Here is a 1152100-nt window from a genome sequence, read left to right on the forward strand (position 1 = left end):
CTCATCTCTTGGAACCATTATCTCCTTCTCCATTATGCAACCATTTTTCACTTCGTAAGCACGACCTCTGGTGTCAACTGCATGCAGCAAACTATTACTTTGAAAATAGCTCTCTTCATTAAAAAAAGGTTCACTACTTGAACTATGCATCCATTTTCCTAAAAACACTTTACAAAAGTTTGTTCTGTTCACTACTCTTTTCCTTTTGCTTTGTGATTTCAGTACATTAACCATTTTATCTAATGTACGCATCCTATTCAAAATTAAAATGAATAGTTTCCTTTTTAATTCTAATGCCTTTGCTGCAATGGCTTCAATTTCTTTTTTTCTCTTATAAAACTTAGCCTTTTGCTTATATTTCTTCACATCCTTTATCAAATTGGACATAACTCTTCTCTGAAACATTTTTCTACGTATCTCTTTAAACGCTGTTTTTCTGTTTAAGTTTATCTTTTTAGTTGCAGAAGGTATATTTGCATTAACTAAATGCTCAATTTTTTCCTCTCCTTTTCTATTGAAAACATTTTTTCCAGTACAGACATTTTGTACATTTTTCCTTTTTTTGAATATGTTCTTTAAAAAATCTTTTGTCTGCTTACCAGAAGATTTTTTCTTTTTCCCAACATGAGCATCTCCAACTAACTTAGGTCCTCCAGTTGTCTTCAAATATAGGTTTTTTTTTGTGGTCTTTCTTTACTCTGGATTTTGTAGGCATCTTAAATTTTGTTCACTGCTCTTCAGCAATACCTGAAAAAAACTAAAAAAAAATTCCTTTATTTTATTTAAATATATTACTACATTTTTTATGTTCTTTAGAAATCTTAAAATACTATAAACCCCTTTCCTATAAAAGAAAATCACAATAACACCTTCACAAATTAAATTTCTAAAAATAATTCCTGTGTGCACACAAAGTCATGCTTTGAAATTAGGCAGAAAACTGCTTTTTCAGACCAGCACCATGTGTAACCTGGGTGACTGCCTACACTCCAGCAAGGGCAACCAGCCTTAGTGATGCTGTATGTATTTGCATTACTGACTGAAACCTCAAACCCCACTCGCTTGTGAATACTGTGCATGATTCCACAGGGTAAGCAGCTGGGTGTGTGCTAAGAGTCTGCTTCTGCACCAAAAAATGGCTCCCCCTTTCCATCTAATGCAACTGTGAAATCACCAGAGCAATACGCAATAAATCTCTGCCTGTAATTCCTATATGCACACAGAGTCATGTTTTCACATTAGTCACAAAACGAAATTTCTTTGCCATTTTGAAAGCCCACTTACTACTCTTTTTTTTGGCAGGTGATAAACACTTTTACAGACTGACACATTATGAATCCACTTTTCAGATTCTTAAAAAAGCACATGTCCAAACTGCTTTTTCAGACCAGCACCATTTGTAACCTGGGTGACTGCCTACACTCCAGCAAGGGCAACCAGCCTTAGTGATGCTGAATGTATTTGCATTACTGACTGAAACCTCAAACCCCACTTGCTTCTGAATACTGTGCATGATTCCACATGGTAAGCAGCTGGGTGTGTGCTAAGAGTCTGCTTCTGCACCAAAAAATGGCTCCCCCTTTCCATCTAATGCAACTGTGAAATCACCAGAGCAATACGCAATAAATCTCTGCCTGTAATTCCTATATGCACACAGAGTCATGTTTTCACATTAGTCACAAAACGAAATTTCTTTGCCAATTTGAAAGCACACTTACTACTCTTTTTTTTGGCAAGTGATAATCACTTTTACAGACTGACACATTATGAATCCACTTTTCAGATTCTTAAAAAAGCACATGTCCAAACTGCTTTTTCAGACCAGCACCATTTGTAACCTTGGTGACTGCCTACACTCCAGCAAGGGCAACCAGCCTTAGTGATGCTGAATGTATTTGCATTACTGACTGAAACCTCAAACCCCACTCGCTTGTGAATACTGTGCATGATTCCACATGGTAAGCAGCTGGGTGTGTGCTAAGAGTCTGCTTCTGCACCAAAAAATGGCTCCCCCTTTCCATCTAATGCAACTGTGAAATCACCAGAGCAATACGCAATACATCTCTGCCTGTAATTCCTATTTGCACACAGAGTCATGTTTTCACATTAGTCACAAAACGAAATTTCTTTGCCAATTTGAAAGCACACTTACTACTCTTTTTTTTGGCAAGTGATAATCACTTTTACAGACTGACACATTATGAATCCACTTTTCAGATTCTTAAAAAAGCACATGTCCAAACTGCTTTTTCAGACCAGCACCATTTGTAACCTGGGTGACTGCCTACACTCCAGCAAGGGCAACCAGCCTTAGTGATGCTGAAAGTATTTGCATTACTGACTGAAACCTCAAACCACACTCGCTTGTGAATACTGTGCATGATTCCACATGGTAAGCAGCTGGGTGTGTGCTTAGAGTCTGCTTCTGCACCAAAAAATGGCTCCCCCTTTCCATCTAATGCAACTGTGAAATCACCAGAGCAATACGCAATAAATCTCTGCCTGTAATTCCTATTTGCACACAGAGTCATGTTTTCACATTAGTCACAAAACGAAATTTCTTTGCCAATTTGAAAGCACACTTACTACTCTTTTTTTTGGCAAGTGAAAATCACTTTTACAGACTGACACATTATGAATCCACTTTTCAGATTCTTAAAAAAGCACATGTCCAAAGTGGTTTTTCAGACCAGCACCATTTGTAACCTGGGTGACTGCCTACACTCCAGCAAGGGCAACCAGCCTTAGTGATGCTGAATGTATTTGCATTACTGACTGAAACCTCAAACCCCACTCGCTTGTGAATACTGTGCATGATTCCACATCGTAAGCAGCTGGGTGTGTGCTAAGAGTCTGCTTCTGCACCAAAAAATGGCTCCCCCTTTCCATCTAATGCAACTGTGAAATCACCAGAGCAATACGCAATAAATCTCTGCCTGTAATTCCTATTTGCACACAGAGTCATGTTTTCACATTAGTCACAAAACGAAATTTCTTTGCCAATTTGAAAGCACACTTACTACTCTTTTTTTTGGCAAGTGATAATCACTTTTACAGACTGACACATTATGAATCCACTTTTCAGATTCTTAAAAAAGCACATGTCCAAACTGCTTTTTCAGACCAGCACCATTTGTAACCTGGGTGACTGCCTACACTCCAGCAAGGGCAACCAGCCTTAGTGATGCTGAAAGTATTTGCATTACTGACTGAAACCTCAAACCCCACTCGCTTGTGAATACTGTGCATGATTCCACATGGTAAGCAGCTGGGTGTGTGCTTAGAGTCTGCTTCTGCACCAAAAAATGGCTCCCCCTTTCCATCTAATGCAACTGTGAAATCACCAGAGCAATACGCAATAAATCTCTGCCTGTAATTCCTATTTGCACACAGAGTCATGTTTTCACATTAGTCACAAAACGAAATTTCTTTGCCAATTTGAAAGCACACTTACTACTCTTTTTTTTGGCAAGTGATAATCACTTTTACAGACTGACACATTATGAATCCACTTTTCAGATTCTTAAAAAAGCACATGTCCAAACTGCTTTTTCAGACCAGCACCCTTTGTAACCTGGGTGACTGCCTACACTCCAGCAAGGGCAACCAGCCTTAGTGATGCTGAATGTATTTGCATTACTGACTGAAACCTCAAACCCCACTCGCTTGTGAATACTGTACATGATTCCACATGGTAAGCAGCTGGGTGTGTGCTAAGAGTCTGCTTCTGCACCAAAAAATGGCTCCCCCTTTCCATCTAATGCAACTGTGAAATCACCAGAGCAATACGCAATAAATCTCTGCCTGTAATTCCTATTTGCACACAGAGTCATGTTTTCACATTAGTCACAAAACGAAATTTCTTTGCCAATTTGAAAGCACACTTACTACTCTTTTTTTTGGCAAGTGATAATCACTTTTACAGACTGACACATTATGAATCCACTTTTCAGATTCTTAAAAAAGCACATGTCCAAAGTGGTTTTTCAGACCAGCACCATTTGTAACCTGGGTGACTGCCTACACTCCAGCAAGGGCAACCAGCCTTAGTGATGCTGAATGTATTTGCATTACTGACTGAAACCTCAAACCCACTCGCTTGTGAATACTGTGCATGATTCCACATGGTAAGCAGCTGGGTGTGTGCTAAGAGTCTGCTTCTGCACCAAAAAATGGCTCCCCCTTTCCATCTAATGCAACTGTGAAATCACCAGAGCAATACGCAATAAATCTCTGCCTGTAATTCCTATTTGCACACAGAGTCATGTTTTCACATTAGTCACAAAACGAAATTTCTTTGCCAATTTGAAAGCACACTTACTACTCTTTTTTTTGGCAAGTGATAATCACTTTTACAGACTGACACATTATGAATCCACTTTTCAGATTTTTTAAAAAGCACATGTCCAAACTGCTTTTTCAGACCAGCACCATTTGTAACCTGGGTGACTGCCTACACTCCAGCAAGGGCAACCAGCCTTAGTGATGCTGAATGTATTTGCATTACTGACTGAAACCTCAAACCCCACTCGCTTGTGAATACTGTGCATGATTCCACATGGTAAGCAGCTGGGTGTGTGCTAAGAGTCTGCTTCTGCACCAAAAAATGGCTCCCCCTTTCCATCTAATGCAACTGTGAAATCACCAGAGCAATACGCAATAAATCTCTGCCTGTAATTCCTATTTGCACACAGAGTCATGTTTTCACATTAGTCACAAAACGAAATTTCTTTGCCAATTTGAAAGCACACTTACTACTCTTTTTTTTGGCAAGTGATAATCACTTTTACAGACTGACACATTATGAATCCACTTTTCAGATTTTTTAAAAAGCACATGTCCAAACTGCTTTTTCAGACCAGCTCCATTTGTAACCTGGGTGACTGCCTACACTCCAGCAAGGGCAACCAGCCTTAGTGATGCTGAATGTATTTGCATTACTGACTGAAACCTCAAACCCCACTTGCTTCTGAATACTGTGCATGATTCCACATGGTAAGCAGCTGGGTGTGTGCTAAGAGTCTGCTTCTGCACCAAAAAATGGCTCCCCCTTTCCATCTAATGCAACTGTGAAATCACCAGAGCAATACGCAATAAATCTCTGCCTGTAATTCCTATTTGCACACAGAGTCATGTTTTCACATTAGTCACAAAACGAAATTTCTTTGCCAATTTGAAAGCACACTTACTACTCTTTTTTTTGGCAAGTGATAATCACTTTTACAGACTGACACATTATGAATCCACTTTTCAGATTCTTAAAAAAGCACATGTCCAAAATGCTTTTTCAGACCAGCACCATTTGTAACCTGGGTGACTGCCTACACTCCAGCAAGGGCAACCAGCCTTAGTGATGCTGTATGTATTTGCATTACTGAGTCCAACCTCAAACCCTTAAACTATTCTTTTTTTATACCAGTACACCTTAATTTATCGTGAAAACATAGTCCATATTATTTTACATGTTCCTCACATTTAAATTTCTCCCAAAACAGAAAATAATAAACACAACTTCAACAAAAGGAATCCCATTTCTATTATTCATTTCTTAATTTACCATATACATCCCCTCTCAAACTCTAAACTCACCTTTAAAATTAGTTAGTTGTGAAAGAAATGTGGCACTCAAACAGCAGATTATCAGAGCCAGGATCTCTGTTCTTTACACCTCTCTCCTCTCAGCAGAACCAGATAATGGCAAACTTTCCCTCTCTTTTTCCACACATATACATGTTAGTTTCAAATCTCAGTGCTTCCCCCTTTTTTTCAAATGTAATCACACATTTCTATTGGTTGAAAACCAACCCTTTTCCAAAAGTACCCTTCCCCCAACTTGACTTCTGCCTAGTACCCTTCCCCCAACTTGACTTCTGCCTGCTACCATAGCAACAGTTCATGGAACACTGCTGTGTGGAGTTAGGTCAGAAGTTCACCAAACAATGTTTCAATTCCACAGAGCAAGAGTGCTTGACTTTTCAAACCTAACAGCAAATCCATAGTACTGTTCTTTGGTAATACATTTTTCTGTACCAATACAAAACATGCTTCTATTAATTTACACATACAGCCTAGTTTTTATTCTAGAATGGTATGAAACAGCCAATCAGTTCTTTTTGTTATGAAAAAAATATGTATGCCTCCATTTCCAAACTGTCTTTCTTTTCATATTGCCATTCTACTGAAAGACACCTCCTGAGTGCATCCAGTTCTCCTTTGAAGATGTTCACAGTGTGGATTGTAGGGCACAGCTATGTCTTCTGGAGTGAAAAGTATGCAGAGAAAACAGATATGGTGAGAGACCTTGCTTTGCCAAATGTAGACATTAAATGGATTGGTCAGAGAGGGTTAAAGTGGCACCAATTGATGCCATTGGTGAAATCCTTCATGCACATCCAACACCCTGACCTCATAATAGTGCACTGTGGTGGCAATGACCTAGGCACTTTGACTGGGGTAGGTCTGGAAATGCTTATGAAGGACACCTTTGCACAACTGTTTTCACTTTTCCCTAAAACTGCCTTTGTGTTTTCTAACATATGCCAAAGGCAAAAATGGAACTGGTCCAATCATTTCTGTCCGCAGATTGACAAAGCAAGAAAGCACGTCAACAAATCTGTTTCTGCTTTCCTCCGTGACTATGGTATGGGTTCCATTTACCACAACAACTTGCGTTACGACATGCAAGACATTTATAGAGGAGATGGTGTGCACTTCAATGATGAAGGGAACAGAGTCTTCCTCTTGAACCTTAGACTCTGCATCGGTACTTACTTGTAGGTACCACTAAAAAATCACTTCATAAACACAACGGCTCTTTTTAGAGCCCCCTAATATCTAAACACTTAAATCTGCATTTCATTTCTTTTTTTATTTTTTTTTTACCGTACGCTTACGGTGAGCTTACCGTACGCGTACCCCGCGATTTTTTTTAAAATCAATAAATGTTTCCTTCTTTGACCCCCTTGCAAATGTTAGGGGGTCTGTAACTCTCCTCCTTGCCCCCTTTTCTTGTTATCACTCTTTTTTTTCTGAGTGAAACACACGAAATGGCGGCCGCCGCTTCCTGGTTTCGACCGATTCGAATGTTTACTAAGATCTAAGAGCCAATCAGAATCGCGCTCGCGCACGCCACCGTACGCGTACGGTAAGCGTACCGTAAGCGCACTGGAAGCTGGCTCAGATATATATATTGATTTAAAGGATATTTTCTCAGAATCTACTGAACAGATTTACACCAAACCAATAAAAGGCACTTCCTTGACCTGAGGACTACCTCTCTGCCAAATTTCAAGTAATTCTGTTCAGCCGTTCGGGCTGTAGCCCTGTCTAAAGGTCCTATGGAAAAATGCATGGGAAAAACGCGTTTTGGGACCCCCCTTTTATCTCAGCCCCCGCTTGACGAATCCCCCGAGACTTTCAGGGTAGGAGCGGAGCGTAGCGCCCCACCTATTTTGAAAAATTCGCGAGGATTCGTCGACCGGCGCCAAAGTTATCCAAAATAGAATGTTGCGGATTTCCTATGGAAACGTGGTCCTAACTATAACTACCTACTGGCGACCGCCAGTAGGTAATATATATATATATATATATATATATATATATATATATATATATATATATATATATATATTTATATATATTCACTGAAAAAACCATAGGTTTCACACACGTTATAGTTAGGAATTAGCATTTAAAAAACCTTGCAAATTCACTGAAAAAACCAGAGGTTTCACACATGTTATAGTTAGCTGGACATTTCACTCGTACAAAACCATTGAAATTTCCCCGTCATAGTTAGTTCAGCTAACTATAACTCGCGCGCCCGCAATCCACTGCTGATGACGTCACATATTACATCACTAATGACATGGTCAGTGACATCACTCATGACATCACTGATGACATCTCAAATGACATCACTGATGACATCACTGATGACGTCATCCATGTGATAAATTACCACATCTTCTCACACCCTAATATAACCTTTGATATACCGACTCAAAATTTATGAGTTCCATTCTCAAAACCATACATACTGCAATACCAATAACTGCATACCCACTTATTGGCCACCGGAGAGAGCTCCAGACTGAGCGGCCTTTCCCAAATTCCATCACTTCTGTCTTCTCCGTATTAATTTTCAAGAAACTCAGATGCATCCACTTCATCACATCAGAGAGACAGGCGTGGAATTTGGCCGCTATTTGGTCAGGATCCTCAACAGCTGATATCACAAGCTGAGAATCATCAGCATAGGATACCAGCATGAAGCCATGCTTCCTGACCAAACTAGCCAGAGGTCTAACATAGATATTAAAAAGAGTCGGGGAAAGAGCCGAGCCTTGGGGGACACCGCAAGGCAGGGCAAAACTGTCAGAGTGTAAACCGGCCCAATTTAAGCATTGCTTTCTGTCTTCCAAAAAAGAAGAAAGCAGAGTCAAGGCTCGGCCTGCAATCCCGACCTCCCTGAGGCGCTGAATCAGCACCAGATGGTTCACAGTATCGAACGCAGCAGTCAAGTCCAGGAGGACGAGAATAGCTCGTCCTCCTTCGTCTACTGTCGTCCGAATTCCTTCGGCTGCCGTTATTAGGGCAGACTCTGTAGAGTGCCTGGGCCGGAAGCCGTGCTGGGAGCTGTCAAGCAGGGCGTTCGTGTCCAGGTACCCCATCAGACTTTGGTTAATGGCCTTCTCAATGACTTTAGCCATCAAAGGGAGGCCAGAGATGGGGCGATAATTTTTGGGTTCTGTGGGGTCCAGGGAGGCCTTCTTGAGAAGGGGTTTGACACATGCTGATTTCCAGGTGACTGGATAGGTACCTACTGCTAGAATATGATTGATTAGGGTCGTAAGACTTGGGCCAATCCTGTCCGCCATCAGGTGGATGATATGAGGAGGACATGGATCGGAAGCGGCCCCGGACTTTATGGAGCCTAATAGTGCTAGAACCTCCCTGCAGGTTAGAGGATCGAAATTAGTCAGTGTACATGTAAGCAGCGCCTGCTGAAGATCCAAGGTGGGGGGTCCCAAGGTGTTTACTAAATCATTGTAGATGGTGGCTACCTTAGTGTGAAAAAAGGTAGCTAGTTGGTCACAGAAGGACTGGTCCGGACTGAACTGGTTGGTCTGCTGCGGACTTGACAGGAAGACTACAGTTTTAAACAATTCTTTAAATGAATTCCCAGCCTCAGAGATTTTACGGGAGAAGTAGTCCTGCTTGGCTTTCAAAATGGCCCGCTTGTAGTTGTGCAGGGCCAGATTGTATGCCAACTTATGGTCCCTATTATAGTCGGTTCTCCAAAGTCGTTCCCACCGTCTACATTCTACCTTCAGGGCTTTCAACTCCGGACCATACCAAGGGGCACCCGGAGGACGCCTGTTCTGGGTAGCTGACTGGAGAGGAGCAACCTGATTAATAGCATCCCCGATCCAGTTGGTGAGCTGAGCAACAGCTGTGTCATTACTGTCCTCCGAGATAGGAGGGGGGCTACCCAGTGCTTCCATCAGGGACCCTCGGGCTACCCTATTCCATCTCCTATAGAGGATCTTGTTGGGTATGTGGGGATTGCTTCCTACTGTTAATTTTAGCCCAATCTTGAAAAACACTGCCCTATGATCGGTCCATGGCAGGGATTCAACCCTGAGATGTACCAGGTCAGGGTGGCTGGAAAAGAGACCATCAAGGGTGTGGCCCCCGACATGAGTTGGGGCTGTCACCAATTGAGGTAGTCCATAAGCCTCCAGGCAGTCCAGAAACCTCGTAGTGTCCGAGTTATTTGTGGCCTCCAAATGGAGATTAAAGTCCCCGAGGATCGTATAGGCCTCAAACTCAGCACAGGACTCTAGATGCGTTTGAAGGGCCTCCAAAAATGGGGCCCTAGGTCCGGGAGGTCTATACACCAGTAACCCATGGGCGATGTTAGTGTCTTTTAGAAATATAATATAAACACCTCAGTTTCACCCCAACATGCATAATTTGTTTTACCTTATCCAGTAATCTTGCATCTATTAAGAAATAATCAATTCTGGGATTATGGCGATATTTTTTATTGTAAAAAGTATACCCAACATTCTCACCTGCCCTCTGTCTCCATACATCACACAATCCAAACTGCTCCATCAAGCCTCTTAGTCTAGATGCCATTTTACTATTTACCTGGGCTCTACTGCTCGCCGATCTATGAAACCCGTAAGACCCATCATCTCTTTAGCTAGTTCATCCAATGGACCAACATCATCTTGATTTGGGCCATAATATCCAATAACATTATACATGAGGCCACCTATCTTCATATTTACTATCAACCACCTATCCTTGATATCTGCCTTCTTACCCTCAACCTGACAATCTAGCCCTTTTCTAACCAACAAAGCAATACCTTTTGTTACCAGTGTCTGTGGCATGTAGAAAGCGTAGTTTAACCACGAAGTGAGCCAAGAAATTTCTTGCTCTCTTCCTCCGTTAAATGGGACTCTTGAAGAATCATGATATTTGCTGGAACATCTTTCAGATATTTCATAATCCTATCCCTCCTTGCTTTAACCCTTAGACCATTTACATTCCATGACATCCAGGTCACCGCATCTATCCTACCCTCCACCATCATTTCCTCACTTCACTCTCCCTACCACCCAGGTAAAAAAGTAGCTCATGAGAGCTTTTTTAATAACTTTTCCCCCATCACCCTCACCCAAAACACCCAGCCCTAACCCCCCCGCTTCCTGTCCCACAACCCCCCACCCCCCTCCCGGGAAAACCCAACCAATGACATTAGGCCCAACCTAGGCCTACCGAGTGCCGGTTCTAGTGGACGTGCTAATCCTGCCACTAAACTTTTATTACCCTCTATGACCTGTGGTGGCATCAATTATATTATAAACCTCCGGCCTGACAGTACTCCAAAAAACTATCAATATCTTCCACCGCTCTAAAAGTATGCATCTTATTATTCCACATCACTTTTAAAAACGCCGGAAATTTCAACTGTACCGTGGCACCCAGCCTCCTCAGAGGTTCAATTCTCTTACCCAACTCCCACTGTCTGTTTGCAGTTACCACAGAGAGGTCCGACCTGACCTCAATTCTTGCCTCTCCAACAGTTAATAGGCCCTTCTTTAGTGCAGCCGCTAGAATCTTCTCCTTTAACCCATACGTTAAAAAAAATTTCAGAATCCTCCTGGGTTTCAAACGATTTGGATTCAGTCTGAAAGGGTCTCTGTGTATCCTCTGAATGTCTAGCGAGATCTCCTCATCAGTTTCTTCCAACTGTAGCTCAGTTTTTAATAAATGGACAATAAAGCCCTTTAAATCGTCCCCTTCCTCCCCCTCTGGAAGCCTCAACATTTTTAAATTGTTCCTACGCTGCATGTTTTCCAATCTTTCCAAACGCTCCTCAAAGGCCTTTTCCCTAGACTTAACCTGCTCTAGCTCCTTGCAGTTCTCATCAACCTTGCCTTGAATCACCTTAACCTCCGACTCGAGAGTTACTGTACGCAAGTTTAACTCATCAAATTTAGCTTCCAACAGCCCAACTGCCTCCCTAATTCCATCTTGCTTTGCCTTAGATTCCTCAAACCCCCTGTGCATATCCAAATCGAGCTTCTTTAACAAGGTGATAACGACACTGTCTGAATGAGCCTCACCCAACACACCTTCACTCCCTACAACATTACTCTCTAAAGCACCCTTAAAGTTCAGTGACTCAGCCATGACAGGGGGGTCCGCCTGACCAGGACCACCTACTGGGCAACCCAATTCTCCATCTGCCTCCAACCCCTCTTGATTCTCTACTTCCATCTCTAGGAACTTGTATCTGTTCGGACTCAGATAATTAGCCCAATCCCCCAAGCTGCCTTTGGGATCTATTAAGTTTAACCCACTTTCCACTACTTCAGCACGGACTATATCTGTTGAGTCCCCACCTCTCGAAGTACAAGCGTCTTAGGGACTGGTTTAAAGTATGCGTTTAGGGAAGGGTTGAAAGTAATTTTCTTGCCTAATAACCCCGTCCTGTAAGTTTGCCTGGTCTGTTTTTTTTAAATTACTACGTGTTTTACTAGCCTGTTGTGCAGCCCCACTTTCCTCCCCCACTGCCTTACCTACACTTCTCAGCGCATATCCTTTGTTTATTTTTTGGGATGTTTTCACTTTAATTTTAGGGCGAGTATCCACCTCTCTACCTTTTGCCTCTAAACAGCCAACAGAAATACCCCCAGAATCCTGCAAAGCCACTTGGCTTATGGGGAAAGACGTAGATTTAGTTTCTTGCTTACTGGCGGTTCCCCTCCCCACTGCCCCACCCGCACTAAACTGAATCCTGGAAGCCGCCCGCCTCCCTCTACCTCGCTCAGCAGCAGCCCGGCTCCTGCGCCCCGATCCTGCTGCTCCTGCCGCTGCAGTGAACTCCTCCAACGGCTTCTCTGGAGGCCCCTCCTGCGCAGCCGCCGCCTTCTGAAGTGAAGTTTTCTCCACCGTGTCGTCCGCCGCCATACACCGCCACAGAGCTCACAAAATCGGCCGAAAATAGCAAGAAGCAAACTGCGCGTTACGAGGAATAATTGGCTGCTCCGCGGTTCTCACAAATCACGCCGCACACGGGTCTAACCACTCATCCAGCACGCCACCCTCCCGGCACTCCCGACCAGTCTCCCTAGCTGGCCGCCATGTTTTCCCTCCAATTCAACTCTCTTTAAAATGTATTGTTAAATATTAATACTTTTTTTACAGATTGAGAAAGAAAATTTAGGAAAATTAGTACTTTTTTCTAGCAATTAAAAAAAAAAAACAGTTAATGATTATTAAGTTATTTTGTTGGTCAGGTAAGTTTGAAATATCTGTATTTATCACACATTTACTTTCATACTCCCTTTTTTTCACTTCTCCTCACTCTGCTTTTCTCATTTCCCTTGTGACCACTCAAGTACATTGAAGGGTGAAATAAATATTTTATTTAAAAAAAAAAATTTTTTAAAAAAAGGTGTGCGTACGGTAATTTTTTTTTTTACAAAAAAGTGATAAAATAAATTTTAAAAAATTGTGAGGTAGGGTGGCTCTTAAAAGAGCCCTTGTGTTAATACAGGGATGGAGGAAAGAAAGAATGGCAATATTCTATCGGCGGCAGGGAAATGCCCCCTCCCGGTCACCAAGGTCAGGAATCTGGGGGTGATGTTTGACCAAAAGCTAAATATGTCAGCTCAGGTCAACAGCCTAACATCCTCCTGTTTCTCTTTGCTTAAAACTTTGCGGTAGATCCTTCCCTATATACCATTGTCGCTACAAAAAAACTGTGATGGCTGCACTTTTCATGTCCAGATTGGACTATTGCAACGCCATGTTTCTGGGCATTGACAAGTTTCAGGTCAGAAAGCTTCAATCTTTGCAGAATGCCGCGGTTCGGGTAATTCTCAACTTACCCAGGGGTTGTTCCACCTCAGTGGGTAGGAACTCCCTCCACTGGCTTCCGGTTCAACAAAGAATCGAGTTTAAAGCACTCTGTCTGGTGCATCGGGCCCGTTTCGGCGGGGGCGCGAATGATGGGACCAACAGGTTTCTACCTTACATTCCGTCCCGTGCCTTGCGGTCGGCCAATCTTGGCCTTATCTGTATTCCCAGACACAAACTTGCTAGATGGGGCGGCCGCTCTTTCGCCATCTGTGCAGCCAGACTGTGGAACCAACTGCCCGTGGAGCTGCGACTCCAACCGGGCTATGCCCTCTTCAGAAAAATGCTCAAATACCGCCTATTCCAGGCTCAACCTTAGTTCACTTTCATGCTAATCACACACACCACAGCGCCAAGACACCTTCTGGTATACGAGCGCTTTACAAGCCTTTTTATACTTATACTTATACTTTAACATTCTACCTCAGACCTGGACCGACCACTCGTTGATCCAGTTTCGGATTTGTATACCTGGCGGAAAAACAACTAGACTGCCTCCTGTCACATATCGTATGGGGAGAGACTGGGCAAAACTCATGAGGAGCAGGGCTGAGCCACTTTTTCGAAATTTGCCTCCTTTTGATCCTCATGAGTCAGTGGCCTTGAATTACCGTCTGTACCAGAATTACATTCTTGATGTATTAGATCAGCATGCATCTCTGAAACGCCTGAAGGCCAGAATAAAACATTCTGCACCGTGGTACACTGAAGAGCTGAGTATCATACGTAGATCTTGTCGGCAGGCAGAAAGGAAATGGCGTAGGCACTATGCTGAGCATGATAAAGTGGCTCTTAAAAAGGTACAAGCTCAGTATAAAGAGTTGATGGCTAAGGCCGAGGTGGACTTTTTCATCAACTCCATTTTGTCAGCACCACATAGCACCAGAGCTCTTTTTAAGATCATTAGAGACCTCTCTAATCCCACTAGTGTGGGAAATAAAGTGGTCGCGTCACAGGCGCTATGCGATAAAATCGCCTCCCATTTCGAGGAGAAAATTGCAAAAATTGTAGGGGGGCTAAATATGTGCGATCCCTCTCCTCTAAATATTAATGGACACATGCCCCCGGAAGAACCAGGGATGGTAACCTCACTGGAGCACTTTATACCACTCACTAATGAGTTGTTTAACAACTGTGCACAGAATGTGAGGTCAGGGTCTCCACTAGACCCCCTACCCAATAAGATCTGGAAAGAGCATGCTCCGGCACTGCTCCCTTGGATGTGGCAGATATGCTGCCAATCCTTGGAGGAAGGGGTGGTGCCTGAAACATGGAAGCTGGCAGTGGTTACTCCACTACTAAAGAAGCCATCTCTGGACCCAGGAGATCCTACTAGTTTTAGACCCATCTCCCTGCTGCCTTTTCCTATAAAAATTCTTGAAAAGGTAGTGAGTAGATCTCTTTCTGGGCATCTGGAGGAGTTCCATCTCCTGGATAAGAGCCAGTTCAGCTTTAGACCAGGTCACGGAACGGAGACAGCTCTGGTCACGGTGTTGGATAACCTTCGGATGCGGGCTGACAGAGGCCTTTCGTCAGTACTGGTCCTCTTAGACATGTCAGCCGCATTCGAGACGGTAAACCACCGAATCTTATTGAACAGACTGGAGCATTTGGGAGTGAAGGGATGTGCCTTGAGATGGATACAATCCTATCTCACAGGGAGACAACAGGTGGTTTCTTTGCCCCCTTTTACCTCCAGTAGGACCTTGGTGGAACATGGGGTCCCCCAGGGATCGGCCATCAGCCCCATCCTTTTCAATATTTATCTGCAGCCATTAATCCCTATTATCAAAGCGCACGGGATTGACCTTATTAACTATGCGGACGATACCCAACTAGTGTTCTCACTGGAGGGAAAGGGTGCTTTGTCTATGGACAACTTCCAGAAATGTATGTGTCAGACTTCTGACTGGCTCAGGGCTAACTCCCTGCAATTCAACGGAAGCAAGACTGAGGTGATCTACTGCCCCCCAGCGGGAGTAAGAGATATGCCTTTTGACCTCAGAATGGCCCCAGAAGTGGAACCCATCGTCCCCCGTGACAACGGTGCGGAATCTGAGGGTCATGTTTGACAATGATCTCCAAAGGGCTTTTCAAGCTAAAAAAACAGTGGGGGTGTGCTTTGCTCTCATGAAAGCCCTACGGCAGATTCTACCTCTCCTGCCTGTGGAGAAACGACCTCTGGTGGTCCGTAGTATCATCTTGAATAGGCTGGACTACTGCAACTCTCTGTATCTAGGAGCTCCTCTTTACATCTATCAGAGTTTGCAGAGGGTCCAGTCTATGGCAGCCAAACTGGCGCTGAATAGGAAACGTGGTTCCTCAACCACGATGGCGCTTCAAGAGCTTCACTGGCTTCCTATGAGGGAAAGGGTTAAATTTAAATCCCTGTGCATTGTCTACAGAGCGGCACACGGTCTTGGCCCTATTTCCCTGCAGGAGAAAATATCCTGGTACAAACCTCAAAGGACTCTCCGCTCATCGAATGCCTTCTTGCTAAACACTGGCAGGATCAAGAAGGCCAGGATGGGAGGTAGGGCATTCAGTACAGTGGCCCCGCGACTTTGGAATGAACTCCCTCTGAATATTAGACAAGCTAACTCCTTGATGGATTTCAGGCGAAGTTTGAAGACCTGGCTCTTTCCTAGGGAGGGGCTTTTGGCCTCTTAATCCCCCATTCCTTGATCGGCCTCTGCTTCTCTATCTCTCCTCGTTTTTTTCTGTCTCGTTTTTTCTGTCTCTGATGTTATACACTTTGTTGGTTTAAAAGTTTCTCTCCATCACAGTCCGAGCGCCAAGATACCCGTTGGGTGATAGTTGCGCGGTATAAGCACAAAATACAAATACAAATACAAATCTATCTGACCATTCTGCAGTTATTTTAGAACTTGTGATCGGGACTCGCGATTTGGATTCAGTATGGAGGCTGGATCGTACAGTTTTGTATGACCAGGAGGCAATGCAGTGTTTACAGCAGGAACTCGAGATATTCATTGAACATAATGTGGGTACGGCTAGGATAGATATTGTGTGGGAGACGACTAAGGCCTTTCTGCGAGGCAGATTAGGTGCTATTGGGGCTAGCAGAAGAAGAGACTATTTTTATGAAGTAGAACGTCTGGAATTGGAAATCAGGCAGGGCGAAGCAGCTATTGTAAATAGGGGGAGAGCTCAGAAGGAAGAGATTGTTCAAATATTGGTAGAGTTGAAAGAGAAATTAGCCTCGGTAGTCAACAATCGGGTAAAAGAAAAATGGGAGGCCAGTAGACTAGCCCATTTTGAATATGGGGAGGGCACAAGTAAACTACTAGCCTGGAAAGCTAGGAAAGACCGGATAAGGAATACGATTAAAGAAGTGAAAGTAGGTGAAGCAGGAGGCATAGTTACAGAAACAAAGGATATTGTGGAAGCCTTTTATAACTGTGGATCTACAAAATTTTTTGGATCAAGAGATAAGTCAGGGGGAAATAGAGGAGGCCATCAGACAAGCTAAGATAGGCAAGGCACCTGGCCCAGATGGCCTCCCGGTAGAGGTGTACAAAAGTCTATCTGGGAGTTTGTTGTTGTTATTATCTAAGGTATTCAATGGGGTTTTTCTTGGCAGTATAGAGCTTCCCGCTTCCTGGAATCAGGCGAATATAATTGTTATTCCTAAATCTGGGAAATCGCCAAGATATATGGAGTCATATAGGCCTATTTCACTTTTAAATAGTGATTATAAACTGTTTGCAAAGATTATGGCAGATAGGCTGGCTAAGGTGATCCCCGGTATAGTTCACGAGGATCAAAAGGGGTTTATTAAGGGCAGGTATCTAAAGGAATTAACATGTTCTCTGATAGCCAGTATTGACGTTGCTGTCGATCAGAAGCTTCCTTTGGCGATTGTTGCTCTTGATGCCGCCAAGGCTTTTGATCGCGTAAATTGGACTTTTCTGAAGGCTTTAGTAATGCATTTGCAATTGGGGAAAAATTTTGGCCAAGCTTTAGTATCTCTCTATCAGTCTCCCACCTCGAGAGTATTAGTTAATGGAGTATTAACCAAGCCTATAAAGGTAATGAGGGGTACGAGGCAGGGATGTCCTTTGTCCCCTCTTTTGTTTGACCTTTATATCGAACCGCTGGCTTGTAAGATCAGGGAGGCAGATAGTATTCCTCCTTTTAGATTTCAGGGTTGGACCAGAAAGATTGGCCTCTATGCGGACGATATAGTCATTTTAACATCTGACTTGAATCAAACACTGGCTATGATAGATACAATCACGAATAATTTTGGCGAAGTTTCAGGGTATTGCTTGAACACCGATAAAACCGAAATTATGTCCTGGAACCTGGCAACGGAGGCTGTAACTCCCAAAAAACAGATTAGATATTTGGGGGTCCAAATTACTCAGGATATAAAGCAACTTGCCACAATCAATTTTGTTAAAATTAGGAAAGATATTTCCATGCTAATGAAGGGTTGGAATCATCTTCCACTAACTATTTTCGGTCGAGTTAATTTGATCAAGATGATGGTGCTGCCGAAGTTAACATTTTTATTTGATTCTATTCCTTTTATGTTTGAGAAAAATGGGTTGGCAAAACTGCAGAGTGAGATAGGGTCATTCATCTGGTCTTCCAACGGATCTAGATTATCGTGGAAAAAAATTAGAAGAAAGTATATTAAGGGGGGTTTCGCAGCCCCGGATTTTCAGATTTATTCCTGGGCCTTTTTGCTCAAAAACTGCAGATTGCTTTTGGGTAGTCCAGGGAACTCAGTTAATGGGGAACTATTTTCTGCTTCGTTGAAAATTGAGGGGGTCAAACAGGCTGGCTTTATGTATAAATTTTCGGACCCAAAATACTTTAAAAAAGTAAGATTGAAGATTTTGAGAGACTTGGCTATGGTTTGGTATCGGGTCAGAAGGGCCACAAGAAATCCTTACTTCAGTGCTGGAGCACCAATCTGGGAAACTCCGCGCGCCCCAAGTTGGACGGAAGATGCATTGGCAAAGGCTTTAAAAACAGAAGGTCCCCAGAAATGGGGTGATTTATTTGTTGATGGAAGTCTACTGCCATGGTCTGTTTGTGACTTCTACTGGGGTGCTAAGTTTTCTAAATTTAAATATGTTCAGATTCAAAGCTGGGCAACTGGGAAAGAACATCTTATTGGACGGCACAACGACTTTGAGGAAAAGTTGGCATCGGATGTTTGCATTAAAAAAGAGATGGCGATGTGGTATTGGGCTATCGTTGAGTTGGAAGATGGCCCTTTTCTACTGCCGGAGACCCTATGGGGAGAGTGCTTGCCGAGGATTGCGACAGAAGAAGTATGGCAAGTAACTATGTTGATTCTATATAAGGTGGTAAAGCCTGCGAATTTAAGAAGGAATCACTTGTTCACTCTCCACAGGGCATACTGGACTCCAAAGAGGTTGGCCAAATTTAAAGACGGTGGTAATGTAAGATGCCCTAAATGCAACAGCCTAAATAAGGATAACATTCATATGTTTGTTACATGTCCGGCGATCAAGATTTTTTGGGATGCTGTAAGTAATTGTTTGTCAGTGATCCTAAAGCAAAGAATTAAGGTAAGCCCTGAAACCATCATTACAGGAAGATTGGATTTACAAGGTAAGGGCTTGGATGATAAAATGCAGTTGGTGTTCTATGCTATTTTGTTGGCCCGTAGGGATATTTGTAGACTTTGGGTTTCTCCTGACCCCCCGACAGACTTGACTTGGATTAGAGCTATGAGAGCTATAGGTAAATTGGACATGGCAGCTCCCCATAAAAAGAAGTACAGATTTTGGACTTTATTTTTTGAGCACTATGGGTGATGGGTAGGGTTATAAGACGTTTAAATCTTGGTTATTGTAAAGATGGAAAATAATGGTCCTATGATTAAGTTGCTTCGAATCTCTTGGAGGATACTTGCTTTGGAAGGCTTGGGTTATGATATGGCATCCCCCTCCCCTCCGCCTTCTAGTAAATGTATATGAGACGAATAACACCCTAGGGCGCTACAAAGAGAGAAAGGGTGGGAAGTGGCATATGAGGACTACAAAAAAATTATAAAAAAAATAAAACAATACATTTTAAAAATACAGTACACATATTTTGTTATTTACAAAAACAAATGTTTGCCCTTTTTTTGCTGTTTTCAGAATATATTGAACTACACTGTAAATCGTGAAACCAATTGCATTCATCACTTAACACCGGGCAAAAAAATTAACAATCTGAAAGATTGTTTAAAAAAAGCCCTGAATCTCTTCTCAGTAAAACATACCTTTATAGAAATGTAACATATTTAATAAAAACATCATCTAAAAACAACAAATATTTGCAATAAATATCGTCTGTAAATCTTGTTGCAAAGCACATACACCAAAATAATATCTGTCAAAGAAGTCCACAAGAGAAATTTTTACCTTTCCATGAGGCCAAATGGTAATTTTTAAATTCTTTTTTGATGAAATATCCAATGGTAATCCAATAAAATCGCAAAAATGATTTGTTCAGATGTTGCAATTTGTATCTAAAAGTTTGGTTTCAGAAAAATTAAATAGGAATTTGGTAATTCTGCAGGCAAACGTTGCTTGAAAATCAATTGAGAATCATTACACAGTCTCAAACAACTAGAGGGATAGAGGGCTAATAAATAGTAATTTTTCTTATTATTCATATAGGTCCAGCATACGTGCCCATCAAATAGTGAACACAACGAGGTATGCAGTTTCTGAAAATGACGCAGGGTGTGTTAGAATCACTAAAAGTTACCAAGGTGACACTGTGAGGGTGATAAGATACGCAGGAGAGAAGATCACTCCTTCTGGAAAAGAAGACCCTCACACACCCAACAAGCGGGTGTCTTGCTTCATCACCGGGTCTTGCTCCTTATCGGGCCGGCGGTGCAATGCCCGATCAGGCACCCAAATGGGGCCTTCCTAACGGAGATCTTTATTTCCAATACCGATGAGTGAGGTGTGTAATGGGTTACTTCTAGTAGTTGGTGTAGGTGCATGTGAAGTGTGAGGTGAGTGAACTAAAACAGGGATAGGTGATCCACTTCAAACTATTTTAATAAAGCATGGTCACCATCCTGATTAAAACCAAAGTGAAACGCACATATCTCACCTTTAGGTGTGTGAGTCAATGTGCTAAAAGGGTCAACATGTTTCTTGCCTGGTAATGTATTAATTGGCAATTCTCCAGGACCAAAAAATGATAAGGCTACCTACACTTTTTTGGTGGTGGTCAGAACCTCTAAGAGGTATCACTGGTGGCCACACGTACAGCACCCTAAAAATGTGTGGTACCACAAGTTAATTAACACAACCCTCATAGGCTGTGATGAATTCGAGGCCAGGGTAGGAGAGCACTAAATTATAGTGTTGATTCCGTAGTGGGGAAAACTCCGCAAACCTAAAACCTCACCAACCACTGGAGTCTTCTTTTCCAGAAGGAGTGATCTTCTCTCCTGCGTATCTTATCACCCTCACAGTGTCACCTTGGTATCTTTTAGTGATTCTAACACACCCTGCGTCATTTTCAGGAACTGCATACCTCTTTGTTTTCACTCTCAATCATTACACAGTGTCCAGCCTTTTTCACATTTAAGATAAACTGTGTAATGACCAGAAGTTATCGAAGGTCCATCATGGAAAATTATTGCAACTGCAACAAACGTTTTTCCAGATATTGATAATTGATGTCCTGTAAACTTCTTTATTAAAGTGTCCAATTTTGAACCATCAGCTCTACAACGTTGCATCATTAAAATTACATACTGTCCATATTTGTTTAAAAATAACGTTGAAAACATGTCTGATTTACATTTAGAACATTCCATGCTGTGATTGGCATCTTTAACTAATTTACTAAAAGTCACTGATTGACTCTCTGGTAATGTTAAATATATGAACCTTTCTGAATCAACATTAGAGCTGCACAACTATGTTCCCATTTATAAGAGAGACCAAACATATTTTCTATTTCTACCCCTTCTTCTTCCAGTACCATAAGGATATACATCAAGAATTCCTGTGCATCTTGCTGGAAATTTTGAGTAAACTGTGTACATCCTGAACATACATCTAAAAGTTTTCTAACATCAGAAGCACTTTCTGTTTTAGTTTTATCAATACTCAGCTTCTCAAAAAGAAAACTCAGCAGAGAACAAAATCTTTTTACATGATTAAGTATTATCTGCTCTTGCAAATTTTCAAGATAAAATACAACATTCAGCACTACATTAGCGTAGCAGTTGACACCAGAGCTATTTTCAAAATGACAACCAACAACCTCTTGAACATTGTCCTTTTTCTTTTTGTTTGCCATCACATCACTCTCCTTTTGTTTTCTCTTCTGTACATCCTCATTACAGATATTCTCAATTCTCCTTTTCCGAGAAACAACACGTTTTTCAAACACAGGATACTGACCTAAATGAGGAGCATAGGTTCTTCTTAATCTATTATACTCCTTTACACAATTTGCATCAGCACTAACTTTTGAGTCATCAAAGTCTATCATGAATAGACCAGATAATGTTTTCACTCGTGACAAAGCAACATATGCCATACCTTCTTTGAACACAGTAGAACCAATGTTTACAAAAGCACTATCTACAGTTAATCCTTGAGATTTGTGAATAGTTACAGCATATGCTAGAGAAAACGGAAACTGCTTCCTACGTACATATAAGTCTTTCACAAGCAAGAAACGAACTGAACAACGACAACTGTCTTTAACCTCTTCAATCTGATCAAATTTTATTTTTAAAAATTCAATTCCATCTTTTTTCTGGTATTTCACAAAACCCACAACTTTACCCATAGCTCCATTCCCTAAACCTTTTTTCACATCCAAATTTCTTCTTAAAATCACACTGGACAGTTCATACAAACATAAAGATTTTTTTCTAATCCAGCTGTTTTCGAAATGTTCTTCTCTAGAGAATCCAATTTGTTTTTCAATTTGCCTGTTAATGTAATAGTAATTCCTTCATGCTGAATTTTGTCCACTGCTTCCATTTTCTTAATCTCTTCCTTTTCCAATTTCAAAAGTTCCTCATTGAATATCGAGCATTCATGTAGTGTTGGCATTAAGCAGATTACAGTATTTTTTTCGGCAATGTTCTGGTATATTTTCTCTGCAACTATTTCTTCATTTGGAAATAAATTATGTAGCAACCGACTCTGTAATGCTTCTCTGCCAACTTCTGTGAGTAGTCCAATTCTGATATCTTTCAGAATACTTGTATAATCTTCATCGTTTGCTTGCCTCATATTGGTAGTGAGTTCTTTGTACTCAAAGAATGACCAAATATTCACATTACCAATACTTCCTAATGACTTCTTCGTGTCTTCATGTGTCACAGTATTAAACACTGGTTGTCCTTTAACTGGAGTGAGCTGCAGAAGATCCCCAAAAACTATAACATGTTTTCCTCCAAATAACACATCATAGTCTCTCTTTAGAATTTGCTGCATTCTTAAATGCACAAAGGCAAGCATTAAGTTTGATACCATGCTTACCTCATCAATAATGAGAACTTGCATCTTCTTCAAAACTCTTGAAACTTCGAAGCATGCTTCTCCTGTTAGCTTGTGATATTCTATTTTGTTCTCATGCTCCACTGGTAATATTATCAAGCGATGTAAGGTAATTCCTTTTATGTTATATGCTGCTAACCCAGTTGGAGCAGTAACAACACAAGACAAAGTTGAATCTGTTTTTTGCTGTAGGTAGCTTCGGATTACTTTAATTAAGAAACTTTTTCCAGTTCCAGCTTGTCCACTCACATACATCCTGATTGGTTCAAATGATGCGCATGAGCACTCTTTCATTTCATGTAGTAATCCATGATCAATTTTGTTTGTGACTTCTTCATAAATTTGTTTTTGTTCTTCATTCAGTTGCTGTTCCAAATTTGGTAAGTCTATTAAATCTTCCTGAGCTTGATTCATAGCTGTTTCCACTTCAGTCATTGCTATTGCAGCTTCATTTTCTACGATTGGTTGTCCTAGGGGATCTTGACTGAGCGTTCCAGTACTTTGGCTGTCTTGAGAACTGTCTCTAGCTACTTCAGCTGCAATTGTAGCTTCCTGTTCAATTTCTTCATTTAACATTTGGACATATTTTGTGAAAGTACTGCATTCAATCGTATCTTTACATGCATTAAAGGAATCTTCATAGCTGTGAAAATCTCCAAGTAATTCATCCTCTGAACGCCATGGTTTAAACAACTGTAAAAGTGCTAAGTAGTAAAATACTTTTTTGTCAGGAGTGTCGCAACTCAGCTTCCTGTGATTAATCAAACTTCCTTTTGTTTGCTTCACCAAACATCCTTCCTCACCAATGACTTTATATTTTCCATTGTTGATGTCTTCTGTGGCTTTCCGTGTAAAAATGTAGTTCTGCAGCACTTCATAGAGACACATGTTCTCAAGATGACGACTTCTTTTTGGGTAATATGTGTCCAACATGTTTGACTTCAAAATATCTGTACTTTCCGGGTCATTCTCTGCCAAATATTCAATTTCTCCAACAGATTTCAGTACCCGATTTCGCATTCCTGCAAGGCCTAAACTTACCCAAATTATTCTTCTGGATTTGGAGTACAGACTTGCAGATGATAACCTATCTGAGCATTCGTAGTATCCAATTTCTCGATGCGATAACATCTTTAAACTGAAACTGTATAGCTTCTTACTGACAGTCTTCTCGTGAGAAATCTCTTCCCACATTTCCTTCAATTCCGTTTTCTCAGATTTAGTGATGTAAGATGTGACATACCGAGCAACAGCAATAGAATTGTCAGCAACATACTGTATATCCATGTTAGCATTCCACATGGATAAAATGACTGGGTTGTAGTCATTTATATATTTTGACTCTTCTTTTCTTCTTAGGTTGTACGAATTTTTGGGAGATTTTCTTGTAATAGTATGTCGCACAGCTGACATAAAACTGTTGACTCTTCCTTTTGAAAGAACAGGTCGTGGAAATCCAAATCGACATTTTGTGTTGAATTTTTCTTTACTCTTGTACTTTCGTCGACAGTATTTTCCACACCGATTACTTTGGAAACGTAAAACTTGCTCTTTTAAGTTTTTCTCTTCTGTGCTTTTAGGTATGGCACATGTTGCATATCCTTCGATGAAACTTAAAACTGCATCATCAGAATCTGTTCCAAATTTTGGAGCATCCTTGATCCACAACAGCATATGAATATGAGGAGCACCTCTTGCTTGGTACTCTTTTCTCCAAAAGAAATCCACAACTTCTCCAAGAGGTGGAGTTTTTTTATTGCAGATGAAGGACATCATAGCCACAAATCGATGATTGAAATATCTGCAAACATTAACCGGATCCAATGAGCACAATTCTCCTGCTGTCTTGTATTGGATGTTTTCAATATTTGAATTTGCCTCTCGAAGAAAATCCAGAAGATCATCCCAAGCGTACTCAGCACAGCTTAGGGTGAGAAACCATGTAGGAGTTCCTAAATTCCGTAACATACATTTCAATTCTCCATGGCGTCGGTACCAATATTCATTTGTCCCACGCTGACAAGCCATTAGATTAATCAATTGAGATTCCAAATGATCATCTCGCTGTTGCACTTTGTTCATAAAATCCTTTGCAGACACATTATGTAGATGTACTCCAGTTTTCAAAATGTGATTTACTGCATAAGATAGTGCTGACAAGTCACTTTCAAATAAAAGATGGAACAAATAAGGAATACTTTGACGAAATCTTGGACCTTCTGCATATAATCTTGTAGTCCGATACTCAGAAGCTGGAATCTGTACTGGACGTTCATCATATCGTCCACCTTTTCCTGTAGGAAACAGCTGGGGAAAACAACGAGCTTCCAAGCTCTCCTCCCATACACTCACGGGAGTTCCTTGTGCTTTTTTCATCTGAAACAGATCAATAGTGTTTGCCATAACTTCTTTTGAATGAAGAAGATGTATGCTGAAATGTTCATAAATTTCTTCTTCTTTTGACTTATCCACTTTTTCAATTTGCCCAGCTGGTATTCCTGAGTCTGGTAGTAAAACTTCTTCATCTTCATCCATATAAATTGTTTCATACCATTTATTATTTCTTTTCAAATATAAATTTGCTCTTTGTACTTTTCGTACATCTACCAGCTCCTGCCAAATTTTCTTATTCTTTGTTGGTACTCCATTAACCAAAATACCTAATGGTTCAGTTTCCAATCTATCTGCATAAATAGTTTCCATATTTTTTTTCAAATCCAATGGCAAATAGACAACTCTTCCTTTTAAACCTCTTTGTAAATCCGAAGGAGGTAATTTGCCTGTTTTGGGCTCCATACGCACTATAGTCTGAAAAGGATGGACACATTGAATGAGTATAGACTCATATGTATTTAAATCACTAAGTTCTGCAGGAATTTCAACCAATTCTAAATTATTATGTACAGCTCTTGCTGGCATTTTATTTTCTTCTAACTTGTTATAACAGTATTTACAAATACGGTGATATTCACCCAAATCAAAACAATTTTCCAGAAATAAATATGTAGCAAAATCCATCCACTTAGTATTATTTTCTTTTTCACTTTTTTTATAGAGATCAACATACCTTGTTTGATTTTTATAATGGTTTCTCCGGCAACAAATAAAAGTAATATTTGGTTTTTCATTAGAGATGATAGTAAATTTTGTCATTTGATCTTCAAATGTTTTACTAACAGTGGGTTCTACATTCTCTTCAACATTTTCTTCAATAACTGTGTCATTACCTGCACTTTCTTGTTCCAGACCAAAGTAACAAAACTGAATTTCATCAGTAACCTTCTCTACATCTGATACAGATCCACGGAACAGAGCCCTATTCAACTCATTTAACTTTAGTGCTGGACTTTTAGCAAAATACAATCTTCTCACATACTTTCTCATTCAGTATGATGAACTGCCAGCATCCTAAAATGGTGAAAAACACTTTGGCAAACTTTCCTAGAAAGACAAGCCAGAGAATGTCCGTGCAAACCAGTATTCTCTCTCACTCTACATGGATCTAGACTTTGAAGCACCTTAATCTTCTGTTTAACACTTTTTTTACTATATTCTCCTAGAAACTCACGTAATTTATCTATAGATTCCTGTTGTACAGTACAAATACTACTACAATTCCAAGTGTACACTGGGGCTTTAGGACGTCTCCCCATAACCTCATCAGCTATCACTTCTTCCTCATTTCTTGGAACCATTTTCTCTTTTTCCATTATACAACCATCTTTCACTTCATAAGCACGACCTCTGGTGTCATCTGCATGCAGCAAACTATTACTTTGAAGATAACTCTCTTCATTAAAAAATGGTTCAGTACTTGAACTATGCATCCATTCTCCTAAAAACACTTTACAAAAGTTATTTCTTTTCACTACTCTTTTCGTTTTGCTTTGTGACTTCATTACATTGACCATTTTATCTAATGTACGGATCCTGTTCAAAATTAAAATGAATAGTTTTCTTTTCAAATCTAAATCCTTAGCTACAATTGATTCAATATCTTTTTTTCGCTTATAAAATTTTGCTTTCTTCTTATATTTTTTCACATCCTTTAGCAAATTGAACATCACTCTTCTCTGAAACATTTTTCTACGAATGTCTTTAAATGCTGTTTTTCTTTTTAAGTCAATCTTTATTGCTTCTAATTCTACATTAGCATTTTGTAATTTCTCACTTTTGTCCTGTTGTTTTCTACTTGAAACACTATTTGCAGTGGGGACATTTTTCAAATTTGTTCTTTTTTTGAAGATATTTTTTAAAAAATCCTTAGTTTGCTTACCAGAAGACTTTTTCTTTTTTCCAACATGAGGATCTTCAACTAATTTGGGTCCTCCAGTTGTCTTCAAATATAAATGTTTTTTCTGTTCTTTCCTCTTCCTTGATTTTATAGGCATCTATAATTTATTTCACTGTTGGTCAGCAATACCTGAAAGAAACTAAAAAAAAAAAATACCTTTATGTAATTTAAATTTATTACTATATTTTTTTGTGCTTTTCAAGTCTTATAATACTTTCTACCCCTTTCCTACAAGTGAAAAACACAATAAAACCAACACGAATTAAAGCTTCCCCTTTCCTACGAATGTAATTCTAAAAGAACCACAGTACCATGAATTAAATCTCTGACAACAATTCCTGTGTGCGCACAGACTCATGGTGTGATTCTAGGCAGAAAACGAAATTTGATTTGCAATTTGAAAGCACACTTACTACTGTGGTAGAGCAAGTGATAATTACTCTAACAGTCTGACACATTTTCATTATATTTTTCAGAAACAGAAAAGAGCACATGCCCAAACTGCTTTTTGAGACCATGAACATGTGCAACCTGAATGACGTACTACACTCAAGCAAAGGAAATGAGCCTTGGTGATGTTCAATGTATTAGCGTTACTCACTGCTATCTGAAACACCACACAGCGCTGAATAGTAAGCATGACTGTACATGAGAAACAGCTTGCTCTCTGCTAAGAATGTGCTTCTGGAGACTGTCTACTATCAAGTGCAAGAGAGATCTGCATTGACGCTTGCACAACTGCATAAACACTGGAGACATGTATGTAACACTACATGTGTGGTAAGGGTTAATAGGACTTTTGAACATGTACAAACTACATGACCCATTCCAGGAGTGGAAGGAAAATCTACCATGTTGATGTCAAATGTGTTTGCATTGCCCTCACATTTGTGACATATTAATTTGGGCTCAATGCTAGCCATCACAGTTCAAGAAAACAAGCTTCCCCTTTCCTACGAATGCAATTCTAAAAGAACCAGAGTAACACAAATTGAATCTCTGACAACAATTCCTGTGTGCGCACAGACTCATGGTGTGATTCTAGGCAGAAAACGAAATTTGATTTGCAATTTGAAAGCACACTTACTACTGTGGTAGAGCAAGTGATAATTACTCTAACAGTCTGACACATTTTCATTATATTTTTCAGAAACAGAAAAGAGCACATGCCCAAACTGCTTTTTGAGACCATGAACATGTGCAACCTGAATGACGTACTACACTCAAGCAAAGGAAATGAGCCTTGGTGACGTTCAATGTATTACCATTACTCACTGCTATCTGAAACACCACACAGCGCTGAATAGTAAGCATGACTGTACATGAGAAATAGCTTGCTCTCTGCTAAGATTGTCCTTCTGGAGACTGTCTACTGTCAGGTGCAAAAGAGATCTGCATGGACGCTTGCGCAACTGCATAAACATTGGAGACATGTATGTAACACTACATGTGTGGTAAGGCTTAATTGGACTTTTGAACATGTACAAACTACATGACCCATTGCAGGAGTGGAAGGAAAATCTACCATGTTGATGTCAAATGTGTTTGCATTGCCCTCTCATTTGTGACATATTAATTTGGGCTCAATGCTAGCCATCACAGTTCAATAAAACAAGCTGCCCCTTTCCTACGAATGCAATTCTGAAAGAACGAGAGTAACACGAATTGAATCTCTGAGAACAATTCCTGTGTGCGCACAGACTCATGGTGTGATTCTAGGCAGAAAACGAAATTTGATTTGCAATTTGAAAGCACACTTACTACTGTGGTAGAGCAAGTGATAATTACTCTAACAGTCTGACACATTTTCATTATATTTTTCAGAAACAGAAAAGAGCACATGCCCAAACTGCTTTTTGAGACCATGAACATGTGCAACCTGAATGACGTACTACACTCTAGCAAAGGAAATGAGCCTTGGTGATGTTCAATGTATTAGCGTTACCTACTGCTATCTGAAACACCACACAGCGCTGAATAGTAAGCATGACTGTACATGAGAAACAGCTTGCTCTCTGCTAAGAATGTGCTTCTGGAGACTGTCTACTATCAAGTGCAAGAGAGATCTGCATTGACGCTTGCACAACTGCATAAACACTGGAGACATGTATGTAACACTACATGTGTGGTAAGGGTTAATAGGACTTTTGAACATGTACAAACTACATGACCCATTCCAGGAGTGGAAGGAAAATCTACCATGTTGATGTCAAATGTGTTTGCATTGCCCTCACATTTGTGACATATTAATTTGGGCTCAATGCTAGCCATCACAGTTCAAGAAAACAAGCTTCCCCTTTCCTACGAATGCAATTCTAAAAGAACCAGAGTAACACAAATTGAATCTCTGACAACAATTCCTGTGTGCGCACAGACTCATGGTGTGATTCTAGGCAGAAAACGAAATTTGATTTGCAATTTGAAAGCACACTTACTACTGTGGTAGAGCAAGTGATAATTACTCTAACAGTCTGACACATTTTCATTATATTTTTCAGAAACAGAAAAGAGCACATGCCCAAACTGCTTTTTGAGACCATGAACATGTGCAACCTGAATGACGTACTACACTCAAGCAAAGGAAATGAGCCTTGGTGACGTTCAATGTATTACCATTACTCACTGCTATCTGAAACACCACACAGCGCTGAATAGTAAGCATGACTGTACATGAGAAATAGCTTGCTCTCTGCTAAGATTGTCCTTCTGGAGACTGTCTACTGTCAGGTGCAAAAGAGATCTGCATGGACGCTTGCGCAACTGCATAAACATTGGAGACATGTATGTAACACTACATGTGTGGTAAGGCTTAATTGGACTTTTGAACATGTACAAACTACATGACCCATTGCAGGAGTGGAAGGAAAATCTACCATGTTGATGTCAAATGTGTTTGCATTGCCCTCTCATTTGTGACATATTAATTTGGGCTCAATGCTAGCCATCACAGTTCAATAAAACAAGCTGCCCCTTTCCTACGAATGCAATTCTGAAAGAACGAGAGTAACACGAATTGAATCTCTGAGAACAATTCCTGTGTGCGCTCAGACTCATGGTGTGATTCTAGGCAGAAAACAAAATTTGATTTGCAATTTGAAAGCACACTTACTACTGTGGTAGAGCAAGTGATAATTACTCTAACAGTCTGACACATTTTCATTATATTTTTCAGAAACAGAAAAGAGCACATGCCCAAACTGCTTTTTGAGACCATGAACATGTGCAACCTGAATGACGTACTACACTCTAGCAAAGGAAATGAGCCTTGGTGATGTTCAATGTATTAGCGTTACTCACTGCTATCTGAAACACGACACAGCGCTGAATAGTAAGCATGACTGTGCATGAGAAACAGCTTGCTCTCTGCTAAGATTGTGCTTCTGGAGACTGTCTACTGTCAGGTGCAAAAGAGATCTCCATGGACGTTTGCGCAACTGCATAAACATTGGAGACATGTATGTAACACTACATGTGTGGTAAGGGTTAATTGGACTTTTGAACATGTACAAACTACATGACCCATTGCAGGAGTGGAAGGAAAATCTACCATGTTGATTTCAAATGTGTTTGCATTGCCCTCTCATTTGTGACATATTAATTTGGGCTCAATGCTAGCCATCACAGTTCAAGAAAACAAGCTTCCCCTTTCCCACGAATGCAATTCTAAAAGAACCAGAGTAACACGAATTGAATCACTGACAACAATTCCTGTGTGCGCACAGACTCATGGTGTGATTCTAGGCAGAAAAGGAAATTTGATTTGCAATTTTAAAGCACACTTAGAGCAAGTGATAATTACTGTAACAGTCTGACACATTTTCATTTTATTTTTCAGAAACAGAAAATAGCACATGCCCAAACAGCTTTTTTATGCTGAATACAAACCATCACAGTTCTAAAAAACAAGCTGCGCCTTTCCTACGAATGCCATTCTTACAGAACCAGACCAACACAAATTAATTCTCTGACAACAATTCCTTTGTGCACACAGACTCATAGTGTGATTCTAGGCAGAAAACAGTATTCCTGGGTGATACCAGTACACCTTAACTTCTAGAGAAGACATACTCCATAATATCTTACAAGTTCAAGGCACTTAAATATCTTCCTTATCTTAAAATATAAAACACAACTTTAAAAGTGGAAGGAAAATGTTCCATGTTAATTTCAAATGTGTTAGCATTTGCCTCTCATTTGTGAGAAAGTGATTTCTGCTGAATGCGAACCATCACAGTTCAAGAAAACAAACTGCCCCTTTCCTGCGAGTGCAAGGCTAACAGAGCAAGAGCAACACGAATTAAATCTCTGATAACAATTCCTGTGTGCACACTGTCTCCTGGTGTGATTCTAGGCAGAAAACAGTATTCCTGGGTGATACCAGTACACCTTAACTTATGGTGAAGACATACTCAAAATTATCTTACAAGTTCAAGACAGTTAAATATCTCCCAAAACACAAAATTTGAAACACAACTTTAAAAGAAGAATCACATTTCTATTATGTATATCAAAATGCACCACATACATTCCCTCTCAAATTCAAAACTCACCTTTAAAAGTAGTTAGTTCAGAAAGAAATGTGGCACTCAAACAGCAGATTATCAGAGCCAGAATCTCTGAGCTGCACACCTCTCTCCTCTCACCAGAACCAGTTAATGGCAATGTTTCCCTCTCTTTTTCCACACATATACATGTTAACTCCAAATCACAGTGCTTCCCACATTTTTTTCAAATGGAAACACACATTTCTATTGGTTGCAAATTTCAACCCTTTCCAAATGATCCCTTCCCCCAACATGACTTCTGCCTGCTACCATAGCAACAGGTCATGGAACACTGCTGTGAGCAGAGAGGTCATAAGTTCAACACACAATGTTTCTAATCCTTGGGGCAAGAGTGCTTGACTTTTCAAACCTAACAGCATATCCAAAGTAATCTTCTGTGGGAACACATTTTTCTGATTCAATACAAAACATGCTTTTAAAAATTTAAACATACAGCCTAGTTTTTAGTGTTGAATGGTCTGAAACAGCCAATGAGTTCTTTTTATTAAAAAAAAAGTATGTAAGCCTCCATTTTACAACTATGTTTCTTTTCATATTGCCATTCTACTGAAAGACACCTTCTGAGTGCTCCAGATCTCCTTGAAAGATGTTCACAGTGTGGATTGTAGGTCATAGCTATGTCTACTGGAGTGAAAAGTATGCAGAAAAAAGAGGTATTGTGAAAGACCTTGCTTTGCCAAATGTAGACATTAAATGGATTTGTCAGAGAGGGTTAAAGTGGCACCAATTAATGCCTTTGGTGAAAACCTTTCTACATCTCCCACAGCCTAACCTTATTATTGTGCACTGTGGTGGAAATGACCTAGGCACTTTAACTGGGGTAGGTCTGGAAATGCTTGTTAAGGACACCTTTGTGCAATTGATGTCACTTTTTCCACAAACTGCCTTTGTATATTCTAATATATGCCAAAGGCAAAAGTGGAACTGGTCCAACCAATTTTGTTCGCAGATTGACAAAGCAAGAAAGCACGTCAATAAGTCTGTTTCTGCTTTCCTCAGAGACTATGGTATGGGTTCTATATACCACAACAACTTGCGTTACTACATGCAAGACATTTATAGAGGAGACGGTGTACATTTCAATGATGAAGGGAACAGAGTCTTCCTCTTGAACTTTAGACTCTGCATCGGTACTTACTTGTAGGTACCAAAAAAACACTCAACAAACACAACAGCTCTTTTTAGAGCCAACCAACATCGAAACATTTAATTTTGATTTTTAATTCTATTTTTTTTTTTTTTACCGCCGTACGCGTACCTTACGCGCACGGTACGCGTACGCTGCGATTTTTTAAAAAAAAATAAAAATTTATTTTGCACACTTCTGGGTCCTTTTTGGACCCCCTGACAAAGGCTAGGGGGTCTGCAACTCTCTACCTTGCCCCCTTTTCACGCTCTTTACCTTTGTTTTTCAGTGTGAGACACACAAAATGGCGGCCGACACTTCCTGATTTCGACCGACTGAAATGTTTACTGTCATGTAACCACCAATCAGAATTACGCTCGTGCACGGCACCGTGCGTGTACAGTACACGTACGGTACGCGTACGGTGCGCTCCTATAGATATGTATGTACTTTTAACTGTAATTTTCTCAGGAACTACTGAACAGATTGACTCCAGATATTCAAAAGGCACATCCCTGACCTGAGGACTACCTATTTCCCAAATTTCAAATAATTCTGTTCAGCCGTTCGGGCTGTACCTTGGACTAAAGGTCCCTATGGAAAAATGCAGGGAGAAAACGCGTTTTGGGACCCCCCTTTTTTCTCAGCCCCGGCTTGACGAATCCCCCCGAGACTTTCAGGGTAGGAGCGGAGCGCCCCACCTATTTTGAAAATTTCACAAGGATTCGTCAACCGGCCCCAAAGTTATTCAAAATAGAATTTTCAGATTTCCTATGGAAACACGGTCTTAACTATAACTATCTACTGGCGACCGCCAGTAGATAATATATATATATATAGTTGGACATTTCACTCGTACAAAACCAGAGAAATTCCACTGTTATAGTTAGTTCAGCTAACTATAACTCATGCCCCCGCAATGCACTGCTGATGACGTCACATATCACATCCTTCATGACATGGTAAGTGACATCACTGATGACATCACTGTTGACATCTTAAATGAGATCACTGATGACATCATCCACTTGAAAATCTGATGCACCTCCTCACACCCTAATATAAACTGATACACCCACTGTAAAAGTGTTTTTTTGGCCCTGGGGGTCCTTGTGGGACCCCCTGAGCAGGCCTAGGGGGTCAGGGTGTTTCAACCCTGCCCCCTTTTCTTCTTTTTTAACCTCTTTTTCACTGTTTTCTGGTGACTCGGTTCTACAGAGTCACAAGATGGCTGCCAACACTTTCTGGTTTGGAGTGTTGGCAGCCAATCAGAGTAAAGCTCGTGCCGGGAGGGTTTGCGAACCCTCCTCAGTGCTCAGATAACAATATTTTTTCTTTTTCTAATTACTCTGAAACTACTGAACGAATTTACACCATTTAACAAAAAGGGCTCTTTCTTAACCAAGGGCTACCTTTTTGACACATTTGGTGTAACTCCGTTTAGCAGTGCGGGCTGTAGCTTTGTCTAAAGCATGGGTACTCACAAACTTTCTCTCTGGGGCCACATTTACAGTGTGGTTTGTGGCCGAGGGCTGCACAGGTGGGGGCGGGGTCAGAGGGGGAGGGGCGGGTCTAAAGCAAAAATTAATTGTGACCATGAGGTTGAACACAGGTCCCTGCAGCAGACGCCTTCGTACACTGAGCCACCAGACCCGGCATACACACATCTCTCTCTCTCTCTCCCTCTGCCCCTTCCTCCCACTCCCTCTCCCCCTCCCTTCCACTCCCTCCCCCTCTCCCCCTCCCTCCCTCCCTCCTCCCTCCCACTCCCTTCCCATCTCCCTCCCTCTCTCCCCCTCCCTCTCCCTCTCTCCCCCTCCCTCCCTCCCTCCCTCCCACTCCCTTCCCATCTCCCTCCCTCTCTCCCCCTCCCTCTCCCTCTCTCCCCCTCCCTCTCCCTGTCTCTCTCTCTCCCTGTATCTCTCTCCCTGTCTCTCTCCCCCTGTCTCTCTCACCCTGTCTCTCTCCCCTGTCTCTCTCCCTCCGTCACCCTCCTCCCTCTCTGTCGCCCTCCTCCCTCTGTCGCCCTCCTCCCTCTCTGTCTCCCTCCTCCCTCTCTGTCTCCCTCCTCCCTCTCTGTCTCCCTCCTCCCTCTCTGTCTCCCTCCTCCCTCTCTGTCTCCCTCCTCCCCTCTGTTGCCCTCCCTCTGTCGCCCTCCCTCTGTTTCCCTCCCTCTGTCTCCCTCCCTCTGTCTCCCTCCCTCTGTCTCCCTCCCTCTCCCTCCCTCCGTCTCCCTCCCTGTCTCCATCTCCCTCCCTGTCTCCGTCTCCCTCCCTGTCTCTGTCTCCCTCCCTCCATCTCCCTCCCTCCATCTCCCTCTGTCTCCCTCCCTCCATCTCCCTCCCTCTGTCTCCCTCCCTCTGTCTCCCTCCCTCTGTCTCCCTCTCCTTCTGTCTCTCTCCCTCTGTCTCCCTCCCTCTGTCTCCCTCCCTCCCTCTCCCTCTGCCTCCCTCCCTGTCTCCCTCCCTCTCCCTCTGTCTCCCTCCCTCCCTCCCTCTTTCACCCTCCGTTTCCCTCCCTGTCTCCCTCCCTCTCCCTCCGTCTCCCTCTGTCTCGCTCCGTCTCGCTCCGTCTCTCTCCGTCTCCCTCCCTCTCTGTCTCCCTCCTCCCTCTCTGTCTCGATCCTCCCCCTCTGTCTTCCTCCCTCTGTCTCCCTGTCTCTCTCCCCCTGTCTCTCTCCCTCCTTCGCCCTCCTCCCTCTCTGTCGCCCTCCTCCCTCTCTGTCTCCCTCCTCCCTCTCTGTCTCCCTCCTCCCTCTCTGTCTCCCTCCTCCCCCTCTGTCGCACTCCCTCTGTTGCCCTCCCTCTGTCTCCCCCCTCTGTCTCCCTCCCTCTGTCTCCCTCCCTCTGTCTCCCTCCCTCTCCCTCCCTCCGTCTCCCTCCCTGTCTCCATCTCCCTCCCTGTCTCCGTCTCCCTCCCTGTCTCCGTCTCCCTCCCTCCATCTCCCTCCCTCCGTCTCCCTCCGTCTCCCTCCCTCCATCTCCCTCCCTCTGTCTCCCTCCCTCTGTCTCCCTCCCTCTGTCTCCCTCTCCCTCTGTCTCTCTCCCTCTGTCTCCCTCCCTCTGTCTCCCTCCCTCTCCCTCTGTCTCGCCTCCCTGTCTCCCTCCCTCTCCCTCTGTCTCCCTCCCTCCCTCCCTCTTTCACCCTCCGTCTCCCTCCCTGTCTCCCTCCCTCTTCCTCCGTCTCCCTCTGTCTCGCTCCGTCTGGCTCCGTCTCTCTCCGTCTCCCTCCCTCCCTCTGTCTCCCTCCATCTCCCTCCCTCCATCTCCCTCCCTCTGTCTCCCTCCCTCCATCTATCTCCCTCTGTCTCCCTCCCTCCGTCTCCCTCCCTCTCCCTCCCTCCCTCCGTCTCCATCCCTCTGTCTCCCTCCATCTCCCTCCATCTCCCTCCCTCCCTCCGTCTCCCTCTGTCTCCCTCCCTCCTTCTCTCTCTCTGTCTCGCTCCCTCTGTCTCCCCCAGACTGTGCCTCTCTGTCTCCCTCTCTCTGTCACCATCTGTCAACCTCTGTCTCCCTCCCTCTCCCTCTGTTTCCCTCTCCCTCCCTCTGTCACCCTCTGTCATCTCACCCCATGTGTGTGTCAGCCCTCAGCCCGGGCTGAGACAGCTTCCCAGCGCACACACACAGCCACACCCGAGTACTTCACAGGTCTTTAAAAGACCATTAACATGTAAATAAAGCTTTGTTGTATTTCACCTCTTAGGCCCCTGCATCTCCACTTTGACAATCACTGGAATCCCCCGGCCCCCACAGATCAGAGTCTGGGCTGCTGCAATCGGCAATGTTTGCTAATACTATTTAATTTATTGTTATAAAACACAGGTAGGATGTCTGCAAGGTCCGCGGGCCACCAAGGAAGGCTTGCCGGGCCGCTGGCGGCCCGTGGGCCATACTATGAGTAACTGTGGTCTAAAGTTTCCTATGGAAATTAACATGGGGAAAACGCGTTTTGGGACCCCCCTTTTTTCTCGGTCCCGCTTGACGAATCACCCCGAAACTTTCAAGACAGGAGATTACCAGAGCGCCCTACTAGTTTTAAAAAGTTTGCGAAGATTCGTCAAACGACCCCAAAGTTATTGGGAAAACAAAAAACACTTTTCCTATGGAAACTGGGTCCTAACTATCCTCGGTAAGGCAACAAAGAAGGGCACGAACTCCACTTGTTGATACACTTGTGTTTAATTTTTCACCACACAGATATATATCTTCAAGGTACATATATTTAGAGTTAGGTATAGAAAATATATGCTTACTTACCTTTCAGTATTTTGGATTCGATATTTTGTCTGTGATATTTTCTCTGTCGATATTCAGGGTGCACACCATATTCTCTTGATTACTTATTGAATTCATACCTATTCCACTCTAAGATAGGCACATTTAATTCGGAGATTCTATCATTTATTTTAAAAACATAAAAGAAAAATTGTATAACACAGAATTTCACAATCTGTAGCTTATCTTTACCAAAAGCCTGTCTGATAAGTCTGTTTTCATTCAAAATATGACATCCTAGCTGCCTCCTTCTACTTTGGAGAAACCTATTAGGTTTAGTGTTTATGTTGCGGGCCTTGAACAGTGGATGTTAATCAAAGTGTTGGCAGAATCTGAGTCAGACATCAGACTCCTGCTAGCCCTCCCATGTCCTGATCTGACTGATGTAAATAAGGGAAGGGAGACTCCCTTGCGAAATATGACACAATCCAGCACAGTGAGCAAGTCCCAATACAGCTGATGTTACCTCCCTTACACATGTGTTTTTCAAAGTCTAGGGCGTACAGGCTGGAATAATAAGGGGCTTGAAAGACACATGTCAGTCTCTGTTATCAATAACATCAATCAATCAATCAATCACTGCATTTGTAAAGCGCGCTACATACCCGAGAGGGTCTCAAGGCGCTGGGGAGGGGGGGTGCTACTGGTCGAAGAGCCAGGTCTTGAGGAGTCTTGATGCCAGAAGAGCAGCCGCTGTCTTTATTATTATATATTTTCAAATTGTGCTTTATAATATGTGAGAGTGATTAATAAGTATATGAACTCTTGTTGTTTATGTTCTTTTTACATGTGTGTTGTTATGTCAGAAAAGGGTAAGAAAATGGCACACCAAGTCACTTGAATTGAGGCATTGTCACCATGCACCAGTGACAGTTTAATCTCTCTAAAAGGAAGCTGGCGAGTGTCAGCCCAAAATCTGGGTTTGTGCACTATCAGCAGCTTGTAAATGAATCTTACTTTGCCTCGAGACAGTGCTTGGAGAGCCACAGATCAGGTTCAGGTATTACCTCGGAAATGCGGCCTGTGTCAGGCAGCCCATTGGCAGAAGCAGTGCAGCACCTGCAGGCAAGAAAAACACAAGCATTTGCAAAGCCAATACGTCTGGCGTTGACGGTGTGCTTTATTTTAAATTATATTGAATAGTTTGATTAAAGTAGTTTAATACTTTAATGCTAAAGAAGGAAAACTGTTTTCTATTTTTTATAGTCTCAACACTTTATTTGAAATTTTACATAGTGCAAGCATGTGGGAGGTGTTAGGTTTTTAAGTTGCTGTGCAATTATATCACACAGAGTAAAAGCAGGAGTGGAAGGGAAAGGGAAAAAGAAGATAAGAATGCAGCGGAATGAAAAGGGACAGAAGGGAAAAAAGGGGAAAAAATGGAAGGATAACAAATGGAAAAGTGGAATAGGAAGAAGAAACAGATATACTGGACGAGGTGTGGAGTTGAGGTGGAAAGGAAGAAGAAGAAAACCAGATGAGAAGGTAAGTGAGAAACAAAGAAGAGGAATTAAAAAAAGAAAAGGAGATTCTTAAAATCTTAAACGTAGCAAGTAGGCAAAAATTGATATGAAGAGTGAAGATGAGGAGAAAGGAGATATTAACAAGCAAAGGGGACAGAGAGGAGAAGGAGCGGTAACAAGGAGAAGGGAGAAGGGGACGACAGAAAGAAGAAAAGCAAATATGGATGTGAAAGAGTAAGGGAATAGGGAGATTAAATTGACACGGGAGAGAAAAGAAGGATATAGTAGAAGAGAGAAGAGACAGGATGATAAAAGGTGCGGGAGAGAAAGGCAAAAGACAAGAGGACAGCTAAGAATGGATTAAGGTTAAGTGAGAGAGGGGTAAGAGAGAGCGAGTGAATTATGTAGAGGGAACGTGATTGGGAGAATGGGGAGGAGGGAGGAGAAAGGAAGAGAGATGAAGCTAAGGAAAGAAAGCAAGTAAAATGAGGATGCATAAGTAGGTGCGTAGCTATTATTAATGCAGAAGGCGTAGTGTTACTAGTAGAAAGGTGTGTGAGGAGCTCTCTGTACCCGGGTTATGGTTATCCTTTAATGTCGATACAAGGTGAGGGTGTAACAAATTTTATCACACACTGATAAAAACCGTGTATCAAGTGAGCACAGAGAACTGAAAGTTGCAATATGAGTGGGACCCTCAGAAGTATATGCAAATATTAAATTCAACAAAAATGTCCTAAATGTTTAAAACCTAAAATACATATCGAGTTTTAAAGTGCTCCACACCAAAAGCATGCCAATATTTGTCACACACTTGAAGGTGCGCATTAAGGGGCATATCATCAAGGGCCGGCGTTAAAATTATCGCCGCATTTGTGTCCGTTTTCGGGCGAAAAGCGGCGATAATTTTAACGCCCTATCAGCATGGACACGCTAACACTTGAATCCATGCTGTAGCGCCTATTATCTTTTCGCCTCGCCTCGCCTCGCATCGCTAATGAGATGCGAGGTAGGCGTTCCCGTGTTAAATACAGCGAAATTAATCGCTAACAGAGGTTCTCCCTATCAGCAAGAAAATCGCTACCTGGCTTAGCGACGTTTAAACTAGCGCTAACCGGCTATAGCGCAGGTTTCTAACGCCTGCTAATTTTCTGATTTGGCTATGTTTATCATGGGATGTGGATTATTATGCTGAGTCCACATCTCCCTATCAGCAATGTTTTTGTCTAACTCCTTTTTTTATCACAGGTAATCCTGCGATGTTGTCGTTTATCGCTGCTATTGCCTGGACTACTATTGCCTCGGCGATGCGCGTTGCTGATAGTGCGCTAATCGGGCGATAGTATCCGGCTATAGACGGCGTTAGGATTTCACACGCTACACGTGGTCAGCGATAATTATCGCTGCCGCTTGGTGATATGCCCCAATATTTGTCCTGCATCCAAGCACAAAAATATTGTGTAACACAGTTTGCATTCTGCAGTATTAGGCTAGCAGGAATGAAAACGTAATTAGTGTAATAGTAATTACATCAAAATAATATGTCCTTTCAGCTGAGCAAGTGAAGTGCCGTCACAAATGAGAAGTTACTAAAACAAACAAATTGTTTTGTTATGGTGTTGTACTGTATTGTTTTTCTGCTGCATTATTGTGTTGTGTTTTAGACTGTGTTGCTGTATTGTTGTGGTGGTGTGTTCCCAGTTTTGTGTTGCATTTTTGCATTGTGTTGTATTTTGCTGTGAGTGCTGTATTGCGTTTTGTTTTGTGTTGTATCGATGAGTGTGAGCTTATGTTATTGTAACGTTGTTTTTCATGATTTGCATTGTTATTGTGCTGTCTCGTGCTCCGTAGCATCTGTAGCGACAACAACATATGCTCCATCATTGCCCGTCCAAAGTAACACATCCCTTAAAATTCCCATGGTTCACAACTCTTTTCCACAGTCTGGTATAGTCATATCCTGCTGCTCTAGTTCTTTACCTATTTAAGTGATCAACTCAGAACCGTAGCCTGGCCCACGCCATTAATGTGGATTCTCCAGATCTCTTCCTTCTTATGAACGGTGCAGGTGACAGGGTTATATTTAGGAAACCACTGCCATCATCTGTTTTGATCGATCCTCATTTTATACAACCCCACTCCTGTCATTCTTAGAGATGCGATCCGCACTCCTCCCGGGCCCTGATTACAAGTCGTGGGAGTCCATTTACCGTGTGGAATGCTGCTGTGCACAATTATCACTCAGCCAAGGTTCCCGCTGGGAACTCGAGCCTGGAAAATTGCTTTAAAAAAAGGGCAAGATACCCCCCAGCCCACTCCCATTCACTGACTCTCGTCACCCCCTTTGTCCCTCCACACAAGACTTCTCACACACATTGAGCACAGGCTGAGATCAGGTGTTAAATCTGTGTGCTAAACCCCCTAGAATTCCGTATAGAACTCTGCCTCATAAATCTGGATTTGCACAGTTATATGGTCTGGGACTACCGAACTTCCCCCTCGCCCCCATGCGCATGAACCACATTTACTAATGATGGACATGAGAAGGGAGTTTCTTAGGAGGCGGGGGTCGTACAACCCCCGGCCGTATTTATTAAAATATGAAAACAAAATTAAAATTGAATTAAACAATATTTACACAATTTATGCAGAAACATAACATGACATTTGATTACAATTCATATGCACAGATATCAGATGGCTAACCTTAACATATTAATAATACATAGTTTTTCCTATCCGAATCTAACATCTGGAGCATAATCACACATTAAATACTTTCTGCCTATCATATTTGGGCCTACGGCAAGGTCGCTAACAGGTGTCAGATCCTTATCAATTAGCCACGCCCTCCTGTAGGAGTGCGCATGCGCAGAGGGCCCCCTTACCGAGAGGGTACTTCCCCCCCCCGGTTACCCCCATTTGTTCCCTGAACTCCATTAAAAATGGGGGCTCTTGCACTCTGCGCCATTTAGTGATGTCCACGCCAATGCGGGGTGGCCAACCAGCCTAAAGAAAGCGTGACTCCCCCCTTTCCCCGCACCCATCCAGCCAACCGGATGTACCGCCCCTGGAGTTATAGGAGAGACCCCTTGTCCCTCCCCCTGGGCGACCCCATCCGAGAATGGCGCCGCCCCCTAAGGACCTTAAATTTACTGCTCACCGGTCATGACCTTACCGCCACAGGCCAGCGTAGTTGCCCGACTATCTGGCCCCCCCTCCTGTTGCCTTGAAAGGTCATGCCCCGCCCTTACACTCCCTAGCCAAGCTATGACATTTTCTAACATTATTTCATTACCTAACCTAGTCAAGTGAACCCCGTCTTTTAAAAAGCACGGCCCCCCCCTGACACACCCGTGTGCTATGTTCTGTAATTGAGGGGATCTGAACAGTTTTCCTATTTATTGTTGACCCTCCTTACCAAGTGATTCAACGCTTTCACAGAATTTCCCCCCCCTCCATTTAAATCTGGGTATCATCTGCGACCAAACTATGGTGCAGCTAACCAGCCGACTTCGGAGATTATGTCCTCCATCAAGACCCTTCTGCCTAATGTTACCAAGTCATTCCCACCCAAATGCAAAATAACTATTGTGGGCGGAGGACTGTGTCTATTCAAAAGACCCGTCATAAAACCCCTAAACTGACTGAGGCAGAGGCCCCCTTTTCCATGAAAAGATACTTTGAAGCTATCCTGCTCAGCTCTTTGTCTGTAATTACCTGAAACGAAAACAGATTTCATACGCCATATATAAGAATGACCAATGACCCACACATTCTGTGTTCCTTTGCCCTGCAGTTTTGACCGCCGTTGAGAAGAATCTTGCTGTTGTGGCGACGGGAGTTTCCCCCCTGCGTGACAGGTTCGAGAAACTGAAAGCAAACAAACAAAACAAGACAGGCACCAGTCCACAATTATATTGAGTCTTCACAACATGTGCAGCCGCACATAATGCTTATAACTATTGGAAGCCCATCGTCCAATCTTTTTTACAATACTGCTATGCAACCCCCTAGCCGTTGCCTCTGTGGCAGCCCCTATCCTGAATGAATGCGTCCCAAAATCCTTTGGATTCAGACCTGCCTTGCTGATCGCCATTGCCAATACCCTTTTAAACTGGAACATGGTAAGTGGGGTACCGTCCGCATGTAGTAACAATATCCCACCTACCGCACTGCTCCTCTGTCTGAGGTAAGCTTCTAGGTGCATCACCGGGCAACATGGATTGTTTTGTGCCCTGTGAAGTACCACCCCCTCCCCCCGAGCTTCCTGATCGGTTTTTGATTTTTTAATGGTCAGTAGCAAAGCGTCACCCTCTATCTTCACATGCTCCAGTAGGAGCCCACCCTGTACATCCAACTTGTTGCGTGCCACCAATTCCCCCACTCTGAATGCCCCATAGAAAGCTAATGCAAATGCAGCTCTGAATAATAATGCCTCCCCTATTGAACTGCAGATGGCGCCCAATGCCGCCAGCAGAGCATTCAGCCGCTCCAAACCAATCGGCTGCCTGGTGTCAGGAGCAGCCCCCTGGATGCGTCGCCACCCCTTCAATACCTTCCTTACAATGAAACTGTTCGTGGGGTCCTTTTTGTCCCTGATCTGTGCAAAGAAAGAAACCGCTGCTACATGTCGCCTGGCTGTCGCCGCGGAGTGCCCCTCTCTATTCAAATTGTCTAAAATCAAGAGGAATGCACTCGACGTATATGCCAGCTATCTGCCCAGTTCTGCCCCAAAAAAGTGCAGTAAGACCAAAACGCCCCTTCGTAAGCTTTCCTGGTCCTGGGTGCTAGGCTAGCAGCCACGAGGTTCTGTAGTTGGGGGCACCAATCTGCCAAAGTACTTGCGGGAAGTGTGCTGGTGCTGTCTCTGCAGATGGTAGATGTTCCCTGAAAACCTGCATCTTGAAGCGAGAGAGTGCGTCAGCAGCATGATTCAGCACCCCCGGGACATGTTTAGCCTTAAACTGTATGTTCAGCTTCATACATAACAGCACTATCTCTTTCAACAGGCAGAGAATCATTTTGCACCTTGCCGCCTGTTGATTGATGCATTCGACCACTGTCATGTTATCCGACCAAAAAATTACCGATTGATTTTGCAGATGATGGGGCCAAACCGTCAATGCCACCCAAATGGGAAATAATTCCAAGAAACCTATGTTGGCTGTTAAACCACTCTCGACCCACCAAGCCGGCCACTGTTGCGCTACCCACTGGTTCACGAGTATGGCACCAAATCCCACACTGCCCGCAGCATCAGTCCATAAACCTAACTCAGCGGAAGTAGTGGGGGGACCGGGCCGCAATACCCTGCCATTGAAACCCTCCAGAAATGCGATCCAAATCCGCATGTCCTGGCGAACCTCAGATGACAGTCTTGTGTGATTATGTTTTTCGTGCAGGCCTGTCATGGCCTGTGAGATGGAACGTGAGAATGGTCGTGCCATAGGTATTACCCGTAGTGCAAAGTTCAACTGTCTCACTGCCTGTTGCAGCTGGTGTAAGGTTACTTTGTCTTTTGAGAGACATTTTTACAATGCTGCACGAAATTTCATTATTTTTTGTTCAGGTAACCTAAAACACCCTTGTACTGAGTCCAATTCAATGCCTAAAAATTCAATTGTGGTTGCTGGCCCCACTGTCTTCCCTGGTGCCAGCGGGACCCCAAATGTACGCATGAGCAGACAAAATTCCTCCAATGCCCCTACGCATTCCCGGGAGCCCGCCAACCCAAGAAAGAGAAAGTCATCAAGATAATGCATGGCAAATTGGTGTCCAGTCGCCTGCCTGAAAACCCATTCCAAAAATGAACTACATTTTTCAAAGTAAGCACAGGAAACAGAACAACCCATGGGCATGCACCTATCCATGTACAATTTTCCTTGAAATGAAAAACCTAACAGGTGGTGATCTAAAGGATGAACCGGCAGCAGCCGGAATGCAGATTCAACATCCGATTTGGCTAGCAAGCCCCTGTTCCCAAAACCCTTAACATCTCCACCGCCTGGTCAAAGGAAGCATATTTGGCGTCATTTAATGAATTATCTCTAGGGGCTGATAGATTATGAATCAACCTGAACTCCCCCTCTTCCTTCTTTGGGACCACCCCCGGGGGGAGCAGACAAAGTTTGGCACAGGGACGAAGTCAAATGGACCCGCTATTCTACCCAGGCGCAATTCCTTATTAATCTTTTGTGCTGCCACTCCTGGGTTTGATCTTACCGACAGCTGATTTTTACACTCTGGTGCTGCTGTATAATTCCCAACTGGGATCCTAAAACCATACAAAAACCCTTCCTGTAACATCCTAGCTGTGGCATGATCTGGGTACCTATTTAACCAAGGAGTCATAGCCAATACGTCAATGGGTGAATGCGTTACCACTTTTTCTTTTTCTTTAGTCTTGTTTCTTCCTCCCTCTATTTCCTGAAAAGGCATTCCCTTTTTTAAGGCATTTTGACTCTGGGTGAGAGGGGTGGTTACATGTGGAGCATGCGTGCCTGAATTTACAAGTGGCTTGGGCTAAGGTGCATGACTTTCTATTGAAATCCCAGCATACTCCTTTTCGCCCCCCCCATTCCCTGTACCCGGGGCCGTGCCCCCGGTTTGTGTTGGCCGAAAGGACTGAGGTGGCTGAGAAGTGTGACCCTTGCCCCAATTTTGCCCTGCATTGCCCTGCCCTGGGCCAAACTGGTCAAACCATGAGATAGAATCCACCCGGTCCCATGTGAGTGAAGGGTCACATTCTTTTGCCTTCCTGAAATTCATGTCGTATTCTTTCCAACCTACGCCACCATATTTATCATGTGTCATCGTTACCCTGCTCTGGTAACACGCCATTTCTGCTTGCAGATTAGGCGAACGTTCAGCTATTATGGCCATAAACACTGAAAAAGCCCTTATCCAATTGGTCAATGTCTCCTCCACCCTGAATCTTGACATTTCTACCCGCCACTCACTGGGAAGCATCCAATCTTTTTGCCTCTTAGCATACTCCATTTCCCTGTTGCCAACAAGTAAAGAAAACATATTGACATACGCACCAGACCAAATCAATTCCCTCACTTCGCGTGTTACATGCCGTGCTAAATGTTCCCTCCTGGAGGGTAGCACCCCCGCGCCCAACAATGGCAATGCCAGCTCCTTACCTATTGCCCTAACTCCCGCTGGCTCCGCCGTCTTGTCTTTTCCACTGTCGCCCTCCTGCAGCACTGGTTGGGGTTGACTGGCCTTATTCGCGCCCGGGCTGGGCTCCCCGCTCGGGGCAGCCATAATCCTCGCCACCATTCTTTTCACCTCTGCCAGTGGGTCCTCCCCTACTTCTTTGGTGCCCACGGAAAGTGGTAACATCCCCCCCTTGCCTAACCAAGGAAGGACTGCCGCTATCTGTGAAGCTAATTCCGGCGGGACTTGCCCACCCCCTGCTGGCGCTAAAACCGGGACCAGGGCACCAGGATTCAGGACCGGAACACTTGGGCATGATGTGGGCAACACCGGGGTCACAATTGGTACCACCAGGTTAGCTGGTGGAGGCACCGGACTTGGTGCAGGCACTGGCACAGGGGTCACCGGGACATTTTGCGCTACATCAGGAATTACTATCGGGCTCCCAGGTGTAACCGGAAGACCGGAGGGACCGCCCCCATCAGGGGTCTCGCCTAAAGGTTGCCCTGTTTTTGGGTCCTGATTCTTCCCCTTCTTGCTTCTAACCCGCTTGGGGAGTGCTTCCAGTTCCCCCCTGGGCTTTGGGGGCACTATTGTCCGCTTGGGCCTGCCTGATGGCCCACCCGGATCCTCCACTTTCTGTCTGAGCTCCGCTAAGCTGTGCCCCATTTGCTCTACTTTTCCCCATCTCCTATCCATTGTCGCCATCCTGCGCATCATAGCTTCCAGCATATGCTCCATGCGGGAACGTTTGGCCCCCCGTTTACCAGATATCTTTTTCCTGAGCCCCAAAATGTCAGATAACCCACACACTGACAAATACCGTGCAAGTACAATGCTAGTCATCGCTTTACCAGGACCCAACAGGTCCTTACCTTACGTTGGGGGTACACAAGCTGGCCGTAAGCACCACGCAACCGGGACCGCACTACACCAGCTAACCTGGGTGGAAGGCGAGCGAACTCTTAGCCCAGCGGCCCACAGAAGCAGTGAAGTGCAGGCCTGCCTGTGTCCCCTCCCTGCGACACCGTCAGTCTCACCTCCTCATCTGGCGTGATGTGCACCCCCTCTGTAATCCTATGGTGAAAATCAAGTTAGCATATGTATTGCCTCAGTAATAAACCACAGTTTTAATTCAATGCCCTGTTCTGCTTGGGTTTTCGGATCAGATAGAACCCGCTCATCAGAGCCTCTCTAACCCAGCCAGAACGTTTCCCTCTCCCTAGGGCCTATTCACAACAAGTAACCACCGATATATATATATATATATTCAGTGAAAAAACCATAGGTTTCACACACGTTATAGTTAGGAATTAGGATTTAAAAAACCTTAGAAATTCAGTGAAAAAAACCATAGGTTTCACACATGGTATAGTTAGCTGGACATTTTACTCGTAAAAAACCATTGAAATTGCCACGTTATAGTTAGTTCAGCTAACTATAACTCGCGCGCCCGCAATGCACTGCTGATGACGTCACATATTACATCACTCATGACATGGTCAGTGACATCACTCATGACATCACTGATGACATCTCAAATGACATCACTGATGACATCATCCAGTGAATGTGTGTTTTTCTGAAAATTAAATATGTTTTATTTATGTATATGTCAAGGTCGATGGAAGAATAAATGGGTATATAAGTGTCTAAATGGATGATTTGTTTTTGAAAAATTGATTGTGTAGCTGACTGATTAAGTGTATCATAGTGAATACATGGCTTAGTGAGTAATGTTTAAATATGGAAATATCTGTATCAGTCTCTCACTTTGTGTATATGTGGCTGCATGGGTTGGTGAGTAGCTACATGGGTGTCTATATGGGTTATTAGTTGGTTTTTTGAGTATCAGTCTGAGTGTCTTCATGGTTCGGTGGCGGGTATTACGTAGTGCATAGGTGCATGAATGAGTGGCTCACTCTTTGTATATGTTGAAGACAGCATGTGTGCAGGACTGTATGGGTGGATGAGTGTGTGTATGGGTGTGTTAGTGAGTGAATGACTGTCACAATAGTGTCTTTATGAGTAACTACATATGTTTTAAACTAGTATATGTGACTATTGGTGTAAATAAGTGAGTATATGTGAGAGTGAGACATTGGAAGAGTTCCTGTATGAATAAGTATGTGTTTCTATAAGTGATTGTTTAAAAGACTAAGTATGTGTAAGTTTCCGTAGAAGTAAGTGTGGTGGTGTGTGAATAACTGTATATGCAAGTAAATGTATGTTTTATTCTTTATTAGCATGGGTGACTATGTGTGTGAGTAGCTCTATGGATAAGTGGCATTGTGTAACAGGATGTATAGGTGTATGAGTACATATGATAAGTGAGTACATGTATGAGTGACTGTATTGAACTGTTGGTGAATGAATGGATGTGTATGTGGATCTTAGAATTACTGAAGAGGTTGTTGTAACTGTTATTGGTATGTCCATTCTTTTGTAAATTTTAGTCTCTATTTTTGTATGTGTGTATCAAAGGTTATATTAGGGTGAGAGGAGGTCTACCACTCTATCACAAGGATGATGTCATCAGTGATGTCATTTGAGATGTCATCAGTGATGTCATGAGTGATGTCACTGACCATGTCATGAGTGATGTAATATGTGACGTCATCAGCAGTGCATTGCGGGCGCGCGAGTTATAGTTAGCTGAACTAACTATAACGTGGCAATTTCAATGGTTTTTTACGAGTAAAATGTCCAGCTAACTATAACATGTGTGAAACCTATGGTTTTTTTCACTGAATTTCTAAGGTTTTTTAAATCCTAATTCCTAACTATAACGTGTGTGAAACCTATGGTTTTTTCACTGAATTTCTAAGGTTTTTTAAATGCTAAGTCCTAACTATAACGTGTGTGAAACCCATGGTTTTTTCAGTGAATTTGCAAGGTTTTTTAAATGCTAATTTTCTTTTTTTCTTCTATTTTTTCTAACATATTTTTATTTTAATTTTCTTACCTTTTATAAAGACTATGATTAAATTTTTAAAATTCTTTATTATGTTTTTTTAAATATATTTTTTAAAATAAACATGTAAAATTTATTTGCAGTACTTTTTTTCTATTTTTTTTATTATTTTTTTAGTACGCGTACCGTAAGCTCACGGTAAGCGTACGGTTTACGCTACGTCCGTAATTTATCCACGCTGCTTGCGTATAGTTACGCAATTTGCGTAGCCGCGCGTAATCCGCGTGGGACGCGTACGCGTGTGCGCTAAACGCGCACGTTACGCGGAAGTGTCGGGTAGTGTCTGTTATGCGCATGCGCGCAAGCGCGTGTCTTTTTTACGCGCATGCGCACTTTTGCCGTAAGCGTACCGTAAGCGTACCGTAAGCGTACGGTAGGTCATGTGATCATGAAACACAACTTTTGATTGGTTGAAACTACTTTCAGTTCTAGAACTCTCCTACACCACACCCATTCCCCTCATTTCTGCTTGTGATCCCTTAGGAGAAGGAGCTGGTTTGTCTTTGGGATACGATGGCAGAACAGCAGAGCTCTTCTGAGAGTGAGGCTAGCACTAGCAGCACTGTCTTGAGGCAGAGATCGAGGAAACAAAAGCCCTCTTATGTATGGGATTATTTTACTTTTCCTGAAGGCCAGCAAAAGGTGAATGCACCCTTAGTAACTTGCAGGCTGTGTCAGCGTGTACTTTCTAGAGGTAATCCTGACAGGAAGTATTCCTTTGGGAATCACACCATGAAGAGACACCTCAAGGATGTACACAAAAGGACACATGGTCATCTTTTTGGAGGTAACTCTTCAGAAAGACAAGCAAGTACATCCACAGCAGCTCAGCCTGGACCATCATCTGCAGAGCTGACTCCTTCTTCTGCAGGTCAGGTGAGCCCTTCATCTGTGGGGGGAGAATCTCCTTTTGCTGGCCCTCTGGAAATGAACCCTCGATTTCGAAGGGTTGATATTCGATGCGCCTTTTGTCAAGATCTAATTTGCCATAGGGAGACCAGTGTTTCCCTAGTGAACAACAAAATAGATCAGCACATTTGTCGCTTTGAATAATTTTCCCATGCTTTCTTTCCTCTGTCCCTGCATGAACACAATGGTTCTTTTAAGAGCCAACCTTATCTTTCATCTTTTTTTTACATATGTTTTTTAAAACTTTTTTTTTTTTTTTTACCGTACGCGTACGGTGCGCGTACTTTTTTTTTTTTTTTTTTTTAAAAACACTAAAAATCAATTATCACATTACAAGGTCCTTGAGAGACTACAATTATTATTATTGACTTACCATACTCACTCAAAAAAATATTTATTCATTTGTTTTTTTTAAAAATAGCTTTAAAAATGGTTCTAGTTTTCGAAAATTTTCTATATGAATCTGAAAAAAAAGAAAAAAGTATTAATATTTTAAAAACATTTTATAATACAGTACACATATTTACATTTTTTTCCCAAAAATATTTTTGCCTTATTTTTGCTGTTTTCAGAATATATTGCATTTCACTATAAATTGTGAAAGCAATTGCATTCATCATTTTACAGCGGGCAAAAAAAAATAACAATCACAAAGATTGTAATAAAAAAGCCCAGAATCTCTTTTTACTTAAACTTAACATTATAGAAATGCATAATATTCTAAAAAAATATCATCTAATACCAATAGTTATTTCTTTAAAATACCGTCTGATATGTTTGTTTCAGAAGTATAATCACAATATTATATCTCAAATAACTCCACAATACATCTGATTCCATTTCCTTTAGGCCAAATAGTAATTTTAAAATTTTTTTGGGAATAAATTTCCAACAGTAATCAAATAAAATTCTAAAGTTTAATTTGTCCAGATCTCACCGATTCTCTGTTACATTTTGGTTCACGAAAATTTTTGGAATAATTTATTAAGTCCACAATAGAATTGGTTACTTTTCCGCATGGCCAAATAGTAATTTTTTAAATCATTTTTGAAAAAAATTCCAATGGCAGTCCAATAACATTCCAAAATTTAAATTGTGCAGATGTTACCGATTATCTCTAAATTATTGGTTTTTCAAAGTTTCATTAAAAATTAAAAAAGTCCACATTACAATTGGTTATCTTTCCATTAGGCCAAATGATAATTTAAAAAATCTTTTTTCTACAAAATTGCAATGGTAATCCAGTAAAATGGTAAAATTATTTTGTCCAGATCTTGCCAAATCTGTCTAAAATTTAGGTTTCAGGAAGATTAGATAGGAATTTGCTAAATCAAAAGGCAAACATTGTTTGAAAATCAATTGGGAATCATTACACAGTGTCCAACCTTTTTCACATTTAAGATAAACTGTGTAATGTCCAGAAGTAACAGTAGGTCCATCATGGAAAATTATTGCAACAGTTACAAAAGTTTTTCCTGAAATTGATAATTGCTGTCCTGTAAACTTCTTTATTAAAGTATCCAATTTTGAACCATCAGCTCTACATCGTTGCATCATTAAAATTACATACTGTCCGTATTCCTTTAAAATTAATGTTGAAAACATGTCAGATTTACACTCACCACATTTCATGCTATGATTAGCATCTTTAACTAATTTTGCAAAAGTAACTGTTTTACTTTCTGGCAATGTCAAATAAATAAACCTTTCATTATCAACATTAGAACCACATATATTATAACAATTATCACAACTATGTTCCCATTTATAAGAGAGACCAAAAAAAATGTCAATGGGAACTCCTTCTTCTTCCACTACCTGAAGAAAATACATCAAAAATTCCTGTACGTCTTGCTGTACATTTTGAGAAAACTATGTTCGTCCTGAACATACATCTAAAAGTTTTCTAATTTCAGTAGCACTTTCTATTTGAGTTTTATCTTTACTCAGCTTTTGAAAAAGGAGACTCAGCTCTGAACAGAATCTTTTTCCCTGATTTACTATTATCTGCTCTTGCAAACTTTCCAGATAAAATGCAACATTCAGCACTACATTTGCGTAGCAGTTGACACCAGAGCTATTTTCAAAATGACATCCTACAACCTGTTCTTCATTTTCCTTTTTCTTTTTGCTTGCAATTACATCACTCCTCTTTTTTTTCCTCTTCTCTACATCTTCATTACAGATATTGTCATTTTTTCTTTTACGAGAAACTACACGTTTCTCTAACACAGGATACTGACCTAAATGAGGAGCATAGCTTCTTCTTAATGTATTATACTCCTTTACACAGTTTGTATCAGCACTAACTTTTGAGTCATCAAAGTCTATCATGAATAAACCTGATAATGTTTTCACTCGTGACAAAGCAACATATGCCATACCTTCTTTGAACACAGTTGAACCAATGTTCACAAATGCACAATCTACAGTCAATCCTTGAGACTTGTGAATAGTTACAGCATATGCTAGAGAAAACGGAAACTGCTTCCTACGTACATATAAGTCTTTCACAAGCATGAAACGAACTGTACAACGACAAATATCTTTAACTTCTTCTATCTGATCAAATTTTATTTTTAAACATTCAATTCCTTCTTTTTTCTGATAATTAATAAAACCCACAACTCTTCCCATAGCTCCATTAACTAAACCTTTTTCAACATCCAAATTTCTTCTTAAAAATACTCTACAGTTCATGCAAACATATAGATTTTTTTCTAATCCAGCTGTTTTGGAGATGTTCTTCTCTAGTGAGTCCAATTTATTTTTCATTTTGCCTGTTACTGTGACAGTAATTCTTCCATCCTCAATTTTGTCCACTGCTTCCAATTTCCTGATCTCTTCCTTTTCCAATTTCAAAAGCTCCTCATTGAATATTGAGCATTCACGTAGAGTTGGCATTAAGCAGATGACACTTTTGTTTTCTGCAATGTTCTTGTATATCTTCTCTGCAACTATTTCTTCCTTTGGAAATAAATTATGTAGCAGCCGACTCTGTAATGCTTTTTTGCCAACTTCTGTGAGTAGTCCAATTCTGATATCCTTCAGAATACTTCCATATTCTTCATCGCTTGCTTGCCTCATATTAGTAGTAAGTTCCTTGTACTCAAAGAAGGACCAAATATTTGTATTTCCGATGCTTCCCAATGACTTCTTTGTGTCTTCATGTGTGACAGTATTAAATACTGGTTGTCCTTTAACTGGAGTAAGTTGCAAAAGATCTCCAAAAACTATGACGTGTTTTCCACCAAATAACATGTCATAGTCTGTCTTCAAAATTTGCTGCATTCTTAAATGCACAAAGGCAAGCATTAAGTTTGATACCATGCTCACCTCATCAATAATGAGAACTTGCATCTTCTTCAATACTCTTGAAACTTCCAAGGATGCTTCTCCAGTTAGCTTGTTGAATTGTATTTTGTTCTCATGCTCCACTGGTAACATTAGCAAACGATGTAAAGTGATTCCTTTTATGTTATATGCTGCTAACCCAGTTGGAGCAGTAACCACACAAGACAAAGTAGAATCCGTTTTTTGCTTTAGGTAGCTTCTGATGACTTTTATTAGGAAACTTTTTCCAGTTCCAGCTTGTCCGCTTACATACATCCTGATTGGATGAAATGATGTGCATGAGCACTCTTTTTTTTCATGTAGAAATCCGTGATCAATTTTGTTTTTGATCTCTTCATAAATTTGTTGCTGCTCTTGATTCAGTTGTCTTTCCAAATTTTCTAAGTCTATAAATTCTTCTTGAGCTTGATTCATAGCCGTTTCCACTTCATTCATGGCTATTGATGCTTCATTTTCAACGATTGGTTGTCCTAGGGGATCTTGACTGAGTGTTCCTGAACTTTGGCTGTCCTGAGAACTGTCTCTAGCTATTTCTGCTGCAATTGTAGTTTCCTGTTCAATTTCTTCATTTAACATTTGCAGATAAGTTGAGAATGTACTGCATTGTATGCTGTCTTTGCAAGCATTAAAAGAATCTTCATAGCTTTGAAATTCTCCCAGTAGTTCATCCTCTGTACGCCATGGTTTAAACAACTGTAAAAGAGCCAAGTAGTAAAATTCCTTCTTGTCAGTAGTGTCACAACTCAGCTTCCGGTGATTTATCAAACTTCCTTTTGTTTGCTTCACCAAACATCCTTCTTCACCAACGACTTTATATTTTCCATTGTTGATGTCTTCTGCAGCTTTCCGTGAATAAATGTAGTTCTGCAACACTTCATAGAGACACATGTTCTCCAGATGATGACTTCTCTTGGGATAATAAGTGTCCAACATGTTTGATTTCAAAATATCTGTACTTTCTGGGTCATTCTCGGCCAAATATTCAATTTCTCCTACAGATTTCAGTACCCGATTTCTCATTGCTGCAAGGCCTAAACTTGCCCAAATTATTCTTCTTGACTTCGAGTAGAGACTTGCAGAAGATAACCTATCTGAAGATTCGTAGGATCCAATTTCTCGATGCGATAACATCTTCAAACTGAAACTGTACAGCTTCTTACTGACAGTCTTCTCGTGAGAAATCTCTTCCCACATTTCCTTCAATTCTGTTTTTTCTGATTTCGTAATGTAAGACGTTACATATCGAGCAACAGCAATGGAATTGTCAGCAACATACTGTATATCCATGTTAGCGTTCCACATGGATAAAATGACTGGGTTGTAGTCATTTATATTTTTTGATTCTTCTTTTCTTTTAAGGTTGTAGGTATTCTTAGGTGATTTTCTTGTGATAGTATGTCTCACAGCTGACATAAAACTGTTTACTCTTCCATTTGAAAGAACAGGTCTAGGAAATCCAAATCGACATTTAGTGTAGTATTTTTCTTTGCTCTTGTATTTCCGTCGACAGTATTTTCCACACCGATGACTTTGGAAACGTAAAACTTGCTCCTTTAACTTGTTCTCTTCTGTGCTTTTTGGTATAGCACATGTTGCATATTCTTCAATGTAAGATAACACTGCTTCATCAGTATCTGTTCCAAACTTTGGGGCATCCTTGATCCACAACAGCATATGAATATGAGGAGCACCTCTTGCCTGGTACTCTTTTCTCCAAAAGAAATCCACTACTTCTCCAAGAGGTGGATTTTTTTTATTGCAGATGAAGGACATCATAGCCTCAAATCTATGATTGAAATATCTGCAAACATTAACCGGATCCAATGAGCACAGTTCTCCTGCTGTCTTGTATTCGATGTTTTTAATGTTTGAATTGGCCTCTCGTAGAAAATCCAGTAAATCATCCCAAGCGTACTCGGCACAGCTTAGGGTAAGGAACCATGTTGGTGTTCCTAAATTCCGTAACATGCATTTTAGTTCACCATGGCGTCGGTACCAATATTCATTTGTCCCACGCTGACAAGCCATCAGATTGATCAGTTGTGTTTCCAAATGATCATCTCGGTGCTGCACTTTCTCCATAAAATCCTTAGCAGACACATTTTGTAAATGTACTCCACTTTTTAAAATGTGATTTACTGCATAAGACAGTGCAGACAAGTCGCTTTCAAATAAAAGATGGAACAAATAAGGAATACTTTGTCGAAATCTGGGATCTTCAGCATATAGTCTTGTAGTCCGATACTCAGAAGCTGGAATCTGTTCTGGACGTTCATCGTATCGTCCTCCTTTTCCTTTAGGAAACAGCTGGGGAAAACATTGAGCTTCCAAGCTCTCCTCCCATACACTCACGGGAGTTCCTTTTGCTTTCTTCATCTGAAAGAGATGAATATTGTCTCCCATAACTTCTTTTGAATGAAGAGGATGTATGCTAAAATGTTCATAAATTTCTTCTTCCTTTGACTTGTCCACTTTTTCAATTTGTCCAGTTGGTGTTTCTGTGTCTTCTTGTAAATCTTCTTCTTCTTCTTCTTCTTCTATATAAATTGATTCATACCATTTGTTATTCCTTTTCAAATACAAATTTGCTTTTTGTACTTTCCGTACATCTACCAGCTCCTGCCAAATCTTCTTATTCTTTGTAGGTACACCATTAACCAGAATAATTAATGGTTCAGTTTCCAAAGTATCCGCATCAATAGTTTCCATATTTTTTTTCAAATCCAAGGGCAAATACACCACTCTACCTTTTAAACCTCTCAGTAAATCTGAAGGAGGTAATTTACCAGTTTTGGGCTCCATACGTACTATGGTCTGGAACGGATGAACACATTGAATGAGTATAGACTCATATGTGTTTAATTCAGAAAGTTCAGCAGGAATAGCATCCAATTCTAAATTATTATGTACAGCTCTGGTCGGCATTCTATTTTCCTCTAACTTGTTGTAACAGTATTTACAAATACGCTGATCTTCACCCAATTCAAAACAATTTTCTAGAAATATATATGTGGCAAAACCCTTCCACTTATAATTATCTTCATTTTCACTCTTTCTGTAGAGATCAACATTCCTAGTTTGTTTTCTATAATGAGTTCTGCGGCAACAAATACAAGTAAAATTTGGTCTTTCATTAGAGACTATTGCAAATTTTGTTATGTGATCATTAAATGTGTTACTTACAGAGGGTTCTACATTCTCTTCCACTTCTTCCTCATTTACTGTGTCCTTCTCTGCACTGTTTTGTTCAGGACCAAAGTAACAAAACTGAATTTCATCAACAACCTTCTCTACATCTGATACCGTTCCTCGGAACAGAGCCCTATTCAATTCATTTAACTTTATTGCTGGACTTTTGGCAAAATACAACCGTCTCACAAACTTTCTCATTTCAGTATGATGAACAGCCAGCATCCTAAAATGATGGAAAACACTATTGCACACTTTTCTAGATAGACAAGCCAGAGAATGACCCTGCAAACCAGTATTCTCTCTCACTCTGCATGGATCCAGACTTTGAAGCACCTTAATCTTCTGTTTTATACTTTTTTTACTATATTGTCTTAGAAACTCTCGAAATTTGTCAATAGATTCCTGACGCACAGTGCAAATACTACTACAATTCCAAGTGTACACTGGGGCTTTAGGACGTCTCCCCATTGCCTCATCTGCCATCACTTGTACCTCATCTCTTGGAACCATTATCTCCTTCTCCATTATGCAACCATTTTTTACTTCGTATGAACGACCTCTGGTGTCAACTGCATGCAGCAAACTATTACTTTGAAAATAGCTCTCTTCATTAAAAAAAGGTTCACTACTTGAACTATGCATCCACTTTCCTAAAAACACTTTACAAAAGTTTGTTCTGTTCACTACTCTTTTCCTTTTGCTATGTGATTTCAGTACATTAACCATTTTGTCTAATGTACGCATCCTATTCAAAATTAATATGAATAGTTTCCTTTTTAATTCTAATGCCTTTGCTGCAATGGCTTCAATTTCTTTTTTTCTCTTATAAAACTTTGCCTTTTGCTTATATTTCTTCACATCCTTTATCAAATTGGACATAACTCTTCTCTGAAACATTTTTCTACGTATCTCTTTAAACGCTGTTTTTCTGTTTAAGTTTAACTTTTTAGTTGCAGAAGGTATATTTGCATTAACTAAATTCTCAATTTTTTCTTGTCCTTTTTGTTTGAAATCATTCTTTCCTGTACAGACATTTTGTACATTTTTCCTTTTTTTGAATATATTCCTTAGAAAATCTTTTTTTTGCTTACCAGAAGATTTTTTCTTCCTCCCAACATCAGCATCTTCTACTAACTTTGATCCTCTAGTTGTCTTCAAATATAGTTTTTTTTTTAGCGTTTTTTGAACTCTGGATTTTGTAGGCATCTTAAATTTTGTTCACTGCTCTTCAGAAATACCTGAAAAAAACTAAAAAAAAAATTCCTTTATTTTATTTAAATATATTACTACATTTCTTTTCACAATACTCACAAAACGAAATTTCTTTGCCAATTTGAATGCACACTTACTGCTCTTTTTTTTGGGCAAGTGAAAATCACTTTTACAAACTGACACATTATGAAACCACTTTTCAGATTTTTTAAAAAGCCCATGTCCAGACTGCTACACTCCAGCAAGGGCAACCAGCCTTAGTGATGCTGAATGTTTTTGCATTACAGACTGAAACCTGAAAACCCCACTCGCTTGTAAATACTGTGCATGATTATACATGGCAAGCAGATGGGTGTGTGCTAAGAGTCTGCTTCTTCCCCCAAAAAATCGCTCCCCCTTTCCATCTAATGCAACTGTGAAATCACCAGAAAAAAACGCAATACATCTCTGCCTATAATTCCTCTTTGCACACAGAGTCATGTTTTCACATTAGTCCCAAAACGAAATTCTTTGCCAATTTGAATGCACACTTACTGCTCTTTTTTTTTTGGCAAGTGAAAATCACTTTTACAGACTGACACATTATGAAACCACTTTTTTGATTTTCTTAAATGCACATGTCCAAACTTCTTTTTCAGACCACCACCATGTGTAACCTGGGTGGCTGCCTACACTCCAGCAAGGGCAACCAGCCTTAGTGATGCTGAATGTATTTGCATTACAGACTGAAACCTGAAAACCCCACTCGCTTGTAAATACTGTGCATGATTATACATGGCAAGCACATGGTTGTGTGCTAAGAGTCTGCTTCTTCCCCCAAAAAATCGCTCCCCCTTTTTCCTACTAATGCAACTGTGAAATCACCAGAAAAAAACGCAATAAATCTCTGCCTATAATTCCTCTTTGCACACAGAGTCATGTTTTCACATTAGTCCCAAAACGAAATTTCTTTGCCAATTTGAAAGCACACTTACTGCTCTTTTTTTTTGGGCAAGTGAAAATCACTTTTACAGACTGACACATTATGAAACCACTTTTTTGATTTTCTTAAATGCACATGTCCAAACTTCTTTTTCAGACCACCACCATGTGTAACCTGGGTGGCTGCCTACACTCCAGCAAGGGCAACCAGCCTTAGTGATGCTGAATGTATTTGCATTACAGACTGAAACCTGAAAACCCCACTCGCTTGTAAATACTGTGCATGATTATACATGGCAAGCACATGGGTGTGTGCTAAGAGTCTGCTTCTTCCCCCAAAAAATCGCTCCCCCTTTCCATCTAATGCAACTGTGAAATCACCAGAGCAAAACGCAATAAATCTCTGCCTATAATTCCTCTTTGCACACAGAGTCATGTTTTCACATTAGGCACAAAACGAAATTTCTTTGCCAATTTGATAGCACACTTACTGCTCTTTTTTTTTGGCAAGTGAAAATCACTTTTACAGACTGACACATTATGAAACCACTTTTTTGATTTTCTTAAATGCACATGTCCAAACTTCTTTTTCAGACTACCACCATGTGTAACCTGGGTGGCTGCCTACACTCCAGCAAGGGCAACCAGCCTTAGTGATGCTGAATGTATTTGCATTACAGACTGAAACCTGAAAACCCCACTCGCTTGTAAATACTGTGCATGATTATACATGGCAAGCACATGGGTGTGTGCTAAGAGTCTGCTTCTTCCCCCCAAAAATCGCTCCCCCTTTCCATCTAATGCAACTGTGAAATCACCAGATAAAAACGCAATAAATCTCTGCCTATAATTCCTCTTTGCACAGAGTCATGTTTTCACATTAGTCCCAAAACGAAATTTCTTTGCCAATTTGATAGCACACTTACTGCTCTTTTTTTTTGGCAAGTGAAAATCACTTTTACAGACTGACACATTATGAAACCACTTTTTTGATTTTCTTAAATGCACATGTCCAAACTTCTTTTTCAGACTACCACCATGTGTAACCTGGGTGGCTGCCTACACTCCAGCAAGGGCAACCAGCCTTAGTGATGCTGAATGTATTTGCATTACAGACTGAAACCTGAAAACCCCACTCGCTTGTAAATACTGTGCATGATTATACATGGCAAGCACATGGGTGTGTGCTAAGAGTCTGCTTCTTCCCCCAAAAAATCGCTCCCCCTTTTTCCTACTAATGCAACTGTGAAATCACCAGAAAAAAACGCAATAAATCTCTGCCTATAATTCCTCTTTGCACACAGAGTCATGTTTTCACATTAGTCCCAAAATGAAATTTCTTTGCCAATTTGAAAGCACACTTACTGCTCTTTTTTTTTGGGCAAGTGAAAATCACTTTTACAGACTGACACATTATGAAACCACTTTTTTGATTTTCTTAAATGCACATGTCCAAATTTCTTTTTCAGACCACCACCATGTGTAACCTGGGTGGCTGCCTACACTCCAGCAAGGGCAACCAGCCTTAGTGATGCTGAATGTATTTGCATTACAGGCTGAAACCTAAAAACCCCACTGGCTTGTAAATACTGTGCATGATTATACATGGCAAGCAGATGGGTGTGTGCTAAGAGTCTGCTTCTTCTCCCAAAAAATCGCTCCCCCTTTTTCCTACTAATGCAACTGTGAAATCACCAGAAAAAAACGCAATAAATCCCTGCCTATAATTCCTCTTTGCACACAGAGTCATGTTTTCACATTAGTCACAAAACGAAATTTCTTTGCCAATTTGAAAGCACACTTACTGCTCTTTTTTTTTTGGCAAGTGAAAATCACTTTTACAGACTGACACATTATGAAACCACTTTTTTGATTTTCTTAAATGCACATGTCCAAACTGCTTTTTCAGACCACCACCATGTGTAACCTGGGTGGCTGCCTACATTCCAGCAAGGGAAACCAGCCTTAGTGATGCTGAATGTATTTGCATTACTGAGTCCAACCTCAAACCCTTAAACTATTCTTTTTTTTTCCAGTACACCTTAATTTATTGTGAAAACATAGTCCATATTATTTTACATGTTCCTCACATTTAAATTTCTCCCAAAACAGAAAATGATAAACGCAACTTCAACAAAAAGAATTTCCATTTCTATTATTCATTTCTTAAGTTACCACATACATCCCCTCTCAAACTCATAACTCACCTTTAAAATTAGTTAGTTGTGAAAGAAATGTGGCACTCAAACAGAAGATTATCAGAGCCAGGATCTCTGTTGTGTTCACCTCTCTCCTCTCAGCAGAACCAGATAATGGCAAACTTTCCCTCTATTTTTCCACACATATACATGTAAGTTTCAAATCTCAGAGCTTCCCCCTTTTTTTCAAATGTAATCACACATTTCTATTGGTTGAAAACCAACCCTTTTCCAAAAGTACCCTGCCCCCAACTTGACTTCTGCCTAGTACCCTTCCCCCAACTTGACTTCTGCCTGCTACCATAGCAACAGCTCATGGAACACTGCTGTGTGGAGTTAGGTCAGAAGTTCGCCACACAATGTTTCAATTCCACAGAGCAAGAGTGCTTGACTTTTCAAACCTAACAGCAAATCCATAGTACTGTTCTTTGGTAACACATTTTTCTGTACCAATACAAAACATGCTTCTATTAATTTACACATACAGCCTAGTTTTTATTCTAGAATGGTATGAAACAGCCAATCAGTTCTTTTTGTTTTGAAAAAAATATGTATGCCTCCATTTCCAAACTGTCTTTCTTTTCATATTGCCATTCTACTGAAAGACACCTCCTGAGTGCATCCAGTTCTCCTGTTCACAGTGTGGATTGTAGGGCACAGCTATGTCTTCTGGAGTGAAAAGTTTGCAGAGAAAACAGATATGGTGAGAGACCTTGCTTTGCCAAATGTAGACATTAAATGGATTGGTCAGAGAGGGTTAAAGTGGCACCAGTTGATGCCATTGGTGAAATCCTTCATGCAAATCCAACACCCTGACCTCATAATAGTGCACTGTGGTGGCAATGACCTAGGCACTTTGACTGGGGTAGGTCTGGAAATGCTTATGAAGGACACCTTTGCACAACTGTTTTCACTTTTCCCTAAAACTGCCTTTGTGTTTTCCAACATATGCCAAAGGCAAAAATGGAACTGGTCCAATCATTTCTGTCCGCAGATTGACAAAGCAAGAAAGCACGTCAACAAATCTGTTTCTGCTTTCCTCCGTGACTATGGTATGGGTGCCATTTACCACAACAACTTGCGTTATGACATGCAAGACATTTATAGAGGAGATGGTGTGCACTTCAATGATGAAGGGAACAGAGTCTTCCTTTTGAACCTTAGACTCTGCATCGGTACTTACTTGTAAGTACCACTTAAAAAAATGACTTCATAAACACAACAGCTCTTTTTAGAGCTCCCTAATATCTAAACTCTTAATTCTGCATTTCATTTTTTTTTTTTTATTTTTTTTTACCGTACGCTTACCGTACGCGTACCCCGTGATTTTTTAAAAAATCAATAAATGTTTTTTTTGTACTTTTCTGTCCTTCTTTGACCCCCTTACAAATGTTAGGGGGTCTGTAACTCTCCTCATTGCCCCCTTTTCTTGTTTTCACTCTTTTTTTTCAGAGTGAAATACACAAAATGGCGGCTGCCGCTTCCTGGTTTCGGCCGATTCGAATGTTTACTAAGATCTAAGGGCCAATCAGAATCTCGCTCGCGCACGCCATTTTTCTTCCGTACGCTTACCGTAAGCTTACCGTACGCGTACCCCGTGATTTTTTAAAAAAACAATAAATGTTTTTTTTGTACTTTACAGTCCTTCTTTGACCCCCTCACAAATGTAAGGAGATCTGTTACTCTCACCTTTGCCCCCTTTTCTTGTTTTCACTCTTTTTTTCAGAGTGAAATACACAAAATGGCGGCCGCCGCGTCCTGGTTTCGGCCGATTCGAATGTTTACTAAGATCTAAGAGCCAATCAGAATCGCGCTCGCGCACGCCACCGTACGCTTACCGTAAGCGTACGGTAAGCGTACCGTAAGCGGGCTCAGATATATATATTGATTTAAAGGCTATTTTCTCAGAATTTACTGAACAGATTTACACCAAACCTACAAAAGGCACTTCCTTGACCTAGGGACTACCTCTCTGCCAAATTTCGAGTAATTCTGTTCAGCCGTTCGGGCTGTAGCTCGTTCTAAAGGTCCTATGGAAAAATGCATGGGGAAAACGCGTTTTGGGACCCCCCTTTTATCTCATCCCCCGCTTGACGAATCCCCCCGAGACTTTCAGGGTAGGAGCGGAGCGTAGCGCCCCACCTATTTTGAGAAATTCGCGAGGATTCGTCAACCGGCGCCAAAGTTATTCAAAATAGAATGTTGCGGATTTCCTATGGAAAAGGGGTCCTAACTATAACTACCTACTGGCGACCGCCAGTAGGTAATATCACCTAAGGACAGGGAATTCCTACTATATATATATATATATATATATATATATATATATATATATATATATATATTCAGTGAAAAAACCATAGGTTTCACACACGTTATAGTTAGGAATTAGCATTTAAAAAACCTTAGAAATTCAGTGAAAAAAACCATAGGTTTCACACATGTTATAGTTAGCTGGACATTTTACTCGTAAAAAACCATTGAAATTGCCCCGTTATAGTTAGTTCAGCTAACTATAACTCGCGCGCCCGCAATGCACTGCTGATGACGTCACATATTACATCACTCATGACATGGTCAGTGACATCACTCATGACATCACTGATGACATCTCAAATGACATCACTGATGACACCATCCAGTGAATGTGTGTTTTTCTGAAAATTAAATATGTTTTATATATGTATATCTCAAGGTCGATGAAAGAATAAATGGGTATATTACTGTCTAAATGGATGATTTCTTATTGAAAAATTGATTGTGTAACTGACTGATTAAGTGTATCATAGTGAATACATGGCTTAGTGAGTAATGTTTAAATATATAAATATCTGTATCAGTCTCTCACTTTGTGTATAAGTGGCTGCATGGGTTGGTGAGTATCTACATGGGTTTCTATATAGGATATTAGTTGTTTTTTTGAGTATCAGTCTGAGTGTCTGCATGGTTCGGTGGGGGGTATTACGTAGTGCATAGGTGCATGAATGATTGACTCACTGTTTGTATGTGTTGATCAGAGCATGTGTGCAGGACTGCATGGGTGGATGAGTGTGTGTATGGGTGTGTTAGTGAGTGAATGACTGTCTCAATAGTGTCTTTATGAGTAACTACATATGTTTTAAACTAGTATATGTGACTATTGGTGTAAATAAGTGAGTATATGTGAGAGTGAGACATTGGAAGAGTTCCTGTATGAATAAGTATGTGTTTCTATAAGTGATTGTTTAAAAGACTAAGTATGTGTAAGTTTCCGTAGAAGTAAGTGTGGTGGTGTGTGAATAACTGTATATGCAAGTAAATGTATGTTTTATTCTTTATTAGCATGGGTGACTATGTGTGTGAGTAGCTCTATGGATAAGTGGCATTGTGTTACAGGATGTATAGGTGTATGAGTACATATGATAAGTGAGTACATGTATGAGTGACTGTATTGAACTGTTGGTGAATGAATGGATGTGTATGTGGATCTTAGAATTACTGAAGAGGTTGTTGTAACTGTTATTGGTATGTCCATTCTTTTGTAAATTTTAGTCTCTATTTTTGTATGTGTGTATCAAAGGTTATATTAGGGTGAGAGGAGGTCTGCCACTCTATCACAAGGATGATGTCATCAGTGATGTCATTTGAGATGTCATCAGTGATGTCATGAGTGATGTCACTGACCATGTCATGAGTGATGTAATATGTGACGTCATCAGCAGTGCATTGCGGGCGCGCGAGTTATAATTAGCTGAACTAACTATAACGGGGCAATTTCAATGGTTTTTTACGAGTAAAATGTCCAGCTAACTATAACATGTGTGAAACCTATGGTTTTTTTCACTGAATTTCTAAGGTTTTTTAAATGCTAATTCCTAACTATAACGTGTGTGAAACCTATGGTTTTTTCACTGAATTTCTAAGGTTTTTTAAATGCTAAGTCCTAACTATAACATGTGTGAAACCCATGGTTTTTTCAGTGAATTTGCAAGGTTTTTTAAATGCAAATTTTTTTTTTTTCTTCTATTTTTTCTAACATATTTTTATTTTAATTTTCTTACCTTTTATAAAGACTATGATTAAATTTTTAAAATTCTTTAATATGTTTTTTTAAATATATTTTTTAAAATAAACATGTAAAATTTATTAGCAGTACTTTTTTTCTATTTTTTTATTATTTTTTTAGTACGCGTACCGTAAGCGCACCTTTCAATTTTAGACGAAGACATTCAGAAATTGCACTAGGATTACACGTAAGGAAAAAACACATATCTCCTTGTGTGATATTATAGGTAACTATTTGGGACTGGACGGGGGGTATCTGGTCTGGTAGTTCAGTACATAAGGGGCAATACGCATGGGTGGCAAAATCGCCCAGAAGAACATTGGGGCGAGCCTTTGAAATGTTGAAAATATTAGTCAAAGTTTCCAGCGAAGCAGGGACAGCAACCAGACAGGTCGCTAAGATGTCGTGTACAGATCTCATCGGCGTCAAACAAAAGTGAGGGGCATCGGTCACCCTTTTCGCCAGTAAGGTCCAAAAGTTCGATGACGAATCCCACGCAGCGAGGGAACGCGACACTCGGGTGCGTAGCTCATCCCGGGTTGACGGGATTCCTCCTCTCTCGTCGAACCAACCCGAAAATAGTCCGACGACGACACATCCTGCAGCAACAGTCCAAAGAATGATCTGAAAGAGAATCAAAATACAGGCATTATTCATTCTCGTAAGTAACATTTGTCAGCCGGGACCGCTTCCCAGCTATCTTTCCCTGGTCTCATAACTAAAATGGTGTTGTCATGACCGGTGGCGATGACCTCTGCTTGTTCAGGGGGATTCTTAGGCGACTGCACCCAAACCCTGGCCCCAGGGTTATCTGTGGAGCCAAAACCTTTCTGGCCTCGTACAGTTAGCAAAGTTGGGGCAGTGCCTTTTACCATCCCACCACTGAAGACAGGCATTATGAGTCAGCCTCACTGCTATTCAGCAGGAGCACCTTAATCTCTCCCTGATAATCACTGTCAATGACCCCTCCAAGTACCTGAATGCCTTTTACAGCCAGCCCCGATCTAGGGGCGATTAATCCAAAATTCCCGGGTGGTATATGAACACCAACACCGGTCGCAATGATGACCCGATCTTCACCTTTTATAACGGTGTCATCCATGGCATGCAAGTCTAAACCTGCCGACCCTGGGGTCGCTCTACATGGAGCCAAAGCTCCGGGAGTAATTTCCCAGTACATCACAGTCTCTCTGATTTCATTTGGCTGAGCATTAACATTCGGAGGGAACAAACGCATAAGTGGAGATTCAGCATTTAGAAAAGGACGATTATTCAAAATTAATAGCGCTTGGGGCAAAAAGTCTCGACAATTCTTATATTTGTCATCTGTCAATTTACGCAGCTGCTCCTTCCGCAGACCATTCAATCTCTCCACAAGACCCGAGGCCTGCGGATAGTATGGGATATGAAATACCCAGTCAATATTGTTTTCCACACAGAATTCCTGTACCAATCTTCCACGAAAATGGGATGCATTATCAGATTGAATTTGGAATGGCACACCATAATACATCATAATCAATTCCAATGTTTTAATGGTATTCAATTGGGTAGCTTGCTTACAGGGAAGGGCTACCAACAGGCCACTGTATGTATCGACAATAGTGCAAACATATTGACAATTCCTACTCATGGGAAGTGGACCGATGTAATCAATCTGCCAAATTTGAGCGGGCAGTTTCCCGCGATGTAAATGACCTTTAACAATTTGGGGCACTTTGCGCTGTCTGATATGCTGACAAATGGGACAATGTAAAATAACATTCTTGATCAAATCTAGGGGAATATAAATTCCTCGATCAGCAGCCCACCTGCTAGTGGCTTTCTCTCCAAAATGTCCTGCCTTCTGGTGGGCCCATTTCGCCAATCCCGCAATATCAGAATCTTGCCTGTCCACCACTGCCTCAGCAATTTTAGATTTCTCATCTGCAATGTTATGAAAAAATTTGTCAAGAGAATCTATCGGGGTGTGAGCATCCACATGGAAGATTGTAACAGTACTCTGTGGGAGCATCTCCCAAATCTCCTGCCATAATTCTTTTCCCCACAATTGTTTTGAATGCAATTCCCAATTATGGGAATGCCAAGTCGGTAACCAAACTGCCAGTCCATTGGCAGTAGACCAAGAATCGGTGAAAATATGACATGTGCCAGGTAACTCTTGTTTCAGAACTTGATAAACAGCATAAAGTTCAGCAAATTGACTGCTCTTACCTTCACCAGTTGTGCTCAGCAGTTTTTGTGTGATCGGATTATAGGACACCGCTTTCCAGTGCCGTTTCGTCCCTATGAACCTTGCTGAACCATCCGTAAACCAGACATGGTTTCTGTCCTCTGCGGACAAATCATCAAAAGGTCTACCCCACTTGATAGGAGACTCCTGTACTAAAGGTACGGAACATTCACTTTCAGTCTCAGTCGATGGCGCTCGCGCCACCTGCTCATGTAAAGATGCAACTCCTTTCTGTCCCACACGTGCCCTGTCTTGTATATACCATTTCCATTTAATCACACTCGCCTCTTGAGCATGTCCAATTCGGTGAGTTTTCGGCGAACTCATAACCCACTGCATGATAGGAATTTCAGGTCGCAAAACTATATCATGACCCAAAGTCAGTTGCTCGGTATCCACCAGAGCCCAATAACATGCAAGTAACTGTTTCTCAAAAGGTGTATAACGCTCACCAGCATCAGGTAACTTTTTGGTCCAGAAACCCAACGGCACTCTACTCCTGCCTTGCTTCTGCCACAAACTCCAATTCGCATAAAGGCCCTGTACAGACACATTCACATCCACCTCACCATCACGTACGGGCCATAAATCCAAAGCATGTTGAATTGCCTCTTTTGCTAGGTTGAACGCATCTTGCTGTGGTTTATCCCATTCAAATGCATTCTTTTTACGAGTGACACGGTACAAGGGGGCCAATATTTGACTCAAATGCGGAATATGCTGACGCCAAAAACCAAATAAACCAATGAAGCTTTGGGCTTCTTTCCTATTCCTCGGAACTGCAAAATCAAGAATTTTCTGTTTAACCTGAGGGATCACTTCACGGTGTCCTTCATGCCAATTAATACCCAAAAATTTTACAGCCTGGGACGGGCCTTGTAATTTATCCGGATTGATTTCCCAACCTTTCTCACGCAGGCACTCAATGACTCTGTCCAATTGGGTCTGAACTTCCTCTTGTGTTTGCCTTGGATCAAAACATCATCAATATAATGACACATCTGAATTTGTGGATGAACCGGTACCTCAGCCAAATGCTCTGCCACCAGCCGGTGACATATCGTAGGACTATGCACATAGCCCTGAGGAAGACTTCTAAACGTCATCTGACGCCCATTCCACGTAAAACTGAACTGTTCCTGACACTCAGGGGCAATCGGAATCGAAAAGAAAGCATTAGCAATATCAATGGACGCATACCATGTACCTGGATGTTTTTGGATTCTTTCAATTAGAGTAATGACATCCGGTACCGCAACGGTCAAGGAGGGTGTGTGTTTGTTCAATTCTCGATAATCAACAGTCATACGCCAAGAATTATCACTCTTACGTACAGGCCAAACAGGATTAGTCCAAGCAAAAGTAACTGGGGCTATAACACCTGCATCCACCAACTCCTGAATAGTGGTACTAATCTCCTCATGACCACCTGGAATACGATACTGCTTCTGACATACCACTTTTGTCGCCTGAGGAACTTTTATGGGGGGCATTCGTAAACGACCAACCCGTATAGGCCTGGACGATATATAATGCGTAGTTCCAAATTGGTAACATCCATCATCTAAATGCAAAGTCATTCCTCTCAAAATATCAATTCCAATTATGAATTCCAAGAGTGGCACCACTAGTACAGAGTATTCTTTTCTAGGGATTCTACCTATTCTCATTTCAAGTAAAGTTTGAACGGCAGGAGTTTCCTTTCCACCTAATCCAGTAATTGTAAAAGACTGACCTGTAAACTTCTTTGATTTTCCATGAATAAGAGTGGCCTCCGCTCCTGTATCCACCAATGCTCGTGCCCTTTGGATATTACGATGTCTTCAATAAATTTCAATATCTACATAGGGTCTATTATCTCTGTGAGCCCATCTGTGTACTGGAGCTTGACCTATTTCCTAGTCATGCTTACTGCATTCTGTGTACCAGGATAAATCAGGATAAAGACTCTCACGTTTCTTAGGTATCGGTACCTCCTGTTCATATCCATTCCCAGTACAAAATGGATTTGTGTCATCTGCATTGCACTGCTGGTTTCGATCGGCCAAACTATGACGATCCTCTCTCCTCCTCAACTCAGGGGATTGATCCCTATCATCTCTACGTCTGCTGTAAACATAATCATTTTTTCCCCTCTCTCTTTCCTCTTCTCTCTCTCTATCTCTCTCACGACGGGGGGACATATCCCGTACATAACGTCGATCATCACGACGAACAGAGCGCCCACGGCGGTCGTCATCACCGCTACCGTCAGAACCACCACGATCACACTCAGTCATCCGAACACGCCGGGCACCCTCCTTCCGATCCAAGCCACGTTTGCGAAACAACTCCCACAAACGAGCAGTAGTCTCACCGTCAATGTCCTCCCTCCGCACACCATCGGCCAGAAGACCAGAAAAGATATCACGTCTAGTAAGTTTATTGTCACCAGGAGTACGAGTGTCAGGCCGGGACTGACGTTCAGGTTTAAACCACTCACCCAACTCACCGAGTTGGCGTACCGATTCCAGTACCGTAGATAACACGTTACCAGTCTGATTAATCAATAAAGTCATCATGACCTGTTTATAAGCAACAGGGGAAGAACGAATAATACGATTCCGCACAGAAGATGTCAACGAACCATCAAGCAACCTGTCAGCAGTACCCAGAAAAATTGCCGTTTTCATCACCTCCTCTTTGAGACGTTGTGCAGCGTCACGCAAAGTATACCACGGTTTGTCATTCACAGGCCAATCAGACTCAGTAGGATACTTTATATTACAACCCTCAGTCGCCAATTGAAGTAAAGAAATTTGACCACCACCATTATAGTTACGAAAATGATCCTGTACAGTAGAATCCGAACTCAAGGAACAAAACTTCAAACAATCGCCATTATCTAACATAATGCCAGCAGCGCCCAGTTCATAAAGGCGCACCATCCATGTGAGCAAGGTCTCACCAGCTCGCTGCCGAAATCGCTGCAAAATATCACTAATTTCCTGGTGAGTAAAGTCCTCTAAAGAGTCTAAAGAAACACCCTGCGGAGCAGCGGGAGACTGCTGCAACTTCCGACGAAAAACTGGATGCGCCGAGACCGCGGGATGAGCATCACAAGGAGCTCGACCAGTACACGTAGAGGAACAATCAGTGGAAGAAGCATCTACCCCGCTCGAAGGACGAGCGCAATCACGGGGTGCACCATCAGAGGCGCAAGAAGCAGATGTACAAGCACGGCCGGAGCGAGAGGACTCGCGCTTGACAGATTCCTCACCCGAGGAATAAGAATCACTCGAATTCCAGATATTACCATCCCATTCATCAGGATTCCAATCCAGTCCGGCTTTCGCCACGACCAGACGCACCTTTCGCGTCGAAACCCGACCGCGCCGATTCTTGTATTTATAACGAGCAATTCGCACAGCCGCCCTCTCGGCAATAGTCTGGTAAGTCTCAAGTTTGTCAGCAAGCAACTTATTTTGACACCGCAACAAAGTATGAGAATTCTGAATCTCAACAAAGTGCGCTTCCACATCCGTAAGAGATATCTGTAGCTTCAACAACCTCTCATGCAGAATCCTGTACGCAGACAGAACAATCCAACCTCTGCGCCCCAAAATGGGAATCTCCTCACCCTTCGAGATGGGTGCCTTCTGTAAACAAGTAATCACATTAGCCGGCTCCGCCAGCTCCAAAGAAGAATACCAATTCTCACTCAAACCAGTAGAATCAGCCCACTCACGGGCTAAGGCTTCATAAGGCGTTGAATCCCATCCGGGAATATCAACGGGCAACTTAAAAGTAGATTTTGACTTTCTAGAAAACATCGTGAAAAAGAAAGAAGAAAAGAAATAAAAAGAAAAAAAAAGAAGAAGAAAAACTATACACACAAGTATACCACAAATAATATACAAACAAAACCACGCACACGCCGAAAGCAAACACGAGACAACACGACGCACACAGGTTTCGAAAACGGTTCGTGACGCCAAATGTTCTGCTTGGGTTTTCGGATCAGATAGAACCCGCTCATCAGAGCCTCTCTAACCCAGCCAGAACGTTTCCCTCTCCCTAGGGCCTATTCACAACAAGTAACCACCGATATATATATATATATATATATCACCTAAGGACAGGGAATTCCTAATATATATATATATATATATATATATATATATATATATATATGTATCTAGACCTCTTATAATACAAGTGGCGGCCTCGCGATCCCAGACGGACCCAGGACTTCCTACCCAGACGGCAGCCTTAGCCTCGTGGTCCCAGACGGACCCAGGACTTCCTACCCAGACGGCAGCCTTAGCCTCGCGGTCCCAGACGGACCCAGGACTTCCTACCCAGACGGCAGCCTTAGCCTCGCGGTCCCAGACGGACCCAGGACTTCCTACCCAGACGGCAGCCTCAGCCTCGCGGTCCCAGACGGACCCAGGACTTCCTACCCAGACGGCAGCCTTAGCCTCGCGGTCCCAGACGGACCCAGGACTTCCTACCCAGACGGCAGCCTTAGCCTCGCGGTCCCAGACGGACCCAGGACTTCCTACCCAGACGGCAGCCTCAGCTTCGCGGTCCCAGACGGACCCAGGACTTCCTACCCAGGCGGCAGCCTTAGCCTCGCGGTCCCAGACGGACCCAGGACTCCCTACCCAGACGGCAGCCTTAGCCTCGCGGTCCCAGACGGACCCAGGACTTCCTACCCAGACGGCAGCCTCAGTACAAGTTCATCCTATGATTACCATAACATACAACAGGGGAATCAGTTTTACTATTTATCAGATCACACAAGAACTGCCAGTTTGAGCACAACCTGTTCTCTGGTTCGAGGGGCTCCTCTCTCCCTTATTCAGTTACCACTTACCTGATCAGGGTTAACATCTGTTCATGTCAAGTCACAGCTGACTAGAAGAATAGGCTACCCTCTTATACAAGAACACGCAGCACATGTTGATTCACTACAAACTGGATACTTTATTATTCATTATATACGCAATCACATAACATTACTGTGTAACACATAACCTGCAAAGAAAAGTGAAAGGTTAGGTTGTACACTCTAATAAGAAAGGGGTCGACATCACCTTAGTCGTGTGTAGCCTGCACTCAATGGTCATCTAGGTTCCCTTCTCGTCTGTGCCTCGGCTCGCCTGGAGGTCACACCTCCGTAGTCACGGCTCCCTTCTCCGAGTCACTGGGACCTCTTCCTCATCGGCTACTCTCTCCTCTCTGGCGATTCTGCTAGAAGAGTATCTGTCTCTCGGTTTTTCTCCGCCTTCAAGTTTGTCATCTGTCTTCCCTGGAATAAGTAGTAGTTTTACTGCTAACGGCTAGATGCCGCCTACGGACTGAAGTAAGTGTCACGTAACTGCCTCAGACTTTCACTAATATAGAGGTGCATTTCCTCATGGAAAATTCCGGCCCGTAACCTGCCGCCCACCAAATTCTTGTACCTCCCCGTACCAAGGACACTTTCCCAGCCGGCCGGCCTGATGTAGTGTCTTCGGCATGAAGAAAAATACAATCCTTCGATAAGGGCCGGTCTGAACCGGTTCTCTCCAAGCGAATAACACCTCATAATTAAAACATCCCCTTTAACCTAGAAGCATCTCAAGCTGCCGGAGCAGAAAGAAAGATGGAGTCTCTCCCGTTTGAGGCCTACCAGGTCTGAATTCAGCACAGCTCCATGAAATACCCTCACTACAGGGCAGGTTATCCCTAATACTAACGAATCTATCCCCTAGTATATGTGTGCAAGCCCTAATCTATGGGGAAGAACACAGGATCATGTCGAAGTGCCTAGTAAATAGACTTCATTCACTACTCTAACCCTTAGGCTTGAATGGTAAGAGACTGAAGTCATCCTAATCACCCGTCAACACAATAGGGCCGGGAAAATCGAGCAGTACATGCCCTCTATTCTTTTCTGGCGTGCGATTAACTTACACTGCCCCCAGGACTAAAGGTGCTGGCTGGCCACACAGGGACAAGAACCCTGAATCCTCAATTCACTTAGGGATCGGTCTGCGTATAGTCAATGCTCAATTGAACCTGTAACCTTGAGAGTACGAGTCCCCAGACCTTATCTATTATTTTAAGAAGAGTTTGAATTTTTTTTGCCACCTTATGTCCCTTTGACACCGTTAGCGGGACTTGAACCCTGTTCTGTGAGATCCTTTGCAACCACAGGCACAAACCTTACCCTTGAGCTATAGCTCCTTAAAGTCACTCCTAATTTGTAAACACCCCAGCGATCTATTTAACCTGCAGCCCTTTAAAAGGTCTCATGAACAGTATCAATGGGATTTGAACCGGTAACCTTGCAAGTAAGAGTCTCAGACCTTAACCGTTAGGCCACAGTGATTCACAATAACTGCCTCGGTTCTACCCTGCTCCGCACCTCATCAGCGCGTGCGCGCGCCTTACACCAAAAACCCCCGGGGCTCCCTGGCCGCTCGCTCCGATAAATTGTCGCTCGGCGCCGCTCCCCTGACGACGATTCTTCCTCACTACACCGTCCCGCAGGGAAAACGCCTCCGAGCCGCCTGCTTCGCCTTCGCTGAGTCGGGCATCCAGCTGTATCTTTGAGACTGGAACCGCCGTCGGCAACACGAAGACCTGAAAAGAGAAAAAACAAACAAAGGTTAGCAGCCTCCTAAAGGCTGCGTGCAGTATGCCTGAGAGCGCGGGACAAAGAGTCCGAGTCCCGCGCTCCCCGGCCTTTTATGACTTACTGGGGGCAGGCCGGTTCTAACCGGCCTGCCCCCTGTCCCCCCTTGACCCGGAAGCGCCTTAAACGCTTCCGGCCCAAGGGGTCGCCTCCGCCAGCCAATCCCTGCCACGGTGCGCCCACCGCGTCATAATGACGCGGTGGAGCGCGCCGGGCCCGGGAGAGCAGGCAAGAGGGGGTGGGGCGGGGGTCGGCGCCCTGCCATATTTGCGGCAGGGCCGATACCAGCCCCGCCTTTCTCTTCTCCATCCTGAGAGGTTTAACTCTTCATTGGAAAAGATGTGGTGAAGCGGCCAGGGTGCCTGACTCTGGACCACGGGGATCACGGTTCGATCCCCGCTACCTGTGGCAGGTTAGCCCAGCAACATGTGACTCTGGGCAATAGCTCGTTTCATCTTCACGATGGCCCCCAGCGCCAGGACACCTCTAAGGCGGTAGCCAGTGGCATAACGATAATTGAGGGGGCTACCCTGCAAGGTACTGGAGGTGATGAATACAGACCCAGCTAGGCCCGCAGGACACAAGGGTTCGCTCTCCTGTAATGGAATCTATAAGGAAGTTGGCACGGAAACTGCAAAGTACAAAGACAGCATTTATTAACCCTTAAGGGTGGTCCTACAATCCACACAACACTCTTCAGTATTGCATAGAGTAGCACAAAGAACTTACGTACATGGTCCCCTTTTATACACAATAGAGGGGCTCATAAGTGGGTGGATACAACATGAGACCAAAGAACATTACCATTTATGGTCATTTTCGATACTGAATCAATATGTGGGCGGAGCTAACACACTCCTTGAGCCCGCGAAAACATGGTCAAGCAAGGCTAACTGATAACAGATGTGGTCAAGTCTGGGCATGTGCCAAATGGACAGAGGAGCTATTTATAGACTGTTACTAGGCAGATTACAAGAGCAACTAACACAGAGGTTGGACTCTTCTCGTGGGGAACACGTGGAAGCATGACAATACAAAATGGAGTCCGAACTTCGGTCAACATAACAGAGAAAACACGATCTAGGAAAGGGGAATTAATGTCTTTAGTAAATGCTTAATCACATCGTCGTTTCAATTTACAACAGACGACCCTTTCAGCATTTACTGAAGACATCCGGTTTGTTAGGATAATCATCATGTATGTCAATTGTCATCATTTCTTCAACTTCCTTAGCTAAACGTTTTTGGTGAGCAACATCGGCAATAGTTTTCTTATCAGGGATACAGAATGATACACATAATGAGCAGAGCAAGGGACCACATTGAACGCAGATACAGCACGAAAACAGAACCGCTACAATAATGCAGAGACCAGTTAGAACCTTCCATCCCCAGGCAGTAATTAACGCCCAAAACCATCCAGAAAAGGACCAAGTGCCGTTTTCTGTATGGATCTCAGCTGCAATTTTATGCAGTTTATTGATGGCATTATAAACTGATGGCGTATGATCAGGGATAAACACACAACAGCTACTTCCAATAATTTTACATGCTCCTCCTCTGTCAGCTAGCATAACGTCTAATACCATACGATTCTGCAATGCAACAATTCTAGTAATTTGCAATTCCTCCGTAAGATTCCCAAGAGCAGCAGCAGTCTGATTTGTCACAGCTTCTACCACTCTTGTTAATCTTCGGATCTTCCTACTGTTCAGGGCAGCTCCAACAAAGAAAAACAGTCCTAAGTTAAAATCAATATACTGTTGCAGACTGGTATCAGTCTGATCCACATCATCAATTGATAAAGTACGTTTATACCTATTTACAGTCACATTATTCAATAATTTCAGATCCTTATGATAAGATGCGGGTGCTAGGAATACAGGAGGTAATAGAAATGATACATAGCATACCCCAGACCACCCAGCCGGCAGACGGTAATAACCTTTATTTCCACACACAAAGTACGTATTATGGGAGGCTAAGAAGGTACTATTGTTCAACCCATCAATATTCAGAACAGTAATACAATCACTAACACCAACAGGGATAAAACCCACACTCTGGACACACAGGTCCGCTTGAGCTTGTGCTACTTGAATCACAAATTTGTCCTTTCCCACAGTGTCTCTTGTGTTCGTGAAGATGTAGGGAATGGATTCATTGTCTGGTCGGTACTCTTCCCACTCCCAAATTGTCCCATTCGCTTGTGGATACCCATTTTTGTCTTGATGGCATTCTTTATTAAGTCTAAAAAGCAATCGTCCCACTGTCGGTTTCCGAGTGGCAAAAAGCAAAGTATACCATGCTCTACAAGAGCCATTATGAGAGAAAGGAAGTGGTATAAATGGCGTTCCTCCTTTCTTCTGATGAGCTGGCATCATCCCACATATCCAACAGTTCGTAGCATTCGTAGCAACGTGGGTATGATGCAGCATCTGGATGAAAGTGTTATTCAAGTAAGACTGTCGATGCTTCAACTCTTGATATGGTAAAGTATAAAAGTAGTGCTCCTCAGGCACCGGAGTTGTTAACACAAGAATCTTCCGAGCGGGAGTTACATCCTCCACGAACCATGTGGTTATCCCAACAATGGCTACTGTCAACATGAACCCTAATGCACAAAGGATTTTCTTTTTCTCCATATCAAAGTGGAAATAAAACCCAATATCTTCCTGAAACTAAAAGTCTGTCAGAACTCTTCCCCTTGGGCAGCGGTTGATTTCTTCACCAGCGGGCCAAGACGGGTGTCGCTACACTAATGCAGGGCTGATCCCCCCCCCTTGCCTCATCGGCTCTCCGTTTCACTAACCCAAGGGCCGTTCTGACAGTATGTCCCGGTACTGGAAAACTCACTTCCTTGGTCGAAGATGATATCGCCTTCCTCCAGGAGTCGCATGGTCCGGAAAGAGCTCCTCAGTGGCGTTTGGCTCCGCAGCACGGCCTGTCTCTGCAGCCAAGATTTCTCGTTGATCGGTCAGCACGGCAGGTTCCACCAATCCGGGCGGCACCTTCCTACAGTGCAGGGAGTGGATCCAATTCTTTCTGTTGGAGACTCGCACAGCCGTCCTCGTTGCGAGGAGGACCTGCTCAGGGCCCACCCATCTCGGTTCCAAGCTGTTTGTTCTGTCAAATATTTTCACCATCACGTGGTCCCCAGGCCGGAGACCATGTCCTTCACCGGTAGACCGATCAGGGAGCGCCTCTCGGACCTGTTGATGGATAGAAACCAAGTTATCCGTTAACTGTGCCAGATAATCGCTCATCATTACACAAGGTACATCATACACAGCCTTAGGTCTTGGTGGACCCCAAATATTCATTGGGCGTCCGAAAACAATCTCATATGGTGTAAGGCCAGTTCGAGAGTGCGGTACCGATCTAATTGACAATAACGCCAGTGGCAGAGCGTCTGGCCAAGTCAAAGACGTCGAAGCTTGAATTTTGGCGATCTTAAGCTTCAGTGTACCATTATACTTCTCAACTAGGCCTGCAGACTGAGGGTGAAACACGGCGTGGAACTTCTGAGTGATGCCTAGGCCCTTCAAGACATACTTTATAACATCCGCTACAAAGTGAGGGCCGTTATCACTCCACAGAAGTCTACAAACGCCATATCGGGGGAAAAACTCCTTCAGCAGCAGCTTCGCAGTAGTCATTGCAGTATTGTCTTTCGTAGGGTACGCTTCAACCCATTTGCTGAAGGCGCAAACCACTACTAGAACATACTTCAGATTATTACAGCGCTCCAGCTGGATGTAATCCATCTGCAGAACCTCAAAGGGTGCAGTGGGTGTCACAAACCCTCCTGCTGGAGTTCGAGTACCCTTTCCTGGGTTATACCTCAGGCAGATCATACAAGTCTGCACCACCCTCTTCGCTGCGCTAGCAATCTCTGGATGCTCCCAGACTTGGGTAAGCAATTTCACAATTGCGGAAGCTCCAACATGTGCTAGCCCATGTGCCATCTGAACCATAGGTTGTACAAAAGCCGTGGGTAATTTCCATCTATCCATCTGCTTATTTCTCCAGCAACCCTCATCGTCCAATTCTCCCTCTCTAGCCCATTGTTCCCGCTCTTTGTCAGAAGCGGTCCTTTGCATTTCTCGCACTTCCTCCTTCGCATCATGCCATCTTTCCACCTGTGACTTTACTACATACATGGCAGTAGTACCGGGCTGCATCGCAGTCTCCCGTGCTACTCGGTCTGCTAACGCATTCCCTTCTCCAACTTTATCAACTACTTTCCTATGGGCGCTACACTTAACAATGGCAATTTTCTTTGGGTATGTCAGTGCAGTTAAAAGATTATGAACTAACTCTCCATGCATTATCTGTACTCCATGTGACGTTAAAAACCCTCTCTCCTTCCAGAGTAGGCCGAAGTCATGCGCTACTCCGAAGGCATAGCGGCTATCTGTATAAACATTCACACATAGTCCTGTACTGAGCTCACATGCTCGTGTTAATGCTATCAGTTCCGCTGCTTGAGCTGATTTCTGTGGTATGCGTGCTGTCTCCACTATCGTTTGTAATGTGGTAATTGCATATGCTGCTGAAGTCGTACCATCTGGTAGCTTCAGACAGGATCCATCCACCCACAGTTCTCCATCTACATCTGGAAAGGGCGTATCCTGGAGATCAATACGACCCTTTGTTTGTTCCTCAGTCACGAGAATACAATCATGCGCTTTCCGCGCCTCAGGCTGGGTTTCGGGGTATGGCAACAATGTTGCCGGGTTTAACGTTACGCACCTTTTCAACGTAATATGAGGAGCCAAAAGCGTCAACTCATATCCCGTTAAACGGGCGCTGGTCAAATGCTGCGTCTTCGTTTGATTGAGCAGGGCATCGACAGCATGGGGGACTAATACCAACAGCTTATGAGATAACTCAATTCCCTCGCTTTGGCGTATTGACACAGCTGTCGCCGCAACCGAGCGAAAACACCCTGGTAATGCTCGGGCGACAGGATCAAGTACAGCCGAAAAATATGCACAAGGGCGCTGCTTATCGCCGTGCATCTGCACTAAAACTGACAATGCACATCCATCTTTCTCATGCACATACAACGAAAAGGGTTTTGCATAATCAGGGGTCCCTAACACTGGTGCTGAACAAAGGGCCTGCCGGAGTTGCTGAAAAGCAGTATCACACTCATCTGACCAAGGGATTGGGATAGGCGTGTCCTTTGTCAAGAGGGCTAACAATGGCTTAGCTATGTGCGAAAACCCCAATATCCACTGTCTACAAAAAGAAACGAGGCCCAAAAATGCACGCACATCCTTCTGTGTGGACGGTCTCGGTGTATCCAAAATTACTTGGATACGATCCGGTGTGAGTGCACGTCCCTCCTTAGACAAAAGGTGACCCAAATAAGTCACCTTTGGTCTACAGAATTGCAATTTCTTCCTAGATACCTTATGATTGTGGGACGCTAAAAAAGAAAGTAAGGATAACGTACTTTTTTCACACAACTCCAGGGTGTCAGCCGCCAGCAAGATGTCATCAACATATTGAATGAGGGCGACCCCCTCGAGCAGAACAAAGGAATCCAATTGTCGTTTCAAAGCCTGACTGTAAATGCTAGGGCTTTCTGTGTAGCCCTGGGGAATCCTACAAAAACGATAAGATCTATTATTTAATGTAAACCCAAAAAGATATCGGCTATCAGGGTGAATGGGAATGGAAAAGAAGGCATTCTTCAAATCAATCACTGAGAACATGGTCGCCGTAGGCGGGACCAAGGTAAGCAACGTCGTGATATCGGAAACCACTGGGTATTGAGGTATCACGATCTTGTTCACTTCTCTCAAATCAATTATAAACCGATAAACTCTGGCATCTGTATCCTTTTTCAGTATGGGAAGAATCGGACTGTTACAAATGTTGTAGGGGACTTCCTCCACTACCCCTACCACTATCAAATCCTGCACTATCTGTATAAGAGCCTCCTCCCCCTCCTGGGAAATACGGTACTGTGGGAGGCGTGGTAACACCGCCCCCTCCTGGACGCTAATTTGGACCGGTGGAATCACCATTTGTCCCACATCAGTATCCGAAGTTGCCCACAAAGCACGAGGGAGGGTAGCTAACAGCGCATCCTCTGACATCGTACACATCCGTTCTGATCGGGGGTAATTGTCATTCAATATTACCCGTACACCAGCAGGGGAGCAGCGGATCGTAGCCCTAAAATGTTTTAACATATCAAGACCCATAATGTTGTCCGGTGTGTACGGGGCAAGCAGAAACGGACAGGGTGCAGAAAAAGAATCAACCTTAAACATGAGGGGCTGTGAAAGAGGGCTTCGGGAGAGTGTACCGTCAAACCCTACCGATGTGACCATTAAGCCGGATGGGGGAGCCCCCGGAACCAATTGCTTAGATAGCGCACTACGTGTCGCTCCTGTATCCACTAGGAACTGATCAGTAGAGCCCAAAACTTCAGCCGATACATAAGGGCCCTTCTGATCGACCGGCACCTCAACTGATTCTAACCCCCATCCAACGCATTCCTATGCATGCTGAGAGTCATGGTACCCCGACCGGTCAATCCCTGACGCTTGATACTGATGCTGGCGATCGAAAACATTTGATCTATCTCGGTGCTGCCCAGCAGAGTCAAAACGAGCCTGTTCGTTAGAGTTCCCTCGAAAGTTCGAGAAACCCCCTCTACCTCGCGGGCCACCATGGGTATGCCCCTGACGCGATGCATGCAACACCGGGCAGTCCCTAGCCCAATGACCCGATTGCTTACAATACGCACATTGGTTCCTATTCAAATCAGATCGGCCCGAGGGAGGACCATAAGATCCTCCCCTACCTCTATTACTACCCCGTCGAGGCGGGCCATAGACTTGTGCCAACATCACCTTTGTTTTCAAATCTTTCGATTTCTTTTCCTCCTGGCCCTTTGCTTCTTGCTCCTGACGCTCATAATACTGGGCGATAGTCAGGAGGGCCGTCGGTGTAGCGGAGGACCAAGAACTTTCACTCGCTTTTAGACGGGCCGCAACTGCCGGCAGCAGATTAGCCACATATTTATCCGCAAAAAGGTGGCGTCCCGTATCGTCAGTAAGCGACTGTCCACTAAAATCATGAAACGTCTCCTCAAAGCGCGTAAAGAAGTCCGCAACTGACTCGTCAACTTTCTGTTTACATGCAGCTAACATATTCCAGTCAATCTTTTTAGGGGGGATAATTGTCTTCAGCTTAGCCACAATAGCAGCAGGGAGATCTAAAATATTCTGGGGCGGTTTCTGCGCAGGCTTCCTCTCCCTATCCTCATCCTCCAGTTCAGACCATCGAGCCTTAAAAGTGGCAACATCATCTACCTTTCGCACAGATCGCCACATATCTGGTGGTAGAATAAGCCCAAAGAACAAATCTATATCTGCTAAAGTCATAACGCAAGAATTCAAGGCCCCCTCAACTTCTTCATAGAAGGCCGCTGGATTCTTGCGGGGGTCGGGCAGCGCATTCTTCAATGCCATAACATCAGCCCTATGCCATGGAGTGTAAACCCAATTATACACAAAATATCCCTTAGCATCGGCGGAGGTAATGTCCTAGCTAGTCCCCGCTCCTTTAGGAGGAACATACAAAGGCGCCGCCTCGCGCATTGGCTTAGCATGCACTAGATCGCTCTTATCTGATTGAGAGGTGGATGAGTGGCCTTCTGCGGTACACGAATCCGACTGCGTCTCCTCCCCTGCTCGTGGGCGCGCTTTTCCTTTATGGGCCAGCACCGCGTCCCGCAAAGCGAATAGCCGCCGAGCCGTATCAGGAGCCTTAGAGGGAGAAAAAACACCATCATGCAATGCTTTAGCATCCGATGTCACTTCTTCAGGCTCAAAGACACTAGAATATTTCCGAAAAGCAGCAATCACTTCCTCAGCGAAATGACTCAAAAAATACAATCTCTCTCTATCCTGCCACGACCCCCAAGTATGGAACAATTCATCCACGGACACCTTACCCTTAAGTGCGCGGAAGGAAATTTGCCGAAGCTCAGCCAAATGCTCGGCCGCTAACATGGACCGCGTATCTACCTTACCCGGACCCGGGACAGAATCTTGCGGCCTCGGAGCAGATGCGCCGACATAAGGGGGCGGAGAGCGATCTAGTAAATAAAAATCATCATCAAGATTATTAAGGACAGGATAAAGTGGCTGCCGAACAGCATATTGACCCGAAACTTGCAGCCTACGCTCTTTCTCTTGTCTCTCTGTCTGTTCTCTGTCTTCCCGACGCTTCGCTTCCTGGGCTCGCACATGATCATTCTTCCGTTGTTCCTTATCAAACAGCGCTTTCTCGCGCTTCTCTCGCTCACGCACCTCCTTCACCCACAACCGTACACACTCAAACATATCCTGACGAGCACGCCGCTTACACATACACTGTTCCACATACTCAATCTTACGTATATCAAACGATCCATACAAAGGCCATCGCAACTCAGGATCCTTCTTAGTATATTTCCTCCATACTGTGCTGTACATTATGGAAGAAAGACCATGCTTCACATACATATCCCTATTAGGAGTCCCCTCTGGGGGAGCTGGAGCAGATTCCTCGAGGTTCAACCGGTTTCCAAAACAGCAACACCACTTACGGAGTGCGCTGAAAGCAGGCATGCTCAGAAATAATGCAAAATATGCAATATTATAGAAAAATGGCACTTAATCGTTGCGCCGTTCAAAGTTACACAGCTCCGGAGAAAGCTCTCCACATTACCTGCCTATATGTGTTGCAACGCATATATATTCACAAAGACAAATACAAAATATGACTAGTCATCACAAATCAAACTCAAATAGCCAGATCAGGCTTCAAAAACTCGGAGCAAGTACCGTACACCGGTTCTTACCAATCAAGAGTCCAGATTCCAACTGCCAAGCTCCACAATCGCCCAAACGGCTTTCACGGCAAGACCGACAGAAGAGGTCTCAGTCGAGGACCGGCGCCACCCAGACGGTCAGCTCGGAAGGGAAGGAAGAAAAACCTCGGGATGCCAGGGCTAAGACGCCGCTGGCAGTGATCACGTCCCCGGCCAAATTCCTCACCTTCGTCGCGACCAGTCCTTCGAGCATCCGAGTCGCCGATGAGCCCCACGTGACGGGCGCCAATTGATGAATACAGGCCCCAGCTAGGCCCGCAGGACACAAGGGTTCGCTCTCCTGTAATGGAATCTATAAGGAAGTTGGCACGGAAACTGCAAAGTACAAAGACAGCATTTATTAACCCTTAAGGGTGGTCCTACAATCCACACAACACTCTTCAGTATTGCATAGAGTAGCACAAAGAACTTACGTACATGGTCCCCTTTATACACAATAGAGGGGCTCATAAGTGGGTGGATACAACATGAGACCGAAGAACATTACCATTTATGGTCATTTTCGATACTGAATCAATATGTGGGCGGAGCTAACACACTCCTTGAGCCCGCGAAAACATGGTCAAGCAAGGCTAACTGATAACAGATGTGGTCAAGTCTGGGCATGTGCCAAATGGACAGAGGAGCTATTTATAGACTGTTACTAGGCAGATTACAAGAGCAACTAACACAGAGGTTGGACTCTTCTCGTGGGGAACACGTGGAAGCATGACAATACAAAATGGAGTCCGAACTTCGGTCAACATAACAGAGAAAACACGATCTAGGAAAGGGGAATTAATGTCTTTAGTAAATGCTTAATCACATCGTCGTTTCAATTTACAACAGAGGGGCCCCCTCCGGACTCTATCAGGAACTCCCCGGCCGAAGTGCAGTGCTGAGGGGGCCACCTGGAGTTTGGGGCCCCTGCGGGGATGCCTTTGTTACGCCCCTGGAGGTAGCTGTGCGTTTACAAATGCTGGAATTTCATTTATAATTGCAGGAATTCTATAGAGATTTTGGCAGGTATGGAACATTTCAGCCATCTAGAATTTCTGCATAAAAATCTGTATTATTTTAGCCCACTCTTCATTTTGCCATGCACATCTTCCTGGATCAACTGGAACTTATGATGAAAAAAATACGTTCGAAAGACTAGAGAATGTGGAAGCAAAGGCAGTCACAGCAATGACACCCATAGCAAATGGTACTCCAAAGATGACAGTGGCTGGTGGTGATAAATGTGCTTCCATGACGTGCAGCCGCCATCTTTCACAGTGTGTGACAGGCCTTCTCCATTTGTCGGCCACGGGTGGACCAAACCTGAATAAAAACACATTCAGGGGCAGATTTACAAGCCCCTTGCGCCACTTTTGCGTCACTTTACCCATGTTAAAAGTGACGAAAAAGTGGCGCACAGGGCTTGTAAATCTGCCCCCCAGTGTGTAACCCTCTCTTATGGGATAGCCTTACTCACGACCCAACAATAACCAGTAACCTCCCTCCCGTCTGCGAATAATGAAAAACATGGCTTTTTGTGCTATTAACTCATTTCCGAAACCAAAAAAAGCACGCAAAATAAAAGCAACCACAAATGTAAACATGCACCTATTCCAATTGGTCCATCTAACACAAATAGTCGAACGTGATGATGCCTGATAAATGATCCATAATTTACTGCCAGATAGAACAACAAGGTAGGGACAGATCCTGTGAACAAGTCAGGCAGTCTCCAGTGAAGGTGACCTCGTGCCTCGGTGACACTCAAGGCTTTCAATTGCTTCTCAGCTGTCTGAAAAGTAGCCGAACTGGAACTAGCCATGTCATTCTGAATAACTGGAGTGGAGTGAATAAACATGAATGAATATTTAGTTTTGTCTTTTAGTGGGGTCCAAAGAAAGGGGCATTCACTGGTAAGAGTTTTTACATATTACTCTGTTCCCAGGGAGGTGGTTAGATTACCAAAGCGATGCACGTCCCATATACTGGTACTTTTGTTGAGGACTTCACATTGTGACTGTTGCATGCCCACACAGCTGCTGAGAGTGATGTCATCTGTAGTTTTACAAGTGAATAAACGGGGATGTGCTTGGGCATGTGAATGAACTTCCGCACTCCATAAATATCCGATGGTTCCTTGAGGCTGGTGGCGATTTAGCATGTCATTGTACGATGTACCTCACAGATGTAGCGCACAGTCCCGGGTTGGTGAACTTTGCAGATGCAGACAAGTGATGGAGAGAGAAGAGGATACTTCTGACCTTGCAGCATCCTTGGATATGGTCCTCTGTGAGACTTGAGTTTCAATGACACATTCTGTGAAAGCCCAAGTGCTGAGCATACTTTATTTATGTCTGGTTCTCAATGGAATATTCCTGATTCTCGCATTCTGCAGACTATGTTCTTGATGTTTTGCCAAAATGGACCATTCTTTGAATAAACTAGACATATGACAGGTCGATTTCCCTCTCAAAGGAACTAGCCAGCTAGTGCCAACTTAATACTGAGACGTGAGTAGACCTGCAACCATCATCATTAGTTTAGTATCAAAATGACAAGGGAAGGCATTACATTATATGGACTTTTTTGCAACAAGAGGCCTGTAGGTGAGTCTATGTTGCAGGACAAGAATAAACTTGCTCCAAGGGCCAATAAAGCTACTCTCGTACTTCGATTTAAAAATCACTCATCCCCTGCCCACCAACAATCCAGATTAAAGCTCCTTCAAGAAATTCAAAAGGGCTGAAACCGATCAAAAGCACCAGAAAAAGATTTGCCGCTAGAATAATCTTATGTAAGGATCACATGTGTCAGTGTCTAGTAATATAGCACAACAGCCAGAAAAAGTTTCATCCCAAAGGATTGTGCTAGTGAATATCGACCCCCAGAATAATGTGACACAAAAAATATTGAGGACAGAATATTGAGGGACAAAGTATAGAAAGGTAAGTGCATATAGGGAAGTATAGATTCACTATTTCTAACTCCACATCTACTTACCGTGAAGATATATGCGCCCCGTAGGTACATATATTTAGAATTAGGCATGGAAAATCACTGGAATCAAAGGTCGCTTAAGTCAGATATCCCAAAAGACCATATTTAAAAATGTTATCCTAATCCTTCTATGGTTCTTGTCCTTGTACATAGCACTCCCTTGAACTTTACCAAGACAAGTCCCTGGATGTTTTTTTTAAAAAGCTGATCTTAGACAGGCACTTTTAGTAATTAACTACAGGCTGCTCAAAAGCTATACCTCTAGTTATGCACCTTCACATACTGACAATCAGCATCTCTCTTGATATACATCCTCTACAGATATTGCTATTTAATTCATTCTTCTAGGTGTTTTACATGATCTCCTAGAGTCTTCCCAAGACGCCCTCTCTCACTCTTTTCCTCGTTGACTGAGAAATTCCTTTTTTTAATACACACATTATTTTAGCAATTCTCATTCAATGAAGAGTCTTTATAGGTTTCTAATGTTTTCAGTTGATGCATGTGTAGTTGACGGTTGTGCTCTTCAGGCCCAGGGGCTCTAGTCTATGAAAATCCATTAATAAATGAAAAATGTAAATACACCACATGAGAGAGAACTTTTCGTAATATCGAGGACAAAATACAAAAAGCAAATCAACAGGTACGAAAATCTAGATTGTCCTGCAAAATGGAAGCCTATGAACTGATGTAATATTTTAAGGTCCTCAGTCTTAGGAGCGAAGGAATAACAGATTTTAAAGCTGCCTCTGTTTAAAACTGTGACCGCACTGTGCAGAAGCTCAGCTGAGTATTTTCATTCAGAGGAATGCAAATGGAGTGGATGCTGATCGGAGAATTGGCCAAGTATGTGGTTTGTCCAGTTTAGAGGAACGCGGGAGGAGGCGCTCGAGTGTAGGACAAAGAGAGGGTATATGGTAGCCCGGTACATGACTTGTGGTGGTGGTCTTTTTATGGCAGAGTGTGCAGGGAGTCCAACTTGGCCACAGAGCATTCTTACCTTTGCACTTGTCAAGTGACAAAATAAGGAGAAAATAGTTCTGTTTTTTCTGGAAGTGGATGTGTGTGAAGACAAGAAGGAGGCTTCTGAGTTCATTGAATATTACTGGATCTATGTAGGGTTTTTGAAGCATTGCTTGGGTTAAGGCAGTAGGTGGCAGAAGAGGTTATGGTGTGAGTGGCTTGTGTTTCAAGGTGAGGTAGGTTGAGATCTTGTACTGTAAGAGGCTAGGAGGCCAGCTCTGCTAGGAACTGATGCCATCCCTGGAGCTCGTAAACTGTGAGAAATGAGTGAGAAATGAAACCAGATAAAGCTTCCATGCTTATAGTGAAGAGCCCAGTGCATTGGTTTAGAGGAGGCTTGGGAAGGGTTAACTGTAGTTTAGGCTGTGGGTATCGAGCAAAAGGAAGCTGTAGTTGAGGAGGGAAGACGGGGAACAAATAACTATGTGACCTAAAACATTTGCTGTGAAGTTTTAAATGTTGGAATTTTCTACCAAATAAATTTAGACCTCCTTCTTCACAAATGAAGAGATCATGGAGAAGGACATGTTAACATAACTCAGGCGTGCCTGGATCGCTACCACATTTTTAAATGATCTAGGTACAAATTCCTTATCTTTGCCAAATGTAAACATCTGAAAGATAATCTTTGCTTTCCCGGTGACCGAACCTCTCTGAGGATGGCCACCCTATGGTCCAATGGAGCACCCTGCGGCACATCCTTCATTTTACTTGTTTTATCTGTGGAAATCAACATGTTTTAAACCTCAGGGCAGAAACTAGAAACTCCTCAGTGATGCTTACAAGGCCTTAAAGAGCCTTAGGCAGGGCTATATTTACAGAACCCCTCTCCATGCGAGTGGATCTCCCCTCACTTCCACCTTGGTTACCATCAGGGATTTACAAGAGGACACAGCTCAGTACCTGACTGAGCTTATATAGGAGCCCAAGAAGAGGCGAGCTATCAAGGCCATGTACTACTGTGGTTACACTCTTTCCTGGCTTTGGGAGGGGCACACCTTCTCCCCAAGAAAGGGGGGAAGATACGTCCCGTGCCTATTAAATGAGATGATCTGTCAATTTTAGATTTGACACAGGTGGGGTTCGAAAGGAAATTTGACGAGTTCAAGGCTTACTGTGTGGCAAAACCTTTATCTATAAATTTGGAGTAAAATTAGAATTGTTGCATTCAAGAAGAAGAGTAAGCCATTCACAAGGTCGATAGGGGGAAGGATGCCCAGACAAGGCGCGCCGTAGCTGTGGTTGGCAGAGTCTTAGGAAATGTAAAAGGGATTTTGGTGGGCCCTCGCTGGAGCCAGTGTGTGCAGCATATAGGGCCATGGTCCTGCCACAATTGTTATATAGTGCGCGAAATATTATGCAGGGGCAATAGTTATGACTGGGAAAAATGCAAACCAAATGCCTAAAAAGAGTATTAGGGCTCCCAAAATGTATATTGATCCTGACAGGAAGAGTGGAAACTAATGTGATACCTTGGCATAATGTAGCAAAGACTTCAAGCTTGCCCTTTTGGTACAAGGCGTTTTCTGCTACTAGACAGAAAATATCTACTTTTATACACCAGGGAAATTTGTTGAAGTGAAAAGCAGTGGGCCCGACTTACTAAAAGTGGCAACATTTTTAATATTGAGTATTATAATGTTGGGCAACCACGAGTTTTGTAAAAACAAAAAAAACTAAAATAAATCTGCCTAAGAGTATCTAGACCCAGCGATATAAGATATTTATCTACGAAATTTTCCGTGTTATACTTGTTAGAATCCTAGCAAGAAGAGGTATATTATCCAGATCCATTCGAGTGAGATAATCAATATATGCAAGTGAACTTATTGAAGTTTTATGCAGGTTTTAATTTTCTGTATGCAACTACATTTATTGCTGAGCTTTTAGTGGCAGGTGACGGGCAGTGTACATGTGTCTTAAGTAAACTGAATTTTAATGTGCATATCTTCTTTGATTGTAAATATCTTATCAATGCAAGACATGCTCTTTTAAAAACGATTTTCTTAAAATAAGGTGTTATGTCAAAGAGTAGTTCTATTCTTCCATGTAGCCTGTGCAGTTGGAAGGCGTTTAAAGGCAGTATTTGGTCAAGCAAACTTTGTGGTGACTATATTCATTTTAAACTGCATGGTATGTAACCATTTGTTACACTGGTTTAATTGAAGAATGTATTTTTGGTGCTTAATAGACTATGGTCCAAATAAACGTCTTGCTACTACTACAACAAACTTCCCTAAGCTACTCTGCATTCAACATTACACATTTCCTCCCACCCCCCGCCTGACTCGACACCAGAACTGCAGGCTCTTGGAACTCCACAACACTTGAACTCATCTGCACCTTTCTCCTTCAAAACCTCATGGCCGCCTGTTCTAGTGGTCTATGGGACTCAGGCTGCAAAGGAGCATTTAAAGTGTCAGTGTCACTACCAACTGTGATGACCGCCAGTCCCCGAGGTGACTCATTTGTGAAGCTGTGGTCAGGGCTGGACTGGGATCAGCAACCAGCCCTGGAAGACTGCTGCTCCACTGGCCCTGGGAAGGGGAGGATGGGTGCTAGCAAAAGGCACCACTCCCGCTTTTGTTACAAGGGGCTGATATTGCAGCACTGCTGCAAAACCGACCCCCACTGGCACAAAACCGGCCCTCACCCTTCCGGCCCCACAGGGAAATGTCGGGTGCCTGCGACAGCATGTCTGGCCCTGCTGTGGAGACATTGAAGAAAGACAAGAACATGACAGAAAATGTGAGTAATGGGCAGACAGACTATAACCTTCCACGATGAAGGAAACTGCACACCAAAGAAGGTAAGAAGGTTGTTTTCTCACACAAGAGCAAAATGAAGCTGTTGCAGCGCTCTCCACCTCCCAGCCTCAACCAACAAATCTCCACCCAACATACTCTCATTTCTCCGCTCGTGACAATCCTTCATTCTAGCATGCAGGATGCCACACAGACCCCACAGCTATGCCAGACTCCTAGCCGCCCCACATATTGTCTAGAAGCATGCATGCTCTCCCCTGTGGCACAGCATTGACAGCTACCCATTGCAAAGCTGCGCATAGCAGGTTAGAGATGCCAGTCAGCTGACAGATATGTGACTGATGCTAACAGGTCCTGGATGTGATGACACCAAACTGACACATTCTACTTAAAAACCTATCATTCACGCAATAACTTTCTTGTGCTAAATGTGGGGATGTGGTAAAGGCTACGTAGTTTGATTAACCTAACTGGCAACATGGGTAACTATGTGTACTGGTTTAAAATAAGGTTTGGTATCCTAGCATGAATTGTTGTAATGTAATGGGGGCACTTAAGCCCCCACTACAAGGTTGGAGAAATTCTCCATTAGTCTAGTAGGGTCATACTGGGTAAGAAAATAGGCCCAGGCACCATATTAAAAGTGGCCCCAATACTGAATCACATAGCTAAAAAGCTGGCCCAGATTTCCAAATCATGGTACTTGTAAAAACATGCTGTATAGATGTTTTGCAAGGTGTGGTAGGTTGCATACATTTGTGCGTGCTGCAGGCAATGTTTGTGGTAATATCAGGGAAATCAACGCCAGCCCACTAGACCAGTGACTCTTAAACTTGTGACTTCTGTGGAGCTCCCCTTAATCATTACTGGAATCGGGGAAGCCCTCTGAATCATTGTTGGAATCTAGAGCCACCCCACTGATTCATTTCTGGAAGCCAGGGACCCCAGCCTGAGCTGTTTCAAAGATTTTGAGCGCAAAATAATACACATTTACAGAAACAGGCATTCATCAAACAAATACATAAATAATGAAAACATTTTGATTTAATTGACAAACAAATATCAAACAAATCAAAAATAAATTTAAACAGAAGGTTGAAGCTTTTTTAAATTCAATTGAAGTCACTCATTGTCCATACTATATTTTGTGTGTGCACTTGGCCTGCTCCCACAAATCAATCTGGGAATGCTTATTTGCTTTTTTAGCCTCCAATTTCAAACCCCTTCACATTTTCTAGGTGTACATATTATTAAATATTTCAATCAGTCGTTTGCCCACAAAGTCCTCAGACCACAACTTAAGAGTCACTGCACCAGCCAATAAAATACGCCCACAAACAGCCACAAATGCAAACACTGACACTGATCTGTAAGGCCAGCCCTTTGGCCCAGTCTGACACGATAATCCGGTAAAGATTTAATTGTGTAGTACAACTCCTATGGGCTTGTTGCCTTCCTGCCGCTCCCCAATCAGGACATTTAACAAAGTACATTTTTCAAAGATTTTTGGTGCAGGAACGGTAACAGCATGACATTGAAGCATTACCTCTGGAATCAAGTGATGTAATCCCAATTCCCACAGAAATTCCCTATGTATTTGGAACTGCTATGGGGTAAGTTTTAAGAAAATACCCCAGTTTTTCTGATTCACAAAATTACTGATACCCATGAATTGAGACAACTGAATCATTATACACACTCTACTTGTAACGAGGGCCATTATGTCATCCCTAGGAGAGATCTTGTGTATCAGCTGAGTGTTGTCTGAAAGAGCCGTGCAGACTTTGAGCAGCATTTCACCACATAGGGGAGAAGCAAATGTGCTCATTAAGGGTTTCTTTGTTTCGCTTGAGACAATCTGAGTTGCATTGTTAAAAAACAAAACACCAGCGAGTGGGGGGAAGAACGCAAGGGGGAGAAGCAACACAGAAGAGGGAATCACAGAAGGTGGGGAAACTACAGGACTGTGGGGGAAGCAACAGGAGGATGGAAGTAACATGGAGGGCAGGGGGAAGCAAGATGGAGGGCAGGGGAAGCAACATAGGGTTGCATAGGTGGAAGAACACAGAGGTTGCAGGTGGGAATAGTAACACGGAGGGCACTGGCAGGGAAATCAGTATGTAGGGTGTGGATAGGAAAAGCACAATGAAGGGTGCGTGGAGGGAAGCAAACGGAAACAGAGCAATGTGGAAGGGGTGGAAGCAAAAAAACAAAAGAGAGAAAAACTTGGAGTTAAGGTGCACAGGAGAGCTGTCTGAAGGACAAAGTTGTGGAAAATTAAAATTATTTAATATTATGAAAAGAAATGTGTTAGGAGAAGTGAAAGCAGAATTGAAGGAAAGACCCACTTGCATGGAGCACTTTTAGAAAATCAAAAAATAAACTTCCTAAAGAGCAGATACGTGTGACAGGATAGAAGTAGATAGTCAGAGAGATGGCAAACAGGGTATGCTCCACAGGAGGGGCAAATACTAAATGGACGGGTTAAAACAAATAAAACCATTGAATAGAAAGCCAGAAAATAAGAGTGACAAAACAAAAGGCCAATGGAGAGTAATATGTGGAGCTGCTTTCCAGGTCAGCTATCAACACATCCCTAATACATCTTCTGCAACCCGGCAGCTGCTCTGTCAGGCAGCCTTCGATCAATATATTTTACTTTTTGAAAGGCAATAACAGACATGGTGGTCTGCTGGCCCCTACAGACCACAATTCATGTGATGACCCCCAATCATAGTGAGCCACACTTTGCAACCTAGCTCATTAATATTCATGAGTTAGGTCAGATTTGTAAGAACTGACCTATAAATACATAGGTCAGTTCTTTGAAATATTTACTGGTCTCAAAAATACTAGTTGCAATTGGCATCCAGATATTCGTACATCTGCACCTACAACACTAGGGGCCGGTTAACAAGTTTCATAGTAGTGGAAAAACAGTAAACTTGCGTGCAATATACCATTACTGTGCTCTAAATGAGTAAAACCCCATGGAACTGTAGAATTGCTATGGAATATCCCCAGGTTCTTAACGCATTAATTTACCAACTGAACTGAGCAGGTGGGAAATGTATATGTGGTGGGAGTAGGAGAAGTAGGGAAGGTAAAGGGAGGACAGTTTCTGTCAGGGGCAGCAATCTATGTATATCCCCTGCAAAAGAAAAGACAATTAATGAGGGTTGGCTGCTGCTGCAGTCAAAGCCGCATGAGATTTTTCAAGTCGATATTATGAGCTGGAAGAAACAGGGTATTGGTTCTCCCACACCTAGTAAAATCGGGTGTTGATAAACCTACCCACCCTGAATAAAGTTGAGTGAAAATCCATGCCATAAATGCCGATCCCCATGACTTAGCATCATGGCCTTTGAGATGAAAAGCAGTAGCTGGAGAAGATGGCTCTTATGTGGTTTGAATGTTTTACAAGTATAACAAAATAAAACCAGAATGCTGGAGAAGCTAAACCAACTAAGTTTGGAGGTATGCACTGTCATGTTGCATATGTGAATGATTATGGAAAACATTCTGGAGTTTCAATTTAGAAATCATGTTGTAAAAAGAGAACACAATGCATTTGTAATGAATACGTGAAAATAAATTGAACAGTTTTGTTTGGGGTACTGCACTTGGAGGATATTCTCGATTTGTAGTTGACTGATCATCTCAACCCTCAAAAGGGTAGGGGTTTCTCTCTTAGAAATTACAAAGTACATGCACCTGAAGGTAGCAAGAGGTGGCTTGCCATAACTTGAAAGATGAGTTACTGTTTGTCATGTCCATGGACCGAAGAAATATGACTGACTCTACTATGTCTCAAATGTGTTATAGGAAGTTTTTCGCGTGGCACTAAGCGTACTTAGTGATACTTTGACCCTGTGTGCCATGCAATTTACAAAAATAACATTTCATATCAAAATAGTTGAGGAGCCTTAAAAATGTAATGCACAATATCAAGTAATTTTAAGCCACTTGCACAGACACATTGCTACACAACACTCATACAATGTATTCACTATATTCAAGTTTTCTATTGTTTAATGTATTTTTAATGCACCAAAGTGTAAGTGCTTGTAGGAATGCACTGAATCTGGCCAACTCAATTTTGGAGGTGTGTCTTCCTCCGTGTTACCACAAGAATGCTATATGTGCTTGTTGATAATGAGTCGTTGTTAGACGGTGGTGGTGATGTTTGTCTTGTGGTTTAACAACCAGTGGCAATGTCAATACGTCTGGCTTATGAACGAAAGTGCCTTTTGTGTCTTTGGTGGATTAAAATGCACAATAAGTAATCAGAAATGCACTCTGTCACTAATCTTTGCACTTATGCATCCATTCATCCATCCTCAGACTCATTCCTACATTCTCCTTCTACCACACCCAAAATAAAACATAAACGAACTCAAAAACATATGCAAAATAAATTAAAAGAATATGAATAAAAAAAGAAAACATGCTGTTGTCTAAACACGGCAGGCATATGCTTGAAATAAGAAAACTAAACATAGCAGCAGATGAATGTCTTGCTGGGGTATTATATATAGTTTATTGCTTTTTAAAGTTCAAGCATGGCCAGGATATTGACAACTAATGCGTTATCCAGCATTTCATGATCGTCTCATGGTTTAGAGGAAGTAGCCACACAGAATGTGATACACTGTGGATGAAATGAGTAGCAAGCAGGTGACTCATTAGCACTACATGGAGAGCTGTAGTATCCTCTAAAGAAAAATTAACATAGAAAGAGGAGAAGCAAAGAAATGAAAGGAGAACTATTCATAAAACAGGAAATTTGAAAACTAAGGGATTGTCCAACCAACCTTGCACTGAAGTACACCCATTAACAGGTGGATGTACACCTGATCAGAAAACACCATCATTCACAGGGCAAGACAGCCAATTACTGATATGGAACTGAACAGTTACCACATAGACTACGCTGTCATTTATGGAAGCCGAGTGTAAATTACACTCAGACAGACCATTGGCAGAACAGAGCTGACCTCCCAAAATCCTCTATGCATCTATATGGATATATATTTATATTTAAGGATGCTTGAATTATTTATTTTGTATTACAAGAGCCAGGCAGACAGCGAAGATGATGATTACAGTGCAAATCTTCAACCCATATGGCAGTGCTTCCCAAACATTTTAGAACCATGACCCACTTTTTAGCAAAACAAACTTTTGCAACCCACCTAGCTTTGATGGACATGAGGCGGGCGGGTTTTTAATGTAATGAAAGCATTTGTGATAGCGCACTATCACAGCAGATTTTCCATTGAAATGGCTATTAAATTTGAACAGACATACAGTTTTACTAATAAAACAATATTGCACACAAATGATAATGTGTGGAAATCAAGTTTCAGTGATTGTCATTTGAGTGAAGTAAAAGTGAAGTGATTTTTTTAAATCCTATTACAATCTTTGTTTTCATCACACTTTAGAATTACAAAAAAACGTGCTTCATTTTTGCTTTCCTATCTGCTGAATGTGTACTGTTCATTTACAGGTATTTATATATTGTTACAAAAAATGATATCCTATAGCCTTTCGTTTCACACAATCTGCACCACAGCAAGATTGTCATGTAATTATCTTTACTTTACTTTCTCTGACTGCAACGTGAGAATAGTTGGTAAACACCAACCCTGTGTTAAAAGATAAGCAGCAGTTTTCAGATGACAAAGCCTGACATTTGACCTCAGTCACTGAAGCAGCAAATGTGAGAAGATAAATACAACGGGGCAGATTTATGTTCCCTGGTACATCCCTGCAAAGCAGCATGGATGCGCCAGGGAAGATGCGTCACGCAAGTTTGCCCTTGCGCCACCGCAGATGCGCCGCATTTACAATGCGGCGCATCGTGGCGCAAGGACAAGCAGATATGTGACGCATCTGCCAGCGTAAGGTTGGCGCGCTGCTGAAGTTGCGTCGCAAGCGCGACGCAACTCCAGCACTGTTCCAACCTACCCAATCCCTAACATGGTGCGTCAAGCCTTACGCCTGCTTCAAGCAGGCGCAGGGTTTTGACGCATCAGCATTGGGAAAGTGACTCAGTGAAATCTTATAGATTTCACTGAGTCACTTATCAGGGGCGTTCCTGCGACGGAACGCCCCCCCTGAGTAGAAACGCCCACATGAAACCTGACGCAGGTTTCATGTGGCGCAGGGCTTTACACCGTGACGCATCTCCATAGATGCGTCACGATGTAAATGGGGCGCAACATGGCGCAGGGTTTACGCCGCCGCTGCGTCACAAAAGTGACGCAACGGCGGCGTAAAAGGGGCGCAAGTCCCTCATAAATCTGCCCCAATGCATTTGTAATGAATATGTGAAAAGAAATAGAACAGTTTTATTTGGAGTACTGCACTTTTTAGGATATTCTCGATTTTAAGTTGACTGATCATTCCAACCCTCAAAAAGGAAGGGGTCTCTCTTTGAGAAATTACAAAGTACATGCACCTGAAGGTAGCAAGAGGTGGCTAGCCATAAGATAAGTTACTGTTTGTAATGTCCATGGGCCGAAGAAATATGACTGACTCTGCTACATCTCAAATGTGTTACAGGACGTTTTCGCGTGGCACTAAGTGTACTTAGTGATACTTTGACCCTGTGTGCCATGCAATTTACAAAAATAAGATTTAGCATCAAAATAATTGAGGAGCCTTAAAAATGTAATGCACATTAGCAAGTAATTTTAAGCCACTTGCACAGACACATTGCTACACAACACTCATACAATGTATTCACTACATTCGAGTTTTCTATCGTTTAATGCATGTTTAATGCACCAAAGATTATGTGCTTGCAGGAATGCACTGCATCTGGCCAACTCAAATATGGAGGTGTCTCTTACGTGTTACCACAAGAATGCTTTATGTGCTTGCTGATAATGAGTCGTTGTTAGACGGTGGTGGTGATGTTTGCCTTGTGGTTTAACAACCAGTGGCAATGTCAATACGTCTGGCTTATGAATGAAAGTGCCTTTTGTTTCTTTGATGGATTAAAATGCACAATAACTAATCGGAAATGCACCCTGTCATAGCCTGACATTTGACATTTGACCTCAGTCACTGAAGCAGTAAATGTGAGAAGGTAAATAAAGATTTTAAAGACATCTTTATTTATTGCTTGGACTTACGAGGCCCACCAAAAATCTCTTGGAGATCCCACAGTGAGCCGCGTCCCACAGTTTTCGGAAACACTGCACTAGAATTTGCCAGAGGCAGTAATAAACACCAAAGGCATCTTTGCAATGGTCACATATGACATTTTGTGTAACAAAATACCTATCTGTGGGCTTTAATACAGAGAAATACCAACCCACCTTTAAAGGTTTACTGACTCTTACATTTGCTTTTCACAGTTAATAAGCCAGGCCTACTGCCGTCTTATAACTTATCATTTGTAACAATGAGGCATATAACCTGTATCATTAGTTTGTCACCATAAGCAACTCAGACCTACTGTGTTGATCTTAAGCTTTCCCACAAGGGAATCATAAGGTATGCCATAATAAAATTACAAATATGTCGAAACCATATATAATCCCCATTAATACAGTCAAATAAGAATTACCACAGTCCCCATGGTTTATTCAGGTGAGTTACCAACTCCAAAACCCTTGCCTGTTACAGTTATCTGTGAGATTCTATGCAACAAAATACTTACCTTCAGAATATGGCGCAGTGTAATGACAATCCACCCTTAAAAGCGCATTGCCTTTACACATGCTTTTCACAATAAGTAAGTATTACCTGCTTTCTTTGTCAACAGTTTCATTATAAACTGATCACACCTAAGGAATCTGACATAACTTTTCTCTGTGAACTCTATCGTTTACCAATGGCTACTGAAGTGTGCATAAACTGGCACAAATGAGGTGTACACTTCTAAAATTATAAATAAGTACACAATTTAAGTTGGCAAAACAATATGTAACTCCTCCTAATAGGGCCTAACAAGAATCATCACAGTGTAATTCTACACCGATGGTTTGTCAGAGGCAGTGACCAGCACCAAAACCCTTGCCTACTATGATAATCCCTTTTTACAGCCTGTAACATAATTTGATAACAATTCACTGTTAAAGGCCTATTGTCTTTACCATAAACTTTCCACAATAAATAAGCCAGGCATACTGTCTTTGTAATAACTTTTTATAATAAACAGTCCAGGCCTATGGCATCTGGCGTTCCATTTCCCTGCAGCAGCTATCATAGGCGTGTCACTATAACCAACTCAGGCCTACTGTACTGAGAGTAAGCTTTTTCACACGGCAACCATCAGGTATATATAGTCACGAAATTGCAACTGTTACAAAATTACAGTTGACAAAACAAAATGCTATGTACTGCTAACAGGGCTTAACAAGGATTCTCACAATGCAAATCATCTATACCTGTCAGAGGGGGTAACCAAAGCCAAAACCCTCATCTCCTAAATTAAGCTGTGTCATTCCACAGAACAAACGAAGCCTATCTGCAGGTTTTAGCTCAGAGCAATAACAATTCACCCCTAAATGCCTTTTGACTTTAACATACGCTTTTCTCAATCAATGTGCCATACCTATCTCCTTTTACGGAACGTTTCATAATAAATAATAACGCTAGTAGCCTTTAAGATTGGCGTGTCACCATAACCATCACAAGATTACTGTACTGAGAATAATCTTACTAAAAGGCAGACATAAGGCATACAATATTAAACGTACAAATGTATACAAAATGCCAGTTGATAAAACAAAATACCATCTCTCCTAAAAAAGTCTAAAAAGGATTCATGTAGTGCATAGTTCTATCCTTACGTTTTTTTCGTGTGTATCACCACTCTGTGAGATTCCATGTAACAAAATACATGCCTATGGGCATTAGCACAGTGTAATAAGAACCCACCCTTAAAGGCCTATTGTCTTTAATACATGCTTTTGACAATATGTAAATGTGGCCTACTGACCTTTTGATAATGTTTCTGAATAACCATATCATATCATTAAAATCTTGCATGACTTTTCCCAATGAACCAATTAAGTCAATATCCTTTAGCACTGGGTTTACATCTTACCCAACACCGGCCTCTTCAAGTACACATGCACTGACAACCATCATGCACACATTTTTAGAATTACGAATATGTGGAAAAATACACCTTATAAGACAATATACAACCCATCTCAGCAAGAATCATCACAGTGAAAACCCCAAGGGTTTGTCAGAGGGGATGGCCAATGTCAAAACCCTTGTCTATTATGGTAATCTGTGAGAATAAATGTATCAAAAACCTGTTGTAGCCTGTAATACAATCTGATAGTAACCAAGTGTTAAAGGCTAACTGGCTTTAACATATGCTTTTCACAATAAATAAGCTACACCAACTGTCTTTGTCATACCTTTCATAATATGCAGATTAGACCTAAGGCATCAAACATAATGGTGCCGATTACGATCCGGTAAAAACCGGGTACGAACCGTCGGTCGGAGCGTATTCTCCGTCCGACTCGTACCCGGTTGTAAAACATTACAAACATGGAATTACGATTCGCACGGAAACACCATTTCCGTACGAATCGTAAAAAACACGGACCGACGAAAATATGCATACGAATGTGATCCGGGAATGCTGCGACGTGACGTCGGGACGCTTCTAGGCAGCGTTTCACGACCCAGGAATTACGATTCGAACCGACAGCAGTCCGGACGGCAATATTTTCACGGCACCCAAAAAGTGCCGCAAATGCGAAGTACGGCGCGAAACGACCAGAGTAGGTGGCCCGGTAAGCGCCGTACCCCCCCCCCAGCCCCCGCATGTACGCGCCGTACCCCCCCCAGCCCCCGCATGTTCGTGTCGAACCCCCCGTGTATGTACACCCGAGTACGTGTCGAACCCCCCCGTGTATGTACACCCGAGTACGTGTCGAACCCCCCGTGTATGTACACCCGAGTACGTGTCGAACCCCCCCGTGTATGTACACCCGAGTACGTGTCGAACCCCCCCGTGTATGTACACCCGAGTACGTTCGAGTCGTACCCCCACCCGTGTATGTACGGTGCGTACCCCCAGCGCGAGCGCTGGGGGTACGCACCGTACATCCACGGGTGGGGGTACGACTCGAACGTACTCGGGTGTACATACACGGGGGGTTCGACACGTACATGCGGGGGCTGGGGGGGGGTACGGCGCGTACATGCGGGGGCTGGGGGGGGGTACGGTGCGTACATGCGGGGGCTGGGGGGGGTACGGCACGTACCGGGCACCTGTTTGGACGTCTCAATGGTTGTTATAGGAGTTCGGTGCGGACGGTCTTTTAACCATACGGTTGTACATTCGGACGCCCGGGACGGATCGTGATTCCCCGGTCGGACTTCACTTTTCACGTTTGTACGGTAAATCGTACGAGGACGTGTCGGACACTTTTTCCGACCCGAGGACGTGTGGGGAATTATTCCCAATGCGATTCGTATGGTCTTTTTCCCATGCGAATCATGATTGCCAGTTCGTACGGCACTTGTACGATTCGTACGGTAAAAAGACCGGATACGAGTCGCACGGGGAATTTTTTTACCGGATCGTGATCGGCACCAATGTCTCCCAGGGCACTAATCAGGCCTATAGCTTGTCATCGTAACCAACTCAGGCACAAAGTCATAAAAATAGAAAGGTATATAAAATTTAGTTGGCTAAGCAAAATACTGTCTCTTGTAAGCAGACCTCACATGAATTTTCACAGAACAAACATTCAATATCCTGGGTTTGTCACACGGGGTAACAAACACCAAAACCCTTCCCTACTCTGATAATCTGCAAGACTCCATGTGACAAAATACGCTAACTGTAGGCTTTTATATAGAGAAATAACAATCCACTCTTGAATGCTGATTGATTTAACATATGCTTTCCACAAACAATGTCACGCCTAGTGCCCTTATCATAGCATTTCATAATAAAGAGATCAGAACTATAGCAATGATGATTAGTTTGCCACCACAACCAACTCAGTCCTACTTTATAGATTATAAACATTGCCACAAGTCAAAAAGTGCAACACCAGCAGACATTTTCGTGGAAGTACACAAATTTGATCCAATAGACTCCTGTACTCAGGGGATCCAACATGTGAGTGAAGCCTAATCCCCTTGCTCAGTAGTACTTAGACATCTCTTACTTTGTCAGACGACAGCTGCACATTCAAGCCAGATCTAGGTATCCATGAAGATATACATAGTCGTGGGCATCCCATACTGCTCTCAAAAACAAAACCGCACTCTGAAGTCTAAACTTAATGATTAACAAAATGTGGTATGACTGCAATACATTCCTTATAGCTGCTCTATTCCCATCTGTAGGGCTGCCAGTGATAAATTAACTCTGAAAATTAACTATTTATCTGAGGCGATTAACCAGCTTTACAATACCCCAGGCATGCCTCCAAATGTTCAAGTTCAGGCAGCCATACTGTGGGAGTCGGACCCCAATATTTGCCTGAACCCCAATATTTTAACACCCCAATTTTTACCTAATTCATTTGGCTCCAAGATTACTAGTTGATTTTGCAATAATAGACTACACTCCTCACTGAAAATACACAATTTAACAATTTAGCTGTGTAAAAGAGATTAAAATGTGGAGGCATAAAGAACTGAGTTAAAAAATAAGGCAAACATGTCTTAATGCAAAAATGTATTTATGCCAGAATTGTTAATAAATATGGTAAACAAAGAAATGGATAAAGACCGAAATAAAGAAATACAGAGGCATACAACTTAGTAAAAATGCCTAGTTAGGGAAGTCCAGGCAAAAGTCAAGAGCAAAACTCATTAAGAGTACTGGCAGCATCCCAATAGAAAATCTAGGAACAAATGGACAGTCTCGGAAGGAAAATGGAAAGTCATCCCCAAAGAGAAGTAACCCAGAGGTTTTATTCACAATTCACACAAGCTATTAATAGATTCAGAAAATTCAAACCCTTAGTATTAACTAACTCTTAAGGTAAGAGAAATCGTCCATATGCTTCCTCAGCAATTGCACTCTGGAGATGTACAACACAAAATGAAACAGTTCTTAAGAAACAATGGCTCATAGAATTAGCACACCTGCAAAGGACGTTCCAGCGGAAGTCCTTGAAAATGACACTCTGGGTACACTATGGAACCCACTTACAATACATGCTTTTTAAAACAGTTGCCCATCTTTGGAACTTTGACATCATTCACTTGGTGCTATGCAAAAAACAAGTGCAAAAAGAACTGTTGATGGACAGAATGCAGAACAATGTCATACATTCACCCCAGTACAGAGATCTGGGCCTAAATCCATAGTTTTTTTGCTCACCATGCCATTCCAGTTTGGACCCAGCCATATGCAAATCAATCTTGACCCTGTGCCCTATGGGAACAGTCCAGCCCGAACTGCCAGGCCAGGTCCTCCCTGGAATGGAAACAAGCATCCTAGGACCGGTTGCGGGGTTTCACCCCTCTTCAGCCAGGATAGCTTGATTCCAGTGGCGTGGAGAGCACGGGACTCACGTCTGAGCATACTCGTCCCACTCGGGGTGACAAATGCAAAAAGAACTGTTGATGGACAGAATGCAGAACAATGTTATACATTCACCCCAGTACAGAGATCTGGACCTAAATCCATCGTTTTTTTGCTCACCATGCCATTCCAGTTTGGAACCAGCCATATGCAAATCAGTCTTGACCCTGTGCCCTATGGGAACAGTCCAGCCCGAACTGCCAGGCCAGGTCCTCCCTGGACTGTAAACAAGCATCCTAGTACCGGTTTGGGGTTTCACCCCTCTTCAGCCAGGATAGCTTGATCCCAGTGGCATGGAGAGCACGGGACTCACGTCTGAGCATACCCGTCCCACTCAGGGTGACAAATTCAAAAAGAAACGTTGATGGACAGAATGCAGAACAATGTCATACATTCACCCCAGTACAGAGATCTGGGCGTATATCCATTGTTTTTTTGCTCACCGTGCCATTCCAGTTTGGACCCAGCCATATGCAAATCAGTCTTGACCCTGTGCCCTATGGGAACAGTCCAGCCCAAACTACCAGGCCAGGTCCTTCCTGGACTGGAAACAAGCATCCTAGGACCGGTTTTGGGGTTTCACCCCTCTTCAGCCAGGATAGCTTGATTCCAGTAGCATGGAGAGCACGGGACTCACGTCTGAGCATACCTGTCCCACTCGGGGTGACAAATGCAAAAAGAACTGTTGATGGACAGAATGCAGAACAATGTCATACATTCACCCCAGTACAGAGATCTGGGCCTAAATCCATCTTTTTTTGCTCACCATGCCATTCCAGTTTGGACCCAGCCGTATGCAAATCAGTCTTGACCCTGTGCCCTATGGGAACAGTCCAGCCCGTACTGCCAGGCCAGGTCCTCCCTGGACTGTAAACAAGCATCCTAGGACCGGTTTCGGGGTTTCACCTCTCTTCAGCCAGGATAGCTTGATCCTGTAGTGAAGATCGCTATCTACCTATGTACAACGCTAAGTTAGCATAACGGCGTTAAATGTTAGAAAGCCATCTTGCCGCTTTTGCTGCTTTTGCACACGACACTGTAGTCACATGTTATTAAATTGAGAAATGCTTACTCGACTTTGCTTCACATGAGAACTGTCTGTTGTTAACATCCTAAACAGTGAGCAGCGACCTTGGTCTGTACACAGTGTAAAAGAAACAGTCTGGGTCGCTAGACGGTGCATGTTGTTGAGTTCAGATTGATCGGCCCACTAGTTTAGCCATAACACGCACGCAGCTGCAAATACCTGAAAGTCGAGTGCTTTTAATATTGCAGTGTTACATGTTTTTCAACACATTCAGAAGAAGAGCGTTCCTAGGAGCAGAGCATAGCTGATCCTGTGATGTGAATTCTCTGAGCTGATCTTTACGGTATGGGGTTCCCCATTCAAGCCTAGAGACCATTTATTAGTCTAATAATACTATTAGTGTGTTAGAGAAAGGAAGGTGGCCTAGAGCCACTGTCATTTTAGTATGATTACTCCTTTAATTTTCTATGGTGTTGTAACTATGCAGATGGTTTTGATTTTAATCGTTTGTCTGCTAATGTTAGCCAAACTGCTGCATCTTAGGACACGAGGTTTATAAAATAAACTCTTTAAACTTTTACCGTGTCTCTGTTTATTCTGTTGTGGACTGATACGAGAATAATTACGAAAAGGTATTTCTGATTCCCACCATTCCTGAGAAATATACTAAGTTGCTTGTTCTGGGCTGTCTATACATTGGGACCACCGAGCTAAACCTCGGATAACGAATGGGACACTGATACTGGCCGGATGAGGGGTTCTGGGTTCTGAGGTGAGTTTTTGGTACACCGCAATTCACTGAGGGCCTCGGTTCCTGCGCATAGTTCTAATCATAAGCAGAATCTCTGCAACAATCCCAGTAGCATGGAGAGCACGGGACTCACGTCTGAGCATACTCGTCCCACTCGGGGTGACAAATGCAAAAAGAACTGTTGATGAACAGAATGCAGAACAATGTCATACATTCACCCCAGTACAGAGATCTGGGCCTAAATCCATCGTTTTTTTGCTCACCATGCCATTCCAGTTTGGACCCAGCCATATGCAAATCAATCTTGACCCTGTGCCCTATGGGAACAGTCCAGCCCGAACTGCCAGGCCAGGTCCTCCCTGGACTGGAAACAAGCATCCTAGGACCGGTTCCGGGGTTTCACCCCTCTTCAGCCAGGATAGCTTGATTCCAGTGGCATGGAGAGCACGGGACTCACGTCTGAGCATACTCGTCCCACTCGGGGTGACAAATGCAGAAAGAACTGTTGATGGACAGAATGCAGAACAATGTCATACATTCACCCCAGTACAGAGATCTGGACCTAAATCCATCGTTTTTTTGCTCACGATGCCATTCCAGTTTGGACCCAGCCATATGCAAATCAGTCTTGACCCTGTGCCCTATGGGAACAGTCCAGCCCAAACTGCCAGGCCAGGTCCTCCCTGGACTGTAAACAAGCATCCTAGGACCGGTTTCAGGGTTTCACCCCTCTTCAGCCAGGATAGCTTGATCCCAGTGGCATGGAGAGCACGGGACTCACATCTGAGCATACCCGTCCCACTCGGGGTGACAAATGCAAAAAGAACTGTTGACGGACAGAATGCAGAACAATGTCATACATTCACCCCAGTACAGAGATCTGGGCCTAAATCCATCGTTTTTTTGCTCATCATCCCATTCCAGTTTGGACCCAGCCATATGCAAATCAGTCTTGACCCTGTGCCCTATGGGAACAGTCCAGCCCGAACTGCCAGGCAGGTCCTCCCTGGACTGGAAACAAGCATCCTAGGACCGGTTTCGGGGTTTCACCCCTCTTCAGCCAGGATAGCTTGATTCCAGTGGCATGGAGAGCACGGGACTCACGTCTGAGCATATCCATACCACTCGGGGTGACAAATGCAAAAAGAACTGTTGATGGACAGAATGCAGAACAATGTCATACATTCACCCTAGTACAGAGATCTGGGCCTAAATCCATCATTTTTTTGCTCACCATGCCATTCCAGTTTGGACCCAGCCATATGCAAATCAGTCTTGACCCTGTGCCCTATGGGAACAGTCCAGCCGAACTGCCAGGCCAGGTCCTCCCTGGACTGGAAACAAGCATCCTAGGACCGGTTTCGGGGTTTCACCCCTCTTCAGCCAGGACAGTTTGATTCCAGTGGCATGGAGAGCACTGGCCTCACGTCTAAGCATACCCGTCCCACTCGGGGTGACAAATGCAAAAAGAACTGTTGATGGACAGAATGCACAACAATGTCATACATTCACCCCAGTACAGATATCTGGGCCTAAATCCATCGTTATTTTGCTCACCATGCCACCCCTGTTCAGACATGGCCATATGCAAATCAGTCTTGACCCTGTGCCTCATGGGAACAGTCAAGCCCGAACTGCCAAGCCATGTCCTCCCTGGACTGGAAACAAGCATCCTAGGACCGGTTTCGGGGTTTCACCCCTCTTCAGCCAGGATAGCTTGATTCCAGTGGCATGGAGAGCACAGGAGTCACATCTGAGCATACTCGTCCCACTCGGGGTGACAAATGCAAAAAGAACTGTTGATGGACAGAATGCAGAACAATGTCATACATTCACCCCAGTACAGAGATCTGGGCCTAAATCCATCGTTTTTTTGCTCACCATGCCATTCCAGTTTGGACCCAGGCATATGCAAATCAGTCTTGACCCTGTGCCCTATGGGAACAGTCCAGCCCGAACTGCCAGGCCAGGTCCTCCCTGGACTGGAAACAAGCATCCTAGGACCGGTTTCGGGGTTTCACCCCTCTGCAGCCAGGATAGCTTGATTCCAGTGGCATGGAGAGCACGGGACTCACGTCTGAGCATATCAATCCCACTCGGGGTGACAAATGCAAAAAGAACTGTTGATGGACAGAATGCAGAACAATGTCATACATTCACCCTAGTACAGAGATGTGGGCCCAAATCCATCATTTTTTTGCTCACCATGCCATTCCAGTTTGGACCCAGCCATATGCAAATCAGTCTTGACCCTGTGCCCTATGGGAACAGTCCAGCCCGAACTGCCAGGCCAGGTTCTCCCTGGACTAGAAACAACCATCCTAGGACCGGTTTCGGGGTTTCACCCCTCTTCAGCCAGGATAGTTTGAGCTAAACCTCGGATAACGAATGGGACACTGATGCTGGCCGGATGAGGGGTTCTGGGTTCTGAGGTGAGTTTTTGGTACACCGCAATTCACTGAGGGCCTCGGTTCCTGCGCATAGTTCTAATCATAAGCAGAATCCCTGCAACAATCCCAGTGGCATAGAGAGCACTGGACTCACGTCTGAGCATACCCTTCCCACTCGGGGTGACAAATGCTAAAAGAACTGTTGATGGACAGAATGCAGAACAATGTCATACATTCACCCCAGTACAGAGATCTGGGCCTAAATCCATCGTTATTTTGCTCACCATGCCACCCCAGTTCAGACATGGCCATATGCAAATCAGTCTTGACCCTGTGCCTCATGGGAACAGTCAAGCCCGAACTGCCAAGCCATGTCCTCCCTGGACTGGAAACAAGCATCCTAAGACCGGTTTCGTGGTGAAAACCCGAAACCGGTCCTGGGATGCCAGGTCTGTGACTAGGGGTGAATGTTTTGCTAATGTGCAACATTCCGTCCATCATCTTGTGTGTTTTGTTGTTCACCCTATGTGGGAAGGGTATGCCCAGACGTGGGTCCCGTGCTCACTACGCCACTGGAGTCAAGCTATCCTGGCTGAAGAGGGGTGAAACCCTGAAACCGGTCCTGGGATGCTTGATTCCGGTCCAGGGAGGACATGGCTTGGCAGTTCGGGCTGGACTGTTCCCATGAGGCACAGGGTCAAGACTGATTTGCATATGGCCATGTCTGAACTGGGGTGGCGTGGTGAGCAAAATAACGATGGATTAAACCCAGATCTGTGACTGGGGGTGAATGTTTTGCCAATGTGCAACATTCCGTCCATTATCTTATGTGTTTTGTTATGCAAAAAACAAGGGCAGAGATGGATTGCAGCAGGACACTGATTGGAACAGGGATGAACAGGAGCAGGATAAGCAGAACAAGGGAACCTACATCCATTTTAAAATAAATGGTGTTTCACAAGAAAATGTGGCATAACTACTTTACAGTATTAATTACAGTTACAACTGATATACCAAATCTGTTTCAAGTGCAACATCATTAATTCATCGGTTATGACTCTATGCATAAAGAAAACTATTAATTTTCTAAAATAATTTTCATGCGATATTTGCACATTTTGAAAAAGCAACCACAATGCTGCTTCTGGCTTCAGCACCTGGATAAATAAACATAATAATCATAGCTGGGTGGAGGTGAAGTGCTTTAATCTGTTGAAGCTCTCAACTTCTGTCCAATAAAATCATGTACTCCTCGATACACACATGTGAGCAGAGCCAAACCCCTGTACTCCTGAAAGCTTGGTTGAGGTTAGTTTGAACACATTAAGTTTCCTGACAGTTGTGCAATCAAGTCAGCCCTTAAAACGGCAACTGTCCATTGAATTGGACGTGTCCCCTCCCATTTCAGTTGATACACTTAATATTTCTTCCTAGCGAGCCATGCTATGGAGTTTCTAAGAGTAGTCGTAGTGGGTACCAGGTCTACGGTCGGTCTCCTCTACCCAGTCACAGATCCTATGAATAACATCAGCTACATGCAGAACACCATCCTCACTGATTCTTCCAATAGACTTGAATGAGTCCTTCTGATCTTTGTGTATTGCCTTTACTTGATGACCAGTTTGTGCATAGCACTGGCCTGTAACTATATTTTTATTTGGGAACTTTTGGTAATAATAACAATACCACAAGTACTTGATAGTTGTTTGGGTACTTCAGAGTTGTTTTGTGGCAGTTGCATCGAAACCAATTACCATCCCAGCACCAGTAAGTGAAACCAAAATCACTCCTGTGAGAACAGAGTGATACATTGCCATAGAAGTGGCGAAAAGCAAACTTCTACCCTTTGAAGTGCTTACGAGACTGTCATTTTAGTGCTACTGTTTCCAAGCTTTTCCTGCAACGGATTCTAGACATTATTTAGGGGCAGAGACTTGGAGTTTGTAAGCACAGTCCAATGAGTGACATGGGCTGCAGACTCAATGTATCGTTTTATAACGCTTGGAGCAAAAATACTATAAAACTGTAGGTTGTATTAATTGTACTACAGTTCTTTTCTTTTATGAAGACTGGTCAGTCAGATGTTGTGTTATTGAATAGTTATACTCTGTTGTTTAGTTTCTAAACCTCAGCTTCTTGAGTAAGCCTTGGACTGCTCTGTCTCACCACCATGAGAGCGTAAAGCGTTGGAGGGAGTACTTGTACATCCACTTTGGAATCCAGTAATACTGTGGCCCCAGAACACCAGTGGCAAATGAATCCAGTTCTTACAATAGGAGCCCAGTACCTCTGAGTGACTATTGGTACCCAAGAACCAGGTTCTCACAGGTGGTTTCTACACAGGAGATTCTCAGCAGCAACAGTGACTAATGAACGGCTGCCGGTGAGGAAAGAGAAAGCCCCTCTGCAGTTTTGAAATGTTCACTTTCTCCAAAGATTCCCATTCATCCTCTTCATGTATCTCCGAGATAAGGAGCTTTTGAAAATACACAGAGGATGAAATTATGACAGACTTCTGTGGATTGTAGACCCAACATTTTAGTGTCAAGGAGAAGAGGGCAGTGAATCTGAATGGAATGTGAAAACTGATAAAGAAACAAAAGACTAAACACTCATGAGAGAATGAGTCAGAGAATGTATGAGTGAGCCATTGGCCAATGCTCCTGAATCAGGGATCAGGGTGTGTGAGTGAGTCGGTGATGCAAGAGAGCAAGTGAGGCAGTGAGTGAGTGATTTGAGAATGTAAATTAAACACTGTGTGATTAGTGTATATGGGTGCCCGAGTGAGACAGTGAGTGCTGCATATGATTTAGTGAGTGAGTAAGATTAATTACAACAGCTGGGTAGAAAAAACCTGAGCAGCAGCTACAAAGCTGAACAACTGGGAAGCAGGAAATTGGCCAATGGCTGCACTAATGTCAGGTCATTACCCGAATGAAGACTACCTGCAGAGTATTTAGTAGCATGACCCATCTTTCTACCTCCTTCTTCTACTCCAGCCAAATCCCAGAGCCAGAAGTCACACATTGTAAGAAATTGGCTAACCGTTTGACTGGGGGGTGAGCTCTGGTCAAGCACAATGCCTCTCAGGGTGAAGTCACAAGCAAACCCTGAATTAACATGTGCTCAACCCTTGGGTAACTTAGCGCAGTGCAGTCAGTTTTAACTCGGTGAAAATATACCACAAAAGGATCCCACACCAGTTTAGAACAATAGGTATTGTTAGTAAATAAAACAAGCCCAAAATGACAAAAATCCAATCAGTAGACCTGGAGATATTACATTTTAAAGGTTTTAGTGCAAATAGTGCCGAAAAGCACAAAAGTGACAACTGTGGATAACTGTCCAAACTGAACTGGGACAAAGTAAGTCACAAGTTCGGGCCAACCATGATGATGTGTGGGCCAGCTGCAGGCACACAGTTAGGTCTGCTGAACAAAGTACCTTAAGTCCAGGTTTGCGGCGTGTTAAGATGATTCGCGTGGAATGTTGCACAGCCAAGGTCATGCGTCAGTTTTGAGATGCAGTGAGGCAACTATGCGACATCCTGCATCGTGGTGAGGATCTGCTCGACAGGGGCTCGAGATAAGAAGTTTTGTGGCAAGGACGTGGCGCACAGTCAGAATGATGCATCGTTTCCGATGAGCTGTGAGGCTGCAATGCAGAGTCTGACATTGGCGCCGAGGCTGCTGTTGAGGAGGGATGCGAGTGACTGCATAGAAGATGCATCACGCAGCAGCTGTCCGGATGAGACAACAGGCTGCGATGCAGCTTTTTGCAACAGTTCCGATCCACGCAGCAGTGGCAATGTGTTGGTTCTGCTCTGGGTTGCGCTGCGCAGCAGAGAAGGTGCGTTGGTTCCGCTGGATCCACAGAGGCTAGCAGAGCACCTTAGGTCCACTCTCAAGGGTCCAGGTCTGGGGTGGTACCATTTGGCAGGGTAGAATCACAAAGTCCGGGTGCTGGGTTCAAGGTTGTTGGAGTCTTCTGTCTTTCTGTCCCTAAGGCTCAAGCTGGGAGGCCAGGCATTCAGCCCTTGGAGTCACATTGGAGTCCTGTGTACAACAGATCAGTCCTTCTCACCCTGGCACTTTCTCGCCCTAAGTACGCCAGGTATGCCCAGTTCGAGCTAGACTGTTCCCATGAGGCACAGGGTCGAGACTGATTTGTATATGACCAGGTCTAACTGGGGTGGCATGGTGAGCAAAAGAATGATTGATTTAACCCAGATCTCATGACTGGGGGTGAATGTTTTGATTTGTTCTTCATTCCGTCCATCAATTGTGTGTCTTTTGCTTTCTTGCCCTAAGTGTGCTGGGTATGCCCAGACGTGGGTCCCGGGCTCACTGTGTCACTGGAATCAAGCTATCCTGGCTGATGAGGGGTGAAACCCTGAAACCGGTCCTAGGATGCTTGTTTCCGGGTCAGGGAGACCCTAGCTTGGCAGTTTGGGCTGGACTGTTCCCATGAGGCACAGGGTGGAGATTGATTTGCATATGGCCCGGTCTAAACTGGGGTGGCATGGTAAGCAAAAGAATGAATTTAGAAATTCCCATTGAAGTTGCCAGGCCTTCCCTGCCTGGCTCCAGACTAACTACAGGGAGTATATAGCCTTGTGTGAAAAAGCAGGACACAGCCTATTTCAGTGTACGCAGGGCTGTGCCCAGCTCCGCCCTCCCATCCTGCCAGTGATGGGCCATTCAGGCACACCTCAAGCTCTCTATTGTGTGTGACTGTTTAGGAGGAATACAAAATGCCCAACTACACTCAGCCATATGTCCAAGAGACAGACTGCAGGGACTAAATGACTAAGGCAGGAAAATGACACCTTTCTAAGAGTTATTTTCAAAATTGTAATTTAAAATCTGACTTTACCTTGAAAGAAGATTTTTCATTACAATTCCAAAAGACTCCAAACATTAACTGGTTACCTGTTTCCATTTTGAAATTAAAGCTTATTAAATGTAATACAGTAACTCCAATATTGAGAGAGGCAGGTATGCAGTAGTGAAAAGCGAATTTAAGAGTTTTACCCTACCAGGACATGTAAAACTTATAATTATATGCCCCAATTTTTAAATATATTGCATGGCACCCTGTGGGCTGTTTAGGGTCTACACTAGGGGTGACATATATATTTAAAAGGAAGGTTCGGGCCAGGCAAAAGGTTTATTTTGCCAGGCTGAAATATCAGTTTCAAACTGAACACCCAGGCTGCAACGGCAGGCCTGAGACATGTTTAAAAGGGCTACTTAAGTGGGTGGAACAATAAGTGCTGCAGGCCGACAAGCACCATTTTATTTACAGGCCCTAGGTACATGTAGTACCACTTTACCTGGGACGTGCAAGTAAATTAAATATGCCAATTGAGTTAAATCAATTTTACCATGGTTAGAGAAGAGAGCACAAGCACTTCTGCATTGGTTAGCAGAGGTAAAGCGCACAGACTCTAATTCAGCAAAAGTGGAGGGTAAAGCAAAATGTTTGCGGTTTTCCCACAGATATGGCCAGGTACAACACCGCTGTTCAAGGAAATCTGTGGAACCATACATGTCTCTATGTATATACTAGGAAAGAGGCCACACACAAGAGACAACAGCCTGCAAATTATCAGTCTCTGCAATTTATCTAGGCAAAACTCAATACTTATAAAAGTTGCATCAATGTATAACCTTCAAGAGTTGTAACAATTTGGACGTTTACATTTATATGGAAAATGTTGTTCACCTCAAAAATAGTTCCACAAAAACCTTTTTAACCTGGGAGGTTTATGACTGACTTAGACTGTGGATGACTCAGGAGATGATACATGCTGGAACTCTTTCATAAACATTGCCTGCTTGGACCTCATTGCTTATGTTTAAAGTAAAAGTTCACTGCCCTCTAAAGAAATACCGTCTTTTTCACTTCAAGAACTGTGGCATCATAAATATAGATTTTTTAGGTTTTAAAAATGGTAATCAGCATGATGATAACATCACAAAAATTGACGTCATGAACTTTTTTTCTTATAATGACATCACAGAAAATGCCATCACATCATATGCAACCCAGATCAGATCACAAGAAATGTCTTCGGACCTTTGATTTAGATGAGTGAAATTGAGTGTTGTGGACAATCTTAACATTGAGGTACCACTAGAAGCATAGCTCAGGTCTAGAGTTTTCTGGCAGAAAGAGGTGTGCTTTTGGCATAAAGGGATGAATAAAGCACATCTGTTTTTCAGTATATTTGTGTGGGGTAGAGAGTCTAATAAGTTGAATGCAGATTATCTCATTGTCGCCTACTTGTTTCCACAAAACAAAAAGGATCCCATGGAGGACTCAAATTAAAAATGAATTAGGATGAATTATATATTAAGGACAAAAGCCTTCACCCACTGGCCAAGTGACATGCTTCATCACAGAGCTCCTCCTCATGCCTGAAGACATGAGCTACATACCCGCTGACGTGGGGGAGTTCTTCCGATGGTATCTAAGCGGGCACTATGATATGAAGGTCATGTGGGTGTAATGTAGATGTAAAGTAAGGGGTTGGCTAATGCCTAATAAATTGCAGGGTGAATCTTTCCTCGGACTGTGGTCTTCAATAGAGTTTCCAGGATTTGCCCGTCAGCCATCATTAGTGCTGTGGAAGTCATGAATGTGGCTAAATATGTTGCTCATGGTTTCAAATTTCCCCGGTATAAGTATCAAACCATCACTTTTCTTCACATTTTGGGATTTGTAGTCCTATTACTTAGTACAAGGACCACAACTACCACAATACATTTGGAAACCCCACTGCTTTGGTTGTCATAGATACAGGTAAGATGTCGAGGGTCAGATTGGTTCGATGGGGGTGAGGTGAGGTCACAAACTGCTAAGGGGGATGAGGATACTGGACAAGTGTATTCTACTGGATTGAGAGCAAAACTTCCCATAAGGGAAGAGTCCTGGCTTACTCCCCTGCTCTACGGAATTTCCAGTTTTTCACAGTCTCAGGAAACAAAACAATAAATCAACATTTCGCAAGACTTGGACTTGTGAAACCACTTACATTTTGGAATTACCTTTCCCAATATGCTTTCTGTTAGAAATGGGGGTCTCTAGTTGGCAGAGGTAGGTACCTTTGTCCAAATAGGGACCCTTGTTTCTATTCAGGTTAAGGGGGATACAGACTTTAGATAATCCCTGCTCACTCCCTTGGTATCTTGGCACGAGCAGACAGGTTTATCCCAAAGGCAATGTGTAAAGTATTTGTACAAACACTCACAGTAACACAGTGATAACATCACAAATGGACACCACACCGGTTTAGAAAATATAGGGGTCCATTAGGATATCGGGCGGTGGCACCACTGCGGCACTGGCGGTGCGGAAAAGTGCCTTTTTCCACCCGTGAGCAGCCGTCCTCACGTCTGCCATATTAGTATGGCCAAACATAGGCCATTTCCTGACTGCCGCAGTGCGACGCGCACCGCCATCAAAGTGCGCCCACCACCGTGGCGGTGGGAGCCGAGCCAATGGAGACTCTTCACCGTGCGGAATGACATCCGCCCGCTCCACAAATTAGGATGACTCAAACAAGCAGACGCACCGCAGCGGAGACACCGCCCAACCAGAGACGGCGGAAGCTCGACAGCGGAGCGCAAAACCAGAGTCCCGGTCACGCCTGCCATGGACCCATCTCTACACGTGTTTTTCCGGTGCTGTACCTGCTACATCACCATGAACTCATGGACCACCACGGATGACGCTGCAGGTACGCAACAACACAAACACAACACACAACACACGTGCAGACACAGGGTCCAAATCCACATCAGACACCCTAGGGGGGACAGGGACACATCCACAAGGGTACCCACACATCACCCACCTGCCACAAAGTCACCCCTCTGCATCCTGGACACACAGCTACCACCACTATGCAGCAATGTCCCGGTCATGTCACCGCAGCGGCACACACAAGGAAATACATGAGCACAATGCAGAAGGCAGGGTTAGTGCCAGGCGTGGGCAGGGCGCAAAGACCACAGGGCAACACCCCCTCCCACCACACACTAGCACACCCCATGAAGGCACATGCCATGTGCCCCTCCATGCACCCCATGCACAACAACAAGCCAGGCCAATACAAACCCTGCACCACACAACAAACAATCATGGAGACAGACACTGCAGGAATAGCTGCACAGGAACACACAACACACAGCACAGTAGCACAGGGAAACACACACACCACCACAACACCACACTCAGGGAAAAAAAATGAGGCAAGCAACAAATGAACACATACAAGGAATTAACATCCAAATGGACACACAGCATGCACAGTCACACATACATACCACAGACTGACACTCACACACATACACACCCCACATGCCAACAGCAATGGACCACAACAAATAGGGAAACCAAAGTGGGCTGCACACAAATGGAAGGCCATGGAGACACACAACAAGCATGTGTAAATCACATCAACACAAGGAACTGAGAACAACACCCTCACACCCTCACATCATCAAAGCACACATGGCTGGCACAGTCAGTGAACTCAAACCACAGACAGCTCAGTGCAACAACACAGGGAGACAGCAAGGCAAACCACGTATAGGCACAAGGATGAAAGGAAGGCCCTGAAGTCAAACTGTGAACAGCCACACATCCATACAACAACTGCACAGGAGTACACCAACAGCACTATACACAGGGCCCATCTACACACCTCAGGACTGACAAACACCAGTAGGAATCTACACACATACCCCCCTCACACCAGCAGCACACAACACCAGTGCCAAACACACTGAAGGCTGGCAATACTTGCCGGTCAATACACACACAAACAACCACACACCCTGGGGTCAGCCACAAACATCACACACAGGGATGCCACCACAAATGTCGAAACAAATACAACAGACAAACACATCACCCAACAGAAACACACACAGAGACACAACAACAACAGACATGCCCTGTGCAGCTAAACTGAGGAAAGGCAATGGGAGCACAGACACAATAGGAGTGCACAACCTCATCACTCAGGAACAATGCACAGATAACATACCACAACACATACAAGAAGAACACCATCACAGAACAACACAGCCACAGCAAACAAACAACAGATGCACAGGCAGAACAATCACATAGCAAACATAGCAGGACATCAGGGGATGCACACCAGGCAATCACAAGGCAACATACACACACAGCACTGCGTGCACAACAAGCTGTGTGTGCACACCAAGCATACCAGCCACACACAGACATCAGTGACAGAACAGCAACTCACACAACACCATACAGCACAGCACACATGCAACAGCACACCCAGGAAGTGTAGCAATAACACAGCCAACACACATACATCCAGCACAACACCCAACAGATGCACAAGTCTGGGACACAAAGGTGGAAACAACTTGACCAGAGGACAGGGCAGCATACACAGTTGAATTGCATATGAGCAACCATGACTGACAAACACCACCAGAACATCACCCATGACCCATTGGGGAAGTGACACATTGACCCTGGCCAAATAACTGCACCACAAACCACAGTGTCACAAATGAAGTCATGGGGAGGCACACACACATATAAACCAAGGGGAGAGCTGACACCAAAGTAAAGTGTACTGCATGTCAGTAGGGGACATGGCAGGAGTGTACCATACACAAAGAGAGGAGACGCACAATGGGTAGTCATCTGAAGCACAGATAGGGGATGGGTTTTCAACACACACAACATGTCACACTGGAGGCAAGAAGGCACGATGTGACAGCAATGCATTAGAAAACACAACCACAATGGCAGTGTAGAACAGCAGGTCTGCACAGTCTCCTCAAACAGCAACAAGACACATGGATGTGCAACAAAACACAACACTGACTTGCCAGTCACACACACTGCATACTCACAAGTGACAAAAACAACAAGTAGGTGTCAGACAGAACTGCAAGGACACACAAACACACCGCACAGTGCACAACATACGACTTACACATGGACATACAACCACATCCACAGGAATGAACAGTCAAAACAACAGGCACACAACTCCTGGGTGACATGTGTGTAGTTGACAATGCAGGGGCATGCACACATCAACACTCATGACAAATTCACCTCCTTCACACTGCACACTACCTGACCATCCAAGAGCACGCATGGAAAGTAAGCCATGGGACTAGGATGACTGGCCATCACAAGATTACCACACACACACACAACTGGGCACACATAAAGGAAGAACACACATACATGATGACCATGGCCAGCCTGCCTGCAATACTGTGTGCCGAAACCCACTCTGTGCTGGCAGTGCCCCCCAACCTGACATGTGTACAATATAGCCAACATTAACAAATTAAGTAAATGACTACTGCTAACCATTGTAAATTGACACCATTGCCCCCACAAGTATCTGGGTCAGGGAGAACTGAAGTCATCCCTGAAAAAAAGAGAGTAAGTGAGCCCAAACATTGACTATGTTGATGTGGCACACAGACCATGTGGTACAGTAACCCATATACACACAACAAAATAACTTTATTCAGTAAGGAAACTGACAAAATAGACAACTGGAACAACTGTCTTTATTCACATATTGTACAGATAGGCACCATGAGAAGAGAAGAGCAAGGCACAATGCAGAGCATGTCCATGAGAAGCTGCACAGGCAAAGGAAAGACAGCAGTGGACAACAAGTCCAGTACCAGGGAAAAGTGCAGAGTGAGTCCATGAGAAGTTGCACAGGCAGGGGGCAAACAGCTGTGAACAACAAGGCCAGTGGGCAGGACAAATTGCAGAGTGAGTCCATGAGAAGTTGCACAGGGAATCATTCAACACAAAAAAGAGCAAAAAGGCCAGTGGCCAGTTCAGGGTGTAGAGTGTGTCCACGAGAAGCTGCACAGGGAATAGTTCAACACAGCAAAGAGCAACAAGGCCAGTGGCCAGTTCAGGGTGCAGAGTATGTCCATGAGAATCTGCACAGGGAATAGTTCAACACAGCAAAGAGCAACAAGGCCAGTGGCCAGTTCAGGGTGCAGAGTATGTCCATGAGAAGCTGCATGGGAAATAGTTCAACACAGCAAAGAGCAACAAGGCCAGTGGCCAGTTCAGGGTGCAGAGTATGTCTATGAGAAGCTGCACAGACAGGGGGCACACAGCGGTGAACGACAAGGCCAGTGGGCAGGACAAAGTGCAGAGTGAGTCCATGAAAAGCTGCACATGCAGGGGGCACACAGCAATGAACAAGAAGGCCAGTGGGCAGGACAAAGTGTAGAGTGAGTCCATGAGAAGCTGCACAGGCAGGGGGCACACAGCAGTGAATGACAAGGCCAGTGGGCAGGACAAAGTGCAGAGTGAGTCCATGAGAAGCTGCACATGCAGGGGGCACACAGCAGTGAACGACAAGGCCAGTGGGCAGGACAAAGTGCAGAGTGAGTACATGAGAAGCTGCACAGGGAATAGTTCAACACAGCAAAGAGCAACAAGGCCAGTGGCCAGTTCAGGGTGCAGAGTATGTCCATGAGAAGCTGCACAGGGAATAGTTCAACACAGCAAAGAGCAACAAGGCCAGTGGCCAGTTCGGGGTGCAGAGTATGTCCATGAGAAGCTGCACAGGGAATGTGTGTGACTGTACCTTTCCATGGTCAGCAACACAGTCAGGGGGCAACAATGTGCAGTACAGGCCCACCTGTGTGAGAGACATGTGTGTGAGGGTGACTACCACTCAGACTTGGCTGTCAGGCAGACTGGGAGCTGGCTGTGTCTCGGGGACTGTTGGGGCACTTGACCGTGGAGAGAGCGGGACAGCTGAGGTAGAGCTATCAGTGGCTTGGCAAGCCGGAGGGCTGCTTGGACCAGGTGGTGTAGTGACACGTGGAGGTGGAGTCATGCCGATGGGAGACACAGTGTGGCTGGGAGATTGTAGAGGGGTGCCCTTCCACTTCTTGGGGATCCTAAATGGCTTGACTGACTGTGGATCAATTGGAAGTGGTGTGGGCACAACAGGCACACTCACCACCACAGCTGCAGCAGGTGCAGGCACTGGCAGCCCCTCTGGTGATGTGCTGGAACCAGTGGAACGCTTTGCCTGTCTTCGCCTCTGCCCCCCCCTTCCCCTGTTTACTAGGTGTTACCCCTACAGTGCCCTCCGGCCCCTGCTTCACTGGGCTTGGAATGGGAGTCGAGGTGGTTGGTGATTCTGCCTTGGAGACCCTCCTAGGTGTACCCTTGGCATGCACCACCTCCTTGGTGGGCACAGACACTGTATGCTTCTCTTTGCGCAATGCTTTAGGGGCAGGAGAGTCCTTGGATAGGGATGCCACTGAGGCATGTGTGCCTGAGGTCTGCAGCTTTGCTTTTTGTCCACTGGTGTCACCTGACGGGCTTTTCTCCCTGCGTTCTGGGGTGGCTTTGGTCTTATGTGGGGATGGTGTCTGCGTCCGGGACCGCTTGGGTTGCTGCTGCTGTGTGCTTCGTGTGCTGTATCGTGACTTTGACGTATGTGGACCGTGGTCACTATCGTCAGACGTGGGCACAGCCAGGGGGTTGGACTAAGGGACCATAGCTGGACTGTGAGTATGTGCATGATGCAGGGCAGACGTCACTACTGATGACAAAGCCTGGACTGTCCGGTGCAGCCCACCCACATCTGAATGTATGCCCTCCATGAAAGCAACCACCTGGGCCAATTTCTTGTCGTGGTCAATGAAGGCATTGAGGAGAGCTGTCTGGCCTACACACAGCTGGCGCAAAAGGTCCACAGACTCAGCACTGATGCCAGCAGGGGGGACAGGGGCAGGGGCAGTGGTGCCAGTGGTGAAGGACACTCTTCCCCTCTTACTGAGGCGGACACGGGCAGCACCAGAGGAAGTGGCTGGGAGGGTGGGCACTGGCCGCTGTGTGGTGGAAGTCGATGCAGAGTCCCCGTTCCCTGTGTCCTCCAACATGGATGCATCCCCGCTGGCATCGGATGATGTGGTGCTTTGCGTCTCAGGCTGGGATTCCTCCAGCAGACTCCTGTCCCCCTCTGAGGTGCTGGTGACATCTGTGTCAGTGGGCTCCTGGGCAGCTGTTGTGCTAGTTTCAGCCCCACTGGTGTCCGTCTCCTGCCCTCCATGAGCACAGGTGATGCTGCATGAGAGAGAGAGATGTAGGGTCAGGTCAGTGACAGCAACAGAACAAACATATGCAAGCAATGCATCACAAAAGAAGACCAAATCTACATGTTGCACACCACCCTGTGCAATCACATCGTGCCAACTCACTATATTGACTCAAGCAGTGCGTGGAAACTGGAAACTCAGGCATGAGTGAGCCATGTGATGACCACACAGCACAGCACCCTGCTTGCGGCTCTGTTTAAGCCGACAAACAACTAGCTCTGAGCACACCTAGGGACATGATGGGGGCACAGTGCTTGTTGCCAATGACAGATCTGGATGGAACAGGAGCGGACAACACAGACCTAGAGTACAACATGACAGTCCACAATGGACATTAGCCCATGCCACCCACCATGTCGTACCTTGGGGACAATAGAATGGTGCACATTGCTGTCAGATGTGTAGGCCTCCCCAATCTGGGTGCATGCAATGGACGCATTAATGTACGCACAGTCAGATCGGGCACAATGCCGTTCCCTCCCATGGGATACTCAAGGCTACCCCAATGCAGAAGAAACCTGAAGAGCACAACTCAGAATGTAATGTGAAGGCACAGTATCCAAATCACCTTTGTAAGTACAGGTAGGGCAAATGCATTCCACCGGCACCCAGGCCAGCAGCCACTTACATGCCACAGCATCACACTACCAACATCACATAGGCTAGCGCTGGCACAGGCTCTGTACACATGCAGCCACTCTCAGCCAAAGTTAGACTCCCCAAATGCTCAACCCTAGCTTACTGCTGATGCTCCTTCAACATGCATCCAGCTCAGGCTGTGTCACCGCCAAGATGCCCCCCTTTAGTGGTGTCACTACGCCCAGTGCGAGGAAGCAGCCCCAAGGTCATCTCCGCCACATTCTTTGCCAGCCGGCTGATGTCGTCCCATCTCTTGTGGCAGTGGGTGCCCCATTGGTTTGAGACCCCCAGAGCTCACACCTTCGCTGCAATGGCCCTCCACATGGCCTTACGCTGGTGTACCTTGAGCTGCAGGCATGGGATACAAGCGGGGGAAATGATCAGTGACACAGTGTCATGTACCGACATCTATCAGTATGGCAGCAAGATACAAAATCATCACATATCCAACGATATGTCAATCAGAGGCTATAGTACAGCACACATGGGACACCTGCATGGGAAAAGCTGATGTTAAAGCATGCAGGTGTGAGGGGGAACACAGTCCCTGCACATCTCACGCACATGCAGGATGCCAGCACTGAAACACCCATGTATCCTACACACATCTCCAGTCCATTGTTGGCTTGAGCAACACATACATCACATGTCAACCTGTGTTTGGGGGTGGACTCACTGGGCCCGATTCACAGAACTAACTTAAGACAAAATCCTAAACTTACTACCATTTTGGTATTCACAGAAGGCACTTACTCATTTTGGTATTCACAGAAGGCACTTACTCATTTCGGTATTCACAGAAGTTAGGAGTCCTAACTTTAGGACTCCTAAATGCCTTCTTTAAGTAGTCCTAAGTCTAAATTTAGGACTACTAAATTGAGAAAAATCCTAATTTTAAGAATTTCGGTATTCACAGAAGGCATTTAGGAGTCCTAAAGTTAGGAGTCCTAACTATACTACTACTAAACTGAGAAAATTCCTAATTTTAAGGCTTTCGGTATTCACAGAAGGCATTTAGGAGTCCTAAACTTAGGACTACTAAATTGAGAAAAATCCTAATTTTAAGACTTTCGGTATTCACAGAAGGCATTTAGGAGTCCTAAAGTTAGGAGTCCTAACTATACTACTACTAAACTGAGAAAAATCCTAATTTTAAGGCTTTCGGTATTCACAGAAGGCATTTAGAAGTCCTAAAGTTAGGAGTCCTAAACTTAGGACTACTAAATTGAGAAAAATCCTAATTTTAAGACTTTCGGTATTCACAGAAGGCATTTAGGAGTCCTAAAGTTAGGAGTCCTAACTATACTACTACTAAACTGAGAAAAATCCTAATTTTAAGACTTTCGGTATTCACAGAAGGCATTTAGGAGCCCTAAAGTTAGGACTCCTAACTTCTGTGAATACCGAAATGAGTAAGTGCCTTCTGTGAATACCAAAATGAGTAAGTGCCTTCTGTGAATACCAAAATGGTAGTAAGTTTAGGATTTTGTCTTAAGTTAGTTCTGTGAATCGGGCCCACTGTGTCCAAGATTGTGCAGCCATCAATGTCCCTGTCCTGTGAATCGATTAATGTGTCATGGTGGTCACATTGAGGGACATGACCTCACAAATACAAAATGCCATTCACAAGGGTAGTTGTGTGCAACATACAGTGCTGAGATGGCCCATAGCTGGAGTGCAATGTGAAAAGACTGATGTCATTCTCTGTAAGTTAAGTGAGGTGTCCTTGTCTTTGTAGGTGGGGACTGTGCAGGCCAGCTGGGCTCACACTGAGATGGACTACAGGGGCACATATAGCCATCCAGCTATGCAATCACTGTCCTGACTACAGCATGAACAACCTTCTGTGTCACTGTATGGCTGACAACACAGCACAGGTCATTCATACATACATGTGCAGGGAGGGAAAGCTGTGGCATTGGGTACACACACCCTCCCACTGGAGACAGCATGTCAGGCAGTGCATGTCACTACCTCACACTCCCAGGCACATACTGCATCAGTCCAACTACATGTGTGGCTCCCCTGCCCTACCCCACCACTGTCAAAGACTTACCACGACATTTGGGGCACCATATAGCCTTGGGTACTGTGTGAGCACCTCGTTCACCAGGACATCCAGCTCCTCGCTCGTGAAGGGACTGGCACGGATCTTCTCTGTCCTTGCCATCACTGTGGACATGAGACAACAGCAGCTGAATTGGGTGGTGAGGGGTCTCAGGCAGCAGTCCCTCGAGGCAGCAGCAGGTGAGGGGTCTCTGGCAGCAGTCACTGGAGGCAGAAGCAGATGAGGGGATCTCAGGCAGCAGGCTCTGGGAGCAGTGGAAATGTGAGGCTCACTCCCACACATATATTGCCCCCTGGTGTCGTTTCAAAGGTGCCAAACTGCAGCAATTGCTGGTCCAGGTCTGCCTCTTTCAAATGCATCCAATGACCGCCTCCGCAGTGGCGGAGCACGCCTACCGCGATCTTCAAAATTGTATCATGTCACCGCAATCATGGCTCCCATTGGCTGTAACGGCATGCTCCATGGCGGTGACACAACGCTGGGGCCCGGGGTGCGCTACCGCGATGGTGCATCTTTCAAATGCAGCCAATGTCCACCTCCGCGGTGGTGGGGCACGCCTACCGTGATCTTCAAAATTGCATCATGCCACCGCTATCGAGCTTCGCATTGGCTCTAGGGCAAGCTCCATGGCGGTGACACACCGCAGGGGCCCGGTGTGCACTACCGCGATTTTAGCGGCGGAGCATGCCAACCGCCATTTCCACATGTCTCCATGCCTATCACTACAGCACTTGTGTGAATGGGGGTGCTGGTGACACACCGCCGGGGCCAGGCGGTAGCTACCGCGACATGGATGGCGCAGCATTGCAACCGCCGGTTGTATGACATAATTTCGACAGACAGAATATCGACCTACAAATATATCGCAACAAAAATATCGATGTCAAGAATATCGACATCCTATCTACAACATGGTAAGTACAAAAATATCGAAAATTAAATATCGATGTCAAAAATATCGTTATTAAAAATATTGTTTTCTTTTACTTTAAAAATATATGTACAACAAACCAAATTATACTTAGAAATTAAATAAACATAATTAAATATATTGTATAATATTTAAAATGTATAATTAATATATATAATTTAATTAAACATGTACATATAATATATAATATATATACTTACTGAATATTTAATTTTACTAATAATTTCTGTAACGTATACATTATTAAATGTTTTTAAAAATTACCAATACATCTATACACATAAAATAATAACAATAATAAATATTTAATAATTACATATAGCAAATAATAATCAATATTTTTAATGTGATTAATTTTTATTATTAATGATATATTACAATAGCAAAAAAAATACAAAACATATGAAATATCAGACACAATAAAACTACTAGTCCAACTCCAACAAAAACAACAATAAGGAAAATGTTGGATACCGTAGGGGTAAAAATTACTATTCTAACTCCAAAGAGTGCAACAGTAGGGAAAGCGTTGGATAGCGTAGGGTTAAAATTACTATTCCAACTCCAGAGAGTGCAATAGTAGGGAAAGCGTTGGATAGCGTAAAGGTAAAAATTACTATTCCCACTCCAGAGAGTGCAACAGTAGGGAAAACGTTGGATAGCGTAGGGGTAAAAATTACTATTCCAACTCCAAAGAGTGCAACAGTAGGGAAAGCGCTGGATAGCGTAGGGGTAACAATTACTATTCCAACTCCAGAGAGTGCAACAGTAGGGAAAGCGTTGGATAGCGTAGGGGTACAAATTACTATTCCCACTCCAGTAAGTGAAACAGTAGGGAAAGCGCTGGATAGCGTAGGGGTAAAAATTACTATTCCAACTCCAAAGAGTGCAACAGTAGGGAAAGCGTTGGATAGCGTAGGGTTAAAATTACTATTCCAACTCCAGAGAGTGCAATAGTAGGGAAAGCGTTGGATAGCGTAAAGGTAAAAATTACTATTCCCACTCCAGAGAGTGCAACAGTAGGGAAAACGTTGGATAGCGTAGGGGTAAAAATTACTACTCCAACTCCAAAGAGTGCAACAGTAGGGAAAGCGCTGGATAGCGTAGGGGTAAAAATTACTATTCCAACTCCAGAGAGTGCAACAGTAGGGAAAGCATTGGATAGCGTAGGGGTACAAATTACTATTCCTACTCCAGTAAGTGAAACAGTAGGGAAAGCGCTGGATAGCGTAGGGGTAAAAATTACTATTCCAACTCCAAAGAGTGCAACAGTAGGGAAAGCGTTGGATAGCGTAGGGGTAAAAATTACTATTCCAACTCCAGAGAGTGCAATAGTAGGGAAAGCGTTGGATAGCGTAAGGGTAAAAATTACTATTCCCGCTCCAGAGAGTGCAACAGTAGGGAAAGTGTTGGATAGCGTAGGGAAAAGAATTACTATTCCAACTCCAGAGAGTGCAATAGTAGAGAAAACGTTGGATAGCGTAGGAGTAAAAATTACTATTACCACTCCAGTGAATCCAACGGTAGGGAAAGCGTTGGATAGCGTAGGGGTAAAATGTACTATTCCCACTCCAGAGAGTGCAACAGTAGTGAAAACGCTGGATAGCGTAGGGGTACAAATTACCATTCCCACTCCAGTAAGTGAAACAGTAGGAAAAGCGCAGGATAGCGTAGGGGTAAAAATTACTATTCCCACTCCAGTAAGTGAAACAGTAGGGAAAGCGCTGGATAGCGTAGGGGTAAAAATTACTATTCCAACTCCAGAGAGTGCAACAGTAGGAAAAGCGCTGGATAGCGTAGGGGTAAAAATTACTATTCCAACTCCAGAGAGTGCAACAGTAGGGAAAGCATTGGATAGCATTGGGGTACAAATTACTATTCCCACTCCAGTAAGTGAAACAGTAGGGAAAGCGCTGGATAGCGTAGGGGTAAAAATTACTATTCCAACTCCAAAGAGTGCAACAGTAGGGAAAGCGTTGGATAGCGTAGGGGTAAAAATTACTATTCCAACTCCAGAGAGTGCAATAGTAGGGAAAGCGTTGGATAGCATAAGGGTAAAAATTACTATTCCCACTCCAGTGAGTCCAACAGAAGGGAAAGCGTTGGATAGCGTAGGAGTAAAAATTACTATTCCCACTCCAGAGAGTGCAACAGTAGTGAAAACGCTGGATAGCGTAGGGGTACAAATTACTATTCCCACTCCAGTAAGTGAAACACTAGGGAAAGCGCTGGATAGCGTAGGGTTAAAAATTACTATTCCAACTCCAGATAGTAAAACAGTTGGGAAAGCACTGGATAGCATAGGGATTCTATAAACATAATAACCAATTAAATAATTAGTTACAAAAAAATAGCATATTAATAATTAATTTACAAAATATGTATTATTAAATACCAATTATTTAAAATAAATATTTATATAAATAACTTTAAATTACATCCCACACTATTCCCCCTTTAACACACAACAACACACTACACATACAAAATACACAATACATTTAAATATCAGTTTATCTATTATTTACAATTAATAATACATTCTTTATAATTAATATACTTATTATTTACAAATTTATACATATTAACTACCAAATTACAATTATTCACAAATTAATTATTATTTAACAATACATTAATTAGCAATAACAACAAAGAACATGAAATACTAAATTATTTATATTTACTATATTTAACGTACTAATAACAATTAATTACCAATTAATAATTAATTAACAAATAATTATTATTAATTACAAATAATTAAAAATTATCAGTAATTATTTGAATTTAATTACATCCCACCCTATTCCCCTATAAACCCACAACCCACTACACATAAAAATTCACATAATTAATTTAAGCATCAATTAATCACTTAATGAAATTAAATCACCAATTAATTAGTAATTAACAATTAATTAATTAACAATGCCAATAAAGAAATATTAATATTAAACTAATTATAAGTTATATAATTAACCAATTAATACAATTAATTTACAATTGATAATTAATTAACAATTAATTAATCAATTAATATATTTAATTAACAATTAGTAATTAATTAACAATTAATTAATCATAAATACCAATTAAACAATACATATTAATTAATTAATTATAATTAAATTACTTCCCACCCTATTCCCCTATAAACCCACAACCCGCTCTGATACTAAAACGCTAAATTATATTTTAAATAATTATTAATCTCTAAACATTTATTTTTAAATGTATTAAAATACATTACAATATTCTTTCACATACAAATAAAATACATATTAAAATACATTACACTAATAAAATATCGATATTCTTGACATCGAAATTTTTGATTACGATATTACTTACATCTATATTAATGACTTCGATATTATTAACTTCGATAATACTTACCTTGGGGTCGATATTCTGTCCATCGATATTCTTGACTTCGATATTCTTTACCTACGATATTTACAACTCGATATACTTGTAGGTCGACATTTAAAACTCGATATTTAGACTGCTCACCGCAACCGCCATATACCCATGTCTACATGCCTATCACTACCGCACTTGTGTGAAGGGGGGTGCTGGTGACACACCGTTGGGGACAGGCGGTAGCTACCGCGATTTGGGTGCCATACATTCACATGAGGCACCGCGATTTGGGCGGCGGAGCATGCCAACCGGCATTTGGGCATGTCTCCATGCCTATCGCTACTGCACCTGTGTAAATGGGGGTGCTGGTGACCACCGCCGGGGCCAGACGGTAGCTACCGTGACATGGATGGTGGTGCATTGCAACCGCCATTTACCCATGTCTAAATGCCTATCACTACAGCACTTGTGTAAATGGGGAGTGCTGGTGACACACCGCTGGGGACCGGCGGTAGCTACCGCGATTTGGGTGCCATACAATGGCAATGGCCATCTGGCAAACATCAACAGTGCACAGTGCCCACATGGTCAATGGCACATCATTGTGCACATGATGCCAATGTCCCATTTAACACTGGTGACTACGCATACCACATTTATGTATGTGCAGTTGTGTATTGGCCTGTACTCCGTCACATGTCACTTATGGATTTGATGTTCGGGTAGGCAGGACAGTGTTGTCCTTGGCTCCACAATGTGTACACATGTCAAAGTGTTGAGGTGCATTGACAATCACAGCAATGCTTGGCTGATGATCCTTTTTGCATGGCCTCTTCTGTTAGCTCATGCACACATTTGACATTTCTGCGCCGACTGTGGTCATTGTGTAATGGAGGTGAGCCATGTTGAGATGACGTATGAAGGTGTGACAGGTACAGCAGCTATGTAGGAGACAGTGGGGTTGATTTGTTACACATGTGCTGGATGCTATACTCCCAGGCGTACCCATGTGAAATGTGGCCATATCCCTAAGTGAGTTGACAGTTGTGGTAGATGAGATAATTGAGTAGGTCCACGATTTGTCCCATGCGTGTGTCGATGGACCTCATCAGCAGGATGAGCTTGTGCAACAGTTTGTCTGACTGGCCTGTTCGTCCCTGGGCCTGTTCGTATGCACCCAGGACTCTGGTGATGTGTTCCAGGGATTGGGTCCCAGCCTCCTGGTGTCCATGGGTGACCCTGCCCCTCCCACCTGCCCTGCTGCCACGGACCTGTTGCCTCATCACTGTGGGCACTAGCATCCTCTCCCTGCCCTCCTCTGTAGGTGGTGTGTGCTGGTCATCCTCTGGGACAGGGAAGGTGTTGCAGGCAGCACTGGTGGTGGTGGTGGTGGTATTGGCGGTAGCCGCACAGGCCGTGACAGCAGGGGTCTGCTGTGGAGTTGTTGTTGCCGCAGATGTGGTGGGGGGACAATGGGGTCCTGGGACCTGTTGCTCCTTGGCACACCAGATTGGCTGGCTTTGAGCTCATCGTCCATGGAATCCTGGGAGTCAACATCCGAGAGTCCATGTACCGGGGGGAGACTGGCTCTGCAGGTTGCTGGTGTTGTCCTCTGCAGTGAGTTCTTGGTCACCTGTGGGTCAGATGGGAAATGGTCATTGAAGTGCACCCGGCAAGCTTTGTGTTAGCTGTGTGTCATTCACTTTTTGTACACTGCACAATTGACTGATCATCACATTGTTTCCTATGTGCACTACTGTGCTTCCTGACATGATGCAGTGGTCCATGCATTAATTGTCCATGGTGTGGGGTGTCAAGGCATACCATGCGACCAGTGCACAATTAATGATTACAGGGACTTGTTGCCATCTAGGGCCTGGCACAAAATGTTTTAATTGAGGACTCATTGTTGATTTGTCTGACCTGGCAGGCGTCACATCTGGCCATGGACTGGCCATAGTCATCTCCTGCATACCTTTGTCCTGTGCATATCTTGATTAGTACCACCACACATGCTTTCGTATTTTTCGAATGGTCCTTGTTGCACTTGCCCCATGGCGATGCACATGTAAATGGGTGCTGTGCATGACTGTGACCTGACTTCCTTCTACTTGTGCATTGGTTTGTCACACTTTGGTAGCTGTGCCAGTTTCCTTAGCTTGCCTGTGTGCACACTGTGCTTGGCAATCGGGTCAGTGTGCATATTTGTGCAATAAGAGGGCTGGTGTTGTCATATGGCACCATTTAATTTGTGACGAATGGGTGGGTGCACGTACTGGCTACTTACCTGTAATGTGCCCACATTTGGGTTTGTCATGTCACACATGTGTGTGTGCGTGGTGGCGGCTTACATCCTGCTCAGTGGGGTCACAGGCCAGAATCATATGTCTACCTACCTGTAAGTTTGTTTGGTGTACTGCAATGGCTTCCAACTGCTTCTGGGTGGGGTGGGGGAGTGCTCCATCCTGATGAGGTGTGGAACAGGGGCCATAATGGGAGTGGTAGTGCAGGCCTCCCACCCACAAACACCCTCCCAGGGAAGATGGCTACCTACCTGTAAGTTTGTTTGGTGTACTGCAATGGCTTCCAACTGCTTCTGGGTGGGGGAGTGCTCCATCCATCTCAGGTGTGGGACAGGGGGCATGGTGGGAGTAGTGGTACAGGCCTCCCACCCACAAACACCCTCAATGTGAATATGGCTACCTACCTGCCAGTTTGTTTGGTGTACTGCAATGGCTTCCAACTGCTTCTGGGTCGGGTGGGGGAGGGCTCCATCCTGATGAGGTGTGGGACAGGGTGCTTGGTGGGAGTGGTAGTGCAGGCCTCCCACCCACAAACACCCTCTCAGGGAAGATGGCTACCTGCCTGTAAGTTATTTGGTGTACTGCAATGGATTCCAACTGCTTCTCGGTGGGGGAGTGCTCCATCCTCCTCAGTTGTGGGACAGGGGGCATGGTGGGAGAAGTGGTATAGGGCTCCCACCCACAAACACCCTCACTGTGAAGATGGCTACCTACCTGTAAGTTTGGTGTACTGCAATGGCTTGCAACTGCTTCTTGGTGGGGAATGCTCCATCCTCCTCAGGTGTGGGACAGGGGGCATGGTGGGAGTAGTGGTACAGGCCTCCCACCCACAAACACCCTCAATGTGAAGATGGCTACCTACCTGTCAGTTTGTTTGGTGTACTGCAATGGCTTCCAACTGCTTCTGGGTGGAGTGGGGGAGGGCACCATCCTGATGAGGTGTGGGACAAGGGTCATGGTGGGAGTGGTAGTGCAGGCCTCCCACCCACAAACACACTCACTGTGAAGATGGCTACCTACCTGTAAGTCTGATGAGGGTAATGTAATGGCTGACACATGCTTCTTCGTGGGGTGCGGGAGGGCTCCATCATGCTGATGCTGTGGGACAAGGGGCCTAGTGTGAGTTGTAGTGCTGGCTGCCTGTACACATGCCCCCATGGTAATGTTCCTAGCTACGTTTGGGGTGAATGGGAGTGAGCGAATGTTGGATCTGTGAGACATTTTTTTAGGAGTGTGTAGTGCAGATGAATGGAATTTGTCCTAGGTGGTGTAGCTTTGTAGTTGTGCAAGACAGTACATAGCAGTGTGGTGGTAGTCATTTGTTTGTACTTATCAGCCTCCACTCCCCCGGCTACTCCTGTGAGACTCTCTGGATGCAGTATGGCAAGCACCTTCTCCTCCCATGGTGTGAATGGTTTTGGTGGAATGGGAGGGCCCCCGCCAGTCCTCTGAGCCAGCTCACGGTTCTTGCTTCTACTCTCTTTGACAACCCTCTTCAGATCATGCCACCGCTTCATGATCTCCTTTTTGGATCTTGGGGTGGTCCCTTCTGCATTGACCCTTTGGACTATCCTTGCCCACATATGTGTCCTTGTGGCTAATGGTGTCCGTTGGACCAGGGTACCAAACAGTTGTGGTTCCACTCTGACTATCTCATTTACCATAACCTTCAACTCACTCTCAGTGAATTTGGGCATTTTGTGTGTTGCCATGGTGTGTGGTATGCAAAGTGGTTGTGGGTGCAGGGGTGTGAGTGGTGGGTGTGGTTGTGGTGTGTATGGTGTGTGATGTGCAGGGGGTTAGTGGTGCAGGTGTGGAAGTGGTGGTAGTGCTGTATGTGGTGTGGCTAGTGATGTTGTGTTCTTTGCCTCTCCTTTGAGCTGGGGTGTGTGTCCCTTCTGTCCTGGAGTATTGCAAAGGATTGTGGTCAGGGAAGGGAAGGGGCTGGTTTTGTACTCAGCTATGTGGGTGTGTCCAAATGGGAATTGCTGTCAGGTGTGGTGTGTGTGTTGTCCTGGGAGATGTATTTTTCTTTTTGCCATGTGGTTGTGTCACTGGGGTGTGTTTTGTGTGTTGGGGGCATGGCTAGTTTGCTGTGTGCACTTTTTAGCCTTATTGTTGGTTTTTGGCTTCGTCCGCCATGTTTTTCACAGATCGTCCACAGCGGTGGCTGTGTTGCAGCTTTTCCTCAGGCTCTTCCATTCATCCCAATGTGCGATCATGATGGTCGGAAACAGCGGTACATACCGTGGGACCGTAGGGGATATCCTAATTTCACGTGCGGTGTCTCCGCTGTGCTTGCGAGTGGGTTGGCGTTTTTCCTCCGTGTATCCGACTGCCGCGGATGGATTTTGGTCACCTCCGCCCGCTACGGGTGGTGTTTTTTGGCGGATGATCCTAATTTTGCCGCCGGTTTTTCCACGGTACAGGCAGGCGGTTGTTTTCCGCTTCCATGGCAGTCGTGGTGGTTGTCCGACCACCATCCTAATGGAGCCCTAAGTATCTTTATCTAAACTTATCAAGACCAAAACGACAAAAATCCAACATACAATAATCAAGAAAAATGACTTTTAAAAGGTTTTAGCAACTGAGTCCATAGAAAACTATGGGTGTGTGATTTCTTCCAAAGTACCTGTTGTTGCGAAAAAGTTCACAAAGCCAAACAGCCACAATGATGAGAAGCGCCGAAAAACCAAAGAGATGCATTGTTCCTGAGACCCTCGTGGATGCAATGCGACAATTTCGCTGTACACAGGGGAGCGATGCGTCGGGTCCGGTATGAAGGGGGAAGTGATGCGTCAGTTCTGAGATGACTTCGATCCGTGGGTGATGCATCAGGGAAAACTTGTGGCACAGGGGCGATGCGTTGAAATCTGGGATGCGTTGGCAAATCATGCGGCGAGCACCGCTGCGTCGACCTTTTCAGCCGTGATCCCTTGATGCCTCGATTCTTGCAGTGGAGACAGGTGCTGCGTCGGTCTCAGCAGCGGCGCGGCGGTGCTGGGAAATTCTTCTTGCGCCATGGCGTTGCCTCAGAAAACTGTCGCCAGAAGAGCGATGCATTGACTTCCTTGTTTGTTGCATTGCTTTCCAGCTCCCAGCAGCAGAAGTGGAGGCTTCAAAGCTCCTCACCAAGCCCTCGGTGCTGAGACAGAATATCAAGGTGCCAATTCCGATCCGGTAAAAACCGGGTACGAACCGTCGGACGGAGCCCTATCTCCGTCCGACTCGTACCCGGTGCCAAATCCATCCGAAAATGCAAGTACGATTCGCACGGAAACACCATTTCCGTACGAATCGAACAAAACACCGACCGAACAGAAACTAAACACAATTCCGATCCTGAAAGGCGCCCACCTGACGTCGGTACGCATCCAGCCTACGTTTCACGAACCAGGAAGTACGAATCGAACCGACGTCATCCCGCACGGAAAATATTTACCGGCTGCCAAAAACTGCCGGGAAATCAGGACGACACACGCAAGGAGCAGCTGGACGCGACGAACAGACATGGACCCGAACCTACGTGCCATCCCTGCCCTCCTAGCAGTCCACCTGGCGTACAGGAACCGACGCAGACGCCGCAGAAGGTCAGCACAACAACCAGGGGCAAAGGGGGGGGGCAGGGGCAGGACACACAACACCAACACATGGTACCAAATCACACATGGCCTGGACATACCTGACCATCAGGGCCTGGTCACTTCCAGGGGGTGGGGGCGAGGCCAGCAACGCAAGCGTCCGCCACAACGGAAGTGGATGGTCACGCGAACCGGTACGTACCCTACCCAGGCCGCAAGAGCGTGGGTACGGAACGTACCACGCGTCCCCCTACGTCACTCCAACAATGGCGGTACGGCCCGTACCCACGTCAGAAAGGCCTTGGTACGGCTCGTACCAGCATTGCTGGAGTCATGTAGGGGTACGTGTGGTACGACCCGTAGCCACGCCCCCAAGGCCTGTGTACGGTGCGGACCCCACGGCACCGCAACAATGGGGGGACGCACCGTACCCACCCACCAAAGGCATGGGTACGGCCCGTACCCAGGCACGCAGAGCGTGGGTAGGGGTATGTACGGACCGTACCCCCACCCGTGGAAGTACGGCCCGTACCCCCACCCGTGTATGTACGCACCGAACCCCCACCCGTGTATGTACGCACCGAACCACCACCCGTGTATGTACGCCCCGAACCCCCACCCCAGCAGTGTATGTACGCCCCGAACCCCCACCCGTGTATGTACGCCCCGAACCCCCACCTGTGTATGTACGCCCCGAACCCCCACCCCAGCAGTGTATGTACGCCCCGAACCCCCACCCCAGCAGTGTATGTACGCCCCGAACCCCCACCGTGTATGTACGCACCGAACACCCACCCCAGCAGTGTATGTACGCCCCGAACCCCCACCCCAGCAGTGTATGTATGCCCCGAACCCCCACCCGTGTATGTACGCCCCGAACCCCCACCCCAGCAGTGTATGTACGCCCCGAACCCCCACCCGTGTATGTACGCACCGAACCACCACCCGTGTATGTACGCCCCGAACCCCCACCCCAGCAGTGTATGTACGCCCCAAACCCCCACCCGTGTATGTACGCCCCGAACCCCCACCCCAGCAGTGTATGTACGCCCCGAACCCCCACCCCAGCAGTGTATGTACGCCCCGAACCCCCACCCGTGTATGTACGCCCCGAACCCCCACCCCAGCAGTGTATGTACGCCCCGAACCCCCACCCGTGTATGTACGCACCGAACCACCACCCGTGTATGTACGCCCCGAACCCCCACCCCAGCAGTGTATGTACGCCCCGAACCCCCACCCGTGTATGTACGCACCGAACCCCCACCCCAGCAGTGTATGTACGCCCCGAACCCCCACCTGTGTATGTACACACCGAACCCCCACCCCAGCAGTGTATGTACGCCCCGAACCCCCACCCGTGTATGTACGCCCCGAACCCCCACCCGTGTATGTACGCACCGAACCCCCACCCGTGTATGTATGCCCCGAACCCCCACCCCAGCAGTGTATGTACGCCCCGAACCCCCACCCGTGTATGTATGCACCGAACCCCCACCCCAGCAGTGTATGTACGCCCCAAACCCCCACCCGTGTATGTACGCACCGAACCACCACCCGTGTATGTACGCACCGAACCCCCACCCGTGTATGTATGCACCGAACCCCCACCCCAGCAGTGTATGTACGCCCCGAACCCCCACCCGTGTATGTACGCACCGAACCACCACCCGTGTATGTATGCACCGAACCCCCACCCGTGTATGTACGCCCCGAACCCCCACCCCAGCAGTGTATGTACGCCCCGAACCCCCACCCGTGTATGTACGCCCCGAACCCCCACCCGTGTATGTACGCCCCGAACCCCCACCCCAGCAGTGTATGTACGCCCCGAACCCCCACCCGTGTATGTACGCACCGAACCACCACCCGTGTATGTACGCACCGAACCACCACCCGTGTATGTACGCCCCTAACCCCCACCCCAGCAGTGTATGTACACCCCGAACCCCCACCCGTGTATGTACGCCCCGAACCCCCACCTGTGTATGTACGCCCCGAACCCCCACCCCAGCAGTGTATGTACGCCCCGAACCCCCACCCCAGCAGTGTATGTACGCCCCGAACCCCCACCCGTGTATGTACGCACCGAACACCCACCCCAGCAGTGTATGTACGCCCCGAACCCCCACCCCAGCAGTGTATGTACGCCCCGAACCCCCACTCGTGTATGTACGCCCCAAACCCCCACCCCAGCAGTATATGTACGCCCCGAACCCCCACCCGTGTATGTACGCACCGAACCACCACCCGTGTATGTACGCCCCGAACCCCCACCCGTGTATGTACGCACCGAACCACCACCCCAGCAGTGTATGTACGCCCCGAACCCCCACCCGTGTATGTACGCACCGAACCCCCACCCCAGCAGTGTATGTATGCCCCGAACCCCCACCCGTGTATGTACGCACCGAACCACCACCCGTGTATGTACGCACCGAACCCCCACCCGTGTATGTACGCCCCGAACCCCCACCCCAGCAGTGTATGTACGCCCCGAACCCCCACCCGTGTATGTACGCACTGAACCCCCACCCCAGCAGTGTATGTACGCCCCGAACCCCCACCTGTGTATGTACGCACCGAACCACCACCCGTGTATGTACGCACCGAACCCCCACCCATGTATGTACGCACCGAACCTGCAATAAGAATGGTGTGTGCCAAACACCCCCAGCAGTGCCCAGACATAGGAGGGGTGGGTGCAGAGTCCTCCCAGCAGTGCCCAGAGACAGGAGGGGTGGGTGCAGAGTCCTCCCAGCAGTGCCCAGACATAGGACAATATACCCCATCAACAAGTTCAGTGACCAACAAGGGTGATACCCCAGATGCAGGCGGAGCCATCGCTGAGCCAGCATGGCTATATTGAAAGGCAACCCTCACACATCCAGGAAATGTAGACACAGCACAGCACAGCATTTGGGAGACACCCTGCAGGGAAAATGGCCTGCTCCACAGAGGATGGAACACACCTTGGGACAATGTCACCATACAGTGAGAGCAAACATGACCAAATACCATTGGCAGAGACCTTTGTGATGGCACGCAGATGGCAGGGTACACCCCATGAGCAGCACACTCCAACATTTCACAGACCCCTAACACATTATCACCACCCCAACTCAGGGAGCACCAGCACCAACAGCAAGTCCAGGAAAGCATCAGTGTGCAAAACCAAAAGAAAATGCTTTATTCAGCAGGAAAATATCTCTGAGAAAATGTCCACTATGTACAAGGGCCATGGGCCAGGCCAGCAGCAAAGTCCGGGGGGGGGTACACATCGGGACGTGTGTCCCCTAGCTTGCCTGCACAGTTCACAAGTCCATTTCATCCACAGAAGAGGGGGCATCAGGGGGGAGGGTGGAAACAGGCACCGCAGGGACAGGAGGGGAAAGGGTAGGTGTTGTGGGTGCAGGGAGGGATGATTCTGCCACAGGGGGGGTGCCAGCGCCAAAGGTGGAGGACAGAATGGCGCTGCACACGTCGGCAAGTTCCCCCAGCGACTCCCCCGCACCCAATCGAACCACAGGCCCCAAGGAGGGGGGGGGGGGCAGAGGGATGGGTCGCAGCGCCACTGGGGGAGGGTGTGGACAGGGTGGGGGACTCAACTCCCCTGGCCGGGTCCCGCCTCCACCGCTTGCGGGGTGGTGTCATCCTGGGGCTGGGGGGCACACTTGCAGTGGATGATGCTGTCACCGACTGTTGGCCAGGAGAGCTAAGGGGAGTGGGTTTGGAGGGAGTGGGTTGTGTGGACTGCGGACTCCCACTGTGGCTGCGTGTTCTACGTTTCCCCCCCGACCCAGTGGGTGTGCCTTCCTCACCCTGTGTGTGCGTGACAGGAGGTGTGCGCTTCGACTTCCCTGGTGGTGTGGTGCCTGTGTCTGTTGGGGTGCGTGCACGCTGACGTCTGGATGTGCGTGGGACAGGCACGGGAGTGGGAATTGTGGATGGTGCAGGGGTAGGGGGGGGTAGGCAGCGCTGCAGGAGATCCAGTGCTGCAGTCAGTGTGGAGTCTATGGACCTCAGCAACTGCCGTTGGTCAGACTGCGCAGCCGACATGCCCTCCATGTATGCCTCCATCTGGGTCAGCACCTGGGTGTGGGCATGGAGGACATTTAGCATCGCAGTCTGACCAACCTGCAACTGCCTCAGGATGTCCACAGACTCCGCACTCACCGCAGCAGTGGTGACAGGGGCAGGGGGTGCGGTGCCTGGCAGGAAGGAGACATGTGGGGACCGAGCACGGAGGGAAGGGCCACGAGCAGGTGGGAGGCCGGTGATGGAAACTGAGGTGGCGGGGGGATGTGGAGGGCTGCCATCAGCTGGGGGGGCAGACTCCGCCACCTCTTGGAGCTCAGCCTCGGACCCGTCTGCGTCATAGTCTGTGTTGGCAGTCGACAGGTCCTCTGCCTCACTCCCTTCGGCCTCCGTGCCACTCCATGTGCCAGACAGGACAGCACTGCTGGCACTGGTGCTCAATCCCTCCTCCCGGTCCGTGCTAGTGTCTCCTTCCGTGTCCCCCGGCGATGCTGTGGGCAAGGTGAAGAGACAGGAGATAATCAGACACCTGTACACATATGTCACATGAGTCAAATATACATAGGTCACATTGCATAGCCTGAAAAGCAACAGGAGTAACACCTACAAAACAATGTACACATGTAGGCCATGGAACACACAGTTTGTCGACCCACCATGCCACTGAGACACAATGGAGAGCATGACACAACAGCAAATCACTGCACCTAAAATTTTACAGAGGAGCCAGCCTCTGGGGACAAATGTGCACAGCACCTGCACCACACTGCGTCGTCAAAAAGGGATGAGCATGAATCATATCCATTTACTCTTGCCACATGCTGCAAAGGCAATACATGAAACCAGGCCAAACATGACTGGGTCACTGCACCTTGAGCGTATGTCCAGTCAAACATCACACACAGGCTAAACCCAGCAAGGAGGATGAAGCTTCTGACATGTAGGCCTTGTACGCACAAACCACCCACACCTGAGACAATCTCATTGAGACGGAGAAAGTATGTACACCTCTTACTCTGGGATGAAAACACATGGCCTCCACTAATTCATGACTGTACACACACAGCCCCTGGTGCGCATGTCCACACATCATTGACAGGCAAACATCATCAGATTGTCTCAACAACACACACAGGTAATGCCCACTGTGAGTATGCACAAGCAAAATGGGTCCCCCTGTACAGTGGACACATGTAGCAACCTGTAGGTCCTAACAGTTAAGCCCAGGGTACAATGCCACCCTACCCAACCCATGGCGAAGACACAGTGAATGGCCATATTGTTGGATGACGCACATGATACCTAGGAAGAGGTGCCCCAGGGCACAGTAGTGCCCACACTCCTCCATGGTCCAGGATGGACATGACTGCAAATTAAGCAACCGTCCCTGCACTTAGCAGGCCTCCCACTCAGGCACATCATGTCAGAGGGCACACAATTGGACATGCATGCTGGAAGGCTGTACATTTTGGAGACACACCCCTATGTCGTGATTCACAATCAGTGCCAAGTGACATGGACACCACAATGACTGAAATTGGCCAGGGCACACGCAAGGTCCCCATACCTGTGGCACATCACCCCCACACATGATGCTGCTAGCATTGGGCACCTGCATGAACTGCCTGCCTAAATAACCTTGTGCAAGAGTGGCTACAGACAGACCAGGGAACACATGGCAAGGAGGGGAAGGGAGGGAGTGAGAACAGCACTGTGCTACTTTGTGGAGAAGTTGACGCACTGCACAATCAAACCCTGGCAGTGTATCCATGCAACTGCACACTTACATTGGCTGGGGACACACAACTGACACACATGTACCTACCCCCTTCCTGCTGCTGCTTCTCCTGTAGGCGCCTGTCCATATCGGGGAAGACCACCGCCAGCACACGCTTCTGGATGTGGGTCAGACGACGGCGCCCACGGTTCTTACGGCTCACAGGTGAGTCCCCCAGCAGGACCCGTGCAATCCTCCTCGTCCAGCACCGGATGTCCTGCCAGCGTTTCCTCACCTGAGACAGGCTCCGCCTCCGACCCTCTGTACCCCTCACGGCACTGACGGCTTCCCTCCAGATCTCCCCCTTGGCAATGGCGCCTACCTGTGAGGATGCAAAAGTGAGAATACATTAATCCACATGAGCAAAGACACAGAGACACACATATAGAACAATCCTCTTTATGAACAGGCCATGGTATGCATGCAACTAATTGCACCTTTGTCATAGGGACATTATCCACTGTGAAAGGCCAAATGCACTACGTGCCATTGAAAGTACACGGGTGGCATGAGGGGTACCACACTCACTGACCAGGGATCACACTGTGCCTCACAGGCTACACCAGGATTATGTACAGCACCTCACAGCAGTCACCTGCCCCAGCACACTGATGCTACCTCAGCAGAGTACACAGACACACACAGGTACAGGACAATCACATGGCATTGCCAACTGCGGGTACACACCTCGCTCTGCCCATGTGCCAGTAGACGGGGGTGTCACAGGTGTGGGGCTGGCTCAGCACGGCATGCACACAGCACTGCTCCCTGCTCACATCGGATGGCCAGGCTATATCCATCCCTCATGCTGCTTGTGTGCAACACTCCCCATATGCACTCACCCACATGACAGGGGACTTACACACACACCAATGTGCAGGGGACGAACACGGCCTTTGGACACTCACAGCACAGGTACACTGAACAAACACACATCCATGGGTACTGACACCTGTCACACTGGGGGGAACACAGGATCACATCAGGACTGTGGAAACAACATCCCCAGGAGGAGTATGCAGGCAGAATGTGGCATGCACCTTGCATTCATTGTCACAGTAGGCACTATGCAAGTGAGGAGTGCACACAGGAAACACAGCATGCTCTGCATGGGTGACATGAGGCCTTCCACACCCTGGGACCCACTCCAAACAACAGTGCATGTCTGTCACACATGGACACAATGCCAGAAGTCACTGGCACACAAAAGGGGCACAGTCTAAGCTAGTGGAGTCTGCACTCACCTGAACCCCTGGTCGACCATACAGGCTCTGGAACTGTGGGAGGATCACATCTATCAGGGCAAGGTTCTCCTCCTGGGTGAATGGCTGTGACCTCTCCACAGTCCTGGACATGGTGCCAGAGGAATCACTATCTGCAGCAGTGGTCATGGATGAATGGATGTGCAGGCAAGTGCTCTCTCATGGGACCTGGCTGCCTTATATATGCCTGGCTGGCCTGTTCATGTATAGGAGTACAGATTGATTGGTCAGTCACATTTGCATCCTACGTTTCATCCAATCCCTTCAAACCTACCCCAGTGTGTGGCTTTGCATGGTTTCAGTTTTGATGATGATGTCAAGTCAACATCCACATTGCAACAATGTAGATTCTTTCAAACTGACTTCTGCTGGGCACCTGGTGCTCAAATTAAAAAATCTAACTCAGTCTCCATGGCAACCATCATGCATTTAGGCCCTTAGACTTGTCCCTCATGTGTCCCCTATGTGTTTTCATACATATACACACAGGTACGGTGCGTTCCACGCCCTAGGGCACCCCACAAGCAGTGATACGGACCGTACACGCGCTTGTACGGTCCGGACCACAATATGGGCGCTGGCGTATGCGTACGCCACAGTAGTACGGACTGTACACGCGCTTGTACGGTCCGGATCACAATATGGGCGCTGGCGTATGCGTACGCCACAGTAGTATGGACCGTACACGCGCTTGTACGGTCCGGCCCACAATATGGGCGCTGGCGTATGCGTACGCCACAGTAGTACGGACTGTACACGCGCTTGTACGGTCCGGATCACAATATGGGCGCTGGCGTATGCGTACGCCACAGTAGTACGGACCGTACACGCGCTTGTACGGTCCGGACCACAATATGGGCGCTGGCGTATGCGTACGCCACAGTAGTACGGACTGTACAAGCGCTTGTACGGTCCGTACTACTGTGGCGTACGCATACGCCAGCGCCCATATTGTGATCCGGACCGTACAAGCGCGTGTACAGTCCGTACTACTGTGGCGTACGCATACGCCAGCGCCCATATTGGGATCCGGACCATACAAGCGCGTGTACAGTCCGTACTACTGTGGCGTACGCATACGCCAGCGCCCATATTGTGATCCGGACCGTACAAGCGCGTGTACAGTCCGTACTACTGTGGCGTACGCATACGCCAGCGCCCATATTGTGGTCCGGACCGTACAAGCGCGTGTACGGTCCGTACTACTGTGGCGTACGCATACGCCAGCGCCCATATTGTGATCCGGACCGTACAAGCGCGTGTACAGTCCGTACTACTGTGGCGTACGCATACGCCAGCGCCCATATTGTGATCCGGACCGTACAAGCGCGTGTACAGTCCGTACTACTGTGGCGTACGCATACGCCAGCGGCCATATTGGCCCAGGGACCCTATACACGCACTCAGAGCGTATGTACGGTGCGTTTCACACCTGTCAGTGGTGACAGGCGGCACACAGACAGGAATGGAGCGGTCAGATTTTGCCAAGGGTGGACACCAATGCATTGTCTGTGCAATACCACATGTGTGTGACACAGGTGTGTCAGGATGTGATGTGGCACTTTACCCCTGAGGTGTGGGCAAAGCACATGTACGATGAGCTGTGTACACATGTCGTGTGTGATGGTGCGCATTGTACCACACATCCCCTGCACTCCTTTGACATGTGTGCATGTCGTACACACTAGTGGAGCCATGAGTCACTTGCATGTCCCAGTCACGGACACCCGCACCTGTCCCCTGATGCCAGGTACACGGAATATTACACATGACATGTGTATGGCTGCGTTGCACGCTGCAACCATGTCATGTGTGTGGCATGTGTTTCCATGATTTTGCTGTAGGTGTGTGGTCCAATGCATCAGCAGTTGCTGCTGCCAACATGTGTCTGTGTGTAGATGGCCATGGCACACTGTTCCGCACACCAGCCCACATCTGTGATTTGCCATGAGGTGTGTATGTATGCAACTACACGGAGTATCAACACAAGTACATATCCACATGCTCTCTATGTATGTTCTGTCTCGACATGTACTCCTCCAAGGCAATGTGTGTGGCCTGTCCTATTCCTATGACATGTGACCAGTGCATATCGCATCCACCAACCTGTCTGTACCATACGCATACTACTTCTGCACATGTGTGGATGTCTGTGAATCCTGTGATGCGTGTGCATGTTCACTTACACTGGCCCACAGCTAGTCTCATGCCATGTCATCGTGAGCTTGCCCCACTCCGTTAGTGGCTGTCCCTTGGTAGGAGTGTCACCTGACTGCCGTACGTGTCCAGGAAATGTGGCACAGACCTGACTCAGAATGTGGCATATGTGTATTGGCTGTGTAACATGTGCTCAGTGCATTGACAATGTCGTTGTACAGTGCTCACTCTTCGGTGTTCCTTCCATTTCACTGCAGGGCTCCGCCTCTCCCTCGACGTATGCCAAACATGGCTGCCCTGCATGAACGGGACTGTATACGCCGCTACAGATTCAGCCAACGGTTGATTGATGAGTTGACTGGCCGGCTGGAAGCACAACTCCTCCCGCGCCACAGGTATCCCAGTGCACTGACACCCAAGTTGAAGGTGATGGCAGCCCTACATTTCCTTGCCACGGGTACGTTCCAACATACCATTGCTGATGTCGGGGGCATGTCCCAGACGATGTTCAGCCGTGTTCTGCATGATTTCTTAGAGGCCATGTTGGTTCACCTGGATGAGTACATTAAATTCCCAATTCGTGAGCAGTTGACAGATGTCAAGCGTGAGTTCTATGCCCTGGGAGGGATGCCCCATGTCATTGGGTCCATAGATGGGACACATGTTGCGTTGGTACCACCACAGGCACAGGAGGTGGTGTATAGGAATCGCAAACATTATCACTCCATTAATGCCCTTGTGGTGTGTCTGTCCAACATGGTGATTTCACATGTCTGTGTTCGCTTTCCAGGATCAGCACACGATGCCTTCATCATGAGGCGTAGCAGGCTGCCTGAAATGATGCTGCAGCTGCGGAACGAGCGAGCATGTATTGTTGGTGGGTAGACTCTGGCAGTTCAGTGTTTGGCGTCATCTTCCAATCTCACTGCCTGTGCTGACACACTTCTGTCCATGATGTTTCCTTGTAGGGGACGCTGGCTATCCCAACATGCCATGGCTTATGACGCCTGTCCGCAACCCCAGCACGGCTGCCGAGCACCGCTACAACAACGCCCATGGGCGGACCAGGAGAGTCATTGAGAGGACGTTTGGACTTCTGAAGAGCCGATTCCGGTGCCTCCACAAGACCGGCGGAGCACTCCCATATGCCCCGGTGAAGGTGTGCAAGATCATCATCGTCTGCTGCATGCTGCACAACATGGCAGTGGAGGAAGCTGTTCCACTCATCCTGGATCAAGATGACCAGGACCATCCACCCGTGGAGGATGAAGGCCTTGGTGACGGGGCAAGTGATGTGGAGGAGGAGGAGGCTGTGGAGGACATGCGGAGTCGGCTCACACGCAACTTCTTTGCTTAGTGGTGAGTTCCAGTGTCTGAGTGTGCACGCATTGGGCCGTGTGTGGCATGTGTTGCAATGTGTGTGTCCATCTGCATGTCTGCCAAGTGAGTCAGTGGTGTGTATTGAAGTGTCACTCGAGTGATGGCGCAATGGAAGGATGTTGTCCGAGGGTCATCATTGTCACCTGTCATGTTGACAACATGATACGTGTTGAGTACATGCTTGCGGATGTGCTCCTTTGGGCTGACTCCTTGTGTGTCTCTCTTCCACAGGTCCATGGGCATGCTGTCTGCTGGTGGCATTGTTATGCTCCTGCTACTCCTCATGAACACAGCAACATGTGCTGATTCTGCGTCACATGCACGGGCAAGTTTGGAAATCTCCTTAGGGTAAGGGATGCCTCACGGCGTTTTGGGTGTGTGAATTGTTTGTAGTCTGTGTGCACTTCTCCGGTTCATGTGTGGTCAATTTGCATACATGTGGATCCTACATGGGGAACATGACATGGGGCAGGCTTCACCTGGAGCCATGGTCAGACTTGGTGACTGTCATGTGTCAGGGGATTGGGGATTGTGATGAGGCCATCAATGTGTGTAACACTGACCTCGGAAACATACAGGTTGCACCGGGTTGACATGGTGTGTGATTGCCCCATCAGGGCCTCAATGGTGTATAGCAGCCTCTCCGTGGCAGCAGGGGGTGTTTAGCTGTTATCCGTCACTTGTGTGCCAGTTCAATGGAATACTAGCATCTGTGTTGCAATGGGGGGTGCCAGTGTTGCTCCCACATGTTCATCCACATGACCTGTGTATGTGTTGACAGAGTATCATTGTCATTCCAACACACATGACTAATAAATTTGTCCCTCTGTCTCCAAGGTGCCTCTTCCCTGTCAATGGTGGCCTGTTGCCACTGTGCGTGCGGCATGTCTGGCATAGTTTTCAGAGGTGGTGCATATGTGTCTATGTGTAGAGTGACAAGATGCTAGCGGTTTGTCAGGGAGTGGGAACTGTATTATGCACAAGATGCACAGTTCCATCCACCTCAAGGCAAGAGAGACCATCCCCCAGGGCAACTACAACATCCGTGTCGAATCCTACCCTGCAGTCTACGGACATGTGCCTTACGACTCCCATGATACTTGTCCATATCCGGAGTGCATCTGCACAGCTCTGCTACTGCATCGGGCAACCAGGCCACATCAACGTCCAAACGGGATGGGGGGAATGATTCACAGCCAGCTGCAGGATGACCTTCTCGATCCACGCACACACTCATGATGCAGCCCACAACCCCAACACAACCATGTGGCACTGTGATCCAAAACTCCATTCTGGCATCTCCATGCATCCAACCTTGGCCTAGCCACCATTCTCAACATCCGCCTGACGCAAGCATGCAGGACATGGTAGGGACACATGTCTAGACATACCTGGGAGCGGCAAGCCAGGTCACTCCACATGATCCCTGACCTCTGCGCATGACTGTTGCTCCCCTGAATGTGTCTGTAGCCACAGTTGTGCGTGAACCACTCAGCTGGTTGGGCCCAGCACAGGTGAGTATGGTACTCCATGTCTGTATCAGATGATACATTGGGACCCATGTGTGTCCTGGGCAAGACTGCGACCCCACGGTTTGGATGGTTGGAGTTAATTCTGAGATCAGGCATGCTTTGACTTTACGACACACACATGTATTGTAATAATGCAGAATCACGGCATCATCTTGTAAGTGTGATTAATTTATTTGTGGTGGGGTACGGGTTTGTGGGGATGACAAGAGGTGCACAGCGGGAGTGTAGAATCCAAAGTTCACTGGGGGAGTTGGTATCCTTGCCGTAGCAAAATGTCAGAGTCCATGCCACAGTCTTCGTCAACATAGGTCAGACAGTGACCAGCAAGTCCATGTGGCAGAGAATGTCATGTGCTGCTATTGGGCCAGAGGGCCAGGTGCCAGGCCAGGTGACCTGGGAGATGGTGATGTTCTGCTGACTCTCACAGTCTTTTTCGTGGACGACCCACCTTCCTGCGGGGACCCTCGGAAGCAGGCCGTGATGATGTCTGTGACGCTCCGTCGGATGAATCCTCCTCCTCCTGATCCCTCCCTGTGTCTGGTAATGGCCTTCGCCTGGTGCCACAGGGAGGGTTGCCCATGTTCTCGGCAATCCGACGGAGTACACCGGTCATTTGGGTTTGCACCGCCACGAGCTCAGCCTGTCTATCCTCCATCCTTCCTTGGTGTTGCAGTTGACAGGCATGTTGCTGGGCCTGCAGGGTCTTCATCTCCTGGAGGGTCCCCTTGATGTCATTGAGGGTGGACGCAATCTGGTCCATGCCCCTGGTGTCACGCCGGTATGTATCCAGGATGTTGCTGACCTGGGACACTACCGGGTCCTGAGCTGCCTGGTCAGGTTCGCACCTCTGCCGTCCTCCACTCCCGCCACCCCTGCCCACGTGCACCTGGCCTGCCGTTGTGGGCGCATCGGGTCTCCGGGACCCCTGAGGGATGGCATCTGCGTTGCCGCCTGCCTCCTCCTGGGTGCCCGGAGGACCGTGTCCCTCCTGGGCAGACTGGCTGGGTGGTCGTGTGCGGGCAGGGCTCCTGGACGTCTCCTGGGATGTGGCAGGAATGGGGGTGGTGGTTGGCACAGTTGTACCTGACGCAGGTGCTGCAGGTGGTTGGACACCAGAGGGGCCAGGTTGGTCTGGGTCATCCACGGAGTGGTGAGAGTCATCGCTGGCGGTGGGGTCCTCATCCCGCGGAGCCTGGTCCTGTGAGACTTCCCCCCCAGTGTTGGGGGGTGTTCGTCGACGTTGACCTGTGTGTGAGAGAGACAATGTTAACAGTGTTACATGTGGCATCCATGTTTCATGCATTTCTGATTTGGCACTCTTCCTCTGGGTAGTTGGATCTGTCTTGCATTCCTCTCACAGTGCACTTGTGCATGGGTATGTCCCTTGGCCACAGCTGTCAGGGCTTTACGCATGTGTGACACAATCTTAGTTGATGCATCTATTTGGGTACACAGTCAGCAGTGTGGTGTGCGGGCATAGCGAGCCATGCAGAGGCGCCTTACGTGTTGCACTGTACGTGGCCAAATGGTGTTTTGCCAAGGCAATTTGATGTTGCAGGTAGGTGACTGAAGCATTTGTGACAGGGTTCTTACCGACACAGTGGGTGGGTATACTGGGTGTGTGGTTAGGTCTGTGCCTGCAGCACGGATGGACTCGTGCACAGATTGACACATGGACCAGTCTTCATCTACGGTAGGGGGGGTTTGAGGCACTGCCAGACCTTGTCTGCATGCACACAGTCCACCGGCTGACGAGTGGACATGACCACACCACCCAAGGGTGATTTAGTCTCCCTGTGTCTCCCTTCCTCCCTCCCTCTGTCACCCTCCTCCCTCTGTCGGTCTCCCTCTGTCACCCTACTCCCTCCCTCTGTCTGTCTCCCTGTGTCCCCCTCTGTCTCCTTCCCTCTCATTCCCCCTCTCCCTCCCTCTATTTGTCACCCTCTGTCACCTCAGGCCAGCTTCCTGGGCACACACAGTTAGCCGGTCTTTGAATGGCCATTGGCTTGTTCATGTGAGTTAGTTCCTGTTCTCCGGGCACCCATTGGGCAGTGTGTCTGAGTGTAGGCTGCTGCTGTGGCGGTGTGTGCTGAGACTCTATCAGAGCGATGCATCTTCATTGTCTGCTGTTATGTGCAAATTGTGCCTTCAGACCCATGTCATCCTGCATGGCAGCCACCATTTGCAGGCAAGACAGTACTGTGTGGGTACACACAGTTTGTATGGCTGTGCCCTGGGCCATATGGGCTGAGGGCATTGTTGTGTGCTTGTGAGTTGCTCAATGTTAGTTTTGATGCCCCCACTCCCAGCATCGACCACATCCTGTGTTGTGTTGGTGTTTTGTGTGGCCTGTGACTTGGCATGGCCCTGATTGATGCATGGGGCATGGAGGCGCTAGTGGCATGTGTGTGTTTGTGGAGTGTTGTTGTGTCCGGTGGTGGCTTGGGGGGGTGGCATGCATGATTGATTGTGTATGGCATCCCCCCCATGTGAGGTGAGTTGTTTGTGTACTCACCAGGGTCTGGGAGTCCTGGCAGTCCGTGTAGTCCCTCCACCGCCAGCGTGGACATCACCTTCTCCTCCCAGGGATGGTATTGTACCGGTCTGGGGGGCGGCCCTCCTCCAGTGATGTTCCCCTGGTTGTGATTGTCAGTCATCTTCCTCTTGACCGTCCTCCGCAGATCGTACCACCTGGATTGGCACTCGTGCCTGGTCCTTCTGGTGGTCCCAACAGCATTCACAGAATCGACAATCCTCTGCCACATGGCCGTTTTTTCGGATATGCTGGTCTGTCTGACCAATGTCCCAAAGAGCTGTGGCTCGACTCTGAGGATTTCGTCGACAAGGATCTCCAGCTCCTCCTTTGTGAACTTTGGATTCTTGGTGGTGGACATGGCGTGGGGTGTGGGTGTGGATGGTTGTGGGGGTGTGGGTGTGGATGGTTGTGGGTGTGTGGGTGTGGTAGTGGAGGTGTGTGTGTGAATGTGATGAGGGGGTGTTTGTGTAGGTGGTTGTGTGAAGGTATGCAAGTGTGAGGTTCAAGTATGGTGGTGTGGGTCGTCTGTGGGCTCTGGCAGCAGTGGGTCTGTTGCAAAGGCTCATGGTTTCTGTGTGTGGTCCATTTTTATTGGTCCATTTGTGGGTGTGGCTGTGTTTGAAATTTGTGTGGGTGTGTTATGAGGAGTGATTGAGTTTTGGGCCTCTGTTTGGCAGTTTGGCAGTTGCAGGTCAGTGTATGTGATGTTTGTGGGGTTGTTGGGCATGTTTGGTGGTGTGGGGAAACTCTAATTGACTCTCCTTGTGTAAATATGGTTTGTCCTGGTTCAGTACGTGTGTTTTTGGCGTCAGTACGGTCCGTACATGCACTGGTGGGGGTACGGTCTGTACATTCCCTGGTGGGGTGTGGGTACGGCCGTACATACACGGGTGGTGGTTTGGTGCGTACATACACGGCTGGGGGGGGGGTATTCGGTGCGTACATACACTGCTGGGGTGGGGGTTCGGTGCGTGCATACACGGCTGGGGGGGGTTCGGTCCGTTCATACACGGGTGGGGGTTCGGGGCGTACATACACGGGTGGGGGTTCGGTGCGTACATACACGGGTGGGGGTTCGGGGCGTACACGCACTGCTGGGGTGGGGATTCGGTGCGTACATACACTGCTGGGGTGGGGGTTCGGTGCGTACATACACGGCTGGGGGGGGTTCCGTGCGTACATACACGGCTGGGGGGGGTTCGGTCCGTTCATACACGGGTGGGGGTTCGGTGCGTACATACACGGCTGGGGGTTCGGTGCGTACATACACTGCTGGGGTGGGGGTTCGGTGCGTACATACACGGGTGGTGGTTTGGTGCGTACATACAGTGCTGGGGTGGGGGTTTGGTGCGTACATACACGGGTGGGGGTTCAGGGCGTACACGCACTGCTGGGGTGGGGATTCGGTGCGTACATACACTGCTGGGGTGGGGGTTCGGTGTGTACATACACGGCTGGGGGGGGTTCGGTGCGTACATACACTGCTGGGGTGGGGGTTCGGTGCGTACATACACGGGTGGTGGTTTGGTGCGTACATACAGTGCCGGGGTGGGGGTTTGGTGCGTACATACACGGGTGGGGGTTCGGTCCGTTCATACACGGGTGGGGGTTCGGTGCGTACATACACGGGTGGGGGTTCGGGCGTACATACACTGCTGGGGTGGGGGTTCGGGGCGTACATACACGGCTGGGGGGGGTTCGGTCCGTTCATACACGGGTGGGGGTTCGGTGCGTACATACACGGGTGGGGGTTCGGTCCGTTCATACACGGGTGGGGGTTCGGTGCGTACATACACGGGTGGGGGTTCGGGGCGTACATACACTGCTGGGGTGGGGGTTCGGTGCGTACATACACGGCTGGGGGGGTTGGGTCCGTTCATACACGGGTGGGGGTTCGGTGCGTACATACACGGGTGGGGGTTCGGTCCGTTCATACACGGGTGGGGGTTCGGTGCGTACATACACGGGTGGGGGTTCGGGGCATACATACACTGCTGGGGTGGGGGTTCGGTGCGTACATACACGGCTGGGGGGGGGTTCGGGGCGTACATACACGGGTGGGGGTTCGGCGCGTACACGCACTGCTGGGGTGGGGATTCGGTGCGTACATACACTGCTGGGGTGGGGGTTCGGTGCGTACATACACGGCTGGGGGGGGTTCGGTGCGTACATACACGGCTGGGGGGGTTCGGTCCGTTCATACACGGGTGGGGGTTCGGTGCGTACATACACGGCTGGGGGGGTTCGGTGCGTACATACACGGCTGGGGGGGTTCGGTCCGTTCATACACGGGTGGGGGTTCGGTGCGTGCATACACGGGTGGGGGTTCGGTCCGTTCATACACGGGTGGGGGTTCGGTGCGTACATACACGGGTGGGGGTTCGGGGCGTACATACACTGCTGGGGTGGGGGTTCGGTGCGTACATACACGGCTGGGGGGGTTCGGTCCGTTCATACACGGGTGGGGGTTCGGTGCGTACATACACGGGTGGGGGTTCGGTCCGTTCATACACGGGTGGGGGTTCGGTGCGTACATACACGGGTGGGGGTTCGGGGTGTACATACACTGCTGGGGTGGGGGTTCCGTGCGTACATACACGGCTGGGGGGGGTTCGGGGCGTACATACACGGGTGGGGGTTCGGGGCATACATACACGGGTGGGGGTTCGGGGGCGTACATACACGGGTGGGGGTTCGGGGCGTACATGCACTGCTGGGGTGGGGATTCGGTGCGTACATACACGGGTGGGGGTTCGGGGCGTACATACACTGCTGGGGTGGGGGTTCGGTGCGTACATACACGGGTGGGGGTTTGGTGCGTACATACACGGGTGGGGGTTCGGGGCGTACATACGCGGGCGGGGGGGTGGTGGGGTGTTCGACGCGTATGCGGGCACATGTCTCCATGGTTGATATGGGAGTTCGGTTCGGACAGTGTTTTTTGCGTACGGTTGTGAAATGGGGAGGACGGGAGGTATCGTACTTGCGCTGTCGGACTTTATTTTTCCGCACGGTGGGTTTTTCGACCGGGGACGTGTCGGTGACTTTTCCCGACCCGAGGACGTGTGGGGAAATCTTCCCAATGCGATTCGTATGGACTTTTTTCCGTTCGAATCGTACTTGGCAGTTTGTACGCTACTTTGACGATTCGGACGGAAAAAAATCCGGATACGAGTCGGACGGGGAATTTTTTTACCGGATCGGAATTGGCACCCAAGTTGGAAATGTCGACTTACACAAATATCGATTTGGAAATATCATGATTCAGAAATATTGACAGCAAGAATATCATGGTCAAGAACATCGAATTTAAGGTAAGAAATATTGTTTTTTTAAATATACAAGTCATGAATATTGTTTGCAAAAATATAGATGTTTAAAATATCGATTTGTGGGTTTATAGGGGAATAGGGTGGGAAGTAATTTAATTATAATAAATTAATGATTATTTTTTATTTATTTAATTTACATTATATTGCGTTAATTGTGGGGAGGCATTTATTTGTAATTAATTAATAATTAGTTGTTAATTTATATTAATTAATTGACTGAAAATTAATTGTGGAAATTGTGTTGTTAATTTTAGTTGTGGGTTCTGGGGTTTATACGCGTAAAGGGTGGGAAGTAACTTTTGTTTCATTAATTAATAATTTGGGGCCCATTGGCATGGTGGGCGGATGGCCACCGCCCGACCGGCGGTGGCGATGTGCCCGCCAAAGCACCCCGTATGGCGGGGGATACCGCGGCAGATGGAAAGACCGTCTGCCGCTTTTCCGCCAATAGGCAATCGTCATGATTGCCTGCCGGGTGGAAAAGTCCTATAATATGGAGGTGGTGCCATCCATATTATGATGTGGGCGGAGACTCCGCCATGGAATGGGATGCGGAAATTGCTTTGGGGGCCCGTTGTGGGCCCCTGGGTGGGGTGGGGCTGCACTTAGGGGGTACCTATGATACCCCCCTACATTGGCATACACAAGGTGGCAGGCACCGCGCGGTGCCTGTCACGTTGTGCATGCCAATGCACGATATGCATTTCCTACATTGTGGCGGGTGCTGCTGACAGCACCGCCCACCACAAAGTTGGATATGTGGGATGCGACCGCCAGGGTGGCGGTCGCATCCTAATTGGCGTTGCGGGACCGCCGCACCACTGGCGGCCATGTCCCAGCACCGCTAGTGTGGCGGGTGGACAGGAGTCCACCCACCATCCTAATGGACCCCTTAGTTGTTAATTTATAATAACTAATTAATTGATAGTTAATTATGGTAATTGTGTAATTTTTTTAGGTGTGGGTTGTTGTGTTTATGGGATAAAGGGTGGAAAGTAATTAATGTTTACTTAACTATTAATTAATTAAATATGGAATTTGTGTAATTAATTTTAGGTGTGGGTTGTGGGGTTTATAGGGGTAAAGGGTTGTAATTCATTTTTGTTTAATTAATTACTTGATAATTAATTATGGTAATTGTGTAATTTCTTTTAGGTTTAGATTTTGGGGTTTATAGGGGTAAAGGGTGGGAAGTAATTTATTTTTGAATAATTAATAATTAGTTCTTAATATTAAGTAATTGATTGAAAATTAATTATGGTAATTGTGTAGTTAATTTTAGGTGCAGGTTGTGGGGTTTATAGGGGTAAAGGGTGGGAAGTAATTTAATTATAATAAATTAATGATTATTTTTTATTTATTTAATTTACATCATATTGCGTTAATTGTGGGGAGTCATTTATTTGTAATTAATTAATAATTAGTTGTTAATTTATATTAATTAATTGACTGAAAATTAATTGTGGAAATTGTGTTGTTAATTTTAGGTGTGGGTTCTGGGGTTTATACGCGTAAAGGGTGGGAAGTAACTTTTGTTTCATTAATTAATAATTTGGGGCCCATTGGCATGGTGGGCGGATGGCCACCGCCCGACCGGCGGTGGCGATGTGCCCGCCAAAGCACCCCGTATGGCGGGGGATACCGCGGCAGATGGAAAGACCGTCTGCCGCTTTTCCGCCAATAGGCAATCGTCATGATTGCCTGCCGGGTGGAAAAGTCCTATAATATGGAGGTGGTGCCATCCATATTATGATGTGGGCGGAGACTCCGCCATGGAATGGGATGCGGAAATCGCTTTGGGGGCCCGTTGTGGGCCCCTGGGTGGGGTGGGGCTGCACTTAGGGGGTACCTATGATACCCCCCTACATTGGCATACACAAGGTGGCAGGCACCGCGCGGTGCCTGTCACGTTGTGCATGCCAATGCACGATATGCATTTCCTACATTGTGGCGGGTGCTGCTGACAGCACCGCCCACCACAAAGTTGGATATGTGGGATGCGACCGCCAGGGTGGCGGTCGCATCCTAATTGGCGTTGCGGGACCGCCGCACCACTGGCGGCCATGTCCCAGCACCGCTAGTGTGGCGGGTGGACAGGAGTCCACCCACCATCCTAATGGACCCCTTAGTTGTTAATTTATAATAACTAATTAATTGATAGTTAATTATGGTAATTGTGTAATTTTTTTAGGTGTGGGTTGTTGTGTTTATGGGATAAAGGGTGGAAAGTAATTAATGTTTACTTAACTATTAATTAATTAAATATGGAATTTGTGTAATTAATTTTAGGTGTGGGTTGTGGGGTTTATAGGGGTAAAGGGTTGTAATTCATTTTTGTTTAATTAATTACTTGATAATTAATTATGGTAATTGTGTAATTTCTTTTAGGTTTAGATTTTGGGGTTTATAGGGGTAAAGGGTGGGAAGTAATTTATTTTTGAATAATTAATAATTAGTTCTTAATATTAAGTAATTGATTGAAAATTAATTATGGTAATTGTGTAGTTAATTTTAGGTGCAGGTTGTGGGGTTTATAGGGGTAAAGGGTGGGAAGTAATTTAATTATAATAAATTAATGATTATTTTTTATTTATTTAATTTACATCATATTGCGTTAATTGTGGGGAGTCATTTATTTGTAATTAATTAATAATTAGTTGTTAATTTATATTAATTAATTGACTGAAAATTAATTGTGGAAATTGTGTTGTTAATTTTAGGTGTGGGTTCTGGGGTTTATACGGGTAAAGGGTGGGAAGTAACTTTTGTTTCATTAATTAATAATTTGGGGCCCATTGGCATGGCGGGCGGATGGCCACCGCCCGACCGGCGGTGGCGATGTGCCCGCCAAAACACCCCGTATGGCGGGGGATACCGCGGCAGATGGGAAGACCGTCCGCCGCTTTTCCGCCAATAGGCAATCGTCATGATTGCCTGCCGGGTGGAAAAGTCCTATAATATGGAGGTGGTGCCATCCATATTATGATGTGGGCGGAGACTCCGCCATGGAATGACATGCGGAAATCGCTTTGGGGGCCCATTGTGGGCCCCTGGGTGGGGTGGGGCTGCACTTAGGGGGTACCTATGATACCCCCCTACATTGGCATACACAAGGTGGCAGGCACCGTGCGGTGCCTGTCACGTTGTGCATGCCAATGCACGACATGCATTTCCTACATTGTGGCGGGTGCTGCTGACAGCACCGCCCACCACAAAGTTGGATATGTGGGATGCGACCGCCAGGGTGGTGGTCGCATCCAAATTGGCGTTGCGGGACCGCTGCACCACTGGGGGCCATGTCCCAGCACCGCTAGTGTGGCGGGTGGACTGGAGTCCACCCACCATCCTAATGGACCCCTTAGTTGTTAATTTATAATAACTAATTAATTGATAATTAATTATGGTAATTGTGTAATTTTTTTAGGTGTGGGTTGTTGTGTTTATGGGATAAAGGGTGGAAAGTAATTAATGTTTACTTAACTAATAATTAATTAATTAATTAATTAAATATGGAATTTGTGTAATTAATTTTAGGTGTGGGTTGTGGGGTTTATAGGGGTAAAGGCTTGTTATTCATTTTTGTTTAATTAATTACTTGATAATTAATTATGGTAATTGTGTAATTTCTTTTAGGTTTAGATTTTGGGGTTTATAGGGGTAAAGGTTGGGAAGTAATTTATTTTTAATAATTAATAATTAGTTCTTAATATTAAGTAATTGATTGAAAATTAATTATGGTAATTGTGTAGTTAATTTTAGGTGCAGGTTGTGGGGTTTATAGGGGTAAAGGGTGGGAAGTAATTTATGTTTAATTGATTAATAACTAGTTGTTAATTTATATTAACTAAATAATTGATAATTAATTATGATAATAGTGTTATTTTTTCAGGGGTGGGTTGTGGGGTTAATATGAATTAATTAATTGAAAATTAAATATGGAATTTGTGTAATTAATTTTAGGTGTGGGTTATGGGTTTTATAGGGGTAAAGGGTGGGAAGTAAATTTTGTTTAATTAATCAAAAATGTGTTGATCACTAATATTAATTAATTAATTTATATTTAATTAGGGTATTTGTTTATATTTTTTGTGTGTGAGTGTTGTTTTTATAGGGGGACAGTGTGGGAAGTAAATTAATTTTACTTACTTTGTTGTTAAATACTGTTAGTTTTTTAATTGAAAATAGATTGTAATTTTGTAACATTTGTTTTTATAGTTTAATTTTAAATGTGGGTTGTGTAGATTATAGATGTAAAGTGTGGTAAATTAAATACATTTTGTGAGTATTCTTTTTTTTAATTAATAATATTTCTTTAATTGGTAATCAATTATGTCAGATGAGGAAGTACATTTTTTCTTAAATGTAGATGTGTGTAGGGCATTTAAAGAAGTAAATGTATGTAATAATTAATGTTGTTGTTTCTAATTAATTTTTAATGAAAAATATTTATTTTTTTGGAAATTGTTTTTTATTTTATTAAATTTATTATTTGTAGGTATTTGCTATATGTATTTAACACTATAATATTGTTTATTTTTTTAATATTAAATATATTTGTATTTGAATTTTTAACATAATTATATATTTTTTACTTTATTTTGTTTTCTAAATATCTTTATTGGTGTTAAAATTTAGTTTGTTTTTCATTTTGAACTGACTGGAGTGAGAATATTAATTGTTACGCCTCTGAAATCCAACACATTCCCTACTTTTGCACTCACTGGACTGGGAATAGTAATTTTTACCCCTCCGCTATCCAACACTTTCCCTACTGCTGCCCTCACTGGAGTGAAAATACTTATTTCTACCCCTCAGCTATCTAACACTTTCTGTACTGTTGCACTCACTGGAGTGGGAAAAGTTATTTTTACCCTTCCGCTATCCAACAATTTCCCTACTTTTACAATTATTGGAAAGGGAAGAGTAATTGTTACCCATTGACTATCCAACACTTTCCCTACTGTTGCACTCACTGAAGTGGGAATAGTAATTTTTACCCCTCTCCTATCCGACACTTTCCCTACTTTTACATTTATTGGAGAGGGAATAGTATTTTGTACCCCTCCGCTATCCTACACCTTCCCTACTGTTACACTCACTGGAGTGGGAATAGTTCTTTTTACCCCTCCGCTATCCACACTTTCTCTACTGTTGAACTCACTGGAGTGGGAATAGTAATTTCTACCCCTCCGCTATCCAACGCTTTCTGTACTGTTGCACTCACTGGAGTGGGAATAGTAATTTTTACCCCCGCTATCCAACACTTTCCCTACTGTTGCACTCACTGGAGTGGGAATAGTAATTTTTATCCCGCCACTATCCAACACTTTCCCTACTGTTGCAATCACTGGAAAGGGAATGGTAATTGTTACCTCTCCACTATCCAACAATTCCCCTACTCTTGCACTCACCGGAGTGGTAATAGTAATTTTTACCCTTCTGCTATCCAACATTTTCCCTACTGTTGCACTCACTGGAGTGGCAAAAGTAATTTTTACTCCTCCGCTATCCACCACTTTCCCTACTGTTGCACTTACCAGAGTGGGTATCGTAAATTTTACCCCTCTGCTATCCAGCACTTTCCCTACTGTTGCACTCACTGAAGTGGGCATAGTAATTTTTACCCCTCTGCTATCCACCACTTTCCCTACTGTTGCACTTCCTGGAATGGGAAATTTAATTTGGAAGATTTTTAAATAGTTTAATGTGTTGATTTATAATAGATTTTTTTATTAGATTTTATGTTATTGGTACACGCATATGTATATGTAAATGTTTATATAATTTTTAAATTATAAAATAAATAAAAATAAATAGTTTATTAATAGTTTTAAAGGAAATATATATGAATTATTATGTATGTATGTTTAACTTTTTTTATTATTTATCAAATTTAATTTTTTTGGGTGCCGATTTCGATCCGGTAAAAAAAAAATCCGTACGACTCGTATCCGTATATTTTTACGTACGAATCGTACAAGTCCCGTCCCACCGGTGAAGTACGATTCGTACGTGAAAAATACATACGAATCGCTTCGGGAAAAGGTCTACGACGAGACGTACCCGGACAGTTTTACGTACAAATCGTAAAACTGAAGTCCGAGCGCACAAGTACGATCCGTACCGCCCTTCCGAATATACAAGCGTATGTAAAACGTCCCGTACGGAGTGAACTCTGTACCACTCGTATCCCGGGTAAACTTGTGCCCGGGATACGAGTTGTACAGACCCCCCGCGTATGTCCGAACATCCCCCCCGTATGTCAGCACCGTACCCCCGTATGTCAGCACCGTACCCCCCCCATGTCCGCACCATACCCCAGCCCCATACTTGGACGCACCGTACCCCAGCCTCGTACTTGGACGCACCGTACCCCAGCCCCGTACTTGTATGCACCGTACCCCAGCACCGCACCTCAGCCCCGTACTTGGACGCACCGTACCCCAGCACCGTACCCCAGCCCCGTACTTGGACGCACCGTACCTCAGCACCGTACCCCAGCCCCGTACTTGGACGCACCGTACCCCAGCCCCGTACTTGGACGCACCGTACCCCAGCACCGTACCCCAGCCCTGTACTTGGACGCACCGTACCCCAGCCCCGTACTTGTACGCACCGTACCCCAGCACCTTACCCCAGACCTGTACTTGGATGCACCGTACCCCAGCACCGTACTCCAGCCCCATACTTGGATGCACCGTACCCCAGCACCGTACTTGTACGCAACGTACCCCAGCACCGTACCTCAGCCCCATACTTGTACACACCGTACCCCAGCACCGTACCCCAGCCCCGTACTTGTACGCACCGTACCCCAGCACCGTACCCCAGCCCCGTACTTAGACGCACCCTACCCCAGCCCCGCACCCCAGCCCCGTACTTGTACGCACAGTACCCCAGCCCCGTACTTGTACGCACCGTACCCCAGCCCCGTACTTGGACGCACCGTACCCCAGCACCGTCCCCCAGCATCGCGTATGTACGGACCTTACAACAACATTGCGTATGCGAGCACGGTACAACAAAATCGCGTATGGAAGCATCTTACATATGCGAAAATGACTCATACTGAACCAGGACACTGTAAAACAGCACAAGGAGGGTCAATTTGACTCGCACAACACCACAAAACACGTCTACAGTACAAAAAACATCAAAATGACTGACCTGGCACATCCAAACAGGTAAACAGAGGCCCAAACTCACAACCACCTCTTATAACACACCCATCAAAATTTCAAACTCAGTCCCACCCACAAATGGACCAATAAAAAGGGCCCACACACACAAACCATGAGCCTTTGCAACAGACTCACAGCAGCTACAGAGCACACCCCAACAACTGCACCCATACACCTTCACATATACACCTTCACACACATTCCTTCACACATACCCCCTCTTCACATTCCCACACACACCTTCACATTCACACCCACACACCCACAACCATACACACCCTCACCCCACACCATGCCCACATACAAGAATCCAAAGCTCACAAAGGAGGAGCTGGACATCCTTGTCAATGAGGTCATCAGAGTCGAGCCACAGCACTTTGGAACATTGGTCAGACAGACCAGCATAGCCGAAAAATCACGCCTGTGGCAGAGGATCGTCGATAGGGTGAATGCTGTTGCGGCCATCAGAAGGACCAGGAATGAATGCCAAGCCAGGTGGTACGATCAGCGGAGGGCAGTCAAGCGGAAAATGAACGAGGACTATGCCCAGAGCAACATCACTGGAGGTGGGCTGCCCCGCAGACTGGTACATTACCATCCCTGGGAGGAGAAGGTGATGGCCCTGCTTCCGCCGGTGGGAGTACACGGAGTCGAAGGAGTTGCAGAGCCTGGTGAGTACACAAACAACTTACGTAACATGGGGGTAATGGCATCCACACCCCAACTACACCAAATGCACACAACTACCCCCAAGCCCTCACCGGACACCACCACACTCAAAAACAACGCTCCTGCCACTAACATGTGTATGCCCCATCCACAAAGCAAGGCCATGCCATGTCCCAGGCTACACGAAGCACAAACCCAAGACTGGATGTCCGGGATGTTGGGAGGGTGGGTCTCACAAAACACATTGTTCAACTCTGAATCAGACACCATTGCCCTTGACCCATATGGCCCAGGGACATACCCATGCACCATGCTCAATGCACAGGGACTAGCAAAGTAATGACAAGGTAGCTGACACTTGGCCCTGCTGTAGGCAGCACAAGGCCCTCCTGTGACCACTGTAAACTTAAACACCAACACCACAAGCTCAGATATCTAGGACAGGAACTCACACTCACTGTCATGGCAGCATGCACCATGAGGGGACAGATACATCACCTGGGAGACCCACGGCCAAATCACACTACACCCACCAGCAGGCCCTGTCACACACACCCCTTACACAAGCACACACCCCCTGGGCAGGCAATGGATTTACCCACTCTCACAATGGACATGTGACACAACAAGATCAATCCATAGCCAAAGAAGCATCCAAGCCAAAAATCTACATGTCAAACACTCAGGAGAACATATCAATCTGTCCTCCGCAACATACCCATCCACAAGTGAACAGTGAGGGGAATGCTAGGCACATACAACTACCTGGAGGAACTGTGCCAACTTGAATATGTATGAAACATGGATGTCACATGAAACAGCATTAACATTGTCTCTCTCTCACACACAGGGCAATGTCATGGATCTCCCCCCAACAATGGGGGGGAAGAATCACAGTCCCAGGCTCCGGAGGAACCTGATCCCACCGGCAGCGACGCCTCTCAACACTCCGTGGATGACCCAACCCACCTGGACCCTCTGATGTCCAAGCCCCTGCAGCACATGCTTCAGGTACATCTGTGCCAACCACCACTCCCATTCCTGCCACATCCCAGGAGACACCCAGGAGCCCTGCCCGCACTGAACAACTGAGCCAGTCTGACCTGGAGGGACAAGGTTCGCCGGACACCCAGGAGGACCAGACAACCCCGCAACTGCCATCCCTCAGGGGTCCCGTAGACCTGATGTGCCCACAACGGTAGGCCAGGCTCGTTGGGCAGGGGTGGTGGGAGTGGAGGCAGGCGGAGGCGAGAACCTGACCAGCCAGCTGAAGGGACCGGTATGTCACACATATGCAACATCATGGACGCATACCGGCGTGACACCAGGGACATCAGCCAGGTAGTGGAGACCCTCACAGAGATTAAGAACCAGCAGGCCGAGCAACACGCCAGTCAACAACAATGCCAAGGACGGATGGAGGCAAGACTGGCTGAGCTCCTGGCGGTGCAAATGGACATAAGCCGTTCACTCCGTCGGATCGCCGACAACATGGGCAACCCTCCCTGTGCCACCAGGCGAAGACCACCACCAGCCACAGGGAGGGAGGAGGAGGATGATTCATCCGACGGAGCATCCCAAACATCGTCAAGGCCTGCACTGAGGGTCCCGCGAGGAAGGTGGGTCGTCCATGGAAACGACCGTGAGAGGCAGCGGACCATCCACATCTCCCAGGTCACCTGGCCTGACACCTGGCCTTCATGCCCAACAGCAGCACCTCATTCACTGACATTCTCTGTAGGCCTGGGCCAAAATTTCATTCCGTTCGCGGAAATTGCGATAATTTGGCATTTTCGCGTTCCGCGGAAAGCGCGAAAATGTAAACATTTCCGCATTCAGCAGCTTAGCAATAATTTGTTTCTTGCTCGCGCTGTAAAATAATACATTCTCGCGTGCGAGCGACGCCTTACCTGAATCCCCGCGTTCGCCAACAAGTTTTCCCGATCCGGTCGCGTTCTCCACATGATGTTGGATTGTTGGTAGCCATTTGCGCTGTCTCGCGACAGTTCGCGCCCGCAGTAACGTCATGCGTCGCACGATCATGTCTTTCTTCTCACGATCATGCACCGCGAGACAAGTGAAAACAAGATGGCCGCGCCCGCGAGCAACCGCATGGGTAAGTTGGCGAGCCGCGACCACGCAGAAAATACCGAGAACGGGCGGGAAAAAAACTTCCGCATCTTCGCGATATTTCCGCGTGTTTGCGGAGATATTTAACATTTTCGCGATAATTTGCGAAAGTGAATTTCGCAAATTCTGCCCACCCCTAATTCTCTGCCACATGGACTTGCTGGTTAGTCTGACCAATGATGACAAACACTGTGTTCTGGACTCTGATGACTTCAAATGCTAAGGATCCCATCTCCCCCTGTGAACTTTGGATTCTAGGCACACTGTATAGCACCTATTTTTCCCCACAATACACGCACCCCACTGAGAATAAAACTAAATTTCTTTAATTAGATGTTGCTGTCATTTTGCATGAGTCCACAACATATGTGTGGGGAAATGTCAAACTATGCCTGAGTGTTGAACTAACTCCAGCCATCCATACCCTGGGAACTGAGTCCGGTACAGGACACACATGGGTCACAATGTATCATCCAATACAGACATGGAGCACAATACTCACCTGTGATGGCCTCAAGCTGCTGAGGGGGGGCTTGCAATACTGTGCAGACAGACCAATTTGGAAGAGTATCATTAAGGTGTAGAGGTCAAGGCTCATGTGGAGGTTCCCGGGGAGGGAGTCCCAGGTATGTTTAGCCAGGTGGGAGAACTATGTCCTGCATGCTGGAGTTCGGTGGATGTGAAGAATGGTGGCCAGGACAAGGTTGGATGCACAGAGTTGGCCCAACGGGGTCTTGGATGACAGACGCCCAAGGTTGGTTTGGGGTCAGGGGTTGTGGACTGCCTCTTGAGTGTGGGTGAGGAGTGTGAAGGTCATCCTGCAGCAGACAGTGATCCATTGCAGCTATCTCAGGTGGATGGTGATGTGGCTGGGGCGCGGGATGTTGAAGCTGAGGTGTGCAGATGAACCCTGGATGTGGCCAAGTTTTCCGGGAGTTTGGCTGTACTTGCTCCGTAGAGGGCGGGGCTGTAGTTGACACGGCTGGTGTCGTGGACCTGGGGGACGATCTGTCTTGCCTTGGAGTGGATCTATCTGTGGGTCATGTGCATCATGCGGAGGGTGTTGCAGCATGAGGTACAGATGCTGGTGAGTTGCATGGCAATTGTGAGCGACAAGTCCATGATGCACACCATCTTGTGTGCATGGCCACTGGGTGCTGGTGCAGTGCCCTGGCGGGTGGGACACAAGGAGTTGACCCAGCTGTAAGGGGACAATCCTCAGATGATTACCTAAGTCCTGTACAAGTCCAGCCTCAGGTGGCTGATGTTCAGCCATTCATCAACGGACCTCATGCCTTCTTGAAGGTTGGAACTGGCAATGGCTGTGTCTTTGGTGAGGGTGAGGAGCAGCTGGCTGTCAATGGCATACGAGATGATGATGAGGTTGTGTGCGCATGTGATGGTGGAGAGGGGGGTCATGGACACATTGAAGATTGACACGCTGAGAGATGAGCCCTGGGCCATGTGCCAGATGACGCCACTGTACTACATGCTGAAGGCTTGAGTCCCACTCCCATGGCCTTGCTGGTGAGCTACTTGGTGGTTTCATCCTGGTCCATCCCCTGGATACCAGTGTTGGAGATGTGTGAGCTGACAGTGTGTGAGCACATTGTGCATAATGCTGTGGAGAGGTCAAGGGGGGTGGCCTCACCATTGTTGAGCAGGGCAAAGTTGTCGGTGTTGGTGGCAATGATGACGGTTGCAGTGGGGTGATTACTGTGGAAGAAGGCCTTCTGCAGGTTGCCTGGAGCTCTTTGCGTGGAGGAAGTTTGTCAGTTGCTCGTTGACCGTCTTCCTGATGACATTTGCTGGCTAGGGAAGCACGTTGAGGTTCCTTGAGAGCCAACGTTCCTGATGTCCATTGTCTAAGAAGGGCCTGGGTCACTGCATGCCTCTATCTACCATGGAATGTGGCTAACTCCAATGATACATACATGACTTGCTGGACGGGGGCTACAAGGATGGGGAATGATGTGGTTGAGATGTTGTGTGGGAAGGGTCCTGATGGAGATCCCCAGGGGATGTTGCACATGAGCCGGGTGTTGTATCTGCTGATGATGGAAGTCCAAAACCTGAGGGTGGTTGGTCCCGCGTATAATAGTGCGTTCTGCCTCTGTGTGCCAAGGCTTGCGTGTATGTCCATGTGCTTGCAGTGGTAGAAAGTTGCAAGGGATTGGCTCAGCCTTGCAAGGGTGGGGTGTCTTTTGCATGGCGAGCTGATGTCAGTGCACTCACAATGCTGATGAGCTCCTTGATGTCGTGCGTTTTTTTGGCCTCGACCCCATCTGAAGGATCTCCAATTGTCCTTGCTGATAATATGGTGATGGCTGTGTGTGCCGTTTTCCAGGGTTGTAAGGCCACTGATGGTTATTTGTGTTGCAAGCTGTGCACAAGAGTCCTGCTAGACGTGTATGAGTCCAGTGGGTCTGCCTTGTCCCAGGTGGCTTAATTGATGATGTGCGTCACAGGAAAGTCCATCAACGTGGCTAGATTGTTGGATCAGTTGCTGATCCAGTGTGTGAGGTTGCAGTGTGTGGCGGTGGTGTTGGTTCCAGTCTCCCACACAGCATGTCTGTGTTGACTTACATCAAGCATCTTTGGGGGATTGGTAGCGGGGTGTGTGGCAGTGTGTTGCCCGTCGGAGACGTGGATGCTAATGTGGATGGACCAATGATGGATGCTGGTATGGTTCTCATCCAGCCAGAAGTTCCTGGCCCACAGCCACATGTATCCTGTGGATGTGAGGGCGTGCGTGACGATGGACGTGTTGATGGCTTTGCGGAATTGTGGATGTAGGCCTGGAGATCTGTAGATGAGTGTTACTCTGAGGGTTTGCAGGGGGTTTGTGCCAAACCGGATTTGTGACCCTGAGTGCGTACTTGGGAATAGATATCAATTCATCCTCCGGGATTGTTAGTGCCGTCCCTGCGGGTGCTCTTGTATCCATCTGAGATGGCAATGAAGAAGTAGTGTGCTGAGGATGCTTTCATCCAGGTCACTGTCATGAAGGTGATGTGTGGGCCTGTTGTGTTGAGGAGGTAACAGAGTCCAATGGCGTGCTGGTGGACGGAGCCGGTGTGGAGTAGGAGGGACCAGACCTGGTTGGTGTGACAGGGCCTGGAAGGCGGGGCAGCGCTGTGTAGGCAGTTGGAGTTGCACACTCAGCATGCGAAGGTGTGGTGTGTGTGCTTAGGGTATGCCTGAGAGCAGGCAGTTGATTTTCGCTTGGACATTGCTTGGAGGGTGGCTGCAACATGAGACTGTTGTGTGATGTGGGTCATGCAAGGACATGAGGGTCGTGCAATGTGCACGTTGCATGCGCTGACGGTCCTGCCTTTGGCACCGCGTGGCCGCAACAGTGGCACAGACAAGCTGATGGCAGCCTAATGAATGGGTGGAGGGAGGAAGGGAGGAGCATCGTGGAGGCGTGTGGTTTGCAGAATCTGGGAACTTGGTGGACCCTTGCCGCAGGGCCCGCAGCAGTACAAAAGGGGGTGGTGATAGATGGAGCATCAGAACCAATCAAACACTCACACCCAGTCAACAGTTCTGGGTTTGATCCTTCACCGTTCTTTAGCCCACTCTGCCACCCCAGTTCAGACATGGCCATATGCAAATCAGTCTGACCCTGTGCCTCATGGGAACAGTCCAGCCCGAACTGCCAAGCCATGCCTTCCCTGGACCGGAAACAAGCTTCCTAGGACCGGTTTCTGGCATTTCAGCCGTCTTCAGCCAGGCTTGCTTGAATCCAGTGGCAAAGTGAGCAAGGGACTCACGTCTGAGCATACCCTGCCAACTTATGGCAAACAATGCGGTACAAAAGGGGGTGGTGATAGACGGAGCATTAGAACCAATCAAACACTCACACCCAGTCAACAGATCTGGGTTTGATCCATCACCGTTCTTTAGCCCACTCTGCCACCCCAGTTCAGACATGGCCATATGCAAATCAGTCTGACCCTGTGCCTCATGGGAACAGTCCAGCCCGAACTGCCAAGCCATGCCTTCCCTGGACAAGAAAAAAGCTTCCTAGGACCGGTTTCTGGCATTTCAGCCGTCTTCAGCCAGGCTTGCTTGAATCCAGTGGCAAAGTGAGCAAGGGACTCACGTCTGAGCATACCCTGCCAACTTATGGCAAACAATGCGGTACAAAAGGGGGTGGTGATAGACGGAGCATCAGAACCAATCAAACACTCACACCCAGTCAACAGATCTGGGTTTGATCCATCACCGTTCTTTAGCCCACTCTGCCACCCCAGTTCAGACATGGCCATATGCAAATCAGTCTGACCCTGTGCCTCATGGGAACAGTCCAGCCCGAACTGCTAAGCCATGCCTTCCCTGGACCGGAAACAAGCTTCCTAGGACCGGTTTCTGGCATTTCCGCCGTCTTCAGCCAGGCTTGCTTGAATCCAGTGGCAAAGTGAGCAAGGGACTCACGTCTGAGCATACCCTGCCAACTTATGGCAAACAATGCGGTACAAAAGGGGGTGGTGATAGACGGAGCATCAGAACCAATCAAACACTCACACCCAGTCAACAGATCTGGGTTTGATCCATCACCGTTCTTTAGCCCACTCTGCCACCCCAGTTCAGACATGGCCATATGCAAATCAGTCTGACCCTGTGCCTCATGGGAACAGTCCAGCCCGAACTGCCAAGCCATGCCTTCCCTGGACCGGAAACAAGCTTCCTAGGACCGGTTTCTGGCATTTCAGCCGTCTTCAGCCAGGCTTGCTTGAATCCAGTGGCAAAGTGAGCAAGGGACTCACGTCTGAGCATACCCTGCCAACTTATGGCAAACAATGTGGTACAAAAGGGCGTGGTGATAGACGGAGCATCAGAACCAATCAAACACTCACACCCAGTCAACAGATCTGGGTTTGATCCATCACCGTTCTTTAGCCCACTCTGCCACCCCAGTTCAGACATGGCCATATGCAAATCAGTCTGACCCTGTGCCTCATGGGAACAGTCCAGCCCGAACTGCCAAGCCATGCCTTCCCTGGACTGGAAACAAGCTTCCTAGGACCGGTTTCTGGCATTTCAGCCGTGTTCAGCCAGGCTTGCTTGAATCCAGTGGCAAAGTGAGCAAGGGACTCACGTCTGAGCATACCCTGCCAACTTATGGCAAACAATGCGGTACAAAAGGGGGTGGTGATAGACGGAGCATCAGAACCAATCAAACACTCACACCCAGTCAACAGATCTGGGTTTGATCCATCACCGTTCTTTAGCCCACTCTGCCACCCTAGTTCAGACATGGCCATATGCAAATCAGTCTGACCCTGTGCCTCATGGGAACAGTCCAGCCCGAACTGCCAAGCCATGCCTTCCCTGGACCGGAAACAAGCTTCCTAGGACCGGTTTCTGGCATTTCAGCCGTCTTCAGCCAGGCTTGCTTGAATCCAGTGGCAAAGTGAGCAAGGGACTCACGTCTGAGCATACCCTGCCAACTTATGGCAAACAATGCGGTACAAAAGGGGGTGGTGATAGACGGAGCATCAGAACCAATCAAACACTCACACCCAGTCAACAGATCTGGGTTTGATCCATCACCGTTCTTTAGCCCACTCTGCCACCCCAGTTCAGACATGGCCATATGCAAATCAGTCTGACCCTGTGCCTCATGGGAACAGTCCAGCCCGAACTGCCAAGCCATGCCTTCCCTGGACTGGAAACAAGCTTCCTAGGACCGGTTTCTGGCATTTCAGCCGTCTTCAGCCAGGCTTGCTTGAATCCAGTGGCAAAGTGAGCAAGGGACTCACGTCTGAGCATACCCTGCCAACTAATGGCAAACAATGCGGTACAAAAGGGGGTGGTGATAGACGGAGCATCAGAACCAATCAAACACTCACACCCAGTCAACAGATCTGGGTTTGATCCATCACCGTTCTTTAGCCCACTCTGCCACCCCAGTTCAGACATGGCCATATGCAAATCAGTCTGACCCTGTGCCTCATGGGAACAGTCCAGCCCGAACTGCCAAGCCATGCCTTCCCTGGACCGGAAACAAGCTTCCTAGGACCGGTTTCTGGCATTTCAGCCGTCTTCAGCCAGGCTTGCTTGAATCCAGTGGCAAAGTGAGCAAGGGACTCACGTCTGAGCATACCCTGCCAACTTATGGCAAACAATGCGGTACAAAAGGGGGTGGTGATAGACGGAGCATCAGAACCAATCAAACACTCACACCCAGTCAACAGATCTGGGTTTGATCCATCACCGTTCTTTAGCCCACTCTGCCACCCCAGTTCAGACATGGCCATATGCAAATCAGTCTGACCCTGTGCCTCATGGGAACAGTCCAGCCCGAACTGCCAAGCCATGCCTTCCCTGGACCGGAAACAAGCTTCCTAGGACCGGTTTCTGGCATTTCAGCCGTCTTCAGCCAGGCTTGCTTGAATCCAGTGGCAAAGTGAGCAAGGGACTCACGTCTGAGCATACCCTGCCAACTTATGGCAAACAATGCGGTACAAAAGGGGGTGGTGATAGACGGAGCATCAGAACTAATCAAACACTCACACCTAGTCAACAGATCTGGGTTTGATCCATCACCGTTCTTTGGTCCACTCTGCCACCCCAGTTCAGACATGGCCATATGCAAATCAGTCTGACCCCGTGCCTCATGGGAACAGTCCAGCCCGAACTGCCAAGCCATGCCTTCCCTGGACCGGAAACAAGCTTCCTAGGACCGGTTTCTGGCATTTCAGCCGTCTTCAGCCAGGCTTGCTTGAATCCAGTGGCAAAGTGAGCAAGGGACTCACGTCTGAGCATACCCTGCCAACTTATGGCAAACAATGCGGTACAAAAGGAGGTGGTGATAGACGGAGCATCAGAACCAATCAAACACTCACACCCAGTCAACAGATCTGGGTTTGATCCATCACCGTTCTTTAGCCCACTCTGCCACCCCAGTTCAGACATGGCCATATGCAAATCAGTCTGACCCTGTGCCTCATGGGAACAGTCCAGCCCGAACTGCCAAGCCAGGGCCCGCAGCAGCAGGTGGCATGTACTGGAAACTAGGCCGAAAGTAGCACACAAAGACAAGGATGTCAGAAAGGACAACTGCAACAGGCGTATGTAAAGGAAGGAGTGTCAGGTTACTCATGGCTCACCCAGAGAAAATGGATGAACAATCACCAAAGATGACTGACACAGGAAACAGAAGGCCGAGCTGCGCAAAGGAGACACACCCTCAGCAGGCGTTGACGGCCCGTTGGTGGGAGCAACCTGCCCAAATACATACACAACCATGGACTTCATGCACAATAGAGATTATTAGCCATGAAGAACTGCATGCATGTTGCCGAACTACACATACACTCATATGCACAATCTCTGACAACTATGCCAGAGATGACGCATGCAAAGTGGCAAGAGACCTGCATTGACAGAGATGAGGCACTTCGGAGGGTGAGGAACACCTTTATTACTCAAGCTCACACTAAGGGAAATGCATCAATATGAACAGACTCACAGGTCATTTGACTGAACATGTGGGACCTACGCTGGACACCCCCTTCACAACACGGATGTTGTAAATCCAAATGAACTGGCACACAAGTTAAGGGGATGAGCCAAACACCTCCTGCTGCACACGGAGAGGCTGCAATTCCCCATTGAGCCTGTCATGGGGATGTCCCACACTATGTCCCCCCGTAGCATCCCGTATGTTTCAGAGGGAAGTTTTACACACATTGATGCCTTCATCAGAATCCAAAAACCATTACAGATGACTGTCACGAAGGGTGACTGTCAATTCATGGGAGTCATGCTACATGTTATGTGCCCCATGGTGAGTCGACATGTATGCATGGTAACACAACATGCACAGAAGCAGTCCCCACACATTCTAAACATGTACCACCCCCAAATTGTCTTGCTGCAATCCTTACCCAAAATGACATTTCCCCATGTCCGTGCATGGAACGCTGATTCAGCACACGTTGCAATACTCATGAGGAATAGCAGGAGGACAACGAAGACACGAGCAGACAACATGCGCAAGAACCTGGGAATGACAGACACACAAGAAGTCAGCTAAAAGATCTTTCTCCGCATACATGGTAATATACTAAACATGAACAATGTTGTCCCCATGCCAATTTAAAAGAAAGTGTCTCAGCTAAAATGTGTGGAATGACATCATCACTCAAATGACACATCAGACCACACATCTACGTCACTTAGCATACAGTCAGCTGGACACACACATTGCAACACATGCCACCCAAGGCTCCAAGTGTGCACACTCAGACCCAGTGACTAACCATTATGAGAATAAGTTGCGTATGAGCTGACTCCGGATATCCTCCTCCTCCTCCTCCTCCTCACTTGCCTCGTGACCAAGCCCTTCATCCTCCAAGTGTGGATGTTCCTGCTCATGGCACTGCCTTCTCCACTGCCATGTTGTGCAGCATGCAGCACACAAGGAAAATTTTGCAGACCTTCGCCAGTGCATATGGGAGGGACCCGCCTGTCTTGTGAAGGCACTGGAATCGGCTCTTCAGGAGGCCAAACGTTCTCTCAATCACTCGCCTGGTTTGCCCGTGTGCATTGTTGTACCGGTGATCTGCAGCTGATCTTGGGTTGCGGAGAGGCGTCATCAGCCATGGCATGTTGGGATAGCCAGAGTCCCCTACATGGAAACATCATGTAAATAAGTGGGTCAGGAGATGCCGTAAGAGCCAAAGATACCGCAACACACAGGACAAACAGAGTATACCCACCAACAAGACATGCTCGTTCGTTGTGCAGCCGCAGCATCATTTGTGGCACCCTGCTACGCCTCATGATGTAGGCATTGTGTGCTGACCCTGGAAAACGTGCACAGACATGGGAAATCAGCATGTTAGCAAGACACACCACAAGGGCATTTATAGAGTGGTAATGTTTACGGTTGCGATAGGCTACCTCCTGTGCCTGTGGTGGTACCAAAGCCACATGTGTCCCATCAATGGACCCAATGACATGGGGCATCCCTCCCAGGGCATAGAAATCACTCTTGACACCTGTCAACTCCTCAGGAGTCGGAAAATGGATGAATTCATCAAGGTGCTCCAACATGGCTGCCAAAACATCACGCAGGACACGGCTGAACATTGTCTGTGACATGCCACCAACATCAGCTATGGTGAATTGAAACGTACCTGTGGGAAAAAACTGTAGGGCTGCCATCACCTTCATCTTGGGGGTCAGCGCAGTAGGATACCTGTGTCGCTGTTGGAGGTGTGGTGCCACCTTGGCGGTCAAGTCCTCAATCAACTGTTGAGTGAATCTGTAACGTCGGATGCAGGCACGTTCCCTCATGGCACCCAAGTCTGGCATTGGTCGGGGGACAGGCGGTGCCCTGCAGAAAATTGTGATGAATGACGAAGATTGAGAGCATAACAACATCAATGTCAATGAACAGAGCACATGCTCAACTGCTACTACACATCTGCTAAATACAGAGTCTGGTGTGTGCAATACATCCAGGACACGTATGCTAGCTTGGTGATACTCCTACGAAAAGCAAGATACATCCGTTGTTAGAATTGGGGATCTCTGGTTGGCACAGGTAGGTACTTGTGACAAGCAGGGACCCTGTCCTCTAGTCAGGGTAAGGGGTTACACTCGTAAAATAACCCCTGCTCACCCTCTAGGTAGCTTGGCGCGAGCAGACAAGGCTTATCTCAGAGCGTTATAGGTTAAGCATTTGTGACCACATACAGTAACCCAGTGACAACACCACAAATGGACACCACACTAGCTTTATATAAAAAATAGTGATCTTTTATATAAAGGCTTAGCACAAGACCAAATAACGACAAAAATGACATACACAGTTCAAGAATATGCTTTTAGAAAGATTTCTTAGGTTAGCAACAAAATCATTGACCTTAGCGTCCGTTTTAACCCACAGTACCTTATGATGCGATAAAAAGTTCCTGGCGGCACTTCAGCGATGAAAATCAAGGTGTAGCTTATCGGGTAGAAATCACAATGCGACAAAATTCGGCCCGCTAACGAGCGGGGCGACTATTTCACCAGCGGTTATCTTGGTTGAGTCTGCAACGATTTTCGCAGCGATAAAATTACTCACGCTAACGAGCGGTGCCATGATCTTGGCTTGGTCTGCGACGATTTCACAAAGCAGCGGCAGGCTCTGCGACGAAGTTCGCAGCGATAGAATTCTTCCTGCTAACAGGCGGAGCGTGGATCTTGGCTGGTAGCGATCAAATTCGGTCCGCTAACGAGCGGGGCGATGATTTTTCCAGCGCTGATCTGGCTCAGCGGCAGCAGGTTCTGCGACGATGTTCGCAGCGATAGAATTCTGCCCACTAACAGGCGGAGCGAGGATCTTGGACTGGTAGCGATCAAATACGGTCCGCTAACGAGCGGTGTGGTGATTTTCCCAGCGCTGATCGGGCTCAGGCTCTGCGAGGATGTCCTCAGCGATAAAATTCTGCACACTAACGAGCGGTGCGACGGAAATTTTCTCGCTAAGCCGGCTGTGCATGAAAAAGTGGAGATCTTTGGTTTCTTTCTTCTTGGCCAGCTTCCCACAGCTGGCACAGCTCCCAGAGGCCCCAAAACTGGTTCCAGCACTCTAGGAGGGGTAGAACTCACACAGCAGAGTTCAGGGGAAGCTGGGGGTGAAGTCCTTTTGTTCCTGGGACTTCTTAACAGGAGGCCAGCTATACTCAGGCCCTTGGAGATCTTTTTAAGCACAAGTTGAAATAAAGTCTTTGTAGTCTTTCTCCTCTCCTTCAGCAGCAAGGCAACCACTGCAGGCCAATCCCCCAGGTCAGGGACAGTACTCTTCCTTACAGCTTTCCCAGTTCCTCAGGCAGAGGTTCTTCTTGTCACGCAGGATCTAATTTCTTGGGAGCAGGGTCCCAATACTTCTACCCCTAATTCCTTTGTTCCTCTAGGGTAGAGGGGCCTTTGCCCAGTCCAAACCAGTTCCTGAGCACTTTGTTGACATGGCTCTGACTTTCTATTCAGGGTGCAGGGCAGAGACATCAGCCGCTCCACAGGAGGTGGAGGCAGCATTGTGGTGGCAGAGCACAGCCCTATTTAGAGTCCAGGTGTACTCCTCCCACCCATCTGGATGTCAATCTCTCTATTCACCACCAGGCTACCTAGCCCTGCCCCTCTAGAATTCCCCAGCCCTGTCACTCACACAAACCAGACAGGCAGATACACATCATAGCAGAGGCGGGCTGAAATGGTTAGGCAAGCAAATACCAACTTTCTAAAAGTGGTATTTGCAAACACAGAATATTAAAATAAACTTTACTAAAAGATGTATTTTATTATTCTGAGTTCAGGCATACTAAACTCGAATTTCTACCATGTTCCCTGGGTCTTTTAGGATCATAGAATGTAACAATTCTAACAGCCCATTCTGGCCTATGGAGAACAGGTAGCCTTACAATAGTGAAAAAAGAAAATGGCTGTAATTCACTATTAGGACATGCCACACACATCAGGGCCTGTCCTACCTTATGTTTACAATGCACCCTGTCCTTGGGCCTACCATAGGGGTGACTAATATGAAGTTAAGGGAAGGTTTAGGGACTGGCAAGTGGGTGCACTTGCCCAGTCAGCATGCCAGTACCAGACTGCACGCAGGTTCTGCAATGGCAGACCTATGACACATTTTACTAGGCCGCTTCTGTGGGTGGCACAACCAGTGCTGCAAGCCCACCAGCAGCATTTGTATTTACAAGCCCTGGGCACCCCTGGTGCACTTTACTCGGGTCTGACAGTAAACCAAATAAGCCAATCATGGAATCCAACCAACATATACATTTTACAATAGGGAGAGCATATGCACTTTAGCACTGATCAGCAGTGGTAAAGTGCCCAGAGTCATAGAACAGCCAACAACAGGTCAGAAAAAATACAGAAGGAAGGTAACAATTTAAGGGATGACCCTGCAAAAAGGGCCTAGTCCAACACCCGTTGATTGGCAAGTCTACATGACATGCCCTGAAATGAGCTGGGGGCCAGTCTGAGGGAACAGCCAGAGACATCACAGGAGTGACATACATCCACATAGCTGCATTTAAAGGATGTCATCTCATACAGACAGCTGACGGCAAGCTAGATGCACAGGTCACATGGAATGTCAAATGTACAGATCCAACACATTGCAATGAAGGGGTACACGTGAATACAGAAAACACAGACATTGAGACGACACAGATATGTCCTCATGTGAAAATATCATGTCCGATGCATACAGACCCAGCTTACGTGGGAATCCACATGTGGCATGGTGTGCGTTGATGTGTGCCATGCCCATCTCCACACAGACACATGTTGGATGCAGCAACAGCAGATGTAGTTGACGGAACACTAACAGCAAGCTCATGGGAACACATGACACACACATGACATAGCCACATCGGGGCACGCTGATTGTGAAATGTCAGTTGTTAGTGTCCCTGTCCCTGGCATCAGGGGACAGTTTTGGGTGGTGGTGACAGTGCCATACCAGTGATGCTGTGCTTAACATGTTTGTACTACAGGCACACATGTGCAAAGTGTGAAGGGGAAGTGTGCCACATAGTGCCCCATCACACATGACATGTGTACACAGGTCATCACACATCAATTGTGCAACTACATGAGGAGACATGTGCAACATCACTGCCTGACACACCTAGGCCCTGCACATGAAAGTCTGCAATGACAATGACTTGATGTACAGCCTTGTGTGTGTCGGAGACCTCCATTCCTTTCATGTGCGCCTCCTATCACCAGTGTAAGCGTGTGAAACGCACCGTACACATGCTCTCAGAGCGTGTGTACGGTCCGTATCACTATTGTAGTGGTGCCGTAGGAGTATGCGTGGTACAAGCCATACACACGCTCTCAGAGCGTGTGTATGGTCCGTATCACTGTTGTAGTGGTGCCGTAGGAGTATGCGTGGTACGGGCGGTACACACGCTCTCAGAGCGTGTGTACGGTCCGTATCACTATAGTAGTGGAGCCGTAGGAGTACACGTGGTACGGGCCGTACACACGTTGTGTGTACGGTCCGTATCACTATAGTAGTGGTGCCGTAGGAGTACGCGTGGTACGGGCCATACACACGCCGTGTGTACGGTCCATATCACTATAGTAGTGGTGCCGTAGGAGTACGCGTGGTACGGGCCATACACACGCTCTCAGAGCGTGTGTACGGTCCGTATCACTATAGTAGTGGTGCCGTAGGAGTACACGTGGTACGGGCCGTACACACACTCTCAGAGCATGTGTACGGTCCGTATTACTATAGTAGTGGTGCCATAGGAGTACGCGTGTTACGGACCGTACACACGTCGGGCCCGATTCACAGAACTAACTTAAGACAAAATCCTAAACTTACTACTTTTGGTATTCACAGAAGTTAGGATTTTGTCTTAAGTTTGTCTTAAGACAAACATAAGACAGACTTAAGACAGTCTTAAGACAGACTTAAGACAGTCTTAAGACAGACTTAAGACAAACTTAAGACAGACTTAAGAGAGACTTAAGACAGACTTAAGTTATTTGTCTTAAGTTTGTCTTAAGTCTGTCTTAAGTCTGTCTTAAGTCTGTCTTAAGTCTGTCTTAAGACTGTCTTAAGTCTGTCTTAAGACTGTCTTAAGTCTGTCTTAAGACAAACTTAAGACACAATCCTAACTTCTGTGAATACCAAAAGTAGTACGTTTAGGATTTTGCCTTAAGTTAGTTCTGTGAATCGGCCCCGTCGTGTGTATGGTCCGTATCATTATAGTAGTAGTGCTGTAGGAGTACGCGTGTGTATACGGTCCGTACCACGCGTACTCCTACGGCACCACTACTATAGTGATACGGGCCGTACACACGACGTGTGTACGGCCCGTACGATGGGTACTCCTACAGAACCACTACTATAGTGATACGGGCTGTACACACGTCGTGTGTACGGTCCGTATCACTATAGTAGTGATGCCGTAGGAGTATGTGTGGTATGGGCCGTACACATCCTCTCAGAGCGTGTGTACTGTCTGTATCACTATAGTAGTGGTGCCGTAGGAGTACGCGCGGTACGGGCCGTACACACGCTCTCAGAGCGTGTGTACGGTCCGTATCACTATAGTAGTGGTGCCGTAGGAGTACGCGTGGTACGGGCCGTACACACACGCGTACTCGTACGGCACCACTACTATAGTGATACGGACCATACACAGGCTCTCAGAGCGTATGTACGGTCCGTATCACTATTGTAGTGGTGCCGTACGTGTACGGGTACGGGTACGGGTACGTGTGAAACGCACCGTACATGTTTTTTGGATTCAAAAATTGCATAGGGGACAAGTATTAGGCCCAAAATGCATGCTGGTTGTCATGGATACAGAGATTTCAGTTGCAATGTGGCCATCATGTGGGCTTGAAAAGTCAGTTGGGCCAAAAATTACAATGTTGCAAAGTGGTGTTTGCCTTGCTATGATGCTCAAAATTTGAACCATGCAAATTTGTGTCATTGGTGTATGTTTAAAGGGATTGGAGGAAACGTAGGATGCAAATGAGTCTGACCAATCACTCTGTACTCTTGTAAATGAAAGCCCCCAGCAAGACAGATATACGTCAGCCAGAACCCATGAGAGGGCACTTGCCTGCACAACTTTCCTGTCGACCACACTGCTGCTGTCTGTGCTTCCTCTGGCACCATGTCGCGGACTGTGGAGAGGGCCCAGCCATTCACACTTGAGGAGAATGAGGCCTTGCTGAATGTCCTCCTCCCACAGTACCCCAGCCTGTATGGGAGACCAGGGGAGCAGGTGAGTGCTGACCCCACTACCTTTGACTGTGCACCTTTTTTGTGACTGTCACTTCTGGTATTGTGTCCAGGTGTGACAAACATTCAATGTGGTTTAGAGTGAGTCCCGGGGGGGGGGAGGCTTATGTCTGTCATGCAGGGCATGAAGTAGTTCCTGTGTGCACTCCTCACTTGTATTGTGCTTACTGTGACATTCACTGCATAGTGCATGACACATTCAGCCTGGCAAATCCTTGGTGGCATTTTTTGGCTATTGTCCTGAGGTGATTCAGTGGTCCCCCCGGTGTGACAGGTGAATGTACCCACAGATGTGTATGAGTTGAGTGGAGCTGTGGTGAGAGTGTCCAAGTGATGTGTACGCCCTCCTGGACATTGATGTGTGTGAAGGTTCCTTGTCGTGTGGGTGAGTGTCTCTGTGAAGTGTTGCACCACAGCTGCATGGAAGAGGCAACAGCTCTACCCATCTGATGTGAGAAGTAAGCCGTGCTGTGTGTCTGACTTGCTGAGCTAGCCCAACACCTGTGATACCCCACAGGCAAGTGGCACATGTGCAGAGTGAGGTATGTATCCGCTGTTGCCAATGGCAGGTGATTAATGTGTGCCTGTGTGTGTCTTTGTACTCTGCTGAGGTTGCATCAGTGGGCTGGGGCATGTAATTGCTTTGAGGTGCTGTCCATAAGCCTGGTGTTGCATGTGATGCACAGTGTGTGCCATGATCAGGGAGTGTGTCGCACCCCTCCTGCCACCTGTGTAGTTTCAATGCCATGTAGTGCATTGGGGCTTCCACAGAGGCCAATGTCTATATGAGTAAGATGCGATTCCTTGGCAGCATCCTATGCCCTGTTCAACATATCATCAATGTTCAAATGTGTGTCTCTGTGACATGGAGCAGGTGTAGTGATGTTGTCTCACTTTGTCATCCTCACAGGTAACTGCCTACGAGAAGGGGGGGATCTGGAAGCAGATCGTAAGGGCCATTAGAGTGGCAGGAGGTCGCAGTCAGCGCCTAGCCCAAGTCAGAAAACGATGGCAGGACATCCGGTGCTGGACCCAGCGGATTACCCGGGTCCAGCTGGGGCTCTCACCTCCACGCCCCCACGGCGGGCGCTGACGACTGACCACCCACATGATGCGTGTCCTGGCAGTGGTCTTCCCTGACCTGGATAGGCAGTTATAGGAGGGACGGCAGCAAGGAGGGGGTAGGTACCTGTCTGTTTGTTGTGTTGTGTGTCCCCAGCTTTTGGAAGTGCTCTGTAGCCTGGATACACTGCCAGGGCTTATATGTGCAGTGCATATTCTGTTCCCCAAAGTCAACCGGTGCTCTTATTCGTCCCTTCCCCTGCTTGACATGTGTCCCCTGGTCTGTGTGTAATCACAATTGCACATGGTCATCTAGCCTACCAGTTGATCCAAGTGCACATTGCTTTCTGCATCATGTGGGAGGGTGGTCTGTGACATGTGTTGTTACCTTGCCTGTGCCCTGTCCTGTTCACTCTGTTGGGGGTCCATATTTGTTGGCACTGATGATGAATCTCAACATGGGAGTGTGAGGTTTCAAATGAACACACTTGCAGCATGCATGACCAATGTTGTGGCCTCAGCCATGATGTGCATGAGTGGGAGATATGCATAGTGCCAGGACGGTTGCTCATGTTACAGTCAGATCATTCCAGGAACAAGGTGCCCACTACAGTCCCCTGAGACACCCTTGCCTCGTAATCATGTGTGTCATCCAACACTGTGTCCATTCTCAGTGTGTTCAGCATATGTTTGCCTCTGTGGCATTGTTCCCTGGCCTCATTTGCGTTTATCCAAAGTGTGCTACATGTGTCGACTGGACAGGGAGACCCCATTTGGCTTGTGCATACTCACACTGGGCAGTGCCTGTGTGTCTATTCACAACTATCTGTCGATGGTTGTTTGTCACAAATATGTGTTGGCAGCCTCACGAGGTGATGTAGAGTACATTTGGGAATTCTTGCTGCACATTTTTGTAAAGCCTGATTAAGAGGTGTCACTTCTTGATCTGTCTCAATCACATTGTCTCAGGTATGGGGGATTTGTGCGGGCGAGGCCTACATGGCCATACCTTATGTCTCCTTGCCAGGTCTGACCTGTGTGTGATAATTGGCTGGACATAGACTCAACGTGCAGTGACCCAGTGATGTTGTGCAGGGTTTAATGTTTGTGCTTTGCAGCATGTGTCAATTGTTTAAATACATGATTCCTGCTCATTCATTTTTTGCACCAGTGTGTGGTCAAGATGCTACGTAGTTTGGTCTTTGTGTGCTGACATCTGTGTGGACATTCTGGCTTGCCATGGGGGTTGTAGTGAAAAGCCAGGCAGGGGCAGCTTGTTGAACGAAGTTTATTCGTTAAATCTACACAGCGGAGGCAACAGACCAGACAAGAAACATCCACCTCGATAAAACGTCTCCGCAGTATTCAAAACATAGAATACTCTGACAGAGCGTCACCCAGCAACACCATGAACATTCCTTATCAAGCCTTGCTACATAGGCTTACATCGTGAACAGTAACAGTGAGATATAACGTATCCCCCTTTCTCATTTTTAAAAAAAACAATAAAGGAAAAAACACATAGCAGTTGAAAAGAGAAGCTAAACAAAATATAAACACAGGAAAGCATATAAACTGGCACACTAATTCAATCACAAAAACGTTTGGGAGTTCTTCTCGTCCTAGTGCTCCTTCTTAGAGAAGAACGAACATCAGCAGTTTTACGAGAAGAAAAATGAGCATCCGCAGTTTTACGAGAAGAAGACTCAATGCAATTACCACCAATCCCTGTGTCACCAGAAGTTTCTCTAACCTTAACAATCTTACCTACATTCGACCAATTTCCCCCTTCGACTTGAACCGCATTTTTACCAATATGGGTGACACGGACAGGTGGTCCAAACCTACTCTCCCCTTTTTTTACATGAGTAGAAGATTTGATTCTAATAAAATCTCCCACATGCACTTCTACCAACTTAGTAGAATTCTTCTCATCATACCACTGCTTTTGCCTAAATTGAGCATCATGAACATTTTTCTTCACTATATCCATAAGGCTATTCATGTCATGTATCGATTTGATCCATTTGTTCATCCACCCTGGTCTAAAGCATGTATTAGCCTTACGTCCCCTTAAAAGCTCAAAAGGAGAAATCTTAGTCGTGGAGTGGGGAGTCGTTCTATAAAACCAAAGCATACTATCGATGGAGCCTTGTATGTTAACATTTGAACATTTTGCCCATCTAACACATTCTCCCACCACCCTATTCACACGCTCCACTTGACCATTCGACTGAGGGTGATACAGTGAACTTCGTACATGTTTAATACTGCAAGAACTCAGAAATGACTCGAATTCCAAACTGACAAACTGGGTGCCATTATCTGTGACGAGTGTTTCAGGAAACCCCTCTCGGATAAACACCTCTTTTAAAAACATTATAACACTAGAAGAGTTAATGTCTCTAACCACTTTCACCTCGGGCCATTTTGAAACATAATCAATCAACACCAATACAAAACGACACCCATTTTGCAAACCTTCCATTGGACCCATGCTGTCTAAACCCAGCTTACTCCAAGGAGCAGACGGGCAATCGACTGGTAGCAGAGGCAGAGTCTTAATCTTCAAACCTTTATCTGAGTTTCTACAGATGGTGCAGACATCTACTACTTCAGAGATATCAGCATCCATAGATGGCCACCAAAAACAATCACAAACTCTTCGCTTAGTAAGAGTTGAACCCAGATGACCCTCGTGAACCCTGAGGATGATATTCTTCCTCACACTAAGAGGAAGGAATAAGCCTTTCTGCATGAACCAACACTCCCCCTTCAATGGAAATTTCAGACTGTACCTTCCAAAAAGGTTGTAAATAATGTGGCAAGGTACTCTCCCTTGGCCAACCATTCATCACGTACTCACTTACTTGTTGGAGGACTTCATCTTGGGCGATGGCTTCTAACCAACTTTCCTCATTGCCAACACTATGTTGAGAAAGATCAATCGCAGCAATGAAACAATCATCCGAATCATCATCATCACCTTCATTGTCATTTACACAATCCTTTTGATTTGCACCAATAGGAAATCTAGAAAAAAAATCTGCCCTTATATTTTTTCCACCAGAAACATGGACCACATCAAATTGATATTGCATAAGTCGTGAAACCATCCTCACAATCCTTGGTGAACAACATTTGCTTGTCCCTGTGCTGAGAATATTAACCAACGGCTTATGATCCGTCCTCAAAACAAAACGCCTGCCCCAGACGTACGAACGAAACTTATTAACCGCCCAAAGACAAGACAATAACTCCTTTTCAATCACAGAGTAGTGTATTTCAGCATCCCTTAAAACTCTAGACGCAAACGCAATAGTGTTCTCACCTTCTCAGGTGTCTTGAGTAACCACACACCCCAAACCAACTTGACTCGCATCCACCGTGATGCAAGTGGACAGGGTAGGATCATAAGGTTTAAGTGCCTCACTGTTCCCGAGAAGAACCTTCACAGTGCTCAAAGCCGCCTCACAATGATCTGACCAATTGAAAAAAACACCCTTTCTCAACAAATAACTGATTGGCCTAACTATAGAGGCATAGTTCGGGATACATTTTGAATAGTATTCCAGCAAACCCAACAGTGATTTTACTCCTGTTTTATCTACTGGTATAGGAGCATTGACAATAGCATCCAACAAACCTTTCCTAGGCCGGATCCCTTCACCCGAGATATGGTGTCCCAAATACTCAACTTTATCACACAGGAATTTACACTTTTCAGGTTTCACGACAACACCATGAACTTTGAAAATCTCAAAAACCCTTCTCAACAAAATATTATGTGAACCGATGTCTCTAGAATGGACGAGAACATCGTTCTGAAAAACAAGGACTCCTTTGATCTCACCCAACATACTTTGCATGACACGTTGGAATACTGACGCCGCTGAGGCCAAACCAAACGGCATTCGTTTGTATCGAAAAGTGCCCAAAGGTGAAATGAACGACGTAAAATGGCGAGACTCCTCTTCCAATTCAATTTGGTGATACGCATTAGCCAAATCTAACTTCGAAAAATACCTCGACCCCTGACACATGAAAACAAATCATCAATTTTTGGCAGAGGATGCGAGTCCACCCAAATCTCTTTATTGAATGACCTGAGATCCACACAGACACGCAACTTTCCACACCTCTTGCGTGCTACGACAAGAGGAGAAAGCCATAAAGAAGACTCTGTTGCTTCTATAATTCCCTCTCGACACAGGCGTTTTATTTCCACCTCAAGGTCTTCCCTAACAATAAAAGGAACACCCCTTAATTTGTGCTTCACAGGTAAGGAACCTTCCTTCACTATGATTCGGTGTTTGAACCCTCGAATAGTCCCTAATTCACTTGAAAAAACAGTGGGGAAAAGCTGCTCCCATTTAACACTACTCTCAAAGACAGAGTCCGAAACAGTTAGTACTTGCTCCCGGCATCCGGGTTTCAGGATCATCCCAAATAAGCCTTGGTGATACCATCCTAAGATATTCAGCCCTTTAACCGCAACATAGACCTTTCCTCTGATCACCCTTCCTTCGAACACGAGATCACCTTCAAAATATCCCAACAGTTCTATCTTACGACCCTCATAAGATACTGGTGAGCGATCGGGAGGTAACAAACTCCTCTCCCCCATGTTTCTTCAAACAGTTCCTTGGTTAACATGGTTATCCTAGCTCCCGAATCTACAAGTAAATTCAATGGCTTGTCCCCCACCAAAATCTCAACAACAGGATCTATGCAATCCATTTCATCAGAAATATGTGAAATATGGTCTGGTTTATCAAGAACAACAGAAACAATTTCGGAATCAGATTCACAATCTGACTCCTGCACACACGCAACAGACCTTTTCTGATCATTAAATTTCTTTTTAAAACAAACTTTCGTAAAGTGTCCCGTTTTCTTGCAATAACTACATACAACATTCGTTCCTGGACACCTAGTCCCTCTCTGATGTTGTTTGTTGCCACATCTGTTACAAATCTGTTTGAGCCCTTGTGACTGAAACATATTTTTCTTTGAAACAATTTTCTTTGCCTCCGGATCTTTGACTTCAGATTTAGCTTCATTATGGTTTTGTCTAGAGCTAGACGAAACAGAGTTCACTGAGTCTGGTAGTTTATCTTCCAACTCTTTTAAGGATATCTGAGAAGTCTCGATACTTTTGGCAATTTTTATGGTTTCATCCAAATCGGGATTAGAAAGAGAAAGAAGTTTTTGACGTATCTGCTTGTCACTACAATGACAGACAAATTGATCCCTAATCAGCTGTTCTAAAAATGTCTCAAAGTGACATTCCGAAGCGAGCTTTCTCAAAGCAGAAATATACGTATCAACATCTTCTCCGTCCTTCTGTTGCCTCTTGAAAAATTTATGCCGAAGTACCATTAAACTAGGTTGCTTGTGAAACCTTGCTCTAAGTTTAGCCAGAGCATCTTGAAACACATCAATGTCCTCCCGCGGAACATGTGTAATTTCAGGAAGATGTTTGAAAATGGACCTCCCTTCAAAACCAACGGAATGGAGGAGTAAATATCTTTTACGTTCATCACTGAATCTAGATGCTCCAATGGCTCCGAGATAGGTTTGGAAAGCATCAAACCAGAGTTCCCACCTAACCGGAGGATCACCAGCAGATTCCAAAAAAGCAGGCGGTGGACTGACAGATTGCATATTAATAAAAACACCCCAAAATTTTTTTATGGAGACGAAGTGATATGTTCTTGTTTATGAAAGAAAATTCAATTAAACAACAACTAATATAAAATACATTTTGACATTGAATATTTTATTTTTTTTTAGGAGAAAAAAAGATATAAATATGTTGGAATAAGTTTACGTGCAGATCTTAAAAAAAAAATAAATCTGCTGAAATTTGCACCAAGAGCCAGTTTGTGTGCAAATCACAGGAAGAATCTGCAGAAATTAGCGATAGGAACACGTTTGTGTGCAGATCACAGCAAGAATCTGCAAAAATTAACACTGGAAACCAGTTTGTGTGCAGATCACAGGAAGAATCTGCAAAAATTAGTGCCAGGACATAAAAGCGTATGGTCCCTTTACAGAGAGTGTGAGCGAATCACAGTACAATATATTGAAGACGCTGTGTTGCTTAGCAACCGGAGATGCAGGAAGAGACTCCAAAATGGAGAAAAACAACGTCATAGTAGCGTGGAGAAAGCTTTCATCGCTGCTTCGCGCATGTGCAGTGGAGGAGAGAAACGGCACATACTTCGCGCATACGCGCTAAGTGCCAAAGCGTCGCCAATCAAATTGTAGTGAAAAGCCTCGTCGCCAATCAAATTGTAGTGAAAAGCCAGGCAGGGGCAGCTTGTTGAACGAAGTACTTTATTCGTTAAATCTACACAGCGGAGGCAACAGACCAGACAAGAAACATACACCTCGATAAAACGTCTCCGCAGTATTCAAAACATAGAATACTCTGACAGAGCGTCACCCAGCAACACCATGAACATTCCTTATCAAGCCTTGCTACATGGGTTTACATAGTGAACAGTAACAGTGAGATATAACATAGGTGTCTCCTCAGTGCAGGTATGCCTTTTTACAACACAATAGCAGGCCCATTAGCTCATGCATTGTCCTGGGTTTGGACATGTGTGCCACTCTACATGACAGGCAGTGGGTCAGATGTGTTGGCAACTATGTCATCAGGTAACGGATGGACATGTGACAACTGACATCATTCTAGTTGTTAGTCACAAGGTATTGTACCTTGTCAACAGGTCTTCATGTTTTCTATGCTTTAGTTTGATGTTTTGTTGTTAAGAACAATAATGTGTCTGCATGACAGATGTCTCCCAAGGAAGTGCACAACAAACCACCTTTACAGTATCAGGGAACACGCTGGCACAATTTTAAAGACGGCACTGTTCTAATGAGACTGTTTTTCAGATTATACATATACATGTTCCCCCAGTGTTGTGGAAATTGGGTAAGTCCTTGGTTGTTGGTGATACCAACTTACGAGTGTCAAGTCATCAAGCCCTCCGTGGGCCCATGTATATGTACTTTCTGCAACTACATTTCTTTCTAACAGTGGCTTCTTTAAAGAAGGCTGCCAGCTTCTTCAATGACTGGGTAAATGTAGTTTTGTGTGCACCTCCTTGGGAGCCATCTGTCATGAAGGCACATGTGTGTTCAGTTCACAAAATGGCACATTCCCACATTCTGACCATGTCGATTGTGTAAAGTATTGTGATTCCCAAGGGACCCACTTTTTTTCGTTTTGTGTTCCTAAGTACTTACAGGTCTCTGAGTGTGGGGACACCTTTGGTATTGAGGTGTGTTACTTTGCCTTGGGTGCACCACTACTGTTTCTTTCAGGGTAAACAAGAGGTGGCATGACTTCATTGTATTGCTGTGCTCACCTGTTCCCAGACACTAGCTCCTCAGTGTTTTCTCATTCAAGTTTTGGGCTGGTGTGTCCTATTGTTCCTTGTGTCCAAGTGGCATGGTGGGTCTACCAACTGGGGAGTACAGGGCTTACATATGTGCGGAGTAATCTAGCTGTTACTCATGATGCATTGCCTGATATGCACTGTGACCTATTGTTTTTGTACTAATGTGTCAGATGTATACAGGTGACTGATGTTTTTCTGTATCTTCACCTTGCCCACAGCATCATCATTGGAAACCGAGGGAGACACCTGCACGGACCTGGATGAGGGACCCAGCACCAGTGCCACCAGTGCTGGCGAGACTGCGGAAGCCAGTGGCACGGAGGGTGAGGGGAGTCAGTCAGAGGACCTGTCTGGTGGCGATTCCAACTACGACGCAGACGGGTCCGAGGCTGACCTCATCGAGGGGGCGGAGGCTGCTACAACGCCTGGCAGCAGCCCAACATCTGTCCCCGCCTCCTCCATTCACATCACCGCCCTCCCAGTTGCTCCGGTCCCTTCTGTCCGTGCAGGGCACCACCATGTCTCCTTCGGGACAGGCACCGCACCCCCTGCCCCTGTCACCCCTGCTGCCCTCAGTGCAGAGTCTGTGGACATACTGCGGCAGTTGCAGGTTGGACAGGCATCAGTGCTGACTGTCCTCCATAGCCACACCACACTGCTGACACAGATGGTGTCGTTCATGGAGGGTATGTCAGCATCGATGTCTGAATAACGCAGGTTTCTGCAGTCCATGGACTCTTCCCTGACGGCATCAGTGAGTCTCCTGCAGTGCTTCATCCCCCTCCTACCCCAGCCCCATCCACACTTCCCTCTCGCATACCTGTCCCATGCACACCCAGACATTCCCAAGCACGCACCCCACCAGACAAAGGCAGCACACCACCAAGTAAGGGCAAGCGCACACCTCCTGTCACGCACACTCAGGGGGATGTAGGCACACCCACTGGGTCTGGGGCAAAAAGACATACACGCAGCCAGTCTGAGTCCGCAGGCCTCACAACCTAGTCCCTCCAAAAGCACTCCCCTTGGCTCCCCTGCCAAACCGACACCCACAGAGGTCGACATGGGTGAGGTGCCCATCACCCCCACTGTGACACCACCCCGCAAGCAGGTGAGGAAGTCCCCGGGCAGGGTAGTTAAGTTCCACCCCCTGTCCACCCTCTCCCCCATGAGCGCTGCACCCCATCCCTCAGCCACCCCCCCTCCGTTGGCCCTGGGGTTTCTTCCGGTGCAGGGCTCACCCTGGACGCCCTGGCAGCAGTGTGCAGCGACATGCTCACATCCACCTTTGCCGCTGCACCACCCCCTGTGGTGGAAACATCCACCCCTGCACCCACCACACCTGCCCTTCCCCCTCCTGTCCCTGCGGTGCCTGGTCCTTCCCAACATGATGCCCCCCCCCCCCGGTCGACGAACCTGAGGGTTCCAATGTGCAGGCAAGCAAGGGGAGACGCGTGCTCATGTGTCCCCCCAAGGACTTATATTATGGACTGGCCATTGGCCTTTGTATATCGTGTCATTTCATTATTTGTTTTTTATGCTAAATAAAGCATTTTATTTTTACTTTGCACACTATTGCATTTCAGGCATTGATGTTGGTGCTGAGGCTCCTGGAGTTGGTGTTGTGGTAATGTGTTATGGTTATGAGAAATGTTCTACTCTGATGGTCATGAGGTGGACCATGGTATCTGCGTGCCATCACAAGGTCTCTGCAAATAATCATTGGTAGTGTGTGTTATTTTGGTTTTGAGACATTGTTCCAAGGAGTGTTCCCTCCTCTGTGGCACCTGATATCTTCCCTGCAAAGAGTTGCACAATTGTTGTGCTGACCTGTGTCTACATTTCCTTTGTTGGTGATGGATCCCTTCAACTATGGCCATGCCTGCTCAGCAATGTCTCCAGCTGCATCGTCTGTGCCATCCTTGCTATTCACTGTACTTGTGTATTGAGTATGTCTTAATACCTTCATGGAGAAATTCTCCCTTTTCTGCACTATGCATATGTGTACTCCCGGCCTAGCACACATATGGTACTTTTTCTGCAGGGTATTTGGGCACCTGACTCACAATTGTGGCCATTGTATCTGTGGGAACTCCACCCTAGTCCTTCCATGAGAGACAACATCTTGGTGGCTGGCCCAGCACCTGAACATTCCTATCAGTCCTGGGATGTGCGTGACAGTGTGTGTTCCCTTTGGCTCTCTTAGTTTAGTAGGCAGTGACATGACTATACAGTCTTGTGGCATGATCTCAGTATGTGTATTGTGCTGCATCCGCCAGGGGTAGGTATGCATGTGTTATTCGTCCTCACACCCACATGTGGTGTGTCATGCAGTGGGGGAGTGACATCTATCCTCCTGGGAGTGGGACCCTGCTGTCAGTGATGTGTTGTTATGGCACTATCATCATGGTCCAAAGTTAGGGATGCGTACATACACCCATGGAGTTGTGGTCATGTGATAATGTTGTACACCCCCCATGTCTCTTTCCACTGCTGGGAGTCCTCTGCACCCACCCCCATGTCTTTGTCCACTGCTGGGAGTCCTGTGCACCCACCACTCACATGTCTGTCCACTGCTGGGAGTGATATGCACCCACCCCCATGTCTCTGTCCACTGCTGGGAGTCCTGTGCACCCACCACTCACATGTCTGTCCACTGCTGGGAGTGATATGCGCCCACCCTTCATATTGCAGGCCACTGCTGGGAGTCCTCTGCACCCACCCTTCACATGTCTGTCCACTGCTGGGAGTGATATGCACCCACCCCTCATATTGCAGGCCACTTCTGGGAGTCCTCTGCACCCACCCCTCACATGTCTGTCCACTGATGGGAGTGATATGCACCCACCCCTCATATTGCAGGCCACTGCTGGGAGTCCTCTGCACCCACCCCTCACATGTCTGTCCACTGCTGGGAGTGCTATGCACCCACCCCTCATATTGCAGGCCACTGCTGGGAGTCCTCTGCACCCACCCCTCACATGTCTGTCTACTGCTGGGAGTGATATGCACCCACCCCCATGTCTCTGTCCACTGCTGGGAGTCCTGTGCACCTACCCCTATGTCTCTGTCCACTGCTGGGAGTCCTGTGCACCCACCCCCATGTCTCTGTCCACTGCTGGGAGTCCTCTGCACCCAGCCCCATGTCTCTGTCCACTGCTGGGAGTCCTGTGCATCCACCCCTCACATGTCTGTCCACTGCGGGGAGTGATATGCACCCACCCCTCATATTGCAGGCCACTGCTGGGAGTCCTCTGCACCCACCCCTCACATGTCTGTCCACTGCTGAGAGTGATATGCACCCACACCCATGTCTCTGTCCACTGCTGGGAGTCCTGTGCACCCACCCCCATGTCTCTGTCCACTGCTGGGAGTCATGTGCACCCACCCCCATGACTCTGTCCACTGCTGGGAGTCCTCTGCACCCACCTCCATGTCTCTGTCCACTGCTGGGAGTCCTGTGCACCCACCCCTCCCATGTCTGTCCACTGCTGGGAGTGATATGCACCCACCCCTCATATTGCAGGCCACTGCTGGGAGTCCTGTGCACCCACCCCTCACATGTCTGTCCACTGCTGGGAGTGATATGCACCCACCCCTCATATTGCAGGCCACTGCTGGGAGTCCTGTGCACCCACCCCCATGTCTCTGTCCACTGCTGGGAGTCCTGTGCACCCACCCCCATGTCTCTGTCCACTGCTGGGTGTCTGCTGCACCCACCCCCATGTCTCTGTCCACTGCTGGGAGTCCTCTGCACCCACCCCTCACATGTCTGTCCACTGCTGGGAATCCTATGCAGCCACCCACCCACCCACCCACCCCCTTGGTGCAGTACACTGCTGTCCTGGGTCTACACACACAACAATATAGAGGTAATATGCTGCACCAGGCCGTAGGCCAACATTCGTGATGTGTGTACGCCTTGTATCCCAAATGTACTGGTGCCGTAGGGGTACGTGTAATAGGGACTGTACCCCCGCATTCATGGGGTGTGTACAGTCCGTACCATGCGTACCCCTACGGCCCAAATACAATGGTGATACGGGCCGTGCCCACGCTATGTATGTGTGGGTGCGGTCTGTATCACTATAGTAGTGGTGCCGTAGGAGTACGCATGGTAGGGGCCGTACACACGCCCTGAGAGCGTGTGTACGGTCCGTTCCACGCGTACCCCTACGGCACCACTACTATAGTGATACAGACCGTACACACGCTCTGAGGGCATGTGTACGGTCCGTACCATGCGCACCCCTATGGCACCACTACAATGGTGTTACGGACCGTACACACGCTCTGAGGGCGTGTGTATGGTCCGTACCACGCGTACCCCTACGTCACCACTACAATGGTGATACGGACCGTACACACGCTCTGAGGGCGTGTGTATGGTCCGTACCAAGCGTACCCCTACGGCACCACTACAATGGTGTTACGGACCATACACACGCTTTGAGGGCGTGTGTACGTCAGTACCACGTGTACCCCTACGGCACCACTACAATGGTGGTACGGATCGTACACACGCTCTGAGGGCGTGTGTACGGTCCGTACCACACGTACCCCTACGGCACCACTACAATGGTGTTACGGACTGTACCCACGCTATGTATGTGTGTGTACGGTGCGTATCACTATTGTAGTGTTGCCGTAGTGGTACGCGTACACATCCACTTCCATTGTTGCGTGATGCAGGGATTGGTGGACACGCCCCCCGGAGTGACCAGACCCTTGAGGTAATGTATGTCCTCAATATTGTAGGTTTTAATTTGGGTAGGGGGTATGTTTCCTGCCCCTCACCCCCCCCTTGGCCCCTGGGTGTTGTTCTCACCTTCTGCGGAGTGTGCGTCGGGTTCGGTGCTCCAGGTCGTAGGCTAAGAGGACCGGGATGACGCGTAGGATGGGGTCCATGGCTGTCCGTCGCATATCGGGGCTCCGTTTTCGCGTCGGACGCAGTTTTCCGGCTTTTTTTGGCTGCCGTAAAAAAATAGCTGTGCGGAGTGACGTAGGGACGAATCGTACTTGCTGGTCTGTAAAACGCTGCCTGACTCCTTACGGACGTCGCGTACGCGCTGTCCAGGATCAGACTCGTAGGTATTTTTTAGCCGTAGGGTGTTTTGTACGATTCGTACGGAAATGGTATTTCTGTACGAATCGTACTTGCTGGATTGTACGTGTATTTCCCGGGTACGAATCGTATGGAGAATACGCTCCGTACGACGAATCGTACCCGGGTTTTACAGGATCGGAATCGGCACCTTGATCTACTTTATTTTTTATATTATTTAACATTTAATATTTATTATTTTATTTTATATATATATAAAATTCGATATTTTAAGTACAACTATATTTTTTACATCGATATTTTTTTCTCTCGATATTTTTTAACTTACCTGTTTAGGTATAAGGAGTCAATATTTTTGCATTCTATATTTTTACATCAATATTTTTTACTTCTATATTTTTTACTTCGATATTTTGTCAGTGAACCCAAGCACTCCTAGGCACAAACTCCGTCCACAGGACAAAATACCCTGCCAACCTCTCTTTTATGACAGCTAAGTCCCTCTTCAAACTGCGCATCAAGACAACAACCTTTTTCTTAACCAAATCATTCTCTCCCAAATGCAAAATCAGTACGTCTGGACACCGGCAACCCACCACCATGCCATTCATACACTGAAGCAGATCTTTCCAGCATATACCCCCTTTTCCCTTCCAAGTGATTTTAAAAAGGCTTTTATTAACACCTAAATTATGTCCAACATTTCTTTGCCGCACCTGATGAGTGTCCCACCACCCATATGGCCACCTCCACACGGTCTTCAAAACTGAAAGAAACAAACAAGCAGAAAAATCTTTAAATAGCAACCTCTACCTCATGCATATCCTCCCCCAGGCTCAGCACATAGTGCGTATAACACTGCAAGGACTAATGGCCTAACCACATGATTTTGTCCTGCACCCAACCCATGCGGCCTGCTTCTGATGCCACGCCAATACAGAAAGAGTGTGTATCACAATCTGCTGCAGATACCCCTATGCGCCTCATAGCCTTCCTCAAGAGCACTAACAGCTGATAAGCTGTAACACATTCGCTCGATCAGTGATGAAAACCTGCCCCAACGGCTGCTCCACAACAGTGCGTTCACTGAGAAGCCCACCAAACCGGGCAGGGACCTGGTGCCTCCACTGCATGTAATACGACCTGTCTGCCCTGACCCCGCTGACCTATCCGAAAAGAGGCCCGCCATCCTACCCTCTCACACCTCCTTATCCAATTTGTCATGCACCACCTGTTTTCAGTCTTTGGCTGAGCACAGATTATCCACCCACATCGTCACCAGAGGCCACTCGCTCGAAAACAGCTGACCAGGGACTGCTGAACCTTGCATTTGGAACACTCATGGCAGAACTTGCAGTATTCGTGCATGCACAGCCCTTCATTGAAATCCCAACAGGTACCCCCAGACCATTGATGGCCCTTAACTGTGTTCCCCACCCCTCCCCAGGTAGGGCGCCCCTGAAAAGGGGCGATAAATTATTGGCAATCCACTGGAAGTGAATATCGTCTTCCCCCTTTTACTGCCCCCATCGTGTGCTGCTACTGGTTCCTATCCAATTCTCCCCATTTTGCCTCTGGGTCCCATGCCAAATGTGCCCCAAATTCATCTTCATACTGGGCCCTTGCATACCCCGCCCTGTTATTTGTGCCAACCGGATGAAGTCCATGTCTTTAAACATGGCAACGCTCCAGGTACTTTTAGCGATAAACACTGGCATAAATTAGGAATCCCGCCGTCCAGTTTTCAATAGTAAGGGGAAGCTTTGGCCACTTGGCCAGCTTGTACTCATCCTCTTGTTAACCCTCTTTTGATCTCATCTCCCAATGTAACAGTTTAAGCATCTCAGGATACTCCCCTTTCCAGATGCGCTTTTTCGTGGCCAGCATAAGATGCGCCCCCAAAGGCTTGGCCACCCCCATATAGGAAAACCTCCTAATCCATAGTGCTTTGCTCTCTGGGCTATCCTTATTTTCTCCTTTTTCTACCTCCTCCCCTTTTTTCTTCCCAGAGACGATACTACTCTCATCTTTACTAACCCCCAGGCCCTCTGACTCGATGGTACCTATCCCCTACATCCATCACATATTTCTCTTTCTATAATCTCTTCCCCACTACCCACAGCTCCACCGCATCCACACCAATGCAAACCATAGCAGACTTCTCTGTCCTGCTTGTAGCCTTACCTGGCTTCAAGGCCGGTACCCATATAGATGCAGTCCACCTCACCAGGGGCCTTGTTTCCCCCAGCACTCTCACTGGCCTCACTTCAGGCCCTAATGCCCTTGCTGACCTTTCTGCAAACCCCTGAAACACACTTGACACAGCATTAGTGCTTCCCCCTGAACCCTCTTTGGTTCTTCCTCACTCAATTCGCCTTCTTCAAGGTTGTCCTTGTCATAATCTAACATCTCAGGATCATGAGGTTTCACTTACAACCAGCGGCACTGCCCCTTTGCTTGTCACACGCGTCCTTAACCTGATGTCAGGTGTCCAGGGAGCGCTCTGCCACTGCTAAATGCCGACCTTCCGCTATATTCCCTCTGGAGGCCGTTCCAGACCCACCAGATGCTGGGTCCAGCAAGGAAGTGCTGGGACTACATGTGATGGCTGTGGAGGGATTTTACACCAACGTTAGGGGTGCTGTGCTCGGCCCATCCTTCTCTTCACCTAGGTGCAAGTGAGCCGCTCCCTGCTCTTCCTAGTCATGCTTCCTACACTGCTCTTCTACATGTAATAAAAATAGCTGGAGTGGTGTGCTGGTTCATTGCCTTAAGCCTGGCTGCTCTGCTAACCTCTTCCTACCATTTCTACAGTCTCCTTGCCTACCTACCATTGTTGAAGGTATTCTGCACATATACAGAACTATGCACAGGAAAACGGGACCTCAGTGAATAGGGTTGTACCAACCTACCACATGAGTACCCTAAATCCCAAACCGACTAGCTATAGTGTCTCATTCATTCTTCGACTACAGCGAAGCTACCAATGATTAGACAACCCGGAACACGTCACTCCCTCTTGGGAATCGCGGGAGCCAGACAACTCTTTTGCTCCCTCACTCATACTTGTACAAAATGTGAGTAATCAGAGACGCTTTATAGTTTAAAATGTTTATTTTAACTAACACGCTCTATGGTACAGTACACATGCCGTTACTAGTAGCAAAATGCATAAACACAATATAGCCAGCATTGTCACAATTCCATAGAATACAAACGGGGATGTCATTTTAGAAAGACAGTGGAAAAAGGACTAAGAGTCCTAACCACCCTCCCCGTTGTAAGAAATAGTTTATTATAAAAAAGAAGACCTCTGGGCTTTGTCAGCAAACCCCATACCTCAAGGCCTGGATGAAAGGTTCACATCACAGGACAAGCACAGCTCTTCTCTCTGGAAAGGTGTCTCTGCAAGTGTGTCAAAACATGTTTAGCTTGCAATATTAAAGCACATGATCTCCAGTGGTGCAGCTGTGGGTAGCATGTTATGTCTAGGTGCGAGGGATTGACCAGAACAGAATAACAAGGGGCATTTTTGATCGACCTTGTACATTGTGTGCAGACTAAACCTCAGAGCACAGCAGAGAATGAGAAAAGCAGACAGTTCTCATGTGAAAGGGGCACAAACAGAGTCTTGTGAAAATGTATGCCTGCAGTGTCATGAGCAAAAGCAGCCTCATGGTAGCAAAGCTCATGCTAGCTTAGCAAATGTCGACAATGGACCCATAAGTTATACTACATCCTCCCCCTGGTAAGTCCATCGTATGTCGACATAGGACGAAAACAGAGTTCAAAAAAGCGTGAGCAGATATTATTAGGTGTGTCCATAAATTTGGAAAAAATCAAAGACTAGAGTCTATAGAGAGAGGGAAAAAAAACAATTTCTGGAAGAAGAGGAAAAAAATATAGTGGTAAAAAGGCATCCGAAACCCAAATGATGCCCGCTGGCCATTTATGCGGTTAATCCATCAGAGTGTAGGAGCAGAAGAATGCAACACCCTCCAAAAGGAAATCATTGTGGTCAGTAGAAAAAAAAGACACCATCCAATTTAGCAAGGTGAATGAACAAGAGTGTTCTTCATATTTAAGATGCCTCCATTAGCATCGCTGGATAACTTGCGTGATATTCAATATAACTCTGAAGTAGAAGATTCTGTGCAGCCTCACAAATATCCCATAGAACCAAAATTCCAAGTGCAGCCGTACACGCCATTAAGCCAATCCCAGAATAGTCCTGCTCATGAGCCACTAAGGGGCCCATTAGCTGATCGAAATCCGGGTCTGGACATGACGTATTGGAAAGGCATAAGTCCAATGCCCATGTAAACTGACATCTCATGCATTAAAAGACTGGTTGCACGCAAGTGAAATATGCAAAACGGAAGGACAACCCATAAGACACACTGAGTGTTGCCAGTGGTAATGTACCGAAGCATCCATGCATTTGGTCACGGAGCAATTGGAGCCGGCCCAGTCTGTGCAGTAGTACAAGACGAGCAGCCATTGCGTAGGCACAGCAGAAGCAGGTTTCAGCGACTAACGCCAATACTAAGGGAAACCCACCAAAGACGCTGGTAAAGGTAGAATGAATGAATGCAGGTATTACACCAAATATAGTCTGAAAAGAGGTCACAAGGCCAGAGCCGACAGCTTTAAAAAAATGTGCCATGCCTTCAGTAGTTGAAGCATTAAATATGCGATGGGTGAGCTCCTCAAAATGTAGTGGGAGGTTAGTGTTTAGAAGCATGCAGCGCTAGCCCCCTGCATGTTGAAGGTTTCTCGTGCGGAAGTAAGGGGTACTTCTTGTTGGGTTAAAAGCACCTTTAATCTGCTCAACTTGTTGAAATCAGCTCTCAAAGTTGGTATTGAAGGCCAAACAGAACTATCCAGCGGCCCACGCGGGGCGGAAAAGCACATTATTGCAACAAATATGTGCTGTGGAACCGTAACAATGTACGGTATGCCAGCAAGCAAGCCGCAGCATTCTCGGTTGCATAAAATAAGATAACTACCGTTAGTAAGCAGAGTGAACGTGTGAATTATTGCGGGAACTGGTTTACCTTTTCAAACACAAGCGAGGTTCGGTGCTGACATGTTACATGGTCCATGCAACTTTATGTTTATGCATACCAGGGAATGACCTACTGTGGAATCACAGTCCACCCCTGTAAGATATACTTCCATATTTTCTCTTAAACATTGATAGGTGAAAGGAAAAGACCACAGTTCATGCAGAAAAGCGCTTCCAAGGGGTTCAAAGCAGCCTAAAGGGTAATGTTTCATACAAGAACTGAATTGAAACACCAAGAAAGGCAGAGATATAACCCTATGGATTAGCCAAACAGCAGAGTCGGTTTCTGCGTCAGAAAAGGGTAAAGGATCTATTTTTTCAATGTGCATCCTTCTTGGACATAAATTGCTGCTTGTCTGTTAAATTAAGCGGTAAAAACAAAGCAGTTGCATTCAAATAATCCCATGGTACTTTTCCCATTTTCATAGTTTGCAAAGTCCGTGCAAATTGCATTACAGAACGCAATCGATTCTGACCATGATATAACAGAGACATATCTTCTTGTACATTGTCTATAACAGAGGAAACAATATTGTCTAATGTATAAATGTGGGAAAACAGTGTATTAATACTGTTGTCGACAACAGCTAGAACTTTTTTTAAGTTAGCCTGGTCTATTTCCCACAAACGAGATGCTGCCTCAAGTTTTGAAAGTTTCCAAATTTAATTGTAAGCAGCGTATATCCATCTTTTAGTACTAGGAGCTCTCGGTCCTAAGACAAAATCGGCCAAATTAATATTGTTGGATAACAACGATAAATGTTGTTTAACAGATGATAGTGTAGAGTGCAGCAACCAATGTTGACATCATTTTCCAACCGAATAGGTTGTTATAGAATGGGAATCAGGAAATCTTGGGTTGGGTCTGTCTTGCATAGACCCTAAAGTAGTGTTATGAAAACGGAGCTGGCAGGCATTTGAATTTGACTGCCAAACCAACCACCCTAGAGGATCCATTTCAAATACATTAAATTAATTATTTTGAAATAAATCTGTAATGACTCAATTGTATAATTTGTTTATGAGCGCCAATTATTATATTCAGCTAAAGAGGGAATGGCTGGGCCGTTCATTTTCTTTGCAGTAGCCAAACCAAAGCATGTAGTTTGGTACACTGTATTATTCAAAAATAAAATCTATGCTGGGATGAGGCAGGCACGATGTAAGGCCTAAGTGCCTCTCACTTGCCAGTTCTTAGAACCCCAGATGGATTTCAAATCAACTGTGTCCTTCCAATGATCATAATCTTTTAGAGACAGGTCATGTCAGAAAGAAGTGGAATACATTAATTTACTATGGGTCAACATGACTTTTGGAGAGGAAGAACTACTCAGTTTAAAATAATACGACTCAGGATTTGACCTATCAAAGTCTGTAAAGTATGTACACTTATTTTTAAGTGTTTTTGAGCTTCCTTTTAGCGGTGTTGGACAATGTTCCCACTGAGGGGTCGATTCCGATCCGGGTCGGACAGCTCTCCGAGAGCTGTTCGTAGCCTTACCTTGCAACCGACCCGTACCCGGAGCCGGTCCATCCTGTTGATAAAGTACGATGCGCATAATTGCCAAAAATCCGACTGACACGTAGGCTGTGAGTCAAGCTCCATTCTCCGTCCGAGCCGTAACTCCTAACGCCGAACCAAGTCGCCTGGAAGCAGTATCCATAGCAGTTTCCGCCCGGACAAGTACGATGCGTACTTCCTACGCGCCGGACGCGTCGCCACGTACTGCACGTCACAGCATCCGGAAAAGAAGCATATCAGGTATGATTCGCGCCAGAACTCAATCCACGGCTAGGAGACGGACGAGTTAGCAACAGGTACGAGACAGAGCAGCAAGCAGCGTGTAGGAGATAAACACATCATGAATCCCATCGCGCAGGTCATACCAGTACTCTACATCTATGACCGGATCAGGAACAGATGCGGACGACGCAGACGGTAAGTCAGGCACCCACCACACAAACAAACAAAACGTACCCGCAAATTGTCACACACACCCTGGGGATCCATATCCTAACAACAGGCCACCATAGGGTTGCATGGCCAGCACCACTACCACCCCCACCCATAGGGACTATGTTGCCCATCACTACTGCCACCCCCACCCATAGGGGACCTGTTGCCCAGCACTACTGACATCCCCACCCATAGGGCTTATGTTGCCCATCACTACTGCCACCCCCACCCATAGGGGACCTGTTGCCCAGCACTACTACCACCCCCACCCATAGGGTTTATGTTGCCCATCACTACTGCCACCCCAACCCATAGGGGACCTGTTGCCCAGCACTACTACCACCCCCACCCATAGGGCTTATGTTGTCCATCACTACTGCCACACCCACCCATAGGGGACCTGTTGCCCAGCACTACTGCCACCCCCACCCATAGGGCTTATGTTGCCCATCACTACTGCCACCCCCACCCATAGGGCTTATGTTGCTCATCACTTCTGCCACCCCCACCCATAGGGGACCTGTTGCCCAGCACTACTGCCACCCCCACCCATAGGGCTTATGTTGCCCATCACTACTGCCACCCCCACCCATATGGACTATGTTGCCCATCACTAATGCCCCCCACTCATAGGATGGGTGATGTGCCACACATCCATAATACACCAACATTAGGTATGTCAGCAAAATACATCCCAATAACATCATGACAACAGTGTGTAGTCTGTGACAAATGCCCACACCAGTGATCATGACTTCGAACATACAATGTAACTACCATCACATGTGTGACCAAAAACTGAGTGTGGCCTACACAAGGCAAGCATCACTAGCACTGCAGCAATGTAAAAATAACACCCCTTCACTGTGTAGAACAAAAGTTAAGTGTGTGCTTCCAAACTGCAGCAGATGTTGAGCATTGTGGTGATGGGATCCTAAACCCCCCTCATCACAGTGAGCAAAAGGTAAGTGTCATCATGGGCAAAGCTGCAAATGCCAAACAGCATGTATGATTTTTGGTCCCAACACATGAAACACTTTAGGGGCAAAGTAGTGATTGTGTCCCATACCCACAGAGATGTGGTGAGGCTAACAGTGCTGTGAAAACCTAACCTACTCTCGGCCATGTGCAGACAAGCACCACCCATGGGGGCTGACAATGCACACTGTGTACAATGACCCAAAAGCAGAAGTGACCATCACAAAGCACAAACACATCTCGAAATTAGACACACAAATCAAAACATCCTGGGTAGACTGTAGGTGTCAGGTCACAAACTCCCATTCCATGCCAGCAATGGCACCTAACAACCAGGATGAATGTGCAGAATGATGTGATATGACTCACAAGGACAGCAGGGTAAATCACAAAAACAACATCCAGACCATGGCCCACAACAGCAATACCAATACACTGGTGCAGATGCACAAACACAAACAGGCAACCTCACACTGCACATCTGACACAACATGTGTGTGTGTGTGTCTTAGTATCCCCAGGCAACTACACAACACATGAGGGGGGCTTAACTACAGTAAGACAGATGTGGATACAGTGCCATACAAAGTAAACCATCAATGGGCCCCCCTTAGTGGGCAATCAGGCATTGTGAGATGAGAGGGAGCACAACAGACACATGTGACACAAGCTGGAATGACACCTCCACTGTGATGACAAAGGTAGATGTCATACACACTGTGAAACCCAGACATGTGTCCTACGCCACAAACGTACATCACACATACACAAACACAAATCACTCAGCATGGGCCGTCATCCATGGACAAACGGGAGCTAGGGGCCCATCCATGCAAACATTTACATCAGTCCACCCTCAACACCACACACCCTGAACTGCACCAATGTGCATCTGTGAAGCCCAAATGGACAGGTGACATTGCACATGCAATAAGAAAAACAAAAAGGGGAGTAGAGAGGTACCACTCAACCTGAGTGGTGGAGGTGGATACGTCCTCCCAGGATTCAGTCAATAAACATATTGATCCACCCACAGATGTGTAAGTAAGTCAAAATTTCCCCAGATAAAGTGTAGAACCCCACAATGGTGGGAAGTACACACTAGTTGTTTAAATACCCCTCACACACCAAAAGGGCCCTTGGTGTCATGCTTCATCATAGGGGTCTTCCCGCCCCTCTACGGGACGGGGCGTGCTACGACCTACGTGTACGTGGGAGCACTGATTTTGTGAGACAACTATGTGTTTTGATAGGGTGTGAGAGGAAGGGTCGGGGGTGAATAGAGAAAGTGAGATAAAAAATACCTGGCTCGTCGGTCTAAACCATTTTTAATATACCTATGAGCTGGTATTAGTAAAAAGTGGGGGGAGGAGGTGTGTATGCCTCAATGAGCCGTGCCTCCTATGTCTGCCAACATGTTTCGAAGTTCCCCAAGCTTCTTCTTCAGGACCATAAGGATCCCTCCCTAAACTCACAGTGCTGTGTAATAACGTGAATAAAGTGTAGTGTTGAAAAAAATCTATATATAAGGAATCTATATATAAAAAGAATCTATATATAAAAAGAATGTATATCATGCCTCAATGGGTCTTCACGGCCAATTTACCTGCAAGAAAGACATATAAAATGGGGAAAAAAATATATATATAAAGACATTCGTCCTCTGCTTAGATGACAATACCATCGTGAGCATTCAGTGACCTGAAAAAAAGTGACAGAATAATCTACTTTTATCATTAGTCAGCTTGCGTGACGTGTCTCAGTGCGACGTGGGGCAAGCAGTAGTACATTGATAGTACACAACAAAAACACACATAGAACATAAAACACACACTCTAAAAACTCTAGAACAGTACACCAATATTCTGTCCCATATCACTATGATGGCTCTTAGATTGTGGTAGGACAAAAATGGGGTAGACATACTTGATTCCTGTACTATCAACAGCATCATGAGCCTGATACACGGGTCGTAGGAGTGCCTGATAGGCTATCTGAGAAAAGGAAAGAGGATGAAGTACTTGCCTCTGGATAGTTGTAAGTCAAAGTTCCCATGGTTACGAGGTATTTTTTCTCGGCTGTGCCGTACTTACAACTCCCGGGTTCGCTGCCCTCCTGAATACGACCTCACCGTGTAGCTCCGTGGGACAAGTGAGTCCATGGTGAAGGTCCGTTTAAATACCGTGTGGAACTGGTATCGTTGATTGGTACTGGCGCGAAAGGAAGTGACTGGCGTTTGCCGGCAGGGTTACGCTCATTCTGCCAGTCATGACCCGGAACCGGAAGTGTCCGGGTTCGCGTGTGGACAGAAAAAATAAACAAAGCGAACATACGGGAAAAACCCATTGCGGGGAGGTTCCATTCTCTTAAAAATATGTCAATTTCAGATAGAGGACTCAAGTCACCCCAATAGAAGTAACCATGAATGACAGAACCGGAATGAATCCGGTTTTGTCGATGGGCGAGTAAGGTGAGAAAAGCCCCTATGAGGTATGATAGGAGATCATCTGGGTCAGAGACAAAGTTCAAGTTCAGTCGCGCTGAATAAGGGTATTGAAATTACGTGGATCAGTCCACAGTTTGACGCGGAGGATGTGTGGAAAAAGTAAGAGCCATACAATACGGTATAAATATAAATTACCAGATACATGATGGAAAACCAAAAGAATAACTTATTCTTGATGTCTCCAGAGAAAAGATATCTAGCTCCGTAGGAACAGGGGCTTTTTTGCGGATGTGCAAGGTAGCGCCCAAGGCAGAAAGTTTTATTTATTATGACAAAAGCATGTATTCCCCGGTTGACACTATAGGGATGAATTTAGAAAAAAAAGGGGGGCCATGGAGCTAGTTTTTACACGACCTCAGATTGTCAAGATAGAAGGATTACAGACGTTCTCAATCTTACTGGGTTGCTAATGTCTTATTTCAAAACTGAAAAAAATGGAAATTGGTCTGCATGGGGAAGTCATCAGTACATGCTTACCCAAAGTACGTTCATTGGAGCGTTATTACTTCATGAAGTATATATGTGGGCATTTGGACTGCTGTTCTCATCATTTACAAAGTAGGTTGGCCTTATATGTGACAAAGATAGCAAATATGGATGGTACAGAGTTCTTCCAATTATACAGCAAAATTCCTAAAGTTCATCGATGGAATTGGTTCCATGGGATCTCGTCGTTAAGCCCCTGGATGTGTTTTCCCAAACGGAACACCCAACGTTGTTCCTTCTCGAAAAGGCCGTTTTCTCCTTCCAGTCGCTCTATCACTGTCCATTTTAGATCTTCCACTCCGTGTGTTGTGGTTAGGTAGTGGTTGGACATCTTTGTTGTGCTTCTACCACATCTAATATTACTTCGGTGTTCCCCAATGCGTACTTTCACAGCTCTGGTCGTCATACCTACATGTTCTAGCCCACAGGGGCAGGTGATTAGGTATATTACATTTCTGCTGTTACAGTTAGTGAAGCTCCTCTGGTCCCATTCGCTGCCATTCCTGAACTTGATGTGTGTACTCTTGTTAGTAAGATGACATGTACTGCAATTACTGCATGGGTAATGTCCCTGCACAGGCGGAAGTGTGCTTTCAGATACGGTCCTTTGTATTCGCCTTGGTCTTGTCCAGACGAGCATATCTCTCAAGTTTCTACCCCTCCTGTGCGCGAACATTGGTTTTGTAATGTTGAGATCGCAACTGTTCAGGAGACGCCAGTGTTTATGCACTATTTTTGTGATCTGATTGGAGTGAGTGTTATACTTGGTAACACATATAGGTCTTTCTTCAGGGGTGGTTCCCACCTTGTCCTCCAAAAGGGCTTCCCTATTGTTGTTTTTTGCCCTCTTCAATGCTTTGTCAACTATTTTACCAGGGTAATTGCGTTGTATTAACTTGCTCCGCAAATCATTGGCCTGTTGTTTGAAATCTCGTAGTTCGGTACAGTTCCTCCGCAAGCGGAGGAATTGTCCGTACGGTAGATTCTCCCTCAGATGTCGGGGGTGAAAACTGTTAAATAATAGTAGTTTTTGGCTGTTACTTTGAAGTGTGTGGTAGTCTTCAGTATGCCATCTTACGGGTAGATGTTCAAATCTAGATTTGAACATCTAGGAACTGTACCGAACTACGAGATTTCAAACAACAGGCCAATGATTTGCGGAGCAAGTTAATACAACGCAATTACCCTGGTAAAATAGTTGACAAAGCATTGAAGAGGGCAAAAAACAACAATAGGGAAGCCCTTTTGGAGGACAAGGTGGGAACCACCCCTGAAGAAAGACCTATATGTGTTACCACGTATAACACTCACTCCAATCAGATCACAAAAATAGTGCATAAACACTGGCGTCTCCTGAACAGTTGCGATCTCAACATTACAAAACCAATGTTCGTGCACAGGAGGGGTAGAAACTTGAGAGATATGCTCGTCTGGACAAGACCAAGGCGAATACAAAGGACCGTATCTGAAAGCACACTTCCGCCTGTGCAGGGACATTACCCATGCGGTAATTGCAGTACATGTCATCTTACTAACAAGAGTACACACATCAAGTTCAGGAACGGCAGCGAATGGGACCAGAGGAGCTTCACTAACTGTAACAGCAGAAATGTAATATACCTAATCACCTGCCCCTGTGGGCTAGAATATGTAGGTATGACGACCAGAGCTGTGAAAGTACGCATTGGGGAACACCGAAGTAATATTAGATGTGGTAGAAGCACAACAAAGATGTCCAACCACTACCTAACCACAACACACGGAGTGGAAGATCTAAAATGGACAGTGATAGAGCGACTGGAAGGAGAAAACGGCCTTTTCGAGAAGGAACAACATTGGGTGTTCCGTTTGGGAACACACATCCAGGGGCTTAACGACGAGATCCCATGGAACCAATTCCATCGATGAACTTTAGGAATTTTGCTGTATAATTGGAAGAACTCTGTACCATCCATATTTGCTATCTTTGTCACATATAAGGCCAACCTACTTTGTAAATGATGAGAACAGCAGTCCAAATGCCCACATATATACTTCATGAAGTAATAACGCTCCAATGAACCTACTTTGGGTAAGCATGTACTGATGACTTCCCCATGCAGACCAATTTCCATTTTTTTCAGTTTTGAAATAAGACATTAGCAACCCAGTAAGATTGAGAACGTCTGTAATCCTTCTATCTTGACAATCTGAGGTTGTGTAAAAACTAGCTCCCTGGCCGTAACCATGGCCCCCCTTTTTTTTCTAAATTCATCCCTATAGTGTCAACCGGGGAACACATGCTTTTGTCATAATAAATAAAACTTTCTGCCTTGGGCGCTACCTTGCACATCCGCAAAAAAGCCCCTGTTCCTACGGAGCTAGATATCTTTTCTCTGGAGACATCAAGAATAAGTTATTCTTTTGGTTTTCCATCATGTATCTGGTAATTTATATTTATACCGTATTGTATGGCTCTTACTTTTTCCACACATCCTCCGCGTCAAACTGTGGACTGATCCACGTAATTTCAATACCCTTATTCAGCGCGACTGAACTTGAACTTTGTCTCTGACCCAGATGATCTCCTATCATACCTCATAGGGGCTTTTCTCACCTTACTCGCCCATCGACAAAACCGGATTCATTCCGGTTCTGTCATTCATGGTTACTTCTATTGGGGTGACTTGAGTCCTCTATCTGAAATTGACATATTTTTAAGAGAATGGAACCTCCCCGCATTGGGTTTTTCCCGTATGTTCGCTTTGTTTATTTTTTCTGTCCACACGCGAACCCGGACACTTCCGGTTCCGGGTCATGACTGGCAGAATGAGCGTAACCCTGCCGGCAAACGCCAGTCACTTCCTTTCGCGCCAGTACCAATCAACGATACCAGTTCCACACGGTATTTAAACGGACCTTCACCATGGACTCACTTGTCCCACGGAGCCACACGGTGAGGTCGTATTCAGGAGGGCAGCGAACCCGGGAGTTGTAAGTACGGCACAGCCGAGAAAAAATACCTCGTAACCATGGGAACTTTGACTTACAACTATCCAGAGGCAAGTACTTCATCCTCTTTCCTTTTCTCAGATAGCCTATCAGGCACCCCTACGACCCGTGTATCAGGCTCATGATGCTGTTGATAGTACAGGAATCAAGTATGTCTACCCCATTTTTGTCCTACCACAATCTAAGAGCCATCATAGTGATATGGGACAGAATATTGGTGTACTGTTCTAGAGTTTTTAGAGTGTGTGTTTTATGTTCTATGTGTGTTTTTGTTGTGTACTATCAATGTATTACTGCTTGCCCCACGTTGCACTGAGACACGTCACGCAAGCTGACTAATGATAAAAGTAGATTATTCTGTCACTTTTTTTCAGGTCACTGAATGCTCACGATGGTATTGTCATCTAAGCAGAGGACGAATGTCTTTATATATATATTTTTTTCCCCATTTTATATGTCTTTCTTGCAGGTAAATTGGCCGTGAAGACCCATTGAGGCATGATATACATTCTTTTTATATATAGATTCTTTTTACATATAGATTCCTTATATATAGATTTTTTTCAACACTACACTTTATTCACGTTATTACACAGCACTGTGAGTTTAGGGAGGGATCCTTATGGTCCTGAAGAAGAAGCTTGGGGAACTTCGAAACATGTCGGCAGACATAGGAGGCACGGCTCATTGAGGCATACACACCTCCTCCCCCCACTTTTTACTAATACCAGTTCATAGGTATATTAAAAATTGTTTAGACCGACGAGCCAGGTATTTTTTATCTCACTTTCTCTATTCACCCCCGACCCTTCCTCTCACACCCTATCAAAACACATATTTGTCTCACAAAATCAGTGCTCCCACGTACACGTAGGTCGTAGCACGCCCCGTCCCGTAGAGGGGCGGGAAGACCCCTATGATGAAGCATGACACCAAGGGCCCTTTTGGTGTGTGAGGGGTATTTAAACAACTAGTGTGTACTTCCCACCATTGTGGGGTTCTACACTTTATCTGGGGAAATTTTGACATTGCACATGCACCCATGACAAACACAGTAATGTTCGGAGGGACTAAGGTGCACAGACTCATCACACAAGGACAGTTTACAACCCTGGTGAATGACAGACATACTGCACAGTATGCGGTACATGGCCATGATGTCAAGCTCCCGTAACCTGCACAATACCTGCCACAGTGCCAGGACAATGCAGAAGAAAAGGAGAACCACAAGGCACACATGCTGACACCTGCAAACATTGCAGCCCTGAACCGGACAAGTGGGAGCAGTCACACACACATACACATGTCTCAATCACTGAAAGGTACCACCTAGGGACAACTACATGATATTGTAAACAAACAAGTGCCTTGGGGACCCCTGACTGTGTCCCATCTGCGTCTGACAACATCATCACCACTCAGAACATGACAAAGTTGTGGGATGAACACAATACCACTCACCAAGCATCAACAACAGGGACATATCAAGGGAACACTGCTTGTGTTTGAAAAGGGATGTGGACACACACACACATGCCCACACAACACAGAACATGGGCCCAGGCAATGTCACGGAACAACATCCTTACTTGAGGGGACTCAACTCCTGTGGAAGCTCAGCTGTGCCAAAAATAGCCCCAGCAGGTCCCAGTCATGTCAGCAGAACACTTGGTAAGTCAGCCATCAGTTACCACACAATGAAGTCTCTGGTCACAACAGCCTGGGTATGGCAGTGTCCCTTAAGATATCTGCACATACTCAATACATATGTCCAGCAAGTTGCACATAGGACCCAGTTGCTCCTACACCAATGATGCCCACACTTACATGTCCAGTGGAGATGCGCCCACACTCAGGGAAATAGACAAATTGGACAATGGGAAGCACATCATATGTGCATGTGTGCAAGCCACAGATGTGACCATGTAAATGAAAAGTTTACAGAGTGTTCACTAATTGTTAATCATCACACACCCAGTTAGCTGCAAACAATGATAAGGATAATGACCAGAATAGGATACATACTTCATGGACCACATGGAGTACCTCACATCAACACCTCAGTATTCAACATTTGAAATACAGCATTACAACTGCAACGTCATGCTAAACATCATCAACATAATGTACATCTAAATCAGATTCACAAGGATAAAGAAAAAAGCTTTATTCAGCAGATGAAAAATTAAAAGTCTGTTCAAAACAAAGGCCAATGGCCAGTCCATATCCAAATGACAAGAAGTTAACTTGAGTGACAACTGTCACATGTTGCTTGCCTGCACTGGTAAGGACAGGGGACATCCCCTCGGTGGGGCATACGTGGGGGCAGGCCAGGTCAGGCACCGCAGGGACAGGATCAGGGCGCAGCAGAAGGAGGCAGTGAAGGGGTGGTGGATGCAGGAGAGTCACTGGCAACTTCAGTGGAGCTGACTGAAGTAGTGTGTGCAGTCACAACTGTGGGGCACAGGTCAGATGGGGTGTGTGCCAGCACAACTGCAGTGGGCAGGTCAGATGGAGTGGACTGGGTCCCCACTGCAGTGCCCAAGTCAGACGGGGTGGTTGTGGACTCCACTGCAGTGCCTAACTCAATGGGAGCGGAATGGGGTTCAGGTGAGGTCGGTAGGACAGAGGGGGGACACGGTTCCCACATCAGTGGCACTAACTGTCTGAACGGGGGTGGAAAAGCAAGTGGTGGGGGGGAGGGCCTGAGCATTTTGGGGATGGTGTATCTGTGGGTGGGGGAACCTGGGGCAGGGTGTGGTGGGGGAACCTCTGGAGTGGTGGCCTGGGGGATGGCGGACAGAGACTTAGCCGTGGAGCTGCGTGGCGGGGGTGGGGTCTTGCTCTTCCGGCTACGGGGGGACTTGCGGGTGGGGGCCTCAGTCTGACTGCGCCTGGGGGAGGGTGTCGGGGTGTGAGGGGCACTCCCCTCTGTGTGTGGGGACTTCCTCTTCCCCTTGTAAGATCTGCTGGGTCGGTGGGGAAGAGGCCAAGGTCACAGAGGAAGAGCTTCTGTGGAGATGGGGTTGCAGATGAGGCAAGGGAAGGGGGCTGGGAGGGAGATGTATCGGAGGACTGCGGAGTGGTTGTGGATGACTGTGTGTGTGTCTGCAAACCATCCCCTGTGAGTGTGGTATCAGTCTCCTGCGCTTGCTTGTGTGCACGTCTAGCTCTTGATTTGGGTGTTTGTGTGCTGCCCGTGTCTGTGGGTTTGTGAGAACGTGCAGGTGTGTGTGTGCTTGGGACAGGTAGGGTGCTAGGAATCATGGGTGGTGCAGGGGTAGGAGGGGTGCGGGACTGTTGGAGGAGGGACACTGCTGCCGTCAGGGAGGAGGCCACGGACTGATTGGTCCTCTGTAGGGCAGACATGCCTGATGAAATGCCCTCCATGAACGGCACCAGTTGTGTCAACAGACTGGTGTGTGCATGGAGGACTCTCAGCATTGATGTCTGCCCTACATGGATCTGTCTAAGCAAGTCCACAGACTCCTCACTCAGGGCAGCAGGGGACACAGGGGCAGGGGGTGTGGTACCTGGCACAAAGGAGACATGCTCCCGAACATGGGAGCTTCCATGGACCTCTGGGATGGGAGCCGATGGGAGGGTGGTGATGGTGGTGGTGGGGGCGGTGGCGGGGACAGCCTCACTAGCTGGGGTTTGGTGGCTGCTGACAACCGCCTCCACAAGGGAGTCATCCTCTGAGCTGCTGTGGCCCTCAGCTGGGTGGATGGTGCTGAGGACTCCTCGGTGTGGCTCCACTCGCCCTCCATGCCACTGGGTCCCTCCGACTTCTCGCATTCTGTCCCAGTCAGGCTCTGTGGCTCCTCCTGGTCCGTAGAGCTGTCCCCTCCTGTGTCCGTGGATGTATCTGGATGGCTTCAGCAGCTGAACACTGCTCAAACTGCACACACTGTTTAGAATAAGCCAATTGTCAGTCTCACCCTCCACCATGGCACTCATATCCCTCCTGGACTTGCACCCATATGTCTGTTGCATGTTGGATGCTAATACCCCAATGTGCCAACATGCACCACCCACACATTTGTCATTGACTGCAATGAGGTCCGTGAACATGTAGGAGTATGTCACTATACACATAGCACATCTCTTGCCACTGACTCAGTACAGGTGTCAGGATGAAGGGATGGGCAGAGACTCATTTCACATGCTTGTGATGCATGCCAGCAACACACACTATGATGTTCTCATGTCCTGATAGTCACAATGGGGTGCATGGAGTACACTTGAACACAATGCAGGATCACTCATAGCAAGTTAAATGCCATGGCACTGGCATGCCTGGAAAGTCAGTCAATACTGTTTCCTGTCACAGGGGCAGGGCATCCAGACAACAACAGTATGCACTGGCTCACAATCATAGCTCAGGGGTAAAGCAAACTCTGCAGCTGACAAGTGCACTTGCCCATCCCCTGCAAACAACATATCTCGGACCCAGAAGACCCCACATCATACAAATCAGACATATGAGTCTCTGCGAACACAACTACCTGTACATTAGCACATCACAGTCTGCTGTGCATGTAACCCAGCTGCCTGAAGTGCACAGTTGCATACACCATTGGGCACTGTCAAATGATTACACAGGTCTTGTCCCTCACAGTCACATCTCAGATGTCATGCTGACCCTCAAACTCAGGAACACCCCAGTTGTACGGAACAGGAAGCCACATCACAATGACACAGAGGCAGACACCTGAAGGCACTAAGCACAACCTGTAAATTGATACACAGGAGTGGGATTACAGAGTGTTTCTAAATGCCCTTAGTAGGCATGACTGCCCAGGTCTACGTGAAACAGTGTTTAGCCCTGAACAGTAGTCAGGTGGTTAAGCAAGTGTGACACACTTGATATACATACTCCTGAGGCACACAAATTGGAGTCCCCTGCTGCATGTGTTTGTTTGAAATACCCCAGCCACATGTGGCGAGTCAGACCAGCAATTGGAACACAAATCAAGGGCACACACAGATCACATGTCAGATCTCAGGCATTGTGTAAACAATTGACCCACCCATGAAACACACAACAGAGTCACGGGGACAGATGCTGTCCGGAAGCTGAAGCATAGCTGACGGCAGGGACACAGTGCCCTAGTGACACAAGCAACAGACTGTAGGGGCCACACCTGTGGATCAGATGAGGAGGGTGCATCACACAATTGAGGGACATAAGTATTGGCCTACAAGACCTACGTAACGTGGAAGTGTGACCAGGCCAAAAGACTGCAATTAGCATGTCAGACATAGTACACAGATTAGGCATGGACTTACCCCCTCCTTGCTGCTGTCTGGCCTTCAGCTGCCCATTCAGGTCTGGGAAGACCACCGCCAGTACCCGGAGCATGTGGGGGGTCAGATCCGGTGTCCGTCCCTCTTGCGAGGAGGCAACAGCTTCAGCTGGACCCTTGCGATCCTCCGGGTCCAGCCCCGAAGGTCCTGCCACCTCTTCTGGCAGTTGCGGATCCGGCACTTGTAGACCCCCACCGATCGAACTGCCCGGGTGATGGTCAACCATATCTCCTGCTTCTGGTGAGGATGACAAATTTAAAACTCCATTGACACACATGCCCCATATTTGTCCTGCACACAGTTGGATATACATGTCATCATCACAAAGGAAAATGAGTGACACAGGTAGTGCACCCATGGAAAAGGACAAATGCCCTGCATGTCTAACATGTTAACAATGCCGGGGAAGTTTAAGCTTGCACAAATGCACTTTAGCTGCAGAACACCTGCTCATTACATGTACCTACACATTTTGGGAGGGATGAAAGTACTCAGTGAGTATGCTTGCCACTGGTGTACACACTGCTAGTACTGCTAGTCAGACAACATGCACAATTAGGAAGGCAGTGGACTGCACACTCACCTGCTCCCCTGGTTTCCCACACAGCTTGCTGTACTGTGGAAGGAGTCCGTCCAGCAGGGTCTGGTTATCCTTCTGAATGAAGGCTGGGGCCCTCTCCAGAGTACGTGCCATAGCAGGAGCCAGAGGATGCAGAGACAGCAGCAGTGGTAGCAGGGATGTGGTCCAGGAGCATGTAGTGCAGGCAAGTGAGCTCCCTGGGGGCCAGCCAGCCTTATATCTGTGCTGCAGAGGCAGAATCTGTGCCATGTGTCCCAAGTGATAGGTCCAACACGGTTGCATTCTATGAATCTGGCCAATCCATGGAAATGTAAGACTCGTACACGCCTTCCGCATCGTTCAAATCTTCACCTTCATGAAACACTAGGAATTGCAACATTGTTGTAGGCATCCAACTGAATTTTCCAGCGCACAACTCGTACAAGTTTTGAATCCGCATCTGTCTCCATGACAGTCCAGAGCCAATGGGTGCGCCCGGCTCAGTCAACTGACTGTATAACGCGTATTTTTGAAAATACACATGCACCCGTCTCCATAGGATTCAATGGTCAAGGCGTACACCTGTCACCCGCATCGGGCCTCATTGAAGTCAATGGCAAAGCGTACGCACGGCTCGGTCATGAACCGTGCAATGCGTACGCATTGTCACCCGTGTCAGACCTCATTGAAGTCAATGGCAAAGCGTACGCAAGGCTCGGCCATGAACCGCGAATGCCTACGCATTGTCACCTGCGTCGGACCTCATTGCAGTCAATGGCAAAGCGTACGCACGGCTCGGCCTTGAACCGTGAATGCCTACGCATTGTCACCCGCGTCGGACCTCATTGCAGTCAATGGCAAAGCATATGCACGGCTCGGTCATGAACCGTGCAATGCGTACGCATTGTCACCCGCGTCGGACCTCATTGAAGTCAATGGCAAAGTGTACGCACGGCTCGGTCATAAACCGTGCGATGCGTACGCATTGTCACCCGCGACGGACCTCATTGGTGTGACGACTTCAACACACAATTACTTGCCAGGGACTCAGGTGCACACCTATCACACTACAGCATTGGACACACAGTGTCCCATGGCATGTAAGGCTGCATTCCCTGTATGTTGGGGGTCAACATTTGGTTGGTTGTGTGGCACTTTTGTTCAGCCACTCCCAGGCTGTGCACGTGTTCAAGGGGGCAGAATCCTTTGTGTGTTGTGTACATTACCACTGTGATGAGCAACTGTACAGTTATGGGCAGGAGTCATGGACACGGTTGCAGGTTGGATATGTTCCGGACATGTCACATACACCCTGAGTCCTGGGGGTGATGGCATGTACATCACAGTGAGACCTATAGCCACAATTCTGATGTACACCCACAGTCTATGTGCATGTTGTGTCTCAGATGTGGCTGATCAAATGTGCCCAATGGGAGACAGTCTCCACATCCATGTGGTTTGTGCATCAACCTTGATGTTGTGTGTGTGTCTAAGAGACGTACATGTAGGGCCTGAAGAGACAACAGTGGCCACTACATGTGGGACTCACGGTTGCCTTGTGGCGTGTACATGATATGCCATGTCATGCCAGTGTCGATGTGGCAATACAGGGAGCCTGGGTATCTGCATGGCAAAGATCAGTGATGCCTGGGAGACATCAGGCCTCACTTGTCACTGTGGTGTGTGTTTGTAACATCACAGCAGTACATAGGTAGTGTGACAAAGCCCAATGATTGGACATTGCACTACATGGGACTTATGTGGACATGTGGACTTGATATGTGAGGTGATGGCCATGTAGGTGACATATGTGCCCATGCCCAACAGCACACACCTCAGTACATTGTGTATTGTCATGATGTATCATGTGATATTTTGCTTGGTCATAGCCACATGGGTAGATGAACCGACAATCGTCCTTTGCATCTCTGTTCTGCAGGGCACCAGCTGTCCATAGACCGTTCCCAGACCTTGAAACCATGCAGGAACGTGACTGCATCCGACGGTACTGCTTCACCAGGCCACTTATTGAGGAGTTGGCGGAGCAGTTGGCGCGGCATCTGCTACCTAGCCGGACATACCCTACAGCACTGACCCCAGAGGTGAAGGTGATGGCAGCCCTGCTCTTTTATGTTTAGTTGTGTGCTACGCGATGTCTTGGAGGGGATGTTGCATTTCCTTGACCTGTACATCAAGTTTCCTAGCCCGGGTCAACTCCCTGAAATAAAGGATGCCTTTTATACACTGGGGAGGATGCCGAAAGTCATTGGATCTATTGATGGTACACATGTGACCCTGATACCACCACAGGCACATGAGCAGGCATACCGGAACAGGAAACATTTCCACTCCATCAATGTTCTGGTGGTATGTCTTGCAGACATGTGTATCACACATGTGTGTGCACGTTTCCCCAGTTCTACGCACGATGCCTACATCATGAGGAGTAGTCGCATTGCAACGCTGATGTCACAGATGCCAGATCAGCGTGCCTGGCTTGTCGGTGTGTACTGACTGTTTACCATTGTGTGTGTTTGGTAATGTTGTATTCCACCCTCCTTCAAAACTCTGCTAATTGTTCAATTTTTTGTGTGTAGGTGACTCCGGACACTCCAACATGCCGTGGTTGCTGACACCCCTCCGGAACCCTGTGACACCAGCCGAGATGCGCTACAATGAGGCACGTGGTCGGAGCAGGAGGGTGATTGAGCGGACAATTGGTCTCCTGAAAAGCCGCTTCCACTGCCTGGACAAGACCGGAGGGGCCCTCCCATATGACCCTGCAAAGGTGTGCAAAAGTATCTTTGTATGCTGCATGCTACACAACATGGCAGTGCGGAAGAAGTTGCCTCTCATCCAAGATGACGATGACCGACCTCCACCACCTGTGGAGGATCCAGGCCTGGGCCACGATGCCAGTGATGATGATGATGAGGGTGACGTCCGCACACAGCTCATCAACAACTTCTTCACTTGAATGTGAGTTTACAGGGTTGTTATGTCAATGTGTGGAGTTAGCCTGAAATGTGTTGTGGCTGCTCTGTTGCTGTCTGAGTGTGTCTGTGTGACACTTGACTGGATGCGTGCAGTGATGTGTCCATTCAGGTGGTCTGTACTCCACAATAGTGTAGTACTGCTAACTTGTTTCTGTGTGGGTTTCTTGTGACATGTTTTGTGCATGTGTATTGCATTTCTCTCCTGTTCTGCTGTGCTTTTGACTGTGTCTTGTGTCTGTCCTTCTCAGGGTACTTTGCCTGTTGTTTGGTCAACACTGACCCCCGACACGAAGAATCCGACACCAGTGTGGGAGTAGTCAATTCCCATCAAGTGATGTGCCACACACCCCTGGACTTCAATTCTCAGACAGTGGATAGGTGTTGTGTCTGTGCATACCAATGTGTTTCAGGTCAACATCATTGTGTGGGATGAGTAACATGGACAGGGTGAGTATGTGTTGTGGTGCCATAGTGGTGTGTCTCCCTCACATGTGTCACATCACCATGACTCACATAACGGTGGTCACATTGTTGTAGTATTTGGCATGCACTGTGTTGTTAGCAGATCAACATCTCCATGACACATGACAATTGGAATCACAACAGAGGCAAGTATGGTGTACTGGTGAGAATATTACGAACATGTGTGAGTATAGTGCACAGGATGGTGAGTGCTGTACAATGGGTTTTGAATCCAAAGTTCACAGTAGAGTTGGAAGTGTTGGTAGATGAAATGTCCAGAGTAAAGTCCACAGTCATCTGCTACATTGGACCAACATGAACCCTCCATGTCATGTAGGCGAGTTGTGTCAGATACGACAAGGTGAACGGGTTGCGCACAAGAACATTGTCCAGAACAGGTTTAGAGGCCCTGGGGGGTGTGCAGGTACATCTGCTTCTCACATGTCCTTCTTCGGACAAATTGTCTTTCAGGATGTCAGTCAGTGGTGTCCTGCTTCTGATTGGCGCACAAGCCCTACCATGGCCTTCTGCTCCCCACAGCAGGAGCCGGTGTCAGCCATCGTGTCAGTAATTTTCCACTCCCTGTGATGTGGGCATGGTTCAGAGAGGTCTTGATGGCCCAATTTTGAGGGTGAGCATTATCTGTGACTACAAACCCCATCATGCTTTTGGCTACACTCACTTCACCTGCATACCCACCATTCCTTCCTGTCAGTCAGCTGCACTGCGAGGAAGTGTGTTTGTGGTGGCAAACTGTCTGACAGTGTTTATTTGGCTTTGTGCCACTGCCTTGCTCTATTTGTTTGCAGGTTGGTACATGTCATGACACAGTTAAAAGTCACTATGAGATGGTAGGTATTGTGCTTGTCTGACTAGCATACACATCTTGGGATGATTATCAATTGGTTACTGTGGCTTTGCTAAGGGTGCATGGTTTCACTGTCCCCTTGCCACATAATTTTGAGTATGTTGTTTGTGTACTCACCAGGCTCTGGTATGTCTGCTAGACCAAGGACGCTCTCTGGTGGTAGGCTGTCCTGCACCTTCTCCTCCCAGGTCCTGAAGTAGACTGGTTTGGCAGGAGGGCCACCGCCAGTGCGCTGACTAAAGGGTGATCTTTCTCGATGAGTTTCTTGACCCTCCTGCGCATGTAATACCACCTGTTCTGGATATCGTCCTTTGTGCGCAACGTTGGTGCTTGTGCGTTCACCTTGTCCACAATCCTCGCCCACATCTTTGTTTTCTGTGACATGGGGGTCCTTTGGACCAATGTACCAAACAAATGTGGCTCTACTCTGATGATCTCGTCTACCAGCACTTCTAACTCATCATCTGTGAACTTTGGATTCTTCTTTGGGGGCATGGTGATGGGTGGTGGTGGTGAGTGATGTGTGTGTGAGGGTGCAAATTAGTGTGGGTTAGTGTTGGTTTTGCTAGCTGTATGTGTGTGTGCTTTTGGTGAGGTGCTAATGGTGTGGGAGTTGTGTGATGGGTGAGTTGTGAGTGTGTCTGTGTTTGCTGTGTGATGGTGTTTGCTGCTGGCTGTTGTCTCCTATTTGCAAAGGATCATGGTAGTGATTGATGTCCTTTATATAGGTGGAGTTGTAGGTATGTCTTTGTTCCAGGTTTTTTTTTTAGATATTTATTGGCTTTGCCATTGCTTATTTGGTCCTTTTTTTGTATTTTTTCCCTTGGGTTTTCTAGGCATGAAGGAGACGTTCTTCTGACTGAGACGGATGCTGATGTTGGCTCGTGCAGGCTTCTCCGGCTCGTTAACGCTGACTTTCTTCTGTGTTTCATACGCGTCGGCTGGGGAGATCTCTATTGCTTGAGGTCCCTGTTTTCTGTGCATGTCGGTCATGCGGCTTGGGCTCCGTGTGAGTCAGTCTGGGCTTACACGCATTGCATCGTACTGCGTGGATCGGACATCGCGGGTTCATTCCGGGTACGTGTCAGTCGGTGCAACTCGCATTGGTTTTCCGGGCGAATCACTGTTTTCCCTATGGGTCGGTCGTACGGCTTGTATTCCGTACGTGTCGGTTGTATTTCACACACGTTGCATCGTACTGCATGGGTCGTACGGCGCCGGTCCATGTCGGTCGGTATCCGTTCCGGGTCCGTGTCGGTCGGTACGATTTGCGGCCGGAATCGGCCCCTGAGTGTAATCAATCACAGGGCGTAATGTATAAGTCTTGTGTAGGAAATGATGCCCATAATGTTGATAACTAAACAGATCGGCATAATTGGCAGAATTTATATATAAATCTTCAGCATCAAAAGCAGCATAATATTTTAAATCAGAAAACAAGGCTTGTATTCCATGCACATCCCAATCATCAGAATGTATGTCCTGTGTCACCACATCACCCATAGAAACACAAAATATGTATAGTACATTGATGATCTCAGTTAAATGCACATTGGATGCCATACAAATGGGCTCACCAGTTCCTGCCAATACCTAAGACTCTAGCAGTCAAGGATTGCTTTAAGTCACGGTTCATTCGCTCCACAATTGAGTTGCCCTCAGGCCTATATGGAGACGAAAACTGCACCAACACCCCCAAAGACTTCATCGCATCCTTGTACGCCTTAGAGGCGAACGCTGGACCTTGGTCAGAATGAAAGGTGCCACAGGCAAAAATCCCTACAAAGATACTAAAATACCTGATGACATTTCGAGCGTCAGCACTGCGTTGTGGCCAAACCCAAAGGAATCTAGTGCACAAATCAACTGCAACTAAAATGTATTTATATGCAGTATCAGAAGAAAATGGACCGCAGTGATCAAGATACACACAAGCAAAAGGGCGATTGGCAATGCAAAGTAGTGTTTGTGATGGGCGTGTTACCGTAAACGGCTTGATTTGTTGACAGATGTCACAAGAAAGTACATAATTACGGGTTTGTTCATATAAACCACGACAACTAATACCGTTGTTGCAAGATAGAAACAGTCGCACTCCGGCGTGGGCCAAAATCATACCTTCGTGTGCGGTTTTGATTAAAGTGTGTCTGCGGTCCACATTGGGAATCAGCTGATCTACAACATCAGGTATTCTAGCAAAAGGAACTTGTTCCGGAATTAACCTTATAGGAATATTTTGAAGGGAAGCCCTGTGGATAATTAGAGCCCTCCGCAGTTGCAGCTATTGTTGCCAAAATGTCACTATCAATATTAGTCATGGACCTTGTAACGGCTGCATCAGAACACGTGGCTACTGCAGATTTGGCTGCTTCATCAGCCAAACAATTCCCAAGAGCGTGTGCTCCCACATGCTGATGGCCAAGAGTATGTATAACATGTGTGAGTGGTAGACGTCGTTTAAGATCCGCCACTCGGACCCAAAGCATTTTATGCTTAATTGTGCTGCCTATTCCAACAGATCTTCAGAAGACCGTAATGTTGGCCCTCGTTGGGTCAAAGCTAGACTACTGCAATGCACTTTATCTAGATATCCCGAAATACTTGATAAAAAAATTGCAGTCTCTCCAAAATGCAGTGGCCAGAACACTCTTGAACATCCCCAAGTTAAAACCGGTGTCGCATTTACCGCATGGCCTTCATTGGCTACCAGTGGAGAGGAGAATTTCTTTCAAAACATTGTGCCTAATGCACAAGGCACTTCATGGAACAGGCTCCCTCTACTTTCAAGAGCTATTTACATGGTATATACACCCAGCAGAACGCTTAGATCCAGCACGGAGCATAAGGTTCAGATTCTGAGAATTAAGCCAGTAAAATGGGACGGGAGGACTTTGACATTCCAGGGGGAAAGTTATGGAATTCCCTCCCTCTGGCCCTCCCCTCCCAACACAACCTGCAGCTGTTTAGAAAGCAGCTAAAGACCTGGCTGTTTCCACCAACTGAGCGCTAGTGTTTGTTGACTTATTTCCTTGGTCTCTGCTCCTTGCCGTCTTTGATCCGCTCAGCGCTAAGACACCTTCAGGTATTGCGCACTTTACAAAATCAACTAATTCGTTCATTCATTCATTCCTTTAGAAACTCGATAATCAATTTGAGACCCAAAAAATAAGTTGTTATTGAAAGATTGAACACAGTAATAAGAGTCACATACAATAAGAGTTGACACCTTTGGATCTGCAAACTCGAGAACAAGAACAAAGCGAGCAGCTCGGCCAATTGAGCGGTACAGTCTCCTAGTGCCTGAGCATTCACTATATTAGGCTTGAACTCACCATTCACCATTGTACCAGCCACAATAGCACAAGCCGCTCAATATGCATGTTTAGAACCAGTGGCCGGTTGCGCTGAACCATCGGTGTAAATGATACATACGAACTCTTCCAACGGAAGCAAAGACAGAGGAGGCTGATGAACGTGTTCATACTGCAAGAACTCCTGTGTCTGAAGAGAGGGGTCAAAGATAAACATGACATCTGGAGACGTCAAAGAAGTAGCCCATTGTATCCAACGGGGATGTAATGCTATTGAGTTACGTACACTTGCCTTTGTTACTGCTTCTAAAGCAGGGTAAGGTGTAACCACCAAAATGCGTTTTCCCTCTGTCAGTGCGCGTTCCTTCAGGAACGCCATCTGTGCAGCTGTCAAAACTTTCTCAACAGTCGAAAATTGCATCTCGGCTGAAGTGTACAAGTACGATTTGTATGCGATAGGTACTGTGTCACCTTCATTGTATGTCAAGTAAGTGAAACCCACTGCGCCTGGCACGATTCGTATCACCAGGTTTGTGTGGTTATCACGTGTCAACAAGTACTTAGATTCAAGTAAATCAGATTGCAAAGAATGCAAAATAGCAGAATGTTCCGGGAGCCAGCTGACTTTTGAAAAGGTAGGTTGTATCAAGGCATAAAGAGGCTTGATACGCTGGGCATATTCAGGAATGTTAGATAGCCCGAAATTTAAAAATCCCAGCAAAGACTGAAGTTTTCTCAGGGTGGTTGGAGACTGCAAATGTGCGCATTTCTCTAGAAAGTGGGGCGCTAAGCCCCGACCTTCATTATTGACCTCATAGCCCAAAAATATCACTGCATAACAAGAGATTGTGAGATTTTGCAAAATTAAATTTGTAGCTGTAGTCCGCAAATTCAAAAATTATGCGGTCATTCATAGATGCAGCCATAATTCGTCGTCTGTGAGATAAGTGTCATCAACATACAAATACGCATCTGGGTCAATGCTTTCTAACAAGGAGACGACGGGGCAAATTTACAAGCCCCTTACGCCAGATTTGCACCGCCGTTGCGTCACTTTTGTGACACAGCGGCAGCGCAAAGCCAGCGCCATGCTGTGGGCTATTTTCAACGTGACGCATCTAGGGAGATGCGTCACGTTGTAAAGCCCTGTGCCACATGTGGGCGTTCCTGCACGGGGGGGCATTTTGGCGCAGGAACAAGATTTCACTCAGTCACTTTTACGGCCATGCTGCGTCAAAACGCTGCGCCTGCTTGAAGCATGCTTAAGGATTGACGGAGCATGTTAGGGATAGGGGCACCCCGAGCCTTGCTGGAGCTGCGTTGCGCTTGCGACGCAACTTCAGCAATGCGCCGCCTTTCCGCGGGGGGATTCGACACGCATCTGTCCATCTGTGCGCCACGGTGTGCCGCATTGTAAATGCAGCGCATCAGTAGTGGTGCACGGGTGGGCAGATGCATCGCAGCTCTTCTGGCGCATCCCTGCTGATTAGCAGAGATGACCCAGAAGTAGTAAATCTGCCCCGACATGTGTGGTGAAAACCCCGGGGCTATTATTATACCCCATAGGTAAACACCAAAATGTTTTCTGCTTTCCACCGGCCGTGAATGCGGCCCATTGACTCCATTCAGGGGATAGGTTATGGCTAAAAAAAACACTGGAAATGTTGAGTGTTGTTTTATATTTTTTATGAACAATACTGTCAACAAGAGCAGAGCTATGGGTATTCTGTACCGCAAACGTACGACAATGAGAGTTCAAATGCAGGTAATCCAAAACGATGCAGTAAGACCCATTGTGTTTGGATACAGTGAAATGAGGATTATTCATTGGCGACACACATGTCTCAATCACTCCTTGATACTCTGAGTTAGAATGGGACCTTTGGCTTCCTGCCGGATGGGATATTGGTGTTGAGGTTGAGGCATAGACCGCAATGGAATCCCTTGTGGTGGGGAATCTTTATCCCAGCCCACTTGATTAAGGTACAGTGCCGGCACCAGGGCTAAAGTCCACTCAGCTGCAAAAGCCGCTGCTTGTTCTTTGGGGACACAACGTGAAAAACTTGGAAGTATCACGTCCTTCCCTTGTGCTGCGGCCAGAGCAAAAGCCAGGGGCCAATCTGCCTCTGCTAACAAAATGTCATAGGAAGTGGTCAGATTCTCCCAAAAATCCCTGTGACTACACGCTTAATGTCACCCTCAATGCAAAAAACTTGTTATACAGCCGATCCAGTGGGGCTCCACAGTAATGAAAGTTTCAGTTGCTGTTGCCTCCAGACAAGGATGCAGTGCTTCCCTCACTTTTATAACTTCCGCTGCGCTGTCGAGCAGGGTTACCACCCAAGTCCAGTCCAGCTGTCGGGTTCTCACCATCTGAGGCATATCTCGCTGTCAATGCGGCAACTTTTTTCTTCTGAAAACGGGCACGGAAGCGTGGTTGCTCCTCCTGTTTCATCATGCCGTCAAACTGATGAGGCTGTTCACGTTCCTGTGGCGCAGGATGACTTTTGCCATGATCTTGGTGCTCCCCACCACCGACCTGTAAGCCAGATAAGTCCTGTCAAGAACGAGGAGAATGCTGATCAGGGACCTGAAATCTATCAGGAGATTTAATTTTTGCGTGATCGCGCAAGTCTTAAGTACGCTCAGAAGCTTCAGGAGTCGGTGACCCAGCATGCAACCCATTTCTGTTGTTGCTGCCCCCGCTTTTTATTTTTCCAGTTCTTTTTAGAAAAGACTGGACACCCATATGTGTCAGATTGAGCTTTCTGTTGTGTTTGAGACTGTGTTTGCTTCTGAGTAAAAGGCTTAGCTCCCAAACTATTGCAGGCAATGGTTTTATAAGCTTTTGCAATAATTTTTGGTTATTCGCGTGGTTTGTCCACATCAGGGATAGCCTCCAAGCCGTTAGCGACTTGAAAGCTTACAGCATCGCCCTTGACATTGGCAAGGATCATATCAGCAACCACGTCGAACACTCCCACCAGTCTCATCCCTAATTCCACAGCCGCTTCGGCACCATCTGCATCCTGAACACGCTTAATCACAGAGGGGAGTACAGTCATAGAGGGAGCTCCGAAACACTTTGAATACACAGCTGCAAACACCTGGCCCCAGGTGTTACAATCAGCTAACTCGGGAAGTAGGTCTTTTTATGCAAACTAATAGTCAAAATGCGATGTTTCTCTACAGGAGATGTATTAGAAAAAACTGCTTCAAGCTGTCCAAATTTTCGGCAAGCCAATAAGGTAATTCATCCTTATTTTGTGGTCGCTTGCCCATCACAGAATTAACCATGACGAGACTGATTGTCACTACACCAGGTCCCGTAGGCTGGGCAGCAACTCCAGGTAGAGCCATCTGGAAATTGTGCAACATGAACTGAATAACAGCTGTATGCACTTGTATCAAAGAAGCATGTAACACGCGGAGTTTGGGCAGCATAGCTTCAGTCAACCCACGTGGGTGAGGGGTATACCCAGCCAACACCGGCCAAGTGACCCCTTCAATTGATAAAGGACCCAAACTGACCGGCATATATGAATGTGGAAGGGCGCCATTAAGCCAAATCCGATGTTGCCAAGCTATGAGCGGAACCTTCAGTGTCCAATAGGGCTGATAAGCAACCGGAACAGCCGTGGCAGTGTATTCATGGAACAGATTATCTGCTCCGTTCACCACCGGAAAGGTGATCCAAGAGTAAAAAACTTCAAAGCGGTATACTGGATCCGCCTCTACTACAAAAATCAGGTCCACTCCAGCATCAGGGACTCCATGGAGTCGTAAATAATCCCTGAGCGAAACGCAATTATGTGGCGAAATATTATACCCCATCACGAAAAGCAAAGAAGTACAACTTAAAAATCGGCAGCACAAAAAGGGCTAAGAATAAAGAGAGAAACCTTTTTTTAAACTTCAAGCTTGAAAGAACCTATAACAACGTCCATATAGGAGGCTACACCGTCACAGCTGTCTCCGGAGGCAGAAGTGAGGGTATTGTGGACAAGCACTACTCAAGCGTCTCGCAGATAAGAACCAGACCAAACGTTATCGCAGGAATTCAGCACATATACAGAACTATGCACAGGAAAACAGGACCTCAGTGAATAGGGGTGAACCAACCTACCACATTAGTACCCAAAATCCCAAACCGACTAGCTATAGTGTCTCATTCTTTCTCCGACTACAGCGAAGCTACCAATGATTAGATAACCCAGAACACGGCACGCTCTCGAGCGGGAGCTAGACAACTCTTTCGCTCACTCACTCAAACTTGTCCACAATGTGAGTAATCAGAGACGTGGTATTGTTTAAAATTATTATTTTACCTAACATGCTCTATGGTACAGTACACGTGCCGTTACTAGCAGCAAAATGCATAAACACAATGTAGTCAGCATTGTCACAATTCCATAGAATACAAAACGGGGATATCATTTTATGAAGACAGTGGAAAAAGGACCAAGAGACCTAACCAACCTCCCCGTTGTAAGAAATTATAAAAAAGATGATCTCTGGGCTTTGTCAGCAGACCCCATACCTCAAGGCCTAGAAGAAAGGTTCACATCACAGGACAAGCACAGCTCTTCTCTCTGGAAAGGTGTCTCTCCAAGTGTGCCAAAACATGTTTAGCTTGCAATATTAAAGCACACGATTTCCAGTAGTGCAGCTGTGGGTAGCATTTTATGTCAAGGTGCGAGGGACTGAACAGCACAGAATAACAAGGGGCATTGTTGATCGACCTTGTTCATTGTGTGCAGACTAATCCTCAGAGAACAGCAGAGAACTCGAAAAGCAGACAATTCTCATGTGAAAGGGGCACAATCAGAGCCTTGCGAAAATGTATGCCTGCAGTGTCATGCGCAAAAGCAGCCTCATGGCAGCAAAGCTCATGCTAACTTAGCAAATGTCGACAATGGACCCATAAGAAACACTACACCACTTCTTCCACTACCTCAACTGCCTACCTTGCTTCCTCTTCCCTGCCATCGTCCTCCCCACTCCAATTCAGCATTGCTGCGATAAACGCCAGAAGCAGGCCCCTGCACCAGCGTTGATGGCCTACTTACCTGCCTGTCCTGTCCATGGGCCTGTCCAATTTAACCCCCCTACCCTCCCGTACGGTGCAGGATCCAGTGTGTACCACTGCAGGGACCCCCCTTTTGCCAAGTAAGCATCCAATTCCACCACCCTGTCCTCCTCTTGAACCTCCTACCCCAGAAGCTGATTATATCCAAGCCCTCCCATGCCCCAGGATCCCAGCCCAGTTCTGGGGTTCCAAGCACCTTGTCCTCCTTCCCAGTGAACTCGCCCCAGCCTTGTCCCTCTAAATCTTCACACCTTGCTCCTTGCTGTAACCCACCCCTTTGTCACACCAGGCCCCCAACCTCCTGACCCTCACACCCCTCTGCTCAGAAATCCTGAAAAACTTCCTGGCCCAACCCACAGCCCTCCCCGACTCCTGTCTCTTCTTCTGTGGTGCCTACTGCCTCTGAAAGCAGCCCTGACACCACGCTCTCTCCCATAGAACTTATGGCCACCCTCCTGCTGCTGAGACCAACTGCAGTCTCTCCCCTGTCCTGGAGAGCTGCTCACTTGACATAGCCTGCAGGGATATGCCCCTCCAATTCCCTGTCCCAGAGCAGGTCAATGCTACAGCTGAGGCTGCTCTGGACAGCCCCCACCTCCCCCACGTGGCCCTGTATGCTCGTACACCGTGTTCTGGTGCTGCTCGCTCTCTGCCTTCTTTCAAGCTGCTACTAGTGGCAGCACTCGCCGCGCGCAGAGGAGCAACCACACCCCATGCTTCCACATGCAGGGCTGGAGCTGTGGTGAGCGACCCGGCACTGCTCCCTGCACGCCTCGAGGAACTGCTCTCCTGGTGTTCAGGCGGGCTCTCGCACTTACTCCAACATCTTCCTCGCCGGTTGCCGCCCTCCATTTTCATGCCGCTACAGCCATGGCCACCCCTGCCAATGCCTGCCACACCGGGCAGCTCACTCTGTGGCCACCGGCCCCACCTCTACCACAAGGTCCATGCTGCCATCCGGCATCCCCCAGGAGGTGGATCGCCTCAATCACTCAAACATCTTCTTTCCTGCAAGGTAAGGACACTCAACTCTAAGGCCCTCACAAACTGCCCACCTCAAATCTCTCCAGACCGAAATAACTACACAAACTAGAACACATTTGCTTAGCTCTTCCTGCCACCATCCACCAGGTCCCCGAACCTAAACTGGTGACAAGGAGCCCAAACCCACCTTGCTAAATAGCCCATTGGCTATATTGGGCTGCGCCGATGCAGCCTAAATATAAATTATAAAATGGCAGTCCCCTGGACTTCACCACCATTCCAATATGCCTGGGGAGCAGACCTCCATATGGTCGACTGACCCCAAACCCCTTTTTAAGAGTGAATTCTTTTTCAACGTACAAAGTAGAAGAAAACTCGGTGCAGCTAATTGCTTTTCAACACAACAACTAATTGTTTTTTAACCCACCACTCAAGTAGAAGAAAAGTTGGGACAGCCAGTCCTGTGATGCTGCTGCACACGCATTTGCTGGGAAGAGTTGCTTCAAGGCTGATGGCGCCCCCAGCTGGTTCATCAATGGAAGGACAGTTGCCGGATTCAGAGGCCTGCTTCACACACTTGACCAATCAAAGAGCACTCACTTTACACAGCCAGAAACTGAGTTGTCCTGCCCCTCCCTCTTGCCTCTTTCTGGGTGGGTAGCCATTGAGTGTGTGTTACATTCATCTGTTACACTGTGACCTGTATACATCAATTTGGCTCGTTTAATTTTTCACTACATGCCAGCAGAAATTAAAGCACCCGGCTCGGACCTGCTTAAAGCCGACAGGATGGCAGTGATAAATAGCTAGGCAGATGGTCTACAGAAAATAAATAGGGCTGGCTAGTAAGGGTTTTAGGCCATGGGCCACAGCTTCCCAAAGACCCTTGCGCTCGAGCACCGGTATTATTTTAGCTGAGGACTCACTAAAGTGCACCAAAGCCTGGACTCTGCTTGGGAACAGGGGCGGCAACAGCGCCAGGTATTCTGTTAATTTAAGGCCCATTGTACGGTACCTAGCTTTTTTGAGGTCACCATTTGCGACCTCGATAAAGCCTTTTATATGTACAAATGCCCAATTTGCGATTCGATAATCTATTACCTAATTGCAAATTGGGTTTGCAATTTGGTATTGTAGTGTGGTGGGCCCTAGTTCTGCATGCAGTGACAAGGATGACAAAGACACATGGTTAATGTACATTGAACTGGCCCATGGCACGTGTGCCTGGCACCTGTTATTATCAGGCCTACGTCAATCGTGACACCTGTGTTGGATGGGTGTGGGGTGTGGGTTAAAGGCCAGCCCTCAAGGAGTGACTGGGAACTCAGTACTTAGCAAAACACTGGAACGAGTCCAGCAGGACTCAACAGGCAAGGGGCTTCTTTAGGGTTTCCCTTCCTAATAACGACTTAAACATTTGCATTTTACCTTCTACTTCAAGCAGGTGGTAACCCATTTGCAAATGGGTAGGGTTCCCCAAGGAAAAACTTCCCCTTTATAAATGTTGAGGTAAACATTTTTTAAGAGCAGGCATTGGTCCCACAGACCGCTGCCTACTCTTAAATAGGGAATAGAAAACTTTTCATTTTCTCATTTTAAAATGCATCCTGTTTTCCTTTTAGGAAAACTGACTGCATTTACAAAAAATATATATAAGCAATCACAGACATGGTGGTCTGCTGACCCCAGCAGGCCATCATCCCTGTGATTTTTATGATTCCCAGTGGGTCACAAACCGAGACCTACGTCATGAATATTAATAAGGCAGGCCTATTTGGGACCGACTAGGAATCGCTAAATGTTGTTGAACACATATTTGTACATCAAGTTTTGCAATGACCTAATATCAAATTGCAAAAAAAGTGCTATTAGATCATTGCAAACCCTAGGATATGTGTATCTGGCCCTTAGTGCGCTCACAACGTGCAAATCGCTGACCTTTACACATACCCTGTGACAACTGAGACTCATACTCAACAAAATCAGGCAAGAGCCCTTCAAGTGAAGAAAGACAACAATGTATATTCCCACTAGGGTTCTGGCGCATAATGCACCTTTCCTGCTGTGGTACCTGTGGCCTGCCCAGCCTCCAGGCAAAGCCCCCTTCCATAATCGACTCCAAGCTAACATTGGGTATGACTGAAAAATCCATCACCACCGGCAGGTCAGTCCCTCTCCAAACAGCCATGTGCCCATCAAGAACCTTAACCCATCAAGGGGACAAACCCAGGCAGTAGTCCAATTTGTTAGGTATCTCTGTGATTTCCTGCTCACATTTCCGCTGATTTTTGTTCCAGGTGTAGGTGGGTGGGTTCTGTGTCCTCTGTAGGTGCTTGCAGTCAGGTGCTCAAGGAAAAAATCTTGTATCCTTGGCCTGATGTGCTTTTAAACACCTACCTTGATGCCTCCAGATGACTTGACCACCTCACAGGAACACGGCCTCCTCTGTCACACCCCTTTGCTGCTCCTGCCCAATGGGTGACTAATGAAGACCCTCTGCTAAGTTCAGGGTACATCAGCCCATTCTCATTTCAGAGACCCAGTTGCTGCTGCAGCAACACAGAGTGCATAATGCTTGGGGCTTACATGTGCTACAATGACACAGGTGTTTGTTCGCCAGGCTAGTAAGCCCTCAGAAACACATACATTACAGGAGTCAATCGAGGAGCTTTGCTTTGGCATTTTATTATAGGACTACTTCCCTGCCTCCAGTCATCGTCTATACATGTAAGCCCAGTGACGTCATGGGTGCTATCACTTCCCTCTCCCAGGCTGTAAGGGACACAACAGAATACACACAGCCCAAACATACTAAATCCCTAAAGCGCTCACAGAGAGCATCCATCCCAAAATGACAACCAAACCACAACAGCATTTGCCCTTGTCATAAGTAACACCTCCAACTCCAAACATTCCCAGACTGCCTTGAAACCACACTGGGCAAACACAACATCCACTCACTGCACCACATGGTCTTGGTACTTTGAGGATGCCCTTGGATGAGCCCGTAGAGGGTACCGGGATAGTGCCATCCCACACTTACCTCCTCCAGGCTCTCGATAGCACTCTCAGATAAGAAAAATGCTGTTGCAGTTTGTTGTGATAGCGAGCCAGTATCCCGCTGGCCTCCTCCATCAGTGACTTCCAGAGCCTCTGTCGTCCCTGGTTCCACAAGGCTGAGTCCATCAATGACCGGGATCCCACTGTCGTCAGCTGGTGGCCTATGGGGCTATGAGAATTTCCTTCATAGCAACAACTTTTGAGTCACTATCTTATGGTTTTGACATGCTGTGATAATGGTGCCATGTATCTGCATCACCGTCCATGGATCAGGCGCAAAAGGAAGCTGAATCTTGCTCCAATGATTGTGGTCGTGGGCAATAACCGAGTCACCCACATGAATGTTGGATGGCACATCATGCTGCTTCCGGCTCGTGAGATGTTGCGCTGTTTGTGACAAGCAGCTGCAGCCTCTTTGTTTTAAGTGTCTGGAGCCCAGGTAGGATGACGAGAAACAACACCTTGCACCATCAGGCCTGTGCACAACTGGCTGGAATTCTGGCCTGTCATGGAACTCTATTACGAAAGAGTACACAGGCCTTTCCAAATAATGGTTTTGAGCATGCACAATGCAAATGGCTTTAGTCAGAGAATCACATAAATTATTCCACTTCTCCATTTGCTTGGGGCCAGTGGGGCATGACTGTTACATTTTGGATTCCGAGAGACCATAAATAGTCTGCAAACGTATCTCCTTGGAAAGGCGGTCCATTGTCAGTGCATAGCTCTTGTGACAGTCAGTGAGTGGCTTGGATCTTTTCGAACTTGGGGATAACTTCCTTCACCGATATTACTACCTCCACCTCTGGGTATTTGGAAAAAGTCATCCTTTACCATAAACATGTGCCTTTCATCTGGAAGACTTCCAAAATCTGAACTGGCTCTTACCCAGGTTTGTTGAGGAATGGCTTGGGAAATTACTATTGAGCGTGGGTCTGCTGCCCCAGCTGCCTGGCACAAAGGACAACCTTTCACGGCATTGTCCCCACCCTGATTGAGCAGTGGGAAGCACACATTGGGGCATATTCTCAAGGAGCTATTGCCCCGTTATCTGCACTTTATCGTAGCCAAAGTTGCGATAAATTTAGCACCCTACTCACAAGCTGGTGCTAACAGCCCATATCAGCAGTTTTCTGGTGATAGCATCCTCAAAAAACATCGCCACGGATGACCCCGGGAACTATCGCTAATTAGATGCAGAGTACGCATTCCCGAGCAAAAAGCTGCAACAACACCACTCCACAACATTCTCAACGACCAACCAGTTCGGCGATAAGAGCACAGTACAGGCGATAAGGCACGTTAGCAGCAGGAAACTAACACCTGCTCTGACCTGGTGTAAAGTCGGACGACAACCGGCAGCAGCCAAGGGAGCACAGCTCAGAGCCAAACACAAAGAACAACAGATGCCCCTGAGCAACTGAACATGCAGCCTGGAGCCCTAATAGGGCCACAACACCCACCGTCACCCCCCCCAGGACCCCACCATCCCCCCCCCCTTCATTTGGACAAAGAGAATGCACATCAACTCCACGAAACCAAACAAACAAATCGCCAGAAGTCGTTCAATCACAACACCTAACATACAGGTGTGGCCAGAAAAATGGAAATCATACATTTATGTCATATAATCCAAATAAAACACTTATTACAGATTTAACAAAAAACAACAATCTTGAAGAGGCACGGCGGGTCTTCTCTGGGCATTCTGTATGTCACAGCCTGCAAGACAGAAATACAGATAAGAAGGTGTGCCATGTGCCCATCAAAGAACAGAGAGAGAGAGCAAAAGAGAGAAAGAGAGAGAGGTGGAGAGGGGGACAGAGAAAGAGGGAGAGAGAGAGGGAGAGAGAAAGAGAGAAAGAGAGGGAGAGTAAAGAGAGGGAGAGAGAGAGAAAGAGAGAAAGAGGGAGAGAGAAAAAGAGAAAGAGGGAGAGATATAGGGGGAGAGGGGGAGAGAGAAAGAGAGGGAGAGAGAATGACGACACTGCAGACCCAGGCCTCACTGCTCACCTGCAGCCACCGGTGTGTCTCCAACCACGTGCCGGTACACACTGCAGTACCCCAGGTCCCTCATCTGAAACAGTTTCCAGAGACATGAATGGCAGAGTCACAAAGCAGCATAAGCCATCAGCGCTTGCCCGGCCCTGCGCACACAGGCCGATGCACCCCAGCCCCTCCCGCCGCCCAGCGGAGATTGCCCACCCTGGTGCAACCAGGCCTCACTGCTCACCTTCCGCAACTGGCGTGTCTCCAAGAGGGCCGACCACGTGCCGGTGAGAGCCCAAAGCCTGTGGCCCGCGACCATGGTACCCTCCACATCATGCAGCCCCGCACTGTGGGCCACCAGTTCACACACTTGATTCTGGGTCTTGATTTCGCAATGGAAGAGAACATATCAGTGCACCCGGCCTCATCGCAGGCTGCACACCCGCTCAGCCCTCGAGGTGCCACTAACTCTGTGAACGGCGAGATGATGCCACGTGGCGGTAGGCCCGCACTGCCCGCTGGCTCAGGCGTACACTGCGGCCCAGCAGGGCTCCCAATAATGCCACCATTCCGGACTGCCTGGACGGCGCATCTTCGCAGGCTGCACACCCGCTCAGCACTGAAGGTGCCCCTACCTCGGTGCACCGAAAGTCACCATCCCGTGGCGGTATGCCTGTGCCTGCCGCAGTGCATCCGGTTCCACCAAGTCTGTGCACCGCAAGCCATGGACCCTTGATGATTGGGTTTCGTGGTGCGGACGCCATCATGTCACCCCCGGCACCGGGCAATGTGCTGTGCCCAGGCCCTAGGCCCTCAGGGAGAAATGATAACCACACTGAGACACCCAGTTGCACAATGGAAATGGCATCCAGCACATGCTCCAGGCACTTTTTATTGGCAAGGTCACATGGGTGGTGTGGGTGTAAACCAGCCATGAGGGAGTGGCTGAGGCATGCTGACAACTAGCCCTGTGAGCAGCAGATCCCTACAGGTTAGAGCTGGGACATGTAGCGTTGTCGCCCCCCTCTGTGAGCGTAAGCAGAGTGGGCTGGCCTGGCGTATGCCAGTCCTGTGTAAGGGTGTGAACAATGACCCCCAGGCTCTGTGCGTAGTTCCGTTCTGGGCTGGACAAGGAAGTAACTTGTGCGTGTGGTTCCGTTCTAGGCTGGACAAGGAAGTAACTAGTGCGTGTATCTCCGTTCTAGTGTCGGCGCCACCCGGCAAGCATTCGACAACGTGTCACCCTGTGACCCAAGTCCCTCAACATGAGCAACTTGGACGTAAGGGGAAATCATTGATCCTACATGCATCCATGCCTCCACACTTGCAAGATCATAGACATGACACATTAGTGTGGAAATGTTTAATGCACATTCAGTGGTGTGGTGCAGCTGGAGCAGTACAGGGCCATGCAAACTCCACTTTACATTGTTAGCCCATGGAGGGCCAGCCAGAGTCCTTCAGGGAATATCACATACATCGGAAGTGGAAGAGTTCAGTCCGCAGTCTGATAGCTGTGTCATTGGTGACCAAACAGAATATGGCAGTCCAAGTCAAGGTCCAAGGACAGTGTTGCAGAGTGCATCAGGGGACAGTGGAAGGTGATGATGCAGAGGGCAGGACCAAGCAGAAACAGGCCATGGTGCGGAGATGAATGCTACCGCTTTCTTCTGACCACAAGGGCAGATTCATCCGCATCTTGGGTGGTGGTGTTCTGTCTCCATCACTGTGTGGCACTGACACCTTAGGGGCCAGAGGTGGAATGTCCGCCACACTGTGTGGCACTGACACATCAGGGGCCGGGGATATGGACGGAGTGGTAGCAGCAGCATGTATCAGCGCCAGGCCTTGTGGCAGCAATGCCATGAGGAGGGTTTTCATGGCATTGAATGACCCAGCTACCTCTCGCTCGTGTGCAGCCGTGGCAGCCGATCTTTCCACCCACGTACGCTCCATGTTCTCCATGAGCCTCCGCATGAGTCCCAACTCCCGGGCAAGCTCGCTGGAGCCACTCTGACTAGACAGTCGTTCTTGTCTCAGAGTCAGGACTCTGGCGATGTCAGCTATGGTTCATTGGAGGGCGTGGAGCAGACTGTGGGTGTCCGTTTGGGACTGTGAGGGGTCCCTGATGGGACTTAGACACCAACATATGGCATCTAGTTTGGCTGCCATGCGGTCGAACCCCACCTGCACCTGTTCAGCCAGCTTTTCCTGGCACCCCAACACACAGCGTTGGAAGCCCATGTTTTCATCTTGGGGGTCCTGGTGGTGGGTGCTGCCTGCTGTGTGGTCTGTGCAGAGGGTGGATTCTCATAGCAGCTGGGCTGCCCTGCTCCTGGAAGTGGGCTGTGGAGGCTCTCTATGAGCTGTAGGAGGGCGTCGGAGTCAAAGGTGTCGTGGTCCTCTTCGTCATCAGAGAAGAGAGGTTGGGACTGCTCTGCAGGAGGTGTTGAATTTCCCTCTGCAATGTGGAGGGGAGATGCAGTTTAACATTGTGTGCACATGTATGTTGTCGCATTGTACATGTTTACATTCAGACTGCATGACAGTGTACATTGTGTTTGTACTTGTACATTGTCAACTCACATTTCCCTGCTATGCCACATGTGATTGGCCAGTTTCTTCACAGAAGCGGCACCAGTTGTCCCCTCTGTTCTGTTGTGGACGTGTCGCGGATTGTGCCACATCGTTGTCTATGTTGATGTGCTCTGCAAGTGGTGTGGGTGTGCCGCATTTTGGGGGAGTCGCCCATGCAGCTCTGATTTGGCTGGCCCTTATCCCTTACATGTGGTGTGCCTCCGACTTCTGTGCTTATACAGTGCTGAGATGTTACATACTTGGATGCATTGGTCTCTTGGTGGCAGTTGGGGGTCTGGGGCATGGTTTGTCCACAGATGTGCTATGCTTACTTGTGTATCTCTGCCATTGTGCCCATCTCTCCCCGTCCCCCCAGTCCCTGGTCATTACTCACCCTGTTGTGTCCGGTCATGTTGAGCAGCGTCCAGGCCCCCAACTCCTGCCAGCGTCTCCCCACTGATGACTGTAGACACCATTTCCTCCATCTCGTCCAGCTCCTCCTGTGGCGCTAGGCTCCCACCTCCAGTCTGCATTGCTGCCTTCCGGTTGTTTTGCGAGTTTCTGCTTGGTTTTGCGCTGGACATCATTCCAGCGCCTCTTGACCTCTTCCATTGTCCTCTTCAGCACTCTGACTGCATTCACCTTGTCCACGATGGTCTGCCATATTCCATTTTTAGTTGCCAGTGACACTGTGGAGATGACAAAACAGTAGTTGATGGTGTTCTATCACCTCTGTTATCAGGATCCTGAACCTTTTCTTCCTACTCTTCTTCTCCTTGCCCTTCCCTGACCCTGGGTTCTCAGGCTGGTCCTCCGGTGGGCTTGTGGGGTTCTGGTTGTCACCTGCACTTGCTCCGCCTGCCTCCATTGTGCTTCGCTGTTGTTTGGCTTTTGTATGTGTTTTTTTCCTAACTTTTATAGTGCATTTTCCCGCATGTCGCGTGGGGATAGCAGGCCTGTGGCTGGTTTTCACTGATTTTTGTATCGCAATTTGCGTCATCGCCGCTTTTTTCGCATTGGTGTTTCGCATTTTTGCGGCATCGCATTGATTTTTACACGTTCATTTGACGCGTTGTGGTGGGTCTATCGCATGGTGCCGCCGTGTTGTGAATACCATGTTAACATGGTGTTATTTTCCCGCGATAGACTGCGATGTGAAGAGTTGCGTTAAGCTACTTTTGTGGTAGTTATCACACGTTCTTGAGAATATCCCCCATTGTGTTGCAGGTTACTTTTGGTGTACCATCCCTTGATGACCGCCATGGGCTAGCTGAATGACCTTGGGTGCTAGGCTCTGAGGGATAATTAGTCGGTGACCTGCTAAGTAACATCCAAACGCAGATATGGTCATTTGTTGTCTTATATTGTAAAGATGTAGAGAAGACAATAATTCCTTGTGGTGAAATCATCAAATTGTTGTAGAAACAATATACTTAAGTATAAAATGACCAAAGATAATACAGTTAAGTATTCAATGTTTTTATTTATTAAAAACTTAACTGTATTGTCTTCAGTCCTTTGATACTTAATTATGTTCTTTCTACAATTTAATTGTTTCACCACATGGAATCATTGGTTTCCCTACATATTAATTGCCCCTGGTTCAAGGTGATTTAATTGAATCTGCGCAGTCCCTGTTTTGCTACTTTATGTTGTAAAGAGGCACAAGAATCTGCAGGGCATGTATTGTGCGCAGGGCCAAATTCTCCTTGAGACTGCTCAAGTTGCCTGAATGCATTGCTGCCAGGGGCAACTGGAACATTAGTTGTGGGTTGTCACACTGGTAATGTCCGCCACTGATAGTGCAAAAAGCTGTGATCACCCAATGATCAACCTTACATAGTCTTTCGGCTCTAGAGCTTCCTGCTTATCTTCAGGCATGACCGCCCTTGGGTGCAAGATTAGATGGTCTACTGGGTGTTGTGCCTCAAGCTTGTAGACTGTATTAAACAAATATACTTGGAACTGCAGTGCCCATTTCTCTATGCACAGAAGCAGCTTTCATGCAGATCCTTTAAACACCAGAATCAGTGTTCATGATTGGTATGCTTGGTGAAAGAATAGCCGCATATATATAGGTGAAAATGCTGTCAGACCCATTGCACTGCAGTGGCCTCCCTCTCAATATGTAAGTAGCTCTGCTCTGCTGGGGTGAGGGCATGGCAGGCATGTGTTATCGGGGTCTACTACCCACATCGGTGTTGTTGAGACAGCACAACCCGGAGTCTGGTCGGGCTTCCATCTATCGGCACCTCAGTGGCTTTAGCTGGGTTGAAATAAGCTAATTTTGTTTAGGCTGATTAGGCCTGCTCAGGTTTTACCTCCTCCTGTGCTGCACTTGAGGCCAAGTGGGTAGACAACTTGAGCAAGTCTCTCAGAGGGTCTGTGAGTGATGTAATTAGCAATGTCCCTGAAAGCTTGGTACCTCAGGGAAAGACAAAGGTGTTGATGTCTGCCCACCTTCTCTGGGTCAGGGGCCATGATCTTTGCTGAAAACTGGTACCCAAAATTAATGGATGGTTTCAGGAACTCCCATTTTACATGTGGTTGGACCACTGTCCTGGAGCGTATGAAGAACTTTCTGCAGTCTTTGGTAAAGTTCTTCGAGTGTGGTTGTGTGAATCAGGATGTCATCACTATCAGATAAAATCCCTGGCAGACCTGACAGTACTTCTCTGACTCATTTTGAAAGCCTTCAGCAGCATGAGAAATTCCGAAGTTCCACCACTTGTAGCAGCACAGTTTGACATAGGTAGAAAAGGTTGTAATGTATGTTGATTCTGGCAGTGAGAGGATCTGATGCTACCCAGAGCATGATTCTATGTTGGAGAACCAGCACATTCCACTTCGCTTTCCTATCATATTGTCAACAGTTGGGGTAAGGTGCTGTTCCATTTTGATGGCCAGACTCGGTAGCCACATATCCACGCATTTGTGCACTTCTCTTGGTTGCTTGGGTTTTTTGATCACCACTATGGGTGAAACCTGTGGTATGGGCCCTTGTACCACCTCAATAATATCGCCGTCCTCCAGTTTCTTTGACTTTGGGGTGAAGGTGGAAGGCCACCTGCCGATGTCACAGTGCCTTTGCCTGGACAGTGGGGTCCATGTAGACCTGCATTTGTTTGCCTTTCAGATAGCCAATACCCTGCAATAAGCCTTTGAACTCTAACTTCTCTTCAAGCTCTGTGGATGTGCAATACAAATTGGATGAGTCAAAGGTCATGTTCACCTGGGCAGCTCAGAGGCATGCCTTGGCCACTTGGTGTTCAAGGGTGGTTACGAACATTTCCACTAACCAAAACGTTTTCAAGTTCCCAAATAAACACACCTTCACTATTGTGAGTCTCCTTGTTGGTGTGTTCTCTAGCTTTTTGAACAGCTGATGTGCTATTATGTTGATTGATGCCCCCATGTTAATGGCCACTCAGACTGGGTTTTTCCCTATGAGTATTTGGGACTTCAGGTCTGGCCTTATCTGTGGGGTACTGCACCCTGGGCCGTGCATGAAGTGGATGGTTCCTTAGCTCTCATCGTCACCCATTCCTATCAATCGTTGACCAGTTTCTACAGGAGCTAGGGCTCTCACCACTAGTTTACCTGTCTCTTGCACTGTGCTGATGATAGGTACACTTTTGCCAAATGGCTGGTCTCTCTGCAGGCTGTGCATTACTTGCTTTGGGATGTTTTATGTCTGGTGCAGTGACACTTTCTCATCACCTACACAGTCATCAGGGCATGCTGTTTGTTTTCTTCCTTTCCATTCACTGCAGCCCACTTTGCCAGGAAGTTCAGTTTTGATGGGTTTGTTCGGTACTATTTCCACATGCAACTCTCAGGCTTTGAACAACACTTTGGATTGCTCTAGGGTGGGGATTTTATGCAGAGACCTCTCTGGTTTTTGCAAAGTTTGCTTGTGTAGCTTGGCTGACGCACACCATTGCCTTATTTGTCCTCTAGTTTCTTCACTCTCATTTCTGAAAGCGATGCATTAGCCTCTTGCTGGTCTCATCTGAATACACATTTTTCAAAATTTGGATATTCCATTGTTTCAAAGTGGACATTGACGGCCGATACCATTCTGTTGTAGGTGTGCAGTGGCCTTGCCTCGTGTAGAGACAGTTTGTCTACAATTGTTCCTCACCAAATGTAGCAATAGGGGTCGTTTGCCGACTTTACAGCAACACCTGCACTAGTGGTGCAGTGAAGGCTTTAGAGATTTATGAAATCCTGCAAAGGATTTCTATATCAGGGGGGCTGTCATCCTTCAAGTGAGCATGCTCAAGACTGCAGTGATGTTTTCAGGACTAAAACCAGCATTCAGGGAATATGTGGTGCAAATACGCATTGGCATTATCTTATGTTAAAGCTGGGGAAGACACAGGTTTACTATGCACATAGCGCAAGGTGTTGGAGGCAACATGCACAACATTGGTTAGCATTGGGAGACAGAGAGGTCTCATGTCAGCAGGAAACCAAGTATTTTAACAAGTATTGGCATTGCCAATAGGTCTCGCCTTTGGGACCTTATGTCTTTAGCCAGAACGTTTGGCTATGTTGTAGAGCATTGTGACTGTTGAGCATTATAATGAAAAGTAATATTAAAAAGTGTTACGCATTTTTGCTACTTTTATACAAACGAAGACGACATTATATACAACTGAAAAACCTGATTAAAAAAAAGATTTTAACATAAAAAATATCTTCTAGTTTTTTTGTAATTGCACTGCTGGCAACTTCTTTCTGCCTGTTCTCATGCTTGTTTGTTATAATGTTTTTTGTTATGGGGGAGCGGGACATAAATAACAGGGAAGAGGAGTTTGGAAAACAGTAATTTATTTAGAACACGAGCAGCAGACAGACAGATGCCAGATTCCAAGGGCAGACTGACGTGATGCTTAGGTGGTGGGCTGATGCAAAATGGTGGTGGTGTAATTATGTGGTACTGAGTGGTATGTGGAGTGTATTTATGTTGCATTGAGTAAAGTGTAATTATGTGGCGTGTAACTATGTCGCAATGAGTGGTATTTTGTGGAGTGTATTTATGTTGCATTGAGTAGACTGTAATTATGTGGCGTCTAATCATGTGCCACAGTGGTATTATGTGGAGTGTCTTTATGTTGCATTGAATAGAGTGTAATTATGTGACGTGTAATTATGTGGTACTGCCTGGTATTATGTTGAGGCTATTTATGTTGCACTGAGTAGAGTGTAAATATGTGCGATGTAATTATGTGGCACTGAGTGGTATTATATGGAGTGTATTTATGTTGCATTGAGTAGAGTGTTATTATGTGGCATGTAATTATGTGGCACTGACTGGTAATATGTGGAGTGTATTTATGTTGCATTGAGTAGAATGTAATTATGTTGCATGTAATTATGTGGCACTGAGTGGTATTATGGGGAGTGTATGTTGTATTCAGTAGAGTGTAATTATGTGGCGTGTAATATTGTGGCACTGAGTGGTATTATTTGGAGAGTATGTTGCATTGAATGCAGTGTAATTATGTAGCAAATAATTATGTGGCACTGAGTGATATTGTGTGGAGTGTATTTATGTTGCATTGAGTACAGGTTAATTATGTGGTGCGTAATTATGTGGTACTGAGTGGTATGTGGAGTGTATTTATGTTGCATTGAGTAGAGTGTATTTATGTGGTGTCTAATTATGTGCCACAGTGGTATTATGTGGAGTGTATTTATGTTGAATTGAATAGAGTGTAATTATGTAACGTGTAATTATGTGCTACTGAGTGGTATTATGTTGAGTCTATTTATGTTGCATTGATTAGAGTGTACATATGTGCCATGTAATTATGTGGCACTGAGTGCTATTATATGGAGTGTATTTATGTTGCATTGAGTAGAGTGTTATTATGTGGCGTGTAATTATGTGGCCCTGAGTGGTATTATTTGGAGTGTAAGTTGTATTCAGTAGAGTGTAATTATGTGGTGTGTAATTCTGTAGCACTGAGTGGTATTGTTTGAAGTGTATGTTGCATTGACTGCAGTGTAATTATGTAGCAAATAATTATGTGGCACTGAGTGGTATTGTGTGGAGTGTATTTATGTTGAATTGAGTACAGGTTAATTATGTGGTGCGTAATTATGTGGTTCTGAATGGTATGTGGAGTGTATTTATGTTGCATTGAGTAGAGTGTAATTATGTGGCCTCTAATTATGTGCCACAGTGGTATTATGTGGAGTGTATTTATGTTGCATTGAATAGAGTGTAATTATGTGACGTGTAATTATGTGCTACTGAGTGCTATTATATGGAGTGTATTTATGTTGCATTGAAAAGAGTGTAATTGTGACCTGTGATTATGTGGTACTGAGTGGTATTATGTGGAGTATATTTATGTTGCAACGAGTAGAGTGTAATTATGTGGCATGTAATTATGTTGCACTGTGTGGTATTATTTGGAGTGTATGTTGCATTGAGTGCAGTGTCATTATGTAGCATATAATTATGTGGCACTAAGTGGTATTGTGTGGAGTGTATGTTGCATTTAGTAGAGTGTAATTATGTGGTGTGCAATTATGTGGCACTAATTGGTATTTGGAGTATATTTTGCATTCATTGGGTGCAGTGTAATTATGAAGCATATAATTATGTGGCACTGTGTGGTATTATGTGGAGTGTATTTATGTTGCATTGAATAGAGTGTAAGTATGTGGCGTGTAATTATATGGCACCAAGTGGTAATATATGGAGTGTAACTATGTTGCATTGAGTAGAGTATAAATATGTGGCATGAAATTATGTGGCACTGAGTGGTATTATGGGGAGTGTATGTTGTATTCAGCAGAGTGTAATTATGTGGAGTGTAATATTGTGGCACTGAGTGGTATTATTTGGAGTGTATGTTGCATTGAGTGCAGTGTAATTATGTAGCATATAATTATGTGGCACTGAGTGGTATTGTGTAGAGTGTATGTTGCATTCAGTAGAGTGTAATTATGTGGTGTGTAATTATGTGGCACTGAGTGGTTTTTGGAGTATATATTGCTTTGAGTGCAGTGTAATTATGTAGCATATAATTATGTGGCACTGAGTGGTTGTGTGGAGTGTATGTTTCATTCAGTAGAGTAATTATGTGGCGTGTAATGTGGCACTGAGTGGTATTATTTGGAGTGTATGTTGCATTGAGTGCAGTGTAATTATGTAGCATATATATTATGTGGCACTGAGAAGTATTGTGTGGAGTGTACGTTGCATTCAGTAGAGTAATTATGTGGTGTGTAATTATGTGGCACTGAGTGGTATTTGGAGTGTATGTTGCATTGAGTGCAGTGTAATATGTAGCATATAATTATGTGGCACTGAGAAGTATTGTGTGGAGTGTACGTTGCATTCAGTAGAGTAATTATGTGGTGTGTAATTATGTGGTACTGAGTGGTATTTGGAGTGTATGTTGCATTGAGTGCAGTGTAATATGTAGCATATAATTATGTGGCACTGTGTGGTATCATGTGGAGTGTATTTATGTTGCATTGAGTAGAGTTTAAGTATGTGGCATGTAATATTGTGGCACTGAGTGGTATTATTTGGAGTGCATGTTGCGTTGAATGCAGTGTAATTATGTAGCAAATAATTATGTGGCACTGAGTGGAATTGTGTGGAGTGTATTTGTGTTGCATTGAGTACAGAGTAATTATGGGGCATGTAATTCTGTGGTACTGAGTGGTATGTGGAGTGTATTTATTTTGCATTGAGTAGAGTGTAATTATGTGGCGTGTAACTATGTCGCACTGAGTGGTATTTTGTGGAGTGTATTTATGTTGCATTCAGTAGAGTGTAATTATGTGGTGTCTAATTATGTGCCACAGTGGTATTATATGGAGTGTATTTAAATTGCATTAAATAGAGTGTAATTATGTGATGTGTAATTATGTGGTATTGCCTGGTATTATGTTGAGGCTATTTATGTTGCACTGAGTAGAGTGTAAATATGTGCCATGTAATTATGTGACACTGAGTGGTATTATCTGGAGTGTATTTATGTTGCATTGAGTAGAGTGTTATTATGTGGCATGTAATTATGTGGCACTGACTGGTAATATGTGGAGTGTATTTATGTTGCATTGAGTAGAGTGTAATTAAGTTGCATTTAATTATGTGGCACTGAGTGGTATTATGGGGAGTGTATGTTGTATTCAGTAGAGTGTAATTATGTGGCGTGTAATATTGTGGACTGAGTGGTATTATTTGGAGTGTATGTTGCATTGAATGCAGTATTATTATGTAGCAAATAATTATGTGGCACTGAGTGGTATTGTGTGGAGTGTATTTATGTTGCATTGAGTACAGGTTAATTATGTGGTGCATAATTATGTGGTACTGAGTGGTATGTGGAGTGTATTTATGTTGCATTGAGTAGAGTGTATTTATGTGGTGTCTAAGTATGTGCCACAGTGGTATTATGTGGAGTGTATTTATGTTGAATTGAATAGAGTGTAATTATGTGACATGTAATTATGTGCTACTGAGTGGTATTATGTTGAGTCTATTTATGTTGCATTGAGTAGAGTGTACATATGTGCCATGTAATTATGTGGCACTGAGTGATATTATATGGAGTGTATTTATGTTGCATTGAGTAGAGTGTAATTATGTGGCGTGTAATTATGTGGCACTGAGTGGTATTATGTGGACTGTATTTGTGTTGCATTGAATAGAGTGTAATTGTGACATGTGATTATGTGGTACTGAGTGGTATTATGTGGAGTGTATTTATGTTGCATTGAGTAGAGTGTAAGCATGTGGCGTGTAATTATATGGCACTGAGTTATATTATATGGAGTGTATTTATATTGCATTGAGTAGAGTGTAATTATGTGGCATGTAATTATGTGGCACTGAGTGGTATTATGGGGAGTGTATGTTGTATTCAGTAGAGTGTAATTATGTGGTGTGTAATATTGTGGCACTGAGTGGTATTTGGAGTGTATGTTGCATTGAGTGCAGTGTAATTATGTAGCATATAATTATGTGGCACTGAGTGGTATTGTGTGGAGTGTATGTTGCATACAGTAGAGTGTAATTATGTGGCGTGTGATTATGTGGCACTGAGTGATATTTGGAGTGTATGTTGCTTTGAGTGCAGTGTAATTATGTAGCATATAATTGTGTGGCACTGAGTGGTATTTTGTGGAGTGTTGTTGCATTCAGTAGTGTGTAATTATGTGGTGTGTAATTATGTAGCACTGAGTGGTATTATTTGGAGTGTATGTTGCATTGAGTGCAGTGTAATTATGTCGCATATAATTATGTGGCACTGAGTGGTATTATGTGGAGTGTATTTACGTTGCATTGAGTAGAGTGTAATTATGTGGTGTGTAGTTTTGTGGCACAGTGGTATTATGGGGAATGTATGTTTTATTCAGTAGAGTGTAATTATGTGGTGTGTAATTATGTGGCACTGAGTGGTATTATTTGGAGTGTATGTTGCATTCTGTAGAGTGTAATTATGTGGCACTGAGTGGTATTTGGAGTGTATGTTGCATTGAATGCAGGTTAATTATGTAGCACATAATTATGTGGCACTGAGTGGTATTGTGTGGTGTGTATGTTACATTCAGTAGTGTAATTATGTGGCACTCAGTGGTATTATTTAGAGTGTATGTTGCATTGAGTGCAGTGTAATTATGTAGCATATCATTATGTGGCACTGAGTGGTATTGTTTGGAGTGTGTGTTGCATCCTGTAGAGTGTAATTATGTGGCACTGAGTGGTATTTGGAGTGTATTTTGCATTGAGTGCAGGTTAATTATATAGCATATAATTATGTGGCACTGAGTGGTATTGTGTGGAGTGTATGTTGCATTCAGTAGTGTAATTATGTGGCGTGTAATTATGTAGCACTGAGTGCTATTTGGAGTGTATGTTGCATTGAGTGCAGTGTAATTATGTAGCATATAATTATATGGCACTGTGTGGTATTATGTTGCGTGTAATTATGTGGCACTGACTGGTAATATGTGGAGTGTATTTATGTTGCATTGAGTAGAGTGAAATTATGTGGCTTGCAATTATGTGGTACTGAGTGGTATGTGGGGTGTATTTGTTGCATTGAGCGGAGTGTAATTATGTGGCGTATAATTATGTGGCACAGTGGTAATATGCAGAGTGTATTTATGTTGCATTAAATAGAGTGTAATTATGTGATGTGTAAGTATGTAGTACTGAGTGGTATTATGTTGAGTCTATTTATGTTGCATTGAATAGAGTGTAAATATCTGCCATGTAATTATGTGGCACTGAGTGGTATTATATGGAGTGTATTTATGTTGCATTGTGTAGAGTGTAATTATGTGGTGTGTAATTATGTGACAGTGAGTGGTATTATGTGGAGTATAGTTATGTTGCATTGAATAGAGTGTAATTTTGATGTGTGATGATGTGGTACTGAGTGGTATTATGTGGAGTGTATTTATGTTGCATTGTGTAGAGTGTATTTATATGGTGTGCAATTGTGTAGCACTGAGTGGTATTTGGAGTGTATGTTGCATTGAGTGCAGTGTAATTATGTAGCATATCATTATTTGGCACTGAGTGGTATTGTGTGGAGTGTATGTTGCCTTCAGTAGAGTGTAATTATGTGGTGTGTAATTCTGTGGCACTGAGTGGTATTATTTGGAGTGTATGTTGCTTTCAGTGCAGTGTAATTAAGTAGCATAAAATTATGTGGCACTGAGTGGTATTGTGTGGAGTGTGTGTTGCATTCAGTAGAATGTAATTATGTGGCATGTAATTATGTGGCCCTGAGTGGTATTATTTGGAGTGTATGTTGCATTGAGTGCAGTGTAATTATGTAGCATATCATTATGTGGCACTGTGTGGTATTATGTGGAGTGTATTTATGTTCAATTGAGTAGAGTGTAAGTATGTGGCATGTAATTATATGGCGCTGAGTGGTAATATGTGGAATGTATTTATGTTGCATTTAATTGAGTGTAATTATGTGACGTGTAATTATGTGATACTGATTGGTATTATGGGGAGTATTTGTTGTATTCAGTAGAGTGTAATTATGTGGTGTGTAATTATGTGGCACTGAGTGGTATTATGTGGAGTGTATTTATGTTGCATTGAATAGAGTGTAATTGTGATGTGTTATTATGTGGTACTGAGTGGAATTATGTGGAGTGTATTTATTTTGCAGTGTGTAGAGTGTATTTATATGGTGTGTAATTATGTGGCACTGAGTGGTATTTGGAGTGTATGTTGCACTGAGTGCAGTGCAATTATGTAGCATATAATTATGTGTCACTTTGTGGTATTGTGTGGAGTGTATGTTGCATTCAGTGGAGTGTAATTATGTGGCACTGAGTGGTATTATTTGGAGTGTATGTTGCATTAAGTGCAGTGTAATTATGTAGCATATAATTATGTGGCACTAATGGTAATTTGTGGAGTGTATGTTGCATTCAGTAGAGTGTAATTATGTGGAATTATGTGGCACTGACTGGTAGAGTGTAATTATGTGGCATCTAATTATGTGGCACTGAGTGGTATTATATGGAGTTTATTTATGTTGCATTGAGTAGAGTGTAATTATGTGGCATATAATTATGTGCCACAGTGGTATTATGTGGAGTCTATTTATGTTGCATTGAGTAGAGTGTAAATATGTGCCATGTAATTATGTGGCACTGAGTGGTATCATATGGAGTCTATTTATGTTGCATTGAGTAGAGTGTTATTATGTGGCGTGGAATTATGTGGCACTGACTGGTAATATGTGGAGTGTATTTATGTTGCATTGAGTAGAGTGTAATTATGTGGCTTGTAATTATGTGGTACTGAGTGGTATGTGGAGTTTATTTGTTGGATTGAGTGGAGTGTAATTATGTGGTGTCTAATTATGTGCCACAGTGGTATTATGTGGAGTGTTTTTATGATGCATTAAATAGAGTGTAATTATGTGATGTGTAATTATGTGGTACTGAGTGGTATTATGTTGAGTCTATTTATGTTGCTTTGAGTAGAGTGTAAATATGTGCCATGTAATTATGTGGCACTGAGTGGTATTATATGGAGTGTATTTATGTTGCATTGAGTAGAATGTAATTATGTGGTGTGTAGTCATGTGGCACTGAGTGGTATTATGTGGAGTGTATTTATGTTGCAATTAGTAGAGTGTAATTATGTGGTGTGTAATTATGTGGCACTGAGTGGTATTATTTGGAGCGTATGTTGCATTGAGTGCAGTGTAATTATGTAGCATATACTTATGTGGTAATAAGTGGTATTGTGTGGAGTGTATGTTGCATTTAGTAGAGTGTAATTATGTGGTGTGTAATTATGTGGCATTGAATGGTATTTGGAGTGTGTATTGCATTGAGTGCAATGTATTTATGTTGCATATAATTATGTGGCACTGTGTGGTATTATGTGGCGTGTATTTATGTTGAATTGAGTAGAGTGTAAGTATGTGGCATGTAATTATATGGCACCGAGTGGTATTATGTGGAGTGTAACTATGTTGCATTGAGTAGAGTGTAATTATGTGGCATGCAATTATGTGGCACTGAGTGGTATTATGGAGAGTGTATGTTGTATTCAGTAGAGTAATTATATGGCATGTAATAATGTGGCACTGAGTGGCATTATTTGAAGTGTATGTTGCATTGAGGGCAGTGTAAATATGTAGCATATAATTATGTGGCACTGAGTGATATTGTGTGGAGTGTGTGTTGCATTCAGTAGAGTGTCATTATGTGGTGTGTAATTATGTGGCACTGAGTGGTATTCGGAGTGTATGTTGCATTGAGTGCAGTGGAATTATGTAGCATATAATTATGTGGCACTGTGTGGTATTACCTGTGTGCACTACTCAAATGAATGTAAGGCTGCCAAATAGCTGCAAGGTCCTGGACTTCTTTTAACTGAACTTTTTTAGGTATGTCCAATTAGTTCATTTGAAGACTACAACTTCCTGGATTTTTGATGGAAAATGATGTCCTGGGTGGTGGTACGGGGTCATCTGGATACAATGTGCAAACATAAACATCCTGTTTGCACTGCTCTCGGCACTTGTGTTGGGCCTATTTGTAGAGAAGGGGGTTTAGGTCCATGGACATAAGGTGATTTATCAAAGATCACAGGTGCTGTCTACTGGAGGGAGCCTTGCTTATAACTCATAAATTAACAACAAACCACATCTCCAGTTGTTTGTTGGTTGTGTCTACGCTTTCAAACTGCACAGTCTAGTGGCATCACCGACTGACAGCTCAATTTAAATCAATGTTTGCAATTAGCCCCCTCCCTTAGAACAGTGTGCTCTAAACTGGCTTCTCTAATGCCACTGTCTCAAAAGCGACACCTCTCTACTACTCTGCCATCCTCACACACTACAGACTAAACACACTCAGGGAGCCACTCTGTTGTGTACTCGCACTGTGGGTGCTTTGAATCGGTCTTGGGGCATAACAAACCCCATGCACATTCCTTGTTGCAAAACCAGTGGACTAATGCAGTGATGCCCTGCTGCAGAAGGAGGCCAGGGGCACCTGACGCTCCTTATCTCACAGAAGTTCATAGACTTGGAGCTGATCGGGACCCCTTGCGGGACTGTGTTCTGCCCCGGGCATAACACGCGTCACAAGTACTCCATGAGTCCCCGGCCTAGCGCTTGGTATTAAAAAACAGCTATAATTGTGCTGTAGCGGGCCCTTTACCGCCTGAGCCTGGTGCCACTGCAATGGCTGTACTGACAATAGCCACGCCCTTGCCGCCACCTCCACAACAACATCTGTGCTCCCTCTGGCCTACGTGTGGTCTATGCACTCCCCAGCCAGGAGAGAGCCCCGCCTCCTGAGCTCTCAAGGGAAAGGGCTGATACTGACAGGCCAGTGACAGAGCGAGTTGCCAGTTGCTCAGTGCTGACATTAACCCTTTCACCCGACCTGACCCGTCACTGATGGCAAACAGGAGTCTCAGCAGGTCTACCAGTGGCGTAACGAAACCTGAGGGGGGCCCCCTGCAAAGTACATGGAGGGAGCCCTCTGACCCACCGCTCACCACTTTGCCCCACCGCCCAAAAATCTGGAATATTTTGATTTGAAACCTCCAACATTTAATGAAATGCCTCTATATTTGCTTACTTAATATTCGAATAAGAAAGTAAGAAACACTCTTACCATATAAACTACACCATTTGTGGCATTATTGTTAAGAGCAGATTATTTAACTGAGACAGGAATCAGAGCGATGCCAAGGAGCAGCTGTATTGTTTTAGGAAATGCCTATCGCTGAAGAACAAGGAACAACTACATAGGGTATGAATTAGAATTGACATTGATGGAAAATAACTTGAAACTTTGAAAGACAAACCCAAATCTGCAATTTAACAGACTCGACTGACAATATACATGAGCAGGACACAAGATATAACCCAGTATCCTGCCAGCTCCAAGAGAAATAAATTGGTGTGAATTATCTGCATACCACACACTTGCGTCCCTCAAGGAATTTTGTACAATATTAACCACTCTATAGTATTTAAAATGAACTGAGGATGCAATTTCAATATTGGGTTAAATATTTAAGTTTGAGTTCCTAGCATACAGGCATCAATAAATATTACTGCGGTGCTAATTATTCAACGGTCGGTATGGTAAACTGATTGTGGCATTTGGTGTTTTTATTCAATGGTTGCTTGATTTTCAAAACTTGTGTTGCACTGCTGCTCTGCGCTTATGTCTTTCAAGTTTTTCCTTACGCAGTGAGTTTCTGCCTAATGCCAATGTTCAATAGCATGGTGTTGAACAGAGTACAGTGTGTCAAGAAACATAATTCTAACTCAGAGCAGCATCTCTGAAGGGTTACTCATGGGCTCCGGGCTCACTGTGTCACTGGATTCAAGCTAGCCTTGCTGATGAGGGGTGATGTTCCGAAACCGGTCCCAGGATGCTTATTAATGGTCCAGGGATGACCTGGCTTGGCAGTTTGGGCTGGACTGTTTCCATGAGGCACAGGGTCAAGACTGATTTGCAGATGGCTGGGTCTAAACTGGGGTGGCATGATGACCAAAGGAACAATGGATATAACCCAGATCTATTGACTGGGGGTGAATGTTTGATCTGCTCGACATTCATCAGTGTCTTTTGCTTTCTTGTCCTGAATTATGATCGCACATTCCACCTGCCCTTTCATGGTGATCAACCCGCCATGAAAAGGCAGGGAGAAAGTGACTTTGGGGTCCCTAGCAGGGCCCCCTTCCCCATTGCCCTCTGCTATGGGGCCTGGCGGGCACCTATGGTGCCCCTCTAAACATCCCAGCACCGTGTGGCAGGCACCTTGAGGTCCGTGCTTCACGGTGCAGGGATGTTTCAAAACATGCATTTTACATGGAAGCTTGTGCCATGGGCCTTTTCTGCCCGCAGCACAAGCTTCCATTGTAAAATGCATGTTTGCGACCACCCTATAATCCTGCAATCGGAACTGGCTACCTACGGTCTCCGACATCGTAATTATTGCCAAAATATTCCGTTCATAGATGTGACTCTTTTCCTGGTAGTAGAAGCCACAATGGAGGAAAAAGACCTGCCACTGAGGCAGGAAATTTGTATTTCCCACGCTTCTAGTAACTACCGCCTGGGAATTAATTTATAATGTAAGGACCCCTTAAAGTCATTTGCTTTGAAGTACTATCTGTGTATTTAGGACAAAAAAATTCGGCATTAACTAATAATCTAATTATGTATTTTTTTCCACGCCATATCGTTTAGGTAATACATGGACTCAGTTTAACTCGCTACATCCAGCGAGCTCAGATTCATGAATGGAAGGATGCAAGTTTGATCGTCCTTAAGAAGCCCTTTGTCCTCCTCTCAATAGCTTGGTCGAGCTCAAGGCTTGACACTGAAAATAGATCTGGGGAATCAGGAAACAGAAAGTACAATGGAAAGCAGTAAAGAGATAACCAAAGTAAGGTCAGGAGAATACAATACAAAATACAAAAAAACTCATTGACTGTTTAGAACAAATTGATCCAGAGTGCACCAGGGACAATCAGATGAAACCAAACTGAAGTCGTAGAAGTGAGAATGCATGTCCGTCATAAGGCCTGCCAAGGTGCATGGCAGTGGAAGAAGGTTTTAAGAAGCCCGAGTGTCTTTAGTGGCACTCTTTGGGTGACTGGCACGAATGGCGATGCCAGGCTTCACAGGGCGTTTACATTGTGCAGTGCCAGGAAGGCCGTCCATGAAATGCAGGATTTGTTTGCCTTTAAACTGCTTTACTGGTCGTAGCAAAAACGTCTAGAAGTAAAGAAAACGTTTCCAAGGTAAAAAGTGCTGCCTTCAGCAAATACAGTAATTAACGTCCGTGGACCAACATATGCTTATTTCTCAGTCAGTTCTCTTGAATGTAGTTTTCAAGAATGTGTACAAAAGGAGGATTACATACCGGTGGCTAAGGAGGAGGCCCTCTTTAGCCTGGACATTGAACATACTCATAGGGCTCTTCTGCCTGTGTTGCGGATAGCACCAGAAAGGCCGGACAGCGCTAGGTCCCGGCGTACGTCGCCTTCAGGCAGCGGCCCAAGGGTGAGGCGCGCGTGAGGGGGCGAATCTGAATGCAGAGCGTGACCACAGTTGCAGAGGGCGCCACAGCGCGATACACGGCGTCAAACGAACCCAGAGCAGAAGTCCTGATCCGGAGGGCCAGACCGACGGCACGAAGCGCAGCACCAAACAAGCGAAACAGGGTGGGAAACGCGACAGGCCGCTCGGGGGGAGTCCGCCCTTTGGCAGGCGGCGGTGATTACCACCCCTGCACATCCTACCAGTGCGAGCATACCCCCAGTGCGACAATGAGTGGCAGACATGCGAAGGGGCCGAACCAGGCGAAGCTAGAAAAGTACGCATACAGGAAATCACACCCAGAGACTGCTAGTCACGATGCAGGGCCGGGACCGGGGACGGCCACGGGGGACACCAAAGAAGTGACGCTACAAGACATTATGGCCACACTGAATAAAGTGCACACGTCATTGGATGCACGCATCGGATCCCTTTCGACTGAACTCTCCCTAATCCGGGCGGACCTTAACAAAATGTCCGACAGGGTAACGGAGGTGGAAGGGATGGCAACAACTCTCACCACCGACACGGCCACTCTTAAGCAGCAAATGCAGCAGCTCACAGCAGACAATAAACTGTTGGCGGCTAAGCTGGAGGACCAGGAAGGGCGTTCCAGACGGAATAACATACGCCTTATTGGGGTGTCGGAACAGACAGGGGGCCCTGCCCTTGACCTGTTTGTTGAAGATCTTATCACAAATCATCTCCGTCCCCGGGGCCTATCCAACTACTTCTCCATGGAACGGGCACACAAAGTACCAGGGGGTAAGCCCAAGCCCGGGGCCCCCCCGCGCCCTATCCTAGCTCGCATTTTCAACTACCGGGATAGGGACGCGATACTACAGGCTGCGCGTGTCGCCCCCCCTCTGAGACTTGATAACGCAAATATCACCATCTTCCCAGACTACACTGCTGCAGTTACGAAGCAGCGCCGCGGATTTCTTGACGTTAAAAAACTGCTCCGTGAACGTGGACTCAAATATTCGATGCTGTTCCCTGCGAAGCTGAGGGTAGACGCCGAAGGTAAAGCGTGGTTCTTCCAGACGCCGGAAGAAGCACAGGAATGGCTCGAGGGCTGGCGCACCACCCCACGTTCAGAGCGTCGACAAGGAGGCCACACTCACCGTGAGGAAACTGAAGAGCGAAAAGACTAAATGTAAATGATTGCAGGAGAGGGTGACACTCCAAGGCGGTCATGGCCTAACTGCACAAACAGCTGAAATCTAGAATTCGGACGGCCTACCGGATTCTCACTGACTTTGCTGTGATACCGCCGAGACTTCCTTACACAAAGGTTCAAGGGAGTACCTACTGCAACCAGAACAATCCGAGGGAGAAAGGTGGGACTGCGCCATCGCTCGCTCTGTACGAACTGTCAGAGGGGAAAGCGAGACTGCTACAAATCAAGAGGGAACAATGGGTCTCCGAGGACAACGGGCGATTGCTCTCGCCCCCAAGTAATGGTATCGGGGAAGGGTATTAAGCACTCTGTACTGTTGGGGTGGCGGGTAGTTTTGGGTCCGTCAAGCACGGAGGCAGGGAGGCGGGAGGGGGGGATAGGGCTGTTAGTACAATGTCGGATGCTACTAGTTGTTGTTGTTGTTTTTTTAAGGGCATTGGATGCAAATTGGTACACAGACACTGGTTACAGAGAATGCAGACGCTCAATGGCACTGGCTGTGCGCTCCAAACAAGATAGCAATGATGGCTCAGGATCACTCAAAGGCTGAGGCACTGCAGTCCCAGATGGGCCCAATTGCTCCGTTATCATTGATTACATGGAATGTCCGTGGGCTAGGTGATAAGATTAAGAGAGGTTTAGTCTTACAATACTTGAAACGATGTGCACCAGCGATAGCTCTCTTACAGGAAACACACTTAACAGGAACGAAATGTAAAGCACTGGACAGATTTGGTTTCAAAATGATTGTGCACTCCGAGTTCTCTTCCGGATCACGGGGAGTAGGCATACTGGTACGAAAGCAATCCCCACTGATTGTCCATCAATCATGGACGGATGATCAGGGCCGCTTAGCGGCTATAGCTTGTCAGTGGAGGGAAGATCCTTTAACGTGGTGTCCGTCTACATCCCTCCAGCGCTCCACGCTGTGGCCCTACCAGCGCTCAGTAAATTCCTACTCGCTCTCCCAGCGGGAGAAATGATAATTGGGGGGGATCTCAACGCGACAATCAGCGGAACTACTGACCGACATCCTCCCAAACCCCACACCAGTAAAATATCACATATAGCGAGTTTCCTAGACGCCCTTGGTCTCCTAGATGCCTGGAGATGCCGTCACCCCACGACACGACAGTTTACTTACCAATCGGGAGTCCATAATAGTCTCTCCAGGATAGATTACTTCTTGACATCGGCGGACAGCCTACAGAACGTAGTGGACAGAGAGATCCAACCCAGAAGGATATCGATCATTCCCCAATGCTACTTACATACGCGTGTAACCACATAGTTAGGCGACACATGTACCCCATACACCCAGGGTATTTAAATAATCCCAAAATCATTGACGACCTCAACACGGCAACGCACCATTACTTTACAGAAAATACATCGTCAACCTCCTCTTCAGTCACACTTTGGGAGGCCTACAAAACCGTTATCCGTGGGCAAGCCATTACATCCATAGTCGTTCATAAACGCGAAAAGCGACGGGAGTTAGCGGACATAGAATCGAGTTTGCATCAGGCGGAGGACCACCATACACAGCACCCGACACCAGAAACGTCACAATCCCTCTGAGTTAAACAACAGGAATACAGAGAACACTGAAAAGAGATCGCGAAGTCCAAGTTAAAGAGTACACAACATAAGATATATAAAATTGGCGATAAGGCGGGTAGGCTTCTGGCCTGGCTGGACAAGAAAGAACGAGCAAGGAGCTGGATAGCGCAGATTAACACTCGGGAGGGGGTGGTGGTCTCCGACCCTCAAGAAATTGTAAACGGCTTAGCCACGTACTTCGCCCAGGTATATGCGCCTACGTCGACCAACACGGTAGAGGAGGCGCTAGCTTACCTCCACGACATAAAAATGCCCACATTAACACCGGAGGCGGCAGCCACGCTGGAAGCTGACCTCACGGCGGACGAATTGAAGTCAGCAATTGAGTCCCTACAGTCGGGGAAAGCGATAGGGCCCAACGGAATACCCATTGAATACTATAAGAAGATGGCGGGTGCGCTCTCCCCTCACCTCCTAAACATGTATACCGAAAGTCTAGAAGCGGGAGAACTCCCGAGGGACCAAAGGATAGCAACCATTGTGGCAATTCCGAAACCCGGGAAGCCTCCCGAGGAATGCACCTCATATCGCCCAATATCGTTACTTAATGCTGAAACTAAAATACTCGCAAAACTTTTGGCAACTCGATTAACTCCGCATATGATGACCCTCATACACCCGGACCAGTCAGGTTTCATGCCAGGTCGTAATACGGCGCTTAACCTGAGACGGCTCCATGGGGTGTTGGCCCGTAAGCCCTATATTCAAGAATCGGCTGTTATTCTTTCCTTCGATGCCCGTATGGCGTTTGACATGGTGGAGTGGCTCTTCTTATTTGCGGTCCTTCGACATCTGGGCTTTGGCCCTAAATTCTGTGCATGGATACGCCTGCTATACGCGAAGCCACTTGCGCATGTCACGGCCAATGGGCACATGTCAGACGACTTCCCGCTGGGACGCGGAACTCGCCAGGGCTGTCCGTTATCCCCCTTGCTGTTTGCCATGGTGCTGGAACCATTGGCAGCCCTGATCAGGTGGGAACCAACCATCAGGGGACTCAAGTGGGCAGTGGGGTGGGAGGACCGCATATCGTTATATGCAGATGACATCTTACTATACTTGGCCTCACCCAGTCGGTCCATTATGGTGCTGCTAAACGTTTGTGAAAACTATGGGAGGGTATCGGGTTACACCATTAATTGGTCTAAGTCGGTCTTATTTATACTAAACGGTCCGCCACCGCAATTGCCTAAAGGGTGCGGTCTCCTGATCACGACAGACTGCTTTAAGTATTTAGGTATCTATGTGACGCCTAAGCCCGAAGACTTTATTACCAAAAATGTACTGCCCCCCTGGACCGTCTAAAACGGGACACCGCGCATTGGCATTGGGAAAGCGGCGCTCTTTAAAATGATGGCACTCCCTCGGTTTCTGTATGCTTTGGAAAATACTCCATTCCCAGTGCCAGCGAGCTATTTTAAAGCAATAGCCGCAGAGGTCTCTAGTTTACTGTGGGGAAACAAGCCGGTGCGAATTGCAATGGAAAAGCTGGTCAGGGGTTGGTATGATGGGGGGATAGCGCTACCAAACATACAGCTATATTATTGGGCTGCGCAGTTGAAAATAATCAATAAATGGATCCACGCCCCGCAGTCCGACCCTGCGTTCCAGGCGGACAGATATCTCTTAGGAGATGGAGGAGTCATGGCAGCCCAATACAATAAAAAACGACCTGGCCCACTGATTGGTCCAACGGCACATACAATTGGCATATGGTATATGGCGCATAAAAAACTGGGATGGCAGGGGGTTATCACACAGCTTACTCTGCTCTGGGACACGGGAAGGCTGGGAAAGCTTAGAAATAGTAAAGGATTCAATAACTGGGACGCAATTGGCATCTCTACGGTAGGAGACCTGTGGGTTAAGGGTGGAGTGGTAGCGTTCGAACGCCTGCAGGAACAGTACGAGCTCGCTCCTTCTGAACAATTCAGATACATACAGATTAGGCATGCACTGCAGGCAGCCATACCGCCGAACACCGTCCTGCCGGAAGCCTCTCCCTTAGAGGACAGACTCCTTACTGACTACATGACGAAAAAAGCCACCTCTTTCACTTATCGTAAATTAGTTAACAACCTACCTGACCCGACACAGGCACTGAGGGCCAAATGGTCTGCAGACATGGATGACACGGACTGGCAGATGGCACTCTCATCACCGCGGGAAGTTGCGATACCCTCTAGATTGAGGCTCATACAATTGAAGATACTACACCGTGTATACGTGTATGTAATCTAGTGAAGTATATGTTGTAGACTTTACAAGTCTACAACATATACTTCACTAGATTAACCTTACACAAAATAGGGTCTACCACGCACCCGTATTGTCTGCGGGAATGCGGAGAAGAGGGGACTTTTTATCATACTATATGGCAATGTCCAAGGATTATGGCATACTGGGTGGCAGTGATGCGGACCATATCGCAAGTGGAGGGGGTATCGGTAACACCAGAACCTAAAAGATGTCTGCTAAATATATGGGAGCCAAATGATCTAAACCATACGGCACAGGACTGGGCAACATTGGGAATGATGATCGCCAAACGGAATATAGCCAGGTTGTGGGGCTCCGGACGCCCACCGATGGTCAAGGCATGGTGTAAGGACATGGATGAAGCCATGGTAGCAGAAAAGACTACATATGTTAACCGAGGTTGTCCACAGAAATGGGGGAAGGTATGGGGTGCCTGGAACAAATACAGGGGCTTTATCTGCGAACCACCGGAGTTGCCGAATGAGGATATTTCCATCTGAAACGGGGAGGGGGTGAGGCGCTATCTATGGGTCCGTCGGTGGGACCTGACCAGTATTGTGGTGTAACAGTGCTATGAGCGTTGATGTAAGCCAATGTACCAACAAACTGCAATTGTATAGACATTTATGTGATTGTGTTCTGCCCTAACTTTTATAATAATAAAACAAATTTTTAAAAAAAGGAGGATTACAATGAAAATGCTGCAGTTAATAATATTCTCAAGAAAGTTCTCTTTTCAGCTTGGGAAGAGTTCAAGCAGGCGCGAGGCAGTGTGATGTACTCACATTGACTAGTTGGATGGTGAAAAGAATTTAAGTTTTCTTTGGACAATATCACCAAATGTCAAAGTAGAACTTTTCCTGGTACTATGAGGGACTGGATGAAGCAAACTTTCCTAACATCACCCAGGACAAATTTAACCTCTATACCCCTCTGCTGTTGGCAAATACTTCCCACAGAATGTCATGCCTGCTGTAGCGTATTGATGCTATACACACCTGGACCCTTGTGGTCTGGGCGGACTCTAAACAGGAACTACGTGATATATGCAGGGATATTTTAGGGTGTGGTTCTGGGAACTATGAAAAAATGTGCAGTGTGTTGCAGACTAAAGATATGCTCAACCACAGCTCAGTATGTGGCATAATCTGTTTGCATGCTCCAGGGTTGGGCAAGATGCCACAACTGGCAACGAGTAGGGAATGAGTGCCCATGGAAATTAATAGTGCCCCCCCTGAGAGTTTGCAATGGTACTGTAAATTGCTTGTGCGTGCCGGGTGTGCCCAAAATCATTACAAATCGGTCTGCGACTGGCACACGTGGAGTCAAACCCTGCTCCAGCCAAATCAAGTCCGCAAAAGTAATTGAAGGCCCTGCAGAGGAGCGTATTTCAAAACACCTGCCAATAGTGCCTGTGAGGTTGTCGACAGAGATGCTGTGCTGTGCCTCTAACATAACTATTCAGACGACATGAGAAAATTACTATAGTGCCAAAAACACAAAAAAACTGAAAGCAAAGACAACTTACTCGCCATCATGGGCAATTAAAGCAGGCTGCAACCCACGTTCCTACTAGAGGCTGGCTGATCGCAGAAGTTGCTGTGTCACCCTGTGCAACCCACCAATCAAAAGACATGTGCTAACACAGGTAAGCAGTCAAAATATCGATTTTGTTTATATCGACCTACAGTAATATCGAGTTTTTCATATCGTAGGGACGGAATATCGATGTCAAAAATATCGGTGACCAGAATATCGACCTTAAGGTAACTAATATTGTTTTTTTTTATATCGAAGTAAGTAATATCGAAGTTAGTAATATCGAGGTAAGTAATATCGTTAGCAACAATATCGTTGTTAATAATATCGATATTTATATTAGTGTTATGTATTTTAGTATGTATTTTATATGTATGTTTAACATTTTTTGTAATGTTTAGAAATTAGTAATTTTTTTAAGTAAATTTTGCGTTTTAGTATCAGAGCGGGTTGTGGGTTTATAGGGGAATAGGGTATGAAGTAATTTAATTATAATTAATCAATTAATATGTTTTTATTTATTGTTATTGATTATTAAGTTATTGCTAATTAATTTGTATTAATTGATTAATTCATCATTATATTATTTATAATTAATGTATTATTTTTATTTTTTGTTATTAATTGATTTATTGTTAATTAATTATTAATTGGTCATTAATTTTATTAATTGATTAATTGATAATGACATTAATTATGTTAATTTGTATGTGTAGTGAGTTGTTTGTTTATAGGGGAATAGTGTGGGAAGTAATTTAATTACTATTAATTAATTAATATTTTTATTTATTGTTACTGATTTTTAATTTCTTGTTAATTAATTATTAATTGGTAATTCATTTGTATTAATTGATTAAAGTATAAGTATATTGTAATTCATTTATTATTATTTTTTATTTGCTGTTATTGTTAATTAATTTATTGTTAATTTATTATTAATTGGTAATTAATTTCTATTAATTGATTTATTGACAATTAAATAATTGTGTTCTTTTTTATCCGTAGCAGGTTGTGGGTTTATGGGGGAATAGGTTGGGAAGTAATTTAATGTTATTTAAGTGAATATTAATTACATTTTATTGGTATATATTATTATTTTTTCAGTTAATTAATTTTTAATATGTTATTTATTTTACGAAAATTATTTAATTAATAAGTATGTTAATTTAACCCCTATGGTATCCTACATTTTCAACACTGTTACATTCACTGGAGTTGAAATAGTAATGTTAACCCCTACGCTATCCAAAACTTTCCCGACTGTTGTACTCACTGTCGTGGGAATAGTAATTTTTACCCCTGCGCTATCCAATACTTTCCCTATTGTTACACTCCCTGGAGTGGGAATAGTAATTTTAACCCCTTTGCTATCCAACACTTTCCCTACAGTTGCACTCACTGTAGTGGGAATAGTAATTTTTACCCCTACGCTATCCAACATTTTCCCTACTGTTGCACTCCCTGGAGTGGGAATAGTAATTTTAACCCCTACGCTATCCAACACTTTCCTTACTGTTGCACTCACTGGAGTGGGAATAGTCATTTTAACCCCTACGCTATCCAACACTTTCCCTACTGTTGCACTCACTGGAGTGGTAATAGTAATTTTTACCCCTACGCTATCCAAGAGTTTCCCTACTGTTGCACTCCCTGGAGCGGGAATAGTGGTTTTAACCCCTACACTATCCAACATTTTCCCTACTGTTGCACTCTCTGGAGTAGGAATAGTAATTTTTACCCCTACGCTATCCAACACTTTCCCTACTGTTGCACTCACTGGAGTGGGAATAGTAATTTTTACCTCTACACTATCCAACACTTTCCCTACTGTTGCACTCACTATGGGGTGGGAATAGTAATTTTTACCCCTACGCTATCCAACATTTTCCCTACTGTTGCACTGTTTGGAGTTGGAACAGTAAATGTATTACCTCCGCTCTCTAATATTTTGTGCATTATTTTAGTTAATGTAGTATATAATCAATATTAAAAAGATTAAAAATAATTGTACATTTTTTAAATTTGTTATATATATTTATTAAATTTTTATTTATATTATTGTTTTATGTGTATAGATGTATTTATAATTTATATGATATTTAAAAAAAGTGTATGTTATTAAAATGAATATAAAAAATTATTAGTAAGTATATTTATTATATGTATGTTTAATTTATTTTTACATTATGTATATATTGCTTATAATTTTTAAACATTTTAAAATATTTGTAACTATGTTTATTTTAATTATATGTATTATTTACTTTATTTTACATTATTTCTTTTACTTAAATAAAAAATGATATTTTTAACAACGATGTTTTTGACATCAATATTTTTTTTCGATATTTTTGTACTTACCATAATGTAGATAGGATGTCGATAGTCTTGACTTCGATATCCTTGCGTCGATATTTCTGTAGGTCGATATTCTGACCTTCGATATTCTGTCAGTGATTCGCTAACACAAGAACGGCAGAAGGGAGGGCAAAATACAATGCAGTTGTGCTCTTAAACCCACCACAGAAACAGAACATTGGTGCCAGTTGGACTGCGTGGATTGAAACATTTGATGACTTCATAGATGCACTAGAGGAGGAAGATGATAAGAAAATCATCAAATAGTTGAAAAAAAGTTGCAGGTGATGGAGTGAAATAAGTGTTAAAGAAAGTTTTACAGACTGACACAACATCATACCGAAAGGTGAAAGAAGCATTGGAAACCAAGTTCAATCCAGTGCTGAATGTTGATTATGAAAGGTATATCTCCAACAAAGCATGACAATGGATAAGTTTGTTGAAAGACTTGATGCACTTATTAAACATTGCAACTTCTGTGACTTTACCGATGAACAAGCCATGCACCTCAAAATCATCAATGGCTGCCTTTCAGATTTTTTTAGTGTAAACACTGTCTTCGACATCTAATGATAAAGACATAGAAATGCTTGATCACATCTTTGCAACTTGGGGCATCCCTGAGAGCCTCAAATCCGATAATTGCCCACCCTTCAACAGCAAGGAGTTCAAAGACTTTCTTGCATGACTAAACGTCAAACACCAAAAGAGTACACCTTTCTGGCCCCAAGCCAATGGTGTGTAGTCGAAATATTTATGGACACCCTCAAGAGGGTAATTCAATGAGCGTGCACGTAAGAAATCAACTTGAGCCAAGCTATGTGCCAGGTCCTCCGAGCCTACAGTGGCGGCTCCTCGAGGGAGTGCTGTGGGGCGGCGAGGCGGGGCGAGGAAGGGGCAGGGTGGGTGTAGTAAACTCCGGAATACGGCCCAACAGAGTTGAGTACATAAATAAATAAATAAATTGAATAACATTGAGCGCTGCATTGCCGATTCGGTTTTGCAGCGCGCGCAATGTAATTTGTTTTATTTATTTATTTATGTACTCAACTCCATTGGGCTGTATTCCGGAGCTTACTACCTGTCGTCCTGCCCCTCCCCCGCCCGGCCCACCGCCGTGCAGCACTCCCTCGAGGAGCCACCACTGCGGGCCTATTGATCAACTCCTCACTCCACAACGGGTGAGAGCCTAGCGACCTTGTTGTTTGGGAAAGCAATCAGAACAAACTACCTCAATGAAAATCAGATCTATCAGTGAATACTGACAAAGTTCATGACACCGACGCTGCTCATAAGAACAAAATTAAAGTGTGTGCTGACTGATTGAGGAGATGTGATTTCAAATTATGCCTACCACCTTTTATTTAGCAATGGGGAGGTGTAGCATATTGTTGTTATATGAACTGGGACCCTTGTGATTCTGGGTGGAATCTGAACAGGAACTGCATGAAATGTGGGGAAGGTGTTAGGGTGTGGTACTGGGAAGTATGACGTAATGTGCAGTGTGCCAATGGACGTTGGAGAATAAATATATCCTCCACACCAGTTCCAGTGTGTGGCGACTGCCCAAAGACATCAGTCCATCTGCTGCCACCTATTGCCATGAACAGAAGCAATACAGGTTGCTCACTACCAATAAAAGCGAAAACAGTCCCTGTTTTTAATACTTTGCGAGCCTCATGCTTTACAAAGCTTGCGAAAAGCTCATTTTTGGCAGGCATGCATGTGACTGAGCAGGAAGACTCATTCCAAGACAAGTACTATTACAATAATCAGCCTTGATCCTGAGGCTTTTTGCTGTAGTTCAACGTTTGGGCATGAGCTAAAGTCAGAGTCCCAGAGTGAGGAATTCCCAATGTCAGGGTTAATATTGAACAAAAGAATGTCCCTTTTTGTCTATATTAAGTTTGAGCATGCGTCTATCAATCTAATCCTTGATCTTAAGCAAACAATGTCGTAATAAAGACTTGCTGGTGGGAGGATTGATAGATTGGACAAAATCTTGGCAACATCTGCCCAGAAATACCGTAACATTTAATAAGATCAATCAGACATAAAGACTGAATTAATAGGGAGAAGAGCAGAGACATGTAGAATGTTACAGGAGGAGAGGTGGACTTTTCCAGCATAAAATTGTGAAAGGAGCAAAACTTGGAGAGGACTTGCCTGATTTTTTAAAGTGTAAGCAGGAATAGGGAGTCATCCTAAGTGTCAAATGCAGCCGACAGATCCAGTAGGATTCTGGAATTAACATTGTCACCATCCGAGGTTTGATGAAGGTCATCTAGAAGAGTAATGATTTCTACTTCTGTGCTTCTCTTGAGCCTGACTCCAGCACAACTATCTTGAAGTAGGTTACATCTTTCTAAACAAGGACATAGTTGTTGAGAGACATCGGATTCCAAAATTTGGGCAGTGATGGTTCTGTATCTGGCTAGGCTGGTGGGGTCAAGGATATTTTAATTTTTCAAAAGTAGAATAACTAATGGTTTTTAAGGAGTCTAGGATTGATCACTGAACCAAGAGAAGAATTGATGTCCAAAGGAGGAGGAGCAGTAGAAAATATGTGAGATTTTAGGCTGGCAAGATTTCCAGCATTTTGCGTCATGCGCATTACACCCAATTCTACAAATTATGCGAGTATAATAAAAAAATGTCCCACAGGCCTTGTAAAGACCACCCATGATGGTGTTTGTAATGTAACGAGCCCTAATAAACTCTGGAAATACTATTTGTGGCAGGGAAATGTAAACAGTGTCTTTTTTGCATTGCGGCGGGTGCTGCTGGCAGCAGCACCCGCCGCAATGCAAAGTAAGGCGACTGCGACCGCCACGGTGGTGGTCGCATCCTAATATCCCCTGTGGGACCGCCGCCTTGTAGGCGGGCAGTCCCACTCCCCAAGACGATGGCGGACAGACTGAAGTCCGTCCGCCATCATAATCAGCACCTTAGTTTGCAATTCTGAAAATGACAATAAAACACGTAGATATCCTCAAAATAAAAAATAATAGCATTTATCCAAGATTTCCAAAATATGATGGTATGATAAAATATTATCATATGATTATGCCATAGACATAGTTTGGCAGAGTCTGAAATTTGTTGAGGAAAATGAGCAATGATTAGTTTATTAGATGTGATAGTGGCACATGATGTGAGAAACTTATTAGATAACAATGTTGATAAATTAAGTGGTGAGACCAAATGTTGTTCCACTTGGAGCCATTTAGGTGAATAAACAGCTTCAATGTGTTTCAAAATAAACGCTTTATGGTGATTAAGAAAATCTGGTACACCAAGATGCCCCATTACATTTTGAAAGTTTGAGTTTGGAATAGCAAAGCCTTGGATGTTTATGATGCCAAAGAATTTTAGAAATAATGCTATCTAATTTTGTATTGAATGTGAGAGGTAATTGTAATGGGAGCATTGCTAAAGTGTAACAAATAAGGCGAGCCAGTTCCATTTAATAGATTCGATTTTCCCCCATCATAACAGGTGTAATGGAGACCAGTTGCAAACTTTATCTGTGGCTCTACTAATCAAATTGTCACAACTTAATGTAATTGAGTGTTTGAGAGAGTATGAAAATTGGATTCTCAAATATTTTAACTTCTCCTTTTGCCAAATGATAGCAGTATTTTCTAACACATCAGGGGTGCAATGAAGCGTCAGGGGAAAGAATTATGTTTTATTAGTGTTTAAGGTATAACCTGAGACATAGGAGTATTTGTGTATGAGATTAAGTACAGCAGGTATAGAGGTTGCTGGATTACTAATGTATGATAAAACATCATCTGAATAAGCAGACATTTTAAGTGTTATGTTTGAAATTTCGAGTCCTGCTATTTTATTAAGATTTTGGATACTAGATAGTAAAGGTTCAACAGCTAGCAAAAGAGAAGCGCTGGGAATGGACATCCTTGTCATGTTCATCCATAAAGCAAAAAGAGCCAAAGAACTGACCATTGATAAAAAGTCGTGCTGAAGGGGAACATTATAATGCTGATACGATTTTAATAATTACCCTTCCAAAATAAAAAAGAAGGTAGTGTATGAAATAAAAAATGACAGTGAACAGTATCAAAAGCTTTTTCAGCATCTAGAGCAAGAAGACTAGAGGGTAAAGTAAAGGTGGGGATGGTGTCTATCACATGAACCAAAAGTCTTGTTCTTTTTCATGAAACCTGTTTGATCTATGTGTATGAGTGATGATAAAATGTTGGACAGTCTCGAGGCCAGGATTTTTGCTAAATGCTTACAATCTTGATTGATTTGATAGATAAGGTGATAGTTTGGGAGTTTATTCTGATCTTTGTCTGGCTTAGGTAAAACTATTATCAAAGCTCCAGTAAAAGAATCCGTAACCAATCAGATTTTCTGAAATCTGTGAATAAGTCATGTAAATGGGTAGTAAGGTCGGTAGAGAATGCTTTATCTAGTTTGGACATGTCAGATTTAAGAAGTTGAGGAAGGTTAGCCGATTTAAAAAAAGTATCTATTATTTGAATGTCCAGGAAACCTTGTTTGTTATCTAATGAGGAATAATATTTAAGGAATTCATCAACAATCTCATGAGTAGATAAAGCAATCGTATCATATTCTCTTAAAAATATCTCCATCTGGATGAGTAGCAATTTTTTGTAAAGATCAATCCCAACAAGACGGAGGTTCTGTTTTTCAACAAAGCGGTCCCTCCCCCAGCGGCTTTGTGATGGCCAGTCAAATTGGGAACTGCTCCCACCCCGAAGGATTCCGTCAAGAATCTCGGTGTCTATTGGGACAACATCCTATCCCTTTCCACACAGATCCAGCATGTTTCTGCGGTCTGCTTTGGCAAGATGAAGATGATTAGGAAATTTATCGACTTCTTGCCTGAGTCAGTGCGTAAAACTGTGGTGCATGTGTTAGCCACCTCCCATCTTGACTACGCCAATGGACTCTATCTGGGTCTGCACAGTGGTTTGATCTGTAGGCTGCAAATAGTACAAAATGCAGCAGCTAGGCTGGTCCGAAAGGTCCCTCTCCGGCATCATATTTCCCCTCCTTCAGACAACTTCATTGGCTCCCTGTGGCCGTGAGAGTTGAATTTAAAGCCCTCACAATTGCCTTTCGAGCCTACCAAGGAAGAGGCCCTAAGTACCTGAGGTGGAGACTTCGCCCTTACCTTCAGGACAGATTGCTGCCGTCCAACTTGATGTGCTACCTATGCATCCCCCGTTTTGTCAAAGCGAGAATGGGGGGCCGAACTTTTGAGGTGGGCACCTCTAAATGCTGGAATGACCTGCCCCTCCAACTTCGTTTGATGCACTCTGAGCAGGATTCCAGAAAGGCCTTGAAGATCTGGCTGTTTACCCGCAGAGGCTAGTTATCCGCTGCCACCTCAGTTGAGGTAGCTGCGTGCTCTATAAATGTCTCTTATTATATTTATAATTATTCTTATTATTCTCTATGAATAGCATGATTTTGAGTTCTATATTTTTAATGGAAGCTAGTTAGCTAGAAATTTTCCAGATCTATTAGCATTAAAAGAAAAATTTGCTTTTTGATTTGAAAGTTGAACTCCAGCCCTATTACTTAGTAATTACTTATATTCGTATCTAAGTGTTTGTAGTTTAGTTTTTAAAGCAATAATGTTTGAAGAAACAAATAACCTTCCAAATTTAACAATTTGTTTCTTCAAAGTCCTGTCTGGGCATTGCAGCCTTAGTTTTTATTCTTTTGGGTGTCCATAGCTGGTGCTTAGCTGGTGCTGAAAACAAAGCAGGCAACAGAAACGAAAGCGGCCCTTGACGCTCCTTTTATGTGAGTGCTCAACAGAGTGCTACCAGGCGTCTCCGTGCTTGCTGCGGTCTGTTCCTCTTGGTAGGCCATTTCCTAAGCAGGCAATGAAAGGCGGATGAAATAAATTTACTATTGTTTATTTTTGCTGATCATAGGAGCAATAAATAACAAGGCCACTAGAGGACAGTATGCCATTAAAGATCATTGTAGACTTTTCAGATCACACCTCTACAGCTTCCTTTTGGAACTGCATTCCTTCTTATTTACATTGCAGATGACTTTGATAGATCATATCCTGGCACCTTTTTTTTTTAAATGATCATTTGCACCCACGCACAAAAATAGACCTGCACAGTTTAAAGGTTGACAACTGAAAGTTACAAATATACCATGTCCTATTTAAAATAAAATCGGGGAAGATTAAACCAACACGAGGAAATACGAAAAAGATTGTTATGAAAAGTGCTGGCACTGAAGAATAAAGTGGGTCAAGCAAAGTGAATCGAATCTAGGTGCTACAAATCTCCACACCACCTTGTTCCTCTGTCGTTTTATAGCACTTCTACTGAGTACTGAGGTGCAAAGCACTTACAGTGATTAACAGCAGAGAGGTATCTAGCCTGGAGCTCTTGTATCCGCTGTTGTAGTCCCAGTTGGGTCTATTGTGCCCCTACGTTTCCCGGCAGCTCGTACACCCGTCATCAGGGGTGGGGAGGGGCAGTGCTTGGCATGTGGTTCTCCGCAAGCAACATCCCCAGAGGTGATCTATGGTCAGCCACAGTATTGGCAGTTGTAAAGTAGCTTCGCCATCTTGACATGAACCTCAGTGCAAGAAAAACAAGCATTTGCAATGCAATAGGTCTCGCATTTATAACAGTTTGAGCTATTGGCATTGTAAATGACAATGCTTTTTATTTAAGTTTGTTTTTTTAAAAACAGAAATAAAAGGCACTGTCATTTACAATGCTAATAGCTCAAACTCTCGCAAATGCGAGACCCATTGCATTGCAAATGCTTGTTGGTTTTGGGAACAGAAACTAAGTTATTGGGTTTGTGGGGCCACTGAGGGGAGTATAGGTTCAGACTGTAGCTAGGATGTGAGGCTGATGCCAGGCTTCCAGGAACAGAGTGTAACAAAAACAGTACAACACAACACAATATAAACACTGCCATTGAAATCCATAGTTTAAGTCGACACATTCGATACATCGCTTAATTCGCCATCTCCGCTCACTTTCTTGAAGGCAGAGGATACGCTTTCCCTTCAGAAACGCTTTCATAATGGCCAGTTTTCATTGCCTCATGCGAAGACGTGGCGCGCTAATAACCGTCTTCCTCTAGATGACGCTAAACACCATAAATAACAGCAAGCGGCCAGCTTGAGTTAAGGTTGAGGTTCTGCTTTCAGTAATAGAGCAAAACTCACTGCACTGTAGGAACGGAAGGTTTGCATGTGAGCGACGAACATACAGCCTCAGGGTTTTGGTGGGTGAACACCCACTGTAACGCGCATTAGAAAATGTCCACGTTTCAAAAAATCCGCACAATCACCTTTTGTGCCTTCTTGAGAAATTTCCTCCCAAGAATCAAGACACAAACAAAATACTTTTCCACAGAGGAAGTGACGCCTTTTAGATTAGAGGTTCGAAGCAGAAATTCAGAATAACGCCAGTCTAAAGGTGGACACCAGCAGGATCCAATATCACCAGCACATTGAGCGCTGTTTGGGGCTTGGTGTAGCCGATATATCCTGGAGGAGTGAACGAAGGCTAGCAACACAACAATGCACACAGCACAATGTCATGTATGGTGAGGTTCTCTCACATTCGAAGCACAATCTGCGAGCTGTTTTCAGCTCCAGTTGGGAGGAAAAAATATTCCATCATACAGACACATTCTAGGAATATTTTTATTCAGTGGTTTATGTCGTGCAGTGCTAATGTTGCAGGCTGTGGTATCCCAGCACCCACTCTCCATTGCCGGGGTTATCATTGGACCTCGCTGTGCCTCAGTTCTCTTTGTGTAACAAGAATTTCCTGACCCCACAAGTCAGCTGGCATCTGTCACGGAGTGCAGCTCACATCAGGCAAGCACTAGGAGCTGTGCTCAGTGGTGGTCACTCACCATACAAAAACCTACAGCAAACAACACACAAGTAGCATTTTCTCTTCATAGTTTATTGGCTCCAACTTGGGTAGGACTCAAAAGGGGTTTGTGCACAACACAATGTAAGGCACAAGACAAATGTTTACAGAATATTAAGTGCATCCATGTTTTTGTTTATAAAGGTCATTTTGGGAGGTCTGGTCTACTTAAGGTCTCGGTGCTGCCCCACCTACGTATAAAAGGTAACCCAAAGAGTGCTCTTCAGTCCTCTTACTTGGCATTTGATGTCCCTCGAGTGTCACTCAGGCAAGGAAGCCACAAGTGGTGAAACAGCACTGCAGCCGAGGTGAGAGCGCTACACTTTGCGGCTAGAACCGGGACCAGCAGGAGGCGCTCGGACACCTGCCACAGATCCACCGTGGGCCTGTACTCCAGTTGGGTTGGGGACCTTGCAGAGAACTGGGCGGTGACATTGACTGGCCTGTTGCTTCTTTCAGAGAGAGCAGCCTGGACTTCAACAGAAACGCAGTGAGTTAGATGAGCGTTTTGGAGGCCCGCATTAGGAAGGGTCTCAATCTGGTAAAGAAACCAGAATGTATCGTCCAAACAAGGATCTAATGAAATCTTGTGTAACATGAACAAGGCTACGAGTTACTTGGGACCAGTGATTACCAAATGCACACAGTGTGGAAACAAGTGGCCGCGAAAGTGAAAGTGATCGCGATCAAACATCAAAGCGGCCGTGCGGCCGCGAAAGTGAAAGCAAATGGTGTGCAGGCTGCCAAATGGTGCGCGCGCCCGGCGCACATGCACTGTATTTGGAGGCCTGAAAGCACTCGTTTGCACTTCCAGATCCCCCATTTACAAAAGATCTCGCGAGAGCAGCGCTAAAGCCCTGGCTCAGGCGAGACCTAAAAACTAGTCCCCCAGCTGCTGTTTAAATGATCAATACAGCAAAATTCAGGGTTCAGTTAGCACCCAAGGCACTTGTGCCCCGGTGCCACTGCACCTGCTGCACCAAAGGAACTATGCCCTCTGCATTTGAGCACTTTGCTACGTGTATTATTCCCTCAAAAAGGGTTCAGCTTCAAACATGACTTCCACAACAGCTGGAATCTACAGTACTCTCTCTGCAAGGAGTTGAGTTTTAGGACAGAATTAACTATGCATTCTTGAGAATAAGCTTTTTAGCCCGGCTGCAGTCTGACCAGGGCCAACCCCATCACTTCACCTCTTTGCCTCTGTGGACCGCTTGAACATCTGGCCTGGCAAGACTATATCTTGAAATGACTGCAAGCTGAAGTAATCAGATGCACACACCCATCCAGCCTCTCCCACTTCGATCAACTACTCATCCATCCACCAATCTCTTCACAAATGTGCACATTCATCCATGTGCTCACTCATTCATCCATTTATCCCTCATGCAACCATCAACTCAATGGTTGACACGTGCCCATTCACTCACTCATCATGCACCCACCTATCTAGGTAGAGGCCTGTGCGCTTGCATACCTTCTTGAACTAGTCACTCAGTGACCCACTAACCCATCTACTCATTAGCCCATCTATCCATCACCATGCAATGTATCAACCCTTACTCAGCCTTCCACTCACTCACTATTTTTTAGATAATATTTACCAGCGTTTTCACAGATTAAGTGACTACCTATAAACTGTATAATCAAGAACTGACTGAGCTGTAAAGCTTCTGTGTCCCAGGTTCCAGGAAACTTCATGGGAGTACACTTTGACAACAACCAATGGTCCAGGATGCTTGGGGATCAAGACTAACTCCAGGAGAGACCAGTAGCATAACCCTGGGCAAGGACTGTTGTAACTGGTCAGCTGGAAATACAGGAAAAGTCACTTGAAGCTTATTGTGTCCCTGTAGCTCAAACAGGAGGTTAGCCAACTAAACCTTTGAGTTTACTTCTTTGTCCTGGGTTCAAGAGGGAGAGCATGTTCAGTCTTCAAGGCTGTTCTCAGGTCACAGACATCGGGTGCAGTCATAGGCAGTTCTTCCACAGATCCCAAAGACATCTGAGGAAGGAACTAGAGGTGCCCCATTTATGCCAACTGCCAGCCTGTGGTTTGTGAAAACTCCTCGTCACTTACTAACTAATGGAGTAAAAGTTCCTAGAGGTACCTCTACCCACTTTTGCATGACGTCCTATGTGGTTTACTTTAAAGTATCCCACGGTTGCCCTCTATATCTAAATCCAACATCGCAGAACCTGGTCAGAGTTCCTTGTGCCCATTCAGAGGTGTAGCTATAGAAATGGGTTAGCCTTCCCTTGTGGTCACTTCAAACCAGTTCTGGGTCGGATTCCCATCCCATTGGGCTTGGAGCGAGGCTGGCTTGCAAGATAAAAGACAGGCAGCCCTAGGTGTGAGGTAGCCAGTGGCAGGTTAGGCATAATTTTAAGCTTTGGAAGGGGCTAGACACAGCTTCTACGCCATACTGCAGAAGGAAGAAAAACACCTCTGCACACCCAAGCCCCTGGCTCACTCTCTGTGGAAATTTTGCACCTCACCATTGGAGAGCTATTCAACAGTCATGTGACACTCAATGCTGGTAGAAAGGCCCTTTTAGCTTAGGCTGAGAAATGACACTTTTTAAAAATGTCAGTTTGGGAATATTAATATAACGTGTGACTTGATCTTTAAATTGTTTTTTAAATGACTATATAATGAATTCTTGAATCATGTTTCCAGCGCTTGCCAAACTGAAGTTACACATTATAAATTGATATAATGTACCCCAGTGTTTTCCTATAGAACAGCCAGCCTTGCCGCAGTTAAAACTGACTTCGGAGGTTTTTCACTGTCAGAGCATGTAAAACATGAAACATACATATCCTACTTTCATCTACTAACAAAGACTCCCAGATGGTGCTCCCCGCAATATACAGTAAATTATTAAAATGTGTTTGTTACCTAGAGTTACACTCACAAGAAGAGATTACCAAGTCAATACATAGTACATCAAATGATCCTGTTATGGTAATCATTGTCACAGCGACTAGGTGCTTCTATCATTTTCTGGTCCTGATGATGACCATGGTCCAAATAATTTCTGCTAGGGTCGAAACGTCGACAACTATTTCAGTGTACTGTTTTTAATTGATTTAGGAGAACAACACTCCTACACTGAGTGTTGTACGCTGTCCATTTATCTTTATCAGTCACCTTTACATATTTGCGTTCTCTATAGCACTTGCACACATTTATACTCACCTATTTCACTTACACTGTACTACAACACTATTTGGGGCACCCTATACTCAAATTGTTTGTTGAACAGAAAATAAGATATTGTGTGAATGATATTTTAGGAAATGTGTTTCATAAATGCTGTTTTAATCTCACTATAACCAATCTATTGATGGTTTTTTACATGTTGTCATGGAAGTTGAGGCTTACACTTTCCCGGTAGAGATCTTTTGTTCCTTTACTCATTGTTCTACCCTGGTACCAGGGTTATTGGGCTGCCCCATTTTATCGAGGTATTCCACTAGTAGCTTTTAATTTACTGGCCTTGGGTGCATGTAGGACCATGTACTGGGCTTTATAAGTAAATTAAATAAACAAATCAGGTGTATAACAGAGGCTTTGATCTACAAGCAGGGCAGCATAAAGCGCAAATCTCAGTAAGGCTGGCTTAAGGAAATATGGCAAATTATTAAGCATGCGAAGGAACTCAGGTATGTATAAAAATAACTCATATTTGGGTTCCAGGTCGAATAATTTATTCAGAAGGCACCAATTCCGATCTTTGTACCTCAGTGTTGTTGAGAATTACAGTAATTTACACATGTAGTGAACAGTAAATAGCATTACACTTCACACAATATCCCTGGTGAGATCATTCATTCGTTTTTGATTTTCAGTACAATCATATTCATTTTAGGCTGAGCCTTTTCTGCAACCATGCTACCTGTGTCAGGCAACAGTCTTCCTCTCTAAGCCTACAAACATGTGCATGTGTGTGTGCATTTCTGTGTGCGTGTTTGTGTTTCTTACCCTAGCAGCACAGCAGCTGGCCTTATTTCATAGATGGGCACTGGAGCGTATAGCTAAAAACATCTTACCAAGAGCTTACAGTGGGTGAGACGCCCTTGGGGGAGGGCCACGCCAGAGCAGAGTGTGATAACCTGTTCTTTTTGTGTATTTCTTCATTTATATTCTGTGCCCTGCTGCTCAGCCATAGTGCGAGTGATGTCATAGAATGTTCCTTTGCGTCTGGTTGAGAGGGTCAGTTGGAGTGCGTGGGCTGAGCAGTTGGGATGCAGCTCCCGGTGGGGCTGCTACTTCTACTACCATGTGACTTACTATTCCTGTAACGTAAAATGCCTACTTTGATCTGAAGAATAAACAACCTTTTTGGATTCACCATCATCTCTGCCTACCCTCCTCCTTGGGTTAATTCACAGTGGTGCCAAAACTAGAGGCCCAAAAGTAGAAAGCTAAGCATGTTCAGAGGTTAGACAAACTTCCTTACAGGAAAACAAATGAAAGGCTATTTCCAGATTCCTCGCTTTTGGTGACTTAGAGGGTGTTGCTTCATGGTGAGGTAAATTGTTGTGAATGAGGCCAGGAATCTGCGATCACTAGGATCCCAGTCTTGAAGCTGCTCATTCACAGGAAGCTCTCGGTTTCATGCCCTAAACGCACAATAATGTTAGGGTTCTCCTGACAGTTCATCTGGTCCTGTTCAATGAGGTATGCTGGGGAGATTTGGAGATGTAGAAAAAAGTCACGAGAAGGTAGATCCTTTGTTAATGTCTCATGTCATGTGAACAATTTTGCTAAATAGAACCTGACATTTTAGCTGCAGTCAGTGAAGAATGATTGGACCCATAGTGACACACATTGATAGATGCCAGCCCAGGGTTCAAACCTTTCAATAAATAATAATGCGGTCTCTTGTATTATAGCCCGCAAGCAGGTCAAGTAGAAACAGGGAGGATTTCTTGTACTCATCCAGGGAGTGGAGAAACTCTTCCCTCATGTTGGTCTTGGCAGTTTTGGTACACCTCGTATCCAGATGTGTGGTTGTGAAAGAGGAGATATAGTTCCACATGTTATAAAGTTGGTTCAATACTTCCTTTTCCATTAATTTTCAAGACGAAAGGAGGTTGGAGATCGGCTGGTAATTGGCCAATGTTTTTGGATCAGTGGATGGTTTTTCAGGAAGGTGTCATGATAGCGTATTATGTCGGTCCCGAGAAACGTACAGGAAAGGAGGGAGGCATTGATCAAGTTATTTATGTAAGCTGTAAGAGGGAAGGAAAGTTGTTTGATGCAGGCACCTTCACATGGATTGGAAGATGCATTGGATGCTTTTGTTTAGTGGGCCAAAATAGTACTCCATTGTTTTCCAGGGGTTGAAAAGGGTGAAGAAGGATTGCAGGTAAGTAGGAGGTATTGGAGTTAGTGGGGCACTTCCTTGTTGTTAATGCTGGTATCCTGGATTTTAGCTATTGTGGATTCGAAGAACATGAGGAGATATTCACAATGTTGCTGAGGTAAACAAATGTTGACCTTTAGGTGAAGGCTATGTTTGTCAATTCCTTATAGTGTTTAAACATTTCTTTGGCTTTACAGGGTGCCTCCTAAATTTGCATGTGAAAAACAAACAGTAAGTTCAAATGCACATACTTGTTTAGATCATTACCTACTAGACAACACAGCTGTCTGGTTGCGAAAGACTTCTTGGGGTCATGCTAAAAGCGGATGTAGGAACAAACTCCTCGCATTGCTTAACAGTGGTTCTTTATTTTGTTATTCACCTTTTATTACTTTCTATTTGCCGGCTTTGTTTGTTTTAGCCCATCCAGCTAGTGTTTGACCCTTCCATGCTTGTTTACACCTCTCTGACTGGCTGCTTCTGTGCCCCCAGCAGTGTCCACTTTTTGGGAACCATTTTTTGGTGAAGCAGTCCATGAGAGTTCATGTATTTTTCACCCTTCGTCACTGTCGTCTGCATTTGTCCCCCGCCACTTTCCACTTACCTCTGTCCCCCATGTTGTGCTGCCTTCCAACCGTGAGTCTCCCTTCACCTATTTGCTTTTTCCTACTCTCCTGTGGAGATGAGTTTTTATAGGAAATATGATCACTTTGCTAGTTCTTGAATTAAAAATATAAATGTGTTCTAGGTGGCGTGCCCAGGGGCATAGCTTCAAGGGGGGGGGGGAGGGGGTGTTTGGGGTGTTTCATCAGCTTATAAACAGATTATCTGGTGAATAGTTGGATACAGGTGCTTTCATTTGAGTATGGTGAAGTGTCCGTCGGATTTTACCTAGGATTTTAACATGTACACATAAAAACACACACACACACTCTCTCTCCTCTCTGTTTTAAAGTTCCTAAAACTGTTGGTTATTTTACAACAATTTGTCTTATTTTACAACAATTTGTCTTCGAAGTAACCTAAACTGCGCTACTCTCCCTTTCCACTGCCCCTTCAGCCCCCTTAGGTCCTGATTCTCATATAATGCATCTTACCATGATATGCCAGTGTGATTGTTGGGCAATTTGAGGCTCACATCCCTCCAATCTTACTGACCAAGCTACGCCCCTGCAGGTGCCATTAAACAAATTATCATGTATTGTTTTTCTTAGAGGAAGAGGCTTCCTTTTGTTGGGGTTTCTACTTTTAAGGGAGTCAGGTTTTCAGGGGTTACTGTACATTAATTTTTAATGCGTCAGTCTCCTCCACGGAAGTTGAGCACAGCACACCCCCTTCAAAGGTGTACTTAGGGTTACTTAATAACATAAACCCATGAATTTGTAAAACACATGTTCACTTCCGGTGCCTCATAGGGCTGATACCTGCTTGCTGTTGCTTAAGCCAATAGTAATGATTTGTCAACCTTGCAAGGATGGAGGCTAATGCAGACCCGCTGGGATTCGAACCCGTGGCAATTCTGAAAGACAGAGTCCTAATGTATGGAACTGGTGTTTTGTTTTGTGCCGGAAGGCCCTGTCTTGAGCCAGCCATCTTTGCCTGGCTTCTGTTACTCACTCAAAACCCGCGGGGCAGACACTGCAGCATTGTTCCAGAGAAAATCAATGTAATACATTTCATGATTAAAAATCAAAAATCCTCGCAGTCAGCCTGCTTCTCTGCAAAAGATTCTGAGTCCTAGCGTAGAGTTCACTTTTGTTCAGCGTTCCGTAGCATGCTCCAAATACGTACACATGCAAGCATACATACATACATGCATACATACGTAGAAAAGAGCAAACATTGCAGGCTTTTGTCATCTCATTCTGGTTTAAATGTTCAGTCAATACCATGATGCCCAAACCCAGGGGTGTAGCTCAAGGAGGGATGTTTGGGATGTTACACCCCCCCTAATAAATGTAATATCTGATGAATAGTAAGCTACCAGTGCTTTCAGTCGGATAAGGTGAGGTGGTTGTCGGATTTCACCTGGGATTTCTGCATGCACACATTGACAAAGACACACACACAATACATCTCATCCCCGTTTGAAAGCCCTAAAAATGCTACTTATTTAAAAAACATACACTTTTGGTGCAAAGATTTTTAACTGATTTGACAATCACATTTTACTGCCCTCCTGGATTTGCTTTAGAGCCACATTTCATGCTTTTAGGGGCAATCATGCAAGATTATGTCATGTGTGTCATACAAGACTGACTAACACCGAATTTCTCTAGAAGCAGCGCTGATGCACACAGGATTAAGGGTGGGCGTAGTTTCTGCAACTTTGCTCCACCAACAGAGACCTCATATATTTTTTGTAAAATAACAAGTATCTCTGTCTTTGCATTTTTTTGTTTCTTTTGAAAACCTTTATTTAAGGTATATAAAGGCACACATACAGGGAAAAGATAATCTACAATATTCTCATAATATGTGAGAATCTTGTTACAAAATTACATTTCTTGCAGGTGTCAGAAAAAAAACCTATATAAGTGCCAATTCTTATAACCCGGTGGCAGGGTATTATGCATCAGAAAGGAGCAAACATGAAGCCTGTTTTAAGTGATCCACCCCTTCCATTTGTCCGTATGCCAGAGTGCACCAGCTTCTGCCTCCTCCAAAAGTGCTCGGTCAACATAAACATAAGTCATTAGTTTGTTAAGGAAGAGGTTCCTGCAATCAGTGGCAGAGATTTCTTTATGCAACAAAAGGAAAACGTTCCATGACTCCCACAGGGATTCTTTACCACAGTTAAAAGTCTCCAAGCCGTGGGAGGACATTCCTCGGAGATAGAATGTCCATACAGCACAGTGTCCCAATTCAGCACAGCAATGTCTGCGACATGGAGAAGAAAAGGCTTTACCAAAGTCCAAAAGGCTTGCGCCTGCTTGCAGCCCCAGTTTCTTCGTGGCCGCAGTGGGAACGTGGGCATTGCGCTGATGGTGCCAATCCTCTGTGATGCTGGAACACCTTCACTGGCAGGCAGTTGTGTATGCTCCTCCATGCCAAGTCCCTCTGGCTGTGTGTGAGATCTCGGTGACCCACCATTCTCCAGCCGCGCAAGGACTGAGACTCTGACAGGAGACCCACTTGTTGGGGTTTTTCACGGGCGACCAAAGCCTGTTTCAGTTTTTTCACATGGGAACATATCTCTCTAAAGAGTATGCTGGAGTCCAGAGTCTTTAGAACGTTGCAAAGTCCATTATAATATGGGGGTACATTCAGTGCAAAAGGCATTACATTTGAGTGTGTAAACAATGCATATCCCGCAGCATAGTTCCCAAGAAATACTTGGTGAAAAACTTGGTACAGACATGGAGTCCACATTAGTCCATGATACAGCATAGCATAATACTTTAGAAAAGAGAAACACTTTGATATTAGGCATACTTTTCCCCCAATTTTTCCAAATGGTGCACATCTTTTACCTGCTCAACCTTTCCATTTTCGAACCACAAATAAAAGAGAAAATCAATTTGGAGCATTTCAACAATGTGCGGGTCTGTGGAGGGAAAACCATAGACAGGTATAGCAGGATGGGAAGAAGAACAGCTTTTGTTACCATGATCTTACCCTCGATGGTGAGATTGCGCAATTTCCAGAAGGTGATCTTTTTTTCTTTTTTTCCTGCACTTCTTTCCAGTTTTCCTCTATATGAGTATCAGTAGCGAAGTGCACCCCTAGTATTTTTGTGGGCTCTGTGGTAACTGCAACTGGGAGATTAGTTAGCCGGTCCCAGGGACCCATAGTGAGACACACACATTTGTCCACATTTAAGCAGAGACCTGATGCTTCTTGGAAGAGTGAAGCCTGTAGTAGAGCTCTGCGCACAGATTGTGCATCCGTGCATAAGATTGTGACATTGTCCATGTATGCAACCGTTTTGGCAGGAGTTGGCGTGAGGGGCATAGGTACTGCGGCCATGCTAATCGCCTCGATGGGGGAGGAGGAGAAAGCCCCCTGCAGGTATCTCATCTTAATGTCTATCGGCACCCGCCGAGCTCCTGTGCGATTGAGGGAGCAGGCGTGCCGGATTTTACGCGCTGTGTACTAGCAGAAACACGAATGTTCAGGGGAGTTTATAAAATCGAAATAAACTATGGGAGCGGGCGGCCGCCACTGCTCCGGTATAACAGGCAGTCTCCCCTATATGCAAAATGGGGATCCGAGGCCAAGGGGCGTGATGGGATCGGAAATAAAATCCGCCCGTTGCCTCTGTAGAAATGTCACAAGCGTGCTCCTCCAAGAAAGGATAAGTGGAGGTTTTAAAGCTTTTATTTCTATCCAGTCTTACCTCCGAATGGAGACACTCATAATAGTATCAGGTGTCAGGCAAAACCACGATGAGATGAGGCTTCCCCCTTCCCCTCCCATTCCCTCTGTCACAAGGGGGCCAGCGTGATCTGCGCGGCCAGGGGAGGGATGGGGGTGTAGGCAGCTTCCCTGGGACACCGCAGACAAAGTCGTCCGGTCCGCTGGCAGCTGGAGAGTGCAGGGCGAAATGGTGCAGACTGCTCCTCCGCACTAAGACTTGTCGTGGGGGTGTCAGCTAGATGCCCTTTCAGCTTTGGGGTGTGCAGCCTGGTCCCAGTCAAGCCAGGTGCCACAGGCCCAGCCCTGCAGTCTCAGGGAAAGCTTGTGACCCCTTCTGCAATGTTGGTCTCCATGAGATCTTCTTCTAGATCTTCTTCCTGCCCACCCTACCCAGAGACGTCAGCCTTGCCCCGGTCAAGCCAGGGAATGAAGGGCCAGTCCCTCAAGGCAGGGAGGACAAGCATCATCTGCCCTCCAAAAACCCTTCACCCCTAGTGACGCAGGCCCAGCCCTTCAAGGATCAGGTCTTTACATGCTAAAATACATGTAGTCTTTTCACAAAAGTGAAAGTGATAACTTAGCAAGCAGTGAGAGAAGTGATGATTTTCGGATCCTCCCTAACCTAGGTGGAGGACCAAGCATATGCCTTGAACACAGAGCATATCATGCTGAACGATTCAGTGGTGATCCCATCCTCTTAGGACCACCCCAAGCACAGTTATTAGGGGCAAAAATACAATCCCAACCAGAGGCCCTGCAAAGCATTATGGGACAAGATTAGCAGTGGGCAGTGAATATTATAGTATCCAATATCAAAATAATTCTGCAAAGAGCTGCAGTTCAACTCGTCGTTACTAGGTGTCCCTCACGAGTCAAATGCAAAAGCATTGAATCAAGCTGCAGTTCCACCAGTTGTTACTAGATGTCCCTCATGAGCTTTTGCATTTGACTTGTGAGGGACATCTAGTAATGACTAGTGGAACTGCAGCTTGATTCAATGCTTTTGCATTTGACTCGTGAGGGACACCTAGTAACGACGAGTTGAACTGCGGCTCTTTGCAGAATGATTTTGATATTGGATTACTATAATATTCACTGCCCACTGCTAATCTAGTCCCATAATGCTTTGCAGGGCCTTTGGTTGGGATTGTATTTTTGCCCATAATAAGTGTGCTTGGGGTGGTCATAAGAGGATGGGACCACCACTAAATGGTTCAGCATGATATGCTCTTTGTGTTCAAGGCATCTGCTTGGTCCTCCACCTAGGTTAGGAGGAACCCCAAAATCATCACCTCTCTCATTGCCTGATCTTTCAATTTCAAAATTCACTTTTGTGAATAGGTTATATGCTTTTAAACCTGTAAAGTTGCTTTGTCAAAGCATTTGTGGGTGCAGTTTAGAAGCGGACTCGAGGAGCGGAGTAGTAGTTAACCGCAAACTCCGAGAGATTACACAGGATAAAGTGTTCTTTGCACATTTCAGCAACTTGCACAAATGGCAGTTAGGTAAATGCACACTTGGGCACTTATTTATGGGATTTTGGCATAGGGCTGAAGATCAAGGCACCTTCCTGAGATGCCCTTTGCCAAGTTGAAAGGGGAGGTATACACTGTATTTCAGCAGTGCAGTGAATTCCTGTCCTTTCTACCTGTGCTGGCACTGTTTCGGCAGCCTAGCGCAAAGGTTGGCACTCTTGTTCCATGAGTCATGCCTACTCTGGAGGCCGATGCTGTCTTTTAGTCACACACTTTATTAGACAGAGAGAATGTTTTAGTAGAGGGTAAATTGAAAAGAGACATCATGTTATTGTTGATTCGATAGGGTAAATAGCGTTTAGTACGCAGCATTTAGTTCTCATGCCTTTACAACGCAGTTGTTACAACAACCTTGATGTGATTTCGCGTACCGTTACAATGCAAGTCCAAACAACGACTTGCGTTAGGGGGCAGAAGGTGTTGGATGTAAAATCCAACACCTTCCCTAGTGTCCACACAGACTGGAGTTAGAATAGTAAATTATACTATTCCAACATCCAGCGCCCTTTACAACGCAAGTCGTTGTTCCGACTTGCTTTGTAACGGTATGCGAAATATCAACGCGGTCGTTGTAACAACCACGGTGTAACGGCATGCGAACTAAAGGCATGCAAAATAACGTGGCATATTCATTCTATAGTGTTCGACCTGTTTGCTAGCAGGGTAAAACTAGTGGTTGACCTTGTCTTGTCTTCAGTTGTAAGGTCTTATTTGTAGCCGTTTAATGCAAATTTTTACTTATAACGAATAGCTACCTTTGTAGCAGGTGCTTCCCCAGAGCCTTTATGCTCTGGGTATCGTGCCCTAAAATGACTAACAGTTATATATTTCTCAAAAGGCAGCGGGGCACTAAACATTGAGGTGATACACACACATACTAGAGCTCCCGCCTCAGCCACAATTTTGCACCCACCTTGTCGGGCAAAGTATCACCTGACGTGCACTTGATTATTTATTGTGTTGGATCGCCAGGGTTGTAAGTAGGAGGTCCCACCTGAGGTGAAGTTCTGGCTTGCGCTACATCGAACCCTGCGTCCCGTTATGTGAATGCCGGTTTTAGTCTTTTTTAGGTCGAGCTAGACAGTGCATGCACTGTCTCTTTGAGACCTGTTGTGATCAGTCTGTGTGCTTCAAGTCCATCCCCATTTTGCCAGTGCTTTTCATTTGTCTATGTCATTGTCCTTTAAAAATCGTTGCTTACAAGTGGTCAGTTCTGCCACTTTGTCCCTCCTTTCTGTCTTTTGTTCCTCCCACAGAGCAGGGACTGAGTACTGCCTCTTTTCCCTATAGCTCTTCATATGTTCTCAGGCAACTATTTTTTTCTTGGTTTCCTGCTCTGTTACTGTTTGTCTGTGTTTAGCCACAGTTGTATTACTGCTACCTTTTTTTACTGCTTCCTAGCCCACTGTGGATCACCACAAAACTTTCCAGGAAGGAACTGAGGTGGATGGGATTTGTTTTTGGAGAGTTTCGTGAATATTCGTCAAAGGGTTCCAAAGTTGTAAGCAAACCAAAAATTCAATTTCCCATGGTAATGTGATCCTAACTATAACTACCTAGTGGCAACCACGACTGTGTAAAATATATATATATATTTGTGAGGAGAGACCATAACTCACAAGAGATGAAGTTTCAAGTGAGACATAACGCTCTTCCTCTCCTTAAACAATGTTAATAAATAGCTTATTTTCACTGCTCATCTGCATATATCGTTTATGCCATATTATTTTTGTCTCGTTAATTTGTTTTAAGAAACAGTAGTTTGGTCAAAACCAGGGTATAAGGGGTTATATTTGCACAGCATGGTAAGATTGCATTGATGAGACCTCATGCTTTGTTTTCCTGTGTAAAGTAATTGTCACATGTACTTTGAAAGGCAGTAAAAAAAAAATCTTCATGCCAATTTTGCTGTACTGTGGTAATAAACTCAAAACTGACCTTTTGCCATTTTGAAATAAGTGAATGAATATTTAGTGGTACAGTTGCTCTAAATATCATATGTTATTGGGCCACTAGAAATTTAAAATGTTCTAACTCTATGACTACGCACGTTGAAGATACATAAAATACATTAAGTGGAATTCAATATAGTAAACCTATACCTGCCCTATTATATTTGCCTTCATGATATTTTGGTCCTCCATATTTAGGCTACGATACTTTGCCACATCAATATTTCCCACGTGATATTGAGTTATGTTTTTTTATGTGTATTTTTATAGTGTACTAATCGCCCGATAGGGTATACTGCTCACAGATGTACTCCTCTGAGGATGCTTCAGTATGCAACTGAATGTCACCAATATAAAAGTAAGGTGTGTTAGGTTGTTTCAGGAGAGAGTGAAAGCTTCAAGGTATTGAGTGAAACGCACTGGTGATAGGAAGAGCCTTAGAAATGTTGTTATTGAGGAGAGGGGTTGGATAGGGCCTTGGACATTTTTATTTCTTCTGTTTTTGATTGTCCAGATAACAAAAAACAGGTAATCCCTACCCATTCTTGAGGTGCGAGAGGTGTGGCGTGAGGTGTGTTGCAGCAGCCACAGTGGCTGACTTCGGCGCGAGGGGCTCATGGTTCGATCCCCGGCAGCTCAGCACCATGTGACTCTGGGTTATAGATCACTTATTATTCCCGACGGCCCCCAGAGCCTTGTTACCCTTAATTATTTTGCGCTTTACATATACCGGATTTCTTTATTCTTCCAAGATTTTTAGAAAAGAGAAATGACTGGCCATGTCAAACCCTGCTAAATCAAGATGGACGAGAAGGCCCTATTCTACACTTTCTAAGATGCTCAGGACATGCATCCGCCAATATTTGGGACGCACAAAGGATAGTGTGTTGCAGCCAGACCTAGGGCCTCATCCCGATGGAGGTGGAACCATCACCATCAGGCAGTCAGTGGCAGTCCCACCACCAACGGACCCTCTATCACCGCCCGCCACATTATGATGGTGGACAGATGGAGGGCGGGCGTAGAGATCGACCGCCATGCATCTGACGGGCTCAAGGAGCCCGTTGGTGCGTCGGAGGTGCTGTAATCCCTACAACAGTGGCATTGCCTGCTCAAGCACCGCCGTAGGGATTACAATGTAATTTTCGGTCGGCCATTTCATGGTGATAAACCCGACATGAAAAGGCAGGCGGAAAGTGACTTGGGGGGCCAGTAGCGGGCCCCCCTTCTCACTGGTCCTCCAATATTGGCCTTGTCGGGCACTTATGGGGCCCCCCTACATATCCCTGCACCTTGTGGTCACATAGTGCAGGGATATCTTCAATGTGTTTAATTTGGACTGCGGTGTGAGCTGCAGCCCACAGCACACGCTGCAATACAAAATATACAGATTGCCCCTAATCCTGATGGTGAGACCGCCAACAGCTAGATGGGCGGTCATATTCCTGACATGATGGCGGTCGGATGCTCAGCCAACTGCCATTATAATCAGTCCCCTAATATCTGATTTACTTCATCAAACCTGCAGACAGTTGGTAGGAAGAGGTTAAACACAGAGGAAATTGGTTTAATAGATCATCCTCAGGTTTTATTTCCCTTAAAGGGGTAATCTTCCCTAAATTCAGGCAGTCAAGGATAGCTTCATGTCTTAGAGAGGTGTTGATCGAGTTTCTCAGTAAGGAAAGAGGAATATGGTCATATCTTTTAAACCATTAAGTAGAACAGGATGAGTGAAATGTGTTGATGGGGAGAGATTTTGAAAATATTTACAACATCACTTTAAGTGATCTCACTAAATGAAGTTCAGGCCTCCACTGATTTGCATGGTTTAGTACTATGCCATATTTAGTGTGGATGAGGGAGAAAGCTGTGTTTTCAATTAATCTTAATATGGCACTAAATATTTTTCTTGTGTTTGCACAATTCAGCACTCCTATTTGTCATGCTGCTCTTCACAGCATAAAGAGTAGTGAATCTATAGCATAATTTGATGTGCAATCTAGCTACATGTATTTATTCATCCATCCATTCATCCATCCAGCCATTAGAAACTTATCTTTATGTGGGTCTCAGTGTTTTGTTGTGCTTTTTAAAAACGATGTATAATTTTTCCACTCTTGAATTCTGTTGCTGACTAAGGATTTTGTTTGCCTGTCTGCCTGCTGGGTTTAAGTGAAGTGATGTCTGTCTGAACATTTTAATAAGAAAGCCACTGATTATGCATCTTACCTTATTGCTATGGGAGCAGGAACAATTTGTCTTTTCCCTCGCCCGGTCCTGACAAATGTAATGGATAGATTATTAAGCCTTCTCTGAAGGGGTTGTTCTTGTTTTACTTGTCTGCATTGCTTTATTGCACAAATGTAATTGTTATTGGTATGATAAATTTAAGCATCAAAATCTTTATTCTCGGGGGGCTAAGCCATTGTTATCATAAACAATTATGATGCTGCCTGAGTTGAATTAAACATATATTACCCAAAGGTATTGTATTTTAATCCCCCAGTCAACTATTTAATATCTTGGTATTTTAATTAATGATGTTGCCAGAGGCATTCCTTTGTGGGTTTTGTTTGTCGTGGCACAGCTTCATTTGCTGTGAATTTATACCAGTTGAGTGAAAGTAAAAGTGTGGCTCTGTATTGACACATGCATACAAGATTTTTTCCCCATCTTTCAGGCTGTGCCCTTATAATTTTGTCTCTGTCGAAGAACTGTCAAGAGTGTTCATGTTAATTGCACTTAAGTAAATCTCTGATTGCATTTTGTTCGGATATGTAAAACCTTTCATAAGAAGTGAGAAGATTTCTGCCATGTGTTGTTTGCACAGCATCAAGTTTACAATCCCATCCCCCCCCTGAGGTTTTAATAAAATCCTGAAAACATGTCTGTACTCTTTGGACAGTCATGGGTAGTTTTCCAGCAGCCAAAGCCCATCCCATACATTTTTGTATCCTAATACATAAAAGTGATATAGCTATACCTTGTGCCACAGGTACAATCGCAAATGACATTTACAAAGGTGGGTTAATTGACATCATCTTTTGTATTGGGTGGCATCGTTCAACCAGAGGCATGACGCAGGGAGCAGGACCCACACTCGCAGGGGCCCCCCAAACCTGCAAGAGCCACTCATTCAGCCCAAGGCGAATGAATATCTGTGACATATGAAAGACTCAGGTCTCTCTTCACATTCTACTGGAGGGAGGGTCATCATTTTGTGTTATGCCACTGAAATGGGGTCCAATGTGCCTAGTGTAGAGACGAATCCATACTCTTCGCATTCCAATGTGTATCAATGGGAGATTTCGAAATTGTAAAGTGAAATCTAAGCAACATTCTGACATAAAACAAACATTATCTGCTAGAATACGCGTTAGCAAATAATATATATATATATATATATATATATATATATATATATATATATATATATATATATATATATATATATATATAGATATATATATATTACCTACTGGCGGTCGCCAGTAGGTAGTTATAGTTAGGACCCTGTTTCCATAGGAAATCCGCAACATTCTATTTGGAATAACTTTGGCGCCGGTCGACGAATCCTCGCGAAATTTTCAAAATAGGTGGGGCGCTACGCTCCGCTCCTACCCTGAAAGTCTCGGGGGGATTCGTCAAGCAGGGGCTGAGAAAAAAGGGGGGTCCCAAAACGCGTTTTCCCCATGCATTTTTCCATAGGGCCTTTAGACACAGCTACAGCCCGAACAGCTGAACAGAATTACTTGAAATTTGGCAGAGAGGTAGCCATAAGGTCAAGGAAGTGCCTTTTGCAGGTCTGGTGTAAATCTGTTCAGTATTTCCTGAGAAAATAGCATTTAAAAGCATATATATATGTGGGCGGAGCCTAACCACACATCTCATCCTGAGATCTGATTGGCTGTCAGCACTTCATCCAAGAAGTGTTGGCAGCCATCTTGGGACCAATATACATGATAGCACTTCATTAAAAAGCATTGCAGTTAATAGAAGGTTTTAAGACTTTAGTTACATTATAAATCATTTGTTGATGGTACCATACTCATTTTAGGAATTGTGGTATGTTCTAAGGTGATTTCACCATGTGAAAAAGCCTTCTGCTGGGATATCATGATTGAGAGAAAAATATTTTCTCATGCTTTTACCACAGAGGTTTGGAAGGTGATCTATAGGCTAAACTGAGAGCTTATTTTCTGTAAATTCACATTATCTTTCTCAGTCATGTGAGAATGAAGTCTGACATTCTCAGTAAAACATGTACATCCAACAAGGGCAGTGACTGTCAGTTGATTCCTTTGTGTTCTACTGCAGCTTCCCAGAGTGTTCCAAAGAACTACTAGAGCGCTAACAGTCCTACTTATGATAAACGTATGGCACACCTGAAGCCATCTTGCTTGGATTAAAGTGGTAACTCTTAAAACATTTAATTTAAAAAGGAACAAAATGAGGGGGTTCATTTTTCCATAAAAAGTATGATTAGTGCTGCAGAAAGAAAAATTAGGGCACATTTTGAGTGACTTCTCAAATCCTCTTCTATTTCATTAAAACATTCTGACATGCAGACTGAAACATGCACTTTCAATACCAGCAGCAGTTTTCCCTGGTGAGCAGTAGCTTTACTACAGTGATCTAATGAGCAAAAAGAGTGCTAACATTCTGAATTTATGGCAAATGTGTGACACATCTGAATGCCTTCTTGATGGAATCAAAGTAAAAAACTGAAAGTATTTCCTACTGAGGAGACTGCAGTAAATAAGGAAATTAGGAAACTTCATAACAAATAAGTCTCCCAAGATGGCCACCAGAGACAAAAGAGCCCAAATGTAGCCCAAATATCACCCAGATGTAGCCCAAGTATAGCCCAATGACAGAATGTCCCAGAATGTTCTTACAACTAGAGCGCTTACTGTCTTCATTATGACAAAAGTATGGCACACCTGAAGCCATCTTGATTGGAATAAACTGGTAACACTTAAAACATTTAATTTAAAAAGGAACACAATGAGGAGGTTCATTTTGCCATAGAAATTATGATTAATGCTGAAGAAAGAAAATGAGGGCACATTTTGAGTGACTTCTCAAATCCTCTTCTATTTCATTAAAACATTCTGACATGCAGACTGAAACATGCACTTTTAATACCAGGAGCAGACTTCCATGGTGCAGTAGTTTTACTACAGTGATCTAATGAGCAACTAGAGTGCTAACATTCAGAATTTATGGCAAATGTGTGACATATCTGGATACCTTCATGATGGAATCAAAGTAAAAAACTGAAAGCATTTCCTACTGAGGAGACTGCAGTACATGAGGAAATTAGGAAACTTCATAACAAATAAATCTCCCAAGATGGCCACCGGAGACAAAAGAGCCCAAATGTAGCCCAAAATCACCCAGATGTAGCCCAAATATAGCCCAATGACAGAAGTGTGCAAAACACTTATTATTTTGTGTTTTTGCAGTGTTAAATAGTGCAGACTTGTCAGGTATTGGAGTGCTTTACATGAGCATTGGTTACATCACACAAGAACAAATTCATTTTGGTTGTAGACATGGGGAGACTAAGTGATTTGACCAGAATCACAGAATGTCGAGCTGAAGCAGAAACTTCAACCTGGTTCCCCAGTTGCAAAGTCTGCAGTTCTGGAAGTAACACCACATCCTCTCCCCTAAGTGCAACATTTAATCAAGTGGTCAACTGGATAAAAAAACATAAAGATAACAAATAATTTAAAAGTGCTTTGTCGCTATTTGAAAACTCAGAAAATATGTCCTTATTTTAGTCTTTTAGAGCACTAACCATAATTTTGATGCCAATAAGACCCTCTCATATATGTAATTTCTAAAGGAAATGCTCTAGGTATTACAGTTTTGATTACATCAAGATGATGTCAGGCGTTCCACTCTTTTGTAATAAATATAGAATGTTAGCAATCTAGTTGTTCATTAGGATACTGTTGAGAGGCAGAGGCCAGGGGCACGGACTCTGAAAATTGAAGGCAGGTAGGAGGGTGCAAAGGCAACAATTTAACCACACTGAGCAGGCAGGAAGCGCCGTGGAAGCACAACAGACTATGGAGGGCAGTGGAAAGGGGGGCAGGGGCAACAAACCAACAATACAGGACTTGCAAGAGAGGCTGTTGGAGGGAAGATCTATTACGGGTCAAGGAAGCTAGGGGCGGTCCCCAGATCCCCGGGAGCCACCACAGAACTGAGCAGGAGAGTGAGTCAGGGACAAAAGGGGCACCTTAATTTGAGCCGGGGTGCCTAGGAACGCTTGCTCCAAAAATGAAGAAAACAGACATATGAGACATGGAATTGGAGGCAGAATACAATGGCAGTTTAATGAGAAGATGCAACTTCAAAGAAACCGCAGAATAGAGACATAAAGTACAAAATACAGAATCCAGATAATCATACAGCTGTCATAATATTCTCTGTATCTCAATTAATGTACTGACAGAGAGAGAGAGAAAACACATCTATAAATGCATCATGAGAAACAAGTTACACCAAGGAAAATGTTACCTAGGAACACTCACATTTACTCTTAGAGCAAGCATTCCTGCAATTACAATACAAAATCTTTTAAATGCAAAAGTAAAGAGAACAATGGTTAAACATAACATGACATTTCATATAGGTAAAATAGAATAAGATACTTCAAGCAAAGCAGAGCAAGACATTTTAAGCAAAGGAAGACAAGAGCTCCCAGCTCTTGGGGAAAACCTGCACTGCCTGTTAACCTACATACAGACGGCGAGGTAGTCCGTCGATATCTGTGGGTGCTCCCTTTTTAGATCATTTTGTGGGCTCCTTTGCACGCTACATCTACCTACGTATGCTACCCAAAAGCTTCGTCTGCAGATTTTACCAGACATTTCGGCATTTACCCACTTAATGCTGACAATGGACTGGGTGAAAAGGTCAGTCTCTCAGGCCAATCGCTTATCGTAAGTTCCATAGAGCAAGCAGAAAATAATGGGTATTGTACGGGAATTCAATATATTCATGTATAAAATCTCCTCAGTTCTCCTAACTTGACGCTCTGCGGTTGCCACTTCCTTAAAAGCGGGAAACCTGCCCAGGAAGCAAGTACCAGTCCAGGATGCAGCCTACTGTATGTCGACAGCTTCAGGGGGATGTTGAACTTTGATACCGAGCACGGAGCACTCGGGTAGGGTGGGGGCTACTAGTTTGGATCAGAAGGCCTCGCAGACCTGCCTTCAGACTGCTATACACTAAAATTGCAGAGCTATGGTCAATTTAACAAAGAGGCCTACATATTGAACAGAAGGGCCTACACAGGGGTTTTATGCTGGCTGAGTGGTAAGGATGTCTCAGGATAATTATATAGCAACACAGGACCCGCTGGTCAATTTAATACGGCCTACAAATGCAGCTGGCAGGGCAAGGACAAGGGTCTCATACTTCAGGTGTGGACAGAACGGGCCAGGGGCCCCCTGTGATACAAAATCTACCCTCCTTCAAGGCTGTGGCAATGTAATAGACCATTGTGGGCAGAAGGAAGAGGCAATGGTAGTACAACCATACATGCCAACAGACCCGATTCAGCCAGGAAACGTCCAATGTTTTTAAGCTCAAATGGGCTTTATTTGATCTGTCTCCTGTCTACAATATCCTCTTTTTCAATGTAACTCTAAGGGGAAAATCAATACCCCAGTTTTTTTTCAAAATCTCCCTCTTACCAAGTTCAAAATGTTCGCAAGTATGGTACATTGGATCATGGAAGGAAATGGGATAGGGACATGGACTTGGATAACAGAGGACAGGAGGGACATGGAGAGGTGCACCAAACTGACCCTGCAGGGCAGGCATCAGGGTTTGCAGCAGCACAATACACCACACAGGGCATGCAGGACGGGAGTGCAGCACAACAATCCATAGAAAGCAAGAGGGAGGGGACAGGACCATGCACATGGACAACAGAGAACAGAGGGGCAAGAGGCAATGGTAGCTAGCTGACCATAATGGACAGACAGGAGAGAAAGCTGCAGCATAACAGACCATAAAGGGCAGGAGGGACTGATCAGGGGCATTACAATGGAACAGACAAGCCAGGAGGGAGGGAGTAGGGCTGGGGGCAAGGGGGCAGGGCAGGAGCAGCAAGATAGCCATGGAGGTCAGGCAGGATGGGCACTAGAAGCAAGACACACCATGAAGAGCAACAGTGAGACTGTGATGGCATACACACAGACCATCGAGGGAAGGTGGGAGGGGGTCAGGGGCAGCTAACTGACCACACAGGGAAGGTGGGAGGGTCCATGGCAGCACAGAAGACCATGCATGGCAAGTGGGAGGGTTAGTGGCAGCACAATGGCTATGATGGGCAAGAAGGAGGGTGGAGGGGCATGCACAAAGGACGATGGAGGATAGAAGGGAGGGTCAGGACCTGTGCACAGACAAGAAAGTTCAGGGGAAGGGACCTCACAACAGACCACACGGGGCAGGCAGGAGGAGCAGTTGCAGCACAACAGACCAGGGAGGGCAGAAGGGTGTGGCAGTACAATGGACCATGTAGGACAGGAGGAAGAGGATAGGGGCATGGCATGTGGACAGGCAGGGTGGAGGTGGCAGGGACAGGTTACAGTCATCTGACAATGCTAGGCAGGTGGGAGGGGAGTGGCAGCTCAACAGAACACTCAGAGTAGATAGGAGTGGCAGGTCCATGGGACATGGTGGGCAAAAAGGATGGAGCAGGGGCATGCACAAAGACATCGGAGGGCAGGGGGAAGGAGAATAGGGGCAGCAAGCTAAGCACAGAGTTTAAGCAGGAGGTCAATGATGGGGCATAGAATTGGGCAATGGAGGGCAGGAGGAGTGGACTGGTACATCATACTAAATTGAGGGCAGTGGCAGCACATCAGACCATGCATGGCAGGAGGGAGGAGGCTAGTCCATGGATTCACACAACAGAGGATAGGGAGGAAGGGGATGGGGCAGCAAGCTAACTGTTCAGAGAAGGCGGGTATTAGGAACTTTATTGTTTTTAAAACATTGTGTCTGTGCGAACTACTTAAAATATGAACAAGTATGCAGCATAATCTCACTTTTATTCAGGAAGAAGAGGACGTTTGTGACTGTGACTCCGGGCTCACTTGGCAGAAACACCCCCTGACCCTCCACCCCCTATCGCAAAATGTAATGCCCGTGAAAAGGGTAGGTGAACACAGTGTTATATAGAACATAGTCCTGAGAGCACGATTGAAAATGAAAACTAGATATAGTGTATGGTATAAACTATGCACCAAAAAGTGTGATATAAGATGAACCGGGCGTGAAATATAATATGCAATACATTGTGCGCAATGACAGATTCATTGGAGAGCGCGAGATAGCACAGGCACTAGCGTGTGCTATGCGATATGCGCCTTGGAGTGTAATATGCACAGGGCAGTGTTGTGTAACCTAACTAGTCTCTAAAGTTGTAATATAAAATATGTGCTGGGGAGTGTAACGTTGCATATGCACTGTGACAAAGATATGGATCCCAGATTGTAATATGTATGGCATAGCACTGTGCGTTATAACATAGGCATCGAGAAAGGCACGTTAGATGGGGCAATATAACCCGTGCAAAGACAAGTGTGGCATGACATATTCACGGTGTGGTGTTACAGTGCACATGGGCTAGAGAGTGTCATAGCATATGCACTAGCTAGTGGAATACAACACAGAGGTGTGTGGCACTCGGCAGGCAATGGTGGGTGTAACACAGCATTGGGCTCTGTCAGGAGCACGCTGTGACTCTCAAGTGATGTTCGTCCCCTTTCCAGAGAGTAAAATAAAAAGTATTACACATCCGGCAGTGGATGTGTGTTTTATTAACCGTGAGGGGGGTTTCTTGCATAGTTTTGGTCGAATTTTTGTCGAATCCCCTTTGAATGGCTTGGTGTGCATGTGTATTAAATGTGCCCGTCAATAGCTACCCATGTTTGTATAAATAAACGACAAGGGTGTCTACCAGGATTAGGCACGGTAGGGCATCAGACATGTCAGAGCTTCACTAGTGGTGTAAATACATTCCACATGGATTCATTGCATGCATAGTCGCCTTTTAATGAATATCACGCAAATCGTCATGGTGATAGGTACGTACGGTTTGTCCAGCATGTCCTAGGTGTGTCTATAAATATATATTTTTTAAAAATAATAAAAAACAGTGGCCGGCCCTGGGGATTGGGGTCAAAAAAATATAATTAGGAGACTGGCCCTGGGGGATGGGGTCATCAGGGCCAATAAATTAGAATAAGAAGGGGAACCAAACAGCCCCCCTTCTTAAAAAACTAAAATAAATAAAAGACTGGCATCGTGCCGGAGGCCATGCCCCCTCCGTGCAGCACTCTGCAAACGCGCCCCCAACAGGCATCTCCAGTATGCGCCAGGGAGCTGCGCTGCAGCCAGGTGTTCTGAGGCCAAGCCCCTTTTTACACCTCTCTGCAACGCAGCTCTGTGGCGCTTACTGGAGGTACCTAGTGGTCTAGTTTGACCCTAGGGACCCTTAGGATTCAAGGGGACTTAATCTCTCAACTTAGAACAGCCACAGGGCGCGTTTACACAGTGGTGAAGGGAGGGGACGGGGCCTGAGGTGACGTGTGCAAACACGCACTATGGCACGTTTTAAATTGGGGATATAATTTCCCTTCAATACTGAGGGCCCCTGGGGGCTAACTAGCCCACCAAGTGCTTCCAGTAAGCGCCACTGAGCTGCATTGCAGACAGGTGGTCCAGGCCGTGCCACTTTTTACACCTCTCTGCAACGCAGCTCTGTGGCACTTACTGGAGGTACCTAGTGGGCTAGTTGGACCCTAGGGACCCTCAGGATTCAAATGAACTTAATCTCCCAACTAAAAATGGACACAGGGCGTGTTTACACAGTGGTGAATGGAGGGGACGGGGCCTGAGTTAACGTGTGCAAAAACGCCCTGTGGCCTGTTTTAAGAGGTAGTTTTAATCCCCATGCCCTATTATATACTAGGGGCTTACAGAGGAGGTCATGCTAATCACAGGGGGACCCCAACGCATAATGTTCCCTAGTGTATGTAGGTGTTTTCACTGTATTCTAAGTGTCTTTTAACATAGCACTGGCTCTAGGACTGGTTAGTCAGACTCAGTTACCACCAGTATCCGTCTGAAAAAGTTGAGGGTACAGGATGATTTTGCAACAAGGCTTCTTTCTGCTCTTCTTTTTGTTCTTTCTGCACGTTATCCTTCTTCCTGCACTTATCTTCGTATTTGAGGACTTCTGTTGCTTCTTTCTGCACTTCTTTTGTTTCTTTCTGTGCATTTTTTCTTCTTTCTTCACATGTCCTATCTCTGTAGGCATAGTTAGAAATTAGCATTTAAAAAACCTTTGAAATTCACAGAAAAAACCATAGGTTTCAGGCACGTTATAGTTAGGAATTAGCATTTAAAAAACCTCAGAAATTCACTGAAAAAACCATAGGTTTCAGGGGTGTTATAGTTAGCTGGACTTTTCACTTGTACAAAACCATTGAAATTCCCCCGTTATAGTTAGTTCAGCTAACTATAACTCGCGCGCCCGCAATGCACTGCTGATGACGTCACATATTACATCACTCATGACATGGTCAGTGACATCACTCATGACATCACTGATGACATCTCAAATGACATCACTGATGACATCACTGATGACATCATCCTTGTGATAGAGTGGCAGACCTCCTCTCACCCTAATATAACCTTTGATACACACATTCAAAAATAGAGACTAACATTTTCAAAACAATGGACATACCAATACCAGTTACAACAACCTCTTCAGTAATTCTAAGATCCACATACACATCCACTCATTCACCAACAGTCCTATACAGTCACTCATACATGTACTCACTCATCATATGTACTCATACACCTATACATCCTGTTACACAATGCCACTCATCCATAGAGTTACTCACACACATAGTCACTCATGCTAATAAAGAATCAAACATACATTTACTTGCATATACAGTTATACACACACCACCATACTTACTTCTACGGAAACTTACACATACTTAGTCTTTTAAACAATCACTTAAAGAAACACATACTTATTCATACAGGAACTCTTTCAATCTCTCACTCTCACATATACTCACATATATACACCAATAGTCACATATACTAGTTTAAAACATATGTAGTTACTCATAAAGACACTATTGAGACAGTCATTCACTCACTAACACACCCATACACACACTCATCCACCCATACAGTCCTGCACACATGCTGTGTTCAACCCATACAAACAGTGAGTCACTCATTCATGCACCTATGCACTACGTAATACCCCCCACCGAACCATGCAGACACTCAGACTGATACTCAAAAAACCAACTAATAACCTATATAGACACCCATGTAGCTACTCACCAACCCATGCAGCCACTTATACACAAAGTGAGAGACTGATACAGATATTTACATATTTAAACATTACTCACTAAGCCATGTATTCACTATGATACACTTAATCAGTCAGTTACACAATCAATTTTTCAAAAACAAATCATCCATTTAGACACTTATATACCCATTTATTCTTCCATCGACCTTGAGATATACATATATAAAACATATTTAATTTTCAGAAAAACACACATTCACTGGATGATGTCATCAGTGATGTCATTTGAGATGTCATCAGTGATGTCATGAGTGATGTCACTGACCATGTCATGAGTTATGTAATATGTGACGTCATCAGCAGTGCATTGCGGGCGCGCGAGTTATAGTTAGCTGAACTAACTATAACGGGGGAATTTCAATGGTTTTGTACAAGTGAAAAGTCCAGCTAACTATAACACCCCTGAAACCTATGGTTTTTTCAGTGAATTTCTGAGGTTTTTTAAATGCTAATTCCTAACTATAACGTGCCTGAAACCTATGGTTTTTTCTGTGAATTTCAAAGGTTTTTTTTAAATGCTAATTTCTAACTATGCCTACAGAGATAGGACATGTGAAGAAAGAAGAAAAAATGCACAGAAAGAAAAAAAAGAAGTGCAGAAAGAAGCAACAGAAGTCCTCAAGGACGAAGAAAAGTGCAGGAAGAAGGATAACGTGCAGAAAGAACAAAAAGAAGAGCAGAAAGAAGCCTTGTTGCAAAATCATCCTCTACCCTCAACTTTTTCAGACGGATACTGGTGGTAACTGAGTCTGACTAACCAGTCCTAGAGCCAGTGCTATGTTAAAAGACACTTAGAATACAGTGAAAACACCTACATACACTAGGGAACATTATGCATTGGGGTCCCCCTGTGATTAGCATGACCTCCTCTGTAAGCCCCTAGTATATAATAGGGCAGGGGGATTAAAACTACCTCTTAAAACAGGCCACAGGGCGTTTTTGCACACGTTAACTCAGGCCCCGTCCCCTCCCTTCACCACTGTGTAAACACGCCCTGTGTCCGTTTTTAGTTGGGAGATTAAGTTCATTTGAATCCTGAGGGTCCCTAGGGTCCAACTAGCCCACTAGGTACCTCTAGTAAGTGCCACAAAGCTGCGTTGCAGAGAGTTGTAAAAAGTGGCATGGCCTGGACCACCTCTCTGCAATGCAGCTCAGTGGCGCTTACTGGAAGCACTTGGTGGGCTAGTTAGCCCCCAGGGGCCCTCAGTATTGAAGGAATATTATATCCCCAATTTAAAACGTGCCATAGTGCGTGTTTGCAAACGTCACCTCAGGCCCCATCCCCTCCCTTCACCACTGTGTAAACGCGCCCTGTGGCTGTTCTAAGTTGAGAGATTAAGTCCCCTTGAATCCTAAGGGTCCCTAGGGTCAAACTAGACCACTAGGTACCTCCAGTAAGCGCCACAGAGCTGCGTTGCAGAGAGGTGTAAAAAGGGGCTTGGCCTCAGAACACCTGTCTGCAGCGCAGCTCCCTGGTGCATACTGGAGATGCCTGTTGGGCTAGTTGGCCCTCAGGGACCCTCAGTATTGAAGAGGAATTAATTCCCCAACTTACAACTCGCCAGGGGGCGCGTTTGCAGAGTGCTGCAAGGAGGGGGCGTGGCCTCCGGCACGATGCCAGTCTTTTATTTATTTTAATTTTTTAAGAAGGGGGCTGTGTGGTTCCCCTTCTTATTCTAATTTATTGGCCCTGATGACCCCATCCCCCAGGGCCTGTCTCCTAATTATATTTTTTTGACCCCAATCCCCAGGGCCGGCCACTGTTTTTTATTATTTTTAAAAAATATATATTTATAGACACACCTAGGACATGCTGGACAAATCGTACGTACCTATCACCATGACGATTTGCGTGATATTCATTAAAAGGCGACTATGCATACAATGAATCCACGTGGAATGTATTTACACCACTAGTGAAGCTCTGACATGTCTGATGCCCTACCGTGCCTAATCCCGGTAGACACCCTTGTCGTTTATTTATACAAACATGGGTAGCTATTGACGGGACAACAAAAAGGGTACAAAGTTCCTCGTATACAGTGGCGAAGAGAGTGAAGTTGGTGGAGGAGATGTCTCAACCAATCTGTCAAGAATTCCTGTCATACGAGGGGAGGAAAACGGTAACCAGCGAAAACGGACTACATCTCCCAGGATGCTTAGCGGTTGAGAGGTTATGTAAACAGGAGAGCTGTTACATAACTCAAGGGAAACACGCCCTTATGTAAACAGGAGAGCTGTTACATAACTCAAGGGAAACACGCCCTTATGTAAACAGGAGAGCTGTTACATAACTCAAGGGAAACACGCCCTTATGTAAACAGGAGAGCTGTTACATAACTCAAGGAAAACACGCCCTATAAAGGGAGGAACCGGGAGGTACAAGGCTGTCGGATGTTGTGTTTACACCGACGTACCTGCTTCGTGAAGAGCAGTGTTCCGGAGTGGTGCTCCAGTAAGGCAAGAACGGAGGTAGGTCGAGTCGTTACTCCCTGGGCCGTGTCTTGCCCCATCGTCACCTGTGAAGGACCCGGAAGCTCTACCGGTCAACCATTGAGCTTCGCTTTTTGACTCGGCTGAGTCCAAGCGCAGTGGCGCTTTTGCTGGTTGGAGTCGTAACTCCCAGCCCGACCAGAGACACAGGGACTGCCAGCTGTAACGCACACCAGGAGGTGTTTGCCGCGTTACAGACTCGGAAGTCCACAGGATCGATCGAGCGGCTGCTCTCGGTTCAGTCTTCTTGCTTGTGATTGGGGTATCGGTGACGCATCACCAGGAGGTGACTCCGCGTCCCGGTGCAGTCTGAGGAAGAGGTTGAGCGGCTGCTCCCTTCAGGTAGAGACCCCGGCTGGGTGTTTCCCTGACTCCTCGATTCTCCCCAACACTCTTCGTGCCCCTCACAGCCTACCGATTGGCATTGTCGGCCATTTCATTTCTGCCCTCTGTTGGCATACGCCGGGATCGGCGTATATGCAGAGGACGGTTAGGACCATCCGTGCTGTGGGCTGGTAACGTACTTAGCCTGGAGGATTCCAGTGACTATAACTTTTGTTTGTTCTTTGTATTTTATTTGCCTTCATTAAAAGAACTAACCCTTCACAAGTGGTTGCGTCCTCATTGTCATGTCTGTTAAACGATCCTGAGACGTTCAGGGCGTTACAAAATATCCGACCTTAATAACACTAACTGTCTCCCGGTCGATAACAGACATGGCAACACTTGATGATGTGCTGGCTGCTTTAGCGGCCATGCAAGTTGAAGTGGCTGCCTCTAGGCAAGAAACAGCCGATGCAAAAGCCAGACTGGATGCTATCCAATTGGACCCGCTCACGCCCAGCACCTCCCTCACGAACCAGACCCCTGCGGTAGTAGTGGAAATGCCGGTAGCCATCCCCTTGGCAACACCAGAGAGGTACAGTGGGGATCCTAACACAGTGCAGGTATTCCTCACACAAGTGGCGCTACATTTATCGTGCAAACCAAAGGCGTTCCCCACGAGTCAGGCTCGTGTGGCTTTCCTTATATCCTATTTGGCTGGAAACGCGGCACAATGGGCCGTACCTCTGGTGAGCAGGGACGACCCCCTCTTATGTGATTGGGGTGCTTTTCGCGAGGAATTCCTGAAGGTATTCGACAGAAGGGCTGACTCGTACACGGCGGACCGTGAAATGCTTGAGTTGAGACAGGGATCCAACGACCTGGTGCAGTATCTCAACGCGTTCCGAAGGCTGGTTGCGGAAACCAAGTGGCCTGTTGCTAAACAGACGGCGCTCTTCCATCAAGGGCTGTGCGATGAGCTCAAGGACGCCGTGGCTCATATTGACCCTCAACCCAAGACATGTGAGGGCCTTATCAACCTGGTATTACGGCTGGAACATAGGCTAAGTGAAAGAAAGGGGGATCATGGGAGAAAAGGAAAATCCCTTCCATCCTATGTGACGGTGGGAAGTCCTGAAACTTCCACCGCATCCATGGGAGAACCCATGGACATCAGCGCAATACGAGCGAGCCTCACAGCCACGGAGAAAGAGTCACGCCGTAAACAAGGATTGTGCCTATATTGTGGCAAAAAAGGCCACTACGTACGTGAATGCCCTGCCAAACCGAAGACGTCACGTTATCGGGCCAACCGGTCGGTAACAGCCGTGGTGGACATACCGGCGGAAAACTAGAGGACTCCAAGACCAGAGAAGGGGCATCTCGGAGTCACTCATCCATCCCTTCACTTTCCAACTCGGTCACTAAGGGACAACGACACCTGTTTATCACGGTGCACATGGGAGTGCATGACCAGTGGATACCCGTTGTGGCCATGGTGGATTCAGGGGCCACTGGCATGTTTATGGACCACAACGAGGCATGCAGGCTAGGGCTAGTGCTTCTTCCCAAAGCAGTACCCGAAGACGTCTATGCGGTAGACGGAAGGCGATTGGTGACGGGGCCCATCGGACAGCACACGGGGGTCCTTCCGATGAGATATGGGAGGAACCATTTGGAACAAATCGATTTTAACATCATCCGAGCGCCCCAATATGGCGTCATATTGGGATTGCCGTGGCTACAGAAACACAACCCCTTTGTGGATTGGCCAACACATCGCATCGAAATGACGTCACCGTATTGCATCCTGCATTGTGGAATAAGAACGGAATCCCTTGACGCAGATGAGAGCGGGAGTCAGACGGTGGCTACAGCGGCAGAAAAAGATGTGGCTCTCCCCCAGGCTTATCACAGTTTTGAGGATGTATTTGATGAGGTGAAGGCGGAAGTGCTACCACCACATAGACAGTTTGACTGCCAGATCGACCTGGTGCCAGGGGCCAGCGTTCCCAGCGGCAGGCTGTATGCCCTGACTGAGCCTGAAAACGTGCATCTCCGGGGGTACCTGGATAAACTCCTCAAGCTAGGATTCATCCGCCCGTCCAAGTCTCCGGCCGCCTCGCCACTCTTCTTCATCCCGAAGGCTAATGGGGAGCTGAGAGCCTGTGTGGACTTTAGGGCATTGAATGCGATAACCATAAAAAATCGGTACCCCTTGCCTCTCATCAGTGTACTTCTGGAACAGGTCAAGAAAGCTCGTATCTACACCAAGTTGGATTTGAAAGGGACATACCATCTGGTGCGCATGAGGGACGGAGACGAGTGGAAGACCGCCTTTAAGACCAGGTTCGGCCTTTTTGAGTACCTCGTCATGCCGTTCGGTCTGTGCAACGCCCCGGCAGCCTTTCAGTACTTTTTGAATGAGGTATTCAGAGAGGAGTTGGATATCTACGTGGTCGTATATATCGACGACATCCTCATCTATTCGTCCAGTGTGGAGGAGCACGTACACCACGTCAAAGCTGTGCTCCAAAAGCTGAGGGAAAACATGCTGTTTTGTAAACTCAGCAAGTGTGACTTCCACGTCACATCCGTGGAATTCCTCGGAGTGATGCTGAGTCCAGAGGGACAGGAGATGGCAGAACGAAAGATCAAGGCGGTGAAAGAATGGCCGGTGCCCCAAAGCGTGAAGGACGTCCAAAGTTTCATTGGCTTGGCCAACTTTTACAGGCGGTTTATAGATGGATTTTCAGGAGTGGTGGCCCCAATCACACAGCTACTGAGGAAGTCCAAGGAGTTTGTCTGGTCCCCTGAAGCGAACAAAGCCTTTGAGGCCCTGAAAAGCTCCTTTGGTAAGGCGCCGGTGTTGGCTCACCCCGATCCGGATCTCCCCTACGTGGTGGAAGCGGACGCGTCGGATGTGGCGCTGGGGGCTATCTTGTCCCAACGCAACCACGACACAGGGGTGCTTCATCCCGTTGCGTACATGTCCCGAAAACTCAACGACGCCGAACGCAACTACCATATTGCGGAGAAGGAGCTTCTCGCAATCAAGGACGCCTTCACCGAATGGAGGCATTGGTTGATGGGGGCAAGACATGTGGTATCGGTGTACACGGACCATCGGAACCTACAGTTCATGACGGCCACTAGACACCTTTCTCCCAGGCAGCTGCGGTGGATGATCTTCTTTGCGGGGTTCAACTTCCGCATCACATATCGGCCGGGGACGGAAAACCGGAAGGCGGACGCCCTGTCCCGTCAATCTGCAGTTAAGGAACCATTGCCTGCAACCGAGCGTTCCATCATTTCCCCGAGGATGGTATTGGGGGTTATCCAACCGGATACTTTCCTGAGGGGAATAAAGAGAGGGATCAGGTCATTCGCATGGCGGAGGTGGCTCCTCAGTCACAGAGAATGGCAGCTGAAGGACGGGATACCCCTGAAGGGCAGGTGCCTATTGAAACCCACGCCTAGGCTAAGGAAACAAGCATTCATCTGGTGCCATGACTCTCCATGCGCAGGTCATTTGGGCTTTGAAAAAACGGTGGCTAGCATGGGACGGCATTTCTGGTGGCCAACCATGAGAGTGGATGTCAGGAGGTGGGGACAGGAGTGTCCTACGTGTGCTACCATGAAGGCCGACCATGGCCGAACCCAAGGGCTCTTACATCCACTTCTGACCCCGGATAGACCATGGGATAGCATATCACTGGACTTCGTGGTGGGCCTACCGGTAGACCAGGGGATGACGGCAATACTGGTGGTGGTGGATTACTTGACGAAAATGGGGCACTTCATCCCCTGCAAGAGAGTCCCTACGGCCGGGGAATTGGCGTCACTACTCCTAAAGAATGTGGTACGACTGCATGGATTACCTCGGGTGATCGTGTCGGACCGGGGGTCGCAGTTTACTGCGCAATTCTGGAAGACTTGGTGCACTGCGCTGCATGTTAAGACCGCCCTGTCCATCAGCTACCACCCTCAAACGGATGGCCAAACCGAGCGCCTGAACCAAACGCTCAAACAGTATCTGCGATGTTTTGTGGACCAGGGCAGGGAAGAATGGGTCGACTTGCTATGGGTTGCAGAGATAGCCTATAACAACGCCACTCACAGCTCCACACAGTCATCTCCGTTCTATAGCAACTATGGCCAACATCCCAGGTTCTTGCCATTTCTACATCCGTTCAGAGAGGACAGGATTCCCGCCACAGCGGACAGGGTGGCACACATAAAAGACACGTTGATGCGCTCAAGGGCTGTCCTAATAGAGGCCAAGAGAAGATACAAGGCTGCGGCAGATAGGAAGAGAAGGCCCGGGCCACTGTACCGCACTGGAGACTACGTCTGGATATCCAGAAGAAACATGAGGTTTCGAAAGAACAGTGTGTTCCATCCCAAGTACATGGGCCCCTATCGAATTACCAAGTGAATGGGTCCCGTGAACGTGAAGGTGTGCTTGCCCCAGTCATTGCGGATACACCCTGTCTTTCATGTATCATTGCTCAAACCAGCACCCTCCAAGCCGTCTGGGACACCTAGGCCGGTATGCGTGGAGTCGGAGGTGGAGTATGAAGTGTCGGGCATACGGGCGTCCAAATGGCGCAGGGGGAAGCTGTGGTACCTGGTTGCGTGGAAAGGCTATGGCCCGGAGGAGCATTCTTGGGAACCGGCTGAAGGGGTTCATGCTCCGCGCTTGGTCTCCTTGTTCCATCGGCGTTTTCCTGCCAGTGCTGGACCCGTGGGGAGCCGCTGAGAGGGAGGATGTACTGTCAAGAATTCCTGTCATACGAGGGGAGGAAAACGGTAACCAGCGAAAACGGACTACATCTCCCAGGATGCTTAGCGGTTGAGAGGTTATGTAAACAGGAGAGCTGTTACATAACTCAAGGGAAACACGCCCTTATGTAAACAGGAGAGCTGTTACATAACTCAAGGGAAACACGCCCTTATGTAAACAGGAGAGCTGTTACATAACTCAAGGGAAACACGCCCTTATGTAAACAGGAGAGCTGTTACATAACTCAAGGGAAACACGCCCTTATGTAAACAGGAGAGCTGTTACATAACTCAAGGAAAACACGCCCTATAAAGGGAGGAACCGGGAGGTACAAGGCTGTCGGATATTGTGTTTACACCGACGTACCTGCTTCGTGAAGAGCAGTGTTCCGGAGTGGTGCTCCAGTAAGGCAAGAACGGAGGTAGGTCGAGTCGTTACTCCCTGGGCCGTGTCTTGCCCCATCGTCACCTGTGAAGGACCCGGAAGCTCTACCGGTCAACCATTGAGCTTCGCTTTTTGACTCGGCTGAGTCCAAGCGCAGTGGCGCTTTTGCTGGTTGGAGTCGTAACTCCCAGCCCGACCAGAGACACAGGGACTGCCAGCTGTAACGCACACCAGGAGGTGTTTGCCGCGTTACAGACTCGGAAGTCCACAGGATCGATCGAGCGGCTGCTCTCGGTTCAGTCTTCTTGCTTGTGATTGGGGTATCGGTGACGCATCACCAGGAGGTGACTCCGCGTCCCGGTGCAGTCTGAGGAAGAGGTTGAGCGGCTGCTCTCTTCAGGTAGAGACCCCGGCTGGGTGTTTCCCTGACTCCTCGATTCTCCCCAACACTCTTCGTGCCCCTCACAGCCTACCGATTGGCATTGTCGGCCATTTCATTTCTGCCCTCTGTTGGCATACGCCGGGATCGGCGTATATGCAGAGGACGGTTAGGACCATCCGTGCTGTGGGCTGGTAACGTACTTAGCCTGGAGGATTCCAGTGACTATAACTTTTGTTTGTTCTTTGTATTTTATTTGCCTTCATTAAAAGAACTAACCCTTCACAAGTGGTTGCGTCCTCATTGTCGTGTCTGTTAAACGATCCTGAGACGTTCAGGGCGTTACACAATCAATAAGGGGAGACACGGGGGAATCCCCTTGGTGGAACTAGAGCTCTCACACACCCAGCAAGCTAGGTGTCATGCTTCATCATATGAGCAATGCCCCTCGTCAAGTCGGCGCTGCAATCCTTGACGGGCTCCCGAAATCGGGGCTCTTTGTCTGGGATCTTTTGTTCCTGCCGATAGATGCTTGGGGGTGAGGGGCCTAGTGAAGGAAGATGTAGCAGAAAGTGGATTAAAACTGGGTCAGTTAGTCCTAATTAACTATTTATTCCAGAGGTAAACTGCCCTATTAGAAATGGTGCAGAGTGGCTAAGTGCTAGGGATTAGGTATCTAGACATGTAGCTCTACTCTATAGGATCGACATGTTTCTTGCCAGTGGTGTCAGGAGGATCTAGGCAATTCATCAGGATCAGGGAAAAAAACTGTCTACATAAAGTGGTAAAGTGACAATTACATACCACGTCCTAAGGTCTGTTACCTGTTGGAGATGAAATAAGGAAATTAAAAACCATCTCTTCAATTTCTGCATAATTATAAATAGTGTCATAAGATTCACCGTGCTGAAAGTTTGTGGAAAAACAGTTTTAAACAGAACAGTGTCTCAATAAAGTGGGAGTGAAGGTCGGGGATTAAAACCAATACTAGGCCAATTTGGAAACTATGGAACAGCACAAGGACACTCACCTAATCGGGTTGCTACTAATGTTAGCAACGGTACTGGCGGCTAAAAAGGAACACCGATTGGGTCCTGTTAAAAAAGGAAGAAAATTACTGTCATTAGGTGGACCTTACGTAATGTTAAAGCGGAGAGCAAGGTGCCATCCACGAGGGTTTGCGAAGGCCATGGCCGCCAGATTGCTGGGGGTGGAAACCACCCATAACGAACCCACAACAAGCCGACCAAGGCACGGAGAACCGGGGATCGGGCAAGCGTGTCAAGGCCTTGGTAACCGGTCACCAGCGCACTAAATCAGCGAGGGGAGGGCTCGGCGTACGGGAGGCTCCAACTGCCAACAGGTCAGTGCAGCTCAGCGGAGGACGAGATTTAATCAAGTTACTCACCGACATGAAATCACGCAAAGCAGATGACCTACCCAGACCGCCAGGAACCGGGGTGGTGAGGAGGTAGACGGAGCACGGCAAGATATACTCTGCTTCCAGGTGATTCACGGGGTTTGTCACGTAATGTCACGATGACTCTCATTGGATGTAAGAGTCACGTGATGTTCCGTGACGTGGTGACGTGACTCGTTCCTAGGTAATGAGAAGTAAACTGTATAGGGATTCTCGTTTGAGCAGTGGAGTTACGTGATGTTACGTCGAAAGATGACGTGTGTAATTCCGAGTAAATAACGTCTGTCATAGTGTTATGACGCGTGTAGTTGGTAAAAAAGGGGGTATTAAACTAAAAGGACTCATAAGCAGAGCAGCAGACATTGGAGGTGATAATCCATATTAACCGCAAGGTAGATCATGGAGTCAAAATACATGTAGAATACCAACTTGCGGATGCCATGTAAGCAACTAGTGTTGTTTAAACAGAGTTTCAGCGTATGTGAAAAACCATCTTGTGTCACATAAAAGTAAGTACATTATATCAGGAGAGCTGGATATATGAAGATTATCTCCTCGAAGTATCTCTATGTAGGGGTGTGTTGTATCGTTAATCATGTAGCATAGTAGCCAATACATAAACAACTGGATATCGAGTGTGGAAGAGGATGCCACTAATCATATTACTATACTGTGTGGAGTACAATAACGTACAACACGAAGGATGTGATCCTACCCTACCAGAGCCAATGTTTATAGCATCGATCAGAGTGAATCCGAGGTTGAATTACCAGTTAGGAGAATGAGCTCCAGGGGATGTCGTCATTAAGACCATCGGTATGGCAAGATAATCTGTGTACCCATCTCTGTTCAAGCCTGAATAGAGCCGATTTGGAGATCCGAACATGGGATTCTAATATGACCCAATGGAGTACATCAGGGGAATGTTGAGCCTCCGTAAAGTGTTTGTAGAGCCTTGTTGTTGTGCGTAGGCAGCGTATATTACTCCTATGTTCAGTTATGCGAATCTTTACTGGGCGCATGGTCATGCCTATGTATTGTAGATCACAAGGGCAGGTAATCAAGTAAATACACTGTTTGTTATTGCAATTGGTGTGTTTCTGAAGACTCCACTTAAAAGTGGATCGTAACATGATTTCTTTGGTGGCTGTGGTGAATTTACAAACTGTGCACATGCCACAAGGGAAATGTCCTCTGACAGGTGGTAAGCCCCAAAGGGTGGTTTGTGGTGAGTTGTTATGTTTTGTAGGTCGTGTGTGAATCAAGATGTCTCTCAGGCTACAGGTTCTCGTGTAGGCAAACCTAGGTTTAGTTATCTGTAGGTCACCTGTATTGAGAATTCCCCAATGTTTAAGGATGGTCTTCTTGGTTAGAGCAGAGTTGGGTGTGAATGAAGTAACACATGTGCTGACATCCTTAGGTTGTTTGTGATGTACTTCTAGTAGGGCCTCTCTAGGGCTATTTAAGGCTCTCTTCATAGAGTCCTTAATCACCTTGGATGGGTAGCCCCTGGTCTTAAGGTTTTTCGCTAGAACTGAAGCTTCTGATTTGTAGTCACTGGTGGATGTACAGTTACGTCTGATACGTAAGAACTGTCCCACAGGAAGATTGTCTTTCAGAGCTTTAGGATGATGGCTCTGGTACAAAAGAAGGCTATTGCGGTGTGTAGATTTTTTATACAAGCTTGTAGAGAGTTGTCCCCCTGATAACTTGATGTTTAGGTCAAGGAATGCAATAGTCGTGTCTGAGATGGTGTGCGAAAATTTCAAAAAGGGGTTCTGTTGGTTTATCCATTGGACAAAGGTATTACAGATATCGACAGGGCCATGCCAAAATATCAGAATATCATCAATAAATCTTTTCCAAAGAATTAGATGTTGTTGAAACGGGTTGTGTTCAGTATTGATGATTTCTTTCTCAAAGGTCGCCATATATAAACAAGCCAGGCTAGGGGCAAAGGTACTCCCCATCGATGTACCTTGGCACTGGTGGTATAGCTGACCTTGGTACTCAAAAAAGTTTTTGGTTAGTGCTATGGATGCACAGTCCATTATAAATGTGACTGGGGTTGGAGAAGTCCACTCCAGCGAATTCAGGGCTGCTTCCACTACTGTCACGGTGTCTCCCTGAGGAATGTTGGTGTACAAGGCCTCCACGTCGAGGGTAATGAGAAGGTCAATGTGGGAAGAGTCCTCAATCGAGTCAATTGTTCTGAGTACATCAGTCGTATCTCTGATAAAAGATGGTATATCCCTCACCAGAGGTTGCAGGAAGTGATCCACAAATTTGGAGAGTGGTTCAAGTGTTGAGCCGATGCCAGAAACTATTGGTCGGCCAGGGACCGGGGTTATACCTTTGTGTATCTTAGGTAAGGTATAAAAGTAGGGGGTCCTAGGTTCAGTAGAAACCAGAAAAACTGCTTCTTTCTTGTTTATCCACCCATTGGTTAGTGCCTCATTAACTAGTATTGAGATAGTGTTGGAGAGACGAGGGGTAGGGTCAATAGTGATAGGAGTATAGTATTTATCATCATTAAGTTGTCGTTTACACTCTTTATCATAATCATCGCTGGACTGAATAACAGTCGCTCCACCCTTATCGGCTTGTTTGATGATTATAGATGAATCTCTTGCAAGGGCATTTGCTGTTTCTGTCTCTGATTTGGACAGGTTGTGGAATGGAGTGGTGGAAGGTTGCAGGGCTAGATCTTTCAGAACCGCCTTCTCAAAAGTTAGAATCTCGACTGGGACCATCGCATTATTAGGAGTGAAGGTAGAAGGATTACTCAGTCCTGAGTCATCTTCTTGGGTGTAAGTTCTGTCCCTAAAATACGACCGTAGTCTTATCTTACGAAAGAGTTTTTGTACCTCACAGACATCCCTGAATTTGTCAACTTTGGGTGTAGGTACGAAACCTAGCCCCTTCTGTAATATTGCTATCTCGGAGTCTGTGAGATCGCGTGGTGATAGATTGACCACTAGTTTCTCTTGTTCAATGTTTTGCTCCTTGTGTCCATCCCTCTAGAGGGGAGGTCCTGCCAGTGAACCTGTTTCTGTGCGCCTCTTCTGTTGCGCCCTCTTCCTCTGCCCCAGCCTCTGTCTAAAAAAGGGGGGGGGCGTTGTTGAAAAATTGGGGAGGACCTTGCTGAAATGGTTGGTAATGCCAATAGGGGGGTGGTGGTGGAGGTCCCGGGAACATGGGGGGTCCCTGAAAGGTAGGGCCATTGTATTGATAATTGGTGCGTTGATTGCGGCGACCATTATTACTGCCCCAACTACCCGTACTCGAGTTACTATCAGTAGAGCTTCTTCTGTCAGAGTTATCATCGGATGAATAACTATTCTTGACCGATGTGTAATCTGCCTTCAGGTAGGGATAAACCTTTTCTTTGTCAAATTTCTGGATATCTTTCTGCAATTTGGTTATTTTTTGTTTCATTAAGTATTCCTTATTTTCAGAAATTTCCGCATTAATCTCAGCAAGCTTGTTCTTATATGCTGTAATTTGAATGGTGGTCTTCAGTGCTCCTTCCGCAATTTGTATCCTAACAAGGAGAGCATCTGCTAGGCGTTTTGCTGTATTAATAATGAGTACCAGGAGGTCTCTGGTGCACTTCCATGCAATAAGGGACCATTCCTTTTTAAAGGTGGCATCATCTACAAATAATCTAGGAAAGTTGTTGACAATCAAACCTGTCGGTGCGATATTCGCGCGCAGGTATTCTGTCATGAGGGCGCCGTGTAGTGTGATTTTTAACCATTCCCTTTTCAATAAGGTCAATGAATTCCAGTCATCTGACTGAGAGCCTGATGCAGAATTGCCGTCATGCCCTAGAAGTGATGGTGTTCTATCAAGTATATCGGAAACAACTTCGTCCCCGAAGCTGAGGCCTTGGTTATCCATAGAGGGACAGGAGGGGGAAGAGAATAGTCAAAAGTTGACTATTAAGCGGTCCAGCAAGAATAGCAATGCTAATCTGCTGGTAACCTGAACGTTGTCCCACGGGGGTACCCGCGCAAAATCTATTTAACAAAGAGTAGGGACCAGGGGTAATTAAGTTTAGAGAGGTCCAGTGTACATACCCCTAAAGACTGTACAACAAAAAGGGTACAAAGTTCCTCGTATACAGTGGCGAAGAGAGTGAAGTTGGTGGAGGAGATGTCTCAACCAATCAATAAGGGGAGACACGGGGGAATCCCCTTGGTGGAACTAGAGCTCTCACACACCCAGCAAGCTAGGTGTCATGCTTCATCATATGAGCACTGCCCCTCGTCAAGTCGGCGCTGCAATCCTTGACGGGCTCCCGAAATCGGGGCTCTTTGTCGGGGATCTTTTGTTCCTGCCGATAGATGCTTGGGGGTGAGGGGCCTAGTGAAGGAAGATGTAGCAGAAAGTGGATTAAAACTGGGTCAGTTAGTCCTAATTAACTATTTATTCCAGAGGTAAACTGCCCTATTAAAAATGGTGCAGAGTGGCTAAGTGCTAGGGATTAGGTATCTAGACATGTAGCTCTACTCTATAGGATCGACATGTTTCTTGCCAGTGGTGTCAGGAGGATCTAGGCAATTCATCAGGATCAGGGAAAAAAGCTGTCTACATAAAGTGGTAAAGTGACAATTACATACCACGTCCTAAGGTCTGTTACCTGTTGGAGATGAAATAAGGAAATTAAAAACCATCTCTTCAATTTCTGCATAATCATAAATAGTGTCATAAGATTCACCGTGCTGAAAGTTTGTGGAAAAACTGTTTTAAACAGAACAGTGTCTCTATTGACGGGCACATTTAATACACATGCACACCAAGCCATTCCAAGGGGATTCGACAAAAATTCGACCAAAACTATGCAAGAAACCCCCCTCACGGTTAATAAAACACACATCCACTGCCGGATGTGTAATACTTTTTATTTTACTCTCTGGAAAGGGGACGAACATCACTTGAGAGTCACAGCGCGCTCCTGGCAGAGCCCAATGCTGTGTTACACCTACCATTGCCTGTTGAGTGCCACACACCTCTGTGTTGTATTCCACTAGCTAGTGCATATGCTATGACACTCTCTAGCCCATGTGCACTGTAACACCACCCCGTGAATATGTCATGCCACACTTGTCTTCGCACGGGTTATATTGCCCCATCTAATGTGCCTTCCTCGATGCCTATGTTATAGCGCACAGTGCTATGCCATACATATTACAATCTGGGATCCATATCTTTGTCACAGTGCATATGCAACGTTACACTCCCCAGCACATATTTTATATTACAACTTTAGAGACTAGTTAGGTTACACAACACTGCCCTGTGCATATTACACAGCAAGGCGCATATCGCATAGCACGCGCTAGTGCCTGTGCTATCTCGCGCTCTCCAATGAATCTGTCATTGCGCACAATGTATTACATATTATATTTCACGCCCGGTTCATCTTATATCACACTTTTTGGTGCATAGTTTATACCATACACTATATCTAGTTTTCATTTTCAATCGTGCTCTCAGGACTATGTTCTATATAACACTATGTTCACCTACCCTTTTCACGGGCATTACATTTTGCGATAGGGGATGGAGGGTCAAGGGGTGTTTCTGCCAAGTGAGCCCGGAGTCACAGTCACAAACGTCCTCTTCTTCCTGAATAAAAGTAAGATTATGCTGCATACTTGTTCATATTTTAAGTAGTTCGCACAGACACACGTTTTAAAAACAATAAAGTTCCTAATACCCGCCTTCTCTGAACAGTTAGCTTGCTGCCCCATCCCCCTCCTCCCTATCCTCTGTTGTGTGAATCCATGGACTAGCCTCCCCCCTCCTGTCATGCATGGTCTGATGTGCTGCCACTGCCCTCAATTTGTAGTTGCGATAAGGTTCCCAAAAGCTATAACAAGGAAGATGGCAAAGGCGATGCGATGCTCCTGAGATCCTGGGGAGGCTTTGCAGCAGCCCTGCTTCACGCAGCAGAGGTGGATGCGCCGGCTCCGATCTGTAGGGGGAGGATGCGATACCTTTGGCTTTCGTTGCGTAGGTTTCTTAGGGGGAAGCTTCACGCACAGGTTCGATGCGACACTCTTCGATGTGGTGCGATGCGTGGCGCAGCGTTGACTTCCGGCGCCGCAACTCTCGATGCGCCACGGAACGGGACTCTGCGTCGACGCACGCAGCGATTGGAGACTTTTCACGCACCGGCAGTGGTGCGGCCCGCAAACTGGTTCTGCGACAACCCTCGCAATGGCAGGAAGCTTCACGCTTCGGGACGATGCTCGACGCACTCGGCGATGCGGAGACCCTGCGTGTTGCGATGGTGCCGCGATGAAATTTTCCACGCACTCTCGTCTTGCGACACGCAATCGGATGATGCGTTGGGTACCAGTCACTCTTGTTCACGCTTCTGCTTCCCAGCTCCCAAACACAGCAAAACGACCTCCTGAGGCCCCAAGACTGGGCAAGCACTCCAAGGCAGGTCAGAACTCTTTCAGCAGAGTTCCAGGGGAGCTGGTGGTGAAGTCCTTTTGTTCCTGGGACTTCTTAACAGGGAGCCAGCTCTTCTCAGGCCCTTGGAGATCAGAATCAAAAGAAGGGGACACAGCAAAGTCCTTCCCCTCTCCTTGGCAGCAAAGCAAAACAGCAAGCAGGCAGTCTTCTCCTCTTCAGTTTCTTCCAGCTTTCTCCTTGGCAGAGGTTTCTTCTTAGTTCCAAAGTGATCTAAAGTTTTAGGTGTCTGGGGTCCTCTTCTTATACCCCTCCAAGTCTTTGTCTCTCTTTGTTCCAGTGGGGGGATTCCCCTGCTCAAACCGGTTCCTGGGTGTGCTCTGCTCTGGAGCACCTGGTTCCTTTCAGAGTGAGGGGCAGGGTCGTTAGACGCTCAGCAGGAGGTGGAGCCTTCTTTGTGCCAGCAGAGGCAGAGTCCTCAGCCTGGCCAGCAGGGGGTGGAGCCAGCTTTGTGTTTGTCAGGGGCAGCCCTATTCAGACCCAGGGACTACTCCTCCCACCCATCTAAAGCAGATCTCCCTATTCACCCTGCTGCTGACTCATCCAGGCTCCTGGAGCCACCTAGCACATCACCTGACACCAGTCAGCCAACCAGCACACAGGCACACAGGAAGGTTAAACAGGAGAATAGCTACTTTCTAAAAAGTGCTATTCCCACACAGTGAATTTAAAAACCATCTTGCTAAAAAGATGTATAATTAAATTCTGAACACAGAGATACCAAACTTGGATTTTCTATCTTGCCCCTATGGGAAGATAGGCATGTAAACAGCCTTCCCCATTCTATCCTATGGGCAAGATAGCCTCTCAGCAGTGAAAAACGAAAATGGCTGTAATTCACTACCAGGGCATGTTACACACCTCAGTACAGGCCCTACCTTTCAGATACACTGCACCCAGCCCAGGGGGGTACCTAGGGCCACCATAGGGATGCCTGACATGTACAGAAAGGGAAGGATAAGGCCTGGTCAGTGGGTGCACTGGCCAGGTCGACATGGCAGTCCTGGACTGCACATAGGCACTGCAAGCAGGCCTAAGACATCATTTTAGCGCTACTCCTGTGGGTGGCACAATCAGTGCTGCAGCCCACTAGTAGCATTTGAATCACCAGCCCTGGCACACTCAGTGCACTTTACTAGGGGCTAACAGGAGAAACAAATATATCAATCATGGATAACCAATCAATATAACAATTTATACAGAGAGCATATGCACTTTAGCACTGATCAGCAGTGGTAAAGTGCCCAGAGTCCTATTGCCAACAACCACGGGTCAGAAAAAATAAAGGAGGAAGAAGCAAAAAGTTTGGGGATAACCCTGCAAAAAGGGCCGTTTCCAACACAACCCCCTTCCAGCCTAAAGCCAGGGTAGACCAAGCGATACCTCGATGGGATTCCCTGCTTAGGGCGATAGAACACGGAAACTGGCCCAAACAGCAGGGCACTATTCCTGTTCTACGCCTTCCTGAACCCGGTTGGATCTCTCCATCCATACTCTCAGGGTCCACCACGCCAACCCATGTGGAACCCTTCTCCTCACCTGTGGACACCACCTGTGCAGCACCTAGCCTTAACTTGCTCACAGATGTGTCCCAACAGACAGACAGCAAGCCACAGTGACCACTGACAGTGGTCAGGGATGAGACCCAGGACTCATTCCTCTCAGGGCCCTCAAACCCCTGTGGCGTCAGAGGGTGGGGGGCGGTAGCCCCAGGTGCTTGGCACCCTTTGTCCACTCCCTTCCCTGTCAGGTCGGGTCTGACAACCTGGCACTGACCGACCAGCTCCGGGCCTGTATCCGGTGGCTGGACAGGAGGCTGGGGTAGGCTTTTCCATACCCAGTCCTCCTCTTCCTTGGGGCTTTGTACCCTCCCACCTGGAGCGGTACCCCCTTCTAGAATAGTCAGGGCACCTGTGGCAGGTGTCCTGCACCATTCACCCACCAGTTCAGGGGTTCTATCCTGCAACTGGGATCCCAGGTCAGGGGGGACACCCCGGACCTGGCCCTCCAACCTAGGGTCTACACCCTTCAGGTGAACCGGGGTCAGAGGCGAGGACTCCCTCCCTCTGCACCCCCTTCCAGAGTTCTGCACCCTCCTACTCAGAGCGGTACACCTCAAAGACAACTTGGTAGAGACACTGCTTACAGATGTCCCTCCCTCCAGTTCCGGACCTCTCTCCAGCAACTGGTCTCCCAACCTAGGGTCTAAACCCTCAGGTTGCACCGGGGTCAGAGGCGAGGACTCTCTCCCTCTGCACCCCCTTCCAGAGAGCTGCACCCTCCCCACTGGAGGGGTACCCCTGGAAGCCAAACCGGTCAGGACACAGCTTACAGATGTCCTTCCCCCCAGGTCAGGCAAATCCTGAACCTGGCCTCCCAACCCAGGGACTAAACCCTGCGGTTGCACACCTGCCTGGCATGCCAGGACTTCTGGGGACTCACACAGTATCTCCCCGAGGGTGACACATGACTCATGTGTCTCGTGACAGTCTGCCTGGTGCAGATCTCCCGGCCCCTGTCCACCTGACAGTGCGCGAAGATCCCCCAGGACAGAAGGGGTGTCACCATGGTCACTCCTAGGGGACTCAGCCCTTCTGGCTGGTCCCTGACCCACTGGTTCTCCCACTGGGGAACACATCCCCCTCTCACCCCTCAGTCTGGACTTCTGCACCCTCCCAACTGGAGCGATACCGCCAGACACCAGAACCACTGGAGCTCTGTTTACAGAGGCTCCAGGTTCTCCTGACACTAGGAGATCCTCCTCAAATGGCCTACTAGCACGGTCTAGGCCCCCAACCTGGTGTTCCCTTAAGGAACCCTCCAGGCCCTGAGACTGGGTTTCGGGCACCTTGGGACCCACAGTCCCACACTCACCCCTTCTCCACTGAGACAGGACGTGAGCCCCTACACCCCTCCCACTACACTGGGACCTAACTGGGCTACACTGAACCTCTTCCACCTCACAGGCCTGGAAGATGTCCGGGCCACTCCTTTTGGGATCACTCCCCAATGCCTCTCCAGACCTTTTGACATTCAACCAAAGGTCTGCCTCCAACGCAAGCTCTCTGGAACCAGAGAACTCACACTCCACCGGGTGTTGGCATAGCTCTGGAAAACAGGGACTTAAAATATGCTCTCCAACAAATGAATCACACAGCCCCCCACAGTTGTTAACCAAGCTACCGTTTGCCTCACCCTCCAGTGCCTCACACACGTACCCCACACCACTCTCCTGAGATTGGCAAGACAGTATCTGACTGTCTCTGTCACACAACTCACATTCTTCTGGGCGGTCTCCACACTCACACACCAAGGTTTCTACCATGGGGGAACCCCTCTCCCTGTACCTCTCATCTAGGGTCAGTAGAGTGTCCCTCCCACCACTAGGAATATGGTCCCCTGTGCCAGTTCCCCAATCCACTTCAGGGATACTGCACTCCACTGGAACTACATCATAAACCTGAACTCCCTGGTGTATGTCAACCCCCTCCCTCAAGTTAGGCGCCACATCTCTGGGTGTTTGTACCTCTCCCTCAGCACTGGATATTACAATCTTGCTGCCACCATCCGAGCTGGACTCCACCTCCAACTCAGCAAAGCTCACTTCTTGAGCTAACCATTCTTCTTCAGCTGAGACACTCATGGCCTCAAGCCTCTCGAGCTCCAAATCAAGCTCCCTCATTCTTAATTCATGTGCCAAGGTCAATTTCGATTCTTCCAAGGCATACATCTTCTTGCTCTCTTCTACTTTGTTCTGGGTTTCTATTTCCATCAGCTTCAACTCAAGCCTCATGACTTCGAACTCATGATCTCTAACCCTTTGATTCTCCTCCAACTCCTCTGGAGTGAGACTCCTACTGGAATGGGAGCTGCCAGCCCTTGAGACTGGTCCGATCACGGGCAGATCTGGGGGAACAAAACCATTCTCTTCATCTGCATCATCTTCCTCTTGGGCCTCCCAACAGGCCTTCAAGAATCTTTGTAGCACATCCTTTCTAGATCCGCTTTTCACAGGGCAACCAAGGTCTTTGCAGAATTGCTTGAGCTCCTCAACTTCGTACGAATACAGATCCTCAATGGAAAACTCCAATTCTGCCCTCTCACTTGTTGCCACCTGAGACATGATGCTCTTGAAGAGTTACTCAAAAATAGAACCAAAAATACAGTATGTGGTTGCGTATTGGTCTGCACTTAAACTAGTGATGTACACCAATTACTGTGGGTCAAGTACAAATACAAGTTCAATCCTCACCGCTGACCACCAATGTTAGATCTGGGGGTCTCTAGTTGGCAGGGTAGGTACCACTGTCCAAGTAGGGACCCTTGCTTCTAGTCAGGGAAAGGGGGATACACTGTTAAGATAACCCCTGCTCACCCTCTAGGTAGCTTGGCCTAAGCAGTCTAGGCTATCAAAGGCAATGTGTAAAGTATTTGTACCAACACTCACAGTAACACAGTGAAAACACCACAGATTTACTCCACACCAGTTTTAGAAAAATAAGGTATCTTTACTAAAAACTTCACAAGACCAAATACTACAGACAAACCAACATATAATTCAAAAAGGTTACTTTAAAGATAGTTCAGAGTTTGCAGAAAGTACTCCAGGATGTAAAAGTCAGTGTCCTGCACAATGCGACTCTCAATGCACAAAATGCGACACTTTCGTGCCCAACAGTACCTGTAGTTGCGATAAGGTTCCCAAAAGCTATAACAAGGAAGATGGCAAAGGCGATGCGATGCTCCTGAGATCCTGGGGAGGCTTTGCAGCAGCCCTGCTTCACGCAGCAGAGGTGGATGCGCCGGCTCCGATCTGTAGGGGGAGGATGCGATACCTTTGGCTTTCGTTGCGTAGGTTTCTTAGGGGGAAGCTTCACGCACAGGTTCGATGCGACACTCTTCGATGTGGTGCGATGCGTGGCGCAGCGTTGACTTCCGGCGCCGCAACTCTCGATGCGCCACGGAACGGGACTCTGCGTCGACGCACGCAGCGATTGGAGACTTTTCACGCACCGGCAGTGGTGCGGCCCGCAAACTGGTTCTGCGACAACCCTCGCAATGGCAGGAAGCTTCACGCTTCGGGACGATGCTCGACGCACTCGGCGATGCGGAGACCCTGCGTGTTGCGATGGTGCCGCGATGAAATTTTCCACGCACTCTCGTCTTGCGACACGCAATCGGATGATGCGTTGGGTACCAGTCACTCTTGTTCACGCTTCTGCTTCCCAGCTCCCAAACACAGCAAAACGACCTCCTGAGGCCCCAAGACTGGGCAAGCACTCCAAGGCAGGTCAGAACTCTTTCAGCAGAGTTCCAGGGGAGCTGGTGGTGAAGTCCTTTTGTTCCTGGGACTTCTTAACAGGGAGCCAGCTCTTCTCAGGCCCTTGGAGATCAGAATCAAAAGAAGGGGACACAGCAAAGTCCTTCCCCTCTCCTTGGCAGCAAAGCAAAACAGCAAGCAGGCAGTCTTCTCCTCTTCAGTTTCTTCCAGCTTTCTCCTTGGCAGAGGTTTCTTCTTAGTTCCAAAGTGATCTAAAGTTTTAGGTGTCTGGGGTCCTCTTCTTATACCCCTCCAAGTCTTTGTCTCTCTTTGTTCCAGTGGGGGGATTCCCCTGCTCAAACCGGTTCCTGGGTGTGCTCTGCTCTGGAGCACCTGGTTCCTTTCAGAGTGAGGGGCAGGGTCGTTAGACGCTCAGCAGGAGGTGGAGCCTTCTTTGTGCCAGCAGAGGCAGAGTCCTCAGCCTGGCCAGCAGGGGGTGGAGCCAGCTTTGTGTTTGTCAGGGGCAGCCCTATTCAGACCCAGGGACTACTCCTCCCACCCATCTAAAGCAGATCTCCCTATTCACCCTGCTGCTGACTCATCCAGGCTCCTGGAGCCACCTAGCACATCACCTGACACCAGTCAGCCAACCAGCACACAGGCACACAGGAAGGTTAAACAGGAGAATAGCTACTTTCTAAAAAGTGCTATTCCCACACAGTGAATTTAAAAACCATCTTGCTAAAAAGATGTATAATTAAATTCTGAACACAGAGATACCAAACTTGGATTTTCTATCTTGCCCCTATGGGAAGATAGGCATGTAAACAGCCTTCCCCATTCTATCCTATGGGCAAGATAGCCTCTCAGCAGTGAAAAACGAAAATGGCTGTAATTCACTACCAGGGCATGTTACACACCTCAGTACAGGCCCTACCTTTCAGATACACTGCACCCAGCCCAGGGGGGTACCTAGGGCCACCATAGGGATGCCTGACATGTACAGAAAGGGAAGGATAAGGCCTGGTCAGTGGGTGCACTGGCCAGGTCGACATGGCAGTCCTGGACTGCACATAGGCACTGCAAGCAGGCCTAAGACATCATTTTAGCGCTACTCCTGTGGGTGGCACAATCAGTGCTGCAGCCCACTAGTAGCATTTGAATCACCAGCCCTGGCACACTCAGTGCACTTTACTAGGGGCTAACAGGAGAAACAAATATATCAATCATGGATAACCAATCAATATAACAATTTATACAGAGAGCATATGCACTTTAGCACTGATCAGCAGTGGTAAAGTGCCCAGAGTCCTATTGCCAACAACCACGGGTCAGAAAAAATAAAGGAGGAAGAAGCAAAAAGTTTGGGGATAACCCTGCAAAAAGGGCCGTTTCCAACACAACCCCCTTCCAGCCTAAAGCCAGGGTAGACCAAGCGATACCTCGATGGGATTCCCTGCTTAGGGCGATAGAACACGGAAACTGGCCCAAACAGCAGGGCACTATTCCTGTTCTACGCCTTCCTGAACCCGGTTGGATCTCTCCATCCATACTCTCAGGGTCCACCACGCCAACCCATGTGGAACCCTTCTCCTCACCTGTGGACACCACCTGTGCAGCACCTAGCCTTAACTTGCTCACAGATGTGTCCCAACAGACAGACAGCAAGCCACAGTGACCACTGACAGTGGTCAGGGATGAGACCCAGGACTCATTCCTCTCAGGGCCCTCAAACCCCTGTGGCGTCAGAGGGTGGGGGGCGGTAGCCCCAGGTGCTTGGCACCCTTTGTCCACTCCCTTCCCTGTCAGGTCGGGTCTGACAACCTGGCACTGACCGACCAGCTCCGGGCCTGTATCCGGTGGCTGGACAGGAGGCTGGGGTAGGCTTTTCCATACCCAGTCCTCCTCTTCCTTGGGGCTTTGTACCCTCCCACCTGGAGCGGTACCCCCTTCTAGAATAGTCAGGGCACCTGTGGCAGGTGTCCTGCACCATTCACCCACCAGTGCAGGGGTTCTATCCTGCAACTGGGATCCCAGGTCAGGGGGGACACCCCGGACCTGGCCCTCCAACCTAGGGTCTACACCCTTCAGGTGAACCGGGGTCAGAGGCGAGGACTCCCTCCCTCTGCACCCCCTTCCAGAGTTCTGCACCCTCCTACTCAGAGCGGTACACCTCAAAGACAACTTGGTAGAGACACTGCTTACAGATGTCCCTCCCTCCAGTTCCGGACCTCTCTCCAGCAACTGGTCTCCCAACCTAGGGTCTAAACCCTCAGGTTGCACCGGGGTCAGAGGCGAGGACTCTCTCCCTCTGCACCCCCTTCCAGAGAGCTGCACCCTCCCCACTGGAGGGGTACCCCTGGAAGCCAAACCGGTCAGGACACAGCTTACAGATGTCCTTCCCCCCAGGTCAGGCAAATCCTGAACCTGGCCTCCCAACCCAGGGACTAAACCCTGCGGTTGCACACCTGCCTGGCATGCCAGGACTTCTGGGGACTCACACAGTATCTCCCCGAGGGTGACACATGACTCATGTGTCTCGTGACAGTCTGCCTGGTTCAGATCTCCCGGCCCCTGTCCACCTGACAGTGCGCGAAGATCCCCCAGGACAGAAGGGGTGTCACCATGGTCACTCCTAGGGGACTCAGCCCTTCTGGCTGGTCCCTGACCCACTGGTTCTCCCACTGGGGAACACATCCCCCTCTCACCCCTCAGTCTGGACTTCTGCACCCTCCCAACTGGAGCGATACCGCCAGACACCAGAACCACTGGAGCTCTGTTTACAGAGGCTCCAGGTTCTCCTGACACTAGGAGATCCTCCTCAAATGGCCTACTAGCACGGTCTAGGCCCCCAACCTGGTGTTCCCTTAAGGAACCCTCCAGGCCCTGAGACTGGGTTTCGGGCACCTTGGGACCCACAGTCCCACACTCACCCCTTCTCCACTGAGACAGGACGTGAGCCCCTACACCCCTCCCACTACACTGGGACCTAACTGGGCTACACTGAACCTCTTCCACCTCACAGGCCTGGAAGATGTCCGGGCCACTCCTTTTGGGATCACTCCCCAATGCCTCTCCAGACCTTTTGACATTCAACCAAAGGTCTGCCTCCAACGCAAGCTCTCTGGAACCAGAGAACTCACACTCCACCGGGTGTTGGCATAGCTCTGGAAAACAGGGACTTAAAATATGCTCTCCAACAAATGAATCACACAGCCCCCCACAGTTGTTAACCAAGCTACCGTTTGCCTCACCCTCCAGTGCCTCACACACGTACCCCACACCACTCTCCTGAGATTGGCAAGACAGTATCTGACTGTCTCTGTCACACAACTCACACTCTTCTGGGCGGTCTCCACACTCACACACCAAGGTTTCTACCATGGGGGAACCCCTCTCCCTGTACCTCTCATCTAGGGTCAGTAGAGTGTCCCTCCCACCACTAGGAATATGGTCCCCTGTGCCAGTTCCCCAATCCACTTCAGGGATACTGCACTCCACTGGAACTACATCATAAACCTGAACTCCCTGGTGTATGTCAACCCCCTCCCTCAAGTTAGGCGCCACATCTCTGGGTGTTTGTACCTCTCCCTCAGCACTGGATATTACAATCTTGCTGCCACCATCCGAGCTGGACTCCACCTCCAACTCAGCAAAGCTCACTTCTTGAGCTAACCATTCTTCTTCAGCTGAGACACTCATGGCCTCAAGCCTCTCGAGCTCCAAATCAAGCTCCCTCATTCTTAATTCATGTGCCAAGGTCAATTTCGATTCTTCCAAGGCATACATCTTCTTGCTCTCTTCTACTTTGTTCTGGGTTTCTATTTCCATCAGCTTCAACTCAAGCCTCATGACTTCGAACTCATGATCTCTAACCCTTTGATTCTCCTCCAACTCCTCTGGAGTGAGACTCCTACTGGAATGGGAGCTGCCAGCCCTTGAGACTGGTCCGATCACGGGCAGATCTGGGGGAACAAAACCATTCTCTTCATCTGCATCATCTTCCTCTTGGGCCTCCCAACAGGCCTTCAAGAATCTTTGTAGCACATCCTTTCTAGATCCGCTTTTCACAGGGCAACCAAGGTCTTTGCAGAATTGCTTGAGCTCCTCAACTTCGTACGAATACAGATCCTCAATGGAAAACTCCAATTCTGCCCTCTCACTTGTTGCCACCTGAGACATGATGCTCTTGAAGAGTTACTCAAAAATAGAACCAAAAATACAGTATGTGGTTGCGTATTGGTCTGCACTTAAACTAGTGATGTACACCAATTACTGTGGGTCAAGTACAAATACAAGTTCAATCCTCACCGCTGACCACCAATGTTAGATCTGGGGGTCTCTAGTTGGCAGGGTAGGTACCACTGTCCAAGTAGGGACCCTTGCTTCTAGTCAGGGAAAGGGGGATACACTGTTAAGATAACCCCTGCTCACCCTCTAGGTAGCTTGGCCTAAGCAGTCTAGGCTATCAAAGGCAATGTGTAAAGTATTTGTACCAACACTCACAGTAACACAGTGAAAACACCACAGATTTACTCCACACCAGTTTTAGAAAAATAAGGTATCTTTACTAAAAACTTCACAAGACCAAATACTACAGACAAACCAACATATAATTCAAAAAGGTTACTTTAAAGATAGTTCAGAGTTTGCAGAAAGTACTCCAGGATGTAAAAGTCAGTGTCCTGCACAATGCGACTCTCAATGCACAAAATGCGACACTTTCGTGCCCAACAGTACCTGTAGTTGCGATAAGGTTCCCAAAAGCTATAACAAGGAAGATGGCAAAGGCGATGCGATGCTCCTGAGATCCTGGGGAGGCTTTGCAGCAGCCCTGCTTCACGCAGCAGAGGTGGATGCGCCGGCTCCGATCTGTAGGGGGAGGATGCGATACCTTTGGCTTTCGTTGCGTAGGTTTCTTAGGGGGAAGCTTCACGCACAGGTTCGATGCGACACTCTTCGATGTGGTGCGATGCGTGGCGCAGCGTTGACTTCCGGCGCCGCAACTCTCGATGCGCCACGGAACGGGACTCTGCGTCGACGCACGCAGCGATTGGAGACTTTTCACGCACCGGCAGTGGTGCGGCCCGCAAACTGGTTCTGCGACAACCCTCGCAATGGCAGGAAGCTTCACGCTTCGGGACGATGCTCGACGCACTCGGCGATGCGGAGACCCTGCGTGTTGCGATGGTGCCGCGATGAAATTTTCCACGCACTCTCGTCTTGCGACACGCAATCGGATGATGCGTTGGGTACCAGTCACTCTTGTTCACGCTTCTGCTTCCCAGCTCCCAAACACAGCAAAACGACCTCCTGAGGCCCCAAGACTGGGCAAGCACTCCAAGGCAGGTCAGAACTCTTTCAGCAGAGTTCCAGGGGAGCTGGTGGTGAAGTCCTTTTGTTCCTGGGACTTCTTAACAGGGAGCCAGCTCTTCTCAGGCCCTTGGAGATCAGAATCAAAAGAAGGGGACACAGCAAAGTCCTTCCCCTCTCCTTGGCAGCAAAGCAAAACAGCAAGCAGGCAGTCTTCTCCTCTTCAGTTTCTTCCAGCTTTCTCCTTGGCAGAGGTTTCTTCTTAGTTCCAAAGTGATCTAAAGTTTTAGGTGTCTGGGGTCCTCTTCTTATACCCCTCCAAGTCTTTGTCTCTCTTTGTTCCAGTGGGGGGATTCCCCTGCTCAAACCGGTTCCTGGGTGTGCTCTGCTCTGGAGCACCTGGTTCCTTTCAGAGTGAGGGGCAGGGTCGTTAGACGCTCAGCAGGAGGTGGAGCCTTCTTTGTGCCAGCAGAGGCAGAGTCCTCAGCCTGGCCAGCAGGGGGTGGAGCCAGCTTTGTGTTTGTCAGGGGCAGCCCTATTCAGACCCAGGGACTACTCCTCCCACCCATCTAAAGCAGATCTCCCTATTCACCCTGCTGCTGACTCATCCAGGCTCCTGGAGCCACCTAGCACATCACCTGACACCAGTCAGCCAACCAGCACACAGGCACACAGGAAGGTTAAACAGGAGAATAGCTACTTTCTAAAAAGTGCTATTCCCACACAGTGAATTTAAAAACCATCTTGCTAAAAAGATGTATAATTAAATTCTGAACACAGAGATACCAAACTTGGATTTTCTATCTTGCCCCTATGGGAAGATAGGCATGTAAACAGCCTTCCCCATTCTATCCTATGGGCAAGATAGCCTCTCAGCAGTGAAAAACGAAAATGGCTGTAATTCACTACCAGGGCATGTTACACACCTCAGTACAGGCCCTACCTTTCAGATACACTGCACCCAGCCCAGGGGGGTACCTAGGGCCACCATAGGGATGCCTGACATGTACAGAAAGGGAAGGATAAGGCCTGGTCAGTGGGTGCACTGGCCAGGTCGACATGGCAGTCCTGGACTGCACATAGGCACTGCAAGCAGGCCTAAGACATCATTTTAGCGCTACTCCTGTGGGTGGCACAATCAGTGCTGCAGCCCACTAGTAGCATTTGAATCACCAGCCCTGGCACACTCAGTGCACTTTACTAGGGGCTAACAGGAGAAACAAATATATCAATCATGGATAACCAATCAATATAACAATTTATACAGAGAGCATATGCACTTTAGCACTGATCAGCAGTGGTAAAGTGCCCAGAGTCCTATTGCCAACAACCACGGGTCAGAAAAAATAAAGGAGGAAGAAGCAAAAAGTTTGGGGATAACCCTGCAAAAAGGGCCGTTTCCAACACAACCCCCTTCCAGCCTAAAGCCAGGGTAGACCAAGCGATACCTCGATGGGATTCCCTGCTTAGGGCGATAGAACACGGAAACTGGCCCAAACAGCAGGGCACTATTCCTGTTCTACGCCTTCCTGAACCCGGTTGGATCTCTCCATCCATACTCTCAGGGTCCACCACGCCAACCCATGTGGAACCCTTCTCCTCACCTGTGGACACCACCTGTGCAGCACCTAGCCTTAACTTGCTCACAGATGTGTCCCAACAGACAGACAGCAAGCCACAGTGACCACTGACAGTGGTCAGGGATGAGACCCAGGACTCATTCCTCTCAGGGCCCTCAAACCCCTGTGGCGTCAGAGGGTGGGGGGCGGTAGCCCCAGGTGCTTGGCACCCTTTGTCCACTCCCTTCCCTGTCAGGTCGGGTCTGACAACCTGGCACTGACCGACCAGCTCCGGGCCTGTATCCGGTGGCTGGACAGGAGGCTGGGGTAGGCTTTTCCATACCCAGTCCTCCTCTTCCTTGGGGCTTTGTACCCTCCCACCTGGAGCGGTACCCCCTTCTAGAATAGTCAGGGCACCTGTGGCAGGTGTCCTGCACCATTCACCCACCAGTTCAGGGGTTCTATCCTGCAACTGGGATCCCAGGTCAGGGGGGACACCCCGGACCTGGCCCTCCAACCTAGGGTCTACACCCTTCAGGTGAACCGGGGTCAGAGGCGAGGACTCCCTCCCTCTGCACCCCCTTCCAGAGTTCTGCACCCTCCTACTCAGAGCGGTACACCTCAAAGACAACTTGGTAGAGACACTGCTTACAGATGTCCCTCCCTCCAGTTCCGGACCTCTCTCCAGCAACTGGTCTCCCAACCTAGGGTCTAAACCCTCAGGTTGCACCGGGGTCAGAGGCGAGGACTCTCTCCCTCGGCACCCCCTTCCAGAGAGCTGCACCCTCCCCACTGGAGGGGTACCCCTGGAAGCCAAACCGGTCAGGACACAGCTTACAGATGTCCTTCCCCCCAGGTCAGGCAAATCCTGAACCTGGCCTCCCAACCCAGGGACTAAACCCTGCGGTTGCACACCTGCCTGGCATGCCAGGACTTCTGGGGACTCACACAGTATCTCCCCGAGGGTGACACATGACTCATGTGTCTCGTGACAGTCTGCCTGGTGCAGATCTCCCGGCCCCTGTCCACCTGACAGTGCGCGAAGATCCCCCAGGACAGAAGGGGTGTCACCATGGTCACTCCTAGGGGACTCAGCCCTTCTGGCTGGTCCCTGACCCACTGGTTCTCCCACTGGGGAACACATCCCCCTCTCACCCCTCAGTCTGGACTTCTGCACCCTCCCAACTGGAGCGATACCGCCAGACACCAGAACCACTGGAGCTCTGTTTACAGAGGCTCCAGGTTCTCCTGACACTAGGAGATCCTCCTCAAATGGCCTACTAGCACGGTCTAGGCCCCCAACCTGGTGTTCCCTTAAGGAACCCTCCAGGCCCTGAGACTGGGTTTCGGGCACCTTGGGACCCACAGTCCCACACTCACCCCTTCTCCACTGAGACAGGACGTGAGCCCCTACACCCCTCCCACTACACTGGGACCTAACTGGGCTACACTGAACCTCTTCCACCTCACAGGCCTGGAAGATGTCCGGGCCACTCCTTTTGGGATCACTCCCCAATGCCTCTCCAGACCTTTTGACATTCAACCAAAGGTCTGCCTCCAACGCAAGCTCTCTGGAACCAGAGAACTCACACTCCACCGGGTGTTGGCATAGCTCTGGAAAACAGGGACTTAAAATATGCTCTCCAACAAATGAATCACACAGCCCCCCACAGTTGTTAACCAAGCTACCGTTTGCCTCACCCTCCAGTGCCTCACACACGTACCCCACACCACTCTCCTGAGATTGGCAAGACAGTATCTGACTGTCTCTGTCACACAACTCACACTCTTCTGGGCGGTCTCCACACTCACACACCAAGGTTTCTACCATGGGGGAACCCCTCTCCCTGTACCTCTCATCTAGGGTCAGTAGAGTGTCCCTCCCACCACTAGGAATATGGTCCCCTGTGCCAGTTCCCCAATCCACTTCAGGGATACTGCACTCCACTGGAACTACATCATAAACCTGAACTCCCTGGTGTATGTCAACCCCCTCCCTCAAGTTAGGCGCCACATCTCTGGGTGTTTGTACCTCTCCCTCAGCACTGGATATTACAATCTTGCTGCCACCATCCGAGCTGGACTCCACCTCCAACTCAGCAAAGCTCACTTCTTGAGCTAACCATTCTTCTTCAGCTGAGACACTCATGGCCTCAAGCCTCTCGAGCTCCAAATCAAGCTCCCTCATTCTTAATTCATGTGCCAAGGTCAATTTCGATTCTTCCAAGGCATACATCTTCTTGCTCTCTTCTACTTTGTTCTGGGTTTCTATTTCCATCAGCTTCAACTCAAGCCTCATGACTTCGAACTCATGATCTCTAACCCTTTGATTCTCCTCCAACTCCTCTGGAGTGAGACTCCTACTGGAATGGGAGCTGCCAGCCCTTGAGACTGGTCCGATCACGGGCAGATCTGGGGGAACAAAACCATTCTCTTCATCTGCATCATCTTCCTCTTGGGCCTCCCAACAGGCCTTCAAGAATCTTTGTAGCACATCCTTTCTAGATCCGCTTTTCACAGGGCAACCAAGGTCTTTGCAGAATTGCTTGAGCTCCTCAACTTCGTACGAATACAGATCCTCAATGGAAAACTCCAATTCTGCCCTCTCACTTGTTGCCACCTGAGACATGATGCTCTTGAAGAGTTACTCAAAAATAGAACCAAAAATACAGTATGTGGTTGCGTATTGGTCTGCACTTAAACTAGTGATGTACACCAATTACTGTGGGTCAAGTACAAATACAAGTTCAATCCTCACCGCTGACCACCAATGTTAGATCTGGGGGTCTCTAGTTGGCAGGGTAGGTACCACTGTCCAAGTAGGGACCCTTGCTTCTAGTCAGGGAAAGGGGGATACACTGTTAAGATAACCCCTGCTCACCCTCTAGGTAGCTTGGCCTAAGCAGTCTAGGCTATCAAAGGCAATGTGTAAAGTATTTGTACCAACACTCACAGTAACACAGTGAAAACACCACAGATTTACTCCACACCAGTTTTAGAAAAATAAGGTATCTTTACTAAAAACTTCACAAGACCAAATACTACAGACAAACCAACATATAATTCAAAAAGGTTACTTTAAAGATAGTTCAGAGTTTGCAGAAAGTACTCCAGGATGTAAAAGTCAGTGTCCTGCACAATGCGACTCTCAATGCACAAAATGCGACACTTTCGTGCCCAACAGTACCTGTAGTTGCGATAAGGTTCCCAAAAGCTATAACAAGGAAGATGGCAAAGGCGATGCGATGCTCCTGAGATCCTGGGGAGGCTTTGCAGCAGCCCTGCTTCACGCAGCAGAGGTGGATGCGCCGGCTCCGATCTGTAGGGGGAGGATGCGATACCTTTGGCTTTCGTTGCGTAGGTTTCTTAGGGGGAAGCTTCACGCACAGGTTCGATGCGACACTCTTCGATGTGGTGCGATGCGTGGCGCAGCGTTGACTTCCGGCGCCGCAACTCTCGATGCGCCACGGAACGGGACTCTGCGTCGACGCACGCAGCGATTGGAGACTTTTCACGCACCGGCAGTGGTGCGGCCCGCAAACTGGTTCTGCGACAACCCTCGCAATGGCAGGAAGCTTCACGCTTCGGGACGATGCTCGACGCACTCGGCGATGCGGAGACCCTGCGTGTTGCGATGGTGCCGCGATGAAATTTTCCACGCACTCTCGTCTTGCGACACGCAATCGGATGATGCGTTGGGTACCAGTCACTCTTGTTCACGCTTCTGCTTCCCAGCTCCCAAACACAGCAAAACGACCTCCTGAGGCCCCAAGACTGGGCAAGCACTCCAAGGCAGGTCAGAACTCTTTCAGCAGAGTTCCAGGGGAGCTGGTGGTGAAGTCCTTTTGTTCCTGGGACTTCTTAACAGGGAGCCAGCTCTTCTCAGGCCCTTGGAGATCAGAATCAAAAGAAGGGGACACAGCAAAGTCCTTCCCCTCTCCTTGGCAGCAAAGCAAAACAGCAAGCAGGCAGTCTTCTCCTCTTCAGTTTCTTCCAGCTTTCTCCTTGGCAGAGGTTTCTTCTTAGTTCCAAAGTGATCTAAAGTTTTAGGTGTCTGGGGTCCTCTTCTTATACCCCTCCAAGTCTTTGTCTCTCTTTGTTCCAGTGGGGGGATTCCCCTGCTCAAACCGGTTCCTGGGTGTGCTCTGCTCTGGAGCACCTGGTTCCTTTCAGAGTGAGGGGCAGGGTCGTTAGACGCTCAGCAGGAGGTGGAGCCTTCTTTGTGCCAGCAGAGGCAGAGTCCTCAGCCTGGCCAGCAGGGGGTGGAGCCAGCTTTGTGTTTGTCAGGGGCAGCCCTATTCAGACCCAGGGACTACTCCTCCCACCCATCTAAAGCAGATCTCCCTATTCACCCTGCTGCTGACTCATCCAGGCTCCTGGAGCCACCTAGCACATCACCTGACACCAGTCAGCCAACCAGCACACAGGCACACAGGAAGGTTAAACAGGAGAATAGCTACTTTCTAAAAAGTGCTATTCCCACACAGTGAATTTAAAAACCATCTTGCTAAAAAGATGTATAATTAAATTCTGAACACAGAGATACCAAACTTGGATTTTCTATCTTGCCCCTATGGGAAGATAGGCATGTAAACAGCCTTCCCCATTCTATCCTATGGGCAAGATAGCCTCTCAGCAGTGAAAAACGAAAATGGCTGTAATTCACTACCAGGGCATGTTACACACCTCAGTACAGGCCCTACCTTTCAGATACACTGCACCCAGCCCAGGGGGGTACCTAGGGCCACCATAGGGATGCCTGACATGTACAGAAAGGGAAGGATAAGGCCTGGTCAGTGGGTGCACTGGCCAGGTCGACATGGCAGTCCTGGACTGCACATAGGCACTGCAAGCAGGCCTAAGACATCATTTTAGCGCTACTCCTGTGGGTGGCACAATCAGTGCTGCAGCCCACTAGTAGCATTTGAATCACCAGCCCTGGCACACTCAGTGCACTTTACTAGGGGCTAACAGGTGAAACAAATATATCAATCATGGATAACCAATCAATATAACAATTTATACAGAGAGCATATGCACTTTAGCACTGATCAGCAGTGGTAAAGTGCCCAGAGTCCTATTGCCAACAACCACGGGTCAGAAAAAATAAAGGAGGAAGAAGCAAAAAGTTTGGGGATAACCCTGCAAAAAGGGCCGTTTCCAACATGCACCAACTGCCAGAATTTCAGCTATGGGCTTAAAGTCAGAGGAGATCAAAATTACTAGAGGAACAAGACAAGGGTGTCCTTGCTCCCCTCTACTGTTTGCCTTATATATCCATCCTTTTATCATAAACCTACAGAATTCTTTATGCATCAAACCCTTTCCAGTTTCTGACATTTTATTTACAGTATTTGCATATGCAGATGATATAGCCATAGTGACTATTGATCCCAGGGAGGCAATAGTGGAGATCGAATCATTAGCCAAAGATTTTGGAAGTATGTCAGGATACAAATTAAACGCGGAAAAAACCCAAATTCTTTGTACAAAGAATATACAATTTAAGGATTGTCGGGTTACTAACGAAGTAACCTATTTAGGTATTCAAATCAAAACCCAAATGCAAGAAATTGTCGAGAGTAATTGGGAAGCGAGCATAGCCCAAATTAAACACTCATTAGATAAATGGAGCAGACTTCAATTATCCATAATTGGAAGGGGGAATATAATCAAGATGAATATATTAGCCAAAATTTTGTATTTATTTCGAAGTATACCCTTGGAATTTCCACTTAAACATATACAGTATTTACAAAACATTTGTGGGAAATTTGTATGGGCTCCCGGTAAACCGCGTAGAGCCATGAAATGGCTTACATTGCCGGAAGAAAGAGGAGGACGTGGTCTGCCCGATTTTCTTTTTTATTATTATATCTGTTTTTTACAAAAAATGGGATATATACTGACAGGGGAACCTCCAAAGAATGAGGCGGATAGCCCATCTATTTTCTTTTTACTTCTAGGAGAACAAGCAAAAGGTTGTTTATTAAAAGAATTAGAGGGCAATTATTACAAACATACACGATTTAAGATACTTGCCTCAGCATTTAAAGTGTGGAGAAATGTTAAGAGAATAATTAAACTAGGTAAAATTACATATTACACTCCTTTTGAAGCCTACAAAATACTCCCCTCGGTGTTCTGGGATGATATTGCTAAGATATGGCTTAAAAAAGGGATTTCAAGAATTGGGGATTTATATCATAAAAATGCTATATTTGCAACATATGCAGAATTATCAGACAAATTCCGGCTTTCACCGGTGTTTTTTTTTAAATATCTTCAAGTTCGCGATTTTTGTTTAAAAAATCACATTGAGGCTCTTCCTAATGACTTAATTGAGGGAATCCGGCTTCAGAAAAGGATTGGTCCATTATATGCGATTTTAAACGAATATAAAAATGATGACATGCAAAAATACAACCAGTACTGGACCATACAATTGGAAGACCCTCAAATTGACATAGGGGAATCGTTATGTCTCGCTAAGAAAATCTGTTTGGCAGCTAATTTAAAAGCCCAAGTCTATAAAACTACTTTTAGGTTATACTATACTCCTAAACGCATGGCAACTTGGGGCAAAAAATACGATGGTAAATGCTTTCGGTGTGGAGAACAAGAAGCAGACATGGTACATATCTTTTATAATTGTACAAAATTGGCGCATTTTATTGCTGAGGTTGAAAGATTTATCTCATTGGTATTAGTTTGTCCCTTAAAGATTTCTCCGTCACTGATGATATTGGGAAGATGTCAAAGTATATACAGCCATCAGGTTTTAAAAGAACATTCTTATTTTCTTTTTCTTGCAATGACTGTTGCCCGGTTATGTATTGCAACAGAGTGGTTATCACCTGAGGCTCCGACTTTTGAATTTTGGAGAGCTAAGTTGTATCGTATGTATGAAATTGAAATGCATTTATATGCCCTAAAAGGAATCAGGAAGAAACGTTTAGGTATTCTAATTTGGGGAACCCTCATGAATTTTCTGTCCGACGATATGGGTACATTGTAGTATGTGTGATCTGTTCTTTCTTCTTCGCTCTTTTTCTTTATTTTTTGTTGCTCTCTGCTACATCAATTCATGTATGTTTACATTTGTGAATCCGTCTTGGAAACAATAAAAAAAAAAAAAAAATGAATCCTGAGGGTCCCTAGTGTCCAACTAGCCCACTAGGTACCTCCAGTAAGCGCCACAGGGCTGCGTTGCAGAGAGGTGTAAAAAGTGGCACGGCCTGGACCACCTCTCTGCAACGCAGCTCAGTGGTGCTTACTGGAAGCACCTGGTGGGCTAGTTAGCCCCCAGAGGCCCTCAGGATTGAAGGGGTATTATTTCCCCAACTGAAAACGCGCCATAGGGTGTGTTTGCACACTTCACCTCAGGCCCCGTCCCCTCCCTTCCCCACTGTGTAAACACGCCCTGTGGCCGTTTTAAGTTGGGAAATTAAGTCCCCTTGAATCCTGAGGATCCCTAGGGGCAAAATAGTCCACTAGATACGTCCAGTAAGCGCCATTGCAGAGAGGTGTAAAAAGGGGCACGGCCTGCACCACCTCTCTGCAACGCAGAGCAGTGGCGCTTACTGGAAGCACCTGGTGGGCTAGTTGGCCCCCTGGGTCCCTCAGGATTGAAAGGGAATTATTTCCCCAACTTAAAACGTGCCACAGGGCATGTTTGCACACGTCACCTCAGGCCCCGTCCCCTCCCTTCACCACTGTGTAAACGCGCCCTGTGGCCTTTCAAAGTTGAGAGATTAGGTCCCCTTGATTACTAAGGGTCCCTAGGGTCAAATTAGCCCACTAGGTACTTCCAGTAAGCTCCACAGAGCTGCGATGCATAGAGGTGTAAAAAGGGGCGTGGCCTCAGAACACCTGTCTGCAACGCAGCTCCCTGGCGCATACTGGAGATACCAGTTGGGCTAGTTGGCCCTCAGGGACCCTCAGTATTGAAGGGGAATTAATTCCCCAACTTACAACTGGTCAGGGGGCGCGTTTGCAGAGTGCTGCAAGGAGGGGGCGTGGCCTCCGGCACGATGCCTGTCTTCTATTTATTTTATTTTTTCAAGAAGGAGGGCTGTTTGGCCCCCCCTTCTTTTTCTAATTTATTGGCCTTGGGGATCCCAACCCCCAGGGCCTGCACCCTAATTTTTTTTGTTGAAAGAAATAAATTTGGAAGGGGGCCACGTGGCCCCCCCCCCCAAGGCCTTAATCGCCCGGGGACCCCAACCCCCGGGTCATGGCCTTTTTTTTTTTATTGCCCCCCTCCTCAGGCCGCTTATAGCCCCGGGGACCCCATCCCCCGGGGCCGGCCTTTGTTTTTTATTATTCTAAAAAATATATATTTATAGAAACACCTAGGACATGCTGGACTAACCGTATGTACCTATCACCATGACGATTTGCGTGATATTCATTAAAAGGCGACTATGCATACAATGAATCCACGTGGAATGTATTTACACCGCTAGTGAAGCTCTGACGTGTCTGACGCCCTACCGTGCCTAATCCCGGCTCCCCCGCCGGTGGGTACTCTCCAAGTAGACACCTTTGTCATTTATTTATACAAACATGGGTAGCTATTGACGGACACATTTAATACACACGCACACCAAGCCATTCAAAGGGGATTAGACAAAAATTTGACCAAACTATGCAAGAAACCCCCCTCACGGTTAATAAAACACACATCCACCGCCGGATGTGTAATACTTTTTATTTTACTCTCTGGAAAGGAGACGAACCTCACTTAAGAGTCTCAGCGTGCTCCTGGCTGAGCCCAATGCTGTGTTACACCCACCAGTGCCTGCCGAGTGTCACACACCTCTGTGTTGTATTCCACCAGCTAGTGCGTATGCTATGACACTCTCTAGCCCATGTGCACTGTAACACCACCCCGTAAATATGTCATGCCACACTAGCCTTCGCATGGGTTATTCAAAATGTTCGCAAGTATGGTACATTGGATCATGGAAGGAAATGGGGTAGGGACATGGACTTGGATAACAGAGGACAGGAGGGACATGGAGATGTGCACCAAACTGACCCTGCAGGGCAGGCATCAGGGTTTGCAGCAGCACAATACACCACACAGGGCATGCGGGACGGGAGTGCAGCACAACAATCCATAGAAAGCAAGAGCATGCACATGGAGAACAGAGGGGCAAGAGGCAGGACCATAATGGACAGACAGGAGAGAAAGCTGCAGCATAACAGACCATAAAGGGCAGAAGGGATGGATCAGGGGCATTACAATGGAACAGACAAGCCAGGAGGGAGGGAGTAGGGGTCTGCACATGTAAACAGAGGGCTGGGGGCAAGGGGGCAGGGCAGGAGCAGCAAGATAGCCATGGAGGTCAGGCAGGATGGGCACTAGAAGCAAGACACACCATGAAGAGCAACAGTGAGACTGTGATGGCATACACACAGACCATGGAGGGAAGGTGGGAGGGGTTCAGGGGCAGCTAACTGACCACACAGGGAAGGTGGGAGGGGCCATGGCAGCACAGAAGACCATGCATGGCAAGTGGGAGGGTTAGTGGTAGCACAATGGCTATGATGGGCAAGAAGGAGGGTGCAGGGGCATGCACAAAGGACGATGGAGGATAGAAGGGAGGGTCAGGACCTGTGCACAGATAAGAAAGTTCAGGGGAAGGGGCCTCACAACAGACCGCACGGGGCAGGCAGGAGGAGCAGTTGCAGCACAACAGACCCGGGAGGGCAGAAGGGTGTGGCAGTCGAATGGACCATGTAGGACAGGAGGAAGAGGATAGGGGCATGGCATGTGGACAGGCAGGGTGGAGGTGGCAGGGACAGGTTACAGTCATCTGACAATGCTAGGCAGGTGAGAGGGGAGTGGCAGCTCAACAGAACACTCAGAGTAGATAGGAGTGGCAGGTCCATGGAACATGGTGGGCAAAAAGGATGGAGCAGGGGCATACACAAAGACATCGGAGGGCAGGGGGAAGGAGAATAGGGGCAGCAAGCTAAGCACAGAGTTTAAGCAGGGTACTGTTGGGCACGAAAGTGTCGCATTTTGTGCATTGAGAGTCGCATTGTGCAGGACACTGACTTTTACAACCTGGAGTACTTTCTGCAAACTCTGAACTATCTTTAAAGTAACCTTTTTGAATTATATGTTGGTTTGTCTGTAGTATTTGGTCTTGTGAAGTTTTTAGTGAAGATACCTTATTTTTCTAAAACTGGTGTGGAGTAAATCTGTGGTGTTTTCACTGTGTTACTGTGAGTGTTGGTACAAATACTTTACACATTGCCTTTGATAGCCTAGACTGCTCAGGCCAAGCTACATAGAGGGTGAGCAGGGGTTATCTTAACAGTGTATCCCCCTTTCCCTGACTAGAAGCAAGGGTCCCTACTTGGACAGTGGTACCTACCCTGCCAACTAGAGACCCCCAGATCTAACAGTGCACTATATAATACCTGAATTGCCTTTAAAAAAGCACTTCCAAAACCCATCCGTTTCATCACCTCCCATAGATAAACCCATTCCACGCGATCAAAAGCTTTCTCAGCATCGAGAAGTATCAGAGCTAAGTCCTTTTTTTTCACATCAGCATAGTCAAATAAAGTAATAACTTTATTGATATGAGAGACCGTTCCTCTTTTAGGTATAAAGCCATGCTGATTTATAGTGACTAGTGATGATATAACCTTAGACATACGATTGGCTAGCATTTTAGAGTATAGCTTACTGTCGCAGTTAAGTAAAGATATTGGACGATATGAACCAGGTAATTCAGGAGGTTTCCCTTTTTTACTAAAAATGATTATAGAGGCGTCGTTCCAAGTAACGGGTGCTATTCCCTTTTGTGCCATCCTAAATGTTGCTAACAGTACATTCTTTAGTGGTTCAAAGAAGCATTTATAGACTTCCCCCGGAATAAAGTCAGGGCCGGCAGCCTTCCCATTAGGTATTTGACTAACAGCCTCCTCTAGTTCCTCCATAGTAAAGGGACTATCTAAAATATCTGCTTCAATCTTATTTAGTTGATTTATCACTGTACAATCAGGGATCTGAGCCGTAGTGGAGTTTGATTGCCGAGTATAAAGTTCCGAATAGAATTGATGAAATACTTCTAGGATCTCCGAGGGGGCTTCACGAACCACCCCGGCTTGATCCTGAACTCTTAAGATCACCCGAGAGGTGGACTTCATTTTTAATCTCAAAGCTAAAGAGCGGCCGATAGATTCCCCATATTCATAAATATGTCTTCTATTTGTTAAATATTTGCGCGCTATCTCTTCGGCCCATACTCCTGTAATAGTAGCCTTGCATTGTGCAATTTTTTCTTCCATAAGCAGTATCTGATTTAAGTTATCTTTTTTTGTCAAAGCTGTAGCCAAACCCACTTCAGCTGCCTCTAATCGCTGATAAAACACTCTCATTTGTGCTCGTATTTTATGTTGATTGTATAATCCAAATTTTGTCGTTTCTCCTCTGAAGCAGGCCTTAAATGTATCCCAGACTATCGGGATATTAGCCGATCCTAGATTAATACTGAAAAATTCTGTCATCCATTCAATTATGTGATTTCTAAATTGTATATCAAGACAAAGCTTCCTATCAAATGAGAAGTTTTTTACAATATTCATCTCGGCCAAAATTGAACAGTCAATCATAAGGGGAGAATGATCTGAAGTGACTCTGGGGTAAATCTGTATCTTTGTCAATGTATGGATACTTGAGGATATAAAAAAGTAATCTAGTCTGACTATTTTCTTATGAGGTGCTGAGTAATACGTGTATCCAGGAAGAGAAGGGTATTTTGTACTCCAGATATCCACTAAGCCATGATCCTCAACTAAGTTGTATAGAGCTTTAAAAACTCGTGGTTTACGTCCCTGATAATGTACTAAGCCTCTCATTAGTTCCGTGGTACTTAAGTTTATATTCAGATCTCCGCATAGGATTAGCGGTGTTCCCCAATTAGCTAACTCTATATTTAGAAACTCAAGGACTTCAGCCTCATCCATATTAGAGCCATATATGGAGCATATGGTAAAAATCTTACCCCGCACTATGAACTCTGCAATCACCCATCTACCCCATTTGTCAGCTAATTTACGACCGACTGTACAATATCCAGGTCTCGATAAAATCATAACCCCTCTAGTATTATTGGCTTGTTGGGAGGCTACATTCAACGTATAACCAAGATCAGCTATCAGAAGCCTATTATCCCAAGAAAGATGTGTTTCCTGCAAGCAGAGAATATCAGGTTGAATAAATCGAACTTCTGCAGCTATTTGGCGTCTTTTATTGCTGGAGTTATCCCGGATACATTAAACGAGCAGATTTTTATACTACGAGACATTAAGAATTCTTCTCAATATCCACAGTACAGTATCATTCCGATCAAACTGGGGATCAAGCAAACATAAGCTCTTGATACATGTAAATCTTTCCAGACTATCCGCTACGAAACTATCATTTGGAACCGCCAAGGACTTTTTTCCCCTTATTCCCCAGCCACCCCCACCACCATCCCCTACCCCACCCCACCCTCTACTCCTCCCCGACCCCGGTGACCCCTTCCCCTCTCCCTTAATTGAGGCTATAGGACCCAGTCCTGAGGATGGGAGTGAGCGTCAGCCCCTCTGTCAGCCCCCACAGCTCTATCTGCTCTATTGTGAAAAAGAAAGAAAATCAACTCTGGGGAAACAACCCCCTACCCGCTATGCCCCCCCCCCGCAATCTTGTCTAATCTAGTCTTTGCCCTCCTTTCTTGGCAGATGCTTAACCACCCGAAACATTGCTAAATATTACAAAATATAGTTAACTAATACACCAAATACACCAAAATATATCTGGTAAACCCCATACATTCGCAAATTACAATCAGGATATAACTTGTACATTTAAGGGTTCTTCAAAGAATGTAAATACTCTTTTGCTAAAGCGACATTGGTGAAAAATCTTGATCTTTCTTCATAAGTCACTTTAAGTTTTGCGGGATTCATAATGTAAGCCTGCGCACCCTCTTTTTGAAATGAATCCACCAATTGTCGCAGTTGCCAGCGAATATCCATAGTGTACTTCGAATAGTCAGGTACCGTGAAAAAAGTGTACCCGTCTGCCATAGATTTGCTGTTTAATCGAGTTTGCAAGTAAACATCTTCTCTTGCTCGAAAGCTGTTGAAGGCAACAAGGATCGGCCTCGGTCTAGATCTTGTGCTTTGCTCGGGTCGAGACTGAACATTAAAAGGGAATCTGTGGGCCCTTTCAATTTCTCTATCCCAATCCCATTTATTTAAACCAGGGAAAGCTTTCTGAAACAAATCCACCACAAACTTCCGTGGATCTTGCCCTTCGTCAGGATTCAAATGAACTTAATCTCCCAACTAAAAATGGCCACAGGGCGTGTTTACACAGTGGTGAAGGGAGGGGGCGGGGCCTGAGTTAACGTGTGCAAACACGCCCTGTGGCGCGTTTTATGTTGGGGAAATAATTCCCCTTCAATCCTGAGGGACCCTGGGGGCCAACTAGCCCACCAGGTGCTTCCAGTAAGCGCCACTGTGCTGCGTTGCAGAGAGGTGGTCTAGGCCGTGCCCCTTTTTACATCTCTCTGCAACGCAGCTCTGTGGCGCTTACTGGAGGTACCTAGTGGTCTAGTTGGACCCTAGGGACCCTCAGGATTCAAGGGAACTTAATCTCCCAACTTAAAACGGCCACAGGGCGTGTTTACACAGTGGGGAAGGGAGGGGACGAGGCCTTATGTGACGTGTGCAAACACGCCCTGTGGCGCGTTTTAAGAGGTAGTTTTAATCCCCTGCCCTATTATATACTAGGGGCTTACAGAGGAGGTCATGCTAATCACAGGGGGACCCCAACGCATAGTGTTCCCTAGTGTATGTAGGTGTTTTCACTGTATTCTGAGTGTCTTTTAACATAGCACCGGCTCTAGGACTGATTAATTACTCAGTAACCACCAGTATCCATCTGAAAAGTTGAGGGTACAGGATGATTTTGCAACAAGGTTCCTTTCTGCTCTTCTGTTTGTTCTTTCTGCACGTTTTCCTTCTTCCTGCACTTTTCTGCGTCTTTGATGACTTCTGTTGCTTCTTTCTGCATTTCTTTTTTTTCTTTCTGTGCGTTTTTTCTTCTTTCTTCACATGTCCTATCTCTGTAGGCATAGTTAGAAATTAGCATTTAAAAAACTGTTGAAATTCTCTGAAAAAAATATAGGTTTCAGGGGCGTTATAGTTAGCTGGACTTTTCACTCGTACAAGACCATTGAAAGTCCCCCGTTATAGTTAGTTTAGCTAACTATAACTTGCGCGCCCACAATGCACTGCTAATTACGTCACATATTACATCACTCATGACATGGTCAGTGACATCACTCATGACATCACTGATGACATCTCAAATGACATCACTGATGACATCATCCTTGTGATAGAGTGGCAGACCTCCTCTCCCCCTAATATAACCTTTGATACACACATTCAAAAATAAAAAATAAAATTATCAAAACAATGGACATACCAATACCAGTTACAACAACCTATTCAGTAATTCTAAGATCCACATACCACATCCACTCATTCACCAACAGTCCTATACAGTCACTCATACATGTACTCACTCATCATATGTACTCATACACCTATACATCCTGTTGAACAACGCCACTCATCCATAGAGTTACTCACACACATAGCCACTCATGCTAATAAAGAATCAAACATCCATTTACTTGCATATACAGTTATACACACACCACCACACTTACTTCTACAGAAACTTACACATACTTAGTCTTTTAAACAATCACTTATAGAAACACATAGTTATTCATACAGGAACCCTTCCAATCGCTCACTCTCACATATACTCACTTATATACACCAATAGTCACATATACTAGTTTAAAACATATGTAGTTACTCATAAAGACACTATTGAGACAGTCAATTACTTACTAACACACCCATGCACACACTAATCCACCCATACAGTCCTGCACACATACTGTCTTCAACACATACAAACAGTGAGTCACTCATTCATGCACCTATGCAATACGTAATACCCCCCACCGAACCATACAGACACTCAGACACTCATACTGATACTCAAAAAACCGTCTAATAACCTATATAGACACTCATGTAGCTACTCACCAACCCATGCAGCCACTTATACACAAAGTGAGAGACTGATACAGATATTTACATATTTCAACATTACTCACTAAGCCATATATTCACTAAGATACACTTAATCAGTCAGTTATACAATCAATTTTTCAAAAACAAATCATCCATTTAGACACTTTATACCCATTTATTCATCCCTCGACCTTGAGATATACATATATATAACATATGTAATTTTCAGAAAGACACACATTCACTGGATTATGTCATCAGTGATGTCATCAGTGATGTTATTTGAGATATCATCAGTGATGTCATGAGTGATGTCACTGACCATGTCATGAGTGATGTAATATGTGACGTCATCAGCAGTGCATTGCGGGCGCGCGAGTTATAGTTAGCTGAACTAACTATAACGGGGGAAATTCAATGGTTTTGTACGAGTGAAAAGTCCAGCTAACTATAACGCCCCTGAAACCTATGGTTTTTTCAGTGAATTTCTAAGGTTTTTTAAATTCTAATTCATAACTATAACGCGCCTGAAACCTATGGTTTTTTCAGTGAATATATATATATATATATATAATCTATAGCCTAGATTGTTGTGCAAATTAATAGCGGTGTGGTTCAACCGCGGGGTAACGCACCCACGAGGAGCGCTGCAAACAACCGGCAAAAAGGAACCATTGTGGAGGAGATATTCAGTCCGGTTGCAGTGAACGCTGATGGAATATCAACGAGCTTTTGAGAAACAGCACGCCGCTTGAAAACTACGGTAAGCGGACGCCTGCAAACAATCACTGAATACATTGTTGCACGATTACACGTGTATATCAGCTTAGTGCCGGGGAGCCTTGCAGTCACAGCATTTTAAACCGCAACATGGTTTCAATGTCAGAAACGAGCGGGTGAAACGCTATTATTTGGACTGTACATAGGAATACCGGGCAAAGTATCAGTGACAAAAAGACTAGTAAGGATCATTCAACTGTTAAAAAGGGCCTGTAATAGCAGAATATGGAACGAAGGGAAGCAAAGAGAAATGAACTCCTCAACGATATGTTTGACAAAGGTCATGGAACGAAAGAGACTAGCACCACTACTCCCACGACCGCGAAAATGGATGTTAAAAACAAATTAAGACAGTGGGAAAAACTAAGCCGCTAGGAAATTAACAAAGCATGGGAACTCATCACCCTCAAAAAATATTTAGAAGTACAACGTGTACCTAGGGGTCTCAGGATAATGCTAATGCCTAACAACCAAGATACAACGAATGAATTGTTACAGGAATGGGGCGATTTCATATTAAAATCATCACTGGGCCTAATTGAAATATTGGTCAAACACATCGAGATAGGCTTAGAAAAAATAAAAATACAACTTCAAGAAACAGAAAAAGATATCTCGCAATTAAAATTAACAACTGAAATGAACAAATTCAAAGATGAGCTGGAGATCCAAATAGAAAAACACGAAGACACAGTAAGGGAAAGAAAACATTCCAAGTTTATACGAGACTCAAATGATTATGCAGAAGGCCGCATATTCACTTTCGCAAGGAAATTTGATGGGCTGAAAGAACAAATCTCATGGAATAGCACCAGTTGCTTATCAAGCAATGTTTCCTCGCTAGCATCTGGGGACTCTAATGAAGGGGAATCCACATCAATGCGAGACACTGTGAAAATGTCTTTTTTAGGAGACATGCGCCTCGTGCTGCAACAGAGACAATGGGAACAAAATCGCCCCATGCAGCAGCAGCAACAAAGGGGAAGAGGAAGAGGCCGACAATGGCCGGAAAGAAACCGCAGAGAAGAGGAAAAAGGCGCAAGCGGAGGTTCGGAGAAAATAGGCACGGAAACGAGGAGCATGCGACAGAGACAGAAACGATAAATGATGAGCTACAGGTGGTAAATCTATCTAAGAGACCTATAAATGAAGCAGAGACTAAATTACTGAAGAAAGGCATCAACTTTTGCCCCAAAAGCCGCATAGATCTGGCACAAGTACGTATAGATTTATATCTGTACATCAGAAAAATCAAACTTGCGAAATTATTTAAAGAAGCAATATGGAAAAATCAGAGTCAAAACATACCAATGGAAACATCGGGAGGTTTGCAAGCAAAAGATGCGGATGGTTTCTTGACTCTTATTAATTTGGATATCACAGAAGGTGAAGAGATACACCTGGAAGAAGCTTGCCAGCAAACTGGGAAAGGTCTAAGTGGTAAAAAATCGACATCGAAGTTCTATCCCCAACTAGCACATGGAAACAAAATTGATCTGTTCCAGGATGCAGTAATCCAAGACTTGTACAAACTACAACATTCTAAATATGAAGATAACCTAACGAATAATGAGAGACAAGCCCTGAAAACATTATCAACTGACGACCAGATTGAAATCAAAATGGCCGACAAGGGCGGTAACATAGTAATTTGGGAACGTACAGCATATGTTACAGAAGCACATCGCCAACTAAGAGAAACTCGTTTCTATGAGAAATTAACAACCAATCCCACCGCAACAATCAAAAAAATGGTAGATGAAAAACTCTCAGTATGGGCATCAGAGGGATTAATTGATGAAGAAGAACGAAAATTTCTGACGGTAACACATCCTATAACATCAACTATTTACTTCCTGCCGAAGTTACATAAAGATCAGAGGAAGCCTCCGGGAAGACCGATACTTTCGGCAAAAGGGTCATTGTTGGAAACTCTGGCAAACTTCATTGATTACTTTTTGCGACCATATGTGACGCAATTGAGCTCATACTTGCAAGACACTACTGATCTTCTAAGATTATTACAAAATACACCATGGCAATCATCATACCATCTGATAACAATGGACGTCATAGCCCTGTATACCAACATAGGGAATGACATGGGCATGAAAGCTTGCAAATTTTTCCTCAATAACAGAAACATCATGTACAGCAATCACAACAAGATGCTGCTAGAAATGATCTCCATTTGTCTCAACCAGAACATCTTTGTATTCGGGGAAGAAATATTCCGCCAAAATAGCGGGACTGCCATGGGATTTTCCTTTAGTCCGAGTTATGCCTGCTTCGCCATGGGACTATGGGAGCAAGAGTTCGCGTGGAACATAACCAATGATCAAGCAGTAAACAAAATCGTCAGTTGGAAGAGATACATCGACGACCTGCTTATAATCTGGGATGGCACAGCGATGGAATTCCAAGAATATTTCAACGTAATCAACAACTCTACAAATGATTTAAAATTTACTTATACTATAAGTAAAGAAAGGGTCATCTTCTTGGATACGGAAATTTATATAAAAAATAATGAGATCCACACCACGCTACACAGAAAAGCAACAGCAACAAATGCTACCCTAGAAGCGACTAGCTTTCATCAAAGCTCCCTCATCTCCAGCATCCCATATGGAGAATTCCTCAGAATCCGTAGGATGTGTAGTGAAGAAACAGAATGGCAAATTCACAGCGAGAGAACAGCAAAGCGCTTCAGGAGGAGACAGTACAATCCTGGAATAATAGCTCGCTGCTTGAAAAGAACCAATGAAAAAACTCGAGGGGAGTGCCTGGCGGCAAAACAAACCAACAACAATGAAAAACAAGAACCGATAAGGATGATCATGGACTTTGCTCAAGAAAGTACTCAAGTTACAAGAATATTGAAGAAAAATTGGAAGATACTGCAACTGGACAGTACGGTCAAAGAGATAGTGGGTAAACATCCCACAGTCACCTACAGAAGAGCCAAAAACTTGAAGGACCATCTGATCCATAGCCATTTCAAAGCCAAAAAGAAAGAAGAAACATGGCTAAAAACAAAAGGATTTCTAAAATGCCATTCTTGCAAAATGTGCCAAATAGCGAAACCAACTAAAGAGGTGAAATTGGCCAACAATAAAATCTGGGAAATTCGCCAACTTATCACCTGTAAGACACAATATACGATATATGTGATGGAATGCCCATGCCCACTCAGGTATGTGGGCAGTACCATTTGTGAATTAAAAAAGAGAATAATGGAGCATGTCAGGGCAACCATCCACAAAGACCGATCCAACGCTGTGTCCAAACATATGGAACAGATGCACCAAGGTGACTGGAAGAAACTAAGATTCTTTGGAATAGAGACAATACCAAAAAGGGAACGCGGAGGAGATCGTGAGAAATTGTTGCGCCAGAAGGAGTCGCGCTACATTATAAATCTAAGAACTCTAACTCCTCATGGCCTGAATCAATCTGAGGTGTTATACATTCACCTCTAAACAGGCGTCAGACAAGAAAACAAGATATGAAAGAGGATGGAGTAAGACATTAGATAAATGAAGCAAAAATGTAACACGCATGATTGTGGCAGAATGAGAAGATAATTAAAAGCAAAAAGAAAAAAAGAAATAATGAAAAAGAAGTAGAATAACTTTATTGACAAAATGAAAAACAACAGTACAGTCTAAAGAAAAGAGGAAACAAATTCCTGTGAAAAGCAAGATACTCTGCCGAAATCGATGCAACAGAAGTATAAGATCAAGGGCAGCCTGAATATGATGAATATGATTAACCATACAAATCCATTATGGTTTCATAAGACAATTGATGCAAAAAAAGTAAAAAAAAGCAAAAAAAGAAACCCTTCCTTTCAGAGAATATCGCTGACAAACTACAATGACCATGAGCCATTGAGCCTGCAAACAAACAGGAAATGACGTCATAGCAATTGGTTTGCTTTTTAACGAGACTTTGTCCGAGAGCGAGTTGATCGTGAGCAAGGTGCCAGGCGGCATCGAAACGCGTAGATCTAGCTCTGCTACGGCCCTGATGTAAAGAAATAAAATGATTGAAACTGATACTTTGGGAGTGCGGCCCGTTTTTCTTCCTAACCAGGAGGATTGCTGTGCAAAGAAAAATAAACAATAAAATATATATATATAGATATACAAAGGCCGTTTGTTTCCGGCCAAAACGCGTCATGGCGACATGGTGTTAGCATAATAAAACATCACTGAAGAAAATTGGGTCTGCACTTGCCTTCTTTAAGCGGAAAGGAGAATACAGGCAAGCGTGTGAATACACATATATATATACACACACACACATATATATATATATAATTCAATGCACAAAACAAAGGTTACATCTTAGTAAATCTGCTCTTGTTTGGCTGATATTTGCTAAAGTGTGTTTATTCCTGATCAAAACTAGAATATAGGGCAAAAACCAGCACTCCAAATCTCCTTTGAGAATGCACTGATTCTTTAAACCCACACGATAATTAGAGTTATTCTGTTTTCACTGCATGGTATGAATTGTGTTCTCTCTGCTAGGTGTGAATCCATTTTGAATTTTGTGGTTCGTTAGAGTGCCAGAGGTATGAGAAATCTTAGGTATATGCAGCCTGCTTTCTTTTGAAATTCACAGCAGTTCAAGAAACATAATGGTCGATATTTATGCTCGTGAATGAAAACAGCATGAATTTGCGGGCTCAAAACCTGTAATGTAGTGGTTGAAAATTGTATTTTCTGCCTTACACATAAAAGAATTGCTTACAGGATATGAGTAATTTTAACCCACATAGCACTTTTGCAAATGTAAAAATGGAATATATTTTAGTGACCACAAACATGTCAACCTCTAAGATTTCTGCAATTGCAAATATAGGGATAGGAGTGAGCTTGTGAGTGTTCCAAAGTCGGTTTTTCTTGAAACTAGTTAGGAGCAAGAATAGGTGCATTGTCATGATTCAGATAGGGGGAAGACTGTATTTAATGCGGCTGTGTGGAAGTACTTTCTCCACCGGAAAAATTGTTTTCTGTTTGAATGCACTTGTCCAAATCGTTAACCCATTTGTGGTCAGATGTACTACCATTTGTCATTTGCAATGCAGCAAGACAAGTTGCTGTGCTGCGTCAAATATAGAGGACTAAGATATGGCACATTCCTGCTCTCTCTCTGCACTGGCACACCAGTGGCCGCCAAGTGCCAAAGCAGGCACCCTTGCACCATAGTTGCGTTGAAGGCAGGATTATTTTGTGCAGCAGGGCACACCTTCCTGCACAAAAGCAATTATTTGAGGCTTTTACCTCTTTAAATGTGTGCTTCAGAATGCAGCACAAGTAGAAAGAGGAAAAAATTTGCAGAAATAAACATAATTCTCCTTGTTAACCCTTCCCTGGAAAGGCGTAGCATTTTGACACATTCCCAGGTTTACTATTGATAGTAAATGTGGGAATACACCAAAAACCATGGGTGGATGCATGAGAATACCCACGTTCCACCATGGAAGGCCTTCCCAGGGCAGAGTAATGAAAGGCAACAACTTGCGCTTCCTTGCGTTATTCCAGATTTACTATGCCATGCAGAGCCACGTGGCTCTGTGTGGCAAAGTAAAGCTTACTTAAACACCCGTCGTCACCTTGCATGATGCAAGAGCAAAGCAAGCCCTTGATAAATTCACCCATAGGGGCATATTTACAAGGGCTTTATCTCTGCTTTTTTGGCTTAAAAAGCCAAAAAAGCGATAAAGCCAAAAAAGCGATGATAAAACCATCGCCCTATTTACAAGAGGGTGCAAACATGCATAATCGAATGTTAGCACCCTTTTTCCTCCCTTTACATCTCTAATGAGATGCAAAGTGGGCGTCACTGGGCGTACTCCGGATGGACTACCTTGCAAATATCGCTGATGTTCACATCGCAATATTTACAAGGCAGCCCACAGGATTTTAGCAGATGTTAGATTTTGGCGAAAACGTCTGCTAAAATCCTGACTTACCTATGTTTGACTTAGGGGGTGGATTATGCTGATACGACCACAGGGCCGTATCAGCAAGGTTATCGCCGTTTTGAAGGGAACATCACTGGAAAACCAGCGATGTTCCCTGCAAAAAGGCGATAACCTCGCTATCTCTGGAATTTTTATCTCCCCGGAGACACGCGTTGTTAATAACGCACTACCAGGGCGATAAATTCCAGAGATAGTCTGCGATAAGAAATTTATCGCTAAGCGCGGCCAGCGATAATTATCGCTAGCCGTTGATAATATGCTCCCACGTATTTTTCACCTGTTGAAAAGTCTGCACATGAGCATATAACATATATGAGTAATCTTGGAACTATATGACTACAGTAAAATTCCAAGCCTACTTATAGGATTCTAGAAAATGTTTCCCAAATGATTGAGTGGTCCTGTGTGAACAAATTTCTGTCTTTCATGTCCAGGGCAATTAGTATAAGTCCATAGTATTTACATAACTTTACTGTCGTTTATCAGATAGTTCCAACCACAGTGAAGAACAGCTCAAAACTCCTATAAGAAAAACGTGGTCGATGGCAGCAGCAGAAAATATGGGCTTTCAGTGTAATTAGAAGACACATTTCTGTGAAAACAGATTGATTGATAAGAGGTTTAACAAAAAATGTCTATGAAGCACAGTAGTTGGTGGTAAGTATTTCAGGTGAAGAAAACAATGCAATAAAAATAAAACATTGAATTGTGCGAGTAAGAATCTTAAAACAGGACAGAAGATACATGTGAAATTAGTGGGAATAGGACATATGGTAAATATCACAAAAAAGTAAACTGCAGATTTGTTACGAAAATTATTTCAACACTAAGTCAGATGCAAAAGGATGAAAATTCTGAATAGGACACACAAATCTGTTCTCAACAAGCAATGTCTGAAGTGACACAAGTACCCACTCACAGTATGCATTTTATTGCACCTTATACAACACTAATGCCACATTTGCTGCACTGTGTTGCATTGGCCATATCTCCTAAAATTGGTCTGCTGCTGCAGTCATCTGTTGTGCTGGTGTCCTGGCGGGGCTGCTTTGCAAAATGCACAACTGCACACTGCCTATCACTCTCTAGCATAGGATTTGCATTGGATGAATACTCTTCAAGTACAAATTCCTATGTCTAGACAAACTCAGAATGAAGCCACAGTACTGCATACATACAGTGGGTTGTTTATGTTTTTTTAATGTAGGAAAGAACTATCCTCTTGTTTACACTAGATTGACGCAAATCCGGGTCTGGCTATCTTAGTAGATATTGGTTTTTGAGTACATAGACCCCTATCAGTCCCACTTGACGAAAACGGACACAAATTATAAATCTGTTTCAAATGATTTTTGCACTGAGAAAAGGGCACCTTTCCAGCAGAAAACCCCTTTTGCTGAATGGTGGGTATGAGGCACTGCTCTGCACCTGCACAAAGACTTGGTAATACTTTTTGGGCAGACTAAACCTTCTGGAAAAAAGCGATGCACACATACATCCTCACCTTTAAGTATTAAAGCAGGAAGAAAAGATTGCTTCTATACTTGACAGTACATATCTATATCTATATATATATATATATATATGTTACCTACTGGCGGTCGCCAGTAGGTAGTTATAGTTAGGACCACGTTTCCATAGGAAATCCGCAACATTCTATTTTGAATAACTTTGGCGCCGGTTGACGAATCCTCGCGAATTTTTCAAAATAGGTGGGGCGCTACGCTCCGCTCCTACCCTGAAAGTCTCGGGGGGATTCGTCAAGCGGGGGCTGAGATAAAAGGGGGGTCCCAAAACGCATTTTTCCCATGCATTTTTCCATAGGACCTTTAGACACAGCTACAGCCCGAACGGCTGAACAGAATTACTTGAAATTTGGCAGAGAGGTAGTCCTCAGGTCAAGGAAGTGCCTTTTGTAGGTTTGGTGTAAATCTGTTCAGTAGATTCTGAGAAAATAGCCTTTAAATCAATATATATATCTGAGCCAGCGTACGGTGCGCTTACGGTGCGCTTACCGTACGCGTACGGTGGCGTGCGCGAGCGCGATTCTGATTGGCCCTTAGATCTTAGTAAACATTCGAATCGGTCGAAACCAGGAAGCGGCGGCCGCCATTTTCTCTCTCGCACTCTGACAGGGGGTTGAAAAACCAAGTGCAAAAACATGTAAAGGGGCTGTTTACACAGCTCCCAAGCACCTAGCCATGTCGAGGGAGTCCCCAACGATCCCCCAAGTGAAAAAAGGCAATTTTAATTTTTTCGAAAATTTCGCCGATTACGCTTACCGTACGCGTACGGTAAGAAATAATAAAAAAAAAAAAAAAATCCACATTCTCCCCACCCCGTGTGCAAAAGGTCCCCGAAGGGCACCTTTTGTGCATGACTTATTAGACCTAAACAAAACATATATTTTACCTGTCACAACGATGCTCATCATATGTCCTCCATGTGCGCACGGTGCGCGAAGCGCATCGTGCGTTCATGGCCCATCTAGCGTAACGTGGGCACGCGGTGCGCGAAGCGCACCGCGTGCTCACTGTGCGCGCATGGTGCGCGAAGCGCACCGTGCCTGCATGGAACGAACTGCGTTAAGTGGGCGCGCACGCCACAAATGGCGTAAAGTAACTTAGCATTTAAAAAAACGTACAAATTCACTGAAAAAACCATAGGTTTCACACACGTTATAGTTAGGAATTAGCATTTAAAAAACCTTGCAAATTCACTGAAAAAACCATAGGTTTCACACATGTTATAGTTAGCTGGACATTTTACTGATAAAAAACCAATGAAATTCCCCCGTTATAGTTACTGTAGGCAACTATAACTCACGCGACCGTAATCCTCTGCTGATGACATATGTGTCTTTATGAAAAAAAAATATTTGTAATATATGTATAGCTAAAATTTAATGGAAGAAGACATGGGCAAATAAGTGTCTAAATACAGTATTAGCATCAGCAGAGGATTACGGTCGCGTGAGTTATAGTTGCCTACAGTAACTATAACGGGGGAATTTCATTGGTTTTTTATCAGTAAAATGTCCAGCTAACTATAACATGTGTGAAACCTATGGTTTTTTCAGTGAATATATATATATATATATATATATATATATTCACTGAAAAAACCATAGGTTTCAGGGGTGTTATAGTTAGCTGGACATTCCCCTCATACAAAACCCTAGAAATTCCCCCGTTATAGTTAGTTCAGCTAACTATAACCCGCGCCCCCGAAATGCACTGCTGATGACGTCACTTATCACATCACTCAACTTCACTATAACACCCCTGAAAACCCCTGAAACCTATGGTTTTTTCAGTGAATTTCAAAGGTTTTTTAAATGCCAATTCCTAACTATAACGTGCATGAAACCTATGGTTTTTTCAGTGAATTTCAAAGGTTTTTTAAATGCTAATTTCTATCTATAACTTATCTCTAAAGCTATGATGTTTAATGATTTTCATTGGAATTCTACATTTTTCTTTTTCAGTGTGTCAATTCCTTTAATTAGGTCTTTTTAAAATATTGTTTTTCACAATTTTTTTAACTTATTTTTTCAATTATTTCTTTTAAAAATTAAAAAATATTATTTGTTTTTATGTTTTTTTAAAACAAATCGTAAATTAAAAACAAAAAATTGTACATTTTTAAAAATATTTTTTAAACTATATTTTCAATACATTATTATTATTTTTTTTCCATTTTTTGTGGGATTCGCTCACCCTATGCGCACCTTTCTCGAACCCTGCGCGTAAGCATCCGCGTACGGTATGCATTGGGTACTTATTTTTGTGCGCGATTGCAATGCGACCGGTAGGCGACTCGATAGTTCATGTGCGTGTATGACGCGTTGGGTGCGCGAATCCCGCAAAATAGTTTACATTTAAAAAAACATATATATATGTATTTCATGTGAATATTAATTGAAGACAAACTCTACTCATAAAAGTAATATATTTTTACTTCTAATCCTATATTCCTTTTAAATTCAATTTCATGGATTCACGCTCGGTGCGTGCTGCCTATGTGCACGGTGTGCGGATCCCATGTGACCTGAAAAAAAGAGATTTGATTGGTTCATTACACTTCCTATTCTAACTATTGTAAGACCCCACCCATTTCAATCATTCTTTTTGACCTTCTTTGGAGGAGCATCTCTCTGCAGAGAAGAACATTTTTGGGGGAGATTTCCACAGCTGCCATTCTTTTCATTCTAAAGAAAATGGCTTCTGGACAGCAAGCACCATCTGATTCAGAACATTCTTCAGATGGTGGGTTTCTTCCAGAAGCTCCACGCCCTCAACGATATACTTCAGTGGTATGGAAATGTTTACCTTTCTTGATGGAAAAACAAAGACAAATGCAACTAAGGTGACGTGCAAAATTTGCCAGAGAGTCCTATCAAGAGGAGATCCAACTAAAAAATACTCTTGCGGGACCGCAAGTATGATGAAATACCTCAGGACTCTCCACCCCATCAACCTGACAAGGGAAGAATGCAGAAGAATTCGTCACAACCCTCTGCCAGCAGTGGCAAGTACATCTACAGCACCGCCAACTGTTGTTCACCCGGACATACGTCCCGAATTTGGACAACTTAAAATTAGTTGCATTAAATGCAACAAACTGCTGTGTTACGGTGAGCAGTCCATTGAACTTATCTGAAGGGCGCAGAGAAACCATCAGTGTTAATTTTTTTTTTTTTCCTAAAGTTCACTATTTTGTTCATCATGTTCCCTTTTCTTGTAAAAAATCACAAAGTTGTTGAAAAAAGCAAAAGAAAATATAAAAGAAAAAAGAAGAAAAAAAAAGTTCTTGTCAGAACTAACTTCTTTGTTTAAAAAAGAGCTATATTTGTGTGTTAGTGTGTGAAAGTATAGATGAATGTATGTATAGTGTGTTATTGACTGAATTAATGCACTAGTAGCGTATGGTGAATGTATAAGTGCAGAACTATGAGGAAGTGCTGCAGCATCGCACAGTAACCTCTTTAACTGCAGTGTGCTGTAGCACTTCCGAAGCACAGGGATGCAACATATGTACATAAATATGTTGCAAATCTATGCTTCTCTCTGCATGGCTGCTTAAACTGCAGCCATGTGGTGACACAGGCACCCTTGCACCATGGTGTAAGGATATCTGTGTCATGTGCTGTTTGTTTTTGTGCAGGAAGACACACCTTCCTGCACAAAAACAATCAGAAAACGCATTTTTCTCCTTCAATGTATGCTGAACATTTTAGCATGCATTGAAGATTAAAAAATGAGGAGAAATGAAAACAATTCTCCTTGTTGTGCTTTCCTACATCAATTGGAGAATGGTGCAGCATTCACACAGACATCGAGATTTATGATTTCTGATAAATCTGGAGATGTGTCTTGTTCTATGAGTATTCAATCTGGCACAACAACACTTAAATAACACTCTTTCAACGCAAAGTGGTGTGTATGATGAGGTTGTATTTACATGGAGTAGAAAAAGTACACAGAGTGCCCTTTCCTCTCTTTGTAAATATGAAAGAGTGTCTTGCGCAATAACTTTGGTACAAAAAGTGACATATTTCTGTTTTTAAAATTGCTTGCGAATGATAGAAGGTAAGCACACAGTTTTGTCTGCAAAGATGCTCAAAGAAGAATGATTGAAATGACTGTGGTCCTTCAATAGGTACAATGGGAAATATTATGAACCACTCAAATCTGTTTTTTTGGAGGTCACATGATATCCGATAACAGAGATATTTCAAAACTACATAGGTATAAACAGAGTGTTTTTAAAAACGTGTTCAAACTTTGTAGCTTCTTGCAGATCTGCCCATTCAGAATATTAATACTTAGTTAAACTTACCTTCACAGTAATAGAAATTAAAAATAGTACATATTTTTTTCAGATGTTTTTTTTAATGTAAATTGAGGCAAATTGCTTATTTTAGAATTAGGATCTGTGAATGAAAAGAAAAAATAGTTATAACATGTAATAATACATTTTTTACAACACAGCATAATTTAAGCAAAGTCATTTGTTTGCCTTTTTTGCTGTTCTCAGAATATATTGAATGTCACTAGAAATAGTGATTTCAATCGTACTCATCACTTAACAGCGGTTAAAAAAAAAACAATCAAAAAGATTGTTTAAAAAAAAAAACACATGCTATTCTCAGTAAAATACCAGAAAATACAAATCACACATATATGAAATGCTTATGGCTGACAACATTTTATAACTTTATATTATACAAACTGTAAATGTTGTCGCTTTAAAATATTCACCGAGTCAATGAGCACGAAAAAGTCCATAATTCAAACATATACCTTTCCTTGAGGCCAAATGGTATTTTTGCACTCCTTTTTATGTAAATTGTCCAACGGTAATCCTATTAAATTATAATAATAAATTCCTCAGAGAGTGAATTATCTTCCTAAAACTTTGATTTTAAAATATTAGGTAGGAATTTGGTAATTCCTCAGGCAAACGTTGTTTGAAAACCAACTAGGAATCATTACAAAGTGTCCAGCCTTTGTCACATTTTAGATAGGCAGTGTAATGTCCAGATGTTGTGGAAGGACCATCATGGAAAATTATTGCAATTGCTACAAAAGTCCTTCCTGATATTGATAGTTGTGTTGCTACAAATTGCTTTATTAAAGTATCCAATCTTCTTCCATCAGCTGTACAACGCTGCATTATTAAAATTATGTATTGTCCATATTTTGTCAAAAATAATGTGGATAACATTTCTGATTTACATTGGCTACACTCCATGTTTTGATTTGCACCTTTAACTAATTTATTGAAAGACACTGATTTACAGTCTGGTAATATTAAATACAGAAATCTTTCAGTGTCTACATTAGTGGTACATGTATACATGCAATTTTCACAATGATGTTCCCATTTATAAGAAAGGCCAAAAATATTTTCTATTTCTACACCTTCATTTTCAAAAATGGTAAGCATATACATAAAAAATTCCTGAGCATCTTGTTGGATATTTTGTGTACATTGTGTAGAACCAGAACACACATCCAAAAGATTACGAACATCTGAAACAGATTGTATTTTACTTATATCTGTTGTCAATTTTTCATAAACAGAATGCAACAGAGAACAAAATCTTTTTTGCCGATTCTGCATAATTTGCTCTTGCAAACCTTCAAGATAAAAAACAACATTGACCACTACATTAGCATAGCAGTTGACACCTGAACTATTTTCAAACTGATAACCAACAATCTCTTCAATAGTGTCCTTTTTCTTTTAAACTTGCAATCACAACATTATCTTGCTCTTTTCCCTTCTCTACACCTTCAGTACAGGTATTCTCAAACCTTCTTTTTCGACCAACCCCACGCTTTTCAAATACAGGATATTGACCTAAATTGGGAGCATACACCATTCTTAACCTATTATACTCTTTTACACAGTTTGCATCTGCAGTAACCTTTGTCTCATCAAAATCAATAAAAAACAAACCAGATAATGTTCTGACTCACGACAAAGCAACATATGCCATACCCTCTTTAAATATGGTAGATCCAATGTTCACCAATGCACTGTCTACACTTAATCCTTGAGATTTATGAATAGTCACTGCATATGCCAGAGAAAATGGAAATTGTTTCCTACGGACATATAAATCAAATTTTATTTTTAAAAATTCAATTCCTTCTTTTTTCTGATAATTAACAAAATCCACCACTTTATCCATTGCTCCATGAACTAAACCTTTTTCTACATCCAAATTACGCCTTAACCCGACAGTTTACACATGCATATAGTGTCTTTTCTGAACCAGCTGTTTTAAACATTTTTTTTTCTAAAGATTCCAGTTTTGTTTTCAACTTTCCCGTCAAACTAATTGTGATTCCTTCATGCTCTATTTTATCGATGGCTTCCATTTTTATAATTTCTTCATTTTCCAGTTTCAATAGTTCTTCGTTGAATATGGAACACTCGCGCAGTGTTGGCATTAAGCAGATCACTGATTTATTTTCTGCAATTTTCATGTACACTTTCTCAGAAACTACATTTTCATTTGGAAACAAATTGCAAAGTAATCGACTCTCCAAAGCTTGTTTGCCATGTTCTGTCAGAATTCCAATTCTTATATCTTGAAGAATACTTCCATATTCAGCATCATTTGCCTGTCGCATATTTGTTGTCAGTTCTTTGTATTCAAAATAAGTCCAAATGTTCACCTTACCAACACTGCCAATAGACTTTCTGGTATCTTCATGTGCAAGTGTTTTAAATACCGGTTGTCCTTTTACCGGAGTCAGTTGCAGTAGATCTCCAAAAACTGTGACGTGTTTTCCTCCAAATAACACATCATACTCTGTTTTAAGAATTTGCTGCATTCTTAAATGCACAAAGGCAAGCATCAAGTTTGAGACCATCCTTACCTCATCAATAATGAGAAGTTTCATTTTCTTCAGGACTCTTGAAATTTCACAACAAGCTTCTCCAGATAGCTTGTGGTATTCCAATTTGTTCTCATGCTCTACTGGTAGCATTAGTAAACGCTGTAAATTGCAGTTGGAGCAGTGACAACACAAGACAAATGCGACTCAGTTGTTTTCTGCAGATAACTTGTAATTACTTTAATTAAGAAACTTTTTCCTGTTCCAGCTTGACCACTCACATACATTCGGATAGGTTGAAATGATGTACATGAGCACCCTTTCTTTTCATGAAGTAATACATGGTCAATCTGCTCTTTCACTTGTTGATATATTTGTTTCTGTTCAACATTTAGTTGTTCTTCTAAGTTTCCTAACTGTATTACATCTTCTTGAGCTTGATACATTGCTGTTTCCACCTCATTCATGGCAGTCGCTGCTTCATTTTCAACAATTGGTTGTCCTAGTGGATCTTGACTCAGTGCAGCAGAACTTTGACTGTCTTGAGAACTGTCTCTAGCAATCTCAGCTGCAATTGTAGCTTCTTGATCAATTTCATCATTCAACATTTTCATATAATTTGCAAAAGCACTGCATTGTATGGTATCTTTACAAGCATTAAATGAATCTTCATAGCTCTGAAAATCTCCAAGTAATTCCAATTCTGAACGCCACGGTTTGAACATTTGCAAAAGGGCTAAATAGTAAAATTCCCTTTTGTCAGCAGTTTCAAAACTCAGTTTCCTGTGATTAATTAAATTTCCTTTCCTTTCTTTCACCAGACATCCTTCGGAACCAATCACTGCATATTTTCCATCATTGATGTTCTCTGTAGTATTCCGTTTAAAAGTGTAGTTTTGCAGCACTTCATAGAGACACATGTTCTCAAGATGATGACTTCTGTTTGGGTAATATGTGTCCAACATATTCGTTTTCAAAATATTTGAACTTTCTGGTTCTTTTTCTGCTAAATATTCACTTTCTTGAACAGATTTCAGTACCCGATTTCGCATTACTGCAAGACCTAGACTCACCCAAATGATTCTTCTACTTTTGGAATATAGACTTGCAGATGATAACCGATCTGAACATTCATATGCTCCAATTTCACGATGCGATAACATCTTCAAACTGAAACTGTATAATTTCTTAAGCGTCTTCTCGTGAGAAATCTCTTCACACATTTCTTTCAATTCCGTCTTTCCTGATTTAGTAATGTAGGACGTTACATATCGAGCAACAGCAATAAAATTGTCCGCAACATACTGAATATCCATGTTAGCGTTCCACATGGATAAAGTAACTGGATTGTAGTCATTTATGTATTTTGATTCTTTGCTTCTTCTTAAGTTGTAGGTATTTTTTGGAGACTTTCTTGTGATGGTATGTCGCATAGCTGACATAAAACTGTTCACTCTTCCTTTGGATAATACAGGACGTGGAAATCCAAAACGACTTTTGGTATAGAACTTCTCCTTTGACTTGTACTTTCGTCGACAGTATTTTCCACACCTATGGCTTTGGAATCGTAAGACTTGTTGTTTTAAGTTTTTATCTTCTCTGCTACTGGGTACAGCACATGTGGCATAATCTTAAATGAAAGACAAAACAGTTTCATCTGAATCTGTTCCAAATTTGGGGCGTCCTTGATCCATAACAACATCTGTATATGAGGAGCACCTCTTGCTTGATACTCCTTTCTCCAAAAGAAATCCAAAACTTCTCTAAGAGGAGGATTCTTTTGCAGATGTAAGACATCATAGCTTCAAATCTATGATTGAAATATCTGCATACATTAACAAGATCCAAAGAGCACAATTCTCCAGGTGTCTTGTATTCAATATTTTTTTATATTGGAATTTGCCTCTCGAAGAAATTCAAGTAAATCATCCCAAGCATACTCAGCACAGCTTAGTGTAACGAACCATGTAGGAGTTCCCAAGTTCCCTAGCATACATTTCAGTTCTCCATGACGACGGTACCAATATTCATTAGTCCCAAGCTGACATACCATCAGATTAATCAACTGAGATTCTAAATGATCATCTCTCTGATGCACTTTATCCATAAAATCCTTTGCAGTTACATTTTGCAGATGCATTCCAGTTTTTAAAATGTGATTTACTGCATATGAAAGTCCAGACAAGTCACTTTCAAACAGAAGATGAAACATATAAGGGATACACTGTCAAAATCTTGGATCTTCTGCATATAATCTTGTTGTCCGATATTCAGATGCAGAAATCTGCACAGGATGTTCATCATATCGTCCACCTTTTCCTGTTGGAAACAACTGCGGGAAACAACGAGCTTCCAAGCTCTCTTCCCATACACTCATGGGACATCCTCTTGCTTTTTTCATTTGGAACAACTCAATCGTATTCCCCATCACCTCTTTGGAATGAAGTGGATGTACACTGTAATGTTCATAGATTTCTTCACATCTGGACATGTCCACTTTTTCAATTTGTCCACTTAATGTTTCAGTATCTTCTGCTAAATCTATTTCTTCTTCTCCTACAAACACATTTCTATAGTACTCATTATTTTTTATCAGATACAATGATGCCTTTTGCACTTTTCTAACATCCACTAACTCTTGCCAGATTTTCTTATTCTTAGTAGGAACACCATTAACTAGAATGACTAGTGGTTCATTTTCTGCATGGTCTACACCAATAGTTTCAATATTTTTCTTTAAATCTAACAGTAAATACACAACTCTTCATTTCAATCCTCTTTGTAACTCTGATGGAGGTAATTTACCTGTTTTAGGCTCCATACGAACAATAGCCTGAAACGGGTGCACACATTGAATGAGAATAGACTCATACGTATTTAAATCTATCAGCTTTGGAAGAATAGCAACCAACTCTAGATTATTATGAACAGCTCTAGCAGGCATTTTATTCTCATCTAATTTGTTATAACAATATTTGCAAATACACTGCTCAGATCCCAAATCAAAACAATCCTCTACCAACAAATAAGTTGCAAATTCCTTCCACTTATCATTATCTTCTATTTCACTTTTTAAATACAGATTGACACCCCTAGTCTGATTCTTATAGTGACTTCGCCGACAACAAATACAAGAAACATTTGGTCTTTCACCTGAAAATACCTCAAAATCTTTTGTAATCATGGGTTCTACATTGTCTTCAACATTTTGTTCTAATACTGTGTCAGTTTCTGCACTCTCTTGCTGAGGACCAAAGTAGCAAAACTCAATATCATCACAAACCTTCTTCACATCCGATACTGACCCACGCAAAAGAGCACTGTTCAACTCATTTAACTTTAGTGCTTGCCTTTTTGCATAATACAATCTTCTCACTAACTTCCGCATTTGTGTATGATGTACTGCCAACATCCTGAAATGGTGAAAAGCACTTTGACAAACTTTCCTAGAAAGACAAGCCAGAGAATGACCTTGCAAACCAGTATTTTTTCACACTCTGCAAGGGTCTAGTCCTTGCAACACCTTAATCTTTTGTTTAACACTTTTTCTACTATATGCTCGTAAAAAACTACATAATTTATGAATAGATTCTTGTCATACACTACAAATACTACTGTAATCCCAAGTGTACACAGGCTGTTTAGGACGTCTCCCTAGAACTTCATCAGCTATCACTTCTTCTGCATTTCTTTCAACCATTTTCTCTTTGTCAATTGGACAACCATCTCAAACCTCATAACCTCGACCACTGGTGTCAACTGCATACAATAAGTTTTTGCTCTGTAAATAACTCTCTTCATTAAAGAAAGGCTCTGAACTGGAACTGTGTTTCCATTCTCCCAAAAAAAAATCACAATTTTTTTTTCTATTAATTACTCTTTTCCTCCTACTTTTGGCCTTCATTAAATGGATTGGTTTATCTAGTGATCAAATTCTGTTTAATGCTAAAATGAATAGTTTCCTTTTTACTTCAAAAGCCTTTTCAACAATGGTTTCAATATGCTTCTTCTTTTTATAAAATAGAGCTCTCTTTTTATATTTCTTCACATCTTTCAGCAAATTATGTACTACTCTCTTGTAAAATATTTTTTTGCGTAATTCCTTATACTGATTTTGCCTTCTTTTACCATACTTTGTCTCCTTTGACTGTCCATTTGCTTTTTTGCTTTTCCTCTTATTTTGAATTTTTTTTCTAGTTGAAGCATTCTCAGAGGTTTCAGCATTCTGTTCATTCTGTTTGGTCCTACAAACATTTTTAATAAATTGCTTTGTGATCTTACCAGAATATTTTTTCTTTTTAGCCACATTATCTTGTTCATTCAATACTTGTGGTTGATGTTTCTTCAAGTAATTCTCCTGTCATTGTTCTTTTCTTTTTCTTTTTTTTTCTGGCATGATTTCTCTATATCAACGGTGAAAAACAGTATCTGTAAAAAAGAATCACATATAAATATATATTAACAACTTTCAAATGTATACTATTCTATTACTATACAAACACATTTTATATAAATACTGACTAAGAAACTATAGCCCTGAAGCACAAGTGTGACGATGGTTAAAACACTACATGCATAGTGCATACTACTTTGAAGCAGTTCATGCCCTAAAGCCTGCCTCACTAAAAGACTACATGCTAACTGACTGAATGATTACAGTACGATAAAGAGAGACACTGGGTGAGTGACAGGGTGTTTGCTAGAAGTGTATGGATACTGACTTGAATATTGATGGTGTGAAAGACAAGTGTGTAGGTGATTAGAGACCTACATGCATAGTGGATACGTGTTTGAATCCATCCGTATGTTAAGGCCTGTCTCAGTCCAATAGTACTTGGATACTGACTGAATGTTTTGAGTATTTCAAGGAGAGTGCCGGGATGAATTTATAAGTATTTGGGTGCAGTAAATATATTAGTACATGGTGCTGAATAAGTCACTGGAGAAGTATAAGGGGAGTGACAGGCTGTTTGCGGGAACTGTATGAATACTGTCTGGGATATTGAAGATGTGAAAGACAAGTGTGTAGCTGGCTACAGACCTACATGCATAGTGGATAGACATTTGAAACAGTCCATAGAGTAACACTTGGATCACTGCAAAACTACCTGAGTACTCACTGAATCATTAGAGTACCACAAACAGAGTGACTGGGTGAATCTTTTTAAGTTTTTGGGTTCTAGTGCAGTGAATACATTAGTACTTAGTGCCAAATGAGTCAGTGGAGGTGTGCGATTGAAGTGACAGAGTGTTTATTGGAGTTTATAGATACTGACTGGGAAATTGAAGGTCTGGAAGACAATTGTGTTGGTACTTAGAGACCTCCATGCATAGTGGAAACACGTTTGAATCAATCCATGGGCTAAGACCTGCCTCACTCCATTAGTACTTAGGTACTGACTGAATGATTAGACTATTGCAAGAAGCGTGCCTGGGTGAATTTATAAGTGTTTCAGTTGTGGCGCAGTGAATGCATTACTACATGGTGCCGAATAAGTCACTGGAACAGTGCAAGGGGAGTGACAGGGTGTTTGCTGGAAGTACATGGATACTGACTGGGGAATTCAAGCTGTTAAAGACAAGTGTAAAGTTTGTTAGAATACTGCATGCATACTGCATAGACATTTGAAGCAGTCCATGTGGTAAGGCATGGTTCACTACATGAGTACCTGGGAACTGACTGAATCATTAGACTACTTCTAGGAGAGTGCCTGGGTAAAACTTGTAAGTGTTTCAGTTTTGGCACAGTGAATAGATTAGTACATGGTACTGGATCAGTCACTGGATGAGTGCAAGATGAGTGACAGGGTGTTTATTGGAGTATATAGATACTGACTGGGCAAATGAAGGTGGGAAAGACAATTGTGTAGGTGGTTAGAGGCCTGTATGCATAGTGGATAGTAATTTGAAGTAGTCCATGTGCTAAAACCGGGTTCACTACATGAGTACCTGGGTACTGACTGAATCATTAGAGAAGTACAAGGAGAGTGCCACAGTGAATTTATAAGTGTTTGGCGCAGTAAATGGATTAGTTCATGGTGCTGAATGGGTCACTGGAGAAGTGTAAGGGAAGTGACAGGGTGTTTGTGGAAACTGTATAAATACTGACTGGGATATTGAAGGTACGAAAGACAAGTGTGTAGGTGGTTAGAGGCCTGCATGCATACTAGACAGACATTTGAAGCAGTCCATTATCTAAGGCCTGGGTTACTGCATGAGTACCTCAGTACTGACTGAATCATTAGAGTACTGCAAGGAGAGTGCCTGCATTAACCTTTTAAGTTTTGGGGTTTTGGCGCAGTGAATAGATTAGTACATGGTGCTGGATGAATCACTGGAGGTGTGCAAGGGGAGTGACAGGATGTTTATTAGAGTATATAGATATTGACTGGGCAATTGAAGGTGTGAAAGACAATTGTATAGGTGATTTGAGGCAAGCATGCATAGTGGATAGATGTTTGAAGTAGTCCATGTGCTAAGTCCGGGTTCACTACATAAGTACCTGGGTACTAACTGAATCATTAGAGTACTACTAGGAGAGTGCCTCTGTGAATTTATAAATGGTTGGGTTTTGGTGCAGTCAATGGATTAGTACATGGTGCTGAATGAGTCGCTAGAGGAGTGCAAGGGGAGTGACAGGATGTTTGCTGGAAGTGTATGGATAATGACTGGTGAATCACAGGTATGAAAGACAAGTGTGTAAATGGTTAGAGGACTACATGCATAGTGGATAGGGGTTTGAAGCAGTCCATGTGCTAAGGTCTGGTCACTGAATGACCACTTGGGTACTGACTGAATATTTAGAGTACTGCAAGGACACTGCTTGGGTGAATTTATAAGTGTTTGGGTTTTGGTGCACTGAAAGGATTAGTACATGGTGCTGAATGGATCAGTAGAGTAGTACAAAGGCAGTTACAGGGTGCTTCCTGGAAGTATATGGATGTTGACTGGGGGATTGAAGGTGTGAAAGACAAGTATGTAGGTGGTTAGAGGACTACATGCATAGTGCATAGGCGTTTGAAGCAGTCCATGTGCTAAGGCCTGGCTCACTGTATGAGTACTTGGGTACTGACTGAATGATTTTAGTACTGCAAGGAAAGTGCCTGGGTGAATTTATAAGTGTTTGGCTTTTGGTGCAGTGAATGGATTAGTACATGGTGCTGAATTGGTTACTGGAGGAGTGCAAGGGGAGTGACAGGGTGTTTGCTGGAGTATATGGATACTGACTATGGAATTGAAGGTGTGAAAGACAAGTGTGTAGGTGGTTAGAGGATTGCATGCATAGTGGATAGTGGTTTGAAGCAGTCCATGTGCTAAGGCCTTTGCTCGCTGCATGAGTACTTGGATACTGACTGAATGATTAGAGTACTGCAAGGAGAGTGCCTGGGTGAATTTATAAGTGTTTGGGTTTTGGCGCAGTGAATGAATTAGTACATGGTGCTGAATGGGTCACTAGAGGTGTACAAGGGGAGTGACAATGTGTTTGCTGGAAGTGTATGGATACTGACTATGGAATTAAAGGTGTGAAAGAGAACTGTGTCGATGGTTAGAGGACTGCATGCATTGTGGATAAGCGTTTGAATCAATGTATGTGCTAAGGCCTGCCTGACTCCATTACTACTTGGATATTAACTGAATGTTTACAGTATTGCAAGGACAGTTCCTGGGGGAATACATAAGCAATGACTGCCTTCTAATTCTACCAAAACTTGAGAACAGGAAAGGTTTTTAAGCAGATATGTGTATGCAAAGATATGAAGTACCCAAATGCTTCTCTCACAGTGGTTCCCAAATGCACACAGACTCACAGTGTGATTCTAGACAACACTATCCCTAGGAGTTTACCAAAACTCATTCACTACTGTGGAAGGGGTAAGGGGACTGCACACACTCTACATATTTCAGTACAGCACTTTAGTGTCAAAGCCTGACTCATTTTATCAATGCATAAGCAAAGACTGGCTTCTAATGCTACTAAAACTTGACAACATGACAGGTTTTAAAACAGTTATCTGTCAGCAAACACACAATGTTACCAAATGCTTCTCTCACAATGGTTACCCAAATGCACGCAGACTCACAGTGTGATTTTAGAAAAGCAACACTATCCTAGGAGTTTACCAAAACTCATTCACTACTCTGGAAGGGGTAAGGATACTGCACACAATCTACATATTTCAGTACTGCACTTTAGTGTCAAAGCCTGACTCATTTTATCAATGCCTAAGCAAAGACTGGCTTCTAATGCTACTAAAACTTGACAACATGACCGGTTTTAAAACAGTGATCAGTCAGCAAATACACGATGTTACCAAATGCTTCTCTCACAATCCTTACCCAAATGCACACAGACTCACAGTGTGATTCTAGACAAGCAACACTATCCCTAGGAGTTTACCAAAACTCATTCACTACTCTGGAAGGAGTAAGGATACTGCACACAATCTACATATTTCAGTACTGCACTTTAGCGTCAAAGCCTGACTCATTTTATCAATACATAAGCAATGACTGACTTCTACTGCTACTAAAACTTGACAAGATGACAGGTTTTAAAACAGTATCTGCAAGCAAATACATGATGTTACCAAATGCTTCTCTCACAATGCTTACCCAAATACACACAGACCCACAGTGTGATTCTAGACAAGCAACACTATCCCTAGGAGTTTACCAAAACTCATTCACTACTCTGGAAGGGGTAAGGGTACTGCACACAATCTACATATTTCAGTACTGCACTTTAGTGTCAAAGCCTGACTCATTTTATCGATGCATAAGCAAAGACTGGCTTCTAATGCTACTAAACCTTGACAACATGACAGGCTTTAAAACAGTATCTGCAAGCAAATACATGATGTTACCAAATGCTTCTCTCACAATGCTTACCCAAATACACACAGACCCACAGTGTGATTGTAGACAGCCAACTATCCCTTGTACAAAATACATTTACTAGTCTACAAGATCTAAGGTGACTGCACACATTACAGAAAATTTTCTACTACACATTAGTACCAAAATGTTTCTCTCAAAATGATTCCTAAATGCACACAGACTCACTGTGTGATTCTAGCCAAACAACACTATCCCTTGCACTATACCAAAACATATTTCTTAATCTACGAGTACTACATTTTAGTATAGAAACATGACTCATTTTGCAAATTCATAAACAATGACTGGTTTCTAATTGTACCAAAATATAAAAACAGCACAGTTATCTGTCTGCAAACACATGAAAAACACAAATGCTTAACACAGAATGGTTTCTACATGTGATGGAGCGGGTAAAATGTTTTCCTTTTATATACCCAATCCATTTATGTATGTTTGTATTAAAACAATTAACAATTAATCATAATAATTAAGTGTGTTGAATGGAAACTAATCAACCTTATTAACCGAGAGAATACATGTGGGATTGCTGTGCATGGCTAAAATAATATGTAAACTAAGTTTGTATGCATATTAATAGGATAAAAGTTGCTTATGTAATGTTATCGTGAATTATTAATGGCTTTGAACGTTGCATATGGCTAGATAAATGCACACACATATGGGTATTAGCAAGGGAAATAACACTGTTTAACCATTTCAATGTATTAATTACGTTTTTTGTGTTTCTTTTCTTAAGTTAACCATTTGGGCCTGCTATAAAATGGCCGCCGACTGAATCAGACATTTATGAAGTAATACCAATGAAGGGAAAGGAGAAATGCGAGCAATGCGCCTGCGCAAACTTCAGCAGCTGCGACCTGCCGGTGAACTGTCATCGCTGTGCCCATCAAGGCTGCTCCTGTGCGAAAGGCCAACCCTTCAACAGAAATTGTTGCAACCTGAACTATGGATTGCTAATATTCCCATACATTCGTTTTGGAACTTTTAATATGTGGGAACGGCATCGAATGTTTCCTGATGCATTAGAATGTATTTCAGTTGACCAATGAGAATCACTGAAAATGTCAATTGCAACATTTGGAATGTATATTTTAGTATAAATAATAGTAGACTAGAGAGGTGGTGGGTTCGTCGTGACTTCATCATTTCCAGTATCCTGATGTTATGCTGACGGAGAGGACGGTGACTCTGCATGATAGAACAGAACTTTGACGATTTGACTGAGGACCAGATTCTGACTTAGAAAACGACAATTAGCCAGAATAGTTAAATATGACAACAGATGAAAGTTATTAACTAGGATTTAACCTGCATTTGATTTAGATAAAGAAATATTAATTGAACTCATGTGTGGGGTTGTTCTTTATTTGAAATGTATAATTGAATAATTTCAGAGAACTAAGGAGTCATTAAGCTAATCCCAACTAAATGATTCATTGACCTATATATATTTTCCTTGATGGGAAGAGAAGCGAGGGTTTTGATAGTAGAGGGAAAGTGATAAAGTTTCCCATCAAGGGAAAGCAGTGTGGTTCGGAACCAAATGTTTTTCCCCCTTCTGAGTGAGGTACGGATAGATTGATAGAATGAATGTTGGTGTTTTGGGCCCCACCAGCGTATGATGTGTGTGTGCATGTGTGACTGCGAGATCACTCTGTCCGTGGTAGTAGGGGAAATTGAAGAACCCGAACTGCACCAGTTTTTCTGGTAGCTAGAGATGGTTTTTATTGTTTTGGTTTAATGATTTTGGCCATGTATATAGCTTATTGATTATTGATTGGTACTGATATATGTACTAACATTCTAAGTTGAGTCGCGTCGAGTTATATGTAGTTTGTACGGCTTCTGGGATGTAGGAAGTCGGTAACAGTTCCGTAGTAGGGCAGAGAAAAGAAAACGCTGCTCTCGGGAAAGACGGAATTGTTGGCCCTGTAGGTATACAGGGAAAAGCGTGTAACAATTGAAGCTGCGCGTCACATTGTTTGGGTTCGATTTGGTGACATCGTCGTATGTTGCCGTTAGAGACATTTCTGTGTGAAAAGAGTGTGTATGATAGCGAAGGGTACCTGTGAAATGTTGGTCTTTAAGTACCAGGAAACCAATTGGCATAACGATAACGCTTATCACTGAAAAGGTAGCAGGTGTGCTCTGAGCTTGTTAGAAGGACAAAGTAGAGGTAAGCGCTGCTTTGTTAGCGTATGTCATAATTCTGTAGTAGGACAGACTGTTCGCTGTTCTCGGGAAAGACAGAATTCTGTGTGAATGTACTACATTTTCTTGTGTGAAAGTGCGTGAATGAAATAGCATTCGGGTTAATTTTGAAACTCTGGTTTTATTTCTCAGGAGCATTGCATTTCCAACTATGTGTCTTAATTCTGGAGAAACAGTTAATTGATGCTTGATAGAAGGGTGAAGTAGAGGGATGTGCTACTTTATCAACGGAAGTAACGATTCTGTAGTAGGGCAGAGGTAAGCGCTGCTCTCGGGAAAAACAGGATTCTCGTGAGAAAGGTCTATTGCTATTCTGTGGTTAGCGAAGCAGACAATGGAGATGTTTATATGTTGTAACTAACGGTTTTGTAAAACTTGAAACAAAGACTACCGAGTAGTCTTGTAAAGGAGGGGTAGACTGGAGACCTGTGTCAGGAGTAGGAGGTGCCGCAGCGACTGGTGACGTCAGAAAGACCGCACTGGGATTGGACAGCTAGTCAGAAGTGTAAAACGCTCTGGATTGGTACGTTAGTGTAAAGCCGCGCTAGGATTGGAGAAGTACAGGGTCACGTAGACGCTCCAGAATTGGTGCGTTAGTGTAAGTCGCGCTGGGATTTGAGGATTGTGACAGTGACGTAGACGCTCCAGGATTGGTGCGTTAGTGAGAGTCGCGCTGCTATTGGACTAAAGATCGTACAGTTGAAGGAAAGGACTAAGGGTTCACGGGAAAAAGGAACATGTATTATCATTCAGCCGAGAAGAAGAAAACATAAAGTAAAATAAAAGGATGGTTTGTGAAAGACAAAGAGATTGTGACTAGGGAAGGACAGTTACTTCCTCTGACGAAAACCCCCGCATCCTTCATGGTTGCGAAATATGGATACCATACTTGCATTTGGTTAGACAATTGGGCGAAGTACACAAGGGAAGACGGAGTTTTAGCATTCCCAGAAAATGGGTCGTTTAATTGGCAATTTTAAGGAACCTGAGAGAGAGAATGATGAGCTTAGATCCACGACCTAGACCGACACAGTTTGAGGCTTTGACTGAGTGGGAAGATGAGATGCATGAGCGAGAAAAACAGAGAAATGGCAGTAGATATAGATATATGTTTGGACGGCCAAATGATCGTGAAACTCATTGTGATGATCGAATGAGAAGGTGTCGAGACGCAAGTATGACTGAAGGACTGTTTCCCGTAAGAGCTGCAGGAGAAAATGAAGGAAGGAAATGTATAGAAAAAAGACATAATGTAGAACCTCGAAGGTATGGAGCAAATGAATCAGAAGATGATGCCCTAGATGATATGTTTTACAAAAACCCACCGCCGTACTGACAGGAATCAGAGATACTAACCTCAGGTACTCCAGTGAAGGAAACTCTGCGAATCATCAAAACAGAGGTTATGACTCTAGAGGTGAAGAGAAGAAATTCTCTTAGGGAAAGAGAGAAAGAGATGGAAAATAAGGCTGAAAGTGAAAATTCCAGGGAATTAGCAAAAACCACGTTAGAACTAACAGAGAAAATAAGAGAATTGACCAAAAATTTAGAAGCAGTTACAGTCCCTGTAACCATAGGTCCGGTTATGCTCATTTTTAAAAAACAGAAAGAAAGTGAGCATGGTCTAACAGTTCCGTATGTAAGCAATAGACAAGCGGAACAATCCCTAATGAGAGCAAGGGAGAATTCTTGGAGACACACAATGAGTGAGGGTGAATCAAATGTGTCAAATAACCCGTTTTATAGTCCTGATTCGGTAGAAAGAAACAGAATAGTAGGAGGACCAATATTAGAACCACAAAGAATGACAGAACAAGGGAAGGTAGAAAAATCAGTAGGTATAACTGCAGACGAGTTGAGCGAATGGCTGAAGGGCTTGCAAGGGAAAGAAAAGGAATCCCAAACAATTGATGTGGCGAAATTACGCATGGTATTAGAAGAATTAATAGTAGGGACAATCCCCACAGAAAAACTGAAAAATTACCAGGATGAGGAGCTGTTGTTCTTATGTAAGAGTGTCACTTGGAGAGCAAAGAATTGACATGACAGGTTAGAAGAAATAGCAAGTGAAATGCGAATTGACATGGACAAGGTGAAAGCTTTACAAGAGCCTTACCGAGTGGATTTCACGGACAAAGATATTGAAAACCTGAACACTACAGGACGAATAGGGCAGATTAAGGACATAATCATATTGTTAAGAAAATGGGGAGATGAGGACAAATGGAAAAGTAGGTGGTATAGAAAGAGAGATGATACCTCAGACAGAACTTTCCCAGCATTTCCTGTGAGAGAAAAGGAGAAGGTAGTGACAGAGTTTCCCATGAGAGAGATTCCAGGAGGGGGATATGTGCATGTCCCATGGACAAGACAGGACATTTTGTCATTTACAAATGACTTCCCTCGCTTGCGAGAAAAGCCCGTCGAGTGGTACAGACAGGTGGACAGGTTTGTTAAGCTGTCAAAGGTACTGTGGATAGATCTAAATAGCCTATTTGATATAATAGTGCCAGCAGACTTATGGGCAGAATGCAAAATAGTCATAGATTGGCCAGCTAAAGAATACCCGAGAGATCCCAAAACAGGAGCACCAGACCCCGAGGTAATGAAGAAATATGAACAAGTTATGGTATTTTTGAAAAACAAAGTGCCTCCCAAAGAAACAGGTTGGGTAAAAATAGATCGAACACATCAGGAAGTGAAAGAATCGGTTCATGCTTACTATGAAAGACTAACACTAGCCTTCAAGCAGTTTAGTGGAGATGAGAATCATTTTGTGTACAGATTTGTGTATGGTTTACGACCCGAAATTAGTGAAATGATAAAGCAGCACACAGTTGATTGGCAAAGCAAGAAAATTGACGAAATCCTGAGACATGCCAAATACTTTAGTGATGAGATTGAGGCAAAGCAGCGAAAAAAGGCAATGTGGGCACAAGTGAAAGTTGCTGAAAGACAGGAAGCTCAGTTAGTCGAACAAGCCAATAACCCAGGAAACAAACTGAGATTTGGCCCAGGAAAGGGGAAAGGTAATATAGAAGAAGCTAAAAAGAAGTTTCCATGCCACAATTGCGGTAGGTTAGGGCATTGGAAATCCGAGTGTAAATATCCACCAAGTACTAATAATGAAAATCCATCATTGAATCCACAGGTGCAGTGTGAGGTGAGTGGCCAACTGCAGCAGCAGCAGAAGGCTGGTAATCCACAGAATCAGGTGCCAAAAGCGCCATTACCACAAAGCAGAAATACCCAGAAATATAGCCAAGAAGTGGGATTCTACAATGAAGAACAGGTAAACAAACCGCAACGCGCAAGCGCAGTTTTACAATATTGGCTGCGAAATGACGAGAGTGATTCAGAGGAGAATTATTGACGGTGCCGAAGGGAGGAAGAAGAGTGCGTGCTTGGCGCAACTCTAGAAATAGATCAGACAGGACCATTTGTGGATGGGAAAGTTAATGATGAAAACATTACTTTTCTAGTAGACACTGGAGCTACGCGATCAACTGTCAGGTCAGCAGATGTAAAGAATCCTCCTCTTTCGGATGAAACAATCCAAGTAGTTGGTGTGTCAAACACCCAGATTAGGACATACCTTACAGAACCAGTAAAGGTTAAAATAGGGAAATTTTCTGACATGCACCGATTTGTGGTGTGTGACACCAGTCCTGTAAATTTGCTAGGTAGGGACCTACTGTGCAAGATGAACTGCACTATATTTTGTACTCCAGATGGAATAGCCATTTTAACACCAGATGAGGATGTATTGTACAAAATGACCATAGCTAACAGAGAATGTGAAACTATTGGAACATATGCAGTATTTAATCCAGATGAATTGCCCAAAGAATTGAAACAGTCTGTGAAAGCAGGAGTCTGGGATTTTACTGGAGAAGATGTAGGCCTTATGAGAAATATAGATCCAGTGAAAATTACATTAAAAGAAGGAGTAGCTTATCCAAACATTCCACAATACAGACTGACACCTGAAATAATTGAAGGAGTGACACCTTTAATTGAGAAAATGATTCAGCAAGGAGTTTTGAGGGAAATAATGAGCAGTCCATGTAACTCACCTATAATGGGACTGAAGAAGCCTAATGGAAAGTTCAGAATTGTGCAGGATTTGAGAAAGATTAACAAAATTGTTGTGTCATGTTGTCCCATTGTTCCAAATCCATCAGTGATTTTGTATCAGATTCCCCATGATGCAGAGTGGTACACAGTAATTGATTTGTGTCATGCTTTCTTTTCCATTCCGTTGCATCATGACAGCCAGCCGATTTTTGCTTTCCGGTTTGGAGAGCGTATTTTGGCCTGGTGCCGAATCCCACAGGGGTACACAGAGAGCCCCTCAATATTCAATCATTTGTTGAAGAAATCTCTGGAAAGTCTAACAATGCCTGAAAATTCAGTTTTGGTCCAGTACATCGATGACCTACTGGTGGTATCGAAAACGCGTGAGGCTTTTGAGACAGACACGATAGCTTTGCTGAACCATTTGGCAGATGGAGGACTAAAAGTATCTCCGACAAAATTGCAATTCTGCAAAAAGGAAGTACAATACCTAGGACATAACATTGAAAAAGGGCTGAGAAAAGTAACAATAGACAGAATCAGAATTATCAGAGGAATGAGAGCCCCAATGACACAAAGAGAAGTGAGAATGTTCCTAGGGATGGTTGGCTATTGTCGTCAGTGGATAAGTAACTTTTCCCTGATTGCCAAACCATTGGTAAAGTTGACAAAGAGTGAGGTTAAAGACCCCCTTGAATTGAACAAAGAAGAATTGGCATCCTTTAGACAATTAAAGGACAGCCTTTGTGAAGCCCCAGCTTTGGGTATGCCAGACTATGAGAAAGAGTTTGAGTTGTACTGCAGTGAGAGAAATGGATGTGCACTCTCAGTGTTAATACAGAATTGAGGAGACCAGTTGCATATTTCTCGTCAATGCTAGATCCAGTGGCTGTAGGTTTGCCCGGATGTCTGAAAGCAGTAGCTGCTACATGCCGAAGCCTAGAGCAAAGTGAAGGAATTGTGATGGGATATCCAGTGAGAGTGTTTGTACCTCATGATGTGGCGATCCTTTTAACAAGGAGCCGAACACAGTTCATGTCACATAGTCGGCTGACTAAGTATGATAAGGTCATTCTAGGTGCAACCAATGTGAGTCTGGAAAGATGTGTGAATGTGAATCCAGCCACACTATTGCCAGATGCAGAGAGAGTGGAGGTAAGAGATGATGTTGATCATGATTGCTTGGATGTACTTGATTTTTGCACGAAACCCAGACCAGACATAAGAGAGTTACCATTGCCAGAAAGTGATTATGTGATGTTTGTGGATGGATCTTGTTTGAGAACGGATGAAGGATTGTTGAGTGCAGCATATGCAATATGCACAGTTGCAGCAGTCGTAGAAGCATCACACTTGAAAGGAGTTAAATCCGCTCAAGTAGCAGAACTAGTGGCATTGACAAAGGCATGCAAAATTGGGAAGAATGTGAGAGTGACTGTGATAACTGACAGCCAGTATGGCTTTGGAGTTGTCCATGATTTTGGCCAACTTTGGCTGCAGAGAGGTTTCCTGACTTCAAGTGAAACTCCTATAGAGAATGCAGAAGTGGTTGGAAAATTGCTTGAAGCAATACAGTTGCCCAAAGAACTGGCGGTTGTAAAATGTGCTGCTCATAGTCAAGGTAGTGATTACATCACTACCGGGAATTGATATGCAAATGACATGGCTCAGTATTGTGCCCGAAACCAGTATTCAATCAATAGGGCCAAGGAGAAGGAAATGTCTTCTTGCTCCTTAATGTTTACTAACGTTGTGGGAACATTGGAAGAAGTGAGGCAGTTACAGGATGAGGCAGGAGATGAAGAAATGAAACAGTGGGTAAAAGCAGGTTGTGCACCAAGGGAGAAAGATCATGTGTGGGTCTATCGGGATGGAAGACCAGTAATGCCTGATAGCATGATGTCAACCATGGCACGGATGTATCATGGCCAAGGACATCTAGGGAGAGATGCCATGATAAGGTCCTTTAAGCAGACCTGGTACAATGCAAAATTCAGGTTGATAGCAGAGAGTCTCTGTCAAAGATGCCTTATATGTCAGCAGTACAATCCTGGAAGGAAAACAGTAGTGAGCCTAGGCACAATAGGCCGAGAGGGAGGACCTTTCACCAGAATGCAAATAGATTTCATTGAGATGCCTCCTTGTAACAGGTTGAGGTATGTTCTGGTGATAGTCTGTCTGTTCTCCAGGTGGGTGGAGGCATTCCCAACAAGAAGAAATGATGGAATAACAGTGGCAAAGCTATTGTTAAGAGAATTCATCCCAAGGTTCGGGTTCCCAGTGACCATTGAATCAGACAGAGGAGGACACTTTTACAATGAAATCATGAGATTGATTTGTGAAGCATTGAGTGTACAACAAAAACTACATTGTGCCTATCGACCAGAGGCTTCTGGTGTGGTTGAACAAATGAATGGTACGATCAAAAACAGAGTAGGGAAAATGTGTTTAGCCACAGGAATGAAATGGCCTGATGTCTTGCCTCTAGTCTTGATGACAATCAGATCTACTCCAGACAGAACTACAGGTTTGAGTCCCCACGAAATTATCATGGGACGGGCCATGAGACACGTGTTTGTTCCAGTCAACAAATTGATGACAATAACTGATGACATGGTTTTGGATTACTGTAAAGGCCTGGCTGACGCAGTCCATTCTGTGTTTCACCAGGTTGGAGCGGATGCCACTACCCTTGAAAGAAAACCAGCCCATGACCTGAGCCCAGGGGACTGGGTGAGAATAAAAGTCCACAGAAGAAGGAATTGCTTGGTTCCAAGGTGGGGAAGGCCAAGGCAAGTTGTCCTGACCACAACAACTGCTGTGAAGCAAGCTAGGAAACGTGAATAAATCTGTTTCTGCTTTTCTCCGAGACTATAGAATGGGGTCCATTTACAATAACAATCTGTGCTTTCATATGCAAGAGATGTATAGGAGAGATGGAGTACACTTTACTGATGAAGGAAACAGAGTCTTCCTCAACTTTAGACTCTGTATAGGTACCCAAAGCGTTAGGATGCGCGACTCCTAATTTTACCATAAAAAAATAAATAGCCCCTATCACTAATTTCTATTATCCCCGGGGACCCCATCCCCCGGAGTTTATTAAAAAACGTTGGGGACCATGGGGGGAGCCTGAACGCCCCCACGGTCCCAGCCGGCTCCCCGCTTCCTTCGGGAGCCGGCATTGCTTTTCCACATGGGGAGCTGCTAACATGCAGCTCCCCGTGTGGAAAAGCAATATCGTTTGAATTTTGAAAGAGAGAGCAGGTTTCCCTGCTCTCTCTTTCAAAATCCAAACTAAGTTTGCTATGGGAGGGGGGGAGACTTCCGCCCTCTCATAGTAAACACAGTGAGCTGGGGTGGGCACCCCAGGACACTGTAGGAGCCGGCCCTGGGGGGTGCCGGTCACCAGGGCCCTCAAGGTCTCCAGGAGGGGGGCCATGCAGCCCCCCTCCCCCATTCATTTGTAAAGATTTTGGCCCCCGGGATTTGGCCCCCGCCGGGGGCTAATTATTAACAAAGCACGGAAGACCGCGCTTCAGGTTTTTTTTTTTCCAGCTGGATCCACGCACCCTGCGCGCATTTCACAGTTTAAAAAAAAAAAGGGGGCCCCAGGGGGTCCTTTTGGGACCCCCTAAGCAACACTAGAGTGTCAGAGTATTTCTACCCTGCCCCCTTTACATCTTTCACACACTTATTTCCCTTACTTAATCAGCCTCGCTTCTACCGAGGCACAAAATGGCTGCCAACTGCTTTCGAATGTTGGCAGACACTTGACAGCCAATTAGCATTCAGCGCGTGATCGGAAGGGTGCGCTCTCGGTTCGCATAGGGTGCGCTCAGGGTGCGCATAGGGTGCGCGGATCCTCCGAGGCCATATATATATATATATCTTTTTTACTCTAATTTTCTCAGGAACTACTGAACGGATTTACACCATTTATGCAAAAGGCATGAGTCTGAACTGAGGACTACCTCTTTGCCAAATTTGGTGTATTTCCATTCGCAAGTTCGGGCTGTACGCGTTTTGGGACCCCCCTTTTTTCACAGCCCCCGCTTGACGAATCACCACGAAACTTTCAGGATAGGAGCGGACCGGAGCTGGCCAAATGTTTGGAAAATTTCACAAAGATTCGTCAACTGGAGCCAGACTTATTGGCAATAGAATGTTGCGGATTTCCTATGAAAAATAGGTCCTAACTATAACTACCTACTGGCGACCGCCAGTAGGTAATATATATATGGTGTATGAAAAAGCAGATCACTGTATCTGCAATCACAGCGTGGGACATGAAAACCCGAGACGGATCACAGCAGGAGTGGCGGAGTCAAAGGCTGAGAGAGGTGGGGTCAAGAGCAATATGCTCCAATGAGGGAAGTACTATCTACCCTCTAATACAAGCCCCCAGGCAGAACACTATCTAAGTGAAGCGGGCACTGAGGAAAGCCGCAAGGCTGAAACGCGTCTGCCCAGCGTTTCACCATTTTAACAGGACTTTGAACTGGGAAACCATCGCAATAAATCCATCTTCTCCACTGAGCATGTGTCGGCCCGTTTCTTGGAAGTGGGATTGGACTCGATGTTGTACCGGTAGCAGGCACCGTTTACCGACACGCCTTCTCGGTCAGGAGCACGCGCTCGGCTTGCATCAGGTTGGTTTGGTGTTTGGAAGACACAAGCGCGTGCCCCCCCAGCTGGTTTCAGATACTCACCTGAGCAAGGGACCACACGGGGAGAGAAGAAGTAGCAGTATGCTGCTTTAAGGTGGTTGAAAATGGAGATGACATCATTGCACCCTGCCTTGACTGCCGGAGGATGATTGCAACACGCAGCCAGCAATGGGACACCACTTGGTGTATGAAAAAGTAGATCACTGTATCTGCAATCACAGCGTGGGACATGAAAACCCGAGACGGATCACAGCAGGAGTGGCGGAGTCAAAGGCTGAGAGAGGTGGGGTCAAGAGCAATATGCTCCAATGAGGGAAGTACTATCTACCCTCTAATACAAGCCCCCAGGCAGAACACTATCTAAGTGAAGCGGGCACTGAGGAAAGCCGCAAGGCTGAAACGCGTCTGCCCAGCGTTTCACCATTTTAACAGGACTTTGAACTGGGAAACCATCGCAAAAAATCCATCTTCTCCACTGAGCATGTGTCGGCCCGTTTCTTGGAAGTGGGATTGGACTCGATGTTGTACCGGTAGCAGGCACCGTTTACCGACACGCCTTCTCGGTCAGGAGCACGCGCTCCGCTTGCATCAGGTTGGTTTGGTGTTTGGAAGACACAAGCGCGTGCCCCCCCAGCTGGTTTCAGATACTCACCTGAGCAAGGGACCACACGGGGAGAGAAGAAGTAGCAGTATGCTGCTTTAAGGTGGTTGAAAATGGAGATGACATCATTGCACCCTGCCTTGACTGCCGGAGGATGATTGCAACACGCAGCCAGCAATGGGACACCACTTGGTGTATGAAAAAGCAGATCACTGTATCTGCAATCACAGCGTGGGACATGAAAACCCGAGACGGATCACAGCAGGAGTGGCGGAGTCAAAGGCTGAGAGAGGTGGGGTCAAGAGCAATATGCTCCAATGAGGGAAGTACTATCTACCCTCTAATACAAGCCCCCAGGCAGAACACTATCTAAGTGAAGCGGGCACTGAGGAAAGCCGCAAGGCTGAAACACGTCTGCCCAGCGTTTCACCATTTTAACAGGACTTTGAACTGGGAAACCATCGCAACAAATCCATCTTCTCCACTGAGCACGTGTCGGCCCGTTTCTTGGAAGTGGGATTGGACTCGATGTTGTACCGGTAGCAGGCACCGTTTACCGACACGCCTTCTCGGTCAGGAGCACGCGCTCGGCTTGCATCAGGTTGGTTTGGTGTTTGGAAGACACAAGCGCGTGCCCCCCCAGCTGGTTTCAGATACTCACCTGAGCAAGGGACCACACGGGGAGAGAAGAAGTAGCAGTATGCTGCTTTAAGGTGGTTGAAAATGGAGATGACATCATTGCACCCTGCCTTGACTGCCGGAGGATGATTGCAACACGCAGCCAGCAATGGGACACCACTTGGTGTATGAAAAAGCAGATCACTGTATCTGCAATCACAGCGTGGGACATGAAAACCCGAGACGGATCACAGCAGGAGTGGCGGAGTCAAAGGCTGAGAGAGGTGGGGTCAAGAGCAATATGCTCCAATGAGGGAAGTACTATCTACCCTCTAATACAAGCCCCCAGGCAGAACACTATCTAAGTGAAGCGGGCACTGAGGAAAGCCGCAAGGCTGAAACGCGTCTGCCCAGCGTTTCACCATTTTAACAGGACTTTGAACTGGGAAACCATCGCAATAAATCCATCTTCTCCACTGAGCATGTGTCGGCCTGTTTCTTGGAAGTGGGATTGGACTCGATGTTGTACCGGTAGCAGGCACCGTTTACCGACACGCCTTCTCGGTCAGGAGCACGCGCTCGGCTTGCATCAGGTTGGTTTGGTGTTTGGAAGACACAAGCGCGTGCCCCCCCAGCTGGTTTCAGATACTCACCTGAGCAAGGGACCACACGGGGAGAGAAGAAGTAGCAGTATGCTGCTTTAAGGTGGTTGAAAATGGAGATGACATCATTGAACCCTGCCTTGACTGCCGGAGGATGATTGCAACACGCAGCCAGCAATGGGACACCACTTGGTGTATGAAAAAGCAGATCACTGTATCTGCAATCACAGCGTGGGACATGAAAACCCGAGACGGATCACAGCAGGAGTGGCGGAGTCAAAGGCTGAGAGAGGTGGGGTCAAGAGCAATATGCTCCAATGAGGGAAGTACTATCTACCCTCTAATACAAGCCCCCAGGCAGAACACTATCTAAGTGAAGCGGGCACTGAGGAAAGCCGCAAGGCTGAAACGCGTCTGCCCAGCGTTTCACCATTTTAACAGGACTTTGAACTGGGAAACCATCGCAATAAATCCATCTTCTCCACTGAGCATGTGTCGGCCCGTTTCTTGGAAGTGGGATTGGACTCGATGTTGTACCGGTAGCAGGCACCGTTTACCGTCACGCCTTCTCGGTCAGGAGCACGCGCTCGGCTTGCATCAGGTTGGTTTGGTGTTTGGAAGACACAAGCACGTGCCCCCCCAGCTGGTTTCAGATACTCACCTGAGCAAGGGACCACACGGGGAGAGAAGAAGTAGCAGTATGCTGCTTTAAGGTGGTTGAAAATGGAGATGACATCATTGCACCCTGCCTTGACTGCCGGAGGATGATTGCAACACGCAGCCAGCAATGGGACACCACTTGGTGTATGAAAAAGCAGATCACTGTATCTGCAATCACAGCGTGGGACATGAAAACCCGAGACGGATCACAGCAGGAGTGGCGGAGTCAAAGGCTGAGAGAGGTGGGGTCAAGAGCAATATGCTCCAATGAGGGAAGTACTATCTACCCTCTAATACAAGCCCCCAGGCAGAACACTATCTAAGTGAAGCGGGCACTGAGGAAAGCCGCAAGGCTGAAACGCGTCTGCCCAGCGTTTCACCATTTTAACAGGACTTTGAACTGGGAAACCATCGCAATAAATCCATCTTCTCCACTGAGCATGTGTCGGCCCGTTTCTTGGAAGTGGGATTGGACTCGATATATATATATATATATATATATATATATATATATATATATATATATATATTCACTGAAAAAACCATAGGTTTCAGACATGTTATAGTTAGCGGAAATTTTACTGATAAAAAACCAATGAAATTCCCCCGTTATAGTTAGTGCAGGCAACTATAACTCACGCGACCGCAATCCTCTGCTGATGCTAATACTGTATTTAGACACTTATTTGCCCATGTCTTCTTCCATAAATTTTTAGCTATACATATATTAGAAATATTTTTTTTTCATAAAGACACATATGTCATCAGCAGAAGATTGCGGTCGCGTGAGTTATAGTTGCCTGCACTAACTATAACGGGGGAATTTCATTGGTTTTTTATCAGTAAAATTTCCGCTAACTATAACATGTCTGAAACCTATGGTTTTTTCAGTGAATTTGCAAGGTTTTTTAAATGCTAATTCCTAACTATAACGTGTGTGAAACCTATGGTTTTTTCAGTGAATTTGTACGGTTTTTTAAATGCTAAGTTACTTTATGCCATTCGTGGCGTGCACGCCCACTTAACGCAGTTCGTTCCGTGCGCGCACGGTGCGCTTCGCGCACCGCGCGCCCACTTTAAGCAGTTAGTGCCGTACACGCAAGGTGGGCACGCAGTGCGCTACGCGCACCGCGTGCCCACGTTACGCACCGTGCGCACATGGAGGACATATTATGCGCTTCCTTGTGATAGGTAATCTATTAAATTTAATTTGTAAGTGATGTCAATAATATGCCATGCACAGAGAGTTTTTTTTTTTTTATTAAAATTTTTAGCGTAAGCGCACCGTACGCGTACGGTAAGCGTAATCGGCGAAATTTTCAAAAAATAAAAATTTACCGTTTTTGGCCTTTGAGGACTCAACTAACATGGCTATGTGCATGGGCGCTGTCTAAACAGCCCCTTTATATGTTTTTTGCCTTTATTTACAGCCCCCCCCCTCAGAGTGCGAGAGAGAAAATGGCGGCCGCCGCTTCCTGGTTTCGACCGATTCGAATGTTTACTTAGATGTAACAGCCAATCAGAATCGCGCTCGCGCACGCCACCGTACGCGTACGGTAAGCTTACGGTAAGCGTACCGTAAGCTGGCTCAGATATATATATTGATTTAAAGGCTATTTTCTCAGAATCTACTGAACAGATTTACACCAAACCTACAAAAGGCACTTCCTTGACCTAGGGACTACCTCTCTGCCAAATTTCTAGTAATTCTGTTCAGCCGTTCGGGCTGTAGCCCTGTCTAAAGGTCCTATGGAAAAATGCATGGGAAAAATGCGTTTTGGGACCCCCCTTTTATCTCAGCCCCCGCTTGACGAATCCCCCCGAGACTTTCAGGGTAGGAGCGGAGCGTAGCGCCCCACCTATTTTGAAAACTTCGCGAGGATTCGTCGACCGGCGCCAAAGTTATTCAAAATAGAATGTTGCGGATTTCCTATGGAAAAGGGGTCCTAACTATAACTACCTACTGGCGACCGCCAGTAGGTAATATATATATATATATTTATATATAAATATAACCTAGTAGCGGTCACCACTAGATAGTTATTGTTAGGTCTGCTTTTACTTGAACATTGCGTTTTTTGTTTTGGGAATAAATTTGGCCCCGTTTTGACAAATCTTACCTTAACCTCTTAGGCCCCATGGGCGGGGGGACCCAGGTGACCCCCTGGGGCTAAAAAACAAAGAAAACACAAAAAAGCAGTGATCTCACAACACTCTAGAGGGATCAACAAAAGAAATGGCGGCCGGGCCATATTTATTCTTTATCAGTCTCTGGGAGCCTACTTTCTGGGCTAAAATCATTTATATGGGAAGGGAATCACGTATCCCCCATCCCAGAGTCATTAGAGGCCCCAAGAAGTCTGAAAGGGGGGAAAATTATGGTTAAGGCAGTAAGCATTTATATCTAGTATCATCTTCGACAACCCAGGGCACCTGCTTTGACCCTAGTTCTGCAATTTGTTTTGTTGGCTGGTGGGATAGCAGGTAGTCAGAAATATTGATGGATATGAAAATCATATAGTGCTCTGGGTAAGATATATATATGCTGTGTTTGTCATCAATGGATTGAATGATAATGATCTTAATTTAAGATTTACAGATAAGATCAGGGGAACTTCCATTGATTTTCTAGACACACAAATAAATATTTGCGATGACAAGTTGGTAACTAAATTATTTTGCAAATCTACAGCAGGTAACAGCCTACTACATGCATCATGCCCCATCCTACCAGTCTCATCTATAGCATCCCTTCGGGGAAAATATTAGGACGAAGAGAAATTGCAGTTCAGAGAACACCTTCACAGATGAATGTTGTAATATAGTCATTCATTTCAAGGAGAGAGGTTGTGGTCTCAAACCATCTAAAAAGCACTTGAAAAGGTACATTCAATCAATAGACAAACGCACATAAATATTACAAATATTGAAACTAAAGAAAGAATGGATGGTACATGGTTCATCACTACAGTCTCGAATAGAGCCAAGCAAGTTAAGGGTATTTTAGCAAAATACTGACAATATTTTGGCCTAGTACTTAGGGGAGCATCCTAAAATCACATACCGCACAAACTAATTCATTGAGGGACATATTTAAGTGACAATCTCATTGAAGATAGTAAGAGTTCTGGCATTGAAGACAGAGTAACAGGCTTTATTCAGTGTGCTAAATGTATGGCCTGCAAAAACAGTATAAATATATCTACAATTAGAATTCCGAATACCAATCGTGACTTTGAAATTAGAAAGTATTTCACATACACTTAAAACATTACATTTACTGCATTAGATGTTCCTGCAACAAGATCTATATTGGCAGTACCATACATATAGCAAACAAATATATTCTGGAACACATGAGAGCCATTTAGCACAGTGATAAACAGTATCCTGTCACTAGACATTTTCATGACATGCATTATCAAAATAGTGACATTCCAATTTTTTTGCAATTGACAGGATTGGTAAAAATATCAGAGGTGGTGACAGAATTGGTATATTGTGTAGACTTAAATCCAAATTTATTGTCGATTTTAATTCTTAATCTCAAACAGGTTAAACTTGGATGAGGAAACAGCTGCAGCTCAGGTGGGGAGAGTAAACAGCGATGGTATGGCTCAATTTAAGGAACCTATAAAAATATCAACTGTACTGGGTTTTAAATATCGATCTTTCGGAGTGGTGAAATCTAGTACAGGGTCCAATAATAAAAAGGGCTTTGCAATATATTATGAGAAGTCCTGGATGATTTCTGTAAACAAAACAACCTGCACAAATGATTTTTTTCAGGAGATCGCATTAAAATATAAAAACAGCTTTCAAAGTAGATTGTTGAATTACAAGTCAGGTCTATTAACTGGGATCATGTCTTGTTTAATGGGATTGTGATGGGTTGAAAGATGTATTACTCTTCGAATAATATATAATTAAATACTCCACTCTTCTAAAATTCTATATCAATAGGGTGATGAATGGGGTAATACCGACTGTAGTGTCACGCCCAGGCTAAAGGTCTAAATACAAGATGAATCACCATATATCATTATTTATAATCCTTCAAATTATCAGATTTGGGAGGAATTTTAGTTGCCACAGTAGGAACACACTAATATTACACGCAATCATACAGTTGCATTCATATTTGAATTTCTTTGAGTTATTTATGGCCTTTCTAAATTCTGCTTAATAGATTATCTTCATATATTAACACAAAGGAAGGAATTGAACAATGCAACAGCATTCAAGATAGTAGGCCAATACCTTTTATGGTAAGAATAGTTTACACATAGGTATCTTTTTGGGATATAAAATAGAGTAATACAATTGTACAAAGTCTTGAATATACATATATTTTTTTAACAAAAAATTGTTTTAGTGCTCCACCCAAATGGTACACATTTGTTTGTTAGAATGCATTGTATTCAGCAAGGGTAAGAACAAAATCCAGTTTTCTCAATATGAATTAACTTGTGGCACTCTCTCTCATAAGAATGTGTACTGATTATTTATAAAAACAGAGTTATTTGGATAGATGAAGGCATGATGTTAAACACTTTTGGCGTATATGAAAAGCATTTGTAAAATATTTTTTTTAAAACTGTTTTGTTTTTAAATATTGTAAATATAATTTGTATATATATATGTTGTTTGTAGACCTCAAGAAGTCCAAGAGGACTAAATGTGTTGGCTACAGTTTTATCTATTGTGAAGGAGAAGTCACAAATAAAAACACACCTGCTGAATTGATGTCATGCTTAATTGTGCAGTAAAATTCTATTGAATGAAAAACCATTTATACAATTGCATTTCATTATTTGTATGTTTACAACTAACGGTGCTGGATCATTTAGATGATTTTACACATGATGATTACTTCACGTCAGACCTGGGAGCTGTTTTGAGCTAAGATATGTATCTGGTATGATTTAGATTGGTTTTGTAATGAGTTACACATTTCAGAACAGTATTGAATTGGGGTTCCACATTACCTTCACATCGGCCCACTTGGACAGAATTCGTTTTTTCAATTGTAGTTTTAATCTCAATTTGTAATTTTCTAAGGCCCACTTGGGCAAGATAGTATGATATTACATTTTATATTGATGAAACATATATATTTCAGATGTTACGCAACATATTCATGTGACAAGCTGTGATTATGAAATACCTTGTTGTTCAAATACATAACTTTCTGATGCCACCTTTCTATAATTTACACACTGTGATTGTACAATAATTCACAGGTTGTTTGAAGATGTGTATCTTTCGAGATTACCAGCATTATATAATTCCCTTACCATGCTTAGGCAACATTTCGAACACAACTGAATGCTGGTTGAAATATAAATTTGAGATGTCAGCAGTGATTTTTATGAGTGATGTCACTGACCATGTCATGAGTGATGTAATATATGACGTCATCAGCAGTGCATTGCGGGGGTGCGAGTTATAGTTAGCTCAACTAACTATAATGGCTAGATTTCTCTGGTTTTGTACGAATGAAATGTCCAACTAACTATAACGTCCTTGAAACCTGTGTTTTTTTCAGTGAATTTCTAAAGTATTTTAAATGCTAATTTCTAATATAACATCCCTGAAACCTATGGTTTTTTCAGTGAATTTCAAAGATTTTTTAAGTGCTAATTTCTAACTATAACGTCCCTGAAACCTATGTTTTTTTCAGTGAATTTCAAAAGTTTTTAAATGCTAATTTTTAACTATGCCTACAGAGGTAGGGCATGCAGAAAGGGGGAGAAAGGTGCAGAAAGAAGCATGAGGAATACAGAAAGAGGCAATAGAATTTTCGGAAAGACGAAGAAAAGTGCAGAAAGATGCAAGAGATATGCAGAAAGAACCAACAAAGGTGCAGAAAGAAGCCTTGTTGCAAATTCATCCTGTGCCCCCAACTTTTTGCTGACTGTTACTGGTGCTAACTGACTCTGACTAACCAGGCCCACAGCCAGTGCTATGCTGAAAGACACTTAGAATACAGTGAAAACACCTACATATACTATGGTACACTATGGGTTGGGGTACCACTAAGATTGGCATGACCTCCCCTGTAAGGCCCTAGTACATAATAGGGCAGGGGGAAGAGGGGTGGAGAAAGAGGCAAGAGGGGTGCAGAAAGAAACAAAAGAAGTGCAGAAATAAGGAACAGATGTGCAGAAAGAGGCAAGAGAGGTGCAGAAAGAGGCAAGGTTGTGCACAAAGAAGCAAGTGAGATACAGAAAGAGGCAGCAGCGGAGCAGAAAGAGGCAAAAGAGGTGCGGAAAGTAGAAGAGATGTGCATAAACAGGCAAGAGAATTGCAGAAAAGGAAAGAAAGGTGCAGAAAGAAGCAACAGAAATGCAGAAAGAGGCGAGAGAGGTGCAGGAAGGAGAAAGAGTGGCTTGCACACCATTAGTATTAATTTACCACCCACATTTAGCAATAACAGGTGACCATTCTACATTTGCAAAGGACATTCCATCACACTGTCGCACTTGTTGCTGCATTTTTGGTAATGTTAGAGCCGTTTGAGCTAGAAACAAGGCTTTTTTGTTCAAATTTGCAGATTAGGCAGCACATGATGAATTATGTGGCTAATGCGGAAAAGGTATAATTGTGAAATAGTCGGCGCAGCCAAGCAGTTGCATAGTTCCAGCTCCTCAGATATTCCTTCTTTTGTTTGTCTCATTGACTTCATAATTTAGCTTCTATGGGAACGAGGAAGACTAAACCTGAGGTTACCACTCCACAACACAGACTACCATACCACATAATTACTCTCTAAAACACAAAATCCCACTCTACATAATTCCTATACACTAAATGCCACATACTTTCTATCCACCTAATTTCACTGCAGAACATACCACATAATTCCACAACACACAATGTTCATCCACTCCACTCCAAAAATCATTAGTAAAGAACTTTTAGATTTACAACGCCAATAGCTCTAACTCTTGCAAATGCGAGACCTATTACATCACAAATGCTTCTTTGCATTTGCAGAGTGGTGGAGAAAGGGGGCTGGGCCTCCAACCAACACTCAGGATTTCCGCTGTGTAGGACTTACAGGAGGTACCAGGAGGGATTCTTTGCCCCCAAAGTCCCTCAGGAGTAAAGTAGACTTCATGCCGCAACCAGTATTGTGCCAGGTGGTGCATTTGGTGGACAAAGGGGGGGTGGCCTCCGAAGACCTCTTAGCAAATCGTCTGTGTGGGACTTAGTGGAGGTAACAGGAGAGGTAGTTGGCCCCAAAGACACCCTTGGAAGCCAACTACCCCTGCTATTACCTCCAGTAAGTCCCACACAGCAGCATAACTAAGTTCTCAAAGCAGGCCCCACCACTCTGCAAACACGCTCCCTGGTGTGCTCTTGGATGTGTATTAAAGTCCACTTCACTACTGGGAGTCCTTAGGAGACAACTAGCCTACCTGATACCTTCAGTGCCTTCAGTATGTCCCAGATAGTAGGATTGCTGATAGGTGGACACAGGCCATGCCCCCTTTGTCCACAACTCTGCAAACACGCCTCCGGGTGTGCTCTTGGTTGGGGGATGAAGTCCCCTTGCCTCCTGAGGGGTCCTGGGGGCCAACTAGCCCATCAGGTACCTCCAGTAAGCCCCACACATCTGGATTTCTGAGAGTGGTCTGAGGCCACGGCCCCTTTTTACACCACTCTGCAAATGCGCCTCCAACGAAGAGCGGGATCCTGCGCTTCTTTTTTATATTTTCCCGGCCTGATTCGTGCACCCAGCGCGAATTCGGACAATTTTTTTTTAAATGATTTTTTGGGCCCTGCTGGTCCTTGTGGGGCCCCCTGAGCAGGCCTAGGGGGGTCAAGGTATTTCTACCCTGCCCCCTTTTCTTGTTTTTTATCCTTTTTTAAAACTGTTTTCTAACAGAGTCACAAGATGGCTGCCAACACACTCTGGTTTGGAATGTTGGCAGACAATGAGAAGCTAGCTTGTGTTTGGGAGGAGTCGTGACTCCTCCTCGGTGTTAAGATATAGATATTTTTATTTTTTTAATTTCTCAGGAACTACTGAACGGATTTACACCATTTAAAAAAAAGTCACTTTCTGAACCAAGAGCTACCTGTTTGTCAGATTTGGTGTAATTCTGTTCTGCAGGTCAGGCTGTAGCCTGTCCCAAAATGTCCTATGGAAATTAACATGGAGAAAACGTGTTTTGGGACTGACCTTTTTCCTCGGCTCCTGCTTGACGAATCACCCCAAAACTTTCAAGACAGGTGCAGACCTGTGCTGGTCATTAGTTTGGAAAGTTTTGCGAAGATTCGTCAAACACCGCCAAAGATATTGGCAAATCAAAAAACGCTTTTCCTATGGATAATAACTATAACTATCTACTGGCGACCGGCATTAGGTAATACATATATATATATATATATATATATTATCTACTGGCGGTCGCCAGTAGATAGTTATAGTTAGGACCGTGTTTCCATAGGAAATCTGCAACATTCTATTTGGAATAACTTTGGCGCCGGTTGACGAATCTTCGCGAAATTTTCAAAATAGGTGCGGCGCTCCGCTCCGCTCCTACCCTGAAAGTCTCGGGGGGGATTCATCAAGCGGGGGCTGAGAAAAAAGGGGGGTCCCAAAACGCATTTTCCCCATGCAATTTTCCATAGGGACCTTTAGTCCAAGGTACAGCCCGAACGGCTGAACAGAATTACTTGAAATTTGGCAAAGAGGTAGTCCTCAGCTCAGGGATGTGCCTTTTGCATATATGGAGTCAATCTGTTCAGTAGTTCCTGAGAAAATCAAAAGTAAAATCAGATATATATATGGGCTGAGCCTAACCACACATCTCATCCTGAGATCTGATTGGCTGTCAGCACTTCATCCAAGAAGTGTTGGCAGCCATCTTGGGACCAATATACATGATAGCACCTCATTAAAAAGCATTGCGGTTAATAGAAGGTTTTATGACTTTAGTTACATTATAAATCATTTGTTGATGGTACCATACTCATTTAAGGAATTGTGGTGTGTTCTAAGGTGATTTTACCATGTGAAAAAGCCTTCTGCTGTGATATCATGAGCCATGTTTTAGAGAAAACTATTTTCTCATGCTTTTCCCACAGAAGTTTGGAAGGTGATCTATAAGCTAAACTGAGAGCATATTTTCTGTAAATTCACATTATCTTTCTCAGTCATGTGAGAATGAAGTCTGACATTCTCAGTAAAACATGTACATCCAACAAGGGCAGAGACTGTCAGTTGATTCCTTTGTGTTCTACTGCAGCTTCCCAGAGTGTTCGAAAGAACAACTAGAGCGCTAACAGTCTTACTTATGGAAAAAGTATGGTACACCTGAAGCCATCTTGATTGGAATAAAGTGGTAACACTTAAAACATTTAATTTACAAAGGAACAAAATGAGGGGGTTCATTTTGCCATATAAATTATGATTAGTGCTGCAGAAAGAAAAACACATTTTGACTTCTGAAATCCTCTTTTATTTCATAAAAAAATTCTGACATGCAGACTGAAACATGCACTTTCAATACCAGCAGCAGATTTGCCTGGTGAGCAGTAGCTTTACTACAGCGATCTAATGAGCAACTAGAGTGTTAACATTCAGAATTTATGGAAAATGTGTGACACATCTGAATGCCTTCTTGATGGAATAAAAGTAAAAAACTGAAAGTAGTTCCTACTGAGGAGACTGCAGTAAATGAGGAAATTAGGAAACTTCATAACAAATAAATTTCCCAAGATGGCCACCAGAGACAAAAGAGCCCAAATGTAGCCCAAATGTAGCCCAAATATCACCCAGATGTAGCCCAAATGTAGCCCAATGACAGAACGTCCCAGAGTGTTCTTAGGATCAACTAGAGCGCTTACTGTCTTACTTATGACAAAAGTATGGCATACCTGAAGCCATCTTGATTGGAATAAACTGGTAACACTTAAAACATTTAATTTAAAAAGGAACACAATGAGGGGGTTCATTTTGCCATAGAAATTATGATTAGTGCTGAAGAAAGAAAAATTAGGGCATATTTTGAGTGACTTCTCAAATCCTCTTCTATTTCATTAAAAAATTCTGATATGCAGACTGAAACATGCACTTCTAATACTAGCAGCAGACTTCCGTGGTGAGCAGTAGCTTTACTATAGTGATCTAATGAGCAACTAGAGTGCTAACATTCAGAATTTATGGCAAATGTGTGACATATCTGAATACCTTCTTGATGGAATCAAAGTAAAAAACTGAAAGCATTTCCTACTGAGGAGACTGCAGTAAATGAGGAAATTAGGAAACTTCATAACAAATAAATCTCCTAAAATGGCCACCAGAGACAAAAGAGCCCAAATGTAGCCCAAATATCACCCAAATGTAGCCCAAATGTAGCCCAATGACAGAAGTGTGCAAAACACTTATTTTTTGTGTATTTCCAGTTTTATATAGTGCAGACTTGTCAGATATTGGAGTGCTTTACATGAGCATTGGTTACATCACACAAGATCAAATTCATTTTGGTTGTAGACATGGGGAGATTAAGTGATTTGACCAGAATCACAGAATGTTGTGCTGAAGCAGAAACTCCAACGTGGTTCCCCAGTTGCAAAGTCTGCAGCTCTGGAAGTAACACCACACCCTCTCCCCTTGGATGCAACATTTAATCAAGTGGTCAACTGGATAAAAAAACTAAGATTACATATAATTTAAAAGTTCTTTGTCGCTATTTGAAAACTCAGAAAATATGTCCTCGATTTAGTTTTTTAGAGCACTAACCATAATTTTGATGCAAATAAGACCATCTCATATATGTAATTTCTAAAGGAAATGCTCTAGGCATTACAGTTTTGATTACATCGAGATGACGTCAGGTAGTCCACACTTTTGTAATAAATATAGAATGTTAGCAATCTAGTTGTTCATTGGGATAATGTTGAGAGGCAGAGGCCAGGGGCACTGACTCAGAAAATTGAAGGCAGGTAGGAGAGTGCAGAGGCAACAATTTGACCACACTAGGCAGGCAGGAAGGGCAGTGGCAGCACAACAGACTATGGAGGGCAGTGGAAAGGGGGGCAGGGGCTACAATCCAACAATACAGGACTGGCAAGAGAGGCTGTGGTGATGTAATAGACCATTGTGGGCAGAAGGAAGAGGCAGTGGTCATACAACCATTCATGCCAACAAACCCGTTTCACCCAGGAAACGTCCAATGTTTTTAAGCTCAAATGGGCTTTACTTGATCTGGTTCCTGTCTACAATCTTCTCTTTTTCAATGTAACTCAAAGGGGAAAATCAATACCCCAGTTTTATTTTAAAATCTCCCTCTTACCAAGTTCAAAATGTTCGCAAGTATGGTACATTGGATCATGGTAGGCAGGAGGAATTGGGGTAGGGACATGGACTCGGATAACAGAGGACAGGAGGGACATTGAGAGGTGCACCAAACTGACCCTACAGGGCTGGCATCAGGGTTTGCAGCAGCACAATACACCACACAGGGCATGCGGGACGGGAGTGCAGCACAACAATCCATAGAAAGCAATAGGGAGGGGACAGGACCATGCACATGGACAACAGAAGACAGAGGGGAAAGAGGCAATGGTAGCCAGCTGACCATAATGGACAGACAGGAGAGAAAGCTGCAGCATAACAGACCATAAAGGGCAGGAGGGACGGATCAGGGGCATTACAATGGAACTGACAAGCCAGGAAGGAGGGAATAGGGGTCTGCACATGGAAACAGAGGGCTGGGGGCAAGGGGGCAGGGCAGGAGCAGCAAGATGACCATGGAGGTCAGGCAGGATGGGCACTAGAAACAAGACACACCATGGAGAGCAACAGTGAGACTTATGGCATACACACAGACCATGGAGGGAAGGTGGGAGGGGGTCAGGAGCAGCTAGCTGACCACACAGGGAAGGTGGGAGGGGCCATGGCAGCACAGAAGACCAAGCATGGCAAGCGGGAGGGTTAGTGGCAGCACAATGGCTATGATGGGCAAGAAGGAGGGTGCAGGGGCATGCACAAAGGACCATGGAGAAGAGAAGGGAGGGTCAGGACCTGGGCACAGACAAGAGCGTTCAGGGGAAGGGGCCTCACAACAGACCTCGCGGGGCAGGCAGGAGGAGCAGTTGCAGCACAACAGACCAGGGAGGGCAGAAGGGTGTGGCAGTAAAATGGACCATGAAGGACAGGAGGAAGGGGATAGGGGCATGGCATGTGGACAGGCAGGGTGGAGGTGGCAGGGACAGGTTACAGTCATCTGACAATGCTAGGCAGGTGGGAGGGGAGTGGCAGCTCAACAGAACACTCAGAGTAGATAGGAGTGGCAGGTCCATGGAAAATGGTGGTCAAAAAGGATGGAGCAGGGGCATGCACAAAGACATCGGAGGCAGGGGGAAGGAGAATAGGGGCAGCAAGCTAAGCACAGAGGCTAAGCAGGAGGTCAATGATTGCCCATAGAATTGGGCAATGGAGGGCAGGAGGAGTGGACTGGTACATCATGCTAAATGGAGGGCAGTGGCAGCACATCAGACCATGCATGGCAGGAGGGAGGAGGCTAGTCCATGGATTCAGACAACAGAGGATAGGGAGGAGGTGGATGGGACAGCAAGCTAACTGTTCATAGAAGGTTGGTATTAGGAACTTTATTGTTTTTAAAATGTGTGTCTGTGCGAACTACTTAAAATATGAACAGGTATGCAGCATAATCTCACTTTTATTCAGGAAGAAGAGAACGTTTGGGACTGTGACTCCGGGCTCACTTGGCAGAAACATCCCCTGACCTTCCACCCCCCATCGCAAAATGTAATGCCCGTGAAAAGGGTAGGTGGACGCAGTGTTATATAGAACATAGTCCTGAGAGCACGATTGAAAATGAAAACTAGATATAGTATATGGTATAAACTATGCACCAAAAAGTATGATATAAGATGAACCGGGCGTGAAATATAATATGCAATACATTGTGCGCAATGACAGATTCATTGGAGAGCGCGAGATAACACAGGCCACTAGCGCTTGCTATGTGATATGCGCCTTGGAGTGTAATATGCACAGGGCAGTGTTGTGTAACCTAAGTAGTCTCTAAAGTTGTAATATAAAATATGCGCTGGGTAGTGTAACATTGCATATGCACTGTGACAAAGATATGGATCCCAGATTGTAATAAGTATGGCATAGCGCTGTGCTTTATAACATAGGCATCGAGGAAGGCACGTTAGATGGGGCAATATAACCCGTGCAAAGGCAAGTGTGGCATGACATATTCACGGGGTGGTGTTACAGTGCACATGGGCTAGAGAGTGTCATAGCATAAGCACTAGATGGTGGAATAGATGGTGGAATACAACACAGAGGTGTGTGGCACTCGGCAGGCAATGGTGGGTGTAACACAGCATTGGGCTCAGCCAGGAGCACGCTGTGACTCTCAAGTGAGGTTTGTCTCCTTTCCAGAGAGTAAAATAAAAAGTATTACACATCCGGCGGTGGATGTGTGTTTTATTAACCGTGAGGGGGTTTCTTGCATAGTTTGGTCGAATTTTTGTCGAATCCCCTTTGAATGGTTTGATGTGCATGTGTATTAAATGTGCCCGTCAATAGCTACCCATGTTTGTATAAATAAACGACAAGGGTGTCTACTTGGAGAGTACCCACCAGCGGGGGCGCCGGGATTAGGCACGGTAGGGTGTCAGACATGTCAGAGCTTCACTAGCGGTGTGAATACATTCTACGTGGATTCATTGTATGCATAGTCGCCTTCTAATGAATATCACGCAAATCGTCATGGTGATAGGTACATACGGTTTGTCCAGCAACACAGCCCCCCTCCTAAAGAATAAAAAAAAAAAAAAGGCCATGACCCGGGGGTTGGGGTCCCCGGGGGCCGATTAAGGCCTTGGGAGGGCCAAATTAATTTTTTTCAACAAAAAAAATTAGGGTGCAGGCCCTGGGGGATGGGGTCCCCAGGGCCAATAAATTAGAAAAAGAAAGGGGGCCACACAGCCCTCCTTCTTAAAAATAAATAAATAAAAGACCGGCATCGCGCCGGAGGCCATGCCCCCTCCTTGCAGCACTCTGCAAACGCGCCCCCTGGCCAGTTGTAAGTTGAGGAATTAATTCCCCTTCAATACTGAGGGTCCCTGAGGGCCAATTAGCCCAACAGGTATCTCCAGTATGCGCCAGGGAGCTGCATTGCAGACAGGTGTTCTGAGGCCACGCCACTTTTTACACCTCCATGCAACGCAGCTCTGTGCTGCTTACTGGAGGTACCTAGTGGGCTAGTTTGACCCTAGGGACCCTCAGACTCAGAACGGCCACAGGGCGCGTTTACACAGTGGTGAAGGGAGGGGACGGGGCCTGAGGTGACGTGTGCAAACACGCCCTGTGGCGCGCTTTTAAGTTGGGGAAATAATTCCCTTTCAATCCTGAGGGACCCTGGGGTCCAACTAGCCCACCAGGTGCTTCCAGTAAGCACCACTGCTCTGCGTTGCAGAGAGGTGGTGCAGGCCGTGCCACTTTTTACACCTCTCTGCAACGCAGCTCTGTGGCGCTTACTGGAGGTACCTAGTGGTCTAGTTGGACCCTAGGGACCCTCAGGATTCAAGGGGACTTAATCTCCCAACTTAAAATGGCTACAGTGTGTGTTTAAACAGTGGGGAAGGGAGGGGACGGGGCATGAGGTGAAGTGTTCAAACACGCCCTGTGGTGCGTTTTAAGAGGTAGTTTTAATCCCCTGCCCTATTATACACTAGGGGCTTACAGAGGAGGTCATGCTAATCACAGGGGGACCCCAACGCATAGTGTGCCCTAGTGTATGTAGGTGTTTTCACTGTATTCTGAGTGTCTTTTAACATAGCACTGGCTCTAGGACTGCTTAGGCAGACTCAGTTACCACCAGTATCCGTCTGAAAAAGTTGAGGGTACAGGATGATTTTGCAACAAGGCTTCTTTCTGCTCTTCAGTTTGTTCTTTCTGCATGTTATATTTCTTCCTGCACTTTTCTTCGTCTTTGAGGATTTCTGTTGCTTCTTTCTGCATTTGTTTTTTTTTTCTTTCTGTGCGTTTTTCCTTCTTTCTTCACATGTCCTATCTCTGTAGGCATAGTTAGAAATTAACATTTAAAAAACCTTTGAAATTCACTGAAAAAACCATAGGTTTCAGGCACGTTATAGCTAGGAATTAGCATTTAAAAAACCTTAGAAATTCACTGAAAAAACCATAGGTTTCAGGGGCGATATAGTTAGCTGGACTTTTCACTCGTACAAAACCATAGAAATTCCCCCGTTATAGTTAGTTCAGCTAACTATAACTCGCGCGCCCGCAATGCACTGCTGATGACGTCACATATTACATCACTCATGACATGGTCAGTGACATCACTCATGACATCACTGATGACATCATCCTTGTGATAGAGTGGCAGACCTCCTCTCCCCCTAATATAACCTTTCATACACACATTTAAAAATAGAAATTAAAATTTTCAAAACAATGTACATACCAATACCAGTTACAACAACCTATTCAGTAATTGTAAGATCCACATACACATCCACTCATTCACCAACAGTCCTATACAGTCACTCATACATGCACTCACTCATCATATGTATTCATACACCTATACATTCTGTTACATAACGCCACTCATCCATAAAGTTACTCACACACGTAGTCACTCATGCTAATAAAGAATCAAACATCCGTTTACCTGCATATTCAGTTATACACACACCACCACAATTACTTCTACAGAAACTTACACATACTTAGTCTTTTAAACAATCACTTATAGAAACACATATTTATTCATACAGGAACTCTTTCAATCTCTCACTCTCACATATACTCACTTATATACACCAATAGTCACATATACTAGTTTAAAACATATGTAGTTACTCATAGAGACACTATTGAGACAGTCATTCACTCACTAACACACCCATGCACACACTCATCCACCCATACAGTCCTGCGCACATGCTGTCTTCAACACATACAGTGAGTCACTCATTCATGCACCTATGCACTACGTAATACCCCCCACCGAACCATACAGACATCAGACACTCATACTGATACTCAAAAAATCAACTAATAACCTATATAGACACTCATGTAGCTACTCACCAACCCATGCAGCCACTTATACACAAAGTGAGAGACTGATACAGATATTTACATATTTAAACATTACTCACTAAGATACACTTAATCAGTCAGTAATACAATCAATTTTTCAAAAACAAATCATCCATTTAGACATTTATATACCCATTTATTCTTCCATCGACCTTGAGATATACATATATAAAACATATATAATTTTCAGAAAAACACACATTCACTGGATGATGTCATCAGTGATGTCATTTGAGATGTCATCAGTGATGTCATGAGTGATGTCACTGACCATGTCATGAGTGATGTAATATGTGACGTCATCAGCAGTGCATTGCGGGCGCGCGAGTTATAGTTAGCTGAACTAACTATAACGGGGGAATTTCTATGGTTTTGTACGAGTGAAAAGTCCAGCTAACTATATCGCCCCTGAAACCTATGGTTTTTTCAGTGAATTCCTAAGGTTTTTTAAATGCTAAAACCTAGCTATAACGTGCCTGAAACCTATGGTTTTTTCAGTGAATATATATATATATATATATATATATATATATATATATATATATATATATATATATATATATATATATACATACATACTGAGGGTCACTGATAGGTAGTTACAGTTAGGACATATTTTTTTTTTGCTAATAACTTTAGCACCATTTGACGAATCTTCACAACATTTTCTGAGCTACTAAATACCTGAGTTCAGCTGCCGTGTGGTAGGTTTCGGGTGACTCGTCAAGTGGGGGTCCCAAAACATGTCTTTCTCATGCAATTTGCCATATCAAATTTAGACACGACTACAGCCCGAACCTCTGAATGGAATTACACCAAATTTGGCAGAAAGATAGCTCTTGGTCCAAAAAAAGCTAATTTTGTGATTTAACATGAATCCATTCAGTATTTTTGGAGTTATTGAAGAACAAATAAATATAGATATTTAGGTACACGACGCCTCCGCAGATATTACAGATCTCATGCTGAGATCAAACTGGTTGCCAACAATTTAAACAGGAAATATTGGCAGCCATTTTGATTAAGTCCGAAAAAAAAGTTTTTTAAAAAAGGGGGGCTGGGAAGGCACACCCCGCCAGGGCCAAAAAGCATTTTTTAAAGACATGTTCTGACAATAATCGCAGTGGATCTGCCAATCTTGGGGGGACCCAAGCACAGTCTCCCACACTTAGTTTAACTTTGGCCCTCAGATGGGTCAGGTCCTGTGGGCATAAGGTATTAATTATAATGGAGAGGGGGTGCATGTGGGCCTTCTTCCCATGGCCAATTTCGGCCCTGGGGTCCACTACAGCCCTGGGGCAAGGCCTATGTTTAAGAATGGAGAGTGGGTCATGTGGAACCACCTACTGGGCCATTTCCTGCCATGGGGACCACCACCTCCCCAGGGTTATGTCTAATTTTCAATAGAGAGGTGTGTAGTACTGCCCCCTCCTGGCCCATTTTCCACCCCAGGGACCTCCACCTGCCCAGGGCAAGCCCTGCAAATAGAGAAGAGAAGGACCACATGCTTCCCCTGATGTAGCCATTAATGGCCCTGGGGACACCCACCTCCCAGGGCCTGCTCCCTATATCCTGAGGTGCCCACCCTCAGGACATAAATGTTTGCCTTCATTTTGAGGGAGCTTTGACAGATCCCGCCACGTGAGAGCAAACAGTAAGTCTGCTCCAAGCGGGTGGGTGCTAGAAAACTTCTCCTGCCTGCTTGCAGTATACTTTTCATCTGATAGCAGTCAGGAAACAGATGAAAGAATTGCTCCCACATGTAGGGAGCTGCATTTTTTGCTGCTCCCTGCATCTGTAGCTATTCCACCTGGAGGCGAGGAGCCGTCAGGGACAGTGGACATTGGGGCTCCCCTACAGTCTCCAACAGTGGACACTGGGTTCGCTGGGTGGGCAAAACCGCCCCAGGGCCCCCTCCCCCTTTAAATAATTTTTTAGGCCCTGAGAAATAGGTCCCCTGGGCTTAATTTTTGAAGAATATTTGGCCATGTTTCGAGGGATTAGGCCACCGGGCCAAAACCCCGCGCTATAATAGGAACCAATGGGGTCCTATCTGACCCATTCCCATTTAAACTAGACACCCCATCCTTATTCCTTCTTGTCATAGAACTGTTTCTAATATCTCTCAATGGGAATTGTAACTCAATTGGTCTTGATGTGGGTGTCAAGCACTTCAAAAGAGCAGCTTATGCTGATTATATATTTATAATGACCGACCATACCGATATTGCCATACCTGAAATTATGGCCAACATTGAGGACTACTCCTCAGTGTCAGGTTATACACTCAATAAGAATAAATCGGAGTTCTGTTCTCTTAACAAGGCCTGTACCAAAGAATCTCTAGGTTCCTTGGGGTTGGCGTGGCAACCCAATATACTCAAATACCTTGGCCTCAAGTTCAAGGATGACTTGATGGAATCAGTAAGACATAATGAGTCATTAGTTATACAAAATGTGGGAGAATTCCTGGAGGGCTGGTCACCGAAGTTCATGACGCGGTAGGGTAAATTAGCATCGATGAAAATGGTCACTACCCCGAATGTCAATTATCTCTTAAATATGGTTCTGACCCTTTACTGAATCAAGTTTTTTTTAAAAACATCGGAACTCTGGAACACCTCGCATCTCCCTGAAAATACTCTGGTTATCTAATCACCAAAGAGGTGCCAATCTAGCTGACTTTAAGAAATATGAAACTGGAGCAAAATGACTTGATGGTGAACTAGACTTTGTCCCCCCATGGCTATCCCTTGAGAGGTCACTTATTGGTCATCTCTCTTTATCATCTCTCTTAACGGTATCCAAACATCACTACATTATTATTAACCCTATTTTGAACAATACCAGAAATGTCCTCTTACATCTAGACTCCCATTTCTCTGAGGTGAAATTCAGGCACTCTCTTGGGGCTTCAATATGGCACAACAAAGACATTAAACTTGATTCTACTCTCTCCATAGGAGACCAATGGCTGGCAATGTGCATCATGGTTGTCAGTGACCTCAGCTCCAAACAACATCCCCTTTCATCCTCCAACATCAGATAAAATTATGACATCAGCCTCACCGACTTTTATGATTTTCTTAAAATAAAGGTAGCCATTGCTAAACATAAAGCATTCCCATTTAAAGATGACACACTGCCTAAGTTTAATTACAAAGGGGGGGGTCACTTTGCTTTCAAAATATATGCCAAACTTAGACCGCCAACCACCTCGCTGTGTAATCCCATTCAGCAGAAATGGAAATGAAACTTGACGTAGGACAGATATCCGGACCCTCAATCTATTGACCGGGGGATACTGGGGGAGACTGTAGGCATCCTCATTTTAGAAAAAGATAACCCCCAATCTTCAATCATTCCCAAACTATACTAGACATTCTACACAAAACATGTTAGACCCCACACCGACTAGCCTCCTTGAGACTTATGGAAAAAAGTAACTGTTGGAGTTGTAATACTGAGAACGCCGACCTAAGCCATATGTTGTAAGAATGCCACTTACTACGCACGTTCTGGAAAACTGTACACGACATCCACACCAAACTCCCCAGGAACTTATCATTTGCCATTGGTGGCCCTTTAGTCCCCTACATACAACAGGCATTCAGAAATAAGAATGCCTGCTTCTTGATCTAATGTTTACTTTGGCCCATAAGACAATTTTATCATCCTGGAAATTGTTGGGCAATGCTTTAGAGTAATGCCTGAATGGTTGTGTTATATCAAAACGAGCACAGAAAATTATGTCTACCAAATACCCTTGGATCTCGGCCAACAAATCTTTGTGGAAAAACCTTTACCGCTATTTAGAGTGAGTCAGACCCCCATGATATTCTCTCATTGCTTGCTTCTTCCATTAACAACTGAAGACGATTCTGGATTGTGCTGCGATTATCAGAATATTGTCTGATGTTTGACCATCTATCAGTCAATACCTATCTTTCTACAAGGTTTGGGCCTATATATACTCTAATCATTTATTTTGGAAACCTTTCTCTCTTCTCACCCCCCTCTATTTCTTTTTCATTGGCTTCCAACTTAGGGGTTAACCAACGTATTCCATCTATGCCTTACTGGGCGTTTGGTATCTCTTTTTTTCTGCTTTTATAACTGCACTGTCGCACTCGATTGAAAGTATTGTTGGTAATGCTTTTAATTCCAGTATATTTGCTAACCACTTTGTGTTGAAAAGCCACTAAAAGCTTGTGAAATAAAAAAAAAAGAAATGTAATGGAGACTTTGTTAGCAAGGGGCTGCTAATTAGACTTCCTGTAGGACTGCACTTTAATAGCAGTAGGTTTGAGGGGTGCAAGATGTAGAGGGAGCCTTATGAGGCCCAGTCTTGTTTTCTTTGATCACACTTTGAGTCGGGCTGATATCAGTCAGTGCAAAGCCTAACACCTCTTTGTGCCTCTGTCATGGGTGCTCCAGGCTAGAGACTACCCTGCTGTGAGGGGTATCTGTAGTAACAAGGCCTAATAAGTCCGTAGGCAGATGGTTCTTGTAAAAGATGTTTATTCATAGGCTACATGGTAGTAGAGCCCACACAACACAGGCTTCACCAAGCACAGCTCAACGTCCAACTGCCCCACAGCAAGTGGGTTCCAACCTCCAAGGTAACCAGAGACATTCTATATATTGACATACAATTCTACACAAGAATGCAGAAACCCGAGAATCTAGGGAAAAACTGAGAAGGGTGAAGTGACAAGATGATAAGCACTACTACACAATCACTACACAAAGGCTGCGTCTAGAGAGCAGCCTGGAAAGAACATTTGAAAAGAGAACCATTCAAAACTGGTTCTAAAGCACGTACCCTTTAGAAATATTTAATGCCATTGCTTTAAAGCACACCCAAGCAGCGTTAAACTCGCAGTAACAAACCCAGCACTTGGTTAAAAGGTTTTAATTGTTGGATGGTCTGTCTTTCCGGATATTTTTTATTTCAGACGGTTGTATTTATATATTTAGGATTACCAAAATGACCTCACACTAACACCTGTTTGTTTATTCTTATTATCCATACATCCTATGTTTCCCTGTGCAACTCTTTCCCTTAGTCTCCTCACATACTTTTATTACAAAACGAGGGGTGAGCAACATTTTGCTTTGCATTAGGACTTTAATATCAATAAATGCATTGAACTCCAAAAAGGCATTGGAATGAGTTTATATTTAGCACACCTTTTTGTGCTTAACCCCTTCCCCGCTCATGACGGAACCGTTCCGTCATGAGCCACGGTTGCCGTGTGCTCATGACGGAACGGTTCCGTCATGACAATCCTGTTGGCGGCCGCTCCGCCTGCGCGGCGCTGTTTCCCCGCCTGTGCGGGGCGACAACGCAAATGGGCGGAGTCATGACGGAACCGTTCCGTCATGAGCACAGCTCAACTGTGGCTCATGACGGAGCGGCTCCGTCATGAGCACAGGCCCACCGCGCTGCCCCCCTGCCCCCCCCAGCGCTGCAGCGGAATGTCCGCAGCAGCGAAGGGGTTAAATGAGGGTCACTACAGCAGTGGTGCCTTGGGTGCACTAGTACCATTTGTACCTGGCTTTTGAAGAATAGAAAGTGAAACAGAAACCTGTGAAAAATGGACAAGTGAACATGAGGTTTGAGGCCCCTATGCAGGTGCAGGTCCCTCCACCGGGAAAGTGGGTGAGGGGATAGATAAGCATTGGTAATTCACCCTCCTCTGCTCCCTCGTGCTTCTCGAGCGTCATCCACCCGCAATCTCACTTTGATCCTTTTACCTTTGATGTCTTAGGTGTGCTTGCAGAAGTATACACCGGTGGTGCCCTCGGCGTGCAGCCGGAAGCGGCCACTGCAGCTGTAGCTAGGTCATCCCCACGTTGGAGTTTCCGATAACAATGATCTCATATCTTTGGTGGCAGACTAAGGGGGTACCGGCCATAAGGCTCTCCTCTAACAATGACTCAGCTCAGGGAGTGTCAGGTGGGATAACTCAAAGTTTTGAGTGTAATTGCAGATGCAGGCAGAGGCAAGAATACAACTGCTCATAACTCTGAACATAGTAAACCTGAGCTTCATGACAATATCCACCTCCAAGGCCAAGCAACCAAGGTGCAAACAGCCACATGGCATGCAAAATCCTTCTCCACAGTGCTTGAACCCTGAAGGGACCTCAGACTGGGCCAGACCATCTAATCACCCTCTGAATTCCCCTCTCTCTCTTCACTCTCTCTCACTTTTGCTCTCTCTCATGCAGGGAGCAAAGGGCATCACCTACCTACCCCATATAACGTCTTTCCTTTAAATATTGTAGACCTGAGGGGGCAGGACATGTCCGCCATCCTAGTAATTGAGGCCCCAAAGTGCATGGCATGGGCTGCCTACCTAATCAGGTACCCCAGTGCAAAGGGTAAGGCCTGTTTCCCCCTAAGGCCAAGGATTCCCCCCTACCTGTGCTCCCACATGGTCCCAATTTGCGCACAACTCATGATTACAAGCTCTCCTTTCTAATAGCCATACCCCTGCAACCTAATAACACCTAACCTCCTCTCTATCATCTATTAATCACACCAAACATCTGCATAATGTACATACCTCACCCATTCCCTTAACCCATGATAACACCTACTCTCATATTAATGTAATCTACCACAAAGAAACAGGAGTAAATGCAAGGAATAGTTTGTATGAGTGCACAAGACAAATCAAAGCTGTGAGAAGCAGTACTGTTTCTTTGCTGTGTAGGGTTGGCCTCCAGTTGTTATTTCTGCCAAGGAAAGGACAAAGACTGGATCTTTGCTGTGAACCTGCTTCAAGAAGAATCTCTAAGGTCTTGTGTGTGCTGGCCTCCTGTTCTGAAGTCTAAGGGACACAAAGACTTCACCCTCCATTCCCCTGAACTCTGCTGCTGAGAGTTCTGATATACCAGGGAGTGACTATTCCAGTTTTGGCCCTCTGTAGGTTGTTCCTGATGTTGGGAGCTGGAAGAAGCATAGGAGAAGCAAGAAAACCTGTCTCTACGCGGTCAGCGATGCCGCCGTGATGCCACGACCTGCACCGTGGCCAGGGGCGCCCCTTGTGAAGTGAAAGATGCAGCGCCTGGCCTGCACCGCACCTCCGATGCTCTTCAACGCCTACAGTAATCAACAGTCTCCGACACCAATGCTTGCACCGACTCCGTTATCACCAGCGCCTGCATCCTGTTATCACGGTGCCAATAACCACCGAGGGTGACTCCACAAACTAGCCGACTTCGCAACCTCACCGGAACTGAAACCTCACTGCTGACACAACCATCTCCCCCTGTCCTGGATACGACACGTCGTCTCCTCGCAGACACAATGTCTCGCCTCCCCCGTGGCAGCCTGGGAGCTGGCCTCAACCTCAGCATTGACGCCTCACCTCCATGACGCTGTGCATCGTCATAGACTTTTTGTTTGGGGGTGCATGTGTCTCCGTACACAATGCTGCGTTCCCCACGGTCGGCACCGTACTTTATATTTATTGCTGTCACAACATCGCAAAAGCCACATGTGGAGCTATTTCTTTTCTACAAGCTTTATTTTTTCAATAACTGTTTTAAAGTCATATTACATTACCTGTATGTTGGATTTTTATTGTTGTGGTCTTGTTGAAGTTTAGATAAAGATACTTTATTTTTCTAAACTGGTGTGGCATCTGTGTGTGGTGTTATCACTGTATTACTCTGTGTTTTGAGTACAAATGATTTACACATTGCCTTTGGGATAAGTCTGTCTGCTCATGCCAAGCTACCTAGGGGGTTAGCAGGGGTTATCTAAATTGTGTATCCCCTTACTCTGACTAGAAGCAAGGGTCCCTCTTTAAGTACAGGTACATACCTCTGCCAACTAGAGACACCCATTTCAAACAACATCTCTGTGACTATGTTTCAAAATTGACGATAATTACTGTGTGCCTTCAAATTAGATACAATGTGTATCTGCATCAGAACAGTAAAAATGTCTGCTTACAAAAATGTTTTAATGCTCCGCCGGGTTCTCAATGGCCTCCGTAATTAGATGCTAAATCACACAAAGGGGCAAATTAACTCCTCCCAGTAATCTGGTCCCCAGTGTTAAAAAAATCACAGAGGGGCTTGAGTTCACACTTACAGTAATCTTGCAAACCAGAGAGTTATTCAGAAATATGTAAAAGACAATTCTGACAGGTATTGTTTAATTTTTATTTACTTTGCTATTGGTTAAAACATCATCTACTGTACACTAGTATTTAAAGCTTTACGTAAAAAAACCTTTTGTAACCAAGATTATAAAAAACACACGGATATTTCCCACCAGAGAAAGGAATTTGTAACTTGACTATTTAATTTATTTCTTACTTACAAAATCGCTTATATAACCAACTGGAAAATAATGAAAAAAAATTAAATGGTCCCTTTAAACATAATATTAGATTCATTCTTATACCTTATTGCACAGGATTGCTAAGCAAAATGCATTTCTTTCTTCTGCGAATGTAGCAAAGAGACGAGAAGTACCATGAGTTGATTTAGCATTAGCCCTTTAACTCCTGCAATTTGTTCCTCACGCACCATATATTTCAGAAGTAGGCACACCAGGTAACTGATGAATACCTCTTCCTCATTTAAGTGTGGATTTTCCATACATTTCTACCCTTCTAACCACATTTACAACTTTTTCGATTTTCAAATGACCATTATGTCCAAAAACTTTCAACCTGTCCCTATCAACAGTCACTTCTTTTTATGTTTTATCTATAGCAAATCTGAAAATGTATTTTTTAGTTTACCACTTTGGGCTGTCCACCAAAACTCTTGGGGTCTGAATCTCACAGCTCTGTACTAGCGAAGATGGAGGAGGAAAGTCCATTTTGAGCAAATACAAACTCACAAAATGAACTTATGAATGTGTAAAATGTATACACTCATGTATTTGCCTCCTGTCCAAAATGTTAACTTGGAGTGGGAGAGGGTATGGCAGGTACAGATCTGTGTACAACCTCTCTTAGAGGGTGCACACAGGTCTGCACATGCCAGACCTCCACTTTCCCTATGTTGGTCTTGGACTTATCCCAGACTCATGAAGGAGAAGAGGCAATAAAAGTAGTCCATTGGACTCTGCAGAATCCAAATCCACAACATACACAGGGCTCCAAGAATGAGTTCTATGGCAAGCGAGGACTGGTTTCTTTATGCGTGTCATTAGTGGGTTAGTTGCCAGACATATTCACATTTACAAATTTTAACTTTCATGCGTAAAACGTCCCTTTGTTGCTATCTTGTCTAATATGATTCTAGAGTTCCCTGCATTTCCAGGACTGAAGCCATATAATTTGGAACACATTAAGGAGATCACTTGCTATGGAAAAACTAATTAGTATTGCATTGTCCAACTCATTCAAAGACATGGAACTTTCTAAGAGACAGCACAGCAAAATGGATTTGACAGCATATGAACACTCATTCTGTAGCAGAGCAGAAGTAGAAGCAACCTTGTGTCACTTAAATAATGTTTTTTAGGGTTGGGAACAAATATGTTTTGAATAACCTAGATCATTTTGGATATGATAATTAATTGCAAAGTTTAGTACTTAAATATTGTTTTTCAGGGTTGGGAACAAATATGTTTAGAATAACCTAGATCCTTTTGGACACGATAATGAATTGCAAAGCTTAGAACTGAGCAAGGAACATTTAGACCCAATTCAGAAAGCATGTGATCAGTTTTGTCTTGTCTGAGAGACAGGTCTGACGTTCTCATTAAAAGCGTTGACAGTTATGGATCAACATATTGTGAATGGGACTCATAGGGCTGATGGATTTTATTTACAAACGGTCTGGATCTTATCAAAAATCAAATGGTTTCAATGAGGAAATGAGAATAATAATGTCTAGGAAAGGAAACTTCAGTCTAGAATTAAAAGCAGTTGGAGACCTTCGAGAAAAAAAACATATCCTTCACCACTTGAAAGACTGTCATTTTTGCCACCTTGTATTACTGCTTGGATTATTTTATGAGCACGCTTCTATGGGGAAAACTGTGAGGTGATAGCAATCCTGCTTTTGTGGTAGTACTCCCTTTACACAAGAATCTTTTTCACAAGTGTTATCAGCCTGTCCTGCTGTCTAAAATGGTTGTTTTGATGCAAAGCAGTGTACTAAAGATTCTGCTAGTTGGTTGAACGAGTAAAAGTTCTCTAATTCTACAGGTTGCTTGGCTCATTTATTAACGTTTTAAAACCTTTTACCTTTTGGCTATGAAAACGTCAAGCATTTTAGTTTTAAGTACAATAAACAAGATAAAATTGAATATGAAAACAATATATGTGTTTAAAAACATTTCTACATTGCTATGCACACTTTTTCTTGTGGTTTGTTTGGCACGATACTTCACATTTTGAAAATGTGCCCTGATTAAGCACTGCCTTCTATTGGCAAATGCTTATTTGATACATTTTTTATATGGTATGGTATGGACCGGTACAGAATATCATGGCGTGCTATGTTATGGTATTGTAAGAAAACAGGCCTTTTTGCATATCTCCCCCTACTTTCCCCCCCATTTGGACTACTGGAGGCTGGTTTTCTACTCTCACAGGGCACTGTATCGTGCTAACTAGGACTCAGATCCAGTGCTCTCTCGCTAAAAACTGATATGTGTGAACTGGTAACTCAAATTGGCAAGGACTCTAACCACCTTATAAGTCCCTAGTATATGGTACCAGTGGTACTCAAAGCATGGGTGTTAAAGGGTTCACCAGGGCCAGAAACACTGTTTGTGTCACCCTGAGTGGCCCAAGTAAACTACTGACAGCAGGGCTGCCATTGCAGACTGCAGGAGCAGTACAAACTGCTCAAACTTGACTTTGTCCTCACCATGTGAGGCAAAGTCAATGAACTATTTTTAATATATGCCAGATTCCTCTAACAAAGACCTCCTAAGCCCAGGAGGCAGTGTTCATTGTATTAAAGATGTGGGCACACAAGGGCAAGCTGATATGTCCCTTCAGTGGCCTTTACCGCCAAGGGCTACTATTAATGATGGATGGTCCATAGGATAACATTGGCTGACACCCGGGCAAACCTGAGGTTGGCAGCCTCATTATGGTGCCGCCTAAATATGTTGTGTTTGCTATCAAACAACGTGCCTCATCCCCCTGACACAAATCTCGAGTCTAGGACGATGTGACATGCACTCAGGTGTCTACCCTAGAGGGAGTCTCTCCTGTTCTCAGGCTGCCAGCCCACATCTGCTGCAGCCAAGATAGGAATTTGACCTGCCAGGAGCAGTGAACTCTCCCAGGAGTCAGAAACAATGGCCTGGATGGGAAGGTCACACCTCCCTCCCCGACAGGATGGCTAATGAAGTGGCTTGTTCATGGCGGCAAAATCACCTTCATACTCCTTGGGTTCCACAAAACCAGCAATTGACTGATAGTCACTCTTGCTTTTTACCATTTACCTCAATGATAAAGTTTAGCAGTAGTGTTTTGCACTGATTTAATATTGCTTCTAAAATCCATTACTCTTGTTATACCTGTGATTTACTTTGGTTTGGTGTCTTCATTTATATAACAATCTGATTTAGTTTGATAAATTGGTGTCGTATTTCAGCCGAGTTGTGTCAATTACTTACCGTCCATGTTAGTACTCTGTAATGCTTAACACATGCTCCTCTAGTAAAGTCTGACATCTCTTTGCCACTCTACTAGGACTGAGCTAAGGATTTTTTGTGAATCTAATGACCCTCTTTGAGATATTTGAGAGGAATGCATGGTGAAGCCTAACCAGCATCACTACATAATACTCCACCTTCCTACAGGCATGTTTTGGTATGTTATAGCTAGCCATGCACACTGATTCAAGGCATTGGTTTTCAGCCCAGTCTGACTTTAAGAGTCATCTCTGACATCCCATTGTTTGGCATTAATACCCAGATAGTTCCTTCTGGTATTTTCCCACTCCGGCTTTAAAGAAATAAACTCAACTGTGTCAAAACCCCCCCTGGAACTCCATCCAGAAGCCAAGGGCATAGCATTGTAGAACTTCAATACAGTAGACTTCTCCATTTTTTTTGTTATATGCCAACATCACCAACCTTATCTGAAAACCCTGACTAACGCTAAGAAAGAAGACTGTTTGCCATGGAAAGAACTGGGTCTCTGCTTATGAAAAATAAACTGGTGGCATCAGAAGAATGCAGCTGTGGGCAGATACATCTGTTCCATTTGTTGCTGTCCTGCTGATGCTACAAATCAAACAGAGGAAATATGTTCAAGTATGTAGCGGCAAAGGAGCAATTAGACACAACAATGAGAGACCTATTATACTTGCTCAGTGACCCATTTGAGACAACAAGTTGTGTCGGTTTCTGGACCAAAGCAGGGACAAAGGAGAGGAAGATTGAGAGACCTGGACTTAAGCTCAGCCCAGTAGCAAAAAAAATCAAAAACCAAGAGTCTGATAGAACTTTGAATGAACCCCTTTTTGAATTATAGTTTTTCTTTTTCTTCGTCCTTCTTGCTGTTTCTTTCTAGTTAGTTTGTTTCTATTTTCTCTCACGCTTCCCTCCTGAGCATGAAAGTCTAAAACCACGATTCAAAAAGAACTATTGATGAACCCATTTCAAATTACAGTCCTTTCATCCTTCTTGTTTCTTTATCCTTTTCACTTTTATTTATCTTTTTTGTAAATGTAGTGTTGATTATCGCTCAAAGAAATTGAAATAAACCAAAACCAGCCATGAAGCCTCTCTGGTGTAAAGCTGTAGTGCCTGATTTCTTATGGAGTGTTACAAATGCTGTTGCACTTACGTTCTAGTAGGAGGTTGATCACTCTCTCACCCAGGAAGGGAGATGTTCGGGATGAGAATGTTACTCTGCAGGACATCATTGAAAGCTGGTCAAAAACATTGACTGATGAAGAATTGGGCAGGAAACTGGTACACATGATGAAGTTCCATCATAATTGGAGATTTAAGCTGATACAAATTCAGAATCTATATACACATAAGAGATTCTGAAATGACTCTACATACTTTGTTGCACCAGATGCTCTACACTGAATGCAAAAAATGTTCTTCATGATATATTGATGCCTGGTAGCTCCAGGCATTCAGGCACAAATGACAATGTCCAACAACTAATGGACAGGCCACATTTACCTCGATCTGGGATGTAGCTGATGAGTCTACTGAAAACTTCCAACTGGTAAATGACAGCAGAGCAGATTCATGGATTTATTTTATTTATTATTATTTTAATTATTTATATAGCGCAGCTGATACCTTGCAGGCTTCCTGGCGCTGAGGAAAAATACTATACTGAAGAGGAGCACAAGTAGGTAAGACAGGGAGGTCTAAGGGAAGAGCCAGGTCTTGATGCACTTCCTAAATGGGAGAAGTTGGGGGGTTTGGCGTATTTTAATGGGCAGACTGTTCCATAACTTGGCAGCTGCGACCCTAAAGGATCTGCCCCCGGTTCTGGCTTTATTGTATCTGGGCACCCTTACCAGATACGCCGAGGAAGACCGAAGCTCTCTAGTAGGAGTATACCACTGAAACAAGGTTTGCAGGGGCCTGGGCCCGAGTCCGTGCAAGGCCTTGAATACAATGCAGAGGGACTTAAAAGCCACCCGCTGCTTTAGGGGTAGCCAGTGCAATTCGGCCAGTGCCGCAGTGGCCGAAGACCTTCTCGACCAGCCGAGAGCCAGTTTGGCCGCGGCTGATTGAATTCGTTGCAACCGGTCCAACAGCGTGACAGGGGACTCAAGGAGTAGGGCGTTGCAGTAGTCCAGGCGACTCAGAATCGTACACCTGACTACCAGCGCCCGGGCTTGTGCAGGGAGAAGTGGCATAATTTTTCGCAGGGAGCGTAGCAAAGCCGTGCAGATCCCCACTGTTTTTGCCACCTGGGTTTCCATACTCAGCTTGTTATCGAGCATGACCCCCAGGTTGCGGACCGAGGAGACAGGTTTAGGTTTCTCCCTTGTCTCAGGAGGCCAGAAGTCGTTCGGGAACTGGTGTGATAGCGTGGTGCCAGCATGGAACAAAACCTCTGTTTTGGAGGCATTAAATTGAAGAGAGTTCCTATGGAGCCAGCCAGCCGTTTCTCTAAGACACTCATGGAAGGAGGTCAGGGAGATGGAATCCTCTCCTTCCCAGGAGAGAATGAGCTGGGTGTCATCTGCGTAATTAATTGTTTTTAACCCGAATGACTTGATTAATGTAATCAGTGGTTTAAGGTATACATTAAAAAGGATGGGACTGATGGAGGATCCCTGGGGAACTCCCTGTGGCACAGGTGAGAAAGCAGATTGAAATGGGGGGAGGGAGACAGCCTGTCTCCTGTCCTGCAGGTAAGAATGAAACCAAAGCAAAGCTGTGCCTTCCACACCAGCTTCCCTGAGTCTCAACAGCAGCATCCTGTGGTTGACCGTATCGAATGCGGCAGACAGGTCCAGCAGTATCAATGCCACTGACTGGCCCCTGTCTGCACGCATGCGAAGATCCTCCATGGCTGTTAAAATCGCCGTTTCGGTCCCGTGGGCAGGGCGGAAGCCGAATTGGAGATCGTCCAGAAGGTTGTTCTGCTCAAGATGAATAGAAAGGCAGGAACTGACCCATCGTTCCACTACCTTCACAGGGAAAGGCAGTAGGGAGATGGGTCGATAGTTGGAGAGACAGTCTGGGTTGAGGGAGGGTTTCTTCAGGAGCGGGGTAACAAGCGCCTGTTTCCACGGGGTTGGAACATAGCCACATTGCAAAGACTGGTTGCAAATTTGGCGCAGGATGCCAAAAAGTTCTAGTCCAGAGCTTTTCCAAATTTTTGGAGGCAGTGGGTCGAGCGGGGAACCTGAGGTAATACTGAACGCCAGTTTTGCAAACTCGGGTTCAGAGATCATGGAGAATGCTCTCAGTCTAGCCGTCGCGCAGGAAGATTGAGGCGACAAGTCCAGGGGGCTGGTGCTGGCTCCCTGAGTATTGGCATCTCCCAGTGCGGGGGGGGTCTTCAGGTTTTGAATAATGATATTAATTTTATTAATGAAAAAGGTTGCCAAATTATCACAGAGGGCTTGGGTGGGAGGCTGCGTTGACGTAACACAATCTGGGTGAGTAAGATTTCTAAGTATCTGGAAAATGCTTTTTGCACTATTTGTGGCGTTGGTAATCGTAGAACAGTAATAATTAGCCTTTTCTCGGACAATGGCAGATTTATACGCTCGGAGATTGTCTTTCCAAAGAGTTTTATTGGAGTCGAGATAGCCTTGCCTCCACTTTCTCTCAGATTGTCTGCAAACCAACTTGAGGGCTCTCAGGGAGTCGTTGAACCAAGGGGCGGCTGCTCTTCTTTGACACTCTTACTGGTGTACATTTACTATGTCCTGGAAGTTGGCATAGAAGAGGCATGATCTCTGTAGATAGCCATGGCTAAATGTACAGCTTTAAGAGTGGCAGCTGTCTGCTCCCCAGACACTTCACAACTGGATCATCAGAGCAAATTCATCTCCTAGCATATTGCACAGACTTCTTAAAGTACATAATTTAATGCACAGATGAGAGTCCATTTGGTATTATTCGGGGTTACTAAGTGGAGGAACATCTATTAGCTAAGCTTAGGGGTCTGAAGGAACAGTTTGCATTGTTGACCAACTCTTTTTTGACAGGGAGCTCAAATCCTTTGAGTCTTGGGGAACAGTTTGGCTTATGTGGGTGAAACCTCTGGAAATACCAACAACGGAGACAGAGCCTGACTCTCCACTGATGCAATGTCTACACCTTTGGGGCCTTCAACATTTAGCTGGGTTAGATTTGTATGGCTCTTTAGCTAATGATCTGTATTCAAAACCAACTATGTGCAGCTCCATGTTGTACTGGCAGACAGTGCTAAAATGAGACTTTGATATGGATGACTGATCTCAGATACTTCTAGACCATAAGAGAATACCGATTAGTATTTTGTACTTTGAAATGCTAAACAACTGGTACTGTACTCTGTTAAAACTGTTTAATTGGGATTTTCTGGGTCATTTGACCTGTTGGAGGTGTGGTCAGGGGCCAAGTGGTTTACTGTATGCTGTGGAATTGCCCTGCGCTTCAAGTTGATTGATGGGCAGTCTGTCTGGGTTTGGTTAGAGAATACTGGTGGTATGTCTACTCTGGCCTCATCAATCCTGGAAATACTCCACAATACCTCTGATGTCACTAGAATGATGGCTCACAGCCAAGGATGACTGGTGGCACTCCTAGAAGCCACCAAGTTGTGCATATTATGGCACTAGTATGCTGCCCCACTCCCCAGTACTGTTACATCGTGAATGTCTAACCAAGCTTCTGCAGACCATTTACTGTGAACGCATTTTTATGCAAGATTCAGGGTAGATTGGCCACAGTTGACAAACTTTTGGGCCCTGGTCTTATGGACCAAATGAAAGTAGACGGTTTCACATGATCCCCATCACCATATTATATTCCCTTATGTCTGTGCAATTTTCTCATTGTTAATGTTTATGTGTTTTAGACTTGTAATGCTGGTGCACATCCTGTGCAACTGGCTTTCTGGCCCCTTCAGTTACATACCTGCTTATCCATCAGAATCTAAACCCTACACTTCGGATTTTTGTGGAGATATTTCAGTGTTGTTATAAAGGCTACTTTCACTACTTCTTATCAACCAGTTTGGCAACTCTCAAGTTTTATCTGTATTTACTAACATATGCATGTTGCAATTTGCTCTGTGCCCTCATTCCTGTACCTCCCTTCCTCATTTTCTCTTGCTTCTCCGTTTCTTATGTTAAAGATGCCTATGGATGTGTCCTGCTGCTTTGCTGACGATTTAGTGGCATCTTGTAAATATAATTCTAATTGAGCTGGCTCTGCAGGGGGGTAGATTGGGAAGAGTGAACCCTGATCACTGTGAATGAAATGTTGGACCCAAAAACAGGGCAGTGCTGGACAATAGGCAGGCTGGGCTGTGGTTTTTCTGTGGCATTGGGTCGGAGGTTGTCACCAGTTATTGTCACCAATTACTAACTATTATATATCATAAAACTAGCAGCCCGTTACCAACCGTTCAGGTCACAACTGATCGTGGGAAAGACCAGAAGATGACAAAGTCTGCTTGTTGTGCTCCTGCAGTTGGACTAATGAAATCCTGATTCTCCTAGTACCTTTGCTTATGAAGTGTTCTTAAGAGTCAGTGTGGGTGGCCTTCTGTAGCATCACAGACAGAGGAAGTTAAGAAGAAGGGCTCCTCTGTGGAAGAACCAGCTGACCAGTTGATATAGACAGGAATTAACTTTCAGGAGCCCTGATGAAGACTAATTGAACCTACCTACCACTGCTAGACTAAAGTCCACACCCTGAATGCATCCTCAGCTGTTTTGAGGTCTCATGAGCGACCATGAAGAATGTATCTATCACCTTCAAGAAACTGAAATTTCTTGTTGTGTGGCAGGCAACATGGGCAGATAGGACTCTTGTGGCTGTGAAGAGGCTAATGAAAATTTGATGCATCTGAGTGGTCCAGCTCGAGAGGTAACAAAGTCCACTTCTGTCCTCCAAGTTTCTGTGAGGCAGAACAGTTTGCGCGTAATGTTTTTTTTTGTTGATTTTAGTGCAGAGGAGACCTGAGATGACTGCTCCATGTAATGTACACAACTTAACAGTGGCTTTTAAAAATCGTTGTTTCTATAGGCATTGTTCTACTTAAAACCTTTAAAAATCCATATCCCTGACTCCTTTGATCTGATATTGTCCATCTTGTGGCCCCTTTGTTTATTAAAATCTACCCCTCTTTACATTATTGGGTTGCTTGATTTTATGTCTTTGACATTGTGCTGGTTTTTCATTAATGCTTAGTGCTACATCCTCCTGCTCTATGGCATTGTGACCTGGAGTTAAGTACTAATTTAAACTGTGCTTGGACCTAGTATTCTAATATTGAATTAGCAGGGTTCCTTCACACAAACAAACAATTCACAATCTTATATGAGGGATGCATTTTAGACACTGGTGAATACTGAGGTGGAGATTCTAGGAAGAAAATCAATGCAAAATCCCAAAGCAGGCATACAAATTGCAGTTGGTAAAGTCTTTTGCACTTTGTTGAATACATTAGAAATGTTCACCATCAGAAATGGAGATAGCATTTTGGATGAGAATGATAACATGGTGCTTGGACCAAACAGAAGGGAAAACGCCTGTGCCTGACAGTTGTAACTGCTAAATGATGGTCATAGAAACTTGGCATATTCACTGAAAAACACTTGTTTTAAAGAGTAGTCCATTATGAGTCCTTTGACATAAAACCCATTTTTCAGTACTTTTCAACTCAATATTCTTTCGATTCTAGCCAACAGTTGAAACGTTGTACTTTTCTAGGAAAAATAAAATAATAGGGTTAGATCATATAAATTATTTAGCAACATTTAAGATGTCTACATGTGATATAAAGCAATAATAGTACTGTGGAAAGGTGAGGTGAAAGGTAACATATTTTACAATCACTTTTGACAGCGTAGATGTGTATTATGTCAGCAGCCCCTTCCCCTGGGAGCCAATAAATGACTTAATACATGCGAAAAGTGCAGAAATATTTCATAGCATGCATAATAGCAATTTACCTCATCATACTTAAATATTTTGATTTAAACATTCCTATTTCCAACTCATGCTCACCAATACTAACAAATTTGCAGTTTACAACAGGATTTATTTTGTTAATTATCTATTTTTTACATATGGCTTCCATTGTATAGAAAAATGCCCCTTTTTGCATGGTCACTCTCATTTTTTGGCTAGATTTTATTGCTGGTTTTAGTACTCTGCACACTAGGACACTATTGTCCAGTACCCAGTACATGTGCTTTGACCCCTGAAACATGTGAAATTATTTCTAATTGGCACATGTAACTTATACATCATATATTCCTTGTATATGATACAAAGAGTACTCAGGGAATGTAGGTTAAATGTCACTACTGTCCGGCAGTACATATTGTGTCACTACTAAAGGGACTGGAATTCTCTGCGTGCTCTACTAACAGCTGAACTATCTGAGACGCAGTTTAGCAACCTTCTAAAACACCTGGCTTTTTAGTTCCACATAATTGGCTTTCTTTTGTTTGTTGCTGCTATGTTCTACTGTAACTGTTTCAGGGTCTCAGTGCAGGGACACACCGGTTTGGTGTAGCCATGCACTCTACAAAATAACTTATTATTATAAAAGTGACAATTCAAAACAGGACTGCAGGCCTACAACCAGTACATTGGCTGTGTGGGTTTAAAAGTAAATTCGTCTTGCCAAAATAACCCGTTTTGAAAGGCTTAAAATCCTCCTTTTAAATATAAAAAGTCGCTCCAAGGTTGGCCTTAATGCCCAATAAATCAAGTTACATGGAATGTAAAGTAGGACATGCAAAAGTTTAATGTAAAACATGTCCTTAAGTGACAAGGCCTCTTTTATTAAGCCACCTTTTATCTGCTTAAAGCCTGTAGAAGTCCATATGCATGAGTTTCCATCTGTCACCCAGGAGCTGAATAGCTTCCTGACAAGGTGCAAACTTGCTCCCAGAGCTCAGACAAACCCTTCCACGAGATTGATCAGAGACCACAGTGAAAGATTTACATTTGACATTGAACATTTAATCAACAATTAAATTTGCTTACTCCAACAGTATCTATTAATACTTACCTCTTTTGTGATTTATGCGAAATGACTTCTGAACCTGAAACCCTGATGAAATATGTGATACAATCTGCAGAAAGTAATTAAATGATTATATATCAACCTCCTCTTTGGTAAAATGTACAAGTGCAGTGTGAAAAAATGTTCCAAACACAATCATGCCAAAATATGCACTTCTGGTTGAGGCAGCTCTCACATACTCACACAGGGATATGGTGATTTCTAAATATCTACGGGCCATATTATCAAGGAACGGCGATAACATTATCGCCGCTTTAGCGGCAGCAAACTGCCGCTAAAGCGGCAATAATGGGCTTGATAATATGCCCTTGTGAATTACCATAGAAGCCCAGGTTCACAGCAGAACATGGGCTTCTATGGGAATTCACAAGGGCATATTATCAAGCCCATTATCGCCGCTTTAGTGGCAGTTTCATGCCGCTAAAGCGGCGATAATTTTAACGCTGATCTTGATAATATGGCCCTACTTTTTTAATTTCGTTTTTAACATTTGTAAAACAGATACATGAAAAATAGAGGCGGGAAGAATGCAACATTACAATAGGAAATAATTACATTTGTAACCAGTCACAATATGTTCAAGTAAAAAAATATAAAAACCTCAGAATGTAAAGTTAACTCAGGCAAGAAAGAAGGAGAAAGACACCTAATAATTCATGGGGAGATAATACTGTAATGGGAGGTATTATGCTAATGGGTACTGCGGTGCTCTGTTAAACTTATTTTCATAAATTATAACTAAATGTAGTTAAAAAAAATACACATTCTATACATTCTATATTCATGACAGAAGTAAGGTACTTCTGAACACCATGTGGCTGGAATAATAGCTGTAAAACATTTTCTGTGTAGGAGACTGCAGTAATTGAACAGAATGAGGTGATTCAGTTTGTCATAGCTGTTATGGTTAAGTGTTCTAGAAAGATGCAATGCAGACAGATTTCATGTAAATCATCAAATATCTTCCTCATCCATGTCAGAAAAAAGTCACATGCAGTGTGAGATATATTCTTCGAACAGCATCAGCAATCTTTCAATAGATTCACCAGTTCACTCCAGCAGCTTCATTATAAACTTCTAATGAACGACAAGAGTGTTAGAATTCTAAATTAATGACATATATGGCATACCCCGAATGCCACTTTGGGTTTGGGAGGGGTTAGACCTGGCATACTAAGGGTGGTCTTCCTATAGACTTTTTGCCTTCATGTTTAACTCATTATTTTTGCTGGCCTTAGCACTATGAGCACTTTACCACTGCTAACTAGTGCTAAAGTACATTTGCTTCTCTCCTAAACATGTTAACATTGGTGTTTATCTGCTTGGTGTATTTGTTGTACTAGTAAAGTGGTATACCATATACCCTGGCCCTGTACTTCAAACGCGACAAGTGGGCTGCAGCACTGATTGTGCCACCCACAAAAATAATCTTTCAAACCTGTCTCAGGCCTGCCACTGCAGAGCGTGTGTGTGCTGTTTTCTGCCACTTCAACTTGCCCATTACAACCACTTCCCAGGCATTAAACTCGCCCTTTACTACATATATGTCAAACCTAAGGTAGGCCCTAAGTAACCCTATGGGCAGGATGCTATATAAGTAAAAGGTAGGACGTGTACTTTTATGTCCTATTAGTGTCAAACAGCCTATTTTGTTTTTTAGTACTATGAGGCCTATCACTCTGATAGGCCAGCATTGGGAATTCCTTAATGCACTTTCCTGATCAAAGAGGAGTAGCTTTTTCATGTTTTATATGTTTGGTATGGTAATGATAAATCCCCCTTACTGGTAAAGCTGGATTTAACACTACTGTTTTATAAAAGGTACTTTAAGAAAGTGACAATTTCTCTGTACTTACTGCTCTTCGTGCCTGACAGCCTGTCTCCAATACACGGCTGGGTTGGGAGACAGCTATACTTTGTGCATTCACTCTAGACGGCCACAAACACAGGAATGTGAGACTCATCTGCATTCTGAGCACTCATCTGCATCCATCTTCATTCTGACGGGCCTTCCTGGACAGGAAGGAATGAGAGGGGCTGATGCTTACACTTCAATTTGTAGTGTCCTGTCTACACACAAAGCACTGATTTACCCCCACAGTTAGCCTGACAGACAGTACTGGGTTGAAAAAGGATCCTTGTGCACTTCAGAGCATTGCTTTGAAGTCACCCCCTACATCAAAGACACTTTTGGATATAAGTACTGGGTTTCTGGCCCCTAGAAATCAGACACTTCTGGATCTTGAATTGAACCTCTGTCAGAAGAACTGCTGTGCTGCTGAAAGGACAGAAATAGACCGCTTTTCTGGAAGGACTGCTTTTCTGCTTGTTGACCTGCTACCTACTGCTCCCTGACTCTGCTGAAGGAGGGCTGGACTCTGCCTTCCCTCCAAGTGAACGCCAAGGGCTTTCTGCTTGCCTCCTGTTTTCTGAAGTCTTAGAGACACAAAACACTTCCTGCAATCCTGCTGGTGCTGTAGGACTCTGCCTTCTGTGAGTCCTACCATTGTATGAAGTCCCTCTCTACGTTCTGGGCCTCAGCCTCAGAAGTGGGATCTACAGCTGCTTTTTACAAAACCAACACATCATCACCACTGCGCCGGTCGGAACCGAAGCATCGCCCTTCAACGCCGATGCAGAGGCTGTTCGATGACAGTGGTTCTCCAGCCTGCGCGGGATGGTAATGATGCATCGCCCTCATCTCAGCGGAGCTCGATGATGACTTAGCGCCCCGACTGGGTGGAAAAGATTGACACATCAGACCCTCAGCGTCGATGCTTTGCTCCAACCAGGGTACTTTCTCAGGGGGCACTGCATGGGTCCTGTAGCTGGCCTGCCCTCCACCGTGGTCAGCTTGAATTTTGGATGCGCACAGGTCGCTCACAACCTCAAGTAACCTTGTGACCGCTAGTGACTTCTAAGCACTGTTTTTGCGTTTAATCTTTACAAATTCATATCTCAACTTCTACTGATTGGATTTTTGTTGTTTTGGTCTTATATTGTTCGGATAAATATTCTCTATTTTTCTAAACCTCTGTGGAGTCTTTTTGTGGTGTATTCATTGTGTTACTGTTTGTGTTTTGCACAAATACTTTACACATTGCCTCTTTTGATTGTTTTGTATTGTAATTGCATTTATATAGTGCTTACTACCCCTGACAAGGCTTTGAGGGGTCTTTTCCGGAACCCAGAAAGGATTAGTGTTGAATTAGTATAGTGAGATATGTAAGTAATTCGAATGGTGGATAGGTTAGTAAGTTATTCGGATTCAGAAGGATAGCGGATTGAGAAGTATAGCGGAGGGATCGAAGAGGGAGAAAGGTTTGCATTTATATAGCGGTAATTACCCCTGATGGGGTGTTGAAGCGCTTTTTTCGGCGAGTAGCACGCTACTCCGGAACCCACAAAGGATAAGCCTTTCTGCTCTGTGACAAGCTACCGGAGGGTGAGCACAGGTTACCTTAGTGTGTATATGGTTTGCCAAGAAGCACAAAGGCGGACCTTCAAGTCCTGCACCTCAGGCTAGTTCTAATATATACGTTATCTGCGCAATGGTGGAGTGCCAGTTCATAAAGTCCAAAACATCAGGTAGTGAAGTATAAAATTTCGTTATTTATCAATTTATAAAATTCAGCAAACCAACAGACTTCAGCCAACATGTTTCATTCCCGTACCGGGAATTTCATCAGGGCAGTGTGAAAGTAACAATTGTATAGAACCCTTTCAAACGGTCCAAAAATCAACATTCCATGATGTCAGGATGTGCTCCAAAAGTGGTATGCTTCCAAGAAAGTCCCTCTTAGTCCAAGGATTTCTTGATCTTTAATCCCCGTACGGGGAAGGAGGACCGCGCATACGGCGTCCAGATCCTGAATGACATAGGTTATTATACCTGCTCACCTTCCCACTGGCTACAGTGCATTATACGGGCCTGGACCATCCAACAAATTAAAGATCAAGAAATCCTCGGACTAAGAGCACCAAAACCGCCCTCATCGCTGCCACTGATGACATCAGGATCCTACTGGACAACGGCAAAACAGCAGCCCTCATCCTCCTGGACCTGTCAGCTGCTTTCAACATGGTCTGCCACCGCACCCTACGCAAACACCTCCACAACGCTGGGATCCGAGACAAAGCACTGGACTGGACCACCTCCTTCCTCTCCGGCAGAACCCAGAGCGACCGCCTCCCCCGTTCTGATCCGAAGCCACCGAGATCATCTGCGGCATACCCCAAGGATCCTCCCTCAGCCCGACATTGTTCAATATCTACATGGCACCACTCGCTCACGTCGCCCGACTGCACACCCTCAACATCATCTTCTACGCAGAAGACACCCAGCTGATCCTCTCCCTCACCAAAGACCCCCTCACCGCCAAAAACCAACCTCCACGAATTAATGAAAGCCATCGCCGAGTGGATGAAGATCAACTGCCTGAAGCTGAACTCAGACAAGATGGAAGTCCTCATTCTCGTCGCCACTCTCTCGGCGTGGGACGACTCCTGGTGGCCGACCGCACTGAGAGCAGCACCAACACTCTCCGACCACGCACGCAACCTAGGGTTCATCCTCAACTCAACACTCTCCATGACCAAGCAAGTCAACGCTGTCTCGTCCTCCTGCTTCAACACCGTCTGCATGCTCCGCAAGATCTACAGGTGGGTCCCCACTGAAACAAGGAGACCGGTCACCCAGGCCCTCGTCAGCAGCAGACTGGACTACGGTAACACACTCTACGCAGGACCCTCGGCCAAACTCCTGAAACCACTACAAAGCACACAGAACGCCTCTGCTTGCTTTATCCTCGACATCCCTCACTGCAGCCACATCACACCCCTCCTAAAAGACCTGCACTCACTTCCCGTCAACAAGAGGATCACCTTCAAGCTCATCACCAATGCACACAAAGCACTCCATAACACCGGACCAACATACCTCAACAGACGACTCACCTTTTACACCCCTTTTACACAGCTCCACTCCGCCGACCTCGCCCTCGCCACCGTCCCCCGCATCCGAAGAGCGAACACCGGCGGCAGATCGTTCGCCCACCTTGCAGCCAAAACCTGGAACACCCTCCCCATCCTCCTTCGGCAGACCCAGGACCTACTTACCTTCAGGAAGCTACTCAAGACCTGGCTATTCGAGCAGTAGCAGCACCCCTCCCACCAGCGCCTTGAGACCCTCACGGGTGAGTAGTGCGCTATACAAATGTATTGATTGAATTGATATCACACTCAAAACTAGTATGTACTACACAATTTTCAAGGATTCATAACACTTTAAAATATATAATACCAACAAACAGTAAGGAATGTTTGGGTAGCTATTGACAGAATAAAAGCCAATAAAAATGCAGCATGTTAGTAGAGTACAGCTGTCTGATTTCTAATTAGACTTCGCGCTCAATATGCACACCAACATTTGCAAAACCGGGCATTGCACAAATTCCAAGACCAAACGATCTACAATAACGACACCCCTCCCCCCCATATGCTAGGGATTTGCAGTGTTCTACTTCCTAAATAAGGATACAAATGTGTATAACCTTGCATCCATAGGTGATATAATATTATTTTTGTAATTGAACCTGCATTCATCCTCATCCTTAAAATATGTGTAAGAAGCTATAGACCGGACTAGAGAATCAAATAAAAATGTTTAGCATTTATTTATATTACCCACAATATGTTGAAAAATAACTTTTCTGCAATTTTAGCATTACCCCTATAAAATTAAATCTACAATAGCTATATAGCTATAGCTTCCCAAATGCTTCCTCTCACGATGACACCCCAATCTACATTACAGTAAGAGGCTTGCAAATCTTTTACATATGTTTTTATTGCATACATATGATCTCCATTTTCAGTGGGAAATAATATATCTGGTTACAGACCAAGCAATGAAGTTTAACTATGTATGGGCACTTTTCATAGAGCAAATGCTCTGGTAAGTGGTTTGACCAGTCATAGTTCTGACTGGCAAAAGTGCCTTACTTCAAAATGATAACTGATAGCGGTGGTGCATCAGTTTTATGAAATGGGTGCACAGTACAAGATAACATACATTTGTAAAGCACACATTTACCTAGAGGGAAATCTTGGCGCTGAAATAGCAGATGCTTATTGTTACCCAACAGTACTCATTTTTATGACCTCTGAAAGATGAATCACCAAGTGGACCTGCCAAGATTTAGACCTGTGCCTTAAAGTCAAACACCAATCCCTACAGTGGATTCTTTAGTTTGCTGAGCCACCAGACATGACCTACTTGTATGCTTATGTTGAAAGTGTGACTGGCAGGGCAGATGGATGGGCATGCCTGAAGTCGGCTGGAAACAGACAGTCTGGCACTCAATTGAGTGTTGTAGTGTTAAGATGAGGCCTTTTTGATGGTTGTGTATAGAATCTATAGTGATGTTTCCCTGTTGGACCCTACATTGTCAGGTCCTCCAAGTTCAGTACGTAGCCCATAAGTTGAACTACCCTGAGCCAATTGGTAGAAATCTCCTGGCTTTGCAGACTCATCAACAATGTGATACTGTTAACTCTGGTAGTGTGGGTATTGCCACAGATTTATGCTTTAACTACCTTATTTTTGCAGAACCTGTTTTTGTTGTCATTAAGGCTCTGTGCACTTTACTCTTTCTAACTGTTGGAGGTATTCTGCTCAGGAACACAACTATGCTTGGGATCATAGACCATTGGCATGTAGGGACTGAGTCATCATACCACCTCAGTATCTATGAGCCAGAGTTCGACTAGCTATAGTGCCTTACTCACTCTGCTGACCTTACCAGAGAAGCAAATGAATTGGCACCCCAGAACACAACATTCTCAACCCTCTGAAGGATCATGGTAACAGGACACACCTTTCGCTTTCTCACTTGTACTCATTCACATAAATATAAACAAGAGACTTGAAGTAAGTTTAGAACATTTATTTAAACCATTGTGACCTCAAATGCAGTATATATGCCACACTTACTAAACAAAAGTATACTAAAAATACTGTTAGCATGGTCAATAAACCATGTATCTTAAAAATACCTGCCATGTTATAAGATCCCCCATCCCATCTACTGAAGCTAAATAATTGTATATCAAAGATCTCTGGGATTAGTGAGCCCCTTGCCATCGGAGCCAGAACGGGACACTCGTGCGAAGGTCTGAAGGTCGAACAAATCTACCATCATATAGCAATATATGTTAATGATCTGTTGCTATTTCTGAGAGAGGAAAGATGAGAATTTGGCGGGAGCCCATGCCCTGCTGGAAAGGTGTTGCTCTATGTCTGGACTTACGGTGAGCTGGCCAAAATCCCAACTTTTCCCCGTGATGCGAACGGGCCAGCCTCCGAAGGACCTAGCACGGCTACAATGGGGCCTAGATGTTTACCATATCTGGGAGTCCATATTTACCATACCTGGCCAGATCTTTATGAGGGCAACATAGGGAGGGCTTAACATGGCTTAAGTATGGCTATGGACTTCTGGCGGGCCCTGCTGCTTTCAGTGGCTGGTAGAATTGCACTCCTTAAAATGGTATCAGTCCCCTGCCTATTGTATTACTTTAATGCATGCCGCTTATAGATACCAACGGCATTTTTCAAATACCTAAACTCCCTTATCCGGACCTTTATTTGGGGCTGCGGGCATCGTAGAGTTGCTCTCACATTAATGCAAAAACCTGTGACTGAAGGCGGACTAGCGACCCCGAACTTTGAGACTTACTATATAGCAGCTCAATTACAGTGGCTGGTGCTCAGTATAGCTTTAGAGTGTTGGCAGACAAAAGCACCAGGACAGGCTAAATCATGATTGACCTATTGCGGGTGTTTTTCAGGGTAAACAGGCCAACAGGGGGGTACCCTCAAGAGCATAAAGTACAGGCCAAATGTTGGAGCTGAGGACTGCTGAGAATGGGAGTGTGGATCCCATATTCGCCAGACATCTCCGTCAGCCACAGTCCGTGCAGGTAACAGGTGAGGCGGTGGGGCCGGGTTTGGGGGGATTCCGATGGACAATAATGAGGGAAAATTAATTATTTATTTACTTGTTCTACACATGGGCTGCAGCACTCATTGTACCACCAACTAAAGTAACACTGTAAAACATGTATCAGGACTGCCACTGTAGCCTGTAGTGGAACATTAAAACTGCCAATTCAACCTGACAAAATAAACCTTTTTTATGCTGAAACCTTCCTTTTTAATACATGCAAGTCACCCCTAAGGTAGGCCCCACAGGCTCAAAGTGCAGTGCCTGTGGCCTTTAAAAGGTAGGACATGGGTGCTTAAGTTTTTCATGTCCTGGAAGTGAAAAAACCCACAGTCATTCTTCACAGTGGCAAGGTTAGCCTGCCATAGACTAACAATGGGTTACCTTTTTGCATTAGGTAAGTGATAACTTCAATTTGGGAATAGCTGTAGAAATACTTCTTTCACTTAAATTTACTAAAGGTTTAAATGCTTTTTTATGGCAAAGTCGGATTTTTAATTACCATTTTGAAAATACCACTGTTAGGAAGAAGGCCTTTTTCTTCTTAAACCAAATGTGTCTTTCTGCAGTGACCAGGGTCACATGCATGTTAATGGTTCTCCGGTGGTGTGATGTGTATTCTCTCAGACAGTTGCTAGAAGGGTCTAGTGTGTGGGAAACAGGATGGCCAAGGGTGTTGTACGAAGGCCCTAAGCTTCGCAGGGTAGGCTGAGGGCTGTATTAAGTCTCTTTCACTTTTCAGACAATGCCTCCTCTGTCACTGGAAACATACAGCTCCCTACGCAGCCTGCTGCCCTTTGTTTTACTAGCCAGGCAGGAATCAGACCCAGGGAAAAGGGTGTAACTGACCAGACCAGATTAGGGCCAGACAAATGGGATGTCCCCTGCCTACAGTCCGGCACTGGGCATAAAATGGCAAATCCAGAATCTCTCATCAGAATGCTCCTGGACCTGTGGAGACTCAGAAGGACTGTTCTGGCGATGAGACCTTCCCAGATGCAGTCCTTGAACTTTGCGTCAACAACAACTGTACCATGTTTCTAGCCAATGCAAAGGTCCTATTGTTGACCAGCTCTTCGGGCCAACAATGACCACTCTGCAATCCTTCACAAATGTGAAGTTCAGAGTAAGGCCTAGGATTTCAGCAACCCTCCATCAATGAGCCCTTGTTTGGATTAAGACTGCTGCTCAGCTGCCAACAACCTATTTGATGAGAGCTTTTCACATGAAACAGGACCAACTTAGCTTAAAAATTCCACCGGGATGAGCCTGGTCCCTGTATCGGACCCATACTCCATCGCTGTTGGCTTTACATTTTGAGTTTAACCCAATCCATCACAACCAAATAACCTTGATTAGTGCTTTGTGCTTTTTGACACTATTTCTGCTGAAACATTTTACATGTCATATCTTCGGTTTTAGTTATTGGATTTATTTCATCTTGGTGTGATTTTATGTATTTTATTTTACTCTATTTATTTGTCTAAATTAATGTGGGATTTGTCTTGTGTTGTGTTTTTTCACTTTATTTCTGTTTTAGTGCTGCATGAATACTTTACACATTGCCTGTAAGTTAAGGCTGACTTTCTTTCTGCCAAGCTACCAGAGGGTTGAACACAGGTTTAATGACTTGTGTGGTCCACCCTGACAAGGATTGTGATTATTACTTCTACTAATACCCCAATTCCATACAGCTAGGAAGACAGTAAGTGGTTAACTCCTTCAGTGCCACGCCCTTTCCCCCTCCTGTGCCGGGCGTTGCATTAGTGGGTGGGGTTCATGACGAGATAGTCTCGTCATGGGCACAGCGCGACCGTGCTCCATGACGAGACTATCTCGTCATGGGCACAGAAGAGGTTAAATATGCTTCATCATTGCATCTCTACAATCCATGATAGTGAGTTTGGGCATGGGAGTGTCCAACACCAAGTTCTGAATTGGTGTTCATCCCTGGATGTGGTGGCAAGCCAGATGAAGAAGATGAAGTTGGGAGAAGAGGCCCTGCTGTGACCATAGAGGAATTGCTGGACTAAAACATGAAACTGAAAAGAGAAATTTGGTGTGGGTGATCTCCAGAAGTCTGCCAAAGTCACCTATGTAGCCCATCGGCTGGCAGAGCGGATGCCCACAAGAAAATGAGAGATCTGGGGAAATGTCAAGTTCCACTTTGTGTATCTAAGAGGGTACCTGGTGTTGAAGAACACCTTAGAGTCCTCTGGATGTGAGAGATATTCAGATAAATGAGCTCTAATATGAGCTTTGTAGGCTAGTCAGCTTGAGACTAAAGTGTGGCAACAGGACAGCACAGAGTATATGCATCAGGTAGAGGTTAGGAGCTTGGAGGTCCCTGAGGAATCAATCACTTCAGAGTGCAGCTCCCTGACAGCCATAATTTGAGCACATAAGACATATCCAAAGTGGTATTAGTATCACTTATCCCATAACTACCGCCACACAACCTTTAAGGCCTTGATTTGCTTTCAATGATCCCACATCTGACATTAGCAATAATGGGAACCTGTTTCCCCCAGTTGTTTTTCAAGCATGTTTTTTGAAGCACTCATTAAAATGACCTGGCTGTGTACAGGGCGTTTTCATCCTTACGTATGGTTGCAGGAGAGAAGGAAGCACTCCTGTCACTTGCACCTTAAAGTGTAGTTTTTGATTTGAATGTTTTTCAGTAACACTGCTACTGGAGCTTCTATCTACTAATACATGGTATGTGACATTTGAGCTATGATAGATACCAAAACCAAATTGTTAAAATCCTAACTACTAAAGACCTATACTGCAAGAGATTCCCAAAAGAAGAGGAAAATCAAACTTTATGAAGTTGAATTGTCATGCACCAATTCTTAAATGCTTTGTAAATCTTTTGCACCCACAAATAGCAATTGCAAATGTGAGAATTCAGCCAGTATGCCGGAATTTCCGTAATTGTAGATTTAAAGTTGGGGTGAGTTAGTGGACATTCCAGGGAAGGACTAACCGCAAATGTGGATTAACACCTGCAGACATGTACAATTGTTGGTATTTGTCTGCTTCTTCCAGGTAACTTCCCTATCTGTAAACATACACAAATTACTTCCTATGAAGAGCAGTAAAACATGTGTTGTCAGGGTGCGAATAGAGATGGACCACCCCCATATCTAATCTAGGCATAGGAGAATAGTTTTCTCCATGCAAAGAGATCTTTTATTCATGAAGAAACAAAAAAGCATCAAGCATCACATTTAGTTCAGTTGCGTTTTCCACTCAGTAAAAATTCTGCACACGTAAATGTTTAACATTGGAAACATATGGAAAACTATAACTGTAACAATGTAAGTGGAGTGGTCCTGAAATTTGTTGAGAATCTCATGACAGTCATGACGTTCCAAAGGAGTAAACCTATTGAAGCAAATATCCAACTGAGGAAGGCGGTACTTTGTGAAATGAGAGCAAAGATATCATTCAGAACTTAGCCCATGAAAAATATGATTTTAGGTTTTGTCAGAGAGGTTTGTAAATACTGTCATAAAATGTATAGCTATGAAAAAGTAGAGTTACTACAGGATTACAGGAGAAAAAGATTTAATGATGGAGGTGGGTGAAGATGTCAAATAGGAAGAGTTGAACAGTACATGACTGGATCCTTAATGTGAAATACATATAAGAGAATTACAGTGCATTTAGCATAAACTAAGAATATTTAGGATGTGTCAGCTGTGTGAGAAGGCAACAGATATGAAAGCGCAATCTGAGCAATAGAGCCAAATATTAGCAACAGGCTTCTAACAATACTCTCACCTTAGAGTGTGATGAGGTCAATGTTGATAAAGCAAATGTTTTTGCCAATGAATCCTGTACCTGTTTTTTTAAAAGGAAGAACCATTAGTCACAGATGTAAATATACATGCGTTGATGCACTAATAATCAAGGTAATAGTGGATAACCTTTCTTACCTTCCTGTCCCACAGAACTACGAAAATCAAGATGAAGAGACCCTGGGGAAAAAAACAAGCAGAGCCTAGTAGCGTATATTTCTGGGAAGCATTACACTAGACAAGAAGACCCACAGACGCAAGGTATCTTGTTCATTATACAATGAATGCATAGATAGATTCACATAGCAGCACATATTCAATCTACATTATGCTGTAGAAACCAAAAAGCTGTTTTTCTATCATATAGCGACCTTCACAAATTAAGTATTTGGCTGCTTAGTACGTTTTTTTTGTAAGAATGCAAAGGCTGTTAGTATTGCATAGTCAATGTTGTGACTATCACTTTCCCGCAGGGAACTTGCCACCGTGTATGTTTTCACGGGGCCAGCAACGTAGGAAGGTGATTTTCACGTCGTATTTTGGCGCAGTGGGACTTTTCTATTAATTTGCCTGCTTCTCTGCCCAGAAGACCACTGGGGATTTTAATTGACAATACAGCAGTGGCAGAACAACAGTGCCCACCAGGGTAATACTTGCGCTGTTTATCACAATTAAACTACAGGTACCAGCATGCCATTAAAGACACACACCTGTGAAAGAATTTGCGCATGTGCTTAAGTATCGTAGCAGCAGCTTTTATTGTTTTCTGCACTGAATCCTCTGACGAAGAGGCCAGGAGGCCTTGAAACGCGTTAGGAAGATTTTGTTATTAAATGAACTTTGGACGGAGCCAGCATAGTGTGAATCATTTATGTCCCTCTAATGGCGAGTTCCCACAGCAGGGCAACTTGTTTTTTGGGATATATATATATATATATATATATATATATATATATATATATATATATATATATATATATATATATATATATATATATATTTTTTTTTGTTTTTTTTTTTTTTTTTTTTTTGCTGCAACTCTCCTTCTCACAACCACCATCCAAAAGAGAAAGACAGCACTCGCGGGGGCCGTTTCCAAAATTTATTAAGTGGAAACTATCACGAAAATAAACATTGTTTATTTTCGTGATAGTTTCCACTTAATAAATTTTGGAAACGGCCCCCGCGAGTGCTGTCTTTCTCTTTTGGATGGTGGTTGTGAGAAGGAGAGTTGCAGCAAAAATTAAATGCGGGTGCACCCCCGCACGAAGAAGCACCCGCCTGTGAGTGCTCCTGACTGGTGTTTCGTAGCAGTGATATATATATATATATACAAAAAAGAAGCAGGGAACTCTGGGTAGTTCCCTGTATAGAGCACTCTCAACACCAGTGACACTCTAGATCTGCTCACCTCAAATGTCTGTTTTTCTATCAAAATCTTTAAGCATAGGATTAGCACAGTACCATCCACGCCGAGATAGAAAAGGACAAAGTCTTTTGCCATTTGTACAGCAAAGTCTTTAAGCATAGGACTAGCACAGTGCTGTCCTTGCCGAGCTGTAAAATGACAAAAGCCAATTACCACTCCAGGCACAGTATTACAGCTTTGAATTGGTAAAATACCAATCAAGCCAACCTGAAATGAGTAAAAGCAACCCCTGACACAGTGTTTCGCTCTAATTAGAGCTCTTCAGAGAGATATAGCTTTGTCCAGACATAAGGGAGCACCCAGTATAAGTCAAAGAAACACCCTTTCAGGCATAGAGTGACGAATACATTATGCAAAAAAGAAGCAGAGAACTCTGGGTAGTTCTCAAGTTTAGGTGGAAAGCAGCTCCTGTATAGAGCACTCTCAACACCAGTGACACTCTAGATCTGCTCACCTCAAATGTCTGTTTTTCTATCAAAATCTTTAAGCATAGGATTAGCACAGTACCATCCACGCCGAGATAGAAAAGGACAAAGGCTTTTGCCATTTGTACAGCAAAGTCTTTAAGCATAGGACTAGCACAGTGCTGTCCTTGCCGAGCTGTAAAATGACAAAAGCCAATTACCACTCCAGGCACAGTATTACAGCTTTGAATTGGTAAAATACCAATCAAGCCAACCTGAAATGAGTAAAAGCAACCCCTGACACAGTGTTTCGCTCTAATTAGAGCTCTTCAGAGAGATATAGCTTTGTCCAGACACAAGGGAGCGCCCAGTATAAGTCAAAGAAATACCCTTTCAGGCATAGAGTGAGAAATACATTATGCAAAAAAGAAGCAGAGAACTCTGGGTAGTTCTCAAGTTTAGGTGGAAAGCAGCTCCTGTATGGAGCACTCTCAACACCAGCGACACTCTAGATCTGCTCACCTCAAATGTCTGTTTTTCTATCAAAATCTTTAAGCATAGGATTAGCACAGTACCATCCACGCCGAGATAGAAAAGGACAAAGTCTTTTGCCATTTGTACAGCAAAGTCTTTAAGCATAGGACTAGCACAGCGCTGTCCTTGCCGAGCTGTAAAATGACAAAAGCCAATTACCACTCCAGGCACAGTATTACAGCTTTGAATTGGTAAAATACCAATCAAGCCAACCTGAAATGAGTAAAAGCAACCCCTGACACAGTGTTTCGCTCTAATTAGAGCTCTTCAGAGAGATATAGCTTTGTCCAGACACAAGGGAGCACCCAGTATAAGTCAAAGAAACACCCTTTCAGGCATAGAGTGAGAAATACATTATGCAAAAAAGAAGCAGAGAACTCTGGGTAGTTCTCAAGTTTAGGTGGAAAGCAGCTCCTGTATGGAGCACTCTCAACACCAGCGACACTCTAGATCTGCTCACCTCAAATGTCTGTTTTTCTATCAAAATCTTTAAGCATAGGATTAGCACAGTACCATCCACGCCGAGATAGAAAAGGACAAAGGCTTTTGCCATTTGTACAGCAAAGTCTTTAAGCATAGGACTAGCACAGTGCTGTCCTTGCCGAGCTGTAAAATGACAAAAGCCAATTACCACTCCAGGCACAGTATTACAGCTTTGAGTTGGTAAAATACCAATCAAGCCAACCTGAAATGAGTAAAAGCAACCCCTGACACAGTGTTTCGCTCTAATTAGAGCTCTTCAGAGAGATATAGCTTTGTCCAGACATAAGTGAGCACCCAGTATAAGTCAAAGAAACACCCTTTCAGGCATAGAGTGACGAATACATTATGCAAAAAAGAAGCAGAGAACTCTGGGTAGTTCTCAAGTTTAGGTGGAAAGCAGCTCCTGTATAGAGCACTCTCAACACCAGCGACACTCTAGATCTGCTCACCTCAAATGTCTGTTTTTCTATCAAAATCTTTAAGCATAGCATTAGCACAGTACCATCCACGCTGAGATAGAAAAGGACAAAGTCTTTTGCCATTTGTACAGCAAAGTCTTTAAGCATAGGACTAGCACAGTGCTGTCCTTGCCGAGCTGTAAAATGACAAAAGCCAATTACCACTCCAAGCACAGTATTACAGCTTTGAATTGGTAAAATGCCAATCAAGCCAACCTGAAATGAGTAAAAGCAACCCCTGACACAGTGTTTCGCTCTAATTAGAGCTCTTCAGAGAGATATAGCTTTGTCCAGACACAAGGTAGCACCCAGTATAAGTCAAAGAAATACCCTTTCAGGCAGAGAGTGACGAATACATTATGCAAAAAAGAAGCAGAGAACTCTGGGTAGTTGTCAAGTTTAGGTGGAAAGCAGCTCCTGTATGGAGCACTCTCAACACCAGCGACACTCTAGATCTGCTCACCTCAAATGTCTGTTTTTCTATCAAAATCTTTAAGCATAGGATTAGCACAGTACCATCCACGCCGAGATAGAAAAGGACAAAGTCTTTTGCCATTTGTACAGCAAAGTCTTTAAGCATAGGACTAGCACAGTGCTGTCCTTGCCGAGCTGTAAAATGACAAAAGCCAATTAACACTGCAGGCACAGTATTACAGCTTTGAATTGGTAAAATACCAATCAAGCCAACCTGAAATGAGTAAAAGCTACCCCTGACACAGTGTTTCGCTCTAATTAGAGCTCTTCAGAGAGATATAGCTTTGTCCAGACACAAGGGAGCACCCAGTATAAGTCAAAGAAATACCCTTTCAGGCATAGAGTGACGAATACATTATGCAAAAAAGAAGCAGAGAACTCTGGGTAGTTCTCAAGTTTAGGTGGAAAGCAGCTCCTGTATGGAGCACTCTCAACACCAGCGACACTCTAGATCTGCTCACCTCAAATATCTGTTTTTCTATCAAAATCTTTAAGCATAGGATTAGCACAGTACCATCCACGCCGAGATAGAAAAGGACAAAGTCTTTTGCCATTTGTACAGCAAAGTCTTTAAGCATAGGACTAGCACAGTGCTGTCCTTGCCGAGCTGTAAAATGACAAAAGCCAATTACCACTCCAGGCACAGTATTACAGCTTTGAATTGGTAAAATACCAATCAAGCCAACCTGAAATGAGTAAAAGTTACCCCTGACACAGTGTTTCGCTCTAATTAGAGCTCTTCAGAGAGATATAGCTTTGTCCAGACACAAGGGAGCACCCAGTATAAGTCAAAGAAATACCCTTTAAGGCATAGAGTGACGAATACATTATGCAAAAAAGAAGCAGAGAACTCTGGGTAGTTCTCAAGTTTAGGTGGAAAGCAGCTCCTGTATGGAGCACTCTCAACACCAGCGACACTCTAGATCTGCTCACCTCAAATGTCTGTTTTTCTATCAAAATCTTTAAGCATAGGATTAGCACAGTACCATCCACGCCGAGATAGAAAAGGACAAAGTCTTTTGCCATTTGTACAGCAAAGTCTTTAAGCATAGGACTAGCACAGTGCTGTCCTTGCCGAGCTGTAAAATGACAAAAGCCAATTACCACTCCAAGCACAGTATTACAGCTTTGAATTGGTAAAATACCAATCAAGCCAACCTGAAATGAGTAAAAGCAACCCCTGACACAGTGTTTCGCTCTAATTAGAGCTCTTCAGAGAGATATAGCTGTGTCCAGACACAAGGGAGCGCCCAGTATAAGTCAAAGAAATACCCTTTCAGGCATAGAGGGACGAATACATTATGCAAAAAAGAAGCAGAGAACTCTGGGTAGTTCTCAAGTTTAGGTGGAAAGCAGCTCCTGTATAGAGCACTCTCAACACCAGTGACACTCTAGATCTGCTCACCTCAAATGTCTGTTTTTCTATCAAAATCTTTAAGCATAGGATTAGCACAGTACCATCCACGCCGAGATAGAAAAGGACAAAGTCTTTTGCCATTTGTACAGCAAAGTCTTTAAGCATAGGACTAGCACAGTGCTGTCCTTGCCGAGCTGTAAAATGACAAAAGCCAATTACCACTCCAGGCACAGTATTACAGCTTTGAATTGGTAAAATACCAATCAAGCCAACCTGAAATGAGTAAAAGCAACCCCTGACACAGTGTTTCGCTCTAATTAGAGCTCTTCAGAGAGATATAGCTTTGTCCAGACATAAGGGAGCACCCAGTATAAGTCAAAGAAACACCCTTTCAGGCATAGAGTGACGAATACATTATGCAAAAAAGAAGCAGAGAACTCTGGGTAGTTCTCAAGTTTAGGTGGAAAGCAGCTCCTGTATAGAGCACTCTCAACACCAGTGACACTCTAGATCTGCTCACCTCAAATGTCTGTTTTTCTATCAAAATCTTTAAGCATAGGATTAGCACAGTACCATCCACGCCGAGATAGAAAAGGACAAAGGCTTTTGCCATTTGTACAGCAAAGTCTTTAAGCATAGGACTAGCACAGTGCTGTCCTTGCCGAGCTGTAAAATGACAAAAGCCAATTACCACTCCAGGCACAGTATTACAGCTTTGAATTGGTAAAATACCAATCAAGCCAACCTGAAATGAGTAAAAGCAACCCCTGACACAGTGTTTCGCTCTAATTAGAGCTCTTCAGAGAGATATAGCTTTGTCCAGACACAAGGGAGCGCCCAGTATAAGTCAAAGAAATACCCTTTCAGGCATAGAGTGAGAAATACATTATGCAAAAAAGAAGCAGAGAACTCTGGGTAGTTCTCAAGTTTAGGTGGAAAGCAGCTCCTGTATGGAGCACTCTCAACACCAGCGACACTCTAGATCTGCTCACCTCAAATGTCTGTTTTTCTATCAAAATCTTTAAGCATAGGATTAGCACAGTACCATCCACGCCGAGATAGAAAAGGACAAAGTCTTTTGCCATTTGTACAGCAAAGTCTTTAAGCATAGGACTAGCACAGCGCTGTCCTTGCCGAGCTGTAAAATGACAAAAGCCAATTACCACTCCAGGCACAGTATTACAGCTTTGAATTGGTAAAATACCAATCAAGCCAACCTGAAATGAGTAAAAGCAACCCCTGACACAGTGTTTCGCTCTAATTAGAGCTCTTCAGAGAGATATAGCTTTGTCCAGACATAAGGGAGCACCCAGTATAAGTCAAAGAAACACCCTTTCAGGCATAGAGTGAGAAATACATTATGCAAAAAAGAAGCAGAGAACTCTGGGTAGTTCTCAAGTTTAGGTGGAAAGCAGCTCCTGTATAGAGCACTCTCAACACCAGTGACACTCTAGATCTGCTCACCTCAAATGTCTGTTTTTCTATCAAAATCTTTAAGCATAGGATTAGCACAGTACCATCCACGCCGAGATAGAAAAGGACAAAGGCTTTTGCCATTTGTACAGCAAAGTCTTTAAGCATAGGACTAGCACAGTGCTGTCCTTGCCGAGCTGTAAAATGACAAAAGCCAATTACCACTCCAGGCACAGTATTACAGCTTTGAGTTGGTAAAATACCAATCAAGCCAACCTGAAATGAGTAAAAGCAACCCCTGACACAGTGTTTCGCTCTAATTAGAGCTCTTCAGAGAGATATAGCTTTGTCCAGACATAAGTGAGCACCCAGTATAAGTCAAAGAAACACCCTTTCAGGCATAGAGTGACGAATACATTATGCAAAAAAGAAGCAGAGAACTCTGGGTAGTTCTCAAGTTTAGGTGGAAAGCAGCTCCTGTATAGAGCACTCTCAACACCAGCGACACTCTAGATCTGCTCACCTCAAATGTCTGTTTTTCTATCAAAATCTTTAAGCATAGCATTAGCACAGTACCATCCACGCTGAGATAGAAAAGGACAAAGTCTTTTGCCATTTGTACAGCAAAGTCTTTAAGCATAGGACTAGCACAGTGCTGTCCTTGCCGAGCTGTAAAATGACAAAAGCCAATTACCACTCCAAGCACAGTATTACAGCTTTGAATTGGTAAAATGCCAATCAAGCCAACCTGAAATGAGTAAAAGCAACCCCTGACACAGTGTTTCGCTCTAATTAGAGCTCTTCAGAGAGATATAGCTTTGTCCAGACACAAGGTAGCACCCAGTATAAGTCAAAGAAATACCCTTTCAGGCAGAGAGTGACGAATACATTATGCAAAAAAGAAGCAGAGAACTCTGGGTAGTTGTCAAGTTTAGGTGGAAAGCAGCTCCTGTATGGAGCACTCTCAACACCAGCGACACTCTAGATCTGCTCACCTCAAATGTCTGTTTTTCTATCAAAATCTTTAAGCATAGGATTAGCACAGTACCATCCACGCCGAGATAGAAAAGGACAAAGTCTTTTGCCATTTGTACAGCAAAGTCTTTAAGCATAGGACTAGCACAGTGCTGTCCTTGCCGAGCTGTAAAATGACAAAAGCCAATTAACACTGCAGGCACAGTATTACAGCTTTGAATTGGTAAAATACCAATCAAGCCAACCTGAAATGAGTAAAAGCTACCCCTGACACAGTGTTTCGCTCTAATTAGAGCTCTTCAGAGAGATATAGCTTTGTCCAGACACAAGGGAGCACCCAGTATAAGTCAAAGAAATACCCTTTCAGGCATAGAGTGACGAATACATTATGCAAAAAAGAAGCAGAGAACTCTGGGTAGTTCTCAAGTTTAGGTGGAAAGCAGCTCCTGTATGGAGCACTCTCAACACCAGCGACACTCTAGATCTGCTCACCTCAAATGTCTGTTTTTCTATCAAAATCTTTAAGCATAGGATTAGCACAGTACCATCCACGCCGAGATAGAAAAGGACAAAGTCTTTTGCCATTTGTACAGCAAAGTCTTTAAGCATAGGACTAGCACAGTGCTGTCCTTGCCGAGCTGTAAAATGACAAAAGCCAATTACCACTCCAGGCACAGTATTACAGCTTTGAATTGGTAAAATACCAATCAAGCCAACCTGAAATGAGTAAAAGTTACCCCTGACACAGTGTTTCGCTCTAATTAGAGCTCTTCAGAGAGATATAGCTTTGTCCAGACACAAGGGAGCACCCAGTATAAGTCAAAGAAATACCCTTTAAGGCATAGAGTGACGAATACATTATGCAAAAAAGAAGCAGAGAACTCTGGGTAGTTCTCAAGTTTAGGTGGAAAGCAGCTCCTGTATGGAGCACTCTCAACACCAGCGACACTCTAGATCTGCTCACCTCAAATGTCTGTTTTTCTATCAAAATCTTTAAGCATAGGATTAGCACAGTACCATCCACGCCGAGATAGAAAAGGACAAAGTCTTTTGCCATTTGTACAGCAAAGTCTTTAAGCATAGGACTAGCACAGTGCTGTCCTTGCCGAGCTGTAAAATGACAAAAGCCAATTACCACTCCAAGCACAGTATTACAGCTTTGAATTGGTAAAATACCAATCAAGCCAACCTGAAATGAGTAAAAGCAACCCCTGACACAGTGTTTCGCTCTAATTAGAGCTCTTCAGAGAGATATAGCTGTGTCCAGACACAAGGGAGCGCCCAGTATAAGTCAAAGAAATACCCTTTCAGGCATAGAGGGACGAATACATTATGCAAAAAAGAAGCAGAGAACTCTGGGTAGTTCTCAAGTTTAGGTGGAAAGCAGCTCCTGTATAGAGCACTCTCAACACCAGTGACACTCTAGATCTGCTCACCTCAAATGTCTGTTTTTCTATCAAAATCTTTAAGCATAGGATTAGCACAGTACCATCCACGCCGAGATAGAAAAGGACAAAGTCTTTTGCCATTTGTACAGCAAAGTCTTTAAGCATAGGACTAGCACAGTGCTGTCCTTGCCGAGCTGTAAAATGACAAAAGCCAATTACCACTCCAGGCACAGTATTACAGCTTTGAATTGGTAAAATACCAATCAAGCCAACCTGAAATGAGTAAAAGCAACCCCTGACACAGTGTTTCGCTCTAATTAGAGCTCTTCAGAGAGATATAGCTTTGTCCAGACATAAGGGAGCACCCAGTATAAGTCAAAGAAACACCCTTTCAGGCATAGAGTGACGAATACATTATGCAAAAAAGAAGCAGAGAACTCTGGGTAGTTCTCAAGTTTAGGTGGAAAGCAGCTCCTGTATAGAGCACTCTCAACACCAGTGACACTCTAGATCTGCTCACCTCAAATGTCTGTTTTTCTATCAAAATCTTTAAGCATAGGATTAGCACAGTACCATCCACGCCGAGATAGAAAAGGACAAAGTCTTTTGCCATTTGTACAGCAAAGTCTTTAAGCATAGGACTAGCACAGTGCTGTCCTTGCCGAGCTGTAAAATGACAAAAGCCAATTACCACTCCAGGCACAGTATTACAGCTTTGAATTGGTAAAATGCCAATCAAGCCAACCTGAAATGAGTAAAAGCAACCCCTGACACAGTGTTTCGCTCTAATTAGAGCTCTTCAGAGAGATATAGCTTTGTCCAGACACAAGGTAGCACCCAGTATAAGTCAAAGAAATACCCTTTCAGGCAGAGAGTGACGAATACATTATGCAAAAAAGAAGCAGAGAACTCTGGGTAGTTGTCAAGTTTAGGTGGAAAGCAGCTCCTGTATGGAGCACTCTCAACACCAGCGACACTCTAGATCTGCTCACCTCAAATGTCTGTTTTTCTATCAAAATCTTTAAGCATAGGATTAGCACAGTACCATCCACGCCGAGATAGAAAAGGACAAAGTCTTTTGCCATTTGTACAGCAAAGTCTTTAAGCATAGGACTAGCACAGTGCTGTCCTTGCCGAGCTGTAAAATGACAAAAGCCAATTAACACTGCAGGCACAGTATTACAGCTTTGAATTGGTAAAATACCAATCAAGCCAACCTGAAATGAGTAAAAGCTACCCCTGACACAGTGTTTCGCTCTAATTAGAGCTCTTCAGAGAGATATAGCTTTGTCCAGACACAAGGGAGCACCCAGTATAAGTCAAAGAAATACCCTTTCAGGCATAGAGTGACGAATACATTATGCAAAAAAGAAGCAGAGAACTCTGGGTAGTTCTCAAGTTTAGGTGGAAAGCAGCTCCTGTATGGAGCACTCTCAACACCAGCGACACTCTAGATCTGCTCACCTCAAATATCTGTTTTTCTATCAAAATCTTTAAGCATAGGATTAGCACAGTACCATCCACGCCGAGATAGAAAAGGACAAAGTCTTTTGCCATTTGTACAGCAAAGTCTTTAAGCATAGGACTAGCACAGTGCTGTCCTTGCCGAGCTGTAAAATGACAAAAGCCAATTACCACTCCAGGCACAGTATTACAGCTTTGAATTGGTAAAATACCAATCAAGCCAACCTGAAATGAGTAAAAGTTACCCCTGACACAGTGTTTCGCTCTAATTAGAGCTCTTCAGAGAGATATAGCTTTGTCCAGACACAAGGGAGCACCCAGTATAAGTCAAAGAAATACCCTTTAAGGCATAGAGTGACGAATACATTATGCAAAAAAGAAGCAGAGAACTCTGGGTAGTTCTCAAGTTTAGGTGGAAAGCAGCTCCTGTATGGAGCACTCTCAACACCAGCGACACTCTAGATCTGCTCACCTCAAATGTCTGTTTTTCTATCAAAATCTTTAAGCATAGGATTAGCACAGTACCATCCACGCCGAGATAGAAAAGGACAAAGTCTTTTGCCATTTGTACAGCAAAGTCTTTAAGCATAGGACTAGCACAGTGCTGTCCTTGCCGAGCTGTAAAATGACAAAAGCCAATTACCACTCCAAGCACAGTATTACAGCTTTGAATTGGTAAAATACCAATCAAGCCAACCTGAAATGAGTAAAAGCAACCCCTGACACAGTGTTTCGCTCTAATTAGAGCTCTTCAGAGAGATATAGCTGTGTCCAGACACAAGGGAGCGCCCAGTATAAGTCAAAGAAATACCCTTTCAGGCATAGAGGGACGAATACATTATGCAAAAAAGAAGCAGAGAACTCTGGGTAGTTCTCAAGTTTAGGTGGAAAGCAGCTCCTGTATAGAGCACTCTCAACACCAGTGACACTCTAGATCTGCTCACCTCAAATGTCTGTTTTTCTATCAAAATCTTTAAGCATAGGATTAGCACAGTACCATCCACGCCGAGATAGAAAAGGACAAAGTCTTTTGCCATTTGTACAGCAAAGTCTTTAAGCATAGGACTAGCACAGTGCTGTCCTTGCCGAGCTGTAAAATGACAAAAGCCAATTACCACTCCAGGCACAGTATTACAGCTTTGAATTGGTAAAATACCAATCAAGCCAACCTGAAATGAGTAAAAGCAACCCCTGACACAGTGTTTCGCTCTAATTAGAGCTCTTCAGAGAGATATAGCTTTGTCCAGACATAAGGGAGCACCCAGTATAAGTCAAAGAAACACCCTTTCAGGCATAGAGTGACGAATACATTATGCAAAAAAGAAGCAGAGAACTCTGGGTAGTTCTCAAGTTTAGGTGGAAAGCAGCTCCTGTATAGAGCACTCTCAACACCAGTGACACTCTAGATCTGCTCACCTCAAATGTCTGTTTTTCTATCAAAATCTTTAAGCATAGGATTAGCACAGTACCATCCACGCCGAGATAGAAAAGGACAAAGGCTTTTGCCATTTGTACAGCAAAGTCTTTAAGCATAGGACTAGCACAGTGCTGTCCTTGCCGAGCTGTAAAATGACAAAAGCCAATTACCACTCCAGGCACAGTATTACAGCTTTGAATTGGTAAAATACCAATCAAGCCAACCTGAAATGAGTAAAAGCAACCCCTGACACAGTGTTTCGCTCTAATTAGAGCTCTTCAGAGAGATATAGCTTTGTCCAGACACAAGGGAGCGCCCAGTATAAGTCAAAGAAATACCCTTTCAGGCATAGAGTGAGAAATACATTATGCAAAAAAGAAGCAGAGAACTCTGGGTAGTTCTCAAGTTTAGGTGGAAAGCAGCTCCTGTATGGAGCACTCTCAACACCAGCGACACTCTAGATCTGCTCACCTCAAATGTCTGTTTTTCTATCAAAATCTTTAAGCATAGGATTAGCACAGTACCATCCACGCCGAGATAGAAAAGGACAAAGTCTTTTGCCATTTGTACAGCAAAGTCTTTAAGCATAGTACTAGCACAGCGCTGTCCTTGCCGAGCTGTAAAATGACAAAAGCCAATTACCACTCCAGGCACAGTATTACAGCTTTGAATTGGTAAAATACCAATCAAGCCAACCTGAAATGAGTAAAAGCAACCCCTGACACAGTGTTTCGCTCTAATTAGAGCTCTTCAGAGAGATATAGCTTTGTCCAGACATAAGGGAGCACCCAGTATAAGTCAAAGAAACACCCTTTCAGGCATAGAGTGAGAAATACATTATGCAAAAAAGAAGCAGAGAACTCTGGGTAGTTCTCAAGTTTAGGTGGAAAGCAGCTCCTGTATAGAGCACTCTCAACACCAGTGACACTCTAGATCTGCTCACCTCAAATGTCTGTTTTTCTATCAAAATCTTTAAGCATAGGATTAGCACAGTACCATCCACGCCGAGATAGAAAAGGACAAAGGCTTTTGCCATTTGTACAGCAAAGTCTTTAAGCATAGGACTAGCACAGTGCTGTCCTTGCCGAGCTGTAAAATGACAAAAGCCAATTACCACTCCAGGCACAGTATTACAGCTTTGAGTTGGTAAAATACCAATCAAGCCAACCTGAAATGAGTAAAAGCAACCCCTGACACAGTGTTTCGCTCTAATTAGAGCTCTTCAGAGAGATATAGCTTTGTCCAGACATAAGTGAGCACCCAGTATAAGTCAAAGAAACACCCTTTCAGGCATAGAGTGACGAATACATTATGCAAAAAAGAAGCAGAGAACTCTGGGTAGTTCTCAAGTTTAGGTGGAAAGCAGCTCCTGTATAGAGCACTCTCAACACCAGCGACACTCTAGATCTGCTCACCTCAAATGTCTGTTTTTCTATCAAAATCTTTAAGCATAGCATTAGCACAGTACCATCCACGCTGAGATAGAAAAGGACAAAGTCTTTTGCCATTTGTACAGCAAAGTCTTTAAGCATAGGACTAGCACAGTGCTGTCCTTGCCGAGCTGTAAAATGACAAAAGCCAATTACCACTCCAAGCACAGTATTACAGCTTTGAATTGGTAAAATGCCAATCAAGCCAACCTGAAATGAGTAAAAGCAACCCCTGACACAGTGTTTCGCTCTAATTAGAGCTCTTCAGAGAGATATAGCTTTGTCCAGACACAAGGTAGCACCCAGTATAAGTCAAAGAAATACCCTTTCAGGCAGAGAGTGACGAATACATTATGCAAAAAAGAAGCAGAGAACTCTGGGTAGTTGTCAAGTTTAGGTGGAAAGCAGCTCCTGTATGGAGCACTCTCAACACCAGCGACACTCTAGATCTGCTCACCTCAAATGTCTGTTTTTCTATCAAAATCTTTAAGCATAGGATTAGCACAGTACCATCCACGCCGAGATAGAAAAGGACAAAGTCTTTTGCCATTTGTACAGCAAAGTCTTTAAGCATAGGACTAGCACAGTGCTGTCCTTGCCGAGCTGTAAAATGACAAAAGCCAATTAACACTGCAGGCACAGTATTACAGCTTTGAATTGGTAAAATACCAATCAAGCCAACCTGAAATGAGTAAAAGCTACCCCTGACACAGTGTTTCGCTCTAATTAGAGCTCTTCAGAGAGATATAGCTTTGTCCAGACACAAGGGAGCACCCAGTATAAGTCAAAGAAATACCCTTTCAGGCATAGAGTGACGAATACATTATGCAAAAAAGAAGCAGAGAACTCTGGGTAGTTCTCAAGTTTAGGTGGAAAGCAGCTCCTGTATGGAGCACTCTCAACACCAGCGACACTCTAGATCTGCTCACCTCAAATGTCTGTTTTTCTATCAAAATCTTTAAGCATAGGATTAGCACAGTACCATCCACGCCGAGATAGAAAAGGACAAAGTCTTTTGCCATTTGTACAGCAAAGTCTTTAAGCATAGGACTAGCACAGTGCTGTCCTTGCCGAGCTGTAAAATGACAAAAGCCAATTACCACTCCAGGCACAGTATTACAGCTTTGAATTGGTAAAATACCAATCAAGCCAACCTGAAATGAGTAAAAGTTACCCCTGACACAGTGTTTCGCTCTAATTAGAGCTCTTCAGAGAGATATAGCTTTGTCCAGACACAAGGGAGCACCCAGTATAAGTCAAAGAAATACCCTTTAAGGCATAGAGTGACGAATACATTATGCAAAAAAGAAGCAGAGAACTCTGGGTAGTTCTCAAGTTTAGGTGGAAAGCAGCTCCTGTATGGAGCACTCTCAACACCAGCGACACTCTAGATCTGCTCACCTCAAATGTCTGTTTTTCTATCAAAATCTTTAAGCATAGGATTAGCACAGTACCATCCACGCCGAGATAGAAAAGGACAAAGTCTTTTGCCATTTGTACAGCAAAGTCTTTAAGCATAGGACTAGCACAGTGCTGTCCTTGCCGAGCTGTAAAATGACAAAAGCCAATTACCACTCCAAGCACAGTATTACAGCTTTGAATTGGTAAAATACCAATCAAGCCAACCTGAAATGAGTAAAAGCAACCCCTGACACAGTGTTTCGCTCTAATTAGAGCTCTTCAGAGAGATATAGCTGTGTCCAGACACAAGGGAGCGCCCAGTATAAGTCAAAGAAATACCCTTTCAGGCATAGAGGGACGAATACATTATGCAAAAAAGAAGCAGAGAACTCTGGGTAGTTCTCAAGTTTAGGTGGAAAGCAGCTCCTGTATAGAGCACTCTCAACACCAGTGACACTCTAGATCTGCTCACCTCAAATGTCTGTTTTTCTATCAAAATCTTTAAGCATAGGATTAGCACAGTACCATCCACGCCGAGATAGAAAAGGACAAAGTCTTTTGCCATTTGTACAGCAAAGTCTTTAAGCATAGGACTAGCACAGTGCTGTCCTTGCCGAGCTGTAAAATGACAAAAGCCAATTACCACTCCAGGCACAGTATTACAGCTTTGAATTGGTAAAATACCAATCAAGCCAACCTGAAATGAGTAAAAGCAACCCCTGACACAGTGTTTCGCTCTAATTAGAGCTCTTCAGAGAGATATAGCTTTGTCCAGACATAAGGGAGCACCCAGTGTAAGTCAAAGAAACACCCTTTCAGGCATAGAGTGACGAATACATTATGCAAAAAAGAAGCAGAGAACTCTGGGTAGTTCTCAAGTTTAGGTGGAAAGCAGCTCCTGTATAGAGCACTCTCAACACCAGTGACACTCTAGATCTGCTCACCTCAAATGTCTGTTTTTCTATCAAAATCTTTAAGCATAGGATTAGCACAGTACCATCCACGCCGAGATAGAAAAGGACAAAGTCTTTTGCCATTTGTACAGCAAAGTCTTTAAGCATAGGACTAGCACAGTGCTGTCCTTGCCGAGCTGTAAAATGACAAAAGCCAATTACCACTCCAGGCACAGTATTACAGCTTTGAATTGGTAAAATACCAATCAAGCCAACCTGAAATGAGTAAAAGCAACCCCTGACACAGTGTTTCGCTCTAATTAGAGCTCTTCAGAGAGATATAGCTTTGTCCAGACACAAGGGAGCGCCCAGTATAAGTCAAAGAAATACCCTTTCAGGCATAGAGTGAGAAATACATTATGCAAAAAAGAAGCAGAGAACTCTGGGTAGTTCTCAAGTTTAGGTGGAAAGCAGCTCCTGTATGGAGCACTCTCAACACCAGCGACACTCTAGATCTGCTCACCTCAAATGTCTGTTTTTCTATCAAAATCTTTAAGCATAGGATTAGCACAGTACCATCCACGCCGAGATAGAAAAGGACAAAGTCTTTTGCCATTTGTACAGCAAAGTCTTTAAGCATAGGACTAGCACAGCGCTGTCCTTGCCGAGCTGTAAAATGACAAAAGCCAATTACCACTCCAGGCACAGTATTACAGCTTTGAATTGGTAAAATACCAATCAAGCCAACCTGAAATGAGTAAAAGCAACCCCTGACACAGTGTTTCGCTCTAATTAGAGCTCTTCAGAGAGATATAGCTTTGTCCAGACATAAGGGAGCACCCAGTATAAGTCAAAGAAACACCCTTTCAGGCATAGAGTGACGAATACATTATGCAAAAAAGAAGCAGAGAACTCTGGGTAGTTCTCAAGTTTAGGTGGAAAGCAGCTCCTGTATAGAGCACTCTCAACACCAGTGACACTCTAGATCTGCTCACCTCAAATGTCTGTTTTTCTATCAAAATCTTTAAGCATAGGATTAGCACAGTACCATCCACGCCGAGATAGAAAAGGACAAAGTCTTTTGCCATTTGTACAGCAAAGTCTTTAAGCATAGGACTAGCACAGTGCTGTCCTTGCCGAGCTGTAAAATGACAAAAGCCAATTACCACTCCAGGCACAGTATTACAGCTTTGAATTGGTAAAATACCAATCAAGCCAACCTGAAATGAGTAAAAGCAACCCCTGACACAGTGTTTCGCTCTAATTAGAGCTCTTCAGAGAGATATAGCTTTGTCCAGACACAAGGGAGCGCCCAGTATAAGTCAAAGAAATACCCTTTCAGGCATAGAGTGAGAAATACATTATGCAAAAAAGAAGCAGAGAACTCTGGGTAGTTCTCAAGTTTAGGTGGAAAGCAGCTCCTGTATGGAGCACTCTCAACACCAGCGACACTCTAGATCTGCTCACCTCAAATGTCTGTTTTTCTATCAAAATCTTTAAGCATAGGATTAGCACAGTAGCATCCACGCCGAGATAGAAAAGGACAAAGTCTTTTGCCATTTGTACAGCAAAGTCTTTAAGCATAGGACTAGCACAGTGCTGTCCTTGCCGAGCTGTAAAATGACAAAAGCCAATTACCACTCCAGGCACAGTATTACAGCTTTGAATTGGTAAAATACCAATCAAGCCAACCTGAAATGAGTAAAAGCAACCCCTGACACGGTGTTTCGCTCTAATTAGAGCTCTTCACAGAGATATAGCTGTGTCCAGACACAAGGGAGCGCCCAGTATAAGTCAAAGAAATACCCTTTCAGGCATAGAGTGAGAAATACATTATGCAAAAAAGAAGCAGAGAACTCTGGGTAGTTCTCAAGTTTAGGTGGAAAGCAGCTCCTGTATGGAGCACTCTCAACACCAGCGACACTCTAGATCTGCTCACCTCAAATGTCTGTTTTTCTATCAAAATCTTTAAGCATAGGATTAGCACAGTACCATCCACGCTGAGATAGAAAAGGACAAAGTCTTTTGCCATTTTTACAGCAAAGTCTTTAAGCATAGGACTAGCACAGTGCTGTCCTTGCCGAGCTGTAAAATGACAAAAGTCAATTACCACTCCAAGCACAGTATTACAGCTTTGAATTGGTAAAATACCAATCAAGCCAACCTGAAATGAGTAAAAGCAACCCCTGACACAGTGTTTCGCTCTAATTAGAGCTCTTCAGAGAGATATAGCTTTGTCCAGACACAAGGGAGCACCCAGTATAAGTCAAAGAAATACCCTTTCAGGCAGAGAGTGACGAATACATTATGCAAAAATGAAGCAGAGAACTCTGGGTAGTTCTCAAGTTTAGGTGGAAAGCAGCTCCTGTATGGAGCACTCTCAACACCAGTGACACTCTAGATCTGCTCACCTCAAATGTCTGTTTTTCTATCAAAATCTTTAAGCATAGGATTAGCACAGTACCATCCACGCCGAGATAGAAAAGGACAAAGTCTTTTGCCATTTGTACAGCAAAGTCTTTAAGCATAGGACTAGCACAGTGCTGTCCTTGCCGAGCTGTAAAATGACAAAAGCCAATTACCACTCCAGGCACAGTATTACAGCTTTGAATTGGTAAAATACCAATCAAGCCAACCTGAAATGAGTAAAAGCAACCCCTGACACAGTGTTTCGCTCTAATTAGAGCTCTTCAGAGAGATATAGCTTTGTCCAGACATAAGGGAGCACCCAGTATAAGTCAAAGAAACACCCTTTCAGGCATAGAGTGACGAATACATTATGCAAAAAAGAAGCAGAGAACTCTGGGTAGTTCTCAAGTTTAGGTGGAAAGCAGCTCCTGTATAGAGCACTCTCAACACCAGTGACACTCTAGATCTGCTCACCTCAAATGTCTGTTTTTCTATCAAAATCTTTAAGCATAGGATTAGCACAGTACCATCCACGCCGAGATAGAAAAGGACAAAGTCTTTTGCCATTTGTACAGCCAAGTCTTTAAGCATAGGACTAGCACAGTGCTGTCCTTGCCGAGCTGTAAAATGACAAAAGCCAATTACCACTCCAGGCACAGTATTACAGCTTTGAATTGGTAAAATACCAATCAAGCCAACCTGAAATGAGTAAAAGTTACCCCTGACACAGTGTTTCGCTCTAATTAGAGCTCTTCAGAGAGATATAGCTTTGTCTAGACACAAGGGAGCACCCAGTATAAGTCAAAGAAATACCCTTTCAGGCATAGAGTGACGAATACATTATGCAAAAAAGAAGCAGAGAACTCTGGGTAGTTCTCAAGTTTAGGTGGAAAGCAGCTCCTGTATGGAGCACTCTCAACACCAGCGACACTCTAGATCTGCTCACCTCAAATGTCTGTTTTTCTATCAAAATCTTTAAGCATAGGATTAGCACAGTACCATCCACGCCGAGATAGAAAAGGACAAAGTCTTTTGCCATTTGTACAGCAAAGTCTTTAAGCATAGGACTAGCACAGTGCTGTCCTTGCCGAGCTGTAAAATGACAAAAGCCAATTACCACTCCAAGCACAGTATTACAGCTTTGAATTGGTAAAATACCAATCAAGCCAACCTGAAATGAGTAAAAGCAACCCCTGACACAGTGTTTCGCTCTAATTAGAGCTCTTCAGAGAGATATAGCTGTGTCCAGACACAAGGGAGCGCCCAGTATAAGTCAAAGAAATACCCTTTCAGGCATAGAGTGAGAAATACATTATGCAAAAAAGAAGCAGAGAACTCTGGGTAGTTCTCAAGTTTAGGTGGAAAGCAGCTCCTGTATGGAGCACTCTCAACACCAGCGACACACTAGATCTGCTCACCTCAAATGTCTGTTTTTCTATCAAAATCTTTAAGCATAGGATTAGCACAGTACCATCCACGCTGAGATAGAAAAGGACAAAGTCTTTTGCCATTTGTACAGCAAAGTCTTTAAGCATAGGACTAGCACAGTGCTGTCCTTGCCGAGCTGTAAAATGACAAAAGTCAATTACCACTCCAAGCACAGTATTACAGCTTTGAATTGGTAAAATACCAATCAAGCCAACCTGAAATGAGTAAAAGCAACCCCTGACACAGTGTTTCGCTCTAATTAGAGCTCTTCAGAGAGATATAGCTTTGTCCAGACATAAGGGAACACCCAGTATAAGTCAAAGAAACACCCTTTCAGGCATAGAGTGACGAATACATTATGCAAAAAAGAAGCAGAGAACTCTGGGTAGTTCTCAAGTTTAGGTGGAAAGCAGCTCCTGTATAGAGCACTCTCAACACCAGTGACACTCTAGATCTGCTCACCTCAAATGTCTGTTTTTCTATCAAAATCTTTAAGCATAGGATTAGCACAGTACCATCCACGCCGAGATAGAAAAGGACAAAGTCTTTTGCCATTTGTACAGCAAAGTCTTTAAGCATAGGACTAGCACAGTGCTGTCCTTGCCGAGCTGTAAAATGACAAAAGCCAATTACCACTCCAGGCACAGTATTACAGCTTTGAATTGGTAAAATACCAATCAAGCCAACCTGAAATGAGTAAAAGTTACCCCTGACACAGTGTTTCGCTCTAATTAGAGCTCTTCAGAGAGATATAGCTTTGTCCAGACACAAGGGAGCACCCAGTATAAGTCAAAGAAATACCCTTTCAGGCATAGAGTGACGAATACATTATGCAAAAAAGAAGCAGAGAACTCTGGGTAGTTCTCAAGTTTAGGTGGAAAGCAGCTCCTGTATGGAGCACTCTCAACACCAGCGACACTCTAGATCTGCTCACCTCAAATGTCTGTTTTTCTATCAAAATCTTTAAGCATAGGATTAGCACAGTACCATCCACGCCGAGATAGAAAAGGACAAAGTCTTTTGCCATTTGTACAGCAAAGTCTTTAAGCATAGGACTAGCACAGTGCTGTCGTTGCCGAGCTGTAAAATGACAACAGCCAATTACCACTCCAAGCACAGTATTACAGCTTTGAATTGGTAAAATACCAATCAAGCCAACCTGAAATGAGTAAAAGCAACCCCTGACACAGTGTTTCGCTCTAATTAGAGCTCTTCAGAGAGATATAGCTTTGTCCAGACACAAGGGAGCACCCAGTATAAGTCAAAGAAATACCCTTTCAGGCAGAGAGTGACGAATACATTATGCAAAAAAGAAGCAGAGAACTCTGGGTAGTTCTCAAGTTTAGGTGGAAAGCAGCTCCTGTATGGAGCACTCTCAACACCAGCGACACTCTAGATCTGCTCACCTCAAATGTCTGTTTTTCTATCAAAATCTTTAAGCATAGGATTAGCACAGTACCATCCACGCAGAGATAGAAAAGGACAAAGTCTTTTGCTATTTGTACAGCAAAGTCTTTACGCATAGGACTAGCACAGTGCTGTCCTTGCCGAGCTGTAAAATGACAAAAGCCAATTACCACTCCAGGCACAGTATTACAGCTTTGAATTGGTAAAATACCAATCAAGCCAACCTGAAATGAGTAAAAGCTACCCCTGACACAGTGTTTCGCTCTAATTAGAGCTCTTCAGAGAGATATAGCTTTGTCCAGACACAAGGGAGCACCCAGTATAAGTCAAAGAAATACCCTTTCAGGCATAGAGTGACGAATACATTATGCAAAAAAGAAGCAGAGAACTCTGGGTAGTTCTCAAGTTTAGGTGGAAAGCAGCTCCTGTATGGAGCACTCTCAACACCAGCGACACTCTAGATCTGCTCACCTCAAATGTCTGTTTTTCTATCAAAATCTTTAAGCATAGGATTAGCACAGTACCATCCACGCCGAGATAGAAAAGGTCAAAGTCTTTTGCCATTTGTACAGCAAATTCTTTAAGCATAGGACTAGCACAGTGCTGTCCTTGCCGAGCTGTAAAATGACAAAAGCCAATTACCACTCCAGGCACAGTATTACAGCTTTGAATTGGTAAAATACCAATCAAGCCAACCTGATATTAGTAAAAGCAACCCCTGACACAGTGTTTCGCTCTAATTAGAGCTCTTCAGAGAGATATAGCTTTGTCCAGACACAAGGGAGCGCCCAGTATAAGTCAAAGAAATACCCTTTCAGGCATAGAGTGAGAAATACATTATGCAAAAAAGAAGCAGAGAACTCTGGGTAGTTCTCAAGTTTAGGTGGAAAGCAGCTCCTGTATGGAGCACTCTCAACACCAGCGACACTCTAGATCTGCTCACCTCAAATGTCTGTTTTTCTATCAAAATCTTTAAGCATAGGATTAGCACAGTACCATCCACGCCGAGATAGAAAAGGACAAAGTCTTTTGCCATTTGTACAGCAAAGTCTTTAAGCATATATATATATATATATTCATATATATTTATATATATATTTGCTTTTTTAAAGAAAATGACAGTATAAACACACATATACACCATTATATCCTTTTATATGTCCTCCATTAACAGCACACTTTGCATTCTTTCAATTTACCCACCATTTGTGTTCTGATTGGGCAGTGAGAGCTAGCATTACAAGGCGGGGGAATGGTATGGGAGTGATCATTAGAAGAAAGGCTTTTGCGTCAGTTTAACACAAATTGATCAGGCACATACCTGCCATTGTTGTGCAACTCCACCTGAAATGTGGCTGTAAATTTGATCTGTTTACTTGAATCATCCTATTTTACTATTTTTCATGTATGCGCATAGTTTCCTTTATTTACAAATGTGTTCGCTATGTTATAGAAAAGCAATGTTTTTGAAAATATTGACATTAATCAACAGATCAACAATTAAGTGTCCTAATCTATCCAAAATGGTGACCTTTTGGAATTTCAAACATTGCTCCTGTTATAGGACCATTATGATTCAGAGCAAAGCTTACAGGGTACTCACTTGTAGTTCACGCTTGCAGTTACTACTGCATTTTAGCTAGTGGAAATTATGAGTGCATGACGTACAAAAATGTTTGTGAGTGCTGTTCAACTTTTGTGTGCTGATATATAAATCTATCACAACATTTATAAAACCTCCTGAACAAATGTTATATGTGCTGAAGATCTGAACTTGTTTGTAAATTGCTTCTGTGGAATTTTCACCCAACCAAAGTTAATTTATCAATATTCTAAATGAGCATAACAAGTCATCAAACAAAATGTGTCATAGATAATTTGATTCAATGGTAGTACTGTACTTGTACGTTGACATTTGAATTCTCCCTTAAGTCCCTGAATATGAACAGTGAGTCAACGGTCCCACTTTGCATCACAGCTAAAAACAAACATAAGTTTAAGGTGAAAGTTGTTTCAATGAGAGTACTAAATCTGAGTTTAAGATAATGAGCAGTCTCCCCTCACTCAGCCTCAGCCGCCCGAAATTTGATCTGGGCCAGCTCTCTCCTCCACTAACGAGGCTTTGTGTGTTCTGGGATCAAAAGTACTTATTTGCCCAGGCTTCCCCTATCACTAAACTATTAAAGTACAGGTCTACCTCTTTTTTTACGTTAGTGAAGCTCCTAGACCATTCAAAACTGCCCTGTATGGCAGTATGGTTAAGCTGGGTCATATTTCCCCCAAGCCAATCTGTCAGGCCCATGTCATTGTCTCTGCAGTGAAAGCAGTATTTCACACCTCATCAAAAGCAGCACTGAAATACCAGATGCAGGCAGATCAATGCTGACGTATCTGCAGGGACTTATGGAAGGGAAAGTATAATTTGTTGAAAGTTACCTTTTCTATATATTTAACAAGAATTCAGCTGTACCCCTGAGCTGTTTTTTAATAAATAATGACAGTGGCTGATCCACATTTGCAGCTTATTCCAAATCAAAGGTGCAAGATTTGCACATTAATGGTACTTTAACTATTTAATCACATAACCAGCTCCAGTCCTAACAGCAACAATAGCTTTTGGAGGGTTGTCACTGTAAGAGCATTCAGACATTACATTCTTACATATTCCACTTACCAGGCACGATACCCTGTGGGCTATAAGGCCTACTTTGAAGTGACTTGAGTAACATTTAAAAGTAGGGTCTTCCTCCTTCCAAAGGTTTATTTTGGCAGGTCAGCCTGCACATTTTAAAGTGACGGCAGTCAGGCTATACACATGTAAGACTGAAGCCACGGTTTTCTTGTTGGCCTAGTGTATAGCACAATAGGTGCTGTAGCCCACAGGCGATTATTTAACTTTCTATTCTATTGGTGTATTTTCTTAGATGCCCTTCCTGGAAATCAAATATGCCAAATTAACCAATTAGTGATCATAAACTGGGAATTGGACAGCAGTACACCAGTGTGCAGAAACCAGCAGCAACAGTCTACAAAAATGTGGGATGATCACGCAAAAATGGGACTTTCCCACGCATCCCAAACCATCAAATCAAATGTTCTGTAGGCCAGTTGACAACACAAGAGTACTGTGCATGTGTGATGACATCAGAATTCTCTCCTGAATCTCTGGATATGAACACTGGGTCAAAGTTCCTACCTTGGATCACAGCTGAAAATAGTGATCAATTGAAAGTTGTATTATGAGATTATTGATGCTGAAAGTGAAATATAACTTCCAAATATCTTTGCTTATATTTTAGGGAAGTTACCAAACATAGCACATTTCTGAAATATATTTTATCTTTAGGGGCCTTTTAAGTGTACTTTTATAACTTGTCATAAAATATTTCAACTGGTGCCACATTAATTCAGACAGGTGTACATTGCAGAGAAATAGAGAAAGAATATACATTAAATGCATATGAAATGCATTTTTTGTGCTTAGATGGAAAAATAGTTTTATTCATCTGACATCAAACAAATGCACAACAATATAAAAAAATAGAAACTTTAAACTCCACTAAGACAAAAGTATAAAACATTTTAAACCTTAAAAACCTTTTAATTGCATTTAAACAGCATTAAAAAAGACTTCTAATTTATATATTAAATTAAATTTCAGTTCTCAAACAGCCTAAAGAAAACTGCTTTAAAGCTATGTTGCAATATGGGTTCTATCACAAAATCAAATAAATTAAAATAAAACAAAGTGTGGTGCATTATATTACATGAAATTATGTTTCAATACAAGAAATGGCAATATAATTCATATATTACAATTAATCTTTCTAGAAGTGTTACTGTCTAGATTGGAATTGGTGATGTTGTGAGAATGACATTGAAGAGTGGAAATAAATTTGAAAAGGAACCTTTACATCCTCATTTCCCAGAGGTTGTTTATGCTACACTGTTACTGAATATTTTAAAAGGAGAATTTGGTAATGGAAGCCTTTTACACTGTTACAGTTAATGTCTGGTAATTATTGATTTTAGCAACTGACAACGGTCCCCAGATATATTGTGGTGATAAATATAATAATTTTATAACAAACCTTTGCTTTGACTCTTTTAGTATTCAAGTTTAGATTGAGAATGCCTAAAGGCAATATAAATCATTTTCTAATTCAAGCATGATTTTCTTGATATCATCCAGAATCTATTGGGCCAATTCACTAAAGTATTTTTGATTACGGGAAGAACTCCTACATGAACACTCTTTTACGTAATTTTGCGTGCCTCTGTGAATCAGCCCTCAAACGTCTAACTCTCTATCAGTAAAAGTACACAATGGTCACAGTCCTTTCTATTTCTACTAATTATATAAGAATATCTCCAGAGTATTTACATTTTATTCCTATTTTAGTTGTTTTGGGACCAACTTTAAAAGGCATGTAGAAGTAAGTGAATGTGTAGTACGGAAATACTACTTTGAGCACTCCAAAATGCCTTTATGAATAGGCCACCAACAGTTTTTTGTTTAACTTTACCCATCGAGTTCTCCAGAACATGTGAATATGAGTGTACTAGTATTCATACTTGATCATTTAAAAGTAAACATCCTATGAAATGATATGTCACCAATCAGATGTTTCCGAAGAAAAACATTTGGCTAGACTGGAGGTTATTGAGGATGTTGCAGTATAGATTTCTGCTATTAACAGAATTATTTTCTAAAGTTAGCCTGGAAGCTGGGGGAATGCCTCACATCAATGGTTTGCCCTGTCACACTAACTTTAAATCAGTGAGGTATTCTTGCCTTATTTACCTAGTTCACTTCTGTGAGATTAAAAAATGAAGGCAAGCACATTTCTATAGGTTGATATGTTACTCAGAGAAGAATATTTTAACAATGGAAAATGTGGTTTGAAATGCTTACCTGTAGTGAATTAAGTATAGAAAATATAATATGCAGTGCCAGAACTGGAGCATCAACAGCAACAATGGCAAATCCGATGGCCCATGTAAGACCCAAAATTGGAGACAAAATTGCAATTCTTTTTCCAGTTTGCAGGACAGCATTTCTCTCCTCTGGTGCGCCTTCTCCTATTGTAGGCCTCTGTACCTTTATAATGACAAGCACCAGTATCATGAAATTTAAGGAAACAGCAAGAAGTGCTGGCAGCACAAAGGCAAGGAGTGCTCGGCTCTCATCCCAGCTGAGCCAACAGGCATCTTTCCTCATGTAGGCATTGGTCGGACCAGTGCTAATTATCGTGATAACACTGATAACCAGCGGACAAGCGTAACCAATAGTGAATGCGATGTACATCATGCGATTCCTCCCCAACTCATGGAAAATGAGGACTGTGCGGTAGAAAATAAGGAGCCCCAAAGTAAGCATCCAAAAAAACAAAGACAGATAAAAGAAGTGAATGAAGAATGTGGCGGATATGCAGGAAGCCTTTTGGTTGCGGCTTGCACCGTTCTTTTGTGCCCATTCTGTATTGATGGCAGCTACGATGAACCAGATGTCGGCCATCAGGAGTGACAGTGATATGTTGACAATACAGACGTGGCGCATGAATGATGTCTTCTGTTTTGTTACATGCCGCCATACCAAAACTTCAACAATGAGGCCCAGAATCAAGCTTCCTACAGAGATTGACACTCCAATATTGGCAATATAGCTGAGGATTACTTCTGAAGGCGTTGTCGCTGACATTAAGATTGAGAATGAGGTAAGGTGAGAACATCTGCATACAACCTCTGTGTCGGTTTCATTCTCTGGAAAGCAGCCATGGTTGTTCCATGAGGTGACAATGAAGTCCCAGAAGACACAATTCACTTGCCACAGAGTATTATTGATCTTCTGAAATGTTAGTGAAACATCATTGATCAGCATGTTTTCTTCGACAACTACTGACATTACAAGTCCATTGACCAAAAAATGTTTGTTTGAGTTTTTCGGCAAAATGTTTCTTAAAGTAGGATAGGCAATGCTTACAAGAGTGGAGCCTAAAGGGAGCCTCTGGATTTGTTCTTTCGGTATGAATACCTCTCCGGTCACATTAAAATCAGCATTTATAAACACAGCACTGTAGCCTGTCAGACGATTGTTTTGATTTACTTCAATAGACTTTACCTCAATAAAAGGCTTACATATGGTGAGGGGAGACTTTTGGGAGGGCAACTGTTTTGCAAATTTCTCCACTGATTGCAAAAGCCGGGAACTGGCATCTTTTTCACTTTCAAGGAGTATTGTCCAGTTTTGCAATGTATCAGTATCCAATATGTAGTTTACAGTATCAATAAAATCCTGCAAAACATAACAATTAGTTTCTTGGCAGAGGATCCGTCACAGCAATTATTTCAGGTGCAATCTATATGTGATATAAAACTGATTTTTAAATTACCAACAAACTGTCTACCGGCATATCATATTTGTGAGTGTCAGAACTTTCTAACCGTGATGCATAGGCTCATGTTTTCTAGTGTGTTTTTTTTCATGCACGGAAACCACTTTGGACAATACAAATATTCTTTACTTTTAAAGAATACTTTTAGAATGATTGTGAGACATTGTCTTTACCTGCGAGGGCATCGATATATTTTCACCTACTAATTCACGCGGCTTTATTATACTATGAATACAATAACTGTGCCACAGTAATACATATAGATTACATTATATTTTAAATATACTTTTTGATTCCCTGATAACTTAATATTTACCTACCTGCACTTAAGTTCATTAAAAAAATTAGAATAACATAAACAAATGAGAGACTGGCTTGCATTTTTTGATGAAGGTGCAAGATCAAAATGATAACTGTGCTTGCAAAAACGCTTTCAGTAATAACTTCCATAGTAAATGTTTGTTGCTATTTAGACAAATGTTGCATCAATCAGTTTGGAATTAAACAGGCTAACAGGAGAAGATCTATAAAAGTGCCTTCTTTAAAAACAGTACAGAAAAGATTGAGAAATGTCATACAAATAACTGAAACTGAACCCTTCAATATACAAAAACAAACATCAAAGGTAAAATCGGATATAACTTTCACATTGTAGGCGATCTTTGCACATTTTTTCTCCAAAAAATGATAATGTGCTCTCTTTATGTTTTTGACTAATATAGTTACCAAAAATTAAACAATGAAAACATGTGCTAGATGAAATATGAAACACATTGTCAAAGTAAAATCCATTTTCAAAAGTGTAGGTATTAATAATCCAAAACTGTGGTTTAAAAAATCTTTAAATGAATTTTCGAAAGAAAAGGGTAATATGGGAGGGGGTTGGGACACCGGAAAGGCAATAAGGACCTCTTGCAAAGAAGCCAAGAGTTGTAATACTCCAGTTTGTTCCCATGAAGTTAGGGAACAATTTGGGCAGGTAGTTGCCTCTGTGCTTGTCTTTGTGCATCATCCAGGTGCTACACTGACAAACAAATAGGTCAGCCTATGTACTCTCTCAGTCAGTATGTTGTGTTGAGTGGATCATTCAAGTGCCCATTTCTCAAACTTGGTTCTTAAATCTTCGGTTTTCATTGAAGACACAATGTTGATTGGAAAATTGGGACTTATTAATAAAAAAGACCTGTAAATTCCTGCTGGAACGTACTTTTACAGCGTTTTTATATCTGCAAACATTCTCAAAAGTGCACCAGAAAGCTGCCCAGGTGAAGTTTTCCAGGTGGGCATTTAGGATCATCATCTGCCATCTTCCATGGAATGAGGTTTGTTTGGAAATGCACTGTCTGCCTTAGAGTAGTCTTCCCCCAAAACCTTTTGCCGGCTTACCTCCTATTTTGCTGATCTGTTTTTTATTTGTCTCTGGGCACTTTACCACTGCTAACCATGCGTGTGCTTTCTCCCTAAACATAGCTTGATTGACTCATCCACAATTGGCATATTTTATTTATAAGTCCCTAGTAAAGTGCACCACATGTGCCCAGGACCTGTAGTTTAAATGCTACTAGTGGGCAGGCAGCACTAATTGTGCTACCCACTTAAGTAGACTTTTAAAACATGTCTTAGGCCTGCCACTGCAAAGCCTCTGGGTGCAGTTTACATTGCCATGGCATTCAAAACCCCTTGCCAAGCCTTAACCTCCCCTTTTATTACTTATATGTCACCCATAAGGTAGGCTATAGGTAACCCATAGGGCAGGGTGCTGTGTATTTAAAAAGTAGGACATGTACTGTTAAGCTTTGCATGTCCTGGTAGTAAAAACACCCAAATTTGTTTTTCACTACTAGAGGCCTACTCCTCCTATAGGTTAACATTGGATAATTCTTGTTACATCTAATACACTGTAATTTCCAGTTGGAAGGAGATAGAGCTGTCATGTTTAGTCCCTATGGAATTGTCATGATCAATCCTCTATAATGGTAAAGTAAAATTTATCATTACAATTTTAAAAATCCCACTTATAGAAAGTTCTTGGTTACCAACCATGATATTCCACGGACTAGACTAGTTATGAAGATTTTTGCCAGTGTAAGTCCACACTAGTGGGAAAGTTATTTTTAAGTCAGTTGAGGTGACTCCTTTGTGCTGCATAGTTTTAGCGCGATTGTTTAAGATTAAGCGTTTTGCTATTTTGCCCTTTGAGTCTGGTTGCTATATAGGAAGCTGGTTCATTGGATCTATCCTAATTAAAAGTCCAGATATTGTTTTTCAAGTGCAGGTATTTTCACTATATGTCCCATAGCACCTTGGGCTATCTAAGAGTTCTCATTAGTGCGGCGACACCTCTTTCTGAGGGTGTTCAACATTTTCTAATTGTTTGGGCATTTGATGGTGACCCACGGGATTACGAGCTGGGAATACTAAAATGTAAAAGTAAGATTTCCAGCTTATTCTGTTTGCTTGGTTTGCCTTTCAAAGTTCATTTAGTTTTGACATCTAATTTTAGTCCGTGACTCTGACATGATTACTCTCGAATTATGGTTTTTGTATCTGATAATTAAAATTTGTTTAGAAGTTAGTTGTCGAGGCCACCTTGTCCCCATTTTAGAATATCCAAAGACAAGTGTTGTATATAGTTCGGCATTAATTCTGCTTATATTTTTATATGACATGGCATCATCGCTATGTTTTACTTTCAGATTGAAATTCCAAGAAGAAGGATGGTCCCTGCTTGCAACACAATTTTGGTTGCTTAATTTAAGTGAGTTTTCTCGTGTTTTCTTGTGAGTTCTGTAAGCAAAATGAGTTTTCCAAGCAACTTGCCATACTTAAAATTGTCCTTTTGATTTATTTTTTCCAGATTAATACCATATGGAAAATTTCTCTACATAACATTAAAGTTTGCTTTGGAAGTTGTTAAACAACCCTTGAAGTAATTTCAAAGAGGGAGCATTTTAGAGTAGCATTCTAATCATCCTACACCCTTTGGAGTTATGTGTAACAAATAGTTTATTTGTTTTGTAGTGTGTCTCTGTGCTGAGCCCTGAGAAGAACCCCTTAAGTGGTGTAGTGTTCAAAACACATTGACTTCGAACCATAACCAAGGAGTGCTTTGGAGAGACAATTTTGATGCACAGGGAAAAAGTTAAAATAATATTTTTAAAGCTTGATCCTTGGTCATCGTCATTAGGGTGAAAAAATACCTTTTTGTACGTTATGGTTATGGCCCAGTAGGCAGGAGACTTTGAATTGCAAAAAAAACATTACAGCTCCTGTTGGGATGTAAATTCCAGAACTGAAAGTGTTGTTTGCATTGATTGTTTTTGTTTTTTTGAGTTTGTTATATAATTTGCAAATTTTGATGTTGCTATTTCAATATTTATTGTGGGCTGTTGTTATTTTAAATTTTGTTAGTTTATGTATGTAATGCTAATTATGTTTATATGTGGTGTCAGTATTTGTGACTGTTGTTTAATGTTTGCAGTATGTTTGTGATTTGATGTTGAATAAAACGAATTTGGGAGAGCTAAACATTTGGTTTGTAAAAAAAGTCAGCAGTATTGGCATTTTGTGTTCTACTTGGACTTTACAAAGGTAGCATTCATCTGCTCTTAGCCCAGTGTGCCTGCAGCCTGTCTCCAAGACACATCTGGGGTGGGTGACAGCTGAACTTTATGCATTTTCTCTAGACAGCCACACACAATGAGAGCTTAGGTGAGTGTGACTTGATGCGCCATCCACATCCTGATGGGCCATCCTGGTCAGGATCAGAGGAGGAAAAGCTAGGCACAGCTTTACACTTACACCTGAATAGGCTGTGTCCTATTTCCACACAAAAGGCTGCCCACCTGTAGCGAGTCTGGAGCCAGTTCAGGTCTGTACACTTCAATGTCTTTCTTTGAAGTCTCCCCCACTTCCAAGGCACCGCAGGGTATAAGAACAAGACTTCTGACCCTACCACTTCAGTACACTTCAAGACCTGTGAATACTCTGCCAGGAAGAAAGACTGCTGTGCTGCTGAAGGATTGCCACTGCTGGACTGCTGCTCTGGAAGAACTGCTTTCTTGCTCTGCTGACCTGCTGCCTGCTGCCCTCTTTGCCTTGGTCAGAAGGACTTGACCCATATCATCTGAACCCAACACCAGAGTGACCCAAAGGGCTTATTGGCTCGCCTCCTGTTCTGAAATCTGAGGGCCATCAAAGACTTACAACTCACCTGCTTCTTCACTGGGACTTTGCCATCTGTGAGTATGCCCTGCCAAGTGGTGCCAATCTAGTCCTGAGACCTTGGAAGTAGGTTTAAAGTTCTGTCCAGGGGAATCCACAAAGCATTGCCGCCATTGCGAGGATCAACTCCCACGCATCGCAAAATGTGCGGCAAAGCAACACCATTTCGATTGCGTCTTTGAATTTGCGTGGCTCACAGCCAACACATCGCTTTCACCCTTTGGTAAGATGACAATACATTGCCTCAACTCCATTAATTCTGGGGGATGACCGCTTCTCTTTCCATCATGAAAATAGAGTTACTCCAGTCATTAGCTGAAGTAACTTTACAAAGATATACTATAGTAGTAAAGGTTTGAATAAGAGTTTCAGAATTACCAGAAATGTACATATATTTTCTGGATGTGCTCAAACGTCCAAGGTACACTTTGTCTTCAATTGGCACCTTCCCATCTCTAAATGGGTCTAACGACTAAGGGGCAGATCTACAAGGATTTGAAGCAGCGTGGCACCACAAGCTCTTTGGCTGCGCCACGCTGCGGCACTTCCGCAGCACAGGGATGAAACATATTTACAAGAATATGTCGCATCTCTGTGCTTCCCCCTGCACTGGCGCACAAACTGTAGCCATGTGCTGGCGCAGGCACCCTTGCACTCCATTCTAGTGGAGGAGTGCTTCAGAGAGATCCATGAGGGTTCTTGGAAAACAGTCATATGGTAAAGACGATTATTAGATTAGTCCACAGTGCAATAATAACTTCCTAGGCAATTAATATTTTTTTATATTGCTATGTAAAGCGTTTCCAAATAGTATAGCCAAAAACAGTATTTAAAAATATCGCATAAATGTTTATTGTTAATATGATTCTCACAGAATCATGGGCAAAATCAATTAAAAAAAAACAATTCAACAATGCATTTGTACATAGTATAAACATTCAATGTATTAATATTCATTAAACAACAGTTAAAAATAGAAACAAATCTGTGGCCATATGATCATCTTCTACGCGCGTTTCGGCGAAAAGTACGCCTTCGTCAGGAAATGCCACAATTCTTCAAGATGTGGTCTAGCGAGTGGATAACAGGTAAAGGATTTATCTGGAGGTAGTGTGAACAGTCTGATAGTTGATGTAATGCCTTTAACCATGTGGTTTCACAGTAAATAGAAAGAATGTTGCCGGATATTACTGGTAGTGGTCATAAAACCTGTTCTATCTGCTTAAATGGATTTTCACATGTGGCGATCAGATAGCTTGAATGAACGGAGTGTTCATTCATAAGTTCAAGATATGTCCTTTATGCAGCAAAATTCTGTTGTTATGTAAACTCGATGAAGAATTGCCACAGATGATATTTAAAATGATGCCGTGTGGATGACGGGCGTCTGGTTTTAGGGACAGATCTCCTGATCTGTGGCGTGATGAAGTGCCGATTGCTTCTTTGTGAACGTTTACTCAGCTGTGGATCGGGCGGATAAGATTATTAGATTAGTTACAGCAATGGAGATGAACTTCATTGTAATTCTCCACTAGATTCTGTCTGTTTAGAAGGAGCTCCTCCCCAAAAAGTCCAATTAAAAGTTTTCTTTTATTATAATTTCTCCTCCCTTCGGCCGTGAAACCGAAAGTGATGGCAGGGACGCACTCTGTGGTGGGGGAGGGGCAGAGCGAGGCGCTTGGGAGAGCAAGGCTTAATGAGCCATTAAAGCAACATGGCAGCTGCGCACGTGCACGCGCTCATGGATGCAAGCTTGAGGCCAGGAAAAGATTGTGGTAGCACTTTGAAAAGCCACTAACTAAATGCCTCGCAGAGCAGCGCATGCGCTGGATCAGCGAGACCTGAAAACGAGGTGAAATGAAAACATTTCTACACGTTGCGCCTCACTAAGCCACCTCTAGGGTGGTGTAGCATTCAGGCGCATCTCCAGATTTACAATTTCTCGCAAATCTCGAGATGTGTCTTGTTCCATGGTTTTTGCGTGGGAACACCCACAGCAACACCCATGGAACGTTCCTTCAATGCAAAGTGCTGCGTGTGAAGGGGCCGTAATTACAAGGAGAGGAAAAGTCACGCAGGGTGGCTTTTCATGTCCTTGTAAATATGGAGGAGCTCCCTGCGCCACCAGTACGTCCCGAAAAGGGACGTACTGTTGGCGCAGGCGGCTTGTAAATCTGCCCCTATATGTTTCTCCAGGCTTGTGGAAGGAAATCTGCAGTAGTAAATCCATTTGACCCCCTTTGTACTTTTTTGGCAGGTGAAAATGAGGCTTTATTTACTGAAAAAACCTTTCTGACTAGAGCCCAGGGACTCTAGCAGGCTTATGACAAGAAGCATGCTTGCAATTACGTTTGAGGTTACATAACTCTGGATTTGTCACTAGGCTATATGCTTAGATCATTTGATGTGTGTATTTATATCAATATGTATGTAAGGGACACTTCTATAATGCATATCTAACCGAAAGGAAGATGAGAGCTTCACAGGATCAAAGACATGAGGATAGGAGAAATACGTAGATTGTGGAGCTGTTAATGTCTTATGATGTAGTGTTCTTGTTAGACCAAAGGTACCTGAATTCGATATCCTCAAGAGCAGAAGATAATACTCCAGTCTCTCTCTGAAATGCCCAAGACTGACTAAACTACAGTCTCAGGAATTACAAGGGGGGAAAGGGGTTTTGGGATAAAAGAGAGACTCCTCACTAGTGTGTTCTGTTCTCATCATCTAGTCTTGTTTAGGAGGTTTCTCAGTATGCACCTATAAGAGAGTAACACAACATTAATAGGGACCAACTAGATTGCAGTACTTTCTCATTAAATGTTCACTATTAACACTGCTAATTAGATTCACCAAGATAAATATTCACCTGTAAATTTAATGAGGAATTGCCTCTCTCTATTTAGATGAAGAAGAAGACAATGTCTAATTGTATTACTTGTAATCTCCCAAGACTGAGTTAGCGATGTTAGCCATTCAATAATGTGTGAAGTGTCTTTTAAATAATTCCTTGTAAATGGTTGTTCTTATTATTGATACTGGGTAGATGTTGCTATATATATATATATATATATATATATATATATATATATATTCACTGAAAAAACCATAGGTTTCACACATGTTATAGTTAGCGGAAATTTTACTGATAAAAAACCAATGAAATTCCCCCGTTATAGTTAGTGCAGGCAACTATAACTCACGCGACCGCAATCTTCTGCTGATGCTAATACTGTATTTAGACACTTATTTGCCCATGTCTTCTTCCATACATTTTTAGCTATACATATATTACAAATATTTTTTTTTCATAAAGACACATATGTCATCAGCAGAAGATTGCGGTCGCGTGAGTTATAGTTGCCTGCACTAACTATAACGGGGGAATTTCATTGGTTTTTTATCAGTAAAATTTCCGCTAACTATAACATGTGTGAAACCTATGGTTTTTTCAGTGAATTTGCAAGGTTTTTTAAATGCTAATTCCTAACTATAACGTGTGTGAAACCTATGGTTTTTTCAGTGAATTTGTACGGTTTTTTAAATGCTAAGTTACTTTACGCCATTCGTGGCGTGCGCGCCCACTTAACGCAGTTCGTTCCGTGCGCGCACGGTGCGCTTCGCGCACTGTGCGCGCACAGTGAGCACCGCGCGCCCACTTTACGCAGTTAGTGCCGTGCACGCACGGTGGGCATGCGGTGCGATGACAAAGCAAGAAAGCACGTCAACAAATCTGTTTCTGCTTTCCTCCGTGACTATGGTATGGGTGCCATTTACCACAACAACTTGCGTTATGACATGCAAGACATTTATAGAGGAGATGGTGTGCACTTCAATGATGAAGGGAACAGAGTCTTCCTCTTGAACCTTAGACTCTGCATCGGTACTTACTTGTAGGTACCACTAAAAAATCATTTCATAAACACAACGGCTCTTTTTAGAGCCCCCTAATATCTAAACACTTAAATCTGAATTTCATTTATTTTTTTATTTTTTTTTCTACCGTACGCTTACCGTAAGCTTACCGTACGCGTACCCCGTGATTTTTTTTAAAATCAATAAATGTTTTCTTTGTACTTTACAGTCCTTCTTTGACCCCCTCACAAATGTAAGGGGGTCTGTAACTCTCCTCATTGCCCCCTTTTCTTGTTTTCACTCTTTTTTTTCTGAGTGAAACACACAAAATGGCGGCCGCCGCTTCCTGGTTTCGGCCGATTCGAATGTTTACTAAGATCTAACAGCCAATCAGAATCGCGCTCGCGCACGCCACCGTAAGCGTACCGTAAGCTTACCGTAAGCGTACGGTAAGCGTACCGTAAGCGGGCTCAGATATATATATTGATTTAAAGGCTATTTTCTCAGAATCTACTGAACAGATTTACACCAAACCTACAAAAGGCACTTCCTTGACATAGGGACTACCTCTCTGCCAAATTTCTAGTAATTCTGTTCAGCCGTTCGGGCTGTAGCTCGTTCTAAAGGTCCTATGGAAAAATGCATGGGAAAAACGCGTTTTGGGACCCCCCTTTTATCTCAGCCCCCGCTTGACGTATCCCCCCGAGACTTTCAGGGTAGGAGCGGAGCGTAGCGCCCCACCTATTTTGAGAAATTCGCGAGGATTCTTCGACCGGCGCCAAAGTTATTCAAAATAGAATGTTGCGGATTTCCTATGGAAAAGGGGTCCTAACTATAACTACCTACTGGCGACCGCCAGTAGGTAATATATATATATATATATATATATATATATATATATATATATAGGAATTAACTCGAAGGTGTACTAGACCAGAAGTCTTGACTGCAAACTTTCTGAATATTCCAATGTAAAGTCTAGGAGTACTTGCAGATTGAATGAAGCATTACAGTCCTTTATATTCTTGAATAAATCCAACTCAGAATCTTCTTACTTTTCTCTCCTTATTTCTAATGAAATTACTAATTTCTACTCACTCAAGGTCTTGACTAAAAACGCCCACTCCAAAGTTCGCTCGACTCTCATGTAGATTTCTTAGAAGTTTTCTCACAGAAATAGACGCTAGTCACGGAATACCTTAAGCTGAAGATGGAACACTAGTCTCTGGAGTTGCTTACTCGGCGGTCAAGAGAATGCTCAATAGCGAAGAAATGACGCTAATCTTCTGACAGGAAACTCGCTACTGAACGCTGCTAGGTTGAGACACTACCGTCTCCTCAGGTGAATCAGTTGAAGTACAACGAACGCTGGATACACGCGCACTCTTCAGATTGTTTATCGCTTGAAGACTAGACCGCATTTCTTTGTTTAAGCGGCGGGCGGCCATCTTGGAATTCTCGCTTTGCCGATTCTGCCACTGTTTGATTAGCACTCGAGTTAGCAGTCTGCTGCATAGGTATGATCTTTTCCATTGTGGATATTTTTTATATCTAGAATACCTGGCATTCTTTTCTCTGTAGTTTAAACTAGTAGCTGAACAGTAAATTGGACTCTTGACAGTTCTTTAAAGAGGTGTATCTTCATCTCTTTATTATATTTGAGCAGGCAGTGTTATGGTGGTCCGGATGGACTTAGGGATGTTGTTCCAGATCTTGGTTGCATAGATGAAAAAGGCTAGCTGCATACATTTTCTTTTTTACACTTCTTAGTCTGCGCTCGGATGGTGTGCTGGTTGTCGGTGTGCCTAGAATCGCTGGAGATGGTGAGCTGGTCTGCAAGATTTGCTGGGGTGCTGGTCGTATTGCCGTTGATCTTTAATGGTTGAGAGACAAATGGTTCAGTATCCAATTCTCAACCAATATTCACCAGCATATGTACAAAGGAATCCTTTAATCCAAGTGGTACTTTCTCAACACTATGCTGACCAATTTAAACAATCTGGAGTAATCACAATAAACAGTCCAACTTCTTATGGTCTTACCCTCAGATTCTTTCTGATTCACAATGGTTTACAAAACGGTAAAAAATAAAAACATTTAACTTGGTTAACCCAGTGCATACATATCATACTCATTATCTGCACACATTCACTCAGATTTACTAAGGCTCTTCACCATCTTAAAGTGATGCAAAGCAAGACCAAGCAATACACTGATATCTGCTTTTCTGCACAAAATGTATTTTGTGCTTGAAAGGAACCATTTCTCAGCGCAAAAAGCTTTTTGAGCCACTTTACATCAAGGGGGCATGATTGGGGTAGAACAGTGAAAACACCCATATGTTTTGACACAAAACTCAATCTAATAGGATTTAATTAATTTAATGGTGTTGTAGCATTTTTCTATTAGTCTCCATTTAAAATGAGTATATAAAACTAATTTACACTACTAATATTAAACACAAAAGTATTTTTTACTATTTCTTTTCAAGTTAAAGTTTTTAAAATGTTCCCTATACCTTACCATACGTAGATTCTGCAGTAGTGATGTAGATCTCTGTATGGTAAAGTATACAGACAATAGCTTAAAGAGACTGTGGTTTTGGTATGACATGACTGTGACGTTAATAACTGCTTCCCCATCCCCATATTCATGCTTTGATCTGCCGCGCTGGGCTATTCTTCCCCAAAGGGTGTTTGGTTTATTGGTGCTTTCTTGAGCATGTACTGTATGTACAAATGGAAGTCAGTGTCTTAGTAGATTTCATTTACACAAAAATGTCAGATTTGAAACACTCAAGAGGAAAATTTTGAGTCAGGAAAGGGGCGATTACTATGTGTCCACTGACATCATAGGAGTGAGATTTGTTGGTCCATCCAAAGAAATAATGCATACAGCAACAACACTATAACAATATTTATGTTTCACTTTTCTGCTGCCCCTTGCTCATGGACGGATGCTGGATGCAGTTGTGCCAGCTTTGGGAAAGTCAATGCCAGCAAGAGAGAAAAGCCATCGTTGTTGTTGTAATCAAATGAACATTAGAAAAGTGAAGTTGTTTTTTGCCAATGCATGTCTTTTGTTGTTTTGCAAACAAAAAATCCTATAAAACGTCTCAAACTAATTGGAAAGTCCTTGCATGACCAATGCATCTCACAATTTTTTTTTCTGGGCTACGGAGCTGAAAAAATATAGATCGTGACAATTAAGAGCATTAAACATTTTAAACTTTCCCTGTGAAGTTGGTTAAAGTCATTTTACCCTTGACATAGGCAGGAGACATGTCCCAAATTTCTTAACATGAAATTTAATCCAGCTCGTCCTCCAGGTGATGGTCTCCTGCCAGAGGCCTGCTCATGGTCTGATATTCTGTGGCAAGAAATCATGTCAGAGCATGTATCTCTTCCCATCCTGTCCCAACTTCTATAAGGGGGTGGTGACTACAGAGTCATGGAAAGTGTGGCGAGCAGTGGTGGCTGGTGACATTTCAAAGTGGTGAGGCATAAAAGATGAAGATGAGTTTTACACAGCAAGCCAGCAAAGTGAATCAGCCCGGCTGACACAAGGAGGGTTCGGGGAATAGACCACCCCCTTGAGAACATTTTTTAAAACAGTGTATAATGTGAAATTTGGAACAAATTGTAATAAAAAGTTAAGCAAGAAGATTTATGAAGCAAACAAAATGGTCCACTCATGCAAAATATTAGTGCTCCCCCTCCCCCAAAAGCTTCAGTCTAGTGAGGCCTCTGTGGAGTACCCCTCTCTCATTTCTCACTCATAATGTGTAGTGTGGCTAGGACATTACCCCAGAGCTTTCACCTGCAGGTGCCACCAAAGGCATTCTGTCACTTTAGCCTCCAGACTTGAAGCCTCCTAAATTTCAGCTTGGCAAACTTCAGCTAAACTCAATCATCCACATGGCCAATTAATTCACACCATGCATGCCAACTGCCAGGACCTGCTCTAGCTGAACATAAGACCACCATCCTGATGATAGGGTGTACCTGTCAGTATGTTACGCCAACCCTACAAGGCCACACGACCCAGTTTACTGTCACTCTCTTCATAACAACAAATACACCAGTGACTCAGTTGTTACATTCAATCACCCAGATCTAAAATCATAGACAAATTTGCTCTGCAGCAGCAATGAGAATGTACAATTATTTTTGCTACTTGTTTTGGCTAAATTAAAAAAAATCTGTATATCTCTAAGCTAAAAGGGGCAGAAGCTCTAGTGGGCATTAGGGTTGTTATTTCTGAGGGTTGTGCCATGAGGGGTTTACTGCCTCAGTGGAGGGTGACAGGGGATTTGCTGATCTAGTAGGTAGTGGCAAGGGTGAGGCTGGCACCATCCAGTATCCTAGCTCTAGAACTCATGATATTGGAGCCCCCATGGTCTTAGTGAAGTCCATGACCAACAGAAATTACATGGGAAGGGTGTGCCTACAGACCTCGGACGTTCGATAGGTAGGTCTGATGTTGCTGATAGCCATTCGAACATGCATCCATAGGGAGTTTTGTCAGATGGGAGCTGGGGTTCTAAAGATATGAATGCTCATGCTGATGTGGAGAAAATGTGTCTCCAGGTTCTCTTGCCAGCTGAGCTTATGTCCAAAATCCATAGCTAGGCACATTGCCAAACAAGGGTCAGTTTTCAGTGGTAAAATGTGATGTGTCCATGTTGCGTTTTGGGACGATTCCTGTCACGGGCACAAGGTCTACCCACACAAGTGAGGTATCATTTTTATCAGGAGACTTGGGGAAACGCTAGGTGGTTGGAAGTTTGTGGCTCCCCGCAAATACCAGAACTTTCCATCACTGAAATGTGAGGAAAATGTGTTTTGTTTGACAAATTATGAGGTTTGCAAGGGATTCTGGGTAACAGAACCTGGTGGATTCCCCGGAGTTTCTAGTTTAAAAAAAAAATACAGTTTTGCTAGGTTTCCCTTGGTGCAGGCAGCACTAGAGTGCAAAATCCACAGCTAGGCACATTGCAAAAAAAAGGTCAGTGCCTAATGGGCTTACTGCCACCCTGGAGTGGGGGCAAAAATTGGAGCTATTACCCCATCTGCCTCCCGTGGGGCAGAAAGACTGTGGGAATTTTTTCAGGGTGGGGGTACTGGCATGCCCACCCCTAGGTATTAAAAAAACCTATTGCCTGGTGCCTAGTGGGCTCTCTGCACACAACCGGGGGCAGATCAGGGGCTGTTGCCTTCATCTGCATTATGGGAGGGCAGAAAGACTTTGGCATTTTTGAGGCAAAGGTTGGGGGCATTGGCATGCCCATTCTGGTCAGCCCTCACCCCTGGACTTTGAAAAACAATAATCTCAGGTGCCTAGTGGGCTTTCTGCCCACTAGGGGGCAGATAAGGGGAGATTGATGCTATCAGCCTCCCGGGGCAGGGCAAAAAGACTGTGGGGATTTGTTGGGGTATTGGCATGACCATTCTGGGCAGCCCCACCCCTATGTGTAAAAAAAGCTAATCCCTGGTGCCTAGTGGGGTTTCTGCCCACACACCCCCGGTGCACAGATCAGGGGCTGTTGCCCCCATCAGCCTCCTGGGGGGGCATAAAGGCTTTTTGGGGGAGGAAGGGGGGCATTGGCATGCTCATTCTGGGCAGCCCCCACCCCTGAACTATACAAAAATATTCCATGGTGTCTAGGGTGCTTTCTACCCCCCTGGGGGGCCAGATTGGGGGCTACTGCCCCATCTGCCCCCAGAAAGACTGAATATGGCAGTTATAAAATGGGGGAGCAAAGACCCTTGCCCAAGGGGCCGCTCCCCCCTCCCTGGTGCCCAGTGGGGAAGGGTACAATTGGAAATGGGAGATTCTCCCCTTCCCAACGATACCTCTCCCGTGTGTTTCGGTGCTTGAAACTGAAATTAGCTGATAGGTTCATTTCAGTTTCAGTTTCATATGTAATGGCATCAGCGTGCATGAGCGCGATCATCATTACGTATGACAAAAAAAATCTTTGAGAGGTTGGGGAAGATCTTCCCCACCTCCTGGGGAAAAAAATATTAAAAAAGGAATTCCCTCTGCTATTTATAGCTGAGGGATTTAGTGCGTGTGTACTCATGAATGGTTTGTCATGAGCACACGAGCACTGGTGCTCATAATGGAACCATTCCATCATGAACACCAAAAGGATTAAGAAATGGACATCAATAGCTCTAAAGAATTAATGCTCTGACATTAATCGCAGGCCTTTGAGCAGTGAACGGGAGGTCTCCCTTAGACAGTATAGGGAAATTCACTTTCAATAGACAACTTAGCACTAGTTGTATTGAATATATTCTAATAGATCTACGATTATAGCCTTCCCTCATTGACTTCATGGTGGTAGATCGGTTAGAGAGGGGCCATGATGCCCTTTCACTTGAAATTGATCTAACGATATTAGACCTGAAGTCTCTCCAAGTGGACAGTATTGATTTGAATATAGTTGTATCTAGTACTGTGCACAGAGTGAAATGGCCAAGTATGTAGGACTCAGAGGTACAGTTGGGTAAAATACATTCCTATGTAGCTACAAGTTTATGTGAGATACTCCATTTTTTAATGCTCTGAGGGCTTTCTTTTTGTAGCATATAGGAAATCTGGCAAACCTATTTCTAGCAGTTAATAATCAGGAACGGTGGAAATTAAAGTCATGAGGGCTGCATACAAACCAACCATTAGAAGGGCCAGAGAGGTTTGGGTAATGGAACATTGGAAACTTATGTTAATGGCAGTTATTGATAAAGACCAGGGCAGCTTCTGGAATTTGGTTTCATTGGGTAGTAAAGGTGGAGTAGGTCATCTATGTCTTAAATCTCTGCTACACACTGGGTAACACATTTTGCAGCATTATATTCACTGGATGGTGTTGGTGTTGTTCACCACCAGTTGACTTTGGTTGAAAATTTTCAGAAGGAATGCTGTGATCTGCCACAGTCAAAAATGTTTACATCTATTTCCCTGGAGGACTTAAATACTGCACTTGGTAAATAAAATTGCAATAAGTCACCAGATTGGACAAAATCCCTGGGGAGCTCCATAGGCAGAACCAGGATGTGCGGGATCCGAATTTATGGTACTATTTACTAACATTTAAATTGGAGCGGCTATTCCCACAACATGGACATGGTCTGAAATCATTCCCATACATAAAAGGGGTCTCCCAGAGGATCCATGTAATTACAGACCAATTAGCTCAATAGATTGCTCTCAAAAGCTTTTAGGCACCATACCTTTAAATTGGCTACAATCTTGCATGGAGACGCATAAAGTTTTAATTCCTTTCCAAGCAGGTTTTAGAAAAGGTCTTCCGTCTTCTACTCATTTATTGGGAATTTCAGGTGTTGGGGGGGGGGCAGCCTGTACATTGTTTTTGTTGATTTATGTTCAGCTTTTGATATGGTCCCATGATATAATCTCTGCAAGTTTTATCTGATATGGGCGTCCCCTTGGATCTTCTGGCTAAATTAATCAGGCTCCACTTGGGAAATTGCGCACAAGTGCAGTGCAGAACGTCAGGCAACTCAACAGCTCCTTTCTCTGTGGATTGTGGGGTGAGGCAAGGATGTGTGCTTGCTCCCACCCTGTTTTCACTGTACATGAACAACTTAATTTAATTCCAGGATGATTGTGATGGGGATGCACCTAGATTAGCGAACACTAAGGCCCCGTCCCTAGTGTTTGCAGACAATACCCCATTAATCTCCAAGTCTCCTATGGGCTTACAGAATATCCTATATTGCTTGCAGAGATTTTGTGAACGGTGGAGCCTAGAAATAAATGTAGTGAAAACTAAATGTATCATGTTAAACCCATACCATTCTACAAGACCGAATCCTATACTTCTAGGTGTCCCTTTAGAGCATGGGTACTCACAAACTTTCTCTCGGGGGCCAAATTTACAGTGTGGTTTATGGCCGAGGGCCGCACCGGTGAGGGCGGGGGCAGTAGAGTGAGGGGGCGGGGCTAGAGCAAAAAAAAAACTATGCCCATGAGGTTGAACACAGGTCCCTGCAGCGGACGCCTTCGTCCACTGAGCCACCAGACCCGGCATACACACCTCTCTCTCTCTATTTATCTCTCTCTCTCTGTCTCCCTCCCTCTCTCTATCACTCTCTCTCTCTCTCCCTCCCTCTCTCTCTGTCTCCCTCTGTCTGTCTCCCTTCCTCTGTCTCCCTCTGTCTGTCTCCCTCTCTCCCTCCCTCTCTCTCTGTCTCCCTCTGTCTGTCTCCCTTCCTCTGTCTCCCTCTGTCTGTCTCCCTCTATCTGTCTCCCTCCCTCTGTCTGCCGCCCTCCTCCCTCTGTCTCCCTCTGTCTGTCTCCCTCCCTCTGTCAGTCTCCCTCTGTCCGTCCCCCTCTGTTTCCCTCTCTCTGTCTCCCTCTCTCTGTTTCCCTCTCTCTGTCTCCCTCCCTCTGCCTCCCTCCCTCTGCCTCCCTCCCTCTGTCCGTCTCCCTCTGTCTGTCTCCCTGCATCTGTCTGTCACCCTCCTCCCTCTGTCTATCTCTCCCTCCCTCTCTCTCTCCGTCTCCTTCCCTCTCTCTATCACTCTCTCTCTCCCTCTCTCCCTCCCTCTCTCTCTCTGTCTCCCTCTGTCTCACTCACTCTGCTTGTCTCCCTCCCTCTCTCTCTCTGTCTCCCTCCCTCTCTCTCTCTCTCTCTCTGTCTCCCTCCCTCCCTCTCTCTCTCTCTGTCTCTCTCTCTCTGTCTCTCTCTCTCTGTCTCCCCCTCTCTCTCCCTCCCTCTGTCTCCCTCCCTCTATCTCCCTCCCTCTATCTTTCTCTGCCTGTCTCCCTCTGTCTGTCTCCCTCCCTCTGTCTCCCTCTGTCTCCCTCCGTCTGTCTCCTTCTGTCTGTCTCTGTCTCTCTCTGTCTGTCTCCCTCCGTCTCCCTCTATCTGTCTCCCTCCCTCTGTCTGTCTCCCTCCCTCTGTCAGTCTCCCTCTGTCTCCCTCTCTCTGTCTCCCTCTGTTTCCCTCTCTCTGTCTCCCTCCCTCTGTCTCCCTCCCTCTCTCTGTCTCCCTGACTCTCTCTGTCTCCCTCCCTCTACTTCTCTGTCTCTATCTCCCCTCTCTCTCTGTCCCCCCTCTCTCTGTCTCCCTCCCTCTGTCTCTGTCTCCCTCCCTCTGTCTCCCTCCCTCCATCTCTCTCTCTCTGTCCCCATCTGTCTACCTCTGTCTGTCTTCCTCTCTCACCTCACCTGCTGCTCTCACTCCCTGCTGTCCTCTGTCACCTCACCTGCTGCTCTCACACCCTACTGTCCTTGTCACCCTCTGTCACCTCACCCCGCGTGTGTCGCCCCAGGCTGAGACTGCTTCCCGGGCACACACACAGCTGCACCGGAGTACTTCACATTTACGTGTTAATGAGGCTTTGTTGTATTTCACCTCTTCTTAGCGCCCCTGCATCTCCACTCAATCAGAGGGTAGATGCAGGGGCGCTAAGAAGAGGTGAAATACAACAAAGCCTCATTAACAAGTGAATGGTCTTTAAAGGAATCGCCCAGCCCCCATAGCTCTTTGCTGTTGCAACCGGCGATGTTTGCTGACTCTTTGAAAAGAAATTGAAAAGCACAGGTGCGATGTCTGCGGGCCGCCAAGGAAGGCTTGCCGGGCCGCTGGCGGCCCACGGTCCGTACTATGAGTACCCGTGCTTTAGAGAGAGTTAACGTTTTTGACTATTTTAGGCTGTCCCTTAGTGAAGGTATGGACTGGTGTAATCACATAAAAAATAGGAGACTTAAAGTTGTGCAGCATAGTGGGGCGTTACTCAGAGTTTTTAAAAACTCATTATACCGTCCAGTTTCTCCAGTTGTGCAAATCTATAAGGCACAGGCATTGGAAACTGCAATTTTGGGGTTATAAAAACATCCATTTTTTTACACACCATTTATTTGGACTTCCTAGTAGTCCACAATTAGCCTCCCTGAGATTTGGGATTAAGGCTCATCTCAGAGGAAGTTGGTCTTAAGCACATTCTTTACTGGCGACGGATATGGGCCACACCTATACTTTTGGATGGCATTAAGGATGTGCTGGGGATTCCAGGGACAAGCAATATCCCCTGGTTCAAACATTTGAGAGACACTCTAGTTAAACGCTTCGCCACGGCGCACATTCCCCTGCTGTGCAAGCACATTCCCCCCCTGGCCGTCCGACACACACACCCACCGTGACGTCAGACAGCCCCCGGAAGAGGTTAAGATTAGATGTAGAAATCTGTGGGATGTATGCAAGGATGTCCCAGTTACCAGTAAATGCTTCAATAAAGCAAGTTACCACAAGTTCAACTGGGCCTTATTTTGTCAGCTTGCCAAATAGGTACCATGACTGACCAATTTCTCCAAGTTAAACTCTTGCATAGCTTCGAAGAATTTTTAGATGCTACAGAGCCTCCATTAGCTCGCAGACTGTATTTGCAAGTTAGGTATGGAACCTTACAAATAGGTACATATACCAGTAAAAGGTCTCAAACCATTCATGCCTTAGATTGCCACTGTCTGAACTGTGGAGCAGAGAAGAAAACTACAGAGCATGTGTTCTTTTTCTGCCCAACCTACTTACTATCTTGTAAGAAGTGGCTTATGCCAATTTAACGGGCCATGGGTACAAGATCTTATTGTAATGCATTCTGAATACTGAAAAATGATGTAAATTATCTAACTGTATCTGCAGTAACTCATTTTTTATTGCCAATATGGAGAGTAAGGCAGCGGTGCCTGCAAGATAGGACATTATCAGTCCATAGTGTATAGGGTCTAGTTCTAAGTATTTTAAAATAGTACGTGCTAGTCTCTGTATTTATTATTTTATGCCTGTGTATTTGCCCACAGATACACGCTAATTAATTAATGTGTTTGGTATGAATGTATGTGGCTTAATACATTATCCTTTCTCCTAATGTTATATTTTTAACTTTGTATCTATAATATATGAATGTTATATTGTGATTTTTATTGTGTACTTTCATGGCTTATATATTTGCCAAATAAAGTTATAAATGATGATGAGAAAAATATATATCTTTCTTTCCTAAATGTCCATGCTAAGCAGAGGGGAATACTATTTCCTAAGTTTGGAAGAGCAACATAAGGGTAGTCGTCTGCAGATGTGAGACAAAGAGGTATCTAAATTATAAACATCATCATGCAGTCACAGATTGAGTGTACATGGCTCTGCTTCCTTCAAGCTACATTTGTGGAATTCATTTACCACATATATACATAAATGCAAACATATCTGAACATGCATTGACTGTAGTTTTAGGTGATGTTTGCTCTGATCACTTGCTCTGAACTAAATTCAAACAGCTGATCTCCTTAGAAGACAATATTTCATTTTTGTTTTTTAAAGTAAGGGTAACACGCTGAAAAAACAATGGGTATGTAGTGCTTTCAAATAGAGGGTAAAGGTCTAAATGCACAAATAACAGATGATTACTTCAGAAGGGCTACACCATCTAACTAAACTGTGTAACTTGTGTGGTACTGGGTCTTATAGAGCTCACCGAAGGCAGCAGCACCAGGTTATATTAATATAGGAAAGTGGAAAATAAAATATTAGCACACAGGTGGATCCTGGATTGATGCGGTGAACCATGTACAACCAGTCAGATGTACTCTTTTTGCTGATAATTTCAACAGAGTCAACCATTTTCTCATAAACGTTTTTTGGTCCAAGATAGAAAAAAGCACGTCTCACCCGTGAGAAGCTAAAAACTGATTTTCATTTTATCTATAGCGCAAAATCGACCCGAAGTATTGGAGGGATTTACTTTAGCGCTAGTTCTATTACACAACGTCACATTCATTGTAATTGGCACACGAGATGATGTAATTTGTTCAAAAGCAAAGGATGTTAAGCCGATGCCGAGACTCAAGATTGATTCCCAGTTCCAAAGTTGGCAGCTCTGGCCATAATGCCACATCCTGTTCTCTGATGAGAGAAAACAAAAACTACTCTGATTTGAGCAGCCTGTAATTCTGTCACAATCACATTCCAAATGCCAAATCGTTGCCTTTAATTGTTTTGATAATCGTCAATTTGCAGAGCGCTGCTATTGAGAGGAAAAATGCAGGGTAAAACAGAATCTCTCTTTGAATTTAAAAATGTGACCTCTAGGTTCATTTGGCATGACATGGCTCTGTTATACCGAATTAACTGTGTATAATGATTGACAGGTTGTGCTAGAGAATGCGCAGACTTGAGTAGGCGCACATATGGAAGTCGAACTTCTGCCTGCACTTCCAGACAATTTCGTCTCATCTATTTTAAACTCTGGATACTAAATGTATATGTAATTGATTTGGTGCACCACATGAACTCTCAGGAAGCTTCATGTGCAATGGACTCACATAAAAGTATTTATGGCAGTTTTGCAAGTTCGGCCACCTGCCAAATCTTTTTTCATATTCATTAGCCACTCTTCTATATTTTCTTCATGTTTATTCTCACTGTTCAAGGTAATTTCCTGCACTAGCTGGCCACGGCCAGTATACGTTTACGAAAACAGGAAGCAGTCACCACCTACTCACTCAACCTCCAGGCCTGCTGCATGTGCTCTTTCCAGGCCTGGTGTCGCACGCGACCTTCAAAACAGGACTGCCTTGCCTTCTCCTCTCCCCTCCTGCACAATGCCGTCACAGGCGCTGGGCCTGAGGGGAAAAAGGCAGTGCAATCACGTAACATGACCAATTACTGTGTAACTTTAAAATATAGCCACGCAGTGATTGGTCCTGTCCTTTCATCCCGTCCCAGAACTTCCTTCTACGCTTTGACCGCAGGGACAGGCTAGCTGCCCAGATCCAATCATGTTTTGCTCTCATGCTTTTTAATAATTAAAGCTGCATCAGAGCAAAGCAAGCATTGGTCTGGCCAGGTGATTCCAGTGCTCCAAAGGACAGCAGATGGGATGTGTGTGTTCTCCCTGGCTCCTTAACAGAGCGTGAGTTTGAGGTCTGAAGTGCGCATGTCAGGTTGACCGAGATCTGTCCAACCCATCATGCGCAGTAAATTTCAGCTGACGCTGCCAGTCAGCATTGCCAATCACCCGATTGGCCACTCCTCCCTACAGGCTGCACCATATTCAGCAAGGCCGGACTGGCCGCATCGGGCACTGGGTGTTTCCCCAGTGGGCCGGCAGGGTGTGGGCTGGTTTTGGGCCCCTGGGGGCCGTTTTTTGTTACCGGAGGCTGGCAATATCGGTGTTGTGTAATATCTGGTATCCCCTCGAGATCTGGTATCCCCTGCTCTTCGGAATTCTCCGGACGTCCTGCCTATTGGGCAGCTCGGACGAGTCCCCAGCAGCCCCGCCCACCCCAGGAGAGAGGAACCTCGGCTCCAGCAGGCAGTAGGAGCTGCGCGCCGAGCAGAGCTGCAGATAGAAACGCACGCATTGCAGTTAGGTGATTCTTAAACAGCCATTGAATCCCTTACGTCTTGGAGACAAGCAGCCATTGAATCCCTTACGTCTTGGAGACAGGAGAGAAAATAATTCATGGTTCTGAAATTAGCTCATATTACAATTCTTTTCTGGGCCATTTCCAACTGCTGGCTAAACAATTACGTTCGCAGATGCAGAGTTCTTTTAGGAAGCACGATTAAAAAGTGATTTACAGTAAAATCTTTATTGAAATGTTATTCGAGTTTATGTGCGCTAATATGTATTTTGTGTCTGAGAAACATCATGTATGCCTTTGTGCCACTTTCATCGTGAGCTGTGGAGGGCACACATGTTTGTATATACTTACTTTAGTTCAAGCACATAGCTGGCAAGGTTTCAGATTGCTATGTGTGACATTTTCATAATTTTAGTGTAATTATGAGTGACAATTCAATGACTATGAGGGGCACTTTCTCGCGCGCAAAATCAATCAATGAAAACATGAAAAACATGTAAAGATCAGAAATTACTCCCATTTGTGCAGCGAGAACCTCTACGGGCCCCTGACAGACATTAAATTATGACGCCCAGTGAGAATACCCGACTATCACAATTTCAGGGATAGTAGCATAGTGATGCACACAAAAATGCATAGGTTAAGTAACAGTCACAAAGAAGAACTTACATACAACAAAAAGGAATTATAAACTTGTATAGTATGAGAAACAGTACCAGAGTCATAAGCATAGTCGTACACAATATTCACAGTTGTATAAAAGGTCAATTTGTATGCCAGCTTTAGTTTGGAATGTTGAGCGGAAGCTATTATGCAAAGGATCTATGGCCTGTCACCCTAAATGCATTACAATTAAACACTTCTACTCATTCACTGTGCCTGTGTTCACTTACATTCTTACTCAAACTCGCAGTTTTTGTGCCCTTTAAATAATTTTTACCTAATTCATGAAAAATTCTATTCCGACGCTAGTTCAAGAAGTCCACTTTTTGCTCAGATTGAGTTTCCATCGCTTTGTAAGCGATCAAAAATATTGCAGTATAGTAGTGTCAACTCAATTGTTACATTCAGCCCACTTACCAAAAGTAGTATTTTGCGCAACACAAGTGATACATGCGAAATAGAAAAGAACGAACTCACAGCTTATACAGCTGAGCTGCTTGTAGGAGGCTGCTCTATTACAGAGAGAAGATAATTGGAGGAGGAAATGCTGCCTGCATGACCAAAGCTGGGAGAAGTGGCTCTGATTTACATGCACTCACACGAAGCAGACATTTTTTGCTGAAACAGGCAGGCGCGTTATAAAAAAGGAACTTGTAACATATTAAAGATTGTGGCCGCCTTCGAATAATACTTTTCTTTTCTTTTGGGTAGGGCAGTATGGCAGCGCCAGAAGGGCATTGGTGCACATGCTTTTTGCCAGTGATGGAAATGGATGCTATGTTGTTTTTGCACTGGTGTAACTTTATCACAAAGCATCCCTTGATAACCTAAACAAGAACCCTCCCGTTGGTTAAATGTCAATCTTACGTGTAATAGTGACATCATTCATAGTTCCTTTATTCGTATTTGTTGGGGTAAATAAAATAATAAACTTGTAGGAACTAAGGATCCCTAGCCTCGTTCCCATATTTACACTCTCGCGTCTCACCTCCCCTCGACTGATGCTTGCTGGTGTTTGTCATTACTCTTTTCTATAATTTAGTGTAATTTATTTGAGCTTTGGGGAATGGGTGGGAATACTCCTTTTGTGTAAAGGTAATGTGGATTTAAGTGCCAGACTGGAGCCCAGGACACTTGTGGAATGGTGAAAGCTGCTGCTGTCCGCATTCAATGTAATACAATATTTAGTTAAATGTGAAATGTAAACTGAACTGTCCCTGACATTGATTACCTTAGGGGCTACACTGAACCACTGTCCCTGCTGCACAGTTAGTTGTTGTGCGAGCTCGGCTGCCGCTGCGTCACTGCTCTCAGTCAGGACAGTCATTCGACCTGAAGGAAAGAGGGCTGAGCATAAAACAGTGAGTACCTCGAACTCCTCAGGTCAGTGTCGTCAGCTTGCCCGCTTATGGCCTGCCTTTACGTGTCCCCTTGTGGCCGCACAGTCTTTGGATAAATCCTTACAGTCATTCTCATGACGTTGGGTCACGTGAATCAGAATGTTGGGACCAGGTCAAATGTATCCAGAGCGGAGCACAGCTGAGTCTGCTCCAAGCCGGGAGCAGCACGAACCAGCACTTCGAGATTTGCTCAGACAGACTCTGCGAATTACTATATTGCAGTGCTCCTGCTTGACACTGAGGAAGCGCTATAATGCGTGATAATTATTTTTAATGCGGTGATGCGGGGACTTGCCTTCAAATGCGTTAGGATCACGCGTGATGCGTGGCACTTGGCAGGGCTGCAAACACCTGCCTTTGCTTGTTTCTGTAAGCTTCGGTGCGTGTGCTTTGTCTTTCATGGCAAGTTTGTGTGTTTGCATGTGTGCATGTTTGTGGGTGCATTTGTGAGGGCATGCATTATGTGGATGTGCATGTGTTTGGGCACCTGTATGCTTTTGTTTTGTTTGTGTGTGTGCCCTTAACTTCCAAAGCAGTTCTCTGTGCTCATGTTTGTGTTTGCATCTGTGTGGGCATGCAATGTGAGTGCGTGTGTGATTGCATGTATTCCTCGTGTACAGACTTGATTGCTGCAATGTATCTTTCAAAGTTAAGATATAAGATACTAACTTATATCCTGTACTGTCAATTTCTGGTAAATAAGAGCAAATACAGCAGTCTAAACGGTATGAGTCTTATTTAAAGTTTTGAAATGGATGGAGACAAGCAGGTTCCTGCTCTCCTGAAAAGGTGCTGTTCCGCACAAAACCAAATGAGGTGCATATTAAATGTATCATATGGAAATGATTTAGATGATTAGTGTGAAAAGAGTCAAAAAAGAGAGCTTCCTTTTTTATCAAGTGTGTTAGTGGCTCTAGGTGTTGTGCTCACAGAGTTTCTTGTGAAGTGATTGGCATTTAGCCATGAACTTGTAATGAGGGCCTTTCTAGCCTGCTAGCACAGATAAACTCGTTTGCCCCGATTTTCACTCTCTGGGGTCGATTCCGATCCGGGTCGGACAGCCCTCCGAGAGCTGTCCGTACCCTTACCTTGCGACCGACTCGTCCCGGGAGCCGGTCCGTCCGGGCAATGAAGTACGATGCGCATAACTGACACAATTCCGTCCGACACATAGGCTGCGATTCCAGCAGCATTTCCAGTACGAGCCGTACCTCCGAATGCTGATTCGAGTCGCCCGGAAGCAGTTCCCACAGCAGTTTCCGGCTGGACAAGTACGATGCGCAAATCCCACGTGCCAGATGGGTCGCCACTAGCAGCACGTCACAGAATCCGGGAGAGCTGCATATCAGGTCCAATTCGCGTCTCAAAACGATCCACGGCTACGAGACAGACCAATTCTCAACGTGTACGAGACGGAGCAACGAGCAGCAAGTACGAGCTGAACCAACAATGCATCCCATCGTGCAGGTTATTCCAGTACTGTACATCAATGACTGGATCAGGAACAGACGCGCAAAACGCAGACGGTCAGTCAGACACCCCCACAAATGCTACACACACATAGGGGGTGAAATCCCTTCCACCAGCAACAGCAAAACAACAGGGGTAGCATGGTCCCCACTAGCAGCAGTCACCACACCTAGGGGGTGCCCATCACCACTCCCCTCCCCACTCATAGGGGGCTGTATGTCCTGCACCACTCCCCTCCCCACTCATAGGGGGCTGTATGTCCTGCACCACTCCCCTCCCCACTCATAGAGGGCTGTATGTCCTGCACCACTACCCACAACTCATAGGGGAATTATGCCCTGCACCACTCCCTTCCCCACTCATAGGGGGCTGTATGTCCTGCACCACTCCCCTCCCCACTCATAGGAGGTTGTATGTCCTGCACCACTCTCCTCCCCACTCATAGGCGGCTGTATGTCCTGCACCACTACCCACAACTCATAGGGGGATTATGCCCTGCACCACTTCCCTCCACACTCATAGGGGGCTGTATGTCCTGTACCACTTTCCACAACTCATAGGGGGATTATGCCCTGCACCACTCCCCTCCCCACTAATAGGGGGCTGTATGTCCTGCACCACTTCCCACGCATAGGGGGCTGTATGTCCTGCACCACTCCCCTCCCCACTCATAGGCGGCTGTATGTCCTGCACCACTCCCCTCCCCACTCATAGGGGGCTGTATGTCCTGCACCACTACCCACAACTCATAGGGGGCTGTATGTCCTGCACCACTCCCCTCCCCACTCATTGGGGGCTGTATGTCCTGCACTACTACCCACAACTCATAGGGGGATTATGTCCGGCACCACTCCCCTCCCCACTCATAGGGGGCTGTATGTCCTGGACCACTCCCCTCCCCACTCATAAGGGGGCTGTATGTCCTGCACCACTACCCACAACTCATAGGGAGATTATGACCTGCACCACTCCTCTCCCCACTCATAGGGGGCTGTATGTCCTGCACCACTGCCCACAACTCATAGGGGGATTATGCCCTGCACCACTCCCCTCCCCACTCATAGGGAGATGTATGTCCTGCACCACTTTCCTCCCCACTCATAGGGGGCTGTATGTCCTGCACCACTCCCCTCCCCACTCATAGGTTGATCAAGCAAACCATCCCCTTAACATCTTGGCAAGATCATATGTTTGTGTGTGCAAAATGGCCACAAGCCAGATCCAGACAGTGAACATACAATGTGACTCACATCACATGCCTGCCCAAAAGTCACAAAAAGTGAGTGTGGGGTCCAGAAAACCGTAACAACAGAACAAAGTATGGGGAGGTCCAAGGGATAAATTTTTAAGACCTGCAGGTTGTGTATCCCTTAATCATAAACACTATAACCACTGAATCAACCCGGGTCTAATGCTATATTAACAAAAGGAGGGAGAAAGTATACTGGAACAATCTGACATCTCTGATTAATAGAGAACCCTTCTAGGAACAGAACCCATCAATCACAGAGGAATGGTATGTTTGTCATCATTTGGGTCTGTATACCTCGATACAACGTACCAAGTCCTGATGGAACGACCCGGTAACGTGTAAAGAGGAATAGCATACAAGGGTTACTGTCAGATCTCCAGTAGTGACAGAAAATATGATGAGTCCTCAATTTTGTGAATGTGGTTCTAAAAGTGCAGCACTAAATTATAAAGGTGATAATAAAAGTGGCTAGTGGAACTCAAATGTGCTTTAATTGGTAGAGTGCGACTGCCACTGTTAAAAGGCAATATGGCAATTCAGCATAAATAGATTTGTCATTATGCTTGATATCCATAGTAATCGGTCGACATGTTTCTGCCCATAAAGATCTAAACAGTATCGGGGGCATTCATCAGGACCTCAAAAAAGCTGCTACTATGTGAGAAAAAGTGATTTAACTAAAAATGAAAAAATCACAGACAGTCCTACCGCACCGGTCAGCTCTATATAGTAATCGAAACCGGATACCTAGGAAAACAGAGAGATGGATAAGAAATACATTCATCCTACATTTTGTAATAATAGCAAAAGAACAGTCTCATTAACTGACTTCGAGGAAAGCAACATGACTAGTGCTTCACAGCATCTTATAGTGTATAAAATTGCACTTACCCAAGTATTTTGGGTGAAACCCTCACCTCAACCTGGTCTGTGCTCAGGGAAAGGGGCCCCGCTCTGATAAAAAGGAAGACAAAATACAAAGTTGCTGGTGTGCATAACTATGTACTGTCTCCTCAAACGTAGCTTAAAATAAAATAGGTAACGTCTTAATGCAAACAACCAGTGGAGGATGGCATCCGGGTCTATGATCGACCAAGAAATAGCTTATTCTGAGACATATATATCGGGTCAAAGGAGTGCAAAGTATGTGGCGATTCTGCAAATAAACACCCTCTTGTTAGAGAGTCAATCATGAGAAACACCCAAGTTAGAGGGAACCCTGTGTACCTGTCTAGAGTGAATGTTCACTCGACTAGAGGGTTTACCAGGAGCTAAAAATAGAGAAGACTCCTTCGAACAAATTATTGCTCTGTTGGTAATGTTGGAGCCTCAGTATACGGACAAGAGAACAGCGCCGTACTTACCTATCCGTCGGTACCCCGAGGCGGTCTTTGAGTCAAGACCGGAGGTACCGACCGGAGAGGTTCGGCATGTTTTATACTGATAGAGCCAAATCGTATGCAGCTGCGTCTAAGCTCAGTGGTGGCCAAACGTGTGCCTGTCTGGTTATCACGCGCATGTAGGACCCACTGTCAGGAAACGCCCTCAAGCCGACTGCGCCTGAGTGAAATGTTAGAACCTCAATGCGCATGTGTCAGAAAAGGAAACTGATCACATCCGTCTCCCAGGATACTGGAACGCGCAAAATGTAAACAATACCAAGGGAATGGAAGGGTTTGGTGTTGCATTCATGCTGAATATAGATAACCAGTGAGCGAGGGTCGCAAATTATAACAACAGCCAAGGGATATCGTCATTAAGCCCCACCACATCCGAGTGTAAACGATAAACCCATTTTTGTTCCCTACACAAGAGGAAACGTTGAATGTCTGTAATGTGTGGGGGAATGTAAGGTTGTTCAATGATAACCCAATGCACATCAGTGTCTTTGTGGCCTGCTGTAATGAAATGGCTGGTCAATTTGGTGGCACTTTTCTTGCACCGTATGGTGCTCTTGTGTTCTGAAATCCTCAGCTTAATTTTGCGGGAAGTCATTCCCACATAATTCATACCGCAGGGACATTTTATCAAATAGATTACCCTGTCGCTGTTGCAGTTGGTATGTTTGTTCAAAATCCACGGTCTGCTCGTGCCGATATTGATTTCCGTTGTATGTGAAGTCTGTGGGCACACTGAGCAGTTACCGCAGGGAAAATGGCCTCTGACTGGGGGTAAACCCCACAAAGGAGTGTCTGCGGAGGTTTTCAGAGTTCTAGGACGTGTGTGTATTAATTGGTCCTTTATATTGCAACTCCTCTTGAATGCAAAAAGGGGGGGAGGTAACACCTTGCCTTCAATTTTAAGCAGTCTCCAGTTTTTTAGAATGCTTTTCTTTAGAGCATTCGAATAGCTGGAGAAAGTGTTGACACATGTGATTCTTTTTTCCTCAGTAGTGGGATTACAGATCTTTTTCTCTAACAGGGCTTCTCTATGATTATTTGCAGCTCTCTTCATTGATGTTTTAATTGTTCTTTTGGGATATTGTCTATCCAAAAGTTGAGAGGAGAGTTGGGAAGCATGTTCATGGTACTTGGCGATATTGGAACAATTCCGTCGGATACGAAGGAATTGTCCAAAAGGCAAATTCTCCCGCAGGGCTCTCGGATGGAAGCTCTCGAAGTGTAACAAGGAATTGCGAGCCATCGGTTTTCTATACAGCTCAGTGGTGATAATTCCATCTTGAGAGCCAATCAGTAGATCCAGAAAGGGGAGGCGCTCTTTGAAGACTTCACAAGTAAACTTTAAGAAGCCATTAATGTTATTCAGCCATGCGTGAAATCTCTCAATCGTATCCAAATCGCCCCTCCAGACGACTAGGATATCGTCTATGTATCGTCTCCAGGTCAAGATATGACCTAGAAACGGATTAGATGAAGACAGAATCTCAGTTTGTTCAATTTGATGAACATACAGGTTGGCTAGGGAAGGAGCAAAAATGCTCCCCATTGATGTTCCCGAGATCTGTAAGAATAGCTCCTCTTCAAACTGGAAAAAATTCTCCTTCATGGCCATTGTAGCACAGAACATGATAAAGTCCACTGGTGTTGCACTTTGTAGGTCACTTGCTTCCAGCAATGTCTTGATCACTGCTAAAGTCTCATCCTGTGGGATGCAAGTGTAAAGTGACTCTACATCAAAACTCACTAAGTAGTCTTGTGTAGAGTCAAAAGGCATTCCATCTATGATGCGCAACAAATCTTTAGTATCCTCAACATATGAGGGCATCATTTTCACTAACGGTTTCAAAAAGAAATCTACAAAAGTAGACAAGGGTTCGAGGAGCGACCCTATCCCTGAAATTATGGGTCTGCCCGGAGGGGGGAACACTCCCTTATGTATTTTTGGCAATACATAAAAGTATGGAGTCACCGGAAATGTTGTTTTCAAAAAGAGTGCCTCATGATTCGTGATCCAGCCTTTTTCCAGGCCGTCATCTACCCGATCTTTTATGGTAGCCATAAGTCTTTTAGTGGGATCCAATTTGAGAGGCCGATAGAAGGTGCCGTTCTTAAGTTGTTTCTTGCATTCACTCCTATATGCTTCTGAATCCATGATAACCGTTGCGCCTCCTTTATCCGCCGGTTTGATGGTGATTGACCTGTCAGTTGATAGCGTTCGGAGTGCCAGCGATTCTTTCTTCGGTAGATTGGAAAATTGTCGGTTATCAGTCTGGAAGATTGTTTCAGCATCTCTCAAGACAGCCCTCTCGAAAGTAAGAACTTCTGGAGGAACTAAGTGTGTAGGTGGATTAAACGTAGATCTCGGGCGTAAGCCAGTGTTGGTAGTATTCTCCTCATCATCCTCTTGTGGTTTCTCTTTGAAGAAGGCTCGTAACCTCACTTTTCTAAAGAAGCCAGCTAGTTCCTGTCTAGTCTGGAAAGAGTCTCCCTTGTAAGTGGGGACATATCCAAGTCCCTTCTCTAGAACGTTCGTTTCATCAGTGGTAAGGGAGCGTTCGCTTAAATTGACAATTAAGCTGTCGTGTTGCTTGGTCCTGGTACCACAGGATCTCGTTGGTTGCTCCGTGTGCGAGATGATAGAGGGGGACTCCAATGGACGTTTGGTTGAGCTGTTCTTCTCTTGCCCCTGGAGCGGCGGGGGCCTTGTCCTAAAAAAGACTGTTGTTGGAAATTGTCTGTATGCATCGGGCCTGGATACATCGGGTGTTGGAAATAAGGCTGTGGATAGTTGTAAGGTGCTGGTGGCCACCATTGTGGTGGCAGAGGTGGACCTCCAAAGAAGGTACCTCTCCTCGGTCCCCTCTTCCTCCAATTCTGACCTCTCATTGATTGTTGTGCACCCAGGTCCGAATCGGATGACTCGCCATCACTACCTGATGTAGAGTAATTAGAGCCAGATCTCCCACCTTGTTGGTTGTATGTGGGTGGAACATAAGAGTCACTGGTGTAAGGATATACTCGTGTCAAAGAGAACTTGGCCAAATCTTTTTTAAATTTTATAATCTTATTTGCTAGAATATTATCTCTAAATTCCTTACAGGTTTTGTCAGTTTCTTTAGACTGTTTGTTGAAAGTAGCAGTGACTAGTACTGATTTTATCTGGGACTCTAAGAGCTGTATCTCAATTAGGATGTTGTCAGCTATCCTTTTAGCAGTTGTTATAATCAGAATGAGCCAGTCCCTGGTACAGCGCCAAGCTATCAGGGACCAGTCCTTCAGGAAAGCCTTATCCTCCAAAAACAGTCTAGGTGCGTTATTTACGATAAGGCCAGTGGGAGCACAGTCCGACCGTAAATATTCGGTCATGATTGCACCATGTACCTGTGTCCGTGCATGTGAACGTTTAAGGAAAAGGACCTTACTCCAATCATCATTATTGGTGACTGCAAGGTTAGTGGGTACATCAATAATACTTGGTGTTTGTAAGATGTCAAGAGCTACCGTGTCGTCAAATGAGAGCCCCTGCCTCTCAGACATAGCAAAAGCAGGGATCAAAACACAGGTTTAATTTAAAAAGGGAGAAACTGTTCCTTACAAAAAAGGGGGGGGAATAACCATACCAACCACTGAGAAGTAGTATATGACGTTACCTAAAAAGAAGCCACAGAGCGTTTTGATTCCTTATGCTGAAAGGAAAAAATGTGTGGGACCTACGGCCAAAGGCCGCTCAATTACCGTAACAACAGAACAAAGTATGGGGAGGTCCAAGGGATAAATTTTTAAGACCTGCAGGTTGTGTATCCCTTAATCATAAACACTATAACCACTGAATCAACCCGGGTCTAATGCTATATTAACAAAAGGAGGGAGAAAGTATACTGGAACAATCTGACATCTCTGATTAATAGAGAACCCTTCTAGGAACAGAACCCATCAATCACAGAGGAATGGTATGTTTGTCATCATTTGGGTCTGTATACCTCGATACAACGTACCAAGTCCTGATGGAACGACCCGGTAACGTGTAAAGAGGAATAGCATACAAGGGTTACTGTCAGATCTCCAGTAGTGACAGAAAATATGATGAGTCCTCAATTTTGTGAATGTGGTTCTAAAAGTGCAGCACTAAATTATAAAGGTGATAATAAAAGTGGCTAGTGGAACTCAAATGTGCTTTAATTGGTAGAGTGCGACTGCCACTGTTAAAAGGCAATATGGCAATTCAGCATAAATAGATTTGTCATTATGCTTGATATCCATAGTAATCGGTCGACATGTTTCTGCCCATAAAGATCTAAACAGTATCGGGGGCATTCATCAGGACCTCAAAAAAGCTGCTACTATGTGAGAAAAAGTGATTTAACTAAAAATGAAAAAATCACAGACAGTCCTACCGCACCGGTCAGCTCTATATAGTAATCGAAACCGGATACCTAGGAAAACAGAGAGATGGATAAGAAATACATTCATCCTACATTTTGTAATAATAGCAAAAGAACAGTCTCATTAACTGACTTCGAGGAAAGCAACATGACTAGTGCTTCACAGCATTTTATACACTATAAGATGCTGTGAAGCACTAGTCATGTTGCTTTCCTCGAAGTCAGTTAATGAGACTGTTCTTTTGCTATTATTACAAAATGTAGGATGAATGTATTTCTTATCCATCTCTCTGTTTTCCTAGGTATCCGGTTTCGATTACTATATAGAGCTGACCGGTGCGGTAGGACTGTCTGTGATTTTTTCATTTTTAGTTAAATCACTTTTTCTCACATAGTAGCAGCTTTTTTGAGGTCCTGATGAATGCCCCCGATACTGTTTAGATCTTTATGGGCAGAAACATGTCGACCGATTACTATGGATATCAAGCATAATGACAAATCTATTTATGCTGAATTGCCATATTGCCTTTTAACAGTGGCAGTCGCACTCTACCAATTAAAGCACATTTGAGTTCCACTAGCCACTTTTATTATCACCTTTATAATTTAGTGCTGCACTTTTAGAACCACATTCACAAAATTGAGGACTCATCATATTTTCTGTCACTACTGGAGATCTGACAGTAACCCTTGTATGCTATTCCTCTTTACACGTTACCGGGTCGTTCCATCAGGACTTGGTACGTTGTATCGAGGTATACAGACCCAAATGATGACAAACATACCATTCCTCTGTGATTGATGGGTTCTGTTCCTAGAAGGGTTCTCTATTAATCAGAGATGTCAGATTGTTCCAGTATACTTTCTCCCTCCTTTTGTTAATATAGCATTAGACCCGGGTTGATTCAGTGGTTATAGTGTTTATGATTAAGGGATACACAACCTGCAGGTCTTAAAAATTTATCCCTTGGACCTCCCCATACTTTGTTCTGTTGTTACGGTAATTGAGCGGCCTTTGGCCGTAGGTCCCACACATTTTTTCCTTTCAGCATAAGGAATCAAAACGCTCTGTGGCTTCTTTTTAGGTAACGTCATATACTACTTCTCAGTGGTTGGTATGGTTATTCCCCCCCCTTTTTTGTAAGGAACAGTTTCTCCCTTTTTAAATTAAACCTGTGTTTTGATCCCTGCTTTTGCTATGTCTGAGAGGCAGGGGCTCTCATTTGACGACACGGTAGCTCTTGACATCTTACAAACACCAAGTATTATTGATGTACCCACTAACCTTGCAGTCACCAATAATGATGATTGGAGTAAGGTCCTTTTCCTTAAACGTTCACATGCACGGACACAGGTACATGGTGCAATCATGACCGAATATTTACGGTCGGACTGTGCTCCCACTGGCCTTATCGTAAATAACGCACCTAGACTGTTTTTGGAGGATAAGGCTTTCCTGAAGGACTGGTCCCTGATAGCTTGGCGCTGTACCAGGGACTGGCTCATTCTGATTATAACAACTGCTAAAAGGATAGCTGACAACATCCTAATTGAGATACAGCTCTTAGAGTCCCAGATAAAATCAGTACTAGTCACTGCTACTTTCAACAAACAGTCTAAAGAAACTGACAAAACCTGTAAGGAATTTAGAGATAATATTCTAGCAAATAAGATTATAAAATTTAAAAAAGATTTGGCCAAGTTCTCTTTGACACGAGTATATCCTTACACCAGTGACTCTTATGTTCCACCCACATACAACCAACAAGGTGGGAGATCTGGCTCTAATTACTCTACATCAGGTAGTGATGGCGAGTCATCCGATTCGGACCTGGGTGCACAACAATCAATGAGAGGTCAGAATTGGAGGAAGAGGGGACCGAGGAGAGGTACCTTCTTTGGAGGTCCACCTCTGCCACCACAATGGTGGCCACCAGCACCTTACAACTATCCACAGCCTTATTTCCAACACCCGATGTATCCAGGCCCGATGCATACAGACAATTTCCAACAACAGTCTTTTTTAGGACAAGGCCCCCGCCGCTCCAGGGGCAAGAGAAGAACAGCTCAACCAAACGTCCATTGGAGTCCCCCTCTATCATCTCGCACACGGAGCAACCAACGAGATCCTGTGGTACCAGGACCAAGCAACACGACAGCTTAATTGTCAATTTAAGCGAACGCTCCCTTACCACTGATGAAACGAACGTTCTAGAGAAGGGACTTGGATATGTCCCCACTTACAAGGGAGACTCTTTCCAGACTAGACAGGAACTAGCTGGCTTCTTTAGAAAAGTGAGGTTACGAGCCTTCTTCAAAGAGAAACCACAAGAGGATGATGAGGAGAATACTACCAACACTGGCTTACGCCCGAGATCTACGTTTAATCCACCTACACACTTAGTTCCTCCAGAAGTTCTTACTTTCGAGAGGGCTGTCTTGAGAGATGCTGAAACAATCTTCCAGACTGATAACCGACAATTTTCCAATCTACCGAAGAAAGAATCGCTGGCACTCCGAACGCTATCAACTGACAGGTCAATCACCATCAAACCGGCGGATAAAGGAGGCGCAACGGTTATCATGGATTCAGAAGCATATAGGAGTGAATGCAAGAAACAACTTAAGAACGGCACCTTCTATCGGCCTCTCAAATTGGATCCCACTAAAAGACTTATGGCTACCATAAAAGATCGGGTAGATGACGGCCTGGAAAAAGGCTGGATCACGAATCATGAGGCACTCTTTTTGAAAACAACATTTCCGGTGACTCCATACTTTTATGTATTGCCAAAAATACATAAGGGAGTGTTCCCCCCTCCGGGCAGACCCATAATTTCAGGGATAGGGTCGCTCCTCGAACCCTTGTCTACTTTTGTAGATTTCTTTTTGAAACCGTTAGTGAAAATGATGCCCTCATATGTTGAGGATACTAAAGATTTGTTGCGCATCATAGATGGAATGCCTTTTGACTCTACACAAGACTACTTAGTGAGTTTTGATGTAGAGTCACTTTACACTTGCATCCCACAGGATGAGACTTTAGCAGTGATCAAGACATTGCTGGAAGCAAGTGACCTACAAAGTGCAACACCAGTGGACTTTATCATGTTCTGTGCTACAATGGCCATGAAGGAGAATTTTTTCCAGTTTGAAGAGGAGCTATTCTTACAGATCTCGGGAACATCAATGGGGAGCATTTTTGCTCCTTCCCTAGCCAACCTGTATGTTCATCAAATTGAACAAACTGAGATTCTGTCTTCATCTAATCCGTTTCTAGGTCATATCTTGACCTGGAGACGATACATAGACGATATCCTAGTCGTCTGGAGGGGCGATTTGGATACGATTGAGAGATTTCACGCATGGCTGAATAACATTAATGGCTTCTTAAAGTTTACTTGTGAAGTCTCCAAAGAGCGCCTCCCCTTTCTGGATCTACTGATTGGCTCTCAAGATGGAATTATCACCACTGAGCTGTATAGAAAACCGATGGCTCGCAATTCCTTGTTACACTTCGAGAGCTTCCATCCGAGAGCCCTGCGGGAGAATTTGCCTTTTGGACAATTCCTTCGTATCCGACGGAATTGTTCCAATATCGCCAAGTACCATGAACATGCTTCCCAACTCTCCTCTCAACTTTTGGATAGACAATATCCCAAAAGAACAATTAAAACATCAATGAAGAGAGCTGCAAATAATCATAGAGAAGCCCTGTTAGAGAAAAAGATCTGTAATCCCACTACTGAGGAAAAAAGAATCACATGTGTCAACACTTTCTCCAGCTATTCGAATGCTCTAAAGAAAAGCATTCTAAAAAACTGGAGACTGCTTAAAATTGAAGGCAAGGTGTTACCTCCCCCCCTTTTTGCATTCAAGAGGAGTTGCAATATAAAGGACCAATTAATACACACACGTCCTAGAACTCTGAAAACCTCCGCAGACACTCCTTTGTGGGGTTTACCCCCAGTCAGAGGCCATTTTCCCTGCGGTAACTGCTCAGTGTGCCCACAGACTTCACATACAACGGAAATCAATATCGGCACGAGCAGACCGTGGATTTTGAACAAACATACCAACTGCAACAGCGACAGGGTAATCTATTTGATAAAATGTCCCTGCGGTATGAATTATGTGGGAATGACTTCCCGCAAAATTAAGCTGAGGATTTCAGAACACAAGAGCACCATACGGTGCAAGAAAAGTGCCACCAAATTGACCAGCCATTTCATTACAGCAGGCCACAAAGACACTGATGTGCATTGGGTTATCATTGAACAACCTTACATTCCCCCACACATTACAGACATTCAACGTTTCCTCTTGTGTAGGGAACAAAAATGGGTTTATCGTTTACACTCGGATGTGGTGGGGCTTAATGACGATATCCCTTGGCTGTTGTTATAATTTGCGACCCTCGCTCACTGGTTATCTATATTCAGCATGAATGCAACACCAAACCCTTCCATTCCCTTGGTATTGTTTACATTTTGCGCGTTCCAGTATCCTGGGAGACGGATGTGATCAGTTTCCTTTTCTGACACATGCGCATTGAGGTTCTAACATTTCACTCAGGCGCAGTCGGCTTGAGGGCGTTTCCTGACAGTGGGTCCTACATGCGCGTGATAACCAGACAGGCACACGTTTGGCCACCACTGAGCTTAGACGCAGCTGCATACGATTTGGCTCTATCAGTATAAAACATGCCGAACCTCTCCGGTCGGTACCTCCGGTCTTGACTCAAAGACCGCCTCGGGGTACCGACGGATAGGTAAGTACGGCGCTGTTCTCTTGTCCGTATACTGAGGCTCCAACATTACCAACAGAGCAATAATTTGTTCGAAGGAGTCTTCTCTATTTTTAGCTCCTGGTAAACCCTCTAGTCGAGTGAACATTCACTCTAGACAGGTACACAGGGTTCCCTCTAACTTGGGTGTTTCTCATGATTGACTCTCTAACAAGAGGGTGTTTATTTGCAGAATCGCCACATACTTTGCACTCCTTTGACCCGATATATATGTCTCAGAATAAGCTATTTCTTGGTCGATCATAGACCCGGATGCCATCCTCCACTGGTTGTTTGCATTAAGACGTTACCTATTTTATTTTAAGCTACGTTTGAGGAGACAGTACATAGTTATGCACACCAGCAACTTTGTATTTTGTCTTCCTTTTTATCAGAGCGGGGCCCCTTTCCCTGAGCACAGACCAGGTTGAGGTGAGGGTTTCACCCAAAATACTTGGGTAAGTGCAATTTTATACACTATAAGATGCTGTGAAGCACTAGTCATGTTGCTTTCCTCGAAGTCAGTTAATGAGACTGTTCTTTTGCTATTATTACAAAATGTAGGATGAATGTATTTCTTATCCATCTCTCTGTTTTCCTAGGTATCCGGTTTCGATTACTATATAGAGCTGTCCGGTGCGGTAGGACTGTCTGTGATTTTTTCATTTTTAGTTAAATCACTTTTTCTCACATAGTAGCAGCTTTTTTGAGGTCCTGATGAATGCCCCCGATACTGTTTAGATCTTTATGGGCAGAAACATGTCGACCGATTACTATGGATATCAAGCATAATGACAAATCTATTTATGCTGAATTGCCATATTGCCTTTTAACAGTGGCAGTCGCACTCTACCAATTAAAGCACATTTGAGTTCCACTAGCCACTTTTATTATCACCTTTATAATTTAGTGCTGCACTTTTAGAACCACATTCACAAAATTGAGGACTCATCATATTTTCTGTCACTACTGGAGATCTGACAGTAACCCTTGTATGCTATTCCTCTTTACACGTTACCGGGTCGTTCCATCAGGACTTGGTACGTTGTATCGAGGTATACAGACCCAAATGATGACAAACATACCATTCCTCTGTGATTGATGGGTTCTGTTCCTAGAAGGGTTCTCTATTAATCAGAGATGTCAGATTGTTCCAGTATACTTTCTCCCTCCTTTTGTTAATATAGCATTAGACCCGGGTTGATTCAGTGGTTATAGGGTCCAGAAAACCAGCATTGTCAGATTAATGTGGTAATGGGGTACAAACCCCCATCACTAAAGTGACCAAAAGGTGAGTGTGGACATAACAAGAGCGGCATAACCAGACCAGCACTTGTGACTACTGCAACCAACGTAGTGGCAATGTGGTGGTTGTGTCACTTACAAACATAGATATGAGAGGCAAAGAATGCTGTGTATAACAAGAACTTTCATGTGCAGACATGCATTGGCCATGACCCCTGACAATACCAACAGTGTACAATTAGACTGTGTGAAAAGTGAGCATCATGATGCATACACACATATCTCTACAAACAGACAGACAAACTGCGGAATCCTGTGGAGACTGTCAATGTTAGGTTACAAAGTCACATACCATGGCAGCAATGGGACATACCAAACATGATCAATGTGCAGGATGATGAGCTACAAGAACCATTGGACACTAGGGACAAACCTCCAAACAACATCCCCCCAATGGAACGCTAAAGCCACACCAATGCAGAGGCGCAGATGCTCAAACACAGAGTGGCAGCCACACACTGCATATCATACACAACACATATGTGTGTTACAGTGTCCCCAGGCTAGTGCACAACACATGACGGTGAGCTGAACTACAATGACACACATGTGTACACAGTGCCATACAAAAGTAAATCTTTGACTGGGCACACCTTTGGTGGGCAAGCAGGCATTGTCAGGTGAGCGGGATCACAAAGGATTCATGTGACACAAGGTGGGTGGAACAGCAACCAACACAGCATGAGACAGACCCAACACAGCACTACCCTTTAGTACCCTAATTTGTGGTGACATTAGCCTGTAGGCCAATCCCACTGTTATGATAAAGCAAGTTTTTCCCCATACTGTGTAGAACAGTCAGATGTGCGTCCTGCGTCATGTATCCGGGATCACAAACTCACATCACACCTCCATAAACACAAATCACTGGCCATGGCCTGCAAACAATGGGCAAAAAGTAGTCATGGGCCTAGACATGATTGACTAGACATGAAACAACTCCCATTGTGCATCAGCTAGGCACACAGGGACTAGTGATATTGCTCGTGCACACATGACAATCCCGGGGGGGGATCCAAGGTACCCACAAATCCTCACACATGGGCTGACAACAACACCTGTGAAGGTCTGCCACACTGCACAGCATGCGGCACATCGACATTACGTGAAAACTACACAATTAATTCGGAACCCTGCAACACACCTACACCAATGTTGAACCAAAGGAGAGCCACAACGCACAAAGGTTGACACCTTACAACATAGCAGCAATGACCCTGATGATAGGGAGTAGTCTCACACACACACACACACAAGTGAGCTTGTCAATGACAGATATCACAAAGGAAAAACAACATGATGTTGGTAACACATAAGTGCCAATGGTAATCCAGAATGTGTCCCACGTGCGTTGGACAACATCCCTGGAATTTACTACTGAAACAGCCAGGGATGCCAGCCTTATGAGCAGTAGTTTGTCATGCACCTACATCCCACAAAAGGCAGGGCAAAGAAGTTAGATGAACACAGGCCAAGTCTGCAAGTCCACAAAACAGGTACATCTGTCTGGAACACAGGCTGCATCCAAAAACGTGAAGTGAACACATACAGACATGCTCACACAACACACACCATGTGCCCAGGCAATGTCATGGAATGACACAATGCCATGAGGGTACTGCACTTCTGGGGAAGGTCAGCTGTGCCAAATGTAGTCTGTGCAGGCTTCTGTCACGCCAGCACAACACTTGCACAGTGATCCAACTATTACAACTCAAGAAAAGCTATGTCACAGAAGCTTGTGTACGGTAGTCCTCCCTGAGTCATCTGCACATATGCAATACACATGTACACCAAGTTGGACTGATGACACAGATGACTTGTGTAACATGGATGCACAAACATGCCTGTCCAGTGGAGATTGTCCAAGTCAGGGAATCTTTCCATGTGCCCAAATGTAAGCACAACCTATGTGCTACAGTGTATGCTAAAGATACGAAGTTGCAACCCCAAAGAGAAAATCTGGCCTACAACATGTAGCCAACATCACACCCTGAAATTGCAGCTGAGGATGACATGGATACATATCTGAAAAGTACACAGATTTAAGGGACCACATGGAGTACATCCCATCAAAAAATATTCTGTTATACCTTTAAAACACCTGTACAGTAGCAAGTCCATGACACTCATCATCAACATCATGTACATTTGATGCAACAACACTGGATAACAACAATTGACTTTATTGGGAACATAACTCTTTGAAACCGTTTAGCCACAATGTCAAGAGGCCAATGGCCAGTCCATTTCTGGAGTCCTCACAGGGTGAGATGTGACAAGTCGTCAACCATTGCTTGCCTGCACTGCTACGGGCAGGGGACATCTCCCCTTGGAAGGACATACACAAAGGCAGGCCAGGCACCGCAGTAACAGGATCAGGGGACAGCAGAATGAGGCAGGGGAAGGTTGGTGGGTGCAGGAGTGTCACTGGCAACTGCAGCAGAGGTGTCTGACACAGTAGGCGCCGTCACCACGGCAGGGCCCAAGTCCAATGGGTGTGTGCTGACACGAATGCAGGGCCCAAGTCAGATGGGGTTGTTACTGGCAGCACTGCAGTGGGGAGGTCAGATGGTTGGGACAGGGCCTCCACTGCAGTGCAAAACTCCAAGGGAGTGTCATGGGGCTCAGGTGAGGTTGGCAGGACAGAGGGGGGGACACGGTCCCCACATCAGTGGCAGGAACAGGCTGAGCATGTGAGGTGGGGGTGGAAGTGCATGTGGTAGGAGGGGATGGCCTAAGCATTTTGGGGATGCGGTATCGGTGTGTGGGGGAACCAGGGGCAGGGTGTGGTGGGGGACCTGTGGAGTGGTGGCCTGGGGGCTGCAGGATGTAGACTGTGACTTTGAGCTGCGGGATAGGGGGGGGTCTTGCTCTTCCTGCTCTGGGGGAACTTGCGGATGGGGGCCTCAGTGTCCGGGCTCCTGGGGGTGGGTGTCTGTGTGGCAGGGGAACTCGCCCTTGTGCGTGGTGACTTCCTCTTCCCCTTGTGCAGCTGAGCAGATGGATCGGTGGGGAAGAGGCCAAGGTCACAGAGGAAGAGCTGCTTGAAAGGGGGGGGGGTGCAGGTGAGGCAGAGGAAGTGCTTTTTGAGGGAGAAGCATCTGAGGTCTGTACAGTGCTCGTGGATGCCTGTTTGTGCGTCTGTGACCCATCCCCTGTGTGTGTGTCATCAGTCCCTGGAGTGTGCGTGCCTGCGGATTTTGATTTTGACTTGCATGATTGTGTGCTGCCTGGGTCTGTTGTGGTGCGTGCCGGTGCTGGTGTGTGTGTGCATTGGACAGGTAGGGTAGTGGGGGCTGTGGGTGTGGCAGAGGTAGGAGGGGTGAGGGACTGTTGGAGGAGGGATACTGCTGCTGTCTGTGTGGAGGCCATGGACTGAATGGTCCGATGTAGGGCAGACATGTTGGATGAGATGCCCTCCATGAAGGACACCCGTTGAATCCACAGAGTGGTGTGGCAATGGAGAACACTCAGCATCGCAGTCTGCCCTACATGGAGCTGCTTCAGTAAGTCCACAGACTCCACACTCAGGGCAGCAGGGGAGACAGGGGCAGGGGGTGCGGTGCCTGGACCAAAGGAGACATGTTACCTCACACGGGGGCCTCCACGGACATCTGGGAGGGTGGAGATGGTGGTGGTGGTGGTGGGGACAGACTCGCTAGGTGTTGTCTGGGGTCTGCTGACACCCGCCTCCACAAGGGAATCCACACTGGAGATGCTGTGTTCCTCAGCAGAGGTGTTTGTAGCTGAGGTCTCCTCTGTGTGGCTCCCCTCACCCTCAGTGCCACTGGGTCCCTCAAAATCCTCTGAAGCTGACCCAGTCTGGCTCTGAGGCTCCTCTTGGACAATAGACTGTCTCCTCCAGTAGCCGTAGATGTATCCACAGTCAATCGGGATAAACAGATCCACATCAGTCACCTGTTTCACCTGACACATCACAGTCAGTACAGCACATTACAAAGTACGCCTTGGCATCAAGTGCCAGATATTGTGAAAAGTGGAGACATTTTTGGGAAATGACACCTGTCAGTCAACCATGCCCCTCATATCCTGCCCCTCCATGGACCCATCTGTCTGGGGCATGTTGTATGCCACTTCTCATATTTGTGCACAAGCACCACATGGACATATTTCAGAACTGCAGGACTCATGATTTTAATCTGCCAGGACTAACACATGCCATCTCCTGCCACTGACTCAGTATATGTGTCATGCAAAGGGATGGCCAAATTCATTGTCACTAAAATGGATATGCTTCACTCACAAAACACCATGATGTGCACATGTTTTGATGGTCAAGGCCACAATAGAGTGCATGCTGTACAACTGATATCACTGTGGGATACACCTCAGCAAGTGGGATACCATGCTACGGCCCAGTATGGCTAAGCAGCCAGCACTGGCTTCTGTCTCAGGGGCAGTGCATCCAAATTTAAACACACTGCACTGTGTCACAACCATTAACATGTATGAGAATTTAAGCCCTGCAGATGTCAAGTGCACAGGTACACCCAATGCTAGCCACATCTTCAGGCATCTGATGATCACACGTAATAAAAAATGCAACAGATGACTGACTGCAAGCACAAATCTGTAAGCATGATGACATCACAGCATGATGAGAATGAATTGAGACTGCCTGCACTGTGATGTACAATACAACATTATGCACCGTCAAGAGATTCCACACCTATGCATGAACCCATTGTGATGATCCATTGGCCACACCCCAGCTAGCTGCACAAACCAAAATGACCAACACCACAGGAGTCTAAGAGGCTAGGCCACCTCACAATGACACCGATGCAGACACCATATAGCACACTTCACAATGCACTAATGTTAGGCTGACACACAGGAGTAGAAGAACAGAGTGTACTTCATGTCCTGAGTAGGCATACCTGTCCAGGAACATGTGCAACATGGGATTACCCTGGACACCAGGCATGTGTCCATGCATGTGTGAAACACATGATGTACATTTTTCTGATGCCCATAAATTGTCGTTGCTGCTACATGGCTGTGTGTCAAATACCCCTGGCACATATGGTGTGCCAAAACATCAACTGGAACACATATCAATTGCCCACACAGAGTACATGTCTTTTTTTCTGGCAATGTGCAGACACATGGAAATCTTGTGCCTCACTCATGAAGACCAAACAATGCACTGGTCGCAGATGCTGTTCACAACGTTAAATTTGTACAACAGCAGGAACACACAACCCAAGTTACACAAGTCACAGACTGAAAGGGGCACACCTGTGTATCAGATGAGAATGGGACATGACCTATTTTTGCCACACGACTCCTGTACAATCAGACAGGAGATCTGTGGAAGTGAAACCAGGATGTGGGAGTGCAAAGAGCATGTGAGACATTGGACACAGAGAATGCATGCACTTACCCCCTCCTTGCTGCTGTGTGGCCTTTAACTGCCCATCCAGGTCCGGGAAGACCACCGCCAGAATCTTGAGCATGTGGGGGGTCAGTGTCCATCGTCCGACCCTTCTGCGAGGAGGCGACAGCTTCAGCTGGACTCTGGAAAACCTCCGGGTCCAGGCACGAAGGTCCTGCCACCTCTTCTGGCAGGAGCGGATGCGGCGTCTGTGGGCCCCCACAGAACGAACAGCCCTGGCAATGGTCAGCCAGATCTCCTAATTCTGGTGGGCGTCAACCTGTGAGGATGACAAGGAAAGAAAAAGTCCTTTACCACACATGCCACATGTTTGTGCATCACACAGTTGGATATACATGTCTCTCTCGCAAGGGTATATGATGGACACAGGTAGTGCAGATATGGTGATTGACAGTTGTCCTGAAGTTCCAACAGGGAAACATTGCCTGAGTATTACAACCGTGTGAAAAGGCACTTTTCATGCACAGTACCTGTCCACTACAGGAACCTACACACCCTGGGGGTATAAACACAATTTCATTGGTGACAGTCAGACAACATACACAATGAATAATGGATGTGGAGTGCACACTCACCTGCTTCCCTGGTGTCCCATACAACTTGCTATACTGTGGAAGGAGGCTGTCCAGCAGCGTCTTGTTCTCCTCCACTGTGAAGGCTGGGGCCCTCTCCGCAGTACGTGCCATTCTTGGAGTCAGAGGATGCAGAGACAGCAGCAGTGGTAGCAGAGATGTCAATCTTGATCATGTACTGCAGTCAAGTGAGCTCCCAGGTGAACAGACAGACTTATATCTGTGCTGCAGAGGCAGATTCAGTCCCATGTGTCAAAAGCGATAGGTCCAACACGTTTGCATCCTATGAATCTGGCCAATCCATCGCATTGCACGCCTCGTACACGCCATCCGCATCATTTGAAATATTCAAAAGCATTGCAATGACGAGTCTGAAACATTGTTGCAGGCAGCCAACAGATTTTCAAGAAACCGATTTGTACCAGGCTCAAATCCGCATCTGTTCCTATTGAAGACATTGTGCAAGGCGTGCGTGCAAGTCGTGCGTGCGGCTCCGTCCACCCGTGTCAGTCCCCATTGAAGACATTGTGCAAGGCGTGCGTGCGGCTCCGTCCACCCGCGTCAGTCCCCATTGAAGACATTGTGCAACGCGTGCGTGCAAGGCGTGCATGTGGCTCCATCCCTAGGTGTCCAACGCGTCTTTCGCATTGGTCACCCGTGTCAGTCACCATAGAAGTAACTGTTTAAGGCGTGCAACACACCATAGCTTGCCATTGACCCATGGGCACAACAACAATAAAGTCTGTGACACAGTAAATCAAAGTGCATGTCAGGCTGTATTACCTGTGTGAGTATGTGGATAAACATGTGATTTTGTATGTTTAACTTAGTGGCACCCACTCCCAGGCAGGGCAGGTTGTCATGGGGACAGATACAATTGTTGGCTGGACACATAACCACTGTGTTTGACAACAGTACATTTCAGTGCATGAGGCATGTACACAGTTCCCGGTGTACATTGTGTATGTCATGTGTGACACACACCCTGACTCTTCAGTGGAATGGTAGGTGCCTCACAGGGTGACACAGTGCCACATATGTTATGTTCATCCACAGTATGTGTGCATTTTCATGCAGAGATGATTTAATGTGCTCAATGTCAAACGTTCACAACATCCCTGTCTATTGTCAATGTGAGTTGATGTTGCGTCTGTGTGTCACAAACATCCATGTGTAAGCTGGCATGAAATCAGGGGGCACTACATGTGTGTGTCATGTGTGCTTTGTGTTGTGCATAGGGGAAGCCACATCATGATGGTGTCCATGTTGCGACACAAGGTCCCTGTGTCTGTCTGTCAGGATCCTGTGATGTGGGGTAGACATCTGTCCTCACTAGTCTCTGTGGTGTGTGTCTGGTATGTGACACTCGTACTGATGTACTGTGACGGAGTCCATTGATTGCTCACAGCACAACAGGGACCTTGTTGTGTGGCCCTGCAGTGCTGAGATGTCAGATGATGGGCATGTATCTGATATGTGTGTCCATACCCAGAGCACACACATCATGTTCTTGTGTCCTGTAATGTGGTCTCATGTGCTATTTGTCCTGTACATTGGCACATAGATAGGGGGAATGACAAACTGTCTTTGCTCTCCGTTGTACTGCAGGAGACCAAATGTCCACAGACCGTTCCCGGACGTGGAAACCATGGGTTAACGTGACTGCATGCGACGGTACCACTTCACCAGGCCACTGATCGAAGAATTGGCGGAGCAGTTGGCCCCACATCTGCAACCTGGCTGGACATACCCTACAGCGCTGACCCCCAAGGTGAAGGGGATGGCAGCCCTACACTTTTTTGCCACCAGTACTTTCCAGCACACTTTTGCTACTGCTGGTGGGATGTCACAGACTATGTTCAGCCGTGTGCTTCGGGATGTGTTGGAGGCAATGTTGCATTTCCTCGACCAGTACATCCATTTCCCCAAAGCACAACAACTAGCTGACATCAAGGGGGACTTCTATGCTCTGGGCAGGATGCCACATGTCATTGGCTCTATCGATGGGACACATGTGGTTTGGTACCACCGCAGGCACATGAGCAGACGTACCAGAACAGGAAGCATTTCCACTCTATAAATGCTCTTGTCGTTTGTTTGGCGGACATGACCATTTCCCATGTGTGTGCAAGGTCCCCGGGCTCAGCGCACGACGCCTACATGATGAGGAGTAGTCGCATCCCAACGATGATGGCACAGATACAGTACCAGCGTTCCTGGCTTGTCGGTGTGTACTGACTGCTTATCATTGTGTGTGTTTGCTAAAGTAGATTCGCACCCTATTTTCACACTCAACTAATGTGCAATTGTCTCTCTGTAGGTGACTCCGGATACCCCAACATGCTGTGGTTTCTGACACCCCTCAGGAACCCTGTGACACCAGCGGAGATGCGCTACAATGAGGCACATGGTCGGACCAGGATAGTGATTGAGCGGACATTTGGCCTCCTGAAAAGCAGATTCCGCTGCCTGGACAAGACAGGAGGGGCCCTCCCATATGCACCTGCGAAGGTGTGCAGGATCATCATTGCGTGCTGCATGCTACATAACCTGGCAGTGCGCAAGCGGTTGCCTCTCATCCAGGATGACGATGACCAACCTCCGCCAGCCGTGGAGGATCCTGGCCTGGGGCATGATGCCAGTGATGATGAGGGTGATGGTGATGTTCGAAGCCAGCTGATCCAGAAATTCTTCTCATGAATGTCAGTATACAGGTATGTGTTGTTAAAGTAATGTGTCGGCATGACCTACGTTGGCGGTGCACTGGTGCCGATTGAGTGTGGCTGTATGCTACTTGTCAGGATGCTTGCTGTGATGTGTCCATTCTGGTAGTCTGTACTCCCAAACAGTGTTTACCTGATTGTTAGGATGTGTCTGGGTAGTTAGTGTTATGTTTTGGGCATGTATATTGTTGTTGTCTCCTGTAAATCTGTGTTTTTGATTGTGTTTTCTGTCTGCCCTTCACAGGGTACTTTGGATGCTGTGTGGTGCGGTCTGAACCCCAAGACACAGATCCTTGTTCCAGAGTGCAAGTCCCAACCAATGATGTGCTACACACCCCTGGACTTTCATCGTTCACCACATGTTTCATTTTCTGATCACTGTCACGTTAGGTTAACGTGCATCAGTTGTGGAATTCTCAAAATGTGAATATTTAATAAACCTGCCCTTCACTTTGTGATGTGCTCCATGTGTGTCCACACATCTAACAGTAATTCGGATCCTGTACCTGTGGGCTGCTTGCCAATGATCCCGGATGGGTGTTGTGTGTGTGCATTCCACTGTGTTTCCTGTTGGCATCAGTGTTGACGAGGAGTTAGGGGCCCTGGTGAGATTGTGTTGTGTTGTCCTAGTGGTGTATCTCCCTCATATGTGCCACATTCACGTGACTCACATAACTGTGTTCACATTGCTGTATTAGTTTGCATGCACAGTGATCCTTAGCTGCTCATCATCGCCATGACACAAAGCAAGTAGGAATCACGACAGAGGCAAGTATTGTGTGATTGTGAATTTATTTACAAACATGTGTAAGGATGGTGAACGGAATTTGCAGTGTTGTACAATGTGATGGTAATCCAAAGTTCACAGGTGAGTTGGTAGTCTTGGTAGTTGAAATATCCAGAGTAGAATCCACAGTCATTTGGTGCATTGTCACAACTTTAACCCTCCATGTCAAGTAGGTGATTTAGATGTAGGTCGACAAGGTCAACTGGTTTGCACACAAAGGATGTTAACAGGAGCAGGTGTTGGGTGCTTGGGGGATATGCATGGCCATCAGCATCTTAATTGCCCTTCTTTGGATGACTCCTCTTCTTCCTCGGGTGACCCTCATGTGTAGGCTGATGCGGTACCGAGGACTCTCCGCCAGAGTCCTCCTCCCTCCCTGTCACTGTTGCGGATGTTGTGGCAAAAGATGTTGTGGGCGCACATGGAGGTGTGGTCAGGTTGGTGCTGATCCGGTGTAGGCATGTCAGTATGCCCCTATGCACTGCTGTTAGTTCATCCAATTTGTCCCACTTGGACTCCACCCGGGCCATGTGGGAGTCCAAGCGGGCATGATGGGCAGCCTGCTGTTCTTTGAGTTCCTTGAGGATCCCCAAGACCTGTCCAAACTCTCCGGTACTTTCCTGGTACGCATCTATGATGCGTTCCAGGTGTGGCTCATCATGCAGTCCAGCTCCATCGTCAGGCTGTGTCCTCTGCCTGGCCACCCTCGCACCACCCCGACCCACAGGGGTAGGACCTGCCATGGCCGGCCCAGCCAACACTGGGCCCCCTTGAGTGTTAGCGCCGGTTGTGTTGTCCCTTGCTTCCGGGGGGCCCTGTGTACCTGTTCCGGTTGTTGTTCTGGGGCCTGGGCCTGTCCGTGTCGGCATGGGGACTCTGGTGTCCGATGTGGCAGGAGTGGTTGAGGGGGGTGCTGATGTTACTGCTGCTGGGGCTGCACGATAACTCACGCCAGAGGTGCCGGTCGGTCAAGGTCGTCGTCCGAAGAGGACGGAGAGTGATCCACGCAGGGGAGCTCAGGGTCCGGCAGAGTCTGGGACTGGGACTGTTCCTCAGGACCTGCTGTGTCCCTAGCATCCCCTGTGTTTGAAGGAGACACACAATGTATGTTATGTTTTTACAGACCTCAATGTTTCACACACATGCCATTTGACACTGAACATCATTATGAGAGTCTGTACATTGCATTTTGACAGACAGAGGTTGATATTGTTAGAGCACTTTGTAATGGCAACCTGGAGCATTTTGATGTGCACGTCAAGCTGTGTGCATGACCAGCTCATGTATTGACCAATTGTCTGTAGATGCAGATTGCCACTCAGGTTCCATTACATACCTGACACTGCTGTATTATCACTGTCCACATTTGTGCTTTAACAATGACATATGTACAATTACACTTGGGGTATGTGGCGAGCTTGGGGCATGTATTGTGTGATTCTTCTCTTTCCTCTGTGTGTCACATTGGTGTGTCTGTGTAACATGGTTGCAGTATGGTATGCCTGAGATCCAATGTGAGACACTAATTTGTTGTCTGTGTTCCTAGTTCACATCTCTTTTCATACAAGTCATGGTGCTAGCATAGCTAATGAAGTTGGTGCTGAGTTTTGTATGTGCTAACGCCTTCTATCTTGTCAAATTCCTCCACAGTGAGAGGGATTGGGCACAGAAGCTCTCTTGCTTTTCAATGCTCATTAGAGTGATTGGCAGAGGTGTGTGTGTTACAGTTCAGCTGTTGTGTTGCATGCCTCCTCAGATACAGTCCAGGTTAGTCATTGTGTTTGGGGTCTCCATGACAGTGAATAATGTGTTGCATGAACATTGCGTACAATGCAGACCGATGTGGGATTGAAATGCAGCTCACAACTGCACATTCTTTGAATGACACCATGCTACAGTGTCAGCTATGTGTGTGTTCATTCTAGCCACTGTCAGGTGTCCACTGTCAATGATGTATAGGTGACATTGTGTGTGCTTATTGCTATGTACTATGTCTACATCTCCCCAATTGTCATCTACAAGACACATTTTCACAGCCAGGTCAGGGGACTCCACAGGGACACTGCATCTCCAGAGAGTGGAAGGATACCTACAGTTCCAATGGGTGTGAGTGTAGATGTGTTTGAGCTGGCCAGTGCATAGGTGTGACTTGCAGACAATTCATACATCATGACCATGTGTCATTCATCTTGCCAAGACATTTACTTTTGGAGTGACTGGTCCCAAGGGTGCACTTTGTTCTGGCTGAGAAGGTGTGCTTTGAGGCGACATTGATGGTATTGCAGGACCTCCTTCACCCACAGAGGCCAGCGAATCCCCCATGTGTCCTGCTTCCATTGCAGGGAGTCACAATTTATGTTCAGGATGTCTGGTCTTAGTGTCCTGTTGTCAGTTAGAGGTCAAGGCCCAGCATGGTCTTGTGCTCCCCACAGCAGGGCCTAGTGTCAGCCATCTTGGTAGTACTTTTGCACTCCCTGTGAGGTGAGCATGGTTCAGTGTGAGCCTGCAGGGACATGTGGGTGGGGGACTGGTGGCTGTGACTGCAACTCCCATCATGCGTTTGGCTCCACCCACCTTCCCACAATACCTGAGCTTCCTTCCTGTGGATCTTTTTCCCTATGTGGTGGTGGGCCTGTGCTGACAGTTTGGCAGGCAGTGGTGTCCTGGTGTTTGTTTGCACTCAGGTCCTGAAAAGCCCATGTCTTTCACACAGCAGATCCCAGTGTGGTCAATATTTGTGGGATATTCAAAGGGATTCTGAGGGATTGCATTAGACCAGGTGGTTTGGGTGTAGTTTGTGTTAAGGGGTGTGTGTTTGTGTATGTGCAAGTGCCTGCTGGTAGTTGTAGTCAGAGCTGGCAGTCATCCTCCCCCACTCCAGACCTCCCACCATGCATCATGCTTCCATTGCAGGGAGTAGTGGTCACCTTTCACGATGTCTGGCATTGGTGTCCTGTTGTCAGTTAGAGGCCAAGGCCCAGCAGGGCCTTGTGCTCCCCACAGCAGGGCCTAGTGTCAGCCATCTTGGCAGTAGTTTTGCACTCCTTGTGAGGTGAGCATGGTTCAGTGTGAGCTTGCAGGGACATGTGGGTGGGGGACTGGTGGCTGTGACTGCAACTCCCATCATGCTTTCTGCTACATGCACATTCCCAGCAGCCCAACCTTCCTTCATTTTGACTCAGCTTTCCTGTGAGGTGGAGTGACAGTGGTGGCAAAATGGATGACAGTGTTTGTTGGTTATTTATGGTCATGCCTTGCAATATTGGTCATTAGGTTTGTACATGTTAGGACGTAGTTCCATCTTACTGTGGGATGGCAGATATTGTATTTGTATAACTGATATACACCACACAGGATACTTGCCTTTCCGTTGCTATGGCTTTGCTGGCGGTAATTTTTTTCACAGTCCCCTTGACAGTGCTATATGTGTGTTGCCACACAATTATGAGTGTATTGGATGTGTACTCACCAGGCTCTGGTATTCCTGTTAATCCATGTATGCTTTCCAGTGGTAGGATGGCCCGCACCTTCTCCTCCCAGGAGCTGAAGTGCATTGGTTTGGCAGGAGGGCCACCGCCAGTCTGCCTGCTCAGGGTGTGTTCCCTGTCGATGAGCTTCTTGTCCCTCCTGCGCACATCATAATACCTGTTCTGTATATTGTCCTTTGTGCGCAAACAAGGTGCTTGTGTGTTGACCTTGTCAACAATCCTCTTCCACATCTTGGTTTTCTATGACATGGGGGTCTGTTGGACCAATGTGCCAAACAACTGTGGCTCTACCCTGAGTATTTCATCAACCATGACTTCCAACTCACTATCTGTGAACTTTGGATTCTTCTTGGGGGCATGGTGCTGGGTGGTTGTGGGGATTGATGGGGGGTGTATGTGAGTTTGGTAGGTGTGAGTTTGTCAGTGAATATGTGATTTTGTTTTTAAGTGGCGCAAATGGTGTAGTTGTTGTGTGCGTTGTGGTGTGTCTCTGCAATGTGGTGGTGGTGTCTGCTGTCCTATGCCTGTAGTTTGCAAAGGATCATGGTAGGGATTTCTTGCCATTATACAGGTGGAGTTGTGGGTGTGTCTTGGTTCCTTTTTTATTTTTTATTTATTGGCTTTGTCATTTGTTTTTGGGGCTTTTTGTTGTGACTTTTCCTTTGCTTTTGTTGTGCATGATGGAGACGTTCGTTTGACTGTGTCGGACGCTGCCAGAGGCTCGCGCGGGGTAACCCGAGTCTGTCACACTGACATTCTGCTGTTTTTGATGTTGTCGTATGCGTTGGACGCAGAGGGGTCTGTAGTTTGCTAGTCACTATTTGCTGTGCGTCTCGGTTTTCATGATCATGCTCCGTGCGAGTCGGTCTCAATTCATACGTTTTGCATCATACTGCGCGGCTCGTGCATCGTGGGTACGTTTCGGTCTTGTCAATTCCTAGTGCGTGTCGGTCGGTAGGATTCCCGATCATTTTACGGGCGAATCACTGATTTTTCGTACGTTTCCGTTGTTCGGCTCGTGTTCCGTGCGAGTGGGTTGTAATTCACATGCGTTGCATCATACTGCGTGGGTCGTACGGTGCCGGTCCGTGATGGTCGGTCTCCGTTCCCGGTCCGTGTCGGTCGGTATGTTTTACAGATGGAATCAGAACCGGCCCCTCTGTCTTAAGTCTCTATGGGAAAGCCTTGCTCCTGTCACATCTTAAGTGCCCCTCCACATGTGGGCCATAGAAGAGGTCCACAGGGCAGCAAAGCCCAGCTATTTATAAGATGCGAGAGGAATTAGTGAGAAAACCCTTTCATGCTGCACAAAGCTTTCTCATATTTCAGAATGGTGGGAGCAGGTGTGAACCTGGACTTCCTTGGGCATGTGCAGAGCCAAGGAGTTGGGTGCTTTATATGAAACTAGATATTCAAATGTAGTGATACCTGTTGCAATCCGATATGGTGGGTTAATGCACCTGCAAAAGAAACCTGTGTATAATAAACACAAAATGAATTAGAATCAAGTTGTAACTACTAAACCTTGTATCGAGGTGTCTGCACTATGAGAAGGTATTGTCTAAGTCAATTAGTCTGGCTTACAACTGAAAGTATCTCTATGCTTTCATCCATTCAGTCACTCATCCGCACTCACATGAAAGTAGTCACTCTTTATCATACAGTCAAGCATCTGGCCTCACCTTACCAACCTACGAAAACCTCATGATCGGACAGTGCTCCACAGCTCATTCATCAAAAGCCCAGAACACTGACAAATGAGGAAGGTGCTTGATGTGTGTGAGGCCTCACTTTGGTAACGACCGGACCCTTTTTATGAGAAACCTAGTAAAGGGCCTTCAATTCAGAAACCACCTTAGAACCTGCCTTTTCAGAGATGCATTTAATGTTCACACTTTAAAACATAGTCAATATAAAAACCAGGCAAAAATGTCCTCCAAGACCTTTTTCTAGGATGACCATTTACGTGTCTCCTATGTGTACCATATCCAGGTGGTTCAATTCCTTTTCATCACCATATAATTCTATTCCTTTCACCTTCTTTACTTCCACAGTGCTCTAAAGTAGTCATAGGGCAACACCTAAGAGCTTTGTAAAACTATTAAATGCATAAACACATCTGCACTTTAGTTGCGCTTCCATAACTAAATAAAATGATATATGTCCTATTTGTCTTGCTTGCAGAGGGGCTCAGACTCAGTAATTCAGTACTTTGCTTGACTGGCCAACAAGAGTGGAACCTGCTTTGTCCATACGCAATTCCTTGCTGTCAGACTGGTTGGATAGAGTTGGAACTGCACTACCCACAGTCATCCATTCATGGTGGTCATGTGATGACTGCTGGTGTCGCTTACATAGGCGGGAAAGTATAGGTATTCCTGCTGACCCTCCTCAAGCACTATAACATGTGACACCAATGTGTGCTCCCTCAGCCTTCCCAGAAGGCACAAGTGACTTACCTTCATTGACACTTGTCATCGTCCCTAACGAGTGCCACCATCCATCATAACATTCACTCAGCAAATCAAGGCTGAGCCCAAGTGCATGTCTGTGCCGCACCTGGCGATTGAGATGACTGGTCTGTTGGTGTTGAGTGGATATGATGCAAGCTGGCACACAGGCCCCTAATGATTGACAGCACAGCAGAGCAGTACAAAACTAAAATCATCATTTTAAATTGGTCCTACTTTTACTACTGAACTAGAAGGCTGCATGGGCTGGGCCTCATGCACAGTGACAGTGCTTGTACAGGAAGAATAGAGGCGTCCCAATGACCACCAGCCTCACCCTCGTCCATGGTGAACTATGACCCCTGTTGAGGGTATAACACTGGGGTGTCATCAGCACAAGAGATAGTCATGGCACACCTGCAGCAAGTGACGCACCTGTTCAAGGCAGATTACATCAATCCTAGTGGAGATGCAGCTGCCCCATCTAAATCACGCGAAATTAACCTCCGGAAGAATGGTGCCAGCATATTGTTTTTTCTTTCCAAATGTGTCTTTAGACATGTCTAGCTTCCGCTACTGCTGCACTGTTCTGATAAATAGCATCCTTTGTTAGCATGTTCATTTCCAATGAGTGTTTATGTTAACCCATTTGCAGTGAGTAGCTTGTATTTGCCTTTGAAAGGCTATCTCTGTCCTCTCACCTACTTGGCTGTTGATGCCCTGCAAGAAAAAAGTCAGTCAGGATGTAATTTTCCTTTTCGCATTTCACAAGCCTGCCAAGTAGCACTATGACATTTGATACTATCAGCCATTCCTGGCTTTTAAGACCACAGCATTGCGGGCCATGTAGTTTTCCATTTTACACTTTCATTAAGGGCTCATAATCCTAGCATTCAAAGTGCTGCTGACTAAAATGCCAGAATTGGCCTGGCGTTTTATACATCCCCATGAGACACTTGTCAGCTATGTTTAAAAATCAAATCAAAGCAATTTACATCAGTGGTTCTTAACCTGTGGTCCCAGGACCCCTGGGGGTCAGCGAGGCAAACTCAGGGGTCCATGATTGTGTTACAAAATGAGATAATATTAAAATAAATACATTCAACATCATAAAGTGTATACAAAAAAGGAAGCAAAATTGAAAATGTAAAAGTTTATATTGATTGTGAATTAAACAAAATATTTCAATATTTGAGCATTCGTTTGGTATATGTTTGTTTTTGTATTTTTGTGCATTGTTTTGAGATTCAAATTATGAAAATTGCTTAGGCTCGGGGGACCCCATCTTCCAATAATGACTCAGTTCGGGCCACCACATTCCAGTAATGACTCAGTGGGAGTCCACAGAAGTCAAAAGGTTATGACGGCCTTATCTAGATAACTTAAAATCTGTTTGTTTCACACATAAAACCAAAAGTAAATTCTGCCCATGTATTTTGTGAGGGTTTACTCACACCATGCATTAAAACAAGCATAGGCAATATAAATAGTTTTGTCCTTTGTGTAGTGGAAAGTATAATACTAAGCTTCATAACGCAATACCACATGGACAGCAGCAGCTCAACCTTTCCTAAATCTGGATGAAAACGACATGATATCCCTTTATGGGGGGAGGGGGTTCAGTGTTTTTATGCTACTTTATAATTTCGCCAAATTGTTGTAGTGACCATTTTTTGTAATGTATGCAGGTTTTTTTTATGCCAGTGAACTGTCATGTTTTGTGTATCCTCAGCTTTGCAGGGCAGTTCTGCTTTGTGCGTCTATGTGGCGTACAATCCTATTGTGTAGTGCAGAGTAGGTGTTCTAGAGTCAGCTGTGGATGGACAGTGTAATAGCAGCCTTGCTGATTGTGTTCCAGTTTCACAGGGAGATCTGTGCATGTGTACATGTGTTGGGGGTTAAGCATACTTTATCGGTCGAGCAGATGCATGTTTTGCGTGGTTGCACAGTGAAACTTATGCTGGAGATCCGCTTATTGCATGTCCTGTCCCTGTTCCCTTCATTCATTACATCTGTTTGCTTCCTCGCCCCACCCTGGCCCCTCTACTGCTTGCCCCTCCACCCACTTGCTTTTGTCTGGTTTTCTTTTGTAAATATTTTTATTGCACATTTTCTATCAATATAAACACCCTATACCCACCCCCATGCCCTGCCCCATACACTCAGAGTTAATCACTATACACAAAGAGTATAAAAAAAAACATCCATATAGCCAAAAATACAATCTTTTCTATTTTACCACAACATAGAGTTGGAGCTGACCAACCGGGCGGCAGATTTACCCCTAACAAAGTCAGCTGTCCTACTTTGTAGTGCTTTGTGCAAGAATAAACATTGACATTAAATAAAATCCCTCCAAAAATACCAATAAAAGTGACAGACCCCCCTCAACCTGAGGGTCTCATACCCCATTTGCATTCAATTTGCCCACAGGATATACAAACAATTGAGCAATCCTTATATACATATACAAATTCCTAACCGTCTTGCTAGCCACACAATGTAACCTTTAAAGATAGTTTGGCTATTTTAAAAAGACATAGAAAAGGCTATAGCCCGACCTCCTGGGTCTCCCACTGCCATATATACTAAATACAAATCCCCCAAGAGCCCTTTACATATCTAGTTGTTTACCCAACCACTTAGGGGTGCCCAAAGTTTACTTCCCCTTTTCTTTGCTTGTCTGTCTTTCCTAGCATAAATAGCCTTCTCCAGATTGTGGTTCACCAATAGCTGTCTCAACCAGTGTTGGAACACTGGGGGATTCGGATCTAGCCAGGCCGATGCTATAGTGAGTCTTACAAAAGCCATTGCCACTGCCAAAAAAGGTTTTGCCTTCATAACCGTCCCTCTTTTTGAACTCCCAATAAAATAAGATGTGTGGTCAGACTGACTTTTATCTCTAGTTTATATTCAAGAAAACGGGCGATTTAGTCTTTTACAGGGCTCAGGGCACTACAAGGTGCAAACATATGCACTACATCATCACACACATGGAAATGCGAGGACAGTTCACACCTCAGCCCTGCCCCATTTTGCTATACTAGTGGGCATGTGATATAACATAAAGCAGGTCTGAAAGAAGTGAGCTTGCAAATTAGCTGACATAAAAACAGATTGCGAGAAATTAAGAGCGTTATAGAGATCCAAATCCGATATCAATACATTCTCTTCCCATTTTGCCGAGAACTTTACGAGATCACCTTTCATCTCTAAATTCAGAATATTATATAAATTCCCGATTCTGCTTTCGCATCGTGCGGTTATTTCTCGACCAGCTCAATTATGCCAAAGCCCACTGAGCCACCCCCCTTATGCTGCAGATAGTCCCTGACTTGCAGATATTAAAAAAAGTCTCTATAGTTAATACCAAACTTATGTTTTAACTCCTCAAATGAGACAATCCCAGTGGAGGAATAAAAAGCCCGTAGACTGTTGATACCTAATTGCGACCATCTCTGTATACACTAAACCCCCAAAAATTAAGGGAAGATTTTCATTAGTCAGCGACGGTTTGTAAAAGTTCATTCTTCCTATTTTCAGCAGTTTGCATACCCCGGCCCAGACTTTATAGGCACCCAAAATGCACTTGAATCTAACTTTTTTGTAATAGCTAAACTCTAGTTGTCTCCAGAAGCAACCCCAGGCTTCATTGCCAATCAATAACTCATATGTTGAAGATATAGCCTCTTGAGGCTTATTAATGTGCTGTTGTCCAAGTAATGTAGAGCTATATTGCAACATAAAGGCCAATAATACAATTTGAGGTTTGGTAATTCCCCCCCTCCTTTTTCTTTTGGAAGTGAAAGGTATTTCAATGCCTTTGTTGGTTTGGAGTAGGCCCATAAAAACCTTGAGAACACTGCCTCAAGCGTCTTCAACCAATGGTTCGAGAATTCTAAATTGATTGACCTAAACAATCAAAGAATTTTAGGGAAAAAAAATAATTTTTATTAAATTACACCTCCCCACAATTGTAAGATGGAAATTGTCTAATCTGCCTAGATATTTTTTCATCTTTCTTATGAGAGGGTCCAGATTTAGTCCACCTCCGAGTTGATGCTAACACCCATATAGACAGCTTTTTTATCATTCTTTTATCCACCATCGTTATCTTATCATTTATCACCATGTGGGTCTCATCCATATTCAATGAGTATCCGCAAACCTCCCCAAAGAGTACTGCCTCCCTTTCAATTGTTTTAAGGGCCATTTCACGTTTAGGGGTCACCACGGCTATATCGTCTGCATACGCTAAGATTTTCTTCTCATACCCTTGTACTACCACTGGTGTAATTGCTGAATTTAGCTTGAATTTACGTTTCAGAGGGACTATATACAGTGCAAACAGCTAGGGGGAGCAGGGACACCATTGCCGTATCCATTGTGTGATCTCTATATTTTCAGGCAAATCACCTAAGACAAAAATATTAGCTCCTGGTTTGTAATATAGGGTCTTAACCACTTGTAAAATGTCCAATGCCCATAATCTGCATTATCTGCCAGAGAAAGTGCCAGAAGACCCTATCAAAGGCTTTCTCTGCATCCAATAAGACCAGAGCCATAGGGTCCCATGACACTTGTACTGCATCGAGCAGTGTGACCACTCTTCTGATCTGTCATGTCCCGCCCGCTATAAAGCCATGTTGTCGGCTGGACACTATCTGTGGCATAACCTGTGCCAACCGTGCAGCTAAAATCTTAGGACAAACCTTTGCATCCCCGTTCATTAAAGTTATTGGTCGATATGAACTAAGAACTGTGGCTGGTTTATTCTTTTTTAAGAAAACAACCATATTTGCTGTAGACCACGATCCTAGAGGGGGAGTTCCTCTATAGATCTGATTTAATAAATCAGTCAGATGTACTTTCAATTGGGGGGCAAACGTTTTATAAAATTCCACTGGGATCGAATCAGGCCCTGCTGCCTTACCTGTAGCCATACCAGCTAATGCCGTATAAATCTCCTCCCAACATATGTCCCCTTCCAGGGACTCTTTATCTTCCGGGGACAATATCCTTAGCGGCACTCCTCTCAAAGTATCGGCTATCTGATCTGAGCTGGCTATTGATAATATGCCCTAAATGCCTCCCTGATCTTCCTGGGCTCAGAAACTGCCCTGAAAGTGGGATCACATATTCCTCTCACTTCATTTGCTGAGATTTCTGTCTAGCTCTTGCAGCCAGATGATGCCCGGCTTGCTCGCTACATTCATACACTTCCTCCCTCCGGGCTGCCATTTTTTCTGCAGCTCTATCCGCAAAAATCTGATTAAGTGCTGATCTCGCTAAGGTGACCCCTAGGTGAGCCTCCCCTATCTCCCCTCCCTGCTTGACTATTCCAACCAGGTCCTCCTCAGCAGTGGCTAACATATCTTGTTTACGCTGAATGAGTTGTTTTTCTTCCTTCTCTCTATCCAACGAGAACCCCAGCATCCCCCCACGTAAACACATCTTCAGTGTGTCCCAAACTACCCCTATCGGTGCACTACCACTTTTCCCTTTAACCTCTTCAGCGCTGCACGGATTCCCGCGCAGTGCTGAAAGATCTGAGCGCGGGCAGGGCCATGACGGAACGGTTCCGTCATAAGCACAGCCCAACCGGCGTGCATGACGGAACCGTTCCGTCATCGGCATCGAAGAGGTTAAAAATATTGGGATCAATTCCTCATATGGCTGCGATAATCCACATTTGTTAATAAGGCCCGCTCAAAACTCCACTTTGTTTTAGTTTCAGTCTCCCCGACCCTGAATTTCCAGCATTAAAGGATTATGATCTGACAAAAAACACGGGTATCATTCAATTCTACAGCTCGTCAACAATGTATTTGAGATAAAAAAAATTGTCTAGCCCCGCAAGCGCACCATGTGGGCCCGAAGAATAAGTGAACCCATGCTCTAGAGGTCTCTTCCTACTTCAGACATCAATAAGCCCATGATCTTCACAGATGCTTTCTATGGCACGAGAAACGTTTGTTTTCTGACCCACATACTTTTTAGATTTGCCACTATCCCAACCACTGGGCAGATTGATATTCAGATCCCCACATACCTTTATTGGCAGAGGCTGATGAGTTGATTCATTCGATAAGTCGTTAATAATATGTGGGATGTCCAAAATACTCCCATACACAGAACATAATGACAGTACGCCTCCGTTTTTAATATGACATCCAACAATCACCAATTTACCTTGTCAGCTGGAACTTGCGTGAACTGTATTTTATTACCTTTGGCCAAAATCGCCAGCCCCCCTATTCGAACACTTTGAGAGATCCCCACAATCAACCTATAGCCAAGAGTATTTAGGACATCTCTACGTGAGCCTTCAATGTGGGTCTCTTGCAAGTAAACCACATCTGCTTTCAATGTTTGCTGACAAACTGCCACTCTCGCTCTTTTTTGGCATCATTCAACCCACACATACACACTTTTCCTTGTCCACCCACTACATGCCTTTCATAGCCCGACTATAGCTCTTATACATGGATACAATTAACAAAAATGGCTCTGTCCTAATTTCCAACTTTTACACCTCTGAGCGTATGAACCCCCTATCATCCCCCTCACCCCACCCCAACCCATCACCCAAAACCCCCTTTCCCTTCAAACCCCCACACCTCCTCCCTCCGCCCACCCCACACATGTGAGCAATCAAGCCTAGCCTGTGTGAGGGTATCTGTATAACTGCTCTCTCCACCCCCCACCTTATCCATCTGCTACAACCTCTCCATATTTTGTCCTGCTTCAAAGCATCATAAGCTTGATGGTCCCATCTCATTGTAAATCATTGGGGAATCTCTCTCCTCAACAGCTGCATCTAACTACTCGGCTCCCTCCCTCCATTTCTCTGTTGAGGCCTTTCAGATCTCTCCCGACAGTTCAATCAGGTAAGGCTACGAACACTACCCTTAAAAACTATTTTCAGTTTCACAGGGTACTGTAAATATACCTCCGCTCCCAATTTCTGGAATTGTGTGAATAATTGCCTCACACACCACCTCCTCTCCACTGTGGCATGGGTGAAGTCAGGTCTTGCACAAAAGGAAACCCCTTCAAACTCCTTTTTTGCATTTGGCGTGCTTGCGTATATATACATTCCCTCAGAAAAGATTCGCCTGAAAATACAAGCATTGGCTGAGGTTGCTCTTGATTGCCTGCATGATGAATTTTGAGAGATATGGGAACACGATCGGCCCTTTGAATTTCATTTTCCCAGTCCCACCCTATCAAATCTGGGAAGGCCCCCTCCAAAAGTTTTATTCTATACCCTCTTGCATCCCCCCTTCATGGCCTTCAGGTATTCCTAGGAGTCTGAGGTTAAGTTCTTCGTTGCCTGTTCTCCTTTTCTTCCAATTTCCGCATCATGTCAGTTATCTGGGATCTTGAGATATCTTTGTCTTCTTTAATTCTGCTGCCTCTCATTCGAGAAACTCTGTACAGGCCTCAACCATTGTCATTCTCTCCGATATGTCTGTGCATGTTTTATTGATCACCCTGCAATTTTTTAGAGGCTTGCTATGCCCAACGATTGTCACTTGTCACTTCCTCCTGCATCTGTTTTATAGAAAATAAAATATCAGAGGGTGAAGGTTCTCCCGTGTTCTGTACTTCTGAATCAGCTGTGCTGCTGGGACCCTCTATTATTCCGTTATCTGGTTTCTCATTTTCCTGAGGCAGCAACTGTGTGTCTGGATAATCAAATCTTAGGTTGGGTGAGTTCCCCCGACTCAATCCATCTTGTCTAGAGCTCTCTTTTCTCACATTTCCTTTTCTTTCCCCTCTCTTCTGCAGTGAGGCTTTTTTTTCTCTCTCCCCACCCTCGGACCTACTTTTTCTCCCTACAGCCACCACTGATTCCTCCAATGGGCTGTTGCTGCTTAGGTCCGAAAAGGTAGTAGTGGAGGCTTGTTTCCTGGTGGTGATGATTCCGAGTCATCCATCAACGAGAAGAATTTTCCACCCAAAAGCTTGGGGGAGCATAAAGTTATTGGGCCCGTTAAACTGCCTTGGATTATCTGGGTAGGACTCGCCTTACTGGAGGACACAACAACCGCTGACATCTCAACCCCACTTTTTTTTCCGCTCTATATGACCCCGCATGGGTGTCAACTTTAATGGATCCGACTGCAGTGCTGATGAGGGCACCAGGATTACTGTCTCTTCATCCACCTCGCTCTGCATCGTAATTGGAAATTCCTCTGATGACATCACAGGGGTGTCCAAATCCAACTGGACCGCTGGGATAACTGCCTTTTTCATTTCTTTGTTCCTTGTAGCAGAAAACATATCAACAAGTGATGGCTGGCCATCTCCAGCTTCCATGGGGTTAATACCATGAGACAGCTGTTGTGCCTGTTTGTTGCCAACATCTGGGTTTCCTTATCCTTTAGCTGTCTGATCGTCACTTTTTCTCACCATCCTTCCTTCCATTGCTGTGTCTCGGCTGCTTGGTACTTGAGCTGAAGTTGGTGCACCTGTCCTGGCCCATCCGGTTGAACAATTACCATAACTTATTACCATAACTAATATTGGTCTCCGAGTCTTAGCTCTTTGTCTCTTCTGTCATAGTGCCGGGACACTCTGTCAAATAGCTGTGTGCTCTATAAATCTATGATTAACATTAACATTAACAGAGCCGCCGTGACGGTTGACGATGGAGGTTTAGTTTTCGTGGACTTTGCCCCTCTGTCTGCCATCTTTGCCAGCCACTCCTCTTTTAGGGTTACCATAACGGCCTGTGTTTGTAGCACATTAGCCAGTTGCTTCGACGTCATAAGGTTCACAGCCAAATTATAATCCACGGCAAATTTGAGGAGACCGCGTCTAAAGCATCCATAACGTGAGTCACCAGAGCTCCTCTCACATTTCACCACCATCTTCTCACCCTCCCGCCGTACTTCCTCGTGCTGTTCAGGTACTGGAATGGACCACCGAGCTATCGAAATGGGGTTGGGCGATACGCAGTGAGGTAGGTTACACAAGCACCATCTTGCTCTCTCCCACTTGCTTTCGTCTCTGTCATCTTTTTCTCTTCTCACTCAGTTCCTGCATTGCTTGATCTTTTCTGCCTCAGTTCCATCCCTGTGTCCCATTCCCCCCTCAATTCAGTTGTCTGCCTTTCTTTTCTGTGGTCCTCGTTCATTTCCATTTTGCAAGGATTAAAGACCCCCTATGACTCCAGAGCCTATAAATATGCAGCATTCATGGGAGTGTTGCCCACTTTTCCTGTTCCCACTTAGCTCCCTGTTTCTTTGCATGGGTGTCATGGCCTCCTCTCCCTGGGTAGGGGGTTGAACCAGGATCAGACCGGAGGGAGGAACAGGAGAATCAACTCAGATGCCATCTCACCCCCTACCCTCCAGGACGTTCCCTGTAGAAGCCCCCAACAAATGGGTCTTCCTATCAGCCTCGTAAACAACAAGCCTCTGGCCCACATCTGCACAGCCATGGGTTCAGCCTCCATTTGTCTTTCATATTGTGTTACGTGAGCTCCACCAGGCAGTGTAGGAGTGCTTTGCATGGACGTCAGTTGCATTGCATAGGAACACACCGATTTTGTAGGCACGAGAAGATGGAGTGGCTTGCCCGTAGTCAAGGGATGTTGGGTCGACGCGGAGACTCGAGCCTTGATTCCCGGCTCTGGATTCAGCATCTCTGTCCGTTGCCTCACACCCTCTCTTAGCGTGAATGAAAGAAGACATTACAAGGCATACTGATATTGTTTTACAGTTTTATATTGCGCGAACTCAGGTTCGGGGGCACTAGAGCACTTTAAATGAGCATCACACTTTTTTTCTAGGGCTCTTAATGTTGAAATGATGTATACACTTTCAATCACATGTTTAAACTGTTTGCCCTGGATATAAAACACTATGTATAATGTTACTCTCTACAGCTGACATTCTCTAACTACTCGAACACAGAAAGCCTTCTCCTACCATATTCCTAAACACTGCTTGAAAAAATGTCATTCATTTACTCTTGCTTGATTCCTCTCCTTTCTTTCTTCAGAATGCCCCTCTGCTTGGCTTCCATCCTCTGCATATCTTCTATTTCTGAGAATAGTAGTTTAATTAAACAATAGTCTCCTCTGTCTCTTGCCTGTCTGCCTCAATCCTTTTTATTGTCATTCTGCATTTGGCTGATACCTCATTTCATAGATCACAACCTTTCCTCTTTAAATCCCTATCCCTGTGATCTAACAATAACTAAAATCTGCCAGCCTATCTATCCCACCCAACAGTTCACCGGAAACTACACAACTAATCAAAATAAACAACAATAACCACTGGACTAACCACTAATCGTTCCGGCGTAGTGTGCTATTTGATGTAAAGCGCTTTGACGCCTCATAGTAGGCACTATATAATTACAATTACAATTAAATGACAGCCATGGAGGATTTCTCATTCACTTTATTGCAAAGAGCATTACAGCCTTTGTTTGGCACTTGTAATACGGCAGAGTGGATACCCGTCACGTTTTGTTAAAGTTTCACATCTGAGAAACTCTAAATAAGATTCTGTGTGTCTCAGCTAAGAGAATGCCTGCTATTAATTTACCATATTATTAGTATACTCCTAATTGCAGGATTGTATTATGTTTATAATTTTCAGTAGTAAGGCATCATTAGAAATCATCCACTGTGCACATGTGAGCAGGGCACAATTTATAAAGGAATCAAAACATGATGCGTTATGGGTTTCAGAGGAAAAGTTGAGAAATTAGGTTTCTGTTGAACTCAGATGGCGAAAAGAAGTGAGACATGCATTAGCAGTAGGATGGTAAATAAAAAGAATCAGGTAGGAAAGGAGACAAACGTTGAATAGATTTCCAGAAGGAAGAGCAATAGGCAGTGCTTAATTTGTAAAAGAATAAGTCCCAGGGCCCAATGTTTTGCATTGTTTTCTAAGACACGCCGGTGGGATTATGCCCGAGACATATAGATCGACTTAGAATCTCCGACTGTATTAATTCTAGAAGACTCGTAAGCTCAATTGATTATCTGATACACCCTGAAGAAGCCCCAGGCCGGATGGCCATGTAAGGGGGCGAAACACGAGTTGGCTGTTTTTTCACTCGTTATTTAACCTATATAGAATTCCTAAATCACCTTTATATAAAGAATTTTCACCTTGAACTCAGCCTACTGGAATTTTTTCCTGAATCAGAACAAACACAAAAACTTGTTCAGACATCCTTTTCTGTAACCAAAGTTTTGCTCAGATGCCCGCGGCTGTCATTATTCAATGGCGGTGTGTTAAATTCAACATTTCATTGTCTTGCTTCCACCTCATTCCCTGCCTCTTTATTTCACTCTTGCAGGTGCTTGTTTATCCCTGCTTTGTCGCTGTGTCACTGTCTGCCTTTCTCTTCTTCCTTCCCTTCTTTTGGGGGTTTTCTCTCCCCTGCTCTGGATCAAAACCTGTTGAGGAAAAATAAATGCTCGTCCCTAAAAATAAGTGCATCCAAGCAGTGGGGAGACTCCATGTGTCGAATAAACAGTAAGGACAGATAATCTCATAAACAGAAAGGAAAAATGAATGGAAGAGAAAAGAGTACTGATGGACTTTGAAATAGGCATAGATTATATATATTGTACCACTGACATTACACAACAGAATCAAGAGTTCATGGTTAGCAGTGCAGAGTATCACACAGGATGTAGGATGCAGAAGCCAAGGCAGGACCTTGGAGGGCGCAGTTCGAGCGTGAAGCTTTTGTGGTTTACAGCCTCTGAGGTGAGGCTGAGGAGAACGGTGCCACGAGAAGCAAGTGGAGCGCAAGAGACATCTGAAGCTCACAGGTGGTCAACCCGGGGCTCCCAGTCCACACGGGCCTCTGGAGCTGTGTCCCCCAGACTGCGGCCCGGCTGACACCAGTCCCTCGCAGCTCTTGACTGCCACATCACTGGGGGAGTACACAAGTTTCCACAGTATTTGAGGGTTGATAATGCCAGTGATCAATGTACCTGCCAAACAGACACCCCTTCAACCCAGCAGCACTTAGCATTCTGGGGCAGTTGTCCCCCCGCGTTACCACCAAACATTACGCACCATGCCAGCTGGTGGGGTGCTGATCGCTCCTTGCAGCACGGAGGCGCAATATAAGACAGAGACACATACTGTGCTGCAGGTCAGCAGAGCAGGCATTGGAGATACTGAGCCTGCATGACAACAGGGCTGCGAGTGGAGAAGGTGGCGAATCCCACATCGAGGGCAATGCAAGTCAATGTCCAGAGAAGCTCCAAGGAAGAAGGAAACTAGGATGGAAGAGATTGCTGAGCTCTGATGTGGAGGGTGGAATATGAGCTAAGGTAAGGCCATAGTGCTGTGGCACACAACTGGTAGGTGCGGAGGTGGCCGACTTTAGGTCAGTGCAGCTTGTGCCTTCCTTTTTAGAATCCCATACCAGCTCCGCCTTTACCATTTTTACTGCAACATTGCCACTATCCCCTCCCCCTTGATCTCAGCCAGTAAGCTCAGTTTTGGTTGCAATCCCTGCTGGGATACACAGGGCATCCCTACTAGGCAGCCACAGGCTGAGAATTGGCTACAAGTGCTCAAAACAGCCAACTGAGAACCATTGTAGTAAGATCTGATACTTTTAAGACACCATAAAGTATCTAACAAGGACACAAGCCTCAACTCATATTGGGTAGTGGTGTGCTCGTACCTCTTCCAGTAGGCAGTGAGTGATAAAGGGTTATGTGTAGCCACAGGAGGAAGGAGACATTGGCTCTGGCTTTTACTGTGAGACGACTGAGATTGGGCGCAGCATAAATCAACAGGAGGTGGGGCCTCCTGATGCTCATTGGAATAACTTGGGGAAAAAGATCCCAGCATGTGATCAGGTAAATCCGGGGCTCCAGTGGTGACCCTAAAGAGGAAAAGGAAGGCGCCAAAGCAGCCAATATAGCCACTGACACTAACACCTATATTGGTATCTCCACACTAAATTGCAACATGCTTCCCTAGGGAGGCCAATGAGGGGCTGCTACAGCCAAAGATTACGTTTAAGTTTACCTTCTTGAAAGACGCTGGGGGAGTCAAGCAATTTGAACATCAAAGGGTTTACTGTTTCCCTAAGCCCCACAGTACTGGCACAAAACCCTCTTAGAGGACCAGCTATCCCCCGGCATGCGGTGGTTTCCACAACTAGCAATGGCACCATGATACTTCAAGATATCCATAGATCCCCTTTTAAGCAGAATACTTTAGATAACCAGGGTATGATGCCGGTAGCTCGAGCCAGCCTGAGAGTCAAAATCAACCCTTTATGCCTAGAGCTCTTAGAACACTCTGAGCAGACAGAGGAAACAGTGATGAAAAATTATATCCCCCTGACAGCAGAACATTTCTTGCAGCCAACACTCAGTCAACCACTGGGGAGCGGGACGACCTGCTACAGTTAATAAACCAACTTGAAGGAGGAAGAAAGGAAATGTCAAACACTCATGACTGACTCACCGCCAGGGCTAGGAATGGGATCCCATAGCAACTGTTCAACTCGACTGGGTCGTGCTGTGGCTGCGACTATCCCCCCCACTGTGCTGAGCCCTCAGGAAACAGCTGACAATTTGGCTGGTACTGACAATGAGGACTCATTAGCAGCTGTGAATGATACTTTATATCTCTACTCGAAGGAATGGGAGAGGATGCTTGTCTCATAGGGCATTGAGGCACCAACAAACTCCAGCCCAAACCCAAAAGGAAGCAAGAACTCACAAGGGGCCTTATGGTCAACCATGTTAAGGATTCTGCAGGGCTCAGAAGAGGTACTCAGTTTTCAAGCAAACAAGCAAATGGACATACAAATTAGCCTACTGAACACTCTAGCAATGTATGTGTCAGGCATTGATGAGAAAATTGCGAACCGAAAATTGCAAACCAAAAGAAAGCACAGGCTGACATGCAGGGAATAGGAAAGAGGTGCGGGTGCTCCCCTGTCTTAGACAAGCTGTCAACACTTCCGGTGAATATGTCGAGTCTACTGGTTGACCTCAAAGACCTGAATAAAGACAGGCCCCAAATGAGCATAGGACCCCTGAACACTAAGGCAAACCACTCAGAGGCACCACTTCCAGTAGAGCCAGAGGGGCTGAAGTGTGGCCACCTTTCCTGCTGCAACAATGTATGCCGGGGACTGCTGGATCCAACACTGGGATGGCACCTTCGCCAATGGCAGGCTCACCAGATTTGACAGGACCCAATAAAACATGGACGAACCACCAAAACAGCAGGGAGCAAGGAAGAGAAAGGGTTGCAACAAAAAGCTCCCACGGTCTAGCAGGCTGGCAGCCACCCAGTCTTCAATACAAGACTCAGGCCACACTCCACCCCCAGGGATGCAGATCTCTATGAGAAACTGACAACTCAGGGCAGGGTGGATGTTCCAACATTAATGACCACTTTTAAACAAACCAGCCCTGCGAACAGATAGAGGTAACATTCTCAAGCTCATTCGGACAATGGATGAGATGGGGGAGGCCACCTCACATAATATAGTATCAATTGAATGTATTGACCCAGGCGCTGGTCAGTGAAATGAATCAACTAAGGTAGTGTGGGGATCTATTGAGATTGCTGAGAAGATCCTGAGTGCAGCCAATATATTCCAGGGCGGGGGGATTACCATTATACCATTCAAGGGAACAGGATATAAGTTTGCCTTAACATCGACCTGACCGAGAATTGTCTACTCTGTCCTGAGAGGCGCAAGTAGCAAATTGAATGGGCTGAACGGCCCTGTGGTGGGTATGCCACAGAACCAGACGTGGCACAGAGTGGGGTTGGCTGTCTGGTGCCTTGAACAGAACCGGAATTTTACAATGACAAGACACTGCTCTTACTACTGGTATTGACAAAGCACTTAGGATCTGCTCTTGGAATATTAATAAGCTTGAAGGACTAGACACCTACCAATACCTGCGCACCTTCCATGTAATTCTCCTCCAAGAAACCTGGGCTCATCTAGAGGGCTTTACAAGCTTTTATACTCCTGCAGTCAAAGCACACAAACATGGCTGCAGTAAGGGTGGTCTGGCAATAGGAGTCTGAGCTTCAAGCAATGTTGAAAACCTAGAGCAAGAAACTGATGAAGCTGGCCTACAAATCGTAGTAATGACGGTCACGACTACAAACAGCCAGCCAAAGAAAATTATAATGGTAAACGTCTACATTCACCCCAACGCCGCAACCAAGGCTGTGCTAACAGAGAAGCTGACTAAGACAAACCTGACTCTAAGGCTAAATGAACAAGAGTGAAATGATAGTTACAGGCCACTTCAACATGTGGCTAATGAGCAAGCTACCGAAAAATGAGGTCACAGCCCAAGAAGCCCTTTGGATGATGCCAACTCAGGTGGCCCCCAGTGGCAAAAAGAAGATAGGAGAAGTCAAAGCCTACAAGAAAACCTAGATTTAGGCCTTAGAGCATTAAACGGTCGGTACAACCCCGGCAAACCACCTGAGCCTGCGTTTCTGTCCAGATCTGGTGCATCACTCATTGACTACACATTTGTATGTTTCTCACTCCTGCAAGATGTTAGTGCTTATGAGTATGGCAAGAAATTGGAAAATGACCTCCGGTCCCAAGAAATAATTCTATACTTAGGCTTAGAAGCACTCGTACCCGCAAAGGATAATGGAACTCCAGGTTACATGATCAACCTCAAACGCATAAAATGCACATTCGCCTCCGGTGAAAACCCACTGATCAGCTGGGAAAGATTCACTATAAAACTCACAGATCTGACTGCAAAACCAGTCAAGTTAATCTTAATAAACAGGCAACATCAAGAGATTAAGGTCAACTCCCTGGAGAGGGGAGGAGGGAGTGTAACCCCGATTCTGGATGGCCAAAAAGGAAGCCAACCGCCTCTGCCAACCCCTCAAAAGGTCACCTATGAACCCTGTCATTCTGAAAGATCTCGGGGCTTCAAGGAAACAATTAAAAAGAGCAAAATGGCAGCTTCAAAGGGCATCTCAGGATTCATTCTGGACTAAGCTGCTGCATGACATAAGAGAAAACAACTCCACCTCCTTTTGGCAAACATTAAACGAATCAACCGGCCCCTCCCAAGAGTGGCAGCATCCAACAACTCTGAGACAATCTGGTATCATTTCTTGAGCTATCACTATAATCAAGGGGCACTGGAGGAACAACAAAGGTGCAAATTAGATGACCCTGACCCAGCAAGCACATCTCAAACCTCACAAAGGGAGAGGGCCCCAGAATTAGCCAGGTGCCCAATCCGCCCTTGCGATGTGCAGAGGCAAATCGCAAGGGGACGTCGGTAAGGGGCACTGGGCTCGAATGGCATTCCACCAGCCATTTACAGGGAGGACCCACTGTTCTGGACAGCTCAACTTGCCCCATTTAGCTCCATAGTATTTCTTCCTCATGGAGAGGTTCAAATCTTGCCCCAAAATACAAGGGGATGTAAGGGCAACCCCAGAAATTACTGTTTAATAGCCTTAATTGATAATAATGTAAAATACTATGCAGGTGACCTATTGGAGGAATTTTAACATTGGGCTGAGGCATACTGTAAATCAACCAGGCTTTACTAAACAAACAAGGAACAAAACAAACATCATGGTGCTTTCGTTGCTGATTGATTCTACAAAAATTAATACAAACCCTGTCCACCTTTGTTTAATTGATTTTAAATATGCTTTTGATACAGTAGATCGGGGTAGGCTCTGGAGGAAATTGGCAAACCTAAAAATGCCAAATGGTTTGTTAAGATCCCTGGAAATACTGCACACAGACACCTGGGTCATGATCAAGGTAGGGGATGGCTCCCATTTATCAAGGAAAATAAAAACCACGCCAGGGTTGAAACAGTGATGTGTTTTGGCCTCAACCTTGTTTAACCTGTTCCTTGCAGACCTCATTCCCTCACTAAATGAAGTGAACTCACCAAAGTGGTGGGCTTCCAGTTATCAAACCTACTGTATGCAGATCATTTAGTCCTTGCAAACAGTGCCAAGCTCGACCTACAGCGCTTGTTGAATGAAACCCTCGCCTACGGTGAATAACAGAAAAAAAACAAAAATGTTACCAGTGCAAAGAAAAATGAAACAGAAGCATACCTGGCGTCTGGGGAATGAAATAATTGAATCATTAAAAAGCTTCAAGTACCTTGGAGTTTATTTCAATGGGAATGGAAGCTATAGCGACCGACTGGAGGAAATCAGGAAGAAGGGCAAAGCGTTGGCATATTTTTTTAGGTCTCTTTGCAACAAGCTTAAAGACCCCACACTTACCCCCATCTTACAGGTAGCACAAGCTAAGATCCTTCCCACCTTGACATATGGGAGGGAGGCTCTTGGCTCTCAGGGCCAGGACAGTGCAAATCTGGACAGAATGATTCTCATAATATAAGGGTGAATTTTCCAACTATCTCCGAACACATCGCCTGCTCAAATAAGGCTGGAATTTGGTTTTCCCAAAGAGTCAAGGGCTCGGAAGGTGGCCTGTGTGTCCAGTTGCCACAAGTTTAGGAAGGCTTCAGAGATCTTTCTGGGCGGCCACCTCTGGCAAGAACTGGAACTCAGGCCGAGCTCCCCACACATGTCTATGTAAACCAGGCATTGAGTTCACAAAGCTTAACAAATGTTTGGGGCTTATCTCTAGTCCACCGGGAGCTTAGAAAACTAACCAAATCTAGAGCACAGTTGGCATCAGTTTTTGAGGATAAAGATAAACTGTCTAAACATAGTTATGGGTGGATGACACTTCAAAACTACACCACGTTTTAAATCACAGGGCTACCTTGACGAAGCCTATTGCAATTGGGCCAAGGTGCATTTCCTGAAGTATAGGCTGGGTTTATAACCATTATTAAAGCACTCCTCCCATGGAGAAGAAGGCCAGGGCAAGCCAGTTGCCGGTTGTGCCTGTGCCACACCAGTATAGGGGATCTACGTGAGCGTTTGTGCAGGAAGTGGAGAAACCTGTCATAAGGTCATGCAGGGAGACAGTGCTAGCCTGCTTTGACCCTACAGATATCAGTCTGAACTGTGCCATGATCAAATTCCTTCAGAGATTTGAATAGAGGGCTGCGACTAAGGAGCAAGTAGCCAGTGGAGATGCAAGAGCTACTTGAGAAGTCACCACTTGGGCATTAACACTCCTAAACGCTTGTGATTGCCTGTAGCTAGGCTCAAACCAAAGGCACAATACTCGAAGGTGGGAACAATCACACTTCAACTTTGAACTGCACCACCTCGACCCCCTTGACAACTGCTCTATCGGTTTACTTACGCCTTTTTTCCAGCAATTAACTTTTGTCTTAATTTTTAGAAAAAGGGTTTTTATGAACTGATATCTTGCACTTTAATGTTTTATTGCTTACTAATGCCCGCACCAGTACAGATCTTCTATTTTACTTTTTAAAGTAACATTAAATGCTTTCAAAATAGATTTTTATTGACCTTACTGCTATCAAATTAGTCATTTTATGTGCCTTGTATAGGTGTTTTATCATGCATTTTGATGCAAAGATTTTAATTAATCATGAATTAAAGATTTATTTACTTAAAATAAATCATGAGCTTTTCTTTAACTTCCAAAAAGGCTTCAAAATCCACAGCTTGCTGTTTGGTCACAAACAGGAAAAGATGGTTATGTGCAGAAGGATGGGTGTTAACAGGACATGAGAGTTATAGGTGACGTATCAGTTTTAGGAGAGGTGGGCAAAGCCGAGAGAAATTGGGTGTAAAGGACAGGGGTGACATGAACCAAAGACAAGGGTAGTGAAAAGAGGGAAGGGCTGCAGGAGCAGAGCTTAATATACAACTTATTAAGTTCTCTGAAAAAGGAGAAGCAGCTCCAGAAGTGAATCAAAGGGCAGCGTAGCTTTGGTGCGGAACATGGGTCTGTGGGATTAGCCCATCATCTATGAGGAATTTGGGGCTGGTCCTGCTCATACCCACGTGACCAAATGGCTACTCTGTGACATGTGCCAGCCCTCATTCAGTTAGATTAGCCGAGACACAAAGAGAAGAAGAAAGATTAAGGCCTCAATTATGATAGGGCTGCACAAAATGGGTGCACTGAGGTGGTATGCAATTTGTGCATGGTACGAGTAAGGCACCTTGAATTGTAGAATGTCATGTGAAAAGCTCATGCTATTCCATACTGGGGTGAACAAACATGGCATGTGCTTTATCTGGTCCCACAATTTGCAGCAGGTTTCACCTTGCATAAATCACGACGATATCAAACCGCCACAATTTGTGAACACATTTTAATTATCAGCTCACTCTTGATATAGTCCTGAGAGAGATACAGAAGGGAAAACACATTTGATATTTAGCAATTAGTCACCCCATATTAACTAATTTCTTATTGGTGCATCAATATGTATCAAGCAAGTCAGTGAGTCACACAGTTTCAAGTAGTAGAGAAATGTATTTTATATGTATGTATGTGGTATTTATGATGCACCAAAAGGTTGTGGATCTCTCAACACAGGTCAAGGCAAAGACAAAGGGGCAGATTTACAAGCCCCTTGCGCCACTTTTGCGTCACTTTTCCCATGTTAAAAGTGATGCAAAAGTGGCGCAAGGGGCTTGTAAATCTGCCCCAAAGTCGGCATGTGATGAAGAGGGCTGCCAAGTTTTTTTTTATACCACTGTAATTTTCGCGACGTTCCCAATTGCTACAATTCATAAGGTTTGCAAAGTGTCTGCCCAGCTAAACTTCCCCATTCACCAAATGCATTAATAAAATGTGGTTCAGATGGAAAAATGTTGCAGACCTTTTCCCTGCAAGTTTACCTTGGTCAATTTTTTTTATTAGCACAGGGACAAATGCATGTAGAGATTTTGTCCACATTTGCTTTTTTTGAATAGTTTGTTCTCAATACTTGGGTCTCTTCTCCCCCGTTTTCATCCTCTCTGTGCCACTTTTCACACTTCTCTACCTTTCAATTATTAACTGTACCATCCTGACTCTTGCTTTCGGGTTCTTATAGAGGGTGCAGATCTAATTAAGATATCCTGGCCCGACGCCGATTTCCTCCAGAGTCGCCAGAAGGTAATCCCAACCCAGTATGTCAAACTCCTTATCTAAGTCAAGCGTCACCACCAACTGTTCCCCCGTCTCACTCAAGCTAGGTTTCATCAGATTAAGTAGTCATCGTATGTTGAAAAAAGAATTGCATTCTGGAATAAACCCACATTGATCTAAATGCACTAGGGTGTTAGCAACAGGGAGCAGCCAATGAGCCAGGGCCTTCCCTAATATCTTATAGTCTACGTTTAATAGGGAGAATGGCCAATATGAGGGGACTTCGGGGTTATTTACTTCGAAGTCTTTACTTCGCAAATACCTTTACTACGCATGATTTTAGTGCGCATGTTTTTACTTCGCAAATATATACAAATTTACAAAATCTTGCGGAATGATGTATAAATTTGAAAAGCTACTGTCGTCTGCTATCAAATAAATATTCACCTCAGCTGGTTAATGGCTGAATGGCAGCCCATGAAATGTAGGGGATACGAGATATTACAGAAATGCGTGAGCTATAATATTTGGTATCCCTATAGTAACCGATGTTAGAAAGAAAAATGAAGGGTGCTATTTGGCATAGAAATACTGTGCTCACCCATCCAACAGAAGACCATGTCAAATTGAATCCTGGTAAGTTTTAACCCGAGAAACACAGGGGATACCAAATATTATAGATGGCATAGCCCATTATATATGGTATCCCGTAAAGGAACCGGATGTAAAATGTTTTGGAATGATGTATAAACTGTGAAAAGCTGCATTAGTCTTGTATCAAATAAATGTCCACCTCAACTGGTCAATGGCTGAATGGTAGGCCAAGAAATGTAGGAGATACAAGATATTACAGCAACGCCTGAGCCATAATATTTGGTATCCCCATAGTAGCCAATGTTGAAAAGAAAAAGGAAGGGTGCTATTTGACATAGAAATACTGTGCTCACCCATCCAACATAAGACCATGTCAAATTAAATCCTGTTAAGTTCTAACCAGAGAAACACCGGGGATACCAAATATTATAGATGGCATTGCCCATTATATATGGTATCCCCTAAAGGAATCGGATGTAAAATGTTGTGGAATGATGTATAAACTGTGAAAGCTGCTGTAGTCTGCTATCAAATAAATGTCCACCTCAACTGGTCAATGGCTGAATGGTAGCCTATGAAATGTATGGGATACGAGATATTACAGCAATGCCTGAGCCATAATATTTGGTATCCCCTTAGTAAATGATGTTGGAAGGCAAAAGGAAGGGTGGTCTTTGGTATAGGAATACCGTGCTCCCCCATCCAACATAAGGCAAAGTCAGAGTGAATCGTGGTAACTTCTAAACCGAGAAACACTAGGGATACCAAATATTATAGGCCGTATAGGCTATTAAATTTGGTTTCCCCTAAGGGTACGGATGCAAAATCTTGTGGAATGATGTACAAAATGTGAAAAGATACTGTAGTCTGCTATTAAATAAAAGGCAAATTCAATTGGTCAATGGCTGAAGGGTAACCCATGAAACATAGGGGATACGAGATATTATGGCAATGCGTGAGCCATAATATTTGGTATCCCCTTAATAAATGATGTTGGAAAGCAAAAGGAAGGGTGATATTTGGTATAGAAATACTGTGCTCTCCCCACCAACATAAGGCGATGTCAAACTGAATCCTGGTAACTTCTAACCCGAGAAACACTGGGGACACCAAATATTATAGGCCGTATAGGCTATTATATTTTGTATTCCCTAAGGGTACCGGATGCAAAATCTTGTGGAATGATCTATAAAATGTGAAAAGATACTGTAGTTGCTATCAAATAAAAGGCAAACTCAATTGGTCAATGGCTAAAGGGTAACCCATGAATCATAGGGGATACGAGATGTTATGGCAATGCGTGAGCCATAATATTTGGTATCCCCTTAGTAAATGATGTTGGAAAACAAAAAGAAGGGTGCTATTTGCTATAGAAATACTGTGCTCCCGCATCCAACATAAGGCAAATTCAAATTGAATCCTGGTAACTCCTAACCTGAGAAATGCTGGGGAAACCAAATATTATAGGCCCATTAGGCTATTATATTTGGTGACCTTCTGGAAGGTCGCTCCCCCCCGCTGCAGCTCCGCCTGCACCTCCGCTGTAGTGTCCTGATAGTCTCCGAAGTCAAGGCCCTCCACCACCCGCAGGCTTCCACATGCGCCTCATCCCTGGTGGCCGGTGGTGGCCTTGGTTTGTATCTGCTCTACTCTGCCTTCTCTGCCTATCCTCCTCTGTGCCCCCCTGCCCCCCGCTCACTGCTCTGTTCTGTGCCCCCTTTACTGTGTGCCCCATTTCACTCTGCTGTTGCCCCCTTTTATTGTGTGCCCCGTTTTGTCTCTGCTGTTGCCCCCGTTTATTGTGTGCCCGTTTTGACTCTTCTGTTGCCCCATTTTATGTGTGCCCCGTCTTGACTCTGCTGCTGCCCCCTTTTTATTCTGTGCCCCGTTTTTCGCTGCTGTCGTCCCCCTGATTCTGTCCCCTTCCCGAGTTCGCCCTGCTCCGCTTCCCTACCCCCGCTGCTGCTTCCCCTGCGGCCCCGCCCCCTCCGTGCCCATTCGCTGCCCCTGTTAAACACACCTCCCGCCTTCCAGCTGCTTCTCCCTCCCCTCCTCCCCACATATGGCGGCCGCAGGGCGGCCGCCCGCAGTGGGCGCGCCACTGGCGCGCCAAAGGTGCACCTAAGGCAAGCCCGTCTGCACCCGTCCGCTCCTGGACCTCGCCCAGCGCCAGAACCCCTGGCCCCCACAGCAGCCACGAGGACCGCCACCTCTGCTACGATGCCAACACCCTCGTCGCTCTCAACCCAGGAAGGACCCACACCTGCTGCAAGGCCGCCCCGAGGCGCTCCCACGGCCCCTTCACCTGCCGGAACTGCAGCTTCTCCTGCCTCGAAAGCGCCAAGACGCCTACCACGACGGAACCCAACCAGCTTAGATGCATCCTGATCAACACCCGCTCCGCACACAAACACGCAGTCGAACTCTGGGACCTACTCGACACCACATCACCGGACATCGCCTTCCTGACCGAGACCTGGATGAATGAAACCTCCTCGCCAGACATGGCCATAGCCATCCCAGACGGGATCACACGCAGAGACCGCACCAACAGGGCCGAAGGAGGAATCACCATCGTCCACAAAAACACCATCAGGGTCTCAACAAACACCAACGATACCCTCAGCACCCCCGAACACATGCACTTCCAGATCCACACGGACCCCAAGACCACCCTGAGAGGCACCCTCGTCTACAGACCGCCAGGACCCTGGCCACAATTTTGCGACTCCAACGCCGACCTCATCAGCACGCACGTACTGACCTCCACCGACTACATCCTCCTCGGAGACCTGAACTATCACCTGGAGAACAACAATGACAGCAACTCTTCCACCCTGATCGCCAACCTCGCCAACCTCGGACTGAAACAACTCGTCACGACGCCGACCCACATCGCCGGCCACACGCTAGATGCCATCTTCTCCTCAAGCCCCTACATCACCTTCAGCCATGCCTCCGAACTCACCTGGACAGACCACCACTGCATCCACTTCTCCTTCCGAAAACCCCTCACACACCACCGCACACTACAGACACCCCGCCGCTGCTGGGGCAAAGTCACCTAAGAACAACTACAGACAAGCCTCGCACTCAACCCTCCGACGAACCCCACCAACCCCAATGAGGGTGCACTCACCCTCGAACACTGGATGAAAGACTGCACCAACACCGTTGCCCCGCTGAAAAATCCCACCAGCAGAGACACCAGCAGAAGAGTCAGCTGGTTCACCCCGGAACTCCTCGACTCAAAACGCACCTGCCGGAAACTGGAAAACATATGGCACAGCAACAAGACGCCAGACAGCCGCACCGCCCACAAAGACGCCATCCACAACCACCACCACCTCATCAGGACTGCCAAAAGAACCTCCTTCACAGACCGCCTTGACAACAACGCACACAACAGCAAGGAGCTCTTCACCATCGTGAAGGAACTCTCCAACCCCAGCTCCAACGCCAACGACATCCCACCATCGCAAACCCTGTGCGACTCCCTCGCGACCTTTTTTCACCGGAAAATCACCAACATCCATAACAGCTTCAGACCCCGGATGACCACTGCCGACCGCGCCGAACCGAACCCACCGCACCCCACCGCCCACGACACCCTGACAACCTGGGCCAACGTGAGCATCGAGGACGCATAGAAGACCAAGGGAACAATCCACTCCGGATCCCCGTCCGACCCTCTAGTCTAACCCCTCCGCATGGGATGACTCCTGGTGGCCCACGTCACTGGGGTCCCCCTTGGCCCCCACCGACCACGCACACAACCTGGGAGTCATCCTCGACTCCAAACTCTCCATTACCAAACAAGTCAACGCAGTCTCCTCCACCTGTTTCAACACCCTCCGCATGCTCCGCAAGATCTACAGATGGATCCCGACAAACACGAGGAAAACAGTCACCCGGGCCCTTGTCAGCAGCAGACTTGACTACGGAAATGCCCTCTACGCTGGAGCCTCATCCAAACTCATCAACAGACTACAGAGAATCCAGAACGCCTCTGCATGCCTGATCCTCGACGTCCCACGCCGCGACCACATCACCCCCCACCTGAGGAACCTACACTGGCTCCCCGTCGACAAAAGAATCTCCTTCAAGCTTCTTATCCACACACACAAGGCACTCCACAAAACCGGCCCAGCCTCAGTCGACTCTCCTTCTACGTACCCAACAGGAAACTCCGCTCCGCTGACCACGCCCTGGCCACGGTCCCACGCATCCGGAGAACTACTTCCGGAAGAAGATCCTTCTCCCATCGCGCCGCCAGGACCTGGAACACCCTCCTCCTCCATCTGCGACAAACCGAAGACCTGCTGACCTTCAGGAGACAACTCAAGACATGGATCTTCGACCAATAGCAGCATCACCCCCCCCCAGCGCCTTGAAACCCTCCCGGGTATGTAGTGCACTTTACAAATTATGTGATTGATTGATTGAGTGTCTCCTAAGTGTACCGGATGCAAAATCTTGTGAAATGAAGTACAAAATGTGAAAGGATACTGTAGACTGCTATCATATAAAAGGCAAACTCAATTGGTCAATGGCTAAAGGGTAACCCATGAAACATAGGGGATACGAGATGTTATGGCAATGCGTGAGCCATAATATTTGGTATCCCCTTAGTAAATGATGTTGGAAAACAAAAAGAAGGGTGCTATTTGCTATAGAAATACTGTGCTCCCGCATCCAACATAAGGCAAATTCAAAGTGAATACTGTTAACTTCTAACCCGAGAAACACTGGGGATACCAAATATTATAGGCCGTATAGGATATTATAGTTGGTATCCCCTAAGGGTACAGATGCAAAATCTTGTGAACTGATGTATAAAATGTGAAAAGATACTGTAGTCTGCTATCAAACAAAAGGCAATGTCATCTTTTCAATGGCTCAAGGGTAACCCATGAAATATAGGGGATACGAGAAATGACAGCAATGCGTGAGCCATAATATGTGGTATCCCCATAGTGTATGATGTTGGAAAGCAAAAGGAAGGGTGCTATTTGGTATAGAAATACCTTGCTCCTGCATCCAACATAAGGCAAAGTCAAATTGAATCCTGATAACTTCTAACCCGAGAAACACTGGGGATACTAAATTGTATGGGCCATATAGGCTATTATAGTGGTTATCCCCTAAGGGTACGGATGCAAAATCTTGTGGAATGATGTACAAAAATGTGAAAAGATACTGTAGTCTGCTATCAAACAAAAGGCAATTTCAACTAGTCAATGTCTAAAGGCTAACCCATGAAACATAGGGGATACGAGATATTACAGCAAAGCGTGAGCCATAATATTTGGTATCCCTATTGTAAATGATGTTGGAAAGCAAAAGGAAGGGTACCATTTGGTATAGAAATACTGTGCTCCTCCATCCAACATAAGGCGATGTCAAATTGAATCCTGGTAACTTCTAACCCGAGAAACGCTTGGGATACCAAATATTATAGGCTGTATAGGCTATTATAAGTGGTATCCCCTAGGGGTATCGGAGGCAAAATCTTGTGGAATGATGTACAAAATGTGAAATGATACTGTAGCTGCTATCAAATAAAAGGCAAACTCAATTGGTCAATGGCTAAAGGGTAACCCATGAAACATAGGGGATACGAGATGTTATGGCAATGCGTGAGCCATAATATTTGGTATCCTCTTAGTAAATGATGTTGGAAAACAAAAAGAAGGGTGCTATTTGCTATAGAAATACTGTGCTCCCGCATCCAACATAAGGCAAATTCAAATTGAATCCTGGTAACTACTAACCTGAGAAACGCTGGGGATACCAAATATTATAGGCCCTATAGGCTATTATATTTGGTGTCTCCTAAGTGTACCGGATGCAGAATCTTGTGGAATGAAGTACAAAATGTGAAAAGATACTGTAGTCTGCTATCAAATAAAAGGCAAATTCAATTGGTCAATGGTTAAAGGGTAACCCATGAGACATAGGGGATACGAGATATTACAGCAATGCGTGAGCCATAATGTTTGGTATCCCCTTAATAAATGATGTTGGAAAGCAAATGGAAGGGTGATATTTGGTATAGAAATACTGTGCTCTCCCCACCAACATAAGGCGATGTCAAACTGAATCCTGGTAACTTCTAACCCGAGAAACTCTGGGGATACCAAATATTATAGGCCGTATAGGCTATTATATTTGGTATCCCCTAAGGGTACCGGATGCAAAATCTTGTGAAATGATGTACAAAATGTGAAAAGATACTGTAGCTGCATTCAAACAAAAGGCAATTTCAACTTTTCAATGGCTCAAGGGTAACCCATGAAACATACGGGAAACAAGATATTACAGCAATTAGTGAGCCATACTATTTGGTATCACCATATTAAATGATGTTGGAAAGCAAAAGGAAGGGTGATATTTGATATAGAAATACTGTGCTCCCGCAAGCAAAATAAGGCAAATTCAAATTGAATACTGTTAACTTCTAACCCGAGAAACACTGGAGATACCAAATATTATAGGCCGTATAGGATATTATAGCTGGTATCCCCTAAGGGTACAGATGCACAATCTTGTGGACTGATGTATAAAATGTGAAAAGATACTGTAGTCTGGTATCAAACAAAAGGCAATGTCATCTTTTCAATGGCTCAAGGGTAACCCATGAAACATAGGGGATACGAGATATGACACCAATGCGTGAGCCATAATCTTTGGTATCCCCATAGTGTATGAAGTTGGAAAGCAAAAGGAAGGGTGCTATTTGGTATAGAAATAACTTGCTCCTGCATCCAACATAAGGCAAAGTCAAATTGAATCCTGATAACGTCTAACCCGACAAACACTGGGGATACTAAATATTATAGGCCGTATAGGCTATTATAGTTGCTATCCCGTAAGGGTACAGATGCAAAATCTTGTGGAATGATGTACAAAAATGTGAAAAGATACTGTAGTCTGCTATCAAACAAAAGGCAATTTCAACTAGTCAATGGCTAAAAGGTAACCCATGAAACATAGGGGATACAAGATATTACAGCAAAGCATAAGCCATACTATATGGTATCCCTGTTGTAAATGATGTTGGAAAGCAAAAGGAAGTGTACCATTTGGTATAGAAATACTGTGCTCCTCCATCCAACATAAGGCAATGTCATATTGAATCCTGGTAACTTCTAACCCGAGAAACGCTGGGGATACCAAATATTATAGGCTGTATAGGCTATTATAAGTGGTATCCTCTAAGGGTATCGGAGGCAAAATCTTGTGGAAGGATGTAAAAAATGTGAAAAGATACTGTAGTCTGCTATCAAATAAAAGGCAAATTCAATTGGTCAATGGCTGAAGGGTAACCCATGAAACATAGGGGATACAAGATATTATGGCAATGCGTGAGCCATAATATTTGGTATCCCCTTAATAAATGATGTTGGAAAGCAAAAGGAAGGGTGATATTTGGTATAGAAATACTTTGCTCTCCCCGCCAACATAAGGCGATGTCAAACTGAATCCTGGTAACTTCTAACCCGAGAAACACTGGGGATACGAAATATTATAGGCCATATAGGCTATTATAGTTGCTATCCCCTAAGGGTACGTATGCACAATCTTGTGGAATGATGTACAAAAATGTGAAAAGATACTGTAGTCTGCTATCAAACAAAAGGCAATTTCAACTAGTCAATGGCTAAAAGGTAACCCATGAAACATAGGGGATACGAGATATTACAGCAAAGCAGGAGCCATATTATTTGGTAGCCCTGTTGTAAATGATGTTGGAAAGCAAAAGGAAGGGTACCATTTGGTATAGAAATACTGTGCTCCTCCATCCAACATAAGGCAATGTCAAATTGAATCCTGGTAACTTCTAACCCGAGAAACGCTGGGGATACCAAATATTATAGGCTGTATAGGCTATTATAAGTGGTATCCCCTAAGGGTATCGGAGGCAAAATCTTGTGGAATGATGTACAAAATGTGAAAAGATACTGTAGTCTGCTATCAAATAAAAGGCAAATTCAATTGGTCAATGGCTGAAGGGTAACCCATGAAACATAGGGGATACAAGTTATGATGGCAATGCGTGAGCCATAATATTTGGTATCCCCTTAATAAATGATGTTGGAAAGAAAAAGGAAGGGTGATATTGGTATAGAAATACTGTGCTCTCCCGGCCAACATAACGCGATGTCAAACTGAATCCTGGTAACTTCTAACCCGAGAAACACTGGGTATACCAAATATTATAGGCCGTATAGGCTATTATATTTTGTATCCCCTAAAGGTACCAGATGCAAAATCTTGTGGAATGATGTACAAAATGTGAAAAGATACTGTAGCTGCTATCAAATAAAAGGCAATATCAACTTTTCAATGGCTCAAGAGTAACCCATGAAACATACGGGATACAAGAGATTACAGCAATGAGTGAGCCGTAATATTTGGTATCCCCATATTAAATGATGTTGGAAAGCAAAAGGAAGGGTGATATTTGATATAGAAATACTGTGCTCCCCCATGCAACATAAGGTGATGTCATTTTTTTTTTAAAATTATTTTTATTGCAGGAATCAGTAAATCGTTACATGATCGGCCAACATTATATCTCAAACCAGAGCATTGAAACACAACCCTCCATCCCCCTCCGGATGTTGCTTACACAGCCATTCAGCCCACAACCCTGGGGTCGGGCGGCGAAATTCAATGGGGGCTCAGGAGGATGTCGGGGTTGGCCCGGAAGATCCATTGTCCTTCATCTGCTTTTCTAAACAAGCCTATAACCCCAAAAGAACCCCCCACCCTCAAAACACCCCAATCCCAGGAAAACCCCTCCCCCCCCCGCCATCAGCGCGCGGCATCAACCGCAACCGGATCTTCTAGAGGACCCATAGGGAAAACAATACAGCTGAGAAGTGCAACCATCTAATGGGACTCGGGGCGCGCCGCTTCCTCACGTTCGGCATCGCCGGGGGCGCAATAATCCCTAAGGGCCTGCACTAGCATCTCCCACTCCAGCGCTGTCTCCTCTGCCTTCTCGTTACGCTGCCTCCAAGCTAGCTGGTATCTAAGCGTGCTCTCCCCTGCTGCCCACTTCAGAAATTCGCTGTGCCACCGGCTCCCCGTCGGGCCGGCCCGTGCCTTCCAGTTCCTGGTCACCTCCCGTTTAGCAAGGAGCAGCCCCAAATCAATGAATTTACTAGATATTTTATTTTTGGGGGTATGAGGGAACCAGTGCAGGAGACCCACCGCCGCATCCAACGAAAGGGATCGCCCCGTCGTCTCCTCCAGGGTCTTCCCCACTTCCTCCCAATAGGCCGACAGTCCCGGGCAGGCCCACAGCATGTGGAGAAGGTCCGCCTCCTGGGCCGGGCACCTGGGGCATTCCGCCGATGCCGTAGCAAAATATCGCCTGATTTTCACCGGGGTCAAATATGCTCTATGGAGCACATAATAGTGGACTAATTGAAAGCGGGCGTGGCGTGTGCCCTTCCAGGCTCGCCGCACCAACCGAGCCCAGGTCGTCTCTGGGATCTCCCTGCCAATGTCCTCCTCCCATCGGTTTCTCAGGGTGGTGAGGGGAGCCAGCCCCTCGTTGAGCAGTCTACCGTAAAGGCAAGTGACCGCCTTTACCGTGCCCGCGGACATCATCACGTATTGGCGCACCGGGGATAAAGAGGGTTCTGCCTGCCCGGACCGCCAGTGCGCCTGGATCGCTCGAACAAGGGCCGAGTGCAGCAAAAAGTCGCCGCGGGGAATCCCGAAGCGATCAATGAGCTCCTGGAATGGCAGGATCGTCCCGTCCTCATATAGATCACCGATGAGCTGCAGACCGGCGTCCTCCCAGGTCGCCAAGCGCGACCAATCACCCCCATGGGGCAAAGCCGTTAGCATCCCCAGCGGTATTTCGGGTGCATACGGTGTTCGCTGGTGGCCCCGGGCGTGAGCTCGGTTCCAGCACAGGCGAACGGTCCGCTCCTCCATTGACAAGTCCTGCAAGGCCAATCGTTGCCTCATCACTATGAAGGAGAGAACATGCCTGGCCATCCCCGTTCCCCTCCTGTCCTCGGGGCCCTGGAACTCCCGAGCGATCTCCTGGGTGAAGGTCTGGAGCTGCGCCGCTAAGTAATACTTTTCGAAGTCCGGCACCGCAAGCCCACCCTCCTCCTTCGGCCTCATCAGGGTCTTGAGGGCCACCCGCCGGCGGCCCGAGCCCCATAGGAATCCGACTATCAATGACCGTAATAGTCGAAACGTGGTCGGTGGGATCCAGATCGGTAGTGTCCGGAAATAATATAACATCCGGGGGAGCGCCACCATTTTAAGCAGAGCAATCCGCCCTGCCACCGAGAGCGGCAGCGTGGCCCAAAAGCCCATACTGCCTCGAAGTGCCCGGATGCCCCGGGCAATGTTCCCATCGAGGAGGCCAGAGGGTTCATGATAAACATACACCCCTAGATATTTGAAGCAGTCGGGTTCCCATCTAATCTCCCTACTTAAAGCAGGTGTAGGGGTGCCCCTGCGAACCGGGAAAAGACAAGTCTTAGTCCAATTCACTCGGAGGCCCGAGACCTCCCCAAACTCCGTGAGCGCCATCGCAGCTCCCTGTAGAGCAGCAAGCGGGTCTTCTAGGAAGAGCAACAGGTCGTCTGCGTATAGTGAGACGTAGTGCGGGCCCGACAGGGTCCATAGGCCCGCGTAATGGGCCCCCGACCGGAGATGCAACGCAAGAGGCTCCACCGCCAGCGCAAAGAGCAGTGGGGACAGCGAGCAGCCCTGCCTCGTGCCCCGTTCCACCGGGTATCGTGAGGAAATCAGCGGTCCCGCCCGGACCCTGGCCGACGCCGAGGCGTACAGCACCCTGGTCCATCTGACGAAACCCTCCCCGAGGCCGAACCTCCGCAACACAGTGCAAAGGTAGTCCCATTCCAGGCTATCAAAAGCCTTCTCTAAGTCCACTGATAGGACAACCGGGCACGGGGCGTCTACAAGCGGTTCCCCAAGCAGGCGGCACAACCTGCGAATGTTCATGGTCGTGTTACGCCTGGGGATAAAGCCAGCCTGGTCCTCATGCACCAAGGAACTCATGTGCCCAAGCAGCCTCGTGGCCAAGATGCTGCTCAGTATTTTATAATCCACCGTCAGCATCGATAAGGGACGGTAGGACCCCGGATCGGATGAGTCCCTGCCGGGCTTGAGGAGCGGGACCACCAATGCCTCACACATCGAGCCTGGAAGACGCCCCAGCCTCCTCGCCTCTTTATATACCACCAACAACCTAGGGGCTAGGAGGTCGGCATAGGCCGCGTAGAACTCTACAGGAAGCCCGTCCAGGCCCGGGGTCTTATTTCTCGCCATCTTTTTAATGGCGCTACGGATCTCTCCCAGTTCTATGTCGGCCCCCAAGGTTTTCGCCACCTCCTGCTCCAGTGTTCGAATCTCTAGGGGCCGCAAATAATTATCTAGCAGGTCAGGGTCTCGGACAGAGCGACTGCGGTATAAGCACTCATAGTATTGCCGGTAGCAGCTCAGAATCGCAGGCTGAGTGTACACCAGGGTTCCGTCTGCCCTACGCATGGACGTTGTCAGTGAAGTCTGCCGCGTAGGGTTGGCCAGCCAAGCCAACAGCGCGCTCGACCTATCCCCCTTTGCGATGGACCGAACCGTATAGGCTTTATAGTCAAAACAGCGGAGCTGTTCGACCTCCGCCGCCACCGCCTCTCTCGCCTCCGTCGTGCGTACCTGTAAGTCTGGGCGCCCTGGGCGGCGTAATTCCAACTCGCGGAGTTTCCGATCCGCTGTCTCCAGGTCTGCGAGGATAACTCGCCGCACCCCGACCTGTTTAGAAATGCAGTACCCCCTCACCACCACCTTAAAAGCGTCCCACTCTAACGCTCTCGTGCTCGCGGTGCCACCGTTGGACGCGAAGTACTCCGAGATCGTGTCACCCAGATCCGCCTTGAAGACACTGTCCTCAAGGGTCTCGGGACGCAATTTCCAGGTGGGCACCGCAGGTACCCCGGGAAACCAGCGAAGGTCCAACAAGAGGGGGTTATGATCAGAAATGGTTCTGGTCAAATATTCAGACCGGACCGCCGCCGAAACCAATTCGGGCGAGCCAAGAGATCCGTCCAGTCGAACGTGCAATTCATGGAGGCTCGAGAAGTAGGAGTAGTCCCTAGTTGTGGGGTGTTGCGCCCTCCAAATGTCCGTTAGACCCCAGTGAGTCTGCCAGTCCCGACGGTCCCTAGCCAAACGACGAACCGGAGAGTCAGGGAGGGGTGGGTGCGAGCGGTCATTGTCTACATCCACTACGGAATTGAAGTCTCCACCCAGCAGGATGGGCCCGGAGAGGCAGTGGGCCAGCGAGCCCGATAACCTGGAAAGGAAGGCAGTCTGGTCGACATTAGGAGCATACACACAGCAAACGTTTAGGTCTCTCCCTCCCAAAGTCCCCGAAATGGCCACATAGCGCCCCTCTGGATCTATCACTGTGTTCGTGACTTGGAAGGGGACCCCAGCCCTAACCCAGATCAGCGCCCCTCTGGCATACGCGGAGTACGAGGTGCAAAAGACCTGCCCTCTCCATCTACGCTGTAGCGCCGCCCCTTCCGCCTTGTTCAGATGGGTTTCCTGTAGCAGCGCCATTTGTATCCCCCTACGCACTAAGTAAGCGTGGACCTTGTGACGCCTGGACATTGTATGAAGCCCCCGTACGTTCCAAGTAACACATTTCAGATTGGCAACCTCAGCCATTGTCCCATATCAGTCTCGCAAAGTCTCCCCAGCTGGGTCCCAACCATGCAAGGACATCTATCCTCACAGCACTGATGGCGGCCATTTTCCCCAACCAAAACTGAACAACCCAAAAATTAATCAACTCCCCATCCACCCTCCCCAGAACAGGACCCAAATAGCACCATCTAGTTCCCATCCAAACCACACTCACTAACAACCCACTACACCCTACTAACCCTGCAGTCGCCACCACAGGAAGGCCTTAAGGGCCAGGTGCGGGCTGGACGGAGGCAATGGGCCCTCGTCGCCCAGGCCACCAGGACTAGAGCAAGCCCGAAACAGTGTCACGAAAAAAACCCCCCAGGGGGCCAGTCCAGGGCACCCCACCCATCCTACCCCGATAGACAGCAACTCTTACCGTCCCCCGCCATCCCCCCGCCGGGCCCCCACCCAAACTGAAGAAGCACACCCTGCTACCCCTGTCCATCTAGTATGTCCTCCACCGATTGTGGTGTGATCTCCGGCGTATGGCCACTGTCCGGCACAGATCCCTCGGAGTCCGTTGAACCCCCCTCGTCACCCGGGACCCCTTCCTCCACCGCGGCATCGTCCCGCGACCCAGACAGCGCCGTCAGCACCTCCAGCACTCCTCTCCGCTCCGTCGATGTCTCCACAGTTGAGGGACCCCCCGATCGGCCCCCACGACCTCGAGGCCTCCTGGATCTCCGCCTCTGTCCCGGCTCTGCCATCCGTCGAGGCGAGGAGCCGGGTCCACCTTTCCCCGCTCTATATAGTTCGAGCCAGTGACAAACGTCCTCTGGGGTGTCGAAGAACTGGGTCTTGTCATCGACAATTACGCGGAGCCTCGCCGGGTAGAAGAGCGAGTACTGGATGCCCTCGCTCCGGAGCTCGCGCTTGACCGCCAGGAAGGAGAACCGTCTGCGTTGAGTCTCATAGGTGTAATCCGGGAAGATGTTCACCTGGCTGTTCGCCACTTTGAATGGTCCGTTATGTCTGGCGGCATTGAGGATCAGGTCCCTATCCCTGAAGTGCAACAACCGCGCCACCACCGGCCGCGGGGCACGGCCCTGCTGCGGCGGCCTTGCCGGGACTCTATGGGCACGCTCCAGGGTGTAGAAGGAGGACAGACCCTCCGGGGCCACCGTGTCTCGGAGCCAGGCCTCCAGATACGCCACCATGTCGCCATCCTCGATCTTTTCCGGCAGGCCTACCACACGAATGTTGTTCCTCCTGTTACGGCCTTCCGCATCCTCCGCTCTCTGCTCGAGGACCGCGATCCGGGACAAGGCCTCCTTCACTTCCGCGGCCAGGGTGCGCTGTGCTGGCTCCAAGGTTTTCACCGAGCCCTCCACTTCCTTGACCCGGTCCGACAGTTTGCCGTGGTCCGCTCTAAGGAGACCCAGGCTCGTCGCCACCTGGGCAATGTCCTGCTGGAGGGCCGAGCGCGTGGTCGCTATTGCCTCCAAAACGCGGTCGAATTGCTGCTGCAGAGGTGCACCGCCGGCCTCCTCTGGGCCCCCGCGTTCCTCCTTGTCCTGGGTCTCCAGGTCCGAGACGACCGGGGCAGTCCCCTTGGCGCCTCTAGGTTTCCCCATGTCGTCGGCCGCTCTCCGTCCGGGCCCCGGAGCAGGCGTCCCCGAGTGTCGGCACCGGCTACGACTCCCTCGGGTGCTAGGCCTCAGGTCGAGTGCCGGAGATCCCCGTCTCCAGGGCCCGTTGGATCGTCCCAGCCGCGGCCCGTGCCACCACCGTGTCGTCCGGGGGCACCGCGGAGGAGGCGGGGACAATCGTCGCCGGGCCGGGCAGGCCCACACGGCCGACCGAGTCCCGGAGCGAGTGTCACCAGCTCTATCGGATAACTCGCGGCTCCAAAGGGTTGCGCCTCCCATGGGAGTGGGTCAGCCAGGAGAAAGTAGCCAAGTGCGATGCGGGGAGTGGGGCCGCCGTCGGGATCCCCAGTTGTCCCCGCGTGGGATCCGCTATGGCGAGGGCATCCGTTCATCCGAGTGCAATCCCCAGGGAAAGAGACCACTCTGACCGATGTCCAGCTTCAATCCCCACTGGGAGATTGCCGAGCAGGGGGCGCCCCGCCGTCAGCGACGGTCCTCCAGTCTATCGGATCCGGCCAAGGGGACAAAGAAGTCCGGGCGCCATGTTGGGTCACACTCCGCAGTTCCCTTAACTGCGATTTTCACCGGGTCACCGCTCTTGCCGATCGCGCCGGGGGCCCCGGCAGGCCTCCGTCGGGCCGGTCACCAAAATGCGGGGGTCGGGGTGCCCCGCAGCCGCCGATTTACAGGATAATCACGGGCTCAGTCCCGGAGCCGAGCTCTCAGGCGACCATCGCCATCGGCGCCCAAGCCACGCCCCTCAACATAAGGTGATGTCATATTGAATCCTGGTAACTTCTCACCCGAGAAACACTGGGTATACCAAATATTGTACCCGGTAAAGCCATTATATTTGGCATCCCCTAAGGGAACCGGATGTAAAATCTTGTGGAATGATGTAAAAATGTGAGAAGGTATTGAAGTCTATTATCAAACATAAGGCAACTTCAGCTGGTCAATGGCTAAAGGGTAACCAATGAAACATAGGGGATACAAGATATTACAGCAATATGTGGGTCATATTATTTGGTATCCCCATACTAAATGATGTTTTAAAGCGAAAAAAAAGGGTGCTACTTGGCATAGCAACAATTAGCTCACCCATTCAACATAAGACTATATCAAATTAAACCCTGGAAATTTCCAACTCGAGAAACACAGGGGATACAAAATATTAAAGGCCATATAGGCTATTATATTTGGTTGATATGTGGCTAAAAGGTAATGCTTGAAAAGTTGGAAATTCTAGATATTACAGCACTGCAGAAGACATAATATGTGGTATCACACAGTAAAATATTATGGAAAACACAGGTAAAGGTGCTATTTGGCAGGGAAATAATTTGTCCACAGAATGCCATGTTAAATTGAATCCTGGTAAGCTCTAACTCAAGAAATATAAGGGATACCAAATATTATAACCCAAACAAGGCGTTATATTTGGTATCTCCGAAAGGAACCAGATGTGAACGCTTGTGGAATCAAATGAAAAATGCAAAGAATTAGTGTAATCTACTATCATATAAAAGATAACTTGAATTGGTCAGTGGCTAAAAGGTAACCGTTGAAAAGTAGGGGATATCAGAAATTACAGCAATGCAGGAGCAGTAATATGAGATATCCCCACAGTAAAAGATGTTGGAAAACACAGTAACCGGTGCTATTTGGCAGGAATATAGGGGGCAAAATCTTGTGGAATGATGTACTAAATGTGAAAAGATACTGTAGCGCTAGGATAATTATCGCCGGCTAGCGTGGATTTTTATTCATAGCAACGCTTATCTCAAAAGCGATAAAAATCCTAGCGCTAACTGCCTAACGTGAGATTATCGCTGGAAACCGAGCGATAATCTCACGAAATGTGGCGTTAGCTTGTTGATAGGGACTCACAAATTTAGCCATGATATCCTCCTTCCATACGATATCATGACTAAGTCAGTCCTGAAGCAGGCGTAAGGAAAGTAGTGATAACAGGGGTTATCGCTACTTTTCCTGCCGCTATGCTTCATAGCGTGGGTCTTGATGATAGGAAAATGTCACTGAGCAACATTTCTCCTGTCATGTCAGGTCAGGAACGCCCACTTTGCATCTCATTAGAGATGCAAAGCTGGGCGTTAAGATTTTGTACGCTAAAGCAAGGTTTCACGCGTTAGCGTGACCTTGCTAATTAGGCGATAAAAGTATCGCCGCTTTTCGGCCAAAAAGGGCCGCAAAAGCGGCGATAATTTTCTATCGACTCGTTTTTGATATGCCCCAAACTGTGTTCATGGAGCCCAAAGTTTGCCATGTCAAATTGAATCCTGATAAGCTCTAACCCGAGAAACATAGGGAACACCAAATATTACAGCCCTTATAAAGCATTATATTTAACATCCCCAGAAGGACCCTGATGTGAAAGCGTGTGGAATGAAATCACAAATATGAAAAGATACAGCAATCTGGTATAAAAAAAGGCAACTTGAGTTGAAAAGTAGGGGAAATCAGATTTTACAGAAATGCATGAGCTGTAATATGTGGTATCACTTTAGGAAAAGATGTTTGAAAACTCAAGCAAGGATTCTATCTGGTAGAAAAAGTAATGTGTTCATACAGCCAACATAAGGCCATGTCAAATTGTATCCTGGCAAGTTCAATCTTCAGAAAAATAGGGGCTACTAAATATTATAGGCTGTACAGGCCATTATATTTGGTATACTCCGAAGGAAGCAGATGTGAAAGCTGTGAAATTAAATGCAAAACAAGACTGTAGGCGTCTACAAAATAAAAGGCCATTTAAACTGGTCAGTGGCTCAAAGGAAACTTTGAAAAGTGGGGACAAAGATATATTAATGCATGAGCAATTTTGTTTGCTACCCCCATACAAAAAGATTTTGGAAAACAGAAAGATTGGTACACATTGTTAGAAAACAATATTGTGTTCACTTAACCAATATGGAAATGTCTTGTTACTTACCCATTTCAAATGTTTTCTAAATGTGAAATACAAAATGCTATTGAGCAAAGGAAGAATGTGCTGTAACCAGTAGCACCCAAGATTGGCTGCTAGTCACTAACCAGACCAAGTAGAGGGAGTATCCACCACCTAAAACCAAATAACATACTGAGACTAAGGATATTTTTTAGCTTTCAATTTTTTTTTAATTTGCAATGTTTCCCCTTGAATTTGGCATGCCCTTCACTTTGCACCTGAAGCAACCGCCTAGTACACCTTATAAACTCTGACCGTAACTTTTATTTGTTAAAGTGAAGCTTGCGCTGCAGGTATTTGAATGTCTGGATTCTCTTTGGGTTGTGGACCATTACACTGTTCATTTTCACACAGCACTTTTAGTGTTCCCAAGCCAGTAAGTCTCCTCCATACTGGCAATCTTAAAAGAGTAACTAAAAGTCCCAGAATGCTCAATGTAGACTAAAAAGTGAAGATTTACATCTCTCATAATAAAGAGAGACCTGACACTGGGGCTGCACCAGAAACAAATATCATTTGGTTATGTTTACTATTCTGAAACAGCCAAGTGTTGGCACATGAAAAGGTTTTTGTGTAAAATGCCCTATATTCATTTGTAACAATTATGCTTCCTTTTAATAATCATTGTAGGAAATGACCATATTTTGTGTGGCGTCCCTCCAGATTTTTCCCATATCTGCTTTGCTGGCTTTACAACTCTGTGCAATTTACCCCTGCTAGTAGGGTGCCTGTGTGCCCTCTTAGATATGGTTAATTTGGCTTATTTCTCATTGGAATATTTAACTTGCTTGGATGTCCTTACTATATGATGAAGAAAGTGAACACTGGGTCCGGAAATGTAATGGCACTAGAGGACTGCAGTGCCTATAGTGCAATCAACTACAGCAGAAGGGCAAACATGGCTTCAGGCCTACCCTGTGTATTCCTGACTGCTGCACTGTAAACATTTACTGTGCATTCATTCAACAAAAAATTTTTGTTAGGTAAAATCATTTCTTTTGAATATCAAAAAGTCACTCCTGTTTAGGCTGCATAGCCCACAAGGCAGTGTGCAGGGTTTATGAAAGTAGAACAGTAGTAATATACAGTTAACAGTAGAAATATACAGTTAACATGCCCTTATAGTGACTTGCACCCAAAAGCTATTTGTACTGTGAGAAGGCTCTTGCTATCCCAAAGGGAAACACTGGGAAGCGATTGTAAAAATAAATGTTGGTCTCTCCAGTTAGGGTCCAGCTACAAAAATGATGAAACAACTATTTTCTATTAGTTATTAAAATCCCAATTCAATGGTGTGAAGTCGCATTTTTAATGAATATTAGGGAACGGTATATTTTAGAAAGTAAAATTTTCCCTGCTTGAAGCTGCTAAGGCTAATTTGCATACTCTCATAAGCAGTGGCACAGCCAGGAATAAGCCATGATGAATGGTATGAAAAATTATCATAGGGCAGGTACAATGGCTTGGGAATCAGGAGTTGTTTTTCGCTTCTCCTGGCAGAAAGACCAGTGGGGTTGGCCCAGGAAATTAATTTACTTCGAAGGGGTGTCCCCTGTAACATGCAAATGTTTGGTAACACCTGGAGAGGTCCGGGCTTATGTCCTTCTTATTAGGCTGGCCCCAAATGGTACCTCCAGAACTGGTGTAGGGTGACCTCAGAGAAGGAGAGTGCTGATTTCTCTGGTCATACATCTGGGAAGGCAGTGCACACAGACTCTGCATAAAGAGAAAAGGATTTCTCCATCTTGGAATTTGAGAGTGAGGGGGCACTGTGGGATTGTTTACAGAAGGGCAAACAGGAACAGTTTCAAAAGCGGATAGAGTTAACCCTAGGAACTTTTACCCATTCGCTTTGAGCGCCATTAGGAGCAATACACTCGTTGGTACCAAGCGTGAATATGGAACATCAAGACACACTTTTTAATCACACTTTATGGACCTGTGGAAGAAGAGAAGAGGACCAGACCTGATTTCTGTAACTAGAGCAGAGCCTTGAAGGATTGGGCTTGCTTTCCCTTGTAAAAAGTAGACGCCTATTGACCTGTATAGCTGTAGGGCCACAACAAGATGCAAGAGGACTTTTCCATGAAGTGCCCAGCTGACCAACAACAACTGGACCTGACTTGATACCTGCTGATGGCCTCTCCTGGAGTGAGTCTTGACTTCCAACTGTTGTTTCTCAGGTCCTGGAAACCTGAGCTGTGTCTAACTGCACTTGTCATACCACCTCTGAAAAGTTGGTACCTACAAGGTTTTAGATTTCCAGTTCTCAAGAGGACCGGAACACACAAACCCATTCTATCCACCCACGGCATAGCCACGCTGGTTTGAAGAAAGTGGTTTCTCCCACTTGGAGCTTCGCCGCATTAGCAAATCAGTGGGCCCTGATCGATAAGGTACCAGGCCTCATGGAGCTGACCGTCGGATACAGCCTGGGGGCTTGACCCACTGAAGGATTTTGACTTCAATTTCAGAGACTGAGTCCCAAGGAAAAACTCTACTGTGGCCATTGACTATCAATGGTGTGTAATACTTTTCAGTGCTATTATCACTTTAATCTTTAAAATTCAGATCTGATGTATCCCTTAATGGATTAGTCTTGTTTTGGTGTCATTTGGCTTATTACATTTTACTCTATTTTTATAATTCGGTTTGGTATTTTTATTGCTTGGTGTTTTTTACTTTATTACTGTTCTGACAGTGGATAAATAAGTCACACATTGCCCTAAATTAAGCCTGTCTTATCTACACCATTCCTATCAGCGGGTGGAGCTTAGGTTAATTAGTGACTATGAAGGTCCACGCTGTCTCGAGTTGTGAATATTTCTTGAGATGCATAGTTGACCACACCAAATATGAATCCAATTTCTTGCAATCATAGAAGAAATGCATATTTTTAAAGGACTGCTTTGTGTGCTTCTTGTTTTAGGTGTAAATGTCAAAAGGAAAAAAAATACATAGTTGTATTGCTTTTTAGGTTGAGCCTAGGGAACACACATGTGCTGTCTGGAAGACCTGTTATATTGATAAAGGAGTCTGCTGCTTAACATTGGTTCAGTCCAGTGTCGCTCTTCTTTGTTGCCTCCTAAGTGGTTCATGCAGTGATACCTCACTTCAGTTTTTCACAGAGGAGCACCGCCTAAATACAGTTTCTTTCCGCTTGCATTCTTCATCTGTTGTTGGGTAGAACTATTTTTTCTTATTGTGGCAGCGCGGCATGCCATGCTTTATCACTGTGCAACAAATGTAAAGCCCAGTTCATATGTACAGCCGCCCACCCATGTATTTCTCTCATTACCGGCCCACAACCCCCCATTTCTCTCATCAGTCAGTGGTGAGAATAAAATAATGGTGGCTCGCCTAGATGCTGTGAACTTAAATGCATGAAGTCTGCCCTCTGTGTGACAGTGCCTCTGCTAAGAGCCGTCTTGCTTCTTTCGCTAGTACTTGTTTTGTGTTGCTGCCGCTGTATTAGGTTCACGAGCCCTCAACCATGATTACGCAGTTTGCGATCCCTTAACCAAGATGGCGCATCCTAAACAGATTATCTTCAGCGTTGAAAGTACCGTAACTAATATGGCGCCCTTAGGGTGACAAAGTAAGGGTGCTGCGCTGGTCAAAATAATCCAGTTTTTGCCTTCCTTCTGCCTCCGGTGCTGGCTGAACTGCTGGAGGCCCTGGAAGACAGCAACGAGACCATGGGGTCCACGCTGCTGCAGCAGCAGCAGGTGAAACTGGGCCTGGCAAAGCTGGAGCAGGCAACGCGCATGGCCTTGGAGCTCCATTTGTTCAGGTAGGGCAGGGGTGGTGGGCTGCCCGGGCAGGTACAGCATCACAAGTTCGGCAGGAGTGCTGTTTAATACAATACATGCTGAACACCTGAAACTTTGCAAGGCATACAAAATGTTTCTGGAGCGTGCTTTGGGTATAGTTATACTTCTGATTTGTGAGGCTAGATTATTGTTTTTTCAGAGCACAGTGCAGCCTTATTTCTTCTTCGTAGTGCTTCAATGAATGTATGGGTCAGGTGTTTGGTGGGAGAATAAGGACTTTCACCTAGACCCATCAACTAAAGCAGTATCTTAAACATTCTGGGGCCGTACTGCAGACGAGTGCGCCAGCGCTAAATGTCGCTGTGCACCAGAGTATGTCTGTACTTATGTGCATTTGCGTCTGTGCGCTAATACAATATGCACACAGACGCAAACGCTTATAAGCACAAAGTTCAAAGTCTTCACCAACATCACGGTGCATTACAGACTGATCCTCTGTAATGCCGTTGGGCGCACAATCTGGTGCACAGTGACAATTAGCGCTGGCGCAGTCATCTGTAATACGGCCTCAGAATATGATATCATCTGTTTGTTCTTCCAATCAAGTAAGCAACAGAGATACTGGGAAGCTGCTGCTGTGAAGGCTCACTGGGAAATGTTGCAGTCCTCAGAACAAAAAGACGGTAATGCTGCCCCTGCTGTGCCAGTCATGTCATCCCTTCCTTGCCCTCACACGGTTACAAGTTGCAAGACTCCGGAAACATGTAGCATGCCCTTTGTGTGCATGTCATGCACCAGAGAGTTTACAAATAGACCTATATTTGGCAGTCTCAATGCCACAGAGTGGCATAATTGTGTTCTTCAACAGGGCATTGTCAACGTGTCCTTGCAACGTGCAGAACACCACATGCAAGTGCTATAAATGGGACCAGTCATCAGGCTTTTCCTTCATCAGTCATAATTAGTAACTGTCTCTTGTAAGGTTTGATGGAACACAGCATTTAAGATTTGAATGGGTTAAACCAGCGTCCAAGTGTAGTACTGTATTGGAAAACTGCAGATTAGGCAGGCATCCAAGCAGCTGACAATGAAGCTTAGTTTCAGGGTAAGGGCGCACAACCACCACCAACTTCTGAATTGTAAATGGGATTTTATGTTTATTGAGATCTGGGCCACCATGTAGCCTGATATATCAATTCAATTTCAATTTCAATTGTTCTTTATTTCGGTCGCTTGGACCATAAAAGAATTACAGCATAAAAGAAATTCATATCATTGGAATACAATAAAATTTACAGTTAATTTAACAATTTGTAAAAACCATCATTCGTTCAATAACTTAATACACTGGGTGCGTCTACGCCACATTGAAGTTAAAAATTTTGCCAGTGCAAAAACAATTGGGGCAGACAGATCACTTTTCAAGATCCTGTAGGCTGGATGATAGTGCCTAAAACCCAGATTCCTCAGTATTGGAACAAGCCAGTAGTTTCTTGCTTTCCTGTATGCTGGACAGAAGAATATTATGTGTAAGTCGCATTCCCTCCAATAGTCGCACGCTGGGCATTGGAGTGAGCTCTCAACATTTGTCCATCGTGCAGTGTGCGCTTTAAGAGGAAGGGTGCCATACCGCCACTGCAGAAAAAGTTTCCTAGAAATTGGGGGCGCAATATTGTCAAGAACATCCTCCTGCATATATAAGTCTTTTACCCCCAAGAATTTGCCCGTCAAAGATCTCTCCTCTGCATTGGTTGTGTTAGTGCGCAGTTGATATTCATAATAGGCTTTTGAGAGAGACTTTCGTGAAATTCTGGGGCAGATATTTTCTGGGTCGGACCATAGATTTGGCCTTCCCAATGCCTCACATATTAGCTTGACATGTCTGAGCCAAGGAAACCGTACAGGATTGCTCAGTTTCATTATTGCCTGAAGCTCGGCTCTGAAATTAGACAGTTCTGGTACCGACCATAGTCTCTGCCAATACAATAGCGGTTTCAAACTTAATTCTTCCAAAATCGGTCTTAGGCCTAAGTCCAGTCTCAGTGGTAAAAGAGGGGTGCTAGACGGGAGCCCTGCTAGTTGTCTGACAAAATTGTTCTCAGTGACCTGGAGAGTATGGGTGGCAGAATGCCCCCATAATTCAGCACCATAAATCACTGCCCCTTTAGCTTGCATCCTGTAGATCTGTAGCCGAGAAGAAAGTGGCTGATATGTCAAACCACGGGACATCCTTGCCAGACCACCTGTCATTTGGGTTAGTTTGAGTCTAGCCTTAGTGCAATGTGAGTCCCAAGTCATAGACTCATTTAGTGTTATCCCAAGGTATTCAAATTTGGAGACCCTTTCCAGCCTGATGGGTCCTAGTGTGGGGTTGGGACGTAATTTCTTGGGGGGGTTGAAGATCATGTACTTGGTCTTCGAAGCATTGATCTCCAACCCCCGGATCGCACAGAAATTTGCGAATCCATCAAGGATCCGCTGGATGCCCATTGGAGACTTTGAGAGCAACAGGGTGTCATCTGCAAAGAGAATAGCAGGTACCCCTGTGCCTCCGAGTCTAGGAGCATCAATGTTTTCCAGCGCGTTTAAGTGATCGATCACCCCGTTGACAAAGAGGCAGAACAGAGTCGGCGCCAGCACACAGCCCTGTCTAACCCCCCTGTCAACGGGGAATCGGTCAGTCAAGGTGCCCCCCCTTCCAAACCTCACCCTTGCATAATTCCCCGCGTGGAGTCTTTTTAAGATGACTAATATATCGTTGGGAACCCCCATGTCATCCAGAACCCCCCAAAGTTTGTCCCGAGGGACTAAATCAAATGCGGCACGTAAGTCAACGAAAATAGTATACAAAGTGCCACCTTCTATTAAAACAGTTTTCCAATGAATACAATTTAATCTAAAAATCTGATCAATGGTGGAGACTTTCCTCCTAAAGCCAGCCTGATATGTGCTCAAGATGTTTGATTCATCCATCCACTCTTGTAAGTGATTGAGAATCAGTCTCCCAAATAATTTTTGGGAGACGTCTATGAGACTAATTGGTCTGTAGTTGGCTGGGAGCAGAGGCGAACCCTTTTTGAAAATTGGGACGATCTCTGCTCCCAGCCAAGTATCAGGAAGCTTCATGCCCTTTAAAATAGAGTTAAATAAAAACACAAAATATGGTGCCCATACTTCAGGTTCCTGTTTAAACAGGTCTCCCGGAAGGCCATCCAAACCCGGTGCCTTTCCTGACGCCAGACCCATAATGGCTACTTTGACTTCTTTAAGTGAGAGGGATAGGGACGAACTCAAGGGTATACTTGTTTGTGCCTGGACAGGATCGATCACCGTCCCCTCTGATGGCATATATAGGGACTGGAAATGGTCCTGCCAGGATTTAGCTGAAATGTTGGGTTCGACCGCCGAGACCAGCTCTTCTGAGCCTGTGTTTACACAGCGCCAAAATTTCCTTGAGTCTCTGCACGCCAGATGTTTTGTTAATTTCTCCCACTTTTCCTGTTCCCATTCTAGCTTTGCATTCTTAATTAAGAATTTGTATGCCTTCCTTTGTTCGCTAATTTCGTCCCGGTCATGTCCGTTCTTTATTAAAAATAGGAGGTCACTTTTGGCCTTCCTACAGGTGGAATTGTACCAGAGGGGGCCAATAGTAGTCACACGGGCCCTGTGGGGATTACTAGTTAGAATTTCTGACACAGATGTGGTGAGATCTGCATGTAGCTCACCCAGCTCCGTAAATAGACCCATCATGCTAGTACCACTATTTAAGACTTGAGCCTTCTCTAACAAGGGGGTAACTAAGGCGTACAACTTGGGGAGCAACCCTTGTTTCGTTAGTATCGTCTCCCATTTTATTCTTCGCCTATTGTTGGAAAGAAGTAACCCAGCATCTGGAGACTCTCCATTCTTTTTCAAGGGTTCAAGACCCGCGCAAAGAAGCTCAAGCTCCAGAGCATTATGGTCACTATCCTCTCTTAGCAATATACGAAAGTCACTTAACTTTGCCCATAATGACAGTGGGACCAGAATGTAATCGAGGTTTGATGTTATATTTCCCCTGTGAAAGGTACATTTTGGAGGTATGTCTGATGGTAACCTTCCGTTACAGGCCCTAAGTCCGTGTTTAAAAGTAAGTGATGAGATTTGCACCGCCAGAGGAGACCAAGCTCTTGGGGCCGGTAGCTGGGAGGGGGGTATAGACCAAACAAGGTCCTCCTCCTTGGTCAAGCTATCCGATGAGCCCATAAGGGGCTCATAATGGCAGTTAAGATCTCCTCCTATTATGTAGGGGACGCCTTCAGGGATTGTATTAAGGGCAAGATCAAGCTCATCAATAGTACTTGATTCTTTCGAAAAACTAACTGGCCTTGAATAGACATTTATTACCAAGAAACGGTACAAGTCTGGCCATTCTAGGAGTACGGCCAAAATATCCTCCGAATTTAATGTCAACGGGGCAGCCCTGCAGCCTAGGTCTGTGGCTATCCAGATTGCCAGACCGCCAGAAGGGCGGCCCTTGCCACACCATTTAGCATTCTTCGAAAAAACAGCGAAGCCAGTGCGAGCAAAATCTTCCCTCAGCCAGGTTTCTTGGAACAAACAGATGTTCCTATTCTCTATGAAGGTATTCCAAGCCGGGCAATTTAATTTGTTGGACAAACCTGCCATGTTCCAGGATAAAATATTTAAAAGGGGAACTTTGATATTCCCTAGGTTGGGAGATAGTGGTATAGTGTCCATGGGATTTGCATTCGGGTTGGCAGGGGGTTGGTCTTGTGCAAGGCTCCCCAGCACCGCACCACTAGATTCATTAGGAGACACTTCACAGGGATGCAGATTCGTTTGCGTCTGCTGGAGTCCAATAATCTGGGTAGAAATGTCAGGTGGGGCAACGTGTAGTGGGGGGCTGTTGCGATTCTCCACCTCCCCTGAGTTTTGCCTATCCAGTCAATCCACTCTATCTAAATAACTAAACCTATTGTATGTTGGAAAATAGTCATCTCTCATAATTCTAGGAATAGGGTGAATTTTTTGTACAATAGATCTCCTCCTCCAGTTCCTTCTGCTAGACACAAGTTCCCATCCCTCTCCCTCTCCCTCCCCCTCACGTCCCTTTGAGGGATAAAAGAAAGACAGGGGGAGTGTTTGAATTGGTGACCCCTGCGTGTTCCGGGGCCAACTACAGATATACATAACAGTGGCAGGGTCCCTGAAGTTTATCACTACACAGTCACCCTGGATAGACTTCCTAGTGGAGCCTATCCAGGGTGTTCTTCTCACCATAAGAACCTCACTATGTGAGCCCTCAGGCAAAGGTCTGTTAATGGACAACCAGTGAATAATTTTATTTTTTAGTGCTCCCACTGATTCTCCTGAAGAAGTGGTTAGTTCCGGAATACCTGCCAGAATCACCACATATGGAATAGCTTGAGGTGGGAGATTAACTATCCTGTGCTGTGGGGCCAGCGTTGGTGTCTCTGGAGGGGGAGGAGCCGAGGCTTCTTGTCGAATTGTGTTAGCGCTAGTTGGATTGAGTGGAAAGGATTTCCCTGATGTACATGCAGAAGGTTGTTGCATTGGAGTAGGGATAGATAGGGGTGGGTGTTCTAAATTATTATCCCTCTCCTTGTTAGTCTTGCCATTGGAAGACTCATTCCCCTCTACTGTAGATAATAGACCCGTGTGAATTTTCACTAGAAGTGACTCTATCTTGGAGATGCGAGCCTCCAAGGGATTAAGAATTTCCCTTAGGAGGATTCGGATATCCAAGAGAGTGGGTACCTCATTCCCTGTTGTACAATTAGAAGTGGGGGGTGGCACAGGCATATTTTTAGCAGATGATGCCCCTTTTTGCCCAAGTTGCCTTAATGACTTAGATTTTGGGATCTTGTGGGACGAATCGTTTTTAGTAGAACACTTGGGAGCGTTCACCTTACGTCCGCCGAAGGAGCCAACCTTTTTTGGGGATTTCTTTTTCGGTATTGCCCCCTCCCTTGACCTCCGTGTTAAATCTAAGGTGGAGGTAGGATTGTCGGTGATTATGTCACCGGTAGGGAGGGTTGGAGTCCCCTTCAAGGGAAGTGATGGCGTTCTGGCAGAAGGGAGAGGCATGATGCTTAATTCCGTGATATCGGACATCTCGCAGTCAGTGGTATTTAAAATAGGACTGCACTGCTCAGCTAAATCAGGAATAACATTTGATCCTCCGGGGTCTACCGTGTTTGGGGCAACAGATTGTTCAGGCGTGGTAGCAAGTGCCAGGGGCCCTAGCGAGGATCTTCTAACCCAGTCAATTTCCTGGGATATTCGCCGTTCAAGGATGGAAATTTCGTCAATGATTAGAGAACCAGCTTTAGCAAAGTAGGTGTCTAAGGGGCCTTTCGGCGCTCCAGCGGCCCGATTAGATCTACTTCTAGTTTCCCTGGCCGACATTCTCATGCAGATCTTCCAGCACTAAATGCAGGGATTGGTAGCACGGTGGGGCCTTGGCCGTACCTCGGCCGTCCTCGAACGGCCTCAAACGGCCCGCTCTTTGCCCGGTCTTAGCTCCGCTCTTCGTTCCGCACGCGTTCCGCTAGCGCGGGTGTTAGTGCGGTATATGTAGAGGTTTAATGGCCAAGGGGAGGGGCTTGGAAGAGGACCCAGATGCGCCGCTGCTTCTCCAGGCGCTGTGAGAGCTGGTCCTCGCAGTCCCGCCCTCCTCGATGTGCTGGTCGTAGTCGTAGTCCGGCGTGGAGCAAGGTGGAAGGTGAGTCAGGGCACAGAGGAATCAAGTGTCCACACCAATTTATAGGTGCGAGCGGCTCCCGCGAAGCGGGGGCCGCGAGCCGCTGCTTCGTTAGTAAGGGGAGGAGCTTGGAAGAGGACCCAGCTGCGCCGCTGCTTCTCCAGGCGCTGTGAGAGCTGGTCCTCGCAGTCCCGCCCTCCTCGATGTGCTGGTCGTAGTCGTAGTCCGGCGTGGAGCAAGGTGGAAGGTGAGTCAGGGAACAGTGAAATATTGTAAACTGGATCACGTCTCTAGTGTTTGCTGAGCAGTAAACAATTATTTGCCGCTTAGCCGGATTGACCAAAGCTATGCCTTTGACCTGTAGAGACACTCTCCGTCGGGGAACAGTCAAGAAGCTCATTAACGATGCTTTTGCGTTTTTTTTTACACTGGTTCAAAGCACACACAGGAATTTAACCGCTTTTCCGCCTTTCCGGGACTTGATTTTAGCAGGGAGCTGCCTGCATAAAGCCCGCACGGCACGTCAGCAGCCGCTCACATATCCAGCTCTCATGCCGCTGCAGTCCCGATATTAACGAATCTTGAATGCATCCTTGGGTGGGAAACTCGGAACTTCGGACGCTTTTACTCCGGGAGAAAGAAGCAGGAGCAGGAGCAAAAAAACGGAATCAAATGGATATCCCCTCAAACATAGCAGAGGAACACGACCGCCATCACCGGCTGCCGAGCAAACAACTGCCTCCACAACAGTGGACAGTCATCCAGTCTTGACCAAAGGACCAATAAAGTACAACACTTTCCTTTTTATAAATATTTTCCCTATGTGTCCATCTTTTTCTTTCCCATACCAACCATCTGTAACTTTCCTACCCATGCATCACCTATCATCTTTTCATTCAACTGATCACCCAGACATCCATGCATGTACAGCCATCCATCCATTCAAGCATTCATACAAATAGCTATCATTCCACCAACCCATCCATCCTAACTGCACCTCTGCTTCTTAAATGCTCACATTATCTGGATGGTAGCCACATAATTCCACTACACACCACATACACATATTTACATTTACGATGCCAATAGCTTTAACTCTCTTTTTCTAACTGATCACTCCACTGCAAACAAAAACAAGCATTAGCAATGCAATAGGTCTCGCATTTGCTAGAGTTTAAGCTATCGGCATTGTAAATGACAATGCCTTTTATTTATCTGTTTTGTAATTAACACATAAATAAAAAACATTGTCATTTACAATGCTAATATCTCAAAGTCTTGTAAATACGAGACCTATTTCCTTGCAAAGAAGCAGCTGCCATTGTCCCGGGCTGCTTGGAAATTGAAAGCACGAATGGCGCGCTGAATGTTGCAGGAAGCGATACCAAAGGGGATGATGGATGGAGCGTTTGAGCAAATCAAACACTCACCCCCAGTCAACTGATCTGGGTTTAATCCATCATCATTCTTTAGCTCACTCCACCACCCCAGTTCAGACATGGCCATATGCAAATCAGTCTGACCCTGTGCCTCATGGGAACAGTCCTATATAAGCCCTACCTACCCTCTAATCCTTTGGGCTAAACCCCTCCTTTTTTGACAATCATGGGAACAGTCCAGCACAAACTGCCAAGCCATGTCTTCCCTGGACCGGAAATAAGCATCCTGGAACTGGTTTCGGGTTCATAACCCTCATCAGCCAGCTATCTTGAATCCAGTGGCAAAGTGAGCAAGGGACCCACGTCTGGGCATACCCTGCCAATTTAGGACGAACAAAGCGATACCAAAGGGGATGATGGACGGAGCGTTTGAGCAAATCAAACACTCACCCCCAGTCAACTGATCTGGGTTTAATCCATCATCATTCTTTAGTTCACACCACCACCCCAGTTCAGAATGTTGCTGGAAAGCCTGTCTGCCTGCAGTAGGAGAAACTCATTTGAAAACCTTTTATTTTTTTTAAAATTTATTTTATTGATTTTAAAACAAGCTGGACAATCAAAGTACAAGCCATAGTAGAGTTGTGCAAACCCACAGCTCCCCCCACCCCCTGCCACACCCACACCCAGGCAGAACAATAGCAGAATTACAGTACATTTCGGACAACAAGACATCCATTTATGCAAAATTATACCAAGAACAAATCCAAAGAAAGCTCTTCCCCCTATTCAACCCAGAGCCTAGTACTAAGACCAACTCCAGGACCAACCTCAATCGACAATCACCCTTTGAGCAGGCCAGCCCCTCCCTATAGCCTATACACTAAGGAGAACCAGAGCCTAAAGAAGTCACACCGCATAACGCTCACAGTAGGTCCGGGTGGGACCCCAGATACTCCGTAAAGGGGGCCCAAAAATCTTTAGGTCGAGATGATTCCGGCAGTTCCTCCTCATATATCTGAAGCTGGTTCTTACAGTACACCAAATCATGGAGCCACTTTTTTATAGTAGGCGACGTTTTTGCTCCCCAGCACTGCGCCACTGCCCTTTTTGCGAGAAGAGTGGAGACTGCAACAATGTGCCTATTGCAGGGCTTAAGGCGCTTAACATACCCCAGCATAACTCAGGGGTACAGCACACAGGTTCCAGCACCACTTCTGATAGAATAGTCACCACCGCAGTCCAAAAAGCATACACCCTCGCACATAGCCAGGCAACATGGAAAAAATCTGCGTCTGCCGCCCCACACCTCACACAGTCAGCGGTATCTCTGAGACCATATCTATATAACTGTAGGGGGGAGTAATATACCTGATGCAGGAACTTAAAATGGATAATTTGAAGGTTGCAATTGGCAGTGAGGCGGCCCGTAAGCTGGCAGCACGCTTTCCAGACCTCAGGTGAAATAGGAGTGCCCAGTACCAGCCGCCAACGCACGCAAGAGGGACGTTCCTCCAGATCGCGTTCACGCAAGGAGGCATTATAGAGTCTTGTGATTAGCTTTTTTCGACTCTCTCCCGTCAGCAGCACCTGCAGTGCTAGTAGAATGGTGGGCTCAGCAGGATAAGCCGGACAGCTTGACGAACCCGGACGTATGTGAAGTTGAACATAAAACCGTGCTCTGCACCATTCTGTGCCTCTTGTAGCGTTTGAAAGCATCCCCCCGCATATAAGTCACCCAGCCGAGAGATGCCAGCTGCAGCCAACTCCCGTAGGTCAGGCCCCGCCCTTGCCGCAGAGATTTCTGGGTGTGATGCTAGAGGCAGCAGCGGCGCATACAGGTAGCGTAATGCGCCCTCATAGCCAGCGTGCGCCAGGCCCACGCCGTGCACTGTGTGGGGTTGATCTCAGACCGTGGACCACCCGACCCCCCCGAGAGAGTCACTGCCAGCAATGGAACAGGAAGTACAGCATCTGCCTCAATAGCCACATGGGGCTGAAACCGCAGTGGGAAATACCAATAGTGCGCAAATTGCGCTTGAGCGCACAGATAATAGAGGCAAAGGTCAGGAGCCTCGAAACCTCCCCGATCAAAAGGCTGCACTAACAGATCCCATCTACACCTGGGCTTCTTACCTCCCCACACATTCAATTTTATAGGGATATTGACAAATAAATACAACAATTTAGGCAAGAACACCATCTTTACAACCGCAATCCTATCCGCCAGGGAGAGGGGCATGTGCACCCATCTCATAGCCTGTTCAGAAATACGGGTAACCGTGCGGCCGTAATTCTCAGTGACAACCATATCCGGGTCCCTGTGGACCCAGACCCCCAGATATTTCACAGGGTCAGATGTCCATGACAAGGGAAAGTCCAGCTCCACTTCTTTAGTACCTGCAGTTAGCGGAAACACCACAGATTTGGACCAGTGGATCCCTAGGCCAGAGAAGCGCTCAAACTGTACGTACTCCCTGAGGAGCGCAGATAGGTGGACAGCAGGTTTGCGAACATAAAGCAGCATGTCATCCGCATAAAGGGAGACTATCAATGGTCGTTGCCGGAACCGTAGTGCAGCTGCAGCGTGTTTTTGACGCAGCTTGCAGGCAAGGGGTTCCAATGCTAAGGCAAATAGCATAGGCGACAATGAGCACCCCTGCCTTGTGCCTCTCCTGATGGGAAACAATGATGACACCCACCCGTTAACCCACACTCGGGCAACTGGGTCACTGTACAGAACCCTTAGCCACTGCAAGAAGAAAGGGGGAAAGCCCATTATAATCAATACTGTGAACATAAAAGGCCACAGTAGAGAGTCAAAGGCCTTAGCTGCGTCTTGCAGCACAGCCACCACTTGGAAGTCTGACTCAAAGTAATGCAGAGTAGAAAAAAGCGTGCGCTAATTATGCATGGTGGAGCGCTCCATGACAAACCCAGACTGATCTGGCAATACCAATAGTGGAACCAGTGGTTGTATTCTAAAAGCTATCATTTTTGCCAAAATCTTTGCATCTATATTGATAATAGAAAGTGGTCGATACGATCCGCATTGATTTGCCGGTTTATCCGGTTTCAGTACCGTGACCAGTAGGGCCTCCCGGAGCGAAGGCGGCAGGGTCCTGGTCTCATAGGCCTCCGCATAAACTGCCAAAAGCCGAGGAGCGAGGTCTGTCGCATATGCCTTGTAAAACTCGCTGGAGAGTCCGTCAGGACCTGCAGCTTTGCAGGTCGGTAGAGACAGAATAGCCTCCATAAAATCCTCCTCGTCGAACGGTCTCAAAAGGTACCCTCGATGTCAAATGGACAGCCACCCAAGCGCTATATCATCGAGGTATTCATGAATCTCCTCTATTGGTGGCGACTCTCTAGCGGCGTATAGGCGTGTATAGAATTGCAATACAATGTCACAGAGATCAGTGGTCGAGTGCCGGGCCTCCCCCGCCTCATTCAGGAGCTCAGTTATGGTTTCCTCGCTACTCGGTTCAGACACCTTCTGCGCCAGCGAATGGCCAGGGCGGCCACCCTCACCATAGTAACGTGCTGTGCGGCGCCGGGAACAATGTAACAGCTCTTGGTCAAAAGTCTCATTATGGCCTGTAACCAGTTCCCGTATGGCGGCCAGTTTGGCAGTGGTTGGGTCAGAGTCATAGTCCCGCTCCAACTTGGAGATGTCAGATTCTAGCTTCTTTATCCGACGCCGAATATCCCACAATACCCCGGACTGGACACTTATGCAAGCCCCCCGTACAGTAACTTTAAACGCTTCCCAAAGCGTTCCCGCACTTTCTACAGTCCCCTCATTTTCTCTAAACTAATGTTTGATGGCGTCTGCTATAGTGTGCTTGAATACTGGGTCCTTGAGCTCCGAAGGCTGCAGCCACCAAGCAAAAGGTGGCGTCTGATACATAGGAATCTGTAACGCTAGAAATACCGGGGAGTGGTCCGATAAAGTGCGAGCCCCATGTGATACCTCTGTCGTCCAGGTGCAAACCGTCTCCGATACCAACCAAAAATCAATGCGGGACCATGACCCATGCACTGAGGAAGCGAACGTGCTCTCCCAACTTGAAGGATGACGTCTAAGCCAGACGTCATGTAAGTGACCAGTATCTAGAAGCCCCAGCAAAACATCTGCCGCACGTTTGGGTTGGGCCACACTACTGTCAGTTCGGTCCAAGGTAGCATCTAAACACAGATTAAAATCCTCCCCATATGACCAATGCCGGGGGGAACAACGATATCTGACGCCACACATCAGAGTAAAACGAAGGGTCATCCACGTTCGGTCAGTAAACATTCACAATCAACACACTCTCTCCAGACAAACGGCCATGCACAATCGCAACCCGACCACAAGCATCAGTTTCAGATCTAATCACAGTGAAGGATACACCTTTCTTCACCAGGGTCAGCACGCCCCTAGAATAGGATGAAAAAAAGGAGAAGAGCCGAACCCCCGCCCAACGAGAGCCCACTTTGATAGCTGATTCCCCAGTCAGGTGAGTTTCTTGTAGGAGGGCAACCTGCACTCCCATACGATCTAAGTATGCAAACACCGCCCTGATTTTTTTAGGCGTATTTAGGCCACGAACATTCCAAGTAAGGAACTGGATCCCACTAGTCATCATGAAGGACCTGACATATATGGACCCATATATATATATATATATATATATATATATATATATATATATTCCAATCGCCATTCACTCTCCAATTGAGGCACCACACATCAGCGTTTTTCAACCTTTTTATTCTTCAGGAGTGGCAGGGAAAACGGCAACTTCATCTCGCACATATGAAGACCAAACGCGTTTCAGGCTTCTGCAGCCCTTGTTCACTGGTGTCATCAGGAGGGAGAGTTTCACAGTTTCGCGCCATGTTTGTAGCGCTTAATATTCAATTGCGGCCGTAGTGGGCGTGGCTACATTGCATTCTGGTCTCAGTAGTTCGTATTGCAAATGATGTGTCTCAAAGTCTCCTTTCAAACTTAAAATCCTTTAGTAGGTATGCTGACAATGAAGTCATCGTGTCCTCGCCAGTGTACACCTGGAAATCGGTCTCGCTGTTCCACAAAAAAACACCGCTTTTCCGCTTCACACGGTGTCAGGAGCCGCTGCATTGGCGGCGGGGTGCCTCGCGACTCGAGTAGAGCCGCTACATGTTCCAATCGCCATTCACTCTCCAATTGAGGCACCACACATCAGCGTTTTTCAACCTTTTTATTCTTCAGGAGTGGCAGGGAAAACGGCAACTTCATCTCGCACATATGAAGACCAAACGCGTTTCAGGCTTCTGCAGCCCTTGTTCACTGGTGTCATCAGGAGGGAGAGTTTCACAGTTTCGCGCCATGTTTGTAGCGCTTAATATTCAATTGCGGCCGTAGTGGGCGTGGCTACATTGCATTCTGGTCTCAGTAGTTCGTATTGCAAATGATGTGTCTCAAAGTCTCCTTTCAAACTTAAAATCCTTTAGTAGGTATGCTGACAATGAAGTCATCGTGTCCTCGCCAGTGTACACCTGGAAATCGGTCTCGCTGTTCCACAAAAAAACACCGCTTTTCCGCTTCACACGGTGTCAGGAGCCGCTGCATTGGCGGCGGGGTGCCTCGCGACTCGAGTAGAGCCGCTACATGTTCCAATCGCCATTCACTCTCCAATTGAGGCACCACACATCAGCGTTTTTCAACCTTTTTATTCTTCAGGAGTGGCAGGGAAAACGGCAACTTCATCTCGCACATATGAAGACCAAACGCGTTTCAGGCTTCTGCAGCCCTTGTTCACTGGTGTCATCAGGAGGGAGAGTTTCACAGTTTCGCGCCATGTTTGTAGCGCTTAATATTCAATTGCGGCCGTAGTGGGCGTGGCTACATTGCATTCTGGTCTCAGTAGTTCGTATTGCAAATGATGTGTCTCAAAGTCTCCTTTCAAACTTAAAATCCTTTAGTAGGTATGCTGACAATGAAGTCATCGTGTCCTCGCCAGTGTACACCTGGAAATCGGTCTCGCTGTTCCACAAAAAAACACCGCTTTTCCGCTTCACACGGTGTCAGGAGCCGCTGCATTGGCGGCGGGGTGCCTCGCGACTCGAGTAGAGCCGCTACATGTTCCAATCGCCATTCACTCTCCAATTGAGGCACCACACATCAGCGTTTTTCAACCTTTTTATTCTTCAGGAGTGGCAGGGAAAACGGCAACTTCATCTCGCACATATGAAGACCAAACGCGTTTCAGGCTTCTGCAGCCCTTGTTCACTGGTGTCATCAGGAGGGAGAGTTTCACAGTTTCGCGCCATGTTTGTAGCGCTTAATATTCAATTGCGGCCGTAGTGGGCGTGGCTACATTGCATTCTGGTCTCAGTAGTTCGTATTGCAAATGATGTGTCTCAAAGTCTCCTTTCAAACTTAAAATCCTTTAGTAGGTATGCTGACAATGAAGTCATCGTGTCCTCGCCAGTGTACACCTGGAAATCGGTCTCGCTGTTCCACAAAAAAACACCGCTTTTCCGCTTCACACGGTGTCAGGAGCCGCTGCATTGGCGGCGGGGTGCCTCGCGACTCGAGTAGAGCCGCTACATGTTCCAATCGCCATTCACTCTCCAATTGAGGCACCACACATCAGCGTTTTTCAACCTTTTTATTCTTCAGGAGTGGCAGGGAAAACGGCAACTTCATCTCGCACATATGAAGACCAAACGCGTTTCAGGCTTCTGCAGCCCTTGTTCACTGGTGTCATCAGGAGGGAGAGTTTCACAGTTTCGCGCCATGTTTGTAGCGCTTAATATTCAATTGCGGCCGTAGTGGGCGTGGCTACATTGCATTCTGGTCTCAGTAGTTCGTATTGCAAATGATGTGTCTCAAAGTCTCCTTTCAAACTTAAAATCCTTTAGTAGGTATGCTGACAATGAAGTCATCGTGTCCTCGCCAGTGTACACCTGGAAATCGGTCTCGCTGTTCCACAAAAAAACACCGCTTTTCCGCTTCACACGGTGTCAGGAGCCGCTGCATTGGCGGCGGGGTGCCTCGCGACTCGAGTAGAGCCGCTACATGTTCCAATCGCCATTCACTCTCCAATTGAGGCACCACACATCAGCGTTTTTCAACCTTTTTATTCTTCAGGAGTGGCAGGGAAAACGGCAACTTCATCTCGCACATATGAAGACCAAACGCGTTTCAGGCTTCTGCAGCCCTTGTTCACTGGTGTCATCAGGAGGGAGAGTTTCACAGTTTCGCGCCATGTTTGTAGCGCTTAATATTCAATTGCGGCCGTAGTGGGCGTGGCTACATTGCATTCTGGTCTCAGTAGTTCGTATTGCAAATGATGTGTCTCAAAGTCTCCTTTCAAACTTAAAATCCTTTAGTAGGTATGCTGACAATGAAGTCATCGTGTCCTCGCCAGTGTACACCTGGAAATCGGTCTCGCTGTTCCACAAAAAGAGACACATCATTTGCAATACGAACTACTGAGACCAGAATGCAATGTAGCCACGCCCACTACGGCCGCAATTGAATATTAAGCGCTACAAACATGGCGCGAAACTGTGAAACTCTCCCTCCTGATGACACCAGTGAACAAGGGCTGCAGAAGCCTGAAACGCGTTTGGTCTTCATATGTGCGAGATGAAGTTGCCGTTTTCCCTGCCACTCCTGAAGAATAAAAAGGTTGAAAAACGCTGATGTGTGGTGCCTCAATTGGAGAGTGAATGGCGATTGGAACATGTAGCGGCTCTACTCGAGTCGCGAGGCACCCCGCCGCCAATGCAGCGGCTCCTGACACCGTGTGAAGCGGAAAAGCGGTGTTTTTTTGTGGAACAGCGAGACCGATTTCCAGGTGTACACTGGCGAGGACACGATGACTTCATTGTCAGCATACCTACTAAAGGATTTTAAGTTTGAAAGGAGACTTTGAGACACATCATTTGCAATACGAACTACTGAGACCAGAATGCAATGTAGCCACGCCCACTACGGCCGCAATTGAATATTAAGCGCTACAAACATGGCGCGAAACTGTGAAACTCTCCCTCCTGATGACACCAGTGAACAAGGGCTGCAGAAGCCTGAAACGCGTTTGGTCTTCATATGTGCGAGATGAAGTTGCCGTTTTCCCTGCCACTCCTGAAGAATAAAAAGGTTGAAAAACGCTGATGTGTGGTGCCTCAATTGGAGAGTGAATGGCGATTGGAACATGTAGCGGCTCTACTCGAGTCGCGAGGCACCCCGCCGCCAATGCAGCGGCTCCTGACACCGTGTGAAGCGGAAAAGCGGTGTTTTTTTGTGGAACAGCGAGACCGATTTCCAGGTGTACACTGGCGAGGACACGATGACTTCATTGTCAGCATACCTACTAAAGGATTTTAAGTTTGAAAGGAGACTTTGAGACACATCATTTGCAATACGAACTACTGAGACCAGAATGCAATGTAGCCACGCCCACTACGGCCGCAATTGAATATTAAGCGCTACAAACATGGCGCGAAACTGTGAAACTCTCCCTCCTGATGACACCAGTGAACAAGGGCTGCAGAAGCCTGAAACGCGTTTGGTCTTCATATGTGCGAGATGAAGTTGCCGTTTTCCCTGCCACTCCTGAAGAATAAAAAGGTTGAAAAACGCTGATGTGTGGTGCCTCAATTGGAGAGTGAATGGCGATTGGAACATGTAGCGGCTCTACTCGAGTCGCGAGGCACCCCGCCGCCAATGCAGCGGCTCCTGACACCGTGTGAAGCGGAAAAGCGGTGTTTTTTTGTGGAACAGCGAGACCGATTTCCAGGTGTACACTGGCGAGGACACGATGACTTCATTGTCAGCATACCTACTAAAGGATTTTAAGTTTGAAAGGAGACTTTGAGACACATCATTTGCAATACGAACTACTGAGACCAGAATGCAATGTAGCCACGCCCACTACGGCCGCAATTGAATATTAAGCGCTACAAACATGGCGCGAAACTGTGAAACTCTCCCTCCTGATGACACCAGTGAACAAGGGCTGCAGAAGCCTGAAACGCGTTTGGTCTTCATATGTGCGAGATGAAGTTGCCGTTTTCCCTGCCACTCCTGAAGAATAAAAAGGTTGAAAAACGCTGATGTGTGGTGCCTCAATTGGAGAGTGAATGGCGATTGGAACATGTAGCGGCTCTACTCGAGTCGCGAGGCACCCCGCCGCCAATGCAGCGGCTCCTGACACCGTGTGAAGCGGAAAAGCGGTGTTTTTTTGTGGAACAGCGAGACCGATTTCCAGGTGTACACTGGCGAGGACACGATGACTTCATTGTCAGCATACCTACTAAAGGATTTTAAGTTTGAAAGGAGACTTTGAGACACATCATTTGCAATACGAACTACTGAGACCAGAATGCAATGTAGCCACGCCCACTACGGCCGCAATTGAATATTAAGCGCTACAAACATGGCGCGAAACTGTGAAACTCTCCCTCCTGATGACACCAGTGAACAAGGGCTGCAGAAGCCTGAAACGCGTTTGGTCTTCATATGTGCGAGATGAAGTTGCCGTTTTCCCTGCCACTCCTGAAGAATAAAAAGGTTGAAAAACGCTGATGTGTGGTGCCTCAATTGGAGAGTGAATGGCGATTGGAACATGTAGCGGCTCTACTCGAGTCGCGAGGCACCCCGCCGCCAATGCAGCGGCTCCTGACACCGTGTGAAGCGGAAAAGCGGTGTTTTTTTGTGGAACAGCGAGACCGATTTCCAGGTGTACACTGGCGAGGACACGATGACTTCATTGTCAGCATACCTACTAAAGGATTTTAAGTTTGAAAGGAGACTTTGAGACACATCATTTGCAATACGAACTACTGAGACCAGAATGCAATGTAGCCACGCCCACTACGGCCGCAATTGAATATTAAGCGCTACAAACATGGCGCGAAACTGTGAAACTCTCCCTCCTGATGACACCAGTGAACAAGGGCTGCAGAAGCCTGAAACGCGTTTGGTCTTCATATGTGCGAGATGAAGTTGCCGTTTTCCCTGCCACTCCTGAAGAATAAAAAGGTTGAAAAACGCTGATGTGTGGTGCCTCAATTGGAGAGTGAATGGCGATTGGAATATATATATATATATATATATATATATTACCTACTGGCGGTCGCCAGTAGGTAGTTATAGTTAGGACCCTCTTTCCATAGGAAAACCGTAACATTCTATTTGGAATAACTTTGGCGCCGGTCGACGAATCCTCGGGGGATTCGTCAAGCGGGGGCTGAGATAAAAGGGGGGTCCCAAAACGCGTTTTTCCCATGCATTTTTCCATAGGACCTTTAGTCCGAGCTACAGCCCGAACGGCTGAACTGAATTACTTGAAATTTGGCAGAGAGGTAGTCCTCAGGTCAAGGAAGTGCCTTTTGTAGGTTTGGTGTAAATCTGTTCAGTAGATAATAGCCTTTAAATCAATATATATATCTGAGCCAGCTTATGGTGCGCTTACGGTGCGCTTACCGTACGCGTACGGTGACGTGCGCGAGCGCGATTCTGATTGGCTGTTAGATCCTAGTAAACATTCGAATCGGTCGAAACTAGGAAGCGGCGGCCGCCATTTTGTGTGTTTCACTCAGAAAAAAAAGGGTGATAACTTGAAAAGGGAGCAAGGAAGAGAGTTACAGACCCCCTAACATTTGAAAGGGGGTCAAAGAAGGACAGAAAAGTACAAAAAAAACATTTATTAATTTTTAAAAAAATCGCGGGGTACGCGTACGGTAAGCTTACCGTACGCGTACGGTAAAAAAAAAATTAAAAATGAAATTAAATGCAGATTTAAGTGTTTAGATATTAGGGGGCTCTAAAAAGAGCTGTTGTGTTTATTGTGATTTTTTAGTGGTACCTACAAGTAAGTACCGATGCAGAGTCTAAGGTTCAAGAGGAAGACTCTGTTCCCTTCATCACTGAAGTGTACACCATCTCCTCTATAAATGTCTTGCATGTCGTAACGCAAGTTGTTGTGGTAAATGGAACCCATACCATAGTCACGGAGGAAAGCAGAAACAGATTTGTTGACGTGCTTTCTTGCTTTGTCAATCTGCGGACAGAAATGATTGGACCAGTTCCATTTTTGCCTTTGGCATATGTTAGAAAACACAAAGGCAGTTTTTGGGATAAGTGAAAACAGTTGTGCAAAGGTCTCCTTCATAAGCATTTCCAGACCTACCCCAGTCAAAGTGCCTAGGTCATTGCCACCACAGTGCACTATTATGAGGTCAGGGTGTTGGATTTGCATGAAGGATTTCACCAATGGCATCAATTGGTGCCACTTTAACCCTCTCTGACCAATCCATTTAATGTCTACATTTGGCAAAGCAAGGTCTCTCACCATACCTGTTTTCTCTGCATACTTTTCACTCCAGAAGACATAGCTGTGCCCTACAATCCACACTGTGAACATCTTCAAAGGAGATCTGGATGCACTCAGGAGGTGTATTTCAGTAGAATGGGAAAAAAAAATGAAAGACAGTTTGGAAATGGAGGCATACATATTTTTTTAAAATAAAAAGAACTCATTGGCTGTTTCACATCATTCTACACTAAAAACTAGGCTGTGTGTGTCAATTTATAGAAGCATGTTTTGTATTGGTACAGAGAAATGTGTTATCAAAGAACAGTACTATGGATTTGCTGTTAGGTTTGAAAAGTCAAGCACTCTTGCTCCTTGAAAATGAAACATTGTGTGGCGAACTTCTGACCTGACTGTAGACAGCAGTGTTCCATGAGCTGTTGCTATGGTAGCAGGCAGAAGTCAAGTTGGGGGAAGGGTGCTAGGCAGAAGTCAAGTTGGGGGAAGGGTACTTTTGGAAAAGGGTTGGTTTTCAACCAATAGAAATGTGTGAATACATTTGAAAAAAAGGGGGAAGCACTGAGATTTGAACTTAACATGTATATGTGTGGAAAAAGAGAGGGAAACTTTGCCATTATCTGGTTCTGCTGAGAGGAGAGAGGTGTACAGAACAGAGATCCTGGCTCTCATAATCTGCTGTTTGAGTGCCACATTTCTATCACAACTAACTAATTATAAAGGTGAGTTAAGAGTTTGAGAGGGGATGTATATGGTAAATTAAGAAATGAATAATAGCATTGGAATTCCTTTTGTTGAAGTTGTGTTTATCATTTTGTGTTTTGGGAGAAATTTAAATGTGAGGAACATGTAAAATAATATGGACTATGTTTTCACCATAAAATAATGTGTATTATTAAAAATGAGGAATACTTTTAGGGTTTGAGGTTCCAGTCAGTAATGCAAATACATTCAGCGTCACTAAGGCTGGTTGCCCTTGCTGGAGTGTAGTCAGTCACCCAGGTTACACATGTTGCTGGTCTGAAAAAGCTGTTTGGACATGTGCTGTTTTCAGAATCTGAAAAGTGGATTAGAAATGTGTCAGATTGTAAAAGTACTTATCACTTGCCAAAAAAAGCAGTAGTAAGTGTGCTTTCAAATTGGCAAAGAAATTTCGTTTTGTGACTAATATGAAAACATGACTCTGTGTGCAAAGAGGAATTACAGGCAGAGATTTATTGTGTTTTGCTCTGGTAATTTTACAGTTGCATTAGTAGGAAAGGGGGAACTATTTTTTTTGTGCAGAAGCAGACTCTTAGCACACAGCCAACTGCTTATCCTGTGGAATCATGCACAGTATTTACAACTGAGTGGGGTTTGAGGTTGCAGTCAGTAATGCAAATACATTCAGCGTCACTAAGGCTGGTTGCCCTTGCTGGAGTGAAGTCAGTCACCCAGGTTACACATGTTGCTGGTCTGAAAAAGCTGTTTGGACATGTGCTTTGTTGAGAATTTGAAAAGTGGATTAGAAATGTGTCAGATTGTAAAAGTACTTATCACTTGCCAAAAAAAAAGAGTAGTAAGTGTGCTTTCAAATTGGCAAATAAATTTCGTTTTCGGCCTAATATGAAAACATGACTCTGTGTGCAAAGAGGAATTACAGGCAGAGATTTATTGCGTATTGCTCTGGTAATTTTACAGTTGCATAAGTAGGAAAGGGGGAACTATTTTTTTGGTGCAGAAGCAGACTCTTAGCACACAGCCAGTTGCTTATCCTGTGGAATCATGCACAGTATTCACAACCAAGTGGGGTTTGAGGTTGCAGTCAGTAATGCAAATACATTCAGCATCACTAAGGCTGGTTGCCCTTGCTGGAGTGAAGTCAGTCACCCAGGTTACACATGTTTCTGGTCTGAAAAAGCTGTTTGGACATGTGCTTTTTTGAGAATCTGAAAAGTGGATTAGAAATGTGTCAGATTGTAAAAGTACTTATCACTTGCCAAAAAAAAGAGTAGTAAGTGTGCTTTCAAATTGGCAAAGAAATTTCGTTTTCTGTCTAATATGAAAACATGACTCTGTGTGCAAAGAGGAATTACAGGCAGAGATTTATTGCGTATTGCTCTGGTAATTTTACAGTTGCATTAGTAGGAAAGGGGGAACTATTTTTTTGGTGCAGAAGCAGACTCTTAGCACACAGCCAGTTGCTTATCCTGTGGAATCATGCACAGTATTCACAACCAAGTGGGGTTTGAGGTTGCAGTCAGTAATGCAAATACATTCAGCATCACTAAGGCTGGTTGCCCTTGCTGGAGTGAAGTCAGTCACCCAGGTTACACATGTTTCTGGTCTGAAAAAGCTGTTTGGACATGTGCTTTTTTGAGAATCTGAAAAGTGGATTAGAAATGTGTCAGATTGTAAAAGTACTTATCACTTGCCAAAAAAAAGAGTAGTAAGTGTGCTTTCAAATTGGCAAAGAAATTTCGTTTTCTGTCTAATATGAAAACATGACTCTGTGTGCAAAGAGGAATTACAGGCAGAGATTTATTGCGTATTGCTCTGGTAATTTTACAGTTGCATTAGTAGGAAAGGGGGAACTATTTTTTTGTGCAGAAGCAGACTCTTAGCACACAGCCAGCTGCTTATCCTGTGGAATCATGCACAGTATTCACAACCGAGTGGGGTTTGAGGTTGCAGTCAGTAATGCAAATACATTCAGCATCACTAAGGCTGGTTGCCCTTGCTGGAGTGAAGTCAGTCACCCAGGTTACACATGTTTCTGGTCTGAAAAAGCTGTTTGGACATGTGCTTTTTTGAGAATCTGAAAAGTGGATTAGAAATGTGTCAGATTGTAAAAGTACTTATCACTTGCCAAAAAAAAGAGTAGTAAGTGTGCTTTCAAATTGGCAAAGAAATTTCGTTTTCGGCCTAATATGAAAACATGACTCTGTGTGCAAAGAGGAATTACAGGCAGAGATTTATTGCATATTGCTCTGGTAATTTTACAGTTGCATAATTAGGAAAGGGGGAACTATTTTTTTGGTGCAGAAGCAGACTCTTAGCACACAGCCAGTTGCTTATCCTGTGGAATCATGCACAGTATTCACAACCAAGTGGGGTTTGAGGTTGCAGTCAGTAATGCAAATACATTCAGCATCACTAAGGCTGGTTGCCCTTGCTGGAGTGAAGTCAGTCACCCAGGTTACACATGTTTCTGGTCTGAAAAAGCTGTTTGGACATGTGCTTTTTTGAGAATCTGAAAAGTGGATTAGAAATGTGTCAGATTGTAAAAGTACTTATCACTTGCTAAAAAAAAAGAGTAGTAAGTGTGCTTTCAAATTGGCAAAGAAATTTCGTTTTCGGCCTAATATGAAAACATGACTCTGTGCAAAGAGGAATTACAGGCAGAGATTTATTGCGTATTGCTCTGGTAATTTTACAGTTGCATAAGTAGGAAAGGGGGAGATATTTTTTTTGTGCAGAAGCAGACTCTTAGCACACAGCCAGCTGCTTTTCCTGTGGAATCATGCACAGTATTCACAACCGAGTGGGGTTTGAGGTTGCAGTCAGTAATGCAAATACATTCAGCATCACTGAGGCTGGTTGCCCTTGCTGGAGTGTAGTCAGTCACCCAGGTTACACATGTTGCTGGTCTGAAAAAGCTGTTTGGACATGTGCTTTGTTGAGAATCTGAAAAGTGGATTAGAAATGTGTCAGACTGTAAAAGTACTTATCACTTGCCAAAAAAAAGAGTAGTAAGTGTGCTTTCAAATTGGCAAAGAAATTTCGTTTTCTGTCTAATATGAAAACATGACTCTGTGTGCAAAGAGGAATTACAGGCAGAGATTTATTGCGTATTGCTCTGGTAATTTTACAGTTGCATTAGTAGGAAAGGGGGAACTATTTTTTTTGTGCAGAAGCAGACTCTTAGCACACAGCCAGCTGCTTATCCTGTGGAATCATGCACAGTATTCACAACCGAGTGGGGTTTGAGGTTGCAGTCAGTAATGCAAATACATTCAGCATCACTAAGGCTGGTTGCCCTTGCTGGAGTGAAGTCAGTCACCCAGGTTACACATGTTTCTGGTCTGAAAAAGCTGTTTGGACATGTGCTTTTTTGAGAATCTGAAAAGTGGATTAGAAATGTGTCAGATTGTAAAAGTACTTATCACTTGCCAAAAAAAAGAGTAGTAAGTGTGCTTTCAATTTGGTAAAGAAATTTCGTTTTCGGCCTAATATGAAAACATGACTCTGTGTGGAAAGAGGAATTACAGGCAGAGATTTATTGCGTATTGCTCTGGTAATTTTACAGTTGCATAAGTAGGAAAGGGGGAACTATTTTTTTGGTGCAGAAGCAGACTCTTAGCACACAGCCAGTTGCTTATCCTGTGGAATCATGCACAGTATTCACAACCGAGTGGGGTTTGAGGTTCCAGTCAGTAATGCAAATACATTCACCATCACTAAGGCTGGTTGCCCTTGCTGGAGTGTAGTCAGTCACCCAGGTTACACATGTTGCTGGTCTCAGAAAGCTGTTTGGTATTGCTCTGGTGATTTTACATTTGCATTAGATGGAAAGGGGGTGTTATTTTTTTCTGCAGAAGCAGACTCTTAGCACACAGCCAGCTGCTTATCCTGTAGAATCATGCACAGTATTCACAACCGAGTGGGGTTTGAGGTTGCAGTCAGTAATGCAAATACATTCAGCATCACTAAGGCTGGTTGCCCTTGCTGGAGTGAAGTCAGTCACCCAGGTTACACATGTTGCTGGTCTAAAAAAACTGTTTGGACATGTGCTTTTTTGAGAATCTGAAAAGTGGATTAGAAATGTGTCAGATTGTAAAAGTACTTATCACTTGCCAAAAAAACAGTAGGAAGTGTGCTTTCAAATTGGCAAAGAAATTTCGTTTTCGGCCTAATATCAAATCATGACTCTGTGTGTACACAGGAATTGTTTTTAGATATTTAATTTGTGATGCTGTTATTGTGATTTTCACTTGTAGGAAAGGGGTACTTAGTATTTTAAGATTTGAAAAGATCATAAAAAATTTAGTAATATATTTAAATAAAATAAAGATTTTTTTTTTAGTTTTTTTCAGGTATTGCTGAAGAGCAGTGAACAAAATTTAAGATGCCTACAAAATCAAGAGTAAGGAAAAACCAGAAAAAAAATATATATTTGAAGACAACTGGAGGACCTAAGTTACCTAGAGAGGCTCATGTTGGGAAAAAAAGAAAGTCTTCTGGTAAGCAAACAAAAGATTTTTTAAAGAACATCTTCAAAAGAAGGAAAAATGTACAAAATGTCTGTACTGGAAAGAATGTTTTAAATAGGAAAGAAAAGGAAAAAATTGAGCATTTAGTTAATGCAAATATACCTTCAGAAACTATAAAGATTTTTTTAAACAGAAAAACAGCGTTTAAAGAGATACGTAGAAAAATGTTTCAGAGAAGAGTTATGTCCAATTTGATAAAGGATGTGAAGAAATATAAGCAAAAGGCAAAATTTTATAAGAGAAAAAAAGAAATTGAAGCCATTGCAGCTAAGGCATTAGAATTAAAAAGGAAACTATTCATTTTAATTTTGAATAGGATGCGTACATTAGATAAAATGGTCAATGTACTGAAATCACAAAGCAAAAGGAAAAGAGAAGTGAAAAGAACAAACTTTTGTAAAGTGTTTTTAGGAGAATGGATGCATAGTTCAAGTAGTGAACCTTTTTTTAATGAAGAGAGTTATTTTCAAAGTAATAGTTTGCTGCATGCAGTTGACACCAGAGGTCGTGCTTACGAAGTGAAACATGGTTGTATAATGGAGAAGGAGAAAATGGTTCCAAGAGATGAGGTACAAGTGATGGCACATGAGGCTATGGGGAGACGTCCTAAAGCCCCAGTGTACACTTGGAATTGTAGTAGTATTTGCACTGTGCGTCAGGAATGTATTGATAAATTTCGTGAGTTTCTAAGAGAATATAGTAAAAAAAGTGTAAAACAGAAGATTAAGGTGCTTCAAAGTCTAGATCCATGCCAAGTGAGAGAGAATACTGGTTTGCAGGGTCATTCTCTGGCTTGTCTATCTAGAAAAGTGTGTAAAAGTGTTTTTCATCATTTTAGGATGCTGGCTGTTCATCATACTGAAATGAGAAAGTTTGTGAGACGGTTGTATTTTGCTAAAAGTCCAGCAATAAAGTTAGATGAATTGAATAGGGCTCTGTTCCGTGGGTCAGTATCAGATGTAGAGAAGGTTATTGATGAAATTCAGTTTTGTTACTTTGGTCCTGAACAAGACAGTGCAGAAAAGGACACAGTAAATGAGGAAAAAGTGGAAGAGAATGTAGAACCATTTGTAAGTAAGACATTTAATGATCACATAACAAAATTTGAAAAAATCTCTAATGAAAGACCAAATATTACTTGTATTTGTTGCCGCAGAACTCATTATAGAAAACAAACCAGGTATGTTGATCTCTATAGAAAAAGTGAAAATGAAGATAATTATAAGTGGAAGGATTTTGCCACATATATATTTCTTGAAAATTGTTTTGAATTGGGTGAAGTTCAGCGTATTTGTAAATACTGTTACAACAAATTAGAAGAAAATAGAATGCCGACCAGAGCTGTACATAATAATTTAGAATTGGATGCTATTCCTGCCGAACTTTCAGAATTAAATACATATGAGTCTATACTTATTCAATGTGTTCATCCGTTCCAGACCATAGTACGTATGGAGCCAAAAACTGGTAAATTACCTCCTTCAGATTTACTGAGAGGTTTAAAAGGAAGAGTGGTGTATTTGCCCTTGGATTTGAAAAAAAATATGGAAACTATTGATGCAGATACTTTGGAAAGTGAACCATTACTTATTCTGGTTAATGGTGTACCTACAAAGAATAAGAAGATTTGGCAGGAGCTGGTGGATGTACGAAAAGTACAAAGAGCAAATTTGTATTTGAAAAAAAATAATAAATGGTATGAATCAATTTATATAGAAGAAGAAGAAGAAGAAGAAGATTTACAAGAAGACACAGAAACACCAACTGGTCAAATTGAAAAAGTGGACAAGTCAAAGGAAGAAGAAATTTATGAACATTTTAGCATACATCCTCTTCATTCAAAAGAAGTTATGGGAGACACTATTGATCTGTTTCAGATGAAGAAAGCAAAAGGAACTCCCGTGAGTGTATGGGAGGAGAGCTTGGAAGCTCGATGTTTTCCCCAGCTGTTTCCTACAGGAAAAGGAGGACGATACGATGAACGTCCAGAACAGATTCCAGCTTCTGAGTATCGAACTACAAGACTATATGCAGAAGATCCCAGATTTCGACAAAGTATTCCTTATTTGTTCCATCTTTTATTTGAAAGCGACTTGTCTGCATTGTCTTATGCAGTAAATCACATTTTAAAAAGTGGAGTACATTTACAAAATGTGTCTGCTAAGGATTTTATGGAGAAAGTGCAGCACCGAGATGATCATTTGGAAACACAACTGATCAATATGATGGCTTGTCAGCGTGGGACAAATGAATATTGGTACCGACGCCATGGTGAATTAAAATGCATGTTACGGAATTTAGGAACACCAACATGGTTCCTTACCCTAAGCTGTGCTGAGTACGCTTGGGAGGATTTACTGGATTTTCTACGAGAGGCAAATTCAAACATTAAAAACATCGAATACAAGACAGCAGGAGAACTGTGCTCATTGGATCCGGTTAATGTTTGCAGATATTTCAATCATAGATTTGAGGCTATGATGTCCTTCATCTGCAATAAAAAAAATCCACCTCTTGGAGAAGTAGAGGATTTCTTTTGGAGAAAAGAGTACCAGGCAAGAGGTGCTCCTCATATTCATATGCTGTTGTGGATTAAGGATGCCCCAAAGTTTGTAACAGATACTGATGAAGCAGTGTTATCTTTCATTGAAGAATATGCAACATGTGCTATACCAAAAAGCACAGAAGATAAAAAGTTAAAGGAGCAAGTTTTACGTTTCCAAAGTCATCGGTGTGGAAAATACTGTCGACGGAAATACAAGAGCAAAGATAAATACTACACTAAGGTGCCAATTCCGATCCGGTAAAAAAATTCCCCGTCCGACTCGTATCCGGATTTTTTTCCGTCCGAATCGTCAAAGTAGCGTACAAACTGCCAAGTACGATTCGAACGGAAAAAAGTCCATACGAATCGCATTGGGAAGATTTCCCCACACGTCCTCGGGTCGGGAAAAGTCACCGACACGTCCCCGGGCGAGAAACCCACCGTGCGGAAAAATAAAGTCCGACTGCGCAAGTACGATCCCTCCCGTCCTCCCCATTTCACAACCGTACGCAAAAAACACCGTCCGAACCGAACTCCCATAGCAACCATGGAGACATGTGCCCGCATACGCGCCGAACACCCCACCACCCCCCGCCCGCGTATGTACGCCCCGAACCCCCACCCGTGTATGTACGGACCGAACCCCCACCCCAGCAGAGTATGTACGCCCCGAACCCCCACCCGTGTATGTACGCACCAAACACCCACCCGTGTATGTACGCCCCCGAACCCCCCCCAGCCGTGTATGTACGCACCGAACCACCAGCCGTGTATGTACGCCCCCGAACCCCCCCCAGCCGTGTATGTACGCACCGAACCACCAGCCGTGTATGTACGCACCAAACCCCCCCCAGCCGTGTATGTACGCACTGAACCACCAGCCATGTATGTACGCCCCCGAACCCCCCCCCAGCCGTGTATGTACGCACCGAACCACCAGCCGTGTATGTACACACCAAACACCCACCCGTGTATGTACGCCCCCGAACCCCCCCCAGCCGTGTATGTACGCACCGAACCACCAGCCGTGTATGTACGCACCAAACCCCCCCCAGCCGTGTATGTACGCACCGAACCACCAGCCGTGTATGTACGCCCCCGAACCCCCCCCCCAGCCGTGTATGTACGCACCGAACCACCAGCCGTGTATGTACGCACCAAACCCCCACCCGTGTATGTACGCACCAAACCCCCACCCCAGCCGTGTATGTACGCACCTAACCACCAGCCGTGTATGTACGCCCCCGAACCCCCCCCCAGCCGTGTATGTACGCACCGAACCACCAGCCGTGTATGTACGCCCCCGAACCCCCCCCAGCCGTGTATGTACGCACCGAACCACCAGCCGTGTATGTACGCACCAAACACCCACCCGTGTATGTACGCCCCCGAACCCCCCCCAGCCGTGTATGTACGCACCGAACCACCAGCCGTGTATGTACGCCCCCGAACCCCCCCCAGCCGTGTATGTACGCACCGAACCACCAGCCGTGTATGTACGCACCAAACACCCACCCGTGTATGTACGCCCCCGAACCCCCCCCAGCCGTGTATGTACGCACCGAACCACCAGCCGTGTATGTACGCCCCCGAACCCCCCCCAGCCGTGTATGTACGCACCAAACACCCACCCGTGTATGTACGCCCCCGAACCCCCCCCAGCCGTGTATGTACGCACCGAACCACCAGCCGTGTATGTACGCCCCCGAACCCCCCCCAGCCGTGTATGTACGCACCAAACACCCACCCGTGTATGTACGCCCCCGAACACCCCCCCGCCGTGTATGTACGCACCGAACCACCAGCCGTGTATGTACGCCCCCGAACCCCCCCCAGCCGTGTATGTACGCACCGAACCACCAGCCGTGTATGTACGCACCAAACACCCACCCGTGTATGTACGCCCCCGAACCCCCCCCCAGCCGTGTATGTACGCACCGAACCACCACCCGTGTATGTACGCACCAAACACCCACCCCAGCCGTGTATGTACGCACCGAACCACCACCCCACCAGGGAATGTACGGACCGCACCCCCACCAGTGCATGTACGGACCGTACTGACGCCAAAAAAACACGTACTGAACCCGGACAAACCATATTTACACAAGGAGAGTCAAGTAGAGTTTCCCCACACCACCAAACAGGCCCAACAACCCCACAAACATCACATACACTCACCTGCAACTGCCAAACTGCCAAACAGAGGCCCAAAACTCAATCACTCCTCATAACACACCCACACAAATTTCAAACACAGCCACACCCACAAATGGACCAATAAAAATGGACCACACACACAAACCATGAGCCTTTGCAACAGACCCACTGCTGCCAGAGCCCACAGACGACCCACACCACCATACTTGAACCTCACACTTGCATACCTTCACACAACCACCTACACAAACACCCCCTCATCACATTCACACACACACCTCCACTACCACACCCACACACCCACAGCCATCCACACCCACACCCCCACAACCACACCCCACGCCATGTCCACCACCAAGAATCCAAAGTTCACAAAGGAGGAGCTGGAGATCCTTGTCGACGAAATCCTCAGAGTCGAGCCACAGCTCTTTGGGACATTGGTCAGACAGACCAGCATATCCGAAAAAACCGCCATGTGGCAGAGGATCGTCGATTCTGTGAATGCTGTTGGGACAACCAGAAGGACCAGGCACGAGTGCCAATCCAGGTGGTACGATCTGCGGAGGACGGTCAAGAGGAAGATGACTGACAATCACAACCAGGGGAACATCACTGGAGGAGGGCCGCCCCCCAGACCTGTACAATACCATCCCTGGGAGGAGAAGGTGATGTCCACGCTGGCGGTGGAGGGACTACACGGACTGCCAGGACTCCCAGACCCTGGTGAGTACACAAACAACTCACCTCACATGGGGGGGATGCCATACACAATCAATCATGCATGCCACCCCCCCCAAGCCACCACCGGACACAACAACACTCCACAAACACACACATGCCACTGGCGCCTCCATGCCCCATGCATCAATCAGGGCCATGCCAAGTCACAGGCCACACAAAACACCAACACAACACAGGATGTGGTCGATGCTGGGAGTGGGGGCAGCAAAACTAACATTGAGCAACTCACAAGCACACAACAATGCCCTCAGCCCATATGGCCCAGGGCACAGCCATACAAACTGTGTGTACCCACACAGTACTGTCTTGCCTGCAAATGATGGCTGCCATGCAGGATGCCATGGGTCTGAAGGCACAATTTGGACATAACAGCAGACAATGAAGATGCATCGCTCTGATAGAGTCTCAGCACACACCGCCACAGCAGCAGCCTACACTCAGACACACTGCCCAATGGGTGCCCGGAGAACAGGGACTAACTCACATGAACAAGCCAATGGCCATTCAAAGACCGGCTAACTGTGTGTGCCCAGGAAGCTGGCCTGAGGTGACAGAGAGTGACAAAGAGAGGGAGGGAGAGGGGGAATGAGAGGGAAGGAGACAGAGGGGGGACACAGGGAGACAGACAGAGGGAGGGAGTAGGGTGACAGAGGGAGACCGACAGAGGGAGGGAGGAGGGTGACAGAGGGAGGGAGGAAGGGAGACACAGGGAGACTAAATCACCCTTGGGTGGTGTGGCCATGTCCACTCGTCAGCCGGTGGACTGTGTGCATGCAGACCAGGTCTGGCAGTGCCTCAACCCCCCCTTCCGTAGATGAAGACCGGTCCATGTGTCAATCTGTGCACGAGTCCATCCGTGCTGCAGGCACAGACCTAACCACACACCCAGTATACCCACCCACCGTGTCGGTAAGAACCCTGTCACAAATGCTTCAGTCCCCTACCTGCAACATCAAATTGCCTTGCCAAAACACCATTTGGCCACGTACAGTGCAACACGTAAGGCGCCTCTGCATGGCTCGCTACGCCCGCACACCACACTGCTGACTGTGTACCCAAATAGATGCATCAACTAAGATTGTGTCTCACACATGCGTAAAGCCCTGACAGCTGTGGCCAAGGGACATAGCCATGCACAAGTGCACTGTGAGAGGAATGCAGGACAGATCCAACTACCCAGAGGAAGAGTGCCAAATCAGAAATGCATGCAACATGGATGCCACATGTGACACTGTTAACATTGTCTCTCTCACACACAGGTCAACGTCGACGAACACCCCCCAACACTGGGGGGGAAGTCACACAGGACCAGGCTCCGCGGGATGATGACCCCACCGCCAGCGATGACTCTCACCACTCCGTGGATGACCCAGACCAACCTGGCCCCTCTGGTGTCCAACCACCTGCAGCACCTGCGTCAGGTACAACTGTGCCAACCACCACCCCCATTCCTGCCACATCCCAGGAGACGTCCAGGAGCCCTGCCCGCACACGACCACCCAGCCAGTCTGCCCAGGAGGGACACGGTCCTCCGGGCACCCAGGAGGAGGCAGGCGGCAACGCAGATGCCATCCCTCAGGGGTCCCGGAGACCCGATGCACCCACAACGGCAGGCCAGGTGCACGTGGGCAGGGGTGGCAGGAGTGGAGGACGGCGGAGGCGCGAACCTGACCAGGCAGCTCAGGACCCGGTAGTGTCCCAGGTCAGCAACATCCTGGATACATACCGGCGTGACACCAGGGGCATGGACCAGATTGCGTCCACCCTCAATGACATCAAGGGGACCCTCCAGGAGATGAAGACCCTGCAGTCCCAGCAACATGCCTGTCAACTGCAACACCAAGGAAGGATGGAGGATAGACAGGCTGAGCTCGTGGCGGTGCAAACCCAAATGACCGGTGTACTCCGTCGGATTGCCGACAACATGGGCAACCCTCCCTGTGGCACCAGGCGAAGGCCATTACCAGACACAGGGAGGGATCAGGAGGAGGAGGATTCATCCGACGGAGCGTCACAGACATCGTCACGGACTGCTTCCGAGGGTCCCCGCAGGAAGGTGGGTCGTCCACGAAAAAGACTGTGAGAGTCAGCAGAACATCACCATCTCCCAGGTCACCTGGCCTGGCACCTGGCCCTCTGGCCCAATAGCAGCACATGACATTCTCTGCCACATGGACTTGCTGGTCACTGTCTGACCTATGTTGACGAAGACTGTGGCATGGACTCTGACATTTTGCCACGACAAGGATACCAACTCCCCCAGTGAACTTTGGATTCTACACTCCCGCTGTGCACCTCTTGTCATCCCCACAAACCCGTACCCCACCACAAATAAATTAATCACACTTACATGATGATGCCGTGATTCTACATTATTACAATACATGTGTGTGTCGTACAGTCAAAGCATGCCTGATCTCAGAATTAACTCCAACCATCCAAACCGTGGGGTCGCAGTCTTGCCCAGGACACACATGGGTCCCAATGTCTCATCTGATACAGACATGGAGTACCAAACTCACCTGTGCTGGGCCCAACCAGCTGAGTGGTTCCCGCACAACTGTGGCTACAGACACATTCAGGGGAGCAACAGTCATGCGCAGAGGTCAGGGATCATGTTGAGTGACCTGGCTTGCCGCTCCCAGGTATGTCTAGACATGTGTCCCTACAATGTGCAGCATGCTTGCGTCAGGCGGATGTTGAGAATGGTGGCTAGGCCAAGGTTGGATGCATGGAGATGCCAGAATGCAGTTTAGGATCACCGTGCCACATGGTTGTGTTGGGGTTGTGGGCTGCATCATGAGTGTGGGCGTGGATCTAGAAGGTCATCCTGCAGCTGGCTGTGAAACATTCCCCCCATCCCGTTAGGACGTTGATGTGGCCTGGTTGCCCGACGCAGTAGCAGAGCTGTGCAGATGCACTCCGGATATGGACAAGTACCATGGGAGTCGTGAGGCACATGTCCGTAGACTGCAGGGTAGGATTCGACACGGATGATGTAGTTGCCCTGGGGGATGGTCTCTCTTGCCTTGAGGTGGATGGAACTGTGCATCTTGTGCATAATACAGTTCCCACTCCCTGACAAACCCCTAGCATCTTGTCACTCTACACATAGACACATATGCACCACCTATGAAAACTATGCCAGACCTGCGGCACGCACAGTGGCAACAGGGCACCATTGACAGGGAAGAGGCACCTTGGAGACAGAGGGACAAATTTATTAGTCATGTGTGTTGGAATGACAATGATACTCTGTCAACACATACACAGGTCATGTGGATGTACATGTGGGAGCAACACTGGCACCCCCCATTGCAACACAGATGCTGGCATCCCATTGACCTGGCACACAAGTGACGGATAACAGCTAAACACCCCCTGCTGCCACGGAGAGGCCGCCATACACCATTGAGGCCCTGATGGGGCAATCACACACCATGTCAACCCGGTGCAACCTGTATGTTTCCGAGGCCAGTGTTACACACAATGATGGCCTCATCACAATCCCCAATCCCCTGCCACATGACAGTCACCAAGTCTGAGCATGGCTCCAGGTGAAGCCTGCCCCATGTCATGTTCCCCATGTAGGATCACCATGTATGCAAATGAAACACACATGAACCGGAGAAGTGCACACAGACTACAAACAATTCACACACCCAAAACGACGTGAGGCATCCCTTACCCTGAGGAGATTTCAACACTTGCCCGTGCATGTGACGCTGAATCAGCACATGTCGCTGTGTTCATGAGGAGTAGCAGGAGCACAACAATGCCACCAGCAGACAGCATGCACATGGACCTGTGGAAGAGAGACACACAAGGATTCAGCACAAAGGAGCACATCCGCAAGCATGTACTTAACACGTATCATGTTGTTAACATGACAGGTGACAATGATGACCCTCAGACAACATCCTTCCATTGCGCCATCACTTGAGTGACACTTCAATACACACCACTGACTCACTTGGCAGACATGCAGATGGACACACACATTGCAACACATGCCACACACGGCCCAATGCGTGCACACTCAGACACTGGAACTCACCACTAAGCAAAGAAGTTGCGTATGAGCCGACTCCGCATGTCCTCCACAGCCTCCTCCTCCTCCACATCACTTGCCCCGTCACCAAGCCCTTCATCCTCCACGGGTGGATGGTCCTGGTCATCTTGATCCAGTATGAGTGGAACAGCTTCCTCCACTGCCATGTTGTGCAGCATGCAGCAGACGATGATGATCTTGCACACCTTCACCGGGGCATATGGGAGTGCTCCGCCGGTCTTGTGGAGGCACCGGAATCGGCTCTTCAGAAGTCCAAACGTCCTCTCAATGACTCTCCTGGTCCGCCCATGTGCGTTGTTGTAGCGGTGCTCGGCAGCCGTGCTGGGGTTGCGGACAGGCGTCATCAGGCATGGCATGTTGGGATAGCCAGCGTCCCCTACAAGGAAACATCATGGACAGAAGTGTGTCAGCACAGGCAGTGAGATTGGAAGATGACGCCAAACACTGAACTGCCAGAGTCTACCCACCAACAATACATGCTCGCTCGTTCCGCAGCTGCAGCATCATTTCTGGCACCCTGCTACGCCTCATGATGAAGGCATCGTGTGCTGATCCTGGAAAGCGAACACAGACATGTGAAATCACCATGTTGGACAGACACACCACAAGGGCATTAATGGAGTGATAATGTTTGCGATTCCTATACACCACCTCCTATGCCTGTGGTGGTACCAACGCAACATGTGTCCCATCTATGGACCCAATGACATGGGGCATCCCTCCCAGGGCATAGAACTCACGCTTGACATCTGTCAACTGCTCACGATTTGGGAATTTAATGTACTCATCCAGGTGAACCAACATGGCCTCTAAGAAATCATGCAGAACACGGCTGAACATCGTCTGGGACATGCCCCCGACATCAGCAATGGTATGTTGGAACGTACCCGTGGCAAGGAAATGTAGGGCTGCCATCACCTTCAACTTGGGTGTCAGTGCACTTGGATACCTGTGGCGCGGGAGGAGTTGTGCTTCCAGCCGGCCAGTCAACTCATCAATCAACCGTTGGCTGAATCTGTAGCGGCGTATACAGTCCCGTTCATGCAGGGCAGCAATGTCTGGCATACGTCGAGGGAGAGGCGGAGCCCTGCAGTGAAATGGAAGGAACACCTAAGAGTGAGCACTGTACAACAACATCGTCAATGCACTGAGCACATGTTACACAGCCAATACACATATGCCACGTTGTGAGTCAGGTCTGTGCCACAGTTCCTGGACACGTACGCCAGTCAGGTTACACTCCTACCAAGGGACAGCCACTAACGGAGGGGGGCAAGATCACGATGACATGGCATGAGACTAGCTGTGGGCCAGTGTAAGTGAACATGCACACGCATCACAGGATTCACAGACATCCACACATGTGCAGAAGTAGTATGCGTATGGTACAGACAGGTAGTTGGATGCGATATGCACTGGTCACATGTCATAGGAATAGGACAGGCCACACACATTGCCTTTGAGGAGTACATGTCGAGACAGAACATACATAGGGAGCATGTGGATATGTACTTGTGTTGATACTCCGTGTAGTTGGATACATACACACCTCATGGCAAATCACATATGTGGGCTGGTGTGCGGAACAGTGTGCCATGCCCATCGACACACAGACACATGTTGGCAGCAGCAACTGCTGACGCATTGAACCACACACCTACAGCAAAATCATGGAAAGACATGCCACACACATGACATGGTTGCAGCATGCAACGCAGCCATACACGTGTCATATGTAATATTCCGTGTACCTGGCATCAGGGGACAGGTGCGGGTGTCCGTGACTGGGACATGCAAGTGACTCATGGCTCCACTAGTGTGTACGACATGCACACATGTCAAAGGAGTGCAGGGGATGTGTGGTACAATGCGCACCATCACACACGACATGTGTACACAGCTCATCGTACATGTGCTTTGCCCACACCTCAGGGGTAAAGTGCCACATCACATCCTGACACACCTGTGTCACACACAGGTGGTATTGCACAGACAATGCATTTGTGTCCACCCTTGGCAATACCTGTCCGCTCCATTCCTGTCTGTGTGCCGCCTGTCACCACTGACAGTTGTTATACGCACCGTACATACGCTCGGAGCGCGTGTATAGGGTCCCTGGGCCAATATTGCCGCTGGCGTATGCGTACGCCACAGTAGTACGGACTGTACACGCGCTTGTGCGGTCCGGATAACAATATGGGCGCTGGCGTATGCGTACGCCACAGTAGTACGGACTGTACACGCGCTTGTGCGGTCCGGATCACAATATGGGCGCTGGCGTATGCGTACGCCACAGTAGTACGGACTGTACACGCGCTTGTACGGTCCGGATCACAATATGGGCGCTGGCGTATGCGTACGCCACAGTAGTACGGACTGTACACGCGCTTGTGCGGTCCGGATCACAATATGGGCGCTGGCGTATGCGTACGCCACAGTAGTACGGACTGTACACGCGCTTGTACGGTCCGGATCACAATATGGGCGCTGGCGTATGCGTACGCCACAGTAGTACGGACCGTACAAGCGCGTGTACAGTCCGTACTACTGTGGCGTACGCATACGCCAGCGCCCTTATTGTGATCCGGACCGTACAAGCGCGTGTACAGTCCGTACTACTGTGGCGTACGCATACGCCAGCGCCCATATTGTGATCCGGACCGTACAAGCGCGTGTACAGTCCGTACTACTGTGGCGTACGCATACGCCAGCGCCCTTATTGTGATCCGGACCGTACAAGCGCGTGTACAGTCCGTACTACTGTGGCGTACGCATACGCCAGCGCCCTTATTGTGATCCGGACCGTACAAGCGCGTGTACAGTCCGTACTACTGTGGCGTACGCATACGCCAGCGCCCATATTGTGATCCGGACCGTACAAGCGCATGTACGGTCGGTATCACTGCTTGTGGGGTGCCCTAGGGCGTGGAACGCACCGTACCTGTGTGTAAATGTATGAAAACACATAGGGGACACATGAGGGACAAGTATAAGGGCCTAAATGCCTGATGGTTGCCATGGAGACTGAGTTAAATTTTTGAATTTGAGCACCAGGTGCACAGCAAAAGTCAGTTTGAAAGAATCTACATTGTTGCAATGTGGATGTTGACTTGACATCATTATCAAAACTGAAACCATGCAAAGCCACACACTGGGGTAGGTTTGAAGGGATTGGATGAAACGTAGGATGCTAATGTGACTGACCAATCAATCTGTACTCCTATACATGAACAGGCCAGCCAGGCATATATAAGGCAGCCAGGTCCCATGAGAGAGCACTTGCCTGCACATCCATTCATCCATGACCACTGCTGCTGATAGTGATTCCTCTGGCACCATGTCCAGGACTGTGGAGAGGTCACAGCCATTCACCCAGGAGGAGAACCTTGCCCTGATAGATGTGATCCTCCCACAGTTCCAGAGCCTGTATGGTCGACCAGGGGTTCAGGTGAGTGCAGACTCCACTAGCTTAGACTGTGCCCCTTTTGTGTGACAGTGACTTCTGGCATTGTGTCCATGTGTGACAGACATGCACTGTTGTTTGGAGTGGGTCCCAGGGTGTGGAAGGCCTCATGTCACCCATGCAGAGCATGCTGTGTTTCCTGTGTGCACTCCTCACTTGCATAGTGCCTACTGTGACAATGAATGCAAGGTGCATGCCACATTCTGCCTGCATACTCCTCCTGGGGATGTTGTTTCCACAGTCCTGATGTGATCCTGTGTTCCCCCCAGTGTGACAGGTGTCAGTACCCATGGATGTGTGTTTGTTCAGTGTACCTGTGCTGTGAGTGTCCAAAGGCCGTGTTCGTCCCCTGCACATTGGTGTGTGTGTTAGTCCCCTGTCATGTGGGTGAGTGCATATGGGGAGTGTTGCACACAAGCAGCATGAGGGATGGATATGGCCTGGCCATCGGATGTGAGCAGGGAGCAGTGCTGTGTGCATGCCGTGCTGAGCCAGCCCCACACCTGTGACACCCCCGTCTACTGGCACATGGGCAGAGTGAGGTGTGTACCCGCAGTTGGCAATGCCATGTGATTGTCCTGTACCTGTGTGTGTCTGTGTACTCTGCTGAGGTAGCATCAGTGTGCTGGGGCAGGTGACTGCTGTGAGGTGCTGTACATAATCCTGGTGTAGCCTGTGAGGCACAGTGTGATCCCTGGTCAGTGAGTGTGTGGTACCCCTCATGCCACCCGTGTGCTTCCACTGGCACGTAGTGCATTTGGCCTTCCACAGTGGATAATGTCCCTATGACAAAGGTGCAATTAGTTGCATGCATACCATGGCCTGTTCATAATGAGGATTGTTCTATATGTGTGTCTCTGTGTCTTTGCTCATGTGGATTAATGTATTCTCTCTTTTGCATCCTCACAGGTAGGCGCCATTGCCAAGGGGGAGATCTGGAGGGAAGCCGTCAGTGCCGTGAGGGGTACAGAGGGTCGGAGGCGGAGCCTGTCTCAGGTGAGGAAACGCTGGCAGGACATCCGGTGCTGGACGAGGAGGATTGCACGGCTCCTGCTGGGGGACTCACCTGAGAGCCGTAAGAACCGTGGCCGCCGTCGTCTGACCCACATCCAGAAGCGTGTGCTGGCGGTGGTCTTCCCCGATATGGACAGGCGCCTACAGGAGAGGCAGCAGCAGGAAGGGGGTAGGTACATGTGTGTCAGTTGTGTGTCCCCAGCCAATGTAAGTGTGCAGTTGCATGGATACACTGCCAGGGTTTGATTGTGCAGTGCGTCAACTTCTCCACAAAGTAGCACAGTGCTGTTCTCACTCCCTCCCTTCCCCTCCTTGCAATGTGTTCCCTGGTCTGTCGCCACTCTTGCACACGGTTATTTAGGCAGGCAGTTCATGCAGGTGCCCTATGCTATCAGCATCATGTGTGGGGGTGATGTGCCACAGGTATGGGGACCTTGCGTGTGCCATGGCCAATTTCAGTCATTGTGGTGTCCATGTCACTTGGCACTGATTGTGAATCACGACATAGGGGTGTGTCTCCAAAATGTACAGCCTTCCAGCATGCATGTCCAATTGTGTGCCCTCTGACATGATGTGCCTGAGTGGGAGGCCTGCTAAGTGCAGGGACGGTTGCTTAATTTGCAGTCATGTCCATCCTGGACCATGGAGGAGTGTGGGCACTACTGTGCCCTGGGGCACCTCTTCCTAGGTATCATGTGCGTCATCCAACAATATGGCCATTCACTGTGTCTTTGCCATGGGTTGCGTAGGGTGGCATTGTACCCTGGGCTCAACTGTTAGGACCTACAGGTTGCTACATGTGTCCACTGTACAGGGGGACCCATTTTGCTTGTGCATACTCACAGTGGGCATTACCTGTGTGTGTTGTTGAGACAATCTGATGATGTTTGCCTGTCAATGATGTGTGGACATGGCCACCAGGGGCTGTGTGTGTACAGTCATGAATTAGTGGAGGCCATGTGTTTCCATCCCAGAGTAAGAGGTGTACATACTTTCTCCGTCTCAATGAGATTGTCTCAGGTGTGGGTGGTTTGTGCGTACAAGGCCTACATGTCAGAAGCTTCATCCTCCTTGCTGGGTTCAGCCTGTGTGTGATGTTTGACTGGACATACGCTCAAGGTGCAGTGACCCTGTCATGTGTGGCCTGGTTTCATGTATTGCCTTTGCAGCATGCGGCAAGAGTAAATGGATATGATTCATGCTCATCCCTTTTTGACGACGCAGTGTGGTGCAGGTGCTGTGCACATTTGTCCCCAGAGGCTGGCTCCTCTCTAAAATTTCAGGTGCAGTGATTTGCTGTTGTGTCATGATCTCCATTGTGTCTCAGTGGCATGGTGGGTAGAAAAACTGTGTGTTCCATGGCCTACATGTGTACATTGTTTTGTAGGTGTTACTCCTGTTGCTTTTCAGGCTATGCAATGTGACCTATGTATATTTGACTCATGTGACATAAGTGTACAGGTGTCTGATTTTCTCCTGTCTCTTCACCTTGCCCACAGCATCGCCGGGGGACACGGAAGGAGACACTAGCACGGACCGGGAGGAGAGATTGAGCACCAGTACCAGCAGTGCTGTCCTGTCTGGCACATGGAGTGGCACGGAGGCCGAAGGGAGTGAGGCGGAGGACCTGTTGACTGCCAACACAGACTATGACGCAGACGGGTCCGAGGCTGAGCTCCCAGAGGTGGCGGAGTCTGCCCCCCCAGCTGATGGCAGCCCTCCACATCCCCCCGCCACCTCAGGTTCCATCACCGGCCTCCCACATGCTCGTGGCCCTTCCCTCCGTGCTCGGTCCCCACATGTCTCCTTCCTGCCAGGCACCGCACCCCCTGCCCCTGTCACCACTGCTGCGGTGAGTGCGGAGTCTGTGGACATCCTGAGGCAGTTGCAGGTTGGTCAGACTGCGATGCTAAATGTCCTCCATGCCCACACCCAGGTGCTGACCCAGATGGAGGCATACATGGAGGGCATGTCGGCTGCGCAGTCTGACCAACGGCAGTTGCTGAGGTCCATAGACTCCACACTGACTGCAGCACTGGATCTCCTGCAGCGCTGCGTAACACCCCCTACCCCTGCCCCATCCACAATTCCCACTCCCGTGCCTGTCCCACGCACATCCAGACGTCAGCGTGCACGCACCCCAACAGACACAGGCACCACACCACCAGGGAAGTCGAAGCGCACACCTCCTGTCACGCACACACAGGGTGAGGAAGGCACACCCACTGGGTCGGGGGGGAAACGTAGAACACGCAGCCACAGTGGGAGTCCGCATTCCACACAACCCACTCCCTCCAAATCCACTCCCCTTAGCTCTCCTGGCCAACAGTCAGTGACAGCATCATCCACTGCGAGTGTGCCCCCCAGCCCCAGGATGACACCACCCCGCAAGCGGTGGAGGCGGGACCCGGCCAGGGGAGTTGAGTCCCCCACCCTGTCCACACCCTCCCCCAGTGGCGCTGCGACCCATCCCTTTGCCCCCCCCCCCTCCTTGGGGCCTGTGGTTGGATTGGGTACGGGGGAGTCGCTGGGGGAACTTGCCGACGTGTGCAGCGCCATTCTGTCCTCCACCTTTGGCGCTGGCACCCCCCCTGTGGCAGATTCATCCCTCCCTGCACCCACAACACCTACCCTTTCCCCTCCTGTCCCTGCGGTGCCTGTTTCCACCCTCCCCCCTGATGCCCCCTCTTCTGTGGATGAAATGGACTTGTGAACTGTGCAGGCAAGCTAGGGGACACACGTCCCGATGTGTACCCCCCCCCCGGACATTGCTGCTGGGCTGGCCCATGGCCCTTGTACATAGTGGACATTTTCTCTGATATATTTTCCTGCTGAATAAAGCCTTTTCTTTTTGTTTTGCACACTGATGCTTTCCTGGACTTGCTGTTGGTGCTGGTGCTCCCTGCGTTGGGGTGGTGATAATGTGTTAGGGGTCTGTGAAATGTTGGAGTGTGCTGCTCATGGGGTGTACCCTGCCATCTGCGTGCCATCACAAAGGTCTCTGCAAATGGTATTTGGTCATGTTTGCTCTCACTGTATGGTGACATTGTCCCAAGGTGTGTTCCATCCTCTGTGGCCCAGGCCATTTTTCCTGCAGGGTGTCTCCCAAATGCTGTGCTGTGCTGTGTCTACATTTCCTGGATGTGTGAGGGTTGCCTTTCAATATAGCCATGCTGGCTCAGCGATGGCTCCGCCTGCATCTGGGGTATCACCCTTGTAGGTCACTGAACTTGTTGATGGGGTATATTGTCCGATGTCTGGGCACTGCTGGGAGTGATAGGTACACACCCCTCCTGTGTCTGGGCACTGCTGGGAGTGATAGGCACACACCCCTCCTGTGTCTGGGCACTGCTGGGAGGACCCTGCACCCACCCCTCCTGTGTCTGGGCACTGCTGGGGGTGTTTTGCACACCCCATTCTTATAGCAGGTTCGGTGCGTACATGCACGGGTGGGGTGGGGGTTGGGTGCGTACATACACGGGTGGGGGTTCGGTCCGTACATACACGGGTGGGGGTTCGGGGCGTACATACTCTGCTGGGGTGGGGGTTGGGTCCGTACATACACGGGTGGGGGTTCAGGGCGTACATACTCTGCTGGGGTGGGTGTTAGGTGCGTACATACACGGGTGGGGGTTTGGTGCGTACATACACGGCTGGTGGTTCGGTGCGTACATACACGGCTGGGGTGGGGGTTGGGTGCGTACATACACGGGTGGGGGTTCGGTCCGTACATACACGGGTGGGGGTTCGGGGCGTACATACTCTGCTGGGGTGGGGGTTCGGTCCGTACATACACGGGTGGTGGTTCGGGGCGTACATACTCTGCTGGGGTGGGTGTTAGGTGCGTACATACACGGGTGGTGGTTTGGTGCGTACATACACGGCTGGGGTGGGTGTTAGGTGCGTACATACACGGGTGGGGGTTTGGTGCGTACATACACGGCTGGTGGTTCGGTGCGTACATACACGGCTGGGGTGGGGGTTGGGTGCGTACATACACGGGTGGGGGTTCGGTCCGTACATACACGGGTGGGGGTTCGGGGCGTACATACTCTGCTGGGGTGGGGGTTCGGTCCGTACATACACGGGTGGGGGTTCGGGGCGTACATACTCTGCTGGGGTGGGTGTTAGGTGCGTACATACACGGGTGGTGGTTTGGTGCGTACATACACGGCTGGGGTGGGGGTTTGGTGCGTACATACACGGCTGGTGGTTCGGTGCGTACATACACGGCTGGGGGGGGTTCGGGGGCGTACATACACGGGTGGGGGTTTGGTGCGTACATACACGGCTGGTGGTTCGGTGCGTACATACACGGCTGGGGGGGGTTCGGGGGCGTACATACACGGGTGGTGGTTTGGTGCGTACATACACGGCTGGGGTGGGGGTTCGGTCCGTACATACACGGGTGGGGGTTCGGGGCGTACATACTCTGCTGGGGTGGGGGTTCGGTGCGTACATACACGGGTGGTGGTTCGGTGCGTACATACACGGCTGGGGTGGGTGTTAGGTGCGTACATACACGGGTGGGGGTTTGGTGCGTACATACACGGCTGGTGGTTCGGTGCGTACATACACGGCTGGGGTGGGGGTTGGGTGCGTACATACACGGGTGGGGGTTCGGTGCGTACATACACGGGTGGTGGTTCGGTGCGTACATACACGGCTGGGGTGGGGGTTTGGTGCGTACATACACGGCTGGTGTGGTGGTTTGGTGCGTACATACACGGGTGGGGGTTTGGTGCGTACATACACGGCTGGGGTGGGGGTTTGGTGCGTACATACACGGCTGGTGTGGTGGTTTGGTGCATACATACACGGGTGGGGGTTTGGTGCGTACATACACGGCTGGGGGTTCGGGGCGTACATACCAGGGTGGGGTGGGGGTTCGGGGCGTACATACACGGGTGGCGCTTGGGTGCGTACATACACGGGTGGCGGTTCGGGGCGTACATACACGGGTGGGGGTTCGGGGCGTACATACACGAGTGGGGGTTCGGGGCGTACATGCACGGGTGGGGGTACGGGCCGTACTTCCACGGGTGGGGGTACGGTCCGTACATACCCCTGCCCACGCTCTGCGTGCCTGGGTACGGGCCGTACCCATGCCTTTGGTGGGTGGGTACGGTGCGTCCCACCATTGTTGCGGGGCCGTGGGGTCCGCACCGTACACAGGCCTTGGGGGCGTGGCTACGGGTCGTACCACGCGTACCCCTACATGACCCCAGCAATGCTGGTACGAGCTGTACCAAGGCCTTTCTGACGTGGGTACGGGCCGTACCGCTATTGTTGGAGTGACGTAGGGGGACGCGTGGTACGTTCCGTACCCACGCTCTTGCGGCCTGGGTAGGGTACGTACCGGTTCGCGTGACCATCCACTTCCGTTGTGGCGGACGCTTGCGTTGCTGGCCTCGCCCCCACCCCCTGGAAGTGACCAGGCCCTGATGGTCAGGTATGTCCAGGCCATGTGTGATTTGGTACCATGTGTTGGTGTTGTGTGTCCTGCCCCTGCCCCCCCCTTTGCCCCTGGTTGTTGTGCTGACCTTCTGCGGCGTCTGCGTCGGTTCCTGTACGCCAGGTGGACTGCTAGGAGGGCAGGGATGGCACGTAGGTTCGGGTCCATGTCTGTTCGTCGCGTCCAGCTGCTCCTTGCGTGTGTCGTCCTGATTTCCCGGCAGTTTTTGGCAGCCGGTAAATATTTTCCGTGCGGGATGACGTCGGTTCGAATCGTACTTCCTGGTTCGTGAAACGTAGGCTGGATGCGTACCGACGTCACGTCGGCTCCTTTCAGGATCGGAATTGTGTTTAGTTTCTGTTCGGTCGGTGTTTTGTTCGAATCGTACGGAAATGGTGTTTCCGTATGAATCGTACTTGCATTTTCGGATGGATTTCGCACCGGGTACGAGTCGGACGGAGAAAAGGCTCCGTCCGACGGTTCGTACCCGGTTTTTACCGGATCGGAATTGGCACCATAATGTCGATTTGGATTTCCTAGACCTGTTCTTTCAAATGGAAGAGTAAACAGTTTTATGTCATCTGTGAGACATACTATTACAAGAAAATCACCTAAGAATACCTACAACCTTAAAAGAAAAGAAGAATCAAAAAATATAAATGACTACAACCCAGTCATTTTATCCATGTGGAATGCTAACATGGATATACAGTATGTAGCTGACAATTCCATTGCTGTTGCTCGATATGTAACGTCTTACATTACGAAATCAGAAAAAACAGAATTGAAGGAAATGTGGGAAGAGATTTCTCACGAGAAGACTGTCAGTATGAAGCTGTACAGTTTCAGTTTAAAGATGTTATCGCATCGAGAAATTGGATCCTACGAATGTTCAGATAGGTTATCTTCTGCAAGTCTCTACTCAAAATCAAGAAGAATAATTTGGGCAAGTTTAGGCCTTGCAGCAATGAGAAATCGGGTACTGAAATCTGTTGGAGAAATTGAATATTTGGCCGAGAATGACCCAGAAAGTACAGATATTTTGAAATCAAACATGTTGGACACATATTATCCCAAGAGAAGTTATCATCTGGAGAACATGTGTCTCTATGAAGTGCTGCAGAACTACATTTATTCACGGAAAGCCGCAGAAGACATCAACAATGGAAAGTATAAAGTCATTGGTGAGGAAGGATGTTTGGTGAAGCAAACAAAAGGAAGTTTAATGCTTGCAAAGACAGCATACAATGCAGTACATTCACAACTTATGTGCAAATGTTAAATGAAGAAATTGAACAGGAAACTACAATTGCAGCTGAAGTATCTAGAGACAGTTCTCAAGACAGCCAAAGTTCAGAAACACTCAGTCAAGATCCCCTAGGACAACCAATCGTTGCAAATGAAGCTACAATAGCCATGAATGAAGTGGAAATGGCTATGAATCAAGCTCAAGAAGAATTTATAGACTTACCAAATTTGGAAAGACAACTGAATGAAGAGCAGCAACAAATTTATGAAGAGATCACAAACAAAATTGATCACGGATTACTACATGAAAAAAAAGAGTGCTCATGCACATCATTTCATCCAATCAGGATGTATGTAAGCGGACAAGCTGGAACTGGAAAAAGTTTCTTAATAAAAGTCATCAGAAACTACCTAAAGCAAAAAACGGATTCAACTTTGTCTTGTGTGGTTACTGCTCCAACTGGGTTAGCAGCATATAACATAAAAGGAATCACCTTACATCGCTTGCTAATGTTACCAGTGGAGCATGAGAACAAAATACAATACCACAGGCTAACTGGAGAAGCATGCTTGGAAGTTTCAAGAGTATTGAAGAAGATGCAAGTTCTCATTATTGATGAGGTGAGCATGGTATCAAACTTAATGCTTGCCTTTGTGCATTTAAGAATGCAACAAATTCTTAAGAGAGACTATGACGTGTTATTTGGTGGAAAACATGTCATAGTTTTTGGGGATCTTCTACAGCTTACTCCAGTTAAAGGACAACCAGTGTTTAATACTGTGACACATGAAGACACAAGGAAGTCATTGGGAAGCATCGGTAATGCAAATATTTGGTCCTTCTTTGAGTACAAGGAACTTACTACTAATATGAGACAAGCAAACGATGAAGAATATGGAAGTATTCTGAAAGATATGAGAATAGGAGTACTCACTGAAGCTGGTAAAAAAGCATTACAGAGTCGGTTGCTACATAATTTATTTCCAAAGGAAGAAATAGTTGCAGAGAAGATATACAAGAACATTGCAGAAAAGAAAAGTGTCAGCTGCTTAATGCCAACTCTACGCGAATGCTCAATATTCAATGAGGAGCTTTTGAAATTGGAAAAGGAAGATATCAGGAAATTGAAAGCAGTGGACAAAATTCAGGATGGAAGAATTACTATCACATTAACAGGCAAACTGAAAAATAAATTGGATTCACTAGAGAAGAACATTTCCAAAACTGCTGGATTAGAAAAAAATCTATATGTTTGCATGAACTGTAGAGTATTTTTAAGGAGAAATTTGGATGTTGAAAAAGGTTTAGTTAATGGAGCTATGGGAAGAGTTGTAGGTTTTATTAATTATCAGAAAAAAGATGGAATTTAATGTTTAAAAATAAAATTTGATCAGATAGAAGAAGTTATAGACATTTGTCGTTGTACAGTTCGTTTTATGCTTGTGAAAGACTTATATGTACAAAGGAAACAGTTTCCGTTTTCTCTAGCATATGCTGTAACTATTCACAAGTCTCAAGGATTGACTGTAGATTGTGCATTTGTAAACATTGGTTCAACTGTGTTCAAAGAAGGTATGGCTTATGTCGCTTTGTCACGAGTGAAAACATTATCTGGTTTATTCATGATAGACTTTGATGATTCAAAAGTTAGTGCAGATACAAACTGTGTAAAGGAGTATAATAGATTAAGAAGAACCTATGCTCCTCATTTAGGTCAGTATCCTGTGTTGAAGAAACGTGTAGTTTCTCGAAAAAGGAGAATTGAGAATATCTGTAATGAGGATGTAGATAGGAGGAAAAACAAGAGGAGTGATGTAATTGCAAGCAAAAAGAAAAGGGTAAATGTTGAAGAGGTTGTAGGTTGCCATTTTGAAAATAGCTCTGGTGTCAACTGCTACGCTAATGTAGTGCTGAATGTTATATTTTATCTGGAAAGTTTGCAAGAGCAGATATTAGTAAATCAGGGAAAAAGATTCTGTTTTGAGTTGAGTCTCCTTTTTCAAAAGCTGAGTAATGATAAAACTCAAATAGAAAGTGCTACTGAAATTAGAAAACTTTTAGATGTATGGAAGAAGAAGGGATACACATTGAAAATTTGTTTGGTCTCTCTTATAAATGGGAACATAGTTGTGAAAACTGTTTCCATACATGTGGCTCTAATGTGGATTCTGAAAGGTTTATTTATTTAACATTGCCAGAGTGTAAAACAGTCACTTTTGCTAAATTAGTTAAAGATGCTAATCATAGCATGGAATGCAGTGAGTGTAAATCTGAAATGTTTTCAACGTTAATTTTAAAGGAATACGGACAGTATGTAATTTTAATGATGCAACGATGTAAAGCTGATGGTTCAAAATTAGATACTTTAATAAAGAAGTTTACAGGACAGCAATTATCAATTTCAGGAAAAACTTTTGTAACAGTTGCAATAATTTTCCATGATGGTCCTACTGTTACTTCTGGACATTACACAGTTTATCTTAAATGTGAAAAAGGCTGGACAATGTGTAATGATTCACAATTGATTTTCAAGCAACGTTTGCCTTTTGATTTAGCAAATTCCTATCTAATCTTCCTGAAACCAAAATTTTAGAGAAACTTGGCAAGATCTGTACAAAACAATTTTACCATTTTATTGGATTACTATTGGAATTTTCAAATTAAAAGATTTTAAAAATTATCATTTGGCCTAAAGGAAAGGTAACCAATTATATTGTGGACTTATATAATTCTTAATTAATGTTTCGGAAAACAACATTTTAGAGTGAATCGGTAACATCTGTACAATTTAAATTTTTGTATTTTTTTGGATTACCGTTGGAAATGTAATCAAAAAAGATTTTTAAAATTACCATTTGGCCTAAAGGAAAGGTATCCAATTGTATTGTGGACTTAATTAAATCCTAATTAATGTTTCAGAAACCAAAATTTTATTGAGAATCGGTTACATCTGTACAATTTAAATTTTGGAATTTTATTGGATTATCGTTGGAAATTTAATCAAAAATTAATTTCTAAAATTAACATTTGGCCTAAAAGAAAGGAAACTAGATGTTTTGTGGATTTATTTGAGATATATTATTTTTGAGATTATGCTTCTGTAAGAAAATTGTCAGACGGTATTTTTTAGAAATTGTTTTTGTTATTAGATGATATTTTTAATGAATAATATTTTGCATTTCGATAATGTTATGTTTAACTGAGAAGAGATTCTGGGCTTTTTTTATACAATCTTTGAGATTGTTATTTTTTTTTTGCCCGCTGTTAAGTGATGAATGCAATTGCTTTCACGATTTATAGTGAAATGCAATATATTCTGAAAACAGCAAAAAAAGGCAAAAAATTGTTTTTGGAAAATATGTAAATATGTGTACTGTATTATAAAATGTTTTATTAAATATTAATACTTTTTTCTTTTTTTTCAGATTGAGATAGAAAATTTACGAAAACTTGAACCATTTTTATAGCAATTAAAATTAAATTTTAATTAATAAATAAATCTTTGAGTGGGTATGGTAAGTCAGAAATGTCATGGTCCCTTTTTTCCAGTTCTCCACAATCACATTTTCAGTGTTTCATTGTAGTCTCTCATGGATCTTGTAATGTGATAATTGATTTTTAGTGTTTTATAAAAAAAAAAAAAAAAATTACGCGTACCGTGCGCGTACGGTAAAACAAAAATCAAAAAAAAGTTTTAAAATCATATATAAAAAATAGTTGAAAGGTAAGGTTGGCTCTTACAAGAGCCGTTGTGTTCATGCAGGGATAGAGGAAAGAAAGAATGGGAATATTAGTCGGTACGACAAATGTGCTGATCTATTTTATTGTTCACTAGGGAAACACTGGTCTCCCTATGACAAATTAGATCATGACAAGTGGCGCACCGTATTTCAACCCTCACAAACCGATGGTTTGTTTCCAGAGGAGTAGAAAAAGGAGATGCTCCCCCCACAGATGAAGGGCTCACCTGACCTGCCGAAGATGGACTCGGCCCTGCAGATGATGGACCAGGCTGAGCTGCTGTGGATGTGCTTGGTTGACTTACTGAAGGGTTACCTTCAGTATGTCGAGCATGTGTCCTACCGTGTACATCTTTAAGGTGTCTCAACATGGTGTGATTCCCGAAGGAATACTTCTTGTTGGGATTCCCTCTTGAAAGTACACGGCCACAAAGCTTACAAGTCACTAAGGGTGCATTTACCTTTTTCTTGTCCTCTGGAAAAGAAAAATACTCCCATATGAAAGAGGTCTTTTGTTTCCTCCTTCTCTGCCTCAAGGTAGTGCTGCTAGGCTCACTCTCAGAAGAGCTCTGCTGTTCTGCCATCGTATCACAAAGACAACCCAGCTCCTTCTCCTAAGGGATCACAAGCAGAAATGAGGGGAATGGGTGTGGTGTAGGAGAGTTCTAGAACTGAAAGTAGTAAAAACCAATCAAAAGTGTTGTATCTTGATCACATGACCCAACGTGCGCGTACGTTACGCTTACGGTGCGCTTACAGCAAAAGTGCGCATGCGCGTAAAAAAGACACGCGCACGCGCGCATGCGCAAAACAGGAACGCCCCTTCACTTCCGCGTAACATCCGCGTGCAGCGAACGCGTTACGCGCTGCGTACGCGTGACATAAGTCTACGCAAATTGCGTAAATGAACGCAAACAGCATAGAAATCTAACGTAATAAAAGCAAGCCGTGCGCTTACCGTACGCGCACGTTAAAAAAATACTAAAAAAAAAAAAAAAGGGGAATTTAAAAAACACTATGTTATACTAATAAATCTTACCAGTTTAGTTTAAAAAAAAGGTAAAAATAAAAAATATATTGTAGAATTTTTAAAATTTAACCATAGTCTTTAAAAAATGATAGAAAATTAAAATAAAAATATGTATAAAACATTGCAAAAAAAAAAAAAAAAAAATAAGTAAATATAAGAATTAGCATTTAAAAAACCTTGCAAATTCACTGAAAAAAACATGGGTTTCACACACGTTATAGTTAGGAATTAGCATTTAAAAAACCTTAGAAATTCAATGAAAAAACCAAAGGTTTCACACATGTTATAGTTAGCTGGACATTTCACTCGTAAAAAAACAATGAAATTCCCCCGTTATAGTTAGTTCAGCTAACTATAACTCGCGCACCCGCAGTGCACTACTGATGACGTCACATATTACATCACTCATGACATGGTCACTGACATCACTCATGACATCACTGATGACATCTCAAATGACATCACTGATGACATCACTGATGACATCATCCTTGTGATAGAGTGGCAGACCTCCTCTTCCCCTAATATTACCTTTGAAACACACATTCAAAAATAGAGACTAAAATTTTCGAAACAATGGACATACCAATACCAGTTACAACCACCTCTTCAGTAATTCTAAGAACCACATACACATCCACTCATTCACCAACAGTCCTATACAGTCACTCATACATGTACTCACTCATCATACACCTATACATCCTGTTACACAACGCCACTCATCCATAGAGTTACTCACACACATAGTCACTCATGCTAATACAGAATCAAACATCTGTTTACCTGCATATACAGTTATACACACACCACCACACTTACTTCTACAGAAACTTACACATACTTAGTCTTTTTAACAATCACTTATAGAAACACATACTTATTCATACAGGAACTCTTTCAATCTCTCACTCTCACATATACTCACTTATATACACCAATAGTCACATATACTAGTTTAAAAGATATGTAGTTACTCATAAAGACACTATTGAGACAGTCATTCACTCACTAACACACCCATACACACACTCATCCACCCATACAATCCTGCACACATGCTGTCTTCAACACATACAAAGAGTGAATCACTCATTCATGCACCTATGCACTACGTAATACCCCCCACCAAACCATGCAGACACTCAGACTGATACTCAAAAAAAAACCAATAACCTATATAGACACCCATGAAGCTACTCACCAACCCATGCAGCCACTTATACACAAAGTGAGAGACTGATACAGATATTTACATATTTAAACATTACTCAGTAAGCCATGTATTCACTATGATACACTTAATCAGTCAGTTACACTATCAATTTTTCAAAAACAAATCATCCATTTAGACACTTATATACCCATTTATTCTTCGATTGACCTTGAGATATACATATATAAAACATATTTAATTTTTAGACAAACACACATTCACTGGATGTAATATTAGGGGAAGAGGAGGTCTGCCACTCTATCACAAGGATGATGTCATCAGTGATGTCATTTGAGATATCATCAGTGATGTCATGAGTGATGTCAGTGACCATGTCATGAGTGATGTAATATGTGACGTCATCAGTAGTGCATTGCGGGTGCGCGAGTTATAGTTAGTTGAACTAACTATAACGGAGGAATTTCATTGGTTTTTTACGAGTGAAATGTCCAGCTAACTATAACATGTGTGAAACCTTTGGTTTTTTCATTGAATTTCTAAGATTTTTTAAATGCTAATTCCTAACTATAACGTGTGTGAAACCCATGTTTTTTTCAGTGATATATATATATATATATATCTAATAGATGGCATCCAAGCTTCGCGTGCAACCACTTATGAAGTTTATCTGTAAAAATGCTAACTACATTCTGCCTTCCCAAAAAAGAACCACCCCCACCCCCCACCCACTTCAGCTGCCCCAACATGCCAAAGCCATCCCAATACCCTACCCCATCCTCCCCCCACAACCCAACATCTAAAGAGTACATTTGGGGTACACCCATCATCAGGGGGCACAGAGTGCTGCTAGCCTCCCATAGGTGGGAGGTGGCCAAGCTTGTCCAATACATTGAACTGCATGCATAGACCAACTGTGGCAAACAGTCTTAAACAGAATTCCAAGGCATCTGGACGGTAGTGATTCTAAAGATGAGCCTGCCACCATGCCCATGACTAAATGCCGATGGCCATGAACCCTTATGGGACCCACGCTCCAACCACACATAAGGTAGCCACAGGACAAGGAAAAGGGCCAACTGGCAATAAGAGTCTGTGAACAGCCACGTGGAAGTTACAAAGGCGCATCAGTGCTTGCACAGAAGAATATGTTACATAAAAATGATCAACATTAGAAGTTAGAGCAAAAGGAAAGCGACAGCAGACATAAAAGGGAGTCGCAGAAAAACAAGAAGCCCCAAGCTTGTCGATACATCCCACCCCTACTCCTCTGCCACAGGAGCAGTAGTAGAGTCCCATCTCCTGTGCTTCAGCTGCTTGGCGTGGTCCATCGCGGCCCTTGGGGATGAGAATATCTTGCTGTCGCCATCCACCCCGATGCGGAGTCGGGCCGGGTACAACATCGCATAAGAGACCCCCTCAGCCTGCAAAACATTTTTCCCACCACTAAATTCTCGGCGGGCCGCCTGGACAGCCACCGTGAAATCAGGAAAAATGGCCAATGTGTTACCCTGATGGACGATAGCGCCTTTCTCTCTGGCCATTCGGAGGATAGTGTCACGATCCATGTAATTCAACATTCTAGCGATAAGGGGGCGAGGAGGCGCACCTGGGACCGGGTGAGCAGCTAAGGAACAATGGGCACGCTCCACTATAAACATGCTAGATAATTGATCCGAACCAAAGATATCTATGATGAGGCATTCAATATAAGTCTCCATTTTACCCACATTTGTAAACTCCGGCAGCCCAGTAATACGGATATTGTTGCACCGGGACCGCGCTTCTAAGTCCTCGTTCTTTGCCTGAATGAGGGAGGAACTTTCTCCATGCTGGAGGTTTTGCCTGCTACAGAACTAAGGTCGTCCTCCGTCGCTGACACCCTCTGTTCCACCTCATTCACCCGGGCATTCTGTTTTTCAAGTTGGAAGGACACGTGATGAAGGCGGGTATTCACAGCAGCCATCGTGCATTCAATAGGCTGCAGTGAGCGCTGCATAGCCATCAACGTAGATTCCAGCGTGGGGGGGCCCTACGCTAAGGAGTCAGCCTCAGAGTCCGACGCAGCCTTCTGCATGGTCTTGGTAGTCTTCCACGATTCGAGTCAGGCGCGGCTGCGACTTGTCAGTTCTCCCCATGGCCCCAGACCTAGCTCGCCTGGTCGTATACACCTGAGCCAAGGATAGAAGCACAGGTGGTCGTGCAATGGTTCACGAGGGCCGAGAAATAACTTAACTGGGGGGGATAGTCGTAAACTCCAAACAATGCAGAATCAGCCCCCGCCAGAGACACTCCCCCCCACAGCAGGTCCGCAAGTGGTAGCAGTGGAAGCCCTTACCAGCAGGTAAGTGCCATACACAGTCAAGAGAGATAGGAGGCCAGAAGGAGTACGTTTGCGGGCCCACAGAAGCAGTGATCAGCAGGAGGCCTCCAATCCAGGCCACTGTTAACCCCCAAGATCTAGGTCGACAGCGCTGCGCTCCGCAGTCACCTCAGCACACCAGCCAAGGTCCCAGAGCTGAGAAGTTATGCCCCCAGGCCCCCGTCCTTCAATGGTGGTATCTGAGAAGCTGTCATGTGACTAGGGCTGAAGCGTCGGTGCAGCACTGTCCACAGGCTCGGGGGCCGCTCAAGAGTCCCAAGGGAAGCGGCGCATGAAAGGCCGAGGGGATCTCCAAATAAGCCGAAGGCGACATGCGGGAGCCTAACCGCAACATCGCGCCCCGTGCCAGCTGCAGCAAGCAGGCCAAGGTCCTGGATTAAGGCCCGATCCCGCTGCCGCAGCCCGTGCCTCTACCCGACCCCAGCCCCACTCACCGCTGCCGGCGCCGACGGGCGTCCGGAATTTAGAGTCACCGCACACCAGCAGAAGACGTGGGGAGGATGATGACTGAAGCCCCGGGGGCCTGCTCCTCACGATCCGAGCAGCCCCCGGCACCCGCACCAGCAAACGGGCAATGGCTCACTTCTCCGGCGCCCGGCCCTCAGGATCGGAGCAAGGCAGGCAGCGTCAGCAGGTAGTCGTTCTGCCTCAACAGAGCAGGAGACACCGCACATAGATGCAGGTCAAGCACCAGACTCCGCCTCTAAGTACGGCCTAAAGCAGCATGGCGGCCGCCATTTGCAGCGTCACGGTAGCGAGACAGCACAGGTTCGGCGAGCCGCAAGCAGTGAATCGTCAGAGGTAAATCCACCACCGAGGGACACCGCAGAATACCAGGAATTCGCACAGGTAATTGTCAGCTATCAAACGTGCGAGATGCAGCAGATAATTGGCGGTTTGTGGCTTGGCCGGGCAGAGCCTCAAAGCAGTGTGGCCATTTTGCCAGACGCCCTCTAGCGCCCCCATTTGAAAACCTTTAGATTAGATTGTGCTGTGCAGCATGAGGCATAAGCGTGCACCAGGTTCTGTGAGTGAAAACCAGCCATGTGGGAAACCGGCATTAAAGTCTGCTGTGCAGTGTGAGACACAAGTGTGCACAAGGACCTGTGCCTTAAAAACAGTATTATGGAAAACCAGCATTAGAGTGTGCTGTGCCACATGAGTCACAAGCGTGCACCAGGGTCCATATATGAAAACTATCATTAGTGTGGGCTTTACAGCATGAGGCATGAGAGTGCACCAGGATCCGTGTGCGAAAACCAGCTGTGTGGGAAACCTGCATTAGAGTATGCTGTGCAGCGTGAGGCATGAGTTTGCACCAGGGTCCATGCACGAAAACCAGCTGTGTGGGAAACCAGCATTAGAGTTTGCTGTGCAGCGTGAGGCATGAGCGTGCACCAGTATCCGTGTGCGCAAAACAGCCATGTGGGAAACTAGCATTAGAGTTAGCTGTGCAGCACGAGACATGCGCATTCAGCAGGACCTGTGCATTAAAACCAGCCCTGTGAAAAACCAGCATTAGTGTGTGCTGTGCAAAGTGAGACAAGAGCGTGCACCAGGATCTGTGCGCGAAAGCCAGCCATGTGGGAAACCAGCATTAGAATGTGCTGTGATGCGTGAGACACAAGGATGCACCAGGATCCATGTGTGAAAACCAGCATCAAAATGTGTGCAGTGCTATGTGAGACACGAGCGTGCACCAGGATAAGTGCATGAAAAATACCCCTGTGGAAAACCAGCATTAGTGTGTACTGTGCAGCATGAGACATGAGCGTGCACCAGAATCTGTGCATAAAAAACAGACATGTGGAAAAGTAGCATTAGAGTGTGCTGTGCAGCATGCGACACAAGCACGCACCAGCATTTGTGTAGGAAAACCTGCCCTGCTATGTGGAAAACCAGCATTAGGGTGTGTTGTGCAGTGAGTGACATGAGCGTGAACCAGAATTCCTGTACAAAAACCTACCACGTAAGAAGCTGGCACCAGAATGTATGCCGTGAGCCCCCAGCATGCACCAGGATCCGTGTACGAACAAAGGCAGTAAGGGAACTAGTTCCAGAATGTGTGCTGTGTAGCCTGAGACACGAGCGTGCACCATTATCTGCGTACGAAAACCAGCAATGTGAGAAACAAACAACAGAATGTGTCCCACCAGTGTGCACCAGGAGCCATGTATTACAAGCATTTGCAATGCAATAGGTGTCGCATTTGCCAGAGTTTAAGCTATTGGGATTGTAAATGACAATGACTTTTATTTATCTGTTTTGCTAATCAACACATAAATAAAAGGCATTGTCATTTACAATGCCAATAGTTCAAACTCTTGTAAATGCGAGACCTATTCAAAGAAGCGGCCGCCGTTATCCCGGCTGCTCGGAAAGTGAAAGCACGCATGGCGCACTGAATGTTGCAGGAAAGCATGTTGTGCCTGCAGTAGAAGAAACTCAATAAAAAAAAAGTGCTTACAGACTAAAAAAGACGTACCGTGTAACAACTGAAGTAAAAGAGCCAGTCCTCATGGGAGGTTACAAATGAAGACAAGGCGGTACTAAGGAAGAACTTACAAGCCTATTAACGAATCAGAAGCCAGCATTTACGAAGGACAATGACACAAGCCAATGGCAAATATGAGAGGAGAGTGTACGGGGCTTCTATTCCATGCTTCAATACATCATGCCACAGAGTAGCGCCTGCGCTGCCCAGGCACGACCTAGAAAATAAGTAAAAAACATTGTCATTTACATCGCCAATATGCTTTAACTTTCACAAAAGTAGGAGACAGATTGCGTTGCCAATGCTTGTTTAATTAGCATGGGCACAAAAAGATAGGGCAGCTGGTAAAATGACAAGTATGTTATATGAGTCAAACTAAACATGCACTGTTATTCAACTTATTGTGCAAGTTATATGTTTGTCATTAACACCTTGTAACATATTCATTATATGAAAATCAAAACTCTTTCCCCATTTTAATACTTTGCCTTTTTCATTGCCTTTTTTTTACCTTTACCCTTTAATCTTTCGCTCGTTTTGATTTTATTTTTCCCCTTATTTGAAACCCCTGTTGTTTATATTCTCTTCCCCTCATGTTATTTCGTTACGATTCGATATCCTTCAGCAATAGTTTCTTTGCTTTCACAATGTTTATTCACTTAATTGCTATTTCCATTACGATTCATTTGCTCCATTTATTTCCGTTTGTCTCTCTTCGTGCAAAAGTTTCAGGTGATTTATCGCCTGAGCCGAGTTTGACATGCTGTTCAATCGTGTATCCCCTGTATCCCCTAACTCAGCCCGAGCAGTGATCAGCTGCTTCTGTCTGAACCTGCCCGGGCTGAGTTTCGTTTCCGAAAAGTCCCGAAGTGCAGGGGATACACGATACCGTGGGGATACCAGATATTACACAACATCGGCCCCCCTGTAACAAAATCAGCCAAAACCGGCCCTAGAAAACAACTCAGCCGCACCTCCCTCCTCCCACCAGGAGAGCTGGCCGAGCAGTTTGCCAGGGCCAGTTTCAGGTCCCAGTCCGGCCCTGATATTCAATATGGAGCGAGCAGCCAGAGGCACACATTATTTTTTTGAATTAGCATAGCATGGCACCTCGCACTGGGGGAAGAGAGAAGGGGGAAGGGAGAAGCGGCGCTCTAACGCCCTAGGAAAGGAACCGCCCCTGATGGCAAGCAGGATACTGCTACAGCAGGGGCAAGGGTTGGGATAGAGGAGGACGACAGAGGACTGTGGTGTCGTGAGGGTCAGGGTCGCTCTCACGCTCCCACGCTCTGCAGGCCCAAACCCACGTGGCCTAATAACGACTCGGGACACAGATGCTGGTGATGTTGCCGTCTACGCTGCCGTGGCCCTTTCTGCCGACGCGCAGGCGTGACGTCATATTTATTGGGGGAACAGACTACGTGACCTGACGCACACGCAATCGCGTGTCACGTCAGATGGGCTATCGCGACACTACATTCCTCCCCAACACACAAAAAAAAAACAAACAACAACCCACAGTAGGTAACTGCACGCCGGGGGCTGGAACACAGTCTCTCAGTGTCCCGCAGTCTAAACATGGAACAAAAGAACAAAATGAAACAATCTTACTTGATATAGTCCCGTAACCTACAGGAGGGCGCAGGGTGTGGTCTCAGGTCATATCTCGCTCCCCCACGGTCACTGACCCCGGGGTCACCATCAGCGTCACTCTCTCTCTCATCGGGCACGTCAGTCGCTTCGGGGGAAGTGTGCTCTGGCCGTCTCAACAGCGAGTCAAGTTCATGACCTGGGGAGTTTGCCTCTCCGCCCGCCTGGTCCACGGGTTCTCGGAATCGGGGTTCCCTCAGCCTTTCCACCGTGGAATTGTCATTGTGCCGTTCACCCGCCCCAGGGGGCCCTGGAATTTTCTTGAAGAAGGACACATTCCTCGTGATCTGGTCGGTGCCTTTCCGGGCGGTCACACATGTGCCCCGAACTTTCTCCACGGTCCACGGCTGTGGTTCGAAGTTCAGCCGAAACTTGCTCCCTGATGCCCGATTGCGGATCAGTACAGTGTCACCTGGGGCCAGGTGGGAGGACACGGCCCGCCGGCGGGCATCGGCTTGAGCGAAGGCTCCGCGTCGCTGTTCATCAATGGCACTGTCATTAGGAGTGTCAGGCCTCCACTCGGGGTGATGCGGTATCGAGTCGGTGACAACCCGCCCCATTAGGAGGTGTGCCGGTGCCACTCCCGTGACAGAGTGGGGCGTTTGACGATAGCTGCGGAGAAATGTAAAAATTGCAAGTTCCACAGGGTGGCTCTTTTCGTGAGCAATCCGTATTACCTTATTGAGTGTCCTCATGAAGCGTTCAGCTTCTCCGTTCGCTTGAGGCCATCGGGGGGTGATTCGCCGGTGATGGATTCCAAGGGTCTGTAGGTATGCCGCGAAGTCCTGGCTCTGGAACGGTGACCCGTTATCGGTTCTGATCTCTTTGACTATGCCGTGCGTTGCCATGATTTTCTCCAGCTTCGGGATGACCTCTTGAGCACTCAGAACAGTCAGTATTTCCACCTCTGGATACTTGGAGTGATCGTCTATCGCCACCAGGGTGTGCCGTCCATCTGGCAGACTGCCAAAATCGACGCTGATCTTCGACCATGGTTTCCGAGGGCGAGGCTCCATCACCACAGGGGCCGGCCGGGGCACTTCTCCTGTGACCTGGCACGCCGGACATTCTCGAACCGTGGCCTCCACTAGTTCGTCCATGAGAGGGAACCATACCTTGGTTCTGAGCCGGGACTTAGTCTTGACCATGCCCTGGTGACCCATGTGGGCTAGATCCACCACTCTCTGGGTGAGAGACGTCGGAATAACTAGCCGGTGGCCTCTCAGCAGACATCCGGTATCATCTTCCGTCAGCTCCGTCCTCACGTGGTACAGGCTCTCCATTATTTGCCTCGCCCGGGGCGTCAGACCTTTCCACCCTTCTCGGGTGCGAGTCCAGCTGTTGTCTCGGACCGCCACTCTTGCTCTTTGGAGGCACTCGTCTTCGCTAGTGGCCTGAGACAGGCTGGCCATGGACACCGGCCGGGGACACGACCGTGCGGTGACGCAGCGGACATATTCCTCTGTTTCTGCCGCCTCCTTCATCTCCTTGGGAGTCGCGGTGCGAGGGTGGCGGGATAGGTAGTCTGCCGGGTTCCGGGCGCCCGGCTGATACTCAATCTTGCAATTATAGTCCTGAAGCTGCAGCATCCACTTCTCGATTCGTGGCGGCGGCTTGGTGGACGTGCCCGCGAACAGGGACACCAGTGGCTTGTGGTCCGTGGTCACAACGAAGGGTTTTCCATAGACGTACAGGTGAAAGTGGCGACACCCCCAGTGAATGGCGATCGCCTCCTTTTCTATCTGTGAGTACCTTTGCTCCGTCTCCGTGAGCGACCGGCTGGCGAATGCCACCGGAGCCCATTCCTCGGCATTTGTCTTTCGTTGTAGCAGGACCGCGCCCAGCCCTACTGGACCTGCGTCAACCGCGATTTGCGTCAGCTTGGCTGGGTCGAAGAAGGCCAACGTCGTGGCTTCGGAGAGGGCCTGTTTGACTTCTTCAAACGCTCGCGCCTGGTCACTGTCCCATGTCCAGGGAGTGGACTCTTTCGTGAGCTCCCTTAGTGGCGCCGTGAGGTTCGCCAGGTCCTTGATGAACCGGCCACAATAGTTCACCATTCCCAGGAAGCTCCTGACTTCCGTGACGTTGGCAGGAGCGGCCGCTTCCTTGATGTCTTTGACCTTGTCCGGGTCCGGGTTGACCCCATCTGCCGAGAACGTGTAGCCGAAGAACTGGATTTTCCGGCATAGGAACTCGCACTTCTCCCTATGTAGGGTGAGGCCTGCGTCCTTTATGCGTCGTAGCACCTGCACCAGCCTCTCATTGTGCTCCGCCACGGTAGTGGCATGTACCATGATGTCATCGCTGACATTGATCGCTCCGGGAATTCCTGCGATGAGCTCTTGTATCACATTTTGGAATACTTCCGCAGCACTGGACACCCCGAAGCTCAGCCTCGTGTACCGCCTCAGACCTACATGCGTGGAGAAGGTGGTTATGTTCCGGGATTCCTCGTCCAGCACCAGTTGGTGATATCCTGAGCGCAAGTCCAGCTTTGAAAACCACTTGGCGCCTGCCATCTCTCCGACGATGTCATCGATTGTTGGGGTGATGTGTCGCTCCCTTTTAATGGCGGCATTGGGGAGCCTCATGTCCACGCATATTCTGACAGCGCCTGGTTGCTTGGGCTTCTTCGCCACGACGATCGGTGACACCCACGGGGTCGGCCCGGACACTTTCTCGATGATCCCCGCCGCCTCAAGCTTCTTCAACTCAGCCTCCACGAGCGGCCTGAGATGGAACGCTATGCGGCGATGCCGGAGGGCTATTGGCTGGACGGTGGGGTCAATGTGTAGGTGGACTTCTTTGCCCCGGAATTTGCCTATCCCATGAAAGATGTCCTCGAATTCCTCCAGGGTGTGGTGTACGGATTCTTGGTGCACACCGAACGCAAACGTCACCACTCCGAGGTCTTCTGCCGCCCGGCAGCCCAGGAGCATGCCTTGCCCGTCTTCAGTGACATATACATTCGACGTGATGGAGCGCGTCCCATGGGATATGACCGTCCTGAACTTCCCCCGCACCTTCAGTGGCTCCTCCTGGCCATAGGCGAACACCGTGATCGTCGAGGGCTGGAGTGCGGGCTGTGGGCGCATGGACTTGTGCATGGCAGCGGCCATGATGTTGATGCTGGCTCCTGTGTCTACCACCGTCATGACGTCCTGTGACCCTACTCGGACGTTGCACTGCGGCAGTCTTCTAGTCCGGCGGGCGGCCATGCCTATCATGTGCACCCGGTGTATGACCTTCTCTTCCTCTTCGTCATCGTCCATGTCGCTGGCCCCCTGGCCGCCTTCCTCGACCGTGTTGACGGCTTGGCGGGGCTTTCGGAATTTCTTCGACCGGCACACTTTCTCAAAGTGATTGAAGCGTCCACACCCCCTGCACTTGGTCCCTCGCGCTGGACACTCGGACGGGGTGTGAGGCGAGCCGCCGCAGTACCCACAGGACTTCGATTGCTCTTGAGTGGCAGGGCCTGGTCCTCGTCGGGGCCACCTCTGTTTCGGTTTGACTGCTACGGCGTTGACCGGCTCGGTTTTCACTGGCGCCTGTAGGGCCGCCTCCATGTGCGCGGCGCGCGCCTTGGACAGTTCCTTCGTTCGGCCCATCGTCAGGATATCGGCCAGGGGCTTGCCGGACTCCTCCAGGATCCTCTCCCGCAGTTTCGCGGACGCACAGCCCTGTATTATCTGGCCTCTTATTTCCTCCGTCTCATCCCTGAACCCGCAGGTGGCCGCTAGGTTCTTTAGGCGGGCGTAGAACTTGTCGAGCGACTCCTCTGGCAGCTGGCGCGCTTGGCGAAATATGAAACGTTCATAGTCGCGGTTTGCCATTGGCTCGAAGTATTCATTGAGCGCAGCTATTAGCGTCGTGTGCGTCTTGGGGGTGGTCTCCGCAAGCGTCTTTACGATGTTGTGAATCTCCTTCCCACCTAGGTGGATTATCATGGCGCGTTTCTGATCTCTGTGGACCTTCGTGGCCTCGAAGAAGATGCGCACCCTGTCCTCCCAGTCTCTCCATCGGGCCGCCACCGTTGACGGGGACCCCTCGACAGAGAACGGCTCTATTGGCGGGATGGTCGCCATGTTGCACGTGCGCGGCTTGCGCTGGGCGGGGCCTCGCGTTCACGTGTGTGCTTGTGCTGGGCGAGACCTCCTCCACCCCTTGGCAATGGGGTTCTCCCTGGTGGCTCCCCCGTGAGAGGCAGGACTGCCCCGTCTGTGCTGTGTGGGACTCCCTGAGGGACCTCCGGGAGGCAGGGCTCTGGGGGCCTGGCGGTGCTGAGGACTTCTTAGGCCGGCAGGGGCAACTAAAAGCTTACTTCTGTTGGCAGCCCGTGGCTCAGGCCGTCAGTCGCTGTGTCCTCGAGGCTGCACACCTGGCAGGCATCAAATGGCACCGCAGCTCCTTATCCCCCTGGGCGTCATCCAGAATGCAGGGAATGAAGGATGCTCTACACCCCCCCAGGCGAGGGGGCGGGGCTCACGAGGACACCAAAGCGCGCTGGGGCGACGGTGCAGGAGACAGCCCCCAGCGCGAGCCAGCAGCTGATCTGGAGCGCTCCGGCGCTTCCGCGCGTGTTCCGTGCAGAGCCCGCGACGCGGGGCAGTAGCGCGCGAATGGGCGGGGCACGAGCACCGCGAGCGAGGAGCGCTCTCCGGCCGCCACACCAACCCAAGCGCACGGAGCAGGAGCGAGGGCACGTCCACCCTCGTCGCCACTTTGTGGTGTCGTGAGGGTCAGGGTCGCTCTCACGCTCCCACGCTCTGCAGGCCCAAACCCACGTGGCCTAATAACGACTCGGGACACAGATGCTGGTGATGTTGCCGTCTACGCTGCCGTGGCCCTTTCTGCCGACGCGCAGGCGTGACGTCATATTTATTGGGGGAACAGACTACGTGACCTGACGCACACGCAATCGCGTGTCACGTCAGATGGGCTATCGCGACACTACAGAGGACCATGCGGGTCGTGGCACTTCGGGTTTTACCTGGAATGAAGCAGAGGAATGCGAACTGACACAGACCACATGCAGGGTTGAGCTGCTCTTTCTAGCTGCAGGAATGGTTCCTCAGTGTACTGAAAGGCCACTAACGCACCCCCTTTTAAAAAACGTTTCAAGCTCCACACTTAGCAAAGAGACAAAGAGCTATGATCATGGATAGAAAAAATGTATGTCCTGCATGCTTTTGACGTGGCCTCCATGTCAATATCTTCCATCCTGTGGGAAAGGAAACCCCATTCTGAGTTCTGTCATAAGTGTAAAATCATGTGAAAGTTTTTTTTTTACACTGGTTTTAAACAAGGAGCCTGTTTCACAAACGTAAATTTATACTTTTGTGTAAGTCCACGATTTTTTAACTATTCACAAACTACCCATTAATAGTAAGTTTAAGACTGCGGAAAGTCCGCAGTCGGGGCTGAGTCTCCACAGTCGTAAACGCACTATTTACTCGTAGGTTTTTACTCCCTGGACATGTAAAACTTAAAAATACATGTCCTATCTTTCAATTACAATGCACCGTGCCCTCTGGGCCACCTAGCACTTACCTTAGGGTTGACATATGCAATAAAAGGGGAGTTTAAGGTTTGGCAAGGGCATTATATTGCCAAGTCGAATTGGCAGTATAAAACTGCATTCAGGCTACAATGGCAGCCCTGAGACATGTTTTAAGGGGCTACGTAGCTGGGTGGCAAAATAAGTGCTGCAGGCCCATTTAATTTCCAGGCCCTGGGGACATGGTATATCACTCTACAAGGGACGTACAAGTAAATTGAATGGGTTATTTAGGTGTAAGACAATGTTACCATGTTTAGGGAAGTGAGCACAAGCACTTTAGCACTAGTTAGCAGTAGTAAAGAGCACAGAGTCCTAAGGCCAGCAAAAAACGAGTTCCAATAAAATTAGATGGAAAAGGCAAAATATTTGGGGGTGACCCTGCAGAGAGGGCCAAGTCCAGCAGCAGGTGTTTGGTTGTTTAGTGGAGGGGAGCCTGCTTTCTAATTGGCAATATCCTCAAGTCTGCCTTAACCCTACACTTGAGCTTACCTGGCTAAGATGGCGGTCGCACCTTGAGGGTGCTCTCGGACCCCTCCGCCATCCGACTGGAATCCGCTGGTCCCTGAAGTCATCCGGCCTCTCCTTCCCTAGCGGACGCCTCGCTGCATTCGGGGCTGGAATCCTGGCCCTGGGGAGCCGGTGAACTGGTGTTTTCCTGCTCGTTGATCTGCCGGCCGGGCACCCTGATCTAAGATGGCGGCCTCCTTGCCGCGCTGCTGAGGCCCCGGCGGTCCCTGGAGGGAGCTGTGGTGTCGCGCTATTGGCCTCGCGGTGAGTGGAGGCGTCTTGTCCGGGCTGCGGTGGCAGGGGGGGCATCTGTGCTCCTCCGATGTGGTGCCCGCTAAGATACCGGCCTCCGCCCGGCTGGCTGCCCTTTCCTGCAGCCGTTGCCGCTGCTGCGGATCTGCGCTGTGGTGCCCTGGGGTTGAGCAGTGGCTTGGAGTGACTGCGGCTCCGCATCTGTGCTCCGGGCTCCCCCGCGGTTTCTTCGTGGTGCCGGCTGCCGTCCTCGGGCAGCGGGAGTCCTGGAGGTGCGGTGAGTGTGGGTCACCGGGAACGAGTTTGGCGCTGGTAGGCCTGGCCGAGAGTGGAGGCGTCGGCGGGAGACGGAAGCTGTGATCAGGGCCCCCCCTCCCCCGCACCTGTAGATCGCCTGCTCCGGATTTGGACTTGGTGGGGGTGGCCCACTTGGAGTGCCTGGCGGCGACGACTGGGCTCGCAGGGGTTCCCCTGTGTCTTCACCCCACGCCTGGCTGGAGCTGCACCCTTGGCTCTCCCGCGGCGCTGCCGTGGTGTCGGCTGTCATCCTCGGGCAGCGGAGGCCCTGGATTGGCGGTATTGCTGCAGCCTCCTTCCATCTTCTGTATCCCGAGGCTGGAACCTGACTTTCGGAGGGCGCGAGGACTTGGTGAGTGGCGGTGGTGGGGGGGGAGAGAGGCTGTGACTGTTGTAGAGGGACCCCCCCCCCGCTCGCGCAGACCACCTGCTCTTGAAGTGTTCTGGACCCTGGATGTGGTGGATGTCGGCCCTCTGTTCTCCTTGCTGATCTGGCCCTGGGGGTGTGTTGGACTCTGGGAACTGTCCCCCTGTGCCTCCCTGCCTATTTTGGTGGACTGCGCCTGCCCGGCCTCCCGGATTCTGAGGCCGTGCCTGCACCGCTTCCCCTTAGGGGCCCTGCTTTGACTGTGTTGTGCGTGCCTTGGGTCCTAAACACTGCACCTTGGAGGTTGGTGTGCTGTGTCTCCCCGCCTGCCTGGACTACCCGCGCTGAAGTTGAATTGGTCTCCAACCCTGTATCCGCCCTTGGTCGCTCCCCCTGTCTTCCTTGTGTTGCCTCTGATTGGGGGTGGCGGCCCCGGGGGTGCGCTTGGTCGCCCGCGACGGGGGACGTGGGACACTGGCGGATAGCTGCTCCTGTTGTCCCCCTGCTTCCGAACCGTGGCCCTTCTGGTGCCTGGGGTGACCACTGGCCCTGCTGCGGAGACTGGAGTTGGACCTCTCTACTGTCGCTCTGCCATCGGCGACCGCTGTTAGAGGCGCAGTCGGCTGCGTGTCCCGTGTGCCGTTGGCTTTTGCTGGGGTCCTGGCCCCCCCCGGCCACCTTGATCTCTGACCCCTGCTGTGGGTCCTAGTAGGAAGCGTGATTGGCCCCCTGTCCTACTGACGGTGGCCATGGGTAGGACCCAAGCCACCAAAACCTCCGCCACCCAAATTAAAATGGACCGCTTCACAACTGTGGACTCGGGGGCGGCTGGCGGCGGTGCGGATAAGGAGGCCTTACCTGCAGCGGACCTATCTACTATCCTGCAAGCTATCCATGCCTCGCAGTCCTCCGTAGAGGGCAAGATCGCTGAGGTCCGGGTGGACGTCACTCTCCTTCGGCAGGACCTTCGGAACACCACGGCCTTGATCAAAGAAACTGAATCCCGAATCTCTACCATGGAAGACGAAGTTCAGCAACTCAAGGGTCAGCTCGTTCGCCTTCAATCCCACACTCAAGAGTTGCAACGGCAAGCGGAAGATGCTGAAAATAGGTCCCGCCGCAATAACCTCCGCCTGGTGGGATTTCCGGAGGGAGCGGAGCAGGGCCAGATGGCAGACTTTGTGGAGAAGTGGTTGCGCACCTGGATCCCGGAGGGCTCCCTCTCTCCGTGGTTTGTGATAGAGCGTGCGCACTGTTCTCTCGCTCCCAGGCCGCCCCCGGGGGCACCTCCCAGGCTGATCATTATGAGGATTCTCAACTTCAAGGATCGTGACTCTGTTCTGGCCGAGGCCCGTAAGCAACAACGCCTCAAATACGACAATCACGCCATCATGATTTTCCCTGATTACACTCGCGGGTCAGCGCCGTTCATTTGGGGAGGTCAAACAGAAGCTCCGCACTCTTAACGTCCAGTATAGACTTCTCTTTCCGGCGCGACTGCGAGTGGTGCACTCCCACAAGACTCTTTTTTTTTACACCCCCGAGGAGGCCTGGGCTTGGGCCATGGAGGAATACCCCCGGCGAGTCCAGGCCCATACTCCGTTACTTGGGAGTGCTGCCGGGGGAGGCGTCCGGCAGGGGACACCCGGTCCCCGACCTCAGCGGAACTGCTCGCGTAGGCGCCGTGGTCATAGCTGTGCCCGTTCGTGTTCCCCGTTAGACCCTTCTCGATGGCCGGTGCCGCTCCCTGAGAATGACCTGGTCCTGCGGCGGTCTGGCTCCTCCAACCGCCTGGCCTCTGGAGGTGCTTCGCCTCGTCCGTTGCCGCCGGACCTGCCCGACACAGATCTCTCACGTAGCCCGGCGCTCCTCTCGGGCCCTGCCTGAGTTCGCCTCTGCCTGCCGGGCCGGGCTCCGCAGCCGGAGGCAACATGCTGGCTCGCTCGTTCTTCTATTCTTGACGGTCTGGACTATGCACATCCTGAGATGAGGAGGGGTCCTCCATGCTTCCCCATTCCCAAGCATTTTAGTTTGGCTTTTGTCAATAACTCATTGTTTGGGCGACAGATGCTTCCGTTGCTGAAGTATAGGGTGGGGGGTAGGGACTGGGTTGGGGAGGGGGGACCGTTGTCCCGTGTTTTCAGTGTTTGTTCTTTGGTTGTTGTCTTGCACCAACCTGCCTGCGGATCTGGGACACGACCGGGCAATGCTCAGTATTGCAATACCATTTGTTACCCCTTGCATCTGCACTTCTCTAAGCGCGCGCGCGCCTCCTTGCGCCAGGACACCATTCCCGCTGGCTCTAGCTGCAGTCCCGCTTCCATAATCCTCCTTGTGCTGGCCCCAGCCCGGCCCCTTACACGCCTTTCCCCTCCACGGTGACTCTGAGGGCGATACACGACTCCAGATATTATCCTGGAATGTTAATGGCCTGTTAGACAAGGTCAAGCGCACGGCTGTCCTGCGATACGCCCAGCGTCAAGCCGCAGACATACTCATACTCCAAGAGACCCACTTGTTGGGCAATCATTGCCCCTTCCTGGCGTGGCATGGCTATGGCGGAGTTTGGCACTCTGGCTTTAGTAGGGGGTTGCAGGGAGTAGCTATCTTGGCGCGTCGTTCCCTTTCCCTGGTGGTACGCAAAGTGACGCACGATCCTCAGGGCTGCTTTCTTCTCCTGGAGGGGGCTCTCGGAGATCACCCTCTTAATTTACTGGCTGTCTATTCCCCTCCCACCCTGCTGGCTTCCACACTCCAGCGACTTAACTCAGAGGTCGCTGTCTTACCTTTAGGAGTGACTGTTGTTGGGGGCGACTTTAATGCAGTCATGGACCCCAGCCGAGATACCGCTTCACCTCCCTCCGCCTATAGAACTGCCCAGTCTGGCCTCCTCTCGACGTGGGCCTCCAGCTTGGGTCTAGGGGATGCCTGGAGACTTTGGTACCCGACGGAGCGTCAATACACCCACACGTCAGCCTCTCACCACACGCATGCCCGCATAGACTATGTTTTCCTGCCGGCCCAAGACTGTCGGGCAATTCAGAAGATTGTTATCCTTCCCAGGAGCACTCCCCGGTACTGCTACAATTCGGCTCCCCGTCCCAGTCCTCGCGGCCGATCTGGTGACTTAGGGCCTCATGTAGGTAACATACCATTTACCGATTCATAAATACCAAATTTCACCGAATCGGTATTTATGAATCGGTAAATAGTATGTAGGTAAACATTCGGTATCAATTACCGAATCGGTAAAATTTGGTAAATGAATACCGAATCCACAATACCGGCCGGTATCATGAAGCGGTATTTACCGAATCGGTAAATACCGAAGTGGTATTTACCGAATCGGTAAATACCGAATCGGAGTTTACCGAATCGGAAATTCAAATACACATCACTTGATGAATCAGCCAATCCCGTGCAAGGCCAACCCCACCCAACCAGGAAGTGGCCACACCCAGGCAGGTGCACACAATCATCAGACTCTGGAGAGGCTGGTAGTGCAGAGCAGAGCAACAGAGCCAGTGCCTGATTGTGAACAACAAACTGACACAATGTCCAGCCAGGAGACAGAGAGAGATGGAGGTGAAAGGAGGAGAAAACAAAAATTCAGCCTAAAGGAACTGCAGGTACTAGGGGAGGAGGTGGTCAAGCAGCACCAGAAGCTGTTTGGAAAGCAGTCCCTGCAAGTGCCTGAGTCGGAGAAGAGGAAAATCTGGCTGGGAATCCAGGCGCAGGTGAATGCAATAGGAGTGACCCCCCCGGGACATAGACGTGCTGAAGAAGCGGTGGTACGACCTACGTATCGTCACGAAGAGGAAGATGGGGGAACTGCAGAAAGAGGCCAGCCGGACAGGAGGGGGAAGGAACAGGGCACCTGCCCTTACAGAACTTGAGGAGCTGGTGGAGTCAACAATAGAGCCCGAGAGTGTCGTGGGGATTGGGGATGCAGACAGCTCTGCCAGAGCTGCCACCAAACAAGGTAAGACACATGCACAGCAATGTGGCCCCCCCCTACCCCTATCCCAACTCCCCAATTGGGCAATGAGTATCCCACTCCAGTACAGGTGTTAGTGCATACTAGCAATGCATTATGGGAGATGTAGTCTGGGAAACCCCAAACATGAGAAGAATAGCACAGAACAACAAGGCATGTTACACACATTACCGAAAAGCAGGCAGAGGACAATGAGAGAGTGTTTCAGAAATGTATTGTGATGCTAGCAATGCAGGGCTTCAGGTACACTGAGCTGATGTTGCATTTCTGTCCACAGATGATACATTGCGCAGGACTGCACATGAGACGGGAGAGAGAGCACACAGGAAGGACAGCTCAGGGAAGGCCACCACAAGTTCTGGGCAGAGATCAGCACCACACGCAGCCTCACCACCACAGCCAGCCTCACCACCACAGCCAGCATCGCCACCACAGCCAGCATCGCCACTCCTGCTGGAGTCACCGGCATCATCACCGCCTGCATTGCCCAGGTCGAGGAGGCGTGCTGCTTCCAGGTTGCATGTCTCGGAGTCCTCATCTGAAGACTGCAGGGGGCCGGAACCATCCACTGTCCCTGGATGGTAGCCATGCCAGTGTGCCCTCCACCTCTGAGGGAGCACACACAGGTGCCAGACGTCGCCGCAGGGCTCGGGTGCAAAGTCCACCACCACAGGGTGAGAGCCATGGAGTGTTCTCAGGGCTGCAGGCCACCATGGTAAAGATACAGCGCCTACAAGCAAAGGCAATGATGTCAGTGCAGCGCCAAATGAAGGGCCTCAATGATACATTTGGAAATATTGACAGGGGCATCAGCGCTATGGCTGCGGGCATGCGGGACATGTCCCAGTCCGTCATGCTGCTGTGCACTAAGTTTGATGAGGACAGAGCAGCACGCGCCAGGAACGGCAGAGAAAAGACCATCACACAAGGGCAGTCAACCGGCTGGCAACTGCCACTTCGCTGCTGCTATGCAGGCGCTCTGTGGCAATGCAGGAGGGTCTTACGCACTGCAGCAATGACGTCTCAAGGGGGATGGTGAGGGTCACCAGTGCACTGGAAGTGCTACTAACAAGCCAGTCTGCCACAACTGGTGCTGTGGATGCTGTGGACAGCGAAGAAACCACCAGCAGGAGCAGCATTACCCCCCCTGTCCCAGATACACAAAGGAGCAGCAGGCGGCATGGGGCTGCCACTAGTGAGGACGCACAATCAATGGCATCCCGCACTGTAGTGCGTGGGCGCAGACACTAATGCTGCACAGTATAGCATGAGACAATTGGGTGAAGTAACCCTTCACTTGCAAATAGTGATTGCACAATATTGAGAGGACAGGTTTTCCTTTGTCTTGTGGCGTAGTGCCGCATGATTAAACTACGTCATGGCATCCAACTACTGGCTGTGTCCCCTTACTTACTCAGAAATAGTTGCATGTGATCTCTGCCCGTCTCTCTCTCCCATCTGTTGCTGTTGCCACTCCTGCTGCGTTGGCCTCTGGCTGTGCAGACTCATCATCATTGTCCTCAAAATCAGTTAGTTCCACCTCTGTACCTCTCTTCGTGGCAAGGTTGTGCAGCATTGCACAAGTGGCAATGATCTTGCAGCAGATGATGGGTGTGTACTGGCTTGCGCCTCCGCTTTTGTGGAGGCAGCGGAATCTGCTTTTCAATAGTCCAAACATGCGCTCCACCACGTTGCGTGTTGATTTGTGTGCCACATTATATCGTCTCTCACTCAGGGTTGATGGGTGTGGGTAGGGAGTGAGGATGAATGACCGCACGGCATATGCACTGTCGCCTAGGTGAGTAAGAGAGAACCATCAGTCACATGCCTCAATACACAATAATTTGCGATAAGTATTAAGGAGAGTCACAGTGATTTACCTAGCAGGTATCCTTCTCCAAATTCTCCGGCAAGCAGTCGTGTGTAGATCCCACTGTTCTGGAAGATGAAGGAGTCGTGGGTGCTCCCAGGAAACTTAGCTACGATATCAGTGATAATGTTCCCTGCATCACAGATTACCTGCACATTGATGGAGTGGGTGGACTTTCTGTTCCTGTAGATGTGCTCAGTGGCTGCTGGTGGGCAGATTGGAATGTGTGTGCCATCAATACAGCCTATGACATGCGGGAACTGTGCCATGTGGTAAAAGTCTGTCTTGGTTTTCTGCAGTTCAGCCTGTGTGTTTGGGAAGCTGATGTAGTGGTGCATTCTCAGCATCATGGCATCCAGGAACTTCCTGAAGAAACGGGACAGGCAACTCTGGGATACACCGCCTACCGCAGCTATCACCACCTGGTAACTGCCAGATGCAAGTAGATGTAGGCTACACAGAACCTGCACATGTGGTGGTATGGCTGCGCCCTTGTTGTTGGCTGGTCCAGGAGTGGGTGCAGGTCCCTTATCAGGTCCATGATGGTTTGGGGGTGTAGCCTGTACCTTTCATGTATCTCAGCCTCAGTCGGTTGAAAGAGTGTGATGAGCTGTCTGTAAATGCGTTCCTCCCGTCTCCAAATCCTCAGCCCTACTGCCTGTAGACGTAGGCGCCTTGCAATCACATAGAGAGCCGCCATGGTGTCCACGCTGTTGCATTTTGGGATTGCTTATATGCACTGTTGCTGATTTCCACCTGCTTTCAATCTGTGTTAATTTCCGACTCTTAAATACCGAATTTCAGGGATTTCTTAAATACCGAATTTACCTACATCTCTTTTCTCGTTTTTACCGTTTCTTATTTACCGATTCGGTAAATAAGGAATCGGTAATTCAGAATCGGTAATTTAGAATTCGGTAATGATGAATCGGTATTTACCGATTCATAATTACCGAATCCTTATTTTTGGCCTCCTACATCTGAAATGCCTAAATACCGGTCGGAAACGGGATATTTACCGAATTTCGGCCGTTACCGACCGGTATTTAGCTACCTACATGAGGCCCTTAATGCCTGGTTCCTCCAGGACGAGCAGTTTAAAGACCAAGTGGGTGCCGAACTTCACCTCTACTTCGCCACTAATCAGGGGTCGGTGTCTTCATCGCGTGTTCTTTGGGAGGCCGTAAAAGCAACCATTGGGGGCTTTGCCAAAGGCCAACTTAGGCTCGCCCGTCTGAAGCGTGATTCCCATCTCACCTATTTGGAGGCGCAAGCCGCCCAGCTTGAGGCGCTACCTGTGGCAGCTCGTTCTGCTGCCCAGGACCGGAGGCTGGTGTTCTTACGGGATGAAATCAGACAAGCCTCTTTGGAAGCTGCCAAATTGCTGTGGCGCTCTTCTGTAGCCCGAGTATACGGCTGGGGAGACAAGAATGGGAAGCTCCTCCATCGTCTCGCTACTTACCCTATGGCCAATCGTATAATTCCGGAGGTAGTTGATGCCAGTGGTGAGCTCCACCGTGCCCCGACCGCGGTGGCCGAATGTTTTGCTGCCTACTATGCCTGCCTTTATTCGGCACGCCCGCCTAGTCTTCCGCTTCATGAGCTCCTCCGGCGGGAACAGTTCCGCCTCCATGTCTTCGCAACTTTGAGGCGGAGGCGCTAGACCTCCTGATTACCTCCGAAGAGGTGTCAGATGCCATATCACGCATGGCGACTGGTAAAACGCCGGGAACGGATGGGCTCCCCCAGGAGTTTTATGCGTCGTACCAAGACACCCTGGTCTCACCTCTGGTGGCAATGTATCGAGAGGCGGCGGAGTGTGGCTCTTTTCGGCCAGAGACGGACCTGGCCACCATTGTAGTGATCCCAAAGTCCCAACCCCCTTCGAGATGCTGCTCGGATTATCGGCTCATTTCTCTAATAAACACTGAGCTTAAGATCTTCGCCTCTGTTCTGGCCAACCACATAAGACCACACCTGGCCACCCTGGTCCACCCAGATCAATGTGGCTTCATGCCTCTCCGAGGGACTAGACATTGTCTCCGACGCCTACATCTTGCTCTGGTGAACCGGCACCTACTGTCCCTCTATTTGTCGCTCCTTCTGGTTGATTTTGAGAAGGTGGTTGACTCGGTTGACTGGGGCTATTTAGAGGCTGTGTTGGAACAGATGGGCTTCGGCATTCCTTTCGGCAACTTGGTGAAGATGCTGTATTGTCGGCCCCGGGCGCAGGTCCTTGTCAATGGGACTCTATCTCGTCCCTTCGCTATCAGGCGAGGTACGCGGCAGGGGTGCCCCCTCTCGCCGATCCTGTTTGCCTTAGCGATGGAGCCCCTGGCCTGCCTTATTCGATCTGATTACTCCCTCACTGGCTGGTGGTGGCCGGGCTTTGTGGAGGATAAGATCGCGCTCTATGCTGATGATGTCCTGCTGTTCCTAGTGGACCCGTCCCGATCGGGACCTCGAGGCCTTCGGGCTCTGGGTCTCTTTGAGCGCACCTCTGGCCTCCGGTTAAATCCGGCCAAATCTGTCTTGGTCCCCCTTCATTTGTCTCGTGAGTGTTTTGATTGGCAGACGACGATCCCCCTTTAACGGCACTCCTTCAAATATTTGGGGATCTGGGTGGCCCTTCTCCCGGATCTTGCGTGGTCCCTCAACATTACCCCTATGGTCAAGCGGGTTCGTGCTGACCTCCTTAAGTGGCATACTCTACCCTTAAACCCTCTGGGCAGGATAGCTCTATTTAAAATGATGGTCTTGCCTCGCTTTTTATATGTACTTCAAAACACGAACCTTTCGTTCGCTCGGTCCTGGTTCCGAGAGCTGGACGGGCTGGCTACTAAGTTCCTATGGGGGGGTCGGAGGCCCAGACTGGCCCTGGCCCAATGCCACGTCCCGCCCTTCGACGGTGGTCTTGGGATGACGAACTTCTCCCTCTATTACTTGGCAACCCGGCTTCTGGTGGCGCATGTTTGATTCAACGGCAGATGGTCTGAACCAGCGTACCGCCTGGAATTGCAGACCCTTGGCCTTGCACCTATCCAGGGGATGCTATACGGGGACGCCGCCCCCCAAGCTCTCCCTGATGTCACGCGTGGAGTGCTCTTGGCCTGGCGGGTCTCCTTGCGCCATACCCGCTGGTCGGGTAGGCTGACCCGACATACTCCCCTGTGGTGCGGCACCTGGCTTCGGGACGTTGCCTCTCTTTCCGGGTTTCGGCCCTGGGACCTTATCGGGATTTCCCTGCTAGGCGATGTTTGGAGTGGGACCCACTTGCGCTCCTTCCAGGATTTGCAAGCCAGACACTCCCTCCATTCGTCGCAGTTCTTCCGATACTTGCAGCTGCGCCATGCCCTCCGCTCCTATCTCTCCGAAGGCACTGTGCTCCCTGAGTATAGACCCTTGAGGCTTAAGTCATGACGGGCAACCTGGGTCGGGGAGGGATATCCCGTATCTACCCCTCACTCACTAACAACGCTCCCAACTCTCTCCCCCAGCTCCGGGACAAATGGGAGGGGTGGCTGGGGACTCTGGATGACGCTGACTGGAGGGATGCCTTTATGGCCCCTAAACTCATCGCGGTCTCGGCGAGGCTGCGGCTAGTCCAGGTATACTTCTTGCATGCTGCCTATCTCACACCGCTGCGTCTCCACCGCACGGGACTGCAACCTGATGACCTCTGCCCCCGCTGTTCCCACTCCCAGGCTGATTTCTATCACATGGTGTGGCTTTGTCCTGCGATACAGGGGTACTGGGAGTCAGTAGCGGGAGAGCTCTCGGAGGTCTTGGGCTGGGAGGTTCCCATTGACCCCACTCATGTTCTCCTGGGTATCACGGAGGGGCTGGACGGCACCTGGGCCGAGAAGCTCTTCCTAAGTACAGCGCTAGCAGTAGCTAAGAGGGACGTTGCAGCTCATTGGATGAAGACTACCGCACCTACATTGGCGTGCTGGCGCAGGGGAGTAGACTGGTGTGCCGCACAGGAACGGCCTCTTTATGTGGCTAGGGGCTGTCCTAGGAAGTTTCGCCGTATCTGGGGCAAGTGGGTCGACATCATAGAAGACTGACTTGGACTGCTATGATCTCTAGCTGGAAGTGGACTTATTGATATTAGCTGTTGGTGCATCAAATTCTCTGTATTTATTTATTTGTGAGTTTGTATAGCACTAGAATCGACTCCAACAGGAGTATCTCTACGCTTTTGGGCCAGTTGGTCCTTCCCTCCAGCAGAACGAGAGAGAGCTGAACTAAATCTTATTTTTAAACAGCAGAGTTTTGAGTTGTTTCCTAAATGTCAGATGTTCAGAGCATAGTCGAAGAGTCAAAGGGAGACTATTACACAATGTAGGTCCCACCACAGATAGAGCTTTGCTCCCGTGCCTAGCTTTCTTGGCACGTGGTACTACCAGCAGATGTCCACTACTGGATCTGAGCAATCTGGAAGGAGTGTAGGGAATAAGTTTCTTTTCCAGGTAAGAGGGACCTTGTCCATTTATGCTCTTCTGAATCAGACAGCATATTTTGAATTTTATCCTTTGACGGATTGGGAGCCAATGTAGTTTATCCAGTAGAGGCTTTAGATGCTGTTCTAGGAGGGGCATTAAGGACCAGGCGAGCTGCCGCATTCTGTATAACCTGGAGTCTAGTCAACACTCCCTCATTGGCAGAGAGCAGCAGGCCATTACAATAGTCGATCCGACTCAGGATAAGGGCTTGCACTAAAATGTTTCTGAAATAGTCCGGCAGCAAGGGGAAGACCTTGCGTAATAGGCTGATGGTGTGGAAGCATATGCCTGCAACGTTGTTGGTATGTTGTTTTAGTGACAAATCCTGATCAAGGCGAATCCCCAGGTTTTTAACGACCTGTTTGGGCTCTGGTACTATGCTAAGATCAGGTGGCCACCAATCAGGAGTCCACAGTATATTAGCTTCTTCGAACAGCATAACTTCAGTTTTACTGACGTTACACTGTAGGTAGTTGGTGGACATCCATTGTGCTACAGCCTTCATGCCTGCAGAGAAGGAACTCCTTAATTCCGTGGTAAGGGTTTTAAATGGCAAGAGGAGCTGCGTGTCATCAGCATATGACACGGGGATGAAACCAAATTTGCGCATCACTCTTGCCAGGGGTGCCACGTAGATGTTAAAGAGTGTTGGGCTCAAACAGGAGCCTTGTGGCACCTCTTTCGTGATATCTACCTCCGTAGAACGGTATGTACCCATGGTGACAGTCTGTGTACGATCGGAAAGGAAGCTCCTCAGCCAAGCAAGGGCTTTGTCCTTAATTCCTACGTTCGACAACCGGTTAATAAGGATGTTGTGTGACACGGTGTTGAACGCTGCCGACAGATCTAATAACACTAAGATCACAGAGTGGCCTTTGTCCTGAAACATATGTAAATCATCCATAACAGACAAAAGGGTGGACTCAGTGCTGTGTTTTGGCCTGAACCCAGATTGAGAGTAGTCCAGGCCACCAGCAGTTTCGATAAAACTAGATAGGAGTCTGTTAACATATTTTTCCGTCAACTTTCCCAGAAAAGGTAGCAGTGAGATGGGCCTAAAGTTCGCCAGTTCAGTCCATGGGGTAGCAGTGTTTTTCCTAATAGGCCTTACTAACGCACGTTTCCATTCTCTGGGGACGGAGCCCATATTAAGAGATAGATTGACAAGTTGTTCAATCATAGGGCATAATGTTTCTAGTAAAATAGGCATTAATCTGGCTGGAATTTTATCATCCGGGCTGCCACTCTTAATCTGCGAAGTCAGTGCTAATAAATCCTTGGGGGTAATGGGAGGAAAGATGTCCAAAGTATGTGTATTATGATTATGTTCCAAATCTTTAAAAATAAGAGCTGTGTCAGTAGTCAAGACATTATTAGAGGCAACTATTTTCTCGTAGATAGTATCTATTTTGTTAGAAAAGAACGAAGATATACTATCACAGAGCTGTTGAGACACCAGCTCAGAGCTTTCACAGGCTACAGGTTTAACGAATGATTGGAGTACCTGATACAAAACCCTGGGAGAATTCCCTGCAGCAGTAATCTGGGATGCAATGTAAGTTTTTCTCGCATTACGAATAGCTTTATGATAAGTAGATAGTGCTTCCCAGTAGTGACTCCTGTCCTTCACTAAGTGGGAGGTTCTCCATTTTTTCTCCAGCTTCCTTGCTGCTTGTTTTAAAACTCTGAGGTCATCAGAGAACCAAATTTCTTGTTTATTTGCAGGACGGGGTTTAAAGGTTTTTAAAGGGGCTATGTTATCTATAGCCAACCCAGTTGCTTTTTCAAACTTCCCTAGAGCACTTTCGATGTTCTCTGATATGGTAATAGAGGGCTCTATGAAGTTCTCTTTAAAGACTTCTTGATTGACTTTGTGACATTGGCGTCGTTTACTAGAAAGGGAAGTCTGTCTGTAAGGAGTATGCTTGGAATGAGAGGTATAAATTTCAATAATAAAATGGTCAGTCCAGCTGACTTGGGTGGGGGGTAAGCAAGTAACTGTGGGAAAGTTGGCTAATATCAGATCTAAGGTGTGTCCTGCGTTGTGCGTTGGCCCTGAATTTAGCTGGGTTAACCCAAGTAAGGATAGGTCGTTTAGAATAAACTGTGCCTCCTTGCAGTCTTTCTGTTCACTATGTATATTAAAATCTCCAACCAATAGGAAGTGTCTATCATTGCTGATATATGGAGCAAGGATCTCAAGTAGCGTATTAGAGAAATTCATACACGGGCCCGGAGGGCGATAAACCAAGGCATCATTGTGATGGGCTTGTATCCCGGTCTTGTTCTCCAAGTGTACTTCTACATGGTGCTGTGTTCTTGGTTGCAATCAAAAGGCAATAAAATTGGTTATCAAAAAAAAAAACCTACACTTGAAAGGAGTCTAAATAATGTCCTCTAGACTAAACCAAGAACCAGATGCATGATTGTTTGGGTTTTATCGCCCCACTGTGTTGCACCACATCTGCAATGGGTGTTTATGTTACCAGAATAACGTGGCCTAAATATTGTCTGACAAAAATATAGGGCAGATTTACAAGCCCCGTACGCCACTTCTGCACCGCCGTTGCGTCACTTTTGTGACGCAGCGGCGGCGCAAAGCCAGCGCCATGCTGCAGGGTATTTAAAACGTGACGCATCTAGGGAGATGTGTCACGTTGTAAAGCCCTGCGCCACATGAAACCTGCATCAGGTTTCATGTGGGCGTTCCGGCTTGGGGGGGGGGGGGGGGGGTGTTCCGGCAGTGGCTGAGTGAAATCTACGCCAAAGTTGCGTCGCGCTTGCGACACAACGTCAGCACTACGTCACCTTTACGACACTCAGATGCGTCACGCATCTGTCTATTCTTGTGCCATGGTGCGCTGCGTTGTAAAAGCGGCGCATCCATGGTGGCGCAAGAGGTGTCTACCATGACGCAAGATAACTGGTGCATCCCTGCTGATATGCAGGGATGCACCAGTTATTGTAAATCTGCCCCAAAGTATCCTAAATCTCATTTACAAAAATATCACCCCAGTGAAACAATAATTTTGTAAATTTTATTTTGGACACTCCATTTTTTGTTGGATGATAGTTTTGTTACTGGTGTTCTGAAATGCCACTTAATTAACACATTCTTTGCCCTGTGCACAGCAGACAGAGAATGTCCACAATCAACCAGGCATATCCTGATTCCTAAATATTTTTGAGGCAAATTCCCATCACTAATCCTTGATGTCTGTCTGCAAGTTACAGCAGGCCCCATCTCTGCATTTACATTCACAATTATACTGCAACCTTTGTTCCTTAAAGGGACAAGGTCAACAATACCCTAAATAATTGGCCAGCTGCAGCTCCTCCCATAAGGCAGAGCGTCACCTCACTGCTTTTCAGCAGTGCAAAAAAGGAAAAATAAAATGACAATAGCACCTTGCTATTATCATTTTATTCTTCGGTGTTAAAACTTGATACGGGCGGGGCAGGCCTAGCTTGTGTCACAGCCAGCAAGGGAAGGCGGAATTATGTGCACTTAAGTGTGCATGACGGTTTGGCTGGGCGTCCTGGGCCGACCAAACAGTCATGCGCACTTGGCATGTTCTCCACCTGGCTGTATTTCACAGTCTGGGTGAAGAACATGCATGGCTCTCAGTCCATGTCTGACCACCGAACAATGGCGCTCAGACCAATCACAACGTGGCTGTCGTGCTGGGTACAGCAGTGTTGTGATTGCAGTGTTGTGATTGCCTTTGGGGAGCCTGTCTGCTTCCTGCTTCCCAGAGGAGAGACTACGGGCGAGAGATGGTGGTGTGGAGGTAAGTTATTTTCTTATTCACCTCTCCTCCCTTCCGGCTCACCACGCCCGTCCTGTAACAGCCGCTTCTGCAATTGACACATTGTTTAAGGACATAGGGAGCAGGAAGCAGTTCATGGGGCTGCTCTCTGTCCTCATCCCTCGAATGCTCACACCCAATATGTTCACAGTGAAATACTTCTTCTTGGACATCTACTCTGAAAAGCTCCTAACTGGCATCGGACATTGTTAACTATTCACAGGGTTCATTGCAAGATGTGATGCTCCTTCCCCCCCCTACCCTGCAACCTCCAAGGAGTCACGGTGTTATCATTGTAAGTCGCAAAGACATTTGCAACTCAAGATATGCATATTCCACGTTTCAAAAGTAGATGGCTGGGGGGCGTGGCTTGGCGCCGACGGGCATGGCGGCCCTTCAGTGAGGCTCCAGCTCCAAGCCAGCAGAGACGCGCTTTGAGGACTTTCAGCGCGAAGAAACTCGGCGGAGCCTGTGTATGAAAGGCTCGTGAAGATGCTGTGAGCCTTTTCACAGTTTCCTGGAACTGCACGACACAATTTCAAGGTGAACGCTCGGAGGCGGATTCGCGATATCGCGGCCGCTATTTTGTTTAGCGATTACCGCCAAGAGCGTTTACTTTGCTTCAAACGCGGCGCAATTGCTTTTTCTCAATGATGCCTCCAAATTTAGCATAGCGTTCAACGCTTAATGCTCATTTTCAGTGGCATTTTGTTAGGGTGCAGTTTATCTTTTTCTCCTCATTATTTCATCGTTTTTTGACTTCCTAAGGTTATGGCAGCCATTTTGAGCTTATCCATATTTCTGCCACAAACTCTCTGAGGAAACGTGAGAAGTACATGTTTTTCACAAGTATTCTCTTTCTCCTTCTGCGCACCATTTAATTAATGCTTTCCTTGTGCTTTTGTTTGTTGTGACTCATGCTGAAATCTCATATCCTATGCACAAGTACTGATTGGGGAGAAAATAATTTTTCAGATAGTGAGAAGGTACCCTCACAACAAAGTTCATAACGAATCCTGATATGTACCATTGCTGCCTCTCGTTATTTGCTACCAACATGTTTTTTAAACCCCCTCATGCTTGGGCAATGTCTTTTCTTCCCTCGGCAGGGGTCTAAAGTGGCACGATGATAACCCCGTTCCACTCCACCTTCTCTACAGGTTCTGTGGTGAAGTGGTTATATCCGCCAATTTGTGTTTCACCTCTAACTTCTGTGTGATAATCCTTCAACATTGATAAAAGTCGCACTGGCTCCATTTATACTGCACTGTGATGCCCTACATGGAACATTTTTTATATATGCGATGCCTTTTTGATTCAGACGACTTACTCTGCTTTTTCAAGTAATTCAAGTGCCCACTTTGTGGTGATGACTAACTGATTCCGGTCATATAAAGGTTCTTAATATTTTTTGGACTGTCTTGTCTTCGTCATTCATTCTGAAAGCAAGATCACGCTCGGCTATACATTCCTTCAGCCTCCTTTTACTCCTCTTTACTGGCATCCTTACTTTTAAAGATTTCATCTGCTTCTGGACTCTTGATACTATAGTTTGATGGGCAGAATAAAAGGTACCCTTTCTACTATTCCAAAACCAAAGCGTATCTTCATCAACACTTCAACAGTTTTTTCTGAGATGGCTAGGCTGCTCAGTTTGCACAGCACTGGATTGATGTTGCAAAAGCCTTGGGGGCATATCAGCAACAACCAGCAATAATTATCGCTAAGCGCACTTAGCGCTAGGATAATTTTCGCCGGCTAGCGTGGATTTTTATCGCTGAGGTAGCGTGCTATTAGCAACGCTTATCTCAAAAGCGATAAAAATCCTAGCGCTAACTGTCAAACGTGAGATTATCACTGGAAACCCAGCGATAATCCCACGAAGTTTGGCAATAGCTTGCTGATAGGGCCTCACATACTTAGCCATGATATCCACCTTCCATAGGCTATCATGGCTAAGTCAGTTTCAAAGCAGGCGTAAGGAAAGTAGCGATAACAGAGGTTATCGCTACTTTTCTTGTCGCTATGCTGATTTGCGTGAGGCTTGATAATAGGATTAATGTCGCTTAGCAACATTTCCCCCGTTATCCTGGGGAAGAACGCCCACTTTGCATCTCATTAGAGATGCAAAGATGGGCGTTAGGAATTTAGGCGCTACGGCAAGGTTTCACACGATAGCGTGACCTTGCTGATATAGCGATAAAATTATCGCCGCTTTTCGGCCGAAAACGGCCGCAAAAGCGGCGATAATTTTCTATCGCCGCCTTGTAGATATGCCCCTTGGTTCTTCTGGCTCCAAGCAACTCCTTGGCCAGACCTCTTAAAAATGCATTAACTTCCAATATTTGTTGAATACAGGTGTTTTGTCTTTGCTCTTATAGGCATCACTGCATCCCATACACACCATGAAATAGCTCATTATTAAACACCTGGGCTTGCGTACCTGGAAAGCGGAAGCAGTAACGTTGGCTTCAGATGCGACGTTAGAAATGTCCCCTAAAATCTGCACTATGGTCCTCAGGTTTCCAGGTGTTGTTGGGACACTGCGGTTGACAACCAATTCTGAAAGCTGCTGCATTACATGTGGCAAGTGTTCTTGGATTAAACTTGCATTATTGGCCTGCAATTTAAAACAGGTACACGTCATGTACTCTAATTAGAATGTGTTAGCATACGTAAATTGCATTTTCTTTCCTTCATTTTCTTTTATCCGCAGTAAAATATTACACCTTTTAACAATACAGTAAAATATTTATTAGACAGCATGTCAGTTTGATAAACTAATCTGAAAAGACTCAAAAATAAGGGAAAAGATGTGATAACACCATTACAACCCCTTTTGATAGATTTTTCAGATTTATGCTTTTGCAATACAATTGCTTCCTTTGTGAGGTTTTACCTCATCCGAGATGAGAAAAAATTTAATAAATGGAGACAAAATCAGTCAGTGATTAGCACCAGCAAGATGGGGTGGTAATTGCAGCGAAAAACTGTGCAAACATTTTATACCAGGATGCCCGTAGAGTTACAGTGCGCTCTATAAATGAAAATACATACATACATCACGTTATTTTACAGTTTACTCTCCATGGGGCATATTATCAAGGATGGCGTTAAAAATTATCGCCTGTAAAGCGGTGATAATGGGCTTGATAATATGCTCTTGAGAATTCCAATAGAAGTCCATGTTCTGGTGTGAACATGGGCTTCTATTGGAATTCTCCAGGGCATATTATCAAGCCCATTATCGCCGCTTTAGCAGCAGTTTTCTTCCGCTAAACCGGCGATAATTTTAACGCCGTCCTTGATAATATGCCCCCAAATCTCTTAATTGCGAGATACAACTCATCAAACATTGTCCTCATTCGACCATTACTAAATCCTGTATATTGTATTCTGTGGGTAGGTATGAGTGCTATTGATTGCTAGCTCTAGACCTCTACTTGTCCAACCCCGTGTCCGGACCGCCCGTAATGGAGGTCGCTCTTTTTCATACCAGGCTCCCATGCTATGGAATAGACTTCCATTGGATTTACTTTCCATAACCGACCATCCACTTTTTCGTAGAAAGCTGAAAACCTGGCTCTTTTCTCAAAAAGCTTAGGCACATTAATATCACGTTACTGCCCGGTTTCTTTGTCTTGGTTGCTAGCGCCCTGCGACCTTTGGTGATTTGTGCGCTATACAAAAATCTTTGACATTGACATTGACATTGACATTTCAGGTTTGCCAATCGCCCATCCCCCTACACACATTATTCGTGGGCTCCTAAGCTATTTAGAGCTGTGTCATAGTAGGAATGAGTGGAGTCACTATTAATTTGTGTCCCCACGGAGATAGATAAACACAGGAAATCCTCATCATATCACACAATAGAGTGAAACGTCTTTAGTAGAGCGAAAGGGTGGTAAAAACCAAACAATATCCAAGCGGCATAAATCTGGCATTGTTACTAACATTTATTATCCAATCCTTTGCACTAAATCTTTAAATACATGGGTAATATAGTGCCACAAAATATTTACTGAACCCTACCTCATAATGTAACGTTATCTTTGTCTTTGAGACTTCACTGCGCTGCACTGCTTTTGGTTAAGTCAGTTCTATACAAATACCACATAATACATACATACATACTGCATAGGTGCAATCCCCAGGAATATAGCACAGCACACTAAAGGAATCTGTCAGCATCTTGGGCAATCAACAGCTCTCCGTGGTTTCAGGTTTTTGCTCTTATCTCCTTGTAAATATTATACCAGCTGTTCATTTATGAAACCCCATAGCATTACTACTAAAGCCCTCTGAGAAGTAATTTTTCGCTTACTCTAAGGAAGCGTCCAGCCATACCAACATTCCTCCTTAACCTAGTAATCATGGGGCCCTCTATAGGTAATGTTTTCAACTTCCTTTGCTTACCAATACTTACAGTCATAGGCTTCAGGTTTATGATCTACAAGCTAGAAGAACTAAACTTTCCATCCAACATTTCTTCCCATCAGAAGTAGTAAATCAGTTCAATGCCACACCTAGGTAGGATAGTGGATGGCAAACATCTCTTTCAAAACCACTGAAAACAATATTTCATCCGAAAACCTGTCTTCAATCAGGCAAGTAATTCTAACATTTTTTGTGCTCTCAATGGTGTTTGGCTTACAGTCCAACGCCAGCAGATCCATGCATCCTTCAGCTCCAGCTTGCGAGCTGCCAGCTAGGATGAGGACAAGCTATGAGAGGATGCATTGCACCCAACTTTGACGGTACATGTAAAGGTCTTCCACTGTTTCCTTTTGCACTGGCACTTCTTGCTCTACTTCTTCATAACTCGTAATGTCCTTGGTGGCGATATGTGCATGGAGGACCTATGCCCAAGCCTTCTGGGCTTTCTAAAATTTCAACTTCTTGGTTTTCTGGTTCATCTTGGACCTTTTCTCGCACACTACTGTCATTTCTACAACTGCAAGGCTGTAACCGTAAGGCTAGCTGATCAGACAAATGGACCTCCATGATCCATAAAAAACAATTTGCTAAAAAATAAAAGGTTCAGAAAATCAAAACTGACCCCATAAAAACTTAGCAAAAATAATTTTGGCATACAAATATTTGACTACATATCTGGTAAAGGATTCTTTCATTCTTAAATGTTAAAACTGAGTGGTAAGAACTGAACACAATACTCAACGGTAATCACCATTCTCAGAAAGTGGGATAATGTTTGGGAAGGAATGACTCTACGAACTAAAGGCACAACAGAAATTACAGAGAATCTCTGCTGAACAGCAGGCAATTTCCAGAGAAATATTTGATTGTTCAAGCAGTGCCAAACAACATTGAAGTCAAGAACACAAAACAATAAAATGTATACATTTTGAAAACTTAGAAAAATTGTACTTGACTAAATGATGTAAAATCCTTACAAAACTTCAGAAGAGTACCAGAGATGTGTTTGGTAAGGATTGGAGGCAAAAAGCACCACAAAATGGCAAAGCTCCACAGAAAATCAATGTGTGCAGTACACTAAGACATAGTACAATATCAGGATGAAGAGGACTCCTCAGCATTAGCTCAATCCTTTTTTGTGGTCCCATAGTAGTACCCTTCTTCTTGCCCTTTTAATGTAGGTTCCCTAAAGTCCAGACACCTCAGATTATCTTTTTTTTTGTTGCATCTTTATTTATTGATTTTCAAAAGCAATTCTTGGAATGACTAGCAGGATATGTCCAAAATATTCTACAGGGAAAAGGGCCACTTGAATAATGGAGGGATACCATCACCGGAATGATCTAAAGATGTACAACGATGCAGCACAATGTTATGTTATGTTATTTAGGCTTCTAAAGTGCGCTTATACCCAAGGGTGTCCTGGCGCTGAGCACTGTCTAACTGGTATCCCTCTGCCCCTGATCTTAAACTGAGAACAACCACGTTTTCAACCCCTTCCTAAAAGAAAGGAGATCCGTGGAAATCCTAAAATGCATCGGGAGGTTGTTCCAGGCACTGGTGGCACCTAGGATAAAACTCCTACCACCCCAATTAGCCTTCTTTGCTCTTGGAACGATCACTCGCTTTGCTTCCATTGAGCGCAGCATTCTCCCAGGGACATACCATTGAAGGCATTTTTTTTAGATATTCCGGACCACTGCCAATCAGGGACTTAAAAAACATACATAGTGCTTTAAATTGGGCCCGTTGTTTTATCAGGAGCCAATGAAGGTGTCGCAGGCCATTTCTAACCGAAATTAACTTGGTGTGCCCGTTAGCAGCCTAGCTGCCACATTCTGCACCATCTGTAGTCTGTTGAGATGTTTCTTTTGAATATTCAAATACAGGCTGTTACAATAATCCAGACGGGACAGAATGAGGGCTGTGACAACTGATCTGAAACTTTCCTCTGTTAGGAAGAATTTTATTTTCCTCAGAATCCTAAGGAGGAAGAAGCTTGTTGAAACCACCCCGCTGACCTGGTCCCCAAACGTCAGTGTGTTGTCCACAATCACCCTCAGGTTCTCGACTTTTGGCGAGGGAGGTGGGGGGTTGCCCATTTCATTGGGCCACCAGGCTGGTAACCAGTGATTGGGGTTATTCCCACACATAATCACCTCTGTTTTAACTGCATTCAACTTCAGGCAGTTCACAGCCATCCAGCCAGTTACTGCTTTCAAGCAGTCGTGACATCTAGGGGCAGTTTCAGCTTCTTTGCCCCGCTGAAGGGACAGCACGATTTGTGTATCGTTTGCATAAGATGTTAATAGCAGCCCAAAAGATCTTATGAGGGCAGCCAGCGGGCTCACATATACGTTAAAAAGCGTTGGACTGAGGGACAACCCCTGTGGCACCCCACAGGGAAGGGAGAAAGGTTCTGACCTGTCTCTTCCCAGATCCACCGTTTGTAATCTGTCAGCCAAGAATGATTTCAATAGGTTCCAGGCCTTGCCCTGGACCCCCGCCTTCGATAATCGGCCCATCAACACATCGTGATGGACCGTATCGAAGGCTGCCGACAGATCTAGCATGATCAAGATGGCTGAGCCTCCCTGATCCACCGCCTCACGAACGTCCTCTGTGGCTTTAATCAGTGCTAGCTCTGTGCTATGTCCCGCACGGAATCCATACTGAGAGGGATCCAACGTGTTGTTGTTCTTGAAAAATGAACTAAGTTGCACATTAATAGCCTTCTCCATTATTTTCGCTGGTAATGGGAGTCGGGAGATGGGTCTGTAGCTATTCGGATCACTAGGTTCCAGATTAGGTTTTTTAATCAGTGGCAGAATTGAGGCTCTTTTCCATGCTGTTGGATACTGACCTGCCTCCAGTATGAGATTTAACAAAGGGTGTTGGCAATAACCTCAGGGGAGTTTTTAATTACTGCTGCCGGACAGGGGTCCAGAGGGGATCCAGAATGACATCCCATCAGCAAGTTGATCTCCAATGGAGTAAAACTCTCTAACGTGGGTACATTATTGACTGCCTCAGGTTTTATCCTGACTGCCAGTTCCCTGACCTCTCCCTGTAGATTACTGAAAGAGGAGAAGATGATTTCAACTTTATTCAGAAAAAAGGAGGCTAGTGCGTCACAGAGAGCTTGGCTACTGTGAGTAATACGTTTGGAGGGGGTCATAAGATTAGTCACTGTTCTGAAGAGCTCCCTCGCAGAGGTTTTGGCTTCAGTGAACTGTTCAGCAAAATATGCTTTTTTAGCTTCCTGGAGTAGTTTTTTATAAATTGTGAGGCTTGCTTTGTATGTTTCCTTATTAGCCGTGCTATATCCTTTCCTCCAGACCCGCTCCAACCTCTTACAGTCTGTTTTATGCTCCTGCAAGTTGTGGGTGAACCAGAGAGCTGAGGGGAGTCCTCACCTAGGGGTACACCATTTGACTGGGGCCAGTTTTCTACAGGCGGCCTCAATCCAATTCACGTAGGCCTCCTCTACATTACTGGGGAGACTTGCGAACGTATCTTTTAGGGCCTTCTCTAGGTTGTGACTATCAATATTTTTCCAGGACTGAATGGCTATCTTCTCCCTGGGCTTTGGATTGGATGGCATAAGTGGGGTCTGAGAGATAGAGAAAATGATGGCTGCATGATCTGTCCAGGGAAGAGGCAGGACCTCCAACACGGAAAGACTGGTGGAATTCGTAAAAATTCCATCCAGGGTATGCTCGGCCGCATGTGTCAGGCCTTCTACCTGCTGTTCGAGATCCCCTCCCATCATAATTTGCGTGAGTCTTGAGGTATCTAGATCAGTGGAATCCTCAAGATAAAAGTAAAAGTCCACAATATTGTAAAGGCTTTGGCACATAACCCCTCCTCCAACAGAGTCCCAATAGAATCAAGAAATCCCCCTTTAGGGCCGGGGGTATGGTAAATAAGCATGGCTTTAAAAGTGTCTTGAGGGGAGAATCACACACTCACTGACAGTGCTTTACAGGCTGTTAGAGGCAGTCACAAATTAGGGCTCTAGGATTTTATGATAGATGACAGCCAACCCTCCCCCCTCCTTAGAGGTCTGTCCAATGTATGGCAGAGAAAGTCTGGGGGAGAGGCTTTAACAATATCTGGTCCTGAGGCGTTATCCGTCCAGGACTCTGTTATGAATGCCATCTTGATGTTATGTTCCTCTATCAACAAAGAGCATTCCGCACTGTGTCTAACCAGTGATCTGGCATTCAAAAGTAGGCATTTAAACTCAGGAACAGTTCCCTTCTTCCCTAACCCCTCTTTTTGATTGGAGGGAAGGTTGCAAGAAAGCACCAGGATGTGAGGGAGTGGACGATGGCAGTTAATACAGAGTTCCGCCAGAGCTTCTGGATTAACACAAGGCAAGAATCTGGGACAGCGTGCCTTACCCCCTTCTGGGTCCAGTCTCCTAAGGGTGTCACTGGAATACATCCGGCGATCTGACATCGAAGGTCCAGGGGTCATGGCCCGGAGCCTGGACTGAGCGCGGACGGGCGCAGACGGGCTTGCCTTAGGCGTGCCTTTGGCGCACCAGCGGTGTGCCCGCTGCGCGTGTCTGCTGCGCGGTCGCATCAGCGTGCGTTTTTATGCTCCCCGAGGCAACAATTGGCCCGTTAACCTCCCCAATGACTGCCGCTCTACCACCCCCAGACCCAGCAGCAATGCCGGTCAGCATCAGGCAGCATCTCCGGTCAATCAAATTGAGCAGGGCAAAGCGCTCGGGCTGACAGGTATGTGCAAATGAGCAATTTTAAGATAAAGAGCTTTTTAAAACCATTCAGCGCAGGATAAAACAATCGGCTGCAAGAAATATGCAAATGAGTGAATTAAAAAAAGGCAAGCAAGCTTTAAAACTTACCGTGCATTAAAGCAATCTAGCGCTCCTGGTGGGTATTGGACACAACCCGATGATAAATATGCCCTCCTCTCTTCCACAATACTGGCTACAGCTTGGCAAGCAGGTGCTGAGGTTGTGTGTGCTACTGCGGGATCTCAGTCTCCACATGTTTGTGTACCTGTTCTCCACTTCCTCATAGTCTCCTGCACTCTTGTGGAAAAAATAGCAAAGGGATTCCCCGGCACCTGGAGCAATACACAGGGCATGGATCTTGGAATTACAACACCTCCACATCAGATTATCTGAGAGACCAGTATATTTTCCCCTATAATCAGTGAATGTATTCATTAAGGAATGGTTCTGCACCTTTCTCTAATTGAAGTAATTTCCAGAGCCATTACCTCTGTTACCAGTGACGTCCCTGACCCGCACACTTTTGTAAGACATATTCCTATAGACACACCATTGAAAGCCTCCCAACCAACACCAACAACACCACTTGATTCAGCCTTTCTAAATAGTTTGTTGCAGCATCCCAGACTATATCACTAAACACTGGGGGGGATATCTATTTAGGTTTTGTGTAGCTCTTGCCCGCCATTCTGGCTACAGATGTTACAACAAACAAATGATGGACGGAATGCTGACAATGCAAACATTCTTCCCCAGTCAAAAGATCTGGGTTAAATCCATTGTTCTTTTGCCCACCACGCCACCCCAGTTTGGACCCAGCCATAGGCAAATCAGTCTTGACTCTGTGCCCCATGGGTACGGTCCAGACCGAACTGCCACACCACCCCAGTTTGGACCCAGCCATATGCAAATCAGTCTTGACCCTGTGCCCCATGGGTACGGTCCAGACCGAACTGCCAGGCCAGGTCCTCCGTGGACCGGAAACAAGCATCCCGGGACCGGTTTCAGGGTATGTCACCCTTCTTCAGCCAGGTTAGCTTGAATCCAGTGGCACAGTGAGCAAGGCACCCACGTCTGGGCATACCCATCCCACTTAGGGCGAAAAGTGTTACAACAAACAAATGATGGACGGAATGATGACAATGCAAACATTCTCTCCCAGTCAAAAGATCTGGGTTAAATCCATCTTTCTTTTGCCCGCCACCCCAGTTTGGACCCAGCCATATGCAAATCAGTCTTGATCCTGTGCCCCATGGGAACAGTCCAGACCGAACTTTTCTGAACCGGAAACAAGCATCCTTGGACCTGTTTTGGGGTTTCACCCCTCTTCAGCCAATATAGCTTGATTCCAGGATGCTTGTTTCCGGTCCAGGGAGCACCTGGCTTGGCAGTTCAGGCTGGACTGTTCCCATGAGGCACAGGGTCAAGACTGATTTGCATATGGCCAGGTCTAAACTGGGGTGGCATGGTGAGCAAAAGAATGATGGATTTAACCCAGATCTCTTGACTGGGGGCAAATGTTTTGATTTGTTCTGCATTCCGTCCATCAATTGTGTGTCTTTTGCTTTTTCGCCCTAAGTGTGCCAGGTATGGCCAGACGTGAGTCCTGGGCTCACTGTGTCACTGGAATCAAGCTATCCTGGCTGAAGAGGGGTGAAACACCGAAACCGGTCCTAGGATGCTTGTTTCCGGTCCAGGCAGGACCTGGCTTGGCAGTTCAGGCTGGACTGTTCCTATGAGGCACAGGGTCAAGACTGATTTGCATATATCCAGGTCTAAACTGGGCTGGCATGGTGAGCAAAAGAACAATGGATTTAACCCAGAACACTTGACTGGGGGTGAATGTTTTGATTTGTTCTGCATTCCGCCCATCAATTGTGTGTCTTTTGCATTCTGACTACAGATGGCAATCGGAGTGAAGGGTAGGACTCATCTAGTTCTATGCCTGTAAGTAACACAATTAAAATTGGCCCTTCATATCAAAGGGGGTAACAGGTCATGGGTCAATGTAAGCATAAGGTTGGTCAGTGTAGTTGCCATAAAGGTGTTTGCCGCATAAACGCAGAGTTGGATAAAGGTGTCCCCATCTAATCTAATCTAATCTAATTTAATCTAATCTAATCTAATCTTATGTTTCATGTCATATCATCCTTCTTCATCTATAATTGTAGTGATGCAGAAGAAAAAAAGCTACCGCCTAACTCATATAGTGATACGTTTTTACGGGATGGACCCCAAGAAAAAACTACCCGGCCTGAGCCAGTATTACAGTACGTTGAAAAGAATGGTCGAGGTAGTTAGATTTCTCATAAGCATTACAAAACAACAGAAAACAATTCACCAGTATAGATTTTATGTACTACCAATGTTTTGGAACTAATACATTGCGACCCATTAATGCTTTGATTGACAATCACATTTAATGCTGGTGTTACCTACGGAAATTACATTTCTGTTTTTGAATTTGCTTATGAGAAATAGAACTACCTCAACCATTCTTTTCAACGTACTGTAATACTGACTCTGCATCACTACAATTATGCCTAACTCATATAAGCACCCCTCCACGGTAAAAGGAGAATTTTGTGATTTTACCTGGCCTTCCATCTTGTATTGAGTTTTATGGTCCTCCTCCCCCAAATAAGTCTCCTGTAGGTAGAGCAATATATACCCTTCTGCATTATACGTAGGAATGTATCCTCTGCCATTTAACTACCCTCACGTTCAAGGTGAGGAATTTATATTGTGCCTTAGGGGATCCAGGAAGCAAAAGTATGCTTATCAAAAGCTTCTCTTTAACTACAGATAAAATTCTGCTTTTACTATTGAGCTCGAGTATTCAAAAATTATAGAAATCTCATGGTGTGCAAACTAATCGTGCTCCTCCCAGAGGTGTTGCAGAGGCACCTGCCCCCAAGATAATTTTACAATTGGTTCCATGGGGAAATGTATTTATTTTACAACTACCATTACTTAGTACCCAAATATTTACTGTAGGTCTAATGACTCAATCACACTTTGAAACCAGGTTTCCGTTGACAGCTTCAGCATTGTAGGAGGTTAGATTAATTCTCTCCCTTACTGAGAATCCTAACAGGATGTCTGAAAAAGCTCGCTGAATACTCCTGGGTAGATTTTTTCCTCAGTGGCTTCAGTGAATCATTCGCCACCGCATTGAAGGTGCGAATCTGATAAGAAATATTGCGATTCTGATAAGAAATATTGAAGCTACCACTTGTTGTCATTACAGGCTCTTATTCTGGCTCATTCCTGATGAAGAACCAATGTGATGATTAGGATTCGCACACATAATAGGGTTGAAACGTCAACGATTTTCTTTGGTATTCCCACAAAATTGCCAAGCGTGTCCCTCGTGGAATTATTGATAGGACTCTGACTTGGACAGACATCTGTTCACATGGGATACCCCAAAAACGAATAATTTGTGTATCACTGTAATATATGCATGTTCTAAGTCCATGATTTGAATGTTTTTTCATTTTTTTGTATATGTCTTCCGTCCCTGTTTTTTCATTGTATATGCCCATAAACAGCCCTGTGCTATTATATAAGTTATTGTGATTTATTATCCTGTCCAATACTCTATGATATATGAGCATTTATTATACCATAATATTCTTGATTTTGGTTGTCAGTGTCATGTAATTTATGGTCCATATCAAAGTGTAATTGAGTCATTAGACCTACAGTAAATATTTGTGTACTAAGTAATGGTTGTTGTAAAAGAAATACATTTCCCCAAGGAACCAATTGTTGTTGCATACCACTAGAATTCCCAGGTTCTGAGGAATACTGGGTCACCCCATTACTATTAATAGTCCCAAGATAATGTTAAGCAAATGGTCAGAATGTAGTATAATTGTCAGCACAATTTCCCCCCAAGAATGTCTAAAAAACGCTACACGTGAATCGTGTAGTTCACAAAATTAATTGTATATTACTTATCTTTCACCATAGCATTAATCTACAGTTCTGCATTTCATTACCTATCTTTTTCCATCCTATCCCTTCTAAGTAGATTCTCCATCATATGCTATAACTGAAAATCTCCTTTGAATGGGGCAGGGTTTAAAAAAAAAAACATAGCTCTCACAATCTCAATCTTTATTAACATTAGCAGAGCTAGACAGACTTTACAGATACTTGGGATATAGAAACAATAACCCTAGAGATAAGGGTTTCAGACAACCGTAATGATTATCACTCAAGTATCTGCTCTAGTTATGTATTTGAATATGCATCACCTTGTCGATTTGTGAAAATGCATACATTTTTCCATCAAGCCCTCCCTTTTGATGTTGAAACAATAAACCTGATTCACGCAAACCAAAGCCTATCATTTTCAGTGTATACAAGTTCCCTGCATAAACACCAGTTTTCATACACATTTACTACAATCATGCATTGACAAAGTCTGCTCATGTATCACCATCTCATGCCATGACTGCGGCCAATAAGGTATGTATTATCACTATTGAGATAATACCTGAGGTATGGCCAAGGTAGCACTGTGAAGAACACTCTACCAAAATAACCATCAATCTGTCAGGGCCAACATTTTGCCTTCAGTGTGCACTGTTTTGCTTTGAATGGGGTCAAAAGACCAGAAATTAGCACCAAATATGTCGTGGGTGGCCCCAAAATGGAAAGCATTACCACCAACATGTCAAGGTGAGGAGCCAACCAGCACTATCCCTACCCTCTCCAACCCTTTTTCTTGTTTGTTTCTCAGGGGATTATACGTACTCGGAGACAACAGAGCAATTGTAGGCAGTGGAGGCTGCTGGGGCATTAATGTGGGGGGCAGCCAAGGGGGCAGCACTGGGAGCAGCATGGGGAAATAAATTTGCAACATTCTCCCCTGTGCCAATCAAGATGCTGGTCTCATGCTGGTAGTACACAGCATGAAAGCAGTGCTGTAAATGGTGTGAGTGCCCTAGTTAGGCGTTCAGTAAGGGACTATAACCCAGTGCTTGCTCTCCACCCGGCTGTGCAGCACAGCTCGGGTGGAGAATCGAAGTGTGCCTTAGACGGTCGGCCAAACTGTCATGCGTACTTGAAGCAATGCCATCACTCCTCCTCCGTCTTGCAGCTATGACGTGTCAGAATGGACGGGCCCACTCCACCCTTGGCTAAACTACAGGAAGTAAGCGAGGAAAAATAAAATGATACTAACCTATGTTATTTTAATTTTATTTTTCATTTTTCACTGCTGAAAAGCAGTGGGACAACACTCCTCCGCCTTAGCGGAGGAGCCACTGCTGAGTGTAGGCTTGCATCTGTCCAAAGCAGCCCATTGGAAATGAGCCAAACTAAGTGAGGGTAGTCGGGTGCTTACACAAAAAAAGCTCAGCTCAACTCCTTTTTGTGTATTTTGAGAAGTGGAGACGGGTATGTGTCAACCATTGTTTGATTGGAAAGTGTGCACTGTCAGACATCCTTCCAGGGAAAGCTCTGTGCCTTATAATTACCTAGAGCGAATGTATTACAATGGGCCTCTCTCAGACAGTATTCAATTGGCACAGTATTTATTTCTTGTTTAGCCATTCGACCAGAAGTGCTGTACATAGTTTATGTCAGTACATGAGGTGAGTCATAGTTACATACAGTAACCAGGTAATTACTGCACATTGTGAGGAGATTGTGGGATGAGAGAAAGGGCAGAACATTTTGTTTCAAATGCTACCATATATACACCACTGAGCCATAACATTGTAAGGCTACAGATATAGCATACCTGGTGCCATAGAAAGAGTTTGAAGTACCCTTGGACCAGCTGCTAGGATGGTGTGATTGTGTCTGCTGCTCTACCCTTGAGGCAGGACAGACAGATTCTTCTATGTCTAGCCACGGCTGACCAGCAGCTTCATGCTTATTGTGAGCACCTAGCGGGCCTGACAAGCATGAGAATGGATTACCTTATGGTCCACTACACCACCAACTTTCACCAATCTACTGCCTAAACTGGATAACCACCAGTGCAGGCAACACATAAGGCACTCCCTTGCGCTGCTCACACACTCCTGTTAGGTCCAATGGGGACCGGTGACTTCACTTAGCCTGGGTCAAAGTAGATCACTGGAGAGTTTTCATCATTATGTAGACTGTAAACTACCAGCTAACTCTGGCTTGCTAAAGCTGCAGAATCCTTTACTACCAGCCTTATTATAGCCTTATAGCCTGCCATAGCAGGCTATACCAGCCATTAAAGGCCCACTACAGTGTTAAAGGCCGGAGCCGAAGGTGAGGGTTTTGAACAAGGGAGCGGGACTTTAATGCCGGTATAGCTGAACTATAGAGGACGATGAGGCTATTAGAACATTTCGCCACTAGAGGGCAGAATGCTCTGACAAACAAAACAAAGGCCTCAAGGAGCCAGAGGGCATTTCAAGAGCTGTAAAAACAGCATTGGAATGTTGGAGCTCCGGGCTTCTACCTGCCATTAGAAGCCCAAAGCACCCCTTTGTTTTCAATGGAGCTCCCAACATTCCAATATTCTAATATATGTTATTTGCTGCTACACGGGGCAATGTCAGGCTGCCATTTTCTCTCTGTCTGCAAAGTTGTAACAAGAAGGAGTGCAGGGGTGTAGGTTTGTGGAGTCAAACCTTCTACCTCACTCCCCCTTGCATGCTTCTAGAATGCCACTTTCGGAATCCGCTCCAAACAGTGCAGAGTCAGCTTGATTCATTGGGCATAAACGCGGGAGCTGAAAGGAGATGCAAAAAGAGTTCTGATCTAACCTTCATTTTTCATGACCAGTTAGTATTTTTACATTTCTGAAGCTCCTCCGATCCATGATGTGGTGGCATATTCCTCTGGCAACAGTGATTCCCTTAAAGATAGATTGGATTAATCTTTCACTACAAATCTCTTTTTTTGCATTGCTTTGGAGCTCTGGCACGTGGAATGGGATTGAAAGTGGCTTGGCAGATAACTGGGAGGAGCGGGGGCTGGTAATGTTTTTGGTATTTATGAATGTTAATATTTTCAGGTAGTCTGCTGTGTAGGGCATATACTAACAGTAATGCATGTGAGTGCACACACATAATACACATACACACTTTTAGCCTATTCATTCTCTGTCTCTGCCTCTCCCTTCTTTTAACTCTTCTCTCACTTTTTTTCTCACTTCCTGCACAAGTTTATCTGGACTTTTTGTGTTTTTTTACTTACCTGCCATCTCTTGCACCAAGACCTCCGTGGACCACTCTGGGCATAACTTAGTTTGGGTTAATGCTATTGCATTTACGAGACTTCGCAACAACCAAGTGAGTGACAGGACCCTGTGGTATCAATTAGATGTTTGTGTAACACTGCCTTGCCATTATTCAAGGTTCTGTCAGTCAGTGCTCTGTTAGAGAGTTTTGGAGTCGGCTAGAAGGTTCTACATACATAAACTGCTCATGGTAGCCCAGATACGTTTTCTGCACCAGCCGAAACTTGCATAGTTTATGTGTATTTTGATTCTGAGAGTCTGAAGCTGTTATGCCTAGCTTTAGAATCTAAGACTGGCAGGAAAAAGTACGGCTGGGGTAATGCTCAAATGCATAAATGGGCGAGCCGCTACTGCACTGCAGGCCTCATATGACATTTAACTTCCACACCCCTCGTGCATTTCTTGTGCTAACGTACAACAATTTACCTAGAAAGGAGTCCTGGGTTTTAATTATGCCGGTGCAATTGGAGTAAGTTAAGTAATTACGCATTACTCTTGCAGTGCTAAATTACTGAAACTATGCAATTACTCCAGCTTGAGTAAATAAGAGTAATTTGGGGCAAAAATCCTACCAAAGGTGTACAGAAACAATGAACTAAGAGAAAGGGAGCAGCTGCTGGCTGCTGCTGTTCATGTCCTGTAGCATTTAGTGTTAGTTTCTTAGCACAAAATGCATCATCTGGCCCATACTGGATAAGAGGGTGCACTCTGCACTAAGAAAATAGAGCTAAATGCTGGATTTCTCTTCTCACACAATTACACATAAAGAATCATGAGTTATTTTGCAATAATTATGCTAGATAGAATGACACCAGTTACGGTCACACCTACTAGAAAGTTAAATAGACAGTTGGGTCTAACCAATCTTACCTCATGTTTTCAGAGGCAAGGCACATTTACTTTACGTTGGCAGAGTTCTCTGAATAGAAAAAGTAAAGGGGGTGGAGACAGAAGTCTCCCCGCCGTAAATTAGTGAATATTATTTTGAAGTATATCAGTAGCGCTGCAATAGTACTTCTCATATATTTCAAAGTGTAGTTTGTGAATAGTCCCCATGGTGTTGTTGTACAATTAGGCGTTTTCCGCATAATTCCCACACCATTTTAGAAAAATAGTGTACAATTTAATAAATGACTCCAAAATGACTAGAGATATGTAATTTGAAGGATTTAAGGTAAAATAAGCATCTAAAAGCACAAAGCACCACTTGTGGTACTCAGGTCTTGTGGGACCCGTTGAAAGTCGCAAGCTCAGGCCGACCACAATGGAGCATGGGTTGGATATAGGGACCAGGTTAGTCCTACTGAAAAAGTTACCTTATAAAGTCCAGCGAGAAGTGTTCCATGTGTGGTCGAGGGGCTCACGAGGAACTTGGAAAGCGTTGCGGATGGTCATCACTGTAGCGGGGAGACCAGGTCGGGCATCATGGACTGTCGCAGGTGTAGCATGAACATCCTGTCTTTGTTGGAGCTTCCCTTTGGTGGTGCCCCTGGCTGTCGATATTCTGGCATGAAGTGCAGATCTCATGTTGTCAGCTTCACTGGCGGTCGCTATTGCATGAGGAGTTGGGTTCTCGAGAGATTGCCGTTGGAGGGTGGTGCAGTAGGTAAGATCTTGGTGTGAACTGGCCTGTTTGCAGTCATGGGGAGCCCAAAACTTCAGGATTTCACCTTTTCTTTTAGAAGGAGCTCAACTGATGGGGATCAGCAACTCGCTCCAGCAGAGGCCAGTGGGGCTCAGGAAGGTCCAGCTGCAGGTCCAGGCATGTCCAGTGCAACAGGTTAGCTGGAACTTGTGGTGTCCCTATAGCTCAGAACAGGAGGTCAGTCAGCTGACCTTTGGAGTCACTTCAGCCTGGGATGGGGTACAGGTCTAGTCTTCCTTCGCAGACAGCAGGGCAGGCCTCAGACAGCAGATGCGTCTTCTGGCAGCAGGGCCAGACCTTCTTTTGTGGTATTCAGAGGTCCAGGAGTATACTAAACAGTGGGTCTAAGGGCCCATTTTTAGGACTCGCCTAAGCCAGCAAATGCGCTGCTCTGGCGAGTCATTTAGTAGCTGGGTTTTAAAAGTGCTACCCACAGACTTTTGCCGGCCACCAGCTTGCTGTTACGCGCACAAGCGCACGCGACGTGCACAGCTGCGCAGAGGCGCTATATGGCTTTCCTCTCGCTCGGCCAAGCGCACGCGCCTCGCTTCAATGCCCCTCCCCCACCACAGAGCGCGTCTTGCAGCTTGTTTTTTTTAAACTTTGAGCGCGAGGCGCGCGCGGCCAATGCTTTTTTTCAATTGCACTTTAAACGAAGCCTGCTCACAGTGAGTAAACTACAGCGCTTGCTTTTTTAAGATTGCACTTTAAACAAAGCCTGCTCACTGCGAGTCAACTACAGCGCTTGCGTTTTTTTAAATTGCACTTTAAACGAAGCCTGCTCACAGTGAGTAAACTACAGGGTCTAAGGCAAGGTCTGGTGTCCAAACAAACAAGGTCACCCATTGTCATTGTGCGTTACGTCTCACCGGGATCGCATGATCTCTTGACTCTTTTGTCATGGCGTCATTCTCAAATCCTTCCAACGCTTACCTCATCCCAGACGCTACTGACACATTGCTGTCTATGCTTGCTGTAAATTTTGGGACCCAAGTCATTGTGCCTGCTCCAAAATAAATTTTCTTGTCACTATCCATGCTTCAGACCATGAACCTTGAAGAATTTTATATGTCTACAAAATTAAATAATACCCGTCATCATTGCCTGTTTCCCATACGTCTGCATTGTTTTAACTCAGTTTCACAATCCATTTTGCTCTTCCAACCCTAGTCCTTTGTGTTGCTTCCACCCCCCCAGCCGTATATGTTGCTTCTGACCCCCTGCCCTCCGTGTTGCTTTTTCCCACTTGCGTCCACCATGCTGCTTCCACCCCATGCCCTCCTGTTGTTTCCCAGACCCGCTTAATAAAAAGAAACACTTTTGCGCTGCTTTGTTTCTTTTTATTTAGATTCAAGATCAGGGACACTAAAAACCATTGTCAATGCTAACACTGCCCAAAGGCGAGACCCATTGGCATTGCCAATACTTTTTTCATGACAAGGTTGGGAAACTCCAACACATCTACCATGTGACGCCTAAGGCAATGTGCCAATATGCTGTTTAGACACTACGCGTGTCTTTAAGTAATTTGAAATGAGTGACTTTGTTATTTGAAACTTATTTGTTCATAGTTTCGCACTACAGTGAAAAAAGCGCCACACCTCTATTGTGTTGCGTCTCTGGCAGTGGGGCAATGTACTGTTTTTTACACTACATGTGTTTCTATAAGTTATTTGAAACCGATCTTTCATGTTTTGTACGATGTTGAAAACGCACAGCACATCTATCGTTCTACGCTTCCTGGCAATGGGTCAATGTGCTAGTTATACAGTACTTGTGTGTTCGTTCAGTCATTTGAAACCAACTATCATAGTAATTTTGTACTACGCTTGAAACGCACAACAGTGCCGCTTCCAGACACAACAAGTCTAGGAACAAATTGTGCCCCAATCTTCTTTCCGCTCCTAACAGGGATGGGGCTCAAATGCGCACTAAGCTTACAAGGGAAAGAAATAAGCAAAGGAATACAGGGGTATTTTTTCTTTACTTGAAACAGGATTTAAAGTATATTTTGAACAATATCCAGGCTTTCACATCAGGATTAACTCCAAAGAATGTTTCCCATATCAACGGAGGAACCAGCCAAAAAGCCATCAGATATTATTAGGACTCCCAGAAATACAAGCCTTTGTTGATCACAACCAGTAAATATCTTGGCTCAACACTTCTAACGCGGCACCAGATGCAGCTCACGTCTGCAAAAGGTTTCTAAGCAAACGGACGTAGGGGTCATAAAACACCCGCCCCCCCACTCCACTTCAAAAGCAAACCTCAAGGAAGCACATGCCTCAAATGCTCGCAAAAAAACAGGCAGAAAGAACAGTGAGGCCCCACCAACAACACAAGTCATTCGTTAGCTATCACCAGGGCTCTCATACAAATTAAACCATGCACTACAATGGGGAAAAAGGCAACAGTTTGCATTCTCTATAGCCGTCCAAACATTCAATTTCAATGCACGCATTTAATGTTTATAAAGCAACAGTTCACAACTACCCTACCGAGGTGCCTCAAACACGCACTAACACGTGGAACAATGCTACATTTACCATTTCTCATTGGCAAAAAAACAAGCATTGGCATAGCCAATAGGTTTCGCTTTTGGGACCTTATAAGTCTTTAGTTATGCAGCACAATATCCTTGGTGCAACAACATCAACTGTTGCATGGCTAAACACTTATAAGGTACAAGGTTTAGCCATGCAACAGCTGATGCTGTTGCACCAAGGATATTGTGCTGCAAAACTAAATACTTATAAGGTCCCAAAAGCAAGACCTATTGGCTATGCCAATACTTGTGATATCTGGTGCCCATTTTGAAGTGGAAGAAACTTTGGGAGTATTCACCCTACAGAAGTGTCTGGAATTTCCTGCCTCCCTGTCCTGGTCCCAATCTGTTTGCAAGCACAATAGGCTAGCGTGAAGTCCTTTGTATGTGAGCTGAGGTAGAGTTTTTGAAGTGCAAGTGTTACTGGTGAAAGCTCTGCCCTCTCATCAAGTCAGGGTGGCCCATTCTGCCAACACATAGACCCTCTATTATGTGACTGCCTGGTAGAAACACACAAAGACCAGCTGCCAACTACACCTACTCATGTGACCCAGTAACAGGCTGCAGGCACCAAATAGTTAGGACAAGTAAATTCCAACTTTTTAAAAGGTACATTTTCTGAATTGTGACTTAAAAGCTGAGTTTACCATTAAAGAGGGTTTTAAATTACAATTCCTCAGACACTTACAATGACATACCTACCTGCTTCCAAACAAAGGTTATCAATTATTAAATGTCATAAGGTAACCTATTGTTATCCTAAGGGAGATGTAGGCCTTGCAATAGTGAAACACGAATTTGAACGTTTTTTACCACCAGGGCATATAAATCTTAAAAGTACATGTCTAACTTTTTAAATAAAATGCACCCTGCCCTATGGCCTTTTTAGAGCCTACCTGAGGTGTGACGTGTATGTATTAAAAAGTAGGGGTGGGTGGAACTTGCGGAGTTAAATGAAAACTCTGCGAGATTCTGCGGAGTTCCATGAAGAGGCAGAAATCGGGACATTGTGCTGCTCACGCTGATTTCTATTGACAGGAGCTTGTCCAGTGCTACAAAACCAGTGCGCAAAGCACCACTTAGCGTGCTTCTTTGATGCCGTTTGAGATGATTTTCTATTCGAGCGACAGCTATTTCACCGCGAACGGGCATGACTGCCCACATTGAGAAAATCTCACTGGGTACCCTCCTAGAGTCCAAAAATTGTGCTGGGGATGCCAATCCTCACTTCCCAACTTACTGTTAGCAAGCAGCGCACTAGAAAAAACTCATACCATAAAACTCCACCAACCATATGATGGTTGGTGGAGTTTGGCCGGATCTTCGTGTTACAAGCAAAACACGGAGTGGTCAAAACTCTGCGAACTCCATCAGCAGTGCAGAATTTTTCACCCACCTGTAAGCAAGGTTTAAGCCTGGCATAAGGTTTATTGTGCCAGGTCGAAATGAAGGTTTAAAATTGGACACACAGGCTGCAATGGCAGGCCTGAGAGATGTTGTAAAGGGCTACTAAGTAGGTGGCACAAGGAGTGCAACAGGCCTTTAATTTAGTGGCCCTGGGTACATGCAGTACTAGTTGACTAGTGACCTATAAGTAGATTAAATGTCCCAGTTGGGTGTAAGCCAATTTCACTGTGTTTAAAGGAAATAGCACACATACTTTAGTACTGGCTAGCAGTAGTAAAGAGCACAGAGTCCTGAAGGCGACATCAATGAATTCAACAAAACAGGAGAGTTTAGGGGTGACCCTGCAGAGAGGGCCTGGTCCAACAGTTGTATTTTTTGCTCACACATATCACATTACTAAGAATGATTGTATGAAATCCCATGACGTTCCTGGCAGTTGGCAAAAAAATTACCTGTAACTGTTTACTGGTTCATATTGTATTCAGGCTTTAAAGACGTGAGAATGCTGCCCAGATTGTGTTACTGGCCCTAGGGATGTACATTTTTCACAATGAATGCAAATGTATTTACATTAGACTTTTTCAATTATTTCAAGATAACAGATTTAAAAACAGTTGCAAATGACTTGAAATTATGTTTAGTAGTTAATGCTTGCCATCCTTCTAGTAACACATTAGCATGATAGGTTGAAACTTGATGGAAAGACATGCTTACAGAGGAAGTATGCTGAAAACACAAATAATGCCAACACCTAACTCCAGGAAACAGTTTTGGAAATCAAAGCTGGCATAAGCAGAATTAGAAACAAAATGTTTTGGTACAAGAGGTGTGTACATACACCATATATTTTTCTGTTAAAACCAAGATATGCAGCATAAATTGCTTTCCATTTCCTCCTAATTTAATCAAACCTGTTACTTAATTTAGTGTTGCATTGCTAGATCATTCTTTTTACTGTAAGGTAAAAACTATGTTCTTAATTTAAAAACATCTTACCTGCTGGAAATGTAAAAGATCAGAATAAACGCATGAGTCGATGATTACATGCCATGCTCCGTTTTTACAAATTGCGTCAATAATGCCTTCTAATCCATCATCACACAGTATCTGGGCATTCTCTCCTTCAGCACCAAAGCCATACCCAGATGAAGTGTCAATGCAATCAACTAAAACCAAGCATAGTATATTTGGTATTAAATATACATTTTCAGAGTGTTAACAATAGGTGCACATTTAAAAAAACAAAACAGTTTTTGTACCAGAAATATGCACAATACATTGGAATTAATAATTACCATTAGGCCAAAACCCAAATCTAAAACAGGCTTGTCATCCTCCCCCTTGTCAAAAACATTCCAATTCTTTTGACTTCTGTAGACATCTCAAACATACTGGTACCTGTTTTACATCCATTAGCAAAGGATGCTCTCCTGACACTTGCCCATATACCTGTCAATACTTCTAAGAGCAGACAGTGGTTCACCATCAATGGGCAGCAGGTGGAGGCTCTAACGGACACAAGAGACAGCACGGCTACTCTAAAGTTTTACCTGGTCTCCTCAGAGCAGGACCGCCCTTAGACATTCTACCAAGACTTAGTCGCCCACAATTGTGAGAGCCATCTACCAGTGGTTCTGGTTTCCTTTGAGTAGGAAGGGTCTCAGGGTCTCTAAAAGTAGGGGTGAGCCCTTCCATGCCCTTTGATTGTTGGGCAACGACCTGGAGCACCCAATCTGGAGGAAGGTAGAGCTCAGGTCACACTTATAGATGTTGAAATTGCCTTAAAGGGTCTGTATGACCACATGGGGTATGTGTGCCTGTATTCCAGTTAGCTCACTGTGCCACTGTAAACTCCTCTTACCAAGGAGAGAATAGTTCCTGCCAACTATCGAACATGACAACCGTGTCCCATCAGGGATCATGGAAACAGTACAGTATTTTTCGCTCAGTCACTCGTGCTCACTTCGTCTCAGAGAAATACACAGAATAAACGGTGGGGACGTTTTTAATAAGCATTTATTGAACCAGCGTCATTCTAGTGTAAAATAGTTGTGCTGAAACAACCATGACACAGAAACAGATATAAATGATTATAAGTACCAACACAATAAATGGATGGTAGTTTTCTACCATAGTGCTAAAACAATGAATATATGCAAGCATATAAATACATGACAGTTATAATGTGTAATCCTACGATGAAACCCTAACTAGATGTACCTAAGTGTACCTAGCATGTATGTAGGTGTATAACCAAGAATCCCCCTGGGATGAGGCCAACCCCATTACCTGGTGTGAGAGAATGAAGGAGCCCGTCTTGGCCTCGAAATGGACACCACTGCGTGATGGAGTGTCTGCGTGCAGGAACATCAGCGTCTCGAGTCATTGTGTGAGCATGTAATACTTTCTCTTCTGCCTGCCCCAGCAAAGATATGGTGTATATATACCAGGAGATTCTACCTTGCTGTGTCATGTCGGCCGAGGATGACGGAAGTGATGACCTATATACATAGTTATTATGCAGAAGATAGCAATCCTGCTGGGATTCTGAGAATCCTCATGCATCAATAATGAGGCTAGTTTTCGGGGAAAACCACACAACATTTATGCAGCGCTTAACTAGGTAAAAGGTTAATAACAAAAACTGTTATGTACAATAATGGTACGGTAAATGTAGGTGAAGGGTCAGGTGGCAACTCAAGCCTATATTGGGGTACCCTATGAAACATAACAGGGTCAAGGGCATCTGGGACCTGGGACAATGGCCCAGACAGCTGACAAGATGGAGAGGGCATAGGGCATGGGACACCAACCCCTGAGGTTCCCGTGGTCAAGGTTGACAGGGCACCTGAGAAGGATGCTCCCTAGCCAACTGGGGAGAACAGTGCCACCCTGGGTGACCTGCCTGACCTAGCTGGTTGGCAAGTTGAGGATGGGCCTGCCAGGGAAGAATTCTGCAAGGCAGAAAAAGTTTCCCAGCCTAGAGGGCTTGACGTGGCAATCTGATGCCCAGGCAGTAGGTGACACCTCTAAAGATAACCTGATCTATTGGGAGGATGACCTACTAAATAGTGAGCCTAAAGCTCCTGGATCAGGCACAGCCCTTGTGCTGGTGGACCCCCAGTTTCACAGGACCTACCTACTGGGTTTGGCTCATGACATACCCCTAGTAGGACATCTGAGGCAAGACAAGACCGTTGCCAGTCTTGTTGTACATTTCTATTGCCCCTGGATAAAGACAGCCTCAGATGCATTCTGTAGGTCCTGTCCCACCTGCCAGGCAATGGGAAGTCAGGGAAAAAGGTCAAGGTTCCCCTGACTCCCTTAGCTGTCATTGGCACTTCCTTTGAGAGAGTAGTCATCGGCATTGTTGGACTCTAGGACCCCAAGACAGCTTAGGCAACAGGTTGGTCTTGGTTTTGTGGACCATGCAACTCACTATCCAGAGGCCATCCCTCTGAGGTCGGTGACTGCACATACAGTGGCCAGGGCTTTGATGGGGATTTTTACTCATATGGGGTTCCCCAAACAGTAGTGTCTGACAGAGACATTAACTTCATGTCAGTGTACATGAAATCCATTTGGAATGAGTGTGGGGTAACTTTTTGGTTCTATACACCCTCTCACTCCCAAACTAACTGTTTTGTGGAGGGATTGAACAAGACCTTGAAGGATATTTAACTGGGCCTATCTGAACTCAGGAGGCATAAGCAGGATGTCCTCCTTCCCTGCCTTTTCTTTGCCAACAGGGAGATGCCACAGAAGGGAATGGGGTTTCGCCCTTTTGACTTCCTCTATAGTCACCCTGTCAGGGGACCTCTTAGCCCTGTAAAAGAGGGGTGGGAGCAAGCTCCCTGGAAACCCCCTCAGGATGTGGTTAGGTATATGCTAGCCCGTCACAACCAGATGCACCGCTTTTGGAAAAAGACATAAAGCAATCTTGAGGCCAGTCAAGAAGTTAGGAAACTGGTATAAGAGAAGGTCACTCTGGTAGAGTTTTGTCCTGGCCAGAAGGTGTGGGTTATGGAGCCTGTGGAGCCCAGAGCTCTCCAGGATTGCTGGACAGGCCCACATGAGGTGAAGAAGCAGAAGTGGGAGTCCACCAACTTGCTGGCTCTCAAGACCCCTGGCAACTCCTTAATGGTGCTCCAAGTGAACCGCCTCAAACCCCACTCTGGAAGGTCCTAAATTATCATGCTCCTGGTGACAGATGAGGGAGTGGAAGAGAAGTCCGAGAGCCCGATGGATCAGTGGAGGATGTCATCCATGCCCCTACACAGATCACAGCAGAGTGACTGTCTCTGTTCTCGCTCACCCCTGGACTCATACAATGTGCATCCATGACATAAATACTGGTGAAAGTCCACCTGTTAAAACTAAGATTTACATGTTGTCAGACAAGGTGAGGGACAGTATCAGGGAGGATGTCTCCTAGATGTTGGCGTTAGGAGTGATTGGGCCCGCCAAGAGTCCCTGGTCCAGCCCTGTGGTGCTGGTACCAAAGGCTGTCCTACCGTGTGGCACTCCAGAACTTAGGTTCTGTGTGGACTACCGGGGTCTCAACTCTGTCACAAAAACTGGCGCACATCTCATCCCCCAAGCTGATGTGCTCATAGACAGGCAGGGTGCTGCCAAGTCCCTCAGTACTTTTGATTTAGAATCAGGGTATTGGCAGTTTGCTCTGACTGAGGGGGAGGGGGAGTGTGGCCTGCATTCTCAACCACAGAGGGCCACTTTCAGTTTTGGGTGGTGCACTTTAGTTTGAAGAATGCCCTTGCCATCTTTCAGAGGTTGGTCAACAGGGCTATCTTGGCAGGATGCCTTCTGTGCTGCCTACCTGGACGACATAGCTGTTTACAGCTCCAGCTAGAAGGCACACCTGTACCACCTCCAGGAGGACCTTCATCAAGGCCAGTAAGTGCCTGATGGGGCAGGGTTCAGTGGTTTATCTTGGCCACTCAAGGTGCAGTCCCTCCAGGCCAAAATTGAGACTATCATAGCCTGGCAATCCCCTAAAACACATATTGAAGTGAGGGCCTTGCTGGGCCTCACAGGATACTATAGGAGGTTTTTTAAAGGCTATGGAACCACTGTGGCCCATGTAACAGAGCTGACTTTGAAGAAGCAGGCCAGACAGGTGATGTGGACAGAGGTCAGCCAGAAAGACTTTGGTAACCTCAAGGAGGTTATGTGCACTACACCCGTACTCAAGGCTCCTGACTTCTCTGTGGTGTTCACAGACATACACTTCAGAGCATGGCATAGGGGGAGTCATAGCACAGTAAAATGAAGAGGGCCTAGACCAACCGGAAGCCTTCATTAGCAGGATGTTACTCCCACCGGAACAGATGTGGGGTGCGATTGAGAGGGAGGCCTTTGCTGTGGTGTGAGCACTGAAGAAGCAGAGACAATACCTATTTGCCTGTTTGGGATTCACTTCTAGGTTCAGACAGACCACAGAGCCACCTTGTGGCTCATTCAAATAAGCGGTGAAAATCCGAAACTGTTGAGGTGGTCTATCTCCCTACAGGGAATGGACTTTACAGAAGAAACCCACCCTGGGTCAGACTACACCAACACTAATGGTCTATCCAGGTTCTTCTGTCTTAGTGATGGGAACTCTCAAGGGGTTGAGTATTTCTCTCCACTTTCAGCTGGGGGCACACAATATAGACAGCTGAGCCTTAGAGTTAACTTTCCCCCAACTGACCAGTGCTAAAGTGCATGTGCTCTCTCCTCTATACATGGCAACATTGGCTCATGCCCAATTGGCATATTTAATTTACTTATAAGTCCCTAGTAAAGTGGAAAGTGCCCACGTCCTGCAATTTAAATGCTACTAGTGGGCCTGCAGCACTGAATCTGCCACCCATTAAAGTAGCCCTTTAAATATGTCTCAGGCCCACCATTGCAGAACCAGTGTGTGCAGTATAAACTGTGCAATATAAACTGCCATATTGACTTGGCAAAATAAATCTTTTGCCAGGCCCAAACCTTCCTTTTTATTACAAATAAGTCTCACCTAGAGTAGACCCTCAACAGCACCAAGGGCAGGGTGCAATGTATTTAAAAAGCAGGGCATGTACTTTTAAGCTTTACGTGCCCTGGTAGCGAAAACTCTTAAATTAGTTTTTCACTACTGCAAGGTCTATATCTCCCATAGGATAACATTGGGATTACCTTAATACTTTTTATGTGTATTTTCCAAATCGGAAGATATAACTGGTTCAAGCTTGGTGTTTCTGGTATCCTAATTTAAAATCCCAACTTTTGGTGGAGTCGGATTTTAAATTACAATTCTGAAAATGGCACTTTTAGAAATTTGCCATTTTCCTGCCATAGTCATTTGGTGCTTTCAGACTGTATCTTGTCACATGACTAAGTGAAGTTGGTAGCAGGGGTTTGTGTATTCCTCTTAGACAGTCACACACAATGGGAGCTTAGGTGTGACTGAGTGAGCAAATACTGGCAGAATGGGAGGGAGGAGCTGGGACCAGCCTCACTTACACCTGAATAGGCAGTGTCCTGTCCCCACATACAGGGCGGCATACTCCCTGTAGTTAGTCTGGGGCCAGGGCAGGCAAGACAGAACATCTGTGCACATCAAAGGCATGCCTCTAGAAGCTTCTCCCCACTTCAAAGGCATAACTGTGTATAAAAGAAAGATGTCAAACACCACCACTTCAGAACACTTCCATACATGTGGATACTCTGCCAGGAAGAAGGACTACTGTGCTGTAGAAGAACTGCCCCTCTGCTGGACTGCTGCTTTGAAGCAAATGCTGCCCTTTTTGCTGACCTGCTGCCTGCTGCCCTCTTGCCTGGGTGAGAATGACATGACCGGCATCTCGTGAACCCAGGGTGACTCCAAGGGCTAGTTGGGTGGCCTTCATCTTAAGCCTCAGGGACATAACAGGCTTCTAACAACCTTGCACCTGAACCTTGATTTTTATTAGTCTCTCTAGGCAGAGACCACTTGTCATTTGTGAGACTACCCTGCCAAGTGGTGTCAACCTAGTCCTGGAAGTGGGCCTAAGGTGCTTTCCAGTGGAACCAATGCATCTTCTCTGCTGAGCAGTGCATCCACGAGTAGAGCCGACACATCTCCTCGACTGAGCAGTGCATCTCCAAGCAGAACCGATGCATCGCTGCTTTTGCGTAGATTGGACCCTTGACAAAGTTCTGTGCCGCCCACGCAATCGCCAGACATAGCGCATAGGCCCTGCAATGTGGCACATCCACAGTCCAGGTCCTCTTATCTCTCATCGACAGCAGCATCGATGACGAATTCAGCATCACCGGCTGCGCACTGCATCCCCAATGCTGAAGTTCACATCACAAGCCCCATTGACGGGATCCTCAATGAGGATGCAACAGGAGCTTGCATCACAGCCTCGTCGCATCTCAAAACCGATGCATCACTTTGGCTGCGCGACGCATCTTAGACACTGATCCTTGCAACGCTCCGCAACCAGGATTTAAGGTACTCTGTTCAGCACTCCTAACTGGATCCCTCTAGTTGGCCCAAGCTCAATCGCAGTCGGCCTGAACTTGTGACTTTGTTCTGGTATGGCGTGACCAGATATCGCTAGTTGACACGTTATGCGTAAATTCAATTTCTCCAGTTCTACTATTTGGATTTTTGTTGATTTGGTCTTCTTTTAGTTATTAAAACTGACTCTATTTTTCTATACCTGTTGTGGGCTCCTTTTGGGGTGTGCGTGGGTGTAGGTGTTTCTTGGTGCAGAACGAATCTTTACACCTCAAAATGCTCAGTCTGAGTTTGACGCTTCTTTGTGTAGGACATGCACTGATGCAAAGAATGAAAAATGCAATTGAGAATATCAAGTGTGGAAACCATGAATGTTTATTCAATTTAAAGAAGGACTAAACAGTGGCCTGAAGCTAAATTCGTAACGTTTGTCAAATCAGTCAAATAGCTTTTATTTTGGTTAAAATAGCCATGAAAAGCCCAGAACAAATAATAAAACAAGTATGCAATCACATATAAATACAAAATATTTACACTTCACCAGCATAATAAACACATAATTAAAACTAATAAAAATATTTTGGGGCATATTTCTAATAGCTGACGCATCTCTGCATATCAGCAGGGATGCGCCAGTTATTTTGCGCCCCAGCTCCGCCACCATGGATGCGCCGCATTTATAATGCGGCGCACCATGGGGCAAAAACGGCACAGATGCGTCACGCATCTGTGCCGTAAAAGTGGCGCATTGCTGGAGTTGTGTCGCAAGTGCGACGCAGCTCCAGCAATGCTCTGGGGGGCCCTATCTGCACAATGCTGCGTCAATCCTTACGCCTGCTTAAAGCAGGCGCAGGGTTTTGACGCAGCATGGGCTCAAAAGTGACTGAGTGAAATCTTGTAGATTTCACTCAGCCACTTTTAGGAGGCGTTCCTGCGCCAGAACGCCCCCACCTGCCCTGGAACGCCTACATGTGGCGCAGGGCTTTACAACGTGACGCATCTCCCAGATGAGTCACGTTGTAAATACCCCGCACCATGGCGCAGGATTTGCGCCGCTGCTGCGTCACAAAAGTGACTCAACGGCGGCGTAAATGAGGCGCAAGTCAAACATAAATCTGCCCCATAATTGGCAAAGTTTCTCATTTTGCCGATGGTGCTGGTCAGCTAATATTGCCCCTTGCACCTGCACCAAAAAAAGCACTTTCATTGATACAGGAAACTCTATAAATGTAATTGTTTGCGGATGTTTTTAGTTGTGGCTCTGCAGTGCAGCAGTCTTCAGACCTTATGTGAACAACAGAAATAAACTTTAAGAAGCAGTACTGAGAGAGAGACTTTTACTCAGTCGTGCTCACTGACTGGATTTGATTTTCAGACGTTCTGTCCCTTTGCTGAAAAACAGTGACTTATATTGCACAGATTATGCTCAGTGTGGTAGGCCTGATTTGGTTATGATGACAAGCCAATATCAAGCCTGCAGGTCTTATTGGTTATTTGGTAAAACCTCTGTCAGATACCAAAGGGCCGATATGTTTATTATAAAAAAGTATGACAAAGGCAGTAAGACTGAATTATATATTGTGAAAAGCATATGTTAAGGCCAGCAGGCCTCTTTACATGAATTGGGTGGCCAATGTTAAGGGCTGTAGACATACATTTTCTAACATGATTTCTCATAGAGTAACAAAGTAGGCCAGGGTTTAGGTAACCCCTTCTGACAAACCCAGGAGCAGATTTCCAAGAAAGTGACGCATCTGTAGAGATGCGTCACTTTCCCTGCGCCAACATGCAACACCCTTGCGTCACCATGGATGCGCCGTATTTACAATACGGTACAAAAGAGGATGGTGATGGACGGAGCATCAGAACCAATCAAACACTCACACCCAGTCAACAGATCTTGGTTTGATCCATCACCGTTCTTTAGCCCACTCTGCCACCCCAGTTCAGACATGGCCATATGCAAATCAGTCTGACCCTGTGCCTCATGGGAACAGTCCAGCCCGAACTGCCAAGCCATGCCTTCCCTGGACCGGAAACAAGCTTCCTAGGACCGGTTTCTGGCATTTCAGCCGTCTTCAGCCAGGCTTGCTTGAATCCAGTGGCAAAGTGAGCAAGGGACTCACGTCTGAGCATACCCTGCCAACTTATGGCGAACAAAGTGGTACAAAAGAGGGTGGTGATGGACGGAGCATCAGAACCAATCAAACACTCACACCCAGTCAACAGATCTGGGTTTGATCCATCACCGTTCTTTAGCCCACTCTGCCACCCCAGTTCAGACATGGCCATATGCAAATCAGTCTGACCCTGTGCCTCATGGGAACAGTCCAGCCCGAACTGCCAAGCCATGCCTTCCCTGGACCGGAAACAAGCTTCCTAGGACCGGTTTCTGGCATTTCAGCCGTCTTCAGCCAGGCTTGCTTGAATCCAGTGGCAAAGTGAGCAAGGGACTCACGTCTGAGCATACCCTGCCAACTTATGTATCGCTCTGGGTATCGCTAATGAGATGCAGAGTAGGCGTTCCCATGCCAAAAGCCGCGACAACACCACTCCACAACATTCACAATGAACAGCCACAACTGCGATAAGAACACGAAGCAGGCGATAATCCGCGTTAGCACCAGGAAAATAATACCTGCTCCGACCTGGTGCTAAGTCGGACCACAGCCTGGACCACAAAAGGGAGACCAGCCCAGAGCCACACCTGAAGAACATCAGATGCACCCGGGCAACTGAGCATGCAGCCCGGAGGGCCAAAAGGGAAACAACACCCGCCGCAACCACCCCCAGGAACCCCCCCCCCGACCGGGCACCCCCGACCAAAGACATGCCACATCAGCTACACCCAATCACGTACAAAATTATCCGCATGATGTTGCAGAATCTGGTGACATGCATGTGCCGTCACAAAAATGAGCATCACACATTCATCAACACTGAAATGAAATGAAATGAAGACACCTTGCGGCTCCCCTCGGGCCAATCCGTAGGTCACAGCCGGCAAGACAAAAATCATGATGAGAAGGTGTGTCCTGCGCACATCAAAGGTCAGAGAGACACTCCACACCATGCTGCCCCGCTCTGCAGGCCACCAGGTCCCACGTTTGGTGCTGGGTCTTGATTACTCCATGGTCAGAGGACATACCAATGCACCCGGCCTCATCGCAGGCTGCACACCCGCTCAGCCCAATAGGTGCCAACAACTCTGTGATCTCGGAAGCAATGCCACGTGGCGGGAGGCCGTGCTGCCCGCTGGCTCTGATCTACACTGCGGTCCAGCAGGGCACACAAAACCTGAGCTTTCCGGACTACCGGGACGAGGCATCATCGCAGGCTGCACACCTGCTCAGAAGCTCAAGGTGCCCCTAACTCAGTGCACCCAAAATCAACGTCCAGTGGCGTGGTACCTGTGCCGGCCGCAATGCTCCAGGTGCCACTAACTCTGTGCAATCCCAGTCAGTGCCACGTGGCGGCAGGCCTGTGACGGCCGCAAGACCTCGGGTGCCACTAACCCTGTGCGCAACAACTCATGGGCCCTTTATGATTGAGAACCGTGTAGGGTCCGTCATCCAGTCACCACCGGAAGAGGGGAATGTGACGTCGTCGGCCCCTTATGTTGGCGGAGTCACATGGCTTGTGACGCCTGTGCCGGATGGGTGTGGTGTGCGTGCAAACCTGCCCTCAGGGAGTGGCTGTGACATGCTGACAACTACCAGCGAGTACGCCTGCGACAGGTAGCAATGAGGGCCCCCTCGAAGCGTAAGAGGAGTGGTCTGGCCTGCCGTACGCCGGACCAGCGCAGGGCTTGCAACAATGACTCGTGGGATCTGGGCGTGGTTTAGTCCATGTCCGGACATGGAAGTGACTGATGTGTGTGTCCCTGTTCTAGTGTTCACTGGACCCGGTACACAATATGCAATGCAGCACCCTCTGACTGGCATCCCACAGGATGAGCATCAGTGACGCAAGGGACATCACTGTCCCTACATTCACCCACACATTCATACATGAATGATGAAAGACAGAACACAGCAGTGCGTCACTGGATGTTTATTGCACATCCAGTGCAGTCCTGCAGCTGGAGCGGTACAAGGCAATGCCGAGCACACTACACAATATGGGCCCGTGGAGGGCCAGTCAGAGTCCATCCGGGGATGACAAGTATTGCGGAAGAGGTAGGGTACCATCCGCCGTCTGGTCGCTGTGTCATTGGTCATCAAACAGGATATGGCAGTCCATGTCGCTGTCCAAGGTGAGTGCATCGGAGTGTATCAGGGGTTAGTGGAAGGTCATGGGGCCATGTGTGGCACCAAGCAGGAACAGGCCAGGTGGCAGGAATGAAAGCTAGTGCCTACTGATCACAAACCCATCCATGTCCTCGTCCCCGAATGTGTGCTCTGCCCCACCTGTGGGTGTTGCACTACCAGCTGGGGCACTATGTGCCACTGACACATCAGGGGATGGAGGATGGTTGTTGGCCACACTGTGTGGCAGTGACACATCGGGTGCCGGAGTAGATATGTCTGCTGCACTGAGGGGCACTGAAACACCAGACGGCAGAGATGTGGATGGTGTGGGGTCAGCTGCATTCATCTGCGCCACGTCTTGTGGCAGCAATGCCATGATGATGATATGCAGGGCATGGTAGATCCCAGCTACATTTCGCTGATGTACAGCAGTGGCTGCCATCCTTTCCGCCTCCATCCGCACCATGTCCTCCATGAGCCTCTGCATGTGTGCCAGCTCACGGCTGCTATTGCTGGAGCCCCTCTGAGCGGACAGGTGTTCTACTCTCCATGTCAGGACTCCAGCACTGTCAGTCAGGGCTCGTTGGAGGCCATGGAGCGGGTCTAGACACCCATGGATGGCGTCCAGTTTAGTAGCCATGAGGTCGAACCCCACCCACACCTGCTCAGCCATCTCCCTCTGGGCCTCCAGCACACAGCGTTGGAAGGCCATGTGTTGTTCCTGGGGGTCTTGGGAGACTGGCAGAGCTCTGGGTGCCTCCTGCTGGGTGGTTTGAGTGGTGGGTGGGGTGTCCTCGATGCAGCTGGTCAGCCCTGATCCTGGAGATGAGTCACAGATGATGTCAATTATGTCTAGGAGGGCTTGGGTGTCGATGCTGGGTTTGTCCTCCTCATCATCAGTGAAGAGTGGCTGGGACTGCTCTGCAGGGGGTGTTGACACTGGCCCTGCAATGTGAAGGGGAGATGGTGTATTGGAATATGTCCACATGTATGTAGCCGCATGGTACATGTTGACATTCAGACAGCATGGCATTGTACATTGTGACAGTCTATATATCTGGGCGATGACCCAGAGTCATTGAGGGTGTGCACTGTGCTTTGCTTGATTGTGCATGTATACCATTGTGGCCATCTCCACCCGTCCCCCCAGTACCTGGTGGTCACTCACCCTGTTGCGGTTGTGTTGTGTCCCGTCGAGTAGTGTCCGGTCCCCCGACTCCGGCCACAGTATCCACACTGATGACTGTCGACACCAGCTCCTCCATGTCATCCAGTGCGAGCTGTGGCGCTGGGCCCCCACCTCCAGTCTGCATTGCTGCCTTCTGGTTGGCTGCAAGTTTCTCCTTGGTCTTCCGCTTGATGTCATTCCATTGCCTCTTGACCTCATCCATTGTCCTCTTGTGCTCTCCGACGGCATTCACCTTGTCCACATATTCCTGTTTTGGTGTCCAATGACACGTTGGAGGTGACGAACAGTTGTTGATGATGTTCCATCACCTCCGTGACTATGCTCCTGTTTGCTTGCGGACTGAACTTTGTCTTCCTCTTCTTCTTGTCCTTGCCCTTCCCTGTCCCCGATGTCTCAGGCTGGTCATCTGGGGTGCTTGTGGGGTTGCGCGCGTCCTCTGTGCCCGCTCTGGCTGCCTCCATGGTGCTTGGGTGTTGGTCAGTTTGTATTTGGGTACTTTTTATACTTTTATGGTGATTTTCCCCGCCGGCCAGGTGATTTCCTCATCGCGCTTTGCCCATCGCAGGTTTTTTGGTGTTGTGGTTTGTGTTTTTATCTCCATCGAGGTGGTTGTATCGCGGACATTGTCCGCGGTTTCGGCAGACTATCGCATGGTATCGCCTTGTTGTGAATTCTACATTGACACAGGGTTATTTTCCCAAGATAGGCTGCGATGTGTAAAGTTGCGTTAGCCTTGTTTGGTGATGTTTAGCACACGTTCTTGTGAATATACCCCTCAGTTTCTCATTCTACAGTGTGAAGGCTTTGACACAGTCTATGGAATGAACCTTCTGATTCTGAATAGTCACATGCTTTCCAATAGGCCTATAAACAGTCATCATTGTTTTTTGTACAAATTGACACATGGTACGTTACAGAAAACAAAAGCAGACTATATTTACAGGGTGACTTGCCCCCTGTGATATTTGCTTACTGTATGTGAATTGTACCTTGGTTTACCTGTAAAAACCTATAGCAGGAGTTATAATCTATAATTCCACATGCAATCTTAGAAGTATTTGTCATTTTGAATGTAGCATTTAGATTTGTGTGCAATAAGGTACTTATCTTTTTAATAAAAATGCTGGCTGGACATTGATATAATGAGTGTTAAGATTGTGTATTGTTGTGTTCTGAGTTTCTAGCCAACAGCATCCCACTGGGTCAATTTTGGACTGCTGTGCCTCCTAGTTGCCCTTACTGACAAGTTTTTAAAGAGATACTAAGTCCCCGTTTTGGGGACCCGAGGTATGGAGGCTGAAGATACCAGAGTTGACAGACCCCCATTGATACAATCGGACATTGTACCTTCCGAATACCATGGGAACACCTCTCAAAAACAATACAAAGGAGTTTTACAATGTGGTCTCTGTTGCAAACACAAAATAAGGGGTTTTACATTGTGAACTAATTTCTAAAAACCATTGAAAATGGCTTAATATAGTGAACACTGTGATAAATGCAATATGAAGGTGTTTTAGAATTTGAATGCCATGATAAACATCATAGGAGGGGGTTTTACATTGCAAACTATGTGACACATACAACATGAAGGGGGATTACATTGGGAAATCTATGACAAATTCAACAGGAAGGGATTTAGTACGTAGGTCTCTTTTTAGGCCTGTACAGAGTAAATACTGGGTGACTCTAGAGGCAGACATGATAGTCATGTAAATGTATACTATCAGCTTAAATTATTTTATTGGTCTCTCTAGGCAGGGACCACTTGGACATGTTTATTCTCATGCTAAAGCCTATAGGCTTATTTTATTGATATTTAAATGTTGTGACAAAGGCAGTAGGCTTCTCATTTTCTATTGTAAATGACATGGCAAACCATCTAGGACTACCTTTGCTAATTATGAAAGGCTTTAAGTGCTGCAGGAGGCCCATATAAGGGCATTGCTGATTTTTAGGTTTAGAGCCTGTTGCTGCTGAAACGGACACCTGGTTACAGAGAGATAACAGGAACAGACTGGATGAATCAGGTTGGTAGTCCCCATGAAATGTCTGTAGGGTACAAGATTTGCGTCCTGAGATTTTGTGAGGTCCCTTTCGGAAAAGTTTCAATTTGCCATTCTGACTTGAAAATTTGTAATTTTTGCATAGTATTTAATTCTGTGTTTATTACGGTGCCTTTCCCTTTTAAATAATTATTGGCTTAATATTGATTTATTGTTATTTTGTTAGCTGGTGAGTTTTGTTTTTTTCGCTTTGTCGCATTTGCCTCAGACTGCTTTGCATCATTACCCTGCGTTTCAAATGCTAAAAGGGATGCATGGTCCCATGTTTCAGGGATGGATGTATGGGCGATCAGGACAAAAAAGAAGTCAATTGGCACAAGTTGAGTCAGTAGCTACAACCTGACTTGGAACATTCTGAAATGAATTCCTCATATACCATAGAATAGGGTTTTTCATTGTGAACTCTCTGACAGCAGTATTACCAAGGGAATTTTCAATGTGAAGTCTATGACAAACACCATAGGAAGAGTCTTTACATTATGAACTATCTGACACATATAACAGGAACAGGTATTACATTAAGAACTTTGACAAATGTAACAGAAATTCTTTCTCTCATGATGAACTTTCCTGCAAATATGAAGGTGTTTGCATTCTGAACACCAGTACAAACACCAGTGGAAGGGACTTTCATTAGCTATCGGGCTAACTGAATAAGAGATGGATTTAGATTGTGAGCTCCATGACAAGGGGGATTATGTTCTTACATCTATGACAAATGCAAGAGGAAGGGTTTTACTTTGAGTCATTCTTGGATAACTGCAACAGAAAAATCTTCTGATTATGTCCTCCTTTACAAAAACCAAAGAGAGGGTCTATATATTCTATAACAAAGATTGCCAGTTTTGGTGGTGCTAGAAAGGTCTGATTTTCTTTGAATACATTTGTAATTTTATATTTAGTATTTGGCAGTGTGTGTGAATTTAAGTAAATTTTATTTGATAAAGAAAAAATAATGGATACTGATTTGTTTAGAGCTAGTGTGTACTTTATGGGGTTATTTAATTTGTTTAGACATTTATTTGTTGTTTTGCCTTAACCTTTCTTTTGATAAACTGCCAATACTCATTTCCTGAAGCGACAAAGTAATAGTAAGTCTGGCTTTCCCGTTAAACATCAGGAATGTCTTGCTTCAGTTGCATGTTTGATTATCAATAACCTTTTGAAATTGATTGCAGATATAATATAAGGGTTGGTTATAGGGTTCATCCTTAGAGCTGAAACTCCATTTGGTATTGCTTGATCTCAGCCGTCCTCTTGCCGCAGCTATCATCCACCTGCCACTGCTGCTATGATCCAAAATGTTGGTGTTACTATCAGCACTGATCTTACCTTTTACCTGCATTTCAACATCACTGGTACATGTTCCTGCCTTTTGAAAAGCTTAAAGAAAATGTGTCCTTGCCTCTGATTTGAAGGGAGAAGTTTGGAGACCCAGGCAGCTTTCTCATCCTGTTTGGATTACAGAAATACAGTGTTGCTTGGCTTACCTAAATATCTTATCTGCCGTCTTCAGATTATGGAAAATACAGCTGCCACATCATTTAAACTTTCTTCACAGGATACCAGCGAAAAACAATCTTGTTTAAGGCACTTTAAATGGTGCAAAAGGCACTTGCTGATACTTGTCCTGAGTAGCTCAGCTCTTGGCTTCACCCCAACATACCCTCTTACATGCCTTGTACATTTTATCGTTTACTTTTAGTTGTACCCATGTTCAATGCACTAGAGGCAGACAGACGCACTGTCTTGGTTCTCACTCATGTACACCAGAGGTAAAAAACTCTGCTCGTGTGGGTCCAGACTGAGCAGTGTGCTGCTGGATCATGGGGTGCAGAACATTAAAGTCAGAAGTAGAGGTCTTGCCAATGCTTGTTAATTATATGTATTGTCATTTTACAAAACAATTACACAAATTTTAATTCCACAGCGACCTTACACTTCCAAAAGGTGAGATAATATATATATATATATATATATATATATATATATATATATATATATATATATATATATATATATATACGTGTAAGCCTTGTATGGAGATAGGACTAAGTATAATGTGTTTATGGGTGTCTGTAGGTATGTATATATGTATACATATATGTATATATTGTGATATGTGTATGTATGCCCGTGTAGATGTACATATTCATTTTTAGTTCAAACTAAAATGAAAAACCCTTCCACCTATGCCTTTCCATCAGCTCTCTGCCTCATACCAAACCTTTATGACTACAATGGACTACCAAACCTGTTTTCCAAACTCTTCTCTCATTCTATCCAGTTCATCCAATTAGCAGGCGCACATGCCACCACTCCCAATAATCTCTCACATCTTCAATCCACTTCAATTAACCTATCACTATTCAAAATACTAAAGTAAATGCATGAGATCACAAGACCACAATCGCAACAAATTTAACACAACTAATCCTACCAGGAAACGAAGCATCTCCTACCTATTTACCTCTAACATTTGGTTCCAAAGTAGCGTGCTAATTGCAGCAATGCACTTGAACACCTCGTCAGGGCTAGTAAGTAAGCAGTGTATAGATACATGTCTGAGTGAACTAGGCCTGTGGGCTCTATTGTGGAAGCCTCTTACTTGTTTGCTTGCATAACATTGAGGTGAGGTAACTTTGTCAGACAGTGAAGGTGTATTGCTGACACTCCTGGGATTGGAGGGAACCGCACGGAAGTGTAAAAAGAGAAGACAGGCTTCCCTTTAGAAATTTGATTAGATACATTTGCTGCAAGGGGTTACTGATAGTCTTCGCACGCACTGCTATCTGGTAGATTGTGGAGTTGAAGTGTGGGACTGTAATCTTTGTTGTTCAAAGTGAGGAGGGTCCTTTAGACAAGGTCAGACTTGTTGCTCTCTTCCTGATCATGGTCAGTGTGGCTGTTGACAGTCAGATGCAGAATGGTTACACCTCTTTGTGCCTCTGTTGTGGGTGCTCCAACTTGGAAACCACTCTGCTGTGAAGAGCACCATTACTCACAACATTATTGGAGTTTTGCAGCAACTCATTTTACCATTTGCACCACTGACATTAGTTGGTTCACAGAAGTAAATAACACCAAGAGCTCAGACCAGATTCTATCATTGCAATCTTTCTTTTATTGAATTGACGATATACAGCTATATTGGTCTTTTTATTAAACACAGATTTATTTGGTATGTTCCCCTTCTATTTTTCTGCTGCTTGTTTGGTTCATCTCCATGTTTTTTTTAAGATTGTGACCTGTGTTATGACTTGATTTTCAGAAATCATGTCAGAATGTTTCACAGACTGAATAGCTAAGTCGTTGATTGTGATCTATCTGTCCTACATTTCACAATCTCTCTATTTTTTGTGTAATTACCCTCTAAATTTGTCTTACTTAATGCATGTATGTCTTTCATTTACAACATGAGGTGCACATGCAGGACAATTAGGATAGTAATTTAGTTATTTACATAAAACACTTGGTTAAAGTCTTGTGTGTGTCTGTTTGTGTGCGTGTGTGCGTGTGTGCGTGTGTGTGTGTGTGTGTGTGTTCAGAGCATGCGGGTAGGTGTGTACCTTGCACTATTTTGCAGCAATACTTACTGCAACAGAGCCTGTGCTCATTGCCTTCCATTAACATGCATTGCTATGGTTCTTGTAGACACACTACATTTCCAGCATTTTACGAAATAACAGCACAATATTACCTCCTTCTTCAGTCACATTAAAGGAGTCGTAGTTGACATCGTATTTGGATCTTAATTCTGAGACCACATTCCAATTTGCATCCTGGACCTCAGACAGAGATAGGTCATCGCCATTGATTTCGTAGCCAATGATTATACTTCCTTTCCTATCATTGTGGGGTAAAAATATTATTTTATTTATTTTGAATGTTTAATGACGTAAAGCATGCACCAACTCTTTAAAGCAAACTAGCATGCAAGAAAGTTTACTTTCTTTCTCGCCAGCACAGTCAATAAAACATGTTTGTTAAAAGTGCTTGCTAGAGATAACTTTGCTTCTAATCCCCATTTGTGAGCGCCATCCAGAAAGACTTCCATAGAGATCTGATGACACATTTTGACAGCTCCTGGTACAACTAGAGACTTTGGACGGTTTAAGATTACTTCCCTGAGATCACCTGTCAAAAAACCATTTAAATGTTTGGGACGAGGCTGTGTAAGGGGCATTCCACCTCTTGTGTGAATTGAGCTCTGAATATATGTCTATGTGGAAAATGAGAGAGACTTTACTTTGGCCTACTCAAGCCAAGACTCCTACAAGGATGGTCAAACCCTGATTCTAGTCTTGTTTAAAAACTCATGAAACCACTAGTGTTGACCTGGCATCCGTGGCGTGGTTTTCCCTAACCTTTTGCCTTCAGACCTCCTATTTTTGCTGACTTCTTTTTTGCTGGCCTTAGGATTCTGCACACTTTACCACTGCTAACCAGTGCTAAAGTGCTTGTGCTCTATCCCTAAAACACGGTAACATTGGCATATACGCAATGGCATGTTGAATTTAAATATAAGTCCCTAGTAAAGTTCACTACATGTGCCTAGGGCTTGTAAATTAAATGCTATAAGTGAACCTGCAGCACTGATTGTGACACCCACTTAAGTAGCTCATGTCTCAGGCCTGCCATTGCAGAGCCTGTGTGTGCAGTTTAAACGACCGTGCAAGTTAAACCTCTCGCCAGGCCCAAACCTTTCTTTTTAATACATTTAAGTCACTCCTAGGGCAGGCCCTGGACAGCCCGAAGGCAGGGTTCAATGTATTTAAAATGTTGGACATGTACATGTAAGATTTTACATGTCCTGGTAGTGAAAAACATTTAAATTTGTTTTTCACTATGCAAGGCCTATCTTTCCCATGGGTTAACAATGGAGTTACCTTATTACATTTTATAAATGTAATTCACATTCTGGCAGAGATAAACCTTTAGAGTTTGGTGTCTCTGGAATCACAAATTAAAATCACAACTTATTGGTGAAGTCAGATTTTAAATTGCAATTCTGAGAATGCCACTTTTAGAAAGTTTCCATTTTCTTACTTTAGCTACTTGGTACCTGCTGCCTGTCTCTGATTGCATGTCTGTGTTGGGTGACAGTTGGGCTTTATGTATTCCCTGTCCTGATGGGCCATCCTGGGCAGGATGGGAGGGGGGAGCTGGACACAGCCTCACACTTACACCTGAATAGGCTATGTCCTGTCCCCACACAAAGGGCTGCATAACCCCCTGTAGTGAGTCTGGAGCCATTTATTTAAAATATGCCAATTGTGGATAAGCCAATGTTACCATGTTTTAGGGATAGAGCAAATGCACTTTAGCACTGGTCAGCAGTGGTAAAGTGCTAAGAATCCTAAAGCCAACAAAAACAATTCAGCAAAAAGGGGAGGAAGAAGGCAAAATGTTTAGTGGTGACCCTGCAGAAAGGCCATTTCAAAACACCTGTCTAACTGTGGTTGTGTTTTCCCCTACAAGAATGGAGTTTGAGCTGGCCAACATAAAATCTGACTCTGAGGCCCAGCTCAAAGAGTTTTGTAAAAAAAGGGGACTTCTAGCAAAGAGCACCAATAGGAAGGTGGAGCTATAAAAGGCAGTGGGAGCCTGGGAAGAAGTCCACCAGTCACTGGCTACAGCAATAGAGGATGGAATGTACAGTGAAGGAGAGGATTTATACCAGTTCTGCAGGGGAAGAGCCTAGAGAGGACCTTCCTGTGGTTTATCCTGCAGTTGAAGGGATAACATGATCCCACAATTGGCAATGGCTCTCATGCAGAGGGCAGTGTTTATTCCAGGGACCTGAGCTCAGAGGAACAGGAGGGAGAAAAGGAGGCTCAAGCTAGAGCTAGCCAGATTGGAGCTGGAGAAAGAGTAAAAGAAATTAGCCATGGAGGAGAGAATTACTTTGGAGCGTTTGGCCCATGAGAGGAGCCTTAAGGAGCTGGACATCAAGGCCAGACCGGCAGAGTCTGGCAGTGATGGTGGCAGCATTTCTTCAGTGCCCTCTGGAGACAAGAGGGTCCACATTACTAAAGGTCTGGTGCCTGACTTTGTTGTGGGAGACAATATTGATAGGTCGTTCGAGGCTTATAAGATTGCCTTGCAGATGCACAAGATTCCTCTGAGGGGGATTGGGGGCTAGTCTGTGGAGGCATATCCCTAGTGAAAGGAGGGACACTCTACTGGCCCTAAAGATTGAGGACAGAATGAGGTATCCCCCATGAAAGAAGCATGTCCAGAAAATATTGTTTAAGCCTGAAATTTTATAGGCAAATGTTCAGGGAGATCCAGAAACTGGCCCAACAGACCTGTGTGGATTCCATTTGCAAAGCACTGGACAGTTGGGTGAAGGGCAGTGAAGTAAAAGATTATCAGGGGCTGTATAATTTGATTGTAAAGGAGCACATGTTCAGTCTTTGTTTTGTAGATCTGGGCCAACACTTGACTGACAGTAAGCTCTCTGACCTAGGGAAGCTCGCTGAGGAGGTGGATCACCGGGTAGCACTAGGGTCCACACGAAGATATTTGTGGGGGATCACCACAAGGGAGGACAGGGTACTCAGCAGAAGAAGGATGGGGTGTCCCTTTTACAACCGATCCTCCACTGGTCACTAGTTAGTACACTCCTACTTGTCTTGAAAATGTCTTTTCTCTGGACTTTTTCATCGACTTCTCTTAAGGTTTTTGCATTTTGCTTCTTATCTTAGGCATCTCAAATACATTTTCCAGGAATAAACCATGACCAGTTAATTTAGACTGCAAGTGAGCAAAGAATTAGGTGAGAATATGTAAAAATATTTGAAAAAAAACCTTGACTGAGGAATTTTCTTTAATTTATACATTCCAATTTTATTATATTTATTTTAGCAGATTTATATAGCACATACATGATCCGATGGGTATCAGAACACTTTGCATAAGAACAGTTATAACTGCATCAAAGCAGTCTGCAGGTTTACACAAACACTGTCGGAATGTTAAAATATAAAAGCATATTAAGGTGAACATTTCCCTATTTACATGGTGAGATGAAGATCACAATCAGCTACAAAATCTACTAATAGAATTGCACTGAAGGAGAAGGAGGAAGCAGTAACAATCTACGTAACCCAGTTGTCAGGTTCCTGGTATGCAGATCCACTGTAAGTCCTTGCCATCCCTGAACTACTTTGTGAGTGAGAAAAGTATCTGCTTGTATTAGTGATCTGGGGAATGGAGGCAAAGAAACCCTGGACTAGAGTTCACTCTCAGACTGGACTCTGAGTAATATCAAAGACGTTACAGGTAGGTGTTTGGGAATTTGTTGCTCAGGATGGTGCATATAGCAGTAGTACAACCTAGACTCAGGCTTACTGGTTCTGGCTCTTGTTGTTGCTGTGATGCCCCCCTCCACATACCAGGAGAGGGTCCCTCAACCTCACTGCAAACCAGACCAAAAGGAACTGAGAAGACAAGAACAAGAAAGAGGATACCCAAAGATATCATAGAAAGGTATATAGATTATAGTAGGGAAGGAGGTAAAAACTGGGAACTCGAGGGAACCTAAAAGGGAAAAACACCTACTTAGGGACATAATAATGGGTGCAAACTAGTATGTTAAGGAGAGCCACAACAAATAGTGACACATTGCCAAGCATTGTCTCCATGTTTAATAGTCTATTAAATAAGGGCTCTGGCCCTTCTGCCCTGTGAGTGCCTTGAAACCATGAAGTGAGGAACAACCCGCATACTTGCAGAGAGTTAGTGGTCTAGTGTTCAGAATTTCACAGTTTCCACTGCCCCATTTTTCAGAGCCCCTAAACCTGACTCATCCTATGCCTGATCCATGTCTCTGTACCATGCCCCCAAGGAATTCCTTCCTGAGAAAAACAGGCTTCATCTGGCTTGAAGGGAACTGTTTATGGAATTTATTTAATAGATGGGGAGCTTTAACAGAGTCTGACGGTTCCGAAGATCTTTTGAACGCCACTCCATCCTATCAGATACAGAGCTGACCTCAAAGTCTTCAGGAATTCAAAATTGCCTCTTCCTCATATCTGGAAAAACCAGCAATCAAAACTGGGTGTGGAGAAGTCGCTTTGTCAGCGATAGTACCTTAATCAAGTAAACATTCCACACAGGATGAATTTGCCAGTGAGCAAAAAGAGACAAACAGTTAAAGTGCCTACCTTCCCTACATCAGGATAATGGGCCACAAAATAAGGTTTAGATTTTGGATGCTAAGCAGGCATTGTCAGGTGTTTTCTAGATAGCCATACTTTATTGCCCAATTTGTAGAAAGGGTGCTTTGCTCCAATGGATGTGCAAAGTGTATATTTGTTAGCTTTAGCTTGCATTGTGCATTGGCGAGCGCCATATGGTTGAAACAAATCTTCTGGATTAGCTCTGTCATAGAGAAGACTTTGGAAACTGAGATCTGAGCTGGCTACATTTGTGGATCAAATCCACAGGAATAATGAAAAGATCTATCCAGAAACCTATGCAAAGAGTAAGTTCTGCTAGTACAAACCATCATTACCAAGCATTTTGATGGTCCATCAAAAAACACCTCAAATATTACTCTATTGATTGATTTAGTTTTCGGTTTGTACATCAGTCTGGAGGTGGTAGCTGGTAGATTTGAAATATTTTGTTGCTACTCTTTTCATAATTTCTGTCCAAAGAAGAGCTGCAAACTGTCCTACTTTGTCAGTAATTATGAGACCATGTAACTAAAAAATATGGACCAAAAATATATAGTCTGTAGTTTGTGAGCAGAATAAAATGTCCCACTCTTGTGAAGTAAAGTACCACTATGAATAATGATGTATATTAATTTCTCAGTGAACTCTTGTTCCTATCTACATACAAAAAAAATGTCAAAAGGCTGCCGAAAGTATCAACTGACCAATTCACACACCTTTCTTCATCCCAGATGTCCTGCTGTAGGAGTCATAACGCCACTCCATTACTGTCTGTTGTATCTGCACCCCTGGTACATACAGTGCTTACCCTCAATACGACAAGTCTCTCTTGCAAGATATTTTATTATATTCCTTTTGCACCCACTTCTCTTTACAGTCTCAAAGTACTTTTTCTGCTTGAGTACATATCACTACCAGAAAACAAGGTTGTGTGATAGATGTCTCTATATCGTCAGTTTGACATCAAAGTGTACATGCTTTTCCAAACCTATTTCCTGGCCTGTAGGTGACTCAGGCCTTCATTAAGAGTGATCCATCTGGGAAGGCAATTATTACCGTACCCTTTGACATCCCTATATCACTGAGGTCGGAATCTAAATGATGTGATAATTATTGCCTATTCCAATTTTTTGCCCATAAAAAATCAGCCTGTATGAGGATTTATTGGGCTTTTCCAGTAAAATATGGCATGTTCAAACAAAAAAGTTACCTGGGGAAAATGATAAGGCATGTGCTAACTACTAACAAAATTATAATTCTGACTCCTGTGCAAACAGCAGTTGGAACAGAAAGCAGAAAAGAACAGGCCACTCATAACGAGGGCCTAAGTAGTCAACCTGTGAGAGAAATAAAGAGTACATCAAGTGTGTTGGGCATTGGCACATTAAAAAGAGGTAAAGTATTTGACGTTTTTATAGTCGGTCCTTATAATGAAGGCCTTGTTTTGGTAGAGTCTCCCTTATGGCTTTATTTATGGTCAAGAGCTCTCCATTATTCTGCTCCAGAGATGGTCCTTGACAAATATTCCACTGGACCCATGACTTGGGTCTTGGAATCACTTTGCAAAAGTACTTCTTGCATTTCAAAGGAGGAAGCATCAGTTTCAACCATGTGGCAAGGGAAACAAATGAATTGCAGTCTTTGCAATTCAATCCCATCATAATCAGGACAGTGTCAAAGTTAATAGGGTTCTAGACATCCAAAGTTATGTGGGTTACTTCCTCGCAAAAATGACCGATTACTGGAGACGTTGAGAATATAGGTAAAAACATTAACAGAATACCATATATTCAGCTTTTCAGGTGTAAATCAAGTACATTCCGATAATGTTGTAATCAAAGTTTGGCTAATGTGTTGGTTTAATTGCAAAGCTGCGTTGTTTGTACTTTCTGGTCTTGGGAGAGATCTGCTCCCAGCCAATGTGACCATTTTTTCACCCAGGCAGATAGATCATCATTACAATTAATAATATCCAAAGTGGATTTGGCTCCAGAACTGTGGTATACAGTTTGGGCAATCTACCTGCAAAACTGACACGTTTTCTAATTAAAAAGCTCTAATCTGGAGATAACTGCAAAAATATTTTGCAGTAATTTTATAATGTATAAAAATAGTGTAAAAAAATAGTGGTCTAGTGTTCTGAATTTCAGTTTTCACTACTGTACTCTCCAGAGTCTCCAAACCTGACTCATCCTACTTTAAATCCCATGTCCCTGGGGGGGCCTGGCCAAGATGGCGAACTAGCAGGACGTGTCTGCCGACGTTTCCCCGTCCCCAGTGGCCAAGACCCACCCAAATTACAGCATTAAAAATTACGCGGAGATACGATCTTGGTCCCTGGTGTGTCCCTGGAAGGGTGCAACAGGTGACAGGGCATCAGATCTGACAGCGCCAGCAAGGTCTTTCGTACTGAGGGACGGGCGAGAAAATGGCACATGGAGCCAGACAGGAAAGTCGCTCCGATTAATGGCCAGAGGGGAGGCCGTGGATCAAGCTAGAGAGCTGTGGATCCCCCGCTGACCACGGAGGTCCAGGCACACACAGAGGATCTCGAGAACCGCTCTTGGCAGAACAACATTCGGGTGAAGGGAGTACCTACCAACGAAGAAGGGTCAGATATAGTACAATACCTACAGGGGCTGTTCCGAGACATACTGGGGTCCCAGCAGACTTTGACATTTGCATATAGAGTAGGGCTAAGAAGACGAGCACCTGCGCCCCCACCGGATATACTAGCCTTTCTCCCAGACTTCACCCTCAAAAAACGTATTCTACAGGAGGCCAGGGCCAAGCAGCCGCTTATGTACATAGAATACCTGGTGGGGCTGTACCAGGATTTGACCTCCATTACTTTGCAAAAGAGGAGGGAGTTTAAAAGGGTGACCACGCATCTGAGAGAACAAGGGGTGGCCTACTCCTGGGGGCACCCGTTTCGATTGATCTTCAAATGGAATAGCAAACTCTACCAGATCATGTCCCTACATGTAGCTTGCAAGATTCTCGGCCTAGAGTACCAGAGCCCGGAGGATGCAACCAGTCGGGAACAGAGGCCAGCTAAAGAGAAATGGCAGAGAGTTGGACGGCGACGCTCACCTGAGAACAGACTCGGGCTGGACCCCACATCCATGGCACAGGAACGACAGGCGGCCCTAGAGTCGGTCCTCAAAGACACGGCAGCCCAGGCCAGCACATAATACTGGAGGGGCTGACATTTACACTACAGTTATGAAGAGCAGGGGGGGCAGCTGGGGGCAGGGAGACCGGGACCTATGGCTCACAATATGCTCCATACAATTCTTTTTTTCCAGGTGCCCGTGCCTTCGGGTCGCGAGCAACGGACAATCTCTGGGGGTTGGGGTTTCTAGGTTGGGGTTGGGGGAGTGGGGAACTGGTGTGCTGCGGGAAGGGACTGGGGAAAGGCAAAGACACGTAGTGTAGGGGCCGCAGAAGGCTTAAGCTCAGACCAGGGGCTGGGGATCCAACAAGCAACTCAGAAAGTTTCTACCAAGATCTTATGACACACTCCACACTGCAAGTAGTCACCCTGAATGTGAAGGGGCTTAACAACCCCATCAAGCGGAAATCCAGACTGTTATATCTAGAGAACCTCTGGGCCGACTTATTTCTCATTCAGGAGACTCATCTCCTTCCCAAAGACTGGCCTCGGCTGAGATCAAGGGCCTTCCCCCAACAATTCCTTTCCTCTACTACAGATAAGAAAGCGGGGGTAGCCATACTAATAACTAAGCGCTTCAATGGAAGGTGGCTGAATTCAATGGGCGCCTTTTGGCCTACAGGCTATGGATTGGAGACTCGTCCCTGGTGGTGGGATCCATCTATGCGCCTAATGCTGGGCAAGAGAAGTTTCTGACAGCGGCCCTGTCCAAGATCCTGAGTACGCCAGAGAGATGGGTGCTGGTGGGCAGGGATTTGAATTTAGTCATGGACACCACACTCGACAGGTCCAGCCATCGGTATGCACAAACGGGGGAGCTGTCTACGGCAGGGAAAAACTGGCTACAATCTAGAAGACTGGTAGACGTCTGGCGGGTAACTCATCCACACTCCTCTTGCTTCTCCTTCTATTCACACGCCCATCATACCTATGCCCGATTAGACTATTTCGTAGGCACGACGGAGCTGAATGGCTTAGTGAGTGAGGTGTACATTATCCTGGCAGCCCTCTCGGACCATGATGCGGTGATGGTGATGCTACGGGTGCCCCAGACACATAGGCAGAAAGGGGGATGGCACCTCCGGTAAAACTTGCTACACAGGGAGGGGATGAGGAAACATATCCAAAACTGCATTACAACTTATCTCGAAATCAACGACTCCCCCGAAATAACTTTGCCCACATTATGGGGGGCCCTTTTTAAAGCGATTATATGTGGGGAACTGATTGCCATCGCCGCAGCTGAAAATAGGGAATGCAAGGAAAAGAGGGAGCAGCTCAAGTGCTGGAGTTAGAAAGGGTACACAGTAGAACCGGTGCACCGAGAGTTTGCCACCAACTAAAGGCGGCAAGGCCCCAACTGACGGGACTTGATTTAGATAGGGCCGAGTATGCGGCACTCCTAATATATCAGGGGAACAGAGCAGGGCGTATGTTGTCAAATAAACTCAGGGCCAGGACCCAGCAAAACGAACGTTCAGTCTCTCCAGAACGCAGAGGGGAGGATGGTGAAAGGGGATGCCGAGATTGCGAGGACTTTTCAGGAGTTCTATTCAACCCTGTACCAAAGGGACACACACTCAGCTTCCAACAAGGATACATATCTACAGGGAGCAAAGACGACTGCACTGGCTAAGGAAAGGGCGGCTAAGGAAAGGGCAGAAGCCCTGGAAGCACCGATTCGGATAGAGGAAGTCATAGGGGCAATTTCCTGCCTCAAGCTTCTGAAATCGCCGGGCCCAGATGGCTTTTCAGCGGGTTTTTAAAAAAAAAATTGCCAACTGCTGGCCCCGGTCTTGACGCGGCTTTTTAATTCCCTCCAGATATGTTGGCGGCCTCCATAGTGGTCCTCTCCAAACCCGGGAAGGATAAAACCCGCTGTGGCTCCTATCGCCCGGTGTACCGCCTAAATGTAGATTTGAAGCTGTTCACGGGGGTTTCGGCAGCCTGGTTGGGCCCCATGATGCCTGTCATTCTCGAACCGGACCAGTCTGGTTTCATCCATAACCAACAGAGCAGCGATAACACCAAGCACATTCTGCACCTGGTAGACAAGGCGCATCGCATGAACATGGACGCCCTGCTGCTGTCCGTGGATGCCGAAAAGGCATTCGACCGGGTGGACTGGGATTTTTTTGACAAAACACTAGCTCACTTTGGTTTCGGAGGACGTTACAGAGCCTGGGTGATGAGCTGCTATAGCGCACCCACAGCGACAATTAGAGTGAACGGGATATCATCCCAGCCTTTTGAGATCCAGAGAGGAACGAGGCAAGGGTGCCCGTTATCACCTCTTCTCTTCGCGCTCTATATTGAGCCATTGGCACAGAAGATACGAGACAATCCCAACATCCTGGGCATTTTGGGGTGGGGGAGGCATACCGTGAGCCTTTACGCGGATGACATCATAGCGTCCCTAGAGAAGCCGGAGCGCTCGGTGCTGGCTTTCTTGTACGAGCTGGAATCATTCGGGCAGGTATCGGGTTTCCGGGTGAATGTTGGAAAGTCAATGATACTGAGATTGGATCGAGGTGGGGGCCCGCCGCGGGGCAACAAGGGCTCATACGCCGGTATACAGGTGACAAATACGATCCCATACCTGGGGCTTGAGTCGGCTTCGTCCGTATCCCAGACAGTCATGCTAAATTACTCCAAGCTCACTACTCAATCAAGTCACTAGGGAACTTCGGCAATGAAAACAACACAAATTATCACTGCTAGGACGGGTTGCAGCGATCAAAATGTCCATCCTCTCCAAAGCACTGTATTTTTTCCAGACGCAGTCAGTCTGACCCCCAGTGGGTACCATACACAAAATACAGCAGGAGATACAGCAGTTCGTATGGGACAGAGTGCGGCCTCGACTCCGGAGGGAACTATGCCATAGACAGCCCGACGAGGGAGGTCTGGGGATACCAAATATGCTGGAATACTTTTGAGCGGTGCAATTAAGGTACTTGGTAGAATGGAGTCGGCCGGAGTCGGAAAAAAGGTGGTTGTTCCAAGATAGGGCGCTAGCGAAACTCTCTCTGTGGAAAGTCAACTTCTTGAAGAGGTCAGATAGGCCACCGAATCTCCAGAGATCCCCTATTACGAATTCTCTACTGTGGGCTTGGAAGGGGGTGGCAGTTAGTCGACGTTTGACAACCTTTCCCTCCCCAATGACTTCTTTGTTTGATAAATGGGAGTCTACACCAGGAATGGATGAAAAGGCATTTGAGTCATGGAAGGGGACAGACTGCAAGGCAGCAGGACACTTATTTGTGGAGAAGTGTGGCTCAATGATTAGAGCAGCAGACCCTGATGCAGAGGTCTAGCCTGGGACCAGGGTTCAATTCCCCGCCTCGGCGGGTCTTGGGCTCAAAAATTCCACGGACCTGATAATTCTCGCCTCGGTGCCTATTCCAATCATGAAGTCCCACTCTGCAACTCTGGGCAATAGCTTGCTTAATCTCCACAACAGCCCCCACAACGCTAAGGATGCCTGGCCTCCACCTTGGGGGTGCCCAGGAGTGGACGCCTCACAGGGAAAGCCAGGATGGGTTCCACAGTGGTATTCGTACAAGCGCCTTGAGACCCTTGCAGGTGAGTAGTGCGCTATACAAGTATAAAATTTACAATTTATTTGACCTGGAGGGGATACTCCCATTTCCCGAGGTACGCCAAGTCTATAATCTGTCAGAGACGGAACGCTATCACTACCTCCAACTGCGACACTGGCTCCTTCAAGCGTAGGTACAGCCAAACGCGAGCAGGACATTACCAAAATATGAAAGGTGGCTGGTGATGAAAAATACGGACAAGCAAATGATCTCTGAATTGCACGACATGTTGCGACCACCCGCCCCACTACAACCTACGGCCGGGCAAAATAGATGGGCGAGGGAGCTGGGACGGGAGGTTACAGAGAAGGATTGGAGGGACATATATTATAGGGCCAATCATACGGCTTGCAATACCGCTAACAGGGAGGCCACAGTCAAGATTGCTATGTACTGGTACTTGACACCGGTACGATTAAATAAGGGAAACCCAGACCGTAGTCCAAAATGTTGACGAGGGTGCGGGGAAGAAGGGACGCTAGTGCACTTGCTATGGGAATGCCTGAAGCTGACAGAGTACTGGACCAAGACACTGGATGACGAGGGCAGACAATTTGAGACAGAAATACCACCGTTCCCGGTCTATGCGGTGCTGGGGTTGCATAATCCATTGACATAGCCCTTGAAATCTAAAAGGGGAAACAGATGGGACTTGCACTAGGGGTGGCAACACAAAACATCCTGACACACTGGGGGACACAGATGACACCGACATACACGGGATGGCTGCATAGATTGTGGTATATCCTCGGGATCGAGCAAATTCCTGCTTTTCTTACCAACTCCGCAGGGGGATCCCGAGAAACCTGGCAGCCATTACTGTCTTTATTAGCTACCGAAATGAACCAAATTACTTGCCCGAAATACCTTCGGCTTCTCCGACTCACGGACACAGAGGAGCCCCACAGGGATCTCTGAGGGGCAATTAGGAGGGGGTTTTCCTGGTCGGCCACTACAGAGAAAGGTCCTAAGCACATCAGTTCAGGGGTGGGAAAGGGGGGGGAGGGGTTGTTGTTTCTTTATTGCCTGATACTGATCCACACAGAACTTTGCAATGAGCCACAGCAAGAAACCAATCCAAAGATGTATCCTAGATGCAAGGGATGGTTCACACAGGGCCTACCAGCGCTAAATATAACTCCGGGGAGGGGGGTATTCGAGGCGGGAGGTACAAGCCTTTTTGATGTAAATATGGCTTTCTTACTGCTGATTGTTAATAAAAGCAAAGTTAAACATAAATTCCATGTCTCTGATGAAATGGAATCCTGACACCAGTCATGCATGTCTGGCAATCACTGAAAGCAGGAGTTCTAGCAGAGCAGTCATCTTTTCTTGCAACATGGCTGCTGTCATTTAAAATAGGATAGCATTCTGAGGGAATTGTTTAGGTTGCAGTCTAGCTGTTGAATAGGAAGCTGTAACGAGACAAGGTGGTCTCCGGGGGCCCAATTTCCAAGCATTGGCTCCTTCCTCTCTTCCTCAAATTCATCCACTCCCTATGCTGACCAATCACTCCACTGCTAACAGAGAAACTCCTCTTGTTGTGTTCTCACATGTTTGTGATGGTGCCCGGTACATGCAGACTGCCTCCAATGCTTACATTTTACCTGAAGAGGCTCTGGACATCCTCCCTTGTCCACAAAGATTGAACATGCAAACTTCATACCAAGGCTGGATCAGGAGCTGGATTGTCCTCCACTGTTTTCTTCGATGAAGAAATCATCACACCAGCCATGGCGATGTCATCCACTGCCATCATCACCATGGAAGTAAGCCAATATCACAAAACTGAAGCACCAGCCCTTGGGCAGCTCAGAACAGTGCACCACTCCCAAGTCAGCAAAGGGTTGCCTTGTTATTGTCTGTTTGTTTAGACACCTTTCTTAAAATTTAAATTTATTTATTATGTTTTGGCTCTCAAAGAGGGCCACATAAACATGTACAGACAAAGCAACACAGTCATCAAAAGTACAAAAATTATAAAAACATAGTATTCGAACCGTGATAGGTACACTGCAAGCCATCAGTCCCACAAGGCCGGGCCGGCACAATCTTCCAGAGAATTTAATAAATAGCTAAAAATCCTTTAAAAAAGTTAAAAACATAAGCACAGAACATTTCATTTGGTGGGCAATAAAGTGCATGAAGAAAATCTTGTAAAGTGACAATGCTGAGGCGTAGACAGATTACTTTAAGCCATCGCTTGCGCAAGCTACGTAACATAGGACAAATCAAAAGTACATGCATACAGTCCTGGTTATTTAATTTACATAGATTGCACAACGGTGAAGTGCCATGCCATTTGGACAGCAACACGTTAAGAGGGATTAAGTCATAACGTAATAAAAACCAAAACCTACGTATCCCATGTGGCAAGTTCCACAGGGCATACGGTTGGGGCTGTTTAAACCTATAGGAGGAGATCAGCGGCTCCACATTCCTTTTATCTCCAACTGTTTTTTTGTCGGATAGAAAACAATACTCCCACGAAGCCTCCTTAAGGACCTGCTTTAACTGCGTGGGAGAATAGGAGAAAAGAGCGCTTTCATCCAGTCTAAGGATTTTCACAGCCCCTCTAAAATTACTAACAAGTTTAGAGAACTCCTTAAAATTGCCCAAAAGTTCATTTTTGAGTAAAACTCGCAGGGTTCCTTCTCTCGCTCTGGCTAAGCTGGCTACCCACCTTATTAAGGCGCACAGCCCCTGAACCCAGGCACTCCTGAGTCCGAAATCCAGCCTGCAGGCAGCCAGTGGACAGGCATTGTTAAGAGTCGAGAGGGATCTTAGGAGTTTTCCCTCAGTCTTGTGGCAAAAGTCCCAATATTTTATCTCTATTATTTCTATACCATACAAGATGGTTGCGGGGATTTTAGCTCTAAATACTTCTAGAAGGCTAGAAAAATGTCTTTTCCCCGTTGCCAGGTATAGGGACTTTAACCCATTGCCATGGGCAAGAGCTTTGCGAGAGCAATGCTCTATATGAAGATTCTCGCTCATATTGGCCGAGAATATTTTCCCTAAAAAGGTATAACAAGTTACGACCTCCAATCTAAGCCCTCCAATAGCCCAACCAAAATTTGTCGAGCGGCATTTCTTCCTACCAGCAATACACATCACTTTACTTTTATTAATATTGATCTTCATATAATGCTCCCCAGCAAAGTCCTGAAGAGCCTGAAGCCGATTTGCCAGACCCACGGGAGTTAAGTCAAGCAATAACACATCATCGGCATACATCAGACAGGCTATTGGCACCCCTCCTATCAACGGTGCGATCCCCTCAGTATGGGACACAGCAGCAGGGAGGTCAATTGTGTATAGGGAAAACAGCAGGGGCGCCAATAAGCAGCCCTGTTTAAGGCCATTCTGAGATGGTATTTTGGCCGACAGCCCCCTTTCGCCCCCCATTAAGACCCTGCACCAGGTCTCAGTGTGCAGAGCCCGCACCAATTCCAGCAGGGGAGTAGGGACACCCAGCGTCGCCAATTTTCTCCACAGCGTTCCCCGATCTACTTTATCGAACGCTGTGGAGAAATCAATGAAGGCGGCGTATACAACACCCCCTCTCACCTGGACATATTTATCAGTAATAACCTGAAGGGCAGTCAGGTTGTCCAGAGTGCCATGTTCCCTTCGGAAGCCAGTCTGTTCCAACGGCAAGATGTTGCGCTCCTCGACCCAATCAGAAAGAGATCTCAGGAGACATTTCGCAAAGACCTTTCCGATGGAGTCGAGGAGCGCAATCATGCGATAGTTACTGGGGCTGTCCCTTGCTCCCTTTTTGAAGATAGGGACCAGAATGCTTCCTCTCCACGATGCAGGGACACATTTGGAAAGATGGCATGCCCTAAACAGGGGGTACAAGATTTTACTCCAGGTTGAAGGGTCTTGTTTTAGGACCGTCATCGGAAGCTCATCCGGTCCCATGGCCCCAGAGGATCGCATATTTTTTATAGCCAACTCGATTTCCTTCTCAGAGGGAAAGAAGACCGAGTCATCAGGGGCAGCGTACATGAAATTATCCACACCTGTGGTCCCGTTCCCTGCATATAATTCTCGGATATGAGAGGACCATAGATCTTCTGGTATAGCCATGGGAGTAGGGGAGTGGCGTGTGCCACATCCTTTCCCGATTATTGCCCAAAAATCTTTCATGTTGCCATAAGCAGCAGATTCCCTTAATTTAATCCATACTTCATCCTCCCTGTCCCTTTTAATTTTTTGCTTGAGTCTGCTTCTCTTTCTTTTTAACCTAGCGATATCTTTCCCACGTTCCGGTACCCTTTCGACGTACTGTGCACGGATTAGTTTGTTTAATTCCCTATTCAGGTTACGGAGAGTCAGAGGAACTACCTCTCCTTTTTTTTTCCTAAGGGGGACAGTTTTTTTAGCATTCAATAAAATCTTTACCATGAATTCCTCAAAACAAACTATTTCATTTCCGTTCCACTCTTCTATTTCCCTAAGGGTATCGGTCAGTAGCTCCTGCACCCCATTAATGGCAGCATTATTCCAGAAGCATCTTCCAGATGTCGAGTGGAAGGTAGCCTCCCTGCCATTTAGCGACCAGGATGCCGTATTCATAGATTTTAACGAAATTGATAGTAACAATATACTGTGGTCGCTCAGAGTCGTGGGTGTAATCTTTAAGTCAAGAATCTGGGGAAACATACTGTAGCTGGCGATAGCATAGTCCAAAATTGATGACCCAAAGGGGGATTTGTGGGTATAATTTGCGGGGACGTCAGATGGAAATCTCCCATTTAAGATAATACCATCCCCGATCGCTAGTTCTTTTAACAAGATCTTCCCCCTTTTATTTGTCCTTAAGTTTTCAGGGAAGAGCGTCTGGGGGATGCAATGTGCTTCCTCCTTAGCTTTATCCCTGAAGAGTTTTAGACTAGCGTTTGAAACTTTACAATTCAAATCACCGATAAGCAAGATTACAGGAAAGGGAGGTGAATTTTTTATCTTATCCATATACTGGAGAACCCGCTGCAATTTATCATTAAAACATTCCTCAGGCGGAATATACACATTGAAAATTACCATGGGGTATTTTACATTGTCATGGAACATATTTTCTAATGTTATTGTGTGGAAAAGTCTACTGGTGTCAATATAATGGGAAAATCTCCATTGAAACTTATTTGACAGTAAACAGGCGAGCCCCCCCCTAGCATGCCCTTTCTTAGAGGGCGCAGCCGGAACTTCCAAAACATAAAAATCTTTTAAAGGCGTTAACCTATCTATGCACCATGTTTCCTGGATGCACAATATATCAGCCTCCAGAGTGGATAAAAAGGTCATTTTCTCCGGGCTGCTATGGAATCCGGCCGCGTTCCAGGAGATTATGTTTAAGGCTGGGTTAAAGATGGAGGAACAATTTGGGTTTATCCTTATTTTTTGTTGATAATGCACTATGGAGCCAATTCCACCGGTTATTGTCATCATTGAGTGTGGAATTCTCAACTAGTGGGAGAGGCTTCACGTGCGATACTGAGCGTTTTCCCCTGGAAACCCAAATTTTCAGGTCTCTCAGAGGAGAGGTTACCCCGTTTTGCTCACCACCCCTCAACCCCTGCTTATCGAAAGAGTTTGGCTTGCCTGGGGTAGAGATAGGTAGAATATCAATACCTAAGCGTTGAAAATTTTCAGCCTGTTCTAGTATCAAATTTGTTATGATAGGGGAATAAAATTTCACCCGAATACTCAAAACCCGACTTCCACCCAACAGAGTCACCAGTTCAATGTCTCTAGACTGAATGTGGTAGAGACATTCAACCTCACTGAAACGCTTGAGAAGCCAGGCTCTATTTAATAAGAGGTCGGTATCAAATAATGGAACAAAATCTAGTACACGCACATCCACAGGGGCCTTTGACGTACTTACAGGCCGGGCCGGAGGGCGAGAATTTTCAGAGTCAGTTGTTAGCACAAAGGGGGGGGCCAAAGGGTTTAAAATCCCAGATGGATAAGAAATTGGTCCTCCAAGTGCACTCCGGGAAGGAGAGCCTGGGAGAGAGCCCCCAATTTGTGGTAAATCTTCCTGGGAAGGCACGCTGCCTTGTTCATTTTCCTCCTCCACTAAGGTTGAAGAGGTTAAATTCACATCCATGTCCACTTTTAAGGAAGTAGATAAGGATTCCCCATTCCTTATTTCATTCTCCCTTGTCTCTGTGCATTTTTGGAAAATGAGCCTCCGTTGCTTCTTCTTTCTATACTTTCGAATTGGTTTCCTCTTACTGGCTTTGGTACTTTTTTGTTTACCATATTTTCTCTTTTCTTCATTGAACTCAGATTTGTCGGCCAGGAGGTCTTTTCCGCCATCCGGGACAAAGATAGGAAATAATTCCTGAACCGTTTTAGGGCCTGGCAAGACTTTATCCTCCTCCTCTATCTCCAGGACTATATTCTTGATACAGTTAGAGGCTGCAGTATGAGGCATCTCCTTATGAGGGACCATAGAAGACTCTTCATTTTTCCTAACTAGTTCGCTTCTAATGGCTTTGAATTTCCCCTCAGATACAGATTGTTCAGACTTAGGAGGAGAGGCCTTACTCGCATCCGGCACTTTCTGCAGCAATAACTTTAGGATCTGGGTAACTGATTCAAGGATACAGTCCGAGCTGCCAACAAATTTCCCTAGAAGTAGCAAAATTGAAGCAAGGAGTTGTTCCAGCGCGATCATGGACTCAGAGATCGGCTTTTCTCGTGCTTCCGCAGTGCAAATATTATCCAGGAGATTGAGGTCGGGGCTCTTGGAGGAGTTTAGCAAGTCAGATATTTCATATCTATTTAGCGACGGGGTGCTACTATACAGCATTAACCCTGATGGGGTGGCTCCCCCCTGAACTTTAAATTGCTCCAGAGATTCCACTTTAGCAGGGCTTACGTAGCGTCCCCATAGTTCCAAATCAATGGATAGTGCAGACAGGTCATCCCCCGGCCTGTCATTCATGGGTAACTGAGGGATCGATGGTATGTGCACTGGCTCACTTATAATCGTCAGCTTCCCGTCTGTAGGGTCCCGAAAGGGAGACCCTCCTACCATAGTTTGGGGGGCTCCCTGCTGGACCTGGGGAGATCGGGGCACAGAGGTAGTTGGTACGTGTACTTCCAGGGCTTTAGTATCTGGATTATGTAGAGTCGCACATTTAGGTTTTTTTATGCCAGATAGATCCCAGAGATCAGATAACTGACATTGTCCTTTCAAAGGTGGGTTATTTACTGACTTGTTTCTTGTGCGGATGGTAGTTAATTTCCGGGCAGGTTTTTCTCCCACTACCCTTCCTGATCGTAAAGTTTTAGACATTTTCCACAGTAATAAAAAAGAAATATAGCAATATAAAACGTATAAAAGTCTGGAATTGAGTCAGTCCCCGGCAAAGCAGGTAGGACCAGGGTGCAGTATAGCTATCACAGTACTTGCATCAAGTTACCCTTCTACTCAAGTGGGCACGAATGCAAACAAGTATTTACAATGTATACAAATGAGAAATAAGGGACCAGGCCCAGCCCGGCCTACCTCGGTCACTGAGGGCCACAGAGGGCCCGCCCTTTGCCCGGGCTTAGCCCGGCGCCGCCCGCGCGCGGTCCCGCGATGCGGTGTCAGCCTTCGTGTTTTAAGCGCCTCCAGGCGCGAAACCGCGTTCGGCGGCTTCCGGGTCCGCCGCTAGGGCCACTGGGTAATGTAGTTCGTGCTGGGCTCCACACAGGCCAGGACGGCAGCAGCAGGACAGGGAGCACAGTGCTCCAGCACACCCAGAGAGCAGCAAAGTCACAAGCAGCGGTAAGCACGGCAGTGCAGGCTCTAGGAAAAGATCACCCGCTCTGTCAGTGACAGCCTTCGTGTTTTAAGCGCCTCCAGGCGCGAAACCGCGTTCGGCGGCTTCCGGGTCCTTTCTTAAGAATGCAACAAAATCTGCTTTTCATGATGTTACCTTTCTGCAAATGAGCTACTAATGTTAGCACTTCAACCTATTATTTTTGCACATGGAGACTTTAACATCTGGGCCGATATCCTTACCATCCACTAGCACGGTGCTGGAGGCATTTGTAGCCATAGGCCCAGAATGACGGAACTCTCCCATAAAGCAGGTAACATCTTAGACCAAATGTGTTCCTCTGGCCAATTAATTGTTACTGTGAAACCTCTTCCTGGCCAATGGTCTAACCATGTAGCAATATTGTTTGTTCAGCAGTCTGTCACTCCTACTCTGACCAGTCAATCTTCTCCAGTTTGTTCACAGACATGTCTAAAGCATTCTCTCTTTTGAATTACCTTCTAGTTGAGCAACGTACCATTGCCTGCTATATTAAGTTCAGGAAGGCCTTGAAAACCTGGCTCTTCCAGCTCTAATTGACTTATCACAATCTTTAGACTCTGAGTCTAGTGCCAGGATGCTCTCAGGCATGAGCACACTTTATAAAAACAAACAGAAATAGAAATCCAGGACTTTCAAGGACTTTTCCATCGCTTTCTTCATTACTGACACTAGGCTAAAGTCCTACATCAGGTAAATCCCTACCTGCTTCTTCTTCTTTTCTGGAGTGGCTTCTGAAAATCCTTATCCAGTCCTCGATAACTTAGCTCCACTTTATGTTTTAGTGAGCATGGATGCACTTGGTGTTGCCAACCAAATCTGGTTCCACTGTTGTACACGGCTTAAGGTATCTTTGTGTTCTGTCCCTTTTTTAAGAATGTGTTGGACTTGGCCCTTTTTGCAGGGTCATCCCTGAACTTTTTGCCTTCCGCCTGTATTTTGTCTGACCTGTTTTTGTTGGTTTAATGACTGCTGATCAGTGCTAAAGTGCATATGCTCTCCCTATGGTAGATTGATATATGGATTAGGGATTCCATGATTGGCTGATTTGGTTTACTTGTCAGACCCTAGTACAGTGCACTGAGTGTGTCCTGGGCTTGTAGATCAAATGCTGCTGGTGGGCTTGCAGCACTAGTTGTGCCACCCACAGAAGCAGCCTGTAAAAGTGTGTCTTTTCTGCACATTAGTCACCCCTATGGTAGGCCCAAGGGCAGGGTGCATTGTAGGTAAAAGGTAGGACAAGCCCTGATGCTACCTGTTACCCATAGGCTAGAATTGGCAGTTTGATTATTACATTTTATAATCCTAACTGACTCAGGGAACTACGTAGAAATTCGAGTTGAGTATGCCTGAACTCAGAATGATAAAATGCATCTTTTAGTGAAGTTGATTTTAACATTCTGTGTTTGAAAATACCACTTTTAGAAAGTAGGTATTTTCTTGTCTAACCATCTGCCTCTGCTAGGTTGTGTATTCCTTGTCTGGAGTTTGAGTGACAGGGGCTGGGGGATTCCAGGAGACAGGGTGGGTCAGCACAGGGCTGAATAGAGAGATCAGCATGTAGATGGGTGGGAGGAGTTGCACCTGGGACCTGAATAGGGCTGTGCCTTCCCTCCACAATGCTGGCTCCACCTCCTGTGGTGCGTCTGATGTCACTGCCCTGCACTGTGAGAGGAAAGAAGGAGTCATGTCAACAAAGTGCTCCAAGACTGACCAGAACTGGTTTGGACTAGGTAAAGGCCTCTCTGCCTTCAGAAAACAAAGAGAAACTGAGTATAAATATTGGGACCCAAACCCAAGAACTTTAGATCACTTTGGGAAACAAGAAGAAACCTTTGCTGAGGAGAGGAACCAGAGAGACTGACAAGTGACTATCCCTAAGCTGAAGTGCTGCTTGGGGGATTGGTCTGCAGTGGTTGCCTAAACTGCCAAAGAAAGGAGCGAGGAACTTTGTGTGTACTTTCATCAACTTGTAAAGGATCTCCAAGGCCTTGAGAGAGAGCTTGCCTCCTGCTGAAGTCTCAGGGACAACAGACTTCACCCACCAGCTCCCCAAGAGTTCTTTTGTAAGTGCCTGCTGTTGTGCGAGGCTTTCTGAAGGACTGCGTGTCGCAAAGAGCTGGAAGAGCGACTCACGAAGAAGAAGCGTGTCGCCGCCACTGTCATCGCATCGCCGAAGAGGATCGACATCGCATCAGACGCCGCCGCATCAATGGAGAAGTGTGTCGTCACCACTGCAGTTGACGCATCGTTGCAGAATTGCCTCGCATCACCAGAGAAGAGGATCGACGTCGCATCAGATGCCGCCGCATCACCGGGAAGCGTGTCACAGGGCCTGTCACGGCTCAGAAGAATCGTTGAGTCACCGCAGGGCCGTCGCATCGTTGCCGAAGCATCTCGCATCACCAGAGAAGAGGATCGACGTTGCATCAGACGCCGCCGCATCTCCACGAAGCGTGTCGCAGGGCCTGTGGCAGCTCAGAAGTATCGTTGAGTCGCTGCACGGCCATCGGCCGTGCACGCATCGTGTCGTATCAAGAAGAAGATGCCATCTTTGTCGCATTGTACCGGATCTTCATCGCATCACGGTGTTGCGTGCCTCAAGGCCACGGAAGTGCAGTAAGAAACCGATGCATCACCTCCCCTCGCAGAGAAGAACCGACGCATCCCCTACGCATCAGTAGGGACCCGACGCATCACCGTTCTTGCTTGTAAGGAACCAACGCATCACATTCCCTGCAACACTTTCGTTGCATAGCGTTACGCATCCTAAGGTACAATAAACTCAAAGTGTCACATTTTAACATCTAAAGAGAAGTAAGCTAATTCTACCATTTTAAGTACAGTATTGTGGATTTTTGTCGTTTGTGGTCTTGTATTAAGTCTATATAAAGAATACTTATTTTTAATATACAACTTGTGTGGTGTCCATCTGTAGTGTTCTCACTGAGTTACTGTATGGGTTCACAAATGCTTTACACACTGCCTCTGAGATAAGCCTGTCTGCTCGTTCCAAGCTACCAAGGGGGTGAGCAGGGGTTATTTTAGGAGTGTACCGCTTACCCTGACTAGACGCAAGGGCAACTATTTGGTCAATGGTACCTACCTCTGCCAACTAGAGACCCCCAAATCTAACATTAGTGGTCAGCGGTGAGGATTCTGGACTTGCATTTGTGACTCATATACAGTGATTGGTGAACACTACTAGTGAGTGCAGACCAAATGCAACCACGTACTATTTTTTCCTGTTTCCCTTTGGAATTTGGTTGTTGGAACTCTGGTTAGTTGTTGCACCTGGTGGACCCTGTCAAAATGGAAGTCGACTTTTCTCACCTGTACATCTACAAGATAGGGGAGCAAAAGTATTTTGCAAGGAGAGGGGGCTGCCTGCTAAGAGGAGATCCACAAGGCAGGATCTTGAGGCAACCCTGTATAGCTATGAGGTGCTATGCTGGGAATCAACACTAGCAGATGACTCTGAGAAGGAATTTGAGGGGGAGTATCCCCAGCCAGAATATCAAGAGGGCAGTGGCCCGGAGGAGGAAACATTTTGGGAAAGATTGGCTCGTGAAGAGAGGAATCGGATTCGTGCTTGTGACCGGAGGCTGAGGCAGCAAGGAGATGGATCAAGCCTTAGCTGAAAAGGAAAAGGGTGTAGCTCAGGAAGTGACCTTGGCTGGGTTGGAGGTGGGGTCCAGCTCAGATGGTGGCTGCAAAATTGAATTTTCTAGTGCTGAGGGAGTAGTACAGACACCCAGGGATGTGGCGCCTGACTTGAAGGGGGGGGGTTAACATACACCATGGGGTTCAAGGATGTGAGGTAGCTCCAGTGGTGTGCAGTGTCCCTGAGGTGGATTGGGGAACTGGCACAGAGTTTCATAGTCCTAGTGGTGGGAGGGACACTCTACTGATCTAGATGAGAGGTGCAGGGAGAGGGGTTCCCCCATGGTTGAATCCTGGTGTGTGAGTGTGAAGACCGCCCAGAAGAGTGTTGGTTGAGTGACAGAGACAGTCAGATACTGTCTTGCCAGTCTCAGGAGAGTGGGGTGGAGTATGTGCGTGAGGTGCTGGATGGAGAGGTGAAGGATAGTTTGGTTAACCCTTGTAGGGGGCTGTGTGATCCAATTGTGGGAGAGCATATTGTAAGGCCCTGTTTTCCAGAGCTATGCCAACACCTGTTGGGGAGTGAGTTCTCTGACCCAAGGGAGCTCACATTGGAGGCAGACCTTTTGGTGGATTCCAGAGGGTCTGGAGAGGCATTGGGGAGTGATCCTAAAAGGAGTGATTCAGGTGTCTTCCAACCCAGAGTGGGGGAAGAGGTTCAGTGTAGCCCAGCTAAGTCCCAGTGTAGTGGGAGGGTTGTAGGGACTCACGTCCTGTCTCAATGGAGAAGGAGTGAGTGTGGGGCTGCGTGTCCCAAGGTGCCCGAAACCCAGTCTCAGGGCCTGGATGGTTCTGTAAGGGAACACCAGGTAGGGAGGCACCCGTTGAGGGGGATCCACTAGTGTCTGGTGAACTGGGAGTGTCTGTAAGCAGGCCTCCATCAGTTCTGGTGTCTGGCAGTACCACTCCTAAGTGGAGGGTGCAGAAGTCCAGACTGAGGGGTGTGAGGGGGAAAGAGTCCCCAGTAGAAGAACCAGTAGGTCAAGGGGCAGCCAGAAGGGCTGCGTCACCAGTGAATGACCGTGGTGACGCCACTTCTGTCCTGGGGGATCTTCACGCACTATCAAATGGACAGGGGTCGGGAGGTCTGCACCAGGCAGACTATCACACAACACATGAGGTATGTGTTACCCTCAGGGGGGGCATGCATGCTCCCAAGGAAGTCCTGGTGTGCCGGGCAAGTGTTCAACCACCGGGTACAGACCCAGGGTTGGAGAGCCAGGTTCAAGAGTTGTCTGACCTGGAGGGAGGGACAACTGTAAACAGTGTCCTTACCGGTTGGTCTTATAGGTGTACCACTCCAGGAGGAAGGATACAGCACTCTGGAAGGGGGTGCAGAGGGAGGGAGTCCTCATCTCTGACCCTGGTTCCAGTTCAGGGTGTACCCCTGAACTGGAAGCCTAGTTGCAGGATAGAACCCCTGAACTGGTGGGCGAATTGTGCAGGATACCTGCTACAGGCACCCTGACAATTCTGGAAGGGGGTACCGCTCCAGGTGGGAGGGTACAGAGCCCCAAGGAGGAGGACCGGGTGTGGGAGAGCCCACCCCAGTCTCTTGTCCAGCTGCCGGGTGCCAGGATGTCATACCTGACCTCACAAGAGGGAGAGTGGACAAAGGGTGCCAAGCACCTGGGGCTACTGTCCTCCGCTCTCTGACACCACAGAGGTTTAAGAGCCCTGAGAGGCATAAGGCCTGGATCTCATCACTGACTACTGTCAGTGGCCACTGTGCCTTGCTGTCTGTCTGTTGGGACACACCTGTGAACAAGCTAAGGTTAGGTGCTGCACAGGTGGTGTCCACAGGTAAGTAGAAGGTTCCCCATGGGTTAGCTAGGTGGACGCTGAGAGTATGGACAGAGGGATCCAAATAGGTTCAGATTGGCATAGAACTGGAGTATGCCCCTGCAGTTGCAGGCCAGGGTCCATGTCCTATCGCCCAAAGCCGAGAAGCCGATCAGGGTAGTGATTGGTCTCCTCTGTGTTTTGGCTGGAAAGGGGTTGTGTTGGACTTGGCCCTTTTTGCAGGGTCATCCCTGAACTTTTTGCTTTCCTCCTGTATTTTGTCTGACCTGTTTTTGTTGGTTGTATGACTCTGGGCACTTTACCACTGCTGGTAAGTGCAAAAGTGCATATGCTCTCCCTATGGTAAATTGATGTATGGATTAGTGATTCCATGATTGGCTGATTTGGTTTACTTATCAGACTCTAGTACAGTGCACTGAGTGTGCCCAGGGCTTGTAAATCAAATGCTTCTGGTGGGTTTGCAGCACTGGTTGTGCCACCCACAGAAGCAGCCTGTAAAAGTGTGTCTCAGGTCTGCCACTGCAGAGCCTATGTGCAGTCTGGTACTGCCATGTTGACTGGGCAAGTGCACCTACTTGTCAGTCCCTAAACCTTCCCTTTTCTGCATATTAGTCACCCCTATGGTAGGCCCATGGGCAGGGTGCATTGTAGGTAAAAGGTAGGACAACCCCTGATGTGTGTGGCATGTCCTAATAGTGAATTACAGCCATTTTAGTTTTTCACTATTGCAAGGCTACCTGTTCCCCATAGGCCAGAATAGGCAGTTTGATTATTACATCTTATGATCCTAACTGACTCAGGGAACAAGGTAGAAATTCGAGTTGAGTATGCCTGAACACAAAATGATAAATTGCATCTTTTAGTGAAGTTGGTTTTAACATTCTGTGTTTGAAAATACCACTTTTAGAAAGTAGGTATTTTCTTGTCTAACCATCCAAGCCTGCCTCTGCTAGGTTGTGTATTCCTTGTCTGGAGTTTGAGTGACAGGGTCTGGGGGATTCCAGGAGACAGGGTGAGTCAACACAGGGCTGAATAGAGAGATCAGCATGTAGATGGGTGGGAGGAGTTGCACCTGGGACCTGAATAGGGCTGTGCCTTCCCTCCACAATGCTGGCTCCACCTCCTGTGGTGCGTCTGATGTCACTGCCCTGCACTGTGAGAGGAAAGAAGGAGTCATGTCAACAAAGTGCTCCAAGACTGACCAGAACTGGTTTGGACTAGGTAAAGGCCTCTCTGCCTTCAGAAAACAAAGAGAAACTGAGTATAAATATTGGGACCCAAACCCAAGAACTTTAGATCACTTTGGGAAACAAGAAGAAACCTTTGCTGAGGAGAGGAACCAGAGAGACTGACAAGTGACTATCCCTAAGCTGAAGTGCTGCTTGGGGGATTGGCCTGCAGTGGTTGCCTAAACTGCCAAAGAAAGGAGCGAGGAACTTTGTGTGTACTTTCATCAACTTGTAAAGGATCTCCAAGGCCTTGAGAGAGAGCTTGCCTCCTGCTGAAGTCTCAGGGACAACAGACTTCACCCACCAGCTCCCCAAGAGTTCTTTTGTAAGTGCCTGCTGTTGTGCGAGGCTTTCTGAAGGACTGCGTGTCGCAAAGAGCTGGAAGAGCGACTCACGAAGAAGAAGCGTGTCGCCGCCACTGTCATCGCATCGCCGAAAAGGATCGACATCGCGTCAGACGCCGCCGCATCAATGGAGAAGTGTGTCGTCACCACTGCAGTTGACGCATCGTTGCAGAATTGCCTCGCATCACCAGAGAAGAGGATCGACGTCGCATCAGATGCCGCCGCATCACCGGGAAGCGTGTCACAGGGCCTGTCACGGCTCAGAAGAATCGTTGAGTCACCGCAGGGCCGTCGCATCGTTGCCGAAGCATCTCGCATCACCAGAGAAGAGGATCGACGTTGCATCAGACGCCGCCGCATCTCCACGAAGCGTGTCGCAGGGCCTGTGGCAGCTCAGAAGTATCGTTGAGTCGCAGCACGGCCATCGGCCGTGCACGCATCGTGTCGTATCAAGAAGAAGATGCCATCTTTGTCGCATTGTACCGGATCTTCATCGCATCACGGTGTTGCGTGCCTCAAGGCCACGGAAGTGCAGTAAGAAACCGATGCATCACCTCCCCTCGCAGAGAAGAACCGACGCATCCCCTACGCATCAGTAGGGACCCGACGCATCACCGCTCTTGCTTGTAAGGAACCAACGCATCACATTCCCTGCAACACTTTCGTTGCATAGCGTTACGCATCCTAAGGTACAATAAACTCAAAGTGTCACATTTTAACATCTAAAGAGAACTAAGCTAATTCTACCATTTTAAGTACAGTATTGTGGCTTTTTGTCGTTTGTGGTCTTGTGTTAAGTCTATATAAAGAATACTTATTTTTAATATACAACTTGTGTGGTGTCCATCTGTAGTGTTCTCACTGAGTTACTGTATGGGTTCACAAATGCTTTACACACTGCCTCTGAGATAAGCCTGTCTGCTCGTTCCAAGCTACCAAGGGGGTGAGCAGGGGTTATTTTAGGAGTGTACAGCTTACCCTGACTAGACGCAAGGGCAACTATTTGGTCAATGGTACCTACCTCTGCCAACTAGAGACCCCCAAATCTAACATTAGTGGTCAGCGGTGAGGATTCTGGACTTGCATTTGTGACTCATATACAGTGATTGGTGAACACTACTAGTGAGTGCAGACCAAATGCAACCACGTACTATTTTTTCCTGTTTCCCTTTGGAATTTGGTTGTTGGAACTCTGGTTAGTTGTTGCACCTGGTGGACCCTGTCAAAATGGAAGTCGACTTTTCTCACCTGTACATCTACAAGATAGGGGAGCAAAAGTATTTTGCAAGGAGAGGGGGCTGCCTGCTAAGAGGAGATCCACAAGTCAGGATCTTGAGGCAACCCTGTATAGCTATGAGGTGCTACGCTGGGAATCAGCACTAGCAGATGACTCTGAGAAGGAATTTGAGGGGGAGTATCCCCAGCCAGAATATCAAGAGGGCAGTGGCCCGGAGGAGGAAACATTTTGGGAAAGATTGGCTCGTGAAGAGAGGAATCGGATTCGTGCTTGTGACCGGAGGCTGAGGCAGCAAGGAGATGGATCAAGCCTTAGCTGAAAAGGAAAAGGGTGTAGCTCAGGAAGTGACCTTGGCTGGGTTGGAGGTGGGGTCCAGCTCAGATGGTGGCTGCAAAATTGAATTTTCTAGTGCTGAGGGAGTAGTACAGACACCCAGGGATGTGGCGCCTGACTTGAAGGGGGGGGTTAACATACACCATGGGGTTCAAGGATGTGAGGTAGCTCCAGTGGTGTGCAGTGTCCCTGAGGTGGATTGGGGAACTGGCACAGAGTTTCATAGTCCTAGTGGTGGGAGGGACACTCTACTGATCTAGATGAGAGGTGCAGGGAGAGGGGTTCCCCCATGGTTGAATCCTGGTGTGTGAGTGTGAAGACCGCCCAGAAGAGTGTGGGTTGAGTGACAGAGACAGTCAGATACTGTCTTGCCAGTCTCAGGAGAGTGGGGTGGAGTATGTGCGTGAGGTGCTGGATGGAGAGGTGAAGGATAGTTTGGTTAACCCTTGTAGGGGGCTGTGTGACCCAATTGTGGGAGAGCATATTGTAAGGCCCTGTTTTCCAGAGCTATGCCAACACCTGTTGGGGAGTGAGTTCTCTGACCCAAGGGAGCTCACATTGGAGGCAGACCTTTTGGTGGATTCCAGAGGGTCTGGAGAGGCATTGGGGAGTGATCCTAAAAGGAGTGATTCAGGTGTCTTCCAACCCAGAGTGGGGGAAGAGGTTCAGTGTAGCCCAGCTAAGTCCCAGTGTAGTGGGAGGGTTGTAGGGACTCACGTCCTGTCTCAATGGAGAAGGAGTGAGTGTGGGGCTGCGTGTCCCAAGGTGCCCGAAACCCAGTCTCAGGGCCTGGATGGTTCTGTAAGGGAACACCAGGTAGGGAGGCACCCGTTGAGGGGGATCCACTAGTGTCTGGTGAACTGGGAGTGTCTGTAAGCAGGCCTCCATCAGTTCTGGTGTCTGGCAGTACCACTCCTAAGTGGTGGGTGCAGAAGTCCAGACTGAGGGGTGTGAGGGGGAAAGAGTCCCCAGTAGAAGAACCAGTAGGTCAAGGGGCAGCCAGAAGGGCTGCGTCACCAGTGAATGACCGTGGTGACGCCACTTCTGTCCTGGGGGATCTTCACGCACTATCAAATGGACAGGGGTCGGGAGGTCTGCACCAGGCAGACTATCACACAACACATGAGGTATGTTTTACCCTCAGGGGGGGCATGCATGCTCCCAAGGAAGTCCTGGTGTGCCGGGCAAGTGTTCAACCACCGGGTACAGACCCAGGGTTGGAGAGCCAGGTTCAAGAGTTGTCTGACCTGGAGGGAGGGACAACTGTAAACAGTGTCCTGACCGGTTGGTCTTATAGGTGTACCACTCCAGGAGGAAGGATACAGCACTCTGGAAGGGGGTGCAGAGGGAGGGAGTCCTCATCTCTGACCCTGGTTCCAGTTCAGGGTGTACCCCTGAACTGGAAGCCTAGTTGCAGGATAGAACCCCTGAACTGGTGGGCGAATTGTGCAGGATACCTGCTACAGGCACCCTGACAATTCTGGAAGGGGGTACCGCTCCAGGTGGGAGGGTACAGAGCCCCAAGGAGGAGGACCGGGTGTGGGAGAGCCCACCCCAGTCTCTTGTCCAGCTGCCGGGTGCCAGGATGTCATACCTGACCTCACAAGAGGGAGAGTGGACAAAGGGTGCCAAGCACCTGGGGCTACTGTCCTCCGCACAGAGGTTTAAGAGCCCTGAGAGGCATAAGGCCTGGATCTCATCACTGACTACTGTCAGTGGCCACTGTGCCTTGCTGTCTGTCTGTTGGGACACACCTGTGAACAAGCTAAGGTTAGGTGCTGCACAGGTGGTGTCCACAGGTAAGGAGAAGGTTCCCCATGGGTTAGCTAGGTGGACGCTGAGAGTATGGACAGAGGGATCCAAATAGGTTCAGATTGGCATAGAACTGGAGTATGCCCCTGCAGTTGCGGGCCAGGGTCCATGTCCTATCGCCCAAAGCCGAGAAGCCCATCAGGGTAGTGATTGGTCTCCTCTGTGTTTTGGCTGGAAAGGGGTTGTGTTGGACTTGGCCCTTTTTGCAGGGTCATCCCTGAACTTTTTGCTTTCCTCCTGTATTTTGTCTGACCTGTTTTTGTTGGTTGTATGACTCTGGGCACTTTACCACTCCTGGTCAGTGCAAAAGTGCATATGCTCTCCCTATGGTAAATTGATGTATGGATTAGTGATTCCATGATTGGCTGATTTGGTTTACTTATCAGACTCTAGTACAGTGCACTGAGTGTGCCCAGGGCTTGTAAATCAAATGCTGCTGGTGGGTTTGCAGCACTGGTTGTGCCACCCACAGAAGCAGCCTGTAAAAGTGTGTCTCAGGTCTGCCACTGCAGAGCCTATGTGCAGTCTGGTACTGCCATGTTGACTGGGCAAGTGCACCTACTTGTCAGTCCCTAAACCTTCCCTTTTCTGCATATTAGTCACCCCTATGGTAGGCCCATGGGCAGGGTGCATTGTAGGTAAAAGGTAGGACAACCCCTGATGTGTGTGGCATGTCCTAATAGTGAATTACAGCCATTTTAGTTTTTCACTATTGCAAGGCTACCTGTTCCCCATAGGCCAGAATAGGAAGTTTGATTATTACATCTTATGATCCTAACTGACTCAGGGAACAAGGTAGAAATTCGAGTTGAGTATGCCTGAACACAAAATGATAAATTGCATCTTTTAGTGAAGTTGGTTTTAACATTCTGTGTTTGAAAATACCACTTTTAGAAAGTAGGTATTTTCTTGTCTAACCATCCAAGCCTGCCTCTGCTAGGTTGTGTATTCCTTGTCTGGAGTTTGAGTGACAGGGTCTGGGGGATTCCAGGAGACAGGGTGAGTCAACACAGGGCTGAATAGAGAGATCTGCATGTAGATGGGTGGGAGGAGTTGCACCTGGGACCTGAATAGGGCTGTGCCTTCCCTCCACAATGCTGGCTCCACCTCCTGTGGTGTGTCTGATGTTTCTGCCCTGCACTGTGAAAGGAAAGAAGGAGTCATGTCAACAAAGTGCTCCAGGATTGACCAGAACTGGTTTGGACTAGGCAAAGGCCTCTCTGCCCTCGGAGAACAAAGAGAAACTGAGTATAAATATTGGGACCCAAACCCAAGAACTTTAGATCACTTTGGGAAACAAGAAGAAACCTTTGCTGAGGAGAGGAACCAGAGAGACTGAGGAGTGACTATCCCTAAGCTGAAGTGCTGCTTGGGGGATTGGCCTGCAGTGGTTGTCTAAACTGCCAAAGAAGGGAGAGAGAAACATTTTGTGTACTTTCATCAACTTGTAAAGGATCTCCAAGGGCTAGAGAGAGAACTTGCCTCCTGCTGAAGTCTCAGGGACAACAGACTTCACCCACCAGCTCCCCAGAGTTCTTTTGGAAGTGCCTGCTGCTGTGCAAGGCTTTCTGAAGGACTGCGTGTCGCAAGAAGCTGGAAGCGCGACTCAGGAAGAAGCAGAATGTTGTTGCCGCAGCCGCTGTCGTCGCATCGCCGAAGATGAGGAGCGACGTCGCATCAGACGCCGCCGCATCAACAGAGAAGCATGTCACCACCGCTGCAGTTGATGCATCGTTGCCGAAGTGCTTCGCATCACCGGAGAAGAGGATCGACGTCGCATCAGACGCCGCTGCATCACCGGGAAGCGTGTCGCAGGGCCTGTCGCGGCTCAGAAGATATCGTTGAGTAACCACAGGGCCGTCGCATCGTTGCTGAAGCGTCTTGCATCGCCAGAGAAGAGGATCGACGTCGCATCAGACGCCGCCACATCCCCGAGAAGCGTGTCGCAGGGCCAGTCGCGGCTCAGAAGTATCGTTGAGCCGCCGCACGGCCGTCCGGTGCACACGCATCGTGTTGCATCAAGAAGAAGAGGCCATCTTTGTCTCATTGTACCGTATCTTCATCGAATCACGGCGTTGCGTGCCGCAATGCCAAGGAAGCGCAGTAAGAAACCGACGCATCACCTCCCTTCGCAGAGAAGAACTGACGCATCCCCTACGCATCAGTAGGGACCCAACGCATCACCGTTCTTGCATGTAAGGAAACGACGCATCACCTTCCCTGCAACACTTTCGTAGTATAGCATTACTCATCCTAAGGTTCATTGAACTCAAAGTGTCGCATTTTAACATCTAAAGAGAACTAAGCAAATTCTACCATTTTAAATACAGTATTGTGGATTTTCGTTGTTTGTCGTCTTGTGTTAAGTACATATAAAGAATACTTATTTTTAATATACAACTTGTATGGTGTCCATCTGTAGTGTTGTTACTGAGTTACTGTATGTGTTCACAAATGCTTTACACACTGCCTCCGAGATAAGCCTGTCTGCTTGTGCCAAGCTACCAAGGGGGTGAGCAGGGGTTATTTTAGGAGTGTACCCCCTTACCCTGACTAGACGCAAGGGCCCCTATTTGGTCAAAGGTACCTACCTCTGCCAAATAGAGACCCCCACATCTAAAAGAATGGTATTAAAAATCTTGTGCAGTTTCTATCATCCTCTTCTAGAAGAAGGTTTCATGTGTTGAATTTCCGATATCCCAGTTTCTAATTTCACAAGCAGCTGGTATGTCACAGTCAGCATCTAACAGAACCTACTCCATCTCACTGTTTTTCAAAAGACTTATACTCTATATATTTTCCATAATATACTACTATGCATCAATGGCCCCTTCTCGCACACACTCACTGCGTTGCTAAAATTACGTGATAGAATTGATGGCAACTACTTACAGTAAAACCTTTCATTTACTCAACACAATCTGAAACATTACCACTTTTTACCACTTATTACCAATCCCACTTCACCTCAAAAATATGTCATCCCTGTGCTTCCCTTGGTTTGGCAACCCTGTGTCCATCATAAGGCCATCAATATATTAGTAAGTCCTCCCAACTATACTTCACTACTCGTACCTACAGGACATGAAATGTCTAAAGTTATCATTACCCTATATCGAAATTTGATCTGTGATATTCTGTGTGACAGCTACATATTGTACCCAACAGCAAAATGTGAATACAAGTCCAGCACAGTTTGAATAATGCCTTGCAAACAATATGGCTAGTCAGCTAAATATCTATCTACTTAGAAATTAAAATAGTTCAGCCCAATTTTATGTAGTCCTGTCCTATGTTGACAAAGACTCTGTTAACTTGAACTATCTCAAGTAAAAACATGGAAGGAAGGGTTTTAATGCAAAAACAGTAATCAAATCTATATACTGAGTCAAAGCAGAGTTAATATTTTCACAACAATCATTCTTGTATCAAAAAAGGCAAATAATAATGAAGTTGTAACTGTAATTTAGGGTGTTTTTTATTTACTTATTACTTATGTGGTAGTGTACATGCAATTAGCAAAGTTATATTTGAAATTATCTTTAACATTAGCTCAATGAGGAGGAAGAGACCATGCATACAACACTTACCTTATATGTGATATTCGAACATACAAAAAACCATTGATCTTCTTATATGCTCCAAAAAGCTGAAGAAAGAGAATATATATAATAATTTTTCTGAATTTAACCTTAACCACACTATATTAGAAGAGCATTCAGGAAACAGACATGCAGACTTCCCTCAGTGTGAACCGCCTCTTAAATCCAAATGGCTGGGTTACAGCAGTGGAATGACGAGCCAGAATGAAATAAATGTAAGACGTGTACACCATAATCAAGTTAGTTAAAAATGAGAAAAATTGCATAAAATGAACAAAACTGAACGTATGACTCGAAAGCACTAAAGAAATTAGAAGCACCCCATCAGAAAGCATTGTAAAAGGTTGCTTAAAACGAATCTATGGAAAATGCAACAACATGTAACAAATGGCAAACACACAACTGTGAATGCATAAACATTTGTGGATGGTTACACTGAAAGCTTTTACCTTGATATTTATTGCTTGATTTAGATTTTGGTGGTAGCTGAAATACTGCAACTTCTGGTGAAAACTGAATAGGGTAGAAATTCCACAAGCTGAATTTCCTCCATCATAAGAATAGTGCATGCTCCGTACACTTCTATGGGGAATTCACGGTTACATTTTTAAAGTTTAAGGACCCTTCTAAGTGGACTTCGAAGAAACCCCGTGGAACTTAGGAGGTTGGGTAGCCACCCCAGGATACCACAGTACCAGAGTTACCTATCCCAGGGGAGCCGGGTGAATAGGTCTGAAGTGGCTTCGGAAACCGACGTCGATCTCTATGGAGGACTTCGAAGAAGAGCCACTGCTGGGAAGAACAAAAGTGTCCATATGAATCCACGGGAGGATTCTTGATGAAGAGTAGCTGAAAGCAGAGGGGTCAGAGTCTGGGTCACTCAAGAGTGACCAGGGGCTCGGTAGACGAATGCCCACCGATGTTGGGTGCTTCAGGAGCGTTGAGGGGATCTTCACTCAGCAGCCACAGGGACCAAGAGATGTCAAGGATGACCAGGAGCCAGATACAAGCTGTCCCACAAAGGATGTCGAGTGCTGAGGGGTCGGTGTCCGGCTAGAGCACCAAAAAGCCATGGCAGCGGCAACCCACACAAAAGGTCAAGGAAGATTACAGTTTAGACCAGCAAGGTCCAGAAGACTCACCAAACACAGGGGGGTCAGTGCAGACCTGGAAGAACCAGGGGAGCCCAAGAAAAGCAGAGCTGACCCTCAAGAGGACCCACAGGCCAGAGGCACAGGAGTTGCGAGGGGACCTTGAGCAGTTTCGCAAAGCAACAGCCCACGGAGCACTATCTGCAAGGAAGCCAAAGTTCTTTGGTGGATATGATGCCAGAGGTTGGGGCTACTCGGAGCCCAGTGCGCTTGTTTTGGAAACGCTAACAAGCATATGCACTTGCAAAAGTACGCGGTGCACAGGGGTATGGGTATTTTGACCCAAAACTTGGTGAGAGGGCAGCTCGGACCTCGAAGGACTTGGAAACCCACTGCCTGTGTTGCTGGAGCCTTCGGAGTGCGTAGGAGATCAGGAGCAGTAGACCGGTCAGTTGAGATGTGGTGCCTGCGGTTGCAGGGGAGTGACTCCTTCACTCCAAGTGAGATTTCTTCAGTTGATGCTCCACAGGTCCTGCATGGAGCCTGTATAGTGCACAGGCACAGATGATGCTTTGGACGGAGAGGGAGATGAAGTCGGGCCCAAGCAAAGTCCGGCGAAGTCCAGAGTGTCCAGACAGTCGAAGTTCAGTGGTTTCTTGATCTGAATCTTGCCCACGTCGAATCTAGGGTCCTACAGCCAGGTAAGCCCTTAAGTACCCACAGGAGAGGGTTGGAAAGATTCAGGGGACCCTCCCAGGGGAGCTTTAGGACAGTGGGGAGGTTACTCCCATGTCCTTTGTCCAGTTTCGTGCCAGAGCAGGAGCCAAAGGCTCCCAGGACTGGTTTGAACTGGACTATGCACAGGGACACCAAATGTGCCCCTCATGCAGACTTTTGGTCGCTGGGAAGCGTACCCACCCAGGCCTGATACACTAAATACTGTCTGGGAGGTGGTCGTGCCTCCCTGTGACAGGATGCCTATTGTTCTGTCTTCCCCTGCTCGAGCTTGGCTCAGCAGTAGGAGGGCAGTAATGTGTCTCTGGTCGGCAGCAACCCTTTTGGGCTGCCCGGGACTAGAAGGCTGGTACCGGGAACAGCAGGGACCTCACGACACTCGGTTCTGAGGGGTGGAATCATGCCTTCTGCACCGGTTACCGGAGTGGGGGTATGATTCCACGATGTTTGATACCAAACACGATAAGGTTACTTTTTAGCCGTTTTGGAGTTGGTCATCACGCGGTCGCATAATGCCACTCTATATGTTGTAAATGGCTGCAGCACTAACAACCCAGGAGAATGGACTCTGTAGGATGCATGAGTGTCCTGCTCATGCTGTGGCACCCTCTCACTTAGAACCAAGCTTCCTGCCTTCAGGATTGTTAAGGCCGGCTATAGGGGTGACTTATAGGTTTTAAGTGTAGTGACCCTTAGATATAGTAAACCTATACCTCAAGTAAGTGGTGCATGCACCAACCTACACAGGCTGCAATGGCAGACCTGTAGTTCCATTTTGCATGGCCTCTCATGGGTGGCATAATACTGTTGCAGGGATTCTGCACATATACAGAACTATGCGCAGGAAACCAGGACCTCAGTGTGTAGTGGTGTACCAAAATACCCACCTCGGTACCCAGACACCCTATCCAACTAGCTATAGTGTCTCATTCGTTCTCCGTACTACAGAGAAACTACCAATGATTAGACATCCTAGAACATGTTACTCCCTCCTCTCTCTGGATACGTGGGAACAAGAACACTCTTTCGTTCAAACTCTCGTACTTGTCCACAACATGAGTAAATAGAGTCAAGGTATAGTTTAAAATGTTTATTTTAACTAACGTGCTCTATAATGCAATACACGAGCCAATACTAACATCAAAATGCATAGGATCAAACAAATCAGCATAGTTACAATTCCATATAGAACAAAAGGGGAAATTATATTATAATGATAGTGGAAACAGGACTTTAGCGCCTTGCCACCCTCCCCGTGCTAGAAGCTAGTTTGTTATAATTATAGAAGACCTCCAGGCTTTGTCAGGGGGACCCCATACCTCCGAGTTCAGATGCAGGAATTTACATCTCTGGACATGCCCAGCTCTTCTATCCTAGAAAGCGTCTTCTCCAAGTGTGTTAACATGCATGCACATCAATATTAAAAGCATCAGATTTCCAGGATTGCAGCTGCGTTCTATGTTATGGCTAAGGATGTGAGACTGACCAAAGCAATTTAACATAGCTCATTGTTTTTTGACCTTGAACACGCTGTGCAGACGAGGAGCAGAGTGTTAAACTAAATACATGAAATATAGACAGTTCTCATGTGAAAGCGAGCGAGCAAAGTGTTTACCAGAAATGTGCCATGTAGTAACGTGAGCAAAAGCGGCAAAATGGTGTCCAACTTATGCTAACTTAGCAATGTCTGTAGTTGTATCCTTATCCTCACTACAATACCTGCTTCAGCCCATGGGAGGCCACTAGGGTACCTATGCCCTGGGTACATGTGTACCATATACTAGGGTCTGACAAGGGTACCCCAGTATCCAATCTGGAGCGTACCTAAGTACATGACATTACCAATTTAGGGAGAAAGCAGATAGACTGGGATTCTGATTAGCAGGATCCCAGTCAGGCTAGTCAAAAACAGTATCACATGAAGCAAAAAGATGGGGTAACCATAAGAAGCAGATCCTACTTTCCTACAACCACATTCTAAATCAGGATCTTAGAAAGTTTTCTGAAGGACTTCAAGGGGACAAACTCAGAAGTTGTGTGTTTGAAGGACTTCAAGAGGTTGGATACCCTGGTTGACTGTTTACACTGTATCCTCGAACCTTTGGGAAAAAAGCTGTGAGTTTAAAACACACTAAGATGCAGCTCTGAAGGTTGTATCTATTTGGGTAGGTTTGACACCTTGCCCGAGTCCTCTCGGAGTGACATGGTTTTTCTAAGTCTAAGCTTTTCGTTTTACAAGTTTTGGTAGCTGTGCCACCTTGAAGAAAAGTATTCTAGCTTTCAGGATTGGCGTCCTCTCACTTCAGTCAATGTTTGACAGTTGGATGAGATATATTGCAGCTGCTTGCAGGTCCACAAGATATTGTTCTAACTAATGTTAGAAAGTGAGTTCATAATTGGGGAAGAGGGCACTCTGACCCTGATTAGTTTTCACCACAAGGTTATGTAAAAATCTGCTTAACCCCTGTAGCTTTGGCAAACGCAACTCCCCAGAGAAATATCTGCTAAGTTAAAGCAGTGGCAACATTTTCAAGTCAAGAATAAAATACAACAAAACTCTCAAACCAATTTTAAAAAAGAGAAAGAAATCTAATGAGCAAAGATACACCAAAACAGTTAAAAGTATATAAAGGAAGATAGTGATATCAGTTTTTTGACCTTTTACGGCAAAACGCACATAGAAAAAGTAAGGTTCAAATAAAAAATGTCAGTTAGTTTGCAATTGAACAAGACCTAGGTGTGATTTCGGATGTACCTCAATAGAGCAAAGGTTAGATATACCAAGTGGTCTAACTGGTCAAAGTCTTCATCTTTTGACTTAGTTTTTTTTCTGGAGGTCAGCGTCTTCCAGTGGGTCAGGGTCCAAGGCTGAAGCTGGGGGGGGTCCCTCAAAGTCAGATTCATCATCGTTAAACTTACTCTGAAGCCACTGGTTTGAGTGCCAAAATCTCAGAGCAGGACAAATCTGTATTTCATAGCAGCCAAGGTTGATTTGCCTCTGGAATAGATTCTGCTGCCTAGCAGGTCCAAGCTGTTACCTATGGGCGTACTCACTTTTTAGCTTCACAAAATCCTACAGCTGGGTAAGGCTGGAACCTGTAGCCATGCAGTGCTCTACTAGGCAGGATACCTTCTCCGTGAGATCGAACTGAGCCTGTTTTTCATTGCAGCAGAAAGCTACAAATGTGAAAAAACTGTTTGTTTTTTCTGCCTTGGGACAGGGTCTCTTGGCAAGCCTCAGCACCTTGCCCGACTCCTCCGTAGGTTAAACAAATGGCTAAGTCCCACTTTTTGTCCCAACTGCTGGAAAATACCTTAATGCCCCATGTCCAAAGGGCACGCATCTAGGCACCATGTCTCTCTATCTCTAGCTAGGGCTCCTGCGGAGTTCATTTTTCTGTGGTCAGCGGGCCTTAATGGATTTAGTAGTCCACCTGCTTTTGTATCCCTGGAGTAGGCTAACAGGAGGCCAGCTACTCAACCCTTAGAGAACTGTTTCAGCCCCGGATGTCACCTGGAATCAGGAGTTTTCCTATAGAGCTCAGGTTCAGGAATGTTCTTAGGTTATGGCACTTTCAATTAACTAAAATGATTGGAGAATATTTCCTGCCCATTACTGTCTATGTTCATGCCATTTACCCACTCTTTTTCTTGCACATGGTCTTTGCTTTTACTGTACACATTTCCAGAAGCCATATAGCTAAATTGGTTAACCACTTCTTCCACTCAGAGGGTCTCCTGCTCTCCCAAAACCGCGCTCGTGCTTGGATGAGGGAACATCCCATTTGTCAGGGTACAAACTGGTTCCACTTCCTGCTGGGGTTGGTCCTTGATGGACTATGATGGCACTGGCACTGAATAGGATCAGTCCTATTTGGCATCTCCAACTTAAAAGAGGCAGTGTTGTTTCCGTCCTACTCCCAGATGGCTGATCCTTGCCATGGCCTGTTAGTAACGACACCCAAGACACAGAGGTCAAAACTTTGTCCTCTGGAGGACATAGTTGTTAACAGCAGTCAGGGACAATTATTGTGCCTCTCTACGCCCCCATTACAGAATTTCCAACCTTTAAAGTTGCAAAGGGTTTCACTAAATGCATATAAGATTGAGGTCTGACTGATGTTTGGAGAATACAATATGGGCATGAAATGGCCTATTCATTATGCTAGTCTATATGATGTACAAGTAGGACTAGATAAGATGTTATGCACTGGGAAATTGCGCCGGCATATGGTGAGCTCAGAATATCTGGTCAGAACATTGTCCGGCCATAAAACCCTCCTAATCAACGTGCAAGTAAGGACACCTCAACCTCCTTTGCCGCCTAGAAAAGTCCTACCTAATGTCCTGATGGAAGCTTATTTCAGAGCATCACTGTTGGAGGTGATTACAGGGTATTTTCATAATAACTAACGCTCTGCCACCAGCGCCCTTGCAGAGTGTGTAGTTTTCGATTTGGTGGTACGGGAACACTGCATGAATAAGTCTACTGTCATCAGGAAAGAGCTAAATACAGAACTGCTCACACTTGACTAAATCATACCTGACTTAAAACTAGATGTAGCCCAAAACCTCATAATGAAGCCAAAACATACGGAACGTTTCTACAATTACAATGAATACATCTGCAGGGTGGGTGAAGGTGGAAGCAAACCGGGGCCCCTTTGGCAAGGTTTGTATGCCCCATAAGTAGTGGTGCATAGTTCACACAAATATTGAAAATTAGCATGGGGGACAGTAAGTGTACAATACCGTCAGAGGACTTTATGTACAATTATATGAAACCTTCATGGACACATCATTGGAGGAGGTGGAGACCTACTTAAGCAGAGCCCCTCTTGTCGTATGAGTACTTCTGAGGCAGAGGGGTTGGGTGGACCCATCTTAGCCTAAGACATATGAGAGGCTATTAAGGAATTAACCAAAGAAAAAAAACTGGGGTCGGATGGACTCCCAGCAGAATTTTATCAAACCTGCAAGTCTCAAGGATGTTTGCCCTTTATGCAAGGGCATTAGAAGAAAGAAAATCATCCCACATCAACAAGAAAAGTCATAGTATTATCATTACCTAAGAAGGGGACACTGGGGGAGAGAGATATGTAATAGGCTCCTCTCCATGCTTAGCTTAGCTTTTAAAATCCCTAGCAAAGAGTTGACCACCAGATTATACCCATATCTTACTACCCTGATCCATACAGATGAGAATGACATAATCCCTGAACCCAGTGCGTTCCTTAACCTCCAGAGTCTAGATAGAGTGCTACATTAAACTGAGGTGGAAATATACCTTAAGGTACCTTTTGTATACCAACCTGACAGCTAGGTTCAAGACAGGCAAATGTATCTATAAGCAATGCCATACATTTTGAGGTACATGGCATGGTTGTCCCATCTCCCCACTTCTCTTTGCGATTGTGTTAGAACCACTGGCTGCTGTGTGTAGGACAGAGGGATGGAAGAGGGGCACAGAGCTGGTGAAGGCTGTGCAACCCATATCTCTATATGCAATGATTTACTGCTATATGTCAAAAATGGAGAGCTGGTTATTCTGCCGATGCTGCAATTACTTCTAAGTTTTTGGACCGTTTCTAGGCTTAAAATACACAGATCTAAAGCATGTTGTCAAGGTGTCACCAGTGGGGAGAATAACAGTGATTTGAAAGCTTGGAATTAGTTGAGCCCCTCACACCTTTAAATATTTGGGGATACATATCTACCATAACACAAATGACCTAAGACATGGAAACCTGGGGGTTGGGGGGGTGCTGAGGACACCAAAGGGCAGTGTGTCTTTCTGACATTCCTTTCATCTGCTGATCATGGTACAACTGGCCCTGACTAAGGTGGTCATTCTGCCCCAGACTAATACAGTGTTTTTTACTGATCTACCTCCGTGGTTTCTGGTCACCTGGTTTGAGCAGTTAGATTTACCTCTCAGGGACCTGATATAGGCTGGTAGCCGCTAACGTGTTTCATTAGAAACATTTAAGAGGCCAATCCTGGAAGGGGGCTAGGAGCAACATATTACAAATTGTACTATCTGGTGGTGCAGCCACATTGGGTTTCTAGATGGCTGAATACACAAAATACGACAGAGATGAGACAGTTTTGGAAAGAACTCAACCATGGAGCTTGCAATCATAAAGGAGGCTAAAATGAAAACATGGGAATGCATGTTATTGCTGTCTACAGGGATAAAATGCTGGAAAGACATCAGGAAGCCCCCTTTATGCCCACATGGCGAACCCCCCATTTTTTCACTGCATACCAGCTCTCACACTGGAGTAAGGTTGGAATATTCACAGTCAGATATTTCTATTCGGCAGGGATAGTTATCCCGCTAGACATATTAATCGAGAACTACATATAGCCCCCTGGGCAGTTTTTGGCATATGGGGCCATAGCTCTGATGTTTGAGTCATTATTGAAGGCAGACACAGAGGAGCCTCAGCATCATGAGGTATTGAAATTACTGGAGGTGATGGAGGCTGGATGATACTTGGTGACCTGGTTTTATAAGGCATTAAAGTCGAGGGTACGTAGGGACTTACACAGAGTTAAGGTGAAGTGGGAGACGAATTTAGGGAAAGGAATTGAACATGGGAAATGAGATAAGATACTGGCATATCTTAAGAAGTTATCTAGAAATACTAGACTTAAGTCTATAAATTTCAATTACATGCATCAAACATACCTTATGCCCTGTAAGATAACTGAGATATATGGAGGAGAAACTAAAGCATCATCTCAGGTGTGCTGTATTCGATGCAGACATTTTCTACATGGTTTTAACTTGTCTACAGAGAGGGGTTTATTCGACACAGATCATCTGGCAAATTGGAAGGAACCCTAAACAGGGGAGTGGCATTTAGCCCAAAAGTGTGCTTGCTTGGGGGGTTTCCCAGACCTAAACCTAGGAAAGTGGATAATAGATTCATCAACTTAGCTCTGATTTTAGCCAGACAGTTGATCGTCATATACTAAAAGGCTGCAGGGGACTAGTATATACCAGGTGGAGGAAAGAGGTGATGAAATGGGCATGGGCGAAGAAGTAGATCCCGCATAGGAAGGAAGCCTGTGGCCTTCGTAGGCGCCCCATAACTAATTAGTGGAGCAAAGTACTACAAGCTATCAAAGAAAAAACTGGTACAAAGGTTTACCCTATTTTGATAAATTTAGACAAGCTGATCAACAAATGAATGCCTCCCTTTTTTTCAGGAACAGTACAGGACATAATAATGTGCAACGCTATGATGATAATATTGCTGCCCTCACTGGCTGCTCTTAGTGGAATATAATGTCTGTAATTTGTATTGATCGATTGTCCTTGGTTTTGTTTTGTTTAAATAGACATGTATTTATTTTCACTAAGCCTCATCCTACATTATCTCAGAAATTCCTGCTACTTCAAACTGTGAAATGTATGCAATTAAAAAAAGAATTTGGGTGATGGCACGCTGGCTCAAAGAGATGATGACAAGGCATGCATTTTGGGGGATTTCTATAGAGATCTCTATACAGGGACGCAACCGAACGTGGCAGGGCAACAGCAATACCCAGACTCTCTGGAACTCCAGCGGATATCGCCTGCAGAGATAGATCGGTTGAATGAACCTATCACTGAAGAGGAAGTGGGGTTAGCAATCTCAAAACTCAAACTGCATAAATCTCTGGGACCGGACTGCATGACGGCCCAATTTTACAAAACATTTGTGGCGGATTTAACACCACATCTCACCCTATTATTCAATGCAATAGCGGAGGAGTCGGCAGTCTCAAAGTCTATGGCGGAAGCAGGAATTACGGTTATTCCAAAACCGCGGAAAAACCCACACAACCGTGCCTCCTACCAGCCCATTGCACTTCTAAATCTTGATGCTAAACTCTTCTCTTCTGCCTTAGCCGCCCAAATTGACACACTAATGCCCTTACTGATCCACCCTGATCAATCAGGTTTCATACAGGGAATGCAGACTCACGACAACATTCACAGGACTGTTCATTTGATCGAAAAGGTCTCTAAATTTAATATTCCAGCTGTTTTGGTGGGTTTGGATGCCGAGAAGGCCTTTGAAAGGGTTGATTGGTCTTTCCTTTTTCTCGCCATGCAAAAATTTGGATTTGGGCATAGGTTCATAAAAATGGTCCGGGCCAATTATACACACCCACAATCGAGAGTACAGGTCAATGGGTCGCAGTCTCCACCACTTGCTTTAAGCAGAGGAATGTCTATTATCCTCACTTCTGTTCACCCTAAGTATTGGACCCCTTGCTGCCCAGTTCAGGGCTAACCCTGACATCCCGGGTATTCCCTTTGTGGGGACGGAACACAAGGCCTCACTTTTTGCAGATGACATTTTGATGATGCTGACTACCTCAAGCACTTCACTACAAGTGCTCCAGAGAGAACTAGATAAGTTTGAGCAGGTAGCGGGCTTCAAGGTCAATACAGCGAAATCCTTCCTATTGAATCTTATCATGCCCGAGAGAGAGGTACAACAATTGCGGAGTCAGTCTGCCTTTCAATGGGCCAAAAATTCCATTCAGTATTTAGGAATTCACCTCACCCGGAGAGTGGGGAATCTCTATAAGGCCAATTATCCCCCAATGTTGATACAAATGCAACTTGATCTCAAACGCTGGAAACCACATTTCATCTCCTGGTTGGGCCGGATTAATGCTGTCAAAATCACTCCACTTCCAAAATTGCTCTATTTATTTCAGGCACTCATAGTAGATCTAGATCGCGAGCTTATGCCCAAACTACGTTCGCTTATCACTAAATTCATATGGCAGTGGGGATGAGCTTGACTTCCATTTCATGTGTTACGACGCCCAAAAAAAAAAGGGGGGGGGGGGGTGGCACTACCAGACTTCTTGGTGTACTACAAGGCGGTTCAGTTGAGAGTGTTGTTGGAATGGTATATCAGAGAATCTGACTAACACTGGCTCCACATGGACAGGGCAATAATGGTAAAATCGATTTGGGTACAATAGCACTCCAACACGCACTACACTCAAGGTCTGGGATGAGGTCACAAAAGAGGGGAGGCTGACTTCCTTTCCATCTCCTTACACCCCCATTCACTTTAATCCCGACTTTCCACCAGCTGAACAGGAGGGCCCATTTGACACGTGGCGGGAGTGAGTGTGTCGTATGGTGTCAGACATGTTTCATAACTTTGAGGTGCTCACCTTTGAGAGCTGTCAAAGAGAATTTAAGATCCCACCAACCGAACACTTCCATTACCTTCAACTCAAACACTGGATTTCCCAACCACGGGTGCGGGAAACAGCCACTAGAGAACACGATAGAACCGTGGGTACAGAAGGCAGGTACCATGAAGGGTGCAATCTCCTTTCTATACACGTTGTTGCTCTCAGGACTAGACGCCCCGCGAGCGCAATATCAATCCTTCTGGGAGCAGAAAATTGGGAGGAATATCGCAGAGGCAGAGTGGAAGCATTTGTGGTCAGATGTTACCAAGAAAAATCACTCTGTAACTCTAAGGGAGGCCCATGACAAGACCCTCTTTGATTGGTACCTATATCCCACCAAACTCAAGAAGATTTTCCCTAACTCCTTAGATCTCTGCTGGCGCAGTTGTGGTCTCCTGGGGGACTTCCGCCACATATGGTGGAACTGCCTTCCTATCCAACCCTTCTGGGAGGAGATTCTCACTCATATCAAAGACATGTTGGGCTACCCAATACCGACATCTATTGCAGAAGTGCTTTTGGGCATCAGAGACCCGGCACTAGAACACCAGACGAAAGTAGACAAAGCCATAATGTGGGCCTGCCTAGGGACCGCCAAAACGACGATATCAGTGCCCTTGAAAATGAGAGAGGCGGCAACTCTGTCACTTTGACATGCCCGTCTATGGGTAATCTTGACGATGGAGAGATTAGCAGACATCTTCAGAGATGACCATAAAGATTTCGAATACAAATGGGGCCTGTTGGTTTCCTTTCTCTCGAGTGGTCTCCCTTTGGCAGTATGTCCACCTTCCATACGAGAACTACATCTCTTTCAGCTTTAGATGGTGTCTTATCTCCTTTCCCGGATACATTGGAAGCCTCTAAGGGACAGTACGAACGAACTGAACCCAATCCTAATACCTAAGGCTTCTACGACTACCCTTTTATGAGTAGATAAGTGTTCCACCACCACCAGGGAAGGGGAGGGAGGAAGGGGTTAAAGGGGGGGGGGTTGGTTTATAGCGAGAGGAAGTTTGTTTTTTCTTTTTTCCTCTCTTGCTTACCTATAGTTTTATTGAAGTGAACGGCGGGGTGTATAGACACCTCACAACTAGAGAAACTGAACTTTAATTAGAGCGCTTTCACTGAGTGGGGTACTTTATGGCGTCCTCCTGTGAACTATAATGTGATGTGATCTTTTTCAGTCATGTTGAATAAACAATACGTTGACAAAAAAAGAATTGGAATACTTGTATTCTGCTACTGTATACCTGACTTTGTTTACACTTTGTAGGAAAATGCCTCCTTTTTTTGGTCACACCCATTTTTTCATGGCTGATGGTCTTTCTGACTCTGCACACTGGGAAACTGTTAGACAGTCCCTATGTTCACGTGCTTTAACAACTAAAACATGTTGAAATTGGATACACTCTTGATAGGCACATTTAACGTAACTATAAGTTGCTAGTGTGCACTCATGGCCTGTAAGTTAAATGGCACATGTGTACTGCAGCACATATTGGGCCACCACTAAATTAACAATGCAAACCATGGCTCCAGGCTTGCCCCTGCTGCTGGAGTAGACCGTTTTAAAACTGTTAATTCAACCTGACCTGATAAAATCAACCTTTTGCGAAGCTGAAACCTTTCTAATAGATGCTTATAAGTCACCCCTAAGGTCTAACTTAAGTGCCAGTAGGGCAGGATGCATGGTATTTAAAAAGTAGGATATGTTTCCTTTTGTTTTAAATGCCCTGGTAGTGAAAAGCCCCCAAAGACGTTTTCCTGTGTAGCAAGGTTAGGTCTCATATAGAAAAGCACTGGGTTATATTATAGCATCTTATCATACTTTTTTTTTTAAACTTTTTTTTTTTAAACTTTATTTATTTTTTGTAAACAAATCAATAAAGAGATCTCATCAATGGTACATTTGTCTTGAGTGTGAAAATTACATTTCGATGGCAATACACCCGTGTCTGTTAGTACTTTGGAAGCCTGGCTCCAAGCGGCATTATCATATCCTCTGTTACAGTAGTCTAATCCGTCAGATTCCATGTGATTAAACAATACAGCACTGGCCCTTGACATTCCCATCGGTTGCATAAGAGCTCTGCCATTCAAGTCCTACAGTGCCACCCCCTTGCCCTGCCCTTAGACTATACCCAAAGCAATGGAATTCGACGCATATCTACCACCCCAATGCCCACCCTGTCGGCAAGTCACCACCACCAAGCCTAACCAACCCCTGTGGGCACAATCCCTAAGCTGGAGTGTGTAGGGGAGGAGTCCGGCATATTCGCGATGTATGTTCTGTAGGGGCCCCAGATGTCTTTAGGACGGGCCACCCTAGGAAGGAGACTGGAGTAGATCTCGCTGTTTAAGCTGCAATAAGCCATGTCCGTAAGCCATGCTTTAGTTGTAGGCACCGCCCCACCGCCCCAGTGCTTAGCAATTCCTCGCTTTGCCAACAGAAAGCCCAGAGATGCCAGCCTCCTCACCGACTTGGGGAAATTAATCGTGTATCCCAGCAGTGCCACCTCCGGGGAAGGAACCAGGGTGAGCCCCAGCATCTCCCCCATGATTTGGTGTATCTGTGCCCAGAATGATTGCAGTCTCGGACATGTCCAGGTCATATGGGCAAAATCAGCATGAGGGGAGGAACATTTCCAGCAGGTGTGGGGCCTCTTGGGATCAATGGAGTGAAGTTTATCCGGTGTCATGTAGCTTCTGCGGAAAAACTTATAGTGTAGAAGTTTGTGGCGGCTATTGAGTGATATTTTGTGAGTGACCTTACAACAAACGGACCACTGCTCATCCGCAATGGGCCTGCCCAAGTCAGCCTCCCATGCCATACGTAGTTTGTCGTCGGAGCAGGGAACCTGCGCTATACATAGCTTGTACAACTTAGAAATAAGATGCGCCCCTGTATCTTTGTCGATGAGGAGAGTAAGTGGCTCAAAGGAAGCAGGCTCGAGCGGGAATCCCCTAATCTCCGCCCTAACTGTAAAATAAAGCCGGTTAAGGATGAATTTGTCCATGAAAGTGGCCTCGCCAAATCGTGCCTCCTCCGACATCGAGAATATGTGCCCGCCCGGGTATAAATCCCCTACCTGGGTGAGGTCGAACTTCGTTAAAGTGCGTTGTACTAGTTTCTCGCCTGTGACCGGGAGCCATCCCTCATTAGGTAACGGGAGAGAAGAGGAGTATAAAATGGGCTGGTCCATATAGCGCAGTAACCTATTCCAAGCCCAGCTTGTGGTAGACACCGTTTGAATGTCAACCGGACTTCTGGGTACGCCCCTGGGCAATACCGCGGCCAGGCGACCCGGGAGCACAAAATCAGCCTCAGGGCAAAGAAATGGAATCCTAGCATCAGGGTGGTACCAAGCATAGGCATGGGCACACTGGGCAATCAGATAATATAGATACAAATCCGGTACTCCCAGGCCGCCTCTTTCATACGGGAGAGTGAGAATCTTCCAGCGGATCCGTGGCTGCCTCCCACCCCAGACCAATCTAATCAAGTGGGCACGCAGCGAGGCGAAAACATTTTAGGTGAGGGGTATGGGGATGTTATTAAAAAGATATAAAAATTTAGGGAGCACTATCATCTTTATAATGGCGATTCTAGCCGCCATGGACAGCGGAAGCCGTAGCCATCTGTCCACCTGCGCTTCAAGCTTAGTAATTGCGCAGCCATAGTTGAGACGAATAATCTCGTCCGTGTTCAGGTGAATGTGTATACCTAAGTATCGTACAGAGTCTGAGCACCATTCCAGCGGATATTCACATTGCCAAGGGGAAGTGCCGCTGGTTAATGGGAAAATAATGGACTTATGCCAGTTAATACCCAGCCCGGAGTGCCGACCAAAGCGAAGTATTTCTCGTATCAGAGGGGCCAGGTTCAGCTGCGGCTCTCTAACATACAGTATGGTGTCGTCGGCGTAGAGTGAAACCAATAGGGGACCTGTCCGGAACTGGAGCCCTCTACGAAGGTGCCGTTCCTGAAAATGTCGAATCAGTGGGTCCATGGCGAGAATGAACAGCAGCGGGGAAAGCGGGCAGCCCTGACGTGTGCCGCGAGTAAGAGCAAATGGGCGAGATAACGTACCATTAATGCGGAGCCTCGCCGTGGGTCGACTGTACAAGAGCCGCGTGGTGGCAACAAAGCCAACCTGCATGCCCATGCGCTGCATTATGGATAAAAAAAAAGGCCATTCCAGAGAATCGAAGGCTTTTTCAGTGTCAAGTAGAATCGCCGCCGCGGGAGTGTCAGGGTTTATTCTATGCAGGACCGTAAAGCAGTGATGTCGAGCGATGGGGTATAAAGCTAGATTGAGCCTGCGCAATAATAAACTCCATCAATTGAGAAAGTCTGTTAGCCACAATTTTGGCGGGAATCTTATAGTCAATATTCAATAGCGAAAGGGGCCTATATGACCCACATAACGCCGGGTCTTTGTTCGGCTTTGGGAGTAGCACAATGACTGCTTCGCTTAGAGTGGGCGGTAGAATCTCTCGTTCCAAGGCCTCGGCATAGACCTTGATAAGTTTAGGTGCCAATAGATCCGAAAATGCCTTATAAAAATCGCCAGTCAAGCCATCAAGGCCCGGGGCTGAGGAGCTCCGTAGCACTTTAATCGCCCCGCGAACCTCCGCTACCGTTATGGGCTCTGCCATGAATTCTTGCATGCCCTTCTCTAAAAACACAAGCGCAATTTCGGATAAGTAGTCTTCTCGTGAAGAAGCGTCATCACTCTGTCTAGTTGTATATAATGCCGAAAAGTAGTACAGAAATTCATCCCTAATCTCCGACGGTGTCGTGTGGAGCGTTCCGTCCTCCCCCCGGACTTCAGTTATGAACAACCTACTATACGGCGGCCGCAAAGCATGCGCCAGTGTGCGACCCAGCCGGTCGCCCTCGCTATATCGACGGGCGGTTTGGTATTTGCCCAGATATAGGATCTCTCTATCCGCTGTCTCCCTGTATTCGGAGAGGAGGCGTAGCCGCCTTGCAAACGTGTCGTCTGACGCCGTGTGTCTCGCCCCCACGTCTATCAAGTCTAACTGAGCCTCCAACTGAGCAAGAGTCGTGCGCAACGCCTTCAGGACCCCGGCATGTTTAGCTATACAAACCCCCCGAATGTAGGCCTTAAACCCCTCCCATAGCATGGCCCAAGAGTCCACCGACCCGGTGTTAATCGCGAAATAGTCCTCAATCGCCTCAGTGACCTCATGACAAAATAGGTAGTCCAATAGCGCTTTCCCAGGGAAGTGCCATTGTCGCTCAAATCCTTCAGGGCGCGGCACATCCAGGCACAGCAAAACCGGCGAGTGGTCGGAATACGTTCTGGGGAGTGTCTTTATCGTCCGAAACCAGGGGGACAGTCCTGGGGAGAGCAGCCAGTAGTCAATCCCAGTCCAGGTGTTATGTTGGCCAGAAAAATGTGTGTAGCTAGAGGTGTCTGGGTTGCGCTTGCGCCATGGGTCAACAAGAGAGAATTGGTGACAGAGTTCACTAAGTGCGCGCCGTGTCCTGGGCTTAGTGTCAGCGGCTCCAGAGGTACTGTCTTAGCCCACATACTGCAAGAGGTTGAAATCACCGCCAAGCAGGAGCATAGCAGGCTCCAGGGTTGTAAGTTGGGCGGTTAGCGCGTGGAAAAATTCCGGGGAGTCAGTGTTGGGGGCATACACACACACCAAGATGATCCTGTGCCCCATCATCACCCCTCTCACTATGCAATAACGCCCCTCTCTATCCCCAATGACCTGAAAGCAATGAAACGGGACTCGTTTGTGAATCAGCACTGCAGCGCCTCTGGCATAGTTGCTAAAGTTGGCAAAGTACCTGTGCGTTCCCCAGGATGCAGCACAACATATGTTGTTTGTGCAGTGCAAGTGTGTCTCTTGTATAAAGGCAATATCCGCCTGATGCCGATTCAGATAATGCACGACCTGTCTGCATTTACGTTGATTGTTTAGGCCCCTGAAATTCCAAGACATTAATGACAAAGTTATTGGGTTTTCATTCAGACCTATACGAGCCATCTATACAGCAGACAAAACAGTCGGACACAGGTGTCATCAGCACGACCATGGATCATCAAATTCGTCACACACCCTCGAATGCTTCTGAGATCAAAACAGCCTACCCCAACCCTCCGCCCCCCACCCAGCCATACCACCAAAACGTGAGGCAATCCCAAACCTGTAAACGAAAAAAAAGCTCCAAACAGAAGAACCATCTGCAATCAATTATCAACGAACAGAGCATCATATCCAAAATAATTCCCAGCGGTTTCCACCAATGGGGGGTGGCAACGTCCCGCCATCAACCCAGCAATACACAGCAACCTTACAAAATTTGTCCAGAGTCCCCAGCCCGTAATCAATGAAAGAAACAAGGGTCCTGCATAGGCGCCACCTCACCCCACCCCAGAGCCTGCAAACAAGTCTTGGCTGGCCACCGATCCACTGTGTGAGGGAGACCGATCACCCCCGCCGCCCCGGGGAGGGCTTTTATTCGGCTTGTATGAGCGACAAAAGTCCTGCACCTCCGCGGGATTGTCAAAGAGCCGCACCCGGCCCTAACCTCCACCCGCAGCCGCACCGGGTAGAGCATGCCATACTTGAGGCCGAGATTGCGGAGTGCAGCCTTCGCCCCCCGTATTTCCGCCAGGCCTCCTGAACCACCGCTGTGAAGTCCGGGTAGAATGCAAGTTTTGAACCTTGCCAAGTTATATCTCCCTTCTCTCTAGCCAGCCTTAAAGCAGTGTCCCGGTCTCAGAAGTTCATGATACGGGCTATCAATGGGCGAGGAGGAAGCCCCGGATTAGGACGCGGTCCCAGGGAGCGATGGGCCCTCTCAACCACAAAGCCCGATGTGAAGGAGTCCCTCCCAAAGATGTCAGCCAACAGTTTTTTTACAAACACATCTAGCCGGCCCGTCGCTGTGGACTCCGGTACCCCAATATGACGTACATTATTGCGACGAATGCGCGATTCTAAGTCCTCATTTTTAATAGCCACTTCCTTTAATATGCGCTCCATTCTGTCTAATCGCTTGGTGACCTGGGCAGCACCGTCCTCAATGGCTGAAATCCTGGCCTCCGCCCCGTCCAGTCGACGATCATGGGCCTGTATCTTGGCACCCATTGTCTCCAGCGTTTTATCCAAGGAATCGAAGCGACTGTCTATGGACCTAAACCCAGCTCTCATCTCTCGTAGCCAGTCCGGCGACGGGGCACGGGCCTCCGACCCACCCGCTACGGCCCCATCCTGCATCGCCATGTCAGGGGGCCTCTCCAAAGATTGCTCAGCCAGCTTTTCAAATGGCAGCGTTTTTTGTTTCGGGTCCTTGCGACCCATGCCCCGCACGTACGACTGGATTCTAGCCAGCCCTCTCAGGATCCAGTGTTGGCTATTGCATCGGAATGGCGCAGGTTCAGCAAGGCGGCTCAGGTCCCAAATACTCTGCATGAGCCTCCAGGCGTCTCAGCCTCCCACGCCGCACCATGCACGGTCTCGCCTCACCGGGCCAAGGATGGGTGTCGCCGCTATGCGAAGGTCTGGCCGCCCAGTAACTACCGGACCGGACCAAGGAGCAGCCGCACAGCCCAGCAAGGCTTCCTCAGGATGAAGGCACAGAGACCCAAGGCGGCGTCAGCAGAGCAGGACCACAGTATTAGGCCGCAGAATGGAAGGCCCAGGCACCAGGCCACGCAGGGAAGGCCGCACTGCACTCTGAGCACAGGCCACCCAGAGAGTAGGCCCGAGGAAGGGGGCAGGAGTGACCCAAGCGCCTGGGCCAAAGCGGTAAGACCGCCTGCTCCCCACCACCGCAAGCAGGCTGCCGCACGCCCCCTCTGACCTCGCCCGCCTCAATCAGCGAGCAACCCGGGGGAGCAAAGCAAGCGGAGCCGCCCGAACGGCGCCGGACTGCCGCCGGACTGCCGCCGATCACCCGAACGGCCCCGCACCAGCCGCAGTGGGGGGGGCGAGGCATGCCCCGACCAGCCCGCGCCCAGGCGTCCAAACCCCCCCGCAGTCCCCTCCAGGTACATGTGGCCGCGCCGGCCGCCGCAGCACCGATGGCCTCCCCCGAACGCCGACTCAATCCGCCATCTTGCCCCCGCAGTCTTTCGGATCGGGCCGTCCCCGGGGCCACCGCCGATGTTTCCGCGGCCCAACCGACATCAGGTCGTCACCATGGGGACATGGGGTGCAGAGGCAGCGCCCGCCGTCTGTTGTGACCGTCAACGGGCCGGGGACATCAGCGATTTTGCTGGGCCGGCGGCGGAGCTTCAACACCGCGCAGCCATCTCAGTCCGCGGCTTGGCCACGCCCCCATCTTATCATACTTAACTTCAGCTTGGGGGTCGGGAGAAAAATTATTCAAGGACTCATTTTAATAGTAATCTAAAATCCAAATTAATGGCTATGTTGTATATTATATTACTATTTTGAAAAGTACACTTTTAGAAAGTTTGCATTTTCATGTCTCAGCTAGATGTGCCTTTCAGCCACTGTTCACTGTCACCCAGGAGTTGAATGGCTTCTCAATTAGATGTGAAGTAGCACCCAGAGCAGAGACAAAGGTAGATGGGCTGACCTTCCCCTCAAAGGATGTCCATCAGGGCTGTGCCCAGAAACGTAATTAACTACAAAGGATGCCTTCCCTTTTACAAGCAGATGTAACCCACAGCTGGGCCTGCCACCTCTATTATTCTGGTAGCCAGCCAAGCAGCAATTCCAGTGGGAGAGGAGCTGCCCCCAGAGCTGGTTTGGAGTGCCCACAAGGGAGGGTTTGCCTACTGTCATAGCCACACTTCTGGATGGGCACAGGGAGCTCTGTACAGGGGATGACATTTTTTGCTGTCTTCGTTTTAGGTAGAGAGGGCAACTGTGGAATAGTTTAGAGTAAAGCACACATAAAGTGCTGCAAAAGTGGGTAGTATCACCCCTGGAATGTTTTATCCCATTGGTTATGGAGTGGCCTGGAGTTTCCCCCACCCTAAATCTGACAGTGTGCATAAAAGATGCAGCCCTGGGACCCTCTTCAGAACACTGCTGGACCTGTGGAAGATAGAATAAGGACTTCACCTGCTGGCTGTTGTGACCCGTGAGTAGAGCCATAATGGCTGGACCTGCTCCCACTTGTCCCTAGGACCAAGAAGTAGACTCCAAGGATCAGTTAAATGACCTCCTGTTAGGCTACAGGGACACAAAAGCTGGACACAAAAGGCAATTAGGAGTAGTAAAGTTAGGAATCCTAACTTTACTACTCTTAAATGCCTTTTGTGAATAACGAGAATCATAAAGTTAGGATTTTTCTCAGTTTAGGAGTAGTAAAGTAAGAAATTCTAACTTTACTACTCCTAAATGCCTTTTGTGAATACCGAAAGTCGTAAAGTTAGGATTTTGTCTCAGATTACTTTTGTGAATAGGCATGTTATGACCTGTGGGTTACATCTCGCCAACATGTTGCATTGCCTCATCTCCTCATGGCAATTTCATCAGGGCCAGAGGGCCATTGAAACACACATGGTGCACCACACATCTAAAAAAGAAAGAGGGAGAAGTGGGATTAAATCGCAAAAGAACCGAAAGGTGGTAAGAACTTTGTGGATCCTTGCAAATTGTCGAACTTTCCCTCATAAAATGTTGAGGAAAATACATGATTTTATCCAATGTCTGAGGCATTCAGGGCATTCTTGATATAAAAATGTAATGATACCCACAAAAGTCACCACACTGGACTGTTTAGATTTTAGAAATTACTAGGTTTGATAGGTTACCCTAGGTGGCAGCCAAGCGCAGGCCCAAATACTTAAGCTATCCACAGTGCCAATGTAGGCCGATTTCATGGCATATATTTGGTGTCTCTCTGTGTGTTTTGGGGCCTATCATGTTGTGGGTAAGAGGTCCAGCCACACAGATGTTGTGCTGTTTTTATCAGGAGAAGTGTGGGAATGATGAGTAGTAGAAATGTTGTGGATTCCAGCAGATTCTGGAATGTCCCCTCACGGAAATATGCTGAAAATATAAGATAGGGAATTATTAATTGAAGTGGATGGAAGTCCTCTTCAAGCAACAATAGCTCTATTACTTACTAAGTTCAGTTAAGTCTCAATAATTTAAACCTGAGCTAATCCCTTGGTAGCTGTAGCAGAGAGCAGGCATCTTAATTTAGAAGAAATATGTAAAGTATGTATCGGTATCAGAACAGTTAAATAGTAGAAAATACCACACAATAAAAATCCCACTCCAATTTATAAAAATTGAATTCATTTTAATGAATAAATAGACCTTAATCAGATGTAGGGAACTGGGGATATCAATTTTGAACGTTTTATTTATTTGCACTGCCAGAAAGCACAAAGCGTGGCCAGCTGTTATCTGGTTGGCCTAGACCAGGTCAAAGTCAAAGGTTAAGGCCGACCGCAATGGGGCGTAGTTTGGATTTAGGGATTAGGTTTGTCTCAGGTCAGACTTAGTCGTTTTTCTGGAGAAAAGCCCTTGTAGACTAGTTTGGCAGAGGGTCGGGTTGCAGACTGGATCCAAAAAAGAGCTCATCGATGGCAGCCAGCTGGAGCATGAGGCCTTAGGGGTAGTCTCAGTTTGGGCAAGAAGTTCGAGGCTCTCGACAACAAAGGTGAAAAAAGTTCAAGCACGCAAATGCCAAAGTCGGGGCCCAGGAAGGAGTTGTCATCATCGAAGTGCTGCTTGGAGCTGGTTCCAGTGACATCAACTATGTTTTGACTTAGAAACATTTTGCGAAGTCAAGATCCATATCAGCGGGGCAAACCAGCAGGTTGACTCCGACTGGCAGTTCGATTTTGGCGGTTGTGGCTTTGTGGTAGAATATATTTGGACAAAAGTTCGGAAAAAGTTTCTATGTGTCCACTCTTGCTATTTTGAAGGGGTCCACAACCTTTTTGGCACTACTTGGGGGCTAATAGTCAATCTCCCACATGTCATCAGCAGTGACCAGGGCAAATCCAGTTGGAAATGGGCAGCTGGGCTCAGCAGAGATTTGGGCTTTTTCCAGCTTTTGAGATCCTGGGGCTTAACAGTAGGCTAGCTAACAAGGCCTTTGAGTCAACTCTTCTGTCATGGGTACAAGTGGAGCTGGTTCAGCCCTTGGGGTTTATGTCCAAAGGTTCAACAGAAAATGCAGTCCTTCGTCTGTCTTTCTCAGGTCCAGGGGTGTTCTGAAGGGGTTACTGAGGGTGCCACATTTATGTCCTGCACCAGTCTGTGGGTGGGGGAAACTCCTGAACATTCTACAACCAATGGGGTAAAAGATCCCAAGGGTGACACAATCCACTTTTGCAGCACTTCCTTCATGCTTTACTGTAATCTATCCCGCAGTGCCCCTCTTTACCCAAAAACCAACATGGCAGAATATTTCTTCCTTTGTGCAGAACTCTCTTTGAACACAAAGAGGTGTGGCTAGTATAAAGGGCCAAACTTATAAAAGGCTCTGAGGCAGCCTTTTGGCCATTTGGCATTTGTGCCTGGTTGGTGATTAAGACAATGAAGGGGCAGTCCTAGCTGTAAACTGCATCTGATTGTGACAGGGTAGGCACCATTTAAAGTATAATTCAGTTCCTGGTCAAAGATCCGATGGCCATCCTGTTATGTGGCAAAGCATCTCCACAAACCCAAGCCCTTTTTCAACTGTCTGGAAACAATGCACATCTCACCACTGGAGAGCCATTAATAGTCATGAGACAATGAATGACTGGCAGAAAGGCACATTTAGCTTTGGTAGAAAAATGCCAACTTTCTAAAGTGACATTTTCAAAATAGTAATTTAAAATCCGATTGGATTTAAATTGCTATTAATTTGAGTCCTTAAATCTTTGTTCATGCTGTTTAACACTGAAGATATGCAGTATAAGGTGTTATATTGTTACGGGAAACATCCTTTACCACGGAACCATTACAACGCGGTATGGTTACATCGTGGTTTTTACAACGAAAGTCGTTACACCGACTTGCACTGGAGGGCGCTCTAGACTAAGGAATAGTGTGAATTACTATTCCAACACCTTCTCTACTGAACGTAGACTGGAGTTGGAATAGTAATTCACACTATTCCTAAATCCAGCGCCCTCCAACGCAAGTCGATGTAACGACTTGTGTTGTCAAAACCGCGCTGTAACATACCGCGTTGTGATGGTACGCGTTGTACCATCATACATCCTATTGTTACCCAGTGCTTTTCTATGGGAAAGCCGCCTTGCCACATTGAAAAAAGGCTTTGGAGATTTTTCACTGCCAGGACATGTAAACCTTAAGTACACAGATCCTACTTTTTAAATATCATGCACCCTTACCAATGGGCAGTCAGGGCCTAACCTAGGGGTGACCTATAAGTATTAAAAAGGAATGTTTAGGCCTGGCAAAAGATTTGTTTTGCCATGTCAAAATGTAAAACAAATGCATAGGTTTGGTTCATAAACATTTTGCATTCATTATATTTTACCTTATGAGTTGCTGCGTTGTTTGTATTCAATGAAATATCATTATAAACTCAATTGGTCGCTTTGGGTATTGCATGTTTTCAGACAACCAAACAATACTATATATCCTACCATCAGAAGGGTTTTACGGATGTAATGGTATACTACTTTTGTAAATCATCCAGGGGGGAAAAAATTACTGATGAAAAAACTGTCACCTATTTCTATTTTTACCTACTTATTTTCATTTTTTTGATTTTATTTCAATGATTTTGTTTTCCACCTTTCAGAATGGACAGCCTTCTGGGTTCACGAATGTCAATTGATTTTGCCCCTGTTTTCATCTCAAACTGCAATTAAGTAGAAACTATAAAAAAAAACTGCCACTTGCAAAATGTGTGTTACTTTTACAACACTGTTTGCTTCAAATCTTTTGTTGATGTCCTATTTAGAAAGAAAACATATGCTTTATTGCACAGCACTTTTTCCCATTAAACAAAATAAAAAAGTAAGCAAGATTATGGTGATTTTTTCTGTTCCCTTCAGGGGAATCCATAAATCCTGGCTATCTTTAGATTCACCATGTTGGAAAAAAAGAATGCAAATCTGGCCTGTATACCTTTTGTGGAAAGAAATTTATGAAGGCTTACGTGCGAAGTGCCCTAATGATAAAAAACAGCACTGAGGCAGGAAAAGCTTCAGCTGCTAAAGTGATGAACATATGTAGCTAGCTAGTTGTTTAATCTGTTCTTTTCCCAGGTGATCCCAGTGTACTTATTCCACCTGGAATAAGATCAGTCACAACTACTGTATATATGTATAATGGTATTTATGGAACTGGTGATGGAACCTCCTCTGCCACGTGACAGTAGGAAATTTCTCCAGCAGGCAATGAGCCAGATGACCTCAGTAAACATGGTCCTGGGAATCAGTTTAAGAACTGGCTTTCACAGAATGTGGTGAAAAGCCAGAGGACATAAGAAGAAAATGGGAACACAACAAGTGAATTCAATTTTGCTCCAACAGGTATCAGCATTATTCTGAGCACCATATACAGGAGTGTATTTTTCTGTCTTTAGATTCAGGGTTTCTTCTGAAGGTCAAGTGTGTCGAGCACTGGTTCTTAAAGATTCGTTTTTCATTAGTAGGTTTCCCTACCTAATCACTACACAATTTCTACACCCCACTCCAAGCTTTTCCACAGCATGACATATTTCCTACTCTGGGAGAGTATTGTGTGGCGGATAACCAGCTACACCGTCTCTTTCAGTCAAATCAAATCATGGCAGCGATCTATGGAAAGGATTTATCTATTGGTCAGCGATCCCCTCCACTGCCAAATGGTTATGCTCATTCTACTTCAAAGGCATTCTAGCAGAAGGCCAATTTTAGTAATAAGGGTAACATCTATTGATATGGAGAAGTTGGGGCTGGCATGCTAGTCTGTTAATTCCATGTGTAGAGTCAGCATAGAAAGGAGGCACCTTTAAAGTGAGGGGGAGAGACCCTACTCTCAACCCCATAGCTTACAACCATGTAAATCTTCAAGAGTAGTCTAGAACTGTTGCCAGCACTTTTTACATTAACTATTAATATTTCCCACCCTGTGGTATGACCCTGGTGTTGTGGTTCAAAGTTATGCCATTGCCACACCAACAGAGACTACAACGGGAGTTAAGGCCTCAGAATTATAATAGCAACTATGGTTCTGCAGACTGTTCACCAGACACAACTTGGGCATATACATTTTCTCATAGACTTGTCATGCTTGGGTAATACTGTAAAAACTTTTCTACACACTGGCTGGTAGAGGTAAGGTCTTCATTGCAATTTCCAATACACATGTGAGGGGAGAAGCAGAGAAGGGGTGCACAGCGTCCTCTCTGGTAAGTCATCAACTTTCGTCTGTCAACATCCCAGAAGGCACAGCTGATGACAATGAACAGCTGTGAATAGTAAGTATGGAGTCCAGTAGTGGACATCCACTGCAAAATTCCCAACACATCTTCTCCTTTATACGAAAACAAATCTTAAAGCTAGAAACACTGAAGGATTTCCTACAACACCAATAAACAATAAAAGATATGGCGACCTCAAATTCCATGAAGAGGTTCATATAAAATTCTTACACATATTGAAGATGCATTCAATTATACACTGTGCCCTGTGCTAGAGGGCCTATTATATAACATTTAAAACAAAACTGTAATGGTAATAGGTATTTATTAAATAGGCTGACTGGAACAATCACAAGTTATACAGATATCAATAGGAACTAGGAACTGTGAATAAATTCCACGAAGAAAACTTCTCACAGGCATAGTCTTGTAATTTTTTGGGTTTTACTACTGGATGGCACACTCTACTTGTTTTGAAACTATACAGTGACTTACAGAAGGTAGTGGTTTTATTTGTGTATCATAAAGATTGAATTACAGTCTTGGTGCCCCTTGAGGTTAAGAACACGCACCCCACTACCTCAGTTGTCAGTCCACTGTAGTTCTGCCAAACTCAGTGTTAGTATCAAACAATAGAACGAACCTCGGCACTCAAATTAATTCAAATATTAATTCATTGATAGTTGTCCTTTTCATACGCAATCAATTTAGGCAATCTTCAAGCAACCATAGCTTAATGTTCAGTCATAATGTACAAAAAGCACACAAATTTGGTAATATCATAAGTACAATAAATTCAGAAGCAAGAATTATAATAGCATTGCATTCTGAAGGTGGAGGGCACAGTACAGTGAGCCTCCTGTTGAGCGTTGGATGGGCAGCTGGCACGTGTTTCGTTACAAAGTAACTTTTTCAAGGCTTAGATACTCAATGAATAAGATTAATTCATATTCCATAACCATTAAAAAGTCTTCCAATAAGGATAACCAAATCCTATTTGACTACTTTATCTGCTTCGTCCAGAACGATAATAGTGCCACAAAATTTTAGTGGATCCAATGATTGACTTCAAGTATACAAAGCGGTGGCCCATATATTTCAGCCGACTATTTTTTGTCAGAAATTACCTAGTGCTGCCACGAAATATAGAAAGTTTCAATACAAGGAGAGAAGGGCTATGATATGCCCCTGTCGGTGAAAATTCCGTCGTGCATTTGGGGCCGTCTCTAAGAAATCGTTCTATTGTTTTGAAACTAGTATAGGCCATTTCATCAACTGGAGTAAAGGGTTCTGCATCAGCACGTGGGTCCTGGTGTATGACGCAATCCTGTCCGTTGGTCTGTTCACTCTCCTCCTTAGACCATCATCCATCACTCGGTTTAGCTGTGTCATCCATATTGGTTTCCTATGGCGTATCCACCCCACATTTATGCTTGCATACCACATTTGCAGAGAAGTGCCACGCTCTCCCATCACTCAATAAAGCTGCATTTCAAAAAAACATTTTACACTGTAACTGGTAGGGAAAACCTTCTTCGGCCTGTGCCAATTTTTCCACTTTTCTTTACTCTTACTATGCCCCCCACCTTTAGATGAACAGCCTTACTGTTATGTTTCTTGCCATAGTATTTTTAGACACTCTCTGTGCTTCGTCTAGATTACCTTGGACTACTACTCACTCTCCTGGCTGCTTCCACCCAACCCACATTATACTTGGGCGTCCTACCTCTCATGAGATCAAAAGGACTGAGACATGTGCTACTGCACAGCGTGATTCTGTATGCCCACAATGTCTTGTGTACTTCTGCTCTCAAGCTAAGCTATTGTTGCTGGCTAATTGAACTAAGCTCTTGACAACACAGTTGAACAATTCCAAAGCATCGTTACCTGCAGGAGGTACAATACCTTTTCTGTGCATGTATGCCTTAAAACTATCAGAAGTAAATTGCAGCCCATTGTCACTTGCAATACTCTTGGGCAACCCTTCTCTGATGAAGATTTTATCTGAAGCTCTTATGATGCTACTAGTATTAGACTTTTGCACCACCCTAATTTCAGGCCACTTAGAAAAGTGGGAGATAAGAACTAACACGTACACTTGTTCGTTCTGTTCCTGTATGGGTCCCATTATGTCCACACCCACTTTTTCCCAAGGCATGTTGGGACCTGAAATAGGATGGAGGGTCTAAGTATTAATTTTCACAGAGTATGCAATCTCTGACCTCCCTTTCTATCTCTTTGTCCAGTCCAGGCCACCAGCACCAATTCTTCACTCTACATTTTGTTTTACCTATTCCCAAATGCCCCTCAAGGCAAATTTCAAGAGTCTTCGTTCTCAGTTTTAAAGAGGGGAAAACCCTGCCACTTCATATTAGTAAGCCACATGCTTTCGATAATTCATATCTTATTTCCCAATGAGGCAACAGATCTTTAGGGACAAGTTTATTTTCGGACCAACCCCCAGATATCATGTCCTGAACATTTATGAGAAATGTATCCTTTTACTATTCTAGCTTCCATTCCTCCACAGTTATGCCACGCATTTATTCATGTATGTTTACCACATGAAAATCTTCAGCCGTGACTTCCATTACGTCATTCAAAGGTACAGGCATACGGCTTAAAAAGTCAGCCACTACATTCTTAACTCCTGGCACATACTGTACTTCATAACTGAAGTAGAACAGGCAAACAGACATTCGGGCTAATCTTGGAGAAGCAGCATAGAGACCTTTCGTGGTCAGCACTTTAGTTAAAGGCTTGTGAATGCTGCACAAAGTGATTGTTACCCCAGACGTATTGTAGGAAGAGTTAATATCCCGACACACAAGCTAATGCCTCCCGCTCTATGACTGGAAACTTCTCTTTAGCAGGTGTCAAAGGGCAGGGTGCAAACTCTAAGGTATCTTCTTTGCCCAGAGCATTCTTCTGAGGGAGTACCGCCCCAAGACCTTTTCCACTAGCATCCGTGGTAACAATGTTGTGTAGGTAAGGGTCAAAACCTTGCAGTGGGGGAGCCTTGCATACTTTTATCTTTAAGAGAACAAAATGCATTAAAACACGTACTGGACCATTCAAACTTGTTCCTTAGTTTAAGGAGTTCTTTCATATCATATGTTTTTGTGTAAAATATACTGACTAATTTAGCATAGATTTCCACTAAACCAAGAAAATCACACAATTCCTCCCAGTCTCGGGCTCAGGTGCATTACTAATGGCATCCAGTAATTTCTTCTCATATTTGATACCTTTGACCAGATGACCCAAATACATAACTTCCTTGCATGCCAACGTACCCTTACTGTGTTCTGCAGTTCAACCTCTGCTCAGAGAGCTTGGAATAATTTTTTGTCATGAACTTCCCTGGTATTGCCCATTATTAATATATCATCCTGGAACATAGCTAGGTTCTTAACGTCTTTAAAAATCACCTGCATGAGCCTCTGAAACATGGCCGCAGGAGAGGCCAGGCAGAACGGTACTCTCTTAAACTGGTAACACCCAAACAGTGTAATGAATGTAGTGAGTCTTTGATATCTGGGTGCAGGGGAACCTAGTGGTATGCAGCTGTGAGATCAATAGTGGAAAACCACTTAATTCCCTTGGTAAGAGCCAGCATTTTATTAATAAGTGGTAAAGGGAATTGGTCAATCAGGATATTGTTGTTGAGATCACAAAGATCTATGCTACTAAGGGGCTCACCCAATTGCGTTTTAACTTCATGTTTTATCGCAAACAGAATGTTCCTCACCTTGTGTAGCTGGGGTTTGGCATTCTTTTTCACACAGATTTTATGTTTGAAACCATTCCATTTCCCAATATCCCCTGAAAATACATTGGGAAACTTCAGTAGCATTACTGAATTATTCCTCAGATTGAATCCTGAGTACAGGTTCTGCACTTAAGGGTCCAAAGTGATCCCTAGATTACACTGGCCCATCCACCCTAACACCGACAGGCCTGTTTTAGAAACAAATAGTTTTCCTATAGAGTCTATATTTTTTATTTGGAATTTCAGTTGCTTAACCCTGCTATGTCTATAGGTTTCCCCAGGAATGTTTTGATGGAAATGTCAGACTTTTCTAACTTACCTCCTAAGAACAGTGCAAAGTTCTCCTCCCACACATGTTTATTAACGATAGTGAATGGAGAAACTGAATCCGCAACAATGGATATGTCAATACCTCCCATTGTCGTTTTACAAATGGATTTTTTCTGACTTCTCTCCTCACTGTCAATCTGTAACATTTGTTCGTCCTCCACGCTGATTACACACATGTTCAGTTCATCATCTTTCGACGTACTAAACGAGCCTTCAATGTCCTATTCAACCGACTTGTCAGAGCTAGAAGATTTTTTCTGACACACTTTTTGAAAATGGCCTATAATTCCAAACCTGGAACATTTCTGTTTTCTTTCAGGGCATTTCTTGTCATTGGCTAGGTGATTGGCACTGCAACATCTGTAACATCGTCCCCTATTGAATCCTTTATGATTTTTATTATCTACATCAGGTTTCTCCTGAACTTTTTCCTTGTGCATTCCTGACATTTTAGTTGCACTTATTTTTGCCACCACAGACTTTTCTTTTCTTTATTTTTGTGTTTTTGTTTGAAGGAACAGCCTCAGCACACCTTCCCATTTGTTTAGTCCTTTGGACAATGCCAATGACATCTTGCAGTGGACATTCTCCTTTAGACCACAAATTGTCCTGAATACTAGGGTCAGAGGCTTGCATCACAATATGATCTCCAATAGGTTCACCATGTAATTTGCCGAATCGACATGTGAGGACCAGACTTTTTAAAGCAGATACATAATCCTCTATGGGTTCCTCTTTAACTTGTCTTCTCTGGAAAAATTTGTAACGATCCACAGCAACAGACACCGGTTCATAGTACGTGTTTAAATCTTCAATCGCATTTACGTAAACTTCGCACAGACCTGATCCTCTTGTTTTTTTTATAATGCGGTTATATACTTTCAATCCCCCCGGGTCTAGGCAATGTAAAAGTATTTAAAATTTCTTTTCCATCCGTGAAATCGTTGTCGCCGTTGAATGTTGAAATATAGTCGGTGACAATTCTCTCCATTCCTCCCATTTAAGTGCGGGTTCACCAGAAGCGGGTAGGATAGTCCTGTGCTGGTGATAGATTCCACACATTCCCTGAAGCAATGTGAAAACTGACTCTAACCCTGATTCAGCACTTTGTAATCTGGAAATGGAATGGCAGGAGTCCCTGCTAAAGAGACAGGACCTAAAAAAAATGCTGCAATTGCAAGTCTTTCACAAATATTTATAGAATTACAACAGGAAGGACAGTTATTGGAAGTAATTCCAATTAACTTGAAAATACCAGTGGGCGGTAGTAAAAGTACTGTAGTCAAAGTGGTAGAAAATGGAAGGAAGCACTGACGAAACTGCGACCACCTGAAGGCCCAAAGGAGCATCGTTGGATACAACGTATGCTAAAATGCGGAAATGCTGTGCCTGTCAACGTGCATGATAAAATGACATCCTCTTTTGAGGGGAAATGCTGTGCCTGTCAGTAAAAATGCTCGAGCCGCCAAGAGGGAAAGCAGGCTCATAGTGCAGCGCATCCCATAGGAGAAGGACGCGCACCAGACTGTAAGGAATGCCTCCTAAAATTGCGGCACTGTGTGGGCTTGAAATGATGTTGCACCAAGTGCAGGGGGTCCCGTTGGGGAAGTACGCGCACCAGACTGAAAGGAATTCCTCCTAAAATCGCAAAGTTGCGTGGGCTTGCATTATGACATATGAAGGTATCCCCACAAAATGGCAGTGATGAGTGAAGGCACGCAATGACGTGTGCACCGACAGTTGCAGGAATGAAGCAGTTAAACTGTCAGGGGGAGCTCCTCTGCAACCCTGCTTCAATATGGAAAATACACACTAGTGCTGATTACTGACTTGAACCTCATTGGTACAACTTGTATCAGTCGAGTAAATGTATGCCTTTGTGAATCAGGCCCTGAGTTTGTGAATATCAAAAAGTAGTGAACTTACTCACAAGAGTAAACTTACTCAAAACTGTAAATTACATTTGTGTATCTGCCCATAAGTTACTTTTTAAATTATTTATTTATTTTACAACCATTTCAACCGGGTATTACTTTTTCAGTTCTGTTAGTCACCAATTCTAATAGACCTCTGCTTTATTACTATCCCAGGGCCCGATTCACAGAACTAACTTAAGACAAAATCCTAAACTTACTACCATTTTGGTATTCACAGAAGGCACTTACTCATTTTGGTATTCACAGAAGGCACTTACTCATTTCGGTATTCACAGAAGTTAGGAGTCCTAACTTTAGGACTCATAAATGCCTTCTGTGAATACCGAAAGTCTTAAAATTAGGATTTTTCTCAGTTTAGTAGTAGTATAGTTAGGACTCCTAACTTTAGGACTCCCAAATGCCTTCTGTGGATACCGAAAGCCTTAAAATTAGGATTTTTCTCAGTTTAGTAGTAGTATAGTTAGGACTCCTAACTTTAGGACTCCTAAATGCCTTATGTGAATACCGAAAGTCTTAAAATTAGGATTTGTCTCAATTTAGTAGTAGTAAAGTTAGGACTCCTAACTTTAGGACCCCTAAATGCCTTCTGTGAATACTGAAAGCCTTAAAATTAGGATTTTTCTCAGTTTAGTAGTAGTAAAGTTAGGAGTCCTAACTTTAGGACTCCTAAACTGAGAAAAATCCTAATTTTAAGACTTTCGGTATTCACAGAAGGCATTTAGGAGTCCTAAAGTTAGGACTCCTAACTTCTGTGAATACCGAAGTGAGTAAGAGTCTTCTCTGAATACCAAAATGAGTAAGTGCCTTCTGTGAATACGAAAATGGTAGTAAGTTTAGGATTTTGTCTTAAGTTAGTTCTGTGAATCGGGCCCCCAGTTTGCCTGCCTATGGGCGGTCAATCAATGGTTATGGGGTGGGTTCAAACAGTACTTTATTTTTATCCGTTTTTCGCCACTTAATAATAAAAAAAACTTGCTCTTTGTAACAAAGCCTGTCTTCACACCCTTTAAAATATCGGAGGCTTTTTTCCTTTTCCTGCCCTAAAAATAGAGCTGTTCATATCTTGGGAAAAATTACAATTCAGTGAGCTTTCCAGAGTTCGAGAAAACATGCAGACTATCCTAACCCATCCTCCCTAGCACTAGATTGAACGTAGAAACGTATGAACTTTCTTTAAGAATCCAATGTTATTTTTATGAAAAATGCCACTTTTATGAGATTTACAAAAAGCCTTAAAATACTTACTGCGCTTTCGAAATCTCTTACAATTCCCTTATAAACGGTTGAAGATGAGTTCAGAAAATGATTTGTAAATGGCATGTTGACTCTGCATCTCCCATATAATGTATTCTCTAAAAAGGAAATTTTTTAAGAGGCAATAAGAATGCACAGTTTTTAAATTTCATGTAATTAATCACAATGCATCTTTACTTACTAACGTTAGTGGGTTGGATGCACAGATATTTACCCTCATTTACATAATGCTCTCACAAACAAAACAAGTCTATCACACTGCTGAAATGCCTGGGGCAATATTGCTACTTCATCCACAAACTCTCAATGGATATGCCAAATGTATTTGTAAAAAAGTGAAAAAAAGGAGTCATGAATGGGAAAAGTATTTAATGACAAAGTAAAAGAAATCTGAAATCATAATGAGAATGATGCACTTTCTGAGCCCCATGCATGTATATTGCAGCCATAATGTGCGTTCAGCGTTCTCTCAGCTAAGAGAATAGCATAATCACACAGTACACAAAGTTTACATTACACATGTACTTGGATCAGTGAAATGTTGTACATTATTCATATGCATACAGATACTTTTTGATTTTTTACAGCTCTTCTATCTATGCATTTCTGATCTTTGTCAACCATTTACTCTTAAATACTATGGTCCCAATTCACAAAGGCATGCACAAGTATGCTCATTAGAATTCTTGTAGACCTACTAATCAGACCTGTAAATGCAAATCTCATTTATGTGGGCAAAGACATTCTTCTATCACAGTACATTATTTTATGTGTGGAGTTTTCCACTGATAGTTTGTACAGCTCTTTGGGAAAAGTAAAGGAAACATTAAGGAGGGGTACAGGAAGTGACATGCAAATACAGACACACTCCTACTTTATGGTACATCATTTACAACACAAATTTCACACACCTCTATATCAATAGTAATAGTAAAGCAGAAATAGATTCAAATATACTCCAGCCATGCTACACACTAGACATGGCAACTCACAGGTACGGCAAGGGAATCACAAATAAATTAATGGAGGCAGGGAATAACACTCCCAGCACAAATCCAAACACCTAAATTATAATTTAAGTAAATAAAAGTAAAATTAGCCATATAGCTTTAGACATTCCAGTCACCCATACAAATTACGTTGTACAGATGGTAAAAAAAATAATATAAACAAGGTCATGTAACTTTAAACTTTGCATCGATCGATACACATCACATTGTACAAATATAAAAAAGGTTTCCAAAATTGACATGACATAAAAAAAAGTCATGAAGGTCAGAAATGGCCATATAATTCTGTAGAATTCAGACATCTAAATAAATCAGATTATAGGAATGTAAGCATATCAGCTACACGTGGATACTAATTCACAAATCTGTATATTTTTTATTAATTATTATAAAAGGACAACTCAGCTCACATTTAACACTACGCATACTGAAAGGCACATCTAACACACACACACACACACGCTCCCCAACACACCATGGCATACAAAACACCTGCAGTTGATGTCTGGTTCCACAACGTTTCATAGCGACAGGTAATAGGGCAGAGGCAAGAATGTGTGCTCGTTGTATCTACTCCAGTAGTAATGTTTTGTCAGGTGTTTATTATTTTCCTGTTTCCCTGTTCTTTTTGATTTGTTATTCTAACTAGCGCACGCGGATATCTGTGCTACACTATGCAGAACTTCATTCGGTTGATATACACCTAACAAACGCCTGTGTAATTACTAGTTGTAACTTTACACTTCTGGCTTGAGGAGTTTGTGTTTCTTAGTTGCTGCCCAATGTTTCAGTACAATTAGGATCAAATTCTGGGCTTTCTTATCTTAGAGGAAGAGGAAATGTAGACCTTACAAGTAATAATAACATAAAGTATATTATTCTATATATAAGAAACAGACTGATAGCAATAGCATAAGTCATGGTATTAATATTATTAGTGTTGCTTCAGTTGTTTCTGCTGTTGGTGTTGTTACTACTAGTATAATGCTGTGGCAGGACCATAGACATCGTTAAAAAGCCAACTCCATTATGTACTTTCCATATAGAAATGTGTGACTGCCTAATTAAAAAAATACTTATTCTGTTGCCCTTTGGCAGCTTTCTTTCACTATCATGTAGCACTTAAGAATCCTCTCTTCCCACTGCTGAAGATGATGCTGAGCAGCTAAAATGTGGCTTCAAAGATCATAATAAATCATCAAGCCAATCATGAAGAAGCCAGTATAAAGGCAATCCTCCAAGGCTCCGGTGACATTTAGTCAGACAGAAAGATATGTTTTAAACATCCTAATGTGGAGCAGTGAAAGCCAGGTGAGCAGCTGACTAGACCTTTGTGACTTGAGGCTGCGGGTGACCTATGAAGGAAATCACTTTCATTGTGTATATTGGTTACCCAATAGGGTGGCGGGGGCCAGGGGGGCCTTCCCTCCACTTGCATTGGGATTATTTCTCTGCATTTCATGCTATCCTTGCACTCTAAGTCAGTGGTGCATAAAAGGTTCCATGGATAACAGTGCAAGCAAGTAAAATGGACTTCCTGACTATTGTATTGGTAGTAATATTAAGCAATAATCAGGATCCACTCTGGGTCTTACTCCTCTGGGCCCTAGTGGCACTCAATTACTGCCCAGTCGACAGCTGCGCCCCTGCTTTGAGTGAGGCAACCCTACCTCCAAAGTGAAGAATACTTCCCCGGCATATACGCCACATATAGGTTCACCTAGAGCAGCAGCAGTAGAGTAGCAGTTCTGCGTGTGCACTTCTGCAGAAAGCCTCTTGTCTTCCAGTCCCCGGGACAGACCTCAAACGAGACAGGCATGTGGGAGTGTTCAAAACTGCTCCATACATTTAAATGAATACAATACATAGATGAAATGTAACTGACTGTCATTATCATCCAATAGTTATAAAGTGGTAAATCTCACACACACATCATGAGCCCACCAAAAATAACAGGGCTAGATTGGCAGTTGTGCCACTCGGGCATTTTCCCGGTGGGCTATAAGGTAGGAGCTGCTTTCAGACTGGATGGCCTGCAATGAACCAGCCATGACCCCCACATTCTAGTCACAGCCTCCTGCAGTGTGGGACTTGTTTTAACATGCTTGTCAAGGCTGGTTTGGGCTTCCAAGCATATGGAGTGAGCAAATACAATTAATCAATCATCATTAATTTAATTTATTAGGCACATACTACCCAGTAAAGTCTCCTGACACAGCTTACACATTTGAAAAAGAGTAATTCAGCTGCTCTGACTCTATATATTCTAGATACTTGTAAAAGAGGATTTCCTACAAAAAATATGTATTAGAACATTCCAGCCACCAAGAGTAGAATGTTCTAAAGTAAAAAGGGCGAAAGATGAAAACAAACATTGGAATGTTGGAGCTCCGGGCTTATATCAGCCCTTGTAGGCCCGGGGTTAATCCATTGTCTTCAACGGAGCTCTCAACATACCAATGTTCTAATATAGCTTTGATGGTACCCGTACCGGGCTTTACCGCCCATTAAAGGCCCACTCCAGCGTTAAAGGCCCAAGCCAAAGGTGAGGGCCTTCAATAAGGGAGAAGCCTTTAATGGCCAGTAGAGCTTGCTACAAATGCTATTAGAACATTCTGCCCCTAGAGGGCAGAATGTTCTAATTTGTAAAACAAAGGCCTCATGGAGCCGAGGGGAATGCATTCCCCTCTGCTCCGTGAGGCCTTTGGCATGTTGGAGCTCCGGCTTCTAGCGGCCATTAAAAGCCTGGAGCACTCCATTTTTTTTCATGGAGCTCCCAACATTCCAATGTTCTAATATGAGTTATTCTCTTTGCTAGGTATTGAGGAGTTTTGTCAAGGTAGATTTGCTCCACTTCACTCTGCCCTTAAATGAGAGACGATGCACATTAAGCTAGATCTGTTTTTGGCTATTGTAGATGAATGTTTTATTAAAAACACCTTTCATACTCCTGCTATATTCCTGAGTCCCTCGATATTGAAGCTAGTATTTTAGTACAACTGGGTGCGTGGGTAAACTACATAATAAGGAAATTGTTATGGATTTGTGTATTTGGAGTTTCAGAGTCTATATCTTTGTACGGCCAGCAATCCGCCTCTGTGTTTAGATCTTTTGAACAATTGTAGATAATGAGAAGAGGGTTCGGGTTGAGGCATAGTGGGGCTTCAGTTTATGCAGGTGTAGAGGAGCCTAAATTTAATCCTGGAACCCACTGTGATGGGATTAATATGGTCCTGCTTAAAAAGGTCAAGGAATATTCTGAATGCATGCTTCTGACATCTTTGTAGCCCTGCAATGATTTTTTGGGGGGAAACCAGAATAGCCTATATAGTACCAGCTAAGGCTTATTAGGACACAAAGTCTTGTTGGTTTCAGTCTGTGGTTGATATGTTTTAAGAGCAAAACTCAAGAAACTGAGAGCTGCATGTTTACACTGTTTGCCTTCAACATCTGAAATGATCCCCTGGCTCCTTACTTTTTAGAAGTTAGACATTTTACCAAGGCATGAAAGGCAGTAAAAGTGTATTATTTTATCTAATGCTTTTAGAGGTGCTTTATTGACTACAAGTATTGAAATAGGCAATTAGAGATACAATGCATCTTTTAGCAAACAAAGTAGTGTATTATTACAAAATCAAATATATTTATCGTATTTATGAGATGTCCATTCTGCTATTAAAGTTTGTGGATCTTATTGTTGAATCATTGCAAAGACAAAAATAAAGTTACAAAATAAATATGATCTTGGCTCTCACCCTCGTTTCTCTCAGTATGAAAGTAAGATCATTTTTGTAGAACTTGTAATTCTAGGATGGTGCATATACTCTTTAACTTACTAACTTCCCTCCATCTTTGACAGGAGCTGGGCCTGTGAAGCGCCTGGTAGTGCCATCACCATTTAGATGACACTTCATAAATAAAACAAAACAAATGTAAAAAATAAACAAATAAATGAACAAATGCATAGATAAGTTAATACATAAATAAATAATTCAATTCCACTATGGAATTTCATTATTCCCTTTTGTCTGATTTAGTCTTTGTTTGATAAGACCCTGATTACGATTACCTCGGAGGAAACTTTCTATTTATGGCAACTAATAAAATCCGACCCCCTGGGGTTCCAAATAAATCTGGAATAATACATTGCACCTACTCTGAGGTTTTGAGAATAACAGACAAAATTTGGTGCTTACTACCTCAAAATCAACATGTCATATTAACTACCATATCTTTTTACCTCTTAAATTCTGTCAGGCTTGACCTGCCAAAATTCTACAAAGGGTGAGGACTTTTTTGCCCTTGGTTATTACCGAGTGTGGTAAAATTTGCACAAATCGGAGGCTTGTACCGGGGGGAGGAGGGGCTCAGATTTTACATTTGTGTACAAACAATCCTATAATGTGTTCTTTGTTACTATGTCACATTCTTACTTGGCTTCTCGCAGTTGATTCCAGTGATGTCATCAGTCAAGTTCTCAATACAGTTGCAGATCTGCCTGTTGGAAAGCACAGTGCAGGGCAGGTGCTCGCTGCATATTGAAGGAGGCCACGCATATCCGTGTTCACATTTGCAGGTCCTCTTTTCTCCCACGCCTCTGCATACTAGGGAAACATAATTGACTTAGTTGAGTAAGGAACATGCAAGTGGGATAAAACATGGTGTTACTCTGAGTCTGATCTTCCTCTTCACCTTACTTACTGAAATAAATTATGTCTGTCAACTGTAGATGAACATCCTCAATTACTTTTATAACTATCCTCCTAGCCCCTCCCATTCTCTATTACAACTCCTCTTGTTCAGGGAGGCGTGTTTATTGTTTATTGTCTTATGTGGAATTAATCCTTCCACATAAGTGGCTAATGATTCTCTACAAAACAATGAAGAGAACTGTGGGGCATAAACATGAGTTTGTCGCGAAGTGCAGGGCAGCAAGTCCCCTTGGGCAGGAATGTGTTACATTTGAAAGGATACAGCGCATTCCTGCCTTTTCATCTGCGCTGGTGCTGTTTTGTATGCCTAGCACCAATGCAGGCACCCTTGCTCCATGGTGCGTGGGTGCCTAAATTGTAAGGTGGATTGTTTTTATACTGATGCAGCACACATAGAAAGAGGAAAAAACTAGGAGAAATAAAGATATTTCTCCTTGTTACGCCTCCCCTGGGGAGATGTAGATTTTTGGCATATTCCCAGGTCTACCACTTCTGGGAAATCTGGGAATGCGTCAAAGCCCATGGATGTTGGAATGCCCCGTGGTTCCGGGTAAGGCAACGCAGCAATTTGTGCTGCCCTGCTTTACTTGAGATTTCTGAAGCCACTCAAAGCCACACAAGGTGGCCATGCGTAGCTTCATAAATCTCATTTTTGAGCTTTTGAAATTATGCTTTTTTGCCAGTTCAGTCATCCACAACTACATGTCCTCAGTTGTTAAATCTTGCAGCGACCAAAACTAATGGCAAGATTCTCTTTTTAAATATGTTTTTCTTTTTTGTGGATCATGGAAGCACTTTCTCATTTCCAGTTGTGTGCACCCACTGAATGGTAAACGTGTTGAGCGCGTCCTCCCATTCATTAATTATCTAAAATCAAAAAATCTTTCTTTGATTTCCTCTAGTACTGAGGGATAGGGAAGTAGGGAAATAAATGGACTCTGCTCTAAGTGAGCCGTGTTCGGCTACTTAGAGGTTCTATACCAGGTGTGGTACTTTGTGTCATGCAACCTACATGTTACAAAAATTTGTAGACTCTTGAAAAGAAAGATGTTTTCTTAAGTGGATGCCCTATGACATACACAGAGCCCATCCAAGTGCAAATATCCCACCATCTCGTTGAAGGTGATTAAGAATGTGGGCCCTACTTTACTTTTTTCCCAAATATAAAGGGAAAGGAGAGAATGGATGGTAATACCGTGTTAACAGGATCCGATGTTAGCTTCACCAATTTGTAAGATTAAATACACCAACCCTTTAATGTAGCAGATAAAAGGGCCTAAATATGAGGGGGAAAAATGATTCTGAACCGCATTTATTCCAAAAATAACTTCCTGCTTTGCCTTAAAAAAAACAAAGCTTAAATGAGGCCGCTGGAATTTTTTAGGCAAATATGTGGCAAATTGTGCTTCGAACCAGTAACCCAGGTCAAAAATTGATAGGATTTGAAGACAGATTTACAGAATCTTTGAGGGGGATGTCCTAAAGCACTTGTGGTAAAATCAATGGCAAATTATGCATTTGGGTCTGTAACATTGGTTAAAACCTGATTTGAGTACCTCCTCACAAGAGGATTTGGGGGTTCTTGCTCAGTTATGAATTTTATTGACGAGTCAAGATGTTTGTGTCAGTCAGATATCAGTGTCCTTTCCCTACAGGGGGCTCTATAGTGATGCTAGTGGTGATGTTGACCACCAACCTGACCTGACTTTACCAGGAACTGACAGGACTTTGAACAGTGGCACTCTGATGTCTCTAAGAGGCTGATATGGCTTGGGATAAATAAGTCACCTTAGACAAGCTTCATATTTTATTCACTAACAATACTGAAATCATATAGTAGCCTGCGCTTCCTGTTCCGTTGCAGTAATTCATGCCACGTTGCATTCCTCGCAGTTGCTGATGCTGCTTTACACATAACTTCCACTAGTGTTGGATTTAAAAACAATGTACCAGTGCCACACAGCTTTTTTGAAGGCAGCACTCAACCACTTCTCCAAGTCCTCAATTCATGTTGCTCACAAATTCAACATAGGTGGAAGGCATTTTATTCCCTGTGTGCCACCACGTCGATCCTCAGTGACACCACACTGCCCATAGCAGAAATGTATTTTATTTATTTCTCTATAAACTTGTAAAGTGCGCAGATACCCAAAAAAGAGATTCCCGGCGCTGAGCAAAAGAAGAGATGGCAGATTAACAGCTTAAAACAGCCGGGTCTTTAGGCCTTTACAGAATGCCAGTAAGGAAGTGCAATTTCTCAGGGACTCGGGAAGGGAATTACATAGTCTCGGCCCAGAACAGAGAAGGAATGCCCTCCAATGCAATTCAAGTGAAATCTTGGCACAGTGCACAGGGCCAGGTTCCGAGATCTCAGCTTGCGTGTGGGGTGATAAGGCACCTCCAGATCCTGTATGTAGCATGGGCCTGCTCCAGCTCTGGTTTTGAAGATGTAGCACAGGGCTTTGAATTGAGTGTGCTTTGAAACTGTGAGCCAGTGGAGCTCTTGGAGAAGGTGAGAGACCGAGGCGTGCTTCGGGAGCCGGTATAGGAGTCTAGCTGCTGAATTCTGAACTATCTGTAGGTGTCGAATTGATGATTGATCTATACTTAAGTATAAGACGTTACCATAGTCCAAACAAGACATGATGAGGGCATGGACCACAGTCCTGTGGGATGTTTGGGTAATCATCCAGATTATCTTTTTCAATCACTTGAACAGCACGAAACAGGTGACTGTAACCTTGATCACCTGCGGCTTCATGGAGAGCTTCTCATCCAAATCAAAGCCCAAATACGTATCCTTAGGAGACAGAGCAGGGTAAGACTCTAATGATTCTGGCTGAAGGCCCCAGAGTTCGGGATTCTTGCCCAGGATCATGTTGCACGGTTGCATCATTGAGACACAACTTTGTAAACTTCTATTTGAATTCTTGAGCAACGATTATGAGTCAGGAGGAGAGGAATTACCATATGGAATTTGTCTCTGCCCGAAGATGAGGGGGTTGGTGTCTAGCATCTCGCTATCCCAGGTGCAGGAACACCAGAACCAATTTTTCCAGGTGGTAATTCCACCTGTTAAAATTTCATCAGGTTGTGGCTGAGACAGATGCCTTGCCTCTACTTCTGATTTTTTCATGGATTGGGGGAGCATTTACACCCCTGCCAGACCATATGTTTGTCTTCTTTCACCTACTCCCAACATATCCCTACCTAAACTCCAACCAACGCAGAGGTCCACCATACATTATACACCTGCTGAAAGCAAGTACAAAATGTATGTGATAAACCTCACAGAACTGGGAATTCAATATGGTTTTAAGACTGGTAAATCCGGTTCCACATGGTACTTTCAAATTCCGTGGTGTTCAATTAATAAGTACATGGTGCTACTGTGGTGTAAATGCAAAGTAACGTAAATTTTGCATATGGTTTTACTACCCCACCAGTACCGTCCAACTCATAATCACGCCCATAGGGCCCGATTCACAGAACTAACTTAAGAAAAAATCCTAAACTTACTACCATTTTGGTATTCACAGAAGGCACTTACTCATTTTGGTATTCACAGACGGCTCTTACTCATTTCGGTATTCACAGAAGTTAGGAGTCCTAACTTTAGGACTCCTAAATGCCTTCTGTGAATACCGAAAGTCTTAAAATTAGGATTTTTCTCAGTTTAGTAGTAGTATAGTTAGTACTCCTAACTTTAGAACTCCTAAATGCCTTCTGTGAATACCGAAAGTCTTAAAATTATGATTTTTCTCAATTTAGTAGTAGTAAAGTTAGGACTCCTAACTTTAGGACTCCTAAATGCCTTCTGTGAATACCGAAAGCCTTAAAATTAGTATTTTTCTCAGTTTAGTAGTAGTATAGTTAGGACTCCTAACTTTAGGACTCCTAAATGCCTTCTGTGAATATCGAAAGTCTTAAAATAAGGATTTTTCTCAATTTAGTTGTCCTAAAGTTAGGACTCCTAACTTTAGGACTCCTAAATGCCTTCTGTGACTCCCGAGAGCCTTAAAATTTGTATTTTTCTCAGTTTAGTAGTAGTATAGTTAGGACTCCTAACTTTAGGACTCATAAATGCCTTCTGTGAATACCGAAAGTCTTCAAATAAGGATTTTTCTCAATTTAGTAGTCCTAAAGTTAGGACTCCTAACTTTAGGACTCCTAAATGCCTTCTGTGACTCCCGAAAGCCTTAAAATTAGGATTTTTCTCAGTTTAGTAGTAGTAAAGTTAGGAGTCCTAACTTTAGGACTCCTAAACTGAGAAAAATCCTAATTTTATGACTTTCGGTATTCACAGAAGGCATTTAGGAGTCCTAAAGTTAGGACTCCTAACTTCTGTGAATACCGAAGTGAGTAAGTGTCTTCTGTGCCCCCACAGCCGGTCGCTCCTCTCCACTGCTCTGCCTGCCTGTCGCTGCCTGGCACCTGCCCACCCTGTGACTACCGCCTGACGCCACTTACCTGGTTTCACGCCGCCGCCGCCTCCTGCCTGCTGCTTCTCAGGTACCGCCTGTTGCTTTCCTGCCGCTGCTGCCCCTCCTCGCCCGCTGACCGCCGCCGCTGCCCCGGTCACTTCACCTCCGTTTCCTGCCGTTTCCGCCGCCGCTGCCCCGCTCTCCTCCTTCCTGCTCCCGCCTCCGCCTGCAGTCCCGCCTCCCCTCACTGCCGATTGGCCAACCCGCTCCCACCTCCCAGCTGACCCTCCCTCCCGGCTCCTTATTTATGACGCCCCCTGTGCGACTGCGCAGCGGACGCGCGCAGCGGGAGCACCGATTGAGCGCCGAAGGTGCACCAAAGGTAAGCCCGTCTGCGCCCGTCCGCGCCTGGACCGCGCCCAGCGCCAGACCCCCTGGTCCCCGCGCCCGCCAGCCCCCCCGCAGGACCTACGACTTCGCTACGCTCATCGCACTCAAAACCGCCCGAGCCCCCAGATGCTACCGAGCGTCCCCGCGACGCACCCATGGACCCTTCGTCTGCCGATCCTGCAACTTCTCCTGCCTCCGAACAGGCACCACGCCCACCAAGACGGACAACAGCAACCACCTCAAGTGCATCCTGATCAACACCCGCTCCGTCCACAGACACGCCGTGGAACTCTGGAACCTCCTCGACACCACATCTCCAGACGTCGCCTTCCTCACGGAAACCTGGATGAACGCCTCCTCAGCCCCCGACATCGCCATAGCCATCCCGGACGGCTACAAGATCATCAGGAAGGATCGCAACAACCAGACCGGAGGGGGCATCGCCATCGCTCACAAAAGCACCATTCGCATCTCGACTGACTCCATCGACGCATTCAACACCGCCGAATACCTGCACTTCCAGATCCACACCGACCCCAAGACTACCCTCAGAGGCACCCTCATCTACAGACCCCCGGGACCACGCGCACAGTTCTGCGAAGACATCACGGACTTTATCAGCCCTCACGCCCTCCCCTCCGCCGACTACATCCTCCTCGGGGACCTCAACCTCCACCTGGAGAACAACACCGACCGAAACACCACTGCCCTGCTGGACAACCTCGCCAACCTCAGACTCAAGCAACTGGTCAACTCCCCCACCCACTACGCCGGCCACACGCTCGACCCCCTCTTCTCATCCAGCAAGCACGTCACCTTCAGCCACTGCACCGGACTCCACTGGACTGACCACAGCTGCATCCACTTCAGCTTCAAGAAGAACACGGTCCACCACCACCCGAAGCAGGTTCCCCACAGAAACTGGAGCAAGATCACCGTCGACCAGCTCACCACCTCCCTCAGCCAGAACCCACCGGTCAGGACAACGGACCCTAACACAGCAGCCCTCGAACTCACGCAATGGCTGACCTCCTGTGCCGACGACCTCGCCCCACTGAAGAACCCACTCACCAGGCCCAGAAGCAAGAAGGCCCCCTGGTTCACCGACGAACTCAAGGACTCCAAGAAGGCCTGCCGCACCCTCGAGAAGGCCTGGCTCCTCGACAAGTCCACCGACAACATGACCGCCCTCAAACTCGCCACCCGCAGACATCACCAGCTCATCCGCACCACCAAGAAGAAATCTTTGAAGGAACGACTGGACAAGAACGCCCATGACAGCAAGGAGCTCTTCAACATCGTCAAGGAGTTCTCCAACCCCAGCATCGGCAACAACGACATCACTCCCTCGCAGGACCTCTGCGACTCCCTCGCCTCGTACTTCCACCGCAAGATCGCCGTCATCCACAACAGCTTCGGCGTTCCACCCCCGCACCCATCGACCGAACCTACGCACCCCGCCGCTATCCTCCAGACATGGACCGAAGTGACCCCCGAAGACACGACACGCATGATGAACACCATCCACTCCGGATCTCCGACCGACCCATGCCCCCACCATGTCTTCAACAAGGCCGCCTCTACCATCGCACCCCACCTCCGAGACATCATCAACGCCTCCTTCGACACAGCCACCTTCCCGGAGAGCTGGAAGCACGCCGAGCTCAGCGCACTACTGAAGAAACCAACAGCGGACCCGACCGACCTCAAGAACTTCCGCCCCATCTCGCTCCTTCCCTTCCCTGCCAAAGTCATCGAGAAGGTCGTCAACAAGCAGCTGGCCGCCTTCCTCGAGACGAACGGATCCCTCGACCCATCGCAATCCGGATTCAGAGCCAACCACAGCACCGAGACCGCCTTCATCGCAGCCACCGACGACATCCGAGCCCTGCTCGACAAAGGTGAAACAGCAGCACTCATCCTCCTTGACCTCTCCGCAGCATTTGACACTGTCTGCCACCGCACCCTAGTCCAACGCCTCAACGACACTGGCATCCAGGGGAATGCTCTGGAATGGATCATCTCAGACCTCTCCGGCAGAACACAGAGAGTACGCCTCCCTCCGTTCCGCTCTGAGGCCACCGAAGTCATCTGCGGCGTCCCGCAAGGATCGTCGCTCAGCCCTACTCTCTTCAACATCTACATGAAACCCCTCGCTGCCATCGCGCGCCAACACAACCTCCACATCATTTCCTACGCCGATGACACCCAGCTGATTCTCTCCCTCACCAGAGACCCCGACACCGCCAAAGCCGGCCTACACGAAGGGATGAAAGACGTCGCTGAATGGATGAACATCAGCCGCCTGAAGTTGAACACGGACAAGACAGAAGTCCTCATCCTGGGACCGTCGCCCTCCGCATGGGACGACTCCTGGTGGCCCCCGGCCCTGGGCACCGCACCCAAGCCAACGGACCACGCACGCAACTTGGGCGTCATCCTGGACTCCTCCCTATCGATGACCAGACAAGTCAACACCGTCTCCTCATCCTGCTTCCACAACCTCCGCATGCTCCGCAAGATCTTCCGATGGATCCCGACCGAGACCAGGAAGACTGTCACCCAGGCCCTCATCACCAGCAGACTAGACTACGGAAACACCCTCTACGCCGGTACAACAGCCAAGCTTCAGAAAAGACTTCAGCGTATCCAGAAGGCCTCCGCCCATCTCATCCTGGACGCCCCCCGACGCAGCCATATCTCGAGCCACCTGAGAGACCTGCACTGGCTCCCTGTCAACAAGAGAATCACGTTCAGACTCCTCACCCACGCACACAAATCCCTCCACGACCTGGGCCCAAGGCACCTCAACGACCGCCTGACCTTCTACACGCCCACCCGACAGCTACGATCCGCGAACCTCGCCCTCGCCCCTCGCATCCAGAGAGCCATCGCCGGAGGAAGATCCTTCTCCTACCTGGTGGCTAAGACATGGAACTCCCTGCCCATCCACCTGCGGCTGACCCAGGACCACCTCGCCTTCAGGAAACAGCTCAAGACCTGGCTGCTCGAGCAGTAGCAGACCCCCTCCCCCAAGCGCCTTGAGACCCTTCCGGGTGAGTAGTGCACGATATAAATTCCATGATTGATTGATTGAAATGAGTAACTGCCTTCTGTGAATACGAAAATGGTAGTAAGTTTAGGATTTTGTCTTAAGTTAGTTCTGTGAATCGGGCCCATAGTGTTTAGTTGTATGCATTCCATCATAAGTATGGGCCTACAGGCACTTAATGCAATGTTTATATGACTAATGGCCACACCTGGTTGTAGGTATCATTTGCAACAAGGTACCACTTGGCAGCTGTGACTATTAGTACATCTTGTACCAATAGCCTCCTGTGTACTAGCAGTAACATTGCTGTCCTCGCTTTATTAACCAACAACACATTAGATGCTGTATTTAATTATTTATTATCTCCATATTGTTTCAAAATCCCAGATGCAAGAACCTTAATTTAATATTCATTAGTATAAAGATAAACAAGGGTAATCATTGGTGGGCTACAACGAGGCAGTAAACCATTATGTTTCCACTCCCATCTAATCATAGCCAAAATATATCAGATGGTATTTTCACCTTTCAAATTCTCTCTGATGGTACCCACGATGAATTTTTCTTTTTAACACCATCCAGAGGAAATCAAAACTTAGGAGACATTTTACTGGTACAGAGAGTATACATTTGAACTTGAAATCTGCCTGTATCATGTTTTTGTACTCCATGTGTTATACTGTGAGAGTAACCTCATATGTAATTCTGAAGGTAGCAATCCCATAATCAAATATAGATATTGTTTTATATTAGCTTGAAGCTTTCTGTGACTGAATATGTTTGCAAACTGTCATAGCTCTAGTAGAGCAGAGGTTTGGGGGTTCTACCTCCACATGTTATAACTAACGTAACCTCGTTTCCAAACCTTGCAGAAGAAGCAGGATTTTGTAAGAATAATAAAATGAGTAAGCTTTTGCTGAGAGTAAGAAGTTTCTGTCGTGGTATTATTCTTCATTGACTTGTATTGTGAAAAATACCTCATATATACTGGTTTAGGTTTTTTATGTTTTTCTGTTTTTCGCACCAACTGTTTTCTTGCTAGAGCCCCAGTCAATTGAAGTATGTTATATTTGACCTTTTGCAGTGCTCCTTGCTATTTTGCATTTTACTTTAGTTGGCCTTCAGGTTTTTCGACTTGTTTAATTATAAGAAGGGAATGAACAAGAAAGCACATAAAGGGGAAACAAATATGCAGAACCCTTGTCAGTGCACCTCCATCAACCCCTGCATACTTGCCCTTCATATTCCCTCGTTACTATGTTGTATAGCTCTTCAACTTCTCAGAGTCCTAAAAATTATATTCTTTCTTGCTGTCTGAAATAAGTCCTATTTTAAAGTTTATGATAAGAATTGTTTTTATAAAGTTGACTGATTTCCTCTTTTTTAGTCTCTGATGCCCTGTACATGTGCCAGTGCACATATCAGTGTGCACACTTTCATTTGCACAAGTGCAGCTGTATTTTCTCATTTTTATGCCTAATCTTGAAGTTGTGCAAGCTTTCCTATTTGTGATTAGCACAAGAAAAATGCCACCATCAACACCAAACGCCAAACATTAATAGCACCACCAGCACCAATATCGATACCACCACTATGACCTACCCAACACACCAACAACAATACTACTAACACCAATACCACCAAGACCACTAATAACAAAATCACACCATCACCAATACAACCATCACAACCATCAATGCCGCCACCACCATGAGCACTAATGTTGCCACTACCAATATCATGAATACAACAATAATAATTACTATCAACAAAAGCACCAACAAAACTATAAATACCATCACCAATAACACCATTAATACCACAAAAGCATCACCAATATTAACACCTCTACCAATGCCAGCACTACCAATTCCACCAGTGCCAATTCTGCCTAAAAAATACCAACACTACTACCAGTACACCACTATGATACCAATACCACCAACACCAAAACCACCAGCAACACTACCTATGATACCATTTTTACAGATCTTGTTTTTGTTTGCCTTAAGACTGTGAACTTTACGACTGCTAATCAGTGCTAAAGTGTGTGTGTTCACTCTCTAAAACATGGTAACAATGGCTTACATCCAATTGGCACATTTAATGTACTTGAAGTCCCTAGTACGCAAGGACTGTAAATTAATTGCTACTAGTGGGCCTGCAGGACTTATTGTAGCATTCACTTAAGTAGCCTTTCCAATATGTCTCAGGCCTGCCACTGCAGCCAGTATGTGCAGTTGTAGCCTGCCATTTTGACCTAGCACAATAAATCTTTTTCCAGGCCTAAACCTTAATTTTTAATACATATAAGTCACCCCTAGGGTAGGCCCTAAACAGCCCACAAGGCAGGGTGCAGTGTATTTAAAAAGTTGGGCATTTTCCTTTAAGTTTTACATGCCTTGGTAGTGAAAAGCTCTTAAATTCATTCTTCATTTCTGCAAGGCCTGCCTCTCTCATATGATAGCATTAGGTTAACATATTGCATTTAATAAGTGATAACTTTCAATTGGAAGCAAGTAGGAATGTCAAGTTTTGTCTCTAAAGAATTGTAATTTAAACCCTCTTTAATGGTAAATCTGTATTTTAAGTCACAATTCTGAAAATTACATTTATATAAATTTTACATTTTCATTTTCCAACCATTTGGTGCCTGCAGTCTGCATCCTAGGTCACATGACTAGGTGTAGCTGGCAGTTGGCCTTTGTGTATTACTCACAGACAGTGAGACAAAGGGAGAATAGGTGCTGGCATGATGGGACATCTCTGACTTCATAGGGGGGAGTTGCTGAGAACTACCACACTTGCACATCACGAAGGGTGTGCCTCAGCATACTCACAAAGAGTTTCACACTAGTCTTTTGTGCCTCCTACAAATCGGGGCCAGGGCACGGAGGAAGTAAATTCCAAAGACTTTTGTAGGGGCTAGAACTCTCTAGAAACTTCCCCTACTTCAAAGCTGGAATCAAGAGCACACCGCTTGACCTGTGGAAGATTCACAAGGACTGCTGTGGTGCTCTGCTGCAAGAAGGACTGCTACTCTGCTGCCTTGCTGCCTGAGTGAGAAGAACTGGACCAGCATGTTGAATCCAGGACCATCAGAATGATTCCAAGTTGCTAGTTGTCTGGCCTCCTGGTCAGAGCCTCAGGGACAAAAAAGGCTCCAACCACCTCAAACCCTACACCTGAACTCTGCATGCTGTGAGGCGTGCCCCCAAAGTGGTGCCACCCCAGTCCTGGACCCCTGGAAGTAGGCCTAAAGGTGTTCTTCCATTCCAGCTGTGATCAAAGAAGAACCAACACTGTGCGGCGCATCGCCTCACAGTTCAGCATCGGAACCACAACTGCACGACGCATCCCGACACAGGACTTTACAATGCAGCACTGCAGTTCCTTTGTCCCAGTCTGGCATGGACAAATAACCACAGTTGGCGCTTTGTGCTTTTGAGCACAATCTATATCTAAATCTTCAAAATTGATATCTCCTGTTCCACTGATTGGATATTTGTAATTTTGGTGTCAAATACTTTCTGAAATGTTACTCTATTTTCCTAAATTGTTGTAGCATTTTTCTAGTGTTGTGTTTTCACTTTATTACTGTTTGTGTACTGAAAATATACTTTATGCTTTGCCTCTAAGTTAAGCCTGACTGCTTTTGTGACAATCTACCAGAGGGTTGAGCACAGGTTGATTTGGGGCTCGCTTGTGTTTCACCCTCAGAAGAAATGTGGTTGGTGCTTGAGTAGGGTTTCACTCTCCCTCAACCAGTAATTGAATTTCCTACAACCACCAGTAACACCACTGCCAATATGAATACCACCACTAATATCAGCACCATCAACACCTCTCCTACCATTACCAATACCACCAACTCTAATATCACCACTAATGCAACAACTACAACCAGCAACACCACCAATAGCACCAGCACCACACATAGCAATACCACCAAGAGCAAAACCCCTTTACAATACTACACAACAACCAATACTACCTATACCAATACAACCAATAACACCACTATAAGTGATTCAGCTCAGAGGGTCTTAGGAGAAGACAGTGGGTACATGGTGCCAATTGTAACAGCTGGAGTCTTTTTCACTGGTGTTCTGGGGCCCATATATTAGGAGACCCTAACTTGGACCAAGACCCCCTTTCTAGCACTAATCTTTCTTAACACTTGAATCTCAGGGTAAGAAGGCTGAGCAGTCCAAGGATTACTCAAGGGAGGTGGTGTGGGCAAGAGTCTTAGAACTCAGCAGCGCATCAAACAAAACATAATAAATTGCCTGCCAGTCAGTGTTTTTTCTCATGGGAAGAAAAGCGACTTCATTAGACACACAAATAACTGCATTACTGCAGTGGATGAACCGTTCACATCCACTGCATGACCCCGTCATATGGTGGATGTGAATTGTTTGTCCACCACCCTAAAGGGTGAAACTCCTTCTGGCGCAAGCACCATAGGGATTTTATTTTGCAAGGAAAAAATTCCCTTGTGTCCCGTGGTTATTATTATTTTGATTAGTGTGATCCTGTGAGCAAACAGAATGCTGATGTCACACTGATTGAAAGAAAAACCAGTTGGCCTCATTATCACTGACTAGCATAACTTTGACAGTGTTCGGGGGCATATCTCAGCCCCCCCGATTACCAATCTAATCAAGTGAGGTACTGCTGTAAAGGGAATAATGTCCCTTTCCAGAGGAGCCTCTCCCTAATGGCCCTTGCTTGATTATCTCCCACCCGCTAGACACAACAAGGGGGGAGCTGCCCAACCTAGTATGGACAGTGCTCCTCCCACTTAAAGAAAATACAAGAGTCTCTCTGCTAGCTTGGGGCGGGGGATTGGCTGTACACTGGACACCCGGGGCTGTATTATACATTATGCCCCAGGAAGCAATGAGTGCGTGCTCCTGCTTTGCGTGCCCTAGAGGCACGATGATATTAAGAGGGGGCCGTAGAGGCTTGTGCGTTCCCTTCTGTAATACAGATAGCGCTGGCACACATGCTGCATCTGCGCTATCATAAGAGGACATTCCCTGATTTGCATGGGGGCGTGGTCCCATGCAAATATGGGAATCAGTTTTCATCAGCGCCCGCGCCATATTATGGATGTGGGAGCAAAGGCAAACATGCCTTTAGGAGGTGCACTGAAAGTGCACCACAAAAAAATGCTGCATTTTCAGTGTGCTTCCTAAGGCTGCCCTCTGGAGGGGAGAAAGAATGTCCCATGGACCCCCAGACATCTCCTTGTAGAAGGAAGAAGTCACAAACTGCACCTGCCTGCAAGGGGATCACTCTCTCCTCTTGAAAGTGGAGGTGGGTTGCTGCCAGCACTGTGAAACACAGAGCAGATTTAAAAGAGCTGATCCGTATTTCACTTGAATGCGCTGCCCGAGGGAAGCGTGAGTATGTGGTTGTCATGAGGGCAGCGCATTCATTCTAATACAGTTCAACGTTCCTGTTTGCACCCAGCGCAACTTTTGAAAGAAACTCCATGGCGCAAACCGGGAAAGTGCACCATATTCATAATACAGGCCCAGGAATATTATTGTAAGAAATAAAGAAGGGTAGGGCAGCCCACCTAAGGATTGGGCATTGGCTCAACCCTATATATGGTCCAAGAGTCATTCTATCCACCATAAGGCACATAGGGGTACACCTATCTGCCCAATGAGAGCCAGAAACCTCACTAGAAACCCAACTAAATGTGAGGAAACAATGGCCAAAAAAAGATGGGAGGGGTGCAGTCCACCCAAGCTTCGGGTCATGTACCCATCCCGTAAAGGGCTAAAAAATCTTTCTAAACCCCCTTGAGGTACAGATTGGAGGCTCAAGAATCAATAAAGGTTAGGGGATGCCATTCCAGTCATTGGGCTGTGCCCCCACCTGTAACATGCCCAACAGCCTTTATTCACCATTGAGAGGCAGAGTGGGGGGGTTCGCCCAAAATCAGACACCTTGGGGGAGAAGAAAGCTCACAACACCCACAGATTATGTTTTTTTTAAAAGAATGGGGGTGGACTGGATCACATGAGACCACACTCCCCACCCCAAAGCAACAAATGTCTTTCTGCAATGGGGAGAATATGGGAGGATTTACCTTTATCTAGCCAAGGTGGAAAGAAATCCCATGAAATATCAGTCCTGACATCAGCCCTAAAGCTGAAAGGTTCTTTCTGCCCCCCTGGTGCCTAGAGCATTCCCATCCCCTGGAAAGCAAGACGGAATCTGGATCATTTTGATGTAGTGTTGACATATAGGCAGGAAGAGAGAAAGTAAATCCCAATCACCTTTCAAATGCAATTATGAACAGCTCCACTATTTGGGCTCTGGGTCTGCCAGCAACCGGAGAACTCTACAGACGATGGGCATTTCTGAAACCAAGATACTCTGGCAAATACAGGCTGGTGTGGCATGCAAGGATCACACTATATTCTCTTACCCATACTGCCATGCAAACACCAGACTTTGGATAAGTGGATGCATTTCTTCATATTTCTGAGAGGGAAAATTCAGGAATCTGCAGCGATGTATAAAATTCATTCCACCCAGTGGTTCCACACTATTCAAGTTAAAAATGATACCCCACTTGTTTTGATGCCGATTAGAAGAAGGGCCCAAACAAGGGACCACTCGAAAACAACTGAGTTAATGGTCACTGTTTTCATCTGTTTCTGTAGCATTTTCTTGGCAAAACCTGATGTCTCCACTTTGCATTTTAAGGTCCTTCCTGCTGTGGGAAATAGGTTCACCTATTCAACTGGGATACTGTTTTTATTAGAAGACGTATATAAATAGCTGGTGTAGAAATTCTGTGCATGTACACAGATTCCGGACCTTTACCCCGGAGAAATTTAAGGAAAGTGTGTGATTTTAGCCAAAGGTTATGGTTTGCAGGGCATTTTGGCTAACAGCATATAGTGTGATCCACTCAAGGCACACTACTCTGGACTCCCCTTGGTGCTTAGTTCTCATAAATGTCTGGGTGTAGTATGTTTGTCAGGGGGTGTTCCAGACTGGGCCCAAATACAGCAGCTACCCACAACACCAGCAACAATGTGATATCTCTCATTTGTATTTTAAGACCTTTACTGTTCCAAACGTTGGGCCCAATCACACAAGTGGGGTACTGTTTTCATGTGTGTGTGAGAATAGAATAGTAAACAATTTGTTATTATCAATTTGATTTCTCACTATTTGTGGTATTTGAATATAAGCTAGCTAGCAAGGAAAAAACAAATTTTATCAAAACGCCCTCAAACGCCATGTGATAATATGAGTGACCAAAAATTCAAAGTTGCACAAATAGCTGCTATTCCCAAACTCAGTACCTCAGGGACATTTCAAAAGTGCATAGGATTCAGTTATGGACATTTTTAATTAATTAGATGCTTCCATATGAATTGATACCTGCTCTGCACACAATTGAATATCATATTAAACTGCTGCTTATTTGTTGGCTCTGGGCACTCTGCGGTTTTGGAAAACTAAAACTAACAAGCAACCAGAAGGATCTGACTAACATAGAAAATATTACTTTTACAATTTGGTAATCAAGGCAAAAATTGCAGATGAAAACATCGGCTTTCTAGTTTTCCGACTTATTTTCGTATTTTTTTAGTTCAACTATACTTTTGTATTGGGAAACCATTAGCGATCTACACAAATGCCCTATTGCTGAATTTTTAACTTTGCTTACTTTTTGGAAAAGTGTAGCTTTCTCAATTCACCTGTTCCCACCACAAACTTGAGCATATTAGAAAAATGCCAAAAATGTGGCACACAAATTGCCTTTGTGCTTGATGCTGAAAGTTGGGAAGAAAATGATCTTAGCACATCAATCCTTTTGTTGTTGCCAATTTTAGAAAAAACGTACGTTTTCTTGTTGAGCACTTTTTTCCTAGTTATAAAAACATAATTTTGCTATATTTTGGCTATTTTCTTTTTTCCCTTCTTGGGAATCCACAAACCTTGGACACTTTTCGAACCCCCACCATGTAGGAAAAAGGACTTAGGGGGTCACTCCGATGGTGGTGAACCTGCCACCGTCAGACTGTCGGTGGCAGGCTCACCGCCATCGTGAGACCATTTTCCACCCGCCATATTATGATGGCGGGAGGTACCGTGGCAGTCGGAAACACCGACTGCCACGTATATGACGCGTTTCTTGAGCCCGCCGGTTCTGCAAAGTCCCTGAGCCTGTAATGCATGCCGGCCGTGCCTAGCAGGCACCGCCGGTCAGATTACGATGCCGGCTCCCTACCAGCCTTTCCATGGTGGTTCACCCACCATGGAAAGGCTGGCAGGGATGGCCTTTGGGGGCCCGTTGCTGGCCCCCCTTGTGGAGGGGCAGTTTGTTTTGTGTACTTGTGCTGCCCCGTAGGTGCCCCCCTACATTTCTCTGCACCATCTGGCAGACACCGCGTGGTGCCTGCCAGGTAGTTGGTCCCCATCCACAGGATGATGGCGGACAGACAGAAGTCCGTCCTCCATCGTAATAAGGCCCTAAATTTGGATTGGAATCCTTTTGTGGAAAAATGTTGTGAAGGCTTAAGTACGAAATGCCCCAACTTAAAAAAAAAGGGTTCAGCACTGGGGGGTAGGTGAAGCCTCTGCAACTAAGAGACTAAATACTATGCACAAATTAACTAATAAACACAAATATTCCAGGCCGAAATAGCTATGGTGTACCTCTTTAATGGGCCTAACAATCAACAGTAGTTGCACTCTAAAGAAAGGTCCATAGATCAAGTAACCCTTAAATGCACCACTGACTTCTTTTGTTAGAGACTCTTCTAAAAGTGTACGCACCAGCAAGCCCTGAACCCTGATATATGCATAACACAACAAAAATCAGTGTGTTACTAACAATAGAAAAGCCTTAGGGTGACCAGCCAAAACCAATGGGAGGTATCGGGGGTCCACCTCCTGCTCCATAGTGACCCCGGACATCACTTGCGGTGATCTTGCCCTCAAAGGGCACCACACTTTTTTAAGAAGGTGATCTTGTGCCTTATTGGTGATACTTTCTTTGCTAACCACCGTGGGGAATTTTCTTTCTTTTTCTATCTTTTTTCTTTTAAAATATGAATCTAGCACAGACTTGCACAATCGCTTCTCTTGTGCCTGAGTATTTAGGTTGCCGGGTACACCTGGAAGTCCAAGCCCAAATGACATTCCCAGCTCCTTGCAAGGCACTTACTTCCTGGTGCTGGTGGGGAAATCAAATGTCTTCTCATCTCCCATGCTTCCAACAACCAGCTCTCAAGTGCCACCGGGCATATATGCAGTGTGCTTCTTGGTCCTCCCAAACACATTCACAGGGAATAGGGGAAGCATACTGCAATACCACCTGGGTGCTTGTCTTCTTAAAAGGAACAAACCCATCAGATATGGAGGTGCTGCACTTCCAAGGGACTGACTCTCTCTAAAAGTGACTAATAAAAAATGTAGGAGGATGCCATTTATGTTCCAAGTCTATTGTGTCTCCAATTTGAATCTATATAACCTCAGGCTTCCCAGCAGTTTCCTGCAGATACTTCTCAATGAGGTTAAGATTTTCTTGGGCTGGCAGCCCTGGGGACACACCGGGTAGCCTTCAAATGATCAGGCTAAACAATGATTGATTTCGCTGGCCTCTGTGGGCCAATTGTGATGAGAATTCAGGGTATTTCCTCCCTCAATAGAATGTTCTTCATGACACATGTGCAACTCCAGCACCCAGCTACCTCCTTCCAGCAGTGGGAAGCTGTGCAGAGCCCAAGATCTGTGTGTCTGTCTGGGATCCTGGTAATCTTCTTGGCCCAGAGTTTTCCTTCAGCGGCACTCATTAGCGTTCCAAGCAGATTACACTCCATGCCTGAACTTCCCAGACTCCACATTCCCCTAGTCCCCCGCGTATCCGGCAGGAGCACATGGGGTGCCCTAGGTGAGCTCCCTCATTCGGGGTCCCCAGCAAGTTGACCCTCTTCTGTCCCCCAAATGGAGAGGGGAGGTCTCTGCCACTGGCTATGGAAGTATACATCTGCTAGAGTCTACGACAATAGAAATCCAGAGTTCCCCTTCACTCCAGACAAGGAGATTTATTCACAAGGGGTCCTTTGTTCTTTGTGTTCTGCAGATTCCAATGCTTCTCACAGCTTTTTCCTCATGCAGCTGTTTATAAGTGGAGGAGGAGAAAAGATAGGTGTCTCTGCCCAATTCAAATATGCCACATCATCTTCCCACCACTGATCCATCGCCGCAGCACTGCATTTTAGGACTTTTCAGGATGGTGGAATCAACTTTTGGTCAGCCATATTTCCTCTGGAGCTTTCAGTTCTGCATTGAACTGACAAAACAAGCTGTCCCCTGCCCTCCAAAACATCAAAGAAGAGGCCCTTGAGTGGTGCCAGAGGTCTGGGTGCCTCCCTCTATTTCTCTGTGGAAGGGCATGCCCAGGGTTGTCAGGAAGCATTTAGCACCTGCATGATTGGTCCCCCACCCTCTTCCATTCTCAGAAGCAAGTCAATCCTCACCAGATTGGCCGAGTGTGTAGGATAGGCGTTGATCAACCTGCTGGCCAGCAAAGTAATTAACTGGGCCGAGCAGAGTAGTTCAAATACCGAATCTCAATAGGGGCATCCACAGACGAATTCTGCGACACTCAAAGTACATGAAGATATACATATATGGTCAAATAAATATATATTTATACTCTGAAACTGTTGATACTTATAGATAGAGAAATTAATCTTGTCTTGAGGGGGCATTTTGGTGGAGCTTCAATCTACACTGTGAAAACAGTAAAGCACTACATACTCCAAAATAAATCAATCAGAATATTTATTTTTGGATGCCATGTTAATTCAATTTAATAAACATCCTCTCTGCAACAAGCTACCCATGCACAGACACCAGACTGGGTTACATAATAGTCTCACTCACTCAGCCTGCACACGGCTGCACATGTGTGTGCACACATGATCATGTGTAACCAGTGTAGACACTCTTACCTCTGGTGCCCATTAGTTGGCCCTATTTTCAAAGGTGGGTGCTGGCTGTTAGAACTGAAAGCCATTTCAGCAGCACCTACACTGAGTGAAAGTTAGTTTATTCGTAGCAGAGATTCAAAAAAATGTAATGGGATGAAGCCAGTCAGGACCCAGTTTATCACAACCACAAGTTCCACGGCACCATCAATGTCACAATAGGTCCAACACCATAGCAATGTCCTAGCCATTAACAGTAACACACCACCACTATCTATACCACCACCAGCAATACCCCTGTCCCAAACACCAGCAACACACCACCATCAACACTACTCACCAACAATACCATCATCATAAATACCACTAATATCACTACAGCTACAAATATCATCACAATTGATAATCCAACCAATGCCACCTACACCAATATCACAACTACTAAAACATTACCAATCACTACCACTAATTGCATATTCACCATTGTCACCACTAATACTACCACTACCAATATCTCCACTAGTCACTACGACAAATTCCATCTCCACCACTAATACTACCACTTTCAATATCACCAATATCACAAGGCAGCAGCAATGCCACAAACAATATCACAAAAAATGCCTTGAACAGTACACCTTACCACCAACCATCTCCTTTCTGGGAAAATAACAGGCCCAAATCCACAAACATTGACTAATTGCTTGGAGCAGGTGGTGGGGGTACCTTTGCTCCAGGGTGGGTGAAAGGGGAGATAGGAATGGGAAGTGTTTATTATTTCTTCCAACCCTACCCTTCCAAGTAGCTGTTCAGCCCCATAAAATGTCTGTGAATATTCCAGTCAAGATGGAAAAGTAGCATGAAGGAAGATACTGCATAAACTTTGAAAAAAGAGAGGCCAGGTGACATTGAATGTCAAGATGTGTCCCTGTAATACTGCTCTTGAGTCATTTGTTGGAGAACTTGTGCAGAAATAGCTACCATTTTGACACTATTTTTTCAAACGTTTCATGGGCAGTTTAAGACCCAACAACTCTGGTAATGCTTGCTTGGCATGCTAGAAAAGTATTGAATTCTCTCATTCAGAATGTTTAGGTGTTAAGGCAATTTATGTGAATATTGTGCTGCAAGGACACAATTTTTCCCAGTACTTTTTAAAAATTTCCACAGGGGGGAGAACTTCCACGAACCTCCCTAAGGTGAGTAAGGCACATTCATTTCACACACACCTTCCTATTCCAGCAAGTTATTTATCTCCCCCTAAATCACAGGTTTACCAGTTTCACAGATTTTTATGGCAATATTGAGCCAATGTTTAAGAATTGGTGAGTCCAATATGGCTATGTTCAAGTTGTTTTACTGTTGGTAAAAAACAATAATGTATTTAACAATGACCGAGTATGAACACAACCAAAGGCAATGCCAATAGGTCTGACTTTCCCCTGAAAGTATCTTTTCAGTCACCGACTAGTTTAGCATCTAAAAACTCATCACACAGGCACTCTGTCACTCATCCTTGCTTTCATATATCAATTCATCCATCCGCCAGCTCAACCACTCACAACCAAACTCACACAAACTCAAGAAGTATATGAAAGATGAATAGAATAAAAGATAAAAGAATAAAGGAAAATGAAGGAGAAAGAGAGTGAGTATGTCCTTGCAATACAAATAAATACATAATTTAAAACAGCAGAGGGCACTCATCTTCGAATTGCATTGGACATACTTATCCTTGTTATAAAATTTCAGCAATGGCCAGCACATCTACAAGGAACGAGTTAGCAATCTTTGCACAGCCATCTAATGATACAATAGGCACAATATCCTACCAAGCAGGCCACTCAGGAAATATCACAAAACTTGCAAGGGCATTGTGCCTAATGTATCATTTTTGTACTAATCCAAGAAGGCCAATATGTTACATCTAAACATGGTTACCTACATAGCATGGTGAACAAATGCTACACATTCAAAAAAATGTATTCCAAGATGGCCACCAGGTTTAAAAGAAGTAGCTGAACATGATGTTGAGTGCTTCAAATGAATGAGCAGCAAGTAAGTGGCATGGTAGTACTGTCAGTAGAACTGCTTGGTGCTCTAAAAACTAGCAAACAAAAAATGGTAAAAGTAAAAAAATAAAAGGAGATCCATGAGAGGGGAAAAATAGAAATCTAAAGGACTGGCTCACCAGTCCTGGTACTGAAGCACACTGATTTTCAGGTATATGTGATCAGCCACAGTGCTTTAACTCATAGAGATATAGAGCCGCCGATGACCGAAGTGGGATATCCCATGGTATATGTTGTCATTGACAGGAGAAGAATATGTAGGACACTCAAACAGACCAATCGTTCAACAAGGCTAACCAACAGCTCTATTTGTGCATACATATATTTATTATAAATGTGTTTTATTACAAAAACCTGGCTGACAGCTAAAGCTCTAAAGTAGTTCAATATGTTGACAGATGAAACACATGCATTAATTTACTAATATATAGAAAACAAATGTTGGCAAAATAATGTACAAGTCCTTATAAAAGGGCCTAATTAGAATTATAACCCTGCAAATCTTCTATCCTCATGAGCACTAAAATCCTTGCCTAATCCAGTAATCAGTGAGACTCCATTTAATGAAACACCTGTCTACAGGCTTTAACACAGTGTAATAAAACTCCACCCTTAAAACCTATTACCATTCACATATGCTTTTTACAATAAATATGTTGTGCTTACTCCATTTGTGAAATCTTTGCAGCATAGTTACAGCCAAATGTGCCATCACACAATGCTAGAAGGTCTATTCATTGGAGGAATTCACTAAGGTATGCAACATGTACTTACCCATTGTTATGTCCGCACTAGTGATATTCATGCTTCCATCGCTGGCTGAGAGATTGTAATTTTTCAGAGTCCTTAGAAAATCGGTCACATCATTTATTCTGCTTTCATTATGCAATACAACATCAATTTCCGCCTCATATTCCAAAATAACACTTTGTCCTGAATTATGAGTAAAATAATGAAAGAAGTAATTATTTTCAAAACGTCTCTTTAGATAACGTAACAAGTGATGCAACAAAAAATTACATGAGCCCATATAGCAACTGGTAAGACCAGTCTAAACCAATACCAATGGCCTCATATCAATGAGCTGGGCACATACTTGAATTCATCCAATACCCTATTATAAACAGTGACCAAGTAAAAATAAACATTATTTAAAACATATTTTGGTGAAGCTACACCGACAGAAACTTAAACAATGCTATTTTACTGCTATTTTAAAATGATATCTATTTTACAAGTCTACAATTCATTATATACATTACAGAAATATCATCTAGAATCATAATATTTAAAATGATAGGACAGTTTCAGTACAGCTCCCAGTATCTCCTAAAATAATGCTTCTTTCTTGCACAATGCTTTAGAGCCCTGCCTCACAGCAGCTTCAGTAAAATATTGCCATTATCAGAAAGATTCAATGAATACTTACAGCCTCTGAGTGCTTATGTCAACAGCATATGTGGAAAGTGCAGCAATAACAAGAAATATGTTTTCTTATCACCCTGCCTGTAACCAACAGCTTTGTTCTTTGGGGCAACTCTTCTTACTTTATCACTCTACATATGCACCATCTGCAAACACCCAAATATGTTCAAACCAAATTTCCCTAATTTGCTTTGAAGGTAGATATAGTAAATAACATCAAACTTCACGGTCAACTAAAGCATATTATAAACAAAATACGAACAGATTTCCTACCTATTTTCGTCTTAGTTCTGCATGCCTATTCCTTCAATCTCTTTTAAAGTTTCAGTGACCTGGAACCCACAGGATGTTTTAAAAGAACCCTTACTCACCTAACTAGAAGGTGACATGCTTCATCATTGGGTTCCCACTCTGGTTGCCAAATGCTCCCAGGGTGTGCTGCTACGCCTGAATACAGCGGAGCTGTTTTTTTTGAGTGATCAAAAACTGTGTCTGTGTCTATGTAAAGTGATGATTAAAATTGGCGAGAAATTCCCTATTTTTGGTAGAGATATTATTTGTGGGACTCTCGGTCAATATTAAAAGCGAGTTGTGGATATATGTGGGATAGTTAGTTGGTCTCTTGCTTCCTGGGATACTGCTCAGAGTTAGGCTCTGTCGTCACACGTTCGTCATAGTGCCTCACCCTCAACTACACCTTTTGCAATCTTTGCAGCCCCGGGATTCACAAAGGTAATCTTACACTTCTGTGTACATTTATGATTTTTTGTTTTCAAAAAGGAATTTTACAAGTAGAATATTTACGACTGCTTATCTTTTTATGTGCAGAGACTCTGCTATGAGATACAGAGAATCCATAGTCATAAAGACACTACTTGGAAAATTGCTTTGTGATTTGTGAAAAAATGTAAACTTGCACAAAAGTGTAAGTTTACCATTGTGAATCAGGCCCATAGTTTTCTATTTAACAACTACAGTTTTAACATTCTGTATTCGAGACAAAAGTAAGGCACTCTTAAACACCATGTGGTGGACTTGGAGCAGTGCTTAATTTGTAAAAAAAACAAGTGCCAGTGCTCTCGTCAGGAGGCCACTGCAGGTTGCACCACACATTACCCGTGCTATGCTGCCAATGGTAGTTACAACACAACTACTGACCATCACACTCCTACAAGTGTGACAATTCGGACTATTCCAGGCCCCTAAAGCTATAAGAATAGCTTGGGCGACAGGCAATAGTCATTTTTAATGTATACTGAATTAATATTTGACTGTTGTTGTGGTCATCTCATACAGAGCAACCTTGGCAGACTGAAACAAACACTAGTGTTGACAAACAAGTGCCTGTGCCGAGCACTGGAAACCACCAGCTTAAATTAAGCACTGACTAGGAAATGTTGAATTTAAAGCCTTTTCTGTGGACCACGCTAAAGTAAATGTGCACTGAGGGTGAATGCAGCTAAGAAACCAGCTGGTTAAACATTTGAATAGATGTATGGGTTTTTAGTTATTTGGGGCATAATATATTTTTTAAGGGACTAAGAATAGTTAAAAAGAGAGTTCCCATATTAGCCCAGCATCCTCTTTCCACATCTATTTATTCTCAATAGCATAAAATAAAAACATTTTGGTAGGCAACAAAGGTTTTTTTAATACTTCCACTTAATATATGTGAGTAGGTTTTTTAGAGGTGCAGGACGCTATACACAATCTGAGGTGATTTAAAAAATAATAGATTTGTGCAACAGTTGGTGGTGAGACACTCATGCTGCTGTTAGGCATTTCATTTTACATCTCACTTATTACAGAGGTTGCATCTCCTGTCATTGACTTGAAGATAACCATTATTAGGAGTTAACCGGAAGTAAATGATACAATTAATTTAAAAAATATATATTTATTTTCTTTAAAATGTCTGCCTATATACCTTATAAACTGCTACATTCAAAGATAATATATTGAAAAAAATTTAATTATATATGTTTTATTTAAAGTTGAAATAATTAACATTAACAACTATGAAAGTACTATTTTAAAACACTGAAACCTGTCATAGACTGCATAATTATGACAGACTGTGAACACTTTAATATGTAATACTATCTCATGAAAAATGATATTTACTGGGACTCATTTATTTTAGGTTGAGAAACATTTTATGTACTTATTCAGCCTTCTGTACAGGAAAGTGAATGATTCTAAAGGTGTCTTCTCAAGGAGCATGCCTCCCAGTGAAATCACATTTTGTGAGGCAGGCGTTGATTCTTGCTCTTTGATCGAAATCTGTGGCCTTCACAGGCAGCTGTAATGGAAAGAAGGTGTAATGATATGTAGTATGGTACTGAAATGAGGCTTGACTCGGGTACTAGCTATAAATTGCCAATAAAAATTCTGTATTTTTTGTTGTGTACAGGTGTCTGATTTTCAATGAAATACATGCTTTTTTTTCTCATGTAGTTGCAATCAGTGGTTAAACTGTCTTACAAAAACGTTTCACAGCAGCTAGGCTTCAGTGGAATCAAACATGCGGGAAGGTTGAATCACTTTCCAAAAAGTTATGTGACACTGGGGGTGCTCCATGCCCTTTTCCACCTTGGGAACATGAGTGAGGGAGAGGTGTGGTGCAGCCGCCAGAACGGCTGACTTCAGAGCACTGGGCTCACGGTTCGATCTCCCGTGCTGGCGACAGCTCAGCTCAGCACCCTGTGACTCCGGGCAATGCCTCACTTAATCTCCCAATGGCCCTCAGTGCCTTGAGACCCTAGGGGTGATTAGTGTGCACTTTACAAATACTGGATGCATATACAGCCCTGCCAAGTACCACGCCTCAGTCGTTAGACTAACGCATTTCAGTGTGGTGGTCCGAAATCACCGCAATGAAACGTGAAGTAATGCATATTAAGGCCTGAGGTCCTCAGCTGCCAATCGCTGCGGTCAAGCGCCGGCCTGTTTAATTACTAATGGAGTGGCTCAGCAGCTGGAAGGCGCTGTGCGTGCAGCTTGGCAGACTTGGAGGATGGCCTGGGTAAGCTCGCTACAAATCATGCAAAGCTGCTAGATTGTTGAAATAATCATGAGCAGCCATGCGGCATTCCGCACATGCAATCACGTCACAGTCAGTGCTGCCTATGGGCAGCCAGCGGGCGGCATTTAAATTCTGCAGTGAGAGCCTACTCATTGTCAAATGCATCCTGCAGTAACACAGCCAAGCGTGAGTCCAATTCCTGAGGCCCCCAAGAGAGCCACTGTGGTCTGGGCAGCGAATGACTGATGTGCCTGTGGTGCCACCTGAGCAAGCCGGCCCATGACCCCTGACTGCAGCTCAGCTGACACTGAGCCAGCCCGAGTGAGCTTGGGCAGCCGGTCACCAGACAAGCCAAGGCTGCGGACCTCCGACATGGGAACGCAGCTGCACTCTTGACCGTTGCTGCATGAAGTAAGTGTGTGCCCAAGACACGTCCTGAACGCATGAAATAATTTGTTGAAATAGCACGTTAATTTTACGTTCCAAATGTTGTGCTTGCCATAATTCGGTGTCTCTAGCTGCCAGCAGTGCCTATCATTTAAGCACATTAATTACTGATGATTAAGGACTAGGAGTGCTGGTCGGAGGGAGCAGTGAGTAACCAACAAACCAGCTTATTCACTTGTGTCTGCATAGTACCCCCAGGGGCACCCCGCTGTCCCGCCTCCCCCAGAATAGGTTACCCAAATGACACACACAAGACAGTTGGAGTTGGGTAACAATGCTGCAGGTTTATTACATAATTCCAGAATATGTAATGGGTGGCTTATCTTACGGGCGATCCAAGGGCAGGCAACCAACTGGGTCGCCTGCCCCCCTGATGAGCCGGGCAGCGCGGGAGCGATGCCCGCTGTTGCTGCCATCCATGTGATTCTTTCTACGATCACGTGCCGTTGGTAACTTCTACTCACGCCCCCCCCTCTCGGGGCGGAGCGTCGCTTAGCAAGCCCCCGGTTGTTCAGGCCCACAACCGCCCGCAGGACTAGTGGGGCGCCGACACGGCTTCCAGGACCCTCCCATGAGGCTCCTCGGTTTTGGCTCAGGCACCCCCTATGGTGCCGCGCAGATGTACCCTTTGTACCGGCCTGCTTCCAGATCGCCCTGTAACTCCGCCTGCAACGAAAAAGAAAACATTACAACGCTCAGAAACCACCCCCCCCCCCAACGCCTACGCCGGGTAAGCGGTAGGGAGGGAAATGGCGAGGTGGGTGTCAAAGAGGTCGCCAGGAAGGGTGGGGGAAGGCTAAATAGCATCCCCCTCACACCAGGGCCAGGAAGTGACACGCATTGCGCGTCACTTCCTGACCAGCCCGAGGAGGGGGGCTCCGGTCAGCGTCCCCGCCCCCTCCCTATGGGAGAGGGTGGGGAGGGGTGACCGGTGCCCCGGGGGCACTAAGGCGCCGACCGCCGATTGGCCCCCTGTGGGGGCCGCGGCCAGCGGCATAGTACCCCCAGGGGCACCCCGCTGTCCCCCCTCCCCAGAATAGGTTACCCAAATGACACACACAAGACAGTTGGAGTTGGGTAACAATGCTGCAGGTTTATTACATAATTCCAGAATATGTAATGGGTGGGTTATCTTACGGGCGATCCAAGGGCAGGCAACCAACTGGGTCGCCTGCCCGCCTGATGAGCCGGGCAGCGCGGGAGCGATGCCCGCTGTTGCTGCCATCCATGTGATTCTTTCTACGATCATGTGCCGTTGGTAACTTCTACTCACGCCCCCCCTCTCGGGGCGGAGCGTCGCTTAGCAAGCCCCCGGTTGTTCAGGCCCACAACCACCCACAGGACTAGTGGGGCGCCGACACGGCTTCCAGGACCCTCCCATGAGGCTCCTCGGTTTTGGCTCAGGCACCCCCTATGGTGCCGCGCAGAGGTACCCTTTGTACCGGCCTGCTTCCAGATCGCCCTGTAACTCCGCCACAGCCCTGGAGGCGGCTCACCGTCGCAACCAGGGCCCCCCACCAACCCGCTATAGTCTTTCTTACAACCTCTCCTGTCTAGGGCTTCCTGCGTCCAGCTGGAAGGGAACCATCCCTGTAGAAGAAGGGTGTGAAATTTTTGCCACCTTATGACACTGTGACAGCGCTAGCGGTGACCAGTGAGATCCTGTACAACCCCAGGCACAGGCCAGTGAGTTATAGCTCCTGGTGGTGTAGATGGCCCCATCTCTATCCCCAGGCCCCAGACGCTATCCATCCTTGGTCGGATAGGGTCAGCTGACTTAAAGGACCCGTTGGGCCATAGAGGATGTGCCCAGAACTATTCATTCCTCTGCGGACAAGTTACACCTTTTCCCAATTCCGGGCGGGAGGAGGACGGCACCCAGGCGCGTGCAGCCCGTTCCTTTGATGGCCTCACCTGGCAGCCGCCCTCTGCACCGGGTGTGCCTGGACCTGCGTGCCCATCTCTGGGACAGCAGCCCACCCGCCTGCCGGCTTTGGCTGTTATGGCATGAAGGGATTTACTTAAACTTTAGACAGACCCTTAAGAATGCTAAACCTGGTGCACAGGAGTGCTCCTAGCTGACAGCGCTTGACCGTGGGCAAGGGGCGACTCTTGCCCCTGCCCACCGTCCGTTATTCCTCGTGGGAATCATGCCCCTACAGATCCCTCGGTGATTAAACCCCCTAGGCATACCATCCTCGGGAATCTGTCTGGTTTAAGCAGTGCGTGCTGTCTGTGTGGTTCAAGTATTGGCGATAGGTTAAGTCCTACTTTGCCCCCCCCAACATCGGTAGGAGGGTGGCAGGGGGGTGCCCCCCCGCCAGCCCAGAGCATCCATTGCGGTGCCACATACCTGCTCCGTTGAATTAGAGTTTGGTGGCACCATGAGCGTGCCAATGTTGTATTGACATAATGTCCCCTTGTATTTGGCCCACTGACACCCCAGTTGTTGGGACGGCAGCACCATATGTCGGCATGGCCGCATCCCCTAGGCGAGGTAAACGTGTCCGTAAACCTGGTTCCCAGTTTCCTGCCGCTGCAGTGACCGACCTGTACTCCTCTGGTGGGTACCACCAGCCGCAGTGGTCCTCCGGGCATTAATAAATGCCCTATTCTCATTTGGACCTACTCTACATGATGGTGATTTCACACAGCTGTGAGGCCCGAGGCCTGCCTATGAAACCTATTTGCCTGCTTATTGCTACTCGGCCCCCTTATAGTTGGGCCTCAGAGTTTGGGCAGCACGCGTGAGAACTGAAGTCTGTTACCCACCCGCTGATACTTTATCTGTTGCTCAATGCCCTACCGCTGGTTCCCTGAAATGGTGGGACTGACAACCTTCTGTGTTGACCAGCCCAGGTGCCTCCCTTCAGTGAATAGCAAGCTCACCTCTGGCATGTGCCGCGGGCACCGTGACGCCATTCGGCCAACGTTGTGCTAAGCAACGTGGCCTGTGGGTAGTCCCATGCTCATGCTCTCTGCCTGGCACCCCACAGGGCAGTGTGCTTACAGCCTGCCCTGTGCACGTTGTGCCTTCTGAAATTCTCGGCCGCATACTCTAATGTTCGTAAAGCTTTGCTTAGCTATCAAGTGAGGGGCAGGCGGCCCTATACGTCCGCGCTTGGACCGTCTGCACGGCAAACCCCGCAAGTCCCACCTGCTGAAGAAGATCCCATGCAACCCGATCGGGTTGATTGCCCAGACAGGAGTTGTATCGCATAATTGCAACCTGCCTGGTCCAAGATTTAACTCGGGCGCCAAGAGGTGGTCTGAAACACTGAACGGGGGCCAGCAAGTAATTGGCCTGACAGCGAACTATTGGTCGGTTTGAGAATAGTTCTATGCAGAAAAGCATTGAAAGAATCGCCCCTCACATGAAGGGACAAATACTCAGTCCGGTTACCCCAAGGCCGGCGCACTGCTGTGCCCCTTATTCTTTTGCCGCTATGTCGGTGCATCCCCGTTTTTGATGAGATAGGGGCACTAAGCTACACCCATATCTACACCCATCCATTGGCTTACTCAAGGCTTCCATCTGCGGTTGCGTTGCCCTCCAAGAACTGGGCACCCACCTGGGTGGCTAGGATTCAGTTAGCTATGTGTGATTTCCCCCACATCAGTGCAACTCGGAGTGGCAGGTGAAGGACTAAAACTGGCTCCCTCTTGCGAGCACCCCCACCCCGTGCACAGGTCAGGGCCCGCATAAGCACGTTGGAGGGGGGGGGGTAGAGTTGCGCCTATAGCACCCTCTTTAGCCTGTAGGCAGCGTTCCATGCTTAACGTTACTAGCCCAGCCCAATGACTGTTCTACGTTAGGACTATCCCCCTCTAGTCCGCCCTGCCCAAGGACTACTGCACTTGGGAACGTGAGGCCCTAAGCAACGGTGGTTTGGATGTCAATAACAGCCTACCCCTGGCCCTATTCAGCAAGTGTTGGGGCCGCGGGACCCGTGCTGCAATCTGCCGGTGCAGTTCGAATTCTCTTGATGGCTCCCTCAGTTAACTCCTCAGTTAACTCCTTAATTGGTGACGAACTCCCACCTGGCATGTGTGGAGGCGTCTGCGAAGCATCATTCATGCAGCCGCTGCTAAAACACATGCAGTAAATTGTGCTGACATCGATGTTGTGGGACTGTTGACAATTTAGCATGCACATCTATGCTTAATGTTAGTCAACAGTGCCATCGTTAGCGTTCAGTTTGCAACATGGGCAAGCCTGTAACTAGTGACTGTCTTGCTAGATTTAGACATTCAGTCAGCAGGTGCGCGGACTCGCCCGAAGGTGTTGGAGCGCAGTGCCTGAGCACCGTATTGATATACATATTCAGGCACGGGGGGGGGGGGGGGTAAAGTGATTCGCCCCGCATGACGATGACCTATTCAGGAACGGGGAGATTCCCGCTTCCGGTCTGCGGGGAGGGAAAATACAGCATGAACCGCTATGCTACTCCCATGAGGCACTCGGAGCCTTGCTCCTGGACAACGGATGCAGCTCCGATCCCCCCGACTAGCCCATACTTACACCCTAAAACGATGGGAATTGCAAATGGACGTCCGTTGTCGTTTCTGGTCCCTCAGTTAGCCGTGTCCAACTGTAATCCGGCGGGAATGATGCTGTAAAAACAAACTATTGTGAGACAAGGAACACACATGCCCAGGAACACACATGCCAAGGAGGGGGGGGTGGATTCCCTACTCCCCCCGCAATGTTTAGCCGCGGCACGTACACGACTGCTGCGGCGTCGAGGAGTGAATTTGCACTGCTCGCGCACTCCTCCGCCCTACTTCCCTGCCGACCGCTACTCAGCTGTCGGGTCTAGACCTCCACCTGGATGCGCGCTCTTGACCACAATGCTTATCCTCCCTGCTGACCGCTGCTCCGCTGGCTGATCTATACCTCCACCTCGATACGCGTTCCTAATTGTTACTCTGTACAGTAAACACTCGGGGACGGGGTGACAGGCGCAATATGTTCAACATTACGCAGTATGCCCCGTGGCATTTATCTACACTGGTTCGATTGGCACCATGCACCCCTACAAGTCTGCTGCCTATCATAATCAACTCAAACCTTTTAGGGTGATTTGGCATGACTGACAGGGTTCCACTTCTCGTGATACCCATGCACGGGACCTTAAGCGTGACACCAATAGACCCACCGTACAGTTTATGGTACCTATACTGCATTACCTTTGTGGTATTGGTGGGTAGATTTGACATAGTACTGACCACCTAAGTCAGGAAGCCATGCACTAGGACAGTCGCAGCAGGGCATGCAGCCAGTTCAAACCAGCAATAAAACACCTGTCTCACAGGCAAGTTGGGGCAAGCGCGCCTAGGGTTCCCGCCTAGCTCCAACCCGTGAAGACACCTAGTTCAACTCCTTCCTTTTCCTGTGACAAGCTAACAGAAGGGTTCTTATTGTGCATGTTTATATAGCGCGAACTCAACCGAAGGTTATTGGAGCGCTATGTACAGTACCGTATTTACATTTAGATTGAAGCACGGGGAGATTAAGTACTTTGCCCAGAATCACGTACTATGGACGCGACCTCGAGACTCGAACCGTAAACACGTATGCAGCAAAACCAATTGTGGAGAGTGCGGGCATCGATCCCGCTACCTCTCGCCTGCTAAGGTAAGCAATGCTCTGCCGTTTGGAGCTACGACCCCTGCACCCGGACCCAACTTGAGGACTGGGCAATATATACTGTGCCCAGACTGACAGGATGGTGACGCGACACCAAGGCTTGCAGCCCGCGTTCTCACCATATGGCGGCAATATTAATGATGCGCCGCCGCTGAGACCATTGCGCCACTGCCAAGCCTCGAACCCTGGTCCCCCAGGCCAAAGTCGCGGAGAGAGAAATAATTAAACCCTATGAACCCGACCTTAGCTCGACTCGAGCTCCGACGCTGTGATATGTACTAATGCCTGCCATCTATGTGCTAATATGCAAGCGCTGAGCTCCCATTCTGGTGACCCGGCGCCGGGGCTCATGTACTAATACAGCCGCTGCATGCCCCCCCCCACGCCCTCAGCGGCAGCGTAGCCGACGGGGGGGTGGGCGATTATTATTATTATTATTATTAAAGAGCTTATAGAGCGCTCAGTAACGCCATCTCGGCGTGTCCCCGCGCTAGAGCTACCAGCAATCGCCACAAGAGCCTGTGACCTACACAGTATATAGATGTGTTTTAAGCTTGGACCTGAACAGTGCTTCACTGCTCTCCAGTCTCAGAGCAGGAGGAAGTTTGTTCCAGTGTTGAGCTGCTTGGCACGCAAAGGATCGTCCACCCATTCTTGCCTTCCTAATTCTGGGTACTGTCAGCAGCCCGGCACCCTCCGACCGAAGGGTCCTTGTTGGTTCATAGCGACTGACTAGATCCCTAAGGTAGGCGGGCGACCTGCCCCAGACAATACGGTGACAGATGAGGAGGCACTTGAACCACACACGTTTCTTCACAGGCAGCCAGTGAAGTGCATCCAGTGCCATTTGCGAGTTAGCCCTCCTAGGTCTTCTTAGCACCAATCTAGCGGCGGAATTCTGGATAACTTGCAGGCGACCCAGGCAGCCCTCGGTGGCCCCTAGGAACAATACGTTTCCATAGTCCATCCGTGAGGTCACCAGTGCCTGCGTCAGTGTCCTTCTGGCCGCTATGGGTAGGAGGTCCAAGGTTTTGTTTAGAGTCTTTAATACTCCAAAACATTTGCCCACAAGACGCCTTATGTGGCCATCATAGGAGAGAGAGGAATTCATCCAGGCTCCTAGATTCTTAGCCTCATCACAAGGTATGGGGGTAGGGCCAAGGCATGTAGGCCACCACTCGGCTGACCAGTTTTCGCTTTTCCCCCCCACCACCAACACCTCAGTCTTAGAGCCATTGAGTTTTAGGCAGTGGGAGTCCATCCACTCAGCTAGTGCCTGCATACAGGACTTAAAGTTGGTGGGGGTGTTGGCGGTGTCCTGTGATAGGGAAATCAGCAGCTGGGTGTCGTCGGCGTAAGACACCAATTCTACCCCAAATGATTGTACAACCTTCGCCAGGGAGGCCATATAGAGATTAAAAAGAGTAGGGCTCAATGCTGAGCCCTGAGGCACTCCCTGATCTAGTGGCATCTCGACCGAGCGACATGTCCCTTGCTGTACCTGGAAACATCTATCAGTGAGAAACGACTGTAACCAGTACAGCGCAGGGCCCACGACCCCCGCTTCGCTCAGACATCGTAGCAGGATGGAATGCGCTACGGTGTCAAAAGCCGCGCTGAGGTCGAGCATGATCAGGGCCATTGTATGTCCTGCATCCGCACCAGCTCTTAGAGTCTCAGAGGCCCGTAAGAGAGCTGTCTCCGTGGAGTAGCCCGCCCTAAAACCGGATTGTGAGGGATGTAGTAAGTTCCCTCTCTCCAGGTGCTCCGTAAGCTGAGCATTGACCACCTTCTCAGCCACTTTCGCCACATACGGCAATAAGGAGATAGGTCTGAGGTTTTCCAGCACTTCCATGCTTACATTCGGTTTTTTCCTTATTGGCAGTACTATGGCCTTCTTCCACTCCTCAGGGACTCGTTGCGTGGAAAAGGAGGTCTGTAGGACATGTCTAATGTATGGTTCCAGGGCAGCCAGGCCCTCTGTGATGACCCAGGCCGGTGCCGGGTCGTTAGGGGAACCGGACTTCACACTGCCACAGATCTTTATTAGCCTGTCAGCGGCGGGTACCTCGAAAGTTTGCAACGAGGCGTCAAGGGCCACAGGCGAGCAGCCTGCTGTAAAATCTATGCCCTTATCTGGTTGTTGGGTGAAGGAGGCATAAATAGCTTTAACTTTGTTGGAAAAAAAGTTTGCAACTCTATTGCATCCCTCCACAGTGGCCCTAAGGGGGGTGTTAGAGCTGGAGACTAAAGATATTTCTTTGTATATTTTGAACAATTCGCGTGAGGAGCTCTCGGCCGCCTCAATGCGTGTCTGGAAATATTTAGCTTTAGCTCTACGCACCGCATACTGGTAGTTTTTGTGTGCTAGGCTATACCTGTTTTTACCTTGTTCGCTCGGGTTCCTTCTCCAGCTTCTTTCAAGTTTTTTACAATTGGACTTGATTTGCTGGAGTTCTGGAGTGAACCATGGGGCAGTACGTTGTCTGCCTTCCCTTGCCTTACCCTTACTCATGGGGGCAATCTCATCCAGGGTTGCAGTCACAAGCTGATTAAATTCATTATTCGCCTGATCACTGTCCATAGCATGCGGAAGTTGCGCTTTCTGGATGGCGCGTATGAAGTTTTCTTGGGAGTATTGTCTCCATTTCCGTCTCATAATATTTCCCACCCCAATCTCAATGGCTCTAACTGGTTGGTAAAAACATTGGAAAGGGACCAAGAAGTGGTCTGTCCAAGGGAGCTGACACGGTGTGAGTGCCTTTATCAAGTCCCAGCTTGCGAAGATAGGGTCCAAACAATGACCCCTCTGATGTGTAGCTGCAACACTTATCAAGTCCAGATGCAGTTCTTGTAGGACTAGACGGACGTCCGCTGCCTCCTTTTGTAGGGGATCCTCTAGATGTAAGTTCAGATCACCCAACACCAACATTTTATTGTGTTTGATCGCAGATTGAGTAGCCCCTTCCAGTAAACTACTTCGGAAGTTGCCCAGAGAGCCAGGAGGTCTGTAAATTAGGATGCCCGTAATTGCCTCGTGTTAGGTCAGTTTGATGTTAAATTCACCAGCTTCGCAGTTGTCAATTTTTACTGGTTTTAGAACACACTCAAAAGGCTGTTTGACAATGATGGCAATGCCACCTCCCCTTCCCTTATCTCGATCAAGTCTATGGAGGGTATAGCCTGGCGGAATGGTATCCACTATATCTGGATCCGAATGTTCTCCTAACCAGGTTTCAGTTAAAAATAGTATATGCAGGTCCTCATCTAGTAAGAGATCCCACAGCTGAAGGGAATGTTTAGTGAAGGATCTACAATTTAAGAGCCCCCCTTTAGCAATAATCGCATCAGGGTCAGGGACGGCAGGCGATAGACACCTCCCTCTGAATGTGCAATGAGGACATGGTCCCAGGTCAAGTGGCTCCATCAAGTGGCGACAGCTCGTGAATGGAGCGGGGCAAAGGTCTCGCAGCCTCTTACTTGTGTAGGACTGTCCGCGGCACGTCCGAGATGTAGGGGTCTGGGCCCCTGGCCACGGTCGGCAGCGTAGCCGACGGGGGGGTGGGCGATAACCTTTCCATCTAGGCAGCGACCGCGAGGCTGGCACCATCCGCGACCCCCGGCAGCCCAGATCCCAATCTCAGCAATGCTTGTGAGGGGGGGGGGGGTTATTTACAAGCCCGGACCCAACGCGAGTCACGGGAAGCCATGCACCTGGGCTCTTACGTGCACGTCATCTAGCGCGTGTTGGAGCGCTTCACACCGCACCGCGTTTCCATCGCAGATTCAAACGCGCGGTACAAATAATGTTGCTTCATTGTTAGAGCGCTTACCCAGACCACGTTCAAATTACAGCGTCAGGTGCAGGTAAAGAAGGGCTCTGCGCAAGGATATTATTGAGCGCGAGAGCGCCTGACGGTATTTGAAGCGCTGCAACTATTACACGTTCACAATACAGCCACTGCACCAAGGTATAGCCAGCCTACCATAACGCGAACGCGACTCCTCGGCACGAGGCTTGGTGTCCTACCCTACCGGCGACGCAGCCTACGAGTGAAAATCGAGCCCTGCCAGTTAACACCCTATCTGCGTTACCGCCGACAAAGCATTTCGGGCCGTACGCCGACACAATTCTTATGCGGTAGCGCCTAGCGGAGGAGTACACCCAAACCAGTTGTGTTATAAAACGGCACATTCATTTCACGGTAGGCACGGTAAGATTAAGTCAGTTGCCCAACATCAATGGCTGTTGCGGGGCTATATAGCCAAAAGTCGCGAGGCCAAACCAACAAGGATGTGCGAATGCCTGCATCCGGGTATGTATATATTTGCCCCTTGAATGGTAAGCCGCATAGAGGTGCAAGGGGGTGTCGTAATGTCCGCAATCGCCTAATGCGCGTGAATATGGGCACGTGCGAAAACCTGTGAACCATGCATACCCCTGTATCATGTATCCGCATTATGGCAGCCAGCAATTACAGCTTGCACATTTATATAGCGCGAACTCGACCCGAAGGTGAAATCGACCCGAAAGTATTGGAGTGCTTACATGAGCTCCGTATTTACATTACACCTCCAGGCACGGGAAGATTAGTACCATGTTACCATCTGAAATGTCCCCAATCTTGAGAACCGTGCACCCCCAACTTGCAGGAATTGGCGGCAATCTCATGGGCCCATACGATTTATGCAACGCGCATTCGTCAGCCCCCGTGTTTCCTTAACGCGTCACGCAATGACTGGGGAATTGGAGCGCTTTATGCGTTCAACTAAAATTCTGTGTGTATCATTGCATGCGCGACCCGACGTTATTGGAGCACTTGCCATAACACCGTATTTACATTACCCATTCAGGCCCGGTGAAGTTAATTGATTTGCCCTGAATCACAGCATGTGGACACGACCACGAGGCTCGAACCCTGGTCTCCTGCACCAGAGGTGGCAGTACAGCCGCTCACAGAGCGTACTGGTCCAAAGCGAATATATGTCGTTACTACGCATTCCGTTGCAACGCATGCCTTTACCACGCATGCGTTACAACGGAATGTGTTTTCCACGCTTTGCCGTTACCTCGCTTTTACCTCTACTCCGCTTTTTCTTTTTTTGGGGGGGAGACCCCCCCAAGCCCCCTTTCTTCTTTTTTTCCTTTTTCTGCAGGTCTCCGCCGACACTGAAAACGGACTGATGCTTTTTTTCGGATTAGGATGACGTTGTTCCGTGATGACGTTGCTTGCATGGTGAAGATGGTCGTTGAAGCATTACCCGTTGTGAAGACGTTTACGAGGTAAGTGTATCGTTGTAAATGTAATGCGTGGGAAATGCTTCGTGGTAAAGGCTGTTTCCCGTCCAAAGCGCGCGCACAAAGCGACTGAGCGGCGGGGGTGCGCATGGATCGCCATACACAAACCCCCTGAGCCGCCATGAACATAGCACTCTCCCTTACCACCCCGCCAACCCTTACTTCTGTAAATCACTTGTTTCATCACTGAGGCTAGTGTGCAGTTAAAAAACGTGCCTTACAAAATTTAGCTCGGATTCAACAAGGCACAGTGAATAAAGTGTGCCTGCAGAAACATCACGCATAGCACCAGCAGCAAGGCTTGAACAGGGGCTCGTGGTGCAATTCTCACCTTTAACTCTTGCGCTGCCATTTCTGACAATCTGTGCTTAAAGGCTGCGCCCTTTACTCGGATTCAAGGAGCCGTCCTCGTGCCGACGAGAATCCGCAGCCTCCCATCGGTGAAAAACGCCAGCACCTCGGCTTTATTACTGCGTAAGGACATCGTGACAGCCGGCGCTGACAAACCGACGCATTATTTGCTAATCCTAAAAAAATTTATTTTTCCCTAAAAGATTTGCTTTTCTCAGCACCCATTCAATTATAGATGCTACAAATCCTTCCGACATTTAATTCCCTGCAGTGGGAGAACGGTAAGCGTTGGAGGCGCTGGCTAACAGCAGGAGTACAGGCGAGGCCTGGGGTGGCCAATCACCTGTTCTAGTATAGCGCTTCCTGCTACGAGCGCTGCGTTGAAGGCGCTGGCTAACAGCAGGAGTACAGGCGAGGCCTGGGGTGGCCAATCACCTGTTCTAGTATAGCGCTCCCTGCTACGAGCGCTGCGTTGGCGGCGTTGGCTGACAGCAGGAGTACCGGCGAGGCCTGGGGTGGCCAATCAACTGTCTCCACTCTCTTGTAGTAAAGCGCTCCCTACTAACGAGCGCTGCGCCGGAGGCGCTGGGAGTATAGGCGAGGCCTAGGGTGGGGGCATCAGTCTGTTGTAGTATAGCGCTCCCTGCCAAGGAGCGCTGTCTATAGGCACAGGGCCAAGAGAGGGCGTTCGCTGCCTATGGCCCTTTCAACACACATAGGTGCCCCTATTCCTGCTGCGTTGCCAGCAGACTCTAATAAATCGCCACCCTCGCCCTAATCTTGCGCCCCCTCCACCCGTGGCCATCCGAGCCACAGGGCCCCGTCGACCAGGTACTGCCCAGGGACGGGGCCGGGGCGGAGTGGGACAGCAAGACTCACCGTAGGTGCTAGGCCACAGTGACGAGACGACGCCCAGTGCAACGAGACGGGAACCACGACCGATGTTGCAAATGGCGAGGTGGGCGACAAAGGGGGCCGCGGTCAGCGGCAAAGCCATGTCACGTGTCTGCAGAGAGAGTGCGGCTTTTATTACTCTAAATTATTAGGCGCAATAACAACACACCTCTCTTTTAATTTAATTTGCTTATAACTTACTATATGTGTAGCGTGCCTCAGCCTCACTCTCCTGAGGGTCCCAATGCCAGTCCGCGGTGGCTCTGGTGACTCAAGTCAGCTGAGTGTTGTTGATTTATTCATTTATTAGGCAGCTAACTGTTATGATGTAATGTGAATGGAATTGGAATATTGGGATAAGATGTTTGGAGGGTGTGGAATGCTGGCAATAAACGTAGAGAAAAGGTCTTCCTGTTGTGTATAATTATGAGGATTACATATGGCAACGCGCAGGAAATTGTCTACGCTTACATTTTACTATAGATGCTATGAGTTTTGAAGAGAAAATAACGAAGAGCAGTTTTGCCCTCCGGAGACAAATAGGGCATGTCAGAGTGCAGTGAGTGGCAGAGCGTAGTGAGTAGTTGACTTGACCCAGGCGGGGCGCGTTGCGTATGAGCCACAAAAGAAAGACAAAATCAAATTGTCGGAAAAATCATTTTTCTCAGTAAACTGTGTGCACGCACATTCAACTCCTCCAGCAGGAAGCATGTGATGCACGCTAGCGTGTGGGTGGTGTAAAAGATGCTACTCACACAAACACGGTGGCCATTTTTAAGTCAGGCAAGTAAGTCTGAAGTTTGAATGCTATAAAGAGAAGAAACTCACCCAAACACAGCGGCCATTTTAAAGTCAGACAAATCTAGCCCGAAGGACTATTGGGATTAGAAGGTTGGAGGGCGTGGAATGTGGGGACAGGCAGTTGAAAAGGATATGGCATTAATTGAAGTTGCATTGTTGTAAGCTGACAATAAAAGTAGAGAAAAGGTCTTCCTGTTGTGTATAATTATAAGGATTACACTAAGGATATCTGGCCTCTCACATCCTGGTAGACTCGGGCTGGCTGCACGTGTGACAGAGAAGCCCTGGAGTGGACTGATGCTACTTGATTGGTTGCCAGGGAGGAGCAGGAAGCCCCAGACATTTACACGATGTGCCTTATTATTTGCCTAGAATAGCCAGACACTCAATACGAACTTCACTTCACTATTCGTGCCCTGTGCTGAGTGCTGACACACAAACAGTTTCATACACAGTACACTTCGTAGCATAGCTGAGTGCAGGCATGAGGCAGAGACACAAACTCTAAATGCAAGGCTTTTTTCATGCTGTGCACAGTACAAGATAACACATAGGGAGAAATTATTGTATGGAAATGCGCTCCACACCGGGATTGTATACCGTTAACACTTGGTTATTTGTTGCATTTATTTAGTCTACGTAAACTCCTCTTCCTTGCTTGATTATTGGGTGCGAGTGTCATTCATAGTCGTTGAAATGTCACTCATACTTACACCGAATTTATAAAAATGTCACACATAGCAATCTGAAACCTTGGCAGCTATGCATATGTACATAACATGTTTATTCCTACCTTTGGTAAGAGTAGATTTACATGAGATTCTGGTGGCGGTGGGAGTGGAGGGCACATATACATGGTCATTCATAAAGTTTATCGATATGCACACAATTTCCACTCCGTGTGTGGATCATGCAGTTGACATGTCAATCCTCTTGCACTGCCCTCGGTACTCCGCCTCTACACTAACGGCCAATTCTGATCTCGTCGGAAGGGCTCCTGACGGGATCCGGAACAACCAAATCTGATTCGGAGCCACTGTTTTTGTTTGAATCGTCCTCCATTCCGAATGACCAAGTACGATGCGAAGATCTTGTCCGCGCCGACCGAATCGTTTGCAAACCCGAATCTGTCCGTCCAAGTCATCCGGAGCTGAATCGTGTCGTGCAATGGACCCGGCTTCCGAACGAGTACGATGCACGTTTCGACACAGTCTCAGTGAGACGAAACGGCTGTCGGAATCGGACTTCGGGGGCCAGAGCAGGGCCCCCTTCACACGGAGCTCTCTGTATCGGTCGTGGGGGGGTGTGCATGGGTCCCCCTGATCCAAGCATGCACAGTGTGGCGGGCAACATGGGGTGCCCACCACAGGGTATACGCTTTCCCACACCCATGGGAGCCTGTGTACACGTCGGTATACAGGCTACCATAGAGTTCAATGGGAGTCCGAGCAAACTGAGCACGCCAGCACATGGCTGCATCGTATTCGTTCGGTCGGACTCGCACAGCACGATTCGCTAGGAAAGCCTTACGGATCCGAGTCGTTCGGAGGGCTTTCCTAGCGAGATCGAAATTGGGCCCTAAGTACTGCAGAAAATCTGCCATACTTGCACTCTTTAACGGATTACAAGTGGAATTTGGAGCCATAATATATACAAATTTTAAATCTGTAAATCAAGTTTAAGAGAATCTAACCTCAATGCAACTTTTTGCACATAGGTTTAAAAAATGTTTTGTGATACAGTCTTCATCCTTATGAATTCATATATATTTAACTTTATGCATTAATTCCAATGTAATTTATGTTATCATATTGCGCATTTCTCTATTTTATTGCTTTTATTGTCTTATATTTAATAGATGCTAATAAACAATTTCAACACAAAAAAAAAATGTTTTGTGAATCAGGTGCGACAGCGTGACACCTTGTTTTACCTAATAACATCAGTCTATAAAAGCAACCACAAGAATGTAACATTGTTTTCTCTTCACATACAGTCCACCTTTTCTTCATCTCTACCAAGCTTGTAATGAACGAATCCAAGAACTTTTGAATTATAGGACAACTTAAAGAGTTTTATTGCTTGTTTACATAACTATTTGGAGGAGAGTAGGACCTTACCATCACGTTTTGTCCTTGTGAAGATGTGGTTCTGTTTTGTTTCCATAACACTGCGTTTCTGAAATAAAGCACATTTGCCGTTAGCATGAAATGTGTTTTTTTATTCCATTATCACTATAGTGACATATTTAACTCAGCGCGTTCATTCCACAGTACGGCATGCTGCCTCTTGAAGTCATATCAAGGGCCTGCACCCACACTCCGGTGCACCACAACACTGAACACGATGGATCAGATGGAATCACTTTCTACAGTCTTGCTTCTCCGGCATTAAATTGTTTTTCACTCAGGATTCTGGATTTGTGTGAACAGTGGACTCACTTTATTATTAAAACCATATTTTGGCCAGAGGTTGAACCTTTAGTGGTGCCATTCACATTGAGGTTCAACTGGATTAATGAAAGTGTGATTCACATGTGCTGGAAGTAGGGGTGCAGGAGCTGCGGCAGCTCCCCTAAAAACATGCTGAAGTTCAGAATGTGAATGAGTAATTCAAGATGCCATTAAATGTTGTTTTTATCATGTCACATTTGATGTTTGTTCAAAACAAGTGGTCAAATTCTAGTCTATGTCTTCTGTCACATTGCTGCTTATAATGTTAATGCAGAGATTGGTGTTTTCTTCTCTGACTGCAAAGTGAGAGGATTCAGCGAAGTGAACTATGTGACTATCTTAGAAAGGAGAGGCTGTAGGATGTCAACAAAATGTAATTTCCACACATTGCCATTTGTGTGCTATATAGTTTTATCTGTGCAAATATTTGGCCATTTCAATGGAAAATGTGCTGTCTGTAAATGACCTGCGCTACCACACCATGCTTTAGTAATATGTGTGACAGTGTGCTCCAAAATGCACCACCGGCCATACACTGCACCTTACCACTCTCCTGCTGAATGGACTTGGCTCATTTGCTACACATGTTTTAAGTGTCACGCTTGAACTTTTCACAATTCTGACTTCATTGATGTAATATTGATGGCACACACAAAGGGTGATGGTTGAATGCTTGCAATAAGTCTAACCACTGGCAATAGCTCAGGGTAGCACTTCAACACATCATGCTTTTGCTCACCATGCAGCACTTTGTAGTTTTTGAGTTTTTATTCCTGAAGTGCACCAGGGATGCCCAGACTTGGCTTCCGGGCTCGCTGTGTCACTGAAATCAGGCTATACCTGGCTGAAGAGCCCTAACTAGGGCAAAACCGGTTCTATGTTTCTTGAGTTCTGGTTCAGGGAGGACCTGGCCTGGCAGTTCAGGCTGGACTGTTCCCATGAGGAGCGCGGTAAAGGCTGATTTGCAAATGGCTAGGTCCAAACTGAGGTGGCAAGGTGGGCAAAAAAAGATGGGACTGGGATGCGACCCAAGCGATTGCCAGTGGCTGGGATTAATTCAAGCATTTCATCCATCACCTTGTTATTTTTTTGTATTGATGGCAGCACCCCCAATTTGAAAATCGTTCCAGCTCTGTGATTAAAGAAAACCTTAAAGTGGTGAATCCAGACCTTGGTCTTACAGCTCCACGCTCAATAATGTTGCTACTAAATGGTATATCAATATGCAATAATACGAGAGGGGAGCAAGGGGTATGCTTCACTTGAGCCAAAATGAAAGTTAACAGTTTCTGTTTTAATAAGGTGTATTTCTGATATGGTTATGAAATGTATTTCCATTACATTAAATAGTATAAAATAGTGTAAGAAGCGGTAAAATGGGTCAGTGAGTTAATGCTCGCCTCCGCTGGCGCCTAGTGTTAATGGAAGGGGGCGTGGCTCTACTAGCATCAGGAGGAGACTGAAGGGAGAGAATGACCATGGGGCAGCTTCAAAAGAAGCACGCACTGTTTTGTGCTCCCTGTGAAACTGATTACAATTTCTGTTTTTTGGAGGAAGGGGCGAGGTCGGAGTCCTACTGTGCATGTGGGCCCGTTCATAGGCCTGACCACTCTGCTAGGCCCATCTCGGGGCAAGATGCCTACAATCTGGCTTGATTCCCCCGTGCAGCATGAGATCTACCTGCAGACTACCGCGGCCACCTTTGCCCACCACCACCCGGCTATGTAGCCCTACGGCCAGCACCAGGTCTGGGGTCCCTCCAGGCCAAAGCACACCGCCCATGAGTGCGCCTGCACCCTGATGGCCTGGCTGAAGAACCTCAGCAATGGCAAAATATCACGCTCTGTAAATATGTAATATATATTTGTCCAACCCTAATCCCTTCGACTTTCCTTAAAATGTAACCTTCAGTAACGTGTATATATGTAACTCTCACCACTAGTGTCTGTGGTAGACGTATAGACGTATGTACTTACTACCATTCATATGTGAGTTTAACGTTTATTTGTTCATATATTTTATGTTATACATGTACCCTTAAGTCCTCATGTAATGTAACTGCTTCTATTCTAAAGCGCTCTGACACCTTCGGGTAGAGTGTGCGCTATATAAAAACGAATAAATAAATAAGGGGCATATTATCAAGCCAGGCGATAAACTTATCGCCGCTTTAGCGGCAGAAAACTGCCGCTAAAACGGCGATAATGGGCTTGATAATATGCCCTGGAGAATTCCAATAGAAGCCCATGTTAGACGTCCTTCACATTTAACATGGGCTTCAATTGGAATTCCATAGAGCATATTATCAAGCCCTTTATCGCCGTTTTAGCGGCAGTTTTCTGCCGCTAAAGCGGCGATAAGTTTATCGCCTGGCTTGATAATATGCCCCCATATGTGCTGGCGAGGACTATTGCTCGCCCCGAGGTCCAAGCGAGGAGAGTGATGTCAGCCTGATGGGAGTGGCAAAGCAAAACGGCAACGGTTAGATTTTAAATGGGCATTTATGCTATGGCCCAGGGCTGGTTCAGCATAGCGCTATTCATATAAAGGTATGAGGCAGGGCTGGCTGACATCGACACAGTGCACTGGATGACGAGTGGGGTGTGGATGAGTTCGGCTGCAAAGCTTCCATTTCTAGGATAATCAGAATACATTATATTTGCTATAGTCCATGTGTTGGCTGTTTATTGCTGAGGATGGACACCCGCTCAAAGAGCGCACTGCAGTCGCAGCATGGCAGTGCGGTTTGTTGCCAGGCTCGGGGTTGGCAACTGGGAGGTACAATCGCACCATCAGCTGCCAAAGGAACCCTGTTGTTTGGGGGTTTTTCAGACTCTGGAAAAATGGTGTGTGTTGGAAGCTGTAATGCCTGTTGGCGGCCCCTGTTACAAAGTAGAAACGTGGATCTTGAGACCCTCAGTGGTTCACTTGGAAAGATGTGCTTACTCGACTAGTACCCTTGTCCGGACCGGCTGGTGATGGCTCTAGCCTGTGCCACTGTGGATGCTGTGCTGAACGGATCCCTTAGTCAGAGATGAGTGAAATTACTGGGTGCACAGCTTCTCTACATACAGTAGGGTTCCCAGAGCAGACTGTTAAAGACAATATGCAACACACTGGCCTTCCTGTAGAAGCACAACTTTTGCACGAAGCCCTCACCAGTTTCAGGGATCCCATGTACTTACCACAACAAAACAAGCATTTGCAATGCAGTAGGTCTCGCATTTATAAGAGTTTGAGCTATTGGCATTGTAAAATTACAATGCTTTTTATTTATGTTTTGGTTTTAAAACAAATAAAAGGCATTGTCATTTACAATGTCAGTAGCATAAACTCGCATAAAAGCAGTGTGCGGCGTGCAGCAGTGTGCGGCGTGCAGCACTGTGGCATGCAGCGGCGTGCAGCAGTGTCGTGCAGCATGCAGCAGTGAGTAATGCAGCAGTGTGCAGCAGTGTGTGGCGTGCAGCAGTGTGCGGCGTGCAGCAGTGTGCGGCGTGCAGCAGTGTGTGGCGTGCAGCAGTGTGTGGCGTGCAGCAGTGTGTGGCGTGCAGCAGTGTGAGGCGTGCAGCAGTGTGAGGCGTGCAGCAGTGTGTGGCGTGCAGCAGTGTGCGGCGTGCAGCAGTGTGCGGCGTGCAGCAGTGTGTGGTGTGCAGCGGCATGCAGCAGTGTGAGGCGTGCAGCAGTGTGAGGCGTGCAGCAGTGTGAGGCGTGCAGCAGTGTGAGGCGTGCAGCAGTGTGTGGAGTGCAGCAGTGTGTGGAGTGCAGCAGTGTGTGGCGTGCAGCAGTGTGTGGCGTGCAGCAGTGTGAGGCGTGCAGCAGTGTTTTGTGTAGCAGTGTGAGGCGTGCAGCAGTGTGAGGCATGCAGCAGTGTGCGGCGTGCAGCAGTGTGCGGCGTGCAGCATTGTGCGGCGTGCAGCAGTGAGAGGCGTGCAGCAGTGAGAGGCGTGCAGCAGTGAGAGGCGTGCAGCAGTGTGAGGCGTGCAGCAGTGTTTCGTTTAGCAGTGTGCGGCGTGCAGCAGTGTGCGACGTGCAGCAGTGTGAGGCATGCAGCAGTGTGAGGCGTGCAGCAGTGTGAGGCGTGCAGCAGTGTGAGGCGTGCAGCAGTGTGCGGCATGCAGCGGTGTGCGGCGTGCAGCAGTGTGACGCGTGCAGCAGTGTGAGGCGTGCAGCAGTGTGAGGCGTGCAGCAGTGTGAGGCGTGCAGCAGTGTGAGGCGTGCAGCAGGGTGAGGCGTGCAGCAGGGTGTGACGTGCAGCAGTGTGTGGCTTGCAGCAGTGTGTGGCGTGCAGCAGTGTGTGGCGTGCAGCAGTGTGTGGCGTGCAGCAGTGTGAGGCGTGCAGCGGTGTGAGGTGTGCCGCAGTGTTTCGTTTAGCAGTGTGTGGCGTGCAGTAGTGTGAGGCGTGCAGCAGTGTGCGGCGTGCAGCAGTGTGTGGCGTGCAGCAGTGTGTGGCGTGCAGCAGTGTGTGGCGTGCAGCAGTGTGTGGCGTGCAGCAGTGTGTGGCGTGCAGCAGTGTTTCGTTTAGCAGTGTGCGGCGTGCAGTAGTGTGAGGCGTGCAGCAGTGTGCGGCGTGCAGCAGTGTGTGGTGTGCAGCAGTGTGTGGCGTGCAGCAGTGTGTGGCGTGCAGCAGTGTGAGGCGTGCAGCAGTGTGAGGCGTGCAGCAGTGTGCGGCGTGCAGTAGTGTGAGGCGTGCAGCAGTGTGCGGCATGCAGCAGTGTGAGGCGTGCAGCAGTGTGTGGCGTGCAGCAGTGTGTGGCATGCAGCAGTGTGTGGCGTGCAGCAGTGTGTGGCGTGCAGCAGTGTGTGGCGTGCAGCAAGGTGTGGCGTGCAGCAGGCCAAGTCCGTTATTTACATAACGCTATATAAGGAGAATGTGACACATTTCTAAGCACTCCTAGTGCTGACATACAGGCACTGAGGAACAGTGAGATGATGTCATTTGTCCAGATTCACACGGTGTGTGGGCATGATGCAAAGCCTGAGCTAGCACTGACGCCTCGTGGAGACACATTCACATGTTAGACGCTAGCACATGCCATGTGATTGTAGTCAAAGCTTTTTATTTTTGAGGCGGAACCAACCACCTTTTCCTGTTCTGGTTCCTAAATTCTGTTAAATATACACTTGGATAGTGAACATGAAGTAGATTGGTAATACAGAGGGGGGGGCTAAGGACCGTTCGAAGACATGGAGGCTCAGTCACATCGCGTTGTAGGAAGTTCTAAAGATCGCCAGACTGCGTCCCTTGGAGCCTTTCATCAGGATAAAAGGCGGCTGGATCGGAGGAATCCGCAATGTGTAGTTGGGGTGAAGGATGCAGTGGCATATTTTACTCTCAATAACCAGCCAAATGGCTCCGCGAACTAAGTGTTATTATCCAATAAACAAGTGCGGTCTTCAAGTCACAAGCTCTGACCCCGGCAGGAACAACCAAGAGTTCACACTGGAGTCCGACACTTTGAGTCCTTTTGCATTGTCACCCACTTTAATGCCTTCTGTTTCAGTAGTCTTAGTCTTAGTCGATTCATCATCCCTCGAAGAGTGAAAGCAGTATTCAGTCGCTCGAGAGCCAAGTGCCTAAAGACCTCTGCTGCAGGGCCTCCACCCACTGAGCTAGAGTATTAAAGGACGGCTTCTGCGAACATCTGTGTCTCTGGTGCAGAGTTACTCCCACGAGAAGGGCCTCTGAGGCTCTGAAATGATGCACCCTTCAGAGAAATATTGGAAAAGCCAGGTCACTCGATCCTGGTCTCCCAGCTCCAAGGTCGCCGCTCTGGCTCACTAGTCTTTGCGGGGTTTTAGCAAATAACATTTTGCGTTTTCAGCCCTGTCAGCCTATACCGCTTAATGAAAAGTTAAACTGCCAAACCCAGTAAGGAAAAAGTGGATGGATTAATTTAAATCAGAAGCAAACTCAACAGAGGGCGAGCTGGAGGAAGGAAACAGACCGCCTTCGCACGAGACAGACCCAGAGTTGCTGTGACATTTCTTTCATAAATCCCCCAAGGACAGAATTGGCACGATGGCTTGGACTGTGCTGTCTCAGGACACTTGGGCAGGAGTCCAGCATTTTCCGGTGATACAGACGGGCACCCTGGCAGCGCATTCTCAGGATGCCCGCAACAGCCAGGCACAAGAATCCAGAGCAGACATGGCGAGTAAGTTGGCTGAAGAGGTGGGGGTGGCAAATGGTGTTCACGGGCGCTTTGATGTCCTCAGTGGCCGCGCGGCTCACTGAAAACATCAAAGCGCCCGCGAAATGTAAGTGATCGCAATCGCGATCACACTTCAAAGCGCGGCTGTGTGACAGGCGCAAGTGAAAGAAAACGAGTGCTTTCAGGCCTCCAAATGGTGCGCGCGCCCGGCACACATGCACTGTATTTGGAGGCCTGAAAGCACTCGTTTGCACTTCCAAAACTCGCTTACTATAAGTCTCGCCAGAGCAGCGCTAAAGCGCTGTCTCAGGCGAGACCTAAAAATGAGAAATTTTAGTTGTATTTTAACAATGATAGAGCTGCAGTTTTTTAAAATTTTAAATCATTCAAGGGTAAGCATTTGCTACTGGTAATTAAAGGTCGGCGAAGCCAAGAAATTATCAGAAAGGGTCGAGCCCAGCCTCTGGCTCGGCTCTAAGAGTCCGTGCACGAGCCGAGCTTCTTGAAAATAGTTTGCATGTAAATTAAGCAGCAGATATTTTGTAAACATGTTAAAAGATTCTTTAGATCTCAAGATAGTGTATTTCTTTAACAAAGGGAAGCATGTCTCCTCAGTACATCAAAATATATCACAGCATTGAGAGGCGTTTATTAAAAATAATCGTTTTTGAAGATTACATTTAGAAACTAAGCACTAAGGGGCATATTATCAAGCCAGGCGATAAAATTATCGCCGCTTTAGCGGCAGAAAACTGCCGCTTAAACGGCGATAATGTGCTTGATAATATGGTCTATGGAATTCCAATTGAAGCCCATGTTAGACGTCCTTCACATCTAACATGGGCTTCAATTGGAATTCCATTGAGGATATTATCAAGCCCATTATCGCCGTTTTAGCGGCAGTTTTCTGCCGCTAAAGCGGCGATAATTTTATCGCCTGGCTTGATAATATGCCCCTTAGAGGCTAGTCAAGTGTCAAACGTGGCCTATTTGTGGCCTAGAGTCATATAATAGACTAGAGCAGTGGTCTTCAATAATTTTAATGCCATGCCCCTCCCACCCCGGTATGCATTAAAAAAAAAATATCTCCCTCCCCCAGGAATGTTCACAATTATTCTATTCAACCTTTTAAAAATGCAATCAAATACAATTGCCAAACATACCGTTCTAGTTAGCTGGGCCTTACTAACGTGTAAAAGTATCCACAGAGTGACTATCCAAAATGAGGGTGGGGACGTTTGAAGAATATCTGGAGTCCCTTCCCTTTTGACACATACTCCCAGACAGATATAAACCACAAAAGATGTTATTATTGGTCCATTACAGGGTGACGTACATCTGATCATTTGTTTTAAGCTTAAAAAAAAGCTATGCTGTCAGCATGCAGTTTCTTTTACCCAAAGCCTGGCGCCACCCCCCCACCAGGGATTAGTTAAGACCCCCTTTAGGGCCCACCCCAGAATTTGTAAACCCCTCCCTGGACTAGAAGGTTTATACAACATGCATCCTTTACTCATGTATCTGAATGAGCTTTCAAATGGGATAGTGAAGAAAAAGGAGGCAGGTTGAAATAAAATATTTGTCTAGGATCACACATTTAGTCAAACGAGGAAGCGCGAGTTTTCTAGTTTTTATGTTGTGTAATTCAGCCACGAGATTGGTATCAATTACTCTCTCTGGTTTTATAACAAACGACAATGCTTTGTTTTTAATTTATGGTGCATGAAGTCAGAGGGTGGGTGTCAGGCAGAAGCCACATGAAAGCATAGCTCGTTTTGGGCCTCAGGGTCCAAAAGGTCGCAAGCTGAGCCAGAACCAGGCATCTGGCTTGAGCCTGGCTCAAGCTTTCAGTGGCTCACCCACCTCTACTGAACATTAGGGTATGCAATGTTATGTTTCTTCTAAAGGTTTTCTTGCATTTTCTAAGATAAAATGCCGCTCTCATGCAAATCTGCATACCTAGTGGTATTGAATGTTCCCTGAATTGAGGTGCGCTCCTGTGATAAGTGTGACACGAGGGCAGGCCTTTGGGTATATTTCAAGGAGATAATTTTTGTACCAGTGGAAGTGGGTGCTTTCTCTTATTTGTGTACTCATAATGGTACCACCTCCCCACTACCCTTCTCTCCTAGCATGTCAACTTCAACACACCCAAACAGGGTCAAATGTGTTTGTGATTTTTTAATGACTATGAGGAATGTCCTTATTGCTTTCTCTCCAAAATTAGCTTTAAAATGCATAATTTGTCGCTCAGTTCCTCAAACTTTTCTTAGAAGCCAACACCCCCGAACGGTCCTTATGTTAGTCAGGCACACTTGCTTTCCTCGCTAATTGTAACTCTTCTCAAATTTTTACACCCCACCACTTTAAAAAGTGACCAGCCACCACGGCTTGCCTCAGACTTCTAATGTGATCTTTAGGTCACAGTTCAAATAGTGTCAAGACTGGTTCCACCTTCCATTTGTCTGAAGTTGATAAACCGCGGTCCAATAAATTGTGTAATTTTAAAGCCTGTTATCACCGTTATTAGAACTGGCAAAAGTGATGTATGACGTATTAAATAGGCACAAGATAGAAACCCCTTTTGGAAACTAAATAATGAAACTCTCATACATGCAAACAGATGATGAACCAATATCGCCAAAAGACAAATATGGACTGAAGAGTGTAAATATCTACACAGTGCCAGCAAATTTTCTCTAGAAAATCTAATATGTATTCAATAAAATCACAGTACAGAAACATTAATTATTAAAATCACCAATTCTTCAACATTATCACAAAAGAGCATGGAAAACAGCATTAAAAAAACATACATAAAATGTAAAATTCTTGTAATCACTAAAGGATAAAATATATCATCATTAATAAACCCTCATTCAACAGAAAACAAGGTCGGAGAGTACATTAGACAATTTTACCATGTCACTAAAAAAACAGCAGTCTGTAACAGATCATTTGTTTTGTCGGAACATTTTTCCTGTTTGGTTCTCATATACTAACAAATGTCCCAAAGATCTAGTGTATCAAATCTGTGAAGCATCGACGCGTTTCGGGGGGTGCTAGGATGTCACAGCCACCTTCTTCAGGAAAACCGATATCTCCCAGCCACAATTTATTCCTCACGAGCAGAAACTCCTAGGCAGACTCAAAGGAGTTTGAATATTCAGGGGATGAAGGTAAGTATTGATGTATATATGCCCCTTCGTATGGCTCCACAAAGGATTTGCTCTGTCGGATACCGGATAGACAACAGTGGCTTTACTGACCTGTAGGAGGTGTATCGACACTCACTGAAATCTATTAGAAAAGTGCTTCCACCATCTAATATTATTGATGTGGAACCTATCCTGTTACAAATTCGAAGGTGATGTACCCTTCTTCTCTATATTTCCTTGACAGTTATTGACTGCAAAACAGATACAAGTGTATGTGGAGCAATACTTACCTTCATCCCTTGAATATTCAAACTCCTTTGAGTGTGCCTAGAAGTTTCTTCTCTTGAGGAATAAAGAGAATAAATTGTGGCTGGGAGATATCGTTATTCCTGAAGAAGGTGGCTGTAAAAATCCTAGAACCCACCTAAACATTTGTTAGTGTACGAGTACCAAACATAAAAAATATTCCGACTAAACAAATAGTCTGTTACAGACTGGTGTTTGTTCAATGACATGATAAAATTGTCTAATGTACTCTCCCACTTTGTTTTCTGTTGAATGAGGGTTTATTAATGATGATATATTTTATCCTTTAGTGATTACATGAATTTTAAATTTGATGTATGTTTTCTTTATGCTCTTTTTTAATAATGTTGAAGAATTGTTGATTTTAATAATGAATTTTTCTGTACTGTGCAATACATATTAGATTTGGCCCAAAGGGGGTTCTATTTTTCGACTCTTGGTCTAATTGGTGCCCTACCTCTTTTGGTAAGAAAGGGTCCCTCTCTTTTGTTAAGATGACGTATTAAATAAACAAAACGTTTTAAATTAGGAATATATAGAAATGCATAGGTTAAAAATAGTAATGTCTGAATAAATATCTGAGAATTCGTTATCTTGGTTCTGTACTGCCGCCATACCTGGATTGAGACTTTGTTGTTGGTGCTCACGACGAAAACGTTGATTTCCAAGAAAAATATAAGCCAGAGGTAAAAGCATAAGGATGACATTCTTGCAGAACGTGGCATTTGTCCTGGGAGACAGATAAAAAGAATATATGTTTACCAAAGACTGTATATTCTAGTTCACATACTGACTTTGAATCAAGTCTAAACTCCAGTAACGAGTTAGAGACTATTGGGCTGATTGTCAAATAGAAACAAGCATTGGGAGAGCCAATAGGTCTCGCCTATGCAAGAGTTATTTGCTTTGGCCATGTGTTTTAGCCACTTTGTACACCAGCGTGGCTGCTGTTCAGCATGGCGCAAAGTGGAGTGTCGTACAGTGGAATGGCGAAGAGTGGAGTAGAGTGCTGTGGAGTGATACAGAGTATTGTGTCTTGGAGTGGCATAGTGTGGCGTTGCACAGAGTGGAATACACTGGAGTGGCACAGAGTAGAGTGAACTGGTGTAGAGTGCATTGGCGTCCAGTGTTGCAGAGTATCATGGTGCAGAGTGCATTGAATTCAGCGGCATACAATGCAGCGTCGTAGAATGCAGTGGCACAGATTAGAGTGGTGCACAGTACAGTGGATTAGCGCAGAGTGAAGTTGCACAGAGTGGAGCGGCACAGAGCAAAGTAGAGTGGTGTAGAATGCAGTGGGAAAATAGTGCAGTAGAGTGGTGCAGAGTGGAGTGGCGTAGAGTTGAGTGATGCTGAGGGCAGTGAGGCAGAGTACAGTCGAGTGGCATAGAGTGCAGTGGCGAAAGAGTGCAGAGCAGATTTGATTGGCATACAGTGCACTGGCGTAGAGTGGTGCAGAGCAGATTAGCATAGAGTGGTGCAGAGTGCAGCAGGATAGAATGGTGCAGAGTAGAGTATAGTGCCATAGAGTTTAGTGGAAGATAGTGCAGTGTTGTACAGAAGAGTGTCAGAGTGCAGTGGTGTAAATTGGAGTAGAGTGGCAAAGAGAGCAGTATAGTGATGCAGATAAAGTGCAGTGGCATACAGTGCAGTGACAGAGTGCAGTTGTGTAGATTGCATTGGCATAGAGTGCAGTGATTAGGAGCAGAGTGGCATAAAGCGCAGCAGCATAGAGTTGAGTCGCGCAGAGTGGAGTGGCGCAGAGTGGAGTAGAGTGCCGTGGAGTTCAGTGGCAGAGAGTGCAGTGTTGCACAGGGGAGTGATAGCGGGCAGCGGTGTAGAATGGAGTAGAGTGGCGAAGAGAACAGTGGCATAGAGTACAGTGATGCAAAATAGAGTGCATTGGCATAGAGTGCAGTGGTTAAGAGTAGAGTGGTGTAGAGTGCAGTGGCATATAGTGGATTGACGTAGAGTGCAGGGGCACAGAGTTGAGTGTTACAGAGTAAAGTGCATTGGTGTACAGAGTACTGACAAAGAATGCAGTGGGTTACAGTGCAATATTGGCGTAGAGTGGAGTTGTGCACAGAAAGAGTGCATGCACCTGGATTCCGATGTGGTGTAGATGTTGGATGAGGATGGGTTGGGAGACTGTGTCAAATAAATAGGGTTATGGTCTTATGCAGGGAACAGAGGAGTACAAAATGTCATTCCTAATGATTTGTCATTAATGCTGTGAGGTCATGGATATTTGGCTCACTTTTTTCTGCTATGTGCGGCTCAGAGGCATATGTGTCATGTTCTAGATGCCGCCCTGATCTGTCTGAACCTAGAATGGGAATAAGTCTCTACATTCTCGATGAGGACAGATGAAAATGGATTGCACATAAGAATGATGGAATTCATAGATTTTGTAATGATTTTATAGTGGCCTGTCCTAAATAAATAAGGTGTGTATTAAAATATTCTAAATCTGGACGATTCTTTGAGATTCCATTTCAGGTTGGATAACAAGACTCGTCTAACAGCCAAGGTACCATAAAATGATATATGTGCATGCCATTGTGAATGGAATATATGGCCTCATTTAGAAGTGGAAAGATGGCCGACCATCTCTGCTGGAACACCAGTGACCCCCAACTTCCACTGCCTAGTTGAAAACTGCCCACCCAATTTAGAGATCACTGCTGTGTCAGAGGGGATCTCTTGCCAAAAGTGGATTCACCAATGTGGCAGAAGCACACACTGAGTGCTGGGCACCCTGCCATGTCACTGTAGAATTTAAATAAATCTGTGAAACAAAGTTAGGATGGTCTACAAGTTGTTTTATAATGGAGACATATTGAAAAGTGTGTTGTTTTAGACATATTCACGAGACCATTGCAAAAAATAAAGCAGGTAAGAAGGAACAATGACTACAGTAAATTTGTGTGACATTAAATGAAGCTAGAGTAAGGCACTCAGCTGGTTCCATCTTGTTTCTGAGCGATTATCATTATTAATATCATGATGGAAAATACTAAATGATATACAGGGGTGTATGTTAAATACAACTAAAGATGTAAGATATAAAATAGGATTATGATGAATATCTATTCACAATACCATACAGATATGCAGAACCCGCGAAAACAGAAACACTGGTGCGTCTAGCTTGAGACGAGCCATACTTACATCAATTAAATGTCAACTGTAGGGATTTGGATCAAATTTGCCATTAGTTTCTTCCAGGTTAGCAGGGTTTCTAAAGAGGTAAATAAGTGAACATATGAGAATTATATCATTGTTTACTATGTGGCCAAAGATAAGTATTTTTTTCAAAACATTAATTAGTTAAAGACATATAGATCAAGTGACAACATACTAAATACACGCGTGGACTTTGCCACAATGCACGTGTGGTTCACTGGCTAGAATAGGGTGTCAATCCGCCCAGTTCACAGATGTAGGCAGGTTTCCCTGATGGTTCCTTGCCTCACATTTGACAGCTAGGCTAGAGCAGCAAGTGAGACATTAGAGAATATACATGAAGTGCCATGGATAACAGCATAGAAAGACATAAACACATTTGAGAAATGACGCACTGATAGGTCCACAGCGAGTGAGGAGTGTTGCTCAAGGGAATCGAAAAACATAATGGGAAATATGAATAAAATAGCCGTAAAAAACAAAACTAGCTAAAATGATCAAAATAGGAAGATTAGAAAAAAGCTCCAGAAACAGTACATATTCAATGCATGATCACAAAGGGGAAAAATCGGAGTTGTGCGGATAGTAACCATAACTTAAAATTGTTAGTGTTTTTCTAGTTTTAATTCCTTACCAGAACTGCAGTTTAACTGTAGTTTTGTGAGCTAATTTCTGAGGGCCTTTTAAACTTTGTTAAGATGTTATGAACAATACTGACCATATCTCCACGTTAACCATGGCTCTGTCAAACCTCCATATGGCCGGCTAACCCCTGCTGCGCATTTCTTTCGGCTATGCCCTGCAGAGGTTGACTGCATTGCAGGTCACCTACAGCTGGGCATGGCCTTTGGACGAGTTTTGGGTTTATGGATCCCAGACTCATGTGCCCTTGCTGGACATTCTGTAGGGTCCTCAGACCCATTCCCAGGTCCGCGAACCACATGGGATGTTCAACAAGGTCCCATGAGTCTTAATGGGCTTGGGGACCATGAGCCAGGGTTTGTGAACTTAAGAGCCACATTGGGGTCTTCAAACCCTGCCTCGGAGTCCGTGGACCCTGCAGCAATATTTATGTTTTTATTTTTACCTCAGGGGCCTATTTGGAGCCCCCCTGCCTCCTCACATGATGAAAGTAGACCGGGAATGTCAACAGTGATGGCCAACACAAACAAAAAGTGATGGAGCGGATAGTGGGTGTGGGGGCAGCACAGGGGGGTTAATATTAAAAAAATAAAGACTTACCTGAATCTGCCGCCCGCTACGCTCGTCTGTGTTCCTCTGCTTCCTGGTCCCAGCAGATTCTCTCATGCTATTACCAACCATGAGAGAAGCGCAGCGATTGACCTGAGCGGGATGGTTTAAAACTGTGCTTTTTCTCCCACCGGCTGTGCAATACTGCATATGTCTTTTTGGCCAGCCTAAGACGGCCGGCCGAACAAACATGAGCACTTAGAAGTGCACATATCATCCATTGCTCCTCCCTCCCATGGCGTGGCCCGCCCTCCCAACACATGCTGGCTCAGCCAGCAGCTGAAAAATAAAATATTGTTTTATTTTTCAGTTGCTGGCTCTGAGCCATTTGGGCCACACTCCTCCGCCATTGCGGAGGAGCCGGCGCTGGATGTCAATCCTGTCCCTTATCATTCCTATTTATTTTGTTTTTTAGGACAAGGAACTGAGCCCAACATCTTGCAATGGCGACAGGAACACATTTTGCTCTGTTGCAGTTGGTCAATCAGACGCCAAGGGTCTGTGGACCCAAACTATCATTAGACATCCATCAGGCATTTGGGGACACATACATTAAGCATTTTACCGGTCGCAAATGGGCCAATTTGCAGAATCGGCCTGTTTGCGACTGGTAAAATGCCTTTTCCGATGCATCAAAGGCATTGCATTTGCAAAACAGGTAATCTCAATTTTTACGATTACCTAACTTGCAAATGCATTTAGGGAAGCCTAAATGCGCAGCATGTAGCATTTCCAAAATGCAGCTTTGCATTTAGGAATCGCTAATTGCCATCAACTTCAAGTTGAGGGTAATTTGCGAATCCTTTAAAAAATGCACAGAAGTGCATTTTCCAAGTGCCATGTGGTGCACACACATGCCCTTAGGGAGTGCTTAATTTGAGCCGGTGCTTTCCGATGCTCAGCACCGGCACTTAATTGGTTTCCAGTGCTCAGCACCGGCACCTAATTGTCAACAACATAATTAGAACAATCTACCACATGGTGGCACTGCTCATCTAATTTAGAGTTGAGCAGAACAGTTGTTTAGGAATATAATATATATTAAAATTGCTAATACCTGCCTCCCCAGCCATTCCTTTAGCTTTGGGGAATTGGAATAATCTGAACTGTCGCATTTACATGCGAGAGAGATGGTTAGTAGCTTTTTGGCAGCAATGACAAGGGCGATCGTGGTACAGGCTGCAGTAGCCTCCTGGTCTGAGCCCTGGCACTTAATATTTTACAAATTAAGCACTGCCTTAGGGCACGTGTGTGCGCCACATGTGCACACTTACCTTTTTGGGGGTACATCAAGGGGGGCTTTAGGCCCACTAGCACCCTTGCAATTGCATTCGCAATTTGCGATTGCCAATTTGGTGATTGCAAATTGCGAATGCCTTTTTATTAATTCCTATGGGCCTATAGGCCCATAGGAATGAATGGGAATGCATTCCCTAATAGCAAATCGCACTTTGCGATTCACCGTTAGGGAATGTTAAGGATTTGCAAACATACTTGCAAATCCTTCATGCATAGGCATTTGCGATTACCAAATAGTAAATCCTTGAAATTCGCTATTAGGTGATAGCAATGATTACCTTGATGCATGTGCCCCTTAATTCTCTGGATTGGAACTACATGCCCGCAACATTGACACGTTTCAGGATACCTCTGGCCTACATCAGTTGGGTCAAGTTATTAGATACTGCCCCATGGCGTGGGCTAAAACGGATCCCAATATCTCCCAATCCTGTCCGGTTCGATGAGGCACTAGGTAGGGTTGTCCTCTTTCCTCGTTCCTCTGCATCCTCGCTGTGGAACCCATAGCACAAAGACTTAGACAGGAAGCGGGACATAATGGGATTCCAGTAGACACCCAATTCCACACCATCTTGCAATATGCAGACAAAATTATCTTGCATTTCAAAGATATACAAGAAGAGCAGATAAAGTCGGCCCAAAGGCTTTCTACATTTGAGACCCTTTCTGGTCTCCACACTACCGCAGCCAAATCTAGTGCATACTCCTTTGCTGGTACATATGCTAAATCCAACCTATGTTTTGATGAATTTGTGATTCAAGTAGCCCCTTAACTTTCCATTACTTCTGTATTCAAACATACAGTGATAGCCCTGGCATATTAGAAGGCAACCCCTCACATGCAATTGCAGCGCCCAAATCACACGTGGCCTTTTGGACAACATTGCCCCTATTAGTGGGCGGTCGGCTTGCACTGGTCACAATGGTGATGTTGCAGCGCATTCTATACCACTTTATGAACTTACCAATCGTGAACCCTACTGGGTTTTTTCCAGCAAATTAACACTCCGTTGACTGAAATATCTGAGCAAGGACATTGCAGAGTCAGCTTATCAAAGCTCCAACTGCCAACGGATAAAGGAGGGATGGGAGCTCCTGATTTTAGGGCATTCTGTATAACTGGGCAACAGCAGTGGTTAGCATACGGACTTGCTGGCCATAACCTATCACAAATAAATCTTACCGTAGCGCAATTAGAAAGCGGCAGGCTTCATCGCTTCTTATGTCCGGGTGCCGCATTTCTACCCTCACATACACTGCTTTTACATATTGCGATGTCATACTGGAAGAAGGCACAGCAGTATTCCTCGGTTTAGGCGCCGTACATCCCCAACATCGTTCTACGTGTCCTCCCCACTACCTCAGGTACATTAACAAGCAGTAGGCTTATACCCTGAGAATGCGAAGGGATCATCAAGTGGGGGACTTGCTTGCTTAAAGAACTCTCATAACACATGAAGATTTCACATACACACATACACAACCTCCCACACACCCGTTTCCTAACACATGCCAGTCTCCTGCGATATGTCCATAGATACTGGGCAGCGGATGATCACGAGCTACTATCATATGAAATATTGAGAGCATTGCACACAATTGGACATGGTCGGCACTTGCTGCGATGGCTCTATAGAGGGCTCTGTGTCCATCTATTGACATCACTTACAACACTAAGGGCCTCATGTAGGTAGCCAAATACCGGTCGGTAACGGCCGATTTTCGGTAAATATGCCGTTACCGACCGGTATTCAGACAAGTGAGATGTAGGAGTCCAAAAACCACTTTTCGGTAAATATGAGGCGGTAAATACCGATTCATAGTTACCGAATTCTAAAATACCGATTCATATTTACCGAATACATTATTAACGAATCGGTAAATATGAAGTGGTAAATATGAAGTGGTAAAAATTGAAAATGACATGTAGGAGCAGTCGGTAATTAAGAAATCCAGGAAAATCGGTAAATAAGAGTCGGTAATTAACACGGATGGAAAGCAGGTGGTAACCATCAACAATGCACATAAGCAATCCCAAAATGCAACAGCGTGGACAACATGGCCGCCATGTACGTCATTGCAAGGCGCCTACGTCTACAGGCAGCAGGACTGAGGGTGTGGCGACGGGAGGAACAAATCTACAGACAGCGCATCACACTATTCCAGCTGACTGATGCAGAGATACATGAGAGGTACAGGCTACACCCCGAAACCATCATGGACTTAATCAGGGACCTTCACCCACTCCTGGACCAGCCAATAAGAAGGGCGCACGCCATACCCCCACATGTGCAGGTGCTCTGCAGCCTACATCTGTTGGCATCCGGCAGTTATCAGGTGGTGATAGCTGCGGTGGGTGGGGTATCCCAGAGTTGCCTGTCACGTTTCTTCAGGAAGTTCCTGGATGCCATGATGCAGAGAATGCACCACTACATCAGCTTCCCAAACACACAGGCTGCACTGCAGAAAACAAAAACAGACTTTTATCACATGGCACAGTTCCCCCATGTCATCGGCTGTATTGATGGTACACACATCCCAATCTGTCCTCCAGCTGACACAGAGCACATCTACAGGAACAGGAAGTCCACCCACTCCATCAATGTGCAGGTGATCTGTGATGCAGGGAACATCATCACAGATATTGTTGCAAAGTTTCCTGGGAGCACCCACGACTCTTACATCTTCCAGAATAGTGGGATCTACACACGACTGAGAGCCGGAGAATTCGGAGAGGGATACCTGCTGGGTAAGTAACAGTGACGCCCCTTGAAACCTGCAAATCAGAGTGTATAGAGGCATGTAACTGATGGTTCCCTTTTACTCATCCAGGCGACAGTGCATATGCATGCCGTTCATTCATCCTCACTCCCTACCTACACCCAGCAACCCAGAGTGAGAGACGATACAACGTGGCCCACAAATCTACACGCAATGTGGTGGAGCGCACGTTTGGACTGCTGAAGAGCAGGTTCCGCTGCCTCCACAAGAGCGGAGGCGCACGCCAGTACAAACCCATCACCTGCTGCAAGATAATTGCCACTTGTGCAATGCTGCACAACCTTGCCACGAAAAAAGGTACAGATGTGGAACTAACATATTTTGAGGACAACGAGGATGAGTCAGGCCAGCCAGAGGGCAGCGCAGCTAGAGTGCCAACTGCAATCGATGGGAGAGAGAGACGGGCAGAGATCACATGCAACTATTTCTGAGTAAGTGAGGGGACACAGCGAGTCGTGAGAAGTCATGACGTAGTTTAATGTGGCACCACGCCATGAACACATGAACAGGCCAATCTGGCAATATGCCATCTATACAATGAGTATGTCCAGGGTTACGTCACCCAATGGCAAGTGGATAAGCAGGGCCACATCAATGTTTGCGCATACGCGCTGCAGTGGTGGATTGCACGGCCTGTGCATCCTCACTAGAGCCAACCCCAAGCCGCCTGCTGCTCCTGCGTGCTTCGGGGACGGGGGGTGTGATGCTGCTGCTGGTGTCGATGCTCTCCGCAGCATCCCCTGCAGCAGTTGTCGACGCCTGACTTGTCAATAGCACCCCTAGTGCACTTGTCACCTGCACCATCCCCCGTGACAGGTCGCTGCAGCACTGTGTTAGGCCCTCCTGCATCGTCACAGAGCGCCGGCAAAGTAGGGAAGTCGCAGTTGCCAGACGGTTGAGTGCCCTGCTGGTAGTGTCCCTTCTCTGGCGTTCCCGGCGCCGTGCTTCGATGTCAGCATCTAATTTGCTGCACAACTGCTGGATTGACTGGGACATGTCCCGAATGCCCGCAGCCATGCCGCCAATGTTTGTGTCCATGTTGACTAAGCTTGTCCTCATCACCCGCATGTGCCTCTGGACTGACATTACTGCCTTTGATTGCAGGCGCTGTTGCTTCAACATTTGGCCCTCGAGCCCCAAGAAGACACCATGGCCGTCAGTGGGTGCTGGTGGACTCTGGACACGCGACCTGCGGCGCCCTCTTGCTCCCGTCTGTGCTGCCTGTGATGTTTGGGGCACAGTGGGATGGCTCCCTTCCTGGGGCCCGGTGCGGTCTTCTGGGCCCATGCTGTCGTCTGACGAGGTGTCTAAGGCTCGTAGCCTGGCTGCTGGACGCCTCCTCATTCTCACACCTGCAACCGGAGATGTGGCCGGTGAATCGAACATGAGTGGCGATGCTGGCTCTGGTGGTGGTGATGCTGGCTCTCGGTGAGGTGATGCTGGCTCTGTGTGCGGCGAGGCTGGCTGCGTAGGTGGTGCGGCTGCAAGTGGGCCTGCTCCCTGGTCTGCACTCGTGCTGGCTAGAGGTGATTTTTGTGGCCGGTGTGCCGTCTCCCCTGCAGCATGCCCTGTACTGCATGATGTCACATCTGTGGACAGAAAAACAACATTGGCTCAGTGTCCCCGAAGGGCTGCATTGCAAGCGTCACAATAAATCATTTCACATTCCAATCTGTCCTCTGTCTCCTTGTGCCTCGAGTGCGTGACATGCCTTGTTGCCCTGTGACATTTACGTCATGGTTAGTGTTGCCCTGACTACATCTCCCGGAATGCATTGCCTGTCTGCACTGACACGTGTGGACTGCAGTGTGATTCTCGTGTCACAATGGGGGATGTGGGATAAGGGTAGGGGCGGCTACATTGCTGTGCTTTCGTCTTACCTTGGTGTGTTGCGGCTCTGGCAGAGCTGTCGGCGTCCCCAAGACCCACGACGCTCTCTTGCTCGAGTGTGGCCGCCACCAGCTCCTCCAGTTCGGTGAGGGCAGGTGCCCTGTTGGTTCCACCTCCGGTCTGGCTGGCCTCCTTCTGGATGTCGCCCATCTTCCTCTTGGTCACAATCCTCAGGTCATACCAGCGCTTTTTGAGGACCTCAATTTCCCTGTGGGTCACTCCCACAGCATTGACCTGCGCCTGGATGGCCAGCCATATGTTGCGCTTTTCGGCCTCAGGCACTTGCAGGGATTGCCTCCCAAACAGCTTCTGGTGCTGCTTCACCACCTCCTCCACCAGCACCTGGAGTTCCTTGGGGCTGAATTTGAGCTTCCTCCTCCTTTCCCCTCCGTCTTTCTGTGTGCTCTGGCTGGACATGCTGTTCGTTTCCCGCTCGCACATGCAACTGCTCCCTGCCTCTCCTCTGCACTCCGAGCCTCTCCAGGGTCGGCTAATTATGTACACCTGCCTGGGTGTGGCCACTTCGGCTAATTGTGTACACCTGCCTGGGTGTGGGCAGTTCCTGGTTGGGTGGGCTGTCGTTGCACAGGATTAGCTGTTTCGTCAAGTCATGTGATGTTATTTACCGAATCCGTACGTACCGATTCGGTATTTTCCGATTCGGTAGATACCACCTCGGTATTTTCCGATTCGGTAGATACCACCTCGGTATTTTCCGATTCGGTAATTATCACCTCGGTATTTACCGAATCGGTGAATTCCGATTCGTATTTACCGACTGTTACCGAATCGGTAACTGTTACCGAATTTTTACCTACATGTAACTTACCGATTCTAATTTACCGATTCGGTACGGCTCGGTATTTAAGAACCGGTAAAATTTATTTACCTACATGAGGCCCTAAGAGAGAAGTGGAGTCAGAGCTTGGCAGGGTACTCACTGACAAGGAATGGGCGAGGCTGCTGGAGTATCCCAAGTCTCGTAATTCGAGATTTAAATTAATTCAATTTGCCATTTTTCACCGGGCATAGTTAACGACTAATAAAATTAGCTGGATATACCCAACTATCAGAATACTGATCGAGAGTGGCAAAGGCACTGGAGGAGGTCACAGGCCAGACTGTAGTAAGGAATCCCTTAATACGTACATACATTGTTAAGTTAGCATAACCACGTTAGATGTTAGAAAGCCATCTTGCTGCTTTTGCGCACGACACTGCATCTACATGTTATTGTTTAAACAAACTGCTGGCTCGCGCTTTGCCTCACACGAGAGCAATCTGTTGTTACCATCCCGAGCTCTGCGCAGCGACCTTGGTCTGTACATGGTGTAACAAGAACAGTCTGGGTCATTAGAAAATGCATGTTTTCCACTCTAGGTTGATCGACTCACTATTTAGCCATAACACACAGGCAGCTGCGAATACCTGAAAGTTGGTGCTATTAATATTGCGGACATCATGTTTAATATTCAGACCGAAGACGAGCCTTCCATGCTCCTGTGATGTGATTTCACTAAGCTGATCTTTGAGGTATGGGGTCCCCCCTTCAAGCCTAAGAGACCTTTTATTAGCATAATAATAATATTAGCTTCTTATTAAAGGGAAGGTGGTAGTATCCACTGTCTTTTATAACATGATCACTCTCTTTATATTCTATGGTATTGTAACGATGCTGATGGTTTTGATCTTAATCATTTGTCTGCTTGTATTAGCCAAAGTACTGCATCTTAGGACACGTGGTCTATAAAATAAACTCTTTTTATTTTTCACCGTGTCTCTGTTTATTCTTGTTGTGGACTGATGTGAGAATAATATACAAACAGGTATTTCCGATTCCCACCATTCCTGAGAGTACACTGAGTCGCTTGTTCTGGGTTGTCTTTTCATTGGGACCGCCGAGCTAAATCTCGGATAACGAATGGGACACTTATGCTAGCCGGATACTGGGTTCTGGGTTCTGAGGTGAGTTTCTGGTACACCACAATTCACTGAGGTCCTGGGGTTCTACGCATAGTTCTGTGTATAAGCAGAATCCCTGCAACATGGCGCACCTAAAGTTTGGTCTCTGAGTTGAAACGCCTTAGTAGTGCTTATATTAGTCCACAACACCCTCATTCTTGTTTCCGGATAACAAGTCTGACGGATTTAGACCTACCTATTTCTGTTGATATAGGTTTTTTCAAGCTTGATTATTAAAAAGGTTATTGAACCCTTGTGCTACTGATTACTTCGAGTGTAGCTTGTCCTTATGGCGGTCGACATCGCGGCGCACAGTCGAGCACCTCTGAGACGTCATTTGACGCAGTATGGGGTGCCGGACACTGGTATGAACGTAATCTTTGTGGTAGGAGCCGATGCGGCTCATCCTTATGAGTTGTTTTACTCTTGGGTGACGCTTCCGGCGGTGAGTGAGGACGATAACTCTTTTCATACTTACACTGCCACTGCCGTGCCTGCGAACTTTACACCGTATAGGACACAAGAAATACCAATATCTGCTTGGCAGCATCTTATTTGGTTTAATGGCGCCCTCCCCCATGCGGTTATACCGCCGAGAATGGGCCCTTTGTCAATTGCAGGGGCCACTTGGCCGGAACTACCCGGATATATGCCTCATCCCCGTTACCTAACGGTGCCGGTGGCTGATTTGCGTGTGCTGCACACTGCCCTTATTACAGTACATAGGGCTTTGGTGCAGTACGTGTCACGCAATGTGCAGGCGGGGGCACCTGCTGTTGCGGGGCAGCCTACTGACCACCACGCGGTGGTCATTAGTCCTGTTATGGTTAATTCTGTTATGGGCAAGCGCCCCCAAAATAGGGATGATTTCCCTTTTTGGCTTGCTGAAAAATTTGACCAAATAGAAGCGGTTTACCCGAATACATCTCCTGTGGGAAACACAGGATCCTTACCATTAGTTTGCCTAAAGACTTGGTCCCCGACATTGATGATTGTGTAAACTGGGGCAAGGTCTTTGCAGCGACGTACTCGCAGTGCTTTGGCACTCCGTCTATGTCGGTACTGCCCTCCGTTATTAAACGTGTTCAAGATAACCACGGTGTGGAGTCTGCGATAGAATTAGGCATGCGGCTCCTCGGACAGTTTGACCTGGTGGCTACCATGGTAATGTGTAACCTTAAGGGTGATGCTATGCAATTCCAGGTTCGTGATGAACTGAAGAAGGTTGCTGATGAGGATAAGCCGCGGGAGTTCGCGAAAATAATCTCGACAGCATACAGAGATTTGGGTCGTAGCTCTTTAGGAGTTAAACCTGTCGTGAAAACTCCCGAAATTAAGCAGCAGGGTAAGGCAGATGCCTCTGGTAAGGATGACCGTCCAAACTTTCCGAAACAGAGTTGGCGGTCAAAACAACAGGGAAAGCAGCAGCAGAAACAGGGGTCTCGGCCTGCCTCTCCCGTTCAGTCAGGTAGTGAGCGCACTTATGATCTGCGTGATCGTGCTACTATTAAGTCTCCTGATAGATTTCAGGTTTCTGAACAACGTTCTCCTCGTTCTTCACAGGAAACATCGGCTTCACAGTCCGGTGGCGGAGGCGGTGGCAAAGGTCGGGGTGCTCCACAAACACGTGACCAACCCCGACAGACTGAAGGTAAAGGCAAGCAGGACGAATTTGCACGACAAAGATCCCCGTTTCAGAAGAAGAAAGTGGCTGCCCTGACGGCAAGATATGCCTCAGATAGTGCGGACACAGCTTCAGAACCGGACATGGGCGCTGACGCTACTGGACAGCGCAGCGGAAATTACCATAGTCCGTCAAGCTCTGCGTCCATTTCTGGCGGCGACAGCAACTGATACATTGGTTACTGTTGAGACAGCTGACACCAGAGTGGCTCCCCCTGACAGACTTTACGAAATAGTCTTACTAATTGAGGGTGACATACAACGTACAATAAAGGGGATTTTTGGGGATAATCTGACTACCACCTATGATATCCTCCTAGCGGAGGCAGATTGGCCCCCAGCTTTCATTTTAGAAGCTCCTAGAGGGGAGGAGGTAATCCTCCCGTACTTTGCGCACACAGTGCCTAAGGACCAGGCTGAAGTGTATGCTGAGGAGTGGGCACTGGCGCTTGCGCCGGCAGTGTATCGTACTCAGGTGGGATGGGACCGGTTGTCCCCCTGCCATGAGATTCCATTGCAGTCTATGCCCCAGCCACAGCCACAATATCCTATGCGTCGTGAAGCTAGACCGCACGTCGCTGCAATCCTTGACCAATTGGAATATCAGGGTGTTATTGAAACTTGTGTGTCCCCTATGAATAACCCTTTATTTACTGTGACGAAGCCTGACGGGTCGTACCGTTTAGTTTTGGATTACCGGCACTTAAATTCGCATTGCCGGACCTACACGGTACAAAATACTCACAGCTCGGCTCTTGTTGACAGTCTCGCGCGTAAGAGATTTAAAACGACACTTGACATCTCCAATGGCTTTTTTAGCCATAACCTGTCCACACTGAGTAGCCAGTGGACGGCGTTTACTTCAGGCGGCAAACAAAAACAGTTCACAAGATTAGCCATGGGCTATAAAAACAGCCCTGGCGTCTTTGCCGCTCGCGTGGTCTCTCTCTTAGAGAGAATAGACCCCGACGCATACTCCTATGTTGACGATATCTACCTCACGGATGATGAGCTGATGCCACATCTGTCTCGAGTCGACAATATTATTGTGAGTTTTGCGGATTATGGCTACAAATTTAATTTTGCGAAGTCTCACATCGCGGAATATACAGTGTTGTTTTTGGGCTACGAGCTCAACAATGAAGGTAAGGGATTGGCTCCTCACTTTCTGGAGAAGTGCGCATGCCTGCGTGCTCCTACAACACTGAAAAAATTACAATCTTTGCTGGGCTTTCTGAATTTCGGACGTACGTATATTCCTGATTATGCCCAGCGTATCAAGCCGCTTTACGCCTTGGTACAACCTTCTTTTTCGAAGTCTAGCTGGCAGCTAGAACATTCTGCTATTCTACAGTCTTTACAGGCTGATCTTCTTGCTTCACAATACTTATTGACGCGTGATAACCGCACTAACCTGGTAATAAGAATAGTACCAGGCGCGGTGGGTTTCACGTACTTGACGTTCAATGAGGGCGATACAGTCCCCATTGCGTATAAATCACACTTGTACACCTCTGCTGAGTTGCGTTTTTCCACTGTCGAGAAAGTTCTGACGGCAGTACAGATGGCGATCCTTAAAGAACGCGCACTGTCACATGGAAAACACATACTGGTTGTAACACCGTATCCTGCCCTAGAGGCAGTGACAAAAGCAAGTGTACCTAATTCTAAAGCTTTGCATCCACGGTGGATACAATGGGCCACGACTCTGACATCACCAGATGTCACTTATATATTTGACGCCTCTTTGCAGACTCAGGAGTACTTGCAGTATGAATTCGTTCATCCGGCTCCTCTGTCTTTGCGCCCGCTCGAAGAATACCATTGTGTCATTTACACTGACGGCTCGGCGCAGCCGGCGATTGGATCGAAGCATGCCTATTCAGCGGCTTGCGCAATTGTCGTGGGTACATTCGTGAATGGTGAATTCCAATCTGATGCCGTGCATACGCAGACAGTGGGTGATTGTACCGCGCAACTGGCGGAGCTCCGGGCTCTGGTACTTGCACTGGAGTTTGCTGATCCCCGAGTCGCTACTCTTATAGTAAGTGACTCCTTTTATTGTGTCCAGTCCTACAATGACAATTTACACTTCTGGTCTCAAAACGAATATCGCGATACCAAAGGTAGCACAATTAAGCATAAATTGCTTTGGGTTCGAGTGGCAGACTTTAAAGAACGTCTCCCTCTCGTGAATGTTATTCACACTCTTGGTCACCAACGACTTGGTGTCCATGCTGTCGGTAACAGCTTGGCTGACGAGGCAGCAAAAACAGCAGTGGCTACATACTTAGTGGCAGCAGTTACAAGATCTAAAAGTAAGATTGATGATGACATCTTGGCAGCTATTGCTGCTACAGAGATGGGAAGTGATTACCCGAAGGGTTTTCCGTCTCGTTATTTGTATCACTTAAGTCCTGATAACGTCCCGTTAGTGAGGATTAACGACGTTGGTGACAGAATTATTCCCAACGCGGACTGCAGACCAGCTCTGATACTAGCAGCGCACGAGGGGTTGGCATCTGCCCACGCCGGCGTGTCCGCTACTATATCTCTGTTACAACAACGTTATTGGTGGTTCGGTTTATACAAACAAGCGCGCGCTTATGTTCTTGATTGCGACATTTGCCAACATATTAAACCTTCCACTGTTGCGCGCCCACCACAAACACAGTTGTACATATCTAATAAACCATTTGGTTGTGTTTATCTAGATCACTGCGGTCCTTTTTCTTCTGATACTGCGTACAAGTATATCTTGGTTGCAGTGGATTCGTGCACACGTTTTCTTTGGGTATGGCCACAAAGGAGTGCTGATTCACGGACTGTCATCAGGGATTTACGTGTCTTTGTGGGAACTTTTACGTGTGGTACCTTCCATTCTGATCAGGGCCCTGCGTTCGCCTCTACGGCTTACAAGGAGGCTATGAGAAATGTGGGGGTCCAAGTCAAATTTTCGTCCCCCTACCGACCTGAGGGTAATAGTGTGGTGGAGCGAATGAACCGTGACTTAAAGCAATCTTTGACAGCACGAGTTTTAGGCACGGGCCGGAATTGGCTAGCCCACTTGTATAACGTCCAACGTGCACTTAATAATCTCCCTAGAAGGTCTCTGGGTGGGCGGACCCCATACATGATGCTCTTCGGAATCAGAATGTTTGTCCCAGACCTTGATGGTCTAGACATGGCGGCGTCGACCGCACCCTTTGACGTAGATGATCACTGTGCTGTTTTGCAGACCCTACAAGAAGCCAGAGACACTCTATCGAAGGAACACTTGCCCTCCACGTCTGATGCTGAGCTTCAGATTCCGGTAGTCGGCTGGCTACCCCGAGTTGGAGACCTGGTCCGTGAGAAGGTGGAGAACAAGAAGGAGTTCGGCCCCTCTTATCGTGCCCCAGTTCCAGTGCTTGGAGTGCAGGGTACAAGAACAGTCATTTTACCTCCACTTCCTGGTCGCAAAGAAAACAGGTACATCTCTATTGACAATGTCAAACTTCAGCGAGTGGCCGATACTTCTTAGTATGACTCCAGCAGTTTCATGCCAGACGATGCAAAGAAATTCAGTGTTGGTTCCTGCTTCTACCACCTTGTCTGATGTTGCCATCGAGATGCAGTCAGTTACTGATCCCTTGTTAATACCGCCGGCTGGTGGTCTGCCCGAAGAGACTGAGTATGCTTATCCTAAAAATGGTCACGCGCCTGTTTTACAATCTACGGCGGTTAACCAGTCACGTTTCTCCTTTGACACTACCTCATTGCCTTCTACTTCCCCTTCGAACATTGCTATTTTTGTTAGTTGGTTCAAAAGACATTTTTTGATTCCCCCTTGGACATACATTTGGCTGGTGCTTATAAGTATTTTTTTGTTCATGTCCATTGGATTTGTAATAGTATTTTTCCGTCTGGTGAATGGCCACTATCTCAAAGAGAGATCTACAATTAGACTTATCAATGGAACTTTGGCCCCCCACTCCTCGTCCCACATCATGAAAAGGGACCAGACTTTGTGAATATTACTGCCTGGCCCGTTTTGGATGGAATTGCGTGGGATGCTGTTAAATTCCAAATTCATGGTCCTACCGAGGTCATCAATGTACCTAATGTATTTCGTGTTTCTATGGGTGATGTGGTTAAGCAGAACATTCGTTCTGATGATTGGGATGTTCATGCCATTGAAGCACTTTTTTCTGATTTGAAATATTATGCCGCTTTTGATGCAGAAGATTTATATGAAAATGCGGTTAACTATGCAGAACAGTATTGTTTTCAACATTATGGCAATCACTTCCTGCATAAAGCTAATACATTTCAAAATTTTGTAAATTTTACCCAATGGGAACACTGTCCTACCCCATCTTTAGGCAGTTCACCTACATTGGTTGATAAATATACTTATTTTACTGATTTCAGTGTTTCAAGCCCAGCATCCTTTTATTTTAAAGTGATGTCTGAGTCTGCCTCGAAGGTTAGACTGACACACACCAAATTACTATATTCTAAGTCCTTTATGGATGAGTTGTCAATCAAAGGTTATGACCTGTGGAAGGCTACTATTGATCTTAAATCGGTTTGGGGTTCCAAGCCGTGGCAGGTTCAGGGAACTGAAGCTTTACATCGTGCCTGTCTTGTACCAATTCATATGTTGTTTTTGAATTCAACCATCTTCCAGACCACCTGTTTCGGATTGGCCACTTCTAAAAAACTGAATTTCCCCTCTGTTCCAGATCTGGGCGCTTACCCAAATTGGGATAACCAAACGGATCTGTCCCTTCCTGCTTTGCAGTCATTAGTTTCTAATACATCTTTCAATATTTCGAAATTTAGTAGTGAAGGATGGTTAATTTGGCAAAGCAGTTCCGATGCCTGTCAACATCGTTTTCTAGGTCTGAAACCGGGGTATACGCTGCAGCGCGTAGACCCTCGGTTTGAGTCCTCTCATACAGTAACTACCTACTCTGTAGGGAAATTATGTCAATCCTGGCTGCGACATTCCACCTTGGCATCTGTCAAAGTTCATTTATCAAAATTACATGACAAAATAGATTTGAATGATTTTGTTAAAGGTCCTGTGGGTGGCAGATCCAAGAGGTGGGCGTATGCTATTTACAACGAAGTATGGAAATTGTCGCAAATTGAAGCGGCTTCGAGATTGAGGGCTATTGATCAAGCAAATATGGAAAACGTCTTGGCCGTTATAGATAACAGCATTAACACACTTTCTTCCAGAATTTATACATTAGACAATATTGTTTCTTCAATTGTTGATATTGTACATGATGATATGTCTGTATTGTATCATGGTCAAAACCAGTTGCGTTCTGTTATGCAGTTTGCATGGACATTACAAACGTTAAAGGCAGGAAAGGTCCCCTGGGACTATCTGAATACGACATCATTATTCCTTCCATTTAACCTTACTGTAAAGCAACAGTTCATGTCCATGAAAGATGCTACATATTCATTGTTACACATTGAAAAGTTGGAGCCGTTACCTTTCTCAGTGGCGGAATTGAATTCAGCCGTGTGGTTAGTCCATGGGTTGATCACGCTCCCTTTAGCGCTTTTTATGTTTACATCATGCATGAAACACTATGCTCTGGGTAGATATGAACGGTTGGGTACCGCGTTCCTACATGAGGTTTGGTCTCTCCCTTTTACGTATAGATGTACAAGAGACGGTACAGAAGTTTACCTGAAAGGTGAGGAGTGTACCTCGACACCTGATCATTCTGTAGTATGTAGGCACATTCAGTTACACGGTGCATGCAATGTACACGCCCCAAATTTGGCCTGCGTCCTCAAAGGTGTCCCTGTGCCAGTGATTACACCATCTTTCACGCTGCTTGCAAACGGTAGTTATTTAATTTTGAATAATGAAGCTTGCTGCGGGATGTTAGAGGGAATCCCATATATAGTGACTGTATCGCAGAGAGTAGTCTGCTGCAATAATGTTCTATTTCCACCCCCGCATGGGCGGCTGGATGTTTCCATCTGGCCTTCGATTCCGACCTTGAAAGCAGAGTTCAACAAGATGAGCAGAATAAGAGCTCTATTGTCCCAAAAAGAGGTGCCGTTGACTTCCTCCCGGGAAACATTTGTCCTTCACGTGGCAAATACGCGCACTGAGGTACAGGCGCTTTTGAATACTGACCTCCCCCTGCATTTTGGAGCTTTGATTCAAACAATTTTCAATGCCTCGTCAACAACTGGCCTGGCTCATTTTTTTAAACTTGTGGGCTCAGGCCTCGTGACCTCCTTCCAAACTGTTTTTGGTGTGATTCCGGCATTTTTTCATTCTATTTTTTCGAGCATCTTTGGCGGTGTCCCGCTGATTCTGGCGCTGGTGGCGGGTGTGCTACTTTTACTTTTCATACTACGGAATGGCTGCACTTTCTGTGCCTCACGGCAACCTGCCCCGTCTGCATCTTCTTCGTGACAGGATGCTTGAATATTATGGTACGCTGCCATTGGCGACTTTGAGCCTGGCGTATGGATTATCCTTCCGGTATTCCTACTTTACCTGCGTACAACCTGTTTTTCACTGCCTAGATTGTCCCTTTGAATGGCCTCTGGATTTGTGCTTGACCAACACGGTGTCTCCGGTACCGGATTATGATCGATTGATGAGACCCTAAGTGTCTCACAAGTTTGCCTGTTCTGGTGTTCGGATTATGGCCTGTGGTGCGGTGCATGGTATCCTGGGTAATTGGGACATCGCAAGGGCTGCCTATGACTTCTTGGATATGAGTTATCTGGAGGAACACGTCGGGTGCCCTCTGATGGTGCTAGAGGCTCCGCTTATTGAAGAACATGTATGTTCCTTTTCTTTGATTAACTGGATGGCTGAAACTTTTAGTGGCCGTGCCAACGATTTCCTGTTGGAAGCTGTTGCTACGTATGCTGCATACACGTTCATGGATTGAGTGAACTGTCATCCGCTATGTTTTTTCTACCATGTCCTGAACATTACCTGTGACTTTGGATTGCTGGCTAAAGCAGACTTTTTCAAATTTTTTCCTTTCCCTTTTTGAGGTTTTTTTGCTTTTCTTTTTTTCTTTTTTCGAACTTTCTCTGAACCGATACTTGGGTTCAATTTGAATACGCCTTGTTCTGCTCTGTCGAATTTGAACTCTGCGTTCTCTCATTTCTTCCCTACTGGTTAGTGCTTCGATCAAGGGGGCATGTAGTAAGGAATCCCTTAATACGTACATACATTGTTAAGTTAGCATAACCACGTTAGATGTTAGAAAGCCATCTTGCTGCTTTTGCGCACGACACTGCATCTACATGTTATTGTTTAAACAAACTGCTGGCTCGCGCTTTGCCTCACACGAGAGCAATCTGTTGTTACCATCCCGAGCTCTGCGCAGCGACCTTGGTCTGTACATGGTGTAACAAGAACAGTCTGGGTCGTTAGATAATGCATGTTTTCCACTCTAGGTTGATCGACTCACTATTTAGCCATAACACACAGGCAGCTGCGAATACCTGAAAGTTGGTGCTTTTAATATTGCGGACATCATGTTTAATATTCAGACCGAAGACGAGCCTTCCTGCGAGAAGACTTCTGATACTCCTGTGATGTGATTTCACTAAGCTGATCTTTGAGGTATGGGGTCCCCCCTTCAAGCCTAAGAGACCTTTTATTAGCATAATAATAATATTAGCTTCTTATTAAAGGGAAGGTGGTAGTATCCACTGTCTTTTATAACATGATCACTCCCTTTATATTCTATGGTATTGTAACGATGCTGATGGTTTTGATCTTAATCATTTGTCTGCTTGTATTAGCCAAAGTACTGCATCTTAGGACACGTGGTCTATAAAATAAACTCTTTTTATTTTTCACTGTGTCTCTGTTTATTCTTGTTGTGGACTGATGTGAGAATAATATACGAACAGGTATTTCCGATTCCCACCATTCCTGAGAGTACACTGAGTCCCTTGTTCTGGGTTGTCTTTTCATTGGGACCGCCAAGCTAAATCTCGGATAACGAATGGGACACTTATGCTAGCCGGATACTGGGTTCTGGGTTCTGAGGTGAGTTTCTGGTACACCACAATTCACTGAGGTCCTGGGGTTCTACGCATAGTTCTGTGTATAAGCAGAATCCCTGCAACAAGACTTGATGGAACACTGTGGAATGATGCATACTGGGGTTAACCGTGGGGTCTAGGGGTTCCAAGGAGGGGGCAAGATTCACATACCTGGCACTACTACTGGCTAAGCACCTTCTCAACAGGTGATGAAAGTCCCCAAAAGCCCCAAGATTAACAGACTGTCAAGAAGACCTATGCCAATGGGGCCTGGCCGAAGGTGTAGCCCTTAAGCGGGAAGAACATCGGGAATCCGCAAATCCCCAATCTCAATGGAGTGGGACATGTTATTGGAGAGCTTTAATACACAAGCTTTAGACCCTATGGGCCTGCGGGTTCCCAAAGAGCAGTTACTTGATGGTCCAGGAATTATCATACCCTAGTAATTGCAAGTGTTTAGGGCCTGTTATCGGCCATGTCCACCAGGTTTATACATATAATGCACAACACCCACCACGGTGCCCCCTGTTTTCCTCTTTCTCCCACCCACTTTTATTTTCTTGTTGGTCTTAAGTGACACATAGAGGTTGTTAGTTTGGGTTGCGATCTGGGTGGGTAGAGTTTTAACATTCGAATAATTGATCGTATGTCCATGGTTATTACTATTCTCCAATCTGGCACACCCTCAGATGACGCCTAAAATACTTAATATGCTAATGTGTTGCAGCTTGCATACTTTTATGTATACTTCCATGATGGACACCTTTCTCCTGTAATACTGTATGTTTAAAATGGCAAAATGCAATAAAGTTAGTGTTGAAAGAAAAGGGTCTGAGGACCCAAAAGCAATGATGAGAAAGAAAGCACCTTCTTTCGATTTAATTTGATTATTTTTTAAATTAGTGCATGGATGGTCTGAAAGCCCAGGTTCGCAGACCAACACAGGAGGGCTGAAGTCCATTCCCGGACGAGCAGCCCAGATTTACTAAATTTGTATCCCTTTCAAGCACACCATGACACCTTTTTCAACTCTAATTTCTTGAAAACTGCGTTATGGATGTTTAGCAAGGCAAGCAAACTTGCATGCCTGAATAGGTGTAATGTGGTGTATTGGCCATTGCATGATGCTAAATACAGGAGCTGCGGGGGCAAACAAAGGACTGTGGGGGAGCTGATGGAGCAAACAAAGAAGAGCTGTGGGGGAATATCAGGTGTGGGCTGTAAGGTAAACATAGTGGGGAAATATAGGACACAGGGAGGGGCTGCAGGTGTAACAGGACACATACATAGCTGCAGGGCAAAGTCAAGTTGGCACCCAAATGGGTTAAAGCAGGGAGATGGAGCATTGAGCCAGCAGGGCCTAATCAGGAGCTTCCGTGTGCACAGGTGATGCTTGAGGTCAGGGGACAATTGCAGAGGATGTATGATAGGTTGGATACATACAGGCAGGCTGCAGGTGGAGGAGAGGGGGCTAGAGGGGCGGGTCAGGCTGGCGCATAGAGGCTCCATGGGGTCAAATACGTGCACAGAATGACTGCAGGGCCAGTACAGAGGGCAAGCAGGGAAGCAGGGACACACAGAAAGGTTGAGGGGTACTGGGGACACATAGAGGGGAAATGAAGGATACACAGAGGGCGTGAAGGCTCAGCAGACGCAAGGCAGGGCAGCACACAGGAGCTGCATAGAGTAAGGGACTCACATAGGGGCTACAGGAGGAGAGAATCAAAAGGGAAAGCAGGGGGCAGAGCGGGACACAGAGGAGCTACAGGGACAGGTTGGCACATATTGGCAGTAAAAGAGGTAGTGGCTCTAACAGAACTTCAGGGGTACCGAGGTAATACCGGACCCTGGCATCAATAACACCTTTTAGAGGCCCACTCTAATAAGGGCTGTAGTGTTGTTAGGCCGGAACAAACGACACCAATGCAGCAGGTAATTTGGTGGAAGCTTTATTCTTTACACACTTATCCTCCTTACTTTCCCTGCTCCTTACTGTCTTCCTCTGACCCCACCTCCTTCCTCTCACTATGCCCTTCCCACATCACATGGGCTCAGTCCTAGTGCTCGTCCTATCCCACAACATTACATCTCCCCCGTTCTTACACAATTTGAAAAACACCCATGGGATGTCTGTCCATATCAAGCTAAACAACCAACAAAACAAAAAAAAAAAAAAGAAAACAGCATAGTTACAGTTCTTCAATTAGACGAACAGGTCTTCGATGAATTCGTTGAGGGCGGGGAGTCACCTCTTGCGTCGCCATCTCCCCTTCACACAAAAACGTGGAAGGCCGATGCTCACTTCCTGTCTCTGGTGCACTATCAGGCACAACCAACTTTTCTCTAACAGTGGGGGTGCATTTCTGAAAGTGCGACACATTCCTTGTGATTCTTTTATCCTCTGTTTCTGCTATAACCATAGTTCCTTTTTGTTTGGTCACCAGCAGTGGGCACGCATGATATCGACAGTCAGCTTTTTTTGATTGTTCTTGCCGTACCAGCACCCAATCTCCTTCCTGAAGGGATGGCTGTGCAGATTTTCTCCGACTGTCCGCATATTCTTTCATCTTCTCCTTTTTCAGTCGGTTTCTTGCAACTAATCCTTCATGATCAGAATCTCGATGAGTACAACTAGTAATGTCTTCCCAGGCCGGTATTCTTGTGTGCACTGTGCGTCCCAACATTAAGGTTGTTGGATATCGGTCTGTGGTAGTATGTGGTGTGGTTAGATATGCTCATAACACCTCATTGAAAGCCACTTGAACATCACACTTTGAAAGTTCTGCTTGCTGGATGGATTTTTTTAGAGTGGAAATAAATCTTTCTACCATCCCATTGGCCTGCGGCCACAGGGGAGTGATTTTCCGGTGCCTAAAGTTTAAATGACTGGCAAATGCAGCAAAGTCTTGTCCATTGAATGGCGGGCCATTATCCGTTTTCACCACCTTCGGTATGTCCCATGCTGTGAAGACTTCATCGAGCACAGGTATGGTGATGGAGGCTTTAGTTGACGAAATGAAGTGTGCAATTGGGAACCGTGAGTACTCATCCATTATGACTAAGATGTATTAGCCCGATTGCATTGGGCCAAAGAAGTCTACTGCGACATGTTGCCATACGCCGTCTGGCAGTACTGACATTTGTAAGGGCGCTGGTAGCTCCTCTCGACATACGAGGTGACACTGCGGCCAGTCTTTTAGTGTGAGTTCAAACATTTGATCAAGCGTAGGAAACCAGACGCGCTCACGCAGCGCTCTCTTCGTAGCTACGATACCTCTGTGCCCTTCATGTGCCAAGTTGATAACTCCTTGGCGCAGCTGTTTCGGAATGATGATGCGCTTGTCTCGTAGTAACAGACCATCTGAGGTGATGGACAGTTCATCCTTCACATGTTGGAAAGAAGACAGTTCATGACTGTCAATTTGTTTGCTCTGTCCAGGTTCTTCCAGATGTCTCCAGCTATTTGTCTGAATACGATGTTTGACATTTTGTAGGGTGACATCCTTGCTGGTGGCTTCAAGGATGGCCTCTAGAGGGACAGCGGGTGGTTTGGCTTGAGCCACTACAAAGTGAATGTATTCCTCCGCTACTGACGGATTTGATTTGGATGTTGACTTAGGATGTCTTGTCATGTAGTCTGCAGGATTTGCAGCTTTTCCAGGTTTATAGACGATGGTATAAGTATACTCTTGGAGACGTATGCCCCAACGCTCTAACCTGTGTGGCATTTTAGCTCGGGGATTTCCAAAGATAGTTAACAGGGCTTGGTGGTCCGTGATTAGCGTAAAGTGCTTGCCGTAGATGAAAATGTGAAAATGTTCACAGGCCCAGATTACCGCCAAGCTTTCCTTCTCGGGTTGAGAGTATGCTCTCTCTGTATCAGTTAGGCTCTGGCTAGCATATGCTACGATGTAGCGTTGATCACCCTCTCTGTCATATTGAGCTAGTATAGCTCCAAGTCCTACGGGACTCGCATCCACCGTGATTTCAGTTTTCCGCCTTGGGTTGAAATAGGCAAAGTTATTGGCAGACTCAACAGAAGCTTTAATTGAGTGGAAGGCTTGATTACATCTCGTGGTCCACTGGAATGAGTGACCTTGTTTGGTCAGCTTTCTTAGCGGGTTACTGATAGTGGCGTAGTCCTTGATATAATGTGCACAGCAGCTTGCCATGCCTAGAAACGAGTGCACGTCACCAGCATCTCGAGGTCTGGGAGTATCATTCAATGCTGCAATCTTTTCTGGATCAGGTCTCATGCCTGCGCCTGAGAAAATGTGTTCAAACGATTTCAAAGTGGATTTGTGAAATTCACATTTATCTTTATTTAATGTGAGGTTGGCGTCCAAAAGAGTGTGACACACCCGGTCCAGTGCTTTGTCATGTTCTTGTATCGTTGCTCCATACACAAGAATGTCATCACTGTAATTGAGAGTGTTGGGAATGTGATGAATTACCCTTCTGATTGCCTCTTGAAAGATCTCGGCAGCAGACGAGACCCCAAAACTGAGCCGTTTGTATCTGAACAGTCCTTGGTGAGTCCAGAATGTGGTGATATATCTCGATTTTTTGTGGAGTTCAAGCTGATGATAGCCTTTGTTGAGGTCTAAATTGGAGAATATATTCGTCCCATTGAGAGACGCAATCATGTCACTGATATGCGGTCCTGGGTGTCTCTCTCTTTCGATGGCTGTATTGGGTGCTCTCATATCAACACAGAGACGCACTTTGCCAACAGAGCCTTTTTTCGGTACTACAACCACTGGAGAGACCCAGGGAGTGGGTCCTGTTGTTCTCTCAATGATGTCAGCCCAGAGAAGATCCTGCAGTTCCTCCTCTACGGACTGTTGAAGGTGAAATGGATCTTTCCTGTGATGTTGTGCTACGGGTGGCACACATTTATTTATGTGCAAACAAACTTGACAGTGAGGCATTTTTCCGAGCCCGGTCAATAATTTTGGAAATTTGTGAACTATGTCAGGTTCGTCATCAACTCGGTACAATATTTCTACTAATCGAAGTTGTTACGCCGTGGGCAGGCTAAGAAGACAATCTGCTTCGGGACCATCAATAACATGAATGCGAGCTGGTATGGTCCTATCGTTGTATGTAAGGTTAGTCTGGAATTGTCCTAGGCACGGTAAAGGTTCTTTTGACATCCATGTGTATACTCGCATGGCAGCTTTGTGCAAGTGCGGTTGTGGGTCCATTTTGTTGTATTCTGCAACTGCGACATAATTGAGGGAGGCCCCACTGTCCAGTACAAATTTAGCTAGGTGTGTATCCATTTGTAAATGGAGTTGCAGGTATTTCTTCAGCCTATCAGGATCTGCGACCATGCATACATATTTATCACTGACATATTCATCACTATCTTGAGATACTGGTAATGGTGATCTCGACTCTCAAGATTGTGGCCGTCGTGATTTGTATGTGCCATGAGAATGAAGGCTGGATCTTGAGGAGCCTTTGGACGGATCTTTGCGGTCCCACACCTCTTTGGCATGATGGCAAGTGTTGGATTTTCTAGATTGTCTGTAATTATCTCTGTGAGTGCCTTTGCGAGGTGCTTTGCAGTCATTCTCAAAATGATTGTCCCTGCCACACTTTCTACATCTTTGTCCTAGCGCAGGGCAAGTGTCCGTGTGAGGAAAGTCATATCCACAGCGATAGCATTTAAGTTGGCGCTCCCGTCGTTTTTCAGTCCGACTGTGACTGCGACGATGATTTGTACTGTGGCACTGAGTTTTGGATCTTGAGGATCGTTGTTTTGCAGGGGAGTCTGTGGCATGAGATTGGAGCCGGAATACCTGTTCTCACTTTTCGCCTCTTCCCGCTTCCATTCGCTATACATGTTCTTCCGCCTGATCGTGAACTTGTGTCATTTCTTCAATTTTCGTCAAGAGAGTAACTTTTCTTTAATAGGCGTCTTCGTAATGACTCAGACTGGCATCCTTCTATGATTCGTAGACAAAGAGCGTCTTCCGTCGTGAAAGAATCAAACTCACAGTAGCGAGCCAAACGTCGGAGACGCGTGATGAATGTACTCATGGATTCATCTTTTTCTTGAGATGCCAAATTGAATGTGTACCTTTTGTAATCGATGTTCTTCTTGTGAATACAATTCCTGTTTAGAGCATCTCGCACATCCACATAAGACAACGCACTCTCAGTTGGTAGTTCCTTTATAATCTGACCAACCTCTTTCCCAATTAAATTGTGTAGGGCAATGAGCTGCTGACTCTCATCCGTCACATGTGAACCTTTCATGAAGTCCTCAAAATCTTCCAGCCATTCTTGCCAGTGAAGGCCCATGCCACCCCCAGAGATGAGAACTAGGGGTTCCGGCGGGCGCAGAAATGGGACTCAGATCATGGCAAGTCTGTGGCCTATTGTCTGGGAATTTGAAGTAGGGGACTCCGGCCCGGTGCTGACGCCAGCGGAGGCATGATGCTGTCTCGACGATGAAGACTCAGACATGGCGTGTGTATGGGCAGTGCGCAGATATGTACCTGATGAGCAAAATTGTGTCTGACCACTGTAAACTTCGCAGCTCCTTGTCACTTGGTGCGGATTAGGTGAATTTTATAATGGCAATATTTGGAGAATCGCGTAGAAGCAGCAGCGAGGGACCTAGTTATACATTGGTCCCAACAATGAAGAGAAACGTGAATCTGGCAATTTGCACATGGATGATCTTCAAATGGCTGCAGCAAATTGTGTAACCCACTTCACCTTTTTTATTTATTTTTTATTTTCAGGCTTCATGTGCAGGCAAGGTATACAAAAGTGCTTCACTGGTGCTGTACATTGATTTTAGGGCACTGGCCTGACTTTAAAATGGCCGCCATAGCCACCTCGCAGTGGATTGATGGAGGTGCCTGACTCCAAAATGGCCACCGGGGGAAATCTCGCTCCTCGTGAGATTACAGTCCAAACTGGAGCACCAGCAACGCGGGAGCAGGCAGACACCGGAGACTCACCGATATGCAGAGAACCGGCTGCCCAGTGTACCAGCAGGGCCCCAGGAAGCATGCGCGGTCACAGGACGGCAACACGGGCACCATGCAGGCCAAAGCTTCCGCGCCCGGGGTGGGTTCCCGGATGCGACCAACAAGCAGCCCTGCAGGGGTCACACGCGACCGGGGTGGGCTCCCGGATCGCGATATCACAGAAGAGCTCCGGGGCAGTGGAGCACTCACCAGGCCAGCAGGAGCAGCAGGCACGGACCGGGGTGGGCTCCCGGATCGGAAAGCAACGCAGTAGCTCCTGGACAGCGGAGCGCTCAGCGGGACACCCTGGCACCAGTCACTCACAGCCAGGGTCCACGACCACCTTTGTCGCCAGATGTAGTGTCGTTAGGACGGAACAAACAACACCAACGCCTTACTTTCCCTGCTCCTTACTGTCTTCCCCTGACCCCGCCTCCTTCCTCTCACTGTGCCCTTCCCACATCACATGGGCTGAGTCGGTCCTAGTGCTCGTCCTATCCCACAACATTACAAAGGACAAAAGTCTTACAATTGACCATGGCTAAAGTACAATTTCATATTCTCAAATACAAAGGGCCCGATTCACAGAACTAACTTAAGACAAAATCCTAAACTTACTACTTTTGGTATTCACAGAAGTTAGTATTTTGTCCTAAGTTTGACTTAAGACAAACTTAAGACAGACTTAAGACAAACTTAAGACAAACTTAAGACAAACTTAAGACAGACTTAAGACAGACTTAAGACAAACTTAAGACAAACTTAAGACAGACTTAAGACAGACTTAAGACAAACAAGACAAACTTAAGACAAAATCCTAACTTAAGTCTGTCTTAAGTCTGTCTTAAGTCTGTCTTAAGTCTGTCTTAAGTTTGTCTTAAGTTTGTCTTAAGTTTGTCTTAAAACAAACTTAAGACAAAATCCTAACTTCTGTGAATACCAAAAGTAGTAAGTTTAGGATTTTGTCTTAAGTTAGTTCTGTGAATCGGGCCCAAAATGCCTGTAGCTTTAGACTCACAGTTTCACTAGGATAACTGTGCTCTACACAGGTGTTGATTTGGACCTCAGGTCCATAGCTTATTTGAAGTAACTTGAAAAAATCTAGGGCCCGATTCACAGAACTAAAGACAAAATCCTAAACTTACTACCATTTTGGTATTCACAGAAGGCACTTACTCATTTCGGTATTCACAGAAGTTAGGACTCCTAACTTTAGGACTCCTAAATGCCTTCTGTGAATACCGAAAGCCTTAAAATTAGGATTTTTCTCAGTTTAGTAGTAGTATAGTTAGGACTCCTAACTTTAGGACTCCTAAATGCCTTCTGTGAATACCGAAAGTCTTAAAATTAGGATTTTTCTCAATTTAGTAGTCCTAAATCTAAAACTTAGGACTACTAAATTGAGAAAAATCCTAATTTTAGAACTTTCGGTATTCACAGAAGGCATGTAGGAGTCCTAAAGTTAGGAGTCCTAACTATACTACTACTAAACTGAGAAAAATCCTAATTTTCAGACTTTCGGTATTCATAGAAGGCATTTAGGAGTCCTAAAGTTAGGACTCCTAACTTCTGTCAATACCGAAATGAGTAAGTGCCTTCTGTGAATACCAAAATGAGTAAGTGCCTTCTGTGAATACCAAAATGGTAGTAAGTTTAGGATTTTGTCTTAAGTTAGTTCTGTGAATCGGGCCCCTAGCCTTACAATGCCAGGCAGGTAAATCTCCATTGCGGTGAATTTATAAAATGAAAGAATTCCTTTTGAGCGAAAATATAATGGCATTTACCAAATAAAAGCACAGGACCTAGTATTAGGTCCTAGGTTCTGTATTTGAAAATATACTTTGAAAACCTCTTACAGCCCCTAAAATGTTGTGATAAGTGAAACAAATTATTATAGTTGAGAATGGAGTTTTGGCTTCTTTAAACTAAAAATGGGGATGCTTTAAGAGGGTCAAAGAGAAGAAAAAGGAATATAGAAGAATGGGACTGATTAAATATTTTGAAGGAAAGTGGCTATGAAATAAAAGAAAATGATACAGGTGTATTGGAGGGCATAGGAAAGTGGCAGGAGACACGGGGTATTGAGGGGGAGCTTGGGAAGGGTGAAAGGGTTTTGGTGGGAGGGGTCTTACTGGACCCGTAAAAAAAACGAAAAGAGAAAAGGTTGGGATGGAGTTTCTGTGAGAGAGAGACGGTCATAGAGTTGGAGGCAAACAAAGGAGTTTGAAGGGGTCGGTCCTCCTGGCAAAAAAAGAAAATAAGAATTTTGTTGATCTTTAAAATTCAGAGCGAGAGAAAATATGGGAGGACGCTAGTTAGAATCAGCCTGCAAATTTGAAGAGAATGGGAAGAATTGTGGTAAAATCTATTAAAATAAACCATAGTAAAACACATTTTAAACAAACGGGGCATTCACCAGGCTGGGTTCATCAGCCTAGGGAATTCCATTCAGAGTGAAATATATGAGGTTTACCGTTTTGATGAGAAGGCCTCATCATAAGAACTAGTTTCACCTGCTTTTTCTTTTTTTTAAACAGTCTCACATAAAGGCCCATTCAATGCCTTGTGACAAAGACCAAGGCACTGCACTGTTCAGATTTAACTACTCATAGATTGTGCAGCCACCACTATTGGGATAAGGGGTCTAGCATTCTAGGGCTTCAATGTGACACTGTTTCTGCTTATCTTGTACCACCAGATGGTGAATGTGCAAATATGGTTGATTAAAGCCTAAAAGCACCTGGTCCACATCTTAACTCAGTTGCCTATTCAATTCCTGGCTGTTTGCTGGATCCACCTGAACATAAATATCTGCAATTAGAAGCAGTTTGACAAAGGCTCAAGGAGCAATGGGACACTATGAACAGTAGGGCTCCCCATCTTTTCTGTAATCAGAGATGCTTATGTTCAATGAACATCATCCCAAGCTACTAATATTATGAGTGTTGTAATGACGATCCCATCAGTCAAGATTACATTAGTTGCTACCCCATGTAGTGATCACCTAAGCGACACAGGCAGGGTTGCCAGCAGTAATGTAAAAAAAGGTTTTATCAATTTGGAATGCCTCTGCATGGGTAATGCATACCAGCTGCAACGCCCCTGGCACCAAGATAATAATATGACTAGTAAGTCTTTGCCACACCACACAATTTATCAGTCAAATATATTTGTTAAAAGTAACACTTTTCTACAAACATCAGGTTAGGAGTTCTGAAAATTCACATATTTTCATCACAAATATGCATTTTTCAATTTTGGTGAACAAATATTGATTCAACCAAGCAAAAGGTTCAAATTTATTAGGCAGGACTGCACAGAGGCATAACTCAGTAACTCCCAAGCTAATGATTGGAGTAGCCTGATCTGATGTGAGAGAGAGTGTTCCATATATGTCCACATTCTGCAAACCTGTCAAGGCCTGGAAACATTGGAGCGCCTCCACATCAAGAAGGACTCCACTGGCTCTGTTTCTCTCTCCTGGGCTTGTTACAAATTGGGAAGACCTGCGAGGACTGAAGATCAATCCCAGATACAAACAGTGGGGCGCTCTTCTTGAAGCAGCTCATGGAAGTCAACCATGGTCGAAGAGTTGTATTTCCAGGTCAGGCCAAACCTCACATTAGCTAATGATATTTACAGCAAGACATGCATTCTAGGGTCCACTGAGGTCACCCAGAAGAGTCTAGTTGCAGAAGAAAGGGGCTCACAAAAGTGTTTTCTAAGTCGCTACTGCTCCCATGCTTGTAAGGTAAAGATCAGCATGCAGAAACGTGAGTTTGTATGTGACCAGCAATTTTCTGAAATAATAGCTCACTCTAAACATACATTTCTGGTCGTAAGTTCTCTCCCTGAACCTGGTAATATGATTTTGGTGGGACATGTCTATTGATCAGTGGGCAGACGTTGGTAGCTAAGAATGGTAACTTACAAAGTGCCTGATTACTTTCAGTGAAAAGTGTTTACCTGACTAAGCTTTGTGATCAGGATGATGTGAAATTTCCACATAATTCATAAATACTCTCACGGTTGTGCAGATTACTCCAGGTACAAGAATTAGACTAACATTCAAGGGTTCATTCAACAATTACCTGATGGAAACCTGGGACCTCGAATGAAATTGCACTGTATAAAGTAGGCATATAAAGCAGACTGATCTTGTGCTGTTGCATATCTATGTTACTGACAGTGTGGATCACCCTTCCACGTGTCTTTGCTTCGTGGTGTTGTGGTGATATTGGAGATGGTCTTTAGAGGGACGTCCTATGTGTCTCTTGGTGTTGGAAATGGCCCTTTCTGGGGTGATTTCCCTTGACGTTTGCTTTTGTTCCTCCTTGCTTTCCACTGATCAATGTGCTATCTTTAGGACTTTGAGCGCTTTTGACACAACCATTCATTGCCAAAGCACTGTGCTTGTCATATACATACTGGTGATTGGTGTATACATGATTGGCTGCTTTGAGTTGTCTGTACGTCCCTAGTCTATGGGGAGAGGTATACCTAGGGCATGTGACTCAAATGCTCCTCCGTGGGCCTGCAGCACTGGTTGTGCCACCTGCAGAGGTAGCTTATCAAACATGCCACAGGTTTGCCCTGGCGGGGCCTGTATGTGCAGGTTACTGTTGCTCAGCTTGGCATTTAAAAAGCTACTTGCCAAGGCTATGCATGTCTCTCACTACATCGGAGTACTTCCTGGGGGTAGGGTGCGGTGTCAGGAAGAGGAAGGGTATGGGCGCGCTTGCGCGGGTGCGCTACATGCACTGATAGTGAATGGTACTGGATGGTGTGTTTAGTACGGTGGGCCTTGCTTCCCGCAGTGATTAACCTGGGAGACCAATGGAAAGGCTGTTGAGCAGCATTTCCTACGTGCAGAAGTGCAGCAGTATTGTGTTTGATGTTGATGGCTAGGAATGGCAAATCCTCTCCGTCGTGCAAGTGGATTTGACATTATGTATGTGGAAATGTCACTTTGGAAAGTTGGCATTTCGATGCTCGTGGCGCTGTGTTCCTGTCAGCCTGTCTCAAGTTCACATCTGGGAGGGCACCTATACCTGTGCATTCCTGAACAAGACCATAAACTAGGGGCTCAAGGAAAACTGCAGATCTCTGACTCTCATGGGGCATCCTGAAACGGATATGAGGGGGTGGAATTGGCACCTGCATTCCAAGGGGAGGGTCTTAGTTCCACTAAAGATATTGGTCAAGCCTTACAGGTTAGAATGGCAGACAGCACAAAATTTAGAGAGGGCCTGTGCATCTCAAAGGTGGCGTTTTGAACTGATTTCAACTTCAAAGGCCATTGTTGGTAAAACTACTGGGTCTCTGCCCTAAGGATTTAGAGACACTTTTTGGGATTGAAACCATACTACGCTGGTTTGATGCTGGGCATCCACAAGCGGAACTACTGGGGTAGGAGGGACTTCAACTGGATTATCTGCAAACTTGTGGTGGCCTGGGGCTTGTTGTGTTTTAGGAAGGGGACTATCACTTCCTGGATTTTGCCTGGATGTTGCTGGGCTGCAGCTAATTGCCAACTGCCATGCCCTGGGTCCCTAAGCAATCTCCAAGGGCCAATTGGCTGGCCTCCAATCCACGAGATCCCAGGGACAGAAAGAATCTCCCAGTTTCTACAAGATCGTATGGACTGCGCAGGGTGCAGTGGAAACGGATGGAAGTGATTGTCGGTGTGGACAAGGACTGTCCTGATATACGCCGTAATCACACTGTGCATAGGAGTGTATTCATAAAGATCAGCGGCCCACCTCGGGTGCCAGAACGTGAGGAGTTCGAGGAGTGCTGGTGAAGTTTGCTGAGTCCAAGGGACTAATGCTTGCAATCAGAAACCTGTGCTAGCTCATACTCCGTAGTGTGTGGTTTTCCAGGGGTGTTAGGGTACATTAGCCGAGTCCGCAGGACACGAGCTGGAAGCCTAGAATGTCTCCGACCTCCAGACCATGAGGACAAAAGTGCTTGACATTGCGGACTCTATCCAAATTCACCAGCTCCCTCCCCTGGTCCCATGCCACAAGGTACTCTGTTGTGGAGAATATCAAAAACTGAACCCGAGGGGGTCTCATTGTGCCTTGTGTGCACCCACGACTGGCTGCCTGCCTGGAGCAACTGCAGCTCACACCTCCGCCTGAGGGGAAACATATTTCCAATTTGGAAGTGCGCAAGCTTATGTTGTCACGGTCCTTTGCCTACAGGTGGGAGATAGTGCTAATCTGGAGAGATGAAACCAAGTAACTGTTTCCTTTTGCATAAGTGGTCCTGACAATCTAATCAAAGTGTAGGCAGCGGGTGCAAGGTCGTCTATTTTGATTGGCTGTGAGGCTGGGTCCTGAGGCACAGTCAAAACCTGTGATTTCTTGACCATTACAACAGTATGGGGTATGCGATATTGGGAATGTTGTGTTTTATATGTGTTAGAGGGAAAGTGGAATACATCTGAACAGCCTTTATATATGTTTCTGTCGCATTTGATATGGGAGGGATTGCCTGAATCATGAACACCTCGGGAAGTACGCACATGGGTTTATGTTGCTTAAGAGGGTGAGGGGATAACGGCGCAAGTGAATACCTATGATTAGTACCTCTATGTTCATGCCGTTCTACTGCAAAGGGGAGAGTTTAACAATTGCATGTAACTGAAGTATATATCCAATGTGTATGCCATTTGGATTTCAATGAGTGTGTCATACAAAGCCAGTGTTTTATACATATTGTGTGGTCTCTTTTTGTAGTGTACTCAGTGTGCTGCGAGGGTGGTGTTGTGCCGATACTTTACATTTTAGCCCTGAGGACAAGCCTGACTGCTCTGTGCCAAGCTACCCAAGGGTGAGCGAAGGTTATCGGACAAGTGTATCATATTCATCCTAATACAGTGGATTCTGTCTGGCTTCCATGCATCCCAGCCAGCTAGAAACCCTGGACGTAACACTTTCTAAATTAGAAGACTAGAAAGAGTGGGTAATTTACATTTGCTATTCATTAGCCTTCATTGTACAGATTAAGTATGCAGGGTCAGTCAGTCGAGATCATAAGGATACATCTGACATGATTACATTAACTTTGTCCCTTAATGGGTTACTTTGCTTTGTCTGAAACATTTTTCATGATGCTATGTTATAGTCTGGATTGCTGTTGAGGATGGCACTGCCACCTTCTAGTTTTGAGAGGACCAGGCCCAGGGTACCAGCTCATGTGATGAGTTCAGTCGGGAATGCTTAACATTATGGAGCTGAGAGTCTTCTTTAGGGTGTGTTTTTTAAACAAAGCAGCAATAAAGCACAATGATTTGGCACATTTTTAGAGCTTTTCAGGATCTTTATAGGAATGGTAGGTTGAGCCTACCACTGGATGAAAGAGAGCTACCTCTGTGTAAATTAAAATGTGACTATAATTCTCAGAGTAAGGGGCCCCTCAGATGAAAACATGCCTTTAGCCTGACCAAACACACTTGGTGCCATTCCATCCTGTTTCAGGTAGTCAAGAAATCTAGAGTCCGGTTTCTCAGGAGACTTTCCTTTAAATGCTAAATCACCACAGAGGCTCATATGGCTAAAAAGAATACAGCTGCTCGCAGAGCTACCTTACCTCATACAGACCATGGTTGGGGGTTTAGAGATTTGACCATTGTAAACCATCTCCAAAGAAAGGATCACAAAATTACAGAGTCGACAATTTCAAGCACCCAGCTGTGTCTAAACGAGAAGAATTTGGAGCACATCCCTGCATCCTTCAAGAATATCCACTGGCTTACACTGGTCAAAGAGGAAACTGCAAATTCCTATGCCTTTAAGGCATTAGACTTCCTCACTCCTAAATATTTACATGCATTTTTCCTCCCTAAATACCCATCCAAGCCTTAAATTCTAGCAAGACAAACCTGACTGCACAAACCAGCAGCAACCAAAAGCCGCCCACTGGTCTTCAATGCAGGTGCTAGATGCAGTACTATGGAACTTGCCATGAGACCAAACAAACTATTGAAACTTATGATAAAGAAATCGCTAAATACAAATCTGTAAAAGAGGTCTGCTTCCCCCTAAAAGCAGCTGGGAGTCCTTCACATTCCTGACAAAGAGGGCTCTAAAAAGTGCAAATCTACCACTGAGACAGACCAGAGCTAAATAACCCTAAATCCATCCTGTGGAACATGCAACATGGGCCCATTGTTAGTAGTTATTGGAATCTTTGGGCCTAATTCCCAACGACAACACACACATTTGAGTAAGTTTACACTTTCGTCCAGCACTGCACATGGCCAAAATCTGGTACTACAACACCCTCCTATAGAAAATAATTGAGGTCAGGACTTACTGCAAAATTGTAAGTTGCTACAAAAGTGTAGCAGTTTGTAGTGAGCTTTGAAATACTGCTGGAGGACTCCAAAGCTTACTATAAAAGTGCAGTTTGTGAATCAGGTCCTAAGTCTCTAATCTGCAACAGTGCTACAAATTTTCTTCCATTGAAAGCTTGTGTTATCTAAAACAGTTCCCGATAGAACACCATCTTCCATACTAGCTGCATCATTTACAAATCCATTATGACCATCAACCCTGCTTATCTTGTAGAGAATCTCACCATCTATGGTAATTCTTGAGAAGCCTTAAAAATATCAAACAAGGCAGCAGGTGTTTTTATATATGAAGCCTGGATGTGGAACAACACACCCAAATCAATCAGGATTTTCCCCATCGATGCTCCAATTTAGGAAAAAGTTGAAGACCGACCTTTTAAAGAATACTATGTGAAAATGCATTAACAGTCCACAAACCTGCTACCTCTCCTATTACTCGTTGATTTATATGCTTGTCCTTGGCCCTGTACAGCGCTCCGCTATATATATATACCACTTAAACACATACATACACTTCAATAATAATCAGCCCGTGGTTTTGTGATTGAAAATAGTCATGTTACTCCTTGGTCACGTACAATATCCTCATGTAGTAAAATTGGACGTACATTATCTCATATAAATAAATATAATTTGAAATAGAAATTCTCTATAAAAAAACTTTTGTGTTTCAAAGGGTTTATTTAAAATTGTTTTTTCATTTTCACATACTGTTATTAGTGGGTCATCTCCATGGGGCATAATAGCACCATGTACTTGGACTTAGTCCAAGGTCTTCTTTACAAAGGGGACGATAATCCTGATTCATGTGCAAACAAGAGATGGAGCCTACATCGGATTACAAGTGGTGTATAAAGTTTTCGCTTTTGCTACTCCACAAATTTCACTTGGCTGTACCTGTTGGTTTGTTGGTGGGAAAATACAAAATATATTGAGTATATTGAGGAAAGGGGGTAAACTTGGGTTACCGCATTGACTTCAATTCAAGATGGAGAAATCAGATGCAGTGCAGCATCCGTAATTGAAGACGCACTTTCTTTCAGTATTGTTGGTGCCAAATCAGATATCTCTAAAGTTTATGAGTTTTAGCTCTTTCATGCCCAACCCAAGCCGTTTTAGCTAATTTCTCCAAAAACTACTGAACGAATTTACACCAAATAGGAAAAAGCCCAATCCTTGCGTAAGGTTCTACCTTCCTGCCAAATTGAGTGTAATAATATTCAGTAATTCTTTTGGAATCAAAGAGAATAGAATCCTATGGGAATTAAAATGGAACAAAACACATAAAGGGCCAGGGTAGGGATACCTTGACAACCTAGCCATTATAGAGGCAGTCGACTAAAGAGGTTAAAATTGAATTAACATGAAATTAAATAAATATGCCATAAGCAAGGGCTATGGTCCGTTAGTCATGGCAAGCAACGATATTGTAAATCTGTTACTCTTAGGGGACAATTCAGTAAAGAATACATATTATTCTTTTTTAAACGTATTTTATTGATTTTGTATGGTACCATCTGGGCTGCTGCCCTGCATATACATGAAACAATGGATCATTCAAGAATGCCAGATGTATACATAAGTAGTAAGAGTAACATGTATAACAACGAAAACTTTGTGCTGACAATCCCATTACCCGTATAATTTAGTGAGCATGTTTGAGTACTTGCGCCACTGGTGATATGGTATTGAACGAGGCATGTTGTGTTCCGGGACGTATGGGGTAACTCATACATCAGGGGATCTGGGAAAGAAGGGGGGGAAGATCTATACCCCGGTATGTTGCCCATCGGGACCATATTTTCTGTGCTTCAGGAGACAACCTCTCACCTGGAAGACCACAATCTCTGCTCCCATGCATCTATCTAGCTCTGTTCGCCATTTCCCGTCGGGGGAGAAGTTCCCTTCCATAACTGAGCGATATCACGCTTAGCAATAGTAAGGGCCAGGAATAGCAGGTGTTGTTTATACCTATTTCCCCCTATCCCATCAGTGCTGTGTAGTAAAAATAGTTTGCGGTCGCATGGGAGATCTCAGCAAAGAACCCTACCCAGACAGGCCGAGACCTTGAGCAAGAAGAGCTGTATTACAGTACAATCCCAGACCGTGTGCATAAACGTTCCCTCATCCCTACCGCAACGTAGACATTGGGGAGATTGAATAACCCCCATATTCCAGAGGCGGAGTTGGGAATAGTATGCTCAGTATATGTATTTAAATTGGATGAGGCGGTATCGAGAGGACCCGGCTGCGCCCCGAGGACTAGCCACGGCCTCGGCCCAGTCATCATCAGTTAAGTCCGGAATATCTGCCTCCCACGCCCCTCTGGTCTTATGCAGGGTCGTTCTGGCGTGTGTCATCAGGGTCTGCTATATCTGTCTGATTTTATGAGATTCTAGATCCCCATGAGAAGGCGACCCTCCAGGGGGTGAAACTCTGGATAGGTGTCCAGGGTGAGAATTTTGGGAGTGAGAGCATGGCGTAATTGAAGATACTTATAGAATTGTGTTTTATGTAATTGGAATTCCCCCTGTAACTGATGGAAGGACTTCAGTGTGGTGCCCTTCATTACAGCACCAAGGGGGGAAATTACTATCAGGTGCCATTTGCGAAATCCCGTTAAAGCCGCTACCTGGCGCAGATGGGTGCCGTGTCATAGGGGAGTCGCCTGAGTCAAGCGCCCTCGCCACCCCATCTGCCTGACAGTATACTTCCAGAGCCGAATCGCTGTTCTGTTGGCATATGGAAGGAAGTCAAGATTCTGATTACTGTATAATAACCGAAGGAGGGGGACCCCCTTCATCAAGAATACATATTATTTAATTACTTTTTTGTGTATGCAAAATTACACCATGGTTGGAGGTGTTGAAAAGGGTACCTAGGAAATGTGTTGCCACCACCACTGTGCTTATTACCCCAAGGTCCACTCAGGATGACATGCTAGTGCTTTAATCAGGCTTTAACAGCACAACTATTATTGAGTGTAAAGAGTTGGTCTCATTAATGGATGTTTAATAGTCTGTCTATTGTGGTACCAGAATATTCTTGTCAGAAGCTCTGACATAAACATGGAACTCTAAATATCATTTACAAAATATGACCCAATTGGAGGCAATATTAGCAAATCTACACCCTATGGCGATATCTTTTAAACAATGTTTAGGATATGACATATATGTCAGACGATATTTTTGAACATGATATTGTGTCGTACAACTGTGTCGGTAGGTACCTAGAAAATGTGTTTGTGTGAATATTCAAGAGAATAATTTGATTTTCTTTGTCAAATATGCATGTTTCTAGCAACACTCTAGGGCTTTTACTAATTTTGCCATGTGGAATTGTGTGAAGAATTTCGACTGGAATATTTCTCTCATTGGAAACCGGTGAAATTCTTTTAACACTACACTTATATACAGATATCTCAAGTCTATGTAACCAGTCACACAGTGTTATTTTGGAATAACTGAACGTTCTTAATTAACTACTGGGTATGCCTTCATCCTATCATAATGTGCATTGCATCATATACTGCTGGCCAGATACGAATAGGTCTAACTATCCTTAGGTTTGATTCCGACTGGTGATATAGCATACAGAATACCACATTTACCTGGAATTAAGAAGCAAATGAGATATCCCAATGCAAACCTTTTGATATTCAGAGTTTTACTTAACATTGAATTGTGTGGATGGTGATTAAATGGTCAGTTATTCTATCCTCTAAGCATTCAAGCATAACAGGATGAAATAAATCCTTTCCCCGACTGTTTGCATGATATCTGTGGCAAGATCCACTTGTTTCTATTTCCGGAGAGCCTAAGGTACAGCAGTGCATCACCTGCATACACATGATAGCCAAACCCCTCTGGCTCTCAGGAAGTTAAGAAATGTTTCATGAAGATGTTAAATAATACAGGAGACAATGCTGCCCTTGTGCCACTCTCAATCCCCTAAATGTTTGTGACGTCAGTAAAGTATTTATGTTGGCTCACTAATTTTATACATAAATTCCCTATCTTACATTTGAAACAAGATATGGTTCTGTTGAAATCACCCCAAGCACTGGCAAATGCACCTTTCAAAGCTTGACTTGAAACACATAGGTAGGCGGCATGGGCATTGGAAATGAGAAGTGAATTGCAAAGTAGCGACAGGTAACTATTTGCTAATTTCAAAAGTTAGCAGTTGATTATAATAATCTGTAAAGTGCACGGAACCTTCATAAACTACACAGGGAGAGGTAAAGTAAGAGACAGACCTACAGTTGTCACTTTGTGACATATTCTATGCTTGTAATATTTCTCTTATTTTTTGTCTGTGCCTAAATCTTTGCTAAAAACTAGGACCATTTGTTGTTCTTTTGAGCTAGAGCTTTTACGGTTCGATTGCTTTTACTGTTCGATTTTATATAGTCGCGACTATAAAGCGCACACTCTCAAAAGACAATCAGATCCAAGGACAGAGAATTGCCCAACGAGATATGCCTCCAGGAAAAGGCAGTGGGAATTTGGAGTACAAGGAAAAGGTTCAACTAGGACACCTTCAACTTCCTAATGTAGGAGACACTCAAAGACAATCAAAAGTTCCTTGGGTTTCCTCATAAAATGGTGAAAGAAAATCTACTACAGAAAAACTGAAATGCCCTGAGACATTTAACCAACATGAAGGTGCAGATGCAGGAAGAATCATGAATCATTGAAGGACAAATATGCAAATATCCCTGATACTAACTGAGATTTCGGTTGTTGCTGGCTCTAGTGTACAGATTACATGTCATTGTTTTTTCTGAAGAACAACAGGGTAAAATGCATGTTGTGCCAAAAGGTTTTGGCACAACATGTACTTTCAATCAATTAGTGAATTCTAAGCGCCCTACTCACCTGTGAGGGTCTCAAGGCGCTGAGGGGGGTGGTCCGCAGATCTGTTTAGAAGTAGAGCCAGATCTTGAGGGTCTACCTGAAGGTGTTAAGGGAGGGGGCGCGTCTGATGTCTCCCGGTAGCCCATTCCAGGTCTTGGCTGCAATGTGAAAGAAGGATCTCCGCCTGCTCTGGCTCTGTGGATGCGCGGGGTTTCAGCCAGTGCGAGGTTGGAAGATCGGAGGTTTCTTTTGGGTACGTGGAAATTGATTCTGTCATTGAGGTATTTGGGTCCTTATTTGTGTAGACATTTGTAGTACTTTGGGATTTGACTCCCCTACCTCCTCAGGTAGTATAGTTTGTTTTAAGGACCATGTGGAGAAAGATAATTTGACCATAGAGTCTAGAGGGAGTGCTTCTTATGTTTTTGCTCTTGAGGTATGTTGGTGCCGGTCCTTTTAAGCATGCCAAAGTGAGGCAGACTATTTTGAAGGTGAGTATGTCTTTCACCAGCATCTGCTAGAGGTTTCTGCTCTGCTGGTTGGCTTCTTGTTTTGTCCAACCATAAATGAGATCCACTGCAGCATGTTTTATAGCCATATATTAGGTAAGATGGCAAGTTGCTTTGAAGGTAGTTGGTGCAGTTTAAGCTGCAGTTCTCAAGTGTTTTTACTCCTAATGGATAGTGTTAAATGGGAATGAGTGTTACAGTTTTCTTGAGCAAATTTAAGGTGGTGAGAACAGGAGCTAAGCACTGCTCCAGTTTGGGAGTTAACACTGGGGTCGTCATCCCAGGGGTTCCTTGGTCAATAACTATAGATTTATTGGGCGGTTTCTCCAAAGAAGGTTGAAGGGGGCAGGTGGATGTCTTTAGGAAGTGAAGTGTGCCAAGGACCTGTTGTAATGTGTCATGGAGTTGTGTTTCTATTTTCTACATTTGCCTTGTGTCTGTCTAACCCTTGCCGTGACCTTATGTGGCTTTGTCTCATGTTTTTATGGTTGTGTGATATCTGGCACACAACCACTCTCACCTCTTTGTTCCTTTTCCATAGGGACACCGTGCTCAGTGTTTGTTCTGTGACCGCTGGGATACTTTGCTGTAAGGTGATCCCTGCCTGGATGTTCAGCTTCAAGATGTTCAATTTCCTCCTGCTTCATACAGAACTTCTACAAGACCAGAATGTGTGGCTCATCGAGCTTGCAGTTGCTTTTAGTCTCCAAGAGTTCCAAGAGTAGCTTATCTGCTTGATTCAGTTCTTCTGGCAACAGCTTCTATTTACACACTAGGATTTTGGTTTCATCAAACATCTAAATTAAGAGGTATATGTCTCACGTCATGAAGGCTTGCAACTATCACGTGTGCTTGCAAAAATGATAAGGCTGATATTCATGATAAACTCTGCCTGCTAGAAAATGTATTACATCAAGGGTTGATCAGGCTAAGCCTTTTATTCAGCTGTGGGTGATATGTGAATAGAGTGCAAAGAATGTCCCCTTCTAAACATCCCAAGAATTACCTGATGCTGTACTTGTATGCCATCTGGTAATACCATGTTTCCTGGTAATTATCTTAAATGCTGTTGGCAGCTATTTACTTTTAGGGAATGCATGTGATAATTGCTGGCAGAAAACATATATCGCCAAAGGATGCAGCTGTTCCCTCTGTTATTAAAAAGAGAGCCGGTAAACCTGAGAATAACTGACGGAAACAGTGTTTCCATTGGTAATTTACTGAATGACCCTTCTGACAGCAAAGGGCTGCTGGAAACATTGTGAGAAGTTATCATGAGGTGAAATGGAGTGCTATACACAATGAAGTATTACCATTTTTCATCAGGGTACTTTCCAGAGCTGACAAAAATGGTTTTGTAGCAGGATTAGGGGACATATTTACTGACCCACTTCAAATTACCCTCTAGGACCTTGATGACAAGTGGAGCAATAACTTAGACAGTCCTAATAATGGATGTTATTGGATCCATCTGACTTACATGTTTTTTTTTTCACACAGAGTTCGGCTCCTGAAAACAGACTAGATCAAAATATGTGGGAATTATCATGGGAGCACCAATCTCACATCTTATTCCCCTAAACCTGGTAATCCCCAATTATTCCCTGTACCTATACCTCTAAATGCAATATGACCTATCGCATAGAGACACTTGAAAAACTACATAGGTAGGCTTTAAGTGCAATCTTTACATTTTGTCTTTAAGACGTTAGTGTTATTACTCAATAGCTGACCTCTCTGCTGTGGTTCCCTGCGGAAATGTTGATCAAGTTAATAATGCTGGAAACCACTCACAGTGACATAACCGCGAAAAGTTCTGGGTACCTATAAAAGTCTCAACATATACATTCCTACTTATTCTGAACTTTAGGTTTACCCTCTCTGAGATCTCCCCAATTCAACAAAGCGAGCAAAGGGACAAGGGGTATTAAACTGGAAGTCTTATAGACAAGTTGTAGAGCACCTTCTGCTTTTCCATTAGGCTGGGAGAGGCCCATGTGAAGTTTAGGAAGGCTTTGAAATTGAGAGTTATCTTGGACTGCCTTTTGTTACAATTCCTTACTTATACCTCCTAAAGCTCATTTATATTTTTTGTGATAGCTCCAGCTCTATGAGTTGGACTGTAAAACGTATGCTAGTGCACAATCTGAAAAAAACTTTATAACATAGTGTGGGAAAGTAGGATCTGCTTTCAGGGTTACCCCCACATTTTGCCTGGTGTTATGCTGTTTCTGTCTAGTCTGACTGGGATCCTGCTAATCAGGACTCCAGTCTCTGTGCTTCCGCTCCTAAATTGCTATGGTAAGTACTTAGGTACACCCCAGATTGACTACTGGTGTACCCTTATAAGTCCCTTGTATATGGTGCCATGGTACCCTAGGCATAGGTACACCAAGGGTCTCCCATGGGCTGAAGCATGTATTATGCCTGCCATGAGAGACCACTCAAATTGTGACTCCAGGCCCGCCATTGCAGTCTGTGTAAGCTGGTGCTAGCACCACTTACAACAGATATAGGTTTCCCTATATCTGAGGTCACTACACTTAAAACCTATAAGTCACCCCTAAGGCAGGCCTTTTAATCCTGAAGGCAGTGTGAAGGTGTGAATGTGCTCCTGCATGAGCAGAGCACCACTGCCATCAAAGAAGTCCCTTGAAAAGGACCTGAAGTTCTCTGGAGACAAGAGTCACCAGCTGATGTGGTGCACAGGGGCTGGGTTCCAGCGGTGCTGATGAGGGATACAGGCCACAGACTTGGTCTGAAGACATTGCAGGCCTTGATGGAGCTGTGGAACCGCCACCTGTGTTACTGAACCTTTCGGAATCAGTAGGAGCCCAGGATCAGCAAACCGGTCAGTTACATTGCAGTGCCTGCAGATGCAGGAGAGTGACTCCTTCACTCCAAGGGAGATTCCTTCAGATGTCTTGGATGTCCACAGGGCCTGTGAAGGACCTGTATGGAGCACAGACACTGACGAGGCAGTAGACCAGTAGGCGGAGACCTAGAGCAGTCGGAATCTCTTCCCGGTTGCAGTCTCGGTTCCTAGAGCAAAGTTCAATGCGGTCAGTCCAAAACGATCAGTCCGTCTCGGTCAGATGGTCCAGATAATTGAAGAGGATGCCGAGTTGAATCAGAATTGAATCCCATCACAAATCTAAGGACCCACTCACAGGTAAGCCCCTGCATGAGCAGAGCACCCCTACAACCTTCGTAGTCTATTCTTCCAGGGTGTAGGTGCATCAGCCATTATGACATATAGAGTGGCCATGCATCATTACGCAATGACCAGCTCTAAACTGGCTGTAACAAACCCTGTCATGTTTGGTATCAAACATGTTGGAATCATACCCCCAAACCGTAAATGGTGTGGGTGGTATGATTCCATGCACTGTAAATATCCTCAGGAGGCCCTCAGTGCATCCGGTACCAGTCTTCCAGAACCGGACAGCAAGCTATGGCTGCTGCCGACCACAGACATGTTTCTGCCCTCCTGCTGCTGAGCCAAGCTTGAGCAGGGGAAGGCAGAACAATAGCTATCCTGTCTGTGACCACCTCCCAGACAGAGTTTAGTGTATTGGGGAAGGGGGGGGGGGCGCTTGCCAGCGCCACTGAGACTGTTTAAAGAGATCATTTGGTGCCCTCCTTGCATACTCCAGTTCAAACCAGTTCAGGGCGCCATTGGTTCCCGCTCTAGCGAGAAACTGGCCAAAGGACATGGGAGTATCCTCCCCACTGTCCAGCCCCACCTCAGGGAGGGACCCCTGAATTGTCCCAACCCTTTCCCTAGGGTATTTAGGGGCTTACCTGTGAGTGGGTCCTTAGATTTGTGGTGGGATTCAATTCTGATTCAACTCGGCATCCTCTTCAACCATCTGGACCATCTGACCGAGACGGACTGATCGTTTTGGACTGACCGCATTGATCTTTGCCCTAGGAACCGAGACTGCAACCGGAAAGATTCCGACTGCTCTAGGTCTCCGCCTCCTGCAGGTCTGCTGCCTCTTCAGTGTCCGTGCTCCATACAGGTCCTTCACAGGCCCTGTGGTCATCCAAGACATCTGAAGGAATCTCCCTTGGAGTGAAGGAGTCACTCTCCTGCGTCTGCAGGCACTGCAACGTAACTGACCGGTTTGCTGATCCTGGGCTCCTACTGATTCCGACAGGTTCAGTAACACAGGTGGCGGTTGCACAGCTCCATCAAGGCCTGCAATGTCTTCAGACCAAGTCTGTGGCCTGTATCCCCCATCAGAACCGCTGGAACGCAGCCCCTGTGCACCACATCAGCTGGTAACTCTTGTCTCCAGAGAACTTCAGGTCCTTTTCAAGGGACTTCTTTGAGGGCAGTGGGCTCCCCTGATTACTCGGGGCTTACTCCTACTCCCCTTCTTGTGGCGAGTCACTTTGCCCTTTTGTTGCTTGCCACGTTGTTTGCGGTTGCCAAGGCTTGTTGGTGCTCCCGACTAACACCGACCATTCAGCTCTTATCATCCGATGTGGGACAGCTAGTGAACAGCTCCTGGTCTTCCACAGCGTCGCCTGATCCACACAGCTGCAGTTCCAAAGTCATCGTCAACTCTCCTGTATCGCCCGGCATCGTTGGGCATTCGTCTTCAGTGCCCCCTGGTCACTCCTGAGTAGCATAGACTCTGTTACCTCTGCTTGCAGGTACTTATCAACTTGAATCCACCTTTGGGTTCCACCGGACACTTTCAACTTCTTCAGCAGTATCATCTTCCTGACGTTCTCCATTGGGTTCGAGGGCAGTTTCCGACGCCACTTCACACCTATGCACCCGTCTTCTCAGGTGTAGGTATGGTTTGGTCTCCCCTGGCGACCACTGTGTATTGGAGCTACTTACCTGTTTTTATTGCTAAGTATTTTGTGCATTGTGTTATCTCTCCGGGTAGGAGATAATATTAAGTGTTAGTGAGTGTCTTATAATAAATACCTATTTTCATAAATACACTGCGTGGTTCTTTTAAACTTAACCTATACCGATAAGATTAAGATCTGGTAAAATAAGCTGCTTTACACTCCTTCTGGACTAAGCCTGAAGGCTGCTCTCTACTGCTACCACTTAGAGAGCTTCCTAAGGTTGTCTAAGACCACTAAAATCACCATAAGGGTTGTCTAGATTAGTTCAGGGTGCTACACTTACATAAGTGAGCACCATAGACTAAGCCAGCCTCCTACATTGGTGTGCAGCAGTTGGGATTCAAGCCTGCATTGTTTTACCAGCAAATCTTGGTGTGGATTATTTGAAAAAACATCACTAACATTAGGCACATATAATACAGTTTAAAATAAGTAGGTTCTACTAAACTTGGTTTTGGTAGTTAAGGGTTGTCTGTATTAGTGGAGGGTGCTACACTTACATAAATGAGCACCATATACTAAGCCAGCCTCCTATACATAGCATGACAAAACAGTAAATATTAACTGTTAATGACCAATGACCATAAAAACCTGAAAACATAAAATCAATGAGAACTCAATAAATCACGTAAATTAAAAAAAGAAAGAGGCCTCTTCTGACACCAGTCAGTATTTCAAAAACACAAATCCTCCCTCAATACCAGGCCTGGGAAACCCTTCTCCAAGCATATGCCACTAACCTCCCCTGCCAAAAGAAAATAAACTGATAGCATCCAATTCCAACATTATCGGATTGGATTCTGGAAAAAAGGGACTTTTGTTTCAAAATGTGGGCCTACAATTAGGCAGGGAATCCCTTATAATAGCTCTCACAGTAGGGTCCTTCCGATTCAAGGGTCACACCATCCTAAATGTCTTCGTACATCAACACCCCACAAACAACAAAATGTAACCCAATTGCAGCACGGATCTGAATAGTACTTTGCTTGTAGAGGTTATCTTTCTAGGCATTCCTCTTGTTTCTCACTTTAAGAGCTCAACTATTGTGCAAACCCACTTAGGGCTTTCCATTTGACCCCTTATTAGACCCTATAGCTGGTCTCCGAGAGTGAAGACAAAATGCAACCTCCTTCAAAGAGTATTCTTGTATGGTATTTGCCTAATGCTTTCCCTGTAAAAGAGGTCCATTCAGTCTACCCGAACCTAAATTCTATAACTCTGAATTGTCTGGGACATGCATAGTAGCATCTAGGGTTGTGCAAATTCTTATGGGTTAAATTAAACATATCAGGTGCGTAAGAAATTTGGTTCTTGGTTGACTGGGGTGTGAGCCCTGGTCAAGCAGCAACTGCGGTCCTTTTCAGGGTGAGGCACAAGTCGGCCCTAAATTAACCTGTGCTCATCCCTCCGTTAACTTGGCACAGAGCAGTCAAGCTTAATTTAGAGGTAATGTATAAAGTATCTGTGCAACACATCAAACACTAATAAAGTGAAAAACACCACACATAAAAAGGTCCCACATCAAGTTAAAGAAATACAATTACTTTTAATAAATAAAACAAGATCGAAACAAGAATCCAATCAGTAGAGGCGGAGATATGCAATTTCAAAGATTTTGGTGAAAATAGCACCAAAACCACATAGCGCCAACTTTGGATATCTGATCGCATCGGACCATGACAAATTCACTAGTTCAGGCTGATGGAGAAGGAGCGTGGACCGGCAATTGGGAGCCAGTTAGGCCTGCTGAGCAAAGTACCTTAAATCTGGGTTTGCTGAGGACTGTGAGGATCCAAGTTGGAGATTTGTCGCGCAGTCAAAGTGATGCATCAGTTCTGAGATACGGCGAGTATGTGGTGAGGTCCTGCATTGACGTGGTGAGGATCCTGTTGATGAGGACTTGTGATGCAAAGTCTGGCATTGAGGATGCGTTGCTCAGTCGAGGTGAGGGTCAGTTCAGAGGAGCTGCGAGGCTGTGATGTGGAGTCCGGTGTTGTTTTTAAAGCTGCCTTCAACGAGGGATGCGAGGGCACATACCGAGGATGTGTCGCGTAGAGGTGGTTCCAATGTGGTGTGATGCAGGTCTTTGCGACACGTCCAATCCATTCAGCAGCAGCGATGTATCGGTTGTGCTTGGGCTTGCGCCTCGTAGCAGAGGAGGTGCGTTGCTTCCAATGGATCCACAGAGGTTTGTAGAGCACTTAGGCCCACTTCCAAGGGACCAGGACTAGGGTGGCACCACTTGGCAGGGTAGACTCACAGGTGGTAGAGTCCAAGTGCAGGTGCAAGGTTGTTGGAAGCATGTTGCGTCCCTCAGACTTCAGATCAGGAGGTCAGCCAACTAGCCCGTGGAGTCATTCTGGGGTTCTTGGTTCAAGACATGCAGGTCCAGTCCTTCACACACAGGCAAGAGGACAGCAGGTAGTAGGTCAGCACAGCAGGGCAGCAGGCATTTAGAGAAGCAGTTCAGCAGAGTGGCAGTCCTTTCAGCAGCACAGCAATCCTTCCTGGCAAATTATCCACAAGTCCAGAAGTGGTGGTGTCTGATGTCCAGTGTTTATACCCAGCTGTGCCTTTGAAGTGGGGAGAAGTTTCTTGAGGCAGGTCTTTTAAATGTGCAGGTGCCCTGCCTTCCTGGTCTAGGCTCCAAACTAACTAAAGTGGGTATGCATCCCTTTGTGTGGAGGCAGGACACAGCCTACTCAAGTGTAAGTGGGGCTGGGCCCAGCTCCTTCCTCCAACCCTGCCAGAGATGGCCCATCCAGGCACACCTAGGATCCCTATTGTGTGTGACTTTTCTAGGAGGACTACACAACACCGAACTGTCAACTACAGCTATTTCTAAAACTGGCATTTTCAAAATTGTAATTTAAAATCCAACTGCACTATAAGTTAGGATTTTTCATTCAACCTCCAAAAACACCAAACATTAACTGGTTACCTGCTCCAATTTGGAAAGTCCAGCTTATTAAACCTGATAAGGCAACTCTAAGGCTATCCTATGGGAGAGGTAAGCCCTGCAGTAGTGAAAAACTAAGTTACCAACACATGTAACACATAAAAGTACATGTCCTACTTTTTAAATAGATTGCACCTTGCTCTCTGGGCTACTTAGGGCCTAACCTAGAGGTGACTTATATGTATTGAAAAGGAAGGTACGGGCCAGGCATTAGGTTTATTTTGCCAGGTCAAAATGGCTGTTCAAAACTGCACACATGGGCTGCATTGGCAGGCCTTAGGCATGTTTTAAGTGCTATTTAAGAGGGTGGCACAGTCCTGGGCCCAGGTAGTGCCACCTTACAGTGGACCTACAAGTAAATTAAATATGCCAATTTGATATAAGACAAACTTTCCGTCTTTTAAGGAGAGAGCACAAGCACTTGTGTGCAGAGTCCTAAGGCCAGCAAAAACAAAAGTCAGCAACACAGGAGGTCTGAGGGCAAAACGTTAGTGGGAAAAGAACGCCAAAAATGTCAGGTCTAACCTTTCTCTGTGAGGGGACACCACAAAAAAGAGTCAAGTGAGATACCAGCGGGAGACAGGTTCAGGAAAAAAGGTCTCTTCGCGAAACAATTTGTAATCAAACTAGTCACCTACAGACAGGCAAAATGATTAGAAAATTTCAGGTGATGCAAAATAGCAACAACATCACACCTTCCGCATAACACGAAATTCAGAAATCATGTGAGATTATGTCAGAGTAATAAAAATTCGGCATAGGCCTAATATCTGCACATGTCTATGTATAGCTGTAGATGAGTGGGATATCTGTAGCCTGCCAAGTGAGGGCGAACAAAGCAAACACAAGGAGATGATGGACGGAGCGCTGAAACTTTTCAGACACTCACCCCCAGTCACAGATCTGGGTTGGCTTTGTTCTCCCTAAGTTGGCACGGTATGCCCAGACAGTGGGTCCCTTGCTCACTTTGCCACTGGATTCAAGTTATCCTGGCTGATGAGGGATGTTATCCCAAAACTGGTCCCAGGATGCTTGTTTCCGGCTCAGGGAAGACCTGATTCGGCAGTTCGGACTGGGCTGTTCCCATGACGCACAGGGTCAAGACTGATTTGCATATAGCTGGGTCTGAACTGAGGTGGCAAAGTGAGCTAAACAACAATGATGTATTCAACCCAGATCTGTGACTGGGGGTGAGTGTCTGAAAAATTTCAGCGCTCCGTACATCATCTCCATATGTTTGCTAAGCAAGAAAATGCCCACTTTCTAAAAGTGGCATTTTCAAACACGCAATTTAAAAACCAACTTCACCAAAAGATGTACTTTTAAATTTTGAATTCAGAAACCCCAAACTCCAAATCTCTATCAGCTCCCAATGGGAAATGACACTTAACGGATAATTCAAGGCAATCCCTATGTTACCTATGGGATGGATAGCCCTTGCAGTAGTGAAAAACTAAATTAGCAGTATTTCACTGTTAGGACATGTAAAACACACTAGCACATCTCCTACCTTTTAAATACACTGCACCCTGCCCATGGGTCTGACTTGAACGTACCTTAGGGGTGACTTTCATGTAACAAAAGGGAAGGTGTAGGCCTGGCACATGGGTGTACTTGCCAGATCGAATTGGCAGTTCAAAACTTCACACACAGAGAAGGCAGTGGCAGGTCTGAGACATGTTTTCAGGGCTACTCGTGGGTGGCACAATAATATTAATAATAATTCCTATTTGTAAAGCACAAACATATTACCCCTTAAGGTTTCAAGGCACTGAGAGCTGACAGGGAGATTAAGTGAGCTATTGCACAGAGTCACATGATGCTGAGCTGAGCTGCCGTTGGGATCGAACCGAGAGTCCAGCACTCAGGAGTCAACCTGCGCCTCACCTCTCCCTTCAAAATCAGTGCTGCTGGCCCAATAGTAGCATTTGATTTACAGGCCCTGGACACACCTTGTGCACTTTACTAGGGACTTACTAGTACATCAAATACGCCAATCATGGATAAACCTATCACCAATACAATTTACACAGAGACCACTTGCACTTTAGCACTGGTCAGCAGTGGTAAAGTGTCAAGAGTCATAAAACCAGCAAAACCGAAATGGAGCGCATAGTCAAAAGCCAGGAGGTCAGAAGCAAAAAAACAAGAGAAATAACATCAAAGATGCCAGGTCTAACAGGTCAGTACAACCATAAGTACTACCTTCCTTCAAAGTAGAGGTGGGTGACGAATTTCACTCCACCATGCAGAGCACAGAGTTCTGAAAACACCACGAAGCAGCTCAGAGCTTTCCCTCTCATGCGGCTTGCCAACATTAAGTTGGTGAGCAAGAAAAACCATACGCTAGGCCACCTACAGGTGAGATTTCTCAATGCGGTCCCAGCAGGTCACTACTGCTTGCTTTGAGAAACCTGCCACTTGCATTGTGGAAGCTGTAGCTCGAGTACAACGACGGCAAATGTGTCAGCATTGTTGAAAGGATTGTTTTTGTGCAGAAAGAGGTACCTTCCTGCAGAAAACAATCCTCAGAGGCATTTTCCTCTATCTCCATGTGTTGCAAAATGCAGCACACATAGAAAATGGAAACAACTAGGACAAATAAGGAAAATGTTACTTACCAGTAGACATCTGTTCTTGGCATGTAGAGCTGTAGAGTCACATGCTGTGCATAGATCCCCATCTAGTGTTGGACCCGGATGTTTGCACTTGGTTTTTCTTCGATGAAGTCTTTCCAGTCACGAGGTAGGTGACTCCTCCTTTCGGTGACAGTGCGCATGGGCATCGACTCTATCTTCAGATTGTTTTCCGGCAGAGGGTGAGAATGGCGCAGTAGTAAAGAAGAGAGATGTCCATGTGTATGTATATATATATAATAAAGAGAAAACTACAGCAGCTACAAGTACCCGGGGAGGTGGGTGGCACATGTGACTCTACAGCTCTACATGCCAAGGACAGATGTCTACTGGTAAGTAAACTTTTCCGTTCGAGGACTGTGAGCTGTAGATCACATGCTGTGCATAGACTATATAGCAGTAACCTCCCAAAGCGGTGGCTATCCCGTAGCTGTTGGAGTTGTCTGAAGAAGTATTTTAAGTACTGCTTGGCCTACATTAGCTTGTTGTCTTGGTAACACATCTACACAATAGTGTTTAGTGAATGTGTGCGGTGTAGGCCATGTTGCAGGTTTGCAAATGCCAACTATGGGGATGTTTCCTAAGAAAGCCATAGTGGCCCCTATCTTGCTAGTGGAATGCGCTCTAGGGGATACCGTTAAAGTCCTTTTGGCTTTTGCGTAGCCAATTTGAATACATTTAACAATCCACCTTGCAATACCCAATTTGGAGGTAGGATTGCCCTTGTGAGGTGGTGCAAAGACAACAAAGAGTTGTTTAGTCTTACAAAATGATTTTGTTCTTTCAATGTAACACAAGAGTGCTCTTCTGACATCTAAGGTGTGTAGAACTCGTTCTGCAACAGAATCAGGTTGAGGGAAAAATACAGGTAATTCTATCGACTGATTGATGTGAAATGCAGATACAACCTTAGATTAAAATTTGGGATTGGTACGAAGAACCACTTTATCTTTGTGTAGTTAGAAAAAAGGTTCTTTTATGGTTAGTGCCTGTAGTTCACTCGCTCTCCTCAATGAAGTGATTGCAATGAGGAAAACTGTTTTCCAAGAGAGAAACTGTGGGTCACATTTCTGCATGGGCTCAAAAGGTGGACCCATTAATCTTGTGAGGAGTATGTTAAGATTCCACACTGGGGCAGGTGGTATTCTAGGTGGTATGACTCTTTTTAGTCCTTCCATAAAGGCTTTAATTACAGGCACTCTAAAGAGCGACAAATATGGGGCATATCAGCAACGAGGCGATAGAAAATTATTGCCGCTTTTGCGGCCGTTTTCGGCTGAAAAGCGGCAATAATTTTATCGCCTAATTAGCAAGGTCACGCTAATGCGTGAAACCTTGCTTTAGCGCACAAAATCTTAATGGCCAGCTTTGCATCTCTAATGAGATGCAAAGTGGGCGTTCCTGACCTAACATGACAGGAGAAATGTCGCTAAGCGACATTTCTCCTATCATCAAGCCCCACGCTATGAAGCATAGCGGGAAGAAAAGTAGCGATAGCCCCTGTTATCGCTACTTTCCTTATACCTGCTTCAGGACTGACTTAGCCATGATATCCTATGGAGGGTGGATATCATGGCTAAGTTTGTGAGGCCCTATCAACAAGCTAACGGCACATTTCGTGAGATTATCGCTGGGTTTCCAGCAATAATCTCACGTTAGGCAGTTAGCAGTAGGATTTTTATCGCTTTTGAGATAAGCATTGCTAATAGCACGCTATCTCAGCGATAAAAATCCACGCTAGCCGGCGACAATTATCCTAGCGCTAAGTGCGCTTAGCGATAATTATCGCCGGCTGTTGTTGATATGCCCCAATGTCTGTTTTGAAGATACCCAGCTATCGCAGCGAGATGCAGTCTGATGGAGGTATAAGACAATGTTGACTGCTGCAGATGTAAGAGATAATGTTTTGTATGGAAGCATCAAGAGGGTTAATGTGATTGTTATTGCAATAAATAACAAAACGCTTCCATTTCGCTGCATAACATGCTCTTGTGGTAGGTCTTCTGGCCTCCCTAATGATGTTCATACAGTCTGGTGGAAGATTCAGATAACCAAACTCTATGACTTCAGGAGCCAGATCGCGAGGTTCAGTTGTTTGGGATCTGGGTGTTTGATTTCTCCATGGCTCTGTGTGAGGAGACTGGAGGTTAAATGCAATTTCTGATGCGGTACCACCAAGAGCTCCAATAGGGTTGTGAACCAAGGTTGGCATGCCCATATGGGAGCTACTACGATTAGTGTAAGAGATGTTTGCATGAGCTTCTGAACCACTAATGGAACGAGTGTGAGAGGCGGTAAAACGTAGGCAAATATCCCTGACCAGTTCATCCTTAGTGCCTTGCCCTTGGATAACGGGTGTGGGTACCTGGAGGCGAAGCTTTGGCATTTTGCGTTTTGGTGAGTGGTAAACAAATCTATGTTCGGGACTCCCCAAGTTTGGAGGTATGGGAGGAGAACTTGAGAGTGAAGTTCCCATTCACGTATTTGGTGTCTCTGCCTGCTGAGGAGGTCCGCAATCTGGTTGTTGACTCCTGGGAAGTGTTCCACTAGGAGATATATTTTGTGATGAATGGCCCACCTCCAGATGTCCTGGGCTAGGTGGGATAGTTGGAGAGAGTGTGTCCCCCCCTGTTTTTGTATGTAATGCATAGCTGTCATGTTGTCGGTACGAACTAAGACAGCCTTGCCAGCCAGGTGGGTTTGAAAAGCTTTTAGAGCTAGAAATATTGCCATCAGCTCTTAATATTTGATGTGGAACAACTTTTGCTGCTGGATCCACAGGCCTTGTACTGTGTGTTGCTGAAGATGAGTTCCCCAGCCATTTAGGGACGCGTCCACAGTGAGTACTGTCTGTGGAACCGGGTCTATGAAGAGCCGTCCTTTTGATACATTTTGTGTTCCACCACTGCAGACAGCGATGAGTATGGCCGCTTACCAACACTAGATCGATTAATAGACCGTGTGACTGGTTAAGCATTCCTGAAGCGGACGCATGTGGAGACAGGCATGCGGGACGATCATGATGCAAGATGCCATCGTCCGCAGCAGTTGCATATAAGCCCGAGCTGGAAGTGACTGATTGGGTTGAAACTGGAGAACTAAAGCCTGAATGTAGCGAATTCTGGCTTCATTGGGGAATGCCAGAGCCTTTTGAGTATCTATGAGTGCTCCTAGGTAGTTCCGAGAATTGGCTGGCTGAAGATGTGACTTTGACACATTGGGGCCGATTCACAGAACTAACTTAAGACAAAATCCTAAACTTACTACTTTTGGTATTCACAGAAGTTAGGATTTTGTCTTAAGACAAACTTAAGACAGACTTAAGACAGTCTTAAGACAGACTTAAGACAGTCGTAAGACAGACTTAAGACAAACTTAAGACAGACTTAAGACAGACTTAAGACAGACTTAAGACAAACTTAAGACAAAATCCTAACTTAAGTCTGTCTTAAGTCTGTCTTAAGTTTGTCTCAAGTCTGTTTTAAGATTGTCTTAAGTCTGTCTTAAGACTGTCTTAAGTCTGTTTTAAGACTGTCTTAAGTCTGTCTTAAGTTTGTCTTAAGACAAAATCCTATCTTCTGTGAATACCAAAAGTAGAAAGTTTAGGATTTTGTCTTAAGCTACTTCTGTGAATCGGGCCCTATGACTTTGAACCCTAGTCGATGCAGTAACTGGATGGTTATGGAAATGTACTTGAGAAATTGTTGGTATGTGCTGGCTTTGATGAGCCAGTGGTCCAAGTAAGGGAAGATATGGAAGCTTTCTCTTCTCAGATGAGCAGCTACTATCGCCAGACACTTTGTGAAGGCTCTGGGGGCAGTGGTGACTCCAAACCTGAGAAATCTGCGATGAGCAGGATGGATTGGAATATGAAAGTAGGCGTCCTATAAGTCTGGAGTAGACAGAAAATCACCCTTTTGCAAAAGAGGTAGTACCTGTTGAGGTGTTACCATGTGAAAATGGTATGACTGTATGTAAAAATTTAGTTCTCTGAGATCTAATATTGGCCTTAGAGAACTGTCCTTTTTGGGTATTAGGAAAGGAAAGGAGTACACGCCCAACCCTTGGTGTTGTAGTGAAATGGGCTCTATTAGAAGTAGAGACTGTACCTCTTGTTTGAGGAGGTGTAGATGATACGGTGAACGTTTGTGTGACTTTGGGAGAATGTTTGGAGGAGTGTTGATGAACTCCAGGTAGTACCCAGAACTTACAATTTGTAGAACCCACTTGTCTGTTGTTATTGACTGCCAAGTTGGTAAGAAATATGACAGTCTTCCTTCAATCTTCCCCCGACAAGTGGACGGGGGGGGGGGGAGTATAAGTAAGTCACTGTTTTGTATTGGAGGGGGAGGTGCGTGTGTTTGAATCTCTACCTCTGCGTTTGCCGTTATTTCCTCTGTAACCCCCTCTTAAGTAAATTTTAGAGCCAGAGGGTTGGTTATTGCCCTTGTAGGTGGAAGTAGTCTCCGAGGAAGTATTTTTGGCCCTGCTCGACAGAAAGAGAGCCGAAAGGAACCACAGCCTTGTGGTGACTGGAGCGCCCCATGGATTTGGCCACTTCAGAGTCTTTCTTCATCTTTTCCAGTGAAGATCTACCACTGGGCAAAAGAGGTGTTCCTTATCAAAGGGTGTATTTAGTATAAAGGTCTGAACCTTGGGTTTGAACCCAGATATGCATAGCCAGGCTGCCTTCTTAAAAGGACACTGGTGTTTACCGCTCTGGCCGCTGTGTCTGCAGCATCGAGTGAGCACCTGATTTGATTATTTGAAATAGGTTGTCCCTCCCTCAATAGGTCTTCAGCTTTAGATTCATGGAGAAATTGGAGCAATTATACTTTTTCGTCCCAATGCGCACAGTCGTATCTACCTAGCAACGCTTGTGTATTAGATATGCGCCAGAAGTTTGCTGCCTGAGAGGCAACCCCCTTCCCAGAAGCATCAAGAAGCTTAGATTCTTTGTCTGGCGGTGGAGCTTCTCCTGTGGTTTGCGAGTTGGCCCATTTGCATGCGTTGGACACCACCAATGAGTCCAACGGTAACTGTACCCTTATGTACGCTGGGTCAGATGGTGCTGACTTATACTTTTTATCTACCCTGGGGGTAAGGATACGTACCCTGACAGGGTCATTAAAGATATCGTCTCCATGCCTGATCATACCCTTGAGCATGGGTAAACTGTGTGATGATTTTTGAGTAGTGCTAGGGGTTTCGAAGAGGAAATCCTATTCGAGGGAATCTTTGTGGAGCTGCACCCCATGGTAATTGGCAGCCCTACTCAGCAATTCAATGTAACCTTCTATCGCCCGGTGGAGAAGGTTTGGTGGGGTATAAGTCAGGATCATTGCCTGTGGGCGAGTTAGTGTTGTAGTCGTCCCATGGGTATGTAGCTATTGGCTGACAATCATCATCCCCATCCCCATTGTCATCCCCATCATCCTGGTTATCAGGTGTATGTGGTGGTGAATGCTGAGGTAAAGTTGGCACAGGTATAGGCTGAGGAGAAGGTGGTGATGGGATAGGTGGTGGAAGAGTAGGAGGGGAAGGGTTAGTTCCTATAGCTCTCTTTTTCAAAGGAATGTGATATTCCTCTTCTGCATCAGTCCTTCTCTTTAGAGTCACTTTGGTGGTAATATGTCCAGTTTTTGGATTAATGTACAACACCTTCTGTTTCAGGTCCGGTTTATCGAGCAGATTGCCGAAACTGTGCTTTTTTTGTGACTTCTGCGCCTCAGGTTGTTTTGGCGCTGAAGGTTTCGGTGCTGAGGTTTTAGTGGTTGGTGTCTTCGGATCCGAAGTGTGTTTCAGTGCCGAGGGTTGTGGGTCGGAGCCGGACTTAGGCTTGGATCCCGAAGGATCCCATTTTGGAGTGGGGCTTTTCAGAGCCGGAAGGCTTTTTTGTAGGCTTCGGTGCCGAGCCTGAGGGCGGGGCATCAGAAGCGTGATCTTGGGGCCTACTGGGGCCTAAGGGCACAGGTTGGTCCTGAGCCTTCTTTTTCAGTTAAGGTGGATGTTGAGGCGAGGGAGTTTCTGTACTCACAGTACGCTCTCTATGCGGGATGTCATCATCCTGGTCAGAGCCGTACTCAGAAACGGAGACCAGTTCTTGTTCCTCTTTGGCCCGATAGCTTCATTGGCTTCTTTATCCGATTGAGGTCCGAAGAGGTTCAGAATGGAGGCTGTGCACTGACTCTGCATGTCGCGATGTCGAGCCCGACGGTCGTGAAGTGTCTTCTTGGAGCGGAACGCCTTGCACGCGTTACAGTCCTGTTCTTTGTGCTCAGGAGACGAGCAAAGGTTACATACTCATGTGAGTCGGTGCGCGGGTATTTCGCATGGCACCGAGGGCAGAATTTAAAGGTTGTTCGTTCCATCCACCATTATTCAAACCGACGCCGGTAGGCTCAACGGCCTACCACGAGCTTTCCGATTGAAAGAGAGTTTTTATTCACAAACACAACACGCAAAGAATGGTTTACGTGATTGGAAACAAAACCATTGAGGTTGAGTGTCTTGCGTGCTGAGGGAAACCGAAGGAACGGTGTCGAACCGGAGCGCAGAGAGTAATACCCAAACCCGATGGCGGAACGAAACAATCTGAATATGGAGTCGATACCCATGCGCACTGTTACTGAAAGGAGAAGTCACCTACCTCGTGACTGGAAAGACTTCTTCGAAGAAAAACTAAGTTCAAACATCCGGGCCCAACACCAGATGGCGATCTATGCACAGCATGTGATCTACAGCTCACATGCCTCGAACATATATTTCTCCGTGTTGCGCCTTTGGTGGAGAGGTGTCGCCCTTACATACTCTTGAGTGGTGCAAAGGCGATGCAAAACTTTGATAAATATGGGCCTCAATGTCTAAGCATACATCACCTGCTTGAGTAAGCATTGGACTGCTCTGCCTCACTGCTCTGTAAAGGTTGAATGCTAAAAGGGAGTACTTATTCCTCAAGTCTGGGGTCCAACTGCACTGTGAAACAGGATACTTGTGGCAAATAACTACAATTGCTGCAACTGAAGCTCAGTAACCACAGATTGACATGAAACCCCCATAATTAGGGCTCACAAACAATAATGCAGTGGTTATAGTGGGACCGGGTGATGAGCGGGTCTACCATATTAAACTAGCCTCATCTCTCAGCACCCAAGAAAAAAACCTCTGACTGTAGCATCAAGGTGGATTAAAATTCCTACCTGACAGTCCCCCAAGTAAAATGTAAATGTCTAATCCAATAAAGCATGACGTGAGAAAGAGTAAAATAATCCATAGTCCATACACATTACACCCTGCCAAAACACCATCCCATTTTCTAAAGGCATGACATATAACATGAAGGAGTAGACTACTTTCTGTATTGTCCATTCCCACCATTAGATCACAGAGAGTCAAAAGAGCCACTTCACATATCCCACCAATGTCACTGTGTCCAGTACCAAACCCACTGGTCGATGATCAGCACCCACCCATCACCCAAAATAATTACTGCTCCTGTTCCTAGTTGTTGACTGGGCCTGTCGTGTCTTTCAGATATGGGGTAGAGTAATCTTTTTGTTCTCTTTCATTTGAAGCTATGCAATTAAAACCCTTTGGATTGACAGATTACCAATCTAGGGTTAATTTGACATTTCACAAGCGCTCGTCTGATTCTACCAGGACAGAGTGATGTTCATTGTCTTAAAGAGCATTCACTTAGACCAGCACAAAGTAGCCTTCACTGACAACATCTGCACCATGGCTGAACATGTCTTTTTTTCAAAGATATTTTTATTGCACAGATTTTCCATTTTTACAAACACAAAAGAAGGGAATCAAGAAGACAAACCTCAGAGAGCATAGTATCAAAACTTCTTTACAAAAAATACCAGACCTGTGAATCAAATCGGGCCCTACCCTAAAATCAATATTATGTACACAAGGGATGACAGACAATATAAAATAACACATTCCATCAGATATAGCTTCTGCAGAGATCCCAATATCAATGATTTTCAGCCCCAGATTTAGACGATTCTGGATGTGGGTAAGAATTCCCATAGAAGATACATTGCAGACAGATCCCTTAGAGAAAGAGATAGAAACATTGAGGCCGAGAGCCCCTTTGGATGATTTGTTCTGGATACCGAGACAGTTCTATCTGTCCAGCTGGTCCTCTATCTATTCTACAAAGGGTGCCCATATTTGATTACCCTCCTTTCAGGCCTTCTTCCCTTTACATGAATAAAGTGATATCTCCAAATTATAAATTGCCACTAATCACACTAGCCATTGATGAAAAGAGGGAGGGAAATGATCAAGCCAAACCAATGCAATGCGTAATTGATATACAGCCATGACCACGAACGTGAACAACTGGGTAGAACTGGGAACCTCTTTACTATGTACACCCAACAGTATATGCAGGGGAGTAAGGGATACGTTGATTTTATGGCTTTTGTCGAAGAACTTAGTGATCTCTGTTCCTAGGGATTATAGCGAGTGACAACTACCATATATGTGGATCAAATCTACCCCAAGCAATTGCATCGTGAGCAACTGGTACCCATTGCACCCCCCTCACTTATCTATTTTCCCTGGGATATAGTATAAGCCATTAATGGTTTTGTAGTGTTGAGCCCATAAATTTACTGACAGTAATATAGAATTATCTAACTCAAGAGACTCCAAAAAAGGACTATCTGTGGCTGTGAATTTTGTTTGCCATTTCACAGATTGCCTCTCTAGATCATCCTTACAAAAGGGAGGTTAATACATCATATACACAACCTATTGTGAAGTGTGACCCCGATCCCCCACTAATAAATGCACCAATTATGTTCTAATGAAATCTCGTGGACCCCCATCTTTCTTAAATAGAAAATCCCGGACTTGCAAATATTTAAAGAATTCCTTGTGAATAAGTTTAAACATTATTCTCAGTTCCTCCAAGGAAATAATTTCCTCATCGGAATAAAAGTCCCCTAGTCTCCTGAGACCATGGTGCTTCCATCCAAGTAAATGAGAGTCCGAAAAAACACCCAGGAGACAGGGGGTTTCTGCCAGCAAGGTGTAGAAATTGAATCGCCCTAATCTCATTTTCTTCGGGAGTGCTATCCAGATATTGTAAACTCCTTCAATAGTCTTGAAACAAACCTTTTTAAAATAGCTGGCCTCCTAGCATTGGCTTCAAGCAGAAGATCATGCACCGGGGGGATTTCTCTGCTTACGGATCAGGCTCCATCCTCCTCCCTGATTAAGGTAAACATGTATTGTAGAGCCGCCGCCCAGGAATATAGTTTGACGAGGACCACCCAATGATGAAGCATGACACCCTAACACGTGTGTGAGGGCACCAAGATCTGACTTTCAGATCTTCCAGTGACACACACTTTAGATATTGTATTAAACTGGCTGTATCCACTTGGCATCGGAGGAACTACCCTGATTCTGATAACTAATGAACTGTTCTCCGGAGGATCTTGGGTGTAGGAACTCGGTAAGTTATCTCGCTCTTCCTTCCTTCCATTGATTCAAATATTTATAAAAATGTATTAGAGTAATTTTTAACCATCAATCTGATTTTTTTGTCTTTTTGATTATTTTTTATTCAGGTCTGTATTTTAAATTTGCTTTAATAATATTTTGAGATAACAGTTAATAAAGTATGAGTGTGTGTTAGGGAGGCTAAATTGTGTTTTTAGTGTACCTTTCGTAAAGTATTGTTCTTGTTACTGAGTAAATATGTGGTAAACCTGGGTTGTTAGAAACCCAGGGCTGTCTTAAAGCCAGGAGTACATGCATTAATTGTTTGACGAGTTTTGGTTTGAGTTGGCTTAGGGATTGTTCTATGTTTAGTTTCTGGTAGATTTGTTCTTTTTAAAGTATTTCTAGGAATTGGTAGGGTGCAGGGGGGTTTCCTCCAAGTGTTCCTTTGACTGAAATTCTTTGACTGTGTTTTTTGTCTTTGCTTCATGGTACTATGTGCTGTCATAAACATTCCACCAAGGAATGTGATACGTTGGTCAGTGCCTGTGGCCATATCGGTGCAGGCAACCAACCTGAATATCCTCAAAATAAGAGAATTAATATACTCACTACTCACTACTAAACTTACAGACTGGCACTAACCTAGAAGATTAATCCAGAAAGCCAACAAAAGGGCACAAAATGATCACAGAGAGAACTTACTACTAGACAGTAAGAAAAAGGAAAAGAAAAAGCTCATCTATGTGAGTACATACAGCAACATCTCTAACCAGGTCAAGAAAATTTTTTCTAAGCACTAGGGGATACTAACATGCAACCAGTTTAGCTTTGAAAAGCCACCCTTTTCTTTTAAAAGGAACACTAGTCTCACGGACCTCTTGTTCCAGACGAGACCGAGAAGACGCATCACACACAGAGCAGCCTTAGTGGCCTCCCTACGGTTACTGATCATTTTATTTGTGGGCAATGCTCTGTATGTCCCAAGACGAAACGTACAAAAACTTTAGAGTTTAGCTTGTAATACCATGGAAACAGAGAAACTTTACACATTTTAAACAATGTGATTTACCTGATTGAATGCCCTTTAAGCTGCGATATATAGGCATGATGTCAAGAAAAATCAAGACAAGGATTAGTGAACATTGCAACAATATCAGCTGTCAAAGATTGCAGAACAAACTAACTAAACATTATGGAGAAATGACACAGCAACACATATCTCTTGTGGACTATAATTGAGAAGATACTAACAAGTAATGATATGCCACAAGCCATTCTGGAGCAGAAACAATGTGGTGTACAGGCACGGCACCAACAAACACGGCCTAAGTGATGATATCTCCTGGGACCAGCTAGATTCTGCATTGTAAGCATGAGGGCTCTGCCCTAAATCCCCACTAATTTTAATTAGATGAACTAACAGCCTAGCAAGGCCTGATTATGGTAAATTATGTGAAAATACAAGGATCCAAGTGTGAATTCCAATTATAAAATAGATATATTAGGAATATATTTCTATAATATAAACATCCATAATCTGCAATAAATTAAAAGAAGGATATAGTAAGAGTATCCCTCAACATGTAAACTTGTATACATTTCCAAGCGCAGTTTATAATCCATAGATAATAAAACATTTTTTAGGCAGTTTATGTTTCCATTAATTGAGAATAAAGATCTTTGCTAGTACTATATTTTCATTTAGACTGCTATTCTCTGCCTTTATGCCACACTGCAAACAATCCCTTTATGACTCAAATGCACCCCCATAGGCAAGACTATGTGTCCCACGAGTACTTGGGACATGCACATGTCAAAATTATAAAAATACATCACTGCGTCGCCCGCGCATGCTCTATAAGTCACAACCTTTTTATGCTGGAGCATCTCCACATTTCAGGAGATGGAGCCGTTAGGAGAACGAGGCTAAGTTAGGTCTAAGGGCTACATGGCACCCTTGATGATTTAAGTAGACACCGGTTAGGTAGTGTTCCAGCTCTCTACAGTTTGACTTAAGTTTCTTGCTAACCATTTGTATTGGACTTCACTTTCTCTATGTTCTGCCTATTCCTGATGTGGCTGTTTTTCAACTATGCAATTACAATTCGTATGACTATTGAACAACAGAGTGTGACTGCCGGGGCATGTTGCTTTAACAATTGTTAAGTATACACCTCCAAGGTGGATACATCCCCCCACTGTTTGAGTTGCTGGAAGCGCTATTTTTTGTTAAGAGTTACTAACACTGTTACAATAATCTAGCTGTCATTATATCTCCCTACAGGATGCAATAAAGTGGATCCACTATTGAGAAATTTGTGGACCACTACTTTTGGTTTTGTATTCTTCCTTTATATGCAAGTTTTTTCTGAGCAGAAGCGATACTATAAGGTCCTGATGAATGTCAATACACCCCCTAGGTCTAGTTGGCAGAAATATGTTGACCAATGATCAATGACACACGGAAGCAAGGTCAGTTGACTGCTGCAGTGTCTCTTCACTTCCTTTTAATCCTGTCCCAGGCAAGCAAGAATAAAGTTGTATGCCTGCTCTGGAGGCAGTTTTAATTATCACTATCACTTTTTACACATATTTTATGTTCTGCCAGCTTCACCACCTTTGAGACCTCCACAGGGCTTCTACCATATATCAAAACAGCCGAAGAGCTCCTCTTTCTTAGAAAGGGAGTTGTAGCCGCACTGTGATCTGCTGTCAAAGAGCACGGGGAATCCCAGTGATAAAGCAAGTCACCTCTGGTGGTTGAGGGAATTCATCCTAAAAAAGGAATACTTTAGTTCAGCTAGGTTTTTCATTATTTCCTGTTTTGCTTAGACCTGGGCATTTTTGGGGTGAAAGATTTTAAAGCACTGGTTTAGCATGCCTCAACAATCCTACCTGCATTCACGAACATTCCAGACACCTCCAGTCCAGACTTGCACAAATCCCACACCTATGGAAATCCAGATCCGGTGGTCGAGCCTTCTCCTACATCACTCCTAAAGCATGGAGTCTGGACTGACCTGCCACTACACATGAGAAACCTCCACCTAACTTCTTGAATACCACAAGAAGCTGAAGTCCTGACTTTTCCAGTAGTCACATCAGGCCTTAGGTTTGGCTACGCTCACATCTGCTCAGCACCAGGATACCCTCCAAGCTGATAGTGCGCTCTAAAGATCTGTATAACATAACAGGACATTCTCGTCAGGGAACTGTCACCGGTTTGCACCTCCCTCCCTGTTTGTAATATGGTGACTGTTTTAAATACTCATCGCCCAAGCACACCATCTGCGGCATACCCAAACGCTCATCCCAACGCTCCTCAACATCAATAAGACACCACTCGCAGACATCGTCAGATCGCACAACAAAAACATCATCTCCTACGCCGACGATACCCAGCTCGTCTTCTCGCTCTCAACGTACCACACCTTGTTAAAGACCAACTTCCATAACTGTATGAAGAACGTCTCGGCCTGGATGAATTCATTACGGATAAAACTGAAGTTCTGATCTTCGGCAGACACACCACCTTCTGGAACGACTCCTGGTGGCCAGCAGAGCTTGGACCCACCCCCATGCCAAAAGACCGCACCTGAAACCTCAGCATCATCCTGGACAGCAAACTCTCAATTAAACATCAGATCAATGCTGTTTCCTCAGCCTGCTTCCACACTCTGTGCATGCTCCGCAAAGACTTCAGGTGGCTCCCCATCAGCACAAAGAAAACAGTGATGCAGGCCCTCATCACCAGCCGACTAGACTACGGCAATACACTCTATGCAGGCACCACCACCGAACTTATGCAAAGACTCCAGATGATCCAGAATGCAGCTGCCAGACTGATCCTCAACCCGCCCAAGAGGACACACATCACCCAGCACCTGAAGGACCTCCACTCGCTCCCTGTCCAGAAAAGATACCATTTCAAGCTTCTGACCCACATCTACAAAGCCCTGCACAACCAACAACCCACCTACATGAACCACTGCCTGCATATCCATTGACGTACCAGGAATCTCCGCTCCATACATCTCGCCCTCACATAGATCCCAAGTATCCACCACTGCCGATCCGAAGGATGCTCCTTTTCCCACCTCGTGGCCAAAGCCTGGAATGCCCTCCTCCTTCACCTCCACACCACACCCTCGCTGACCCACTTCAGGAAGGGGCTTGTAGCCTGGCTTTTTGACTCATACCTTCAGAACAGCACCTGGATACCCTCTAGGATGATAAGCCACGCTACACAAGTACTACTTAGTCGACTGATCTGTGCCCGACATCATGCCTGCTGAAAGGATTTATTGGGAAGGGGTTCCATCCCAACATGTCTGCTTCTTCCATAATATCCACAGGAACCCATTTCAGACAGTTTAATGCACAAAACTACTTTGTGCATGTGCACTTTATGATCCGGGGCAGCAGTAGCCAGGATATGGGCCTAACTGACGGTATGGTGTTTGTGGCTTCCTCCAATGGGACCAATCATATAAAATGCTCATAGTGTATGGTAGTGCTCATAAGGAGCAATCTCTTTGTTGTAGGCTGTTTTATTTCTCTTTCTATCCTGAGTCTTGTCACTATTCATGACCCTGTCAAAGTCTATTGTGAAGTACTGCAGGGCTCTTTTGTCACCCCCTGCTTTTCATCTTTTAGGTGGGATCACTTTACACTCAGGTTAAAGTCTCAAAAGGCTGAGCTTCTTCTTCTATATCCAAACAAAACGGAAGAACTCCCAGTCAAATGTTCAAACCATCTCAAGGACATGGACCGAGTACCAAACGCTATCACCTAAGCTAATTGTATTAGCATTAAGTTCAACAACTACTCTGTTTTAATCTTCACATTAAAGTGATGTCCAAGAATACAGAACTAAAGCATGTCCATAGTCTCAACCATTTCCACCCAAAAGAAGCCTTTAAGCTGGGCGTTCATGCCCATGTCAAATTACATATAGAATAAATTAGCTAATGGCTGGGCTGCACAAAGTCACCTCGCTCCCCTTAAGGCAGTCCTCTATTCAACGGCTTGGGTGGTCTCAAATACATAGACATCTCAGCACATCACACAAGTTATTTCTCCACTAGTTTGGATTCCTATGGAGGTCACACTGCGTTTAATACTGCATTCATCTCATATAATGCTATTCATGTGAATCCTTAGCTCAAAAAACACATTTTTTCTGGTAGAAACAGAACTTTAATTTCATAATATGCACGTTGCATCTTGATTTTCTTAAATTTTGCACTGCAAAGATAACACCATCTTTTGAAGCCCTACTTTTCCTGTTGCTTTGATAATTTCTTTGCTTGTCTCACTGTTAATCAAGCTTTGTCTCTCTCACCCTGTGCCTGGAGTCTCCACACACTATATCAAGAACCTGAATAACTAAAGCATAGTGTGAGCTAAATTTAACTCTAATTACATACATTGTTGCATGGCAATCCTATAGTTTCCAAAAGTAATATCAATATCTAAACATGCATGGTTTACTGTTTGTTTGGAAATACATTAAATCATAACACCTTCTACACTGCTACACAAACAATCATTTGAACTGTATACTACATTATAAGAGTGACTTGCGCTCAGCTGAACTAAACTGGTTACCAGATCACGTTCTTTCTGTTTAGGCTGCCCTCCCTCTGCTAAAGAGCAGAGTGGATATACAGCTCCTCATCTATTTATGTTTTTATATACATTGACCTGCTACTTTGGTGTAGGTGGCACTAATTGCATCCCTCCCTGGTTCTTTTTTTTCAAGTGTTTCTCTTTTGTCAATGAATCCTTGTTTATCCCTTCATCAATGTGTGTTGTGATACTTTGCCAAGTTTCTGTGGTAATAATTCAGTAATAATGTTTGTGTCCAAGGAGGAACCAACTATTGGCTTATAATTAAGTTTCACACATACAGGGTTGCAAGTTGAATCCCACATGAACAACTATCCTTAACAACAAGCCAACAGCTACTGTCTTAGCGCGCACATGAAGGTGACCCATCAGGAATATTTCTTACACAGATGGAAGATATGCACAACATAACCTTCATTGAAAGCCATGGATATGTACAACTGCCTGTGACATGCACTTGATCACTCGACTCCACCCTCAAATGAATTGACCCCTTCAAAAATGAAGTAAAGTCACCTTTTCCTAGTGGTTACCACAGATATTTTGTTTACTTTTTCTGGACCCTATTTTGCCCTTATTGGGATTCTGTGGCACTGACACTGCCAGTCTGTGCTACAGTGTGTGGTCTCTGCCCCTAAAATGCTATTCAACTCTATAGCAGAGTAAAGGGGGTTTGGACCACACTGCCTCACATCCCAGCGTAGTTTGCCTCTTTGCGGCACCCCCTTCTGTTGGAAAGGCTCCCTTGAGCCAGCAAGGTGATGAGCTTTGGTCACACTACTGTGTGCCTGTGAGTGGTACTGAGACCTCTGAAGACTTTGGAGGCATATCCAGCAACCTCAGATGAAATAGATTTTTGTTCTCTACTGATGAATGACGAAATCCCAAAAAACATGCCTGGAGTTGCACAGCACTATCTGCACCAACTTTGGTGAAAAACTATGTTAATATTGAAGTAAGCGCTAATTGTGTACTGCATTTACCGTAATGCAAAGGGGCGAACTGTGCTGGAATGTAAAGCAGTGGGCTCCCAGCCCCCCTTCTATAGTCAAGAAGTTGTACTTTGGTACCAAAAGTGCACCTACATCCATGACAAAAATATATGGCTGCCAACAGCATGATATTACTCTGACTGAGCAATAGTTTATTAGCATTGCAGTACCACATGGAATGGAAGAGTTTCTTTACAATGCAGTAAAGCATATTTTAATAGTGTGCCTTGTGAGACATCAGGACTTGGTCCCAACGTTATTTTCCTCTTACTTTTGAAAAACTAGGGCGATAGGCATTGATTACTGGGGCAAAAGAATTGTATGAACTAATATATACTATTAAATTGGTTCATAAAATTCCCAAATTGTATTGGTTCCCATTCGGACCTACCTCTTTTATGTTAATGAGGTAGGTGACAAATTGCAACTGACTAATACTGGAGCCATCACAGCAATGGTGGTCTGATGGGGTCAGCATTCCACCATGCCTGTGATGACCATGTCTGTGATGGCTTTTAAATAAAGCTTTTTAAAATGCTGCTCATTTTCCTTAAAGAAAAAGATGTTTTGCCTATTCTCCACAAACGTTTTTTTAATTCACTAAGGGAAATGGGTCCCAAGAGGACCCCTTCGCTTTTACGGATGGTTTACCACCTCCTTTGAGGTATTGGTAACTTGTACATTTTTTCCTATCGGATTTCAGTCGCAAAACATTGATTCATAGTATCCTAATTCAGTATTTGCAGCTAACACCTACAGCACTCCTCTTCAGATACCAAGTCGGTATCCATTTACAATCCCATTTTAATAGTAAGAAAAAAAAATGTCGCTCCTAAAAACTGCATTAGCATTCTGAAAAAGCACTTTTACAGGTGTAATCATGCTTAGCATATTTAGCACCTACTTTCATGGTGAAAGTTGATAATTCTGGTTGAAATGTAGCTGTATATAACATACATTCTGTTGCCCGGATCAGAATTGGCTCAGAACTCATCTCCCCAGAGGAAAAAGGCTTGGCCTCCAGGTTCAGGAAGGCAGGGGTATTATCTACACCTGGCCACTTTGCACGGGCTGGCCATTGGGAGGGCACAGAGTAGTTGGCTGAACACGAGGCCACATTTGAACTACCTCTTTACACTTGAGGATGCCAAGTGGGGCTGACAGGATCTGTTCTCATTCATGCCAAAGGCCCTGCAAGTCTTTCAGGTAAAAATTAAAAAGGTGTGTGCCCTCTTTGCACTCTTAATAATAACATGTTGGGGGGTTGGGTCTGATTCACACAGGCATGTAAGAGTATGTAAAAGAGTACTCCTGTACAACTCCTGCTCAATATAATACCTTAAATAAACATCTACACCCAAGTTAAGAGGAATGTCCATTTGCTTTCCCCACATGAAGAATTTTCAGATATTATTTGAATGTATTTTGTTTTTAATTGGAAGGCACTGCACTAGACAATGTCTAGGTGAGCCCTGTAAAAGTAGATTGGAGGATACATACTATAAGCTACTCTTGACCCAACAAATGCCACACCACGTAGCATCACAAAATATAGCACCCACGACATCACAGATGATATCCTGTAGGACATAATTACTAGTGACATCACTTGCAACATGCCCAATGACATTACAGAGATCTCACTTATGACCATACACACACACATACACTCATTTTATTCCAGTGTCTCCAGCGGGCCTACCTAACAGGGACAAAACATTAACATTAAAGCATTCACATTTTTTCGGTGAGCAGCAAGCGGAAATGTTCATCTACGCAGGTGGCAGGTCTGATAACAGGTATTTGTTTCATGCCATCGCAAATGGTTCACAAAAATTATGGGGCAGATTTACAAGCCCCTTGCGCCACCTTTGCGTCACTTTTAACATGGGAAAAGTGACGCAAAAAAGGCGCAAGGGACTTGTAAATCTGCCCCTATGTTCTTTGTGTGTTCTTTCCCTTACCCAATGTAGTTATTTTATTGAATTAAAAATGAAAGTAAATTGGCGTTATTTTCTAAAAAACAAACAATCTTTCAAAGCTCACAAGTTATTGCTTTAGTGAAAACCAAGTCGTTAATTTCGCATTGACTAGCAGTGTGCTCACTTGACTACGCCAGCCGCAATAAAAATTAAAGTTATTTTGAAAAATAATCGTTTGCTATGTTTTCATGTACCAACCTTCCTGGTGGCTTGGTTTTCTTTGAGTTTTGTCCAGAGTTTGTTTTGAGCTCTGGGTTTTACTTCCTCTGCAGCCTGGAAGGTTAGAGATGGTGGAAAGAAGAAAAGAGATATAAATGCTTTACTCTATAGAGGCTGAACTTCGAATTCGACCACAATCCCTATTGGTTGTGCCAAAATATAGTAATTAACGGATAAAAGGTGATGGGAGGAATGCTTGCAATTTCTCTAACCACTGGCAAATGCTTAGGGTAGCACTCCAATCCGCTGTTCTTTTGCCCACCATGCCACCTCAGTTTGGACCTAGCCACATGCAAATCAGTCTTGACCCTGCTCCAATAGGAACTGTGCATGTCCTTCCTGAACCTAAACACAAATAACCGAAGACCAGTTTTGCCCTGGATGGGGCTCTCCAGTCGGGTGTAGCTTGGTTCTAGTGGGACAGTGAGCATGTGACCCACGTCTGGGCATATCCTTGCCACTTAGGGAGGTACATGAAACACACAAAAGGTGATGTGAGGAATGCTTGCACTTTGCCTAACCACTGGCAGTCAATCAGGTAGACGGACTTCCTTTCTTCCTTCTATCTAAAACCCCATATATAATTCTATAAACCACTTGTCTGTTGTTCATGCTACATATGTAGCCTGAATTAAGTACAACCGCATTTAAAAAATAAACATTACAATTCAACAATTTGAATATTTGTATAAAATAAAGACAAACCACCATTTTTGGATGAACATAAGGTGCATTGTCTGCAGCACAATGCATATTTTATTTATCCTCAGTAAAACTATGCGTCAGCTACTTTGACAAAAATCCAGGATACAGACCACAAACATACTGCACAGCATCAATGAAGCTACATGAAATGACCACAAATGAAAAATCAATGAAAAGACTAAAGAAGCAGGACTCAAGGTCATTGTAAACTTGAGGCAGGAACATGAAAGCCAGATTGTCAGAGTCTATGGAAACCACACAATTGTTGCTGACTAGGATAAGAGTTCACGACGGAATTAATACACCATAGCCCGGAATTACTAATGCTTTGTGGCAGGTTTGCATTACAACTGTTAGTTTGGGATTTACTATCCAATGCAAATCAGTGTTTCGAATGTTGACTGATTTACATATGGCCAGGTCTAAACTGGGGTGGCATGGTGAGCAAAAGAATGATGGAGTTAACCCAGATCTCTTGACTGGGGGGTGAATGTTTTGATTTGTTCTGCCTTCCGTCCATCAATTGTGTGTCTTTGGCTTCCTTGCCCTAAGTGCACCGGGTATGCCCAGACGTGGGATCCGGGCTAACTGTGCCAACGGATTCAAGCTATCCTGGCTGATGAGTGGTGAAAACCTGAAATCGATCCAAGGATGCTTGTTTCTGGTCCAGGTAGGACCTGTCTTGACAGTTCCGGCTGGACTGTTTCCATGAGGCACAGGGTCAAGACTGATTTGCATATGGCCAGGTCTAAACTGGGGTGGCATGGTGAGCAAAAGAATGATGGATTTAACCCAGATCTCATGACTGGGGGTGAATGTTTTGATTTGTTTTGCATTACGTCCATAAATTGTGTGTCTTCTGTTTTCTCGCCCTAAGTGCGCCGGGTATGCCCAGACGTGGGTCCCGGGCGCACTGTGCCATTGGATTCAAGCTATCCTGGCAGATGAAGGATGTAACCCCGAAACCGGTTCTAGGATGCTTGTTTACGGATTTGACACTTCCCCAGGTTTACATCACTATATAAATCTGGGGCAGCATCAAATTCCATGGGTGTTGCAAAGGAAAACCCACCGCAACGCCAACGGAATGTCTCTTGGGCTCATATTAAGGTAACGCAGTAATTTGTGCTGTGTCGCCGTATTCATGATTTTAGAGGCCACTCAAAGCCAAGCAGTGCGGCTTTGAGTGGCTTCATAAATCTTTATGAGAGCCCTGCGTAACGAATGTATCACTATACGTGGTGCAAAAGTGACGCGGAGTTCTCATGAAAAAGTGTCAGAATACTTTGAAGGTTTTCCACTCTTGAATGAGTAACAGGTGCAAATCAGCTAGAGGAAGGCAAGCATGAATAATTTTAGATGCAGCGGTGACGGGGCAAGATTTTTGGATCTGATTAATATGTAAGATTTGTGTCTGGCACTTGAGTAAGCCCAAAATGGCATTTGCATAATCCAGCCAGGATCGGATAGTATCTGCCATAGCAATGCTTACTTTTGTCATTAAGGAAAAACTCTGGCACAAGCATCAGAGATGAAACACACAGCTAGACACTACAGCAGAGCTTTGAGGGCCCAATAAAACAGTAGCATCAAATCAAAGTCACAACTAAATTGTGAAGAGTAGGGACAGGAAAAGAGGAGGAGCCCATCTCACTGGATCAGCATGGGTCCACCTACACACACAGGCTTTTATCAACCACCAACACCTCTGTCTTTTCAGGGTTATGTTTGTTCTAGGATCTGACACTGTTTTTGGACCAGAGACTCCTTACTCAAAAATAGAAGGTTTATACTTTACCCATATGGGAGAAATGGCGTAGGGAGCTAAAATCTATTCAAGAGAAACAATAATAAACCCCCTAGGCCTATGACCCTAATCTTCAAATGAAAGTAACATGAGATACAATTAGATGTGAACTGGAAGATGCATAAACTTAATGTAAACGGCCTTATTCGTATACAGGTGTGGTCCACCGCTGTTCTGGCCATCGCCCCCACTGTATCACTGATAATATTGTCTTTCTCTAAGAGCATTGTCCAAAATCCACAGGATACAGTAAGGACCTTAGCAGGCTGGACCTGCCAAAATTGAACAAAGGATGAGGTGTTTAGTGCATCTGATACTTATTGGATGAGGTAAATACATTCCAACTCGTAATTTTGACCTGTGCATAAACAGGGGATTACGCACGTGTCAAGAATACACCAACTCCCTTATAATTAGGTTGAAGAGGCCGATCATTGTAAAGTAGACCCCCATGCAGTTCAATGAAAGCACTGGAGTGGAGGTGGGAGGATACAATGAAACAGCCAATAGCATCAGTTGAGTGATGAATACTCCACTATGTGGAGCCAAAACATGATTGGCAAAGTCTCCAGCCAATGGCTGAAAGAGGCTGTCTCTAGCCAATGGCTAAAAGAAGCTGTTTAAAGAAAAGCAATTGTTAAAAGCAGTAGATCCAGATCCCACACTATGTAGAATGTCAGTAATAGGTCTGTATGGCAAATTTCCATCAGAGGACCACCAATAATATTTTGCATATGAGTTTCTCCTATCTGTTAGATTCTCTCCCCTTAATACAGTTTGTCCTGTAGATCTTCGAACCTCAATCCTGCCTTAAAATGCTTCCAGCCCTACGTGGTAGGTGATGGTGTCAGTAAGCCTAAAACTGGGTGAGGTATTAACATAAGGAAACATACAATAAATGGTGGGGTGGCCTTGTCTCGTTATTCTTTGGAGCAAATTGAGGTTAAGTCTAATGCACAATATTAAATGCACCCTAATTAATGCAAGGCCACATGCTGCGGAGTTTTGCATGCTGCTAGAAGACAGCAAATTAGATTGCTTGTTTATAACAGACACTTGGATTAGGGAGGATTCTAGATCGAATGCAACTTTTGCAGTACTGATTGGATATGTTATACACAAAGGGAACAGGTCAGATAAGGCAGGGGGAGGGGTCACTCTGATCTGTAAAGAGATATTTGTATGCTCCCCATGGCCTATACCACTTGTGCAAGATGCAGATCTTTCGCTATACATTTTTGACTATAAATAATAAATGTTCAGTGAAGTTTGTATTAACTTACAGACCACCAGGCCCAGTAACAGACTTTATTAGTTCATTTTGGTAGATAGCAACAACCACTTTTTTGGAGACTGGGTTTTTAGTAGTGTTGGCGGATTTAAAAATTCACTATAACATTCACTATAACATTGGGGACAATATCACCTCTCAGATAGCCAATATCTGTTCGGTTTTGGAGCTGCAACAGCTTGTCCATCAGCCATCAGCCAACTCATCATGCAGGGCATGTTTTGGACCATATCTATACCAAAGCAGGATTGATTGATTGATGTGGATGCCATTGAAGAGGTCTTATAGTCTGACTATAAAATGATCTCTTTCTGCTTGTAAAGACTTGGAAGCATACCTCCTCTCTACCACCCGCGAAAACTCTCCATCGGGCCTGGACGAAATCAGACAACACAAGATTATGGAACGGTTTGAAGGGTTCCAAACTGAATATTCAGCTAGAGACCAATGTTGACGATGCCACTGCTCAGTTTAATGCCTGATTCAAAGGATCCTTAGATAGGGTGCTGCCTCTTAAAATCAGGACTTTGTATTTACAATGCCATCAGCTTCTTGGTAGTCTGAGAACTGATTCAGGCTACAAGGAAATGTAAGAGGTTAGAGAGGGCCTGCATGCAAGACTACTCTGAGACAGGGAAGGAAGCCTACAAATCAGAACTTAAAATATATAAAGGGCTGGTGAAAGTGAATTACTCTCACAATAAAATTATTTCCACAAACAACCATGCCAGAGAACTTTTTACGGTCTATAATTATCTGGCAAAAAGTACGAACCATCTTCCCAAAGCGCTTTGCTGCACAAATGCTTTGTTTAGAACTAGCAGATTTCTTTCAGAATAAAGTTTCCACCATCTTATCATCACTCACCCCTACAGTGGATTCTGCAAAAGAGCTGGAAGAAGGAAATCATCATTTTAACGGATGGTCAGATTGTAGACCTTTCACAGGAGAGGAGGTGATATTCAAATTATCTATTATTTAGTCAGGCTCCCCTCTCGGCTCCTGTACTATTAGCATTTTTAAAGGCCTGGCTTTCTTCTTTTCTCTTCAGATTACTAGGATGTGTAACAACTCCTTAGAGCGTGGTCAAGGTTATACAATGATCATCTTTATATTCCTCAAATTTCTCGATAGCTTTTGCTACAAGCCTTGCTATTAAGCAGATTGGTCTTTTGCAATGCTCTATATGTGGGACTTCCAGATTACCTAATAAATAGGGGTGCGCTAGTAATGATTATTCCCATAGGAATGCGTTGTCAAATCTACAGCCCGAACTGCTGGATGGAATTACAAAAAATTTGGCAGAAAGTTAGATAATGTTAGGCAGATTGTGGTTTTTGTTATTTGGTGTAAATTCGTTCAGTAGTTTTTCAGAAATGTAAGTTAAAAATGATAGTGATATCTCTGATCGCGAAACCTTTGCGGAAAAAGATGAGCTCGAGCAGGAAAATGCACCGCTCTGATCTGGCTGCCAACACTTCCATCAGGAAGTGTTGTCAGCCATCTTTAGAACTTGAGTCCCCCCAAAAAAGTGAAAATAATGAAAATGGAGCAGGGTAGGAATACCCTGAACTCCATGCCATGGTGTTGGGGTCCCCCTCGGACCCCGCCATGACATAAAAGCATTGCTTTAAAAAATATCTTTGGCAAAAAATCAGGGTAATCACAAATTTGCTGCAAAAATATTTTTAAAAAGCAAGGGCGGGCTCCAAATCTTGCTTTACAATAACCCCCAGGTGGGCTAGTTCCCGGGGCATATGCAAAATATTGGAGGAGGCGCATAGGGCCTCGCACCTTGGGCTTATCAAACCCCCAGGGATGGCCACCTCCCCAGAGCTAATTAAAATATTGTGGTGGGCCCTCGTGGATCCCCCCACCCCAGGGACTGCCAACTCCCCAGGGCTAATTTCAATAATATGGGGGCTTCGCAGACCCCTCCTTCCACAGTGACTCTGGTTTTGTATGAGTGAAATGTCAGCCTAACTATAATATCTCTGTAGCCTTTGTTTTTTTCTGTGAATATTTAAGGTTTTCTTAATTCCATTTCATATTATGGCCCTGTAGAAGGCTACGGCTGAAACATGTAGGCTATTTTTTATTTTGATGCACATGGTGTAACAAGGAGCTATACAAAATAAAATAAACTGGATTGAGCAGAAAGTCAGACGTGCCACGTTCTCTTTTTAAGCCGATCAATATGGTGTTGTGAAAAGTCTGTGAAGAGTTGGCTAACAAGAAAAAGTAAAAAACAACAGACTTACCACGATATGCTAACATGCAGCTCCCGCTGTCCAAAAGCAAGTCTGCTTTGCTTCATGGAAGCAAGAGCATTTTCCATGCTCTCGCTTCCATGAAGTGAAGCAGAGTTTGCTACTGCTCCTGCCATGCCATAGCAAACTGCAATGTCCCGAGGGTGAGCACGGCGGGACATTGCTGGAGCCGGCCCTGGGGGTGGCGCTCCCCAGGACCATTTACAACTCCAGGAAGGGGGCCGCCTGGCCCCCCCTCCCATCTTTGAAATAGCCCTGAGAGGTGGTGGTCCCCAGGGCTGTGTGGGGGGGCTCAGGCTCCCCTCGCATCTTTCTAAATTTAGCCACGGGGAGGTGGCGGTCCCAGGGGCTGCATGGAGAGGCAGCAGCCACCCCACGCATTTTCTTAAAAATTTAAGCCCCTGGGAGGTGGTGTCCCCGGGGCTGCGGGAGGTATTTGGGGGGGCCGCGTAGCCGCCCGCATCTCATTTAAATCGCCCCCTGGACCTGGCCCACCCGGGGGCTTCAAGGAAACGAAGCACAGGAGCCGGTGCTTCATTTTTTATTTATTTTGTTGGCTGATTCGCGGATCCAATGTGAATCCCGCCTAAAGGGCTAAAGGGATCTTGGTTTGGAGGTCGAGGTCTGGCCAATAAGAGAATTTTAGAGCATATGAGGGCCATTACTAAGAAGGACCCTAGTTACCCTGTGGCACGTCATTTTCAACCCATTCATAATAGTAATCGTGACCTCCTTAGATTGTTTTGTATAGTTCAGATCTCAAAAGATGAAAGAGGGGAGACAGGGTTAAAAGATTGAGTGTGTTGGAGTCAAAATACATTATCGACCTCCAAACCAAGATCCCTTTAGGCCTTAACAATGAAGAAGAACTATGGGTCCATTTATAATAATCGAACTGAAAATCTTGAGGAGGCGGTCGCCAGTAGGTAGTTATAGTTAGGACCTTGTTTATATATATAATATACCCATGCCACCCAAAAACCCATACAGACTCTAAACTCTTAAAAAAAACCTTTCCACCCAAAAACCCACTCCCAACCTAAACTCTAAAAATACACTCGCCACCCCAAAACCCACTCCCACCCGAATTCCTAAAAATACCCTTGCAACTCAAATATTCATACCCACCCTAAACCCTAAAAATACTCTCGCCACCACAAAACCCACTCCCACCCTAAACCTTAAAAATACCCTTTCTAACCAAAAACCCATACCCGCCTTAAGCCTTACAAATACCCGTGCCTCTCAAAAATTCATACCCACCCAAAACCCTAAAAATACTCTTGCCACTCCAAAACCCACTCCCACCCTAAACCCTAAAAATACCCTTGCTAATCAAAAACCCATACCCACCCTAAGCCCTAAAAATGCCCATGCCACCCAAAAACCCATACCCACCATCAACTCTAAAAAGGCCCTTGCCACCCTAAAGCCCATACGACCCTAAACCCTATAAAAAAACTTTCCACCTAAAAACCCACACTAAGCCCTAAAAATACCCTTGCCACCCAAAAATCCATACCCACCCTAAACCCTAAAAATAGATTTGCTACCCAAACACCCATACTTACCCTAAGCCCTAAAAATGTCCTTGCAACCCAAAAGCCCACACTCACCCTAAACCCTAAAAATATCCCTGCTACCCAACAATCCATACCCACCCTAAACTCTAAAAATACTCTTGCCACCAAAAACCCACTCCTACCCTAAACCCTAAAAATACCCTTGGCACCCAAAAACCCATACCATCCTAAGGACTAAAAATGCCCTTGCCACCCAAAAACCCATACCAACCCTAAAAATACCCTTACCACCCAAAGATCTATATCCACCCTAAATATACTCTTGCCACCCCAAAACCCACTCCCACCTTAAACCCCAAAATACCCTTGCTAACCAAAAACCCATACCCACCCTAAGCCCTAAAAATGCCCATGCCACCCTAAAAACATACCTACCCTGAACTCTAAAAATACCCTCGCCACCCTTAAGCTCATACCGACCCTAAATCATAAAAATACCCTTGCCACCTAAAAACCCACATGCACCCTAATAAACTTTGGCGTCATTCGACGAATCTTCACAAACATTTCCCAAAAAAGTGCCCCGGTGAATCTTGTTGTGCATGGAAAGGTTTGGGGTGATATGTCAAGTGGGGGCAGAGAAAAAGGGGGATCGAAAAAAGTGCATTTTCCATGTTCATTTCTGTAGACTCTCTAGACACGCCTGCAGTCTGAACCACTGGGCGGAATTACACCAAATTTAGCTTTTGGTCCTGAGATAAGGCTTTATGTGATTTGGTACAAATCTATTCAGTAGTTGTTGGGAAATTTAAGGAAATCTAAATTTGTTTATCTGAGATTGTGGCTAATTTGCGAATAATAACAAGCTTGTGCAGTTATCTGCTTAGCTTTGATTAGCTGCCAACACTTCAACCAGGAAGTGTTGGCAGCCATCTTGGGACTCAGCTTCAGCTGAGTTCCCCCTCCAAAACAATTTGAAAAAAAAGAAAAGGGGGCAGGGTAGGAATACCCTGACCGAAAAGCCTTAGTATTGGGGTGCCAGACGGACGCTAGCTGGGCAAAAACCATTTACAAAAAAAAAAAGGTTTGCAAGCAAAAAATAAGAAACAAAAGCACAAGCTTCTGTGCTTGTTTTAAAAAGGGCCCTTGGGTGGGCCAGGTACCGGGGGCATTTGATAACAAAAAGGACGGGGGTGCACGGGACCCCCCTCTTGAAGCTCTTTGAACCCTGGGGACCACCACCTTCCAGGGGCTTTAGTAATACAAACGGGGGCACAAGAGTGCCCCCATCTTGAGGTTTTATAAGCCGCAGGGCCCACCACCTCCCTGTGGCTAAACAAACATTGATGGGGGGGCGCATGGACCCTCAGAGCTCTGGGGACCACCTTCTCCCCAGGGCTAAATAACACAATGGGGGGCCCTGCGGACCCTTCCAGGCCTCTGGACCACTACCTCCCCAGGTCCAGATATTTAAAAGAAAATGGGAAAGGGGCCACGTGGTCCCCTTCCGGGCCACATAGGGCCCCGGGGACCACCACCCCCTCAGGGCCAGCTCCTGCTATGTTCTGTTTGCTTTTGCTTGGCTGGAACTGTCAGCTCCCCCAAACAACAGCAAATTCTCCGGTTCCAGAAGCAGGAGCTGTCTAAGTGCCCCCGTCCACTGAAAGCGGAAGTTTCATCTCTTTCCCTGCCCACGTCACTGACCCTGTCATGAGTGATGTGATATATGAGGTCATAAGCAGTGCATTGCGGAGGCATAAGTTATAGTTAGCTCAGGTATCTATAACTGCTGAATTTCACTGGTTTTGTACAAGGGAAATCTGAGCCTAAACGTAACATCTTCTAACCTTAAGTTTTTACATTTGATAGAGCACCACGTTGTTTTGAAAATTGTAGAGGTGCATCATAATCACGTATAGTCTGCACCTACATATGTGTCCCATGTTATTTTAACAAATTATCATTAGAGGAGTAAGTGTAATAATAAAATGTAATGTGATGTTAGAAATGTAATTCGTGTTAGCCAAAAGAGTTTGTGACTTTTAAAATGTAACTGCCTAGTGTGAGGTGCATAGTAAATCGATTCGTGTGAAATGTAATGCATTAGATTTAAACGTACACAATATTAAAGTCTGCACGGGTAGGAGTGATTACTTATATATCGAATGTAATGAAATATAGTGCTTATCGATGCAGTGTTATTAATGTGTGTAGTTTTGATGTATAGGGGCCTAACTGTAAAGACCTCTGGGGCCCACAACATTGGCCCAGTGAAATGGGAGCACTTCCTTGGCCCTCCAGCCAAGTCCACAACTTAGGCGTCATTGTTGATGAATCGCTTACAATGCACCATCAAAGTGTCCTCCACATGTTTTACCATCTTGAAGTGGTTAAAAAAGATTCTCTGGATGCTGCCCGAGTCTACTAAAAAAACAGTAGTCCAGGCTCTTATTACTTCGAGACTGGACTACGGGAACATTCTCTACCTTGGATCCAACAAGGAAGTGACTCACAGACTGCAGATTTTGGAATTGGATGGTTTGATTTCCCTTTACACTTTACAGACTACTTTGTAGGGTCACTAGATTCGCCTCTGTCTCTAGTCATTTGCGGGACCTCCATTGGCTATGGGTAGAGAACAGAATCAAGTTCAAAGCCTTTAGTTTTATGTTTAAAATCAAAGCAGGAGTCACCCCTCAATACCTGCAGTCTCTGGTCAGCCCTTATGAGCCCTCTCGGTGTCTTCGCTCTTCCACCCAAGTGAAAGTTTCTGTGCCGAGAATCAGATTGTCTGGAATGGGAGGTAGATCATTTGCATATCTTGGTCCCTCCTTGTGGAATGCACTTCTTATAGCTATCCGGCACGAAACGGTCTACACGCTATTTTGTAAATCCCTCAAGACATGGCTTTTCAATCAGTAAATAAATAAGCTGCCGCTCCTTCTTTTTGGTCTTTGTCGGCGCCGGGAAACCCTTTTTGGGTAGCTGTTGCGCCTTATAAATTCAATAATAATAATATTACTAACTGAAAGTCTTGATTTTCTATGAGAAGGCCTACTCGCATTTCTTCTGTTAGCTGAAACTGTGCAGGCCGAAATGTATTTCCCTGGGAAGGCTCTCATTTAGAAAGTCAGCAAGAATGATGTGCGGGCAAGGATTTTAGTTTCTCAAGCTTCTGTTGCAGGTGCAATGACATCGTCTTTGTTAGCAAAGACTAACCTTTTGTTTTAGGAGTTAGGTATGGAGGAAAGTTGCTACTAGAGTCTCCAGGAATGCGATAATGAGGAGCCGATACTTTCGGTGCTGAGGGAGCCTGGGACTCAAGGACATTCTAACCGTTATTGGACGGCGTACAGGTTTCAGTGGAAAATCACCTGCAGGAGGTGTTCAGCCAGAGGAGGTGGAACAAAGGCGTGTCTTCGATGTTGTGCGTTTTGTATTAGGGACAGTACCCGAGGGATGAGTTAGGAGATGGGACCGTGAGGCGTTAGAGGGCAGGTGTAAGGGATTGATACAGAGGGAGAAGTCTTAGAATGATGTTGTAGCTTCGGCTACTGATCCCTTCTACGTGAATGTACTTCTTAGGAGGTATTCACGAGCTGACACCTTTTTTTCTGATCCTGCCTTGGGAAATGCTAAGTAGGGATGTCACTTTAGTGGGAGAGTAGGGACAGACTAATCAATTTCTTTGTAGGTAGCCATGAAGGCTGACTTAGATATTGGAGCAGTTATCTTTTGCTTGACAATTTCAGAGTTCATTGTCCTTTTTGTACTTCATTGAATTAGGTTGTGGCATAGATTAAACTTTGTATTAGTTCCCATGTATTTTCTTAACCTCGTCATGAGATATTTGTATTTTCAGTTATTTTTGGCTTTGTAATAAACCCCCTAAAACTTAAATTTCGGATTTAGTGATTCTTTAGATTTATAGTTATTTGGTCACTGGGTTGGAATTGGATGGTTTGATTTCCCTTTACACTTTACAGCAGGTAAAAAGGTCCAGTCGAACTGAGGATTCTTATGGGTGGTAAGAGATGATCAGATAAGATAAGAATCCGGCGTTATCACAGTGAATATATAAACCGAATGGATGGGGGTGTAGAATCAAATTGATTTTGCTTTGCTTGACATAATCAGATGAGTGGAAATGAAATGGTGTGCATCTTCCTGCCAACAGATGTCCTCTGTTGAAGAGCGTTGCTTATAGGTGGCGCAGGGTGAAGGTACAATTCTGTTATTTTCTTTGTCTCCTCTCTTTTTGTTAGACAGCATTTTATGCCCCAGTGGCCAGCTCTATATTTTCTCCGCCTTTGATGCCAGTGCAGGCTGTTGTTCACCTTGGCACAGGCATGTTTATCAGGAAAGCATTAGAATGTAGTAACCTCATTGCATGCATTTTCCGGCCATTTCTGTGCCTGTGAAATCATGTAAGAGAGGTGAGTGTGTAAAGGGTTTGCTTAGGGGACTAGTGAGACAAACCTCAACCAGGACAGTTATATGTTGCACAGCCTCAGAATGGTCAACTAAAACCGGCAAGAAAATGTTATTTCTATAACACTTTTTTCCAGGTCAGAATTTGAACCTATATTTATTTGTAAAGTAGATAATGTGTGATTTTAGAGACCAAAAATGTGCTTGCAGTCATCAATGGGTTTTTTTTGGACTACGAGCACCAAACAACTTTCCCAGTAATAACTAACGTTTTACAAACGCCATGACAGAAACAAAAAAAAGACTGCCAGACAATGCCATACCTGTTGACTTTGCCAATCAGTTTTTTTTCCTTTCTCCTGCTTAAGGAATGGCGTCATTCCGCATCACTTCTCTGAGACACCAGTCTTTAAAAGGGTCTCGCCAAACAGAACACTGGTTAGCTGTTTAGTTTGTTGTACTAGTTTCTTTTTAGACGATCCTGTGTCAGGATGGCGTAATAACAGACTTAACACATTCTTCGTGTGTGCTGTTAACTTTAGGGCCGCCTTAGAAGCTTTGAGATTTTAGCTACAGGTGCCTGTTCTTCTGTGAGTTTCCTTTTTCAGTGTTTCTGCATTTCCACATTAACAACCTTGTTTGTTATGGCTTTTAATCATTTAAATATTATTGCAATGTGTTATTGTTTTTTAACAAGCAGCATACTTCGGTGCCGCCACATGTATTGGAGGTATGTTTCAGCAAGCACCGTATGCAGCTGCCTCTTATTCGTGTAAGTAAGGAGATTGTATTCCAAAATATTCACATTTTCTAAACATTTGCCTCTGATTTGCTTCTTGCACACTTTTATTTTGTTTGAGCTTCTTATATGAGAGTGCACCATTGTTTTATTCGGTGTTACAGCACTGCATAAAGAATGTAGGGGTGGTTGGCTGTTAGTTGCCTTTGTAACACTTTTTTACTTGTTTTTAAGTCGCCGCTTTGTGCGCATGGTCTGTTTTCTGTATGTCGCATGAGTCTCTTGCCCACTCCTTCTTGTAGATCTTCCCTTTCGTCACCGATGAATCCCAACCTCCCCCCATAAAAAGCCCCTTTCTGTTGCTGCTTGAGAGAGACTGGCATGCTGAGCTCCTCCTATCAGTGCTCAGCAGCAGCAGATGTCTGTCATGAACACTGGAGCGCCAAATCTTGGTCAAAATGCTGCGTTACAGCTCTGAATGCAACTGCTCTGGTCACACTAGACTATAATACTGACTAAAACCCACCACCAAACACTCACGGCATGCCTCACAAACCTTCACGTGGGAGGGCTCCTTTATATTGTTCTTCAACTTCTACTCACTTGTGCCATCTTTTTTGTCCTCCACGCCTTTCCCTATCCTATCCTTTCCTAATCTTATTTTACTACTCCTTTCATTATTTTTTCTCCAGTCCATCTTATCTTTTGTACCCCCTTTTATTTTCCCTCAGCATCCTTCCCACTTTTCTATGCCAGTACCTTTCTCGCTAGGCAAAACCAAAGGGAATGATAGACGGAGTGTTGAACATTGCAAGCACTCACCCCCAGTCAACTGATCTGGATTTAATCCATCATCATCATTCTTTAGCTCACTCCACCACCCCAGTTCAGACATGGCCATATGCAAATCAGTCTGACCCTGTGCCTCATGGGAACAGTCCAGCCATGTCTTCCCTGGACCAGAAACAAGCATCCTCGGATCGGTTTCTGGCTAATCAGCCGTCATCAGCCAGGCTAGCTTGAATCCAGTGGCAATTTCTCGCTGTCACACCTTGCTTGTTTCTAAATCAACCGTATGTTTTGTTTTTTGATCACTGCCTCTTTCTTTACCGCCGTCTGCCTCTTTTCTGCCATGTTTTTCGCTTTCTCTCCACCACTGGCCCTCCCTTTTTAGGTCGAGCCTATAGCGGCAGTGCGCATGCGCTGCTTGCTTTGCAAGGCATGCAGTATGCAGTACGGCGTGGAAGTTCCACCCACTCTACGCCCATCTTTTTAATTGCCTTAGGTCCTAGATGCTGCCTTCCGATTAGTTTTAGGCTTGTTAGTCCCTCCTCATGACAGCCATGTCATCATTTGTATCCTTCCATGGCTACTGGCCCCTTTACTTCGAAAACTATTTTCTTCCCATGCCTTGCCTTCCCCCCTCCCACAATTCGTGACTTCTCAACCCCTGTGGCCTAACCCCCGCACTCCCGTTCGTGCCTTCTCGCCCGCCCGCACTCCCATTTCCAATGCAATAGGTCTCGCGTAAATGCGAGGCCTATTGCATTGCAAATGCTTGTTTTCTTTTGTCTCGGCTTTCCTGTTCCGAGCACTGCTGCCATCATGGAGGCCATCTGTGTTGACTTTGTTGTGGCGCCCTCCCGCCGTAGATTGTCTTGCCTTTAGTCCCACACCTGTTGTCAGTGCTAACTTTCTTCGCTGTCCATGTTAACTTTTTTACCGCCCCCTCCTGTGGTCCGTGTTAAATTTTTTCCCACCCCCCCTCCCATTGTCCGTGTTAACTTTCTTCCAGCCCCCTCCCATTGTCCGTGTTGACTTTGTTCCCACTTCCCTCCCGTTCTCCATATTAAGTCCCAGGCCGTTCACTTCAATGGGGCTGCCTAATTCCTGCCAGCTTGTGGAGCTTGCTACCTGGAAGACGCTGAAGCCATGCTGCAGGGCAAAAGCGAGAGCGACCTACTAAACAACACCAACGTTTATGACATCAGCGCACTTCATCAGGTAAGGGACGTCATGACCTGAAAAACCGAGTGACAATCCGCCTCAGATGCGAAATCATTCCCTGAGCAACCATTTCCCTGTTCTCCTGCACATAAGGATGGGATGCAAGAACCATCCCCGCTCCCATTATGTTCTCTGGTCTTTACTGTCTTGCAGGCAAGCATTTTAGTTTCAGGGTCTAAGTGACGTGGCCAGGAACCTGGGCTCCCCATTTATTTACCAACACTTCTGAGCGCGGGAGAGGCACAAGTCACAGAAATTATGTGCTTCATCGATCTTTTGAACTGGGTATACTTTTTTGATTTTTTTTTATCCTTTTGTTATTTTGATGCATGCAATTTGTCCCGAGAAGTGCACTGTACCATTTTGCGGGGAAATATAAATAAACCAAGCTTCTACTTATTTTACTCTTTTAACAAAAATACGGTGTGTATGTGTAGAGGGATCCTGAACCATTTTACTGTCCCGGCAGGCTCAGTCTCTGCATGGGTTGGTCGCCTGCCGAGTTAAGCTGCCACGTATCATGCTATTGATAAATTATTTTTTTCTAAACGTGTCTACAGAAAGCTTTTATCTAGGAACAATAGTCATTCCTATTACTTTCCTTTGATCCTTGAATGTTTTTGAGGTTCTAAACACCGAATCTCCTGAGGCGCAGCAGCCAGAGCGTTAATGTTTTCTCAGGCGCCTCGACTTGTTCAGGCTTTTCTATTATTTTTCTCTCTTCGTTTTCACTTTTATTTCTGAAGACTTCTGGACACCATTGATGACATCCCAGCAGCAATTGTGCACACAATTTAAACGCAATACCATTTCTAAAACAGTGTAGTGAAACCTTTATTTCCTTGGTATTGTAATATACCTAGCATTGTTTTACCATTCATGCACTGTGGCAAGGCCTTCTGTTCTCTGTCCTGTTACATATAAAGCTAGATGGTGGAAAAACGCGAGCATGATTTCAGGGAAGTATGGTTCTCCGTCACTCTTTTATTGTTCAGTTGTAAGTTCAAGTGGGATATCCTAGGCTACAGGCAGGAGTGTTGGAATTATGTAGCAGGAGATTACCACATTATGCGGGAGAGTTGACTATATTATGCAGCAAGAAAAGCAAACAATTCCTCATATTTCGTTAGTATTACTTAGTTATTTTAATATTTTTGCACGTTAACACTTTCTGAGTAAAGCTTTCACCTTATTAGTATCAGTTTCACACCCAAGTACATTAACAAGCTACGCAAAGGTGACCAGTAAACCTTTGTGAAGGGCCTACCACTGTGCTGAAACACTACGTTTCCACTAGAAACAAAACATTTCTTGTCAAAATCTGCAGATGATGGTTTATGTGGCAAATACAGCAAATCTATAACTGTGCTGGAAAACACCCTGGCTGCAGAATTGCTACAGGTAATGAGTGAAGGCATTCTCACTATTATGGAGAAAATAGCCCAAGGATAGGCCCGCAACCTCAATCACATTTATGGGCTTTCTATTTGCTGGCTCTCTTTGTATTCCTAAATCAGGCTACATGACCCAGTGTGTAGTAATTGTATAGCTATTCAAACCCTGGAGGCAGAGCACCCAGGATAGTGTGCTGCGTGGCTAAAAGCTTAAAAGTTCCCAAAGGCGAGACCTATTGGCTATGCCAATGCTTGTTCCTATCCTCCTCCCAGGTTTCTCCTCTGTTGCAAGTGGCTCTGCATTTCTCCACAGAAAACTGTTACCTTTGCAACGCCACGTGCATCTTCACTGCAGAGCAGAAGAGGAAGCCGGACTCTTAAATTTAAAAGAAAACCTTATAATTTCATGATTTAGTCTAGATGAACCAGAAAGCCATAGCTTCCTGGTTCATCCAGAAAGCCATAGCTCCCTGGTTCATCCAGAAAGCCATAGCTCCCTGGTTCATCCAGAAGGCCATAGCTCCCTGGTTCATCCAGAAAGCCATAGCTCCCTGGTTCATCCAGAAGGCCATAGCTCCCTGGTTCATCCAGAAAGCCATAGCTTCCTGGTTCATCCAGAAAGCCATAGCTCCCTGGTTCATCCAGAAAGCCATAGCTCCCTGGTTCATCCAGAAAGCCATAGCTCCCTGGTTCATCCAGAAAGCCATAGCTCCCTGGTTCATCCAGAAAGCCATAGCTCCCTGGTTCATCCAGAAAGCCATAGCTCCCTGGTTCATCCAGAAAGCCATAGCTCCCTGGTTCATCCAGAAAGCCATAGCTCCCTGGTTCATCCAGACTATATTAACGGAGGCGGACAGGCTCTGTCACAGCGTAGCCCACAAAAACCTGTATAAATCGTTGAACATCAGCAAAACCTCGAGGGCATGATTGCTTAGTTTATTTCATTTCATGATTTAGCCATGAACATGTGCCGACCATTGCCACAAACAGAAGCAGCCTCTTGCTGGTTCACATGTAATTCTCTTTGATTTTCACGAACATGGAAAAGCCATGAAGAGGCATGGTGGCAGAATAACACTCGGTTAAAGACGGCATTGAATGCAAAAAGGAAGTGCTCGGGGTCCTTTCTCGAAAGATTGGATGCGCGCTCATCGCTTCATTGTCCACGCTGTCTAAGCACAGAAAGTGAGAACCGGGCAAAATACAATTAGATCCCAGGCAATACTTATCGGAGGCTATTCACTCTCTAATTAATATCACAATGCACAGGCCTAGTGGGGTGTGCGAGCACGTCACTTCCAGCCCACTAATTGCCTTTTTCACATTAAGGGTGATTAGAAGCACAAGGATGCACGTCATGCATTACAACACTAGACTAAAAAACGCACTAATGTATTATGATATCAGAAGTGAGATCAAGGGTTGGCCTCCTGGGAAGGATGTCATGAATCATTCTGTTATCTTGCCGGAGTTCAGCTGTGGTTGTCAGTGGCTGCTGTCATATAGGCCCAGCAGTGCGTCAGATGCAGGGATTTCTAAAGCAGTTACCGGATGTCTGCAGGTAACAGAAATGTAATCAACATAGCCTCACCTTATTGCTATATAAAATGTTTCGCACCTCCTCAGCTAGGTTGGCGCTATACCAGTTCCATTAGAAATCTTTTAGAGATTTTCTCAGAGAGGGTCAATGTTTCTTAAGACATGCCGGTCCCATTGTCACTCTCGAAATCTTGACCACAGAATACCAATTATGACACAAAATTAAACACACCACATAATTAAACTCTACAACATAAACTACCATTCCACATAATTACACTCCATTACACAATCCCACTCCTCATAATTTCAGTACACACAAAACCACCTAATTACCAGCCACATAATTCCGCTACACACATCCACTCCAAACCATACAACTCTTCGCCACACAATTCCACCAGTAACAATTCCAATCCAGCCCACGTAATTCCACTCCACACCACATACATGCACTCCACTCCATAACAAATAGGTAAAATACTTTGTCATTTACAACACCAATAGCTCTAACTCTGAAAAGACCTACTGGCATTACCAGTGTTCGTTGTTTAATGTTGTTTCAGTTTTGTTTCCTTAAGTTTTTATCCATTCAGTGCTCTGCCAACTCGTAAAAGGTTTCTGGAATATTAATAATCAATATTTAGACTGATATTTGAGTCAGATGAGAAATCATTCGGAAATTGAAATTATTTACCAATTGCATTCTTGGGGTAAGTCAATCAACGATTTAAAATAACTGTTTCTCCTTTTTACAAGAGGGTTACATATTTTGGTGAATTGTTGAGTAGGCTGCTTTAATGTTATTTAATGTAAGGTTTGTAGAAACTAAACAACAAATAGAAATAAACTGTTGATAAAATAAAACGTTTGCAGGAAGCACTCAGCATGAACACGTGATTTGTGTATGTGTAGACTCCGAAAGCGCCTCGTGCGGCATCGAGCTGTTTACGGCGTGGCGTGCTTACGGGATGACCTCCTTGCATATTAATTGGGTCAGGTGACGTCACGTGTCAGGAAACAGAGCCTCCGCCAGCGAGTGCGTGAGACCCTGTTACCAACCCTCTCGCTGGAGGCGCCCCGTTACCCGATCACTGAAAGAGGCCTATCTGACATTTTATGAAGGTGTAGAGTTCTCCGACATGTGTGCAGCAGCACCGATTTTCACAGATATCTTTCATCGCTCTTCCCGAAGACACGGGCTTTTTCTTGAGATAAAACTGGTGTAAATTTCAGTTTCAAAACTGACTGCATTGTGTGTCACAGAAGAGGTGGACATGTGTGGCAGTGCTTTCCGGATTGCCTTTCCTTCCTCCCTTAACGTAAAGTGGAGCGCTGCTTTGTTTTTGTACCTGGTTTGCCCTAAAGGAGTAAAAAATGCCTTCGCCTCTCATATACCCTAAGAGCTCTACCGTTTTAAATGTGTGTGTTTTTTCAAAGTGAGATTGTTGTTAATGCAAACTTCCTCACTAAGGCCCTCGTTCTGAGACCTGTAATTCAAGGTGGACATGCAGTATCCGGTAAATATCTATACCTTATGGAGCAGTATTTTTTACCATGTGCAATATTTCCTCCGTATTCAGGGCCTCATTTATGAGAAGTGATGCAGCGATGCGTCACTTCTCAGTGCTCCCTCCTTGCGACATGATGGATGCGTCATATTTACAGTATGACGCATCATGTCGCAAGGAGTTACAGATACGTCAGTATTTCTGACGTATCTGTAGGCGCAAAAGAGAAGTATTGCTGGAGAGTGTCAGAAAAGTGGCGCAACTCCAGCAATGGGTCATTACACATGGGCAAGCCCCATGTGAAAGGGCCTGCGTCAGTCTTACGCCTGCCATGAGGCAGGCATAAGATATTGACGCATTTGCGTCCTAGAAGTGGCACCGTGAAATCTCGTAGATTTCACTGCGTCACTTCTACGAGGCTTACTTACGTGGGAACGTCCCCCCTGAATACATTATACCTGGCGCAGGTATAATGTGACGCAGGGGTTTACACAGTGACGCATCTAGGTAGATGCGTCACTTTGTAAATATGGTGCAAAAAGGCTCACTTTTTACGCCACTGGCGCGTCACAAAAAGTGACGCACCGGTGGCGCAAAAGTGATGCAAGGACTCATAAATAAGCCCCTCAGTGTTCACCTCAAAATGGTGGTTGACTCAGTAACTTACGCATGTTCGATGCTGCAGTATTGAGAATATGTAGAAGTTTGTGTGGGGTAAAAGTGTAATATTTTCACACATTCTGCATTAACGATTTGGACGCAAAATCTTGTTGCAAAAATTTGGATTAATGGCCGACAGACTGAAGGCCTGAAACTGTATGATTTCAGTTAGATTTAATGAATTTACCATTAAGCGAGCAAAACCTCTTTATTTAGAAGTTTGTGAAAAAAATGTGGAACAAAGTGTGAAACAGCTACCACTAGTCTACTGGGGGTGATGTTTCTAGTATTTAGCAATAATCTAAATTATTCTGGGTAGTAATCTTTCCCTACGGTTTTGAAAGGGCTACACGGTCAGCCTTTTGAGCCACTAGAATTGACATCTTTAGCATACCTCTCAGCAAAGGTGGCTTTTCTGCTGGCCATAACCTTGACCAGAAGGTTGATTGGATATTTTATTAATGCTTTTCCTCATTTTGCGATTTGTTCCAAGTCCAATATTCGAACAAAAGGCTCAACCACAATTTCATTCATCACAGAAAATTGTTTTGCTGGTTTTTGAATCCAGGTCAGACAGTAGGATACCCACATCACTGGATCTAAATAGAGCACTTTTGATTGATTTGGACAGAACAAAAGACTCTTGTATTTCAGTGATTTGTTCTTTCTTATGGGCCTGCCAACAAAGGAAAAACAACAGCGGGTCTTAGTAGGTGGGTTCGTCAAGCTGTTTCCTAAGCTCATAGTACCAAAGGGTTTGCCTTTCCGGGGAACCTTCAAGGACAATCTATTAGTGGAAAGGCTGTTTCATGGGCAAAGGAAAATGGAAGAAATACGTAGAGCTCCTACATAGTCAACTGCTAATAAGTTTGTTAAATATTTTTGATTAGATCTTAGAAACAATGATAATATTGTTTTATGTTCTGGTTTTCTGAAATGTATCTGTGTCAGAAATTGGGTCTCTAATTGGCAGAGATTTGCACCGTGTCCAAGTAGGGACAACAATCCTAGTCAGGCTAAGTCACAACACAACCTAAATTATCCTGTGCTCACCCTCTGATAGTCTGGCACAGAGCAGGCAGGCTTAACTCAAAAAGAAAAAGAAAATATGACCATAAATAAAACAAAACCAAAACAACAAAAAATCCAATATGTAGAAGTTGAGATAATAATTTTTTAAAGAATAAAAAAAGCTCTAGCGCTTAGAAGCAAATAGCGCTTTTGAGGTTACTTGAGGTCGCACTGGGGCAAAGTAAAAATTCGGGCCGCATGCGTTGGACTGGCAACAGGTCCACACAGGCCCCAGTGATCCAAATGTCTTATCCTGGTCGCAACAGTGAGAAGTGGGGTGCAGTCGAGTGATGCGTCAATGTTGATCCTACAGTAGCGGCGATGCACCGGTTCCGAAGTGCAATGCACCTGGTTTCTCCATGCAGTTGAGGGGATGTTTCGATCTCTCCAAGCTGCGGCGATGCGAGCTTCTGATGCATCAGGGCTCTCGAGGCAATGCGTTGGTTTTGAGAGCAATGTTCCGATTCTACTTCCGCAACTGGGTCGATGCACCGGTTCTGCTGCAGGCAGATAGGAGATGCGTTGATTTCCATGATGTAAGTATCTGGATCCACTTTCAGTGAGCCAGGCACAGGAGACTTTGATATTCCTGAGTCTCAAGTAACAGGAGGCAAGCCAATAAGCCCTTGTAGCACACTTAGATGCAGAAGCAGAAGTGCAGCTCTCCTTCAGCAGAGTCAGAGAGCAGCAGGCAGCACAAACAAAAATCAGGCTTTCCACGTCATTAGTCCGGCAAGGAGTCCTTTGAGCAGCACAGCAGTTCTTCTGACAGAGGTTCAGTTGTAGATCCAGACGTGTCTGATTTGGTGGGGTCAGAGATGCAGTTCTGATACCCAAATGTGCCTTTGAAGTGGGGGAGACTTCACAGAATGTCTTTGAAGTGCACAAGTATCCCTTTCAACCCAGTCCTGTCTGCCAGGCTATATGTGGGATGTAATCAGGCTGTTGTGTGGGCTGAGGACGCTATTTATTGAACTGTAAGTGTTTACACCTTCCTCCGTTTCTGCCCAGGAAAGGCTATCAGAATGCAGATGTATGTAGATGGGTACTCAGCCGCACCTAGCCTTCCTATTCTTGTGGCTGTCTGGAGCTAATGCACAAAGTTGGCCTTCCACTCAGCCGAGACATGTATTGGAGACAGGCTGCAAGGCACACAGAACAATAAGAGCGGAGAAATATCAACTTTCTAAAAGTGCGATTTCTAAAACAGTAATATTAAATACAACTTTACCAGTAGACAGGATTTATCATTACAATTCCAGAGGTGTGAAACATGATGCAGCTACTCCTTTCTAATCTGGAGTTGCAGCTTAAAGGTATTTTAAGGAATTCCCACGGCCAGCCTATGAGAGGAGTAGGCCTCACAGTTGGGAAAAACAAATTTAGCTGTTTGTCACTACTAGGACATGTAAAACTTAAATGGACATGGCCTACCATTTTCTCATACAGCACCCTGTCCTATGGGTTACCTAGGGTCTATCTTAGGGGTGACATACATGTAGGGAAAGGGCAGTTTGCGACTTGTTAAAGATTTTTAATTGCCTAGTCGAGGTGGCAGTAAACTGCACACACAGCCTCCCCAGCAGAAGGCCACAGACATGTTAGAGGGCTACTTAGGTGGGTGGCACAAGCAGTGGTGCAGGCCCATTATTAGAAATTAGTTTAAAGGTCTGGGGCACATGTAGGGCACTTTACTAGTGACTTATAACTAAACTAAATATGCCACCTGGGTATCAGCCAATGTTACAATGTTCTATAGAGAGAGCACATGCACTTTAGCACTGATTAGCATTGATAAAGTACTCTCTGAATCCTAAAGCCAGCAACAAAGAGGTCAAAGAAGATAAGGAGAAAGGCAAAAGGTTTGGGGTGACCCTTCAGAGTGGGCAATTTTCCAGCAATCAATAATTTAACCATTAAGATAATTTTACTACTATATTTTAGCATCTATGTGTTTGTGGTGCTGGCAAAAAATTGAACTTGATAAATTCTCACCTGGTTAGGAATGGGATGAGGAAAATGAATGAAGGATTATTGTTTTTATTACTGACTGGTAATCTCCATTACCCTGAGTCCTAGACTTCCCTAACACAGTCCTCATTTCTATCACCCTTCCTCCCAGTCTAATTGGGTCTTGTTTGCCAACAGCACCTGTGCTGTCTGCTGGGAGGCGTATTGTTTACTATTAAGGGCATAGAACCCGCCCATTGCTCACCATTCATTGGCACCATTGTCATTTTTCTTTGCTGATTCCTAACTTACCAGCACATGCCAGGCATCATTTCCTTTTGTTTCTGTGAAGCATGGACCAAGCACAGATTGGTTCATCCTAATTAAGGTCCGGCTACAGCTTGCACTGTTTCATATAATATGTCTTCTTCCAGATAATTGGTAATACATTTTATTATAATTTCATTTATATAGCACAAGGCTTTGAAGAGCTATAGGACAATTCAGTGAGAACTCAGGCAACTTTCCATGCCAACCCACTCCACTCCATTCAGTGCCACTCCACTCAATGCCACTCCACTCAATTGCACTCCACTTCACTCAATGCCACTCTGCTCCACTCAATGCCACTTTTCTCCACTCCACTCCAGTCCACACCACTCTACTCCATTCCACTCCACTCAACTACACTCAAAGCCTCTCAACTCCACTCAATGCAAATACACTCCATTGAACTCCACTCCATTGAACTCCAATCCATTCCACTCCACTCCAACCCACTCAATGCCACACCACTGAACTCCATTCTTCTCAGAGCCACTCCACTCAGCTCAATGCCGCCCCACTCTACCCAGTGCCACTTCACTCAATGCCCATCCACTCCACTATATTCCACTCAAATCCACTCAGTGCCACCCCACTCTTCTCTACTGAATGCCACTTCACTCCACTCCACACCATTCCAATTCACTCTACTCAACTCCAATTCACAGCACACCACTCCACTCAGTGCCACTCCACTCCACTCAATGCTACCCCACCCCACTCCAATTCACTCCACTTCACTTAATGCCACTCCACTCAATGCTACTCCATGCCACTCCATTCAATTCCACCCCACTCCACTCCAATCCAGAAAATAAATATTGTTCTGAATTACAGATTGGCAGAGGATTACTCCATCCCAAACATGGCAAGTATCCTACTGGCCTTATTACAAGTGCCATAGAATAAAAGGCACTTGTATTAGGCTGACGGGCTATCCGAACATTTGTGATGGAGTAACCCGTCAGCCAAACTCTAAAATAGGCTCTATTTACGCAAACAAATTCTTCAATGATTTCCTTAAAGCTTAAGAATATCTGTCTCAGGGGGCCAAGCTACCTCATGTGGTTAGGTCTGGTATGGGGAAGATGGATGAGGAGGTATTGAGAAACACTTGTTTTGGTACCATGAAGTGGTAACCGGCATGTGCGCTATTCACACATCATGCAATTAGTCTTCTGCATGTCATAAAATTTGTGTTAATAGGAGACAACTTTTTTTAATCACAAAAAGGAGCAGGTAGCACCCCACTCAACAACATATAACCACAAAGAGACATGACAAACTCCGGACAGTGAAGTCCAATTCTCGGACCTAGGGAGTCTTTTCATCATACAGCTACCCACACGGGTCAATGTAACCACTACTGGCCTGTAGGTCCCACTGCTCAAAATTCAATCTAAAGAACCTCCAGTTACCACAATTCTAACAAGCCTTGAAGAGGAATAATTCCACCACAGAAAAATGTATCCCTGTGTGGAAAAATGTGTGGAAAACTCAGAAACTTCCTCACGTTAGTATCTCCAAGGGGGGGTTGCTGGTATCTGTTCACCAGTATGCCTGCACTATCATCATTAATAGGAGAAAAAAACAATAACAGTTTTACTGCATAACACTGCATTTGCATTAATAAAGGATTCTAGGTGAAACCATCATACTGCTTTTATTCGTTTCACCCCACTTTCACTCCAGTTTCTCCCCAACAATCAATCAATTTTGGATCACAATTTATACCATTAGTGATAACCAATAATCCTCTCATTTCTCAGCGGAAAAGATTTGAGCCAATGCTCGAAAATGTTTTAAAAACAATTGATTTCTGCTGTACACTTGGTTGAACTATACATGTTGATACAGTGAGCCACATTCAGGCAGAATGTTTACATAGACCTTACAAACCACACTAGCTGTTGGTCCATACGTCTGGTATACTCATGACCAAAAACAAACAAATTAAATAACTAGACTCTTAATTAAACACATACATCACAATACATTAAAAGATAAAATATTATTAACAAATAACATTTAAATAGAAAAATACAATTTCTCCTTCAAAATATTATAAGCGTTAAAGACAAAAATAAAAATAAAATAACTACAATCAAAAATATACACCACTAGCAAAAGTGCTGGACTTTAAAGAAGTCAGATTTACTATTCTATTTCCAACTTAAACAAAAGTAGGAAAAGTGTTGGACTTTAAAGGGTTAGATTTACTATTCTCACTCCAACATCAGCAAACGCAGGTAAAGTGTCAGACTCTGGAGGGGTTAGAATCACTACTCTCATTCCAATCTAAGCAACAGTATTTAAATTGTTGGAATTGGGGCTAGATTTACTTTTCTTACTCTAATACACCCAAAAGCAGGGAAAGTATTGGGCTTTGGAGGGGTTAGATTTAGGAGGTACAAAAGGTTTTTGTTGTAGAATTAATTAAAATCAGAACAATACATTACATATTTAAGAGTAAATGAAAAGTTCTAAGCTTTAAAAACCATTCAGCTTGCTAGGGTCAATAAACAAAAAATGTCAATTCCTATGCTTAATGCTTATTAGCAGGCAGTGAATTAAAGATGTGTGGGTCAATGTCAATGTTGTTGGTAAGCCAACCAACACCACTGTCTGACTAACATTGACTTTTCAGGGGTTGCTAGAGGATCTAATTTTTAAGGAGTTGAGCAATAGTTTCAGAAAATGGCCTCTATCTTCATAAAAAGCTGGGCTGGGGCATAATAAAAGCAGTGAGGATTCAAGGTGTCAGCTGCAGAATCTGCAGCTGTTATCTGAGACTTTTGGCTGCCATGGATAGGATCTATCCTTGGAAGGAACTAGACAAAAACATACTGCAAAATGTTTTTTTTTACTTTGCTGGAAAATGGCTTCTTTAAGTAGTCTTAAAATATGGGTTATTTGTATGAGTTCATGACATACCACACACGTGGGCCACAACTGAAAGCAATTTTATTCTCATAAAGGAAAGATTTTTTGCCCTGCCGTTAGCAACTTTTTTTAGATAGACTGTGGCTTATTGGGCTCTGTCACAAGTCATGTACACCTAGTTGATTTAATGAAGCGGTTAATAATTTGAGCCTTTGATTTTTGCCAGGCTTGGTTCTATCAAAGATCTGCTGCCAAATGTAAAAAGTGGGCCGTTCTTGCTGGAGTTTTTCATTTTATGACTTTAAGCTGAATTCTAGCCTGATCTGGCAATGGGTAGATTTTGTCAGGGTATAGAAAAGTTTTCTATGCATTATAGATATCACTGTATTCAAGAAGGATGCAATTGCCTATGGAAGAGTGACCAAACTGCAGTTTAAACCCGGATCTATTTTGCTTTTGATGGTTTTCAATAGGAGCTCAATAGAAGGCCCGGCAGCTTTGAATGTAGCTTTTGAATGCATAAATTAAAGAATTTGCTTTTGTTTGCAAAGATGGTTTGTGAACTTCAAAGGAGCCTCGATGGTCAAACAAAATTCCCAGATATTTTTATGAGGTTACAGTTTCCACTTTGCACTTTTCAATGAACCAAGCTCCTTTCTTTTTTTACAGAGATTGTTGACGTAATTACGATAACATTTGATTTGTCCCTATTGATTTTTCTAAACTGTTATTACCACAATAGGCTTTCAGTTTATCTAGTAGTCGTTGCAGATGAATTGGAGTTTTACTCATTGGCAGAGTATCGATCTGCGTGTTGTAGAATTGGTAATTGCAATTGGGCGAGTTTTGGTGGGTTAAGATTCCATTTTTCCAAGGCCTCGTAAAGAGTCACTTTGAAGTGGTTGCACAATACAGGGGCAAGCATGGCACCCTGCTTAAACCCTTCTGAGGTATAAACTTTGCGCGAGACTGAGTCGTGGTTTCCAGATTATGAGTTACCTCGTGGTCTGGTGGGTGGTTCAATGGCTTTCCCACAGCGGTGCCTATTTAAAAAGCACCTCAGTGGGAGTGCCAAAGCCTGTTGCTGCATGGCATGGACCGGGCAGTCCACACCAAGCAGGAAGTGGGTACATGCAAACAGGGGGCAGATCATGTACCCCCCTGCATACATCCCATTGCCCTGATGAAACAGGTGGCTCTGTAGGGCCCCCTTTGTTTTCCCACCACAGCAGTTTTATTCTGACCCAAGTATTTGTGTACAGGGGCTGTATTGCCTTCAAGATTCCAGAAGGAATTAAACATTTATGCAATTTGGATCACAGAACATTCATTGAGAGTTTGTCAAAAGCCCGTTTAAGGTCGATAAACCCGGTATATAGAGTTGACTTAGCTTTTTTTAACATTTCAAAATTAGAACTGGTATGGTATAAGTTTCCATTCCATGTCTAAAAGCAGCTTTTGGGAGTGGGTTAATCAATGTGTCAACGTTCCAAACTTCTAGGTCTTGTAAAATGGTTTTGGCAAAGTATTTATATCCTCTATGTCTAATAATGCTATCAGCCTGTAGTTTGGGTGGTATATGGAGTAAACCGTTTTGTATATTGGATGCAGAATCGACCTGTGTCAAGAATCTGCTATTGTTTGAAAGTTGTAGCATTCATTTCAAATTGCGACCAGCGGTGAGATTTATTTAAAAAAGCGCAGCAGGTAAACCATTGGTGCCAATAGAACAATTCCTTCTTTTTTCTATTGAAAAACCTAATCTCCTTGTCAGATTTACAAACCACTCGTATGTGTAGCTGCTGGGCATATGGGTGATGATCCTACATCACCAGAAAAGTCTTGCCAGAATTGAGATTGGATGTAGCTACGGAAGGGCTGTCAGAGTTGGAGTTATAACACAAGGAGATGATCGACGAAGTGCTGAAACGTTTTAGACACTCACCCCAAGTTACAGATCTGGGTTGACTCCATCATGGTTCTCTAGCTCACTTCGCCACAAAGTTCAGACCCAACCGTATGCAAATCAGTTTGAACCCTGCTTCTCATGGGAACATCCCAGCCCGAACTGCCTAGACAGGTGTTTTTTGGACCGGAAACAAGCATCCTGGGACCGGTTTTGAAGTAACACCCCTCATCAGCCAAGCTAGCTTGAATCCAGTCGCAAAGTGAACAAGGGACCCACATATGGGCATTCCCTGCCAATTTAAGGCGAACAAAGCAAACACAAGGAGATGATGGACGGAGCTCTGAAACTTTTCAGACACTCACCCCCAGTCACAGATCTGGCTTGAATCCATCATTGTTCTTTAACTCACTTCGCCACCCCAGTTTAGACCCAGCCATATGCAAATCAATTTTTACCGTAGTCCTCCTACAGATTCAAGGTGAGTAACCTAGTTGTTCTCATGGATTAATTGTTTTGCTAGACAGTTATGCAAATGTCCTACTTAGTTGATGATATCCCCGAATTGGTTGGACCTTTGCTGTAGGCATCAAATGTGTTGTTCCAGAAATTGTTCTGAGGAGGCTATCTTGCAAACCAGACATCCTATTTATAATCTTTCTTTACTTTTTTGAGTTTTTGTTGCTGTGTTTGCTTCAGTGGATTTTTTTTAAAAAGCCTCTTGTTGCCTTGCAAAGTTATGCTTTCTGTGTTTTTGTAGGTTTTGAACCAGCTGTCCAACTGGAAGCGCTTTATTTTTTGTGTTCTATATGTGACATATTGTGACATATATGTCTTATAGAAGTCTGATGCATACAATTCCCAATATGTTTTCTAACCAGAAGGGTTATGGTCAACTGATTGATTAAAGTTTGACAGGCCAGATAGTAACGTGTTCCCTCTCCAGTTCAATGATCTGAAGATGGTGATCACACTTAACTCTGTTTTCTATTTCATATTTCTGGATTCTTGAAAAAAGGTCATAACTGACTATAGTGTAGTCTAGAATTGCGTTCCTGAAGACCGAGAAGTGAGTGGGTTCACCAGGCTATCTTTTAGGAATCTGCTTTTAAGAGCTCTCAGGCCCAAGGAGTGAAGGTTAGTTGTCAGGCCTTCCCCTAGAATATCTCATCTTTGTTGCAGGATCTCTGTCAGAGGGATTTGCCATAACAGATCCAGGGTGTAGACTACCTCTTCTTGATCAGGAATGACATCAGGTGGAGATTAAAATCCCCTTTTGACAAAGTTAGGTCTTCTGGAAAACTATGAGACAGAGCAGAGATTGATTTGAAAAGTTCAGGGATGCTTGCCTTTTTGAGTTTCAGGCAGGCATTTATATATACATTTGGAATTATCAAGGAGGATGGCAAGTTCCCTAAGCACAAGCATGCATTGTTTGTAACTAGCAGAGATTTATTTTACATATAAACTTGAATTATCTTTGGATTTCAGTTCTAATTGAATTATGAAATCGATATGCATGTTTTTGATTTCTTTTACTTCTGTTGTTGTTATTCTTAGAATTTCAGAAAGGTCTGATAGTTTGTCAATTATTGCCTTTCACCTGCATAGGTCTTATTTCTTCCCGTGGAGTTTAAGCTTACCTCTTTAGAATTATTGACAATAAGACTTAGTAGATCCACCTTCTTGTCAGTTGCTGCAAATGTTGTAGACATTATTTTTAAGAGATCAATTTGTAAGTGTAGTTTGATAGACTGATAATTCAGTGCTTTGACTGGTTTATTTAATGAACCTATTAAGAATTGACCATGGTGGTTGCTGATCAGTTTTACAATGTTGCACGTGTGGAGCCAGGAACTTATTGGTGGGAGAGGAAAGGCAGCCTAGACTTAGGCCCTCATTAAAATGGCTACCACTGGCAGGTACCGTGTGAAAATGAGTTGGCGGTCCCACCTAACCTATTATGATCAGACAGCCATGCAGACGGTTGGAAAGTGCCTTTTCCTGCTGCGGCTTGCGCTGCAGTCCAGGAAAAGAGAAGAGTGCAGAACAAGCCGCAGTAGTAAAATGCACTTTGTTCACATCCATGCACTGTGTGCCAGGCACCATGTGACACCTGCCACTCAGTGCATGGGTGTGTGGAGGGTGACAACATGTTCCCCGAGGGCGACTTAGCAGGGGCCCCCAAAGTCCCACTCCCGCACCTTTTCATGGCAGTTGGACCGCCATGAAAAGGCAGTCGGAAACGGACATCATAATCCCTACAGCGATGCCTGCGCAGGATAGGAGTCTGAATGCTGCTCCAACGGTTCTCAGATCCTGTCGCAGGTGGCAGCCTTCCCCCTGACAGCAAATGGTCCGACCGCCTGTATCATAATCTGGCGGTCGGACCGAAGGGCTATCAGCCGGTCCGACCACCAACGACAGGCTCTCGGCGATGTTAATGGCATCCAAATGAGGCCCTTAGATTTTGGTCTAGAGATATGCGAAGTGAGTTATTGCTGTGGTGATACATACTGGGGTTGGAGCGGACTTGCTGGAGATCGTGGACAAAATCAATAAGTTAGATGATCCCCAGGTATTTCCCTCTTTATCTCCAGGGATCTTCGATTCTTCATTACCTAGCACTGTTTTTAGTTGCCTAATTGATTCAGTTTGTACCAAGGGAATTTGAAGAGAAGTTTGCATATCCATGCTAACAAAATGACTTTGTTAACATGTTTTGTGCTGCTTGTAGAATTACTTTAAGGGATTGTACTTGTAGAATTACTACCTTTGTGTTTTCTTGTGTTCCCTTTGACAGTGTTTTCTTTGCTTCTGTTTTTTTGTTTACCTTTGTAACGGAGAAGAAGATTAAGGGCCTGATTATGAGTCTGGCTATGTAGGAATGGGCCGCCACGCCACCGCCCCCTCCCATACTACCAAATCTCACCGCCGCCTGCCCCCCCCTCCCCCCACCCTATGAGTTCCCTTTGTGTCTGGCGGGCGGTCATATGGCATTCCCACAGTGGGGCCAACTAAAAAGGCAGCTCAATGGGAGTGCTAAAGCCCGTTGCTGCATGGCATGGACTTGGTAGTCTATGCCGTGCAGGAAAGTGGGTGCATGCAAACTGGGGGGCACACCATGTGCCTCCCCTGCATGCATCCCATGGCCCTGATGTAGCAGGGGGCTCTGTAGGGCCCACATTGTTTCCTCACCACCACAGTTTTCATGGCGGCCTCACCGCCAAGCTGCTCCAAAGACTTCACATGAAGAGTGTAGTTAGATGCAGTATGTAGATTTAGATATACTATCCCCATTCCAATCCAAGCAACAATAAGGAAAGTGTTGCAATTGGTAGCGATTAGATTTCCTATTACCACTCCAATATAAGCAAAGTCAGGCAACATGTTGGAATTTGGAGGGGTTAGATATACCATTCCAAATCCTAATCACTTAAAAAAAATTCAACACACAACATAAAATATAAAAAATGTGACTATATGCACGATAAGTAAATACAGTTACTTGTAACTGAGAAAAATGAAAAATAAAATCTCACAAAGATAAAGCAGAATAAATGAATTTAAAATACACTTCCCTTTCTACTGCCCAAAAAACATTAGTCAAAAAACCTTCAATATAAATGATAAATAAAACATGAATAATTAAATGGCAATAAATAAAACTCAAACCAATACTACTAAAACAAAAAATATACAATATATTTTAAAAGGGTGTATTATTGAATATGTTTACCGATAAATAAACAATACATTAAAATGGAACAGATAATTCATATAAATAATTAAATAATATACATATTTAACTATCAATTATACATTTAACTAACGTTCAAAATTAATTTGAAAAAACCCCAAAATATATAAATTAAGTAACACCTGTTATTAATAAAAGATTAGTAATTAAACTGTAGAAATTCAAAATTACACAACACCCTTAATAATGAATATAATAATTAGTCAATTATATAATTTACACAATTAATTATAAAATAAATATTTAACCAGCATTAAAAGTGAATTACAACACAATACTTTATCATTTAAAAAATGTCATCCCTTTTCCCTGCAAACTGAATAACCTGCTACTAAATAATGAATTAGTAATTAAACATTAAAAAATAAAAATTACATATTAACAATCACAAAATGGACTTAAATAATTTAAATAACAGGTAATCCCCAAAACATTAGTTAAAAGTTCATTGTTCAATTAACATAAAATATTAATTTAACATAAAAACAATAATATAATTATATTGTAGTCGTTTTCTCTACAAAACCAATAACCTGCTATTAAATTATAAATTACTAACTAAATGCAAAAAAAAGTGCATTATTAGAATTACATACTATAGCAAAACAATATAAATCAATAGTTCTAATAATAATAATTCTTAAAATTAATATGACTGCTCGATATTACATTAATTAAAACACAACAGTTAATACAACAATATTAAAGTAAATATTAAATGCAATAGTATTTGAAAAAGCTCTTTATATACATGAAAAGGCTAACTTCTTACCGTCTATATTCTAGTCCCCTGACTTTTTTAACATAACAGTATTCTTGACACAATATTCCTGCAATTTCATTGTTAATTATCACAATCACGATGCCTATTATGCAATAATTCACTGTCTAAATGCCTAAGGAAAACATCGAACACAATTCCAGATGTTACCTAATAGATTAATCATTGTAGGAGGGATTTAAAACTAAGATTTTTCTTTGATTTCAGTTTCAACCTGGGCACCTCCTCTGCATGCTTAAAGACTTTGGGCCTTATTATGATGTTGGTGGAACCGCCAACAACAGGCTGTTGGTGGCAGTCCCACTGACATCCAGGATAGCATCCAACCGGCGCATTACGAGGCGGTCGGTTGGACCACAGCGGTCGGAGGGGCAGACCGCCATCTCCAACAGGCTCAAGAAGCCCATCATGGTGGTGGTCGTGCCATAATCCCTGCAATGGGGGCAGTGGGGGACTTCAGGGGCCCCTTGCAGGTCCGCGTCCACCTTGGGCATCTGCTATGTGGCCTGGGGAGGAGAGGGGGGCACATGTGGTGCGCCCCCCAAACATCCATGCAGCATGGGCCATGTGGTGTGTAGGAAAGGAGGATCTGCTTCTATGGTTACCCCCACTTTTTGCCTGGTGCTAAGCTGTTATTGACTAGTCTGACTGGAATCCTGCTAATCAGGACCCCAGTCTATCTGCTTTCTTCCTAAATTGTTTTGTTCAGTACTTAGGTACATCCCAGATTGGATAATGGGGTACCCTTATCAGTCCCTAGTATATGGTACTAAGGTACCCAGGGCATAGGTATCCTAGAGGTCCCCCATGGGCTGAAGCATGCATTATGCCACCCATGGGAGACCTTTCAAAATAGAACTATAGGCCTGCCATTGCAGCCTGTGTATGTTGGTGCTAGCACCACTTACTAAAGCTGTAGGTTTCCTATATCTAGGGTCACTGCACTTAAAACCTATAAGTCACCCCTATAGCAGGCCTTTAAAATGCTGATGGCAGTGTGCTTGGTTCTAAGTGAGAGGGTGCCCCTGCATGAGCAGGACATCCCTACAGCCTACGGAGTCCATTCTCCCGGGTTGTCAGTGAAGCAGCCATATGCCATATAGAGGGGCACTGCGTAATTACGCGAAGACCATCTCAAAACTGGCTGCAACGTTTGGTATCATATCCCCACACCGTAAACTGTGTCGGAGTATGATTTCAAGCAATGGAAGAGTCCTCCGTTAGGCTCTCAGTGTTCCTGGTGCCAGCCTTCTAGACCCGGACCGCACAAAATAGTTGCTGCCAACCAGAGACATATTTCTGCCCTCCTGCTGCTGAGCCACGCTCAGGTGGGGGAAGGCAGAACAATAGGTATCCTGTCACAGGGAGATATGACCACCTCCCAGACAGCATTTAGCATATTGGGACAGGGTAGGTGCGCTTGCCAGCGCCACTAAGTCCGCTTGAGGGGCACATTTGATGTCCCCGTGCATAGTCCAGTTCAAACTAGTCCTGGGAGCCGTTGGCTCCCGCTCTGGCGTGAAACTGGACAAAGGACATGGGAGTAACCTCCCCGACCCTCCCCTGGGAGGGTTCCCTGAATTGTCCCAACCCTTTACTTACTTAAGGGCTTACCTGTGGGTGGGTCCCTAGATTCGTTTTGGGACAAGATTCAAATCAGACACTACTTCTTCTTTTACCGTCTGGGCACTCTGGACTTTGCTGGACTTTGTTTGGGCTTGACTTCATCTCACTTTCAGTCGGCTGCATTGTCTGTGCTTGTGCACCATACAGGAACCTTGCAAGGCCTGTGTGTATCAAAGACACGTGAAGGAATCTCCCTTGAAGTGAAGGAGTCACTTCCCTGCATTCGCAGGCACCGTAACTAAGTTGACCAGTCTGCTGATCCTGAGCTCCTCCAGACTCTGAAAGGTTCTGCAACACGGGTGTAGTTCTCCAAAGCTCCTGAGGCCTGCCCTGCCCTCTTACCAAGTTTGAGGCCAGTATCCCTAGAGGGGGCTGTAATGACCATACCCCTGTGCACCACATCATCGTGCAGTTGCAAAGGCTTGTTGGCTTCCTTCCACCAAGATCTTCAGGCTCCAAGTATCCCCAACCTCAAGCACCTCCAGTGACCAGAATCTTCAGCCACACCACATTGTGTGCACTGTGGCCTTTTTCTTTTGGTGAGCTGCTCGAGGACCTCTTGCGACTCCAGTGTCTCTGGCCTGTGGGTCCTCTTGAGGGCACCTTTGTTTCTTTTGGGCTTCCCTGATTGCTCAGGGCCTGCCTTGACTCCCCTGCTTGTGGTGAGTCCCCTTCGGATTGTACCAGACACTTTCTCCTTCAGCAGTGGCACTTTCCTGAAGTCCTCGATTTGGTTCGACGGCGGTTTCCGACACCACTTCACACATATGCACCTGGCTTCCCAGGTGCAGGTAACATGGGTACTAGGGTATCGACGGGTGAAGTGGCTCTCCAACCTTCTGTCTTCCACTGGGTTTTCTCAGGTTCCACTGGGGAGGGTCCTTAATCTTTAAAATTCCAATTGCGACTTACACGTTGACTTAGTATATGGTTTGGTCCCCCCTGGGGTCCACTGTGTATTCTGTGCTAGTTACTGTATTTCTTTGCTAAGTGTTGTGTGCATTGCACATATCTCCGGGTAGGAGATATGTGTAAGTGTTAGAGAGTATTATATAATAAATACATATTTTTATAAATACCTTTTGTGGTTCTTTTTCACTTCATGTATAAGATTGCATTCTGGTAAAACAAGCTGCTTTACACCCTCTGGACTAAGCCTGAAGGCTGCTGCCCACAGCTACCACTTGGAGAGCTTTCTAAGGTTGTCTAAAACATCTTAAATAACCATAAGGGTTACGTGGACTGGTGCAGGGTGCCCACTTACATATGTGGACATCATATACCAGGCCAGCTTCTCACATGGTACCTGGCACATTGTGAATGGATGTTTAAAAACATCCCTTTTCTATAGCGGCTTGTGCTGCTGCCCTTTTCCTGGCCGCAGCACAAGTATTAACTGAAAAAGGGATGTTTCACATCATAATCTGGTGTGTTCGACCTCTGTCTACTTGTCGGGCGGTCCCACTCTCGCTACAATGGCAGTTGGATGCTCATCCGACCGCCATCGTAATAAGGCTGTTATTTTTCACAAGGCTTACCAGTGTTTTTATTTTAATCAAATATTGTATACAGATTTCTATTAGAAGGCTTGGCATCCTTTAATACCTTTGAACTCCTTGTGACATTTTCTTCCTTTTGTGACATTTAGCAAACATGGGTTTGCTTTGATATTACAGCATGGTTTGGATTTATGAGATCCTTAAGTTATTTCTCTAAATCTATTCTGTCTTTTAAGAGTGGGTACACCAGTATTTCTTGTACATTTTTCAAAAACAATGTTCATGCTTGGCATATTTCAAATATGTCAAAGAATCATTTAGGATGGCTGCTTGCTAAAGTGCAAGGTATGCTCCTTCGAACCTGAGATCATTCAGAGGCTGGTGGTGCCAAAGTGTCAAATAATGTTTTTAATGATACCGGCATATGTAATCAATCTGGTAGGTCACCTCACCATCAAAATGTCTAAAGAATTGATTTTTTGGTACTTCTCTTGGTCCAGCATGGGCATGTATGAGGAGAAATATTTCTGGACCTGCCCCACTTGTGAGAAGTCTGTTAAATCTAGTGGTCATGACATAGCACAGCCAGTGGTTGTAGCTCCATTTGAGAGGAAAGGGACGAATCACTGTAGGTGACAAGAAAATACTTGCTGTGTTGGCCCATGCAGCATGTACCCCAAAGCATTGCCCCTCAGAAGCAGACTGCTGAAAAGGTGCACTGTGCCCTATTTAAGATGCTGAACATAGAGGCAATTAATCCCTCACAACGTCTGTCTTAAGCTCAGCGGTGCTTGAACAGAATCAGGTCATGACGGACATCAGGGGGCATATTTACTAAGGGCTTGTGTTGCCCTTGCGTGACACAAGTCATTGCAAGGCAACACAAGTCCTTAAATGGCTTAAGTGGCTCTGTGTTGTTTAGTAAATCCAAAGTAATAAAAGGTGGCGCATATTGCTGCCTTGAGTAAACTTGTGGAAGGGAGGAGTACCTTCGGTGAAGAGTGGGTGATTCCCATGCATTCACCCATGGTTTTTGACACAATATCACATTTACTAAAGTCAGTAAACCTGGTATTGTACCAAACTCCTCTGTGCCTTCCTGACCGAGGCTTAATGAGGAGACATATCTTTATTTCTCCTTGTCACTTCCTCGATCTATGAATGCTACATTCAGCAGCACAGATTCAATAATGAAAATGCCTCAAAGAATTGTTTTTGTGCAGGAAGGTGTCCCTTTCTGCACTCCTTACAGCATGGTGCAAGGGTGTCTGCATTGGCGCTAGGCCACCACAAGTGCACCAGCGCTAGGAGACAGAAGAAATGCACCATATCTTTGTAAATGTTGTGCATTTTTGTTGTCTCCCTTTCAGACAGCATGGTGCAGCAACTTGTTTTGCTGTGTTGCCTGAAATATTAGTTAATATACCCCCAGGTTCTTTGTGAATTACAGAAGCTGCAATTTGGTAATAGAAAAATAACATGTGCTGAATTCCCTTACCTGTCGACCTCAGCATAGGTTGGGGGCTGCTTATTTTCTCCGCAGCTTTGACTTGACTTGTGCATACAGGAAGATTGCCTTGAACCCTGGTGCCAAGGAGAAGACTGTATGCTTTTTAGTAGAAGGTCTATGGTAGCTCAGTGTAGAGCATGTCAGATTATTGAATGCACCAAATACCTTGCAGAGCTTTGACATCCATACATGCAGTTTTAAGTTTGCAGCAACATGGTAATACCGCGTCACACCAGGGATGACGTCTACTGGCCCGCCACTTCCACGTTGAGCCCAAAGATTTGGAGCAAATATTTCCCCTTTCTGTTTATTATCTTAATGAATGTTCACAAAACGTATGTGCTTTATTCCTGCAACTGTGTGCACAAACATTAAAAAATGTGCGTACTGGAGATAGTTCAAAATTATCTTTGGGACTTGTGCCATTAAGGTTTTCGTTGCCTGGTCATTAATTTACATGAAATGATGAGTGCAAGGTAGAGGATGGCTGCTGCCCACAGAAAAACAAGGTCCCATTCTCCACTTACTTTTCTTCCTGCTTCTGTTGTCTCCGGGACCTGTCTGAGGTAGTGCTCAAGTTTCCAACCAAAGCAGGCCTAACCCTCTGGGTGTTGTTGAGGGACAACTGCATGTAGGAACTGGCCACCACTGTCTAATCCAGAAAGAGTTTAAGAGGTGCTGCACCCATAAACACCACTGAGGAGATGAAACTCTGCCTGTCACTGATTGGCAGAGGGCTGCTGCCCAACTACCAAAGGGTTGACATTTAAGTTGGATCCTCTCTTTAGAGAGAGATCTACACAGACAGTAAACAGACCTACATGGACTCTTTCGTGATGATTCCAGAGCATGAAAGCACACAGCCTATTCAGGTGTAAGTGCCCATTTTATCATGGCTAAAAGCAAGTCTAATATAGGCCTTGCTGAATGTCTACTGGCAAAGCTTACTACTGCTTATCAGCTTGAGACAGTGTTTAGCGGCCCTTTCTGCCCCTCACCACAAGCCATTGAAGAGCTACTCTAAGAACCGCATCAATAAGTGCAGGCAACTTTAGTAGTGCCACTGACTGGTGAGCGCTTTCCCTCCACGCACAACCTTGTATTATTTATTTGGGCTTCGGTCTTGCTGAATTGTGAAGGGTCTGACTAGTACCTTTGAGCACCCACTGTACTCACATACCTCTGCGTAAAACTGCAGTCTGACTCGTTCCGTGCCATCAGAGGTGTTTCCTCCTGAATGTGGTTCCACTTGCCTGGACTCTCTAGGGCACCCTGGTTGGGAGATATCCTCATACCACTAATCCTGAACTGGAAGATGAACTAATCTTTCTGGTCACTTTATTCTACTACAAATCTCTGAGGCGGTCTTATATTTCTTTTCAGAATTACTTTGTCTCTCTTTTTCTATTAGCCACTGTCTTACTCTTAATCATTTTCGGTGCTCATGATCAATAGGATCTTGATCAGAAAAGAGTTGGGGACCTTCTACCAACTAGTGAGATTTTGGTGGGAGGATTGTTCTCTTCCATTTTCCAGCATGTTGTTCATGGTCCTTTAACAATCACTAAAGAAATATATTTGCAACGCTTTTACCATAGATTTAAACCATCTCTTGTGCTGACATTAGCTGCATTGTGTTACCCTTTTGTTTATTTTCCAGGTGCAATCTTGTCCCTACAATCATCTATTGAATGTGAATGTAGTATAGTGTGAAACCACAGGGTTCATGGTTGACCTTTGTAAACTCTATTATCCTTTCAAACTGTGAGATTTGTGTCATCTGACTGTCACTTTTATTGTGCATGCTTGCATATTTTGAAATATTAATAAGGTGTTGGGCTTTACAGAAAGTTATAGCCCTAGCTATACATTCATATCTTCACTGCAACTACGATAGCACACTTTACCCTGAATCAACCTCATATCATAGCCACAGACTACCTATGACTGTTTGTCCACAGCTATTGAGAAAGTCAAAGAGGCATGGAAGGAAGGAGACCCTGGTATCCTGCTTAGTAGGGAACACTACAAATCCCACCTTTAATATTACCTGGTTGTCCCAGCATGCGCAACAATCAGAGAAAAGGGATGACTGTGGCGGAAAGGCATTAATAGTGGTCTATCAGAATAAGACCATGAGTGATACCCAAGAGAAGGGAGCTGTGTATCTGGATGAGATTTCCGATTGACAGTTGTCTATAATTTTTGGAAAAGGACACTCAATTAACTGTACACCTATAACATATTTGCCAACTGTCCCGTTTGCAGTCCCGGCAAGTTGGAGACTGTCCCAGGTAATACTGTTGCAGAAACTGTCCCATTTATTACACGCAGGTAAGAAAACAAGAACTTTCTATCTGCAGCAGCCCTATGCCGCAAAGTGTCCCAGGAATTTGTTTTCAAATGTTGGCGACTGTGCTATAATGATATATATTGTTGCTAATACGTAGGGCTGTATGCATTTCCATTGGTTGCATCATTAAAAGTATGAGTTCAAAGAAGCAGCTGGGCACATTATCCAGATAAAATGCTATATTCCATCCAGCCATACTTGATATTAACAGTTCTTATCTAACATGAATAAAGATTCAATATTTGCTGTTCGTGTACTTAATAATATTCCTGGCTTTTTGCTTTAGAATGCATCACACACCTTGTGAAATGCTTATGAAAATACTTCTCCTAAACAAAGGTAAAAAGCAAACTATAAGGTGCTTATTTACAAGCTCAGGGTAAGCCCTTTTCTTTTGACATAGGGCCGTGCAGCAGGAAGGCTTGCTGCATTGCCCTGCGCCAAAGAATTGTAAAAGAAGCCCTCAGTGATTAAAAGGGATGCAACTGAGACATGACATGAGTTGAGCAGGACGCTGAGTAGGGGTGGGCAAAAAGAAGAATGAATGGGGCCTCATTTATGAGTTTTTTATGAAGGGCAGCGTGCCAAATCACTTGGCTGCACTGCCCTGCATCAAAAGGAAAGGGAAGGACCGCAGAGTATTTATGATATACGTCACATTCCTGTCTCTTCCCACTACGCTGGCACAGTTTTGGCTGCCTTGCGCCAATGCTCGCACCCATGGTGCAAGGGTGCCTGCGTTGTTGACAGGATTGTTTTTGTGCAGGAAGGGGAACCTTCATGCACAAAAAATAATCCATAGAGGCTTTTTCCTCTTTCTGTGTGCAGCACACACAGAGAGACGAAAAACGAGGAGCAATATCATTATTTCACCTCATTACACTTCCCCTGGTGAGGCATACAGTTTCGACGCATTCCCAGGTTTACACTTCCTTGTAAATCTGGGAATGCGTTAAAACCCATGGGTGTTGGATGCAAAAACCCACTGTAACGCCCATGGAATCCTCCATGCAGTGTATGGCAATGCAGTGACTTGAGCTGTGTTGCCTTACACAATATCTACGAGGCCAATAAAAACCACACACGCCCGAAGAAATGGGAGAAAATTTGGCAACGGTGGGAAGATTATAGGGGGTTCGGGGGGTATAGACTAGTTAGGCTGGGAGAGGCAGGGAGGGGGGAGATCTGCAAGCTGGAACTAAGAGGAACTACTAGTGTTATGACATGTTTTGTACAGCGGACTTTGTAAACCATTGAAATCGTATGTAACCCAATTTATGAACAAAATCGTAATTATGCTAGCTGCTTATTGTTTAATAAAAAAAATAATTTAAAAAAACACATACGGTGGCTTTGCGTGGCCTCGTAGATATGTGTCTGCACTTTGTGCCACTGGAACATCAAAAAAAGTGACGCTCTAGCGGCACAAGGGCTTTTGAATATGCCACATAGAATGTTAGTAGATATCCAGAATTCATCTATCATGAGTCAATTATAAAAATATCTGTTTGATGAGATTAAATGTTATTTCGAATCAAGCTGTAAATATGTTCCTCATATTCTATTGATGACACATCTGTTTTTTTTATTTGTAGTTTATGTGATTATCGTGGAAGTTAAATACCAGCAAGCTTTTCCTTTTTAATTCGCTATGCAGTGATCCTTTTAGCTATACAGTAAGCACAAAGCTCATTACAACCATAAGATGTTTCACTTATTATCTGGGTTTCCAAATTAGCTTCGTCATTTCCGTGCATGGTGATATAAGGAAAAATGCAGAACGAAGGAAAATAATAGTTTGGTAATCCATACCTAACTTCAAGGACACGCCACTTAAATAATCTCAACCAAAATTCAACCAAAACCAAAATAATTTAAAACTGTTAAACAGTATGTAGTTTAAGGATACGATCAATAAACATCAGGTGTGAAATCTATCGACTCTGTATTGTTCATATGTATGTTAGATGGCTGCACAAATGCTTTCCCTTCTAGGGCTTCCATCTTAAACGGATTTGAAAGTCAAAATAAAGTGCATTCAAAGATGGCCACTGAGGATGAGTACGCATCTGCAGAGGCTATCTTTGAACAGGTTCCTGTTAAAAAATAACATCCAGAGATACCCACTGCACATGGAGGTGCATGATCTAACAGTGGGCAACCTTCTTGGCATGGTCTGAAAGCCATTTTAAGATATGCAGCAAGAGAGTAAATAAATAAGAAACAAAAATAAAACAGTGGGCGCAAGAGATGCTCAAAGGATGGGGAGAAGAATGAAGAAAGAAAGAGGTGTAAGAGGACGGAGGGAGGGAAGGGGAGAGGAAATACTCCCTCCCCGGCATTGAGGTCTGACATCAGCAGTGGAAGTATACATACGTCATCCAATCGAACTGTGAGACATAAAAGCGCCTGAGAGGGCCAAACACAAGAATAGGGAGCAGAACCATCATAGAAGCAGCAGGGAAGAGACACAGACAACTAAGCGTTCCGATTATGAGCATAGCGCGGACCTTAAGCGCACTCTAACTATGTGTAATGGAAACAATAGGTTTTCCCAATAAACAGCCAGAGCTGTCAGTATCCAAGACCTATAAAAAGTGTCCATTTGATTTATTGGCCATTTATATCTATCAATATTATAATTATTATTAGACCGAATATGCACTTCATTAAGATCGAAACATCTTCTGTAGATGGGGCAGGTAAAAAAGGTATAGTAAGTAAAATCCTAACATTAGACACAAGCGCTCTACCAATACCAAATAACTCTCGTTTTAGCAGTGATTCAATAAACCATCTCTTAAGATAGCGGCACAGGCATTTGCTGGGTTCCGAGCATGCACACAGTGCATCGACAAGCTGAAGCCCACTGCACCCTCTCCAAAGCCTACATCGGACCCAACTTCTAATGCTAATTCAGTGGTGTAGCTAGACCTTTTGCCTACCCGTGGCGGCTGCAGGTAAGAGCGGGGGGCTGGCGATCCCTTGCAACGGCCACAGGTAGGAGCAGGGGGCGGGGTGCTGGTGAGCCCTGTGTTTGCCGTGATGGCTGCAGGTAGGAGCGGGAGGTCACTGCTGCCACCCAGGGCGCATCGCCCCCATTGCTACACCGCTGTGCTAAATTTAGCAGAATGTTTGAAAACAAATAAGTTGACCACCTTCAAAAACATCAAGTCACTTAATCTCTCTGTGCTTAACAAAAAATGAATGTGTCCATCTGTAATGCGACTGGTGCTTGTGTAAAGCACTCTGATACCTTAGGGTCAAGTTTGCACTATAAAAAACTCCGGGTGAATTTTTTTCATATATTAACACCCATCATGTTCTCCTCGAATTGAAATTAAACCGTGACAAAAAATTAACTCATCTTCATAAAAGAAAACTAGTAGTATAGATTTAAAAAGAAGCAACCATAAACTGTGCGCCTCCCTCTCACACTTCTACATCCATGACACTGCTAAGCGCTGAGTCTCAAAACATATCTGCAGCGTGGTGGTAATCATGGTCACGTGCCACACTTCTCACATGGGATCAAAACAAAGACAACTCACTTCAACCACACACCCTACATGGTGTAGCATATTAACCATGTAGGCAAGAACTCCAGCGCCCATCGTTGGGGTAGTTAGCACTATATAAATGTTGAAATACACTACAATAGATTACAATTCTCTCTAAACTGAAATCAATTTGGGTTGGTCCTTTGCCCCTGCACCTCAAAGAATGGCACAGTCCTGTCTCCTCTAAGATCTATGACTCCAATATCAAATACAATTTTAGGATGGTTGGTGCTGTAATACGGTAGTACAATAGAACAAGTTGCTATAGCTTGGGCTGCCAAAATCAGTGTCACAGAGATTGTGAGTTAGGGGAACATGGCGGCTGGCTAACGCTGGTCGCGGGAGCTCCGGACCTCCAGGAGAAAGACACCCATGGATGATTAACTGCCAGATGCCGTCTCAAAGCTTGAAGGTGCGAGATACGAATACGTTCTTTTCGTCTGTGTTTCCTGCATTAAATCTCCCTATTTTGTTTGTTTGTCTTCGGTGAGTTCCCGAGAGGCAGGCAGTAAGACCCGGGAGACTCGGCCGTGGATGGGGGCGGATGTGTTTGCAGTGCTGAGCGTCAGACCGTGCTACGCGAGGGGAGTGAGCGGCGGATGTCGAGCCGGCTTTTTGCGACGGATAAGAGCAGCTGCTGCCAGGATTAACTTTCGGCCACTCCAAAGCAGTAATGCTATACGGTCAGTAACGGGAGAGGCTGATAGGGGATGTGTGATCTGTGGCTCATCGTATTTTCTGTTCCAGCGTTCTACTGCTGCAGTTAGAGGCTAGGAAAGCTACGGGGTTCTTGGTTCTGGGACCTCTGTGGGACGCACTATACCCAGGTTGGCGATACATGTAGGCATGGACACTCTGCTAGAGAAAGGATCAACTGCCCTAGGCGCTGAAAACCCGGCTTGTAGTAAGAGGGACCAAATACTGAAGAAGAGCCAAGCAGGAGTGGTGGGAGAGGAGGAAGGGGTAAGAAGGGGGACGCCAGAAAGCTGTGCTGGCCCACTGACCACCGTGGAGACAGGCACGACCACTGGAATATCCGAAAGGTCGACTAAATTCATTCCAGTAGCCCAGAGAAATAGATATCAGCTACGCTCACAGATAGAAAGTGAGCTGCAGTCTGCCTTTTCTGGTGAGGCCAACACAGTAACTCCGATTACATCAAAGCAGAGAAAAAAAAAGGAGAAAGGCAGCAAGACGGGAGAGAAAAAAAAACCCCAGGCTGTGGAAGGCCGTGTACCCTTATTTAAGTCAACTCCCTCCTTAAAATCTTTTTTTAACATTATGGAGCAAGTAGCTATCTCTAAGAGCAGAGTTACTCCTCCTGCCGCACTTCCCCATACACTGGGTGCCTCTAGCTCGTCCAACCCCCCTAGCAAAGAGGCTGAAAATCAGATAAATTCTGACATAGTGCACCCCCAAGTACGGACTGAGAACAGATTTTCTCCCTTGATGTCTGAACTTAACATGACGGCCCAGACAACCCCTCCTGCTGAAAATATTTCTGATTCTCGAACTCTGATCAAATCAGCCCAATTGCCACTACCAAGTCCACCAAGTCCACAAAACGAAGTTATTGTGATGGATGCGGCAGACACTGAGAGGCGTTACCCAGAGGGGTTAGATGGTGGAGGCAGCCAGCTCTCACAACTTCTCCAATCTCTTCGCGGAGATATTTTGTCTAAATTTGAAATCTCGGAGTCTAATCAGAAGGAAATAACCGAGAAGTGTATAAGTTTGGAGCAGAAGTTGGACGATATTAGTAATCGGACAAAGGTGCTGGAGACTGAGGTCGTTACCCTATCTCAAATTACCCAAGATCATTCTAAAGCTATAGAAGATTTAAAGGCTCAGAATAAACTACTACAAACAGATATTGAGCGATTAGAGTTACATGCCAGAAGAAATAACCTTAAATTTCTGAAGGTACCTGAGGGGGCGGAAAATGGCGATGTTAAAACTCTGATTTGCAAGCTCCTAAGAGATGGAATACTAAGAGATAAACCCGAGATTGACCTCGAAAAAGAAATCCAGAGGGCGCACAGAGATCCTTATAGGCAGCATCCTAATAGGAAAGCCCCAAGAAAAATTTTGGTCAACTTCCAAACATATGCAGTAAAGGAGCTAATATTGAGCCGAGCATTAACTGATAAATCCCTACAGATAGAGTCCACTAAGTACCTTATCCGCTCTGATGTGGGCCGGGCAACGGCGCAGAGGCAGTGGGAGTTAGGTTCTAGGATGCCAGATCTGAGAAGTATGGGAGCTCAAGTACAAATGAAGTTCCCCGCAGCCCTACGGGTTGTTTGGTGTAACAAAACACATAATTTTACATCCCCACAAGAAGTAGACACATTTCTGTCCGATATCAGAAAAACCCCACACTCATAAAAAATATATAAAAGGGAAAAAAAAGAGAAGTAATTGCTTTTTCTTCTCCGATAAAGACGGGGGGAAAAAAAAAAAAAAGTGGGTGTAGTATAAAAATAACAAAGAACGAATGGGATAGAGTGAGGTGGGGAAGGGGTGTAAGGGAGGAGAAAAAGGGGGGAAATAATAAAGAGTAAAGAGTAAAGGAAACGGCGCATCACGTTACTGTAATTTTATTATCCATGGAGGTTCTACCCCGGGTGGGATCCAGCAACTCCCAAAAGGCGACAAGATCGCCAAAGAGCTCAAGGGGGCTGTTCCTCAAGGGGGGAGGGGGGTGGTAGGGGGGAAGGGTAAGGGGAGTAGGGGGAGTAAAAAAGAAAAATTTCCTCATATAATTATGGATACGAAAGCATGGAATGAAATAGGGGCTAGAACAGACTTAGAAGGGAAAATGACTCACTATAGGAGGAGCTTAGGAAAAAAAAAATTCTTAGATGAATAGTAGGCCCAATAGAATTAAAATTATTAGCTGGAATGTCAATGGATTGAGAGACAACAGGAAAATGGCTAGAATCTGTGAATTTTTAAACAAAACAGAGGCGCATATTTGTTTATTGGAAGAGACCCACCTGGAGGCACATGAGTGTGAGGCAGCGTTCAGAAAGCATAGGTGGATTCAAGAACTCCGCTGTTCGAAACAGATAGGAAACACAAGGGGGGTGGCAATTATAATTCGATCTAATAAGGGGATTAGAGTTGAAAAGTTTGAGACGGACCATTCAGGGAGATGGTTGGTTGTATCTCTTATAGTTGAAAGCTCTCCATTAGTTTGTGCAGTATACTACGGGCCCAATCAGGACACACCCGGAGCTCTGACATGTCTAAAAACTAGTCTCTCCGCCCTGACAATACCAGTTGTGCTGGGAGGAGACTTCAACCTGGTCTTGAATGAGAACCTAGACCGCACGTCTAGGGCTAAATATATTCCTCCCCACAAGTCGTTAGTAGAGCTGAAAAATATAATTAAAGACTTCAACTTAATAGATATTTGGAGGGTAAAAAACTGTAACAGGAAGGACTTTTCTTTCTATAGCCGAAAATACAGGCACCACTCAAGGATCGATTATTTCCTCTTGGACCAAGTCCTGTATCCTGATGTGGAATCCGTAGCATATGTCCCAGCCATACTCTCTGATCACTCTATGGTGGAACTGACCATAAACTTAAAGAAAGAAAACCAACAGAGAAGGTGGACATTAGATAGATCTATACTATCACAAGAGGAGGTTATAGGTAACTTAAAGTCGGACATAGAGTAATATTTTAGGTTCAACTCCGGAACAGCAACCGATCAGACCTTATGGGAAGCTTTTAAAGCGTATATAAGAGGGATCATAAGTGCATGGACGTTCAGAAGAAATAAGGCTAGAAGGCGGGTTGAAAGGGAGAGCCTGGTTAAGATTAAACAAAAGGAGGAGCAGCTTTAGCAGGCCTCTGCAGATCATCAAAATAACATACCTTTTATTCAAAATGAACTCGACGATCTGCGGGCAGAATATCAGGCAAGTTTAGATAAAATACTAAAAGATAGGTGGGACTCAAGTAAGCTCCAGAACTTCTCCTATGGGGAGAAATGTGGCCGTCTTCTTGCCTGGAAAGTCAGAACGGATAGAGTCCGAAATCAGATTGGGTGTACTCTGATTCAAGACACAGGAGTCATCACATATGATGACGTCCATATTCGAGAGGAGGCCAGATCATTCATGCAAACTTTATATAAAGAGGATGCATGTCCTACAACTGGGAGAATAGAAGATTGGCTAAATCAGGTAGAGATCCCACGGTTAACAGAAACAGACTGCGTCTTCTTGGCTTCGAGTATCAGGAAAGAGGAAGTCTCCGTCCAGATATAAAAAAAAAAAAAATGACCAGGGGTAGGGCAGCAGGTCCGGACGGGCTCCCAATTGAATTGTATCAGATAGAGTCTGAGGAAGTTGTCATTGCCTTGACAACTTTGTTTAATAAAATATACTTATCAGGCGACACTATCCCGGATACTTGGTCTGAAGCGACAGTCACCCTGATCCTGAAGCCTAATAAAGATCCCCTGAAAATTGAGTCCTATAGACCAATCTCATTGTTAAACACCGACTATAAAATCTTCGCAGGGGTCCTGGCAGCAAGGCTGGCCAAAGTCATTAAAACAATTGTGCATCGGGATCAGAGAGGTTTTATCCCTGACAGACAATCTTCTAAACTTCAGATTCTTCAGAACACGGCCGCGAGACTGGTTCTGGACCTCCCCCCACGCACTCCTTCTGCTCCCATTTTAAACACCCTACATTGGCTATCAATCCGCCAAAGAGGGCGTTTTAAAATCCTCTGTCTTACGCACAAAGTAATGCAAGGCACAGGCCCATTATATCTGGCGAAAAAACTTCAAAGATATGTCCCAGGACGCTTGTTGCGGTCTAGTTCTAGACCTCTTCTTGTCCAACCCCGTGTCCGGACTGCCCGTAATGGAGGTCGCTCTTTTTCATACCTGGCCCCTATGCTATGGAATAGACTTCCATTGGATTTACTTTCCATAACTGACCATCTACTCTTTCGTAGGAAGCTGAAAACCTGGCTTTTTCTCAAAAAGCTTAGGCACTTGAACATCATGCCACCGCCTGGTCTCTCTGTCTTGGTTGCTAGCGCCCTGCGACCTTTGGTGATTTGTGCGCTATACAAAAATCTTTGACATTGACATTGACAATTGAATGAGCTAACCTTCCAAGCTATTGCAGCAGTAGATGTTGCAGTGGCTAAGAAGTTCCCGCTGACCCTTACAGCCATCGATGCCGCTAAGGCTTTTGATCAAGTAAATTGGTCCTATTTATGGTCGGCTCTTTCTAGGTTCGGACTTCCCTCTAATTTTGTTTCAGCTGTTCGATCCTTATATAAGAGCCCCAGAGCAAAAGTTTTGGTAAACGGAGTGCTCTCAGACTGGTTCACAATCTCTCGAGGGACAAGACAGGGGTGTCCCTTATCACCTCTGCTATTTAACCTTTATATTGAACCTTTTGTCTGTAAGCTCAGGGTCGATCCCGTGATCCATCCTTTCAGAATCGCAGACCTAGAACTAAAATTTGCCCTATACGCCGATGATCTTCTTATGTTTACATCTAATCCAGCTGAGGCTATCCCAAGACTGTTTGAGCAAGCAGAATAGTTTGGTGAAATCTCGGGGTATAGGGTAAATAAAGAAAAAACTGAGACTATGCACTGGAACCAGGTACGAGGGGCAGCTGGAGCAAAGACACATATGAGGTATTTGGGTATAACTTTGGCCCAAAATATTTCAGAAATAGCCAAAATTAATCTGACGAGAGTATATAAGGATGTTTGTGGTTTACTGCAGCGATGGTCCGGCCTCTCCTTGAGTATTTTTGGCAGAGTAAACCTAATTAAAATGATTATTCTGCCGAAGATTACCTTCTTGTTTGGCTCCATTCCATTGACATTCCCAGCATTAGACATTGCCAAAATACAGGGGAAAATAGGCTCCTTCATCTGGAATGCTAAGATTTCGAGGATCTCCTGGAAAAAACTAAGGAGAAGCCTTGGTATGGGAGGGCTGACCCTACCGGACCTATTTGCCTACTGTCACCCTACTGTCACTCCTTCCATTTTAAGAACTTCAAAATGTTAGCCGGAAAGACGGATGCCTCCTCTCTGGGTCTATTGTTTCAAGCTCTATTATATGGTATACCTCAGGGGCAAGAGCACTTTCTATTTAAATATGGCGATCCACGGTTCTTTAAGAGAGTCAGGCTAAAAATTCTAGATACTGCTCTTAGGAACTGGCTGTACGTTAGAAAGATTTTAAAAATTCCATACTATGCTCCTCAGGCCCCGATATGGGATTCCCCGGGCACACCAGACTGCCTGAATGATCAATTATCTCGTCCTCTTAAAGTGGCAGGCTTGTTTTTCTGGCAGGATTTACAGAAAGGCTCGCAGCTCTTGAGTTGGGAGTCCTTATCTTGCCTGACAGGGGGAACGCTATCAAGATATAAATATTATCAGTTGTCAGGATGGTGGGCAACTAAATCCTGGGAATTCGAATCATTGAACCCTAAATTGGATTATGTATCTAGGAGTGGTAGATGGAAGCAGGAGTTATCTTTTTGGTATTGGGCCATCCTAGAGACGGAAGCAATAACAGAATACGAACTGTATAAACTTTGGGGCAATGTTATAGACTCAGACTCTAATCTCATGGAATTATGGGGAGATTATTTTACCATGCTACATGCGGTGGTCAAATTAGCTGCACTTAAAAGAAACCATTTATATACTGCATATAGAGCTTATATATCCCCAAAGAGGCTAACAAAGATAACAGGCTTATGCCATTATTGCCCAAGATGTAAAATGCCTGCAGCCGACGATTGCCATATGTTCATAGATTGCCCTGAGATAGTAAGCTACTGGGTCACGGTGCAAGACTTTTTAGTTGAGGTACTACATAAACATATTGAAGTCACCCCAGAAATGATTATGCTTGGACTGCACACAGATTACCATCTTAATGATCCGACATCTAAATTTATTTTCTATGTGATTATCCTAGCAAGACGAGAGATATGTAGAGCCTGGAAAAGCATAAGTGCTCCAACTTTTACAGAATGCCTGAAACATATAATATACACCAGTGAATCTGATATGGCTTGTGATGAAAATAGCTACGGACAAATCTGGGCATCACTTGTTGCATGGCGGAATAGATAAAGAACATTCCAATGATTTCACCTGGGCACTGTTGGTTTGATCCCTCCAAAACTGCGCTTGGTTATCTGGTAGCGTGAAAAGGAGTGGACACTAAAAACAGTGGTTGCTTGTAGGTCTGAACCTCTCTCTCTCTCTCCACACTGGTCTATAATACCCGGGCTTGGTTACGCTGATTGGTGGAGAGAGGTGGTGGCCTCCCATCAGGAATGCCCATTCTGGTATATGAGGAATAAAAAAAAAAAAAGTTGCTATAGCATGGGAAAGAGTTCATTTTAGGCACCACACACGGCACAAGACTACATCGCGTAAAGTGACCTTGGGTACTGCTATTTCAAGGCATGGTCAGAGACTTGTTTTACAATCAATGGGCCCGATTCACGAAGGTAAACTTAGACCAAAAGTGTAAGGGGCATATTCACAAGCCCCTATCGCCATGGGAACGTCACTTTTTTTTACGTTCCCGTGTTGATAGGGCCAGAGCCCTATTCTCAAGGCAGCGTTAACTCACTTAACGTGGATTAAAGCCATGATAAGTGGCTTAACGCTGCCTTGAGAATAGGGCCCCTTTCAGGCTAAACTTAGCGTGAAAGGGGGCGTGAAGTGGGTGTACCGCAACACCCATTGACTTTGACGCTACCGCCTGTTATCAAGGGCGGCGATAATAGGTGGTGGCGCCAAACTTAAGACCTAGAAAAATCAGGTCTTAAGGTGGCTAAACGAGGAGAAAAGCTTTATTTCTCCTCGTTTTTGCTTTTTCAATGTGTGCTGCATGTAGCAGCACACATGGAAAAAGCAAACTGGCATTTTTGGTTTGTTAATGTACAGGAAGGAACACCTTCCTATGCATTAACAAACCTCCCTGCCCGCAGACACCCTTGCCCTCTGGTGCAAGGGTGCTTGTTTTGGCATTAAGTTGTGAGACTTAGCGCCGTTGATGGGGGAAACGCCAGGCTGCACCACATTCTTGTTAATATGGTGCAGCCTGGCGTTTCCGAAGTGGCAGTGAGAGGCGTTAAGCCAAGGAGGCTAACGCCTCTCACCGCCACTTCTTTGTGAATATGCCCCTAAGTTTCAACCTCAAGTCTAGGTTTCGACCTAAAGTCTAACTTTACTAGTAGTAAAGTTAGATATGTGGTCTAAGTTTAGATGGAAATTCTAACTTAGACCAAAAGTCTAACTTTACTACTAGTAAAGTTAGACTTTAGGTCTAAACTTACGCTTCTGGTCTAACTTTAGACTTTTGGTCTAAGTTTACCTTTGTGAATCGGACCCATTGTTTTTCTCTTTGTTTCAAAAACAGATAGAGACGTATCTTTGGCAGTGGTAATTGTTTTGCGCGGGGTGATAATGGGATGTGCTGCTTTGGTTGAAAATGTAGTTTGTAAATTGAGCTGAAGAACAGGATAATGACAGGACTCAGTAAGACAATTGACAGCCCTGTTGCACGTACAATAATAAACTACCAGCAAAATAGCAACATAGACACAACATTGCAAAGCAACAATAATACTATAACAAATAAGAAGACAAAATAATAGCACACTGCGACTGAATACCGTGTGTTGTTGTGTTGTGCTGCTGTATCATTGTGTTCTGCTGCTGTTGTATGTTTTTGTGTTGTATGTTGTCGTTTGTTGTTTTGCAATGTTTATAGTAGTGTTTTGCTGCGCTAGAGCAATGTGGCGGTCAGTTGTTTTATTGTTGCTGCAGTTTATCTGAGGCCAGTCTGCTCAGGCATACAGACGCCCTTGTCACACTGTTCCACTGCCACAAACCGACTTTCATGATGTAGTGGTAAAATGTGTTCATACCAAAAGCTCCACTATTTAACAGCTCTAATGCAAAAGTGTTCCTTGAACCCACAGGTTATCATTAAAAGAAGCTTAAAAGCTCACTTTAGAACCCTGGATTTTGAACTGCTGCATCAGAAATCAACATATACAACCAGATCCTAGAAGCATCCGTGGGGTCTGCTTATGACATACAACTCACTGCGATGTCTTCATAGTGGATGCCACTTGTACATCATTGGTTTAAAGGCATACAGATAATTTACCCGTAATTCTCTGTGCGCCGATGCCCACGTGGCGCTGGTGTTGTGATTTCAGTAATTAACAACGCACTTTTGTGCACTGTATCGCGCAGTTCTACTTCTATAGCGCCATATCCCTGTACGAGGCTCCGAAGCGCTATTCTGTGGACGGAGCACACAAATAATCTCACCCCACACCTAATGTTAGACACCGACTTGGTGCTGTGAGGACCAGAAAAGGGTTCTATTCTAAACTGCAGCACCGCGGGTGCTCAGCGCCTAATACAACGTGTGAGCATCGTGGTCTGGAGGGAGCGCTCTCACGAGGAAGCAAACCGCACCTTAAAGTATCACAGCAGCAGAAGCTTTGAACCATAGCTTTGATCCCACACGTTTAAAATTACGAACACTTTTGTCAGAAATGGCTTTGAAGCTTCAGAAATATGACATTTGAAAGTGACGTCTATCCTTTGGAAAGTACCAATTCTTGTTTCTAATTTACACGAGTAAGAAATGTTTCATTTGGATTTTGTTTCCCAATGAAAAGTAGCTCCATCATACACCTTTGCCAAGGTGTTTACTTACCTGCAGACACTTCCTGGCACTCTTTTACAGCGGGACCTCGCAACTCTATTGGGTGGAAGGTTCTCGGACTCCGCTATACCTGGTGGCGCCCCGGCCCATTCTTCCTCGTAAAAGTGTCTGCAGAGGAGAACAATAAACAGGACCTCCTCGCGCTCCTCGCTCGCGCGCTGGGATCCACCTGCTTGGGAAGGTTCCAGAGCCGAAGATGCTGACACGCCCCGGACGACAACAATCGGCCGGGAAGGGGATAGCTGGGATCGCGTGTCCTAATCCCACAGATAGTTACAAGGGCGGCCTCACAAAAGCAAAAAATGAAATCAGTGGGCGGCATCACACATTGACAGCCGCTCTCCGATAGGTTCAGAGCATGTCTGCTTTTAAATCGTGATGGTATATTCGTTGTGTTTAGAAATGAAATCTAATTATTCACTGCCCTTTGTATAGAAGATTGAAAAACACGTATTCATCACTTCGCTTACATCAAAGAGCGGATTTAGACCTTGTCTTTGTTTATGCCCTTCATGGCAGGGGTCTCCAGAGGCCAAAAGAATGCAGTGGGAAGGCGGTCGATTTATTGGGGCTCCCTACCTGAGAAGGCGGAGGATGAATTGTAAAGTGCACGCATGACACTTAAACCGATGGTCAGGTAAAATAAGCCCATGTAAGAAACAGATATTGCTTAATCAAGCAAACAAGGCTGATTGATTGGCATGGTCCCCATGTGAATGGCCAATCAATTCCCTGTGAATGGCCAATCAATTCCCTATGATGGTAACTGTATGTGCATACAATGTTTTGCAGCTTCCATCAAGTGCAAACACAGATGTGCTGAAACACAACAGCCCCCTTGTCTTAACGAATAAACTAATCCATGTAAAGTACATATTTTTGGAAATTACCATTATTTGTGTGGTATTTCCTCTCAGTTTTATGCCTTGACTGTTTTTGTTGGCATTAGGACTCTGTGCGCTTTACCCCTGCTGAACAGGGGTAAGGTGCTTGTGCTCCCCCTTTAAACATGAGGGCATTGGTATACACTTGATTGGCACTTTTAGCTTACCTCTAACTCCCAAGTAAATGGTACCAAATGCCACCAGTGGGCTGTAGCTGCCATTGTGCCATCTACTGCAGTAACACAGCAAACCTGACCTCAGGCATACCATTGAAGCTTGCAGCAGTTTAAAACTGGCAATTCGACCTGTCAAAATAAATCCCTTTGAAAGCTCTAAACCTTTCTTTTGAATAATAATAAGTCACCCATAAGATAACTCTTATTGCTAATAAGTAAGCCTGGGCAAAGCACTACGCTGCGCTCGCGTAGTTTGCGATGTTCGCGCTACTTCGCACTACGCGAATTGCACGTAGCACAGTGCGAACACGCGTAGCGTAGTGTTGCGTAGTGCTGCGGTCATGTTTTTGCTTGCTCACGGTCCTCAACGTCAAGTTGGCGACCGCGAGCAAGCAAAATCACATCCCGGCGAGACTTTTTCCTTGTTCGCGATCAGCAACATCAAGTTGCCGATCGCGAGCATGGAAAATAAACCTCCCGGCGAGATTCCCAACGCGAGGAGGTCAGGTTTCTCATTGCGAGTGGTCGCGTATACTCGCGGCCGCTCGCGATGAGAAACTACCAGTTCGCGTTGAGAAAACTGCCGCTCGAGTAAAAATCTACTCGAGCAGCAGAAAACTACAGCTCACACTGTGCAAGATGCCATTTTCAATGATTGCACAGTGCCGGTTGCTTGTCCGCACTGTGCAATCATTGAAAACGACATCTGGCACAGTGCGAACAAGGTACTACGCAGTTCGCGAAGTGCTACGCGTAGCTCGCGTAGTGCGAACTGCACTTTGCGTAGCTTTGCGAAGTGCTACTTCGCGAACTACGCCCAGGGTTACTAATAAGAGAGGGCACAAGGTATTTAAAAGTAGAAGGTGTAAAAGTTTAAAGTTATTTTACAGTGTTCTAACTATAGTAATACTTGCTGCTCCCACAGGAAAACACTGGAACACATTATTATACCCTATAATGATAAATTTGGATTGGTAGCAGCTAGAAAATATCTAATTTGATAGTTAAATGAAATCCAATTTATTGTTAAAGTTGGATTTTGTCTATTGAACAAAAAGCACAGTGAGAAATTGGGTTGCTGGTTGACTGAGGTGTGAGCCCTGGTCAAGCACAGCCACAATTCCTTGCAGGGTGAACCACAAAAAGGCACTAAATTAACCTGCACTTAACCCTGGTTAGCTTGGTACAAAAAGCAGCCAGGCTCAACTTAGAGGCAATGTGTAAAGTATTTATGCAGCACACAAACTGTAATAAAGTGAAGGGGAGGTGGCTTGAAGGCCAAGATTGTGGTTGCTCTTTTACAGAACTTGCTATTATAACTCCTACAATCAGGCATCTATCCACCTAATCGCATGGTATAGGCCTCGCCTACGGCGACACCGCTCTACACTGTGTATGGGGGAGTGGTTACTGCATTCCTGATGCTTTGGCACTGATGGGGACATGGCGGCTAATGCTAAGGCATGGTGCCGGCATTGCGTTCGCTGCCCATGAAGTTCCCGGCACAGAGGAAGAGACCGGTGCGGCTGGATGCTCTTCTCTCTCCCCCTTCCTCATTGTGCAAGACGGAGGCGCAGTGGGATGCGTGATTACCGCACTCAGGAGGGACATGATTTCGGCTTTGCTACAGGCTGCGCCTGGAAAACTGCAGACACCAGGTGTCACGTGGCAGCCATTGCAGCGGCATCATGCACCTTAGGGCCTCTACCTCTGCTGAGGGGGGGCCCTACCTCCACTGAGGGTGGCTCTCACTGGCACTTCTGACCACGGTCCAGACTAGGGCTGACCCAGGGAGCACCGCAGCGAGATGTGCTCCCCATCCACAATTCTGGCAACACATGGCGACTGGTGCTGAGGCCTGATACCTGCAAAGAAGAACTGAGAAGCAGGAAAGGATACAACTATTACTAAATCTGATGATTACATCAATTAATCATCAATACAGCTTGAAAAGTACGAGAGCATTATTTTATTGGATAACTCCAAGTATTCACATTTTATCCATTTTGCAATAGGGTTGCTGTAAATCGTGGTACATAAATCATTCAAATCCTTCTATATACAAAAATGAGACAAAATAGTACAAAACATAAAAACAATCGTACAAAGCCAAATTAGATGCCTCTAAAAATACTCCTATCTTCCACACATATACTTGTAGGAGGCTGTGCATAAAATTCTTGCACAATTACTCTAAAGGATAGTCTCTGGGGTCCATACGTATATGCAAAGCAAAAACTTCTGCGCTCCGTCTTTCATTATGTCCTAAAGAGGCCTAAGAGTCAAAGGCCGAAACGCGTCGGCACCTCATTTATGAAGTCTCTGAAAGGCTTGGATTGCATAATGTATTAAATACACTGTGTGTTGCTTTAAGATCTGTGATTTTTGATCTCCACTCCCCCTTTTACTCTCCTTCTGTGTCTTTCCTCCATTTTCTCTTGTTTTTTACTGATTTTAATCTCCCCCTTTCACTCCCCCTCTATGTCTCTCCTCCGTTTTCACTCGTTTTTTACTGATTTCAATCTCCCCCTTCACTCCCCCTCTGCGTCTTTCCTCGGTTTTTCACTCATTTTTCACTGATTTAATCTTCCCCTCTCACTCTCCTTCTGTGTCTTTCTCAAACTTTTCTTGCACCTTTCACTGCCTCATTTTCACTCTTTCCTCTCTTTTTGCCTTTTCTGCCCGTTTTTCCATGCGGCTGCTGCCCCCGCGCCCCTCCCCCCCAGCACGACTAACGCGACCGGCCCATTCCAGCTCCCCTCCCCGCTCCCGCATCCCAGCTGTCCAGCCCTTCCCAACCCCTACCTAATGGCGGCCGCTGCGGGGACAGGCGAGCAAGACCACTAACATTGTCAGTGAAATTGCTCTCCCCCCTTGCAGCTCCACCATCAAGCGAGGCGTTCCCCCGAGCCCCTGCACTCTCAAGTGCTGGGGTTCGAGGCCCTCCTCCACACGCAGGTTTTACCTGCGCCTCATCCCTGGTGGTCCAGTGGACCTCTGTCTCCGTTCTCTCGCTCCGCTCTTTCTCTCAGTTTTCACTTGTTTTTCACTGATTTCAATCTCCCCCTTTTCCCTCCTTCTGTGTCTTTCCTCCGTTTTCTCTCGTTTTTTACTGATTTCAATCTCCCCCTTTCACTCCCCCTCTGTGTCTTTCCTCCGTTTTTCAGTGATTTAATCTTCCCCTCTCACTCTCCTTTTGTGTCTTTCCCCCACTTTTCTTGCACCTTTCACTGCCTCATTTTCACTCTTTCCTCTCTTTTTGCCTTTTCTGCCTGTTTTTCCCTGCCGCTGCTGCCCCCACGGCCCCTCCCCCCAGCACGACCAACGCGACCGGCCCAATCCAGCTCCCCTCCCCGCTCCCGCCTCCTAGCTGTCCAGCCCTCCCCGACCCCTACTTAATGGCAGCCGCTGCGCGACCGCAGGCAGCGGGCGCGTCGAAGGCGCACCAAAGGTAAGCCCATCTGACCCAACACAACCAGCGCCAGGAACCCTGGACCTCCTCAACGCCAACGCTACGACACAGCGGCACTCCACGCTCTCAAACCAGGACGCAAAAACAACTGCAAGCTAGCATCACCAGCCGACACCCACGGACCCTTCAGCTGTCACCGCTGCCGGCACACCTGCAGCACCGCCAAGACCACGGACCCGGCGCAACCCGCCCGCAATACCACAACCCAACGGAAGACCCTGCAATGCATCCTCCTCAACGTCCGATCCCTCCACAAACACGCCATCGAAATCTGGGACCTCCTCGACAGCACCACCCCGTACGTAGCGTTCTTCACCAACCCATGGGCCAACACCACCTTGGGCCTCACATTGCTATCGCAATTCCCCAAGGATATAAGATCTCCAGGAAGGACCGCCCCGCCTGGGAGGAGGAATCTCCATTGTCCACAAATCCAACCTCCGCCTGAGCACACTCACTGACGAGCCCACATACCCGATGGAACACCTTCACTTCAAGATATTGGCCAGCCCTACCACCACGCTCCGAGGACCCTCATCTACCGATTCCCTGCATCCCGCGGACTTTTCGCCAACTCCATTACGGACATCATCTCCCCGCATGCCATCGCGTCCACCAACTACACCCTACTGGGAGACCTCAACTTCCACCTCGACAACAAACTGGACTCAAGCACCTCATCCCTCCCGAACAACCTCCAAAAAATTGGACTCCGCCAGATCGTGACCAAACCCACGCACTCAGCAGGACACACCCTTGACCCCCTCTTCACAACAGGTAACTCCATCACCTTCAGCCACACCACCGAACTCCCATGGACTGACCATCGATACGTCCACTTCATCCTCAGAACACCCACCATCCACAGACACCTGCACCTGCTCCCACGAAGAAACTGGACCAGAATCACAGACGACCAGCTAACCTCATCACTCAGCAACTCCACCCCAACCATCGTGGAAAACGACAACCCCAACACTGCAACCTGAACCCTGCACGGATGGATCTCCGACAGTGCCAACACCATAGCCCCCCTCAAGAAAAACAACAACACCCACGCCAAGAAAGCCAGATGGTTTACCACCGAACTTCGAGAGTCCAGACGCACTTGCAGCCGCCTCGGAAAGGCCTGGAGGAACACCAGATCCACAGAAGCCTACAACAACTTCAGAGCCGCCACCAACGCCCACCACCAACTCATCAGAAAAACGAGGAAAAAAGCGATTGAAGACAGAAACTCCACTCACGCACAGAACAGCAAAGAACTCTTCAACATATCAAGGAGTTCGCCCAACCCACCAGCGAGTCCACCGACATCCCTCCCTCACAAGACCTCTGCAACAAACTCAGCACCTTTTTCCACCACAAAATCAAGAGCATCTACGACAACTTCGTCGAAGACAACCAACACACTGAACCCTCACCAACCACCCCGACAGCCTGATGCCAGCGATCAACAACTGGACAGCCCTCACCACCGGAGACACACTGAAGACGATAAAGTTAATCCACTCTGGGGCCCCCACGGACCCCTGCCCCCACCACAATTTCAACAGAGCCGCCAACACCATCGCACCCATGCTCTGCCAGACCATCAACCGCTCCCTGGCAACCCCCACATTCCCGGACGGCTGGAAACACGCCACGGTCAACCCCCTCCTGAAGAAACCCTCGGCGGACCCCACCGACCTCAGAAACTACAGACCCATCTCCCTGCTTCCGTTCCCAGCGAAAGTCATCAAGAACGCCATCAACAGCCAACTCGCCACATTCATCGAAGAGCACAACATCCTCGACTCCTCCCAATCCGGCTTCAGAAAATACCATAGTACGGAAACCGCCCTCCTCGCTGCAACAGACGACATCTGCACCCACCTGGACAAAGGAGAAACGGCAGCCCTCATCCTCCTAGACCTCCTAGCGGCGTTCGACACAGTGTCTCACGGGACCCTAATACGCAGACTCCACGACGCAGGGATCCAAGACAAGGCCCTCAACTGGATCTGCTCCTTCCTCTCCGGCAGAACGCAGTGGGTCAGACTCCCCCCTTTCCTCTCCGACCCTACACCTACCAACTGCGGAGTCGCCCAGGGGTCCTTCCTCAGCCCTACACTCTTCAACGGCTACATGGCTCCACTTGCCCCCATCGACAGAACCTATGGACTCAACATTGTGTCATACGCAGACGACACCCAACTCATCCTCTCCCTATCCAACGAACCCAATACCACCAGACACAATTTTCGAAAAGGCATGGAAGCCGTCGCCAAATGGTTGAAAAACAGCTGCCTACAACTAAATACCAACAAAACAGAAGTACTCATCATGGGCCCAAACCCTGACGCATGGAACGACACCTGGTGGCCCACAGCCCTCGGCAGCCCGCCCACACCCACGGACCACGCACGCAACCTGGGAATCATGCTGGACTCCGAGCTCAAAATGGACCGCCAGATCAACTCTGTCTCGTCCTCCTGCTTCCACACCCTCCGCCTCCTACGTAAGACCTTCAAATGGATCCCCCTCGAACACAGAAAGACCGTCACTCACGCCCTGGTCACCAGCAGACTCGACTATGGCAACGCACTCTATGCCGGAATAAACAAAAACTTCACCCGCAAGCTACAGAACATCCAGAACGCCGCCGCAAGACAGGTCCTCGACCTGCCAAGACACTGCCACATCTCCCAGTATCTGCGCACACTCCACTGGCTCCCCATCAAAGCTAGAGTCACCTTCAAGATGCTCACCCACACCCACAAGGCCCTCCCTGACACCGGAACAGCATACCTGAACAGCAGACTCAAATTCCACGCACCCCAGATGACCCTACGATCTGCTCAGCTCTCCTACGCTGTGGTCCCGCACCAGAAAGACCAGATCAGGAGGCCGCTCCTTCTCCTTCCTCACAGCCCGAGCTTGGAATGCCCTGCCGCTCCACCTCAGATAGACAACATCGCTCCCCATCTTCACAAGAAACCTCAAAACCTGGCTCTTCGACAGACCCCCCCCCCCTTGAGGACTGGAGCCTGCTAACCCCCCCTCCCCAGCGCCTTTAGACCCTTACGGGTGAGTAGTCACGCTTAACAAACGCCTGATTGATTGATTGGTTGATTGATTGATTGATTGATTGATTGATTAAATGGGTGGCCCCCTGGCTGGCAGGCCTCCACACTGCTGACACTGTCTCCCCGGCATGGGACTTACCTACCATGTTACACATGTTTCACTCCTGTACAAAAGCAGTGATGCCCGGCCCCACTCTCCTGCAAGTAGCTTATCGGTGCTACAAACCAAGCCTTTTTCTTACTGAAACTACTCAGTCATATGCCCCAGGACCCCTATTACTTGGCACACAGAGGAGAGATCAGATTACTTCACTGACGGAACTGGCCCCCTGGCCTGAGGCTGGAATACATAAACTTGGTGATGTGTATCCTGATGGTGCCTTCATCCTTCCTGAGTCTTTGATTGACAAGGAGGGTCCACCTCCTGGTCAATTCCTCCACTATTAGTCTCTTTTTGGGGTACTAAGGGATCAGTGAGGGGGCATGCTGCAGGAGCATCACATGCACCTTACTATCCAATATATCCATGTAATGGGAATGGGGAGACACTTGACACACTGGCTAGCTGACTCTGCGTACCCACACAGCAGCACCACTCACCCTCTGGCGCAGACATTCAGAAATAGACTTCGGCCGGCCTGCTTTGATTGGAGTCCTATTTTGGAGTGCCTATCTGTGTTCTACGTAATGCCTGCTTTTGTCTCACTCAATATTACATCCTTCATAGGGCCTACCTTATTCCACACAAAATGAATCATTATTTTGATTGCACAGACGCCCCCTGTCCGTGTTGTTGCCTCCCTGAATCAAATCTTTACACATTTTATGGACCTGCCCATCCCTTCATCTGTACTGACAAGGCATCACTTTGCCATTGGCGACTTGCACAGGACTTACCTCCTTGCAAATATGGGAAGAATGCATATTAGGTCTACATCACCTTGATAAGAAACACGGAGCCACCGCTTAATTCCTTGACCTGGGTCTCCTGTTAGCCAAGCGCCTGATTACGCACAAATGGAAATCACCTGCCCCTCCTCCACTTGGAGCCTGGGAACAATCCCTGTCCACAGGGGCACAGGTGGAATATGTTGCCCGGCGTGAGGAAGACACGTTGGGACTGCGCAAATTCCCCTTTGCAGCCAGCTGGGACACTATCCTGACAGACCTCCACACTGCTGTGCTGCAATCGGTTGAATCCCCCAGCCGATCATTAGACATAGGCTCTTTGTTTACTTTATTTAGTGTTGTGTTGCAAACTGACATGATCATTTCATGGGTGGGTACAGGCCTGTTTCCTGTTTAAGTTCCTTGTTTTTTGTAAACTTTAGAGTTGTTTGAATTCTGTTGTGGAAACGGGTTGGCCGCATTGACTCGAACCTGGGCACTGCATTAGTACTGTGATGTTTATATAGGCCATATGTCATGTGTTTCATAGAAAGCATAGTTCACATACCATTCATTAACTGATTTGTACTACACAGTTGCTTCTCAATTCTGCTTGTTTATTCTGGTGTTGTATTGAAGTTGGCCTTATTATATAAAAACCAAATGAAAAATGTTTATGAAACAGATTTAAACAAAAAAAAAACAGTAATAAAGTGAAAACACAGCCCCAGAAAAATCCCACACCAATTGAGAAATAGTAAATTATAATAAATTATTTGACACCAAAACGCCAAAAATCCAAGTGGTAGAATCAGAGTTATGAAGTTTTAAAGATTTTAGTACAAAGCGCCAACTGTGGATACTTGGTCGCTCTGGACCCGGTCACAGTCAAAAGTTCAGGCCGACCATGATAGAGCACAGGTCGTCTACAGTTACCATATTAATACAGCTGAAAGTTTGCCTTCTCAGGTCAATGCCAAGAGTCGCATTTGTGATGGAAGGGGCCGCGAGGAGCAGGGAAAGCGCTACAGGAGACAGCTGGAGTAGCAGGAAGAGCAGGCTAAGTGGCCCGGATGGGCGTTGCTGGAGCTTCAGATTGGCGGTCCTGGAAAGCGGTGGATGCTGTATCATGAAGAGGTGGCTGCTAGAGGTTCGCGTTGAATGGCAGCGCGGATGATGAGCTCTTAGCACGAACGGGTCTGTTCGCAGTCACAAAGAGCCCATAAACTTCAATACAGCTCTCTGAGGCCACACCAAGGGTCCAGAACCTATGGGGCACGACTTGGGGTCAGGAACACACTTCACCTGGTTCCAGATGCTGGTGCAAGAGCCTTTTATGTCCCTGAGACTCAGATCAGGAGGTGAGCAGACAAATTCTTGGAGTAACTCTAGTAGCCCTGGGTTCAAGATGAAGTTGCAGGTCCATTTTTTCTTCCCCAGGCAAGAGGGCAGCAGGGCTGAAAGGCAGCAGTTCAACAAGGCAGAAGCAGGTCAGCAGTTCAGCAGAGTGGCAGTGCTTTCAGCAGCACAGCAGTCCTTCTTTCTGGCAAAGTATCCACAGGTCCAGAGGGATTGAATAGTTTGAGTCTGAGGTCCCCTTTTTATACCCTAGTGCTGTTCTTCTCGAAGATGGGAGAAGCTTCTAGACTGCGGTTTTGAAGTGCATGAAATTTCCTGACTCCCCTGCCCTGGCTCCAAGCTGGCTGCAGCAACTAGAGGTAGGTGTTAGATCCTATGTATGATTGCCGAGCACTCCCTATTCAATTTCAAATGGGGCTGTTCTCAGCTCTGCCCCCTCATGCTGCCAGTAGATGGATCATTAAGGCACACCTAATCCCTCTATTGTATGGCTGTATGGCAGGAATTCACAAAGTCTAACTGTCAGTTACACCCAGCCATGTGACCCAAGACAGGCTACAGGCGCAAAAGGTACTAAGGGCAAAAAAGTCAACTTTCTAAAGCATTCCATCATCACTTGTTCCTCCTGCTTTTGTTGCCCTAAGTGGAAAGGGAATGCCTAGACTTGGGTCCCATGTTCGCTGCGCCATTGGATTCAAGCTAGCCTGGCTGATGAGGAGTGATGCCGCGAAACCGGTCCCAGGATGCTTGTTTCTGATCCAGGGAGGACCTGGCGTGGCAGTTCAGGAGGACTGTTCCCATGAGGGGCAGGGTCAAGACTGATTTGCATATGGCTGTGTCCAAACTGGGGTGGCAATGTGAGCAAAAGAACAACGGATTAAACCCAGATCTTTGTCACTGGGGGAAAATGTTTGCATTGTTCAGCATTCAGTCCATCATTTGTTCCTTTAACTTTCTAAAACTGGGATTTTCAAAATTGTAATAAACAAAACGATCTTTACCTTTAAACAGGGTTTTTCATTACACTTCCAAAGATGCCAAACATGATATAACTACATCCTCTCAACTGGAAATTACAGCTTATTAAATGCAATAAGTAATCCCCAATGTTATCCTATGGAAGGGATAGGCTTCACAGTATCGAAAATCTAATTTAGGAGTTTTTCACTACTAGGATATGTTAAACTTAAAGGTACATGTCCAACATTTTAATTACATTGCACCCTGCTCTATGGGCTACCTGGGGCCTAATTTAGGGGTGACATATGTAATAAAAGGGGAGTTTTAAGAGAGTTTCTTGTCAAGCCAACATGGTAGATTAAAACTATTCAGATTGCAATGGCAAGACGGGGCATATTTTTACGGTGCTTCTTAAGTCAATGGCACAATAAGTGCTGCAGACCCACTAGTAGCATTTAATTTACAGGCACTGGCTATATGGTATACCACTCTACAAGTGACTTAAAGGTAAATTAAATATGCAAATATGGTATAAACCAATTTAACTATGTTTTAGTGGAGTGAGCACAAGCAGTTTAGCACTGGTTAGCAGTGGTAAACTGCACAATCGTCAGGCCAATGTCAGAGGATGAAGGATTGAACACGACTGCAATTGCGTTGAAAAGAGGTCTGTTTTTTATGTTTGATCACATTCCAATAAGGTCGGATTATAGTACTTCTCCTCGTTCGCATTTCCTTCTTAACTTGAGTCTTCTCTCTCTAGTCAGCGATGGTAGGTGGAGGATACCCTCGAAACCCTCGAAGAGAAAAGGATATTGGCTTTTATCTACTCGGTTTATAAAACCTCTGGAGAACCTCAATACCACACCTCATGGTGATAGTGGACTAGTGACAAAACAAGCAACTGGTGCTCTAGAAATGGTGAACTCGCTATGATATAGAAGTGTATTAGGTCTATAGACCTGTTTAATAAACGATAAAGGAAAATAAGGTTGTAAAGAAATGAGTTTGCTGCAGAACCCAGTTACAAACTCCTGAGTGTCCTCCCACCACGATACCCTCTCCTTCCAGAATATGGGCATGTGTCTGAGACCACAGCTCTCTTCTTGAGCCATGGCAGCCTGGTCCGATGCGCCTTCCTCCAAGGGGGCAGTCCACTCTTCTCCTATTGCCATCCCTTGCTCTCCGGTCGGAGCCGCCTCACCCCATCTCTCTTCAGCAGGCCGATATTCTCCCGCTAACAACCTCTAAATCCAGCAGTCCTCCGTGAGCCATCCGCAGGCCCCGCTGAGCTTCTTTAGGGCTGCCTGCTCCCTCTTCTTGCACGTTGCTCTCGCCTCCTCTCCTTCATCTGTTCACCGTCTTCCTTCTTTCTTCTTCGCTTCCGGGTCAATGACAACATGCACAGCTGGATTTAATGAGCCGCGAGGCCGGGACTACATCAGCCACTAGAGTGCTGATTGCACTTTTCGTGTTACCCCCAAGGTCTTGCCCCGGCTGTAGCTTGGGAGAGACAGCAGTCTCATTACAGCCAACTAAAATGAATTCAGCAAAAAGTGGAGGGAGAAAGGCAAAAAGTTTGCGGGTGACCCTGCAAAGAGGGCCAGGGCCAACAGATACTTTTAGAAAGTTAACTCTCTTCTTCCTAATGCCTCTAAGGCCCGTTCGTACGTTTTCTAAATGTCACCTGGCAGCTGAGGGCTCCCCTGGGGTGAGGTGTGACTTGCTCCCAGGACAGGGACAAAGGGCCTTGGGTATGAAGAGATGTTGTCTGTAGCCTGGGAGTTGTGCATAGCCCTTTGTTTAACTTCTAGGGGGCCTCCCCTGTCACAACTGAACATAGCTCACACCTGGGCCTGTACCCCTTCATTGACCCCCTAAGCCACTCGCTTCAATTTGTTTCACGTCCGTTGCTGTCCTCATCACGCTACTGGAGTAGCTCAACGATTCCACTTTGCACCGGAGGAGCCGCTGGGACGCCGGCACCAACTGCCCAGCAGCTGAGGAGGGTGAGGCGCAGGCGCCGGGACTGCGAGGACCAGCATTCCACAGCTCCAGCTGGTCCTCTTCCCGCGTGAGCCGCGCCCCCTCACAGCGCCACGCCCCCAGCCAAGCCCTACAACAACTCGCGGCACCCGCTTCGCGGGTGCCACTCGCTTCAATTTGTTTCACGTCCGTTGCTGTCCTCATCACGCTACTGGAGTAGCTCAACGATTCCACTTTGCACCGGAGGAGCCGCTGGGACGCCGGCACCAACTGCCCAGCAGCTGAGGAGGGTGAGGCGCAGGCCCCGGGACTGCGAGGACCAGCATTCCACAGCTCCAGCTGGTCCTCTTCCCGCGTGAGCCGCGCCCCCTCACAGCGCCACGCCCCCAGCCAAGCCCTACAACAACTCGCGGCACCCGCTTCGCGGGTGCCACTCGCTTCAATTTGTTTCACGTCCGTTGCTGTCCTCATCACGCTACTGGAGTAGCTCAACGATTCCACTTTGCACCGGAGGAGCCGCTGGGACGCCGGCACCAACTGCCCAGCAGCTGAGGAGGGTGAGGCGCAGGCCCCGGGACTGCGAGGACCAGCATTCCACAGCTCCAGCTGGTCCTCTTCCCGCGTGAGCCGCGCCCCCTCACAGCGCCACGCCCCCACAATCTATTACCCTTTAAAGAGCGCGCTCTGGACCGCGTAACGCGGGACGCGCGCGGGACGCAGCCCGGGGCGAAGACCGGGCAAAGAGCGGGCCGTTTAAGGCCGTTCAAGGACGGCTGAGGACGGCCCTGGCCCTGAACCCCTGCCTTTTCGCCCATATTCATCACCTAACGTCTAAGGTAGGCGGAACTGTGTCCTGTATCTTCGCATATCAACACTAACGGCCGCCACCTATTACACCATTTACTGTTGACTTCGTGTTCAGATGTCGGCTATGCGCAATAGAACTAGAAGTTGTGCGAAAAAAGCTACGGTGGTAGCACAGGTGACAGGACCTATAGATCTCTTTATTTCCCGTGTAAATGAGACTATTGATCAAAGCATTGTTGTATTGGAAAAAAGAGTCTCCATGGATCTTGCAAATGCTAAGCGCTCATCCTTGGGTTCCCTTGCCAATGCCAAATCACCCGCATTGCAGCCCTCGAATGTCTGCTCCCTACCCGTAACCATACCCACCAATAGTGCTCCGATTGTACCAAATACTGTTGATTTATCGGTTGCCCTATCAGACTCGGACCCGTCTTTTGCGGACCTGGAGGTTACACCAGACCTAGAGGCCTGTCAGTCTTCCGGCACAGCGGCTCCATGTCTGAGCGGGTCTAATGATGTGGTAACAGCTCCTGTACCTATAGCTTCTCGGGGAAGGGCCACCAGTCTCCCAAAGGCTATATCTAAGAGTAAAAGCAAAGCTAAAGTTACAGTTAGGAATCATAATTTGATTTCCCCTACCCCACAAATGACTTCAGGTATTCCTTGTTGGGTGCAAAACTTGGTAACAGATTTAAAACTGGACCTTGAAGCTACAATAGCAGCACAAATCAAGCCTCTAATTTCCAAACTGGATAGGCTTACGTCTTTAATACATTCGAAATGGCCACAAAAATCGAATGGGCAAGGGCCTGATCAGCCACAAGGGAGTACAGAAGCAGCCCCTAAATGTCCACCATGTATCCAGCCCCCTAAAGATGTATTAACTAACGTTCAAGTAACTGTAGCCCCCGGGAACCCAGTTATATCTCATTTGTTGCAAACCGGGAGTAATTCTGCTCAATCCACATCTATACCCACTCCGAGGGTGGTGGGACCCATTTCGACTTCTCAACACTTTATTGTTGGTAACAATACCACCACTACACAAGTAAAAGATGTTGTAGGGAAATCTAATACCCCTTTAGCACCTCCCCTTTCCACGAACATACCTGAAGGTCTTAAGCCAAAGCAGGCACGTTTTAGGTCAATCAATTTACCACCAGAGGTTTCCCCTTTTGTGGTCGTGTTGACAGCAGTCCCCCCATTGAAGGAGGGAGTAAAAGAAAGTCATGTTGAGCTAAGAAACAAATGTGCTCAATGGTTCCACTTACATAAACCTCTACCCAACAGTATGAACGGTGAAATTCTTACTGTACGTAGAGGGGACTGGGTGGGCAGAAGCAAGAAAACTATAGTAGGGGATGTAATTACAGTTAATTTTAGAGATACAGGGACAGTTAGTTATATATGTAATGTTCCCAACAGTGGTCCTGCGACTCAAATTAACCCACTCCCCCTGTCTTACTTTCTACCGATGCCTTCAAGACCAAACCCTCCTAGTTCCACTTTTCAAAGTAACAGAGGATCTGTGTATTCCCCGCAACATATTACTAAACCATGGCAGCAACCACCATACCCTTCTTCTTTTTTTCCACATTATGTTAATTTTCACCAGCAGCCACTACATGCTCCATCTTTTCCCCAGCACCATGTTAATCCTCATTGGTCACATCCTCCCCATTTTCCACCACCCTTATTTCAGTCTGCCCATCAGTGGCAGCAACCCTTTCAGCCACTACAACCAGTTAAACCCCAGTGGCAACAAACATGGCAGAACCTGCCCCCTTCCCAAGACTCCTTGTATTCACAACTTGCTCACCCTAACAGATATGCTGTGTTGGATGAGGTAGATTGACTGAGCTCTACTGAAGCTTTGGATTTAAACATCTCTTTGTCCTATTTAGATATGGCGAGTGCTTCTCTTGCTACACCTTTAATCGCACTCCCCGAATCCCCAATGGTGTCATCAGTAATACCCCTCTCGTGTTTAGAAAATAGGGAGAGTTATGATGCATGTACAGATACTGTTACTCCCAGATTAAGCCCAGATATCATCTCTCGGGAAGATGGTCCTACTCTATTACGAGCAACTCAGCCAGAGCCATCTGTAGTTGGTGATTCTGGCAAACCAGCAGGACTCTCCCTTGTTTCCTGGAACATAGCTGGCCTTGCCAGTAAATTAGGTACACCCTTCTGGACCAGTTTTTTGGGGGAGGGATTTGACCTAATTTTGTTGCAGGAAACTTGGTGTCTGGATCCTATTAACATCGAAGGGTACATATCCTACTGTCTCAGAGCCACCAAATCTAGCTCGGGTAGGGCTAAGGGGGGCCTTTTGTTGCTTATATCTACCAAGCTGCGCGATTGTACAGTTAAATACAGCACGACAGTTGGGGCTCATAGCCAAGTTATAAGGTTGGAGTGCAAGAAGAATATCGATTTAGTTGTGATAAATTTTTATAACAATCTCTTTGATGCTACTAGAGGGGACATTCTACCGCCTCTAGAAAGTGAAATAACTAAAGCCCTTGGTATTTCGAAAAGAATGGCCGAGGTTGTCTAGGCAGGGGATTTTAACCTGCAACCCTGCCATTTGTCCAACGGGAACATCTGTGGTTTTGGTGTAGCAATGAGTAGTCACTGGGGGGGTCTGGGTGTGAGGGAGGATTCTCCTCACTTCCAACATTGCAGTTATGGTTCCACATTAAATAATATGCTAGTCACACTAGACATGACCCTGTTAAATTGTAACATAAACAATCAGGCAAAAATATGCCCTACATTTACAGGCAGAGATGCAGGATCATTTATAGATCATATTCTGTTGTCTAGCAGTGGAGGTTTTACCGATCTGCATGTAAATGAAGAAAGTCTCAGTGACCATAATAGCCTTCGTGTTACCCTTCTGAGGCATGGTACCTCGACGGTTTCAGGTGGGAAATGTTCTACTGACTTAGTACCTATTAGACCGAAGGGTCTAAGGATCAAATGGACTGGACTAAATTCCAAGGTTAAGCAGAAGGAGGTTCTCACCAGATGTAAGAACCAAATTAGTTCCTGTTTGGAGGATGATTGTGACTTAGGCTGTTTATTAGTTCACTTTGTCTCCATGAATAGTATTATTGATGGTATTTTTACTAAGGCCTCGCTATCCAATAGCGGTCCGAAGCAGGGGTGGTTCGATAAGACCTGTATAGTCGCCCTCCGTGATTTAAAGAATGCCCTTGGCACTAATCCACGCGTTAAGACGGACATACAATTTTTTAGGGCAAGATATAAAATAGCAATTAATACCAGGAAAAGGGTATTACAGACCGAGGCATGGGATAAGTTGAAGGAAGCAGCCGAGACCAAAAACTGCAAATTGTACTGGGAAACCATTAACAGCCCGTTTCTCAATAAGGAAGATGTTCCAGAATTAACATCTTATGTGGCATGTAGCGATTGGGTCAGTCATTTTTCCAAAATCTTTAATCCAGAAGGGTTACCTCTTGAGCCAATGTTACCTGAGTCTATCTCATGGCTACCCCTCCCATTGGGAATTACATTAGAAGAAAGCCATGAAGCAATTTCTTTAAGCAAAGGAGGTAAGGCCCCTGGCCCCGATGGGGTCCCGATGGATTTATACAAAGATGAACCAGCTTTATGAGCTCCCATCCTGGCGAGGATATTTAATTGTGCGGCAGAAACTAATCCCCCGCCCACTTGGGGTCAATCAGTCATTATTCCTCTACATAAGAAAGGTGACAAATCAGAGGCCTCTAATTATCGTCCAATTTCATTATTGGACGCCTCTGTGAAGGTGATGAGTAGGATTTTGCTCAAGAGGCTGGAAGATTGGGCAGCTGATTTTAACATTTTAACTAGAGTCCAATATGGCTTTCGGAAAGGCCTGGGCACATTGGACCAATGTGTAAATTTGGACCTTTTAATTAATAAATATACTGTGGCTAAAAATGGCAACCTTTTTTTATGTTTTGCTGATTTGAGCAGTGCTTTTGATTTGGTTAACCACACTATTCTTTGGGAGGTTTTGCTAGATGCAGGGGCTCCGAGGGAAATAGTCCATTTTTTAGCCAGACTTTACGAAAAACTTTCTTGCAAGGTCCGCTATGGCACCCTTGGCGAATGTACCCCGTTTTTTAAAGTGTCTCGGGGCATACGCCAGGGATGCGTTTTGGCCCCGTTGCTATTTTCCCTCTTTATTAATGACGTCGACCGTTCTCTGGTTGACATCCCAGCAGATGCCCCCTTGATTGGTGGTAAACCTGTTCCGCTGTTACTTTACGCGGACGACGCTGTTCTCATATCCCGTACACAGTTGGGCCTTCAGCGCCTAATCGATAATTTTATGCATTTTATTCAAGTTAGGCGGCTACGCGTGAATAAAACTAAGACGTATGTTATGTCATGCGGTCGGGCAGCTAAGCAGGTAAAGCATACCTTTTTTCTGGATAAGGAAAAATTGACTCCTGTTAAGTCCTTTTGTTATCTAGGAATCACATTTAATAATATCGGGTCTTGGACCTCGGAATTTGATTCTATAAGACTAAAAATGCTGCGATCTACTGGCAGTATTTTTCGTTTTGCCTCTAAACTCGGCTCACGAAGCATTTTAGACATGATGAACATATACAATGTTCGTTGTGTCTCCTCTGCACTGTATGGGGCAGGTGTATGGGGCCATAGTGTGGGTACATCCCTGCAGAAGGAGGAAAATAAGTTCTTAAGGAGGTTGTTATGTGTTCCCCCTTCTGCCTCCACTCTGCTGATTCATGAAGAAGTCGGGATCGAGTTTATTTCTGATTTAGCAGCAGTCCGGCCACTTTTATTGTGGCGTTCTATTTGGGCTAAACCAGAGACTCGATTTACTCAGGATATCATTCTTGATTGTATAGGCCTGGACCACTCCTCACGCATACAGTGGTTGAGATACATCCACCGCTGGTATCTCCTTCTTTTTAATATAGATGTATTCCGCGAGCCAGAAGAGGTTGTTTCTATTTCAAAAAAGAAATCAAGACAACGTTTTTAAACTTTCAAAAGGCAGAGCGAGATAAAATTTCTGGCAATCTTGTTACCGTGAAATTTTATAAAGATTTAAATTTAACTTCGGGGTTCCAATCCTATCTTGTGTATGTGACCCGTCCCTCCCATCAGTATGTTTTAACACGCGTCAGATTGGGTATTGTTCACCATCTGGTTGCATTTCCAAACACAAGAACCAGTTCAGATATACCCTGTCCGTGCGATAGTATTTCCAGACAGAATAGTCACCACTTTTTACTTCTTTGTAAATTTTATCATTCTCTTAGGTTAAAATACCTTAAGCCAATTTTTATCAAATATAATATTCGTACTACAGAAACAGCACTGATACTTTTATTCTCATTAGAGAACGAAGAGATTTGTTTTTTCCTGGCTACTTTTATCTTGAAATGTACAGCTGCCAGGGAAAGTATTGTACTATAAGATTTTTATACTTACCTGTCTGTACTCATGTTATACAGCTGCCAGGTATTGTATTATGCTGCTATTACTGTTTACATTTTTGCTTGTATATATATGTCTCAAGTTTTATACCATCTTTGTAATTAGGGTATTATTTTTATTTTGTTGATGTCCACAGTATTTTATGTCTATTTATAAATTTTGATGTACAGCTGCCAGGATAGGCCCATTGAGTAATTCCCACTGATCACCTGTTTGTTCATTCATGTACGTTTTGTTTTTATAACAGTACGTTGACCCAAACTGGCAAGATTACTCTTTAATTGTTGCACTTTAGCCTTTTGTACAACGTCTTCTCATTGTTTCTTATAAGTGGTCATATGGTGATTTTACACATTTTAACTATGTATTCTTTTGCTTGTATGATTTGTATGCACAAATCGAATAAAAGCTTTAAATTGAATTGACCCCCTAAGCAGACCAGCACCAACACCAGTAGGAGATGCAGCTACCCAGTGCTGGTTTAGAGTGACCACAGGGGAGGGGTTGCCTATTTCCATAGTCACATCTGGCACCGGGAACTCTGACTAGGGAAAGACTGTTCTACCATGTTGGATTTAGGGAGATAAGGGCACTGAGGGAAAGTTTTCAGTAAAACATTTTGATTTGATTTGAGAAATTGTATAGTGCATGAATTCCCAAGGGCGTCTAAGCGCTCAACGGTAAGGTGCCAGTAGAAGAGTGAGAGTGGAGATTTCGTTAATGAAGAGCCAAGATTGTAGTGCCTTTCTGAGGGAGAGCAGTGTCAGGCTGTTCTTTATGTCAGTCGGGAGTGAATTCCAAGACTTCACTGTTCCCAGAATAAAGCTTCTTCCGCCCCAACGAGCTTTGATGAATTTGGGGGTTTGTAGGAGTTTGCTCTGTGATAATCTTAGCTTTCTGACAGGTAAATACCAGGTTAGGTGTTGTTTTAGGTACTGAGGACCGTTCCCATGCAATGCTTTTAATGCTAGGCAAAATGATTTACATTTTATCCTTTTTTCCACTGGGAGCCAGTGCAGCTTTCTCAGTGAGACTGATTGAAATTTAGGCATATCCAGCAGCAATCTGGCTGCTGCATTTTGCAGACGCTGCAGCTTGCGTAAATGCTGCTTTTGCAAGCCCATATAAAGGACATTTCCGTAATCAAATCTGGACAGTGCTAATACTGTCACTAGTGTTTTCACGGAATTCGGCGGTATGAAGGTACGAACTTTCCTAATCATCTTTAAAATAAAGATGATAGTAGAGGAAAGATTGCTGATCTGGTGTTTAAAGGTTAGAATGTTGTCAAATATGACGCTCAGATTCCTCACCTTCTTGACTGGGACCGGAAATTCTCCCAAACCAGCTGGCCACCACCTGTGTGACCAAAAGGAAGTGTCAGAATCCAGCAGAAGTACTTCCGTCTTTCCCCCGTTCAGCTTTAGGCAATTCGAGCTCATCCACTGGTTCACCTGGGTCATACAGCAGTTGAACCGGTCTGCTGTTTCCACCATGTTGCTAGAGATTGACACCACTAGCTGGGTATCGTCAGTGTAGGATATCACTGAGAAGCCAAACTGCCTGATTATTCCAGCCAAGGGGGTCACATAAAGGTTAAACAACATAGGGCTCAATGAAGAGCTCTGTGGAACACCACAAAATGCTCTGAGGAAGATGTTCTTCACTGAAAATACTGAACCCTGTTGCTCGGATAGGATTTAATCAATTTAAGAGCTGAATCCTTTACCACTGCCTCTGAAAGCGTTTTGATCAGTATATCATGATCACGGTGTCAAAAACAGTGGAGAGATCTAATAAAATCAATGCAGCCTTGCCACCTGTGTCGAGGATTACCCTATGCTATTCAGCTGCCATGACCAAGGCCGTTTCCGTGCTGTGCTGTTTTCGGAAACCATATTGTGAGGGATCGAGCAGATCCACAGATGAAGGTTGCAAGTTGGAAGTTCAATATCTTTTCCAGAACCATAGCTGGAAAAGATATCCTGAAAATTGGTCTGTAGCTGCTGGAATCACTTGGATCCAGATTTGGTTTATTTGAGAGTGGTAGGATCGGGACTGTCTTCCAGGGATCAGGGAAGATACCAGAACTGGTGATCTCTTTGAATATTATCTCCAGTTGTTCACTGATGAGATCCGGAACAAGATGAAATATTTTAGGGGGGCATGGGTCCGATGGAGCTCCAGAATTTGATGTTCCAACCACCTGGGGATATGTGTTCTGTATTCAGTGGATCAAAGGAAACAAACAAATTAGACGGTGTGGAGGATGCAACAGCTGACGTACTTCTATATGAATTGGTGTCGCTGTCAGTAAGGGACCTGTACACGATCTCCACCTTATCCTTGAAGAACTGTGCTAGAGAGTTACAGAATTCCTCACTGCTGTCCATGCTGATTGGTTCTGAAATGTTGCCTAGGCTTTTGACTGTTGCAAAGAGTTCCTTGCTAGAGTTTTGAGCCAGCAGAATTGTAGTTGAGAAATACTTGCTATTTTCTTCTGCTATCATTTTCTTGTAGTCAGAGAGCATTTGGGCATATTTAGTTTTTTCCGATAAGCCATAGTACCTTCTCCACCGTCTCTGTGACTTTCTACATAATTGTTTCTGACTTCTCAGTGCATCCGAGAACCGCAGTTCAGGTTTTTTTCGCCTAGTGGAGAAGGTTTTTTCCGGGGCTAGGGTGTCAGCTACTGCTTTGATCCAATCAGCGAATTTACACCTGATGTCAGGTTGGGCTTTGAATAGGTTCGAGACGTCTGCAGTGTCTAAGGGTCAATATTTCTCCAATCACGACCTTTTAATGATCTGCGAGGATTGCGGGGACACGGTAAATGATGTGCAGTAGTTACAGAAAACATTATGGTTTTGTGATCTGACTATGTGATCGGCAGAACCTCTAAAACTTTCAAAGAAGGGTTTGATGTAAAAATGCCATCTAATGTGTTCTGCGGCATGCGTACTGTGCTCGACCACCTGTCTCAGAGAAAAACTGGTCATCATGCCCACTAAATAAGCTGTATTATAGTCCTCCAGTTTTTCTAGGTGATAGTTAAAGTCTCCCAAAATCGAGAAGTCGCCCATATCAATACTAGATTCAAGAAAGGGGCTGATGACGCTTGCAAAACTGTTTTTTGGGCCAGAGGGTCCCAATAACAGGAATCCTTTAAACGTGTAATTTTCGCTTAGGGTAATCCTGAAAGATAGCACTTCGCAATCTGGACTACTTCCCATGGTGGATCCTTTGATTGCCAAATTATCTTTATAGATAATGGCTAGATACTGCCCCGTTTGTCTGGTCGATCACCTCTTGTGAAACCTGTGGAAATGGCTAAAACTAGATCTGGGTCGGATGTTCTGTCCGCCCAGGGTTCGGTGATGAAGGCCATATCTATCTTATGCGTACTCATCATTTCAGCACATTCTGTTTTATGTTTTATGAGAGGCCTTGCGTTGATGAGCATACTCAAAAAAGTCTTAGGTGTTGATGTCTGTAGAGCTCTTTCCTAGTTGGCAATGGTGCCGGCTCTGGTTTTTGCAGACCGCAGATTTAGCGAGCAGTACTTGCATAATTTAGGCTCGCTTTGTAAGTCCAGCAGGGGGCATTTGTGGGACTTGGCTGTCCTGTTAAGGCTTATTAATAAGTCCCTAGAATATTTAACAATAGGCCCCCCCTTGTGGAGAAATGGACAGGGGTTGTGGCGGTGGGCGCGGTCCAGTCGCGGATGGGCGCAGACGGGCATGCCTTAGGCGCGCCGGCGGATGGTCCATTGCGCGCATTCGCTCTGGCATCCTGGTTAAATAGTGGATGCGGCGGAAACTGGACTGCAAGCACCGGATGCCCCTAATAAACTGGGAGTGGATTTGGAGTGTTTCCGTTCCGAAATGCCCTCCGCGCAATCAGCACAAGCCGCAGCGGAACAGGACTAGGACCAGAACAAAAAAGCAGAGTGCAAGCCAAGTACAAGGTGGAGAACTAATCAGCTTCTAAACGAATGTCCGGTAAGAGAAAACACTATATTAAAATCTATTAGATCTAAAAACCTGTACCAAAAAGAGTAAAAACTTTAACAGGTGTGCAAACACTTCTGATTTAGTAAAATGCTTCTAGTACAAAAAAGTCACCAATAAAAAAGCATAGGCGTAGATGCGAGCAGAAAATAGTTTCAGCAATTTTCAAAAGGTAGTGCGAGGCACAGAAACGGTAACCTACCGCACAAAGGAAGTGTTGCAAATGTGGGTTGGGTCTCCCCTGGGAACATTTACCCCATTGGTTAAGGAGTTACCAGTAGTTTCCCCCACTCACAGGCAGGCACTGTTCATAAATGTGGCATGCCAAGTACCTTCCTCAGGACATTGCTTGACCAGAGGAGGATTCAGAAATGGACTGCCCTGAAGACCTGAGAAGACTGGACCCACTTTCTTTGTACCCAGGGCCCCAGAAGTGACTCTCAGGGTCATAAGGCTAATCCCCTGTTTGAGTTACAGGACACAACAAGTTTCAAGAGGTCTTTTCCTGCATTTCCAGCTGACCGGTCCCAACTGGACCTGCCAGCTGGCTTCTGGTAGATTTTCTTGACCCCCTGGGCCTTTGGCTAGTGTCATGATGTACTTTTCCTAAAGATTCCTGAAACCTGAGACTTAGAAACATTTGGTAACTTTTTCTCTGAGGACCGGGACCAACCTGCCAGGCAGATCTGAAGAAGGTGCGTTGCCACTGGGCCAAAGATTCAGGTTGCTCTAGCTATGTTCATCTCCACAGCAGCAAATCCAAATTCAGCCGGACCTTGTGGAGAAGGTATTTGGCTTCATGGATCCTACTTCGGCTACAGTTCAAAGGTAGAAATCTTGACCGGCGAAGGAGCGAAAAGCACCAGGCCTGTCAGGGAATTCAAATTTCTCCCACTCAGAGCTTTCCCACCTAAAGTCAATGGGTTCAGTGAGACCTCGGCCAGCGGCTATCCGAGGACATAGTGCCATCTTCGGGGACACCCTATTGCCTTGCTCCTCTGAGAATCTTAGACTTCCATCAAGCAGTAAAACACTGAAAATAATACACAAAAAGATACCACACCTAGTTAGAAAAATATAGCTTAATGACTGAAAAAAACAAGACCAAAACTACAAAAATCTAATAAGTATAACCAGAGTTATGATTTATTAAAGAATAAACTGAAATGTACTTCTTAAAAGTATTTAGCTCCAACCAGGGTTATCTGGTCGCACTAGATCGGGTCAAATTCATAAGTTTAGTCTGACTGTGATGGAACGCGGGTCACATACAGGGACCAGTCTTGGTCCACTGAAATGTAAATTGGCTAGTGGTTGTATCGACGTCGAGGACAAGATGCAAGGAGCAGAGGAGGCAATGCTTCGGCTCCGAGCGTGTAAAGTCAGAAGTGCATCTGGAATGGTTGCGATGTGCCGTGCCATCGGCAATGTGATGTCCTTGATCCTCACAGCACCTGCGATGCATCGGTGTCGATAGAGTTGTAATGTCCTCGATCCTCGCAGTAGCGGCAATATGTTCTCGAAGATGGCGATGCAGTGGTTCTAAGAGGCATGACGACGGCGATGCATGGATTTTGGCAGTTGAAGCACTTTATACCCACTTCCACTTGGCACCACTTGGCAGGGCAAGACTCTCAGATGGCAGAGTTCAGCTGTTATAGGTAAATGAGTTGAAAGTCTTTTATGTCCGAGATTTCAATCAGGAGGCAGCCAGCAAGCCCTTAGAGTCACTTTGGTTCTTGGTTGAATAAAGGGCCAGTTCTTCTCACTCCCAGGCAAGGAGGGCAGCAGGTCAGCATAGCTGAGCTGAAGTCCAGAAGAGTCCAGCAGAGCAACAGTCCTTTCAGCAGCACTACAGTTCTTCTTCCTGGCAGAGTAGCCACAGGTCCAGAAGTGTACTGAGTTGGCGGTGTCAAGGGTCCAGTAATTATACCCAGTTGTGCCTTTGAAGTAGGGGAGACTTCAAAGAGAGGCCTTTGAATTGCACTGAGTTCCAGCCCTTCCTGCCCTGTCTCCAGTTTGAAGGTGAGTGGCACAATCAGTGCTGCAATACCACTAGGGCAAATAGAACAATTGATTGACAGAATGTTGAACAATGCAAAACATTCACCCCAGTACAGAGATCTGAGCTTAAATCCATCTTTTTTTGCTCCCCATGCTATTCCAGTTTTAACCCAGCCATATGCGAATAAGTCTTGACCCTGCTCCCTAAAGAACCAGTCCGGCCCAAACTGCCCGGCCAGGTCTTCCCTAGACTGGAAAAAAGCATCCTGGGACCGGCTTCAGGGTATCACCCCACATTGACCAGGCTAGCTTGGCTCCAGTGGCATGGAGAGCACGGGACCCATGTCTGGGCATTCTCGTTGCACTCAGGGTGACAAATGCAAAAAGAACAATTGATGGACATAATGTTGAACAATGTCAAACATTCACCCCAGTACATAGATCTGGGCCTAAATCCATAGTTTTTTTCCTTCCCATGCCATTCCTGTTTAAACCCTGCCATTGTCTTGTTGTGCTTGCTATGTTTGCCCTAATGTGGCCAAGGGTATGCCCAGAACTACACGTTTCACTATGTATTTTAATATAAAAATGCTCCTTTTGGAAGAAGAGCCAAGTCTGGTTAGCCCCGACTTTGACAGAAGACCCTTGTCTGTCTGTCACTTGCTTAGGGGTTAGAATATTTTACTCTGAGAACTGACCTAATGTCATTCTCTTTGCTGCATTTGATTGAGCCTTATGCTAATTCCATATATTGATTTACTAAGCATTTTTGACTAACTACATTCCAACTCGGAAAGCATGGGACTGTCTGCTCTCCCTCTGAAGCTCCCAATCAATACACAGGCAGTAGCCATTTCAGCTTTTGTATTATTGCAGGTTCGGTAAAGATGTGTTCTGACTTTTCTATGACTATCCCAATTGTAATTATCTGCCACATTAATGGTGCCACAAGTGCACGACACACTGAAAGATTCAACACAGTGTTGGATGACCTATTGCCTCCTGCATAGAAGATTATTAATAAAAAAACAGAGACACGGAGAGAGGAAAAGGAAGAGACGTGGCAATAGGACATACAGACATACAGAGGAGTGAAACACTGGGTCCATGCAATCACAACACAAATTATTCAAGTGTTTGAATGAACCCTAATAATGAGGCAAAAATGTGTCCTTCGTCCCAGGACTAGCCATTTGTTCAAAGGGAAACAACAGATCAGTCCTAGATGAAAAACAATAGGATATTCTAATTCATGGATGGAAACCCTAAGGGACAAACAAACAGCTTATGTAACTGTTCCAAATGATTACGTCGGTCTAACAATTGATATATTACAAAGATACTTGAAATTGTTGCTCTTGTTGAAAGCACAAGGCCTCAAATTATATGCTAAATAGTATAATGATGGAATAACAAGCCTAGACGAAGAAAGGTGACATTCTAAATGCCCTAGGCAGTGAACCAACACTGAGGGGAAGAGAAATTGATGTTATATGCAAAGCTGGAAATACTGCAGAGCAGTAACAAGGGAAAAATTAAATTACAAAATAACCCCCGTGCATCCATTAGATCAGACAGTAGTGATGTGAGCAGCTCTAAATGAAATAAAATAAATCAAGAGTGTGCCTTATGATCAGCATTCCTTCAACTCTTTTCATAAATCCTTTTCTGCATCAATGATCAATGAAATCATGGAAGTGGTCAAATTAACAAATAATATCAGAGCATCCAATTTACAATTAGAGTCCTCCCCAGCCTCTTGCATCTGGCAATACATGCAAACACTTGCCCTCGCTATAACAAAGGTCATAGCCACACAAGGAAAGAGTTCTCAACTTCCTACACCAGAAAGTCATTACATAGTTTCAAAAGTAGCCTTTGGCTGTCTCCAAGGTCGTAGGCAACTCATAATAACGAATAGGTAATCTTCTAAGCTTCCTTATCTGAGCAAAGATTTTGACAAGAATGAAATAAAGCCACAGCAAAATTAACAACTTAATCTATTGCACAATTCAGATTCCTTTGGAGAACAGAACAAGCATCAGAGAGGACCCGCTCATCAAAGTGAATGAAAAAGTCATGTAAGAACTAATTGTTCTCAACTTTTCATCAGAATACAGTACAGTGGCTCCCAACATTCTAGTAACAAGAGTGAGAGTCTCTGAGGAATTGGGTTGTTGGGTTGGTTGACTGGAATGTGAGCCCTGGTCATGTAACAGTCACAATCCCTTACAGAGTGAACCACTCAACCTGTGCTTAGCCCTGGGTAGCTTGGTTCAAAACGCAGGGAGGCTTAACTTAGAGGCAATGCGTAAAGTATTTATGCAGCACACAAATAGTAATAAAGTGAAACACAACACAAGACAACTCCCACACAAATTTAGAAAAATAGAGTATATTTTAATGCATTATTTACCAAAAAAACAAAAATCCAATTAGTTGAACTAGAGTTATGAATGTTGAAAGTTTTTAGCAAAAATGAGCACCTAAAAGATCAATGCACCAATTGCAGAGATCAAGACGCGCAAGATCGGGTCAAAGTTTAAAAATATGGCTGACCACAATGGAGAACGGTTCGGATACAAGAAGTGGATTGTGCCCGTTCAGTGCTTACCTTCAGACTTAGAAGAAATTTTGAGAAAAATGTTCTGGGAAGGTAAGGTTGAGCAGGACAAGCCTGCCGGAGGTGTTCAAGGAGAGAGAGCCATTGTGGCATAGCCTTGGGTTGGAGCCATGGTGAAGATTTCTACATTCAGACTTGGAGGCCCATTAGGATGGCGGGCGGACTTCCGTCCGCCCGCCACCCTAGCGGAGCTGGGACCGATCACCAGTGGTGCGGCGGTCCCGCACCGTCGATTAGGATGCCACTGCCATCGTGGCTGTGGCATCCTCATTCCCAGCATTGTGGCGGGCGGTGCTGTGAGCACCGCCCACCACAATGCTTGGAATGCACTGCGTGCATTGTCATGCACAAGGTGACAGGCACCGCGAGGTGCCTGCCACCAATGCAGGGGGGTACCTTAGGTATCCCCCCTTTGTGCACCCCCATATCTCCAATACCCTGGGGGCCCGCAACGGGCCCCTAGAAGAGGATTCCGCATGCCTTTCCGTGGCGGCAACGCCACCACGGAAAGGCATGTTTCCACACCCGTGCTAACATGTATGGCGGTGTCTAGCAGACACCACCACCATATTAAACCCTATTCCGCCCGGTCGACTTGTCGACTGGGCGGTAAAGCAGCAAACGGTCTTCCCGTCCGCCGCGGTACCCCCTGCCATACTAATATGGTGGGGGTAAATGGGTGGGGGGCGGGGAAGGATGTAGGGCGGATTGCCTCCACAATGCGGGCCGAGGCGATCCGCCCTACATCCTAATGGGCCTCTTGGTCTCTTTTTTGGATTTAAAAAATCTCCACCTGAATGAGGCAGAAGACTGTAGCCGTAGACAGTTCCACAAGGCTGATACCCCTTTCGCAAAAGAACGCTGAAAAGGATTTGCTGCTGTGGATAAGAACGTAGCAGGAGAAGCCGCAAAGTCAATCCGACTCGCGATGCACCTCAGGCAGATAAGCGAGTAGGTTGGTCCTAGTTTCCTCCTGGTTCTCAGAGCAGTTTTTGACCAAATTCAATTCCTCAGTTTGGGGATTTGACCTTCTGGGCACCTTTAGCACTACAACCCAGGGTCCAGGACTGATGGGACACTACTTGAGAGTTCAGGGCTCACTCAGGCTGGGTTCAGGTGTGAGGTCAAGATGGTGGGAGCCTTTTGTGTCCCTATGGATCTGAACGGAAGGCCCACATACTAACCCTTAGGGCCAATCCGGCAGTTATGGCTTCAGGTGAAGGTACAGAGCTCAACAGCAGGGTTGGTGATAGGTCATTTGTGTGAAGGCAGAGCACTCCCTATTTAATTGCAAGTGGTGCAGTGGTCAGCTCCACTCTCCCATCCTGCCAGCAAATGGCCCATTCAGGCACACCCAATCCCTCTATTGTGTGACTGTCTGGAAAGAATTCACAATGTCTAACTATCAGCTATACCAAGTACTGTGACACAAGACAGGCTGCAGTTACAAAAGGGCAAAAGGCAGAAAAATGCCAACTTTTAAAAGTGGCATTGTCAAAATTGTAATAAAAAACAGAATAAACAAAAGTATTAAAAAAAAAACTTTACCATTAAATAGGGTTTTTCATAACAATTCCAAAGACACCAAACATGATATAGCCACCTGCTCTCAATTGGAAATAACTTATTAAATGTAATAAGGAATCTCCAATGCTATCCTATGAGAGGGGTAGGCCTAACAGGAGCGAAAAACAAATGTAGGAGTTTTTCACTGCCAGGACTGGGGACATGTAAAACTTAAAAGTACATGTTCAACCTTTTATGTATAATGCACCCTGCCCTATAGGCTATCTAAGGCCTGCCTAAGGGGTGACCTATATGTAGTAAAAGGGGAGTTTAAGGCTTGGGAAGGGGGTTTTCTTGCCAAGTCGATATAGCAGTTTACAACTGTATTCAGGCTGAAGTAGCTGGCCTGCGACATATTTTTAGGTGCTACTCAAGTGGGTAGCGCAATAAGTGCTATAGACTCACTGGTAGCATTTAATTTACAGGTCCTGGCTATATGGTATACCAGTCTACAAGGGACTTAAAAATAAATTAAATATGCCAATTGGGTATAAGCCAATTATATCATGTTTTAGGAGAGTGAGAACAGGCCCTTTAGCACTGGTTAGCAGTGGTAAAGTCCACAGAGTTATAAGGCAAACGCAAATAAGTCCAGCAAAATAGAGTTTGGGGGAGACCCCCCTAAGGGCATCAGGTCTAACAAAGTCTTACTGAGAAAGGAGGATCAGCCTTAAATTGGATCAAATGATTCTTTAAAAATCAGTGTCAGGTTATAAGCATAGGTTCAAGTGAATACACAAAAGGCAAAGTCTTATGCAGCGTGCTTCAAAGGCTCAACCCATGACCATTGTTCTTCATTACACATGCATTAATAACCTTGAGCCTTTTTATTGCATAATACTAGCTTATATTTCCAAAATATGCTAAACATTCTCAAAAAAACAATATTACAATATGCTGGCATCTTATATTTCTCTAGAAAAGTGGCAGTTATTGAGTTAATAATTTGGCACAAGCTACAACTGAGGCCTTCAGTTTTAAAACCAAAAGCTCCAAGCAGAACAACGTTTGGTTTCATAGAAGCTGATGATGCTTTGACACTGGGGTGGTGTCTTCACTCTGCCTGATCTGAAGTCCTGTTCTTAACTTGGTCACTTTTCTGATTCTCAAAGTACTTCTGCAGTTGAAGACTTAATGTAGTAGATCTGCTGGGCACATTAAGTGCACATAACTTCACCATGAGCTACAGATGAACCCTTTTGAATAAGTCCTGGTTTTTCTGGGAAGGTCAGTGCTGGTTTCTCAAATAGTTCTTGCGTCCTCGGAGCAGGAGTTTATGCACCAGGTCTTTGTCCAGCTAGGGTTCTCTAAATATCCACTGCACTCCACTCACAACTCACCAGTTGGTATCATCTTCTGAGGTAGTTCTTCTGTCTTTTGTGTCCCTGTAGCACAGAACAGGAAGCCAGTCTGATGACTAGTGGAGAGAAATTCCTGAGCCTGGTCAAAAGCAGAAATTAGGAGTCCTTCAGTCTTTTTTTACCTAGCCGTCCAGCAGAAACAATTATCATCATTCTGGTTTTCTTCCGAGGTTCAGGAATGCTGTGAGGAGGTGGTGTTGAGGTGGTGGTGTTATCCTGTACATTACCCAATGACTGGAGAATTCCCTACAACCTATCAAGGCAACATTTCCACAGAAATCCAACTTTGTGTAGGGCATGGTCTGGCCACGTAGGAAGATGGCCGCCTAACTGTGAGGCTCTGCTCTGGGTCGGCACTCAAATGGATTGAACATCTATTTGCAGGTGTCTAAGGATGTTATTTTGGCATTTCTGAGTAATCTGAACATTGAAGCTGTCAGCTGTGATAATTCCGTCCTGCTAGACCATCTCTAACTGGCTTTTCTGAGGTGTGGATACATTGTGGCTTGCCGGGCCTAGCAGAAAAAATTGAAGGTGCTTGCGTAACCTGAACTCCCGATGACCTCACTGCTAATTGGGCTGTGACTCCAAAGACACCGCTGGAGGAAACATTCCCGGTCAAAAAAATGTTTTCTTTATGAGGTAAACCGGCCCTTTTTATAATCATCTATAACTGAAGTGTTGTATTCTGAGGAAAAAACCATGTCACAATTCCCTTTTATTATACAAGACTGCTAATACAACATTTTTAAGCAATACTGCTCCTCTCATTTTATTAAGTTGCCTTTTTAAGCTTTTTTCCACAGTTCCTTTTCGAGCAAGAAACATTGTTTCAATACACTTCTGCCAGGCCCAGCAGTAATTTATGTTCTCTGGGTTAAGGTTAAGCTTTTTTCAACTGCTTCAGTGAAATAAGAAACATTGCTTCAACACACTGCCGGGCCCAGTAATAATTTATGTTCCCTGGAGAATGTGTGACTTGTATTCCTGCTGACTCCTCTGCTAAATGGACTAAGAATGGAACAATGTGAACCTGGATATAAGAAGCAATCTTTATTTATGCAAAAAGGCAGCTTTACTTTTTGCTAAAAGTAATCAGTGTACAGACATGTGTTAAAAAAGGAAGTGAGTTGATAGCACATTATATTCACTGCTTACCTGCTAATTGGGCTACAAGTGTTGCAGGCGTCAGTCCGGATGTAATATTCCCGGTCTCATATTTTATATACGATGAATGACGACTCCACTTGAGGCTTAACATAATCAAAGTGCAGAACTGCGCAATCTGCATTTTTTCTCTCACATGAGGATTGTTACTGAAATAAAGTGAGGGAAATCATTGTTGCAGTGATTTTTCCAGCATTCCCTGAAAGGTTTAATGCTGTCTGCATGTACATCAATATGCATCAATGCTATTCATATAGCGCAAACTCCTCATTTATTTTTCTCCTCACAACTTAAGTCTTTACCATATTCGTTTAGACATCTGTCTATCAGCTTAAGAGCTCATTTTTGTTGGTCATGCCATTCATTCTCTATCACAATATTCAAATGATATCATCAATATTTATACGCAACCTATTTCTCTCATGATAATTTTCATTAAAATAAGGAGATTTTTCAGCTGCAGGTTTACTGGTTGCCTACTCTACTAATCTACATAAAACTGCTGCAATATTTTCCTCAATGCTTTTTGACTCCAATAGCACTTGATTATATCTTGCTTTGTGGAATCTGGCTCATATGTCATTTAAGTGCTAATTCATTTAATATTCTGATAATTATTTATTTAATCACAACTGAAGATTACTCATCTTGGTGCCTTACATTCGCTCTACTTGAAGGGTTGTTTGTCTGCAGTTTTAAATACTCCCCGACATTTGAAGTTAGAAGTGAATGTCTAAAAACAAGTGTGGAAACAAACCTTCTCATTCACTTTTATTTGCTGATGTATTAAAACAACCACGCAAGATGTCTGGGAAAAACTCCACTGCATCAACTTCTAATAAGGCACAAAATACTTCCTCGGTGGTATCCAATGCTGCCATGGATCGTCTTTTCCAAGAAATTTCAACAATCAGCTGTCGGCTAACAGACATGGATATAAACATTTCATCTCTTACCTCAAAAACGAAATCAATACGAGCTGACATAGCACTATTCCATGCTAAAACGGAGGGTCTTGATCAACGTTTGACAATTGTTGAAAATAAAATCGCTTCAACGCAGTCTAGAGATGAAGAACTTCTTTTTCTGCGTAGTAAGTTAGTGGATTTAGAAGACCGCAGCAGAAGAGACAATATTCGTTTTTTTAGATTTCCAGAAAAAATTGAAGGCCAGAACACCAGAGCCTTTTTGTGTGATGTACTTCCTAAATTAGTTGGCATTCAGTTCGATCCACCGCTTGAGATCCAGAGAGCACATCGATTAGGTCCTCCACAGGACGGTAAAGACACACGTCCAAGACCCCTTATTGCTTGTTTCCTAAGGCATAAGCAAGTTCGACAACTACTGATAGCAGCACGTACTCATGGTTCCTACTCTTATGACGGTTATGAAATACGATTGGCAGCTGATTTTTTCCGTGACACCAATGAAAGAAGGAAAGCGTTTCTCTCCATGAGACCTCAATTGAGGAAATTGGACATTAAGTATGGTTTGTTTGATCCAGCACGCTTTCGAGTCTCTAAGAATGGGGACACCAGAGACTTCTACAATCCAGAGGACTTACAACATTTTTTGGGTGACATGACATCTCAAGACATGGACATGCAGTCTGCTCCTACCCCTGCTCCTTCTCGGAATCCTCAAGCTATTCCCACATCTGTGGATGACATGCGTCACAATCTACATGAATCCTGTCAAAAAGAGGCAGAGAATTTGAACGGTCTATTCGCAGTCAAGATGATACATCTTCCGCATTAAATACTATCTCCACCTTAACTCAGGAACAACGTCGAGATAAGTCCCGTTCTCCTCTAAAGTCTGCCTCTAATGAGAAATAATTTTGATGTCATGGCTCCTATATAACCTATTAAGCCATAGGTTGCAGCTACTTTTGCTTATGTCTCTCTAATTGACAGATATAGATGAACTCTGTGCTGTTTTACTGGTTAAATTCTCTTGTCCTTTTGGAATGTTCTATTTATTTTCCTGTATTCATGAATAGATAGTCACAACTCTGTAGCATTTTACATATATTAGTCATCAAAATGTCTCAGTATTAACTTTTCATGCCTATCTTTTATTAGGGCTATTATTTAGGTTATGGATTTTGATTATTCACTACTGTTATATTTCTTGATGATGTCCTTTATAGGTTATTAGTGCATGATTTATCTATCACATGCAATATAGTTATTTTATCTATGATGTTGACGATTTGACCTATTCTTAGATATTTATATATTTCAAATCCTATATCTTTATCAATATTTAGTTTACTATGACTTAAATCTTCTAATATATTTCCAAATTGTTATATTATAAATGTTATGCTCTCTTAATATGCTATCCTTTAAAGGACAGATTTTATATCCCTTCATATTCCTTACCAGCTTAGTTCATATTTTCTATTTTTACTTTATTTTATTCTTTCAGGGTTTTTCTTTTCTAGCTTCTCATATCAATGTTATTGGCCACTTTAAATTGCTTTTTTTTCTTCTTTTTTCTATCTTTAAATGTTCTAGCCCTGGATTTTCCTTATTAATGGAGTCCCAGCCCAGAGCGGCGCTCTAGTGCGCCCAGACCCGCGGTTAAAAGCCAATTGTTATTCTATTATGCTCTTTCTATTATTCTTTTGTAGTCTATAAATCTTTCTTTATTTGCTTTCTATACCTTATCTTTATTTATCTTTCTTATTGGTGGGTTTTTTCCTTTCCTCTTCTGTACCCATTTCCATCACATCTTTTTGCAAGTCTCTCTTTTTTTTAAATTTATTTATTTATTTTTATTTCTAACATGGTCCTTGCTCATGATTTATGTGCTATATCCTGGAATGTCAATGGATTAACACACTATATCAAACGGAAGAAGGTCCTTTCCTATTTACAATCTAAAAAGGTGGATGTGGCTCTTCTTCAAGAGACTCATCTTAATACACTCGAGTCTGAAAAACTTCGTAGAGATTGGGTGGGTAAAGTTATCCACAGTAGTATCATTAATGGGACTTCTTCAGAAGCAGGCCCTACTCGAAAATGTGGGGTAGCAATCCTTATCAGAAAAACATTACCAGTTTGTGTACTTAAAACATGGGAAGATTCACAAGGCAGATATGTTTTTGCAAAAATGTGCATTGGTAATATTCATACATGTGTGGGTTCAGTTTATGCTCTTACTGGTGCTAAAAAAGATTTCTTTCTACGTTTGAATCGTTTGCTGTCGGAGATTGATGCCTCACAATACATCATCGAAGGCGATTGGAACCTGGTGAGAGATCCAGTTTTGGACAAAACTGGACCTCTTGATAAGAATAATGCAGCGGACAGAGCCCTTATGAATGATATAATTGCAGACAACGGCCTTATAGATCATTGGCGCTTATCACACCCAACTGATGTTGAATATACATTCACATCTCCCACCCATGGCACCTTATCCAGATTGGATTACTTTTTAATGTCTCAGAGAACGGTACAATCGATCCAAGATTCTTGTATTTTGGAGGCATCCATCTCTGATCATTCTCCGGTCGTCTTGTGTCTACAGACTGGAACACCCAAACCAGGTCGTAAACCCTGGAGAATGAACATCCAACGTCATAAAACACCCCTTGGTAAAAAACAATTGCAAGAACATCTTCGTGATTATCTCACATTTAATCAAAATTCAGTGGATTCTCACAGGGTCATATGGGCTGCTGCTAAAGCTGATATTCGTGGTAGACTTATGCGAGATGCAGCCCAGTTCAACAAACAAAATATTGCTAAACAAAATCAATTGGAACAGGACATTACCAATTTCACACGTTTATATACGAAAAGCCCTATTTTACAAAATCGAAAATTACTGGAACAATCACGCATGGCATTAAATTCTCTTTTCACCTTTAAGGCGGAATATGCCTTACAAAAAATGAAAGGGAGGCATTATGAACAGGGTGAAAAAGCGGGTAGACTTCTAGCAGCACAACTGAAGCAAAGCGAGGTTGCTATGGCTATCCCTGCTTTACAATCCTCTAAGGGTTCCATGTTAACATGTCCTCAGGATATTGCTAATGAATTTGCCACACACTATAAATCTTTATACACTCCAGACGCCCATATAGATCAGGGTAAAATGTTGTCTTTTTTAAATGGATTAGAATTACCATCTCTTTGTGACGAAGATAGATCCATACTGGATGAAGACATTAATAAAGAAGAGATTTCTCATGCTATCCTTAAACTTCGTTATCACAAAGCACCAGGAGAGGATGGTTTTCCAGCAGAATTTTATCGCTGGTCCGAAGATAAAATTATAGACTGTTTGCATGCGGCATTTCAAGAAGCCGAACGTACTTCCACCTTAGGTTATATATCTAATAAAGCAGTAATAGCAGTTTTACCAAAACCAGGAAAAGATCCACTTCTTTGTAGCAGTTATCGTCCCATTTCACTTCTTAACTGTGACTTTAAAATTTTAGCTAGTATTCTTGCTTCTCGTCTGCGCAGAGTTATTCCCTCTCTCATTCATAATACTCAGGTGGGCTTTGTACCTGGTCGATCTTCCAGAAATCATTTACGCTCCCTAGCTCACACTCTGCATACTGCTAAATCTTTACAGGATGATGCTTTGGCATTATCATTAGACGCCGAAAAGGCATTTGATAGAGTGGAGTTGGATTATTTATTCCTAATCTTAGAAAAATTTGGTTTAGGACAACAATTTATAAGAAAGATTAAATGTTTATATGAACAACCCACTGCACTGGTCAATTGTGGAGGATTTACTCTTGATACTTTTACTATACAGCGAGGCACCCGCCAGGGATGCCCCCTCTCCCCGCTTTTATTTTTATTAGACATTGAACCTTTAGCGGCCGCTATTCTGCAATCTTCCAATGTGGTTGGTATTTCCTTACCGTGGGTGAATCTAAAATTATCTATATGCGGATGATATACTGCTCACTATTACTGATTTAAACAGATCTTTACCATCATTACTTCAAATTATAGAGGAATTTTCTTCTTTTTCTGGGTATAAAATAAATTGGGATAAGAGTGAAGCACTTCCCATTTCAGATGGCACGTCAAGGGATGTGATACAGGGATATCCATTTAATTGGCAACCTTCTCGGTTAAAATATTTAGGTATCTTGGTAAATAAGGAATTGGACACCATGGTATCAGATAATTTAGGGCCTTTAATCATTCAGATGCAACGAGATTTTGATAAATGGAAAGCGTTGGGTCTGTCTTTATGGGGTAGAGTTCAAACGGTGAAGATGGTTACGTTACCGCGCTTTCTTTATATTCTTGTTATGCTTCCTCTTCATGTTCCCTTATCCACATTGCGCCTTATAGATTCCAAAATTAAATCTTTCATATGGGGTTCTATTAAACCTCGTCTGGCTATACATAAATTAAATGCTCATCATTCCTATGGTGGTCTCAGTCTTCCCTCCATTGAACATTATACCATTACCTTGCATTTATCTCAGCTCTCATACATGCTCCAAGATAATTTAAATACACCACATTGGGTCCATGTTGAGCGTCATCTTCTCTCTGCAACAAATGATCTTGCAGTTTTATATGAATCTGGTTCAAGCCGAATAGATCCACGTAACCCCCTATTGTCTACAATGCGTAAGATATGGCAAAGAGCGCATCGTATCTTGGGCATTAATTCTCAATTACATGTAAAGGCTCCTATATGGAACAACTCCAGAATACGCATTAAAGGTAGAAGCTTTCTATGGCCTCAATGGAAAATGGTAGGCATTCTCACACTAGACCAAATTCTCCATGACGGGGATCTTAAACCTCTATCACAGTTGATGGATGAATTCAACCTACCCCCGCTGCAGCATGCCAAATACGATCAACTTAGAAAATCTCTTCTCAAAGCTCTTGGTTCCACACCTTGGTCATTATCTATATCACTAATAGTGTTTTATTTACAAATTTGGGGCAAACAGAATGGTGTCATTTCAGGTCTCTACAAAACAATTACACCTCAATTATTTTCACACCCATTATCCTGCGATCTCCGACATAAATGGCACACACGTTTACAGACTTCTTTTTCAGATATGGAATGGATGAATATACTAGATGGTTTGGATAAGGGAGCTTGAGAAGCTCGTTTAAAGTTTTGCTTATTTAAAATTCTACATGACTGGCATTGGTCTCCGCTTAGATTATATAAGGCAGGCTTGTTACCGCATTCCAATTGTTGAAGATGTAATGCTTCTGGATGTGATATTGTTCATATTCTTTGCACGTGTCCATTGGTTAAACATTATTGGTCTTACATAGGTCAGACCTTACATAAGTCTATCGCACTGCATTTACCCCTTTCCACAGCTAATATTATATTACATGATTTCAGAAATGTTCCCACTCTTTCTAATGATACTTATCATAGAAACGGTCAAGGAAATGATAACAGTCCTTAATCAGGAGATTATAGAACTAGAGGAGAAACTTAAAACAAATACCAGTGTAGAAGAAGGAAAAAACAAGCTTTTAAACATGAATCAAGAACTTCAAGAGTTTGAAGACTACCTTATAAAGAAAAAAACAGAAAAATTAAAGAAAGATATAAGGTGGTTTTCTCAAGAAAAAATCTACCCCTACCTACAGAGTAACTTCTTTCAGAAAGAAGAATCGGAAGCAGGACAGATGAACACGTACCCCAATAAGAGACAGAAAATAGTCACCTTTTCAGACACCAACTCCTCAGACTCGGACCATGATAGTCCGTATCTGAATGATGAGTATGAATACAACCCTAGAAATCGTAGGGGATCTATACACAACCACCAACAGTATGGTCATCCCTCTTTTTTAGAACAGGGCAGGGGCAGGGGACGAGCAAGATTTCAAAGACGAGGCAGGAACAACTACCATCAGACAGAGCAAGCACATCCACAGCCATACATGAGAACGAGAAATCAACAATATTGGAAGTCGTAGCAGGTAACGTCCTAGAGAAAGAAAGTATACCTATATTTAACCTTTCAAAACACCAACTAACCACTGCGGAAAGCACGCTCCTCAGCAAAGGCCTCTCTTTTGTCCCTAGCACTCTCCCAGACATTTTCTCCTTGAACAAAGACTTATTTTCCTTTTTTAGGAAAGTTCGTCTACAAAAGCATATGTCAGACTTAGCTCCGATAGAAGAGGAGGAGAACTGTTCAGGTTGCAAACCACCATCTAATTTTACACCAACTTTGGAAATGGTGGGACCTGAAGTTGCAATATTTGAAAAAACAGTAATTAAAGAACTAGAGAGAGTCACTAAATTCGTTCGTAAACCAACCCCGAACCTGACGAAATCAGAAACTATAGCTCTCAAAGATCTAGGTAAGAATAATTCCATCATAATTAAACCCAGTGACAAAGCAGGAGGAATTGTCATCCTGGACAGTGACTCTTACTCACAAAAAGTGGAAAACATGCTCAAAATACCAGAGCACTATCAACCAGCTCGTAGATCTGCTTTGAAAGAACTGCAGACCAGAATAGAGACCAGTACATCAAAAGCCTTCATAGATGGCTACATTTGCCAAAAAGAACTGACCTTCCTAAATAAAAACAATGCGGTTATTTCGGCTTTAAATGGCGTTCCAAAAACCCATAAAGACACACGCAACCCCCCTTTGCGTCCCATCATTTCGTCTATTAACTCGCACACGGAACCTCTCTCACAATACGTAGATTCATTTCTTTGTCCTCTTACCAAACAATATCGGTCATACATCAAGGACACAGGCCACATGATTTCAACTGTGGAACATATGCCTTTCAACAAAGAGAGCCAACTCCTGGTGACATTAGATATAGAGTCCCTCTATACTAATATACCCCAAGATCGAGCCCTAGAGGCAGTGGCAACTCTTTTGAATAGAGCACAGGGTGAGAGACCCAATGCTTTCATCTTGGAATGCTTAGATATAGTACTCCATCACAACTACTTTGAATTCAAAGACAAACTATACAAGCAAGTACAAGGTACCAGCATGGGTGCTTCATGTGCACCGAGTGTAGCCAATACATACATGGGGGAGTTTGAGCTAAAACATATCTATAACGAAATGGCTCCCTTCTATGAAAATATTAACACCTGGCATAGATTCATAGACGACATCTTCTTCATTTGGACAGGAACTGTAGATGATCTTAAACAATTCATCGATTGGCTAAACCATAGTGAATACAATCTAAAATTCACCGCACACTACTCACCAGAAAAGGTGGAATTTCTGGACATATGGATAGAAAGCGGCACTGGAAACATAGAAGTTAGCCTATATCGAAAACCTACAGCAAAGAATACTATCCTACAACACACTAGCTTCCACCCCTCCTGTCAAAAGGATTCTATCCCCTTTGGGGAATTCCTAAGAATCAGACGCAATTGTACTAACATACATGACTACAATAAACATGCAGAAGACCTAAAGAAAAGGCTCTTACTCAGGGGTTATCCTAAACGCCTCATTAAGCAATCTATGAAAAGAGCAAAGTATTACAATCGTGATAGTGTCATCCTGGGCCATGAAAAAAATCCCATGGAGCGACTAGTCTGTGTGGTCAATCACACTAACTACAATCAGAAAGTCCAGCAAATACTTAACAAGAATTGGAAAATTCTTAACACGAATGAAAGCAGTAAATCTCTGGTAAAACCCATAGTGGCTTTCAGAAGAAACGCCAACCTCAGAGATAAGTTAGTACACAGTAGAATGCGACAAACTAACACCTCAGCTGTTCAAAGCACCATAAATGGACTACCCCTAATTCAAGGTAACCATAGATGTGGTACTTGCCATGCATGCCCAACAGCCATTACAACAGAGACCTGGACATATGGAACCAGAGGAGGTAGGCTAAAAAGCCATACAAACTGCAGAAGCAGCAATGTTATCTATCTTATCCTCTGTCCATGCGGCTTGGGTTACATAGGTGAAACTGGCCGTGAATTCCGAATTAGACTCTCGGAGCATAAATCGGCCATTCGAACTCGAAAGGATCACGCACCCATGGTCCAACATTTCCTTGAACATAACCATGGTGAACAAGATCTCAAATGGTTGATTCTAGAAAAAATAATTTCGAAACCAGGACAAGATATAAACAAGGTGCGAAAAAATAGAGAAACCTTTTGGATTTTCCATTGTGACACCGTCCGTAAGGGCCTCAATGAGGAGATAATCTGGATAACTACATAACAACATCTCCATGTAGCCTGAATTATTTATTTACACATACAACCCACGCTGCTATCAGCTTAGTCTCATATAACACACTTAGACTTACTGTTTCTTTATTTAGTGGAATTATTGGAACCTCGTTTTTCAAATAAACAAAAAGAATTTTTGGTGCAAAGTATCTCCACTAATTCCCATATGTGTGTCTTTGACCTTAAGTTATGACGTCTTACTGCTTTCTCAAATGATAACAACTAGGAATTCATTCATCACTCCGATATGGTGCTATCTTTGCAAAAGGAAATTTGTGTCAGAATATCGGGGCTTGAATCGCCTGAGCATCTCTCCATATCCATATTCTACCAATATTTTCATCCAACTCGTAGATTTTGTGATACAGTCTGAAGGAGAAAGATGTAACTAAACTAAAAAGTCTACACTGGCTGCCGGTGAAGCAGAGAGTGGCTTTTAAGGCATTATGTATCTCACATCGTGCCTTCTGGAAAACAGGTCCAGCAATAAATGACAATCTAGTCACCCGCTATCACCCAAGCAGGAATCTACGCTCCACGGAAGCCTTCTTGGCCGTGGTTCCGAAAGTTAAGAGAGCTAGAACTGGAGGCAGAATGTTCACTCTGAACGCCTCAAAACTGTGGAATTCACTCCCTCTACAACTCCGGTCCAACCCTAACTTGCACTCTTTTCGCAAACAATTGAAGACTCTTCTGTTTGCTAGGTCCAACCTGTCCTAAAACTTCTGCTGTACCTCCCAACTCTGTCTACATCCTCAGCGCTTGGACGCCCGTGGGGCAGCAATCGCGCTATACAAATCGATATACAATACAATACAATACAATACAACTTATAATACATATATTGGACATTATATGAGAATAATTAGACCCAAGCTCCCGTCAGGGCGCCATGCCTCGCATATAGAAATCCTTTGTGGAAACCATGCTTTCTCTCATTACCATACTAATTGCATTTTCTTACTCTCAAACAGCCTGAAAGATTCGCTGACACTCTCTCTCAGCGTTACTAATATGAGAAATAGTAAGATAAAAACCCCTTTCCAAGATGGCGCTCCGATAGACATGCAAATACACTCTATCCATTCTGCGTAGGTCCGTCATCTCGCGAGATTAGCAATACGTTTAAAGTTCGTCAATTTCTCATTTCTAATCCTCGACTGATCGTTACGGAGGGTCTACGGCAAATACAGGTACGCACTAAACCATTTCTATGTGGAATCAACTCAGGTTACTAGAGACTTAACGATTGATGCGCAAACTCAGGCTATCCAAGACCTAGCGTGCAATGTGCCCTCTGTCCCAATCATTCAACAAAATCTTCTATGTCTAATGGCCCCTATATACCTACCTTCTTTTCAAAAACCGGCTGTTTAGTTTCAACAGCAGTCATATTATCACTAAAAGACTGATTTCTGACGTCCATATCCATATTCTACCTATATTTTCATCCAACTCGTAGATTTTGTGATACAGTCTGAAGGAGAAAGATGTAACTTATAATGCATATATTGGACACTATATGAGAATAATTAGACCCAAGCTCCCGTCAGGGCGCCATGTCTCGCATATAGAAATCCTTTGTGGAAACCATGCTTTCTCTCAGTACCATACTAATGGCATTTTCTTACTCTCAAACAGCCTGAAAGATTCGCTGACACTCTCTCTCAGCGTTACTAATATGAGAAATAGTAAGATAAAAACCCCCTTCCAAGATGGCGCTCCGATAGACATGCAAATACACTCTATCCATTCTGCGTAGGTCCGTTATCTCGCGAGATTTACAACACGTTTAAAGTTCGTCAGTTTCTCATTTCTAATCTTCGACTGATCGGTACGGAGGGTCCACGGCAAATACAGGTACGCACCAAACCACCTCTATGTGGAATTAACTTAGGTTACTAGAGACTCAACGATTCATGCGCAAACTCAGGCTATCTAAGACCTAGCGTGCAATGTGCCCTCTGTCCTAATCATTCAACAAAATCTTCTATGTCTAATGGCCCCTATATACCTACCTTCTTTTCAAAAACCGGCTGTTTAGTTTTAACAGCAGTCATACTATCACTAAAAGACTGATTTCTGACGTTCGCCAACTATAGAGACCACATAGATCTGGCCTTAACATCACCAGGCATTAAACTCGAGAGACTTAGAAAAGCCTCAAATTTCCGTGGGATCGCTACCACATTGTTATTATGCTATCCACTGTCTTCCAGGACATTTTGTCAGCCCATAATAATATATACCTGCTGCACTTACGTGCCCATCTGAAAAACACACTGCCATGTAATGCTTCTTCTTCCTTACAGCGTCATGACGTGATAGGATGCACCTACCTAAAATAAATGAATAGCGTCTGCCTTAGCATAAACAGAAAGAGGAGTCCCAGGATTGCTGTCGGACCCTACTCCCAAATATTAACCATTGTTCTGAAAAGGTAATGAAAAACGTGGCACTTGACTGGCCCTCTAACTTCATACTTCTTTTGCTATGATTTAACCTGGTATGGTATGGTACAAAAGTTCTTCTATTTCGTAGATCCGCCGCAGTCGATTTTTCAAAACTACTGGGAGATGTTCATATAAACTTCTGAGTGTGAATGTACGCCTACATTTCGACCTGCTAAGGTACTATGGCCACTATCTCAGTTTTAGCCTTTAGAATTCCACCCCAAACCAGGCTTAATAATTGGAATTTAAATTTCTTCTCTTCCAGAAAAATCTACTAGCTGTACTATTGACACAGATGACTTTCTCAGCTGGAGACACATGCTCTGCCTGACGAACTTATAGGTAGTCTCTCTAAACACTACCCTTTAGGCTGTGCACACCTATCTCTGGGACTCCACATCTAGAATCCCTTCTTGGCACTTCTTCTTTCATGTTATTCACAAAACACCAATGGGCTTTACCTGTTGTCCCATATCTCACTTTAATGTGCACGTACCTTATGGCCCCACTTCATATATATCTATGGTGCATGATAGCTTGAATTCGAAAATATAAGGAAGTTTTTCTCTTCTAGAAAAATAAATTATGTGCATTCCCGATTGAGTGTCAATGTTATTTCCTTTTGTTTACCTTGCAGACACCCAGACATCTTTTATATGTATCTCATTCGTTAACACTTGGCAGTTGGTCCTGAAGAAGGTGGTTCCCCACCGAAACGCGCGTTGACCGCGACACTGTTAACATCAGAGACATTGAAAGTTAACATCTTTTCATTTTGTCAACTGGAGAAATCTGACCAATCTAAAAAGTTTTAACTTTCCTCTTATCTCTAAACTACCCTTTCTATTCTTTATTGTTTGAATGCAAGTATGAATGATTAGTAAATGCTTTTTTATATCACAGATGTCTAGGATGTTATTCTTTTCTTTTATATTAAATGTGTAATATGTTTGTATGTCAAATCACAAGTGTAAAACTAGATGAATGTTATCTTTTGTCCTAAATTATGTGTAAATTATAAACACAAAAAAAGGAAAAAACAAATAAAAAACATTTTTTGTATATAAAATTTTAGTGGATTGAATCTATAAAAACAATGTCACAATATGAAATATAATGTATTTTTGACAGCTTGATTGGGAAATGCAGAATCTCTAGAGATCAATTGAAAAAGTGAATAGGCCGGTTTAGAGGTTTCTACTTGATACTTTTGTCCCACTCTTTCTAAACCACAATCTCGTTTCCTACATACCTCACTTGCAACTGCTAAAATCTGTATATTAAGACAATGGAAATCTTCCACTCCACCATCTCAAGAGTCCTGGTTATCTGCAATGATTCAAAATGCTTTGCATGAAAGGATTATATATAACATTCAAGATCAACTAGATTTATTTTCACAGATATGGAATCCTTTTTTACTTTCTTAACATGTTTGTATTTGTTATCATTTAGTTTTTAAAACTTGATTGTATATGCTTTTTCACTCTTTCCTTTATATATTGTTATATATATTTATGTCCTAGAAAGCATAATATTAAATATTGTTCTATATATGGATTTAATTTTTAATTTCTATCATATGATCCTTACCCTTATTACTTGTATTTGAGTTTTCTTGTTTTTGTTTTTGTTTAATGATTCTGAAATGCTAATAAAAAATTTCAACACAAAATAAGAAATCCAACTTTGCACCTCTCTCACTTTATGTATACCATCCCAGAGTCCATCATTCAAAATATCACTAGACATTTTCTTCTTTCACCCCAACCACTAGGGAAATCAGGGAGCACACACTTCTCCTGGTTTTGAGAGCAGAGACCCATGTCTGAGACATCTCTGGGCTTCAATTGGTTTCTGTTGCAAGGGTCCCCTTTTTGGATTTCCAAATGAATGAGAAGGCAGTTGTGGCAGTACTTTGTGTTAATTCAGTTTCAGTACTCACCCAAATGACTCATCTCTGCTAAGTGATCAGTTGGCAACACTACAACAGACTTCCTGCCTTTGGAAGTGGCCGGGATGCCTTGCTCTTGAGGAGGTGAGCAAGTCATGCTTAATTGGGATGTTAGTCCCATTAACTGACGGACATGTAGCTAGCAGAGCTAGTTTAATTCTAGTTTCCTGTCAGGCAACACAAAGTACACTTTAAAAAATTGCTTTTCTACTATGCAATGAGACTTATTAAAAATATACTTTCACCATTCAATTTGAATTTTAACGAAAAGTTAAAGAGTTAAAGGGGGCATACATTTATTTACTATATAGCATGTCTAACATTTTTATTTTTTTTGTGAATCTGTTTTTATTAAGTTTTAACATAGGTGCATCAAGGAGATTACCTCTTTACGCATTGTTGGGTGTTTCAGGTTGTACAATTCATTCCGGATGCAGACTCTTACAGCTTGGCAATATATGTCACAAAACAATTTAAGCAACCTAGCAGAACAAATGACAATATGTGCATTTCCAGAACATGTCCAAGGCACAGGTAAGGGGTGGGGAGAGGAGAGAGGAGAGAGGAGAAGGGGACCGTATGAGCATAATAGTCCATTCATGTATTGCAGACTTAAGTGTCCATTGGAGCGTGGATCCTGGCGGTTGCTGGCCTGAGCATGCTTGTACACGAGCCACCCTGCAGAGTCCGTGGTTGCATCGGCGCTCATGTACTGTTACGCATCAATAAAAGATTCACAGATAGTCAGGTAAATAACGTGTGCAACAGAACATATCAAACATCTATATAATCCGCAATCCCCCTTTAGCTGCACAGCGTCTCGTGTGATCCAGACAATGTACAGTTACGAGCTGCCTCCCCATTTACAGGCTATGCATATATGTGCTATGTGAACCAGTATGTGTCTGCCTAGGAGAACGTGGTGTGATGCATATGCTGCGACAAACTATACATACCTTAGTGGTCTGTAGTGTGGGCATTGGATAGATCTACAGGCTGCGTGTCTGCGTTATGTTGCAGCTCAGCATATATGGCATTACAGTACGTGGCAATAGGGATCTTACGTAGCGCCAGAGTTTCCTCACGCTTAATAGCAAAACTTTCTGCTTCGGCCCATGCATGCATAGAGTTACACCAAGCGCATTTGGGGGGGGACAGACGCCTTCCACTTCTTACTAATCATCCTCTTGGCCACTATCAGAAACCTGGACGTGACTTTCGTGTAGGGTGTCCTGCGGAACTTATGTAATAGGTATGTAGGCCATTCGAACGGCAACACCCGTCCAGTTCAGGTGTGTAATAATGCGTCCACCTCCCTTCATTAGGCACCCACTCTATGGCAGCTCCACAACATGTAAAGTAAATCAGCCCCCAGTTCCTTGAATCTTGGGCATTTAGCATCTCCGCGGCTAAATTATTGGTTGATTTTTGCAGGCGTGATGTATGCTCTATGTATAATATACAGCTGTTCCTAGGGATACGCGATGGGCTCTCAAATACGTGGGCCCATTCTTTGTCCATGAAAGGGTGACCCAGATCCTGCTCTCATTTACGGCGAAGTGTATCAAGGCTGATCGCTGCGTGGGCTCTGAGCGAAGCTGCAAACCAGTGTGTCAGGTGCCTGCCCTGTCCCATTACATGCAGGTATTGCATAGTAAGGTGTGTTCTCAGCTCTGTGGTGATATCCCCCATGTAGCCATGAGCGAGGCCATCAGTGCCCGGTAAGTGAGAAACTGCCCGGGTGGTAATTCCTCCACGTCCACAAGCGAGGTGCATGACCTAAGCGACCCATCATTATATAGATCTATGAAGGTGTGGATGTCCTGTTCCTGCCACTCCCTGAGTGTAAGTGCTGACAGTACCGTTCGCCCTGTGGGGGTACCCTCTAGCGGTGCATAGGGGGTCACGTTTCGTGTTATATATAGGCTCCTGCGGAAACATTATAGGCCACAGCTAGTAGCAAAGGTTATGGCGCACGTAAGCGTGCACCCGGATGAAACAGTTTGACAATGTGTTCCTGAAGGTAAGGTGGCTGCGTAGTTGCAGTATCTGCGCAGTGACGATACGATAGACAGCGTGCGATCCATTGCAATTGAGAGGCTAAATAGTAATGTTCGAAACAGGGAGCCGCAAGACCGCCTTGGTCTGTCGGCAAATACAACTTGCTAAGTGCCAGTCTATGCCTGGTGCTGCCACAGATGAAGTCTCAAAGCTGCTTCTCAAAGGCAGCAAAGAACGAGGCCGGGACATAGAGCGGCAAATTCGTAAAGTAGTACAGGAGCCACGGGAGTATAACCATTTTAGTGAGTGCTATTATACCAGTCACAGCCAGCGGCAGCACGCTCCAGAATTGCATCTGAGACTTAATGGATGTCACTCACAGCCCTCTCTAGGTTCCCATTAAAAAGAACTTTAGGTTGACGGTATATCTGGATCCCTAGGTAGCGGAACGTGTCAGGCTTCCATTATACTAGTCTGTCACCCATGGTGAATACCAGGTCAGTTAGTCCATCTTGAAACAGGCAGAGGCAGGATTTATCCACATTTAATCCGGAGAGTACGGCGAACTCCTCCAATAGTTGGGCCAGTTGGCAGGAACGCGAGCAATGTCCCTGACATAGATGAGAAGATCATCTGCATACAGCAAGACCTGATGGACAGCATTCCCCAAGGGTATTCCAATCGCTAACTGGGTGCGCAGCGACTTCGCCAAGGGCTCTATGGCGAGCGCAAACAGCAGCAGGCACAGACGGCAGCCCTGGCGAGTGCCTCTCTGTATAGGGAAGGAATCGGAGATGTAGGGGCCATCTTTGTCTTTGACTGAGACTCGTCAGTTTTATGAAGGTTGGGCCCAGGTCGAACTTCTCCAGCACTGCAAATATATAAGGCCACTCTAAAGAGTCAGAGGCCTGAAGAATCGCCGCAGAGTTAGGGAGGTACTGCGGGCAGGTACAAAGCCATTCTTGTTTCTATGGACCAGACCCGGAACTACTTGCGCCAACCGCTCCGCCAACACTTTCGCCAGTATTTTATAGTGGGTGTTTAGGAGGGCTAGGGGTCTATAGGAGCCCATCTCAACCAGACCTTTGCCTGGCTTCAGTAATGAAATTAGGTGAGCCTTGCTCATGGAGGGGGGAAGCCGCCCGGTATCCAAGGCTGTGGTGAGGACAGTGCCTAGATGCTGGACCAATGAAACCCGGTAGGCCTTATAGTATTCCACCGGCAGCCCATTTGGCCTTGGGGTCTTCCCGGATGCCAGGGATGTAAGGTATAGCCAATTTCTTCCAGTGAGATCTGATCGTTGAGCATCTCGCTGCGTTCCCCCTTTAGGCAGTTGCAGGCCATCTAGAAACCTCCCCAGCTCTTCACTATCGCAGTTGCAACGGGACTGGTATAGAAGCGTGTAGTGCTGCGTCAGAGCCGCATGTATATCACGCTGTGTAACTAAGAGTTGTCCCGTGTGCTCACGCAATGCAACAATCAGGGAGCGGGCATGATCCTGCTGGATCCAAGCCAGTAATCTGCCAGCTCAATCTGCCGCAGAGTGAGTACGGGCTGTGTGTGCACCATAGTTGTGGCAGCGGAGTTTCTCCATGTATTCTGCGTGTTCGGTGCGCAGTGTCGCTAGGTGCCGTGACTCCCTCCCCGTCCCCTCCCCCTCGCGGTCAAATCGCAGGAGCTGAGCCTCTATCTGTGTTAGGGAGTCGGTGAGTTGTTTGCGAACATTCCACGTAGCCCCTATACATTGGCCCCTGACGGACACCTTAAAAGCTTCCCATTTGATGAGTGCATCACTGGCCATGCCTTCATTTAGCTCAAAATATGCTAGGATCGCTGTCCCTAATGACGCCCGGAATGCTGGGTCTTCCAAAGCACTCGACTGGAGATGCCAAGCAGGGACTGGAGGTCGATATGCCTCCCATCTGAGGTGGAGCAATAAAGGATTATGATCGGAGTGGGTCCGTCCCAGGTAGTCAGCGCCTCGGACAAGGGAAATCAGAGCCTGGGAAGCCACCGGCCTATCTAAGCGCACATGTAGCCTATGTACTGCCGAGTAATGGGAGTATATATGGGCGGTGGGATTAAGGATTCGCCACACATCGTGCAGGGCCTAGTGGCTCAGCCAGTCGGAAAGGGCCGGTGCATTGGATGCAGAGAAGGTTCTGTTGAGAGGTGGAAATTACCTGTCTAGATCTACATTCAAAACGGAGTTAAAGTCCCCCCCCAGGAGCCAGGGGTCCCATTCCAGCGAGCAACCATCTCGGATATGCGCGTAAGGAAGGAGATCTGATCTGAGTTTGGGGCATAAAGGGAGCCCAACAGTATCTCCTGACCATTCAGTCGCCCTTTCACAAAAGTGCACCTACGTCTGCGTCATTTGTGTCCTCTTCACAAGTAAACAGGACCCCCACCCTGACCCAAATTAGTGTGCCCCTAGCATGCGCCGAATATGTGGTGCTGTGAATCTTGCCCCTCCACCTCCCGCTCAGGCGCTCTAGTTCAGCTTTAGACATGTGCGTTTCCTGGAGTAGCGCTATTCCCACCTTATGACGTTGCAGGTAGGAGAATATGGAATAGCGCCGCATAGGTGTGTACATGCTGCGTATATTCCAAGTGGCGATTTGGATCTGGGTCATATCTAGTTACTGAGGCATATTAAGCGCTGTGGAGTTGTAGCGCACAATTGGGTTACAGGTTGTTCCTAAAAAACCTGAACGCAAAACGTGAACATTAACTATTTGAACTCTAAGGGCGAGCGCCATGGGGTGACTCGTCCAAACTAGCATGTTGCTCAACAGTGGCAGGAACTACACCAATGAAGATATAGGTATGGGGGTGAGCAGCGTGTGTCTAGCCAGGTGTGGTGACTTACCCTCTATGATGCTGAGGTATCATCGGCGACCTCAGCCCAGGAGCAGGCGTGCGCGTGTGTTGCATGCGTATATGGCACCTGTTGCAGTTAAGCCTGTGCCGGTGTTAGCGTGTTGGAATGAGGCAATATCAGTGATGGCTTATTTACAAAAGGCGGTCACAAACACATGCAAGCTGTAGAGAAACAGTACAGTCAACGCTCATGGCATCAGTTTAACATGAAAGAATAATCTCAGCATCGAGCCGTGCGACATTAAACTATTCTTGCGTGTGGGGCTCCCTTCAGCCCACTGAGCAGTGGAAGTCTCTCACACGATGTCATCAGCAGTTTACGGGGTAACAATGGGCGGACTCCCCCCATCAGTGTCTTCAGGCCTAGGGGTGGATGAGCCACTAGCAGTCGCTGATTCAGAAGAGCTGATTGATGGTGCATCTCGATACATCTGGGTTCCCAGTGTCGCAACTCGTTTCAGGGCATTGCGGTGTTCTGCTTCGCTCTGTTCCGGTCGCAGTGCCACTTCCTTCAAGGGCATGCCTCCTACCCGTCTGCGCCTCCCATGATGACGGATTCTCCTGTTGACTGGCCGGGCCGTGTCCTCGCTCGCGGGGCGGTTCCCCATCCAAAGGCCCACCTCTTCTAGCCAGTGCCATGCCTCATCCAGACAGTCAAAGAAACGGGTAGTACCCTTAAAGATTACCCTCAGTCTGGCAGGGAACAGCAGAGAGTAGGGGAGCTCCAGCTCGCGTAGCTGCCATTTCACGGCGGTGAAGGTGCCTCGCTGTCTCTGCACCTGCGATGTGTAGCCCGGAAACCTCATGATTGGGCTGCCACCAACTCTGAGATCAGAGAGCTTGCGAGTTTCCAGCAAAATCGTGTCTCGGTCTCTATAGTTCAGGAGTTTAAAGAGGAGCGGACGCTGCCATGCGTCTGGGGGGGACTCTGGTCCGGCACTCGGTGTGCTCATTTCACAACAAAGTGCGGCGATAGTGTTCCTGGAGGCAGAATGTCTTGTAGCCAATGATCTACATACTGTTCCGGTGTCTGACCCTCCTCTCCCTCTGGAAGACCTACCACCCAGACATTATTGCGACGAGAGCGACCCTCCGCATCTTCAATTCTATCTTCCAGAGCGTGCACCCGATCTAGGACATCTTGGAGGGCAGCAGTGTGACTGTGAGTAACAGGCTTCAGTTCAGTCAGTGACTGGGTTTGGTATTGCACCTTCTCTGCCAAGTTATGGTGATCTGACTTCAAGAGGGTAAAATCAGAGACCACCTTGTCGATCCTGGCTTCCAGTGACGTACGCGTTTGCTCCAGGGAGGTTTCAATTTTCTCTACCGCTGCCAGTACCGAGTCTAGTTTTGCCACCAACGTCGCATTCGGAATGTCCTTAGTTGCTCCATCTTCCGCCTTCGGCAGGTCCTGGGTGGCAGCGGGTGCCGCGTTTTGCTGCACATTAGCATGAAGGCGGCCCATTGCGAGTTTTTGTGCAGAGGGCATTGACCCTGGGCGCTAGGTTAGTGCGCAACACTAGGTATCCAGACCACTGGTGTGCAGGTGCTCCTACGGACTGCGTGTGCCTTGGTATGAACAGTATTCAATGCTGCAAAGCTATGCAACTCTGTCGGTGCCCCCTGCTGGGTTTATTCAGAGCAGGGCCCTTGTGTTGGTTCTCGTCTGGCTCAGAGCCACCTCAGACTACGCAGCCACTTGCCTAAGGGAGTGCGTGCTACCAGCAGGTCACCCGCTGTGTCAGGGCCCGGCACTCAGACCCCCTGGGAGGGGAACAGCTTACAGTCAGGGGGGGGTTTATCAACGATATACCTCAAGACGCGTATCTCAGCCAGCTAGGTCTTGGCTGCAGCAGTATATGAGTCTTCACCGCATCGCAGGGTGGCCAATACTGGGCCCATACGTCTGTGGTGACAGCCCCGTTGGGCCGGACCGGCTTCAGGTAGGTTTAACACGGGTGAAGGGTGGGGATCGCAGGGCACCCTGAGGCTATTACAGCAGCCCCATTTCCCAGTGCGCAACAGTTCCTACACCGCAAGCCCCCATGCAGCAGATCACTTCATCTCTTCCCAGGCATATATAAATGCAGGACCCCAGGCAGCCACAGTGACGTCTGCTGTTCTTCCGCGATGGTGTGGCGATTGTGTAGAAGTTATCGATCCCAGTCCGCAGGCCCCTGTGTCTCGGATGTCCCCACAAGTGAGGACCCACACGGCAGCCACGCTATATGCGTGGATCAGATAGGTAGGCAGTCTGGTGTGGTGTAGGTTCCCGTTGGCACCACCAGGTGGGTGCCACCACTGAGCAAGTTGTATAGGTGGCATCTGCCAGGGCGGCTGCCCAGTCTCCCGTCAGTGAGACCACCAACCCCCGGGATCCTTACTGGGGCTGGTAGAGTGCGGCGGAGGGGGCCTTTCCTGGGTACCAGCAGGAGCGCACAAGCGGGGATCGTAGAGTACAGCCACCGCACCGCGTGGGCACAGGTGAGGGCAAGTCACATACCTCCACTCTCGGTACTCCCAGTGCAGTCACCAGCGCCCTCTGCACTGCCACGCCCTGGATGGCCCATGACTGCCGGTGCATCGACGGAAGACCATTGGGGGTCCACTGGTAAATGAGCCCATGTCCAGGCGATCGCTAAAAAGATAGCACAGCATAGCCGCTACCGGGTGCAGTGACGAGGCCACTCCAAAGTCCGGTGTGGGCTGCAGGTAGGCCCTGGTCTGCCGCTCCCAGCGCGAGGACAGTCATGTCCACCGTACGCCTCGCTGCCAGAGGCCCGGGTGTCTGCTTCCACAGGACTGCCTCGGGGCACCTCCTTTGCGGCCACTATAATACTGCAGCAGCCACCCAACCGAGCAAGCCGCGGCTCACCTCAGCAGCGTCATGTAATCAGGGCCCACTGTGTGAGCATCTCGGGGGCTTTCCTGGGTGCGAGTCACGGCGCAGTCCACCCCGCACAGGGAGCCCACATTCATCCAGCAATGGCCGCAGCCCAGGGCCACAAAGAGCTCTGCAGTCACGTCCCGCCGAGCCAGCCGGGAGCCACCGCGGCTCCCCCAGGTCACCTGTGATTGGAGCTGCAGTCCCGCAGTCACCCTGCCACTGGGTGGGCCGCAACAACGTTGGGCGCCGGCAACGGAGTCCGTCTCTTCACTCACATCAGCCAAGCAGCCCCAGCAGTGTCCGCAGACCGGTAGCGGCAAATGCACGCCTCCTACTCGTGCGGATAGGGAGGATGCGGGGCAGAATTCAGGATAACAAAGGGATTCGTAACGGAGTCTCAGCAAGTTGCGTCCGCCATGTTGGCTTGTTGGCCACGCCCCCTGCATGTCTAACATTTTTAATTAAGCACTCTGCAATATGTCTTCCAAGGCACAGTTAGAACTAACATAATAAATATGCAAAAGTAGATTTTATATGGTAAAGCTCTTTTCTCTGCCATGTTTAAAGCCGCTGCAGAAGCAGGACACAATGGTGTTCTCTAGATCTATACACTTTAGCCATATAGCTGGGTCATTTAATATACATTCAAGTTCACAAATGCCATTATCTTCTATTTCACTGAAGCATTTTCTTCAGTATGTCAATTTGCTGTAACTAATTTTACAATACATTTTTAGGAATTCACATACTATGGCACTGAATGGTAGTGTTGTATTACATATTAACATCCACAATAGGTCAATAAAAGTCAAATAATCTGTGGGGACTGTAATGTTTAGGGCCCTAGGCCCTCATGCAGCACGAATGACCACACAGACACATGGTTACTGGAACTGGCCCAGGGCACCTGCACCTAGCCCCTTTTATTGGCACGGTCACCTGATCGGCGATACCTGTGATGGATCGGTGTGGAGTGGGTGTAGAGGCCAGCCCATGGGGACTGGCTGGTGACATAGGGCATGTGCTGGAACACTAGTCTGTGTCCAGCAGATCACTACATCTCTCCCAAACTTTATTGAAAAATAAATGAACAAAGTCCAACCTGTGGGAAAGAACAAACAACAAAACAAACTGAGTCTCTTCAGATAGTCTTCATGGGCACAGTAGCTCTGTCCTGCCTTGTCTCACAGTGTTCGCATCTATTTACACAGTTCACTTGGATGGTGGAGTCTGCTGCATAGATATCTTTGAAAAGGACCTTCCTCCATTGATGGCCAACCTGGAAAGACAGAGGATAACAGTATGGTGGTTGAGATTCTTCCTCGACGGGTTGGTGGATAAGTTTCAGACTTCCCTCTCGTGCCAGGACTCCTATCTCACAGGAATTTCCTTGAGGCCCTTTCTGCTGGGATACCACAGGACTGCGTGGACTGTGCAGGATCTCTCGTAGGCAGCACAAAGGAGTTGCTGAGGAACTGTTAACAGGACCACAGGCAAGTTGCTCGAGCAGCCACATGGGGTGGTTGTCTCAGGGTCTGTGTGCTCTGACCGTAAGGACTCCGGTGCACGTGCCTTCATCAGATAGTCGTTAGGTGACCAGTCTCCGTCTGCGACCTCAGTGCTTCCTGGTGCCTGCTGTGGAGCTGCTTGTGTTGGGTTTCCCCTCTAACCGGAAATCCCTGAGGCCCTTGCCCCATGAATGTCACAGACCTGGGTAGATGTTTCGGAGCCTCTTATAGGCCCCACGACCGAGGTCACTGAGGTAGTCCGAACAGGATCACAACCAGGTCTCTTGTGCAACCCCAAAAGCGGATAGCACAGATGGTAGAGTATACTCTCCTCAGCTGAATTCAGGTTCACTAGGTATAACAGAAGGTTTCTGAGTGGCCATTCTCCCACGACTCCAGGGGTGCCTTTTTAACTTCTGGTTGTTTTGCAGGCGTATGGCTCCACTTTGGTGGTGCGATGCTCCTTAGGTGACTTATATGATGCACTTGATACAAATGACAATTATTGATGACTGCCAATGATCTTCCATGCAACGGTTCTCTGTCACACTCTTCTCCCTCCTCTTCTTTCATATTCTTCTTCGCGATACAGTACTGTGGACTCGTGCCACCCTCTTTTGCGCATTGCTGTTTCGTGCGACATGGCATCGTGCCACCTTCTTCTCCTCTTTCCTCTTCATCTTTGTGACGTGGTATTGTGACATATTGCCATGCTCTTCTCCTTGGCTCTTCCATGATGTGGCATCTTGCCATGCTCTTCTCCAGGCCTCTCGATGTGACATGCACTTCACATGGACCTCCCTGGTCACGTCCTACTCCTAGAAGTGATTATTTTCTCTTCTATCTTCTGACAAGGCCTCTCGCTGTGACCTCCTCTTCACAGGGACCTTCCTGGACACGCCCTGTCCCATCTGAAAGCCCTGACTCTTGTCCTGTTGGTTCGACATTACTTCATCTCCGCATGGTTCTCTCACAAGTCTTCTTTCTTCTTATGGACCTCTCACAAGTCCTGCCTCTTCCCCTAGGGATCTTCTTGGTGCTCCACTCCCTGGCTTGAGGGTCACCCCTTCTTCACTCAAAGATACGCTGCATGATCCTTGGTTCTACACCGTCGTGACACTTGGTCCTTCCCAAGTGCAGGCATGCTTGTCAAGATCGGTCACTCCGTGTGACTCATTCAGTAGGCCAACGGTGGCCATTCCATGCTGGGGTGGCTGACTGACACGGCCTCTGTCGTGCGACAGTTCTTCTTGTTTTCTGAGGCAACTCTCTCTTTCCAGGGCTCCTGCTCTACTATCAGATTTCCTGTTGCGGCCCTCTGCGTACCTCTGACCATGTGCTCTCAGTCTTTCTCCATAGGAGCCCTTGGCTGGCACCTTGCATGCCCTTTCCTCTCTTGCAGTGGTGACCGTTACTGGGCTGCGTGGGGCTTGGCTGCCTTTGGTTCCATTACCTTTGCTGAACCTTTCTCAGATTATTGACACTTCACAGTCTTGGGGCACTTCTTGGGGCACTTTGTAAATGTTTACAATCTCTCTCATTAACCTAGCGCAGTAAAGTTCATACAGGGGCACAGCAGGTCTGTCTTTGGCCAATTTGAAAAGGACCAGCGCCTTGCAATGCTCATGGGTATTTTTTTTTTCTTGTGGCAGGGACTCGAGCTGTCTCTCCTTTCACTGCTGCAGTACTTTAAACATTCTAGCTGCCTCTGTGGGCCAAGAGGCGGTACCACTAGCAACCACCAGGTGGTACCAGATACTTCATGCACTGACCAAGGCAGCTTTGCCAATGCTGGGGGCCGCGCTACTTCTTCCAGGTGCTACAGGCTGAAACTGCAGGCAGATGTAACAGTTGGGGCTGCCACATTTACTTTATGCAGGCTCACTTGCAACATTAACTGTAGGCAGCAGCAGCCGTCTCTGAGTTGCGGCCTGTTTCTCTGTGCACTGTTCCTTTTGAACTGGTGCGGTAACCACCAGTGGCCTCTAGGTGGGCATGCAGTCAATCCTCCTGAAACCCCTACGGGTTTCCCGATGCCGCAGGTCGTCGTGCCCACGTAGGCACCATTTTGGGTGACCAACCATCCGTAAATTTCACAGACTGCCCGTTATTTGGGCCTCATGTCCATTGTCTGTAAGGATTTCTTTCACGGACGCCTTTTGGCTGTAATTTTAGACAATGGATCACGCTACCCCCTGCAAGCAGCCTGAGAGTTCTGTAACTCTCACTGCAGGTGCCAGCTCGCGCTCCTGCTGCGATCAGTGGCCTGCAGCAGCCCCTCTCCGACCCGGCACAAGCTACTATTGGCCCATTATCATTCTGTATGTTAGCCTAATTAACAAATACAGAATGATAATGGGCCTCTCTGTGCAGTTACAGGCTGACCTCTTTTCACTAGTAAGTTCACTCCACATGATGCCCTGTGCAGAAACCGGTCCTAGGAAGCTTGTTTCCGGTCCAGGGAAGGTATGGCTTGGCAGTTCGGGCTGGACTGTTCCCATGAGGCACAGGGTCAGACTGATTTGCATATGGCCATGTCTGAACTGGGGTGGCAGAGTGGGCTAAAGAACGGTGATGGATCAAACCCAGATCTGTTGACTGGGTGTGAGTGTTTGATTGGTTCTGATGCTCCGTCCATCACCACCCCCTTTTGTACTGCTTTGTTCGCCATAAGTTGGCAGGGTATGCTCAGACGTGAGTCCCTTGCTCACTTTGCCACTGGATTCAAGCAAGCCTGGCTGAAGACGGCTGAAATGCCAGAAACCGGTCCTAGGAAGCTTGTTTCCGGTCCAGGGAAGGCATGGCTTGGCAGTTCGAGCTGGACTGTTCCCATGAGGCACAGGATCAGACTGTTTTGCATATGGCCATGTCTGAACTGGGGTGGCAGAGTGGGCTAAAGAACGGTGATGGATCAAACCCAGATCTGTTGACTGGGTGTGAGTGTTTGATTGGTTCTGATGCTCCGTCCATCACCACCCCCTTTTGTACCGCTGTGCAGACTCCAGCATGCAGCCAGTATTTGGTACTTTATTTTCTCCCCACAACAATCAGAATCTTTTAGCGGAGTCAATCTCTGACTGTGAGCCAGAGAGTGACCTCTCAAAACAATGTTCAATAATCACAGACAGTATTTGCCCTACTTGGCTCTTATCTGTGACATGGGACAACCCAGTGCAGTAACCATATAAAAAAATTATGATGTCACACACACAAAATACCTGCACAGTTGCTCAATGCTGCATGCATACTAAAAAACACAAGTCCACGATTGTTGTAACCTAAATATAAACTTATTTTGACTTGTACTTATCGAGGTTGTCTATTTACATACTCATATACTATTGCGTGACCTCCTCTGATGTGTCTGTAAAACGTACCTTTTGGTCTGAATTTCTGTACTGAATTTTGATCCTGTGTCCTGAAATTTCACACTCACGATCCTGAATTTGCACCCATGCCTGTTGGTCACCCTAGCACCAGTGGGGCAGATGAAGGGAAGGCAACTCATTGCGGGCGTGGCCTCGTTCTTCGTCCCCAGCAACCGCTCCATGGTAAGTACAGCTTCCTTGCACATGGGCGCTGATGAGGCGGAAGTCTACATTCAGGGCATTCGGATCTCGGGCTCTCAGCCGGGCTGCCTACGGAGGGTTCTCCCCTTCTCCGCGGCTGTAGGTAGGTGGCCGCTCAGGCACACTGCGCTCACTACAGTAGCCCCACCTGGGCAGGAGCTTTAGACGGAGCTCTCAATGCAGATGTTGGCGGGCTTGTCTTTGTGCAACCTTTAATCTCGGGCCTGTGGTGTCCGTGCATGGACACGTTCTAGTGTTCCAACTCCTTGTACTACACTGTACACCCACCCACCGTATCCGCATCGGTGCATCTCTCTCGACTCGGGGTCGGTGCGCTGGTGCTGTGGAAGCAGAGTAGGAGGCAGGCTAGTCTCCGATCCTTCACCCAAGGTAGGGCAGTCCTCCACCTTCACAGTGGCCCAGTGCCTGGGAGGACATGGCCGGCGTGATGATTCAACCTTCTTTTCACCCCTCGCAGTGCTTTCCTTGGTCAGTGTGGTCGCATCTGCAACTGCACTTCAACTCCGCCTTCTTTTTGCACGTCACTGCGGGCACTTAAGCTCTTTCGGCCTTCGGAAGTGCGGGATGGAGGTCCTATTCTTGGGGTCCTGGTCTGCAGCATTGAGGCACTTCACACACAGTGCCAGCTGCAACTCCTTACCCCCTTTTCACTCACCTTCACTCGCGGCCTCAGGCTGCTCTCTCCAGTGGCTCAGCGGGCACTTCGCCTGATCCACAACTGCCTCACTGGGGTCCCGGTGGGCAGGCCATTTGGCCAGCTCTCCCTCCTTGCTTCGGGGGACACCACTAGTCGGTGTGCTGGCACTGGGTGATGCATACATACCAACATTTCAGAAGAGCAAAGTGGGAGATTCTTTAAAATAAAATCGGGAGAATGGGGCCTTGAATCGGGTTACTGTCATGTATGGGCTTTGGAAGTGTGCTGCTGCAGGATCGGCCATTTGAAACGCAAAGGCACGTTTTTTTCTTACCTTTCAGAAGCATGGAGCGCAATGGCAGAGGGAGGGTGATGCAAGTGTTCAGCACTCACTGGCCTGGCAGGTTGCTGGCAGTGCATATACCACCCGTCCCCCCCCCCCGCCCCCCACCACCTGTGTGGCAGCCCAGGCACACACACAGCCGCCCCAGAGTACTTCACAGGTCTTTAAAAGACCATTCGCTTGTTAATGTGTCTTTGTTGGGTTTTTCACCCCTTCTAGAGCCCCTGCATCGCCACTCTGACTATTGCTGGAAGAATTAGCACGTTACACAATACCAGGCCCCCCCAGTCTGCTGAAACCCCGAGGAATCGGGTTTTTGCTTGGATGGATCGGGAGGCGGGAGACTAGCCTTGAAATCGGTAGTCTCCCGCCGGAATCGGGAGGGTTGGCATGTCTGGTGATGGCAGTCACCTGCTGCAGGGTCATACGCAGACGGTCACCATCTTTTTCGGCCACTGGGTGCAGCGTGTTGGCAAGGGTGCCTTCAACTTCCACCTTTGCCAAACTTAAGGGCTGCTGCACTCTCACACGCGGGGCAAACCCACGCGTCGCCATTGTAACGTTTAGGGCCCAAGGCCCTTATGCAGCACGAATGACCCCAGGGACACATGGTTACTCTAACTGGAACTGGCCTAGAGCACGTGCACCCGGCCTCTTTTATCGGCAGGGTCACTGACCGGTGATACCTGTGATGGCTGGGTGTGGGGTGGGTGTAGAGGTCAGCCCTCGGGGAGTGGCTGGGCACATAGGACATATGCTGGAACACCAGACCGTGTCCAGCAGATCACTACTGAGACCACCCAAAAACAAGAGAATTGCTGCAATGAAGAAAGCTTTCTCATATCTAAAAAGCGTAAAAATGGAAACTCTGCCGCTCGAGACAAAAAGGGGAACGCCCCCCCCCCCCCCCCCCCATTATTGGGCTCATGAAACACATGTTGCCAGGAGTCAGTATATGTGCATCAGAACTGTCTTTTACTGCACAAGTAAACTTGATGGACAGATGGATATATTGACCAACTCATCACTGATCTGAATCACTACTAATCTAAACAAATGACAGCCTGGGATTGATCAGAGCATTGGTCAAGGCGTGGCAAAGCGACTGCAGTGGAAGCTATGCAGCCCTTCACAACACGAGTTTGACAGACTATAGCGAGTGAACAAGTAGGATGATGCATGGCTGGCTCTCGAATGGAATAAATGTAATCATACCAAACACACTGCATTGACTCCCAGCAGGGGGCAGGATATATTTAAGATCCTGTGCACCACCTATAGAGCTTTCTGGCACAGAGGACCTTGTTATTTTCACTCCACTGCATCCTAATTAAGTAGGTCATCATGCTGGGCAATGCCACCTGCCATCCGCCAGAAGCTCGACCCATAGAAAGACAGGGACTAAAGGAATAAAGAGTCGAAGATTCTGGAAATTCCTTAACCAAGTTCTCAGAACATGGCATGGCCGGTGCGTTGAGGCTAACCTGTGAAAAAGCAATAATTTAAACAAAAGCCTGTGACTAAAATGCTAGGGCACACGTGTGTACACACACACACACACACACACACTCCCCACCCTCCAACAGTGGATGGCTGGTCTCTAATTGCTCGACTTCCACAGTATACTTTTATCCATCGTCCAACATAACTGCACACAAAATAACCTCCCAGTCCCGTACTAACCAGTCTCCCCTTTCGATTGGACCAACCATTGTCTGCAAACTCGGTATCTTTCGTAAAATCTAAACAAACTATAACAAAATTGTGCCCTCGCCACACTAACTAAATAAGCTGTCATTTATTGTCAGAGAAATATTAACAAATGAATAGAGGACTGCACAAAGGGCCACTCTGAAGAGGCCAGAGGGCGGCACATGGTGCAATACAGAAAAAGTGAAATGAATAGATGCATTAAAACATGTCTTTAGTAGTCTACTAAAACCAAGAGGTAGTTTCATGATTGTAGATTGGAAAGGGATAATGATGCTAGGCTCAATGAAAAGCATAAACTAACACTTTGATTAGCAAGTACTCTGCACGAGACCTCCTGTGTGTTCCGATCTATAAGTATACAGAATAAAAGATGTAAGTAAAACAAACACATCATGTAAATGTTGAACTAGTCAAACTGGCTCGACAGCATTTTACAATTATGGTTAGATTTAATTATGAAGCAACAGGAGGATTTATTTATTTTATATTTTCTATGTATAGGTTCCTAAGAAAAACCTTGCCGAAGTGGCACACCTCCGGAAATAGGTCAATGTCAATAACAAAGGCAACTGGACTGAACAGAGAGGAAAGAGAGATAAGAATCAAACTGTTACACTAAATATGTATAGCGATCAATGCCACGTGCCTCGCGGCAGATTGGAATATGATTACATGTATTGTGATCCCAAAGAACACATTCCAAGGGTTTCTACTTGTTCATGCAGGGAAAAATAGGTTTCACTTATTGAACTGCAAACAAATGCAGCTGATTCAAGCTCAGCACAGGGTGTTTACAGCAAAGTTATATGCCATTGTATCGAGGATTCTAGTGTAGTAAGGTCCACGAGGAACAGAAGAAAGTCAACTGAACACATCAGAACATCATTTATAAAAGTTATTGTTTTAGCAAATGACCCAAGAGAAAATTAAATGCTGTATTTATTATATTTAGGCAGAATATTCTTATCGAAATCTCTTACTTATAGTAAGTTGTGTAAACCATAACCGTAATTTCCACCATGACAACATTAATAACATAACTGATAAAGTCTTGATTAACATCATAGACATATTGCCTAAACCCTTGAGCAAGTCTGGGGGCAGCTGAAGAGCCACGGTTGAAGGACGCCATGAAGTCAGCTCGGTGTTGGAAGAAATATTTGTTCACGGTTGCTCCCATCATCCTGGCCAGGCCAGCAGCTAAAAGGCTGCGGGTGGCGAAGAGGGGTGGGGGTGGGAAATATACACAAAGGAATTCCTCTCCTGCTGCAGAGCCAGGCAGCAATGGTTTTATACTAGCAGGTGGCTTAGTGGAGCTTCATATGCTGCCAATAATTGGGAAAGGCTGAGAGCATCTGGGAATGCTCCTGGTCCTGTGCAGGCCATAGAGGTGTATAGAGGTCAACAAATTGTAGGTCTTGCCTAGGTAGCGCAGAGACAGTGCATGCGCTGTCGCTTCAACACATGTTGTATTTAGAATATGGGCTTAGTTCCTGTTTCTGGCCCCTGGAAATGCCAGTTTGTTTTTGGTAGATACGGTTAGGTTAGGTGTCTCTCCTTTTTGACTTGTGTATCCTCCCATGAGGTCTCCCCCTGTTACATGTGCTCTTACTCATCAGGTTAAGTAGAGAGCTTAAAGAGCACTCTTTTTTTGTTGTTGGCCTGCATCTGCTCGTTAAGTTTTCTGTTTACTTAGCTTTGACAGCTTAATTTGCCCTGTCATTACTTAATCTCCCTGTGCCCTCCCACCCCCTCAACCCTCCTACAACACTGCTTGCTCGCCCTCACCACCCATTCAACATTGCTGCTTTTTTTGTTTAATTTAAATGACCACTTCTCATACTTAATCTCCCTGTGTTGTCTCTCCCCGGCACCTCACCCCTCCTACAACACTGTCTGCCCGCACCCACCACCCATCCGACATTGCTGAAATTGCTAGTTTTTAATTTAAATCAGTACATCTATATAGCACGAGCAAGGGGGAGATAAGTGATTTGCCCAGATTCACAGGATGTTGAGCCAATACAGAGGCTCAAACAAGAATGCCCAGCTCTCAAGTCGCAGCTCTAACCACTGCACCATATCCTCTCACTCTGGGGATCTATGTTGGAGTCTCCTTTTGTTGACACAGCAGTACCAGCGAATTGCCTCAAAGATGTTGCTCTCAGGTCAGGGGACTTGTGCAGCTGTGTACCTTTTATTAGCATGGCACCTGCTGCTTCAATAACAGTGCGCTTCACGCTTGTTTATTGCTCTGTGGCATGTTTTGTTTTCAGCTTTTCACTAAGAATGGTGTTTCAATCCCAGCACGTGCAATGGTCAATTAAAATGCTCACTATGTGTGCCACCCCGCTCTCTTTTATTGGAAAATACTTCCATGTATTTCTCTGAAGCTACTAGTCCCTGCTACCAAAGTATTCACTGGTGCAGAATCATTCTCACTGTAATCCAATCATGCCTTCAACCCTATATAGCCAAAAAGTACTTCAAAATCTTTCCCCACACCACTCACTTGTTTCAAACTGTGTTAAATAGTGCCAGAGTTAATCGTGATTCTGCTAAATAAACCGTACTGTGTGTTACAGAAACTCCCCCTTTTTCCAGTTTGTTCCCTGCTATTGTTATTACAAAAAGGCTCCACTAAAAAACAAAAGTAAAAACATTGTCATTTACAACGCCAATAACTCTAACTTTAACAAATGCGAAACCAATTGCACTGCAAATGCTTGTTAACTAATGCTCTCTAGCTACCATTTTGCGACCAGGTAAATAAGTAGCCCTCATGTTTGCAGGGAAAATACCATAGGATTAACATCCATAGCAACAGTATGAAAACCAAAGAGGGCGACTCTTGTGGAAGTTTTACTGCTTGTGTCCCCAGGGTAGGTCGCTCCCCTGCCCTCGCGGCGCCACCAGATCCTCTGTGCCTGCCTTCTGCTCTGTTGTTGTGCTGACTGTCCCCCAGAGTGTCTGCCTTTTTCCCCTGTGTATGATCGCGTCCCCTTTTGCTTTTTTGTATCCCAGAGTGCCTGCTTTCCCCGTGTGATCGCGCTCGTGCCCCGGCCGTCCCCCTCCGTCCTTCCGCCGCTTTTTGTCATTTTTTTCTCGCTTTTCCGGCTTTTGTACCCCTTCTAGGTACTTTTCCGCTTTTTCGTGCCTCCTCGCCTCCCCGAGGCCCTTCGCCGCTTTTCCCGCTCTTTTTCCCCCCTACTTGCCCTCCTCCCGCCTCCCAGCTGTCCCCGCCTCCCCGGCTACCCCTTATATGGCGGCCGCTGCGAGGCAGTGGTAGCGACCTTTGACCCCAGGGTAGGTCGCTCCCCTGCCCTCGCGGCGCCACCAGATCCTCTGTGCCTGCCTTCTGCTCTGTTGTTGTGCCGACTGTCCCCCAGAGTGTCTGCCTTTTTCCCCTGTATATGATCGCGTCCCCTTTTGCTTTTTTGTATCCCAGAGTGCCTGCTTTCCCCGTGTGATCGCACTCCCCTTGCCTTCTGTATCCCTGAGTGCCTGCTGCCCCTCGTGCCCCCGCCGTCCCCCTCCGTCCTTCCGCCGCTTTTAGTCGTTTTTTTCTCGCTTTTCCGGCTTTTGTACCCCTTCTAGGTACTTTTCCGCTTTTTCGGGCCTCCTCGCCTCCCCGAGGCCCTTCGCCGCTTTTCCCGCTCTTTTTCCCCCCTACCCGCCCTCCTCCCGCCTCCCAGCTGTCCCCGCCTCCCCGGCTACCCCTTATATGGCGGCCGCTGCGAGGCAGTGGTAGCGACCTTTGACCCCAGGGTAGGTCGCTCCCTGCCCTCGCAGCGCCACCAGATCCTCTGTGCCTGCCTTCTGCTCTGTTGTTGTGCCGACTGTCCCCCAGAGTGTCTGCCTTTTTCCCCTGTGTATGATCGCGTCCCCTTTTGCTTTTTTGTATCCCAGAGTGCCTGCTTTCCCCGTGTGATCGCGCTCCCTTTGCCTTCTGTATCCCTGAGTGCCTGCTGCCCCTCGTGCCCCCGCCGTCCCCCTCCGTCCTTCCGCCGCTTTTTGTCGTTTTTTTCTCGCTTTTCCGGCTTTTGTTCCCCTCGCCTCCCCGAGGCCCTTCGCCACTTTTCCCGCTCTTTTTCCCCCCTACCCGCCCTCCTCCCGCCTCCCAGCTGTCCCCGCCTCCCCGGCTACCCCTTATATGGCGGCCGCTGCGAGGCCGCGCAGCGGACGCGTGCAGCGGGCGCCTAAGGCAAGCCCGTCTGCGCCCGTCCGCGCCTGGACCGTGCCCAGCACCCGAACCTCTGGCCCCCGCGCCCCCCGCCTGACCTACGACTCCGCCTTCCTCGCCAACCTCAACCCCGGCCGCATGCCGGGCTGCTACTGCGCCACCCCGAAACGTACCCACGGACCCTTCACCTGCAGCAACTGCCGCTTCACCTGCCTCCGAACCCACTCCGCTCCCGCCAAGTACTACTCCCCCGGAAACAACCTCCACTGCATCCTGGTCAACACCCGATCCATCCACAGGCACGCCATCGAACTGTGGAACCTCATCAACTCTACGAACCCGGACATCGCCTTCCTCACCGAGACCTGGATGAACCCCTCCTCGGCACCCGACATCGCCATAGCCATCCCCGACGGCTACAAAATCATCCGGAAAGACCGCATCAACCGCATCGGAGGAGGCACCGCCATCGCACACAAAAACTCCATCCGCATCTCGACCGACACCGACAACTCACTCCCCAACGCCGAACACCTCCACTTCATGATCCACAGCTACCCCAAAACCACCCTCAGAGGCACCCTCATGTACAGACCACCAGGACCTTGCACCAAGTTCAGCGAAGACATCGCAGACTTCGTCAACCCTCACGCACTCTCATCCACTGACTACATCCTCCTAGGAGACCTCAACTTTCACCTGGAGAACCTCACCGACAACAACACCACCGCCTTACTGGACAACCTCGCCAACCTGGGACTGAATCAGCTAGTCAACACCCCCACCCACGACGCCGGACACACGCTCAACCCCATCTTCTCCTCCAGCAAACACATCACCTTCAGCCACACCACCGAACTCACCTGGTCGGACCACAGCTGCGTCCACTTCATCTTCAAGAAGACCACCGTGCCCCACCACACCCAGCAACCACCAAGAAGACACTGGAATCGTATCACCACGGAACAGCTCGCATCAACCCTCTCCCAGAACCAACCCACCAGCACCACCGACCCCAACGTAGCCGCCAACAACCTCACAAACTGGATCTCCGACTGCGCCAACCTCCTGGCCCCCCTGAAGACTCAAGCCAGCACCAACAACCACAAGAAAAACTCCTGGTTCACCCCCGACCTCAAGAACTCCAAGAAAGAATGCCGCGCCCGCGAGAAGACGTGGTGCCTTAACCAGACCGAAGAGAACATGTCAGCTCTCAAGGACGCCACCCGCCAACACCACCAACACCTCCGCGCCGCACGAAAAACAGCCTACCGGAACAGACGTGACAACAATGCCCACAACAGCAAGGAACTATTTGGCATCGTCAAAGAGCTCTCCAACCCGGAAGCAGAAAACAACTCCATCCCTCCCTCACAGGACCTCTGCGACTCCCTCGCAACCTTCTTCCACCACAAGATCACCGACATATACAACAGCTTCCCGACCGCCGACACGAGACCCCCTCCGAAACCCGCCACCGACACCACCACCATCCTCACCTGGAACCCTACCACCACCGAGGAGACCACCCGCATAATGAACTCGATCCACTCCGGATCCCCATCGGACCCCTGCCCGCACCACATCTACAACAAGGCCGACGACATCATCGCACCGCACCTCCGAGACGTCATCAACGCCTCCCCCACCGCCGCCACCTTCCCGGAGAGCTGGAAACACGCAGAGCTCAACGCCCTCTTAAAGAAACCTACAGCAGACCCCACCGAACTCAAAAACTTCCGGCCCATCTCTCTCCTGCCGTTCCCTGCCAAAGTGATTGAGAAAATCGTCAACGCTCAACTCACCAACGCCCTGGAAACCAACGACTCCCTCGACCCCACACAGTTCGGTTTCAGGGCCAACCACAGCACCAAAACCGCCCTGATCGCAGCAACGGACGACCTCAGAGCCCTGACCGACAAGGGAGAGACCGTGGCCCTCATACTCCTGGACCTCTCTGCAGCCTTCGACACGGTCTGCCACCGCACCCTGATACGCCGCCTCAGCAACGCCGGCATCAGAAGCAAGGCCCTGGAATGGATCGTCTCCTTCCTCTCCGGAAGGACTCATGGAGTCCGCCTTCCCCCCTTCAGATCCACAGCCACGGAGATCTGCGGCGTACCTCAAGGATCCTCCCTCAGCCTCACTCTCTTCAATGTCTACATGACCCCCCTGGCGAACATCGCACGCAAACACGGACTCGACCTTATATCATACGCCGACGACACCCAGCTCATCTTATCCCTCACTAACAACCCCACATCAGCTAGGACCAGACTACATGAAGGAATGAAGGAAGTGGCGAACTGGATGACAGACAGCCGTCTGAAACTGAACACAGACAAAACGGAGGTCCTCATCCTCGGCCCCACTCCCACCGCATGGGATGACTCCTGGTGGCCCCCCGCCCTAGGCAGCACTCCCCAACCCACCGACCACGCGCGCATCCTCGGCTTCATCCTGGACTCTTCCCTCACCATGACCAGACAGGTGAACTCGGTGACCTCGGCATGTTTCAACACCCTCCGCATGCTCCGCAAGATCTTCCGCTGGATCCCCACCGACACCAGGAAGACTGTCACCCACGCCCTCGTCACAAGCCGCTTGGACTACGGGAACACCCTGTACGCCGGCATCACCACCAAGCTGCAGAGGAAACTCCAACGGATCCAGAACGCTGCCGCAAGACTCATCCTGGACATCCCTCGCCACCACCACATCTCCGGACACCTGAAAAAACTCCATTGGCTACCCGTCAACAAGCGGATCACCTTCCGACTACTCACCCACGCACACAAAGCCCTTCACAACCTCGGACCCAAACTCATCAACAACCGCGTCTCCTTCTACACTCCCCCGCGCACTCTGCGCTCCACCGGACAGGCCCTGGCAGCCGTACCCCGCATCCGCAAAGCCACCGCCGGAGGAAGATCCTTCTCTTTTCTACCAGCGAAGACCTGGAACTCTCTGCCCAGCCACCTTCGCGCCATACCTGACCACCTCTCCTTCAGAAGGCAGCTCAAGACCTGGCTCTTCGAGCACTGACCCCCCCCCCCCCTCCCAGCGCCTTGAGACCCTTGATGGGTGAGTAGCGCGCTTTATAAATGTGATTGATTGATTGATTGATTGATTGATGTATATTTATATGTAGTAAATATAACGGGAAACTTTGTAATAATGTGAAACATGATAATTGAGGGGTTTTAGTGATAACATGAACCACAAGGCCAAAGGCCACATGGTATGTAAATATCATCAGAAACTCAAGACTGCAATGTAGGCCCCTAGCACATGTCTAACTGAAAGCTCACTGGATCTGATGCCAAGCGAAGCACAGCTGCACGGCTCCCAACTGAACGCTCACTGGATCTGACGCTAAGTGACACAGAGCCCCACAGAGCCATGCATCTCCCAACTGAAAGCTTCACCAGATCAAACACAAAGCAATGCAGATGCTGTTGCACCTTGCATCTCCCGCCTGAAAACTTCACCGGGCGCAAAGCAGAGTGACCCAGAGTTCCGTAGAAAGCACTGAGCAGTCCTAGCACCAAAGTCAGAAGGCAAAACATTCCGCCCTGTGCTCCAATGTGGTCAGCCACAACTTGTGATTTTGTTCTGCTTCCATGAGACCACATACTCGCAATTGATCGCCAGTTCTGTTCATAAAATTTTTGTCATTTTGTGTCTCTTTATTTAAAAAAAATGACTTTATTTTTTAAATTGGTTTGAGATTTTTCTTGTGTTGTATGTTTGCTTTACTGCTGGTCGAGTACTGCATAAATACTTAACATATTGCCTCCAAGTTAAGTCTGACTGCTTTGTGCCAAGCTACCAGACAGACAAAGGGTTAAGTACAGGTTTATTTATTAACTGTTGTGGCTCATTCTGACAAGGATTGTGATTATAATTTGAGGTGGTCTATCACCCCACTCAAATGATACTCCAATTTCTTACACAGGGTCTATAACTGCAGCAGTTCTTGTGGGTGTGAAGCTCTTGTGTTATAAAAAGAACTACATGTGGAATTTAGCTTCTCTCAAGAATCTCTAAAAATGGGAATTCCCTTGAATAATTGTGTCTACTTGGCATATCTCTACTCTTCCTCCTTTTAGAAGCATAGTTCTTTTATAATATGGATCAATACACATTTCATATAATTTAGAATTCTCTGAAAAACATATTCCCAATTCTAATTTGAAAATCATCTTATCTAAATAGGCCCTATTCATGTGGTTTCATTTTTGTTCAATTTGCTAATTAAACTAGCCCCCCACTCTTTTACATTCTGAATAAACAAGGTATTTGTCATTGCAAAGAGGAACTGGAAATCTCACCTAAACACATATGTAGATATGATAGCCATTTTCAATCAGAAACACAGCTGCTTTCATGATTGCCTATTTTACACAGTAAATAGTCTGGAGAGGTTGTTTCAGAATATTGTCTTTTTAGGTTAAAACATACCAGGTAACGCAGCTCTCTGGTTTGATAACGACATCCCTGGGTGGGGACATTTGGAAAGCTTCCCTGGGAATGCACTCCGCCCTTTACTTACCATTGACTTTGTGGTTTGTACCTCACATTTGCTTCCTTTCTATTTACTGGCTTTATTTGTTTTAGGCTGTCCAGCTTGAGTTTGTCCCTTTCCTTGCCCAAAACCCTGTTTACTGTATTCTTCCACCAGTACTGAATTTCTGTAAACAGGCCATTAAACCTTGTTCTAATCTTGTCACATTCGCAGTGAATTTAAAGACTGTTCAAATGTCAGGCTCTCTCTTCCAGGCAGCTAGGTGTCTATTTTCCTTTCTCTGGCTTCAAAATGAGAGGATTTATGTGACAATCATGCTGGCTGTGGGTTTGCTTTATAGTTATGTTTTTTCTAGCACAAAACAAAATGTGAATGTTTGTAAATGAACTGTGCAGATATTTCAGAATCAGCCGTGGTCCGTGCAGGTAACAACGGTGGGGCGGTGGGCCACGTGGGAGGGATTTCGAGGGACGATGCAGAGGGAAAATTAATTATTTGGTAAATTGTCTCTCGACATTGTCCCTTGAAATCCCCCCCCACCTAGTCTCTCTGCCCCCACCCCCCACCCAGCCTCTCTGCCCCGCCGCTGTTAGCTGCATGGACCGTTGCTGTTCAGAATATGGAAAGCACAAATGAAGCACATCGTTTTGGTTTTCTCAGAAGTCTGGTGGAAACAAATATTTTACTACGATCAAAACAAAACAATACACTAGGTGATGAAATTTCCACACTTTATTGTTTGTACGCTCTATACCTTTATCAATAAAACTGTATGTCTGTGCAAATGTAATGGTAATTCAAATGAAGATGTGTTGTCTGTAATAGCATTGCATTACCACACCATGCATACTCTTCTTTACCCCACTCCACTCTACTCTGCACCATTCCATGCCACGACACTCTACTTCACTCTACCCCACTGCACTCTACTCCACTGCACTCTATATCGCTGCACTCTCTGTCGCTGCACTCTACGCCTCTGCACTCTATGCCAATGCATTCTACACCACTTTACTCAATACCAATACACTCTACGCCACTGCACACTATGCCTATCTACTCTGCACCACTGCACTGTATGCCACTATATTCTACAACACTATAATTGACACTACTGCACTCTACGCCACTCTACTCTACACCATTGCACTGTACGTCACTTTAGTCTGCTCCACTCTACGCCACTGTACTCTACACTAATGCACTCTATGCCACTCTACACCACTGCACTCTACGACACTCTACTTTGCAGCACTGCACTCTCTACCAATGAACTCTATGCCACTATACTCTGTGCCACTCTATGCCTCTGCACCACTCTACACAACTCTACTGAACTATGTGGCAATGCACTCTACACCAATGTACTCTACTCTACGTCACTACACTCTATGCCACTCTAATCTGCTGTGCACTACTGCTCTCTATGAAACTACACTCTGCACCACTTCCGTCTACGCCTCTCGACTCTACTCTGCAACACTCTACTCCACAGGTCTTCAAACTGTGGGGCGCGCCCCCCTGGGGGGGGCGTGGATTGGTTCCCAGGGGGGCGCAAAGGCCTCTGCAAGGACATGTAAATGAAGACGCCTGGAAGTGCAGCGATGTTTATTTGCTGCATTTCCAGGCAGTCTTCATTTTCTCCGAAGCCCTCAGAGTGCCGTGGGGCCAGAGGTCAGTGGGTGTGCTGCTGGGGGCTCGGCTGGGCAGAGTCTGGAGTCTTGTTAAGACTCCAGCAACCCCGAGTTTTTCACAGGCCTTTAAAGACCATATGCATACTTTTGGAAACTGGTTACGGAGGCTTAGTTTTATTCTTTTTCCAGTGCCCCCTGGGCCCTGACTCTGCCTCTTCCTTACATTTGTATTGTAAATTTACTGCTGTAGTGTGAAAATGCATTTCATGAAAAGGAATATAAAAAAGAGTTGCCAATAGAACAAATGTTAGCCATGTATGTTTAAAGAGACTGCAAAGACCTTCCTTTGACACTAAATAGGGTCTTAAATAAGGAAGTATGTATTCATTTGAAATTTGACTTTCTGTCTGTTCCTTTTATTTTCAGTCATGAAACATTCAGGCAGCCGTAGAACACATTTAAAAGTGCTTTACATTTGCTTCTCGGAGTACGCACAGATAAGTTCTGAAAATAGGGCTTTAGGTGACTGTTTATTTTTGTACCGTCTGTAACATCAAAATAATGAGCTGGCAACCCTAATCATAAGACTCGAAGTTTGTTGCAGGATCAGCACATTATTTATTTCCTTCACCCTCGATTCCCTGATTAATTCCATAACAGCAATAGTTTAATTTATATCTGAAACCCTATGCCCCGTCAATAACATGCTGATTAACTTCGTGTCTGGGAATTCACCCTGCATTCAGACAACTCACTCCTCATTCCCACCCTTCACTTTCACACTCACCCTGCACTCACAACGCATAGTTATGGTTTCCCCGCATTTGCCACATAATCTATCGTCTGCTGCATAATTTGCAGATTAAAAAATGCAGCAACACATGTTACCTCACAGTGGAAGGCCCTTTCTAAAGGTTGACTGGTCACCTTTCTGTTGCTTATTGCTATATGTGGGTGTTAATGTGGTACTTATGAGGGGCAATATAGGCCAGGACAATGTTAACAAGTGTAAAAATAGCAAAATAGTGCAGTAATCTTATCACAAAATATGCAGCATAATTCGCCTTTGCTAGCTGCAGAATTTAGTCAACCATGCTGCATAATTTGGCCTTCTCCTGCCGCATGATTACAATGGCCCTGTTTCTAGTGCTATGAGGTCCCAGCCTGTGGCAGAAAGAACTGTGAATATATGTCATTATTTTAAAACAGTATTTACATACTCTAAGCTAGGCCGCTGCAAAAGGATGCAGTGATTGAGATAAAACAAGTTCTTCCAAAACATACTTTTTAGTAGTAAGTAATCAAACTGTATCTAATGCAGACATTTTTGTAAGTGTCTCCACTATTCCAGATCCCAGCTGAAAACTCCTTTACATTACATCTTAAAAAGAATAGATCTTTGCCACCATAAAGCTTTAAGCAGATCCACTGGAATTATTCAGCAGAAGAGGACAACATTATGCGGCAGGTTTGACTAAATTATGCAGCAAGAAAAGGTAAATTATGCGGCACAATGCGCCACATTTTGTGGTTAGCATTACTTCATTATTTTGTCATTTTAACTCACGGTAACGCTGTCAGGGGAAATATTTCACCTCATTAGCACCAGTTTACCACCCAAATACAGCAGTAAGCAACCACAAGATTACCAGTCAATCTATGAAAAGGGCCTTCCACTGCTCCGGAACACTTTGTCACGCTTTAAGTAACTTTTGTTCCGTTTGAGCTAGAATCAAGATTTTTTTGTTGAAATCTGCAGATTATGTAGCAAATGCAGTACGCTGATAATTATGTGGAAAACGCTGCTGCAGAAATTCATAATTCCATGGTTTATTTTTTAACTTTCTGCACTACCACCCGCACTTCAATTTCAGGCAGAGGCATCTCAAAGTCAGTATTAACCATTCAGGGGCTGTTTTTTTGTGAAAGCTGAGTCCATGGGGTGGCATGTAGAAGGCCAGCAGGGTACATTCAGATGCATAGCCCTAATCTTCTCGATCCCTGGGGCCTCACAGTAATGATCTAGGAGACAGAGGAAAGGAGCGCGATTCATATATATTGTCAATGAGTAGGCTCAGAATAGGGAGCACTGTATGCAGACTCATTTGTATGTTTACAAATGGCCAGAGACCGCTTCTTCAGAGAGATGCCCCAAAGAAGGGGACAATAGAAGCGTTTTTTGTTTTAAAAAAAAAAGGACAGTCATTAGTGAAGCTGGTACTGCTGCCAAGTGTGTAAGTGGCCACTGCTGGTTATCATAAAGGAGCAGATGCAGCAGGACTGGGGCCCAGGGATTTGGGGGGCCCACTGCATCACAATTATGATGGTCTACCTTTAAAAAAAGGGGCATCCGAGCTTATTGCCCTTTCAAGCATTAGGACAGAGGTGATGAACCATCATGGAGGGGGAAGAGGTAAAAAAGGCAAAGGAGATAGCCTGCTATCAGGACTGCAGTTATTATTAGTGCAACAGGTATAGTTGCATTGGGGTCAAAGAGTGTGAGGGGCTCACAACACCCCAATTATGTGGAGCAGTTTGTTTGGGATATCAGTTTTTGTTTGATGCTTTTGCTGTTTTATAAGTCTCATATTTGGTGCAATTCATAAGCTATAGAAAAAATATTCCTGAAATCATCTCATAAGCCATGCTCCCTGCACGCAGCCATGTCCCTCCCGCTCCCCCAATCCTTGTCATAATGTTTTGAAGGGGGGCCCGACCTCAAAACATTTTGCTTAGGGGGAGCTCAGAGTAAAAAAGCTTGAAGACCTTTGCTCTACTCTATGCCAGTGCACTCTACCCCACTCTACTATGCACCACTGCACTCTTTGACTGCACTACTGTACTCTGCACCACTGTACTCAATGACAATGCACTCTACAGCAATCTACTCTGCAAGACTGCACTCTCCACCACTGAACTCAATGCCACTCTACTCTGCACCTCTGCACTCTAGGCCACTGCACTCTACTCTGCGCCACTCTAATGCACTCTATTCCACAACACTCTGCATCACTCCACTCTACACTACTCTAATCTATTCTGTACCACTGCACTCCACGCCACTACACTCTATGCCACTCTACTCCATGCCAATGCACTCTATGTCACTCTGCCCTATACCTCTGCATTCTACCATGCACCACTCCAATCTTCCCTGCACCACTTCACTCTATGCCACTTCATTGTACTCTGAACTATTCTACTCTACACCTTTGCACTCTACGTCACTGCACTCTATGGCACTCTACTCCACCGTGGGCTACTTGTTTCTACGCCATTGCACTCTAAACAACTGCAATCTACTCTGCACCACTCTACTCTATGTCACTGCACTCTATGTCAATGGACTGAATACCACTTCACTCAAACTCAATGCACTCTATCTCAATCTATTCTGCACCAGTGTACCTTAAGCCACAACACTCTAGTCCACTCTAATCCACTCTACGACACTCCACTCCACAATACTCCACTGTATGACTGTCTACTCCATTAAACTCTACTCAAGTCTATGACACGCTACTCAACTCTATGCCACTCCACTGTACAACACTCTAGTCCACTTTATACCACTCTCCGACACTACTACACTCTATGAAGCTCTACGCAACTACCCCTATGCCACTCCATGCCCCTTTACTGTATTCTATGCCAAAATACTCCACTCCACTGCTTCACTCTACACCACTCCACTCTATGCTACTCTACCCTAACACTCTGTACCACTCCACTCTACTTGACTCTACAACACTCTACTCCACTGCATGCCATTCCACTCTCATACACTACTCCTTTCTATGCTGCTCCACTCTATGACAATCTACTCCGCTCTACATCACTCTACTCTACAACCCTCTACACAACACCCTCTTCAGCACTCCACTCTGCTCTACACCACTTCACAACACCCTTCCATTCTATGACACTCTACTCCCTCCAAGACTCTCCACAACCCTCTATAGCACCTCACTCTATACCACTTGCTTTATGCCACTCGCCTATAGTATCCACCACTCCAAGTCACTCCACAACTCTCTGCGCCACTCAATAACACTCCACTCTACTCCACTTTATGACACTCCACACTCATTTACCACATTAACTTTTAGCTATGCTGAAAAGCAGCCATGCTGGTGTACAACATAGCTAAAACATATTGGCAATGCCAATACCTCTTCCATAGGCGAGACCTAATGGCATTGCTGATGCTTGGTATACACTCTGCTCCCATTGTTTACATCTTAAAGGAGCTTTTACTGGTTATCGACTGTAAAGTGCCAAACAGTTTTCTTACAGTCCCTAAAAATTATTAAGTATGAAATGAATTAGGTCACTTCTAAGGCTATCATGTAGCGCCATCTGGTGGCATCTGAAAACATTAAAACCTAGGTACTCTGCCAATTAACCAGATATTTAGGTTATTTATTTCTGAATAAAAACTGCCTACAAATGTGAAATATCAGTTCCAGCTTAATAGGTGCATGCATGCAAGCAAACACACACTTATTACTGTCCCTGTTTAGATTGTATAAAAGTCTTCAAATCTAGCTGAGAGCAAATGGCTGGATGACATCAAGACATCAAGATACAAGATGTCTGCAGGAACTGGGCCTTCTTCAATTGAATAGCTGCTCCGTGATACCACTCTTGTGTACCCGAGAGGAAAGACTACCAACCGGTTTCCCTGATCTGTTGTCCTAGGAGATTTATCACTTAAGTTCCTATAATTCGAGCCCCCACCATGCAGAGTTGTCATCAATGATGGCATTTCAGATGCTGCAATGATGTTATCAATGATGCCATCAAACATGTCATTATGTAATATGGAATGTAATCAGTTGTGCATGGTGAGAGTGAGAGTTATAGTTACTTTATGGCCTGAGTTATATTCCTCACTAAAACTTGTAAGTACATGGGATTGTGGTTGAGTACATAAGAAGTACCTAGGTGATTCCCTGAGGGTAGAGGTAGTGCCTGGATGATTCTCTGAGTATGTGGGAATTTCATTGGTCGTTCAATATCTGCATAGTTACTGAATGCGTGTTTGCATGAGTATATCACTACTAACTGGGTGTTTTGATGAGTGCATGAGGCCTGAATGATTAGGTAAGTGCATGGCAGATGCCTCAGTAATTCAATATATGCATAGATAGTGTCTGGATAATTTAAATGAGTGCAACTCTGGTGCCTGGATGATTGCAGGAGTGGATACATAGTATATAGGTGATTTATAGAGTGCATGGATAGTGCATACCTGATTGTTTAAGTGCATGCATAGCACCTGGCAGATTGGGTGAGTGCATGAATAGTATTTCAGTGATTGGATGAGTACATGGCTGCTGCCCATCTGTTTTTAATAGTGCCTGGTGTGATTAGATGAGTGCATGGCTAGTGCACTGAGTCTAAGTGAGTGCATGAGCCCATTGTTAAAGCTTTAGAGATTGGATGAAAACAAGTATACTACTGCGGTGAATGTATTTAGTGCAACAGTATTGCCTCAGTAATTGCATGAGTTGTGCCTCAGTATTTCGATGAGTGCATGGGTTGTAAGTGGGTGTTCGGATGAGTGCATGGGTAATGTCTGGGTTTTGAATGACTGCATAGTTACAGCCTAGGGGTTTGATGATGATGTGGGACCCGACTGTAAGGCTTAACGACGACGCATCTAACCAACAGCGTGGATCGGAACCGACAGACTGAGTCTTCGATGCCGACACTTGCTCCATCCAAGGTACTTTTTCAGCAGGCCCTGCGTGGGACCTGTAGCCGGCCTGCCTTCTGGATGTCATCCAGTCCAGCGCGACCTCACGTAACGCTATACACTGTTGGCATTTGGCACTATATTGCAGTTTATTCTTTAAAAATTAATATCTCAAGCTCTACTTATTGGATCTTTGTCGTTTTGGTCTTGCTTTACTCATTGAAATTTGCCTTATTGTTCTAAACTGGTGTGGAGCCTTTTTGTGGTGTTTTAACTGTGTTACTGTAATTTAAGTGTTGCACAAATACTTTACACATTGCCTTTTGAGTTAAGCCTGACTGCTCTGTGCCAAGCTACCAGAGGATACGCACAGGTTAATTAAAGTTGTGTATCTGACTTACCCTAACTAGGATTATGGCCCCTACTTGGACAGGGTGCAAACCTCTGCCAATTAGAGACCCAATTTCTAACGTTGGTGATTGGCGGTGAAGATAGGACTTGTGTTTGTGCAGTGCCTTACAGTAATTTGGTGTACACTACTATTCACATCTAGACCAATATTAATCAATTGTCTCTGATCCTCATTGGCTTTTTTTCCATACTCTATCTGATTGGCATTTTTTTTAATTTTTCAGTTCTCCCTGATTGGCATTTTTGCTTTTCTATAAATCATGTCTCTGATTGGAGGGCCTTTAACTGCACATGCAAACCTGAACTTTGAGTTGGCCAAGCTGGAGAAATGCACTGTGACCCAGCTCAAGGATTTTTGCAAGGAGTTTGGGGTTACTGCCAAAGGCTTCACCAAGAAGGTGGAACTGCAAAAGGCGCTGAAGGCCTCGATAGAAGCTAGGGATGCAGCATGCTCCTGGAGTTGGATTATGAGGAAATAGAGAATGAGGAGGAGCTGGTCCAGGAATCAGAGGAGAATCTGAGACTGCCAGTGGGCCAGGGGGCTGATGCATTGCAAGGAGCAGTGGTTCCTCCCAGGCCAGGGAGAAGCATATCCTCTAAAGGCCTGTACACAAAGGCGCTGGAGGACAGGAGGGAACAAAGGAAATTCAAATTGGAGATGACTAAGCTCAAATTAGATAGGAAGAGATCCTTAGAGGAGAAAAAGCAGACCTTGGAGGAGAAATAATTGGCAACAGAGGAAAAGAAAAAGATGTTGGCTCAGTAGCTGAGCCAGAGAGAGCTGGACATCAATCCCAGGAGGGCTGAGTCCAGTCAAGATGGTGGCAGCAATTCTTTAGTGCCCTCTTGCAGGAGGTTCCACATACCCAAGGGCATGGTGTCTGACTTTGTGGAGGAACATGACATAGACAGATTGTTTGAGTCCTATGAAATTGCTTAACAGATGCACAAGGTCCTTGAGGAGGACTGGGGAGCTAGACTGTGGAGGAATATCCCTAGTGAGGGAGGGGCACTCTCCTGGCCCTAGAAGAGGTATCCCATATGAAGGAGGCCCTAATCAGGAAGTTTGGACTGACCCCCAAGAAATACACACATAAGTTCAGGGACAGTCAGAAGCTATCCCAACAGAACTGGGTGGATTGTGTAGATTCCTTTTTTCAAGGCACTGAATGGTTGGGTGAAGGGCAGTGAGGTAAAAGATTACCAGGGGCTGTATAATGTGTATGCAAGAGAGCATATGTTCAGTCTTTGTTTTCCAGATCTGAGCCAACACCTTGTTGAGGGTACGCTCACTGACCTCAGACAGCTTGCTAAGGAGGCAGATCGCTTTGTAAGCACCAGGGTCTACAAGAAGGTATCTGGGGGAATCACCACAAGGGTGGGCATGGTCCCTGCGAGAAGAAGGGGGTTACAAAAACAAGTGCATGGAGCTCTCTAAAGGGCCCCAAACTAGTTTTGGGTGTCAGGGTTCCCATCCCTTGCTGATAAGAAAACAAAGAGGTTCCCTGACAGTATGTGTGCAGGGAGGGCTCCCGTGAAGTGTTATGAGAGTCAGCAAGAAGGCCACTACAAAGGGGATGCCAAGTGTCCCAAGCGAGCACAGCCCCCTTCCGGTGGACAGTCACTGGGGCTGGCTAGTGTAGCGATTGGGGAGGAGATTGCCCCATATAGTTTTGGGGAGAGTGAAGACATTACCCTAGTGTCCCTGGGTGACAGAGAGCTGATGCAGAGAACCCACATGCCTGACAATACTAGGAAGTACACTCAGTGGGTCACCATCAATGGGAAGAGGATGGAGGCTCCGAGAGACACAGGAGCCAGCACGACAATCATCAGGTGTCATCTGGTGTCTTCAGAGCAGGTAATGTGTTCCACCAAGTTGGTGCTGCTGACAACCGTGAGAGCCACTACCCAGTGGCTCTGGTTCCCTTTGAATAGGGGGGGGGTCCCTCAGGCCTGCTTAAGGTAGGGAGAAGTCCATCCATGCCTGTGGACTGTCTGTTGGGCAACGTTCTGTAGCATTCCATCTGGAAAGAGTTAGAACTCAGGTCACACTTGGAGATGATGGGGTTGCCTGAGTGGGTGTGCCTGACCACACGCTCCATGGCTGCCCGAAAGGGTGGTCAAGAGGACCTGAAGCCTGGAAGAAAAGCCCAGTACCTACTAAAAAGAGGAAGGGCAAGGGGGTGGGAAACCTGCTCCTGAACACCCCAGGAGGAGGCTGATCCTGAGGGGGATGCCCTGGTACTCAAATGGGATGATGTAGATGAACTGGGGAACCTGCCTGAGCTGACCAACTGGCCACAGGAAGGGAGTCCCTCCAGTTCTGCAAGGTACAAGAGGGCTCAACTCTTGGGGGTCTTTGGCAGCAGGCTGAGGCCCAGGCAGGTGGTGACACCTCTGGCAAGCACCTGATTTACTAGGAGAAAGTTCTCCTGTATAATGAGCCTAAGGCTCCTGAGCCTGGTGCAACAAGTGTGTTGGTACTACCCCAGCGCCTCAGGACCTTCTTACTGGGTCTGGCTCATGATATGCCACTGGCAGGTCATTTGGAGCAAGGCAAGACTTTTGACAGGCTTGCCACCCACTTTAATTAGCCTCAAATGCGGAAGGCCTCAGATGTGTTCTTTAGGTCCTATCCGACCTGCCAGGCAAGTGACATGTCAGTGGGGGAAGTGCAAGGCCCCCTGCAACCTTTCCCTTTTCTTAGCATCACTTTTGAGTGGGTTGGTATTGACATTCTGGGGCCTCTGTATCCCAAGACAGCCATGGGCAACAGATTTGTTCTGGTCTTGGTAAACCATGCCACCAAGTACCCGGAAGCTATCCTTCTGAGGACAGTGACTGTGTCCGTCATTGCCACGGCACTGATGGGGATCTTTACCAGTGTGGGTTTCCCCAAGGAGGTGGTATCTGACCAGGGTACCAACTTAATGTTTAATTACATGAAGGCCATGTGGAAGGAGTGTGGGATAACCTACATGTTTACCACTCCTTACCACCCCCAAACCAGTGGGTTGGTTGAAAGGTTCAACTGCACCCTCAAAGGCATGATTATGGGTCTACCCAAACCTAAGAGGCGTAAGTGGTACGTCCTCCTGCCATGTTTTTTGTTCGCCTACAGGGAGGTACCACAGAAGGGAGGTTTGCTTCAGCCTTTTTGAACTTCTGCATGGGCACCCTGTGAGAGGACCTCTCAGTATGGTTAAGGAAGGCTGGGAGCAAACTCCCAAGAAGTCACCACAGAATGTAGTTAGCTACATGCTGGCGTTCCGCAACCAGACAGCCCCCTTCAGGAAACTCACACAGGAGAACCTAGAAGCTAGCCAGGATGACATGAAATACTCGGAAAACCAGAATACCACTCCGGTTATGTTTAAGCCTGGTCAAACATTTTGGGTAATGGAGCCAGTGGTACCCTGGGCCCTACAAGACCGTTGGACTGGGCTTTATGAGATGAAGGAGCTCAAGAGTAGTGTCACCTACCTTATGGTCATCGGGACTCCTAGGAAACCTTTAAGGGTCATGAATATCAATCGCCTCAAGCCCCACTTTGAGAGGTCTGAGATTATAATGCTCTTGGTTTCTGATAATGTGGTGGAAGAGGAGAATGAGCCTCTCCCCAACCTCCTTTCTTCCAAGGAGCCAGTTGAGTCAACAGAGGGTGTGAGAATCTCCCCCAACTTGACAGTAGATCAACAGAGGAACTGCCACCAGTTGCTGGAACAGTTTGTTTCTATGTTCTCCCTTATACCAGGAGTCACTACATGGTGCACCCATGACATTGACAGTGGGGACAGCATGCCTGTAAAGAATAAAATGTACGGGTTATCTGATAAGGTGAGAGCCAGCATCAAAGAGGAGGTCTCTATTATGCTGGCATTATGGTTTATTGATCCCTCAAACAGCCCTTGGTCCAGCCCTGTGGTTTTGGTTCCCAAGGCTGCCTTTCCAGGTGTCACACCTGAATTTACGTTCTGTGTGGACTACAGTGGGCTCAATGTGGTCACTAAGACTAATGCGCACCGCAAACCCCGAGCTGATGAGCTCATTGATTGGCTTGGAGCTGTCAAGTTCCTCAGCACGTTTGACTTAACGTCTGGGTACTGGCAAATTGCCCTGACTGAGGGGGCTAAAGACAGGTCAGCGTTCTCAACACCAGCAAGGCACTTGCAATTCCGGGTCATGCCTTTTGGTTTGAAGAACACCCCTGCCACCTTCCAGAGGCTAGTAAATCAGGTTCTGATAGGGTTGGAGAACTTTAGTGCTGCCTACCTAGACAACAGTTTTCAGCTCTAGTTAGGAGGACCACTTGAACCATCTCCAGGAAATGTTTTGGGCTCTGCCGAGCACAAGCCTGATAATCAAGGCCAGTAAGTGCCAGATAGGACATGGTTCTGTGATCTACTTGAGACATCAAGTAGGAGGCGGCAAGGTGCAGCCCATACAGCCCAAAATTGACACCATCCTGGTTTGGGAACCCCGCCCCCCAAGACCCAGACAGAAGTGAGAACCTTTTTGGGCTTCAGTAGATTCGTCAAGGGATATGGCACCAATGTTGCTCCCTTGACAGAGCTGATTTCTAAGAAGCAGCCCCGTCAGGTGATGCGGACAGAGGTGTGCCAGAAAGCTTTTGACACCCTGAAAGAAGTCATGTGCACAGCGCCTGTGCTCAAGGTCCCTGATTTTTCCCAAGAGTTTGTTGTGTAGACAGAGGTCTCAAAGCAAGGCATAGGGGCTGTGCTCTCACAGCTAATGGAAGAGGCCCTGGATCAGCCTGTAGCCTTCATCAGTGGGAGCTTAATTCCTAGGGAAACAAGATGGAGCGCAATAGAAAGGGAAGCCTTTGCTGTGGTCTGGGTGCTGAAGAAGCTAAGAACATGCCTGTTTGGCACTCACTTCCAGGTTCAGACAGAACACAGGCCCCTCAGATAGTTAATGCAGTTCAGGGGTTAGAATCCCAAACTGCTGAGGTGGTCCATCTCCTTACAAGGAATGGACTTTACAGTGGAACACCGTTCTGGAACAGACTACGCCAATGCTGATGGTCTCTCCAGGTTTTTTACTTTAGCAAGGAGAACTCCCAAGGGGTTGGGTAGCTCTCCCTACCTTCAGCTGGGGGGACATTTGTTAGACCTGTCATCCTTGGCATGGTTTCCCCTGACTTTTTGCCTTCTGACCTCCTGTTTTGCTGACTTCATTTTTGCTGGCTTTAGGATTCTGTGTACTTTACCACTGCTAACCAGTTCTAAAGTCCATGTGGTCTTTGTACTCTGTACTCTAAACATGGTAACATTGGCTTATCCACAATTTGCATATTTAATTTACTTATAAGCCCCTAGTAAAGTGCACTGTATGTGCCCAAGGCCTGTAAATTAAATGCTACTAGTGGGCCTGCAGCACTGATTGTGCCACCCAATTCAGTAGCCCTTCAAATATAACTCAGGCCTGCCACTGCAGAGCCTATGGGTGCAGTTTTTAACCACCATTTGAATCTGGCAAGTTACCTTAATTGCCAGGCCCCACACTTCCCTTTAAGTACATAGACTTCACCACTAAGGTAGGCGCTAGGCAGCCCTATGGGCAGGGTGCAGTATATTCAAAAAGTAGGACCTGTACGCTTTAGTTTTACATTTCCTGGTAGTGAAAAAATATCAAATTTGTTTTTCCCTACTGCAAGCCCTATCCCTCATGTAGGCTAACATTGGGATTACGTTGTTACAGTTTATACATGTAGGGCCATATGTAGGTAAGTGAAAATTACTGATTCCTAAATACCGAATTTTACCGATTCGGTATTCAGAAATCGGTATTTCGTATGTAGGTAATTGTTCGGTAAATTTTACCGAATCAGTAACATTTGGAAAAAGTTTACCGATTCCACAATACCGACCGGTATTACAGATTCGGTATTTACCGAATCTGCAGTTACCGATTCGGTAATTACCGAATCGGTATATACCTATTCGGTATTTACCGAATCGGTATTTCAAAAACACAGCCATTGAGGAAGAAGCCAATCATGTGCAACCACCACCCCTCCCAACCAGGAAGTGGCCACACCCAGGCAGGTGCACACAAACAGAACCCTCTGAAGAGGCTGGGAGTGCTGAGGAGTGCTACAGAGCCAGTGCCTGAACATTTGCAACTGATCCTGCACAATGATGGAGGTGAAAGGAAGAGGAAAATGAAATTCAGCGTGAAGGAACTGCAGGTACTTGTGGAGGAGGTGGTGAAGCACCACAACAAGCTTTTTGGAAAGCAGTCCCTGCAAGTTGCAGAGTCTGAAAAAAGAAGGATCTGGCAAGGAATACAGTTGCAGGTAAATGCAATTGGAGTCACCCCCCGGGACATTGATGTGCTAAAGAAGCGGTGGTACGACATCTGGATCATCACCAAGAGGAAGATGGCTGAGCTGAAAAAACAGGCCAGCCAGACCGGAGGAGGAAGGAACAGGGCACCTGACCTGACTGAACTGGAGCAGCTTGTGGAGTCCACCATCGAGCCTGAAAGTGTTGCTGGGATTGGGGATGCAGACAGCTCTGCCAGAGGTGCTACCAAAAAAGGTAAGAAGCATGCGCAGCATAGTGCCCCCCCTTCCCCTTTACCAAATCCCCAATTGTGCTTTGTGAGTCCCACTCCAGTACAGGTGTTAGGTCAGACCAGCAATGCATTATGGGTGATGTAGTCAGTGAAACCCCTATCATGACAGGATTCGCACGGAACAACAGGGCATGTGACACACATCAGCGAGAATGAGGCAGAGGACAAAGAGATAGTGTTGCACAATTGTATTATGATGTGAGCAATGTAGGCCTGCAGATACACTGAGCTAATGTAACGTTTCTGTCCACAGGCACCCAGGAAGCACATCAACGAGAAGGCCACCACTAGTGCAGGGCACACAACACCACCACAGCCAGCCTCACCACCACATCCAGCCTCACCACCACAGCCAGGCTCGCCAACACAGCCGGCTACGCCACCACACCCAGCATCGCCGCTACTGCTAGCCTCACCAGCATCCATACCACCAGCAGTGGTGAGACCTAGGAGGCGTGCTGTTGGCAGACTGCATGTGTCCGAGTCCTCCTCAGAAGACTCGAGGGGGGATGAAACAACGAATGTCCCAGTGGATGATATCAATGCTGGTGTGCTGTCCACCACTGAGGGAGCAAACACAGGTGCCAGACGCCGCCGCAGGGCTCGTGTCAGTACTCCACCTCCTCTGGGTGAGAGCCATGGTGTCTTTGGAGGGCTGGGGGCAACCATGGTGAAGGTGCAGCGCCTACAAGGCAGAGCAATACAGTCGGTACAACGACAAATGAAGTGCCTAAATGACAAAATGGGTAATATTGACAGGGGCATTTCATCAATGGCTGAGGGCATGAGGGAGATGGCTGTGGGCATGCGGGACATGTCGCAGTCTGGGATGCTGCTGTGCAGTAAAATGGAGGAGGACAGAGCAACACGTCGAAGGGAGAGGCAGAACATTGCGCACCATACTAGGGCAGTGAACCGCCTAGCTACTGCCACTTCTCTGCTCTGCAGGCGCTCGGTGGCCATGCAGGAGGGGCTTGCGCACTGCAGCACTGATGTCACTAGGGGGCTGGTTAAGGTGACCAGTGCTATTGAGGTGCTGCTGACGAGCCAGTCTGCCAATACTGGTGCTGTGGATGTCGTGGACAGCGAGGACACGACCAGTAGGAGCAGCATTACCCCCCCTGTCACAGACACACGGAGGAGTATCAGACGGCATGGGGCTGCCACTGGTCCCGCAGCCAGTGAGGACAGTCATTCACTGGCATCCCGCACTGTAGTGCGTGGGCGCAGACGCTGATGCAGCACACACATACAGGACACAGTTGGGTGAAGTAACCCATGACTTCCAACTATGGATGTCACCAATTTGATAGGCCAGTTTTTCCGTTGTGTTGTGGCGTAGTGCCCGCAAATTAAAACTACGTCATTGCATCCAACTACTGGCTGTGTCCCCTTACTTACTCAGAAATAGTTGCATGTGATCTCTGCCCGTCTCTCTCTCCCATCTGTTGCTGCTGGCACTCCTGCTGCGTTGGGCTCTGGCTGTGCAAGATCATCATCATTGTCCTCACAATCTGTTATTTCCACCTCTGTACCAGTCTTTGTGGCAAGGTTGTGCAGCATTGCACAAGTGGCAATGATCTTGCAGCAGATGATGGGTGTGTACTGGCATGCGCCTCAACTTTTGTGGAGGCAGCGGAACCTGCTTTTCAATAGTCCAAACGTGCGCTCCACCACGTTGCGTGTTGATTTGTGTACCACATTGTATCGTCTCTCACTCAGGGTTGATGGGTGTAGGTAGGGAGTGAGGATGAATGACCGCACAGCATATGCACTATCGCCTAGGTGAGTTAGAGAGTACCATTAGTCACATACACCAATACACATTCATATGCGGGAAGTATTAGGGAGTGTCACAGTGATTTACCTAGCAGGTATCCTTCTCCAAATTCTCCGGCAACCAGGCGTGTGTAGATGCCACTGTTCTGGAAGATGTAGGAGTCGTGGGTGCTCCCAGGAAACTTTGCTACGATGTCAGTGATTATGTTGCCAGCATCGCAGATTACCTGCACATTTATGGAGTGGGTGTACTTTCTGTTCCTGTAGATATGCTCAGGGGCTGCTGGTGGGCAGATTGGAATGTGTGTGCCATCAATACAGCCTATGACATGCGGGAACTGTGCCATCTGGTAAAAGTCGGTCTTTGTTTTCAGCAGTTCAGCCTGTGTGTTTGGGAAGCTAATGTAGTGTTGCATTCTCTGCATCATGGCATCCAGGAACTTCCTGAAGAAACGGGACAGGCAACTCTGGGATACCCCGCCTACCGCAGCTATCACCCCCTGGTAACTGCCAGATGCCAGTAGATGTAGCACATGTGGAGGTATGGCATGCGCCCTTGTTGTTGGATGGTACATGAGTGGGTGCAAGTCCCTTATCAGGTCCATGATGGTTTGGGGGTGTAGCCTGTACCTTTCATGTATCTCAGCCTCAGTCTGTTGAAAGAGTGTGATGCGCTGTCTGTAAATGTGCTCCTCCCGTCTCCAAATCCTCAGACCTGCTGCCTGTAGACGTAGGCGCCTTGCAATCCCATAGAGAGCCGCCATGGTGTTCACGCTGTTGCATTTTGGGATTGCTTATATGCACTGTGGCTGATTACCACCTGCTTTCACTCAGTGTTAATAACCGACGCTTAAATACCGAATTTCATGGAATTCGGTAATAACAAATTTACCTACATCTCTTTTCTCGTTTTACCATTTCATATTTACCGAATCGATAAATATGAATTCGGTAATTCTGATTCGGAAATTTAGAATTCGGTAAAGATGAATCGGTATTTACCGATTCCTAATTACCGAATCCTTCTTTTTGGACTCCTACATCTCATTCGCCTAAATACCGGTCGGTAACGTGATATTTACCGATTTTCGGCCGTTACCGACCAGTATTTAGCTACCTACATATGGCCGGTAGTCTCCAATTTGGAAAAGATAGAAATTGAGAGTTTGGTGCCTTGGACTCACAATTTAAAATCACAACTTATGGGGAAGTCGGATTTTAAATTGCAAATCTGAAAATGGCACTTTTAGAAAGTTGGCATTTTCTTACTTTGCCATTCTGTGCCTCTGTCCATCTCTGAATACACATTTTGGTTGGGTGACAGCTGGGTGTTGTTCATTTCCTCTAGACAGTCAGACACAAAGGGAGCTGCGGTGTTACACTCACATACTGATAGCCCATCACCAGGCTGCTGGGCCTTCCTGAGCTAGATTGGGAGGGAGAAGCTGACACTTGCATCTGAATAGGGCTGTGCCTGTCCCCACACAAAGAGCTACATACCCCCCTGTAGTGAGTCTGGAGCCAGGGCAGGAAATGCAGGGACCTTGTGTACTTCAAAGACCTCTTTGAAGTCTCCCCCACTTTAAAGGCAAAACCTGGTATAAGTACTGGACCCCTGACACCACCAGCTCAGTACACCTCTGGATCTAAGGACATTCTGCCAGGAAGTAGAGCTGCTATGCTATAGGAGGGACTGCCACTTTGCTAACTGCTTTGCTGGGTTGGGCTGTGGCCTGGTGTTTGCTGTGGTGTAGGAGGGACTGCCACTTTGCTACTTGCTTTTCTGTGTTGGTCTGCTGCTTCTTGCCTGGGAGTTTTGAAGTCTCATGGTCATCAAGGACTCCCTTCAACTCTGCTTCAGCTGCGGAACTCTTCCAACTGTGTGTCCTGTCTTGTCAAGAGGTGCCAATCCAGTCCTGGGCTATGAAAGTGGGTACTGCAGCTGTCTTTCTACAAAAATCGATTCAGTGATGGCTGTGCAGTGATCGGAACAGGCGCAATGAACTTTGATGCGGACGCAGCACCATTTCGAGGACACCCCTGCATGGCTCGACGATTACATGTGAGCCGACTGCGGGGCTCTTCAATGACACAGCGCCTGCAACGTAAGGGGTTCGGTAACCATGCAGGACCCGACTGCGAGGTTCAATGACCACGCGGGACCCAACTGCGAGGCATGATGATTGAAGGAAGTGACCCAATTAGGGCGACCCGGGTCACCACTGACAACCTCTCAGCCTTCCATGCTAAATGAAGAGTCAGAGAAACAGTGGAGATTATACATTTATTGTATATGATCAGAGCGGGGTCCCGTCTGCACAGTCTCAAGAGAGTGCTACAGAGGGAACTGAGGAACTGTAAGCATAAAGATACATTATTTACATTGCATGGTCAACTAATAATATACCCACAGTGGAATTTTCCCAATAGATGTGGACGAACAGCTTAAAGACAAAAAAAAGGCTTCTACTCTTGTATCTTGCACAGCTCAGAACACTTTCAAGGCCGTTCCACTCTGGGCTGCGATCAAACTGCCAGACAGGTTGGAGAGGGCCTTTACCAAGGAAAAGCTAAGCACTGGGACAGATAATTCATCGTTGCAGAAACGAAACTTAGCAAGGAGCTTTTCTCAGAATCAAACAAAATTAGTTTCGAACAGCAAAGAAAATGGAGCCAAAGAAAAAGAAAATGGCGTAGGGAATGCCAATTTATAAATGACATTAAAGAGGATCAGCGAGCATTATCTAACAAACCCACCTTCTAGCATGAGCTAAAGATATTTTCTAGTTAGAAAGTAGGAAAGACTGGCACATGTTCAGGGGGTAATTGTGACATCATCATTAGTTGATACAGTATCATAAGTAAACATGTGATCAAGGTGGAGCTGTGGGCACTATTTACAGGTGAAGTCCGATAGTGGGACAGCATGGAGGGATGTGTCTTCAAATATCCCCTCATCTATATTAATAAGATCATCAATATCATTATGTAACGTCATAGCTGCATTTGTAACAGAGGCCAAAATTTTCTGTTTCGGTGTTAAAGCAGTGGCACAAAAGGAACAACAAAGCAGGAGACATTGAATGAGAATTCAACAGAATATTAGTACTGCTATGAAATAAACTATTTCCTTTAGGATCCAACCCCAATTACCTAGGAAAGACCAACTCCAATTTCCACTTTCCATGCCTTTGATATTATCAATAATATCCCTAATGTGCTGTGTTATGTTCTTTTCCAAATTCTCTATACCCATAACACGCGGGTCACCAATTATTGCGCAAACACCACTGCTCATGGCCAACATAAAACCCATGCATATCTAGTCTGCTCTTAATACACCCGCATGTTTTCTAACTGAGTAGTAGTATCTATCAAGGCTGCCTCTGCAGAGTTGGATACAATCTGCAATTTACATCCCAAATACTCTCTAGCTTTCTCACCCCTGGCCATAGCAGTGCAACCCAAGGTAAATATTGAGGACAGGATGTATCCAAATGTTATTCCGTTGCTATAGCTATTCACTTCCACCTCTGTTATCCCTTCACAAAATTATTTTGTTAGTGTTCTTTTTACCCATCGTGTTTTAGGTCGGACGTTTTTACATGGTACACCTAAAGGCAGTACCATTACAAGAGCCACATCATCAGTACCATTGTATACATTAGAATAAGTTCCATTGGACAGAAAGACAAACCCTGGGTGGGCATATATCGGCCCCTTATAATTCACTGCATTATATCTGGAATTCATTCCAGAAGTACTTGAATCTGATTTATTTACTAGGAAAAGGGTGTTTTTAAACAGTATTGTCCCTGAACAATAAAAGTACAAAGAAGTATCTGTAAAGTTCCATACGGGGCAACAGGCAGCATAATACCCAGCCTCTCGGGCTACTGTCAGTTCTTCATAATGCCAACCCACGGGAGTTATATTCTATTCTTCCATTTAAAAATTATCACAAAATGTGTTATCACGGCCAGGGTAACACTTACCCTGTGGCTTTCGGTGGTACAGACATGGTCCGGGGTAACCAAATTCTAACATTCTCTTTACCTCCACAAACTGTGGTGGGCGAGTGTATGTGTGGTTAACAAGTGACAATGAGTATGCAGACCAAAGGCTAGTGACAGATCGGATAGGATAGCAGGCGGTCCCCTTCCCAAAGAATCTCCTATGAGCATTCACAAACACATTATACGTGGCAGCCCTCCTGTTGCGTTTCATGGGAAGGTGTTCATTTATGTTGAGTGTGGGTACACTATGTTTATCTTTGAGGAACCATGATACTCCACATACTATTATTACCACATTTACCAGAACAGTGACACATACAATCTTACTTTGCATAGACCAAATCATACTAGGTTGTCTAGGGGCGATTGGCTGATCCTCCTCATTAATTTAATCTTTCCGTGGCAGACAGTACCCTTGACCTTTCCCGAGCCCCGCTGAGGCACAGGACTCACTCCACTATCCACCACAGTGCCGGCCGGGCTCGGCGGTTCTTTGACCTACCTGTACAGCTCCGGGACTACAGAGACCAGCAGCCCCGCAGCAACGCCCCCACCAGCGATTTTGCAGCGCGCCAGGAGGCGCTATAAAGCCACGCTTGGGGCCGAGTCCCGCGTGATCTTTCCGTGGCAGACAGTACCCTTGACCTTTCCCGAGCCCCGCTGAGGCACAGGACTCACTCCACTATCCACCACAGTGCCGGCCGGGCTCGGCGGTTCTTTGACCTACCTGTACAGCTCCGGGACTACAGAGACCAGCAGCCCCGCAGCAACGCCCCCGCCAGCGATTTTGCAGCGCGCCAGGAGGCGCTATAAAGCCACGCTTGGGGCCGAGTCCCGCGGTGATCTTTCCGTGGCAGACAGTACCCTTGACCTTTCCCGAGCCCCGCTGAGGCACAGGACTCACTCCACTATCCACCACAGTGCCGGCCGGGCTCGGCGGTTCTTTGACCTACCTGTACAGCTCCGGGACTACAGAGACCAGCAGCCCCGCAGCAACGCCCCCGCCAGCGATTTTGCAGCACGCCAGGAGGCGCTATAAAGTCACGCTTGGTCCCTCCTCCCGCGAGGTCGCGCGCGGGTAGCGCCGGGAGAAGCCCGGGACAAGGGCGGGACCGTCTGAGGCCATCGTAGGCTGAAGCAGGCTGGGCTGGGCCACGTCCCTGTCATCTCCTATCCTGCCTTTGTGTGGAGTCCCGACTACAGCAATTCCATCTAGTCCTCACCCAGATCACTCAGGCAGTAATTCTGTGAGTACCTTTTGGCCTACTGTCCTGCCTGCACCATTAGCACCGGACTTTTGTATTCTATTGCAAATCATTGACATTGCCATAAACGTGTTTAAAAAATATGGAGAAACGTATCTGTTCTACAGGGACTTTGGACGCCTACCTTCTGCGGGCGGATACAATTATAAGTAATGAAATCGACCTCATAGAACGTAGACTATCTGTTGAGCCATCGCACCCTTTCCCGCACAGCCACTCCTCCCACAGCACAGCTCTTTCCACACCCAAAAGTCCTTACCTCAATCCCCCATCCATATCTCACACTCCTATCACCCAAATTCCATCAGTTAATAATGATATTCACCCTCGCTCTCCCATCACCTCCTCTAAGGGCCCATTAACGCGAGGTAGAACGAAACATTCTCAAGTCACGCAACCAGGGAAATCCCAGAAAAGGCCCAGGGTAATTAAACAACGTACCGATTCTACTAAACTAAAAAAGCTAACCCAAGGCACTCAAACCGATCAGGCGGATTTCTCTCCCACTGTTCAGTCTTACTTCAAATCAATCTTACCTAATTCAAACTCATCACCAACTGTAAATATTAATCTTGACGATTTAGGAAACATCCTTGCACAAAAATTGGATGCTATGGCCTCAAGCCTTTATGCTAAAATGAATGAAGCACTTAGATCCCTTGAGACCAAATTAATAAACCTTAAAGAACAATCTATACCTTTTTGTGATCCTTCCATTATCCCCACCGAAGTTTTCACTAACGCCAATCATCAAAAAGACCCATTTTGCCATTTCGAAAAAAATAACCTGCCTAACGGCACTCCTCAACCATGTCTCAGTTTACCAACTAGCAGGAGTCTGACAGATAATAACTCATCCATAACATTCTCTTCACAAAAGAATTCTGGTATCCCTCCCAACCTCAATAACCCCACCAAACGGTCTCATCCAAATTCAGTCCGCCCAAATTTGCCGCCTGCCACCTGTCCATACATAGTGGTTCTAACTGGAGTCCCCTCACTGCATCATGGAGCGACCGAGTCCTGGCCTTCCTTGAAAAATAAAGTGGTCGACTGGCTTGCTAAACACAGACAGTTTAATGTTCATAACTCAAACCAAATTATCATGGCACGAAGAACAGACTGGATTGGTCCTTCAGAAAAAACGATCCAGGGCGACTGCATCATCGTGAACTTTAGATCTCCTAAATTCGCCCGTTTGATCCTAACACAAAAAGAGGATCCTTTCCTTAACTCAACCGCAATTTTCGCTCTCCCTCTTGGCTTTTTCTACCGTCCTTCTAATTATTTGTCCAAACCTCCGACTGACCCAATTCTAATGGAAAACAGATTCAACTCCCTCTCACCAATCGAGGAAGTTGATTGACTACTTTTGGTCCCAAAGTCCCCTCAAACGCCTATAACTGTTCAATTTCCCAGTAACAAATCATCTCAATTAAATACTGATACTGAACTAGTACCCCCTCCGATGAGCAACCCACCATTTTTATTTCCTCTTCACGTCTCATCACTTCCCATCTTCTCCCAACCAGTCCTATTTACTCTCCCAACTCCTATAGACACTCTAGTTAATTCTCAAAATATTTTTCACATAGATTCTAACCTAATCCTAACCCCCGAGGTTCCTCTTCCTACTCAAACAACATTACAACTCGTTACACCAAATATTCCCCTAAAACCTTCCTCTTGTCACCCACTAAGGTCCATTTTTTGGAACATTGCAGGCCTGCACTCAAAAATTCAAAACGAGGGCTGGCTCGACTTCGTCAGTCGCTACGATATTATCTGTATGCAGGAAACCTGGGCTCTTTTACCTATTCATCTAAACGGTTACAAAACTTTCTTTTCCGCTGCGCTTCCCTCACCCTCAGGGCGGGCCAAGGGAGGCTTAGTGATTTACATCTCGAATCTCATTTCAGGTCAACTCATTAATGTACTAAAAGCCGAATCTAACTATCAGATCATCTCCATTATACTAAACAAAAATACTCACTTTCTGATAGTTAATTTTTATAATAATTTGCAAGACACAAAATTGCTAGGTTTATTGCAAGAAATTCAATCTTTTCTAGTGGACTACTTTCATCAGTCCCAAGTTAACAATCCCTTCTTGATTTGGGGGGGGAGACTTCAACTTATCACTATGTGATAAAAATAAGATCACATGTGGCCTTATGGATTCCAAAGAATCCCCCGTCACTCATTTTTCACATTCCCTTAAAGGCTCCCTGATGAATCAAATAATGTCTTCTTTGGAAATAACTTTTTCCAACGAACTGCTAATTCCACCAATCAAGCTAACTCCAACCTTTCACGGCAGAGGTGCCATGTCATGTATAGATTTTATACTTCTGTCCTTCAGTGCAGTCAATCTGATTACCAATTTTACCACTCATGACTGCATCCACAGCGACCACTTTCCCATCTCCATCACTCTGGATCTACCCGGTTCCCTCACTCATCCTGTAAATTCACTACGCCAGAATAACCTCATAATGAACCGGCCAAATGGCTATGCCCTAAAGTGGTCTTGTATCGACCCTGAAACAATCCTGAAAGAGCTTATTATAGGGAACAGGGCAGCCTTTTCATCTTGTTTGGCAGACTCCTCCTCTCCCTCTGAGATATTATTAAACTTCCAGATTATTATAACAGAAATCAACAAGGCCTTAATCATTCCCTTCAAATCTAAAAAAACACCTATATTTAGCTGGTTTAATTCCACCTGTTCTAAGGCTCACAAAGCGCTGAAGCAGGCATTAAAGAAAGTCCCGCGGATTAAATCTGAGGTCGCCCAAGCTAGAAAATTCTATTACGAGTGCTTAAAGAACCGTAAATCAGAATTAAAAGAAGAACTCTGGTCTGCCCTCCATAATAGCTCTAAAGCGAAGGACCCTACAGCCTTTTGGGAGGTAATCAATTCATCCTTCCTCTCAGCCCCAAAAAATCAAAACTCTTTAGAGGTGGCCATACCGGAGCAAGAATGGATTAATCATTTTTCCCAGATATTTAGTCTAACTCACTCTTCTCCATCATCCTCAAATTTCCCTCTGCAGGCTATCCAATCCTCTACCCACGATTCGCACCCCATTCACCCTGAATTCACCTTGGATGACATCACTTCAGCCCTGAAAGCCAGTAAGGGGGGAAAGGCTCCAGGACCGGACGGGGTTCCTGTAGATATATATAAGTCCAACATCGACCTGTGGGCTCCCCTTTTACTCAGAGTACTGCATGCATCCAGCGAGACAGGACCGATGGACTCATGGTCTGAGTCCATATTGGTTCCAATATTCAAAAAAGGGGATCGCAACAGTCCGACTTGTTACCGACCCATCTCTCTGCTTGACTCTCTCGGCAAAGTGGTGGGTCGTGTTTTACTTGACCGACTTCAGTGCTGGGCAGACCACAACAACATCATTTCAGATCTACAATACGGCTTCAGAGAGGGTCTGGGAACAATCGACCAGGTTCTGAACCTAGTACTGATTAGAGGAAAATACGTGAATGCAAAGGGAGGCAATTTCCATATGGCTTATGTCGATCTCTCCTCAGCATTCGACTGCGTTTCTCACCCAAAACTATGGTCAATCATGTTGGACATAGGGGTGGATAAGACCATAGTTAATTACATCCGAGAACTTTACTCTGGCGCCACTGCCAAAGTAAGATTCGGCACAGGGGGCCAACTTTCATCATCTTTTAAAGTGGAACGGGGAGTAAGACAGGGATGTGTCCTGGCACCCTTCCTTTTTACCATCTACACTAACGGCTTGGAGGCAGCCATGTTATAGGGGAGCCAGGATCTACCCCTGGTCAAAAATCGACCAATCCCTGCATTACTATATGCCGACGATGCGGTAATTCTCGCCCGCACCCCACTAGAACTCCAACGCTCCCTGACCCGTTATCACAATTTCATGTCCAATCTCGATCTAAAAATTAATCCGAACAAAACCTTCATTATGTCCTCTGGTAAAACATCACCAAAGGTCCCACGCATATACATTATCTCCACCAAGATAGAAATTACAACAACCTATCCCTACCTGGGAGTGGTGATAGATAATAAGGAGACCTGGAAAAGGGCAATTGAGTCGAGAAACCATCAGTTTCTAAAGGCCACCATGGCTCTAATGTCCTTTACCCAGAGACTCGGAAAGAGATCGCCGACGGAAATCCTGGAAATCTATCGCCCAAAATGCATTTCAACTGCCATTTATGGTGCGGGTATCTGGGGTCACGCCCGAGTAGATTCCACCCAAAAAACAGAAAACTCCTTTTTGAGATATTTACTATCACTCCCTCAATCCTCAATCCTCATCTACCTATGCCTGCCACCAAGAACTTGGCATGCCATTCATAACCGATCTCATCCGTCTGCAACCAATCCTTCTCTGGCACCGTATCTGGACCTCAGACAAGACGTCATTAACCAAAGAAATCATTACTGACTGTCAAAAACTGGATCATTCTGAAAAAGTTCCCTGGCTAAATTTTGTCCGCAATTTCCTTAATGACCTGGGTTACCCGAATTTCTATTCCTCACCACATGATATGCTAAGAATATCGCGCAAATCACTCAAAATGGAATGTCTAAAACATCTTGACAATCTCCGGTTAACAACAGAAGCCAACAAACCTTCCGTCCAGCACTCCCTACTAATCCAAACTTCTTTCAAAATTGAGCCTTATTTGTCCTCCTGCTTTCCAATCTACGATGTTTTCCTACTCACCAGATTTAGATTTAATAATTTCCACCGATTAATTACTTTCCCGAACCCAAATGACTGGTCAAAGGTTCTTTCCACATGTCCCTGCGACGATCTTTCTTTACAGTCCCTTCTACACGTTACTTTTTTTTGTAAATATTTTATTGAACCTAGAAAACGGTGGTTGAAACATGTTCTGAAACAATTGTCAATGCGCAAATGTCGTCCAGCATTACTGGTCCTACAAATGTTAGAATCTCCTGCAATTTGTTTTAATATTGCTATGTTTTTAAAATTTTGCCTATGGCACAGATCAAACCTTTAAACATTAATCATTTAGTTCCTCTGATTTTTAGCTGTATATCATTAACCATCGCAAAACACAAAAACTAATTTATATTATTACTTAAATTTTGCTGATAATTAGGTTATTTGACATGTTCTGATGATTAATTGTTCTCATTTTTTAAAAGACTTTGATCTGTTAGATCTTTCTGCATGTACTGTTATAAAATGATTTTTTATTAATTAGCTAAAAATGCTGTATTTGTACCTTGCTTATATGGATGTGCTTTGCCTCCGAATAAAGCTTTTATTGAATTGAATTGACTACCAAAAGGATGCATAATGGAACAAAGGAAAAAGCGCAAAAACGATAAGAAATATAAGTGTTCCCAGTGTCCGACAGAGTCTAACTAGTACAGGCTCCTATCGTCCATCAGTTTGCACTCTTGAGCACCGGCGGTGGAGCTTGCTCCATCCTAAGGTCTTTCCTAATCTATCCCACGTCGATAAAGGTGGTATACTTTTCAAAGTATACTTTCCTGACTAATATTCAAACAACAAGAGCAAATCATATGCAGCCCTTATTTGTTTTATTCCACTCCCTCGTTGTTACTGCTACTCAGCGCTTTCCTACCTTGTGCAGTCCATCCCTAGTCTTTCTATTTCTTTGACTCGGTGGTCCTCAGATGAGGACGTAAGTTGTACCTTGCACCTCCAGGCACTGTATGATCACTGAACAGAGGCTCCGGGATAGCTTGTATTGCTGGTGGGACAGCCTCATTCAAAACATCATCATTCTCTTTGTCTGTTTGGGTCCAAACCAACTTTGCATCACTGAAAGGCACAAATCTGGGCACCTGCTCACATTCAACGTCTTCTATTCCCTCCTTGACACACTGGCCATAAGGCAACGGTAAAGGTATTCTTTTGCAGTGGGTCGAGTGGACCCAATTCTTTCGACCAGTAACCTTTACAGCCGTCTGTGTAGCCAGAAGGAACTGCTCAGGACCTTTCCATATGGGCTCCAAATTTTTCTTTCTCTGAAAGTTGCGGATGAGAATGAAGTCCCCGGGCTGGATAATGTGGCTTAGGAGGTAAGGAGTCTTGCACCTGTTGATGAATAGAACGCAAACTTTCCATCAATTGCCCAAGGCAATCAAGCAATAAAGGATATTCAATATCGGAAATTTTATTTCAGCCTAGGGACCCCCCAGACATTTGCTGGGCGGCTGAAGACAATCTTGTAAGGTGATATGCCTATTCTAGAATGTGCTGTAGTCCTAGTGGACAAAAGGGCCAAAGGAAGAGCATCTGGCCATTGCAACCCTGTCGTCTCCTAAATTTTTGCCAATTTAACTTTCAGTGTGCCATTATACTTCTCGACCAGGCCCCCTGACTGCGGGTGATTGGCTGCATGAAATGTTTGTGTAATATGCAAGCCTTCACATATTAACTTAATTACTTTCCTATTAAAATGAGAGCCATTGTCACTCCAAATAACTCTTGGCATTACGAAACACTAGAAAAACTCTTAAATAAGTACCTTTGCTGTTGTGATAGCCGTATTGTCTTTAGTAGGGTAAGCCTCCACCCATTTACTGAATGCACATATGACCACTAAAACATACTTGAGATTGTTACAACGTTCTAGCTCAATGAAATCCATTTAAAGGACTTCAAAAGGGAATGTAGGTGGTGCAGAGTTACCGGATGGTGGGGTACCTTTCCCAGGATTGTGCATCAAACCAATCATACAATTTTTCACTAAGTGTGCAGCTGTTTTGGAAATATTATCATTACACCAAACTGGGGCCAATCATTTTCAAATACCTTTTGCAGTGATATGAGCTGGGCCATGAGCCATAGTAACCACAGGGTATGCATCAGGTAACATCCATTTCTGCTTTCCTGTCAAATCAATCCAACATCCTTCTTCATCTAAACGTGCTGTACTCTCTTGCCACACAGCTAACTCTTCTATCGTGGCCTCGCTTTGTATCTCTTTCACACTCTCAACTGTGTTTTCAAATATAGTGTTCTCTGGAATGCATCTAGCTGGACCTGCAACAAACATTCTCTTCATCTTACTCTGAGCTGCCTCTTTGGCTGTCTGATCAGCCAATGCATTCCCTCTACCTACATCATCTGTCACTTCCTTGTGGGCACTACACTTCACAATAGCCATTTTCTTAGGAAGTGCTAGTGCAGATAGTAATCGTAATATCAAATGTCCATGTTGTATCTTAGTACCATGCAAGGAGACCCTCTCTCTGCCCACATTCACCCGAAGTTGTGTGCAACCCCAAATGCATACTGGCTGTCTGTGTAAATATTGACAACCAACCCTTCGCTTAATTCACAAGCTCATAAAAGGGCAGCAAGTTCTGTTGCCTGGGCAGATTGCTTGGGGTCTCGTGATGTCTCTTCGACTGTGCGCAATGTAGCGATAACATAAGCTGCAGTGATGGTGCTATCTGATATTTAAAACAAGAGCAATCGACATTGAGGGGCATATTATCAAGAAACAGAGTTAAAATTATCGCCGCTTTAGCGGCAGAAAACTGCTGCTAAAGAGGCGATAATGGGCTTGATAATATGCCCTTGAGAGTTCCAATAGAAGCCCATATTTTGGTGACAATATGGGCTTCTATGGGAATTCTCTACGGCATATTATCAAGCCAATTACCACCGCTTTAGCAGCAGTTTTCTGCCACTAAAGCGGCGATAATTTTAACGCCATGCTTGATAATATGCCCCATAGTTCTCCTTGGGTATCAGATAAGGGAACATCAGTCAGGTCTACCCGTCCTTTCATCTCTTCCTCTGTTTGGAAAATACAATCATGTTTGTCAACTGCATCATTCTCGGAAGGGAGGGGACATGGCTGGATTCAGAGTGGCACATCTTCGATCATAATATGTTTGGCAAACACTGTCAATTCGTAGCCAGTAAGACGTGCACTGGTGTGGTGCTGTGTCCTTGTTTTATTCAAAAGTGTGTCCACAACATGGGGTACCATAACTGTGAGGTCAGTTTCGAGTACAAGTCCAGCCAATTGTCTGATGAAAGTGGCCACGTTCGCGACCTCTCCCAGACAACTCAGGAGGGCTTTTGCGACAGGATCAAGCAAAGCAGAGAAATAAGCGCAAGGTCTCTGTCTATCGCCACATTTTTTAGTCAAGACTGAGAGAGCACAACCAGTCAGCTTGTGGACGTATAACACAAAAGACTTGTTATAGTTAGGCGTGCCTAGTACTGGAGCAGAGCAAAGCACAGTTTTTAGTTCTTCAAAAGATTGCTGATAATATGGCGTCCAAGGTGAAGGCTCATGCACGTCTTTTGTTGTTAATGCAAGCAGGGGTTTGATCAGTAAGGAATAGTTAGGGATCCATTGTCGACAGTAGGAAGTGATGCCTATAAAACCATGCACGTCTTTTTTGAGTTTGTGGACAAGGCATTTTGGTGTTAACCTTCTACCCTCCTTCAACAGAAGGTGACCTAAGTAGGTGACCTCCTGTCGACAGTACTGAAACTTCAAAATTGAAACTTTATGACCATGGTGTGCCAGATGTAACAATAATTTCACCGTACTATCATTGCAACCTTGTTCTGTATCAGAAGCAATTAACAAATCATCGACATACTGTACCAATGCATTGCTTGGAGAAAGTGAGAATGAATCCAACTGACCTTTCAATGCTTGACTATAGATGTTAGGACTTTCAGTATAGCCTTGAGGAGCTCTACAGAATCGGAAACTTTTGCCAGATAGAAAAAATCCGCACTAATACATGCTGTCTGGGTGTATAGGAATGCTAAAAAATGCCTTTTTTAAATCAATGACAGAGAAAAACTTAGCGGTAGATGGAATCATTGTTAAAAGTGTGGTGATATCAGGGACCACTGGGAATTGCAGAACCACTATCTTATTGACCTCGCCCAAATCAATCACAAAACGATATACAGAGGCGCCCGTTTTAGGACCGGAAGAATAGGACTATTAAAAATGTTACAGGTGATCTCCTCGACAACTCCCTTATGTATGAGGTCCTGAACAATATTAAGAAGAGCTTGTTCTCCTGACTTTGGAATTATATACTGGGGAATGCGTGGTAGTATGGCGTTGTCCTTCACTTGTATAGAAACTGGGGGTATGTGCAATAACCCTACTTCAGTGTCACCAGTGGCCCATAATGTGAGTGATACTTGCTCAAATTGAGGTGAAAGGGGAACGTCTTTAGATAGGCATTGTTTAGTACCCACATCAGAACCCATGGTAATATCAACACCATCTGGGGAACAATATATGAAGCGTGCAACTTCTGTAGTAAGTCCAAACCCACAATTAGATGTTAAAAGGAATGGGGAATCCACAGTAAAAGGGCCAACAGTAAGAGCAAGAGGGCATGAGATGGGGCTTACAACTGGTACTCCTGAAAAACCCACCGAAACATTATTATGGACACACAGGGCCGCCCAAGGGATCAGGTGTCGGGAAATGGAGCTGTTTGTGGCACCTGTATTAACCAAGAATTCATTAGTAGATCCTTGCATATCCGCTTTGACATAAGGGCCACGCTGATCTACAGGTATGTGAATTGGTCCCTTACCCTGTCTCTGGCTGTCCTAGCTGAAAGACATCCCTGTGACGTCATCAATATCATAATCGTCATTTTAGTACTGTCCTTCCCTGGTGTCATCAAAATAATTGTCGGGACGGCCTACAGAGGCAGTAGTGTGTTGTTGTCTATTGGTCCCACAGCCCCTGTTTCCAGGACCTCTTCCTCTAGAGGACAAAACATTCTGCAAAGTACAGGGCACTGGCAGCGCCAGTGACCTTCATCCTTGCAGTAGGCACACCGATTCTGTTCCAAAGGTGTCATGGGTGGCTGTCTAGTGCGTGGAGGTTTTCGTTGGGGTCCCCGTCCTCTAGTGTTACCTCGATATGCCTGTTACAATAATACCTTTGCCTTCAGATCCTTATTTTTTTTATCAGGCCATATTTAGAATCACAGAGGGGGAGACGTGGACCAGAAGTTTTCAGATGCTTGAAGTCTAGACATTATTTCGGGAAGGAGATTAGTGACAAACCTATCAACAAATAAACAAACTCCCCCCTCTGTAGACATATCTTGACCACTATAATCCAAAAACGTCTCTTCAAACCCGGTGAAAAAATCAGAAACACTTTTGCAGGCAGTCAGTCTGTCCCAACTAACTTTCTTGGGAGGGATGAGTGTTTGCATGTATGTTATTATGCGACCGGGCAAGGCAAGTAACTCAGCCCCTGTTTTGTTTTCTGTCTTTCTATCTCGGTCCCAACCCCTAATCGCGTCCTACGTTCCACCCAACTCAGCAATATGGTCTTGGGTATGTACCTGTCGCCAAATACCAACTGGGACTAGTTGGCCAAAAAATATTTCAATATCCTTAAGAGTCATCACACTAGACAGCTTCTGTCAATTCTTTATAGTAAGCAGTAGGATTTTTCCTAGGATCAGGCAATGTAGCATTCAGGGCCAGAACTTCACTTCTTTTCCATGAAGTATAAACCCCTTGTTCCTGAAAGCGGGCAGCTACAGCCGGTCTGGTAATCTGGCCATGTTGATCCAACACTGCGGGAATTTCCGGGAGGTAAATGGGGTGAACTTCTTGCATTGCGAACTGAGTTGTTTTAGTGGGACTCTTATCATGTAGACTGCACCTATAGGTAGCTAGAGTGCAAATATTCTTGAACACTTGGGCCGGCTCCATGTTAGTTACATAAGCGCCTTCATTAATATTAAATAGTATTTGGGGTGCTTCCACTTCGATGTGTGTGCGCCAGAGGTCACTTAGGGCCTCATGTAGGTAGCCTAATACCGGTCGGTAACGGCCGATTTTCGGTAATTATACCGTTACCGACCGGTATTTAGGCTTTTGCTATGTAGGGGGATCATTTCTGTATTTGGTAATTTACAGAATCGGTAAAATTACCGATTCGGTAATTTTACCGATTCGGTAAATACCGAATACAGAAATGAGATGTAGGGGGAGTGTGTGGGTGTTGTCTGGAGTCGGTATTTTAAGAATGGATGTGTAAAAGCATTTTAAAGCGCTTAGAAGTGTGCAATGTGGCAGACATACATGCCCTTAGGGCATGTATGTGTGCCACATGTGCACACATGCAGGAATCAGGGGTGCAACAGGGTGTCACTGTGACACCCTGCCACCCTTGATTGTGCTCCCCCATTACCGAATCGGTAATTACCGATTCGGTAATGGTAACTGGCTCCCCATTGATTCCTATGGGCCTCCTGGCCCATAGGAATCAATGGGAAGCCAGTTACCATTACCGAATCGGTAATTACCGATTCTAAAATACCGACCCATTCCGATTCGGTAATTATTACCGACGGATTACCTACATAGCATTTACCACTTCATAAATACCGAATCGGTAAAATTCGGTATTTATGAAGTGGTAAATGTTAGGCTACCTACATGAGGCCCTTAGTGTGGTGGACATATTTTTAAGGGCATGTTGCTGTATAAAAGGGTCGAAGTCTCGCATTAATTGCCATATGTCCTCAAGACTGTAAATTGGGTTGTAAGAACCACCATATTGCCTGTTCCGCTATTACTTTTTAGGTCTCGCCTGACACAGCGCATACGCTGGCCTGGCGAAACATTTTTTGAGGGCTCCAAAAAGTGCTACCAGGCCAGCCTAGAGCTTCAGTGCAAGTGCGCGGGCGCGCGCGTCGCGCTTTACCGTGATTACTTAAACTTTCGCGGCCGCTTTGATGTTTGATCGCGATCACTTTCGCGGCCGCACGGCCGCTTTGATGTTCTCCGTGAGGCTTCAATAGATTGCAGCAGTTAAAACAAGCATTGGCATAGCCAATAGGTCTCGCTTTTGGGACCTTATAAGTGTTTAGTTATGCAACTGTTGCATGGCTAAACACTTATAAGGTCCCAAAGGCGAGACCTATTGGCTATGCCAATGCTTGTTACTCTTCCTCCCCCACACCAGATCGTATTAAAGGAATTGCTGCAGACATAGGTGGTGATGGAAAGGAAGGAGTAGGGGGTATGTTAACTGGAGCAGTAGATGTAGCAGCTTCGGAGACTGGTGCACCTGGTGTGTGCTGTTGCTGATAAAAAACAATGGGATATATCCGTTCTGGGGCATATGGTGGTGGGGGTAGGGTATCTGACAAGGTCTCCATAAAAGTATCACCATCTTCCTGAGCCATGTAGGACTTATCAAAGTGCAATCGAAATCTTCTGTCTTCGCGTTCTATTCCTGTCTCCTGCTTATCTTTATAGTAAGCTTCAGCCTTTTGTGTAAGGGTCTGCATATTTCATTTTCTGGTATCTTTCTCCATTTCTAATCGCCTCTGTTTGGCCTCCTTCTGCACGTACGAAGAGAGTGAAACATAAACTGTCTACTCTGTCTTTTAAACAACTGTTCCTGAAGAAATCCTATCTTTTGTTCGTCAAAAGAGCCTGTAAAAGGCCACTATAACTCTGCATTGTCCCTCGTATATTTGTGCCATAATGTACTAAACATAATAGGGCCAAGGCCATGTTTTACATACATATCAAAATTAGAACTACCTTCAGGAGGTGCAGGCTGGGATTCTTCCAACCGTGCACCTTCAGAACAACAATAACAGCACAAACTCCGAATCTTACTGAAACCAGGCATTGCAAAGAAAAGAGAAACAAAATTCTTATTTTACCTGGCAAAGTATTTGCAAACACTTTTCACCTAAACAGTCCTAGTGCTGAAACCAAACCCATTTATGGTGGTACCACATACACTGATACAGACTCCCCTGGTGTCAGGTGCCCCGATAGACCGATTCTCCACTGCCGACTCTTCGCACCAAACAGTCAGATCACGGGTTCGTCGTTCAGGACTCCAGTCGGGATGACCGCTGGGCAAGGCACCCTCCGGTGGGACAGAGGCAGCAGCTGCGAGAAACGTATCTCTTCGTGCAGGGATCCCTGAGCCGTCAGTCCGACCTGATGATGTCCTCGTCCTCCCCTCCATCTGCGGAAAATGGATGGGTCATGCCCCGAAGGAGTCCCTGTTCGGCTGCCAAATTGAAGGAAGTGACCCGATTAGGGCCAACCGGGTCACCACTGATCACCTCTCAGCCTTCCATGCTAAATGAAGAGTCAGAGAAACAGTGGAGAATATACACCAATAATCATTTATTGTATACGCTCAGATCACGGCCCCGTCTGCACAGTCTCGAGAGAGTGCTACAGAGCGAACAGAGGAACTGTAAGCATAAAGATACATTATATGCATTGCATGGTCAACTAATAACACACCCACAGTGGAATTTTCTCAACAGATGTGGGCCAACAGCGTAAAGACAAAAAAAGGCTTCTACTCTCATTTCTTGCACAGCTCAGAACACTTTCAAGGCCGTTCCACCCTCGGCTGGAATCAAACTGCTAGACAGGTGGGAGAGGGCCTTTACCAAGGGAAAGCTATGCAATGGCACAAGCAATTCTTCTTTGTAGAAACGAAACTTAGCAAGGAGCATTGCTCGGAATCAAACAGAATTAGTTTCAAACAGCAAAGAAAATGGACCCAAAGACAAAGAAAATGGCGTAGCAAATGATAATTTATACATGACTTTAAAGAGCATCAGCGAGCATAATCTAACATGATTATGTAGAAGCCGCCTTTCAATGTGATACCAAATATCTACTTTAGAGGCCTGTAGACCGTTGACACATAATAATAAATTAAAAGTTACTGAAGCTGCTGACAGTAAAGATGCTATTGTAACGAAAGGCTTGCTCAAGAAGTATCCGAGAACGGAAGTGCTTAGCTACAGATATTTCAGTATATCGCATTTCGAAATATGTCTGGTACGTGTCTGGTACGTGTTATGGAGGAGTACCAACATGGTACATTGCATTACAGTGGAAAGTCCCCAAAGCAGCCTTCTTAAGACACGTGGTCAGCAACAGTGTATTTCGGACTATAGATGGTATGGCGCAGCTTAGGCCTTTGCTAATTGGTCCAATGGTCCAATGACCCATGCTTAATTTGTGCTACATATGTTATGATGCTGCATCCTTTGTGATTTATGCCTATAAAAACTGTCAGAAACGTCACATCTTTGGACACCTCAGCATCTTTGCTGTCTGTCTCCGTGCTGCACGTATCTTTGCATTGTTTGTTGGTCTTCAATAAATTCTGGTATCTTCTGTGCTGACAGAGAGTTGTATCTGTGGTATTATTTCTTATTCTTCATTTCAGCTCCTACAATTACACAGCACCTGCATCGTAAGGCATTCTGTGACAATGTGGGACCCTACTGAGAGGCTCAATACCGACTTATGTACCCGTGTGCGTAAAACAGAACCAATGCATCGAGTCTTCGACGCCGGCCCTTGCTCCATCCAATGTACTTTTTCAGCAGGCCATACGTGGGTCCTGTAACTGGCCTGCCCTCCATCGCAGTCAGCTTGAACTTTGGATTTACCACAGTCCAGCCCAATCTCAAGTAACACCTAAGCACTATTGGCTTTTAAGCAGTATATTGCAGTTTACTCTTTAAAAATTCACATCTCAAGTTCTACTTATTAGATTTTTGTCGTTTGTGGTCTTGTTTTACTCATAAAAAATATTCTTTATTTGTCTTAACTGATGTGGAGCCTTTTTGTGGTGTTTCACTGCATTACTGCAATTTAAGTGTTGCACAAATACTTTACACATTGCCTCTTAAGGTAAGTTAAGCCTGACTGCTCTATGCCAAGCTACCAGAGGGGTGGCACAGGTTAATTTAGGTTGTGTATCTGACTTACCCTGATTAGTATTGTGGGCCCTACTTGGACAGGGTGCAAACCTCTGCCAACTAGAGACCCAGGGGCAGATTTACAAGCCCCTTGCGCCACTTTTTCATCACTTTTCTCACGTTAAAACTGGCGCAAAAGTGGCGCAAGGGTCTTGTAAATCTGCCACCCAGTTTCTAACACCGGGTCTTTCCCAAAAAGCTAGCGTTATGACCAGGGCAAGTGTTTTCCCCCCCAGGCAATATATTCCTTCTACGAGTAAAGGAAATTACTCTTCCTTCTATTTTTTCATTCTGCTTCCACAGTTGAAGAGGTGGCTTGTCATTTTCTACACCTGACTCAACCTGTCATTCGGGCAGGGGTAGTCCATACATGGGATGGCTACATGTTGAGTGAAGCACAGCAAACAGAAAAATGCATCGCACAAATGGGTCGCTTCCTAGTGGAAGCCTAGAGACTCTTAGAAACAAATTACAATAAACTGTCAGCAAACAAACGTTTCAGACCTCTATTTAGACATGCTTACATTTAGGTCCACTCAAACTCCTAATGGGGTGAAAGGAAAAGAAAGAAAAAAGAAGGCTTGCTTCAAATGCCCATACCATCACTTCCTCTCTCCCAACGCCCTCTCGTCACACACTTCTATCGTTTCACTTCTACCCTCTCGAACTCCTACCTATTATCCTCCAAACCCTTCTACTTCACCACTCAACCTCTTCCTGCATCATCCTCAACCTTCCCTGTTCTTTTGCACCGTGAAACACTAAGATTCATTGTTTTAATTCTCTGTCACAAGGCAGCTCCTTACAGAAGCATGGATCGGAGAAGTCCTGATTGGACTAGGAAGGGAGATATATCCCACAGACAATGCAGAACTCAGAGGCATGCCAATGACACTACCATATCCGATATTGTGGCGGGGTCACCACCACCACCACACAGTTCCCAGCTATGCCTTTCAGTTTAGCTTGTTGTTGTTATTTTCTCTTTCTTTTTCAGGGGGACAGATGCTTCAGTTCCGAGAGTATAGGGTGGGGGGAGGTAGGGTGGGAATGGTGGGGACCGTTGTCCTCTGGGTAGTTTTAGGTCTGAATTTGCCACGGACTCCTTTCCTTAAGGTCTACAGCACTTTGACATTTGCTTACCGCGCCGACACCGCAAGAACGCACAACACATAGCGCGAACCGCAATTGCGCATTTGCATTGAAGTGTATCAACTCCCCTGGGGCCCCTTGGCCCACTCATTCTGCTTACCTGCCAAAATACAGACGACCACCAAGGGCAAGTCCCTCCACGTTCTATCCTGGAATATGAACGGACTACTAGACCGCATCAAGCGAGCGGCGGTCCTCAAATACGCCCAATGCCACGCCCCTGATATACTCCTGCTCCAGGAGACCCACCTCCTGTGGACCCAATGCCTCTTCCTCGCACAATGCGGTTTAGACAGAGTGTGGCATTCTAAGTAAGTAATTTTTTTTATTGTACAGTTAATTAAAACCTTTACAAGCATACGTCAATTTACACCATTTCATAATAAAAGTACATGTCATGACACATTACCAGTGTGGCTGTTCAAAAAAAAAAACAGCTGTAAAATAAGAAAGATAAAAACGGACAAAACGTGGCTAATGGTTTATAGGCGTAAAATTAGCCTGAGTGCTGACCCGGTCCCCGTCTGTGAGTGCAAAATTCACAGCTGGGTATCTTAGGCCTGCAAAAAAGTAAAGTGCCATGTGCGCGGGTGACTTGAGGCCAGGGCAGGACAGCCAGGAAAGCATTTTGCGGACAGTTTTGTTACTCAAAGCGCATGTAATGTTGTGCTGACCTTAGGAACAAGTAGCAGGGTCTGTATGCACAAAATTGCCTCAAGAGCTATAATCAATAGAGCCCGGGTGCTAGTTAAGATTAGTACTTGGTAATTACCGGAAAGTGCATGATATGCTTAGTGTGCAAATATTTATGAAAGCTTAGGTTCATGGCAAATTAAACATAACATAAGTTAAAAGTAAGGCTGGCAGCTATTGCAGCCCTGTGATTAACAGCATGGCCTAGCCAATCAGCCTCTTCATTGTATGCTTAGCAAAGGTCTAGTTCTGGCAGCCAGTAACAGTGTGCAGGTGTCCCGGGAAAAGTGCTAAGTGCAAGAGCAGCATTGAAAGTGACCGGTAACAGTGTGCAGATGTACCGGGGAAAGTGCTTAGTGCAAGAGCGGCATTAAGAATAGGTACAGGGCACCAGGGGTTGATCCACCACATGGCCTTAAGCAAACTTGTTTGTCATTTCAGTTCAAGAAATGATTAATGCCTGTAGGACAAAAAAAAACACAGTAGAACAGATCAATTCCTAAAAGACCATTAAAAGGATACGCAGAGCTAGTTGTTCAGAACGCAGGAGTTTCTGGGAAGCAACTGAGCCATTCTAGCTTATTTATAAGATTGTTGCCGCTGTCTCTTCGGCTTTAAGTCCTTGGCCCAGAGATTAACAGTGGGGACCGACTTGAGTGTGGCATTCTGGTTTTGAACGAGGCTCACGGACAGTTGCAATCCTACTGCGGCGAGGACTCCCTTTCACCCCCGGCCACATAATGATGGACCCCCAGGGCTGGTTTGTGACCGTGTCCGGGAAGCTAGAAGGGAACACCCTTAACCTGGCGTTAAATATATGTCCCACCCGCTACGCTCACCTCCCCCCTGAAGCACCCCACTAATAGAATGTCATACCTACCCCTGGGAAAGACGGTGATTGGGGGAGACTTCAATGCAATTATGCAACCGACACTTGATGTGACTGGCATACCCTCCCCAACAAGGCTAGCCCATGCAAAGAAATTGGCCGATTGGGCGGCTACCCTCAGTCTGTGCGATGTCTGGAGGGTCTGTAATCCCCGAGACTCTCAGTATACCCATACTTCAGCAGCCCACTGCACGCACTCCACATTGACCTGATCCTCCTGCCTGCACCGACTGTCACAGAGTATCAACTATTGTCATACTCCCCCAGGGAATCTCGGACCACTCAGCCCTATCTCTGCACCTGGGTGGAGCCTCAACACACCCCAGATGATATGGAGGCTGAATACGTGGTTCCTACAGGACAAAGAGGTCAAGAAGGCGATAGAGATGGAACTGCGCCAATATTTCCTTACTAATCAGGGATCAGTCCCCTCCCCAAGCACCCTCTGGGAGGCACGTAAAGCCACCATCTGTGGAGTAGCCAGGGGCAGGGTGCACGCAAAACGGTTGGTGCAGAACGACCGCCTGACCCATCTTGAGGCACAAGCAACACGGCTGGAAACAGCACTAACTGGGACCTCCGATGTTCACCAAGACAGGCAACTCGTGGCCATTCGCTAGGAGATCAAACAGATCTCCCTGGAGTCAGCCAAAATGGTGTGGCGCTCCTCCGTGGCCAGAGTGTACAGATGGGGTGATAAAAACAAGTGGCTGCTGCACAGTCTATTCTCCTACCCCCTAGCCAACAGGATAATCCCCGAAGTCCAAGACACCTCAGGCAGCACCCAACACACATCATTTGCTGACTACTACTTCCAGTTATACTCTGCTCGCGAACCGGAAGCTACCCTCCCGGACATGCTGTGCCAGGCGAAGATCCAACTCCCTCGCCTCACCAAGGATCAGGCGGCAGACTTAGACCTCCCCATTACCCCAGAAGAGATACACGACACCATCTCCTTGCTGAAGGCCAGGAAAACGCTGGGGCCCGACAGCTTCCCACAAGAATACTACGCGGCTTACCGCGACTTGTTGGTTCCCCATCTCATACACCTCTACCAACACGTTGCTGAAGTTGGCTCCTTCCACCTCGAGACTGACGTGGCAACTATTGTCGTGATTCCCAAGACCCAGCCTCCTTCTCCTGTTTGCACGGACTACCGCCCGATTTCACTAATTAACACGGAGATAAAAATACATGCCACAATCCTAGCCCAGCGGCTCTGTCCCCTCCACAAGCTGGTCCACCCAGGCCAGTGTGGCTTCATGCCAGCACGTAGCACCAGACACTGCCTAAGGCGCCTCATCTGGCCCTAGCCCACCGCCAGCTCCTTAAACCCTACCTAGCACTCTTTCTTGTCGAAAAAGCCTTCGACATGGTGGACTGGCTTTACCTGGAGGACGTCCTGCAGATGATGGACCTTGGACAACAATTCTGACGCCTTATCTTGTCCAAGTCCTCTATTCCAAATCCAGAGCCAGAGTACTTACCAATGGAGCCCTTTCAAAGGCGTTTCCCAATTCAGAGAGGCATAAGGCAGGAGTGTCCCCTTTCGCCCCTCCTATTTGCACTGGCAATGGAGCCCTTGGCCTGTCTCATTCGGTCTGACCACCTGATCCAAGGCTGGGCTTGGGGAAGCCACCTCACAGATAAAATCGCTCTATATGTGTACGATGTCCTGCTCTTCTTGGCAGACCCAGCCAGCTCCGGTCCTAGATGCCTCGGGCACTCTAAGCCTTCGAGAACGTCTAGGGCCTCCGACTCAACCCGGCAAAATCAACCCTAGTGCCCCTCCACCTCTCTAGGGAATGCTCTGACTGGCAATCAACCATCCCCATCAGGAGACAGTCATTCAAATATTTAGGGATATGGGTCGCTCTGCTTCCCGAGTTGAAATGGGCATTAAACATTATCCCACTGGTCAAAAAAGCCAAGGACGATCTCAAGCGCTGGCAAACCTTACCACTCAACCCACTCGGGAGAGTGGAGTTGTTCAAAATTATGATCCTCCCGCGCTTCTTATACATCATTCAGAATACCACTTTCCACTTCCCACGCAGCTGGTTTAGGGAGATAGATGGGGTGATGTTATAATCTAGGAAGTAAATGATGCATCCTCTCTGTTGCTGTCCTTGCCTTGCTGCTCAGTCTGTGTGATGTCATCGGAATGTTGAGTGTGTTTGAGTGGAAGCAAAGATCAGTTGGTGTAGATGGGCTGAGCAGCAGAGAGGCTGCTCCTTGTGGGGCATTGCTGGACACTGATTAAGGCCTAGCATGAACTTGTTGTGGATCCTGCTTGAAGAATAAAGCTGAGATCTTGGACCACATCTCTGGACTACATAGCATTCTTTGATTTGTAACACTGGCGATGATTTTACGAACCTGCGTGCAACTTTAATGAAGATTGGACTTTTTAAATTGGAGAAACTGAAGAAATCAATTTCAGTAAGTGAATCATCTGGATTTGAAGAAACCTGGCACCCCTAATGCCCCACCAGTGACCCTGTCAACGGTCGCCCACGACGTGATTGTGCCAGTTTCTGTTTACCTGTCTGACTCTCCTACCTACTGTGATACCAATTTAATGATGTAGAGGATGACGAATTCTCTGAAAGTGGTTTTATTGTAGTGCATTTTTGAGGAGCTCTGCTCGACTTTCAACTACTTGCTGACATGGGCTGCCTCGAAGTACATTGGATGTAATGGATGCAAGTCCCGGTGCTCATGTCACATCAAAATGGATCGTGACTGAGCAGAGGAGGTATTTTTACAATATCTTAATCCCAGTTTAAAGCGTTACTTTAACTAATCTGTTGGCTGTGGCGTTATAGTTTGAAAACGACGCTCGTGCCCTTAATAGCGCGCGCAGTAGTACCTGTTTCTCTGTGAGCGGTGAGGTTGCCATGGATCCTTTGCGACGCGCTGAGGGCACTGTTCGTAGCCTGCATGCAACAACGTGCCGGGAGCCACCCGACGCGCTGTCACCTACGTGCCACCATTTTTGATTCAGGGCTCAAATTAAAGGAGCGGAGACTTTTCCCTGGTTTCCGGGGGTAACGCAGAGTCGCATGCAAGTTTTACTTTCAAAGAGCGGCGATTTATTTTTGGTTATTGAGTGAGACGCGGAGAGGCATAGAAGGTTTCTTTTTGTTTGGAGTTGCAGCGATTTTTCCACCATTTCCAAACGGAACGCACAAGTCACTTGGAGGAATTCCTTTGGTTTTGCTGTCATAAGGCACCTGTGAGCCTCGGGTGAGAAGTCGCTCACCGGTCATTTTTTACTGTTTTGACTCATGCAAAGTCTATGTTATGCTTTATATCTAATGCCATATTTATACTCTCTTTAATTATTTTTCATGCGTATGAAGTCTTGTTATGTTCTCTTAACGTAATATTGGGGTGATAAGTGAATGTCGTCTTGTGTATGGCATCACCTGCATATGGTGTTAGGTGTGTGCAGTTGAAGTATTATATGTGTCCTAAGTCCTTGGTTTATGCAGAAGAGGGGGGTGTTTGTGTTACCTTCTAAGTCCTGCAAGTGAAACTGCACTGTAGTGCGTAAATGGGTGTAGTAGGGGAGGTGTTTTGTGTTCCCGGTCCTGTGAGCTGGTGGTTATGAGGGTTGTCCTTGTTGTGTGTTTGTATGAATAAGCGGGAGAAAGAGAGTATAGTGTATGTTTTTTATTAAACTTTGCCTTGTGCGAGGTGTTGGTCTGTGTGTCACGAGTACGCACGTTAGAAGACTCTTTAATTTGAGGCTTCTCAGACTTACCTGTCTGGTTTACCATTGAGTTGGTGATTACCTCGTGTGAGGTGTTGGTCTGTGCGTTATGGTTGCGCACGTAAGAAGACCCCTTATTTGGAGGCTTCTCAGACTTATATGTCTGGTTGTACCCTTGAAAGGGTTACCTCGTGTGAGATGTTGGTCTCTGCGTTATGGGTGCGCACGTAAGAAGATCCTTATTTTGAGGCTTCTCAGACTTACCTGTCTGGTTTTACCCATGAGTTGTTGGTTACTTTGTGTGAAGTGTTGGTCTGTGCGTTATGGGTGCGCACATAAGAAGACCTTTGTGTTAAGGCTTCTCAGACTTATCTGTCTGGTTGTACCCATGAGTTGTTGGGTACCTCGTGTGAGGTGTTGGTCTGTGTGTTATGGGTGCGCACGTAAGAAGACCTTCGTTTAAGGCTTCTCAGACTTATCTGTCTGGTTTTATCCTTGAGTTGGTGGTTACCTCGTGTGAGGTGTTGGTCCGTGTGTTATCAGTATGCACGTTAGAAGACTCCTTATTATGAGACTTCTCAGACTTATGTCTGGTTGTACCCTTTAACAGGTTACCTGGTGTGAAGTGTGGGTCTGTGCGTCACAGGAGCGCACGTGTGGAAACTTATTATCTTTTTGTCATCTTGATTTGCCTGTCAGGGGTTGCAAGATTATCCCTTTCAGGGTTATATTCTGAAGCTTCGTGTTATACTTGAAGCTCATTGGTTTTTGGGTATGTGTGTCTTTCTATCATTGCACAATTTATTTATTTAGTCTTGTTGCATGAAAGTACATTGTTCTTGCATGTTCCTATTTTTACAAATTGCATGAAAGTACATTGTTCTTGCATTTTCCGATTTTCACAAATTTGATGAGGGGGGGATGTGTTATAATCTAGGAAGTAAATGATGCATCCTCTCTGTTGCTGTCCTTGCCTTGCTGCTCAGTCTGTGTGATGTCATCGGAATGTTGAGTGTGTTTGAGTGAAAACAAAGATCAGTTGGTGTAGATGGGCTGAGCAGCAGAGAGGCTGCTCCTTGTGGGGCATTGCTGGACACTGATTAAGGCCTAGCATGAACTTGTTGTGGATCCTGCTTGAAGAATAAAGCTGAGATCTTGGACCACATCTCTGGACTACATAGCATTCTTTGATTTGTAACAGGTGACCACAAGGTTTCTGTGGGGAGGGGCGAGGCTGCTATCGCCCTCGCCCGATGCAGTATCCCACCCTTTGACGGAGGCATGTGTATGACCGATCTCCACCTATACTACCTGGCCACCCGGCTCCTTGTAATTCACGACTGGTTCACCAGAGGCTGGTCTGACCCGGCCTATAAAACGGAGCTCAGGGACATGGAATTCCCCCAATTACAAGCATACTTATGTGGGAGCCCAATACCTAAAGCGATACCGCCGATAACCAGAGTGGTCCTAGTGGCTTGGCACACGACCAGGGGTGGGCGGAATTAGCGGAAGTGCCTTTCGCCAAATATCGCAAAACGGCACAAAATCTCCGCGATCACGCGATATTTCGCGTGATCGCGGAGATTAGTGCTTCCGGTTGGGGTTTCATTTTTGTTACAGGAGCATCGTGCCAGAATGATTCCTGCCCTGCATATTTACCAAAGAAGATGCCACTGTTTTGTGCAATACCTCTACTCGAGTACTTTCTACTGGCTAATCAGTAAGTGCTAACTTTGCCACTGCGCCGACGGCCCTGGGGTCCCTCGAGTCAGCTGTCCATCATAGTGGGGGAAAGGGCGGGAAGACGTTGCCCACCGCTGGTGTGTGGGGCGGGGCTTCCATGCAGTTCACATGCCTCTTGTTTATAAAGGGCCAGAGATCGATCAGAGCAGCAGACGAGGAGACAGAACCTCCTGGTGTCAGGAACTACAAGGGGATTGCGCTCGAGAAAGTCATGGCGGCACAGAGCTCCACCAAAGATCACAGGTAATTTTTGACGGTAGATATGGGGAGAAAAGCACACCTGCCCAGCCTCGACCTAGCTCCCGAATGTTTTGTGCTGATTAATGCGTTACTGAATTTGAGCTTCAACTCGGGCCCCTGCTTTATTTATATCTGTAAGTGCTTCCTGTTGAGGTTTAATTTTTGTGACAGGAAAGGAAGGACTCAAGGCGACAATTTCCGTTCCCTCGCGGAAATTGCGACAATTCGACATTTTCGCGTTCCGCGCGGAACGCAAAAATGTCGAATTGTCGCAATTTCCGCGAGCGGAACGGAAATTGTCACCCACCCCTACACACGACCCTGAGGCACACACGTTGGGACAAACAACAGAGCCAGCACACTCTGGCAAGGCACGTGGTTAAGAGAGGTGGCGGCACTCACGGGGTTCAGACAATGGGACCACATAGGTGTATCACTGTTGGGCGACATTTGGGTGGGTGACCACATTAGGAAGTTTCAACACCTACAGGAGCGCTACACCCTCCACACCTCCCAATTTTATAAATATCTGTAGCTTCGTCATGCCCTCAGTGCACACATCTCAACAGGCATGTCACTCCCCGAATTCAGCCCACTAGAAGCTCAGGTCATCATGGGGAACCTGGGGAGGGGAGGGGTGCCCCGAATATATCATAAACTTGTCAACAATGGCCCGGCAACACTCGATCCGCTCCGGACCCGCTGGGAGGGATGGTTAGGTCCCCTGGAGGAGGAGGATTGGCGTGACACCCTTATGGCTCCAAAAACCATCACGACCTCAGCCAGACACCGCCTAATTCAATTATACTATTTGCACACTGCCTACCTTACCCCAGCACGCCTACACAGGGCAGGGTTGCGTCCCTCCCACAACTAAACACGCTGCGGCCAAGAACTGGTGGACTTGATTTGGACATGCCCTAACCTTGCCCCGTATTGGTCAGCAATAGAGTCCGAGTTCACACAGGTCCTGGGCTGGCAGGTCCCCCTGATCCCATACATCTCATCCTGGGGGTGATGGATGGCCTGGATGGTTCTCGACCTGACAGGCTATTCCTTGGGACAGCAGTTGCGGTGGCCAAACGTGATATTGCAGCTACCTGGGCGCAAGCTAAATCCCCAAGCATAGAAAATGGCGCCGGGGAGTGGATTGGTATGCCGCACAGGAAAAACCCTTATTAGAGGCCCGGGCAAATGGTTAAATCAAATGGACTAATTGAACCAAAGCTTGCCTATGTACACATTTGTAATGTTCTTGCGTCATGGAGGTGCTTCCAACCATTAATCTGTGTGAATTCAAAACTAACAACTGCGGTAATGGCTTGTAACATTGACCATATGTCTTGTGCTGTTAATGTGTTTGATCTTAAAATTGATTGCCAAAAAAAAAACAAGGCAGCTCCTTCTGCCCTTATGACCTACTTTTGATTGGACTTGGAGGAGCAGCACTTCTGACTTTTGGCCCAGAGTGATTTTAAATGATAACCCAGCCTGAGCCTCTTTGGGAGCTCTGTGTACTTTAATAAAAGAGATGTGCTGCTTGACACAGAAGGTCTGTGCTTTTCCCTAAGTGTCAGGGTGTGTGAGTTGCCCACTTTGGCACACCACCCTCATTTTGTAAGGACTGGTACGAGGTAGGATTGAGGAGCTAATATGTTCATTACTTACAGTAATTTTCATTACTCTGGTTATCCTTCATCATGCCGGCAGCCCTCCTATTGTCACAACGTCAGTTCCCTTGGGAGTGACAGGGTGCATTGTGGGCCTCCTCCGCTTTTTAGACTCCTGGTTGAAGGGTGAGGGTGGGAGATTGCAAACATAGGGGGATGTCTTAGCTTAAGCTAGACAACAAGGTGCTGGGGAGACAGGTTTACCTTGTTTAATAATTACTGGGACAAGGAAGGAAAGTCAGAGTAATCAATCATAGCATTTGTAAAGCGCACTACATACCCGTGAATATAACCAGTACGTAATATTCAGTGAGCCCCACAATACCACGACCACGCTTGGGCAGCTGGGGTCTTCTTAGGCGCTCATATGTTGGAGTGCATGTTTCTTCTACGCCTACATGTCACACACAGAAATAACCGACTAAGCTATTTCACAAGCTACTAATAGGGTTCTATACGTAATCATTCAGGAGGGAGATTTCCATATTAAACTCTCATGATGCTGAGTAGCAGCAAATGCTGTTGCATGTGATGCAATCACTGGGCAACTCTGCAAATGACCTGATGAGTCACGCAAACTTTCCAAGAGCCCCACGGTACAAACCTGCTTACTAAGTATTTGCAGGTCACAGCCCCACACAGGGAACAGAGGTGAGTGAGAAGAAGTTAGATTCCAGATGTAAATCAGAGGATTTCTACCGAGCGATAGTCCCCAAAAGCTTGGAGTTTACTGTCAGTCTAACTGCGCTCTTGATTCCTCTGAGTGTTTGACTTCTTATCTTCTTTTACGCTTCTTCTTCACTAAGTTATATTTTTGTATGGTTTTTTTGTTGCTTTGAACTGATCCACTGATTATTATTATGCTCAGTTTATATTTAGCGCTAAATGCTGATACTGGCCCTTGCCTATGGGCTCCGAAGACTTTGCAACCGATTCACGTTTTCTGTGCCACAAAGTGCAAGTGCTTAATTTGTGCTGGTGGTTGCAGGGGGTGGGCACTGCCACTCAGTGCTCGGGACTGATTTCAAAGTCAGAATTTGACAAAGAGGAACAGAGACAAAAAAGCTTAAGATGCTGTAGGAAGACAGAGGAAGCATGAGAGGGAAAGAGTAACTGAAGGGGATAATATGGATGAAAACTAACCCACAAGAGTGAGATCAAGAGATGGTAAATGGTTGTTAGTGGAAGAACATGGACTACTTGCCAGTATAGAGAATTTTCTGCAAGTGAAGAAGCAAGGGCAGCAATATGGGCGATCCCAAGGGAGTGGAAGTAGGGGGGCTATTGGTGATTCAGAGTTTGGTGCACAGGTTACTCTATCATAAGGTGACGGATATCCTATCCATAGGATATCATGGATTGTAATATGGCAAATCTACCAATCAATCAGGGTTTTGTAAAGCTCACTACTCACCCGTGAGGGTCTCAAGGCGTTGGGTGTGGGTGTGAGCAGGGTTATTCCAAGAGGCCAGATTTTTAGGTCCTTCCTGAATTGGTGCAGTGTAGGGCTCCCCCGGAGGTGAAAGGGAGTTCGTCCGGGTCTTTGCTGCGAGGTAGGAGAAGGACCTTCCACATTCCACAAATGGGGATTCCACCATGTTTGTGATGGAGGATCCTATCCGCCAAGCTCTACATCAGGCTGAGAGCATTTTGGTGAGTCACAAACTTTACCGAAGTGCATTTCTACACGTTCAGGCTCATTCATACACTTGGGCCGAACATGAAATCGGCTTGAAATATTTTTTTGCCTGGTATATTTTTTTGCCTGGTTTCCCATTCCCGTCTAATGTCCATTGTGCTTGGATCGCGGGTTCTATATTTCAGGAGTTACCTGGAGGAATTTATGTGTGGAACATTGTTCATCAATGAGAATAACTTGCATTTCAACATTTGTTCAAACTAAAATGGTATGTTATTTACCATTCTGACCCGTGAAACCTGGATTCAGGAATTAAAACCCCTCATGAAAATACCAGGACATAGAGGTGCAGCATTTAACCTGGAAATCTAACAGCATGATTCTCCCACTGGACTATTAAAGAGCCAGTAATTACCTAAAACGAATGGCCCCCTTGTTTTATGCAGGTCTGTAAGTAGACACTACTCTTCAAACGTAAATATTTTCTTGCTGGAGAAAAAAAAAGTTTGATGACTGTAGAAAACGGGGTTACTAGTTGAGGGGAGTGAAACCCTACTCAAGCAGCAACCACAATTCCTGTTAGGGTGAAATCACCCCCAAATTAACCTGGGCTCTACCCTCTGGTAGCTTGGCACATAACCAGTCAGGCTTAACTTAGAGGCAATGTGCAAAGTATTTATGCAGCACTTGTAATAAGGTGAACACACAACAAAGAAAAATCACACAACAATCAGAAGAATGGAATAAAATGTAAAAAATAATTTGAGGCCAAAATCACCAAAATCCAATCTGTAGAACTGGAGATAAGCTGTTTTAAGAATTAAGTGAAAACAGTGCTTAGAAGCACAAAGGTCCAGCTGTAGTTATCTGGTCGCGCCAGACCGGGAAATAGTTACAAGTGGGAGCGCCGGCCGGATGCAGGTACCAATTTAGGCCAGCCGAACAAAGTACCTTAAATCCTGATCGCTGAGCATTACGGGATACGGCGTCGAGGATGCATCATGCTGCGCCGGCTCCGCAGATGTTGTGAGCTACAATGGGAGGTCCTGCGTTGGAGATGCCTTCCAGAAGTTGTCGACATGGCTTGTGATGTGAGGTTCCGCGTCATTGTCGAGGATGCCATAGACGAAGGATTGCTATGTGAAGTCCTGCGTCTGGGATGCGTCTCTCAGCTGCAGTTCGAGAAGCAGCGAGCTTTGATGGAAAGTCCTGCACTGGAGATGTGTCATGTAGTGGCGGTTCCGATGCTTGTCTGTGAGGAGATGCATCAAGCTGTTTTGGATCTGCCCAAAAAACCTTAGCTGGACTGGCAGAGCACCTTCAGGCCCACTTCCAAGGGTCCAGGACTGGGGTGGCCCACTTGGAGGCAAGACTCACCGCAGACAAGGCCCAGGTGCTGGGTTCAAGGTGGTTGGAGCCTTTTCTGTCTCTGAGGCCCAGTAGAGGAGCAGGTGTACTGAAGAGTTAGGCGTAAGTTTCCAATATTTATACCTGGTGCCAGCTTTGAATTAGGAGAAAGGTCTGGAGGTTTCCACCCCCAGCTTGTCTGGGGGCACAAAAGACTTGTGTGAAACCCTTGGTGAGTGAGCTGAGGCTTAGTCTTTGTGATGTGTAAGTGTGGTAGGTGAAAGCTCCCCCCCCCATCAAGTCAGAGATGGCTCATCCTGCAAACACCTATTCTCACTGTCTAGGAGCAATACACAAAGACCAACTGCCAGCTACATCTAGTCATGTGACCCAGGAAACAAGCTACAGGCATCAAATGGTCGGTACAAGAAAATGCAAACATTTTAAAAGTGGCATTTTCAAAATTGTGACTTAAAATCCGACTTTACTATTAAAGAGGGTTTTAAATTACACTTTTAGAAACCAGACGCAACATTCCTACCTGCTCCCAATTGAACTTTATCAACTATTAAATGCAAGATGGTAACCCAATATAATCCTGTGGGAGAGGTAGGCCTTGCAGTAGTCAAAAACGAATTTAAGAGTTTTTCACTACCAGGGCACCTAGAAGTACATGGCCAACGTTTTAACATTGCACCCTGCCTTATGGGCTAATTAGAGTAGTATAAGGCTGACTTAAAATTTGTTAAGAAGGAAGGTTTATGCTTGGTGAAAGTTCTTTATTACCTGATCGAAATGGCAGTTTATAATTACAGACATAGGCTGCAATGGCAGGCCTGAGACATGTTTGACAGGCTACTTAAGTGTGTGGAACAATTAGTGCTGAGGTCACAAAAATAACATTTAATTTACTAAAGACTTAGAAGTAAATTAAATGTGGCAATTGAGCACAAGCATGTTAGCACTGGTTAGCAGTGGGATAGTGCACAGAGTACTAAGACCAACAAAAATGAGATCTGCAAAAATGGAGGAGTAACTCAAAATGTTTGGGGGAGGACCACCCTAAGGCTAAAAGATCTAACAATGCTATAAAGGGGTGCTTCTTTATTTGTCGGTTTATATTTGTTTTTATTTTTTAGGGGCCAACCACTACCTGTCTCACTTTTATATTTATATGTACGTACTATATACCTATTTCAGCAACATTTTCATGTAGATTTTAATTAACCTGAGAGCATGCTCACCTGTGTTTGTATGTATGCATTTGATGTGTATGTTAACTTTAAATGTATGTGTTTTTATTTCTTGGTCCATTACGCAGTCACCAAACCAAACTGTGTATGTATGGAAAAGTAATCCCACATGGAATCAATGAATCCCAAAAACATATTTACCTTCCCTCAGCAACATCGCACATCCATTAGATGCCTTCTGATGAACACACACACAGAACACAAGAATATGCGTGCCCATTACCTTGTTAGGACTAATATACAGGTATAACTGGGGTGTAGAGGGTCCGTTAGAGCCTTGGCAACCGGTGTCACTGCACCTGCTGCACTATTGCTAGCAACAGCCCTGGACATAGCTGAGGAGGAGCAAGGGCCACTCAGGGGCGTGATAAGCAACTGTATTTATTTATAAAGTTTTATATAGCGCGAACTTGATCCCGAGGGATATCAGAGCGCTTTACAATTTGAAGGAAAGGAAGGTAACAATTCCGTACATGAGTCAAATGGGAATATACACACACAATGAATCAAATAGGGCTCACATATCAGGCCGTTCGCAAATCCTGTGGTCAGCAAAGAATGGGCTAGTCGCTGAAACATGTCGACAACCGTAGATGTACTGCAGCCTTGTTCTCGTCCACTGAAGACTTGCAATGCCACTGAGCATTATGGGAAGGGCAGCAACTTCCTCTAGGACTCATAACATATATCGCTCAGTCAGGCCACCCTGGAATCGTAAGCTGAAAATGTCCTCCTGCACCACAGGGACTGCAGTCCATTTTTCTGTCTTGTGTAACAGCTCATGTATCTTTTTTCCATATTTTTCCATTACCAGTTATGAATGTTGTTGTGATTTTATTGTGTTCACAGGCGCAGGCACTATCCTTTTCACTTATTTGTAAAAGCGGGGCATTTAATAAAAATTCACCTTCCAGTCGAAATTATTGCTAGAGTCGATTATGACATAGTTTTTACTTCGCGTCCCTGGGTAAAGATTGCCCTAATCCTTTCAAATGAATTTCCATGTCTCATTTACAAAAATATTTGGAATTGTCAATTCTGTTCCCCTGATTGTTTTTGCCGCCATGTGGCAGCCCTCCTATTGTCACAACGTCAGTTCCCTTGGGAGTGACAGGGTGCATTGTGGGCCTCCTCCGCTTTTTAGACTCCTGGTTGAAGGGTGAGGGTGGGAGATTGCAAACATAGGGGGATGTCTTAGCTTAAGCTAGACAACAAGGTGCTGGGGAGACAGGTTTACCTTGTTTAATAATTACTGGGACAAGGAAGGAAAGTCAGAGTAATCAATCATAGCATTTGTAAAGCGCACTACATACCCGTGAATATAACCAGTACGTAATATTCAGTGAGCCCCACAATACCACGACCACGCTTGGGCAGCTGGGGTCTTCTTAGGCGCTCATATGTTGGAGTGCATGTTTCTTCTACGCCTACATGTCACACACAGAAATAACCGACTAAGCTATTTCACAAGCTACTAATAGGGTTCTATACGTAATCATTCAGGAGGGAGATTTCCATATTAAACTCTCATGATGCTGAGTAGCAGCAAATGCTGTTGCATGTGATGCAATCACTGGGCAACTCTGCAAATGACCTGATGAGTCACGCAAACTTTCCAAGAGCCCCACGGTACAAACCTGCTTACTAAGTATTTGCAGGTCACAGCCCCACACAGGGAACAGAGGTGAGTGAGAAGAAGTTAGATTCCAGATGTAAATCAGAGGATTTCTACCGAGCGATAGTCCCCAAAAGCTTGGAGTTTACTGTCAGTCTAACTGCGCTCTTGATTCCTCTGAGTGTTTGACTTCTTATCTTCTTTTACGCTTCTTCTTCACTAAGTTATATTTTTGTATGGTTTTTTTGTTGCTTTGAACTGATCCACTGATTATTATTATGCTCAGTTTATATTTAGCGCTAAATGCTGATACTGGCCCTTGCCTATGGGCTCCGAAGACTTTGCAACCGATTCACGTTTTCTGTGCCACAAAGTGCAAGTGCTTAATTTGTGCTGGTGGTTGCAGGGGGTGGGCACTGCCACTCAGTGCTCGGGACTGATTTCAAAGTCAGAATTTGACAAAGAGGAACAGAGACAAAAAAGCTTAAGATGCTGTAGGAAGACAGAGGAAGCATGAGAGGGAAAGAGTAACTGAAGGGGATAATATGGATGAAAACTAACCCACAAGAGTGAGATCAAGAGATGGTAAATGGTTGTTAGTGGAAGAACATGGACTACTTGCCAGTATAGAGAATTTTCTGCAAGTGAAGAAGCAAGGGCAGCAATATGGGCGATCCCAAGGGAGTGGAAGTAGGGGGGCTATTGGTGATTCAGAGTTTGGTGCACAGGTTACTCTATCATAAGGTGACGGATATCCTATCCATAGGATATCATGGATTGTAATATGGCAAATCTACCAATCAATCAGGGTTTTGTAAAGCTCACTACTCACCCGTGAGGGTCTCAAGGCGTTGGGTGTGGGTGTGAGCAGGGTTATTCCAAGAGGCCAGATTTTTAGGTCCTTCCTGAATTGGTGCAGTGTAGGGCTCCCCCGGAGGTGAAAGGGAGTTCGTCCGGGTCTTTGCTGCGAGGTAGGAGAAGGACCTTCCACATTCCACAAATGGGGATTCCACCATGTTTGTGATGGAGGATCCTATCCGCCAAGCTCTACATCAGGCTGAGAGCATTTTGGTGAGTCACAAACTTTACCGAAGTGCATTTCTACACGTTCAGGCTCATTCATACACTTGGGCCGAACATGAAATCGGCTTGAAATATTTTTTTGCCTGGTATATTTTTTTGCCTGGTTTCCCATTCCCGTCTAATGTCCATTGTGCTTGGATCGCGGGTTCTATATTTCAGGAGTTACCTGGAGGAATTTATGTGTGGAACATTGTTCATCAATGAGAATAACTTGCATTTCAACATTTGTTCAAACTAAAATGGTATGTTATTTACCATTCTGACCCGTGAAACCTGGATTCAGGAATTAAAACCCCTCATGAAAATACCAGGACATAGAGGTGCAGCATTTAACCTGGAAATCTAACAGCATGATTCTCCCACTGGACTATTAAAGAGCCAGTAATTACCTAAAACGAATGGCCCCCTTGTTTTATGCAGGTCTGTAAGTAGACACTACTCTTCAAACGTAAATATTTTCTTGCTGGAGAAAAAAAAAGTTTGATGACTGTAGAAAACGGGGTTACTAGTTGAGGGGAGTGAAACCCTACTCAAGCAGCAACCACAATTCCTGTTAGGGTGAAATCACCCCCAAATTAACCTGGGCTCTACCCTCTGGTAGCTTGGCACATAACCAGTCAGGCTTAACTTAGAGGCAATGTGCAAAGTATTTATGCAGCACTTGTAATAAGGTGAACACACAACAAAGAAAAATCACACAACAATCAGAAGAATGGAATAAAATGTAAAAAATAATTTGAGGCCAAAATCACCAAAATCCAATCTGTAGAACTGGAGATAAGCTGTTTTAAGAATTAAGTGAAAACAGTGCTTAGAAGCACAAAGGTCCAGCTGTAGTTATCTGGTCGCGCCAGACCGGGAAATAGTTACAAGTGGGAGCGCCGGCCGGATGCAGGTACCAATTTAGGCCAGCCGAACAAAGTACCTTAAATCCTGATCGCTGAGCATTACGGGATACGGCGTCGAGGATGCATCATGCTGCGCCGGCTCCGCAGATGTTGTGAGCTACAATGGGAGGTCCTGCGTTGGAGATGCCTTCCAGAAGTTGTCGACATGGCTTGTGATGTGAGGTTCCGCGTCATTGTCGAGGATGCCATAGACGAAGGATTGCTATGTGAAGTCCTGCGTCTGGGATGCGTCTCTCAGCTGCAGTTCGAGAAGCAGCGAGCTTTGATGGAAAGTCCTGCACTGGAGATGTGTCATGTAGTGGCGGTTCCGATGCTTGTCTGTGAGGAGATGCATCAAGCTGTTTTGGATCTGCCCAAAAAACCTTAGCTGGACTGGCAGAGCACCTTCAGGCCCACTTCCAAGGGTCCAGGACTGGGGTGGCCCACTTGGAGGCAAGACTCACCGCAGACAAGGCCCAGGTGCTGGGTTCAAGGTGGTTGGAGCCTTTTCTGTCTCTGAGGCCCAGTAGAGGAGCAGGTGTACTGAAGAGTTAGGCGTAAGTTTCCAATATTTATACCTGGTGCCAGCTTTGAATTAGGAGAAAGGTCTGGAGGTTTCCACCCCCAGCTTGTCTGGGGGCACAAAAGACTTGTGTGAAACCCTTGGTGAGTGAGCTGAGGCTTAGTCTTTGTGATGTGTAAGTGTGGTAGGTGAAAGCTCCCCCCCCCATCAAGTCAGAGATGGCTCATCCTGCAAACACCTATTCTCACTGTCTAGGAGCAATACACAAAGACCAACTGCCAGCTACATCTAGTCATGTGACCCAGGAAACAAGCTACAGGCATCAAATGGTCGGTACAAGAAAATGCAAACATTTTAAAAGTGGCATTTTCAAAATTGTGACTTAAAATCCGACTTTACTATTAAAGAGGGTTTTAAATTACACTTTTAGAAACCAGACGCAACATTCCTACCTGCTCCCAATTGAACTTTATCAACTATTAAATGCAAGATGGTAACCCAATATAATCCTGTGGGAGAGGTAGGCCTTGCAGTAGTCAAAAACGAATTTAAGAGTTTTTCACTACCAGGGCACCTAGAAGTACATGGCCAACGTTTTAACATTGCACCCTGCCTTATGGGCTAATTAGAGTAGTATAAGGCTGACTTAAAATTTGTTAAGAAGGAAGGTTTATGCTTGGTGAAAGTTCTTTATTACCTGATCGAAATGGCAGTTTATAATTACAGACATAGGCTGCAATGGCAGGCCTGAGACATGTTTGACAGGCTACTTAAGTGTGTGGAACAATTAGTGCTGAGGTCACAAAAATAACATTTAATTTACTAAAGACTTAGAAGTAAATTAAATGTGGCAATTGAGCACAAGCATGTTAGCACTGGTTAGCAGTGGGATAGTGCACAGAGTACTAAGACCAACAAAAATGAGATCTGCAAAAATGGAGGAGTAACTCAAAATGTTTGGGGGAGGACCACCCTAAGGCTAAAAGATCTAACAATGCTATAAAGGGGTGCTTCTTTATTTGTCGGTTTATATTTGTTTTTATTTTTTAGGGGCCAACCACTACCTGTCTCACTTTTATATTTATATGTACGTACTATATACCTATTTCAGCAACATTTTCATGTAGATTTTAATTAACCTGAGAGCATGCTCACCTGTGTTTGTATGTATGCATTTGATGTGTATGTTAACTTTAAATGTATGTGTTTTTATTTCTTGGTCCATTACGCAGTCACCAAACCAAACTGTGTATGTATGGAAAAGTAATCCCACATGGAATCAATGAATCCCAAAAACATATTTACCTTCCCTCAGCAACATCGCACATCCATTAGATGCCTTCTGATGAACACACACACAGAACACAAGAATATGCGTGCCCATTACCTTGTTAGGACTAATATACAGGTATAACTGGGGTGTAGAGGGTCCGTTAGAGCCTTGGCAACCGGTGTCACTGCACCTGCTGCACTATTGCTAGCAACAGCCCTGGACATAGCTGAGGAGGAGCAAGGGCCACTCAGGGGCGTGATAAGCAACTGTATTTATTTATAAAGTTTTATATAGCGCGAACTTGATCCCGAGGGATATCAGAGCGCTTTACAATTTGAAGGAAAGGAAGGTAACAATTCCGTACATGAGTCAAATGGGAATATACACACACAATGAATCAAATAGGGCTCACATATCAGGCCGTTCGCAAATCCTGTGGTCAGCAAAGAATGGGCTAGTCGCTGAAACATGTCGACAACCGTAGATGTACTGCAGCCTTGTTCTCGTCCACTGAAGACTTGCAATGCCACTGAGCATTATGGGAAGGGCAGCAACTTCCTCTAGGACTCATAACATATATCGCTCAGTCAGGCCACCCTGGAATCGTAAGCTGAAAATGTCCTCCTGCACCACAGGGACTGCAGTCCATTTTTCTGTCTTGTGTAACAGCTCATGTATCTTTTTTCCATATTTTTCCATTACCAGTTATGAATGTTGTTGTGATTTTATTGTGTTCACAGGCGCAGGCACTATCCTTTTCACTTATTTGTAAAAGCGGGGCATTTAATAAAAATTCACCTTCCAGTCGAAATTATTGCTAGAGTCGATTATGACATAGTTTTTACTTCGCGTCCCTGGGTAAAGATTGCCCTAATCCTTTCAAATGAATTTCCATGTCTCATTTACAAAAATATTTGGAATTGTCAATTCTGTTCCCCTGATTGTTTTTGCCGCCATGTGGCAGCCCTCCTATTGTCACAACGTCAGTTCCCTTGGGAGTGACAGGGTGCATTGTGGGCCTCCTCCGCTTTTTAGACTCCTGGTTGAAGGGTGAGGGTGGGAGATTGCAAACATAGGGGGATGTCTTAGCTTAAGCTAGACAACAAGGTGCTGGGGAGACAGGTTTACCTTGTTTAATAATTACTGGGACAAGGAAGGAAAGTCAGAGTAATCAATCATAGCATTTGTAAAGCGCACTACATACCCGTGAATATAACCAGTACGTAATATTCAGTGAGCCCCACAATACCACGACCACGCTTGGGCAGCTGGGGTCTTCTTAGGCGCTCATATGTTGGAGTGCATGTTTCTTCTACGCCTACATGTCACACACAGAAATAACCGACTAAGCTATTTCACAAGCTACTAATAGGGTTCTATACGTAATCATTCAGGAGGGAGATTTCCATATTAAACTCTCATGATGCTGAGTAGCAGCAAATGCTGTTGCATGTGATGCAATCACTGGGCAACTCTGCAAATGACCTGATGAGTCACGCAAACTTTCCAAGAGCCCCACGGTACAAACCTGCTTACTAAGTATTTGCAGGTCACAGCCCCACACAGGGAACAGAGGTGAGTGAGAAGAAGTTAGATTCCAGATGTAAATCAGAGGATTTCTACCGAGCGATAGTCCCCAAAAGCTTGGAGTTTACTGTCAGTCTAACTGCGCTCTTGATTCCTCTGAGTGTTTGACTTCTTATCTTCTTTTACGCTTCTTCTTCACTAAGTTATATTTTTGTATGGTTTTTTTGTTGCTTTGAACTGATCCACTGATTATTATTATGCTCAGTTTATATTTAGCGCTAAATGCTGATACTGGCCCTTGCCTATGGGCTCCGAAGACTTTGCAACCGATTCACGTTTTCTGTGCCACAAAGTGCAAGTGCTTAATTTGTGCTGGTGGTTGCAGGGGGTGGGCACTGCCACTCAGTGCTCGGGACTGATTTCAAAGTCAGAATTTGACAAAGAGGAACAGAGACAAAAAAGCTTAAGATGCTGTAGGAAGACAGAGGAAGCATGAGAGGGAAAGAGTAACTGAAGGGGATAATATGGATGAAAACTAACCCACAAGAGTGAGATCAAGAGATGGTAAATGGTTGTTAGTGGAAGAACATGGACTACTTGCCAGTATAGAGAATTTTCTGCAAGTGAAGAAGCAAGGGCAGCAATATGGGCGATCCCAAGGGAGTGGAAGTAGGGGGGCTATTGGTGATTCAGAGTTTGGTGCACAGGTTACTCTATCATAAGGTGACGGATATCCTATCCATAGGATATCATGGATTGTAATATGGCAAATCTACCAATCAATCAGGGTTTTGTAAAGCTCACTACTCACCCGTGAGGGTCTCAAGGCGTTGGGTGTGGGTGTGAGCAGGGTTATTCCAAGAGGCCAGATTTTTAGGTCCTTCCTGAATTGGTGCAGTGTAGGGCTCCCCCGGAGGTGAAAGGGAGTTCGTCCGGGTCTTTGCTGCGAGGTAGGAGAAGGACCTTCCACATTCCACAAATGGGGATTCCACCATGTTTGTGATGGAGGATCCTATCCGCCAAGCTCTACATCAGGCTGAGAGCATTTTGGTGAGTCACAAACTTTACCGAAGTGCATTTCTACACGTTCAGGCTCATTCATACACTTGGGCCGAACATGAAATCGGCTTGAAATATTTTTTTGCCTGGTATATTTTTTTGCCTGGTTTCCCATTCCCGTCTAATGTCCATTGTGCTTGGATCGCGGGTTCTATATTTCAGGAGTTACCTGGAGGAATTTATGTGTGGAACATTGTTCATCAATGAGAATAACTTGCATTTCAACATTTGTTCAAACTAAAATGGTATGTTATTTACCATTCTGACCCGTGAAACCTGGATTCAGGAATTAAAACCCCTCATGAAAATACCAGGACATAGAGGTGCAGCATTTAACCTGGAAATCTAACAGCATGATTCTCCCACTGGACTATTAAAGAGCCAGTAATTACCTAAAACGAATGGCCCCCTTGTTTTATGCAGGTCTGTAAGTAGACACTACTCTTCAAACGTAAATATTTTCTTGCTGGAGAAAAAAAAAGTTTGATGACTGTAGAAAACGGGGTTACTAGTTGAGGGGAGTGAAACCCTACTCAAGCAGCAACCACAATTCCTGTTAGGGTGAAATCACCCCCAAATTAACCTGGGCTCTACCCTCTGGTAGCTTGGCACATAACCAGTCAGGCTTAACTTAGAGGCAATGTGCAAAGTATTTATGCAGCACTTGTAATAAGGTGAACACACAACAAAGAAAAATCACACAACAATCAGAAGAATGGAATAAAATGTAAAAAATAATTTGAGGCCAAAATCACCAAAATCCAATCTGTAGAACTGGAGATAAGCTGTTTTAAGAATTAAGTGAAAACAGTGCTTAGAAGCACAAAGGTCCAGCTGTAGTTATCTGGTCGCGCCAGACCGGGAAATAGTTACAAGTGGGAGCGCCGGCCGGATGCAGGTACCAATTTAGGCCAGCCGAACAAAGTACCTTAAATCCTGATCGCTGAGCATTACGGGATACGGCGTCGAGGATGCATCATGCTGCGCCGGCTCCGCAGATGTTGTGAGCTACAATGGGAGGTCCTGCGTTGGAGATGCCTTCCAGAAGTTGTCGACATGGCTTGTGATGTGAGGTTCCGCGTCATTGTCGAGGATGCCATAGACGAAGGATTGCTATGTGAAGTCCTGCGTCTGGGATGCGTCTCTCAGCTGCAGTTCGAGAAGCAGCGAGCTTTGATGGAAAGTCCTGCACTGGAGATGTGTCATGTAGTGGCGGTTCCGATGCTTGTCTGTGAGGAGATGCATCAAGCTGTTTTGGATCTGCCCAAAAAACCTTAGCTGGACTGGCAGAGCACCTTCAGGCCCACTTCCAAGGGTCCAGGACTGGGGTGGCCCACTTGGAGGCAAGACTCACCGCAGACAAGGCCCAGGTGCTGGGTTCAAGGTGGTTGGAGCCTTTTCTGTCTCTGAGGCCCAGTAGAGGAGCAGGTGTACTGAAGAGTTAGGCGTAAGTTTCCAATATTTATACCTGGTGCCAGCTTTGAATTAGGAGAAAGGTCTGGAGGTTTCCACCCCCAGCTTGTCTGGGGGCACAAAAGACTTGTGTGAAACCCTTGGTGAGTGAGCTGAGGCTTAGTCTTTGTGATGTGTAAGTGTGGTAGGTGAAAGCTCCCCCCCCCATCAAGTCAGAGATGGCTCATCCTGCAAACACCTATTCTCACTGTCTAGGAGCAATACACAAAGACCAACTGCCAGCTACATCTAGTCATGTGACCCAGGAAACAAGCTACAGGCATCAAATGGTCGGTACAAGAAAATGCAAACATTTTAAAAGTGGCATTTTCAAAATTGTGACTTAAAATCCGACTTTACTATTAAAGAGGGTTTTAAATTACACTTTTAGAAACCAGACGCAACATTCCTACCTGCTCCCAATTGAACTTTATCAACTATTAAATGCAAGATGGTAACCCAATATAATCCTGTGGGAGAGGTAGGCCTTGCAGTAGTCAAAAACGAATTTAAGAGTTTTTCACTACCAGGGCACCTAGAAGTACATGGCCAACGTTTTAACATTGCACCCTGCCTTATGGGCTAATTAGAGTAGTATAAGGCTGACTTAAAATTTGTTAAGAAGGAAGGTTTATGCTTGGTGAAAGTTCTTTATTACCTGATCGAAATGGCAGTTTATAATTACAGACATAGGCTGCAATGGCAGGCCTGAGACATGTTTGACAGGCTACTTAAGTGTGTGGAACAATTAGTGCTGAGGTCACAAAAATAACATTTAATTTACTAAAGACTTAGAAGTAAATTAAATGTGGCAATTGAGCACAAGCATGTTAGCACTGGTTAGCAGTGGGATAGTGCACAGAGTACTAAGACCAACAAAAATGAGATCTGCAAAAATGGAGGAGTAACTCAAAATGTTTGGGGGAGGACCACCCTAAGGCTAAAAGATCTAACAATGCTATAAAGGGGTGCTTCTTTATTTGTCGGTTTATATTTGTTTTTATTTTTTAGGGGCCAACCACTACCTGTCTCACTTTTATATTTATATGTACGTACTATATACCTATTTCAGCAACATTTTCATGTAGATTTTAATTAACCTGAGAGCATGCTCACCTGTGTTTGTATGTATGCATTTGATGTGTATGTTAACTTTAAATGTATGTGTTTTTATTTCTTGGTCCATTACGCAGTCACCAAACCAAACTGTGTATGTATGGAAAAGTAATCCCACATGGAATCAATGAATCCCAAAAACATATTTACCTTCCCTCAGCAACATCGCACATCCATTAGATGCCTTCTGATGAACACACACACAGAACACAAGAATATGCGTGCCCATTACCTTGTTAGGACTAATATACAGGTATAACTGGGGTGTAGAGGGTCCGTTAGAGCCTTGGCAACCGGTGTCACTGCACCTGCTGCACTATTGCTAGCAACAGCCCTGGACATAGCTGAGGAGGAGCAAGGGCCACTCAGGGGCGTGATAAGCAACTGTATTTATTTATAAAGTTTTATATAGCGCGAACTTGATCCCGAGGGATATCAGAGCGCTTTACAATTTGAAGGAAAGGAAGGTAACAATTCCGTACATGAGTCAAATGGGAATATACACACACAATGAATCAAATAGGGCTCACATATCAGGCCGTTCGCAAATCCTGTGGTCAGCAAAGAATGGGCTAGTCGCTGAAACATGTCGACAACCGTAGATGTACTGCAGCCTTGTTCTCGTCCACTGAAGACTTGCAATGCCACTGAGCATTATGGGAAGGGCAGCAACTTCCTCTAGGACTCATAACATATATCGCTCAGTCAGGCCACCCTGGAATCGTAAGCTGAAAATGTCCTCCTGCACCACAGGGACTGCAGTCCATTTTTCTGTCTTGTGTAACAGCTCATGTATCTTTTTTCCATATTTTTCCATTACCAGTTATGAATGTTGTTGTGATTTTATTGTGTTCACAGGCGCAGGCACTATCCTTTTCACTTATTTGTAAAAGCGGGGCATTTAATAAAAATTCACCTTCCAGTCGAAATTATTGCTAGAGTCGATTATGACATAGTTTTTACTTCGCGTCCCTGGGTAAAGATTGCCCTAATCCTTTCAAATGAATTTCCATGTCTCATTTACAAAAATATTTGGAATTGTCAATTCTGTTCCCCTGATTGTTTTTGCCGCCATGTGGCTGTCAGGGTTGTGTGTCTATCAGCTTCCAGTGGATGTTTTTTAGGTGTCTTCAGGGATAGCATAAGCTACCTGTCAACTGTTCATTGAAATCCTTCTCAACACCCTTGAGACACCTGGGGTAAGAAGTTGGAAAAAAGAACACAGGACAGACAGTATCCAAGGCTGTTAGAGACATGCTACGTTTCTGTATTTCCCACTGTTTCTTCCACAGCTACCAGTAGTAAGCTGTATAGTACCGCTCCTATGACGAGGAGTATGGCTCGCAATTTGTGCTGAGTATTGGTATCTGATAGGTGGGAAAAGAAAACAAGCATTGGCAAAGCCAATAGGTCTCTCTGCAATGGCCTAGCTCCGAGATTTTGGCGTTGTTAATGTGAATGTTTTTTAGCCGCACGTTTGTGAGGTTGTGAATGTGTCATGTGTGCTTGTTTTCAAATGTGTGTCATTACTTTTGAGGGGGTGCCTGTGTATTATGTGTGCATAGTAATATTTGTAGTCCTTTCTGTGGCACTATGTGAAAGTTGATAAGTGCCCTGATGGCAGCTAGTATGTTGAGCTGTTGTCAAAAAAAAGAAAACAATTGAAAATATTTCTGCTATACAACCAAACATTTGAGAAAGCATGATCCTCTCCTCCGGCCTTTTCAGATGGGTACTCCGTGATGGTCCCCCGACTCACGGTCTTCACAGAAGTTCCCCACCACCCGGGAACACTGCCCTCTTGCCTGGACCCTTTATCTCAAGTGCCCCTGCCCCTGATTCCTCCTTTCTTTCTCCACAGTTGGATCCTTGCAGCTTCAGGCTCGGGACCTCTTCTCCTCCTCTGGGATTCGCTCATTCCCAATAAGTTTTCCCTGCTCTTCAGTGCTCCCAGACTGGTCCTCCTTGCTGTGTCCCCCCTCATGTCTTCCTTTCCTTTCAAGTGCCTACCTAAATTCTCTGAACGAATAGAGTTCGCATCCAGGGCCTGACCCTTCTGGTCTTGACCCTCCAGACCCTCCATGTCAGTTTTCTAACCTCCCCCGCCACCACCCATCACCTCTCCCTTTCTCTCAGAGCCTAGACACAGTTTATTCTTCTGCTAGTGCGCACCTCAGCCTCAATCATTAATGCTTGGTAATTCTTGCCTGTCGCAATTATCCCTCTGCGGCTCATTCCTTTGCCATCGAAGCCTTTCCCTTTTCTGCTTTCAACCTTCTCTTGGTCCACAATTGAATGTTTTTATTCTCCCCACACAGCACTGTTCCCTACTATCAGTAACTTGGTCCTGGTGATGGCCTAACATTGTATATAGGCCGAAACAACGTCGACTTTCACAGCATAATTTACGGCACCTTTCTCGCGTTTGCCCACCTAAATTACTTTGTACTAACAGCATTTATTGTATGGGCAATATTACAATTACACTTTGTATATATAATTTGTTTGGTGTGCGCCCTTATTCCGCTGTATTTACTCCCTCACATGTCACTAGCGCCGTTCACTACTTCACGGGCACTTGTACACAGTATAACACTGGTTACATGTCATTTATTGTAACACAGTGCTTTGTTTGTCTTTGAATATAGGACTAAATATATGCAAAAGTCTCCTATCTGTTATTCTCTACGCAATGTATTGTTTCCCTGCCTTCCCTGCCATGCTCACAGCAATTAATTGTGCTCCCTTAAAATTGTCTTTCAAACAATACCCTCTGAGACATTGTTGACTGATACATACTTCTACCCTGGTCTCTACCGGGTTTATGGGCTACCTCCTGTAGTTTGTTACTGTAAGGCTCAAGACAATGCAGAATGCAGCAGTTAGGCTGAACCTCAACCTGCCTACGTGAATACATATCACACAGCACCTAAAAGACCTCCACTGGCTTCCTGTCCAGAAAATGTGCCTGTTCAAGCTCCTGACCCACACCTACAAAGCCCCCCACAACCTAGGAGCCTACTTCATGAACCACCCACTGACCAACCTTCCAGAAGCCTTCGCTCCTCCCACCTCACGCTTAGACGCCATGCATCCACGCGGCTGCATGGGAGGACGCTCATTCTCCCAACTCGCTACCAAAGCCTGGAACCCCCTGAATGAATGAATCAATGAATGAATGAATCAATGAATGAATTTAAATTTATAAAAGCGGAACTTAGCCCAAGGGCTTCAAGGCGCTAGATGCAAAACATCAGGGGACGGGAGAAAAGGAACATGCTCATACTGAAGGACCACGAAATAGCCAGGTCTTTAAAGCCTTACAGAATGAAGTTTGCGAGGCCTCACTAGAGATGTTCAAAGGAAGAGAATTTCACAATTTGGGCGCCATGGTGGAAAAGGCTCTGCCGCCCCATTTAGCCTTCTTAACCTAGGCACAACAAGAAGGTTTTGTCCGAGGACCAAAGAGATCTGGAGGGAGCATAGTGACAGACGATCGACTTAATGCCCTCGGGACCAGAATCATAAAAGGCTTCATGAGTCAGACATAGGATCTTAAAAATTATTCTATCATTCATCGGGAGCCAGTGCAGAAGCTTAATCGAGGCTGTAACTGAGTGAAATCTAGGAAGATTCAAGACAAGTCTGGCCGCTGCGTTCTGCACCATCTGCAACCGATGGATGAAACCTTTATTAATGCCAAAATAAAGGGCATTACAATAATCCAATCTTGAGGTTACCAAGGCCACAATGGCCTGCTTAGGTGCTTCAAAGGAAAGATAGTGAGAGATCTTTCTAAGAATCCTGATGTTACCAAAGCAGGTGGAAACAGTCCTTTTTACCTGCAACCTCAGAGAGAGAACATTGTCCATGATCACCCCTAGGTTTTTCCCATGAGAAACCGGTCACGGACAGACCCCCAGCGCGGCCGGCCACCAATCGCTGGACCAGATTTCTGATCATTCCCAAAGATCAAGACCTCGGTCTTCTCTCCATTCAGCTTCAGGACATTTTCCACCATCCAGAGGGAAACTGCCTCCATGCAGCTCTTAAATTGAGGGCCGCGTCTTTTACGGTATGTGTTATAGAAACCATTATTTGGGTATCGTACGCATAGGACAGCACCTCCAGCCCAAAAGATCTTACCACCTTTGCAAGTGGGACCACATAGATATTAAAAAGTGTAGGGCTCAAAGAAGAGCCCCGGGGACACCGCACCGCAGAGCTTTAGGGGCAGAAAAATACTGGCCTAATTTCACCCTCTGTTCACGTTCCCCAAGGAAGGAGGCAAGGAGGCTCAGAGCTGTACCCCCGACACCCATCTCTCGAAGGCGAGCCACCAGCCTATGAGGAGATAAGGTATCGAAGGCCGCGGTGAGATCCAGGAGCACCAAAAGCGTAGTACGGCCAGCATCGACCTGAGGCCGGATGTTATTAAAGACTGCCGTCAGGGCTGCCTCCGTACTATGATATCTCCAGAAACCATGTTGAAAGCCATCCAGGAGATGATGGTCTTTTAAGTATGTGCTGAGATGGAGATTTAAATAAGCCTCCAAGATCTTAGCAGGAACGGGAAGCAGGGAGATCGGACGGAAATTTTTTGATTCACCAGGGTCTAAAGAGGGTTTCTTCAATAGCGGTTTAACTACCGCTATCTTACACAAAGACGGGTAAACTCGTTCAGAGATGGCAACATTCATGACCTTCATGAAGAGAGGAATCACAATCTCCCGGCAGTTTTTTAACACCTTGAGCGGGCAAGGATCTAAAGGGGAGCCTGAGTTGACAGGGTCCAGGAGCCTATCCGTCCCCTCCAAAGACAAGGGGGGGAAAGTAAGAAACCTAGGGGTCTCCCCCGAGGGAAGGGCCTTACAGGAGAGAATCGACGTATCAATTCCAGACATAATACTGGAGTTCGCTATTTCCAGCAGGGAATAAATATCGGAGATTTTAGCTGGAAAAAAATCCGATATTTTATCACAGAGTTCCTGTGAAGGCTCAGAGGGATCCGATACCCACAGGGAGATGAGGGAATTAATAACCTTAAAAAGATACCTGGATGATTTCAGGGAGGCGGTGACCCTGGAAAAGTATAATCTCTTTTGCTCCATAATAGCCGCCTTATACTCTTTCAGGCACTGCTTATGTCGTTCTCGCTCCGAGGGTTCTAAGTGAGCACGCCACAACCTCTCCTGTTTACGACAGCCTTGTCTAAGTGTTCTGAGTCTTTCTGTAAACCAGGGAGCCGAAGGCCTTATTCTTGCTGAATAATGCTTTTTAACCGGAGCAAGGAAATCCATTGCTGCTGTCAGAGTTTGAGATAGCTCCGCGGTAGCGGATTTGGCATCCAGCTGCTTGGCGGGCTCCAACTTATCAAGGAAAAGCAAGAGTGCCTCCTTGTCTATATGGTTGAAATTCCTCATTTCGTCTAATTTCTTATCGCTGGGGGCAGATGATGATGAGGCCTGGAAATCCAAATCAAATGGGACAGCAAAATGATCAGACCAGGCGAGGGGGATAGGCTGCCCCACCTTTAGCCTAGGATCATTAGAGAAAACCCCATCGAGGGTATGCCCCGCAATATGCGTAGCACTTCCGACCCGCTGAGCAAGCCCACAGCGGCCCAGAGTTTCCAAGAGGCCTTGAGTATCCCTACAGGAGGTGTTTTCTAAATGAAAATTAAAATCCCCCAAGATCGTGATGTTGGATCTCTCCAAGTAGGGTTCTACCAATTTGCCAAAGTCCTGACTAAAGGATGTCCTTGGACCCGGTTGTCTATGGCATAAAATGCCTGAGAAGCTTTCTGTGGGGTGAAGATTGATCAAGAGATAGTAAGCCTGGTAAGGTTCAGAGGACTCCCTCTCCACCCCCATACTTCACCATCGCTGAACCACTTCCAGAAGGGACTAAAGACCTGCCTCTTCGACTGAGAACTGCAGCACAGCACCTGGATACCACCTGGGGTGATGAGCCACACTATACAAATACCAGTTGATTGATTGATGCATGCCAAGGCCCAAGGGGAGAAGGAATAACAGACCGACGTGGGAGCCAGCAAATGGCAAGCCTATGGGGGGGGGGGGGGCTGAAGCCCACAACAGTAGATACAGCATGCCTCTTTGAGACAGCACATGTGGGCCTTCTAGAGCTGAGACCTAAAAAGCGCTACTGAGATGCCTAAGAAGACAGTGCTCCAATAAGTGTTGACAAAGCTATTGGAACTGGTTTGCATTGTGCATTCTAAATATTTGCTTGAATTCCTGCTCCATTGAAAAAAAAAAAATGTTTTCTGCATATAATGCTTCTATAAGATAAATTATTAAAAGTGTCATGATACAGTGTACTTTTGAGTTGTAAAATAGTACCTCAAGCATTTCAATGCAAGTACTCCACAGAAGGTGAAATGATACTCCAAGCAAACAACAGCATGAAGGGAGAGAGCGATAGCCTTCTGGGTGAAGCCAAATCCATCTCTGTATGTTTTAAAGAATTTACAGCAATAGGTCAGCAAACAGATTCCCTGTAAATCCAGAACTAAAAAGGGTTCTTGTCAATGAGGTGCAGGAGGTAGGGCAGACAGTGCGTATGCACTAGAGCACCAATCACTGTCAAAAGTATGAAACCACCATCAAAATCCTGGCCTCAGTGATGGTACTCTGGAACTAGCATGGAGGCGAAGCACCAAATGAAGGAAGGTGGTTGGGATGGGCACCAGGAGAGGGATATATGGTACGCCTCTCATGTTTTGTATATAAGAAGGATACTTACCGATTGCATTTTGACAGTCCTCAGACCTTGTGCCTGTAACTGTTCTCCAGTCTGTAATGTTTAATTAAACAAACTGTTCCTGTTATGCCAAACGCCTTTGGTCTTCTGTTTTTTTAAGGGATTTCAAACTCAAGCAACACAAGCACGAAAGCTACCTTGCACCAAATGTTAACTATTGTGCTGAACCCAAACCCTTTTGTGCCAACCCCCTGGAAAGAATGTGTTGTAATAAAGTAATGTCCATTCCAGGTAGTATTCAGGCTGAGCAGCAGCAGTATAACAGTATGCAAGGGGGAGCATGTCTGGGCCAGGTCATCGCAAAAGCCATGCGTTTTGGAAAAAAGTCTGAAGTAGAGTGATCTGGCTTTGCCCCAAATCCTAAAACCTAGTGAACCAGGTGTAAGCATAGCTCCAGGCGGCATATCTCTATATATAGCCAATTGTAACATATGTGTTTTACACACAAGCATACATTTTACACATCTGCCCCCTGTGCAGTTGTTTACTTGTAGGCATTTGTACTGGAGGGTGTACCTTGAGTACAAATCCTGTATTACATACAAACTTATGGCTGGCTCTGCACCATAGCACAAGTCTGTGCATCATATTGCCCTATTACTCACCAGTAATCTTCATTACTCCTGGTCCCGTTGTCCTCGTCCCATTTATAAACAAGTGAGATAATCCTTTCACCAACAGACAACAAGAACAAAGGAATGCTGGCCCTACCCCAGCCTCTCCCGCCAGGAGTACATAAACGTACTTACCTATCATTCTCTCTAAAAGACCAAGCCACAGATAAAGGCAGACACGTTCGGGAGGGAGGGAAGGAGGGTAGTAATCAATGGGGCGAGGACAACGGGACCAGGACTAATAAAGATTATCGGTAAGTAATAAGACATTACTCCCAGGTCCCTCCTCTCCTAGTCCCATTCATAAACAATTGAGAATACCCAAGCAACAACCGGTATTCATCAACAACAATCCACCAGGACACAAGGCAGACAGCAACACCCAGTGATTTATTGGCACAAAAAAACAAGAAGTCAGGAGCACACAGCTTGCAGTACCCCCAAACTCAAACTAGCATAGTCCCCCAGCAAATTCTGGATCCAAAAATGCCTCACAAAAGTGTCAAAGGACGCCCATGTAGCAGTTCTACAGATCTCAGACAGGGAAACCTCACGAACCTCAGCCCAGAAGGCCCCCATTCCGTGGGCAGAACACACCTGCACACCTGCTGGAGGAGGGTAACCAGAAAGGGAGTAGGCGAGCACAATGACCTGCTTCAGCCAACGACCAATGGAAGAAGAAGAAGAGGCCTTCCTGGCACAAGAGGGAACCCCAAAAGATACACACAGGGAGTCAGACTTCCGAAAAGGACGAGTCAGATCCAGATATAAAGGCAAACCCGACAAACATCAAGCAAAGACCAAGGAAGATCATGGCCAGACACCGGATCTGCCCACAAAGCAGGCAACACCAACTCCTAGGAACGATGGAACTGAGAAGGCACCTTGGGGACAAAAGAGGAATCCAACCGGAGGATCACCCCATCCTCAGAAACAAACAGGAAGGGTTCCCGAGCCATCAGAGCCCCCAACTCCCCAAGGCGCCTGGCCGAAGTAATGGCCACCAAAAAAGCACCTTCAACGTCACAAACTTGATTTCCACCTCAGACGAAGGCTCAAAGCAAGAAGCCACCAGAGCTTGCAACACCAGGGGAAGGTCCCAAAAAGGAATCAACGGCCGCACCACATGACAGGCCCAAAAAAAAACTCCTCAGCAAATGAGAGACTAAGTCATCCACATCCAACAAATTCCACCAAGAGGAAAAAAATACCTTAATTGGGGCCTATTGAGCCCGCAAAGTGGAAACAGGCAAATTCTTCTCAAAGCCCTCCCAGAGAAACTGCAGCACCCCTGGCAGGGAAAATCCAGGGGGGACAACTCCAGAGCATGACACCACTACTGGAAATTCCCCAATGCCGCCCATTAGATCTGAGTGTTGAAGGTTTCAGTGGCTGCTGTAGAGCCAAGGCTAAATGCTCGGGAAACCCCTGCCTCTCAACCTCCAAACTGGCAGCTGTAGCTGTCGGAGAGACAGGATCAGAGACGACTGCAGGGGATACAAAAGCAGGGGATCAACCCAGGACCCTGAACCACCAACAGCCGCAGAGTGGAGAACCAAGAACGACAAGGACAAAACGGCACCACCACCTCCCTGGGCTCCTGCACCAGGTGAGCCAGAAACTGGGGAATCAGCCCAAGGAGCGGGAAGGCATACAACAGGCGCGATGGCCAAGGAATGGTCAGAGTATCCAGCCCCTACACCCCCTTCTAACAGACATGGGAACAGAACCGAGGCAGCTGAGCATTGTGCTGGGAAGCAAATAGGTAGAGAAAGGGACAGCCAAACCTCCTGCTCACAAGCCAAGAGGCCTCCGGAGTCAGAGACAACTCTTTTGAGGCAGGGAAAAATGACTGAGGGCATCCTCCACCCCATTGTCCACTCCCCGGATATGAACAGCCACAAGAGATAACAGATGCCCCTCAACCCAACAAGGGAATTTCCAGCGCATTCAGGGACTTGGACCTGATCCCCCCTGGATGAGTCAGGTAGGCCACCGTCACCATGTTACCGGAACGCACCACCGCATTTCACCCCAACAACCGACTGCGGAACCCCATGACAGCCCTGGATACCGCAGTCAACTCCCACCAATTAGAAGACCGCCTTCCTTCCAGAAGGGACCAATGACCCTGAAGCCTGCAGGACTCCAAGATCAGCCCTGAACCGAAAGCACTGGCCTCCGTTGTCAGGACTGTTGGAGGAGAGGGCTGCAATGGCAGACCACTGGAAAGATTGGTCGACACCATGCACCAACACAAGGCAGGAAGGATGGAAGGAGACAGCAGTACCAGAAGGGCCAGATTCCTAGACAAAGGATTCCAACAGGTGCACCCACAGAGGCCTGAGATGAAACTGTGCCCAAGTCACCTTGAACACTGCCGCTGCCATGAGACCCAGAGCCTCAACCAGAGCCGGACCAGGAAGGAGACTCCCCTCAAGAACACCAGAGCAAGGGAACACAAGTTCACCGCCCGGGAGACAGGCAGGGACACCCTATTCAATTTGGTGCAAAAGGAGGCCCCAATAAAAGTAAAATCTTGAAGGTTCAGCAGAATCCGATGAGCCCACAATGCTGAACACACCAACTCCTGATCCATCAACAACTGAGCCCGAGATGGAGCATGGATCAGTCAATTCTGGAGGTATGGGTAGAGAAGGACACCCTGAAGATGGAATGAGGCCACCAACAGCGCCACCACCTTGGGGAACACCCTCAGGGCGGACTGGAAGCCAAAGGGCAGGACCCGAAACTGAAAATGATGGCCCGAAGGCAAAACTTCCGGAACTTGCCAAAGCTGGGGAGAACCGGGACATGATAATAAGTGTCTTGCAGATCTAGGGTGCACAAGATATGACCCGGGAGAACCAACGGAATCACCCTCTGAAGAGTCTCCATCTTGAATGACAGATGAACCACAAACTTATTCAGGGCCTTCAAGTCTAGCACCAGACTGAACCCCCCTGTCACTTCGGGCACAAGAAAAATCAGGGAGCAAAACCCCCTCCCCATCTCCAAAGGATACACCTCCAGAATTGACCCCTTCGCCAAGAGAGAACACGGCCCTCTTGGTCCCTCAGGACGACAAAGGAGTCGGACGAACCCTTGAATCTGGAGGAGTCTTTGAAAACTTGACGCGGTACCCCAGACGTTCAATGTTCAGCACCCACACATCTGAACATGACTGCAACCAAGCCGGAAGAAAAAGCTGAAGCTGACCTCCGACCAACAATCATGGATCCGCTTCTATATTGTCAGGAACGAGGTTTCGGCTAGGGATATTTCGCCTTCCTGTCCAGACCCCTGCCGTAAGAAAACCTCCTACGACCTCCAGAAAACTGCCTCCAAAGGGGCTGATGAAAGGGGAACTTAGGTTTAGAAGAACCAGCCACAGCTGAGAACTGCTTAAAAAGTAGAAGAGTGCTCTTTCTCCTTAAAAGGTTTGTGGAACTTGCCCTCCAACTCTTCCCCAAACATCATTGTCCCCTGGAAAGGCAAGCACAGGGCAGAAGCCTTCTGAGTGGAATCGATCTTCCAATCCTTCAAAAACAGACTACGGTGAGCCGCCACACCAGCACCCCTGGAAAGAGCTGAGGCCCGAATCACGTCAAAGGACACATTGGAAAGAAACTCCACTTGCCGCTCCATATGCTCCAAAAGCCCATAACAGTCAGACGTATCATCCAGGGCCTGATGCAGAGCTTTAGTATCGGAAATAAGGGACAGTACCATAAATGCCAGCCTGTTGGGCCAAATGGGAACCGTCCTAAGGGAAGCATCCAATTTCTTCTGCACAGGCTCCCTAATAACTGCATCCTCAGCCAACGAAGTCCAACCCACCAGACTAGCAACAAAGGAATCAGTTTGGATGGAGTCTGGCAAGTCTTTTGACATGTCCTGAAGAGGATACAGTTTGGCCATGAACAGGGGAAGTATAATCTGATCAGGGTCCTTCCAATTCCTCTTCAACACCTCATGGATGTAGAGATGTACAGACACATCCACTGCCGCTGAACTCGAAATTGGCACAGCAATGAAGCACCTGTGGTGCTGGGAGCCTCCTCGACAGGAAATCCCATGTTGGATTTGACATGCTTCAGCAAATCCTGTTACATGACCATATGACTGTACTTCCCCTTGTGCTCCTCTCCCCCATCCAATCCTCCTCAGAATCGGAAGAATGAGAGGGCTGAACTGGGGATGAGCCCTTGGGTTGGGGCCCCACATTTCCTGCAATGTCTCGTCACTTTAATTAGTCTTTTAATTCTAGCATCATCCCTCTCCCTGCGCGCTTAGATTGTGCCAGAGAAGAAGAGGAAGAAGACCCAGAAGACGTAGGGTAGGAGCACTCCACATGTTTGCCCTTCCTTAAATGTTTGCCCTTTCCTACAAACACCAAACACCAACAGAATCACAAACCAGAAAAAGAACCAGGAACTGGGGCACCCTAGAAACCAAGCCATTGCCCAACCGAAACACAGATGCTTAGGAATCAAGGTACTCCAAAAACCGCTATGAGAAGCTCACTCCATGGGGCTGCAAATAAAGGTTCTCCTAGAAACTCCTCGAGCAGCTGACTGGCATCTGAACCACTAGCTTCCTGGACTGTAAAGACGCCAGAAGTCAGGCAACGCAACCCGGAAGAGATCCGCACTCTGGGACCACACTAGTCCAGGTCGCCGCCCGGAAAACATGCAGCCAAAACATGAAACGCTGCACATCCCGATTTGCCAAGCAAACCAAGGAGGCATGGCCCGGAAAAACCACCGTCAGTGTACCACTGACTAAGAGGAACCACGCACGTCTCCCTCCAAGCCTGGCAGGGAGGGAGACACAACCACCCGGCAGCGGAGACGTGAGTCCAGCAGACGCCTATGTAGTGGCAGAGTGAGGGAGGCGAGACGATGTGTTGGAAAAGATAACGCTTTATTATTCTTATTGCTCAGTACAACGGCCCACGGGGAGCGGGCGGGGAGACAACCGCTAGAGAAGATTCCGCGCTCCCGTCTGCCGATCCGCCGCGCCCCGCTGACGTCACGGCCGACCTCGAAGTGCGATTGGCCGTGACGTCAGGAGGGCAGGCGAACAGCGAGGAAAGACTGCGTTCGTCCCTGCGGAGCTAGTCCGCTAACATCATGTACAACATCTCCCTTATCAACAGAAAAAATAAATAGAACACATTATCATCTCATAACAAAGTCATCAAATCTCTTGGGTGCTCTGACATGCCGTGTCGGCCTGCTAGGGGTAACATACGGGGTTTGTGCCACCCCACCAACACCTGTACCGCTTTGGCCCGGGCTCCCCATGTTGCGACTGTCACACCTCCCTGGTCTGGGGCCTGCGCCCATCTGCCTCTCAACACCTCCCGTGCCATGCCATGTGCTCCCGCTCGTAAGTGCGCTTGCGCATCCGGCCCAACCCTGTGCGGGGGAATTGCCCCCAACCTCATCATCACACATACTTCCGCCGGTGACCTCATTGTCTTGCCATTCAAGCACACTATCATCGCTCTCGGACTCACGCATGTGACCACTGTTCATGATGATTTCCTCTTGCCCAGCTTTGAGCTTGACTATGTCGTCCTTGCTACGCCATCCCCCACCTTCCAGACACACGGCCCCTCTGGTTGCTCCGTGTACCCGCAATGGGGTTTGAAATACGGATTCCCCCTTCATTACTTTGTAGGGCTTCTTCACCAGTACCCAATCTCCCTGCGCAATGTCCTTCGGTTTGGCTCTGTTAACCATGTCAGCATACTGTTTGTTGCTCTCTTGCTTAGCCACTATGCGCTCCTTGACTCTCAACCCCTCTTCCTGTATGTCCTCCGTTCCATAAACAAAGACTGATAAGTATCCCTCTTGACCTCTATTTCTTTTACTAGACAATTGATTTGTTGTGGGTTCACATGAAAGACAGACAATCACTTATGTTTAAGCATTTCAACTCATATGTTTATTTTTTTGTTTTTTATATAAATTGTTTTTATAATATTTCCTTATTCATATACATTTTTTTATTTACATACATTATCTACAGATGTCATCTTATTCCTAAACACACCTTGTACAATGATATATTCAATTACTGTGCTTGTTTCATATTCTCAACAAAGTGCTTGACGATATAAGCTAATACTCATTATAAAAAACCTCTCTCCTATAATTTTAAGAGAAATCCCCACAGCAATCACTCCTCTGTTCATACCACATGCATTTCACTATCATACAACGCATTCACACTCCACCCCAGATGTGCACCATCGATGTTGCTGGACTAGCCAGAGCTGGGCTAATTACTCAACCCTTAGATTATGGTGCCAATTCCTAGGGTGTGACACTCTGTCTTGGTAAACCCAATCTGACAGCTGTTGAGAGTAAGGCGCTTATGGAACTTCATAACACACCGGAGTTGACCATAAAACCCTGTGATAAAGGGGGAGGCATAGTGCTCATGGACACCAAGAAATATGAAGAAAAAATCTATCAGATGCTGAATGTGACTGAGCACTATAGACCCATAAGATCAGGAGCAATTACAAAACTGAAAGAAACCATAGACCATGCAACCAGCAAGGCATATGAGGAAGATGCCATATGTGAAAAGGAATACTTGTTCTTAAACAAAACGAATGCAGTAATTCCAGCTCTCTACGGTGTGCCCAAAACACACAAGAACATCCAAGATCCACCTCTACGTCCCATAGTTTCCTCAATCAACTCCTCGACAGAACCATTGTCCAAGTATGTGGACAAGTTCTTATGTCCTCTCACCACCCAATATAAATCCTACATTAAAGATACAGGGGATATTATCAAAAAACTGGAAAATGTACCCTATGACCCCAAGAACGAAATTATGGTCACTCTAGACATCGAAGCACTGTATACAAATATACCGCAACAAGAGGCAATAGAGGCGGTTAAAACACTCTTAGAAAGATCACCAGGAGAAAGACCTAATGAGTTCATAATTGAATGCTTGGAAATAGTGCTAAAAAATAATTATTTTGAGTTCAGAGGGGACCTATATCAACAAACTAAAGGTACCAGCATGGGGGCATCATGTGCCCCTAGTGTGGCTAATATATATATGGGGGAATACGAACTTAAACACATTTTCAATGAAATTGCCCCTTTCTACGAAAATGTCAGTCAATGGCATAGATTCATCGACGACATTTTCTTTATTTGGCGTGGAGACAAAGAAACTCTCGATATGTTCATCAACTGGCTTAATGCCAGTGATAAAAATCTAAAATTTACTAGCAACATCAGTACCATATCAGTTGAGTTTTTGGACATTACAATACAGGAAGAGGAGGGCAGGATCGCAGTCGGGTTTTTCAGAAAACCCACCTCCAAAAACACAATATTGTCACATACGAGTTACCATCCTAACTGTCAAAAGGACTCTATCCCGTTTGGAGAGTTTCTACGCATTAGGCGTAATTGCTCAAACATCAAGGACTTTGATAAACATGGAGAAGACCTTAAACAAAGACTGCTTGCACGAGGATACCCTAAGCGATTGATAAGAACAGCATACAAAAGGGCACGATATTACAATCGGGATGCCCTATTAGTAGGGAATCCCCGCTCAAAGAATGAAAAGTTGGTATGCGTTGTGAATCACTCGACCTTGAATTTTAAAATAAAAAAGGTCTTGAACAAGAATTGGCACATCTTAAACACTGCGGAGGAATCCGAAACTATCCAAAAACCAATTCTTGCATTCCGCAGAAACCGTAATCTGAAGGACAGCCTCGTGCATACCAGGCCTTTACGACAACAGACTAATTCACAAACTACCCTAGTAGGCCCACAGATCTTGGGAAACCACAAATGTGGCACATGTGTCGCATGTGACAGTGCAATTGTATCTGAATTTTGGCAGTACCAAGGCAAGAGGGGTAAACTGCGAGATTTTACCAACTGTAAAAGCCAGAACTTGGTATACCTCATACTATGTCCCTGCGCCCTAGGCTACGTAGGTGAAACGGGCCGTGAGTTCAGAACACGATACAGTGAGCACAGGTCTGCTATCAGAACTAAGAAACTACTAAGCCCAATGGTACAGCACTGCATGGAGTTCCAACACAATGAAAAAGAACTCAGATGGCTAATACTAGAAAAAGTCAAGCATATTGCAGGCAAAGACATCCAAGATGTCAGGAAGATACGTGAGACCTACTGGATCTATACTTTAGATACAGTTAAAACGGGCCTTAACGAGGAAATTTTGTGGCACACAGGATAAGGCCAGTACAGACCTCCCTCTTTGTCCCCTGTATGACTGCCAAAAACCAAAAGAAAGTATCTCGGATAGCACGATCTACTACCCTGCCCACACTACATGAAATTTGACCATACTACTAATAGCACTACTAATAGTGCTTCCATCTATACAGGGTAAATAGAACAACAAAAAAAGAAAAAATCCCCCAAGAGATACATACAACAATGTACATTGGCGAAGTACATGGAGTCTTTTGACTCAAGCGGGATTAGACAAAAGGGTTTTTTTGATCTATCTTCACACCGTTTGGACGACTTGCCACTTGGCATCAGGCACAGGGCCTTTCTAAGAACCACCACAGATGATCGACCCACATAAATAGAGATAGGTTATAAAGAAAAGACTAGATCGCACGTGTGGCAGAGAAGTCAACTACACCATGTATACTAACTACTTATGCCTGCTCATGGCTAGACAGACCAACAGGCTAAACAGTAAGACAGGCCACGTGCCCAATAAGTGGTAGATCAGTGTTGGTTTTCGGAAGTCCTATATTTTTTTGAGAAATCTAGCATATAGTACAATAGACAATTTAGATCGACTCAAATTTTGGCAACGTTGGGAAATAGCCAAAACAATAGTTATCGACGGCATAAGAAACTGTCATCGAACAAAATACCTACATATGACCCGTTTCCAAAATATGGTGTCGTATTGCGAGAATGTATCATTAGTAACAAGAAACACTATTCATTGGACCTGAATATGTTGGACCAACATTTATTAGAGAATAACTCTTGGGGGCACTAGCACGATCAAACAAACTTGGCTGCTGTATAACTGCGTAAAGACCCAATCCAAAATGGCGGCTGAATTTTGTTAACAACAGATTACCATTCCCACTATATATTATTCGCCAACCACTGGTGCGGCAACATCCTAGAAACAGGATGACAAATCCCCGGGATTGTCGCAGATAATCTCGATGGCAAAACGGCCATAACAAATGTTTCATTCTACGTAAGAAAGCCCAGTGATTACCCTTCCAAGATGGAACCGATAGTAACGAAGGTATTTGGGGCGGGGCGCATGTTGACGCGGCAGGAGACCATGTGATTTTACATCACAGCTGCCGGAAATTAGAAAGCCTGCACCGTTATAAAAGGGAGGAACCTCACTGCTACCGTACTGGAGGCGGAAGTCTGCGATGCGAGTTGCTGAAGGAGATCATGAAATAACCGACAGGTAAGGCACTGAGTCAGAGAGAATATAAGGCTAGCATCCCTGAGAGTTAGGTAGATTCAAGCTCGCTTTTGCTGACTGAGTATTCCAGTCAATCGCCGTGCATGTACTGTCAAATTCTAAGTGTAGGAAATTAATATCCAGTAAAGTACGCAGAGTTCATTATGTTATAGCGGAAAGCCTTAAGCGAACGCACAAGAGTGGCAGATATTAGTGAGATAAGAATATTTAAGGGGACCTCTATAAACAATCGAGAGGACTAAAATGATAAAGAATAGGAAAAAGGTATTAGCGGTCATGTGAATATAGGCTATAGTCCATCAGTATGTATAAACTAAAAATATCTTGTTATCTATTAGAGCACCAAAGAAGATAGATATCGGTAAACTGGGTCACCGTACTACGTGGCGAAAAAAACAAACGGAATAGACCAATATCACGCTGTTTCCTTAGAAAACGCCTGTGGAGGTAATCGTAAGAAAACCATAATTAAGAAACATGTATAACAACAAGATCTAAATTGCTAATTATTGTTATTTAAACACTATCCAAATTTTCACAGCTCCATGAGCAGCCCCTAGGGGTTAGTGAGCCACCAGCACTACGAGAAAGGCTTGGAAAAAGCAAATCCGAGTATAGGATCCGAATAAACACATGAGGAAATGTGCAACTGACTATTAGGATTGCAACACGGTCTCATTAAGGTATTTACAAAATAGCTCTAATACTCACAAGCTGAATGGAGAGGGCCTATAGAAGTAACAGTACATGAAATAATAATCACATAATATCTTCTTGCAGTATTGATTGCATTGTAAAAAGGAAAAGAACGTCACCAGCAACATCGCTTGTGGGGAAAACTCTCACTACGTGCGCAATACCAGAATACAGGTAGTTCCTAATCCGTTACTTTTTCATGATTGTGCATAATAGAGTATGGAGACCATAGTAAGACTCGTAATAGAGGATACAGGTCCATAGAGAGAGATAAATTACTCCTTGTTTAAAATGACGTTTACTTGTAGTAACATCATTCTTACCTATTCTTTCTACTCTTTGATTCCTTACTATACACTACTTTCAATTTAGTAGAGAGCTACATAGCCAGAGGCACGTTGGCAAACTTGACAGAAGTGAAAATTCTTGGTTTTTAATTGTAGTTTTTGGAGAATGAAGCTGGCATTCTCCTGTGGGACACATAATTGTATGAAATTAATCGCGGATATTCTCCAATTGTTTTACAGAACATTAATCCCCTCATTTTTGCCCGCGATAAACTCGCAAACAAAAAGGTCCTGAAGAAGGTGGCAAGAAAAGAAATTAGATCCACCGTAACGTGCGTCGACCAAGACAGAGTGTCACACCCTAGGAATTGGCACCATAATCTAAGGGTTGAGTAATTAGCCCAGCTCTGGCTAGTCCAGCAACATCGATGGTGCACATCTGGGGTGGAGTGTGAATGCGTTGTATGATAGTGAAATGCATGTGGTATGAACAGAGGAGTGATTGCTGTGGGGATTTCTCTTAAAATTATAGGAGAGAGGTTTTTTATAATGAGTATTAGCTTATATCGTCAAGCACTTTGTTGAGAATATGAAACAAGCACAGTAATTGAATATATCATTGTACAAGGTGTGTTTAGGAATAAGATGACATCTGTAGATAATGTATGTAAATAAAAAAATGTATATGAATAAGGAAATATTATAAAAACAATTTATATAAAAAACAAAAAAATAAACATATGAGTTGAAATGCTTAAACATAAGTGATTGTCTGTCTTTCATGTGAACCCACAACAAATCAATTGTCTAGTAAAAGAAATAGAGGTCAAGAGGGATACTTATCAGTCTTTGTTTATAGGGCCTTTCTCCCCCTGATCCCTGACCTAAAATAGTATTTTCAAGGGGGTACCTTTTCCTAACTGTCCTCCGTTCCATCCCTCATGTCATACCACTTGTTGAATTTGGGGGTAAGCTCGCTCATGCACCGTCTCCCTCTCATCAAATAGAACGCCGTATGTCCTGTGACTTCATTAGGCGTGTTCTGGAAAGTGTGCACCTTATCAGCCAAAAACGCCTTCACGTTCATTTGAGACGCAACAGCCTGTTGGATACCTTCTTTAAGGAACCTGTTCATCCGCTCGACCTGCCCATTGCTCTTCGGACTGTACAGTGGAGTCTTCTCCTGCTTGATTCCTAGCTTGGCCAGGAAATCCGTCATCTGCCGGGATACCAACTGGGTACCATTGTCGGAAACCATGATCTTCGGCTGCCCCTCCGTCGCGAAGATTTTCTTCAGCACCTTGATCACCCGGTCAGTAGTAACCTCCCTAACGAACTTGTAGTGGATCCACTTTGAGAAGTAGTCCGTAAGGACAATGAGATGCCTGCAGTCATCCGGCAGTATGGTAAACGGGCCTGCGAAATCTATGGCAATCTTGCACCATGGGCCGACCGGGATGTCCACCATCTGCAGTTCCCCCTTGGCCGTCTTCCAATGTTTGTCGGCTCTCAAACACGGCCCGCATCTATCAATGAAGCCGCAGACGTCGCTGCACATCCCCGGCCACCAGTAGTACTGCTTCAGGAGGTTTTTGGTGGCTGTACTCCCCGGGTGCCCCCTGTGAGCAATCATGATCAGCTTGTCCCTCAGATCTTCCGGGGGCACAAACAGTTCATGCCTTTTCAGGAAGCCATCTTCAATCGTAAGTTCCGCGCTTATCTGCTGGAAACATTTGAGTGCCCTGTGCAAGTTCCGGACTGGAGGCCAATGAGTCGTCATGTGGTCCACTACCCTTCGGATGGTCATGTCTTTTTCCTGGGCAGCCAGCCATTCTTCCTCAGAGATAGACCCCTCGCAAATGGCCGTCGCGTCCACCATCGCCACCACACACTCCGTGTCGTCCAGGGAACCTTCTTCCTCGCCGGCGATAGGCAAGCGCGATAGGCAATCCGCCCTGCTGTTGAGGCCACCCTTGATGTGTCTGATGCTGAAGTGGTATTCCTGCAATTTGGACAGCAAGCGCAGGAGTCTCGAGCAGGCTTTTCCATTACCGCGGCCTTCGCCGTCCATCATATAAATCAACGGTTTGTGATCCGTGACTAGCTCGAACTCTTTGCCCCACAAATAGTTCTTCAGTTTCTCCACTGCCCAGACGCACGCGAGCGTCTCCCGCTCGATAGTGCTATAATGTTTCTCCGCGTCGCTCAGCGACCGGGATATGAACGCGATGGTGCTTTCCTTCTTCCCTTGGAATTGGCAGAACACTGCGCCGATACCTTTGGCGCTGGCATCGACAGTGATGACATTCCGGTGATCCTTGTTATAAGGCTGTAACACTGGAGCCGCAACAATGGCCAGCTTAACTGATTCGAAGGCAGCTCGTTGTTCCTGCGCCCATACGTACTTTTCGTTCTTCCGCAGCAGTTTCCTAAGAGGCTCCACTGTGAATGCGTAACCCTGCATGAACTTCGAGTAGTACTCGCTGAGCCCCAGGAATGACCGCAAGGCGTCCTTATCTCCGGGACATGGGGCCTCTCGAATGGCCTTCACCAGGTCCTCCTTGGGCGCAATACCATCCGGAGTCAGAACGTGCCCCAGATAGTCTATCCTGCCCTCCATGAACTTGCACTTGTCCTTGGAGACCGTCATCCCTTTCTCCCGCAGGATCGCCAGCACCGTGCCCAGCAGCTCCAGGTGCCCCTTCTCATCCTCCGTGTGGATCAGGATGTCATCCTGGAATGCTTCGACGCCCTTCATGTCGCAGAAAAGCAAGTCCATCAACTTCTGGAAGACACCCGACGCTGATGCAAGGCCGAAGGGGAGCCGGACGTACCTGTACGCTCCGAACGGGGTAATGAAGGTGGTCAGTTTTTTGGACTCCTCCGTGAGACACACCTGGTGGTATGCTGACTTCAGGTCTATCAGGGTGAAGAACTTGGACCCTGACGTGGACGACAGAATTTCTTGGATGTTGGGCAGCGGATGGCAGTTCACTAGGATATTTTTGTTCAAGGACAGCAGGTCCACACATAGACGAATGTCCCCTGTCCTCTTCTTCTTGGACACCACTATCGCGGACACCCATTCTGATGCGCCTGCCTCCTCTATCACGCCTTCCTGCTTCAACTTATCGAGGACCTTCTTCAGTTCCCCTCTGACAGAGAGAGGGACAGTTCTGACCTTATGCTTTATCGGTATTGCCCCTTCTTTCAACTGTATGGCATGTACAAACCCTCTCACACGCCCCACCTCATTCTTAAAAACGGACTCAAATTCGCCAATGACCTCAGCCAATCCCCCATGCACTTCGCCAGGTTGTGTGTAGCTGACCCAGTCATCACGCAGAACAATGGGATCGTCGGCTCCCGGGACTAGCATCACACCCAGCTTCGCCAGGTCCTTCCACCCCACAAGGCTTCTCCCTTTCTCAGCCACTTAGACCTTCGTCATCACAGTGCGCCCTCGAAAGGTGAGTGTATCGCAGAAAAACCCTTTCATCACAATATCCTGTTCCCCAAAGGCCTTGGGATTCACATCAGTCTCACGCAACCGCACTCCCTGCCACTTCGCATCAAACGTGGTGTCAGATATCAGGGTTATAGGGGAACCAGAGTCAGCCGTAAACTGCAGCTCTACAGCACCAATCATAACGGAGCCAATAGGCCCCTTCACTCTGCCGTCCTCGGCATCAATGGACAACACTATGTCCGCACTCGCCTCCGCATCGCTATCACTCACCGAGCTCACTTTCATGCCCCCACCCGGTTTCCTTGTCTTGCACACAGCTGCAAAATGGCCCACCTTCCTGCATTTAGTGCAGCTCTTGGTCAGAGCCGGGCAAGACTTGCTATCAGCCAAGTGGTCCCGCGCCCCACATCTAAAGCAGGCGAACGGCCTCCTGCCACCCCCTCTATCACTTGCTGCTTTGTCGGGAGTCCTTGACACACTTTTACTTTTGTCCTGCACGTAGCACACCGTCGAAGCCTGACTTGTGCATGCAAGCTCCCTAGTGGACACCATGGAGCGCTCAACGGCCTTCGCAATGGCCACCACATCCTCCAGGGATGGGTTTCTACATGACAGCAATCTCTCCTGCACCTTCTTAGAGTGGCAATAGAACACCACCTGATCTCTGATGTAAGTATCGGTCATCTCCGCAAATTCACAGTCTTGCGCCAGAACGCGTAAGCAGGCAATGTACTCCTCAACAGTCTCTCCTTCCTCCTGTCGCCGCAGAGCAAACTTATGGTGCCCCACCATGATGTTACCTTCCTCGGAATACTGCAGTTCAAGCCGCTTAACCGCCTCTTGATACACATTCAGAGGAGCGGGAGCCCTGGGGGGGTCCACGAACACTGGCAGACTGTCAAAAACTTCCTGGCCGGCTTTCCCCAGCAGTCCGAACAATAGCGCCTTCTTGCGCTCGGGGCTATATCCCTCGCCGTCTATGGAAACGATATAGTTCTCAAACGCACGTAGCCACCCCTTCCATTTCATGCACGGCTTACCAGGAGAATCAAGGAACAGAGGAGGTACGCAGATGTTGACCGGCTGAGCCATCGTCGGAGGTCAGGGACCGCAGCAGGAGGACGACGACCACAAGGACAGCCACCGGACAGGCACGGCTGGCAGCACGACCTGGAACCTCAGCACGCAGAACTGGACCACGCCTGCAGATGCACCTGCAAGTAGGGCCCCACGCTCACCGGAGCACACTGGGTGGGACAGGGAAGGATGATCCTCACGGCACACCTCCTGGGCACACTAGACAGCAAGGGCCAGCACTCCAGCCCCCTCAGCCAGCAGCAGACTGTACCGCCGGGGACCAGAGGGGACACGCAGCATCCAGTTGGCAGCAGGACAGACCAAACGTCGTCAGGATGCCCACGTGGTTGCAAGAGGACCAGCAGAGGGCAGCACCGCAGCAATGGAGAAGCACGAGGGGCTCAGGGTACCGGATTCCCCACGTGGGCCGCACAGCGTCAATTAACCCTCGTCGCCATTTGTAGTGGCAGAGTGAGGGAGGCGAGACGATGTGTTGGAAAAGATAACACTTTATTATTCTTATTGCTCAGTACAACGGCCCACGGGGAGCGGGCGGGGAGACAACCGCTAGAGAAGATTCCGCGCTCCCGTCTGCCGATCCGCCGCGCCCCGCTGACGTCACGGCCGACCTCGAAGTGCGATTGGCCGTGACGTCAGGAGGGCAGGCGAACAGCGAGGAAAGACTGCGTTCGTCCCCGCGGAGCTAGTCCGCTAACATCATGTACAACAGCCTACCAGCTCCTGACTCATAACATTTTGTCAGAAGACAGAAAAAAGAACAGAGGGAATTCTGCTTAAGTACGTTCTTGTACTCCCTGTGGAAGGGGGTGGGTTAGGGCCAGCATTCCTTTGTTCTTTTTTTTTTGGTGGCGAGATAGGATTATCTCACTTGTTTATGAATGGGTCATGGACAGGAGGGACCACCTGGGGGTAATTAACAACCACTTTTAATGTGAGCGTTACTAGTGATGTCAGCTAAAGGTGACTCTTGATAAAATCTGATATGGCGCTATTTCATGTTCTTCACACAACTCAGCGCCGCACTTTGTGACGCAGCGCTCTTCCATTGTGTGAAGGAGAGTCAACTGTGGCTGGAAACGGCTGAGAATTAAGGCATTCTCAGCACTCATGCATTAAAGGCTTAGGTCTGCACTGTACAAGCACTGCTATGTTTTCATTTACAAATGCAGCATCTACAGGCACCTCTGTAAGGAGTGTCATCGATCTGTAAATGAATCCCGACAGATCAGTTTCAACAAAAGTTAAAGGATGAAAACTGTTAGTTTGATTTCATCACGATCAACATTAATTTTTCACCTGCAATTTAACTATGTAGTTTGAATTACCGTATGGTTGCATTTACTTTTTGTTTTCGTACTTCTCATTGTACTCACCAGGCGGCGCTAAACATCAAAAAGAATAACCATCAAATCAAGACAGTGAGGTCTACGCTGTGCATCCAAGTACTGAAAAAGTTCCCTACTTCCAAAGCAATATTTTAACTAATAAAAATGAGACAAAACCTACAAAGCTTGGTAAGCATTTTGCGCCCAAACAGACGATAAAATAAAAATCAGGGTAAAAAGCATCATTTGACTAACAAAAAACTGATCGAAGGAAAATAGATTACGTTTGACTAGTCAGTCAACAATTACCTATCGATTAAAAAGAGCCATGAAATTGCACTTCTAATGCAACAAAAAGATATGATAACATTTCTAATCGTCAACATGTTGAACACAGAAAGCAAATTACAAAACAGCAACTTATTGAATACATAATCATAAATGAAGTGTACAAACCCTTAGTATGCGGGGAGACAGTGGCCACCATCTGCCTGCCTGGCTGATTAGGCACAACTCAATAGGTACTTATTCCAGAGGCTTGCAGAATATACTGGGCTACTAGATACAGTTGTAAAGCAGCCTTGCTGTCAGTGCTTAATTTGAGCTGGTGGTTGCAGGACCGGCACTTATGTTTTCTTCAACAAACATTGCTCCTGAGCAAGAGAAAGCAAACACACCAGGGGGAAAGACGGAGGAAATAAGAAGGAAAAATACAGAAAACAGCGACAAAGAGAGAAAGAAGGGATGAAAAAGAACCTGCAAGAGTGAGAGAATGGGGCAGGGATTGTCTGGTGTTGGATTTAAAAGGCATGAAGTGGAAACAGGACTACCCAGCCTCGGTATATGACACCTGTACCATTAATAGTACCGGCTGCTCCGGCACTTATTCTTTTACAAATTAAGCACTGCTTGAAGAATTAATAACCTTAAAAAGTCAGACACCAAACTTCCTTAGCAGCAGTTTAATATACATACTGCAAAGCTCAGAATAAAAATCAAAGAAAAAAAGAAAAATCGACACTTTTTAATGAATATAGAATTGCAAGTACATGTCCGGTCCTAAAGAGGAGCTGCTTTCATCCTGTATACGACTGTCAGCTAAAAGACACAAAGATGGGAAAAAAGTATAAACAAGCTCCTCAAATAGGAGCTATTGACCTCAAGCAGGACTCAGGACTGGGTGACATTTTAATTGAAAAATGTGCAAGCACTCTCATCTCTAACACACAGTGTTCCCTCTGTTCTGCCAAGTATCAAGTGCTTTCCTTTTAAAAGTTTTTTTAGTACTTGGATGTGACTCAGCCCAGCGAAAGAACGAACACAGGTATATGATATGGTAAGGCAAGAAGTATGGAGAAAAACTTCTACATTGTTTGCCGCGTTTGCGTGGGTGGTTCTAGAGCTGGTTTAGTGGATGTATAAGAACCAATGGATGGATTAATGAATGTATGAGTCAGTGCATGGGTATGTGAGTGATAGCATGGCCAGTTGACTGGGTCAGTGAGTGCATGGATGGATGAGTGGGGCATGTTTAAAATATTTACTGAACGTGTACTGTTTACTATCGACATAGAAAGGTGCAAGGAGCCCTTGTTCATCAATGTGTCAGTTGTTGCTACAAGACTCCATCCACAGCTTCATATGAATGTCACTCGAAGTGCCATGTGAATGGATGCCCACAATATGTCAAGAAATGCCATCATAATTCATCATAATTCAGGGGTTAGCATTATTTCTGAAGTGGGTGCTCTCATGGCACGGGTGCCTTGACTAGCATCGGGCTAGGATGAGCATGATTGTGCCAAGGATGCATGCAATATGCCAAAGAATGCATGAAATATGACAAAGAATTCACCAGAAGTAGGCACCTGCATGCTGTAGATGCTCAACATATGCCAAGAAGTATCGCCATTATGCCAGGCAATGCATTGTACATGATGAGGGCACCTTTGCCCCGCACAACATTAATTATAACTCACGCCTTCTCCATGCCTTGCTTAAACCATTTTCTATTATCTCACTTATACGATCTGAAATAAAAGTATTTACAAGAACAGTTATGACACCTCAAATCAAATCTTTTCTGAAAACACAATGCATAATAGAGTGGCGAGTTATGGTTAATGTAGTGTGGCTACCAAGTTGAATACACTGTGCATGGAGGTGCGAGTTATAATATTTGAAGGTGTTGCGTAAATGAGAAATCAAAGAAATGAATGTAGAAATTCAAAAAATTGTGTAGTTTAAGTATAGTTTGTAGCTAAAGAATAAATACATTTCTGTCAATTTAAAGGTGGTGAGTGAATTATAAATTTAAGTTATAACTATAACTTAAACATTTGTAATGTTTGTGTATTTTAAGCTTGGGTTGTATAGAAAGAATAAATAACGTTTCCTAACTATAATAAAGATTTAACCTTTGTTTTTTTCATTGAATTTCATTTTTCTTTTCTTTTTTCTAAAAAAATTGTTTCACATTGTAGAGTTTACTGTCATCGATTGGAGTGTCATTAAGTGGAGTGTTCTAGAGTGGATTGGTAGAGAGTATCATACAGTGCATTGCCACAGAGTAGATTGTTTTAGAGTGGAGTGAAGGAGAGTGGAATGTGGTGCAGTTTAGTGGAGTACAGTGGAATAGCGTACCGTGACATGGTGTACAGTGGAGTAGCGTATCGTGTAGTGGTGTACAGTAGGGTGGGATAGATTGGAGTGGGGTAGAGTGGAGTCGTGTAGAATGGAGTGGAGTGACATAGCATGCAGTGGAGTAAATTGTTATATAGTGAAGTGGTGTGTTGTATAGTGCAGTGGTGTGGAGCACACTAGACTGGACAGGCATAGTGTAGAGTCAATAAAATAATTATACATTGGAGTATCCTTTTGTACAGTATAATGGTGTGGTAAGTCACAGAGTGTTGGAAAGTGTTCTAGAATGGAATAGAGTGGTGTACACAGGGTGGTAGGGCCATACAGTAGAGTGGAGGGGTGTACAATGTGGTGGAGGGGCAGAGAGTGGAGTAAAGTGCTGTGGAGTGACAGAGGGTGTAGTTGAGTCTTGTAGAGTGTAGTTGCATTGAGAAGAGTAGAGTGTGGTACAGTGTGGTGGTGTAGAGTGGAGTGTTGTACAGTGCCATGCAGTGTGGTGAAGTGTCATGCAGTGGAGTATGTGTAGTTTAGTCCAGTGGAGTGGCATAGCAGAGAGTGAAGAAGCATTCTCTAGAGAAAAGTGGCGTGGAGTCGAGTAGAGGGAAGTGGCGTAGTATACAGTAGAGTAAATCTTTACAGAGTGGAGTGGCGTGTGGTACAGCAAAGTGGACTGTTGTTTTGTAGAGTGTCGGAAAGTGTCATAGGGTGGAGTAGAATAGAGCATCACAGAATGGATTAAAGTGTTGTGCAGCAGAGTGGCGTAGTAGAGTATGGTACAGTATGGTAGAGTGGACTGAGATAGACTGTCATAGAGCTGAGTGGCACAGAGTAGCATACAGTAGAGTGCAGCAGTGAAGTAGAGTGGAGTAGAGTGGAGTAGTGTCTAATGGAATAGAATATATTAACTGGGGTGGGGCAGAGTAGATGTAGTTACATAAAGTGGAGTAGAGTGTTATAGGGTGTTCTAGAGTAAAGTAGAGTGCTGTACAGTGGCATTGTGAGCTGTACATTGCTGTACAAGGCATAGACTGTCTTTGAGTGAAGTATAGTGTTGCTGAGCAGAACAAAGCAGAGTGGCGTGGAGTGGAGTTTGGTAGAGTGGACTGGCATAGAATGGAGTAGCGTACAGTGGAGTGGTGTACAGTGGAGTGGCGTACAGTGAAATAACCTACAGTGGAGTGGCATATGGTGAAGTCTCAAACAGTGGAAAAGAATAGAATGGAATGGGGCAGTTATGCACAGTGCAATAGCGTATAGGACAGCGCCGTAGAGTGTAGTGGGGTACACTGGAGTGGCATTGAATACAATGGAGTGGTGTATAGTGGAATAGCATACAGTGGAGTGGAATACAGTGGAATAGCGTGAAGTGGAATGGGGTACAAATGAGTGGCGTAGAGTGCAGTGGCATAGAGTGGTGTGGTGTAGAGCGGAGTGGCGTAGAGAGGCATAGTGTAAAGTGGAGTGGCATAGAGTGAAATAGTATATAGTGGAGTTGTGTAGAGGGAAATGGAGTAGCCTGTATTGACATATAGTGGAATAGCATATTATACAAGCATACACTGAAATAGTGTACAGTGGAGTGGTGTATACTGGAGTGTTGTATAGTGCAGTGGCATAGATTTGGAATAGCGTACAGTGGAGTGACCGAGTGGAGTTGGGTAGTATAGCAGCATACAGTGGAATAGCGTACAGTGGAGTGGTGTAAAGTGTAGTGTGGTAGAGTGGAGTGGGATAGAGACGAATAGCGTAGAGTTGAGTGAAATACAGTATAGTTGTGTAAAGTGGAATATAGTATAGTGGAGTGTTGTAGAGTGGGGTGGCATACAGTGGAGTTGTGTACAGTGGAGTGGCGCACAGTGGAGTGGCGTAGAACGGAATAGCGTACATTGGAGTGTTGTAGAGTGAAGTGGCATACAGTGGACTGTAAAGACGCCGGAAGTCAGGCAACGCAACCTGGAAGAGATCCGCACTCCGGGACCACACTAGTACAGGTCGCCGCCCTGAAAACATGCAGCCAAAACATGAAAAGCTGCACCTCCCAACTTGCCAAGCAAACCCTGGAGGCACAGCCCGGAAAAACTACCCTCACTGTACCACTGACTAAGAGGAACCACACACGTCTCCCTCTGAGCCCGACAGGGAGGGAGACACGACCACCAGCAACGCTTCACAGCCCGGCAGCGGAGACGTGAGTCCAGCAGACGCCTACCTGCTCCTGACTCGTACCATTTTGACGGAAGACAGAAAAAAGAACAGAGGGAATTCTGCTTAAGTACGTTCTTGTACTCCCTGTGGAAGGGGGTGGGTTAGGGCCAGCATTCCTTTGTTCTTTTTTTTTTGGTGGCGAGATAGGATTATCTCACTTGTTTATGAATGGGTCATGGACAGGAGGGACCACCTGGGGGTAATTAACAGCCACTTTTAATGTGAGCGTTACTAGTGATGTCAGCTAAAGGTGACTCTTGATAAAATCTGATATGGCGCTATTTCATGTTCTTCACACAACTCAGCGCCGCACTTTGTGACGCAGCGCTCTTCCATCGTGTGAAGGAGAGTCAACTATGGCTGGAAACGGCTGAGAATTAAGGCATTCTCAGCACTCATGCATTAAAGGCTTAGGTCTGCACTGTACAAGCACTGCTATGTTTTCATTTACAAATGCAGCATCTACAGGCACCTCTGTAAGGAGTGTCATCGATCTGTAAATAAATCCCGACAGATCAGTTTCAACAAAAGTTAAAGGATGAAAACTGTTAGTTTGATTTCATCACGATCAACATTAATTTTTCACCTGCAATTTAACTATGTCGTTTGAATTACCGTATGGTTGCATTTACTTTTTGTTTTCGTAGTTCTCATGTTACTCACCAGGCGGCGCTAAACATCAAAAAGAATAACTATCAATTCAAGACAGTGAGGTATATATACGCTGTGCATCCAAGTACTGAAAAAGTTCCCTACTTCCAAAGCAATATTTTAATTGATAAAAATGAGACAAAACATGCAAAGCTTGGTAGGCATTTTGCGCCCAAACAGACGATAAAATAAAAATCAGGGTAAAAAGCATCATTTGACTAACAAAAAACTGATCGAAGGAAAAATGATTACGTTTCACTAGTCAGTCAACAATTACCTATCGATTAAAAAGAGCCATGAAATTGCACTTCTAATGCAACAAAAAGATACGATAACATTTCTAATCGTCAACATTTTGAACACAGAAAGCAAATTACACTTTAGCAGAATACAGCATTAAAGACTATATGTAGAAAACAGCAGCTTATTGAATACATAATCAAAAATGAAGTGTACAAACCCTTAGTATGCGGGGAGACAGTGGCCACCATCTGCCTGCCTGGCTGATTAGGCACAACTCAAAACGGACTTCTTCCAGAAGCTTGCAGAATATACTGGGCAACTACATACAGTTGTAAAGCAGCCTTGCTGTCAGTGCTTAATTTGAGCTGGTGGTTGCAGGGGGGGCCTACCCGTACTCATTTTTGAGGACCGGCACTTATGTTTGCTTCAACAAACATTGCTCCTGAGCAATCGAAAGCAAACACACCAGGAGGAAAGACAGAGGAAATAAGAAGGAGAAATACAGAAAACAGTGACAAAGAGAGAAAGGAGGGATGAAAAAGAACCTGCAAGAGTGAGAGAATGGGGCAGGGATTGTCTGGTGGTGGATTTAAAAGGCATGAAGTGGAAACAAGACTACCCAGCCTCGGTGTATGACACCTGTACCATCAATAGTACCGGCTGCTCTGGCACTTATTCTTTTACAAATTAAGCACTGCTTGAAGAATTAATAACCTTAAAAAGTCAGACACCAAACTTTCTTAGCAGCAGTTTAATATACATACTGCAAAGCTCGGAATAAAAATCAAAGAAAAAAAGAAAAACCAACACTTTTTAATGAATATAGAATCGCAAGTACATGTCCGGTCCTAAAGAGGAGCTGCTTTCATCCTGTATACGACTGTCAGCTAAAAGACACAAAGATGGGAAAAAAGTATAAAAAAGCTCCTCAAATAGGAGCTATTGACCTCAAGCAGGACTCAGGACTGGGTGACATTTTAATTGAAAAATGTGCAAGCACTCTCAACTCTAACACACAGTGTTCCCTCTGTTCTGCCAAGTATCAAGTGCTTTCCTTTTAAAAGATTTTTTAGTACTTGGATGTGACTCATCCCAGCGAAAGAACAAACACAGGTATATGATATGGTAAGGCAACAAGTATGGAGAAAAACTTCTACATTTTTTGCCGCGTTTGCGTGGGTAGTTCTATAGCTGGTTTAGTGGATGTATAAGAAGAAGAACCAATGGATGGATTAATGAATGTATGAGTAAGTGCATGGGTATGTGAGTGATAGCATGGCCGGTTGACGGATGTATGACGTTACAACGCACACTTTTACAACGCATGCACTTACAACGCATTTTTTACAACGCATAATCCATTACAACGCATGACATTACAACGCATGACACTACAACGCATTTTTAAAAAATACCTTTACAACGCATTTCCATTACAACGCATACTACCTTTACAACGCATACCATTACAACGCATAATATTAAATTACATTTAAGGTAAGTATTAGATAGTATAGGGGTAAAAGTTACTTTTCTAACTCCAGGGGGTGCAACAGTAGGGTAAGTGTTGGATAGTATAGGGGTAAAAATTACTATTCTAACTCCAGGGGGTGCAACAGTGGGGTAAGTGTTGGATAGTATAGGGGTAAAAATTACTATTCTAACTCCAGGGGGTGCAACAGTAGGGTAAGTGTTGGATAGTGTAGGGGTAAAAATTACTATTCTAACTCCAGGGGGTGCAACAGTAGGGTAAGTGTTGGATAGTGTAGGGGTAAAAATTACTATTCTAACTCCAGGGGGTGCAACAGTAGGGTAAGTGTTGGATAGTATAGGGGTAAAAATTACTATTCTAACTCCAGGGGGTGCAACAGTAGGGTAAGTGTTGGATAGTATAGGGGTAAAAATTACTATTCTAACTCCAGGGGGTGCAACAGTAGGGTAAGTGTTGGATAGTATAGGGGTAAAAATTACTATTCTAACTCCAGGGGGTGCAACAGTAGGGTAAGTGTTGGATAGTATAGGGGTAAAAATTACTATTCTAACTCCAGGGGGTGCAACAGTAGGGTAAGTGTTGGATAGTATAGGGGTAAAAATTACTATTCTAACTCCAGGGGGTGCAACAGTAGGGTAAGTGTTGGATAGTATAGGGGTAAAAATTACTATTCTAACTCCAGGGGGTGCAACAGTAGGGTAAGTGTTGGATAGTATAGGGGTAAAAATTACTATTCTAACTCCAGGGGGTGCAACAGTAGGGTAAGTGTTGGATAGTATAGGGGTAAAAATTACTATTCTAACTCCAGGGGGTGCAACAGTAGGGTAAGTGTTGGATAGTATAGGGGTAAACATTACTATTCTAACTCCAGGGGGTGCAACAGTAGGGTAAGTGTTGGATAGTATAGGGGTAAAAATTACTATTCTAACTCCAGGGGGTGCATCAGTAGGGTAAGTGTTGGATAGTATAGGGGTAAAAATTACTATTCTAACTCCAGGGGGTGCAACAGTAGGGTAAGTGTTGGATAGTGTAGTGTAATATTATGCGTTGTAATGGTATGCGTTGTAATGGTAGTATGCGTTGTAATGGAATGCGTTGTAAAGGTAGTTTTTAAAAATGCATTGTAGTGTCATGCGTTGTAATGTCATGCGTTGTAATGGATTATGCGTTGTAAAAAATGCGTTGTAAAGGTAGTGCGTTGTAAAAGTTGCGTTGTAAAGGTTGTTCCCCCCGGTTGACTGGGTCAGTGAGTGCATGGATGGATGAATGGGGCATGTTTAAAATATTTACTGAACGTTTTCTGTTTACTAGCGACATAGAAAGGTGCAAGGAGCCCTTGTCCATCAATGTGTCAGTTGTTGCTACAAGACTCCATCCACAGCTTTATATGCATGTCACTGGAAGTGCCATGTGAATGGATGCCCACAATATGTCAAGAAATGGCATCATAATTCATCATAATTCAGGGGTTAGCATTATTTCTGAAGTGGGTGCACTCATGGCACGGGTGCGTTGGCTAGCATCGGGCTAGGATGGCCATGATTGTGCCAAGGATGCATCCAATATGCCAAAGAATGCATGCAATATGCCCAAAAATTCACCAGACGTAGGCACCTGCATGCTGTAGATGCTCACAATATGCCAAGAAGTATCGCCATTATGCCAGGCAATGCATTGTACATGATGAGGGCACCTTTGCCCCGCACAACATTAACTATAACTCATGCCTTCTCCATGCCTTGCTTAAACCATTTTCTATTATCTCACTTATACGATCTAAAATACCAATATTTCCAAGAGCAGTTATGACACCGCAAATCAAACCTTTTCTGAGAACACAATGCATAATAGAGTGGCGAGTTAATGTTAATGTAGTGCGGCTACCAAGTTGAATACACTGTGCATGGAGGTGCCCAAGTTATAATAATTTGAAGGTGTTGCGTAAATGACAAATCAAAGGAATGAATGTAGAAATTTAAATTTTTGTGTAGTTTAAGTTTGGTTTGTAGCTAAAGAATAAATACATTTCTGTCAATTTAAAGGTGGTGAGTGAATTATAAGTTTAAGTTATAACTATAATTTAAGAATTTGTAATGTTTGTGTATTTTAAACTTCGGTTGTATAGAAAGAATAGATAATGTTTCCTAACTATAATAAAGGTTTAACCTTTGTTTTTTTCATTGAATTTAATTTTTGTTTTCTTTTTTATAAAAATGTGTTTCACCTTGTAGAGTTTACTGTCATCGATTGGAGTGTCATTAAGAGGAATGTGGTAGAGTGGATTGGTAGAGAGTATCATACAGTGTATTGCTGCAGAGTACATTGTTGTAGAGTGGAGTGAAGGAGAGTGAAATGTGGTACAGTGGAGTGGCGTACAGTGGAATAGCGTACAGTAAAATGGTATACAGTGGAGTGGCGTAGCGTGGAGTGGTGTACAGTAGGGTGGGATAGATTGGAGTGGGGTAGAGTGGAGTGGTGTAGAATGGAGTGGAGTGACATAGCGTTCAGTGGAGTAAATTGTTATATAGTGAAGTGGTGTGTTGTATGGTGCAGTGGTGTGGAGCACACTAGACTGGACAGGCATAGTGTAGAGTCAATAAAATAATTATACATTGGAGTATCCTTTTGTACAGTATAATGGTGTGGTATGTCACAGAGTGTTGGAAAGTGTTGTAGAATGGAGTAGAGTGGTGTACACAGGGTGGTAGGGCCATACAGTAGAGTGGAGGGTGTACAATGTGGTGGAGAGGCAAATAGTGGAGTAAAGTGCTGTAGAGTGACAGAGGGTGTAGTAGAGTCTTGTAGAGTGTAGTTGCATAGAGAGGAGTAGAGTGTGGTACAGTGTGGTGGTGTAGGGTGGAGTGTTGTACAGTGCCATACAGAGTGGTGAAGTGTCATGCAGTGAAGTATGTGTAGTTTAGTCCAGTGGAGAGGCATAGCAGAGAGTGAAGAAGCATGCTCTAGAGAAAAGTGGCGTGAAGTCATTTAGAGGAAAGTGGCGTAGTATACAGTGGAGTAAATTTTTGAAGAGTGGAGTGGCGTGTGGTACAGCAAAGGGGACTGTTGTGTTGTAGAGTGTCGGAAAGTGTCATAGGGTGGAGTAGAATAGAGCATCACAGAATGGATTAAAGGTTGTGCAGTAGAGTGGCGTAGTAGAGTATGGTACTGTATGGTAGAGTGGAGTGGGATAGACTGTCATAGAGCTGAGTGGCACAGAGTAGCATACAGTAGAGTGCAGCAGTGAAGTAGAGTGGAGTACAGTGGAGTAGTGTCTAATGGAATAGAATATATTAACTGGGGTGGAGCAGAGTAGATGTAGTTACATAAAGTGGAGTAGAGTGTTATAGGGTGTTATAGAGTACAGTACAGTGCTGTACAGTGGCATTGTGAGCAGTACATTGCTGTACAAGGCATAGACTGTCTTTGAGTGAAGTATAGTGTTGCTGAGCAGAACAGAGAAGAGTGGCGTGGAGTGGAGTTTGGTAGAGTGGACTGGCATAGAATGGAGTAGCGTACAGTGGAGTGGTGTACAGTTGAGTGGCGTACAGTGAAATAACCTACAGTGGAGTGGCATATAGTGGAGTCTCAAACAGTGGAAAAGAATAGAATGGAATGGGGCAGTTATGCACAGTGGAATAGCGTATAGTACAGCGCCGTAGAGTGTAGTGGGGTACACTGGAGTGGCACTGAATACAATGGAGTGGTGTACAGTGGAATAGCATACAGTGGAGTGGAATACAGTGGAATAGCGTGAAGTGGAATGGGGTACAAATGAGTGGCATCGAGTGCAGTGGCATAGAGTGGTGTGGTGTAGAGCGGAGTGGCGTAGAGAGGCATAGGGTAAAGTGGAGTGGAATAGAGTGAAAAAGTATATAGTGGAGTCGTGTAGAGGGAAATGGAGTAGCATGGAGTGGCATATAGTGGAATAGCATAAAGTATACAAGCATACACTGAAATAGTGTACAGTGAAGTGGTGTATACTGGAGTGTTGTATAGTGCAGTGGCATAGATTTGGAATAGTGTACAGTGGAGTGACAGAGTGGAGTTGGGTAGTGTAGCAGCATACAGTGGAATAGCGTACAGTGGAGTGGTGTAAAGTGGAGTGTGGTAGAGTGGAGTGGGATAGAGACGAATAGCATAGAGTTGAGTGGAATACAGTATAGTTGTTTAAAGTGGAATAGAGTATAGTGGAGAGGAGTAGAGTGGGGTGGCATACAGTGGAGTTGTGTACAGTGGAGTGGCGCACAGTGGAGTGGCATAGAATAGAATAGCGTACATTGGAGTGTTGTAGAGTGAAATGGCATACAGTGGAGTGGCGCACATTGCAAAAGTGTACAGTGGAGTGGCGAACAATCGAGTGGCATAGAGTAGAATACCATAGAGTGTACTTGGGTAGTGTAGAGTTACGTACAATAGAATAGCATAGACTACAGTGTCGTAGAGTGTAGTGGTGTATAGTGGAGTGGAGTTGATTGCAGTGGTGTAGAGTGGAGCGGCGTACAGTGGAATACGGTACAGTGGATTGCTATAGAATGTAGAGGTGTAGACTGGAGTGGGGTAGAGTGGAGTGGTGTAGACTGGAGTGGGGTAGGGTGGAGTGGCGTACAGTGGAATTGCTTAAAGTAGAGTGGTGTAGAGGGGAGTGGACTAGAGGGGAGTGGCATAGAGTGGAGTGGCGTAGAGTGAAGTGGCATACAGTGGGATACCGTACAGTGGAGACTTGTAGAGGGAAATGGCATATAGTGAAATAGCGTACAATATAGAAGCATTCACTGAAACAGCTTACAGTGGAGTAGAATGGAGTGGAGTGGCACACACTGTAGTGCCATAGAGTTGAGTGGCAAAGACTGGAACAAAGTACATTGGAGTGGCATAAAGTGGAGTGGTGTATAGTAGGGTGGTGTAGAGTGAAGTGGGATATACTGAGTAGCATACAGTAGAATACCGTACAGTGGAGTGTGGTCGAGTGGAGTGGCATAGAGTTCAATAGCGTAGAGTTGAGTGGCCTAGAGTGTAGTTGTGTCTAGGGGAATAGCGTAGAGTGGACTGATGTAGACTGGAACAGAATACAGTGGAGCGTTGTAGAGTTGATTGGCATAGAATGGAATGGAGTGCAGTAGAATAGTATACAGTAGAGTGGTGAAGAGTGTAGTGACATAGAGTGTAGTGCCGTAGTGTGTAAGAGCATACAGTGGAGTAGCGTAAAGAGCAGTGGTGTAGACTGAAGCAGCGGACAGTGAAGTGAGGTAGTGTAGTGGCATACAGTACAATAGGTACACTGTAGTGGCATAAGGTGGACTGGTATTGGTTGGATTGTCTACAGTGTAGTGCCATACAGTTTAATGGGAGTAGACTAGAATGTCGTACAATTGAGCAGCATACAATGGAATAGCATATAGTGGAGTGTGCTAGACTGGAGTGCCGTACACTGGAATAGCGAAGAGTAGCGTGACGTACAATGGAGTGACATAGAGTGGAGTATCTTACAGTAGAGTGTTGTAGAGTGGACTGGCATAGAGTGAAGTGAAGTACATCGTAGTGGCGTACAGTAGAATAGTGTAGAGTGGAGTGGCATACAGTGAAATAGTGTACAATGGAGTGGGGTAGTGAAGAGAACTTTAGGGTTCTCCACTGTACATTTAAATATGTTAAAAATAAAAAAATATGCTGAACTACCTTATATTTGTAAAATATAGGGTATTTTTAAATCTTCTAACATATTCATTTATTTTTTCCATTTATTTTAGGTATGCAGTACTCCAGAGGTAGTACCACAGTATATATATTTTTTAATTTATGGAACTGTAAAAATATTTTTCCCTTTCCTATATTAAGTGTGAAGCGCAAAACATAGCCAAAGTATACCTAAAAACAACATGCCAACCTTTAACTTTTGTAAAGGCAGTCATTAGTCAATCATATAATGCCTTATCATCGCTATCGCTATGTACCGCTGTACTTCAGGGAAAAATACAGCAACAACAGATATTACTAAGTTTAAATAACTTAACAAATATTTACTCTACTTACCTGTACTACCCACAAGGATTATCTGTGCACCTTATTGTGTAATTCTGCCAAATTTCATGTAAATCCATTTGGCCGTTTTTGCACTACGTGAGATATCAAAGTCTATGGAAAACATTTTGGTGGAAAAATGCATTTTGGGATTCATCTTTGACCAATCACCATCAAACTTTCCATCCTCCACCAAAGTAGAAAAAACACAAGAGTTCTGGAAAGTTACATGGAAATTCGTCAAACAGGGCCAAGTTATCAGTGACTAAAATTCTGAGGAATTCCTATATGTGAGAATCCTAAGTGTTATATTGAGGGGTGGGTAATGTTATAGGGTGGTATGGGTATTTTTAGGGTTTAGGGGTAGGTAGGGTCATAGAGCGTAAGCTTGTTTAAGCATTTAGGGGTGGGTTGGGATATAGGGTTGGAAGGGAATATTTAAGGTTTAGGGGTGGGTAGGGCTAAAGGGTGGAAGGGGTATTTTTTTAGAGTGTATGGGTTGGAAGGGGTAAAAGGGGGTAAGGTTGAAATAGGGGCTTTAAAAATCATTTTTTTAATGGAAGCTTCAAGTGGGGATTTCCCCGATTAGAGAAAACATTTAAATGTATCACAACATGAAAACGGGGGATGCTGGGGGGGTGTCTCCACTCTGGAAAAAAATTACAATTACTACTATGGGGTCGATTCCGATCCGGGTCGGACAGCTCTCCGAGAGCTGTTTGTAGCCTTACCTTGCGACCGACCCATACCCGGAGCCGGTCCGTCCTGTTGATGAAGTAAGATGCGCATAACTGCCAAAAATCCGACTGACATGTAGGCTGTTATTCAAGCTTCATTCTCCGTCCGAGCCGTAACTCCGAACGCCGAACCGAGTTGCCCGGAAGCAGTATCCATAGCAGTTTCCGGCTGGACAAGTACAATGCGTACTTCCTACGCGCCGGACGGGTCGCCACGTACGGCACGTACGGCACGTCACAGCATCCGGAAAAGAGGCATATCAGGTACGATTCGCGCCAGAACTCAATACACGGCTACGAGACGGAGCAGCTAGCAACAGGTATGAGACGGAGCAACAAGCAGCGTGTACGAGACAAACACATCATGAATCCTAGCGTGCAGGTCATACCAGTACTGTACATCTATGACCGGATCAGGAACCAATGCGGACGGCGCAGACGGTAAGTCAGACACCCACCACACAAACAAATGACACATACCCGCAAAATGTCACACACACACAGGGGATCCATATCCTGGCCACTAGCAACAGGCCACCATAGGGGTTGCATTGCCAGCACCACTACCACCCCCACCCATAGGGCTTATGTTGCCCATCACTACTGGCACCTCCATCCATAGGGGACCTGTTGCCCATCACTCCTGCCGCCCCCACCCATAGGGCTTATGTTGCCCATCACTACTGCCACCCCACCCATAGTCCCCATCACTCCTGCCACCCCCACCCATAGGGCTTATGTTGCCCATCACTACTGCCACCCCCACCCATAGGGGACCTGTTGCCCATCACTCCTGCCACCCCCACCCATAGGGCTTATGTTGCCCATCACTACTGCCGCTCCCCCCCATAGGGGACCTGTTGCCCATCACTTCTGCCACCCCCACTCATAGGGCTTATGTTGCCCAGCACTCCTGCCACCCTCACCCATAGGGCTTATGTTGCCCATCACTACTGCCACCACCACCCATAGGGAACCTGTTGCCCATCACTCCTGCCACCCCCACCCATAGGGCTTATGTTGCCCAGCACTCCTGCCACCCCCACCCATAGGGATTATGTTGCGCATCACTACTGCCACCCCCACCCATATGGGACCTGTTGCCCATCATTACAGCCACCCCCACACATAGGGGACCTGTTGCCCATCACTACTGCCACCCCCACCCATAGGGCTTATGTTGCACATCACTACTGTCACACCCACCCATAGGGGACCTGTTGCCCAGCACCCCTGCCACCCCCACCCATAGGGCCTATGTTGCCCATCACTACTGCCAACCCCACCCATAGGGGACCTGTTGTCCATCACTCCTGCCACCCCCACTCATATTTTTTTTTTTTTTTTTTTTGAAAAACCTTTATTGACATTTCAATCAATAACAAGTATGGGCCTACAACCCCCCGGGGCCGGCCGCTAAGCAATCAGAGCAACAAAGATCAGGTGTGAACACAGGCAGCACCTCGGGGAGCAGAATCTTCATGCTAATATAGTCTGGCCAGTGAACAGCGCAGGTAGGACACCAGGATAAAAAGGGTTTTCATTTTATAATGGAAAAAGACAGAAGGATCAGGTGCCGAACAATTTCCCAACAGCGATAAAAGGCGGGCAGAATAATGACATAAGCAATAATCAGCAATCTATTGGATCAATGGCGCAAACACAGGAAATTCAGGATGGGGAAGAATATCATGAGCAGTTGCGCCTGCAGTCCCCTGCCCTAAAGCCCAGGGAACACCCCGGAAATTGTGGCACACATGAAAAGGCGATGATTCACAACAAAGGAGGTGTACCACGCTGATCCCAGAAAAGAAAAACAAGAAGAATCAGAGAAGAAAAAGGAGGCCATGGAAAAAGGAGATGAAAGACTAAAGAACCCCTTCCCCCAACCCCCCACCCTGCACCTCTGCAGATGAGTACGGCCCCCCCCCCCCCCAGCAGTGTGCCTGTCGCCCCGGAACCAGACCCGAAATATAGAAGAAACAGGGAAAAAAGGAGTAAGAAAAGAACCCCACCAGACGGGGGGGTAGAGAAAGTATTAATAAACTGGAGGAGGGCCTTCAAAACATACCCCCGGCTTCCCCCTCCCGCACGGTAAGTTTTCCCCAAAGCAAACAGTAGACAGCACAAATCGACCATGTCAAAGAAAGATGGGGAGCATTATGCACCGATTATGCTAATAGCTATACCATGAGAGCACGCAACCCCTGAGCCCGCCCGTCTACTAGATGACCACCCCTGAAGGATCAGCCTTATCCTTGACCACTCTTTGCAATTCTGCCCACGCCTACCCCTCGACCCAGCGCCATGTCCGATGTTCCAAGGTAAAGGAGTGTCCAAAAACGACCGGGAAGCGACACACACAGGTGGGGTGGAAGTCTCTGAGTACCAACACAGTCCACATCATGGAGGGACGGCCTTCCCAGTGCTGCCCCAGAGTCTGCACTGCACACAGGGTCCAGAAAGGCGGAAGCAGCCAAAGTAGACAACTGTTGCTTGAATTGTCCCTGGGTCACTGGAGGCCGTGCACGAAACGAGGCCACCACCTCCCACTCAGGTCCAATACCTCCGGAACAGATCAGACCCACAGCCAGCCGATCACACTGTAGCATACTGTCCGGAGTGTCCAGCTGTGCACTAATCTCAGGGGTGGCCGCGACTTTGTCCTCCGGTGTGCAGTGTGGGAAGTCCCTGTGTACCTGAGGACAGGAAGGCCGCCACTGTCCCAACGCTGATGCCACACCATCGAGCTTACTCCCCAAGACCCCGACGCCATGAACCAAGGAGGAATGAAGGGCACCGAGGGCCTCGAGGAGGTCGCCGTACCCCAGCATAGCTCTCTGCGATCGCTCCGCCACACTCCCAAAAGTCACACACTCCCAATCCTGCTGTGACCCAGTGGACAGGATGTGGGCTTCATCGCAACAAAATGGCCGCCGGGTAGGCCCGACCCGTATGGGGGCCGGGACCCAGGAACAAGCGCCCCGAGGCCCACGGCGCTGGAAACAGGGTCCGGGGGCAGGCAAAAATTTATCCGTTGCGTGGTCACGGGCAACAGTCGTCCCCACCACGGACCAGCTCCCGCGAAAATCCGGGAGCCGCCCGCAGGAATCAGGGCGAGTTACGGGCGGCGTCCGGACAGCTCGCTGCCAAGGGCAGGGGCTATCACCGGGGAATCTGAGAGTTGCACCCCCGGGCAGGCACTCGGTCCGCTTCGCTTAGCGGCAGGAACGACCACGGCGAAATGTAGGCCGAGGTTGGCACCGCTCCGGTGGACCGACTCCACCCAGTCACCACAGGCCGCTGTTGTTGAACTGCCACCCGGCCAAGGCGTCCACTCGAGGTCCCGGCTCCAGGGCTGCACGGGCCGCAAATTTAAAATGCACTTTTCTCCGGCGGTACCGCAGCCAGAAACCTCGGAGTCACACGATCGGTTGCCACTCTCATTCACAAACACGATCGCATCGCGCAGGCTGAGGATCTCATGCAGGATATCCGTGCGGGATGCGGAGGTTCACGGAGCCGGGAGTCTACGCTGCCGTCTCGGTCGCCATCTTGGCTCCTCCCATATTTATTTATTATTATTTTTTTGTCCTCATATGTGCCACCAAATGATATTTGCTCTAGATGGGAACTCTCCATACCTTTCACACAGGCCAGCTCGATTTCCGCCCTTGGGGACTGTGTACAGCAAACCGGGTTCCCCCAGAAGAAGGCTGTCTCCTTATCCAACTCCCGTTCCCTACCAAGAACATAATGGGTACTAGGGAGGACTGGACCACAGACCCCTGGCATAATCACTGGACCGATGTTGTTATTTCTTCACCCAGGCCATTAGTGGAGACCAGATCTTATTGGTACTCGCATCGTCACAGGCCATGTCTGCCTGACTAATCATCGTGATGTTTTTTAGACAGTTCTCAAATCTAGGTGGGGCCTCAGACTTCCATTGTCTACAGATTTCTCTTCTGGCTATAACTATCACATAAAACACAAATTGTGAGGGGGCATTCGTATTATACCCCGGTAGAAGACCAAAAAAAACCAGTCTAGAGCAGCATATGATCGGTACATGTAAGACCTCCTCAAAAAAGCTACATATAGACCCCCAGTAGCTAGAGATCTTTGGACAGTCAATAAACATTTGCTACCGGAAATTTACACCTAGGGCAGTAGAAATTATCTGACGTAACTCTGGATAGTTTAGCCGGAGTCCAATAAACCCTATAGGCTGTAAATAGGTGGTTCCTCCTCAAATTGGCAGGTTTGATTACTCTCTGAGACATGGAAAAAGAGTCCCTCCAAATTTTCTGTACCTCCTCTATGTTCCCTATTAAACCGATGCCCCCGAGTTTCCCTATCTCTAAATCTAAACAATCCTCAGACCCAATAAGTGTCTGATACCAAAAGGAAACTTCTCGTTTCCAGCCTCCCTCCCTACAGATGGAATCTAGGATCGGGATGTCCGCTGCAGACCCCCAAGATTGTCTTGCCCACCACGCGGACATTTGGTAAAACTTAAACCTGGTTAGGGACCTATTGGTTACATTTGCAAGACACTCCCAGTCCATAAGCCTAGAATCAAGACAAAGGTCCCCCCGTGTTTTAATCCCTGCTACCTTAAGAGGCTGAGACAATTGATCTAAAAGGCATTCAGGAGTGCCTGGAGAGTCCCAGATTGGGGCATGTAGATTATAATAAGGTATCCCCAGTGTTTTCCGGATGTATCCCCAATTTTTAAGCGCCGTCTGTAGAATCTTAAGGCGGACCTTTTTGAAGAATTTTAGATCTCCAAATTTAAGAAGGAAAAACTCGAGGCCCTGTGGCTGGTCGTATAACATTGCCTGGAAAAGACAGCCCTGTGAAGAGAAGTCCAACTTATTGGCCAAAATTCTAAAGTTTTTAAAGTGAAAGGCATGGCAGTATATAAACAAATCGGGTAGAGCCAAACCACCTACATTCAGACCTCTCCTCAGTTTCTTCCAAGCTATCCTAGGCGATTTTGTGGCCCATATAATCGATCCAATCTTCCCTTGAAGAATAGCAATATCTTTGTGATTGAATGATAATGGGATAGAATTAAAGAGAAACGTTATTTTGGGAAGGATAATCATTTTAACAAGATTTACTCTCCCGTAGATATTGAGTGGGATACTTCCCCATCTTAACATTAGCTTACAGGCTTCCTTCGCAACTCTCTGCCAACTAGTTTTTGAGATGTCAACCAGTTTTTGAGTTAGGTGTATTCCGAGATATCAAATTTTTTGTTTAGCCCCATCTATAGGGATTAAATTGTTCCAGCCCATTATATCTGTTTTTTCCTTATTAATTTTATACCCCGATACTCTTCCAAATTCCTCCGCTAATTCAAAGAGCCGCGGGATTGCCTCAACATGATTGGAAGTGTACAGGAGGAGATCGTCAGCATACAAGGCGGTTTTCAGCGCTAGCTCTCTGATTTTAAAGGGTATGATTATATTATCCCTTCTAAGTGTGCAAACAAAAGGCTCTATATAAACGTCAAACAATAAGGGGGACAGGGGGCATCCCTGCCTTGTACCTCTAGTGATGTTAAACCATTCTGATAGGCCGCCATTCACTAAGACCTTTGCTCTAGGATTCCGGTATAAAGATTTAACAGCTTCGATAAAAATTAAAGGGAAGCCAAACTTCATCATGGTAGCCCAAAGGTACCCCCAGTTAACCTGATTGAAGGCTTTGGCTGCGTCAATTGCTATAATAGCAAGAGGCAGGCCCCTCTCTTCTGCATGATCGATTGCCCCTATTGCCTGAAACGTAAGTTCATTGAGCTGTCTCCCTGGTATAAACCCTCTCTGATCTGAATGTATAATTGTTTTAATGGATCTGGCTAATCTAGTGGCCAGTATCCCTGAAACAATCTTTAAATCTGAATTTAACAATGAGATGGGTCTATACGACTCAATTTTTTGTGGATCTTTATTTTGCTTGGCTATCAGGGTTATGGTGGCCTCAGCCCAGGATGGGGGGATACTATCTCCTTGTAGAAGAATTCTGTTGAAAAGTAACCTGAGCACTGGAACTACTGTTTCAAAGTTATCAGAATAAATTTCTACCGGCAGACCGTCCGGGCCAGCGGCTTTACCTCTACTCATTTTCTTGAGTTGTTCCTGTATTTCACCATCCTTAATTTCACTGGCTAAATAGATCTTATCTGCTTCGCACAGTTGGGGCAGATTGCCCAAATTAAGCCAGTCAACCACCTCCTCCAATCCAATTCTGGTGTCCTCTTGATAAAAAGCCGACATAAATCCCCTGGCCTCTTCTTTAATCAGCTCATCCTCTGATATCAATAATCCAGATTCTCTTTGTACCAACGTCTTAATGTTGTTCCTAACCCTATCCGCCCTTGACTTCCATGCTAGGAGAGCACCACATTTTTCTCCATACTCGAAGTTCTTAAGTCTGCTGGTTTTCCACTTTTCCTTAAGGATCTTATCACTCCTGGCTTTAAATGCTGCTTGTAGTTCCAACAACTCTCTCTCTAGTTTAGAAATACTCTCCCTGTCTTCCAGGGCAGCCAATTGTAGATCTAACTCTTTCTTTTTTATAACTTTAAGATCATCAATTTCTTTTTCTTACTGATTCTCCTCCTGTATGTCATTTGCGAACCTAACAGCCCCCGTACATAGGCCTTAAAGGACTCCCAAACCATTTGCACTGTAGAGGAACCAAGATTAAAATCAAAGAAATACGTTATTCTTACTTTTTCTCTACCATCACTTTTTCATCCAGAAGAAGTGTTCTATCAAGTGTCCATCTATTTTCAGTATTCCTGGATCCTAAGCTGAGTGCAAGTTCGACCGCTGAGTGATCCGAGATACCCACCGTGGTGTAACAAACCGAAACAATGTTTGCAAGCAGAGCTTGGTCAGCCAAGAAGAAATCTATTCTAGAGAATTGCTTGTACTTTTTGCTGTAGAAAGAGTACTCTCTTTTAGCTGCATATTTCACTCTCCATAGGCCCAGTAGATTAAAGTCCTTCATGATGTTCTTCAGTGATGCTAAAGTTTTGGTGGGAGCACAATATTTGACCCTAGAGGTCTGGTCCAATTGCCGGTCAAAAACCAGATTAAAATCTCCCCCTAAAATAACCGGGGCTGGATTCTGTAAAAGGCATGCACTAAGTTTTAATATGGGACCTGGATTATCCTCATTTGGGTCGTAGTACACTGCACAAGTAAAGGCTAAACCGCCTAAGGAGAGAGCTGCCACGAGCCATCTGCCCGATTGATCCGTTTCCCATTTCTGAACCTTAATCCCTCTGTTTGATCTAACAATGATAGCTACGCCTCTTGTGCACCCTTTCTGGCGTGAACATAGTATATTCTGAACCCACCCGAGTTTACTAAAAGCTTGTTCACATACTTTAGCCTCTAAATGTGTTTCTTGTTATAAATAGAGGTGGGCTTCCGTACTTTTTAGATACTCAATGACCCTCGATTGTTTCCTACCGCCCCCTAAACCGTTAACATTCCAGGAGAGGAATTTTATACTACTCAATCCACTCATGATCTACCCGTATTGCCATACATCTAGAGCAATTAGCACAAAAAAACAATCTTGCATAATGTGAGGACAATTTTCCAGATTTACTAACCCCTTTGTGACCCCACCCAAACCCTCCAGTGAGGAACCCTCCCTTCATTCCAGGCGTTGGTGCCTTTCAGGAGCCCCTCCCTGGCGACATAGACATGAGGATCAGCAGTACAGCTCGAGGAACATGGCGGCGGCAGGCTGACGCCCGTCGCAGGGGCTCCGAGGCGGCGTAGCATGTAGGCGATTTTAGGCGATTGGGCGATATGAGCGGGGGCTTTCTCGATTTCTACCGGTGAGCAGATGTTGGCCTTGTTCCCCTCATCCTTTGACTTGCGGGTAATTTGCCTTTCTTTTCCCTTTATGTAAAACGCCATGAAACGAGGCGGTTTTCGTAGCGCTCGGTGGCGCTAGGACCCAGAGGAGACGGATGCACGGCGTAGCGGCAGAAGCGGCTGTGACGGATCGAGCCCTCCAGGAAGCGAGGAACACATCAGTACGGCGGCCTGGAGGACGTCGGAGGGATCTCTGGCTGCGCTTGTATCTACTCAGTTCCGTGGGCCAGTTTGCAGCAACCTTCTCTATTCTTACCCCATTCCTCAACCGTTGATCTCGGTAAGGAGTTTCCAAGCAGGGGAGGTTCACCAGCGCGATTTTATGGATCAGATGCTTGTTGAGATGCTGTAGTGAGGAGGGGGTGGCTGCCCTGCGAGGAAGAAGTTCGGAGGTGCAGGTGTCTATTTTCTTAGGGTGTAAGAGTAGCAGAGACCCTTCAGGTGTGCAAAGGGGGCTGTCAGTCTCACACTAAAAAATAGAAATAGATACCAACTAAGGTCACAGCAAGAGCTTAGGTCAAAAGGGGTGCTCGATCCCGTGGCTAGGGAGGGCCCAACTACACTTACCCCCCATAAGAAGAAGAGAAAGCCAGGAGATATTAAAAGGGCAAAAGGTCCCAAAGCTCAACAACCTCAGAAGAATACTCCGTCGCTTAGGACCTTCTTTAAAATTATGGAGCAGGTTGCAGGCTCTGAGGGGGGGGGGGGGCTGAGTTGGCTGTATCTGCTCAGGTGTGCGGTAATCCTCCCTTAGAGCTGGAGAATCGGTACGCACCTTTGGAGAACATGCTAGACCTGGGGGGTGAGAGTGTGAATCAGGCCCTTTTGGTAAGCAGCCCGCCTCTGTCTCAAACTCCACAGCTCTCATTGGGGGCCCTGGTTCCTTTGCCTACCCAGCCCACAACGGACCCTGATGGGCATTGTCAATCTCAAGTCCTAGCCCCACTACACTCGCAGGTTCTGGTTCAGATGAGCCCTGTGCTACCAAATAACCACGATAGTGAAGGGGGTATGTTGGGTTCCTTATTTCAGTCATTGAGGGGGGATCTTATGGCTAAGTTCGAAATCTCCAAGAATAACCAAAAGAGTATTCACGATAGATTCGATCTTTTAGAGTCCAGGCTCGATGAAATCTGTGCACAAACTGGATCACTGGAGCTTAAAGTTACCGCCCTGTCAGAGTCTGTTCAAGGGAACTTTAAGGACATTGACACATTAAAAACTCAGAATCGGTCTCTCACAATGGACATGGAAAGGCTAGAAATGCAAGCCTGTAGGAACAACCTTAGAATTCTGAAGATTCCTGAAGGTGAAGAGTTGGAGGACATTAAGGGTTTTGTCTGTAAGCTTTTGAGGGATGGGGTTTTGAAAGACCGGCCTGACATTGACCTGGAGGCAGAGATTCAAAGGGTGCACAGGGACCCTTTCAGACTACACCCAGATAGGAAAGCACCAAGAAAAATCCTTGTTAATTTTCAAACATACAGCGTTAAAGAACTAATTTTAGGTAGATGCCTATCCCATTCTACTCTTCATCATAAGGCACATCCGTATCAAATTAGATCTGATATCGGGGGAAGAACTGCGCAGAGACAGTGGGAGCTGGGCTCTAGAATGCCGGAATTAAGGTCTCTTGGTGCACAAGTCCAAATGAAATTTCCTGCTCTTTTGAAAATAATGTGGAGGAACAAAATGTATAATTTTAGTCAGCCAGAAGACGTTGATGTCTTCTTATCCCAGATGAGATTGTAAAAAAAAAAAAAAAAAAATTCTACTTCAGGCTTTAAAAAAAAAAAAAAAAAAATCACATTAACTACAAAATAGAGTAAAAAATAAAAAAAAAAGGGAGTTGGCGAATAGGAACATTAAAAGATCTTTAGTCTTAAGAAGGGAGGGGCGGGGGGGAAAAATATACAAGAGGTGTAGGTAAAAAAAAAAAATATATATATATATATAAAAATATTATAGAGTGGAATATAAATGGAACTTACAATTAATCAATTTCTGCTCATGGTGAGAACTGTGGGTGTAATTACCCCCATCATGTCGCCTTTTAGAGTTGTGATTTTGTGTAATAACCACCCCCACTCATATGACTTATGTTGCCCATCACCCCTGCCACCTCCACCCATAGGGGACCTGTTGCCCATCACAACTGCCATCCCCACCCATAGGGCTTATGCTGCCCATCACTACTGCCACCCCCACCCATAGGGAACCTATTGCCCATCACTACTGCCACCCCCACCCATAGGGGACCTGTTGCCCATCACAACTGCCACCCCCACCCATAGGGCTCATGTTGCCCATCACTAATGCCACCCCCACTCATAGGATGGGTGATGCGCCACACATCCATCATACACCAACATTAGGTAGGTCAGCAAAATACATCCCCCCTAACAACAGTGTGTAGTCTGTGACAAGTGCCCACAACAGTGATTATGACTTCGAACAAACAATGAAACTATCATCACATGTGTGACCAAAAACTGAGTGATGCCTACACATGGCAAGCATCACTAGCACGGTGACAAAATGTAAAAATAACAACCCCTCACTGTGTAGAACAAAAGTTAAGTGTGTGCTTCCAAACTGCAGCAAATGTTGAGCATTGTGGTGATGGGGTCGAAAACCCCCCTCATCACAGTGACCAAAAGGTAAGTGTCATCATGGTCAAAGCTGCAAATGCCAATCAACACTTATGGGGCAAAGTAGTGGTTGTGTCCCATACCCACAGAGATGTGGTGAGGCTAACAGTGCTGTGAAAACCTAACATACTCTCGGCCATGTGCAGACAAGCACCACCCATGCGGGCTGACAATGCATACAGTGTACAATGACACAAAAGCAGAAGTGACCATCACAAAACATACACACATCTCGAAAATAGACATACAAATCAAAACAACCTGTGTAGACTGTAGGTGTCAGGTCACAAACTCCCATTCCATGACAGCAATGGCACCTAACACCCAGGATGAATGTGCAGAATGATGTGATATGACTCACAGGGACAGCAGGAAAAATCACAAAAACAACATCCAGACAATTGCCCACAACAGCAATACCAATGGACTGGTGCAGATGCACAAACACAAACAGGCAACCTCACACTGCACATCTGACACAATATGTGTGTGTCTCAGTATCCCCAGGCAACTACACAACACATGAGGGGGTCTGAACCACAGTGAGACAGATGTGGACACAGAGCCATACAAAAGTAAACCATCAATGGTTCCCCCTTAGTGGGCAATCAGGCATTGTGAGATGAGAGGGAGCACAACAGACACATGTGACACAAGCTGGAATGAACAGCAACTAACACAGCAAGAGACTGACATACAACAGCGCTACCCCCAGGGACCAGACATTGGGGTGACACAAGCATGCATGACACGTCCACTGTGCTGACAAAGGTAGATGTTGTACAAACTGTGAAACCCAGACATGTGTCCTGTGCCACAAACATACATCACACATACACAAACACACATCACTCAGCATGGCCCGTCATCCATGGACAAACGGGAGCTAGGGGCCCATCCATTCAAACATTTACATCAGTCCACCCTCAACACCACACACCCTGAACTGCACCAATGTGCATCTGTGAAGCCCACATGGACAGGTGACATTGCACATGCACCCATGACAAACACAGTAATGTTGGGAGGAACTAAGGTGCACAGACTCATCACACAAGGACAGTTTACAACCCTGGTGAATGACAGACATACTGCACAGTATGCGGTACATGGCCATGACGTCAAAGCTCACGTAACCTTCCGAATACCTGCCACAGTCCCAGGACAATGCAGAAGCCAAGGAGAACCACAAGGCGCACATGCTGACACCTGCAAACATTGCAGCCCTGAACCGGACAAGTGGGAGCAGTCACACACACATACACATGTCTCAATCACTGAAAGGTACCACCTAAGGACATCAACATGATATTGCGAACAAACAAGTGCCTTGGGGACCCCTGACTGTGTCCCATCTGCGTCTGACAACATCATCACCACTCAGAACAGACAAATCCCAATGATGAAACACCAATTAACAGTAGTGTGTCATGCACCCACACATCTGGTAGCCCATGGCAAAGTTGTGGGATGAACACAGTACCACTCAGCAAGCATCAACAACAGGAACATATCAAGTCAACACTGCCTGTGTATGAAAAGGGATGTGGACACACACATACATGCCCACACAACATGGGCCCAGGCAATGTCACGGAACAACACACTAACTTGAGGGAACTCAACTCATGTGGAAGCTCAGCTGTGCCAAACATAGCCCCAGCAGGTCTCAGTAATGTCAGCAGAACACTTGGTCAGTCAGCCATCAGTTACCACACAATGAAGGCTCTGATCACAACAGCCTGGGTACGGCAGTGTCGCTTAAGTCATCTGCACATACTCAATACATATGTCCAGCAAGTTGCACAGAGGACCCAGTTGCTCCTACACCAATGATGCCCACACGTACATGTACAGTGGAGATGCGCCCACAGTCAGGGAAATAGACAAATTGGACAATGGGAAGCACATCATATGTGCATGTGTGCAAGCCACAGATGTGACCATGCAAATGAAATGTTTAAAGAGTGTCCACAAATTGTTAATCATGACGCACCCAGTTAGCTGCAAAGGATGATATGGATAACAACCAGAATAGGATACATATTTCATGGACCACATGGAGTACCTCACATCAACACCTCAGTATTCAACCTTTGAAATCCAGAACTACAACTAAACATCATCAACATAATGTACAGCTAAATCAAATTCACAAGGATAAAGAAAAAAGCTTTATTCGGCAAATGAAAAATGCAATGTGGAGAAGTGTGGCTCAATTGTTAGAGCGGCAGACCCTGATGCAGAGGTCTGGCCCGGGACCAGGGTTCAATTCCCTGCCTCGGCGGGTCTTGGGCTAAAAAATTCCACGGACCTGACAATTCTCGCCTCGGTGCCTATTCCAATCATGGAGTCCCACTCTGCAACTCTGGGCAATAGCTTGCTTAATCTCCACAACGGCCCCCACAATGCTAAGGATGCCTGGCCTCCACCTTGGGGGTGCCCAGGAGTGGACACCTCTCAGGGAAAAGCCAGGATGGGTTCCACAGTGGTATTTGTACAAGCGCCTTGAGACCCTTGTGGGTGAGTAGTGCGCTATACAAGTATCAATTTACAATTTTTACAATAAAGTCCTTTCAAAACATAGGGCCAATGACCAGTCCATATCCAAAAGACAAGAAGTTAACTTGAGAGACAACTGTCACACGTTGCTTGCCTGCACTGGTAAGGACAGGGGACATCCCCTTGGAGGGGCATACATGGGGGCAGCCCAGGCACCGCAGGGACAGAATCAGGGCGCAGCAGAAGGAGGCAGTGAAGGGGTGGTGGATGCAGGAGAGTCACTGGCAACTGCAGTGGAGCTGACTGAAATAGTGTGTGCAGTCACAACTGTGGGGCACAAGTCAGATGGGGTGTGTGCCAGCACAACTGCAGTGGGCAGGTCAGATGGAGTTGACTGGGTCCCCACTGCAGTGCCCAAGTCAGACAGTGTGGTCGTGGACTCCACTGCAGTGCCTAACTCAATGGGGACGGAAGGGGGTTCAGGTGAGGTCGGCAGGACAGAGGGGGGGACATGGTCCCCACATCAGTGGCACAAACTGTCTGACCGGGGGTGGAAGAGCAAGTGGTAGGGGGGAGGGCCTCAGCATTTTGGGGATGGTGTATCTGTGGGTGGGGGAACTTGGGGCAGGGTGTGGCGGGGGAACCTGTGGAGTGGTTGCCTGGGGGATGGAGGACAGAGACTTCGTCGTAGAGCTGCGGGCGGAGTGGGGTCTTGCTCTTCCAGCTCTGGAGGGACTTGAGGGTGGGGGCCTCAGTCTGATTGCGCTTGGGGGAGGGTGTCCTGGTGTGAGGGGCACTCCCATCTGTGTGTGGGGACTTCCTCTTCCCCTTGTAAAATGGATCTGCTGGGTCGGTGGGGAAGAGGCCAAGGTCACAGAGGAAGAGCTTCTGTGGAGATGGGATTGCAGGTGAGGCAAGGGAAGGGGGCTGGGAGGGAGAGGTATCGGAGGACTGCAGAGTGGTTGTGGATGACTGTGTGTGTCTGCAAACCATCCCCTTTGAGTGTGGTATCAGTCTCCTGCGCTTGCTTGTGTGCACGTCTAGACCTTGGTTTGGGTGTTTGTGTGCTGCCCGTGTCTGTGGGTTTGTGAGAATGTGCAGGTGTGTGTGTGCTTGGGACAGGTAGGGTGCTAGAAATTGTGGGTGGTGCAGGGGTAGGAGGGGTGCGGGACTGTTGGAGTAGGGACACTGTGGCCGTCAGGGAGGAGGCTACAGACTGATTGGTCCTCTAAAGGGGAGACATGCCCGATGAAATGCCCTCCATGAACGACACCAGTTGTGTCAACAGACTGGTGTGTGCATGGAGGACACTCAGCATTGATGTCTGCCCTACATGGATCTGTCGAAGCAAGTCCACAGACTCCTCACTCAGGGCAGCAGGGGACACAGGGTCAGGGGGTGCGGTGCCTGACACAAAGGAGACATGCTCCCGAACACCGGAGCCTCCATGGACCTCTGGGATGGGAGCCGATGGGAGGGTGGTGATGGTGGTGGTGGGGGCGGTGGCGGGGACAGCCTCACTAGCTGGGGTTTGGTGGCTGCTGACACCAGCCTCCACAAGGGAGTCATCCTCCGAGCTGCTGTGGCCCTCAGCTGGGGTGGATGTTGCTGAGGACTCCTCGGTGTGGCTCCACTCGCCCTCCGTGCCACTGGGTCCCTCTGACTCCTCGCCTTCTGTCCCAGTCAGGCCTCCTGGTCCATGGAGCTGTCCCCTCCTGTGGCCGTGGATGTATCTGGATAGAATTAGGAAAAAAGAGAACAACATCAGTCACCTGCACTGACTGCACACACCACAGTGAGTAAATCACATCACAGGGCAAGCCCTGGCATCATCAGCTGAACACTGCTCAAAGTGCCAACACTGTTTAGAATAAGCCAATTGTCAGTCTCACCATCAACCATGGCACTCATATCCCTCCTGGACTTGCACCCATATGTCTGTTGCATGTTGGATGCTAATACCCCAATGTGCAGACATGCACCATCTACACATTTGTTGAACATGCAAGTGAACATGTAGGAGTATGTCACTATACATACAGCACATCTCTTGCCACTGACTCAGTACAGGTGTCAGGATGAAGGGATGGGCAGAGTCTCATTTCACATGCTTGTGATGCATGCCAGCAGCACACACTATGATGTTCTCATGTCCTGATAGTTAATGCCACAATGGGGTTCATGGAGCACACTTGAACACAATGCAGGATCACTCATAGCAAGTTAAATGCCATGGCACTGGCATGCCTAGAAAGTCAGTCAACACTGTCTCCTGTCACAGGGGCAGGGCATCCAGACAACAACAGTATGCACTGTGTCACAATCAAAGCTCAGGGGTAAAGCAAACTCTGCAGCTGACAAGTGCACTTGCCCATCCCCTGCAAACAACATATCCCTGACCCAGAAGACCCCACATCATACAAATCAGACATATGAGTCTCTGCGAACACAACTCCCTGTACATTAGCACATCACAGTCTGCTGTGCATGTAACCCAGCTGCCTGAAGTGCACAGTTGCATACACCATTGTGCACTGTCAAGTGATCACACACCTATATGTCACACAGGTCTTGTCTCTCATAGTCACATCTCAGATGTCCTGCTGACCCTCAAACTCATGAATACCCCAGTTGTACGTAGAAGGAAGCCACACCACAATGACACAGAGGCAGACACCTGAAGGCACATGTCACTAAGCACAACCTGTAAGTTGATACACAGGAGTGGGATTACAGAGTGTTTCTAAATGCGCTTGAGTAGGCATGACTGCCCAGGTGTACGTGAAACAGTGTTTAGCCCTGGACAGTAGTCAGGTGGCTAAGCAAGTGTGACACACTTGAGATACATACTCCTGAGGCACACAAATTGGAGTTCCCTGCTGCATGAGTTTGTTTGAAATACCCCAGCCACATGTGGCGAGTCAGACCAGCAATTGTAACACATATCAAGGGCACACACAGATCACATGTCAGATCTCAGGCATTGTGTAAACAATTGACCCACCCATGAAACACACAACAGAGTCACGGTAACAGATGCTGTCCGGAAGCTGAAGCATAGCTGAATGCAGGGACACAGTGCCCTAGTGACACAAGCAACAAACTGTAGGGTCCATACCTGTGGATCAGAGGAGGAGGGTGCATCACACAATTGAGGGACATGAATATTGGACTACAAGACCTATGTAATGTGGAAGTGTGACCAGGCCAAAAGACTGCAATTAGCATGTCAGACATAGTACACAGATTAGACATGGACTTACCCCCTCCTTGCTGCTGTCTGGCCTTCAGCTGCCCATCCAGTATCCGGAGCATGTGGGGGGTCAGGGTCTGGTGTCCGCCCCTCCTGCGAGGAGGCAACAGCTTCAGCTGGACCCTTGCGATCCTCCGGGTCCAGCCCAAAGGTCCTGCCACGCCTTCTGACAGTTGCGGATCCGGCGCTTGTAGACCCCCACCAATCGAACTGTCCGGGCGATGGTCAGCCATATCTCCTGCTTCTGGTGGGCATCAACCTGTGAGGATGACAAAGTTAAAAGTCCTTTAACACATATGCCCCATATTTGTGCTGCACACAGTTGGATATACATGTTGTCATCACAAAGGAAAATGAGTGACACAGGTAGTGCACCCATGGAAAAGGACAAATGCCCTGCATGTCTGACATGTTAACAATGCCTTGGAAGTTGAAGCTTGCACAAATGCACTTTAGCTGCAGAACACCTGTTCATTACATGTACCTACACACTTTGGGGGATGAAAGTACTCAGTGAGTATGCTTGCCACTGGTGTACACACTGCTAGTACTGCTAGTCAGACAACATGCACAATTCGGAAGGCAGTGGACTGCACACTCACCTGCTCCCCTGGTTTCCCATACAGCTTGCTGTACTGTGGAAGGAGCCCATCCAGCAGGGCCCGGTTCTCCTCCTCAGTGAAGGCTGGGGCCCTCTCCAGAGTACGTACCATAGCAGTAGCCAGAGGATGCAGAGACAGCAGCAGTGGTAGCAGGGATGTGGTCCAGTAGCATGTAGTGCAGGCAAGTGAGCTCCCTGGGGTCCAGCCAGCCTTATATCTGTGCTGCCGAGGCAGACTCTGTGCCATGTGTCCCAAGTGATAGGTCCAACACGGTTGTATTCTATGAATCTGGACAATCCATGGAAATGTACGACTCGTATACGTCTTCCGCATCGTTCAAATCTTCCCCTTCATAAAACCCTAGGAATTGCAACATTGTTGTAGGCATCCAACTGAATTTCCAGCGCACAACTTGTACAAGTTTTGAATCTGCATCCGTCTCCATGACAGTCCAGAGCCAATGGGTGCGCCCGGCTTGGTCAACTGACTGTACAACACGTCGTTTGAAAATACACATGCACCCTTCTCCATACGATTCAATGGCCAAGGCGTACGCCGGTCTCGGATCATGCCTGCCCGACGCGTATGCATGATAGTCACCCGCGTCGGGCCTCATTGCAGTCAATGGCTAAGCGTACGCACGGCTCGGTCCTGAACTGTGCAATGCTTATGCATTGTCACCCGTGTCGGACCTCATTGCAGTCAATGGCAAAGCATACGCACGGCTCGGTCCTGAACTGTGCAATGCTTATGCATTGTCACCCGCGTCGGACCTCATTGCAGTCAATGGCAAAGTGTACGCATGGCTCGGTCCTGAACTGTGCAATGCGTACGCATTGTCACCCGCGTCGGACCTCATTGCAGTCAATGGCAAAGCATACGCACGGCTCGGTCCTGAACTGTGCAATGCGTATGCATTGTCACCCGCGTCGGGCCTCATTGCAGTCAATGGCAAAGTGTACGTATGGCTCGGTCCTGAACTGTGCAATGCGTACGCATTGTCACCCGCGTCGGACCTCATTGCAGTCAATGGCAAAGCATACGCACGGCTCGGTCCTGAACTGTGCAATGCGTATGCATTGTCACCCGCGTCGGGCCTCATTGCAGTCAATGGCAAAGCGTACGCAAGGCTCGGCAATGAACTGTGCAATGCGTACGCATTGTCACCCGCGTCGGGCCTCATTGCAGTCAATGGCAAAGCGTACGCACGGCTCGGTCATGAACTGTGCATTGCGCACGCATTGTCACCCGTGTCCGGCCTCATTGGTGTGACTATTTAACGGCTTTAACACACAATTACTTGCCAGGGACTCAGGTGCACACCTACCACACTACAGCATTGGCCACACAGAATCCCATGGCATGTAAGGCTGCATTCCCTGTGTGTTGGGGGGGCAACATTTGGTTTGTTGTGAGGCACTTTTGTGCAGCCACTCCCAGTCTGTGCACGTGTTCATGGGGACAGAATCCTTTGTGTGTTGTGCACATTACCACTGTGATGTGCAACTGCACAGTTATGGGCATGAGTCATGGACACAGTTGCAGGTTGGATATGTTTAGGACATGTCACATACACCCTGAGTCCTGGGGGTGATGGCATGTATGTCACAGTGAGACCTGTAGCCACAATTCTGATGTACACCCCATGTGCATGTTGTGTCTCAGATGTAGCTGATTAAATTTGCTCAATGGGAGACAGTCTCCACATCCATGTGGTTTGTGCATCAACATTGATGTTGTGTGTGTGTCTAAGAGACGTACATGTAGGGCCTGCAGAGACAACAGTGGCCACTACCTGTGGGACTCATAGTTGCCTTGTGGCGTGTACATGATACGCCATGTCATGCCAATGTCAATGTGGCAATACAGGGACCCTGGGTATCTGCATGGCAAAGATCTGTGATGCCTGGGAGACATCAGGCCTCCCTTGTCACTGTGGTGTGTGTTTGTAACGTCACAGCAGTACATAGGTAGGGTGACACGGCCCAATGATTGGCCATTGCACTACATGGGACTTATGTGGACATGTGGACTTTGGATGTGAGGTGATGGACATGTAGGTGACATATCTGTCCATGCCCAACAGCACACACCTCAGCACATTGTGTATTGGCATGATGTATCATGTGATATTTTGCTTGGTCATAGCTACATGGGTGGATGAACCAACAACCGTCCTTTGTGCATCTCTGTTCTGCAGGGCACCAGCTGTCCATAGACCGTTCCCAGACCTTGAAACCATGCAGGAATGCGACTGCATCCGACGGTATCGCTTCACCAGGCCACTGATTGAGGAGTTGGCGGAGCAGTTGGAGCCACATCTGCTACCTGGCCGGACATACCCTACAGCATTGACCCCAGAGGTGAAGGTGATGGCAGCCCTGCACTTCTTTGCTACTGGTACCTTCCAGTACACTGTGGCTACTGCTGGTGGTATGTTGCAAACTATGTTTAGTCGTGTGCTACGCGATGTCTTGGAGGGGATGTTGCATTTCCTTGACCTGTACATCAAGTTCCCTAGCTCAGGTCAACTCCCTGAAATAAAGGATGCCTTTTATACACTGGGGAGGATGCCGAATGTCATCGGATCTATTGATGGTAAACATGTGGCCCTGATACCACCACAGGCACATGAGCAGGCATACCGGAACAGGAAACATTTCCACTCCATCAATGCTCTGGTGGTGTGTCTTGCAGACATGTGTATCACACATGTGTGTGCACGTTTCCCCGGTTCTGCGCACAATGCCTACATCATGAGGAGTAGTCGCATTGCAACGCTGATATCACAGATGCCAGACCAGTGTGCCTGGCATGTCGGTGTGTACAGACTGTTTACCATTGTGTGTGTTGTATTCCGCCCTCCTTCAAAACTCTGCGAATTGTTCAATTGTTTGTGTGTAGGTGACTCCAGATACCCCAACATGCCGTGGTTGCTGACACCCCCCCGGAACCTTGTGACACCAGTCGAGATGCGCTACAATGAGGCACATGTTCGGAGCAGGAGGGTGATTGAGCAAACATTTGGTCTCCTGAAAAGCCGCTTCCGCTGCGTGGACAAGACCGGAGGGGCCCTCCCATATGACCCTGCAAAGGTGTGCAAAATTATCCTTTCTGTGCTGCATGCTACACAACATGGCAGTGCGGAAGAAGTTGCCTCTCATCCAGGATGACGATGACCGACCTCCGCCACCTGTGGAGGATCCAGGCCTGGGACACGATGCCAGTGATGATGATGATGAGGGTGATGTCCGCACACAGCTCATCAACAACTTCTTCACCTGAATGTGAGTTTACAGGGTTGTTATGTCAATGTATGGAGTTAGCCTGAAATGTGTTGTGGCTGCTCTATTGCTGTTTGAGTGTGTCTGTGTGACACTTGACTGGATGCATACAGTGATGTGTCCATTCAGGTGGTCTGTAGTATACAATAGTGTAGAACTGCTAACTTTATTCTGTGTAGGTTTCTTGTGACATGTTTTGTGCATGTGTATTGTATTTCTCTCCTGTTCTGCTGTGCTTTTGACTGTGTCTTGTGTCTGTCCTTCCCAGGGTACTTTGCCTGTTGTTTGCTCAACACGGACCCCCAACACCCAGAATCCAACACCAATGTGGGAGTTGTCAATTCCCATCAAGTGATGTGCCACACTCCTCTGGACTTCAATTCTCAAACACTTTGCGACCGTGTGTCCACTGTAACGTACAATTACCTTGCAACTATTTTGGAATAAACATGTTGCTGATGTGTAATTAACCTGTGCTATGCTTTGTTAGGTGCGTTGTCTGTCTTCCCACATCTGAGTGACATTTGCTTACCTCACCTGTGGACTTGTTACCACTGACTGTGGATAGGTGTTGTGTCTGTGCATACCAATGTGTTTCAGGTCAACATCATTGTGTGTGATGAGTTACATGGACATGGTGAGTATGTGTTGTGGTGCCATAGTGGTGCGTCTCCCTCACATGTTTCACATCACTATGACTCACTTAACGGTGGTCACATTGTTGTAGTATTTGGCATGCACTGTGTTGTTTAGCAGATCAACATCTCCATGACACATGACAAGTTGGAATAACAACAGAGGCAAGTATGGTGTACTGGTGAGTTTATTTACAAACATGTGTGAGGATAGTGCACAGGATGGTGTGTGCTGTACACTGGGTTTTGAATCCAAAGTTCACAGTAGAGTTGGAAGTGTTGGTAGATGAAATGTCCAGAGTAAAGTCCACAGTCATCTGCTACATTGGACCAACATGAACCCTCCATGTCATGTAGGTGAGTTGTGTCAGATACGACAAGGTGAACGGGTTGCGCATCATGCAGTCCAGACCCCTCTGCAAGGCGCGCCCTCTGCCTTCCACCCCTCACAGCCCCCCTATCCACACAGGCAGGACCACACACAGGTGACACTGGGACCCCTTGGGTGGTATTGCTGGTGGTGTTGTCTGTAGCTTCCTGGGGGTCCTGTGTCCCTGTGCTGTCGGTGTTCTGTGACCTTGGTCTGTCCGTGTTGGCGGGGGTGCCCTGTCTTTTTCAAGATGCTGGAGGCGTGGGTACAGGGGGTGCAGATGTTGGTGCTGCTGGTGCTGCATGATGACTCACAACGGAGGTGCCAGGTTGTTCGTCGTCATCCGAAGAGGACAGAGAGATTCAAACCAGAGAGCTGAGGGTCCACCAGAGTCTGGGACTGGGACTCCTCTTCATTTGGTGCTGTGTCCCCAGCACCACCTGTGTTTGGATGAGACACACAATGTAAGTTAGGTTTCTACAGGCATCAATGGTTCACAAACATGACATTTTCCACTGTACGTCCGGATGCCTGCCTGTACACTGCTTTGTCCAGGGTTGTCACGGACAGCGATTGATATTGTTGTTGCACATTGCCCAGCCAAAATGAAACATTTCAATGTGCATGTCGAAGTGTGTTCATGTCCAGCTCATGTATAGATTTGTCTGTACATGACCATTACTACTCAAGGACCATCACGTTGCTGACACAGGTGTGTCATCCCTGTACACATGTGAGCTTTAACAAGGACATACATGCTATTCCACTGAGGATATGTTGTACTATTGGGGCATGTGTGGTAGCAGATTTTGCTAGTCTTTGTGTGCCACATTGGTGTATTGGTACGACATGGTCACAGTCCGGTATGCCTGTGATCTCTTTGGAGAAAGTGTTTTTTTACAGTGTTCCTACTTCCCATCTCATTTCATACAAGTGATAATGTCACCATCGTTAATGAGTCTGGTGCTGAGTTTTGTACGTGCATATGTAATTTGACTTGTCAATGTTCTCCATGGTGACATGGATTGGGCAAAGTAGCACTCTGGCTTTTCACTGCTCATGACCGGGCCAGTGGTGTGTGTGTTGCAGTTTGGCTGCTGTGAGTAGCATGTCTCCTCCAATGCAGTCCATGTTAGACCTTGTGCCTACAGTCTCTATGTCAGAGAGTGGTGTGTTGTGTGAAGGATGCATATGTTTCAGCACAATGTAGGATTGGAATGCAGCTCACAACAGCACCAAGTGTGAATGAGACCATGTTATGGTGTCGGCTATATTGGTGTGTCCATTCCATTCACTGTCAGATGTCCCCTGTCAATGATGTATATGTGAGTTCCTGTGTGTTTTGTGCAATGTACCATATATGGCTCTCCACGCTTGTCATCTGCAAGACACACCTCCCCAGCCCGGCCAGGGGGCACCCCTGGACACTGCATCACCAGACAATGAGTTTGAACATATGGTTGCAATGGCTGTGTGTGCGACCGGGTTTTGTTTGGCCAGTGCATATGTGTGATTGTCAGCCACATCATTTCTCAGGCCCAGTGTCAGACATCTTGTCAGTCCATTCCCACTCCCTGTGAGGCGGGCATGGTTCAGTGTGAGCTTGATGGGCCATGTGGGTGGGTGGGGATTGTCTGTGACTGCAACTCTCATCAGGCTCTTGGCTACACCCTCTTCCCAGCATGCCCATACTTCCTTCCTCTTGACTCTGCTTCCCTGTGAGGGGGTGTGACAGCAATGGCAAGATGGCTGACTGTGCAGTCCTGGTGTTTGTTGGTGCCCAGTTCCCAGCATGGCCTTGTGCTCCCCACAACAGAGCCCAGTGTCAGACATCCTGTCAGTCCATTCCCACTCCCTGTGAGGCGAGCATGGTTCAGTGTGAGCTTGATGGGCCATGAGGGTGGCTGGGGATTGTCTGTGACTGCAACTCCCATCAGGCTCTTGGCTACACCGCCCTTCCCAGCATGCCCATACTTCCTTCCTCTTGACTCTGCTTCCCTGTGAGAGGATGTGACAGCAATGGCAAGATGGATGACAGTGCAGTCCTGGTGTTTGTTGGTGCCCAGTTCCCAGCATGGCCTTGTGCTCCCCACAACAGAGCCCAGTGTCAGACATCCTGTCAGTCCATTCCCACTCCCTGTGAGGCGAGCATGGTTCAGTGTGAGCTTGATGGGCCATGTGGGTGGGTGGGGATTGTCTGTGACTGCAACTCCCATCATGCTCTTGGCTACACTCCCCTTCCCAGCATGCCCATACTTCCTTCCTCTTGACTCTGCTTCCCTGTGAGGGGGTGTGACAGCAATGGCAAGATGGCTGACTGTGCAGTCCTGGTGTTTGTTGGTGCCCAGTTCCCTGCATGGCCTTGTGCTCCCCACAACAGAGCCCAGTGTCAAACATCCTGTCAGTCCATTCCCACTCCCTGTGAGGCAAGCATGGTTCAGTGTGAGCTTGCTGGGCCATGTGGGTGGCGGGGGATTGTCTGTGACTGCAACTCCCATCATGCTCTTGGCTACACCCCCTTCCCAGGTAAACAACCTTTACAACGCAACTTTTACAACGCACTACCATTACAACAAAACTTTTACAACGCAAGTGGATTTACAACGCATGCCATTACAACGCAAGTCTTTACATCGACTTGCGCTAGATGGCGTGCTAACATTACAAATAGTGTAGTTTACTATCCCAACACCTTCCCTACTGTTAAGTGGACTGGAGTTGGAATAGTAAATTACACTTTTCTAATGTTAGCACGCCATCTAGCGCAAGTCGATGTAAAGACTTGCGTTGTAATGGCATAGCGTTGTAACTCCACTGCCGTTGTAAAAGTTTTGTTGTAACAGCACGCGTTGTAACAGCACGCGTTGTAACGTCATACATCCCCTTCCCAGCATGCCCATACTTCCTTCCACTTGACTCTGCTTCATTCTATGAATCTGGCCAATCCATGGAAATGTACGACTCGTACATGTCTTTCGCATCGTTCAAATCTTCACCTTCATAAAACCCTAGGAATTGCAACATTGTTGTAGGCATCCAACTGAATTTCCAGCGCACAACTTGTACAAGTTTTGAATCTGCATCCATCTCCATGACAGTCCAGAGCCAATGGGTGAGCCCGGCTCGGTCAACTGACTGTACAACGCGTCGTTTGAAAATACACATGCACCCTTCTCCATACGATTCAATGGCCAAGGCGTACGCCGGTCTCGGACCATGCCTGCCTGACGCGTATGCATGATAGTCACCCGCGTCGGGCCTCATTGTAGTCAATGGCTAAGCGTACGCACGGCTCGGTCCTGAACTGTGCAATGCTCATGCATTGTCACCCGCGTCGGACCTCATTGCAGTCAATGGCAAAGCATATGCACGGCTCGGTCCTGAACTGTGCAATGTGTATGCATTGTCACCCGCGTCGGACCTCATTGCAGTCAATGGCAAAGCGTACGCACGGCTCAGTCATGAACTGTGCAATGCGTACGCATTGTCACCCGCGTCGGGCCTCATTGCAGTCAATGGCAAGGCGTACGCACAGCTCGGTCATGAACTGTGCAATGCGTACGCATTGTCACCCGCGTCGGGCATCATTGCAGTCAATGGCAAAGCGTACGCACGGCTCGGTCCTGAAATGTGCAATGCGTACGCATTGTCACCCGCGTCGGGCCTCATTGCAGTCAATGGCAAAGCGTACGCACGGCTCGGTCCTGTACTATGCAATGCATACGCATTGTCACCCGCGTCGGGCCTCATTGCAGTCAATGGCAAAGCGTACACACGACTCTGCTTCCCTGTGAGGGAGTGTGACAGCAATGGCAAGATGGCTGACTGTGAATTCCTTGTGTTTGTTTGGCTACAAGTCCAAAGAGAGCCCCTGTGCTTCACACAGCAGCACCCAGTACGGTGTATCTTTGGCTGATATTTCACTAAGGTGAGTCAATGCATTCTACCCGGTGAGTTGTGTGGAGTTTGTGTTGAGGGGTGTGTGTGTCTCCACATGCTGGTAAGTATGGTCAGAGCTGTCAGTCCTCCTTCCCACCCAGCCAGACTTCCCACCATGAAACGTGCTTCCATTGGATGGCGTGCAACTTGTCTTTCAGGATGTCAGTCAGTGGTGTCCTGCTTCTGATTGGCGCACAAGCCCTACCAGGGCCTTGTGCTCCCCACAGCAGGAGCCAGTGTCAGCCATCTTGTCAGTCATTTTCCACTCCCTGTGAAGTGGGCATGGTTCAGAGAGGTCTTGATGGCCCAATTTTGAGGGGGAGCATTATCTGTGACTACAAACCCCATCATGCTTTTGGATACACTCACTTCACCTGCATACCCACTATTCCTTCCTGTCAGTCCGCTGCACTGTGAGGTAGTGTGTTTGTGGTGGCAAACTGTCTTACAGTGTTTATTTGGCTTTGTGCCACTGCCTTGCTCTATTTGTTTGTAGGTTGGTACATGTCATGACACAGTTCCAAGTCACTATGATATGGCAGGTATTGTGTTTGTCTGACTAGCATACACATCTTGGGATGATTATCTATTGGTTACTGTGGCTTTGCTAATGGTGCATGGTTTCACTGTCCCCTTGCCACACAATATTGCGTATGTTGTTTTTTACTCACCAGGCTCTGCTATGTCTGCTAGACCATGGATGCTCTCTGGTGGTAGGATGTCCCGCACCTTCTCCTCCCAGGTCCTGAAGTAGAATGGTTTGGCAGGAGGACCACCGCCAGTGTGCTGACTCAAGGCGTGATCTTTCTCGATGAGTTTCTTGACCCTCCTGCACACGTCATACCATCTGTTCTGGATATCGTCCTTTGTGCGCAACGTTGGTGCTTGTGCATTCACCCTGTCCACAATCCTCGCCCACATCTTTGTTTTCTGTGACATGGGGGTCCTTTGGACCAATGTACCAAACAAATGTGGCTCTACTCTGATGCTCTCGTCTACCAGCACTTCTAACTCATCATCTGTGAACTTTGGATTCTTCTTTGGGGGCATGGTGATGGGTGGTGGTGGTGGGTGATGTGTGTGTGAGGGGGCAAGTGAGGGTGAGTTAGTGTTGGTTTTGCTAGCTGTATGTGTGTGTGCTTTTGGTGAGGTGCTAATGGTGTGAAAGTTGTGTGATGGGTGAGTTGTGAGTGTGTCTGTGGTTGCTGTGTGATGGTGTTTTCTGCTGGCTGTTGTCTCCTATTTGCAAAGGATCATGGTAGTGATTGATGTCCTTTATATAGGTGGAGTTGTGGGATTGTTTTTTTATATTTATATTTATTGGCTTTGTCATTGCTTGTTTGGTCCTTTTTTTGTATTTTTTTCTTTGGGTTTTCTAGGCATGAAGGAGACGTTCTTCTGACCGAGACGGACGCTGATGTTGGCTCGTGCGGGCTTCTCCGTCTCGTTCACGATGACTTTCTTCTGTGTTTCATACGCGTCGGGCGCAGAGATCTCTATTGCTTGAGCTCCCTGTTTTCTGTGCGTGTCGGTCATGCATCTTGGGCTCCGTGCGAGTCGGTCTGGGTTTACACGCATTGCATCCTACTGCGCGGATAGGACATCGCGGGTACGTGTCAGTCGGGTTCATTCCGGGTACGTGTCAGTTGGTGCAACACTCCGAATCACTGTTTTCTCTACGGCTCGGTCGTACGGCTTGTATTCCGTACGTGTCGGTTGTAATTCACACGCGTTGCATCGTACTGCACGGGTCGTACGGCGTCGGTCGGTCTCCGTTCTGGGTCGGTACGTTTTGCGGCCGTAATCGGAATCGGAAAATTGAAACAGAGATACACCTTGGTTTGGACATCAGAGAGATATGAGAGGGATGGGTGATGCAAAATAGAAGTCAATGTTGGACAGTCAGCTTTGCAAGGCAGAAGCTATCCAAAGTGAAGCAAATGCAGTGGAGCTGGGATCCAGGGGTGTGAGGGGCTACTGCATCGCAATTATGAATGTCTCAATTTAAAAACAGAGAATCGAGGCTCGTGTTGCTTGCTAGCATTAGCATTTTTTTGCCTAAAAAGATGGGCAACATGGGGGGGCTCATTTCTTTTTGAGAAAGGGACAGACAGCCAGTTTCAAGATTGCAGTGATGGTCTAGCATGGTGGGGAAAGGGTGAAAGAAGATGAGGTAGTTCGCTTCTCAGTGTCCCAGCTACTATTGGGGCAGCAGGTGTGGGGTCATTGGGGGGCCCAGGAGTTCAAGTGGCTCACAACACCCAAATTATGGGGACTAGTGTTTTGGTCAATTCTGTTTTTGTTTGATGCATTTGCACTTTCATAAGTCTCACATATAGTGTGTATTATGAGCTCCAGAAAAGTACACTTGAAAATTTCTCATAATCTCTGCCCCCTGTGATCAGCCACGCCCTTCCCACCCTCCCAATCTTTGTTATGTTATATTATGTTATGTTATGAAGAATTTCTATAGTGCACGTACACCAGGTGGTTTCATGGCGCTAGCTCTAGGGAGTGTCAGAACAATGACGGAGTTACTCATGAGCCTGCCCAAACAGCCATGTCTTTCATTCATTCCTTTTTCTGAATCTGAGGAGGTTGTTGCAGGACCGAATCTCTAATGGGAAGGAGTTCCACAATTTGGGGGCCAAGGAGGTAAACCTGCATCATCCCTGGCGTTTAAACTTGAAGGCAGGGGTAGTTAACAGCTGGAGATGGGCTGAGCGCAGGTTGCGGGGGGGCATGCCTAGATATCAGGCAGTTAATGAATTTAGGGCTCCGGTAGTATAGGGATTTGAAAATTAAGCAACCCGTCTTAAAGGCCGCACGTTGGGCAATGGGAAGCCAGTGGAGTTTTTGTAGTAGGGGTCTGGCAGATTGCCACCTTGGTTGCTGGTGGATTAGTCTCACTGCTTGGTTCTGAAGCAGCTGGAGACATTTGATTAAAAACAGTGGCATGCCGAGGTAGATTGAGTTGGCAAAGTCAAGGTGTGAGAGTACCAAGGCAATCACCACCTGTATAAGAGCTGTGTGGGTGAGCAGATGACTGATCTTCCTGATTTTGCACAGCTGGAAGAAGCAGGTCGAGATGACTGCACCTATTTGGGATCTGAGTGAAAGATCAGTGTTTATGGTGACCCCTAGGCTTTTAACAGAGGGGGATGTGATATGGGGGGGTTCCAAGTTCCGTCGGCCAATAGTGTGGGCCCCAGAAGATATGGCTTTTCCCGAGCAGGACTGGTTCGGTCTTGCCTGGATTAAGTTTTAGATGGTTAAGGTCCATCCAGCGCTGGATATGAAGCATGGTTGCCTGGAATTCCTGGATTGAATTAGGGGTGTTATCGATAGTGAAAATTGGCTGAAGATCATCAGCATAATTAAATGTGGTTACCTTCCTGTCCTTTAAGGACTGGACCAAGGGCAGGAGGTAGAGATTGAACAAGTGGGGAGATAGTGACAATCCCTGTGGGCCCCACACATAGTCACGATCTTGGGAGCGGTGAATTTGGCAAGACGTACTGCTTGGGTACGACCATCAAGAAAGGAGCCAATTCAGTCGAGGGCTGGGCCCTGGATGCCGGCCTGTCTGACACGGTCCATCAGGAGTTTATGGTCGACCGTGTCAAATGCGGCTGACAAATCCAGGAGCACCAGAGCCTGAGGGATGCCCTTGTCAGCATTTGGTCGTAAGGTATCCAATATCGCGAGAATCACTGTCTCCATAGAGTGAGCGGGGTGAAAGCCTGCTTGGTGGGGATCTAGGTGTTCAGAGTGTTCAATGAAATTGGATAAGCACCTAGCTACGTGTACCTCAAAACCTTGGCTAAGTAAGGAAGCAAGGAGATGGGGCGATAATTAGATAGGTTCAGGGGGTCAGCCCCCGGTTTCTTTAGGAGGGGGACCACTATCGCATTCTTCTATGCGTTAGGGACCTTGCCCTGCGAGAGAGACTCATACAGAAAGGGCAATACGGTGTGTGGCAGAGCAGAGAGGGTGTCTTTTAAAATGTGAGGAGGGCAGCAGTCTCTAGGGGAGCCTGATTTGACTCTGGACAGCAAGTCCAGGAAGGACTGAGTGCAGATGGCAGGGAAGTGATCTATGGTAGACGGATTTGTTATCGGGGTGTCGGGGGACTCCGTGTGTCTGGGTGTGGGGATGCTGGCTTTAATGTTGGAGACTTTATCCACGAAGTAATTGTTCAGAGAGTTGCATAATTCTTGGGTGGGTGTCTGTTTAGGTAGTATCCTCTCTGCATTGCATAGGTCATTGACTAGAGAGAAAATTTCCTTCGACCTGTTATGGGAGCTCAGGATTCTAGTGGAGAAGTGAGCAGCTTTGGCTGCCGTCATGGTGTTTTTATATTCTTTGCGCGCCTTTAAGTACAGGAGTTTCTCTTCGAGGGAGTATCTTAGCCTCCATCTCCTTTCCTTTTGGCGGAGAGCTAACTTTTGATTTTTTAGCTCAGTAAAGAACCATTTTTGTGCGTCGGATCGGCAAGTGTGGTTAAGTTTCCTAAGCGGAGCATGTGTGTGGCTGGCCGCTAGATTATGTTAGATTTGTGGTCCAAACTTGGTCCAGTGTGTGCCCTATAATATGGGTGGCAGAGGATATGCGATGAGTGAAGGTGAGGTTGGTGAGTAAATCAGTTAATTCTGCCTTGTGAGGCCCACCAAGAGTGTTGTTACACCAGTAATTAAGATCGCCTATTAACAGTATGTTAGCATAGTTCGTGGCCAGGTTAGCTATCTGTTCACTCAGGGAGATAGGAAATAAGGGCATGTGCTGTGGGGGCCTATAGACACAGATGAGAGGTCCAGAGCTGGAGTCAAATTTAATGACCATATTCTTCACAGCCGGGAGGCTTAGGGGAGTGATGGTAGAGAAGTTGTGGTCTTTGTGGATGATTACGGCTAGTCCGCCACCAGTTTTACCAGGAGGCCAATTCACAAATAATATGTAGTAGTCCTGAGGTAATGCAGCTAGCATATCCGGGGTAGAATCGTGATTTAGCCAGGTTTCCGTGACCAGAAAAACGTCTGTTTTTTCCGCCATTAGCAGCAGGAAAATGTCCATCTGGTGCTTGACTAAGGAGCGGGTGTTGAGGTAGAATATACGTAAAGCTATATTTTTGCTGAATATAGAATTCTGGCAGCCCTTCAAATTCCAATGGGCACGAGGACTACAGTAAAAAAGGAGAGATAATAAAGATGCTCTTAGGCCAATAATAATGTACATTCTCTTTCACTTTCACCAACATGAGAAGCTAATCTTTCAAATGGCATAAAAGCACGGCTTATGCACTTTCAAGGAAACACAATCTCATTTGGAGCTCACTTTTCATATGAAGCTTGCATAATTTGGAGAGTTCCTTGCCATGCCTCCACTTCTCATGCAGAAGGAAACTAGGCATGGCCTGCTGGATCTTGTATTACGCTGGTGAAAACAGAGGGCCAAATCAAGAGAATTCTACAAACTACAGGAATTTGAGAGCTTTTTAGAGAGCCTAGAGCAACCCTTGATGCACATGACCATTGCTATCCAAGACATCTATTTGGCCGTCTCTTATTTCACCACCCGCAATTCTGGCATGGATGCTCCGGTAACCTCACTCTCAAAATACAGGCATGCCACCAAAGACCAAGATCCAGAATGTACGTCTTAAAGTGGCAGAGACAAATCTAAATCCTCCCAGAAATTGTGAACATCTGCCTGAAGATTTAAATTATGTTCCAATCACAAGAACATTTCAGAAAATATCCTTCCATAGATAAATAGCCAGACCTATAGCGCATTATGTAAAAATTTACATCTGAGTCATACTATCAGTAAGGACTGTCCTGAGGACGCATAAAGAAAGGCTCTCCCTTATAAAGATTGCAACATGGTGCAGTTCACAGAAGCCATATCTCTATCAAGATTAAAGACTTTTTTCTCGCTCCAGAAAAATATATTTCACTGGTCTTAAATTCCTGCACACTCACTCGGTTCACAAATTTGCTAAACGTTTGTGAGAGAGAACAATTGCCCCAGAATCAGAACTGATCATTCTATGACAGCGACATGAAAAGCTGATCCCCTGCTTAGGCGTGACACATACTAATACATGTACAGAGGAAATACTCAAAAACAGAGCCTTCTCAATATGGACCCTAAAAGGGAACAGTTAACAAATTATGCAAAACTAAAAAAATGCTAAGCTGTTTAGCAGCTTTGAACCCGGATATAGCCGTAATAGAGGAGACCCAGGTTTCATGAACAGAAGTTGAAAAGCTCAAATAAGAAAAGTGATTTCCATCTCAGTGTCAGCAAGTCAGAATGGAACCTCAAGATCTAAAACACTGTCCTATCAGAAGAGCGGGGTGTTATACTCATCCACGAGAAACTGCCAATCAGTACGGTACCGAAAACATGGAATGATCCATTAGATGTCTGCAGTAACAATGACAAAGGCCTACTCAAATACCTAATGGAGGACCACTCTCTTCTTGAGCCATGGAGACTTATGCACCCTATAGATAGGGAAGTTAGATTTTTATCATGAACTCATGGAACTGGAACAAGAACAGACTATTTTCTTATACATAACATGTTCCCCAAGGTCAACTCCTGTGAAATAGGAGTGAGTAGAGTCTAAGACCATGCTCTTTATCCAGATCTTTAAATCACAGTATCTAATGCATGAACTGGAGAGAGGATACTCTGTGATATAGTCTACCCAAAGAAAAGAGAAAATGGCAAAGCCAATTCAGAGAATACATGGAACCCAATGAAAATCCAGCAAACCCACTGCAAGTCCTGTGGGCTGCATGAAAATCATATATAATAAGGCCAAATTGATTAGGGATACCGATTTAGCGTGCAAAGTAGCAGCTGTAAAGAAAACAACTCTGGAGTCGGAAATACTCCAACTCCTTGCTCTATACTGCATATCATCAACAGACACTAACTTGAAAGCTCTTGCTATGGAAAAATACAAATTGAATAATATATTATTTTCACTCCAGGCTGGAGAAGCTCTACCTCGCATCAAGGGAAGGCAATATGAACACAGGGAAAAAGCCGGGAGGCTCATTATCTTACAATTGAAGCAGGAATTAGCTAAATTGGACATACTGACAAAGTACAACCTTCAAAATAAGCTGCTCATTAAAAAGTACAAAGAAATTAGCCGACTTCTTCTCCACACTACACACCTCAGATGCCCAAGTGGACAATAACAATGTATGGATCATTTACCAATTTCATGCCTCACAACCAAATGAAGAGAACTAGATCGAGATGTTCCAGATGAGGGGGTTGCAGAAGTGATCAAAACAATGCCAGTGGGAAGGCCCCAGGAGAAGACTGATTCCTTCTAGAATTTTACAAAACGAGAGCCACAACAACATTCCAACTGCTGGGACAGATCCTCAGGGACACAGAAAGCTTACACCCTGACTCCAGGAAGAGTCCCATTACATTGTGGAAATTACAGGCCTACCTCTGTGATCAGCAATAGCATAACAGTCCAGGCTAAGGTCTCAGCCAAAAGACTAATGAAAGTTGTTCCACTACTTGTGCACAAAAAATAAGTTGTGTTTGTTCCCAGACACTCATCACAAAGCCACATGCATACCTTTCTATCCCTACTATTGCAAACCAGAAATTAAAAAAATGAGTAGGTAGCCTATTCTCTCGATGCCGAGAACGTTTTTGAAAAAGTGGAATGGAACTTCCTATTTCACATAACAGCATGAAGGACTGGGCAAGAAATGTCTTACCATGAAAAAGTAACTTTATCAAAACCTGACACCTGTGTTGAACTGCAATGGTTTTCTGCCTGACAATATTGAAACTGGCCAATGCACGAGAGAAAGATGTTCCCTTTCATATTTTCTCTTCCTGTTGGCACTGGAACCAATGGCCATCACCATCCGTCACTCTGAAGGAATGAAAAGACAAACACATTTTACCTGGCAATCGCCAACTTGTATTGTATGCTGATGAAATTCTAATGACTTTCGTCTCACCTATCACATCCATAGGAGATCTTCCCCTTTTTTCCTCATTTATAAATAATAAATATGAGTAAGCGTTAGTCTCACCTAACACATCCATAGCATCTTAATGGAGATCTTCTCCCTTTTCCTCATTTATAGACAATACATTTGAATAAGAGTGAAGTCTAAGATGACAATACATAATGACATATTCTCTTGCAGGCCAACCATTCACCTGAATGATATATCTTGGAATATTGGTAAGCGGCAATTTTCATATTATTGTGAGAGACAACCTGAAAACTCTAATAGAACAAATGCAGGTGGATTTTGTGAAATGGAGCAGAATACAAAGAATGAAATAAGGGTGACCCCCCTGTTTCAACTATGTTTTCAGTATATGCCACCAATTAATGTAGCTTTTGCTACAAAATATTGATTGCCTGATTAAGGGCTGTATCTGGCATAGCAAAACGTCAAGGCTGGTTATGTCTAAATTATACTCTGTAACTTCTTCTGGGGATTGTGCTGCCAAAAAAAGAACTTATCATGCAGCAAAACATTTATAACAAATAGTGTATCATTTTAGTACTGAATTAGAAACCCCCAACTGAGTCATTTTGGAAAACATGCTACAAAGACAGTGCTAATGGATTATAGATAATTTTCAAATCAGGGGCAAGGACAACCCAATCATCATGGATTCTACACAAATGTGGTCCCAATTGCAATAGGGCACTAGGGAAAAAGAGTTCCATCTAGAAAAATGCAGAATAACCCATTGAGTCCGAACATTCAGCTGGTTAGTTTGTATACAAAATGGCTTTAAGACCATCTCTTCTGTTGGTCGGCTTTATGAAGATTTCTGCAGAAACTAGGCATGGAATTTCACCCAAGACAGAACCCATATTATCTATTTCTGAAACTCAAAGGGGCATATTCACAAGGATCTATCGCCGAGTTAACGGCACTTTATCGCAGCCAAAGTTGCGATAAACTTAGCGCCCCAATCACAAGCTGGTGTTAACAGCCCACAGCACCAGAATACCCGCGATAGCAGCCGCAAAAAACATCGGCACAGATGACACCTGCAACTATAGCTAATGAGATGCAGACTGGGCGTTCCCGTATGGAAAGCCGCAACAACACCACACCTCAACATTCTCAACAACCAGCCAGATCGGAGATAAGAACACAGAACAGGCAATAAGGCGCGTTAGCACCCGGTAACTAACACCTGCTCAGATCTGGTGCAAAATCGGACGACAGCCTGCACCACAAAAGGGAGCCCAGCCCACAGCCACATCGGAAGGGCAACAGATGCCATGGAGCCAATGGTCAAACGGCCCAGACACCCAAGAGGGCCACAAAATCCACCGCCACCACCCCAGGACCCCAACACCCACCGGGAACCCCCCCAGACCACCACAGAGGCAGAGCAGACAAAGACAGCGGAACCCCAGGAAATACACCAACCTCACAGACCCAACACCTTACAATGCCATTGCCCACTACAAGCTCAAAAGGACAACCATTGTACGCCTCCTGACCAACATCGCCCAACAGGCCGACGGCACCAACACAGCGGACAACCAACATCCCACCCCACACAAAGCTGCTGGCTGTGCTGCACCTGTTGGCCCCTGGTACCTCCAACCAACACCCGCCAGAGTCGGACGAGTCTCACAGCCAGCCACATCCAAGTCCCTCACACCTGTCCTGAACATTACCATCAGCCTGGTACCCCAGTCCCTATACGTCCAACACAATGCGCAGGATCCGCTGGAGACCAAGCAAGGACCATACGCCATAGCTGGATGCACGTGTTGGGGGCAATCCACAGCACACATGTCCTACCTGTGCCCCCTGGTGACACAGCACACAATCACCACAACAGAAAGCACACATCTTACATCAATGTGCAGGCAACATCCGAACACTGTGGAACCTCCACCAATGTCGCCTCCAAATACCCAGCCAGTGTCCATGATTCCTTCATCCTCCGACAGTCCATCAGCAACCAGCGTTCCCAGGATGGCACCAAGGGAAATGCACAGCCCCTTGACAAGTTCCAAATGAACACACCACTCACCTCAACTCCACAACCATGCAAATCACAACTCTGGCAATGCACACGTCACAAAATCAAAACCAACATGCAAAACAACATGCCCACCCATCAGACATGACAGAACAACTCACAATGGTAACCTGGGCAAGCCGTGAACATGAGCCATCAATGGCATGGCACCTTAGCCACACACTATTAAGAATGTGGGGAGAGGTGGCAACCAGGCATGTGTGAAGGATGCAGGAGAACCATGATTGGGAAAGTACACAATCCTAAGAGTGGCGGAGATGTTCTGGACAGACCGCAGTATGCAGAACACACCCATATCCATGGCGACATACACCTCTGGTGTATGGAGTGTAGTGGACAGTGGACGCAACCATGTCACCCCAGCCATTGGCGGAGTTCGCGGAAATGTTGCCTGTTACATCCCCCCTATAAGCGTGAGCAGAGTGGGATGGCCCGGCGTACGCCAGGCCAGCGAAGGGGTGTGAATTCTTCCGGAAAGCCCAACGTCTTTGCCAGGGAGGCACCTCTCACCACGCCATGAGGCCGACGCTGTCCTCGTGAGCGGAGTTGCCTGCGATCCTGTGCGCCTGCCGTCACCCAGCCTGCTGGATACCGAACCAGTCAGGCCCGCCCCTGCGCAGCCAGGCCACACTGATCACCTTCCAACACCGGCGTGTGTCAAGGAGGGCCCACCACGTGCCTGCGCAAGCTCCAAGGCCCGCAACCTTGGCAGTCTCCTCAGACCATCACAGCCTCCACGACACAGGCCCGCTCTAGTCCTTTCTCGTTGACATAATCTACTGCCGCCTCCGGCCTACACCACCGTCAAGTAGGTCACACATTTGGAACTGAGTCTTGATCACACCATGGCAGTGAACATTATTTAAGGCAGAGTTCATGTCAATATACTCCCTTCGATGTGGTGCCACCAAGTCTCTGCATAGCATTACAACCACACGTGTCTGTGGGCCTATGCGGTCTACTGCCATCGGCCTACGCTGCGCACGAGTAGGTCACAGAATTGGAACTGAACATTGATTATTCAAAGGCAGAATATATATCATCGCACACAAGGAGAGGCGTAAGAGGATGACGCGTTGCAGTTCGGAGGGAATAGGATCATCGTTATGGAGGTGATCGAACACTACCAACAACTGCCCTGGTGTCACTAACTCTGTGCATCGCAAGCCAACGACAGGTGGGTGTGGGCCACTGCTTACCGCTGCCTCCAGCCTACACTGCGGTCCAGTAGGTCACTGTGTTTTGATTTAGATATGGTGGAGTTCATATCAGTCATCGCAGACTGCATCCCCTCTCAGCACTGGTGCCACTAAGTCTGTTCCCTGACATTCATGGTCACTCTCTGGTCGTACAATGGTGGCGTCTGAGTCTATGGACTAGGGGCTAGTTTTCATCCTCATGTAGCTGATACCGAATTGGTGGTGAAAACGAGGCTGTCACTTTCCACTCCACCATGCTTTCGAATAACATCAGACTTTCTGCCTCATGCCCTGGAGGACACCTTCCTCTGTCCCCCGCAAGCCTCCGCCACATTCACCTTCGACATCGATGAGGACCCGCTCACTGTGCGTGGACCTACATCAGTGCACCGCAAGTCACCGTCCCGTGGCACAGTGCCTGTGCTGGCCGCTGTGCATCCGGGGCCACTAACTCTGTGCTGGTCAGGCCCTGCTCCCTTTCTTCTGAGATATTGGATGGCCTCTGAGGCGATGGCCTTAGGGTCATCAACGCCATGTGTCTGTGGCCCTGCGCTGTCCACTGCCTCCGGCCTCAACTGCGGGCAACCAGGGCTCACACATCAAATCGAGTCCTGACCGGCCCAGACGTCGCATCACCGCAGAAAGCACATGCCACCACTGTCAGGACCACCTCCAACTGCCATCTGCCAGAGTCGAAACGGTGGTCCTGACAGACTTACGGAGTTGCTCACACCTGTCGTGGATGCCATCATCAGGCTGATACCCTGCCCGGCACTCCAGGTGCCACTGACTCAGTGCACCGCAAGCCATCGTCCGTTACTGATTGAGTTTTGTGCTGTGGAGAGGCTGCGCAGCAATGTCACCTCAAGCAGTGTGGGAGACCTGGGACGTTAATGAGGAAGATGTTGCAGGTCTAACACACCCCACTGCATCTGCATCAGGAATATCTCAAAGGGACACAATCCGATACTTTTTCTTCACACGGTAGCACACAGCTGTAGTGCCCCAACCTCAGTGCACTGCAACTTACGGACACTTCTGTTTGCATGTTGATTGTCCTATGGACTTTCTCCGGCTCCCTCCAAGTTGCTCGGCAGTTGACTCTGTTATGCAGGTGTTGGTTGCCAGCACCAAGCACTCCGTGCGTGCTGGCTTACACTCACCCAACACACATCCAGCACAGGTGTCACTGTACATGTGGCCCTGCCAATAAAGGGGCCAGGCGCACGTGCCCGTAGCCAGTTCCACATAATATCTGTGTGTGTCCCTGTGGTCTTGTATGCATGAGGGCCCTGGGCCCTACGACATTACATTGTGCTGTGTACAGCAGATGCAGACATGTCACTGCAGGCAGCGGGTTAGAGCTTGGACATGTAGCTTTGTGGTCACCCACTCAATTCGTAAGGGGAGTGGCCAGGGCTGTCGTACGCAGAGCCAACGTGGGTGTGTGACTGCTATTTGCGTGCCCCTGGGCGTGGTTCTGTACTGTGAATGTGCATCTGCATTTGTCTCAATGGCAGTGTGGGTCTCCTTTGTGGGGTATAGGTGGTCCCTGAAGGGTAATAGACACCAACATATGTGATCTAGTTCGCCTTCCATGGGTTCGGACCCCACCCACACCTGTTCGGCCACCTCCTTTTGGCGTACTGACACATGGCATTGGGGTGCCATGTGTGGGTGGGCGCTTCCTGCTGTGTGATCTGTTGCAGGCTCTTTGTTCTCCTCTAAGTAGCTTGGCTGCCCGGGTCCTGGTGGTGGGTTGCGTGAGATGTCCATGGGCTGTTGTAGGGAGTCGGTGTCGAAGGTGTGGTGGTCCTCTCTGGCATCACAGATGTGTTGTCTTCTGTGCTCTTCTGGAGGTGTTGTGTGCCCCTCTGCAATGTGAAGGGGAGATGCATGTTGACATTGTGTTGACTTGTATGTTGGCGCATTTTTCTGGTTTACATGCAGACTGTATGACAATGTACATTGTGACTGTTTGGGAGGTGCTGAATACTGCTGCGGAACAGTGTACATTTGGACTACATGACGGATGTGAGGTCGTACGTTTACTTTTCCATTTCACAGTTTCCTGCTCTGTCAGATGTATTAGGCATGTTTGTGTGCATGTGCGGAGCCAGTTGTGTCCTCTGTTCTGTAGTGTCGGCTTTGCGCATTGTACCACGTTGTCCTCAATGTGGGTGTGCTGTTCTTGCTATGTGTGTGTGTGTTGCAGTGTGCCAATGGGATCAGGGACATGATCCTGGGTAATTGTGGGTGTGCAGTGTGCCATTGTGTCCATCTCCCCTGTCCCCCCAGTCCCTGGTCGTTCCTCACCCTGTTGATGTTGTGTCAGTTCCTCTCAAGCTGTGCCCATACTCCCTACTCCTTGCACCGTCTCCACACTGATGACTGTGGCCTCGGTTTCCTCCAGCTCCTCCTGTGACGCAGGACTGCCACCTCCTATCGCTGTTGCAGCCTTCCTGTTAGCAGCGGGTGTGTGCCTGGTTTAGGTTGTCACTTCATGCCAGCACCTCTTGGCCTCCTCGATTGGCCTCCTCGGCACTCCGACTGCATTCCAGGTGGCCTACTTGTGGGTCATTTGATGGTAGTGTTCTGTCACCTCCGTGACGCGGATCTGGCTTTGCTGCGGACTGCACCCCGTCTTTCTCTCCCTCTTCTCCTCGGCCGTGCCCATCCCCGTTGTTCCTTGCTGGTGGTCTGTGGGGGTTGTTGGGTTCGTGTTGGCCTCTGCGCTCGGTCAGGGTGCATCCATGTTGCTACGTGCTATGGCTCGTTACTGGTGTGCTGTTTCTGTGGTTTTTATGGTGCATTTTCCCACCAGACGCGTGGGATTTGCAGGCCTGTGGCTGGTTTTCGCTACTTTTTGTACCGTGATTGGCCTCATCGCATGATTTTTTGCATTCGCGTTTCGCATTTTTGTGGCGTGGCGTTGATTTTAACACTGACATCTGACGCATTATCTGGTGACTATCGCATGCTACCACCGCGTTGTGAATACTTGGTTGGCACGGCGTAATTTTCCCGCGATAGGCTGCGATGTTGAGAGTTGCGTTAAGCTACTCTTGCGGTAGTTATCACACGTTCTTGTGCATATACCCCAAAATTGTTTGCCTCGAAAATTAGGGGAACAGTTTGTTCAACTAACAATATCCACTCTATGTGTCAACTTGAAATGATGGAAAGGCAGCCAAAATATATTTTTAGCTCTCTATGACATACGGATTGAGGAAATGTACTCTAAATCTACTGCTGATTCCAGCTGAGTAAATTGACACCAAATCGCCATAAAACCTATACTGAAGCGTCTGAATTTTTGAGCATTCATGGCAGAAGACTGTGAGAAGCACAGCTAAAGTTCACCTACTTCAAAATCATCCAGGGCTGGCACAGGTCATCGTATAAACTTCATAGAGCGTAACTTACAGCTACTTCTAAATGCTGGAGATGTGACCAAACACAAGAGTATGATATTGCTCATATACTCTGGAAATGCCCTACTAAGAAAAACCTTCAGGAATCCTTCTGTAATCTGTCATTGGAACTCGTGATTCTTCATGGCACACAAGAGATAATTGGGATTAATAATAATAGCAAACATTGGCAAAGCCAATAGTTCTCACCTACGATAGAGTTATTGTCTTTGTCAATGTCTTTTAGCCATGTTGTACAGCAGTGCGGCTGCTGTGCAGCATAGCTGAAAGTAAAAACAAAATTCTATGAAGCTCCTAGTGATAGCAGCGCCATAGAGGTTTTATTTTTTATTGCTTGCTGGATTGATGGCAATATGGAGGGAGGGCATGTGCGTGTGGGGGGAACACAGACAACAGAGGGTGTAGAAAAAAAGCGATATTATGTGGCCAGCATTAGCTGCATCGCAGCACTTTTTAGGTCTCGCTAGCGTAGGCTGCGCACATGCGGTCTCGCTGGTGAGATTTAACGTTTTGGGGATTTTTCAGTAAAGGGCTTTAAGCCCCGCCCCTCTTTCCCATTGGCCGGCATCACTGTTTATGCTAAACAGCGGCCAGCCATTGGGAAAGAGCTGTTGGTGACGTTTTCGCTCTGCTTTTTCTGCCGTCCCTCTTGGACGGCCTCGCCTGCTTTCCTTCTGAAGTAAAAGGTTTCTTATCTTTATGGGGCCAAACACATGGCCCCATAAAGATAAGAAAGCTTTTAGCAGGCGAGGCCGTCCAAGTGGGACGGCAGAAAAAGGCAAACGAAAACGTCATGGCGAGCGCTTTGTTAAATGTCTGTGTGCATGTTTCTACATGTTCATCACGTTCGTTGTGCCCCTCTGGTGGAGTTATACTTAAGCAGAAAAATCACTGAATTATCTGAAAATATGCACGCGCCGACACTCAGTGATCTTAGGGGTCCTCGCCGGTGGTTTCACCTGCAGAAATCACAAACAAAAGAATACAAAACAGCCCAGCTTGAACTTCGTGAGTTTCAGACAAAAAGGCAGCATTTCCAAGCCTGGGACGGGTAACCAGGCAACGATGCTCGAACTCAAACTCCAAACACAGAAACACTGGCGGCGGGCGGCGCGTGAGAGAGGCTCTCAGCTTTCCGGCTGCAGGAGGAGACCGTCACTGGGGGGGCATTGCAGCGACCATTCCCACCACGGGACACAGGAAGCACCTTTCCAGGTACCTGCCTGCTTTATATGTACTTCTGTATTTTCCGAGCGCCTCAAACAGAAAATGCTCTACAGACATTGAATACGAGAACTTCACCGTGAATGATTCAGTGCAGTTTTCATAGAGCTCAGAAGATGACCATGTCCCATGTGAGCAGCTTGTCAGGGTGTGAATCATGATTCGTGGATTCTGGGATGTGTGGTCCTGCATGGATAACCCGCTCGCCTTCCCAGTTTTTGATTTGAGTGGTCTTCCGGTCTGGTTACTCACTTGCATCGGGTTGTAATTGTACAGCAGTTTGAGTGTGGCCGGGCGGTGTTTGTCGTGAGTGGTTGGTAGAGTGTGTAGTGTAATACAGCATGAGTGATGGAAGAATCTATGTGTCGTGCTTGAGGACAGGCACGCGCCAATCACGTTGTGGCCTAAATGCATACCGACACAATTGTAGTTTTGCTTTTCACATTATGTATGCATGTTTACATTGAAGCATACCTCTCACACTGCCAAACTTTTCCCCTTAGGGCCTCTGCCACAGTTGGAGTACCCTAGGTATTTACCAATGTAATCACAGGGCCCGATTCACAGAACTAACTTAAGACAAAATCCTAAACTTACTACCATTTTGGCATTCACAGAGGCACAAAGTATCAAGTCACGTCATATGGATATTTGCTGGTTTCGATCATTGCAAAGGCACGGACTTACAGATTGTTAGAGGAGGTACGTATTGTAGGTAGCAGCAGATATTGGATTAGATGAGACGGGAGTAGTGCAGTTCGTCTTAGTCTTGGGGAGGGTAAATTATCTTCGGGGAGGTTGGCTAAGGGGACAACTGGGCAACATGTCTTTGTTGGAGAAGGGCTTTCAGTTCCGTTTTGAAAATCAGCAATGAGGCGGTGGAGCATACTTTCGGGGACAAGGAGTTCAATATTCTAGTCACACTATCCGTGAAAGATGGTGACATGAGTCGTTCCTTTGTAAAGGTCGGGGGTTCTAACAACATTGCTTGAGCATTTCACAACAGTCTGGAGGCTCCCGAAAGCTTCAGTTTGTTCGCTGGGTAGCGAGGACTGGATGTATGCAAGGCCTTGTGGGAGATACAGGCAGACTTATGCATCGCCCTGGCTTCTACGGGGAGCCAGCAAAGAGTGACAAGCATCGGTGAGATAAGGTTGTTTCTTTTCACCCCATGGATGAAGCATGCTGCTGAATGTAGACCTGTTTGCAGAGGGGTTAGGTGGGTCTTGGGGAGTATAGTGTAAAGAGAAGAAACTTTACTAGCGACTTTCGCCTGGATCATTGATCCCAACGATTTCAGCGGACCCTCGTACCCATGACTGATTTACGCTTGCATGGTTTGGATAAATGAGTTAATTGTAACTCTTCCATGTGGTTCCACACTGTTAGTAATTATTGGCAATTTTGTGCCAGTGTCCGACTGATAACTCAGACTCATCGCTTCTTATATTCTCGCAAGTTGGACTGTATTCTGCATTGCACCCCAAACGGCTCTAGTGCCCTTTCTTACTCAATATCTTAAGTTCTTTCAGCTCATTGCCAAGATTTCCATCATCAAGTATCTGTATGAAATCTTTTTCTGGACCACCATTGACTGTGGTCTAGGTTTAAGATTTAGTGTGGCTTTCCTGATGAAGGCGCCTGGTTCGCCGAAACCCGCATAGAAGATCTATCATCAAATTCAAAGCCACCCTTTGTATTTTTTGCGTTTTTTGCAAATTTCATTTTTTTAATGTTTCATTTGTACTTTATTACAGTCAGTTGATCCATTAATTATCTTTTATGGATTACATGTATCAGACTCATGTTTGTGTTACCTGTATATATCTATTATTGTCAGCATTTATGATTATATTGTGATGTCATAGTTTCATTATTATTCTTTTAAGAAATATCACAGAACCTACAATGGTCTTTAAAAAAAATAATTTTGTATGAATAAAATGATTTTTGTATCGATAATTATTGTACACTGAGTCCTCAAATATCATGCTGTTTTACAATAAAGTCTTATATAATGTATAGACCTACTGTTGCCTAGGGATGTGTTTCTCCATTAGTAGATCTTGGGGTGACCTGTCAAAAGAGAATTACAATAGTCGTTTCTGGGATGAACCAGTGGTTGAACAAGAGATTTCAGATGTTGTTCAGGAACGTAGCAGCAGCTTCCTAGTTGATATCGTACATTCCTGGCCACAGTGCTTATTTAGGTTTGAAGGTTAAACCTTTTATCCAGAGTGTCTCCCAGAGATTTGGCACTGTCAACGATCAGGATTGTACTGATGGTGGTGAGTTTGGAGAGGAAATGAGGAGGAATTCAGTTTTGGAAGAGTTCAGTTTTATGTTGTGAGAAGTCATCCGTTCTTGAACGAAGTTTAAGGTGTCAGAAAGATGAAAGATGTCATTTGTGGATGAGACCTTTAAGTAGAGCTGGGTGTCTTCATTTTCATGGTAGTGGATCCCAGACTTTCATAATAGAACTTCCAGAAGTTCGATGAAGAGTTTGAACAGGGTAGGAGCACGGATAGAACCCTGTGGTACTCCTTGATCAGCGGCCTTTGGTAAAGAGAGACAGTCGTCAATTTTGATTCCCTGTGGTATGCCCATGAGGTAGGATTCATAGCATTTAGGACCACACCATCAATGCCTATCTAATTTTTAGGTCTCGCCTAGCGACGCAGCGCAAAGCGCTGCTCGCTACCGGCGAGGTCTATTGTTGCCGACTTGAAGTCGGAAGCGGGACAGGACCTGTGCACGAGCGTACCTCAATACATGAGCTGTGCACGCGCACGGCTCGCAGCGTTATTACAACTCCTGCTGGCACCATACACGTGCACATCTCCTGTCTGTGCGCGCCGCACTCACGTGAACACATGTGGCCAGCGTATAATTAAATCTACAATCCCCAGCTGTCCTTGCACCCCCTCCAGTGTCAGCCAGCCATGCGCCATCTGACAACCCCCACCATATTCCTCCATGACTACACACTTCGTTTCCTTCCCCCGCCAGGACTAAGGCATCGCTTCAGAACATTTCAGCCCCTGACACCCTCTCCATAAAGCTACTCTCTCCCCACATTCCTTACCGTCGTTCCGCCATGCTTCAGCGCGATGGCCTGCAGTGTATCCCCAGAGCTCACAGGGTGCTCGGGTGTACCTCTCGGCCCAGGCGGTGCTGGCTGTGCTGCCATAGGAGCGTGTCTTTGAGCTTGCGCCCGGACAGCCGATGTGCATGCTCACGGCGTGCCTACAACGCGCGCATGGCGCGCTTTCACTCTTCCTTGTTTTCCATGTTGATTTCGTTAAGCTTGAGTGCAATGCGTTTTTGTTAAGCTTTCGTGTTTGGACTAGGCAGTTTGATTTGAAATGGCGCAGCCACCTCTGCAGTGCATCTGCAGCGCCCGGCTTCCACTGTCCTGCCAACATGTCTTATGGGTGAATCATACAGCCGATCACAGGCTTTGCCCGGCAATAGGTTGCGACATGTTCCTTCCTCACAGTTCAATAGATCGTCGGAGCCCAAAATAGTGAAACTGCATAGTCCCGTCCATAGAGCACTGACCGGACAGCCCACCGCCGCCTTGGCAGTAGCTTAGATCGTGCCCGGAGGGTTATATTCCCGGCAGATGCAGCCACATCAGTCTCACCCCTGGGAGATGCCTCCACCGCATCCCCAGTAACAGAAGCTGCACCCCCACTTCCAGGAACCGCTACCCCATTTGGCCAACAACATGTGGCTCTCTGAGACCAAGGGTAACAAGCCAGGCACGTGAACGGCAAGGGGGGCATACCAGCAAAGCCCGTTGCCGCAGCCAAGCGGTTTCCATGTTGTTGTGAAATACCGTGAGCAGCGTTCGGATGTGGCATAGGAGAAGGTGAGTCAAGGTTTTCAAGTATGTTAGGAGGGGCTCGAAGGAACGCCTCTTGGGGGTTATGGCCGGTCCAGAGTCGTGGGCTTGCATGGTGTAGCAGTTGGAAATCTACAAATGCGCTCACTTGCTCTAACCGATGCTTAGAGTTTGTTAGTATGCAGTGATTTTAGAGGGGGCGAGCCAATAAATAAACAGGGAGAGCCAAGGCAAGGGTCTAAATCAGATCTTACATCCTGTGTACAAGCCTAGCCATGAAATGTTTATTCACTAATAGTGGTATAGCTGTACATTTCTATAATGCAACATGGAACTTCTGCAATCTAAAATGTTGAAACTTACATGGCTCGAAATTGCTTGCTTTATTAATCTAACTTCTATGTCAACATAACTTAGTCACCCTGCCCCTCCTCCTTTATATGGCTTTTAAAAAAAAATTGCATGGCTGTTTTAGAGCACTGTTTTTCTTCTCCACAGCCCTGTGGACCGCTTCTGGACCCCAGCTGTAGACAATGTGCTGCATAGCAAAATACTTAATAGGCCCCAAAGGCGAGACCAATTGCATTGTAAATGCTTGTTATTTTGTTTATTGGGGATTGGGTGACGGGAGGCAACCCAGAAGGAGATGAGGTAGGAGGCAAAATGGGGAGTGGGAGGAAATATGTACGGAGGGACAGCGGGAGGAAACACGTACAACAAGGGGAAGGGAAGGTGATAAGTTCTTGAAATGATGGACGTCAGGAACTCTTCAAGGTAGGAAACAGGCTTTATTCTTAAGTACAGAAGAAAGCGACCAGCAGGGCAGCAGAGAAGTCTGTAACTGCCATCCACCAGAACCCTTAGCACGAACAGAACTAGAATGATCATTCCACATTCCAATGATCATTCTCTTCACATCTCAAGACCCAACAGAAGGGTTGGGAACATGCACAATGGAGGGCTTTAGGGCAAGCTGACAGACTATGGTGAATTGGAGGACTTGGGGTATGCAACTACAGACACAGAAATGGTAGGATGGAGGGCAGGTTAGGCCAAGCACCAACACTGACAACATTGGCAGTAGTAAGGGTGGTTCCTTGAAACAACATGAACAACAATGGAGGGAGGGATGTTCGACGGCAAGCAACACAGCGGGTGAGTGCAAGCAACACGGACAATGGAGGGTGGATGGGCAAAGGTTTGGGGGCAAGCAACATGGACGGTAGAGGGAGAAATGTGTAGGGGACAGAAGCAAACAAGGGAGCCAGCTGAAAAAGACGCACTCAGGTAGAGTGCTTAGACAGAAAGAAAAAAGAAGCGCCTAAACAAATGACAAATGGAAGGACATAAAAATGCGTCCTTGCTCAAGGGGAGGGACAAACACGAAGAAGAATGAAGCCTAAGGCAGCTGATCAATATGAAGCAAGCAAATGAGAGTGACAATGAAGCCAACCAATGGTAAACAATGGGCTGCCCCTCAGCTCAATGTTGGAAAACAAAAGATAGCGTACAGACGGATGGGACCTCAAATAGGTCGCTAGATTCAGCTCTTGCAGTTGCCAAAACATTTGTACTAAAACACTGGAAATCAAATATTCCACAATCACTGAAGGGCTGGACAGAAGCCATGATGACTATCGCATTGCAGAAACAACTACATTATAAGTTAAATCACCAATTACACCTACTTGAATATGTGTGGGACTGATATATAGATGACTGAATAGAGTGACTAAGACAGAAAATGTTATATCTGATAAGATTACATTTTGGAACACTGCTCTAGGGTGTAAAACATTAGGTACTACTGAACATTAATGATTATTTACCAAAGAATATAATGATTCACTATAGTCATGATAGAAAGGTGAGGGAATAACTGCAAAGTGAAATTCTTTAGAAATTGGAAAATATAATTTCATCCAAAAATATGATGTGTGTTATAAAGTACAATGATAGATACAATTTAATAATAGAAACTTAATATATAGATTTAAACTGGAGAGAGAGAAAGTGAGTGTAGGTGTGTGTCTGTGTGTGTTTGTAAATTTTCCTCATTTCATCAGAGAGGGTTGCTTTTTGTGAATTAGTCACTTGAAGTTCTATGTGCTCTACTAGAAGTTCAAGACTATAATCACCAGAATGTAAAGAAAATAATGGGCTCAATGATCTTCTCACCTGTACAAAAAGAAACCCTGATAGAGAAAGAGAGAGAGAGAGAGAGAGAGAGCGAGAGAGAGAGAGAGAGAAGAGAGAGAGAGAGAGAGAGAGAGAGAGAGAGAGAGAGAGAGGGGGGGAGAGAGAGAGAGAAAGAAGTGTGCTTGTGTATGCGTGCGCACTCATGTTATCACAACTGTGGGCTCACGTCTAGGTCCGACTGCCCTAAAGGGCAATCAAGCTGTGCCGAAAGGGCTGGTCTAACAGGTCAATGTGTGGGCTGGCATTTTTGCTTGTTTGTCGGCCTCTTTTATGTTCTGCTAGTTTCGTTTTTAATGTTGATTTCCTGGATATTAAAATTAAAATTAGCTGCAACAAACACAAATACAAGCAGTCTTCTTGTGACACTCTGTCCCTATTTTTTTCATTTTGCTTAAATAAACATACTAATGCACATTATGTAACAAACAGTCCTAGAAGAGTGTGTGCAAAGGAACCACGTGCACTCAGGAGAAACGGTGAAAAGGTGTAGTTTATTTCCCCATGATGCGTTTCGGCCGCACGGAGCCTCGATTACAAGATGTCAAAACAATACTGGAAGGTTAAATAGTCTGAAGTTTAACAAATATAAGCAAGAGATGGCAAGGTGTCTACAGGAAGCGCCATCTTGGTAGAGTAATGCAGAGACTCCAAAGAGATCTGCAAGAAAGAAAAAAGAATGAAAAAATATATAAATAAACAAAACATATCCACAAAGAACTATTGTATTTCTACTCTAATACAAATAATTTGCATTACTAAAATCTGACATCTGTAAACTTCATATCTGTCTAATAAGTAAACTAGCAAATATAGCCATATGGGCTACAGCTGTGTGGTCAACCACATGAAAACCATGTGAATCAAATTCACATGTACAAATATGGCCACCAGCTCTTCTGTGAAAGTGTGTGGTTCCTTTGAACACGTTGTTCTAGGACACTTTGTTATTATTTTAGCTGGGTACCGCTCCCAAAAAACATGTTGGGCCAGGCATCCATGTATGTAGTTGTTTGTTTGTTAATGCACATTATATGAGTATATCCAAGTATGGTTTCATGGTAAGTTTGATTCAGTGCTTAATTTGAAAAATAATAAGTGCCAGGGCCCTGACCTGACCAGCAGGCTACTGCAGCTTGCACCACGCATTGGCCCATCATTGCTGCCAATGATGGTACTAAAGCAACTACTAACCATCTCTCTTGCCTGCAAGAGCGACAGTTCAGATTATTCCAGATCCCCAAAGCTAAAAGAATGGCAGGAGAGGCAAGTATTAGATTTTTTTTTTTAATGTATCTTGTATTCATAAACAACCGTTGTTCTGCTCATCTCCAAATTAAATGAGCAGCACCACCATGTGGCAGAGTGTCATAAGTGTGGTGATGACAATTAAGTGGCAGTGCAGAGCACCGGAAAGCAATTAAGTGCCAGTGCCGAGCACCGGAAGCCACCGGCTCAAAGTAAGCTCTGGTTTGATCATAGTTAGTGATACTCTCGTAATAATCAACTTTAGTTAAAGCGTGCTCACGTTAAGTTTGCCATAGTTGAGGTAGGCCTCAAATGAAATATTTCATGTTAACATTAAAAATGTGCCTGGGGTTGGCGTGTGCTATCACATTCTTTGTTTTGTTTCAAGGGTAGAGTCCGCAGTAGCTTAATCAATTGATTGTAGCAATTGTGCATGTTCTGTGTAAATTCTTTATACTTAAGAGTTGCACCAAAAGTAAAATAATGAGTCTTTTGCACCTGTGTCCAGAGCAACCTGACCATGGTGTATCATCTTAAGATGTCTCTGAAGGTTGTGCAGCTGCAAGCTTCCTTTGTGCGATGGCTGAGAACCTGAGCTGTTACCTTTTCAAGGAACATTCAATTCTGATTGGTCCCTGCTTCCTGGGAAATGTAGCGAGAGTTGCAATCGGAGAAATAGCTGAGTTAGTTAGATACAGATTGCTTCTGTCCACTTCTGAGTAAAGCACTTTTACTCTCTCTGGAGACCCTATACCCATTCAGACCTGGAAACTCACATTGTGCCACCGAGTGGCGCACGATATTGGCTCCGATGAGACGGTCATCCGGTGATGAGCCGATATCACACGGTGGCAAGGAAAGCGAGCTGAAAACCACTGTTACAGTTGTTTTAAACTCATTTTTGGAGGCTTTCAACTGCTGACGCCCATTAATGGGTAGGAAAACACCCCAGGACATTTGCAAAAGTCTCAGCAAGGTTTTATTAATTTTTTTTTGTTTAGAGGAGTGGGCTTGGGGCCAGGTTGGGGGCAAAAGTGCCTCTTAGATACCTCTCAGGGAATATAGCACGCTACAACGCTTGCAACTACCACGCAGTAGGTAACAACGCGGTCATTACAACGACCGTGTTGTTACCACGCATGGCATTACATCGCAAGTCGTTTCAACGACTTGCGTTAGGTGGCGCGCTGGACTTAGGAATAATATAAATTACTATTCGTACTCCAGTTAGCGCAACAGCAGGGAAGGTGTTGGATTTAAAATCCAACACATTCCCTGGTGTTGCAAGCCACCTAGCGCAAGTCGTTGAAACGTCTTGCGATGTAATGCCACGCGTGGTAACAACCCAGTTGTTGTAACAACCGTGTTGTTACCTACCTGCGTGGTATTGACAGCGTTGTAAACGCTGTTTCCCTTCTCAGCACGAGGCCCCACCCCCTACAAGGTCCCGTCCCCTCCTCATACAATGAGGTTTTTATTGAAGTTAGCAGGCCTGCCCATTTATGCTAATGGAATTAAACACTTAAGCAAATCTATTTCCTTTTGTCTGCTAGAACCTTCATTTACTTGCTGACACCTGCTGCTTAAACTTCCTTCGGCTTTATTTGTATCCCCAGCTTAGCTTTAGCTTTAGTGAATTTTCCTTCAGGGTAAACTGAACTTTACTCAATTTGTATATGACAATTTTTAATTAACTTGTCTTTGTATTTGTTATTTTGACTCGTTTTGAATTATACCAAGGCATGCTACTATAAAGTGATCATTGATTTGTGACTAATTTGATTGATTTGAGTTTGTAACTTTGCTAGTCTGCTAGTACACCTTTATGGTTTGAAAATCCATTACTCTCTGTCATCCTGTAGAAGTGGACATCAGCTAGGCCTACCAGTGCAAGGGGTTCGCCCTTCTCTGCACAGAGTCCTCAGACCAATAGGAAGAAGTTGGCACAGAAACTGGAATAGAAAATACAAAGTTTAATAAACCTCATGAGGTGGAACTACATTCACACAGCACCCTTCGGTATTGAATTAAGTAGCACACCGAACAGAAGGAGCATGTTCCTTTTATACTCACACAGGGGCTCAAAAAGAAGGCAGTACAAATACAGAAGAGGGTTTTATGCACATATAAGGTCATAAAGAAATCCACAGTCGACAAGTAGGAGGAGTTAACAGTTTGCCAATGCTAGTAAACACATCCTGACAGTTACATACTACTAACAGCTGCAAGGACAGCTGAAAACTCAACTGGGCATGTGCAAAGCATGTCAACACTGAGGGAGGACAGAGCACATGGTGAGCACGTGGCAGCACATGGCAAACAAAATGGCTGCCAGAAATACAAAATGGCTTCCACAAAATGGACAAGACAGCCTCTAAATACAAGATGGATTCCGCTAATGCTAATCCAATCGCTGCCAATTTACAACAATCCTTCTGGGGCAAAATGTGCTTCACTATCATTGATAACTTGTTAAACTGTTGATATTAAGCCTCAGTTCAAGTAAAAAATTGGTCCATTCATGCACAGCTAGTACTTGAATATGCACCAAGGATTTGCACTGTGCGAACTCCATCTCCTGCTGCTTCTTTTCCATACCTTGCAAAACAATTATAAATTGGGTCTTCAAAACTGCCTCAATTTGCAAATACAGGCCACTTTTTTCAGCTATTAAATTTACTAATGGGAAACACTTTTATTTTGATGTCCAGGCCTATTTTCTGTACCAGTCCGACATCGGCTCAAATATACTCTGATCGCTATCTCTGCAGTGTTTTTTACAGCTTTTTCCTATTTATAAGTCTTATCAAAGTCTGCATTCAGGAACATTTCTATTGCTCTAAATTACAATTATTGTGGTGATCCAAGTAACCTGGAGTTCGAATAGCAATCCATCAATAAATGTCAATGTCAGGTCCCCAGAGTAATCTGTAGATATAAGGGGTTGATCTTTTTGATTAGATACCAACTGAGGTAGTTGTGTACATACATAACAGCCAGGTTTACCAGGTCCATGCTCATCTAGTTAGACCAGTAAGTGCGCTTTTCTTAGAAATCTGGGACCCAGTATAAAACCAGGAAAATAAGTCCCAGAAAGAAAAACAGGTCAGACCTAGCTAGCCATGCATGAACTTGTGAAACTTGGCGGCTATGCATGTAGCGTGTAATTTGTTGGCATTTATATACAACCCAGTATCTTATCAAAGGGGCCACCTGTTCAGCCCTGCCAAGTTTCCCAAGTCCATGCATGATGTGCTGCTCCATGCCAGGTATTTTCTTTGAATTCTCGGATTTGTAGTCTTGTTTTTTTTCGTTATAAAACAGGACTGCCAAAAAATCTCAGATTTTAGAGGAAACAACCTGGAGTGGGGCAGCACAACATGCATGGGACTGACTTGCAGCAATGCCTGTTGAATTACGTCACAAAAGGATTTAAAAGCCAACTACACATCATGAAAGGGATATTATGGAAGCCTTATTGTTGATGATTGTTCTGGATGGAAGCTTGTTTAAGAGAATAAGCTTTTTTCTTTTCACTGAATGGCCCCAATAAATTATTAACTGTTTTCTACTGCACGTGGCTGACATTTCAGTCAGCGTACTCCATCTCATACTAGTTGCTTAACTAATGGCAAAAACTTTTTACAGCCTCGCACAGCGCACACGTTTTCCAGGCTAATGTATGAGTTACCCAGCCAGTCCAGTTACTTTGCTTTGCCTTCTGGGACATGAGGTCCTGATTTATACGAGTTTAAAATCAGGACTGCAAACCCCCGAATACAAAGCAAACAAGCATCTGCAATGCAAAAGGTCTCCCATTTTCGTGAGTTTGAGCTATTAGCATTGTAAATGACAATGCTTTTTATTTATGTTGTGGTTTTTCAAACGTAAATAAAGGGCATTGTCATTTACAATGCCAAGAGCTTAGACTTTTGCAAATGTGAGACCTATTGCATTCTAAATGCTTGAAGGCAACCCTGGGTTGCTCCCTTCTGTCTCCCATGTACCTGAAGAGCTCCCCGTTTGCTACAAGTTAAATAAACAAGCCAGTGGTCACAGCTGCGCTGGAGAGACCATTCTGCCCTCCTGCAGTAGAAGAAACTTATTAACCCCTTCGCTGCGGCGCGAATTCCGCCGCAGCGCTGGGGGGGTTTGGGGGCAGCACGGTGGCGCGGTGCTCATGACGGAACCGCGCCGTCATGAGTCACGGGCGAGCTGTGCTCATGACGGCGTGGTTCCGTCACGACTCCGCCCACTCTCTAATTCGCCCGCACAGGCGGGGAATTCGAGCCGCGTGGGAGGAGCGGCCGCTCCATGACGGAACCACGCCGTCATGATCACACGGTGCCCGTGGCTCATGACGGCGTGGTTCCGTCAAGGGCACACAAGGGGTTAAAGAAAATTGGGGCATATCAACAAGCGGCAGCGATAATAATTGCTGGCCGCCCTTAGCGTGAGGAATTTTATCGCCGGCTATCGCAGATAATTATCGCCATGCTAGCGCTGTATTACCAACACATAGCGCAATGGCGATAATTATTCCTGTGATAGCGATGTTTTCCATGGAACATCCCTGGTTTTCCAGCGATCTTCCATGGAAAACGGCGATATCCTTGTTGATAGGGCTGGGTGGTCTCAGCCCTATAATCCACCACCCATTGACTAACATTATTTAGTCAAAGGAAAAGCAGGAGTAAGGAAAGTAGCGATAACCAAGGTTAGCGCTACTTTTCTTATCGCTAGGCTTGTTAGCGTGCCCATTGATAATTGGAGAAATGTCGGTTAGCGACATTTCTCCAGTTATTTTGGGACAGAACGCCCACTTTGCATCTCATTGAAGATGCAAAGATGGGCGTTACGGGAAAGGGCGCTAAGGCAAGGATTCACGCGATAGCGTGACCTTGCTGATAAAGCGATAAAATTATCGCCTCTTTTCATCCGAAAACGGACGCAAAAGCGGCAATAATTTTTTAGCGCCGCCTTGTTGATATGCCCACATGTGAGGTTACAAATAAAGACAAGGCGGTCCTAAGGAGGGGCTAATAAGCCCTATAAGGAATCAGAAGCCAGCATTTACGAAGGTCAATGACACAAGCCAATGACAAATATGGGCGGAGAGTGGGCGGGGCTTCAAGTACATACTCTCGCAGTGCAGCGCGTGCGCTGCTCAGGCTCGACCTAAACACCTGGATTTGACGATCTACTCACACACGGGCCTGGGCAACTCGAGAGCTCTGGTCTCGTGATGAAGCAAGAAGCAAACCACAACATACAATGAAATACAAACCTGGGTCCATTTATAGAAAAAAATCCTGTCCTACATATTCACTGTACTGTGATTCGAAGAATAATAGTTTTATGCCTGTATGCAGTCATGTGCTCAATTATTGCTAAAGAGGGCGTGGACCAACTCAATCAATCAATTAATCAATCAATCAATCAGTAATTTGTAAAGCGCACTACATACCCGTGAGGGTCTCAAGGCGCTGAGGGGAGGGGGTGCTGCTACTGCTCGAAGAGCCAGGTCTTGAGGAGTCTTCTGAAGGTGAGCAGGTCCTGGGTCTGCCGAAGGTGGGCAGGGAGGGTGTTCCAAGTCTTGGCTGCGAGGAAGGAGAAGGACCTGCCGCCGAAGGTTGCTCGTTGGATGCGGGGGATGGCGGCGAGGGCGAGACTGACGGAGCGGAGCTGGCGGGTGGGGGTGTAGAAGCTGAGTCTGCTGTTCAGGTAGGCTGGTCCGGTGTTGTGGAGTGCTTTGTGTGCGTGGGTGAGGAGCTTGAAAGTGATCCTCTTCTTGATGGGGAGCCAGTGTAGGTCTCTCAGGTGGGGGTGATGTGGCTGCGGTGTGGGATGTTGAGGATCAGTCAGCCGGAGGCGTTTTGGATGCGTTGCAGTCGTTGTAGGTGTTTGGCCGGGATTCCTGCGTAGAGTGCGTTGCCGTAGTCCAGCCTGCTGCTGACGAGGGCTTGGGTCACCGTTCTTCTAGTTTCGGTCGGGATCCATTTGTATATCCTGCGGAGCATGCGGAGGGTGTTGTAGCAGGAGGAGGAGACGGCGTTGACCTGCTTCGACATGGAGAGGGAGGAGTCGAGTATGAATCCTAGGTTGCGTGTGTGGTCCGTGGGTGTCGGTGCTGTTCCCAGTGTGGTCGGCCACCATGAGTCATCCCAGGCAGAGGGGGTGAGGCCAAGGATGAGGACCTCTGTTTTGTCCGAGTTCAGTTTCAGACCGCTGCTCCTCATCCATTCTGCGACGGCCTTCATTCCCTCATGGAGGTTGGTCTTGGCGGTGTGCGGTTCCTTGTCGAGGGAGAGCATGAGCTGGGTGTCGACTGCATAGGAGATGATGTTCAGGTCGTGCTGGCGGGCTACTTGTGCGAAGGGGGCCATGTAGACGTTGAACAGGGTAGGGCTGAGGGATGAGCCCTGGGGTACGCCGCAGCTGATGTCGGTGGCTTCGGATCGGAAAGGTGGGAGGCGGACTCTCTGGGGTCCAGTCCAGGGCCTTCTCCTGGATTCCGGCTTCTTGGAGGCGTGTCTTTAGTGTGCGGTGGCAGACCGTGTTGAAGGCGGCTGATAGGTCCAGGAGGATCAGGGCTGATGTTTCGCCGTTGTCTAGTTGGCATCTGATGTCGCCTGTGGCGGCGATGAGGGCTGTCTCGGTGCTGTGGTGTCGTCTGAATCCGGACTGGGAGGGGGCTAAGATGTTGTTGTCCTCGAGGTGGCGGGTCAGTTGCATGTTGAATTGAATTGAATTGAATTGAATTGAATGGAAAGGGCATTTATAAAGCACATGGCTACCCTAGAGCATTCCAGCGCTATAGCAACTCCCAGAGCAAGTACAAGAATTATGGGAACAGAAAAGTCTTTAAACATTTACGAAACAGAACATAGTTGGATTCAGATCGAATGGTCAATGGTAGGCTATTCCAAAGCTTCGCAGCATTGTAACCAAAGCATCGTCCTCCACTACGCATTCGTTTTATAGCGGGGACTAGGACAAGATATTTTCTGATCTCAAGGATCTAGCCGGACGATAACACTGAATAAGAGATCTGACAACTGGGGGGCCCTTGTTAGAAAGAGCCTTGTGAGCAATACACAAGGCTTTAAAATGAATCCTTTGGGGAACCGCCAGCCAGTAAAGTAATGCAAGAGAGGGTTTGGCAGACATCCACCTAGCAGAATTGGTGAGAGGTCGTGCTGCACAGTTCTGAATGACCTGGAGTCTATTAATGGCTGCCAGAGGGGCTCCCAGATACAGAACGTTTGCATAGTCCAGGCGCAACAGAATAAGTGCCTGGACTACTGTTCTTCTAACAGTAAGTGGGAGTAAATGAAGAATCTTCCTTAACATTCTGAGCAGTCCAAAGCAGCCAGCGGCCCCCTTACTCGCTTGCTTCTTGAAGTTCAAATCATGGTCTATCCAAACTCCCAAACTCTTAATTTCTGTTTTTGGAATCGGAGGGGGCCAAGACAGTTAGGCCAGAAGGGAGCTATGGTGGATGGGGAACAATTTCCCAGAAACAAAAGCTCCGTCTTGTCCCCGTTAAGTTTTAGGTAAGAGGCATCCATCCATCTTGACACTTCTTGCAGACACAGCGCAAAACTAGGAGCAGACTTATTTTCTTGGCTGAATAATACTACTAGCTGGGTATCGTCTGCGTATGTAATGATCTGAATGCCATGAGGGATTACCAATTCAGCTAGGGGACTCATGTACACATTAAAAAGAGTGGGGCTCAGGGACGAAACCTAAGAGACCCCACAGCCAAATGGCAGTGGCTCCGAAGAAACATTTCCATCAAAGACCACAAATGAGCGGTCCTCAAGATAGGACTGTAGCCACTTTATTGCCATACCAGTAATTCCAAGGCCCTTGAGCCTTTGAATTAGAAGCTGATGGTTCACGGTATCGAAGGCTGAGCTGAGATTGAGCAGAATCAATGCCGCACAGCCTCCATTATCCGTGATTCTTCTTAAACTTTCCGTCACAACTAACAAAGCTGTTTCCGTACTTTGTTGAGCTCTAAAGCCCGTCTGAGTCTGGTGGAGGCAGTTGTAATTTTCCAAGAAGGATGAAATCGTAGTGTTGACATATTTCTCTGCCAGTTTGCCAATGCCCGGCAATAGTGAAATAGGACGATAATTCGACAATGTCTCAGGATCCAGGTTGGGTTTCTTTAATAAGGCTCTGACCATAGCTTGTTTCCACAAAAGGGGAATGGTTTCAAAAACTCGGTTTAGGATAGTAGGGGGGGCAACATCTGAAGGAGCCCCAGATTTAACTTGGTTAAAAATACTCTGGAGAATAGTCAAATTTATAGGGGGAATAGTCTTTAGTTGATTAATAACAGAGCGTACGGGGACTTTACCTGTGATTCTGAGACCACAGGGAACGCTTGATAAATAGCTTGGATTTTTTCGTTAAAAAATTTAGCAATTAGATTACAGCGTTGGAGAATGTCCTTATCAATGCTAGGGGGGGGATAAAAAGAGATTTGGCAATTTTTAAAATTTCACGGGGGCGATTTTCAGCTAAAAAAATTTCTCTTTCGTAAAAAGCGGATTTAGCTAATTTTATTTCATCCTTATAGCTTCTGATTGCGGTTCTATAGTCCGCTTTCCTATCAGCTGTCGGAGCTTTCCTCCAGCGGCGTTCTAGCTGCTTGGAGGTTTGTCTAAGAGTGCGTAGCTTGGGTGTATACCATAAATTATGGTGACCCCCTCTTTTTTATGGATACGTTTTTTGGGTAAAGCCATATCCAATGATGATTCTAACCATTTATTAAGCTGATCGTTAGCAGTTGCTGGATTAGAATCTACTGTGGGGACTGATTCTTCTCGATGCTTCATCCAAGAGTCGTATGACAATTTTGCCCAAGGTCGTACTGACCTGGTACTTTTCGTTACCCATGGATCAGACTCTTGAATTTTGCGCTATCGCTCTATCCATCATCCCCTTTGGTATCGCTTTGTTCGCCCTAAGTTGGCAGGGTATGCCCAGACGTGGGTCCCTTGCTCACTTTGCCACAGGATTCAAGATAGCCTGGCTGATGAGGGTTATGAACCCGAAACCGGTCCCAGGATGCTTGTTTCCGGTCCAGGGAAGACATGGCTTGGCAGTTCGGGCTGGACTGTTCCCATGAGGCACAGGGTCAGACTAATTTGCTTATGGCCATGTCTGAACTGGGGTGGTGGAGTGAGCTAAAGAATGATGATGGATTAAACCCAGATCAGGTGACTGGGGGTGAGTGTTTGATTTGCTCTAACGCTCTGTCCATCATTCCCTTTGGTATCGCTTTGTTCTCCCTAAGCTGGCAGGGTATGCCCAGACGTGGGTCCCTTGCTCACTTTGCCACTGGATTCAAGATAACCTGGCTGATGAGGGTTATGAACCCGAAACCGGTCCCAGGATGCTTGTTTCTGGTCCAGGGAAGACATGGCTTGGCAGTTCGGGCTGGTCTGTTCCCATGAGGCACAGGGTCAGACTGATTTGCATATGGCCATGTCTGAACTGGGGTGGTGGAGTGAGCTAAAGAATGATGATGGATTAAACCCAGATCAGGTGACTGGGGGTGAGTGTTTGATTTGCTCTAACGCTCTGTCCATCATTCCCTTTGGTATCGCTTTGTTCTCCCTAAGTTGGCAGGGTATGCCCAGACGTGGGTCCCTTGCTCACTTTGCCACTGGATTCAAGATAGCCTTGCTGATGAGGGTTATGAACTCGAAACTGGTCCCAGGATGCTTGTTTCCGGTCCAGGGAAGACATGGCTTGGCAGTTCGAGCTGGACTGTTCCCATGAGGCACAGGGTCAGACTGATTTTCATCTGGCAATGTCTGAACTGGGGTGGTGGAGTGAGCTAAAGAATGATGATGGATTAAACCCAGATCAGTTGACTGGGGGTGAGTGTTTAATTTGCTCTAACGCTCTGTCCATCATCCCCTTTGGTATCGCTTTGTTCGCCCTAAGTTAGCAGGGTATGCCCAGACGTGGGTCCCTTGCTCACTTTGCCACTGGATTCAAGATAGCCTGGCTGATGAGGGTTATCAACCCGAAACCGGTCCCAGGATGCTTGTTTCCGGTCCAGGGAAGACATGGCTTGGCAGTTCGGGCTGGACTGTTCCCATGAGGCACAGGGTCAGACTAATTTGCTTATGGCCATGTCTGAACTGGGGTGGTGGAGTGAGCTAAAGAATGATGATGGATTAAACCCAGATCAGGTGACTGGGGGTGAGTGTTTGATTTGCTCTAACGCTCTGTCCATCATTCCCTTTGGTATCGCTTTGTTCTCCCTAAGCTGGCAGGGTATGCCCAGACGTGGGTCCCTTGCTCACTTTGCCACTGGATTCAAGATAACCTGGCTGATGAGGGTTATGAACCCGAAACCGGTCCCAGGATGCTTGTTTCTGGTCCAGGGAAGACATGGCTTGGCAGTTCGGGCTGGTCTGTTCCCATGAGGCACAGGGTCAGACTGATTTGCATATGGCCATGTCTGAACTGGGGTGGTGGAGTGAGCTAAAGAATGATGATGGATTAAACCCAGATCAGGTGACTGGGGGTGAGTGTTTGATTTGCTCTAACGCTCTGTCCATCATTCCCTTTGGTATCGCTTTGTTCTCCCTAAGTTGGCAGGGTATGCCCAGACGTGGGTCCCTTGCTCACTTTGCCACTGGATTCAAGATAGCCTTGCTGATGAGGGTTATGAACTCGAAACTGGTCCCAGGATGCTTGTTTCCGGTCCAGGGAAGACATGGCTTGGCAGTTCGAGCTGGACTGTTCCCATGAGGCACAGGGTCAGACTGATTTTCATCTGGCAATGTCTGAACTGGGGTGGTGGAGTGAGCTAAAGAATGATGATGGATTAAACCCAGATCAGTTGACTGGGGGTGAGTGTTTAATTTGCTCTAACGCTCTGTCCATCATCCCCTTTGGTATCGCTTTGTTCGCCCTAAGTTAGCAGGGTATGCCCAGACGTGGGTCCCTTGCTCACTTTGCCACTGGATTCAAGATAGCCTGGCTGATGAGGGTTATCAACCCGAAACCGGTCCCAGGATGCTTGTTTCCGGTCCAGGGAAGACATGGCTTGGCAGTTCAGGCTGGACTGTTCCCATGAGGCACAGGGTCAGACTGATTTGCATATGGCAATGTCTGAACTGGGGTGGTGGAGTGAGCTAAAGAATGATGATGGATTAAACCCAGATCAGGTGACTGGGGATGAGTGTTTGATTTGCTCTAACGCACTGTCCATCATTTTCTTTGGTATCGCTTTGTTCTCCCTAAGTTGGCAGGGTATGCCCAGATTTCGTCCCTTGCTCACTTTGCCACTGGATTCAAGATAGCCTGGCTGATGAGGGTTATGAACTCGAAACCGGTCCCAGGATGCTTGTTTCTGGTCCAGGGAAGACATAGCTTGGCAGTTCGAGCTGGACTGTTCCCATGAGGCACAGGGTCAGACTGATTTGCATATGGCCATGTCTGAACTGGGGTGGTGGAGTGAGCTAAAGAATGATGATGGATTAAACCCAGATCAGTTGACTGGGGGTGAGTGTTTAATTTGCTCTAACGCTCTGTCGATCATCCCCTTTGGTATCGCTTTGTTCGCCCTAAGTTAGCAGGGTATGCCCAGACGTGGGTCCCTTGCTCACTTTGCCACTGGATTCAAGATAGCCTGGCTGATGAGGGTTATCAACCCGAAACCGGTCCCAGGATGCTTGTTTCCGGTCCAGGGAAGACATGGCTTGGCAGTTCGGGCTGGACTGTTCCCAAGAGGCACAGGGTCAGACTGATTTGCATATGGCCATGTCTGAACTGGGGTGGTGGAGTGAGCTAAAGAATGATGATGGATTAAACCCAGATCAGTTGACTGGGGGTGAGTGTTTGATTTGCTCTAACGCTCTGTCCATCATCCCCTTTGGTATCGCTTTGTTCGCCCTAAGTTGGCAGGGTATGCCCAGACGTGGGTCCCTTGCTCACTTTGCCACTGGATTCAAGATAGCCTGGCTGATGAGGGTTATGAACTTGAAACTGGTCCCAGGATGCTTGTTTCCGGTCCAGGAAAGACATGGCTTGGCAGTTCGGGCTGGACTGTTCCCATGAGGCACAGGGTCAGACTGATTTGCATATGGCCATGTCTGAACTGGGGTGGTGGAGTGAGCTAAAGAATGATGATGGATTAAACCCAGATCAGTTGACTGGGGCGGAGTGTTTGATTTGCTCTCACGCTCTGTCCATCATCCCCTTTGGTATCGCTTTGTTCGCCCTAAATTGGCAGGGTATGCCCAGACGTGGGTCCCTTGCTCACTTTGCCACTGGATTCAAGATAGCCTGGCTGATGAGGGTTATGAACCCGAAACCGGTCCCAGGATGCTTGTTTCTAGTCCAGGGAAGACATGGCTTGGCAGTTCGGGCAGAACTGTTCTCATGAGGCACAGGGTCAGACTGATTTGCATATGGCCATGTCTGAACTGGGGTGGTGGAGTGAGCTAAAGAATGATGATGGATTAAACCCAGATCAGTTGACTGGGGGTGAGTGTTTGATTTGCTCTAACGCTCTGTCCATCATCCCCTTTGGTATCGCTTTGTTCGCCCTAAGTTGGCAGGGTATGCCCAGACGTGGGTCCCTTGCTAACTTTGCCACTGGATTCAAGATAGCCTGGCTGATGAGGGTTATGAACCGGAAACCGGTCCCAGGATGCTTGTTTCCGTTCCAGGGAAGACATGGCTTGGCAGTTCGGGCTGGACTGTTCCCATGAGGCACAGGGTCAGACTGATTTGCATATGGCCATGTCTGAACTGGGGTGGTGGAGTGAGCTAAAGAATGATGATGGATTAAACCCAGATCAGTTGACTGGGGGTGAGTGTTTGATTTCCTCTAACGCTCTGTCCATCATCCCCTTTGGTATCGCTTTGTTCGCCCTAAGTTAGCAGGGTATGCCCAGACGTGGGTCCCTTGCTCACTTTGCCACTGGATTCAAGATAGCCTGGCTGATGAGGGTTATGAACCCGAAACCGGTCCCAGGATGCTTGTTTCAGGTCCAGGGAAGACATGGCTTGGCAGTTCGGGCTGGACTGTTCCCATGAGGCACAGGGTCAGACTGATTTGCATATGGCCATGTCTGAACTGGGGTGGTGGAGTGAGCTAAAGAATGATGATGGATTAAACCCAGATCAGTTGACTGGGGGTGAGTGTTTGATTTCCTCTAACACTCTGCCCATCATCCACTTTGGTATAGCGTCCAGCTTTCCGGGAATGTCGCTGTCTTGAAGGAGGTGTTGATGACCTTCCGTAGTTGGGGTGCGATGGATGCGTCATCTTTGTTGAATATGTGGTGAGGGCAGGGGTCTGACGGGGATCCTGAGTGGATGGAGTTCATGACCTTGCGTGTCTCGTCATCGTTGACGTAGGACCAGGAGGTCAGGAGGTTGGTGCAGGTGGTGTTTGCGGGGGGTGGAGTCTGCTGTATTCGGGCGGTCGTGGTGGTGAAGCTGTCGTGGATGTCAGCGATCTTGCGGTGGAAGAAGGTGGCCGGTGAGTCGCACAGGTCTTGTGAGGGCGGGATGTCGTTGGTGATGGCGCTGGGGTTGGAGAGTACCTTCACTATGTTGAAAAGTTCTTTGCTGTCGTGTGCGTTGTTGTCCAGGTGGGCTTTGAAGGAAGATCTCTTGGCTGCTCTGATGATTTGGTGATGTCTACGGGAGGTGTCCTTGTGGGTTGCGTGACTGTCGGTGTAAGATCGTGGAGCCATTTCTTCTCTAGTTTCCGGCATGTACGTTTGGAGGTCTGGAGCTCTTCGGTGAACAAGGTGGATTTCTTTGCTGGTGTGGCTGTTGGAGGGTCTCTTGAGCGGGGCGAGGGTGTTGGCGCAGTCGTCGATCCACTGTCTGAAGTTGTGGGTGGCGGTGTCTGGGTCGGTGGGGTCGGCGGGTGGGTTCTGGGCGAGGGTGGACGTCAGTTGATCTTCGGTGACTTTGCTCCAGCAGCGGCAAGGCCGCTGTTGGGTGCGGTGGTGCGTGGTTGGTTTCTTGAAGGTGAAATGGATGCAGCGGTGGTCGGTTCAGTGGAGTTCGGTGGTGCGGATGAAGGCGACGCGGGTGCTAGTGGTGAAGACGGGGTCGAGCGTGTGGCCGGCAGCGTGGGTGGGTTCGTTGACGAGCTGTCTGAGGCCGAGGTTGGCGAGGTGGTCGATCAGGGTGGTGGAGTTGGCGTCGTTGTTGTTCTCGAGGTGGTAGTTCAGGTCTCCGAGGAGGATGTAGTCCTTGGAGGCGAGTGCGTGGGTGCTGGTGAGGTCAGCGATGGAGTCGCTGAACTGAGCACGGGGTCCGGGGGGGTCTGTAAATGAGTGTTCCTCTGAGTGTGGTGTTGGGGTCGGTGTGGATCCGGAAGTGCAGGTGTTCGGCGGTGTTGAGGGTGTCGTCTGCGTGGGTGTAGACCTTGAGGGTGGACTTGTGGATGATGGCTAACCCTCCTCCGATTCCGTTGTCGCGATCCCTACGGGTGATCTTGTATCCATCGGGATGGCTACGGCGATGTCGGGCGCTGAAGAGTCTCGGTCAGGAAGGCAATGTCTGGGTCGGAGGTGTCGAGCAGGTCCCAGAGCTCGACGGCGTGTTTGCGTGCGGGGCGGATGTTGAGGAGTATGCAGCGGAGGTGGTTGTTTCCGGTCCTTGGAGGTTTGGTGGATCTGTCGCAGGTGAAGTTGCAGGTGCGGCAGGAAAAAGGTCCGTGTGTGCGTTTTGGGGCGGCCTGGAAGCGGCTGGCATTGAGTGCGAGGAGCGTGTTGACCTCGTATCTGAATCATGCGTCGTGGAGTACGCGGGGGCCAGGGGTTCTGGTGCTGAGCGCGGTCCAGGCGCGGATGGGCGCAGACGGGCTTGCCTTTGGCGCACCTTTGGCGCGCCAGTGGCACGCCCGCTGCGCGCAGCCGCTGCGTGGCCTCCATAAGAAGGGGAGAGGGAGGGAGAAGCAGCTGGGAGGCGGGAGCGGGGTGGCCAATGGGAAAGCAGGGGGCGGGGCCAAAGGGACGCAGCGGCGGGAGGAGTGGGAACGGCGGGGAAAGGCGGGCAGCAGCCGGTGAGCATCGGCGGAGGAAACCTGAAATAAGAACAGTGACACAGTTAGGGTGTAGGGAAACAGGCAGCAGGAGCAGAAGTGAACAGCATAAGTTATCAGGCACAAAGCTGGCAGCCGTGTGGTGGCGTGGGGAGCGACCTGCCTGCGAGCAGGGTCAGAGGACCAACTCGACTGACAAGCTATTAATTATATATCACATTTCTTTGCTTCAGGCGTCTCCTTAAATGGTTCTTCAAAAAGATGACCGCAAAGCGAAAATGTATTGCCTTTTCGAAATAGTATTTCCATTAACAGTGCCATCGTTCTCTGGCAGGGGTAGAGGAAAAAAACACAAGAGGCCGCAAAAACACACAAGAGGCTGCAGGAACATGAAGTTCTACGGCGACAAAGCTGTCTCGGTTGAGCATGAAAATCTCGGAAGGAACCTGCCCAGCAACTTCGCCTCGTCCAATCAGACGGCAGCCAGCAGCTGTTACTTGCCTGTGCTCGGGGAAGGAAGGCAGGGAGACGTTTCCGCGGGGTGCATGCAGTTCATAGAATTAAAGGCATGCTGCGGTGGCTACAACGTGGGTGGAATCACATTCCTGTAGTTTTATGCTGAAATACAATATTTGTGGTGATGCAGTTTAGTGTCAGCTTTATTTATTGTCAGCCTGTCATAGACAGGCCATACAATACACGTATCAATTGACACTTTTTAAGATTAAATAAAAACATCAACAGTAAAAGAAAACAGATCATAACAATAGGCTTTGCTTATGCATAGCAAAGGATCAAAACAATAGGCTTTGCTTATGCATAAAGGATCCTAACTATAGGCTTTGTTTATGCATATCAAATGGATAGCTTCAGAGCATAAATCCATAGGAAAGTGCACTATGCAATACTAATTAGATGGTTAAAATTAGATTGCCTTACCATATACTAAAAGGGTCGCCATCTAAAGATAAAATAATCGTTAAAATACTTGTCATAAGTCCCTACTGCTAGCAAAGTTCTAGTGCATAGGCAATTGAACAGATCACTAGGCGTTAGTTCTTATGCAATCAATATTTGCGACCGGCCCAACGTGCATCTGGAGCTACATTGCAGCAATGGTTCTACGCTTGCCTGATTTCCCTCATAAGGAGCGTTTTATGGTCATCATAGTGCTGCATTTTGTTACAACTAGTGCACATTTGTGTCAAAAGACACAGAAATAAGTGTAGGAATTCATAAAGTGTTAAAGTGCTTCACAAAGTGGCCCTGCTGCTTCAGCTGAAAGTGCTAATGCTTAAACTGTAATCCGTCCGTAAATTGGTAAATCTTCAAAAGGCATGTTATTGCACCCAGAATTCATACAGCGTTAAAGTGCTTCACACAGTGGTGATTCACATCTCCTCCCAGTGGTTATAAAGCCAACCCAATATTCAGTGGCGGGTCCTCTGCTAAGGCGGAGGAGCGTCGCCTCACTTCTCTGCAGCAGTAAAAGAAAGGAAAAAATAAAAATGATAATAACATAATGTTATTATCATTTTATTTTGTCCTCCAGCTGCGGTAGCTTTGCGTGAGGGGGCGGGGAACCCTCTTAAGTGCACAATGACTGTTTGGTTGGCCCTCTCAGGCAGCCCAAAACAGTCATGCGCACTTTCCTCTTCACCATGCAGGTTGCATTACAGCCTGCATGAAGAACAGGCCCACCCCTCCAGCCCCTGGCTGTGCGCCGTGTCATGGCGCTCAGACCAATCACGATGTATTGCAGCATTGTGATTGGTCAGGGGAGCCTGGCTGTGCTTCCTGTTCCTTGAGTCGGACGCAGGAGAGCAGGAGCAAAGAAGCGGGACCCGGCAGCAAGGTAGGCGGGGTTTTTTTTCCGTTTTTTTTTACATTGCGACCCGCGCCCGCTTCCCAAACCCCCCGTGCTCGCCTCACCACCCCGGAGCCGTGCTGGCTGCCACTGCCGATATTAAATAAAAGTTTCGTGAATTGTAATATTTACATGTCAGCCAGACAATTCCAGATAATTTGGCCTAGAGTACTAGGCAGACTGGGACTTGTAGTTTCTTCCCCTTCTCTATTGATAAGCATAACCTATAGGTGCACGAAACCATGGGTTGTTTCAAAAAATGCGTCTAGATAGGGGTGTACCCCAGGGCTCTTGCCTAAGCCCGACTTTATTTAACATATATATGGCTCCTCTGGCAAAAATAGTTGAACAGCTAGGATTTGAGATAATCTCATATGCTGATGATACTCAGCTTAGGTTTACTATCGGCCCAAATCCAGAAGCAGAGAAAAATCGATTTGCCACCGGAATGCTCGCATTCTCCAGCTGGATGACGGAGAACTGCCTTCAGCTAAACCCGGGTAAAACAGAGGTCATGCTAATGGGGAAAGCCTCAGATATCTGGTCTGACAAATGGTGGCCCTCACAATTGGGAGTAGCCCCTGTTCCTAAACAATGTGTTAAAAACCTAGGTCTAAAGCTGGACCAGGCGCTGACCATGAAAGACCATATTGCTGCCACTACCAGCTCCTGTTCTTATAGTCTATGTCTGCTCAGAAAAATCCTTCCTCATATGCCTACTAACCATCGTAGAACTCTAGTTCAGGCTATGGTAATCAGCCGTTTTGACTATGGAAACACACTGCTGGCCGAAGTGGGTGAAACCCTGCTTGCTAAATTACAAGTGATGCAGAACACTGCAGCCAGAATGATTCTAAACCGCCCAGCAGGCTCCCCCTCGGCCCCTTTGCTCAGAGAGCTGCACTGGTTACTAGTAAGGAAGAGATCATTTTTTAAAATCTGTTATTTTACCTATAATACCTTGAAAGGTAGAGGTCCTCATTATCTGCAAAAGAAACTCTTAAAATATTCACCGTGCAGAAATCTTAGATCCAGCACATTAGGCCTCCTACAGGTACCCCGTATACGCTTGATTCATACAGGGGGTAAAGCGTTTTCATATCTTGCTCCAAGATATTGGAATAAACTACCTATGACTCTGCGAAAAATCAATATTTACAGCACGTTCGGGAAACAATTAAAGTTTTTCTGTTCTAATCTTGCTTCTGATCCGTTCTTTCAGCTTCCCAAGTCTCAGGTACTATTTCTAGGCAGCGCCGAGATGCCCCAGGGTGAGTCGTGCGCTATAGAAATTTAGATAACATAACATAACATACCATGACTGCCTCATGGTGGTATGTTTTTTGCAGTTGTGTACCGCTAACCACCATTTCCATGGCATTTTAGGGCATTCTGAATCTGGGCGTTCTCTTACATGGAACTGGAAAGGCCACCAATCTATATCATCTGATGGTTTCTGGTAAGCAATAGAAACCTTCTTTTAGTTTTAATGTACTTTCGAAGTAAAATATGATTCTTATTGATGCAAAGAAAAAGTATAATTGGTTTTGAACTGCTTCAACTTCAAAACATAGTCTAAACACAAAGTTTACTTAACATAAACAAAATGCTAAAGAATGGAAATAAAAATGGGGAAATGGCCTGAACAGTGCGGGCACAGCCACGCGTGCCGTTTTCACCCAAGCACAACCACGCTTGCCTTGTCTAGATGCAAAGATGGGCGGGCCCAGGAGCAGGAAGGATTGGGAGAGGATGCGATGAGGTAAGTGGGGCTGGGGTCAGGTTTTGGGTGGGTAGGGGTAGTATTTAACTATTCCTACCATCTCTCCCAAGTTCTTCCCAGTCCCTGTACCTCCTAGGCCCGAGACCCTCCATGCACCCAGAGCATAACATGTAAGGGGATCCCACACCAGGACTTGCCAGCTGCCACAAATGCGGCACGTTTAAAAGAAAGAGGATACTGAAGTAATTTCGCTGGGGCAGGTAAGAGACTTCTTCTTTATTGACCGTTTGCCTCCACAGCTCCCAGGAACTCACAGGTTCCTGACATTCAAACTTATACATTCTATTGTCATGGCAATGACATCATAGAAGTCACAAGAAAGATAAGAGGAACTACTACAACATCTCTTTTCTTTACATTGACAACAAAACTGAATGCAAAAAAGAGAAGAAATAGAAGAAAAAGAAAAAATAAGGGAAGAAAAGAAAAGATACAAAAAGCATTTGAAGAGAAGAAAAGAAAAAGTGAATCAAAGAATATAAATAACAGATTATAAATGCATACGATTAAGACAAAACACAAATCAAATAGACATGAGTTACAGATTATAAATCCATGCGATTAGGCGGAACACTAATCCTACCACTTCTGCACTGTGGGACATATTTCAACGATTAACCAGCAAACTGTGAGAGATGCCCAGAACTCTTTCTCTGAGTCAATCGGACCTTTACTGATTGAGAATCCGCCCCATCTCAAGACTTAAGGTCTACTTGTAAGACAACCCTCTTTGGAATCTTGTAAATCCTAGATAGGTTCCACCAATTCTGCCCATTAACCCATACAGCAAAACGCGAAGTGGCATCTACCTTAACAGGAGGACCAAACTTTGATAGACCTTTAGAGACATTAAGAGGGGACTTAAACACCCAATCTCTGACACAGACATTAGACTTGAAACTTGTCAGATCCGGGACAAAAGATTGATCACGTGATTCAACCTCAACTTGTGACTCCGCACATTTGGTCAGTAAACCCCATATGTTCATCCAAGCAGGACACATGTGAAAACAAGCTTCTCTACCCCTAAGAAGCAGAAAGGGGCTGGAACCCGTGATGGGACTGGGAGTTGTGCGATGTGCCCATACCATCCTCGTTGCCAAAAATGAAGTAATCACGCTGGGGCAGATACGTGAAGAGACTTCTTCTTTATTGACCGTTTGCCTCCACAGCTCTCAGGAACTCACAGGTTCCTGACATTCAAACTTATACATTTTATTGTCATGGCAATGACATCATAGATGTCACGAGAAAGATAAGAGGAACTACTACAGATACAATGTACTAACAAAGTATGCATGTTGACAATATCCAACTTTACATTAAAATCAATGCTCCAGTGGCCTCTAAAAGACTTCCCTCTCCCCTAATAACTGGATGATAAATGTGAAACTAAAGGTAAGCATTCAGAAGTCTAAATTTCTCCTTTTCTTTCCTAACAAAGGACAGGAACATCCAATTGAGTAGTCTACTAAATACAAGGGTGTAGACCTCACATCAAAAACAAACAACTCAGCCAAATCTCTTTGTTTCACTCTTGATAAACTATACCTCCTTGAACTATATGTCCAATAATTTAGCAAAAACGCCAGAGTACATCTAAAAACCTCTGTATTCTGTCATGATTTCTCACTGGTGCTCGCCGTCACTGCTTTCTAACTATGGTCCTGGGCATTTTTTATCACCCCTTCCATACCTTGCTCAGGTATTCGCCACTCAGGATGCCAACCATGCTGGTGTGAGAGGAGTCGTGCAGTAAAGTATTGTGGCTGTCATATGTGTGCTAATCTGTTGGTACCCCTCCTCAACGATTGACAGCACAGCCAATCCTGTCCTTATGAGGTCATCCCAAAGGTTATGACCGTATACCCTTTCTGAGTGGCAGGATTCGAGGATCTAATGCAGGATTTGAGGATCCCTGGATTTGAGGATCTACAAGGTGATTCGGGAATCCCAACATTCATTGATCTACTACAGGATTTGAGTATCCCACAGTCTATAAAATCTGCATCCAGAGCTAGGCGTGGCGCTTGGCTTTCCTCCCTGTCCAGAGAGTAAGGTACCAATTACGATCCGGTAAAAAATGACCCCGTACGACTCGTATCCGGTCTTTTTACCGTACGAATCGTACAAGTGCCGTACAAACTGGCAATCACGATTCGCATGGTAAAAAGTCCATACGAACCGCATTGGGAATCATTCCCCACACGTCCTCGGGTCGGAAAATGTGTCCGACACGTCCTCGGACGATTTACCGTACAAATGTGAAAAGTGAAGTCCGACCGAGGAATCACGATCCTACCCGTGCGTCCGATCTCACAACCGTATGGTAAAAACACCGTCCGCACCGAACTCCCATTGCAACTATGGAGACATGTGCCCGCATACGCGCCCAACACTCCCCCCAGCCCCCGTACGTTCGAGTCGTACCCCCCAGCCCCCGTACGTTCGAGTCGTACCCCCACCCATGTATGTACACCCCTGTACGTGTCGTACTCCCCCGTGTATGTACACCCCTGTACGTGTCGTACTCCCCCGTGTATGTACACCCCTGTACGTGTCGTACCCCCACCCGTGTATGTACACCCCTGTACGTGTCGTACTCCCCCGTGTATGTACACCCCTGTACGTTCGAGTCGTACCCCCACCCGTGTATGTACACCCCTGTACGTGTCGTACTCCCCCGTGTATGTACACCCCTGTACGTTCGAGTCGTACCCCCACCCGTGTATGTACACCCCTGTACGTGTCGTACCCCCACCCGTGTATGTACACCCCTGTACGTGTCGTACTCCCCCATGTATGTACACCCCTGTACGTGTCGTACTCCCCCGTGTATGTACACCCCTGTACGTACGAGTCGTACCCCCACCCGTGTATGTACACCCCTGTACGTGTCGTACTCCCCCGTGTATGTACACCCCTGTACGTTCGAGTCGTACCCCCACCCGTGTATGTACACCCCTGTACGTGTCGTACTCCCCCGTGTATGTACACCCCTGTACGTTCGAGTCGTACCCCCACCCGTGTATGTACGGTGCGTAGTACGCACCGTACATACACGGGTGGGGGTACGACTCGAACGTACAGGGGTGTACATACACGGGGGAGTACGACACGTACAGGGGTGTACATACACGGGTGGGGGTACGACTCGAACGTACAGGGGTGTACATACACGGGGGAGTACGACACGTACAGGGGTGTACATACACGGGTGGGGGTACGACTCGAACGTACGGGGGCTGGGGGGGTATGACTCGAACGTATGGGGGCTGGGGGGGTACGACTCGAACGTATGGGGGCTGGGGGGGTACGACTCGCACGTACGGGGGCTGGGGGGGTACGACTCGAACGTACGGGGGCTGGGGGGGTACGACTCGAATGTACCGGGGCTGGGGGGGTACGACTCGAACGTACGGGGGCTGGGGGGGGTCGGCGCGTACATACGGGGGCTGGGGGGGGGACGGTGCGTACCGGGCCACCTACTCTGGTCGTTTCGCGCCGTACTTCGCTTTTCCGGCACTTTTTGGGTGCCGTGAAAATATCGCCGTCCGGACTGCTGTCGGTCCGAATCGTACTTCCTGGGTCGTGAAACGCTGCCTGAAAGCGTCCCGACGTCACGTCGCAGCATTCCCGGATCACATTCGTACGTATATTTTCGTTGGTCGGTGTTTTTTACGATTCGTACGGAAATGGTGTTTCCGTGCGAATCGTAATTCCATGTTTGTAAAGTTTTCCGACCGGGTACGAGTCGGACGGAGAAAACTCTCCGACCGACGGTTCGTACCCGGTTTTTACCGGATCGTAATCGGCACCTAAGCCTCTGCTTGGGGTCAGCTGTTCACCTGTTTCTCTCTTTGGGCTCAGCTCTTCACCCATCACGATTATCTTCAAATCAGATGTCGAATACAATCTTGCAGAAGATTTCTGTTTGCAGAGCTCCTTGAAATTCCTTCGGCAGCATCACCTCAACATCTTGAATGAATGATGGGACTTGTACCGTGCACAGCCACTCATAAGAGTGACCCCGCGCTAACATGCGTACAGAGTAAAGTAGTGTAATTAGAGGCTGAAAAATTTTGTTTTCAAGTGTTTGCGGAAACATCCTTGGACTTATTTGATTTTTCCTTGTGCATAGAGGCCTCAAGTTAGTGGTAGCCAGAGAATATACCTTTTTTGGATTTTGAGAATCCTGATGAGCCCCTATACTGTTCCCTGCACCTAGGTACAGGGATTCTGATTGCTTCTAAGTTGTGCTGTAACAACTTTCTCTTAGGCAACCACAGTGTAATATGCTGTATGAACCTTTGTTTTTATCAGTGTCTCTAGTTTGAGGAACATTAACAGCTGCTATAGGACATTAGAACACAACCAGTCTGATGACGATTCTTTTGGCTTAACCAACATTAAGGTACTGTGTCATTGGTATGTTGAATGCTTACCATAGTGCATCAGTTACTAGAGCACATCTTGCAAATGTCTCATTTCCTGATTTCTTCTACAGTTCATGCAAAATCAAAGCAAATGAAAACAGTGTATGTATTTTAAGTTGATGTAAAAGCAAAGACTAGCAGTAGTCTTGTGTGCTATTGAGTATTAAAAAAAAGCCATAACTCATGGCGGACTGCAGAGAATCTGAGGGAACCTCTATCTAGTGAGACGAGATGAGCGAATGTTCTCATATCTTTGCATTATCTCATACCTCTTTTACTATTCCAATCCCCCAAAACAAACCTTCCTAAACCCTTCCCTCTGACTCTTCTCACTCCACATCCCTTTTACTCATACCAAGCCTCCGCCTACTGCTATGACCTCCAAAACAAACAAAAAATGTCAAAATCTTTCCCTCTTCCATCCCTACACTTTCCTTTTCAATCCAGATAACAGACTAACATGTCCATTTCTCAAATTAATTTCATATTTCTCTACACTAATTCACCATTAATCCTTTATGGGTTCCGGAGCAGCGTGCTACTCGCCAAAAAAGCACTTCAACTCCTGATCAGGGGTAGCAAGCGCTATATAAATGCAAACCTTTTTCACTCATCTATCCCTCCACTATCCTGCTGAATCCAAATAACTGACTAACATATCCACCACTCAAATTACTTTCATATTTCTCTATACTAATTCACCACTAATCCTTTAAGGGTTCCAGAGTACCATGCTACTCATCGAAAAAGTGCATCAACGCCTCGTCATGGGTAGTAAGCGCCATATTATTGCAATTACAATACAATACAATATCCCAATCCATTTAACCCCCTCTTGCCCCACTTAACCCCCTCTTTGCCATCAGTGCTGAGTGCAGCCTTAGGCGAGTAAGGAGACTGGTAGTGGTGGGTGCCACATCATTCCTGCAGCAACATTTGGATCTACCGTTTAGTGGTGAAATTAGTCTGATATGGACTCAGGCCTTTTCTCCTGAAACAAAGCTGTAAAGTGGTTGCCCAAGCTCTATTTGATCCCTTCATGTAAAGACTGAGGAAACGCGCTCCTGACCAGACTGCCTAAATCTCCTGGAGCTCCCCTCAAAGCAGTACTCTGGTCTCAACTAAAAAAAGATCTCGGTGCATAACAGCAGTCTTTGCACTTCCTCAACCCTTTAGTCCCCTATCCCCTGTATTTACTCCTCACCCTCCAGCATTGTAGATTAAGCAGGCTGTCCATCCACAACTATCCCTCAACTTGGCCAACACAGAGGGATAGCCCATGATCAATTTCAGAGGAGAGACCTGATTATGTAAGGATAGAGAAATGGAGGTAGAGGCAAAGAGAAAGTGCAGTAACATGAAGAGATCTCCTATCGGGAATCAGTGAACTGAGAGGCCTGCATAGTGCACAAAAAAGAAAGATCTGCTTTTGGATGGTTCTCCCCCCAAAACACCCACATCCCTATCCAATCTATCCTGCCTTCTACACAAGGACAGCTTATTCAGACCCACCATGCATAATAAAACCACCTTCAAAAGTGAAGACGCCATGGAGGAGCCAAGATGGCGACCGGGACGGCAGCGTAGATTCCCGGCTCCGTGAACCTCCGCATCCCGCACGGATATCCTGCATGAGATCCTTATTCTGCGCTACGAGATCGTGTTCGTAAACGAAAGTGGCAACCGATCGTGTGACTCCGAGGTCTCTGACTGCCGTACAACCGGAGAAATCAGCGGTTGAACTTTGCGGCCCGTGCGGTCCCGAAGCCGGGACCTCGAGTGGACGCCTTGGCCGGGTGGCAGTTGAACAACAGCGGCCTGTGGTGACTGGGTGGAGTCGGTCCACCGAAGTGGAGCTCCCCTCGGCCTGCATTTTGCTGCGGCCGCTCCCCCCTGCTGAACGTTGCGGACTGAGGACATGCCCGGGTGTGCAATTCTTGGATTCCGTGGCGTTTGCCCCTGCCTTTGACGGTGAGCTGCCCGGACGCCGTCCCTGGCTCGCCCTGATCCTTGCGGGCTGCTCCCGGCTTTTCGCGGGAGCTGGTCCGTGGCAGAGACGACTGTTGCCCGTGACCGCGCAACGGCTGAATCTGTGCCTGCCCCAGGATCCCTGTCTTCAGCGACGTGGACCTTGAGGAGTTGTTCCCGGGGTCCTGGCCCCACTACGAGTCGGGCCTTCCCAGCGGCCATTTTGTCGCGATGCAGCCTACCATCCTGTCCGCTGGGACGCAACGAGACTGGGGGTGTGTGACTTTCGGGAGTGTGGCGGAGCGATCGGAGGGAGCTGCTCTGGGATACGGCAACCTCCTGGAGGCCCTTGGTGCCCTTCATTCCTCCTTGGCTCATGGCGCCGGGGTCCTGGAGGGGAAGCTAGATGGTGTGGTAACAGCGTTGGGACAGTGGCGGCATGCTGGTCCACAGGTACACAGTGGCTTTCCACACTGCACACAAGAGGAAGATGTTGCGGCCCCCCCCCGCGATTAGTGTACAGCCGGACACTCCGGACAATATGCTACCGTGTGGTCGGCTAACTGTGGACTTGATCTGTTCCGGAGGTATCGGACCTGAGCGGAAGATGGTGGCCTTGTCCCGTGCGCGGTCTCCGGCGGCCCAGGGACAATTCCAGCAACGTGTGTCTCATTTGGCTGATTCAGCCTGTCTGGACCTTGTGTGCAGTGCAGATCCTGGGGCGGCACTGGAAAAGACGCCCCTCCATGAAGCGGTCTGTGCGGATGCTCAGAGACTTCCACCCCACCTGTGTGCGGCGCTTCCCGACTGTTTTTGGACACTCCTGTATCTTGGGACATCGGACATGGTGCTGGGTCGAGGGACAGGCATGGGCAGAATCGCAAAAAGCGGTCAAGGCTGAGGCTGATTCTTCGGGGGTGGTCACCTAGTAGACAGGCGGACTCATGGTTGCGCGCTCTCGTAGTTATTTGCATAGTTGGTGTATAATGCTCCCCATTCTCCCCCCCCCCTTTTTGATATGGTCGACTTGGTACTGCTAATCGTTTGCTGGGGGGAGACTTCACCGTGCGGGAGGGAGAAGCCGGGGGTATGTTTTTAAGGCCCTCCTCCAGTTTATTATATTCTTTCCGCCCCCCCGTCTGGGGGGGCTCTTTCTCACTCTCTTTTTTCCCTGTCTCTTCTATATTTCGGGTCTAGTTCCAGGGCGACAGGCACACTGCTGGGGGGTGGGGCCATACTCATTCGCAGAGGTGCAGGGTGGGGGGATGGGGGAGGGGACTCTTTAGTCTTTATCTCTTTTTCCATGGCCTCCGTTTTCTTCTCTATTTCTTTTTGCTTTCTTTTTCTGGGATCAGTGCGATACACCACCCTGATTGTGAATCGTTTGCTCTTTATGTGTGCCACAGTTTCCGGGGGGTTCGCTGGGCTTTAGGTACGGGGACCTGTAGGCGCAACTATCTTTGATATTTCTCCTCATCCGTACTTTCCCGCGCCTGCGCCATTGATTTAATGTAGTGCTGCTTATTGTTTACGTCTCTTATCCTTGCCCCTTCTCGCTGTTGGGAAATTGTTTGGCACCTGATCCTATTGTTTTGTCTTATCATAAAATGAAAAACCCTTTCTCTCCTGGTGTCCTACCTGCGCGGCTCATTGGCCGGACTATATTGGATTGAAGACTTTGCTCTCCGAGGTGCCGCCTGTGTTGACATTTGCTATTATTATCCTGGTTACTTAGCGGCCGGCCCCGGGGGGTTGTAGGCCCATACGTGTAAATGATTGAAACATCAATAAAGGTTTTTCAAAAAAAACAAAAAAAAAACAAAAAAAAAAAAAAGTGAAGACGCCTTCCTGTGGTCCTCATAACTATTGACACCTTCACTGACCAGGGTTTACTTTGGTCGGTGTGATTCCAGGTTCGTCACGAGGAAGCTTTCTGGTGAGAAAACAGGCAAAGTACAAACTGAGAGTCAAAATTACCAAGGACTCATAAAAAAGAAGGCACTGTAGCAGAGCATAAAGGAACATGGATTCTGTTAATGAACGACAGAAAGAGGGTATGAGGGTATGGATATTTGTGGAATCAGTGGCTAATTCATGCCATTACATCTTCCATATTTTGCATTCCCCCGCTCCCTCCATAAGTATAAACGCTCCATTCACTCCCACCATTCACTCATTATAAGCTCAAAACTTGCTGCACATGTCCAAGTATGCAGAGCCTGCACTAAATGTAAGCCAGTACTCTATGTGATAGGCTACAATGGTTCTGTCAGGGAGAACCCAATTGCTTTGAAGAAAATAAAATTAAAAAGGTACCTGTTCAATAAGTATGACATGTATAGCATTTGCATTGGTTAAATCATGAAACGTATATCAAATAACTAGTGCTGGGCGGAATTTGCGGAATGCCTCTTCGCGGAATTTTGAAAAAAAATTGTGGAAATCGAGCGCACAACCTGAGGGACCGTGTGCCCGGGACTGGGGTCCCTCGTGCTTGGGCAGGCTCCCCGATCTCCCCGGCCTGGCTGCGTTGAGAAGCAGGGACCGGCCCCGGGCCTCCTGATTTTTGGTCAGGGCCTGGGATCCCACGTCCTGCGGCCTGCCAAGTGTCCATCTGCCTGGGACAAGAGACCCTGGTGCGGAGCCCTGCAAGGGCAGGCGGGAGCCCTACCGCTATGGCTCGGTGTGGGCAGCTGGGAGTCCTTTCGGTCCCGGCCATCTGGTCGCACCTTTCCCTCGCCCATCTGGTCGCGCGCAATGCTTTCTAATGGGGCGACCAGATGGCAGGGCCGGCCTGGAAGTCCTGATGAGGGTCCATTCGCCTCCCGGATCCCAGCCAGGGCTCCAGGAGGCCGGGCGCGTCCACGCGCCTAGGGTCCCCTCCGTCACTCAGAGCGCGCGGGTTTCAAGAACGGGGGGTAGCCTTCCTCCGGATTACTAGGGACAGGGTACTCTGGGACCCCTCTCGGTCCTCAGCCGGCAGCTGGATGGGCCCGGATGCCGCCCCAGCCCCGTGTCTGTCCCGGGGCCTGCCGCGTGGCAGGGTGCCCGGGACGGGGTCCGGAGGGCCCGGGGAGGCTTCCTCTGTGCCTGCGGTCCTAGGAGCCCCGGCTGGGTCCAGGGGCCGGGCCCCTGGTCGGGGTCTCCGGCCCCGGGCCCCGTCCCCTGGCCTGCGGCACTGCCAAAGGCCCGGGACGGGGTTCCGTTGTGGCCGGGGAGCCTCCCCTCCATGGATTGGGTTCAGGAGCTCCGGGGAGGGCGGCCTCCCCACCCTGGGCTCCGTCCTGGGTCCTGCCGCGTGGCAGGGTGCCTGGGGCAGGGTCCGGAGGGCCCGGGGAGGCTCCCCCTGCGCCTCCGAGCCCGGGAGCACCGGCTGGGTCCAGGGGCCCGGTCGGGCCCCGGGTCGTGGTCTCCGGCCCCGGGCCCCGTCCCCCAGCCTGCGGCACTGCCAAAGGCCCGGGACGGGGTTCCGTTGTGGCCGGGGAGCCTCCCCTCGCTGGATCGGGTTCAGGAGCTCCGGCCGGGCCCCTGGGGGCCCCGGGGAGTGCGGCCTCCCCAACCCGGGCTCCGTCCTGGGTCCTGCCGCGTGGCAGGGTGCCTGGGGCGGGGTGTGGAGTGCCCGGGGAGGCTCCACCTGTGCCTCCGAGCCCGGGAGCTCCGGCTGGGTCCAGGGGCCCCGGGTCGGG

The 1152100-nt window shown here is 45.7% G+C and overlaps 1 protein-coding gene across 1 annotated transcript; it reads right to left on the bottom strand.

Moving 5' to 3' along the window:
- Nucleotides 1-394124: 394124 nt before the first annotated feature.
- Nucleotides 394125-906486, bottom strand: LOC146816683 (adhesion G protein-coupled receptor F1-like). Its single transcript, XM_085610576.1, has 16 exons — nt 906341-906486; nt 785073-785142; nt 782519-782631; nt 771953-772010; nt 752715-752873; nt 730748-730918; nt 725296-725402; nt 692605-692663; nt 659505-659650; nt 641804-641973; nt 621203-621379; nt 443000-444379; nt 417459-417500; nt 417304-417363; nt 405494-405557; nt 394125-404177 (listed from the first exon to the last, which is right to left on the bottom strand). Exons 3-16 carry the CDS (start codon nt 782624-782626, stop codon nt 404149-404151), a joined length of 2730 nt encoding a protein of 909 aa, XP_085466702.1. The 5' UTR covers nt 782627-782631; nt 785073-785142; nt 906341-906486; the 3' UTR covers nt 394125-404148.
- Nucleotides 906487-1152100: the final 245614 nt, after the last annotated feature.

This window comes from Triturus cristatus, chromosome 6, assembly GCF_964204655.1.
Source record: "Triturus cristatus chromosome 6, aTriCri1.1, whole genome shotgun sequence".
Classification (NCBI taxonomy): domain Eukaryota; kingdom Metazoa; phylum Chordata; class Amphibia; order Caudata; family Salamandridae; genus Triturus; species Triturus cristatus.

Bases quoted from the DNA above. Each gene is read 5' to 3' on its own strand.
- LOC146816683 (XM_085610576.1), bottom strand. From the start codon at position 782,626: ATGCCACGTTCTGCAAGAATGTCATCCTTATGCTTTTACCTCTGGCTT. The intron at 730,919-752,714 runs GTAAGTACATGT...ATGTTTCCCTAG, and splicing joins TAGTGCGGACATAACAATGG to TATGCAGAGGCGTGGGAGAA. The intron at 692,664-725,295 runs GTAAGTATTTTA...CTCTTTCTTCAG, and splicing joins TAAGAGATTTCGAAAGCGCA to CTTTTTGGAGCATATAAGAA.